A 1,142,274-nucleotide genomic window follows, 5' to 3' on the forward strand; every position below is an offset into this window, starting at 1 on the left:
TCTATAGATTCAATACAACACCAATCAAACTTTATGCAGAAACCAACAAGATGATTCTGAAATTTATATGAAAGGCCAAAAGATAGAGAATGGTCAAAACAATTTTGAAAAGGAAGAATTAAGTTGAAGGACTCACATTTCCTGATTCCAAAACTTAAGACTGTGTACTATTGTTGAAAGAATAAACGCATAAATCAGTGAAATAGAATACATACCTCCACATATATGCTGAATTGATTTTCAACAAAAATACAAAGATAATTCAGTAAGAGAAGGGTTCAAACCCGCCACCCTCAGTATTTGTGGCTGCCGCCATAACCACTGTGCTACGGGTGCCGAGTCAGAACTTTCAAATCTTAATCACAAGGAAACAATCCAATAAAACCCAGGCAAAAGACTTAAAGAGACACTTCATCAAAGATGATATTGTTTGCCAAATAAGTATAAAGATGCTTAACATCACTAGTCACTAAGGAAGTTCAAATTAAAAGCACAGTATGATAAAAGTACATCTATTGGAACAGATAACTAAATTTTTTTAAACTCTGACAAAACCAAGTGCTGAAAAGAATACAGAAACTACAACCCTCATAAATTGCTACAGACAGGCTCAGCGCTTATAGCTCAGCAGCTAGGGCACCAGCCGCATACACCAAAGCTGGCGGGTTTAAATCCAGCCTGGGCCTGCCAAACAACGACAACTACAACCAAAAAATGGCCAGGTGTCGCGGTGGGCTATACAGCTACTTGGGAGACTGAGATAAGGGAACCGCTTAAGCCTAAGAGTTTGAGGTTGCTGTGAGTTGTCACGCCATGGCACTCTACCCTGGGTGACAGCTTGAGACTCTGTCTCAAAAAAAAAAAAAAAAAAAAATTGCTACTGGAGATACAAAATGGTATGGCCACTTTGGAAAACAGTTTGGCATTTCACTAGAATGCATTTTCTGTATCAGCCAGCAATCCCACTCTTAGTTATTTACCCAAGTGAAATGAAATACATGTTCACATAAAAACCTATACACAAATATTCATAATTAATTATTCATTATCACCTAGAACTGGAAACAACTCAAATGTCCTTCAACTGGTGAAGAGGTAAACACATTGTGATACAACCCTACATGAAATAGTACTCAGCAACAAAAAGAAAGACTGATATACCCAACAACATGGATGAATCTCAAATATATTATGTCAGGTGAAGGAGGGCACACTAAAAAGGCTGTATACCACGCAACTCCATTTATATGACGTTCCGAAAAAGACCGAAACAGGACACAAAGCAGATCAGTGATTGCCAGGGTCTGCAGGTGGCAGAAGGGTTGACTGCAAAGGTGCACAGGCAGTTTTGAGGGCCATGGAACTGTTCTGTATCTCCACTGGGGTGGTGCTTTCCTAATTACAAAGAGTTTTGTCAGGTTGCACACTTAATTAGATGTGAGCAGAGTGGATGGCAGATGCGGTTAGGCTATTCTGGATTGACTTGGATCAAGCTGGCCTGAGCTGGTCTGGAAATGGGACTAATCAAGACCTTGCAGGTGGGTTGTTTTAGGGAGCTGGTTGTTTGGTGGGGGGGGGGGACTAATTAATGCCCCTGGGACTTCCTGATATGGACAGGTAGATACTATTTGCTATGGAAACATGTTATGAGAAGAGTTGATCAAGGCTTTGGGAAGCTTCAAAGAAGCAACTGACACCCCTCAAAAGTTGTACATAAAATTGAGGCCTGTGCTCTTCATAATGCCTGCAGTCATTAGGATGAGGCCCAGCTGCTATCCAAGCTGTTAAAATAAAATCTTCCTTTTCTTGCTAAAGCTTTACTTACTCTTGCTCTCTTCAGTTATTTCAGTGACTACCTCGAGCTGCAACCACTCCGATCTAATGGTTTGTTGTAACTCAAAATTTGCATCAAAATAAAGAGAATTTTACTCTCTATATATTATACCTCAGTTTTTCTTAATTGAGAAAGAAAGAAAAAAAATTTTCAAAAATTTGTTAGGATGCAGCACTGAAAAGTTATTGTGTTCCTGGCAATGTGTCTCTTACTTGTCAAGCAATGAAATCAAAAGGCAGTAGAAATTGCCAAATTTATCATAATAGAGTACACCAGGCCAGGTGCAGTGGCTCATGACTGTAATCCTAGAAATCTGAGAGGCCAAGGTAGGTGGATCACCTGAGCTCAGGAGTTTACAACCAGCCTGAGCAAGAGCAAGACTCCATTTCTACTAAAAAGAGAAAAACTAGCCGGGGCATTGTGGCAGGTGCCTGCAGTACCAGCTATTTGGGAGGTTGAGGCAGGAGGATCCCTTGAGCCCAGGAATTTCAAGTTGCTGTGAGCTAAGGTGAGGCCACACACAGCACCCTAGCCTGGGGCAACAGGGTGGAACTCTGTCTCAAAAATAAATAAATAAATACCATGATGTCTACTTTGAAGTCCTAAAACCAAACCTAACTGATTCATGTGCAACAGATGATCAGGTGGTTACTAAATATATTTATTTTTTTCAAAGTTTCCAATTAACTTTTAGAAGGAGATAATTAATTTTTAGCATTATTATTTACTTGTAGAAAAGCCAAAACTGTAAGTTTAACCGAAAGGAAATGTAGATAAAACCCTGGTGGACTTTAATATACCTCCGATTTACTCTGTCAATCCTAAATGTGCTAACAATTTCAAAATTGTGGGCCCATCTCAACAAGTGGCCAAGGGAAGCAAAGACAATTAACAGTTCAATCTCACTTAGGACCACTGATGTAAAAAACCCAAATATAGACATCACAGCCAGTAGAGTTTTTTAAAAAAAACTATACACCATGATCAGGTATTTATTCCGGGAATGCAAGGATGAATCAACAACCAAAAATCATAAGCACAGATTATGAAAAACAGAATTTCCTGTTCAAATCATGTGTAACTAAGAGACTCACACAGTTCGGAAGGTTCTTTATATTTTGATTATGATGATGATGAAAAACTGGCATACAATTTCACAAATAACATGTAGAACATTTTCTAATATTGTGTATATTAAAAGAAGTTATTTGGGCGGCGCCTGTGGCTCAGTGAGTAGGGCGCCGGCCCCATATACCGAGGGTGGCGGGTTCAAACCCGGCCCCGGCTAAACTGCAATCAAAAAATAGCTGGGCGTTGTGGCGGGCGCCTGTAGTCCCAGCTACTCGGGAGGCTGAGGCAGGAGAATCGCTTAAGCCCAGGAGTTGGAGGTTGCTGTGAGCTGTGTGAGGCCACGGCACTCTACCGAGGGCGATAAAGTGAAACTCTGTCTCTACAAAAAAAAAAAAAAAAAAAAAAAAAGTTATTTATTCTTGAGAAACTACACAGTGATATGAATCGTACAGTCTATAGTAATTTGGAATCAAGAAAATATGGAATTCAGCTTCCTTTACCATGAAACTACTACCTTTATTTTTTCTCTTCAGCTAGGCTGGTTTCCGTTAATTTTAAAGAATCCTACCTAATACACAAATCAAAGGAATAATTACATTGTGAATAATGAAATCTGATTGACATCAAAATCACCTGGGAAGTGTGGTAAAAAGAAAGGCTCCCTAATGGCACTAAGGTAGTCTGGGCTGGGAACTGGCAAGGCCAGTGTTTCCTTCACAGTCCAAAGGCAAGGCATAGATTATTTTGCAAACTAGGCTCTCAATGGGAAGACAGCCAGTTCTTCTTATCAGCCAGTTTTGGAACCAATGCTATGAGGAAATACAGGCTTTTTTTTGAGACAGAGCCTCAAGCTGTCACCCTGGGCAGAGTGCCGTGGCATCACAGCTCACAGCAATCTCCAACTCCTGGGCTCAAGCAATTCTCTTGCCTCCACCTCCCAAGTAGCTGGGACTACAGGCGCCCACCACAACACCTGGCTATTTTTTGGTTGCAGCCGTCATGGTTGTTTGGAGGACCGGGCTGGATTCGAACCCTCCAGCTCAGGTGTATGTGGCTGGTGCCTTAGCCATTTGAGCCACAGGCGCTGAGCCAGAAATACAGGCATTAGCATGTCCCTCCCTTGAAGTTTTTTCAATGTAGTTATAGATATAAAATTTCAGCATGAGAGGAAACAAACAAAAGATTAAAACGTTCCATAATAACATACGACCTGCGACCTTAAAAAGAATTTTACAGAAACTAATTTCTACAGAAGTTGAGGATGAGGTCAGAGACAGCCACTTGGGTGCTGTGCCTGACAGGTGCTAGGAACTCTACTCATTCCCTGAACAAATACTTAAGGACAGAAGAACCAACCTGTCTGGCCAAGAGGCAAGTGAGGAATACTCCAGGAGAGAATGAGCTCACAGTCAAAGCCAGCAAGATGGGAAAACATAAAATGCGTGCAGGATGGATGGGGTGCTCAGGGAGCACAAGGGCTGTGAGACTAAACTTAGAGGTCCGATTATGGAGCACCTGGAACTTCAGGTTAAGGCTGTTCTGTGAGAAATAGGGAGCCACCAGAGGTTTCCAAAGAGGGAGTGACACAATCAGACTGTGCTATAAGAAAACATCAAGTGCGTGACATATTTGGGCCACAGAGAGGCCATAGTTATGTTCCAAGTGTGAGCTAGTGAAGGTCTGGTCAAGAAAAATACTAATATGAAAGTAAAACCAAGGGTCTGTCTCTCTGCCTGGCATGACCAGAATGACCACAGAGGAGGCGCTGAGCTCCTAGGTGGCTGCCCAGCTGCAATGAGAGGCCAAAGAATGCCCTAAAATACATCATTGGGTGAAAGCAGCAGCAACTGCCTTAACTAACTATCTCATGCCCATCTCTGTCTCAGCAGACAGCAAATGCCTTAGAATCTCTTCTTAAGCACCTCCACTTATCCCACAAGCCAGTCCTTCAAGTCAAAGGTACTGCGTACCTGTAAGGTGTCAGGCCCCAGTCTAAAAGTCAGGACACAAGATGAACCACAGCCTTTGAGCCCCAGGAGCATGTGGCCTAATGGGACAGCACCCCTTACAACTGCATTGCAAGTAAAGGCTAACAAGCACCTGTTCACCTGCTCACAGTCTCTTTGGGTAAGTGGAGGGGGGCTCCTCTCTCCACTTATAGTTGTACACACAGAGACCTGGTGAGATAAAGCCACGTGTCTGGGGACAGTGCTACAGCTGGATTCCAAACCTTGGGCCTCTTCTTGGTTTTCACACAGCCTAGGAGGATATTTCCTCTAGCCTAACCCTGGGACAGGAGAGCAGCACTCCTATGGCCACTGGGGACAGCCAGAGCCTCAAACTGTTCATGACAGTGAAAAGTCTTGCAAAGGATGGTGAGTTCCAGAGCCAAGGCTGACCCAGAATACCGGTGTTGAGTCTGCATATTAAGAGGGACGGGGCCTGAGACTCCCAGGATGGGTGTGTAGATATTCGATATCCAGTGGCCCTGGAGGCAGACAGATGGCAATGATCACAGTCAGGCCAGACAAAGGAAGGGAGATTCACCCCTGCTGCCCATGGCACCTTCAGACTCAAAAGGACAGCTCCCAAAGACTCCAGCCGGGCCTTTATTAAAAGGATTTGTTCTGAAAAATTTGATTCAGTCAAAAGGCTGCCCTCAATGATCCAGGAGGCCACATGTGGCCCCACGGCCACAGGTCCCTCACTCCTGCAGGAGAACCAGGCGGAGCAGATGATGGAGCCAATTCATATCTGTTCCTCTGGCCTAGGTTAGAGGAACCTTCCCTCCCAACACCATCCACACCAGGACACAGGTTGATGAGAGTCAGAAGCCACTGGCTCTACCACTGGGCTTCTTAGGCCAGTGTTTCCTTCACAGTCCAAAGCAAAGGTGAGGTGGACCTGTCTCCTTTAGTCCTAAAACCCTACATTTCCAAAATCAGGATGTGAGCTACAATAAATAAGGCATAAAGAGGGAACACAGAGTCCCAGAAAGTCTCGCATGGTACTGGATTTTCACTCTGGCCACAGAATTGCTTCTTATTAATTTTGATCGCATATAAACTTAAAACAAGCCTGTTTTAGGAATATTCCAGGCACCAGAGGGGGAAAAAAAAAAAGAATGAAAGCCACCCCCCAAAATACATCTCAGGACAAGAAGATGTACACATTTGGAAACGAATTACATCAAGTTCAGCAACTGAGAGCTGAGAGCCTTCAGACCCTGTAGTCCAGCGTCCCTGCCTCCATCTCCCCAGCAAACAGCCATCCTCCTTTTCTCCTCCTCACCTTGGAGGCCTTCCGCATTGCTCCAGCCCCTTGCCACCCTTTAATTCTCTTAACAGAGTCTGTCCCACAGAACTTGAAAATTTTGTGTCATTCCTGCTTCCTAATTATTCCCTGCATGTTTCCCCATATAGACCCCAAATCTTTTGGGCATGCTGCCTTTGTTTTAACATCCCCCACAGAGCTAAATAGAGAGAAGGCACAAAACTAACGTTTGTTGGCTGATTTATAGGTCATTCCACAGACCTACATACACACCCTGGCTATTCCTTGTTTTGTACCTACTACTTATATTCACATATTCATTTAATTTTTATAACCACTCTCATTGTCAGATGAGGAAACTGAAGTCATTTCAGAGTTTAAATACCATGCCTAAGAGGACCCAGCCAACAAGTGAACGGGACATGTCTGACCCCAAGTTTAACACCAAAGATCACATCCTGATGCTTCTTCCTGCCAGAAATCTGAAGGAGAGCAACTACACATCAGAAATCCTCCATCTCTGAACACGAAACCCTGAACAGCATCCTCAACTATAAAAGCACAAAACTGTACATGTCTGATCCCCAAAAGATTGTGAGAAATAACCTATAAGGTCTTGGATTAACAAATTAGCATTAACAAATCAGATCTGAGGGCTAAGAGGCAGAAAAAAAAAATCAAGAAGCAGATCTGAAAGAAAAGGAAACCCTCTCCTGATCTCTTTTCTTTAGTCTCTAGAGGGGCTTTCTGTCTCCAGAGGGCTTTGCACGCAAGATCCAGGGAGGAGTGGAGGAGGGAGGAGAGAAGGGGGGGACACTGAAGTGGCAGCAGTGGGAAATTTGAGAAGCCAGATCTATGCAAAAATTCCCACAGCTCCCTGGTGAGGCACCCCTCGTGAGCAATCACCCTCAGGCACCCTTAGAGGGACAGTGAAGAGGAGGTGATGAAAAGAAGGTGGTGTGAGCATCTGGAAATCCCATCCACAGAGCCTCAGACAGGGAGCACGTCCCGCTGGCCCTCCTCCTGGCCCAGCCCCACCAAGCTAGCTGTCACAACACACTTCACAAGGGCTGTATGCAGCCCTGGCACACACCTGATGCTCCCAACAAGGCAGAAGAGATTCCCCTGCTGGCCTGTAGTGACAAACACCAAGGTCCACCTACCTAGAGTTTGTAAGAAGACCTGCTATTGCTCAACCCATTGGTATCAAATGATGAAAAGTTTGCAGCCAAAACTCAAGAAAGATAAAAGAGAATTCACCTGTCAATGGCTCAGGTGGCTGAGGGGCATGCGTGGTGCCACCACTGCTGCCCAGCACACTCTCTTCTGCATGCATGTGGGGCAGAAGGCTGGGGAAGCGCAGGGAAGGCATAGGAATCCCATGGGATGGGAGCCCATCCTGATGACAGCATTTGGTCCATGCTGGATCACTGCTGAATGGCTCCTTGACACTTAGCCCAACGCCACTCAACGGACCCTGCTTGAACTCCATGTATATATTTTTCTATGCAAACAGACCTACCTCCTTCTCTGTTCAAGTTGGGTAAGGACAGTGTCTGTTCAGAAGGGTTACTTTTTAAGGTTTGTTCTTTAAATTTTCATTACGTTGCAGAAAGGATAAGACAGGAAGCTTTTATTATAAGAACAAACAATCTCCCAGCCTGTGTGCGTTGATTTGAGTGGGGGGAGGAGCAGCTGGGCTTCCAAGTAGCCTGATACTTCCAGAATACCAAGAAGTGTTGTTCTCAGAAAGAGCACTATCCTTCTGGGAACTCAAGGTGGGTGAACCTTGTTGTGTTTGTCACTACCAGACAGCAGGTGCATCCCTGCTAACCTATCCATACTCACAGGGACTCTGGACCACTACACTACCAACTAGGGCTGCATTCTCAAATTCCCACATTATGAACTTATTAAGAGACAAAGACAATAAACATACTAGTTGTGTTTCACAACCTTTAGGCTCAGCTTATTATTTTGAGAATAAAAACAAGGGGTCATTGTCATAGACAATGAGTACATGGGGACCCCAATGCATTCTTTATCTATGCTTCTGAGGCTGGCAAAGAACTCCCTAGCCAAGATCAAAATCCTTTCCCCATCTCTGGCACTCAAAGACCTCTCTCCTCTGCACTGTCTAGGGCCAGTCTTCCTTCTCTAACAAGGCTTCTCAGCAGACACCCCCACCAATGTCCAGCCCAGAACCCCCACTCTGCAGTGCCTGTAACTGTCTACTCATTTCCAGCAACAGGTGGGGCCACCTGCCCTTACCAATTAGACCAGGAATGTCCCAAGGACCTAGTCAGCTCTATACATGTTCTCAGAGGTCTGAGCACTGGGAAACAGTCTCCTGCTGAAGAGGTCAGCAAACCTCACATAAAGAAAAACTACTTCAAGGGTGCAGCTACCTTCCTTCTCAGCTTGCAAGCTGCTGCACAAAAGAAACTGAACAAGGGAAATGGACCAGCACAAATCCTTCACACAGCGGGATGGTTTTCCGAGCTCAAGCCTAGGTGTGTGTGAGGACCGGCATCCTTTTGTATCACCAGGGAACATCAGTAAACAAGACCTTGGTGAAAAGGCTCTTCTGTACTTCCCCAGAGTACCCACTACCTATCAGCACATAGAGTCCAACCACTCCCTACCTACGACCAACTGCTCAGGCTCCTACTCGCTCCGTTTCAAGGCTCTTAGCCCACTGAGGGTGGGAGTTCCAGGGGCAACCTCACTGGGCACAGGAGGGAATGTACTATGCTGCTCTAGGGGCACTCTGGTGCCAGCAGCATCACCATCCACAGTCCGGCAGCATGCACAGCAGGGAAGAGACTAAAAGGATCACAAAAGAGAGAAGGGAAGTGGGTCAAGGATTTAATTGAGAGTGAAGGGCAAGAGGGATAGAAAGTGAGAAAAACAAAAACAACGTAATTAGAACCCAAAATGCCTTTTAGGGACACGATAAGGTTACCAGAAGTACCAAAAGTTCTCCTAGAGTGTTAATTGTTGATACCCAATGTTTTAAATTAAAAGGTGTGAGGTTCAGCAAATGGTTCTCTCAAGTCCCTCATTTGGAAATAACTTATTGACAAGTTGTGCATTTTGACATAAAGGATTCCAGTAGGGCAGAGGTGAGCACAGCCCCTGGGGGCTGTGGTGGGGTAGGGGGAGGGAGGCATTGCATACACTCTGCTCTTGTACTTGGGAGAGGAGGGATAGTGAGAACCAGTGGCCTGAGGCCTGGCACCATTCCCATTGTCCAGGTATACTGCCACCCACCTTCCTGAAACCCATTAGCTAATTTTACTCCCTCTAGACCCCAGTGGGGCTGGGTCTTTCCTCTTTGGGCTAAGATATAGGTGCTTCCTCCCCCACCTACGCCAATTAGAAAAAGATCTTAGAAACCCTCTCCACATCATCACATCTGCAATATTACTCCTGGGAATGGAGTCCTTTGAGTCTTCAAGGGTCTTAGTTCCATAAATTCCAGGGAGGAGCTTTACCTCAACCACTGACAGCTCACACCTCCTGGGAATAGTTTCATCCAAACTTTCCAACTACAAGGATCTAAAGACGAGAACCCTCAAAAATGGCACCCATGTTAAAGCAAAGGAGTTAAAGCCTAGGGCTAGGGCGGAATACCAGTGTTGCCTGGGATGACCAGGTCCTGGCACTTGCGGGTCGCCTTTGCTGCCTTCCCTGGAAAATCACATTTGGGCTGGAAGGACCTTCACGTGGCACCCCAGTCCCAGCGGCCGTCACCGAGTCTTCTTGCAAAGGGCTGAGGAGATGGGAGAAAAGCCTGCTTCTCCTCCTGAGGGACTAACAGCGATTCGCGCCCCTAAAATCAAAAGCACCCCCTTCGGATGATTCCCATAGAAACACCGCGTCACTGTCCCCAAACACTTCATCGCCCCAAAAGAAAATTCTTAGTGCCTGGTGTTTTCTAGGACCGGCCCCTTATGCCCCCAAATCCGCGGCGCACGTAGGAGCCCCTCTCCAATAGAGGAGTCAGGCGGCACCGGTTTGGAGAGGGTCGCGGCCCCACCCGGAACTCCCACCCCTCGAAGACTTGACTCTTAGCGGCCGCGCCAGGACAAAAGCGTGGGGCGCGCTCACTCACCCGCGCGGCGACGGCGGCCCGGGGGACGAGGCACCGGTCCTCGGTGGGGATGCACCGGCCTCGCGCCAACAGCGCGGGCTCTGCGCTCACACAGCGTCCGGCCTGGTGATCCAGCGGCGCTGAGAGCCCGTGGGGGCGTCCAGGCCTGGGCGGGGGTGAGCGACCCGGCGACAGAGCAAGTGGGAGAGCAAAGAGCGGATGCGCGCGGGTGCGAGCAAGTGAAAGCGCGGCGGGCGGGTCGCGGCTCGAACTGGAGACTCCGGCTCACACGCGCTGATTTGCATGTCATTTACATAGCGCTCCGGGAGTGGACCTGCCGCCCTTCCCGCCACGCCCCCCCCCCGCCCCGCGCTCTCTTCCTCGGAGTCCCGAGCCCGGCATGCGCCTCAAACCCAGCGCTGGACGCAAACCCCCCTGCCCTTCACCCGCGCTGCCCCAACGTCGCTTCGCACACTGGTGGGTCAGCATAGTGTGGCGCTGTCACAGTGTGTGCCAACCTGGAGCGAGGACGGGGAAACCTCGCTGTGGGTTTCGGACAGGGTTTTCTAAAACTAACTTTGTGAGCTTGCACGAGACACTGGCTGTCTCTGGGCCTCGGTTTTCTAATCTCTAAAATGAAAATCTCAGCAGTATCTACAAGTTCTCTTTTTAAGAAATGGTTGCTTTTGTTTTTGGCTTGCCTTATATTTAGTTGCACCTAATATAAAATATTTCATAGTTTCCCGATCTGGTCACTTGGACCGTCTTTCCTTTTTTATAAGAACTGTTTAATTCTTAAAAAGTTAAAAATTGAACTACTATATGATTCAACAATCCCATTACTGGGCACATATCCCGAGGAAATGAAATCGGTATGCCAAAGAGATACCTGCACTCCCATGTTTATTGAAACAATATTCACAGTAGTCAAGACATGGAATCAAAGTGTCCATCAATGGGTGAATGGATGAAGAAAATGTGGTATATAAACACAATGAAATACTATTCAGTCATAAAAAAAGATAAAAAACTTTGTTATGTCTGAAAAAATGGACGGACCTGGAAGACATTATGTTAAGTAAAATAAGCCAAGCACGTCAGAACAAATACCACATAATCTCATTTGTGGAGTCTAAAAAGAGTTGATATAGAGTGGAGTAGAGGTAACCAGAGGCTTAGGGAGAGTGGTGAAGTGGGGGAATGGAGAGAGTTTGATTTGTGGATACAAAGTTACCATTAGATAGGAGGAAGAAGTTCTGGTGTTCTGTTGCAGGGTAGAGTGACTACAGTCAACAATAATGTATTGTGGTATACCGTGAAGAAGTGATAAATGTTTGAAGTGATGACTATGCCAATTACCATGACTTGATCATTATACAATATGTATGTATGGAAACATCACACTGTACTCCCCAAATATGTACAATTTTCATATGTCAATTAAAAACAAAACTTAAAAAATAAAATGAATTAAGAGACTTGTCACTCAATCGCGATGTAGGGGCTTTATTTGGATACTCAAATATAAGGAAGCAAAACCTTTTATAAAACAATGGAGAAATATGAACACTAGATATTTGCTTACATTATTATCAGTTTTGTGGTTGGTATAATAACAGGATTTGGGATGTTTTCATAACTTATTTTTAAGAGCTACCTAACAGGGCGGCCTCTGTGGCTCAAGGAGTAGGGCGCCGGTCCCATATGCCGGAGGTGGCGGGTTCAAACCCAGCCCCGGCCAAATAAAAAAAAAAAAAGAGCTACCTAATGAAATACAGATGAAACGAAAAGGGGGGAAAAACTGCCTACTCTAGATTAAGAAGCATTTATGCTTTTTATTGTAAAGTAAAACATAAGTGCAGAAAAACACATAAAATAAATGTAGAAACCTTTTTTACAAATCCTTGTAAACACCACCCAGATCAAGAAGTAGAACTCTGGCGAAGGGGAACAGGGAGGGGGAGAGGGCAGAGGAGAGGGAGGGGCCTTGGGGTGCTCCACTTATTGGCCGCAATGTAGAGGTGTAAGGGTCGCAACTACAAGATGGACTTTACCAAACAAATTCAAATATTGTGACCTGGTTGTTCGTACCCTCACATTAACCTGAAATTAAAAAAAGAAAGAAAGAAATAGAACTCTGCCAGCCTTCTCAGCAGCTTTCCAATGCCCTGTCCCCATCACTGCTCTGCTACTCTTCCCCAAAGTAACCACTAACTCAACTGTAATGCAGTCACTTCTGTTGGTTTCTTTACCCATATTATCTCCCAAGGGTTCACCTTGCCCATTTTTTAAACTTGAGGTGCCTTTCAAGTCAAGTCTATTCCTTACAATTATCTGCTGAATAACTTAAGCCCTTTGATCTGTGGAGTTCTCTGCAGTCTCGGAATTGCACATTCAATATGTTTCTCTGTCCTTTATATGACCACAAATTGGTAGCAGATCAAGAGTCTTCATCACACTGAGGTTTGATATCTTTTGTAAGATGAGAGTGATTGTGAGTTCTTTCATCAAAAGGTACGAGATGTTTGGTTTTTGCTCTTTTTTGAGGTTAGCAGCTGTTGATGCTCAGTTCCTAGACTCATTAATTGAGGGTTGCAAAATGGTGATATTCTAAAATTTTTTGTTGTCATTTAATAGTTGAATGAGTTTATAAGGAGATGCCTTCTCTTATCTACTCTTTGACTACCCTGAGATAAATTCATATAGGAAAGGCAGAAAAAATATTTGCTTCTTTTTTTAAATTTTTCTAGTTTTCAAGATAATGAACTGATCCTCTGTCATCCTCAGAAGGAGCTTTATTAGGTTTCTTTCTTAATATTATTACAAGTTTATGAATTGTAATATAGTTGATGGGTTTCAATCTACTACAGCTCTAATCCCGAATAAAGCTCAAATGGTCCCATCTTTGGCTAGTAGGAGCCTCTTTAATATGGCTCCTGCATCTTTTTGTTAAGACCCTTGTAATCTTCTACTTTTTTCCCTCGTGTGCAAAGAGCTTGGAAGTCACTAGTAGTCTTCAATGCTTCCTTGCTAACTGATATAACAAGACGGTCCCCAGACCCAGAATCAATCGTTTCTCCAAGAAACCCTACTTTTTTCCCTTGATATTTCAAGATGATAATATGAGCATTTGAGCACTAGGTTGATCACTGTTTCTAGGCCTTTTCAAGAGACATAAATAACACAGAATACTTCATGTTAATATTTCCTTCATGAGTTCATATAATATTTCTAATTTAATTGCAGGACCTAAAGTTTTTACTTAAGTTTTCTATATTACATCAGGATCTTCTTTCTTAATTCTGGTTTTCAAGGATTAAAGGGGTGATGAAATTAGAATATCCCAATTTACTAATTTCCTTTATCTTACACCAAACATATTAAAAATCTCAGAATAGCAATATTAATACTCCACCATCAGTTAGGATTCTTGAAAAAGGTTACATTGTTTGCAAATCCCATCCATTTCATTATAGTTATAGGCTAGCAAAATTGTCAGCTTCTACAGCCATTGCATACTACCATTTTCTCATTTATCCCTAATTTAGTCTTAGTTCTATAGGTAAATATATATTTAATGCTTGTCATTAGTTCTTTATGTTTATGCATCTCTAGTTGTTTGAATTGCCTGAAAGTTTGTCTTTTAGTAGATTCCTTGGAAAGGGTTTATAGAAATAGAAAGTCCTGAGATCTTGTATGTTGCTTACAGTTTGTGCCATTTTTACCCGAAGGTCAATTTTGCTGGATATAAAATAGTTGGTGTCTTGATCTTGTCGGGATGCTTTTACAAAATACCATAAACTAAGTGGTTTATAAACAACAAACATTTATTTCTCACAGTTCTGGAAGCCAGGAAGTCCTAGGTCAAAGCACCAGCAGATTCAGTGCCTGCTGAGAGCTCTTTGTGATGGCACCTTCTCATTTTTTCTAGATGCCCAAAGAACTTTATCTTTTACTTTAAACTCCAGTAATTTTACTATAATGTCTGTTGGTCACTCTGGTTTAATATTTCCCAGGTACACAGTGTATTCTGTTAAAATGTAGTTTCAAATACATACATATTTTTAATTTCAGGAAAATTTTCTTCAATTATAGTTTTAAATATTTATTCTATTTTGGACTGCTTCAGATTTCTTCCCAAGGGACTTCCATAGTTTGGACTTCCTGTATCTATCTTCAGTATTTATCACTTTTCCTCAAATTCCTTTCTTTCTTCATTTCTGTTTTATTTTATCCTTCTCTCCTTTTCACCTTTTATTTCTTGTAAGCCTTTATTAGTTATGTTTATTTGCTCTCGTGTTCCTTATAGCTTAATCTTTACTTCTCAAAGGCTAAAAAATTTCAGTTCTTTCTTGAATTCCGTACCAATTTCTGAGTTTCTCTGATGTATGCTGTTCTTTCACATCTTAAGTTACTTAATGGCTATTAGCTCTTCTAGGACATTATAGCTTTGATTTCTTTTTTGAGCATAACTTTCTGGATGTTATTCTGATCCTTATTCTTTTTTATAGTAACTGTTTAAGGGTTGACATCAGTATTTTTCTGTTTATACTTATTACATGAATTTTGTTTTCCTGAATTTTTTTTTTTTTTGAAACAGAGTCTCACTATGTCACCCTCGAGAGAGTGCTGTGGCGTCACAGCTCACAGCAATCTTTTATTTTTACTTTTTTATTTTATTTTTTTGCAGTTTTTGGCAGAGGCTGCGTTTGAACCCACCACCTCCGGCATATGGGGCTGGCACCCTACTCCTTTGAGCCATAGGCGCCGCCCGCTCACAGCAATCTTTAATGCTTGGGCTCAAGCAATTCTTCTTGCCTCACCCACCCAAGTAGCTGGGACTACAGGAGCCCTCCACAATGCCTGGCTATTTTTTTTTTTAATTAAATCATAGCTGTGTACATTAATGCAATTATGGGGTACAATATGCTGGTTTTATATACAATTTGAAATACTTTCATCAAACTGGTTAACATAGACTTCACCGCATTTTCTTAGTTATTGTGTTAAGACATTTATATTCTACACTTAGTAGATTTAACATGTACCCTTTTAAAATGCACCATAGGTGTGGTCCCACCAATTACCCTCCCTCCACCCATTCTCTCCTGCTGTAGTTGTGTTGTAGCATTCATATCGAAGTGTGGGTGCTTATAAATTGGTTTCATAGTAGGGCTGATTACATTGGATACTTTTTCTTCCATTCTTGAGATACTTTGCTAAGAAGAATATGTTCCAGATCCAACCATGTAAAAGAGGTAAAGTCTCCATCTTTTTTTAAGGCTGCCTAATATTCCATGGTGTACATATACCACAATTTATTGATCCTTTCATTCAGAGGGGAAAAGATTTCCTATTTAACAAATGGTGCTGGTTGAACTGGCTGGTGACCTGTAGAAGACTGAAACTGGACCCACATCTTTCACTATTTACAAAGATAGACTCTCACTGGATAAAAGATTTAAACTTAAGACATGCAACTATAAAAATACTAGAAGAAAGTACAGGGAAAACACTTGAAGAAACCAGCTATTTTTTTGTTGCAGTTGTCATTGTTGTTTAATAGGCTCGGGCCAGGTTTGAACCCACCTGCCCCGGTGTTATGTGGCTAGCGCCCTAACCACTGAGCTATGGGCACCAAGCCTGTTTTTCTAAACTTTTGGAAGGAAGTTTGGTTCAGACAGCTTCTCAGACCTCAAAAAGTTCTCCCTTTTGCTGTTTCCGAGTAGTATTAAAAAATATATGTTGGTGGGCAGCACCTATGGCTCAAAAGAGTACGGCGCCTATGGCTCAAAAGAGTAGGGCGCTGGCCCCATATGCCGGAGGTGGTGGGCTCAAACCCAACACCAGCCAAAACTGCAAAAAAAAAAAAATGGTGGTTAGGATTCTGAGATTTCGTGGCTTTATTCTTCTCACCCATTTTTATTTGGCTCTTGTTTTTCTGTCAACTCGTTTCCCTGTCATGCCAATTTTTAAATTTTCTTTTCCTGGTAGCAAAATATATATAACCTAAAGTATATTCACCATGTCGTATAACTATTTTTAGGCCTTTTTGATCATCCCAAATAAGAAACGTATCATTAAGCGACAGCTTTCATTCCACCTTCCCATATCACCTGGTATTGGAGGGAAGATGGAATGACTTTATTCTCCTTTCTGTCTCTTATCTAGATACCTCATCTAAGTGTAATCTACAATATTTATCGCTTTGGCCAGGCATGGTTTCTCACTTTGGGAGGCCAAGATGGGAGGATTCTTTGGGCCCAGGATTTCGAGAGCAGCCTGGGCAACATAGTGAGACCACATCTCTACAAAAAATAGAAAAATTAGCCCGGTATGCTGGAGACTGAAGTGAAAGGATTGCTTGAGCCCAGGAGTTTTGAAGTTGAAGTGAGTTATGATGATGCCATTGTATTCTAGCCTTGGAAATAGAGTGAGACCTTGTCTCAAAAAAAAAAAAAAATCCTTTTGTGTCTGTCTTCTTTTAGCACAACATTTGCAACCTTATCTATGTTACAGAATGTGTCAAATTTTCATTCTCTTTTTTTTTTACAACTGAATAATATTCATATTTATCACATATTCTTTATCTTTTATTGGATGCTTGGGTTGTTGTTACCTATAGCTATCATGAATAATGCAGAATGTGAAAATATTGTCATACCAGTATCTGTTTGAATTCCCGTTTTCAATTCTTTTAAAAATAAAACATACCTAGGAATGGAATTGCTAGGTCAAATTATAGATCCAGTTGTTAACTTTTTGAGGAATCATTAAACTCCTTCCACAGTGGCTGTACCATTTTACATTCTCCCCAACAATGCACAAGGGTTCTAATTTCTCCACATCCTCATTAAAACTTACTATTTTCAAATTTTGTGTAATAGTCATTTTGGTAGGTGTCAAGTGGTATCCCGTGTGGTTTTGACTTTCATTTCTCTAATGACTAAAAATATGAGCATCTTTTCTTGTGCTTATCTGTGTGTCTTCTTTGGAGACATGCCTATTGAATTATTTTGCCCAGTTTTAAGTTGAGTTGTGTTTGTTGCTGAATTGTAGGGTTCTTTGTATATTTTGGATATTAATCCCTTGTCAGATATACACTTTGCAAATATTTTCTCTCATTATTTTGGTTGCCATTTTACTCTGCTTGTAGCTTTCAATGCACAAAAGTTTTAAACTTCGATGGCATCCAGTTTATATATTTGTCCTATTGCTGCTGGTGATGTTGATGTCATACTTAAGAAACTGCTGCTAAATCCAAGGTCATGAATTTCCCTCATGCTTTACTCTAAGAGCTTTACGGTTTAGCTCTAAAATTTAGGTCTTTCATTTGTTTTTGAGTTAATTTTTGTATATGGTGTAAAGTAAGAGTCAAAAGTCACTCTTTTGCACGCGGATATTCAGTTTCTCTAGCACCATTTGCTAAAAAGTCTATCATTACCTATTAATGGTCTTGTTGAAAATCAATCAACCACATATGTAAGGGTAATTTCTGGACTTTCTTATCCTATTCCATTGGCCCACATGTCTGTCCTTATGCTAGAATCACACTATTTTGATTATTGTGGCTTTGTAGTAAGTTTTGAAATCAGAAAGTTCAAAACCTCCAACTTTGTTCTTTTTTGGCTACTTGGGGCTCTTTGAAATTCCATATGGATTTTAGGAAGGGAGATTTTCTATTTCTGCAAAAATCACCATTGGCATTTTAATAGGAATTGCCCTGAATCTATAGACCACTTTGGGGAGTATCGTCATCTTAACAATATTGTTTTCCAATCCATAAACACAGGATATCTTTCTGTTTATTTACATTTCTAGTGCACAAAGCTTTTACCTCTTTGATTAAATTTATTCCTAAGTATTTTTTGTTGATGTTATTGAAAATAAAATTGTTTTCTTAATTTCATTATCAGATTTTCTTTTTTTGTGTGTGTGTGTGGTTTTTGGCTGGGGCTGGTTTTGAACCCACCACCTCCGGCATATGGGACTGGCGCCCTACTCCTTGAGCCACAGGCGCCACCCTCATTATCAGATTTTCATTGCTGGTATACAAAAATATAACTGATTTTTGTGTGTTGGCTTTGTATCATGGCTAGAGTGCCATGACATTCTAGCTCACAGCAACCTCAAACTCTTGGGCTCAAGCAACACTCTTGCCTCAGGCTCCAGAGCAGCTGGGACTATAGGCGCACACCACCACACTCTGCAAGTTTTTTATTTTTATTTATTTTATTTATTTTTGATTGGTTTTTTTGCAGTTTTTGGCCAGGGCTGGGTTTGAACCCACCACCTCCAGCATATGGGGCCGGCGCCCTACTCCTTGAGCCACAGGCGCTGCCCCTATTAATTTATTTTTGAGACAGTCTCACTATGTCACCCTTGGTAGAGTATCGTGTCACAGCTCACAACAACCTCAAACTCACGGGCTTAAGCAATTCTCTTGCCTCAGCCTCCCAAGTAGCTGGGACTATAGGCGCCCGCCACAAAGCCCGGCTATTTTTTGTTGCGGTTGTCATTGTTGTTTAGCCGGCCCGGGCCAGGTTCAAACCTACTAGTCTTGGTGTATGTGGCTGGCGCTGTAACCACTGTGCTACAGGCACTGAGCCAGTTTTTTTATTTTTAGACGGGTCCCACTCTTGCTCAGGTTGGTCTCCAACTCCTGAACTCAAGGGATCTACTGCCTCGGCCTCCCAGGGTACTAGGATTACAGGCATGAACCACCTTGCCTGGTCATAATATGTAAATTTTATTCCACTTTTAAAAATTCTTCCTGTGGAGTTCCATCCTAAAAAAGGAGCCCTGGGGCGGCACCTGTGGCTCAGTGAGTAGGGCGCCAGCCCCATATACTGAGGGTGGCAGGTTCAAACCCAGCCCCGGCCAAACTGCAACCAAAAAAAAAAAAAATAGCCGGGTGTTGTAGTGGGCACCTGTAGTCCCAGCTGCTCGGGAGGCTCAGGCAGGAGAATCACAGAAGCCCAAGAGCTGGAGGTTGCTGTGACATCATGGTACTCTACTGAGGGTGGTAAAGCGAGACTGTCTGTACAAAAAAAAAAAGGAGCCCTGGCTGGTTAGTTGCAAGAGTTAATAGGGACTAGATTGTACCAGTCCCTCTGAAACTCTGGGTGGTGACTAGAGGTCAAGGGGATTTGCACAAAATACTATGAAATATATCAGTTTACCTAAAAAATACTACAGTCCAAACATACAAACCTCGGAAGCCATGTCTGGTTTGTCAAGACAAAATAAGTAAATCTCCTTCAGAGAGAAACTTGTCTATTTCCTTAGGCCTCCTGAAATAATGCAAATTAGTCCCACTGCCCCAATATAAGATATTATTTGTAGAAAAATTTCCTTTGCTTGGTGGTTTGAGGGGCGTCTTTATTTTCGCTGCCTTCCTAAGAAGTTCAATTTGCGAGTCCTGGCCTCCATCTGTCTGCACACATACTCTGCACTTCCTTCCCGTCTCTGAATCCCTACTCTGGCCTGACCTCCTTCATTGCTGGTCCTTGTTTAAAAAGCCAAATGAGAAGAAAAGGAAAAGGAGATAAAATGTCACAGTATATTAATCTCATATGAGAGTTGAATAATAGATAGCTCACCATACTTTATGAATTTATTAAATGCACCTAGATAAGCACTGATGGGTTAGGGCTAAAGATTTTCTGGTTCTCAAGCCTGGTTGCACAATGGACTCATCTATGGAGCTCTTAAAAAGTATGTATGCCTGGTTCTTATCCTCAGAAATTGATTCAGTTGTTCTGGCATGGGGCCTGGGAAATGATTTTTTTTTTTTAATTTACCACTAATTCTGACGTGGGACTGGAGTTGAAAATTAGTGATAACCTAGGTAAAATCCTCAGCAAATAGAAAATTTAAAAACCAAGCTCAGGGATTCGGGACCAGCCTGAGCAAATGTGAGACCCCATCTCCACTAAAAATAGGAAAACTAGCCAGGCATTATGGTGGGTGCCTGTAGTCCCAGCTACTCAGGAGACTGAGGCCAAGAGGATCACTTGTGCCCAAGAGTTTGAGGTTGCTGTGAGCTATGACGCCATGGCACTGTACCCAGGGCAACTGAGTGAGACTCTGTCTCAAACAAAAAAAAACAAAAAAGCTCTTGTGCTTTGGTTTACTCTTCTGTTCTAAAGGCTAATTTATTTGTTTAAAGATGAGTGCCTTGTCAGAAGAGGAAACCCTTGCACACTGCTGGTAGGAATGTAAACTGGTACAGCCATGATGAAAAACAGTATGGGAGGTCCTCAAAAATATTAAAAATAAAATTACCATTTGATTCAGCAATTCCACTTCTGGGTGTATATTCAAAGGAATTGAAATCAGTAGGTTGAAAAGATGTCTGCACTCCCATGTTCACTGCACCATTATTCACAACATAATCAACCTAAGTGTCCATCAGCAAATAAATGGATAAAGAAAAAGTGTTGCTATGGTTTGAATAATTGTCCTCTTCAATACTCATGCTAAAATGTAATCCCCAAGGTGGCAGTATTGAAATGTGGGGTCTTTAAGAGTTGACTGGGCCACAGGAGCTCTGCACTCATGAAGGGGGTAGAACTAGAGATACTGTCACTGTCACTTAACCTTAAACCTGAGTTCCCTTGGTTTATACCACGTCTCCTGCTGCTACTCATCAAGCCTGCCTTGGCTAGACCCTGGGTCACAGCTCAGTCTCTCTAGCCTGGCATTGAATGAGGGTGGCACAGGTAGAGGTTAGCCAAAAAAGAGGCAGCACAGAATAATGGGAAAAACTCTGCAGAGTCCTAAGGTGGCCCAGGACATCACGTGGCAAGAGGGCCAAGCATGCTAGCTCCGATCTCTTTTCTTCTTTAAAGCCACTAGTCCCACTCCCCTTCATGAATGTTTTGTTTCGTTTTTTTGAGACAGTACCAACTACCTCCACCTGGCAGATACTGATCAGGTGTGAAGTGAAAATTCAAGTTTAAATCCAGCACTTGTAAACATCCCAATGTGTTTTCATTCACTTTTATAATCATTTATTAATGAAATCAGAAGTTATTTTAGTAAACAGTACTCTGAGTAGAAGTGTTAACAGAAAGAATTCACTTACCAACTTTTCTGACTTTAAGATGTTTAGCTTCTGAATTAAAAACTAAACAAAAGTCTTAAGTGTAGTTCTGTTGTAGAAAACATTTACCTGCTAGTTTAAGATGACCTTGAGAACAGCTGTTGGTATGTAAGAATATGAGCTGGGGCTCCAGTACTCTGTCCTCATCTCTCCACCTTTCCTAACCCATCTCATCCCCTTATGTGGCTTCAGCGGCCACCAGTAATCTCCAAATGTAGACCTCTAGTCTCTCTCATCTGGACACCCAGGCATTGGACTTCACGTGGAATTCATGTTCAATATTGCCTTCCCCCCCCATCCCAGGTAAACCTGTGCAGCCTCTTGGTTTCCAGGTTACCAACACCCACCCAGGCCAGATACCTGGGTCCCCTTGGTTCCCTTTGCCTCATCAGTTACCCACAGGATTTCCTATCTCTGCAGGCAAATTCCTGTCTGTCAGTTCTCACTACCACTTGCCTTAGCTGTCCCTTAGGCTGTTGCAGCAGCCTTCCAACTGGGCTTTCTGCCACTAGTCTCACTCTCTAATCCATAGTTCCTTTCCACTCCCCGAACATGCTTTATTAGTTCAGGACCCATTAGTCTTTGCCAAGCTCTATTGACCCCTTCTCTGTGAAACTGACAGAGTCTGATTAAGATGTCTCTCCTCTGTGCTCCAATAATGTGTGCTTCATGCTGTATAATTTGTTGTGTATCCCCAAATAGACTGTCTTTGAGGACAAGGATTGGATCTGGCTTTTTCTATATATCCTAGCAATAAACAGCTTGACACCAAGTGAGTTAATAAAAATATTTATTGTATTGTGAAAATAAACAAAAAAGTTTTAATCGCAAAAATAGAACAAGCAAACAACATATCATGACAACAAAGTGACATTTTTATGAGGGAGAAAAAATAACTCTTTCTTTGGGAAATTTTTGCCCTAGATTACCCCAGCATGTTTCATAAGGGTCTTCTATGCATCCATGTAGTCACTGGAAAAAATGGCTAATGAAGTAAAGAGGCCTCACACGAGCACAAGCCTGACATCAGGAGATTTGCTACAACTTCAACATTCCAAATACCTTTTCCATGTCGGTCTTCCAGGGCTCACCTGGGCCTTCCCTTACCTCCCAGCAAGATTGTAACTAAAAGGTTTTTAAAAGGTATATATCCACCTTTCCTTCCCAGTAATATGAAAGGCAGCCTTCAACTCAAGTTACAAATTCTAAGGACTAGAAATTCTGTCTGGAAGTTTCTTTCTTATGCATACATAATCATCCATGCTGCTAATAAAAATCTATTCAGATTATGATAGTGCCAAAAATTTTAAATAGTTATAAATAAATTTAACAAGATAGACTCAGGCTCTGTATTTCAAAAACTTGAGAAAAAACTATTAAAAGATATAAAAGAAGATTTGAATAAATTGAATTATGTCCCTAGAAGGAAAAACAATATAAAACTTTTAATTCTAAAAATTTTAATATGCAAATGTTAACTAGTTCTAGTTCAGTTCCAACTAGAATTCCAATGGTGCTTTGCTTGGAATTAGATAAAGTGTTTCTAAAGTTTATATAAAGAAAGAACTCTAGGCCAGGCACAATGGCTCATGTTTATAATCCCAGCACTCTGGGAGGCTGAGGCAGATGGATCATCTGAGCTCAGGAGTTTGAGATCAGGCTGAACAACAGTAAGACCTTGTTTCTACTAAAAACAGAAAAACCAGCCAGGTGTTGTGCCTGTAGTCACAGCTGTTCGGGAGGCTGAGGCAAGAGGATAGCTTGAGCCCAAGAGTTTGAGGTTGCTGTGAGCTATGATGCCATAGCACTCTATCCACAGTGACACAATGAGACTCTGTCTCAAAAAGAAAGAAAAAGAAAAGGAAGACTCAGGTGGCACCTGTGGCTCAGTGAGTAGGGTGCCGGCCCCATATGCTGAGGGTGGTAGGTTCAAACCCAGCCCTGGCCACACTGCAACAAAAAAATAGCTGGGCGTTGTGGCGGGAGCCTGTAGTCCCAGCTTCTCGGGAGGCTGAGGCAAGAGAATCGCATAAGCCCAAGAGTTAGAGGTTGCTGTGAGCCGTGTGACGCCACGGCACTCTACCCGAGGGCGGTACAGTGAGACTCTGTCTCTACAAAAAAAGAAAGAAAAAGAAAAGGAAGACTCTAATAAAATAGCTTTTAGTCAAACTATAAAAAATATGAGGAGAGAAAGAGTATGTAGGGGGACTTATTAAGCTATCGGTCATACTATAAAGCTTATGAATTCATATCAATATGGTGTTGGTAAGAATTTTTAAAATTACTTATGCAACAGACTAAACAATGGTAATTACAGTGATTAATAAAATTGTTGGTGAGCCACAAAGTGGTAGTTTAGCGGGAAAAGATGAACTATTTTTTTTTTTTTAAGGTACAGACACAACTGGCTATCCATCTGAAAGAAAGTATAATAAAAGTGTTGAGGGCGGTGCCTGTGGCTCAGTGAGTAAGGCGCCGGCCCCAGTATGCCGAGGGTGGTGGGTTCAAACCCAGCCCTGGCCAAACTGCAACAACAAAAAAATAGCCGGGCGTTGTGGTGGGTGCCTGTAGTCCCAGCTGCTCGGGAGGCTGAGGCAGGAGAATCACATAAGCCCAAGAGCTGGAGGTTGCTGAGAGCCGTGTGACACCACGGCACTCTACTGAGGGCAGTAAAGTAAGACTCTGTCTCTACAAAAAAAAAAAAAAAAAAAAAGTGTTGGACTACCAGCTTACACTGCATTCAAAAATAAATGCAAATGAATATTTAAATGGAAAAGAAAATTTTAAAACTTGAAGAAAAATATCTAGAGGATTACATGTACATTCTGTGGTTTGGGGAGATTTTTCTTACTAAGAACCAAGGAACTATAAAATAAAAGAAAGGCATTTTTGACCATACACAACTTTTTGTCATGGTAAATGGTTAACAAAGTTAATACAGTCAGTATGTCTGCAAAAATGTTTGTGTTACTATATCCATACAAAGAATCACTTTCTATAGAAAACATTCTTAAAAATTGATGAGAATGACCAATAACTGAATAGAAAATTATTCAAAGGATATAAATAATTCACTAGTAAGTCACATCAAAAGGCCCAACAAACACGGATGTGGTCAAATTCACTAGAAATTAGGGAAATAAAAAAATGTAAGTAACAAAAAGTCACTTGACACCTATCACACTGGCAAATATAGAAACAGCTTCCATGGATCAAACATGGGCTAATGTGGACATCAGTAAAAATCTAACTGCAAAACATGAAACACATCAAATAAGTTGAATCCATTGCTTCCCAGTGACACTAAGAAATGTGTCACTATTGAAGAATGCGAGAGATCCAATTCATTATTTTGAAAACTGGTAAATATTAATAAGGCATTTATCTCGCCTTATGTATATGAATTGGGTAACCAAACAGCAGAGGTGAGAAAGTTATTCTTTTTAGACACATTTCATCTCATCAGCGAGAAGGGGTAGATTTAGACTATCACTACTTCCCAATGCTAATGAACTAACTAATGGATCTGGGCACTGAGCACCAAAGCTTGGTAATAACAAAAGGGGAGAGACAGGTGACATGTGATGGAGGAACAGACACGGCCTTTGAATTTTTCTTGCCAGAAAGGTCAAACCTGAATCTGAGCGAGCCTTTAGATTCTACTACCAAGTCACAGGTAGTAAGGACAAGGAAAATATTCCACTACCACACAGGGAGGCCACTCGCAAAGTTCAGGCTGTGGGAACCTTCATAGCACCACAAACTTGGTTTCTTCAACAAATAAATTATATGGAAGGCAAAAAAAGACAGCAAGGGAACTAGTAATTAAAACTTGAAGAAACATAAGACATAAAAGACTTTAATCGATAGCAATTTGTGTAACTTTATTTGAATCCTCATAAGATGCAAACCCTGAATGATCGTCATTAAGAATGTTAGTGTTCCAAGATATGAAAACATCATACTTATCTTTTAGAAATACTTATATTTATTGATGTAATGAGGTGTTGGAAACTTGCTTTAAAATAATATGAAGCAGAAGGAAATGGATGAGGCAGGACTGGCCATGGTTATTGGGCCAGTTGATAGATATATGGGACTTCACTAGGCTATTTGCTTACTTCCGTGCATGCTCAAAATGCTCTATAATAAAAGTAATATCTTCTCTCTCCCTCTTTCACACACACAAAAAATGAGCCATAGGCCCTATTTCTGATTGCTGATGGTATATATGAGGTAAATTCTCACACATTGCTGGCAGAAATGTAAAGTGTTAATGACATTTTTAGAAGGAAGCTTGGCAAGATCGATTTTTTTAAAAACACATATCTTTTGACCCAGTAATTCTACTTTTGGAACTCTGTTCCTTAGAAATAGAAGTAGAAACACATGAAGTCACATGACAAATATATTTTCTGTGACACTGTTCATAGGGGACCCCAACCTGGAAACAAAGCAAATGCTCACAACAGATTGTGTGGATTGGCCTATTCTCCCTTCGGTTAATCCCTTTCTTGTTTGTTTATTTTGCAAAGGCTGAGAAGCTAAAGACATATTTCCCAGACTGTCTCAAAGCTAGGGTTTTTAGGTTGTGACAATTTCATCAATCAGATGCACTAGTGCAGATAGCACAGAAATAATGTAAGTCTGGAGTCAAAAGTTCTGGTGGTAGCTTCCTGATTGCCAAGTTGCAGCTAGTGTAATTGTGGAGCCAGCAGCTGAAACAGCAGCTTCTAGAATGTGACAGAGGTCACGGTTCCCTTGGAGAGAGGTTCTGCAGGACTATTGTGGGCATGATTCCTGGAGACACAGTCTAGAGGCTGCTACTTGGGCTCCCACGATTGTGTTAAGTCCAAATTCCCCACATTAAATCCCTTTCTGTGGCTGGGTGTGGTTCCTAGTACTCTGGGAGGCCGAGGCAGGAGGATCCCTTGAGCTCAGGAGTTCAAGACCATCCTGAGCAAGAGCAAAACCCTATCTCTACCAAAAATAAAAAAATTACCTGGGCATTGTGGCAGGTGCCTGTAGTCCCAGCTACTTGGGAGGCTGAGGCAGGAGGATCACTAAAGCCTGGAAGTTTGAGGCTGCTGTGAACTAGGCTGGAACCATGGCACTCTAGCCTGGGCAACAGAGTGAGATTCTGTCTCAAAAAAAAAAAAAAATCCCTTCCTAATTAAAATAACTACTTTCTTATAGACAACAGAATATAATGGTGGAATAAATGGTGTATCTCCATATCCTGGACTACTAAGCAGCCATTGAAAAGAATAAATTAGACTAATACTAGATGACTTCCTAGTCATATAGAGGGATTTTCCTGAGGTATTTATAAGTGAGAAAATCAAAATACAGAAAAGTACAATATGATTCCATTTTTATAAAACAATGACCAGCTCCCTGAAGTCTGTATAAATACACGGACCATTATGATTTTATAAGCATGGAGAAAATCCTGAAGGTCACACAGTACACTAGGTTCTGCTAGGTTCTGAGTATAAGTTAAGGTGTGTGACTAGGGTATAGGAAAGGAGCTAACATGGGGAGAGAAGGTAGAAAGGGAAGGTGTCGAGAAAAAGAGCAAGCCTGAGATGATCCTATAGATACACAGGATTACTTGTGTGTTTATGTGTGTACATACAAGAATGTTTTGGCTCAAGGAGTAGGGTGCTGGTCCCATATGCTGGAGGAGGTGGGTTCAAACCCAGCCCCGGCCAAAAAAAAAGGTAACCAATTTGTTAATTTCAGGATGGAGGGATTTCCAGTGGGATTTATTTTTATATACACATGATTGGGGGAAAAAGTTATTTTCACTGTGAGGGAAAAAGCAAAAAAATAACCAGCAAAACCCTATGATTTATAATACTAACAAATGCTATAAGGTACTTATAAATTCCATAAAAATTTAACATGATCTTTATGGAGTAAGTATATGGAGCATTACACAATATTAATGGATTAGAGGTTCCAATATAATAAAGATGGCAATTCTCCAAATTAACCTACAAATTCAAAGTAATTCTAATAAAAATCTCAAGAGGATTTCTTACAGAATCTGTCAAACTGGTCCCTGAATATACACGTTAAGGGTCTATCACAGATGATTCTGAAGATGAATAAGGATAAAGGATCACCTTATCAGATACCAAGACATCATACGTCTGCAATAATTAAAGAGTGTGGTGTTGCACAGACACAGGTATCATAAGGGATACAGACTAGAGAGAGAATACACAGACCACATATATAAGGAAACTTGGGAAGTGACAGAGGTGACATTATACCTGAGCGAGGAGCTCAAAATGGAAAACAGGGACTATTGGTCTTCTTCAGAACCCACCATGGAAACCCTATAGAAGTGATGGGTAACAGAATATGACCAAAATATCGCTGGGAAACATTTAAGGACGCAGGAAGTGATCCCATATATACCAGTGGGTACATGGGGAATGTCAGGCTAGAACAGAGATGGTCTACAGGATGGGCTGGCAGAAACCACTCTCCTTATATTTTCTTCTCTCCCACCTTCATTCTGGGTGAGTCACTGGGGGGCAGAAAGACAGTACCAGCCCAGTGCCACTGAACATCTGGGCTGGGTTACGGCACAGCTGGAACCTGGCTGGTGTGGGGGCAGCTGACAACAGGTGCAGATCAAAGGCTTGACTCCTGACAATCCTAAGCCCTACCCCTATCCTAAGGGAGGGAGCTCTGGGAAAAGACCAGAGCTCAGGAAAAAGATACAGGAAACAGAACACAATCAAACCCAGACTGAAATAACAGAGGTCACCACTCCACCACTCTAAAATAAAGAATATTACTTATCACTACAACCAGCATCCCACAACCTCACACACATTCAATAAACTCATCAGAGGGGGTCTAAGTTAGAATCTGGTCTCCTTTCCCAGGTAAACATTATCTGTTTAGGTAGCTAATTCCGCCAACGTAATGTGAGTTCACAGGGGAAAACAATGATAGAAACGAGGTGCACATGCCAAGCAGTCCAAGCTAAGGGAAGCAGAATCAATGGACCAGATAGACATACATTTAAAATGGACATAATAAATACATATGTTTAAGAATGGAGAGTATTAGAAACAAGCAGGAGCAAGCAAGGATGAAAAAAAATTGTGTGAATAATATTAACAGTTGAAAATAAAAACTCAGTAAATGAATTTATCTGCAGAACAGAAATAGCTGAAGAACACGAGATAAAAGATCACATCAGGAAACTTCCCCCAGACAGGGGTGGGGAACCTGCAGCCCTGGGGTCACATGTGGCCTTTTGACTGAATCCAAATTTATTAAAAGGATTTGTCCTGTGAAGTTTAGATTTGGCCTAAACTTTAGGCCAGTGGTTCTCAACCTTCCTAATGCCACGGCCCTTTAATACAGTTCCTGGGTCGCAACCCACAGTTTGAGAACCTCTGCTTTAGGCAAAGAGATGAAAAAATAAAAATTGGAAGACCAAAGTTTTAAAATAGAAATGGCAGGAGAGAGAAAAAACAAATTACAAGGAGGAAATATTTAAGGAAATAATGACTGAGGTTTTCCAGAATTAGAAAAAAGCCTAAGACCACTGATTTAAAGAGCACTGACAAGAGATATTAAAAACAACACCCCCTCATACCCATCAGAGTGAAATTTAAGATTAGCAAAGCCACAGAAAATTCTAAAGGCTTCTAGAAGGAAAAAATCACCACCTATAAAGCAATAAGGATCTGCTCCATGACAAACTTAATAGTCACATTGGGAGCTGGAAAACAATGACGTAGTGAGTAAATTTTATACCAAAGGCATCATGCTCAAATTTATCTTTTTCTCTTGTTCTACTTAAAATTTTTCCTTTCAGGTGGCGCCTGTGGCTCAGTGAGTAGGGCGCCGGCCCCATATACCGAGGGTGGCAGGTTCAAACCCGGCCCCGGCTGAACTGCAACCAAAGAATAGCTGGGTGTTGTGGCGGGCGTCTGTAGTCCCAGCTGCTCGGGAGGCCGAGGCAGGAGAATCGCGGAAGCCCAAGAGCTGGAGGTTGCTGTGCGTCCTGTGACGTCATGGCATTCTACTGAGGGCAGTAAAGTGAGACTCTGTCTCTACAAAAAAAAAAATTTTTCCTTTCACTGCCTCCCTAAATTCTGCCAGGTTCTACTTAAATTCTTGTTATTTCATCATCTCATCCCTAACCTCTTGCTTCTGTACTCAGTGCTCTTGACTTCAAGGAATAGCTGTTTCATTCAGTCATAAACATTCATGGACAAATATTTAGACCCAGGTTTTATCTACTCCATGGCAATATTTTTCTGAGGAGTGTTTTTAGTTTATAGTTTTCCTATTTCTTTTTTTTTTCAGGTTTTAATGCAGAAAATTTAAATTCTCATTTTTTAAAAATTATTTTTAAATGTGATAAAATGCACATAAAAAAATTTATCATCTTAACTATTTTTTTCTTTTCTTTTTGAGACAGAGTCTTATTATGTGGCCCTCAGTAGAGTGCTGTGGTGTCATAGCTCTCAGCAACCTCCAACTCTTGGGCTTAGTTTTCCTATTTCTTTCCTTTATTTTTCCTCAAAATATTTAGATCCCCTGCTGTTCTTTGTTGATGACTTTTTTTTTTTAAAGCAGTTAAGGAAGGTTTTTCTGCATCAGTTATTAGCAAAAGGCTTGTAAGAAGGACTGGAATTTCCCCTAATATTCAGAGTTTTATGCATTAATTTGTTTAGTGTTTACTTCCCTGCATGGCAATAGGCATCAATGCTTAGCCCTCACCCCTCCACCCCCAACAAGCACACAGTGCAAAGCCCATGGATCCTCTTCCCATTGTTACAAATTAAGAATTTAAAACTTTTTCCCTCTGGGCAAAGTGTTTACTTTTGAGAACTGTACCCTGCCAGCACCTTCTGCTATCTAAAGCCAAAGCATCCTATTTCCTCTCCTATACATTCCTGCTTGACGACTGCTTTTTGCAGTCCTGGCTATTTAGTGGCTCAGTTTTAGAACTGTCTCCTGGTTTCCTCAACAAATGGAGTTTGTACTCTTCTTGGTTTCCACAAAAAAAAAAAAGAGAAAAGGGCACCTTTATACCACTATTTTCATACTGAAAACCAATGTAACCTATTTAAATATGACGTTGAAAGAAAAATATTCAAATCCTCAGAGAGGTACCAAAGATATTCTTTGAAATTAATATCAACCAAAAGAAAAATATGGAAGACACAAGATGGGAGTATTAAAGGAAGAAAGAACAGTAATCCAAAGCTAAAATTCCATATGACACCAACAAGGTAGAAGGATGTATCAGAGTTACGCATCTAGTTCCTTAGGTGTTGGGAGCTTCATCCTTGGAAAACTGAGCTGGAAAGTCATTGAGATTCCATCTCCTCCTTTGGGAGGTATTGAGGCTCTCTAGGCCCTCAAAGGCACATTTTGTCTTATTTATCTTTAGATGCTGAGTATGTCAGCACATCACTCACGCAGAGCTAATAGCTGTGAATGAGCAGTCACTAGCACAGTCCCTTAGTCACCTGGCTCCTGATCCACTGTTTGCTCTCCTGATGCACTGTGCTATTCAAATGAACTTTCCCATTGCCTGTTTAAGTGTTTCATATGAATCAATAATATGCCATGACATTTTCTCAGAATTTGGCCAAGGATACAAAACTACAATTTACATTTTACTTTTTTTTTTGTAGAGACAGAGTCTCACTGTACCGCCCTCGGGTAGAGTGCTGTGGCGTCACACGGCTCACAGCAACCTCCAACTCCTGGGTAGTCGCCCGCCACAACGCCCGGCTATTTTTTGGTTGCAGTTTGGCCGGGGCTGGGCTTGAACCCGCCACCCTCGGCATATGGGGCCGGCGCCCTACTCACTGAGCCACAGGCGGCGCCCTACAATTTACATTTTAAAATGGGTATTTGTGGGGTTGAGAGGAGTTGCCTTATTTTTAGTCATCCATTATTAGAAAAATCTGACCAGATTTTTAGACTAGTTGAGACATGGGGAGGGGAGTGGTGACAGTGAGCTGGTACAAAAATGATGATTAGCTTCGTGGTGGTGGAAGGGTGGAATATAGTTCACTACTCTAAACAGTGAAGACCTACTTATTTAAGTATGACTTTATCAACTTCTTCTAGTTTTTGTCCCATCTTCCACCACTCCATCTCTCCATCCCAAGACAGCAAGTCTAATAGTATTAAATGACCTAAAAAAGAAAAAAAGAGGAAGAGGGAGATTTTCTCACCATCCACTGAGGCTCTGGGTTTGAAAATTATTTTTCCTTTACTCTTTTCTTCTCGCCAAACCTCAAACAAACCACTACCGTCCAAGGAAGTCTGTTCTGCTTATTTTGGAGCTGCTTTTAAAATACTTGATTCTGGTCTCCCATCCAGCTCTTGGCCTAGAGCTCATAGCCAAGTGCAAAATAATCTGGAAAGGATGGTGGGATGAAAATATGTACCCTGGCTTGTGTTTTCTACTGAGCAGCTGACAACATTCCTTATTACAGATTTGAACAAACGTGTAAGCTTCCTGCTCCAAAGGGACCAAGTTTTCCTCTTGGATAGTTTGTGATTCTTCCACATGTTTCCTTAAGATCTCTGTGGAGAAATGAGCCCACATAGCTTTGGGGTGAGCAGAAGACAGTGCTGGGGTCCTGGAAATGTCAGAACTCACCTTCCTTGAATGCCATTGTTGATGGCAGAAAACCCATCTACTTTAAAACAAATTTCAATAAGGACTTTTGATGGATTTGGCTGAGTGACAGCTGGAAAAGTTGTTTTATTAGCATTATGCCACATGCTGAACATCCTAAGAGTGCTGTGTGCCTCTCATAAAGCAGAAGTACAACCTTGAGCATCTCTTCATGTAGTATGTACACACATACATACACTGACCGATTACATATAATTAGCGGTCATTATCATCTCTTTCATGTTTACAGTTCACAAAATGCTTCATATTATCTTATTTAATTCTCACAACAAATCCCAGAGGGAATTCCCTAGCATCAGACCATGCTAGTCGAGGGAGAATGACATAGAGCTACGTGTTAGTGGTAGACGTGGGGTCCAAAGGGCTCAAGTGGTCATGAGACAGCTGTCATCCGGGAGAAGCATCATAAAGTTGACTGAAAATCACAATAACTGATTTAAGGTATCAGGTACGTGGCTTGAAAAGTCTTTGATAAGTTTCAGTTTCCATATTCCAGATTTTGTTATTTCCATTCTCTATGGCCTCTAGGAGCGTAACTGGCTTTAAGAATAAGCCCTCTGAGTTTGTGGTAAATAAGAGCTCTTTAGAGGCAGCTGAGACCACTTACCTGGTCAGAACCTTAGTCTTCAAGGTTAGCATTAAGGAAAAACTAATTTCTGGCTTATAAGATCCCACCCTCACTCCCACCCCCACCCTCTTGAGCTGCCCTAATATGATGTCACTCAACACTGAGAATGATAATGTGAATATTATCTGGAAACTACAGCCCTAATATGATCTGCCGCATAATATGATAGCTGAGATAGCCAACTCAATCTGTACTCATTTTAAAACAACTGTAACAAGATTACAGGAAATGATAATCTAACAGTACTCTACTTGATCAGATCACATCTGGAGTTTATTGCTCATTGCCGGATTTAAATTTTAAGGGAGTTATTAACAAATTGGCAGACATCAAGAGAGGGCAAGCAGGAGGATAAGAGCTCTTTAAATGTTGTCGTAAGTCAAAGACTTTATGGTGCCCTGCAGTTTTTGAGTACTTTGCCTACACTTATCTCTCCTACAAATTGGTGTCACAAGGCTACTTTGCACTAGAGACACGGTTAAATATTTAAAAATCTGTGGCTTCTCCACAGCACAAATTGTAGTGTGCAAATGTTTGCTAATAAGTGAATTTGGCTTCAGAAGTAACAGGAATAAAGAATAAAAGGTATGGGGGGCTAACATTAGGAACTTAGTAAAGCTATAAACAAGCTGCTTCAGGAACTTACCAGTAACAAGAGAAAACAAGTGATGCCCAGATGACTATTTACCAGAATTTTTTTTATTAAATCACAGCTGTGTACATTAATGCATATATTTACCAGAAATTTACTTATGACCAAAAATAGTTAAGTGTCTACTAACTGATAGTCACCAAGTGTTAAGGGAGGAATCAAAGGTGAATCAACCTTGGCCCAGTCCTCAAGAAGAGTTGAGGGTAGGAAAGACTAATATGTAAACTGACTATGCACCAATAGAAGCGTATACAAGGTATAGAAGTGTGACTTTGAAGAATGAATAAAAATTTGTCAGGAAGAGCCTGGACTCTAGCAGTCTAGGCAAAAGGAATCACATGGTCTACTTAGGATCTTGCAGTAGCAGGGATCACTGTAGAACAGTTTCCTTCTTTGGCTATGATGAGGAGATAGCTTCTAAAGTCCTTCCAAAAATTCAAATTTTAAATCCTTCAGAATTCTCTAAGATCTCATCTCTTGCAATTCTCTGGGAGGTCTAGCTCAAACCAACTACTTTAAACAAAAGTATCCAGTTTTCTGTAAGTGGTGTATTAAAACATCCCGGGAAAAAAAGGAATTCTGCAGTGTGTTGTAAGTTATGCTACACCGTCTCGGGATCCATGTGCTTAAGTAATTCTGAGAAGGAAATCTAAAATTAACGTTTGAAAAATGATTAAGAGGTTGTTACTTTGGTACAGAAAAGCAGAAAGTCCAACCTTGTTATAGACAATGGTCTCAGCTAAAGTGTTAGAAAAAAAATTGGCCCACAAAGACAGAATTACAAAAAAGCCAAGATTTATAAATTCCATCATGTTCAAATATAAGAAGTACAAAAACAAATAAACATTTCTTATATATTAAAAACAAATTTCCAGAACTAAAACATATCTATTAACATTTACCAATCTGACTATTTTTAAAGGCCTTAAAAGATGCATTCAGTATAAAGATAAACAAAAGTGTCGAAGTTTTTTTGTTGTTGTTTTTTTGTGTGTGTTTTTTGGCCAGGGCTGGGTTTGAACCCACCACCTCTGGCATATGGGACCGGCTCCCTACCCCTTTGAGCCACAGGCGCCACTTCAAAAGTGCCAAAGTTTTAAGAGTCCATTTGTTACCTTAGGATGTATCTATGTATTTCTGATGTTTTTTAAGAGGTGGCACTCGCACCTTTTCTCTTAAATATTTACATACCTCACCAACACCACTAGCTTATATGAGAGCATCTCATATAAAAGCATAATGCCATTTAGGGCGGCGCCTGTGGCTCAAAGGGGTAGGGCACTGGCCCCATATCCCGGAGGTGGTGGGTTCAAACTCAGCCCTGGCCAAAATCTGCAACAACAACAAAAAAATACATAATGCCATTTAAAAAATCAGCAGGTATACTGAAACAGGAAAGAAACTCTAGTTTGATTATATCCAGAGACTCCCTTCTAATTACCCTTTAAGAACACCAGAGAATCCTTTCAACCTGTACCCTTAATCCAGAAGGTACATATTAATAAAACAACTCTAATTGCTAAGTACTACATTAAAACATTAGTTATAATATGTTCCTAGTCATCTAAAACTTTTTTCTTTTAACAACTGTCAATTTTTTAAGATGACTTGTTTTATAAGCTCCACAGTGTTATATATTCCAATAATAAATTTATTATTTTACAATTTATTTCACATATAAAACATTATTTCTTTAAAGAAACTTAAAATATACCTTTGATATAGCCAAGTTCTATTCTTAAAAGGAAGAAGCATTCAATTTGTTTTCTTCTGAATTCATTTCTCCAGAAGTCCAGTCCTTAAGGACTTCTGTAGTCTAGCTATGTTGGCGTCCAGCGCTGCTAGGCCATTTCTGAAGTCTTGTTCATCGCGAGAAGTGAAAGTTGAAAAAGAAGAGACGCTCCAATCAGACATCAAGTCGGAATTTAAAGCACTACCATTAGTGTTGCCTTTCGCCTGAATGCTGCTGCTGTGACAAGCTGACAGGCCGTGACATGCAGCCTGCTCCCCTGGATCTTTGCTGGCAGCAGGGATCTTACCAATTACTTCCTTTATTTTCTTGAGGAGCTGTTTGTCCTTCACATCAGCTGTTCTGGGAAGTTCTTCAAGTTCATCTTCTGTTTCCTTTGTTGAAGAAGAACCAACTACAGGTGCACACAGTTCATTTTCTTTTCCAGAGACAAATGCACTGCTGTTCGTCAGCTGTGTTGTAGCCACATTTATCTGTGGCTGAGGGGATATCCTCGTAGAAAGTGGCGATTTTTTTTTAGGAGTACTTCTTGCAAAAGGGATGTAAATGGTATTACCCAGATTGTGCTCATTCTCAGTTAAAGTCATAGTTTCACTCCCTTCATCAGAATCCTCTTTTGGAAGGGGAGAAGTAACTCTAGCTGTGGATTCTTCCTCCACAGGCCTAGTGAGGCCATGCTGAGGAGACCTGGAAGGCACAGTGTCTTCATAGAGTCTGTCTGGCTCTAAGGTTTCCTCAGTTTTAACCGTAGAAAGTGGCTGTGAATGTGTAAAGGTGTGACTTCTTTCTAACTTATTTAGGTAGCTCATGATAGACGCATGAGCAGGGATTGGATCATCTTGAAGTTGTCTATCGTAAATGTTCAGAAGTGATTTGGTAAGGTTATTCCTAGGCTTGCAGCGAGCACTGTCCACACTAAGATCTGAGAGAAGCTTTGCCATACTGTTCTGTAAAGTTCTGTTAAGAAGAATTCATTACACTAATTATTTTTTAAACCTATTTCTTTCATTTATATGTACCTCTATCTTTAACAACAAGGATTTGAAGGAAGTGCTGGTTCTTAACATGAAAATAAGCAACTAAAAGCACAAAATCACAGAATATGCTTTAGAAAGAGTAAAGGAAAATAACAAACGACATAAAATTTTGTTTGTATCAGATCTACTATCTTATCTAACAACAGAGGCTCAGAAATTTTTTGTCTTTTAAGGTATGCAGATGATTTATTCTTGAGCAACACTTCAAATTGAGCCTTATAACAAAAAATAAACCTCATACAGATAAGCTAAGATATGAAGGAAAATGTAAAATACATTACAAATTTGCTCTGAAATTTCAGAAATTATTTTCCTCTATTCAGTATATATCTGCACTGGAATCATATTAGAAAACAAAAAGGATGGTTAGATATTATTACCTGGCATAATTAGGTATAAGCAACAGTTAGGTCCAAGAAAAGTATACAAGAAAAATCACACAGGGTTTGAAGTTAGACAAAAATTGAATTAAAGCCTACTACTGCCATTAGCTGTGATCTTGAGCAAGTCACTTAACCTTTCTGAATCTCAATTTCTTCCACTGTAAATGAAGATAGATACTTAAGAATTACAATGAACCTTAAAATAATAAGCTGTAAGGGTAAAGTGTTCAGTGCAATTTCAGCCTAAGTGGGTGTTCATTTGATGGCAGCTTTTATATGTACCCCTAGTAAAGCCGTTTTACACAAAGGCTTTAGTTTATTTAAACTGAATCTTATATATTCTAACAAATCAATGATAAAAAGTTAAGCTTAACAATTTAAGTAAAGATACAAAGGACATCAACAGGTAAGTAACACAAAAATACAACTAGCCAAAAAGCATGTTTCAAAAGTTCAACTTTTAATCAGGTAATTCAAAATTTGAAAATATGATTTTTCTGGTTAACAAATTTATAGTAAAAAAAGAATAATATCAGGCCGGGCCTGGTGGCTCACGCCTGTAATCCTACCACTCTGGGAGGCAGACGTGGGTGGATTGCCTGAGCTCAGGAGTTCACGACCAGCCTGAACAAGAGCAAGACCTGTCTCTAAAATATAGTCAGGCGCTGTGGCGGGCACCTGTAGTCCCAGCTGCTCAGGAGGCTGAGGCAGGAGACTCTCTCGCGTCCAGGAGTTTGAGGTTGCTATAAGCTATGACACCACAGCACTCTACCAAGGGTGACAAAATGAGACTCTGTCTTTAAAAAAAAAAGTATCCTACTGATCTATACTAAGAGGCTATATTCAAAGATATATTTACAAATATATTACCTATAATAGAAAATAAGTGGACATATATATTCAAAAAAGCAAATTGATTAAGTTAAATTATAGTACAACTGCATCATAGCCACTTACAGTAATGATGTAAAGAATATGTATCAATAGGAAAATGTTCATTATATAAGATTAAATTAAAAAGAGCAGGCCATAAATAATACAGATAACAATACTCTTTTAAAAAAATTAATAGTCACACACATAAACATAAAAACTAAAAGGAAATCTCTGTACTAATGGAAATGATTATCTCTGGATATAGACTGAATGATTTTGTCCTACTAAAGGAAAAACAAATTTTTTTCCAACCTGGCATACGCCTGTCATCTTAAACATGCTCTATCTTGACTTCCGACTGCTCTTCAAATGGCAGTGGCCCCTGTCACTACTTATACCTTTCAAGAAGGTAGTGAGAGGAGTAACATCAGCATATGGGTGAAATAAGAACTTCCTAGCTCCAATTCCCCTCACAGAAATCTAGCTAGCAACTAGTTTCATGAAGGCAGACAAATATGCCTTCATGGACATCCAAGAACTCAGGAGTGAGGCTGACACACCCTCTTGGACCACAGAACAGAGAAAAGTTGCATTAGAAGGTAAGAGGGACAGTTTTATTTTGACCTCCCCTAAGCTGGTACAGCACCCCACAGAAAGGATTGTTCTGGGCCAACAATTTCTACAGTGGGAGAAGGGAGCTGGAGGTGGACACTCAGCTTTTCAAGCTTTCTGAGATGCTTCGCAGGAGGCCCACTTCTATCTTGCCCCACCAGTTTCGACAGAGCTAGACTACCTGGGGTTAGGTTGAAATGTAAAAGGGCATAACAACCAGTGCACAGATCACAATGATGGCTCTGCATTCCAGCCAGTGGAGATGCTCAACCAGGGAGAACAGACAACAGCATTGCTCTACAGAAAGCTACCAGAGTTGAGTCCCAGCAGCTCCCCCATCCCAGTCTTCAGCAGAGTCTCAATGCTCTGCATAAGGCTTCTACAGGCCTGAAGGCAAGTGAACATCAACCTACCTCTGTTGAGCAGGGCATGTGGCCCTGCCAGACTCTAGCAGTTGAGTTACGGCCCTGCCCAACCTGTAGTTTTGCATATACCTTCCAAAGACTGGGAGGCAAAACCACATCTCTGTGTATCTGCAGAGCAGAGAATCTGGCCCTGCCTGACACTACCTATCAAACAGCGATTCTGCCGAGTTTTGGGGCCCAGCCTGAGGTATAGCCCAGGCCCATGCAGAGAAGGAAACTGGCAACTACTCTGGCCCTTCCTGTCCTGAGTAGTTAAGCTTTTCCTCTATGATTTCCTCTAGGAACAGGACAAGAATGCCCACTCTCACCATTTCTTTTCAAGATAGGTGTAAATTTAACCAAAGAGATGAAAGATCTGTATACTAAAAACTGTAACACACTGACAAAAAAAATTTGAAGAAAATACAAATAAATGAATAGATGTCTTATATTCATAATTAGAATTAATATTGTTAAAATGTTCATATTACCCAAAGTGACCTATAGATCTAATGTAGTCTCCATCAAAATTCAAGTATCATTTTCAAAGAAATAAAAAAAATTCTAAAATTCACATGAAACCACAAAAACACTCCCATAATCAAAGCAATCTTGAGCAAAAAGGACAGCGCTGGAGGTATCACACTCTCAGATTTCAAAATACATTATAAAGCACTTGTTAACAAAAAGAATGATACTGGTGTAAAAACAGACAGACTAACAGAATAACCAGAAATGTCTCCACACATTTTCTGTTAGACTAACAGAAAAGCCAGAAATGTCTCCACACATCTATGGCCGATTGATTTTCAACAAAGTTGCCAAGAACACCCAATTGGAAAAAGACAGCCTCTACAAAAAATGATGATGGGACAACTGGATATCCACATACAGAAGAATAAAATTGTATCCTTATCTCACAGGCTTACAAAAATCAATTTAAAAAAACTAAAGACAAATACAGGAGCTAAAACTGTAAAACTACTAGGAGAAAATATAAGGGAAACTTCAATGACACTTGTCTGGGCAATGAGTTTTTAAGTATGACACTAAAAGCCCAGGTACCTGGGCTTGGATCAAACTAAAAAGCTTCTGGATAGCAAAGGAAACAATTAACAGAATAAAGAGAAGCCCCAGAGAGTGAGAGAAGTATCTGCAAACTCTGTTTAATAAAGGATTAATATTCAAAATACATAAGAAACTTACACAACTCAATACCAAGAAAACAACTCAATTAAAAAACTGGCAAAGTATTTTAATAGACATTTCAAAAGAAGACAATCAAATGACTTAACAGGTTCAAGAAAAAAAAATGCTCATCATCATTAACCATCAGGAAAACGCAAATTAAAACCATATGAGGGGCGGCGCCTGTGGCTCAGTGAGTAGGGCGCCGGCCCCATATGCCAAGGGTGGTGGGTTCAAACCGAGCCCCGGCCAAACTGCAACAAAAAAATAGCCGGGCGTTGTGGCAGGCGCCTGTAGTCCCAGTTGCTTGGGAGGCTGAGGCAAGAGAATCGCGTAAGCCCAAGAGTTAGAGGTTGCTGTGAGCCGTGTGACGCCACGGCACTCTACCCGAGGGCGGTACAGTGAGACTCTGTCTCTACAAAAAAAAAAAAAAAAAAACACATGAGATTATCACCTCACACCTGTTATAGTAGAGTAGCAATTACCAAAAGGATGAAAGATAAGTGCTGGCAATGATGTGGAGAAGATCCCTGGTACATCATCACTGGGAAAGTAAAGAGTATAGCCATTCTGGAAAACAGCATGGAGGCTCCTCCAAAATGTAAAAATAAAACTACCATAAGATCCAGCAATCCCCTTTCTGGGCACATATCAAAAGGAACTGAAATCAACATGCTGAAGTTGTATCCGAACTCCCATTTTTATTATAGCATTATTCACAATAGCCAAGACTTGGAATCAACCTAAGTGTGCTTCAATGAATGAATAAAAAATATGTCGCATATATACATATAGAATATTATTCAGCCTTAAGAACAAAAAAGAGATTCTGTCATTTGCAACAACCTGGAATGAACCTGTAGGACATTATGCTAAGTGAGATAAACCGACCATGGAAAGACAAATATTGTATGGCTTTTGTGGAATCTAAAAATGTCAAACTCGGGCGGTGCCTGTGGCTCAAGGAGTAGGGCGCCGGTCCCATATGCCGGAGGTGGTGGGTTCAAACCCAGCCCCGGCCAAAAATCACAAAAAATAAAAAAATAAAATAAATAAAAATAAATAAAAATGTCAAACTCAGGCCAAGTGCGATGGCTCACACCTATAATCCTAGCACTCCAGGAGGCTAAGGTGGAAGGATCACTTAAGGTCAGGAGTTCAAGACCAGCCTGAGCAAGAGTGAGACCCCGTCTCTACTAAAAATAAAAAAAGACATTAGCTGGACACCATGGTAGATGCCTGAAGTCCCAACATACCATAAAACTGACCCCTTTTATGTGCACAATTTGGTGAGTTTTAGTATATTCATAGTTGTACAACTGTTACCACTATCAAATTTCAGAACATTTTCATCTTCCCTAAAAGAAACTCTACCTGTCAGCAGTCACTTCCCATCCCCACCTCCTGGTTTCTTGCAGCCTGTGGCAACTACTCATCTACTTTCTGTTTCTATGGTTTTGCCCATTCCGGACATTTTGTATAAATGGAATCATGCAATATGTGGCCTTTTGTTACTGACTTCTTTCAGCTTTAATACTAATACTAACAAAGTTCTCACCCAAATATTACACCTCAGAAGAAAGAAGACATATTCCTTTGGAAACCTTAAAAAGGCTTTCATAAAAACGGACATTCTGTTAATTTACTTTCAACAAGACTGTATAAACATAAGCTAATGTTTAGAAACTCTGACTAGAGCCTAATCAGTTGTAATTCCACATGGATACGGGAAATATCTTTTGCTTTTCCTATTGTTAAATAAACGTTTGCATGAAGTTACTCTATAACATATAAATGTGGAGGAAAGGCAGTATTTCTATGTAAACAGATTATTAATTTCAAATATGTTTATAAAACTAAATTAATAAGTTAAATATTATACATATATTACTATTTCACCTATTTCCCTACAAGTTTATAATTCAGGGGGAGTTTATAGCAGAAAATGGATCTGTTCACTGGAAATATAAGCAAAATGGTTTACAGTCAAGATTTTTTTCTATTTTGAACTATAAACTACCAGGATCATTCAAAAACACAGTAGATCTGATGATTTTCAGGCCTAAAATAACTTACTCTCCTCTAGGATTTAAAAAAAGTAGCTGAAAATCCAATTCTTAGCAAATGTCTCAAAAGCAAATTAAACTTTGTAAGTATACATCACATAAAAATTGAGTGAGGCAATTTTATTTGTTTCAGAAAAAATGTCTTAGGGAATGAAGAGATCTTAGGAACTTCCTCATTTTACTGAGGAAATGAAGCAAATGAGGCTCACAGAGGCTAAATGACTTACCCAAGATCATACGGCAGGAGGCTTACCAGACTAAGTGCTTTTCATGAATTATTTCTTAATCCCCAACATGACCCTGTTCACTTCCCCAATTTACAGCTGAGGTTGAGAAAAGATAAACAACTTGCTCAAAGTCATTCAACATGGCAAAGCTGAGATTCCATTCAGGTCTCTCCAGCTTCATAGCCAGAGCTCTTACACTTTGTTAGACAAATCATCAGCTCCTTATCAGAGCACTCTCCCTGGAACCATAGGGTTTAGAAAAGCATTTAGCCAGGTTTGGAATCTCTAAACTAACTTAATTGGAACAGAAGAAAATATCATCAGAAATTAGAAGAATTAGAACGACAAAAGTAACAGAAAAATTAAGACAAAATAAGAGAAAAAGACAAGGGTAAGAGAGTAGTCTGACACTATTTTGAAGTTTATAAAAACATCTAATAAAAAATACATGGGTTATTAAGGCGCCGGCCCCATATACCGAGGGTGGCGGGTTCAAACCCGGCCCCGGCCAAACCGTAACCAAAAAATAGCCGGGCGTTGTGGTGGGCGCCTATAGTCCCAGCTACTCGGGAGGCTGAGGCAAGAGAATCGCTTAAGCCCAGGAGTTGGAGGTTGCTGTGAGCTGTGTGAGGCCACGGCACTCTACTGAGGGCCATAAAGTGAGACTCTGTCTCTACAAAAAAAAAAAAAAAAATACATGGGTTATTCAAAGGAAGTCAATTTTACCTTGTTAATTCTCTCAGTCGAGTCAACTCAGCATCATGCTGGCGTAATGTTATTCCCAAAATCTGATTTTCCTTTTTAGCAGTTTCTAACTTAAACTGGGAGCTTTTCATATTGACTAAGGCTTCCTCCAATTCTAAAACAACAAACAAGTTTCAGTTTTCCTCTTCCTTTAAAAAAAATGTGACCATAACTACTGTCTAAATACATACCAATTTTTATTTTTGTCATCTCAATGTCGAACTGCTGTTTATTTTCAAGTATAATTTGCTCTTTGTCTTTAAACATATTACTAAATTGTATGCTTTCATTCTTCTGATTTTCAATCACTTTCAAGAGCTCTTCATTTTTACTCTGTAGTAATTCCTGACTCTTCAGTGACTCCTGCAATTGATTTTGCAGTAACAAGTTCAATGACTGAAGAGAGAACACTGTAAGACAAAACAGATCAAATAGCTGTTTCCCCAATATGAAAAATACAAACTTGGGAAAGACTTTTTAGAAAAAAGAAAGACCTGGGATTTAATGATTTTGCTTAACAATTATATGCATGAGCAGCTCTATGCTATATAAACACTACAAATATTTTAAAAAATTGATAGGTAGAAGTCATATTGTTCTTCTCCAAATGATATTTTGGGGATTAAGTTTTTTCCTTACCTTTTTAAATAAAGTAAAAATTCAAACACCACAAAATACCAATGATACCAAATAATTCTCAGTGAAGAATGTCCTTGCCACTCTACCTCCCCTAAGATGATCATTATCAATTTTGGTGTATTTCTGGAAAATACTTTTCCTTATAGAACTTTACATAAATATGCAAAAAATACTATGTACGCAATTTCAAACTTTGTCTTTTATTTTCCCATAAGACTGTTACATATCAATATGTATATCTATGACATTCTTTTTCATGGCTATAAAAATATAGGGCACCTAGCCTAGGAAACATACAAGACCCCATCTCTACAAATCAAAATTTAAAAAATTAGCCAGGCATAGTGGTGCATACCTGTAATCCTAGCTACCTGGAAGGCTGAGGCAGGAAAATCCCTCATGACTAGGAGCTGTGATCACACCACTGTACTTCAGCCTGGGTGACAGAGTAAGACCCTGTCTCAATTGAAAAAAAAAAAAAAAGCATAGGGCACTATTTAGCAAATAAATAGTGATAAAAGTGTTCAATTTTACCAGTTATTTCAGAAAATACCACTCTTCCATGAATGCTTACTATGTCTGAGGCATATGACAATCACACAAACAACACAGACATGGCCCTTGCACTCACAGAGCTGATAACTAGTACTATAAACAGTAATAAATGCTCTTAAAAAAATTTAAGGTAAACAAAAGAAAATTAAGAGAGAAGCTATTCAGAGTGGCAACCACTTATGACCCTACTTGCTCTCTTGGCTTCCTGTCTTCCCCTACCCCCCACCCGTCCCTCACAGGGAAACCAGAGCGGTATTTTCTGAAATAACTCTGGAAAAATTGAACACTTTTATCAAGTACTCATTCTGTTGGATGCTCTTTTTTTTCTTACTGCTTTGTAAGAGATACTTATTATATATTAAGAAAATTGGCTCGGTGCCCATAGCTCAGTGGTTAAGGTGCTGGCCACATACACGGAGGCAGGCAGGTTCGAACCCAGCCCAGGCCTGCTAAACAACAATGACGACTGCAACAAAAAACTAGCTAGGCACTGTGGCAGACGCCTGTAGTCCCAGCTACTTGGGAGGCTGAGGCAAGAGAATGGCTTAAGCTCAAGAGTTTTAGGTTGCTGTGAGCTGTGATGCCATGGCACTCTACCAAAGGCAACACAGTGAGACTCTGTCTCAAAAAGAATAAATAAATAAATAATAAAGAAAATTAAGCTTTTGTCATGTCATATACTGTAACAATTTTTCCCCCCATTTTGTTGATTCTTTTCCAGTATATTTATAATTTTGCTATGCAGAAATTAAAAAAATTTCCTGGAGACATGTTTTATCAATCTGTTCCCCTGTGGCATCTGAGTTTCTGTCAGGCTTGGGAAAATCTCCCAAAACTACCCCCCACCAAAAAAAAAAAAAGAAAGCTCTCATTCCCCAACCCCAGTACTATTAATTTTTTTGTCTTTATTAAGCTCTGTGATCCATAAAGGACAATTTGGCACTATCTGTCAAAATTGCAACTGTATGTACCCTTTGGCTCAGCAATTCTACTGCAATAAATCTGTCCTACGAAAATGCTAACATATGTGCACAAAGACAAGTATAAAGATTTTCATTGCAGTGTTGTTTGCACTGGAAAAAAGGAGGAAAGTATCTAGTTAGCTATCAGCTAAGGACCTTAAATATATTATGGTAAAACTATATAAGCAGAATACCTAAGTAGTTCTTGAAGAGAAAGAAGTATATTTATATAAACAAAAATGCCCACTACATGTTCAATGAATAAATGCAAGCTGTGGGAGTGTATATATAGTATGATGTAATTTTTCTTTTTTTTCTTTTGAGACAGAGTCTCACTCTGACACCCTAAGTAGTATTCTGCAGCATCATACTCACAGCAACCTCAACCTCTTGGGATCAAGCAATTGTCTTGCTTCAGTTTTTCTATTTTTAGTAGAGATGGGATGTCACTCTTGCTCAGGCTGTTCTTGAACTCCTGAGCTCAGGGAATCCACCCGCCTCCGCCTCCCAGGGCACTAGGATTACAGGTGTAAGTCACCACACCCGGACATATGATCTCCTTTTTAAAAAAGAAAAAGTATATATGTAGTTCTATTTCTGTCTGGTATACAGTAGGTATTTGGTAAGTAATTTGTGAAATAAATCAATTCTATGTGAATAGAAGACAGTAAAAGGAAACACAACCCAAAATAGGGATATATTACTGGGAAGTGACAGCATGGATCTTTTATTTTTCTGTTTTTGTACTATTTAATAAAGAGTATTTTTTTTAAGTTGGTTAAAAAAAGAAAATCCACTTATACAAAATAATTAAGAAAGCTCAATTCTTCACACTTGATCTTAGCCAAAAGGCCGAGAAGCAATAAGAAAGCTCAATTCTTTATCAACATTTCCAGGGACACAAAGAATTTAACATCAATCCTTATAGTTCTTTTACCTACATTCAAGGTTGCATTCCATGGTACCAGACACCTTATGAGTTTTTTCTTGTTCTCTAAGTTGCTGGTTTAAACTTCTCAACTGCCTAAAGGAAATAATGAAGAACTATGAAGGCAAGACTCCCAAGTCCATTTAACATTACACGTGCCACAGCCTATCATAAAAGAGAAAACACAGACAGTGGTACCCACTATCCTTTAGAAAAGCGTAAGTCCATCTCATCCCCCAAACAAAAGACAAAAATGAAATAAACAAAACAACAAAATCACACTATTATTATTAGAGGGCCTAAATGATTTTTAAAAGATTGCCTGAGATAGCATAAAACCTCCCATCACTAGAAAAAGGTTAACTGCTATTTTTCCTTTTTTTTTTTTATCTTTTCTACGACTTTCTTGTTTTCTTTTTCTATTGCTTTCCTTTCCTGTCTCCTCTTGTTATCTTCATCACTGTAGTCCATCATCTACTTAAGAGATCTGTCACTCCTATAAACTAGAGGCACTGACTGCTATCAGATAACTATTTGCTTGATGTTTTGTCACATGCACAAATCTATGCTTCTAGTAATTTCTTTGATAGATGTCAAAGATAATGGGCTTAAGTAACAAGAATGTTAAAAAACATTCTTTTTTCTAGTCTGCCCTACAATGAACTGCACAAGGTATGGCTTAGGGGGAAAAAAGTTCTCAATTTATCTTTCTAGAATTACTTACCTAAAGACATTTTGCCTTAAAATATTTACTTTTGTTACTGAATTAAAATGATAGTAACCTCTCTCACATCATTCTAGATGTGATTAATTCTGCATTGCATCTGTATTAATTCTGGATTGATTAAAGCATTGAACATAAAATATACAAACAAAATCCAGGGAAATCTACTTAATCTTGAAGTGAGAAAGGCATTCCTAAAAACAATCCAGCAACCATCAAAGAAAACAAAGGAAAGAGTTAACTACATGAAAATTTGAAACATGTTCTAGCAAGAGCCTGAAAGAAAATACTGCCACACATATAACAGATAAGGGGTCCATAACATTTAAAGAGTTCCTAGAAATCATTAAGGCAACTTAGCAAAAAAATAATAATAATAATAAAAGATAAGGATGAGTAGTTCACATAAAAAGTAGAAATGGCCTATAAGCATATAAATGTTTAGCTTCACTAATATGAAGAACTGCAAATTTAAAAGAAAAAGATTTTTTGGACACAGGATCGACCAAAAAAAACCCCAAAGACCCAAAAAGCCCCCACAAAGTAACTCTTGTTGATAATATTATAGGGGAATTAATGATCTCAATTGGTAGGGAGTCTACTGGTATAATCATTTTGGACGACAATTTGGTATCCAACAAAAAGTAAAATGTTTGTGATCTTTGACAAAATCATTCTACCTTTAGGTCATAGTGTCAGAAACAGTTGTACATGTGCAAAAACATCTACAACCTTGTAAATATGTACAAGGATGTTTATAACAGCAACTACTTACTAGTTAGAAGTTGGAAACAAAACACCACATAAATTATGATACATACGTATGTGAAATACTAATACAGTTATTAAAAAGAATGAGACAGCTATACATGTACTGACATGGAAAGATCTCCAAGGCCCATCATGGTGTAAAACGAGGAAGCTGCAGAATAACAGGATAATATGAGCTCATTTTTGTAATAAAACTCTGATTTTCTCATGTTTTACAAGAAAGACTGCACAGCAGATCTAGAAAAGGCAGCACAGACTTGTGACCTAGAACTCCAAATGAAAGCCTTCTGCTATTTTTCCTAAAACAGCACAACTGCCAAGGTCCTCCCAGCAAGTACGTGACAGAAGCTTTGCCCAACAATCTTTTAGTATGTCCCTGGTCAGATTCTTGTCTTCCCAAATGCAGCCAATCTAAACCTTTCATAACTCACTGCTAGCCTCTCATTCCTACCTTCCTCCTCTTAGTTGAATACTTTATTTCCTATTTTTATTAAAAACACTGTGGTTTGGGGACAAACTCTTGTTACCCCTTGGTCCCAGGGTGTCTATATGCTTCTAACCCTCACTTGTCCCCTCTACTCTCAGAGTGAGTAGCCTCATCTGCCCCTTGGATCCCATCTCCCCCTAGACCAGCAGTTCTCAACCTGTGGGCTGCAACCCACAGGAACTGTATTAAAGGGCCGTGGCATTAGGAAGGTTGAGAACCACTGCCCTAGACCCTCAAGGACTCTGCTTCTGGTCCTTCACATCCACACCAACTCCCTTTATCCGCTCCCATATCTCCATTTTCTCCCTCAATGCCCATTCATGTGCCTGAGGCAAGAAGCATGCTAAAAAAACGCCTCCAATCTTTTGGAAAACACTTCCTCCAACCTAACTGTACAACTAGGGACTCTATTCCTTCTCATTTGCTCATTCAGGGCCAGGCTTTTACAAAATAATTATTCTATTAAAAAATGATACATGAGGCTGAGTGCAGGGGTGGGTTATAGTCTCAGCTGCTCTGATTAGGCCTGTGAAAAGCCACTGCACTCCCAACTGGGCAACATGGTAAGACCCTGTCTCTACAAAGAAATTAAAAATAATAATAAAATAAAATGAAAATCATAAAAAACAGTAAACAATATTTTAAAAACTGATAGTTACACATGCTACTTAAAAATGTTATGCATTAAATTTAAACATACTTGATTTTAACAAAGGAAAAGAAGAAATGCTGACATTTAGGAAAATATTTCTTTTATTAACTTCATTCATTTTTTTACAGTTTTATTAAGATAAAACTGATAGACAATGAACTGCATAAAATTTGAAGTATATCATTTTATATTTTGACATGCAGTGAAACCATCATCACAGTTAAGCTATTTATCACCCCCAAAAGTTTCCTCATACCTTTTTTTATAACCCTCCCTTTATATAGTTACCATAGATTAGTTTACATTTTCTAGAATTTTATGTAAGTGCAATCATGCAATATATACAGCAGAACCTCCATAGTTGACCACCTCCCTACACTGACCACCTCCTCAAGTTGAACTAATTGTCACAGACATGTACCACAAGTACATATCAGTACAGCAGGCCTAGTTACTTGTGTTAACCTCCTCCATGTGTTGATCAATTTGTTATAGCTCCTTGGATGGTCAACTTACAGAGGTTTTACTATATTCTTGTAGCCTGGTTTTTTTCACTTAACTAAGTAATTCTAAGATTCCAGCCCTGGCCAAAAACTGCAAAAAAAAAAATAATAATAATAATAATAATAATTCTAAGATTCATTCATGCTGTTACAAGTATGAACAGGTACTACCTTTTATTGTTGAGCAGTATTCTATTACATGGATATCCACAATTTGTTTATCCATCACCTTAATGACAGATATTTGGATTGTTTGCTATGAACATTCATGAACAATTTTTTTGTGCAGCTATATATACTCTAACTTCTTTACAGCAAATACTTAGAAGTGTCTGAATCATAAGACAGATGTATGCTTAATTTCTAAGAAACTGTCCAACTATTTTCCAAAGTGGCCAGACCATTTTACATTCCCACCAGCAGACAATGAAATTCCTGTTACTCCACATCCACACTAACACTTTTAAAGATCCTAGCACTCCAGGAGGCCAAATGGGAGAATCACTTGAGCTCAGAATTCCAGACCAGTTTGAGCAAGTGCAAGACCCTGTCTCTACTACAAACAAAATAATTGGCCAGCAGCAATGGCATGCAGTCTCGTAGTCCCAGCTACTCAGGAGGCAAGCAGGAGGCTTGATGGAGCCTAGGCATTTGTGGGTGCAGTGAGCTATGATGATGCCGCTGCATTCCAACCTGGGTGACAGAGAGACTAGGACTCAATAAAAAAATAAAATAAAATAGGGTTTTTTGGTATGCAGCCACTCTAAAGGGTACCAGCGGTTCTAATTTGCATTTTCCTAATGATTAAAGATGATAAACCATCTTTTCATGTTCCTATCTGATAGCCATATTTTTTTTTTTTGGCAAAGTATCTATTCAAATATTTTATCCATTTTTAAATTGGATTTTAAAATTTATACGCTCTTAGAGAATTATAATAGTTCTTTATGTAATCTAGATACAGGGCCTTTATCAGATACATATTTTGTAAATATTTTCTGTCTGTTGGTTGCTTCTTCATTGTTAGGAATAGTGTCTTAAGGAGCAAAAGTTTTAAATATTGACAAAGTTCAATTTATTCATTTTTTCTTTTCTAGTTACAGTTTATGTTGTATTTAAAGAAATCTTCCCAATCCAGAGTCACTAAGATTTTTTTCCTATAACCCTCTCCGATTCATTTCAACTTAATTTGTGTTTATGGTAAAAAGTAAAGGCTGAGGTTCATTTTTTTAAAATATGGTCCTCCAATTGTTTCAGCACCATTTATTAAAAAGATTACCCTTTCCCCATTCAGTTTCTTTGACATCTTTGCCAGAAACTAATTATCTGTATGTATGTTTTTGGACTCTATAATCTATTTCCAAGATCTATTAGCCTATCTTTACACCAATGCCACTATGTCCTGATTACTATAACTATATCTTGAAATAGGATAACACTAACTTGGGTTCTTATTTTCCCAAAGTTGTCTTGTTTTACATTCTCTGAATTTCTGTGCAAATTTTAGAATTAGCATGATAGAAAAGAGACTGCTTGGGTTTTCTCCAGAATTACTTAGAATCTACAGATCAATTTGGGAAGAACTAACAATCATACATCTTAGTATGGAACTGGTTTATCTCTCATTTATGTAGGTCTTTAATTTCTCTAAGCAATCTTTTATAGTTTTCATTGGATGGGTCTTACATATTTTATATAAAATTTATTCCTAAATTGTTCATATTTTTTATGCTACACTAAGTAGTACTGATTTTAAATAGTTCAAATTATTCACTGCTAGTACATAGAAAAACAATTAATTGCCTTTTGCGTACTGATCTTGTATCCTGCAACCTTGCTAAGCTCACTTATTAATTCTAGTAGCTGTTTTGTAGATTCATAGGATTTTCTACAAAGACCACCATGTCATCTGTGAATTTACTTTTCTTTCCAATGTAGCTGGCTTTTATTTATTTTTCTTGCCTTACTGAATTGGTTACAACTTCTAGCACAATGTTAAAAAGAAATAATCATCAGGGGTGGTGCTTGTGGCTCAAGGAGTTAGGGCGCCACTACTGGGCGCCATATACTGGGGATGGCGAGTTCAAGCCCAGCCCTGGTCAAAATTGTAAAAAAAAAAAAAAGAAACAATAATCATTTGCCAAATAGTATATGCAGAGAAAAAAACAAACAGCTAAAAAGAATTTTTAAATAATAGAATAGTACAAACATTATTTTAAAATATTATGTGTTGAATTTTAGGATTATATGATTTTCACTGAAGGAAAATAAGTGAAACTAGAACTGATAAACTTTATGTAAATATTTCTTTAAGAAATATTATTCCTAAATAACCTAAAATTCATGAAATAGAATATAAAAATGTAGAATTGGGATTCATATTAGTAAGAGTACTAATACATTCTATTCTTTAACCATAATATCCTCAGTTGTCTTAGTTCTATGTATAGATTCAACACTCTATTCCTTCTTTTGAATTCATCTTTTGGTTGATTGGACTTTGCCATTCAAGAATTTTTTTTTGTTTTTACAGGAGTCCAAGAGTGCTGTATTTCCTAAATTCATGCACATTTGAGAATATGATTGCTGCCCTTATGCTAAAAGACAGCTGGACCACATTAGAGATTCTTGGGGCATACTTTCTTTCCCTTAGAACTTTGTAAATTATATTCTATGATCCTCTGGCAATTTCAATTACTGTGGAAAGGATGATGCCAGCCTAGTATTTTTCTCTTTATACATGATTTTCTATTTCTTTTGAATGGCTCCAAAACCTTTTTTCCCCTTATACTTGAGATGTAAGAAAGATTATATTACTTTAATATATACCTTTACCAGCATATGTCTTGGTGTTGATCATTTTACAAAGATTTTCTGGGATCTTGCATGAGTCCCATTCATCTGCTGACATAGATCTTTACATTAGAAAAGTTTACCTTTATTTTTTATCTTTTAATATAGTCTTGAATCCATCTGTTCTGTTCTCTTTTTCAGCAATTTTGTATCTTTTGCTTCTTTTCCATATATATCATCTTTATAATTTTTAATATTAAATACCTTTAAAGGTTCTATAAAATAATTTATTATCTCCAATACTTTCACATGAAGTCCCTTTCTTTTTTATAGTTCATTATGCTATATATACCAATAACACCTAATACACTGAGATGTTCCCTGAACTTTCTCTAGGGACAGGCAATTAAATACTATGAAGAACTTAAATTCTTTTTTTTTTTTGAGACAGTCTCACTATGTCACCCTTGGGAGAGTGCCGTGGCGTCACAGCTCACAACAACCTCAAACTCTTGGGCTCAAATGATTCTCTTATTTTAGCCTCCCTAGTAGCTAGGACTACAGGCCCCCGTGACAATGCCTACCTATTTTTTTTTTCTTTTTTATGTTTATCAGGCCTGGGCTGGGTTCAAACCCACCAGCCCTGGTGTATGTGGCGGGTGCCCTAACCACTGAGATACGGGCAAGCCAAGAACTTAAATTTTTAACAGCTCTACTGTTGCCCCAAACTGGCCTTACCTGTTTATTCCTTTTTTGTTTGTTTGTTTTTGGCCAGGGCTGGGTTTGAACCCGCCACCTCCAGCATATGGGGTAGGTGCCCTACTCCTTTGAGCCACAGGCACCGCCCTTAAATATTCTTTACTGTACAACACTCCAAATCTGAAGAGACAGATAACTTTCCAGAAGTTACACTGCTAAAAAGTTATGCATGTGAGGGTTCTAGTTCAGCTGGTTACCACTTGACCCACTTCGTTTTCTGTAAAGTGGGTGAACAGAATCCGCCTTGGTTGTGAGAACTACATGCAAAGATGAACATGAACCATCTGTTACATTGCCTGGTCACCACAAGCGCTGTCCCACTGCTCTAACTCCTGTGGTAGCACACGAACACATGGCTGCTGTAAGTTTGTAAGAATATCTGATCTTACTAGAGGCACTTCTCTCCAACAATTTTTATATTGTTCTTTTTCTATTTTGCTTTGTGTGATTTCCTCCAACTTAACCACCATTCAGTCAATTTAACAAATACTTGTTAGAATGAGTGTTAGGCACAATTCTCAAGCAAACTAAAGAGACAAAAGTTCAGTCTTCTGAAGTTTAGAAACAGGAAAAAAAAAAAAAATGGACCTCACTGGAGACTTAAAAAAGAGAGAAGGAAGAGTTACTGTTAAATGGGTACAGAGTTTATGTCACAGATAAAAAGTTCTGGCCATAGATAGCAAAGATGTCATTGTGAATGTACTCACTACCCTGGAAATGTATATGTCTAATCATTTACAAATGATAAGAAATACCCTTATTTAATGTAATATAAATACCTAATCATTTACAAATGATTAGAAAGATGAAAAAAATATATATATATTATAACAAAAATAAATAAGAAAAAAATTTTAAAGGGTTTTAGGAAGAAAAATAACCTAAGTCTGACAGGAAACATTTTTTGGTTTTCTCTTTTATTTTTCTGAGTTCACCTTTAAAAACTTCAATTACTTTTCTTCTCCTTTTACTGTTTTCCTTCTTGAAGCACTTTCTCTCAATCTCTTTCTCCGTCTAAGAAGGATGATATTATCTTTGATTTCCTTGATAGACTGTGTTTCAAGCTTTCCTGCATTTTTCTGTCAGAGATTTGTCTTGTGATGTTTACTCTTGATCTACTTTTGTTTCTGTTGTCAGTTTATTTTGAATGTTATGCAAAAATCTCTCCTATAAATTTTTGTCTTTCCATGGGCTTTTGTGATGTCACTTTCCTAGTTTTCTTGCTATGTCTCTTATTCTCCTCTGGTTTCTTCCACAGGCTCCTCTTCCTCTGTTCTTTCCCTAAAAAGCTGTTATTGCCCAGCAATTCACCCTTCACTGTGTTCACACTCTAACCTTCTCTGTGAACTTAACAACTTACATGCTAATAACATATCACATGCTTTTAATCACCATTGTCTCCAGTACCTACAACAGTTGCCAGATCTATAGTAAAAGCTCACTAGAAATATGTACAGTGAATAACTCCCAAGTCCACATTTCTATCCTGGGTCTTGTTCCTGTGCTCCAGACTTCTATCATACATATCTCCAGATGACCTGAAATGAAATTATACATTCAGCACATCTAAATCTTAACTCACAGGCTCTCCTTTTTCCTCTCCTAACTCAAAAATTAAAACGAAATAAAACAAACAAACATATCTATTCTTTCTCTAGTAGCTCCCATCTAGAAAAATTATGTTACCATCTGTTAAATTATAAAGAATGCCATGGTTGACTCCTCCCACTTCATTTTTTGGTTTTGTGTGGGCATATAATGGTCTTGTATTTGACTGTAAAATCAGGAGGAGGTGGTCATGATTCTTACTTGTCCTGTAAATATTAAGATACTCTCTAGCTCAATGACTCTTTAACTAGAGGTTAATATATACTCCCCTCTACTTCCAGCCAGGAAGTTTAGGAACGTGACAAGGCTTTCAGTATTCAAAATGAACAGGACACTACAGACATTTAGTGGATGGGACTAGGATGGCTAAATGTTAGACAACTGTGTCAGAGACACATAAAACAGTCTAGCCTAAAACCCAAAAATGCCAGGATGCCATAGAAAAAATGCACCTAGCTATTTTTTTTTAAGCCACAAGATGGCAATAAACTCTTAAGAAAGTCCTAGAAAATCACTTTTGTGGCTAAAAGAAACACACAGTTTTTCCCAAATAGAAAAAAAAATGGTTTTTAATTGAAAATGATAAAACACTTTTGAATGAGCCCATGCATTCCAACTTTTATTTGTAATGAAGATTATGGATAATTCTTTCCAATAAAGATTACCAAGTGACACAAAAATTCCAACACAAATGCTGAATACTTCAGAGCAGTAGTTCTCAACACCTGTGGGTCGTGACCCCTTTGTAACAATGAAAATATATCGCGGCATTAGGAAGGTTGAGAACCAGTGCTTTAGAAGATCAAGTAAATAACAGCAGCAACTGCATGCCATATAATCTTTGTATTCTAAGGAAAGATAGCCAGAAAGCTCTGGTGCCAAGTCTGAAGAATTAGAGTACTCATCAAACTAATAACCTTTTAAAAAAATTAAAAATATGTGGTAGCCCATAAAACAGTAAGTCTCATTTTCTTGAATGGCTTATACATGTAAATTAGCTCCTAAGGCAATTCTAAAATATTCTAAAGAACGGAAATAAATAAGAATAACTGATCTTTCCCATGGTGACAATGTTAAAATAGGGAAATACTCTGAGAGTAACTTTTGGTATGCTTGTTTAAGAAACCAATTATTTGGCCGGGCATGGTGGCTCATGCCTGTAGTCCCAGCGCTGTGGGAGGCCAAGGCAGGTGGATTGCCTGAGCTCAGAGGTTCGAGACCAGTATGAGCAGCAGTGAGCCAGAGCAATACCCCGTCTCTACTAACATCAAAAATAGCCAGACGTTGTGGTGGGTGTCTGTAATCCCAGCTACTGGGGAGGCAACAGGACAGAGCATCGCCAGAGGAAGCATTGAAAAAAAGAAGAAAGAAAATGAACAACAACAGAAAAGAGTTACTTCAAACGAAGAAGAATGATGAACAAGCAAGCTGAAATTAAAAAGAAAAGAAACCAATTATTTGATTGTCATTCCTTTAAACAATATACTTTTTTGAATGGCTTACATTCCTTTAATAACATACTTTTGTTCTACAAAATACATCTAAATAGCAAAGTATAAATAACTCCCTATTATGCTCTAAAATCAAATTGCCTGAGTTTGAGTCTGTACTCTGTAACTATTTAGATATGTAACCTTAGACAAGTCACCTAAACTCTCTGTGACCTGGTTTCCTCGTCTATGAACGAGGACAACATTACACATACTTCATAGAGCCATGGTGAGGATTTGAAGAGGTGACGCATATAAAGGACAATATCCAGGCACATAACATTCAATAATTGTTAGTAGCACTTGCTATTCATTACCATTACTATTTATTGTTATTTTTATTTCAAAAAATTAATGTTTTGGGTATCCATGTCATTAGAATTTAAACCCAGCAACCTCATCTTTTATCATAGTAACTACAGGCTAATAATCTTTAGAAAAATAATCCTAAACAAGTAAATCATACTAAATATCAGGCCTTGTAGGCTCCAGATGTATAGTACACTGAAGCTACTCTCCAACTAGGAACCCTATTTAATTGTTTTCCAGTCGACTGAAAAAAATGTGCAGTTCCCTGCAGGTCCTGTCTTGTACATCTATGGCTCACGCAACTGTAACCCTCTCTCAGGGTACATTCACAATGCAGTGCTGCAGAAGCACCTGAAAACATATTCCAATTCTCTGCAAAGTACAGTAGAACCTCTATAGTTGACCACCTCCCTACACTGAACACCTCCTTAAATTGACCTTATTTTCATAAAGCCAGACATGCACCACACGTACTCAATGAAAATTCCTCACATCGACCACCTGCGTATGCTGACCAGTTTATTACAGTCCCTTGGGTGGTCAACTTACAGAGGTTCTACTATACATTAAACAGACACTGGAGTGTTGGCCTTCACGGTCATCACTGAAACATTCAAAGTTAAGATACTGTTGACAACATGTGAATGATTTCTCCTGTATTTCAAGATTAAGTCCCTGGTTTACATCTTTCTTTAACAAATTAAGAATGTAATTGCAACAAATTAAGATAATCAAAGGAAAAATACCTAAAAATTTAAATAAGTTGTTTCTATGTTTAAGTATGGCGAGGCTACTAGTGCTCATCTTTACTGGTTCTCCTTCCCTTCCTGGGTGTAACAAAGAAGGAAAGGAGGAAGTATGGGAAATACGGATTACATGTCTGTGATATTTATACATTTATGTTTTCAGCCATGGTTTCTGGATCCTAAATCCCACACCCTTTATTATGTCCTAAGTCACTAAAATAATAAGCATTTCTTTTGTTAAAGTATTTGGCCATTTTGTCCTTGGTTCCCAAAGCAGCTTCAGATCAGCTTCCAAGTGACGGAGGCGAAAGATACATTTTTTTATTATTGGGGTACTTTAAGCCTTAGTAGCAGGTCTCAGCTCTCTCTGACCTTCTCCTGCCTTCCTTTTATCTGCTCCAAGGCAGGTCACAGAACTAAAAATACACTCTAATCTACCCCCACCTTTCTGTCTCAGAGCTAGCCATGAAGAAATTCTCTGATCTGTCTTGTCTGATTATAGGTCACAAGACCCCCCACTTCAGAAGAGGTCCTGTCCCATGCCTGGGAGGAAGGAATGCTACAGAGAAAAGTCAAGCAGAATCTCAACAGAGTTGAGATTTCCCACTCAGCCTATCAGTCTCGGATCATGCCCTTTTTGTCCAACGACATTTCTACATGGTTGTTCATGCTTCAATCATGCCTATCCAACGAAGTCTCCACAGAAGCCCTAAGAGGACAGTTACAAAGAGCTTTCGCGTAGCTGAACACATGGAGGTTCCTAAAAGGAGATGTACCTGAAAAGGAGACAGAAGCTCCACATCCCTTATTGCACACTTTGCCTTAGGCATCTCTTCATTTGTAGCCTTTGTAATATCCTTTATAATAAAGTAGTAAAAATAAGTACTTCTTTGCTTTAGTTCTGTGAGCTGCTCTAGCAAATTAATCAAACCCAAACAGGGTGTCAAGGGAACCTCAATTTATAGCCAGTAGGTCAGAAGCACTTGTAAAATAACCTCCTACTTCCAACTGAGGAAGTGGGGCTCAATCTTGTGGGACTGGGCCCTCAACCTATGGAGTCTGACACTTATCTCCAGATGGATAGTGTTGGAATTGAATTGGAGGACACCCAGGTGCTGTCTGCTGCACAAATGACTGCTGCGGCTGGTGGGGAGAAATCCCTACACATTTGGTCACAGAAGTGTTCTGTGTGAATTGCTGTAGTATGAGAGCAGAGGAAAAACAATTTGTTTTCCAAAGCAATGTCCCAGACATTTCTATTGGGCAGGGCCATGTGCCTTATTTTATTTAATCTATTAAATGTATGTGGTCAGTCGCTTCTGGGCCAAGTCATTTAAGAATGACCTGTTGCCATATCCACATTCTATTTTTTCTGAAAACAGATAGTGACTTCACGAAACGGCGGAAACCTGGATCCTGAGGCATAGTATGACAGAGAACCTCCAATGACCCATGGTGGCATGAGGGAGAAATAAACTTCTGCTATGCTGTGCCACTGAAATTTAGAAGTTTGTTACTGCAGCATAACATAGACTAGCCTGCTACATGCACTAAAGGGCTTCATATGTTCCTATCTACATACTACCAAACAAGCAATGACAGAGGTAGAAAAGGTGGAAGAAAATACATGCCAGTGGACAGAAGTAACAGAAGAGTTACAGAATGCTCAAAATCTTTGGAAAAATGGGAAAGAAAAAGTAGAAATACAGTAAGACAGTGTATTTATTTTCTTTATGAAGTTGTAGATATTTCACCTGGTACCTTTGTTCTGGCCATGAGACATCTTTTCATACAGACGAAAATAATCAAAGAGCAATTCTTACCTTCGTAACTGAGCATTTTCACTTCTTAATGGTTGCATGGCCAGTGCTATTTCCAATTGGATATCTGTAATTCCATTTACTGCTGGAAGCACAGATACACATGCCTCCACTTCTGTAACCAACCTATGAATTTCTGAGTCTTCTACAAAAGGCAGAAAAAGGATAATTTAAAAATCTTATTTTTGGATATTATTACATATTACTAAAGATTTTTATGTACATATTACTAAAAAATCCTGTACATATTTATTAGGTATAAATAAATTAAACTCAAATATTATTCCTATTTCTTCTGTCCTGCTGCTTATATTAATATTTGCTCAGAATAATTTTAAAGAAATTTAACTTCAGTACATTAAAGCTAAATTTTAGATCCCAGAATTATTATATTAGTAATTTTTTCAGTTGAAGTGTCAAGTAGGGATGTGGTTTACAGCTGGTTCACACTTACCAAAGGACATAGTAGACTCCTATGATTACCACAGGGTTTCCTATAAATGATTATAGTATAAACATTCCCAATAGAACATTTGAACCTGGCATAAGCAAAAAATTTACTTTAGGTGACTAATTCGGTAAAATATTGAGTGAGGGTCTGCTTGAATAAGATTTCATTATTTAACTTTCTAAAATAGATTTAAAACAACCAGCCACTCCTCATTTGATGTGACATCAAAGGAAATACCATTTTTGTTACTAATTGTGGAGAGTGGATGTTTTTGGAGGTAGCAAACAGAAGTACAGAAAGGTATATTTTGTCTCCTCACTCCCACTCAAATTTTCTATGGACTGAAAATATTTAACATTACATATTAACTGTTTGATATCCAAAAGAGGTTGAAAGTGTGTGTATTCTAATGTACAAAAACGTATTCAGTGTCTGGGCGCAGAGGCTCATGCCTATAATTCTAGCACTTTGGAAGGCCACGAGTTGGAGAACAGTCTGAGCAAGAAAAAGACCCGTCTCTACAAAAGACAGAAAATATTAGCCAGGTATGGTGTTGCACGCCCATAGTCCCAGCTACACTTGGGAGGCTGAGGCAGGAGAATCACTTGAGCCCACAAGTTTAAGGTTGTAGTGAGCTATGATGACATCACTACACTCTCACTTGGGCAAAAGAGCAAGACTCTTAAAAAAAAAAAAAAGAAAATTATTCAGTACCACAAGTATTTTCACATCCTGATAAAAAGTACATACATGCACAAGTAAATAACTGTGCCCACTTAATTACCAAGTAATCGTCTACTATTCTTTTGTAGAGTAGTTTTACTCATGGGCTTTAAAGGCAGGAGACTTGGGTTCCACTACTTTCTAAAGAAATAACCTTAGCCAAATTACTTAATTCCTTTTTGTTTCAAGTTAATCTTTTGGAAAAAAAAATGTATTTATTGGCCCATGCAGTGGCTCACGCCTATAAGTTTGAGACCAACCTGAGCAAGAACGAGATCCCATCTCTACTTAAAAAACAAACAAACAAACAAAAACAAAAAAACCCAGAAAACTCTAGTTGGGTATGGTGGTGGGTGCCTATAGTCCCAGCTGCTCAGGAAGCTGAGGCAAGAGGGTCCCTTGAGGGCAATACCTTGAGGCTGCTGTGAGCTATGATGACACCATGGCACTCTACCCAGGACAACAAGATTGAGACACTGATTTGCTGGGCACAGTGGCTCATGCCTATAATCCTAACAATCTGGGAGGCTGAGGCAGATGGATTGCCTGAGCTGGCAGGTTCGAGACCAGCCTGAGCAAGAGCAAGACCTCGTCTCTAAAAATAGCCAGGCATTGTGGTGGGCGCCTGTAGTCACAGCTACTTGGGGGGTTGAGGCAAGAGGATCACTTGAATCCAAGAGTTTGAGGTTGTTGTGAGCTATGAATGCCATGGCACTCTGCTAAGGGAACAAAATGAGACTCTGTCTCAAAAAAAAAAGAAAGAGTGAGACTCTGTCTCAAAAGAAAAAAAATTTATTTATTTAAACTGACAAAATTTGTGTAATTTATCATGCACAGTAGGTTGTTTTGAAATATTTGTACATTGTGGAATGGTCAAACTGAGCTAATTAACATGTACATTACTTTATATATTCTTTTTTGTGTGGTTAAAAAACACTTAAAATCTACTCTCTCCTCAATTTTCAAGAATACAATACATTGTTATTAACTATAGTCACCATGCTATAAAATAGATCTCTTTGCCTTTGGCCTATCTAACTGAAATTTTATATCCTTTGAACAAAATCTAAATAACTTAACTCTGGAAGCCTGGGTTTCTTCATGGTTAAATGGAGATAAAAATAGTACCTCACAAGGTTGTTGAGAAGATTAAATGAGATACTGTTCTCCAAGCCTCAGTTTCCTCATCTGTAAAATGGGAGCAGTAATAGTACCACATAGGGTTGCTGTGAGGATTAAACGAGATAATGCATATAAAACACTTAGCATAGTGCTGGGCACCTAGTAAGTGTTCAGTAAATGATAGCTAACAATATTTAGTATTTTATTATGACAATGGTAGTAAGTTAGATCTAAAAACATAGCAATTTTAACATACTAAACTTTTCTTGCTAAACATTCACATCGCATTTTAAGATTTTGTTTCTTTCTTGGTCAGTCTGTAAAGTTATTCAACCAGTGCTTCCATAATCAATTATTATGTTTTCCAGGTTATACACAAATGTATACCTTAGTCTAAATAATACCCATTACTTTAGAATATGTATACAGAACAAAATCAAAGGACTATAACCTGGCTCAAAGACATTTTTTCTTGATTTAAGGAAAAAATCCTAAAAATAAACTGAAAAAGACGAAAAAAGTTTTGGGTAACTTCTCTAAGTGAGAATTGTTAATAATACATGTATTAACAGTTGGTTATTAAAAGAAATGATGGAAAGGAAGTCCTCATCTTTTTAAAATAGGAAAAATAATCAGCACATTCTAGGGAATTAGTCATCTTTGGAAGTCCTCTAATAATTAAAATTTTATCTATACAAATTCTCTTTGGTTGAATCTTTTTTTTGAGACAGAGTCTCACTGTGTCGCCCTTAGTAGAGTGCCGTGACATCACAACTCACAGCAACCTCGAACTCTTGGGCTTAAGCAATTCTCTTGCCTCAGCCTCCCAAGTAGCTGGGACTACAGGCGCCCGCCACAACGCCCAGCTGTTTTTTGTTGTTGTTGTTGTTGCAGTTGTCATTGTTGTCTAGCTGGCCCAGGGTGTGTTCGAACTGGTCAGCCTAGGTGCATGTGGCTGGCACCGTAACCACTGTGCTACGGGCACCGAACCTGGTTGAAGCATTTTAAGGTCCATTATCAAGCAGAATGAACACACACTTGCAAGCAAAAGACCAAATATTTTATATTCCCTTACACATTTCAAATCCATAGGAAATAAGACGGGACCAAAACCTAAAAAATAAGAATACAATAGGCAGAACTCATTTCCTTATTAGCTCAAAGCAGAGTTCTATGAAAAATACCATAAATTCCATGTTAGTTATTCTAAAGTTAAATGATGGCTAAATAACATGACATTGCTACTTAGTTTAACTTACCACCCTACAGAAAATTATAAGAAAGTATTTACTTACCTTGCTCTGCTACCAGGGCCTTGAGTTCTCTCAACAAATACTTTAGAGTTCTAACTTTTTCAGCAGTATGGTTCACATTTTTTGCCTTCTTTACATCCTTGATTATGCTTGCATCTTGCATACCTATGTTTAAATCTTTTTCTTCACTTGCAGCCTCTCTAATTTGTTCTTTGGCACATTTTTCTTCATTAGTGGCCCCAAAAGCTGGCTGTGATGGAATTGGGCTTCGGTGGATCTGAATGTTTGAATGAGTTTCTTTCCCATGAGATTGAAACAGAGACATATATGTTTGAAAACATTTTAGCAGGTCTGCTTCCTTACGAATTCCTTGTTGTGGTAGAATCCTGTTACCCAGGTCCACAGGCTGAAAAGTTGGAATAGCAGATATGTCAGTTTGGGGAAGGCTACAAGGAACTCCAGGAATGGTATTAAACAAATTCTTTAGACAATCAGAAGAGTTCACAGGAACCGTTTTAGTTTGTGATGAAAACTGGTTGTCACCATCAGTTTGAACTTCCTAAAGAAAAGAGGAAAAAAAAAAAAAAGGCAAGTTAAGCCTTCAGAAGTAGAAGCACTCACTTGTTGGTATTAATTATAACAAACTTAAACTAGAAATATTAGAAAATAATTTTCTATTATTAGAAAATGACTCGCTAATATTTTCAGCTTACAAGTGAGTAAACTGGATTTCTCTTCAGTAAGATTAAGATTCTTAGTTCCTAAAGTTTAATTAGTTTACTCTGCAATATGGGAAAATTTTAAGGCCCCGACTAAAACAGACTTGACAAATACCGTACATGGTTCAAAGGCATCCAAAATCAGTCCATTTTGAGACTAAAACACACATTTACACTTTGGGAAACTGCACTGTCAGAAAATAAGCTCAAACATAGAAAAAGCTTTTGTACAAATGTAGTTACAGAAATGTTACAGTAGTGAAAAGCTGTTTTTTGTTTTATTTTTTTCAAAAATGTCTAATCATACAAGAGTAGCTACACAGACTATGGTATACTCAAAAAATACAGTATTAACTACTTATTAAAAATTCTTAAAAGGTACTTATTAATAAACATTTTTATAAAATTTTATGTGATAAGCAACAAATTATATAATTATATAAAATTTAACTATAACTTTATTTTAAAAAGAAAGCAAACATAACAAACAGAAAGCAAACCTACATAGAGAATTCAATAATTAGAAAGCACACTATCAACTTTGTTACTAGTAGTTGTGCTTAGATGGTGGCTATGGTTGTTTTCTTTTTTCTACTGATCTGTTCCCACCTTTTTTCCTTCACTGTTTATTTTTCTAATTAAAAAAACCTGAAAAAAATTGTTCTTTTCATCCTAGTGCATTAAAATACAATCAATAAATTCAATATTCCCTCCTATGATGACAATTTTTACAAGCAAATAACTACTTGTGTAGTATACAGAATGTACTCACAGAATGAACCACTTGAGGGCAGGGTGGTTGTTGAGGTGACCAGACTGAGCGCGAGGTGTATGAGCCATAATTAGAATCTGAAGCTGCCTGAGACTCTACAAGGTAAGATGGAAATAAAATTGTTGCTTATATAATAACCAACCCATTTACTTAGAGCTTCTTTTCATGATTTTAAAAACATTTTCCATACTAACCAGAACCAGACCCAGAATGGCCAGGTACAGCAGAAATTCCACTCATTTTGTTCTCTGAAGCCAAGTTTTTCATCAGTGACATTTGAGTCTGCACATGGTCTTGGAGGGCTTGGTATACCATGGGTGAATACATTCTATAATGATCTTGCAATGACCAGTTTTGCGGTAAGTCTGATGTGTGTTTTCCACTTCCAGCATAAGTTTCATTAGCTATTATCTTTTTCTTATTCCGTGAAGATGCTGATGGGGAAGAACAAAAGTTCTTGAAATATGATTCTCCAAAAACTTTTACCATAAGATCTCAAGCAAAAAAAGGGACTATCAGAAATAGTCCAATTTATCATATACCTCACAGAAGGGCTTTACCACTACCACTACCTGCCCCCTAAAGAAAACCACATGGAATTCTTTTTTAAAGTAGCTAATGAATTAAGCAAGTTTCCCCAGTCAAAAATCAGCTATTAACTAAATCATTAATACTATTTGTAAAATCTCTCCTTTAATTTTAAAATCTTTCTTAAGGGTATTATATTGTCCCTAAAGTCTAATAAAACTCCTTTGCCTTGCCCCTTGTCCAGTTTAGGCTCTCAAGGGAAAAACAGATTAAGAAAGAAAAGAATACTTTGTAACAATTCTGATGCTCTGACAGTTTTGGGGGGGGGGGAAATCAGAGCTATGAGATCAATAAAAAAAAGTGGACTTAATCGGGCAGTGCCTGTGGCTCAAAGGTGTAGGGCGCCGGCCCCATATACTGGAGGTGGCGGGTTCAAACCCAGCACCGGCCAAAAACTGGAAAAAAAAAAAAAGTGGACTTAATCTACACCTTGAGCCCTCAAGAAAACCATCTTAACCTGGCTATTAAAATTTTCTAAAGCTGGAACACAACCTACTTTCCTAGCCAACTTCCCTTCATTCAAATTTTTTCATTCTAGGCAGGCTAATTTAGATATCCAACAAGCTTCTCTGACCTTTCCATAACATTGCTCATGACGACCATTCCTTCCAATCCAATTCTATCCAGCCAACAATACTTATCTGAGCTACTCTCTTCCATGCAGTCTTTTCCAATCCAGTAACTACCCTTCATCATCCCAGAGCACATTTGATTAAACAAATCATAGAACACTGACCTATGTAGCATTACCCTACACTGCCGATCTTTTATTCTCCTGTGCCTCTGACTAAACCATAAGCTTCCTTAGACAGGACCATATGTACTATTTTCTCTTATAAAGCCTGGTATTAGTCCATGAACAAAGTAGAAACTTGGTACTAATAAAGTAATAAATGAAAACTACAAAGTTTTCTACATTGCAGTACCCTATGGATTGGTATAAAAACCTCAATTCTATTCTCCTAATAAGACACCCTACCCAAATTAAAAAATAAATACTATTAACAGAAATGAGAATATTCAGATAGATCATAGGTTATCAAGGTATAAATGAAATTTAGACAAATATAAAGCTTTTGGTAGTTAACTACCACAGCTAAACATACATGTATTCTACGAATGCACTCCCAGGTATGACCCTAACAGAAATCAGTGTTTACGTGTACTACTATGTATAAGAATGTTCACAACTTTTTTTTTTTTAAGGGAGCAGTGTTTATTAAATTTCTGAGAAATTACATTTATATGAAAGAAATAAAACAGACCAGCAGAAGTCCAAAAAAGATGCAGTATATATTGTTGCACTTGGATGAATATGCTGCTTATGGGAGCAGAATGCTCAGGCCAGGATAGGCCAGGAGGAGGAAGAGTCAAAATAGAGTACAAACCACCAGGTAATAGTTACCCTGGATTCTAAATTTTCCAGTAGCCTCAAAATTGTTTAGTAGATTGGAAACATTCAACATGTTCTTTACAAAAATGACTGCAGTGTCTTCATATTTTAGTTGCATTCATACTTTGTCCCAGTTACGTGCAAGTTCAATGTACAGTTCTCACGTAATGAGACATCCATAACACTAAAACATCCCAGCACCCAAAGGTCATGGACAAGAGGGCAAGGGAGTGAATTTCCACTTTCCATATTTTAGGGAACAATTTATAGCTATCATTTACCCTTTCAAGCACTCTTGATTTTAGTCATTTATATCAGCACTTGAGAAAAAGTGACAATGAATATGAATGAGTACTAAACTAACTCCCAGGCTGCTACCAGCAAATAAAATAAAATTTAAAACAAGTCCCTTGCTACCTTCATGAGGGTGGCAGTAACTGTATGTATAAGAAAAAGGCTGTAAACTTGTAGAAAATATAAACTCTGGCTTCTAAACAAATTACAAAATTGATTTTGCCTATACCCTTGAGTGTTATACAGAAAAATGTAAACCTAGTTACCAGAAAACATTTATCCTAAGTCCAGTATGAATTTAAAATTTGGCCTTAGTTTTATCTTCAAGTTTTCTCCATGAATTCAAATGTATTCAAGTAGTCAGAACGTTGTACATTAGGTAAACCTTTAATGCAAATAGCCATATCCTTGGTCATGAAGCCATCCTCAATGAATTCAATACAGATTTCTTCCAAAGCCTTTGCAAATTAAGTGTCACATTCTTTATTGTTATCAAGCTTTGCTTGTGGGCTAACTCTCTGGTTCAGGCAAAAATGGAAGCAATGGGATTAATGGATGTCTCCTGTCCCTTCTGGTACATGCAGTAGTGATGGGTTACAGTCCTGTGGGCTGCCTCTGCTTCTACTGACGTGACATCTGGACAAACCAGCACACTGGTCATCATGCCAAGAGAGCTATAACCTTGGGCCACACAGTCCATCATCATTATAGTTTCTATAGGCCCAGATGAAGCCTCCCCCTGATTTCATAGGTTGGGCCACCGTGTCATCAATGAGCCTATACTCACACAGATCTTCTGGGCTTCAAATTGGGATTTGTGCTGCTTGTCATTTATCGCCTGAAAGACATCTTTAAAACATCGACCATATTTCTTCACAGTAGTGTTTCTGGTGCTCAGATACAAAGGCCAACCCTTAGACAGAGCCATTCGGAAAAAACTGTGTGCAAAATCTTCAACTGACTTACCTTGATTATAATCCCCCTGGCAACATCACCATCATCTTCAAAGTTATGTACCAAGTATGTCACCTTTTGGGTTCCATTCACTTGGTGTGTAAGTTATCTCTATTTTTCCAGGCCCAGGAACAGTAAAATCAGTTGCTCTGTATTGGTCCCCATAAGCATGATGACCTATGACAATGGGTTTCACTCAACCACTCATAAGCTAGGGGATATTTTTGCTCATAATAGCTTCCCTGAAGATAGTGCTGCCAAGAATATTTTGAAAGGTACCATTGGTGATTTCCACGTTTGTTTCCACTTGAACTCCTCAACCTCTTCTCATCAGGGGTGAGAGCAGCACACTTGACACCTACGTTGTATTTCTTTATGGTCTCTGCCGCATCCTTGGTGATGTGATCATTGGTGTCATCGTGATTCTCTATGCCTAAGTTGTAGCTTTGTAAATCTAATTCCACATAGGGAAAGATTTTCTAACCACCCCAAGTCCTCTCAGTCTTGCAGTCTCAACTGAATGCAGTTCATCTCCTCCTAAATGAAGGTCAAGGGAGCACAAATAATCTCTGCATGTGCATAGCCAAGGACACCCAACGGGGAGTCCCCACTTCGTTGTCTGTTAGCAAATCTTGGGGTTTACAAGTCTTGAGTGACACTGTGACCAGCAGGCTCTTGGCCTGCAGACGTTCTGCAGCCATCGTGCAAGTGAACGGCAACTGAAGCTGGCTTGATCCCTTCTTCCAGATCTCCAGGTCCACCCTTTCCTTCTCTGGTGCCAGGACCTTTAAACCTCAGCACTAGGAGCTGACCTAGGGTATCTCTGCCACCCCTTCTCCCCCAGTCCCCAGCAGCCTAACCTCACGACAGCTTTATTTGCAGTAGTAAAAATCCAAAAACACCACAGTTGGGATAGTAGAAATGGATAAATTACATAATATTCACCCGCTACAATACTATACAGCAATGAAAAAAGAACAGAGTGCTGATATACATGGGTACCCAGATAAATTTAACAGAAGACACAGGTTGAGTGAAAGATGTCAGACACCAGAGTATATAGCATTCTATTGTACTTATAGGAAGTTTAAAAAAAAAAAGCAAAACTAGCGAATGGAAATAGAAGTCAGGAAAATGGTTACCTAGGGATGAGAGAATAGGTGGTGGAAAGGGTACTGACAGGCAGAAAGCTTCGTAGGGTGCTTTTAAAAATGTTCTATACCTTAATCTAGGTGGTAACTATGTGACTATATGTACATACAGGTGTGTACACACAAAAATTTATTTAGCTTTCATGTACTTTAAAATTATTCCTTAATTTTTTAAAAACTAAAAAATTAAATTAAAAAGTGTAGAATCCCTCAAATATATAACATACACCTTATCAAAAATAAAAACATTGCTAGAAGCATAAAACTTACATGTAAAAGCAAACACAAAGTTAAAGACAGATTAAATATTATAACCAGTGAAAATAGAAAAAAAACTTTAAAGAATAAGATAATATTTACTATGAAAATGACTGGAGATATCAGATGGTTCCATTTTGACTTGGGGTATGTTTCCTTTTGAGATGATCTATTTCTATCAATCTATTTTCCACACCTGACTAAAAGCTTTAACACTTATTAGCTGAGTGACCTTGGGCAAATTACTTAATCTCTCTTGACTTCCTCTTCAGAAAAATGGTGATAATAATACCTACCTCATAAGATTGTTGTGAAAAGTAAATCAGACAACACTTATAAAGCCAATATCTAACATACAATAAAAATTCAGTAAATGTTATATAGCCAAACAGCTATAAAAACTTAAGATAGATAAAGTAAATATATTGTCTTCATAAATCTTACTGAGATCAATGACATACATCTGAATATGTACCCTCTGAAGTGATTAAAACCAAAAGCAATAATAGTTACCTTCATTCTCTAAGAGATGAGCTAAAACAAACTTGGTTAATAAATTTCTGTAAAGCAAGTATTATTTCTTATTAGAAATAAAATCTTATAATGATACAAATGAAAAAGTATACTCTAAAATATTTTAACTTGGAAATCTAAAATTATGGAGGGTGAGATCCTAGTCCATGGCCATCTAGCATATTACTGTTCTTTTCCTTTTCAGTCCTGGGCTCCCTTCTGCTCTTGGATTTCCTTTGGTCCCTGAAGGTAAGAATTATCTGGTTTACAGATTCTCAGGTTTGATACTCAAGGCTCCCAGGCATTGACCCTCTTTTACCTTCTTTTCAAGCGGTGGTTTTCAGTCAGTAATAAATCTGAGCTTTGATATTACATTTCTGCCAACAGATATCATCATCCAACATAAATTAATAAATTTCCTTATTTCTTAAAAATCAAAGCCTTAGAATTATAAAACAATTTATTTTGCTCTTTTATAAACTCAGTCCATATAAAATTCTACTGACAACATTAAATATTTACACTTAAGGTATAAAGTCTTAAAGCAGATAACTCAGGATAAGCTAGAAACCATAAATGGATATACAGAAAAGATCACAGTTATATTACTATCATAGAATTTTAAAATAAAACAAAAAAGAGCCCATTACTACACAAATACAAATGAAGTGTATTTTTTGCTCCTGTTAATTACACCAAAATATCTCACATGAAAACTTTACCTAAAAGATCAGGATGGCAAAGTATTTAATTGGTGTTAGGAAGTAGAATTCATGAAAGGAATGCATCTGTTTACTCAGTCCATGAAATTTTTTCAGTCCTTGAATTCCAGTTGCTGTATAAGCACTGGGTATTGCTTAGATGGATGGTATTGTCTGACAGGTTAACTTATTCCTGCCACCCAAATATAAAACAAACATCTAGTACAGACAAGAGCCACTGGATGCACAGTTGGAAATATCTAACTACACGTGGCCTTGAGGCAGGCAATCAATGCTCACAGGACTCTGCCTATGGTAGTTTATTTTCCTAAGGTGAAGGCAGCAATTTATGTATATGTTACGATAAGGAGAATTATGAAAGCCTTCAACAGACTTATCAAATGTAAAAAGTTGCTTATTTGAAAAAAAAAATCTTTTTTAATGTCAGAAGCACGCCCAAGTAAGCACAATACATTTCTGGATCTGCGTCTCTGCCTTACTCCCAGAAGCAGCAAGGTAGGTTACTTGACGCCACAAATGTTCAAAGATCAGGTAGGTCCCAGGCAGCAAGTATATAAGGAGGCATGCCCCAGAAGACAGATAAGACAAAATAGCTAGACAACGTATGTTAAAAGTAAACTGGTATTAGTTAATATGCTGTAAAAGGCTCCTTAAAGTTGTATTTATAATTACCCTACTTGGGGAGAGATGGAAAAGAGAGCAAGAGATGACCATGGTTTTTGTGTATTGTTGAGCATTGTGATAACAGAGCAAAACCTTTGGCCAACCACACAAACACACATGTATAAACAAAAGATGTTTCTTTCTAGATAGTGCTACAATTTGATAAATTTTTTTTAAAAGAGTAGTTGAATCAAAGAGGAAGCTTCTCTTTTAATGAGTTAACCTTAGGAATAAATAAGTCAACAAGAACTAATTTCTAATACTGCAACCCTGAAGACCGTCCTATGGGAGTAGATTATTCCTGCTGATAATGAAAACATGGGGGAAAGAACAATAAGAATATTGTACCCTGATTATGGGCCAGAATTGTTGATCTGGCTCTAATCCAAGTAAGAACTTAAGGGTAGAGACTCCAAAGGCCAGAATTTTTCATCTGCCATTCCAAATCATCCCCTACTGATTTCTACACTGCTCTCCCTTGGATGCTGATCTGTATGGATTACACTGTCTAGAGCAAGCGTCCTCAAACTGCGGCCTGCAGGCCACATGAAGTGGTGTGATTGTATTTGTTCCCGTTTTGTTTTTTTACTTCAAAATAAGATATGTGCAGTGTGCATAGGAATTTGTTCATAGTTTTTTTTTTAAAAACTATAGTCCGGTCCTCCAGTGGTCTGAGGGACAGTGACCTGGCCCCATTTAAAAAGTTTGAGGACGCCTGGTTTAGAGACTAACTCTCCTGCTCCTACTTGTCCCTCTGTGTATACCAAGAAAGCAAGGCTTTGACCTAAGTTCTTTACCTGAGCTATTTCTGAGGGTTTATGGTGAGCAAATTGAAGGATGAGGCAATGTTTCCCTCTGGTAGAAATAAAGGCTTGCTTACTGCTTACTATCAAAACGACAAATTCCCCAAACTCAGTGTTTCTCAGCTATAGGCTAAAACTAGAGCATGTGTGGCATCCATCCGAGTCCATCATCTTACCCAGATAGGAACTGGGAGCATCGAAGAATATGCTGGCATACATGCTGCTTGCTGCGCTGTGAGAAATAGTCCCTTGTCTCCGAACCAATAGCCTTGTGTCTTCTGCCAGCATACATGACACAGTTAAGACCAACTTATTAGCTTGTAAGCTTCCCAGAACTCACATATATCAGTGGGGCTTCATCTGGGTTTAATCCAACGCAAGTCTTGGCATTTCAAGGAAAGGAAGAAGCACTGAGGCAAGAGTATCTATTTATTCTTGGTCCTTTTCTATGAAGCCACCTTGGGCAGGTTGTCAGTAAAGCTCACTGCTCTTCTCAATGCAGCCTACTCTATAAAACAGCATCTCTTAATGTCCTCTCCCTCTCCTAATCGCTTAAGGCCTAGAAATGATAACAGCTCTGCTACTGCTGCTAACACCAGGCACCATCCTTGTGGTTTTCCTGTAACCTACTCCTACCTTTCTAATTGAGTCCCCTTGTAAATAAACCCTCCTCAAATTATCTCAATTTGAGTGTTGCCATCTGTTTCTTGTTGGAACTCTGACAGAAAGCAGTTAAGTCAGGATCCAACAAGTTACTACCATGACACCCACTGTCAGCCATGTACATTCCAAATGGGAGTTCCTTGAAGAAGGGTGTCCTGGATAAGAAATAACCTGCCTTAAGACAAAATGTATATGGAAAGAACAGGTGCTGCCACTCTTTTCTCTATTGGACCCCAATAAATAGGCCTCTGCTTTAAGAATTAAGACCAATGGGGCAGCACCTGTGGCTCAGTGGGTAGGGCACCAGCCCTGTATACTGAGGGTGGCGGGTTCAAAACCGGCCCCGGCCAAACTACAACAAAAAATAGTCAAGACACTGGGGCAGGCACCTGTAGTCCCAGCTGCTTGGGAGGCTGAGGCAAGAGAATCACCTAAGCCCAGGAGTTGGAGGTTGCTGTGAGCTGTGACACCACAGCACTCTACCAAGGGCGATAAAGTGAGACTCTGTCTCTAAAAAAAATAATAAATAAAATAAAAATAAAAAGAATTAAGACCAAGATTTAGCACACTTTTTCTTAAAAGGTTAGAATGCAAATATTTTAGGTTTAGTAGGCCAGATGATCCCACAACTACTCAACTCGGCCACTGCAGCACAAAAGCAGCCAAAGAAAACAATGATTAAATGTTACTTATGGGCAGTGCCTGTAGCTCAGTCAGTAGGGCATCGGCCACATACACTGAGGCTGGAGGCTCAAACCCAGCCCAGGCCAGCTAAAACAACAATGACAACTGCAACCAAAAAAAAAAGGAAAAATAGCTAAGCATTGTGGCAGGTGCCTATAGTCCTAGCTACTTGGGAGGCTGAGGCAAGAGAATTGCTTAAACCCAAGAGGTTGAGATTGCTGTGAACTGAGATGCCATGGCACTCTACCCAGGGCAACAGCTTGAGACTCTGTCTCAAAAAATAAATATGTAAATAAAACTTTTAAAAAATTACTTATAAAACTGGCTGACCCAATTTAGACCAATGTTGTCCAATAAAAATATAATGCAAATCATATAGGTAATTTAAATTTCTAGTAGCTATATTAAAAAGCAAAAATAATAGGTAAAATTATTTTTTATGTTTTATTTAAACCAATATATCCCAAATATTAACATTTCGATGTGTAATATAAAGAACTGAGATATTTTTGGTTGCAGTTTGGCCGGGGCTGGGTTTGAACCCGCCACCCTCAGCATATGGGGCTGGCGCCCTACTCACTGAGCCACAGGCACCGCCCAAGAACTGAGATATTTTATATTTCGTATTACATCTTCTAAATCCAGTATGTATTTTACAAAAAGCACATCTCAATCTGGATGCTAAATTTTCATCAGAAATACTTGATCCTGGGCGACGCCTGTGGCTCAAAGGAGTAGGGCGCCATCCCCATATGCCAGAGGTGGTGGGTTCAAGCCCAGCCCTGGCCAAAAACTGCAAAAAATAAAATAAAATAAAATAAAAATAAAGTTATCATATATTAAAAAAAAAAACTTGATCCATATTTAGATTTAATGAAATTTACAGTTGAAAAGTAGATTAACATACATGCGAGTTATTCTAAACATACTTTAAAGTTTTATAATAATTTTAAATTTAAATTACTTTAAAATAAGTAACATTAAAAATTCAATCCCTTGGTCACACAAGTCATATTTCTAGTGCTTGATAGCCATGTGTGGCTAGTAGCTACCATCTTAAACAGTGCTAGTCAAGACAATATGAAGCTGAATGTGACTGGCTTCCAAGATGGGTTAAGAAGGACTGAAATAGTTTCTCCTGCTTTAGATCTTTAACTCAGGACCATCTGGAACAGTGATTTTTGACCAGTGTGCCATAGCACACTGGTGTGCCCTGAAAGGATCTTGGGTGTACCGCAAAAAATTTTTAAAGATCATTATTTTTGAAAGAAATTCAAAGCACAATAAGCACGTTCTGGTTTTTTTTTTTTGATCAACATAATTTAAGTGTGCCATGAAAGTTTAACTATAGGTTCAAATGTACTGTGAGATAAAAGGTTGAAAAATGCTGATCTGGAATAACAGCCTCTAGTCCTATGAATGCTCAACCTCATTTTCTTAGCCTCTTTGCCAAAATCCTGATCTCTTAATACTTAGGACCTTAGATAATATGCTAGACTTTTTCCCTTGCCCAAACTGAATCTAAGCACATACTTACAGTGCTAACATTTCTGGCCCATCTAAACTGTGGAACAAGTTAGTCTAATTCTTGTCCATCTGAATTCCCCTTGTGGACTTTCTCATCTTCACTTTGGGCTATCTTGTTCTATAGAACTCTAAGAGCAACATAATCAAAACTTGCTTGTTCTAAACTGATTGGTGAATTATTATACTTGATTAAGTCAACAAAGTTAACTGTGAGGGTGTAACATCCACAGTTATATTCACCGTCAATCAGTGGCAGGCTTTCTTTCCTTATCTATCCAACTTGAAATTTTACCTACTTATGTACCACATATCTTAACTGTGCAGCTCAACAAGTTCAGCTCTTGGTCAACTTAAGATATACACATACAGGGGGCAAGAGATGATTGCAAGAGGGACTTTGCCTAACAAATGCAATCAGTATAATCTGATTTATTGTACCCTCAAGGAACAACAATAAAAAAAATGATATACACATACAAAATAATTTTAGAGCAATTACTATAAGTACACACCTCAAACGCAACCTCACATTTCATAAATGTGATCATCTATGAAAACAAGTGGCGAGGAAACAAAGGTAACTCCGTATACTTTCCAAATGTCATTTTGGATTTGAACATTTTCTCCTAAACCCAGATACAGTCCCCTTTTGTTTTTACTTTCCTTCTTGGGCACATGACAGTAAGCAAAGTGACCACTCAATAATTAGAAGCTGACTAGAGAAAAAGACGCATAAGCACACACAAACCTAAACAATCAATACCAATTGTTAAAATGAAAGACAAGTGCGCAATCCTGATAATCTATAAAAATCCCCACAATTAAGGATTATCTTTAAATAAATAAGAGAAAAAAATGCTTACTCATTTCCTTTTGGGCTCCTAAAGGAAAAGTATGTTTCTCATATCCTTTCTTTTTATATCCATATCTTTTGCCTTCTAAAGGTCTGGGATTAGATTTATTTTCTGAGCACACTATTTCTGAACCTATCAATAATTAAAACAAAAATTCGTTAACATTAAAAAAGACTTAATTAAGAAAATATGATTGGCAAAGAAGTATTTAAAAAAAAACCTGAATCTTCATTTCTCAAAATGTCCCGCAGCAAAGAAGCACAACCATCAAGGCCTTGTGCAGTTTCAGTCTGTAAGGAGAAAGTCATTTAGAATATATTTGCATATAATATTTTATTGCAGAAAAAAATTATATAGTTTTAAAATGTCTTTATTTATAAGCAATTTATTATTAGAAAACATTTTTAAGCAACAGACTTCATACTTTCTTAGAGCAACTGGTATTTTACTTCTGCATTTTATTTCTACTTCTTAGCTTTTATCTGAAGATACTAAGATAGTGTGTATTGTATCTATTCAGTTTAATCTTACCTGACTTGCGGAATCAGAATTGGTGGAGTGACCAGAATCTGCATTAAAACGTGTTATTTTTCTTAAATGGGTCCTAGAAAATAAGCTCATTAATATTCTTGCAAATAATACCAGTATGTTTTTCCCAAAATGCAGTAGTTATTTACTTTCCAGCACAAAAAGATTGTCTAACCAAGTATAAGATGGATTTATGAGGACATTATGAAGACTAATGTTAAACACTAAAATTATTAACATGGGCAGATATGAAAAGTTACTCCCTAGAGGTTATGAAGGAATGTATAGGCCCATCTAATTTTCTGGGGTAGGCAAAATATAGTATAGTCTTCCAATGACCTGAAAAAATTTCTTAAAACTTCCGAGTTATAAACTTCTTTTAGTACCTACCCTTTCTTCCCATTTGTTAACTTAGTAGATCCAGCATGCGTTCCTGAAGATAACACCTATGACATAAGGTATTATATTATAGCAGATATACACATATTTTTCTACTCTATTTTCAATATGCAATCTTGATAAAACTTGAAATGTCATTCACTTTTTTTTCTTTTTTGCATCTTCCCAAACTGAAACTCTACCTATCAAACAACAACCCTCTTTCTTCCTACACTTGGCAACCATCATTCTGCTTTCTCTGAATTTGACCCCTTTAGGGACTTCATGTAAGTGGAATAATATAGTATTTTTCTTTTTGTGACTGGCTTATTTCACTTAGCATAACGTTTCCAAGTTTCATCCATGCTATGTGGCATGTGCCTAAATTGTTCTTCCTTTTTAAGGCTGAATAATAAATATACCATTATTTGTATGTACCATGTTATTCATTTTTTAATGTGATATAAACTAAAAATCCAAACTTATAATTTAACTCTTGTACAATAATTTTGTCAAGCATGTAACATATATTTATTCTTTGTCTATTTAAGCTGAAAAGGAAATTGAATTATTATTTTAAACCACAAGTCCCTACTGCAGTAAGTCCAAGCTATATCAATCCCTAAATATGTTCTATATTCCAAAATTCTTTGAAATACACAGTTAACTGAAAATATAGGACAGAGTTCTTAACTCTGGTTATCTATGTTCTTTAGAATGTCTGAGAAGACCAGCACATGAAAACTCTACCATTCCTCTTTATCTACATCTCCTTCTCTTAAATCTTTTTCAATTCATATACCAATGATAGCTAAAAAATTTGGGGGGCTTTACAAGTAACATAAGTGGGCTACTTTTTGTGTTAAAAAATGAAAAAATATGCATTTGCTTTTACATGTACTCAATATCTTAGGACTTATACAAGAAACAACTAATTCTGTTTGCCTCTGGGTAAGGAATCTGAGTATCTGGGGGCCACAGTAAGAAGGGAGCCTTTCCCTGGCACACTTTTTGATATCTTAATAACTTTATATATATCTCTATTAAAAATGTAATTTTAAACAGATGTGAGTTAAAGTCCCTAATTCTCTCCTCATTCTACCTGTTAGAAATAGTCACTGTTGGCAGTTTAATTTATAATGTTTTTACACGTTTGGATTTCATTTCAAGATAGCTTTTAACAGTAACTACCAAACTTTCTGGTTATAGAATATTCTATTATTTATTTGAATAAGTATATACATACTTCTAAGAATGCTAATGAGAATGTATTTTTTAAAACTGGGTTGATAGGAGTTATATATCTCCTTGAGATAACCTGGAATATGATGGTCATGACGTCAGCAGACATCGTAGGAAATAAAGACCTTGTTTAATGTAGCTCCACTGCATCACACTTTCAGAGTCTTTCCCTTTGGTATATCTATGTTGAGCAACCCAGCTAGAATCAGAATAAAAATCTAAACCATGATGCCACTATGCCCTGGGATCAAGTCCAAAAACAACTACCACAATTATTGCTTTTCAAAATTAAAAAGTACACTGAGAGGAATGTCTGGTATAACTGTAAGATTATCAATTATATTTCTCCAAAAACTATACAGGAGGCTATCTTACAGAAAATCTGGTAAAGATAATTACCCATGATAAAAACACTCCGGAACAGAAGCTACCTTATGGGAACATTTCCTCCAAATCTTTTTGTGCTACTGGAAGATTTTTCTTTTTTGAGACAGAGTTTTAATTTGTTGCCCTTGGTAGAGTACCATACGTCATAGCTCACGGCAACCTCAAACTCCTGGGCTTAAGCAATTCTCTTGCCTCAGCCTCCCAAGTAGCTGGGACTACAGGCGCCCGCCACAGTGCCCAGCTACTTTTTTAAGATGGGGTCTCGCTCTCAGGCTGGTCTTGAACCTGAGCTCACGCAATCCACCCATCTAGGCCTCCCAAGTGCTGGGATTACAGGCGTGAGCCACCACGCCTGGCTTGATTTCAATTCTTTTAGATAAACACCCAGAAGTAATATTGCTTATTTGCCATAGTGTCTGCATCACTATGGTGATGGTGTACAAAGGATCCAATCTCTCCAAATCCTTGCCAATAATTGTTTTTGTATTATACCATTCTAACAGGTGTTAGGTTGATAGCTCATTGTGGTTTTAATCTATATTTCCCAGATTAGTGATGAGCATTTGGTCATATACAGTTGGCCATCTGTATGTCTTCTCTGGACAAATCTCTTTTCAAATCTTTTTCTTATTTTTTAACTGGGTTACTTATTTTTCTGCTTTTGAGTTGTGGGAGTTCCTCACATATGTATTGAACATTAACTATCAGATAAATGGGCTGTATTTCCTCCCATTCTGCAGGTTGCCTTTTCACTTTGTTAATGGTTTCCTTTGCCATGCATTAGTTTTTTTAGTTTGATGTATACAGGCTCATCTTATAATTCCCCTGATTCAGCCCTGGAGTTGGTAATTTCTCCAAGAAGCCACGTTTCGTTTATAGGACAATGGTCTAATAGAAACTAAGATCTAGGCATTAGATGTGCTCTTTGCTATTGAGGCTTCTAATCTTTTTTCATATGCATTTTTTTCCCCATCATAACAACTAGCTAGATTCTCGCAATTTGAATTTTGTATTTTTTTATACTTTTACTTTTTTTCCTCATTAACATTGGAAAATTTAACAGTTGTATAATATTCCCTTGCCTGGAATAAACTTTTTTGTATGCTAAAAATAGCCTTTTCATATTTAGGATTAAAAGCATAATTATTTGGTGAGATGCTACTGGAAATTTAATGACTCTTGGTATAAACTGCAAAACTGCTCTCCATAAGGACAGTCCCAAATCACAATACAGGAGAGATTCATCTTATTTCACATGGTAGTATTACTAAGTTTTAATTTTGCTATTTAAGAATATAAGCATTTCTTATTTCCTACCAACAAGTGCAAGATACTAATACTTTTACAGAATGATTTAGAGTGTACTAAGGCCTTTCATTGCCACTTAGTCTACACCCTGTGAGTGGCCATTATTTCTGTGAGTTAAGAACTTAAAAAGTGGGCAGCGCCTGTGGCTCAGTGAGTAGGGCGCCGGCCCCATATGCCGAGGGTGGCGGGTTCAAACCCAGCCCCGGCCAAATTGCAACAACAAAAAAAAAAATAGCCGGGCTTTGTGGCGGGCGCCTGTAGTCCCAGCTGCTCCGGAGGCTGAGGCAAGAGAATCGCGTAAACCCAAGAGTTAGAGGTTGCTGTGAGCTGTGTGATGCCACGGCACTCTACCTGAGGGTGGTATGTGAGACTCTGTCTCTACAAAAAAAAAAAAAAAGAACTTAAAAAGTTCAGAAGGTAACTTGTACGGTCATATGTCTACTAAGTGCAGTGTAATGCTTAAAAGAAGAATGGACTCTGGTAACAGAAATGTGAGCAGGAGTCCTGTTTCCACAGCTAATCAGCTGTGTAACTGTTGGGAATTTTTTTCAACTCTCCACCTCCATTTCTTCATGTGTAAATAGGGGTAACATTTTGATTCAAGCAGCGAAGACATTAAAGAAAACCATAAATTAAAAATATCTGTACCTGTATCTACTTCATAAGGCTACTGTTGATATTAAATGAGATAGTACATGTACTATATACCTGCCACATAACAAATGATACCTAAATGTTAGTTGCTGTTATCAGTATTAAGATGGGAGCAAACAGTGCTTTTAAAGAAACGAAATGTTGCACGTCTAGGCCAACTATGTGATAGGTGTTTTTACAGGTCCTTTCATTTAATTTTACTAATTCTCTGACACAGAATTTTATACCTATTTGTGCTTATTTTAAAGATAAGGATAAGAGGCTCAGAGAAGTAAAAAGTACTTTGCCTGTCGTCCCTACAAAAGAGGCTGAATTAATTAGAACCTGAATCTGTAGGTGACCGCGCCTACTACAACGATGGAGAGATTAAGTCACGCCACACAGCGGAGAAGGCTGAGACCCGGACCCGGGTCTGGGACCTAAGCCAGCGCTCTAGACGGCCACGACCATTTACACAGAATATACATATACCGTCTGCAAGGCTGGGTCAGGTTAGGGAGTCGGGGCGCTGCTGCTTCCCGGTCCCAGCTTGTCTTTGTTTTGCTTTATTTTTCCAAGCCGAGTTTTGCAAGTCCCCTCCCCAGCCCGAAAACCCCCAAGGTACCTCTCCACCCCCAGGGTGGACTCCCCGGGCCCGCAGCCCTCACCTGGCCTGGTCGACATCCGGACTTGACCATCTCTCGCAGTTTCAGAGAAGCCCAGACCCAGGGAAGAGCCGCTGCACAGTAATAAGAATCAACCGCCTTGGGCTCTTGGGGCTTCTTGGCCCGCCCCCTGGCCTTCCGCTTCCGGAAAGAAGCCCGCCGAACACCGCGCTTCATGGTCTACGACCCGCCTCCCCGGCCTTTCTCCTACTCCAGGCCCCGCGCCCTGGGCGTGCGCAACAGATCCTCTCCCCGCCGCAGGGCTCGTCACACTCGGCCGAGGGTGGGAGAAGCCAACAGAAGGCGAGCGGTAGAGGGGCGGGGCCTAGTCGGCTGGGGGCGGGGCATGGCCTGCCAGGAACGGGGTGGGGTGTGGGGCGGGGTGTGGGGCGGGGCGGGCGAAAAGCCGAGGGGATGACCTAGGCGGAGGCGGGGCCCTGAACACCTGAGAGTAGAGTTCGCGGTCCTGTTTCCAGGTTTGCAGCGGACCACCGACCACCGCCCTCCATCAGCTGGGGGAAACAGGCACAAGGTCCTGCCAGCGCCTGAAGGGACTGGGGTAAGGGGCTGATAGGTTTTAGAGGGAATTGCGCACGATTATTGGGTTTTCACTTGTTTATTTTTAGTTTGACATCTTGAGTGCCTTTTTGAATGATTTTGCTTTTGATATTCAATAAAAATGAAACCTCGAGGATTGTTATGTTTGCGTAATTCTGACGGCAATTTCAAAATTATCATTGTGGCAACTGATCTCAGAATGGTGCTCATTAGTTGGGATTTTAGTTTTACTTCTCTGCATAATTGTCTACTCTTCTGTTGAGGTAATTACTGTTGATAAAGAATGACACATCTTTCTCAACCGTCAGCATGCTGCCCTGATTTTAATGGGGATTAGCCATTAGTTTTTAAGGCATTGAGGGGTTTTTTAAATAGTTTTCCGATATTTTATTAGGCAGTTTTTCAAACATACAAAACAGTTGAAAGAATTATACAGTGATCACCCATACACCCATCACATTTTATAATTTTTTTCTTCTTCGCAATTTGTTCCTAGGGAGGCCACGGTTTTGTGCACCTCATCACAATGACCCCAGATTCCTGTTGGTTATGTTATAAAGAGGAGCCATTCTTCAGGCCCCTTGCTTTGAGCACACCCCCAGGCATTGAGCTTGGGGTTAAAGTTTTAAATCAAGTTTTCCCATTTTTTTAAATGGGAAAAGTAGCTACCCTTTAAAAGTCAATTACAATTAATATCAAAGCCCAGGAACAAAAATACGTCCACTAATGTATTACATATTTATTCTGAGTTTAGGAAACCAAATATTTCATCAATTTATTTTTTAATTAGATCAGACTATAAAAACCTCTTCCATCCTTTACCATAACGCCAAGTTTTTAACATGTCCACCAGAGATTCTAGGCTTTTATTTGGTTAACTTGATTTTTTAAAACTTGTATTGATTTTTCTTAATTAATACATTTATATTTTAGAATATTTACCTAAAAAGGAAGAGATCACCTATAATACCATTACCCAAAGATTACCACTATTGACAGTAAGGACTGAACTCTGACATTTTTTTTTTCTCTTTTCTAAGAGGCCAGAGGAGTCACACCTACAAATGATAAAATCTGATTAAATGAGTTTTGTTGTTGTTGTTGTTGGCAGAGTCTCAAGCTGTTGCTGTGGCATCACAGCTCACAGCAACCTCCAACACTCGGGCTTAAGTGATTCTTTTGGCTCGGCCTCCCAAGTAGCTGGGACTATAGGCACCCACCACAACGCCAGGCAATTTTTTATTTTTATTTTTTGGTTGTAGTTGTCATTGTCGTTTGGTGGCCCAGGCTGGATTTGAATTCGCCAGCTCTGGTGTACGTTGCCGGCACCCTAGCCGTTGAGCTATAGGCACCGAGCCATTAAATGAGTTTTTATTAACCCGGTATAATGTGGATTACTTTCCAACCTGATTCCAGTATAGCATCACATGGCGGATAGAAGACTCCCTTAACTCATCTGTCAGGTCCCCGTGTTCCCTTTGGTTCCAAGTACCAAAGAACGGCTACTGGTACCAAGTTGATTAAGTAAATGATGCAAGGAGGCAAAGTGCCAAAGTTTATTAAAGCATAGAACGTTCACAAGAAGGAACAAGTCTACCCGGTGAGTAGAGTTTAAAGACAGAATACAGAAAGGATAGTACACTGTCAAAATTGGTAGAGAGTGGACTGCTCCAATAAGGAACAGCAACTCCCCAGGCCTGTCCTTTTATGATAATCCCTAATAATATGCTAAGCTGGGGTGGAATATTCATGAATTTTCTGGGAAAGGGATGGAGAGTTCCCGGAATGGCAAGTCTTCTTTTCTATCCTTGTAAGGCAATTTTCAGGGGTTACCATGGTATTTGCAAACTGCCACGGTGCAGGTGCATGTGATTTTAACTATGTTAATGATGGTAGTTCATTTAGGGACACTAGTTCCTCAACTGTGCCCATGCTCCAAAGACCCACTTTTGTGGCCTTGATCATATCTCTCCTTTGTGGTCTTTCTGTCTTTTTCTGGTGGTCAGTCCTTGGAGACTCCCTGTGGTAGACCAAACATCTATTTGGTCAGTCCTGGGGGAGCTTGATAGGTCATCTGTTCTTTCTTGGGAGCCCCCTTCTGGCCAATTTGTTCCTCCTATTGTAGACAAAGCATCTCCTAGTGCCATTTGCTCCTCTCCCTCCTTTTCCCTACCAGACACCAGCAGACCCCTTTCTTTTTTTTATATATACATATATTTTTTATTAATATTAAATCATAGCTATGTACATTAATGCGATCATGGGGCACCATACATTGGTTTTATAAACAGTTTGACACATTTTCATCACACTGGTTAACACAGCCTTCCTGGCATTTTCTTAGTTATTGTGTTAAGACATTTATATTCTACATTTACTAAGTTTCACATGTTCCCTTGTAAGATGCACCGCAGGTGTAATCCCACCTATCACCCTCCCTCTGCCCATCCTCCCTCCTCCCTCCCCTCCCTCTCCCCATTCCCCATATTCTTAGGTTATAACTGGGTTATGGCTTTCATATGAAAGCCAAAAATTAGTTTCATGCAGACCCCTTTCTTAAGCAAGCATTCCCTTCTACTCCAGGTCTTCAGACAAAGCTTAACTACTTCAAACAACTGCCAACTAAAGAATCACTAAAACCCACCTAGGACTTATAAGCTCCCCTTTCCAGATGTCCCACCTATTCTGGCCAAACCAATGTATATACACCTTCCATGTATTGATTTATGGTTTTATCTCTAATTACTACCTCCGTGAATATATAAAATCAAACTGTAACTGGGCTGCCTTGGGTGTGTTCTCTCAAGAACTACTGGACCATGTTCTCTGGGCTGCAGTCAACCATATGCAGCTCAGAATAAACTTCTTTAAATTATTATTTTTTTTTATTTTTGAGACAGAGTCTCACTATGTTGCCCTCGGTACAGTGCCATGGCGTCACAGCTCACAACAACCTCAAACTCTTGGGCTCAAGCGATTCTCTTGCCTCAGCCTCCCTTGTAGCTAGGACTAAGGCTCCTGCCACAACACCTGGCCATTTTTTTGTTTGTTTATTTGTTTAAGCAGGCTGAGGTGGGGTTTGAACTCACCAGCCCTAGTGCTTGTGACTGGCACCCTAACCGCTGAGCTATGGGCACCAAGCCAACTTCTTTAATTTATTTTAAAGAATTTGGAGTGTTTTCTGCTTAACGCATTCCCTTCTAGACTTTTATTCCCCTGTCTGTATGTGTACAATATATTACAATAATATGATGTGGTACATATTACTGTAACATGAGTGTTTTCTCTTAATATCTCATCAACAGGCTCAGCTCCTGTAGCTCAGCAACTAGGGCTCCAGCAACATACACCAGTTCTAATCCAGGCGCCAGCAACATACACCAGTTCTAATCCAGGCGCGCCAAACAACAATGACAACTACAACCAAAAAATAGCTGAGCATTGTGGTGGGCACCTGTAGTCCCAGCTACTTGGGAGGCTGAGGCAAGAGAATCACTTAAACCCAAGAGTTGGAGGTTGCTATGAACTGTGATGCCACAACACTCTACCCAGGGCTACAGCTTGAGATTCAGTCTCAAAAAAAAAAAAAAATCTCATCAGCACTGTTTCTTATTAACATATAATTATAAAATGGCTCCCTGGTATTCCATTATCTATTTTCTTATTATTTAGAATGTTATATCCCCTCTTTTGTGATCAGTTATTTGCTATTATAAATAATACTACAGTGAGCTGAAATCTGAAATGGACTGGATGGAGGGCAAAGAAGAGTATTCTGAGCATGTGGAGACAGCATGATGGTGAGTAAGAGGGACCTGGAAAGGCTCTTGTGGCTGAAGTATAGATGGGAGGGGCTGAGTAGAAATGTAGATAGGGGCCAGACTGTGCAGGCCTCCTAGGCCACATGAAGGATTCGGGTTATTATCCTAAGGGCGATGAGAATGTGCAAAAGTTCAAACAGGAGTGAGGTGAACCGACCGGTGTTTCAAAAAGCTCACCAGGCCAGGTACAGTGGCTCACACCTGTAATCCCAGCACTTGGGAAGCCGAGACAGGTGGATTGCCTGAGTTCATGAGTTTGAGACCAGCCTGAACAAGAGCCAGACCCAGTCTCTAAAAAAAAGAAAAGAAAAAAAATAGCAGGGTATTGTGGCAGGTGCCTGTAGTCCCAGCTACTTGGGAGGCTGAGGCAAGAGAATTGCTTAAGCCCAAGAGTTTGAGGTTGCTGTGAGCTGTGTGATGCCATGGCACTCTACCGAGGACCATAAAGTGAGACACTGTCTCTACAAAAAAAAAAAAAGGATCTCTTGAGCCAAGGAGTTTGAGGTTGCTGTGAGCTGTGACACTACAGCAGTCTACTGAGGATAATGAAGTGAGACTGTCTCAAAAAAGAAAAAAAAAACAATGCTCACTGGCTGCAGTATAGAACAGAAATCTGTAATCCCCAGCCAAATCCAGTCTGCCATTCTTTGGTACAACCTGAGAATGATTTTTACATTTTCAAATAGTTTTTGTAAATTAAAAGAATATTTTGTGAAATCTCAGTGTTATAAATAAAATTGTATTGGAACACAAAATCACATTTATGTGTTTATGTATTTTCTGTGCAACTACAGAGTTCAGTAGTTATGATCAAGACCCCCTGGTCCATAAAAGCCTAAAATATTTACTCTCTGGACCTTTACAGAAAAAGCTTGCTGACCTCTAGTATAGAAAGCATTTTGGAGAAAGTATGTGAGTAAGTTCTCCTCCACCAATCCATTTTCTGCCCTTCTCCATGCTCCAGAGACTGACCCTTAAGAATGACATCACTCAGACTTGTCTTTCAGCTTCATGTTCTGTTTAGTCAATAGAAGAGGAGAAGGACTAGGGAACTCCTTCTGTATCAGCACCACCTGACTGACACAGTGACCAACTGCTCCCCAGGGAATTCCTGGGGCTCCATTTCTCTCCAGGATCCAATAAACATTTCCTCCCCTTGTCTCTTCAGTCTTACTGATAAAAGTGATTTGCTACTCTCTGAGTACCTCAAGGCCCTTTGTTGGTTTCCTTGTCCACACCTCTGAAACCTTCTTTTAATTATTTCCAAAATCTTGGCTGAGCCTCTTCTCTTTCCTGCCAGAATCAGACTGACAGGAAATCCAGATGAAGTATATTGGTAGCTGGGAGGCAATGCGTGAACATGGAGGTGAGGGAGTAAGGGAAGATGAAGAAGACAGGTTCGAGGGAGACATTGGAGGTGAAATAGACTGGACATGGCAATAGATTTGGAAGTAAGTCAAGGGGAAGGTGTTTACACTGCCTCTGGTTTCTCGGGTTTTCTACCCGGAAGGGTGATGGGAGAGACGCACATTTGGAAGCAAAGTTTATGAACTCATTTACCCCCACACACACACACACATTTTATCATAGAAAATATAGAGTAGGAAGTCATTTTGGGGCATGTTAATTAGGAGATACCTTAGAGTCACCCAAGAGAAGGTATCAAAGCAGCTACTGAATAGTTGAATTTGGAGCTTTGCAAAAAAGTGTAAGCTGCAGATACACATTTCTCAGTTATCTGGAGTAACCAACACCACAAGCATCTGAGTTTGCTCGCTTTTATTCCCTCCTAAAAGCCTTTCCTTCCCTCTCTCTTGCTCCTACAAACTAAGCATGCAACCCTGTACTATAATGCAGTTATATCATTTCTCACATTTCTCTCATGTGATTAGTTAGATCTCTCTTCCTGAGTAGAATTTCTATGAAAGTAAAGACCTTATCCTATTCTGAGCAGTATCCCCAATGCCCAACACAATGCCTTGCACACACTAGAAATTGTGAATTATTTTTTCAGTAGATGAATGAATCAACCACTCAACTGCTTTGGTGCATTGGGGCTGACAACTACTTGAATGCCTGAAACTCAGTATTATCTAGCCTGATCTGGAGATTTAATCCTTTTAGTTTCATGGGTACTCCACTCTGCTTGGTCACTCCAGTCCAACACCCATATGTTGCCAGGATTCAGAATATTGGACCAATGACTCACCAATTGGTCACTTCTGAAGTATGAAAGTCTCTGTTCATGTTTAACTATGTTCCAGTTTAGCGAAAACAATAAAGTTCAAGTATGCAAAGATCCAAAAAGATTTATAGCCAAGATATAAGATTCAAAAAGTAAGAGGCCGAGTATAACAAGTCACTTACTGGGAGCCTGAGGTCAGTTCTGCTGGGAAAGATCTGAGAGATTGCTCTGTTGCCTTTCCTCAAGCTGCTTGGTGCTTTCTGGAGCAATTTTGAACCCAAGTGTTCTTGGCCTTTTGAGATCTACAATTTTGAGAAATTGCTTAAAGCTTTGTAGTTTGGAAGCAAAGTTTATGAACTCATTTACCCCCCACATTTAGAAATGAGCACATTTCTAAAACTTATTTTTATACATATATAATGTTATCAGAGGAATTCAGGAGCCCTTTCAAGGAGTTCAGGTTCAGACTCTGATTCTAAGCTAGTTCAGAACCAGTCCTCTACACTGGAGTGTCCAGCTCCTTCTGTGGCAGGGCCCTAGTGATTGGGAAAGTTGTTGGTTAACTAGAGATGGTGGGTTCTTGAGGGAACAGCATCAGGAAGAGGAGGGCACAGAACATAGAGAAAATGGAGTTGAGCCATGATTTTTGCATTTCTCGTTGAAGCTTTAAATGAATCCGCATCCTTCACTTTAATCTAAATAGCTTAATTTAGGAAAGAACCCACATTTTTTCTTTATAAAAATCCTGATTTTATTGCTTCCTGAATATTTTTAAAAAGAGAAATGCAAACCATATGTTATAAGGGCCTCAGTTTGACAGCTTAACTGGGGTCATGCCAGGATTCAGATGTTGCTGATCATGACAGGAAAGCCAGTGTGATGGGGTCTGACAAGGGTCTGTTGGCAGAAAGGATCGAGAGAAGCCCTTTGGAATGATCTCATTGTAAGAAAAAAACGGTTGGGGACAATGTGCCAGGTTTGTGGGTCGGGTATGAATTTTAATATAGCACAATGGCCATCACTTACCATCCTTCAGCCTCCATGGACTTGTACCTGATCCAAGGAGAGAAATAATAACAGTGGTGATTAAAATGTTAAAAAAATATTTTATTAAAATATCTGCAAAGCCTTTGTAACAGATGCCAGTGGCTGCTTATTGTGAATACTTGTGACTTCTAGCTTGAGGGCCTTTTTTTCTGGAGTAAAAGGAGCCAGCCCAGCCTAACTCCAGATGCAGAAAATGAATGCTCCTTGTGGCAGCCCTCCGTCAATGACAGACTGAGACTTAGTGAGGAAGCAGCCTTCAGCCTGTGCTGGATAAAGAGGGTCCTCACCCCTCAGGTTGGAAGGTTGGATAACTGAGACAGGTTCTCCACTGGTTCCCAGAGTTCCACAGCAACCCTGGGGGCCTGGGAAACTGGATAATACACTTTCTTAGCTTTATTCCTGTCACTCTTACTCTCTTTACTCCCCTTCTATTGGACCTGGCATTGCCTCCCACATCAACTATTTGTGCTTAAATCCCTATCTCAGGGATTGTTTCTGGGATGAAAACACCTGTATGTAGAGAGGCATGGCACCTATATGCAAAGCAGCATGGGTTTATCATGTGGCCAACCTGAATTCAAATTCTTTCTCTCCAGTGACATTGAACAAATTTCTTTAAGAGTGTTTCTTCAGGTGGGTGCAGTGACTCATGCCTATAATCCTAGCACTCTGGGAGGCCAAGGCAGTGGATCCCTTGAGCTCAGGAGTTCAAGACCAACCTGAGCAAGAACTAGACTTCATCTCTAAAAATAGCCAGGTGTTGTGGGAGGCGCCTATAATCCCAGCTACTCGGGAGGCTGTGGCAAGAGAATTACTTGAGCCCAGGAGTTTGAAGTTGCTGTGAGCTATGATGCCATGGCATTCTACCAAGGGTGACAAAATGAGATTCTGTCTCAAAAAAAAAAAAATTATTTCTTCATCTATAAAATGGGCATAATGGGCACTGACTTCATGAGGTCAGATTATAAAGAAAAATTTGAGAATGTGTTAAGTGTTGCACACAGTGGCTTGCATATAGTTAAATGTTTAAGAAGTGTTGACTATTATCCTTTATACAGTATTTATAAGGTTATTACATCACAGCCCAGGTGGACAGCAAAGCTGTTTTCCACCCTCGAGTGGGGGTGGGGGAAAATGCTGAAGCAGGGAGACTTGGCTGATATGCTATGGAGAGGCTGTGTCTCTGGTGAGCAGCTGCACCTTAGCCATGTGGACAGCGTGGAACAAGCATTGCTTTAGTGAGCCAGAGCAAAAAAGGAGAAAGATTGTGGACACCAAGTGGCAGCTTAGCAATGAGGAATTGGCAGTATGATAATGGTACCAGCAATTGTGCTTAGCATCAGTAAGCACAAAAGGCTATAGTACCATCAATAACTTCATATGTGTCCAATATACACTTCATTGAATGGAATTTCATGAGCTTCACTCTTAAGAGTTTGTTCAAGGCTACTGAGATTTAATTTCTTTGTCTTTTTTGAGACAGAGTCTCATTTTGTCATCCCTTGGTAGAGTGCTGTTGCGTCATAGCTCACAGCAATCTCAAACTCCTGGGCTTAAGCAATTCTCTTGCCTCAGCCTCCCAAGTAGTTGGGACTATAGGCACCCACCACAACACCTGGCTATTTTTAGAGACAGGGTCTCGCTCTGGCTCAGGCAGGTCTCAAACCTGTGAGCTCAGGCAATCTACATCCCTTGGCCTTCAAGTGCTGGGATTACAGGCATGAGCCACTGCGCCCGGCCCTAATTTCTAATTTCTATCTCTCTTCCCCAAAGAACAAAGGACCCTTTTGCTTTTGTTATCATTATGAACTTAATTTGTTTAGAGTTTTTCACATTGGGGCTGCCCCTTATAGCCCCTTCACTCCCCATTTCCAGGCCTGACCATATTTCAATTCTTTGGCCACCATGAAAGAGAAACTAAGAGACACCAAGAGAGTGAGGGAGGTTTCACTCATTCTCTGATCCTGATGAATTACAAACCCAGGTTCTACCTGTGATGCTTCAGCCTTTTCAAGCGGTGGATAGAAAGATGGGCCACTTCAGCTAAGATGGCAGACAGCAAGCAGGATTTGTGATTGCCCACTCTCTGCAGGGGCAGCCCAGTGATGGGGGAAAAATTTGTTTCAGCCCTTTTGTTTCACTCTAGGCCAGTAGTTCTCAACCTTCCTAATGCCATGACCCTTTAATACAGTTCCTTATGTTGTGGTGACCCCCAACCATAAAATTATTTTTGTTGCAACAAAACTAATTGCCACTGTGGTAGTTCCTCACTTGGAACTATATTAAAGGCATTAGTAAGGTTGAGAACCACTGCTCTAGGCAGAAATCAAGGGCCCAGGGTAATATCCAATGACAATCTCCTTTTACCTTTAAACACTGAAGACAAATTTCCCCCCAATTGATGTTATGAATGTAAGCTACCATGATTTTTTTTTTTTTTTTTTGTAGAGACAGAGTTTCACTTTATTGCCCTCGGTAGAGTGCCGTGGCATCACACAGCTCACAGCAACCTCCAACTCCTGGGCTTAGGCGATTCTCCTGCCTCAGCCTCCCGAGCAGCTGGGCCTACAGGCGCCCGCCATAACGCCCGGCTATTTTTTTGTTGCAGTTTGGCCGGGGCTGGGTTTGAACCCACCGCCCTCGGCATATGGGGCTGGCGCCCTGCTCACTGAGCCACAGGCGCTGCCCTCTACCATGATTTTTTAATAGAAGCAACTTTTAAAGAGGGGATAGCATTATAAATAGAAGGGACTGACCCAGTGACCTTGGCACACCTGGCGTTAAGAATAATAATCACAGGGTGGGGCCTGTGGCTCAGTGAGTAGGGTGCCGGCCCCATATACTGAAGGTGGCGGGTTCGAACCTGGCCCCAGCCAAACTTCAACAACAACAACAAAAAATAGCTGGCCCCCGGCCAAACTACAATAAAACAGGCTCTGCGCCTGTAGCTCAGTGGCTAGGGCACCAGCCACATACACTGGAGCTGGCAGGTTCAAATCCAGCCCAGGCCTGCCAAACGACAACAGATACAACCAAAAACTGGCCGGGCGTTGTGGTGGGCACCTGTAGTTGCAGCTACTTGGGAGGCTGAGGCAAGAGAATTGCTTAAGCCCAAGAGTTTGAGGTTGCTGTGAGCTGTGACACCACAGCACTCTACTGAGGACGACATAGTGAGACTGTCTCAAAAAAAAAAAAAGAATAATAATCACAGCCTGTTAATCTTATCTGCTTCCTTCCAGAAGGAAAAGTCTTTGAAGGTCTTAGGCTCATGCAGAGGATTTTCCCTAAAGGGTTCCATTATATCTGTATATGGTTTCAGAAAAATCTATTGATGTTGACACTTTCTGTAACAGTCTATTAGTTCTTCTCAAAGCCACTTGCACTAAAATGATTTATGTTCATGTCTTATCTTAGTGTTAAATTGTGAGCTCCTTGAGGGTGGAATTCAGATATGATTTATTTGTATGTGCCCAGAAACCAGCATATTTTCTAGCTAATGTTGCCAGGTTTAGCAAGAAATAAAACACATTTGTTGTTTATCTGAAATTCAGATTTAACTGGGTGTCCTGTCTTTTATCTGGCAACCCTATTCCTGGCACATAGCTAATCTCAGTAAATGTTGGTGAGTAAGTGAATCAATGAATGACTACCATAGTATCAACGAATGGAGAATAAACTGGTGAAAAGTTAAACTGACTGGGTAAATTATGCCCAACAATTACAAAACAGCAAAACTATGTCTGGTTAACATTCTCCCTTTAAAATGTGACAGTCTAGATTTGCCTTGAGGTGCATTTTTCTATCCACACTTCGTCAGCCACTTTTACTCAGTGTCCACATGAGAAGAATACTAATCTCCCAGTAATGAAAGTGTTTGTTCCAACAATTTCACAACTCAATTCCCCACATTTCTGATTTCGTGTTTGCTTAATTGTTTATTAGCGTGTACCAGTTGTACAAGAAAATTGGCCTTGGATGGTGTATGGGGTTCGGTCCTTCTGAAGTCCAATCATCTCTGTATCTTCCTTTAAAATTGCCAAAATTGTGCTTTTACTCCAGCCGAACCCTGGGGTTTTGGGTAAAGTCATTCACCTTGATTAAACCATCAGGACCAATTCTGTTTGGAAAAACGTATACCTGGGGTTAGTTCAGTTAACAGTTAATTCTAAGACAGACAATATATAAACAAGTCTCTCACTCTCCAAGTTAATTCTGCTGCTGCTGTTCTGCCCTCCTTTTTCTCTTAACTGCCTGCTTTTCCTCCTCCTTCTGCTCCTCCATTTCCATTCCATGGCAACTTCTGCTTCTACTATAGTAACCTCACTATATCTTGACCTGCTAGATATATCTTCCTGGTATTCTTATACCCCCAGTTGGTACCAGTGTACTTACACTTCCTGTTCAATGTAGTTTAGCATTCTGCTGACATGCGATGCAGAGATCTCCCCATCCACTTCGGCAATATATGTGTAGAGAAACTGGAAGGTGCTGAAAGGGATCCGGGGAGGTCCACCATCATGGTCAGATGATAAAACCTCACACACTATCTTTAGAGTTTTGGCAATTGTCTATAAAACAGCAAGATAAAATGAGGAGAAAGTCACTCTTCCAGGCTAAATGCCTAAGATCAGTTTAGATGCAAGAAAGAAAACAAAAATACTACCCTCCTAAATTAAAGTGGGCATGAGTTAAGATTCTAGAAGGCTTGAAAATTCAACATCAAACATCATTTATTTCATTCTAAAAATAGTGGTATCTATTGGGTATCTTTATTTTTTCTTTCCTTTCTTTGTTGGAGGGCTACTCTCAAGGAATTAAGTCTATAAACTCCTGAATACTATAAGGTGTGTGTTATTTTAATCAGAATAAAGGAAGGAAATTGATTTTACATTCTACAAAATTAGAATTATTTGTTCTTATTATCCAATCTCTCAAAGGGTTGAGGTAAATAGCCCAGCCTCTATACTTCTCCAAGATACTTGCAGCAATGTCATACATAGCAGGGGAAAAGAAGGTAAGAGAAGGGTAATATTCTGAGGGAGGAAAGAGTCCCAGATGTTGGGAAAATGGTACTACACATAAAGGTAAAACCCATTCTTCTAAAACATGTGGCTACATCTAAGAAGGACCATCCAGTACTAATACTAAAACCCCTTTATTGCTTAGGGAAAAATTAGTAGAGGATAAGTGCCAGGAGTTTTAATCGAAGGTTGCTGGTGAAACACTCACTCCTTACAATGAAAGGACTAAGTAAATGCACAGTGAAAGATCATGCTCAGAACTGATCCTATCTCTAAATAAACCTACCTTTTAAGTAAATTTCACAAAGGAGAGAGTTGCGGAATGCATGGCAGCATTACTGGTGCTAATGATGTACAGATCATCCTTCTATACCCACAGTGAAAGATCAGTCCTGAGGGTTGAAAGATCCTGAAAGATCAGTCATGAGCAAGCGGCTGCCCTATCTCCTCACGTGGCTGGAGACTTCCTGGGCAGTTGATGTTTGTTGTTCTGCTCTCATCCTGTCCCTGAATAGAATGAATGTCTAGATGGTGCTTCTTTAACTGTACTGTGTTACCCAGGGGTGTAAGTCTGTATGGCAGGGGAGGTATATACTATAAGGATGTGAATAAACTGAGCCTTGCTTCTTGGAGTGACTAGTTTTACTTGATGACAAGTAATTTGAGCATTATCTACACTATTATTATTAATTAATATTTAAATTTTATATACCTATATTTAATAGACAGTATTATTTTGTGAAATAGAATCTTCAATGTACAATAATTTTAAAATGACAAATCATGATGTCAAAGAAATTTGGGGTTTGCAGTGGGCCCCCTTCATTGACTCTTCCCTGCCCTGGGGGTCCTCCCATGGAAAGCTGTTTTGAAGCACTGCATCTTCCAGGTGCTTCCACTCAAGTCATAGGAGGATGGGCACATATGAGGCTGGGAGCGAGAAGGGTGAAGTCTGCTTGTGAAATGAGCTCATCATGACAACGGGGCAGGTTTGCAAGCACACACTGAGCATCATCCTTTCCATACAGAGCTCATCCTCTGTGCTTCTCTAAAACAAAAACTCCCCTGCACCCCTACTGCCTTTGTTGTGTTGCCCTTTCCCTGGGGGTGCTGTTATGGGCGGCATTGTTCCCCCTAAAATTCATATGTGGAATCCTTAAGCCCCAGAACCTGAGACTGTGATTGTATTTGAAGACAAGTCATTCAAAAAGTCATTAGGGTGGGCCTTAATCTAATCTGACTGGTATCTTTATAAGAAGAGATTAGTATGCAGAGAGACAGACAGACACCAAACATACGACACACAGAGAAAATGCCATGTATAAGGCAATGACAGAAGTCTCAGAAGAAACCAACCTGCCAACACCTTGATCTTGGACTTCTGGCTTCCAGAAGTGTTAGACAATATATTTTCCTTGTTTAAGTCACCCAGTCTATGATAGTTTGTTATGTCAGCCCTGCGAAACTAATAATATAGGTGCTTCTAGCCCTAAATGCCATCTTTTATTGACCATTCAAACAATAAACCTTCAAGTCCCATTGCCCTCATAAGATTTTTAAATATTTTCTAAGGTTTAATAAATGGATGAATGGATAAAGAGCTCTTTGGTCTGGAGCTTTTTGGTAAACACATAAGTCTAAAGTAAACAGATCTTCATTCTCTTGCATGAGAGATTTTTGGTCAGATGGGTATCTAATTCAGAGAGGTAGGCTATAAGCATCTTATGAGTCTCATTTTCACAGGCAGAGGTTAAAAGACTTAAAAACCAAACTATTTGCTAACAAAATATGTCATTTCTTCCAGTGAACATGATTATTTACTACATCCGTCATCTCTTATGATTAGTCTCAGTGGCACGTGAGAGGCCATAGCCAGTGTAGAGGAAGAAGTGCTGGAAGGGAAGAGGAATACAGGTCCGCATGCCATGGAATTTTTTTTTTCTTTGAGACAGAGTCTTGCTCTGTCGCCCAGCTTAGAGTGCAGTGGTGTGATCATAGCTCAAGCAACCTCAAACTCCTGGGCTCAAGCAATCCTCCTGCCTCAGTCTCCTGAGAGGCTGGGACTACAGACACACACCACTGTGCCTGGCCTACCATAGCATTTTGAATCATGTATTTTATAAAACAGCTTGAGAATGAAGTAAATGTACCTATTATCTATTGTAGTAGAAATTCCCACTATTAGACTCTTCTACAAGGACCAAATTGGCTTGTTTAGATGGCACAGAGATCATGTCTTACAGTTGAATTAATAAAGGAAGAAGAGAATTCCTGGGCTTGCCTCTAATATGGATTAACTAGGATCCAAGATCTCCACAGATGGTGACCCTGATGGTTTTAGTCTGTTTGGACTGCTGTGATAAAATATCTTTGACTGGGTAATTTATAAACAACAGAAATTTGTTGCTTACACTTCTGGAGCTGGGAAGTCCAAGATAAAGGTGCCAGCAGATTGAGTGTTTGGTGAGGGTGTGCTCCCCGCTTTCTGTGTGGATCGTACCTTCTACATGTGCTTACATGGTAGAAAGGACAAACAGGCTCTCTCAAGCCTCTTTTATAAAGGTACTAATCCCATTTATGAGGGCCTCACCCTCATGACTAATCTTCACCCAAAGGCCCCCCTTTAGTACCATCACTTAGGAAGTCAAGATTTCAACATACGAATTGGGGGTAGGGGGTGGGAATGAACATTCAGATCATAGCACTGGCTAATTCCAGTTTTAAGATCCCAGAAACAGTCCAACATGAAACAAATGAGTATAAGGATATTGGTCCCGGGGTTCATGGGACACCCTTTATTCACAGACTCAACTTCCAGGCTGACTTCACCTCTAGATGTTCTTTTACATAGGGATGACAAGGGGGAAAGTCAGGTATCTCAGGACTTCTCAGCATCGGAGAGCTCACGCATTACCTAAAGGTAGGCCTGAGCATGCCTCAGTTGAAGCAGAGAAGCAGGAATGGAATCATAGAATGTTAGTGGTGAAAGAAACCCATGGAACATTTAGTCCACCTTCCTTGTTTTATAGGGGCCATAGAAAGGAAGGCTGCATGCTGGGCTAAGCAGAAGGAGGGTTGGAATTTGGATTTCCAAAGTCACATTTGGTTACTGTGAAATATGGGGACAATGGAAGGACGATCCAACATCTCACACAGTGGTGAGTGAAGTAGACAAAGCCAGGAGCAGATGAGGACAATCCGGCAGAGATTCACAGAGGCCCTGTGAGGTGAGCCAGAGCCAGCATTGCCCAGCTTTGACCAATCCAAGAAAGAAGACCAAAGACTTCAGCTGCAAGCAGCTAGAGACCAGACAGATAGCAGCATTGCCATGGAGACCAGAGGTGCCAGAGAGGACCAAGGAATGTGGGAGACCCTTCACTTGGCTGTTCTGAGATCCTAGAGTCAACCCTTTCCCTGTACATTCAACTACCATCTTGGAGAAGAGAGTGTGGTGAGACTGGGAAATTGACCTTTAGGCCGTTTTGGTTACGGCATTGGACTGAAATTTCTGAATAGGATTGAATTTATTTTCTTTTTCTACCCTCTGTGGGTGGAGTGATTCAAGAAGATCAAAATTAACTATAGAGAAAAATAAAAAGACATCTTTCCCCCAACATTTCTGAATGTGGTGTGAATAAATTTGTAACCCTATGAGAATTTAATGTGTCATTTTAGTTTTCTTTTTTGTGATTTCCCCCAATCCTGAGTCCTGATTGACAACTCACTGTCCTACTGCACTTTCCTCTCCTCTTTGGAAGATAGTTATTTAATTCATTATATAAATACTGCAAAGGACAATGAAGAGAAAAACCAACAGCAATGGGCCTCCCCTTTCCTTCTCTCTAAAGAAAGGAATATGACGAAAGCTGTAGGACAAACTGATAGGAAAAGCTGGGCTACAATATTTCTGCTAAATTTTTTCAGAAACAAAAATGTCAAGTATGTATTCCAAGCATATTTAAGAAGAAAGAACAAGATTGTGTTTAGATATTTAAATGATTCAAACTACCTTTTCATACCATTTAGTTTTGGCAGAGGCAAAAAAATTCTCATTACTTTTTAAAACTTTTATATATTTCAAATATATATTTATACATTTCAATTACTTTTTCAGACTTTTTTTGTTGCCGTTGTTGTAGTTTTTGGCCAGGGCCAGGTTTGAACCCACCACCTCTGGTACATGGGGCCAGTGCCCTACTCCTTGAGCCACAGGCACCGCCCTATACATTTCAATTTGTTAAAATCATGCCTTTGATTTATTTTCATTTAAGTTATTGTAAGTGTTTAACAAGAGTGAGTCCACATATGATACCTAAGCTTTAAATACATATACAGACATATAAACTGGTCTCAGTATCTTTTTCTTTAAAACAAGAAAATGGCTTTTCTAATTTCAAACAAGTCAAATTTGGAAAAGGCATAAATTTGTATGAACATTCTGCATCCATGGTGATGTCATGACTGTAAGTCTAGAAATAGCCTTATCTCTCCCTTCTTGCTTTCTTATGTCTGATTTTTGCATCCAATTATATTTATCAAATAGTAGTTTTCTATAAGGCTGCAGCCCTTTTAAAATGTGTCTATTGGTATATCTTTTAGGTATCTGGAAATCTTAGCCTGATGATAGTTTTTCCCTTTGTCTCCTGCTTCTGGCTGATGAGCACAGAAATGACCTTGACTGAGGGAGAAGACAAGAGGAGGCATGCTCATTACCAAACCTGGAGGGCTGACTTGTGTATGGACGTGCTGCCCTTCCAGGCCTAGAAAGATTTTCCCTTAAGGAACAATATAAAGCTGACTCACAACTCCCAGAGAACTGCAAGCGAGGGCTAAAAACTTCAGCCACTCGATCTCCTCCGTGAAGCGGCCCACATTCATCACGCTGTTAAACAGATCTGTTGGGAGATTCAGCACCTTCCACATCTGGGCCAGCTCATCTACATGGATGATCAGTCTGCCAGCAACCTGCAGGCCAGGGGACAGACACATATACAGGGTGAGGAAGGAGTGAGGGAGAGATGGCCGGAGAGACACCTCCCAGGCCAGACCTGTGCTCTGAGCAGACAGCAAGGAGCAGTGGATGGCCACTCCACTGTTAGGTAGTTGTCTTTTTGATGCCTGCTGAAGAGCACACTGAGATAAAACTTAATGATTTTTTATAACTTCAGATGTCAGAATTATGGGAATGACATACAGGTATGCCATATTTTAATGTTTTTCTCATGTTTTCATCATCTGCTGTTTCAGTCCAAAAATGTTCCTATATGATAACAGATAGGACAGCCTGAAAACAAAACCAAGAGGCAGGGGGCTTGGCTGAGACCACTAATTAGTGGTAAAATGAGAACAAGACATTAGGTTTCTGGCTTCCAGACTTCCCTGAGTTCTTAGTGCCAGACCTCAAATGCATCCCTCATACTTCCTCAGAAATGATAAGGGGGTATGTGGCTGACCTACAGGGGTATGGTCGGGATGCCCATCATTGTTTGGTCTCAGGTTCTTTAGAACTCAGCCATGTTCACTGCACAAGGTATTCGGTATTAAAAGCATGGAGAGAAGAAATGGCTAGTTGTCAGCCAACAATACAACAGGCCACAGATGCCTCTAGGGAAGCACTGCATTATCTTTCCTGATGCTCTGATTCTGGGGAAATGCTAAGCCTCTGGGACCAAGGTAGGCAGCCAAGTCAGTTCTGAATCCCCAAAGCACTCTGTCCTGGATTCTAAACCAAGGTATGGTGATGTAATCCACATTGCCTGAGTATTGGCCAAACTACAAAACTTTCTTAAACCAGACCCTCCTAATCTGTTCATGAAGCTGCTTGCAGGATGATGGAGCTGTGAAGAGAGGGCTTTCCCTTAAAGCTCAGCTGTGTGCACCTGAGATAGCTGGGGAGCTATAATATGCCTCTCTCCAAACAGTGACTGGCATCATATTATGGTCTCGATAATGTCAGGAAACACTGTCAAGGGACTAGGGACCTGCACTTTTCTGGAGAGGAGGGATTAGCATTGCATGATCCCCCTGGACAGTCTTCCAGCTTCAGGACACCTGGGATGACCCCATTGACAACTCAGCTTACAGCCTATCTCAAGATTATTCCTGTTTCCCCAAGAGAACACTTACTTTCAGGCCAGGATTTATTGAGTTTTGAGGTGGTACCAAGTGGTCAGCTGACTGACAGGGGGACAATGGCTGTACCACCAAGCCTGAACATCATCCTACACCCCCCCTCCCCCGATGCTGCAGTACAGTCCTTACCCGAGAATGCAGGATCTTCAGCAGCTCAGGTGTCAGCTCTGCCCAGTTTGACAAAGGGACTCGCTCAGATCGCTCTCTCACTGGAGGAATCTCTCCACGGGACATAGCCCCAAAATAGCTACAAGAAAAAAAAGTCGGAGGGCCGGGGGAGCATCCTATACTCCAGTGGCCTCTGGATGCTTTAGGAATCTGCCCACCTTTTTTGAGGGAAGAGAGTAGAGGAATGAACCTTTGTTAAGTGGCTCCTACATGCAAGACGCTGTATTTGGTTCATTTATATATGGGAAATGACTGAATATGTTACTTTCTACTTATGAGATAAAGAATATTTAGGGAATAAAAAGATTTGTTTGTAATAACTAACGAAAGTTTGGTGTGCAATTCCCTGGAGGATATTGGGTTCAGATTTTTTTTTCAGTCATCCCTAGTGTGTCACACACACACATATCAAGGAGATTTATATACATATGCTATTTTCATATGTATACATATGTATAGTATGTGTGATCTTGGGAAGAGAAGTTGGAAGAGAACTAAAGTGATTTGCATAAAAAGGGGTGGAGAGTGAGGTACTCTAGGGGTGAGTCAGGAAGGGTTCTGGATGGAGGTAGTGATGCTTGGTCTTCAAGAGCAGAGAAGGCTGCCAGGGCACTAAGGCAGGTCAGAACAGAAGGCAAGCTAACGAGGGGTTTAAAACAACCTTATATTATGTGGTGCATGTGAAGTAAAGGCCTTCTCCATCTTTCCTCAACAGGCAGTAAAATCTACCTGTTCTCCAATGCTTTGTGGCATAGAGTTTGTTTGAGAGCAATGTGGAAAAAGTACACAGGCCTGTTTCAGGAATTGGCTTAGGATAAAAGGAGGCTGCCTACAGCAGGGAATGACATGAGCAGCTGACAAATGGGGCATGATGCTGTATGGCAGGGTCTATCTTCTCTATACAAATCCTAGCTACTGACTATCCCCAAATCATAAATGTCTGTCCCTTCCTGCTTTTTTTCTCTTCATTACTTTCTCCAGATCTGGGTAGTACAAAAAGAATATAACCGGAATTTTGCAAAAGCCCATTTTAGGGTTAAGCCATACAATGATGGGGTGAAACTGCCCATCTCTAAGCCACATAGCAATGCAGAGCTGACACTCTATGCACTAAAGTAATACATACCAGTCACCCCTTGAGGTCATCGGTAGAAAGGGCAGAAGAAATACTTCAATGCCACCATTAACAATGTGCATGAGAAATCTCTGCACATAGAGTTGGAGTGGGTAAGGGTGCAGTGTGAAAACAGGTCCCGGGTGTGGCCCCAGGCTTTGTAACCAGACTCGGGAGATATAAATGGGAGGGACAGAGACATGACCACCTAGATCAGTGGTTCTCAACCTTCCTAATGCCGTGGGCCTTTAATACAGTTCCTGTTGTGACCCACGGGTTGAGAACTGCTGACCTAGATAGAGTGACATTCAGCAGCAAGCTCTTTGGACATTTTAGTGAAATCGGTAGAGTACACGGAAACAAGGCTACAGTTATATATTTTGTCCTCTGAATTATTCACCTGCTTCCTTCACAAGTGAGCAATTCCATGGTTAGATACATATATTGCAAATTTGTGTTGTTACCAAAGGACAAATGAATATGTCTTCCCAATGCCTGGTAGGTGGTTTCTTTATTAACAGCACATATGTGGGGAAATTCTTGCTTGCAATGAATTAAATACCTATTTTTATCTTGGAAATAATTTGTGGAGTTCTATTCTCTAAAAATGCTACAGATTTGTAAGTCACATAAAACTTTCACATGATAAGTGCTTTTCATGTCTGAATAGGATGGAGAGTGCTCTTAGGTCAAGCTCTCTTTTTTCATGGTGGTGAAATTAAAAACTGATTTTTCATGGATGTCTAAAAAATTTATAACACCTGATACAGTAGGGGAGCAGGAAGGCTACGATAGTGGAATGTTTTCTTCCATAAATGTCAGGGGCAATATCAAGAAATGCCATTTTTCTTATTATAAAACAGCAGCACAAGAACAATCAAATGAGTTTTAGACTATTGTACAGCGTAAAACAAAGTCTGTCTGACTATGCCAAAGGAATTAGTCCTCTGATGCTAAAGTTCAATCTTAGAGGTAATATATAAAATTTAAAATGGAAAACTAAGCATGGCTCATCACCAGGCAGAAAAATCCCATTTGTCTCTTTTTATGAGCACCACCGGCTTACTTCCTTTTCATTTCTGAAAGCTTCATCCTAACTCAGCCCCGAAGCACAAGTGCACTGGCTCAGAGACTCTCAGAGGCCTCTCTGAGGTGACGCGTTGTGTCTTCACAAAGATGTCTGTGCTTTGTCCCCACCTTCTTCTCAACACACCCACTCACAACGGCAGGCTGAGGACATTCTTCCTTCCCCCAGCCCACGGGTTCCCTCCCAACAGGCTCTCTCACTCCGCCTTTCCCACTTCAACACCATGAAGGAAGTAATCATCAAACAGTGAAAGCCTGAGAATTGTCAGGGAGGTCTAGTTAGCTCTCAACTCCTGCCCTAAGCCCTGTCCCCCAGTTCCAACCAGGCGAGTTTGTCTAAGAAGTAATTTCATAGCTGAGAGGCTTTCTGTGTAAAGCTGCTTCATTGCAGGCCAGCAGCTATTGCTGACTGCGAGGCAGTTTTTAGCCAGACGGGACCTCATCACTCTCCTTTGCCTCCTTTCTCCTATGCGATGTGTACTGCGTGGGCATGTTTACATTGCAGGGACACATCAGTTCAAAGAAACACTAAAGAAAATAACAATAGCTTCCCCAAAGCCAAGATCCATAGTGTCTTTGGTTGGGTGCAAGTATGAATTTTAGCAGCAGTGGAAGAAGGTGTCCCATTAAAGAGTTGACCAGCTAGCTGGACTGACCGCCTCCTTAGTCCGCCCCCCCAGATTCACTTCTGCCATCTAGCGGGAGACAGGAGAACGAAGAAAGGCAGGCTGAGCTCTGGAGATTTCCAGCCCGTCCCTCCATCTGGACAGGGGGAGGGGGCGCGGTGGGGGATGGTGGTGGTGGTGGTGATGTGCTTTATCCAACTCTGGCGGCTTGTCCCAGGACGCTTGGCCTATTGCCCTGGCGTCCTACTGCTCGGCCTGACCCGCTTAGGGAGATCCTCGCCTGATTTGATGTGGTATTTCTGTGTGAATTTTAAAGCACCGAAGCAATAGAAGATCGGAGTATCACAAAGCGCATGCTAATCAGTCCTGACTCCCTAGCTGCAGCCATGGCAACCTCCTCGCTTTCCCCGGACCGCCGGCTCACCCCCGCCCTCCGAGGGGGCGGAAGGTGAGCAAGGAACACACGTACTCTGCAGCCCACTGGATGAGGTCCTGCGGCTGCGTGCGGATGGCGGCTTTGGTGAACTGCTTCAGCAATTCCGGCAGCTCCGGCGGGATGCATATTTGCTTGTCGGTCTGAAGCATTGATTGGTTGACCTATTCGCAGAAGTAAAAATAGATAAGATTAAAACTTCAAATCATAAGAAGATACCATTCCTGGAGGTCACTCAGCCTTTGACACTCTCAATTTTGGGGACTCCAGTAGTACCAGAAAACATGTATTCTATTACAAAACTCCAAGGTTAGAAAGCAGTTTACTAATCCCTGTCTATTGTGGTAAATATTAATAGTTAAGTTCTTTACATAAAGAGAAGACAGTACTGTGCATATAAAAAACAGAGATTAGGAAGTAATCGAACACATCATCTAATAATATCACCCCCAACACATTGGATTTGCCACCTTCCAGAACTTTTCAATAGAAATGCATTATTTATATATATGTTTGTGAAACCTTAAAATAAGATTATTCAAAACAACTAATTTACTCACGGCGTATCATGAACACCTTCCCATGTCACTCAACTCTTGTTAGCTCGGTAAGAATTGTACCAAAATATATACTGTGAATCCTCTATGATTTAACATTAGGTTATTTCCAAATAAAAATAACCATTAAGCAGCCATTGATGACCATCTCTCCTTATATCTGTGCCTCTTATCTACACTAATAGAGAAAAAACTTGTACATTTTCACTCAAAAAGTTCCAGCACGAATTGAAACAAAACATGAAAATCCATAGATGGTATATGGGTCTATACACAAATAAACAGCAGATTAAAAGATTTGTCGGGACAAACCAGATATGCTACAAAGCTCTCCTTCAAAACACCTAAATGCCAGACTAATCTCAGTAAACATACTTTCAAATTGCCTTGCCGAGCTTGAAATAACGTGAGAGAAATCTTCAAGTGCTGGACACGGTAAAGCAGAATCCATTGCAGTAAGCAAATAAAGAAATTAGGCTGTCTCCGGGGCAAATGTAGACATCAGGAACTTGAAACTTTGTGATAAATGGCCAGGCAAAGGGGAAGGAAACCAGGGTTTGAGCTCACAAAAAGCAAATGGAGGGACTAAAGGACTCTCCTTCTAGCCTTTACTTGAGACCCTCCAGCAGTCTATACCCTCAGTGTGAAAAAATGAGACTGAAAATATCTGAAAAAATCTGTCTCCCTTGCCCCTTCTTGTTAGAAGAGAAATAGTCCCCCAAGAATATGTAGCCAAAGGCTAGGTTTAAGTTTTAAATTTATGCCAACACCGGCCCAGTTGGGAAATCCCAAGACAAGAAACTAAAGTGGTCTTAGTTTGGTGGTATTCTATTACCTTTACTTTATTTATATAGTTCTTTTATTTGGAGGATAAAACAATGATTAATTTCAGACTTTGTAAAAAAGTCAATTATGCATAAAATTTTTCCATGCATTCTTGACATTTTACAAAGTTCTGTAGAAAGGAGAAATGGTATTAAACACAGAAAATTAAGTTTTCCAGCTCATCCTAGAAAAAGCTACATACCTCACTGCTGAATATCCCTACAGCTACCTTTGAAGTACTCCTTGGCCATCTGCTGACTGTAGTGAGATTCAGCAATAAGGCCTTTAGCACTTTTTCTAGGATGAGCTCGAGAACTTAACTGACCTTGTGCACGCATACACACACACACACACACACACACACACACTTTGATCAATCCAAAAGAAGGCAAGAAAGGAGTGTGGAAAGCATAGGAAAAGTGGACAAATGACACAATAGGAAGTAATCCATACAGTCACAACAAAAAGAAATGGTCTTAAATGTGCCAGTTAAAATGTAAGTATAGCTTATATTATCATAAAGGCACAAAGACTAAAGGTAAAAGGACAGAAATAAGCAAATAATAACCAAAGGAGTTGATATAGACCTATCAATACCAGACAAAAGAGATTGTAAGGCAAAATTCATTTTTAGGAATAATGAAGGTCACTACATAATGATAAAAGTTTCAATTATTGAGAAGATAGCATAATTTTCAGTAAGTATGCTATAGACATCATTACGGAAGAAGAATCTCATAATGCTAGGAGGAAAAGCAATGTATTGTATGGGTTACAGACATGCATACAAGGTGTTATTACAGTAAAGAGTTAGGGGCTGGATGCAGTGGCTCACACCTGTAATCCACTTTGGGAGGCCAAGGCAAGAGGACTCCTTGAGCATAGGAGTTCAAGACCAGCCTGAGCAGCAATACAGTGAGACCCTGTCACTAGAAAAAAATAGAAAAATTATCCAGGTGTGGTGGTGTGCACTTGTAGTTCCAGTTACTCAGGAGGCTGATGCAGGAGGATTGACTGAGCCCTGGAGTCTGAGGTTACAGTGAGTTGATGATGCCATGGCATTCTAGCCCAGGCAACAGAGAGAGACCCTGTCTCAAAAAAATAATAATAATAAAGTAATAAAAATGGATGATAAATACAAAATCACAATGGCAGTTCCTCCTTGTGGAGAAAGGAGAGGGATGTCATGAGGGAGATGTAACAGGGGTCTCAACACCACTAGCAGTGTTTAATGTCTTAACCGGGTTGATGGCTGCCTAGATGTTATTTTCATTATTTTTATACCTATGTTTATATTGTGTGTTTTATTTTATATGTGTGAAATATTTCATAAAAAGTTACTTTTTTCCACGGTTGCGATGCTAACGAGGTCCTGTTATTAGCAAACCATCAGTATGTTGCTACTTCTAGGCAGCTTGCTTGAGTGCCTTCCTTCTTTCATCTCTTCAAACCCTACACATCCCCGATGTGTTGATGTGTTGATCTCAAGTCCATCCTGTGCCATAGACCTTCCTAAAAAGCTGGAGTATCATCAAATATAGTAGTATGCATTTTACTACTTAATCTTTCTCTGCTTTTTATGGCCCTTTGAAGCTGAGGTCCCCACCCCTGGCCATTGCATAATGTATTACAGGTATGCCATGACAGGTTCATAGTTGTAAACTTTTTATTGTAATACAAAATTTATAACCATGTTACAACCATCTACAAATTTACAACAGTTGAAATTATATTTGGATACTGTTTGGCACAGTCAGTAAGCTTCCACTATTTCAGTACATTTTTTTTTGGTATTGAAGGTTTTATGAACAACACCTGCCAGCAGAGATAACTGTATATGGCTTTCCCTGTCAAACATCTCATTAGAACTATCCTTGTCAGTCTGATGATTGCTTTAATTGCAATGTTATCAGTAATAATCTTTGCATATACATGTTTCAAATACAGTTCCTCCTTTGATTTAATTTGCGCTTATTTTTCATATTATTTCCTCACAACAAAGAAGGTAAATGATGATTATTTTCATCATCACCACCATCATTATCATTACTTGTCTCTAATAAAAACAGTTTTGGTCATTTTTTTCTCACTGTTACTTGATTTATGTATTTATTTACTCTTGGCTTTTGATGTTAACAAATATTCAGAATCTGAGACTTCAAGGACTTTTATGATGACTTACTATTTGCTTATAAAAATAAAAAGTTTACCTCTAAAAAATAATGAAAAAAATAAAAAATAAAAACAAATAATGGAAAATAATTTAATCAATTTAGTAAAAGAGGCAGTAGGCCTTTAAATAAAATCTTATACTTGAAATAAGTAATAGTTATATTTTGTGGAAAATCCAGAATTTTAATTATTAAATGGTATATTTCCAAAATTCCCCCATTTACTTATCAAATGCTTAATTTTTCAAAAATTATGTGATTTATTTTAAAATATTCTTAAAAACAATGCTATTTTCTTTGAAAATGAATTTGTTGTAGTCCAAAAAGGTCCATAGCCTCTGTAAGTACTTTATATATCTATTTTCCACCACGAAGTGTAATTTAAAAATTTTTGTTAATATCTAATTATAGCTTAGTACTTTTTAGAGATTCACAGATATACAGTAGTCAAAATAAAAATTTAAATAATTTTTACTGAGGTTTATTTCAAATTTGGATTTGCTTGCCTGATCATTTTTTTTCTTTGCCTAAATATCTTATTTGCATGGAAAAGTTATTAAGTGAAAAAAATGGCATCAGATAAATTATGTCCAGGAGCTTAATAAAAAGTGTCTGTATTATACAAATAGGCAGTCTCTTTTGAGAGTGACTCTTGAAAAGTTTTTGATCGCAGAATCTCTTTATATTCTTAAAAAATCATTGAGGATACCACAGAGCTTTTGTTAATATAGGTTGTATCTGTCAGCATTTGTCATTTTAGAAATTAAAACTGAAATTTTAAAAATATTTATTTTAAAATAACAATACACCTCTTACATGTTAACATAACACTTTTTTATGGAACAAAAATTATAGTTTCTAGGTGCAAACCCTTACTGAGGTTTTATATTTTCAGCAAATCTCTTAATGCTTGGCTTAATAGAAGACAGTTATATTTTCATATCTTTGTATTCAGTCTGCTGTGGTATCACATATGTAGCTTCTGGAAAACTCCACTGCATATTCTTAAGAAAAAGAGAGTGAAAAGGCATAGAATGTCTTAGTATTATTATAAAAATAGTTTTACCCTCACTAATCCCTCCCTCTCCAAAGTCTCAGGGACCTTGAGAAGTCCCAGAAACAACACTTTGAAAGCCACTGCTTTAGGAAACTGTGTACAAAAGTATTTCAAGTATTTATAACTCCTGTACACAGTAGTTTAAATCAGCTTGGACTCCAGAAGCTAATTAAAAGGTCATGTAATTAAGCACTAAAGCCAAAACATCTACAATTGCAGCCTCACTCATTTTACCAAACTGCCTGGGAAATGACCACATGTTTGGGACCAAATGGAGGAGGGGGAGGAGGAGAAGAGGAGGAGAAGGAAAAAGAATAGAGCTCCTCATGGATTAACAAGCTGTGGTATATGTATACCATGGAATACTATTCAGCTATTAAAAAAAATGGAGACTTTACATCCTTCGTATTAACCTGGATGGAAGTGGAAGACATTATTCTTAGTAAAGCATCACAAAAATGGAGAAGCATGAATCCTATGTACTCAACCTTGATATGAGGACAATTAATGACAATTAAGTTTATGGGGGGGAAGCAGATAGAGGGATGGAGGGAGGAGGGTGGGGCCTTAGTGTGTGTCACACTTTATGGGGGCAAGACATGATTGCAAGAGGGACTTTACCTAACAATTGCAATCAGTGTAACTGGCTTATTGTACCCTCAATGAATCCCCAACAATAAAAAAAAAAAAAAAAAAAAAAGAATAGAGCTCCTCTAGAATAATACTATTAGAAGATGCAAAGATGACACTCTCCAAGACTAATAAGTCATAACGTTCCCTTGCAGAGTGATCAATCTACCGATGTTAGCAACAGGTTTTAGTTAATAGTATTAGTTAGGATCCCTGGAGAGAGATGCTTGGATGAAAATTAACTGTTCTATCAAAAAGTACCAAAATGAACTACTCAAGATGAAGTATTTGGAGCAGTAAGTACTTTAAAGCAAATAAGATTCTGGGTATCATGCAAGCACAGGGCTTCTGTGCTGGGGGAAAGCTGTGATGACAAGATGATGGGACGTCTCTGCATCATGTTGGTTCTCCATGTTCTGAACGCTGAGATGCAAGACGTCGCATTGTTAATGTAGAAGCTCCCATTAGTACATTCACCTGTAGACGTGAATTACACCTGAAAGGATGTTATTAAGAAATCCAGGCTGCTATGGTCCTGTCTGTTTTAACTGTGAAGAAAACAGTCTCTTGCTGTTTCCCATTAAGACATCTACCAAAGGAAAAGGTTTGTATTTTTGTTTTTTCCTGGAGGTTAGGAGCTAAAAGAGGAATTGGGAGAAAAGGTCAATGATCTTTATATTACGGGGGTTGTTGAGTTCATTGACTTGGAAAAATTGGCTTGACTTTTCTTTCTTTTCTTTTCCTTTTCTTTCTTTCTTTCTTTTTTTTTTTTTCTGGACAAGGTCTCCCTCTATCACCCAGGCTAGAGTGCTGTGGCATCATCATACCCCACTGTAACCTCAAATTCCTGGGCTCAAGCATTCTCATGCCTCAGCTTTCTGAGTAGCTGGGACTACAAGCTGGTGGCATCACGCCCAGCTAACTTTTTATTTTTTGTGGAGGGAGGGTCTCGCTGCATTGCTCAGGTTGGTCTTCATCTCCTGAGCTCAAGTTAATTCTCCCACTTAGCTTCTCAAAGTGCTAGGATTATAGACAGGAGCCACCTGCCCAGACCTGACATTTTTAAGCACCAGAATGAACTTAAAAACTGCAAGAATTCACAAAAATGAAATAATGTATACTAAAGACATCCATGGATTCAATGGAAAAGTGAGGTTAAAAGAAATCCAGTGGGGACTTTAACTGGTATTCTAATCTCAATCCTAAAGAAGATAGTAGAAAAACATCACTTAGAAATATTTGATGTAAGAAAGTTTAAGTACATCAGAAACCCATTCACATTTTAAGAATTTCTATGAAAGAAAGACCAAACTATCCAAATTCTGGTTAATAGGTAGAAAAGAGTTTCTGTCAACTAGAAAAAAAGCAATAAATACCCTTCTACCATTTGCTAAAATTCATTTGTGAGGCAAACTTCCTCAATGATGGCGACTTTGAGAATTTAAAGAGGACGTCATTAAAATTCTTTGATCAGGAATTGCACGTGATCATTTTAGCACAAAACTTGACCTAAAGTAAACTTCTGATAAGGAAGTAAGCTTGATTTCTCTTTAAAAAGTAAAAATAGGCTCAGCGCCTGTGGCTCAAGCAGCTAAGGTGCCAGCCACATACACCTGAGCTGGCAGGTTCAAATCCAGCCCGGGCCCACCAAAAAACAACAATGATGGCTGCAACAACAACAACAACAGAAAGTAAAAACAGGCAGCGCCAGTAGCTCAGTGGGTAGGGTGCCAGCCACATACACCTAGGCTGACAGGTACGAACCTGGCCCACGCCAGCTAAAACAACAATGACAACTGCAACAAAAAAATACTCGGGGGTTGTAGTAGGCGCCTGTAGTCCCAACTACTTGGGAGGCGGAGACAAGAGAATCACCTCAAGAGTTTGAGGTTGTTGTGAGCTGTGAGGCCATGGCACTCTACCCAGGGCAACATAGTGAGATTCTGTCTCAAAAAAATAAAAAAAAAAAAAAGTAAAAATAAAAGTTTATTTAGAAGTTCTATTTAAATTAAACATCTAATACTATACATCTTCACTATTATTCTGTATTTTGCTTTTTATCATATTTATATAATAAAAATATATTGACTTTTTCATAAGTCCTGTATGGACCTACAAAGTGACCCACAGTTTACCCCAGTGTGCTTTACAAGTATTTTCTATGTGTACCATGACATGAAAAAGTTTGGAGAAACTCTGCTGTAAAGTATCAAGGTCGTCTGCTTAAAAACTTGTAGGTATTGTTTCCCTGCTTTAAGATTATGTGGATTCTGGTGGTTAATGAAATCAATTTCTGATAAAAGCTGAGGTCTATATAATTTAAAAATAATGTTCATTAGAAACAAATTGTCAAAATACTGGTCATTAAGGGAAAATTAGCTTTTAATTACCATCATCCAATTAATGTATTGATTAGAAAACAGGAAGGAAGTTGGAGACAAATTAGCAAAGCAGATAAACTTTTGCTTGCAGAGAAATAGCACAACCTACACAGGCTGAAGACACCAGGTTCTTTCTAAAAAAAGAGCCAGGAGAAAGAAATTGGCACGTCCAAGTGACCACTGGCAGAAATTCCCTTAACCAAGGAAGCATTGTAAGGTGTGTCAATTTACATTAGTTTATAAATAGACAGCAGGGATTCCCTAATGAGATCTGAAGTTGCTTGCTGAGATTGGTGGGAGGAGAGGTTATTTTGTTGTTGTTGTTGTTGTTTTTAATATTTCTGACCCCTACTGAACTTATAAGAACACCAAAGCGTGTACCATTTTGAGATGGTCATGCAATTCTAAGATTGGGATAAGCTGAGCAAGTTTGAAAGAACCACTCTAAGCCTACTTAATATCTTAATATCTTGATGTAATACTTCAAGTAGGCTTACATCAAGTGAGGCTAAATATAATTGGCAGTCACATTTTGACCCAGGTTATTGTTTAAATCTCACTGTATTTTTAGTTTATAAACCAGTAACAACATCCTTATACTCGCATCCACTGTAATACACACAGATCTTACATCCTTTTTACCACTTACTCCTTCACTCCTGCTTCTCAATCATCTTTGCCATTCCCACAATAACATTTCATCCTGTTTCTTATTTAATTTACAGCGTGCATCCCACCCAACTATGATCCTCACTGTCAATAGATGAAGTCACTTCTACCTGGGTGTTATTAAGGATGTCAAAATGAATTAACACCGTCATCCTTTTGCCAGTCTCAACATATCTTTTTGATCTCATATTCCTTCCACCACCACTTCAGCTCTTACTTCTTGTCCTGTCCAAGACCTGAGGAAGTGGGTTATGGCAGTTATCCCCGTACATTCATCAGAAAATTCCATCCTTGCCACCTTCCTGACACCTTCTCTTCTATTAAATAGGCACAATCTGCCCTTCTTTTTAGGATATATTTTTTGTTACCTGTAAAATAGGGATGATAAAAAAAAATTATTTTTTGATTTTACTAACTTCTCAGTGACCTCATTATCTTTTTCATTGTCAAACTTCTCAGATTCAAAAAAGGACTGACTCCCTTTCCAGACCTGCCTTCTGTAGAGTTACTCCTTCCCATAAAAGTATCCAAAACAGATTTCTTTTATTCCCTCAGTTGCCTTGTCTGATACATCATGGCTGTTTTTGATTCATTCTTTTCTTTTATTTCCCACTTCAGTCCCTGGTGGACTTTTTGAGATAAAATTTTCAGTTAGGAAAATAAAAAGGAACACCTTTTCAAAAAACCAAACCAAACAAAAATTAGTGGCTTAAGTTGACTCAGAATATAGATCAATATCATCGATTTATAAAGAGAATTGAGGTACAAAGAGGTCAAGTGATTAGCACAAGGTAATAATTTATGTTGGAGCTGAGTCAAGAACGTATATCTATTTCGCTGCTCTTTCCATGTTATACCATACTACCTCTTTCTGAATAGAACTACACATTAAGGATTTTCTCTAGGATAAGCCCAATTCCGAGCAAATCCCACTATACCCATAAATCATTGAACTTTTCTGGATATTCCTATTTGCATCATGAAAAATTCATTTTTAGCATCTCAAAATGGAATAACAATTATTCGTCAGAATATGTCCTAACTTTTTGGCCTGAAAATATGGTCACTGTCACTTTAACCATATTCTCTATAGTTGCTAAAAATGGAGGAATACCCAGCACAAGATAGGTGTAAGAGTAGTCACTGCACATTCATTACCTCATTTAATCCTTACAACAACCTATGGGTGGGTAGATTCTAATATTATAATCATTTTTTCCCGTGCCAGGTTCAAATCGAGTCTTAATTTTGTCAGATAAAATTTCTTAACCACTCATGCTACCATATCACTCGAAAAGCCTTTAGTGAACTTTCATTTCTTTTCTCATCAAAAGGATACTCTGACTTTCAAGATTGCCACAATTTGTCTTATTCATATTAGCTTTGTTTCTCCACTTTATTCCACAGAAGTCTGTATCTTTTTCTGTCCTGTGCCAAATCCATGGTCAAGTCAACCACAGCATTTGGATGCCAACAGCAATATTGCTAAGAGCAGTCCTACTTGACCTTGTCCTTTTTTTTGAGTTTTTGGCTCTGTTATTAGCAAATTTCCCGAACTTGCTTATAACCATGCTAGTGTCACTTCTTGTTAGTCCTGAGTTCTACATGTTTGTGGTTTAACAAATGAACAGATACTTCTTTTGACTTCACTTAGCCATGCTCAAACTTCAAAGATTTTCCACAAGTTCACATCATGATCCACAATCCAAGGGACACACGGTTCATTTACAGAGTGCCATGTTATCTGTGTTCCCTAACGTTGAGCACTATGGTCCCCTGATTTGGGGATCTAGCATAAACACTCAGGGCCACCTTAACCTTGTGTTTTATAAGTGTATAAAAGTCTTCATCTTTTAAGAGTGAAGTGTTGGAATATCCCACACCATTTTCATCTTTGCCTTGTCCTCCCTACTTCTGATTTCATTAAAGCATTCCTATGATTCAAGGACTCAAAATATATAAATAACAGCTCTAAGGAGTGAATGCACTATAGTTTTCACAATCAGATCAGGGCCATGTTTCTCTCCAGTTTCCATGATCATTTCTGAAGATACCCAGCATCAAATCGGTCTTTTCCAACACAGAACACAGAACTGCTGTCTTTCTTCACAGCTAGTCTTGGGATAACACCCAAAGCTCTGGTGAATGAGAATTTGACCATGAAGCAGGAGTCCAGGATTCCAGTCCTGGACCTATCTTTGATTAATTATGTGATCCTGGGCAAATCATTAATCCTATAAAACCTTACACGTCTTACTGGAATTGTGCTAAATATAGGGATACAGAAGTAAGTACAACATCCTGCCTAGTGGAAGAAATTGATAGGAAAAACAGTGATTAAAAAATAGTGTACATAAATGTCAAGAAGTCTGCACTAGATAAGGGAGAACGGAAGATAAATATCTAGACAGTCCATCTAACATATTTAAAGGTCAGAAAATACTCTCCAAAGAGTGATGATAATAGAATTGAAACCTGGGGAAGCCTGGTTTGCTCATTCTTATATTCCCAGCCTCTGGAACAGTGCCAGGCACAGGGTGGGTTCTCAATAGGCAAATGTTTACTGATGAAAGTAAGGACGGAATTCCATGTGGCTAGAAGGACTAGGACAAAAGCGTGGCAATGTCAGAAACATGGTGAGTTCAGCAAACTGTGAGTAATTACAGAGTGCTAGGATGAACACAGAGAGAGTGGTTGGGGCTTAAGGCCGGAAATATATTCCAACACTAGAATATAAAAGGTCTCAGCTTTTGAACTTTATAAGCTTTATGAACTTTTCCCAAAGATAGGGAGTCCAGTTTTGGTGTTAGTTTAGTGTGTCAGGTATCAATTATTGTCTCTCAGCTCCAAATTCACCCAGCATTGCCTCCTCAGCAAAATGCAAGTAGGCCCTTTACATATCTTTCCTTTGCCGGCTGTCATAATGATAAGCACTGTCAGTACAGGACACTGAAGGGACCCTGCAGAAGGAAGGGCTTTCTTCTGATTATGCTCTTCCTGCTCAGCTCCAGGGACATGCAGTTTCTTCACTGCTGGAACCCTGCATTGCACAGCTTCTCTGCATCTGGTTCAGTCAGTATATGATCCCTTGAGCGCCCAACTACTACAGTACCCAGCAGCCATTAGTGCCCAGTGGCTAGCAGCTTCCCCTGGTATCTCTCTGGGAAAGCTTTGTAGCAAGCAGACTACAACTAGGAAATCACCTTTTTGTGAATGGCTTCTCTGGAACCCCAAAGACTGAATTCTGCCTGCCTGGAACTTGAGCAAATTTTCTGCCCTTCAGTGAGCTGTGGCCATACCCTCTGCAATAAGCACTGGAAGAGGTCTCTTCTGTGAGCAATCTATCTCAAGGGTGGTGTTTGCTGCTCCTTTCATCTGCGATTCCTGTGCATTTTATTTTATTTTTGCAGTTTTTGGCCAGGGCGGGGTGTGAACCCACCACCTCTGGTATATGAGGCTGGCACCCTACTCCTTGAGCCACAGGTGCCGCCCTCCTTGCATTTTAGATCTCTCCTCACATTTTACTAGCCAATTGTTCATCATTCCAATCCCATTATTGTTAAAAATTGGACTTTCCTCATTAAAATGAATATATAATTTCTTTCTCTTTGTTGGACTCTGAAACACACGCATTGACTGACAGCTGTGTGGATGGGCTGAAGGGAGTGGGGTGGAGCTTCAAGCAGGGAGCCTGGTTAGGAGAGAATATGACAACTCTTGAGAATTTCATTGCCTTGGAAAGTAGTTGCTAATAGAGAGGAATAGGGGAGACAAGAATTTAGGAGACAGAATCCACAGGGCTTAGTAACCACTGAGGAAGAGGGGTGGTGGAAAAAGAAAGGAGAAACTAGACTGACTGTTTTCGAACTTGTATGACTGGGTGCATGGTGGTGGTACCACTACAGACATCAAGAACACTGAATGGGGGATCAAGTTAAGGATGGATCCCCCCATCCTTCCATTTACTCTCAGGAGTTCCATGCACTTATGAGTCACAAAGACTTGGTGTCACAAACTTCTCTACTTGGAAACCAACCAAAGCCCAACTTTTCTGCCTTTGAGTAATATGGACCATTTATTCTCATTAGATAAAAGAAGTGGAGGAAAGGTCCATTCTATCTTAACATTCTGCAATTCTTTCATCTCGTAAGACTCTTTTCCATTCTAATTCTCCAAATGGTAGGCCTTCTTCAGATATACATTGCAGGGCTCTTCCACCCTCAACTCTTAAAACTCACTAAATTTCCCCTTAAGTGAAATCTACATGCCTCCCAATATGGAATGTCAAGCTAACACATACTGGCTAAGTGCTAAAGAATACAGGTCTTATCAAATATAGACTATTAGGCTTGTTTCTGGAATTTCTCATTTGGTTTTATCTGTGTGGACTAAACAGGACTTCAGTTACGTGTCTATAAATGAAAGGCTCCAGACCCCAGAATCTCAGAGGCAGTTTCTATGAACAGCTCTTGGAACCAAGCACTGTATATCCTCCTTTGGGTTTGGAACTGGAGGTGGTGGGTTTTAAATATGCGATTACTCTTGCTTTAAATACACTGCCCTCCTCCTTTTCACAGATTAATTCTTCCTTCAGAGCTCTGCTCAACCTTCCTGTTAGTTCCATTATACTCTTTCAGAGCATCCCTTACCCATCCCTAATTTTACACCATTTGGGTGATTCTCTTATTAACACACGCCTCCCCCAGTAGGCTATGTACTCCAGGGCCAAAATGGTGAGTTTTTGCTCACTGCAGAATACCAATGCTTAGCCAGTGCCTGGAACATAGTATTCAATAGACACTTGTAAAAATGAACAGATGACAGCCGTTTATAAAGAGCTAGTCTTGCACATTGGCTCTCATGATAATCCCCCCAAAGGTATTTTCATATCCCTGTTACAGATAAAAAAGTTAGAGGTTCGACTTCTCAGGATGGGGGTGGATCCTCGGATATCAGATTGTTTTGTTTCCAAACCACCTCACTTCTCTAGGTAAGAAATCATATAATGGTAGTTCTGGGTACATAGAGATAATAATAGCACTTGCTTTTAAAGCTTGGCTAGAAAGCAATAATCCCCCTCCATCGCATTCTCTTAAAGATCACGCGCCTTCCCCTTGCTCCGTGGACAAGGAGGGGCTCAGAATCCAGGTGTGCCCTTTGGACAGGACTGGTCCCTCGGACCTGCGCAGCCCTCTGGGAGCGAGGGCGCTCCCCTCCCTCCACTCCCCTCCCGGGTGGCTACCTCAGGTTCACTCCCAAACGGGCTATCCGGTTTCAGGCGACACCTGGCGCCTGGCCTCTGGGGGTGTGGGGAGAGGTCCAGTGCCTTTGACCTTTGGCGGAGGGAGAGCAGCAGCACCTGAGCAGGGGAAGGCGACAGCGGCTGGGAGGGGCAGCAGCGGCGGGGCGACCGGGCTTTGTTAGAACTTCGCCTTCACCTGGCAACCCCGACGCGGCCTCGGCTGCCTGGCCACCTCCGCTCCCGCCGGCGCGACGTCACAGAGCTGCCCCGCCCCGCGAGGCCCCGAGGGGTGGGGCCCGCGGACGTCACAGAGCCGCCCCGCCCCCTGAAATCTGCCTCGGGCGTTGCTGGGGTGGGGGTGGTGGCAGAAGGAGCAGAAGTTAATAGATGTCCTGGAGGGTTAAAGATGGGTCTGGGGACCTAAGAAACCTGGGAGAATATGCAGGGATTTACAGTGTGCTGCTGCTGCTTCTACTTTTTTTTTTTTGGTGCCGGAAATTGTTCCAAGCGCGTTGCACATAAGAACTCATTTTATTCTTACATTTATGCCACGAAGCAAAGGCTATTATTATCTCTATTTTACAGATGAGGGAACTGAACACAGAGAGGTCAAGCAACTTGCCCAAGATGTTCAGGATTTGAACCCAGATTCCCCCACTTTTTATTATTTTTTTAAGTAAGAAAAGATCTCACTCTGTCACCCAGTTAGAGTGCAGTGACATATTCGTAGCTCACTGTAACCTCAAACGCCTGGGCTCAAGCTGTCCTCCAACCTCAGCCTTTCCTTACGCTTAACTGCGTAAGGCAGAAGATTTATACAATCTGAAGAGAAACCAAAGTACAGGCTTAATCTTTATTAATGCTAAGAAACGGGGATGGAACTGGAGTGGAACACACCAAGAGATGTCTGGGGACAACAGGAAAAGACAAAATATTCCCCATGTAGAATATGGTCATTGTGCTTGGGCACTTTTACTAATATAATGGCATCAGGGCGGCGCCTGTGGCTCAGTGGGTAAGGCGCCGGCTCCATATACCGAGGGTGGCGGGTTCAAACCCCGCCCTGGCCAAACTGCAACAAAAAATAGCTGGGCATTGTGGCGGGCGCCTGTAGTTCCAGCTACTCAGGAGGCTGAGGCAAGAGAATCACCTAAGCCCACGAGCTGGAGGTTGCTGTGAGCTGTGACGCCACAGCATTCTACCGAAGGTGACAAAGTGAGACTCTTTCTCAAAAAAAAAAACACCCCAAAACCCACTAATATAATGGCATCAAAGTTTCAGAGTAACTCGGAAAGTAGATCTTATCTTGGTTTCAGAAATTAGGAACAGGCTGAAGACTGAATAACTTGCCTGTGGTCAAACAGCTGGCAGTAGGGCCAAATTTGACTCCAGGTCTTCTGATTTCAAGATTGTTCTTTTTTAGGCACCAAAGGAGTCAAGAAAAGCTTCACCTTTCTTTGCTGTACCCCTTGTCACTCCATACCCATTTTGAAGGTGCCCTTTGTATCATCTGATCCTTCAGTCTATTTATACAGTGGCGTGTATTAGGCTAAATCAATGAGTTAGCTCACCCAAAGCCTTCAAAGTTTTCTCTAGTTGTGAGATGAAAGCCATTGTCTCTCCTTAAAGCAATTTCAAGCATCAGTGAGCAAGTTGGGGAACTGCACTTTTGGTTTATGTATGCAGAGGGCTTTCTATAGCCTGCTGTCATCTATTTATAAAGGGCCCACCGTGCTGGCATTTGTTAAAATCCTGCAGATTCTTGTACACCTGCAGAATCCTGGATGATCTGGGGATGACCACTTGCCCACAGGCAAGATCTGGGGTGAAAGAAATTGAATCCCTGGCCATCTTCTGCCTCCCTGAGGCTTCTGTGGAGGGATCACCAGGTGTTGGTACCCACACTAGACCAACAGGGTGTGCCTTAGGATGGGAGGGTAGGCTGGAGGTTTGAAGGCTGCAGGAGTAGGTGCATCTTCCAGCATAACAAGAATGCTCTGGCCACTGGGGTCTGTTCTGTGTCTGCACATGGGAAGAAGATGTGCTTGTCTCTTCCTGATTTCGTGCAGAGTAAACAATACAGATAGGAATGAATAATAATGATTTTTGTGCAGATGAAGGGATTTTTCAGGCAAAGCAGTAGCGGCTGAAATTAAAGATGAAAAAATAGAATTTTAGTGTGGCAGGTGAAATGTAAGAGAGGAATTTCATAATACTGTCTGACTGAGGTGGTTTGATGTCTATCTCTAGAAAGCCTGGTTGTGAGGCAGAGGTAAGATCGTCCTTAATCTATCAGTCAATAAATATAATGGGATACAGTGAAGAGAATATTACTTTACAAGGAAATGCCAATAAAACTCAGGAAAGTTGGTTTCTCCTAAGGGAAAGGCAAGGAGTCGGTGAGGGAGGAGCACACAGATGTGACTGGTGGTGGTTTAGCTCTGGGGGTTTGGGGGTGGGGGACTCATGGGTATTCGTTATGTTGCAAAACTTGCATGGACTTTTAAATATCTGTTTTAAATATGACATAAAGATCTTTTCAAGTAAATTCATCAAATAGGTCATACTGTTCCCTTCTATTTTTTTTTTTTGTGCAATTGAAAACTGTCTGAATCCTTTCTCATTATCGTTTCGTTTCTCCTTTTCTACTAGATCATGTAGAATTTTACATTTTACATCTACTAAAACAAGTAACTTCTCCCACCATAATCCTCTCCAGCTCTGCCCCATTTCTCTGCTTCCCTTCATTGCAAAGTTCTTCAAAAGAGTTGCCTGTACCCTACCTCCTCTCTTCCCAATCTCTCTTGAATCAGGCTCTTATCCCCATCACTCCACTGAAACTATGCTTGTCAGTGTCCCCAATGACATATTGTTAAATCCAAGGTCATTTCTCAGCCTCAGCTCAACTGACGGTTTTCTTATCCTGGGAACATTTTCTTTCTGTGGCTTCCAGGACATCTCATTCTCTTGGTGTTTCTCCTTCTTCATTGACTGTTCCTAGTCAGCTTCTTTTGCTGGTTCTTTCACTTTGCCCTGATACCTTAACCTTGGAGGGCCCCAAGGTTTATCCTTGGACTTCTTCTCTATTTACATTCATCTTTAAAAATCTCATCCAGTATCATGTTTTGGATACAAAATTTTTGTCTCCAGCCCTAATTTTACCCTAAATACTAAATATTCAGCTGCCTACTTGATAGCACCACTGGCTGTCTAATAGGTTCTCAAACTTAGTACAGCCCAACCACACTTTTAGTATTCCTCTTCAGACCAGCTCCTTCAGTCTTCCCCATAGCAGCATATGGCAATTATCACATCTAATTGCTCAGGCTAAAAACCTTAGCATTATTCTGGGCTGCGTTTTCTCACATCTTGAAGATAGAGCCAATTGGATCAAATGCTATTGGCTCTATCTTCAAAAGACATGTGAAATCTGAGCACTTCTCTCCACCTGCTTCACCCTGTTTTGAGCAAATCTCATTTCTCACCTGAACCACTGCAATGGCTTCCTAACCCATCTCTCCAGTTCCACCTTTGCCCTTCTCTGGCATATTCTCAACACATCTGCCAGAGAAATCCTTTGAAAACCTAAGACTGATTATGTCATTTCTACGTTCAAAGCCTTCAGTAGCTATCAAGGGACTAAAGTCAAAGTCAAAGTGACAAACAGGCTTTTAAACTCTCTGGACCCATTATGTTCTCTTTTCTTCCTTTCCCACCTCCTTCCAGCCAAACTAGCTGGCTTACTATTCCTCAGAAAGGCCAGCCCTACTCCTGCCTCAGGATCTTCGCACATACATTCTGATTCCTGGAACATGATTTCCTCTGATCTCCTCCGTAGTTCAGTCTTCAGTAACTTTGAGTTTGTATCCAGATGTCACCTTCCAATGTATTTCTTCTCTGATCCTTTTATGTAAAGTTGAATCCTTCCAACTCCTCCCTTGTTTTGCTAGCACCACATACTATTTATATTTTTAAAACATGTTTTATTGTCTACATTCTCCCACTAGAGTAATGAGATTTTGTTTGTTTTATTCAGTGTTGTATTTCTGGGATCTAGAACAGGACTGTGCACATAATGGCATCTTAAATATTTGTTCACTGAATACATTTTTTCCATTTTGCTTTCTTTCCACCCTTCTTCCCTCTCTGCCTTCCAAGAGGCCCTTCTGAAAATGATGCTTCTGTGTTTATTCAGCTTTGTGAATTATGTATCTTAAAGGCTAACGTTGCATTTGGCCAAATAATGACTAGTCTGGCACCAGAGGGTAGGAATCCTCACTGGCCTTGATGCCGCTACCATCTCAGCCTTTTTAGAAATACCAAATGTGCCACCCTAGCTATGAGCTCAGAAAGCAAGCTCTCCCTGTCCTCTGTGGTTTATATTGTGGTTCGTTTTCCCCAGATCTTAAGTGTGCAATTTCATAGGAGGAAATGAGAGGGACCCAGTCCTAACTACTGCTTGGATCGTGGCTAAGCAGTGGTGATGGGTGCCCTGTAGTTGGGATATTGGCTCAGGTCTGGCATGGTTCTGGGATTTAGCTGTGGGATGTAGTTGTCAGGCTCAGTGAAGCCAATCCACCCTTTGTCAATGAACTCCCTTCACGTATATGGCCTTCTCATGGCAAATTACCAGAAACTTAGCATGGATTTAAAACAACACAGATTTGTGGTCTCAGTTTCCGGGAGGCGGGAGCCTGGAACTGGGTCCTCTGTTAAGGACCTCGCCAGCCTAAAATCCGAATGTCAGCTGGGGCTCAGAGTCCTCTTCCATGCTTGCTGATTGTTGGCAGAATTCAGCTCCTTGTTATGGGACTCGAGCTCCTGCATCCCTGCTAACTGTTGTCCTGGGATTGCTCTTAGCTCCTAAAAGCCACCCTCGGGCCCTGGTTACATGGCCCTCTCAAGCAGTTCACACATGGCTATTGGCTTTCTTCTAGGCCAGAAGAGGTGTCTGTTGTCCCTTCTTGTCTGTTTTGAAGGCTCCTTGGTTAGGTCAGACCTACCTAGGATAATCTCACTTCATCAACTTACTGATGAGAGAGCTTTTAAATCACATCTGAAGATTTCCTTTGCCACATAATATTAACCACAGGAGTGATATCCCATTATATTCATAGGTTCCACTCCACCTGAGGGGCTGGTATTTCACCAGTGCACACACCAAGGGGACTGATGTGAGCCATCCTAGAATTCTACCTACCACAATATGCCTCTTTGTGAGGGACAATGACAAGAAGGTCCATCATCTCTCTTTGGAGTTGAAACGACTGAGATGACAAGCACAGCTACGCTTTGTGGCTCTAGATCCCCACCTCTTCCCGAAACCTCTGTGTATAGCCTTTTCTTCAGAATCCTAGGCCAGCAACGCCTTCTCTAACCACTTACTTATGTAGAACAATTTATTCCACACAAGTAAAATGTCCACCTAATCAAAGTCTACCTCTTTAAGGATTTGGGCAATTTTTAAAAAAGGAGAACATTTAACGCTGGGCGTGGTGGTGAGGGATGTGGACAAGCCTCCTCCTTTCTTGACGCTGGTATTCTCTGGCTATTTTGATTCTCCTCAGGGCTGCCCAGCATGGCAGATTTGCATGCATTAAAAAAGGGTGGTGGCTTGGGGCAGACATAGCTCCTTGCGCATATGGCCTGGCAAGTGGGGCAGGAGCTGAACTTCAGCCCACTCCTGCCCCTCAGAATACTGCCTGGTTTTCCTGCCTCCGGAGCCTTCTATTTCTATTCCACATTATTCATCTTCTAAATATGCACAACTCTCCCCTCCTCCCCTCACCCCACCAAAAAAAAAAAAAAAAGACAGAGAGAGAAGGAAACCTCAGTCCTCAGCTTTCTCTACCTTCCCTTCATGAGAAAGGCCTATCCTCCTATGGATAGTTCTCCAGCTGCCTCTTGTGAATTTGTTTTAAAGGAAGCAGGACCTTTAGACAAGGGATAGACTTGAGGGGGGAGATTGGGATTAGAGGTATAGAGTTGAGTCATCTGCACAACTCTACTGTTAGGAAGGAAAGAAGGAAGGAAGGAAGGAAGGAAGGAAGGAAGGAAGGAAGGAAGGAAGGAAGGAAGGAAGGAAGGAAGGAAGGAAGGAAGGAAGGAAGGAAGGAAGGAAGGAAGGAAAGAAGGGAGGAAGGTTGGTTCAGAAAAGTGTATTCAGTAAAAATGTTACAGCCTGACTTAAGAAAATGCACTTTGCACATACTGCCTCCTTGCTGAAAAAAAAAAAAATTTCCCAGTTCCTATATGCATGTGCAACTTCTGACTAAGATTACTTCCTGCTTCTTTTTCTATACCAATAAATCTTTTTCTTCCCTCCTTTCTTCCTTCTTTCCTTCCAGAGTTGTGCAGATGACACAACTTCATGCCTCTAATCCCAATCTCTCCCCTCAACTCTATCCCTCATCTAAAGGTCCTCCTTCACAAAAGGCACTTCATCTCTCCCAAAGGCCAGCTCAGATATTCGTGGTGGTATCAGTGGAGACCCTCAACCACTCCTCCTGCCTCTCCTCACACGGCCTGTTCACCCCTCATTACAGGCTCCGTGCTTCCGTCTGCTGCTTGCCAGCTTCACTGCTCCACACAGATATAATCCCTCAGCAACCCATGTCTGCCCTGTGTTTCAACAGTTTTCCAATCATGGTCTCTTTCCTTTCCCTTCCCAGTGGTTCTTAACTTGGGGCAGTTTGGCATTCCTAGAGGACATTTGGCAATGTCTGATGACATTTCTGGATATCATACCTGGGAGTGGGCTGCTATTAGCATATAATGGGTAAAGGCCAGGGATACTGATAAACATCCTACAAAGCATAGGATGGTCCCCCAAACAATGAATTGTCCCATCCAAAATGTCGATTGTGCTGAGATCAAGAAACCTTGATCAATGTGTCTTCTTCCAAGATTCCTGAATATTACAGCCTAACTCTTAAGAAAATGCACTTTGCACATATTGCCTCCTCACTGAAAAAAAAAATCATTTCTCAGTTCCTATATGCATGGGTCAACCTCTGACTAAGATTACTTCCCCCTTCCTTTTCTAGACCAATAAATCTCCCTCCCTTCCTCCCTCTCTCCCTTTCTCCCTTCCATCCTTCATTCTCTCCTTTCCTCTTCTTTTCTTTCTTTTTTAGACAGAGTCTCTCTGTCACCTGGACTAGAGCACAGTGGCATCTTCATAGCTCACTGTAACCTCAAACTTTTGGGTTTGTGTGATCCTCCTGCCTCAATCTCCAAGTAGCTGGGACTAAAGGCATGTGCCACCGTGCCCAGCTAATTTTTCGTAGAAATGGGGGTCTTTTGCTCAGTCTTGTCTTGAACTTCTGGCCTCAAGTAATCCTCCTGCCTCGGCCCCAGGAAGTGCTGGTAAGTCTTCCTTTTCTCTTAAGGTCCTTAGCAATATCTCTAGCTTATCTCCTGGGCTAATCTCTATTGTCCTTCTAGGTCCACTTTCTGGTCTTCTCTATCCTTGTCTGTGGCCCCGAATTGTAACTCCTGGGCTTCCTTGCTCTCTAGTGTCTGGTTGGCATATCAGTAGCAGCAGGTGATCAGAGATTGTCTATGTATTCCCCAGTTCCCAGTCTGAGCTTCCTGCCTTGTCTCCATAGCCTCAGCTTCTGTCCAGCATCCCCTCTTCCTTGGCACCAGTTCTCATGCAGTTCCAGGAACACTGTTCCCCCTCTTGCCCTTTCAGGCCATTATAGATAGTTCCTGACTTCATCACTGGCAGTTTGCTTACCCTTGCCCACTCCTCCGTAAATATTTCCTTAATCAAACTGTCCAGTGTACCATCTGCTTCCTGCTAGATCCTCAGTCATGGTCACTCGAGGATTCTCTCATCTCTTGGCTCCCACGTAGAACTCACAGTCAGGACCACTCCCCTGCACATTCAGCATATGTGCCTTGAGTCTGCTGGGATCCATGGGTGTCCAACTTGCACCCCAGGGCCACATGTTGATTTTTTGAGGACTTTTTTTGCTTATCTGCCATGTCAGATATCATGAAAAGTATGTACATGGAGGGGCACGGTGCATCACTTATAATCCTAGCACTCTGGGAAGCTGAGGCAGGTGGATTGCTTGAGATCAGGAGTTAGAGACCAGCCTGAGCAAAAGCAAGACTCTGTCTCTACTAAAAACAGAAAAATTAGCCAGGCATTGTGGCAGGTGCCTATAGTCCCTGCTCCTTGGGAGGCTGAGGCAGGAGGATTGCTTGAGCCCAAGAGTTTGAGGTTGCTGTGAGCTATGATGCCATCATGGCACTCTACCAAAAAAAAAAAAAAAGACAGAAAGAAAGAAAAGAAAAGAAAAATATGCATGAACTTTTGTTTTTTTTGGCTAATCAGCTTTCATTAGTGTTTGTGTACGTAATGTGTGGCCAAGGCAACTCTTATTCTTCCAATGTGTGACAGAGAAAAAAAAGATTGGTCACCTGTATACCACATTGCAGATCCCTGTGGGTCAGGGCTGTTTAATGTATCATTCACACTCTCTTGGCATAGTGCCAGCTCAAAGTTTACCTGTGAAAATTATGATAAAATGTATTTAAAAATCACATGACTCAATAAGGTGAATTTAAATTAGTTACTTTCTTTTGTGTCACGGTTATTTGAGGTACTTTGAACCCCCCTGATGTTACCAAACAGGCAGAGGCATGGGCTTTGCAACCAGAGCTCTGCTGCTTAGATGCTTTGGTTTCCTCGTTTCCTGCTGGTTCTTGCCGGCATTCTATGTATTTGTATCTGCTCAAGAAGGGTCTCTACATACTAAGTAAAACTGGGAATTTCTGTACTGGCTTCCTCTTTTTTTCTTTTCTTCTTCTTCTTCTTCTTTTTTTAAACAGCTGCCCACGAGTCATAGCTTCCTCTCTCGAAACCAATATTCTCTTCCTTCAAAACTCTTTGCCACATTATCCTATCGCTGGTCTGCAAGGAGCAAATATTCTGCTTGCTCCCTAAGTCTAAAGACTGGTGCTGCGTCGTGCCCAAACACGTGCTTAATAAATGCCTTTGTGTCACAGGATTCACTTCAATAAGTTTTTATTTAAATATTTAATGACGTAAAAATTGGTGTAAGTGCCTCCATAGGGAATCTTGGGAAAGCATAGGAATGTAATCAAATGGTTTGCAAATTATGCTTATTTATTTATGACTCTAATTTCAAGAGAAGGACCAGAGTTATGAAAGGGATGTTCATATTTCAAGAAATCTTATCCAAAGAAACAAGAGGTAATCATTCCTAAGAAAAGGGGTAAATGCCAAGTCATTTCCTAGAGTTATTTTTTTTTTTTTATCCTTCCAGTGTTGTGCTGATTATTTGTGTGGGCAATTAAAAAAGCTGTTACAAAAAAAAAAAAAAAGCTGTTACTTCTGCTCTGTGCTAAATATGTCTCCATCTGCCTAATTCTGCCTCCAGGTCTCAGTTTAATCTCTGGCTCTGGTTATTTGCATGCCAAAAATCTATACCCAAGTTTTGTTTCCTCTTTACCACAATGATGAAGACGATGAATAGAAAGGAACAACAGGCATTTTAGTCCACAATCCACCTTGAGGACTTCACGGAAGAGCTTGAGAAAAATGATGCTGATATATAAGCTAAGTGACCACGGCCACGCTGTGATTTTTGTGGCCCCTCCCTAGGCATTTTTTGCCTTCTTGGGCATCTTCCTCCATTAAAAATGTGAAAATTTGTATTTTACTACTGTGTTGATATAATCACAAATACATTGGTATTATATATTAAAACTTTTTGTGGACGATTAAAAGTATTTTGGTCCCTAGGCACTATGTCTTCTGTGCCTAATGAAGGAGTCATCTCTGTGAGTGAGCAATGGGAAAAGAATTAGATTAACTGCTTTTTCAGGGCCTACAGTTACCTCAGTTCCAATCTGTTCTCCTTGATGCTTGAGTTGGCAGGTTATGATCATAAACAAGGCAAATTAATATTCTTTCTCTGATAGGCTTTGGAGGGGTGGGCAGCTTGGATCACAAAGCTGGGACACTTGCTGGGTATAGGATGCTTACCTGTTCACCTTATCCTAGGGTCACATCACCTTCTCCATATGACACAGATAGTTTTTTAGTCTCTACACTGGAAGAGTCCAGGGTGACTGTCCCATTTCACAGACAGGGAGCCTAAGGCATAGTGATATAAACCTGGGTTGCTTGCTCTTCTGCCCCTGGATCAGATGGTAATGCCTTACTGCTTTTTTGACTGCAGAAAGAAAACACATTTAAAATATCTTTTTCTAACTATAAAAAGACTAGTTTATTATGAAATTTTGGAAAATATAGTAAGTTGAAAGGTTAAAAAAAAACCCAGCAATCCCTTAATCCTATCTTCCAGAGCCAGCTATTATTCACAGCTTCATGAGGTTATATAAATGTATGAGCCATACCATCCATGGGTGACTCCGGAGCCAGCCCAGTGTTGTCTGTTACTGCTGCTGTTTCTGCCTCCTATCTCCCTCAACTGTAAACTGGCTGGGTTTTACAGCATCATCCCCTCAAATGCTTATGGTTTGACACTGGTAAAACTACAATGAAAAAGGCAGACTGTAAAATTTATATACAGTATGATCTCAATTGTGTGGAAACATGTATAAAGTTAAGAAAGGCAATATATAATTATATCAACAGTGGTATTAGTTGTCCCTCAGCCACGAGAGCTCCTGTGTGCTTGAGGGTCTACTTTGGGGTGGGGGAAGATAAAGCGTTTCAGCATCCCATAAACCCTTCCCCCTTAGGCAATTTCCTCATCCTCCTTTGAATAAAGTTGCTACTATATGCCTTAGAAAAGGGCAAGAGGAAAGGCCATCCCTCCAGGCCTACGCCCCAGCCCTTTGCAGACTGTTGTCCTCTATCATCTCCTCTTCCCTGCGCCCACCCATGACACAGCGGTTTCTGCAGGCTCCTATTTGTATTCGAGGCTGACAGTAGGTTTTCCCAGCTATCCTCCTGGGAACACAAATCTATTCTCTGCATAAAAGCAAAGATACAATTAAAGCCATGCATCAGAGAGCAGTGAAGGGAACTAACAATTCCACATTACTATGGAGAGGATGCTGTGGGACAAGGTCAGTTTCTGCCAGCAGCCTCTTCTTGCTGCTGCCTCTAATCAGAAGAGCAGCTCCTGGTGTCTCTGTAGTGCTCGAGGCTGGCTCGTCCCAGAGAGACAGGGGTCTGCAGACAAGATATTTTGTCTTCCTTAGTGGCTTGGGTCCAGTGTTTTACAATGCTTTTCTCAGTTCTTACCTAAATCTTGCCTGGTAAGGTATCATCCCATGTCCTTTTTTCTTGATGAAGACAGCATGGACTTTTGCATCCCCACCTGAAAACCTCTGAACCTTCTTTTAAAGGTCTATATTAAGCTCCAAATATTAGAATCACATCAGGTTAAGAAACTTTCCATCCAAATGGTACATCCAATAATTTAATTCAACAAATATTTGTTTAAACACCTACTATGTGCCACGCAGAAAATAGTCCAGGTGCAGTCATCAGCATGTACCACATCAGATACTGTGTTCAAAGTCCCCACATCCTCTTGGGGTTTTATTTATTTATTTATAGATACAGTCTCACTCTGTGGTCCCAGGCTAGAGTGCCTTGGTGTCATACCTCATAGCAACCTTAAACTCTTGAGCTCAAGTGATCCTCTTGCCTCAGCCTCCCAAGTAGCTGGGACCACAGGCACTGCCACGACAACCAGCTATTTTTTTTGAGATGGGGGTCTCGCTCTTGCTCAGGCCAGTCTCGAACTCCTGAGCTCAGGCAATCTACCTGCCTCAGCCTCCCAGAGTGCCAGGACTACAGGCATGAGCCACCCCGCCAAGTCCCTCTTGTGGTTTTTAAAGTGGGCTTTGAAGTCAGATAAAGTTAAATTAAATACATTTTTTGCTGCATATTGCTTAAGTTATGTAGGGTAAGCAATTTACCTGTGTGAGCTTCAGTTTTGTTACCTACAAAGTGGGAACAATAAAGTCCATTTCTGACATTGTGGAATAAATAACATTATTTTAAGCAACCTGTAATTCCTAAAGTGGAAGTCACTCTGTATAATTGCTCTTTTATTCAGGTTTTATAATGGTTTGGTGATGAGGACATCAGAGATAGGGGGTGTCATATGAAATTGGTTTTTAATTTTAAAATGCAAATTTTTGCATGTATTGATTACTTTGTGGATTAACTAGAATTCCAAATTGGCTTCCCACAAATTCATGTTATAACTTGTCACTTAATAAGCCAGCATTCACTCATTCAGCCAGCAGATATTTAAGTATACTTTTTATGGCACAGTCAGTGTATGCTTGGAGAATGAAAACTACTTTAATGTAAACTTGGTCCAGCCATGATCAGGAAAGGAAATCTCCCAGGAAGAGAAACGTGTGTGGAAGGAGTTTTTAAGGCAGTGAAAGATGGGTTCAGAGAGGCACAGCTACCAACAGGGGCACTTCTCAAATGCTGGCAAAAAAAAATCCTAACAAATATCTGACTACAGAAGAATCCTGGGAGCCTGGACTTGCCTCTCATTCTTGAATTGCATTTATTCTGGGAACCAAGCAGAGTGCTGTGTCAATCTGCTATGAGGGAGGCGGAGTTAAAAATAGAATATGTGCTGGAAATAGGAAATAAGAAGAAAGATGGCATTTTGGGCTTTCACGGCTTCCCCACCACCACCACCCTTCAGCAGAGGGAGAAAAGCCATCCAGTTTTAGGGGAGGCAAGAAATTCATGAGCCATCATTCCAAAAGAAGTGAAGGGAGTTTAAAAAGTGGAAAGTATGAAAGTGGTGAAAAGTGGAGAGGTGGGATGAAATGAGTGAGATGTGAACACGGGGGTGGGAAGGTAAGCTGGCCTCCTGGGCAGATGAAAGGAAATCAAAGAGAAAAACTCATAGCTAGGACAAAGAGTGGAGATTTATGCAGTAGGAGAGAAACTTAAAATAGCAAGATAGTAATAGCACCTGGCCAGGGAGACAGATTGGGTTGGAAGAGAATTAAAAGACTCAGCCCATAAAAATAGAATTAGGTGGGAAGGCTGAAGATGACTGTGAAGTGAAAGTCCCAGGTCTGATCAGTGGTATCCCCAGGGAGCTCCATTTATCCTGCTCCCCAAACCAGACCTTGACTTTCTGTTCACACAGTGAGTATCTCCAAAGGTACTGTTGAATCCATAGTGAGGTGTCCTTCCATCAGGGTGGGAGAAGAGAGGATGTTCTAGCTATGGAAGGTTATGGTGGGAAAAAATATTGAGTTGGTGTCAACTAGACATGTGACCTTGAACAAATTACCTGACTAACCTCTGTGAATTGAGGTTAGTCAACTCTGTCATGAACTACCTGTTTGATCTTAATCTGTGTACTTTCCTTATCTGGACCTCATTTTTTTTTGGAGGATGTGGGGCAAAGTCTCACTCTGAGCCCTGGGTAGAGGACTGTGACATCATAACTCACAGCAACCTCAAACTCCTGGGCTCAAGTGAGCCGCTTGCCTCAGTCTTCCAAGCAGCTGGGACTATAGGTATATACCACAATGCTTGGAGAATTTTCTATTTTTAGTAGAGATGGAGTCTCAACTTGGCTCAGGCTGAGTTTGCCTCAAACTCCTGAGCTCAAGCAATCCACCCTCCTTGGCCTTCCAGAGTGCTAGGATTACAGGTGTGAGACACCATGGCTGGCCTAGACTTCACTTTTGAAATCCATAAGGTGATGGCTATTAGACTCTGTGTCTTAAAAGTTTCCACCTGGTACAAAATTCTGTAATACTTGGATGAATACTTAGGGTGAGAGACAATGGTGACCCCTAATTTAATTATTTTCCGCAATAGGAAACAGTTCTCATAGAGGTCATTCCGCTTAGATGTTGGATGAATTGAAAGCTTTGAGTTCTGCTCTAGCCAGAGCGTGTTCCCCCTTTTGTACAGCAGAGATTTAGGCCTTCCATCATCTCTCTGTACTGCAGGGGTGCCAAGTTTGGATCTGTACTGCCCTAGCGCAGGAGTGCCAGTAGTGTTAATCTATCCAAGAGGATTTTCAGCAGATATCCACCCAGAATAACATGGGACGAAAGTCTATAGATGATATAAGGAATCCTTGAGGGGAAAGTTGTAGCAGCACTCTGCCCGGGAGAGGAGATGCAGCTAGTGATCTTATTCGTAGAAGGCATGAAATTGTAGGCGTGCTTCTGCTTCATAACCCCAAAGTGATCAAAATTTTGAGGCTAAAACAAAGATTGGGGGAAGTCAAAGCTCAAAGTACAGCTGAGTAGTACATCAATGTTCAGAAGTATATTACAAAGTGGTACTCCCCAGATGTGGCTATTAATGAGGACTGTGGTGTGCATGGGAACTTGTATTCTCCCACCTTACAAATCACATCATGAATCGATTCTGATGCAATAATGTGTCCTCCCGTTGGCCCCCAAGCTTTCCTAAGGCTGTTTCTTTGGCCAGAGTTCTCTTGAGTTCCCTTTAAAGGTAATCTAACTTACCTACAGCGATTCTATTGCTTCTGCTCTGTCTTCTGTTTATCTATTCCTCACCCCTCAAGGACTTAGCATGCAAAACCCATCCCCATTAGAAAGGTAATGTTGAATCTTAGGACCCTTTATTACTTTGTCTAGTAGCAGAATTCTCAAATAGCTCAGCAATCTGTTTAAAGATATTACTGACTTGTCCAAATACATTCTTCTAACTTTTAATTTCAATTGTTGATTCATTTGAATCAGGTATCTCCAAACTTAAAATGTTAGTGCCTGATACAGATGTTATACCACAAGCTAGAATTCACACAGCACACAACAATCTCGCTGTGATGTCATTGGGGCCACAGTTTGAGAGGCAACAGTAACAACAAGAAATATCTGGAATTTTTTGTAATAAACTCCCTGAATGTGAGTTCTAGAGAGACCTCGCTTACTTTAAACTCTGACTTTCAGAAAGTGATCCCATATCATTACTCTAGCTCAGCAGTTCCCAACCTTTTTGCTGCCAGGGACCAGTTTCATGGAAGACAATGTTTCCATGGACTGGTAGGAGTGTGATTTGACAGGAGGCAGAGCTCAGGCAGTGGTGCAATCAATGGGGAGTGGCCGTAAACACAGATGAAGCTTTGCTTGCCCCACTGTGCAGGGTAGGGGAGGTGTTGGGGACTACATATGACTTAATGAATATGCTCTTAAAATTCCTAATATAGTCTTCCATCATCTCTGAGTGCAAAACCATCTAAGTAAAAATCTTTTGTCAATAGTTTTTCATTTAGAAGCAATTTTTAAAAGAATATTCATATTCATTTAAGGAACATTCTTGTGAATCTGTTATGATTTGCTATAACATTATTTTACTGAATATGTTACAGAGCATAATAGATTAACTATGGTCTTTAGCCCAACCAATGGCATTCAACAATGCAATGTGTTAGTTCCTTACAAAACTGGGTAGTAATACACACCAGTGCACACTCTCCTTGTTGTGCCAATAGGGACAGTAAATACATCAAATTTAAAACTGTTGTACTGTCAGAAAATGAAATATTACAGAGATGTGTAGGCCAATCTCCTCCTCTGCTCTGAGGATGGGAGTCAAATTCTAAGAAGAAAAGTTATGCAAGGATCCCCTGGAACAGTTGAAGTGCAGTTTCAGCTCAGACATCACTACCACCATCAGCTACTGGATTTAAAGCATCACTATTAGTTTCAACAAACTCTGTTCAGACTTTTCCTGAAGGATGTGAAGTTCTGGGAGATGGCAGGAAGCTTGTGTGTATTTCTAACAGCTTCTTTCCTTTCCTTTTAACAGCTTGAGGGACTAAACAGGAGTTGTGCAGATGGTGGAAACCTTTGGACTGACTCAAGGATTCCACATGCCTATCCACATAGCTCTTTGAGCACTGTTGCTGCTGGGGGAAACGGCATCTTGGCTCTTCACATTTGTCCTCTCAAGTATGTTCTGAGGGGGGCTGCTGGAAGAGATTGGCTTCTTTACCAACTTGCCCATGCCATTGTCATTGATACCCATTTGGTATCCAATGCCAGAAGGACCTAATTCTGTCTAATGAAAGTATCCAAAATGTTGGTTGTCTCCCGGATCTGGTATCTCCAGAATTTTTATTTCTGTAATGTCCCCTGCCCTGAAGGTGACTTCTAGCACAGGACACTTAACTCCATTATGGAAAGGCCAGGTAAAATAAATTGTCTAACAGACGTGATCTACTACTGATACTTTTCCTGGATATACACCCAAGCTATCTCCAGAGTTGATGGACACAATACTGCCAAGCCAATTTGGAGCCACATTTCAGATGTGAGATCATGGTGACAACAAGTACCTCTGTGTCATCTTTCCTGGGCCTCCTCTACACACCAGACCAAACTGACCACATAACATGAGATGACCCACAGAGGGGATTCTCCACACCTGACTTGATTCTCCACACCACACTGGCCAAACCTTATACCATCTGACAATAAGTATGAATCCACATTCTCAGCCACTGGGTCACTTTCTGGGGACATCAACTTGTAGTTTGAGCCCTGCCTAAGAGACAGAAGACTCACCATCATATACAGCACACACTGTGTCTAGGGTTGAATGTGGGTCTTGTTCAGAAACCATCCTTGTGGAAAATCGAGGCCATCACAAGTAGGCAGAATGTCCTTTCTGTTGTGGATGTTCTGACACAGTAAAAAAGTGTGGCATTTTTTAAAAATTATTTTTTATTAAATCATAACTTTGTACATTGATGCATTTATGGGGTTTAGGGTACTGTTTCAGTATACAATATGAAATGCTTACATTAAACTAAGTAACACATCCATCACAATTATACTCATTTCTTAATAGTTTTGAAATGTACCATTGCATCATGCACATTAGGTGAGGTCCCCCCAAATATCCCCCTCCCTTCCCCCTCTCTGCTCTTCCCTTCTACTTTCTGGACTATAGTTATGTTTTGCCATTCATATGAGTGTGTAGGTGGTTATATATTGATTTTATAGTAGTATTGTGTACATTGGATACTTTTTTCCCATTCTTGAGATACTTTACTAAGAAGAATACGTTTCAGCTCCATCCAGGTAAACATAAAAGATGTGAAGTCTCCATCTTTTCATGGCTGCATAGTATTCCATGGTGTACATATACTACAATTTGTTAATCCATTCATGGGTTGATGGGCACTTGGGCTGTTTCCATGTCTTGGCTATTATGAATTGAGTTGCAATAAACATTCTGGTGCAAATGTCTTTGTTGTAAAATAATTTTTGATCAACTGGGTATATACCTAGTATAGGAATTGCAGGATCGAACAGTAGGTCTACTTTTAGTTCCTTGAGGGTTCTCCAAACTTCTTTCCAAAAAGGTTGTATTAGCTTGCATTCCCACCAGCAGTGTAGAAGTGTTCTCTTTTCTCTGCATCCATGCCAACATCTGTAGTTTTGGGATTTTGTGATGTGGGCTAATCTTACTGGAGTTAGATGATACCTCAAAGTGGTTTTGATTTACATTTCTCTGATGATTAAGGATGATGAGCATTTTTCCATGTGTTTGTAGGCTATGTGCTTGTCTTCATCAGAGAAGTTTCTGTTAAAGTCTCTTGCCCACATAGAAATGGGGTTATTTATTCTTTTCTTATTGATTAGTTTGAGTTCTCCATAGATTCTAGTTATCAGACCTTTGTTGGAAGCATAACCTGCAAAAATCTTCTCCCATCGTGAAGGCAGTCTGTTTGCTTTACTTACTGTACTCTTGGCTGTGCAAAAGCTTTTTAGTTTGATCAGATCCCAGTAATGTATTTTTGGTGTTGCTTCAATTGCCCGGGGGATCCTCCTCATAAAGTATTCTCCCAGGCCAATTTATTCAAGTATTTTCCCTGCACTCTCTTCTAATATTTTTATAGTTTTGTGTCTTAAGTTTAAATCTTTTATCCAGTGAGAATCAATTTTTGTTAATGGGGAAAAGTAGGAGTCCAGTTTAACTATTCTACAGGTCGCCAGCCAGTTCATCCAGCACATTTGTTAAATAGGGAGTCTTTCCCCCACTGAATATTTTTGATAAGCTTGTCAAAGACCAAATGGTGATAAGTAGCTTGGTTCTCTATTCTGTCCCATAAATCTACTGCTCTGTTTTTGTGCCAGTACCATGCTGTTTTGATCACTATAGATTTATAGTATAGGCTGAAGTCTGGTAATGTGATACCTCTTGATTTGTTCTTATTTCTGAGTAATGTATTTGCTATTCGAGGTTTTTTCTGATTCTATATAAAACGAAGTCCTATTTTTTCAAGTTCTTTAAAGTATGACAATGGTGCTTTAATAGGGATTGCATTAAATCTGCAGATTGCTTTGGGTAGTATGAACATTTTAACAATGTTGATTCTTCCCAGCCTTGAGCATGGTATGTTTTTCCATTTGTTAACATCTTCAACTATTTCTCTTCTCAGAGTTTCATAGTTCTCCTTATAGAGATATTTCACATCCATTGTTAGGTAAATTCCCAGATATTTCATCTTCTTTGTCACTATTGTAAAAGAAATAGAGTCCTCAATTGTTTTTTCAACTTGACTATTGTTGGCATATATAAAAGCTACTGACTTGTTAAGTATTGATTTTGTATCCTGAGACCCTGGTATGTTCCTTGATCACTTCTAAGAGTTTTGAAGATGATTCCCTGGTATTTTCCAGGTGTAGGATCATATCATCAGTGAAGAGTGAGAGTTTGATCTCTGACCCTGTTTGGATACCCTTGATCACTCTGTCTTGCCTGATTGCAATGGCTAAGACTTCCATTACTATGTTGAATAGCAGTGGAGACAGTGGGCATCCTTGCCTCATTCCTGATCTGAATGGAAATGTTTTCAATTTTACAACATTCAATATGATATTCCCTGTGGGTTTGCTGTAGATAGCCTCTATTAGTTTAAGAAATGTCCCTTCTATGCCTATTTTCTAAAGTATTCTGATCATGAAAAGATGCTGGATATTATCAAAGGCTTTTTCTGCATCAATTGAGAGAATCATATGGTCTTTGTTTTTTATTTTATTGATGTGATGTATTATATTTATAGATTTGCATATGTTGAACCAACCCTATAACCCTGGAATAAAACCAGCTTGATCATGGTGTATAATTTTTTTGATGTGTTGTTGAATTCTGTTTGCTAAGATCTTATTGAATATTTTTGCATCAATATTCATTAATGATATTGGTCTATAATTTTCTTCTTTGTTGGATCCTTTCCTGATTTGGGGATCAGAGTGATATTTGCTTCATAGAATGTGTTGGGGAGTATTCCTTCTTTTTCTATGCTTTGCAAAACATTGTGTAATATAAGTACTAGTTCCTCTTGAAAGGTTTGATAGAATTCAGATGTGAAGCCATCTGGTCCTAGACTTTTCTTTTTAGGGAGATTTCATATTGTTGATGCTATTTCAGTGGTTGATACAGGTCTATTTAAGATTTCTAATTCTCTCTGGTCAAATCTAGGAAGGTGGCATGCTTCCAGGCATTGGTCCATTACCTTCAGATTTTCATATTTCTGGGAATAGAGATTTTTGTAGTAATCATTAAGGATTTTTTGAATTTCTGAAGTGTCTATTGTTATTTCTCCTTTATCATTTCTGATAGACAATATTGGAGATTTTACTTTTATATTTCTGGTTAGGTTGGCCAAAGGTTTATCAATTTTGTTAATCTTTTAAAAAAACCAACTTTTTGTTTCATTGATCTTCTGAATGATTCTTTGGTTTTCAATTTCATTTAATTATGCCCTGATTTTAGTTATTTCTTTTCTTCTGCTGGGTTTGGGGTTGCAATGTTCTGCCTTTTTCAATTGCTTGAGATGATCCATTAAGTTGTTGGCTTCCTCTCTTTCTGTTTTCTTGATGCAGGATTCCAATGCTATAAATTTCCCTCTTAGGACTGCCTTTGCAGTATCCCACAGGTTTTGATAATTTGTGTCTTTGTTATCATTTTGTTTGGTGATTTCCTTCTTAATCTCATTTTTGACCCAGCTATCATTCAGCCTAAGATTATTTAGCTTCCATGACTTTGTTTGAGTATGAAGATTCCCATTGCTATTGAGTTCAACTTTTATTCTATAGTGGTCTGAGAAGATACAAGGAATAATTTCTACACTTTTAAATTTGCTGAGGTTAGAATTGTGTCCTAGGATATGATCTATTTTGGAAGATGACCTATGGGCTGATGAGAAGAATGTATATTCAGTTTTATTAGGGTGATGTTCTGTAGAGGTCTGTAAAGTCCATTTGTCCTAGGGTCAAGTTTAAGTCCAATATTTCTTTGTTTAGTTTCTTCCTAGAGGCTCTATCCAAAACTGTCAAAGGGGTGTTAAAATTTCCAACTATTATAGTGCAGGAAGATATCAAGTTGTTCATATCCATTAGGGTTTGCTTTATGAATTGAAGAGCATTCTGGTAGGGTGCATAAATGTTAATTGCCTAAATCTTTTCATGTTGGGTGTTTCCCTTGACAAATATATAATGACCTTCCTTATCTTTCTGTATCTTTGTTGGTTTAAAGCCAGTTGTATCTGCTACTAAAATTGCAATCCCTGCTTTTTTCTGGTTTCCATTTGCCTGTATTATACAAGTCCATCCCTTCACCCTGAATCTATTTTATTCTTTAAGGTAAGGTGAGATCCTTGTATACAGCAGATATCCAGTCTGAGTTTATGTATCCAGTCAGCCAGCCTGTGCCTCTTTAGAGGAAAATATAAACCATTCACATTAATTGAGAGAATTGATAAGCCTGGTTGTATTTTGGGTGTCATGATCTTCAGATATACAGTGGACATTTTTAATCCTTTCACCACTGTGGAAGTTGGGTTTTATTCAAAAATTTCTGGGGGAGTTTACTTTGGAGGCAGAGCATTGCACTGGTCATTGTGGAGGATGGGTCTGAGAATATCCTGGACAGCTGGTTTAGTTATGGCAAATTTCTTCAAAATGTCTATGTCATTAAAATATTTGATTTCTCTGTCCCAAATGAAACTCGGTTTAGCTGGATAAAGGATCCTGGGCTGAAAGTTGTTTTGTTTTAGACTGAAGGTCGATGACCATCTTCTTCTGGCTTGAAATGTTTCAGCTGAGAGATCTGCAGTCATTCTGATATTTCTCCCTTTGTAGGTGATGCTTTTCTTACATCTGGCTGCTTGAAGAATTTCTCCTTCTTAACTTTGGCAAAAGATAATCATAATGTGTCTAGGAGATGCTTTATTTGAATTGAGTCTTGCTGGGGTTCTGAAACTGCTATCTGAAGTTCTGTACCTCTTGCAATGCTTGGGAAATTCTCCTCCAAAATCTCTTGGAGTAGAGTATCTGTACCTTTAGGACCATCCTCCTCTCCTTTGGGGATTCCTATATGAATGTTTGGTCTTTTGGAGTGATCCCACAACTCTCTGAGGGAATGATCAGTTTTTGCTCTCCATTTGTCTGCCTCTTTGAGTGTTTGGGAATGTTTAAAAGCTTTGTCTTCAGTTTCAGAGATCCTTTCTTCTGCCTGGTCAACTCTATTACTGAGTGATTCTAGTGTATTTTGGAGCTCCTCAACTAACTTTTTCATTTCCTTGAGCTCTGCTATTTCTTTTCTCATTATGTCCATATCTTTGGTGACTTGGGCTTTGAATTCATTAATTTCTTGAAACAACTTTAGAACTACTCTTTGGAATTCAATTTCTATCTTTTCTTTTTTTTTTTTTTTTTTTTTTGTAGAGACAGAGTCTCACTTTATCACCCTTGGTAGAGTGCCGTGGCGTCACACAGCTCACAGCAACCTCCAACTCCTAGGCTTAGGTGATTCTCTTGCCTCAGCCTCCCAAGTAGCTGGGATTACAGGCGCCCGCCACAACGCCCGGCTATTTTTTTGTTGCAGTTTGGCCGGGGCCGGGTTTGAACCCACCACCCTCGGCATGTGGGGCCGGCTCCCTACCCGCTGAGCCACAGGCGCTGCCCCTTTTCTTTTTTTTTTTTTTTTCAATTTCTATCTTTTCCTCCATTCTATTTATCTTATTTGCCATCCATATTCTGAATTCGATTTCTGATATTGCTGCCATTTGTCTATGCATGGCATCTTCAGTTGTATGTCCTTTGTCATTTCTTGGGGGGGAGGGTGTTGATCTACTCTGGTTATTCTTGTTGCCAGAGTTCTTCTGTTGGGTCCACACCATGTTTATTTTCCACTGTTTAGTTATTAGAACTGTTAGGGTGAGAGTGAATTGGGGTTCCCAGGTAGTAGAGACAGCCTCTTTCCAAAGCACTAGGCTTTGTAATTGTGGTTTATCTCCTACAACCTTACAAAGGCCCCCTTCAGAGTTTTAACCAGACTCTGAGGACCGACTTGCTGAGATACTGCAAGCTAGCTCTGTTTTGATATCAGTCAACCTCTATCCTACCCTAAGAAACCACAGTATTAGGTTTAAATCTCAACTATAAAGAGATACAAACAGCTGAGGTGCCCAGCCCCCACTCTTCAGTTCTTTTCCACTACAGAACTTCAAAGGTCAACCTCAGAATGTCCCCAAGTGGACAGCCCCAGAAACGGGTTCCAACCAAATTGTCTCAGGCAGTGCAAACCCTACCCAACAGAGAGGGATTCAAGGGTCTTCAACAGTGCAATTGGAGCCAGGGATCCACACTCACACCTGCCAGATTCAGTCCACACTGTTGTCCACTTCTCTGCCCACAGGCCCAGCTGGAGCCAGGGGCCACGCCCCCACCCACCAGTCTCAGTCCACATCCAGCTAGCCTCTGCTTGTCAGACCAGTTGGAGTCAGGGACCACACCCCTGCCTACCAGTCTCAGTCCACTGCCTGGTAAGCCTCTGTTCATAGGCTCTGTTGGCATCAGGGCACTGGGTCTCGTCCTCTGGTCTCAATCCACACACAGCTAGCTTCTGCTTGTCAGACCAGTTAGAGTCAGGGGACCATGCCCCTGCCTGCCGGTCTCAGTCTACTGCCTGGTAAGCCTCTGTTCACAGGCTCTGTTAGAGTCAGGCCACCACTCTCTGCCCACAGGTCTCAGTCCTCACCTGGTAAGCCCCTGCTCACCAGCCCCGCCGGAGACAGGGGACCCATACCCTAGCCCTCAGGTCTTAGTTCACACCCAGTAAGCCACTGCTCGAGAGTTCTGTTGGAATCAGGGGACCACACCCTTGCTCTTAGGTCACAGTCCATGCCTATCAAGCCTCTGCTCACAGGCCCAGCAGAGGCTGGGGACCAGCCCTGTCTGTCAAACTCAGTCCACTCAGGGCAACCACTGTCCTGCTTTGGGTGCCATCAGAGCCAGGGGTTCTGCACCCCATCCCACCAGACACAGCCCTAACTGAGGGTCAACACCACCACTGGTCAGGCATAGTCGTAAACAAGGGACTGCTCCTCTTCCCGCCGAGTGTCTCTTTCTTCCCACACCCTCTTTTTTCCCTGTTAATCAACAGATTGCGTCCTGATGGTTGGCGGTCCACACTATGCCCAGATCTCTCAGGAAAAGACCAAACACTCTGCACTCTGCAGGGGGCAGAACTTCAGACCGTCATATGAGGGGGAAAGGGTGGACTGGGAATTTGGACTTGTGGGGGAAAGTATCTGTTCAATTTTATGCCTGGTGGGGTGGTGTCTAGATTCATAAGTGGGACCTCCCTGGAGAAAGAGACCTGGACTTTAGCGGCTCTCTCCAGCGAGGTAAAATGAGAGGTCTTTTGTTTCCTGCTCTTTTGCAGATAGCCTGCGGCAGGTCCCCTACTTGGGGGAGGGGTCTCCTGTCCTCTAGTCCATAGGCTTTATACCTGCAATTTGTTTTCTTGAATGCTCTTCCTTGGAGTTACAACTTGCCAAACTTCTTTCTTTGCTCAGCTCCCTGTCTTTGACTTTATTGAGTCCGATTCTGTCCAGTTTTTCTTCCTCTGCTCAGGAGCCTGTGCTGAGCATTGCTACCAGTCGGTCATCTTCCTAGAATTAAAGTGTGGCATTTTGGAAAGCTGATTAACTATCATTGCCTCTTAGAAGGGGGCAAATCCACCATAAGGATTGGTTGGTGGCAGGTGAGACTGACTATAGCTTAGGCTTAGTGCTGTAACTGAGTTAGGCCTTGCCCCCTGCAGTGCAGTCCTGGATAGGCAGCATCAGCATCAGCATCACCTGCAAGTCTATCAGGGAAGCAGAGTCTTAGGCCCCACACCAAACCTACTGCATCAAAACTGCATTTGACAGATTCCCAGGTTATTTCTATGCCCATTAAAGTTAAGAAGCACTAGGTTAGGGTGCTCCTTTTGAAAAGAATGTAAATGTGTCTTCTAGAGGATTACCAGTCACATTGTAGTTAAGAACAGCTTTATCAGATTATTTCTCACTTATTCTTTAGCTAGAACAAGACAGAATGAGGATTTGAGTTGAAAAGGAGGGAACCTCACCAAATTCTCAATTCCTGACCTCTATTGTAACCTCAGCCCCTACCAAAAGGATCAACCCATGTTGGGACTTAAGATATTTTTATCATTTGGCTGAATAAGTCATTCAGAATCTGAAAGAATATGTGGTTTTGTGTTTTTCACTATTTGCCATATGCTCAGGTGTGGTAGGCAGAATAGTAGACCCCGAATGTCCATGTCCTAAATCTCTAGAACCTGAGACTATGTTATCTTACATGGCAAAAGGATTCAACTTGCAGATAGATTTAAGATCACTAATCAGCTGATTTTAAGATATGGAAATTGTCCTTGATTATCCAGGAGGGTCCAGTGTAGTATCAAGGGTCCGTAAATGTGCCAGAGGGAAGCACAAGAGAAGGTCAGCATCAAAGGAGAAGATGTGAGAAGGGCTGGACTTGCCTTGCCCTTTGCTGGCTTTGAAGATGAAGAAAGAGCACCACGAATAAGGAATGCGAGTGATCTCCAGAAGCTGTAAAAGGCAAGGAAACTCTTCTAATCCCTTCAGAAAAGAAAGCAGTCCCATCAACACTTTGATTTTTGCTCAATAAGACCTGTGTTGGACTTATTACCTATACAACTGTATGACAATAGATTTATGTAGTTTTTAAGCTACTAAGTTTATGGTGATTTGTTATGGCAGCAATAAGAAACCAACCAGGGAACAGACATTCATTCATTTTGAATATGAAAAACAAACAAAACACGAGAACTATCTCTCTCTAATTTTTTCCTTTTTTGAATCTTTTGAAATTCAGGTACACATGCTTAAGGTAATCCTGCTCTTCAGTTCATGAAATATTATCATCTATCCACGGAATAAAATGATTTTTTAAAAATGTTATTGTTCTTTTCCCTCTCATATATTATTTCCAATCCCACTGCCCTCCTCCCAAAAGCATCCACTCTAATGCATTTAATATAGCCCTTCCAATCCATCCAACAAATGCTATTTAGATATATGAGCACCCTTACAAAAATATACAAGGCTGCTTTATGTGTGTCTTTAATCCATAAATGGAATTGCACTATAAATCTCATTCTGTTTTTGTTTCTTTCCTCTCAACTCTGTTTTTGAGATCAATCCATATTTCTATATGGAAATCTAGCTCATTATCTTGCTATATATATGTACCGTGTTTTACCTGTAAGTTTGTTAAAATGGGCACTTAGTTCACCCTCAACAGAGTGGCAGTGAAGCTCTTGAGGTACATCTCCTTCTAACCCCTGGTAAGAATTTCCCTGGGTGTATACCAGAGTGTGGGCCATGCTGTATTTAAGGTACTCAATTGTCCTTCAGAATGGCTGCTCCTGCAGTGGGTGAGGATCCTCTTTTCCCTACCTCCTTGCCAGTGCTTGGGAATACCTGACCCCAAAGCAATCTAGCTAGGGAAAACAGCTAGCTAGGAAAGGAACTCCTTGGTAGATGATTTAGTGGCAGTCACGCTGTGAATGCAGAGTGGGCAGACATAAGTTAGAAAATAATTCTTGGAGGAAAAGAGTCTTATAAGAAGTGACAGATGTGTCTGGGAAAGTGAAAGCCCTCCAGGCAGGAAGGATGTGTGAGTGGTCCCAGTGGGTGGAGAGGTCACCCTTCTGACTGCAGGAGACTGGAACTCAGTTCAGTCTACTTCCAGCCTCCTACCTGCCCTCTTATGCAAGGAAAGACGTCTTCATTGAACTTCCCTGGCTACCTGACAGGTTCTCTTGACTCTCAGCTTCCAACTCTTTTTCTTCCTTAACTCACTCTTCCTTACTTTACAAACTGATACAATTTGATGAGTTTTGACAGACACATTCCCTTGGAAACCACCACAATCAACATATAGAACATTTCCATTATCCCCAAATGTTTCCTTGTGCTTGTTTGTCATCCACCTTGCCCTCGGTCCCCAGCCTCATAAAGTAACGATTTGCTTTCTGTCACTTTAGGGAGTTTGCTTTTTCTAGAATTTTACATAAATAGAATTATATGTAGTATAGTAGGCACTGTTTTTGTTTAGCTTTTTTCTTTCCAACATAATTATTTTGAAATTTATTCATTTTATTGTTATATCAATAACTCATTCCTTTTTATTAGTGAATGGTATTCCAATTGTTTGTTTACTTGTTGAGGCACAAGTGAGTTGTTTTTTTTTTGTTTGAGGCTATTATCACTAAAGCTGCTATGAATATTCATCTCCAAGCTTTTGTGTGGACATATACATTCATTCTCTTGGGTACCTACTTAGGAGTTCAATGGTTGAGTCGTAAGAAAGGTGTGTTTACCATTTTAAGAAATGGTCACACTCTTTTCCAAAGTGGCTGACCATTTTACATTTCCAAAAGCATTGTAAGAGAGTTCCAGTTATTTCTACATCCTTATCAGTCTTTTTAATTTCTTACTATTCTAATGGGTGTATAATGGTACATCATTGTTGTTTTAATTTGTACAATGATGTTCAACACCAGCTAATCATGTTGGGAATTTTTCACGTGCTTTTGGGTATCTATGTATCTTCTTTGGTGAAGTGTCTCTTTAAATCTTTGCTCATTTTAAAATTGTGTTGTTTGTATTCTTATTATGAAACTGTAAGTGTTCTTTATATATTCTGACTATAAGTCCTTTGCCAGATATTTGTGTATTGCAAATATTTCTTCCCATTCTGTGGCTTAAACTTTTCATTTTTTGTGTCTTTCAAAAAACATTTTAATATTTTGATAAAGTCCAATTTATCAATTTTTTGTTTCACTGTCCATGCTTTCTGCATAGTAAGAAATCTTTGCCTGTCTAAAAATTGAAAAGATTCCTTCCTATGTTTTCTTCTAGAAATTGTATAGTTTTAGATTTTACATCATTTGTGCATATTCTTTTTTTTTTTTCTTCTTTGGAGACAGAGTCTTACTTTGTCACCCTTGGTAGAGTGGCATGGAGTCATAGGTCACGGCAGCCTCAAACTCTTGGGTTCAAGCTATTCTTTTGCCTCAGCCTCCTGAGTAACAGGGACTACAGGTGCCTGCCACAATGCCTGGCTATTTTTAGAGACGGGGTCTCGGTCTTGCTCAGGCTGGTCTCGAACCTGTGAGCTCAAGCAATTCGCCCCCCTTGGCCTCCCAGAGTGCTAGGATTACAGGCGTGAGCCATCATGCCTGGCCTTTTTGTGCATATTCTTAACTTTCTCCTTTGACCTCTGGGATTGTTGGGTCCATGAGTCTTTTCTGGAAGAGTCAGCATTATCTCTTTTGCCCATAATAGGAGCAAACCTTAAGATCTAGCTGGAGTCTTTCGATTATATCATCAGCCATTTGGGCTCACAACCACATAAATATAGCAAAGAGAATTCCACTGAGTGGTTCTCTCCTACTAAGTAGTGTAATGTAGACTATGGCTAGTTGTCCCTTTGGGAATCTTAAATGGGATTTAAATCCATTTGAAGAAAAATGGGCAGGAGTGCCAGGAATTAACTGATTTGGCTAAAGGAAGAGGAAAGGTGTTCTTGCTTAAGTACTTGGGAAGAAAAGGGCGATCAGGAGGAAGGAAGGTGTCTCTCCTAGATACTTATGATAAGCCAAGTTCTAGTGAATCATGCAGAAACAGAAGGATGTAATTTCACAACTAACGTGAGGCGAGGAGCACAAACAGAGGTGCTACTTTGGGACCTGGAGTGAAGTATCCTAAGGAGGAGGAAGAAGACGCTTTTCTGAACTCTCACAAAAGCAGAAGCAGCACTTATAGCCTATGTCTGAGTTATGGCCAATATTGAGGCAGGAAGTGGTTATGGAAATGAATGGACCAAGTGAGTACTACTCATTACCTATAGCTACTAAGAAGGAGGACAGGAAGGAAGGGCAGGCAAGACATGTTCTCTGACTGTGGTAGTCACCACAAAAGAGGGCGACTAAGATGAATTATCGGAGAACTGCCCTCAGTAGGAGGGTTAGGATCTGACTCATTGTTACCCTTAGCATTGCTCTGTAGGTGTTGATTTCTCCGAGGGCTAACCAGTGTCAAGGTTTGACGATATTTTTAAAGGGTATTCTGGTACCAAAGTATAATCACACAAAATATTTAGAAAATGCAAAGAGAAAATTTACTGAATTATCTAAATGTCTGCTAGTCACTCAGACTTTTACCTACCTTTGTCAGATAATCCAATTTAACTTCACCAACAGGACAACAGGATGTTGTATATCTTTTGCTAGGTTACATTATAGAGTACACAGCATCACCTATAAAGTATTCTTACCAAAATTGTTTCACTTGAATTTAATCAAGTTTGTAGACTAGAACTGCCCAGTAGCAATATGTCAGTGACATATAATTTTAAATTTCCCTAGCCACCAAAAGCACAGAAAAGAAAAAATAAAAGGAACTTCATCAAGATTAAAAACTTCTACGGAGAGAAAAGGCATACCACAGACTGGGTCTGTCTTTTCAAATATATATATCAGATATATTTACAAATCATATATCTGATAAGGGACTGATATCCAGAATATATAAAGAATTTCTCCAACTCAGCAACAAAGCAACAAAAAAACTGATTAAAAAATAGGCAAAGAGGGCGGCGCCTGTGGCTCAGTGAGCAGGGCGCCGGCCCCATATACTGAGGGTGGTGGGTTCAAACCCAGCCCCGGCCGAACTGCAATAAAAAAAAAAAAAAAAATAGCCGAGCATTGTGGTGGGCGCCTGTAGTCCCAGCTTCTCGGGAGGCTGAGGCAGGAGAATCGCCTAAGCCCAGGAGTTGGAGGTTGCTGTGAGCTGTGTGACGCCACGGCACTCTACCAAGGGCAATAAAGTGAAACTCTGTCTCTACAAAAAAAAAAAAAAACAAAAAAATAGGCAAAGAACTTGAGTAGACATTTTTCCAAAGAATAAATACAAATGTTCAATAAGGACATGAAAAGACCAATCACTAACATCAGTTATCATTAGGGGAATACAAACTGAAACCACAATGAGATCACACCCATTAATGGCTATTATTAAAAAAAAAAAAAAAAAGAAGGTTGGAGGACTTGAGGCCAGGAATTCGAGGCTAGGGAACTATAGCTGTGTCTATGAATAGCCACTGTACTCCTAGGCAATGTAGTGAGACATTTTCTTTAAATTAATTAAATAATGAAAGCAAAAGAAAAATAACAAGAATTTGAAGGATATGGAGAAAATAGAATCCTTGTGTGTTGGTTTTGGGAATGTAAGATGGTACAGGTACTGTGGGAAATGGTGTGGCTATTTCTCCAAAATTTAACCATAGAATTACTATATGATCCAGCAATCATACTTCTTTGCATAGACCCTAAGGAGGTGGAAGCAGGGACTCAAACAGGTATTTGTACACCTATGTTCATAGCAGCATTATTCATAATAGCAGTGATTTTCAATGGGTGTGCCATTATAGGATCTTAGATGTGCCACAAAAATTTTTTAAGCTTATTAACTAAGTTATTTTCAAAAGAAGTTTAAGCCCAGTAAGAATATTCTTTTTTTTTTTACTTTTTTTTGTGGGGATCAGCATAGAGTTAGTGTGCCATGGAAGTTAAACTACAGGTTCAAGTGTGCGTGTACCATGAGATAAGAAAGGTTGAAAAACATTGATAATAGCTAAAGGTAGAAGCTACTAAAGTGTCTATCAATGAATAAAAGTGTCTATCAATGAATAAACAGATAAGCAAAATGTAGCATGTGCATATAATGAAGTATTTTTCAGCCTTAAAAAGGAAGAAAATTCTGATACACGCTACAAGATGTATGAAGCTAAAACACATTGTGCTAAGTAAAATAAGTCAGTCACGAAAGGACAAATACTGTATGATTTCACTTCTGTGAGGTATCTGGAGCTGTCAAGTGTAGAGAGACAGAAAGTAGAATGGTGGTTGCCAGGGGCTGGAGAGAAAGAGAGATGGGGAGTTAGTATTTTATGGATACAGAGTTTCAGTTGGGGTAGATGGAAAAGTTCTGGAGATGAATGGCAGTGATGGTTGTTCAATAGTGCAAATGTACTTAATGTCACTGAACTGTACACTTAAAAATAGTTAAAATGGTAAATTTATGCTATGTATATTTTACCTCAATGAAAACAGCTATAAAAGACATTCTTAAAACCACTGGGCAGGTTTGATATTCTGTAATTATTATTTCTGTTCTTAGGTATAGCATAGTAAAAATGTTATGGCATATAAATTTTATAAGAACAGGACAATATTCTGACCCATTTGGGGATAAAGTGCTGGAATAACTATGACTTACCTTCAAATGGTTCAGAACAATTAAACACAAAAAATTCAGAACATACACGTGCATACATACCACACAATAAAGAAAATGTGAACAATATTACACATAACAATTGTTGAATTAGGAGGAGTCTCCACAGGTAGTCATTGGTTTATTCTTGTACTTTTTCTGTATGTTTGAAAATGTTTATAGCAAACATGGGGGCAGGAGCACCAGAAGACCTTAGGAGATGCCCAAATTCTGTCTCTAACAGGGGAATTGTCTTCTCTCTGTTCCCCACAAAGTTCCTAAAGACAATCAATACATGCACAGGGGGCAGTGAGAAAGGAAAGGAGCTCCTCTGAGGTTGTGTGTGAAAGTCAAGTGCCTCTCTTTGGTAGGTGGCCTGGAGCACATGGCCTGGGCCGGGGCTCACCTGTGCCTCTCTTTCTGCTTACACATAAACCCAAGTGTGGGGACTTTCTTTATGGGACAAGCCACCAGAAAAATGACAGTGCTACAAGAAGCCCTGAGAGGAGAAAACTGATACTCAAATGCTCTCTTAGCAATGAGAGGGAAGGGGAAGAAAGGAGAGAGGCAGAAAAAGGGACACTGCCCTTTGCTAAGTCATGCCCACTTAGTGTGTGATTTCTGTCCCTCAAATTGTTGTGACCTCTTATTGGGGGTATAAGGTAAGAGGCGGGGGGGAAAGGGAGATGGCTTGAATTTATCCTGTTCCCAGAGACCAAGTCTCCTGACTTCCCATTTTACTGGATGTTGGATGAGAGACTCAGGCTGAACCAACCAAAGTTGAGTCCTGTAAGTAGGGGAAGGCCTGTAGGAGACTGAGCACCATGCTTATAGGAGCCGTCACCGGTTCTTTCTTTCTTTCTTTTTTATTATTAAATCATAGCTGTGTACATTAAGGCAATCATGGGACACCATACACTGGTTTTATAGACCATTTGACATATTTTCATCACACTGGTTAACATAGTCTCCCTGGCATTTACCTCTTTCATGTTTACATGGATGGAGCTGGAACATATTCTTCTTGTAAAGTATCTCAAGAATGGAAGAAAAAGTATCCAATATACTCAGCCCTACTATGAAACTAAAGCTATAACCTAAGAATATGGGGAAAGGGGAAAGGGAGGGGAGGGAGGGGGGAGGATGGGTGGAGGGAGGGTAATTGGTGGGACCGTACCTACGGTGCATCTTACAAGGGTACATGTGAAACTTACTAAATGTAGAATATAAATGTCTTAACACAGTCACCCATTCTTGAGGGAGGCGCTGGGAGCTCCAGGAACTCCGGGACAACCTCCTAACTGGCATGGAAATGTTTTGCAGCCTAGAGGCAAGCCCTCAAGCAACTAAGTGCTCTAACAAGGTAAGATCAGTGGCTCCTCAGCACAGCAGGTGTCGGACTTTGAACATCTGTGGTGCATCGGTGTGGGAGTCTAGCCTGTGGGGAAAGAGCACATAGCGATGCTTAAACATGTAGTCCTTGTACGTGGGGCTGCCCACACCTGTCTTTTCAATAAATAGCTGCTGCGGAGGTATCTTGGGGTGCTCCAGCAGCCATGGAAGTTACTCGGTGGCTCGGCTCTCCTAACCCTCTGGGAATCCACCTCTTGCAGGCTTGTACTTTCAACCTGCATACCGGCTATTTCATGCATATGGTGTCGGCCTCGTAAAGCGGCACCAACAAAGGCCACCCTCCCCTCTAAGTATCTCTAGCACTGCAATAAGTGTTATGGAGGCCGTTGTCTTGAGGGAGTTGCAGAAAGTTCCAACTTGGGGAAGTCAGTGTCAGGTAAAGCAGTATTGGTGCTGCCTTCCCTAAAGCTGTGTCCAACAACAAAGACCTCAGACAAAAGAAGAAGTATTTGGAGCTCAAGTGCTTAGAAGCTTGGAGGGAAAATTAAAAGCACCAGTGATAACTTTGATTAAGAGCCAAAGAATTATATGATGTAAAGTTAGTAAAAGCAGCATAATTTACCCAGAAGAATCATCTATTACAGATTCTTCTCTTTAACTTGTTTTCCTGACAAAATAGAAGGTCACACCATAGGCATAATTCAAGTTCTGCAACTTGGAATACTGAGATCTCATTGACATAAATTACTGGCATTTTTACCCCAATATAACAACCTCTGTAAACACTTTACAACAGAGATGAACTCTAGGAGAAAGGCTAGGATGGCAGATGAGATTTGGGAATAAAGGAACAGAAAGTAATAATCCCTCGGAACGAAGCAGGAAACTTTTGACTTCCCATTCTACTGGATATTGAATGATAGACTCTGGCTAAACCAACCAAAGTCGAGCCCCCTACAACTTTGCTTGCAGTTTCCCCCAAACTCTGGTCTTTTCCTGAAATAATGACAGGAAATAATATGTGTCTTGACTCACAGCAGACCCAACTTCCTGAAATAATTAAACCATCCTTGACTCACAGTGTAAACAACGTCCTCCACTGTATCTTGTTTAAATGTTTGGAAAAGAGACATGCCTTTAGTTGAAATAGTTGCTTGTTTCAGAGGATAGTGACTTACTTTAGCTGATCAGCAGTTAATCCATCCTACATTCTTATCACCACTCCTTACCATGACCTAGCATCAAGGGATTTGGCATGGTGAAGGAGTGAGACAATTTTTTTTTTTTGCAGTTTTTGGCCAGGGCTGGGTTTGAACCCACCACCTCTGGCATATGGGGCTGGTGCCCTACCCCTTTGAGCCACAGGTGCCACCCAGGAGTGAGACAATTTTAAACCCTTAACTTAAATACAGACTTAATGCCCCTGGATTCTCTAAAGGAATGTGACTTTCCCAATACCTTCTGGAACAGCTCTAGAGAACCACTGTTTGTAATGAGAAATATTACTGATGTCTGACAGCCATTGAATTAGGGGGGTGAGGAGGAAGAGGAGGCAGTCCTGTGTGTCCTTGGCTCAGTCATCTTCATGGCCTGGAACTAGGAACTCAAGCTTATGTGTAACACACCCTTATACCTCAAAAAATAAATGGGCCAATTGCTCAGGGAATAAGAGTACGCTAAACTTCCTTCCAACTTGGATTTTCCCTTCTGGGGAGGAAGTATGAGATGAAGTAGACTCACATCCCTCAGGCCTTTCCATTTCAGTGTCTTCCAGACTTCCCAGTGCCAGTATCTGTATCCTTTTGGTACTTGAGAATTTTACTTGGAACCCTGGAAGGTCCCTCAGCTCAGGAAACATGCCAGTTCAGAAGTGCTGAAAAATGAACTGCCTATTCTCCAGAATCATCCTTCAACCAATGGATGATGGGAGATGATGTACAAATATTCCTGCAACCTCATCCCTTGGGTAAGATAATTCTGAAGTATGTGTTGTAGGACTATTTCCCAGAGTTCTCCTGTCAGATTAAGCTGTACTTGTCCATTGTGTATTGGCTTAATAATTCACCTTTAATTGGCTATCTTCCTTTCCCTGATTCACTTCCTCACTCCTTGCTGATATTTCCTTAGATTATCTCCCAAAAAACCATTTTCTCTAAAATGCTTGTTTCAAGGTCAGTTTCTGGAGGACCCCAATCTAAAACACTTCCCCAGTACATGAAGTTGGACAATTATTTTATTTATTTATTTATTTATTTTTTGCAGTTTCTGGCCAGGGCTGGGTTTGAACCCACCACCTCTGGCCTATGGGGCCAGCGCCCTACTCCTTTGGGCCACAGGCGCTGCCCGGACAATTAATTTTGTAAACTCAATAATTTTGTGAAATCTCTGGGCACAGGCCCTACTGCCTTAGATGGGGAGAGAGAGAAATAAGAGGAAGAGGAAATGCCTCTTTCATTTAGTGCTCTCCAACAAGGTGTGTTTAATGATGGTAACTTATCAGTTGGACAATTAAGTTCACAAACTCATCCTAGAAAAAGTGCTGTGTGTTCTCCTCTGTGAAGATGTTCCTTGGGGAGGGTTTTACTTTATATGATACTTAAGGCACCATAGCCATCATGAAAGCCAGCAAGTGCTTGGCCTTTACAGTCTTCTGATGGCTTTCCCACACATTAACCCTCACGAAGACCCCAAAGGTAGGTCTTATAATCCTCATTTAATAGACGAGGGAACTAAAGTTCAGAAGTTTTCCAGGGATCACCTGGTGTTACATCTCTGCAGGCCAATTGAAGCTTGAAACAAGCAAAGCAAACTGGAGAGTCTTCTGTTCTCTACACGACCTTGAACTTTGAGTAAAGATTCATTTAACACGGAGGACTTTTCTAAAAGACTGTGAGGTGTGAAAAGGCCATTGAACCAGGGCAGAAAAGAGGACTTACAAATTCTCAGAGTTTGCTATATGAGATTGTTCCAGCTGCTCTGTAAGCTGTGTTTACTGCACCACAGAAAGCAGAAGCATCTTGGATAAGATCAGCACTTGCAAAGCAAACTCTGATTTGAATTTTTGCTGTATCACTTACCAGATGTGTGACTTCAGGTAAATTACTTAATCTGAACCTCAGTTTCCTCAACTGTAAAACAGAGACAAGAATAATATTTCTCATGGGGTTGCTGTAAGGATGAAATTAGATAGTGTATTTAAAGCTCTTCACAAGGAAGATTCTGGCATGTAATAGGCATGTACAAGAAAAGTTAGCTGTTATTAGTAAAATAGTCTCCATAACTTTTATTTTGGGTCATGAATTAAAAATTTAACAAAGCCAGACATCATTTTTGTTGATGCTTTGCTAGAAACAGCATTGTTTTGTAATGACGTGGGGTAGTAGTTTATAGTTTTTTTCTTTTTGGTTTCATTTTGTATAAAATAGGAGTAAATGAGATAGGTCTTTGCAGGTTTTTTTTCCCCCATCCAGCTAAATAGCTAGTTGATGGTCTCTTGCACTCCACCCTGCCCTCTAGAAAGGTTGAAAAATAACAAATTAAGAACTATGGAACCATAATCCAGAAACGTGAGCACTTTGCATTTTGGCTTTTCTTGGGAAAATGTGATGTAAAGTCTTGTGCTGTGGTTTTAAATGGCATTGAATGCTCACCACTTGTCCCTAACCCTAAGCTCCTGAATGTGATTTCTATTTCTCTATTTTAAGTAAGTGAAGATTTATGAGACTTTAAACTCTATGGTTGAAGTTTGTGGAGGTTTAAAGGGATTAAGTAGGTCCAGCAGCACCTGGAGGTGTGTAGGTTGTTTAAAGGATTTATCAGCATTTCTATGTTAAAACTCACTTCTCAAACATTCTCATACCCTGGGTCTGAATCTATTTTGGGTATAGGAGTACATTTTAAAAGATTTCTCGTAATAAAAAAAACAAAAAACATTCCATACCTCAATAGCTTCTTGCTTTGTATTTCTGGCTATGCCTCTACCCCTCAACCTCTTTCAGGTCTAACTAGTTCTGTCATCTATGGGGTTTCCATTCTCTCTGTTGCTGTCCTCTCCCAAGCAATTGATTTCTGGTGTTCCTCTGTGTTTACCTACTCACAAACTCAGCCTCTGACGTATGAACTTAACGGCAGCTGGAGGCTTTATTCCCTGCCCTTCGTTCCCTGATGTCAGGGGAAGGCTGCCAGGGGTGGGCATGCCTCATGGCATGGGGTGACAGATCTCCGTGTTTACACCAGAGGGAGCAATGACTCCGTGGCTGAGAGGGGCTGGCTAGAGTCTGGAGTTTCCAAATGACATGTCCATTCTAGGCAAAGCACACACAATTCCTGGGCAATGAAGTTTAAGAGAAACTGTAGTGGGCAACCTTGAAAATAGGTTCAGGACACGTCGTAAGCACACATGTTTGGCATATTCTGTCAATGCTGGGGGAGAGCCAACATTCTTCTCTTTGCCAGTAATTATGCGCATCAGCCTCCACATCTTGCTTCCCAGGTTTCTTCCAAGTCCCAGCGATGCCCACCCTGTCAAACCAATATGGGTGTAGGGAACATGAACACGTTTTAACATCAGCCTACACCCAGACATCACTGAGAAGGAAATCAGAGAAGCCATCCCAAAGTCAAGTAAAAATAATCATTTTTGTGAATACATACTCTATCATTCCATTTACGTAGACCCTAGAAAAGACAAATCTATTCACATATCCATAGTGAAAGAAAGGCTTGTGGTTGCCAGTAGCTAAGATAGGGGAAGATTGACTGAGATGTGGTTCTGGAAATATGTCTTGATCGGTGTGATGGTCACATAGGTATATATATAAACACTCATGAAAATAAACAACGACAATGGGTATAGACTATACCTTGATTTCACACATCTCTCCCGAGCATCTGTACTTCTCTTCACTCCATTAGCACAGATAATAGAGAGCTGAGTGTGCGTAATAGAATCCAGGGGTGTTGTTCAACCAGTCTATGCTATGTATCTATAGAAGGCATGGATAATCCAAAGCAATAGATAAAACACCTAATCAGTTAAAATGGACCCTGGGTTGTTTTCTGTGCATTTACATAGCCTGAGTACAATCTGGCTGATGGGCAGGAGGAGTGGGCAGCCAAGGAATGCAGCAGGGAAGCCAGATAAAACAATTACAAGGGAGAGACAACAAAAAGGTGACTGACCACACAGATGATAAAGAAATGTTGACTTTGTAATGTGAACTGTGTATTGCACAAAGGGATTGGTGAAGTAGAGCAGATGCTCATTAGAAATCAAACCAACCACGCTGACTAGTGCTGACATCTGGATAATGGAAGGTCTTCATCAGCTCCATCTTTTCCATATCCCTAATTAAAATTTTGATATTGCTTAAATGAGGTACAATGCTCTATTCATTCTGACATCCAAATATCCATTTTAAAGTTGGCAAGGCTCCCCCAGAGGATGATGTAAATAAATCAAGAGATGGAGTAAAACTTCAGAACATTGGATTTCTGTCCCTGCTGAATGACCTTCTGGAAAATCACTTGTTTTGTTTATTTGTTTATTCCTTTATTCACTTGTTCAATAACATTATTGAGCACCTACTACAAACTAGGAATTTTGCAGGGCACTGGAAGTATATTCCTCATTTGTAAATGCCCATTGTGGGATCTGTGCACCATCTGACTGCTCTGCCAATATTGGCATGGGCAGTGATGGGGTCAGGCTCCAAGACTCACTCCCCAACTTCTCTGGTCTTATCTTTCCAAAGTGTAGCTTCAGACCACATAAAGTATCTTTTCTATAAAAATCCTATGGAAATAAAATTAAGCATTTTAGTTTTATTTGTGGAGAGCTGCTCTTAGAAAAGTTCTAAGACGTTTTAAAATTAATTCTTTATTGCTTCAAAGCACAAATTTACATATAGTTACAAATTTAGTTAACATTTGATCTATGGAAAGATAATTGACCAAGGTGTTTGTCAAGTTTTTCTCCCTGATTTGCAGTGTTCACTCTCTCTCCTCGGCTCCCTGGCAAAATACCAGGCCAATAGACACAAAATTACTTCTCTTGAAGTCCTTCTCACACTTGTTTTCAAGGATCTATGATCTACAGGCTCTTTTCAAGCATCCAAGAACTTCTATTAGCGGTTCTCAACCTGTGGGTCATGACCCACAGGAACTGTATTGAATCTCGCAGCATTAGGAAGGTTGAGAACCACTGTTCAAGATCATCAGATCAACTCTCAGAAAAGAGTCTGATAGAGTAGCATCCATATTCTACTCTATCCATTTATATAATGTGTGACCCATGGAAAGTTCCCTAACTTCTTTGCACCTCAGTTTCTTCATTTGAAAGTGGGAATAACAATATCTATTTTGAGTTGTTGTGCACTTTATTTTTATTATTTTTAGACAGTCTCACTCTGATGCTCAGGCTAGAGTGCCATGGCATCAGCCTAACTCACAGTGACCTCAAACTTTTAGGCTCAAATAATCCTCCTTTCTCAGCTTCCTGGGATTGCAGGCGTCTACCACAGTGCCCAGCTAATTTCTATATTTTTTTTTTTTTTGTAGAGACAGGGTCTTGCTCTTGTTCAGGCGGGTCTTCAACTACTGAGCTCAGGCAATCCACCCACCTTGGCCTCCCAGGCTAGGATTACAGGTGTAAGTCACTGGATAAGATAATGAATACAAAAATACCTAGCATGATGCCTAGCCAATACATGAGTAGAAAGTGGTGGTTGTTATTAAAGCTTAGTAGAGATGGAGGGCTGGAGATTCAGGAGGAAAAGTCTGAACATATTCATAGAATGGAGGAATCAAGACCTTCAGCCTTTGCATAGTGAGTGGCAACTGAGGGGGATAGGACCTTCAGATTATTAAATTCAGAAGTATCTATTATCTATAGATAATAGATTGACACTCTAGGGGGGATTGACACTCTAGGAGGAGAAATAAGTCATATATTCTTGACTGAAGAATGGGAGGATTTTTATCTTAACCCAGCACCCAGCTGTAGGAGGAATGCATATTATGAAGAAAAAGTCATGCTCCAGCCAGGAAAGGTGGACATCTCTTGCCCTTTCCAAAGAAGATACTGTTCCACACAACAGGTCAAAATCAGTGTCACAAAGAGTGCTGAGAACCTGAAGATGAACATGCCTGCTGATCCAAGAACAACAGACAACTGGCTCAGGCTGTGATTAATGTTGGTTGGAATTCACAGCCGGCGAAACAATGGCCACATTCATGAACTGAACTTCTGCTTACTCTCCTATTCCAAAGTCCTTCATCTTCCCTCTACACAGACAGCCAGCTGTGCTATGAAATTTGTGGTGTTAGCACCTGGAAGCATTGGGTTGGCTTGATTACTGTGTAAGAAAATATAACACAAATGACTTGAAAATATAGTTACAGGATGCAAATCTATTTGTAATTGCTAGGAACCCCAAATAAAAAACGCGTTAGACTGTACGGTTCTACATGAGCAACGAGGCAACAACTTTCTCTTCTACTGTTTTATACCAAGTACCAAGCATGGAGCTTCTTGTATGGCTAATAATTCTGGGCATTGGGGGATCTTCTGGTTTTACTACTGAAAATTCCTGTGTCTCGAGAAACCCCTCGGTCACAGGCAGCATAGGATAGTTGGTCACCCTAGATTTGACACATATTGGATGGCCAGTAAGTTTTTGTCAATCAAAAGAATTATGTTAAATAAGCAGAAGTATGGATTTATAATTATAATGCAATAGGTGAGATTAACAGCTAGGGACAGGAGTCTACCTCTAACAGATACTGATTTGAGATTGAGTTTAGGGAAAGCAGCATGCTAGTTTGATGATATATAGGCCCAGTTTTGGACTTTCAACACCTTCTCATTTCTGTATTTTCTTTTGGCTTTAGGTTATATATCTGCCAATTAGCAACAGGACACACAACTGTCAAAACGTGAGAAGAATTTCTAAGTCTATTTTCTAACTGTTAACTTACCCATCTCATCTACACAGAAGCCAGATGTTTTAATATGATATATAACCTACACTTGCAAAGGGAGGAGTATTTGTCCAGTCGAAGAAGTTCAACAATCCTTTACTGATTGCTCCAGGCACTGTTCTGGGTGCTGAAGGCATTCAAAATGAGTGAAATAGGATCCTTGCCCTCAGCATCTCTCAATCTAGGAGGAAAGTGTGAATAAACACACATGAATATTTATCACACGAAGTAGACTTGATACAGGTAAGCTATTTTAATGATTTTAATTGTGCCCTATGTGACTGTAGGAGAGAGGGTACTTTTGGGGGGTGGATTTAAGAAAGCATAGCACTTCAAGACTTGACTATGGGGTGGAGAGAGAGTGAATTTCCAGGTAGAAGGAAGAATATGGGTGCGGCAATTAGTTACATTAGCCCACTTGTTACATAAACCTGACTACAGGACCCTACTAAATTGAGGTGTATGATTCTCACAAAAACGAGAAGTCCAAGGCCAATGCAGCAGCTGCAAGGTGCTATCAATGTCCCAGGCGCTTTTTCTCTTTCTGATTCACCATCTTCAGCTTGTGGTTTTGCTGATGTATGTTCTCAAGATAGTTGCTCCACCTCAAGCCTCATGTTTATGAACCAACCAGGAAAAAGGAGAAAGAAAGAAGCATAGGAAAGAAAGAAAAGAAGGAAAAGAAGGAAGGAAAGGTGGGGGAAGGTAGGGACTGTATGGGGAGGCCAAAAATTTTCTCCACCTACTAGCAGACATTTTCTTCAGTCATATCTCATTATAAGAAACAGGTCACATGGTTACCCCTAGCTGCAAAGGAACCTGGGAAGGCACACAGTTTAGGTGAGCACACTACCCTTTTGAATAGTACTCTCCATGAGTGGAGAGGCAGGACGGAAGGGATTTGGGGTAGGTCATGAGCAGTGCCTATGACTTTTAGCAGAAACCTGCAGATGGGGAGGGGGCAGAGATTGCTGGATAAATGAGAGAATGAAGAATAGAATCTTGCACCTGGTGTGTGTGTGTGTGTGTGTGTGTGTGTTTGTGTGCATGTGTGCGGAGAAGGCAGGACAAGAAGGGGTAGAATGGTTTTATAAGGTGGAAGGAGGAGTAATCTGAAGAAAACATTAGAAAAATATGAGCCAAATGCAAAAGACATGTGACTCTGACTCGTCCCCACAATTCGTCTGCAAAAACTCCAAAATAGTCTAGATGGCTCCATGTTTCACATTTAAAGGGATGGCATCCACCCTTAACCCTGAGCCTTTTCTTTTTAGTCTCGTGTTATCAAGCAGCTTGAATTGAAATATAAAAACCACCACTTTCAAAACTGTATCCTCAGAAAATGCTAGAAATACTTTCTTTTCCTAAAATTTACCTGTTATTCATATTTCAAGTACATATTATCATTCATCTATTATATTGATCAGCTCCTTTAATTCCCTTGGGCACCATGCTATATCAGCCTTTTCCCCATGAAACAACTGTAATTTTAGGTTTGTTAAATACTAATCAGGAAAACAAATGTATATACAGAAACAATACTAATCAGAAATAAGCGTATACATTTATAGTTCTGTATATGTATTTCTGATTAATATTTAGCAATGTTAAAATCATTACATTTTTCACACATACACCCGCCACACACATTTCCCATCTATAGTAGTCTTTTTGAGAGTCAGATTTGTTCTTTAGCTTTGCAATTTCTTTTGTTTCTTGAGGCAACTCTTCTTTGCTCACTCTCTAAACTACAGTTCTGATTAATTATTATATTGCCTGACTCCAGTCTTGGTTTCTTCCAGGGCAATAGTTTCTTAAGGTAACTTTAAGCATCAGGAATAGTTGAAGAACCATGAAAAGCCTATGAGCATTAGGGAAAAATATAATGTTGTTATTACTTAAAGAAGCCAGGGGTCGGCAAACATGTTTTTAAAGTGCCAGATAATAAATATTTTCTACATTGCAGGCCATATAGTCTTTGTTGTGAGCACTCAACTCTGTCCCTATAGCACATAAAAGCAGCCATAAAATGCTGAACTAATAAACTAATGGACATGGTTGTGTTCTGATAAAACTTTATTTATAAAACTCTTGTTCTAAGTCAGCTGTTTTCAACCTGTGGGTTGCGACTCACAGGAACTGTATTAAAGGGCTGCAGCATTAGGAAGGTTGAGAACCACTGTTCTAAGTGAACACCAAGAAGAGACTTCCTTGTTCATGCATCCTTTTTTTTTTTTTGAGACAGAGTCTCACTCTGTCACCCTGGGAGAGTACCATGGCATCATCCTTAGCTCATAGCAACCTGCAACTCCTGGGCTCAAATGATCCTCCTGCCTCAGTTTTTCTATTTTTAGTAGAGATGGGGTCTGCCTCTTGCTAAGGCTGGTCTCAACCCCCTGAGCTCAGACTATCCACCTGCCTCAGCCTCCCACAGTGCCAGGATTGCAGGCGTGGCCCCTTGTTTCTTATTTTGTTGTCTTCTTATCTTTATCTTTCTTCCACATTTGTCTTTCTTTCTTTTTCACCCTAACTTCTTTGTTTCTCACTTTCTTTTTCACATCTGAATCCCTTTCTTGTTAATTGCTGCAAGACATAAAGGTCTTCTTAGCCTCATGAGGTGGCATTGGAGAGGAAACCTGACTTTTCCTTGAAACCACTTGGTGACACAGAGGCTTTTGGTCTGACTGCAGTGTGTATCTGGCCGCTTCTTGAGTAAATATAACTCTTGGGTGGTTTAAGGTATCTTTTATCTTTTAGTTTATTAGGTGCAGAATACCTCTGGCTTCTTTGGACCTGAAGCTCTGAAATGACAAAAGGTGTCTTTCTTTTAAAATGTCAGTGGAAACTGGTTATTCGAATGTTTGAGTTCCTGCTTCTCTTCCAGATAGGTAAAAGCTGACAGGGACATGGGTGTAGAGTGTATAAAGGCAACTTCCTCAGAGTCTGTAGAGTAACACTTTACCCTCTACAGCAGTGGTTCTCAACCTTCCTAATGCTGCGGCCCTTTAATATAGTTCCTGTGGGTTGCGACCCACAGGTTGAGAACCGCTGCTCTACAGGCTTCCCCACTCAGGCAGGTTTTCTGGTCACCACATGCTTCCCCCGAGGACAGGATGAGAGGGAATGGGCTTCATCTGGACCAGGAAAGATTACAAGCAGAGCTCAGGAAGAGCTTTGGGGCTGACACAACTGTATATCAAGCAAGGCCGAGACCAGGGGATGTTTTGGCGTTCCCTTGGAATTGTTAAAAGAACAGGACAGATTACTTCCTATCCTCACTCTAAACAGAAAATAGTGTGACAAAGGAAACAGCTTTCTGTTAGAGATTTCCTGTTCAGTATGGACTGAGAGCTGGGAATCAAGATTTGAGGACCAAATATCTTCCACCCACTTCCTTTCTGCAGACAAACGCTCAGGATGCTGGCTGCCCCTGCAACAGGGAAGGCCATCCACCCTTCCACTTTCTGAGTGACACTGATAGTCTCTCAGTTTCAGAACTTTCTATTCCTTTCTTTTTTCTCTCTGCTATATCTTTCCCCCAGTTTTTTAGCTATGTATAGCTAGCTCCATTTTGAAAAAAACAAAACAAGACGAACATTTGCAAAAGTCACCACGCTGTCTAGGTGCTCTTATTTTCTTTTTCATTGCCTAAACCTCATGAACAGATTATTCTGCTCTGCTGTGTTAATCCCCTCACCACACACAGAAGCCCCTCTCCTGCCTGCAGGGGGGTTCTGGACTGTACTTCGCACCCTCACCATCTACTCTGTCCTGCAACCGGTGGTTCTACTCTCTTCTTTCTCTCTTGAAGTTTACTTGTAACCTGCTACTTAGTGATGTCCTGTTTCCATGTCTCAATCCTCACTGCAACTTACTTCCCTATCCTGACATTTTTGACGCCATCTCCGTCCTGGTACTCTCTCACCTGGTCTCCAAGGCCAGCACGTTCCTGTCACTTATGACTCTCTGGCCTATCTTTTCTTTCAGTCATTGGCTTTGCTTTACTGCCTGTCTGGAGAGGCTGGTCAGTAAACTGTTATAGAAATTCAGGATCACAGAGCTGAAGACTGGGCTTAGATGATGTTGGAGGGAAAGGGGGACAACAGATGAATTTTCATAGGAAAATGCTGGGTTAATTACAGCATGGATGCAGGGAGTAGAGGAGGGAGCAGAATCCAATACGTTTGTGAGATTCAAGTCTGTGAAATTAGAATAACGAAGTCAGGAAAGTGGGAAGAGGGGCTGGTTCTAAGGCGAATTTGATTTGAGTAGAAAGCAGGACATACCCGGGGATAATTCATCCAAAGCAGAAAGTTAATGGAAATGGATAGAAAACCTTTTATCTCATTTGCTCTTACTGCTTCAGCCAGCTCCTAGCTCCTTAATCAATATTTCCAGCTCCTAAGCCCTCTCCCAGGGGCTATGTTGACAGTTCTAATTGTCGATTGGGGATTACCACCTGGACACCCATCATCACTTCAGACTCCTCAGGTAAGAGGGGAAATGTGTGAAATAGGGAAACAGCATGGAAAAAGGCCTAGGTCTCATTCTGCTGGGCCGCTTCAGGCAAGTCACTTTACCCTCTGCTTTATATTCTTCTCATTGATTAAATGAGGGGTCAAATTAAGCAGTATCGTAATTAATCACTTTCCCATCTTCTCCCAGATTGGTTTCTCCTCTAGAACTTTTCCCCCTGATGGTCATGCCACCATTTTCTGTTACCTAGTCTCCCTAGGAGGTACCTTGGATTCCTGTTCACCACCATCTTCTCTTTCCTGCCCGCACCTGCTCCACTCCATAGAGAAGCATCAACACATGCTATTGCCTTTCCTCCCGTTGCCTTCCATGATTTTCCTTTTCAGCCCACAGCCACACCCTTGTGGTGCTTAGCTCCTCTTCCTACACGATTTCTATGGGACTTTGGACTCCTTATTGCAGTCTTTGGGGCCCATCTACCTTTCTAAAACTCTTCTTCCATCCTGTGCCATGCTGTTCTTTCCTTCCTTAGATCTTTGAATAGGGGCGGAGGGATCTTTATAAACACACATGCACCCCCTCCACACACACACATACACATGCACACACACACCCGAATGTATTCTTCTTCCTCCACCCTGGCATTCTTACATACCATGTGAAAACGTTTCCCTATATAATGATTTTGTCCTTTTATCTCTCTCTCCTTCAATCTCTCTTGCTTTTTCCTTCCTCATGCTAAAGAATCTATATCATGGAAAATCTCAGCATTGAATATTACATATACATTTTATAGACCATGAAAGCCCATGTAATTCTCTCAAGATAATTGTCTTTCCTTGTAAGCACATACAGCTTTATCCCATTTGTTTTTTTAAAAATAATAATTATTTTTTAAAGCAGCTTTAGTGAGGTATACTCAACATTTGGCAAATTGCATGTATTTTAAGTGTATAATTTGATCACTTTTGACATAAGCATATGCCCATGAAACTACCATCACAATCATATCCATTATCTCTAAAAGTTTCACGAGCATATCCATTATCTCTAAAAGTTTCACTAGTCCCATCTGTAATCCCATGTTTTCACCCCTCCCCTGCCAGTGTCCCACTTTAGTCATCTCCAGACAACTAATGATCTATTTGCTGTCAGTAGAGGTTACTTTGCATTTCCTACAATTTTATAAAAATGGAATCACTTAGTATATACTCTTTTTTGTCTGACTTTTTTTCCCTCTACATAATTATTTTGAGATTCTGCCAAATACTGAGCCGTATTCATTGCCTAGATATATCATAATTTATTTATCTGATCACTTGTTGATGGATTTTTGGATAACCTCCTGGTTTTTGCTATTATAGATAAAGTTGCTATAAATACCTGTTTACAAGGCTTTACATGCATATGTGCTTTTATTTCCCTCTAAGAGTAGAATGGCTGGGTCACATGGTTACATGCATGTTTACCAAGGTAAGAAACTGCCAAACAGTTTTTTCAAGTAGTTGTACCATTTTAGATTCTTACCAGGATCGTGAGAGTTCCATTTCAAATCTTTACTCACATCTAACACTTGATATGTTTAGTCTTTTAAATTTTAGATACTCTAATAAATCATAGTATCTCATTGTGATTTTAATTTGCATTTTCCTAATGACTGATATGGTTGAGCCTTTTCTGAAGTGCTTATTTGTGGTCTATATATCTGCTAACGTGAGCGTCTATTCAAATCTTTTCTCTAATTGTTAAAATTGAGTTGTCTCTGGGAAGCCAAGGCAGGTGGATTGCCTGAGCTCATGAGTTCAAGATCAGCCTGAGCAAGAACAAGACCCTATCTCTAAAAAAAATACCCAGGTGTTGTGGTGGGTGCCTGTAGTCCCAGCTACTTGGGAGGCTGAGGCAAGAGAATCACTTGAGACCAAGAGTTTGATGTTGCTGTGAGCTATGATGCCATATCACTCTACTGAGGGCAATAAAGTGAGACTCTGTCTCAAAAAACAAAAATCAAGTTTGTTTTCTTATTATGAAAGCTTGAGAGTTCTTTGTATATTCTGGATATAATCTTTTTGTTGTTGTTGTTGTTGCAGTTTGGTCGGGGTCAGGTTCGAAACTGCCACCCTTGGTATATGGGGCCGGTGCCCTACTCACTGAGCCACAGGTGCCACCCTGGATATGATCTTTCATAAGAAAAAATTTCAAATATCTACCAGTCTGTGGCTTGTTTTTTATTCTATTAGCAATGTCTTTTGATGCATAGAAATTCCTTTTTTCATTTAGGGAATATGCCTTTGGTGTCATACTTAAGAAATCTTTGCCTACCCTAAGGTCACAAAGATTTTCTTCAATGTCTTTTAGAAATTTTATAGTTTATTTAGGTTTTACATTTATGTCTATAACATATTTTGAGTTAATTGTCATATAAGGTGTAAGATATGGATCTAAGTTCATTTTCTTTGTATATGGATATTATAGTAGAATACTGTCCTCCCTCCCAAAATTATATGTGTCTTAGTTCCTGTAACCTGGGACTGTATTAGTTTATGTGGAAATTGGGAATTAAGATTGCAAATAGAATTAAGGATGCTAATCAGCTGTCCTTAAGATATGGGACTATCCTAAATTATCTGGATGGGCTCAATATAGTGACAGAGCTCTTAAAAGTGGAAGTGGAAAACTGAAGAAAGAACCAGGGAGATGGCACTGTGATATAAATGTGGCCCATCATTGCTGGTTTGGAAGGTGCAGGAAGTGGGACATACGCCAAAAAATGCAGGTGGCCTCTAGAAGCTGGAAAAAGCATGGAGATGTATTCTCCCTTAGATAGTCCAGAAAGAACACAGCCCTGCTAACATCTTGATTTTAGCACAGCAAGGTCTATTTTGGATTTCTGGCTTCTAGAACTCGAACGTAATGAGATTTGTGCTGTTTTAAGCCACAACGTTTGTGGTAATTTGTTTTAGGAGTCAGAGAAAACTGGTACAGCTTTTCAATTGTTTAAGCACCATTAGAATAGACAATGATTTTTACACTGAATTCCCTTTGATCTTTGCTTCAAATCAATTGATGATATACATATAGTTCTGTTTCTGGATTCCTTTTTTTCTATTAATTTATTTGTCTGTCTTTACATCAATACTATGTTGTCTTGAGTAACTTTATAAAAAGTCTTAAATTTGGGTACCATAAGTCCTCTAATTTTCTTTTTCTTAGTTGTTTTGGTTTTTCGAGTTTCTTTGCATTGAATCAGCTTGTCAATTTCTACAAAAAATGCTTCCTGGGATTTTGATTGGGATCACCTTGATCAATTTGGGGATAATTTCTATGCTAAGAGTTTTGAGTCTTCTGATCCATGACACAGTATATTTCTCTCCTTTTACTTACATCTTCTTTAATTTCTTTCAGCCATGTATTTTAGTTTGGATTACATGAGTCTTGTATATTTTTAAAATCAGATGAAGTCCTCATATTTCATATTTTTTATTTCTAATATAGTGAAGCTTTAAAATTTCAAATTCTAAATCTTCATTGCTAGTGTATAGAAATATAGCTTATTTTTTATTTTAGTCTTATAGCCTGAAACTTTGCTAAATTCATCATTAGTTCTGGTAGTTTTTGATAGATTTCATAGCATTTTCTAAATAACAATCATGTCATGTATGAATAAAGACAGTTTTATCCCTTTCTCTCCAATTTAGATGCCCTTAATTTCTTTTTCTAATGAGTGACAATAGACGTCCTTGCCTTGTTCTCATCTTAGGGAGAAAGCTTTTATTCTTTCATGCTAAATATTCTGCTAACTATATATATATATTTTGTTGTTGTTGTTGTTGTTGTTGTTGTTTTTTGTAGAGACAGAGTCTCACTTTATGGCCCTCGGGTAGAGTGCCATGGCCTCACACAGCTCACAGCAACCTCCAACTCCTGGGCTTAAGCGATTCTCTTGCCTCAGCCTTCCGAGTAGCTGGGACTACAGGCGCCCCCCACAACACCTAGCTATTTTTTGGTTGCAGTTCTGCCGGGGCCGGGTTTGAACCCGCCACCCTCGGCATATGGGGCCGGCGCCCTACCGACTGAGCCACAGGCACCACCCTATATATATATTTTTAATAGATGCTCTTTATTAAGTCAAGAAAGCCCCTTTTATTTCTAGTTTCCTGAGAGTTTTGGTCAGGAACTGATACTGGATTTTTGGATGTTGTCATTTTTTTTTTTTTTCTTATATTGATGATCATATGGTATTTCTCTTTTTTTTTTTGTAGAGACAGAGTCTCACTTTATGGCCCTCGGTAGAGTGCCGTGGCCTCACACAGCTCACAGCAACCTCCAACTCCTGGGCTTAAGCGATTCTCTTGCCTCAGCCTCCCAAGTAGCTGGGACTACAGGCGCCTGCCACAACGCCCGGCTATTTTTTGGTTTTGCAGTTTGGCCGGGGCTGGGTTTGAACCTGCCACTCTCGGTATATGGGGCCAGCGCCTTACTGACTGAGCCACAGGCGCCGCCCTGGTATTTCTCTTTTAATATGGCATATTAGTTTTCTAGGGCTGCTATATCAAAATACCACAAGCAGGGTAGCTTAAAAAATAGAATTTATTTTGTCACAGTCAGACGGAGGCTAGCCATCTAAAATTAAGATGCCTGTGTTCACTTCCACATACTAAAATATATAGCACATATACTAAAATTGGAATGATACAGAGAAGATTAGCATGGCCCCTGTGCAAGGATGACACCAAGAGTCATGAAGTGTTCCATATTTTTGAAAAGGAAGTATTCAGTGTGCTTAAAAATAATATGAAGCTAGTAGACAATCTAATACACGCCCATACAAGAGACAAACTCAATTCAATTCAAGATGGGGGCAAGACATTATTAGCTCATTCCAAAATACACGAAGCACAACTGATTGGACTCCAAAGAGAGGGGAGAGGGAGGGAGATTGGTGTGCTCCCATTCAATAGGCACAATGTAAGGGTATATGGCACACCTCCTGAGAGGGACACAAGTACAATGGGACTCTACCTAACAGATGCAAACATTGTAACCTAATTGTACTCTCAAGTTAATTGGGAAAAAAAAACACAATATGGGCATGCTCCTTCTAAGACTCTGAGTAGAATTTTTCCGTGCCTCTTCTGAGCTTCTAGTTGTGGCTGTCAATCTTTGGCCTTCTTTGGCTTGTAACTGCATCACTCCAATCTCTGCCTCTGTGTGTCTCTGTCTTTACATGGAATTTTTTACTTTTCACTAGGATGCCAGTCGTATTAGATTAGAGTCCACACTAATGACCCCATCCCAACTTCATTACAACCTATAAAGATGTAACTTCTGATTAAGGTTACATTAATAGGTACCAAGGTTAGGACTTCAACATATCTTTTTTTGGGACTATAGTTTAACCCATAACACATGATAAGTTACATTGACAGATTTTCAAATATTAAACCAACCTGTTATCCTAGAGATAAATCCACTTGGTCATGATGTTATTATATAGGATAGACATAAAGTTCATGTGCAATTTAAAATAATTTATCCTAGTAAATTGTACATGAACTTTATGTTTACCCTGTATTATCTTTTTTTATGTATTATGGATTTGATTTGCTAAAATTTAATGAAGAATTCTGCATTATATTCACAAGGGATATATATATATATATTTCTTTTTTTTTTTTTTTTCCGATACGGTCTTTGTTTAGTTTTGGTGTCAAAATAATGCTGGCTTCACAGAACTGGTTGGGAAATATTCTCTCCTCATCACTTTTCTGGAGTAACTTTTGCGGAATTGATATTATTTCCTTCTAAATGTTGCAGAGAATTTACCAATAAAAACATATGAATCTTGAATAAGAAGCTTTTAAGCTACCAATTTAGTTTCTTTAGTATATTAATGTATGTTATTAATCTATTTCTTCTTGAATAAACTTTATTAGTTTGTGTCTTTCAAGAAATTTGTCCATCTTGTATAAGTTGTCAAATTTATTGGCATAAAGCTGTTCATAATACTCTTTTATTATTCTTTTTATGTCTATAGAATCTGTAGTGATGTCACCTCTCTCATTTGTGCTAATAGTGATTTGAGCTTGGGTACAGGTTTGTACATTTTATTGATCTTCTCAAAAAACCCACTTTAGGTTTCATTGATTTTTTTTTTCTTTTGTTTTCCTGTGATCTATTTTATTGCCTTCATCTCTAATGTTTTTTATTTCTGTTCTGCTTTGGTTTCACTTGTTCTTGAGGTAGAATAGGAGGTCATTTGAGACTTTTATTTTCAAAATAGCTATTTAGCACTATAAATAACTAAGTACTGCTTTAGCCACATCCCACAGAATTTTATATGATGTGTTTTCATCTTTATTCACTTTGAAACATCCTCTTTGAATTCTTAGTTGACCATAGATTATTTAGAAGTATGTCATTTAGTTTATAAAGTATTTTTTTCTAGTTTTTTTGTTATACATTTTTAATTTAATTTTATTATGGTCAGATAATAAAATTTTATTTTATTTCATATTTTGTATGATTTGAAAAAACATTGTACAAAATATTTCATATTTTGTATGATATGAAAAAACCAACTGAGGTCTAATTTGTACGCTACTTTGCATGATTTTAATCTTTTTATATTTATTGAGTTGTTTTATGGCTTAGCACATAGTTTATCTGGTAAATGTTACCTGTACACTGGCAAAAATACATACGTACTGTTATTAAGTGGAGTGTTCTATAACTGTCAGTTAGGTTAAGTTCGTTAATAGCATTGTTCAAGTCTTCCATATCTTTACTGATGATCTGTCTCCTTATTCTATCAGTTATTGAGTTGTGCAGATACTAAAATCTCAAACTATAATACTTTTTTTCTAGTTCTCCTTACAGTCCTATCAGTTGTGCTTCATGTATTTGGAAGCTCTCTTATTAGTTGTAAATGCTTTTAGAATTGTTATGTCTGCTTAATAAGTTGAAATGTCCTTCTTTATCCCTGGCAATATTCTTTTCTCTGAAATCTTCTTTGTCTAATATTAATGAACATTTAACATTTTAATAGAAATTGCCAAATTTCCTCTCAACAAAAGTCTGTGTCATTATGTAAGGTGTTCTCCCATTCTGGTCCACGTGTTAAGATTTTGATACGAACTTTCCTCTGAACATGTAACGTTTCTTCTGAATTGGAATGAGCTAATGTCTTGCCGGGCCTCTGGTTCTTTAGCTACATATTGGTGGCAGTTTATAGCAGTTTTGCCACTGTGTGTGTGTGCATGTTTGTGTGTATGTGAGCAGGTCAAGGGTTAGGCACAAGTTAAAGTGAAGGAAGATTTTGAAAAGGCAAATATGTATTTTCATTGTCAGAGAAGGTAGTAAGTAAGGAGCATCTTAAGCTAGTTCAAGATATCGGGGCAGTGAACTTGTCATCTCAGAGACATTATAGAGGTCTGATGGATGTATCCAAGGTTGGAGAGAGGTACTTATTTTTTTTAATGGGTGAAAATAAATAGACCATTTATTGAAATTCAGTAAAGAAAGCGATGAGTACAGGGAGCCAAAAAGTGTTCACTAAGAACTTATTAAATTCAATTTATTTGTTGTGAGGGTAACACAGTTGGTGTATCTGGAAAAGTCCCAGGTGCTCTGGTCCTGAGAGGGTGGAATGAGTCAGACTGCCAAAGACAAACAAATCCGGTAGATTCTAGCTGATGAGTAGCAGGCCATCAACTTTAGACCAATATCTTGTTTTCCATTAGGTGTGTTTTAACACATTTAGGTCAGGCCTGCACTTCTCCATCTGGCTGGGCAGGCAGCAGCAAACAGCCCTCAACACACCACATTAAACACTCAGGTCTAAAGACCCTCTGTTTTGTGGGCTTTGCAGTCACTAAACTATAAACAGACTACTGGCTAATTATTGTTTAATTATTGCTTAAAAACTGATGGGTATAACACAATCACTGCATTAATTACCCCATACAGCATCTGCTTTCTTTTTTTGCAGTCATCCTCATTCCTCCCCAGCCCCTCTCTCCACTTTAATTGAAATTCAGCTTGCTGTGACACCTCCTTTCTCCCGGCCAACTGGATCTCTCCATTCACATGAGGGAGAAGAACAAAACAGAGAAGGCCCCAGGGATTAGGGAGTTTTGACAGCTGTCCAAGAAGAGTGCGGAGATACAGGCCAAGAGCGGAGGCAGGACAGAGACAAATGAGAGACAACAGAGTGACAGAGGGAGAGATAGAGAGACATCGCAAAAGGAAAAAACCGGACAAAGAGTCGCAGAGACAGGCAGAGATGTTTAAAGGGGCGCTGAAAAGGGAAAAGGGAGAGAAAAGCTAAAGAGAGAAACTATGGAGGGATAGTAAGGAAAATGAGAGAGGCTCAGGGAGCGCAGGGAGACAGGAGAGAGCTTGGCAGGAAGGGTGGGGGGGAAGAAAGGCCAGCCTCTCTAGGGACAGGTCAGTCCAGCTTGGGGACCCATCTGAAGAAGGCAGGCAGCTTGGGATTCCCCTCACACACCTGGAGCGGGGTGGGGCGGAGGAGGTGGCCGTGGGGACGGAGGAGTACCAACCGCACCAGCGGAGAAGCGGAGCCCCCGGCCGGGCCGCGGAGCCCCTGGGCGAGCCCGGCGAGCGCCCGGCGGCCCCGCCCCCCTCGGCCGCCTCCTCGCCCGGGCTTTTCCTGCGGGGCTCAGGAAGCCGGCCTAGCGCGGCCTCGAACAATAGCTCTGGACTCGGGCTCCGCTCCCGGGGAGGCCGGCGCGAGGCCGCGGGGAAGGGAGGCGTTGGCGCCGCGCGGGGCACGCAGCGCCCCCCGGCCCGGGCCGGAGCTTCAGCTCTGCGCGGCGCTGCCCGGGTCATTGTTGGCCGGGACTGAGCGAGCGGGAGCCGGGGGAGGAGCCAGGGAGGCGGCGGCGGCGGCAGCGGGAGCCAGAGGGGGAGCCAGAGAGCGCGCGAGCGAGCGAAGGAGGGAGGAGGTAGGGAGACGGGGAGGGTGGGAGGGAGGAGGAAAAATAAAGAGGAGAGAGCGGAGCAGGGCTGAACAATAGAGACTGGCAGACGGGCGAGGAGGAGAGCCAGCTGCCGCTGCTGGGGCACAGCGGGCTCCCAGGCAGCCCGGTCCCCGGCTCCGGGCCCCGGGCCCGGCCAGACAGCAGGCGGCCAGCGCCCTGGGAAAGGGGTATCATGGGGGAGCCGGCGGCAGGCGCCCCCAGCCCGCCTCGCGCCTCAGCCTGAGGGAGGCTCGGCGTCCTCTGCCCCAGCCCCGCCGCCCAAGCGCCTGCCCTCGAAGCCCCGCGGCCGCCGGCTCCGCGGCTGCGGCCGCTGCGCCCCGCGCCCTCGCCCCCCGGGCGCCGGGCAGCCTTCGGCCCCGGGCTTCGCCGGCTCCCGGCTGCCCTCGGACGCCCTCCCCCAGTCATGAACCCCCCGGAGGGAGCAGCGGAGGAAGGAGGAGCAGCCGACTCAGACGTGGACGCCTTCTTCCGGACAGGTAAGCTGGGCAGGGCGCGGGGGCGGGGGGCGAAGGCGGCTGCCTTGGACGCGGCGTCTCCGACAAGTTTGGGGAAGAAGGGCTGCTGCCGGGGCGAGCGTGCTGGGGGGCAGTCCCCCCTCGTCGTCGGGGCTGGAGTTGCCGAGATTCTCGTTGTTCCGGCAGTGCCGACTGCGGCGCGGGGAGGGCGTGGGGGCTGGGAGCGCAGCGCCCCTCGGCGTTCCCCTCAGTTGTCGAGTCTGTGTCGGGGAGGCGGGAGGCGGTCCCCTCGGGCCGCCTTCTCCCGGAGCGCGGGGCTGGGACGACGCTGGATCACTTTGCGGCGCACCGCTCCGGCTACCAGCGTCCCCGGCCCCTCCCGCGGGCCCCCTCCCCGCGCCTGTCAGCGGGGCTCCCGCCGCCGGGGTCAGGAGCCCGGAGAGGGACGCTGCGCGGGGACCGCGGGCGGACCGGAGCGGGCGGACGGGATGCGGGACCCGCGGACGCGCAGGCTGCGGGCGGACGGGAGCGATCGCGCCGAGTGCGCGTGGGGAGCCAGCGCCTCGGACTTGAGAGGCAGACCCGGCTCGGAGGCCGGCGGGGGCTTGGGACCTCCTCATTGTCCTCTGCTCCTCCAGTTCTGGGAATGGATGAGCTTTTCGTAAGGATCGCTCATTCCTGGAAGTGCGAGTTAGCGTCCCTCTCACACACGCCCACCAAGTCTTTGCCTGCCTGTGGCGTGTAGCGCCCTGAGATGTCTTTCTAGCTCTTCGCGCCGCTGTCGTTTCCGTGCCCCGGGTCTGCAGCTCCTCCTGTTCCCTGGATACGCAGTCCCTTCCCCCGAGCCGGCACCGACCACCCTCATCTTCCACCACCTGTGGCCCTGTTAATCCGACTGCAGAGGATTCCCCCTTTCCCTTGTACCTGTGGCTTCCACCAGCTTCCTATCTGGAGCTCCCCATCTCCCACGGCTGGAACCATTTTGTCTGGATCTTTGTCCCAACGAGTCTAATAAGTTATGGTGGCCCGGTGCATCTGGTCTCCCTTTCAGAAATTTGGATTAGAGGACGTGAATTGGTGGGGTCAGGGGTCACGTTGGCTCTGGAGGGTCTCTGCACATCCATCTGTTTTCTAACCCCATTGCCCTGCCCTGGAGGTCATCTCCAGGGAAGGGGGTGGATGCTTTGTTGGAGAGACTTGTGGCTTTGGAAGTCAAGATTTGGTTGGTCCATATGTTCATTGACTAGTTGATGTGGAGAGGAAAAAGCTGGAGGACGGGAGCTGATGCCAGGGCCTGGGGAAATCAGAGGGAGCGGGTCATCCTATACTGCTTCCCAGGTTCAACCTTACCTCCCTCTCTCCCTCCCTTCCTCCTTTCCCCCAGACATGGATTCTCTATGGTACACATTCACATCTTATCTCTCTCTCTCTCTCACACACACACAAACAGCCCAGCAGCACCCTAAGCATAGATTCTAAAGAGGTGCCTGGCCTGACCTGAGTTTATAACCTGGAATCTAGGGAAAAGGTTCTGGAGGCTAAGTGATATCCAGAAATGCCAGGAGGGTCCAGCTGACACACTTTGCCTTCCAGCTGGGGTCTGCATTTTCTTAGCTGGGGGTGTGTGGCAGGTAGAATCTTAAAAAATCTCCAGCCTTCCCACTTTCCCTTTTTGGACCCCAGTTTCATCTTTTGGCACTCATTCTTCTTTCCCCTTTTCTACTATCCACTAAGAGTAAAATTTAAATGTCTTACCACAAACATTAGGTCTTGTTCTTTTCTGTCCCCCAGGCCTCTGGAGCAGAGCTCAGTTTCTGGAGCTTGCTTATTTCTGACAATGAATTCACAGTGTTAATGGTGTTAATGGCCTATAATGGTCCAATGTGTTACTTTCCTGAGGACCTTTCAAAACACAAGGTGTAGCTTTTACATTGTCTAGCCCTGCCTCAAATCACAGAGTAAATAGGGGACTGGAGTCAGTCTCCTGAGGAACTCCTGTGTTGGGATATTCTCCTTCCTCCTTGGGCAGCCCAGTTGAAGGGAGGGGGCTAAGTCTGATGTGCACTTAGAATCAGAGAAAGGCTAAGTCCTTGATGCATAAGTCTGGGAATGACTGAAGACCTGTAATGAGTTGCAAGAGAAGATAAAGCTGGGACCATCACCTACCCTACGTGGCCCTCTATACTCTGTTCCCTGATTCTCACTTTAGTTCTAGTCTCTAGACTAGGTTTTTGCTGGGGATTCTTAAGCCTAGAAAAGCCATGTTTCTGAACCTTCCCCCTTCTGATTCTCCATCTCTATGGAACATAGCATTATACCTGGTAGGCTGCATAGATTATAAATTTATTCAACTGAACAGTTGAGAAATCTTCAAACAAATGTTCAAAGTCTCTAGCACCAGGGTCACCTGCTTCTTTCTGATGGGAAATTTTGCATGCATGAAGACCAGGCTGGTGATTGCTTTGTCAAACCCTTAGCACACTGTGCCTCTAATTAGGCATGTTTCAAATAGTTCTGTCATTTTGGTTCCTTACTGGTTCTTTTGACCAATTGATTAAACTAGATTCTTATAGATTCTCTTGACCAATTGATTAAAATAGATTCTTATAGATTCCCTAAATTGTATTTCCCTGCAATGAACATGGACACAGACCTCTGACCCCCACTCAGCATACTCCCACTGTTCTTGTAGAGTAGATCGGTAGATTCCAAATTGGCTTCTCTGTTCCAAGACTGAGAAAGTGTGTTACAATAATTGTATTGATCATGGTTATAAGGCTGAAGAAAGGAGACATGGGAACTTAGAACTGGGAATAGAAACCAATTGGCCAATGAACAAGAACTTTTCAATCTCTACTAGAATTACTCTGCTGTCCAGGGTGCTATGTAACACAAAAGAAATATTCAAAGTGGTCTCTGTCCTCAAAGAACTTGTAGAATAAAGTTGACAGTTACTGTTCAGTTAGAGATTAGTTAATTTTTGAGTGTTATGATGCTGTAAGTTTAAATGATGATAGAATTACAGGGGATGTGAACCTTGAAGGGGGAGTGGAGAGTGAGCAAATGTACACGGGGTGGTGGTGTGGTGGTGGGGGATTGCGGCCTTGAGGACCCTAGGCTGACAGAGGGGAAAGTGTATGTTGGTGAGGAAAGGGAAATAGGATTAGATAAGTAGGGTGCGGCCAACAGGGAGTGTTTTGAAAGCCCAAGAGAGGAGTTTGGATTTGTCTCAGGGCCAGCAGGGAGTCATTATGGATTTTTGGGCAAGGGCACATGATGAAGAAAGTGGTGTTTGAAAAGGTTAATCTGGGGATAATACAATTGATGAAGTGGAGAAGAGGAAAGAACAATGGAATCTAGGGAGACGCGAAGGTGAGCCAGAGCTGAGGGGGCGGGGTCTAGTCTGAGTTGGTGGCAGAAAGGATGCGGAGTCAGGTATAAATATGGGCATTTATTGACACATTAGTTACAGGAGGAGAGTCTGAGACATTTTTAGAGGTATAAATATGGGGCGGGGTCTAGTCTGAGCTGGTGGCAGAAAGGATGCGGAGTCAGGTATAAATATGGGCATTTATTGACACATTAGTTACAGGAAGAGAGTCTGAGACATTTTTAGAGCATTTATTGACACATTAGTTACAGGAGGAGAGAAAAATGAAGCCCACGAGGAAACTGAAGTAGCTGAAGGGGTCCAGAGGACTGACAGTGTCCAACTCACTGATGTGGGCTGGTTGAAGAAAGGAGCTGGTTTTGCTGGGCAGATAATGATGTTCTCTTTGGACATGAAAAATTGGGGGCATCTGAGGGACATCCAGGTGGAGTTGTTTTGTTAGGAGTTGGAAATGTGGGACTCAAGACAGGAGCATGGGCAGGAAGTTAGGGCTAGTGATGATGATTTGGAAGGCTGCATGCAGCTGAAGCTTTGTGAAGGCATCAGTTCTCAGAAAGAGGGAGAAGAGGAAGGGCTAAAGTTAGATTTGGGGGTAGAAATGCTTATTGTAGAAGTGGCAGCAAAGGAGACTTGTTCCTGGAGACCCCAGGGAGTCAGTGTGGGCTCTGATGTGATGACAGGCTGTAGAAGGGTTGAGCTGGAGGGGTTCTGGGGGCAAGATAAAAGAAGGCCCCTGCATGCCCTGGGAGCACAGGTTTAGAAGAGGCATTCAGAGGAGGGATTTGAGGTGGTGAGTGGGATTCAGCTACTTGCAGAATTTATCAGTAAAAGGAGAAAGAGATGTGTGCTTAGGAATAAGGGACATTAGTATCAAGAAAAGGAATTTTTGTTTTTTTTGTCAGTCATAACAGGTTTAGAGGTGGCAAGGAGAGAGCTTGGGTAGAGGAGAAACTGAAGAGGCTAGAATGGTTGTTGAGTTAGATACCTGAGAGGTGAGATAAGAGTACATGTCCTTGTTAGGACATGTCCTAAAAGAAAGAGCTTAGTTCTTGTTCATTGGCCAATTGGTTTCTATTCCCAGTTGTGAGACTCAGACTAGGCCCCTCCCCCTCAGCTCTGGATCACCTTCACATCTCTTTAAGATGCAAAGGAAAAATATTAAGAAGATAAATGAAAGAGACTGATGTGGAGTCATTATCTACCTCTACCTTTCTGTTGAGCTTTGGTTCTCTGAATTCAGACATTTTCAACTGAAGTGTTTGCTGTTACTTGGGCTTCAGCCAATCTCAGACTCAACTCTGTATGTCTTTCCAACTCCTCAAACTTGCTCCTTCCTTAATTCTATAAGTGGCATCTTCACGCTCCCAGTCATGATATTTAAAACCTTGTTGTCTGTGAGGAATCTCTCTCCTCTAACAAACTGTGTTGGATTATCTTTCATAGTTAGCCCTTGCTGTTCATCCTCAGGGCCCCTCCCCTGGCCAGGCCCTGTCATGCCTCTCACAGACTCCTTTCTTGGCCCTCTTTTGCATCCTCTGGCACCTGCTCTCTTATCCCCACTCCAGATTGCACCTGTAGGCAGATTACATTTCCTAAAGCACTACATTCATTATATCACTACCTGGTGTTTGAACCATCACTGACTAATACATTTAAGGTCAAGTCTATACTTCATAGCTCAGCTCCAACCAGGCTGCTCTCCTTACTGTCCAGAGATGCCTCAATTTACATTTTCTTGTATCATCCATCCCTCTACCACCTTCTAAATTCGACTCATTCTTTAGGACTTGAGCCCCACCTTCTTCTGGGAGCTTTCACAGCTCCTAATGTCGTAACAACTAGCTCTCTAAATTACTCACTCATTTCTCATACTCATTTTCTCACTTCTTCAGTGGTATTATGTTATTATTTGCCCTTTCATATATGTAGGGCTTGAGGGCTCATCTCTTGTATTGAAGGTATTTGTTTGTTGCAGGTAAGAAAAGAGATCTTTTAAATTTTAAAACTTGTGAATCATCAGAAAACATCTTCCCACAATATAAGTAGTTATTGAATCTAGGTGATGTTCTTCACTGTATGAGCTCTTACACTTTTCAGACAAATTGAAACTATTGTCTCTAGATTATAGGGAAGGGGGATTTTTAAAAAAAATTATTATTACTTTTTATTGTTTGGGATTCATTGAGGGTACAAAGAATTAGGTTACACTGATTGCATTTGTTAGATAAAGTCCTTCTTATAGTTGTGTCCCGTCCCCAGGAGGTGTGCCACACACCGTGACCCCCATTCCTTTCTCTCTTTCCCTCTCCCCACTTGCTCATTCCCCATCCCACCCCTTGTATTAGCTCATCTACTGCCTTTGATATTAGACTAGAGTACATCTGCTTTGCTTCTCTATTCTTGTGATGCTTTACTAAGAAGAACGTGTTCCACCTCCATCCAGGTTAATACAAAAGATGTAAAGTTGTCATCTTTTTTAGTGGCTGAATAGTATTCCATGGTATACATATACCACAGCTTGTTAATCCATTCCTGGGTTGGTGGGCATTGAGGCTGTTTCCACATTTTGGCGATTATAAATTGAGCTGCGATAAACAGTCTAGAGCAAATGTCCTTCTTTTTCTTCAGGGTAGATGCCTAGTAATGGGATTGCAGGATCAAATAGGAGGTCTAATTTGAGTTCTTTGAGGATTCTCCATACTTCCTTCCAAAAAGTTTGTATTAGTTTGCAGTCCCACCAGCAGAGGGAAGGGATATTTTTAAATAACCTATGTTTGTGCGTAATTCTTTGAGTATTATCATCAGCAGTCTGTATTGCCAGGCACCTAAAAAGCAAATGGTCTCTTACTTCCTGAGCTTTCTTTTGCAGCAAAGGAAAAATGTCTCTTTTTGACATTATGCTTGGTGATCCAGAATGTAAACATGATACTTTGATCAGTGATTATTGCCTTTTCTTGATTTTTCTCCACTTTCACCCATCATGACTGTTTGGCTTTTGACTATTTTTTTTCAGGAAGTTCTGCAGAAATATTGAGAGGACTTTCTGGACTACTCTGGAGAGGGATATTGTCAATATTTCTAATATTGTATTTATAGAGATTATTTGTATTATTAATATATTTTAGAACATATCAGTGATACCCAGGTTCACTTCTGTAAGATTTGGGAGGCTTTGCTTCCTTCTTGTGTCACAATCATCAATAACTCTTACTGGTACTTTCTGTCCAATTGTATTTGATAATCCTTTGAGAAACGAAAGGAGGTATTGGAATAAGCTGAAGCTACCGAGATAAATTTGGTGAGAAGTAAGAAAAATCTTCCTGACTGTAAATTTCAGTAAAACTCTAGAATAGGTGAGCTAGGAGTTCTTTTTAGGTATTGGAGAATGAACACTTTTACTTTTTAAATTTATTTTATTTATTTATTTTTTGAGACAGAATCTCATTATGTCGCCCCCGGTAGAGTGCTGTGGTGTCACAACTCACAACAACCTCAAACTCCTGGGCTCAAGCGATTCTCTTGCCTTAGCCTCCCAAGTATCTGGGACTACAGGCACCTGCCAGAACACCCAACTATTTTTTTCTTGTTGTTGCAATTGTCATTGTTGTTTAGCAGGCCGAGGCCAGGCTGGACCCAATCAGCCTCTGTGCGTGTGGCTGGTGCTGTAACCATTGTGCCACGGGCACCGAGCCCATTTTTACTTTTCATAGTTCTTTCTGGTTCTAGTATTTGACAATTTACTTCTGGAGGTAGAGAGTATGATATAGCCCTGTGGTTTTCAACCTGGGGCAGTTTTGCCCTCCAGGGAATATTTGGCAATGTATGGAGACATTTTTTGGTTGCCACTGCATGGGGAAGGGTTTGCTACTGGCATCTAGTGGGTAGAGCTCAGTGGTGCTGCTGAACATTTCACAATGCACAGAACAACCAAGAATTACCCAGCCCCAATAATGCAGAGGTAGAGAAACCTTGTATAATCAGAGGATCATGGCCTTTGATCAGGTAAGTTCAGCACTAACTAGGGGTAGGATCTTAGGTAAACTAATTTCTCCTATCCCCAGTCTTTTGAAAAATTGGACTACAGCTTGTTTCACAGTTTGAGAGGGTTAAGTTAGAAAAAAATACATGTATGAAGCATCTAGCAGTCTTTGACACACAGTAGGAGCATGAGAAATCCTAGTTAGCCCTGTTTTTTTAATTATTAAGTGAATGTGATGATTCAGAGGGTTGAGGGGCTCTCTGGAAAGGCTGCTGGGCAGAGTTTTACGTGGGAGGGGAGAGTGTGCCAGAGCAGCAACATGATGGAGTGCAAGAAGCCTCTGTATGGAGTCAGGAGGCCAGGCTCAGCTCTTTTGTATTCATTCATTTAATTATTTGTTTGAAAAATATTTATTGAGTGCCTATTACAGTCATGTATTGTGCTATGGAATTATATAAAACCCTTCAAAGAAAGAATATGCAGCAGGAAAGGAAATGGATGTAAATATACTCCCTCAGGGAACAGTTGGATTTAAGGGGTCAGCAGGGGACACAGAGTCTATGAGGAGGATGAGAAGGTCAGAAGGTAAATACTCCCTTTTGCTCTCTGCTATATGAATGACTTCACAAGTCACTTTAACATTTACGTATGATGAAGATAATAGTCTCCTGCCCCCCTTCCCTTATAAAGCTGTTGAGAGACTCAAATAAGATACTGTATGTGAAAGGTCTTTCTGAGTTGTACAATGCTATCCAAATATATGTAGATAGTTCCTTCTAAATCGAACATTCTATTACTCTAAGTGCCTCGTCTGACAAGTATTATCTTGTTTAATCTGACCTCTGTGGGACCTTTCCAGTCCAGGAAGAGATGCAGTCCTTCTCATTTTGGCTTCCTGAGGGGGCCGAATGGGGCACCTTCTTACAGCAGGTCAGGGCACTCCTGTTCTCTCTTCCTTTGCAAAAGTATAAAAGTGCCAGCACCCCAACCCCTGTCCAGGCACTGGGCCACGTAGCTCCATGCCGTCTTGAGGAGCATCTTGCTTTCTGCTGAGTCTCAGGTGGGTTCAGGGAATCAGTCCCTTCCTGCCTCTTCTCTGTCTGTGTGGAGTTCAGACTCCTCCTGCTACTCCTTTGTGCACAAGTGACTGGCAGCAAAATAACTAGGAAATGACTGACAGCCACAGAGCTGTTGGATCAATAGAGCTGCTTGAAATCCTGTCTGCCTAGGAGTGAGGGAACAGAAAGAATCAGCTGGGAGGACAGAGGAATTAATTCAGGGACATAAAGCATAAACTGTAAAGAATAGCAGAGAAGAAGCAAAGAATAGCTTTGTTTCTACTCCATCTGCCTCATGGCATTATTAGAAGGGAGCTGGACACTGGCTCCAGAATGAGGGATGAAATGTAACAGTATGAAAAGTGGCAGATGAGCTGTGCACTTATGGAAGTGCACATGTCTCCTCGAGCTGGGACATGAGGGATGGGGAGGATTTGGACGAGGAAGACAAAAAGCATTGTGTTCTTAGTTAAAACAGCATTGGAAAGAGGTGTGAACATTCATGGCATATTTAGGGGCAGTAAATTGTCCAGTTTAGGTGACTCAGAGGAAGCAGATGGAGATCAGTGGGAGATGAGACTCAGAAAGGTGGGGGATCAGGTTTGTTGATTACTTTGTTTATCAAACATTTTCTGGGCTCCTAGATCATGAAGGCTTTGAATGGAAGGCCAGTGAGTTTGGTCTTTCTGTAGTTGGCTTTGGGGAGCCATTAAAAGTAGCATGATCAGGAAGCCCTGTGAAGTGCCCTGGCAGCCCTATGAAGTGCCCATTGGAGTGGGGGGTGGGGGACTGCTGGCCAGGACAGATTAGGAGACCACTGTTGACAGTTAGGATGGTCTGAATGGGAGATTCTACAGTAGGAATGGAGAGGAGGAGATGGATATGAAGGACCTTATGGAGATAGAGTCCATAGGAGCTGGCAACTTGGATGTAGAGATGTCAAAAAAGAGATAGGGATCTCAGATTACTTCAAAATTTAGAGGATGGAGGAGCACTTAATGAAAATCAGGAGTTGGGAAGAGGAGGAGCAGTGGTAGGGAGGTGGGAGGAGAGGGAGGATTCAGAGAACTTTGGGACATGTTGCATTTGAGGTGTCAGTGAAATAGCTAAGGGAGGTGTGGATTCAGTAGGTGGATAATGAAAAGAATCTGGAGCTTTGGAGGGAGGCCAGAGCCAGAAACATAGATTTAGGAGCTATCTGAAAGATATCTGGCAGTAGCTATCAGAATAAATAAAATAATAAATGAAAAACATACCAGACCTAAGGGCTGATGGCCCAGGACAGAACTGTAGATTTGAGGGTAGGGCTGGAAGAGAACTAGGAGACAGCAATGCATGGAGAAAAACAGCTGGTCAGCTGGGTCTAATGCTGCTGGGGGTTGAGGGACATGGAACTGAGCAGACACCATTGGTTATGGAGATCATTGGTAACCTTTGAAATAACTTTTTCAATCGTGTAGGGGAGGTGGAATTCAAATTCCTAAGGGAATAAGGAGAGAGTGGATGGGGAGGAAGTGGTGGGAGTGCATATAGATGACTCTTTGGAAAGGTTTGGCTGTGAAGGGAAGGTTAAAAATAGTAAGGTAGTTGGAGATGGGAGCAGAGTTGAGGGGAGGCTTTTTTTAGGTAAAGAAGATATGTGAATACCTGGGGGTGGGGACAGGGAGAAGGCAGACATGAAGAACAGAATGATTATTTAGAAAAGAAGAGAGCAGTTAATAAAGGAGGGTCCCTGGAGGGGTGGATCTCTGGTTAGCTGAGGTGTCAGCCTTGGGACAGAGGATGCTTCTTTCCTGATGACCAGGGAAGGCAGACCTCAGTGATGTAGCTGGCTGGCAAGGACCTGAGGACACAATGTACTTTACTGATAGCTTCAGTAGAGAGAACATCATTTGGTTGGAAGACTCAGGGGCTACTGGTGCCATGCTTGGGGAGGGTAGTGCAAGGTGAAGGCAACTGTGAGATGGGTGGTGTGGATTGGTGTGGCCCTAGTAGGCCCTTGGGCAGAGAAGATGGGAAGCAAAGCTTGGAGATCCAAAGTTAGCAATCCCTTTAGAAGTGCTAGTGGGACTGCTGTAGGCTGCAATGGGGTCTGCAGAATTACCTCCTACAGAATATAAGTCAGAAAGGCAAGTGAAGGAGGCAGTAAGTGAGGAGAGGAGAGAGGAGGACTCACGCAAGAAGGCAGGCTCTTGGGGAGGGGTTCATGCCCGGCAATCAAGGTACCATATCTACAAGGATGGGATCTGCTCATAGAGTTCCAGTTTCCTTAATGTCTTTAGATGTCCTGTAAGAAAATGGAAGCAGAGTAGGGATCTTGGAAGAGCCTCTGAGCTCTTAGTCTCCATAAAGAGGGAGGAAAGAGGTCACACTCAAGAGGAAAGAGGCCACACTCTTTTTGTGTGCCCCAAAGCATCCTCTCCACCCCTCACTTTGGGGCAAACCCAAGAATTATCATCAAGTGAAAAGTGTCATTTTATCAAATGCTTCCCAGGGCCTCACACAACTTTCTACTAGGAGAAGGGGAGTAGGAGGCTGGGGCTGCTGCTACCAAAGAATGGGCTGTGGGGGACTGGGCTTATGTGCCCTAGAGCAGAAGGAGGCAGGACTTTCCTTAGATGTAGACCAGTCTCAGAATCACAGAATTTTGAGGCAGAATAGGAACTTACTATCTGTGTGACTTTGTATAAGTTATAATCTCTCTGAGCTTTAGTTTATTTATCTATAAAATGAGTAAAAACATCCTTGCCTGTCAGATTTGCTTGGTATTTGTTGATACAATGACAGTTATGTTCATATTGTAAATATAATAAGAAAAATAAAAAAAGTAATAGAAATTGGATTATATTACTAGTAACAAAACATGGTTACGTATAATAGCAGTATGACTGTATTACACATAACATATTTCTAGTTAGATGAATCCCTTTATTTTCTAAATCTGGAAAATTATGATAATTCAATAGGCTCTTTCCTTTTCTCCCTCCCTTCCTCTCTTCCTTTCCTTTTAAAAATTTATCTTGATAACATTTCCAAGACAGGTAAGGATATGATTTTTAAACTTGCAGTTACAATTATTCCAGGACATGACGGCAAAGACTAAGGATGTGGCTAAAACCTCCACCTATTATACTCTTATCCTGCAGTCCCAGGACAATGGCATCTATTGGGAGAGGCACAGTGCTGAGCTGGCAGCTGGACAGTGGGCCTTGAAGGGGACCTGGGAGACTGGCAGATGGTTAATTGGATGTGACAAAAGGGGGCTAGGAGGTGGGGTCTGAGACTCCTAGGGGATTCCTGTCTCTAACTATTTACTGTCCTGGAAAGGAGGTGGTAAGGAAAGGGAGGAGTTGGGCAATAGGAATAGTTGGGGAAAAGATTGGCAGGACTCCATTGTCCAGAGTGTGGAAATAGAAGGACAGAGCACCATTGGGAAGAATGTCACATCTTTAAGTCAGAGGGAAGGTGCAAGATTTTAAATGTCTTCTCTGTACCCCAGTGCACTGACACAAAATGTGCTCAGATACTTGGATATAAAGAGATGTTTAACCCAATATTGGAACAGTACAATTTTCTAGTCAGTCTTCGTGATCCTGACCATGGAGTTTTGACAGTTAAATATTACTTTTGATGGGAACTGGGCAAATAATCAATTTAGCAGAGTACTATATTTTGGTGAGCAAATCTCTTCATTTATTCTTACACTCATTCATTCAAGTGTCAAATACCAGTTGTTCATTTACTAAGTACCAGGTACTGGGAGTACATAGACAGGTTATCATAGAAACAATCTTTTCCACAAGCAGGGTAACAGTCTAGTAGGGTTGCCCAACACAGGAACAGATTATTGCAGTATAGTATAATAAAGAGGATTGCACACCATACAATAAAGATATAGAGGAAGGATCAACAGGCTCACCTGCATGAGTGTGAGTGGAATTCATTGAAGAGGGGGTGAAAATGAAGACAGTGAGTATAAACCACTATTCAAGAAGTTTGGTCATAAAAGTAAGATAATAAATGGTAATCCAAGGACATTTTGGGGGTATTGTTAGTGTTCTGCTTTTTGATCATAGGTGTGTTCTGTTTGTGAAATTTCAGAGCGTTGTAGACTTATGTGTGCAATTTTATTCATGCATATTATTCTTCCATAAATTTTAAAAAGTTATCAAGTCCAGTGAAGGTTTTTTTTTTTTCTCAGAGAGAGGAAATGCTTTGAGTGTTTAAAGGTCTCAGGAGGAGATCCTGGTAGAAGCCCAAAGTGTTAGAAGGTGGCGTATGTATGGACAGAGAACAAGGGTGGGTGCCAGCTTCCTGAAAAGTGAGAATAAGGGCTGGGCACAGTGGCTCACGCCTATAATCCTGCACTCTGAGAGGCCAAGGCGAGTGGATTGTTTGAATTCAGGAGTTTGAGACCAGCCTGAGCAAGCGTGCACACCGTCTCTACTAAAAATAGAAAAACTGGGGCACAAGGATTGCTTGAACCCAGGAATTCAAGGTTGCTGTGAGCTATGATGCCTACCTAGGGTGATAGTGAGACTGTCTTAAAAAATAAACAAACAAATGAACAAACAAACAAAAACAGTGAGAAAAGGATGAGATTCCTAGACAAAGAGGTTATCTCTGGAGAATGGATGATCACCTCTTCTGGGGGGCAGAAAAAGACCAGGTGGTAGTCAGGTCAAATGCTAGAGCTCTTATTAAGATAACCTGAGTCTTCTCAGGGAATGAGAGCCAAGGTCATCTGCAAGCACTTAGAGATGCTGGGAACCTGAGAAAAGAGACAGACTGGATCTATTCTCTAGAGCAGTGGTTCTCAACCTTCCTAATGCCGTGATGTATTTTCATTGTTACAAAGGGGTTACAACCCATAGGTTGAGAACTGATGCTCTAGAGAATGAGTGAGAACTACATAAAAGAATAATCTGTCCCATTGAGTTCAGAGTAGGCTAGATATGCTGGGTTCTGCATCTTGCCCAGCCCTGGAGCCTCTGGAGTGGGGATAAAAACTGTGAACTCTTAAGCTTTTGGGTAGTGACTAGCGTAAGATGTCTGGGGTGGAGATGAGATGTGTACTAGACTTGTTTGGACTTTGCTTCTTCCTAAAACTTTATTAAACATTGGTGGTTCTAAGGCCTTTTGGAAGCCCTATCTTGGAAAATGTTTGTGTCTGGTTTCTTCAAGTAGGCTATATACCCCTTTTGCTTTGGACTTGTCTATATTCTTTTTGATACCAAGTATAGCACCTTGCTTGATTAGTGTTTGATGGCCTGATTTTTTTTTAAGAGCTACTTATTGGTCTGTAAACCATTTGGGAGTTTTATAATGAAACACTGTACTAAGGAAATGAATCATTTTATATGGACAAACAATTCTGCCTTAAACAACAATATCTATAAAGTCAACATTGACTGTGAAATATGTTAAGTTTGGATTAATTAGACAGGACTTCTTTTATCACTTGCTTATGAATATTCACATATTTGGTAGGCACTAGAAAAGTAAATAAATAGGAAAGTTCAAACTTGCACATGGATCAACTAATCAATATTGAATGAGCGTCTGCCATGTGCTTAGTATTATGCTAGATACTAAGAGGGCTGCTGAACATGTGTAGCACATGGTCCTTGTCTTGAAGAGTTTATGATTTTGTTGGATTAGGAAAAAATGGTCAATTGGAGATCAATCAGAAGGGGAGTTCATTCATTCATTGATTCATTTAATATGTATTTATTGTCTGTAGCAGTGGTTCTCAACCTTCCTAATGCTGCAGCCCTTTAATACAGTGCCAGTGGGTCGTGACCTACAAGTTGAGAACCGCTGGTCTACAGGGTAAAAGATAATTTAAATAAGTTACACGAAAATATCATTTAGAGAGATTCAGTTTTGTTTATACCTTCATAGAACATTTATTTTTTTATACTGGTTTTTTTTATTATAAAGCATTATTATAATGCTGTCTCACCATAGAGCATTTGAGAAATATGATGAAGTATAAAGGATAGAAAAGCCACTGTACTCCTATCACCAAGAGAGAACCCCTGTTTGCTAATTTGAGTTATTTCCTTCTGGTCTTTTTTCATGTGTGTATTCTCTTCCTTGATCCATTATTTGTTTTTGATTATTGAATTAAGTTGAAAAACAAATTGGAGGAGGGTAGATTTCTTCATAAATCAAGCCATTTCCCCCCCAACTAACTTAGATATGTGATACACTAGTATAGGTATATCTGTTGAGCAAAGTAAGACATTCGCCAACCAATTGACCTTTATATGGGGGGTAATATAAGAAGACAGATGGTTATTTTGAAAGGTAAAGGCATTGACATTTACTCTTTATTTATATTTATTTCATATTTATATTTTATATTATATATAATATAAATATTTATATTATATTTATAATTATTTATTACAAAATAATTTGTAAAATTATTTACAGAAACAAAAGTATAGGATATACAAGTATAGTCAAAGTGGATATTCTTTCTGTCTCCTCCTTCCTGATGTTGAGATAAATTGAACAGATGAATGTACCCATATTACAATGTTTATACAAGGGCATAGCTTTCTTATTTTATTTAACAAAAAGAGGATCGTGCTATACCTGTTATTCTGCAACTTGCTTTTACCACTGTATAATCATGGACATTTTTCCATGTCAGGACATAAAGTTCTACCTCGTTTGTTTTAAGAGTTGTGTTACATTCTATTGTGTGCATGTGTCATTCTAATGATAGACATATAATCTATTTTTTTCTGTGGGCCAGTGTTTGTTCTGGGACATTATTTCATCCAAAGAGTAGCAAGAAAGGCCACTCATTTTTTTGAACCTTTTCAAAGGTGACTGTAGGACAATTGTAGGTTCGGTATGTTTTCTCTGCCTTTATCATCAGAAGAGAGGGAGGACAGCCAGTTCCCGTTCTTTTTTTTTTTTTTTTTTTGTAGAGACAGAGTTTCACTGTACCGCCCTCCGGTAGAGTGCCGTGGCGTCACACAGCTCACAGCAACCTCTAACTCTTGGGCTTATGTGATTCTCTTGCCTCAGCCTCCTGAGCAGCTGGGACTACAGGCGCCCGCCACAGTGCCCGGCTATTTTTTTGTTGCAGTTTGGCCGGGGCCGGGTTTGAACCCGCCACCCTCGGTATATGGGGCCGGCGGCCTACTCACTGAGCCACAGGCGCTGCCCCCAGTTCCTGTTCTTAAGGATAACTTTTTGTATAATGTTTAAGCACACTTTTGTTAGTGGTATTTAAATAAATGGTAGAGGCCATTCTTGGCTTTTTACTGTGTATCTTCAAGCAACGTAGGAGCCAGATTTGCAGTCATAATTGGCCAAAAAAGCCACATATGTTCTTGGGCTTCAGCATAAATTAATATCAATAGCACATATTGGGAGTAGTAGTGCTTTAGCTTATGGATGTAAAGCCATAGTCTGTGCTTGGCTAGAAGAATGTAGGGATGTCATTCTGGAGACCTTGGTTTCTAATTCTCCCTACCACTAAATAGCTCTGTAATTTGGCCAAGTCAGTTAATATGCCTATTTTTATAGATAGGACCTCTCTTTCCTCATCTGAAGAAAAAGGAAATAAAGTGAGATGATAGAAGGGACATGCTTTGGAAAAACAAAATTGCTGACTAAATGAAAAGGGATTTTGTCAACTGCTTCTCTGGGGTCTCTTTCAGTTTTGAGTGTGGTTGAAAGCTGAGCTGGGGGCCTCAGATGGGAGTGACAGCTTGTACTGCACTTGAGGACTGTATATATATTTCATATCTGGTAGGAAATTGGCAGCACTAGAGATGGAGTGAAACTTTTTAAGATATGTTCCATTTAGTTTTGGAAAAGAGATGTGGAGAGTGGAAGAGATGTGGCTTGTTGAACTGGCCAGAAAATCTGAGATTTCTTTCTGGTGGATGACAGCATAGTTCAGTTGTGCACTTAACTTCTTATTACCCAGATGTGTGAGAAAAATGTAGCTTTTTTTGTTTGTTTCTTTGAGATAGAGCCTCATTTTGTCACCCTGTGCAGAGTGCCCTCATGGCGCACAGCAACCTCAAAATCTTGGGTTCAAGCAATCCTCAGCCTCTCCAGTAGCTGGGACTATAGGTGTGCATCACAATGCTAGGCTACTTTTAGAGATGGGGGTTTCGTTCATGCTCAGGATGGTCTCAAAGCCCTGAGCTCAAGCAATCTACCTGCCTTGGCCTCCCAGAGTGTTAAGATCACAGATGTGAGTCATTGTAACCACCCCCAAAATGTAGCTTTTAAAATTTTCTGAAGTGGAGCTAACCTCTCTCATGAGATCTCATCCCAATTGTGCTAGTTTGTTGTATATTATTTTTTTCTGGATTAATTTTTTTAAATGTATTTTTAAAATTATTATATTAATTCTTTTGTACTTATTGTGGGTGCATAATAATTATATATATTTATAGGCTACATGTGATGTTTTGATACAGGCATACAATGTGAATTCGTCAAATCAGGATAATTAGGGTATTCATCACCTCAGGCATTGAACATTTCTTTGTGTTATGAACATTCCAGTTCTATTCTTTTTGTTATTTTAAAGTATGCCCTAATTTATTGTTGTTTATAGTCACTTTATTGTGCTATCAAATATTGTTCATTCTACCTAACTATATTTTTGTACCCGGTAACCATCCCCACTTTATCTCCCACTCCCAGCTACCCTTCCCAGCCTTTGGTAACCTCATTCTACTCCATTGTTTTTCAACCTTTTTATCTCACCACACACTTGAACCTATAGTGGAACTTTTATAGCACACTTAAATTATGTTGATCAAAAAAAAAAAGAGTAAAAAAAATAACAAGAATGTACTTAACTGTGCTTTGAACTTCTTTCAAAAATAATTTAAATAATAATCTTTAAAAATTTTCATGGCACTCCTAAGATCCTCTCACAGTACACCAGTGTATCATAGCACATAGGTTGAAAATCACTATTCTACTCTGTCTCCAAAAGCTTAATTCTTTTTAATATTTAGCTCCCACATGTAAGTGAGAACATGTAAGATTTATCTTTCTGTGTTTGGCATATTTTACTTAACATAATGTTCTCCATTTTCATCCATATTGTTGCAAATGGCAGTATTTCATTCTTTTTTGTGGCTGTATAATATTCCATTGGATGCATGTACCACAATTTCTTTATCCATTCATCTGTTGATGGACTCTTAGGGTGATTCCATATCTTAGCTATTGTGAATAGTGATGCAATAAGCATGGGAGTGCAGATGTCTTTTCTATATACTGAATTCCCATCCTTTGGATATATACCCAGCAATGAGATTTCTGGGTCATAGGGTAATTCTATTTTTAGTTTTATGAGGAACCTTCATACTGTTTACCACAGTAGTCACAATAATTTACATTCTCACCAACAGTGTTCAAAGGATCCCCTTTATCTACTTCCTTACCAGTATTCATTATTATCTTTTTGTTAAAAGCTATTTTAACTGGGGTGAGCTGATAGGTCATCATAGTTTTGCTTTGCATTAACTCTGATGATCAGTGATGCTGGGCATTTGTCCATATACCCATTGGCCATTTGGATGTCTTCTTTTGAGAAGTGTCTATTCAGATCCTTTGTCTATTTTTAATTGGATTATTTTATTTTTTCCTATTGAGTTATTGGAGCTCTTTATATATTCTAGTTATTAGTTCCTTGTTAGATGGGTAGTTTTCAAATATTTTCTCCCATTCTGTGAGTTTTCCCTTTGCTAATTTTTTTCTTTGCTGTGCAGAAAGTTTTAGCTTGATGTGATGCTATTTGTTCAATTTTTCTTTGGTTGCCTGTGCTTTGGGGGTATTACTTCAGAAGTCCTTGCCTTGTCCTGAAGCATTTCCCCAATGTTTTCTTTCAGTAGTTTCATAGTTTCAGGTCTTAGATTTAAATCTTTAATCTATTTTGATTTGATTTTTGTATATGGAAAGAGATAAGGGTCTAGTTTCATTTTTCTACATATGAATATCCTGTTTTCCCAGCACCATTTATTGAAGAGACTGTCCTTTCCCTAGTGTGTGTTCTTGGCAACTTTGTGAAAAATAAATTCACTATGGATGTGTGGGTTTATTTCTGAGTTCTCTATTCTGTTCCATTGGTCTATATATCTGTTTTTATGCGAATACCATGCTGTTTTTGCTACTATAGCTCTGTAGTATAATTTAAAGTTAGGTAAAGTGATTCTCCAGTTTTGTTCTTCTTCCTTAAGATAGCTTTGGCTATTCTGAGTCTTTTGTAGTTCCATATACATTTTAGAATTTTTTTTCCTGTGAAAAATATCATTAGTATTTTGATGGAGATAGTAATGAACCTGTAATTTGCTTTGGTAGTATGGACATTTTAATAATGTTGATCTTTTCATGTATTAGTTTCTTCTGGATGACTGTTTCTATTAGGTAAATCACACAATTGCATAGATTTTTTTTTTTCCCTGTGACTTTTTTCTCCTGTTCACCCATTTCTTTTCAGAATGAGGTCTGGGTGCATAGAGATGCTCCTGTGAATTTGTGCTAGTAGTGGTGGGAGTAGGGGAAGACAGGTGACTAGTGCCAAGACATGATGGCCAGATTCCCTTAATCTTGGCTGCATGGGAACTGGGCTGGTCTGATTCCTGTCCAAGTGTTTGAAAAGCTGTAGCTAGACCACTCTTGCTTTTTGGAGTATTGTGCTAATACCCAGTACTAAAATTCATGTTCTAATTTTTGTCTATGGGATCAAAGACCTTATACACACAGTCTTTTAGTCTCAACTCCAGGCCTTTGTCTGGTCACTGACTCCCTGAGTACCATCAGCAGAGAACAAAGAGCAATATGGGACCCAGTTTTCTCAGTGAGAAGACAGAACCTCTGTACCCGGCTCACCTAGCTAGATACCCAGTGATTCACCTAACCAGACATTCAGTGGTTCACCTAACTAGATACCCAGCACACACTTGGCCAGTGCTTTGTTTTCATTTGTTTACCACCATTCTCTCCCTTCAACACCAAGTTGACCATGGTGTTTACTGAAAAAATAGACCTTCTCCTGGAGGCCTGCAGTGCCTCAGCAGTGGCCTTTGGGTTATCAGGTGCCATGACATCTACTGGGACATTTCTAATCTGTTTTCTTCCAACCCTGGTTGAACCTTTTGAGGTAGGTGTATCTATAATAGGAGCCAAAGACCCTGGTATCTGATCTAGATTAGATTTTCTTCATGTTCCCTAGGTGCTAGAGGAAGAGGGCTTTCCCTTTTTCCCCTACTTGGGGAAAAGTAGATGTTCTCTTAGAGGCCAACAGGGTTCTCCCCCATGTTGTATCCTTAGTACTTCGTATCTCTGCTTCAAAGAAACTTCATGGTCAAGTCCACCCAGCCTGCATCTTAATATGTTAATGGAAACTGGAGAATTCAAGTGCCATGCTAAAAAAATCCCATTTTGGATGTCAATAGCTGAACATTGACGCTTTTTCTTTGCTTGCTGCTATAACTTATCCTAAATTTCCCTAAGGCAAGTAGATGCTTCTGGCAGAGTAAGGGGGAGGTTAAATATATATAAGGACATGCAAAATGAGGAAAGTACTTATATTTTGAAAAATATTATACTGGCTATAAAAACTAATTTTGAGGAACAAAGATTTAGAAACGAGACTTGTAAGATTGAGTTCATTGGGATGCCATCTGTATATATGTATGTGTTTATATGCATGCAGACATGCAAAGGTGATGTTGTTTATTGCTTTAGCAAGTATTTAGTGAGCATTTGCTATATGCCATGGACAGAAGGGTGGATGGCACAGTCTCTGTCTCCAAGAAGCTCCTGGTTGTAGGAGGGTGATGGGATGAAGATGGATTACATTACAGAGCTGCACTGCTGAATTCTGCTTTCTGAGAAGTTGGTGTTGTGGTCTGCTAGATACGACAAATAGTTGAGGCAGGGGCTTTTAGTGGGTCTGGTTTCCCCCTCACCTTGCTAGGATCTGCTTTCCAAGTCTCTTTAGCCTCCTACAATGACAAGCTCCAATCAGTTTTGCTTTTTCAAATAAAGCCAAGTATTTTAACATCAGGCTAAGTTTTCGTGAACATATGTTTGGAAAGGATGTGGTAAATAAGACCAATTTTAATCAGTAATAAATTAATAGAAAATGCAAAGCAAAATCCAACTTAGGGCCTCTGCTCTGCAGCCTCTGTGGTGGAAGAGTTGTTTGGTTGCTGTTGTTTTTATCCAAAATTTTCACTTATTTTAACATAGGGAAACTTCTTTGTTTCATGTACTGTTCTTACCCCAGGGTTCTGGAGTTCAGGCAGCACTACAAGCTATGAGCAGTGTTTCTAGTTTGAGGACAACAAGAACTCTGTCCCCTTTTCAGAGACTGACATGTAAAGCCAGACAGGCAAGTACAGAGCAAAAATAAAACAGCAGGTCAGTGGTGGTGTCAGATCGTTGGGTTTACTGGAAAGAGCAGTGGGTTGGGTGTCAGGAGGACAGTGGTGTTATTGCCAAGCTCCCTCTCTGAGGCTAAGAGAGAGTTGAACTAGATGGCCTCTGATGCATCTTCCATCTATAAGATTCAGAGCTGAGTAGACAGCAAGTGGGGACAGGGAAGCTGGAGGGCATAGCAACCAGGTAGGAGCTTTCAGGACCTCTATGCCCTGGTTCTCTGGAGATGTTTTACCCTTTTGAGGCCTTTCATCTCTGCAGCTCCAGACTGCTTGAGTACCCCTTGCTCCAGAGCTCATCCTTGTATGATGAAGAGAGACACTTGTCCCCTTGGGGAGAATCATCCTGGTGGTCAGCCTGTGGCCTCAATCTGTTTTGATCCTTAGACTCTTTTGAGAGGGGGGCCATGTTTGTGGATTTCTGGCCCTGTGTTGAAAAGCCTATAAAACATTCATAGCCTTTTTCTTTGGGCCCCCAGTCTATAGTTAGGCATCTGCCTAAATATCCTATATAATACCTTCATTTGGAACCATCTTCTGCCAGCTCTGTCTGAGAAAAGGGAGGAATAACTTATTGAGCTTCCTGTCAGCCCATGTCCTTAAACTTTTCTTCTTTTGAGTCAGATAGAGAAAATGGAGAGAAGTAATCCAAAATCTTCTTTTCCTAGGGCATATGCAAACCCAGCCCCACTTCATCATCTGGAAAGGAGAAACAGAGCCATGAAAATGCTATCTAACTGCATATACAAACCCAGCCCCACTTCATCATCTGGAAGGGAGAAACAGGGCAATTAAACTGCTATCTCGGCTTACTTTTATGTTTCCTTCCACTCAGAACTCCTGTCTACTTTTCCCCTTTGCTCCACATTTTCTAGACCTTCAGAGAACTTACATTTTGGTAAAGGGAAACATATTAGATTTCTAAAAAGTACACTAAAGCATTTAAGATGTGTGTTAGGACTATCTAGTGGATAGTGGAGATGTAAACAAGAAGTTGTGGAGCCTATTGTGGCAGATGTGATATTGGTTGTGGAGTAGGAGATGCTTGAATGGCACTTGGAAGACAGGCTCTTTATCCAAAGTAACAGGAAAGAGAGGGGGATTCCTGAAAAGGGTGAGAGTGGGCAAAGGCAGAGATCATGTGCAAAGATCATGGAAAATCAGAGGATTGAAGCGTGAGAGGGTCTGAAGATCCACGTAAGGTCTTAGATGTTCATATTTCAGGAGTTGGATTTTATATTCCAGGATTTGGATTTTAACTTGTAAGCAGTAGGGAGTTATAAAGGATTTTAAATAGGGAAATGATAGAATAAAAAATGTAATTTAGAAAGGCCAATGTAAGTGTTGAAAGGGGCAAAATTGGAAATAGGAATTCTAGTTAGGAAATTACTGAAATGTAGTTGATGATACAAGAAATTTAATGATGGGGGTACGCTGCAGGATTTAATGTCTAATTGACGTGGGGGTTGAAGGAGAGGATGAAGTCACAGATAATCTCTGGGTTTGGGGAAAGGTTGTGGGTAAAGGATAATGGTGCTTTCATCAGGCCTGACATCACAGGAATCACACAGGAATCATAGGAACATTTTGCAAGGTCCTATAGCTTTCTACTGCAAAGGGGTTTATTCTTCAAACTCTAAATATTTTGAATACAAAACATTAAAAAACCCAGAATGACTGATGGTTGACCAACTCAGACAACTTTTCCCATGAGGGTGGCATATGAGCATGCGTGTACTGTGCAGGCGTGTGCAGCATGTATGTGCTGTGTGCATGCATGTGATGATGTTCATGCTTTGGGTGCAAATGTGTATGGTTCTTTTATCGTACTGGGTTCTTGACACAGAGTCATTTTTCAGCATTAAAATTTCCATCACCTCCCAGAAGTGCTTCCTTTAGGATCCATTTTCACTTGGCTCTGTGTGTGCAAACATTCCAGTGGGATTGATTGCTGTGTCAAATTAATTTTTTCCCTTCCCAGGGAAAGTGTCTGCCATGTGTAAAATGGGGAAATCCCCAGGCCTTCAGCCAAATGTAAAGCTCAGATAGAAGGGCAAAGTGAGGCTTGGGTCAAGAATTGGCCTGGATAACCTACAGAGTTTGTACCTTGATACTTAAGCTGACCTTCTGTTTCTAGTCAACAGGAAAACTTGAGGCTGGGTGGAGATGGGTACATGTAAGAGAGACTTGTGTCTTTTCGGCATCAGCTGCAATACTGCTTCTTCCCCTATGTCCATCTTCCTCTTACTCCTTTATTTAAAAGGTTGCAGAAGCTTCTGGAAGCAAGTGGAGAACAAGCAGTCACCTGACTGCTATGCAGATGTCACAAGTTTGGGGGTAGTTTCCCTTTAGCCCAGTTCTGACACTCCCTGTAAGCTGTGGTAGACCTTTAGAATGTATCCCTCAAGCCTTTCCCTAGCAGGTAGCCTCTAGTTCCATGGTGCCCAGCTAGCCAGTTTTACCATATTTTGTCTGACCCCAGACACCAAACCAGAGCCTTCCAAACTGTCTTTCCCAAGTTGGAACTATTGGCCAGTTGACTTGTATACAGCAGGATGTTTTAGACTATGCTGTTCACTGATGAACTAATTTGTATCTTGGCAGTAGGAGCTTTGTGAGATGTATGATAAAAGTCTCCCTGAGAATGGTTATATGTATATTCTTTTCTTATAACCTGGCTTTCGGAAGTCCTGATTAGCATTTATTAACTTTAAGTTCAACTTTGTAGGTTGTGATTATCAGTAATTCCAATCAAGGTTATCTCTAGGAGTTTAATATCTATAATCTAGCTGAATACAACTCTTTAATTATTACAGGTTATAACAGATAGCTCATTCAGTTAACCTGTAGGACTTCCAGAACTTTAAGAAGAAAGCTGGTGGATTCTTTATTCCAGGGAGTAAAATGCTAATTTTGCACTGTATCTGCCATAACAATTGTTTTTTTTTTTTTTTTGTTTATTTTTTGGAGAGGGAGATTTGGATTATTTTGCCAAAAAGTCTTACATAAATTGATAACAGAAATGATTTTTAGCATTTCCCAACAGATTCTGTAATGCATCACTTATGGCAGAGGGCATGCATTGGACTTGGTTATACAATTTAATTCTCTGCAATTCTACAGAATCTGTAATGTCTGGTTTTTGAGCCAAGACAACTGGACTGCTGGAGGGATGCAGGGTTCACAGAAGTCTGCCAACTGTTAGCCAGAATGTTTCTTCCTCTTCTTTCCTGATGCTACCAAACATCTCTCAAATCCAACAGGAAGTCATCTAATTTCTTCTCTCTACCCTGGGCCAGTTTCTAAGCTCTTACTGCCATTCACGCTATTCTAACTAGTTTGTTTTGAGGTATTTACTTGATTTGTTATGCATAGAGGTAATTCTCTTGAGGTATTTTCAGATCACGTTAATTGCTTTATCTAGCATTATTCTGGGCATTGAATAAGCAAGTTTGTGATTTTTCCTGTGAGAAAGACCAAGGCAGCTCCCTGGAAGAGGTCCTCTCTGATAGGTCCATGGTTGAATATGTAATCATGAGGTACTTTAGGTTTCTTGGTGGTCCTAGAGCCATAGAACTCGAGATTTGGTAAGGCCTTAATATGGAGGTGGCACTGTCAAATCCAGCCCTAAAACCCTCTAGTATAGAGCAGAAGGACAATCCCTTTACAGTAGTGGGTGCCATTTTTTCATGCCAAATCTTTTTCATTCTCTCTCCTTTGGTTGTGCAGGACCTTAGGTACTGAGGCTTTATTCTCTGGGACTTCTCCATTTCTGAGCCATTGGATTTAATGTGATATTCTCAAATATTACAAAACAAATGCTGAAGAGTCTTCCAAATTCTTAGAGAGTCTTTGTACAGGAACAAAGCAGGTAGCTTATCTTTTTAATTATGAGGCCTTCAACCCCATGTTTTTCATTCTCCCTTTCAGGGTTAACTTTTTGCCAGGTTAAATGTAGGCTGTAGTTGTAGAGGGCACTTTTCAGACATTGCTCAGTTTTTGAAAGGAAATTTCTAAGTGTTTATATTTTTGTTGTGGGGGGAGAAGAATCCCAAGAAATGTGATCAGTGGATGTCTATTGGATCCCAGCCTGGGACAGTGGTCAGCAAGGGAGATGGTGCTAGGGAAATCGTGAAACTTACACTAAACTTAGTGCATAAAACTGGAAGCCTGTAAGGGCATACACTGTTTCATATGCCCGGTGGTAGCATGAAAGCAGTGCAGCAACTTGTCCTGCTTCCCAGGAATCTTTTTATTCAGCACATATCAGAGTATATGTTAAAGAATGCGCAGCAGTCCAGTAATTAGTGGTGAAGGTTAAAAATGAGAGAGGGGAGATTACAGTCCCCAGGAAGGTTGGGTAAAGGGTAAACAGGAACATAGGGTAATGGAAAATCTGAAGTGGCCAGATAATGATGCAAGCAGGAGAGAGAGGGGGGAGAGCAAGTCTCATCTCCTCAGACAGCCATCTCAGCTTCTCTAGCCTAAGCTACTAGATGATGGTCTTAGCTCACCTACACTGAGCTGATCATCACTTATGCTTTCCCCACAGGGATAGGCACGTAGACATTCCCCTGCTTGGGTACCTTCAGACTGCTTTCTCCTCACTAGGTGTACAGGGGTGGCCAATCTGCAGCCTTTACCCTGGATTTTGAAAGGCCTGTGGGGTCTCAGCTTACCTATTCACACAGATGTCTGCCCTTCTTTGAGTACAGAGACCTTCTCAAGCCTTCTAGCAAACTTGTATAGTCTATGGCTGCAGTGTGGCACAAAGGGGTGTTTACCTGGTCTGGAGTGGGGAGACCTGTATTCTGTTCTCAACTACATTCTGGCTTCCTCTGTGTCTTGGGCAGGTCATGGCACATTTCTAGGCCTGAGTTTCTTTACTGTCACAGAGATGTCTAATCTTTTGGCTTCTCTAAGTCACACTGGAATACTTTGAATACATAAACACTAATGAAAACTAATGAGCAAAAAGAAAAATGGTTCATGCATAATTTTCGTGTTATCTACCACCACAGGTAAGTAAAACAATCCTCATATAATCTGCAAGTGGCCTATGGGCCACAGGTTGGGCATCCCTGCAAGAGAAAGTGCTGAAGTGGATGATGACAGAAGTTCCTGTAGTCTCTAAGACATTTTGAAAGCCTGTGGGGTTTCCTTGAGAATGTGCTTAAGAGGATGTCCTCTGCTGCTTATCTCAACTCTGAGAAAATGCCTGGTGGTCCCTGTTTTGCCATGACACACAAATTACAATAACCTGCTCTTGGCTGGTATCTGTCTCTACCCATTAGAAATACAACAATAGCAAACCCCAATCTTGCCAGTTTTGGATGAGCAGTGCAGAGTAAATTCTGAGCCAGTTACAGTATCCTTAGTTTATATTTTCATAGGACCTGCCAAATACTTATGGACTTCCCAAGAAAATACAGGCAACCATTTGGGGGTAGCCATAATCTGTATTTAACAGCTACTCTTAAGCATGATTTGTTTCCTCTCCTGGTCTGTAAAGAGGATTTTTTGAAGGGAAAAAAGTTTTGTTTAGATTTTCTCAGAACCTCCAACTTCTTTAAATTGGATATTTGGCAAATCTTTTTTCCCTAGAGTTTTTGGTCTTGGCCAGCCCTGCCAGATCTTTTTCTTCCCTCTTAGAGGGAGTTTTCACTTCCATTGATTTATCCCTTACCGCATTTGGCTTTGTGGAGAGCTGGTGGGGAGGATAATCTTTCTTCAGACTGCTTCTTCCCCTGCAGATGAAGCCTCTAGGACTGTATCCTGTTTTTTTCATAGAACTTCACCATACCACCTTCTCTTCTGCCAGTACATCTTCAGATATGAGTACATTATTTTAGAAGCTGGGCAGATAGTGAGGAACTGGGATTGAGGAAACAGAAGCAAGTTTTAAAAGTCAAAGAATTCTAGAGTCTGTAGAGTCAGAACTAGAGGGAGATGCCAGCCCAGAATACACCCAAAGGCAGATTCAGGAGAGCAAGGGGCCAGGGATTAGAAAGGATAAAGGCCAAGAAGATGAAATGGGGAAAGTCAGCCGAGGAAGGCAGTACACGATCCATTCAGCATCCAGGGTGTCTATGGAAACTGAAGGAGGAGGAGAGGGGAAACAGATGTGCATTCAATTACAGCAGCCCTTATTGACTCCAGAAGATCCTTGCTTTGGCCCCGTCCCCAAATGTATAGGTGCCTCCTCCCAAGGAGGAGCCTGGGGCTGCCAGGTGGAGCCATTGAGAGCACCTGGCTGAGGTATAGTTCTTTTTTTTTTTTTGAGACAAAGTCTGACTATGTCACCCTTGGTAGAGTGCTGTGACATCACAGCTCACAGCTCACAGCAACCTCAAAACATTCTAATCCATAATCCCAGGACATTAGCCTTTAGCCTGATGGTCTTTATATATGTAATTTTGCCCTTTTGGTTCATGATAACAGAGCTACCTGTACATCTTTCTTTGTCTCTGGCTGATGCTGCATATTTGTCTTCCTGAGTCCTTGGGCTGGGTTTACTCATTTGGATGGCTTGGGCCAGTGTTCTTTCAGGCTGCAAATAAAATAGTTTGTAAACTGAAGAGGCCCATTTATCCTTGGGCTTTTATTCTGTAACCAAGGGGAACCCTTACTGTTTTTTGACCCAAGCTCTTTTCTGGTTGTCATTTTCTTCCTTGTCAAGCTTGAATATTTTAAATCCACATATCTCCCTATGGTGCCCACGAGCATCAGCCTGACCTGTAGCTTGGCACTGCAGGCTTCATAGCCTTGACCTGCAATTGGATTTTTCTGAGAATTCCTTGTTAGAATCAATCCAGCCCAACTAAATCAGTGAGTTTCCCTCTAGTATCTGTCCTTGCACTTCCGAATTTAACATCTCTTTCAACCTTTTCCAAATTGGACCATTCATCCTCCAGGCAAAGGATGAAAGGATCTGGATTTATTTGATATATTTTTATATATTTTAAAAATACTTGTATATTTTAAACATCCAGGTTAAAGTTGAATTTTGAAGGTAGCTACTTTAAATGTAGTATGAGAAACATCACTCTGTGTTGACTGGTGGTTTGCACTTGGTTGAGTCCAGTTGCAGTTCACTGGGTATGTGCTCCTTGTAATCCTCTTCTTTGCTCTTTCTTTCCTTCCTCGTACTTTCATTATAGGAAGGAAAGGGATGCATAGTGCAGAGGTCCTCAAACTTTCTCACTTTATGGTACCTTAACATCTTAGTAATTTTTCCATGGCAGCCTTAGGCAAAACAGAATATTCAATAGATCTGTTGATTAAGTAGATAGGTCCAAACAACTTAATGAGTACTGATTTCCTAACAATGTTGTAGCCCTTTGAAAAAATAATGCAAATAAATTAAAAGTATGTTTTCTATTTTTTGCTGCGTATTCATTTCTGAAAGAAAGTTGTATATTTCTCACATTTATGACAATTTACTAAACAATTGTATATATTTATGGTGCACATAATGGCCAAATTAATCTAACATATGAATTGACTCAACTAATTAACATTATTTTGTGGTGACAACACACAAAACCTATTCTCTTAGCAGAGAGAACCTGTCTCTTATTGACATTGTTATTAACTATATTCACTATGTTGTAAAATAGATCTCTTGAACTTATTCTTTCTGGCTAACTGAAATTTTGTATTTCTTTCTTTCTTGTTTTTTTTTTTTTTTGAGATAGAATCTCACTCTGTTGCCCTGGGTAGAGTGCCATCATGTCATAGCTCATAACAACTTCAGTCTCTTAAGCTCAAGTTCCAAGTAGTTGGGAATACAGGTGCCTGCCACAACAACCGGCTATTTTTAGAGACGGGGTCTCACTCTTGCTTAGGCTGGTCTTGAACTCTTCAGCTCAGGCAATCTCCCCACCTCAGCCTCCCAGAGTGCCTGGACTACAAGCATGATTTATTTCATTCTTAACTAACAATAGTCACTACTAATGAGATATGTAGTAGTCTCATGGCACTGTAAACTTCTCAGAGGTTAGAATTATATTGGATATTAGTTTTTTTATTTCCTATTCTGTATTGATTTTTTTGTGGTATGCTTACATTTTACCATAGAAACTGCCCCAAATCCAGTTTTACAAATATATGATGTCACTGAAAGGAATGAAGTGCCATTTAATATTGAAACTGAGAGCCCTCTTGTCCTGGTAGCTCATGCCATGTATTTCCTTTGGAAATTTAAACATTCACAGAACTCCTATTGAATTTTCTATGATCAGGGTGCCTTGGTGCATAGTTTGGGAACCATGGGAATAGTGGAATAAATATTGGAAAATGTCTTCTGGGGGTGATTTCAGTGTTTTTTGGTCACCTCAGCCTAGTTGCTATTCTCTGATTTGCTAGACTTCTGAAAGTTCCTTAGCTTCCAGGGGGCCTTGACTCTCAAGGGACTCTATTTTCCTTTGGTTTTGCTGACTGTGTTTGAGGCTGACTGATACTTATTAGAGTCCATATGATGGGTTCCTTTCTGAGAAAAGAATTAGGTCTTGCTCCCCCAAACATGAAATAAAGGGGAGATGAAAGTAGCACCAAGTAGAGAAGTTAGGATGGGGTTGGACGCTCAGTATCAGCTTCATAATTTGAATGGACCAAGGTAAAAATGAAAAAGCAAAGCTTCTTGTTCAAAAACAGGAAAAAATAATACTATTAATGGTGTTAATATAAAGCTTTTTTCTTTCTTCTACTTTCTCTCTCTTGACCTATAATCATGTTTTAAATTTGCTATTTCAGGGTGGTGCCTGGCTCAGTGAGTAGGGCGCCGGCCCCATATACCGAGGGTGGCGGGATCGAGCCCAGCCCCTGGCCAGACTGCAACAAGGAAATAGCTGGGCGTTCTGGTGGGTGCCTGTGGTCCCAGCTACTCAGGAGGCTGAGGCAAGAGAATCTCCTAGGCCCAAGAGCTGGAGGTTGCTGTGAGCTGTGATGGCATAGTACTCTACCGAGGGCCGTAAAGTGAGATTCTAGCTCTTATTTTAAAAAAAAAAAAAAATTGCTATTTCATGTTGTATTCCCTTAGCCTGGGATACTCAGGAGCCAGTGCAACCCCTCATGCATGGCTCCCCTCTCACCTTGCCATTGGTGTACATGGCCTACTGGCTGCTGGGTTCCTCATCCCCTCAGCTGTGGGATGGACCACTGGTCAGAAACAGAGAAGTTGTTCCAGGTATCTATCTCCCCTTCCCATGAGTTTACTGCTTCAACCCAGACGGGGCAGCCCCCAGGGATATAGCTACCTGGATTGCAGGTTGTTAAGGGGCTTGTGCCTACTTAGTTACCGAGCATGAGCATGTGTGGTGCTGCCAGCCTGAGGGACGGAATCCTGCTGCCATGACCTGCCTGGAGATATTGTGGGGGATGTGTGTCTGACCACCACATTTCCCCTGCTAGGAGAAAGGGATGGAGAGGCCAGGCAAGGGCTGGAGGAATAGTTGGTCAAGAGCCTGTCCCAGGCAGAACGTGGACTCTGCATAAGCCTAGGTCTCAACCCCCAACACATGCTCCATTTTTCCATAAGCCTTCACTTATAAAATATAGATTCACAAATTTATTGAGAATTCAAAGACAAGGACCACAGAGCATTAAATCTTAAACACAGGGCCTTCTGACTGTGAGATTCTGTGCAACTACACATCTATGACACTGGCACTGCTCAGAGTGAAGCTTGCTAAGTACCCAGATGTGGCCAACTGACCACAGGTGCTTTGGTTCAGGCCATACTGCCTGCTTTTTAGTTGCTCCTAGATGAATGGAAAAGGCTTTGCCAGTATCCTTTGTGTGTGTCTCTGTCCAGAAGAGCCATATAAGCCTTGGGGAGGCAGGTACATGAGAGAATTCTATCTGGAGACTGATCAAACTGGACTTCCTGCTGTTGAATTCACTAAAATGTGTTTCATTCTCTGCACTCATATCTGTGGTAACATTTAGAGCCAATTTGTATTGAATGCCCATTTCATGTCAGGCATGCTGGGTGCTTTGTCTGTAGTAACTCATTTAATTTTCATAATAACCCCATTTTAAGATAAGAAAATGGAGGTCTGAAAATGCTTCAAATCTTTTTTTTTTTTTTTAATTTTTTTATTAAATCATAAGTGTATACAATGATATGATTATGGGGCATCATACACTCACTTCATAAACCATTTGACACATTTTTATCCCAGTGGTTAACATAGCCTTTCCGGCGTTATCTCAGTTACTGTGCCAAAACATTTATATTCAACATTTACCAAGTTTCGCAAATACCCCTGTAATATGCACCACAGGTGTGATCCCACCGATTCCCCTCCCTCTACCCACCCCCCCCTTTCCCACTTCCCCCTATTGTTAAGTTGTAGCTGGGTTATAGCTTTCATGTGAGAGTCCCAAATTAGTTTCATAGTAGGGCTGTGTACATTGGGTATTTTTTCTTCCATTCTTGGGATACTTTACTAAGAAGAATATGTTCCAGCTCCATCCATGTAAACATGAAAGAGGTAAAGTCTCCATCTTTCTTTAAGGCTGCATAGTATTCCATGGTATACATATACCACAATTTATTAATCCATTCGTGGATCGATGGGCACTTCGGCTTTTTCCATGACTTAGCAATTATGAATTGGGCTGCAATAAACATTCTGGTACAAATATCTTTGTTATGTTGTGATTTTTGGTCTTCTGGGTATATGCCCAGCAGAGGAATTACAGGATTGAATGGCAGATCTATTTTTAGATCTCTGAGTGTTCTCCATATATCCCTCCAAAAGGAATGTATTAATTTGCATTCCCACCAGCAGTGCAGAAGTGTTCCCTTTTCTCCGCATCCACGCCAACATCTCTGGTCTTGAGATTTTGTGATATAGGCTAGTCTCATTGGAGTTAGATGATATCTCAAAGTAGTTTTGATTTGCATTTCTCTGATGATTAAAGATGATGAGCATTTTTTCATATGTCTGAAGGCCGTGCGCCTGTCTTCTTCAGAGAAGTTTCTCTTCAAATCCCTTGCCCAGCCTGCGATGGGATCCCTTGTTTTTTTCTTGCTGATGCGTTTGAGTTCTCTGTGGATTCTGGTTATTAAACCTTTGTCAGAGTTATACCCTGCAAATATCAATGCTTCAAATCTTATGGGCATATAAGCAACAGAGCCACATTTTGAAGCCAGCCAGTGTGGTGCCAGAGCCCATCTCCAGGCCAAGACACCCTTCTCCTTCTGGGTGTCATCCAGCTTTTGTTCACAATAATGAGACTAAGTACATCTTTATTTCCTAATTCCAAATAAAACCTTTTTGTTTGGTTCCACATGTATTTCCAGACACAGGCATTTATTTTTAATTTGAAAGTTTCTTAATAAAATTAATCTAATATGTTTTCAAGAACAGTATGTGGCTACATCTTTTTAAATCTCCAATTTTCAAGATCCCATGATACTTTTCAACAGGGATGTTTCAGCAACAGTTGGGGGCCTAGGTTTGAGGCACTTAAGTACCCCTTTGTTCCCTGCTTCCCCTCTGCGGGCTGTCAACAGGTGATAAGTGGGCTGAGCCCAGAGGCAGTGAGGCAGCAGTGATTCCCTCACTTCCTAGGGTACGCTGAGGACACCAGGAATAGACTGCTTTCTGCTGCATGAGTGCTCCTTGTAAAAAAATAGACTATTTAGAACAACAGAAGAACAATTATTTTACTTTCTAAGACTTGCTGCCCAAAGGGTGGATGGTGAACTAGCTACAGAGGCATCACCTGGGAGCTTGTTAGAAATGCAGGATCTCAGGCCCATCCTTGTTGAATCAGATTCTGCATATTAAAAAGAGCCTCAGGCAATTCATTTGCACATGTTAAAAAAGCTGTTTTAAAGCTCAGTGTGTGTGTCTGTGTGCTACTTCTGTGGACAAAGGACATCCTTTGTCATTTAGGTTAAACATTCTGCCTTGGACTTGAGTTGCCTTCTGTAAGCACCTAAACTCCTTTGGGCTTTAGTTTTTCTTCTGTCAAATGAAGAAGTTAGGCCAAATAATCCCTGCAGTCTACCCTGGTTCTGTGATTTTTGTAAAAATCCCCAAGCAATGGAGCTTTGTAACAGTTTATTGCTTCTATTTAAAACCACCTTTGGGTATTTACATGTTTTTAGCCTTGTCTGCTTTATCCTATACCCAGCTGCTAAAATCTAGTCTTTCCTAGAATGTGACTTACCACTTGAATCAGAATCACTTAGGGACGTTGTTCAAATGCAGATACCTGGGCCCCAGCTCAGCCTTCCCTAATTGGAATCTCTGGGGGCTGGTCCTAGAAATCCACATCTTTAATCTCTGCACAGAGTGTAGGTGTTAACACTTTCCTGCTACTTTCCAAATAGAAAAGTCCCTGCTGATTCTCTTCTCTTATCACTTTCTCCTGCTTTTTTTTAACTTTTAAAAATTAATTATTTTTATTTTTTTGAAGCTGCCTTTTTAAAATTTCAGCTTAATATGAGGGTACAAATGATTAGGTTACATTGTTTGTGTTTCTTAAGTAAAGTTCAAGTTGTAGTTGAGCCCTTCGTCTGGGGGTATGCTGTATACCCTTACATTGTGCACATTAGGTGAGAGTTTACCTATCCCCATCCTCCTCCCTCCCCCTATATGAATTCAGTTGTGTTTTTCTCTCCTGTGGGTATGTAGTTATTTATCTATTGATTTCATATTAGTATTGTGTACATTGGATACTTGCTTTTCCTTTTTAGTGAATACTCTACTAAGAAGAATGTCTTTCAACTCCATGTAAATACAAAAGATGTAAAGTCTCCATCTTTTTAATGGCTGAATAATACTCCATGGTGTACGTATACCATAGTTTGTTAATCCATTCATGTGTTGATGGGCTTTTGGGTTGTTTCCACCTCTTGGTGATTGTAAATTGAACTGTAATAAACATTCTAGTGTAAATGTCCTTATGATAAAATGATTTTTTTTCTTCTGAATAGATATCTAGTAATGGGATTGATTGTAGGAGCAAATGGAAGGTTTACATTTAGCTTTTTAAGGATCCTCTGTACTTTTTTTCTGAAAAGGCTGTATTAGTTTGCAATTCCACCAGAAGTGTGTAAGTGTTCTTTTCTCTCCACATCCACACCAGCATCTGCAGCTTTGAGATTTTGTAATATGGGCTATTCTCACTGAGGATAGGTGATATCTCCGGGTGGTTTTGATTTGCATTTCTCCTGTTTATTTAAAAGATCACATGCTTTTGGTGCCTTAGAAAAATGAAGGCACAGTGGAAGCAAGGGGACTGTTAGGACGGGAAGCTATTTGGAGAGGGGAGACATTGAATTTGTGGTGACAGCAGTGATTCAAGTGTGATTATCTGGAAAATATACGAGACTGTCGTACCAAAGTATGTAGCAGAGAATAGGAGCGAGCAGTGGATTTTGGGGCCCCTGATAGAGGATGAGGAACCTGGTCACCTCAAGACATTGAGGAACATAAAGGAAAAAGAATGAGATACGTTTAAATGTCAGAAGATGTTTCTGAATAAGGCATCAGAGTCTTCCAGTAGTGGGAATGCTGAGGGCTGGAGGAGAGAGCTGTATGGAGGACTGATGGGTTCAACTCTGAGTCAGAGGGTGGGAGGGAAAGAGCCTCTGTGAGGCTTCCTAAGAGAGCCTGGTGAGGCAGAGGGAGCTGGGGCAGCTGGAGGTGAGAGCAGCAGGAGGGAAGGGGCTAGGCGCGAGGGTAGTGGGGGGAGGGCAGCAGTAAATACCAGAGTCAATCAGTCTGTCTCCAGAAAGGCTCCGGCACTGGAATGAAGGTTCTGTGTCTTAGCAGTATTCATAGCCAGATTACATGTGATGTAAGAGCAAGGGGAAGAAAGCAGAGGAGGGGAGGGTGACGGGGCCTACATTTGGGGTGATGTTCTGCTGGCACTTTTGTAGGATAGGGGAACCACTGGGTCACTTGGGGGGACCTTGCCTCCTCAGGGGGCCCTGGGTGCCTGCACAGGGTGTACACAGTAGTGCCTGTGAGGTTGCCAGCTTGGGGAGGAAGTGATGTGGGTGCGAAGGGGGGGAGATGATTGGTAAAGACACAAACATTCTCGGCCAGTTGGCAAACATTGGGAGTAGCAAGCTGGAGGCAAACAGATGTCAGTATTTAACAAGATGTTAGGACATTTTGGAAGCAAGAAAGCCCTTCTCTAAGCCTACTTCCAGGAGGAATTGGTAATTTTCTTCCTCGCTTGAACTTTGTCGGCTACTTAACATAATTCAAACACACTCTAGCTATATTTGGCAGATGGTCAACTTCTCCAGGGAGCTTGAATCATGGACACCATCAGGTCAATTCAACAAGAACTTCTCATGGATGTGCCATCTGTAAAGCACTGGTTTTGGTTAGTGAGGATCAAAAAAGGTCGGGCCAGCCCTTGAGGAGTTACGGTCTAAAGCAGTGTTTTTCGACCTTTTTTATCTCATGGTATAATTGAACCGATAGTGACATAAACTAAACTTTTAACATAAACTTCTGTGACATACTTAAATTATGCTGATCAAAAATAAAAAAAGTTAAAGAAAAGAACATACTGTGCTTTGAACTTCTTTTGAAAATACTTTATGACCTTTAAAAATTTTCATGGCACATCAGTGTGCTGTGGCACACTGGTTGAAAATCACTGGTATGAAGGGATCAATATACAAAACTCTAGTAAGAGGCAGATTGTATACACACAGACTTGAATTTTCTGGATGTGTGTTGTTTTCCTATTATTAATAATAGGGTTATCAAGTGAGCTACTGAAAGACAATTTTTTTTTTTTTTTTTTTTTATAAAATAAAGAAAAATGCCCTTGAGTGCCATTAGCAAGACATAGAACGTGGTTTTGGAAGAAGTGCTGGAATTCAGTTAATTTTGACCAATATTTGTCAAATGACTGAGGTTTTGTAGGCCTTGTGTTAAGGATTGAGAATGCAGAGATAAATACAACACGATTTTGGCCTCAAGTTCAGAGTCTAGCAGGGGAGACAATAAAAAAACATAATCATAGCTCATCCTGACACATCCTGCGGTTGGGCCACTGCTGGATGCTAAGGAAGCATAAATGATGGGACCGAACTCTGGAGATGATTTTGATTACGCCTTAAAAAAAACAAGAGTGTATAAAACCAGCACATTGTACCCCATAATGGCATTAATGTACACAGCTATGATTTAATTAAAAAAAACTAAAAAAAAAAAAAAAAATTGCTGAGCAACTTTTTAAAGACGAATGAAGGGGATGTCGTGCTTCCTTTCCTCTCTGATATTCGTTTAGAGGCAATGCTTGTGTCCTGGTGTTAGAGGTATGTCAGGGGCTTTCAGCTCCTGCAGTAATGATAGCTGGTTCCCCTTGTTACCCCTCAACCCCCACTGTACACATTGCCCACCCAAGGGTGGGGAGAAAATCTAAAGGATTTTGGAAGGGTGCCCAAAGACACTGTCTAGCCAGTGAGTGGGCTGATTAACTGGGCACTGCGGAGCAGAGTGTGGTGTAGGCATTAGGTCAGCTTTTTGGTGTAGGGTTGAGAATCTCAAAGTGGCTCTCAGTGTCTGCGATGGCCCAGCTTTGTTTTTCTTTCCTACCTGTCATGTGAGTGACACAAACATCGTTTCCAGAACAAGAGTGTCCACAGCAAAGACAAGGACAAGATTTTGACATTTCCTTGCCCACCTCTCCCCCAACCCTGAGTGGCTTACAGTGGGCATGATCAGGGCCTGGTCCTGTGTGTGCTGTTTGCTATGAATCTCACATGGTCTTGGCTGTTGTGGGGCAGGAACTCAGGAAAAGACTGGTTTGTACTAAATTTATATCAGAACTGTGTAAGGAGTTTGGAGTAAGAGAGAAGGGTTTTTGAAAAATTATTTTTTATTAAATCATAACTTTGTAAATTGATGCATTTACGGGATTCAGTGTACTGCTTTGATATACAATGTGAAATGCTTACATTGAACTAAGTAACACATCCGTCACAATTATATTCATTTCTTAATAGTTTTGAAATGTACTATTGCATCATGCACATTAGGTGAGGTCCCCCCAAATACCCTCCCTCCTCCCATGTCACCCCTCCCCTCCCCTCTCTCTCCTCTTCCCTTCTACTTTCTGGACTATAGTTATGTTTTGCCATTCATATGAATATCTAGGTGATTATATATTGATTTCATAGTAGTATTGAGTACATTGGATACTTTTTTTCCATTCTTGAGATACTTTACTAAGAAGAATATGTTTCCGCTCCATCCAGGTAAATATAAAAGATGTGAAGTCTCCATCTTTTTTTTTTATGGCTGCATAGTATTCCATGGTGTACATATACCACAATTTGTTTTTTTTTTTTTTTTTTGTAGAGGCAGAGTCTCACTATACTGCCCTCGGGTAGAGTGCCATGGCGTCACACAGCTCACAGCAACCTCTAACTCTTGGGCTTACGCGATTCTCTTGCCTCAGCCCCCCGAGCAGCTGGGACTACAGGCGCCCACCACAACGCCCAGCTATTTTTTTGTTGCAGTTTGGCCGGTGCTGGGTTTGAACCCGCCACCCTTGGCATATGGGGCCGGCGCCCTACTCACTGAGCCACAGGCGCCACCCACCACAATTTGTTAAACCATTCATGGGTCATTGAGCACTTGGACTGTTTCCGTGTCTTGGAAATTATGAATTGGGCTGCAATAAACATTCTGGTGCAAATGTCTTATAAAATAATTTTTGATCATCTGGGTATATACCTAGTAGAGGAATTACAGGACCGAACGGTAGGTCTGCTTTCAGTTCCTTGAGTGTTCTCTACACTTCTTTCCAAAAAGGTCTTAATAGTTTGCATTCCCACCAGCAGTGTAGAAGTGTTCCCTTAAGAGAGAAGGGAATTTTAAAATTATTACCATTTTCAAAGACATTGAAGAAGGAAAAGCATAGCAAGGAGCACGCAGCACAGTGATGGCAGGGGCAGCATCTGAACTGAAGCTGGGACAGTTTTGGTAAGATCAGCTTGGCCCTGTACAGGGAGGATGTGAAAATTCATGAAATGTTCCACATTTTGGGGGAGCAGTTAGGGAAATTTGAATGTAGGCTGGTTATTAGATGGCATTAGAAATTATTGATTTAGTTAGATATGATAATGTAGCTGAGAGTGCTCTTATAAGAGACTCAGTATTTGTAGGTGAAGGATCATGATGTCTGTAATTCACTTCAAAATAATTTAGCCAAAAATAGTGAACAAAACATGGCAAGAAGCTAATAGTTGTTAAATCTAGTTTATTGGCATATCAGGACTAGTTATACTATTCTTCCTGCTTTTCTATATGATTAACACATTTCATAATGAAAAAGAAAAAAAAGGTGCAGACTCTGGAGCCAGGTGCAGGCACTGCATGGGCCTGAATCCTGATATGTGATTTTAACCTGTGTGCCATTTCCTCTTCTTTAAAATGTGATGAGATGGTAAAGGTTTCTACTACCCAGGGTTGTGTGAAGATTGAATTGTATTACATGTAAAATGCCTAGATCAGTGTCTACCACATTAATGCTCAACAGCTGTTTTATTATTATTACAAAAAAGAAACCATCTTAAGAAATTGAGATGTCAAGCTTTAGACTAGGGCTGAGAGAGAATATAAACTCTTCCAGAAGCCAGACACAGACATCTAACTTGAGTCCCCTTCCAGTTTGTGGTGGTGGTGGTGGGAACGTAGAGCTGGGTTTGATAGAGGTTCAGGATACCTGATCATGCCCTTTGCTCTGGGAGGGTTGCCTGAGTGTTGTCAGGAGAGGCTCATAGTAAAAAGATGCTGTGTGGTGCAACAGGCCATCTCCCAGAAGAGACATGGTGCCCCCAGGGAAGGTGGTAGAGCATATGAGATAATGCTATGAATGCTGTGTTCTGTAGTACATCAGTGCACAGAACTGAGGGTGTTAGCTGTGGTGATGCTTTTTTGCTTTTCAAGTGGAACAGAAAATTTTGCAGGTAGGCATGAAGAGGGCTGCAGAGAGAAGAGACAACTCAACTTTTGTCTGGAAGTGTAGCTGCACCAGAGAAAGTCAGTCCTGAATATGTTGAGTTGCATAGTGTAGAGATTTTCAGAGTTTAATCAATTGCTCAAAGATGGCACTAGGGAGAGTACCAGTCAGGGTCTCAGCAGGAAACAGATGGCCCAGCCCTGTTTGGTAATCTGAGGAAGGTTTAATGAAGGGACTCTTTACAAAGGTATGGGCAGGAACTCCTAATGAGGAGGTTAGTTTCCCTAGACTTAAGGGAGGGAAGGGAATGGCTCCCAGAATTTGGAGATGGAGTCTCTGTGAGAGAGGTACCTCAAAAGGACTTTGGGGTAAGGGGCACAGCCAGTTTGTCAGGACCCCATAGCAAGGTTGTGAGGGGGCAGGGAGCATCCTAGTTCATCCTTCTTGTTTCTTTTAAATCCTGCCAAAGCTTCTCAATGGTTGAACTCAACAGGGTACTTGTGTGCCAGGCAGCCTTGATGTGTGGTCCATATAGGTCAGCCTCTGGGGTACAGAGCAGCTGGAGAAGGATGAAGGGTGTACTAGAACAGGTGGAGAATGATGGCGTGCAAGTAAGAGTTCCTAGTCCACTAGGAGAATATGACGCTTTTAGGAAAAAACTTTTTTTCCCCACTTTCCTCTCAATTACTTTCCCTCTGCTAATGTGGAGCTAGGTATACTCTGTACTCTACAGAAGCTCCAGCTTCACACAAACTCCACTTTCTTCTTCTTCTTCTTTTTTTTTTTCATGGAACACCTGTTAGAAAGCTCTGCCCTAAAACATTGAATTTCAAGTTTATCCATCTATTAAATTATTAGTAATGAATTAACCAGTACATCTCAAACTTTTATCACATTTCATAATATCTGAAGGACTTGTTAAACAGAAATTTCTGGGCTCCGTCCCCAGAAACTCTACTTTCTAAGGTTGTGGTATTAGCCTTGGTGTGCAGCCTTTAAATCCCCAATTGGGAGATCCAGAAGAATCCAGAAGGGACATTGGTGATAATTTAGCCTGTCTGCTTCATTCCTTCAGATAAGAAAACTAAGTCCCCAAGAGACAAAGTAATTAGTGACAGAGTTAGAAAGAGGATACTTATATCCTGACTTCCAGTAAAATGATCTTTCCTTGGGGCCCTAATCCTACTCTGACCTCAGCCAGGATATTGGCACTTACCTTATCTTTCTAGATCCCTGACCTTGCCTGTTCTTCCCTACCCAACCCTTACCTGTACCTATTGTGATGGAAATTATCTTGATGTAATGATGAACTCTTACTACACTCTATGCATAGTTGGCACCCAAACCAGAGGTCATAGAACTGAAAGCTCACAGCCACATTGGGGTACTTAGATCACATAGTTTACTGAATCAATTAAAAAAAAAAAATAGCATACCCTCAATGAATGCCCAACAATTAAAAAAAAAAATAGCAAAAAACAAAATAAAGAAAAAACAGTCACTCAAAAGAAAACCCCACAAGATGACAGATATGGGCTAGGTTTATGTTAGGACAGGGTACAAGTAGGTGAAAGGACCACACCCCTGACTTCTGTTTTATATACAAGGGTTGGATGTCCTGTCTGTCTCTCTGCTGCATCACGCTTCCCCACTGATGATGATGTTTATGGAAACAAGAATGGAGAGGGGAGCTAGGGAACCCAGCAAGCAAAAGGTGCCTGTGGCCAGAACATTTTTTTTTGAGAACGTGGCCAGGGAGCCCCTCACCAGTTAGCCCAGTGGAGAGCTATGGCTTCTGTGTGCATGGCTCAGGCAGAGGCCTGGCAAGACCTGCCTAGGTGTGAGTGAGCAATCACTGGCATGAGTGGGAGGTGTCTGCTGGTCCTTTCTTCCCCGTCTGTTTTCTCTTCAGCACCTGCGTGTTCTGTATGTTTCATCTATGAGCTACTTGTTTACCTACTTGGCCTATGCTTGGTGTTATCCATCTTGCATTTGCTTCTCTCTCTCTCTTTTTTAATAGAGAATTGAACATTCTTTAATAACCGAGGAAACACACGTTACATCTTCTGTGTTTAGGCTGAATATTTACATTTTGTATTTTTGTACCTCAGTTTCTGGACTTTGGAGATAAAAGAAATTTGAAGCCCACTTCTTTTTCTTTCAAAGATAAAAGGAGCTACATAACCTTCAAGTGACTTTTTGCCCCCTAATATTACCCTTGTTTGCCTGTCTTCCTGTATTTCAGAATTAGACCATTACATTATCTCTAATTAACCAAGAAAGAGCTGGGCATGGTGGTAAGTGCCTGTAGTTCCAGCTACTTGAGAGGCTGACGTAGGAGGACCTATGGAATACAGGTAGGAGTTTGAATCCAGCCTGGGCAAACTGAGTGAGATGAGTGAGACCCCCATCTCCAAAAACAAGAAAACAAAAACAAAAAGAAACGTAATAAGTAGGATATGTGAAAACATAGCTTAACAGGCTCCTAACATAGTCTCCTAACTGCCCACAGGCCTTCTGATGTACTGTACCTGTCTTCTCAGGATTTATGCTGCAGCCTAGCTGGTTAGCAGTGGCCTTAAAGAGGTCAAACCACAAGTCTGATTCCTATAGGGTCCAGCTAGATTTTACACGAGGAAAAAATGGCCTCCACTCACAGATGGTGCCTCCTGTAGCTTTGGATGGTTGTTCTGAAAATGTCTTCATCTAGGGGCTGGGTGACAAAGTTTGCATCATTGAACTCAACCACATTCCAGTTCTAGGATCAGCTAGAAGTTGGGGCTGGGGACATGGTCTTCCTTCCAAAAGGAAGCCACCCACCTCCATCTGTGGAACTCAAGTGTCAGTCTCCACCTGGTGTAACCTACCTTTCCACAGGTAGCAGCCTCTGTGAGATCCTGCTGGGTCATGGTGAGGGAGCGTCTGGACCATTCTGTGAAAGCAGAACTAAAACCAAAAAGGTCAATTGGCTCGGCTTACTGAACTAGTGACAGCCCCAAGACTGCTTCTGCTTTAAGTCACCGTGAGGCTTTTTTACTGAGTGTGCTCTACTATGAGATTTAACCTCTAAAGTTCATTTAGTCCTACCCATGTTGCTACTCAATACCTGTGTTTAGGTAGGTAGAGACAGAAATATGAAGCAACCGAAGCAAAACCCCTTTCTGTGCCTGCGTCCATCACAGATGGACATCAAGACCTCCACCCTTCCAGGTCTGGAGATGAGAGAGAAGCCTGGTGGATTGTATTTATTGATTTACACACTTTCTGCAACAGTTGAGTAGTGCTTACTGACAAAAGCACTGGCGACATATCAATTTTGCTTGGAGAAAGTTGGGAGAGAAGAGGAACCCTCACTGAGGGACAGTCTGAGGAAGGGACGGTGTGACATTTCCCACTCACTGAATGAGGTGGCAGCATGACTTGCAATGTGCAAAGGGCCTCCAGACCCTGTTGCTACCTGTGTTGAGACTGAAGGGTGAAGTGAAGGGTCTGACTTCTTGCTTTTATCTTTCTGGACGGGGAACATGAATAACAACAGGACAGTAATCATCAATGATCATACTTAGTGTTATTGAACACCTTTTACATGTTGGCTTAAGGGTGAGTGTTTTCACAAACATTTCATCAATCTTTAAAATAACCTTTGTGGTCTCCATTTTTAAGATAATAGAATCAGAAAGGTTAGAACCTTGCCTAAAATCACACAGCTGTAATGTGGCAGAGCTAGGATTTGAAACAAGTAGTCTATATGTGCACTTCCATAGTCTACATTCTTTCCTTGGTGGGGGAATAAATTCACGGAAACCTATGAGGAGGAGGAGGAGGAACCATACTGAGGGAACATAATTAAACCATCTGAGAGACTAGAGATCTCCAGACCTGAGCCTACACATGGGTCAGTCTGTATAGTGCACAACCCAGGGACGGTGCTGGAGGAAAGCATGCAGAATATGCTGCTGCCTTTTTACTTGTTTCAGGAGACAGGGCATGCTGAGAAAAAACAGGCAATTTGGATTTTTAGGGACATAGACAAAAACAGAACATCAAACTAGAGGTAAGGTTGTAGTAAAGTGAGGTAGTCCTTCCTTGTGCAGTGGGGAGACATTGAGTGTTTCTGAGTGAGGGAACGACAGAATAGGACTGCTTTGCATTTGCAGTTTTTGGCTGGGGCTGTGTTTTGAACCTGCCACCTCCAGCATATGGGGCCGGCACCCTACTCCTTTTAGCCACAGGCCCTGCCTCCCCCTTCCCCCCTTTTTAGCAGTGTTTAGAGAGGGTTGCAGAGTGCTTTTGGTTCAGTAAGGAGATAGATACTACATGCAGTTAAAGCTCAGAGGGGCGGGGCATGAGCTTTACCTGGGGGAGTTAGGGAATAGTTTGTAGGAAACATAACATTTAACTAAGGCTTGGAAAGATGATTTTGGGGAGTCAGTGATGGAGGGCCAAAGTATCCAGCAGGGGAGACTGGAGAGCCTCTCTTGTCATGCTGCTGTGCAAATCAGCTAGATTAGCAGGTATGTATTTAGGTACTATCTTGCTTCAAAAAGGAATTATAGCACCTTATGAAAAAATACAGACTGCAATATAAAATAAAGAGGTGATGAAATAGAGGAAGAGGAAAAATTAGGGTAGGAAAAGTGAGATGAAGATAAAATTAAGGTTAGTGCAGTGAGATTTGATCCATATTTCTGTGGACTTGTTCTCCAAAACTTATGGACAGAGCTATAAACATATAAACCATATCATGTGTGGAGTGAAGGCACAGACTGTGAAGAGGCAGTGACAACACACTTCAGCTCTGTGGGTAGCACCAAGAATAGCTGGACAAGCTTTTGTGGAGAGCAGGAATGAAGGCTGCTGCAATGATAGAGTGGTCAGAGCCACACCCGTGCATGGATGGTGATTGCTGAGAAACTTGTTAGCGAGTTCTGTGACCCATGGTAAAAGGTCCAGGAAGCATCCAGGTACACCGTCGCCAGGTCCTTGGAGAACCTGCTGGAGCTCACTCTTTACTGGCTTGAGAACATACCATGCTGAGTCTAGCCATGGTCTATTCATAGTCTTTCCATTTTGTGAGTCTGTAGCATGTCCTACTACATGTGGGGAAGAGGTTTTCTTTGATATTGTTCTGTTTCCATTTCTGATCTCTGAACACATTCCATGATTTTTATCATCACCAACAACCTTCCATTATTGCTGTTTCACAGATGTTAAGCTCTTAGAGGACAGCTAGGAATGTTTTTTCTAAATCTTAGAGCCCATCCCAGCGTATATAACAGAGGGTGCCAAAAAAATGTAAACACATTTTAAGAAAGGAAAAAACTATATAAAATTTTTAATAATATATACCAATAATGTGTGTTATCTTGAATGTTGTATTTTGTATCCCTTGTAAATGCAGGAGTCAAATGTGACTTGAGTATTACAATTTTAATACAGTTTTTTTCTTTTGTTTAAGTGTGTATGTATTTTTTTGGCACCTTCTTTAGTAGCCCCTAAATAATTCCGTTCCTCTGATATCTTGCCTTGTGTGCCGGTTTCAATGGGTCTGCAGTATGGGATAGTGAATGAAACCCTCAGCCCAGTCAGGAGGTCTTGTTTTTAGGACTAATATGTCATTGTCTTAGATCCATCCTTTCTCCTTTTAAGGTCTCAGTTTTCCAAGTTATTAAATGATAGATTTTTGCTAAATGATTGCTGAAATCCTTTTCACATACATAATAATTGTGTGATTGAAATTGCCATCATTAGGGACATTTTCTGCCTTGTCTTGCCCCCTTCACTTACTTACCTTTTATTTCTTGTGTGCTGATGTCTGTCATCTAAGGGTTTCTATTCATGTTTTAAAATTATGTTTAAGTCATGGACAGGCAGCATTTCCATGTGAAGGGTGACCAGGAAGGGGGGGAAGGCAGCCTTGTCCTGGTTGGATGACATGGTAGGGTGTTAATACCTGATTAAGTGTGCTGGGATGTTTGGTTATCTGGGCCAGGCAGGTGTTATCTGGTGGGTGACTTCTGTAATGGTGGTATCCTTGCAGATGCCAAGTTTGCTGGAAAGTCACCCATAATAAAAACAGCCATCAACCAAGCACTTTGTCTGCAGTCCTCCCAACAACTCTGAAAGATAGTAGTTAATTTTATATCTGACAAAACAGGCTCATAGAGGTTAAGTGGTTTGCCACAAATTGTCAAAACCAAGGTCTCATCTAAGGCTATTTGGTTCTAAGGCTTGGATTTTTTTCATCAGCATTGCCTTGCTATTCAAACCCAGAAGATAGTAGGGTACATCTGTCTTGGTCTATTTCTGCTGCTATAACAAAATACCATAGAATAGGTAATTTATAAAGAATAGACATTTATTTCTCTGGAGGCTGGGAAATCCAAGATCAAGGAGCTGGCAGATTCATTGCCTGGGGAGAGTTTGGCTCCTATTTCCAAGACAGCTCCTTGAATGCAGCATCCTCTTTTTTTTGGCTTTTCTTTTATTTATTTATTTATTTTTATTTCATGTTAACATGAGGGTACAAACAATTAAGTTATAACATTTGTATTTGTTAGATAAAGTCCCTATTTTAGTTGCACTAGATTGTTTATCGCAGCTCAATTTACAATTACTAAGATGTGGAAGCAACCTAAATGCCCATCAACCCAGGGGTGGTTTTATTAAAATGTGGTATATGTATACCATGGAATACTTACTATTCAACCATAAAAAGATGGGGACTTAACATCTTTTGTATTAACCTGGATGGAATTGAAATACATTCTTCTTAGTAAAGTATCATAAGAATGGAAAAGCAAGTATCCAATGTACTCAACAACAACTAGAAGGGCCTTACTCCTATTTATGAGGGAAGGAATTCTCATGACCTAATCAACTGTTTAGAGGCCTTACTTCTTTTTTTTTTTTGCAGTTTTTGGCTGGGGCTGGGTTTGAACACGCCACCTCTGGCATATGGGACCTGCGCCCTACTCCTTTGAGCCTCAGGCGCTGCCCTAGAGGCCTTACTTCTTGATACCATCACATTGGCCATTTAAGTTCAGCACCTGAATTTTGGAGAGGACATATTCAAACCATAGCTCTTCTGAACATTGCCTTGCAACTCAGACCAAAAAAGAGAAGGAAGATATCCATGATACAACTATGTAGGAAGGTGAGACTCTCCCAAATGGCAAGATGCCTCCTCTGTTAGAATTTCCTTCAGGCATATCAGTTCTTCAACCAGAGGAGAGGGATTCCAGAAAGACCTCTTTTTTTTTTTTTTTGTAGAGACAGAGTCTCACTTTATGGCCCTTGGTAGAGTGCCGTGGCCTCACACAGCTCACAGCAACCTCCAACTCCTGGGCTTAAGCGATTCTCTTGCCTCAGCCTCCCGAGTAGCTGGGACTACAGGCGCCCGCCACAACGCCCAGCTATTTTTTGGTGGCAGTTTGGCCGGGGCTGGGTTTGAACCCGCCACCCTCGGCATATGGGGCCGGCGCCCTACGGACTGAGCCACAGGCGCCGCCCCAGAAAGACCTCTTTAAACATCTCTTCTAACCTAAGGAATCTGAAACTAGAGGGGAAAGACATGTTTTTATGCTATGCTCCTTAGTTTCTCTCTTCTAAGGACTAAAGCTGATGTTCTTCCATGGGCTGTTAAGATACCAGAGAAGGAAAAGAGAATATTGGCCAGGATAAATTTAGTGGAAGAGGAGCTGTTCCTTTTTAAGTAGTGGATATCAATTTTCTAAATTCAACCCAGGAACATGTTATACTTCCTTTTCTAAGTCCTGGTAAAGCCTCAGTGCACCCTTCTTCTTGGACTTATTCTGTTCTGATCTTCTCCCTGAATCTGCTCTGTCTCTGTATTTCTTTCCATCTGTTCGTCTTTTTCTCTCCCTCTTTCCAACCAAAGCTTGAAAAGTGGTCTCTTCCGATTAATAAAGCAAATGTCTGCAGCTTCACCTACCAAAGCAATCAGTGACATCAGTGTGGTGCCAACTGATAATGAATTCCTGTTCTACTCACTAAAGAACCTTAAAACAAAGTAGAAGATGGAGATCCTAGCCAATAGAGGTTTCATGATGGTAAACAATGAAGCTCACCCTCCCACAACCCCAGGGATCTGGAAATAGACGTGAAGCTGCCTCTGAGGGTTAAATTAAATCCATCTGTATACCCCACATGTCTGTGATGTACCATCTGCAGCTGTAGATGAGGAGATGTTCTGTAAATATGTGAGGGAAGAGAAAGATTCCATCAGTGTGACCTGGGAATAATCTCAGGGAGACTCACTGTAACTTAGTAATATGAGTATAGTCCTGGGACAGACTGGCGCTTCTGAAAGGGGAGTTAAAGAAGCAGAAGCTAGTTGTGCCCATTCAGGCTTTGGCCATAGACCCAGACTCTGGTTCTCCGACAGGTGTAGCACCGTCTTGAGGTGGGCACATTATGCCCTCATGGCCAGCTGCCATTGAATCAGGACTTGTTTTGCAGACTCCCATAGTCTTGATCATGTGTTCATTATGAAACTTTCTGATGATGGCTTGGCTTCCTCAGTACATTGGCCTACAATGACCATGCTGACTTGAGCACTCTAGGGTCCTTAGGCAGTTGTATTTTGTTAGTATTTTTGGCATTCAATAAATGGAACTTCTGGCATATACATCAGCCTTGTGAGCTTTGTCAATATGACTCTTTGCTTAATCACAAAGTACTGACACAGTCTAGTTTCAGAGTGTATACCTTGGCTAGTTAATCAAAAACAATGTTATCTGTGAAGCCTCTTGGAAGCAGTTGATAAACCACTCTTGGTAAAACTGCAGGCTTGCTGCCTGTTTCCATGCAAGCTCTACTCAAGAACAGGGAGCAATGACACTGGCACACAGAAAGTTGACAAGCTGTAAAACAATATATGACAGATCTAAACAAATACTGTGCAGAAAGATAATTTAGGGACAACTGAGTCCCAAGAAATTGTAGAACAAAGAGAGCTAGCATCATTCCCCCTTTTTAAAAAGTAGCCTTTTCTACCCAGAAGAAAAAAAAATAATTTTCTCAAAAGGACATTTGCACTAGAATGTTTATTATAGCTCAATTTATAATCAATCACCAAGATGTGGAAACAACCTAAATGCCCTTCAACTCAGGAATGGATTAACAAACTGTGGTGTATGTATATCATGGAATACTATTCAGCCATAAAAAGATGGAGACTTTAAGTCTTTTGTATTGACCCGGATGGAGTTAGAGACATTGTTCTTTGTAGAGTATCACATGAATGGAGAAGCAAGAATCCAGTGTAGTCAATACTAATGTGAGGCCAGTAGATGAACTAATACACACCCACATAAGAGAAAAACTCAAGTCAATTCAAGATGAGGGGAGATGGAGGAATGAAGGAGAAAAGGGGAGGTAGGTGGGGGCTTGGTGGGCTCCCATTTGATGGTCACAATGTAAGGGTATATGGCACATCTTCTGGGTGTGGAACACAACTATAACAGGAACTCTTTCAACCTGATACAATCAGGTTGCAAGCATTGTAACCTGATTGTATCCTCACATTAATCTGAAAAAACAACACTGTTTAATTGGGGGAAAAGTTTTTAAAAAGGAATAGATCTTCTGTTTGGGAAGATGTTAGTCGTAGCTAATATTTATTGAGTGCTTATTGTGCACCAACTTTTTTTAAATAAACATTACCTCAGTTGATCCCTAGTGCAACCCTTTGGAATAGATAAACATTATTATACCCACTTGACAAGTGAGAATATTGAGCACTGTGTTCACTCAATTAGTAATTAGGAGAGTCAGGATTTGAACCTATGCATAGAGCTTCTATATTACATTAGAACAAGCTTTAGCAGGTGACAACATAGAACTCTTTTGTTTCTGCCTCCTTCAAGAAAGTGCTGACCTCAAGTTCAAAATGATACATTAGGTTTCAAGCTCCATGGTACTATGAGATGAAGCTGTGGAGAAGTTGTGTTGCTTCTTGTTTTGGAATAAAGAGACTTGGATAGCAGAGCTAGATACTGAGAGAGTGTAGCATGGCCTCTTACCATGTTAGAGGGAGTAGGGGAAGCAAAATAGATGAATGGGATAGGTTATGGAGGAACAGTGGGACCAGGTGCTGAGCTTACCCAGGTTGACACTTCTATAGTCAGTTTCCAGCTATATGCCCAAGATAGAGATGCAATAACAAACATTAAAGCATGCTCTCTTGTTCGTTTTAGAATTCTTGGTTCATACCATCAGATTGACTTTGCTATGAATGTATGCCCTGGATTTGTAAACCTGGAGTTTCATGCACTGAATGGATACTGCAGGTGAAGGAAGAAGGGTTGAGCCATGGCAAGTCTGACTGGGCAGGGTTTAGCCAAATGCAGTGGACAGTCTCCCTGACAGTCTAATCAGAAACATTTTTTTGTGAGTTAAATCTAGATGTGTTGCTGTTTTCCAGGCATATGTAGATTTTGGAACCCACATCACAAGGTCCAGGGAATGGAGCCCAGAACTCATCTTGTCTGGAGAGAGGAGACTAAGAAATTATCATTACGTAGATAGATCCTATCACATTGAAACTCAGTTGCCTCATTTACGTCAACTCTTAGAACCTGAAAAACCTTCCTATCATTTCTCTTGATCAGCATTTATTTTTCTTGCCTGGATGAATGTAGACTAATAGAGTAGCCCACTGTTAATTACCTCCTACAGATTTTAAGAATGTTACATAGACCAGTTCTAGCGTCTATGGCTTAAGAATCCCACTTTAAAAAAAATTTTTTTTTTTTGAGACAGAGTCTCATTATGTCATCCTGGGAAGAGTGCTGTGGGGTCATAGCTCACAGCAACCTCAAAGTCTTGGGCTTAAGTGATTCTCTTGCCTCAGCCTCCCAAGTAGCTGGGACTATAGGCACCTGCCACAATATCTGGCTATTTTTTTTTTTTTTTTTTTGGTGTAGTTGTCGTTGTTTGGCAGGCCCAGGCCGGGTTTGAACCGCCAGCTCTGGTGTATGTGGCTGGCACCCCTGGCCACTGAGCTACAGGTGCTGAGCCCCACTTTTAAATTTTTTAATTTGGAGAAATGCCAGTGTATTCTTTTATTTTGCTTTTGGTTTCCAAGTCAGTTCCCTCCCAAAAATGTTTTCCATATTGTATTATTATTCAATTAGAAAAAGTTTTTACTATACTATCTTGCAAATGGTTTCTTGGAAATTTATGTAAGTTCTATTCAAAGATTTTCTTTAGTTCATATTCATATTTGCTTTTTCAGAATTGTTATATACATGTTTTGGTCTTATAAGAACCATACTTTCTTTTCCTCTGATAGGTCACGCTTACTTACATGCCAGTAGTCCTGTTTTTAACATATATTCTGCCCAGCTTCCTGGTATGAAAATGAGAATTCTACCTGGATCCTTTCTTATGAATGGAGGCTATGTGGGCACTCTGCCAGTTCTAGAGCATGAGTGACTTTGTAATCAGAGGTTACACATTTTGGGCAGCCCCTCCACAATTTCACCCTTGAATTCCTTTAGGATTCCCAGGTGGATGCCATATGGTCCTGGTGATTTATTTATACCTCATTTGTCAGTCAGGTTCCCAGGAACTCACTACAGTTTCAATCCTGACCTCACTACTCTCCATTGAAGAGGCAAGTTGGGAAGGACATTCGTTCTTGTGGATACCACTTGTACCAGAAACATCACTGGCTGGTTCCACTGATTTTACACGTCATTATCTTCCTTTAGTGGAATAAAATAACCTCTGTGATTGACCTTGACATTGGCATTCCTCTGTTTTATTTTTGGCCTGATTAATTTCCTGGTGGTTGTTCCATTTTTACGTGCCATTTCTTCCTCCATGGTCTCTTTGAAATTTCTATCTGACATGCAAGGATGCTTTCCTTTTCGAATGTCTGTTATTTTGGGCTCTGTCCTCACTTCATATATCCCCAAATTCTAATACTGTACTTTAACTTTTTCTGATCCTTTAATTATTTTATGTAACCTAAAATAGATAATAAGTCATCAGGTGAGTTCATAGTTATGTTTTTCTCTTAAAACTGTAGGATAATTACAGGTAATCCACCAAAATAAGTAAGAGCTGGGGAGTTTGTGAGTGGCAGAAAAATCGGTTTGGAAAGGGTTAAAATACAGCCTGTGACTTTATAAATTTTCCATTTGAGTTCACCGCCCCCACCCCCAATCTCTCACTTTCTCCCCCTTCTCCATTCCCTTCTCTTTTGGCATTTTGGTTTACAGTACAGCCTGAGAAAGGAGTTGAGGCAGGAGCAAGACAGGCTGGATGAGAGAAGTGTTCTGCATTCTTACTAGGAGCCCCTGTGGCAATGCAGAGGGGGAGCTGAGCGTGCTGTCTGGTCAGGGCAAACTCAGCTCCTGAGACTTGTGCTCTGTGTCAGGACCTGTGCCGGTCCAGCACGGCCCAGGCTTGTCAGCCTTGTGAATGTACCCCCGTGCCTCCTCAGTGTGGCCTTGTGCAGGGTTTTCTTTCACACCTCATCTCCCAAAGGGCCAGGGAAGTGATTGACTTGCGCATACGGGCCTGCCATGCTTCCTCTGATGAGCTTTCAGCAGGACAGAGTGGGAATCAGGCAGTGGCAGCAGGAGAAACTGATTTTGTACACCAGAGAATTTCCAAGCAGCCCACTTGGTAGCATCAAGGAGAAGGTGGCACCTCTTTGGAGATATTTAGAATATCTATCTATATGAGCAGGAGATGACCCAGGTGAAGCAAGGGCAGTTGGGGTGGGGGTGGGAAGGGACGGGCTGAAGCTGCTGTCGATCAGAATCATTTCTCTTCTCCTACGGCAAGTGCCTGACCAGAGTTGTTAAGCTAATTGTTAAATTAGAGTGGCTAGGGAAGCAAATTGTTTCATGATGGGGTTTCTCTGACTGTGTCCAAGGCTGATGTCATCTGGCCTTGTGCCTCCTTGGTGGGGGTGGGGAGACCGTGGGTAGGCCTGACACTTGTGTTAGTCAACTTTCATCCGCTGTAGCAAGCCTCTGCTCCTCTGAGAAGCCTGCATCTTCCACTGTGGGGAATTCACTGCCAGCTCCTCTGTGCTTTTCTGTTTACTGTTCCTGATTCCAGAGCCTTGCAGTGATGAAATTTTAGATCATCTTCTCTAGGGGTTGTGAACTCAGATGTCTACAGAGGCCAGCCATTAGCATAAAAGATCAAAATGGCCCAGGTATAGATGATGAGTGGCAGTTAGCAGAGAGCAGTGTGGAGTGGTGCCTTCTCTAAGAGGGACAGCAGCAATTCATTTCCAGATGACGGATGCCACACAGTCATGTGACTGCCCTGTTGCCAGAGGTTCCTGTTTTCAGAGGGGCAACCAATATGTACTTTCCTTGTGAAATGGTCTGATTTTTAAATGTTGAAGTGAATTCAATTAAAAGATATTGTGTTGGTCAAAGTCCATTTGCAGGATGAGTTTGGCCTAGTGCCTTCACTTTGCATCCCAGGCATCAAAGCACCGTAGCGTTGCTGCTGCAGCCATCAGCCTGGCCTGGGTGTGCATCCTAGCTCTCCCACTTATCAGCTGTGACACCTTGGTCCACACTCCTTGTTTTATAGATGAGGAAACAGATTCGGAGAAGTGAAGCCTCTGGTCCAAGGTTACCAGGAGTCAATGAGGAGTCAGGATTACTGTCTGGAACCTCTAACTCCTGTCTGGGGCTTTTTTTTTTACTTCTTGGTGATAGTTGGAGACCAGGCATACTCTGTCCTGTGGCAGGCTGGACAGAGGAGTATGACCAGGGTGGACATAATTGTGCGATACCTCCTGTCACATTATTATTATTCTGCTTTTGTGAGTCTCTGGGTCTCAGGTGTCAGAAATGGATGGGGCAGCTAGGGAAATACAGGAGGCTTTTTCAGGTAGCTGCAATGCTTAGGGAGAGTGGAGGCTGGGGAGGATTTAGGCTGCCCCCTGGTGTGGAGATTCTGAAGACTTAAAGCTGCTATACTCTCACCCACTAATTCCTACTCTTTCCTGTGGCATAGACAGACCCTGAGCCACTTCCAAATCCATTCAGGTATATGCCTTGGGATCACCCTTGATCTTCCTCTGGAATTCCTTAGCCAGTCCTGTTGTCTGAATCTCCTTGCCAGTCCTGTTGCCATTCTCTCCATTCAAAAGTTTCGTGCTATAACATTGCAGTAGCCAAACCATTTCCCCCATTACTATCTGATGAAACTTCCAAGCACGACCTTTGATCCTGGCATACTTCTGCTCAGATTAGCTCTCTGTTGGATAAAGTAACAGCTCCCGTACTTGGCATCCCATGCTCCAGGGCACTATAACGTTGCTGCTGTAGCCATCAGCCTGGCCTGGTGTGTGTCTCAGCTCTGCCACTTATCGGCTATGACACTGGGCAATTTTTTTGACTTTTCTGAGTCTGTTGCCTTCTCTGTGATAGGAGGATTTTACATAGAATTGTTTCAAGGAATAATATTAGTAGTTGGCTTGACAAATGAATGGGATGAATGGGATGAATTGTCACATACTGACAAAAGTATTATTCAAGGACCTTTGGCCTCGGTATTACCTGTCTTATAGCTTGAGTGCCAGTTCTTTGACTTATGTGGTGATTTTTGTGCCTTTGTCCTTGTTTTTCCATTCTTGAATTTCCATCCTTTTTTGGTGTTCCTTTGTATACTTTGTGTCATAGGTATTTGTGTACTTGTTTCCACTTCCTTACTCCTCTGTACGCTGTTTGACGGTAGGACCTGAGTTTGACTCATCCTGTACCATACCTGCCACAAGAGACGTTCATGAAGTGTTTGTGGAATGGATTAACTTTAGTGAAACAGCTGCCTGGACTTGGAATCCACGTAATTCAGTTAACTGATCATGTGTTTAAAATAGTCTCATGGATATTCGATGGGTCCTATGATGTGTAGGGGATTCAGTGATAAAAACACCTGAACCTGTCTAAGCCTTTATGGATCCTGCAGTGTAATGGGGAAACAAGCTGAGAAAGAGGCCGTGAAAGTGCCTATTTTAAAGGTGGTGACAAGGCAGGCTCAGGGCTGTGCTTAGAGAGGTGCAGCACTGTGATAGGAGAAGTTATTGGTGCATACACACAGCAGCAGTGATGAACATAGTTCTGTAATATATTCTGAGGGCTTTCTGGAAAAAGAGGTGTTTTTACCAGAGACCAGAAAGATGAGTGGGACCTTGAATCAGGTACATGGTTTATTGTGATGAAGGGCTTAAAGTCTCAATTTTTTTTTTTTTTTTAATTCAAGAAGGCTGGAGGCAGGAAGTGGGGGAAGGGAATTCAATAAGTTCCCACCTATGGGGTAGAAAGTCTCAGGTTTTAAAAAAATCTTGTTTTATCTATATTCATTTGCAAGCACCAACAGAAATACTTCCTGAGTACCAGGATTTCTGTAGTGATCTGTAACCAAGGCTGTTTTTAAAACAATTGAAGGTTTCTAGAGTCTGGGACAAGGGTTGTTGATTGTATTCAAATTTTAACCAAGACCCAAGCCAACAGCTGTGGCTGGCTGGAGAAGGAAACTTTTCTCTTTTCTTTAAGAGCTGGGTGGAAGATTATTCTATTTGGGAAAAGATGATCATGCACTTTCATGCTGTCAGGGTGGGGCCTATTCTGTTTTTGTTTGTTGCTTGCTTGTTTTGTGGCTTCAGCTGTGTGGATACAAGGCAGGAAAATCTAGAAGCAGGAAGAGTAGGGTGTTTCTCTGACCCTCCTCTGTGGTTCTTCTCTTTGGGTTCGGAAGAAAGACTGTAGTAGCAGACGTGGTCTGCAGCTGCAGAGGAAGCAGAGGGGATTTTTGCATCAGAAAAGATTTAGGGGGCGGTGCCTGTGGCTCAGTGAGTAGGGTGCTGGCCCCATATAAGGGTGGCGGGTTCCAACCCGGCCTGGGCCAAACTGCAACAACAACAACAAAAATAGCCGGGCGTTGTGGCGGGCGCTGTCATCCCAGTTACTTGGGAGGCTGAGGCAAGAGAGTCACCCAAGCGCAAGAGCTGGAGGTTGCTATGAACTGTGACGCCATGGCACTCTACCAAGGGTGAAAGTGAGACTCTGTCTCTAAAAAAAAAAAAAAAAAAAAAAAGAAAAAGAAAAGATTCAGGGAACAGGAACTGTATGCAAGCCAGGGAACTTGACACCAGAGAGAGGAGGTCAGAAGATAAAGGGGTCTCTGTAGACCTTGTACAAAAGAAATATACAAGAGGAAAGCAAATGGATTAAGAATCATTGTGATGGAATAATCAGAAAGATTATGAATTATAATTACAAATTGTTTTTGAAAGGGGCTTCTTTTAGACTTACTGCTTGAATTCTGTTCTTTTATTTATTATTTTTAATAAGTATTGGAAACTGCTAATTTCTTTTTCGTCACCCCTATCAATCATTTAGGACCCAGAGCCCAAGGGCATCTACTGCCACCTGGTGGCAGAGTATATCACCTGTGGGATTTGGAATTGATGGGGAGATACACTGATTGAAAATTGATTCTGCAGGCAAAATATGGAATCTAGAATATTAGAGTTGTTAGAGATCTTAAAGTTTTCATAATTTTGCTTCTAATGAAATACAACATCATTTTATATACAATTTCTACTTGAATACTTTCAATGACAGGGAGCTCATGATCTTGCCTGACAGATTATTCTGTTGCTGTTCATTCTTATTGGATTGTTTCTTCTTTTTATTTATTTTTTAATAGAAAAAAATCACTTTTATTTATCTGGCCTAGAATTTGCCTTTGGAAAAACCCATAATAAGTTTACTGCTTTATCTACATAATAAGGCCTTAGATATTTGAAGGAACCTGGTTGTTTTCCCCACAGTCTTCTCATTTTGACATTGAGCAGTTACAGCCTTTGTGGCAGGCTGGGCAGAGAGGATACTATCACTTAGAATTTCGATGTCATACTTTCAAGAATCCCCGCAGCCATCTTTTTCCTCTAGTCACATTCTACTTTGCCATTGTTTCTGCTCCCACAATTGTATCTGATGCAGTGCCCTGGACATGGTCAGTTTAGTGAACCCTAAGACCTGCAGGCTATTCAGGCACCAAATTTTTAAAGCTCTCTGTATCACATGAGCTAGATTTTTTCATTCTTACTGCATACTGACTCCTCTAAGATTTGTGATAACTGAAAGCCCAAGATTTGTACCCTCCCTTACATTTTTGTACCTTTTTTTAAAAGCTAAAAGCATGCATTTTCTTTGAAAAGAAAACTTAACTACACAAGTTTAACACAAATACATTCTTAATTTCATGTGTTACATGTAAAGCCAAAGCTCTTTTGAATGCCATACGAAGTTTCTCTGTGGAGCTATCTCCCTATTGGACCTATTCTCCCATCTACTAATAGGTCATGGAATCCTTTCATGTCACTGCTGATCCTGGTATCAGTTATTAGGGATTCTTCCAGACTTTATGCATTTACATGTATAGATATATATCTGCAGAAAATTTTAAATTTGTATATATGTGTATGTCTAAGTTTAACATATTATTTTGAAACTTTTCCTCATGCAACAACATGTCCTGGAAGTCTTTTGCACAGTATATTTTGCAGTGTAGATGTCCCATAGCTTTCTTAGACATTCTTCTGTTGTTGTTTCTATTTTTCAAAAACCATTATAATCAAGGCTGTACTGCACATTTCTGACCAAGGACATCTCCTTGTGCACATGAACCAATGTTTCTCTAGGGCATATGCAAAAGGCTGGGTAAGTGATATGTATGTTTTTATTTTAAAATGTAGATCTGAGGCATAAAATTTGCTCTTGTTAATTTTGACCTAGTGTTTAAATCAGCCCAGATAATTTTATATCTCAACTGTGGTCATCTATTAAAGAATTATTCTTACTATGCCAGTTTTGTATCATCTGCTCATATTGTAAGCATATCTTTGATTTTTGGTCTCATCAACTAAGGAAATAATTTTTTTAAGAAGTCAAATGTATCAGTCAAGGAAGGAGCTCTGTGGTTATCACAATCCACATCACCTAAAGCTCATTGTATTCTAACATAGTTTGGGCCATGTAATTCCACCCAAATACACTCTCATCCCATTCATTTTTCACTATCTTATCTGCAAGGATATCATGGAGGACATTTGTCAAAGGCTCAACAGAAATCCAGACACATGTTCTGTAACCTTCTCCTACCCACTCTAGTGGGACTGTCATGGGGGAACATGAGGACAGCACCTGTGCCCCAGGGCAAGTGTTGTTTAAAATAGATCCCAGCAATACTTTAATGAGCAATGTGTTTATTTACTTCCATGCAAAAGTGCCTTCAGTCTTAAAGATACCAGGAAAAAATAAGCTGTACACTCCCAGTCGCCCTTCTTACCTCTATGTTCCCAGTCCAGTTGATTTCCCAGGGAAACTCTGCCTGATGGCTGAGATGCAGCTCCCTAAGCAACAAGCTTGAGGGTTATATTTCTCAGGCTAATTTGTCCCACCCTGACATAACATACAGAAGTCCACTCACAGAGACATTCACAGGCCTTAGGCATCTATATACACATTGACCCACATGTTGTCTCTGTAAACTTGATAAAAGGATATTTTTCTTCAAGTCCCTTGCCCAGCCTGAGATGGGATCACTTGTTATTTTCTTGCTAATACATTTGAGTTCTCTGTGGATTCTGGTTATTAAACCTTGGTCAGAGACATAACCTGAAAATATCTTCTCCCATTCTGAGGGCTGTCTGCTTGCTTTACTTACTGTGTTCTTGGCTGTGCAGAAGCTTTTTAGTTTGATGAGGTCCCAGTAATGTATTTTTGGTGTTGCTTCAATTGCCTGGGGGGTCCTCCTCATAAAATATTCGCCAAGGCTGATTTCTTCAACTGTTTTCCCTGCACTTCTAGCATTTTTATAGTTTCATGTCTTCAGTTTAAATCTTTAATCCATTGAGAGTCTATTTTAGTTAATAGTGAAAGGTGTGGGTCCAGTTTCAGTCTTCTACAGGTCGCCAGCCAGTTCACCGAGCACCATTTGTTAAATAGAGAATCTTTTCCCCATTGAATATTTTAATTGGCTTGTCGAAGATCAAATAACGGTAAGTAGCTGGATTCATCTCTTGGTTCTCTACTCTGTTCCATACATTTACTTCTCTGTTTCTGTGCCAGTACCATGCTGTTTTGATCACTATTGATTTATAGTATAGTCTGAGGTCTGGTGGCATGATTCCTCCTGCTTTGTTTTTATTTCTGAGTAATGTCTTGGCTATTCGAGGTTTTTTTATTAATATCTTAACACAATAAGAAAATGCCAAGAAGGCTATGTTAACCAGTTTGATGAAAATATTCCAAATTATATATAAAACCAGCACATTGTACCCCATGATTGCATTAATGTACACAGCTATGCTTTAATAAAAAAAAAAAAGGATATTTTTCTATCATACGCCTTACTGAATTACTTTGCATTGTTTATAAGAAGAATGTAAATGATGGTCATGAAATTTCTAACTCGCTTTAATCTGGCTATTTGTTGTAGAACACACCACAGATGACCCTCAAAATGGTAGTGACAGTGGGACCTGCGTTCTGGATGTCCTGGGGTGGATGGTAGAGTTACCTGCTCTGGAGTTTCCTGGTTTTTGGACTCGGGTTTGACAGCACCACTGCCCTTCTTGGGGGAAAGAGCCCGTGTTCCCTCATTTCTGGGGCAACCAAGATGGAAAACATAACCTTAAGTATTTTTGATGTAATATCCAAGGGAAAAATTGCTTGGCTTTTTCTTAGTATAAGTAGATATTCTGTTTCCTTTTTTTCTTTCAGTGAGTCTGAGCTAATCAAAGGCTTCTAGCAAAGATATAGCCAAATAGATCTTCTCCAAAATCTAAGAGTTTGGGGAGTGGGGTAGGGAGGGTGCCAGTTCTGCTTCAGAAAAGTAGAAGAAATGATAAAAACTCCTTTAACTCCTGATGTGTCCTCTTTTTTTTTTTTCTTTTTCCTTAAGAAAATAAACAGGAAACCTAAAAATCATAGTGAAGAATCCAGGAGGGAAGAAGTGACACAAAATGAGTGAATTGCTCCCCTTTTGCGTTCTGCATTGTCCTCTTACTCTGAGCAGGGCACTGTGTCAGGCACTTGTTGGTGGAAGGAAGGAGTAGAGTGGGATTTAAAGATGCACAAATGGTGATTTCTGTCCTTAGGAGTTCACAATCTGGTGAAGACCATCTGCAGACTGCATGAACAATGAACTGATCAGTACTTCTCTTGAAAATGTTAGATTGATAATTTGGTAAACAAACCACTCTTAGAAGACCCCAATTTTGTTTTTGGTAGTTGCAAAGCTATGTTTAATGTTCACATGCAGGGATAATAAACAGAATCAAGGCTTCAGTTGTTTCAAGTAAAACAGACCCACCCTAGGTGAACTTATATCCCCCTTGGAGGGCTACGTCTTCCTTCTGGTACCTGGTTGACCTCCTGCCTTAGGCAGGGCTGCATCCAGCCCCTGTTTTTCCTTGTATTACTGCTACAAGGTGGAAGCTCTGTGAGCTCCCGGCCAGGAGGCTGGGTGTTCTGTTCCTTCATGCATTTTCAGACATAGTACAGGGTAGGACACAGAGTAGAAACCTATTAAGTGCTTGTTGAATGAATAAAAGCTCCCCTTCATTTCCCATCATTTATTCATTCAGCATATATTTATTGAGTGACTTCTCTGCCTTAGGCACTAAGCATACAGCAATAAGCAGGATCTGTAGAAGAAACAGACCTATAGACAAGTGGGATATAATATGGTATTGAGGAAGTATAGGGTATGATGCAAAGATGCCCAGTCCAGCAGAGTTAGCCAGGGAAGGCATCCTGGAGACCAGAAGAATTGGTACAAATGGATGAAGGCAAGGTGGGAAACAATGTCCCAAAGCTTAGAAAGAGCATATGGAATGGTCCAAAGGGAAGAGGAGCTTAGTTTGGAAAAGTGAAGGCTGACCACAAAATAATAATAATAATGATAATAATGATAATCATAATACTAAATACAAATTTAATACTTAATGTGTAGGTATTATTCTAAGCCATTTACATTTGTTATTTACATATTATTATCATCTTCATTTTGCAAAAAATGGAGGCACGAAAAGGTCAGATAATCTCACACAACTAACAAGTGGCTTGTGAAGGCAGCTGGCTCAGGGTGTTGGTGGCCTGTGTGTGTAGAACTGATTCCCAGTGGGAACCCTAGGATGCTGCTGGGTATTCATGGGGCCTGGTAGTAGCAAGCCACTTGCAGAATGTCTAGTTAAGACAAGTATTTGAGGTGATGGATATCCCAAGTACACTGATTTGATCTTTACAAATTATATGAATGCATTAAATTATCACATGTACCCTGAACCATGTACATCTGTTAAGCATCAATTACTAAAAAGACTGAAAGAGCATCTGGTACATCCTAATTGTTGAGTCTGACTTTGTCAGGCAGATGATGAGACTTTCCTTGCTTCAGTGGGTGATTTTATTGCGGCTGGTCCCGTGTGAGCAGACTGCAGAGAGGGTGCCCCTGACATCTTAGTGAGAATAGGCTTGGGGCAATAAACAATAGTTTAATTGTGGATGACCAAATTGCATGATCCCTAAATTGGGAGGAGGAGAAGGAAAAATTGTTTAAAGACTGCTGCCCAGAAACTGGCCAACTTCTCCTGATACACAGCCACTGAGTGTGGTTGTCAGGGATGGGGTGAGGAAGGAGGATAGATTGGTTGACTGCTACCCTAGGGAACGAGCCTGAAAGGGGGCGATGGTTTTGGTTCTGTTTCCTATCCTCCCAGTTTGGAAATGACACTTCTATCCCTAGTCTTGTGCAGCTCCCCTGTGGCAGGTCATGGTGGCTGGCCCTTGGCCCCTGCCTTTCAAGTTTCCACCCCCCCAAGGCTCACCATGACCACTTCCTCTGAACTCCTATGGCTGCCACAGGCAGATCCAGCACAGAGGGGTGTCCTCAGCAGCCTCCTCGCAGCCTGCTGCTGCTCAGTCGGGAAAAGCACACGAGCTGCACATCAGTGTTTGGAAAAATTAATGCTTTCAAGATGAGCTCCACATAGTCATAGCACGTCTCTCGCTCCCTCTCTCTCTCATCAGCTGAAAGAAAAGAAGCATGCTTAGACAATTACTCCCCAAGGGAGCCCAGGGACTGGCTTTGTTTATTGAGTGTTTTTAGTTACAACACGTGAAGTTCTGGGATTTTTTTTTTGGCTTTGGAGTTTTTTCTGTTTTTGGTCATGATGATAGGGAAGATGAGTGAATTCTCAATTAACAGGGCACTTAGAGGTTTCAAAAGTGTGAAGGCATGTTCTTATGTGGGCACAGTTGCTAAGTCTTCAAAATAAAGAACTCAGTAAGACGTGACAGATGGAAGCCAGGCTTAGGGCTTACCTCAGACCAGCACTGCCCCCAGATGTGCAGTCTTCCATCTGCAGCTATTTGCAGCCTCATCTCCACCTGTGAAGGGCCCCTTCCCCTGCCCCTTTCTCAGACTCTCCATATCTTCACGGTGTATTCTGATAGCCACACTGTATTGTGACAGAGTCACAGCTAGCTTTCATCTGGCTTTATGCTGTGCCACCTCCCACCACCTTCAACTCTCTCCACCCAAAGTATACCACTCTAAGTAAGATGGCAGATTTTAAAGCACAAGTATTGCAGAGCCAGAGCCCATTGTACAAAGACGGGGTGGCCAGCTTGAAAGCCCTCATGTATGGTTCTCCCCACCTTGTCTTTGGCAGATGTCACTAATTGAGGGACCACTCTTTCCCCTTCTACTCTGCATGTGGCCTCAGAGTCGTTAACACAAAGCTCTGGACAGTCACTAGCTCTTGGTTAGAACTGGAACTTGAGATGAACCACAGTTGCCATTGCTAAGGAAAGTCCAATAAGGCGTCCAAATGGCCAGTACATGAAAACTCCGAGAAGAGGTGAGGGTCTTCTTGTGCACTTCTTAGATTCATGGAGGGCCCTCAGACTCTCTTAGCAAGTAGGGGTGTGGAGCATAGTGGGGGATGAATAGCACTTTCTCAGGACAGAGTGACAGCACATCATCTGTCAGCCCCTTGAACAGGTGTCTGGGGAGGGTTCTTCCCTAGGGTCCCCCCCTCACCCAAACTTATGGGAAAATGTGGCATGCTATTATTGCTTTAATTTGCATTTTCCCTGATTATTAGTAAAGGCCAACATCTTTTTACTTTTTGTCAGTCATTTGTACTTTTCACTTGTGAATTGCTTAGTCATAATCTTATTTATTTATTTATTTTGTGAGGCAGTCTCACTATGTTGCCTTTGGTAGAGTGTGATGGCATCACAGTTTGCAGCAACCTCAAACTTTTGGGTGTAAGTGATTCTCTTGCCTAAGCCCAAGTAGCTGGGACTACAGGCACTCACCACAAAGCCTGGCTATTTTTTTGTTGTAGTTGTCATTGTTGTTTAGCATGCCCAGGCTGGGTTTGAACCTACCAGCCTCGGAGTATGTGGCCAGCACCCTAACCACTAAGCTATAGGAGCCGAGCTCATAATCTTATTTTTAATACCAGGTCATTACCTGTTTTTCTTTTTCTTTCTTTCCTTTTTTTTTTTTTTTTTTTGAGACAGAGTCTCAAGCTGTCACCCTAGGTAGAGTGCCGTGGCGTCACAGCTCACAGCAACCTCAAACTCTTAGGCTTAAGTGATTCTCTTGCCTCAGCCTCCCAAGTAGCTGGGACTACAGGTGCCCACCACAATGCCTGGCTATTTTTGTTGATGTAGTTGTCATTGTTGTTTGGCAGGCCAGGCTGTATTCTAACGTGCCTGCTCTGGTGTATGTGGCTGGCGCCCTAGCTGCTGAACTACTGGCGCTGAGCCCATTAACTGTTTCTTAATGGTTTTTAGGAGCTCTTTGTAAACTAGAAATAGTAACCCTTTGTATGTTATATTGTTGCAAACATGGCAAATATTTGTCTCCTAGATTATCTTTTAATATTAAGATTTTACAATTTTATTTATTCTTTTGTTCTGTGAGAACCTAAAATATATTAAAATATAATGCACTCACATCCATGCCTATCTACCAAACCACTTTCCTCTAACCATCCATCAGTATTAGTTTCTTGTGAATCCTTCTCATGTTTCTTTTTGCAAATATGTGTCTAAGCACATCTGAATCCACATTTACTTTACCCCTTTCTTATCAAAAGCAGATGAATACTAACTATATTATTCAATGCCTTGCATTTTTAACCCAACAATGTCTTGAAGATCTTTTCATGTTAATTCCCAGAAAACATCTTCATTCTTAATGTTGCATAGAACTCCATGGGGGCATACCTTAGTTTAGTGGGCTTCAGACTTTTTTGCTTCTGCATACCCTAAAAGAATATTGAAAACACTGTACCCCTTTACTCATTTAAATTGACATTTAACTTTTTTTTTTTTACTATGGACTTACTTAGTTGCGAATAATCTATTTCCTAGCATGTTGCATATTGTATAGAGGCTTTAAATATATTTTCTTCAAGATCTTGGAGCTGCAGATTTACATGAATTGGAAAAGGCATATCTCATTGTGAAAGCATGCAGCCAAATGAGACGTATTTACTTCCTGTCAGAAAAGTCTGATTTTTTGAACTATAAGCAAGCATGTTAATCAGACACCCTCTGTGACAACCCTGTCTTTAGAATTCTAATTCCAACATAGGTAGATAAATAGATGTGGTACTGAGACTAGCCTTGATTTTTGCCTTCTAGATCAAATGAAGCGCAATCCTTTTCAATGCTTCCTTAGTGATAGCATCTAATCTGGTGGCTTTATTCTTGCTCTGCATGTGCCAGTGGCTCCCTGTTTCATTAAACCTCCCCAAATCTTAGTGGCTTAGAACACTGAGATTTATCATTTTATCAATTTATCATTTCTCCTGATTCTTAGGGTCGGCCGGGCATTTCTTCTGCATCATGTGGTGTCTGCGTGATGGGCTAGGAGAGCTGGAAACTCCAGAGTGGCCTTAGTCTTGTGGTCTGCAGTTAGTGCTGGGTGGGGGACAGCAGGGGTCTTGAATGACACCCTTGGTTTTCCATGAGGCCTTTCCTTGTGGGTTAGGCCTCTCACAGCATGAGAGATCTAGCAGCTAGATCCCAAGAATGATTGTATTTATTCTTGATTCTGTTACTTTAAAACATCCATTACAGATTTAGGAAATAGAGTCTAAGGGCCAAAATTAAAAATGTATAAGAACATTAATGTACATAGCTATGATTTAATAAAAAAAATGTGTAAGAAGATGTACAGTGAAAAGTAGTCCTTCCACTACTGTTGTCTAGCCTTCCTAGTCTCTGTAGATGATGTGTAAATCCTCCCCCAAATTAAAAACAAATGTGTATATAAGCCAATATAGAGAGTTTTGTGTCATGACTGGGAAAACCATTCTGCCTTAAAATTTTTCTTCCTGAAGTCTTATAGTTTTTGTTCCCCATGGATATCTTTAATTAGGCTTTTCTGAGTGTATGAGGTGAGGCCGGGATTGGCAGACTTAGAGGGATGGCACATCATTGCTGTTCACTACAGGCTACTCTGTCAGGAACTTCATAGTTTCTCATTTTCCTAGTGCTCAGCAGCATCCACATGTATCACAAGGAGGTTTTTGTTTTTGCGGTTTTTGGCTGGGGCTGGGTTTGAACCCGCCACCTCCAGCACATGGGGTCGGCGCCCTACTCCTTTGAGCCACAGGTGCCGCCCTCACAAGGAGTTTTCACAATTGAGAATCTTCCATCCCATGTTAGGGCAGAAGGAAGAGGCAGATGAGTTGGGGCTGTTGGCCATTTTTATTTCCCTGGGTGGGGGGAGATTATCTCAGGAATTAGAGGAAAAGTGAGATCAAAGAAACTTCCCTTTCCTGAAGGGCAGATAGAGAAAAATGGGAGACTTGAGGTGGTGACTTGCCCCTAACTGAGGACTTCATGAGGGCCACTTGCCTGTCTTCGGTGGCAGTGCTGACACTGGTTTATCTGTCCACTTAGGTCTCACAAATTGAGAATTTGAACCTGACCCGAGCTTTTTCAATGTGGGGGAATGCACTAAACCTTTATTAAGCACACTCTGTGTATTATGTATAGTGCTTTGTATTTTATATATGTTATTCTATTTTTTTCCTCATAAAAGTTGTTCAAGTTTTATAGGATAAGTTTATATATATATTATTTATTTATTTATTTATTTATTTTTGGGGATTCATTGAGGGTACAATAAGCCAGGTTACACTGATTTCATTTGTTAGGTAAAGTCCCTCTTGCAATCATGTCTTGCCCCCAGAAGGTGTGGCACACACCAAGGCCCCACCGCCCTCCCTCCTTCCCTCTCTCTGCTTTTCCTTCCCCCCCCCATAACCTTAATTGTCATTAATTCTCCTCATATGAAAATTGAGTACATAGGATTCATGCTTCTCCATTCTTGTGATGCTTTACTAAGAATAATGTCTTCCACTTCCATCCAGGTTAATAAGAAGGATATTAAGTCTCCATTTTTTTTAATAGCTGAATAGTATTCCATACAGGATAAGTTTTATCTTCATCCAAATGATAAAGAAACTGAGATTCAGAGAAGTTAAATGATTTGCCCTAAGTTATTCAGTTAGCTAAAAAAAAAAAAAATTAGAATTGAATAAGGTTGGTCTGATTCCAAAGCCTCAGCCCTTTCCTAATACCCTGAAGGTTTGCAAGTTAACAGTATAAACAATAAAGAGACTTATAGAATTTATGGGAATCAATTATTTTTAAAAACTATAAGCAGAATTCATTTCGTTGCAAAGTAATCTTTGCAACTGAGTTTTTTTGCTTTTTAAAATCAGAGCCAAGGGAGAGAGAATTCAGATGGGCTTGTGTGTAGGTAGTTTTGTCATTCAGCTTACAGTGTGTATGTGTGTGGAGAATCAGGGCATTTAGGTGAGTCAGATATCCTGATTCAATGGTAGGCCTATGGGACACACAGATTATAAATTTTCCAAAAAAGAAAAAACAACAAAACAAAACTCAAGAGCATACGGGAAAAAAAATGTTTAGCTCTAGATATATGCTAACCAAAAATTAGCATATCTGGCTCGGCACCCGTAGCACAGTGGTTACAGTGCCAGCCTGCGTTCGAACCCGGCCCGGGCCAGCTAAACAACAATGACAGCTGCAACAACAACAAAAAATAGCTGGGCACTGTGGTGGATGCCTGGAGTCCCAACTACTTGGGAGGCTGAGGCAAAAGAATCGCTTAAGCCCAAGAGTTTGAGGTTGCTGTGAGCAGTGACGCTACATCACTCTACTGAGGGCGACGTAGTGAGATTCTGTCTCATTAAAAAAAAAATTTTAGCATTAGTTTCATGATACGGTGGGCTTTTTTGATCCTATGGAATTTCACATTTATAACATGGTATTATCAACCCCAGGCCGCATAGTATGGTGTCTGATTTTATTGGCAGATGTGTGGAGTGGGGCTATTTGGAACTGTTCTTGACAGGGATGGAGATGGTCATGGGATGGAGAGAGAGGGAGAGAGTCTTCCCAGAAGGGCTCCACCTGGTTGAGGTTGAGGTCTGAAAATTCAGCTGTGGTGAGGCAAGGTTCGTTTTCCTGATTCTCTGTGGTGAGCTCAGGGGTTGAGAGATGTGAGGAACATTTAATAGAAACTACACCTCCTGGGGAGTGCCTGTAGGCCATCAAGTAACTCTGACTTTTCTGGTGGGTGAAGAAACTGCTCCTAATGGAAATGAGATGGAGGAGCTAGGTCACTGGCTGTGAGGCAGTGTAGGAGCTAGTAGGGAACGCTGTTGGGCCAGGTTCTCAGGTGGTCTTACTAGGTTTTTCTTTTTCTTCAAGAACTCCTTTGTAATTTAGGTGCTTTGGCAGCACCTATAATTTAGGTCTGTCAGGCACTCAGGTGGTCATGTTGAGTAGGAAATGGGAGGTTGGGGAGGGAAAAGAAGCACCAGCCCCTGTGAATTGCCTTTATCAGGAGTCTGACAGGGAGATGCCCTAGAAAACTTGGGTGAGCCAGGGCCTGCTCCTCCACCCCAGGTATATGCCCCCTACTACTGCCTACCAAAGTCATGGGCTTCCCTATGGCCTTCCTTTGACCTAGGCTTTATCTTTTGCCAAAATGTGAATATTTCCCAAGAGCCTACATAGTAAGCTCTCATCATAAATACCTCAGAAAGGATGAGGTTAACATAATACTTTTCATGGGATTTAGTCTACAGGGAATGTGGCCCCAGACGGGGCGGGCAGGGGGAGTATCTCTTGCATGAGAGGTAGCAAGCTGTATTGGAGATTCAGTGCAACATGGGGTTCTGTTGACCGATGTGGGGTGGGGGGAGACTAGAAGTCCTCAGGGAAGGGGTAAAGGAGAGATAAAGTTTCTCCCACTTATCAGTGTGGTTTAGAGCCCAGTGCAGTGAAAGATTGTGTGAAGCTTTCCATGAGCTGGGCCTCCCTCAGCTGAGGGAGAGTTAAAGGTCTCAGCAGAGGTCAGAGGTGAGCAAGGATGAAAGCTACACAAAAGCCGGGGCATGACAGGCTAATTAGCTTCCACCTTTCCCTCCTGCTGCCTGGCCTGATATTTGAGGTGACATTTAAAGCCATTATACAGATGTAAGGTGCAACTGTGGCAGAAAGAACCCTTTTTGGAGCGAGTGGAGAAATGAGGCTGATTTGTGAGCCTCCTGGGGGGGGGGCAGCTTCTCAATCCCTGCATGTGAAGCCCTCTACAGGGCCTTGAGAGGAGAACTCCACCCTACCTCCCAGGTGAGCCTACTCTAAGGGGACACCGAGTCCTCCTCCCTGCTGGACTTAGAGAGTATACGGGGAGATGGGGTACCCTCTAGAATTCAAGATAGTTGGTGCTGAGGGTAAGAAAGGAAAACAGACACAGAAGCATATCTCTGTCTCTGAATCATCGGGGAGCTTGTTAAAAATGCAGGCCTCTGGGAGTGAGGCCTAGTTATCTGCATGGATAACCAACCCTCTAAGGTGATTCGCTGCCCATTAAACTTTGAGAACCTCTGAGATACAGAATGTGTGAGGTTAGCTGGAAAAGGCCTCTTGGGAGAGGTGGACTTGAATTTCAGTGTCTAAGTGATATTTGTTTTAGATGCTATCCTCAGGTGTAGACCTGAGGAGCCTGTTTTCCTGGGGACACCAGGCTGTATAGAAGACACTGGCAGGTATCCATCCCATCCCCTGAGTGGCAACCCTGAGACTGTGTTGCCATGGGCTTCCCTTCACTACTTGGGCACTAATCACCAAGGGGACAGAAGCAGAGGGGGAGGTGGCTGAGGACGTGTCTTCTGGAGTGTTTGATTCATGGTGCAATGAAGCGCAGCTTGCAGGGTCTGCCTTCTGGGGTGGGGTGGGGACAGACACCACGTCTGCGGCAGTTTTCCCTTTGGTTTGCAGATACCAGCAACTGTGCCACCTCATGTGTAGCCTTCACTTCACAGGTAGATCTGTGTGTCCAGGGAGCCAGCCAGTGCTGAAGAGTGAACAGTGGTCATTGTCCTGGGAGATGAGTGGGAAAGATTTGGGACATGACGGGATGTCTCCTCCCTCAGTGCTGCTTGCCTTCTGCTCCATACAATGTGCCGCTTCATCTGATCGGGAACACAGTGTTTTCATGTTGGGGTGGGTAGAGAGAGAAAGAACAGTGCCAAGGAAAGAAGAAGGAACATCGAAGAGAAAGGAACACATCCATGTTATGACATCGAGTAACTGCTGAACATCCAGACGGCTATCAGCCCTCAGGAGTGGATGGGCTGCTGCTTGCCTGGAGGCACTGCCTGTCCCCAGGGAACATGTCTCTGTGGCCAGCCGGGTGGGCTGGAGGAATTATGCCAACGAGAATGACTGTTCTTGCTGTGACCATGATGAAAAAGGAGCCACTGTGGAAGCATGGTTTAAGACAAAACAAAAACAACAACAAAAACCTACTAGTAAGGCTCTGTCCTGGCCAATATCCTGCTCTAATTGCACTGCAGCTAAATGGCAATGCTGACAGTCTCCTGGAACATTTTATTCAACTTCTGGAGGGGCTGCATTTAAAGTAAGGCTTAGGAAGCTCTGTGGGAGTCAGAGAAATGAGCGGTGGTGGGCTGGGGGGCTCCCAGGAGCCCAGCTTGATAGATTGAAGCCACTTTTGAGTTAAACTCCAGCCTGAATGGGTTCACTCTGGGCCTGACCCAAGGGGTAATGCTTATTATGTTCTTAGGTTCACTGTTTGCGGGGGAAGTGCTTGCACCCATATTGTTCTTTAAGTCTTTATTCCCTTTCCTTGTAAAAATGAGGCTGTGTGGAATGTTTTGCCTTTGATTACTAGAGGCTAGGGAACAGGGTCAGCTTCTTTCTCCAGGCTGAAGAATGGGACATGGACTAGCAGCATTAGCATGATTAGAGCACTCTGGTTTACACGGTGTCCCATGTGGTCACCAGGACGTCCTCCCTAACAGTCAAATGCTCTTCTCACAGCCACTCTTTGTATAGGTCTCCTGTCATGCCGCGAGCCTCCCATTTCATATGTCTTCCCGGTTTGCCATTTTGGCATTCTTGTTTGGAGATGCAGTCTTTCTGCAGCCATAAGCTGGAGGCTAAAGAAAACGATGAAAGGCCCATACTTAGACTCTACTCAGCCTTTGTCCCTGGCAAGTCAGAACTTCCTGGAGGGGCTCCCTCAGGACTCCTATTTGGAAACAGACCTGTTATTGCAGGTTCTTCCCTACTGTGAGGGCTTCCATTTCTTCATGAAAGATGTCACCCCAGGGAATAATCTAAAGCCCCAGAAACTCTCTTAGGGAGGAGATAGCTAGATGGCACCTACTAGTCATTTGACCGTAAGTAAGTGATTGAACATCTTGGAACATGGGTTTTCTCTTCTGTAGGCTGGAGAAAGTGATTCCCACTCTTAAGACCTCGTAGGGCTGTTAAGGGGCCCAAAGGAGATGATGGATAGAAAAGTACTTTGTGACCTAAAAAATACCAGCCACACGTGAGTAATGGATTCTTGTTATTCACAAAAGGGGAGACTTCAGGTCACTTCTTCCCACTGGAGAGAGGAGGAGGGGTTTGCATTCTTGTGTTAGCTACACACTGGAGTCTTGTCCATTTAAGGTAATAAGAAAATAACACTAACAGAGCCTGAGAGGTAGCTTCTTGGGTGGTGTCTCTGCTCAGGCCCAGTGCTGCCCTTTAAGAAGGACCCACAATGGGGTGGTGGTGCTGGGGCAGGGGCAGATGGGAGATTGTGGCTCTGCTTGCTTTTTCCCTCTCCGTCCTTTTTCCCCCTCCTCTAAGGAGTGATGCTCCCGGTAACTGCCTGACAGAGGCCAGGAGGGCTCAGAGGACAGTGTTTCTATTAGGACAGTGAGAAGGCATTGCTGGCCTAGGCTGAAAAAGCAGGGTGATGAATGTGTAGGTGGCTGCTGGGTTGTTTTTAGGCTTGGAGAATGAAGTTGCCTGACCTGGGGTCCCTCCAGGTTTCTTTCTGGAGCAGGGCTCCCGGTTACGCAAGGCACTCCCCACTGTGAGTGGCATAGCCCACTGTGTGGGTGGCCCAGCCCATTGGTAAGAGTGGTGAGTGAGGCAAGGACAGGGTACCTTGTCATCTACACGTCCCACAGTCCATTCTTTTTCCTGTGACAAAAACAAATTCTGTGGGGGACCTAGACTCCCTTACCTATTCATTAGTTCAGCTAATAATCACTTCAGTACTTGTGAAGTTTAAGGGATTATATTAGGTACTTTGGGGGACAAAGACGATTAAAAAGCAGATCCTGTCTTCATGGAGTTTAAGGTCAAGTAAAGGAGAAGAGTCGCATACAAAGGAGAAGGGGAACTAAAAACAATGAAATGTAAAGGAGGGAAGATCAGGGACGTGTGCCCAGATTCTGTGGCATTTGAGTTAGATGTTGGGAAAGGAGAATTTGGCCATGATGGAGTGGGGGTGGGTGTGTAGAGAGGTCATCAGGCAGGACAGGAGCAAAGCTGTAGAAGTAGGAAACCATGGGATGTGTGGATGTGTGGGAACCTGAGAATCTGGCTGGAGGAACAAGGTGAGGGAGAGCCTTCTATCTGCCACTACCTACCACACTATCCAGAAACATTATATTCTCCCTTGCTTTGAGCCTCATGGTACCTCTGGGAGGAAAATCCTATTCTCTTTAGTTTACAGAGAAGGAAACTGAGGCTTAGGGAATTGAAGTAACTTGATCAAGGCCAGGGAGGTATTAAGTGTTAACCAGGATTGGAATCCATGGCTGTGTGACTCCAGAGCCCATGCTATCTCTACTATAACAATGTTTGTAAAAAGACATAGGGAAAAAGTGATCTGTGATCTTTTTCTGGTCATATTGAGTTTCACATCTTGGACAAGGAGTGCCTGTTGTCCCAATAGTGAGACAGTAAGACTCCTTGGATTCTGGACTGGCCTCAGGGTCCAGGATGGCTGAACAGCTGGCTTCCCACTCCTTATCCTATCGGAGGAACCACTGGCTCTGGTACAAGAAACATGGAAGCCAGAATGGTGGGAGATATAGGAATAAAATTTAAGATATGGCCCTGACTCTGGATTTTAATCCCCAGGACCATCTTAAACCTTACCTATTTTCAGAAGTCCTCCCTGACTCCCTCCCACACATCTCTGACCTCCCCTTGGGTCCAGGCAGGCTCAGGCTGCACACGGCGTTGTTCTGCACTTGTTCCTTTGTTGCTGTGAAACCAGCTCCCGGCACAGTCAGCCTCTGTGTGGGAGGACTGGTGGCTGTCTTTGCAGGCAAGCATTTGCTTAGAGCAGGCTGCGTGTGAGCCCGCGTCAAGTGATTCCGGCCTTCTCCAGTCAGCGGTGGTGGGATGAGGCTCTGCCCAGGGGACTGGCTGTGAAGGATGCGTTCAGGGTGGGATGACGGACCGCTTCTGGGACCAGTGGTATCTCTGGTATCTCCGATTACTCCGGCTGCTGGATCGAGGTATCCTGAGTGTGCGCGTGTATGTCAGAGAGAGAGAGACTGGGACTGAGAGACAGATACACACACAGAGACATAGAGACACAGCAGAGAGGGCAGTGGGTCAAGAAGAGAGAAGGAATGAACCAGAGGCAAGTAACTGCAACCCATGGAAAGTAAGGGCAGGCTAATTTTCTGGGGACATGTGTGACCTAGCTGGGAAACAGGGTCATTGGGGAAGCATCTGGATAACGGGATCTAATTTCTTGTTGGGTTTTTTTTTTATTAAACTCAGTATTATAGTCAGAGATGAGTTAAGCCTTGCCCTGCTGGGCTCTTGATAGAACACTCTGAGAAGCAGAAAGGAGAATGGTCCCTGCAGCAAGAAGCTGGGACAAATAGACACAGGCTCAAGTCTCAGCTCAGCCACTGACCAGCTCTGTGACCTTAGGCTGATTTATATGACCTTTCTGAGCTTGTTCCCTATCTGTAAAATGGGCATGGGTAAGGCCTGTCTTCTAGGGTTGTTGTGGAGTTATTATTTAATTCATACATGTAAAACATACAATAGCATGTCTGGTGCAAACAGTAGTTGCTTAGTAAATGCTGAGTTCCTCCCTGCGTACTCGCAGCATCATGCAACTATAGTACCTGTTCTGAAGACAGCTCCTTTTGTCCATTTTCTATAGAGAGAGCTGGTACAGAATTTGCAGATACTGGAAAGGAAAGGGGAAGTCACTTTTGTTTCCCAGTTTAAGCTGACCTTAATATATTTCACCATCAAATACTAATGCAATTAAAGTCTCCTGACAATGTGACACAAATAGATGTTCTATTGTAAGGAAAAGCCACTGTGAATTTTGTTTAGTAATTGATTTCTTAAAATGTTGAATGTTATTTTTAAAAGCTTTGGCTTCTTTAAGAGGTTTTAGCAAGAATGAGATCAAACCCCTGTTGAAAAGATGATCCTGGGGAAGCCTTGCGACCCAGCCCAAGGTGTGTTCATCTCTGTTGGGAACAGTACCAGAAGGTCAATACCAGGTGGAAGCAAAAAGCTATGCAGGGAAGGTGAACCAGGTTTCTTATCAGGGAAGAAATCAAAGATGGAGGAAACCAAACCAGCACACACTAAAAGCAGTCTGTCACTAGCACTGAGAAACAGGCCAGTGGGAGCCCAGACTTGAGATGAGATGTCAATGCTAAGAAGGGAACCATTCTGAAGCCGACATGGCCTCTAGAGAAAAAGTGGGGAGGAGAACCCTAACTTCATATTGGTTAAGATCATAGATTGGGAGAAGGGGAAAGAGAAGGCCAGGTGTAAATTCCCTTTATCTGTGTGACCTCAGGCAAGTTACTTAACCTCTCTGTGCCTCATTTGTTAAAAGGGAATGATAATAATGGTAGTACCAACTCAGAGGGTTGCTATAGGGGTTAAGTGGGAAACTACATGTGAAATTTATCCTCGTGCCTGCTTATGAACAAAGTATCCCTTAAATGTTAGTTTTCCTTTCCAAGACAGTTAATTCTCACTCTCTGACAAACATCCTGGGAAAGGCAGGAACAGGTGGTATGTAATAACCAGGAACTGAGAAAAGTCCAATTAAGACTTGCTAGAGGCTTAGAGACAATTTATACTTACATGAATTAAAACAAGATTCAAAATAACATATGATGCTAATTATAAAAAGAAAGTAGATGTCAATGTATAAGCTATAATAATACTAATTACTTTTTTTTTTTTTTTTTTTTTTTAGAAAATGCTTGGACAAATGAATTGTAAACTTAGGTTCAAGTTCCAGCTCTATTGCTTTCTAAGTGCTCTTGAATTTACCCTAAGTTTGTTACTCTGAAAAATGTAAAACCAGAAAATGGCTTGTTTTAAAGTGTCATGTTAGAGATGCTCAGTGAATTCTTGGGGAATGAATGAGTGAATGAAAGATAAACCCATCCTTCTGGGCAGTGTACAAAATTTCCTCAGATTTAATCTTTCTTAAGTGTAACAGAATTTAGCTCCCTTTATCTGTTTTAGGATTTTATGTCATTTTGCCTTCATCGTTGTTATCCCTTATCCTTTTGTCATCTTGAAAGTAACAGGCCTAAAAAAAGTAAGGAGGAAATAAGAAATAAGAAGTGGGAAATGATGAGTTTAGCCCAGGAAATTGAAATAATCAACAAGCTGTGTGCTGGCCTGAGTCGCTCATTTGGCTGTGACTGGAGGATGAATGAGCCTGAGATTTGAGTTTTGGTGTATTTGTGGGGATCTGACAAATAAGGTGTTTTGCATTTTTTTGTTTACATGTAATTTTCTTCTTTTTTTTTTGGTAGTGAAAGAAGAAAGAGTGAAAGACTTTATGGTCTTTATTCATAGAGCATCGGGCAGTATTTCCCACCGTGTGGGAATGTCTGCCTCTGGTAGTACATGAGATAATTTCAGGTGATTTACAGATGTTGCTGGAGCTTCTCTTGCTGGTCACTGCCTGGTATAGTTTGAAATACTATCTATTCTGCCTAGTAGCTGCTTCTGGGCTGTGCACCCCTGCCTCCACCTCATCCAGTGCAGGCCCTTCTCAGCCCCACCTGCTCCTCAGCTCTTCCTCCTTCCACTTCTGGCCTCACTCTTACCTTGTACTGCCTGCCCTGGGCTCTGGCCTCAGGTGTCTGTTCTGCCAGCTGACCCCTGCTCCTCATGCCTGTTCTTTGTCCCTCATGCTCTTTCGGGGCACAGCATCATGGTACCCGCTACCAGTATCCCCATCCCATTCCCTGGCATTTCTCTATTAATGTCCAACTCATCCTGTAACTTCTATCCCTTCACAGCCCTATGCGGAGCCAACTTTGCCCCATGGATCCAGTGTCTCCAGCTCTGGACCTGCCCTTCCCTGCCTTCCCTTCCCTTTCCTTTCAGGAACCATTCTCTTTTCTTCTTTTGCCTCTACCTTTTTATGTCACTTTACCATTACCCCCAGCCCACTAGTTTTAAAAATAAATAAACTTAAGTAGAAAAATAGAGTCAATTTGATATCAAGAAAATAATGTTATAAGTTAAGAGGTAGTGAATATGGAGAAAATGGTGATAGAAAATGACTGAAGTTTGGAAAACTTAACTGATAATGTTGGATTTACACCATAGGTTTTTAGGCTGCTAATTTCTCCTTGGAGCTTTTTGAATTTGATATATAATGATTGTACATATTTATGGGGTACATGCGATATTTTGATACATGCATACAATGTATAATGATCAAATCAAGCTACTTAGGATATCAGTCATCTTGAACATTTGTTATTCTTTGTGTTGAGAAGATTTCAAATCTTCTCTTCTAGCTTTTATGAAATATATGGTATATTTTTATTAAATATAGCTTCCCCATATTGTGCTACCAAACACTGGCACTTATTCCTCTTATCTAACTGTATGTTTGTACTCATTAACCAACCTCTCTTTATACCCCCTCAACCCCATTACCAGCCTCTGGTAATGATTATTCTAATTCAACTTCCATGAGAGCAACATTGTTAGCTCCTGTATGAGTGAGAACCTACAATATTTGGATTTCCGTGGCTGTCTTATTTCACTTAACACCATGACTTCCAGTACCATCCATGTTGCTGCAAATGACAGCATTTCATTCTTTTTATGACTGAATGTTATTATGCATATAGATCACGTTTTCTTTATCCATTCATCTGTTGATACACACTTGGGTTGATTCCATACAGTGCTGCAATAAACACAAAAGGGGCAGGTATCCTTTTGATAGACTGATTTCATTTCCTTTGGATAAATAGTAGTGGGATTGCTGGACTATTTTTAGTTTTTTGAGAAACCTCCATTCTGTTTTCCATAATATACTAACTTAAATTATAAGTTAATACTAACTTAAATTCCCATCGACAGCATGTAAGGGTTCCTTTTTCTCTGCATCCTTGCCAGCATCTGTTGTTTTTTCTTTTTAATAATAGCCATTGTAACTGGGGTGAGATGATGTTTCATTGTGGTTTTGATTTACATTTCCCTTCTGATTAGTGATATTCAGTATTTTTCATATGCCTGTTGGCCATTTGTATGTCTTCTTTTGAGAAATGTCTCAATCCTTTGCCCATTTTTAGTGAGATTATTTGTTTTTTTTTTTTTGCTATCGAGTTTTTTAAGTTCCTTGGATATTACTAATATCAGTCCCTTGTTGAATGAATAGTTTGCGAATATTTTGTCATATTCTATAGGTTGTATCTTCACTCTGTTGATTGTTTTCTTTGTTGTATAGAAGCTTTTTAATTTTGACAAATGTGCCGGGAACATACATGGGAGAAAGGATGCTCTCTTTAATAAATGGTGCTGGGACAATTGGACATCTATATGCAGAAGAATGAAACGAGATTCTTATCTCTTACCATACACATAAAGCAACTTAAAATGGATTAAAAATGTAAATGTAATACTTGAAATTATAAAACTACTAGACAAAATCATAGGGGAAACTCTTCAGGACCTTGGTCTAGACAAACATTTATGTCTAAAACCTTGACAGCACAGGCAACAAAAACAGGCAAATGGGATTATCTACTTGGTGCTTTGACCATATTCCTGTGGCTACTTTAACACAAAATGCTTTGGATTCTAGACCATAAACCAACTGGTTCTCTTTCCTCCATGTGCATGAGAATCATCTGGTACATCTTAAAAAGCACAATGTCTAGTTCCTCCCCTACAACTCCTCTTCCCAGCCAACTAGATAGAATAGCTAAAAAGCTAGTAGGACACTGGCATTTTTAAGCAGCTCTGCAGGTCATTTTAATGGCAACCAGGGTTGAGAACTGCTTGTTGTCAAGCTTTAATATAGATGCCAGGAGAGTAAAAGACGAAAAGGGACTCTTGTGCAAAATAACAAAGTGAGGAAATAAGTCACTATATGAGGATAATAGAGTACACATAGCAATGTACTAAGGAACAAAAGGTAAATAAAAGAATATAACCCTTTGGGTGCAATTCACGCAGCTTTCTTTGCAAACTTCAACTGTTTTCTATCACTTTGTAGCTAAATGCTGGCCTTCCTTCATATTCCTGGGAAAACAATTTACCTGTGTTTCAGAAGGTTGTCTGGCCCCAGCTTGCTTTGAGTTTATTGCTCTCAGTTCTGGCTACCTAGGGTTTTGGGGATGGGGAAGGCAGTCTGTCACTGTAGATACTAAAAATCCTTTCCTTACTTGTTTAGTATAACCGATATCATAAAATATGTGGGAACTGCCCATATCCTCATAGAATTAGAGAAAGAAAAATCTCTTTTCCCTTTCAAGATAGATGGAAGGTAAGGAAAATAACTGTCCACAAACCTTCATGGTGTTGGGCTCTATTTTGGTCAGGAATCTACTTGGGTTTTTCACTAACATTCATTTCTCCCTGATTGGCCATTCTCTGCTGTGCCAACCTTTAAATCTCCTAAACATTCTGATTCAAGGACTGGTTCTGCCCAGGTGCCGTTCAGGACCAAGACACAGTTGGACCTCATGGCCTTGGTCGTGAGGGTTCCCTGATCTTTGTGCTTGCCTCCTCTTTGGTCTTGTCCTCACCAGGCCTGCAGCTTCTTTCTGGCCCCTGCTTTCCCATCATTGACAGATGCCCTGTCTTTGGGTTGCACTGTTTTTGGCTTGCCTGCTGTTTAGTTATCTGCACAACTCTGGCTCCTAACTGGGTCAGTCTTGGTGTCTGTGTTCAGATCATCTGCTTGTAACTGGTCTTAGCCTGCTATGGGCTCTGCATACCCCCCTTGGTCTGGCTTGACCTGTTCTTGTTAACTATTAGGTATGTGTGCCCAGCATGATATGTGACTTCTTTGAGCCAACCTTTGGGACTTGTTCATTCCCTCCTATAGTTAGTGGGAAAATAAGAGAAAAGCACACAGCATGTGTAAGAAAAGCACATTGGGTAATTTTCCTGTGCTGGAATTTTTCTAATTAGAGGGGTTTAGGTTGTAATCACCTTCCCATTTGAGCTGAATATTCCTATAATACATAAAGAAGTCACTTTAAATTAGCTTTTTAAGTCACAAATATATACCTGTTAAATTTATATAATTGGGTTTTGGCATAAGATCACTTTTCTAAAGAAACCAGGCCTCTTGTGTGATCAACAGTTTGATCACAGGGCCACTTGAAACAGTATTACAGAACAATCCCCTATTGTTCTACAAATAGCAAGTTTCGTATTTTCTTGTGATTCCTCTTGAAATGTCCAAAGACTCTTCCTATAGTTAATCCACATTCTTTTCCTTTTCAACCTCTTTACCCCTATATCCTTCAGAGAATGCTTCCCTGACTAATCATACCTGTATGTTCAGAAACTTGTGGGTACTTAGGTGTAAGGCTAGTGTTCTGTGATCCTGATGTGTTCCTGTGGGTGTTAATGATATATACTAAGGTGTTGTGAGCCTTAACGGAGTTAATGTAGGTGGCCAGTGTCTGGTACCACTAAGTACTCAGTAAGTGTGTGCTTGTTCTCCTGAATTTCTGCAGCTATTAGTGAGCTTAATTGCTATTAGGGTGCCATTTCCCTCCATTGAGAGTGAAGCTTCCCTGAGATGGGTCCTTATCCCTACCATTCCTTTGTATTTTCACCTAGACACATAGTTCAAGGTTGTATCCTAATAAAAAACCTTATAAATAACTTGGGCTAACAAAGTATCTGAACTCTCCAGGGAGCAAGTGATTATCACAGCATTGTTAAAGAGGAAAAACAAGAGCTGAGATTATTGATAATTCCAAATATCTTACCCCTTTGGTCCTCATTATACCTTTCTGAGATAGGCCATAGCCATTTTCACGTCACATACAGGAAACAGGCTTATAGACATTATGTATATTGCCAAAATTTAAAATCTGCTAAGAGAAAAATCAGAATCTAGCACCCCTGACTCCTGTCCAGGGTGGGTCATCTCCTGCACCTGCTGTGCATCTCTCTCTGTCTCTAGCATGCATGTTAAACTGGGTGTCTAGACACTTCCCATCAGGCAGTAGAGCAGATCACTGGGGTGTCGTGTCTGTGGTGTGAGATTCCCCAGACAAGGTGTATCTAGGCCAAGTCCTGATACTGATAGCTGCTTTGTGAGGTCCTGGTGTGATGTTTCCATTCAGTGGGGTGGAGGTTACTGTGATGTGAGAACAGTGAGACAGCACTTCCCTGGGTAAGGCATGGCCTCCCAGGACCTGCTCTTCTGTTGTGGGATATCCAGTGATTGCTGAAAACTGAGGGGTAGTGAGGGATAGCTGTGTCCCTGGGTGGACCACCGGCTGGACTCCCAGTGTAAGTGGTGGCTTTGTGGACACTGGTGGCTTGTTATCAAAGAAACCAGCAAAGCAATAAGTAATGTTGTTATTATTAATGGCAGTAGTAATAATATCGACTAAGGGCCCAGGCATAGCAGGAAGTGTTCGTGGGTAGGAGGTAGGTTTCCTGCCCCTTGGGGAGTTTAGAATTCAAACTCTGAAAGGTTTCCTGAAAGATCAAAAATCAATGGTAATTAACCTCTCTGAGTCTCTGTTGACCATTCTACCAAGTGACAGATTATGTAAAAAAGGGGTCTCTTCTAGCTTTAATGTTTCATGCTTCCATGTGGATAGCACTTGAAATATGTACAAAATATATACTTATGACGCCTGCAGTATGTCCTGATTCCACAAGGTACTATTTCATGTTGAACTGCTAATGGAGTGCTGTGAATTCACAAAAGGGAGAAATAATTGGGTCTGAATGAAAGAGGAAATGTTTATTCATTCAATGAATGCCTTCTGAAGACCTACTATGAGCCTCCTAGTCAAGGCTCTGGAAATAGAGTAGTGAAGAAGACAGTGTTCTTGTCTTCATGAAGCTTAATAGACTAATGTGGAAGTTAGACAATAATAAATAACACAAGAGATAATACAATGACAGTAGAATAAAAAGTAGAGAACTGGCTTAAGTGTTAGAGGTACTTCATTATGAAGATGGAAATCAGGGAATATAAAATGTACTTGGGGAGTGATGACTAAACCAGACTGCCTGGAGCATCTGTGCAGTAAGAGTGAAGTTGGAGAGATAGCTTGGGACTACCTTGTGAAGATTCTTGCTTGCATGTCAGGGTAGTAGCATTCAATTAAAAAAAGTATTCAGCTTGGAGATGCAGAATGAATAAGAGTCTGTGTGAAGATGGTGAGGCCAAGCCTTCTAGTCAGGAAAGCCTGGGCAGAAGCACAGAGGGGGTTGAGGAGTTGGGTAGCTGAAAGAAAAAGGACGGTCTGTGTATCTGAAAGGTAAGACAGAGAAGAAGTTGCAGGGATAAGTGCTGGTAGTGTTCCTTAATGGTAAATCTGAATGCACAGGAAGAATTTGAGGAAAAGAAGAGTAGGTCTGTGGAAAGGAAGAGAAGGATGTATGAGATAACGTCAGAGAGTAACAGGGAGTTCTCATTCTTCATATTCAAGGATGATTAAAGCTTCCATGCTTAGGTTTGACTAGAGGAGTGGCAACAGTAACACTTTTAGTCTGAGAAGAGGAGTAGGATTTGTTGGCAAAGGGATTTAGGAACTAAGTTTTATTTATTAGTTTTGAGACAGAGTCTCACTCTGTGCCCTGGGTAGAACGGCATGGTGTCATAACTCAGAGCAACCTCAAACTCTTGGGCTCAAGCGATCTTCTTGCCTCAGTGTCCCAAGTAGTTGGCACTACAGGCACCTGCCACAACACCTGGCTAGTTTTTTTTCTAGTTTTTTAGTAGAGACAGGATCTTGCTCCTGCTCAGGCTGTTCTCGAACTCCTGAGCTCAAGAAATCCACCCACCTCAGCCTCCCAGAATGCTGGGATTACAGGCATGAGCCACCGCACCTGGGCAGAAACTTTGAGTTTTAGATGGTCATGAGGTGCCCAGTTTCTTTATGCAACTGAAGTATATCTGTGTTTCCAGGGAGTGGTTGAGGAGGCGATGCATACTTTGAGTCATCTGACTAGAAGTGATAGTGAAATTGATATTAGCTCAGGAAAGGCAGCATAGAGAGAAGCCAGAGCAGTGTGTGGAGTATTAGTAAAGAGCTGACTAGGGAGACAGGCTCAGAGATGGGAAGAGCAGTCTTTAAGGATAGAAGGAGAGCCACGCTACAGTAACTTCATGGGAATGGAGGAGAAGGGACAGTTAGGAACATCACAGGCATGAAGAGGGGACAATGCTGAGCGATTTGGTAACAGAAGGCACTGGTGACTACCTACTGCATTGTTTCAGCGCCTCGATGAGGAGAAACCAGATTGCAGTGGGAGGAGGTGGTGAAGATGAGGCAGCGGCAGGCACACATTGTTTGTTTGAGAAATATGTCAGAAAATGAGAGGTAAAAATAGAGTGGTAGTTGGTGGGACATTTGGGTCAAGCGGTGATTTTGTTAAAGAAGGGAGGCCTGAATATATTTGAGGCTGGAGGAAAAGTTTAAAAATGATGAACAGAAATGGATTTATTTATCCATTCAATAAACATTCATTGAGCACTGACGATTTTTCAGGCACTGTGCCATTCATGATAGGGATACAGCATGAATAAGGCATGAACTCTCCATGAAGTTTACATTCTACTGAGTGAGGCAGATAATACACAAAACAAGCAACAGTTGAATTTATAATAGCAGCTTGTAATAAATGCTGTAAAGTGCAGGGATGGCCCGGGGGAGGTAGGAATGGGTTGACTAAAGAGTACAGATGAAAGTGGCAGACTGGAGGAGGGGAACGCTTCCTCTTTTGGAAGGAAGGAAGAAGGAGTACTTAGAAAATGATTGTTTTAAGTAGAAAAAGGGAAAAATGAGGAAATGCACTTCAGATGGCCTTGATATTCTTAGCAAAAGAGCAGGTGATGTCATGGGTTGAAATTGGAGAAGTGGGGTACTTTGAGTCCTTGGATAGATCCTTACCTTCTTTGTTCTGACCTCCCTCAACCCTGTGATGTGGACGGTGTTAATTTTTAATGTGTAAAAGAGGTAACTGAAGGGACTCAGAACCTATGACTAGAAAGTATAGGGCAAGAGGGAGGTCCCTCACTTGGATTCTCTATCACAGAACACATCTCCCAGGGCCAGCTTGGAGGTAACTGTCAGTGCAACCAAGAGATCTGTCCTCCCTCCCTCCTACATGAAGCCCTGTGCTGGGCCCTGGAGGAGAGCTCACAGAGAAGATGGTGCTTCCACATGGAGAAAGAGAATGAGTTAGAAGAGATCTCTCACTGAAGACATGAGGAAACTGAAGCTCAAAGAGACGACCTCACTTCCCAGAGTCATACAGTTAGCTATTGGATGAGGCTGGATACGAAGCCAGAGCAAAACCCTCCAAGTTGAGAACTCTTTCAATTATAGCCCCTGTGGATTCAACTCAACTCAACTCTATCCCTTTTAATGTACTCAGTAGCCGTGATATAGTCATTGTATGTGAAAGAATGGGCAGATAGGAGAATTCACAGGCTTAAGGGGTTCTGGCTTGGGTTCAGCTTTTTAAGACCCTAAGCACAATTTCTAAGAAGCCCCCAAAGCAGGATCATATTCCTGTTGTTATAATGAAGAATAAGCTGAGTAGAGTTGGAAATCTCCTGCCTCCTCTAGGCTGTTGCAGAATTGTGCTCCAAAGAACTCAGCCCAGGGCAAAGTAGAGGAGTGTCTTCCTTATAAACACAGGCTAGGAGGAAGAATCGGCATAGAGCTTTTAATCTACGTTCATGTTAAACGAATCTGTTAGATGGGATAATGAGCTCCATATTTTATAGACTATTTTAAGCTTGTCTCAAAATAAAGTACAGGGTTAGGGGTGGAAGAAGGACGTTAAGTCTTAGAGACAAAATGCCATAGCTTACTCATCAGTGTTTTCATTTTAATGATCCCAACACAAGTCTTCAGTGACATTGTAATGGAAACCACATTTTTTTTTCTGCTGGAAGTTTCAGGATGAATATAGCCAAATGCTTCAAGACATAATTAAGGTTATAATCTCCCATCGCAAGTAATATACAGACCTTTCACCCAGGGGGCTCAGCTAGAGACAGTGTGGTTGGAAAGCAGTTGAAATTATAGAAGCAGTTTTTCCACCAGTGTTTAGCCCACCACAGCTTGTTTTCTAGGCCTTCCCTCCCCTCCCCTTCCCTTTAACTGCAGCTTCATCCTGTGAAGGAATAAACTAGAACATAAGTAAGAACCCTGGTGTTGACTCCTTCCCTGCCACAGGGAGAGAATCCCAGATGGATGCTGCTGTGTCTGCAGGAGACTGGATTGGACTGGCAGAAGCTGCACATTTGTAGCAAAAAGGGCAGCCAATAGCAGTGAACAGTGTCATCACTAGGTATGGAAAGAGGCAGGGGATGTTCTGCACATTAGAGCCTGGAAAATCCAGCTCACACAAAAGTCTTAAGGACCAAAGAGAGCAAGACTGCTCCTTCTGTATGTTTGGAGATGATGGGTCTTTAACCTTGGCAAACGTCCTATACCTGCAAAGATCAAAGTTAAGAAACTTGGCATGACCAACCCAATTATGTGGGCTTATTTCCCCCCGCTTAACCACCTCTTGAACACCTGGAATATATAAGATAGTGAGAGCCCCTACTACGTATATGCACACACTCTCTATTTGGACAATAGCAGTCTAATCTTACCCTTGCAGAACAAAGCAAGAACTAGTGTATTTCCCCCTGTCTTTCTTGGTTTCATACTCTGCCCCTGTGGGTTCTGGCAGAGACAAAAAGCCCACTGGAGACTGTGCTTGGCTCCTCAGAGATCATATCTTTGGTACATTTCTCTTCTCACTACTTTACTACCAAAATAGTTATGTTAGTAACTCTTTCAGGAAAACATATTAATTAGTACCTTCTTGATTTATCTAACTCGTGACACAATACATTTCTGAGTATGTTCCATCATTCAGAGAATTAGGATAATTTCTATTTGTGGTAGTCTTTAGTGCCATTCCATAACTACTTCCAGCTCTCTACCTTCTGGGTAAGGTTGTACTTCCCCAGACGTTGGTCACATGACTTGATTTGGCCAATGAAATGTGAGCAGAAGTCAAGTATTTCATTTAATTACAAACTGATATATGATTTACCTCATTATTCCACTGTTTCGTGGATTATACCTCTGTTGGGATAAATCCTCATCAAGCCTAGGACCTTGAGTTGACTGTGTTGATCATAACTCTCTGCCGGATTATGTTGAACGTGTAGTATGTGTAAGAAATAATCCTATTTTCTGTTATGTTATTAAGATTTTGGGGTGGTTTGTATCTATATGCCTACCAAGCCTATCTTGACTGATATATACAACCTCATAAGGTTTTTGTGTGGAATTACACAAAATCGAAATCTATATACCACATATAGTTTATGCCACATAGCAGACATTCAATAAATGGTGGCTGCTTTATTCTCACCACGAGTATCATTTAATTTAGGATGCTTTTAGCTGCAGGTAACTGAGCCCAAACTCAAAATGGCTTAAACCATAAATACATTTCCTCCCCCCAGCTCCTGCCTGCCACTTCTCCTCCTCTTCCTCTTCTCCTGCTTCTCCTCCTTCTGCTTCTCTTACAAGAAATTTGGAAATTAGAGACCCAACATCATCACCAACTTCTTGTTATTCAGTCTACTTTAGATTTCTTACATCTATAAAATGTTATAGTTCAGTTTTGGAAAATTTTTAGCCATTATCTCTGTTTTTTCTCTCTTTTGAGATCCCAACTGATTATATGTTGAAATTTCTCACTGTATCTTTTATATTTCTTATTATTACTTGTATTTTTCATAGTTTTATCTATGAAGGATTCTAGATAGTTTCCTCTGATTTTCCAGTTTTTCTGTGTTCAGTTATATCTATAATTAAAGGTATTTATTGGATTCTTAATTTCAATTATATTTTTAGTGGTAGAATCCCTATTTAATTTTTTTCCAAATCACTTTTATTTTTCAGTTTTATGAAAAAAAATTTCAAGCTTATTGTTTATTTCACTGACCATAGTAAGCATATTTGTGTTATAGTATTTGGTTGTAAAGTTTAATATCTGAAGTCTTTGAGGGTATGTTTCTTCTTTTCTTCCAGCTTTATTGAGTTAACATTGACAAATAAAAAATGGAGTATATTTATCACATATGATGCAATGCTTTGATGTATATGTACACTGTGATGAAATGATTACTATAAATGTGGGTCTCTTTCTATATTCTGTTGTTCCTGATGATTCTTATTCATGGTGTATTTTTTCCTTACATTTTGGTTATCTTTGTGTCTAGGTCACTATTTTTTAAAACATTTTTTATGAAAAATTCTAAGACTAAGAATGGTAACTTTCTCCTGTGATGATTTTCGTTTCCTTTTGACACATCCATTACCAACCCAGTTCTACCTTAACCTGAGTTTGAATACTTGAGATTCCTTGGACCCAGGATATAGGCAATTGGGTTTCAAGTTTGCAAGAGAGCTAGTTTATCTAGGCTAACTTTACTTTAAGTGTCCACCTCTCTCTCTGGTAGCATAGAGTGGATATTGTTTATCGAAGTCTTCTCCCTGGGCAGGCCCTGAACTTTGATTTCTGATCCCTCCCTCCTCCTGACTGTTAAAAGCACAGCTTGGTTTCTTGCAGATTCAGACATGTTCTCAGGGCAAAAGTTGCTTTGTGTTTTAAGACTACTTCTTTGGATATTCATCTTCTACTAGATTTGGGTCTAGTAATTTCTTTTTATCTTATTAGTTCTTTAATGCTTGTAAGAGATTAAAAACAAACACAAGCAATTGTCCTCAGTGATAAGGTTGGTCTAGTCACTTAGCCTGCCACTAAAAGAAATGGAACTCCTAGGGCCCCAATTCCTGGTGTCTTTCCCTTCTCCCATCCTTACAGTCCCAAGATGGCTGCTGTAACGCTACACATACTTGCAGAACTGACAATGGAAAGAGCCTGTTTCTCCTTGCATGCATTCACATAGGTCTCATTAAGAGCAAGAAAACCTTTCCCAGATGTCCTTCAGGAGACTTTTTGTCATGTCTCAAAGGACATAATTTCAGCACCAATTCCTAAACAAGTCACTGAAAGGGGATATAATTTTCATGATTGGTATAATATAATCAGCATTTACCCTGTGGGGGTGGAAGTTGACTCCACTTCCTGTGAAGTGCATGGATGCCTGATTTCTGAACAAAATGTCAGTCTTTAAGCAAAGAATTCGGGATAAATGGCCACAGGGTACGCAATAGACTGTGACAACTCTGTGCTCCGCTAGGATTAAAGACTAACAAGTGTAGTCACGGGCGGCGCCTGTGGCTCAAGGAGTAGGGCACCGGTCCCATATGCCGGAGGTGGCGGGTTCAAACCCAGCCCCAGCCAAAAACCACAAAAAAAAAAAAAAGTATGAACAAGTGTAGTCACAGTTCTTGTTCTACTTAGGGACCTTCATGCTCTGAATGATGCAAGGAAATGTAGAGCCAAACCTAACAGAACATATTCAGGAAATTTGGGGGCATATTCCTTAAAAAGACACTTCGTAGCTTAAAAACTATATAAATTGGGAATAGCCTATGATCAAAATGTAATATATTTATTGAATCACAAACATTAAATAAATATACGTCAGGAAGAATGGCTTTATTGGAAATTATTCAAAAAACTTAAACATATTACAGATTACTTCTATAAATGCATATTGTGTAACAACTCATGTGTCTGACAGAGTCACATGGATCCTCTGGGTGAGCTGGGTCCTTCCATGTGTTTGTAGTAGAGGAGGTCTGCAGTGCACAGAAAAAGGAAAACATTAAGGCTTAAGAATCCTCCCAGACCTTGGAAACATGGCATCATTTTCCTGGCAGGGTTGGAAGGCTGTCCTTGCTCTAATATATGCCCTTGGTACTTGGCAGCAGGGAGCCATAGAAGATGAGGTGTGAGAGTACAAAGACAACCGTTCCTGAGTGCTGGTTTGCTCCCTGCCTTTCAGTAACCAGAAGAACTCTACATTCTACCTTTGGGACGAGAGGCCCCAAAAGGAAGAGAATTTATTTTGCCTGCTCCCAGATGGCCCCTCCATAGTATTTGAGAAAAGAAGGCTCGCTTTCTGACCCTACCCTTCCACAGGTTTGGGATCCATTTTCCCACTCTCTTTTCCTTAGGATGAGGCTTTACCTCATCCTTGAAGTTCCCCTTCTCATCCATCATTGGCCACAAGTTAGCCAATGGAAGCTAGCTCTTGGAAGTCCCTTAAACAAGATGCCCAAAGAAGATGCGACAAGCAGTTCAAAGTAAACACGGGTTGATATTTTCAGCTATGGATAGCTGAGTGCATCTGGGTTTTGGGAAAGGGTGGGGACAAGTGGGTGAAAGTGAATTGGAAGTGCACCTACACCTGGGTTCTGTTCCCTCTTATTACCTCCATGCCGTTTCATCCTTTAACCCTACCACTTAGAGCTATTGATTCATGTGACCAGGCTCCTGAAGAAACTGAAGAAAAACTAAAGCTTTGTAAAGTTTAGAAGCATCAAGTTCAGTGGCTGGGCTTATTTTGCTGATTGACTTCCTTTTCAGGCACTGTGCTGAATGGTTAGTGTGTGAAGAGGCTTTGAAGTCAAAATGGGCTGGTTTAGCTTACTACTCCACAACCTACTACTGTGTGACATTGGGCACATTTCTCAGCCTCGCTTGGCCTTGGTTTCTTCATCTATATGATGCTCACTGTATCATATTTACCTCATGGGGTTATTGTAAAGATAAAGTGATATTACACATTAAATGCTTAGTGTTAGCTATTCATTCTTATATTGCCTAAAATCTAACTTTTGGATAAGAAAAGGGTGACAGAATGATCCTAGTCTAGGAAGGCAGATGTGGACAGGGTTGGGAAGACAGTATGTGCTTGAAAGGACATGAACGTCCAGAGATAATCATGAGCTGGGTTGAGGAAAAGAGTCAAAGACCAGCTCTCATTTTTCTTTTAAGTTTGGCCCAAGACCATGGGGGAAACTTCAGCCTTAGGCTGCCTGTGTACTCAGTTGCCCTACCTTGAGGCTATTGGCCAGTTGGCTGAACTGGGCTGCTTCTGGGAGGCGAGGGCAGTTCCCTTGCTGTCTCCTGCTGACTCAGCCAGCCAGACTCAAGGTGCATCCTGTCTCACTGGAGTTCCTTCTCCATTAAGAGCTTAAGGGCTTGAATGGCCCAATCCAGAATTATGGACATACCAACAGGCAGACATTAGAAGGCTTTAGCATTGATAAATCTCTAGGCTCTGGGCAGTATCTGCTGAAATCCATTCTTATTGACCACTTAGGGAGAGGTGGATCCAAGGGCCATGGTGAATGTCTATCTCACCCCAGAGAGGGAGGTGCTGGAAGGATAAATAGTTGGCCCCACTAGAAATATTTTTAAGAGGAAGATAAGAGGAAGGGTTTCCTTCTTTAAATAGAAAAGGTGGTTGTAGTCAGTTCTTTTTCACCACCTCAGATAGAGAGACGAGGGATCAGGCCTGAGGTAGCTGCTTGGAATAGGGGTACAGAAGTGTAATTTTAGTCTGCACAATAACCACTGTGGGCATTTGCATATGTCCTGGCCATTTCCTCAGAGAGAAATGCACCACTGGGTACCTGCTTATAAGATGGATTTGAATGGGGAGAAGGAGGAAATGGGTTTTGAGAGACCATGAGCTCTCTTTCCCAGACATTCATCTCTAGCTACTGCCATGGGCTCATACGAGCCCCGAGGAGAGGAGCATAGTGCAGAAGCTGCCAGAGTTGTTTTCATGAGGTTTCTGGGAGACATGTGGGGACAAGTGATGCTGCTCTATAGGCACAGAGTGGAGAAGACTCCAGAACTTAGGCTATTTGGCAGTTGGACTGTTGGGGATTTGAGAGCCTGGAGCCAGCACCCCACTCTGGGTCAGATGCAGGCACTTTAGGCATCTTCCAGTGACAACCGGCAGCCAGAGCAGGTGAAGAAGGATGTGGCAGGTGTGACTGATATGCTTTGTGAGCAAGGGGGAACATGGACAGAGTAGGGCTCCTGGACATGATGGAATGATGTCCCTTCAGGGGCTGAGGTACACAACATGAGAAAAACCATCAAGCCAAAACCAGAGAAATTTGAATTGCTTCTGTTAATGAGGACATCTTGTCTGGTGAGAACCATAAAACTCAAGTCACAGAAGAAACTTCTTGGCAATGAGGTAGTATTCCTTAATTTAACAGATATTTATTGAATACCTATACTGCCTAGGCACTGTTATAAGTGCGAATAAGACAGGCAGAGTCTTTGTTTTCATGGGAATTACAGTGAAGGGAAAGGATTAGTTAGAAAGTGCTCTGGGAGCCGAGAAGAGGAAGAGAAGAATTTCACCTGTGGGCTTGACCTTGCAAGGCCTTAAAACAGCGGTTCTCAGCCTGTGGGTTGTGACCCACAGGAACTGTATTAAAGGGCCACAGCATTAGGAAGGTTGAGAACCACTGCCTTAAAAGATGGGTAGAAGCTGGCTTGTAGAGCTAGGGGAGGGCATCAGAGGAAAGGGAAAGTTTGAGAAATAGTCTTTATGTGGATATGCATTGAGAGTATATATGAAGGGGATTTGGAATTATGAGAAAGCTGGAAAGGTTGGCTGAGTGGGGCTTTATGTCCCATGCTAGAGGCTTAGGATTTTATTTAGTAGTCTATGGGCAGCCTTTGGGAGATTTTGGGCAAGAAAAGTAACTTGATCCTTCCCTCTCTCTAGCTGAGGTCACTTAGCAGCACTGGTGTTAGGCAGGGCTACAGGCCGTGATTGCTTCCGTATGTTCTCTTCCTGGCCTTCTTCTCACGGGAGCAGTTGTAATTTTATTTTTATCCACATCTCTGTTTTGGGTGTATGTCAGATTAGCAGCTCTCTGTCTCGGGCTGGGAGAGGGATTCTGTTCAAACTGCTGTATGGGTGGAGTCTTTCTGCCATTGTCCAAGCCCTGCTGCCCCTCCTGGATGTTGACCTTGGCTGAAGAGGGTGTTCCTTGATTTAAAGCTGTTTGCTTCCCTTACTTTTTAAGCTTTGTCCTAGTACTTCTGCAGGGTTCCTTCAGGGAGGTTGAGCCAAGGGCAGCTTGTGGTTTGGGTGTTAGTTAGGGGCAGCAACTATTAAATGAGTGATCAGTGATCCTGGGAATGTAAGTCTTTGCTTCAGCCAACTTCACTTCTATTTTTATTATAAATAATAGAAGCTTCATGAATTTAAATTGGTTTCTAGAAACAGACCCCGGTTCCAGGAATATTTCTCCGTGTGGAAGACAGGATTGTCAACTGAAATGGGGATGCATTTTTAAAGATAAGATCTATTTATCAGGGTATGGACTGTAAAGAATCAAATTTGGTGGGCGGCACCCATAACTCAGTGGGTAGGGTGCCAGCCACATACACCGGGGCTGGGGGGGTCGAATCTGGCCCAGACCAGCTAAAACAATGATGACATCTGCAACAACAACAACAACAACAACAACAACATAGCTGGGTGTTGTGGTGGGTGTCTGTGGTCTCAGCTACTTGGGAGGCTGAGGCAAGAGAATCACTTAAGCCCAAGAGTTAGAGGTTGCTGTGAGCTGTGATGCCACAGCACTCTACCCAGTGCGACAGCTTAAGATTCTGTCTCAAAAAAAAAAAAAAAATACAAATTTGGTAACTTAAAACTTCTCTTCTGTATTCAAATGTAAAGTACGGTGCAGATTTATCTCATATGGACAGTGATGTTTCAGGATATCTTTACAGGGCTATTAGTTTAGTTGGTCTGGATACTATATTCATGAGGCCAAGGCTGTGGCACAGCTCTCCTCCCTCTGGTGGACAGATAATCTGTCTCTGGTCATAGTTAGAGACCACATCTTCTGTTCCAATTTTTGGTCTCCCAGAAGCATTTTATTAGTCATGCAAAGGCCAGCAAGGAAAGTATAGACAGAAAACAAAATTCTAACTCTTCTCAAAAAAGAATCTGGAGAATCTGGCCTGTTGATAATGATCGCACTGTAATGTAGTTTTTTTGACATTGTTTAAGCACTTCCTGTGTACTGGGAACTGTCCTAGGTGCTTATCTCAACCCTCTCAATACATAGATCCTAATTTACAGATCAGGAAACTGAGGCTCAAGGAAGTTAAGTGACTTGCCAAAGTCTTTCAGCTTGTATAATGGTATGTTTAATTAGGATTCTAACCTAGCTTTTCTTATTTTATATCTCCTGTTCTTTTCCCTCCTCCTTGTGGAAACTGATGAAGATACAGTAGTTCCCTCCCCCTTATCCAAGAGGATAAGTTTCAAGACCCCCAGTGGATGCCTGAAACTGCGGATAGTACAAAATCCTGGATATACTATGTTTTTTCTATGCATACATACCTATTATAAAGTTTAATCTTTAAATTAGGCACAGTGAGAGCTTAAAAATAATATCTAATAATAAAATAGGACATTTCTAATAATATATAGTACTATAATAAAATTTATGTGCATGTGGTCTCTCTCTAAATCAGTGGTTCTCAACCTGTGGGTTGTGACCCCTTTGGGGGTCGAACGATTCTTTCATAGGGGTTGCCTAAATACATCCTGCATATCAGATATTTACATTATGATTCATAGCAGTGGGAAAATTACAGTTATGAAGTAGCAACAAAAATAATTTTATGGTTTGGGGTCACCACAACATGAAGTGTATTAAAGGGTCGCGGCATTAGGAAGGTTGAGAACCACTGCTCTAAATACTTTATTGTGCTATACCATGGATAACTGAAACTATGGAAAGCAAAACCACGGATAAGGGGGGATCACTGTACCTGTATCCTAGGGACTTGTAAGCAAAGTAAGATGTTGGACTGTTCAGTAACATCCTGGGGTCTCATTTGACCACCGAAGTATATTTGGCTGTGACCTCTTCTTGCTTTGAAACAGAGTTACCTCTACCCCATTTGGAGTCTGAATTAACATCTGCTCATCACCAAGTGGACCCCTGGAGACCTTTCTTGCTGTCTTCCAGCCTCCAGTCCCTGTTGAATTGGGAAAGTGGCAGATGGAATATCAGGTGGCAGATGGAAGATCAGATTTCAAACATCACAGGCTTCATTCTGATCTGCAACAGCTCAGAGGGAGGGGAAGGGATGGCTGGTTTATGGACAGTGTAGTCTGTTGACCTGCTGCTCTGAGCTGGGAATTTCTTTTATACTAGGAATTTCTTTTATGGAAAAGAAAAACAATGGTGCTTTTTTCCTGAGCATATAGGGGGAAAAGAATCAACGAAGAATTTAATATTCAGATAACTAAAACATTTCGTAAGGGTATCTCTGAGGAAGGCAGAATTGGTCTGATTTGAAAGATGGTAAGAAAGTGGTCGTTACCAAGAACTGCTCTGACCTGGCAGTGCCTTGGCTTCTCCAACAGTTCATTCATTATCCTCTTGGCTAATAACACTCAGCTGATTCTTTTATGAGTGCTAAAATAGTACATCCTTGTGTTAATTTAAGATTCTTCCGGAAGAAGTAGAGGAACATTAAGACTGTGTGTGTGGGTTGGGTGGTGTCTTGAGTGAATGGCATGACTCACACTTGCTGGGAGATATTCTGGGATGGCTTCCTGGAGGAGAGAAGTACTTAACATGGTGTGGTAGCCAAGAGGGCTGTTGGTACCTTCCTTCAGGAGCTGTGGATTGGGACATTCACCAAACTACTGAACATTAGTTTTTAGTTTCTTAGATAATGGAATTAACTCTGGTAGTACAAGGTACAAAGCCATATTAACTCATAAGCCTTTATAATTACTTTTCAGAAGTCCTTTTTGCTTTAGCATAGTAAATCTTTCTCACAGTGCCAGGGATTTAAAAATTTTGGAAATGACATTTAATTAATGCTGATGGTATAATCCTTTGGGTTTCAAGCTGTTTTAGGAAGCCATTCATTGCCCCTACCAGACCTGACCTGCCTGCTCCCAGGGATCACCCAGGAAGGCTCCCAGGGCTGGCCCTGTGGGAGGCAGAGGAGAGTGTGAGTGCTAAACTTTCCAGCCCCTAGAAACATTTATGGGCATGCTGGAGACACTTCCATCTGTTCCAGGGCCAGATTTTGGGGAGACTAAGTGGTGGGGCTTTTAGCTAGGGGGTAGGACAGAGGGACCACAGATGGCAGATGGCTCTGGCTGACACTTGATAGAGGCTGTTCTTGGGACCGAAGGGATGGGGTGGCTCAGAATACTCCCTGTGAAATAAACAGGGAATGCTTTTTTTAGGATCTAGGGAAGCTTTAGCAACTATGTGAGGATTATGACATCTCTGTGGGAGAGACAGTTTCTTCATGAGACTGCAAAGATGTATGGAAATGTCAACAGTTTAAGGTGGAACATATACATATGTGCAGGAAACCCTCTGTCCCTTTCTTAGGCCTTGGATGTTACTAAAAGTCTGCACATTTGTATATCAGATAAATAGGAAATATTTCCTTAGGCCATGTGTAAATGAAGTGGTGAGGCCTAATTAGTCATTGAATTCTAATAAAAGTAAACACACTTCATTTCTCATATTCTTATAATAACTGTGTCTTATTTTAACATTTATTATATACGAAGTTTGTTCTAAACACTGGAAATACATCTTCTCATTTGATTGTCACAACCTGGTAGGTAATTATAATTTTTCACATTTTATAAAGCATGCCCATCATCTCATTTGGTTTTTCTGACAGTATTGATTTCCCCATTTTAGGAGTAGGAAACAGCCAGATCAGTGACTGTCTTGAGACGGTATGTGTATCCATCAAGTAGTGACATTGGCACTTGAACCCAGAGCTCTTTTTGCCAGTTCTGGTTTCTTTCAACATTCTGTAATGAGAGCCCGGCTTTCTTCCTCCCCTCCTTCCAGCCCCTCATCCAGAATTATCTGGAATTCTGTGTCTGGAGAGGTCTCTGCGCAGGCAAGATTTTTAAGACTTGCAAGGCAAGAGGCAGTGGGAGTAGAGTCTGAGTGGCAGGGTGCTGGGGCTTATGCCAGAGAGTGCAGCTGTGGCACAGGTGTGGCAAAGGCTCCCCTTTAAGAGGGAGCTGGAAAGGAAAACTTCCACTTTGGAGAAGAATGAGGCTTCTCCCACTGTCTTCACATCTGTGAGGGTACCGATGTTATGAAGACTCACTGATGAATGGGCAGAAGTTTTCAGACCCATGGAGATGTTAAAATAAATATTTAATTGGAACAAATTATGCTGTGAATCATTCAGACAAACATGAATCTCATGAATAAGGTTTCTCTTATTTCTTTGAATCTCAATGAAATATTTATTGAGGAAAATGAAGTCAGCTCCCTGTTTTGCATGACTAAATGCTATTGCTGGCTTCCAAGAGCAGTTTCTTCAGGATCTGTTCTAGATCACAGGGATGGGGAAGGAGGCAGGACTGATGTTAGGTTGACCTAACATAAGCAGGGATCAGATTGTTCAGATCTGGTAAGACTCTCTTTGAAGCAAAGTCTAGCACTATTTCTGGGATAAAAAAATGGGATAGAAAAGGGGATTTACGTTTTGGTCATTTAATATGACCAATCAGTGGTTGATTTTCAAAGAGACAGGTCTCTATTGCCTGGACTAGAGTGTGGTGGCGTCATCATAGTTCATTGCAGCCTCAGACTCCTGGGTTCAAGAAATCCTCCTGCCTCAGCCTTCTGTGTAGCTAAGACTATGGCACACACCCAACCATGTCTGACTAATTTTATTTTTATTTTGTAGAGACAAGGTCTCTCTCTGTTTCCTAGGCTGGTCTTAAACTCCTGGCCTCAAGCAATCGTCCCACCTTGGCCTCCTAAAGTGCTGGGATTACATGTGTGAGCCATTGCACCAGGCTAATATTGATGTTGAAGGTCCTAGTATACTTTGCAATTTGAAAAGTGGAGGATGGGCTTCAGGGTAAGTCCTCTGAATTTTCCTGTAAGGATGACCTTAGACTCTCTAATTAGGTTTAATGCCTCTGGAGGTGACATATGGATGTTCTGATGCCACTCCTGGGCTGCTTGCTAATAGGATGTGCTTTGCTAATGCTAATAATGTGCTTATTGGCAGTAGAGGTGGTAGGTCTCACAGGTGCCTGTGGGGATTGGGAGAGCATCACCAATCCACCTGATCTCACCTATGGTATGAAAGGATATTAGCTCATCTTCCCACAGAGGTCAGCTCCAGCAGACTGACTTTCTTATGCCTTGTCAGAGCAAAGCTGGCTATTTCAGAAAATGGATTCAAGAGGCTGAACCAAAGGATAGCAAGTGTGGGTAGGCAGGGCAACGTGGATACCCAGAGTTCCCTAGCCTTCCTGGATTGGTTTTGGCTGCAGCCTGTTATCTCTGACCAGGCAGGTGGCTGTGACTCCTGGGTTCAGAGTCTTTTGGCAGGCCGATCCTATGGGGGTGACATGATGGATGTTTTCAGGGGTGGTCTTGCTATCCAAAGTTAGGCTTGCTGCTCTTGTTTCATTCTGGTTTTTTTCTTGCAATGCACAGGTGGTTTAGATTCATTATCGTACACGAAATATGACTTTATTCCTCCCTCACTAACACAGTGCGGTGGTCAGGGAGAAAGCTTAGCCAGCAAGTTGGAGGGACTGTCACTTAGGACTAATCATTATATACCACCAAACTTGGTATAAGATGAATGTTCAATAAGAAATATTTATTATAAAAATATGAGGAATGAAATGTGTTTACTATTTTCCTTGATCCTCCCATTTTCTCAATCTAGAGTGTGATTAACAGTATTAACATGGGAGAGGAACTCCCATTTTTAGTAGAATTACTGAATTCAACTAAGTGTATACTGGGAGTGAGCCATGTGTCCAGCACTGTGTTGGATGCTCTAGAAGACAAACTGTGAACAGAGAAATCCTTGCCTTTAAATAAACTTACAAAGTAGATAGGAAAAAAAAAGTAAGTATTTTATATTATTAGCTAACTATTCACTCAACATATATTTTCTTTCTTTCTTTCTTTCTTTTTTTTTTTTTTGTGGTTTTTGACCAGGGCTGGGTTTGAACCCACCACCTCCGGCATATGGGACCAGCGCCCTACCCCTTTGAGCCATAGGCGCTGCCCTCAACATATATTTTCAGCACTTTCTTTTGGGAGACTATGAAAGAAATCAGAAATGCTCTTATCCTCAGGCTGCTTAAAACGACATGTTAGTGATTGTTTTGTAAAATAGAGAGTATTATTAATTCCAGGAAAATGCTTTCTATGAAAAACTGTTTGATGCAGGAGTATAAACCCTGCTTTTACTAGTAGATCAGAGGATGGAGCCACTACACAGAGATTTTTTTTTTTTTTTTTTTTTTTGTAGAGACAGTCTCACTGTACTGCCCTCGGGTAGAGTGCCGTGGCATCACACGGCTCACAGCAACCTCTAACTCTTGGGCTTATGCGATTCTCTTGCCTCAGCCTCCCGAGCAGCTGGGACTACAGGCGCCCGCCACAACGCCTGGCTATTTTTTTGTTGCAGTTTGGCCGGGGCCAGGTTTGAACCCGCCACCCTCAGCATATGGGGCCGGCGCCCTACTCACTGAGCCACAGGCGCCGCCCCACTACACAGAGATTTTGACTGTTTTTATTGTTCTGTCTCTAGAACCTAACACAGTGTCTGGTACACAGTTGATACTCAATAAATATTGAATGAATGAATTTTTCTATGCTGGACTGATGAGAGAAAGCCTCATGGAATAAGGCAAGCTTGAATTAAATTAATTATTAGATATTTAAAACATGATACCCTGTTTCCCCGAAAATAAGACAGTGTCTTATTTTAAGGTGTGCTCCCAAAGATGCGCTAGGTCTCATTTTCAGGGGATGTCTTATCTTTCCTGTAAGTAGTTCTTATTTTCGGAGGATGTCTTATTTTCAGGGAAACAGGGTAGGATTTGGGTGCCACTAGAAAGACATTTCAAGTGTTTTGGGAGAGATCACTGCCACCCCCATAGCACTCTGATATTAATTTCTCTTTCATGTTTATAAAATATTGTACAAGTCACCCATCAGCACTGAACTATTTCTTAGCTCCTTTATCAGACCATTAGGAAAAGGTTGACCCATGGCACTTGGTTGTATGTTATAGTACCAGAAATGGTAATTTATTTCCACTTGAAGCTTTTTTATGGTTTGGGAATGTTTTTGAGACTCCATTGAAAGAGGCTACAGATTGGAATTCTCCATAAGTCCATTAATTACTACATTTTCTTTGTTATAAAACAGAGAAGCAGCTTGGAGGTGTCAGCTGTTGAAGGCATAGACAGAATTAGTACCAGTTAAGTGCTTCTCCTAATCTCAGGCCAACTTGTTAGCAAACACTCAGAAAAGAAAACAGGACACTGTCAGCACATTGTGGCAAGGAAGATGGGCAATTAGTGCTTTGGATGTCACATAGCATCCTTCTCCTTTTGGTCTCCCAGGTGCTCTCTGCTGGACAATCAGGCTCTGAGAGCAAGTCCTAGTGAGAGAGTACTGGGCCTTTTCACTTGCTCAGAAAGTGAGGTGAGTGGTACTAGGAAGTTTGGTGGCAGTGGCTGTGATGGAAGTTCTGCATGTGGTGATGCTAAAGAGATAGAGAAGGCATTCCTTGCTGTCATGGGAGGAATTTGCTTTCTGGGCAAGTGGGGTAGGATGTACCAATGCAGCCTACAGTGCTGGTGGAGGCTCAGCATCCTTTACTGCTCTTTCAGCAGATTCTGAGGTCCTGTCTCATGTCTGGAGTGCACGAGGCCAGGCTGCAGGAGCCTTTTTGGTGGGCATCTTTATAATGATATGTATGGAAGCTTCACTTCTGCGTATACAGGCATACTTTATTTTATTGTAGTTCGCTTTATTATACTTCACAGATAATGCATTTTTTTTTTTTTAACAAATAGAAGGTTGATAGCAATCCTGTGAACAAGCCTACCTGCTCCATAGTTCCAACAGCATTTACTCACTTCATGTCTCTGTGTCACATTTTGGTAATTCTTGTGATATTTCAAACTTCATCATTATTATATCTATTATGGTGATCTATGATTAGTGATCTTTGATGTTACTATTGTAATTGTTTTAGGGCATAACAAAATCATGCCCATATAAGAAGGCAAACTGAATTGATACGTATTGTATGTGTTTCAATTGCTCTACTGACTAGGTTTCCCCTCCGTCTTCCTCTCTTTGGGTCTCCCTATTTCTTGAGACAGCAATCCTGAAACTAGGCCAATTAATAACCCTACAATGGCCTCTAAGTGTTCAAGTGAAAGGAAGAGTTATATGCCTCTTTCTTGAAGTCAAAAGCTGAAAATGATTAAGTTTAGTGAAAAAGGCATGTAGGAAGCTGAGGTAGGTTGCACCAAACTGTGAGCTAAGTTGTGAATGCAAAGGAAAAATTCTTGAAGGAAATTAAAAGTGCTACTTCAGGAATGATAAAGGGGAACAGCCTTATTGATGATATGGAGAAAGTTTTAGTGATCTGGATAGAAGATTAAACTAACCACAACATTCCCTTAAGTCAAAACCTAATTCAGAGAAAGACCTAACTCTCTTCAATTCTATGAAGGCTGAGAGAGGTAAGGAAGCTGCAGCAGCAAAGTTGGAAGCTAAGAGAGGTTGGTTCACTGAAGGAAAGAAGTCTTTTCCATAACAAAAATGCAAGGGGAAGTAGCAAGTGCTTATGTAGAAGCAGTACCAAGTTATCTAGACAATCTAGCTAAGATAATGAGTGAAGATGGCTACACTAAATCACAGATTTTCAGTGTAGATGAGGCAGCCTTCTATTGGAAGAATACGTCATCTAGGACTTGCATAGTTAGCGAGGAGATGTCAATGCCTGGCTTCAGTATCCTTTGAATATTGACTCTCGTGTTAGGGGCTAATGTAGCTGATGACTTTAAATTAAAATCAGGGCTCATTTACCATTCTAAAACTCCTGGATCCAACAAAGCCTGGATGACAGCATGTCTATTTACAGCATAGCTTACTGAAGAAAAAGGTTTCTTTTAAAATGTTACTGCTCATTGACAATGCACATAGTGATTCAAGATCTCTGATGGAGATATATAAGGAGATTAATGTTGTCTTCATGCCTGCTAACATAACATCCATTCTGCATCCATTCAGCAACTCCTTGGAAGAAGGAGTAATTTTGACTCTTCAATTTTATTAAGAAATACATTTTGGATGTATTGATAATAGGATTTGGCCTCTAATCATAGCACTCTGGGAAGTCGAGTTGTGAGGATTGCTTGAGCTCAGGAGTTTGAGACCAGCCTGAGCAAGAGCAGGACCCCATCTCTCCCAAAAAAAAAAAAAAAAAAAAAAGGCAAATTAGCTGGGCATGATGGCGTGTCTCAGCTATTCAGGAGGCTGAGGCAGGAGGATCACTTGAGTCCAGGAATTTGAGGGTGCTATAAGCTACGATGATGCTATGGCACTCTAACTGGGGTGAAAGAGCAATTCTCTATCTCAAAAAAAAAAAAAAAGTAGTACAGTAGAACTACTGTAAGTTTACCATCCAAGGGACTATAACAAGCTGGTCAACATACAGAGGTGGTTAATATAAGGAACTAGGCCTGTTATAGTAGGCCTGATATGTACAGGTGGTGCATGTCTGGTCTATAAAAATTAGGTCAACTTGAGGTGGTCAGTGTAGAGAAGTGGTCAACTATGGAGGTTCTACTGTACATTTCATAAAGTTATAACTGCCACAAATAGTGGTGACTCCTGTGATAGATATGAGCAAAATAAATTGAAAACCTTCTGCAAAGATTCACTGTTCTATATGCTATTACGAACATTTGTTATTCATGAGAGGAGGTCAAAATATCAATACTAACAGGAATTTGAAAGAAGTTGATTCCATCCTTTTGAGGGGTTTAAGATTTCAGTAGAGGAAGTAACTACAAATGTGATGGAAATAGCAAGAGAACTAGAATTAGAACTGGAGCCTGAAAATGTGACCGAATTGCTTCTGTATCAGGATAAAACTTTAATGGATGAACAGTTGCCTTTCTTTTCTTTTCTTTTCTTCTTCTTCTTCTTCTTTTTTTTTTTTTTTAGATAGGGTTGCACTCTATTGCCAGGCTAATGTGTAGTGGCATTATCATAGCTCACTGCAGCCTCAAACCCTTGGGCTCAAGCAGTCTTCCTGCCTTGACCTCCTATGTAGCTGGGACTACAGGCATGAGCCACTATGGCTGGCTAATTTTTCATTTTTTTGTAGAGATGGTCTCAAACTCCTGGTCTCAAGCAATCCTCTCATCTTAGCCTTGCAGAGTATAGGATTACAGGCATAAGCCATCACACCCAGCCAACAGAGTTGAAGAATGTGAAAAGTAAAATCTACTCCTGCTAAAGATACTGTGAACACTGTTGAGATGGCAACAAAAGATTTAGAATATTCCATAAACTTAGTTGATAAAGCAACAGTAGGGTTTGAGGGGATTGACTCCAATTTTGAAAGAAGTTGTACTGTGGGTAAAATGCTATTAAACATCCTTGCATGCTTCTGAGAAATCTTTCATAAAAGGAAGAGTCAATGGATGTGGCAAATTTCACTGTTGCCTTATTTTAAGAAATTGCCATAGCCACTCCAACCTTCAGCTGCCACCAGTGTGATCAATTAGCTGCCAGCAACCTCAAGGCAAGATAATTCACCAGCAAGAATATTATGACTCTCTGAAGGCTCAGATGATAGCATTTTAGCAACAAGAGTAGTTTTAATTAAATTACATACATTGTTTTTAGATATAGTGCTTTTGCACACTTAATAAACATAGTATAGTATAAACACAACTTTTATATGCATTAGGAAGCAAAAATGTTCACATGACTCACTTTATTGTGATATTTGCTTTATTATGGTGGTCTGGAACTAAACCTGTAATATTGCTGAGGTATGCTTGTATATGGTAACACTCACGAGAGGGCCTGTGTCTGACATTGTAGGGAAAAGGGGGACATTCACTGACGTTTAAGACAAATCTTGGTCGGGCCCACAGAGGAGGCACAAGCCAAGATCAGGTGCTGTAATATAAGGAAGAGATATAGTCTCTGTACCAACAATAGCAGAAACAGGGTGTTTTATAATTTCAAAAAAACTTTCATGTGAGTTATTACGTTTGAAATCCACAATAGTCTTCTGAATAGGTAAGGCAAGGACTATCATCACTGTTTTATAGATGAGGAAACTGAATCTCAAATAGTGAAGAGACCTACCCAAGGCTGCTTAGCTAGCAATGAGCTGTGAATCTGAGACCTCAAATTATTGAGTCTCCTGCTTTGTTTTTCCATATTATTAGCTCCAAATAATGAGAATGGGCAGATACATATGACATGACTCAAAGATGCTGATATCATGACAGGAATGTCTGAAGGGAAGGGTGAGGTACAAGGTCACAGATAGTGTGGAGAGTAAGCAAGCCTCCAGGAGTTGGTGACCTTGAGCTATTATGCAGAGAAGAAGCTTGAGGTGGTGAGCAGAGGGAAGGCTTCGTGTTCTGTGCCTGGCAGTGCTGGCAGACACTGCCATCCAGGCTAACTCACCCTTATCCCTGGGCATTTGATGGAGGCTAGAGGGAGTCCAGAGGAAACACAAACACCTCATTTTAACCTACAACATGATTCCCCTTTCTTAGAAGTGTTTTCAGCACAATTTCCCACAAAAAGCAAAATGACTGGCTTGGTGCCCATAGCACAGTGGTTACGGTACCAGCCACATGCACCGAGGCTGGTGAGTTTGAGCCTGGCCCAGGCCAGCTAACCAACAATGACAACTGCAGCAAAAAAATAGCTGGGCGTTGTGGCGGGCACCTGTAGTCCCAGCTACTTGGGAGGCTGAGGCAAGAGAATTGCTTAAGCCCAAGAGTTTGAGGTTGCTGTGAGCTGTGACGCCATGGCACTCTACCAAAGGTGACATAGTGAGACTCTGTCTCAAAAAAGAAGAAAAAAAGCAAAATGACTTGGAGTGAATTTCTTCCACTCCTTGCCTTTTATTCCACTGTGAGCAGGGAAATAGGAGGAGTAAAGAGGATATGCCAATAGCCTGGACGACTCACTTTTATGCCATTAACCCCTCTGTTTAATTAGGACTGGTTGTCCTGATAAGGTCTTTCCACTTTGAGCAGGGGTGACCCATGAGTTAGAGGCCCCATCTTGGTTTGGGCCCTGACTCAATAAGGCAGGTGTGGAGGAGACTCTACAAGCTTTTACCCCCAAACCTCAGCAGCTCACCTGCTAACATTCCCTTGCAATTCTAGGTTGCCTTTAGTTACATCTCTTCTGCCTTCATGGTTTACCTTGATGTTCAGTGTAGAAATGTCATGTAAAAGAAGATCATGGTTTTGGGAATTTCTGGCTAACAATTAGGGGAGATTTCCTTGCTTTTGCCAGGCCTCAAATTAATAGGTTTTTTTTCCTTTCTCTATTTAAAAAAATGAGTCACAAATGAAAATTTCCAAAGTTGACAGACATCAGTTGGAAGGATTTTACAGTAATGTTCCTTTATTTTTTCCCACAATTATGTTAAGAAATACCTGTAATCCAATATATCCCTAGCTACTATTGGTGAGGTTTCCGTCCTTCAATAATGGAACTATTGGGCGGTGCCTGTGGCTCAAAGGAGTAGGGTGCTGGCCCCATGTGCTGGAGGTGACGGTTTCAAACCAAGCCCTGGCCAAAACAAAAACAAAAACAAAAAAAAAAGGGGGAACTATTTTCAAAGTCTGAACAAATATTCGTGGTCCCTTTGTGCTGTCTACCACTGTTCCATCTTAGGAGAGGTGGACAATCTCAGGAATCCCTTGTCCACTCCTCTCCTTTGAGGTGATTTGTCTTCTTGTTTTAAACCCAAGATGGTTGATAGGAATGACATCCAACCATAACTTTCCCTTTCTAATTGGGGGCACAAGGCCAGATTCTCCTAGGAGGGATTACATGAAGTTATATGACCTCAATGATTTCTCATGATGTAACACAAAATGTAAAGCTATTCCTTTGCTAGAACTTATGTAAATTTCCCTTTGAAAGTGGACTGGCCCAACCCCTGTTGTATCATGCTCTCCAAGTGACAGTTTCATCTAGTCCATATGTTCACAGATGAAGGAATCGTTGTCGCATGGCAAATGGCCAAGAAAGCCCCCAGCCCACTTCCGTGGGATTGTGCAAGAGTGCCTGGCACATTCCACCCCTCAATTATTCCCTTCAATTGTGAACAGATGGGCATAATACTCTTTAAGTCAGAGTGAAGTGACTTGTTTTTGGTCACTGTCCAAACAAAATGAAAGAAAGGGCTGTTGTCTAGTTCAACCACAATATAGGATTTATAAAATAATGACCCTGGTTCAATAATGACAAGAGTCCAAGCCTGCCAGGATGGGTACTTTTATGGCAGCAGCTCAAAGACCACCATTTGCAAGTTTCAAATTGATTACAGATTTATGGGCTATACTTGCCTTGTTGTTGGCTTCCTGAAGTCTGCAACTCTATGGCCTCTCCATACTGCGTCAACTTGCTAAGTATCTGATAAGATTTGTACAGTTCAGTTTGACTTGGGTTAGGATTATCTACCCATTTAGGAAGGCTATACTTTAAGTAGATAGTAGGTACCCTGTTTCCCCGAAAATAAGACAGTGTCTTATTTTAAGGTGTGCTCCCAAAGATGCGCTAGGTCTTATTTTCAGGGGACGTCTTATCCTGTAAGTAGTTCTTATTTTCGGAGGATGTCTTATTTTCGGGGAAACAGGGTAGTAGGTAGTAGAGAATAATACCTTTGGACCTTAAAGTTTCCCTGACATAGTTATGCAGAGTGATTTTTCGAATCCTCTTCCCCTTAGTGAGGTATCTGGGTCCTTTACTCCATCACCTACTTAGTTTCTAAACAAGGCTAATTTTTCATTCTGTGTTAACTTTTTTCCAATCTGACTTAAACCTTTTCCAATATTCCTCTCCTAGGAAGTCTGCTTCGCTTGATTTTTTTTTTTTTGAGACAGAGTCTCACTTTGTCACCCTCAGTAGAGTGCTGTGGTGTCACTGCTCACAGCAACTCCAGCTCTTGGGCTTAGGCAATTCTTCTGCCTCAGCCTCCCAAGTAGCTGGGACTATAGGTGTCTGCCACAATGCCTGGCTATTTTTTTTTTTATTGCAGTTTGACCGGGGCCGGGTTGGAACCCACCACCCTCGGTATATGGGGTTGGCACCCTACTCACTGAGCCACAGGTGCCACCCTGCTTGCTTGATTTAATTATCTATTTTTGACCACAGAGTTCTAGATGAATAGAGTCTTAGTTATAACTGAGATCTTATAATCCTATAGTTGTAACTTCCCACTCAAGACATAAATTGCCTCTAGATGATTTCTGATGGTAGTGATTCGCTCCTGACCCCACAAAACAACCCATTTTATTATTAGATCTAATTGTTCGTAAATTATTTTATGTAATTGGAATCTGATTTTATTATAATTTAGGTGTGTTGATTTTAGTTCAACCATCTAGAGCAGCAGTTCTCAGCCTGTGGGTCACGACCCACAGGAACTGTATTAAAAGGGTCACGGCATTAGGAAGGTTGAGAACCTCTGATCTAGAGTAATGTAAAGCTCTACCATTTCATTTCTACTTGAAGTCCTTCAGATGGTGAGGACAGCAGTCATTACTATCACAGTCTTGTTGTCAATGCATTATACTTTTTGGTTGATTCTTGTGTCTCCTTAATTTTTTTCTTCCTTTTGTGCTTCATTTACTTTATTACTCTTATTCCACAATTTCATAGGCTGAACCAGCCCATTATTTTGTATCCTTCAAGAATTTATGTCTTTGATGTCTACAGTATGTTTTGAGTTTCTCAGTTATCACTTCTCTTCATTCATGAATCCCTAAATATTTATTAGGTACTTTGGTGTGTGGTAGGTCTGTGGTAGGCACTAGGAGGCAGCGATGACTAAAGCCATCCCTCACCCTCAGGAAGCACTTACGATGTGTCACACTCTGATTCTTCTCAAATTACTCATTAGACTTGTAAGTCACATTTATCAATGGAATGACATCAATTCATGAATGGAGAAAACCAGAAGACTAGGATGATGAGACAAAGAAGCTTTCAGCTAATGATATGCTTGTTTAACTGGGGGCTGTTCCTCACTCTTCCCTCTTCTTGTTACTTTTTGTATGTTAAAAGATGTTTGTACCTAGAAAAGATAGGATTCCTGTAGAGATTATGTAAATGACAAACATCGATGAAGACAGAAGGCTGAAGTGAAATGAATTTTGGGGCTGAGAATAGAAGTCTCAGCCTAATCCCGTTGCACTGACTGGCACTTGAAAGGTGGTAGTTTTACTTTAGCCCATGAAGAAGGGAGGTGTTTGCTCTGAATTGATAAGACAAAGAAGCAGGAAAACCAAATGAAAATTTAAACCAGTGACAGGAAGTAGTTAATCCTTCATGATGGAACAAGACAACAGAGCCCTGCAAAACCTTGATTTAGGTCCAAAAAGAGATCTGGAGAACAAGCGACCTTGGTGCAAGGAAGCACTGTGATCCAAGAATTATCTTCCTGCAGTGGCTCTGGTGTGGTGCTGAGGTGTTTCTATATGCCTCCTCCTCAGATGCTGTCTCTGCCCTTTTCAACTGGTCCTGCAGGGCCCTGGGATCTAGAGTCATCTCGTAGTCTTGACCCACATGTGCCTCTTCCCTGTCCTGTTCTGTACCCCGTAGTGTTACCTGCCCTATGGATTTGGTCACATCTCAGCACAAGTATAGAAATAATTCTCCAATCCAGAAAAATGGAGTTTTGCACAGTCATTTGCATTTGACATAGGAAAGCCAAGCCAGAAACTATGATTGTGACAGCCTCATCCAGCACGTTCATGTGAGACTATTAAAAAAAAAAATCCCTAAAAGTCATAGTTATTGTGATCAGGCAGCTTTTGTTTGAGTGAAGGAGTCTGGCCATACTCAGGAGCATCATCAGGGCATGGAAAGCCTCTTAGATAGGCATGTCCTGTACACAGACCCCAAGAATCCCGTGTTTCTTCCTACTCTTGTCTTTTGCTCTGTTAGAGGAGCAGACACGCTCCACTTCTGTTTCACTGCTCTGCCTGAAGTCTTCTCTGCTTAAAAGACCAGTTTAAAGCTTGTCCACAGTGACTTTTCCTCTAGACTGTACCCTGCATTTGGTGAGCACCAGAGATATATTCTTTAAGGTTGGTACATTCCATAAGGTCAGGGAATATGTCTTACGTTAGGCACTGCACTTGGTGGTTAGGTGTGGGATGTAACACTTTGCTTTGGTCACTTGGACAGTGACACCATGAGGGAGTAGCCGGGGAGAAGGCAAGTGGTGGGAGGTGGAGGTCAGAGAAGGAGGGGTAAGGTGAAACTTGGTTTTCTGTTCTAAAAGAAGAGCAACATAACTTTCATCTGTCCATTCCATTATCATCTTGGTCCTCTGACGGGGATCCTCTTGTCTCTTCCATTTTTATTCCCCTGGAAGTCTCTTTTAGGACTTTTTTTCCTGCAAAGGCCAAGCTCATCACTGATGTTTATTTTAACTTCATTTCATCTATGAAAGAGATTGAGTGGGAAAATGAGAAGAGGAAGGCAGACGATAACATTCCATGTGATTTATCCTAGGGTCCCACCCTCTCAAAAGAAAGCCTTGTCGATTTTCTTTGTGACTTCCAGAATGTCTAGCTCAGTAACATATAATAAGTGATTATAGGTATTATATTGTATTGTATTATTTTATATTTACATTTATACTATAAAGGTATGTTGATTATTTGATAAGTGAGCCACATGAAAACAAATGAAATGAGTAATAACTCACTTATTCGTTCATAGGGCAAACTTTACCAACTAGTACGTAGAAATAGCCTTTCCACAGCAAGAAGCCCATGCATGATGAGAAAATAACTTATTAACATATGATTGTGTATAAATTAAGGTTTCTGATTGGGTCATCTTCACTATTTCCTAGGACAAAGATTAGAGGGAGGTGCTCTGGCTTGCTGATACTTTAGTGATGTCTGCCCATGAAGCAAGAGGTAGATCTTTAATAGAAAGTGGACAGCTCTTTGTAAATCCTGGTAACTCTGCCATGGTTATGTGTTTTTCTCTGTTCAAAAAGTAAAACTGTTAGAATTTTTTTTTTAATCTGCTTTTAAGGACTAAGATCAGTTATTTAGAAACATACCTGGGGTACCTTGTTTTCCAGTGACGTTTTAAAAAGGAGTCTTTACCAATACTACCAAGGGTTGGTGAAGATGTGGAACTCGGGGAACTTTCTTGACAGGTGAAAGTGTATATTGGTAGAATCACTTTGAAAAAAACTCGGTAATATGTGTACCCAGAGACCCCACAATTCTATACCTGGATATTCCCAGTAGACATGAGTGTTTATGTTCATCCAAACATGTACAAGAATTTTCCATATCAACTTTATTCATAGCAGTTACAAACTGGAAACAACCAAAATATTGTTTCCATCAACAGTAGAATGGATAAATACATTGTGTATCAATGCAACAAAATGTTATATAGAGAAGATAAAGAGTACATTATTGTCACACTATCACCATAGAGGAATTTTATAAATAGAAGGTTGAGGAAAGAAGCCAGACATAAGAGAATACACACTGGGTGGAATTTATCAATCTGAAATTAAAAAATATATATTTTTTTGTATTCTCCCTTTTGTATAAATAAGCAAACCTAAAGTATGGGGTTGAGGTCAGAATAATGGCTATTCTTAACTGGAAGGGGGCATGAGGGAGCCTTTTGCATAGCTGTAAATGTCCTGAGTCTTGGTTTGGATGGTGGTTGAATTAGTGTATACATATGCAAAATTTTACCCAGCCGTTCCTGTTCCCATCAGATTTGTATACTTTATGCAAGCTATGCGTTAATAAAAAAGCCAAACCAAAAAAAAAAGGAAAAGGAGATATTGCTGAAGTGTGATGCTGAGTAATTTGCTACGGTCCCCTGTGTCTTCTGTTTGTCTGGAAGTGTTAGGACAATGATTTCCTTACAGTTCTTGCCCCGAACCTTCCTGTGAATTTTAACTTATTAACTCCTGCTTCCTGCTTTCTCTGGAAAGAGTTCAGGCCTGAGACTTTGGAGGCCTCTATTATGAGTATAGTATAGTCTCCGAGCCCTAATTGCCAGCTGTCTACTTATAGACAGATAAGTTCTTTAGGGAAGCATATGAATAGGATTGATACCTAAGTCCCTTCTCTACCTTTGAATTATGGGGGTAATTAGCAAGATAGTAAAATTAATACAAGACAGCAAAGAGTTTTGCAAAAAATCAGAGTACCGAGATTTAATATTATACTTGAACTTGATGAAATTGATAGCAGCTACTGATTTGAATCATACAAGGTGCTCCTGTCAAAGACCATGCTATGATTTGAAATAATTGGGCAATGATTTATGAATCATTTTGTTACTCAGCCTAGGGCCGTGAGTGGTAGCTATGACATCAAGGTGAAAGAACCTATGATGTGACTTGTGTCTAGGGAAATATGGTGATTCTAGAAGCAGCCGCTGTGAGTAGGCTTGCAAGGTCAAGGTGCTATGTTGGTCAGCATCATCATGTGTTCAGGGGGATGGTTCAAGGTGAGGCTGTTGGATTCACCAAGTGAACAGTGCTCTGCTCAGACAATCTGGGTCCAGTTCTGGCTCTGCTTCTGAATGACCATGTGATATAAGGCAATCCCTTTCCTTTCCTGGGCCTTAGTTTCTCATCTATAAAATGGGAGACTAGATGATGTCTTAGATCAGTGGTTCTCAACCTTCCTAATGCTGCAACCCTTTAATATGGTTCGTCAGGTTGTGGTGACTCCCAACCATAAAATTATTTTTGTTGCTACTTCATAATTGTAATTTTGCTACTGTTATGAATTGTAATGTAAATATCTGATATGCAGGATGTATTTAGGCAACCCCTGTGAAAGGGTCGTTTGACCCCCAAAGGGGCCACGACCCACAGGTTGAGAACCACTGTCTTAGATCCTTCTCAGTTTTAACTTCTGTGTGTCTTCCCTGCACAGCCAATTCTTGGTTCTTTCTATATGTGTATTAGACAGTCAATTTTAAATCTTGAGCTGTCTTCTTCTTTTCATGTGGCTGTTTTGTACCATTCATAGTTTTTTTGTGTTCAGGAAATCTAAATTCATTTTTGAACAAATAGATCTTCAAGAAGACAACTCAGCTGCCAAAAATCATGTTGTCTTTTAACAAACAATATCCGTTATTCTGAATTATTGATTATCCATCGTTTTGATGACCAGTGTCTCTTTCTACCATTAGTGCAGATGACGGAGTGCTGCCTGAGTTGCATACCCCTTTCCTGTCCCTCCCACCTCCCTTTGCTCCATTGGAGCCCCACCTGACACACATTGACAAGCAAAGCTGCATATTGGTAATCTTCTGGTGTTGGCCAGGTTTTCCTAAGGGCTTTGAAAGCAGCTCAGTCAGTGCTTCCAGAGCCCAGGGGCTGACACCTGAGCTAGTGAGAACACTGTTGTCAGGAGGAAAAACCAGTGAGGGGGGACCTCCAGCACTAGAAGGTGAGCACTGTGGTGCCATCTCCTCCCCCAACCCCCTGTGCCCACCACCCAGGCTTCTTGCTTGGCCTGAAATTTTTAAGGCTGCAGAGCCAGGAGAAAATATCTTCTTCTTCTCTGGCCAGGCTGGGCAGAGATCTGATTTTGCAAATGGCAGGACTTGGGAAAGGAAGGGAAGGTGATAGGGCCAGGAGGGGCCAGCAGGGACTTTGGGCGAAGAGAATTGGGAAAAACTTTGTGACATCTTTATTTTTCCTGCTTCTCTACAACTGTTTTGGCAAGGATTTTTGCTCCTGTCTCACTTTCTGAGTTCTTCTCTGAGAGCTTTGTGGGTCAAAGGTAGGGAACTCGGCCAGGCCTTGGCCTCTGAAGACATCATTTCTCTCCAGGCAACCCCTGCCTCTTGGAGGGAGGTTCCTGATTCCTGCTTCTGGCATGTCTAACTCTTTTCTCTAAAGTCAAATCCACCCTTCTCTCTGTCCCCTCTCCCACCTTTTTTGGTGTGGGGGTTTGGTTTTTGAGGTACCTAGTAGGTGATGGCATGACCCACTGCTTCACTGACTGATTCCCCCCGCCCTCCCCCAAAGCAGGCCCCTGAAGGTAACTGAGGCCCTGGTGCTGCCTCTCTTCTGATTGTGTGGCATCTGTGTTAAGGGAACTGTGGTTCAATCTGATGGTATAGGGTTTTATTTTTTTAATTTTTAAAAATTATCCTTAGTGGTGACATAACTTCAAAACTTTGCTCTTTGAGTGCTAATTTGGTATTTGAAAACAGCCCAGCTCATTTGGTATAATCTGGGGAAGAGAAAACCAAATCTGGAAATCTGGGAAAGCTTGAGGGATAGTGTTTTAGTTAAAAAACAAAACAAAACAAAAACAACCCTCCTCCTCTGAAACACAAGGTTTGCCTATGAAGTAATGGCACAATTTGCTTGCTTTTTATTTTAAAATGACAGTGAAGATTGTACTGCAGAGGAGACCAACAATGTTTAGTATCTGCTAGGATAAACATAGAAATGGATATCCCCCATTGCTGTGTTCAATTCAGGAGGCCACAGGGGCTTTCCATGGATCCGTGGCATTGTGGGGGCACACCCAGGGCACTGCCTGTGATTGCAGACTTAGTCCTGTGCCTTATGGGAAGGAAGGGAGTAGATGAATTTGGGACTATTGCTAAATCCCCTCTAGTTCACATTTGTTGGGGAGGGGGATTGAATAATGAAGGATTCTGCTTTAGAGCCTGGGAAGGCAGGGGTTGCTGGAGATCTCACCCTGAGCCAGTGGACTTGCTGAAAACACAGGCAAAAAGAGTTTGAGAGGGGCAGGGATAGGATGTGTTCCTAATGTAACTCAAGTATTCTTTATCAATTTGCTTCAAAGAGATGTTCTTTAAAACTGTTGGTGGGTGATAGTTAGAGGGCTGGATTCTGCATCGTGAGCTGCCCTCTGGTGACAGTCTTATTCCAAAGATCCAGACTGTTTTTCAGGATGGTGACTGTTGAGACAGCTACTGAAGAGAGCTCTTGCCCCAAGCCATGAAATTTTTCCTTGGTGGGGAGGGGTCCATGATGATGGACTGATATAGAGGGCATTCTAAACACATCAGCCTTCTGCTCAGCTAAGAGGCAACAAGGGGCTCAGTCTGGGGTAGGGAGGTAACTGACACAGACCAAGCAGCTACTATAGTTACGCCAGGTGTTTCCATATATCATCTCATGTAATTCTCAACAGTCCTGCAAGAGGGATGTTACACTCTCCGTTTTACAGATGAGAAAGCAGAGGCATGGAGGGGAAGTCACTTGCCCTGATCTCACTGCAGTGCCCTGTCTCAGGTGCCTGCCAGAGAAAGCAGAGGCATGGAGGGGAAGTCACTTGCTTTGATCTCACTGCAGTGCCCTGTCTCAGGTGCCTGCCCACCTTGTTCAGGCTTTGCCCTCGGCATGTTGCATTATGATCACTTTCCCACTCCTAGAGGTTCTAATGGAATTGGTCTGGGATAGGGCCTAGACTGGCATTATTTGAAAGCTCCTCAGATGATTTTAATGTGTAGTCAGGGCTAAGAACTGCTGGTTTAGATTGTGGGTTTCTTATTTTTGTGTATCCCCAGGGTATAAATCAGTAATCTTCAAATTTGAGCATGTATCAGACTCACTTGGACAGTTTGTTAAAACATAGGTTGTTGGCCCTACCCTAGCTGAGAGTTTCTGACTCAGCAGGTCTGGGATGAGCCCCAGAATTTGCACTTCTCAGAAGTTCTTGCTAATGGTGCTGGTCTGGGGGCCTCACTGTGAGAACCCCTGATCCCTAGAGCAGGAGTAGTAAATGCTGACCAAATTTTACCAAGTTGCTGAGGTTGCTCAGTGACAGTGGAATCCGGATTTGAACCGTGGCCTACCAGGTAGCAAAACCCGCCCTCTTACAGTGGCACTGGGCCAGCTCTCGGGGAGCCAGCTCTTACAGTGGGGGCGGACCTGGTGTCTGCTTAACCCCTGGGAGGAGAAGAGAGTGTTGGTCTGTGGAGTCTCCTCACAGGGAGAGACAATACCAGTTTCCTGCCAGGAACACACATCATTCCTGTTGTGGCCTAAAATATTCTTTCTAGTCACCCAAATTCCCTCAGCTGCTCTGCTCCACCACCTCTTTTCCCTACTCGACAAAGTGGTTCAGGACCTCATTCCCCACCTCTGACATCACTAAGCCATGTTTCTACCACTCATGTCACCTCTATTTCCTGTGCTGCACAAACCAAGTATAACATTAAAGAGTGGAATCACCAACTTTGTAGCAAACACTCTGGGACATTTACATCTGTGACCACCTTTTCCCTGGTCACATCCTGCACAAAAAATCTGTGTCCTGGGTTAGGACTCCAGAATCTTCCTGGCTGTCTTGAACCTCTGCTTAGAGTTTCTGGCCCTCTAACAGCCATGAGATTTCTTGGCAGGATAAAATTAATAGTGATAAAATACAAAGTGAGGTTAAGTGTTAAATGACTGGTGCAGATGGCAGGTCTACAAAAGTAGGGAGAAGAGTCCTGCTGGCTGTGTGGCCTGCAGGCTGGTCCTGTAGGAGGAGTGAGTGTGAGGTGCACTGTGGTGAGGGCGTGAGCAGAGGTGTGGGGTTGCTCCTAATGAGGGAATAACTGTGGGTGCAGTGAAGTGTATGTGGGATGATGTAGGATGCAGATGAAAAGGGGAGATGAGCATGTGCTACCTTGGCTCTGATGACCCTCACCAAACATGAGAGCTGGGACCCCTAAGGACCAACCTGAGGATGTAGGTCTCTGGCAGGGGAGCTACCGGTACTGACTACTTCTTACAAGAGTTTCTCCAAGGAGTCCTTGCAGGCAGAGTTGGTGTTATTTTTACCTTTTTCAGAAATATTGGAGGTTGGAAGGAGAGGAGACAATCTCTCTTCCCTTCAAGTGATGAGAAGGCCAATGTCTAGAGAAGAGAAAGCACTAAAAATGGTGCTGTGGGTGTGGGTTGGATCTAGGGTGTTGGCTGGGATGACTGTCTGGGACTAACCGTATCTGCTGGGAGCAGGGGTGGCACAGCCTTCTCTGAACAGCACTGGGATTTGGATGTTGATCTTAAGGATCTGCTGTGTGGTTTGTGTTTTCGTGAGTCTGAGAAGAAATGTAGGGAACAAGGGAGGTTAAAACAGTCCTTGTCAGATAAGGCCCTAGACCAGTGGTTCTGACCTGTAGGTCGCGACTGTATTAAAGGGCTGCGGCATTAGGAAGGTTGAGAACCACTGCCCTAGACTCTTCCAATGTCCCCAAAGGCCCCAGAAGGGTTGTATCTCAAGGTTCACAGGGCCTGTTCTGTGCCACGTCTGGGCACTGTGGTTTCAAGTATCCCCTTCCATAATTTGTGCCACTTTTACCCTCCTGTAGCTTTCCCTCTGCCCCCACCCCCATTCTGGTCAGTGGGAGTTGAGCATTTAATTAGAACTGCAAAATTCTCTCTCTCTGCTAGATCACCATTAGATAGCAGCTTAGCTGGTCTTTGGAGGCACCTACTCTCCCATTTCCCCAACTTGGAAGTCACCATGTTAATAAAGGGGAAGGGCAGGCTGTGTCCGTACTCACTGCTCCTCCAGTGGCGTCACTCACAAGTATTTATACCAAAGAGCCTTGATATCCCTTCTGTTGCCTTGGTTACTTCCTTGCATAGGTTCTGGTGCTCAGAATATCTAACAAATATCAATGCTTCATGCTCAATGTACAGAGATGGAGGAGCAGATCAAAGGGCAAATCTTGATGATCAGTGGCAGGACCAAAGATTAAAAAGGTATAAGAAAGCCACCAAGGCCATGGAGAATTCACTCAAGTTCTTCCTCTCTCTGTCTCCTCTCCCTGTACCTTTCCTTGTTTACACACATACTCTCATCCCCGCTTCAGTGAAGGTCCTGCAGCCTTTTGGTCCTCTTTGCACAGACTGGGGTATCTGCGTGGCAGACTGTTACCCTGCATACTGAAGGGAAGTGTGAGTACGGAGGGAGTGACTTCTAGCCATGGCTTTGGTCCTCAGAGAGCTTCCAGCTTGTTGGGGAGCACATGGTATTCATCTCTATGGTACTTCTACTGTGGGGAAAAGCAAAGATGTTAGTGGGAGGGAACCCAAAGGTGGAGATTTGGTGCTCTCTGATATACTTGGTGTATGTGTATATCATGGCACGTGTAATACAGACATGAGGCAACAGATAGAGTCCATTGCACAGATACTCAGTACAAGGAGTGGGGGTCAAAAGGCATGCTGGAGGGCCTGCAGCAGGAGGCTGGGGAAGCTGGCGCAGGGAGGAAAGTCCCTTTGTGGCCGAGAAGAGCTCTCCTTTCAGGTTCCATCTATGGGGCCCAGTGCCTTCCTTTTTACTTATGGTGTTGTCCTTTGTGAAGACCATATCTCCTTGGATGCAAAAGACCAGAGTAATGAGGAGGTAAAGAGGCTCTGAGGTTGATGTCATTCTCTTTAAATTGTTCTTTGGAGGAAATGTGCTGAGCAGGTGCCTGTGTGTCAGAGGTAAGTGAAGCTTCCTCAGAAATGGAACAAAGTACTGTGCTTTGATATAGTTTCCTATGGAGTGAGCCTCTTGAGTCACTCTTAGGCCAGCACTTTAACACATTTGCTCCTCTATTCCCCTTGCAACGTAGTGCATGCCTGCTGTGTGCTGGTCCCTGAATGGTAGAGACTCTTCTAAGCCACTCCATCCTACTTTGCTGTGAACTGCTGGACAGTGGTCTCTGTCTTGGTAGGGAGAATCAAGGAGAGTTTGTGCAGGGAGAAGAGAGGCAGAACCTTAGGGCACAGTGAGGAGGACTATGCGAGTGGCCTGAGACATGGTGGGGAGACCAGGGTAACCTGGGTGTCTCTCTACAGGGAGGTGAGGGCATGGAGGACGGGGGAGTGAGCTAGAAGCATGGGGTTTGGATGTTAGGAAGTCATGGTTATCTTTCAAAGAATAATTTCATGAGAGTGTGGGGACAAAAAGGAAGCATAGGTGGGCTAATGGGGAATTTCTGCATCATCCGAAAGTGCTTCCTGGTTTCTCACGTCAAGTCTCCTGGTGCATCTTGCTCTCTCTTATTTCCCTCCATGGGGGGGGAGAGGTGGCTTTTCTGTTGTACTTTGCAGTGCTCTCTGGGGATGTCCTGTGCTCTTAACTTTCTTATTGTGCCCCAGAGGTCCCACATTGTCACATGGTAATTCAGGCTAGCAGGGTTCTCTCTTCTGTGTCTCCTTTCATCTGGTGATCAGGGCTGCTTGGAGAGGGAAGTGGACCTCATTCTCTAGGTTTGACCTTGTTTAAAAGCTTCACTCACTCTATTGATAGGAATCATAAAGTGTTGGCTCTGGGATTCTGTTTCTGTCGTCCTTGTGACTTCTCTTACCAGGATATACAGTTTCTAACTCACAAAGCAGCTGTCCTGCCTTTCTTGGGGGCTGAAGGAGCAGGGGAGGGGTAGTCTCACCAGAGTGATAGGTGACATCATCTCCAGCCTCAGGTTTCCTTTTCCCAAGTTTGTGATTAATGATTATTTCATTTGGATGTCCTAGAGGAACCTTGATGTATAAGATAGAACTAACCTACCTAATTACCACTTTTCCCCCAAATTTTATTTTTTGCTGGGCCCTCTGGTTCTGCACATGGTACCATCATGCTATTGGTTTGAGGCCTGGATTAACTTTGATTTCCGTCCTCCAGGTGTCCAGTCACCAGGACTAATCTGCCTGTTCTTGAAATGCCCAGGTAACCAACCATTCCTCGACTCCCCAGCAAACACCACCCCTGGTACTGGCTCTTTTCATCCCACACCTACCAGACCCTTCCCTGACTCTCTGAGTGTGGCTGGTTTTCTGTTCTTCATTTCTTTTAACCATTTCTTTCCTCACTCAAGCCCAGTCAGTGGTTTTTCATAGCCTCTGGTTAAAGATCAAAATCCTCACGCTGTCAGCCACGGCTCTCTCTGGTCTCCTCCAACCCAAGTTTTCTCTCCTGTTTCCCACTGACTCTCTCCTTTAAGCAAAGTGGTCTTCCACGGAGTGCATTTGCTGCTTTGTCTCTTCCTGGTTAGATATTTTCTTTTCCAGATGTCCTTACCTCTCTTTGCCTCTCCTCCTCTATCTTCTCCCTGAATTCCCAGATCCAGAACTCTTCCTCCCCAGTTTCCTGTGGCCACCACAATCAGAAGCAATCGTTCTCCCATTTAAACCATACTATGATTTATTTTTGTACAGCTTTTTTGACACTTTCTGTAGCATTTCACTAATTGTTAATTTTCACATTTTATCTCCTTGGTTGCAAATCGTCTTTTCCACAGCACTTAGAAAGGTGTTGGTTAGTGACTGCCTGGCTCTCATTCTTTCTGCTCACCACACCCTCCTTCCAGTCACAGCCAGTCTTCAGGAATTTTCGCTCCTCAATCCTAGGTATTTCTCAGTATGTCAGTATCTGCTTCCCCCTATCTCCCTCACAGCATTTTTCTACCCACACAGTGGGATCCGGTGTGCACAGGCTTTGGGGCCATGCAGATCTGGGTTTGAATTATGGCTCTGCTGTGTGGCTTTGAGCAAATTTCCCAACCTCCCTGAAGCTTGGCTGTTTGAACTCCAAAAAACAGAGAAACTATTCTTTATCATTAGGCATAGGTCCCTAATGGATCCTTAGCCTCCTTTCCCTCTCCATTCTCCAATCCTTCCCCTTTGAACAGCATTTCCTGAGCATTCCACTTGATACTCAGCTCTGCTGCCACAGAGATCCTATAGCCCTTATGATGCCAAAGGCACAGGGCATGTCCAAACTGAAAGAATTGTTTAGTTTCAGTCTCTCAATTCAGAGAGCAGGTGCCTGAGTGGAGATATGGGTAAGTGGCCAAGCCAGGTCTAGCTCTCAGTCCTAGGTTCCAGGCAGTGTCTGGCAGCACCACACAGTCCTCTGCATGGCCACCTTTGGGCTGGGGGCTGTCTGTGCCCCACAGCATCCTGCATAGTGCTGAATGAACTCAGAGGAGGTACTTAATAAATGTTTATTGGTCAACTATGCATATGAGTCCTGCTCCCTGGTGGGAGCCTAAAGGCTGTGTTATGAACCTTTATGCTCTTCTTTGTCCATTTTGGTATTTAGTGCAGTCCTGGTAACACACCTGAAGATTAATTTCAGGGCCAAGAATAAGGGTTTTTCAGTGGTTCCTGGGGCTTTCCCTACAATATTCTGACTACCTCTGGAGAGCATGGTTCTCTGGAGCTCCATCTGTGAGTGGCTGTGTGGGGAGAGACCTGTGTGTGTAGCCTCTCTGTATACCACTTTGCCTCCCACTCTGTGCTCCCCTGGCCTCCCTCCCTTCTCATCTCCACCCCCCACCCACTCTCTGCACCAAGCTTTCCCTGCTCTGGCTAAGAATAAATCATCATGGTTGCATAGCAACGAGTTTGGTTTCCTTTACTCCCCCTTCTCCTCCTCCCACAAAAGTGCCTCAGCCCTAAATTTAAAGTAGTGTGCCGGGAGATGCTATTACCGGACAAATGCCTCTAAACCCCAGCATTGTTCCCCTCTGCTAGCTTTCTGAGGACAGAAACTGTGACTGATTTGTTCACTTTTCTGGCCCCAGCACCTACTGCCTAGTACTAGGCACCTAGTAGGTGCTCAGTGAACATCTATTGGACGACAACTAAATGAATCATTTTCTCAGAATTCCTACAGTTAAGAGATACTTCTGTGAATGGGAAATGTTATTATGGACTCTGGGATGGTCCATAATTCACCTCTCTTGGCAAAGTGCCTCCCCTCCTCCCTTTTCTCAGGCCACCAAAGAAGCTGATATAGAAGAAAAGGCACATATTTCTTCATATCTCACTGTTGTGTGGATGGTGACTATTTTCCCTCTTCTTCTCTGGAAGCTGGTGGTTTAGGCAACCCACATGGTTTGCCGAGCTCAGGGGGAGGTGCCAGTTTAATGGGGCTTCATGATCCTGGACTTGGAAAGCCCATAGTCTATAGGACTGGAGGCACATTACTCTTTTTGATGACAGGAATGTGAGATTTGCCTTCTGGGGAAGCTGAACCTCTGTGAGCTCCGAAATCACAAAGACCCCGGTTTGAATCCCAGCTCTGCTACTGGTAAGATGTGTGACCCTGGGTGAGATTCTTAACTTGGCTTATGGGTTGTAAGAGGAACCCATAAATTTTGTGAGGAAAATTACAAATAAAACCTAATAGAGTGCCAGGAAACAAAGGTGCCTAAACAAGGTTTCTTTTTCCCTCTTAAGTAGAGAGACGGAAACATACCAGAAAATGCTTGTTAATGCTAGTGATGGGATGCCGTCAGTACGCAGGCAGGGAAAACAAAGTAAAGATAAATCAAGCAAAATTTAACAATTTAGATGTCCTAAAAGCTTCTGGTCAAGACTAAGAGCCTCTAATGTGTATTTGTTCAAAAATACTCCTGTAGCTTCAAATTCTTTTTGAAAGCGAGGCATATATACTAAATAAATAAAAAAAAAGCAAATTTTCATTTTAGGACAGAGTAATCTGAATAATTAGAAGCTATTAGACAGGCAGGAAGGGGAATCCAAAGAGTGTCTGTTTGGGGGCCAGAAGTGCTTTCCCAGTTCTTTTCCTCCCTTTTCTTGGCTTAAAGAATAAGTGTTGGATTTCACAACTGACTCCCCAGCTACCCTGAGTTCATCTTATTCCAGGAATCCCCACAGATCACCCTGAATTGACTCAGTGTGAGCCTCAAGAAGTGGGAGGTGCAGGGTCCGGAGTCTAGAAGGAGAATGACAAGGCACTTGCTCCTCTGGAGTCATGGAACGAGAGGCTGGGGAGGAAGATGGTGAGGGGCCTTTGTTCAGCTGAAAATAGTGGTGGTAGCAGCAACTGCTAAGGGAGCAGCCAGAGTCCAGAAGCTGGGGCAGCCCCAGGCACATGTTCCCAGTAGAGAACTGTGAGCTCCGCTAACCTGTTCCCTGCATCTTGGGGGGAGCGTGGATGCTGCCTCATCGATGTGTCACCTGTGCCTGCTCATAGCCGGCAGCCTGCATCTCATCTCCCCTTCCAGGCCTGCACACCACCTCCTCCTGCTCATCACTCCGCACCCTCCTTGCTGTCTTGTCCTTCTTCAGCAGCATCCATTTACTTGACTTTTCATAAACCAGTCACTTTGTATGCAGAGTTCTTGGGCCTCTGTCCTCTGGAAGTCTGTAGTCTTGAGATGGCATCCAGGACTTACAGAGTCAGTAAGAGAGCAGCCATAAAATAAACATGAAATAGATAATGTGTTCCTATTCTTTAAGCATAGAGGCCAGTGGTATTTGGGGAGCTCTCTGGGTGTGTATTCAAGAAAGCTCAGGAGTTTCCTGCTTGAAAAACGTGAGAGTGAGTTAAGGTAGTGCTTCCTGAGGCCTGCTGTTTCAGGGGAGCAGCAAACCCTCCTCTTACTGATCGGAGGTGGGAGAAGATGCTTCCTCACGAGGGATGAAGGCTGAACCTTGGGAGAAGATGCAGAGCAGGTGGAAGTGAGGGTCTGAGGAGATAAGAGTCAAGGTCATCTTCATCTCATCCATTGATTCATTGATGGATTTATTGATTCATTCATTCACCTGTTCAACAAACATTTAAGGAACTCTGCTAAGTACCAGTATTAATGGCAGAATATTCTAAATGAGTGGTTTTTCATCCTAACTGCATGTTATAATTGCCTATGGAAACTGAAGAAATACTGATGCTCAGGCTTCACCACCAACCATTCCCTTTTTAAAAGGTCTGAGATGTAGCCACAAGTATTTTTTAAAAGTTCCCCAGGTGCTTCCACTGTTCAGCCAGGGTAGAGACCCACTGGTCTAAGTGACCCTGGAGCTCTTCCTATGGTGCTGCCACTTGCTTCCCTTTCCTTCTGAGTGACATGACTGCCCGTGTGATGTATAGTCACTGCAGCATAGTGGCTTTATGCCAGTGTTACAGAAATGTTTCCTGAGCCACTATCATGTGCCCAGCGTTTGAGAGACGCACAGATGAGGCGAACAGTATCCCTGGGAAGTAAATTCATATAACCACTTTGTTTCCTTGAATGTTTATCTAGTGAACCAGAAGCCAGCTTTTCTGATGAATGGGATTTTCTGCAAATTTGTCCTGTCTTCTCCCTCAGTGGAAGAGAAATAGTGACTATATCTGGGCATTTCAGTTACATGGAGATAAAGCAGGTGGTGAAAAAGTCGTACGCAGAAATAGATGCAGTGCAGGCAAACAGGGAGGGATGCTAAAGGGACAAAATGTTATCAGGTGGATTGTGAAAATCCAAGTTGTCTAAATCATGGGAAGATAAAAGTAAATAATATGTCTATTTAAATATTTAGATTATCAGCAAGGAATTGAGCCCCCATAAGGTATCTGGCCTGGGCTAGACGCAGTGGAAATGACCCTGGCACTTAGCACACAGTCTAGCTGGGTAATTAAAATCAAAATCCACAAAATAAAGATCTGACGTGCTCAAGTGTTCTTTTACTAACTGTCAGTGGTCAGGAGCAGGGAGAAGGGAGGTAGGAATAGGGCAGTGATCCCTAAAGTGTGGTCATGGAACTGCCTTGCCAGCTGCTGCTATTCAGTAGTGCAGGAGGGTAGACACTGACAGGAATCATTTAGAAACGTTATAGCAATTTGCCAGAGTAACTTTGATGAATCGAAAAATTAAAAAAATTGGGGCCTATGTTTTATTTTTAAAATCATACTTCTCTAATAATTCATTTTTTATTGTATTTTAAGAAAGTAAAATATGGTCTATGACAGATTGAAATAAAAAAGGAGAAAGAAAAGTCAAATTGGTTCTTCATTGCAGATGGTTTGAGAAGTTCTGGCCTGGAGTAGCTAGAGATCAGCAAAGTTCTGGCAAGCTGGAGAAGTGCCAGAAGGTGGAAAAAGGGCAAATGTTCTGTCTGATATTGGAAAGGGGATAAGAGTAGGCCCTGGAAACCTAGACCTTATTCACTTGAGCACGTCAGATCTTTATTTTGTAGATTTTGATTTTAATTACTCAGCTAGACTGTGTGCTAAGTGTCAGGGTCATTTCCACTGCATCTAGCCCAGGCCAGATACCTTATGGGGGCTCAATTCCTTGCTGATAATCTAAATATTTAAATAGACATATTATTTACTTTTATCTTCCCATGATTTAGAGGCTCTAAGACCATGGTGGGTACTGGAGCTATGTCATATGCTTTATATAAGTCATTTCATTGACTTCTCTCACAACACTATGTGATAATAGTGCTTGTCACCATGTCTGTTTTGCAGAGGCTTGAAGACAGAAAATGACATGCCCAGGCGATCTCAGCTAGTGAATGACAGGTCTTCATTTTAAAGCCAAGTGGTTGACCTCTAGAGACTGGTGCATTTATAATTCCCCATATATGTGTACCCTGTAGGTAATAGGGAGACAGGCCATGAGCTCTGCCTTCATGGAATGAAAAGGCTCTTCAGGTTCAGATTGTGGAACTCTGGGTTGTGCTTCAGAAAGGTGCTATGTTCCTGGGGGAGGATTGTGTGGACGTTCATGTGGCAGTTCTGGTCTTGGGACTCCTTTGTGCTTATTTCCAGACTCTTTCATTAGCCTTTTTTTTTTTGAGACAGAGTCTTAAACTGTTGCTCTGGGTAGAGTTCTGTGGTGTCACAGCTCACAGCAACCTCAAACTCTTGGGCTCAAGTGATTATCTTGCCTCAGTCTCCCAAGTAGCTGGGACTACAGGCACCTGTCACAATGCCCAGCTATTTTTTTTTTCGTTGTTGTTGTTGCAGTTGTCATTGTTGTTTTAGCTGGCATAGGCCAGATTCAATCCTGCCAGTCTCGGTGTATGTGGCCGGCGCCCTAGCTGCTGAGCTACGGGCGCCACTACTTTCATTAGCCTTTGAAGTGTCTTATCAGCAGCTTTTGTTAGTAGCATCTCATTTGTCCATTAAAAATAAAAAAACTTTTAAATTTTTAAATAATTATAGATTCAAAAGAAATTAGAATGACACATAAAGGCAGATCCTCCAGCCTTTCTCCCCAGCAGCCCCCACTGTTAAGGCTTGTACATCTATGGTATAATATAATAATATAATATCAGACCTAGGAAAGTCATGCTGGTGTAATCCACATCCATCCATTTTTGTTCCAGTATTCTGGGAACCACATTTTGAGATAAGCATCACCCAGCCATCGTGTGTCTGGTCTGGAAGCCAGGTCACATCTACAGGTTCTGAGGGACTGGTGTGAACTTCTTGTATGTAGATGCCATGTGTTATTTTGGTCTCTTATTTTAGCACTGAGAGCAGTGTGAGGCACATAGTTGGTCCTCAACAAGTGTTTTTTTGGATTGATTCAGAGCATAAACTGTGTGTACAAACATAATGACTGCCTTCCATATGGTGGGGCTTCTAATGAGGAAGAAGGCTGAGATTTCTCTTTCCCTGATTGCTCTAGAGGGCAGAGCTAGGATTAGTATATGGAGGAAGGACACAGGGGAGAACATTCCAACTGAATGTCTGAAGACCAAAACCAGAAATAGTGCAGCAGGAAAGTGGCCAGCCCCCCTGCACTGAAAATGTGCAGTCAGTAGCAGACCATCAGAGAAATGATTCCTGTATTTTTTTTTTTTTGATACTAGGCTATATAGCATTAATATTTCTCTCTCTCTCTCTCTATGTATATATACATATATATATATATCTTATATATATATCTATTTCTTAGAGAGAGAGAGACACCAGGCTAGGGTGCAGTGATGTGATCAGAGGTCACTATAACCTCAAAGTCCAGGGCTCAAGTGACCTTCCATCTTAGCTTCCTGAGTAGCTGGGACTAGGGGTGCAATACCAGACTAATATTTCAAAAATCTTTTGTAGAGACAGGAGTGGGGGTCTTGTTGTGTTGCCCAGACTGGTCTTGAACTCCTGGCCTCAGGTGATCCTCCCACCTCAGCCTCCCAAAGTGCTGGGATTACAATCAGAAGGCTTTAATGGAAGCCTTTTCCAGTTTCTTATTTTTGAGATTCTAAGAACATGTACTTGTGGGTGGAACAGAACAATTGGGGAGAGAAACCTTTTTATTGGTAAGGGCATGGAGTTTGAGGTTAACAGCAAAATATTCTATGGAAAAACATCAGAAGATTTTTAAAAGACTGTGTTTGCCTTTTTTTTTTCTTTTTTTTTTTTTTGTAGAGATAGAGTCTCACTTTATCGCTCTTGGTAGAGTGCTGTGGTGTTACACAGCTCACAGCAACCTCCAACTCCTGGGCTTAGGTGATACTCTTGCCTCAGCCTCCTGAGTAGCTGGGACTACAGGCACCTGCCACAATGCCCGGCTATTTTTTCGTTGCAGTTTGGCCAGGGCCGGGTTTGAACCTGCCACCCTCGGTATATGGGGCCGGCGCCCTACCCACTGAGCCACAGGCACCGCCCTGTACTTATTTTTTTAAAGGTCATAGGTAGCCAGATATAAAACCTCTTCTCTTAGTTTCTCTGTATAACCTGTAGAATTTGCCCAGAGGAACATCTAGAGCTAAGTTGGAAATCAGACACTCATCTCTTCTTCAGTCAGGATTTGGCAGCATAAATCCTGAGAAAATTGTGGGAGCTGGCTGACTATAGGTGACAAGTATTTGTTACGCTAATCAGTTATTGAAATTAACTGGCTGACTATAGGTGACAAGTATTTGTCATGTTAATCAGTTATTGAAATTAAAGAGATTATTGTAGTTTCTGTTCCAGGAAATGAAGCATGCACTGAGTTAATCAGATTACTTTCAGGTGAAAAAAGGGGAAAAAAGTAAGTCAAGGTTCTTAAATTAGGCTATCTGAGAAGGTTATTATATATTCATATATGATTATCCTGTAAGGTATAAGTTTAAGTGATTTATGTTTTATATCATTCTGGCTGGCAAGGAAGACACAAACTATTCATATTATATGTTTTAAAAGCTCACAAAAAAAATCTCATCCTTTTTGTTTTTTTTAAGTTGAGGAATAGAGAAACGAACTAACACTTTTCTATTGCCTGCTATATGCCAGGAACTACACACAGCACAAACACACACACACACACACACACACACACACACAATTTTCACAGTGATTCTGATGGGTAGATATTATCATTGCTGTTTTCTGACCAAAGAAACTGAAGCTCAGAGCAGAGAATTTGTTCTAGGGTACACGTCAAGTACAAAATAGAGCTGGGAGTGAAATCCAGGTCTGTTGGACTGCAGAGCCAGTGCCCTTTATGGTCAGTATTTGGTGACATGCCATCTCTAGCAGAATCCAAACCTACTATGTTCACAAGTGGATTCTAGAACTGTGTCTTATGTGTCTCAAACCAAGAGGTGTCGTTTGTCTGTAAGAAAGTCTCCCCAGATGGTAGATGTCTCTATCATTGTTAGTGACTTTTTGTAATAGAGTCACACTAAGGCATTCAAACTTGCTGTGTTCAACAGCTAATTGTTCCCAGTTCTGGTTCCTATCTCTTTCCCCAAAGTGCCTCCATGGAATGTAATCCCTAAGGTGAGCACTGGAAACTGTGGCACCATTTCCAGCCCACTTGCTGCCCAGTGTCTAATAATCTAGCCTGATTTTTTTCAAGTCTTGGGATTGTGTTCTTCTTCTCATAAGCAGCTTGGAGAGAAGCCAGGAGACTTTGTGGTACAGGGGACAGAGCGCTGTGCGGAATATGCTGTGTCCTTGCAGTGAACTTACTAGTGACGTGGCATTAAAGAATCCCTTAGCTGTCTGAGCTTTAGTTCTTTCACTAACAAAAAGGGGATGATAACAACCTTCTTTTTTGCCTTTTTAGGGTTAGCATGAGATCAGATATTAGCATCTAAGAAACTTTGTAAACCATAAGGCATTATACAAATGTAAGAGAATGATCCACCCCCTGGAAAAGCTTTCCTGCAGGAGTGAAAATTAGTACACATACCAGGGTAGGGAAACATTATCTCTTTAGCTAACCAGGCTCTGTTTTACTAGGGATAGACTTGGTCTCTGTGGCTCCCTCTTTTTCCTGAACAGCGTGGCTGTGTTTCTTGGCTTGAATTATTAAGATAATTGTTCCCAATCTTCCTTTTCCAATGAGTGCCAGATGATTAGACTTGAACTACAAGCCACTGGCTGAAGCCTTCCAAAGATCCTGATTGGGTGGACTGTGTTATGCTTAGCTTAATTTGCTTGCTGGTTATGTAAATATTAGGGTTGTTAATCTTCATTAGAGGGTGTTAGCCAAGAAAAATTGTATTTTAAAAACCCCATATATTCACATGGAAGAAAAGTAAAAGTTAACCAAGAAAAATTGAACAATTTTGATGTCCTAAAAGCTTCCAATGAAAACTAAAAAGCCTGTAATGTGTAGTTGTTCAATAAATAAAACTGTGACTTCAAATTCTTTTTGAAAGTGGGGTATATATCCTAAATAAAAAAGCAAATTTTAATTTTAGAACAGAATAATCTTAACAATTAGAAACTATCATTTTTCTGTCATTTAATTGATTTGGATTTGTAAGGCAGTTTTCATGGAGTTCCCCCCCACCATAGATTTTATTCCTTACATTTACTTTATGTTAATATTTTCTTATTATGAGCTTCTTACCAAAGCTTAGAATACATACACAAAACTAAGTGTACAACTCAATGAATTTTTTTCCCAGTGAACACACCTGAGTAACTGGCACACAGCTCAAGAAACAGAACATGATCAGCACCCCAGAACTCTGGCCCTCCCAGGGGCCTCTTCCATTCACCAGCTCCTCCTCCCCAGGGTAATCTCAGTGGTGAATTCCAGCACATGAATTAGTTTGCCTTGTTTTGAAACATTATATAAATATAATCCTGAAATATATACTATTGTGTGTCTGTCTTCTTTTGTTCAGTGTCATGTATGTGATTTAATCCATGTGTGTAGCAATTGTAGGTCACTTTCATTGCTATATAATATTCTATTGTATAAATACACCACGATTTATCCATTTTATTGTACAAAGTATTTGAGTTGTTTACAGCTTGGGGCTATTACGAATATAGCTGCCATGAACCCTCTTGTATATACCTATTGATGAAAATATGTACCCAGTTTTGTGGAATTTAGTCCCTAAAGAGGAATTGGGGTATGAGTATGTTTAGCTTTAGTACATAGTTTTCCAAAGTGGTTGTGATGATTTCTACCTCCACCAGTGAGTAGGAGACTTCCTATTGCTCCACAAGTTTGCCAATATTTAGTATTATTTATCTTTTTTAAATTTAGCTCTTCTGCTGGATATGTATGTGGTAGGGTTGCTTTGTGGGTCTTATTTATTATTTATTTGTCATTCATTCATTCATTCTTGCATTTCCCTTATGACAAATAAAGTCAAGAACCTTTTCATGTGTTTATTAGGCATTTGGATATCTTCTTTTGTAATGTGAATCTTAAGCCTTTTGCCTTATCTTTGGTATTGAATTATCTGCCTTGTTCTTATTGACTTGCAGAAGTTCTTTATGTATTCTGGATATGAGTCCTTTGTGGAATATATGTATTATGAATACCTTTTTTTAATAAATTATTTTTTTATTGTTAAATCATAGCTGTGTACATTAGTGCAATCAACGGGTACAATGTGCTGGTTTCATATACGATCTGAAATATTCTCATCAAACTGTTCAACGTAGCCTTCATGACATTTTCTTAGTTATTGTGTGTAGACATTTGTATTCTGCCTTTAGTAAGTTTCGCCTGTACCCATTCTAAGATGCACCTTAGGTGTGGCCCCAGCCCTTACCCTCCCTCCATCCTAACCTCCCCCCCCTTCCCCTTCGTTGGCCCTTTCCCCATAGTCTTGTGATATAGTTGGGTTATAGCCTTCATGTGAAAGCTATAATTTAGCTTCATAGTAGAGCTTAGTACATTGGATACTTTTTCTTCCATTCCTGAGATACTTTGCTAAGAAGAATATGTTCCAGCTCCATCCATGTAAACATGAAAGAGGTAAAGTCTCCATCTTTCTTTAAGGCTGCATAATATTCCATAGTATACATGTACCACAATTTGCTAGTCCATTCGTGGGTCGATGGGCACTTGGGCTTCTTCCATGACTTAGCAATTATGAATTGGGCTGCAATAAACATTCTGGTACAGATGTCTTTGTTATATTGTGATTTTTGGTCTTCTGGGCATAAACCTAGTAAAGGAATTATAGGATCGAATGGCAGGTCTATCTTTAGGTCTCTAATTATTCTCCAAACATCCTTCCAAAAGGAACGTATTAGTGTGCATTCCCACCAGCAGTGTAGAAGTGTGCTCTTTTCTCCACACCCACGCCAACATGTCTGGTTTGGGGATTTTGTTATGTGAGCTACTCTTACTGGGGTTAGGTGATATCTCAGAGTAGTTTTGATTTGCATTTCTCTGATGATTAAGGATGATGAGCTTTTTTTCATGTGTCTATAGATCGTGCGTCTGTCTTCTTTAGAGAAGTTTCTCTTCAAGTCCTTTACCTACCCTGAGAGGGGGTCACGTGTTCTTTTCTTGCTAATACGTTTGAGTTCTCTGTGGATTCTGGTTATTAGACCTTTATCGGAGGTATAACCTGCAAATATTTTCTCCCATTCTGAGGGCTGTCTGCTTGCTTTACTTACTATGTTCTTGGCTGTGCAGAAGCTTTTTAGTTTGATCAGGTCCCAGTAGTGTATTTTGATACTGCTTCAATTGCCTGGGGAGTCCTCCTTATAAAATATGCACCCAGGCTGATTCCTTCAAGAGTTTTCCCTGCATTTTCTTCAAGTATTTTTATAGTTTCATGTCTTAAGTTTAAATCTTTTATCCAGTGAGAGTCTATCTTAGTTAATGGTGAAAGGTGTGGGTCCAGTTTCAGTCTTCTACAGGTTGCCAGCCAGTTTACCCAGCACCATTTGTTAAATAGGGAATCTTTTCCCCACTGAATGTTTTGAATTGGCTTGTGAAAGATCAAATAACGGTAAGCAGCTGGATTCATCTCTTGGTTCTCTATTCTGTTCCAGACATCTATTTCTCTGTTTTTGTGCCAGTCCCATGCTGTTTTGATTACTATCAATTTATAGTACAGTATCAGGTCTGGTAGCGTGATTCCTCCAGCTTTGTTTTTATTGCTGAGTAATGTTTTGGCTATTTGAGTTTTTTTCTGATTCCATATAAAATGAAGTATTATTTTTTCAAGATCTTTAAAATATGACAATAGAGCTTTAATAGGAATTGCATTAAAATTATACATTGCTTTGGGTAGTATAGACATTTTAACTATGTTGATTCTTCGCAGCCATGAACATGGTATGTTTTTCCACTTGTTAACATCTTCAGCTATTTCTTTTCTTAAAGTTTCATAGTTCTCTTTGTAGAGATCTTTCACGTCCTTTGTTAGGTATACTCCGAAATATTTCATCTTCTTTGGCACTACTGTGAAAGGAATAGAGTCCTTGACTGTTTTATTTCACTCTAAAAGTGGAGAAGATTCTTGTTTCTTTAGAGTCTTTATGATATATATTGATGAACATATGCTTTAATTTTAATATAGCCAATTTATCATTTTATTTTATATTTAGTACTTTTTGTCTTAAGAAATCTTTGTCTACCCTAAGTTTTTTTTTTTGTTTGTTTGTTTGTTTTTTACTTTATTGTTTTGCTTTTTACATCTGGATCAATACTCTACTTGGAAGTGCTTTTGTGTAGGGGGAGGGAGAGATTCTTTTTCTTTCTGTTTTGCCAATAATAGACTTAGAGACATTTGTTGAAAAGAATGTCCCCACAGCATTGTAGTTTCACCTGCATCATAAGTCAGGTGACTGTATGTTTAGGTCTGTTTCCATGCATTAAAATTGGGAAGTAATTAATACTACCTTGAGTTTGATTGTATTAAATAAGAGGCTTATCTCTTGGCAGGATTGACTAAGAAAGGCCAAGGAAGGATCAGAAGCCCAGAAATTCTCCCAGATCTGTTGACTCACAAACTATATTTGGATATGCTACTTTAAATACAATGACTTTAATAGAATCATGGTATAAACACATAGACGGTTAAACTAGATAATAAACTCTCTATCACAAGATTGACATACCGTATGAAATTGAATTTAAAGGAATTTAATCCCTACTTTAAATTTTATTTGTCACAAAATTCAACTGAAAATGATTGTTACTTTGTCTAAGCCAATTCTCACAATAAGGGAAAGCTTTTTCTGAAACAAGTTTAGCTCATACCCATTTTCTGGGGTTCATCTCATCTGCACGATCTGAACACTCACAAAGTAGAGCCTTTAATTTGTTGCTCATTTTAATTGCTCTGTGGAAGACTTTATTTATGGCCATTAACTTCTAGCAACCTGAAAAATTTCAGGTTTTCTAAGATTCAACTGGGTCTGTGATGCTGTTAAGGTGGGGTTTCCTCTGATGAATGAACAACCTCCTTTCCAAGGGTCATATCTACCTTCAACTATAGAGGACAGCAAATCTGTGGCAAAGCCCTCATTCATCCAGAAAACACAGCTTTTTTCCCTGAGTAAGACCCAGAGTGGATGAGGTAGAATCTTCCCTCCTGAGAGATGTGTTCCTGGTCCTGGCACTTTTAAGTTTGGAGAGTTTCTTTCTACCTTTATTCTCTCTCCTGAGGCTGACTGGGAGTCTGAGTTGCCATGAAAGGGAAACATTACCCAGCTAACAAACCTCTTTGGAGCAATGGCTTCTTTGTAAGTTTCCCTTTGGTCAACAAGTACAGTTGAGCACCATCTGTGTACCAGCAATCAAGATCTATTCCCAGTCCTTGAGGGGCTTAGTTTACTTCTGACAGTTTCTACTCAAACTTGGGGCCTGACAGAAACCTTACTGGTGCTTGATCACCTGATCTCAGCTCTCGCCTGTCCCTGTCCCTGTCCCCTGCTATGTTCGTTGGGATGAATCTCACCTATGTGTTTGTGTATTATACCCCACCTTGTACCTCCATTTTGACTTGAGCTAATGTTATCCAGGACGATTCCAACTTGGATGGCAGGTTTTACATGGTATCCTACCCAAACTGGGCACCTGTTGAAGTCCTGCTCATCCTACTCAAGTTTTTTAATTGTTTTTTTTTTTTTTTTAACCCCTACTCAAGCTCTTAATTATCTTGAGATGTCTCTCTGCTGCCCCAGGGTCTGCAAGTGAGCTTGTGACAGAGCAGTGCCCTTTTCAATAGAGAATTGATCTTTTTCAAGTAATGACATCCACTTGTTGGGGTCCTGGGTTCTCCCTGTGCCCAATAACAAAAGATTTAATAGTGACATGGAGTTAGGACTGTGGTGGAATGGCCCCACAATTGTTATGTCTTAAGATTTCTAGACACTACAAGTCTTTGCCACCCCAGATGTTGCGTATCTTTGATTCCATTTCCCCCTTTACTCTATGTGTACACAGAATGGCTAAGATTTTATTTTAGGCTTGTTAGCTTCTATTCTTTTAAAATAGACATTTTAAAAAGACTCTATAGAAGACAGAGATATTAGATATCATTAGTTCAGTCTTTTCATGGCGAAATAATATTGTGAGATTTCTCTCCCTGGAGATATTTTTAAACATCTTTTATAATCATAGGAAGTCAGAGTTGGAAGACAGCTGAGGACTGTGCTAGGTTGCAGTCTTATCCTACAGATGAGGCCCTGAATGGGCAAGTGACTAGGCTATACAGACAGTGGTGATGGGACCCCAGTCTGGGGGTCTTGGCTTATGCTTCTCACTTTCAATTTCACCTTATAATCATAACCCAGACATGCCAGGAGTTTGTTATGGAATCTGTGAGTATGCTTGTCATGAAACATCAATCACAGCAAGGATTTAAGGTAACATAGGAATAGCCAAAATGTCTTTTGGATGCGAAACTTGGTAAATGTAGAATGTAAATGTTTTGGCACAGTAACTGAGATAACGCCGGAAAGGCTATGTTAACCACTGTGATAAAAATGTGTCAAATGGTTTATGAAGTGAGTGTATGATGCCCCATAATCATATCATTGTATACAGTTATGATTTAATAAAAAAATTAAAAAAAAAAAAGAGCCATGAATCCTGAGAGTGGACTGGGATTAGTAGTTGTGTTAATAAAACTTTTCCACATCAGAAGTATGAGTCAGATTCAATGTATAAATGCCTGAAGAAGTTACACACAAAGGGAATTTAATCTTAGTCCAAATAGATCATCTGTTTGCACCCTCTTCAGAGATAAAGGGGATGTCATATCTTTTAAACTACATTGATCACTAAAAAAGAAAAGCAATCTGGATGAGGGTCTTTTTCCTGTGGATGGCTGTCTCATATAATATTTCTTACAAGGCTTGGACTTCCAGTGCAGCAGAGGAGGAAGTAGAGAGTGTGTTTCCTCCCCATTGTCTTTGCTGCCCCTCCCCAGCCCTGTTGCTCCTGGCTGCTGTACAGCTGGGCAGTGGTGACTGGGTCTGGGGCCTCTGGAGGTGTTGGTGTACAAAGCACTGTTGAGAAAAAGGTAAACAGGGGAATATGTTATCCTCCTGCTCCTCAGGGCTCCCCTCCTCCTGCTCGTCTTTGTCCTAGGATGGTCTGAGCTAAGAAAAGAGCCTCCCAGATGGGCCTTGTGGACCTCATAAATTATTCTACAACCAAACTCAGGCTTGTTTCTGCCCCCTTTGTGTCACTTTCACCCTCCTTCTGCCCCTGAAGGTCCCAAACTGGAATGGTTCTGATTGAATGGGGAGGTGAGAAAATGGGAAGGTGTTACAGCCTCCTCTGGGCTTGTCTGGTGACAGGAGGGGGCTGGGTCGGAGCCTCACGGGAGAGGCTGTCTACTTGTCACTCCTTGCAGGATGCTCCCAGTCTACTGAGATGATGGTCACTCATGCAGTGGCCATTGATGTAAAGCAGTGCCTGAGCAGCAATGGCGATTCTGTCCTTTCTGGACAGTCCATTTTCTCCCAGAGGCATTCATGTGTTGATTTGCAAAACACTCCTAAGCTCCTCTTTGTCTGTTTGGGGATTTTTGTGCGAAGAGGATACTGTGTTCCTGGAATTTACTGAAAGATCTCCCTGACAGTGCCCCCTGCGACTTGTCACATTAATGGGGAGGGAGGGCTTGAGGCCAGCCAGGGTGCCCCCGCTCCCAGCCATGTTGGGATGGCTGTATTATTGATTGCAGAGCCTGATGAAAGGTTACTACGATGGATGGGGATTCACTTGGCTTTCACAAGGCCACTGATAGTGGAGAAATAAAGCTCTGGCCCCAGAGCCTGTCTTCTTAACTGGGCTCCCACCCAAGGCTTTCTTGTCAGTCCCGACCTCCCCCTCAGGCCATCATACACACCCAAGCGGATCTGGCTTCCCTGAACACCACTTATTCTAACTCCCAAATTGCTTAGAAACCCTTAATGGGTCCTCTTGGCCTGGACTCAGGCTCTACAGGATCAGGTGTACATCCACAAACAAGTGCCTTTACAACCTTATCACTGATTAAGTATGGCCTCTGCAGTGAAGACCACTGTCTAGTTGGATGGGGTCCTCTCATAGTCCCCTAAAAATTCCAGGCTTACTTGTACCTCAGTACCTTTTCCCACTTGTCCTCTGTGTCTTCTGAATTCACCTCTACCCCCTCAACTCCAGGCCCTCCTGGTTAGCTCGTGTCACACCTCCCTAACCATTGGCCCACATGGCCTTTTTCTTTTTGAACTTCCTACCACCTTTAAAGTCATTTAGTCACACTTTGCCTTCTTTCTTCCTCTAGATGTACGGTAGCCCATTTCTCTGATGTGTACTCAGACCCCTGAGAGTAGGAATTCCTGTAACCTCTAGTCCAGTGCTGAATGTGAGATAAGCTTGGGTGAATGGAGAGAGATGGGCACTTGAAATAATGAACTCTCTCTGGACAATCTAGTATTATTTCCTTCTTAACCTGGTGTCCATGTACCCATTTTAAAGTGAGGTTTGGAGGTATTTAATGGGGAGGGAGAGAACAGAAGTCTGAAAGGTTTTTTACATAGTAAGGATTATGAGCAGAATTGACATATAGCAGGTGCCAGATGAAAAAACAAAACCAGAAACAAAATCCAGAGAAAATAATAAATTGAATTTGACACACCTTTGGGATGGAAGGGGGCTGTAATGGTTGAATAAATGTCCCCTGAAAGTTCATATCTACCTGGAACCTCAGAATGTGCCCTTGTTTGGAAATAGGGTCTTTGTAGATATAATTAGTTAAGGAAAGATGATGTCACACTGGATTAGCGTGTGCTGTAAATCAAATGACAGGCATTCTTCTGCGAAGATCAGAGGTTACACAAAGAAGCAGCCTGGATGGAGGTGTCCCATCAAGTGCTCGGGGCATCCTGAGCATGATGGGAAGCCACAGAAGAGCCAAGGCTATTGCATGGCATCAGGAGAAATCACCTCAAACAGATCTCTGGAGGCTCACATTTTTATGCAGGAGAAATCTGGTTAAAATAGTTATCAGAAAGGGAGGGTATCAGTGCAGGGAGAAGGGTGATGGGAAATGTGCTATGATGGTTTATGAAAAAGTGGATAGGATATGGGTTTGCTTTGATGAGAGTGGAACAAAGAAAGGAGGAAAGAAAGTGCAACATGATCCAAGTTGGCTTTTGCAATGAGTGTTCTGCAAGAAAGGTGCCTTTTTTTCCTGGACCACCAGGCACCTCTGGTAGAATCCCATAAGGCAGAGGGTGGGACAAGAGACAGCTTGGACTTTGGAGGATGTCCTTATGTGCACTCCAGAGCCACTTTTCTCTTCCTCAGCATCAGGTGCTGCAGTGTGGTGGGACACACCTGGGGAGCTTCACCCGCCTCTGCTTAACTGTCAGCTGCTCTGTCTGAGCAAGTCCCCACCTCCACACCCAGCCTTGGTCTTCCCCCTTTTGCAGGAGTCTTATCAGGTTGATGTGAGCACTCAGAAAAACCCCTTATAAACCTTAAAGTGCTACATAATATTGTATCTAATAGTCCTCTCCAGGACTGAACAGAAGATATGTAGAATCCTAATCCTTTGCAGTTTGGGGGAGGCTCACATACTGTGTAAAAGTAACGCAGGTTTTGGTCCACTGGAGATGGACAGTGGTGATGGTTGCACCATAGTGTGAATGTGCTTAATGCCACTGAACTGCACACTTAAAAATGGTCAAAATGGTAAATTTTGTCTTCTGTACATTTTAACACAATAACAAAAATCAGAAATACCCACCCAAAAGTAGTGCAGCTACTGGACAGAGCTAATATTCAAAAGAACTCAAAACTCCAGATGTTGTAGAGAGATTATTAACACTTACAAAGCATTCACACTACAAGTGAATGCTCATATTTGCAATCATTGTGAAGAATTAGTCCTATTTACCAGGACACCTATTATTGTTATTGCTTTTGGGTGGCTCTAGAAATTTCCTTGGGACGGGGTAAGTTAGACTGTAATATTTGAAATAGAAATAAACTATACACTGTACTTAATAATATATGGCCTGAGAGCACTTTGCTTGCTCTAACTCTGCCTCAAGGTTATTCTTTCTTCCTTCCCTTTGGTTCCTAATTTATTTCTTATCCCAGTAGGTCAGGGTGGAAACAGATTTGCATCTATAGCACAGAAATCTGAGAGTCTTGTGTAGCCTTGAGTACATCACCAAAAATATCCCATGATATCATGGATCCTGGTCGTCTTGCTGAAACAATGCTCCCAGAGCCATTTGCACACTTCCCATATCATTTCATTCTCCAGGCCCATGGGCACCTACATCAAAGCCTTACAAGATTGCCTCCCAATTTTCTCTTTTCTCTAGTTCTGAGCTGCTTTTGAAGATCTGAACCATAGGTATAAATATTGCCTAATGTCTTGCCATTTCTGGGAAGTCCCAATAACTCAGAAGGCTCAGAAAATAACTCAGAAAGAGGTTGAAAGATAGATACCTTGAGATTGACAAAATGTTTCATTTTATCATGAAATAAAGTATTTATAGTTGGTATTCAAATATTGGGACATGTATTGTGCCTCTTCCAAATTATCCCTGAAAATGATGCAGAAGAACAATGTTTAATGTAGAACTACCCTTGGTGCCAGATGGTTTTGAGTCATATACAGAGCTAGGCACAGCTCTTGAATGTGTTGGCTACTTGTGTTCCTGACAGACAGCGGAGAGAATTTCAGCACCTTCCTCCTGCTGCTGCTTGTTGAATTTTGCTCCATAGGTTGGAGGACAGTTTTCAGTCCTCTTAACTAGGTTTTGAAAATTTGGGTGAAATAGACGCTGGCTGGGGCCTGTGGAGATTATAAAACAAAGAGCTCACTGCCTCACATGGTCAGGAAAGGCAGGAGCAAAAGCCAGTGTGAAGATGGGAGTTGGAAGGAACTTGGAAGTCAGCTTCTTGTGGTCTTTCAACTTGAGATTCATAAAGAAAAAAAGTGATGTCTCCTCACTGAAAGGTAAGAGTTTAAATTTATCTGAAATCTGAATAATATAATCTGTTTTAGGTCCAGTGTCTTATTTCTTTAATGTATTCAAATTAGGTTTGAATTCTCATGAATCCATGCTCTGAGGTGAAGTCAGACACCTAATCTTAGTCCTAAGGTGTGACCCTCAGGAATACTGCTGGAACACTGCTTAGTGCCCCGTGCAGGGGCTATTATCAGATTTATGTACAACGGAGAAGATTGTTTGGAACCTAGGAGGCTCTAACTACAGTCATTTTTTTTTTCTCCTTAGCAAAAGGGAACCTCCTTCTTGCACAAGGAAGCCTTTCCTCACTGTAGGTTATTTGGAGGGAGAAGAGCAAGCATGCCATCGAATGACAGAGTCATGTCTAAGGGAGATGGGAAGGGCTGAATGCATCTTGTGTGTGTGTGTGGGGAGGGGGCACGTATCTGCTGACATTAAGTGATGAGTGAAAAGAGGTCCACGAAGGAGATGCCACCAGCACCTGCTTCTAGCTCTAGGAATCACCAAGTCCTGTGACTAATGTTTCTGAAACTTTAACATTCTACTCAGGATCACACAGGGAACATGTGCAGGCCACTTGAATGCCCTTTATTTATATTTACAATACTTCATGGATAAGACGACTTTTGAACACGATAAGGATTAAAAAAAAAAAAAGAGCATTGTAATTCTGGCATGCTGCTATTAGTGCCTGAAAATGTACATTGACCAGAAGGTTTCGTGTGAGCCTGAGAACATCAACCCCATGTCCAGAAGACATTTTTGGCAAACTTCTTGAATGTGAGGCTGTGAACAGGCAATGGAAGCATCCATGAAGAGCAGGAAGCTGCTGCAGGGATTTCAGACAGATGGCGGGAGAGAGGGAAAGAGCCATGGATTCCATGATAATGGCATTGGAGCCATCTTTTGTGTTTCCAGAAGGATTGAAATAGAAGGGAACCACCATGTGTGGATTAAGTTTTACAGAGAAGTAAAACTTTGGGATTTGTTTTGACAAATACCTTGCAAGAAATATGTAAGCAGTTTGGAGAAAAAGTCCTCATCTACTGCTGCATCAGGGTGTGCTTTCTTACAGCCTAAATCCATTGATCGCATGAGAACATATTTTTTGTTGGTGTACTTTACAGATGTCTATTACCTAGATATAGTCCAGAGAATAGAAAGGAGAACAAAATAGGTTCTAAAATACATAATCAGTTGTAGAATGGATATGCATAAAGAAATAAGAGAAGATATAAATGCAGAAGAAGAAATGTATAAATGTTACAACAGTACACTGAACTATTTTTTGGACCTTGACACAGGGATTGAAAAAATCGAGTACGTCTATAGAGGACACGGAGATGCTGTAGAGAAACTGAATATTGTATAAGAGTGAAGCCATTTTGGAAATTAAAAACCCAATTAAATATGTTATTCAAGAAAGAGGAATATCTGAATATCTTAAAGGATTACAAAGTATAGCTTCACAGCTTGGAAAGATAACCTAGTTCTGGGAGTCCTTACGTCTATTCTAGATGCTAGTAGAGGGTGGCGCCTGTGGCTCAAGGAGTAGGACGCTAGTCCCATATGCTGCAGGTGGTGGGTTCAAACCCAGCCCTGGCCAAAAATCACACACACACAAAAAAAATAGATGCTAGTAGAGTTCTGGATCTATTCTGAGAAGGTCCTTAAATAATTTCAGCGAATTTTTGGCTGAATAAAGTATACTGCTGACTATGCTGATTAGCTTGGTCACTTTAAAGTCAGAAGTGATATAGATTTAAAGTCTCCATGTACTTCTTCCACCTTGTCCAGAGGAAAGTAAAGTGAAACTGTGGTATAGGTACACCATGGAATATTATGCAGCCTTAAAGAAAGATGGAGACTTTACCTCTTTCATGTTTACATGGATGGAGCTGGAACATATTCTTCTTAGTAAAGTATCTCAAGAATGGAAGAAAAAGTATCCGATGTACTCAGCCCTACTATGAAATTAATTTATGGCTTTCACATGAAAGCTATAACCCAGTTACAACCTAAGAATAGGGGGAAGGGGGAGAGGGAGGGGAGGAGGAGGGAGGATGGGCAGAGGGAGGATGATTGGTGGGATTACACCTGCGGTGCATCTTACAAGGGTACATATGAAACTTAGTAAATGTAGAATATAAATGTCTTAACACAATAACTAAGAAAATGCCAGGAAGGCTGTGTTAACCAGTGTGATGAAAATGTGTCAAACAGTCTATAAAACCAGTATATGGTGCCCCATGATCGCATTAATGTACACAGCTATGATTTAATATTAATAAAAAATAAAATAAAATACATGTGATAAGACAACTGTAAGATATTTATGGGAAAAATTATAAACATAACCTCAAATGTCTTTAATTTCTTGTTTCTTGTAATAGAAATTAAAAATGGAAATTGCAAAAAAAGAAAAAAGAAAGACATGGAGGAGAACCCCCCTACTGACCATTGCTGCTTCATGAATCTTGGATCCAGGGCTCAAAGGTGACAGTATAAATGCAGATGGCACTGTTGCCACATTTGCTTGGCACATCCTTAAAATAAACAACACATTTCAAGCCTTCAGCATTGTTTGTAGTGGTATTTCTAAATATGGACTTGAAAAATCTTCAGGTGTTTGATTTTAGAATACAACTGAGGATTCTGTCCAGCAAATGCGTCCGGCAGTATGGGAGCACATACCGTCTTACGTCTCTCTCACTTCACACTTGTCTGTTTTCTGGAAGCTGGAGAAAGATGTGGGTCCACATGGTGAAGTATGTGTCTTGAACAAGAGTTAACGGGCCTAAATAAAACTCGTCTTATGTTGAACAAACTCTCAGTTTACAGTAGCCAATGTAAATATCAAAATAAAGCATCAGAAGCAGCAATGACTATAGAGATCATCAACTAGGGGGATAACCTGAAAAATAAAGTTATATTTGCCAAAAACAGTATTTGGTTAGCTTGGGTTTTTCCCCTCATCCTTTTTTTCTATCATATTTCTCTTTTAAAATTAAGTGCTCTTTCACTATCTGTGCAAAATGTCCAAGTCCAGACATTAGGATGGGTTACTTTCTCTTTTTATTATTTATTTATTTATTTTATTTTAGGTTAATGTGAGGGTGCAAACTACTAGTTCAAAATATTTCATTCAGTGGGAGCACCCCACTCTTCCACCCCTCTCCCCCTCTCTTGTTACCCCTCCCCACCACTTGAAATGAGTTTCTCTCCTGTGTGGGCATGCATTAGATCATCTACTGGCTTCATGTTAGTATTGAGTACCTTGGATGATTGCTTTTCCATTCTTGTGATACTTTACTAAGGAGAGTATGTTTCAACTCCATCTAGGATAATACAAAAGATGTGAAGTCACCATCTTTTTTATGGCTGAATAGTATTCCATGGTGTGCACGTACCACAATTTGTTAATCCATTCCTGAGTTGATGGGCACTTAGGTTGTTTCCACATCTTGGGAATTGTAAATCAAGCTGTGATAAACAATCTAGTGCAAATGTTCTTATGATAATACTATTTTTTTTTCTTCTGAGTAGATACCTAGTAGTGGGATTGTAGGGTCAAATCGGAGGTCTAATTTGAGTAGAATGGCTTTCTTATTTGAGTCAGATGCAAGAAGCAGCATGGTTTGGTGGATAGGGCTTGGGTTCCAGCTCTGCCTTTGCTGCTAACCTGATATCCTTGTCCTCATTGTGGCACCTCTCTGGGCCTCTCTTTTTCTAATTGTAAAATGAGGGGGGCTTTGGGGGTATCTTTTTGGCTGTAAAACTCATTAGCTTTGTATTGCTTATAGTTTCCTCTGTCTCTGGTTTCTAGGTATCTCATAAAGAGCCAGAGTTCAGGAAGAATGGAAACTTGTAACTCCATTTGTAATAATGTTTAACAGTGTTAAATGCAAATGCAGGCAATTAGTTTGTCATCATTGCCCGAATATAGTATACCTTAAAATACCCTATTATATAATAGTTAGAAAAACAAATTTATTATGAAAAATAAATAATTGTTAATGCTTGTCTATAAAGGCCCTCAAATCATTGTCTATCATTAGCTTTACCTAGAGAGCTTTTAAATATACCAGTGCCTGCCCTCCAAACCTCAGAAGTTTCCATCTAATTGGTCTGATGTGGGGCCTGGGTACCAATGTTTTCAAGAGCTGAGGTTGAGAACTAGTGGTCTACAAAATGCATTCAGTTCCCAAGACTGGGATATAAGGCCGTCCCATGTGTGCCTCATACCTACCTGCCTCTACATGGACCGCATGTGGCCCCCTCCAGTGTGCCATTGTGTTCACATTTGCACATCTTTGCATCCATTGTGAGAGCCTGGAATGCCAGTGCCCTAAGAGGCTGAGTCTATTTTGCCCACTTGCCTACAGTGCAGATTGCTTTGTTAGCATAGCCCCTGCAGTACTTTGTAAAGGCCTGCTTTATACTCATTCTTCCTGTATTATAAATATTTTATCCATCATTTATATATTTACAAATTTGAACATATCTCCTTCATGCTTAATCTACTCTGCCTAAGTGTTTTCCCTACACACTTACCTTGGTCTGTGAGGCCCTCCATTATCTGAACCTGCCTCCACTTCCCACTTGTTCCCTTCACTCCAGCCTATCAGCTTTCTGTCCTTACCATGTGCTGTGCTTGTTCTTGTCTCAGGGCCTTTGCATGTACCATTTCTTTGCCTGGGGCATCTTCTCAACATTCAGGCCCTAGTTCAAACATCTCATAGCAGCCTTTCCCAACCATCCTAAAAAAGCACATCCCCATCTTACTCTCCCACTGTCACACTTTATTCTACCGTCCTTCTACTTTTCGTTTCTTTATAAAACTTGTACTATCTGAGGTGATAACAATGTTTTGCACACACGATTATTATAATCCTCCCTTAATTGGAATGTAAGTTTTATGAAGATAGGGATTTTGTCTAGGAGGGGCTTAATAAATATTGAACAGATATATTGTTGTTTCCCCTATAAGATAATGCTATGCCTAATTCAGTGTTTGATGGATGACAGGTTACATGTTACAGATGTCTCTTCTCAACAAACAGGATGACCAAAGATCTCCAAATAACACTACTAAAAATTACACCGACTTACATATACACTTTTCTTAATTTCTAATTAAAAAAACAAAACAAACATATATTTCTTTTTCCAAGGAAATGATGTCTTTTCTTAATTTCTTTTTTTTGGTTTTTGGCCGGGGCTAGGTTTGAACCCCCACCTCCGGCATATGGGACCGGCGCCCTACTCCTTGAGCCACAGGCGCCGCCCGTCTTTTCGTAATTTCAAAATCTTCATTTCTAGGGCTCATGCTAGGGGAGGGTGGGGATCCATTCAGCAAAGAACAAAGGAAAAGATATTCCTCTAGGAACCAGTTTTGCCCAGAAGCCTCCAACTTAAACCGGTACCACTGTTCTGAGCTAATATGAGAAGAAAACCTATTTTTTAAAAACTATCTAAATTTGGCAGCTTTTCAAACTGGTGACTAGACAAGGGAAGATGCAGAGTGGAACGGACCAAAATTATGAATGCTGTGTCCTCACAGGGCTCTCTTAGCTCTTACCATGTCCTTTACTTTACCGCGACCCCATAGGCCACTGTGAAATCATTAAGGAGGAGACTGGTCACTGGCAGTGACAGTTCTAATTTCTTCTCCCCATCTTGGTTCTCACCTTGGAATACCTAGAGGCAGAGAATAATTGGGAGGGTTGTCAGAAACTTTGGGAGCAGATGTGGAACAACACTGGACTCTCTAGCGAATACAGGATCTGTCAGGCATAACTGGAGGAGAAACATGTAGCAAGCCTGATTTTCCATCTGTAAAATGCAAGTGTTGAGCCAGATAGTCTTTAGTGACTTTTCTGTTTCCAACTCAGTTCATCTGTAAGAGTTGGTAAGCGTTGTGTTGTTGAAATGACCAACATCTAAACTAGTGAACAAAAGATGATCCTGTTAGCCTTTTAGTCATGTAATTCTTTCAGTGAAAATGCCAAGTGTACTTTGTATAAAATTCCATGACTTTTTTTTATCTCTGGATACCATACAGCAAATGAAGGGAGCGAATCACTATTGTAGTAAGGCCAGGTGAGGACACTATAGAACTAGCCACATTGTGCATACATGTGGCTGTTAACATTAAAATTAGTTAAAATGAAATGAGAAATTCAGCTCCTTGGTCATGGTAGCTACATTTCAGGGGATCAAAAATGTATGTATCTACTCTCTCCAGTGCAGCTCCCGGGTGAATGGCATAGATATGTGCCTTTCTATCATCACAGAAAGCTGTATTTGATGGTGCTGGTTCAGAGGGCACCCCTGCCCTTAGCAATGTGTAGTTAAATTGCTGGGAAGGCTCCATCCATCTCTGAGGCTGAGTGATTCTGTGGTTTGGTATTGGGGAGATCATATCCCTGCTTTTCTCTGCTGGATAGTCTTTCAGTTTCCAGAGGTACTGGGGCTGGTGGAGAGGTACAAAACAATTTCAGGGAGTTCCTGTCTGCCTGAGGACATCTTTATTCACCTCAAGAATGGCAGCACAAATAAGAGATGATGACATGATGCTGGAAAGCCCTTTAAAAAGTTGAAGAGTTAGCCGGGCGTTGTGGCAGGTGCCTGTAGTCCCAGCTACTTGGGAGGCTAAGGAAAGAAAATTGCTTAAGCCAAGAGTTTGAAGTTGCTGTGAACTGTGACGTCAAGCACTCTATAAAGGGCAACATAGTGAGACTCTGTCTCAAAAAAATACAAAGTTGAAGTGAGTATAAGCCATGATTGTTAAGCAAATGCATCAGACACAAAGGCAACTTTGTCCTGGCCCCTCCCTGATTTCCTTCCTGCTAAGCCAATCCAAGTGAAGTCGGAATTGAAGTAGTGGGGTTTCGTTGCCATTGGCAACTGAGTCTCTACTTTGTCCAAGTTCTGGGAACCCGGATTACTGAGAATGTGGAAGATTTCAGGGAAGAACAAGGAGCACTGGCTTCTCTGCTAGGATGTGTTGTGTTTGTCTTGAATTTAAGGGAGCCCCCAGAATGGTGGGGAAGAGTCAGGGAGGGCCTGGACAGGGCTCAGCCACAATTGAAAACTAGGGAAGCTCCCAGAGGAGAGGCTCAGTGGTGCCTGTAGCTCATAGGCAGGGGGCTGTGTCTACTCTGCGTGTCTCCTGGTCTTTCTCTGCTTCTTCTCATGTTTTCTCATCATGGTTTTAACTCCTGTCATAACAACATAGTATGTTAAATAACATGGGAAAGGAATCCCTTTTGGAAAATGTGGTTACTACAGCTGCATGCCGCTGGTTTGGATCAGATCTCAGTGGGCCTCTGATAGAAAAGGGTGCTGGGAGTGATTTGGAAGGTGTCCCATCTGTCTTCATTGTTAACACTTCCTCTAAGCTTATGACACTGCGCTGGGAGTGTGACAAGCCAGTGACAAAGGTGTAAACTTCATCCTTGGAAAGACAAAACCCCAACACAGGCAAGGATATTTAGAATATATACAAAGGAGGTACAATTCTAAATGTTGACTCTTGAGTGGAAAGTCATGTGACTTTTAGTCACAAGGACCTCAGTCTAAATCTATTTATTGACTGTGTTATCTTGGACTCTGTGAGCCTTCATTTATGTTCACTGGAAGTAATAATGCCTTATCCCCAGGGATATTTTAAGAATGAAATAATGGACATGTGTGTAAAGGACCAAGTGGAAGGCTTTGCATATGGAGGCATGTAAATATTTCCTTTCATTTCCTGAGAGGTTAGTGCTGTGATGTGCTCCATAATAATGGAGCAACTATGGAGAATCCATGCTTAGAGGTTGGGAACTACTGTCTCTTATTAGCCATGTAGGTTCTCTGTCATGTTCAAATGATAGGTAGGGACAGGCTGGGTGTACTTGAGATGTGCAGTTTGACTTACTGGGTCATGGGGGTTAACCCTACACAGTGAGAGCTCAGAAGTATAAAGGTATTTATCTGTCTTTAATCCTGAGCCAATGGTTGACTTTTTAGCAGCTTTGGCTTATCCTCAGCTGTAAGTGCTACTGGAATAGGAGTTGGTATTTGTGGTAGTCTACAACTACAGGTGTAGCAGAGTGCCAGGGACTGATGGGGACAGTGTGTGTACTTTTAGGGGGAAAGAAGGAGAATCCTCATGTTCAGTGAAATGTTCCAATCAATGTATTGATTGGTCTCTTATGGAGATTCAGTTCTATTAGTTCAGTTTCCCATTTCACTATAGAATATGAATGCTCATGAGAGAGACACGGGGAAAGAGTTATAATGATCCAAGGACAATAGAGGAGAAGGCAGGGGAAAAGATGGGAACAGTTCTCCTTGGGACTTTCAGTTGTCCTAATTATGGGAACAGTATCTTGTTGTAGTGAGATGAAGGAAATGAGGATTAGAGAGTTCCTTCCACTTAAAGAAACTAGATAAGGAGGAAAGAACAGTCATGATGTAGGACTCACTGTTCTGAGTGCAAAAGGCAAATGCCCATTGTTGGAAATGAAGACCTAAGGCAGAGTGAAATCTGGCTTGGCTAAAACTCAACCAAGAGCATTTAATAGCTTTTTTTTTTTTTTGAGACAGAGTCTCAAGCTGTCGCCCTGGGTAGAGTGCTGTGGCATCACAGCTCACAGAAACCTCCAACTCCTGGGCTCAAGTGATTCTTCTGCCTCCACCTCCCAGGTAGCTTGGACTACAGGCGCCTGCCACAACACCTGGCTATTTTTTGATTGCAGCCGTCATTGTTGTTTAGCGGCCCAGGCTGGATTCGAACCTGCCAGCTCAGGTGTATGTGGCTGGTGCCTTAGCCACTTGAGCCACAGGCACCGAGCCGCATTTAAGAGTTTTTTGGGGCCTTGGTGTGTGCCACACTTTCTGGGGGCAAGACATGATTGCAAGAGGGACTTTACCTAACAATTGCAATCAGTGTAACCTGGCTTATTGTACCCTCAATGAATCCCCAACAATAAAAAAAAGAAAAACAAGCATAGAAAAAAAAAAGTTTTTTTTTTTTCCCCTCAGAAAATACCTTGGCAAAGCTTTAGTTGGCTATCTGATTGGTGTATAGATATATTTGAGATGTGCAGTAAAAAAATAACAACAAATAAATGACATAAGGACCTAGTCGATTATTTAGGTCCCTTACCAATCACATCAAGGCTTCATAATATGGTTTTCTCCCAAGGAACCTTTAGCTCCTCCCTGTCACCTCACAAACTTTTCTCTAGAGGGATCTCTTTTCTGAGTGTGATGGAGTTTGTTGAACCATTGGGAAGGAACTTTACAGTTAGTCAACATCCACTGTGTACCAGGGACAGTGCTAGACTCTTTATTATGTCATTTTAGTTTCTATGATGACTACATGATCTATGCATCGAAAGACTCAATTTCACGGATTAGGAAACTGAGGCTCAGCAATGTGAAGTGTCTTGCCCAGGGCTACATGACTGATGAGTAAGTGGCAGTGCTAACATTAGAAAGCTAGATCTAACTTCAGCACCAGATTATCTATAGCCCCTAACTAACAGGTGAAGGAGTTTGGAATTCTTTTAAAAGGCAACCTGTATGACCAACAGATTGATAAATGGAGAAGACATTTTTCTCTTGAGTACACACAGAGAAGTTGTAGGTCAATAAAAGTAGCCTCTAAATTGCTCTCATTTTTATGGGCCCTGGGGCTTGATTCTTCTTGATGCAGTTAAAACTGTGTGTGCTGTCTAGTTCCAGTCCCGGGGTTTCTTGGAGCCTGCAGAGTTTCAGAGCATGAGCCATACCAGCCTAAGATCTCACCTAAGATATACTTTATAAAAAAACTTCCTCAGTTTCCACATTCTGTATGTACCCCTGTTCTCAGAAGTGATGGATTTATTTATTACAATAATCCTGTAAGATGTGCAGTAAAAAAATAATAACAGGGTTAGGGTTAGGGTTTGGGAAACTGAGCTCCAAACCGCTTTTATACATGTTACACATTTATTCATACTTCTGCCCACCAGCCACAAGCTGTGTGGTACCCAGCTCAACTGCATACCTATGCTTCACCTTATGTTGCTACTGTTTTGGCGTGTGGCTTATTAACATCTATAATACCATGAGTTCATTGGGTGGAGTCCTCAAATTACACATCTATGAATACCCTGTTCTTGCCAGCACAGTGCTGGCCTGTAGGATGCAGGTGTATTAATATATACAGAATGAAATATATATTAATATATACAGATCATGGCAAGAACTTTCTAAGAGAAGTCCTTTCTTGGGGATGGCTTAGACCCACAAGAGAATTCTTAACTGGGTGGATGGGTGGACATTGCTGAGAAGGGCAGGAGAAGAGAATATTCCCTAGAGGCAGAGGGAGAGTTGTATCAGTTATTTATTGCTGTGTGACAAAATACCCAAAGTTTGTAGGATAAAAAAACTTCATTTGCTTACAATTCTATGGTTAGCAAATTGAATTGAGCTCATTTGGGCGATTCTTCTGCTGGTCTCACTTGGGATCACACATAGCTTGACTGGAGTTGGATGCTCTAAGATGGCTTTGCTCATGTGTCTGGCAGTTGGTTGTCAGCGGGCACCTCCCTCAGTTCTTCTCTTTGTGGCATCTCATCTACTGGAAGACTGAATTGAGTTTCTTTACATGATGATAGAAGTATTATAAGAAAATAGGAGCAGAAGCTGTAATACCTCTTGAACTTGAGGCCTATAAGTCACACAGCATCTTCTCTGGTGTGTTCTGTAGGTCAAAGCAAGTCACTGACTAGTCCAGAAAATAGGAAAATAGGTTCCACCTCTTGATAGGAAGAGAGGCAAAGCCACATTGTAAAGGAGTGTGCACACAGGATAGAAGCTCTGGATGTGGCCATCCTCATAAATAATCCGCCACAGAAGGACTTCTGTTTTGTTTTGGTTTTTTAAATCTTCTTTGAACTACATGTTCCTTGAGGAATTCTTTCCTGTGGAGATCAAATTAGAATTTGAGTTCTCTGGCAGATGGTTTAATAACTGCAAGCAGTTTCCTTCAAGTTTCCCAGAATAAAATCATTTTCCTGGGGGTTCTAGGGAAGGCTCTGATAGGTGTCTTAAGTACTCTTTCCCTAAATCTTATATTAGCCCCATAGGATTTTGGATATTTTATGGGAAAGGCACCTTGGGGGAATGGAAAAACAGGGTTAGGAAATTGGATAGACCTGGGTATAGCCAGTACAGTTCAGTCTTTGTTCTGACTGGCTACGTGGCTTTGGATAGGTTGCTTGACTTCTCTGAATCTTATTTTTTTCATTTATAAAATGAATATGTCTATTTTACATGATTGATTTGAGGAGTCATTCATTCAGCAGTGGGTGATGATAATTAGAATCAACTCCAGGGGTAGCCTGAGCTTCAGATGCCTTGTGCAGAGGTCCTGAATCAAGCCCATCCCTCCCTGTCCCATTCCCCTTCACCGTACCTTGGCACACTGGCTTAAAAGGTCATCGGTTTTCACAAGTGGTCTTGTCCTACTCTGTCATGATTGTTTTGAGCAGGGAAGGTCAGAATGGGTTTGCCTCTCTTGTCACAGCAAGATAAGCATGCGTGGAAGAGCGAAGGGATTTAAGAAAATCAGCTGGGAAGTCTGCTCCAGATGACAACAAATTCTGCTGGAGTGCTGGATGGAATAGCCAGAAATGATGCAAACAACCTATTCAGTGCCTAGGACAAGGGTGTGGGATTTGGATGCATCGGACCCAAGCCTCTAGCTTTGAGGTCTCTCTGAACCCAGCTTTCCTTATCTGTACCCTAGATATCACAATTTTGTCTTACAAGTTTGTCGAGAATAGGAGAGGAAAACTTGCTGTGAGAGTTCCTGAAACATAGTAGGTGCATAGTAAATGGTACCTTGAGAGTGGTTATTCTCAACTCTGCAGTCCATAGGAAGTGATGGGGTAAAACCATTCCACATGCTAAATGATCCATGTCCTGGGACTTGATAGCTATGTTCCTCACAAATTGCGCTTCATGTAGATTTTTAAAAATTGAATAGTATTTCCTCATTGACGGACCTCATTATTGATCTCAATGAAAGAGTTTAGTGGAAAGCAGATGTAATAGGAATAAGCAGAGCTGCTACAGTCAGCTTCCATCCTTCTAGCCAGGAAACTGCTTTGGGAGATTAAGTAAGGAACATGCCTAAAGCCATACAACTAGTTAGTAACAGAGCTGGGGAACCAGACTGTCTGGTTTAGATTGCCGGGAGTAGGGAGGGGAGGAAAAAAAGCATAGCAAGTAGACTGGAAGGAAATACATTAAGAAATTACTGTTAATATAGGGGGAATAGGCTGGAGTTGATTTTCAAAATTCCTATAATGAGCATATATTGCTTTTATAATGGCTAAAATAAGCTTGCTAAAGAAAAAGTAAGTTTAAAGAGAGAAAGGTTGTGTCTCGATTATGGACCTGGATATCCCAGACTGGAAGGAAACCTGGTGAACAAAGGTCAGAGAGAAATGGAAGTAGACACTTATCCTTTCCTAGGCTTCAAGGATGGAGCTACTTTGCAAAACTGATGCTTAGGTTCGTCTGAAGGTTTTGGGGGGTGGGGCAATATAGGGGTCAACAAACTATTGCATTGAATTTTTCTCTTTTATTTATCTTTTGCCTTGGCCTCTGGCCTAGTGGTAATTGGGGGAAGGGATAAAAGGAGCAAAGGAGTCAAGGTTTTCTATTCTTTGAATGGCCACTTAGAGAGACCAGGGCAAGGCCTCAGAAATCTCCATGAGGATGAGGATAAAGGTTTACTCTAGGAGCTCTGGAAGAAAATATGTGAAACTTGGTATTATTACTGTGAAATGCAAAATGCTTCACCATTTGTCACTGCCAAGGAGTTCCTGATGTTCCCACAGAGTTTCACAGCAGAGAGGCGGGCTCTTTCAGGAGTATAGCATTTGTACATTTTATGCATCGGGCTTGCCTGCTGGTCAGTTTCTGCCAATCTCCCTTCAGGTTTGAGCCCCTCTACCAGAAACTCCCAGGTCAGCTCCCTTCTTGGAGTCAGCCCCTTCTTTATCTTCAGGATGTTAGGCCATTGGGCAAAGTGCCCAGAAGTCCAGAATTGCAGCTGTCTCCCCAGGGAAGGGCATAAGTGCAGGATTCCCCTCACTCTGGGCCCCTGTGCATGTGGCCTAGAGCTGAATGTCTGCCAGCTTCCCTCCCCCTGCGGAGCAGGTCTGACCTGACCAGGCTCCTCCAGAGCAGAGTACATCCAGAAAAGGAGAGCTTTTCCCCAGAAGGAAGGAAGGGGAAAGCCTGTAGGTATGCTCTGTCTGGGGACAGACTTGTGAGAAGGAATGAAGGATGTTGTTGAGGTCTATTCCATAGCTCAGGCTCACCTCATCAGGTGCCTTGAAAGATTGGCACAGGTCCTGTTATTCCCATTGCAGGAAGTGGACAATGGGACTTTGTATTAGGGTCCAGGGAAGGATAGGAAGAATATGTTTGGGAGCCAGAGGTGGACGCTGGCACATGAGGGACCTGTATGTGGCCTCAGCTGAGGGTAGATGTGTTTGTTGCTGGACCCTCTTAGGCCCTGGAGTTGGAGGATTCTCACCTTACCCTGCCTGTTTCTTGGTTTCAACTCTTAGAATCCTTGGCAGGGGAAGATGTTTGAGGATGGCTCAGGTCCTGTAAGGTAGTCATCATTTTCAGAATTGAGAAAATAGTAGCAGAATTTAAATCAAAAGGGGCTTCCTTTTTTGCCCAGTCACTTGTGTGAGGACCTGTGTTGTCCTTCCAAGAAAGCAAGCAACTGGGTAGGATCAATGTCTCATGGCCCTGGGCCAGCTTGACTTCTATTGTCATAAAAATTAATGTAGAGAGTGAGGTAATGTGTGGGGCCCGGCAGCTGACAGGCTTATCCCACCCTGTGTGTACATTAGGGGAAACTTTAATTTTTTGCTTCATGTTGTGTATTTGTGCTTTGCGTTGTGTATAGTGAGGTACATGGAATAAAAAGATACTAAGTTCTCTGTGCTCAAGATGCTTGCAGAATATTGGGAATGGAAGACCCACACGCCTGGTGGGCCAAGTCTCTCTGGTCCTGCATTGATTCTATCTACCCCAAATCAGTCTTCCTAAAACAATAGGTGTCTTTAGGTGCTTTCTACCTCCAGGAGAAGGTGGGTCACATTAGCACTCCATGGGAAAAGGTGGAGTAGAATGACATGGAGAACCCGTGCTGAGGAGGCTCCCGGTAGTACTCAGTGAATGGATCATTTCAGCTTCAGTAATCTCCCCACATTGTGATATATTTTGGTGACTGCTGCTAGCTTCTCTCTTCTACCCACCTGCGGCCATGACCCTGTCCTTACCAACTGACTAGTATGTACTCAGGGATTTCAATTCCTTTGGGTAGTAACTGGTAAGAGGGTAAAGGCAGCTGCTAGTGCCAAAAGTCGGGGCATACTGTGACAGCCAAAGGGTACTTCCCCAAACTGTAGAGGGAGGTAAGCATAAGAAGCTGGTAGTCCTCTCCAACCCAAGCTCAACCATCAACTGTATTAACTGCGTATGAATCACGTTTCCAGTCTGATCACAGTTTCTTCAGATGAAAAATAAGGTTCTGTAATCTGCTTATCTAGATTGTTCATACCACTGTTCTCTATTTTCAGAGAAATTTGAGAGATGACTGTATGTTCTAACTAGACTGTATGTTCTCTCCTTGCCTTATGCCAAAAAGGCATCCTTAGATCTTGGCAAAAGAGATTATAGACTGTTGGTGTTAAGAGGGAAGTTGGAGATTGTCTGACTCAATCTCTTACCTGATAGACACCCATAAAATTCATAAAGCAACAGAGGCAGCAGATTGATTTCCTGTCAGACCCCTGAGACAGAGAGGCCTGCTGGTCCCACAGGCTCAGAGCACTTAGTAAAGATCACCTGACGTTCCCTGAGAAGAGGTGGAGGTGACCCCTCTCTTCTTAGAGGTGGACAGGATGCCTGTCTGGGTGGTGGCTAATAGGCTTCCTTTGTTCTCCCTTTTCTCCTTGCTATGGGCTGGGAATCTGAGGACTCTGTGCTGTGCAAGATGGAGACCTCCTGGGAAGGCCAGCCACCTCCCACATACTCAGGATAAGGTCATTGCTTGGCAAGTGTGGACTTGGGTGAAGTCCAAGTCTTTTGGGCTTTGTTTCCTGGAAGTATTCTAAACACAGTGAATATTGAAGGTAACCTTGGTCACACCCATGGTCAAGTTAAAAACATGAGGAATGGCAGTTAATTGGGAGCAATATTAGGAAGTTGAGGGTCCCAAGCAAGTCAGAAGCTCCAAGGAGCTGCAAGGCCTCTTTAAGAAGACTCTGAAGCACTGGCGAGGGGTGATTTGAAGCATGTTGGAAGTAATGGTATTTTAGTGGCCACTTAGTGGCCATAGTCCAAAAGTTTCCTCTTATCCTGCACAGTTTTCCCAGAGTTCCTGATCCCCATACCTGAGAGATCGACCCCAGTCTAATTCCTGTGTCCCTGGAATACCCCTTGAAGGACCTGCCTAAGGCTGTTTTACAGTTAACTTTTTTTATAAGTAGGAGTACATGCTAAATAAAGATAAAAAGTTTGTAGAACAAATGTATAAACCAGTAACATAGTGATTTATTATCAAGCATCATGTACTACACTTTTATTGTAGAATTGTATGTGCTACACTTATATTCAGCTGGTGATGTAGTAGATTTGTTTATATCAGCATCATCACAAACATAGGAATAATGCTTTGTTTGACCCATGATGTTATAATGGCTATGATGTCACTGAGGAGATAGAAATTTTCCATTGCTATTTGGTCCAAGCCATTGCTTTAGAAAGTGTGGTCTGGTCCACTTGCATCCATACTACCTGGGAGCTCTTTCAAAGGGCAGAGTCATGGGCTCCACCAGGACTTGGAGGTCCAAGCAGTGGCATCCAAATGCTTGCCTTTGGTTTAAAGATGAGCATGCATTTCATAGTCGTCTTGTTGGGTCTACAATGTACCCCTTTATTAAAAGGGTGATGTGGTAGCAACAGTAGGCAGGTGGTAAAAGAAAGAACAGTATTCCTGTCTTATTTGTGGGGCATATGTTCTAAGACCCCAGTGGATGCCTGGAATCATGGAGAGTACCGAACTCTGTGTATTTTATGTATTTTCCTATACATACATACCTCGATAAAGTTTAATTTATAAATTAGGCACAGTAAAGATTAACTAAAATAATAAAATAGAATAATTTTAACAATGTACAGTCATGCATTGTTTAACAATGGGGATATATTTTGAAGAACGCATTGTTAGGTGATTTTGTCTTTGTGTGAACATCAAAGAATGCCTTTACACAAACCTGTATGACATAGCCTACTACACACTTAGGTTATATGGTCTAGCTGTTGCTCCTAGGCTACAAAACTGTACAGCATGTTAGGTACTGAATGCTGTAGGCAGTTGTTACACAGTGCTAACTACTTGTGTATCCAAACATAGCTAGACATAGAAAAGGTACAGTAAAAATTTGGTATAAAAGATAAAAAATGGTACACCTGTAGAGGGCACTTACCGTGAGTACTTGTAGGACTGGGAATTTGCTCTGGGTGAGTCAGCGTGTGAGTGGTGAGTAAAGGTGAAGGTCTAAGATATTACTGTACACTACTGCAGACCTTATAAATACTGTACACGTAAACTACACAAAATTTATAAAATCATTTTCTTTTTTTTTTTTTTTTTTTATTGTTGGGGATTCATTGAGGGTACAATAAGCCAGTTACACTGATTGCAATTGTTAGGTAAAGTCCCTCTTGCAATCATGTCTTGCCCCCATAAAGTGTGACACACACTAAGGCCCCACCCTCCTCCCTCCATCCCTCTTTCTGCTTCCCCCCCCATAAACTTAATTGTCATTAATTGTCCTCATATCAAGATTGAGTACATAGGATTCATGCTTCTCCATTCTTGTGATGCTTTACTAAGAATAATGTCTTCCAGTTCCATCCAGGTTAATACGAAGGATGTAAAGTCTCCATTTTTTTTAATAGCTGAATAGTATTCCATGGTATACATATACCACAGTTTGTTAATCCATTCCTGGGTTGGTGGGCATTTAGGCTGTTTCCACATTTTGGCAATGGTAAATTGAGCTGCCATAAACAGTCTAGTACAAGTGTCCTTATGATAAAAGGATTTTTTTCCTTCTGGGTAGATGCCCAGTAATGGGATTGCAGGATCGAATGGGAGGTCTAGGTTGAGTGCTTTGAGGTTTCTCCATACTTCCTTCCAGAAAGGTTGTACTAGTTTGCAGTCCCACCAGCAGTGTAAAAGTGTTCCCTTCTCTCCACATCCACGCCAGCATCTGCAGTTTTGAGATTTTGTGATGTGGGCCATTCTCACTGGGGTTAGATGATATCTGAGGGTTGTTTTGATTTGCATTTCTCTAATATATAGAGATGATGAACATTTTTTCATATGTTTGTTAGCCATTCGTCTGTCATCTTTAGAGAAAGTTCTATTCATGTCTCTTGCCCATTGATATAAGGGATTGTTGGCTTTTTTCATGTGGATTAATTTGAGTTCTCTATAGATCCTGGTTATCAAGCTTTTGTCTGATTGAAAATATGCAAATATCCTTTCCCATTGTGTAGGTTGTCTCTTTGCTTTGGTTATTGTGTCCTTAGCTGTACAGAAGCTTTTCAGTTTAATGAAGTCCCATTTGTTTATTTTTGATGTTGTTGCAATTGCCATGGCAGTCTTCTTCATGAAGTCTTCCCCCAGGCCAATATCTTCCAGTGTTTTTCCTATGCTTTCTTTGAGGATTTTTATTGTTTCATGCCTTAAATTTAAGTCCTTTATCCATCTTGAATCAATTTTTGTGAGTGGGGAAAGGTGTGGGTCCAGTTTCAGTCTTTTACATGTAGACATCCAGTTCTCCCAACACCATTTATTGAATAGGGAGTCTTTCCCCCAAGGTAAGTTCTTGTTTGGTTTATCAAAGATTAGGTGGTTGTAAGATGTTAGTTTCATTTCTTGGTGTTCAATTCGATTCCAAGTGTCTATGTCTCTGTTTTTGTGCCAGTACCATGCTGTCTTGACCACTATGGCTTTGTAGTACAGACTAAAATCTGGTATATTGACGCCCCCAGCTTTATTTTTGTTACTAAGAACTGCCTTAGCTATACGGGGTTTTTTCCGGTTCCATACAAAACGCAGAATCATTTTTTCCAAATCTTGAAAGTACGATGTAGATACTTTGATAGGAATGGCATTGAATAGGTAGATAGTTTTGGGAAGTATAGACATTTTAACAATGTTGATTCTTCCCATCCATGAGCATGGTATGTTCTTCCATTTGTTAATATCCTCTGCTATTTCCTTTCTGAGGATTTCATAGTTTTCTTTATAGAGGTCCTTCACCTCCTTCGTTAGGTATATTCCTAGGTATTTCATTTTCTTTGAAACTATGGTGAAGGGAGTTGTGTCCTTAATTAGCTTCTCATCTTGACTGTTATTGGTGTATACAAAAGCTACTGACTTGTGGACATTGATTTTATATCCTGAAACATTACTGTATTTTTTGATGACTTCTAGGAGTCTTGTGGTTGAGTCTTTGGGGTTCTCTAAGTATAAGATCATGTCGTCAGCAAAGAGGGAGAGTTTGACCTCCTCTGCTCCCATTTGGATTCCCTTTATTTCCTTGTCTTGCCTAATTGTATTGGCTAGAACTTCCAGCACTACGTTGAATAGTAAAGGTGACAGAGGACAACCTTGTCTGGTTCCAGTTCTAAGAGGAAAAGCTTTCAGTTTTACTCCATTCAGTAAAATATTGGCTGTGGGTTTGTCATAGATAGCTTCAATCAGTTTTAGAAATGTGCCACCTATGCCTATACTCTTCAGAGTTCTAATTAGAAAAGGATGCTGGATTTTATCAAATGCTTTTTCTGCATCTATTGAGAGGATCATGTGATCTTTATTTTTGCCTCTGTTAATATGGTGGATAACGTTTATAGACTTGCGTATGTTAAACCAGCCTTGCATCCCTGGGATGAAGCCTACTTGATCATGATGAATGACTTTTTTGATGATAAGCTGTAGTCTATTGGCGAGGATTTTGTTGAGAATTTTTGCGTCTATGTTCATGAGTGAGATTGGTCTGAAATTCTCCTTTTTGTTTGGGTCTTTTCCTGGTTTTGGTATCAGGGTGATGTTTGCTTCATAGAATGTGTTGGGGAAGATTCCTTCTTCCTCACTTTTTTGGAATAATTTCTGCAGTACAGGAATAAGCTCTTCCTTGAAGGTTTGATAGAATTCTGGAGTGAAGCCATCTGGACCAGGGCATTTTTTAGTTGGAAGCTTTTTTATTGTTTCTTTGATCTCAGTGCTTGAAATTGGTCTGTTCAGGAGGTCTATTTCTTCCTGGCTAAGTCTAGGGAGAGGGTGTGATTCCAAATATTGATCCATTTCCTTCACATTGTCAAATTTCTGGGCATAGAGTTTCTGGTAGTATTCAGAGATGATCTTTTGTATCTCTGTAGGATCAGTTGTTATTTCCCCTTTATCGTTTCTGATTGAGGTTATTAGAGATTTTACTTTTCTATTTCTAGTTAGTCTGGCTAATGGTTTATCTATTTTATTTATTTTTTCAAAAAACCAACTCCTTGTTTCATTAATTTTCTGAATGATTCTTTTGTTTTCAATTTCATTGATCTCTGATTTGATTTTGGATATTTCTTTTCTTCTACTGAGTTTAGGCTTAGATTGTTCTTCTTTTTCCAATTCCATAAGATCTCTTGTGAGATTGTTGATGTGCTGTCTTTCTGTTTTTCGAATGTAGGCATCTAAAGCGATGAATTTTCCTCTCAAAACTGCTTTTGCAGTATCCCACAGGTTTTGGTAGCTTGTGTCTTCATTGTTGTTATGCTCAAGGAAGTTAATGATTTCCTGTTTTATTTCTTCCTTCACCCATCTGTTATTCAACAGAAGATTGTTTAATTTCCATGCCTTTGGGTGGGCTTGAGCATTTTTGTTAGAGTTGAGTTCCACCTTTAGTGCCTTATGGTCTGAAAAGATACAAGGTAAAATTTCAATTCTTCTGATTCTGTTGATATTTGTTTTGTGTCCCAGGATATGATCAATTTTGGAGAATGTTCCATGGGGTGATGAGAAGAATGTATATTCTTTATCTTTGGGGTGGAGTGTTCTATATGCATCTATCAAGCATAGTTGTTCTAGGGTCTCATTTAAATCTCTTACATCTTTGTTTAATTTCTGTTTAGAGGATCTGTCCAGCTCTGTAAGAGGTGTGTTAAAGTCCCCTGTTATGATGGTATTATCAGATATCATATTGCTCAGACTGAGTAAGGTCTGCTTCAAGAATCTGGGAGCATTTAAATTGGGTGCATAAATATTTAGAATTGAAATGTCTTCTTGTTGTAGTTTTCCCTTGACCAATATAAAGTGACCATCTTTGTCTTTTTTGACTTTAGTTGCTTTAAATCCACATGTATCTGAAAATAAGATTGCAACTCCTCTTTTCTTCTGAATTCCGTTTGCCTGAAAAATTGTCTTCCAACCCTTGACTCGGAGCTTTAATTTGTCTTTTGAGGCCAGGTGTGTTTCTTGCAGACAGCAAATGGATGGCTTGTGTTTTTTAATCCAGTCCGCCAATCTATGTCTCTTCAGTGGGGAATTCAAGCCATTAACATTTATTGAGATAATTGATAAGTGTGGTAGTATTCTATTCGTCTTATTTGGTGAGAGTCCATTGCTTAATTTTATCTTTTGCATCAGTGTGGAGGTTAGGTTTTGTCCTTTGATTTCTGAGTTCTTACTTTGCTGCTGATCCATTGTGGTGGTCAGTGTGCAGAACAGGTTGAAGTATTTCCTGTAGAGCTGGTCTTGTTGTGGCGAATTTCCTCAATGTTTGTATATCCGTAAATGATTTGATTTCTCCGTCAATTCTGAAGCTTAGCTTAGCAGGGTACAGAATTCTGGGCTGAAAATTGTTCTGTTTAAGTAGATTAAAGGTAGATGACCATTGTCTTCTTGCTTGGAAAGTTTCATTAGAGAAGTCTGCGGTCACTCTGATGGATTTGCCCCTGTAGGTCAACTGGCGCTTACTCCTGGCAGCTTGCAGAATCTTTTCTTTTGTCTTGACTTTGGACAGGTTCATCACAATGTGTCTTGGAGAAGCTCGGTTAGAGTTGAGGCGACCTGGGGTCCGATATCCCTCTGAAAGCAGTGTGTCAGACTCTTTGGTGATGTTTGGGAAATTTTCTTTTATAATATTCTCTAGTATGGCTTCCATTCCTCTGGGGCATTCTTCTTCCCCTTCTGGAATTCCTATAACTCGTATGTTGGAACGCTTCATAAAGTCCCATAATTCTGACAGTGAACGTTCTGCTTTCTCTCTCTTCTTTTCTGCCTCTTTTACTGTCTGAGTTATCTCAAGAACTTTGTCTTCTACCTCTGAAATTCTTTCTTCTGCATGGTCTAACCTGTTGCTGATACTTTCCATTGTATCTTTAAGTTCCCTAATTGACTGTTTCAGTTCCTTCAGGTCTGCTATATCCTTTTTATATTCTTCATATCGTTCATCTCTTATTTGATTCTGTTTTTGGATTTCCTTTTGGTTATTTTCCACTTTATTAGCAATTTCCTTCATTGTTTCCATCATTTCTTTCATTGTTTTCAACATGTGTATTCTAAATTCCCTTTCTGTCATTCCTAACATTTCTATACTGGGGGAATCATCTGCAGTAGCTACCTCATGGTCCCTTGGTGGGGTTGTTCTAGACTGGTTCTTCATGTTGCCTGGAGTTTTCTGCTGATTCTTCCTCATGAGTGATTTCTTTTATCTGTTTCCTTGCCCTAATTTTCCTTTCACTTCCTCTTGCTCTTTAAGTTCTTGTGCCTGTGGACTAAGGGTTATAGGACCAGAAGGGTGAGAAGGTTGAAGAGCAAAAAAAGGGGATGAAAGAAAGGAGGACCGAGTGATAAGAAAAAAAGAAAGATAGAGAAAGGAGAGGGGGTGGGTATAAGGAATATTGACAAAAAGAAGAGAGGCACAGAAAGAGGGAGACAGGGCAATATAGGTGTACAGTAGGGTACTTTGACACAACCTTAAAAAACCCCACCTTCTGGGGGTGCCCAGTTGCGTGGTTCCCTTGAGGTCAGCAGCTCTTTGCTAACCTGATCAGACACAGTACCCCACCTCCACCAAGTAGAGAGGAAAGACAAAAATGCTTTAAATCAAACCAAAAGAAGCAAACAGAAAACTTTACGGGGATAAAATTGGGTGAAAAACCAAATTATATCGGTAGAAACACTAGCAAAAATGAAGTTGAAGTTATTAAAAAAGGCAGCAATGGGAAATTATAATTAAACTAGGAAAATTGAGAAAGAAAAAGGGATCTGTGTGGAAAAGATTGAAATTAAAAAAACAAAAGAACATCAGCAACGTCAAAATAAACAAACAAAAAAAACAACCAAACCAAAAAAAAAAAAGAAGAAAAAAATACACAACCAAAAACAAAGCAGTTTGTATATGTTATTGAATATTGTCTGGGCAACACGTGGTCTTCTGGGGTATGAGATGTTAGTCACAGTTCTGATACGACTGGAGGCTGCTGATTTCTCAAACCCCAGCAGGTAGACACCCTAAATCTCTCTTCAGCCTACTTAAAAGGCACTTTGAACTTGTAAACTTGCTGAACAGAAGCTTTCCCAGCTTTCTCGCTGGAATCGCTGCTGAAGTGGCTATGCACTTACTCAGTGTGCCAAAACCGATCTCACTCTGCCCCTGAGGGTTAGGGCTGCAAGACGGCTCAGACCCCACCCTTAGGCTACTTGGTTGCTGGGTTACCAGCTCCCACCCGTTTCTAGCTCTGCGACCCTGAGGGCAGAGCTTGCCGGGGTAGATCACTGACAATGGATCCGTGTGACCCACCGCCAAACACTATCAGCTCCGTCTGGCTCAGTGGCTCAGACTGGGGCCCTAGACAACGGCCAAAGTTCTCCGCACTCCCGCTCAGGCCTTCCCCAAGGCAGTTCAACTCAGTGCCAAGTCCAAGGACATCAAAACAGTTCACAGGTAAGGCCTTTCTGGTTTGCAGTCTCGCTGCTACTGAACTTACAGTTGTGGGCGGGTTTAGACGGATTGAACACACGCGACCACTTGCCGACTTTCCACTGTTTTAGTCCTCCTCTTGGGGTCCAGAAGTCTCTCGCTGACTCCCTGTATTTTCATAGGAGTGATGATAGGCAGTTCCCACCAGCCAGAGATGCCTGGAGTCCTATCTCCCCAGACTCACGGTGCCCAGATGCAAGGAAGCTGTTACTCGGCTGCCATCTTGCTCCGCCCTCTAAAATCATTTTCTTAAATAATAATTTAACCTTAGCTTATTATAACATTTTTATTTTATATAATTTTTAAAAAATGTTGACTCTAGCTTAAAACATATACATTATACAGTTGTGCAAAAATATTTTTACATCCTTATTCTATAAGCATTTTTCTTTTTAAATGTTTTTGTTAAAAAACATTCAAACACACACATTAGCCTAGGCAGACATAGGGTCAGGATCATTAATGTCATTGTCTTCCACCTCCGTCCACATCTTGTCCCTCTGGAAGGTCTTCAGGGCCATCTCCTGTGATGACAATGCCTTCCTCTGGAATACCCCCGAAAGACCTGCCTGAGGCTGTTATGTAGTTAACTTTTTTTTATAAGTAGGAGTATACTCTGAAATAATGATAAAAATGTGTATAGCAAATATACAAACTAGTAACATAATTATTCATTATCAAGTATTATGTATTATTATACATCACTGTATGTGCCACACTTTTATACAGCTGACAGTGCAGTAGATTTATTTACACCAGCATCACCACAAACACATCAATAATGCTTTGCCCTATGACATTATAATGGCTGTGGCATCACTAAGGTGATAGAAAATTTTCAGTGCCATTGTAATCAGATGAGATCATCGTATATACAGTCAGTCATTGAATGAAATGTAGTCATGCAGCATGTGACTTGTACTGTAATGAAAGTTATGCAAATTTGGTCTCTCTCTCAAAATATCTTTCTTTTCTTTTTTTTTTTTTTTGAGACAGGGTCTCACTGTGTCATGTTGTCACAGCTCATAGCAACCTCAAACTCTTGGGCTAAAGTGATTCTTGCCTCAGCCTCCCAAGTGTCTGGGACTACAGGTGCCCACCACAACAGCTGGCTATTTTTTTGTTGTAGTTGTTATTGTTGTTTAGCAGACCCAGGCCGAATTCAAATCCTCCAGCCCCTGTGTATGTGGCCAGTGCCATAACCACTGAACTACGGGTGCCAAACCTCTCTCAAAATATCTTATTGCAGTACACTGACCTAATATTGGACCATGGGTAACTGAAATGACAGAAAGTGAAAGTGCGCATATAAGGAGAATGCTGCAGTTGTTTCAGAGCAAACATTTTAAAGAAATGAATACCCAAGATAAATAGCTGTCTTTTCCTCACTAAGCCTAACGTCCCCTTTATCAGTGTTCCCCTAACCATAGTCATATACACAAACTCTGATTAAGATGATGCTCAGTTGCAGCCTGGGTGGCTTGTAGGGAGTGTTTAGCCTTTCTTGGTTTCACAGCTGACCTTGCCTTTGACCTTCTCCTCTGGGCTGTTCTGTTTCTTACATGACCAAGGAAACAGTAGTGGCTTTTGAAAGAACTGCCTGGCATTCTCTTTCTCGTGCTCCTGAGTAGTTTTAGACCTAGTGCCTCCAGCCCTCCAGCTCCTCCCTTGAAGACCGCAGAGTTTTCCATGATTTGGGAAATAATATAAACTCTCTGGTTCCTCAGAGTTTCTCTGCTAATTTACTCTGTACTTTAGTGCTGTTTTCCTCCAGATTTCACTAAGGAAAGTAGAATAATCTACCTGTCTGCCCTTTCCCTAGGCTAGAAACAGAAGGGTGGGTGTTCAGGGAGTGCTGGCTCTTCAGAGCGACCCAAGATGAACTCTTGACCCTACTACTTAGAAGCTGTGTGACCTTTAGTAGTCATATAAACTCTGTAGAACAGCAGAAGAGGACCTCCCTCAGGGGACTTATGTGAGGACTCACTATAATAAAATGGAATATCTGTACCTGAGTGCCCCACACATGTTAGTCACTCAGCAGAGCCCCTGGCGCTCTTTCCTGCATGGCCCACCTGTCAGCTGTCCTTTCTCTCAGCTATGCGTGGCCCCTTGCCAAGGCTTATACATTCCTGTTTCTCACATTCCTGTCTTGAACAAAACTGTCCACACTCTGCATGTATCTGTGACCCCAGTTTACAAACATGTTAATGTTTAGAAGTTTATTAGTAAGTCACGTGTCAGAACTATGCTTGTGCTTTTCTAAACATCCACAGTGTAGGGAAGGAGATGGAGGATTAGTGTGCTCCCACTTAATAGGCACAATGTAGGGGCGTATGGCACACCTTTGGGGTGCGGGACACAATTACAAGAGGGACGCTACCTAACAAATACAAATATTGTGACCTGGTTGTTTGTCCCCTCACATTAACCTGAAATTAAACAAATAAAATAAAAATCCATAGTGATATATAACGGTTAGACTTTCCCAGGCTTGATGTAAAATAACTCACTACATGTCATATGTTTGCAATGAAAAAAAAGAAAGGAGAACAACATTGTTTTAATGTGTAGCAAAAACCACAGCAAAGAGAAGTCCTCTTTTAGTTTTTTTTTTTTTTTTAGAAAGCTATACATGATCAAAAGCAGGTTAAATTAAATTAGAAGATGAGGAGGTGGGATTTGGGCCTTTAAAGGCTTCAAAAGTTGCTGGCTTTGGTTCTTTATTAGCTCTAATTGACTTCAAAATGCATGGCTTTCTTGTTCCTAATGCAGGTGTAAGTCCCTGGCACTGATCTTGTACTTACCATCTATGATTAGGATTATTTTTGGCTCCAAAATGGAACAAAGCAGGGAGGAGAAGGTAGAAGGCAAGGAGAGGAAATCTTTTCCTAAGGTTGTTTGAAAGGAATTAAGAGTAAAGTAGGGAGGCAGAAAGGCCTGGAATGGATCTGAATGTGCTGTGCAAACACTATTGATGATGTGAAGTAGCTCCCAAGAGGAGTTACATGTCTTTCTTCTGATGGGAAAGAAGGAGAAAGTAGGGAAAAAGAATCAAGTCAGGTGGGAGAGTGAGTGTTCCCTAGTGTTTTGGGTATAGTGAACTCGTGGAAGTTCAGAGATGATCTTGTTACCAGCCCAAGTTTGAATATTTCCATATTGGCTGTTAGTATCCCAGGAGTGCCTTTGTAGTGATTTTATCCTTTGCAATGGACAAAATTAATCTGATGAAAATTATATATAAAGTAAAATTATCCTATGGTAATTAAATACAAATGTTCATGCTGGGAGATATTATTTGGTTAGAAGTCAAAATAAACATCATATTTTTAAGATTTGGAAAAAAAAATTCTTCATTTTGTATGGAACCAGAAAAAACCCTGTATAGCTAAGGCAATTCTTAGTAATAAAAACAAGGGCAGGGGCATTAGCCTACCAGACTTTAGGCTGTACTACAAGGCCATAGTGATCAAAATAGCATGGTATTGGCGCAAACATAGAGACCTAGACATGTGGAATAGAATAGAAAACCGTGAGATGAAACTAAAATCTTAACAGCCACCTGATCTTTGATAAACCAAACAAGAACATTCACTGGAGGAAAGAATTCCTATTTTAAAAAAGAGTACTGGGAGAACTGGATAACCATGTATAAAAGACTGAAACTGTACCCACACCTTTCTTCGCTCACTAAAATTGATTCAAGATGAATACAAGATCTAAATCTAAGGCATGAATCAATAAAAATCCTCGAAGTAAGTGTGAGGAAGACACTTGAAGATACTGGCCTGGAGAAAGATTTTATGAAAGACTTATGTGGCAATTGCAACAATAACAAAAATAAATAAATGGGACTTAATTAAACTGAAAAAATTCTGTACAGCTAAGAAACAACAACCAAAGGAAATGGACAACCATCAGAATGGGAAAAGATATTTGCATATTATGAATCAGGCAAAATCTTGATAACTAAAATTTACAGAGAACTCAAATTAAGCAACAACAGAAAAAAGAAGCCAGCAATCCCCTATATCAATAGGCAAGTGAGATGAATAGAACCTTCTCTAAAGAAGACAGATGGGGTGGTACCTGTAGCCCCAAATACCAAGGGTGGCAGGTTCGAACCCAACCCCGGCCAAACTGCAACAAAAAATAGCCAGGTGTTGTGGGGGGTGCCTGTAGTTCCAGATACTTGGGTGGCTGAGGCAAGAGAATTGCCTAAGTCCAGGAGCTGGAGGTTACTGTGAACTGTGATGCCACAGCACTCAACTGAGGGTGACAAAGTGACACTCTGTCTCTAAAAAAAAAAAAAAAGAAGAAGAAGAAGATAGATGAATGGCTAACAAGCATATGAAAAAATGCTCATCATCCCTAATTATCATGGAAATTCAAATCAAAACCACCCTGAAATATCACCTAACCCCAGTGAGATTGGCCCACATCACAAAGACTCAAAGTTGCAGATGCTGAGGTGGTTGTGGAGAGAAGGGAACACTTTTACACTGCTGTGGGACCTCAACTAATACAACCCTTTTGGAAGGAAGTATGGAGAATCCTCAAAGAATTCAAACTAGACCTCTCATTTGATCCTGCAATTCCATTACTGGGCATCAACCCAGAAGAAAAAATCATTTTATCATAAGGACATTTGCACTATACTGTTTATCGCAGCTCAATTTACAATTGCCAAATTGTGGAAACAACCTAAATGCTCATCAATCGAGGAATGGATTAACCAGCTATGGTATATGTATTCCATGGAATACTATACAGCCACGAAAAAGGGTGGTGACTTTACATCTTTTGTATTAATTTGGTGGAGTTGAAATACATTCTTCTTAGGAAAGCATCACAAGAATGGAGAAGCAAGAATCCAATGTACTCAATTCTGATATGAGGACAGTAAATGCTAGTACATGGTGAAGAGAGGGGGAATAGGGAATTGGAGAGAGGGAAGGAAGGAGAGGAGTGTGGGGCCATGGTGTATGACGTACCTCTTGGGGATGAGACACTATTAATAGAGGGACTTCGCCCAGTAAACGCAAGCAGTATAACCTGGCTCATTGTACCCTCAGATTCCCTAACAATTAAAAAAAAAGTCAAAACAATAGGGCAGCAAACATTGGGGGAGGGGGGGTAGTTATATAGGGTAGCCTTAAAGTTTGTGTGCAATTTAAAATAGTGTGCATTTTTAAATTGCACATGAACTTTATGGTCACAGAAATTGTGGAAGTGTGAAAGGTGAACTTCTTCTTAAAGATGGAATGAAGTGCTCAGATAAAAAAGGAGGAAGGATGTTCCTGTCTAGACAAAATGGATAGAGAAACACATGTGCACTTGGGCTCTAGAGTCACATGGATCTGGGTTTTAATCTGGCTCCACCACTTAGGAGCTCTGTGACTTTGGGCAGCTCACTTAATTGTTCTTTGCCTTTATGTCTCATCTGTAAAATGTGGGTAATTATAATAGTGCCTCATAAAGTTACTGTAAAGATTGGGAAGATTAATATGGGTGAAGAGCTTAGAAGAATGTAAGTATTATATAAGCATTAGGTATTATAATTAATTCTGGAATGCAAATCTTATAATATAATTCTTTTGGGTCAACCTCAATGATTGCATAGTGAGTCTATGAAATAAATTCCAAACTCCTTAGCATAGCCCTGCCTGGCTCCCCAGTGTCCCCTTGTGTTCCAGCCCTGCAAAAGTATGGCAGTGCCTGTATCCTTTCCCATCCTCTTCCCTCCCCACTACTGAAAAGAAAGGTGCACATTCCTGAAGACTCAGGTCAAATTTCACATCCTCTTTGAAGCTTTTCTCCTACCCTTACTTTTACAGCCATATCACACAGTGCAGCATTTATGTTTATTTTCCAGTTCTTTTATTCATTTGCCCTAATAGGCAAGACTGGAGCTATGTATTGTTCACCCAAATTTTGTATCCTTAGTATCTGACATGTACTAGGCATTCAATAAGTGATTATTGAATGAACAAACGAATAAAGAATAATTTGTATGTAGTAATACCACATACCCTGTTTTCCTGAAAATAAGACAGTGTCTTATTTTAAGGTGTGCCCCCAAAGATGTGCTAGGTCTTATTTTCAGGGGACGTCTTATCTTTCCTGTAAGTAGGTCTTATTTTCGGAGGATGTCTTATTCTCAGGGAAACAGGGTAGTGTGTCTGAGATAGGGGCAGATGGGTGGTGATGAGCCTGAAAGGGAGAATTTTGAAGGGCAGATTTCTGTGAATGCGTTTAAATGATGAGGACGAGCTATCTGGGTGTAGCTAGCAAGCATCTTCACTTTCCCATTTATGGAGTTTTAACAAATGCTTCAACAAGCTACCAAAGCTTGTCTTGTGCTTAAAGCTTGTCCTTGGGCTCCCTGCTTATTCTAGGCTTCTTGAATTTCTCTCCTTTCTTAGTTGGAAAAGAGACCCATTCAGGCTTCATTTCTTCCCTGCCACCTTTGTGTTTTTCTCTAAGTTTCAATTAAAGCTCCTAGTTATGGGGCTTCTGTACTAGGTTCTATCTACTGTGGTCCTCGAGGCCTGAGGCCTGCCCTCCTTGGCAGGTCTGTCTGGTTCTGGCTATTGGGTGACTAGTAGTTGCTCCAGAGATTGTTCCTTTCTGTTAGTGGGCCCAGGTAAACCTGGTGCCCAGACACACCAGTTGTGCTCTCCCTTGCTTTGGGGAGCGACCGTATCAACCCACGAGGCAGGTGGGCCAGGGAGAAAAGGATCCAAGGAAGATCGAGGTGACCCCAGGGTCATGTGTCAGGCCAGGTGTCATCACAACACTCAGAGAGGACAATACTCCCTTGTTCTCAGCTGCCCTTTTCCATTGCCAAGGCCACTGATGTACTCATTTTGACCTGGTTTACAAGCAAGTTCAGTGCACCAGGCAGGTGCCGGGTGGTGTTGGTTGCTTGGAGATGGAGGCAGGCCTATGGGATGTGCCCGAGTCAAGGGATTTGCCCTCTGAGTCAGGAAAAAAGCAGCAGAGACCAAGTCTGGCATCGTTAGCATCACACTTCAGTGGTGGCTAGAATTGAGCTACCTGGCTTCAGGGTGATTGTCTCATCAGAGGAGAAAGATATGCTCAGTGGAGTGTGTCCACAAGACCCTGAGGGGTAGTTCCTAAAGAGACGATACAGGACTTCCTTGTATTATTGTTGGATTCAGGCAGCCGTTTGCATTTTCGGTTCTGGCATGCTCTTGGCCGAAGAATGAATGACCAGACACTCCAAAGTAAGGCAAGTGTGAAACTTTATTGAGAAAGAGAAAGATAGATTTGGAGAGTAAGAGAAAAAGATAGGTTTACAGAGCAAGGTATGTTTGCCATTGACAATAAATAGCCTCCCTTGTTGTAGAAAAAAAGGCCTTGGTTATGGCTTGGGGTTCTGTTTTATACTGTTTAAATTGGGCCCACTTTGTTGTTCTAAGGTCATCTCGGAACACGCAGACCTCCAATGAGCCTCTCTGAAAGCCTATCGGGGGGTGTGTGTGGAAGATCATAGTGAACCACAATGTAGATTTACGCTAAAACAATATTAATGCACCTTAAGTTTGTTCTAGGTCACCTTTCAGGCGCTATTGTCCCTACAGGGCTAGAGAGTCTTCTACATCCTTTTGTAGTTGGCACACTGCATTCTGATTGGTAGATTGGTAGGGCATTCCCTCCTCCCCAGGTATGTGCAATTGCTTATGGTAAGATTTAGGTGGGGCAGCACCAGTTTGGGGGGCACCCTTTGTCCCCTGGAGGTCAGGGCCTGGAGATCCTGTTGTCTACTTAACACTATGTGTGTTAGGATAATGCTGTCGCTGAGGGGTTGCTCTTGAGGAGCACAGCACTGGGGGTGGGGGTTGTGCCACTGGTCTCTGGAAGACATTTACCCTTGTGGTTATGTGGATGGGATCTGGAGCCAACTTCCCAGGTTCAGTCCTGGTCCTACCATTTCCCTTCCAGATTCCTCAGAGTTACAGTTGTTAAATGGGGTTAGGAGCAGTGGCAAACTCCATAGGGTTGTAATAAGGATTAAATGAGTTAATATTTTAAAGATGATTAGAAGTGTGCTTAGCAAATGAATAACAGATATCCTTTTTAAAGTCTTCTTAGTGGACATTGAAAACTAAGAAGGGGGAGGGTGTGAGGCGGTGAGGGATAAAAATCTACCTACAAAGTACTGACTTTAACATGACATAATTCCTTCATGTAACAAAAAACACTTGTACCCCCTACATTTTTTGAAGTAAAAAAAAAAAGTCATCTTAATGTGTTTGTCTTCCTTGGCAATCTGGAGGAAAGACCTTGTTTATCTCATATAGCACTGAACCCACACAGTTCCTGACCAATGCCTGCAACAAGCCAGTGCCCAGTTACTTACTGACTGCAGTGCTGAGATCCCTGATAACTTCCTGCAGGTTATCTGTTCATTAGGGAGGGAGGAAGCTAATAAACTTGTTCCTTTACCCTTAGGAGTAAATACCCTCTCCCAGTTCCCCTAGGGAATCATTCCCTTCAGCTCAACACAGCCCAGATTTCAACCATTAAAGTAACTCATCCAAAGGCTGAAGATATTTCCCTCCTGACACTTCATCAGTTTTCCAAGTGTGAGTGTGTCAGTTCTGTCTTCACTGGGGGTTTGGCAGAGGTGACTGTGGAGAGCACAGGGACGCTTATTCTCCAGGGCCCGGGGGGACAGAAGAAGGGAATGATGCTGGATGATGCTTTCAAGGAACGGCTGGCAATTTATTTTAAAGATGGAGGGTGATGACTTGGCAGTATTGCCCAGTGCTCACCTTGGTGTCTTTCTGAAAGACACAGCAATTAGGACCTGGAGTGCGTAGATTACCTTGTCCTTAAGGACAAATCCCTGCTTCCAGGATGTAGAATGCAGGCTCTGTATCACATTCCTCTTGCTACCCTTTAAAAAAGAAAATGTTTTATATTTTCAGATGCCAGGAAACCCTTCTATTAATCTGTAGCCTCAAGAACAGAGTGGGAGGGAGGCAGGATTCCATGTCAGAACTGCTGGATTTTGTATCTAAATAGAGGCTTCTGCGTTGCCCTGGTGGTCCATCCAGACATGGAATGAGAGGGGAAGAGTCTTCAGCACTTCTTCAGACTCTATTGGCAGAAGTCCCTGAGCCCTTGGTGTGAAAGAGTATCTTCAACTAGACTTCTGTTCCCCCAGACCTTTGAGTGCTGGAGGGCGGGGGCAGAAAGGGGAGGCTGTGAATGGCAGAGTAGTCAGAGGGAGGAATACAGTTGTTTCTGAAAGTATCTTTAGCAAGGTGCACACGGAATGATGGATAGATGAGCTATAAAGGGATTGACTGGAGTGCCAAGGTGGAGTAAAAGAAAGGGAACAGGCCAATTTAGTCTACACTGTGGGGGTTGGTTTCTATTGTTAAGTGATTATTAGGAAATTACAAGGTGGGGATAGCTCTTAAGATTTATATTTGAAGGGGGAAGAGACTAAATGACTTTGTTGAAGGATAATTTGGATGTTGGAGCAGAGGAATATTAGGGAAGAGTCCTCAATATACGTACTTTTACATGGTTGTTGTTCCCAATAGTGTATATAGATTGGAGGCCCTCAACCCTGACTACAAACAGAATCTCCTAGCGTAGTATTTAAAATCCCCCAGAAATGAAACAAATCAACAAAAAAGCTAACAACAACAAAAAAACATGCTTAGGATCTACTCCAGAACAATAAGTGAGACTCTTTGGGCATCATATTTTCATGTGCAGCCAGAGTTGAGCCCACAGAGTTTAAGATAAATTTTAGCAGATGCAGAAAACACCAGGGACACTTTTTAAAAATGCAGATGCTGGGCCTCCGCTCCCGAGTCTCTGATTCTGGAGGTCTAAGGTATGGGTGAGGAATCTGCATGTTTTCTCTTTAGTTAACTCATATTCTGCAATAGATATACTGGATTAGAGGGTGTGGACATTCCAGACAGCAAGAAAAGTCATGAGGGGTAAGTGTGGTGGAGGAGAGCTCTGTAGGGAAAAAGACATCTCTGAAAACATTTCCCTTTAGAGCAAATGCTGCTGTCATTAATATCATTATCCTCTCAGCATGGCTGGTTCTGACAGAAATTGGTGTCTAGTGCTCAAATTAGTCATCTAATTACATTTACCTTCAGCTTCTCTTGGATTTGTGTCAGAACAGGCAGCAGGTTTTATAATCAAGGGATGACAGAAAGGAGTACTTTGGATAGGGAGAGAGAGAGGCTGGAGCAGGTGTTTCAGAGAAGAGGAGAGTGTACTTAATCACCTGGTGTTGAGAACTGTAAAATGACAAGGTCTGAGATTTTACCTACCTGCCAGTTAGCCTGCTAGACTCTCATGGATGCTGGCAAAAGACACGAGACTCCTGGGTCAGAGTCAAAGGACTTAATCACTCATGACAAAGCAGGCAACACATTTGTATTGGTGGCTTACCCCCACGGTGGCTATGCAGAGGAGCCCAGGGAGATGCTGTACATGCAGTGGGTTAGCATTACAGCTGAGAAGCCCTGAGCTTAGGAAATTGCAGTTTTTACAAGGGACTACAAGCACATCTGCCTGAACTTTATCCCATAGGGAAGCATTATCTTTATTATGCTTGTCATCAAATGAATCTTCTCCCTGCCTCAGAGGGAAAGAATCTCTGTCTTCCAAGACTGTTCATTAAATGAACATTCTTGAAAAGATACTCTGGAACAAAAATTATCAGGTTTTAATAAGATGTGCAGAAATGTGAGAGACCATGGAGAATTGTCCCTGAGCACTTCACACCTAAGGTCTCCCAGCAGTAGAAGCTCCCAGAAGTAGAAGCAAGGAATATGGAAGACACTGGTTAGCCTTGGTATGGAGTGGAGACTATTCTGAGACACTAATCAAGTACCCATAAAAGTTGGCATCAGGGTATGTCCTTAGAGCATGCAGTGGATTCCAGGAATTTTGAAAAAGGGACATGGCGGCCAAAGATGTAATTGCTCCTCCATGTGACCCCCTGTTCTTGATTCTGGAAAACTTACATATGCAAGATTGTATAAAGAGCAACAACCAGGAAAGAATATATATAACAAATTTTTAAATAGAGTGTTTCAGTTCACAAAGGACTTTCCCACGTCATCTCATTTGAATCCACAATTATTTTCTCCAGTTTCTGTGAGTAGGCACTAGGGAAATGTAGGAAATGAGACAAATTAGAACCAGGTCAGATCCTGCTTACTCCAGGAAGCAACTTTTGAACAAGGTTATAAAGTGTCAAAAGACTGGAATGGAAAAGGGAAGGGAAGTGCAGAGAGCATTTGGGTAGGGAAAAAGTTTTATGAAAGCCCAGAGGCTGAGATAAGCAAGGAACTTGGTGTGGTTGGCCCACTACTTTTCCTTTGAATCCTTTCAGGGCCCCTGAATTTTCTTCTCAGTGTCTGAGCACCCTACCTGCCCCCTTTTATCATCACCAACCCTGCCATTTATCTATGGGTTACTTGGAGCATAGTCCTACTTGAGACTGGGCATTGACCAGATCACTCTGAAGACTGCTGCAAACACTGGCCAGTTTCTCCATTTATTATTGCTGACCTCAAGACATAATGATATGAAACAATGGTCATTTTATCATGCTCATGATTTTGTGGGTCAAGGATTGGGGCAGAGTACAATGGCTCATCTCTGCTTCACAATGCCTGGGACCTCAGCTGGGGTGGCTCCAGTAGTTGGGGATGGCTGGAACAAGGTGCACTGGGGTGGTATGCAAGGGGGATTCCATTCTGCTGCTAGCTATAATAGAGATAGGAAAAAACTCAAAGTGTTTTTCCTACTCTCACATAAACCACCCAACACAGAATACTTCATTTCTGGTCACCCAAATATGTGGCGATTTCTCTCCACCAACAGCCAATCATTTTTTCAATGGACGGCAAGTGGATATCTTATAATTCAATTCAATTCTAATACTATCTATGCCTGGAGATAGATAACATCAGATCCAACAGATTAAAGGCTCAGTTCCACAATGCCCCCCACTTCAGTTGCTAAATGCCAGACCCAGGTTGTGGCCTGTTCTTCTGACCCACCAGAAGAAATTGGGATTCCCATGATTAATTTGTAGACCAGTTCATAGGACTCAGGGAAGCACTTTATTATGTTTACCAGTTTATTATAGAGGATATTACAAAGAATACAGATGGACAGCCAGATGGAAGAGATACATGGGGCAAGTCATGTGGGAAGGGACCTGGAGCTCCAGTGCCTTTTCTGGTGTGCTCCCCTCCAGGGACTGCCGTATGTTCTGCTGTCCAGAAGCTCCCTGAACCCAGCCCTTTTGAATTTTCATGGAGACTTCATTATGTAGGCATGATTGATAAAATCATTGGTCATTGGTGATCATCTTAACCTTTAGCCCCTCTCTCCCTACACCCCTGAGGTTGCGGGTTGGGGCTAAAAGTCTCAACCTTCTAATCATGTCTTGGTCTTTCCAGTAACCAGCCCAATCCTGAAGCTATCTAGAGGGCCCTAGCCACCAGCCACCTTGTTAGTCTACAAAAGGCACTCTTACCACACCAGAAAGTCTTAGGACTTAGGAAAAATTTTGTATACCTACATATATACATACACATACATGTATACATGTATGCACACACATACAAACATACATACACACATGTACATATATGCATGTGCACACACACATATACATATATACATACATATACATGAGTATATACATGTATGTGTGTATATATGTGTGTATACATGTATGTGTGCATATATATAGTGTTTGTGAGGATGCCAAAAAAATGTATATACATGCTAAGAAAGGAAAAAAAGCCATTAAAATTATAATACTCAATATATAGCAATAATGAAAGAAGAATACAAGTTATGTTTGAGCACCTCTGGTAATTGCAGAAATCAAACATGATTTCCTTCCCCTCATTGTGTTTGCCAAGACTAGGACATCTAAGATGTTTTTTCATACTGTGTCTGATGCCTGGGTTGGAACTAGTCTAACTATTCATTTTTCTCTCTTCAGATGTTCTCTCTATATAACCAGCTTGGGCTTCCTCAAGGCAGGATGGTCTCAAGGTAGTCAGAATTCCTACGCGGTGGTTGGCTTTCCCTCATGTGAGTGTTCAAGGCCCCTCGGCCGAGGCTGCAGCCTTCAGAAATCCCAGAATTCTCTTTTTACTGCATTCTGTGGGCCAGTCAACTCACGAAGGCCAGCCTAGATTCAAGGGAATGGGAATTAGACTCTGTCTTTTAATGGGCAGACTAACAAGCAATCTGTGGCCATCTTTAGCCTTTAACACCAGGTCTCAGTGGATTAAACCATATCTCCAGGTAGGGGGCTGGGACCCTATGTGGTTAACAAGTGACCCCAGGGGATGCTTGTCATCAGGACAGTTTTGGAAACACCGGTTATATGGGCTGAACTGTGTCCTCCTGAAAATTCATGTGTTGAAACTCTAACCCCAGGTGCCTCAGAATGTAACTGTATTTGGAGATAAGATCTTTAAAGATGTGATTAAATTAAAAGGACACACACACACACACACACACACACACACACACACACACCCTCTTTAGGATGGGCGCTAATCCAATATGACAGGGTCCTCATAAGAAGAAGTTGGATATACAGGGAGATACCAGGGTTGTGTATGCAGAGAGGAAAGATGGAAGGACACAGCAAGATGATGGCCATCTGCGAGCCAAGAAAAGCAGAGAAATCAAACCTGTTGACACCTTGGTCTTGGATTTTTAACTTTCTGAACTGTTTGAAAATACATTCCTGTTGTTTAAACCACCTGATCTGTGTTATTTTGTTATGGCTGCCCTAGAAAACTAATTTGCTGGTATCAAGAGTTGGCCTCTTAGGCTATTAATTGTGTTTGCCTTCAATTAATTATATTCTTACATTCTCCGGAAAATTGTCAACATGCATATTTCTTTATTGACCTGACCTAGAATCTGCTTGATATTTGATGTAATGTTTACCTTCTTCATGCTCATTCTGGGCCTATTTGTCTTCAGATCCATCCTCCCAACTTCTCCTGCCTGCCCTGTCTTGCATGGTGCCAACTCTGCAGACTGCATTTCCTGGGCTCTATGACAGCTAGCTCATGGCTGAGTTTGGCCAGGGGAAGGCAGTGATGGGAGATTGAAGAGTGGAAAGAAAGTAAGGGCCCGAGTATCTCTCTCCTCGGCATCTGTGACTCCCACATATTCTGAGTAAAAAATGAGGCTGAGCTCTCCTGATTCTGACTTCCATGGTGTGTCCTTGGCACCTGGTCATTTCTTGGGTTCCCTCTTTGGTATTTGGCTTCTTAGCTCTTCTATTACCTGGTTAATCAGTTTTCTGCATTGAATTCCCTATATTTTTAATTCCTAGAATGGTTTTTGTTTTTCTGCTTGGACGCTGAGTATACTCTTTTAATATTTTCTCCTTATTTAATTAACCACTTACACCTCTCCATTTCTAAGCTCACTCCCACTAGTTCCTTTCTACAAATAGAATCCAATTTAATGTTCATTCTGGAATTTCTTTGAAGTGGAACTTCTGGCACTTCCAAAAGAAAAATCGAAAATAAAAAGAATGATAATGTTTCATAGTTCAACCCACCAGTGATAACCCCCGTTTATCTTCTGATATAGTTCCTTCTGGTCTCTATTTTCCTTTTTTCTTTAATATCGTTTTTGTAATATTTTATATTATTTTTACATAGTTGAACTCACAAAGTATGTCTATTTTTGCATACTGTATTTTAGCTTGACATTTTATCATAAGAATTTTCTCATTTTAAAGTGCTCTTTATAAGCATTACTTTTAACTTGTGAAAGGGATCAAAAAAGGTAGAATTAGGGAGGATTCTGACATGAAATTCTGTACTCCAGAATGTATCAGCTATGTTTTGCATCTGTATCTCTCAAACTAGCTGCTCGACAGGCATTCACTGAGTGCTTGTAATAGTGGCCGTGATATAGTGGGAGAAGTAAGAGAAGAAATGGTCTGGGAGCAGGACCTGTTTGGGAAGCCAAGAGGACACAGATGAGGCAATTAGAGAGTAATAGACTCTGGATGTAATAAAAGAGCAGAAGAGGGAGAGAGAACACAAGCTTGACTGGTCTCCAAACGTCCCTTCCTGTGACGTGATCTGAATAGCGAGTGTTGAACCATGGGCAGGATTTGGGTAGGTTTGGAGGAGAGGGAAGGATATGAATCAGGGGTAATTGGGCTAAAGCAGATGTGAGTCTTAGTCCCAGCTCTATCCTCTGTACTAGCTGTGTAATGATAAACAAGTCATGAGCCTCCGTAAGCTTCAGTTTCTTGTTGGTAGTAATAAGTACTACCTACTTCACAGATTAAGATGCAGTATTTGAGACGTATTTTATCTTTTCTCATCAGGATTAAAAAGTCCCCTCAGGTGATAATGGAAGTGAGTAATTTTCATGTAAACACTTATTATCTTTACTTAACACTCCATCTCCGTGTTACTGAACGTGTAAATGGCCTTCCCTGCTAGGGCAGGGGAAGTTAGTATATGAGCTGAATTTGAAGTGCATCTCCTGGTGTAGTGGAATCCAGGGGCAGTGAGCCCTCTGTCAGTGACGCTCCTGTGCTTGGTCCTGCCAGAGCCCGAGGGTCAGGGTAGCATCTCAGATTTCAGCCTGGCCCTGTCCCTTTTCTGGATAGGCTATTATCTGCTGCTCCATGGGAAGAGGGTTACATGCTGAGAAGAAATGAAGTATGTTTGCTACACATACTTCATACACATTTTAGGACTCTGAGCTGGTAGATCTGAATTTTAGGAAGAGAAGGTGGGGTTGGGGAAGTGACAAATGTGTATGTAGTTGTGAATATTGCAGACTGGTACAAATGTCTGTGACCTATGCTTTTGGAATCTGTTTGCAAAGTTGGTTTATTAATTCTAGCAGAGATTCTGGAGAAAGAATAAATAGGTTAAGACAGGCGAAACTTACTAAAGGCAGAATACAAATGTCTACATAAAATAACTAAGAAAATGCCATGAAGGCTACGTTGAACAGTTTGATGAGAATATTTCAGATTGTATATGAAACCAGCACATTGTACCCCTTGATTGCACTAATGTACACAGCTATGATTTAACAATAATAAAAAAAAAGACTTAGGGATAAAGCACACACACCTCTCCAAAGGTGTGAAGACACTTTACTGTAGCTCCACATCCATATCTTCCCTCCTGGAGCTTAGCTGAGCTGGTGAGGGCTTGCAGGACCTCGCAGGGCCTCATTCCTCCTCCCACAGATGAACTTAACTTACTCGAGACCTTCTATGCAACCTGCCTCTTGGGATGCTGCCTGCTTTAAACTGATAGGCTGCCAAGTGTCTGTGTTGGAAGAAACAAAGGATAGAGCATGTAGAAATACTTTGTCAGATCTTTGATAAACCAAACAAGAACTTACCTTGGGGGAAAGACTCCCTATTCAATAAATGGTGTTGGGAGAACTGGATGTCTACATGTAAAAGACTGAAACTGGACCCACACCTTTCCCCACTCACAAAAATTGATTCAAGATGGATAAAGGACTTAAATTTAAGGCATGAAACAATAAAAATCCTCCAAGAAAGCATAGGAAAAACACTGGAGGATATTGGCCTGGGGGAAGACTTCATGAAGAAGACTGCCATGGCAATTGCAACAACATCAAAAATAAACAAATGGGACTTCATTAAACTGAAAAGCTTCTGTACAGCTAAGGACACAATAACCAAAGCAAAGAGACAACCTACACAATGGGAAAGGATATTTGCATATTTTCAATCAGACAAAAGCTTGATAACCAGGATCTATAGAGAACTCAAATTAATCCACATGAAAAAAGCCAACAATCCCTTATATCAATGGGCAAGAGACATGAATAGAACTTTCTCTAAAGATGACAGACGAATGGCTAACAAACATATGAAAAAATGTTCATCATCTCTATATATTAGAGAAATGCAAATCAAAACAACCCTCAGATATCATCTAACCCCAGTGAGAATGGCCCACATCACAAAATCTCAAAACTGCAGATGCTGGCGTGGATGTGGAGAGAAGGGAACACTTTTACACTGCTGGTGGGACTGCAAACTAGTACAACCTTTCTGGAAGGAAGTATGGAGAAACCTCAAAGCACTCAACCTAGACCTCCCATTCGATCCTGCAATCCCATTACTGGGCATCTACCCAGAAGGAAAAAAATCCTTTTATCATAAGGACACTTGTACTAGACTGTTTATGGCAGCTCAATTTACCATTGCCAAAATGTGGAAACAGCCTAAATGCCCACCAACCCAGGAATGGATTAACAAGCTGTGGTATATGTATACCATGGAATACTATTCAGCTATTAAAAAAAATGGAGACTTTACATCCTTCGTATTAACCTGGATGGAAGTGGAAGACATTATTCTTAGTAAAGCATCACAAAAATGGAGAAGCATGAATCCTATGTACTCAATCTTGATATGAGGACAATTAATGACAATTAAGTTTATGGGGGGGGAAGCAGAAAGAGGGATGGAGGGAGGAGGGTGGGGCCTTAGTGTGTGTCACACTTTATGGGGGCAAGACATGATTGCAAGAGGGACTTTACCTAACAATTGCAATCAGTGTAACTGGCTTATTGTACCCTCAATGAATCCCCAACAATAAAAAAAAAAAAAAAGAAAAAAAGAAATACTTTGTCAGAGATGGAGAGGGGGCAGTGGGTAGCTGGACCTGATTTTACTTTTTTAATTTTAATAGATTTAGGAATTATATGTGCTTTTTTGTTACATGGATATATTGTATAGTGGTGAAGTCTGGGCTTTTGGTCTACCTGTCATCTACTTGTCCTCTAAATTTCTTGCTTTGTACACAGTAAGTAATTTTTCATCCTTTACTCCTTCCATTCTCCCCCTTCCGAATTTCCAGTGTCCTTTATATTGCTTTGAATGACCATTCATGCCTATAGTTTATCTCCCACTTGTAAGTGAGAACATATGGTTTTTGATTTCCTGTTTCTGAGTTACTTAGGATAATCTGACCCTGGCTTTCTAGGGCTGTCATAAAGCACATTAATATGTGCGGCATCTCCTTATTAAGCTCCCCTGTGCGATGAGGGTAGAAAGATGGAAGAAATCTTTTCCTCTCCTACCCCCAGTGCACACGTCACCCATCTTGTCCATTGTGCCCTCAAAAGGGAAGGTCTTAAAATACCCAGCCTCACTGAATCAGTGCCCTTGGGGTCATTATTTTTGGGTGCAGAATTGTCTCTGCAAGAGCAGGATTTTGCCTCTACTCTCTCTACCTCTTGACTCTGTTGTTGGGTGACAGTGCGGAGTCAAGTTCAGCAGTGGAATGTGGGGTGTTTTGTCCATGCCTTTGCACAAAAGGACAACTGCTGAAGCCTGTACAGGCCTGCCTACCTGCCAGAAATCTAATTTTAGACCCTTGCATCAAACTCACCTGCACCCTAGTACACTTCTGTAATTGTTTTTGGTTTTTGCCAAAAGTGTTCTTTTGCCTTGGGACTAAGAAGCACTTCACAGAGGGAAAGGGAGCGAACCAGGAACCTTTCATCTCCAATTTTGTCCTCAAAGCTTGGAATTATTTCCCCAACTGTTCGCTCTGAATAAGGGCAATAAATGGGAAAAGGTTTAGGGTGTTTTCTGTGAATCCATTCATCTTAACTGAGAACCTCTGGAATTGCCTCTAAGTGATGTCTACACAGTCTATGTGGTGCCCTCCCAATTAGCACAGCTGAAGAAAGCACCCTCATCTACCATTTAATTCCTAGCCCCTTGAGGTTGTCCATCTCAGACTGAGGAAAGGTGCAGGTGGGGTCCTTCTCTGGTTCATTGCTCAGGTATAGGTTGTTTTAAAGACCAGGTGGGTAGATGAGGACTCTGAAAAAAATGAGGTGTTCTTCCCATGAGAGGTCTTACTGCTGTTACTGAGGACAATACTGAAAGTAAGGGAGATTGCTGCTGTTTCCTAGACTGGAGACACTCAGATCCTTCTTCACCAGCAGAAGATGAGAGAGAAGGACAAGTGGAGGAGGGGGTGGCAGGGATTTTTTTATAAGCTCACATCAAAGAAATTCCTCTGGAGCACATTCCCCTTAGAGCTTTTTTCAGCCATACTAAAGTTGGTCTTTCTTTTCTTCATTTCTGAGGGCAAAAGAAATTTCTTATTCTACTTGTCTAGTTATTTCTAGATCTTCATCTCAGTTTCTTGATCATCTAAATAATACACATATAAAATATATATCAGTGTAAATGCATATAACAAAAGTGAATCATACATACTTTATAATCCTTTTAAAACCTAAATACATTGTTCATATATAGCTTTCAATTATTATTACATTTCATGAATTGTTTTTAATGGCTCAATAGTATTCTATCTTATGAATGCATCTTGATGATAACAATATTACTCATGTAATTTCTTGCTTTCCAGTTATCTAGGAATATATCAAGCCCTCAACTAAGTAATGATACTGGGAGACAGGAGCTATCTTTATGCCTATTTATAGATGAGGAAATGGCTCAAGGAATTTAAGTAATTTTCTAAAGGCCACACAATCATTGAGTGATAGAGCTGGACTTTAAACTACGTATTCTGAGGCCATTCACGGTGGCTCTGGGAGGCTGAGATGGCAGATTGCTTGATCTCAGGTGTTCAAGACCAGCCTGAGCAAGACTCCGTCTCTAGAAAAATAGCCAGCATTGTGACAGGCACCTGTAGTCCCTGATACTGGGGAGGCTAAGACAAGAGAATCACTTGAGCCCAGGAGTTTAAGGTTGCTGTGAGCTATGACACCATGGCACTCCACCAAGGGCGACAAAGTGATACTCTGTCTCAAAAAATAAATAAGTAAGTAAGTAAATAAACTACATATTCTGATTTCAGATCCATACCTAATGGTTACACTATGCTAACATTATTTATTTAATTACTCTCTTAGTGGTGTACATTTAGGATTTTTTTTTAATTTAAAAAGATGAAAAACACTTGTAGTTTACTCTTTGCATATATCTATCCATAATGATTTCCCTGACTAGACTTGCCTTATATAATTATACTGTCTTTGAAGAACATAGTATCCAGCACATGTATAACATGTTAAGCTTTTTCTCTGTAGTCTATGTTGTCATTTTTTATTTGGTGTTCTGAACATCTGTGATACTGGGGAAAGATGCCCACCTCTTCAGGTGTGTTACTCAAGACTCTCCCTCTTGCTACTCAAGCGCTTGGCTCTGGTCTCTGAAAGCAATCCCGTGTGCTGGTTGTAAACAAACGCCCAGAATGCAGTCATCTTCTTCTTTGTAATGGATCCTAACCTGCTTTCACTCAGTCTCATCTCCTGGATTCCACACTCTGCCAAACCATACCTCATGGTTGACCCTTCCACCTATGGCATACTTTCCACATGTTCTCTGCATGGCTCACCCTCCAGCCCCGCCTCAGCATCTCTCACGGCTTTCTAGTGAAGATAGACCATTCCAAGGCCATTTCCAAAGACCAACCCCTTGCTCCAGCCCTTCTGCAAGGACCTCCCAGGCAGGGGCTTATCCTTTCCCCTGACCCCAGTCTCTGCACTGCTGTGCATAGGAAGGAACTTGCCAAGAGCCTTCTTGTCATGCTATGCAGTTTATCTAGGGACGTTCTATCTCCCAGCTAATTTTTCTCATTACCTCTTCAGACATCTTCTCCTTCCTGTTTTTTTCTCTCTGCCCCCACTTTCAGTGCTCACTGATGTTTCCCACTACCGTGCTACCTGCAGCTCTCTTTTGGTTCGCCCTTACTGACTTGGATGGCAGTTCCGTGCATTCGTTCTCTACACCCAGATTCAGCTGTACAGGCACCTTAGGATTTTTAAAAAAACAATACCACATCTATACACACCTGAAAAACAGACACGTAACAGTGAGGTATTGTCTCTTTTTCGCTAGATTTCTGATTGTGGAATTAAATGTTTCACGTTGCATGGGGGGAGAAGGGTGGGCTTTGGATGGCAATGGGAACTTTTACTTGTTTACTCCTAGAGCTCACCTAACCTTGGGAAGTCTCTGGATTATGGTGCTAAAAAAGAGTAGGCATAGACCTTGTACAAACCTGGGTTTGATTCCATGCTCCGTAACGTTCTATTTATGCCAACATAGTCAAGTTCCTTAACTTCTAGGTCTTTTTTTTTTTTTTTTTTTTTCCTTCGGCCGGGGCTGGGTTTGAACCCGCCACCTCCGGCATATGGGACCGGCGCCCTGCTCCTTGAGCCACAGGTGCCGCCCAAGTTCCTTAACTTCTTTAAGTCTGACTTACTCATCTGAAATGGGGATAATAGCAACTCACCAAGTTTATTGTGAAGATTTGATTTCCAGAAAATGTGTGTAAAGTCCTTTGGTTTCCCACAACTTGCCATGCAGCAAGTGCTCAGTGTCTTTTTATTAAAGGCTTCTGAGGTGGGAGGGATCATGGAGACAATTTGTGTTTTCACTGTTCCAACTGCTTCCCTATGGGGAGGACAAGCTGGTTGCCTGGCTGAGTTATGGGGGACTTCTCTAATAGCCCTAAAACAAAAGTACATGGCGTCTCTGGCCCAGTAGTTTTTATTCTGGGTCCATGACAGGGCTTCTCAGGAGGTCTATCCAGCTTTATAATTGCATGGAAATTCTGTGGATGCATGTACAAATTCATTCAATTCTCAAAGAGGACATTGACTACAGGGAGGGGAGGAACTATTGCTCTATAGATGCCTTTGGTTCCTGTATCCTCTTCCTTCATCAACAATGGCTGTGGGCTGCAGTGGGCAGGACTAAAGGATCCAACCCAGGGCCTGGGAATAGACATGAGGCCTCAGCTAGACTTAGGAAGTACCAGGAAGCCAGAGGTCAGGATTGTGTGATGGGTTGGTGCTAGGAGATAGTTAGGAGCAAGGCTGGGACAGGTGCCAGGATCAAGGTAAGGCATGAGACAAAGGTAAGGAATCCAAGGAAAGGTCTGAGCAGCCAGAGAAAGGGAGACTTTGACGTTGAGGCCAGGCTGCCTGTATCATTGCTATATTAGTTTCCTGAGTGGGGGTGGAGTGTCAGGACTACAGTGCATGCCTGGCAAGTGCACTTGCTGCTCCGAGGCAAGGCTTCTTCCCATTTCCCTTTCCTCCGCTTCTTTGTATTTTTATTAAATCATAGCTATGTACATTAATGCAATCATGGGGTACAATGTGCTGGTTTTACATGCAATTTGAAATATTTTCATCAAACTGGTTAACAAAGGCTTCACAGCATTTTCTTAGTAATTGTGTTAAGACATTTATATTCTACACTTAGTAAATTTCACATGTACCCTTGTAAGATGCACCATCAGTGTGGTCCCACCAATTACCCTCCCCTCTGCTTCCTGCCTGCCAAAGGTCAAGAGCCCATTTCTCTCACCTTCTCACTTACCCCACACCACCCTAGAAATGCAGAAAGATTCCAAATGCCCTGGACCTCTGGCTCCCTGGACTCTTGATCCTCAGTAGTTTCTCCATTCATGCTGACTGGCCCAAAGTCTACCCTTCCTGGGATCTATGGAATCCTAATTAGGCACTCAGAGGAGTGACTAGCTGTTTTTTTTTCTCACTCTAGAGAGGGCAAAAAGAAATATATAACACTGTAATAAGAAGGGTTGATATTTTCCATTCATTTAGTCAAATAATTTTTAAGAATTTACTGTGTGCCAGGCATCAAGCCAAATGCTAGGAAAACAGTACTGAATTAGACACAATAATTTTTTTGTTATGGAGGAGAGGGTCTTGTGCAGAAGTCAGAGCAGTGGCCTGGCAGTTGCCATGCAGTGATGTAAGTACTCCATTGGAGGACTACATGGCTAACTGGAACAATGCAAGTCTGCACAGACACACACATCACTGGGGTAGCTGTAGACACTCCAGAGAACACCAAGTTCTGTTTTGGTTGTTTGAAGTGGAGAGAGAGAGAGAGAGTGGGTGGAAGAGATGTGTCCAGAAGACATTTTCTATTCTCGGATTTGGTTTTTTAGTACCTGTTATGGGAGCTTTGGGAAAGCATACTACCAAGGCTAATGTTCTGTGGGCAAGAGTAAGAGATTGCTGGTGTTTTTCACCCTTTAATGGTAGGTACTAGATTCCCCATGACTGATGCTCCCCTCTGCATGTGTCTAAAATTTGAAGTAAGAAACAAGTATTATAAACAAGAAAGAATAGCAGCCACAGTCAGGTTCGCAGTGTGATAAGAACCAACAGTGCAATGAAAAAAGCACTGGGTCAAGACTAGAAACCTGGGTTTAGAGCCTGATCCTACCACTGGCAGGGGAACACTTGTCAAATAACTTCTCTCGGAGCCTCTCCCTCGTTATCTGTAGCATTGTGATAGGTTATTCCCGCTGTCCTAGTTCCCTTGCGCTACTATAACAAAACACCATAGACTGGGTAGCTTACGAACAGCAAATATTTTATTTCTTATAATTCTTTAGGCCAGGAAGCCCAAAGTCAAGGTCAAGATGACTGTAGATTAGTGAATGACATCTTCTATGTGACATGGCAGAAAGGGCAAGCAAGCTCTCTGGGGTCTCTTTTATGAGGACATTAATCTTATTCATTAGGGCTTTGCTCTTATGACCTAATTTCTTCCCAGAGACCCTACCATCAAATACCATCACATTGGGGGTTAGAATTTCAACATATGAATTTTGGGGGACTCAAGCATTTAGTTTGTAGCACCTTCCTTAGAGAATCATGTTAGGAATACATGAGAAAATGCATGAAAATGTGACTCAGTCAAAGAGAGGGGATACATCTGGGAGCCTGAGAGGCTCTCAGATCTGGGATATATTTTTTCATAGCACTTCATGTTGAGAGAAAAATGGTCAAGAGCCACCCCACACCATCCCTCTTGAGAGGATAGAAGGGCACTTTTGATTTGTGAATCTGTGTGTCTGGCACAGATACCATGGTTTGGTGTGCTTTGTATCTCTTCCAAACATGTCTTTTTACTTCCTTTTTAGTAAAGAGTAGACAGTGACATACTTAAATTTCCAGCTTCCCTTGTCACTATGCAAGAAAGGCTATGTGACACAATTCTGACTATTGGTATATAGGTGCAAGTCAGTGGGAAAGTCAGCTCTTCCTATTACTTTTTTTTTTTTTTTTATAGAGACAGAGTGTCACATACCACCCTCAGGTAGAGTGCCGTGGCATTACACAGCTCACAGCAACCTCTAACTCTTGGGCTTACGCGATTCTCTTGCCTCAGCCTCCCGAGCAGCTTGGGACTACAGGCGCCTGCCACAACGCCCGGTTATTTTTTGGTTGCAATTTGGCCGGGGCTGGGTTTGAACCCGCCACCCTTGGCATATGGGGCCGGCGCCCTACTCACTGAGCCACAGGCGCCGCCCAGCTCTTCCTTTTAAATTGAGATAAAGGTGTCCAAAGAAAACGCTGTTTGCTTTTGACCCTTTTTCCTTCCTGGAATGGGGATATGATGTCAGGAGGTGCTGCAGTCATCTCGTGACCAAGAGACAAAGGCCACATGGAAAGATGTTAAATTAAGAAGACAGCCACCACAGAGGCAGCTCTGGAATGCCAGCTCCAGACTTCTTGTTGCTTAAGACAAATAAGCACTTACTTACTTAAGCCACTTTGATAGAGCTTTCTGTGAATTTCACCCAAACACAATCCCAGCTAATGTAGGATTCTGAGGTTTGAGAAGTCCCAGGTGAACTGGAGCTCAGAGGGTGGTGGAGACACTGCAATGCTGCAGGCCATCCCTTCCCAACAGGAAGAACAATGGCTTTCCTTAACTGCATCTGGCTGAGCTCCTGGTCACTCCAGTGTCTTGGCACTTTCCCTGGAGAAATGGAGTCTTGTGTGTGTTTTCCTTTTGAAAACAAAGAAAACATTACTGTTTAAAATTTTTTTTTTCTTCCTAAAGAAGAATCCTTTGGAAAAACAGGGATTTAAAATGCAGTCAGTCCTTATCAAAAGGCACTTATAAAGTTTAGGTGTCTGTATAGGTTAACAGGTGTGATCTCCACTCTCACAAAACTCCTCATGGGGAAGGAGATGCATAGCCCTGCGCAGCCCTGGTTGCTATCAATCTGGTGGAGGATACAGAACACAAACAAGTAATAGACTTGGGAGTGTTTGCTTTTTGAGAATGTTTAACTTTTAAGGGTGCATAAGCAAATTTGGTATAAATTAAATCTATAAAGGCAGCCAAGGGAGTTGCTATAATGATGTGGCTCCCATCTTGGGAGAGAAAATGGCTTTTACTGGAGCCACATCCTCATCCCTAGTTAGGCTTGGCCCTGGGCACCTGCAGCTGCAGGAAAGGAGGTTCATGCAGTCAGCAGGCTGGGGCCAGCTGGAGCCTTTGATGGGCCAGGCTGGGCCAGGTGTTGGGGCGGAGTGGGAAGCATTTCTTGTCACATCGAATCAGGTTTACCTCCTCACCCCCATCTCCTGCCTCTCTTCACTTGGATGGGAAAACACAGCAGCTTCAGAGCTAGCTCAAGTTGGAAGTGTGAAATTTTCATGTGTTTGGCATGTTTCATCTACATGGAAGTGATTTGCTAATATTAAGTTAGACAACATCAGCATGAAGATCTGTGAAGTTCCTCCCTGCATGCAGAAGTGGCAGCCACTCCACCCTAATCCTTCAGTGTGAAGTTGAGCAACCTAATTTCCTTGAATCCTCCTTCTTCCTCCTCCTGGTGTCTCCCCCACCTCCTTTTGGGTGACATTTCACAGACCCATCCACCCTCCCCCTTCACAAGCCTGCCTCCTCCACTTGAGGCATTTGTTTGTCTGCCCTGTGGGTACCTATTTTTAGTAACAGGTCCAATGGGGCCCTTCCCTTATATTTTTGCTTCATTTTTCTTCAAGACACACCTTTTTACCTCTCTGGTAGGAAACAAATTGCCCTTCCCTTAGTTCTTGGGAATCTTCTGAAGTTGCTGGCGCACTCGATGCTGCTGTTGTCCTCAGTGGCTGTCATGCTGGCCTTCTGGCTGGACGCATCTCACTTCCATGTGTGGTGCCAGCTGGCAGGCTCACTCCTAGTCTGCTTGTTCCCTTCACTCCCTCACAGTTCTGGTGGTGGCTTGAGTTCCATTAATGTTTTATGTGCTGCCCCTAGGAACCTTGGGTGCATTATTCTGGGAAAGTTTCCCAGTGTCCCTCTCCTCACTGCAGAACTCTGGGGCTAGAGAGATCATTTTGTTTCCCAGAAACCTGGTGTCGTCATCAAGCTTCCAATTAGCTGAAGCTCAGTGCGGCAGTTTGGGGGTGCCAACATCCTCCCTGACCAGTGGGAGAAGGCTCCCAAGGGACAGTGACAGGCTGGCTCATTATACCTGGGCTGAGTGTCAGCCTTCTTTATTAACCCATTCTCCTGGGCTTTTCATTAGAGCTCTGGCCAAGACTGGTCCCATTTGATTTGTGCCCATTTGGCAGGACTAGAAATTAAGACCCAGGAAAGCAGGATGCTTGCTTAGGGTCATGTTGCAAGTTGAGAGCAGAGCCAAGATAAAGCTAACATCTTGCTTTCTGACTGCTGGTTACAGTGATTAACCTTTTCTATTGTCTTCAGAGGACAGCTGAAGTCAAGCTCTGCAGGCTGCTGGTAGAAAATGTAACAGTTGCAAAGTCCCAGGTAGATGTTTGCAGCTTTAATGCATTGGCTTGGGATAATGTTCCTAAAGCATAGTGAAAAAGAAAGAAATAGGGCAACAGCTTACAATGACTTCCTGTGTGCCGGGAATTTTGATATGTGCTTTTCATCTTCTGATAGCCTAACAATCAATTTAGGAGTCATCCCCATTTTACAGATGAGGATTCTGAGGCTCAGAGAAGTTAAGTTAACTTGCCCTCCAACTAAGAAATGGCAATAGTTTTCCTGCTTTATACTCAGAGTCCCACTAGATCTAATTGCCACCCCTTCAGAAACTGAAATCCTCTGTGCATTTCTGTCCTAAGCGTGGTTCTGTCCTCTGGCTGCGTTTGGGTCCTATTGGTCAGCTTTACTTAGATTTCCTCATAGGATCCTTTAACAGTCATAATTATTGTTTTGCTCTTATGCTTTTATGAGTCTTTCAGTTCAGTTCTGGAAAACTTACACTTTCTTGGACTCGCTGAATCTAAATCTAAACACAGACACCAGATTCTGTGTTTTTAAACATCTTCTCAACCAAATCTGATAATCAGCTAGGTTTGGGAGCAACTGCTCTGGGCCACAATTTAAACACTAATTTCTTTATTTGTCACGTGGGAATTATTCTTCACATGTGAAATGTTTACTTAAAAAGGAAAAAAAAGAAAAGTGAATGCAGGCTGACAGCCTCTAACCACTCCATAAACTTCTATACTCCTTTCCCCAGTTATCAGACTGATGCATGCTCATCTAATTAAGAATGCATTTTGATTCAGGAAGGTAAACCTTGTAGAGTTGATCAAAGGAAAAATTCTAGTCATTTATCTTTAGGTTTGGAATTCATCATGTGATTTATCTTCTGCTTTGGATTATCTGTGCCTCTGCATTAATGTGCTAACTGCACCTTCTCCTTTAAAAAAAAAAAAAATCCCTGTTTTAGAATTTACCTTAAGGGACCTATGTTGTCTCACTTACCTCTTAGTTTAAAACTAAATCTCTAAGATCTTTCTTTCCATAGCAGCTCTCCGCATTGCTCTAGAGTTTAACTGCCTCCCATCTAAAATTGGTATTATGTTTCCTAATTATTTCTGACCAGCCTACTAGGGAGACTCCTTATGGAATTGTCAAAAGCATAATCTGTGTTAAGAAGGACATACTTTGTCCTTGTTCCTTTGTGTCTTCGTAACATTTACCTTTACCTTTGTAAGTTTTTGTTTACAAAGTCTACAATCCATAGGCTATCTCCTACTACTTATTATTTCTGAAATTTCAACAAAACACCATTAGGCTATAGTGTTGCCTTACCATACTAGTTCAAATAGGAAGGTGTAGTCAATGGTATGCTGGTAGTGTTTCCAAGGTAGAATCAAAAACCTAGCTGTAGCATTTGTCACATGCCGATTTCCATTTTGTAAATACTCCTATCATAGCAGATTTCAGAATACCAACCTGTTCAAACAATCAGCTGAAAAAATCCTGAAAATTACATTTGATTCTCAGGAATCAAAGAATTGCCAGAATAAGCAGACTCCGGCACACCAGCAGGCGTAGATCACTATTTAAGGGGACAGTCCAATCAGTTATGGTGTTTTACAAAAAAAGAAAATCATTATCACAGCTTCTACTTACCAGTTGTGTGAACATAGGCAAATCATTTGACTTTTATAAGCCTCAGTTTTCGTATCTGTGAAATGCAGACAATGATATCGATCTCATCAAAAAATCTGAGAAGGTTTAGTGAGGTAATTGCTATGATAAGCCTGACATATAGTAGGTATGAAGCAAATGATTATTTCTCTCTTGGACATGAAGACATCTAGTAGAGGACAGCAGAAGAATTTTGAACTTTGGGTGAAATCTAAGGAGAAATGCCTACTGGTGGTTGGAGGTGCAGCTGGAGTGAAGCTGGGTGAGAAACAAGGCCAAGATTTAGATCTTGCAATCTTATGTTTATAGCATTTTCTAAAAATTCCCTGATACTTTCACATATACATTTGTCAGAGGCTTGGGAGTGGACAAACTCTGCCAGGGAGAAGAATGGAGAGCCTGGTAAACCCCTTGCAGCTGGTATCTACCTTTTTCTAAGTTTTTCCTTCCCTGTGCTCATTGTTCTCTTTTTCTTTGAGTTCTCCTGCAGTTTTTGTACCCAGATCATTAACACATCCTTAATTGCTTTTAGAGAGACCGTGTCTACCCTTTATAGAATACATTTTCACCTGACATAAGATTTTGAGATGGAGATAGAAAGTAATTTCTTCCAAGTCTCTATAGTTTGCCACCTTGGTATTTCACCAAAAATTACGTCGACAATTGCAGCGTTCTCTGCTTATTAGTCAGCATAGCTTGATGGCTGTAATAACCAGCAAATATCAAATGTAATGTAATAGAAACTTATTATTTACTGATGTCACAGTCTACTACAGATGTGCCTGTTCATGACAACCTAGGATCCAACCTTTTTCAATTCACTGGCTTTGCATTCTCTTTAGGGCCTTGGAGTTTTGTACAGGAACTTGCATATCCAGCCATCAAAGGCAGGAGAGGGTATGTGGAGGACAAATATGTAGGGTGGTTTCAAGGGCTGGTCCTGGAAGGGGCACGTGGAACTTCTGCTCACATTCCACTGGCTGCTCCTAACCATGAAGGAGGCTGGGAAATGTAACAGTTGTGTGCATCAGAAGAGAGAGTAGGCTTGGTGAGCATCTGGCCAATTTCTGCTCCAGACTCACATGAATTGGTGGAAATAGTCAGTCCAGAGCACCAGAGAAGACTTCTTATGTGTATCCCCTAGGGTTTTCCAGGTAGTGTGGCATGTTGAGAAGTACAGCTTCACTCCCACAGTTGGACTAAGATTTCATCTAAGTTGATCTTACATTGTTACATGAGTTCTTAGAACTTTCTAGGACTAGAATGCTTTGTTGAGTATACTAGCAGATTTCAAGTCAACACTAAAGCTGGTAATAATATTTGCTCGTGTCTTTATCATTGCTATGTCATTAATAGTCAACAGGGTAGGGAGTTTCATGGGACTCTCCATTTCAGTTTAACCACTTGTCTGAAATGCTAATTAAATGGCAGTCTTTTATGGCAATGTTTTTCAACCTTTTTTTAAGCTCATAGCACATTTGAACCTATAGTTAAACTCTCATGGTACACTTCAATTATGTTGATTTAAAAAAAAAAGAGTAAAAAAAAGAATATACTTACTACTTAATGATCTTTAAAATTTTTTGTGGCACACCAAAGGATCCTTTCACAGTATACCAGTGTGCCACGGCTCGCAGGTTAAAAATCACTGTTTTATGGGTTGTTTTAGTCAATTGTATATATGAAGGAAACTGTCTTCCTACCTCAAAGCAAGACTGGCGTTGGCACTGTTGATGGGCTTGGCAGATTGGCTGGCTGAGAGCAGAGGGACAGTTGGGCTGGATTGGAAGAGGTGAATAATCAGCAGTGAAATGCCTGGATGAGACCAAATGGAGCGTCACAAAAGCAAGTTTTCTTCAGGTGGCATCATTATCTGAAATGGCTGTGTGTGGGTGTGGGAGGTGGATCAGGCAGTCCCAAAAGGGGGTGTCACCAGAGTGCTGGGAGACTCTCAGGGTCAGGCAAGTCAGTAGTCCCCACTGCTGGGCCATCACTCCATTCCTTGCAGGCCCCCAGGCAGTGACTGGGGGCACAAGGACTAAGAAATCTTTGTCTTTCCCCTGCCAGGAGAGGGGCATGGCAAGGGTTGGGCGATCCCCTATATAGGTAGGTGGGGTTTCGGATCACGATGCTGGCTGGCTGTAGATGCTAATTGCAGGACCCAGCAGGAAGCTGGAGAACAAACCCATTGGTCTTGCTATCTTGTAACTCCACAGAAACTCAGATGCTGGGGGCTCATCCCAGGTATATCAAATACTGTGTCTGAGGTTGTAGCAAACATAGCTAGGATCCCAACCTTAGAGAGACTGAAGCTCCAGATGTGCCTTAACCGTGTAACTTGGGAGCTAGATGAGACAGACTCATATGTTAAGGCTTTGTGCGTAAGCTTTGGAATAGAATGCACCCGAGTTCAAATCCTAACTTCATCCTTTCCTAACTCTGTGACCTTGGGCAAATCATTTGATTTCTCTAATCATTTTTTCATCCATAAAATGTGGACTGTATGTACCCCTTAGGGTAGTTGTGAGAATTAATTAACATAAGTTATGTAAAGCATTTAGGGAGCCTGCACCTAAAATAATGACCTCAATAAATGGTAGCAAATATCTATCACAAAGTCCCACAAAAGCAGCAAGAACAAAACACAACCAAGCTGGGCATGGGAAGACAAGAGCTGAAATTTGGGCTCTTGTGTGGCTTGAATTACAAAGCCCGTATTTTGCTGTCACCAGGGGGTCAGGGGTATCTTGGTTATGCATGCTGGCTTCACCAGCTGGGCTTTCCACAGACATGGTTAACTGTGAGGCTGGGCACATACTTTTCCCCCAGTAGGTGTCTTTAAAATGGAAAGTAGGACTATTAATTCAGCCCACATCTTGGCCACTCAGCTTCTTTGTTACTTTCCACTTCGCAGCTCCAGGGCCCACACTTTCTCTTGGCAGCCTGCAACATAATTAGTTAGCACAGGTTGTCTTCTAACACATATGTAACTAGAAGCACAAAGATCCATAACGTGGTAGGAAGGGGCTTTTCCTCTACTGGCGCTCACGTTCTAGTGGCTGGAAGGTCAAACATAAATTGCTGTGAAGTCTGGAGGGCTGCCCATGCCTTGGAAAGGGGTTGCCCTTCACTTTGAGGACAAGCAGGATGAATTATGGAAGGGAAGGGACTTCGTCAAGAAGCTTGATTTTTAAGGACCTTGTTCAAAAAGTTACTGGAAGGGCAGATAACTCTACTAAAGCCTGCAAAAGATGAGCCTGTGAGCAGTCATGGTAGAGGAGAGTTTTGGTTCTCTGCTTGGGGAAGACTGACCATAGTCAAGGGAGGTGGAGCAGACCCGTTCTCCTGCTTCCGTTGTTTCCAGCCAAGAAAATGCACTTCAAATTGGGAAATGCAAAGCCAATTATTCATATAGGAACCAATGGCCAAGAAAAATGAGGAGAGAGTAAAAGCCCTAAATGACTTCCCCAGTCATAGTCATGTAATTCCTGTTGATTGTTTACCTGTTGTCTGCCTTAGGGACTTTGTATGCATTTTCTCTCTGTGAGGCTGGTGTTATTAGTCTGATTTTACATGTGAGTCTACAAGGCAAAGAGATTAAGCATGCTGGATTATGACAGTTAGGAGAATTAGAATCCAGACCCAAAGGTTGTATCCATCTCCTCACACTGCTGTGAGAAAGGCTCTGCCTCTCAGGCCAGAAGGAATTGCATCCCAGAAACTTGCCTATGTGGGCACAGAGAAACCACCAAGAAATCATAGAGTGAAGATGGGAAAATGCCTAAAACTTGAAAAGATGGTTTTGGGCAGACTCTGGAAACTAAAGATTTGCAAACTTGATCTTAGTACCTTGCAAAATTCTAGATTTGGGGGATGGGGGGTGGTGAGACAGAGTCTCATTTTGTCACCCTCGGTAGAGTGTTGTGGTGTCCTAGCTCACAGCAACCTCAAACTCTTGAGCTCAAGAGATCCTCTGGCCTCAGCTTCCCACGTAGCTGGGACGACTGGTGCCCGCCACAACACCTGGCTATTTTTAGAGATGAGGATCTTGCTGTTACTCAGGCTGGTCTTGAACTCCTGAGGTCAGGCAATCCACTGGCCTCAGCCTCCCAGGTCAAAATTCTAGATTCTTAACTTTTGTACTAACTGACTGTGTTGTTAGTACAAAAATCACATAATACCTCTAGACTTCAGTTTCTTTGTCTATAAATTATGTGCTTATGTTACATCATCCCCAAGGTTCCTTCCAGTTCAAAGTATTTTATCCTAATAAGTTTCCTTTAATGTGTTCTGACAGCGCCAGTGTTTTGGTCGCATCACCACCAGATAACTCGTTTTGACTTGGTACAAATGCCCTATCTTTTCTTCAAAGGCTTGAAGTTTGAAGTAAAACAGTTGTAGGTTCAAATCTCACCTCTTCTCCCTACTAGTTAGATGACGTTAAGCAAATTATGTAGATCTTCTCTGCCTCAATTTCTCCTGTGTAAAATGCTGATCTTTCACATACTTACATTTATTTTATAGTGTTGTTTTAGGGTTAAATGGAATCATATGTATTAAACATTTAGTTCAGTGCTTAGAATATGGAATGTAACAAGTACCCAGTAAATGCTACTTTTCATATTTCATTGACTGTGAGATGGCCACCCCTCCCATTTTATCATCTTTGAAATCAGGATGCATCTTATATTACAGTTTATGGTATATGGTAGTTTAATTGGTAGCAGTTTTTTTTCTGTTTTAATGACATGTAAATTAATGATGCATTTTGCAATTCATTAAATATGGTATTTCCCCAGCATAATTCTCATCCCTGAGGTTCTCATTTCTTTGGCGATTCCCTTCTCTAACTTCTTGTAGGCCATTATTTCTTCCACAGCAAAGCGGAATTAGGAAATGGAACAGCTGGGGAGGTGACAACCTTAGCCACCACCTTGTCTGGCTTGTTTATTTTACTGGCATTGAAAATGAAGGTCAGAAAAGGGCAAACAAACAGAAAACACCGGGGGAACTCAGGCCTTCAGATTCCTAGTCTAGTGCTCTTTCCCAGGTCAGCAATGTGATTAGCATGGAACAATACTACAACTGTGATTCAGTTGCTTTGTACATGCTCGAGACCCAGTTGGATGGTGAATACATCCAAATCTATGTGTAGATTTTGGTGGGAAGATTTTAGAACCCCAAAGCTGATTTTGACTACTTTTCCAATTTGCATAAATACAGAATCATACAATTTTAGAGTTGGAGGGATTTTTTTTCCCCTTGTGGGAAGTATAACGTTCTCACCTTTGCAGTAGTCTGAATTTGCAAGGCATGATTTCTGGAAACAGCCTATTTCCTCCTGGTTGTTATGTCTACCATTACAGGAGCTGACAGCATGTGGATGATTGTGTCTTAAATCATGAATGGTTTCTGCAATTTGTCTGCTTCCAGGTTTGTACAGCTGAGCCTAGTGGCAGATCAATCACACAGTTCAGACACCTCATTGGTTCATTCATTCACTCCATCACTTAGCACTCACTGGACACTGGCCATCTTCCAGTCACAAAGTGCACACAAAACGTCAGCTAATTCTCTCAGTATGGTGTTCCTTACATTTTGCAGATGGAAAAACCGAGGAACAGTGATGCTAAGTGACCTTTTTTTGAGTTGGACATTGATGAATCTTCCAGGTATTAAATAGAGGCATTCTGAAGCAGGACAGAACTTTATTGCTATAAGAAAAATGTCTGAAAATTGAAATAGCAATATGGATTGTTTTATAGTACAGTATGTAAACAAATAAAAGAGATATGTCCACAGTGTATAGAAAAGAAACAGAATGTTCATTGCAGATTCTGTTAGCTCTAAACATTTATTGTTGTCAGTCACCCTTAACTAAGCCATTACAAGTCAGAGTAATTCTTTTCCATGTCTTATGTATCGTTAGAACTTTCAGGGGTTGAAGATATCCAGGGAGCCTGGTCTTTTTCTGGCCTCTATTAGCAGCTATTAATAATTTCTCTATGCTTGCTCTCATGTTAATGATCCTTTGTATTAGAGAAGATATCGTTATTGGAGACTTTATATCCAGAAATTTTTAAAACTCATTTTTATTGGCAGAAATGTTCCTAATCAGACTATTATTCAAAATTCTGTTTCTAATAGAGCAGAACAAAGCAAATCTGTGTTCAGAGGATTTCTTCCTTGACAGGAATGTTCACCCTGACTTTTGGGTGACTTCTTACCTTGCCTGCCCATGTATTGGGACCCATCAGGGCCATCAGGCAGGCTGGCCCCTTGCTATAGCACAACAGCCTCAGCTTGATAGAGGGACATCATGGGGCAAGCATAGGTGCAAGTTTCTGGATTTTCTTCAGAAAATGTCAGGTCTTCTAGCTTTGCAAAGACTTTATTCCCATAGGGAACCTGAAGATTTTTCTTCTCATCTGGCTTCTCTGCCTTTTGGCACAGCTACCTCCCAAAGAGCTCAGCACTCAGTGATAGACACCTCTGATTCCCATTGGGAAATTTGATCAGGTTTTAAAAATAAATAATTAAAAGAAAAAAGAGGTGAGGAGAAAGAGTCACTTGTTTCTTTCCTAGGCCTATGTGCTTAGACCAAGGAGGGCCATCTCTGTGGCTCCCCTGAAGGCAGGTCTAGGTCTCATGGGCCCTTGCTGGCTGAGCCCCTTATTGGTTACATCACAGACATTTTTTTAAAAAAATTTTTTTGGCTGGGGCCAGGTTTGAACCCGCCATCTCCGTTATATGGGGCTGGCGCCCTACTCCTTTGACCCACATGTGCCGCCCAATCACAGACTTTTCTTTCATACACTGTCAGTTATGGAGCTTGGAGAACATTCCTGGTACATTCCAAGGGAGCATGTGACATAAACCCTGCCCTCAGGGAACTTAACAATTTGTAGGAAATGTACCCTGCCCTCAGCAGAACTTGCTGTGATGTTGGAAATGTTCTCTGTGCTAATACAATAGCCACTAACTACTTCAAATGTGACTAATTTGACTGAGGAACTGAATTTTAAATTTTATTTACTCTCTTTTTTTTTTTTTTTTTTCCGAGACAGTCTCAAGCTGTTGCCTGGGGTAGAGTGCTCTGGCATCCTAGTTCACAGCAACTTCCAGCTCTTAGGCTCAAGCGATCCTCTTGCCTCAGTTTTTCCTTTTTTTTTTTTTGCAGTTTTTGGCCGGGGCCGGGTTTGAACCCCCCATCTCTGGGATATGGTGCTGGCACCCTACTCCTTTGAGCCACAGGAGCCATCCAATTTTATTTACTCTTAATTGATTGAAATTCAAATAGCCACACATAAGTAGAGTCATAGTAGACAGCAGAGCTCTAAACTATCATCAGCCCGTCCTTGCATCTTAATACGTGTGCATCTGTAGAACTACCGTCCTTACATTTTAATATGTGTGCACCTGTAGAGGGGCACTCTTTAGGCCATGTGGTATGGAGCAGAGATTGAGAGTGTTAGACTCAGATGTGACTTTGAGCCCTTTCCCCTCACTAGATCTCCATTTTTCTTTTGTAAAGGAAGGATTGGATGCTTCATAAGGATTCTTTTCACTCCAACATTCTATTTGGTTTTGTCTCTAGCCCCAGAGGGGCCCTCCAGGATGGGGGGCATGTTTTATCATAATCCAGTGCTCTGAGGAGAGGGATGATCATTGCCTCTGCTCAACGCATGGACTGGGCAGTTTGTAAAGTCATTGGGCACATTTAGGAGTTTTTTTTCTTTTCTTTTTTTTTTTTTTGTAGAAACAGAGTTTCACTTTATGACCCTTGGTAGAGTGCCATGGCATCATACAGCTCACAGCAACCTCCAACTCCTGGGCTTAAGCAATTCTCTTGCCTCAGCCTCCCGAGTAGCTGGGACTACAGGCGCCTGTCACAATGCCTGGCTATTTTTTGGTTGCAGTTCAGCCGGGCCGGGTTTGAACCCGCCACCCTCGGTATATGGGGCCGGCGCCTTACCGACTGAGCCACAGGTGCCGCCCAGGAGTTTTTTTCTTAATGAAGGTAGTGGGAGAAACTGATGAGAGGAGATGTAGCACTCTCAGAGGCTGGTGAAGATGTGGATGATGGAGACCCTGGCCCCAATCCTGGATGGCAATCCATCTTTTTTATGTATTATAGGGGTTACAAGGATGCATTCCATTTTCAAAAGAGAAGGCCGTTGGCAGAAATGGCAGGACTCTATTGGGGTTGACATTTCATGAAGTACTGAGAGTGTCTTCCAAGGTTTGATTCATCTGAGTGCTCTAGTGGGTATGCTGAGACAATTACACACTTAGGAATTCAGGGAAGTTCCTTGGTTATTTTAACATAGACTTTACCCCACTTTGAGAATCATGATTGCTCCTGTGTTCCCTGAATGGGAATGAGAACATAACCATATAATTACCCAGTATCTAGCCCCATATGTGCCCTGCAGGTAATGCTTGTCAAGTTCAGAGTCACAATAGCACATTTATGTCTGTACCTGAGACATCAGAGTGGTACAGGCCTACCTCTCCCCCAAGGTTGATTGCAGTTGGAGTGCGAAGGCTGTAGCCAGAACTTAAAAGCCCAAGAGTACTTTAAGACCAGAAAGGCATAAAATCTATAATTGTTTCCCCAAAAGGCTGCAGTAAAAGACATTATAGCTAATACCTTACTTTTGCATGGGGCATTGCAGTTTTCAAACTGCTTTATCTGGGGTTTACTTAGTCCTTACTGGGGTAGCATTGGAATATGCACTTGAGGAAATTAAGGTCAGAGAAGATGAGGGGCCTCCCTGAAGTTGTTAAGTTGATATGAGCTGAACCAGATCATCACAAGTCTGGTGTTCTTACTGTCATTCCCATGGGGCCCAGAAGTTCTCCGAGGGGCACAACTTAAGAAGTGTTAGTAGAGGATGTGTCACTAAGAGGTAAGAGCCTCTTAATGTAATGGATGAGGACTGCAACCAAAGTTTAGCTAGACTATGGAGAATAATGAGATGGTGGGCTGGGGTGACTGGGATCAGTCCTCACCAGTATACTGGTGGAGGGAGGCTGCTAGATACCTTCACCCAAGTCCATGGCCTACAGCCCTTACCTGTGAGCCAGCATAGGGTAGGGAAAGGAACCAGCTTCAGAGGAATGTTCTTCTTCTGTGGTGCTTCTATTGACCGAAAAACACAGGGCTGTCTTTGGGCAATAGAAACCATATGACTCTTGTGCTTGTTCTGGGAAAGATTCCTGGAGGAAGGGATACCGACAGCCCAGGTCAGATCCTTTCTAGAGCCCCGATTCTTATTCTGGGGATTAACCTCAAAGAGCAAATTACAGAACATACAGATACACAGAAGGACAGACAAAGAAGAAGAAGGGCATGTAAATGAAGAGAACAAAGAGGCTGAGGACTGTAAAATCCAGAAAAGAGAAAGCAGAGTAATGGTTTAATACAGATTTAAATTTGGGGTGTTTTTTCATATAGTCTTCATATGCTTTTACAACATTAATTTCAAAACATAGTCACTGTAGAAAGTTCAAAAACTATAGGAAACTTTAAAGAAGGAAATAAAGCATCCCCGTAATCCCATAATCTAGCAATATGTTATGTACAAATTTGAGATTGCTTCAAATCACTATTTCAGAAGGTTAAAAAAAAAGTCTCAGCAATTCCATATGGTTTAACCTAACATATAGTACATCATTAGTGTCCTAATTATTACTTTACATATTATGAACATTCCTCCATGAAATTAAAAAGTACTTAAAAATAAAAATTATAATGGCTAATTGATATTCTATTTATAATTATCTCAAGTTTAACTATTCCCCTTCCATTGGATATTTACAATGTTTGCCATTTGGGGTCACAATAAAATGTGCTGCATGACACCTCCTATTTTAGATATTTGTCCTTGTTTTTCCTTTGTTCCTTCGGATGGACATCCAGAGAGAAGTCACTAGGTCATTAGTTGTACACAGTATTATTACTGTGGTTCACATTACCAACTTGCTTTCTGGAAAAGTACCAATTTTACTTGTGATAACAGGGGAATGGACAGAGAGCACTGAACTCTTTCTCCCACTGATGATGATTGCCTTTTCAAAATCTTTGCAAATTTAATCAATCTTAAAACATTTTGTCCTTTAGTTTGCACTAATAACCTAATTAGGTTGACTGCTATTATATTTATTATTCATTTTTCCTTGTTTTTTGAAATATGTTTTGATGTTCCTTGCCTGTTTTTCAAATAGGGAGTGGTAGTAATCTTTTCTTTTTAAATTTTTTTCTTTTTTTTTTTATTATTAAATCATAGCTGTGTACATTAATACGATCATGGGACACCATACACTGGTTTTATATACCATTTGACACATTTTCATCATACTGGTTAACATAGCCTTCCTGGCATTTTCTTAGTTATTGTGTTAAGACATTTATATTCTACATTTACTAAGTTTCACATGTACCCTTGTAAGATGCACTGTAAGTGTAATCCCACCAACCACACTCCCTCAACCCATCTTCCCTGGTCCCTCCCCTCCCTCTCCCACTTCCCCCTGTTCTTAGGTTATAACTGGGTTATAGCTTTCATGTGAAAGCCATAAATTAGTTTCATAATAGGGCTCAGTACATTGGATACTTTTTCTTCCATTCTTGAGATGCTTTACTAAGAAGCGTATGTTCCAGGTCCGTCCATGTAAACATGAAAGAGGTAAAGTCTCCATCTTTCTTTAAGGCTGCATAATATTCCATGGTGTACATATGCTACAATTTATTAATCCATTCGTGGATCGATGGGCACCTGGGCTTTTTCCATGACTTAGCAATTATGCATTGGGCTGCAATAAACATTCTGGTACAAATATCTTTGTTATGATGTGATTTTTGGTCTTCTGGGTATATACCTAGGATTATAGGATTGAATGGCAGATCTATTTTTAGATCTCTAAGTGTTCTCCAAACATTTTTCCAAAAGGAATGTATTAATTTGCATTCCCACCAGCAGTGTAGAAGTGTTCCCTTTTCTCCACATCCACGCCAACATCTCTGGTCTTGGGATTTTGTGATAGGGGCTAATCTTACTGGAGTTAAATGATATCTCAAAGTAGTTTTGATTTGCATTTCTCTGATGATTAAAGATGATGAGTATTTTTTCATATGTCTGTAGGCCATGTGCCTGTCTTCTTCAGAGAAGTTTCTCTTCAAGTCCCTTGCCCAGCCTGTGATGGGATCACTTGTTCTTTTCTTGCTTATACATTTGAGTTCACTGTGGATTCTGGTTATTAAACCTTTGTTGGAGACATAACCTGCAAATATCTTCTCCCATTCTGAGGGCTGTTTGTGTGCTTTACTTACTGTGTTCTTGGCTGTGCAGAAGCTTTTTAGTTTGATCAGGCCCCAGCAGTGTATTTTTGAAGCTGCTTCAATTCCCCGGGGGGTCCTCCTCATAAAATACTCAAACAGACCGATTTCTTCAAGGATTTTCCCTGTACTCTGTTCTAGTATTTTTATAGTTTCATGTCTTAAGTTTAAATCTTTAAGTCAGTGAGAGTCTATCTTAGTTAATGGTGAAAGCGTGGGTCCAGTTTCAGTCTTCTGCAGGTTGCCAGCCAGTTCACCCAGCACCATTTGTTAAATAGGGAATCTTTTCCCCACTGAATGTTTTGAATTGGTTTGTCAAAGATCAAATAACGGTAAGTAGCTGGGTTCATCTCTTGGTTCACTATTCTGTTCCATACATTTACTTCTCTGTTTTTGTGCCAGTACCATGCTGTTTTGATCACTATCTATTTATAGTATAGTCTGAGGTCCGGTAGCATGATTCCTCCTGCTTTGTTTTTATTTTTGAGTAATGTCTTGGCTATTCGAGGTTTTTTCTGATTCCATATAAAAGAAAGTTTTATTTTTTCAAGATCTTTAAAGTATGACAGTGGAGCTTTAATAGGGATTGCATTAAAATTGTATATTGCTTTGGGTAGTATGGACATTTTAACAATGTTGATTCTTCCCAGCCCTGAACATGGATGGTATGTTTTTCCATTTGTTAACATTTTTAGCTATTTAGTTTCTTAGAGTTTGGTAGTTCTCTTTATAGAGATCTTTCACATCCTTAGTTAGATAAACTCCCAAATATTTCATCTTCTTAATCTCATCTCTGACCCAGCTATCATTCAGCATAAGGTTATTCAACTCCCATGTTTTTGTATGAGTATGCAGATTACTGTTGTTAGTGAGTTCAACTTTTATTCCATGGTGGTCTGAGAAGATGCAAGGAATAATTTCTATTCCTTTAAATTTACTGAGGTTAGACTTGTGACCTAAGATGTGATCGATTTTGGAGTATGTTCCGTGGGCTAATGAGACGTATGTGTATTCAGTTTTGTTGGGATGAAATGTAGATGTAGATGTCTGCTAAATCCAAAATGTTGGATGGTTAGGTTTAAATCTAAAATTTCTTTGCTCAGCTTCTTATTGGAGGATCAATCCAACACTGCCAAAGGAGTGTTGAAATCTCTGACTATTTTGGAGCTGGAGGAAATCAAGTTGCTCATGTCTGTTAGAGTTTCTCTTATAAATTGAGGCGCATTCTTGTTGGGTGCATAAATATTAATAATTGAAATCTCATCATATTGAGTATTACCCTTAACAAATAGGAAGTGACCATTCTTTTTTTTTTTTTTATTGTTGGGGATTCATTGAGGGTACAATAAGGCAGGTTACGAAGTGACCATTCTTATCCTTCCTTGCTTTGTTGGTTTAAAGCCTATTGTATCTGCAAATAGAATTGCAACACCTGTTTTTTTCTGATTATCATTTGCCTGAAATATGGACGACCATCCTTTCACCCTGAGTGTATATTTATCTTTAAAGGTAAGATGTGATTCTTGTATGCAGCAAATATCTGGCCTGAGTTTTTGTATCCAGTCTTCCAACCTCTTTAGAGGACAGTTTAAGCTGTTCACATTAATGGAGAATATAGATAAGTCTGGTAAAATTTTGGGTATTGAGTTTTTTGAAAGTCCAGTGGACATTTTTAATCCTTTCGCCACTGTGGAAGTTGGGAGTTTGATCAGAAGTTTCTGAGTGAGTTTACTTTTGTGATAGAGGATTGGGCTGGTCATTATGGAGGATAAGCATGAGAATATCCTGAAGAGCTGGTTTGGTTATGGCAAATTTCTTCAACATATGAATGTCATTAGAATATTTAATTTCTCCATCGTAAATGAAACTCAGTTTAGCTGGGTACAGGATTCAGGGTTGAAAGTTATTTTGCTTTAGGAGATTAAAAGTTGATGACCACCCTCTTCTGAAATTTTCATCAGAGAGATCTGCAGTCATTCTAATAGTCTTCCCTTTGTAGGTAATGGTTTTCTTACGTCTGGCTGCTTTCAGAATTTTCTCCTTCATATTAACTTTAGTGAAGTTAATTATGATATGCCTGGGGGTTGTCTTATTTGGATTGAGTTGTGCTGGAGTTCTTAAACTGTCTGCTATCTGAATTTCAGAATCTCTTGGCATGTCTGGAAAATTCTCCTTCATAATTTCATGGAGAAGGGCCTTTGTGCCTTGCGAAGCTACTTCATCACTTTCAGGGATTCCAATGAGGTGGATATTAGCCTTCTTCTAATTATCCCAGAGCTCTCTGAGAGAATGATCCATTTTTGGTCTCCATTTCTCTTTCTTTTTGAGAGTTTGGGAGCGTTCAAAAGCTTTGTCTTCAATGTTAGAAATCCTTTCTTCTGCTTGTTCCACTCTGTTACTGAGCAATTCTACTGTATTTTTCAGATCTTTGAGGACTGCAAATTTTTGCTTCAATGTGTCAAAATCTTTGGTGCTTTTTTTCTTTAAATTCGTTGAATTCTTGAGACAACTTTTGAATTGCTCCTCGAATTTCTAATTCCAACTTTTGAATTGTTCCTTGAATTTCTAATTCCAAATCTTCCTCCATTCTATTAATCTAGTTTGCAATCCAAAGTCTGAATTCGATTTCTGACATCTCGGCCATATGTATGTGAATGGGATCTTCAGTTACATCTGTCATATCTTTCCTTGGGGGTGTTGATATACTCTGATTATTCATGTTACCAGAGTTTTTCCACTGATTCCACCCCATGATTATTTTTACAATGTTTGACTTTTCCCCTGGAGCTTTGTCGAGGACCCATACGGTGCTATGGCCTGAGAAACTGGTTACCGGTTTGGTGTGGTGGGGCTGTGGCTCTGTCTTGTTTTCAGCCGGTCTCTGTCCGACCCTAGTGAAACAGTTACTCTATGTTGAAGTCTCAGCTGTGTAGAAAAATCGAGCAATTAAGTCACCCCATTCCCCACAAGCAACAATTGGAGATGGAAAATCAAAGCTTTCTACAACGACACACCCAGGGCACCACTTGGATAGTCCACAGGAAATTGGCTCAGTTCTAAAGGTCCAAATCATTTGTCTCAGTCAGCATCTGTCTCAGGTGGAAGAGTTTAAAAGGTCTCTGGCAACTAGATCGCAGGGGTCTGTTGACAACTCAAATATGACTTGGTCTGGTGCTCTGTGAGGTAAGGAGGACCCATCCCGCAAATCAGTCTGGGAAGGTTGATGCCTCCTTGCTCACCTTGCACCTCTGTCACACCCAGTCACTGATAACCCCGCAGGGCTGTGACCCAGTTGACTCCAATGCGCAGATATTCCAGGGGTTTGCACCAGCCTGAATCACAAGGAAATCTATGTCTCCTCAGCCAGGCTGTTGCTTTCTGCCTCTATCTGGTAGGGGGAGGTGAAGCCTGACAACCTCGGCGCTTAATGGAGGCTTGGGGTGTTCACTCAGTTCCAGCCTGCCCCTGATTGATGTTACTGACAGAACAGAACAACTTTGCGGTATTTGTTTCTGTTCCGGCTAAATTCCCCTGCAGATGAGAAGCTGTTTTGAGTTCACAGAACCTGCGACTCAGGCCCTGTCTTTGCTGCTGCAGGTTTGTATTCACGGCATAGTTATCTGTCAGTTCTAGCCTCCTGCCCTTCTTTGTCTAGGCTGATGATCCCCTGAGGGCTGGATGCGTCTTAGGCTCAGTAAAGCAGTCCTGTGGGTCAGCCCTGCCCTGGGAATCTGCAGCACTGCGCGTGCGTTTTCTAGTCCCTGCGCTCCACCCAGGCTGGTACCGCCTCATGCAAATCCTTTACTCACGGGCCTGCGTTTCCATCCCAGATCTGTTCCACCAGTGGTTGCCACCTGGGAAGATGCCCAGCCTCCTCTGGTTGCCCAGAGAGACAGGGGGTGTGACTCCGGAATATCCAGGGGTGAGCCCTATTGTTACCAAAAACAGCTGCTGTTCTGTGCCTCGGGGCACCGCTGCTCCGGCGTCATTCCCTTTCAGCCGACTGTCCTCTCCTCATTCCCTTGCTGCAGAATCAGCACTGACCAGCCTCAGTCCAGGTCCTGTCCACACCCCTTGAGAAATTACCCAAGAATCTGGACTCGTGGGGGACAGGCCTCCAGACCTCAGAGTGAGAGTGGAGGGGAGTACTGGGAGCTCAGAATTGCAGGTAGAGAACATATACATTTTTACACAGTTTTATGTCTGGCAGGAGAGCACCATGGCACCCTAGTAGGGGAAGTAGGTCCAGGTTTTAGAGGGTCTCTCCCGTAGAGTATAATGGGAGGACTTTTGAACTCTGCTCGTTTGTTTATGGGGTAGTTCGAGTCATAAGGGGACTCCTGTCTGCTTGGTGATGGATTTTGTACCTTTTCTTTGTATCCTTGGGGTTGTAGCTTGCCTGAGCAGGGTTGATGTGCATTTTTCAACCTTCTCTCTTGGCACAGCTCTAATCCTCCAGGTTTCTTGCTAAATTTGTGTCCTTTAACTCTCCTTCTGGACAGGAGCCTCTGTGGAAAGCTGGCTTCAGTCAGCCATCTTATCTCTGCTCTCCCGTAGTAATCTTTTCTCTTTCATATTTGTTGTAAATATGTTTCTCAGCTTGTCATTTGCCTTTTTAATTTTGTTTTTATCTGGTGCATAAGTTTCACATAGACAAAGCCCATAAATTTTTTCTGTTCTGATTTCTTTAAAGGCTTTTGTGCCTAAATAGCTCTTTCTTATTCAATGATCAATAATAAATAATCACCCAGAAGGGAACACTTTTACATTGTTGATAGGCCTGCAAACTAATACAACCTTTTGGAAGGAAGTATGGAGAACCCTTAAAGAACTCAAACTAGACCTCCCATTTGATCCTACAATCCCATTACTAGGCATCTATTCAGAAGAAAAAAAATCCTTTTATCATGAGGACATTTGCTCTAGACTGTTTAGGGCAGCGCCTGTGGCTCAAAGGAGTAGGGTGCCGGCTCTGTATGCCGGAGGTGGCAGGTTCAAACCCAGCCCTGGCTAAAAACTGCTCTAGACTGTTTATTGCAGCAATTGCCAAAATGTGGAAACAACCTAAATGCCCACCAACCCAGGAGTGGATTGACAAGCTGTGGTATATGTATACCATGGAATATTATCAGCTATTAAAAGAGATGGAGAGTTTACATGTTTTGTATTAACCTGGATGGAGGTGGAAAACATTCTTCTTAGTAAAGCATCATAAGAATGGAGAAGCAAGAATCCAGTGTACTCAATTTTAATAAGAAGGCAGCAGATGAGCTAATGTAAGGGGTGGGGTAAAGGAATGAGGTAGCAGGAAGAGAGGAGATTGGTAGGTGATGGTGTATGGCATACTTCTTGGGGGTGGGACACGAGTGTAAGAGGGACTTTATCTAATAAATGCAATCAGTATAACCTAATTATTTGTACTGTCAATGAATCTCAAACATACAAACAAAAAAAAGTTAAATTACAACAGCAAAAAAGAATTTTAAAAAATCACTCACTTTTTCTTAAGATTAAAACAACATGTTATTTTTAAAGTTTAGATTTCTAATTTGTCTAAAATTTATTTTAGTCTGCTATATGGTATGAAGTTATCATGATTAACTTGATTTTTCTTTTCTAAATATTCAGTTTTTCCAGTGCCATTTATTGACTTCTTCATCTTTTCCTCATTGCTTTAGATTCTTTCTTTATCATATGATAGGTTTAAAAATATACTTTATCTGTATTAGGGCTATGTTTTAGACTCCATTCATTTGTATATTAATTCTTATTTTCTATTGTACCTTTAAATGATTTTAGTTGCTTTCTTTTTTCTTTTCTTTTCTTTTCTTTTCTTTTCTTTTCTATCTTTCTTTCTTTTTTTTTTGAGGCAGAGTCTTACTCTCTCATCCTGGGTAGAGTACTGTGGTGTCATCATAGCTCATAATGCCCGGCTAGTTTTTCTATTTTTAGTAGAGATGGAATCTCACTTTTGCTCCGGCTGGTCTCAAACTCCTGAGCTCAAGCAATCCACTTTCCTTGGCCTCCCAGAGTGCTAGGATTACAGGCTTGAGCCACCACACTTGGCCTAATAATTAGTTTTAAAAATATATTTTACTATCTGGTAGGGCAAGCCCACCCCATTACTCATGTTTGAAACAACTGTTTAATTATTTTCATCCATTTATGCTTATAGATGAAAGTCTAGTTGAAAAATCCCTTTGGCACATAGTAGGTACTTAGAGATTTACTCAATAGATATCTACTGTAATATTTACCTTTTTAATCTAAAAACATGTTGATTTTGTTTGAATTTTTTTTACACTACTTAACCTCCTTTTATGTCTTGCATTTCAAAGGGATAATTGTATTTGCATACATGGCAGATCTTTAAATGGCATTTAATGAAAAATGAAGTTTTCTTTTATAGCTCATTTGGACTTTGGTTCTTTTAGTCACAAGACAACTTTATGATAAATGGTAGCCCTCTCACTTTTTTTGATCTTGCCACGATCACATCACAGAGTGAACAGTTGCTCAGCATAGTTGTCCTAAACCTTAAATAAGTTTGCTTTTAAAATACAGTTTGTAGTTGTTATCATAACCCCAACCTAATTATTAAACTTTTAAAGTACACGAATATTTTATAAAGATCCTATATATGCAGGATAAATTTGCTCTTCTCCAATGATTTAAAAAAAAAATAAAACAAATTTGACATAGAAAAACATTAAAGAAACATTAACAGGCCAGGCCTGGTAGCTCACACCTGTAATTCCAGCACTTTGGAAGGTTGAGGCGTGACGGTATCCTGAAGGCAGGAGTTTGAGACTAGGCTAGACAACATAGTGAGACTGCATCTTTACAAAAAGTAGAAAAAATTATCTGAGCATGTGGCACACGCCTATAGTCACAGCTACTCAGGGGTCTGAGGCAAGAGGATCACCTGAGCCCAAGAATCTGAGGTTGCTGTGAGCTATGGTGACTCCACTGTACTCTAGCTGGGGCAAGAGAGTAAGACCCTGTCTCACAAAAAAAAAGTAATTAAAGCCCTAAACCCATCTTCTAGAGATAACGGTTGTGTATATATATGTATGTGATTTTTATACATACACAGATACCAGTATATATGCAATTGAGATAAGGGGTACATACTGTCTTGCAATCTAGTTTCCCCCCTTAACTATATACCATGAAGTTTCCCACAGCATTTGTTATTCTTCATAGCGTTACATTTAACACACGCTTTGAGTAGATATAGCATGGCTTATTTAACTAGTTCCCTGTGGTTGAACATGTAGGTTTCTGATTTTTCAACAGTTTAAAGCCGTAATAAACCTCTTTACTTCTTAACATTATTCTAGTTTTAGCATAGAAGCTGTGTTCTGAGCACATGTGCACATTTATTCATGGATGGGACAACCTCCTGGCTCCCCGATCATGGCAGGGGCTCCATTGAGCTGGAAAAGAACAAAGAGGACTGGGTGTCTTAGCCTCCTAGAGGTCTTCTGGGGGAAACTCTGAGTGCCTCCTCACTTAGCTTTGTGTGTAAAGGGCAATTTAACCTCGCCTGCTTTTCTTTCTCTGTGAACTTCCCCCTTTCACAACAACCTGACAACTCCAGACCAACCAAGGTCATGGAATCTCTTCAGACCTCTCCCCACAGGTCTCTGAAGGTGGCCTATGGGTAGATTTCATCATCTCAGATGATAACCCTGCTATTAAGATGTGTTCCCATCACATGCTTCTCAGCCTGCTCGGTACATCTTTGTGTGGAACCCAGCCTCATAAGGGGGGGACTGGAAAAGGAGCAAGGCATGTTGGCTGTGGGCATGAGCCCATAAAGCAGTGTTTTTCAACCTTTTTTATCTCACAGCACACTTGATCCTATAGTTAAATTTCCACAGCACACTTAAAGTATGTTGATTAAAAAAAATACAATTATTGTGCTTTGAACTTCTTTCGAAAATAATTTAATTAATTACCTTTAACAATTTTCTTTTTTTTTTTTTTTTATTGTTGGGGATTCATTGAGGGTACAATAAGCCAGTTACACTGATTGCAATTGTTAGGTAACAATTTTCACACACACCTAATCTCACAGTGCACCAATATGCGCCATGGTAACACCAGTTGAAAATTGCTGCCATGGGCGTCACCCGTAGCTTAGTGGGTAGGGCGCTGGCCACATACACCGAGCCTGGTGGTTTGAACCCGGCCCAGGCCTGCTAAACAACAATGTGACAACTACAACAACAACAAAAAAAATAGCTGGGCATTGTGGTGGGCCCCTGTAGTCCCAGCTACTTGGGAGGCTGAGGCAAGAGAATCACTTAATCCCAAGAGTTTGAAGTTGCTGTGAGCTGTGATGCCACAGCGCTCTACCCAAGGTGATAGCTTGAGACTCTGTCTCAAAAAAAAAAAGAAAAGAAAAGAAAAGAAAAGAAAATCACTACCATAGAGGCTGATGTGTGGGAGGGATGCTTTTTATGCCTTAGCCCTCTGGACACAGGAGTAGGGCAAGTGTACCATCATTTGAGCAGCTGGTCTCCCTTTGAGAACAAAGGGCTTTCCTTTATTTCTGAGGAAATTGGTTAGGGGAATAGAAGTGGTTGGAGTACTTGTCAAATAGCCTAGACTGGATAGCAGAGGAAAAATAAGTAAAATTCACAGGAACCACACAGATGGGTGTGAGCAGTGTCGCTTACAGGTATGTAGTGGGAAGATGTGGAGGAGTTTTTAGCTGCTGTTTTCTGAGTCAAACTTACTCATTGATGCATACATTCTTGTAATTGACATTTATTAATTGAGCATCTACAATGTGTCAGGCCCCAGGTGAAAGATAACAGGATGAACAGGGAAGAGGTAAAGAGTGTTATCTTTACTTAGCATCAGCTATGTGTCTGGTACTTTCAAGGTAAAGAGTGTTATCTTTACTTAGCATCAGCTATGTGTCTGGTACTTTCAAACAAAATTTTTTCCTTACTCATCACAACAGCTTATGGAGTCGGTATTCTTATCTCGATGAGGAAATAAAGATCCAGAAAGTTTAAGTCGTCTAAGAGCACACAGCTGATAAGCACTGGAACTGGGAGCAGCACTTGTGTCTGTGCTTGACTCAGGGATGTGAGCTGTCTGTCAAGCCATGCCTGTCCTGGGAGAGCTCCCAATCTCATGCTGAACATGGTGTGCTGAGCAAATAGTAGCCAGGAATGCCTACTCTGGCTGCCTGTCTAGAAACACTTGAGAGCCCCTTTCTCATCCTGCCGTGACCCAGGGAATCTTGTTGAGTAAGTTTTCAAATTCCCTTTGCTGGCTCTAATCTTGATCTAGATTCATGGATCCAGGAGGGGTCTTGGGTCAAATAGTCAGCCCTTTCCTAGAAGAGGTTTCTTCAATTTAGAAGGCTTCCAGGAAAGGCACTGTCTGTTCAACTCCCTTTGTCTTTAACTTCAGTTCTTTCAGCCCTCAGTAACTCCAAAATGAGAGAGAACCACTCTAATAAAGCTTATCCTTAGAGAACAGGCTTCTGTGCATAGCTTTCACACACCCCTTTTCTTTTATCTAAGTAGGAACCTAAATCAATTCATAGTTCTTTCTGTGCCAGCCCAACCACAGTATCAGGTCTCAGCTCTGTATGTAAGAAAGTGGGGCATGAGGGGTCAGAATCTGGGTGATAGGATCTGGTGGTTAGAACCCAAGGTAAATTGTAAAGTCTAAGTTTAACTTTGCCTTAGACTAGTGGTTTTCAAACATTTAGGAAGGCATATACCCCCTTGAAAATCTGATGAAAACTGGTCTTACACAGATTCTATCTCAGAAAAATGCACACATATATGCAAAATTATGTAAAATTATTTGCATATCATTTCATGAAGTTCATGGCCCTCCCCAGCTACATACATTTTTTTTGAGGTTTGGAGACCTGCTTCAGTTCTCTAGATATTCCAGGAACATACAGCTTAGTCTGTCCTCTGGTGAGCAGAGTTGAGAGTTACCTAGGCTATCCTCCGCAGATATCTCCTTGCTTCTCATTTCCCCCATAATTCTAGAGAAGGATTTTTAGCTTCATGAGATTTTTGGATCACCTCTTGTTTCCATTTAGCATTTGACATTGTTATGCTTTTTTCTTGAGAAATAGCAGGTATCATGAGTCAGACTCTCCTGTTTGTGGCCATTTCCTAGCTTATGCTGGGTCCTGGTGATACTAGGTCCATGGGGAAAGCTTTGTTGCTTATCGCTGGCAAACATCAACTTGTCTCTTTGTTACTCTGGAGAGGGCCTAGATCATAGGAAAAATCCATTCTCTCCTGCCCTCCAGACCCACCAGAGAGATCTCAATACTCACTACTATCCTGTCCAATCCAGGACTTTGATGATGATCCCATAACCTTTTTCTTCTTCTCTACTTACTGATTTTTCACATTTTAAACACTTTTTTGGAGCTGGAGTTTTATTGTCCCTTTGGGATTATCTGAATATTTGTCCTCTATATTATATTCTTTACGTAATATTGAGATTGCATGTTGATGTGTCTGATTGTCTTATACTGGGGAGCATTTATGCCATCTCATTTCCATGGGAGCTGTATGTGTTTGTGTGTGTGGCGTGGGTGCATAAACCTTTCTTTCTTGTTTGCAGCAATTATTTAGAAACAGTATAAAGCAAGCCTTTCTACTCTTTTCAGTAATCTACAGTGCAATTTTTTTCCCTCCAGTGCTTCTTCATATTTGTTTATCTCCCTGATATATCTTAATGTCCCTTTCACCTCTTTTTCATTTTCATTTGGTTCACATACCCTGGAACTGCCTGGACAGCAGCCATTCTGAGTAGCTACTACACACTAGTTCAGGACCAAGGACAGCAGCACTCGGGTCCTTGAAGGGGGAATAGAGAATTTTTGTCCCCTGTAGTTCTGCAAACCTGGTTGTTAGTATGGGCCTAGTTGTTCCATGTCTGTGGTGGACCTTTGTCCAGTCTGTGCCCAGTGTGTCTCTGTGATATTAATTTTACAGAATGGCCATGGTGGTGACACTGGGCAAGAAAAGAGTGGCACAGTTGTGGGATCTGAAAGATAGAGGTGGGAACAGGGAGAAGCTCCTGGTTGGTGTGAGAGGGACTGCTCCAGGAGCCCCCTGTGGGGGTCTCCTGCCTGAGCTCTGCAGCCAGCCATTGTTGCTTTAATGACACCTACATCTGAATTTCAGGCCATGGGGGTCAGGTGGGGTTGTTAGGAGGTGGAAGAAAAGGCACTGGGGAGATGCTGGGCCATCTCATGTTCAGATGCCTGCCAGTATAGTTTCCATAATGATAGAGTCCAAAGCTGGCTTTTTATATCAGCAATTTCATCTTTAACTAGTTTTTATGCCCTTACTAAATTAAGTACTATTGATAGTCATGCTAGGGCAACAGGAGGACGGAGAGTGGGGTTCCAAGGAGCAAGCCTTTTATATATATTATATGTGCTGAACTTCTGACAGCACATACCTTTTGCCTTTTAGCACCCTGGTAACTCTCTCTACATATAGTAACAAATATACTGCTAATGGTCAACAGTTGACTCACATTCATCACTGACAGGCTAGTGTTCTGTGTTACTTTGAGGGCCCATCTAAGACCAAAGCAAGAAAGACAATAAATCTGCCACCATCACCACTTCGCATGATGTATTAGCACTTTAAATAACCTGGTCAGTTAGAAAAGAATCAGTTATAAAAAACGTGGCGGATGGATATTACCTCTTTTGAAGTGGTATATTCTTGTGTCTGAATTACAATCAGGATGTCAACTTCTCAAGGGAGGGAGGGAAGGTGAGTGAATGAGTGAGCCTGTGTGTGTCACAGCTGAGGTCTCAACTCAAGCTAATATTAACTCTTGTGAAGAATAAACAGAGATGGTTTGCTCATTAGCTGGGCTTAGGGAGGCGTTACCCACATGTTTGAAGTGCTAATTATTAGTGATCTTTAATGGAGCTAAATTAGCAATGAGAAGTGTTACAAATTTCTGCTCTTCAGAAGTAGCCCATTAGCCAGGACTTTACATCTAATATTGACATTAGAAAGTTAATATTGAAATTGACCACAATTAGAGTTCATGTGGGAGCATGAGAGTGGGAGGAAGATGAAGATGGAGTAGAAATAAGCCCAAAGCAGGACTGGGGATAGAGGCAAAGCAGTTATTAAGCACCTTTGCTATGGAAGGCACCATGGCACTATGGATGGGAAAGAATCAGCTCTGGGTCACTCATTGAGCACCAGCTGTGTGCCAGTCACTGGAGACACTGACATGAGCACCAGTCCCAGCCCTCAAGGAACTCACAGTCTAGTGAACGAGCCAGATCTGTCAGTGGACAATAGTGTGACAGTGATGGACACACTATGTGACACATAGAGAAAGAGGAACGAGCCCAGGCTGACTGGTGACGGAGCAGTTGGGGAAGGTGCCCTGGGGAAAGTATACAGCTCACTATAGTGCAGAGCAGAAAATGGTTATTTTGAGAAATGAAGTTTAAACACGTCAGAGTTGAGAGAAGGTAAACGTTGCTTCTCTCCAGCTTAAAGACTGCTCCATCTGGTTATCATCTCAGGTCCCTGGCTACTGCCTCACCTTGCAAGAGGCCTGGTCAGTTTGCTTAGAAAAGCTCAGTATTTATTTATTTGTTTATTTATTTATTTATTTATTTTTAAAGGAGGATTTGTCTTTTTTTTTCTGCCAGGGCCGGTTATGAACCCACCACCTCTGGTATATGGGGCCGGCGCCCTACTCACTGAGCCACAGGCACCACCCACAAGCTTAGTATTTATAAACTTACAAATGAAGAACGCTCCCCCACTCCCTTTCCCATTTGCATTGACATTAGGTTAACAGAGGCTCCTGAATGTCCCTAGCATAGAAGTCCCAGAGCTCGGGAGGAGAACTCTGATACACCGTCCTTCCTACACACCTGCCACCCAGGAGGAGGGATGTTCTAGGGTTGTTTGAAATTTTCAGGTGACAGTGATGAGGGACATCACCTGTGAAGAGTTGATCCCATTGTGAGTGATGGCTTCCCTGGTCAGGGAGAGGCATGTGGGGCTCCATTCTGTGCTGAGTACTGTTCTGCTGCTGATGGAGAGCTTCCTAGTTCTCTCTCTGGCATGTTTAATCCTTCCTCTCAGGACATACTTCATGTCTCAGTGGTAGTTTTAAGGAGAGCTCCAAGGAACATACTTACAGTTGCTAATGAAATTTTTCAACAGGCAGTTTCCTCAATAGCTTATTAGCGTCTATAAAGAGGAGAGAGGAACATTCACTTCCACTTCTGTGTGCATGTGTGTGCAGATGTATCTTCCTCTACAGCTCTTTATCTTTTGCTGTTACCCCTTTTTCTTTCTTTTTTTTTTAAGTTTCAGATTAATATGAGGCTACAAATGGTTAGGTTACAATGTTTGTGTTTGTTAGGTAAGGTCTCCATGGTAGTTGTGCCCCTCGCACAGGAGGCATACACCCTTACATTGTGTCCACTAGGTAAGAGCACACAGATCCCCCTCTCTCCTCGCCCCCCTCCCCTGCCTCCCTCTTCCCCACTTCCCCCAACTTGAATTAAATTGAGTTTTTCTCTTATGTGGGCATGTATTAGTTTGTTTATTGGCTTCAGATTAGTATTGAATACACTGGATGCTTGCTTTTCCATTCCTATGACACTTTATTAAGGAGAATATTGTCCAACTCCATCCAGGTTAACACAAAAGATGTAAAGTCACTGTCTTTTTATGGCTGAATAGTGTTCCAAACATTTTACTAAAGAGAATGTTTTCCAATTTTATTCAGGTTAATACAAAAGGTATAAAGTCTCCATCCTTTTTTTTTTTTTTTTTTTTTGGTGGTTTTTGGCTGGGGCTGGGTTTGAACCTGCCACCTCCGGCATATAGGACCAGCACCCTACTCCTTGAGCCACAGGCGCCACCAAAGTCTCCATCCTTTTATGGCGAATAGTATTCCATGGTATAGATATGCCACAGTTTATTAATCCATTCATGGCTTGATGTCGCCCCTTTTTCTTATCATTTTCTCCAACTCTTGCCATTCTTCTCTCCTTCTCTTGTGTCAACATAGGAAAAAAGGGGGGATGAGAGAAGGAAGGATGAGAGGAATGAAGATCTTGCCTCTTCCCACTAGGAGGTTGCCCACCAACCCCGGGTACATCGACAGAGTCTTCTTCCATGGACTTTGCACATCGCACACAAGGGGCCATGACCTTAAGTCTCTTCCCTTTATAATTCAGTTGCATATTGTATCTTTATGAGGTCTTATCCAAAAATTACGGCCAGCTTCTGGTCTTGTAGGTCCCAGGAGGTAACTCACAAATATCCTTCCTGCCTGTCTTGGGACTTAGGGAAAAGATCAAAAGAGACAAAGTCGCAGTGCCTCCTGGCTCCATATTCCACCACCAGCCACAGCAGAGGCCATTTTTCTCAACCCTCTATGTCCTCCAAGACAGGGTGGAATGTGACCTGAAGGCTGGGGCTAGAGCCTATTGGCCCAGTCTGTGCAGGAGCTACAGCCTTCCTCTGGGGCCAGCTAGATTCTACCCAGCTCTGCCCCTTGCTGTAGCATGAACCCAACTGTCTGAGTCTCTGAAGGCGTTTGCAGCCACCGCGTTGTTGATGCCCTCCCTGGAGTCTGCCCTATCAAGAGTTGGATCACAGAGCCCACCCACCTCCATGCTCTTCTTTCCATCACCCCAAGTCTGTTTTTCTCTGCAGTCAGTAAACTCTCTTCATTTGTGACACATAGTTTTTTTTGTCCCTTGGCTTGTGCTTGTGCTGCCTTGGCTTATGCTGTTTCCCACTATTCCTTGGCCATTCTCTTATTTAAAATCTAGGTCAAAGATCATCTCCTCTGGGGAGCTGGTCTGATGGGTCACCTCCAACTCATCACTCTTAGCCTGCCTTCCTGGACCTGTGTGTGCTCAGTGCCAGTATTTCTTGAGTCCCTTTTGTGTGACAGGCACTGTGCTAGATGCTGGGGTAGAACAAAGAGTATACAAGCTGGTCCCTACTGTCAAGGAGATAAGAACAGTTAATAGGGAGTAAAATGAAAACCCATAAATGCCATTCAGGAGTGACAGAGTGTAAGGTACAACCAGGGACAGCTCAGCTTGATGGGAAGGCCAGAGAAACAGCACAGAGGCAATGATAGATTAGGGAGAGATTTAAGAGGTAGAATCAGCAGAACTGAGCAACTGACTCGACATGTGTGAAGGAGGGGGAGCCCAGGATGGTTCCCAGATTTCTGTCGGGGTAACTTAGTGGATGATAGTACCAGGAGATAGTGGATAAAGGATGGCTAGGTTGGGGGGCAGGGTAGAAAGGTCTTCATCAAAACCTCAGAATATTAATTTGTTTTTGCTATCAAGGGAAATGTGTTCTGAGTATTTTATTAGGCTGGAAACTCTCAGAGGGCCAAAATTGGGTTCCTTCTCCAAGGGAGAGAACTGCCTGAGATGACCACTGTGTTCTAAGATGTGGAGCTGCCCAGGTGAGGGCCCCCTCCTTCCTCTGTTTTGTCCAGTATTTCCCAGGGTTGAGGGCTTTACAATTGTAGTGGGGGTATAAGTAACATAAAGAGACATAAACTGACTGGCTCCTCTGTCCTACAGGGCCATCTCAGAAATGGCATCTTTGTACATGTGATCAGTGACAGAATTTATGGTATTGAAAGCAGTTAGAGAAGGCAGGGCTCTGAGAGTAGGGAGGAAGATCTGTTGTGAAATTAAAGTACCATATTTCCTGTGTATAATGCGCACCTTTTGCCCAGATTTTCAGGAAAAAATATAAGGGTGTGCATTCTATATGGGTAGTATGGCTCAGGGGTGCAGTGAGGGGGGGGTGCAGTGAGTGGCTCATGGGGCCACTGCACCCTCCTGCCTGGACCTGCTGGGCACATGGGGTTCCAATCAGGGAGGATCTAGGATCTGGTGTGAGTGGGCCAGGAGTGGCCTCCACTAGAGCTCTGCAATCAGAAGAGGGGGTGTTGGCTGGGCTGGTGAGATGGGCCTCAGCCATGCAGGGTGAGGACCATAGCCTAAGGCTTGGCCATGCAGAGGGGACTGGGAGCCCTGCATAGGCCTCAGGGATCTGCCTGGTTGCCCGCCAGCTGAGCAGCCTCAGAAGCTCCCGCCCTACTGGATGGAGCGCATGACCATCTCTGCATGGCCCCCAATGTGGGGGAGGGTTGCTGGCAGAGAGGGAAGGGGTAGCCTTCATAGAGTAAGTGGCTACAGGAGGGCATTATAATCTGAAGGTTTACCAGGGAGTGCTAGCCCTCTCCAGATGCTGAAGCCTCCCAGAGAGCAGGATCCATTTCTTATTTTTCTTAGGATCATCAAAGATTTCCTGGCCAAGATCCAGCCACTTTCTCAAGGGGTGTTTTCCTTTTCTCGAGGGCAAAAAATGTAGGTGTACTTTATACACAAGAGTGCACATTGTACAAGACAACATATGGTATCTGATACAAGAAATGGTTTAAGCTACCAAAATTCTGAGCAGCCTGGACAGGTGTTATTCATAAACATACTCAATAAACATATGAGTATTCAAAAAATACTCATAAGACCTGGTCTAATTTTAATGCCCTAGTGGGGGAAGTTATCTCCCGATAGCTGTTTTATTCTAGAGCTGAATATTAGTAATGGTAACAGTAATGGCTGAATCTCTGGAATCCCAGGGCGGTTGTAAGGGGTCTTCCAATGATGGGAGCAGGAGGAGTATTGAGCAGTGCTAGATGAGATTTTAGAGGTGCTATTTATGCCAGAATAAAGGACGCTTTTCTCTATCTGTGCCTCTGAGGCAACCCTGGAATGAAAAGAGAAACTTAGTACAGAGCTTCCTGAGATGTAATATACATAAGGAAGCACTCTTGAGTTTCTTACTAAAATACAGATTCTGATCCTATAGATGAGGGGTGGAATCTGAGAGTTGTCTTTCTAGCAAGATTCTAGGTGGTAGGTGATGCTTATTATTTTGAGCAGCAGAGCTGTAGGACTCACCTTTATTAAGCCTTTCCTTTGGGCCCCCTTCATTCCATATGGGTGGTGTCCTATCTGGTAACAGCTTGCTGGTTGCCCTGTTTGCACACTTGTCCTTCTCTGCTGAAGCCTCCCAGAGAGCAGGATCCATTTCTTATTTTTCTTAGGATCATCAAAGCCTGACATAAAGCCTAGCAAATAGTATGTGCTCAATAAAGAATGACCTTGGGAATAGGAAAATGTTAACATTATAACCAAATGAATTCTTGGAACTCTCAGTTGCAAGCCAGCTCTCTTTTGTGCAGCATGTCATTCAGTGTCTCCGTGTCATTTTGAGCAAGGCTCCTATGCTGGACACCACAGGGACAGAGCAGAAGGAGGAGGCAGGAGCCTGAGTATTGGGAAATGTTCAGTCTTTCTGGTGAAACTGTTAGAATACTTACCAAGTGACTCCTAAATAAATGCAAATCAAGGGGGCGTGACTGAGCACCAAAAGGAAACAAAGGGCAATCCAGGGTATTCTAGCTCCTGTACCTCCAAATAATGAATGCTCACTCAGTTGTTTGTTTCTTTGCTTGTTAAAATCAGGATCGCCTTCTGAAGGAGGACAGCATGGAGCACAAGAAGCTGCTATTCAGGTGGAATAGCAGTTACTCCCCTGCCACCCTGAGGGATTCACTGGTATTCCAGAGCCACAAAACTACAAACAGGGCCCTTGGCACAAGCACCAGGCCTGCTATTGCCATGTGGGGCCACACAGAGGCTGCGAACCAGTGATGATGATTGACTGCCATTTCTGAACATGAGAAATGGTGACTAGGAAAATGTAAAGAGGAACAGGCAGCAGCAATGAAGGCGTAACACATTTGGAGCAAGGAAGAGCAAAAGTGGGCTTGGAGAAGACCCATGCTGGAGGATCCTGGGGAAATGGCGGTGGTAATTTGTACCTCCCTAATAGATGCAGAGCATTTTAACTTTGCTAATTAACAGAACAGCAGGCTTGCAATTCTGACAGCAGCAGGACGTGAATGGGGTGGAATTAGCACTGAATGTCAGAAAAGATGTACGCCTTTGTGTGAAACATCCACATTGGGTCAGGTTCATAAGGGTGCCCTCTGATTTTTTTTTTCTCAAAGTAAGCCCAAGAGTTTAGGAATTTTTATTTCTTCTCCAGCCTTCTGTAGAGGTAGGAAGGAGCCTACTATTTCAACAGGCTTTCATGTTAAAGCAAGAACCTGATCTATGATTGGCCTAGAGTTTATAGTCTAATAGTGCTATCAAACATACTGTGTAAGAAATAGCAATTGCAGTGTCAGCCTGCCTCCTTCAAGGTGAGTGCGCCTCACTGAAGTTCTTCTATCCCTTTTGTCTCATTTTGGCAATTTGGGCCGCCTGCAAAATGCTCTGAGCATTCCAATCCCTAAACTGTTTCTGGGAAAAGAGTGGACTGGGAAGCCAGGAAAGGGTTGTTTTGTCTTTCCTAAGTAGAGTACATCTTGTTAGAGAATTTGTTCCCAGTACTTCCTTTCAAAGCACATTGATCTGATAAACTGAGGATCTTAAAGGCCAATAAATATGAAGAAAAGGTTTAGAAAGTCTCAGAGTATTAGAGCTAAGTGGTACCGTGGAGATTATCTACTCAGTCACCATTGCTTAGTGTGACAGATGAGGCCCTTGACCTTGTGTAAGTCATCCGAGGAGGGGTTAACATTTCATTCATTCGTATATTCTTTCATCAAATATTTATTGAACATTTATTATGAATCTACCAAGGCATGTACCTGATAGTGAAAAGATGTTGCTGTTTCATCAGTCCTGTTTGGGTTAGCATTCAATGAACTTAGCCTTTATTACATATTCCAACAGCTGGTTTCACAGGGACCCTTGGGGAATTGATATATAGGCTCTTCAGCCAGTGCAAATAAGTTTTATACATTGGGTCACCAGTTTATGAGCTGCTGGGCTAATTAGTTTAGCTCTACTTGGCTTTACATAATACGCATATTGTTGAAAAGTTATTTGTAATTCAATTTTTTGGCAAATGGAAAATTAATTCAAGTCACTAAGGAATTTTTATTTAAAGAGACCCTGGAGCAAATCCTTTTAGAATGTGAAAAATCTTGTTGTTGTTATTAGAAATGATTATCCCCTAGTTAAGGATTTTGTAAATCTGGACACTTTAGGGTTTCATATAGCAACACACAACCAGGCAGACAGCCCAGCAATGGTCTGAACTGGGCGGGAAGGACTCTGGCCTAGGAAGTTGAAGCCCTAGGAATCTTAGAACAGTCCAATCCAAGGTATTGACGTTCACTGGAGCCCATGACTGCAGGCTCCATGGACAAGACGCATGCCTTCTCTCAGTTCCTGGGCCCCGGAGGGAGAAGGAAGAAGTGGGTGGGGGATATTTGGAGCTACTTCTCCCTGTCTCCCTGTGGGAGTGTGAAGGGCATAGGACAGGGAAACTTTGGCTTCCATTATAGCAGATTTGAATCCCTTCCTTAAGGTGTGGGGATTGTTTGAAATAGGGCCCTCTTTTATACTTTAACACTGCAGCAGAGGAGAGCAAAAGCAGTGGAAAAAGTAGGACAGGAGGTTAGGAGAGAAAAGGGTTATGTGGACTATTCTTTTTTTTTTTTTTTTTTGGTGGGCACCTATCGTCCCAGCTACTTGGGAGCCTAAGGCAAGAGAATTTCTTAACCTCAAGGGTTTGAGGTTGCTGTGAGCTCTGACGCCACGGCACTCTACCCAGGGCGACAGCTTGAGACCCTGTCTCCAAAAAAAAAAAAGTGGATGTTCCCTTCAACAGTATATGAGATTATAGCTTTGTCTTTTAATAAAGTTTGTTATTATGTATTTGTTTCATATAGGTCTTGTGTACCTGTTCTTAGGTATTGAATAATTTTGTGAACTATTACATGTAACACCTGAATCTTTTTCTTTAACTTTTTGTTCTAATTTGGAATTGATAGTGTACAGGAAAGTGCTCGATTTTTGCATTTTGTCTTATACTAATTATCTTTTTTTTTTTTAGAGTCAGAATCTCAATTTATTGCCCTCAGTAGAGTGCCATAGCGTCTATGTGGACTATTCTTATGCAGTAAAATCTCATTAGTTTGGGCCTGGCTGTTTTTGAATTTGTAAATAATCTGGAAGAAGACAGGACTAAAATATAACTTTTCATATTGAATTTTCTTTTTTTGGCTGGGGCTGGGTTTGAACCCACCACCTCTGGTATATGGGGCTGGCACCCTACTCCTTTGAGCCACAGGCGCCACCTGAATTTTCTTTTTTTATAGAAATTAATAGAATATCTAGTGATATAGAGGAAAGTGTTTGAGGCTGATGTGTAGAAAGGTATATTTCACATAGGTAAATATTTTGATATGGTAGCATCATTTTACAAAAACAATTTGTGTGCTAGTTAAAGATGACACTTGTCTAGTGGATTAGGCCTAATAGGACTCCTCCTCCTGCCAAGGAAGCTGAAACGCCACCTTGTTGCATGAGAATGAAAACATTCTATAGGTCTACTTGTAAATTCTATATACTTTATATTGATCCTAATCTGTCTCTACTAGTGAGATTTAGTTATTTTTCTGTGTGAAAGATAAGTTTGGAGCATAAATATCTGTATAATCCAAGGAAAAAAAAGAACAAAACAATGCCTACAGTCTTTGAAGTTAGAGCTTTCTTTTTTTAGTGTCTTCCTCTGTTGCTCAAGGTCTTCTCAAAGTGAACCTTGTAGCTGGTTCTCTGTCAATTTGTAAAAATAAGCAACTTACAAATAAAAATGCTGTCTTCATTTAGTAACAAAAGAAAAGGGAGAAATAGAAGAAATGGTCAGAGACACTTTGGACATTTGTTTTATGTTAGGGCATGACCTCTGACCATGGAAACTGACACATCTAGGGACACATCTCTTTTTCCTCTTTGGTTGAGTGTGCAACAAGCCTGTTTCCCTTTCCTAAGCCAGTAATCTAAGTCCTGGGTTGTTGCCAAAATTCCCAGCTGGGTCTCTTGAAACAGTTGATGTTATGAGATTGAGGGTGTGAGTGGAATGGTCCTGCTCAGCGTGTTGCTCTACAGAGTGTCAGGTTTGGGTCTGGGCGGAGAAAGGCACCAGTCGGGGTATCCGTGGTTTGCTTCTGTCTCACTGAATTGACTTAGAACCGCTCACTAGGTCCTTCTGTGTTGTGTCCCTCATGGTAATACATAACAGAGACCCCCAGGTACAGCTCCAAGGGCTGTGAGTGGGGGTGGTTCTCCCCAAGAGCCCTTGTATGGTACTTGGGCTGAATGATAGGGATACAGCAGGGATAGGCCCAGGATTTTTTGGTGTGTGTAAGCTGGGGCCTTCCTTCCCACACATCTCACACTGGGCTGGGTTGTCCTTTGCCTCTTGAGGCTGCTGTTTCTCCAGGCATATGATTATTTTCCATTCTTTGTGAGCCCCAAGCTTTTGCTTCAAGCCCTCTAACAGGAGTTCAGGTAGACCCTACAAAGGACTTTCCATCTGAGAAACAATATTTAGAAAACGAGTGAGTTAAAGTAGGTAGTGCAAGCCCTTCCCAGGAGACCTGTGTCTCCCTACCTCCTATCCATTGTGAACTGAAGATGATGACATTCTGGGGGAGGAGGAAGAAGTATAGAGAAGCTGCTGTCGTCTACTTTGCTTCCATCCATGGGAGTTCTGTGACTTACTTTTGCCATTTATAAAATGAAGACTAATAGTCACTGTGCCACTTAGAAGAAAGGCAAAGACTAATTATTTAGGACATTGTAATCCATCTTGATATCAATTAACTACTTTAAAATATATTAACTGGGTGCTGACTAGGGTACAAAAATGATTTTTAAAAAGCCCCTCATCTTCAAGTTACTTAACAGCAATAATTGTTGACCGCAGGAAGCTTCCTACATGTAATGGGAAGTGACTCGACTTGGACCATTGTCTCCTTGAGAAGGACCCAGAGGCAGTGGCCCTGGACAACCCTGTGGCCTGGTATCCTGCAAAAGTGCCCTTCTGTTGTGGACTACCTCCTGGGCTGCTTGGCAGAGCTTTCTGACCAATGACAGGATTGGGAGTCTGAGGGTGGGACCCAGGGATTCTGCCGGCTGGCTTCTCTCACCCCCATTCTTTGTTGTGTTGCCCCACAGGATCTTTTCGGAATGATGGTTTGAAAGCTTCTGATGTCCTTCCCATCCTAAAGGAAAAAGTGGCCTTCGTGTCTGGTGAGTATTTGTGGAACTTTCCTTCGTAATGGACCTAGAGAAGTTGTGTGTGTGCACATGCAGTCAGATACTTCTTTACGTGCTAGTGAGAGAGAAGTGGGGGTGGGAGTTATTATAGTTCCTGGGGCAGCTGCTTCCTTTTGGCGGAGGCAGACAGAAGGAGGAAAGAGAGCTCTGGTCTCAACTGGGTATCTAGAAGATACTCAGAAGCATGGGCAGGTTCCCTGCACACACCTGTCATCTACTTTGCACTCACATCCCACATTGCCTCACCCTCCCTGACCTGGCAGTTGTACCTCAGGCCCCTGTGAGAGACCCTCCAGCTGGAAGTCTGTACACTTGGTGCATCCCTGAGGTTTTCTCTGGGTTCATTCTGAGAGGGTCGCAGAAAGGAGTTAAAACTTTTTTTTTTTTTTGGCTCTTCCTTATCTGTCTTTCCTGGCAAAGAGAACTCAAGTGAGTGTTTGTATTTAGGGTGTTTTATTTTTGTTTCTTTCTGAATAGTGACTTCCAAATATTTATTCCTGACTTCTCTCTCTTGCTCATCTTGCACATCTGGATCTCTTAATGTCTAATTTGAGGGGTTAGCAATCATAGCCTGTGGGCCGGCTATCAGTTTTTATAAATAAAGTTTTATTGGAACACAACCATGTGTATTTATTTAGATAGTGTATCAGTTTCCCATTGACACTGTAACAAATGACCACAGATTTGGTGGTATAGAACAAGTAAAGTTTGTTATCTCAGTACTGGAGGTCAGTAATCATTTTCACTGGGCTGAAGTTGTTAGCAGGGCTGTGCTCCCCCCACAGGGTCTAGGAAGAATCATTCCTTGCCTCTTCCAGCTTCTGGTGGCTGCTGGCATTCTCTGGCTGTGGCCACATCACTCTGATCTTTGCCTCCTTAGTCACATTGCCTCTCCTGTGTGTTTCAAATTTCTCTCTGCCTTTCTCTTTTAAGGATACTGTGACTACATTTAGGGTCCACCCAGATAATTTAGGATAATCTACCCAGTTCAAGATGGTAACGTTAATCACATTTGAAAAGTCTTTGCTTATTCACTGGCAGGATTATGTAGCAGCTATTTTAATCTGGGTAAAGGCATAGGTAAGACAACCTTCAAAGCCTTTGTAAGTTTGTATTCGGAATGCTTGCTGAACATACGGGAAGAACTTGTATAGAAGCCCTAGAGGTCCCTGGGCAGTGCCAGGCCTCTGACTTCTGCTAATGCCCATGGCCTGGACTCCTAAGGATATGCCCACAGTCTTCTGAAGAACCCATTCAGATCTTGTCCCCCTCCCCACCTTTTTTTTTAAGAGACAGTATCTCACTGTTTCCCAGGCTGGAGTACAATGACATGACCATAGCTTACTACAGCCTCACATGTCTGGACTCAAGTGATCCTCCCACCTCAGACTCCCAATCATACTCCAGGCGCATGCCACTGTTTCTGGCTATTTATTTTACTTTATTTTTGATAGAGATGGAGTCTTTCTTTGTTGCCCAGGCCAGTCTCAAACTAACTGGCCTCAAGTAATCCTCCCACCCTGGTCTCCCAGAGTGTTAGGATTATAGGCGTGAGATACCACTCATGGCCTTGCCCTCTTCCTTTTTGTGGCACTTATTTAGACTGATGTCCTGGGTATCCTACTAACCCTTCTATTCCTTCTATTTCTTTTGTTCCTGACACTTCATCTTCTCTGCACTGTCTTCCCCACACCTTCTGCCAGTTTGAGCCTCTTCTCTCCTTCCCAAGTTAGTTGCCACTTACCTCATCCAGGAGGCCTTTCTGGATTTAATGGATAATCCTATTCCCTGTCAGTTTGGAGCATGTGAGTACAGACATGGTACACTCTGACATAGGGACTCTTGCTTCAAGTTTATGGTGTATTTTTTTCCATGTAAATTCAGCCAAAGCCCCAGGCTAGGGCCCAATCAGAACCAGAAAAGACCTTCCCAAGTGCTAGGAAGTTGTCCTAATGGAGCTCATAGAAGCAGCATGCCAAGGAGGCAGTCAGGGATGAGGGAGGTAGAAACTTCCCTGAGCAGGACAAAGGGATCGGGGGTGTGCAGCTCACTCCCATGGGCTCATGTGAGCTGAGCAGCCTGGGGTAAGCCTTATTTATCTGCACGAGTGGTGCCAGGAACTTCTGGGCTTAGGGAACATTGCTCTTTCATGCCTGGGAAGGACACTGAGGGTGCCAGGGAGATAATGACTGGCTGCATGTAAAGAAAGAAAACAAAGAAAAAAAATACTACCCCTTATATCCTGAGCTTTTAAATGATGAAACACAAAATAAAGTGGAAACAAAAACTGAATTAAGTAATGCAGTTGCATTTCTTTCTGAGAAGAAAGCCCTGCAGGGAAAAGCAGAGAAAGAGATGGTTGATTGTGCCTGTCTTCTCCTGCTAGCACCCTGGCTTTGGCCAGAGGAAGGAAAGGGGTGCTGCCCTGGGGAGGACCATCAGAACCATCCAGGGCAGCCCTGAAGCTTCTGCGTGTGGGCACGTGTACATGTGTGAGACAGAGGCTGTGGCTCCCCTCTGGGGCCTCCGTTGTTCCAGGCCTGTCCTGCCCTCCATCATTCACAGTGCAGGCTTCCCTTCTGCAGTCCCACTCGCAGAAGCCATTGTGCCTTTGGTTCCACCTCCTCATGCAGAGGCCACCCCAGCCCCATCCTCTTCGGAGAGGAGGACCCTCCTTTGGCCACCTCCTGTGGATCTCTCTGCCTCCTTCTCTGCCACCCATGTCGTCTCCCACTGATCCCAAGGAAATGCTATGTTGCCATGGTACAGTCTTTTGTGCTCTGGACCCACATTTCTCAAAGTGTGTTCATCGAACAGCAGTTCCACAAGATGATGCTCTACAAAGGAAAAGGGGCTCTACACGCAAAGAAGTTTGGGAAAGGCTGCCTGTTTAGCAGTTCTTCCTGGAGATTCATTGTGCCCATCAAAGCACACAAACATTTTAAGGCTCTGGGAAGTCCTGCAGTGGAGACCTTTATCTTTATTTACTCTGGCATTTATCAAACTGTGGACTAACTTCATTCCCTTAAAAAGATGATGTGGGTGTGTATGTGCGTATATGTATCCATTACATCTTGGAGATCTATTGCTACATTAACTTTAGCAGGAGGTTCTCATTCCTCATCTCTGCTTATTGTCCTCTGTAATGTCAGCACCATGCCAAATATCAGTCAGATCCTACAGCTTCATTGCTGCTCAGCTTCCTTGGCACCAACGTCCTCCACCTCCCTACTGTGGTCATGTATGTCCAGGATCTTGACCCCTTGATGTGTCTCTTTGTGGTCTTATTCCCTTACACTTGGCCCTTCCTGATATCTCCTTATCACTTGCAAGTGGATGGATATCAGAGAAACAGAATGGTTAATCCTATTTATCTGTATTTAAACATGCCTTTCCCTCTTCTCTGAGATCAGCAGGATATTCCCCACCCTCCCTGGACCCTCCCATTCACACCATATTACCCATATGGCTAGAGCCATACACAGAGCTTTCCTGTGCTCCAGTAGCCTCCTGAGCCTGTTGTTCATTTGCTGAGGAAGCTCTCCAGGAGTGGCCCCGTTCCTCTCTCCACAGCTCCCCAAGTCTACCCTGACCCTGGATGGATAACCTCATCTCCTTTCCACCTAAAGAACAGTGTCCCTCAAGCGAGCTGAGCTCCTTCCTCCTCATAACTCATCTCCCTTCCCTCCCTGCTCTTAGAGTTCTGCAGCCTGCCTCAGAGGGAGGGACACCCCGTCCCCCAGCCCCTGGGCTTCCCCTTGTTCTTGTGCTGAGGCCTTGGCCCATCTATCAACCAACCCTTTCCAGCATCATGATTCTATTCCTATGTGCTCATTTCTCCTCCTTTTTCTACAGTCTTGCAAAGTCTTTTCTTCTTTGTAAAAAAAAATATATATATATATATATATATATATATATATATATATGGCTTGATCCTGCTGCCTTAGGCTCTTGACTCCTTGTCCATACTTCCTGGAAGAAGGTGGTTATACTTCTGTGGGCTTTCCCTCCTCACCCCTACATCCTCCCCTGCCATCTGGAATCTTCTGAAACTCATGTCTCCAGGGTCAGTCCTGGTTCTAGCTTGGGGGGGGACAGTGCTAACCAGTCCTCCAGTGACCTACTTGCCCTTTCCTAGTCAGAGCTGTGGCTCCCAATGTTCATGTGGTTCATGAAAGGTCAGGAAAAGGCCTACAGTGAAAAACCACTAGAGAGACCAAGCACTTAGGGTGTGGGCAAGGCTAGAGGGGGAGGTTTTGGGGAAACTCCCATTTAATCCTCTTGCTTGCCTTTCCTCATGCCGAAGGCAGTGGGGAGATGGGGACCATTCCCAAGACAGAGGAGACGAGGATGGTTATCAGTTCAGAGAACCAGGGCTGATGGTATGGAAGGTCTGGACCTAGAGGCCCAGAGCTGGACTCTGAGGTATATCTATACAGATCTGTCCAGATGGGGTGGTGGGCAGTGGTGCTGAAAAAGACATCAGGGCTGAGTCTCTCAGTGGCCTTGATCTTGTTTGATCCTTTATCCCTACAGCTTCTTTATTTCCTCCTTTGCCGTACCCTGGGTTGATTGTTTGTCAAGCCTCTCCTCTGTGTGCCTTCTGAACTCTACCAGCAGAGGGAAATTTAATTTGTGAATTCATATTTGAGTGGGGGGCCTGGGAGACTCTGCCTTCCTTGTAAGAGCTCCTTCTTCGTATGACTCTGCCTTAAGCTTCTTTTCCAGTGCTAGTGATGGCTGTGCTGACCCTTCAGCTCTCTTTGTTCGATCCCTGTGTGGCTCCCACTTGGGTGATGTTGGATGGCCTCCTGAGATGTGGGGTATATAGCATGTGATATTGACACAGAGCCTGTAAGGTTGTAGGCACTACACTTTAGCTTTGTTCCTGCCTAACCTTCCTGAGAAACTAGGTTCTGCCTCTTAACCATGACATCTATTCATAAATACATTTGAAAATCATGTAATAAATAGTGACTAGGAAATTTGGAAAGTAGAGGGGAAAAAAGCAATCATCTAAAATCCCAGTCTTCTAATAACAGTGATGGTCACTTTGGTATACTCCTTTTAGCTTTTTTAAACATGGTATTTAGAGTACATTTGTTGTGATCCTAGCATGTATATAGGTACACATTTGCAGATTTGCGGTGATTAAGACCTTGACCTTCCTTATGTCTGATAAGGCTCATGTGTTCCTCTAGCAAGAATGACAGGTGGCGGCATCTCAGGCAAGCAGGCAGGGGTGGCTTCTTGGCTGTGCAGAAAATAGTGCCTTTCGGAGGAATCTAAAACCTTTCAGTAATGCTGTCCCAGGATGGACACCTAGGTCTACTCCCCATGGTAGTCATTCATCACAGACACTCCTACCTCACAGAGGTCTGCAAAGAGAAGCAAACTGGAAACGATTTTTCCAAAGAATGTAGCACTTTCAACCAGCTTGTTTCCTCAGTAAGAACAGTTATCACATCTTCATTATCATCTCCACATTTGCAGAGAGCTTTGTTTTCCAAAGTGCTTCCCCATGTACCATTTTATTAGTCCTTGCATTAGCCCTGAAATGTGCCCACTATTATTTTCATCTGCCTTTTATAGATGAGGCATCCAAAAAGTTAAATGATTTGTCCAAGGTCACACATTACCTTGTCCTAATCAGTGACCAAATTTCTCTGGGAACTATATTTCTGCTTGTTCATCCAGCATTCAGACAGAATTTTTTTTCCTCTGAGGCACACTTTCTGGCTGATTTTGTTAAACTCTCTCCTCTTCCTCCTCCTTGCAGGGGGCCGTGACAAGCGAGGTGGACCCATTCTGACCTTCCCTGCTCGCAGCAATCATGACAGAATAAGACAGGAAGACCTGCGGAAACTTGTGACATATTTGGCCAGTGTGCCAAGGTAAGAAGAAGGCGAATGGTCTGCAGGGAAGGGGAGGGGAGGGAAGCTGGGTTGATGCCTGTAAATTGGAAGGACCTGATTGTTTCTGCCCTTGGAAGGGATTCTAATTATTCCTGGAATATTATCACTTACTGTTTGCCTTATTCCTCTCATTCCTATTGTTAACTGCTGGGATTCATGTGAATGGAGTGAGAGCTGGAAGTGGGATCTATGGGCAGAGGTGAGGGTCCCAGGCTAAGAGGACCATCGTGGAGGTTGTACTGGGAGACGGTGTGGCCTAGGATGGGGTCAGGAAGCTGCTCTTTACCTCAGCAAATGAGAACTCAGGTTGATTCCACTCTGCCTTGCATAAGAGATTATATTCAAAACTTCTAGCTGTGGATATATTTGTGGCTTTTGGACTTCAGGGTAAATAACTCCACTTGTATTACTCAGTTAGAGGAGGTCTTCAGTTGAATGTAGGTCATGCATTTTCAATGGGGATGATATTGCCCTCAAGGGGAGTCGTGGGGGTAGCAAAAGTACCTTTCATGTGTTAATTAAAGAGATACACACACACAGTACTTACACGTATATGTGTGGTATTAAAATTTCATTGGGTGGCATGATTAGGGAAAAAGGTTTAAAAAGCTCCATCAAGGCAGAGGGTAATAATGAAAAAAAAAGTGCGAGAAACACTGGTTTGGGTTGCACTGGTCACAGAGGGGGATGTGGGAGTCATGCTGTGAACATGGTTTATGCCTTTTGAGAAGGGAAAAAAGAGGCCTTCGCCTAATCAGAGAGTCAAAGAATGTGCGAGCTGGAAAAGCCCCAAGGAGCAATCTAGGGAAATATGTGTCATGTTCTGCTCAGGGAGCAAGGCTAGTGTGTGATGCTCACAAGGGTCAGCTCCCTTGCTCTGGCACCTGTGCTCTTTACCCTCCTTGCATTTGGTCAGCAAGGACGCTGCTCTGTCTCTTAGAGTGAGCAAAGCCTGTGAAGTGTTTGTTGTGGCAAATAAGAAGCAGTGCCATGGGCTTCCAGCACCTTCATTGTGTCTCTTGCATTTTATAGGAGGATTAATGGATTACAAAGAGGCACTATGTATCCAGCTCTGCCTTTGCCGGGACGCCTGGGATAATTTTTGAATGTGCTTATTAAGACTTTGCAGCAGGTGTTGAGTGAGGCGTGCACTATATTTCAGGTAGCTACAGGAGAGACAAATGTAAAGGGATTGGCTGATGGCGATGGGCAGGTGATAAAGGGGATTTTAAGAGCAGTCGTCAAATGCTTGGAAGGATGTTGAATGGAATGGTGAGCCCTGAAGAACTTCAGGCAGAAGGCTGTGAACAAACACACACTGAACGATGTCTCTCTTTTTTTTATGATATCCACTGGGGACCAGAAAAATAATAAAAAGTCTTATGCTCCAGTGAAAGGAATTTGAGTTATATCCAAAGAAAAACTTCTAAACTTTGAGTACATGAGATAGTGAACTGAAGAATAGAATTTTTTTTTTTCCTAGAGGTCTTTATAGAGAAGAGATATTCCTATCTGTCTCAGAGGCAAGGAGATGGACTAAATAACCTATGACTGATATAAGTAATTTAGCAATTTAGCCATTGAGGGGCCAACCAGGTTTTTTAAAGCACCTTTTCCAAGCACATGACTAACAGGCATAAAATCAGACATTTTCTAAAGCAATTTACAAAAGAAGTTTTCATAGGAACCCATCATGAACTCTCAGTTCTTTTAGAGCCAGAGGAGGTTGGGTTCCCCGGAGAAAGGAAGGATACGTTTTTCTTTCATGCATGTTCATCACATACCTGAAGCTAATTTATGCTCATCTTTTCTTTTAAATAAAAGGAAAAAGAGTTGGAAGAATACTTTTCTTCATTCAGACTTGTTAACTCAAGATGGGGACAAAATAGATTGGAAGCAATTATCAACAACAAAAAAAGATTTCTGCTGGGGTGAAGGGAACCCCGGTGTAGAGGGCCTGAGAGGAGTGTCATGAAAAAGGAGAAACTATACGTTGTCACTGAAGGAGCATACTAGATGCAGGCTCTCTGCTTCTCGGGTGGTGGTTATGAACATTGCATTGTAAGCACCTTGGAACACAGAAGGTTCTTCACAGGTGCTGTCTGGTGGCATGCAAGAGTCCTTTTGCCACCTTTAGTGGGAAATATCATTCTGTGACACCCGCTGCCTCCCTCCTGAGGGACCTGTGTTCATCAGCAGTGTAAGTCCCGAGCAGGCTGTAAAGTCCACCAACTGGTCATGCCCACTGGTCACTTCCTAATTCTGTTGTCCACAAGTTCACACATGATGGTGGCTGGAAATGAATCTGGAACAGATTTATTGTCAAGACAGTGAAGTTTGGGCAGGAAAACTGAAGAACTTAATGGACAAGATAGTGTTTGCCACTCTTCTGTATAGTCATGACTTTTAGAGAGAAAAGGACTATGAAAACAAACAGTTTGATTAGATAGATTGTACTGATGAGAAGAAATTATTTACTGGGGTCATGATCTAGGATACTGAAAAGACAGGCTCCCATTGAAGGTGGAGTGTTTGCTGCAGACTGATGTGCTCAAGCCTGTAGGTAACACCATTCATTCATTCATTCATGGTGAAAAAAGTAAAGAATAAATTATTCTTTAATTTTTTTTTTATTGTTGGGGATTCATTGAGGGTACAAGAAACCAGGTTACACTGATTGCATTTGTTAGGTAAAGTCCCTCTTACAATTGTGCCTTGCCCCCCAAAATTATTCATTACTTATTTAACAAATATTTAAAGCCTCTGTATTTCAGGTAGATTGAGGATTTATGGTCAGCAGGAATAGACATTTTGAGAAAGGGAAAAGCTCGGCGTCTTCCTACCTAGTAACAGTAAAAAGGCAGCCCAGGATGTGACTACACTAGTAGCCTAGGAGATGAAGCAGCCAGTGGAAGATAAATAAATAAGGACAAAAGAGTGATAAAAGAGGATCCCACAATCTAAGGAGCCAGCCAGCTTGATGGCCATTTTTGGCACTGTTCTAGAATAGATGATTAAACGGATCGTGGTGACAATTTAGAAATGAATAGGAAGAAATAGTCCCATTCTATTCTCTGCAGGCCAGGCCATATCTGGACCACTGCATTCAACTATGGAAATTCCACTTGCCTTATTTTAAGAACAACACAGACCAGTTAGAGTTCCATCCAGAGAGCCTCACATTAAGGTACCTACAAACCATGTCTCTGCAGTTGAAGGAATGAGGGAGGTCTGCTGGCAGGCATGAAGATGGAAGAAAAAAGTGATTCTGACTTCAGATTTCAGGAGAGCTTCCCCAGAGATGAGGGAATAGGCACAGTCTTTGTAGTATTAACGGGTAGACATTTGTACTGAGACTCGGAAGTTTAAATAGAACTTGCCCATGTGGGAGCTGTCCAGCATCGATGCTGCTGCCTCTGAAGAAAGTGAACTTCTTGTGGCTGGAGACTAGATACTCCTCTATTGGGGATGCTGTGGAAAGAGTTCTTCTACTGGATTGGAGGTGGGCTTAGATAACTTCTAAGAACCCTTCCTACCTTGAATTCTAGGTTTTGGCGATATTGGAAAAAGCATACATCATAAAATGTAGGATCTCAAAACAAGAGTATTAATACCCCCGACAACACACACTCTTCTCAGGCTTCCCAAATAAGTTAAGGCCTGAGATTTCACTTGAGATCTTCTCTACACATTAAAACCTATGAAAAGTGCTTTCTAGTCCCCTTGTACTCTGGGTGGGAATTGTGGGGCATTATCTAGGACCAAGGTTCATGCTGGGGGTGTGGCAGTTTGAATCAGTTTTGAGTCCCTCACTCAGAACCCATCTTGGCCTGAAATGGATCCCTTTGAACTTCCCTGGCTTGCTCCTGATGTGTTCAGGCATTCCTCTCCTGGGTGTTCTTTAGGCTTTCAGTCATCTTGTCTGTGGAGTCATAGAATGTCAGTCTAGGAAGAGGCCTTAAAAGTCTTCTAATTTAACTTCCCAACAACCCCATTGACTCAATTCAACAAATATTTATTGAGTGCCTAGTATGAGCCAGGTCCTGGACAGGGATCTTAATGAGGTCTCACGTTATCTTTCTTGACTGTCACCCACCCTACACTTATCTAGCTTTTTTGTCCTTCTAGCTTACTATCTGCTTGTAGTTACTTGTACATGAAAAGAGCAGAAAGGAAATACGTCGATACCATCAGCTGATGAATGTCCCTAGAAACTGAAAGACAGGATAGATACCCAACCAGAGAGTAAACAAGTGCCCAGGCATAGCCCTCAGTGTGGATATTCTACCCACTGTGATTACTGGGAGTTGACTAAATGTTCGAAATAGGAATTTTGTATTGCATCGAGTAAAGAAATCCTGGGTTATTTTCACTGCATTGAATTCCTCCTCTTCATCATCACTGTCATCCTGCTTTTTTACAATCATCTTTCTGCTACTCCTAAAGCCGCCAATTGATGTATCTTCCACTTAATCCATGCTTAGCAGTGCCACTGAGATGATGAGTGTTCCACCAAGGCATGCAGGTGTCATATTGGTGAGGAAGGATGACAAGAAATTAGGATGGGTTATTCTGTAATGCCAATCAAACCAAGGTGCCTTTATTTGCAGCTTATGATTTGGTAACATTTGCTCTGTCCCACTGATTTCAGCAAAAGATAAATTAGGCTTGTCTCCAGTGCTGTCTTTGTGCAGCATCACCAGAAAATAGGCATAAGGAGAGTGAGCCAGAAAGTTAAAAGAAGAGGAGTTAAAAACTGCAAGGGTTTCCTCCCACTATTTTCAGCATGAGAGAGCGGAGCTATCCAAACTGTCATCATTGAACGTGTCTTGCTGTAAGGGCCTACTGAAATATGTTGTTGGCACCCTGCCCTTTGTTCTGGGATCATCAATTAAAGGAGAATACAGGGAGGAAGGGCAAAAATCAAGGTGAGGGAAGGGCCAGAAAATAGGACCAATGAGAACATTTAGTTCACATTGTTATTATTTACATTTACCTAAAACTCACACCTTTGAAAATCTGTTTTTAATTTCTTTTGTGGCTGACATATAAATGGTTTATAATTTCTATTACAGTTTCTACATTTGACACACATTTCTAGTAATACCAGTTAAGTGTCCCTATTGTTAGTTGTATGTAACACCAGCCCTGAAGAGTAAATAGTGTTCTATTATCCTGTCAAGGAATGTAACATCACCCTAGTAACTGCTGTTGTTGGTAATCTTCTTCCTTAGAGTCATAGTGACTTTTGCAGCAAAAGGTGAAGCAGCCTCTTAGTATAGACAGAAGACATGGAGCTTTGAATCCAGCTCCACTATCCTGCAGTTGGGAAACATGTGGCCACTCAACCTGGGTAATTTGAGAAGACAGGGAACAGGGGGACCAACAAGGTTTGGATCCCTGAAGTATCTCAGAGCTAGAAACAGCCGGGAGCAAACACACAGCCACTTGTAAGAGAAAGGAGGGCTGTGTGAGAGGCTTCCTGCCAACAGCTGTGGGATTCAGCGGAAGATACCACTAACTCATGGTAACTGCCTACTAGTGGACAGGGGATTTGACATCCTGACCCCACTCTCCTCTGCTCTCTGATGTCCTTTCATTATTCTTTTTTTTTTTTTTTTTTTATTAAATCATAGCTGTGCACATTAATGCAATCATGGGGTACAATGTGCTGGGTTTATATACAATTTGAAATGTTTTCATCAAACTGGTTAACATAGCCTTCATGGCATTTTCTTAGTTATTGCGTTAAGACATTTATATTCTACACCTACTAAAGTTCACATGTACCTTTGTAAGATGCACCATAGGTGTGGTCCCACCGGCTTAATGTATACAGAAGCCAGATGACAGGGGATCCCACTGATGCAGTCCACATAGGTCAGCCTTCCAGGGCACAGGGTAGTGGGGAGAAGATATAGAATTAATCCAAGGTGCAAATGGAAGGAATTTGGCACAGGATGAGACCTTGGGTATATTATTCAACATTTCTGAGTTCAATATTCTAATTTAATTTGGGAAAAGAATATATCTCACAAGGGTATTGGGAAGAAATTTTCTAGCAGTCTCTTTGTAGCACCTAGGACTCAGTAATTATTAGTCTCTAAACTTTAAAAGAGTAAAGCAATATTTGCTGCACATGAAGGAAGAGATGAAATGTCTATGAAAGTTATGATCACCGTAATGAAATGAGCACTTGAGAGCCCACTCCCCAGTCTCAGAAGCAGAATATCATCTCTACCTTTGTTGCTACTTGGGACTCCTCCCCACCCCAACTTCCCCACCTTCTCCAGAAATAAATACTACTCTGAGTTTTATGTTTATCCTTCTATTGCTTTTTTTAAAATTTGGTTTATGATATGTTTTCATAAAGAATATATTGTTTAGTTTTGCTGTTTTTTTAAAGCTTATAAAAATGGTATTATACCATATGTCATTTTTCTGTGATTAGCTTTTTTGAACTATTGTGTTATACAACAACATGGATGAATCCTCAAACATAATTTTGAGTGAAAAAGAAGTTTAAGTTTGACTCTGAGGCCTCAAAACCAAATTATTAATTGAAAATTACGTTGCAGACTGAGGGGCCAGCATGAAGCAGTGCTCAAGTGAGGAAAATCAATAATGATTATTTTCTCAGTACTTTAGAATAAATGTCATAATTTCTATCAGTATCAAAGAATAAGTAAAATTGTTTTCAATTTATTAATGATTGGTAGTAAGTAAGATACAAAATGTAAAGTCTTCTTCTGTAGTCCAAGGAGTTTGACACACACATAAATAAGCACTGAAACAGAGGGTTGAGCCCCGTGCTACGGACTCCCAGCAGGTAGAACATCCAGCATCATCCTGACTGGGGGCGAGGAGGCTTCAAAAGTGAGGTGCTCTCTGACCAGAGGGTAGAGGCATGAAGAGAATTTTGTCAGCAGTACAAGGGATAGTGGGAGTCCAGACGGAGGGAAAGGTTCAGGGAAGGGCTGGGGTGGGGCAGAGGAGCTTAGAAGACATTCTGGTTAAGTTCCAGGAACTCAAGATGGTAGAAGCCTGGGGGTCTTTGGGGAGAGTGGTAGGGGATGGAGCAGAACGGCAGGCAAGAATCCCATGGGCCGGGTTAAGACCTTCTACTGATAAGGAATCAAGAGCTGATGAAGAGCTTTTCAGTAGGAGAATGACAATTAAAATTGCATTTTAGAAGATTCACTCTGGGTGCTGAAGATTGAATGGAGGAGAGGTCTAGGAATGATGCAGGTGCGATGGTGTAGGTTAGAAGTAATAATAATAATAACATTTATTGATAGCATTTATTGATCAATTCTGGCACTGTTAGAAGTATTTTACATGTATGAACTTACTTCTCGTAGCACTTTGAGATGGTTATTCTTATAATTCCCATTTTACATATGAGGAAACTGAGATTCAGGAAGGTTAAGTAACATGCCTATTGGCACACAGCCAGTAGAATTTGGAGCTTTTTTCCATGGAAGAGAAGAGGGGGGCAGGATGAAGAAAGTGGCAGTGGTGGCAGAGTGAGGGGACTGATTTGGGGAAAGTAAGAAGGTAGATGACTCTGAAGGATGGGCTAAGACTGCATTAAAACAGAGGGATGACAAGGAGGTGGGGAGGCACACAGATAGATGTGGGCCGGGACCACCTGTGCTTCAAACCTGTTTTCCCAAGGGTCCTCTTCAGAGCATCAGTGTGAAGTGCAGGTGAGAAATGCAGGTGGCAGTTGTCTCAGTCCTGGCCTTCTGCTGGGCAAGACAGCCATGGTGGCTGTGGGTGTGCAGGACTATGGAGGTGGTGGGGATAGGGGTGCAGGTGGGTGCTTCAGAGTTCTTCCCACAGGTGTTTGTGTTCATTTTAGACGGGTAACTCTGTTCACTATGTTTGTCAACTATAGTTAGTCACCAAATTACACCAGAAGATACAGGGGAAAAGCAAAAACACTTGGAAACTACGTAGGTGTCCTCAAACTTTTTAAACAGGGGGCCAATTCACTGTCCCTCAGACCACTGGAGGGCCGGACTATAGTTTTAAAAAAATAAAACTATGAACAAATTCCTATGCACACTGCACATATCTTATTTTGAAGTAAAAAAACAAAACGGGAACAAATACAATCACACCGCCTCACGTGGCCTGCAGGCCGCAGTTTGAGGACCCCTGAGAAAGACTGTTGGTAGCAGGGACCTTAAAACCTGGCTTGGTGGGGGCAGTCTCTGTTATATTCCAGGGATGGTCTACCTGCTCATTTTACTTGGGTCACTCACTCACCTGCTGTCCCTAGCTTCTGCGTTGTTCTGATGTCAGAAGCACAGTTCTAGAATTAGTGCTCAACTAATATGCATTTTAAAGTTGTGCCATTTCCATGGTCGTGTCACCACTGTAGGACTTGGCAGGTGTGTGTCACTGCCTGCACAGACCTGATGGGGCTGAGGGACCAGAGGGCTCATGGAAATACTGTGAAAAGGAACCCATCGCAGGGAGTGAGGGAAGAGCCGGCTGTGATGCTTCAAATGCAGAGAGACAAACATTCGTGATTCCCTAGAGAACAATAACAGTAGCAATCATAGACAGAAACCACTTGGTCGTGAAGGAACTATAAGAAGCAGCTCTGTGTTTTTCCAGGAACCAGTAAATGCCTTTGTGTGATAAATCAAGGACCCAGTACTGAAAAAAGAATTCCTAACAAGAGGAGGTATTGTTTCTCCTTCCTATGCATCTTGTATGTGTACTTGTGGAAGGAACTTCGAGGATCAATGTGGATTTGGTGGGAATGGAACTGTGGACTAGCAGAGAAAGCAGGAGTGGGTGCAAGGAATATACTAACACTTGGAAATTATAGGGAGTTCTAGCCCAGGAAGAAGAGATCTCAGAATATTCTCCTCTGGGAGGAGAAATGTGCATGCTTGCTAACAGATTTCCTCACTACAAAATCGGCATAAAGAGATTACCAGACACAATGGTAATGAAGATACGTGAGATAAACACAAAGGCACCTAGCCCAGGGCTCAGCACACAGAAGGAGGCAAGGACAAGTGGCAGGCTTTCCCTTCCCTTGCTTGAAAGGAAGGACCTTGTTTTTTCACTTGTCCTACATTGTCTCTAGCGTTGCATTGTCAAAGGTTAAGGTTAGGGTTATGCTTGCGATGAGGATTGGAGATAGCAGTGGTAGCATTTATGGCCATAGGGTCGGTAACACTGAGTAGGTGTGTGAACATACGTGCCTAAGCGTGTGACAAAGTCTTGCCCTATTTTTAAAATGAGAAAAGTATGTTTTTTAGAAGAGAAAATAAATGTAGGAAAATATAAAGAATTTCTAAAAAAAAATCACTCTGCACCACCTAGAGATAATAAGCATAACAATAAATACATTAACATATTTCCTTCCTGTTTTTCTATAAACAGAATTGAATTGTTTATTAGGTCTTGCCTCTTGCTTTTTTCCATTTAGCGTAGTATTTTAGTAACATTAAAAAGTTTTACGTAAATAACTTGTCATGGGATGCATCATATTTTAATTAAACCTATCATTAGACAATTAAGTCGTTTCCAGACTTCACTGTTACAAATTATTCTCAGTAAATGTCTTTGTATATAAACCTTTGTCTATAGATTAAGTGGCTTTTAAATAACCCTGTGTTACTGTCTTTGGATATAAACCTTTGTCTATATCTTCAATGGTTTATTTGGGATAGATTATGGCCATCATGGACATTTTTTTTTATGGTGGTGAAACAAGTCACCAAATTGCTTTCTAAATTTACCAGTTTATATTTCCAGTATGATTTGCCTTAGACTTCTAATTCTTTACATTTCTCCAGATTTATGTTTATTTGTTTATCATTGCCCAGGCACCACTGCGTAAACATTGTTACCACCATAATCAAGAAACTCTAACTTAGGACCATATGTTATATACTTGAACTTTTAGGCTTTGGAAAGTCTAAAGGAATTGGTCACAGAGCCTGCCCTAAGGGGTCTCCTCGACTAGGATTCTTTTTAATTTCCTAAAGTAATATGACCTCTTAACAGGGACCATGCATTAAATTAGGATCTGATATGAAATCTGGAAAGGGCTTGATTGTTTTTCCTTATGGTGAATCTTTAGTTTTGCATCTGGTTGTATTTCAACTCCTTGGCTGCCTGTGTAGTCAGGCCCTGGATTGGCTCAAAGTGGTTGTTAACCTCCTTTGTGCTTATCTGAACTGGGGTTCTTATCTGTCTTCCACAGAGAAAGTTAGGCCTCTTGAAGTTTATCTCTAGGCAGCAATGTCAAACAAGCCTCCAGAGCAGTGCTTTTCCACCAGTGTGTCATGGCACACTAGTGAGCCGTGAGAGGATCTTAAGTGTGCCACAAAAATTTTTAAAGATTATTAATTAAATTATTTTTGAAAGGTTCAAAGCACAGTAAGTGTATATATATATTTTTTACTTGTTTTTACTTCTTTTCTTTCATCAACGTCAAAAATATTAAGTGTGCTGCAGAAGTTTAATTAACAATAGGTTCAAGTGTGCCATGAGATAAAAAAGGTTGAAAATAACTACTCTATAGCTTAGGTGTGCTCATTTAATTTCTCCTTTTGGCTACTGGAGTCTGTGGCTCATTAAAGAGCAGGCTGATTGAAAGCTGAAGTGTTTGGTGTCACCTTGATTAGGTCAACTTCAGTATGTCAGGTGAAATAAGATCGGATACATTCAGATTTTTCTGGAGTTCTTGCTGGATAATCAGGATGATGTAAATTTAGCTGGGATTCATTTGTTTGGAATGTTGGAAATAAGGGAGTATAACCTGAATATAGATGCTGAAGAGACAGCCTTGTATTGGGGAGAAAAGATGGGTGTTTTCTTGGTAGGTTCCGGATTTGAGGATGTTTCTCTCTTCCCTGTTGAATAATAATTTTTACCTGTCATTGATTAGATCTTATTATGTGCCCCTTCACCAGTGTTGGGAGTTGTGTATGTTTTCAGGCATATATTAGATATTGATACTTCACGTTATGAATCTTAAGTTTTATAGAGAGAATGCCTTTATTATATACACTTCTGGCAATTTAGGTATGCTGCCATCAAGTGGTAGAGCATTTAAGTTCAGCTGCCTAAGAATATAGATGGGTTTTGTCAGAGGCTCCAAATGGTGATTAATATTCTGTTCTCACCCTATTAAATCTTGTATCGTCTAGGCTTACACTTTAAAATCTACTGAAACACTGAAATTTAAGTAATCACTGATCAACAATTATTTTTCTTAAATTACAAATGGGTTTAATATAATCTTTCTCAAAGAACTATGGTAAATGTTAAAGAAAATAGTGTTTATGAAAAAGTTTAGTTTATGTTGCTAGTTTCATTGCCAGTTGAAATTGGGAATTTTATAAAGATGCTAATTTTGAAAAAAAAATTAGCCACAGACATTGAACCTAAAACACCGAAGATAGTTTGTCTTTTCAAGCCTTCTCTTTCAGACACTATTTTCTTTCCCTAAACATGGAAGATGAGAACAAGAAAAACATCATCATCTAGGGCTTTTGTTGCTAAAAGTATAACTCTGGTGAATAAGCTGACCAGTTGTAGAAAATGTCCATACCAGTCTGACACAGTGACTTTTACTGAAAGCAGGAGGCTGGGGCTGGGTTTGAACCCGCCACCCTCAGTATATGGGGCCAGCGACTTACCGACTGAGCCGCAAGCGTCGCCCCTCACAGTCACTTTTACTGAAAGCAGGAGGTCCCCCTCACTGCTCTCTCCCCATCTCATCTCTTCTTGGATTGCTTTAGATACAGATTTCCTCAGGATTTCTTTTTTAAAAGTCCATCATTACCTAAGCAAAACAAATTAGTTTAACAAAATGTGAAGATTTTTTAGTCTAGAAATCTCATTATAGAGTAGGGATGGGTGCCATCACTTCCTCGAGATCAGACTTGTCCACAGAGCTTTCTCTCTGAAAGAGGGTAAACCTCTTGAGGGGATGGGTGGTAGATCTTTTTCATGCTCCCAAACATGCAGAGAACCACCTGCAAGTTGGCTGAATGCATTTGGATTAGGAGCTTCCCAGGGGAAAAAGGCAGAGCTTTACTTTTCCTTCCCAGATGCCTCAGGACCAGTGCCAGGGTCTCTCAGACATGAAGTTCCTGAGGCCAGACTGAGGTCTCCTTCAGGGGGTTCTCTTTCCTTTGCATGGGACTGTACCCACAGGGCATGCCCAGGCCAGGGGTGAGTGAGCTGGCTCTGTGGCAGAGAGGGATCCAGAGCCCTCTGCTGGGGGATGAAGCCTGCAGGTGCCAGTGAGGGAACCAGGGGTGGACTCTGTCTCACCAAGGAGGTATATTTCTATTTCTAAATTGAGCGAGTATGACAGCCAGCCCCATTTCTCCCGGAACCCAGACAGGAGTACTTTGTCATCCAGAGTGACTCAGTGAGGACAAATGTTTTTACGGATAATTTACTGACGTAATTCAAACGTGTGTCCTGATGGGCCTGGTCTCTCTTTCCTATTTTTTTTCAGAGTCTCCCTCCTGCCTCCCTCCCTTCCTACCCGTCATTCATTCTAGGTCAAATGAGGACCAGCCTTTGTTTTGAGAGTTACTTAAAAATTCTCAAAATCAGTATATTTCTCTCTCCCTCATCTCTCAGACTGTTTTGTCTGAGCTGGAATTTTATCTGTTCCCATCACTGGTAATTCATGTGCCAGGTTTTGGCCTGGTGCCTGAGACAAGGCCTGAACCTGGTGCTGTGGCAGGCTTTACTCTGTCTGAATGTCCTCAATCCAGACCAGACCATATGGTGTTTTCTTTTGCAGGAAATTCAGGCTTCAGCCTTATTTGCTGAAGAGAAACTCCCTGTTTTGGGCTTTGGCTGTGATGGAGTGCTCCATTAGGTGACTGCAAATCAGTCCAGATTTAATTCTGTGGATACACAGGATAATTGTTTAGTTCTCACACATACCAACTCAGAGGGAGTGGTAAAGTGATCTTTTGGCTGAACTTGTGGACTTACAGGGGAGGAGGCCAAAGGAAAGACCTAGTTCTTGCCCTCAAGAAGGCTTGTGGTTTGGTTGAGGTTCCAGGATCCACGGGAAAAGATGAAAACTGAGTTTCCAAGGCAGTAGTCAAATGAGCATACCAGTTAAATCAGTGGTTCTCAACCTGTGGGTTGTGACCCCTTTGAGGTCGAACAACCCTTTCACAGGGGTCGCCTAAATACATCCTGCAAATCAGATATCTACATTACCATTCATAACAGTAGCAAAATTACAGTTATGAAGTAGCAACGAAAATAATTTTATGGTTGGAGGTCACCACAACATGAACTGTATTAAAGGGTTATAGCATTGGAAAGGTTGAGAACCACTGAATTAAATGGACTTAATCAGAAAGAATTTATTTGAGATTAAAATGTGACCTGGATTATAAAGAAGTAGCTGGATTAGAATCCTGGAGCTTAAGGCAGAAAGGTGTTATAGAGGTCAGCCAGGCTGACCCCTTCCTTTCAAAAGTTTGGAGTGCTGTCCAGAGGCGTATGATGTACTCAGGGCCACCCTGCTGGCTGGTGGTGTTGCTAGTGTCAGGGTGTTAGTCCTGGGCTTGCTGCAACTGTGCACTTTACTTGGGACAGGTACAAAGTCTATGGGACAGTAGGGTCCCCAGAGCAGCATGCACAGGGGTGAGGATTTCCAGGCATCATGAGTGAAGGGATTCTTCCACCCACACGTGAGCTGTCAGGGCCTCTGAGCCAGCTGTGGTGGAGCAGCTTAGTTTATTCTGGTTTGGAGCAAAGACTTATAGCCTTTGGTGCTGGCCCTTCCTGTTCCATTTCAAGTTCCACACATGCGTCGCCCCCTGGGGTCCTCCACTAACTCTCTTTGATGTGATTTACTGTTCTCTGGTTCCCACTAGTGCCTAAGACATCACAGGGTTTTTCTTCCATGTGAACCATGGGCACTTCATTAGTTCCCCCTGCCAGAGCACAGAGATGTGTCACAGGGAAGGCAGGCTGGCTGCAGGCTGAGGGCTGCCTGCCCTGCAGGGGATGGAGCCACTGCACTTGTTTGTAGGGTGTCACAGGGAAGGCAGGCTGGCTACAGGCTGAGGGCTGCCTGCCCTGCAGGGGATGGAGCCACTGCACTGGTTTGTAAAGCCAGTGGGTATAGCCTGGAGGGTGGGTTTGGGTGAGATGTAGTGTTGGTGGGGATGGCTGTGTAGTTGTGTGCTACAGGCGAAGAGCACTGATCTTTCTTATAAAGAGACTGTTCCTTAAGGAGAGGGAGGAGGAAAGGAAGAGAGGGGGTGTGCACCAACACACCCACCAAGGGCTGTTTCCTGGAGGAAGCGTGTGGTTTATTAATGAGGATTCCACCTGCCCTTTGAGGAGCCCAGAGCCCACCTGGAGAGTGGGAGTTCCTGGGAGAGGGCCAGGCTATGGTAAGAGAGTGAGAAGGAGTGGTGATGGCAACAGGATGGGTTGAGCTAGGAGCGTGGCTGCTGTATCTCCCGGCCAGAAATGAGGCAGCACTTGAGTTGGGGCACACACATGTCACTGTTGCAACCTCCCGGTGTCTTATGCTGGGGTGGCTGAGGTATTGTCCTCAAACAGGTCACAGACTTCACCATGTAGACTCTGTCACTGGTCTGCTAGTCACAGATGCATGTGCAGCGATTCTAATGGCATGTCTTAAGTTATAAAATGAATTATTTATCTTATAGCCCAACTGTCGGGGGGAGAAGGAGCAGATGGAGAAGGCCAGGGGAGAGTGGCCTTGTGGTTTGTTGGAGGAGGGCTCAGAAAGGTTGGAGGGCAAGTGGAGAGAGGTTGTGGGTTTGGGTTTCCAATTTGTTTTTTCCCTCTGCTGCCTTAGTTTTTATTTCATTTCTGCTTCATGCTCTGAATCAGGGGTCCTCAAACTTTTTAAACAGGGGGCCAGTTCACTGTCCCTCACATGGTTGGAGGGCCGGACTGTAGTTTAAAAAAAAAAAACTATGAACAAATTCCTACGCACACTGCACATACCTTATGTTGAAGTAAAAAAACAAAACGGGAACAAATACAATCACACTGCCTCATGTGGCCCGCAGGCCGTAGTTTGAGGACCCCTGGGTAGAAGGATTGGGCAGTTCTGTGGGAGGGTGGGAAATAGGGCAGGAGGCTACTGTCCTGAAATGGTTATATTAGTTTCTGTCCTATCTCCACTCAAGCCCACCCCTTTGCCATCTTCTGGCTGGCCAGCCTGGACTTCCAGGAGCAATGCCTGTAGTCCTAGAGTTTCTAGCATCTTAGCTCTGCCCCCAGGCTACTCTGATTCAGCATGTGGGCTGAATCCTTTGGTGATGGAAGTTGTGTTTCAGAGCCTGTGAAGCTATAAGATGACCTTGCTTATTGACAGGTGCATCAGGATTTGTGCAGCTGACCCAAACTAGCCCCTCTGTGGTGTGCAGCCTTTGAAAGGCTGTGTGCATTCACTCAAACTTACGTCACCCACACCTTTCCTGGAACTCTCTTTGGGAGCTCTTGTCAGTGGTGGCATGTTCTTTCAACTATTTGTGGGATGGCAAGTCTTTGTTCTTTCTGAGCAAACTTGATTTTTAGAAAGTGTTTTGTTAGGAGGCGGAGCAAGATGGCAGCCGAGTAACAGCTTCCTTGCATCTAGGCACCGTGAGTCTGGGGAGATAGGACTCCAGGCATCTCTGGCTGGTGGGATCTGCCTATCATCACCCCTGAGAGGATACAGGGAGTCAGCGAGAGACTTCTGGACCCCAAGAGGAGGACTAAAACAGTGGAAAACCGGCAAGTGGTCGCGTGTGTTCAATCCGTCTAAACCCGCCCGCAACTTCCACAGGCACGAGAACTTAAAGAGCAAGAGGAAGTGAAAGGAAAATTAGGGCAAGGAAACAGATAAAAGAAATCACTCATGAGGAAGAATCAGCAGAAAACTCCAGGCAACATGAAGAACCAGTCCAGAACAACCCCACCAAGGGACCATGAGGTAGCTACTGCAGAGGATTCCACCTATACAGAAATGTTAGGAATGACAGAAAGGGAATTTAGAATACACATGTTGAAAACAATGAAAGAAATGATGGAAACAATGAAGGAAACTGCTAATAAAGTGGAAATTAACCAAAAGGAAATTCAAAAACAGAATCAAATAAGAGATGAACGATATGAAGAATATAAAAAGGATATAGCAGATTGAAACAGTCAATCAGGGAACTTAAAGATGCAATGGAAAGTATCAGCAACAGGTTAGACCATGCAGAAGAAAGAATTTCAGAGGTAGAAAACAAAGTTTTTGAGATAACTTAGATAGTAAAAGAGGCAGAAAAGAAGAGAGAGAAAGCAGAACGTTCACTGTCAGAACTATGGGACTTTATGAAGCGTTCCAACATACGAGTTATAGGAATTCCAGAAGGGGAAGAAGAATGCCCCAGAGGAATGGAAGCCATACTAGAGAATATTATAAAAGAAAATTTCCCAAATATCACCAAAGATTCTGACACACTGCTTTCAGAGGGCTATCGGACCCCAGGTCACCTCAACTCTAACCGAGCTTCTCCAAGACACATTGTGATGAACCTGTCCAAAGTCAAGACAAAAGAAAAGATTCTGCAAGCTGCCAGGAGTAAGCGCCAGTTGATCTACAGGGGCAAATCCATCAGAGTGACTGCAGACTTCTCTAATGAAACTTTCCAAGCAAGAAGACAATGGTCATCTACCTTTAATCTACTTAAACAGAACAATTTCCAGCCCAGAATTCTGTACCCTGCTAAGCTAAGCTTCAAAATTGACGGAGAAATCAAATCATTTACGGATATACAAACATTGAGGAAATTCGCCACAACAGGACCAGCTCTACAGGAAATACTTCAACCTGTTGTGCACACTGACCACCACAATGGATCAGCAGCAAAGTAAGAACTCAGAAATTAAAGGACAGAACCTAACCTCCACACTGATGCAAAAGATAAAACTAAGCAATGGACTCTCACCAAATAAGACGAATAGAATACTACCACACTTATCAATTATCTCAATAAATGTTAATGGCTTGAATTCCCCACTGAAGAGACATAGATTGGCTGACTGGATTAAAAAACACAAGCCATCCATTTGCTGTCTGCAAGAAACACACCTGGCTTCAAAAGACAAATTAAAGCTCCGAGTCAAGGGTTGGAAGACAATTTTTCAGGCAAATGGAATTTAGAAGAAAAGAGGAGTTGCAATCTTATTTTCAGATACATGTGGATTTAAAGCAACTAAAGTCAAAAAAGACAAAGATGGTCACTTTATATTGGTCAAGGGAAAAATACAACAAGAAGACATTTCAATTCTAAATATCTATGCACCCAATTTAAATGCTCCCAGATTCTTGAAACAGACCCTACTCAGTCTGAGCAATATGATATCTGATAATACCATAATAACAGGGGACCTTAACACTCCTCTTACAGAGCTGGACAGATCCTCTAAACAGAAATTAAACAAGGATGTAAGAGATTTAAATGAGACCCTAGAACAACTGTGCTTGATAGACGCATATAGAACACTCCATCCCAAAGATAAAGAATATACATTCTTCTCATCACCCCATGGAACATTCTCCAAAATTGATCATATCCTGGGACACAAAACAAATATCAACAGAATCAAAAGAATTGAAATTTTACCTTGTATCTTCTCAGACCATAAGGCACTAAAGGTGGAACTCAACTCTAACAAAAATGCTCGACCCTACCCAAAGGCATGGAAATTAAACAATCTTCTGTTGAATAACAGATGGGTGCAGGAAGAAATAAAACAGGAAATCATTAACTTCCTTGAGCATAACAACAATGAAGACACAAGCTACCAAAACCTGTGGCAAAAGCAGTTTTGAGAGGAAAATTCATTGCTTTAGATGCCTACATTCGAAAAACAGAAAGAGAGCACATCAACAATCTCACAAGCCATCTTATGGAATTGGAAAAAGAAGAACAATCTAAGCCTAAACTCAGTAGAAGAAAAGAAACATCCAAAATCAAATCAGAGATCAATGAAATTGAAAACAAAAGAATCATTCAGAAAATTAATGAAACAAGGAGTTGGTTTTCTGAAAAAATAAATAAAATAGATAAACCATTGGCCAGACTAACGAGGAATAGAAAAGTAAAATCTCTAGTAACCTCAATCAGAAATGATAAAGGGGAAATAACAACTGATCCCACAGAGATACAAGAGATCATCTCTGAATACTACCAGAAACTCTATGCCCAGAAATTTGACAATGTGAAAGAAATGGATCAATATTTGGAATCACACCCTCTCCCTAGACTCAGCCAGGAAGAAATAGAGCTCCTGAACAGACCAATTTCAAGCACTGAGATCAAAGAAACAATAAAAAAGCTTCCAACCCAAAAATGCCCTGGTCCAGATGGCTTCACTCCAGAATTCTATCAAACCTTCAAGGAAGAGCTTATTCCTGTATTGCAGAAATTATTCCAAAAAATTGAGGAAGAAGGAATCTTCCCCAACACATTCTATGAAGCAAACATCACCCTGATACCAAAACCAGGAAAAGACCCAAACAAAAAGGAGAATTTCAGACCAATCTCACTCATGAATATAGACGCAAAAATTCTCAACAAAATCCTAGCCAATAGATTACAGCTTATCATCAAAAAAGTCATTCATCATGATCAAGTAGGCTTCATCCCAGGGATGCAAGGCTGGTTTAACATACGCAAGTCTATAAACGTTATCCACCATATTAACAGAGGCAAAAATAAAGATCACATGATCCTCTCAATAGATGCAGAAAAAGCATTTGATAAAATCCAGCATCCTTTTCTAATTAGAACACTGAAGAGTATAGGCATAGGTGGCACATTTCTTAAACTGATTGAAGCTATCTATGACAAACCCACAGCCAATATTTTACTGAATGGAGTAAAACTGAAAGCTTTTCCTCTTAGAACTGGAACCAGACAAGGTTGTCCTCTGTCACCTTTACTATTCAACGTAGTGCTGGAAGTTCTAGCCAATACAATTAGGGAAGACAAGGAAATAAAGGGAATCCAAATGGGAGCAGAGGAGGTCAAACTCTCCCTCTTTGCTGACGACATGATCTTATACTTAGAGAACCCCAAAGACTCAACCACAAGACTCCTAGAAGTCATCAAAAAATACAGTAATGTTTCAGGATATAAAATCAATGTCCACAAGTCAGTAGCCTTTGTATACACCAATAACAGTCAAGATGAGAAGCTAATTAAGGACACAACTCCCTTCACCATAGTTTCAAAGAAAATGAAATACCTAGGAGTATACCTAACGAAGGAGGTGAAGGACCTCTATAAAGAAGACTATGAAATCCTCAGAAAGGAAATAGCAGAGGATATTAACAAATGGAAGAACATACCATGCTCATGGATGGGAAGAATCAACATTGTTAAAATGTCTATACTTCCCAAAGCAATCTACCTATTCAATGCCATTCCTATCAAAATACCAACATCGTACTTTCAAGATTTGGAAAAAATGATCCTGCATTTTGTATGGAACCAGAAAAAACCCCGTGTAGCTAAGGCAGTTCTCTGTAACAAAAATAAAGCTGGGGGCATCAGCATACCAGATTTTAGTCTGTACTACAAAGCCATAGTGCTGAAGACAGCATGGTACTGGCACAAAAACAGAGACATAGACACTTGGAATCGAATTGAAAACCAAGAAATGAAACTAACATTTTACAACCACCTAATCTTTGATAAACCAAACAAGAACATACCTTGGGGGAAAGACTCCCTATTCAATAAATGGTGTTGGGAGAACTGGATGTCTACATATAAAAGACTGAAACTGGCCCCACACCTTTCCCCACTCACAAAAATTGATTCAAGATGGATAAAGGACTTAAATTTAAGGCATGAAACAATAAAAATCCTCCTAGAAAGCATAGGAAAAACACTGGAAGATATTGGCCTGGGGAAAGACTTCATGAAGAAGACTGCCATGGCAACTGCAACAACAACAAAAATAAACAAATGGGACTTCATTAAACTGAAAAGCTTCTGTACAGCTAAGGAGACAATAACCAAAGCAAAGAGACAACCTACACAATGGGAAAGGATATTTGCATATTTTCAATCAGACAAAAGCTTGATAACTAGGATCTATAGAGAACTCAAATTAATCCACATGAAAAAAGCCAACAATCCCATATATCAATGGGCAAGAGACATGAATAGAACTTTCTCTAAAGACGACAGACAAATGGCTAACAAACACATGAAAAAATGTTCATCATCTCTATATATTAGGGAAATGCAAATCAAAACAACCCTGAGATACCATCTAACCCTAGTGAGAATGGCCCACATCACAAAATCTCAAAACTGCAGATGCTGGCGTGGATGTGGAAAGAAGGGAACACTTTTACACTGCTGGTGGGACTGCAAACTAGTACAACCTTTCTGGAAGGAAGTATGGAGAAACCTCAAAGCACTCAAGCTAGACGTCCCATTTGATCCTGCAATCCCATTACTGGGCATCTACCCAGAAGGAAAGAAATCCTTTTATCATAAGGACACTTGTACTAGACTGTTTATTGCAGCTCAATTTACAATCGCCAAAATGTGGAAACAGCCTAAATGCCCACCAACCCAGGAATGGATTAACAAGCTGTGGTATATGTATACCATGGAATACTATTCAGCCATTAAAAACAATGGAGACTTTACATCCTTCGTATTAACCTGGATGGACGTGGAAGACATTATTCTTAGTAAAGCATCACAAGAATGGAGAAGCATGAATCCTATGTACTCAATTTTGATATGAGGACAATTAATGACAATTATGGTTATGGGGGGGGAAACAGAAAGAGGGAAGGAGGGAGGTGGGTGGGGCCTTGGTGTGTGTCACACTTTATCGGGGCAAGTCATGATTGCAAGAGGGACTTTACCTAACAATTGCAATCAGTGTAACCTGGCTTATTGTACCCTCAATGAATCCCCAACAATAAAAAAAAAAAAAAAGTTAAAAAAATAAAAAAAGAAGTTTTATTTAAGGACAGCATTGAAGACAATTTGGTATGTGGATGCAGAGATCCTGCTGTGTGCTTTTAGGCCTCTGGATCTGTCACATTATGGTCATACATGGAGAATGCTGAGCGTAACCTCAGGGTCTGAGTCTGGCTGTTTAACACTTCACCATGCCCTGTTTAGGGGAGAAAAAGAGAAATGGCCACATCCTTGCTTCTGGTATTTACAGAGAATTTTTTTACAGGCTTATTTGGCAGCAGCATTTTAAGACTTGCAGTTAATGTGTTCTTGGGACTCTGACAAGCAAGAGTTGGGTTTGCTTCTGTCAAACTCGAGGGGTGTAACAAGGGGTAGTTCCTGGACCTAGAAATGGAAACACAAGTCTCTTCCACCTTCCATTTAATGGTACTCAACTTTGTACCAACCTGTACTTAAGAATCACCAAAGGGAACTTTCATAAACTATTAAGTATAACCCCAGACCAACTAATCAGAATCTCCTTATTACAGGGGAAGAATTGTATAGATTTAGAATAAAACATTACCTTTGCACCACATTCTCCACTGCCTCCACCGGCTGGTATCACGGGTCAGAGGGACTGAGGCAAAAGATGTGTTATTAAATGGGTAGAAGAGACACTACCTCTTTGGAACAGTAATGGCCTGGGAAAGAGGATGGAGGGTGTTTCCTACCACTTATGAATGGATTAATGTGGATCCTGAGGAGGCCTTGGTGGCCAAATCACATCTTGACAGAAAGTCAGCGGACAGTGGGTAGTTCCTCTTGATGGAGTGGAGAGAGCACAGGACAGGCAAAGAGCACTTGCCCGCCTTTCTCCTGCCTCTGGAAGTCCAGCCAGCCAGCCAGCCAGAGGGCCTCCTCCTTGTGAAGGACAAGTTTGAGAACTGTCTGTGGGAGTAAATCCTCATTCACTGCACATTCCCAGAAGGTGGCTCAATTCTCTATGAGGGCTGCTCCTCTAATGTTCTTTTCACTACTTCTGTTGATACCAATTAGAAAGCTTAAAGCAGGTGCTAATGTGTCTTTAACACTTTTCTTTAACACCTGCTGATTTCTGGTTGTTTAGAGAAGTGGCTGTGGTCTGACTTGGGGCAGCTGAGAGCTGCTAATGCTTTTAGAATAGCAGTGCCCGGTGGTGGAAAGCAGATTAACACTGATCAGGTATAATGAGCAGGCCTTTGAGCAAAATCTCTACCCTCCAGCCAAAAACTCTCCCCATGTCTGAAAAACGCTGGAAAACTCCCACATAGATGTGGTAGGGGACCAGGGTACTCCTTAGAACTCCAGGGATCTTTCTTTCTCCTCTAATTATAAACTAAAGAACTCAGTTCATGAATTGATTTCAGGGAGACATAGGGGAAAGTGTGAAGTGGATAACTTGTTTGGGGCAACTTTTCCTTCCTCTTTTTTTGTTTTTGCTTGGGGTGAACAGTCTCCTGGTGTTCAAGACTGTCCCCAGACCATTCCTCCAAGCCACCTTCACCGTTCGTCCTGTAGGACCAGAGCTGTGTTAGCAGGGCCAGGGTCCTTCCTCTCTGTCATTCATTCCTCAGTGACCAGTCTAGCTCCTTACACTAGTGCTCAATTTGTCACTTTCCCTGGACACCTTGGTGAGTAGGTCTGATTTGGAGGTTAATTCTGCTCCATAACAACCCGTGCACTAAGCCAGTGGTTCTCAACCTTCCTAATGCCACGGCCCTTTAATATATTTCCTGTGGGTCACAACCCACAGGTTGAGAACCTCTGCACTAGGCCTTCCTGGGCCCCCACACCAAGTGCCCAACTGAACTAGCCTCCAGCACACACCCTAAGGAGGTAAGCGGAAAGCCTTTTCTCCTCGGCTGGCCTGCCTGGGTGGTGTTCATTGCAGATCTCTGCTCCCCCACTTGCCATCTGGATGGATAGATGTTATATTTATTCCAACAGCTGTTTCAAGTGAGAATCTGCCAGACATTCATAGAAATGGGATAAATCTCAGGTGGAATCACAGGATCTGGGGCAGACAAGATCAGGCCATCTCTGTGCTGCCAGAGCACAGTGGAAACCTTGGGCAGGATGGTCCTCATTCCTGAGTTAGGGACTTTAGTACTCACCCAGGTTACCCTGAGCCTCCAGGCCAGGTTACTGGATGATTGCTTCTTCAAGGGAGAAATTTCCTATTGGTTCTAGAGTTGTCATGGCTTAGCAAAAGATCTGGAGTAAAATAGTTGACAGTTGGGTGCCTGGGCCCTCCTGGTGACTTAAAGCAACTTCCCTGAACCTCAGTTTTCTTAACCATAGGGTGGGATGGATCATGTGAGGAATAAATATGGTAATGCGTACAAGATGTTTAACATGGAAAGCTTTATATGCTCAGTAAATGTAATCTTTTATCATTAATGTTTGAATGTATCCCATTTTTACCAAAAGCAGCTGCTTTAGGTTTTAGTGGTTTGACTCTCACTTTATATGTCTCTCCAGCTTGAGATTTTTTTTTTTTGCAGTTTTTTTTTTGGCTGGGGCTGGGTTTGAACCCACCACCTCCAGCATATGGGGCCAGCGCCCTACCCCATTGAGCCACAGGTGCTGCCCACTCCAGCTTGAGATTTTGAGGCCCTCAGAGCTCCAGCCAGAGATGGCTGCTATTATGCTTCCTTACAGAAGTCCACAACTCCTGCTTCCTCCAAGGAGGAGGAGCAGCCCGCACACAGGCTCTTTGCCTCCTTGGGACCTTTGCCCAGCCTGTTCCCCTTTTCCTGAGTTATTCTCTCAGTGTTCTTTTAACTAGTATCTTCTCATAGTTTAGGTTCTGCTTAAATGTCATCTCCCCAAATGGCCTGTCCTGGCCACCTAAGTTCTTGAGACTTGTCATAATTTACATTTATTCTCTTGGAAGAGCATGTAACCTTCATGTTTCTGTCTTGCTCATAATTATGGTACAGGGCCAGCCACAAAGTAAATGCCCAATAAATATTTGTTGGATTAATGAATTAATACATAATGTGGTATATTTATGTAATACCATATTACTTGTGAAGCACTTTCACAACTAGGTTCTTCTCTGAAAGTCATATAAACCTCTATACATCCCTCTACACCTAGATCCATCAGACCTGGATCCAGCCCTCACATAGTTCACAACCCAGTGGGTGAAGAGATGACTCTGGGGCAGCAGATATAGGCCTGGGACCTAAGAGACACCTAGAGAGACACCCAAGACTTGCTCACAGTTGGAGATAAGGCTGTAAGATCAGGTGTATGATATGAAGTAGAAACTCTACAGTGATTTCATGGCAATTTAGAAGTAGAGAGGGAAGCTCTGGAATGCAGATCTTCAGCAGGTGTCTAATTGAACATAGTTAGCAATATTGGGGAGGGAACCTACCATGCCCTTCTCCTTAAGCCAAGAGAGGAGACACTCAGTCTTTGCAAAGAGAACCCAACATTTACTCCAATAGCAGAAATCCTTCCAAGCCTGTTTCTGTAAAGAATGATTTCATTAAAGAAAGCATGAGGCTGTGGACAGAGAAACTTGCTAACATTTTCAGACCTAAATGGTATAGCTATTAGTTCACCTTGCAAATGTAGTTCTTATTTCACTGTTATTCAAGTATGTGTGTTACCTACTGTTTATTAATTCATATCCTAATGTCTGATTGAGATAAAGTGAGTCTTTATTATTAAACTCTTATATATCACACCTAGGAGAGTCTAAATATCGTCCTTGAATTACCAGGAAGACTCCCTGGCCTCATCCCAGTATGACTTTCATCAGAATATCTGGAAGTCTTCCCTGAAATCAGCATCTTTAAACAAGCATCCTGTGTGATAAAGTCACTAAAGTTTGAGAAGCATTGGCATAAAGTGGTGAAACTCCTTTTTTCTATTTTTGAGTTAGCACAGGCTTACTGAGTGAAAACAACCCCTGTGACATTTAATGAACAAAAGAGTAAATGGTTTAGAACTGAGAACAAGAAACAGCTGATCAATCATCTGGTCATTCAATATACGTTTATGACTTCTGGGCCCGAGAGCCCTGGAGAGTCTATGAAACAGATCACAGCTCAGTTTGAAGGAACTGTAATTTATCATAAAGGGTGAGAAGCTGGCCAAGAGGCCCCATAGGGGTCTAAGGCTCAATTGGAAAGCTAGTGGGGTGGGGTGGTGACGAAGGGGTGGAGCAGTGGCTGCCTCAGTCCTCTCAAGCAGGGGTGTGGGAGATGGGAATAAGTGGATTTAAAGCCTGCTGCTCCAATACCTGTTACCTTTTCATGCTGCCATCCTCGTCATACAAAATGCAAGATTCTGCCCCTGAAAATTTGGCTTGGGCTAATAAATATCTTTGAAAAGGCAAATCTCCTAAAGAAGGAAAAGGAGGGCTCTCTGTTCGTTATATTCCTGCTTTCTCAAACTGCCACCATCTAAGCACTGTGAGTGAGAAGGGAAGAGATCTGGGAGCATGGAGCCCTGGGGAGGGCAGGCTGGGAGCCATTATGGGGCTGGAGGAGCCAAAAAGTCCAGCACAGACCCTGGCCATTTCTGGAGCCTGGAGACGAGGCCAGGGAGTGGGAGTGCACCACACACAGTCTCGGTGACGTTTCCTCCCCCATTATTCCAAAGATCAAAGAGGAAGACTGCTTTCAGTGCTCCAGCGTTAATTCTGGCCCCAGCACCCAACTGAAATGCCCTGATTCATGGGAATATGACTTCTTAGTTGCTAATGCAATAGTTCTGTTATCAGATAATGACCTACCTCTGCAGCATTTACCATTGTGGTTCCTTCTTGAAATCCTCTCTTCCTTTATTTCTTTGACTTCACTCCTCTCCTGGTTCTCTCTTTCTCTCTCTTTGTACTTTTCCCTAGGTTTCATCTACTTTCCTCTTTCATTTCTTAAACATTGATATTCCTGCCAGTTCTATCCTTGACTCAGAAGATGGTTCTGCTCTTCCTCATTTCTGCTGGGTGATCTTTCACTTTTGTGGCCATCAATTCATCAATTACCCCTCATTCATTCATGGATTTGTTCATTCAGCAAATGTTATTGAATACCTACTATGTGCCAGGCACTTGAGTGACTCCTATGACTCCCAAATTTCCAGTCCAGTTTTCTCTTTTACTCTCCAGACCATATATCAAATTTCCTTCAGATTTTCATGTGTGTATGAAATATACAATCGCTTCTCTGTATCTGTGGGTTTCACATCTGTGAGGATCAAAACCCATGGACAGAGGCGGCTGACAATATATCATTTATATTTACATTATTATTTATAACACAATAATAAAAATAACTGTCTTAGGCTATGTTTCTTGAGATGAGGATTTAGATATAAAGGATTTATTAAAGTCCTGCTATTCAGGAAAACCTTGTAAGGGAATGACAGAAGCAAAATTGGGAAAGAGGAAAGACCCAATAAGAATAGGGTCTCAGATAAAGTCTAGCCATAGCCTTTCTAGGGGACTAGGGAGGTGCGGAGGCATGTATCACACTTTGAAGTTGCTCTATTCTGAGGTAATGGGGCTGGGCTTTGGCACACCTGTCCAAGAGAGGCACTGGCCAGCCCTGGGGCGAGGATGTAACTGCCCAGTTTTTTCTTGAAGGAGTTGTGCTCATCAGCCAAGGCAAGCCTTCACAGGCATGCTCTGACAGCTGCAACACACTCTGGGCTGGAGGACAGGCACAGTGGTCAAAACAGGGGCCCTGGGTGGGGCACCAACAGCATCTCCTACAACAGCCAAGACTTTCAAAATACAAACTATGGGTCTGGCACCATCATAAGTGCTTATGCATATTAACAAACTTAACCTTTTAGACAACCCTGCAGTGTAATTTCTATTATTACTCACATTTTACAGGGTTGAACTAAGGCACAGAGAAGTTCCACAATAAGCAAGTGATAGAGCTGGGATTTGGGATCTAGAAAGTCTTGTTCTTGTTTCCATACCCTTAACTACCACGTTTCTCAGTGTATTGAGTCTTCATATGCACCAGGGATGATGCTAGGCACTTGGAATCCAGTGCCAATTTTTTTTCCAAAAAATTCAAAAAAGCCTGCTCTCATTGAGATTGCTTTCAGTGAGGGAAGATGGACAATAAATAAATGAAATAAATGGCAATAAATGCTAAGGAGGAAAATCAATCAGAGAAGGGGAGTAGGGACAGGTGACAGTTGCACTTTTCCAATTGGGTGGCCCAAGGAAGACTGCGTTGAGGGGTCACTTTAGCAAGGACCCCTGTAGGTAGTTTCTCTGCTTCTTCTCTTACCAGTTCTCCGAACAGACCCCAATTTGCTCTCCTGGACAGCCGGAGGGTCATCTCTGCAAATCATCTGATTGTGTTCCTTCCAGTAGTTCCTCATTGCCTTTAGGATCAAGGCAGCTCCCTGCCTTTATAGGTGCATTCTGATTTGAAGCGTGCTTCCACTCCATACTCTGCTCATTCAAGCTCTTGTTCTAATATTGTGGTGCTCAGATATCGTTTAGACATTTAAAATTAATGTAGCAAGCTAACTATTAAATAAAACATGTTTTGTCCTTCTATCTTAACAAAGGCCATCTTCAAATTTAGATTCATTGGATGAGTCTGAACTCCCAAGCCTAAACATGGCAACAGAGATCAGCCCACACGCGTGGGTGGCTGTGACCATTTCCTTGTCTGTCCACTTCCCAGCTCTGTCCTGCATGGAAGGGGGCCTCATTTATGTGAATGGAAACCTCAGCCCATACATTCTATATTCTAACCACATCCTTATAAATAGCAAACCTTTGCTACCCTTTAGGCGTGGGGATACAAATACAGGTGTTAATTGCACTTGGGAATTGGACCCTGGAAAGAGGTAACCATGGGCTCAGAGGTAGGCTAAGGGCCCTTTGGTCAGAATTTTAGGTACTAGAAGGCTGGTCTAGAAGCAGGGGTAAAGCATCGTTCTTTCTGCTTCTCTAGCTGTGCTCCTTACTTGAAACCAAATATACCTATCGCACCTTGGCAGATTAAGCTGTTTTCTTAGAAAGATACCTGTTAGATTAGTTCTCAGCATTCAACCTCTGGGTGTCTTTCCCCATCTCCTGAGTTATTGAGAATACCTTAGATAATATTAGCACCTAATTTTTGCTTTTAGTAGTCAGAAATGATTAGTTAATAGAATATAGTCTGCTACTAACCACCACCTTTTGATGGTGGGATAGTCAACCTCTAGCTCTTGGTAAAAACACTGAATATTTGTAGTTAGGGACAGATATTTCTCATGTCAGCATAATTTTGGCAACAGGGGTGGAGTCTGAGGAGCAGGGAAATAAGGAAGACCATTATCTTTAAGGAAAGACGAGATCCACAATTACAGTGCAGAACCTGACATAGGGGGCATGCAACAAATACGAGTAAAGCTAAACTAAATTACACTCATTAAATCCACTAGAAAGCCATTAAACCCCGACAGAAAAATGGATAAAAGAATGGATAATTCACAGAAGAAAGATTTATAGACCAATAAGCAAAAGCTAGTCATTAAAGAAATTCAAATTTTAATGTAATGCAATCTTTTCCTTGGAAAACAGGCAAAGATTTTGAAAGTTCAGTAACCAGTGGTGGTAAAGGAACAGAAAGAGGTACTTTCATACATTTCTAGTAGGTGTGTAAGTTGATATACCTTTCTGTAAAGCAATAAAGAGAATGATTAAGTTATGGGATAGGCATAAGACATACTATATCTCATTAAATAGAATAGTTTCAAAGATACTTTAGATATGAGAAAAAACTGTTAACGGTGAAAAATAGAACACTATTTGGTACTAAAAGTGTATGTACAAAAGAGATTGAAAGGAAATACACTGGGCTATCATAAATTTCTACCATTAGCCTCTCTTATATAGATCTTTGAATAGTTTAGCTTGTCTACGATTATCCCTTAGAAGGGGAAAGAAATCATATAATTTATTTAAAAAGGCACTTTGATTTCAGACAAGAAGGCAGAAAAATTTATTTATTGAAGACCTTGGCCACTTGTTGTTTTCATACGTGTCAGAGAAGAAGAGGCAAGTCCTTTTCTTTGTGATGTAGGATTTTGGGAGAATCAGCCTTCCTCCCATTCTAGAGAGAATCCCCTTACTGGAGAATTTTCTGTCTACCTGGAAAGTCTAAGTAAGCTGCCTGTGCTTGAGGCATTCACATATGCACAGGAGCTGTGGATGCTGCACAGGGCTGTAACATTCTGATCACTGGCTGAGAGTTGAGAGTGAGTCCCGAAAAAAAAAGGTTTTTGTTTTTTTTAATGGCCCAAAGTGTGGCCTTACTCTAAGTGTGTGCCAATAGCTCTAAGCAACTGATATGTAGTGTGTAGTAGGCACATCTGAGGGTCTTGAAACATGTATGGTGGTTTAATCAAGTGCAATCTGTGAAATGGGAAATTAAGCAAAAGACCCTAAGGGAATACACTGGTGTTTATATTAAAAAAAGCAAATTAACCAAAGTCTATTTTGAGTTATAAAATAAAGGGATAGCCTAATAAATCAAAATAAGAGAAGGAAAAGACCCTCTGAATATCAAAACATAGATTTCTTTTCCAAACCGAGATGTTATAACTGTTTACTTTCATTTCTTTTTTCTGATTCTTAGACTTATAGTTTTGGAGGATTTAAATAAACTTTGCTACTTTATAAGTTATGTAGTAACATTTTGATTCACTAAGTCTGCTTATATCTTGGTTTTCAAGATGGTCACTGTCACTTCATCGTGCCTTGATTTTAAGAGTTACTCCCCCATCAACCGTACTCCCTGAACTTCCTGAAATGTTTATTTCCATTCTTATAAGGGAAGCGCAGGAGACAGCTGCGTTGCACCCACTGTTCTTTTTTTTTTTTTTTTTTTTTTTTTTCAGTTTTTGGCCAGGGCTGGGTTTGAACCCGCCACCTCTGGCAGATGGGGCCGGCGCCCTACTCCTTTGAGCTGCAGGCGCTGCCCATGCACCCACTGTTCTAATCAGTTCCACTCTTGGTTTTCTTTGAGTGATCAGCATAACTTAGTGACCTGATTTTTTAAGTTTATATACTTTTTGAGCTATAAGTAATATGTTTTAAATATAGTGCTGGCAAATACATATTATTAATACTTTGTGTATCATCTATAATCAAGTGGCAGAATTAGCATGGAGGCCTTTATTGGAAAGGATTCCCAGTGTCTGTCATTGATGTGTGTGTAGGAAACAACAGCAGTGCTGTGAAGGACTTTCCACCTCAGGTTTAAGGGGCCATAAGGTTCCTGTCTTTAAAGAGCTTGAATTCAAGCAGGGAAGATTTGATTCATTCTAGGAAGAAGAGAGAGAGACAAATTAAAAAAGAAAGCAAATACAGTTGTGAATACCCAAATTGTAAACATCCCAACAAGTACAGTATTACCATTTGAACATCCCTCATCTAAAAATCTAAAATCTGATATACTCCAATGAGCATTTCCTTTGAGTGCCATGTCAGCACTTAAAAAGTTTCAATTTTTAGAGCATTTCATATTTCAGATTTTTGGATCAGAGATACTCAACCTGTGTAAGGAAGGCTGAGTTATTTGCAAAGTGTTGGGAGAAGGCAGAATACGAGGGCCATTGGTCAGGTGAGATTAATATAAAAAGATTTACTGAGGCAATACATTTTGAGTGAGTTGGAAGGGAGCCAGAGGACCTGGTATAAAGTTGAAAAAGTGGTACAGATTAAGGGGAGTGCAGATTTCTGGGTACTGTTTGACTGTGTACTCCAAAGTCTCAGCTGCCTAGAGTGACCATGCCTGACCTCTGACCTCTCTCCAGTGAGGACGTGTGCAAACGTGGCTTCACTGTCATCATCGACATGCGGGGCTCCAAGTGGGACCTCATCAAGCCCCTCCTCAAAACACTGCAGGAAGCCTTTCCAGCCGAGATCCATGTGGCCCTCATCATCAAACCTGACAACTTCTGGCAGAAACAGAAGACCAACTTTGGCAGCTCCAAATTCATCTTTGAGGTGAGCCAGACCTCTGTTTCTTAGCATTTTCTTTCCCTTTCCTTGTGCCATCACACATTTCTCACTTCCTCTTTTCCATCTACCCTACAATGTGCAACATGTCTAGAGCTGACATTTCAGGATTCCTTGGCCACCGTAGCTTTACTGGTTAAAGTCTCAGAGGAACAAGAGGCTCAAGAGATTGTTCCAAATGCACAGCTTTATTAGACAATGCAGTTTACTTTTATTGAGTGTGTAAATTCGGACACATTGTAATTTGTATCAGAAACATTAAAAAAGAGTTCATATGCATTGATATAGTAATTCTTCTAGGAAAATAGTCTTAATATAGAAATAAAACAAATTAAAATCTAAGTAAAGTTGCAAACAAAAAATGTCTGTAAGTACATAGTTTGTTCATATACAATAGTATATATACACACACACACATAAACATATACATATATAATGCATTACATGTACATACATATAGGTTGTATCCTAGGTATACATTAATTTTGGTGATATTAATAAACAAATACTATGAAGTAATTAAATACCGTATTTAGAAAAATAGTATCATTGAAAAAATGATTTATCATTTAGTAAAAGGAATGTTATAAAACAATATGTGCAGTATAATCTGAAATTTGTCTTTAAAGAGTGTGTGTGGAGAAGACTCAGATGTGTGAAAATGTTAGCAGTGGTTGGATTATGGTGAGTGGATTCTAGGAGGCTGGATTATGAGTGATTTTGTTTTCTTTATAGTTTTCTGTTTTCCTTTAAGGATAATGTACTACTTTTATAGTCAGGGAAAACATGTTGTTTTTGAGTAAATTTTTCAGAGGGCTTATGTGTCCCTTGAGAAATTTTAATGACAACACATCACATTAAATCAATGATTTAGGCATCTTTGTTCCAGCCAAATTTGAGCTGTTCCCTTTCTTAGAATTCTGATCCCCATCTGCAGGGGGATGAACTGTGTGTATGTGTGTGTGTGTTGAAAAGGCAGAGCTGCTTTTAAACTTTCTGCAGCTTCTCATTCTAGACTTTTGTCCCCCAGGGCCAGGAGTGCCTGTGAGTACTAGAGTGGTCCCAGTAGGGTGCGATTTGAGCACAAACGACCTGACCACTTGATTGAGGCAGTTCTCACTTTGTGTAAATAACACAGTAAATTAGGCTTGCTATCAAAACAGAAGTGCTTCTTATATTTTTGGTTTGTTTATACAGAAACAGTGACAATAGCCTACAAATGTATAAGCTGAAGTGACTGAAAAGAATCTGAATAAGTCTTGAAACTTTTGCATCAGCATAACTGGCTTGCACGTTCCAGCTCCCTGTACCCCTTTCACTCCAAGTTGAGCAAGCTTATCTCTGCTTCCTAAATAAGACATTCAACAGAGATAGCTGGGGGCCTCCAAGTCAAAGAAATATTTATAAAGAAGTATATTAAAAACAGCAGATTTAAAACCTACTACAGACCAGAGAGACCAATGATGCAGGGATGAGAGTATAGGCTTGTTCAATAGTACATACTTAATGAATAATTGGTGAGTATAATCACGGAGGACTTTCTGGAAGTGGTAAACTTTGAGCCAAATTTGAAGGGCAAAATGCTCTAGAATAGGGCTTCTTATAGCTTAAAGAACACAAGTCCTCTCTGGGGAGCTTGCAAATGCAGATTCTGACTCAGTAGGTTTGGAGGAGGGCCTGAAGTTCTGCATTTCTAACAAGTTCCCAGGTGATGCCAATGCTTCAAGGGCCATGCTTTGAGTGGCAAGGCTCTAGGTTAGCAGGAGTTTGTAACTCTAAAGCTCTAAATTAGAATCAATAGGGGGGCTTTAAAAGTCCCCATGCTCAAACTACAGTTCAGACCAATTCTATCAGAATTTCTAGGGGTGGGATTTGAGCATTGCTGTTTTTGTAAACTCCTCAAAGGATTCGAATGAGCAATTAAGTTTGAGAACAACTGTTTCAGATTAGCCCTACTGCCTATGACAGCAGCTTCCTGTGTCTTAGGAGGGGAACAGAGGGAGAAGGGATAAGAGTGGCAAGAAACAGAGAGACAAACTGCTTTTAAGGTTTCAAGTGAAGTGCAGCCTTCAGATCATCACGGTGAGCACTAACTAATAGGGACTGAGTATATGCTCCATGCTGGGCCCCCCCTGTGCTTTACACACATTGACCTATTTAATCCCCTCAAGCTTTATGAGAGAGAAATTATTATCTCCATTATATAGAGGTGGAGACTGATAAATATAAACTTAAATACTTTGCCCTGGGTTACAGTGTAAGACTGGGACTCAAACCCAGATATTTCTTTGATAGCCTCTCATTCTTCATGAGAAAAAAGAGAGTCCTGAAGCCCTATCAGGAAGGGAAAGATGTTGGGATGATTGCCTGCACGGTTGGTTCTTGGAGACACTCTGCTTCCTGGAGACAGACATTCTCCACTCTGTTTTCCAAGAGCTTATAGGGACCTCACTTCTGACCTCCTGTTGCCCAGCCCCAATTCTGTTCATGGTACCATGGCAGGGCATCTGCTAAACCAGAGAACCCAGCCTGGAGCAGAGAGATACTGTGAAATGCTTGCAGCCCAAATGTTAGCCCATATTGCTTAATCCAAACCATAATACCCTAGGTCCATGGGCTTTGGTTTCAGACTATAGAAAACTGACCCTCAGGTGCTGGGCCAGTTTTTCTGCCAGCTTCTGCTTTTAGGTTCTGAAGTCCTGTTGTGGTAGATATACGGTGAGTAGGAGGAAAGAGGAGGGGAGAAGGACTATAAAGGCAATTCCCCTTGGGTGGCAAATAGTGGGTAGATGGAGAGGTTTGTTGAAGTGGTCAGCAATCTGTAGGAACTGCTGACCACAGCTGATTTTATGACTCCCAACCAGTGGCCCCATGGTTTCTCACTCCCCCTTTCCTAGGCAGGCTGTGGTCATTATTGTGTGGACTTATCTTGTCCTTTCCCCTTGCCTTTCCCTCCACCTGCCTATTTCTGCCCTGGTCTTCTCCCCACTGTCACTGAGTCTCCCTTTCTGTGTCTGCCCCTTCTAGACGAGCATGGTGTCTGTGGAGGGCCTCACGAAGCTGGTGGACCCCTCCCAGCTGACAGAGGAGTTTGACGGCTCCCTGGACTACAATCACGATGAGTGGATCGAGCTGCGTCTCTCCCTGGAGGAGTTCTTCAACAGTGCCGTGCACCTGCTCTCGCGCCTCGAGGACCTGCAGGAGATGCTGGCCCGGAAAGAGTTCCCCGTGGACGTGGAGGGCTCTCGGCGGCTCATTGATGAGCACACGCAGCTCAAGAAAAAGGTGCTGAAGGCCCCTGTGGAGGAGCTGGACCGGGAAGGACAAAGGCTGCTGCAGTGCATCCGCTGCAGCGATGGCTTCTCAGGGCGCAACTGCATCCCAGGCAGTGCTGACTTCCAGAGCCTGGTGCCCAAGATCACCAGCCTCCTGGACAAGCTGCACTCCACCCGGCAACACCTTCATCAGATGTGGCACGTGCGCAAGCTCAAGCTGGACCAGTGCTTTCAGCTGCGGCTCTTTGAGCAGGATGCTGAGAAGGTAGGAAGGGAACAGCCCAAACCGGAATAGGTTGGAGGGGGCTTAATTTTTATGGAGACTGATGGAGGTTGCTAATCCAGCTTTCTGACTGCTTAAAAGAAACATACCTACAGGGCGGCGCACGCATAGCTCAGTGTGGTAGGGCACTGGCCACATACACCAAGGTGGGTGGGTTCAAACCCCCAGCCTGGGCCAGCTAAACAACAATGACAACTGCAACAACAACAACAAAAAATAGCCAGGCGTTGTGTCAGGCGTCTATAGTCCCAGCTACTTGGGAGGCTGAGGCAAGAGAATCACTTAAGCCCAAGAGTTTGAGGTTGCTGTGAGCTGTAACGCCACGGCACTCTACCAAGGGTGACATAGTGAGAATCTGTCTCAAAAAAAAAAAAAGCCTACAAGTTTTATCTGGTAAGATTTATTTCAATTGTGTACACATATTTGGCCATTGATCACTGACTGTTTTTAAAGCTCACCCTTATGTAGTATTTATTAGGTGCGTGGTACTGTTGGTGCACTAACTACACCTGATGTAGGTATACTGTTGTCATCTTGTTTTATAGATGAAGAAACCGAGAGGTTAGATAATTCATCAAGCTAGAAAATACAGTCTGGCTCCAGAGTTCATGCTTTTACCTACTGTTAGATGCCACCTTATGTGCCTACAGGTTCAAGCCAGCTAAGCAACAAAAACAGCAATACTGTTTGAGCCACTATCTCATTAATCAGTGGTTACCACTCCAGGATGTATTTTGTTATTGATAAACCACTTTCACATGGGGAGACTTATTTAATCTGCACAATCCTTCTATCCTTACACGTTGAGTGATAGTGTCTCTCTTGACACTCAGGGAAACTGATGTTCTCTGATCGTGTATCTACAATATCAGAGCTGACATCTGAATTCAGTTGTTTCCTGTTTCCATGTCCAGGGCTCATGCTGTCATAGCACTTCTTTCTGGAGGTTTCTCTTTAGCTGCTGAACGCTTTTTGGAGTAATACACCAAACTTCCAGCAGTGAATTTTCAGTTTTAGTATATGTGCTGCCGAAGCGAGCACCAGCAGTGAATTTTCAAAGCTTTCTCCTTATCAGGGGAAAAGTAAGATATGAGAATGTAAAACAATAAAAATGGCATAGAGTGCTTCTTTGCCAAGGACACAAACGTATCTTCTCTAGATTCTCTTCAAGCTAAAGAGAAGAAAGAAGAGAGTTTACTCTTCTATGCATTGTAAGAAGAGTAAAAAAGGGCTGTCATCAGTTTCCTGGGTGTTAGTTACATGTAAATGCGTACGATTCTTAAGAATGCCATGGTATCTCTCAGTAACTGGTGATTTTTATAAGCATCATCTAATGTAGTGATTTTGTGTCTTTTTATTTTTTATTTATTTATTTATTTTTTGATTTTGTGTCTTTTTAAAAGCCCACCCTGAAAATGTCTCCCAAGTATTTTTCAGTGGTTAAATCAGATGTAAAACTCTCCCAATTGAGTAAGTTCCCAATTTATGTATAACTGGAATAATGTTTGCCACAATATTCTTATGATAGTTTGATTTCTAGGAGCCAGGTTTATGATTGATTTAAATTTCTCTATAAATTTCCTGTATTTTCCAGTCTTTTATAGTCAAAAGAAAATCAATGCATGTAGTGTTTAAAGAACACATATCTCTAACAGAACGTGTGAACATCATTTAATCAAGTTTTTGGAAGAGCCGTGTGAAGGTGTTCCAGGCCTGGAGACCTGGGTCTGACCCTGGCCTGCCCCACTCTGGGCAGGGCAGCTTGGACCACAGAACCCCTGCTCACCAGGTGGTGCAATGCCCAGGCCAGGAGTCAGCTGTGCTGTGAAGCCAGAGACAGATACTTTGTCTCCTTTTGCCAGTATTGGAAAGGTTTGGAACATCACCTTTTTCCTTGAAATCTTTTCTGCTCTGGGCCAGGAAGTCTGCTTTGTAGCTTCCCTGGAGTGCCATTTTCAGTGAGCTAGGGGAAGGGGAAGCAGGGACATCGGGGATGTCTGCCTGAGCATGTTTTTGGGGCTCTTCACAGTATGTCTGAAGTGCAAGGTTATGGGAAGCCTGTGTAAAGTGAAGATTGTGCTTGTTTCAAAAACAAAACAAGCAGCACACCTTAGCCTAGAAGGCCCTAGGTATAGGAGGCTGCCCTTCTAGGGACAGCCAAGTTTCATTCAGCTGGCCAGCAAGTGCTGCCGCACATACCTTACTTCATGGTCACAAGATTTGAATAGTGTATCTCTACTAATTATTCCTGTTTGACAGCTGAGGAAATGGAAACTCAGAGAGGTACAGTGGCTTACCCAAGGTCACACTGCTGGTGAGACAAGACTAGTATTTCAGTCTCTCTTCAAAGCCCACCAAACTCTTACCCAATAACCCTACTATTCCTCTACTCCCAGGACCTGCCTTCTGCTACTACGGAATATGATGTTAATCTGTAGGTCCTCTGGCCCATGCTCTGATGACCCAGAGATCTCAAATCTTATTTCTAGTGCTTACTTTACAGCAGTGGCTTTTAACCTTTCTGTGCCCTGGAGAAGCCTATGGACCCCTTCTCAGAATAATAATTGTAAATGTACAAAAAATACATATAGGCTTGGAAAGCAATTATTGAAATACAGTTATTACATTTAAAAAAATTGACTTGTAGCTCAAGTGGCTAGGGCGCCAGCCACATACACCGGAGCTGGCAGGTTCGAATACAGCCTGGGATCGCGAAACAGCAATGACAACTACAACGATAAAATAGCCGGGTGTTGTGGTGGATGCCTGTAAGTCCCAGCTACTTGGGAGGCTGAGGCAACAGAATCACTTAAACCCAAGAGTTCGAGGTTGCTATGAGCTATCATGCCACGGCACTCTACCCAGGCGACAGCTTGAGACTCTGTCTCAAAAGAAAAAAAAATAAAAAATTAATAGTACCATATCGTACTTCCCTTTTTTTTTTTGAGACAGTTTCTTTCTCTGTCACTCCAGCTATACTGCAGTGGTGTCATAGGTCACAGCAACCTCAAACTCCTTGGCTCAGGTGATCCTCCTGCCTCAGCCTCCTGAGTAGCTGGAACTGCAGAAGTGGGCCATGATGCCTGTCTAATTTTTCTGTTTTTAGTAGAGACAGGGTCTCGCTCTTGCTTAGGGTGGTCTTGAATTCCTGAGCTCCAGGGATCCTCTTGCCTCTGCTTCCCAGAATGCTGGGATTATAGGTGTGAGCCACTGCATCTGTCCCATATTATACTTCTTTATCAACATGCTAAATAATGATATCTACTTGAAGTCTAATAACTGTCATAAATTTGAAGTAGTGGATGAGGATAAATGATGTTTCAGGGCAATATCCCTGGTGCAATATGAAAATGTGTTTATTTCTCTTGGTGTCAAAGATACCAGTATTGCTAACATTGTGCTTATGTTCACAATAGAAGGGAATGCTGTGTTTCAGTGAGAGGTTAGTGAAAATAAAAACATAGAATCCCCCCCCACCATCCAAGCACATGATCCCTAAATTCTGTCTACAAACTCTAAGTTTAGAATCTTTGACCTGTGGTGACCTCATACCTTAAAAAGAAGTGTGGGCGTGCATACATGCACGTGTGGATGTTTGGAGGGTGGGGAGAGACTATTAAGAACAAAACAGAGGGAGTGAGACTATGGGAAGAGGGCAGCCCAGGAATGTTTTGATGTTGAGTCACTGGTGAAAATGCTGCTCAAGCTTGACCCAGCTGCTACTGAAAATGTACTGGTTGTGGGGAGGGAGAGAAAAGCAGTCCTTTTCAGTTGCTTTAAGTTTAATTAAAAATCTCTAGGTAGCTCTGGTAAATATCTCAGCTTTGGACTTATCTGGTGTTTTTGGAAGGGGCAGGAGGGTGATGGTTTAGAGAGGGGAACCTGGCCATGGTCATGAGTGGAACCGTGGCCAAAAAAGTATGAGGAAGGAGCTGCTGCCTGAGCCCAGTCTGGGCCTCCCTTCTGGTGGGAGGTTGTCAGCAGGAGCCTCTAATTCCAGATCTGGGAAGCTCTTGGCAATCAGAGGAGTCTGACAATTGCTTAGCTTCTATTTTTGTAGAAAGGGGTGGGTGCAGAGACTCCCCACTGGCCCTCTGGAGTGACTGCATGTTCCCTGGGGCTTGAAAACAGGATGATACTCCTTATTTACTAACTCATCTTGGTGGTGAAGCTGCCTCCTACCCCCTCCCCTGGCCCTTGTGAAGACCCCTTGCATTACCCATCTGGGAGGTGGTGGCAGGGAGCCATGCTCTCTCCCAGTTAGACATCTAGGGGGAAGAGACTCTGCTCCACAGATAATTTATAAAGCAGGTCATTCATTCATTCATTTAATAATGAATATTGAGCAAGTGTCATGAGCCTCAGACGAGGTACATAGATAAAGATGGGTAGGCCTGAATTTCTGCCCTAGAGCAGCCCACCCTCTAATAAAGCAGGTGGGTACACAAACTCCTATTCATTTATTTATATTTTTTAAAACAGATACATTGAAATATAATTGATAGATAAACTGCACATATTTAATGTGTACAATCTGATGGGTCTGGGCATTTGAATATACCTGTAATACCATCACCCATGATCAAGGTAATAGACATAGCTGCACTCTAAAAGTTTCCAAGTTTCCCTTTGCATAAACTGTTATTACATGTCTGCTGTGTGACCTGTACTGTCCTGGGCACAGCCTCTGTGCTTGGAGAGTTTCAGGGAGGAGGGACTACTGTAGCTCAGAAATGATAGGAAAGGCTTAATGAGCAATTTGTGGATGCACTGGGTAATTCAGAGATGATTCAACAATATCTAATGTTAGAAGATAAACCGCTGCTGCCAGGGTCCAATGCCCTCTGGTCTATAACTAATGGGCCTGTCTTCCACTGTGTCCACAGAACACAGGCTGGGTCACTCCCCATTAGCCTTGTGCAGATTACGGCTCTCTCTGTGCAGTCCCGTTTCACAGCCAGCTGCCCCTCCAGCTGCAGTGGACCCCATGTGATGAAGGTGTCTGCCCTGCAAACACATCCCATTACCAAAGAGAACTGATGGGCCTCTTCCCCATTAGGAGGCTGAATGTATACTAAAGGTCATTAAGTAGACTCCTTATCGATGTGCCTTCAGAAAAGAGAAGGGTGGGTGCTGCTCAGAGGGGTTCTTCCCACCTCCCTTCCTTCCTGGTGCCTCATAGAATAGGAAGGAACCTGGCGGTCATAATCTCGACCTCCCTGACTCTGTAGAAATCTTGGCATTGTCATCTGATGACAGCCATTATGACATCATAATGCCAATCTAAGTGCTGATGACGATGATAAGTATCAAACAATGCTGAAACTGGCACATCATCTGCCTGCTGATCTGGGGAAGCCCCATAGTCCTCCAGGCTTTGTAAGGAAGAACAGTGCTTAGTAAAGCTCCAGTGCATAACCAGACTTAACTGAGAAATCCTTATCTGCTGTTTCTGAATAAAGGAGTCTCTATTGATGTCTACCTAGGAAGTCCATTTCCTAGTCTTGCCCAAAGCTATTCTGGAAAGGAGGAGGGTATTCCTTTTTCCTGTGGGAGAAACCCCAACAGCAAACAAACTACCTGCCAGGGTTTCAAGTATTGAAATCATGTCTGTTACTGGTTTATGCAGCACATTGTATTTTTTCATGTGTAAATGTATGTTTGGAAAATGCCCAAGACAAGATCTTTATCACCAGCTTGAGAGGATATTTGGGGGTCCAAGGCATCTAGCCCAGCTCTGATCTGTTCTAGGTGCTCACAGGAGACTGTGGCCTCAGTGGCTACCGACGTCTGCCCTTACCATGCCACCTGTGGGAAAGTTCCCCTTGGAGAGCCCAGTTGTTAAGGGCCTTTTCTGCATATTCATTCTTGCGTGATGAAATTCTGTTCATCTCTGTGGGTGCCATGTCTGTGCTGAGGTGGAACTGTGGTGAGTGGGGCTTAGGATCTGTCCTGGGATGCCGCTTATTAGTTAGGATACCTTAGACACATCTTTAACCTCTGAACCCAATTATGTTTCCAACAAAACAAAGATGAAGAATTTGCACTAGCCCAGTGTCTTTGGACTTTTCCTCTGTTCCACAGTGTACTTGGTCTTGTGCATAACACTAGCACTTTGTGAAAATGTCTTTCAGCAGAAGTGGGGTGGCCCTGCACATGGTCCTGGTAGTTGTGGCAGTAGTGGAGGTGGTAATGCTGGAGAATAAACTTGTAAGGAGATGTACCAGAATCTCCAGAGTGGTTTGAGAAAGCCCCCACCCCAATCCAAACATCCCTGCCATTCCTCCTCCTCTGAGACTTGCTGCATTAAATAAACATCTAAGTCCTTTTATAGCTAAAGTTCAGCAATTTTATAACAAGTTAGGCTTTTTTGCTATTCATTCTCCCCTACATAGCTATAGTAGGTTCTTTTCTTTTCAGTATAGTTGCCTTGGGTAATTATGAAAAATAAAAGTTTTCTGAGCAAATGAAACCAATCTCTTGAGTGTTTTTTTTTTTTTTCTGCTTAAAAAGACAGATTGCTTTTTGGGGTCATTACAAGAACAAAGTGGAGTAGTGTATACAGCAGCAGTGCCTGGCCCAGCATACCTGCTCCCTGGACATTGGCTTCCCTTCCTTCTCCTTGTGCTATTTCAGTCATGATTTACTCCTCTGTTGTTGGTGCTTGCTGAGACCACACAGTGTCATTGATGCTGTCTTCCAAATGAACTTACTTCAAATCATTTTCAATCACCCCTAATGGGGCAAAATTAAGAACTGATTTTTGAGAGAAGTTGGAAATTGTGATGTAGATTCATGGGGGTCCACAGATCACCAGGCTTTGCAGTGCCCCAGGGCAAGGCACAGGAGAGGAGGACGCAGGTCACGCTGGGGTCAAACCCACAGGGAAAGATCTCTGGAGAAACAGCATCTGTCCTTGAAGCAGCCACAGAGGCAATTGATTCTTCCTCATATGATCACCTCTCCCCGTGCCACTTCAACATCTGAGACTCTTGTCACATTTTGCTTTGCATTATAGGAAGAATGTATTTGTCTAATTCCTTTGCAAACATGAGGCCAGAATTCTTCCTACTATCCATCCAAGGTATACCTCTAAGCATTTTGATATTCTTGGAAGTCTATGCAAACAAAATAATGTTGCTTTGATGCTGTTCACAGTGAAAATCAATATAAGGGGCAGCACTGGGTGCAGGGCTTTGTGGCAGGTAGCAAGCCACTTCACTCAGTGCTACGTGCTTATTGTGGTTTTGAGGTTTGTATGTTCTGCCAGCCACATTACCATTTTAGGACATCCCCAGGAATCCCTGTCACGGGGCAAAGTGTCCACTGCTATTTCCTGCCCTGTCCCTTCAAGGTATAAACAGTTCTGATCACTCCCCAGAGCCTAAAGCAGGACCCACAGTCTCATCCTGCCGAGAGTGACCGGAACTAGGGAGGCCATCGGAGAGAAATTCCACTGCTGCTGCTGCTTCCATGCTGGACTCTGGCCCACTGTCTCTTTTCTTTCCCACACCTCCAAACTCTCAACCCCCGTGAGCCAGCAGTATACGCGGCTCTACAGTCATTTGTCAATGTCAAATGCCTTTGTAGTAATTACAATGCATCATACTTTTTGAAGACTTTTTCAAAGTGTTCTCACACCCATGACGTTAGAGATTTTCTGGTCTAGCCCTTCCTTTACATAGAAAACTTTGACCCACCCAAAGTCATCTAGTCAGTGGCCCATCATCTGAATCTCTCACATACCTCATGTGGTGTCCCCCGCGGTCACATATAGGAACATCATTTTATAAATGGGAAAACAGACTTGGTAAGGGTGAGTAACATTGGAAGGTAGTAGGCCTTCTGCTGTGAGGGCAGTGCTGTCGCCCAACAGGGACACCAGCAAATATACCCTCATATACATACATGTATGCACATCACACACACCAGCATGCATACACATATGCACACACCAGCAAACATACACCTTCTCTTGTGGAGACTCCTTGCCCTGCAGGCAGCATGGGCCAGAAACCTAGGAAGTGCCTAGAAGGGCTGGGGGCGGAATGGAGGGCAGGAGTCAGCTGACATGTGTCCTCACCATTGCTGTGGTAAAAGGATAAGTACCCGACAGGCCTCTAGAGGGGCGTGCCTGGTCTCTGTGTGATTCAATTGCCTGAGCCCTTCATGGTGGAGGGAGGCTTCAAAGAGCTGTGACCTCTGGAGCGGCCAGAAGGGCAAGGTCTTTACTGGGCAGTTGTCATTTCCTGCTTATTTTGGAGAAAGTCTTGGTGCCCTCTTGTTCCTGCCCTCCCCTCTCCTACTGAGACCTAAACCACCGAACCCTTCCACCTCCTGTTGACTGGGCTCAGAGCAAGGAAGTGTGTCTGTGTCACGCCCCCTGACACAGAACACAGTGTCCTGTATTATTTCCAGCCAGCTGGTCCTGGGAATCTCTACTTTCTTTTTCTCATTTCCTCCCCTTGAACATTAGAAACATTAGATTCCAAAAATAATCCAAGTCACAGTGTTCTGTAGGCTGCATGTGTGTGTTTTCTCCTGAAGCTGTTTTTCTCCCTTTTATATCCTTTCTCCCTCTTTTATCTCCCTGTCTTGCCTTTTCAGCCCTATTTTGTCCTGAGATTAACAGGCCAGCATGGGGAGTGTGGGTGTGGAGAACAGAGGGAGGAAGGACTGGGGAGGAATGCTTGCCCCTGGGTGGCTGGGCCCCCTCCCACAATCCTGTTGAGAGGTCTGGAAGGTGCTGAGGCCTGAACCATGGCATGTGAAGTCTGCCTGTGTGGCCATTGCTTGTGAATAGACCCCATGGAACTGTGGACCCCAGAGTGACCCCTTGGAACTGAGAATGGAGACACTGTGTTCACAGTACTCTCCAGAATGCAGTTTGTCACACTGATTCTGTCTGTGGCAGTTTAGGTGAGCTATGGAAGGAAGATCTGGTCAGAGATAGGACGTGTGCATGTGAGGCACAGGGCAGCAACAAAGAAACGTTCACTGACTCATTCATTCATCAACAGAGATGGAGTGTCCACTATGTGCCAGATCCTCTGCTTGGTGCTGGGACTGGGTAGGGAATAGAGTAGGGAGTGTAGGGAAGACCAGGTCTAGCAGTGATGTAGTGCTGGATACCTGTAAGAAAAGGATGGCTTAGGCTCAGCACCCATAGCACAGTGGTTACAGTGCTGGCCATATACACTGAGGCTGGCGGGTTCGAACCCGGCCTGGGCCAGCCAAACAACAATGACAACTGCAACAAAAAAATAGGCCAGGTGTTGTGGCGGGCGCCTGTAGTCCCAGCTACTTGGGAGGCCGAGGCAAGAGAATTTCTTAAGCCCAAGAGTTTGAGGTTGCTGTGAGCTGTGATACCATGGCACTCTACCGGGGGCAGCACAGTGAGACTCTGTTGCAAACAAACAAAAAAAAGAAAAGAAAAGAAAAAGCTGGCTTAGAAACAGTAACCAGTGGGTAGAACCTGGTGTGAGTTAGGATACAAGTTCTCTGTTGCTTACTGGGCTGGAAGGGGGCAGACTTGGGGGGTTTTCTGGGATGTATGGGAGAGACAGCATGGAAGTGGTCCAAGAAAAAAGAAAACATGTCAGCTCCACCCCAGCAGAGAAGTGATGAAAAGTCTAAGGTATCCTTTTTGAGGAATGATGGACATATAAGTCTAATTTATAAGAAAAACAAATTGAGTCTCTGTTTGGACTGGGGAGTTTTTCTAAAGTTTCTAGGCATTTTACTCTGAGGAACCCATTTTCTTCTTCTGCCCAATTCCCCTCTTCTTCTCCTACTTCCTGTCCCTTTATGGCCTTTCTGGTCCCTGCCCTCGGTCTCCCGGGCTTTTCCTCACCCCCACACCTTTGCGCATGTTCTTTCTGAGCTCTTGCTTGCTTTCCTTTTGCATTCGTGCTTCCTTGGTCAGGGTTAAGGAGAAGCTTCATGTGTGGTTCAGGCTTCTGGTGGGGGACAGAGAGAGCCCCGGCTTTGGAGTTAGGGAGCCCTGGCTTGAATCTCTGCTTGGCCACTCCCCAGCTAAGTGACTATGGCCACTTTACCTATTTGAGCATTGATTTCCCTATCTCTAAAATGTATATTTGATATAAGCCTTAGAATTATTATATGAACTAAGGAAATGCATATAAAGTATCCATATGGCTGGCGCCCAAGAGTGCTCAGCGGTTGGTAGGTGTGTGGAGGTAGCCTTGTGCTGGCCACAGTGGGTGTGTGGGATCAGCAGTGCAGAGAGGCCTGGTAGGCTCTCTTGTGGGGCATGCTGGGGAGTACAGCTCTATCCACAGCAAGGACACCAGAGCAGACAGCATGTGGCAGTGGACTATGGGGGTGAGGTAGGGACACTGTGGCTGGAAAATGAGGAAGGGTCCTGGAGGAGGAACTTATCAGTGGTCATTTGACAGGGTTCTGCTATTAGCAGTGGGAAAAGGACATGGAAGCAGTATCTTAAAGCACTGTTACTAATGATAAGCCAAGTTAATATGTGCCTAATACTATGCTAGGGATGGGCAATTAGATGATGAGCAAGAGTCAGGCCTCATCACCTCAGAACAGAGGGCACCAGCAAACAAGTGGCCATGGTATAGGTCAGTTCATGGAGGTATCCGTCAATGCTGTGGGAGCATAGTCGGGGAAACCTTCACTCAGGACTGGGATGCAGGGAGGGGAAAGAGTGTGAGCGAAGCCCTGCAGCCTCCACTTGCAGGCTGGGTTCTGGGAATGTCTGTGGTCCAGTGTGGCGTGAGCACAGGCTCCACAGGAAGGAGGACTATGACTATGCTTTGTCAATTTCCAGGAGTCAGAGCACAGTAGAAGGGCAGAAATATGTGCAATAACCAGGGGACCACAGGAAAAAACTGGGTTCTAATGAACGGTTTAGGCCCTGCTGGGAGCATCTGAGAATCCTAGAACCTTTGATTCAAATCCAATCCCTTATCTATGACAGAACTCTCTTCCAGCCTCTCTAACTGACGTGTGTTTTCCTAGACTTTATTGAGCATTCTGGGGTTGAGGAAGCCACAGCTGTGTAAGGCAGCCAGTTCCACTATTCTGTAGCCCCAGCTGTTAGAAAGTCCTTACGGTGGGCCAGAGTCTGCCTTCCTGGAACTTCCACCCTGCAGTCCCAGCTCTACCCCCTGGGTTCTCCTGGAACTAGTCTTTTCCTGTCCCCAGAGGGCAGCCTTCCATGACTTGGGAACAGTCCTTGTGGGGCTCCCCCATGTTTTCTGCTCCAGATGAAGTCCTGTGAGTTTTTTTTTAGCCTATTTTCATTCCTGGGACCAGTTTATCACATATGAGAGGGGACCTGGAGGGGTCTGCAGCTCTTGGTCCCACTTGCACAAGTGAGAAAAAGAGAGTCCGCTGGATTGGAAACATTCCCAGAACCCAGCCTGCCCATGGAGGCTGCCAGGCCTTCACTCACTCTTCCTCTCCCCGATCCCAGCCCCGAGTGGACATTCCCCAGCTATGCTCCCACAGTGTGAAGTGTGCGGGTACATTTGCCTTTTGTAGCTCACGTTAGGCAGAATGACGCTCCAAGAGTCTGCCTACCCAGAGAAGGATGGTCTAACCTGAGTAGAAGGAGATAACATCTTGCAGGTAAATACAGGAGAATGTCTTCTCAGAGGTGAGCATACACAAACTTTTCCACTATGAAAGTATTGAATTAAAGGTTTCTGGTGCCCAGGTCAGTAGTTACTCATTGTTCCTCAGGGAAAAGCCCAACTCCAGGGTGTCCACTGTTCCAGTCCCATTCCCGTGTCCCTCGCCTGCAGTCATTCCCAAGTAGAGCCAAAGCCTCATGGTCTTAGAGTCAGAAAACCTGTGTCACACAAAAATGAACATTAGTTCCCATGGAGGAAATCAGTCTTAGCTGGATTCTCAGAAGGGTTTTTCCTCTGGGTCCTCCACCCCTCAGGCCCCCACGAAATCTCACTCTCTTGTTCACTTCCAGGCTCCTCCTTAGTAAGCCTTTTCATCCTTTTTTTTTTTTCTTAAACCTTGTCTTTGCCTTGTATTATGAAGGACTTCCAGTGGACTCTAAGTGTACATTTGATTTAGTGAAATAGTCATTTCAACAGTTAAAAGAAGTTTGACAAAGAAACTTGGCCTTTTCTAGCATAAAAAAAATTCTGCTATAGGGACGACTGCTGACGTGCTGAGAAGACATACCCTGTGATGTGACCTTCCTGGGTAGAAAAGAAAGAGGCCATGGTATAGGTAGAAAAGAAAGAGGCCACTCCATGCAGATTGGGTGGGCCAGGTGGTCCCACCTCAGGGTTTTTGTCCGCCTTTAGGAGATTTCCCTAGAGAGCTAACCTTGTCATGAGGTGGCAAAGAGGAGGCACAAACCAGAAGGGCCTAGAATGGGAGGTGAGCCTGGACGTGGGGCAGTTAGCGCCCATCACTCAGGGCATCCTCTTCTGTGCTTTGCACCATCCAAGCTTCTTTATCCCTTTGTTTCTGCCAGCACCCCTCCCACTGGGAATGCCTGTTCCACTGCTGCTGCTTATTAAAACCACAGCTGATGGTCTGGCTCAGCTGTACCTCTCCCTGCTCTTCCCTGTTAGTGGTGGTCTTTCTCTCCCCTGAGCTCTTATCCATCCCCCCTTGTATTGGCCCTCTTCCATGCCATCTAGTATTATAGGTAGACACACAAAGACCTCATTCCCCACTTATATTGCTAGTTTCTGGAGGTCAGGATAGTGTCTTTGATAACTGTGTTCCCCAGAGGCACATAGTACCAAATAAACACTGAGCTGTGCAGTCTGTACTCAAGGGGCTGCCTGATGGCACAAAAACTTTTGAGAGTCTCTGAGCTAGCACAAGAGCACCACCTGCTGCTGAGTGGTTTTAGGGAATGGCACTCTGACACCCTCACTGTTGAAAACTAGAGTGGTAGCAAGTTTATCTTAGAATGGAGAGGGTGGTTTAAAGGCAGGAAACCAGTTCTGGTCCTTTTATACTAATCCAAGTGGGGTAGAAAGGAAGGAAAGGGGCAAACACCGGAGACACTCTAGTAAAGAAAATGGGAGCTGGTGGTGACTGGATATCAGGGAGGACGGGAGTGAAGACCTTCATGTTAGGATGATGACAGCAGACAGGAGTGGAGACAAGTCCCAGAGACATTTTGGAAGAAGGATGCATGACTAAATGGAATCTGGAATTTGATTTCTTTTAAGGCACAGAAAAGAGAGAAAAGGGATGATGAAGATCACTAAAAACATTACTACATATGAGCTGATGGCTGTATTTCTGCCTTATCCTTATGAATGACAGGCACTATTCTGAACATGGGAATTTACCTAGTCCTGTGACAGCTTTGGAGTAACTGGGCGTTCATTCAGTAATTTCTTCCTCAACCCTGCAGGGAATACTGTGGCTCTGAAAGTGAGAAAATGACCAAGCATCTCCTTATAGAGCTGCTGAGCCTGGCTCCTGACATGACCACTCCCCTGCCCAGGAACCACTGCTGAGGCTGCTGCTGGAAGAGGGGAGAAGGGAAAAAGGAGGGGGCCAGGTGAGGCCTGCGTAGCACAGACCAGCACAGCTAGTTGGTGGTCTTCTTCCCTAGAGAAGGGCTCCCAAAGGGAGGGCTGTTCTTTCTCCCAGAGAGGGACGCCCGAAGGGAGACCTGCCTCCTCCTTAGCCCAAGTGATTGGCATAGCTGATTTTAAGATATGTGCGGGAACTGGATGAGAACATCCAATAGGCACTCCATTTTTGTGTTACTGCAGTAACAATAATAGTTACCGTTTTTAAAGTATATCCTGTATGCCAGGAACAACCATTAGCTCATCTAAATTAACTTGCCAAAGGCCAGATCTCAGTTCATGTCTAAATTTAGCTCTGGGATAAAGTTGGGCACTATTTTCTCAGCTTGGATGAAATAGGATTTGGCCTCCTTCAGTTCTACATTTTGGAAGTTAGTGAAATACATTTCCTTACTCTGTTTTTAAATATATTTTATCAGCATTTATGGTTCAGATGGAAGGAATTTGGCCATTCAGGAGCACAGGGCTGTCTGGGGTGATTCTTGGCTTAGTTGGTCCTGTTTTTTGTCTGCTTGACTTAACTGGCTCCTGGATGACCATTCCATCCCCACCAGGGGGCTAACACACAGGTTGTCAGAGCTGTAGGGAATGAAGTCTATCCAGGCAAACAGGCTAGAAATTTATATTAATAATGGCCTTGGTAAGACTTTGTTACATCATTTAGCACTAGGAGGGCTAGAGTGAGGAGAGTAGCTTTTTAAGGCTTAGCATTAAGCATGTGCTTCTCCAGGCGAGCTGACCTGTGACTCATCTGTCAAGAACAGTGTGTGATTTTGATTTTTTTTTTTTTTTTTGAGACAGTCTCACTATATCACCCTTGGTAGAATGAAGTGGTGTTACAGCTCACAGCAACCTCAAACTCTTGGGCTTAAGCGATTCTCTTGCCTCAGCCTCCCAAGTAGCTGGGACTACAGGTGCCCCCACAACACCCAACTGTTTTGGGTTTTTTCTTGTTGTTGTTATTGTTGTCGTTGTTTAGCAGGTCTGGGCCAGGTTGGAACCTGCTCTGCTAAGGTCTCACTGTTCTGCCGAGAGCTGTGTCTGAAAACTGCTGTCCCTCATAGTTGTATGGTGGCTACCAGAGGTAACAGGGCAGCATGCGTCATAGGTTCAGCCAGTGAATGGGGGTGGGGAGAGAGGGAGGGAGAGACAGACATTGGCCTCTCTTTACCAGGAGTCCAAAGCAAATGTCTTCTCAATTTCATTGGTTCATACTAAGTCCTGCCTATCCCTGCACCAGTAAATAACAAGGGGAGTGAAATTAGCGTGATTGCTTTGAACAAATGGTCTGGGGTGAATGGATGGTGGAGAATCAATACCCAATATACTACTTTAGAAGAAGCTTCCTTGGAGTTTATAGTGTCCTTTCCTCTGGAACTCTAATTATACTTGCATTCTACCTACACTATCCAGAATCTGGTATCACTAGCCACATCTGCTAATTAACTTCAGTTTAAATTAATTAAAAACAAAATTTAAACTCAGTTTCTCAGTCTCACTTGCCACATTTCAAGTGCTCAGTGGACACACATGTGGGGTAGAAACCCTCCTGGACAGCACAGATGTAGAATATATGTACCAGCCCCGAACACTAACCTATTTTTTACACTTCTCAAGACTGTTGCAGTTCTTTTCTCAGGTCCTATTTCTCTGCTCCACTCTCAGGGGGAAATCTAGGATGAATATGGAACTTAAATTGCATGTTTCCCCTCCTCAAGGATTATTGTCCAATGCCTTTAAACAGTTTATAGATAGTAAGGTTAAGTCTGATGTTAGCTACCCCATCACAGACAGACCATAAGTCTCTACATGAATATTTTAAATAAAAATGCAAGTACTCAGAATTACTTGGAAGCTTCTACTGAGTTAGAATTTCAATAGTAGGGCCTAGGAAACTATTACATTTTTTTAAGAAAATATTTCAGAGAGTTCATTATTAAGGTCAAGTTTATGATGTACTATGGTAGACACTAGAGAAATGACTTTAGATTCAGTATGGGCTCATTTGGTCAAGGAAGGCATCAGGAGGAGATGAGGCTTCAATTTTGAAGGGTGAGAATAATTTGGAGATTTGGAGGTGGAGCATTTAATGAGAAGGAAAGATACGGACACCAATTTGGGAATGAAATGATCATGGTTTAATGTGTATGCTTGGCAGAAAATAAAACAATTTGGCTGGAGACGATGCTTGGTGTAGGACAGTGGTGTGAAATAAAAGAATAAGGCAGATTTAGACCAGTTTGAGATGGAGACAGGCCTTGAATGCTAGGCTATGAAGACTTGATTTTGCATTTTAGATTAGAGCAATAATAGGGCTTTTTCGTTGTTGTTACTTTGACTGAGGGAATGACATGGGAAAGCAATGAGCCAGGTGAGGGCAGATAGTTCTGTGTCAGGGAGAGAATGGAGTCAGAGGGGCCGGTAGGGCACTGGGGACTAAGGGATGAGTAGCAGCAATAATGGAAAGTAGAGATTATATTTAGAATTGTTTGAGGAAATTATGAACAAGCTGAATTCTTGGCAATGGGGAGGATGTAGAAAGAGAGGAGAAGGTAAAACTTTTGACAGAAAACATAGTAGTTTGAGATGTTGATGGAACATCAAGAAGATATTCACAGAGAGTCCATAGGTACTGTCTTCATCTTTTTCTGCTGCTGTAACAGAATACCTAAGACTGGCTGATTTATAAAGAAAGAAATTTGCTACTTAGGAGCCTGAGGCAGGAGGTTGGCTTGACCTCAGGAGTTCAAAGCTATAGTGAGCTGTGGTCATGCCACCAGACTGGATGACAGAGTAAGACTCTGTCTTGAAAAAAATAAATGAATAACAATTAATTAATTTCATAAAAAACAAAAGAAGGTTAGTTCATGGATGTGGCTTAGAAGTTCCAGAGTATGGTGTTAGCATTAGGTTACAGCCTTCTTGCTTCATTGTAACATGATGGAGGGCATCACATGGCAAGGAGCTAATAGTGTCAGCTCAGGATTCTCGTCTTCTTCTTAAAAAGCCACAGTCACCTAAATATCTCAAGAGTGGAAAAGCAAGCATCTCATGTACTCAGTACTAATCTGAAAATAGTAGACCAATAACTATAGGCCTACAGGAGAGAAAAACACAAATTCAAGAAGCGGGGGAGGAAGAAGAGGTTTGATTAGTTCCCACTTACCCTGTACAATATAGGGGTGTATAACATACTTCCTGGGTGAAGGACACAACTACAACTCAGACTTTGGACTTTACCTTATAAATGTAAATAATGTAACCTAACCGTATGTTCTCTTATATTAACTCACAATAAAAAAAATGCAAACAAAAAGCCACTAATCCCATCCTGGGGGCCCCATCCTGATAGTGTGTTTGCTTGGCAGAGAATAAAATGATTTTTGGCTGGAGAGAATGGTTGATGTTGGACATTGGTGTGTAATCAAAGAACAAGGCAGATTTGGGCCAGTGTGGGGGTGGGGACAGGCCTTGAATGCCAGGCTACTGACTTCAGCTAATACTAATTACCTCCCAAAGGTCCCACCTCCAAATACCATCAACATATACATTTGGGGATTAAATTTCCCATACATGAAATTTGAGGGACATATTAAAACTAGATGTTTCATAGTGAATCCACAGATACCTTGTAACTAGAAATAGTCTAAAATTTAGGTATATGTTTGAGGAACAGTTTAATGGTAGTTTAAAAGCATGGCTTTTGGACTCATGCAGACCTAGATTTCTATTTTCAGTATGCCACCCTGAGTGTGTGACATTGACCAAGTTATTTAATCTGAGTCTGTTTCTTCTTGTGAAAAAGATGGTGATTATGGTATCTGTTACCTCACAGAGCTGTTATAAGGATTGAGATAATGTGTGTAAAGCTCATGGTGTAGAGCCTGGCACGTAATTTCTTGTCAGTTATCCAGGAAGTTATGGTTAGGCAGCATCCTGAAACAGACGAAATTGCATGGAATTTATGTTCAGATGGACCCTAGATTCTAAATTCATCTCTAATACTTACAGGCTTTGAGGTTTTAGGCAATTTATTTCCCCTCTTATTATGGAATTTTCACTATTTTAGAATGAAATTAATAATACCAACTTTGTAGCATTATTACAAAGACTATGTGACAAAAAGTATGGAGGTATTTGGCACATGGAATAGGAAACGCTGTTAGTGTTGTTGATGTTGTGAGCTTGGATGGGTCTTCCTGTGGACAGGGTCTCATGAGTGAGGAGCAGAGGGCTGAGATCCAGTCTCCAGGCTCTCATAGTCAGGTGTGAGGGATACTCAAGGAGGGGCAGCCAGGGAAATGGGAGATGAGTTTGGATAAGTCAATGTCAGATTGGTGGACTGGTGAGCTTTCAAAATTAGTGTGTTCCGGTCATTTTTGTCATGCTAAGATGAGATGTGATGTGTCAACGAAGAGTTCAAATATGTGAACTGATACACCTGAGGCAGTTTTCACAAGTCCAGAGACTTGTAAAAGTAGGGAAGAAGCTCATCCTGTCTGCAGCCAGTTGGAAAAGACCTCGTGTAGGGGGCCAGACAGGCTAGAATTTCAGAAAGGACTACATCTGATTCTGGCACGGGGTCAAAGGGAATGAGAACTGAGGGAATAAAGCACTCAGAAATGACAGAGGGCTGGTTTTCATTGTGAGTATAGACTCAAGAAAGTAGTAAAAGCAGATCATGTTTAAGGTCCTAAGGAGGAAGTGGACAGAGGGAAAACAAAGGCAGCTGGGGCAGAACACTTTGGAAAGTTCGGTGATGAAGCGAAGGAGAGACCACACGAAGCCCAGAATTTGCTGGCAGGTGTAACATCACGGTTCAGAGCATCATCACTGGACTTAGAACTCTTGGTGTTGAATCTCTGCTCTGCCACTTATTAGCTGTGTGGCTCTGGACAAGTTAATTTCTGTGTGCCTTAGTTTCCTATTCTGTAAAGTGGAAATAATGACATTGGGGAGATAATCATGAGGTTATTAGGAGGATTAAGTGAGTTAATATATGTAAAGTGCTTAAAACAGTGCCTGCCACATCATGAGCATTTAATAAATGTTAGTTGCTATGATTTTTATTGTTAGCATTATCATTATTGCTGTTATAGAGAGAAATTAAAAATGAAAAAGGTAAGACAAGTAGAGCACAGCCTACTAGGTATAGTTTGGCTCTAAAACATGGGTGCAGCATCTATCAGGGAGTCTTCTTAGGCTCCACTAAACATTCAGACTTAAAAGAACTACCATAGGCAACCTTGGGCACTGATGTACTGAGAAGAACCCAAGATGGGAACAGTAGCCTGCCAGCAGTGCAGTCCTTGCAGCAGTCCAGCTCAGCAGTCCACTCAGGTGCAGGGAGATAAGATCTGTATTGGGCAGCAGCAGGATCTGGCATGGTTTACAAGCTGCATGCCCACAGGAGCCAATATGCCTTGTAACAACTCTATTGGAAAGCTTCCAGGGTTTGTGCAATGAATATGCCAATTACAAGACTCATCACACTCAGGGAAGCCCAAGGTGTGGGGTACCCATCAGATATTTGCAATTCATTTATTACTTCCTCCCAATCCAGACAAAATTTGCCAATCAGAAGAAACATGATTTAGCAATATGTTGGAACATACCATCTTTTATTCATTTTTAAGGAAAAAGAACTTGCATGTTAACTAAAGCTCACACTACCACAAATAAGGGGAAAGGGTTTTGTTACTTCCTTGCTCAAAGTGGGAATATGGCTGTTTTACAGAGAAATCATGACTATTCTAGATTGTGGGCAACATATAAGGATGTTAGACATAGAATTTGGGATTTACAGAATTTAGGGTTGAAAGGTGTAAAAAATGTGCTAGGGTATGCATAGCATGTCTACAGATCAGAGACAGCCTGGTCAGTGAAATTGTTTGACATCCTAATTACTGAGGATACAATGATGGCATCTCCCAGGTAACCAGACTGAGATATCCTTTTCTGGATTTATGGCAAAATACAAAAATAGCTTCTACTTTATATAAATATAAAATTATGCCAGCTGACATGCCCAAAACATAAAGGAAACGAGCAGAGCCTAGAGCACCTTCTCTTTGTCGATAGATATTTATTACATGTACGGCTTCTCAGGCCCATATCCCGGCTGCCTTCTGCCTATAGGTACTAGTATAGTGATGATCTCTTCAGCATCTTAGAGCCCTTGTGGCCTGTAGGACTTGCAGGATGCAGAAGAGGTATGTGTCAAACTTCCTATGGGAAGAAATTCTTGGAATGTGGCCATAAGTCATATTTGGGAGTTCTTTTTTTTTTTTTTTTTTTTCTTCTTCTTTCTTTGCCTTGTTTTGGAAAATCAGGAAAGCTTGATCTAGGAGAGTGGATAATTGAAAACCAGGGTGAAGGGTCTCTTGGTGTTCTAAGCCAGAACACACATGTGAGGTCTGTATGTTGCTCTGTTTGCCCAAGAACATGTGTCCTGGGTCAGTATGAGTTCCCATGAAAGCAGAATTGTAAAGTGGAAAGAGTTTGTGTTTGGTTCCCACATACTTCTGTTTTGAGGGTTTCTCTCCTGTCTGGGGCCCCTCTGCCACCTCATTTTAGGATCTCATCCCTAGGCTATGCTCATAAAGGGCCTTGCTTTCTTACTAAGCTGTTTCTATATCCAGGATATATCAATTCCAGGGGGAATTGCAGGAAAAATTGCTTTTTTATAGGCATCTCTCCTGAGTGGGAAAGTGTTAAGAGCTACTAAAAGAACTGAGTGTCTGATAGTGAAGGAGTTTAGATGTGACAGAGAACAATGGAAGGAGGTTGGTGGAAGCAAAGCAGCGGGGAGTGAAATCTCTGGTCAGGCCACTCAGGGACAGCAGGAAGACGCGGTGCCCTCAGGAAGAAAACAAAGAGGGTATATGGGTCTCTGAAACTTGTGTGAGCAAAAGCACCCACAGGGCTCCCGAGTGTGTGTGAAGGTGAGGGTGGTGGGTGCTCTGGGGCAGTGTCTGTGGAGTGCCCTCTGGGTGCATCTCTGGGTGGGTAGCTGCAGGTGTGATTCCCATTGACTCATGGTGATTTTTGCAGCAAGATGGACCTACTGCAATTTTTAATCCACACCTTTCATGTTTTGTATTCTAAATGAAAACATTTGGGAAATATGTGCAATAGAATATGCTCATTACATCAATTTTAAAATCTACCATGTATGTAGTACTTAATAAAACATTTTCATATCCATCATTTTATTTGAATCTCCCTGTTACCCTATGGTTTAAATCATGTAAATTTATACAGATAAGGAAGGAACTGAGTTTCAGACCAATAATGAAATTGGTCAGAGTTTATACAACAGAGTTTGCACTGATTTGAATTCTGTTCTTAGCACTCTAACACACGTAAAATTTTATCTTGCAATTGCCTGGGCCACCTAGTTGCCCAGATATAACAAAGTTCACCTGCAAGGAGGTTGCTCATGTACTCTAGGGCAGAAGCTTTTGTGGGTATACTGTACAAACAGGGTATGGCAGGTACTGGTGATATTGGCGTGTGTATATTTGGGTAAAGAAAATCCACTGGTTGTCTTCTGTCCTGTTAAACAGCTCATCAAAGCTGAATATAAACATTACGTATGCAATCTATAATTAGAGTATAAAATACTAGCGGTAGATGGTAAGGTGGTTTGAAAGTTAAAACTCTAAATCAGATGCTATTGCTAAATTTGGCAAATGAAGGAAACAAACACAAGATCCTTAATATACTTGCTCTATGAAATATTTTATGCTTCATTAAATACAGAACAGTAATAACATTTTAGGGATCCCTGCCTTTAAAAGAAAAGAAGAAAAAGGTTTATTTTCCTAATTTGCATTTAAATAGATTTCTTTAATATTTAATGTTTACTAGGAACCACAACTGTATACTTTCACTGGATTTTAGCCAGCATAAAAAAATAGCTAAACAGAAAACATGAAAAGGAAAAACGAACAAACAAACAAAACCCAAGTGGCTTACATGTAACATCTATCTTCTTAATGACCCAAAACTATGTTTGTTTCAGACAAAGAGATACATTTTCATTATTTAGACATGAACTTTCCCCTTGGAGGAATTTTTTTTTTTTTGTTATGTTTTGTTGAACTCACCATTTGTAGCCTCTCAAAAAAGAAAGACATGAAAAAGTTTGAAGCCACTGTGAAGGTGTTTCATTTAGTTAGTTGTTTTTTTTTTTAACATCTTTAAGGCAGTATAGTTCAAGTGTCTTCCTGAGAGCCAAACCTAAATTCATAAAATCATAAAATGTACTAGCTAGAAGGGAGCTTAGAAAGGGCCTCCTTGTCTGGAGATTAACAACTGGGAAGCCCATGGCCAACTCATAGTATTCATTCATTCATTCGTTCAATCGGTATTTATTGAGAAGTGGAGCTACTTGAAATCAGCTGTCCCAGGTACCTGCACTGCATCCTGATGATGCAGGTAGTGGTGGAGGAGGAGGCTGGGTGTTGGTGAGGGAGTGGTCCTGTATGAGGCACAGCACCTTATCCCAGCTGGAGCCCCACAGGGCCCTTGCAGCTGCCTTCTGGGGGTAAGTGCCCCGTGGAGCCAGGCAGAGGAAGTCTTACAGCCATGTGAGCAGGAGACAGGGCAGTGTCCCAAGAGCTGGCTCAACAGGCATTGTTTAGAAAGAATGAATTCTATACCTTGGGCTTCACTTCCCTGAACCTGTTTGCCCTATTTATGAAGCAGGCCGGTTGATATAGCACCTTGTGGGATTTGAGGCTGCAATGAGATGAAGTTGATGAGTGGACATTTTGAACTCAAGCGTTAGACAAATGTCTCTGGTTATGAAAAAATGCCAGTTTTATCACTGGCCTTTTATTTTAAAAGTTGGAAATGTAAGTTATAGTAATGAATATACCTTCTAATCCAGGGAACTCAATAAAACTATTTTTCATTTTAATGGAAAAATGCATTTCAGAAATTCCCAAACCAAGCCTATTGTAAACCATGATGCTTACCTCCATTCTTGGGAACTGCTATACCTTGCAAATGCGGAGAAGCCCAGAAACGAAGTGACTTACCCACAGTCTTGTTAGGAATTGGTGACAGAGCCAGTCCCGAAATCAGGCTAGTCCTCATCCTACCTGCCTAAATACGTGACACCCATGCACGCCGATCCATGCCCATCCATGCCTGCTTGTAGACACGCATCCTGTTTCTGTAGCCAGTTCTGCTGAATGCTACAAAGATGCCTGTGACCCTTGCAGACAGCTGGATTTGCAAGAATGAAGATTATATTACAAATAGGCAGCAAGTTTGGACCCAACAAAGAATTGTGATTGTCCCTCAGAAAATTGCTCTCTTGGAGAAACCCTGGTTCCTTTTATCACACAGCACTATCTAGTCCCCAGAACAGGTCTTTCCCTGAGACATATGTTACCTCTTTGGAGCGCTGCCTCCACCTCAAGCTAAAATTTCCTGGAACGCCTGGCCACTATCCAGCAGGGGCACCATGGAGCAGTTCCTGTGCTCCAAACGAGGGAGGCTGAACTGGGTGGGATGGCAGAGGCACAGACCTCACTTTGTAAGAAGCTGATTCAGGGAGGTGTGCAGTTCCTCAGGCACTCTCAGGTCTCACCTGCTCTAACTCACTTTCTGTTGCTTCCACCCTGACTGGCCTGTGCTCAGCTCTCCTTGCTTTGTAGTCCAGCAGGGGCCTAGTACCCAGCAATCTAATCATTTTGGTGCTAGCACATAAATCAGCTGCTTATTTGCATATCTAAATGGTCATTTAACATAAAATACAGGGAAGGTCACTTCTTGGCCACTGAGACATCCAAGAAAATACATGGAGTAAGCACTTTTCATCAAGTTCCAAGGACTTCAGGCATTTCAGATTTTCATTAACTTTATTGACTTTTTTGTCAATAAGGAAAAGAGATGAGAAATTATTTTAAAATAGAACTAGGAATTTTTAAGATTAAAAACTAAAGAAGGAGAGTCCTCTAAACTCCTGCAGTGCTTGTCTTCTCCCCCTCCCTGCTTGTCCTTAATAATGATTACAGAAAAAAAATAAATAAATAAAAATAAAAACACTAGCCCTGACCAAGTGCTTGAGGTGTGGTGTTGGTTTGGCTGGTGGACACAGGATAGCACACATAGCCCAGACACCACCCTAGCCTCTGCATCAGCCTCGACCTGCAACAGACCCTCTGACACAAGTGAAACAATGATACTTTGGTCCTTCTTTAACATTGGTATAGTAGGCAAAAGTGATTCAAAAGGGAGAATAATCTCAAAGATGTGCTCATTTACTTTTAGAAGGTAAAGCTTTTATACTTCTGACCTCCAGACACAAATCTAACTGCCCACAGGACCTTCCCTTTAAGCAGGACATCTCTGCTTAAAACTCACAAGCCTCTCAAATTCAGCACATTGAGAATGGACTATTAGACACCCACTAGCCCCGCTCCCCAGCTTCTTGCCCTCTCCTTTAGGTAGCACTTGTGGTGGCACCTTTTATTACAAGGCCCAGTATGCCATGCCTGAGAGCTGCCTATTCTCCCTAGCTCTTCCTTCCCTTCCCTTCTCCCAACAACTATGAGTTCTCAGTGCTGCTCTCAGTAGCTCTCAAATCTGCCCACATCTCAGACTCCACTACCACTTCTCTAATCCAGGTTTCCAGGTCCTCACCCTCACCAGGATATCTGTAATCCTCACCAGGGTTATTGCTACAGCTTCCTAACAGACTTCTCTGGCCCCATTTCTCCCTGGGGCTTCAGTCTACTTCCCAGGCTGCTATAGAAGCTTCCTGGAGACTTCGCTACTCAGTTTAAACCCCCCTGACATGCCCCTTTGCCTGGAGCACTAATTTCACCTGACTGATTCCTACCTGAGTCTAGGCTCAACTCAGGTGTCACCTTCCCTGAAACGCTTTCTCTGCTCCTTCCCTTTCCCACTCTTTCATAGGTGGGTAAGTCCATGTTAGTTTTTCTCTCTGGCCTTTAAGCCACATATACTTAAGAACCATTATTTAGCCATTTTTGCCTGTCAGTTGCCTCCAACAGTGCCTGGCACATTACAGGTGTCCCGTAAGTCTCAGTTGAATGTAACAACTACATTCACTCTTCTGTTAAAGGGCAGTAATAGAATAAGACTGCTGTTCTGTCTCTGGGAAGCTGACATAATCTTTGCAGCTTCTCACCTGCTCCTACACTCAGCTGTCCCAGCTGCATTCTGCAGTAGGGCCACAGCCCTTAGCCCATCCCAGACTATGGAGCTTGAGGCCCAAGTAGTGCCTTCCTCTTCTCCAAGTGTACCCTTTCACACTTTCATGGCTTTATCCCTGACTGCTTTGGGCAGAAAATTTCAGAAAACCTAACTTAAACTGGCTTGAGTAATAAAGAGATTTTTTGGCTCAGATCCTAAGGAAATCCAGAGAGAAGGTGGTGATCAGACAGGGCTCAGTCAGGGCTCTGCCTGGTTTTTGGAGTTGTCCTTGCCTGACCACTGGCTGATGGAAGAATGGCTACAGCAATTCGACATCATGGCCACTTATAGGAGTATCAGAGGGAGAGAAGCCTATCTAAACAACCAGGAGTCTGTTTTCTCAGAAGTTTCCAGCAAACTTCCCTTTACATTTTGAATGTACTAAATCGGATCACATTCTCATTTCTGAGACAATCTCATTGATTAGGAAATGTCACGTACTGGTTGGCTTAGTCTGGTGTCCTGAAAAGCCAGGGACTGCCTGGTCAACTCGCCTTGAAGAGGGTAGGCTGGAAGGGGGTACCTATATGAAAACCAGGGTGCAGAGCTTGGAGGAGGAAAATGGCTTAAGGCCAGGCAGTGCTTACTCTATCCTTACAGTTCTCCCGTCTGACTCCCGGTGGGTTATAGCAGAAACTCTAGAATTGTGAGGTTGTGGAGTTCCCCCCAAAGTTGATTCAGAACCAATTCAGCAGTGTACGTGGCTGGGCATTGTATAAGTGAGATAGGGCGCATGAGGATTCTCCTGCGGCTCCTCAGGAGGATTTGCCGCTTCTACTTTGCAGCAGGGCACAGATTAAGCCTCCCAGCTGGTCTCCTCAGCACCCATTCCTAAATCAAACATTGGAAAAGAAAGCCTTTTTGAGGCTTTCTGAAGGGGCAGGCAGAGAGAAACAGTCTCTCTTCCATTTCTCTGTCCTACTTGTTTTCTCTTCTTCCCTTAGGTTGCGTAGATCAAAATAGAGGCTGCCAGTGGGTTCTTACACTAAAAGTGGGAGCTCTTCTGAGGACCGAGGCTGTGGCCTAGCCCTGTGAAAACTCTGAGAGCAATAACTATTTCTCCCTGGGCACCAGCAGGAGGGCATGTTTCCTCCCAGTAGCTGTGAAAGTTTTGCACTGTCAGACCCAAAACCCTCTTATTACTCTGCCTTCTTGTCCCCTCTAGATGTTCGACTGGATAAGCCACAACAAGGAGTTGTTCCTCCAGAGCCACACGGAGATTGGAGTCAGCTACCAGCATGCCCTAGACCTCCAGACGCAGCACAACCACTTCGCCATGAACTCCATGGTGAGCGAGGGGCTGTTTTCACACTGCCTCTGGGGGCAGGAGAGTTGGGAGGAAGACGAGGGGCAGAAACTGTCTTCAGTGGCTCCAAGCACTGGGAGCTCGGAACATGTAGGCTGTGCAGCATTCCATAGCTGGCATGGGGACTGTGGAGGGCGTGTGGCCAGCCAGCTGCTCCTGCAGCAGATTATGGCCCCATTTCTGCCTCTAAACTTTGCTTCACACAGTGAAAGGAATGTGCTCAGGGTTGTAGAAGTCACCAGCTTAGCTCAGGACTTAGAAGGGCAAGTCACCAGTTTCACTCCACTGACTTCACTGACATTTTTTGATCCCCAGCACGTGTTGTCACTAAGCAGGGATGGTGAGGGGCCTCAAGATCTGGCACACTGGAAACAGATGAGTGAACTGGGGCTGTTTTGACTGAGAAAGAGAAACCCCATGGGGCACATGATTGATGCTTTTAAATATTTTAAGGGCTGACTCAAAAGAGTAGAATTGCTTTATGTTGGTGTAAGAGGCAGAACTGTTCAGGGATGGCAGTTTGGGGGAAGGCAGGACGTGGCTCGAAGGTGAAGGTGGGTGGGATGCAGTGGGGGTTAGTGAGCTCCCTAGGATGGAGAGCGTCCAAGCAGATGCTATCTGCTGAGCTGGGTAGCCAGATGGAACTTACTTTTCCTCTCTCCCCTTGTTCTTTATCTATAAAACAGAAATGATATACTAGCTATCAAGTTGTTGTGAGGATTCAGTGAGTTAATTGTGAAGCAATTGGAAGTATGCCTGGTGCATAGTAACTCCTCAGTAAATGCTGGTATTAGGATAGTGACAAGGATTTAAGAGTCTAATCCAGATGACAACTAATATCCCTCATAAGCCTAACTGGGGGATACATTTCTTCTCTGCATGGTTGCTCCAAGACTTTATTTCAAAATCCCATCTGTTCCTTGAACTCACTATATTTCTAACTCTTGCAGCCTGTATTTGCTTCAGCATATCTCCCTCCCCCTAGTAGCTCTTCCTCCTTGCACTGTGGTTCAGAAGAATAGGTCCACTATTCCCCATGTATCTGAAAGCCAAAGACACCTTTGTTGCAGCTGGTGTTGGGAGGAGTCAAGTGTTAGAAAAACATGAACATGGGGAGCACACAGGCTAGAAGGAAGAGAATTTAATTTTCTATGAGGTTTTTTAAAATATGTCTGTGCACTGGAGTGAACACACTGTAGAAGAAATAATCCTGGCCTCACATTGTTCAGGGTCTAGTTAGAGAAAAACTCACACAATGATGGTGTAGCTTGGTATGTGCAGTGATAGAGATATGATGAGTTAACTAAATTCTTACAATCTCGGTATTTTAAAACAACAGATTTCTTTCTTGCCCCTAACACATACCTATCATAGTTTGTGGGAAGTAGCCTTACCCAAGGACCAGGGCTGATGAAGCAGCCACCATTTCAGATGTTGATAGTTGCCTTGCCAGACAAAGCATATAGCCAGCAGCACATACTCTGAAACCTTCTACCTAGACATACAGGTCTGCTCACATTTTATTGACCAATGCCAATGACATGACCACATCTAACTTGTGTTTGGGGACATCATATGGTCCTATCATATGTTGGCAAGAAGAGAATGGGATTGTTATGAATAGCCCTATGACTGCACAGAGAGCCACAGAAGGGTGTTAGGCAGAGATGATACCCTGAGATTTGCCTAGAACAGCAGTTCTCAACCTGTGGGTCGTGATCCCTTTGGGGGTCAAACATTCCTTTCACAGAGGTCACCTAAGACCGTCCTGCATATCAGATATTTACATTACGATTCATAACAGTAGCAAAATTGCTGTTATGAAGTAGCAACGAAAATGGTTGGGGGTCACCACAACTTGAGGAACCGTATTAAAGGGTTGCGGCATTAGGAAGGTTGAGAACCACTGGTGTAGAACGATCTCTGGCTGCAGAATAGGTTGTGGGACCAGGCAGGGAATTCATCAACACTCATTGTATTATCCATTTTTTTTTTGGCCAGGGCTGGGTTTGAACCTGCCACCTCTGGCATATTGGACCGGCATCCTATCCCTTTGAGCCACAGGCGCCGCCCTGTATTATCCATTTTGGTCACAACATAGTTTTGTGTCTTTATTTAAATATCAAGGCTCATTCTCTTTGACGTAATCTCCAAAGTTAGTTCTCATCTCTGGCTCACTTTAGTCACAGAGAAGCAAAGCAGTTGATCTCAGGTGATTTAGAACATGAACTCAAATATAGTTTGATTATTTGTGTGTCTTATGGATTTCCTCTGGCGTGTTTTACAAATTCTGTGCAGGAATCTTCACTTCACCCAACTGCTTGGCCCTAAGGCAGACAAACTCATTTGAATAAGAAACAAAGACAAATATAATTAGGGAGTTAAAGCAGCCACCAAACAATGAATTACAAAGTTAAACAGAGCCTTTTGCTTTGAGTTATCTGCAGGACTGCTTTTCTCTGTTTCCATGGATAATGAGAGTTAATGACACACTGAAAACCTTTGCTCTGACAGATTTACTGTTAAAGTCTCCATTTTTAGGACAAAAATGAGGGAGAAATTTATTGAAGGGAAGTATCTTCAGGAAGTGGGAGAGAGGGAAGAGATTTACCATACCACAGCCAATTAACATGTTCCAGCCCATCTTGTAGCCAATCCCTGCTGTGAGTGCACACAGCACTCTGAGGCCTCCTTAGCCTGATTAGGCAGGATCTCCTTTCTGGCTGCTGGGTGAGGGAAGGGAAATCCTGTGGTTGCTATATCAAATTGCCTGGGCACCTGTGCATTATAAACACAGTTTGGTACCTTTGTTAACCAGGAGGCTTACATGTTTGTTATTAAAAGAAACTTTGTGCAAAGCAGGATGACAGCATCCCAAGCAGGGGGAAAGGATGGAATTACAGACTTATTTTTCTGGCCTAGTTGATGGATGCCAGCGGGTACTGCTAGAGCCCAATGACTGTAGGAATGATCCATTACTTAGGGGCAGTAGGAATGTGGATTATCCTGTAAATTCACTGAGGTGTTTCAGTTCTTGTAAATTGTACACACATATACATACCCCCACCAGCACTGCATGTAAATGCAAATGTAGCATCCTTTGTTTTAAGCTACTATTGAATCTTATCTTACCACTGAAATGGCCAGTGATGCCTTATGTTTCAGGGAGGTCACAGATCCCTTTGAAATCTAGTGAAGGTTATGGGTCCTCTCTCCATAATTCAGGGGAATCCTAAAGCCTATCAACCAACCTCCCAATTTAAGATCCTAAGGACCTCATAACTTCTTTATTCACTCACTCAACAAATAATTAAGGATCACACATCATGCTGGATGTTGATCATACAGTGGTGAACAAAACAGATGATCATATCCCATGGAGAGTCCACTGGAGAGACATGCTAAATATATGCTCTCACAAATAAATATATAATTACAAACCAATAAGTCTGATGTTGGAGAGAAACAATGTTGTGACAGAGTGTAGTAAAAGGGCCCAATTTAGATGGGTGTGTCAGGTCAGGTATATTTTCTCAGGCAATAACCAGCATTTATTTGTCATTGTTCGTTCATTGACAGTAATTAATGGCCTGTGAATTTACTATGTACCAAAAAATTTAAAGTTTAAAGAAGTCTTAGGTATGTTGTTTTGTAAATGAAAATAACTTACCTGTTAAGTTTTGTTTTCATGTGTCATGTGTTTAGACACTGGTTAAAAACCCAACTCCAGTTCAAGTGACCATTACTGAGTATTATTAATAGTTTGCAAAGGCTGCCGTAACAATACCACAGACTGGGTGGCTTAAACACCAGAAATTTATTTGTTTACAGGTCTGGAGGCTTGAAATTCAAAATCAAGGTACTGGCAGGTGTAGTTTCTCTTGAGGCCCTCTCCTTGGTTTGCACTCAATTACCTTCTCTCTGTCTTCTTACATAGACTTTTCTTAGGGGGCATATAGGCCTGGTATCTCTCTGTAATCTGCTCTTTTTATATGGACACCAGTCAGAGTGGATTAGCTAGCATCCTAGTGGCCTCATTTGAACTTAATCACCTCTTTAAAGACTCTATCTTCGAATGCAGTCATATTCCGGGGTATTGGGGGTTAAGGCATGGTCATAGACATATATTTGGGAGAGGATACAATTCAGTTTGTGTTACAGAGAAATAATCGCATATCATCAAATCATGGAAGCAAAATCAAATTTCCTAAATTTTATCTGTGAATTGGTACCAATAGAGGCCATCAAATACTCATATACCAAGAGTGTGGGAGTGATCCTGCTCTGAAAGGAAAAATTTAAAATTGGTTAATCTTTAGATTTTGGTCTTACAATGTTTTTTAAAATTTCCCTTGGGGAATTCCATCCTCCTGACCTTCAATAATAATAGCAATAACAAAAACAACAACCCACCTACTAAACCCAGTAGGAAAATATTCTCTGGCTTCTTTTTTTTTTTTTTTTCTTTTCTTTCTTATTTTATTTTTTGCAGTTTTTGGCTGGGGCTGAGTTTGAACCCACCACCTCCAGCATATGGGGCCGGTGTCCTACCCCTTTGAGCCACAGGCGCCACCCTCTGGCTTCTTACAGTGCCTCAGAAAGCCAGGTTTCCTGAGTTCTCTGGGCCCTCCTTTTTCCTAGTTCTGCCTTCTGTGGTGGAAGCCTTCCTGATAAATTCTCCTTCCCGTGAGGGTGGCCGCTTTCTCTATTGGGAGTGTGGGCAAGTGGAAGTGAATGCGGGTTGTAATATGCACAGAACAGTCTCATAGCCATCCGTGTTCTGGCTTTTTGTTAGATACTCACAGGAGTACACACAGACACAACATAACCGTATTTACAATTTTAATTAGCTGGTTCTTTGGGGGAAAAAATTGCTAATGGCTTCTGTGTAGAGTTTTAAAATATGAAATGTTCATTTTCTATTATTACAACTATTCACCATAGTGATAACAAGATGCATCTGGGCTACAGGAGTCCTCTCTGCAGCAGCATGCTTGGTAGCTGCTTTAATCCTATTAATTTGCTCACCGGAGGCAGATACTGCCACTTGACAGTGTGCAAATCAGACCAATTGCCCCCCAAACTGTGGTGTTCTCTGTTTTGAGGGAAGGTTACTGTTTAGAAAAACTCAAACTGTGTTTGTCCTCTGCTCTCACACCACAATCATCAACACAGAAGATTTCTGTGACCAAATGTCACTAATAAACAAGCAATCATTTCTACATCTGACATCAGCTGGGTGTCCTCCAATTCAATTCTGACACTGTCTACCTGGAAATAGCAAAAGATCCCATAGGCTGAAGGCTCAGTCCCCAAGATTGTCCCCCTTCAGGTACCAGTTGTAAGTCCAGACCTCTGGAACTTATGACAGACTTGGAATTGGAGTTCCCACAAACCCCTCTTTGGGTCTAATCTGCTAAAGTAGCTCACAACTCAGGGAAACATGTTTACTGATTTATTATGAAGGATTTTACAAAGGATGCAGATGAAGAGATGCATATATGGGGGGAAGGGTGTGGAGCTTCTGTCCCCTCTTCAGGTGCACCACCCTCCAGCTATCCAGAAGCTTCCTGGATCCAGTCCTCTTGGGTTTTTATGAAAGCTTCATTATGTCTACATTCCTTCCTCCAAGGTATATAGTGGGCCTCTCTCTGTAATGAGAATCTTATGACCCACAATTAGAAAGGCAGAGGAACATTAGAGTCCAGGAGAAAGAAGGACAGGAGAAGTTCAAAGAGATTCTGTTTGTCCCAAAGCCTGTTTCTGAGGCCTAAACCAAACAACATTATAAGAAAAGACTGTAAGAGGGCCTATAAAAATTATGAGCATGGAAACATGGATAAAACCTATATACATGCATGCACACACATGTGCACACATATCATAACACCACGGTTACAGATAATAGCAGCAAGGAAAAGTTAGATCTGGTTCAAGAGAAATAAAGATTCTGAAGTAGGTGGTCTCATAATTCCTATCGGAGAAACCTTGCCCACAGGCCTCTGTCATCTTTATTCTTGGCATCCCCAAACTATTGCTTTGCAGCATTTTCCCGCCTCTAAATGAACACACTTACTGTTAGAACAGAATTTCTAGATTTTGGTGTAAACATGTACCTGTGTGCTCATGGACACGGGCATGCGCACGCACACACACACACACACACACACACACACACACACACACACACACACATACACATTTGCTATTGTAATGTTTAAGTAGCCAAAGTTTGGTCCTTCCATAACTGGAAAGCCCCTTAGTAGATATGGAACCTGTTTTAGAAAGGAGAAGAAGAAATCAGTTTTATCTGGTATACATTAGTCTTTTTAGCATAATTTTTCCCCAAAGAATCATGTAGAGAACTGGCTAAAAATGCACATTTCTCTTTGACTTCACTGCAGTTTTAGAAAAATCAGAATCTCTGAGAGTAGGACTTTAGCAATCTGCATTCTAAACGAGTTCCCCAGGCGATTCACATACACATTAAAGTTAGAGAACTGTTGTTCTGTGAAGATTTATATGCATAAAATAAAATCTAAAGCATCACAAGTTATGAAGGACAGTCCACTATGAGCATGACAGCATGAAGAGCTCTATAGACCTGTTTTCCACTGAAACAAATGAAAATTATTTTATTTTATATTTTATTTAATTTTTTAAAGGCTAAATCCTAATTTTGTTTTTTTTTATTTTACATTTTCTTTTAATTTATTTACTTTTTTATTGTTAAATCATACCTGTGTACAATAGTGCAATCAAGGGGTACAATGTGCCGGTTTCATATGCAATCTGAAATATTCTCATCAAACTGTTCAACGTAGCCTTCATGGCATTTTCTTAGTTACTGTATGTAGGCATTTGTATTCTGCATTTAGTAGATTTCACCTGTACCCATTCTAAGAGGCACCGTAGGTGTGGCACCACAAATTACCCTCCCTACACCCTAACCTCCCCACTCCCTTACCCTTCCTTGGCCCTTTCCCCATATTTTTGCCCTATAGTTGGGTTATAGCCTTCATGGGAAAGGTATAAATTAGCTTGCTAGTAGGGCTGAGTACATTGCATACTTTTTCTTCCATTCCTGAGATACTTTGCTAAGAAGAATATGTTCCAGCTCCATCCATGTAAATATGAAACAGATAAAGTCTCCATCTTTCTTTAAAGCTGCATAATATTCCATGGTATACATGTACCACCATTTGCTAGTCCATTCGTGGGTCGATGGGCACTTGGGCTTCTTCCATGACTTAGCGATTATGAATTGGGCTGCAATAAACATTCTGGTACAGATGTCTTTCTTATATTGTGATTTATGGTCTTCTGGGTATAAACTGAGTAAAGGAATTATAGGATTGAATGGCAGGTCTATCTTTAGATCTCTAAGTATTCTGCAGACATCTTTCCAAAAGGAACGTATTAATGTGCATTCCCACAGGCAGTGTAGAAGTGTGCCCTTTTCTCCACATCCACGCCAACATCTCTGGTTTTGGGATTTTCTTATGTGGGCTACTCTTACTGGGGTTAGGTGATATCTCAAAGTAGTTTTGATTTGCATTTCTCTGATGATTAAGGATGATGAGCTTTTCTTCATGTGTCTGTAGATCGTGCGTCTGTCTTCTTTAGAGAAGTTTCTCTTCAAGTCCTTTGCCCACCCTCAGATGGGATCACTTGTTCTTTTCTTGCTAATATGTTTGAGTTCTCTGTGGATTCTGGTTATTAGACCTTTATCGGAGGTATAACCTGCAAATATTTTCTCCCATTCTGAGGGCTGTCTGCTTGCTTTACTTACTATGTTCTTGGCTGTGCAGAAGCTTTTTAGTTTGATCAGGTCCCAGTAGTGTATTTTTGATACTGCTTCAATTGCCTGGGGAGTCCTCCTCATAAAATATTCACCTAGGCCGATTCCTTCAAGAGTTTTCCCTGCACTTTCTTCAAGTATTTTTATAGTTTCATGTCTTAAGTTTAAATCTTTTATCCAGTGAGAATCTATCTTAGTTAATGGTGAAAGGTGTGGGTCCAGTTTCAGTCTTCTACAGGTTGCCAGCCAGTTCACCCAGTACCATTTGTTAAATAGAGAATCTTTTCCCCACTGAATGTTTTGAATTGGCTTGTCAAAGATCAAATAACAGTAAGTAGCTGGATTCATCTCTTGGTTCTCTATTCTGTTCCACACATCTATTTCTCTGTTTTTGTACCAATATCATGCTGTTTTGATCACTATCGATTTATAGTATAGTCTCAGGTCTGGTAGCGTGATTCTGCTATGTTTTTATTGCTGAGTAATGTTTTGGCTATTCAAGGTTTTTTCTGATTCCATATTAAATGAAGTATTATTTTTTCAAAATCTTTAAAATGTGACAATGGAACTTTAAGAGGATTTGCATTAAAATTATATATTGCTTTGGGTAGTATAGACATTTTAACAATGTTGATTCTTCCCAGCCATGAGCATGGTATGTTTTTCCATTTGTTAACATCTTCAGCTGTTTCTTTTCTTAAAGTTTCATAGTTCTCCTTATAGAGATCTTTCACGTCCTTTGTTAGGTATACTCCGAAATATTTCATCTTCTTTGGCACTACCGTGAAAGGAATAGAGTCCTTGACTGTTTTTTCGGCTTGGTTATTGTTGGTATATATAAAGGCTACAGATTTATGAATGTTGATTTTGTAACCTGAGATGCTGCTGTATTCCTTGATCACTTCTAAAAGTTTTGTAGTAGAATCCCTAGTGTTTTCCAGATATACGATCATATCATCTGCGAAGAGTGAAAGTTTGATCTCTTCTGACCCTATGTGGATACCCTTGATCGCCTTTCCATTCCTAATTGCAGTGGCTAAAACTTCCATTACAATGTTAAAGAGCAATGAAGGCAACCTTGCCTGGTTCCTGATCTAAGTGGAAATGATTTCAATTTAACCCCATTCAATACGATATTGGCTGTGGGTTTGCTATAGATGGCCTCTATTAGTTTAAAAAATGTCTCTACTATACCGATTTTCTTAAGTGTTCTGATCATGAAGGGATGCTGGATATTATCAAAAACTTTTTCTGTATCAATTGAAAGAATCATATGGTCCTTATTTTTTAGTTTGTTTATGTGCTGAATTACATTTATAGATTTATGTATATTGAACCAGCCTTGAGACCCTGGGATAAATCCCACTTTGTCGTGGTGTATAATTTTTTTGATGTGTTGTTGGATTCTGTTTGTTAGGATCTTATTATTTTAGCCTCAATATTCATTAGTGATATTGATCTATAATTTTCTTTTCTTGTTGGGTCTTTCCCTGGTTTGGGGATCAAGGTGATGTTTGCTTCGTAGAATGTGTTGGGTAATAATCCTTCTTTTTCTATATTTTGGAAGAGGTTTATTAATATAGGTACTAGTTCTTCTTTAAAGGTTTGGTAGAATTCTGACGTAAAGCCATCTGGTCCTGGGCTTTTCTTTTTAGGGAGATTTTGTATAGTTGATGCTGTTTCAGAACTTGATATAGGCCTGTCCAACATTTCCACTTCATTCTGGCTAAGTCTTGGTAGGTGGCGTACTTCCAGGTCTTGGTCGATTTCTTCCAGATTTTCATATTTCTGAGAGTAGAGTTTTTTGTATTATTTGTTAAAGATTTTTTGAATTTCTGAGGGGTCTGTTGTTATTTCATCGTTACCATTTCTCATTGATGAAATTAGAGATTTTACTCTTTTTTTTCCTGGTTAGGTTGGCCAGAGGTTTATCTGTTTTATTGATCTTTTCAAAAAAACCAACTTTTGGATTTATTGATCTGTTGTATAATTCTTTTGTTTTCAATTTCATTTAATTCTGCTCTGATTTTGGTTATTTCTTTTCTTCTGCTGGGTTTAGGGTTGGAGTGTTCTTCCTTCTCCAGTTGCTTGAGATGTCCCATTAAGTTATTAACTTCCTCTCTTTCCATTTTCTTGAGGAAGGCTTGCAGTGCTATAAATTTCCCTCTTAGGACTGCCTTTGCAGTATCCCAGACGCTGTGATAATTCGTGACTTCATTGTTGTCTTGTTTGCAAAATTTGGTGATTTCCTTCTTAATCTCATCAATAACCCATCTATCGTTCAGCATAAGGTTATTTAGCTTCCATGTTCTTGTATGGGTATGCAGATTCCTGTTGTTATTGAGTTCAACTTTTATTCCATGATGGTCTGAGAAGTTGCAAGGGATAATTTCTATTTTTTTTAAATTTGCTGAGGTTAGATTTGTGGCCCAGGATGTGGTCGATTTTGGAGTATGTTCCGTTGGCTGATGAGAGGAATGTGTAATCAGTTTCGTTGGGATGAAATGTTCTGTAGAGGTCTGTTAAGTCCAGATGTTGAATGGTTAATTTTAAATCTAAGATTTCTTTGCTTAGCTTCTTTGTGGAGGATCTCTCCAGCACTTCTAAAGGGGTGTTAAAATCTCGAACTACTATGGAACTGGAGGAAATCAAGTTGCTCATGTCTGTTAGAGTTTCTTTTATAAATTGAGGTGCGTTCTGGTTGAGTGCATAAATATTAATAATTGAAATCTCATCATATTGAGTATTACCTTTAACAAATATGAAGTGTCTATCCTCATCCTTCCTTATTTTGCTTGGTTTAAAGCCTATTGCCTCTTCAAATATGATTGCAATGCCTGCTTTTATCTGCTTTTCATTTGCCTGGAGTATAGATGACCATCCCTTCACCTTGAGTCTATATTTGCCTTTTAATGTAAGATGCGATTCTTGTATCCAGCAGATAACTGGCTTGAATTTTTGTATCCACTCAGCCAACCTGTGCCTCTTTAGAGGACAGTTTAAACCATTGACATTAATTGAGAATATTGATAAGCCTTTCGAGAGTCTGGTGGACATTTTTAATCCTTTTGCGAGTGTGGAAGTTGGAATTTGATGAAAATTTTCTGAGTGGGTTTACTTTTGTGGTGAAGGATTATGCTGGTCTTTATGGAGGATAGGTCTGAGAATATCCTGGAGAGCTGGTTTAGTTACGGCAAATTTCTTCAACATGTGAATGTCATTGAAGTAGTTAATTTCTCCATCATAAATGGAACTCAGTTTACTTGGGTACAGGATCCTGGGTTGAATGTTATTTTGTTTTAGGAGATTAAAAGTTGATGACCATCCTCTTCTACTTTGAAAGGTTTCAGCAGAGAGATCTGCAGTTATTCTAATATTCTTGCCCTTGTAGGTGATAGTTTTCTTTCGTCTGGCTGCTTTCAGAATTTTCTCCTTCATATTAATTTTAGTGAAATTGATTATGATGTGTCTGGGGGATGTCTTATTTGGGTTGAGTCGTGCTGGATTTCTGAAACTGTCTGCTATCTATATTTCAGAATCTCTTGGCATGTCTGGAAAGTTCTCCTTCATAATGTCATAGAGAAGAGACTCTGTGCCTTGTGACGCCACTTCATCACTTTTTGGGATCCCTATAAGATGAATATTGGTTTTCTTCGAATTATCCCTGAGCTCTCTGAGAGAGTGATCTGTTTTCGCCCTGCATTTCTCTTTCAGTTTGAGAGTTTGGGAGCATTCAAAGGCTTTGTCTTTGATGTCAGAAATCCTTTCTTCTGCTTGCTGCATTCTGTTACTGGGGGATTCTGCTGTGTTTCTCAGCCCTCTCTTTGAGGGCTGCAACTTCTTGTCTCAATGTGTCAAATTCTTTGGTCATTTGGTCTTTGAATTTGTTGAATTCTTGAGATATCTTTTGGTTACTGCTTGGAATTCTAATTTGATCTCATTTGCTATCCAGATTCTGAATTCGATTTCTGACAGCTCAGCTATTTGTTTTTGTATGGATCTTGTGCTGTGTCTGCCCCATTGATCCTTGGGGGAGTTGATCTACTTTGATTATTCATATTGCCAGAGTTTTTCTGTTGATTTCACCTCATGATTGTTTTCACTGTTGCCTCTGGCCATCCTCAGAGTTGGGGAGGTGTCTCTCCAAGATTAGACCCCAGTAGGATCACTCTATTGTTGCTGGATCTTTATAGGGAGTGACCCTGTGTAGTTCCTCTGGGGCTGCCCCAGCAAGGGAGTTCTGGTTGTGGAAGCAGCTCTGGAGTGTGACACTCCGGTAACTAGCAACATGATGGGAGGTGGTGCTCACGGTTCTGGGAATGCCAGGCGCCCAGTGACTTTGGCACAGAGAGCTGAAGGCTCCAGCAGTTTTTGGCCAGGAGAAGGGCTCTGCGCAGAGTCAGGGAGGGCTCTAGATGGCACACAGCTACCAGACTCCCTGGCCAGATGAGTGGGCCAGTGTAGAGGCAGGGAGGGTATAGGAGGGAGGATGCACGGTTGCGCCGCTCCTGCAGTTCCTGGTCAGGGCATGTGGAGGCCCGGCCATCATGGGTTGCAGCGCAGCTCTTATGGAGGTCTGGTGGCACCAAGCCCAGGAGTTTGAGGTTGCTATGAGCTGTGACGCCACGGCAGTCTACCCAGGGCAACAGCCCGAGGCTCCAGTGTGCCAAAACCAGTCTCACTCTGCCCCTGAGGGTTAAGGCTGTAAGGCAGCTCAGTCCCCACCTTTAAGCTGCTCAGTTAATAGGTTACTAGCTCCCGCCTGATCCTTGCTCTGTGACTCTGAGGGTGGAGCTTGCCGGGGCAGTTCTCTCACAATAGCTCCCTGCGGCCCACAGCCGAACACTATTAGCTCCATCCAGCTCAGCAGCTCAGTCTGGGGCCCCAGACAATGCCCAAAGTTCTCTGCACTCCTGCTCAAGCTCTCCCCAAGGCAGTTCAACTGAGTGCCAAGTCCAAAAGCACCAAAACAGTTCACAGGTAAGGCCTTTCTGGTTTCTAGTCTCACTGCTGCTTGTACTTACTGCTGCCAGCGGGATTAGGTCGATCAAACACACGCAACCACTTGCCAGTTTTCCACTTTTTTTGTCCTCCTCTTGGGGTCCAGAAGTCCCTTGCTGACTCCCTGTATCCTCAAAGGGATGAATATAGGCAGATCCCACCAGCCAGAGATGCCTGGAGTTTTATCTCCCCAGACTCACGGTGCCCAGTTGCAGGGAAGCTGTTACTCAGCCGCCATCTTGCTCCACCTGCTATCCGAATATTGGTTTTCTTCGAATTATCCCAGAGCTCTCTGAGAGAGTGATCTGTTTTTGCCCTGCATTTCTCTTCCTCTTTGAGAGTTTGGCAGCGTTCAAAAGCTTTGTCTTCAGTGTCAGAAATCCGTTCTTCTGCTTGCTCCATTCTGTTACTGAGGGATTCTACTGTGTTTCTCAGATCTTTGAAGGCTGCAACTTCTTGTCTCAGTGTGTCAAAATCTTTGGTCATTTGGTCTTTGAATTCGTTGAATTCTTGAGACATCTTTTGGGTTATTGCTTGGAATTCTAATTCGATCTTATTTGCTATTCAGATTCTGAATTCGATTTCTGACATCTCAGCTATTTGTTTGTGCATGGGATCTTGTGCTGTGTCTGCTCCATTGTTCATTGGTAGAGTTGATCTACTTTGATTATTCATATTGCCAGAGTTTTTCCCTTGATTTCATCTCATGATTGTTTTTCACCGTTGCCTCTGTCCTTCCTCAGAGTTGGGGTGGTGTCTCTCAGAGATTAGACCCCGGGGGGATCACTCCATTGTTGCTGGATCTTTGTAGGGAGTGACCCTGTGTAGTTCCTCTGGGGCTGCCCCAGCAAGGGAGTTCTGGTTGTGGGAGCAGCTGTGGAGCGTGACACCCCCGGATCCAGCAACAGGGTGGGGGGTGGTGCACATGGTTCTGGGAGTGTCTGGCGCCCAGTGACTTTGGTACAGAGGGCCCAAGGCTCGAGCAGTCTCTGGCCAGGAGAAGGGCTCTGTGGCAGAGGCAGGTAGGGCTCCAGAGGGCATGCAGCTACCAGAGTTTCTGGCCAGACAAACAGGCGGTGTGGAGGCAGGTAGGGTACAGGAGGGAGGACTCAGGGTTGCGTGGCTCCCGGAGTTCCTGGTCAGGGCATGGGGGGTGGGATAGCATGTCTCGGTGCAGCTCTTCTGGAGGTCTGGGCGGGTGCCGATCGCGGGTTGTGGGGCAGCTCTTATGGAGATCTGAGTGGGTGCCAATCATGGGTTCTGGGGCAGGTCTTACATAGGTCCAGGAGGGTGCAGATCTCGGGTCAAATGAAAATTATTTTAAACCAACTATGTAGTCTCTGGAAATACAGCATAGGTGCATACAGCAAATGAAAAACATTTATTCAAGAAAATCTAAAACTCAATAAGAACAGTGGTATTTGAACTAAGACCCACATGCTCTCTTCCTTTCCCCTCCCAGCTCAGCTCCACTCCAGGCTGCTGCAACCAAGAATACAGGGTCCCTTTCCCTCTCAGCTCCCAGTTGAAGGAGTATCTTCCTAGATGGAACATTTCTTATCTTGCCCCCAAGCTACTAAGCTAAGATCTGGGAGCGTGTGGCCTACAGGTGGGGATTCCCTTTTTCTGCTTGTTCCTCACTCATGGAACAGCATCTGTACCATGGGTGGTGCAATGTCCCATTGCTCTGAGGCACATGTTCCATGTTGGGGAAGGCAAACCAAGAAGAACTGAGGCCCCACTCCACTGAGTGTTCAGCTTCTAAAATAGGGATGTCACTCAGGAAAGCACATCATTGCCCCCAGCTCCAGCTCTATAGCCATGGCTGAGATTTTGGTTCTGTGTAAGAAACAAACTATAAAAAGAGAACTCCAAATCTTTCACCAGAAGAGTTGATTTCATTTGCAACAGAGAGTGAAAATTCAAGCTACTTTCAAAAATGCGCTCAGGGAAGTTCTGATGAAAGGCAATTGAAAAAAGATTGGTAGATTCATTGAAGATATGGGCTAAACTTTAGGCCAGCTAGTTTGCCAGAGAGAACCAGGGAAAAGGACCTACTTGGTCTAGGAAAAGTCTCAAGCACTGACTTCAGAAACTATCCCTTTAAAGGGTCTCTAATTTGATTTGCTAAGACTTGGAACAATTTATGCCCCAATGGAACAATCAGCTGGAAATTAGTGAAATCCAAATAAAATCTGGTATGGTCAGAGAAAGAGAGTTAAAGAGAGCTCTGCCAGAGTCACTGTCACCCCTGGAGGCTTGCAGGCATACACAAGGCTGCACCTCCCACAAGGAGCAACGTCAGAGCTTCCTACTGTGGGAGTGGGTAGGAATCACTAAAATAATTAGTCATTACACAAATAAGCAAACAAATAACAGCAGCAACTCCCCGAAGTAGAGGACCAGTAGCCAGAGTTACTATGACATATTATCTAAAAATATCTAATTTTCAACAAAAGAATCCCAACACATGCAAAGGAACAGGAAAGTATGACCAGGAAAAATAAAAGATAGAAAGCACATATCAGGAAAAAAAAAAAAAAAGAAGTCAACTGAAACTGCCTGTGAGAGCAATGGCCAGATGTTAAATTTGACAAATACTTCAAATTTGCCATGATAAATATATTCATAAAAACATAAAGGAAACTATGATTGAAGAAAAAAAAGAACATATAATGTCAATGTCCCATCAAACAGAGAATGTTAGTAAAAAGATGGAAATTATAAAAAAGAAATAAAAGGAAATTTAGAGCTATAAAATATCAATAATCATAAAAGGTAAGGAAAGGGAATAAAGATTCCATAGGAGTAACATTTTTATGTTTCACTGGAATTAAGTTGTTATACAGCAGAAGCTGATTCTGAGAAGTTAAAGGATATATGGTAAATCCTAGAATAATAGATAAGAAAATGACTCTTAAAATATAGTGAAAAAATCAATAAAGACATTCAAATGCTACATTAGGAAATATTTACTTATGGAAAAGAAAGCAGTATGAGAATAGTAGAGGTATAAACAACAGCATGTAACATACAGAAAAAAGTAAAATGGCAGATGTAAATCAAACAATAATTACCCCAAACATGAAAGAATTAAACAATACAATTGAAGGTAAAGGTTGTCAGACTGGATCTTAAAAACAGGATCCAACTGTATGCTGCCTATAGGAAGCAAACTTAAGATTAAAAGATACGAACAGGCTGAAAGTAAAAGGTTGGAAATAGCTGGGTCATGAAAACGGTGACCACTAGAAAGCTGGAATGACTACGCTAATAACAGATTTTTAAATGGACTTTAAAAAAATGTTACTAGAAATTAAGAGGGACATTTTTAATGATAAAAGAGTCACTCTATCAAGAAGTTGTAATGATTATATGCATATATGTACCTTTCAAAGAGTACCAAAATAATAAAAAAAAAAAGCAAAAGCTGACAGAAACAAAGGGAGGAATATAGTCCAACCTTAATAGAGATGTTTGTACCCCATTTCGCATAATGAATAGAAGTAATTAGCACAAGCTCAGGGAGAAAATAGAAGACTTGAACAAAGAAACAGAAGTCTCTACTAACCCAGATTAACCTGAAAGATACCAATAGAACATTCCACCCCCAAATAGTAGAATCTGTTTTCTTCTCAAGAGCATGATAAGCCAAGATAGATTTTCATGAGCCAACACGGAGAGTAAAAAAACCAGAGTGGGAATAGTGGGGAGTATTTTCATCTTTCAAGGTTGAGGGGAAGTAATAATACATGGGGTGAAGATTAACTTTACAGAGAGAAGGCTATGTACTTTCTGGCAGAGGGAGCAAAGAGAAAGGACTATTGTTTTGGGAAAGGAGGTGAAGGAGTTTAGGGGTCATTCCTGGAATGTACCTCCCGGGGTGTAGGGGTCTTGCCACTTCACAAACCACACTCCATAATAGATCATACGTTAGGCCAAAAAATACATGAATAAATAAAAAGGATAGAAATAATATATTCTGTGACCATGTGCAATGAAATTAGAAATCATTAACAGAAAGAATTTCAAAACATGTAGAAATTAGTAACACACTCCTAAATATTCAGTGGCTTGAAGAGAGGAATGGGAAATACTTTGAGATGAATAAAAATGAAGACATCCTGTACTAAAACTTACAGGATGTAGCTAAAACAGTCCTCAGAGAAAAAATTATAGTTGTAAATGCTTGTATTTAAAAAAAAAAAAAAAAAGAATAGACTAAACCTAGAGCCAGGAGAAGGAAAGAAATAATATTCAAATGGAAATTAAGGAACTGGGGAACAGAAAAACAATAGAGAATTCAGTGAAACCACAAGCTGATTTGTTGAAAACATCAACAAAATTGGTAAATCTTTAGCTGTAATGACCAAGAAAAAGTTTACTAGACTTAGAAATGAAAGAAGGGGCATTACTACTGACTTTTTAGAAATGAAAAAAAATTATAAAGGAATACTATAAATAATTGTAAGTCAATAAATTAGATCACTTAGATGGCATGGACAAATTCCTAGAAAGATATACACACTTGATTCTGATTCAAGAAAAAAAAAAAAGGTATAATCTGAATAGACCTATAACAAATAAAGAGACTGAATTAGTAATCAAAGAAATATTCTCAAAGAAAAGTCCAGGCCAAGATGGCTTCACCACTGAATTCTGCCAAACATTTAAAGAAGAATTAATACTAATTCTTTGCAAGCTTTTACAAAGACTAGAAGAGGAGAGAACACATCTTAGCTCGTCCTAAGATGCCAATATTACCCTGATAATCTCCCTCATAACCTGATGTAAAGCCATCATGCCAAGAAAGAAAACTGTAGCACAATACACAATTGCAAAGATGTGGAAGAAATCCAAGTGCCCCTTAATTTATGAATGGATCATAAAATGTGGTATATGTATACCATGAAATACTACAAAGTCATTTTAAAAAAGATGGCGATCTAGAATCTTTTGTAACAACCTGGATGTATTGGAGACCATTCTCTTAAGTCAAGTTATTGCAAGAATGGAAAAACTAATACAGCATGTACTCAGTACTAAATTGGAAGTAGTTGATCAGCACAGTTGTGTGTATATGAAAGCAAAATTCAGGGAAATTTAAGAGGGTAGGAGGTGGAGAGATGGGGTTGGGTAAATTCCTACTCAATGGGTACATTGTACACTTCCTGGGTAAAGGGGCACAACTATAACTGATTGAAAATATGCAAAAGCAAACTATGTGACCAAAATGTGTGTACTCCCATAATATTCTGAAGTAATCAATTAAAAAAATAGAAAACTATAGACTGATATCTATCATAAATATGGATGCAAAAATTCCCCCAAATACTGTCAAACTACATCCAACAACATGTAGAGTTATATGTTATCATGACGTGGGAATCATCCTAGAATTGTGTGTTTGGTTTAACATCTGTGGAATAAAACCCCCAAACCACATGATCATCTCAGTAGAACCAGAAGAAACACTGGACAAAATCAAATTAATAACAAAATCACTCAACAAACTATGAATAGAAGAGAACTTCCTCAACCTGATAGAGGGCCATCTAGGAAAAACTCACAGCTAACATTATACTTAATGGTGAAAGACTGGGTAAGATTAGGACCATGATAAGGACACTCTTGCCACTTCTATTCAGTATTGGAACATCTATCTAGGATAATTATTCAGGAAAAAGAAATAAGAGGTATCCAAAATTAGAAAGAAATAAGTAAAGCTGTCTCTATTATCAGGTGTCACAATCTTGCATATGGAAAATCCAGTAAAAAAAAACCGTTAGAACTAATGAGTTCAGCAAGGTTGTAGGATACAAAATCAATTGTATTCTCACATACTTACAATGGGCAATATAAAAATGAAATTCACGTTTATAATACATGAATAAAATAGCTGGGAATAAATTTTAATAAATGAAGTATAAAATTTATACTCACTGTCTCTCATCACCCATATTTGGGGATTGGCTCCTTTTCACAGAGAGAAGTCCCTTGACTTTGGCAGACTTCTCAGCATTGCTCTATTGTACGATGCTGGCTCCCCTTACCTGCTGCCCAGTCACCTGGCCTAGGTCCTTTCTGTAAGGCTTCTCTGAGCTGTGCCACAGGGCTTGGCTGATGATTCAGTTTTCTGATTCATGTTTGTAGCTGACCGACTCAGCCATCTCTCTTGGGCACTATGCCCCTGAAGGTCCCAGAGTTCCCTCCTCTTTCACTCCTGGTTTGCTGCTCATAGCCCTAGTACCCTCTTTTCTGGCTTCAGTCCACTGCTCTGTGGGGCCCTCTGTCAGAATGTAGCTTTTCCCCCAGCTTATTTGCTATGCCCTTGGTGTTTGCCCCCTGAGCCTCATAGTTCAGTTTATCTACCACTTACACATACGAGGTCAGACAATTCAGTTTACAAACTCATCCTAGAAAAAGTGCTAGATAGCTCATTGCTGAATATCACTATGGTCACTTTCGAGGTACTACCCTTGGGAAGCTATGCATGGACACCAGCACATAGTCCACCCTTCAAAGCCATTTTGGAACTCATTTTCTGGAATGGCCATCAGAGTTGTCATTGTATGAGGTCTGACAATTAAGTTAACAAACTCATCCGAGAAAAAGTGCTATATACCCACTGCTAAATATCACTATGGTCACCAGATGGCCCAGGGGAGTACTTCAAGGATAACTATAGCAATGAGGTACAAGAAGCACTTTTTCTAGGATGAATTTGCCAACTTGATTGTCTAAACTCTTACTCATCTGCAGCCACTGCCTTTTTGTCTGGTCTGCAGCTGCCAGGTAGTTAATTTGTCTGAAATTCAGCCAAACCTGACTTAAGCCTTTCTTTGAGGTTTCCTGGAGTTGAATGAAAGGCATGAAATGGTCTGTGAAACCTAGTGTATCAGATGAGATAATGTACATAAAAAGTCTTACACTGTACATTGGGGCACAAATGCAAACTTTTGATGATACAAAGCAACAGTAATATTGTTTACCCCACTCTGGAATGTGGGTTGTAGATGGCCAGGAGCACCAGATGAGGGACAGAGACTGATCAAGGACATAACAGACGAGACGTTTGCAGGCCAGGAAATACAAGAGGTGTAAGAGGTCAGGACCAGGTCATTAGATGGGAAAAGAGCAGTACAAAAAAGCAGAGGTCAGAGTTCATCACGTAGTCTGGATGTGAGGAAGAATCAAGGGGTTTCCTCTAGCAAGTCCTTTCAGCTCTATCCCCAAGAGATATCCAGAATCTGGCCTCATGTCACCTCCTCCACTGTTACCACCCTAGTCCAAGCTGCCGTAGCTCCTACTGGATTGGTGCAGTAGCTCCTACCTGGTCTGTCTTATTCCATTCTCAACACAACAGCCTGCCAAAAGGTGAGCTACATGACATTATGTCACTTCTCTGCTAAAATGCTTAATGTCTTCCCATCCTTCACAGGATGAAAGCCCAGATCCCTCTCACATCTCAGCCTCTACAACCAACTTATCTTCCCTTGTCACCCTGGGCTTCTTGCTGTTTCGTGACCCTCTAAAGTCATTCCTGCCTCATGGCCTTTGCCCCTGGCCCACCTCTACCTGGAACCACCTCCTCTATGCAGCTCACCCTCTCATTTCATCCAAGGTCAAGGACAGGTGTCACTTCCAGAAGCACTTCCCAGCCCCATCACACTCTTTCCTTTCCTCAGCTGTATTTCATATAGCACTGAAATAAATATATAGTAAATATTTATTCGTTTATTTTTTATTTTTTTATTAGCTTATTATCTGACTCTTCTACTACAATGTTAAGTTCTGTGAGCATAGGAATTTTTTCTCCCTTGCTCGCTGCTTGTACAATGCCTTGCATTGTTGAATTAATGAATAGATGAATAAATATATAGGATAAAAGAGTTAAGACTCCAGCAAGAAGTCCAGATATTGATTAAGGGAGCAAACTGTTGCCTTAATCCTGAGCTTTCTTGTGGTTCTGTAGGGACAAAGTGCTGTTCCCTAGGGTGACTGTCCTCAGGTTTGCTCATGGAGATTATTGCTTCAGGGAGGGAGAGAACAAGAGTAGGCTCCATTCTGGAGCTGGGCTAATTTGGGAATTACAAGGGCAAGTCAAGGACCCAATGGGGAAGCTTCACGAATGAAAACATTTTTATTAAATTCTCTCTCCAGGGACTCTATTTCTCTGGGATATGATTTTTAGACTCTTTGGGAAAAATTTATCTTTATCATTTCCCCTCTCCCTCGGGGTACTTCCTGGACAAGCCCAATTGCTTTTAAATGTAGGGCAAGGTAAAACATCATCATGGATAAGAGCTTGGGTACTAGGCCTAACTGGAGCTCTATATTTTCTTTCTAGCGGTGTGGTCTTTGGCAAATTATTTAAATTTCTCAGAGCCTTCCCACCTCATCTGCAAACAGATGACTATGCCTTTGCCAGGGATGGTGTAGGGATAAAATATGGTCATGCATTTTAGATACTACACTTGATCTTAGCCAAAGGCTGAGAAGCATTAGTCATGCATTTTAGGCATGACATTTGGCTCAATGTTATGTTTGGCAAATGTTCAGTTATTCTCCTTGTCAGGGCCAGGAGTGCTAGATGAAATAATTCTTGTTTGGGACAACTCCTCAGAGTTCCCACCTACAGAACTTCTAGAGGTTAATGTGCATACTTAGCGGGTAGGAGGACAATCTTGTTAAAATGCAGATTCTGTTTCAGAAGGTTGGGGAGGGACCTGAAATTCTGCATTTCTAACCAGCTCCCAGATGATGCTGGTGCCACAGACCAAACACTGAGTAGCCAGTCCCTATAAAAGAAACAGCTAGGGGATAAAATACTAATGAATGTATTTCCCTGATGTCTTATATCTTCTGATTTTTAACCTTTAAGCAGCCTAAAATTGCTGCATCTTAACCGAAAGAGCTGCATTGTTTTCAATCACTTTCCTTGCTGGTGTCCCTGAATCTGATTTCAGCTGTACCCACGCTTCCTTACCCTTTCAATTCAAGGATGCCTCACAGAGATTCTCACCCCTCCAGTGGGTTTCTGTTTTACTCAAAGCTGAGGAAGGAGAGGGAGAGAGAGAAGCTTGTCTTTTTCTTAAACCTGTTCCTGGGTTTTACTTCCTGTGGCCCTTGGACATATGGCCAGACGCTTATTTTCATGGCTGCTTAATGGTTTGTAAAGCAATTGCTGGAGGAATCATTGCTATAGCAAGCCAGGCCAGAGGGACAGAAGGACTCATGAGCCAATGTTATCTTTGCTGAGCACCAGGGCTATTCCTGCTCCTTTTCTCTCTCTACTTGACAGTGACAGATGGCTTCCACGTGGTTTGACCTACTGTTCAGCCAGACCTGATCAGATAGTCATCCATCAGCTGCCCCATTAGGCCCCCCTGTGGGTATCCTGTGGTTTATGGGAGGCAGAGATTGGAGGTTTCCTTTAGAGCTCATCACATCTCGTAGCTATTATAGTATAGTTTCAAGCATAAACAGTTCTTATTCCAGATGTTAGTATCCTGGTGTCCATATGTTTTGAGGTGGGATCAGCAGGTTTACATGGTAATGTTAAACTAATTAATCATAAACTAATGATTTAACAGTTTTAGGACCCAAAATGAGTTTGGTACTGGCAAAGAAGTAAATAATACATACGGTATTATTAAGCTAGAGAAAGTAAGTGAGGCTTAGTTTTTTACATTGCTTTGGCACAATCTCTTTCTTTTCTTTTTTTTTTTGTAGAGACAGAGTCTCACTGTACCGCCCTCAGGTAGAGTGCCATGGCATCACACAGCTCACAGCAACCTCCAACTCCTGGGCTTAAGTGATTCTCTTGCCTCAGCCTCCTGAGTAGCTGGGACTACAGGTGCCCGCCACAACGCCCGGCTATTTTTTGGCTGCAGTTTGGCCGGGGCCGGGTTTGAACCCGTCACCCTCGGTATATGGGGCCGGCGCCCTTCCGACTGAGCCACAGGTGCCGCCCAATCTCTTTATTTTCTTACTGATAATGAATGTTACTCACAAACTCCCCAAAAGCTGTACGGGGAAATCTGCAAATACTCCTCAGGCTCTCTGAGTGTGACAAGATAAAAACTTTAATTAATATAAGCTGCCGTACACAAGGAAAAGGTAGTAATAAACACAGGGGCTGTGCAGAGTGGAATCAAGAGGCCTGGATTCTAATCCTATTCTTTCTTTTCCTTTGCGACCTTCAATATATCCCTTGATTGACTTAACAAACTTTTTAAAGCACCTACTAGGTAGATTCAGGAGATGTTTGGGTTTCTTTTTTTTTTTTTTCCTGATAGTAAAATAAGATTATTACATAAACTTGGCTCCCAAAAATCTTAAAGTGGTTTTATATTCTTTCCTTATTAAACCAGTATTTGTTCATTAAAACCCATCCAATTTCATTATATGGAAATTATATTCAATACTTAAAAAAATTTTTTTATCAAAGTGAAAAGAGATGGGGAAATTTGAGTAATTACAGCTTTGATAGAGTGAAAACTGGCCAAATCTATTAATAATACATTAAAATAATTTTGAAATTAAAATTAAAAATACCAAATCTAGCTTGTCATGTTGGTATGTGTAGCTGTAATCCTAGCTACTTGGGAGGTGGCAGTGAGAGGATTGCTTGAGACCAGGAGTTAGAGTCTAGCCTGGGCAACATAGCAAGATGCCATCTCTAAAAAAATTTTTTAAACCCCAAATCTATTAAAATTAAAAATACTGAGCGACCTCTAGCATTATTTATAGTAGAGAAGAAAAGTACTAGAAACAATCTTTGTCCCTCAATAAAAAGAATGAGTTGACTAGAAGTAGCAGGTTGAACATCAATTTCCTAGCTCCATTATGCACAGTTTTTGATCATTAACTTCAGGGAAGAGGGAGAGTCTCTTTTGTATAGTTTTAAAACATTTCCCTCTGATTATTAAAAAAATGCCAAAAAATGGTTTTTTAAAGAATTTATTCCACATATAAGGGGATAAAGATGAGGAAAAAACCCTAAAGTCCCCACCATTGTGCCTGGTACAAAATAATCATTCAGTAACTATTAACATTTGGGTGTGCATCCTGGTATGCATAATGTTTTCTCAGTTGAGGTAATACTGTTCATATATTTTGTATTAGCTTTTTTATTTAATATTTTTATTTGACCTGATGATTTTGCTGAGTAACTTGTCCCTGGCCAGTTGTTTGCCTGGCCTCCCTTCCTTGAATTTTGGATTTGGAGAGTCAGGGTCTTGAGGGCTTGTCAAGAGGACCAAGCTTCTTTAGGGAAAGTGTCCTATAAGTGGTGGTTATGCCTTGTCTCCTTTGATGACCTGACAGGCAGATCTCAACTTTTGTTTTCATAATAATGATTAAAAACCCCCATTAACTGGAATGGGGTTGAGAACCCTGTGCTTAGGACTCATTCCTTACAAAGATGAAAGCACTCTTTGATGCTTTCCTCTGCTGCTTTGGAGGTTGAGAAAAGTCATGTTGCCCCTAGACCACAAAGTGAAGGACTTGTACGAGGACAAGATGTTCTCACTTCTGGGTCTTTGGAAGTGGCTAACACATGCCAATGTAGTGAAGGTGTTCAAGAAGGCTACCCCAAGAATAGAGACCTCTATTTTTCTAACTTCAGGTATGGAAGAACACTGCGTTGAAAGAGCATGGCTCAAAAAGTGAGTTGCTGGCTGATTCTGAATCCCCTGATCTCTCTGGGTCAAGGGAAAACTTGTAGGCAATTCAGGGTTCCTAGGGAGAGGGGAGAGGGTGGGTAGAGTGGCTCACACCTATAATCCCAGCAATCTGGGAGGCTGAAGTGAGTGGATTGCCTGAACTCAGGAGTTCAAGACCAGTCTGAGCAAGAGCAAGATTCAATCTCTACTAAAATAGAAAAACAAGCTGGGCACTGTGGTGGATGCCTGTTGTCCCAGCTACTCCAGAGCCTGAGGCAGGAAGATCACTTGAGCCCAGGAGTTTGAGGTTGGTGTGAGCTATGATGCCATGGCACTCTACCCAGGGCTACAGAGTAAGAATGTGGAGGGGGAGCGAGGGAGGGAAGGGGGGTTGGGGTCCTCCCACTTAGTGGGCACAATGCAGGGGTATATGGCACACCTTTTGAGTGTGGGCATAACTACAAGATGGAACTCTACCTAACAAATTCAAATATTGTGACCTGGTTGTTTGTATTCTCACGTTAACCTGAAATTAAAAAAAAAAAAGAAAGAAAGAAAAGAAAAAGGTTCCTAGGGGGAGAGTATCTGCAGGGTATGTGGCATGTATGTGGTGGGCAGCCAACTCCCTGTGAATTACAATGGGAATTTCAACTACTTATTTTGCCTCTTGTTGGAAAAATTGTTGTGTTTTCTTTTCCTTATACTTTTTTACTAATACTTTGATTTGGTTTGCATTTAACATGGGGAATTAATGCCAATTTGTTGAAGTGGAAAAGGGAAAAGATGTGACATTTATTGTGCTGTTGGTTATGTGCCAGGCAACTTGCTGGATGCTTTTGTTCTCTCTAGTAACCCATGGAGATAGTTGCTGATTCCAGGTGGGAACCTGAGACCATAGAGTGTAAAGTTCACCCCTGCTTTTAGAGCAAAATAAATGGGATTCAAATAATATATACTTTTAGCAATGAATTTCTCTTAGAATCAGTCCTCAACACAGAGCTTAAAGTTATCAAAACGATAGCTTGCATGAAATGATTATTTCTAGAAAAAACAGTATCTTTTTTTCAGAATATACCACATAAGAAACCACATTTAAAGAGAAAAATTTAGCTGAGTTTTTGAATAGGAAGCTTTCATTATTTTGTAAGCAACTGTGCATGTTTCGTAGCCAGGTTCAGAGTGGGAGCCCTTTTGGCAGAGCTGAAGACTTTCAAGAGTCTGACTCTGCTTCATCATTTCACAGCAGGAGACAGGCCTGAGAAGAAGGGGCCCTCCATCCTGTGATTTCCAGCTAATGACTTTAGGAATGAAACAAGAAAAGAGAGAATTTTGTAGGTAACAAAATTGGGGCAGGGTGTCAATATGTAGAGGGTTTTGGAGTTAGTGAGATTTTTCTGGAATTTAATTAATTAATTTCCTGTTTGCAACCAAAATGGCAGGAGAAGCTTTGAGGGGAAGCAGGGTGGGGCGGATGATGCAACAGACCCTGCTGCAGGCATGTCGCATTCTGCAGGGTAGATTGTTTCTATCTCAGACATGCCATATTTTCGATAATGATAATAATAATAGCACTGCCACACCTATGGAGATTTAAATGTAATAAGGCAGGGTTTTTTTTGTTTGTTTGTTTGTTTTGTTTTTTTGTGGTTTTTGGCCAGGGCTGGGTTTGAACCTGCCACCTCCGGCATATGGGGCCAGCGCCCTACCCCTTTGAGCCACAGGCGCTGCCCTAATAAGGCAGTTTTGATGTAGAGATTCAAGAAGATACTCCTCAAGCCTAAATTATTAGTAAAATTATTACCTCTAGCCAAGGAAACTGAAGGGTCTGGACAGCTCAGCCTAGGGGAAGGGGCTAAAGAGGAAAAGGGGAGAAGGGACGCTGGTCCCTGGTCACCAGGAGGCTGAAGAAATCAGGGGGTCTAGCTCCAGCCTTGGTCCTCACACTACAGTGCAGTAAGCATGCCAGAAGGAGATGCTGAGATGCATGGGCAATGCAGGCAGTGCTGTAGGCTGCGCTCCTGTGCTCCTGGAACTGATACTGCTTACTCAGAGATGGAATGTCTGAGATCGTTAGGTCAACTCCCTCATTTTACAGGTGAGGAAACTAAGGCATGATACAGTCAAGTGACTTCTTAAGTGAGCGCCAGAGCTGGGACAAGAACTCAGGTCTCTTGACCCCTGGGCCAGTGACTCTGATGCCCTTAACTGACGGGTGGCTCTGCAGATGGAGAGGCATTTGAGCCTGGAAAAGGAGAATGGTAGAGCTGGGCAGATGGGAGACAGTGGAGGGGCAGCTGGTAGAAAATGGAAAAGCTCCAAAGATCCAAATATCCATTTCTGCTGGACAAACATGACTCCCAAATGTTCCCTAACATAGGTGTAAACAGTCACCCAGAGGAAATACACAGTTGATTGATCAAAGGTCATGAAATGTCATTTATGTTTAATGACCAAGCACTTCTGTTTATTCAGACTCTTAATCCAGCTCTTCAACCTCGTTCTTTCTTTTTAAATTGAGACTGTTTCTGCCATTCCTCCCTTTTCTTTTGGTTTGTGGTTGTACTTGTATTAAGGGACAATTGCAATTTAGAATCTATACACCCATTCTGTCAAGTTCTATGGTGAATGAAAATGAGGAAGATGATGATGAACTTGGGCAATGTGACTTGCCTAAAGTGTTGAAAAGTGGCTATAGGGAAAAACAATGAGCAAATTCATGAGTCAACTTTGTATTTATCCCTCTATTGTGAGGAATAGTGCCTCTATTTCTTTTGTGAAGCATAATCATTTGTTAGTTTTAGTAAGACATTTCTCTGCCCACTGATAAGGAAACATGAAAGCATTTATTGTGCTAGTCTAGAATGTAAACCGTAAGCTGTGGTCTTTTTTGTTTATTTGATTTTAGTTTTAATCTGTGATCACAGGCTTAAGGGTTGAAGGGTCCATGGAGGACTGCCAGCACCTCCACCCCATTCTGTGCAGGGAGCCCCTTCCCAGCGTTCCTGCCAGTGGTTCAAAACCCTTCCTTCTGAGTACCCACAGGGAATTGTTTCTGCCTCCGTGGAAGCACTTAATTCATTTTGCTTTAAATTGTAGTTATTGGATGACTTGTCTTAAGTCTCAACTGTGAGCCCCTGGGACCAGTGGGTGGATGGCCAGGAATCCTGTGTCATTCCTTTTTGATCTCCCACAGCCCCCAGCACAGAGCCTGGCCCACCCTTCATAAATATTTGAGTGAATGACAAGGTGTTAACAGTCTCCAGAGGCAGTCACATTTGTACATCTCTAATAGCTATAAAGTTCTTCCTAAAAGTAAGCAGAAATATGCCCCCTTGTGTTTGCTGGGACAGAGGAGAATGTAAACAGGTGGTGATAACAAAGGGTTGGGTGTCCATGGCATTTTCTGGGGACAGCGTGATGCTTTGCTCTCATAGCTTTTCTTGCATCCTGTCTGATCAAAGTGCATAAGATTTTTCTCCAGGACAGGAAAACCCAACAACTTAGATAGGTCTGGACAGTGGGGGAGTAGGGGTGAATTCCAGGATTTAAAGACAGTTTGCAACAACAGTTCTATCAGAAGCTGTCAGTATCCCACCCATATCCCCTTGGCCTGTTTTGGGGGTTGTCTGCTGGTAATTCCCATACAAACTGACAGCTTCCTGCATTTCTCTGCCATGGTTGCTGTGACATTGGAGTGTGCTTGGTCTATGTGGGGGTCAGGCTGGAAATGCCAGGAACTTACCCCAGGAGGGACCTTGAGCAATGGGGATTGGTGCATAAATAGCCCAGATTCCTCATCATTCGGTGGGACAGCTCAGAGGTCTATTTTATAGAGTTTCTCAAGAGGTCTTAGTCCCAGTTGCTCACCACACTAACCAACTAATTAACACATCCTTTATTCATTTCCCTCCTCTCCTTCACTATGCTTCCTGGGAACATGCCCAAATATACTCTCTACCCCATATCCTGTCTCAAAGTTTGCTTTGCGGGGGGAGAATCCAAACTAAGACAGTGTCATAAATGGGAAATCTGAGGGACTCTCAATGTTCTTTCCATAGAAGATAAAATTTGGAGTCAGCTCATGGGTTTTTTCCGCTTTTCTTTTCTTTCCCTCTATTTCTAAGTGCAGAGTTGGTTTTTTCTCTCAACTCTATAAATAGAGTTTAATTTTAAGTAGAATTTGTGTCCTAACTCAGCAAACAGTGCTGATAATGATTCCTAAATCTTTGAAGGATAATTATGTCACATAACAAGAGTCAGAAATATTGTAGCTCTATTAAGGAAATGTACTGTGTCAGAAAGATCTCAGGCCAGACTATAAAAAGAAATGATGCCTGAGGGTCATTAGACATCAGGATGGATTTGTACTCAAGTATTTCACTTAACCTTCTAAACATCCACAAAGACCTTTTAAATTAAAAGAGACCTTATCAGCCTGGCCTGAGTTTGGGATGGAGTGGTGGAGGTTGGAGACAGCTAAGATGAATGGGACTATAAGGGAAATGGGAAAGGAAAATAAAGAGCCTTCATTAAACCCACCAGTAGTAATGAGTTACACCTGAGCTAAGAGAACCAGAGAAAATGCTGTAGCTAAAGAATATTTATAATCATTTGAGAAGATTTGTAACAAAGAATGAAGGTGTGTGAGTAACCTGGCTCCCAAGTCCTCCTTGAAGCTGACATTGTGAGATTAAGAAAAGCCGCCTGTGGATGCCACAGTATTACTTGATTGTTTTGACACTTCAGATAATTCATAGGAGCTAATAGTTTAAAAGAACCACAGTCACTGCTGTCTTATGTTTGTGGGATTTTCTTTTTCTTTTGTCTTATTTCTTCCTGGACAATTTTCTGTTGGCCTAGTAGGAAATAACACACATGTTCATGAGTTTTTAATTGGCAAGCAACAATAGGAATGAATGTAAACAAAACTTTAGATGAAAGTTGGCAATGGGGCCAAGAGAACTTCCACAAATGCCTTTTGGGGTCAGGTGGGAAAATGTTCCTAAATCGGGCAGAGATAAGAAAAGGATTCCATAGCATATACCTTGTTTTTAATGTGGAAAAGTGTGTAGCTTCACATGCTGTCTTTATTTAAACTGACTGATGGCTGATGCCTCAGCTCCTTTGGCAGGAGGAGGTGGGTGAGAGGAAGGGAGGGACATCTTTGCTAGTGACAGAAAGGTGCGGAATCACTATGTCTCCTTTGCCCTCTTTGGTGAGTACTGCCGCCCTGTTGGAGGGGATAATAATGCCCTGGTACAGCTCTTTCCTGCGCAGGAGAGATGTCTTTGCCTCCTTCAGCCTATCCCTTGCTTCCCAAGAGTGCTCTTGGAAGTGCTATGCTGTCCCCCTAAAATGACCTCATGAGATGGTGGTGGGAGAATTACATAAGATAGTCCATGCAAAGTGATTGCACTAATGTTCATTAATAGTTGGCACAAAATCTACGATGATTTCACATGATGAAAGGTCTCAGTTATTGTCCCTGCTACCTGCCAAAATTTTATGTCATAAAGAAAGATCTTCCCTAGACCCAAAACAGATAGTATGGGCTATACCAGCTTCTTTCAGAGTTTTGTTTTGAGTAGGCCCCTTCTCCAAATATGCACCCCCTAAAAGTGCTCCATGGATGACTTTTCGACCTGCTCCACTAAGCACTTACTCTCCTTGGCTTCCCAGAATGCCTACGTCAACATCAACCGCATCATGTCTGTGGCTTCCCGCCTATCTGAGGCCGGCCATTATGCCTCACAGCAAATCAAGCAGATCTCCACCCAGCTGGACCAGGAGTGGAAGAGCTTTGCTGCTGCCCTAGATGAGCGCAGCACCATCCTCGCCATGTCTGCCGTCTTCCACCAGAAGGCCGAGCAGGTGAGGCCAGGGACTTAGGGCAACTGCTATTGGTGGGAAGGTGAAAGGGCAGGGGGAGGGCAGGGTGGGAACTCTTCTACTGAGAGCCCCTATTATCTTTCTGAAACACCAAAGACACTGCTGAATATTTGCAAAAATAACCCATGTTCTGCCCGTTTCATGGTCCCTGTGTACACAAAGAAACACTGGTGAGTGTTGGTGGTTTTGCTTGTTGTACAAATAAGAGGGGACTCGGACTCTGTCTACATTGTGTTTGGTGATTGGCTGCTGGGTGCCTGTGCTGGCATGAGTATGTGTGTATGTATTGATGGTTTGCTTAGTGTGGATTCTCTGAGCACAGATAGAAGGCAAATTTAAAGAAATCATTGAGTGCTGAGGACACGAGGAAATGAATTCTACCGGAAGCATTTACCATGGATAATAATAAGGTGATAATAATATAATGAGTAAAAACAGTAATTACTTGTTGCTGTTTACTTACTAAGTAGCCAGACCTTACTAACCCATTTTACAGAAATGAGCACTGTAACTCAGAGAGTGTAAAGACCTGCCTGAGATCCCATGATGTGTCAGAGACTGGCTGAACCAGCTCATGGAAAGCTAGTTAACTTTTTAAGAATTTTGTGAGCTGGTTGTTAAACATAGCCATTACTTATAACTAACTTATATAAGTTTGTAATGAATTCTGTTATATTAAAAACAAATTTAAATACTTACAACTCATCACTTCCTGATTATTTCACTATATTATTTTTTAAGTTTTTGAGGTTATTTTTACCGACTTTTTTCCTGTGGTAGAAATACCATACAGTTGTGTGCTACTGATAATCTCTTCCAAACTCCATATTCACTGATGTCACATTAGTAAATTAAACAAACCAATATAGGAGTTTTATGGCATGCAAATTATCAAATACTACAAACTAGGGCTTCACTTACTGTATTTTGGTTGTCTGGAGTCTTCAGAAAATTAGGAAGAAAATGTTTTTAAATGGAGATTAAAAAATAGTATCTGTAGCTATTACACTGAATAGCACACAAAAATCAAGGTAATATTCTTCTAATATTCAAAAACAATTATTTAGCTAAGCAAACAAGTCATTCACATTATTGATGAACAAGTGGTGTTCTGAAACTAGTCTTCAGGGTTCTTTCACTTTTGTCTCATTCTTTAATGTAAACGAAAATGTCAACCAGCATCTGTGTAAGAACTATACAAGTTTGTCCATTGTCAACCTATAGATACAAAAGTTTGACAAAGGCAAATCAATTTGCTATGAGAAATTTACAATAAAATGCATTGTGTATGTTATTATTCTTTGTAAATTGTGTTACGCATCCTTTATATAAGTAAACTTTATAATGCACTTACTTATGTACATGTAATTTATACATACATAAATAAACCTATTCATATACACACATACACATATATGCTGGTTGTTAAACAATTACTAACACACCACTGCGAAACTCACACAGTCTATAGGCAGCTGGGGTTTCAACCCAGATGTGTCTAACATTAAAGCCTTAAAGTCTGTTTTTCAACTTCTGAATTTCTTCCTTTGTATCACATTTGTATAACTCTCATGTAAAGGAGAGTCAGACTCATGGTCATACCTTAAATATCTCTCTGTGTTGCTAGTTCTAACATTGAAGGCCACATGGGATAATCAAAAGAGTCAGGGGTGTCCAGTCTTTTTTTTTTTTTTTTTTTCTGCTACACATTGATATCTGACACCTCAGATAAGCAAAACAAACCTCAAATAATCTGCATGTGGCCACAGGCAGCAGGTTGGACATCCTGGTTGAGCCAGACACATAAATTCTACTCCCAGCCCCACCATTCACAAACTCTTAAACAAGTCACACCACCATTCTGAGCTTGTTTTCCTGTCTCTAATGTGAGGCTAATCATAAACAGCTGATCACAAGGCTTTTCTAGGGATATAACATTAGAGATGGAACACACAAGGTACTAGCACACTTACAAAACAGTAGATTTTACTGTTATGCATATTTTCTCAACATCTAATATCTTTTTATTTCCTACACCTGTTTCTATATCCAGCTGAGAACTTCACAAAGACTGAAATAAATACTTCTGTCCCAAGTCAAGTACAGCCCTACACTTTGAGAGGAATCTAGCCATACTTTGTTTTTTTTTAAAGGATGATGGTTGTAGTGACTCATGGTGACTGATAGTGACTAATTCATTCTCAGGACCATGAGAATATTCACATCTAATCTTCTGTTCTCTCTCTTCAACCCTATCACTTCCATGCTTTATTCAAGGTTTATCCAGATTGGCAAGGAAAATTCAGTACTTCCCTCTTTGTCTCCCTGGCTTCCTCTCTTTGAGTGGATAATTTTGTGGGATCTGATCTGCTACAGGACTCCTGATAGAGTGCTCCCCCTATGATTTTTTAAAAAATATTAATTAAAAAAATTTTTTAGAAATCCAGACTGAAATACAGTGGCATAATTATAGCTCACTGTAACCTTGAACTCCTGAGCTCAACAAATCCACCTGCTTTAGCCTTCTGATTAGCTAGAACTATAGGTGCATGTCACCATGTGCAGCTAATTTTAAAATGTTTTTGTGGAGATGGGGTCTTTCCATGTTGTCTAAGCTGGTCTCAAACTGCTGGCCTCAAGTGATCCTCCTGCCTTGGCCTCCCAAAGTGCTAGGATTAGATGTGAGTACCATGCCCAGCTTTGTTTCTCCTATGGTTGACATAGAATATTAAATTGCTTTCAGATTCATTTGTAAAGTAGCTATTGGAGGAGCAAAGAAGCTTCTGAGATGTCAGCAACTACATGTAACCCAATACTGGATGGCATCTAGCACTCTTCCAGAATTACTAGGGAATAGCTTAATCCCTCTGTGTTAAAAACATACAGAATGAAAAATCATCCATTATAGCCAACAGGCCAGGGACAGTCAGCTGACAGTGACACCAAGACTAGAACTCAAGCAGAAGAAACACAAGGAAGAGCTGAGAGTAACTGGAGGAGCTAGTTTTTATTTCATGTTTCTTTTTTTTGGCCGGGGCTGGGTTTGAACCCGCCACCTCCGGCATATGGGGCCAGCGCTTTACTCCTTTGAGCCACAGGCACCACCCTATTTCATGTTTCTTGACATTGGATTGGTTTGGAGCAGAAGCAATTTTATTTGTATCTTTTTTAATGTGGTTTCCTCAGATATTACTAGTCCTTCAGGGGTACTCATAAACCATGCTTCTTTTTAACTGGAAAAAGAACTAATTCAAGGCCACTTTTTATAGGTGTTTATATAGGCAGCTCTTTATGGTACTCATATGGGCTGTTCTTGGCAATGAGATAAAAAAGGTATTTAGGCAATTAATTTAAATGGAGCTGTGCACCGAGGCAAGAGGAATCACAGACAGAACCATTCCAGACCATTGGGTGAAGAATTATTTGCATTTTAAAGGTGTATTTTTCCACCTAATAAATCTGATTGATTTCAGTTAACTCAGCCATTGTGTGTGGAGAGTCATAGTCTTTCACAGTTGTTAATTTTAATTTTTAAATAATTTGATGTCTGTCAAGATCCATGTCTATAAACCACATCCCATCCCAGGAGCCACTGTAGGCGCAGCAGTCTGTCCTCTCCTAGGCTGCCCCTCCTGCACCCCTCTTCAGGGCACTGACCCAGCAGTGAGAGTGCTGTGGAGCTCAATCTCCATCCCCTGTGAGAAAGCTCTCTGCAAGTTTCCTGGGGTTTCTGGTGATCCTGTGTGAGGTGTAGTTTGCTCCTGCTCACAACTGTTCAGATACATGTAAAACACAGGTGTGGGAACATCTCACCACCTTACACGGACACTCACCTATGCCTGTGAGTGTACACGGGGCGGGAAGCCCTAATGCAGACATAGAATATAGTGAGCTGTGTCTATACCTGTACTTTATAGTCAGCGTGTGGGTGTGACCTGTTGGATATCCAGACTCCTCATGCTGCCCCTTGCAGTTTCATAATAGTCATCTTTGTGCAAACCACACTTCCTAAGCAGGTGCCTCAGCCTGATTTCTTACTAGGGGTTAGTGTTTGTAGAATTAAAGAAACACTCCATCCTCTGCAGTGTATCTGAAGGCTTCTAGAAATCCTAGTATTTATTCCCAAGGTATGTGACTCTCTGTCCATAACCCAGTCATCCTCCACACTCAGTGTTCCCACACTGACCCACTCAGCATCTCCTTCTAGTTCCTGTCGGGAGTGGATGCCTGGTGCAAGATGTGCAGTGAAGGTGGTCTGCCATCCGAGATGCAGGACCTGGAGCTGGCAATCCACCACCACCAGTCCTTGTATGAGCAGGTGACCCAGGCCTACACGGAGGTGAGGACTGAGCAGGGCAGCCAGGGCTACTGGGTATGTCTGCATGCGGGGGGTGGGAGGTAGGGGGATGGTGAAAGCACTGACCTGTGCACTGCGAAGTAGCCTGGGTGGGATTAAGGAGAGGAGAGGCTGCTTTACTCCATCTTTTGGAACCTTGATCTATGAACTGGGCTGTCTCTAGCCAGGAAACAAAAAAAATTGGGTATCTTGGCATGTACCACCCCGGCACACACACACACACACACACCTATTCTCTCTCTGTCTCCCGCACCTTTTACACACACATAGTACACCTGCTTATACATCTGCCTTACCCTGCACTAAGACTGGACTTTCTCCTCTGGGGGAGGAATACAAGAAAATAAAGCTGTGTTTGTCTATAGTTTGCTCTCTGGTTGGTGAATAGATGCACTAGCCCTGCCACCATTTAATGGAGCAGCTCGTAAAAATAAAACAATACTGATTTTTCTCACTAGAAGACCCAGAGTAAAGCATACTGGGTAGAGAGAAGTGTTTGCAGAAGCGAGAATCTGCCACAGATGTGAAGGACAAATTAAAAGGCTCTTCCACTGAAAAATAAAGGCAAGGGGGGAGCTCCAAAGTTGAAAAGGTGAAAAAAACCTCTTGACAGTCCTTTCAAAGTAAAAGAAAGAGCCTTATGGGTGCATAGGCTCTAGGGCATGAATTTTTAAGGGAAAGGAACTGAGGTATAAAAAGAGATGGATTAATTAAGGACGGTGGATAAGGAGGGGAAAGTGAATTCACATCTGGCCCGCGTGTTTCTTCTGGGGCAAGGTCAGTTAGAAGTGTGTTCAAGTAGGTGCTTAGACCTCCTGCTTCAGACTCACCTGAGGTGCTGATTCCTGTGTTCCACCCCCAGGCTGAATCAGAATGTCAGTAAGGGAGATCGAGAACCTATGTTTTAATAACTACTGCCCCAGGTGAGTTTGATGCATATTGACATCTAAGAACCAATGGCTTCCAAATAAGAGTATGGATAAGAGTAAGGATAAGAATAAGGATTTTTTGCCACAATCAAAACTGAGTTTGAATCCTGGCTCTAATATTTACTAGTTGTATGACTTCAGGCAAGTTACTTAACCACTCTTATCCATTTCATTCTTCTGTGAAATGAAGGTGGTAATACCTATTTTATTGGGTAGTGTTAAGGGTCATAAAGATAATGTATGTAATGCACTTGGCCCAGTGCCTGGCAGCAATGTCTACTAAAAAATTATAACAGACTTTGTCATTGTAGGAGGCACAGAGGAGGGCTAGCGAGCCAAACTTGATCTCATCAGCTCTGATCAAATGCCCCAAGCCATTCTCTCTTACAACAGAACTGTGCTTCTGCCCAAGGGTCAAGAATCTCTAAATGTACTCCTTGTAAAATTAAAAAAATATATTACAAATGAGATTAATATTATACTTACATATTTCACACTTGTGAGGCATGAGTGTAATTATACATATAGACACAATATTCCTACAATTAATTCTCAGGTCTTGGCATTGTGAGACTTAAGACATCCCATCCAGATCCACTGCAGAGGTCAGTGGGCTATCCCTGCCTCTTATGTGAAGACAAGGCAGAGGACTCGAACTCATGTTGACTTGGATTTCTAGGATGTGACCCTCCATCCCTAACCACCCTCTCATAGACATGGCATTGTCCCAAAAGTCAGCATTTGCTCAGGATTCCCTAAGGAGAACTGTCCTGGTTTTGGCCCTAGAATACTTGTCTTGTTCATATCTCTGGAGGGCATTGCTTCTGCGTTATTTATAAGCTACCTTCCCATCCCCTCCTGGGCCGTAGATTATGGGAGCTGGGGTGGGTGGTCATGGTTTCCTCTCTTGCCTCAGCTGCAGGCTACCCCAGCACTACTCTTAACCACCCCCAGCCCCAAGGGCATTTCTGTGCCCCATAAGCAAGAGTACCAGATGCCTCTGCATTCCAAGACCCGCAGCTGAGCTATTCAGGGATGGAAGGAGGGAAAAGGGAGGTCGCAACCCTGGCAAATAGCACCCCATTCGCCTTCCTGGGATGGAGGTGGAAGCACACCTCCTTCCCTGCCTTTCTGATAGGAAAAGACAATTTCAACTCCAAATCAACTTTGATTTAGTTATTACACAAATTACTTTGGGAACTTAAAATTCCTGTCAATTCTCCAGCCACCACTATTTTAAATTGGAAAGATACAGTTCTGCAAGATACCCTGCCAAGTACAAGAAAGCCACAGGTATTAATCATGTAATGCCACCTTCCAGAATTATTGGTACCCGGGATGGTGCCAGGATACCCATTCCAATGAAGAGGAATGGGCAGAGTGTCACCCCACTGCTCTCAGACTGAGGGCAAGTATCAGGGAACCCAAGAGCATGGATGGCATGTCCACAGTCTAAGGGTCCCTACCTTACCCTACATCTTCTAGAAAAATGGAAACGTCAGTGATTTTCAGGAGAAAGAAGGGGGTTGTATAGAGGGAAAGAAAAAGATTTTTAAAAAGGATAAAGTAAAAGAAAATGACAAGGAAGTAAGGAAGATGGGAGGAGAAATGATGATGATGATAAAATTGGTAACCAGTACTACATGGCAGTCCCTGTTCTAAGCATTGCATGTGTCTTAACTCATTTAATCTTCACCACAACTTTATGAAGTATGTGCCATGATTATCCCTCATTTATAGGCAGTGAAACTGAGGCCTGAAGAGGCTTAGTACCTTGCCTGTGATCACACTTGTAGAAATTTGGAGCCAGGCAGAAGTTGAAAAAGAAATAGTGAGGGAAGAGCATGGTGGCAACTTAAAATCTGACTTAATTTATGACCCAGTCGGTGAGTCAGTCAAAGCATTTATCAAGTACCTACTGCATGCCAGGCACTGTTCTGGGTGATAGGGAGAGCGCAGTGAGCAAGGCAGAGTCTCCGCCGAAGACTGAAATTCAGGAGGGGAGAGTCTCCCAGACAACTGGCCAATCTCCAGCAGCTCCTGTCCCCAGGATTCCAGACTGCTCTGCCCTCTCCCAGGCTGCTCTGCCCTCTGGCCAGCTGGCACATTCCTCAGGGATGATGAGTCTTGAAAGGACTATCAGGCAGGCTCCCTGTCTCTCCCTGTCCCCTGTCTGCCACTCCTGTCCCTTGATCCGACCTTTCCTTCCTGCAGGTCAGCCAGGATGGCAAAGCACTGCTGGATGTGCTGCAGCGTCCCCTCAGTCCCGGGAACTCCGAGTCGCTCACGGCTACAGCCAACTACTCCAAGGCTGTGCACCAGGTGCTGGATGTGGTGCATGAAGTGCTGCACCACCAGCGACGGCTCGAGAGCATCTGGCAGCACCGCAAGGTGCGGCTCCACCAGCGGTTACAGCTCTGCGTCTTTCAGCAGGATGTGCAGCAGGTAATAGGCTCTGCGGCCCACATGTGCCTTCCACCCCAGGAGGCAGACTGTGCGTCCCTGACCAGAGAATCAGGCCTGGGACAGCCTGGACTAATAAAGGAAAGATGGCCATTGAGCCCCCAACTACTCCCAAAACTGTACTGGTTCATTGCATGCTTCTTGCCTACGCGGCTTTAAACACTGGGCCTCCTGCCTGTGTGGTGTTGAAAAGGTAGATTCAGTCTCAGAACACCAGTTTCTGTAGTCGCATGACAGCTAGAAGGCTCTCACTCACTTCTCAATCAGGGGTGCATGTGGGAGCGGGGTGGCGTACAGGGACTTTTGGAGGATTCTTTGGCAAAGCTGAACCTGGGAAATCAGATTTAAACATAGGTTGTTGTTCACTAAATGGTCTATGATTAGAACTTATTTCTGGCTTTATTTGTTTTGTTTTGTTTTGTTTGCATTATTACACCAGTCATGGCTTTTTCCCTTACCACAAATAATAAAGAAATGGCTATGTTTCTGACCATAAAAGGACAGCCATGGCCACAAATGCCATTTCAGATGAAGTAACCCACTCTTTTCTCCTTGCACTGTCTCTGTTTCTGTCTCCCTGGGGACCTTGGGAGCTTTGCTGAGAGGACTGACATACTAGAGATGGGGCCATGGGGTGGGAGGGACTTGTTGGGAGCTGGGGACTGAGATTGAGCCTTAGTGTCCTTACCTTCTTAGTACACTGTGGGAGACAGGGTGGGGACACTTGTGCTCAAATACCTATTATCAAACTTTTCTATAGTGACCATGTAATTTCAGGATTACATATATAATAACGATTTACTCAGGCGGTGCTTGTGGCTCAGTGGAGTAGGGCGCCGGCCCCTTATGCCAGAGGTGGAGGGTTCAAACCCAGCCCCGGCCAAAAACTGCATAAAAAGGATTTAGCCTGCTTTCATTTTTCTCAAAAGTATAGTAAAATATGCATGGGAAATTGAGAGTCAACTCTACATGACTTTGGGCTATTGGTTCCCTTCACTGGGTATGTGCTGTTCCAGCTGTGAGGGTAGAGGGTAGAGGGAGAGTGGGGTATCCTTGTCACTGTCTGTGAGAACTGCTGGGAAGGGGGTTGCTTTGCGTCTGTCCTGGATAGATGGGCCTTCAGGCATGTCCCTCCTTCTCAGGCTGCCCTAACTCCCTTACAGCACCCCCTCCTGACTGGGGCATCAATTGAGACTTCAGAGGTGACAGCTCAGCCCTAGGAGAGACAGGAACCACTGATGTGCTTGGCCCCAGCTTTGAAACCCTTGTGGGGCCTACCAGGAATGATAAAGCAAATGAGTCACTTGCCTACTGCCATCTGGAGCCATCCAAATAAATATATCATTGCTGAGCACAGGAGAGCATGGGGACAGTCTGGTTGAGACAGAGTGAGATGCCAGCCTCCAAAGGCACAAAGGATGGGGCATTACTATTTCAGTGAACTCTCCATGACTCACGGAAATGATCTGGGCCATGGATTGAACAGTATCTGTGGCTTCTTCTTCACCCTTCTGCTGTTTTTATGGCTGGTGTCCTAGGATGGACTCTAGAGAGCTTCCAAGGGGCAGCAGGGAGGGTAGGCTAAAGACCTCCTCAAGAGGAGGGTGGCGTTCTGGACTTAGGTTATTGGGAAACTGATAAGACTTTTCTACAGCCACCATACCATCTAAACTAAAGTTTAGAAAAAGTACAATGAAACAATACCTGTGGCTGTTCTACATCATGATCATAAAAATGACAGCCTTTCTGGAATTAAGGCCCCTTCCATTCTTTACATCGTCAGCGTGTGTGAAAGCACGTAAAAGATTAAGAACTGAATTTCCTAGGATAGTTAATTCCATCGTTGTTTTCAGAATATGTGAGTAAATACGACTTCTGGGACCATAACTTCACTCACCCATTGTCACACCTGCTCACCCACTCACCCACTGGGACAGATGCAAAGAAAACTGGAAAAATGAGGGCTACCAAACTTGGTGAAGGGTTTCACTTGTTTCCTTGACACCAAAACAACCTGGGTGTCTGACACATCTGAACTGTGCTTTAGAAGAGTGTTGAACTACACACTTGCTGTTTAGAGGGAAGGACTTGGTCTTTGGTTTCCTGATTCCCGATTAGGTTTCAGGATCAGTCTGGACAAATAATTTCTCTGTTTCATGCTTTCAGTTATATATATATCTATCACAGCCCAGCACTGCCTTAGGTAGTGGCAGAGTGCCTGGTTAGTTAGAATGGCACAAGATAAGCACATTTGAAAATGTGACGAACAAGTCCACCAGAGCAGACTGTATGCCAGGCAATAGAGTATTGATGGAATAGTTACAGGCAGGGGCATGACAAGTCGGAGTCAGTATCTTGAAGGAGGAGAGAATCAATTAAACCATACAGTCTGGATCCAAGACCCCTAAGCACACTTAGGATCCACAGATGTTTGCTTAGCAGCCTACCTGGGAAGCTTGTGAGGGAGCATGAGTGGCTATGACAATGCAGAACCCTGGATAAGAGCTTGGGCTCTGGAGTCAGGCAGCCTGAGTTTAAGTCCTGTTTTGAAATGTGTTTTTCTTGTCCATGGACCTTGAGCAAGTTGCTTCACCTCATGGTGCTTCATTTTCTTCTCCTCTAAAATAGGAATAATAATAATACCTACCTCATCGGGCTGAAAGAGGTAGAAGTGCTGTGCATAGCAGAGCCTGACTGGCACACGGCCTCTTTGAGTGGTGCTCGGGCGCCCTCTGGTGCTTGTGCTGTTGGGGACTTCCAGCTGATTCTTCTTTTTCTACAATAGCAACTGCTTCATGGGCCGCTGAGTTCCATTTGATTTAGCAATAAAAGATTAGCGCTGCCAAGAACCTGAAAGAGCATCCAGTCGTAACTATGGTATGACTGAGGAAATCAAGGCCCAGAGATGCAAAGTAACTTAGCCATGATCACACAGCTAGTTAATGGTGGTGCCAGGACCAGCAAATAGGTCTTCTGATTCCTAGTCCAGGCGTTTTACAGAAAAGCCACACAAGAAAGGAGCCGAAGAATGAGAGTGGGGAGAGAGACAGGAATAACATGTGCATACTTGAGTGGAGGAAGGAAAGATAGGCACACACACCTTGACAGGGAGGAAAGGGAGAGACAGAGACATAGACAATGGGAAGAGAGAAAGAAAGGGAAAGATTAATAGACAAAGGGCAGAGAAACAGACATGGCTGGGGTGGGAAAAGAGAGGAGGAGAATGGTGGAGGGAGATAAGAGAAAGATGGGGGCTCCTGCCAGAGGATGGGGAGCAAGCCTGCCTCTGTCTGCCTGGCTTCTTGCCCCACTGACATTTCTGGGAGTTGCCTTTGCCCAAGTAGGAATGCTTTGCCCTTTAAGGACTCAAATCACAGTAAAGCAGAGAGCTGCAAATCAAAGATAGATGCAAGTAAAAATGATAGTCCATTTAAACATCTGCAGCCAGAGATGGCCTGACACATCATCTCTGTGGTACCAGCAGGTACAATTCTCAGCTTTCTCTTCCTTGCTAGGCTGGGAGATGATGAAATCAAGTCTTAAGGATAAAATTGAATTTGGATTCATTAAGCTAAAGAAAGGCATGGAAAGGGCACTCCTGCCTTACTACAGCTAGTAAAATAATTTTCAGCACTATTATTTTTCCAGCTTAGTGTTGACCAGTACTGAGCAACAGCTGGAAGAGCCCTCTGTAACAACACCGTCATACCTCCACCTGTGGTCTTTTATTCTCCCCTAACTGCTCTGGCTTCCCATGTACGTTAAATGGCTAATTTCAAGCCAAAATGGATCTCACTTGTGGTGGAAAGGACAAGGAATAACTAGATTTTGCTTTTTCTGGGAGATGCAAATTCCATTCTACTTTTTCTTAGCTAGACCTACTGTTTTCAGAGCACCCCCTGCAGGCCTTCTTGTTCTGCCTCCTTTCTTCCTAGTCCTCTGTTTTTTGCAAGAATAAATCTATGAAATATTTGGAACATCTACTATATGCAAGGATCTGTGCTAGGTGTTTGCAGTCTCTATCCTCAAGAGTGGACAGTATATCCAAGAATATATTCATGGCATATGATTGTCTGAGTTTAGGACCAAAGAAACAAAATAACAATGCTTCAGAACAGAGAAAGTTCCCTCTGGTTGTGGTGGAATTTGTGTTGGTCCTTGTGTTGGTCCCAGAGAATGGGATGGTGGTCTTGGGGAAGGTGAGAAAGAAGAGACCTAAGCTATAGGCCAGGGCCAAAGATGAGGAAGTCTACCTAGATGTCCACTCCTGGAAGTGATGTGGGAGGTGAGTCTGGTAGAGTGGGGAGTGGTCTTATTGGAGTGAGTAGGGCAGTGACATGTTTCAGGTTCCTTGTCTTCCCTTAAAAATGCTGTCTTATTTTTAAGCAGTCTGGTCAGATAAACTAGTAAAGGCCAATGATTTCAGAATTTATCTAGTTTGGTGACTTTCCATTCTGAATTCATGCAAATTGATATTAAAGTCCATAGTTCCTGTACTACAAATTGATCATACCTGCTCCTATAAGTTTTTCTGGAGCTTCATGTAGAAAATTATAGCTTTTACTATATCAGCTCTTGCTTGCCAAAGAATATCTGAAAGAGATTTGAGAATGATATTTTTAAAACTCCAAATAGTCATTCTTTTACTAGCTAGAGTGACTACAGCCCCTTAATCATACTGAACCAGTTTGGTTATTGCATAACCCAACTGACAGCTTTGCATAAAAACAGATGAGCACTTTGAGTCACTTTCAGAATGATTCATTATAAAAAAGTAATCAGGGCTTGGGCGCCCATAGCACAGTGGTTACAGCGCCAGCCACATACACCAAAGTTGGTGGGTTCAAACCCGGCCTGGGCCAGCTATCCAACAATGACAACTGCAACAAAAAATAGCCAGGCATTATGGCGGGTGCCTGTAGTCCCAGCTAGTTGGGAGACTGAGGCAAGAGAATTGCTTAAGCCCAAGAGTTTGAGATTGCTGTGAGCTGTGGTGCCACGACACTCTACCAAGGGTATACTTTTTTGAGATTCTATCCCAAAAGATAAATAAATAGGTGGAGGAACAAGATGGTGGCCGAGTAACAGCTTCCTTGCAACTGGGCATGGTGAGACTGGGGAGAGAAGACTCCAGGCATCTCTGGCTGGTGGGATCTGCCCAAAACCATCACTTTGGGAACACAGGGAGTCAGCGAGAGACTTCTGGACCCCATGAGGAGGACAAAAGCAGTAGAGAACTGGCAAGTGGTTGCATGTGTTCATTTGGTCTAATCCCTCCAGCAGCTGTAAGTACAGAAACAGTGAGATTGCAAACTGGAAAGGCCTTAACTGTGAGCTGTTTTTTTTTTGGATTTGGCATTCAATTGAACTACCTTGGGAGAACTTGGGCAAGAGTGCAGAGGACTTTAAGTGTTGTCTAGGGCCCTGGACTGCACTGCTGAGCCCCACAGAGCTTATTAGTGTTCGGCTGTGGCCCATGTGGACCCATTGTGGGAGAACTGCCCTGGCAAGCTCTGCACTCAGGGTAGCAGAGTGATGATCCAGCAGGCAAGTATTCTAGTGACTGAGTAGCCTAAACGTGGAGACTGAGGTGCCTTACAGCCTGGGCCCTTGGGGCATAGAGTAAGACCGGTTTTGGCACACTGGGTAAGCAGGCAGCCACTTTAGGAGTGATTCAGTGACAAGTACTTTCCTGGGAAAGCTTCTGCTTAGCCAAGGTTATCAGTTTAAAGTGCTTTTTAAGTGGGCTGAGGAGAGATTTAGTCTCTCTACCCTGTGGGGTTTGAAAAATCAGCAGAGGCCTCTAGTCTCCATCTTGTACAGGCGTATCAGAATTGTGATTAACATCTCATACCCCAGAAGATCACCTGTTGCCCAGACAATATTCAGCAAGATATATATACTGCTTTGTTTTGGCTTTTGGTTTATTTTTTTCTTTATTTTCTTAATTTCAACATCTTTCCTCTAGATTTTTCTTTTTTTTCCTTTCTTTTCTTTCTCCATTTTTCTAGTTTAAATATAGTTTTCCATTGTTGCTTTCTTTAACAATTAGAACTTCATTTTTTCTAGTGTTTTTACCCCTATTATTTGTTTTTTCCCCCAATTTTATCCCATAAAGCTTTCTGTTTGCTTGTTTTGGTTCGATTTATAGGATTTTTGTCTTTCCTCTCTACTTGATGGAGGTGGGGTGCTGTGTCTGAACAGGCTGGCAAAGAGCTGCTGACCTAAAGGGAACCACCCAACCCAGCACCCCCAGAGGTTGGAGGTTTTTTAAGGTTGGGTCAAAGTACCCTACAATACACCTATATTGCTCCTTTCTCCCTCTTTCTGTGCCTCTCTTCTTTTTGTCAATATTCCCTTTTACTCAACCCCTCTCCTTTCTCTTTTTTCTTTTCTTTTCTTAATTCCTTTTTTTTTTTTTTTAAATCTTTTCCCCCTTCTTGCTCTTCAATATTCTCATCCTGCTGGTCCTGTACCAAAAGGACTCATTGAAACCCTAGGCCAGAGGCACAGTAAATAAAGAGCAAGAGGAACTGAAAGGAAAATTAGGGCAAGAAAATAGATAAAAGAAAACACTCATGAGGAAGAATCTGCAGAAAAATCCTGGCAACATGAAAAAACAGTCCAGAGCAACCCCGCCACCCCCAAGGGACTGTGAGGTAGCTACTACAGAGGATTCCACCTATAAAGAAATGTTAGGAATGACAGAAAGGGAATTTAGAATATAGATGATGAAAACAATGAAGGAAATGATGGAAACAATGAAGGAAACTGCTGATAAAGTGGAAAATAACCAAAAGGAAATCCAAAAACAGAATCAAATAAGAGATGAATGATATGAAGAATATAGAAAGGATATAGCAGAGCTGAAGGAACTGGAGCAGTCAATTAGGGAACTTAAAGGTGCAGTAGAAAGTATCAACACAAATTAGACCATGCAGAAGAAAGAATCTCAGAGGTAGAGGACAAAGCTCTTGAGATAACTCAGATAGTTAAAGAGGCAGAAAAGAAGAGAGAGAAAGCAGAACGTTCACTAACAGAATTATGGGATTTTATGAAGCGTTCAAACATACTATCCCAGACAGGGAAGAAGAATGCCCCAGGAGAATGGAAGTCATACTAGAGAATATTATAAATGAAAATTTCCCAAATTTGGGAAAATTTCCCAAATATCAAAGATTCTGACACACTCCTTTCAGAGGGATATCGGACCCCAGGTCACCTCAACTCTAAAAGAGCTTTTCTAAGACACATTGTGATGAACCTGTCCAAAGTCAAGATAAAAGAAAAGATTCTTCAAGCTGTCAGGAGTAAGCACCGGTTGACCTACAGGGGAAAATCTGTCAGGATGACTACAGACTTCTCTAATGAAACTTTTCAAGCAAGAAGACAATGATCATCTACCTTTAATCTACTTAAACAGAACAATTTCCAGCCCAGAATTCTACGTCCTACTAAGCTAAGCTTTAAAATCAACAGAGAAATCAAACCATTTACTGATAAGGAAATTCACCACAATAATACCACGTCTACAGGAAATACTTCAACCTATTCTACACACTGACCATCATAATGGATCAATAGCAAAGGAAGAACTCAGAAATTAAAGGACACAACCTAATTTCCACAATGATGCAAAAGATAAAACTAAGCAATGGACTCTCACAAAGTAAGATGAATAGAATACTACCACACTTATCAATTATCTCAATAAATGTTAATGGCTTAAATTCCCCACTGAACAAGCATAGATTGGCTGATTGGATTAAAAAACACAAGCCATCCATTTGCTGTCTGTAGGAAACACACCTAGCTTCAAAAGACAAATTAAAACTCTGAGTTAAGGGTTGGAAGACAATTTTTCAGGCAAACGGAATTCAGAAGAAAAGAGAGGTTGCAATCTTATTTTCAGATACATGTGGATTTAAAGCAACTAAAGTCAAAAAAGACGAAGATGGGTCACTTTATATTGGTCAAGGGAAAAATACAACAAGAAGATGTTTCAATTCTAAATATTTATGCACCCAACTTAAATGGTCCCAGATTCTTGAAACAGACCTCAGTCTGAGCAATATGATTGCCTATAACAGCATAATAACAGGGGACTTTAACACTCCTCTTACAGAGCTGGACAGATCTTCTAAACAGAAGTTAATCAAAGATGTAAGGGACTTAAATTTCCCTTTTCATCACCCCGTGGAACATTCTCCAAAATTGATCATATCCTAGGACACAAAACAAACCTCAACAGAATCAAAAGAATTGAAATTTTACCTTGTATCTTCTCAGACCACAAGGCACTAAATGTGGAACTCAACTCCAACAAAAACGTTCAACCCCACACAAAGGCGTGGAAATTAAACAACCTTCTGTTGAATGACAGATGGGTACAGGAAGAAATAAAAGAGGAAATCATTAACTTCCTTGAGCATAACAACAATGAAGACACAAGCTACCAAAACCTGTGGGATACTGCAAAAGCAGTTCTGAGAGGAAAATTTATTGGTTTAGATGCCTATATTTGAAAAACAGAAAAAGAGTGCATCAACAAACTCATAAGCCATCTTATGGAATTGGAAAAAGAAGAACAATCTAAGCTTAAACAATCTAAGCAGAAGAAAAGAAATATCCAAAATTAAATCAGAGATCAATGAAATTGAAAACAAAAGAATCATTCAGAAAATTAATGAAACTAAGAGCTGTTTTTTTGAAGAAATAAATAAAATACATAAACTTTTGGCCAGACTAACTAGAAATAGAAAAGTAAAATCTTGAGTAACTTCAATCAGAAATCATAAAGGGGAAATAACAACTGATGTCACAGAGATACAAGAGATCATCTCTGAATACTACCAGAAATTATATACCCAGAAATTTGACAATGTGAAGGAAATGGATCAATATTTGGAATCATACCCTCTCCCTAGACTTAGCCAGGAAGAAATAGGGCTCCTTAACAGACCAATTTCAAGCACTGAGATCAAAGAAACAATAAAAAATCTTCCAGCAAAAAAATGCCCTGGTCCAGTTGGCTTCACACCACAATTCTATGAAACCTTCAAGGAGGAGCTTATTCCCATACTGCAGAAATTATTCCAAAAAATTGAGGAGGAAGGAATCTTCCCCAACATGTTCTATGAAGCAAACATCACCCTGATACCAAAACCAGAAAAAGACCCAACCAAACAGGAGAATTTTAAACCAATTTCACTAATGACTATAGATGCAAAAATTCTCAACAAAAGCTTAGCCAATAGATTATCAATAGATAACAGCTTATTATCAAAAAAGTTAGACATCATGATCAAGTAGGTTTCATCCCAGGGATGCAAGGCTGGTTTAACATACGCAAGTCCATAAACATTATTCACTGTATTAACAGAAGCAAAAACAAAGACCAGGTGGCACCTGTGGCTCAAAGGACTAGGGCACTGGCCCCATATGCCAGAGGTGGAGGGTTCAAACCCAGCCCTGGCCAAATACTGCAAAAACAAAACAAAAATCATACACACAAAGACCATATGATCCTCTCAATAGATGCAGAAAAAGCATTCAATAAAATCCAGCATAGTTTTCTACTTAGCACACTGAAGAGTATAGGCATAGGTGGCACATTTCTTTCTTGGTTTCTTTCTTCTTTTCTTTTTTTTTTTTTTTTTTGAGACAGAGCCTCAAGCTGTTGCCCTGGGTAGAGTGCTGTGACATCACAGCTAACAGCAACCTTCAATTCCTGGGCTCAAGCGATTCTCCTGCCTCTGCCTCCCAAGTAGCTGGGACAACAGGCGCCTGCCACAACGCCCAGCTATTTTTTGGTTGCAGCCGTCATTGTTGTTTGGCAGGTCCGGGCTGGATTCAAACCCAGCCACATACACCTTAGCCGCTTGAGCCACAGGCACCAAGCCAGGTGGCACATTTTTTAAACTGATTGTGATAAACCCACAGCTAATATTTTACTGAAAGGAGTAAAACTGAAAGCTTTTCCTCTTAGAACTGGAACCAGACAAGGTTGTCCTTTGTCACCATTACTATTCAACATAGTGCTGGAAGTTCTAGCGAATACAATTAGGCAAGACAAGGAAATAAAGAGCATCCAAATGGGATCAGAGGAATTCAAACTCTCCCTCTTTGCTAACGATATGATCTTAGAGAACTCCAAAGACTCAACCACAAGACTCCTGGAATTCATCAAAAAATACAATAATGTCTCAGGATATAAAATCCATGACCACAACTCAGTAGCCTTTGTATACAGCAACAACAGTCAAGATGAGAGGCTAATTAAGGACAAAACTCCCTTCACCATAGCTTCAAAGAAAATGAAATACCTAGGAATATGCCTAACAAAAGAGGTGAAGGACCTCTGTAAAGAAAATTATGAAACCCTAAGAAAGGAAATAGCAGACGATATTAACAAATGGAAGAACATACCATGCTCATGGCTGGGAAGAATCAACATGGTTAAAATGTCTATACTTCCCAAAGCAATCTACAAATTCAATGCCATCCTATTAAAATTCCAACATCGTACTTTCAAGACTTGGAGAAAAGGATTCTGCATTTTGTATGGAATCAGAAAAAAACCTGTATAGTGAAGGCAGTTCTTAGTAATAAAAATAAAGCTGGGGGCATCAGCATACCAGATTTTAGGCTGTACTACAAAGCCATAGTGGTCAAGACAGCATGATACTGGCACAAAACTAGAGACATAGGCATTTGTAATTGAATAGAAAACCAGGAAATGAAACTAACATCTTACAACCACCTAATCTTCAATAAACGAAACAAGAACATACACTGGGGGAAAGAGTCCTTATTCAATAAATGGTGCTGGAAGAACTGGATATCCACATGTAAAAGACTGAAACTGGACTCACACCTTTCTCCACTCATAAAAATTGATTCAAGATGGATAAAGGACTTAAATTTAAGGCATGAAACAAGAAAAATTATCAAAGAAAGCATAGGAAAAATACTGGAAGATATCAGCCTGGGGAAAGACTTCATGAAGAAGACTGCTGTCACATTTGCAACAACAACCAAAATAAACAAATTGGACTTAATTGAATTGAATAGCTTCTGTACAGCTAAGGAGACAACAACCAAAGCAAAGAGACAACCTACACAATGGAAAGAATATTTTCATCTTTTGAATCATATAAAAGCTTGATAACTAGGATCTATAGAGAACTCAAATTAATCCACATGAAAAAAGGCAACAATCCCATATATAAATGGGCAAGATATATGAATAGAACCTTTTCTAAAGAAGACAGACAACATATGAAACATATGAAAAAATGCTCATCGTCCCTAATTATTAGAGAAATGCAAATCAAAACCACCCTGAGATACCATCGAGAACTGCAGTGAGAATAGCCCATAACGCAAAATCTCAAAACTGCAGATGCTGGCGTGGATGTTGAGAGAAGGGACCACTTTTATACTGCTGGTGCGACTGCAAACTAATACAACCTTTTTGGAAGGAAGTATGGAGAACCCTCAAAGAACTCAAACTAGACCTCCCATTTGATCCTGCAATCCCATTACTAGGCATCTACCCAGAAGGAAAAAAAATCCTTTTGTCATAAAGACACTTACACTAGACTGTTTATTGCAGCTCAATTTACAATCGCCAAAATGTGGAAACAGCCTAAATGCCCCCCAACCCAGGAATGGATTAACAAGCTGTGGTATATGTACACCATGGAATACTATTCAGCCATTTAAAAAAATGGAGACTTTACATCCTTTGTATTAACCTGGATGGAAGTGGAATGCATTATTCTTAGTAAAGCATCACAAGAATGGAGAAGCATGAATCCTATGTACTCAATTTTGGTATGAGGACAACTAGTGATGATGACACTTTGCGGGTGGGGAAAGGGGAAAGAAAGCACAGAGAGAAAGAAGGAGGGACGGATGGGGGAGGGGAAGAGCGGGAGAGAGGTAAGGAGGGAGGAGGTGGGGTTTTGGTGTGTGACACACCTTTTGGGGGCAGGACACAATTGTAAGAGGGACTTTACCTAACAAATGCAATCAGTGTAACCTGGTTTCTTGTACCCTCAATGAATCCCCAACAATAACAATAAATAAATAAATTAATTAATTAATTACCAGAATCACGATGGGTCTAAAAACAACTCTTCCTTTATGAAGGAAGGATTAAAGTGGCTAAGAAGGAAAGGCTTAGGAATATCCTGCATGGGGTTAGATCAGAGAATGTATATGTGGGAGACCATTGTTTAAAATCTGAAGCCGACTGGTTACTTGATGAGTACATTGGGAATGGGATAGAAACATCAGAGGGATGGTTAGATTCCAACCCTGAGGTTTTGTTGCTTGAATTAAATGTGTCTATAACAGTTACATTGTTCAAAGCTCAGGATTCATCATCTTTTGAGTAAATATTATTGAACATCAAATCCCTTCACTTGCCTTTTCCTAGGTAATCTTCCAACACTATATAGCAGGTGATAATTTGGTCCCCGTATTTCTTGTGAGGAAATTGAGGCTTAGAAAGGTTAAGTGAACTTGCCTAAGGCCACACAGTTAGTGGCTGATTGGGGATTCAATCTTAAATCCATCTAATATCAAACCCCATGCTCTTAGCCTCTCTGCTATGCCATATGCACTATGCTGAATGATGGGAATAACAGAGTCACAATCTCTGCCTTAGAGAAGTTTATAATTTAGTGCTAAAATATTACTGATCAAAGGTAGATTACTTTGTCACAAAAGATGAGTTTTATAGCTGCTGATAACTGAGACTGGTCTTCAAACAGCCTGTTCAGTAAGTTCCACAAAGACAGTCCTGTTCATACCCCACACTCTTTTTTCATGTGTCCCATCATTTTAAATTTGCCCTCTGTAGCTATTTCTAACACAAATCTGCCTAACACAGACAGTGCCTATTGTCATTTCTTTTTCACAGTCATAATTATGTTAACCCAGCATTGCTGATGGCTGTTCTTTGGAGCGTATATCTTGAATAGTATCCATTCATTTGTCTATGGTTATAATCAGACATTTAAAAGTTCTCAGTTAAGTTTTTTTATGGTTATAATTCAATCATTCAAATGTTTTTAAGTAGCTAATAGGGGATTCTTTGGGCAGGATTCAGGCTCTACTGAGTTGGGGCAGGTAGGCAGGGGAGAGAGGGAAGCTCCTGCTTTTAGAGTTGCTTTCTGATTAGAGTGAAAGAGAGGGGGCATTGCATCCCTTTCCCCATACTGGGAGGTTTGTGCTGAGGGTTCTGGGTCCCAGTCCTCTCCACGTGTTCACTAGCCTCTGCAGGGCTAAGAAGTGAACTAGAGGCTAGCCTCTAGCATGCTCACACCTGCCTGGGAACCTCTTATACTTCTAATTCCATGGTTCCCCATCTGCAACTCTACACCCAGCTACACCCAGCCCACACTGTTGTTCTCTGCATTACTTTCCTGCCTGCCTGTCTCTCTCCCCTTCCCTGGTTAGTGTTTGCTTTGGTGTTTACTTTGATTTTATGAATGTAAACTCTATTCCAGGGGTCCTCAAACTGTGGCCCGGGGGGCCATATGAGGCGGTGTAATTGTATTTGTTCCCATTTTGTTTTTTTTACTTCAAAATAAGGTATGTGCAGTGTGCATAGAAATTTGTTGATAGTTTTTTTTTTTTAACTATAGTCCGGCCCTCCAATGGTCTGAGGGACGGTGAATTGGCCCCCTGTTTAAAAAGTTTGAGGAGGCCTGCTCTATTCTGACTGAAGAGTGGTCCTTCTACAGGGAGCACATTCCAAAAGGGACATGAGCATCTCTATCTGGAAAGACTCTGAGGCTGGGAAGGCTGGGGAGGCAGTGAGAGAAAGCAGTGTCTTCTCAGGAGTTACTGAGCCTGCGGGTTTTCTTGATACATGGCAATTTTTAATATCTTTAGTGTCTTGAATTCCTTTTTTATTATGTAAATGAGTGAAAAGACAGTCACCATCCTGGGTCGCTTCTTTCTGATAATCCCTATCTTTAGCATGTCCTTCATAGCAACATGCTAATTCTGGAGCCTTAAATACCAGGATAAAGGATTGTAGTTACTACTAGAGAGCTATTGAAGGATTTTGAACAGAGAAGACAAATGATCAGAGGAAGGTCAAGGTAATTTGGCATCAGTGGCCCGGATTGGTTGCCATAGTCATGGTGTGTGGCTGTACAATATGAACTAGGGCAATGGAGCAAGTGTAGATGTGAGAGAATTTATGAAAAAAATTAGTAAAAATTGCTGTCCATTTTGTTATAGACAATGAGTGAGGTATCACATGTGAATATGTAACTGTATCTCTCAAATTGTGGTCCTTGAACCTTGGCATTAAAATTATTTGGCAAAGCTTTCTAAAAATGGATCATCGAGTCTTGTTCCACACCTTTTGATTTAGAATCTGGGGGTGAGGAAGTATCTGTATTTTCAAAAGAACCCCAGGTTCTAAAGTTTAAAAACTCTATAACGAGAGTTTCAAGCCTTAGTAATAAGAGGTATGATGACTCCATAAACGAACATGAAAGCACCAGGGTGAGGAGGGTCTGTCAGGGAGCTGCCAGTTACCCAGCCTCAGCTCTGTTGGAAAGGAACAGGTACAGGCTGCATGAGGGTAGAAAGGCCCAGTGCAGGGAGCAGCTGAGATTTTGGGTCATCGGGACCCTCAGTCAGCTTCTACCCAGCATTGGGTCTGTCAGGAAAGGATTGCAGCTCTCAGGGGAAGGAGGGTCTATACAATGGCTAAAGAGTCTCAGTGAGCACTCTTAGAAAAATGATGTCTTCTCTTACCATAGCAAGACATTTATTTTGATAATACTTGTACCAAAGAGGGGACAGGAAATGAGTTGCCAATAATTGGGTGTTTCAAAGTAGTGCCTGCATGCTTTTCATTCACAGCCTGATGGGAGCTGGGTGGCACAGGCAGCATTTGAGCTGCCTGCCTTCAGAACCAGTGCTCAGTGTGCTGTGCAAACAGACAGAAGTAATGATTTGATAACCTGTCTTATGTGCTTTTACAAATTATGTGTACTTGAGCCTTTAACAGAACAGAATGTCTCGCAGACTCCTGACAGAAAGTACATACCAGCCTTCTAAACAGGAGCAGGGAGTGGGGAGCTGGGGGGAAGGTAGGAACTAAGAGGGAGGAGTTCTTCAGTTTACTTAAAATATCAAGCATCTTGCTTGTTTTACCCTATAGATCAAATTATGACATAAACTGAATAATCTGTTTCAAATAAGCTGATTTATCAGAGACCCAGATGTGGGAATCGGAGAGTTGGCATTCTGATTCCACATGTGTTTGTAAAACATCTCTATTTTCTTTCATGGTTTTTTGCCCTTTATTACACAAGAAATTCCCAAGTCAGATTTATTGAGTTAGTTTATTCATCAAATGTTCTTTGAGAACACAGCAGTGAACCAAACAAAGACCCTGCCCACATGGAGCTTATGTTTAATGGATAGAGATAAAAATAATACCCAAACCAAACTGAAACGTAGTGTGTCATACAACAATAGCTGGTGAGGTGTGGATAGAGAGCTGACTGAATGAGCAATGGGATGTGGGATGGAGCCTACAAAGTTCTTAAGACCAGAATCTCAGTTCTGATCTCATTAACTCAATTGTATTCATGGCTGCTATTCAGAGATTGTTAATAATTCTCTTCAAAAGGACATTTTCCCCTCTTCTTGGCAGCTATAAAAGACTGTCTCTTGCCCCGAAAGACATTCCTTCTTGATTGTATGCTGGTTGGAATAAACATAATTAGATGAGGGAGAAAGGGGATGATTAGGGAATTATTCATAATAGTTGTTAGATTGGCTCCCAGATCTGGTTCAGGATGTGAGTGTCCTTTTTAGAAAAGACTGTTCTGGGAAAAGGACTAACTTCTGGTTGAAAAGTGAGCGTAAGAGAAAGGAGAAAGAGCTTTACAAGTTGTTACAAGATTGCCTGCAATAGTAGGCAAGGAGTCCAGGGTTACATGTGCTATTGTTCCCCATGATAGGGCCAAATCAGGCCTGTTTTTGAATGGGGTGGGCCAGTTTCTCTTAGGACAAGCAGGGCAGGGGCCTCAGCTACATATGTACTTCGCAATTCATTGTGTATCTTCCTAGGGTGAGGTGCAGGCAGGAGTATTGCATTGTGAAAGAGAAGGAAGTGTAGGATTAAAATGGTGAAAACCCCATATTCCTTTCATTCCTCTAGGATAGGGGTCCTCAAACTATGGCCCGTGGGCCACATGAGGCGGTGTGATTGTATTTGTTCCCGTTTTGTTTTTTTTACTTCAAAATAAGATATGTGCAGTGTGCATAGGAATTTGTTCATAGTTTTTTGTTTTTTTTTTTTAACTATAGTCTGGCCCTTCAGTGGTCTGAGGGACAGTGAATTGGCCCCCTGTTTAAAAAGTTTGAGGATGCCTGCTCTAGGACCTTACTTCTTGCCAAGTGGGGCAGTGGAAAGGGTGGAGACACTCGAAGTGAACTAAGTGCAGACTGTGAGGTGGAGTTACAGAGGGAACGTGGAGTAGGAGATAGTCACTTCAGAGTCCTGTGTTGGAGGGATCAAGTTCAGTTCAGTTAAATGCATATTAAGCAACCATTCTGCGTTCAGAACCATGCTGTGTCCTGAGGTTACAAGAAGCTAAGATCTAGTGGAAGAGCCAGGCCTGTGGACAATAATTGTGGTTTGACAGCTGGTAACTTACAACAGAAAACCAATCAGAGTAACTGCTGACTTCTTGACTGAACCTGTATATGCCAGAAGGGAGTGGGGACCCATCCTCAGCCTTTTAAAACAGAATAATGGCCAGCCTAAAATCTTTGGGCTGAAAACCTAAGTTTCTTATACAAGGGAGAAATAAAGATTCTTAGACAAGCAATCACTGAGGGAATTTATGAAGATCAGACATGCTTTGCAGGAAGTACCTAGACCTGCAATATACAAAGGATCAGCATAATAGACACCTACCAGTGTAAAACCATCCCAGTGCTAATGTTCAGAGCCCAGATATGACAGTGGCTCAAGAAGTAAACCAAAGTGATAAGGATCTACCCAACACCAACAGAATAAACAGAAATCCACAACGTGAAACAACACTTTTAGTAGATGTCAATGGCTTGAACTTCCTCCAAAGACATAGGCTGGATATATGGACAATAAAATACAAGCCAAGTATTTACTATTTCCAGGAAACACATCTAACCCACAAGGACAGATTCAGACTCAAGGTGAAAAGATGAAAAACAGCATTCCAAGTGTATGGAAACCAAAATAAAGCCAGAGTAGCCATTCTCATATCAGATGACATTGACTTCAAAACAACAAAAGTAAAGAGATACAAAGACAGTCACTACATACCTGTAAAGGATACAATAAAACAAGAAGACTTAGCAAAATATTTATGTATCTCACACAGGAGCACCCAGATTCATAAACCAAATTCTACTCAGTTTAAAGCAAATAATAAACAACAGCACCATACTTGCTGGTCATGTTCTCACTGTGAGAACAGGAAAGATCCTCCAAACAGAAAACAAGCAAAGAAACAAGGAACTTAAACAGACTGTAGAAAAAATGGGCCTAACAGACATTTGCAAAACATTCTACCCCCAAACTGCTGAATGTATGTTTTTCTCATTAGCTCTTGGAACAGTCTCTAAGATTGATCACATCCTAGGCCACAAGACATGTCTCAGCAAATTATAAAAAAAAAAAAAAAAAAAAAAAGAGGGGGGCAGAACAAGATGGTGGATTAGAAATAGCTCTTTACTAGCCACTTGCAGAAAGACAGGGGAAAGAGAACTCCAGCCACCTCTGACTGGGGGAAACCTACCCAAGGACATCACTCTGGAGGTGTAGTAAAGGGGTGGTGGAGTCCAGGAGCCTAGGAGGAGGTCTGGAGCTGATGAAAACTAGCACAAAAGGCAAGAGATTGCTTATGGGCAGGGGCTGGTCAGCCCCCATGTTGAGGACTGGTGACAAGAAAGGGCTGTCTTGCAATTTTTTGATTTTGGACTGAAATGCTTGCTGAAGCTGCATTGGAAGCTTAAATGAATGAGTGGACTTGAACAGCCCCCAGCAGCTGGGATTGAATACTGGGTGGGGTGGATCTCCCATTGGCTTGACTAGCAGTAGGGCGCCACCATTGTGGGAAGGCTGTGCCAGAGGAATAGTCCATGGGGTCCTAGTGCACGACTGGCTCTGGCATGCTTGCTGGATGTGGGCAACCTCCTCGGGGTAAACTGAGTGGACCCTATACCTCCAGGAAGGCCACTTTGATGGCAGGGGGCACTATTTAATATGCATCCTAAGGAAGCTGACGAGAACTTCAGGACCCAAATCCCACAGGGACTGAATACTAATGAAGCAACCAGGCCCTGATTGAGGGCAAGTAAGTCAGGAAGACAGGACAAAATATCTTCTCCAAGTACAAAGTGGCTTTGGCCCTCATTTTATATGTAGCAAAAGCAGCATGTGTTTTCTCTATCTCCTACCACTACAGCACCACCTAGTATCCAGGCAACACTCACATATATATATTTCTTTCACTTTTGCTCCTTTCCCCCATTTTTTTCTTAGTATTTTTTCTTCTTTGTTTTGTGGCTGTTGTTTGTAGTTTTGTTTTTTGGTTATATTTTTATTTTCTCAATTTTACTGTCTTCAAAAGTAAGGGCTCATCCATTTTTGTTACAGTTTTTAGCCCCCTTTATTCTTTCCTTTTTTACTTCTCTCTTTTTTTCCTCTTTTGGTAGAGATTTTTCTACCTTTCTACTCTTTCCCATGTACATTTCTCATACAATAGCTAAGATACCGTTTTTTTCCCCTTTATCTTATATAATTGTATTTTTAATTTTCTTTATCTATTTTTCTTTTTTTCTCTGAATGCCTTGGGGTCATGGCTTTAGTCTGGCTGGAGGGTCATGGCATTGATCTGACTCAAGGAAGTCACAAGTCTAGCTTTGGCCTTTGGAAAAACAGTATTGGTAGGTCCCCCCTGTGACATGTTCATGACTTTTTTCTCTTCTACATTTGGTGAGGTGGGATCTTCTTTTTGCCCAGACTGGTAAGGTGCTCCTGGTTTTGAGTGACCCTTCCAGCCTGGCCCCTAAAAGGCCTAGATTTGTGGGTGTAGCCATAGCACCCTTCTGATCACCACTATTTCTCCTGTTGCTTCCTTTCTCTCTTTCTGTCCTTTGTCTCTTTAATTCTTTTCTTTCATCCCCCTTCTTTTTTTCTTTTCCTTTTTTTCTCCCTTCTCCCTCTATATTCTTCTCTTCCTTTTGGCCTTACACCAAAAGGTCACTTCAACACCTAAGCTCTAGGAGAAGGTAATATAAAGTGAAGGAGGTAGTGAGAAGGAAAAAATAGGAGAAGGAAGTGAATAAGAAGAAAACACATATGAGGGGGAACCAACAGAAAAATTCTGGCAACATGAAGAACCAAAACAGAGCAAACCCTCCCTAAGGAATCACAAGGCAGCTGCCACAGAGGATTCCACCTGTAAAGAATTAATAGAAATGACAGAAAGGGAATTTAAAATATGAATGGCAAAGGCAATAAATGGAATTGATGAGGAAGTGGGAAAAACAGAACCAAAAAATGAATAAAAGATGTGAAGACTATAGAAAGTATAAGGCAGAGCTTACGGAATTAAAGGAGTCAATCAGGGAACTTAAAGATGCAATAGAAATTATCAATAGCAGATTAGAGCATGGAGAAGAAAGAATCTCAGAGCTAGAGGATAAAGCTCTTCAGCTAACCCAGGTAGTTAAAGAGGCAGAAAAGAAGAGAGAGAAAGCAGAACATTCACTCAGAGAATAATGGGACTTCACGAAATATCCAAACATATGAAGTATAGTATCTCTGAAGGGGAAGAAGAATGTCCCAAAGGAATGGAAACCCTACTAGAAGATATCATAAATTAAAAATTCCCAAATTTCGCTAAAGGTCCTGAGCATTCCTTTTTGAGGGATATTGAACCCTGGGTCATCTCAACACAAATAGATCATTTCTAAGACACATTGTAATGAACCTCTCCTAAGTCAAGATGAAAGAGAAAATGATGCAAGCAGCCAGGAGTAAGCACCTACAGGAGCAGATCCATCAGGGTGAGAACACACTTTTCAGCCAAAACTTTCCAAGCCAGAAGAGAACGGTCATCTACCTTTAACCTTCTTAAAACAATTTTCAGTCCAGAATCCTGTATTCTACTAAACTAAGCTTCAAAATTGATGGACAAATCAAATCTTTTACTGATATACAAATATTGAGGAAATTCAATACAACAAGACCAGATGTACAGGAAATACTCAGGCCTGTTCTCCACACTGACCATCACAGTGGACCACCAGCAAAATAAACACCCAGAAACTAAAGGACAAAACCTAGCTTCCACAATTGTGCAAAGGATAAACTAAGCAATGGACTTTCACAAAATAACATGAATATGACTCCGCCATGCTTATCAGTTCTCACAATAAATGTTAATGGCTTGAATTCACCACTGAAGAGGCATGGGCTGGCTTATTGGATAAAAAAGCACAAGCCATCCATATGCTATTTCCAGGAAATATACCTCACCTTGAAGGACAAAACAAAATTCAGGGTAAAGGGATGGAAAACTGTATTTCAGGGAAAAGGCTATCAGAAGAAAGGAGGAGTGGCAATCTTATTTTCAGATACAAGGAAATTTAAAGCAACTAAAGTTAAAAAAGGCAAAAATGATCACTTCTTTCTGGTCATAGGAACAATACAACAAGAGGACATTTTAATTCTAAGTATTTATGCACCCAAATTAAATGCTCTCAGATTTATGAAACAGACCTTGATTGATCTGAGCAATATATCCTAGAAGACCAAAATAACTGGGAACTTTAACACCCCTCTGGCAGAACTAGGCAGATCTTTTAAACAGAAACTAAACAAAGATACAAGGGACTTAAATGTGACCTTGAACAAATGGGCTTAATAGACATATACAGAATACACCATCCCAAAGCTAAAGAATATGCATTCTTCTTGTCAGTTCATGGAACATACTCCAAAATAGAACAGATCCTAGAATACAAATCAAACCTCAACAAAATTAAAAGAATTGAAATTATACCCCTTATCTTCTCAGACCACAAGGCTATTCAGGTAGAACTCAACTTCAACAAAAATTTTCATCCTCACACACAGGCATGGAAATTAAACAACTTTATGCTAAATGACAGTTGGGTCAAGGAAGAGATAAAGGAGGAAGTTGTTAAATTCCATGAATATAACAACAATGAAGCTACAAATTACCAAAACTAGTGGCATACTGCAAAAGCAGTCCTGAGAGGGTAATTTATCACATTAGATGTCTACATCCAAAAAAAGGGAAGAGAACACATCAACAACCTAATGAATCATCCTAAGGAAATGGAAAAGGAAGAGTAATGTAATCCCAAACCTAGCAGAAGAAAAGAAATAACCATAATTAAATCAAAAAATGGAGACTTTACATCTTTTACATTTACCTGGATCAAGTTGAAATACATTCTTCTTAGTAAAGTATCTCAAGAATGGAAAAATAAATATCCAATGTACTCCATACTAATGTGAAATATGAAATCAATATATAAACAATTATATGCTCATAAGGAAAATAAAACAGTAATATAGTCCAGTTTGGGGGTATAGGTAAGTGGAAGGGGGAAGGATGTTTGGCAGAAGGAGGGAGGGCTTGCAGCAGGATCTCACCTAATGTGCACATTGTAAGGATATATAACACGCCTCCTGGGTGAGGGGCTCTTCTACGAATGGAACTTTACCCTGGAAGAGAGAACAATATAACCTAAAAACTATACCCTCATATTAATTTGAAAAAATAAAAAATAACTTAAAAAATAAAATAGAGCTCAAACAATTAAATCAGAAATAAATGAAATTGAAAATCAAAGAATCATCCAGAAAATTAATGAAACAAAAAGTTGGTTCTTTGAAAAGATGAATAAAATTGATAAACATTTGGCTAGATTAACTATAAACAGAAATATAAAATATCTGATAACCTCAATCAGAAAGGAAAAGGGAGAAATAACAACAGATACCACAGAGATACAAGACATAATTTCTGACTGCCACAAGAAATTCTATGCCCAGAAATTTGACAATGTGGAGGAAATGAACCAATACCTGAAATCACACCATCTCCCTAGACTTAACCAAGAACAAATAGATCTTTTGAACTGACTAACATTAAGCACTGAGGGCAAAGAAACAATAAAAAATCTTCCAACAAAAAAAAGCACTGGACCAGATGGCTTGATACCAGAATTCTATGAAACCTTCAAAGAAGAGCTTGTACCTATAGTGCAGAAACTATTCTAAAACATTGAGAAGAAAGGAAATTTCCTCTACATATTCTATGAACCAAATATCACTTCAATTCCCAAACCAGGAAAGGATCCAACCAAAATGGAGAACTACAGACCAATTTCACTAATGAGCATAGATGAAAAAATACTCAATAAAATATTAGCCAATAGATTACAGTTACACATTTAAAAAATTATATATCATGACAAGTAGGCTTAATCCCAGGAGTACAAGGCTGGTTTAACTGCAAACCCATAAATGTAATTCATCATATCAATAAAGTAAAAACAAAAACCATATGATCCTCTCAATAGAGGCAGACAAAGAATTTGATGAAATTCAACATCCTTTCCTAACACGAACACTTAAGAATATGGGCAGAGGTGGCACTTTTCTAAAACTGATTAAAGCCATCTATAATAAACACAGAGCTAATATCATACTGAATGGAGTAAAACTGAAAGCTTTTCCACTTAGAACTGGAACAAGACAATGATGTCTTCTATTGCCACTCCTATTCAACATAGTGCTAGAAGTTCTAGCCAATGCAATCAGATAAGAGAAGGATATAAAGGGAATCCAAATGGGGGCAGAGGTAGTCAAATTCTCCCTCTTTGATGATGATGTGATCTTATACTTAGAAAACCCCAGAGACTCAACCACAAGACTCCTAGAAGTGATGAAGAAATATATCACAGCGTATAAAATCAATGTCCACAAATCAGGAGATTTTGTATATGCCAACCAAGTTAAGAAGCTAATCAAAGACATAATTCCCTTCACGATAGCTTCAAAGAAAATGAAATACTCAGGAATATGCCTAACAAAAGAGGTGAAGGACCTCTACAAAGATAATTATGAAACACTAAGAAAGGAAGAAGACATTAACAAATGAAATAACATACCGTGCTCTTGCCTGGGAATAATCAACATTGTTAAAAATGTCTATACTACCCAAAGCAATCTACACATTCAATGCAATCTCCATTAAAATACCAACATCATATTTTGAAGAACTGGAAAAAATAGTTACTTGTTTCATATGGAACCAGAAAAAAACCCATATAGCCAAAGCAATTCTTAGTAATAAAAACAAAGCCAGACGCATCACTGTAGCAGACTTTAGGCTATATTACAAGCCCACAGTGACCCAAACAGCATGTATTGGCACAAAAATAGAGACCTAGACATTTGGAACCGAATAGAAAACAAAGAGATGAAAGCAGCCTCTTATAGCCAACTGACCTTTGATAAACCAAACAAAAACATATAGTGGGGAAAAGAATTCCTGTTCAGTAAATGGTGCTGGGAAAACTGGTTAAACACATGTGAAAGACTGAAACTCAACCCACACCTTTCACCACTTAACAAAAATTAACTTAGATTTAAATCTAAGACATGAAACAAAAATCCTGGGAGAAAGATATTATGAAGAAGACTTCAGTGGCAATTGCAACAACAACAAAAATAAACAAATAGGACTTAAACTAAAAAGCTTCTGCACAGCTAAGGACACAACACTTAAAGCAAATAGACAACCTTCAGAATGGGAAAAAATATTTGAATGTTATGAATCTGACAAAGTCTTGATAACTAGAATCTGCAGAGAACTCAATCAACAAAAAAGAAGAAACAATACCATCTATTACTGGACAAGAGACATGAACAGAACCTTCTTTGAAAGAGACAGATGAATGGCTAACAAACGTGAATAAATGAAGAAAATGTTCATCCCTAATCATCAGAGAAATGCAAATCAAAACTGCCCTGAGATATTAAATAACTCCAGTGACAATAGCCCACATCACAAAGTCCTAAAGTTGCAGATGCTACTATGGATGTGGATAGAGGTGAACACTTTAATACTGTTACAATTAGGAAAGAACCTAATTGCCCATCCACTCAAGAATGGATTAACAAACTGTCGTGTATATAATATCACGGAGTACTATTCAGCCAGAAAAACATGGTGATTTTACATCTTTTGTATTAACCTGGATGGAGTTGAAACATATTCTTCTTAGTAAAGTATCACAAGAATGGGAAAGCAAATATCCAATGTACTCAATGTTAATAGGAAGCCAGTAGATGATCCAATTCAAGCCACATAGAAATAAAACTCAATTCAAGTTGATGACTTAATTAAAAAAAAAAGAAAACAAAAGATATACTCTTGGATCGGCACCCTCCCGGATCTCTGGAAGAGCTGTGCTGGGACCCATGATAGGCACCCTCCCTGACCCCGGTAAGAGCTGCGTCAGGACCCATGATTGGCACCCTCCCAGACCTCCAGAAGAGCTGCACCGGAACACACGATCAGCACCCTCCCGGACCCCGGTAAGAGTTGCGCCGGGACCCGTGATTGGCACCCTCCCTGACCCCAGTAAGAGCTGCATCGGGACCCATGATCGGCACCCTCCCGGACCTCTGGAAGAGCTGCGCCAGGACCCGTGATCAGCACAATCCCGACCCTGGTAAGGGCTGTGCTGGGACCTGTGATGGACACCCTCCAAGACCTCCAGAAGAGCTGCACTGGGAACCGCGATCAGCACCATCCCGGACCTATGGCAGAGCTGAGCTGAGACCCGTGATCGGCACCCTTCTGACCTCTGTAAAAGCTAGGTGGGACCCGTGATCAGCACCCTCCCAGACCTCTGGAAGAGCTGTACCAGAACCCGTGATCACCACCCTCCCACCTCTGGAAGAGCTGCGCTGGAACCTGTGATCGGCACCCTCCTGGACCTCCGGAAGAGCTGCACCAGGACCCATGATCAGCACCCTCCCAGACCCCGGTAAGAGCTGCACCAGGACCCTCCCGGACCCTGGTAAGAGCTGTGCAGGGACCCGTTACCCTACCCACCAGGCCTTCCCACACCCTGACCAGGAACCCTGCGTCCTCCCTCCTGTACCCTCCCTGCCTCGACACTGGCCTGCTTGTCTGGCCAGGGACTCTGGTAGCCTCATGCCCTCCAGAGCCCTCCTTGCATCTGCGTGGAGCCCTTCTCCTGGGAGAGACTGCTGGAGCCTTGGGCCTTCTGTGCCAAAGTCACTGGGTTCCAGGCACTCCCAGAACTGTGTGTACCACCCTCCACCCTGTCGCGGGATGGTGTCACACTCTGGAGCTGCTCCGACAACCAGAACTCCCTGGCTGGGGCAGCCCCAGAAGAGCTACACAGGGTCACTCCCTACAAAGATCCAGCAACAATAGAGTGATCCCCTCGGAGAGACACCACCCCAACTCTGAGGACGGCCAGAGGCAATGGTGAAAAACAATCATGAGATGAAATCAAAGGTAATACTCTGGCAATATGAATAATCAGAATAGATCAACTCCCCCATGGATCAATGGGGCAGACCCAGCACAAGATCCCATGCACAAATAGCTGAGATGTCAGAAATCGAATTCAGAATCTGGATAGCAAATAAGATCAAATTAGAATTCAAGGCAGTAACCCAAAAGATATCTCAAGAATTCAACGAATTCAAAGACCAAATGACCAAAGATTTTGACACATTGAGACAAGAAGTTGCAGCTCTCAAAGATTTGAGAAACATAGTAGAATCCCTCAGTAACAAAATGGAGTAAGGAGAAGAAAGGATTTCTGACACCGAAGACAAAGCTTTCGAATGCTCCCAAACTCTCAAAGAGGAAGAGAAATGGAGGGCAAAAACAGATCACTCTCTCAGAGAGCTCTGGGATAATTTGAAGAAAACCAATATTCATCTTATAGGGATCCCCAAAAGTGATGAAGTGGCTTCACAAGGCACAGAGTCTCTTCGTGATGAGATTATGAATGAGACCTTTCCAGACATGCCAAGAGATTCTGAAATTTAGATAGCAGACAGTTTCAGAACTCCAGCATGACTCAAGCTGAATAAGACATCTCCCAGACACATCATAGTCAATTTCACTAAAGTTAATAAGAAGGAGAAAATTCTGAAAGCAGCCACACTAAAGAAAACCATCACCTACAAGGGGAACAATATTAGAATAACTGCAGATCTCTCTGCTGAAACCTTTCAAGCTAGAAGAGTATGGTCATCGACTTTTAATCTCCTAAAACAAAACAACTTTCAACCCAGGATCCTGTACCCAGCTAAACTGAGCTTCATTTATGATGGAGAAATTAAATACTTTAATGACATTCACATGTTGAAGAAATTTGCCACAACCAGCTCTCCAGAATATTCTCAGACCTATCCTCCATAAAGACCAGCGTAATCCTCCACCACAAAAGTAAACCCACCCAGAAAATTTTGATCAAATTCCAATTTCCACACTCGAAAAAGGATTAAAAATGTCCACTGGACTCTCAAAAGGCTTATCAATATTCTCAGTTAATGTGAATGGTTTAAATTGTCCTCTAAAGAGCCATAGGCTGGCTGACTGGATACAAAAACTCAAGCCAGATATCTGCTGCATACAAGAATCTCATCTTACATTGAAAGACAAATATAGACTCAAGGTGAAGGGATGGACAACTATACTCCAGGCAAATAGAAAGCAGAAAAAAGCAGGTGTTGCAATCCTATTTGCAGACTCAGTAGGCTTTAAACCAACCAAAATAAGGAAGGATAAGGATGGACACTTCATATTTGTTAAAGGTAATACTTAATATGATGAGATTTCAATTATTAATATTTATGCACCTAATCAGAATGCACCTCAATTTATAAGAGAAACTCTAACAGACATGAGCAACTTGATTTCCTGCAGTTCCTTAGTAGTTGGAGATTTTAACACCACTTTAGCAGTGCTGGATAGATCCTCCAAAAAGAAGCTAAGCAAAGAAGTCTTAGATTTAAACTTAACCATTCAACATCTGGACTTAACAGACATCTACAGAACATTTCATCCCAACAAAACTGAATACACATTCTTCTCATCAGCCCATGGAACATACTCCAAAATCAACCACATCCTGGGCCACAAATCTAACCTCAGCAAATTTTAAAAAATAGAAATTATTCCTTGCATCTTCTCAGACCATCATAGAATAAAAGTTGAACTCAATAACAACAGGAACCTGCATACCCATACAAAAACATGGAAGCTAAATAACCTGGTGCTGAAGGATAGATGAGTTATACCCTGTTTGCCCTAAAATAAGACAGTGTCTTCTTTTAAGGTGTGCTCCCAAACATGTGCTAGGTCTTATTTTCAGGGGATGTCTTTCCTGTAAGTAGGTCTTATTTTTGGAGGATGCCTTATTTTCGGGGAAACCGGGTAGATGAGATTAAGAAGGAAATCACCAAATTTTTGGAACAAAACAACAATGAAGGCATGATTTACCAGAACCTCTGGAATACTGCAAAGGCAGTCCTAAGAGGGAAATTATAGCACTGCAAGCCTTCCTCAAGAAAACGGAAAGAAAGGAAGTTAATAACTTAATGGGACATCTCAAGCAAGGGGACAAGGAAGAACAATCCAACCCCAAACCCAGCGGAAGAAAAGAAATAACCAAAATCAGAGCAGAATTAAATGAAATTGAAAACAAAAGAATTATACAACAGACCAATAAATCCAAAAGTTGGTTTTTTTGAAAAGACAATAAAATAGATAAACCTTTGGCCAACCTAACCAGGAAAAAAAGAGTAAAATCTCTAATTTCATTAATCAGAAATGGTAAAGATGAAATAACAACAGACCCCTCAGAAATTCAAAAAATCCTTAACGAATGTTACAAGAAACTCTACTCTTAGAAATATGAAAATCTGAAAGAAATAGACCAGGACCTGGAAGTATGCCACCTACGAAAACTTAGCCAGAATGAAGTGGAAATGTCGAACAGGGCTACATGAAGTTCTGAAATAGCATCAACTATACAAAATCTCCCTAAAAAGAAAAGCCCAGGACCAGATGGCTTTACATCAGAATTCTACCAAACCTTTAAAGAAGAACTAATACGTATATTACTAAACCTCTTCCAAAAAATAGAAAAAGAAGGAATACTACCCAACACATTCTATGAAGTAAACATCACCTTGATCCCTAAACCAGGGAAAGACCCAACAAGAAAAGAAAACTATAGACAAATATCACTAATGAATATTGATGCAAAAATACTCAATAAGATCCTAACAAACAGAATCCAACAACAAATCAAAAAAATTATACACCATGATCAAGTGGGATTTATTCCAGGCTCTCAAGGCTGGTTTAATATACGTAAATCTATAAATGTAATTCAACACATAAACAAACTCAAAAATAAAGACCATATAATTCTCTCAATTGATGCAGAAAAAGCTTTTGATAATATCCAGCATCCCTTCATGATCAGAACACTTAAGAAAATTGGTATAGAAGGGACATTCCTTTTTTTTTTTCTTTTTTTAATTTTTTTTTTTTTATTGTTGGGGATTCATTGAGGGTACAATAAGCCAGGTTACACTGATTGCAATTGTTAGGTAAAGTCCCTCTTGCAATCATGTCTTGCCCCCATAAAGCGGGACACACACCAAGGCCCCACCCACCTCCCTCCTTCCCTCTTTCTGTTTCCCCCCCCCATAACCATAATTGTCATTAATTGTCCTCATATCAAAATTGAGTACATAGGATTCATGCTTCTCCATTCTTGTGATGCTTTACTAAGAATAATGTCTTCCACGTCCATCCAGGTTAATACAAAGGATGTAAAGTCTCCATTTTTTTTAATGGCTGAATAGTATTCCATGGTATACATATACCACAGCTTGTTAATCCATTCCTGGGTTGGTGGGCATTTAGGCTGTTTCCACATTTTGGCGATTGTAAATTGAGCTGCAATTTAAACAGTCTAGTACAAGTGTCCTTATGATAAAAGGATTTCTTTCCTTCCGGGTAGATGCCCAGTAATGGGATTGCAGGATCAAATGGGAGGTCTAGCTTGAGTGCTTTGAGGTTTCTTCATACTTCCTACCAGAAAGGTTGTACTACTTTGCAGTCCCACCAGCAGTGTAAAAGTGTTCCCTTCTCTCCACATCCACACCAGCATCTGCAGTTTTGAGATTTTGTGATGTGGGCCATTCTCACTGGGGTTAGATGATATTTCAGGGTTGTTTTGATTTGCATTTCTCTAATATATAGAGATGATGAACATTTTTTCATGTGTTTGTTAGCCATTCGTTTATCGTCTTTAGAGAAAGTTCTATTCATGTCTCTTGCCCATTGATATATGGGATTGTTGGCTTTTTTCATGTGGATTAATTTGAGTTCTCTATAGATCCTAGTTATCAAGCTTTTGTCTGGTTGAAAATATGCGAATGTCCTTTCCCATTGTGTAGGTTGTCTCTTTGCTTTGGTTATTGTGTCCTTAGCTGTACAGAAGCTTTTCAGTTTAATGAAGTCCCATTTGTTTATTTTTGTTGTTGTTGCAATTGCCATGGCAGTCTTCTTCATGAAGTCTTTCCCCAGGCCAATATCTTCCAGTGTTTTTCCCATGCTTTCTTGGAGGATTTTTATTGTTTCATGCCTTAAATTTAAGTCCTTTATCCATCTTGAATCAATTTTTGTGAGTGGGGAAAGGTGTGGGTCCAGTTTCAGTCTTTTACATGTAGACATCCAGTTCTCCCAACACCATTTATTGAATAGGAGTCTTTCCCCCAAGGTAAGTTCTTGTTTGGTTTATCAAAGATTAGGTGGTTGTAAGATGTTAGTTTCATTTCTTGGTTTTCAATTCTATTCCAAGTGTCTATGTCTCTGTTTTTCTGCCAGTACCATGCTGTCTTGAGCACTATGGCTTTGTAATACAGACTAAAATCTGGTATGCTGATGCCCCCAGCTTAATTTTTGTTACAGAGAACTGCCTTAGCTATACGGGGTTTTTTCCGGTTCCATACAAAATGCAGAATCATTTTTTCCAAATCTTGAAAGTACGATGTTGGTATTTTGATAGGAATGGCATTGAATAGGTAGATTGCTTTGGGAAGTATAGACATTTTAACAATGTTGATTCTTCCCATCCATGAGCATGGTATGTTCTTCCATTTGTTAATATCCTCTGCTATTTCCTTTCTAAGGATTTCATAGTTTTCTTTATAGAGGTCCTTCACCTCCTTCGTTAGGTATATTCCTAGGTATTTCATTTTCTTTGAGACTATGGTGAAGGGAGTTGTGTCCTTAATTAGCTTCTCATCTTGACTGTTATTGGTGTACACAAAGGCTACTGACTTGTGGACATTGATTTTATATCCTGAAACATTACTGTATTTTTTGATGACTTCTAGGAGTCTTGTGGTTGAGTCTTTGGGGTTCTCTAAGTATAAGATCATGTCGTCAGCAAAGAGGGAGAGTTTGACCTCCTCTGCTCCCATTTGGATTCCCTTTATTTCTTTGTCTTGCCTAATTGTATTGGCTAGAACTTCCAGCACTACGTTGAATAGTAAAGGTGACAGAGGACAACCTTGTCTGGTTCCAGTTCTAAGAGGAAAAGCTTTCAGTTTTACTCCATTCAGTAAAATATTGGCTGTGGGTTTGTCATAGATAGCTTCAATCAGTTTTAGAAATGTGCCACCTATGCCTATACTCTTCAGTGTTCTAATTAGAAAAGGATGCTGGATTTTATCAAATGCTTTTTCTGCATCTATTGAGAGGATCATGTGATCTTTATTTTTGCCTCTGTTAATATGGTGGATAACGATTATGGACTTGCATATATTAAACCAGCCTTGCATCCCTGGGATGAAGCCTACTTGATCATGATGAATGACTTTTTTGATGATAAGCTGTAATGTATTGGCTAGGATTTTGTTGAGAATTTTTGCATCTATGTTCATGAGTGAGATTGGTCTGAAATTCTCCTTTTTGTTTGGGTCTTTTCCTGGTTTTGGTATCAGGTGATGTTTGCTTCATAGAATGTGTTGGGGAAGATTCCTTCTTCCTCAATTTTTTGGAATAATTTCTGCCGTACAGGAATAAGCTCTTCCTTGAAGGTTTGATAGAATTCTGGAGTGAAGCCATCTGGACCAGGGCATTTTTTGGTTGGAAGATTTTTTATTGTTTCTTTGATCTCAGTGCTTGAAATTGGTCTGCTCAGGAGCTCTATTTCTTCCTGGCTGAGTCTAGGGAGAGGGTGTGATTCCAAATATTGATCCATTTCTTTCACATTGTCAAATTTCTGGGCATAGAGTTTCTGGTAGTATTCAGAGATGATTTCTTGTATCTCTGTGGGATCAGTTGTTATTTTCCCTTTATCATTTCTGATTGAGGTTACTAGAAATTTTACTTTTCTATTCCTCGTTAGTCTGGCCAATGGTTTATCTATTTTATTTATTTTTTCAAAAAACCAACTCCTTGTTTCATTAATTTTCTGAATGATTCTTTTGTTTTCAATTTCATTGATCTCTGATTTGATTTTGGATATTTCTTTTCTTCTACTGAGTTTAGGCTTAGATTGTTCTTCTTTTTCCAATTCCATAAGATCTCTTGTGAGATTGTTGATGTGCTCTCTTTCTGTTTTTCGAATGTAGGCATCTAAAGCAATGAATTTTCCTCTCAAAACTGCTTTTGCAGTATCCCACAGGTTTTGGTAGCTTGTGTCTTCATTGTTGTTATGCTCAAGGAAGTTAATGATTTCCTGTTTTATTTCTTCCTGCACCCATCTGTTATTCAACAGAAGATTGTTGAATTTTCATGCCTTTGTGTGGGGTCGAGCATTTTTGTTAGAGTTGAGTTCCACCTTTAGTGCCTTATGGTCTGAGAAGATACAAGGTAAAATTTCAATTCTTTTGATTCTGTTGATATTTGTTTTGTGTCCCAGGATATGATCAATTTTGGAGAATGTTCCATGGGGTGATGAGAAGAATGTATACTCTTTATCTTTGGGATGGAGTGTTCTATATGCGTCTATCAAGCACAGTTGTTCTAGGGTCTCATTTAAATCTCTGATATCCTTGTTTAATTTCTGTTTAGAGGATCTGTCCAGCTCTGTAAGAGGAGTGTTAAGGTCCCCTGTTATTATGGTATTATCAGATATCATATTGCTCAGACTGAGTAAGGTCTGTTTCAAGAATCTGGGAGCATTTAAATTGGGTGCATAGATATTTAGAATTGAAATGTCTTCTTGTTGTAGTTTTCCCTTGACCAATATAAAGTGACCATCTTTGTCTTTTTTGACTTTAGTTGCTTTAAATCCACATGTATCTGAAAATAAGATCGCAACTCCTCTTTTCTTCTGAATGCCATTTGCCTGAAAAATTGTCTTCCAACCCTTGACTCGGAGCTTTAATTTGTCTTTTGAAGCCAGGTGTGTTTCTTGCAGACAGCAAATGGATGGCTTGTGTTTTTTAATCCAGTCAACCAATCTATGTCTCTTCAGTGGGGAATTCAAGCCATTAAGATTTATTGAGATAATTGATAAGTGTGGTAGTATTCTATTCGTCTTATTTGGTGAGAGTCCATTGCTTAGTTTTATCTTTTGCATCAGTGTGGAGGTTAGGTTCTGTCCTTTAATTTCTGAGTTCTTAATTTGCTGCTGATCCATTGTGGGGGTCAGTGTGCAGAACAGGTTGAAGTATTTCCTGTAGGGCTGGTCTTGTTGTGGCAAATTTCCTCAATATTTGTATATCCGAAAATGATTTGATTTCTCCATCATGTTTGAAGCTTAGCTTAGCAGGGTACAGAATTCTGGGCTGGAAATTGTTCTGCTTAAGTAGATTAAAGGTAGATGACCATTGTCTTCTTGCTTGGAAAGTTTCATTAGAGAAGTCTGCGGTCATTCTGATGGATTTGCCCCTGTAGGTCAACTGGCGCTTACTCCTGGCAGCTTGCAGAATCTTTTCTTTTGTCTTGACTTTGGACAGGTTCATCACAATGTGTCTTGGAGAGGCTCGGTTAGAGTTGAGGCGACTTGGGGTCCGATAGCCCTCTGAAAGCAGTGTGTCAGAATTTTTGGTGATATTTGGGAAATTTTCTTTTATAATATTCTCTAGTATGGCTTCCATTCCTCTGGGGCATTCTTCTTCCCTTTCTGGAATTCCTATAACTCGTATGTTGGAACGCTTCATAAAGTCCCATAATTCTGACAGTGAACGTTCTGCTTTCTCTCTCTTCTTTTCTGCCTCTTTTACTATCTGAGTTATCTCAAGAACTTTGTCTTCTATCTCTGAAATTCTTTCTTCTGCATGGTCTAACCTGTTGCTGATACTTTGCATTACATCTTTAAGTTCCCTAATTGACTGTTTCAGTTCCTTCAACTCTGCTATATCCTTTTTATATTCTTCATATCGTTCATCTCTTATTTGATTCTGTTTTTGAATTTCCTTTTGGTTATTATCCACTTTATTAGCAGTTTCCTTCATTGTTTCCATCATTTCTGTCATTGTTTGCAGCATGTGTATTCTAAATTCCCTTTCTATCATTCCTAACATTTCTTTATAGGTGGAATCCTCTGCAGTAGCTACCTCATGGTCCCTTGGTGGGGTTGTTCTGGACTGGTTCTTCATGTTGCCTGGAGTTTTCTGCTGATTCTTCCTCATGAGTGATTTCTTTTATCTGTTTCCTTGCCCTAATTTTCTTTTCACTTCCTCTTGCTCTTTAAGTTCTCGTGCCTGTGGACTAAGGGTTACAGGACCAGAAGGGTGAGAAGGTTGAAGAGCAAAAAAGGGATGAAAGAAAGGAGGACCGAGTGATAAGAAAAAAAAAGAAAAAATAGAGAAAGGAGAGGGGGTGGGTAAAAGGAATATTGACAAAAAGAAGAGAGGCACAGAAAGTGGGAGACAGTGCAATATAGGTGTACAGTAGGGTACTTTGATACAACCTTAAAAAAAACACCTTCTGGGGGTGCCCAGATGGGTGGTTTCCTTGAGGTCAGCAGCTCTTTGCTAACCTGATCAGACACAGTACCCCACCTCCACCAAGTAGAGAGGAAGGACAAAAATGCTATAAATCAAACCAAAACAAACAAACAGAAAACTTCACAGGATAAAATTGGTTGGAAAACCAAATAATAGCGGTAGAAACCCTAACAAAAATGAAGTTCTAATTATTGAAATAGGCAGCAATGGGAAATTATCATTAAACTAGAATAATTGAGAAAGAAAAAGGATCTGTATGGAAAAGGTTGAACTTCAAAAACAAAACAACAATCTACAACATCAAAATTAACAAAATAAAACAACCAAACCAAAAAAAAAAAAAAAACACACAACCAAAAACAAAGCAGTATGTATATGTTATTGAATATTGTCTGGGCAACACGTCGTCTTCTGGGGTATGAGATGTTAATCACAGTTCTGATACGACTGGAGGCTGCTAGTTTCTCAAACCCCAGCAGGTAGACACCCTAAATCTCTCTTCAGCCCACTTGAAAGGCTCTTTGAACTTGTTCACCTGCTGAGCAGAAGCTTTCCCAGGGAAGTGCTTGTCACTGGAATCACTGCTGAAGTGGCCATCCACTTACTCTGTGTGCCAAAACTGGTCTCCCTCTGCCCCTGAGGGTTAGGGCTGCAAGGCGGCTCAGAACTGCCCTTAGGCTACTTGGTTGCTGGGTTACCATCTCCCACCCAATTCTAGCTCTGCGACCCTGAGGGCGGAGCTTGCCGGGGCAGATCGCTCACAGTGGCTGCCTGTGACCCAGATCCAAACACTATTAGCTCCGTCTGGCTCAGTGGCTCAGACTGGGGCCCTAGACAAAGGCCAAAGTTCTCCGCACTCCCGCTCAGGCTCTCCCCAAGGCAGTTCAGCTGAGTGCCAAGTCCAAAGACACCAAAACAGTTCACAGGTAAGGCCTTTCTGGTTTGCAGTCTCGCTGCTACTGAATTTACAGTTGCGGGCGGGTTTAGACGGATTGAACACACGCCACCACTTGCCGGTTTTCCACTGTTTTAGTCTTCCTCTTGGGGTCCAGAAGTCTCTTGCTGACTCCCTGTATCCCCTCAGGGGTGATGATAGGCAGATCCCAGCAGCCAGAGATGCCTGGAGTCCTATCTCCCCAGACTCACGGTGCCCAGATGCAAGGAAGCTGTTACTCGGCTGCCATCTTGCTCCGCCCACTCCAGAAGGGACATTTCTTAAACTAATAGAGGCCATCTACAGCAAACCCACAGCCATTATCGTATTGAATGGAGTCAAATTGAAATCATTTCCACTTAGATCAGGAACCAGGCAAAGTTGCCCATTGTCTCCATTGCTCTTTAACATTGTAATGGAAGTTTTAGCCATTGCAATTAGGGAAGAAAAGGCAATCAAGGGTATCCACATAGGGTCAGAAGAGATCAAACTTTCACTGTTCGCAGATGACATGATCATATGTCTGGAAAACACTAGGGATTCTAAACTTTTAGAAGTGATCAAGGAATACAGCAATGTCTCAGGCTACAAAATCAACACCCATAAATGTGTAGCCTTTATATATACCAACAATAGCCAAGCTGAAAAAACAGTCAAGGACTCTATTCCTTTCACAGTAGTGCCAAAGAAGATGAAATATTTGGGAGTTTATCTGACAAAGGACGTGAAAGATCTCTATAAAGAGAACTATGAAACTTTAAGAAAAGAAATAGCTGAAGATATTAAGAAGTAGAAAAATAGACCATGCTCATGGCTGGGAAGAATCAACATCGTTAAAATGTCTATACTACCCAAAGCAATATATAATTTTAATTCAATTCCTATTAAAGCTCCATTGTCATACTTTAAAGATCTTGAAAAAATAATACTTTGTTTTATATGAAATCAGAAAGAACCTCGAATAGCCAAAACATTACTCAGCAATAAAACAAAGCAGGAGGAATCACGCTACCAGACCTGAGACTGTACTATAAATCCATAGTGATCAAAACAGCATGGGACTTTCACAAAAACAGAGAAGTAGCTGTCTGGAACAGAATAGAGAACCAAGAGATGAATCCAGCTACTTACCGCTATTTGATCTTTGACAAGCCAATTAACAACATTCAGTGGGGAAAAGATTCCCTATTTAACAAATGGTGCTGGGTGAACTGGCTGGCAACCTGTAGAAGATTGAAACTGGACCCACACCTTTCACCAGTAAGTAAGATAGACTCTCACTGGATAAAAGATTTAAACTTGAGACATGAAACGATAAAAATACTTGAAGAAAGTGCAGGGAAAACTTTGAAGGAATCGGCCTGGGTGAATATTTTATGAGGAGGACCCCCCAGGCAATTGAAGCAGTATGAAAAATACATTAGTGGGACCTGATCAAACTAAAAAGCTTCTGCACAGCCAAGAACATAGTAAGTAAAGCAAGCAGACAGCCCTCAGAATGAGAGAAAATATTTGCACGTTATACCTCCAATAAAGGTTTAATAACCAGAATCCACAGAGAACTCAAACATATTAGCAAGGAAAGAACGAGTGATCCCATCTGAGGGAGGGACTTGAAGAGAAACTTCTCTAAAGAAGACAGATGCACAATCTACAGACACATGAAGAAAAGCTCATCATCCTTAATCATCAGAGAAATGCAAATCAAAACTACTTTGAGATATCACCTAACCCCAGTAAGAGTAGCCCACATAAGAAAATCCCAAAACCAGAGATGTTGGCATGGATGTGGAGAAAAGGGCACACTTCTACACTGCTGGTGGGAATGCACACTAATATGTTCCTTTTGGGAGGATGTCTGCAGAATACTTAGAGATCTAAAAATAGACCTGCCATTCGATCCTATAATTCCTTTACTAGGTATATACCCAAAAGACCAAAAATCACAATATAACAAAGACCTCTGTACCAGAATGTTTATTGCAGGCCAATTCATAATTGCTAAGTCATGGAAGAAGCCCAAATGCCCATCAACCCACGAATGGACTAGCAAATGGTGGTACATGTATACCATGGAATATTATGCAGCCTTAAAGAAAGATGGAGACTTTACCTCTTTCATGTTTACATGCATGGAGCTGGAACATATTCTTCTTTCAAAGTATCTCAGGAATGTAAGAAAAAGTATCCAATGCACTCAGCCCCACTATGAAGCTAATTTATAGCTTTCGTATGAAGGCTGTAACCCAACTATAGCACAACAATATGGAGAAAGGGCCAAGGGATGTGAAGGGAGGGGGGAAGTCAGGGTTGAGGGAGGGTCATGGGTGGGGCCACACCTACGGTGCATCTTAAAATGGTTACAGGAGAAACCTACTGAATACAGAATACAAATGTCTACATACAATAACTAAGAAAATGCCATGAAGGCTATGTTGAACAATTTGATGAGAATATTTCAGATTGTATATGAAACCAGCACAATGTACCCCTTGATTGCATTAATGTAACAGCTATGATTTAACAATAAAAAAAATTAAAAAATAAAAAAAAAAGAAATACTCTTCCCTACACAAAGTCATGGGTAATAATTATACAAACTTGCTGAATGGTACTTGGGTCAATTAAGACATAAAGTTGGAGAAGAAAAGATTCTTTAAATTAAATGGTAATTGGGACACAAGTTATAAAAAACCTGTGTGATACAGGAAAAGCAGTCCCGGGAGGAAAACTCATAGCCTGAAATGTACACATCCATGAGATGGAAAGATCACAAATCAACAATTTAATGAATCATCTCAAGGAACTAAAAAAGAGGAGTAGGCCAATGCAAAACCCTGCAGTAGCAAAGAAATAACCTGAATTAGAGCAGAGCTAAAAGAAATCGAGAACAAAAGAACTATATAACATATTAATGAATCAAAAAGTTGATCCTTTGAAAATATAAACAAAATCAACAAACCTCTAGCTAGATTCATCAAAAACAGAAGAGAAAGGACTTTAAACAGCTCAATTTAAAATGAAAAAGGGGAAATTACAACTGCTGATATGGATATGCAAAATAATTTAGAATATTTCTTTGCTCACAAACTTGAAAATGTGGAGGAAGCGGACAAGTTTTTGGAAACACCCTTCCTAGACTCAATCAGGAGGATATATGACTCCTTCGCAGGTCAATATCAAGCACCAAAATTGAAGCAGCAATTAAAACATTTGAACAAAAATAAATCCTGGACCAGATGGTTCCACACCCAAATTTTATCAAACCTACAAAGAAGAGCTTATACCTATACTGCAAAAACTATTCCTTAACATTGGAGGAAGGAATCCTCCCTAACTCATTCTGCAAAGTCAATATCACCTGACACCAAAGGCAGAAAGGGACACAACTAAAAAGGAAAACCACAGACCAATGTCCTTTATGAATACAGATGCAAAGATTCTCAATAAAATCTTAGCAAACCGAATACAGATGCACATCAACAAAATAATTAATCATGACCAAGTGAGTTTTATCCCAGAGATGCAAAGATGGTTAAACATAACTTAAATATATTCAAATCTATAAATGTAATCTACCATATCAGTAAATGGAAAAGCAAGGACCATGTGATCCTTTCAGTAGATTCATGAAAAGCATTTGACAAAATTCAGCACCCATTTATGATAAGAATGCTTTAACAAAATAGGCATATATGGATTTTACCTCAAAATCATAAAGGCCATATACAATAAACCCACAGCCAATATTACATTGAGTGGGGGAAAATTGAAAGCATTCCTGCTTAGAAATGGAATAAGACAAGGTTTGTCACGGTTTCCATTTATGTTCAACATAGTTCTGGAAGTCTTAGCCAGAGAAATCAGACAAGGGAAGGAAATCAAGGGTATCCCAATGGGGAAAGAAGAGATAAAATTATTGCTCTTTGTTGGTGACATGATCTCATATCTAGAAAACCCCAAAGATTCAACCAACATACTCCTGGAATTGATAAATAAATTCAGTAAAGTCTCAGGAAAATAAACATACACAGATTAGTAGCTTTCACATATGCCAGCCGCAGTCAAGCTGAGGATCAAATAAAAGATGTAATCTCTCTCTCTCTTCCTTTCTTGTTCTTTTTGAGACAGAGTCTCATTTTGTTGCCCTCATTAGAGTGTCATGGAGTCATAGCTCACAGCAACCTCAAACTCCTGGGCTCAAGCATCCCCTTGCCTCAAGCCTCCTTAGTAGCTGGGACTACAGGCACCTGCCTCTATACCCAGGTAGTTTTTCTAATGTAATACCTTTCTCAGTAGAAACAAAGAAAATAAAATACCTAAGAACATACTTAACAAAATATGTGAAAGACATATATAGAATTATGTAACACTGAGGAAAGAAATTGCAAAGGATGTGAACAGATGGAAAAATATACCCTGCTTATGGATCAGCAGAATCAACACTGTCAAAATGGATATACTACCCGTAGCGATTTACAGTTTCAGTACAATTTTTATTAAAATACAACACCATTTTTTACAGATGTAGAAAAAGTTATATGATTCATATGGAACTAGAAAAGATCCCCAATAGCCAAATCAACCTTATGTAATAAGGACAAAGTGGGGGGGCATCACTTTACCAGATTTTAAGCTGTACTATAAGGCTATAGTAACAAAACCAGGATGGTATTGGCACAAAAACAGAGACATAGAGAGATGTAATCATCCTCATATTCCCATCTGATTTTTGACAAAACAGATAAAAACATGCACTGAGGAAAAGATAAATTCACTGAGGAAAGGAAATAAATGGTGCTGGGAAGACTGGATAGCCACATGTAAAAGACTGAAACAGGATCTGCACCTCTCACCACTCAAAAAAATTAAAATTAACTCATGATGGATAAAAGACTTAACCCAAACACATGAAATGTTAAGAATCATGGAAGAAAATGTTGGAAAAACTCTTGTAGATATCAGCCTAGGCAAAGAATTCATGAAGAAGACCCCCAAAGCAATCACAACAACAACAAAAATAAATGGGACCTGATCAAATAAAAAAGTTTCTGCACAGCCAAGGACACAGTCAAAAGAGCAAATAGCCCACAGAATGGGAGAAAATATTTTCATGCTTACATCTATTAAAGGACTGATAACCAGAATCTATAAAGAACTCAAGAAAATCATCAAAAAACAACCAAACAACCCCATTAAAAAGGGGCAAAAGATATAAACAGAACTTTTCCAATGAAGATATTCTCATGTAAAAATGCTCCCCATTTCTAATCGTTAGGGAAATATAAATCAAAACCACAGTTAGATATCACCTAACTCCCATAAGAATGGCTCATATTAAAAAGTCCCCAAACAACAAATGCTAGCATGATTGCAGAGAGAAAGGAACTTTTAGACACTGTTGATGAGATTGCAAACTAGTGCAACCTTTATGAAAAATTGTATAGAGATACCTCAAAGAACTTAAAATAGACCTACCATTTGATCCAGCCATTCCACTGTTGGGTATATTCCCAAAGGAAAAAAGGTCATTTTTATAAAAAGGACACTGGCACCCAAATGTTTATAACAGCACAATTTACAATTGCAAAGATGTGGAAACAACCCAAGTGCCCACCAATATATAAATGGATTAAAAATATGTGGTAAGTGCATACTAGGGAAAACTACTCAGACATAAAAAAGGGTGATCTAGTATCTTTTTGGATAACCAGGAAGGAACTGGAAACCATTCTTCTAAGTGAAACATCACAAAAATGGAGAAACAAAAACATGTACTCAATACCAAATTGGAACTAATCAATCAACACCTAAATGCACATATGGAAGTAAATCTCAGTGAGAATCAAGCTGGGGGGAGGAGGGAATGGGTAAATTCACACCGATTGGGTACAGTGCACCCTATGTGGGTGAGGAGCACACTTATGTGTATAGCTTTGACCCAATCTGTACAAAAACAAAGTATGCAAACCTGTACCTCCTAATGTTCTTAAAAAAAAAAAAAAAAAAACCCTCCCTTCCAAACCCAACTGAAATGAATCAGGAAAGAAATAATTGTGGTTTGAACAGAATCAGAGAAGAGAAACACCTACCCCAACCTGGATGGGTTGTTAAAGAGTACAGGCTTTCCATAGCCATTGATTTTGAGATAGAGATTAAAGAATGAGTAGGAGGTAACTTAAGAAGTGGGTACAGGGAGAGAAAGGAGATGGAGAGTTCAAGGGAAGGGAAAAATAATGATAGCAAAGCTCAAGAGACAAGAAATACTTTTAGGGTGTCCGAGGGGTGAGTGAGGCAGGAACTCAGTAGAGGTGGGGTGGGGGCAGCCACAGATGACTTGCAGATGAAGGGGCTGCCTCAAAACTATACCCCAGGGGAAAGCTCTTTCAAGGATGCATGGATTAATTCCATTTAAGTCTGAGGTTATGTTTTTTTTTGGCTGGGGCTGGGTTTAAACCCACCACCTCCGGCATATGGGGCTGGCACCCTACCCCTTTAAGCCACAGGCGCCGCCCTGAGGTTATGTTTTGTAAATGAATGTAATATCCCTAACTTTTTTATTGTTAAGATCTAGTTAAAGTAACAATTTCTGATTTATGTTTAAACATTAGTGTATAAATTACTTCCTTGAAACCAAAGGCTCTTCTTGGCAGAATCTGATTGACAACTATCACTGGGTGCCACTCTCCACTGAAGTTTGGGGACACAACTGTCATTTAAAAACTAGGGCATGAATGCAGGAAAAGAAAGAATCTTCAGAAAAATCTATCATGTCTGTGCTACCTCTCATAACTCCTTTGCTTCTGTACCAGTTGCTCGTTCTACCTTCTTCCTGGTTATTTAAGCCATGCCCCTGGGTCACCCCCACACCCAGTTACCAAGTCCTGGTGATTCTTTCCCCAACCAGTCTTTACATGGACTCTGCCATCAACCCTGTCTGAGCCCCTATCACCCTCCTGTCAGAATTTCTGCAGAGTTTCTGCCCCCTGTCTTCCCACTGCCTTCCCAGTTGATCCTCCACAAAGCAATCAGAGCAATCATTTTTAACGGAAAACCTGATGACATCTTTCCCCTCATGAAACCCTTTAGTGGCTCTTAGGATGAATCCTGGAATCTTCCACTCAGTACACCAGGGCTTACCACACCTGGTTCCTTTTCTCTGGGCCCATTCCTACTTATCCCTACTCAGGACATGCTGGTCTTCTTAATTCCTAATGTGGCTCAGTCCTACTCGTTCTCAGATCTCACTTCTTCACAGACACCTGCCCAGATTCCTCAGCTAGGGTGTGTCTGACTATTGCTATTTTTCATCTTTGCAATTAATGCTGAATTAACTGTGTGATTTGGTGTCTTGGGTGAATTGCTCCCATAGACTGAGTTCCCATCCCAGCCATGCCTGCCTTGTTTATTGCTGTACACACCCTCCCCTCCTCAGGGCTTCTCTAGAGCTTGGCACTAGGATACAATAAAACTAATAGATAAATAACTGAACATATGCATACATATACCACACATGCTTCTCTGCTGCTGAGGATCCCTCAGACAAAAAAAAAAAAAAAAGGTAAAATTTCCAATATTGGATGTACTTATAAATATCAGTCAAAGCATCAATAGGTATAAATAACTATCATTCTGTACTAACCTGGCTATAATTAGTAATTGAATATTTTAAGTGTGACCTTGAACTTAAGAGAGAAATTCAACAGGGAGATGATTATAAGGGGTATCTTGATGGATGCTTTTATCTAGGATGGGGTCCAGGGTTTGCCTTATTCTTCAGCCAGTGATGTTCAAATTCTGGGGCCTGGCTCATAGTAACTGGACTCACCAGAAACTGACAGAAATCCCTAATTCCAAGGCTGCCCATAAGTTTAAGATGTGTAATGTAGTTGTCAAGCATTGCTGGTGTTTGCTCAGAAACACGTTTCTCTGCTGTGCAGTCTACATGGGAGGCTGGATTATACTCCCAGCTTTGCAGGACATAGAACCTGGGTCAAGAGAGCTTATGGTCTGAATATGTGCATTATGCAACTATGGCTGTAAATGGACTGCATGAAACAAAATAGTTAGAAATAAGTATGTTAAACAATACTTCATATATTGATTGTGCCAATCTATCCCCCAGTACTTTTTTTAGGCTTTATATATTACTACAGTAACTTTGTGTACTTCCTAAATCATTTGCTTTTTAATTTGTTAAATTGATTTCTGCATCATCAAGGTTGCACATATTTTCCCCACAACTTCAATTGTAGTGCCAGAAATTGGACTAAATCGTGACATTCTAACATCACAGAGCATCAAATTCGTGTTTTAACTAAGTAAAAGCCTCTCAAATATGAAATAAATAAGTTTTTAAGTGATGGAGGCATAACTAATTAAGTAAACTAAGTGTCATTAACTGAAAATGAATTGACATTTTAAAGAAAACAAAATAACTTAAAAAGGAAACAAATCGCTTTGTAAAAAAAAAGTTTAAAAGTTATGCAATCACTCCCAGGTAGTACAAAAGCTACCTGTGTGAACTATTAGATGAAAAATAGTCCTTCTCACCCATGTTTATTGAAGCACTATTCACATCAGCCAAAATACAGAATCAAACAAGTGTCCATCAACACATGATGAATTTTTTTTTTTTTTTGTAGAGACAGAGTCTCACTGTACCGCCCTCGGGTAGAGTGCCGTGGCGTCACTCAGCTCACAGTAACCTCTAACTCTTGGGCTTATGTGATTCTCTTGTCTCAGCCTCCTGAGCAGCTGGGACTACAGGCGCCCGCCACAACGCCCGGCTATTTTTTTTTGTTGTTGTTGCAGTTTGGCCGGGGCTGGGTTTGAACCCGCCACCCTCAGCATATGGGGCCAGCGCCCTACTCACTGAGCCACAGGTGCTGCCCAACACATGAATGAATTTAAAAAATGTGGTACATATACACATAGTGGAATACTATTTAGCCATAAAAAGGAATGAAATCCTACCATTTGCAACAATATTTATGGAACTAGATCATAGTAGCTTAACTGAAATAATCCAGACACAAAAAGACAAATAGCACATGTTCTCATGTGTGAGAGCTAAAAAAATTGATCTCATAAAATAGAGATAGAATGATGATTACCATAAGCTGGGAAGGGTAGTAGGGAGGCAGGAAATAGAGAGGATGGCTAATGGGTGTGAAAATACAGTTAGAAGAAAAAAGATCTAGTGTTTGGTAGCACAGTAGGGTGATGATAGTTAACAATAATTTATTATGTATTTTTCAGAATAATTAAATGAATGAAATTGGAATTTTCCTAACACAAGAAATGATAAATGTTTAAGGTGAAGGATATCCCATTTACCCCAATTTTATCATTATACATTGTATACTTGTATAAAAATGTCATATTTCCTGTAAATATGTGCAGTTACTATGTTAAACATTAAAAAAAATTAAAACAAATCCTCTTCAACCAGTTTGTTTTAGAATAATCAATTTTCTGGGCAGCGCCTGTGGCTCAAGGAGTAGGGCACTGGCCCCATATACCGGAGGTGGTGGGTTCAAACCAAACCCTGGCCAAAACCTGCAAAAAAAAAAAAGGAAAATCAATTTTCTTAAATCTGAGATAAAAATAAAACAAAATAAAATCCATTAAAACATCATCAGACAAGCACATCACACTTAATTACTCCAAACTAAATTAAAGAAAATATAATCTGAAGAATTTGTCTATAAATTTCAAATCTTCATGCATGACTACAGACAGCTCCTTCATATACAAAAATGTATACTCAAACTTCAATTTATTCTCAAAGGAGAGTAATAAAAGGTTAAATATAAATAAAAATTCTACAACTTACCCAATATATGGAAATGTTGTGACTAGAAATATTTATCTTTGACCTTCTTGAAGCTTATAACGTATTTTGGAATACAGAATTATGGGATCTAATTATGACAAATCAAGTAAAAATACACTCATCTAAGTTTTTTGGTTGAAATTTCACCACAGGTAATTCTAGAGAAGCACAGGCTCCTCTAAGAAAGGAACATGTGGTGCTGACTTCCAGTGTTTGTAAAAGGTTAGAATCCAGTACTACCTCAATTTCTTTTTATGGATGTGCCTTTAGGATTTTTTTTTTAAATATATTGCCAGAATATGTTATATGAAGTGTTAGAAATCTACTTAATGTTTGGATAGTCACATTTGAAAAAAACTTTTTCTTCACTGTAATGGGCAGCTGCTTGACTTTACATCTTCATTCAGTGAATGTTTGTTAAACTTCATTTTTATATTCATACGTACCTTTCTTTGAACTAATACACCCACTGAAGACTTTGTAGACTTCCAGGCTTTTCAAATTGCAGGCATTAATTTATCCCAAATATCAGAGGAAGTGAAGCCAAAGGCTATGTTCTGTAGAACCGGAACTCCCATGCCTGTAGTCCACAGGATGGTTTGGTCTACTCTGCTTGCTATGGGGTAATCCGTGTAAGAAACAGGAATGAATTAAAGCATCCTAAATAGACATGTTCATCCTAAATCATTTTCCAAAAATGTCTTCTAAAATCTGGAAAACCCAATACATCATTAATCAAATGTTTAGTTGATGGTTAGTATTGCAGGAGTAAAATGGGTTCAATTGAGTCTTGGCAGGATCTGTAACAGGTGTGTCTGTACTATAGTTCTAACTTAATTGTAGCCACCTGATTTATTGAGTGGCTACAATCAAAGACCAAAAGATGAACTGCTTCCCTTGTCCCTGGGAAGCACACATTTTTGTTAGGCCATCTGTGACAATGCAAAATGGATGTTAAAGGCTTTGGATCTCCCTGAATTTCAAGGTTTTTACTACAGCATTTCCATCTCCCCTTCCTCAGGAAAACTTATTTTCTCACATCTCAGGGTCCCGTCTCTTACCCCTTGACTGCTCCAGCCACCTCTGTTCCAACTTCTGTAAACATTGAGGTGAATGTCTTGAAGCCAAGTCACTAGATCTTTACTTGAAAGAACATGGAGTTTTTACTGATTCCCAAGAGAATCACAGATACTAAAGGCCTTAGAACACTAAGACCTTAATTTATTTGATTGGTTGGTTGTTGATTGGAAGAGAAAGATGGAAAGAAGCCAGAGTGGTCTGTCATCCTAGTAATTGGCTGTATTGAGTAACCAACTGGAGACTAACTACTCTGGACTCTTCCAAGATTAGGAAGGGAGTCCCAGAAGCTTGATGAGGTACTGGGCCTGGAAACCGGTGCTGTGGTTGTTTGTATGGTGGAGTGACAGATGAGTGGTGGGGGCCTAAGTACTGTCTGATCTGGCACTGTGTAATTTCCTGCCAGTATCTGGCTTTATGTGGTTGGGTAGAGGTAGTGAGGAAGTTAAGTTATGCCTGATGGTCTATGTAGCTTGTTTAAAATAATGAACTAATATAGACTGAAAAAATAATGGGAAGATATTCTAGAGATCAAAGAAGTTGAGTTGAATTTGTTAATAAAGGTGGGACCTTACATTGCCAATGACAGTAATGAAATCTCTTGTATTCACAGTGGATTGAACATTTCCTCCTGCTTTCTGAGTGGGAGGGGTAAGTAGTTAAGACTCTAGCAGTTGCATGTGTTGCCACACATCTTTTCTTCTGCTGGGACGTCATTGTTTCTGTCTTCCTTTTCTGACCAGGTATTGGACTGGATTGAAAACCATGGCGAGGCCTTTCTCAGCAAACACACTGGGGTTGGGAAGTCCCTACATCGAGCCCGGGCCCTGCAGAAGAGGCACGATGACTTTGAAGAGGTGGCTCAGGTGAGATGCTATGGATGGGAATATGTATATATAGCCAGGTTAGGTTGACCAGGGCTATGGCTTTGGTGTTTGATGAGGCATGCTAAGTTGGTAGCCTGTGACTTTCTGGGCCGTGTTCCTGCCTGATGCAAGGAGACCTTTGTCTTTTCTCGGATCACTAGGTGAGTGGTAAATAGACCCCCAAGTTTCTGGTCTTCAGAGTATCTTTCTGCCAGAGTGATCTAAGATGCCTTGTGCACAAGGTGGTGTTGGGAGGAGGAATTATTAGATTTACCATTATTCCAGGGCTACTGCTTGTTGTTGTCACTGCCCTTGAATAGGACCTGAAAATCAGCTCCATCTCTGCTTTCAAAGCTGGGTACTTTCCAGGACCTAGAGAAAGAGATGGCACCTGTTCATCAGGCATGCGCCTGCAGGGCTGAATGTGCCTTGCTGTTACTTGCGCAATATTTAGTCTGCCATTTACTCAATATTTAGTGTTCAGTTCAGCTACATACCTGATCCAAAAAAGGGCACTGTTTTCTAATTTGCACAAAGATGCTGTGTGAGAGGTCCTAACCATTTATCTGATTGTGTAATGATCTTAAAGTGTTTCTGTTCAGAGTCACCACCTCAAAAATTTTATCCTATTATATTTTATCCTATTATATCCTGTTATATTTCACTATTGAGGAGTTTCCCAAATGGGTCCTGAAAACCACTACCTTCAAGATAAAATGATAAAAATAAAAAAATTTTGTCAGGTGTTATCAGTTGTTATGGAAAATAAAACTTTGAAGAATAAGGCAGAGGAGGGTGTTCACATGGGTTAGAGGGGTGAGTGCTACTGAAATAGTGAGGATAGGCGGCGCCTGTGGCTCAGTGAGTAGGGCGCTGGCCCCATATGCCGAGGGTGGCGGGTTCAAACCCAGCCCCGGCCAAACTGCAACAACAAAAAAAAAAATAGCCGGGCGTTGTGGCGGGTGCCTGTAGTCCCAGCTGCTCGGGAGGCTGAGGCAAGAGAATCGTGTAAGCCCAAGAGTTAGAGGTTGCTGTGAGCCGTGTGACACCACGGCACTCTACCCGAGGGCAGTACAGTGAGACTCTGTCTCTACAAAAAAAAAAAAAAAGAAAGAAATAGTGAGGATAAAATAGCTAGGCTTTGCCACATCGCAGCTTCAGCCAGGGCCGGCTCCCACCCCACCATGCTGGCAGCCCTCAGTGTGTGCCTTTCTGGGCATTTTGCAGAGCCCTAGCCCTCACCCAGGCAGATGTTTGCTGTGGGTACACGAAGAGGGCCTGTCAAGAACCCAGCAAGATCAGGAACATTACAAGCATTACAAGCATCTCTCAGGGAAATACAAGTATATCCTGAAAAGTGAGAGGCCTTCCAAAAACCAGAAAGACCAGGTCAGCAGTGAACTGAACCAGGGAATTGGGTTGCAATGGCTCCAACCTGTGCAATAAAGAAAGCCTCATATGGAACCCTTGTTTACTGCTGACGGGAATGTAAAGTGGTGCAGCCACCATGGAAAATAGTATGGAAGGTCTTCAATAATCTAAAAATAGAATTCCTATAAGATCCAGCAATTCCACTTCATGTATATTCCCCCAAAATTGAAAGCAGGAACTCACACAGATTTATTTTTATACTTATGTTCACAGTAGTCAAAAGTGAAAGCAACCCAAGTATCTACTGATGGATGCGTGGGTAGATAAAATGTGGTATATTCATGTAATAGAATATTACTCAGCTGTAAAAAGGGAGGAGATTCTAACATATATGTGTGCTACAACATGGATGAACCTTGAGGATATTATGTTAAGCAAAATAAGCTGTTCACAGAAGCATCAATATTGAATGATTCCACTTATACCTAGAGTACCTGGAATAACCAAATTCATAGAGACAGAAAGTAGAATGGTGATTGTCAAGGGCTGGGAAGAGGAGGGAATGGAAAGTTACTGTTTAATGGGAATAGAGTTTCAGTTTTACAAGATGAAGAGTCTTGGAGATGGACGGTGGTGATGGTTGCTCAGTACTGTGGAGGTACATAATGCCGCTGAACTGCAACATAAATGGTTAAATGGTAAATTTTATGCTGTGTATATTTTAGCACAGTAGAAAGACAATAAAGCCTCCTAGCCACCTGAGGACCCCTGACTGCTGAGGGGTTGTGGTACCTGTGGTCATCTGTTGGAATGGAGCCAGCTCACAGCTTTGTTGTGTCTGCCTCTGGCTGTCCTGTGGTTCAGCCCTTCTTTCTCACTTAGGATGGACATCTGCCAAGCCACCCACATCCCTGACCCAGCTCACTCCTCTTTGCTTTCTGCCTGATGTGGCCTCCTAGGCAATGCCATCCTTAGTTACAGGCTAGAGTTTTTGTGTGTTGTTACAACCAAGCAATCCTCTTGGCCACCCTAGCCCCATTTCACCTCACTGGCCCAACACTTCTGTATGGCTGATGTCTGATGTACCTCTCACGTGAGACAATACCTTTCCATTAGCAGTGAGGACACATGAACTTAAATTCACACTAAAGAAAGAATGGACACATTTTTGAGATCTTGTGGTTTCGTTACATATTTTGTCTCATACCAACCCTGAATGGTAACTGGTAGTAGCCTTGTTTTATGGAAGACAACACTGAAGCTCAGAAAGTTTTTGGGTGTGCTCATCCAGCTTGCCAGTGGCTCTGCTGGGATTCTAACCACAGTCTCATGGGCTCCAGAGTCATGTTTTTATCCTAATTCCATGCTTTCCCTCCTTATTGGGGTTTAGGAACTGGGTATAAAATTTATTATCGAGTGCTAATTTGCTCATGGAAAGTACAGGATAAAGAACAAGAATAGGTGTGGGGTTGACACTGTAGCTGTCCTGTTTTACATCTGTTACAGCTTTTCTCTGGCACTGCAAATGAGTAATTCATTGATAGAAGCCACATCTCCTTGACTCTGCTTTTTGATAAGGCTATCTTTTTTTGAGAGAGAAGAGAGAGTTCTATCTTCCAAAATATGCATTTAGGAGGAATGATTGCTCTGGAAAGGAGAGCACAGATGTGGACTATAGGGGAACACTTAAGCAAGAAGTCATGAGTTATTCCATGGCCCTGCAAATAGGCCTCTAGAGATGAATCCTATAGTCTGAAAATTAATCCTATCTTGTTCCTTCCTTACCACTCTGGGGGAAGGAGTGGGAGTGGAGCTGCCCAGCATCTGGGAATTATTAGTCCACATAGGAAAACTGACTCTGACCACAGTGAAGGCAAATTGACTGTTAATGGCAGCCTGGCTGAGACCTGCTTTGTTCTGCATGAAGTAATTACCATGTTCAGTCAGTGAGACCGGGATCCAGGCAGGGAAGGTCTTTTCTTTAAATCTTGCTTGCTCTTGATTAGGTGAGGGCCACTAGAAGAAGAAGAGTGGATTTAATCAGAAATCAAAAAATGCTTCAGTTAGAAGAGCAATGACAGAAAACTTGGAAACTCTTGTTTGGGTTGTTGTTTATGAGATATGGTGAGGGAGGGGTCACACACATTGTGGAGTAGGGGCCTGGGGGATCGCTTATGAGCAAAGCTGCAGAGGGCCATAATTCAGTGAGAGAACTTCTCTTTCAGTCTTATTATTTTATGGTTCTTTTACTTGAGGTTGATACGAGAAGGGAATTCTGAGCACTCAGTCTCTGTATTCAGGTTCAAAAAATCATCCTGAATCAAAACGAAATGAGAGCTATTGGGTCTGTTGTAGCTCCTGGAAGTTTGCCCTTCTGCAGGGAGAAGCAAACCCTGGAGCAGAGAAGATGGCCACCCTGGAGAGAGGCCACGGCAGTGTGAAGCCCCTGAACAAACACATCTCCAGTCTTGGGATTGGGGCGGAGGGGTGCATTTGTGATCCTCACATTGGTCACTCTTTGTGGTAAAGACATTTAAGCCAGATGTTAAAATAGTATAAATCGTATCTGTGAAAAATTAATGTAGCAATATATTGTTAAACTTTAAGTTTTATGTTTAAAACTTGAGCAAATTTTTTTTTTGGTAGAGACAGAGTCTCACTTTATGGCCCTCGGTAGACTGCTGTGGCCTCACACAGCTCACAGCAACCTCCAACTCCTGGGCTTAAGCGATACTCTTGCCTCAGCCTCCCGAGTAGCTGGGACTACAGGCGCCCGCCACAACGCCCGGCTATTTTTTGGTTGCAGTTCAGCCGGGGCCGGGTTTGAACCCTCCACCTTCGGTATATGGGGCCGGCGCCTTACCGACTGAGCCACAGGCGCCGCCCTCTTGAGCAAATTTTAAACTAATTCTCCAAATACCATTTCATGGCAATGAAATAAGTATTGGAGTCCTCCATTCATCCTGCAGATGGCACTCTTTGAATAGCCAACATAGAAGCAAAGCAGGCTGGAGTAAGGTGCGGAGACACTTTCCCTGGGGAGGCATGCAGCAGGCATTCTGGGATGAGGGTTCAGGGCAGGGGATACCCTAGGGGGCCTGCGTCTAAAGGTCTTTCTAGTCCAAGATACTGAAGTTGTGTGTTTTCCGACAGAGGACCTGGGCACTGATGGAAGTTCCTCCTGGTCCTTCAGTCAAATACTTGACTCAGTCTGCTTATAATCTCAACAAATGACTCAGGCCATAGGATAGAACAGGTTTTTAAGAGACATGTATATTTTTTGTGGCCATTAGATGTCATCAGGGGTGTAAACAAGTATCAGATGGATTTGCTGCAGGGGATAGATGGGGTGGAATAGGATATGAGACTATTCTATTGTCCTAAGATATTTGCTGTTACTTGGTAGGAGAGTATTTAAGTGCCTATGGTTTACATAGCAGCTGTGCCTGCTCTGTCAGTGGTCTGTTTTATGGCCTTATTATCTGAAATGCCAGATTTCCGTAAGCTAATTTAGTAAAAAATCAGCAAGCATTTATATTCAAATATACATTATCTAAAATCTCAAAGCACCAAATCACATTTAAGCAGCTAAGCATATTAAGTAGCATTAGGATAACATTTTTTAAAGAACAGACAATTTAAAGAAAGACTTAAAGAAATATAAAAACAGGCATTATTAAGTACTTCAATAATCTCTGGTTAGTTGTTTCCCTAACTGACCCTTGGTTGTTTTTTTTTTCTCTCAAACTTGACTAGAACACACTTTTTAAAATCATTCTGAATTTGGGGGTCAAAGTAGATGAAAAATAGAGGGAAAGCATTTCAGTGGATCTGTCAGTGGCCTTGCCTACCAAAAATACTCAAGTACTACACAGTACTAAGGGTAAGTAGAATAGGATAGGTAATCTGCAGTGATGGAAAATCTGTGCCCTCAGTGGTGGACAGTAGTCCTCATCAGTTTCCTTGTCTCATTAAGGCTCTGTGTTGAATACTGTGAAAAGTTGGAAAGATCCACAATTTCTGTCTTGAGGAACTGAAATTCAAATGAAAAACATGCATCAAACATTAGAAATTCCATAGGAAGAAAGGAGACGTGATCTTTGCTCTTTTAGGGTTTTCAAGGAGCATTTCTAGTGACAGCTGGTTCATCTGGCAATCCAGCAAACATGCCTGCCTAGGGGATGGCGCAGCGACCTTCAGAGTAAGTCGCATCTTTTTCTTCTTGCCGAAGATGATGACCAATTATAGCAGCTGCGAATGCATGCAGAAGGAAAAGGTGGGAGAGCTTAAATAACTGCTTTTTCACACTCCAGCTTCTTAGCAAGGATGAAAGATTCTTAGGCAGATGAAAAAAAAGTAGTTAGGAGGAAAGCCAGGAAACTGCAGAGAAATTAATGTCATGAAGTGGGCAAGTGGAAGAATGTGAAGCAGTAGAGAAATAAAGGACAAGTGTACCCTTGGGGTTTTGCATGACACTTTCCCATTGGGGTGCACTCTGTGGAGCACTAGGGAGAAGTTGCTGGCATGAACTGATGGGGCAGGGTCTTGTGACCACTCTCAGGAAGAAGATGTTACATCTTGCAGATAATGCCCAGCCAAGGGTTTGGAAGGTCACTTTGTGTAGATATGATGTAGGAAGTTGGGAGGGAATAGGAGTCAGTATCCAAATTATAGAGAGCCTACCATGAACTTCCTGTCAAGCTCATGAACTGTCTCCCACTTCTGCTGCTTCCTGTGGGAATAAATGGTACACTCAGGGGGATTAAAGTTCTGGGTAACAAACTGAAAGATTTGAAAGCACAGGTGATGTGTTTATCTCTTGTCCCGTGTGATAGCAGTCACTGTGGAAAAGAAGGGAAGCTTTGAGAAACAAATGGCCTTGTGATTGATGTTTTAAAAGATTTTTTGCAGAGCTAGGTAGAGTACATCTTTTAAAGACCGGGAAGAATATATGTTGGCAGAAACCTCATTGATCTATACAGAAGTATTTAAGTGAAATTTGAAATGGAGGAAAGAAAATATCTCATTGAAGCTAAAACCAGATATGTCTGCCACAAGTGACATAGAAATGAGCACCTTATGAGAGAAATGCCCTTAAATCACTTTAATTAAAAAAAAAGACAGATTGCAAACAATATTTATAGCTGTTTTTGATAAATCAACAAAAGGCTTGTGTAACAACTAACACGATGGCTTATTTTTTGTAACATAACAAGTATTGCACTTAAACTTTTAACACAATGAGATAAATAATAAATGGTGCTGAGACCTTAGGGTACGGAGACTCTAATTAGCAAGTGGCGAGAGAAGAGGATTCTTTGTTGAAAGGACTTGTTCTAACAGGAAGGAGGAGGGCATATCAGGATGTGTCACATCTTTATGAAATCTACAAACTCAAGGTTAGTGCACTGTGGAGCAATAACTTGAAGATAAGAGGAACACAAAAAATAAGCTGTCATGTTAGTGGAAAGGACCATAGTCTTCTCCATCCGGGGAGGATATGGGAAATTCTGTTCTGAGAGGCTCAAGGAAAATTGTGGTGCTGATGTTGTCTTCAAATTTCCTGGAATCTCCTGGAAAGTTTGTGACACTATAAATAAAATTGATTAGAGCAAAAATTTCTATCTGCTAGAAAGTGAATGACTGTAGGAAAGGTCAGAAAGTATAGGTTTTATCTAAACTCTCAAGAACCTTCATCTTTAGACACAGGGTTTAGACTTTATTCTTGGATCAGAGAGGAATGTTAAAGCCTTTGAGGTATAACGTAAACTAAAATATACACTCTAAACCAGAGAAATAATTTCTCTATGCTTCGATTATTATATGGAATATGGGACCTAATTCTAGAAAATATATTTTCAGAAATATATTGATAAAATGTACTATAATTGTTAGAAGCCTGTAAAGAATGTGATCCAAATTGGATCTGTTATTTGGAGTAAATAACGTTTCACAGAAGGTACAAGTGGTAGATTTGAGTTAAAGTCTTCCTACAGAGGAGATGAGAAGGCAAGGTATAGTGAAACCAATTTTAGCTTAATCCAGGCATAACTTCTGCAAATTATGCAGCCTTAAAGAAAGATGGAGATTTTACCTCTTTCATGTTTACATGGATGGAGCTGGAACATATTCTTCTTAGTAAAGTATCTCAAGAAGGGAAGAAAAAGTATCCAATGTACTCAGCCCTGCTATGAAACTAATTTATGGCTTTCATACGAAAGCTATAACCCAGTTATAACCAAAGAATATGGGGAAGGGGGAGAGGGAGGGGTGGGAGGGGGGAGGGTGGGCAGAGGGAGGGTGATTGGTGGGATCACACCTGCGGTGCATCTTACAAGGGTACATGTGAAACTTACTAAATGTAGAATATAAATGTCTTAGCACAATAACTAAGAAAATGCCAGGAAGGCTATGTTAACCAGTGTGATGAAAATGTGTCAAACCATCTATAAAACCAGTGTATGGTGCCCCATGATCGCATTAATGTACACAGCTATGATTTAATAAAAATAAAAAATAAAAATGGAATGAAGTGCCTGTGATATAGTGTGTTGCTTGTCCCTGGAGGTTTTCCAGCAGAGGCAGCCTTTTTCCCTGGGGATTAAACTTCTTCAAGTCTTTCCTATCTCAAAAGCAATTTAATTATTTTGAAAAACCACCAAGGAAACTACCTCTGAACCCTACTTTCCCCTCCATTTCTCCTTTTCTTTGTAGTCCATGTATATTTGTTATCTCTACTTCTTACCTCCTATATTGCCTCTGACCCCTGCCATTGGGCTTTTGGCCTCTCTGGCCCAGTAAGGTTAACCTTATCAGAATCTGTAATAGGACATATTTGTTGCTAAATCCAAATGATACTCCAGAGCTCTCAGTTGGGCTTTCTGAAGCATTGGGCCTTGTCAACCACTTCCACCCTTTACAGTTGTCTTCTCCCAAGCCTTCTGTGACTGGTGCTGTCCCGATTTCTTTCAGCCTTTCCACCTGGTCCTGCTTAGATTCTTCTCTTTTTTCTCTAGGATTTCCTCAGACATTCTCTTCTCACTTGACACACACCCTGGATAATTTAGACCTTTTCTGAGCCTCAGCTGCCACCCTGCTCTGAGGGCTCCCACAACCATGTCCCACCTCTCATCTTACTCTTGAGCTCCATATTCATGAGCTCTCTGGACACCTCCATTTTAATTTTCAGAGGTTTCTTAAACTCAGTGATTCTAAAATTTATTTCATTGTCTCCCTTCCACCCCTTCCAGTGTGCTGTTACTCATGCATTCCTCATGCTCCTTAAGAATACCAGCCACCCACTTTGCCATAAACTTTGGAGTCCTTGTTGACTCCTCCCTGGCTTTCAGCCCTCATTGAGTCCATTGCAAAGTCCTATTGTTTTATCCCTTTAAAGTATTTCTTTCCTTCCCCCACTTTTGCCACTTTTTAAGATCAGAGTGTCATTGTCTCTTGCTTGAGTATACTTCTGTTCCCCTGACTCAAGTAATGATCTCCCTAAATCCATTCCTACACTGTAAGAATGGATTTCCTCAAATGTGTGTCTCATCATGATCTCCATTGATAATGGAAGCCACGGATGGCTTCACGTAAGGATTCAGTTCAGACTTTTGATATTATAACCTTTATAACCTGGCCACTGCTCTAAAGATTTCACCCTTCCTGAGTCTCCTCTATCCTACCCTGTATTCCTGTTGTCTTGGGATTTATCCTGTAATCCCTGCACTTTGGGAGGCCAAGATGGGGAGGAGATTGAGATCAGTCTTGGCAGTATAGTGGGACTCTCTCTCTATTAAAAAAAAATTAGCTGTTTCTAAAATTTAGTGTTTCTAAAAAACACTATGGTGGCATGCACCTGTAGTCCTAGCTACCCTGGAGGTGAGGTTGGAGGATCGCTTGAGCCCAGAAGTTTGAGATTATAGTAAGCTATGATTGTATCATACAGTCCAGCTAGGGTGAAAGAGCAATACCCTGTGTCTAAAACAGGAAGGAAGGAGGGGGGAGTGAGTGGAAAGAAGGAAGGAGAGAGAGAGAGAAGAAGAAGAAGAAGAAGAAGGAGGAGGAGAAAAGAGAAAAGAAAGAATGGAGGGAGGGAGGGAAGAAGGAAGAAATGAATGAGGGAGAGAGGGAGAGAAAGGAAGGAAGAAAGGAAAGGAAGAAAAGAAAGAAAGAAAAAGAAAAGAAAACATGTGGAAAGCACCTAGTAGAGAATTTATTCACAGGAGGTAATAAATGACAGCCTTGGTGGGAGCAGATGGTAGCCATAGTAGTGCCAGTGGCTGGTGATGGAATACATCTGAACTCCACTCCCTTTCATGCTGTTATCAAGTACTATGCTGTCTCTCTCAAGATTCATCTTGGTATTGGTCTGCTTACCTATGCAGCAGAGAGTAGGCCTATGCTTTGAGAAGGCCAGATCAGCTACTGACACTGACCAGCATTATGCAAGTATTATGGAAGAGATGCTCACCCAATTCGACCAGTTCAAAACCAAAGAAAGGCAATAGAGTAATAGTGGGTGCTACATCTAGGAACCAGTGGTATTCAGAGGTCCAAGGCAGATAGAGGACGGGCAGCTTGCATAGGAAGGCTCTTTACGGCCAGCAGGGCTGTGTCACTGGGCTACATTTCAGAGGCAGGATTCATAGGGCATCAGAAAAGAAATTGCCTGGCTCCTAGGAACAGGACCAAATTACAGTTGTCAAAACTGGGCACCAGGGCATGGCTGGGTTGGCTGCTGGTGGAATCTGACATGGAAAACCGGTCTGTTGGTGAGATGTGTGATTACATTGGATTTCTGTAATTGGGCTGGAACTGAGTCATGAGGCCTCAGAAAAGGGATGAGGAAGGACAGAGAGTCTGTGAACCAAGTGGGAGCAGGTTCCCCCTTCTGAAGGATTCTCTGCCTTAGTGGCCCTCCTCAGAGGGATGCTCAGTGTGTAATCATTAGAGTTACACAAATGACAACTACTTACCTTGCACAGTGAGAGTAACATGCCGCTGGGAAGAATAAAGTTACTGTCTCTCAGGGAGCATTGGCGCAGTTTATAAAGGAAACAGGAAGCGCTGTTCCAGAGGGGAGCTTTCTCCTCTGCCTAGTATTGATTCTGAAAGCCAGCCATTTATTATCTTGTCTTCCAATAATTAATTTCAAAACGGGTCAACCTGCTCAGATTAAGAGAAACAGAATCGACTTCCTTTCTTTTCTGTTTTCCTTCATTTCTGTGACACGTTATGAGTAGGACGAGCTCAGGAGTATGCTTGCTGCCAAAGAAGCCAGCGTTTGTCTGTGTTGAAAGTAAGAGCAAGCACAGGATGAATCTGCTTGTAGGGGGAATGTGTGCAGATTCCACAACAAAACTATTTTGCCTGAATAAAAAGATTTGGAAAAAATAAGTGATAGTTGCCATTTATTGAAAACATAACTTTATAAGGTATATGTCACGTAATCCTTGAAACAACTCTATGGAGTTGGTGTTAATATCTTCCAGATGAATGGCCAAGTGCGGTGGCTCATGCCTGTAATCCCAGCACTCTGCGAGGCCGAGGTGGGTGGATTGCCTGAGCTCAAGGGTTCAAGTCCAGATGAATAATCAGGCTTAGAGAAGATTATTCAAGAGGAAGAAGCAAGATCTGAATCCAGACAGGCTGACCTTACAGCCCATAGTCACATTTAAAGGAACTGAAAAGCACTGGGCTTATTCAACCTTCCTTTTGATTTTTTTTTAAAAGAAGCTTCTATTTTATTTTTATTTATCTTTTTCATTTTTAATTATAAATTATTTTTCAATATAAAATTTTTTAATTATAAATTATTTTTCAATATAAAACATACAGACAGGAAAAACAGGAATAAAAATAATCTACTCACTCAGTTGTCTAACTGTCCAATAGTTGCTAATACTTGTTTATCCTCCCAGCTATTCCTTTCTTGACATATATACAAGATTGGAAAATTAAATTGTCCAAACTCATCCTAGAAAAAGTATCACATACCTCACTGCTGAGTGTCACTAAAGTTACCCTTGAAGGACTCCCCTAGGGAAGCCGTGCCCTCATGCCTGTGCCTAGTCCACCCTTCAAAGTAATTTTGGAACTCTTTTTCTGGAATGGCCTTCAGAGCTGTCATCATAGGACGGTCTGAAAATTAAGTTCATCAACTCCTCCTTCATAAAGTGCTACATACCTCATTGCAGAATATTACTATGGTCATCAGATGGTCAAGGGACGTATTTTGAAGGTGACCATAGTTATATTAAGCAATGGGTATATAGCACTTCTTCTAGTATGAGTTTGCCAACTTAATTGTCCTACCTTATGTGAGTATGTTTACCAGCTTTCCCATTTAGCCATGTATCTATAGATACATATCTACAATGTTGTTTTTCTTTGCAAGTGCCATCCTTAGTGTTAAGACTTTTATTCTTTCCCTGATGCTAGGAACTCGTAGGCTATAAAAATCAGGTACATTGACTTGGTGCCTATAGCTCAGTGGTTAGGGCGCCAGCCACATACACTGAGGCAGGAGAGTTCAAACTTGGCCTGGACCTGCTAAACAACAATGACAACTACAACCAAAAAAATAGCTGGGTGTTGTGGTGGGCGCCTGTAGTCCCAGCTACTTGGGAGGCTGAGGCAAGAGAATCACTTAAGCCCAGAGTTAGAGGTTGCTGTGAGTTGTGATGCCACAGCACTCTACCTAGGGCCACATAGTGAGACTTATGTCTCAAAAAAAAAAAAAAATCAGGTACATTTATGAGTGTGTATGGAGAAGCAAAATTGACACTGAAAACAGAGGGCTGGGTTTAAGCCAAGCATTCAGAACTTCTTCCCAAGAGAAAGCTTCAGAGAAGGGCAATTTGCAAGCACCTTCTCAAGCCCTTGCTGTTCCTCATTGTAGGTGTGCATATATTACAGGCTGGGAGGACCTTCTGAGTCCATAAAACTGGCTGGGGTGGCAGTAGTGACAATGGCAGTGGTGGTGGCAGGGAGGGTTTAAGAATAGTAACATTTGTAGGGTCTTTCCTCCTCCCTACCTCCTCCTCTTACTTCTCCTCTTCTCCCTCCTGCTGCAGCCCCTAGCCCTCCCTAGTGCAGGTGTGATTTCAGGGGAGCAGGGTTTTCTAGGACCCCCCAGAGACCTCCATGAGACAAGTACGTTAGAGCTGTGGCATTCAGGGTAATGGGGGCAAATCAGGATATGGGGGTTGAGAGCCATGTGAGGGCTTTGAGAATGTGTAGGTAGATGAAGCAGTTGGTGCAGGCAATGAGGACAGGGAACCAGGACCAAAGATCCTGGGGGGAGGGCTTCAGGCAGTATATTATTGTGCAAACCAAAACATAAACATCAATTACCAACAAGAGCAACCCACCAGGAAGATCTGTCTTTTTTCTCTGCCTATAAGCAACTGGAGGCAATTTCATGAACCAATTTAGTTTGGAATAAATTTTTAACAGGAGAAAGTCCACTGCCAAGTTTCTGACAGGAACAAATCATTGCATCTGAGTTATTCTCCCTAAAAGGGATCTCAGATTTGGGACAGGGAGCTGGATTATTATGGCCTCCTGAAGGTACCAGGGGACATCCAAGACCATCAGGATTGGTGCCTTTATTTGTCTTGGAATATGCGAGGCATATGCCCAGCTAGTCCAAGGCACTGCCCTTTGGGTTTAAACAGAGATTGATGCAGCTGTCCTGCTACAATCTAGGAGCCAATGAAACAAAATACTGGCAACTTCAGCTGTAATTACCTATCGCCATGATGCTTCATGCTGTGGGCTATTTCATACAATGTATCTGAGTCTCAGTGATCCCAAATAGGGATTGAAATAGCTCCCGTGGACTTTGGTCCATCACCAGCCTAGAGTTTGAAAATATAATCGGAGAAAGACGCAGCAAGAGAGGCTAAGAAGGGAAATGCAATCCAGGAGATGGACATGTTTCATTTTTCTTCTTTTTCGTGAGGTTTTGATTATGCCTAAAATGTGGGGCTCTTCAATATCTTGGGAAATTCCATGGTCAGTCTCATCTGCTGAAAAAAATAAAATACAGCTAAAAAAGAGCGGATTATTTGGATACAGATCTTGAGTCTGAGTCACCTACTGTAGCTATCACTATAGAAAGTTTGCAGGTTTATAAAGTTAGAAAGGTTCAAGGTTTAAACATCCAAATTACCCTGATTTGATCCTTACACATTGCATAAGATATCAAAATCTCACATGGACCCCCAAAATATGTATAGCTCTTACATATCAATAAAATACAAGCATGAAAAGATTATAAGGTTTGTGATTTGCTCTAAGAAATTACATTCCATCGTGGCTTCAGGTTCCACGTCATGGGGCACCAAATGACCCAGTCTGGACCGTTGCCTAGAGTCTCCCTTTCCTCACTATGCCTTCATGACGACAACTTGAAAAATTATCTCCCCACAATCTCCCCATCAACAAAATGGGAGTTAAGGATTCCTCTTGCCTTCTTCCTTGTGGGAGGCAACAAGATCCACTGAAAAGGATATAGGTATTGGAACACCTGGGTGAGAGGCCCAAAGCAACCCTACCTATACAAACAGTTCACCCTACCTTGCCAAGCCCCAGTCTCTACATCCATTGAATGGGAATGATGTCTATCCTGTTGTAATTGAAGTAGGCATTCAGTAAGATGATGTACTCAAAGCACTTCAAACCTGAGGCACAGAACAAATGTAAATTATCATCATTAGGATTCAGGGGATGCGGTGACAGTGGATGAGATCATGTCTGGAGCACACTCAGAAAAGAGGAGCTAAGATATAGAAGAGATTGATGGCATTGACCCATACCAGGAGTTTCCCAAGAGAGGGAATGTGCTGACCACTCTCTGAGTTTAACTGAACTTTTGATGCCCTGGGCTTTTTTCTGTTTGAGGGCCAGATTCCCATGCATAGCAGGATTAGCCGGGAAACTTTCCACATTCTAAAACTAAAGCTAACCATTTAATGAGTGAGGCTCCCTTGTTCTAATGTTTATGTCAGTTTAGGTTGGTGAGCCTTTGGGGGCAAAAGTGGTTGTAAAGAAAAACAGCACTTGATGCTTTGTACATAAAACTTCCTATCCTCTTCTTTACCTGCCCTTCTAATGAGAGAGAAAAGGCACCCTGCCCAGTAACCTCTCAACAGCAAGCTGTGCTGCCCTAGCCAGGTGGTGTAGACAGCCACCTTGGCATTGAGTGTCTTCAGTGCCTCTTGCATTGCAGTACCTTTTGGGGTTCTGTAAAATTATTCATGCCCTGCCAGATCCTACCTCCCAGCCATCTTATACTTATTCATTGTGTCATCATCCACAGAACCCCGTTGCTTAATTTACTTTTTCTAATATTGAAGGTGAGTTTGTATGGAATTATGTTGGGTTTTTGCCTAGGGATTATGTAATGACTAGGGATTGTGGATGCAGGCTGTGGTCATGGGAGACAGCTGTTGGCCTGTGAAAGCTAGGTAGGAACTTTTAGGAGCTCCAGATAATGAGGTGAGTGATGCGATGTGAGTCTGAACTTTATGACCCTTCCTGTCTCGTGGTCCTATTTGGATTCTGCTCTTTTCTTTTTTTATTATTAAATCATAGCTGTGTACATTAATGCAATCATGGAGCACCATACACTGGTTTTATATACCATTTGACATATTTTCATCACACTGGTTAGCATAGCCTTCCTGGCATTTTCTTAGTTATTGTGTTAAGACATTTCTATTCTACATTTAGTAAGTTTCACATGTATCCTTGTAAGATGCACCGTAGGTGTGATCCTACCAATCACCCTCCCTCTGCCCATCCTCCCCCTCCCCTCCCTCTCCCCCTTCCCCATATTCTTAGGTTATAACTGGGTTATAGTTTTCATATGAAAGCCAGAAATTAGTTTCATAGTAGGGCTGAGTACATTGGATACTTTTTCTTCCATTCTTGAGATACTTTACTAAGAAGAATATGTTCTAGCTCCATCCATGTAAATAAACATGAAAGAGGTAAAGTCTCCATCTTTCTTTAAGGCTGCATAATATTCCATGGTGTACATATACCACAATTTATTAATCCATTCGTGGATCGATGGGTACTTGGGCTTTTTCCATGACTTAGCAATTATGAATTGGGCTGCAATAAACATTCTGGTACAAGTATCTTTGTTATAATGTGATTTTTGGTCTTCTGGGTATATACCTAGTAGAGGAATTATAGGATTGAATGGCAGGTCTATTTTTAGATCTCTAAGTGTTCTCCAAGCATCTTTCCAAAAGGAATGTATTGATTTGCATTCCCACCAGCAATGTAGAAGTGTTCTGCTCTTTTCTTGAAGAGCCTGGTGTGGGGATGCTATGATCTCTTGCAGCTTCTGTGTTCTGAGGGAATGTTCCATTGATTGAGTCTCTTCAATTAATCTCCTAAGGAAAGGAAACGAGAAGAACATGGTGTTCCCACTTTCAAAGTGGAGAACCCTAGGGTCCCAGAGAGCCCAGAGACTTGAGTAACAGTGTGTAGTGAACAGTCCTTAGTGGGCGTGTATTGTCTCTTCTGTCCTAGAGCAAATCACTTGACCCAGCTCTGTTTGGGAAGGGTGTGCAGTGAGCCCTATTCTTAACATAGGAAGTAGGTCTCCTTTCTCTCCTATGCCTCCCTCCCTCCCCCTTGTCTTCCACATCAGATAGCAACTGTCTGGGGCTTGTCCCACAATGAAGACTAGAGCTGGAGTCTCTGACTTGTCTATGGACAGCCCATTAGCCACTTTTGCTGAGCTTCCCCATCACTAGCCCTGGCTTGAAGGAGAAACTCCAGGCACTGTCTCTCTCTTAATTCCTTACCAAGGCTCCTGTACCTTCCCCACTTCCAAATCTGTACCTTTGTCCATGTCATTCTCTTGACTAAAAGATTATTCTCTTTGGCTTTACATTTTAGACTTCAAGGTTGGCTTAAAAAGTTACCTCTTGCTGAAAACATGTCCAGGCTTATCCATCCTGCCCTGGCTACTCCTTTACCTGGTATGACCTCAGCATTATATCACCACTTTATCACACTTCATTTCTTTCCTGTCCTTGGAAAGATGAGAATTAACATAAGTTAATTTTATAGAGAAGCAAGACTTCATCCTTAGTACCATGCTGAAACTTTATTTGAAAAGTTTTTTTTCATTTTTATTGATGGTGAGCTCTGAAATTCCATGACTTTCATGTAGTATACAGAGTATTCTGGACATAATTCACCCTTTTTAAAAAACATGTTTTTAGAGACAGGGTCTTTCTATGTTGCCCAGGCTGGCTTTGGATTCCTGGACTCAGGAGATCCTCCTTTTTTTGATGTCTCAGCAATGTTCCCTAATCCTAGTCATGAACTCAGATATCCCTCGGGCTGCTGGAGAGGCTAAGCTTTCTCTTTTCCCTTCTCTCCCCGCACTGCAGTGTGGTTCTAGGGCTGGCCCACAATCTAGGGGGCCTGATCAGGGATTACAGCCCCTAGAGCAGATGTAGTCACTCCCCTCGGGCCCCAGGGCAGCCCTGTGCTTGACAGCTACTTCTCTTGGATGATGGTGATGATTTTAACAGTATACCTGGGGATGGACAGTGAGATATAAATGAACTAGTCTTGTGAAGCCGTGCTGAGAGCCCAGTCTCAGAGTGAACAGTGAGACTAGAAGGAAAATGATTATTCTACACCTGGATCTCTCCTGTCATACCTTTCACTTTGCATCACTCCATCTTTTCTTTGCTAATTTTTGTTTAAAGGGCCTCAAGCATTTCAACGCATATTAGCTTGTCAGTTTCATTCCCCTTACCTGTCACTTTGTGCTGCTGTCAGTTCTATGCCATGGGCATTGAGGCTCTTGATAGTTATATGATGGTGATAGGGAAACCTCTCAACCAAAACTTACAGCCCCACTTTGTCTGAAGTCCAAGAGCCTGCCTCACTTTTAAGTATTTTCAAATTTGACATGTCTCTTATTTCAGACTGCAGAAAACAACTCAGGGTCATAAGTAAGTGATGCTATCATTGTGCCCTGGGGAATAATTTCTAGGATTTCATAGGTGATTATTTATAACTAGATTTTTTTTTCCATATATATGTCATATCAAAATCATGTTTCTTCAAAGCTATGAGGAGCAATGTCATAATGTCCAAACTGAGAAAGGTAGATTTATCATTGGAAATACAGGGTGATTATATATTTTTTTATGGTTTATCAAGTATTCGTGTCTTCAGGATTTCTAGGACTAGGAAATGTCCCTATTTCTAAGATAAATTCATTTGCAATGAAATTTATTTGTATTTCTAAATGCACTCACATTCTTACCCATCAATTGACAAAAATATATTGAATCCTTCTATTTCCCTTTTAAAATTTCTTTTATTTGGTATTTTTCAAATTTGGGAGAAATTCTTATTTATTGCAATAACAAGTAAAACAATACAAAGATATGTAAATTAAAATGCTAATTATTCCTCCTCTTCCACTCCCCAGTCTCACCCTTTTAAGGCATCTCACACATATTTCTTTTACTTATTTATTTTTCCTTTTTTTACTTTTTTAAATTGAGAGATAAACTTGTATGTATTGATATTTATTTGTATACAAGGTCTTTTGAAATATTTATACACTGTGGAATGACAAAAGATGACTAAAAAATGCATGCATTATCTCACGTAGTTATCATTTTTGTAGTGAGAATGTGATGCATCCACTCCCTTAGTGTTTTTGAAGAATACAGTATATTGTTAACTATAGTCACCATGTTGTACAATAGATTTCTTGCAGTTATTCTTTCTATCTAACTGAAATTTTGTATCCTTTGGTTAAAATCTCCCTAAACCTCCCAGCCCACCACCTCAGTCTCTGGTAACCACCCATCTTCTCTCCACTCATATGAGGTCACCTTCTTTTAGGTTCTACATTTGAATGAGATTGTGTGGTATTTGTCTTTTTGTACCTGACTTATTTTACTTAACATAGAATCCTCCAGGTTCGTTCAAGTTGTTGCAAATGACAGAATTTCCTTCTTTTTATGAATGAATAGTATTCCTTTACAAATAGTAGGTATAAAAAGACAAATACCACCCAATCTCATTCAATTGTAGAACCTAGAAGAAGGTGATCTCATAGGAGTGGAGAGTAGATTGCTGGTTACCAGAGACTAAAGTGGTGGGCTGGGAGGTTTAGGGAGATGTTAGCCAAAGGATAAAAAATTTCAGTTAAATAGGAAGAATAAGTGCAAGAGATCTGTTGTACAATAGGTACAATAGTGTACATACCATATTTTCTATATCCATTCATCCTTTGATATGATAGACACTTAGGTTGATTCCATATCTTGGCTATTGTGAATAGGGCTGTAACAAACGTTGAACAGGTAGGTGGTCAGTGCACTGATTTCATTTCCTTTGCATATGTGTGCAGTAATGGTATTGCTGGATCATATGGTAGTTATATTTTTAATTTTTTTAAAGAACCTCCATACTGTTTTCCATAATGACTATACTAGCTTATATTCCTACCAATAGTTTTGCACATTTTTCTTCTTATAAATCTTTCTTGTTACATTGGGAACATTTCTTCAAGTCCTTAAATATTAAACATAATTGTAGTGATTGGATGATATTGTATCTGAGGATGTACCACAGTGTAGTGAACTATTTCCTTAGTGTTGAATATTTTGGTCATTTCTAGCTTTTACTTTTATAAACCATAATTACTGTATTTAAACTGCTAAGCAAGGTGTTAAATATATCCCAGTCCTTAGTTCTCCTAAGCCACTTTAAAGCAAAAGACTAGATTTCTCTGGTGTTGAATGTCATCCCTAGCTTTGAGCCCTGACCTTAGATGAGTAGCTTCAAAGGTAGTAGGTACAATTAGAGTCACCTGGGGAGTTTTAAAATATACAGCTGCCAAGTACTCACCCGGCCCATCCTGATACATGTAACTGAGAGTACACTTGGGTATTGTGTTTCTCCCCTAGCTCCTTTCTCTACCTCACCCCGCCCCCTTAGCCTTCTCGTATCCTGTGGAGACCACGGGATTAGATGCCTCCTTGAGGCTCCTGCATCTGGATGGTTATCAGAAAACACTGTGAGGTGGGGCTTGTAAGTTCTCCCTCTATGGGGCTCCTCATGGCTTTATGGTCTGAGATAGTGGTTCTCAACTGGATGACAATTTTTGTTGCATTAGGACATTTGGCAGCATCTGGGGACATTTTTGGTTATCACATCTGGGGAAGGGGTTGCAATCGGCATCCTGTGGTTACAGGCCAGGGAGCTGCTAAACATCCTACTGTGCGTAGGGCAGCACCTATGCTTGTTCCCCAGGGCTGCGGTAACAAAGTACCACAGGCTGAATGGATTAAAACAACAGAAATGTACTGTCTCACAGCTCTGGAGGCCAAAACTCTGAGATGGAAGCATCAACAGGATTGGTTCTTTCTGGGGGCTATGAGAGTGCATCTGTTCCAGGCCTCTCTCTTAGTTTCTGATGACTTACTGACAGCTTTGATGTTCTCTGGCTTTTTCTGCACCACGCCATGCTCGATCTTAGTGTGTCTGTGTATTTTCATGTGGCCATCTTTACATGTGAACATATTGCATCTTGAGCCTACCCTATTCCAGTGTGTTCTCATCTTATCATATCTGTAACATTATTTTCAAATAAGGTCATAGTCTGTGGTACTGGGGGTTAGAGCTTCAATGTGTATTTTTTTTTGGGGGGGGGACAAAATTCAACCCATGAAAACCCCCCTAAGCAAAAAATTATCTGGCCCAAAATGTTAATAGTGTTGCCACTGAGAAACTCTGTTCCACATAATGTGTATCAAATCCAGTGAGGTCAGCTAAGGTAAACACATGGGCAAGTAGTGGTATGGTCTGGATGTTTGTGTCTCCCCCAAATTTATTTGCTGAAACCTAAGCCCCAGTGTGATGGTATTAGGAGGTGGGACCTTTAGGAGGTTATTAGGTCATGACAGTAGAGCCCTCATAAATGACATGAGTGCTCTTATAAAAAGGAGGCCCCAGAGGACTCATTAGCCCCTTCCACCATACGGGCACACTGCAAGAAAATGCCATCTATATGAGCCAGGAAGTGGGGCCCTCACCAGACACCAAATCTGCTGGCACCTTGATCATGAACTTCTTAGCTTCCAGACCTGTGAGGAATAAATTTTATTATAAACTTGAGTATTTTAATGGACCAAGATAGGTGTAACGTGTCCAGAGTCTGGGAAGGTGGAAAATGAGCAGGAGCCTCACCATTAAGAGGGCTAGGGACATCTGCTTCTAGGTCAGAGGCTGTGGACTCCTTACAGATCCACATAGATATGAGCAACCCTGGGCCCACGGAGTGATTTATGACCAAAATAGGTTCATAAAGGCCTTGAAGGAGCACTATGCTATAACTGTGTGGAAGCAGAAGTGTGGGCCAAACCCTCTGATTTGGGCACCACATCATCTGACCCACATCTCCCTGGGTCAGACATAGCCTTTTCCACTCTGCCCTTTTTAGGAGTGAAACAGAGAGAAACATAAATCCATGTGCCCCACAGTTTTTAGCAATATTTTCAAGCCAACTATCTTGTCTTTCCAAAGCCCTGTCTTCTCCCTCTTACACCCACTGCCTCCCACTAACAGCCAAACATAGAATACAGAAAACAGGAAAAACAGCAACACTGCAGTTACATCTTTTAAGAGGGAACATTGCTTTGGGTACATTTCCCCCCATATCTCTTGATTGCCAAATTCTGCAGCAGGTGGCCTCATTCTGTTCCGTGGGGATGCTATCTCACCAACTGCTTGTTTCTTTGGCTTTAAGAATTCCACACGAGAATGAATTTCCACAGGGCTGGGGCCACTGAGCAGTCTATGTATCTTCATCTGAATACTCAGATCTATCTTCTTCACTTTTAAAATATTTTTGCCCACATTCTGCTGTTGTGGCTATATGTTCCCCTCCATTATTTTGCCAATTTGAATAGAGAAGGGAAAGCAGGGTGGGGGAAGGGAGGCCAAAGGAGCAGAGATTGTGTTATCAGACTCCAGGAGTGATGTGTTACTTCCCAGCAGCAATGTGAATACCAGCTGCCCACATCTGGGGCCTGCTCAGTGGGAAGCTTCTCTACACAGTCTTTAGAACTTTGTGTCTCTGCATGCTGTTTTCCTAGTTTCAGTTTCCTAATTGCTCAGCCTTCTTTGCTCTCCATTGCTTCCTCTGGTTTGTCCCAGGCAGCATCTCTGACTCTAATCCCCTTCCTAGACCATCTTCCTTGTGTTCTGGTCTGAGTGCCAGTCCAGGTTCTCCCAGGCCGGGCTGACAGCTTTTATACTGCCTTCCACTGTTCTCCAAGCCCTGGAGTGTAGGTGACGAGAGGTCAGGAGAAAAGTGCTTTCCTAATTTGTCTCAGGCCCATGAGGGTGGCCATGATTTCTGGCATTTGGGTTGGTTTTTCTTATAGGCTGGAAACCCGGTGTTTTCTGTCAAATCCTGTACAATACCTTGTAACCTCTAAGATTGATTCTGCCTTTTGGTCCAGAAACAAGGTCTCATTGTTAGTATTATATTAAATATATAATATGCTAATAGTTAATTCTCATTACTTCTTTTGCTTTCTTGCCAGAGAGTGCTAGATAGCCAACTTCCGGTCTCCAGTCGAGAGGAAATATATTGAAATTCCTTTAAAGTATAATATGTAAATTAACATGGCTGTTGAGGACTGGAAAGAAAGAAAATGAATCGGTGAAAGACATACCACCCCAGCAAAGAACATCTGCACTTCTCTCCTCAGACTTTTGAGGCCTCGGTATATTCTTAAATATACAAAGTTAGACTGTAGGAAGATAACACTTTACAACTATGGAGTTCTGAAAATATGCCGTATCTAGGAAAAGGTGCTAAAGCATTTTAGATATAAAGAAAAAAAATATATTCTCCAGCAAGTAGAGATCTGGATAGGAATAGACAGGGTGATGATTGCATATGTACATATGATAAAGTTGGTGTTCAAGTTCCCAGAGGTAATCTCAGTACCCAAACTATTTGTGTGGAGAGGTCTCAGCATCTGCAATAGTTATTTTTAGTATCAGTCCCAAATAGTACCTGAAGATTTATATAGATAGTCTTTAACTTAAGGAGCATCTGGTTAGAACTACTCATTAGATATTCCTTATTTGGACATATAAGTTGTTCTAATGGAGGCAATTTGCTTGATTCGTTATTCAGGGCACCTAAGATATTGCCCTTTCAGCAGATGTCATGTGGTGATCAGTGCATTACTGGTACCCAGACGTAGTTTCCTTTGTTCCTTCCTATTGCTTCACACCAAAGACTGCTTGGCCACAGCCACAGTCCATCCCCTTCCAACCTTGCAATGGCCAGCTGATGAAGGAGAAATGTATTCTTGGTTTCCGAGATGAAAACTGAAAAGCATTTTTCTATATGGCTTTCAGCAGTTGTGGATGATGTGCTCTGTCAGTACTATATCTTAAACACACTATAAACACCTGTGTGATGTTATCTTCATTGACCTATGGGTTATTTAGAAATGTGTTATTTAGTTTCTGATAATTTGGGAGTTCTACAGAAATATTATGTGCTCAGCTCAATTTCCTTTATTTTATTCTGGGAACCTAACCCCCAATTATATGGCAAATGTATTTCCAGTGCTAAACTTAGAAACGTGGCTTACAAAGGATCACAGTGGATCACTATTCATTCTTAAAGGGGACTGCCTGCATTAGGAGATAAGGAAAACATTTATTTCAAAGCCTTACTGCTGACAAGGCTGAGCTGCAGTTTGGGGGCTGAGTGACTATTGAAAGGAGAGTACTGCGCTTACTAAGTACATTGATGAGTAGCTGAAACAGAAAAGATGAGTATGATAGTACTTACTCTTTCCTTCTAGAATAGAATTCTCTCTGGAAGGCAATGTGTACACATTAGAAGTATATTGCATTAAAAAAAAAGGCAATTGCAAATGAAAGATTAAACTCTGTCTCAAAAAAAGGAAAGAAAAGAAAATGTCAATTTAAAAAACACATAAGAGTGAGTGTAATGCAAAATAATGAAGAAGCAGAAGAGATGGAGATTTTACACTGAGTTTTGGAGAAGCATGTAGTTCAATGAAAAGTACTGGTAGTTATAATTAGAGAGACTTGGTTTACTATTTTTTGATATGCAAAACTCTTAAAAACAAGTTACATTACTTCTCTGAGCTGCAGTTTTCTCATTTATAAAATGAAATCAATAATACCTATCTTATGATTGATCCCACAGCTTAGCGATAATGTAGATAAAACTTCTAACACAATGCCTAACATACTATAAACACCTGGGTGATATTGTCTTCATTGACCTATGGGTAATTTAGAAATATGTTATTTAGTTTCCAATAATGTGGGAATTCTACAGAAATATTTCTTTTATTGATCTCCAATTTAATTATAGTTAGAGGAAATATTTTGTATGATTTACATCCCTTTACATTTGTTAAGGCTTGTTTTATGGTCCAGAATATGGTTTATTGTAGGAGATCTTTTCAAATTTGATCTTTTCAAATTTTCTGTGAGCACTTGAAAAGTCTGTGCATTCAGCTAGTTCAAGTTGCTCGAGAGTATTCAAATCTATTTCCTTACTAATTTCCTATCTACTTATTCTATTAAATATTGAGAGGGGACATGGATATCTCTGATTATAATCATGGTCGTCTCTATTTCTCCTCCTGGGTTTGTCAGTTTTTGCTTCACTTGTTTTGAACCTTTGTTATTAGGTGCATAAGTGTTCAGAATTATTATATCCTCTTGATATATTAACTCCTTGTTCATTATAAAAATGCCCTTCCCCCCCAGTAACATTATTCATTCTGAAATCTACTATGTCTAATATTAATATAGTCAACAGCTTTCTCTTAGTGTTACTGTGCCCTTTTTCTGTCCTTTTACTTTTAAATTATTTGTTTCTTTACATTGAAAGAGCATTCCTTATAGACAACATGTTGTGTGACTGGAGATGCAAAAGAACAGCAGCTTTGCCACAGGTATAAACTCGCTCCTACAATTATTAAGTCAAGAAACAGACTACACAGTATGGTATGGCGTATAGCAAAGTTCTTTATTCAGGGTTTTGATTTTATACTTTTCTAGTCACATACACACTTAATCTATCATCTGTTAGTTTCACTATTACCTAATTTTACCTATCTGAAATTAACTTCTAAGGAAATATCTTGTTACCATATCAACACAATCACTTCAGTAGTAAACATCTTCTTCTAGACACTGACTAATCTTTGGGCAGGTATCTAAATAAAGATCACAAAGAAGAAGTAGCCACAGGGGAACAGAGTTAATGGAAGAGTACCTTCAAGTGTTCACTCAGTTTACTCACTATCAAGTAATGACTGTGTCTTTTCTTCAGGGCAGAGCACCTATAGACCTCAGTTTACTCAGTATCAAGTAATGACTGTGTCTTTTCTTCAGGTCAGAGCACCTATAGACCTCTGTTTACTCAGTATCAAGTAATGACTGTGTCTTTTCTTCAGGTCAGAGCACCTATAGACCTCTGTTTACTCAGTATCAAGTAATGACTGTGTCTTTTCTTCAGGGCAGAGCACCTATAGACCTCTGTTTACTCAGTATCAAGTAATGACTGTGTCTTTTCTTCAGGTCAGAGCACCTATAGACCTCTGTTTACTCAGTATCAAGTAATGACTGTGTCTTTTCTTCAGGGCAGAGCACCTATAGACCTCAGTTTACTCAGTATCAAGTAATGACTGTGTCTTTTCTTCAGGGCAGAGCACCTATAGACCTCTGTTTTTAACATACATCAGCCCTCTGGCCCGTATCTCTGAGGAAGGGCGGCATGCCCTTTGATCTCAGGCTTCACGGGGAGCACAACTTCAGAGAATTGGCTTGTGGAATTTTACCTCCAGATCAGCTAACTCTGCGTGTGTCCCAGGGGGGCCCAGGTCCCGTAAGCCTCTGGAAGAATAGCAAGTCATTTTAAACTCACATTGAGTTCACTTTGTGTGCTTGATGTAGGATATGTTTATTTCTAAATGTTATCCTACACAACATATGGTTGGACTTGGTTTTCTTTCTTTCTTTTCTTCTCTCTTACATGCTTTTTAATTTTTTTAATTTCAGAATATTACAGAGGTGCAAACATTTTGTTTACATCAATTACCTTTGTACCATTTGACTCAAAGTTATATTAGTGTGTCCATTACCCAGACAGTGAATCCATTAAGACTTATGTGCACATATGGGACTTGCTTTTCTATTCAATCTGTCAATCTCTGCCTTTTGAATGTGGTATTTAGACAATTTACATTTAATGTGATTATTGACATTGTTAAGTTTAAATCTATTATCTGGGAGTTTTGTTTCTCTATTTGTTTCAACTATTCTTTATTGCATTCGCCCTGTTGTTTTCTGCCTTTTCTAGATTAATTTAATGTTTTTATGATTCTATTTTATCTCTTGATGGCTGATTAGCTATCACTCTTTATTGTTTTAATGGTTACTTTAGGGTTTATAGATTTTTAACTTATCACAGTTTACCTTCAATTAACCTACAATATAAAGTGGATACTATTCCACTTTACATATAGTATAGGACCTTTACAATATAGTATTCTTCCATTCCTCCCTCCTTGAACTCTATGCTATTGTTAACACATATTTTACTTATACATAAGCTATAAGCCACATGCGATGCTATTGTTATTTTTATTTAAACAATCAATTATCTTTTAAAGAGATTTAAATAATAAAGAAAAAACCTTATGTATTTATCCAGGTAGTTAGCATTTCCATTTCTGTATATGGATCTGTACTTTCATCTGATACCATTTTCTTTTTTCCTGAAGGACTTCCTTTAACATTTCTTGTCTGCAAGTCTATTCATGAAGAATTCTTTCAGCTTTGTATTATCTGCAAAAAACCTTCATTTCATTTTGGTTTTTGAAAATACTTGTGCTGGGCATAGAATTATTGTCTGAATGGGTTTTGTTTGTTTGTTTGTTTTGTTTTTTTTCCTTTCAGTACTTTAAAGATGTTGCTCTGCTTTTTGCTTGTATTGTTTCTGATGAGAAGTCTGCTGTCATCCTTACCTTTATTCCTTGGTATTTATCTTATCTCCCACCCCTTTCTCACCGCTGGGTGCTTTTTAAGATTTTGTTTTCTTTCTCTTTTTTCCCCATTTGGTTTGATTAGGCTTATATGCGGTTTGATGTAGTTTTGGTAGTTTTTGTTATATTTGAAAACTTTTTGGTGATTATTTCTTCAAATATCATTTCCTCCTCTTCTAGGGATTTCAGTTATTTGCATGTTATGCTGCTTGGAGTTGTCCCACAGCTCACTGATGCTTCATTTTTAAAAAATTCTTTTTACTCTCAGCACTTCAGTTTGAGTAGTTTCCATTGCTGTGTTTTAAAGTTCAGTAATCTTATCTTCTGCAGTGTTTAACCTGCCATTAATATGATCTTTTATTTTTATTTATTTATTTTTTTTTTTTTTGAGACAGAGTCTCACTGTGTCATCCTCGGTAGAGTGCCATAACTTCACAGCTCATAGCAACCTCCAACTCTTGGGCTTAAGCGATTCTCTTGCCTCAGCCTCCCCAAGTAGCTGGGACTACAGGCTCTTGCCACAATGCTCGGCTGTTTTTTGTTGTAGTTGTCATTGTTGTTTAGCTGGCCCGGGCTGGGTTTGAACCCGCCAGCCTCTGTGTATGTGGCTGATGCTGTAACCACTGTGCTATGAGCGCCGAACGCCATTAATATGATCTTAATGTGTTTTTCATCTTTAGAAGTACAAGGGTTTTTTAAAACATCTTCTGTTTCTTAATACTTTAAGCATAGGAAATACAGTCATAATAACTAATTTAATATCCTTGTCTGTTTCATTTCAACATCTATGTTAGTTTGGGATCAGTTTTGGGTTAGTTTTGATTGATTGATGTTTTTTCCCTTATCATAGGTGTTATTTTCCTGCTTCTTTGTATGCCTGGTAATTTTTTATTAGATATCTAACATCATAAGTGTTATCTTGTCAGTGTTATATATTTCTGTGTTCCTATAAATATTCTTCAGCTTTTCTGGGAGGACACAATAAGGTTACTTGGAAAAACTTTGATCCATTCAGGTCTTTCTCTTAAAATTTATTAGGCATGACCAGAGCAGTGCTCAGTCTAAGACTATTTACTTTTCTGAACTTTGTGTGAGTACTCTACCCAACATTCTATGAATCGTAAGCTTTTCCAGGCTGACTGACAGAAATAGGTGTTATTCCTGGCACTGTTCGAGTGCTGGACACTACTTCCTTTAATCCTTTCAGGTGTTTTTTTTTCCTCCAGCTCAGGTAGTTTTCTCATACATTGATGGCTCCTCAGCCATCAATGCAGATCTGTCCCAGAGAGGGTAAGGAAGGAAGGTGAGAGTTTTTATTCACGGTGTCTCCCACCTCTTCCCTTTAAAACCCCTGCCCCCTGTCCCTCTGGTTCAGCCCAGGAAGTCTGAAACCGTAACTGTGTTGCTAAAATGCCTGTATTTTTAGAGACAAAGTATCCTAGAATGTTCTATTTCATCTTTGGGAAGAAAACAATAAAGTAATAGATCGAGGCTGCAGCAGAAGGATTGAAGTTAGAGGTTGGGGCTGATTATCTATCTCATTTTATCTGGTTGACACAGGGCTAGAGTGGGGTAGTGGGTGTTGGAGAGAGGGAAGAACAGGAACTGTAACCATCTGTGTGTACCCAAATCTCTAAATCAATGATTTTGCCTACTATATGTCCTACCTGAAAGCCCCAAACCTGAGAGATCTATGTCCCAGCACTGATTACCCATTTTTGGCAGATCAGTTGAGAAATGTCAATAGAGGCCAAGTCCAAGGCAGAGATGAGGAGGCTGGGAAACCAAATGCCTAGAAAATGCACTTAGAGTAAGATCAGACTCTGACCAGGGATCAGAAGCTGCTGTTGATTTGGTCAGATGGTGAGCAGAAACCTGTTGTGATCCCTGCCCCCGATCCAAGAGTCAGTGTATTGATTTGGCAGGACTCTATTTGATATTCTCTAAGCATCGTCCTGTGTCAAGCATGTGCCAGGAGGTAGGATAAACCAAATGGGATTGAACAATGAGCATGAATTCTAGCATGCAGGGTCTTATACCAGATAGTTGATGAGGACCAAGGATTGGGTATTAGGATTGGTGGGGGTTGATGTATACTTTAATTTATTATTCATTCACTAAATAATTATGGAGCCAAGCACTAAGAGAAAGAGATGAAACTAACATCTATGTTAAAGTACCAGGCATGCAAAGAAGCAGGAGTAATGTGAGTTTAAGGTGAAGGAAAAAAATCAAGTGTCAGATGAAACCATGCCAAGACATTTCACCCCAAAGGTAATGCAAAGTCACTGAACAATTTTAAGTAGAAAAGGGATGTGATTGGACCTGAATTTTAGAAGCTCTCTCTGGTATTAATGGGGAGGAAGAATGGGCATGAATAGAGCAGGGAGCTCAGTTTTTAGCGTTTACTATTGCCTTTCATCCTGTCTTCGTCATCCCTTTCTCCCTATAAATTCTATCATCTAGCTTTTCCCTACCTTATACAACCTGATTTTCTGCTCCTTTCCAATTGAATTAGGTTGAGTAACTTTTTCAAACATGCCTTTGCATTCCATATTCTGATACAAATATCTTTGTTATGTTGTGATTTTTGGTCTTCTGGGTATAGCCCAGTAGAGGAATTACAGGATTGAATGGCAGATCTATTTTTAGATCTCTAAGTGTTCTCCATATCTCTTTGTGTCTTGTTTATTCCATAGACATTTTGTGAGTGCCTATTGTGTACTAGCCACAGTGGTTGGCGTGGGGGAGCCAAAGAGGTCTGAGACATGGAACCTGCCTTTAATGAGTTCCCAGACCAGTTGGGAGATATGGAGATACATTGTTACTGTGGAATGTGATAATGGCTGTGGTATGGGATAAAAAGAATACCCTGGGCACAAAAAGTAAGAGACTGCTTTGTATGAGAAGCCTTCCTCCTTCTCTGCTAAATCCAACCCATTCTTAGGCCCCTGCCCACATTCTTGGCAGAAATTGGGTAGTGTAATGGCTTAGAGCATGGGCTCTGAAGCCAGACAACAGGGTTTTAATCCTAATTCTACCATTTCCCAGTCATGTGACCTTGGCCAGAAATTCTTTCTTCAAAACTCTTATTTTATCTATTTATTTATTTATTTATTTTAGTGATGGGGTTTCATTCTGCTCCCAGGCTGGAGTGCAGTGGCCTAATCATAGCTTACTGTCATCTTAAACTCTTGGGCTCAGGCAATCCTCCTGCCTCAGCCTCCTGAGCAGCAAGGACTGCAGACACATGCCATCATGCTGTGCTAGTTCTTTAACATTTTTGTAAAGACAGGGTCTTGCTATGTTGCTCAACTGGCCTCAAACTTCTAGATTGAAGCCATCCTCCCAAAGTGCTGGGATTACTGGCGTGAGCCACCATGCTTGGCCCAGAAATTCTTTGTACCTCAGTTTCTTCGCCTGTAAAATTGATCTTCTGGCTGAATCAACTTCATAGGGTTATTGTGAGGATTAAAGGAGATAATATGCACAAAAGCCCTTAGAATGGTTCTTGGCATGTGAAAAATATTTAATAATTGTTAGCCTTTATTCTCAGTTTTTACTTATTTTCTTTTCAGCAACTATATTGTGTCAAGAAACTTTATCCTCTAATGATCTATTATTATGTTGTTTGCCCTATTTTATGTATCTGCACTCATAACGTAGTCCCAGTGTTGAATAAGTATTAAGGGGATCAGAGCCATACTGATTTTCCCAGGAGCAGGGGCATTTCTGGGACACAGGACTTTCTGTGCTAAAACAAGGGAAGTCCTGGGAAAACCATGACAAGTTGATCACCTTACACATGGTAGTCTCTTTAGTTTGCTTTTTATTTATCTCTTTTTGGTCTCAAACCTAATTTGCAAGTAGGTTCACTTTGGCTTTGCCACAAATTTTTATTTATTGTGTAGAAAATATAAAGGTACAACATCTGAGTTTCTTTAGGGATTCTTGAGGTTCCCTAGGGTTTAGGGTAGATAATTGGAGGGATTCCTAAAAAACCTCTCTCATCAGCTATGGGTATGTACACTGGAAATTGTGGGTAGCCCCACAGAAGTTGTCCCTCACCTGTTCCACAGCCACAGAAGGCTCCCTCTACCGGCCATTCCCCATAACTACCTGCACGTCCTCCCCTGAGACTGGATGACTTCCTTCATTTGCTTTCCACACTTGACATACCCCTCTTTAGCTCCATGGAAAGCCCTTTTCTTTACAGGAGGCTTCTCTCTTTTTCTATGAGTTTCCCAGTTGGAGCTAAATGTTTTTTTCTCTTTCTAAGTCCCATGTCTCCAGTACTGGGACAGCATTTGCTTTGGGAAGTTGCTTTTCAAGCAGCATTCCTTAAGGATCCCATGGGGCCTCTCAGAATTCCTAAGAGCCTGACAGGTGTTTGCTGACCGCCATCCCATCTTTTCCCAGGTTCTATGCCAGTACAGTCAACAGGCTGGGTCAATAGCCTCTGAAAGTATCAACCCTAGTGTATTCGTTTCCTCTGGATGTTGTTAACAAAGCACCACAGACCACACGAACTTATACAACATAATTTTATTTTCTCACAGTTCTGGAAGCTAGAAGGGTGTTAGCAGGGTTCTTTCTGAAGGGAATGAGGGGGAAATCTGCTCCATGCCTTTCTTTTAACTTCCGGTGGTTTGCGCAGAGTCTGTGGCATTTCTTGGCTTGTCCACACATCCCCGATCTCTGCCCTCCTCTTCATAGGGTGGTCTCGTCTGTCTCTTCATGCAGTTTACAGGCACCCTACTGCAGTACGACTTTATTGTAATGTGACTAATTGTATCTGCAACGATCCTGTTTCTAAATAAGGTCTCATTTCAACATGTAAATTTCAGGGTACAAAATTCAGCCCATAGCACCCAGGTCTTCAGATGAGTCCAAAACACTTCATGGAGATGTGGAGGCCACTTCACCATGGGCCAAAGTCCCAGTCGTTCGTAAACCTATTTATAATTCCCTGTTCTCTCGGTGTTTGATGCTGAAAGCTTTGCCTGTTTACCACTCTCTAGGGCATAATGCTGACTCTAGGGACATTAAGAAATGTAAAAAACCTGAGTCACCAGCTCTGCATGAGGATGTATCAGGAAATGTTTTTAAAAAGAAGCCTGCTGAGGAAAAGTTGTATCCATTGGCATATAATGTAATAACTATTGTAAAGGCAGTGACTCCTTTCCTGATGAATAATAATTATTAGTCAGTTGCCTTTGAAAATGCTCTGGAGAATACCATGATGTGTGCAGATGGGGTTTGGAGATGGAGAAGCATGTGTGTGCGTGTGCCTACAGTAGCTTATGAGAAACAGAGTCACCAGAATCCTCCCCCAGGTTCCCGCACACATTCCCAGGGCTGCAGGGAGCAGCCTGCCTCTCTGCCCTCTGGAGGCACCGCTCCCTTCAGTCAGCTCTCTGGATCTGCTGACCCACTCCCCTCCAAAGAGATAGCTCTGTTCCAAAAGATAAACAGCAGTAGTTACTGGCAACTTGGGTGGGGGGAAGCAAAGCAAGTCTCCCAGTTTGTGTTTCCTGGTGTTCTCACACAGAAGCACAGACCATCTTTGTGGATTTGCTATTTCTGATTCTGGCAATTCAGCCGAGACAGGAAGGCAGTGATCGGTCTTCGTGAGCGTGGGGGCTAGAGAGCAGATGGGGTACAGGACTTCTCGCAGGTCTCCTCTCTTCTTTCCAGAGACGCTGCACCTCTGAGAAGTCCCAGGGGAGGACAAGGCCCCTAGCTGGTGCCCGCTCGTGCAAGCAACTGAGCAGGCTGCTAGCTTGCTCAAAGGCGGTGTGCCAGCTCCAGATCAGGGAGCTGTCGGCTCAGTGCCCACGCCCCTCCGTTCCAGCTCCGGAGGAACCCCAGGGTGGGCTGCAGGAAAGCGTGACTGCAAGTTGACTTTGCTTCACTATTGTTGCTGGCAGAATACCTACACGAATGCGGACAAGCTTCTAGAAGCAGCAGAGCAGTTGGCTCAGACTGGGGAATGTGACCCAGAGGAGATCTACAAGGCAGCTCGGCACCTGGAGGTGCGCACCCAAGACTTCGTGCGCAGGGTGGAGCAGCGGAAGCTCCTCCTGGACATGTCTGTCTCCTTTCACACGCACACCAAAGAGGTAAGGGGGCAAACGGGGTGACCTCAGTCCTGGGAGGGTTAGGTCTGCCTCCGAGTAAAATGGCCCTGGAGGTCTGACTAGCATCCTGGGTGGTCTGTGGGTTACTAGTCTCCTAACTTGCTAATATTAACAGTTCACTGATAGTTATGTCTCTGCCAAAATGGGGCATCCCCTAAAATCAATCTGAAATTTAGGGAAAAAAAATTAAAAAGCGAAGTGCATTATCTCTAAAGAAGAGAGGCAGATGGTTTTGGGAGTCTGCTAAAGCATTCTATCTGCAGCTGGAAAAATTTGGGAATCCCTGGTACAGAGATGGTCACTGTAAAGTGAAATATAAGAGGAGCACAGACTTTCTTCCCACTCCACACCATTTTTTCTCTGTTGCTGTTTCCTATTGGAAATCAGAGTCCTGAAGAACTTAATCAGTTGTCTTTGCTGCTAGCAAGGAGCATACAGAGTTTGCAGGGGTGCTCTATGTTTTTGTCTTACTTCCCATTTTATTTTATTTATTTTTCAAACAGGAGACTTCGTCTTCTCAATGAAGTCTGGTAGAGGGCAATGTTAAAGCTGGTCCTCACCTTACTACATGTGGCACAATGGGTGGTGAAGGACTGGGCGCTGGTGGTGTCCTCCACAGAGGAAACCAGGGTGGCTCACATCCCAGCCTGAGTTATTCCCCAGGTAGAGGAAGGGGCAGGGAGGATGGATCATGCTAAGCTGAGGAGGAAGCTTGCAGCCCAGTGATTGTTTTTCATTTCTCATTCATGCAGGGCACTCTGAAATTGAGTAAGTGGCCAGTAAGGAGGCAAATTTAGCATTTTCCATATTAACACCCTTGGCAGACGAATTCATTAGGTGTATACATGCTTGTGTTCCCCTAGGAATTTATTTTAATGGAGTATTAATTAAAGTTTGATTGCTGCTCAGGAAAAAAAAATTAACTCTACTCAATTAAGTTGAAATTTGATATTGGGAAAGCATTAAGAAGCCTGATTGTTACTACTTCACAAGCTTTTTTGACACTTTGCAGAGATGGATGGGAATCACTGCAGTGCCTATCAGAGAAAAACATGAAACGATAATGTTTTCAAAACTGAGATTCCCCAGGCAGATGAAGGGCTGGCGAGCTCCCTGAAGCTGGCTCTGCTTTTCTCTCTGTGGGATCCAAAGCCTCTCTCTGATGAGTGACTATAAAGCAAGGGGATTAGCTTTAATCCAGGGTTTCCTGCCTAGTTGTCTGCTTGCTTGTAGCTCACTCAATTCTTAATGATGGTCTCAGAAATCAAAGGCATGTGTATTCCCTTGTATTTGTGAACCTGTAGGTGATGGGATGGAGCATGAATGAACAGGAGGTATGCTCCTAGAAGAAGATTCTGGCTGCATGGAGAGGTGAGGGGCAGGCGCAGTTTCCATGGAGCTACCACTCCCAAAAGCATGATTATGGTTTCCATAAATTCCTTCTAGCTACATCTCGCATCTTCTGTACATGGAGCTGGAAAGCTGGGACACTAGTCCAGATTCTGCTGCTAAAGAACCTTATGAGCCTGGATAAGTCACTGTGTCCCTGGCAAAGGGTTCCTTCATCTATAACATTTTAGGTCTGGACTTTGTAACCCTGAGGTTCCTTACATTTCTGATGTGGATTCAAGATTCCTTTCGTTGTCTTTTCCTACTTTTCTTTATTTGATGTTGCTAATAATAATTTAGTAATATTAGTAATTAAGCCTGAAGTAGTATAGGTAGCTTATCTAGCCTAAGATTTGGCTCATTAGAAGCACTCAGTATATATTGGGTGTTTTGGCTTTATTGGGCACTTATTACTTACCAGACACAAATTTCATCTCATCTAATCTTCCTGATAATCTTCTGATGTAGACTTTATTAAACCTATTTTCAAATGGGGAAACTAAGCCTCAGAAAATAACTTGTCCAAAATTCCAAAGTTTCTCAGTAGTAAAAGCTAAGATTTTTACCTATTACCCATATTCTGTCCTTTTTTCATCTTTTATCCCCGGCTCTTTTCTGTTCTTTTTCCTCCTTACATTTTTAAACTGCAAAGCAGGGGCTTAATGAGGGTAGATCTTGGCTGAGAAATGTAAAGTATCACCAGCATTTGGAGTGTGGAAGACAGGAATAGGCAGGGATGAAGTTGTTGACTGTTGTTTTCCTGGATATCTCCTAAAGCTTGCTAAGCTTGGTCCTGTTTGAACCTGAGCCTTGTTTTCCACTGGGACTCAGCTTACATTTATGTGAAATAGTACTAGAGGGAGTAATAGTGGGGTGAAGAAAGAGAGAGAGAACAGAAATGTACTTGGTACCTATTATGTATGAAGCTATCTAGCTAATCAACAGCCATGAGAATTGTCATTTTTTAATCCAGTTTTACAAATAGGAAAACCGAAGTTCAGAGAAATTAATAATATGCAGGATTTTACTTACCACAGCTATGATGTGGTAAGTATAGAAATTGATCCCAGGTCTTTCTGGCTTGAAAGCCCATTTTCTCCTTTGCTACAAAGACTTATATGTAAAGGCTATTTCATCAGTGAATTCACTCAAACAGGAGGCTAGGATATAGTGTAGTGTCTTTCCCCTGGATCTAAAAATATGAGAGAAATCAGGAGCCCTCTTGCCTAGGTTTGGAGAGTTGTGTTGTTGCGAGTATCTCAACAAGAGATCTGTAACTATCAGATGATACATATTTTTTTTCCCCAGGGTGGACAAGAAAAGCAACATTTTGAGTGGCTGCCACAGAGGAGCCGGTCACAGGGGCCGTGCATTAGAACTTTGCATCTGCATCTGCATGTTCTTTCTCAGTCACCTTCACAGCCTGTACATGGCTCCTTTAAGTGATTTGCAGGGCAAGGTAGACAGTAAGATGTGTGTGTATATATGTGTGCACAGACAGGTGTATGAATATGTATATGTGTGCTTACACATACATACACATGAAGTACAGCAAGATCTTGGATGCTAGGTATGTGTGACTTCATCGGGCATGCTGTCTGCCTTTGGGAAAATAACTTAATTTCTGCTGCTTTGTAATAACTGTGAAGATAATTATTATAAAATAAAAGTGTAATACTAACATCCATCTTTTTTTAATAGGAAAGTTTCTCCTCAGTGTCTATTTAAAGTAGGCATAATGAGGAACTTGAAGCTGCAACCTGGGTATCCTTTTTTTTACTTTTTTAAATTCTTCCTTGGTGCTTCCAACTTCCATCCAGACAGGACCAGAGCACCATGTACATATCTTCATCAGTGGTGCCAGGGTAACATTGAAATGTGTTGTCTCTTCCTCACTAAATTGGGAATGCTTATACGTATGATACTCCTGTGGCCATAGATGCGTATGTAAATAGATGTACTATGGTATATCCCCACCACTGTGTTTGATATGCACAAACGAAGCCCTCCCAATAACACTGATAAGCTGAGCAAATTGAAACTTGCATGGGCGAATCAGAAAGGACACTGTTGACTGTGTTTCTTGGAAATGAAAATCTTGCTAATGACCCACATACATAGAAGTGCTGAATAAATATTGAGTGAATGGATTTACTTGACAGTGGAAAGCCAGTAGTCTTTATTAAAAAAGGGAAAAAAAGAAAAGAAAAAGAAGAAAAGAAGAGGGAAAATCTCATTCAACTACATTTTCATCTACTCCAGTGCTTTGACTTGAACTCTGATAACAATATAAATAAAGGGGTCTTTGGTGGGGAATCTTAGTTGTTGATGGGAGCTTTCCCCTGGAACCTACACAGCAGGCAGAATGGATTATGAGGTGGGCAGACGTGAGCATCCTTGCATGGTCTCATTAGAGAGAACTCCTGTGGTTTGATTTTTTCATATTCTGTTTACTATCTCCCAAGACTTGTCACCTCTCAAACTTTGCTAAATGTGGATCCTGTTTTATCCTGCCTCTGTTAACTCTTGATTCTTTCCTCTAGGCAGGATTAATAGTCAAGTCTACCGGTAGATGTAGAGTCTGCTAGAGAATTCTGAGTTGATGTGGTTGTTCTTCCCTCTTACTATGAACAGAAGAAAAATCTTCTGCTCAGCTTTGCTAAAAAGCCTTGAGTGTTGCCTATAAATATTGTTATAGATTTTTCCTGTCTATTTGTGGTTAACTCCTTCCTTCCTTCTTTCTTTCCTTCCTCCTTTTCTTGCTTCCTTCCTACAAGTTTTTGCCTTGGGGCCAATGTATAATAGAAGGCCATTGTAGGCTATAATTTACACGGAATGAAAGCTCCCTTTATAGGAAATTTCTGGGTGGGGACTGAATATCCATCTTCATAAATGATTTAACCTAGACTTCCTATGACTCCCCAGGCTGAAGTCCATAATTTTACATTTGCCCACTTCCTACATCAAAAGATTTACTCTAATTAGGATCACAGAAGAAACAGAGGGAAGACATAAAAAGATAACCTCAAGGCTCATTTTTTTCTGTAAATTGAAGAGTCTGCCTAATTCTATTGGACTAGCTTTGTGAATTCTTCACTATGGTATGAGTCTGGAAGGTCAAAACCATCTAACCATTTCATTATAGCGTTATTCACAATCTTAAATAATTAGAGACCATCTAAATGGTCCACATTAGATGATTTATTAAACAAATTATACTGCATCTGCATAGTGAAATATTACACAGTCATTATAAATCACATTGCTAAAGATCATTAATGACATGAGGAAGGGCTTGTGGTATAATATATAAAAAACTGTGTTTCCAGGGCGGCGCCTGTGGCTCAGTGAGTAGGGCGCCAGCCCCATATGCCGAGGGTGGCGGGTTCAAACCCAGCCCCGGCCAAACTGCAACCAAAAAATAGCCGGGCGTTGTGGCGGGTGCCTGTAGTCCCAGCTGCTCGGGAGGCTGAGGCAAGAGAATCGCGTAAGCCCAAGAGTTAAGAGGTTGCTGTGAGCCGTATGACACCACAGCACTCTACCTGAGGGCGGTACAGTTAGACTCTGTCTTTACAAAAAAAAAAAACTGTGTTTCCAACATGACCACAATTTTGAAACAGACATAGAATGAAGACTAGAAGTAAATATACCAAGAATTTAAGAATATTATGAGTAATTTAATCTTTTGCCTATTTTTCTGTTTTATAATTTTCTTCAATGGCATTTTCAGTTTATTACAAAAAATAATAGTAATGTTGTTTTTCAAAAACAAAACTTTTCATCCCCACTTAGAAGAGCTACTTAAAAAAGAGAGGTGACAAACATGTGCTTAGGACCTTCTTATATATTCAAAGCTTCAACTATTACTACAAATCATGCTGACCTTTCAAACATCTTCTTTTCTCCTGGATCCAGGAGGGCAGCCAGATCTATTTGCAGGTCTGGAGAGTTAGGAAGGTCATAAAAAGAGGCATTGACTCAAGTCCTTATTCTCTCTGTCAAGGGACAAAGCATGTGTAAAAGTGTCATCTGTTCCCCAGAGATTGTCCAGACGGAGTCTGAACTCATCTGCGTCCAGTGTCATACTTTTCTCTCCCTTAGCTGATTTTCCTTAGATAGGTTCTAATACAAACTTACACAAGAGTTTCTTTATAATATGGTAGAATATGTGAACTGGAATCTGATAAATCATGTTTTAAGTCATTAATCAAAGAATAAATTGGGGGAAGACACATGTTCCTAGCAATATTGACTTCAGAGTGTATCTTCAGAGTTCCTAGCAATATTGACTTTCTTGAGTCTTTCTCAAGAAAGCTTTATGTTGCAAAGCTCATGCCTCATTTTTGTTCGTTCATCTTTGCCTTTGACTATCCCTGCAATTTAGCTGCATGACCACCAGGGGGAGGGAAAGTCTTGAGTCATGGTGGATTTCTTCAGAAAGGAAAGATGCTGACATTTTTCCTTAGACCTACACCAGAGTTATTCAAGTTTTTATTAAGTAAAAAGCCAAAACAAACAAAAAACCTTCCAGGATATGAAGCCACCAAAATAGCTTAAGGATAGGACTAAGAAAATACCTACATGACTCTTTCCTGATTCTCTTGTTCCTGTAACAGTTAGTTGTACCTTTCTGTTAATTAGTCTTTAGTCTTAATGCCTTCCCTGCATCCACCCTCTATTAAGACTTTGAATTTATTTTTCGTCTCTTAAATGATGCGTTCCATGTCCAAAACTTTCATCTCTCTCATCATATTTTTTTTAAAGAACTACCTGGAATTCTTAGTCTCTAGGCTCTCCTCAAATACACATCTCCCAGGACAAAGTTGCAAAAAACAGAAAGGAGAAGCCCAGCTCAACGTAGTATCTGAAAGGAGCAAATCCAATGTTGATGTTTCACTAACTCCAAAATGGAGTACTTCACACATCGTTCTCACTTCCAAGGTAGAGTTTCATTTGTAGAAGAGCCTCTTTGCAACCTAAAAATTGTATAATTTGAAAAAATAAAAAAGTACTCAAAAAATAAAAACAAAGAGATGAACAAAAAACAAAAATGGAGTACTTCACATTTTCCCACTTAGTGGGAGGCTTATTAATCTTCTTGTTAACTGAACTTCTTCTACCACATCTAGGACTTCCATCTGAAGAACAAAGAATAACTTGTCCACAATCTTGAAAACTTTTTATCTCTCTTTATTGTTATCTTTCTTTTTATACCTTATTCTAAAATCAATAGCATGGTTTACCATACTGAGACCAAGCTAGATGAAATGATATTCTTGAGTTAGACATTAATCTATTCTTTTTTTTTTTTTTACATGGAAGATTTAAAAATGGTAGGACTGGCTTGGTACCCATAGCTCAGTGGTTAAGGCATCGGCCACATATGCTGGGGCTGATGGGTTTGAACCTGGCCCAAGCCTGCTAAACAACAATGACAACCACCACCACCACCACCACAACAACAACAAAAAAAATAGCTGGGCATTGTGTCTGGCACCTGTAGTCTTAGCTACTTGGGAGGCTGAGGCAAGAGAATCACTTAAGCCCAGGAGTTTGCTGTGTTTCTGTGCCACCACGGCACTCTACTGAGGGTGACACAGTAAGACTCTATCTCAAAAAATAAATAAATAGGGACTTTACCTAACAAATGCAATCAGTGTAACCTGGTTTCTTGTACCCTCAATGAATCCCTAACAATAAAAAAAAAAAAAGGTATTCAAACACACACCAAAATAAGTAATAAATAAATAAATATTAAAATGATAGAACCTAGAACCAGATAATAACTGACCATTTTATTTTATACTTTCCACAACCTATTTTACACATGAAGTCATGGAGATCAAAACATTTAGTGATTTGCTCAAAGGCACCACAAGTAATGGGAGGGATGGGGGCCAAAATCCACATCTTCTGACCCCATCTATCAATCTTCTCTGCTAGTTTTCTCCCGGGTAGAGCCCCGAGCTTATCTTTCCTGCTAACCAGGTTACTTGTTTTGAAGCAAATACTAGGCACATTTCCCCTCTCTCATTTATGAAAATTCTCAGTGAAAGCAGTCACAAACAGAGCCCTGTGGCAGGGCACTGGACATCTATTTTCAGTCTGACGAAGAGCTATCAATAAATGGGTTTTCAGTAATTCAGTTTAACTCCTCATCATTTTCAGTATATATTCTGTTCCAAACTCTATGCTCAGCTCTTCTAAAATTGTCTGATCAGTACTATCATCCTGGTTTCATTTCATCATCTCAAATATCATGGGAAAATGTTGGATACTTTTATTGAAATAAAGTTACATCGTTAGCATTCAACTTTCTAATCATCTCAAATATCATGGGAAAATGTTGGATACTTTTATTGAAATAAAGTTACATCTTTAGCATTCAACTTTCTAATCAACCTAGGAATTCCTGAAAAGAACAAAATCGTTTAGCATAGCACAGGCTATGCTTCAGTAATCTTCGTTTGGTTCTTTCTGAATATCACATTTTTGCATATCTGCAGTATCATGATAAATCTCTAGGAATAAATATCTAGCTGCCTGCAGGAAGTATGAAGAGCCCTCCCTTTCCTCCTTTCTGAACAATGATACAGTATTTGTCCATTCTAGCCTCCAGTTCTTCCTAGTCTCTCAAAGATGACCAATCTCTTTGCTCTAAGACCACACCTGCGTATTTCTATGAACCACAGGAAGCCATGGGTGGTTCCTGTCCTTAAAGAATGCCAACAACACTAACAGTAAATGTAGCAATGATGGATAATGAATATAAATGTAGAAACACGAACTGACCAATAGCTGTGCTGGTGGGAAGGACAGTCTGCCGTACTGACTTCCTACCTGGAGTTGGAAGACTCCGAGCTGGCTTCCTTAGCCTCGTGCAGCCCTGGCCTCTCCCTAAGTGGAGTCTCTGCTCTCTCCCTCACAGTTGTGGACATGGATGGAAGATCTTCAGAAGGAGATGCTGGAGGATGTCTGTGCAGACTCTGTGGATGCCGTCCAGGAACTGATCAAGCAGTTCCAGCAGCAGCAGACCGCCACCCTAGATGCCACACTCAATGTCATCAAGGAAGGCGAAGACCTTATCCAGCAGCTCAGGTCAGCGCCTCCCTCCCTGGGGGAGCCCAGCGAGGCCAGGTCAGCATGGGCGGTGCTTTCCAGTGGGAAATGCCTCGGGCTAGACGTGAGATAAGTCCTGTCCCAGTCTTGATTCGCCACAACCTGTTTTGTGGTCTTGTGTGAGCCTCAGTTTCTTCATCTGTCAAATGTAAAAATGCCTGCACCATGCCCAACTTGAGTCTAAAATGAAACAGGAAAAAGCTCAAATATTTCAAAGCATTATTTATCATTCATGATGTTGAATCAAGTAATATTGATATGACAAAAATTCACAAAATTCAGCAAAAATAAATATGATCTTCATTAAGAATTATGGCCTATTTGGTCATTTGGAAAAATAGACAGTATTGAAGATAGTGTTATTTGGTATCTGAACTTAGTGCCCCAGTCAGCAGACTCTAACCATTCTGCTACTGTTTGGCTCTGGCCCACGAGGGTATAGAAAGTGTGTGATGTTGTTCCACCAGCACCCCATTACCTGTCTTTGACCAGTCCACCATTCCTTCCTGTCCAGAAAATAAAACTCCTTCTGTATCAACCTAAACAACTATAACTAAGAAGGGAAATCCTGTTTAAACCCTTACATTTGTTTAGAATTATCCACGCCATTGCCTCCTTTCTATGAGCATCAATCTCTAGTTTCTTGCTCCTGTCAAGGGCACTGGCTCCGCAGATAAAGTGTCATCTAGGCCTTGAACAAACCCCCAGCAACCAGCCCTGTGCCCAGGTGCCGTATAAATAGGATTTGATGGTGCTAATGATGCCCACCCACAGAGACCTGTTCCTATCCTAAAATCACTGAGTGCTGGGACCTCTGCCAGCTTCGGTCAGAAATAATCTCATCAGCAAGTCCCAGGCCAGCCCTGGGACCTGAGGGAATTACTTCAATTAGAGTAAGCTTTTTTTCACCCACACCAGTTGTCCAATTAAGTAAACAATGAGAAATTGCCTTTGGAAAACCCTGGCATGTTTTTCCACTGAAAATTAATGATTTCTATTCCAAACATGCACATGAGATGTTCTGAATCCTCCTGTTGCATACTAACAAGACAGCCTCTTTCCCTTCTTCTCCCAATTTATCCTCATGACAGTTCTGTCTGCCTCCCTAGGAACCTCCGCTGTCATTTGCTTCTGAAGAAAATTCCAAACAGTGGGCAGTCACTTAACCTTTCTGGGCCTCAGCTGTTTCATCTGTATAATTAAGGGGTCTGCTCTAGGAGCTCTGTCAGTGCTAGAATTTTGTGATGCCTTTGTTTTATCTGTTTGAATATTTTCCACAAGCTTAGCTGGCTTTTCTATCTGTGGCCATGCTACTTGTTCTTAACAGCTGCCAGTGTTTAATGTGCCCCGTGCCTAAGGGTGTAAGGCTGCTCGGTGATGAAAGCAACAATGTGGGCGAGGCCTATTCTACAAGAGTAAGTTTCATGGATTTCAGGCAGTACCATAGGCATATAACCAAGAGCCATTCATCCCTCTGCTAGCCTGACTCTAGCCTATACTCCCCTCCCTGACATCTCTTCTCAGGGAGAGAGAGAAGTAAATGGATGCTTAGTGGATGCTGACAGGGTGCCACACACACACCGGAAACACACCTTCCCCATGTCTTGTGGCTCTTCAGACACCCATCACTGGAGCACCTCCGGGGGCTTTTGCCTCAGCTCTGTACTTCCTAGTGAGTGTGGTACTGACACAGAAATCATTCTCTTCTTTTCTGGAGGCCATATGATGGGGAAAGATTGCGAAGTCAGAGAGAACAGTCATGTGCACCCAGCAGCAAAGCCCCCAGCAAATGATAATGGATATTACTGAGTACATTTCTCATGTTCCATTCATGACTGGGAGTGTCTATGCAATAGTGGGGTTAGGAACCAGGCCTGTTTTATGCCCAAATAAGCCAGGGTGAGGAGGCAGGAACTGGTTGCTCCATGAATGACAAATCGGCTTTACAGTTCTTCTGAACAGATAGTGTGAGCTCAGATACCATTGTTTCTGAGACAAGCACAGGCTAAAAGATATGGCTTACAGAAAGCCTGCTGATGAAAAACTAATAATTTACCCCTTGTTCTCTGACTTCTTAAATTTTACAAGATACCAAGATGTCACAAGATAATAAACATGTGAGTTTATTTCAAGTTTTAGGGCTCAATGTCCTATAGAATAGACATTTCTTAACCTCCATAGTTATTTTTTTTTAACACTTACCTCTGTGGAGGTCTCACTACCACCCCATACCTCTGAGCAGGTCAATCTGTCAATCTCTTAGTTCCTCTCTGCAATGTGTCACCTCCCCTTTTGCTCAGAGAGCATGCCCCCTCCCATCTACTTGACTATTCATCTGTTTCTTGAAGCCCCCAAGTCAAAACTCTCTGAAACCTTTGCTTGTCCTAGACTCTTATTGATCTAGCCTTTACTCTTATAAGTTATTAGGCCTGTGCCCCAGTCAGCACTGAACACTTCACTCATGTCCTTTCAGGATTAGTAATCAGTCATACAATTCATTACTGTCCCAGTTCATGTGTACTGTCTTATTTAGCAGCCACCTGTGAAGTGAGCAGGGCAGGGATTAAGTCCACTTTACAGGTGAGGCACCTGGGTCCACCAACCTATGTATGTCAGAGCTGAAACCTAATTCAGGATTGTAGACTCCAAATCCTGTGCTTTCCTAACTATAGCTTGAAGCCTGATAAATAATACCAGCCCATAACTTTGGCAAAACATTGTAAAATCGATGCTTACAATTTGGCAACCATATGGCATCTTATTTTAACAATCTTGTAAAATTAAACTAGGAAGATTTTTTCTTTTTTCATATGCCTTTAATGTGTCTACCCTTGTGTATTGTGACGTATGTGTCTATGTTAAAACTATATATGTTAGACTACATACATGTATGGAACCATCCATTTCCTAATTTATGTTTGGTAGAGCCCTTTCTCATCCATCATTTCATTGTGTTCCTTTCACAATTCTGAGGAGTAGAAGAGCAGCAGGTCTTAGAAATAGGGCTGTGAGGGGAGAGGACACTTGGCAGAGGGAGGGAGGGCATTAGGTGGGATCTCACCTAATGTGCATAGTGTGAGGGTGCATAACACACCCCCTGGGGGAGGGGCTCTTCTACAAATGGAACTTTACCCTGGAAATGAGAACAGGGTAACCTTAAAAACCATACCCTCATATTAATTTGAAAAAATAAAAAAAAAATCCTCAGAAAGAAAAAAAGAACTAGAGCTGTGTACCCAAAATAGGATGCATGTGTCTGATTCACCTACTAAACAAATGTGTCAGGCTCACAGCAGGAACTTAATAAATGCCTGTTGATTGAATGACTCAGCTGATTCACATCTACCTTGCTCTGCTGTGGAAGGCCCCCCTCCTCTGTCACTTCTAACATGACAAGGCCTCTCCCTCCTTCTTTCCCCATCCCCGCTTTGCCACAGGGACTCAGCGGTGTCCAACAACAAGACGCCCCACAGTAGCTCCATCAGCCACATCGAGTCTGTCCTGCAGCAGCTTGACGATGCCCAGGTGCAGATGGAAGAGCTGTTCCATGAGCGGAAGATCAAGCTGGACATCTTCCTGCAGCTGCGCATCTTTGAGCAATACACCATAGAGGTAGAGACAGGGAACCACGGCAAGCAGGTGGGAAGGGGGCTGAGGAGAGTGTCCCAGCCAAGGGTGCTGCACCAAGGGCAGGGCAGTAACCTAAGGGAATTAGAGCATCAAGGATGGATTTTTAGAAGTCAAGGAATTATTTGAGTCCTCCATGATGTATTCCTTCTATTCCTCTTATCCTCTACTGCCAAGCAGAGCCCCGCTATTTTACCGTCTGTCTGTGGATTACTTCATTGACAATGTTTTTTGTTGCTGTTCCTTGAACTCTTTATTTGGTACTTGGTTCTTCACAGACCGTGGGATTGGCTGTTTGGTGATTAGAGTCATTGAATTTCATAGCTTCATGAGTAGGTAGGTGTTAAAATTAAGTGGCCTCTTTGTCTGACAAATGTATATTAGGGATTAGATGCTATCACAGAGCAGCCAAGAAGCCAGGAGCCGGAGGAAGGAAGGCTCGTATTATCAGTTTGATTTCTGCCTATTAAGAAAGTAAGTTTATGCTAAAGTTTATATTGGTTGATTTCTTAGACTCCTCAGTTCTTCTTTAGAAGGTTGGGATCACATATTCTGGGATATTTATGTCCCCTTGTGATACCAGTTAATAACATTTGCCCTACAAAATTTCTGCCTTTTATTGTTTTCTGCTTTGAAACAGTAACTAAAGCAAGGCCAGTAGGGTTTCTGTGGTATAAAGAATATCCAACACATAAAGTACTTTTTCCTTCTCAGAGATAATAAAGTTAAATTAAAGGCACTATCTTCTTTGCTCCTGACTGATATAGTAGGAGGGAAAGCAAATTTTCTACCTCCCATTTCTTTTTTTTATTATTATTAAATCGTAGCTGTGTACATTAATGCGATCATGGGGCACCATACACTGATTTTATAAACTATTTGACACATTTTCATCACACTGGTTAACATAGCCTTCCTGGCATTTTCTTAGTTATTGTGTTAAGACGTTTATATTCTACATTTACTAAGTTTCACATGTACCCTTGTAAGATGCACCGCAGGTGTAATCCCAGTTATAACCATTTCTTTTTAACTTTGTTTTGCATTCCAACCATCTCGCTGGAGTTGGGGCTTCTGGGATTATAGAGACTGATCTTCCTAACAGTGTCTGTGGAAACAAGTGCACCTGGTTTGGGAAGAAAGATGATTTCTTTTTAAATGTTGAAAGCTCCAATATCCCTTCCTAATTCAACTGAGGACCAGAGGACTGTCATGGCAACAGCTCTCCTTTTCTTGTATCCTAGGACCAAAATGTTTATATTGCGAATCTGAAAAGAAAGGCGACTTTCTTTTTTTAAGAAAATTCTTACCTATCTATCCCTTACTCTCCTGTGATCTTTCTCTTTTTATAAGCACATCTCTACACCTGCCTCCCTGCAACCTGCCTCCCTGCAACCCCTCATAACCTCTTGCTTAAAGATTTCATATTTGAAAAGGTGGTTTCTGGACAGTTTCTGGAACAAAGGAGAAGATAAGTCTTTATATCTGAATTATCCTTCCAGCTAATTCTGTAACTTTAGGTGATTTATTGATACTTTTATTTTGAATCTATACTCAGGACTTCAGGTGGCACATAGTAGCAAAGCATATTTTGGAAGAACAATCAAAATACCAGTAGAAAAATAAAGATTTTGGCATGCAGTGAAGAGTTTACATAGTGAAATTCATAAACGGGGAGTGACAAAAGTAATAAAGAGAAAGAAAGGCTCATTATTCTTTGGTCACTGGGAGTAAGACTCACAAAAATAATTAGAGGTAACTTTTGATTAAAGTGGTGTAGGCCTTCCTCAGCTCTATTTTACCCACTGGGAGTGAATAAATCCATGTGGGAAATTATGTTAGCAAATGTGGTGATTTTGCTGTTGTATTCTTTATTTACTCTGCTGTCATTCCAGATCCAAGTGAAAAAATGTTTAAGGGGAAGGAAACAATCTGAAGGTCTGGATGTTTGCATTTTATTTGATTAGATGGCTATGGTCTGGCGGTCAGGGTTGCTGGTTCACTCCCAGAATGGGTTGGTGAGCTTCCCTTTGACCTGGACTGTACCCCTGATGTCAGCTGAGGGCACCACAAAGGGTATTTGCCTTCAATGATTTGGGGTAAATACAGTTCCACTCCAGAAAAATAATCCAAAGCACATGCAGGAAATAGTCTTTAAAAAACATGAGATAAATCAAATTCTTTAAAATTGGATCCTACTTAAAATATTTCAGTAGAGGAACTTGATATTTAAATGGTAGGATTTGCATTCTTCAGCTTTTCTAAATATAAACCTTCCTCTTTCCACCTCAAGTACTGGACAACAACTTGGATGACTTGGTATGCAGTAGAGCAAAAGCTGGGAAATAGCGTGGGGGCCTAAGGGCCTAATAAAATGAGGGAGATAAAAATAGTTATTTGAGTCTGCATCTTCTGTATAGGCTATGACATCCACCTTTTCAAAGGGGTCTTGTTCCGCATTTAGGGTGAGGCCTGAACTTGGGGAAAATGCTGCGTCTAATCTTAGAAATGGAAATCTGTCCCACCTATGGAAAATCTCTGCTTCATATCAAATTGTCAGAAGTTATTTTTGAGAGTGGTGTGATTATTTCAAATACCAACTAGGTGGGGATAATGAGTAAACTTCAAGAGAAGCTTCAGAGTGTGAAACTGAAGGTGGTTTCTGTAATGAACAAGTCACAGCTGACACAAGCCAGGGCAGGGTCTGGGATTGCAGGTCCTACAGCTGTGGTTTCTTTCCTAGAGGAAGGCATTTGATAGATATACTCCACATTCCTAGGGATTACTGAACACCAGAGCAGGCCTGCTACTGGGACATCTGGCAACATAAACATGATTCCTTAACCACATCACTGATGGCTGAGATGAACCAATTTAAAAATGAGGATAGCACATGAGTTGCTGTACCATTGTCCTTATACTCAATAACAATGATGTGTAAGGCTCCCACATTATAATCTGGAATGAAATTATAGGACACCCCCAGTTGAAGTGAAACATCTAAGATAATTTAGGCAGATGGTCAAAACCAGGGCTGCAGTGGCATTCCTAAAATACCTTTTTTGACTCCATGGAGACTTGACAGAGTGACCTAGAGTGGAGCTTGATGTTCTATAAAGTTTTGTCCTTTAGTTTAGCCTCCCTCTGTGAAAAGTATTTTGAGTGAACTGGTTATTATAGAAGAGACACTTCACTAAATGGTAATAATATTTGTTTTGTGGTGTGGTAAGAAGATGGGTGATGTTTTTGTTTTGATGTTTTCTTGCATTTCCAAGTTTTATATAATTAAAATGATCAGAAAGTAATAAAATATATTTTTAGGAGCAAGAATAGGCCCATGGTCTCCAAACATTTTTGATTATGTACCCTTTCAATAAAATATTTTTGAGGTCTGTCTCACCTTTTCTCCTTCAGGAAAGGGACCCAATTCTAACTTCCCTTGGAAGTGCTCTAAACTTTCTCTTTGTTCTTCCTAAATAAAATCTCTAAAAATATATATGTAGGTATATATATATTTTTTTGAACTTGCAATCCCCTACATATGTATATTTATTGATTTATAAAGATGCTCTAACACTAGCTAATACTCTTAAAACTCTATATGCCTTCCAAGTGCAGGTTAAATTACATGAGAAGTTGTGGCTTCATATTTCAAATAGTCTTTTGGTAATTTCAATATTCCAAAAATATTTTATTTTGCCCACTTTCTTGACAGATCTGATTAGATTGCCAGTGTTCCCTTACCCCGTAGTGTGGCAGACAGAGAGTTCAGAGCTCGCTTGTGCCTTTATGATTAATAGTACATACAAATTGCAGTTTCTTTGCAGGAAACTTGTTAATATGTCTTTTTGTGAAGGTTAGTTTAGTTAAGACTAGGTAATAAATAAATCCATTTAACTGGGCACATGAAAAAGAGCCATAATTTGAAATATATTGAAAGCAATGAACAATGAGTCACAGATAGCCCCTCTGAATTGTGACATTCCTAACTTCTCTGGGAAGTCTTCTCATCACAAACAGCACAAAACCACCTGCCATGTGGTCAGAGTGAGACTCCAGCATCAGTCTCTAGTGAAAGTCTAGGGAAACTTTATATACTTTTTATTGGCTTGATTAAATATATGTGCATTATATATATGTATGTGTGTGTGCGTGTGTGTGTATTTAAGTAGAAAGAATTTTTCTCTCTACTATCAATGGGTAATCCTGGGCATCTCCTGAGGTGGGCAGACTCATGTTGGATGGCCCTAGAAATGACACCAAAAAAGATATTCTACATAAAAGACTTTCTGAAAATATGGGCCATCTTTATGGTCTTTCTTTTAAATCTCTAAGTCTGTAATTGCAAACTAAGTTTGCTCCATGAACCTGAAAATTCATTTGAGTAATTAACCTGATTAAGGAATGGAGCAGCCAACTCTGAATCTGTGGACTTCACATTAAAACAAGTTGAGATCAGGCTGAGGCTGAGAAGAAATAGCATCCAAGGAGTAAGCTTTCCTCTAGAGAAGAGAATGCTGATTGAAACTATTCCATTCCTTACTCAAATGGTCTCAACTCTTCATTGGTGGGATTCAGAGGCTGTTAGCATTTTATATGAGAAAGAGATTGTTCAGTCAGCTTTTCATGTGCATATATAGAAATTCAGCTTGGTAAACATTTAGTGAGCACCTGCTGTGTACCAAAAACTGTGTTGGGTGTTGAGGATACAATTGTCCCTGCCCTTAGAGGACCAGTTGCAGAGAATCATCATACAGTGTGAGAATTCTATGACAGAAGCTCACAGTTTGATAAGAATACTGAGGGGAGCAGAGAAGGGAGTTTGGGAACTCAGAATTTCCTTATTGTGTCAAAATCTCTACCTTTTATACTTTGTCCTTATTCTGCTCCCTGGGGGAAAATCCAGAACAATTCTGCTCCTTCTTTTATTTGGAAGCCTAAAAATATGCATGCTTTCTAGACACTAACTCTTGGTCACCCCCTGCTGAAGGGACTCTAGTTAGCTAAGCCCAGCTCACCTACATACACCTAGATGTGTGCTATTCAGAACACTGGCTCTGGTGTTTATCATAGGTCTCTTTTTCTTTATCTGAAATACGATCAAATTGTATGAATTATTTCTGCAGTCTCCTGTCACTCTAAAAATTCTGTGATTACTTCTCTTTATTGTCAGCCCTTCTCTATGATCCCAAATTTACTCACCTTTTGCTGAATAGGATATACATGGTCTCTAGATACTAACTTTTGGTTACCCTCTGCTGAAGGGACTCTAGTTAGCTAATCCCAGCTCACCTACATACACCTTGATGTGTGCTGTTCAGAACACTGGCTCTGGTGCAGCCCAGGTGGTAGGTACCTTTTCAGTGACCTCGTCTCCTGCCTTTAATAGGCTTTGCTCACTTAAGAGCCCCAGTTATCCTTTCAAAGTAATTGCTTCCATTTTTCTGACTTTTAAAAAAGTTAGATGGCAGCTTTTATATTTCTCCCTTCAAATTTTACTTTTTTTCTTACACAGCCCTTTAGCTTATGAAAACATTTAAATTTAATTTATACCACTGTCCATGCTGTGGATGTTTGAAATGTTCGCCAGGTGAGACAAGGCCGTCTGGTACTTCACTGCAGTTCTCCTCTAGGGACGCAGAGCCGTTAGCCTGCCCAGTCACTGTGGGTGTGGATCATCTGAGGGCTCCATCATCCAGTCCAAGTTAATCACTCCTTCTTCCCTAGATACCATGTGACACAGAAGCCTTGCTGTTCTCCGTGTTTATAATATGCCAGATCCACCAGCGTAGTATCTGTATCAAGAAAGAAAATGAGATCTATTTGAGATAGTCTTTGTGGATTCTTCCCTTAGTGATCAAGGTAACATTTTCTAAATGTACCCCAGACTTCTTGGGAAGGAAATGCCAATGAATACAATGAAGTAAGCCAAATTCTTCTCCAAATACTTGATAGTGTCTACTAGACTTTTTGTTAAATTTCAGTATCACTAGAGGTTTCCCCTACCATTTTCCTTTTTAAAAAATCAGGATTATCACCTTCTGGGGGCAAGACATGATCGCAAGAGGGACTTTACCTAACAAATGCAATCAGTGTAACCTGGCTTATTGTACCCTCAATGAATCCCCAACAATAAAAAAAAAAAAATTTTTGTCTCCCCAATTCTCAGGGAGGCAGATTTGAGAAATTTCTCCCATCTCCCCACTTAGCACAATGTGGAATAAACTCTCTTCTATTAAAAAAAAAAAGATCAGGATTATTCACACAGAATTAGTATTCTAGAAAGTCACCTATTTTCAGTAAATTATCAAAAATTCCTGTTAAGAACTTTCAGATCACTCCAGTGGGGGTGGGTCTGGGGTTGTGGACCTGAACTCGGGTAACGTTATCAAGGTTCAAGGGTCATATGTGCCTCCCTTCTGGTAAAGAGGCAGTGGAAGGGTGCAGATGTAAGCTACAGCCCTGGGTATTTAGCTCACACGGGAAAAAGAGACATTCCAACACTCACATGTTGCTTGGTACTAGAATGAGTAATACTTGCATGTTGGAGGAGGTTTTCAACAAAGGAGAGATCTTTAGAAAACAAAATAGAGTTCTGCAAGTCTCAAATTGGTAAGAGGCAAAGGTATGGACAAAATTATTGCTCAGAATCTCCACAACCCTTATAATTGGCAAAGCCACAGTTCAATCATAATGATAGTGAAGAAAAGAACATAAAATTGGCCATAAAAGTTATCCAGTTATCCAAATTATTCAATTGGTATAGAAATTAGGTAATTGAATGCTGGAACTCATCAATTACAGCATTTTGCAATATGTTCTCACATTATTTTGCCAATAATTAAAAACAACTGAGGGAATTTCATTACTGCCAATTTCCTTCTGCTTTTCTGGAAAATGTTTGCAATATCCCCAAAAGTCTTCAAATAACTAAATAAGTATGTTAACTCTTCAGACAGACTATATGTATTTGCAAAACAGAGGGAAATACCATGATGCATTAAAAATAACCTGTTTTGGAATTCACTAATCTTATCATTTTATAAATGGATTAACAGAAAAGAATACTATATTGGGCAAGAGGAGTGCATGACTTTGGTGCTTTATTTTAGTTTCATGGCAATAACCTGCATCAACACATTATAGGTAAAATAGCTCTTCCCTTGCAATGAGATGGTCTCTTCAGTGCAATATGTCTTTCTTTATCAGCCACTGCTCATAGGCCAGTGGAGAAATGTTATCTTTCACTTTTCTCATCTTAATAAAAATAATGACATCATAAAACAAAGTGGTCATTTTGCAGTTGACGGCCCATGTATGTCAGTAGCCTCTCATCACAATGAAATGCTTAGACCCTTCCTCCCCACTATTAGTGGGATGAAACTGAGCTTTAATGTATACAGCATATGGGCAGCACCTGTGGCTCAGTGGGCAGGGCACTGACCCCATATACCGAGGGTGGTGGGTTCAAACCCAGCCCCGGCCAAACTGCAACAAAAAAATAGCCAGATGTTGTGGCGGGCGCCTGTAGTCCCAGCTGCTTGGGAGGCTGAGGCGAGAGAATCGCCTAAGCCCAGGAGTTGGAGGTTGCTGTGAGCAGTGTGATGCCACGGCACTCTACTGAGGGCAATAAAGTGAAACTCTGTCTCTACAAAAAAAAAAAAAAAATATATATATATACAGCATATGTAGTGCTGACTAATATATGTAATCACTTTGCTGAAGGCAGTAGTGCCTTGATCAAGCATGCAGTGCTTTGAGTTAGACTACCTGGGTTTGAAATTTAAATGTTTAAATGTTCTAATTGTGTGACCTCAGGCAAGTTACTTAAGCATTTGAGGCCTCGGTTTCCTCATCTGAGAAATAGAGATGAGATAATATTCCCCAGCCTGTAAGGTTGCTATGAGGCTTTAAAGAGTTAACATATACATGTTAGCAAAGCTCCTGGCACTTAATACATTGTCGTCAGCATTGTTATCATTCATAATATATTTTCGTATCTATACATACATATAGATATTTGCCTCTAGATTTTAAGCACTTAAACATCCCATCTTATTCTTCTCTGTTGTTTCTTTCCTAATTTGTCACTGATCATACATATTAGGAGATTCCTGAGTGTTTCTGCAGAGCACCTGCTGTGAGAACAAAAGGCATTTGCTCTGTCATACAGAGAAACAGCCTATGCAAGGCACAGGTCACACATCTCTCTCTGCAACGTTAGTCTCTCTGCTTACAGTCCCATACCAGACTCAACGTGTCTCCTGAGATTCATGACAAAGGCCCCTGGGAACCAGAGAATTCTAGATAGGTTAACATTGCCTTTATACTGAGCAATCTGGCAGGATCAATTTTTGAAAAAAAGAATTACCAAAATTCTAAACAACTCAGGAATGGAAGAAAAAGTATCCAATGTACTCAGCCCTACTATGAAGCTAAATTATAGCTTTCACATGAAGACTATAACCCAACTATAGCGCAAGACTATAGGGAAAGGGCCAAGGGAGGGGTGAGGTTTTGGTGGAGGGAGGGTAATGGGTGGGGCCACATCTATGGTGCATCTTAGAATGGGTACAGGCGATTGCACTATTGTACACAGCTATGATTTAACAATAAAAAAAAAATTCTAAACAAAAACATCCTATTAGAGGAAAGCAGTTTGTTTTCTCACGAGGATAAATTATGCCCGACATTTATATAAGGCCACAGATACACAATTAATTTATTGATCTGCTCAGTGAATACATGATTAATTTAAATGTTTATGTGAAGTGGAGAAAAGTTCATTATCATGGCTTTTTTTTTTTTGGAAAAAGAAAACAGAAGGGTAAAACTGGCACTCTTCTAAAGTGAGAAGAGTAAAAGGAAGATTATCTCTAGAAATCAGTGCTTGGAGCAGCTTTACTGATGTAACACCATGGTTAAGAGCGCAAGCTCTGTAGTTGAACGCTCAGTTCTTCCACTACCAGTTCTGAGACCATGAGGAAAACCATTTGACTTTTCTGTTTCTGTTTCCTCCCAGAGTTTCTAGGAGGATTAGGTAAAAGAAATTTAAACAATTTAACACACCGCCTATCCCATAATAAATGCATAATACAAAGTAAAATGTCTCCTTCAACTATTTCTTCATCTTTATCATGATCATCAACAGCATCTAAAAATGATGTGAAGAAAGAAATACACAATGAGATTTTCAGTGTTGCAGGTGATAAAGGGTGAAGTTGAGGGGTCAGACCCTAGGTAGTGGGAGGAAAAAGGGCAGGTAAGTTTTGATTCAGGCAGATACAGAAAACATTCGGGGAATAGGGACTAAAGTTTTCTTTCTCTACACCAAAGTACTTGGGAAGATTCAGAAAATGGGAAGAACCAACAGAAAGGGTTCTCTTTGAACAGAGCCCAAAGTGGCTGCTAAAGCAACTCCCATAGAGCATTTTTTGGCAGCTGAATACTGGATTTGGTGCATTTTATCTGACAGGAAATTCTTGGGCTTTCTTTTCGAAATGAGCCTCCCCATTTCCCACTGCCTCTTATCCTTTCTAAATTTCTTTTTAGCTCCTTCTCTGATTTTTCTTATTGCTGTGTCTCTAGCCTAGACAATTTTTAGAATAGAAATATTGCCAATCTATTTCTCCAGGAGGTCATCCTATCCTAACACACCAAGTAATTCAGGAGACTGAAGGAGACAGAGGCCACCAGAGCCAAGACGGAAACTGAGCAGACCAGCACCTGAGATGGAGCTAGCAAGATAGGTTGACTGAAAGTGCAGTGCTATCTGAGGACTGTGTGTTCCATCTTTCATTCACTGGGTTCAGGCGCTAGTTTCTGGCCTGAACACATTCTCTCCAAATGGGATTGAATCTGGTGTAGGTTTTTCTTTTCATGGTTTTGTCTCCATATCAGCAAACCACCCCATGTCCCATGTTATAGATAATCCAGAGAAAGACTTCTGGGTCTGAAGGTTGTTGTGAAACTCTTAGTACCAGACAGTTTACTCTGAAGGGCCATCAGGGCTTGAGCAGAATGGGAGGAAGGTCATGGGCATTTCAGAGCCATCAGAATGGGAAGGAGGCTGGAGTGGACAGTCAGCTCTCGGGGCCAGCAAGGAGCTAACTGATGGGATCATAACAGAAACAAGATGTGAGGCTGAAAAGCCAGGTTTATTTATTGACAGCCAGGCAAGCTTCTGAGTTGAAAACAAAATATTTTTCTTAAAAAAACAAAAACGACCCTTGTTGTAACTTGCCAGAAAGAAGGAGAGGAGGAACTCAGTTAAAAAACAGTCCTTGAAGAAACAGAAAATACATAGGAAAGAGAATAATTTAGACTCCAGTAAATATTAAAAACATACAAATGAGGAGGGAGGGCCTGACGCAGAGTGAAGAGCATGTGGACCCAGGGAGAGTAGCCTCAGGGCTCAGGCGTTCTGTGAAGGAGCCCCTAGAAATTCTCATTCTTCAGGCTTCACAAGAGAGCTGGGTTCTTCAACTTAACGGTATCAGATGAAAAGAGTGAAGGAGGGTAAGGAGAGGGGAGGAAAGAATATAGGAACACCAGATATAGGATCCTGGACATATTTCCACCCCTACGTAATTACTCAAAAGCAATGAAAACTGATGTCCACAGAAAGACTTGTATAAGAACTTTTACACCACTCCTATTTGTAATAGCCAACCACTAGAAACAACTCTAAAGTTCGTTGGTAGGAGGATGGATAGACAGATTGTGGTAATACGCACCCTGCAGAATACTACTTAGCTGTAGCAAGGAGTGCACTACTGAGGCACACAGCAGCGTGGGTGAATCTTAAATACGGCATGTGGAGCAAAAGAGCGCCATACAAAATTACATATTGTATGATTTCATTTGTACGAAATTCAGGAGTAGGCAAAACCACATCAACAATGACAGAAATCAGAGAATGGTACCTGGTTGGGGAGTGGGGGTGGGGTGGGTACGGATTGGAAAGGGGGGACAGTAGTAGACTCCTAGAGTGACAGAAAGGTCCAGTAGTTTGTTTTTGATGATCGATACACAGCCCTATAAAATTGCCAAGAATTATAGGACTGAATGCTTAAACTATGTGTATATTATTGTATATAAATTATACTTTAAATTTTAAAATACAGTTAGGAAAAAGATAGTTATAGACCTAGTCCTATACAGACTATGGAGAACTATTCATTCTCGAAAGCAGTGATTTTCAACTGGTGTGCCACGGCACAGATCTTAGGTGTGCAACAAAAATTTTTAAAGATAATTAATGAAATTATTTTTGGAAGAAGTCCAAAGCACAGCAAGTATTTTTTTTACCCTTTTTTAAATCAACATAATTGGTATGCCATGGAAGTTGAACTATGGGGTTCAAGTGTGCCGTGAGATAAAAAAAGTTTGAAAAACACTGCTCTAAATTCTCTCTCTATTCCCCTCAGTCTCACCCCTCTCTCTAGTTAGGGAAAGTCAGTCACTTTTCAGAGATGAGGCTATAATAGAAACCTGTTTTGCCTGCTAACCTACTGGTCCCCAGACCCTCAGGACTTCCCACAATAAGTGGTTACTGGGTTTTCCTGCTGGGCTCCACAGATCCCTGAGTGGACCTGAAAAGATGTAGGGGCGTGAAGTGAGAACCTGGGGCAGGGAGGATAGTACTTTCAAAGATCTCTGCTTCAGAGAAAGCAGCTACACTTTGATCTGTTTTATTTTGCTTGAAGAAAGGTCTTACTATTTAGACAAAAATGAAATCCTACAACCCAGGCAGCAGCCCCTTGTGAAGGACTGCCTGGCTTTCCCATCCCAGCAGGCATGGTCCCAGTGTGAGATGTAGTAGCCCTGCTCCCGCTTGCCTCGGTACATCTTCTATTTCCCTTTGACCCCTATGCTCCTGGAGCAGCAGTCTTTGGTTACTGGGAAGGGCATGCCGTGTGTGAGCTGGGATGAGACCCAGGGTAATGAAAACCTCTCAACTAGGGCTCTGGGATATGTGTTAGACTGCCTGGACCACACCACAAACGTGTGACCAGGGGTGGCATGTCCATTTCCTCTTCTGGAAAAAGAGGATGGCGGTACCCATGCTACTGCCTTTACAGGGCTGCTATGAGGACAACACAAGATAACATATCTGAAAACCACAATTTAAATGTTTTAATTTTGATTCACATATGAGAGGGAGTTATTTTCTAATTAGGTGCTTCTGCATTCTGTAGGTGAGATCTCTGTGTAGAAATCGTAACCAAAGTGTAGGATTTAGCCTCTATTTGCAGAGAGCTAAGAGTAGACCGTATTAGCTAATGTGCAGAGCAATAAATAGTCAGCAAAGAGATGTTAGGGTGATGTTTCCATTCATTATATGCTTCAGTCTCCTTTATGATCTTTAATGCCTTTCAATTGATTATAATGTTTGAATTTCTAGAGGTATACTATATGTACAACCTTGTCCAGTCACTATTTGCAGGTATTAGCTGTATCCAAATGTGTCATAGAGGGAAAGAATTCTGCACAATGGAAAACAAGAAAGGGATCAGGACTTCTAGGTCTGACGTACACCAGCTCTTTAACTGATGATGTAACCTTGGGTCATTCACCAGAACTCTCTAGCCCTCTCTTTCTGAAATAGACTCACTACTTAATTTTTGAAGACTAATTACAACTATAAAGTTGTTTTGGAGCCACAGTGTGAGATCATAGACAATCTTTGTAGTCAGTAGAACTGAACTATACCCAAAGCTTTGCGCCTCCCTAGCAGGGTCAGTCATTCCCTCTGTCTGAGAGAGGGTCGGCTTCCTCTGTTGAAAGACAGATCTGGAGATCTCAACCATGTCTGCTTCACTGAGTTATTGTGGGGATTGAATGTCATGGAGTATGCAAAACCTTTATAAATCAAAATTCTTCATATAAACTTTTGCTGCTATTCTTTTGCTGTTGCTATAGTCATTGAAACAGAGAGAGAGCACTTTTAAGGGTGTGTATATGCCGGTTCATGGCAGTGTTGCCCAAATATAGTGTAAGGGTCAGAGATGTGAAGCAGGGACTAATCTAAGGGTGGGTTAGTGAATAAGGCTTGGAATCGTGAGCTTCAGCCTCACAGTCTCTTCATGGACCCAGGGAGCCTGTACTGATGATGGTGGTTCCCCCGCAGGTGACAGCAGAGCTAGACGCCTGGAATGAGGACCTTCTCCGGCAGATGAATGACTTCAACACAGAGGATCTGACCCTGGCAGAGCAGCGGCTGCAGCGCCACACAGAGCGGAAGCTAGCCATGAACAACATGACCTTTGAGGTCATCCAGCAGGGCCAGGACCTGCACCAGTACATCATGGAGGTCCAGGCCTCAGGTGGGTGCTTCTGTCACTCTCCTGTGGGGAAGAATTCCAGCCAGCCTCCAAGGAGCACTTCCACCTCATTTGCTCATTTTATTTCTATAGATACAAAGAATAGAGATTTTTACCTCCACTTAAAACAAACAGACAAACAAACAAACAAAAAAAAAACACAACAACCAGAAGGCATGAGAGCTGAAATAGCTTGTCCAAGGTTGCCCATTTGGGGTGTGGTGAAGATGGGACTAGGGCCAGGGTCTCCTGGTACTGCAGAGAGAATGAGAGTGCCAATGACAAAAATTAGCACTGATTTTTTTTAAACGGTGGCCTGGAAAAAAACCCATAGCAGTTAGCTATCCGTGTGAGCTATATTCCAAAGTACAGCTATCTTCCATTCTGTTCCCCATCCTGCTTCGAGCACACATTCCCCAGTTATCTCCTTGTCTTCTGTTCTTGCCTCTCATAGTCCTCAATTTTTCATCATTGGTCTGTGGGTAAGTATAAGCAGTGCTGATAAAAATTTATGGCAAGGTCATATAACTTTATAACTTCTCAGGAAAACATGGCTGAGTTACTCAGATTTAACTTCTTTTCCTGCTCAAGATTTATTCAAAATTTATACAACAAACGAGTAAGCCCTTACTGTTATACCTGCCACTTTCCACAATGGCCTTTGATGTTAGAACTGGAGATAGTCCCCATTGGACCCTGAGTACAGCTGGTCCAGAAAAACAGAAGTCACTTGTCTGGTGACATATCAGGGGAGTGTATTCCATCACCTACCCTAGCCCATTACCCTCCTTTCCAGGACAAGGCAGGCAGAAGCCAAGGCCATCAACTCTTTAAAACACATTTGGGCTACATCCCTGCTAATTATGAAGGATGGTAAAACCCTGCAAATGTCGGGGCCTTAGCAATCACACTCAACCTCAGGGTACTCTGGTTTTGGTTTGTTTTTTATTTTTATTTTTTAATGACCTAAAGGAGTAAATACCAGCATTCAAAAGAACTTCATTCCTAACCAGAGAAAGAAAAATCTGTAAATTCTGTTCATTTTTCTCAGCATGATCTGTCCTTGGATTTTCATTTATGCTATGCACAAACTCCCTAATACTCAGAGCTGTTCACAGGTGTGCAGCTTGTCCTCTGCACAGTCCCAGGAAAGGCTACTCACCTGCATCTATCTGGGGATTTTTTAAAAAGCAACAATGCCCAGGCCCTATGCCCAGACATTTTGCTTTAACTACCTCTGAATGAGACTTGGAAAACAGCAGAAAGCACCTCAGTCGATTTAACTGTGCAGCCAGGGTTGAGAACCATGGCTTTTTATTATGCTAATTAAATCTCAGCAGCTGACTTCTATAGACCGTGGGTCTCAAAGTGTGGTCTCCAGATCAGCAGCATTAGCATCACCTGAGAACTTACTTGAACTGTGAGTCTGAAGACCCAGTGCTAGAACCTGTCACATTAGAATCTCTTGGGGTGAGGCCTGAGGTCCAGCAGTCTGTGGTGCACCGAGCCCTCCAGATGATTCTGACGCTCCACTCACCTGGGACCGTGTACTCAGGATGGGCCCTCGACTTCAGATCCAGCATCACTTGGGAGCTTTACCCCACATTTGTGAATCTGAATCTGCATGTTAACAAAATCTCCAGGTTAATCGTGTGTACATTAAAGTTGAGAAGCAGTGTTCTAGGACATGGGCTGTACCTCGTCAGAGCCTTGTTAGGGAAGTGGGGAAACCACAGTCCTTTCTCGGCGACTGAGAATCTCATCTGGGCTCAGGGTTTAGCCCTGTAGCTTACCCTCACAATGTTTGCCATAGCTGGATATGCAGCTGAAACTGGGAACCGTGAGAGAAGGCAGACATGGAACTTGGGAGAGAGGCTGTGCACAGACGCTGAGCAGGGATGCTCACGCTTCATGTCTCAAAGCGCATGTGCCTAGCAGGAAAGAGTCTCATCCAGCTGGAGACCTGCCACACTCACTCCCAGAGTGCTGACATGACCTTGCACAAACCAACCTGTGTCCCAAGAGCCAAGTATCCATGGCAACATAAAAACTGCTGAGAGCTGGAAGCCCCTGAGGACTGCTTGTAACTGGGGGTGCTGTGCTTGGCGTTCACTGAAACCATGAGGGCTGAGTGGGTGACAATATCCCCAGGCAGATGGGCTGCCAATCCCCACAGTATCCTGTGCTAGAAATGAGCTTTGTCAAAAGAGGTTTGCTTGGCCTCTCCAGCCCCGTCTGCTGAGGCTGGCTGCTCCCTGCTTCTACCGTAGCTGGCTATTCAGTCTGACATAGTTCATGAGGCTCAACGGTTATGAATTTAGGGGGTCCAGGAAAGCTCACTCTGTCTATGGCTGAATGCCTAGTCCCACAGAGAGGCAACTAGCCTAACTCTTGGCTCAAGGAAGTGAAGGGCAGAGCCACACCAGAGCTGGAGCTGGGGGTGGGATGAAGGGTGGGCCTGCAATAGGCCTCAAACTGTGTGCACCATGGCCAAGGGATATAGGACTTCATAGACACAGGACAGAGGCAATGAAAGGCTTGGCCCTTTACAATGCTTGTTTGTCTAATGAACTAGACTTAGACTAAATGTAAAATAAACAGTTGTCTTAGAAAAAGGAAAATTTACACAAGTGATATTTGTTGGTATTTGGCCCACCATGCTAAATTAATTAACGGTTTATGATTTGACTTTATAGTGGCAAATGGAAGTAGGAAATTTTATATGCTTATTTTTAAGCGTGAAGTTTATAAAATCGAGCCAGGTTCTACTAAATCCCTTGAATGTCCCAACAATGCTAACCAAAGGAAAAAGCCCTTACTTAAGTCAACATCAGCCTCAGGAATAGAGAAACAAGGAGTAATTTCTTAATTTGTTCATTGTTCTTTCTTCACTACGTATTTGAGCCTCAAGTGGGGAGGTAGAAGGTTTTTCTGGAAAGAGCCAAATTAGGGAAAATGTGCTAACTGAATTCAAGGTCCAGTTCTAACACCAATGAACAGTATAACTTTGGAAGTCCCTTTTCTTTGTAGACTTCAGTGTCGTCTTTAGGCTAATGTGGCAGGTAGGCCTTGATTTCTAAATTTATTGGTTATCACGTTCCATGATTCAGCCTAACTGCTTCATTGGCTATGCCATAGGTCTTCTCTCCAGTGAGATCTGGCCATGTGACTTATCCTTAGCAATAAGATAAGAGCTACTTATCCTTTGAATATGTTGCTTTTTCTGGTTTAATCAAAGCATCAAGTTCTCCCTTTATGCAAGGTTTTCAAGTGAAAAATCTCTGGAGTCTATGGCTATGTTAGTTAAAATGTTCTGTGCCTGAGAAGAACCCAGTTCCGATGTTTAGAAATAAATTCTTAAAGTAAATTTCGTGGAGATCACTCGTCTCCTTGAGCATAGAGATGAGAATATAGATATGAGAGGAATTCCTGAGTTGAAATCCTGGCCGCACTTCTTACTATCTAGTGCCCCTGAACGTTACCAAATCTCCCTAAACCTCACCTTCCTCTGGAAAATGATGATCATGAGAATATTTATCATATTCTGGGTGGCTGGTCATTGTGCCATCGTCATTGTGAGGATGCAGTAGGATGATACAGGAGCACGGAAAGTGACACCTCCTGTACGGTACAACCTCTGTAAGTTGACCACCCAACGGACTGTAACAGCCAGTCACTACATGGAGGTAACAACGTAAGGACCTACGCCTACTGTTCTGATACACGCACGTGGTGCCTGTCTGGTCTGTGAAATTAAGTCAGCTGAAGGAGGTGATCGGTGTAGGGAGGTGGACAGCTACGGAGGTTCTGTTGCATTTTATGCTCGTATTCTAGCACAGACTACATTCTGTTGGGGTAATGTTTCTTTAGTTTCTCTAACACGGTGTTTATCAACTTCTTTTTTTTTTTTTTTTTACCCCATAGCATGCTTGAAGCTGTAAATTTCCATGGCACACTTAAATTATGTTTATCGAAAAAAGGAGTAAAAAAATACATATACTTACTGTGCTCTGAACTTCTTTGGAAAATAATTTAATTAATGGTCTTTAAAAATTTTCTCAGCACACCTAAGATCCTCTGAGGGTACACCCGTGTGCTGCGGCACACTGGTTGATAATCAGGGTTTGTTTTTCTTCTCTTCACATTCCCGGTATCTAGCAGAGTGATTATGTCTTGCAGCTGGCAAGTTCTCAGTAATGTTTGCTGAATGAATCAGAACTTAATATCAGCGTGGGTGGAGCATATGTAGGTAAAAATAATGGATCATAAATAATTTTACTGGTGTCAAAAAAGGGAAGATAAAAATGCCTGTGTTTTTTTCAAATGGCAGGTACTCTGGGGTTACTAGGAATGTGGACTGGGTGGGGCTGAGAGGAGTGGGAAGGAACCTTGATGTAAAATAATGGCTCTCAGCCTGGCTGCTTATTTAGAATCATCTAGGGAACTTCTTAAAAATACCAATGTCTGGGCCCCACCCCTCAGGTAGTCATAATTAATTGGTCTGGAGTGGGCCCAGCTTTTAAAAACACTTCCCAGATGATTTTAAGGTACAGCCAAAGTTGAGAACACTGATCTAAAAACCTGATTAGATGACTTTGTAATTTCTGAATCAGGTGTTATATAGAACCAGGAGTGACACAGAGGAGTGGAGAGCGTAGGAGAAAAGAAAGATGTTTTCTATCTTAGGCAGAAACATATTTCAGGAACACACAGATAGTTAATGCCCAAATCCTACCCTAGACCACAGCCACCTCTCTTTGAAGTAATGTGGGGGCCCCACCTGGCAGCAAAGGCAAACAAACTAACATTAGTGTTAGCTGTGGCTTTTAGTCCTAAATAAACATCAGTGCAGAGCCTTCTGGTAACTGAGCATGGCGTAAGGAATCTCTATGTTCCTGGGTGGCTGGTCATTGTGCCGTTTTATCCAGTGTTCATAATCTTGGTTGCATGTTGGAATCACCATGGGAACTTTAAGACTTACTGATGACTGGGTCCCAGCCACAGAGATTCTGATGTTATTGGTCTGGGGGTGGTCAGGAAATGGAGATTTTAAAAAATTCTCCAGATGAATTAATGTAAACTAGGGTTAAGCGCACTGGTCTAATATGCTTTAAGCCACCATAGTTTCCAGCAACACACACTGAACAAGTACATAAAGGCCTGTCAGTGAGATTTTATATTTACCACTCATGCAAGCCATTCCATTGTCCATCAGTAATCAAAAATATATTCTTTGTCATTTTCTTAATGGGAAGGAAAACATGGGAAAATGAATATTTTGGCCCTACTAGATGCCAAACACTGTATATACTATATATCTCTTAGGTCTCACAACATCCCCTGAGAAGTCATTGTTGTGCTTCCCATTTGACAGATGAGGAAACCTAGGCTCAGAGAGGGCAGGGAGCCCAGACTCACTGTTAATGGGTTGCAGAGCAAACCTGAGCCTGTCTCTTCCCCAGAGCTCTCAGGTACTTTCCCTGAAGAGGACCATTTATTCATTGATCAGGTGATTATTGAGTGATACATGAGTAAAGCATCATGGTAGGGCCTGAAGTGGCAGAAATGAATATGACCAATGTGGCCCTCGCCTCAGGGAGCCTGCATTCCTGGGAGAATATGGACAAGCTGATGAGGAACCACCTCGGTGGAAGTATTCTGATGGGATGTGGGCACAGGATGTTGTGGGGGCACAACAGAAAAAAACCTCAATATGGCTTGTTAAAAGGGACCTGACAGGCTGTTTAATTATGAATATATTTCCCTACATGATGGAAAGAAGAAACGTGTCTTTTTGCATTTCTGAGAGCTCCTAAGAAAGACAGTTAAGTCTATGATTAGACTGAGTGTAGTAATGTCAACACTAGGAAACTCTCCTTGCTGCTGATTGACGGATGCTTTCGGCTGCCTGGGTTTAGCTGTGACTCTTGTCCATGTGTTTGGGGGCAGTGGGAGAGAAGGATAGTTTCTGTCTCCTAGGTGCAGCTGGAGTGAATCTTCACATTCCTCCCATTTACTTCATCCTCAGATGATGCGTTGCTGAGGATGGCAGAGGTGCAAGAAGCATCATCTTCATCCATTTTGTTTCCTGTGTTCAGCCTCACATAAAACAGTGTCAAATGAATTAGGTGAAAATGCACCCGAGAGAGCGGGAGGCTGGGAGGCTGAGAACCTGTGCTGGATGATGTCCTTGGCAGGTGGCTGGCCTCTTTGATAAGTTACCAGGCTTAGCGGGCTCGTTTATGTGATGTTCACGTGGAAAGATACTCTGCCCAAGTTGCACATCCTGAACCCTAGAGACGTGCTGAGTAAGTCCACACTGTGACTGGACGTGAGCAACATCTTCTACTTCTGCAGAGGGATTTTAAATTATATTTCCAGAAAGAAAACTTAGGGTCAGGGGTCATCCCACTATGCCAAGCACCGCAGAGGTAGAAATTTTTGTATTATTTTTTATTTCAGTCAAGGAGATGCTCTACCTCATCTCCTTGGTAATTGAAAATAGTAACTACAGGGAGTTGGCTGCCAAAAGAACAAGCCGTTCTTTTCTCTGTCTTCCACAGATATTTTGGGAGCTGGGTCTTAGAATTATGAAACTGACAGAAAAAATAAACATGAAAAGATACTGAAATTATTACCATGTAACACCAGAAAAAATGTTCCCACTCTCCCATATTGTCCTTATATAAAGCACTATTTTTGCCTCCAGAAATGAATTTCCCCTAGCATGTACAGATTTTCCTTATACTCCCCCGACTATATACTGCAGGTGTGTTGGTGGTGGTGATGATTAATTTCTGACAGTGTGAGTCAGAATGATGAGGAAGTCTTCCCAAAGGGGATCTGTTTTTTAGATGGCCACATGTTGAGGTTGGTGGGCTCCTTTGGGTTTGATCCCCAGGGAATCACACTACCCATTGGCGACTTCTCTGCCAGGCTTTTGAGTCTGAACCCCATTGTTGATTGGGATGATGTTCTTTAGCATCTCAGACAAGGTGTCACCATCAGGACCACAGATGCATTGGATCACAGATGACAGGATGAGGAGCCAGGGAAAGGATTTGGACAGAACTAAGAAGCTGCAGAGTCAGGTGGGCTCAGGGATCAGAAAGCTGCAGAGTCAGGTGGACTCAAGCAATCCGGAGATAGGATTTTCCCAAAGCCAAAGATCTGAGCAAGGCTAAATCAGCAATAGGTAGACAATCCAAATCCAGAAACACGGGTCATAACTTGTATCAAATCAGAGACAGGGACCAAGACGGGGTGAATGTAAGAGGACAGAAAGTTGATATTTTAAGGTGAGAGTTAGGAACCAGGAAAGCCACAGGACTAAGGAGCCATGATCCATGTTTATATGTGTATACGATGGGTATTTTAAATGCATCATTGAGTTAGAAAGCTTATGAACTAGGTAGGTATGTAAAATATTAACTAGGTTAACTTTCCCCAGTTGAGGATTCTAGCTTGGTACTGTTACAAAGTAACAGTAACATGCACTTTCCATGTAGTCTTTGAGAGCTAAGGAAGGAGTCAAATTCAAGTCACTAGCAAAGAGAGGGACTTTGAGAACTAAGGCAGTTCCTTTTCTCTGTCTCAGGGTTTTTAATGACACTTTATGAAGTAGAAATCCATTTCAGGAAGCCTGCCTTGGGCCTGCTGGTGATAATTATAAATAGGAGGGCTGGAGTGGTGAACGAGAAAATGTGTGTATACCTCTATACTTGCTACAAGAAAATGTGTGTATACCTCTATACTTGCTATGAGAAAATGTGTGTATACCTCTACACTTGGCGAACAGGGAGATGGGTACAGAAAAAGTGAGGGTGGGAGACAAGGAATGGCGCCACAGCTTCCAGCTGGCAGATACTGACTCTGGGGCTCCCATTATAGGTCAGATGGTTGGCAGTTTATTAATGTTGGATGCTTTATCCATTAACATTGATAACACTTGTCAGTGACTGACTGGGCTTACTAATTGCTGTGAATCAGAAAAACGAGACACAAACTCTTCTTGTGTGGGCCCAACTTTAACATGTTGGTTTTTCTAAATGGATAAGCACTCGATATCCCTGTAGTATCACTGGGGTATGTTTATTGGGTGTGTTTACCTGTGTTTGATAAACATATGAGAGCTACATGTATTTCTAAGATTCCTTTTTTAGGGGATATAAGTAGTCGGCTAATAAAATCATCACTGCCCAGCTACTCAGAGTGGACTTAACCATCTAAGGATAAGATACTATGTATCTGACCAGCTAAAAGAAAGCATTTTTGGCAGACACTCTTTGACATCTTTGAGAGAGCCTTTTTGGTCTGGTATTGTATTTTCCAATATGCTCCCGAAGCTTGCTTATGAATATTCTGGATGTTGGCAAATCCTCTGGCAGGAATTTCTGGCTGCTGTCTTTTCTAAGGGTGGAGGTGTAGAGAACCTCCTCTGTTTCTAATTCCAGTTGATAATAAAGAACTGGTCATCTGTTGAAAAGTAAATCCCAGGCAAGAATCGGTTAATACAAAGGAGTTGGCATCCCAAACAAAGGCCCATTATGGTGATCTGTTTAAGTTCACACAGGAATATATAGAGATTGGGAACATACCGACAACAGCTATTTCCGAATTCTACTTTTCTTATGCATATGGAAAGACATGTACTCTTTATGGTACTACCTGGTTTTTAATTGTTTGCATTTTCAAAATCAGGAATTGAGTTGATCTGTGAAAAAGACATTGATCTGGCAGCCCAGGTACAAGAGCTACTGGAGTTTCTCCATGAGAAGCAGCATGAGTTGGAGCTCAACGCGGAGCAGACCCATAAGCGGCTAGAGCAGTGCCTGCAGCTTCGGCACCTGCAGGCCGAGGTGAAACAGGTGAGCCTGGCCCTTCCACTGTCTGCCTGGGCTTCTCAGCCAGATGAACCAGGCCTGCAACCTGCTTCTGGTATGGGGGTAGGCATGCAGAGCCACAGGTGTAGTCCTTTAAGTAACCAGCATTTAGAAAATACGTAAGGACTAGCTGGATTAGGGTCTGAAAGCTTGGCTGCTATAATAGGCCCAGTGGTACCATGTGTCAGACTAAAAGTACATTATTTCTTTCTCACATAACAGTCCATTCCAGAGCTTTCCAAGTTGTCTTCAATCATTGAATCTATTTTCTTTTTATCCATAATCCTGTCCAGCAGTCCACGGGAGATACAAATCCTTTATCAGTGAACATATTCAGGGTTTTAGAGTCAGGTTGTTTAATATGGGGCACCTTTGTGTCTAGTACAGTACCTGACCCACAGTTAACAGGGAGTATCATTATTTCCAGTGTGTGTGTGGTTTTACAAGAAAATGTTTTCCCCATTAAAGTTGATTTTAAAAAAGAAAAAATAATTCTTATCTGTATAGGCATTATGCTAGGCATTTTGTAAAGGACATACCTAAATCTCTAGGAACCTATACCCAATGACCAATGTCACATTTAAAAAACATTACATATTTATATTATGAACAAACTAAGGAGATAATTGTTGTGATTACCCATTTGGACAAAGAGGGGATCAAAGAAGTAAAAGTATAATAATAGTTCCATTTATTGAGTGCTGAGTGCTGTGTTCCTGTTATATGCATCTCAGTCCTCACAACCATTCTTTGAAGTAGATATTCTTCCAGTTGTACAGACGAGGCCTCTAAAACTTAGAGCAGTTACCCTGAGGAAAGACCGCACTCTTCGGTTCAGGAGGGGCAGGTGCCATATCACTTCAGCTGCTGCCCTTTTCTGCTTTTCATTCTCTCAAGCAGCTCTACCCCCTGCTTCCTCTAGGCAGAGTCTACCCAAAGTATCCTCAGCAGAAAAACATCTTTTTCTTTTAAAAATTTTGTTGGTACATACAGTGGCTGTACAGCTATTTTTTCTTTCAGAAAATTATAGGTTCATAATGCTGGAGTGTTTAAGTTTATTAATTTAGCACAAGAGCAAAAAATGTTACATTTTGTTTAACTATTGCTTGATCCCTTCTATTTCTTGCTAATGCCTATGCCTTAGCTATCATATTGTTATATATTATAGTGGACAAATTTACCTTCTCCACTCCCCTTCTCTTCCAACTGGTGCTCAGCCAAAACACACCATGCTAAATAAAGATCTATATTTGACATAGACTAAATCACTGAACCCCAAGCAAGGACATATTACAGGGCTGCCATCCTAGTGGTTTTCTGCTGAGTTACACTGGGATCACACCTGGATCTCTAGAGAGAAATGTTTTTCATAGAGACATGGTGGAAATCCTAGCAGGCCCGTAACAGTAATGAATATATACACACATACATACATACTGAAACTTAGTAATTACAATCTCACTTTCTTTTCATATGAAAAATATGTTTTCATTTATGATGTCATCTTAAAAGAACAGGTTCCTACCATGGGTTTCTAAGAGAAATAGAAAGAAGCCTTCCAACCTTATACCCGGTGAAATAAGACGGGCACAGAAAGACAAATGCTGCATGTTCTCACTCAAATGTGTGAGCTAGAAGAGTTGATATTATAAAAGTAGAGTGAAATTAGTGGTTACCAGAGGCTGGGAAGGGTAGGGAGTGAGGAGAGGACAGGGAGAGGTTGGTTAATGGGTACAAAATTACTATTAGATAGGAGGAATAAGTTCTAGTGTTCCATAGTACAAGAGGGTGACTGTAATTAACAATTCATTGCATATTTCAAAATAGCTAGGAGAAAGGAATTTTAGTATTCCCAACACAAATAAATGATAAATGTTTCAGGTGATGATAATCCCAGGTACCTTGATTTGATCACCACACATACATATATTGAAATATCACATGTATCCCATAACTATATATAATTTTTATGTATCAACTAAAAAATCAAAAATTAAATTAAAAGAATAGAGTCTGAGGTTTTCCTGGCCTTGTTTCTCATGTCTGAGAAAAGAGGAGCAGGCCTGGCCTATATGATAGAGGAAGTGGTACCTGCCTGATGTTAACAGGGCTCCGGCAGGTCATCCTCTGCTGTTCATGCTTGGTTGTTTCCGTCTGTGAAGATGACAAGCATGAACATCTGAACAAAACAGATAACAGAAGAATTATTCCTATTTGACTTTGAAATGAAATATATTAATTTTTCTTTTGTTCCCAGTTTTTTATGTATTTATTTTCTCCAGCATCTTAGTAGAATCAGGTCCCTAATTCTCTTTTTCATGGCTGATGTTAAAATGGAAATGAATTTTCTTTCTCCAAGAATACATTCTATATAAGATGATAAATAGTTTGTCAACAGGGAAAGTACACTGTCTATAATGAATAATCCAGGGTACACTATACCTATATACATTCCCATTTATCCATAACTTAATGAGTTGGAGGACAGAAAATTCTTCTGCAGGGGTGGAAAATTCCTTATCTTTACCATGATGAGAATGACACACAGTGGAATTGTAGTTCAAGACTGTACAAGATTGTTCAGGTCAGATTCTCAGGAAACCTACAAAGGCCTTTGCAGAGGGCAGCAGCGCTTTAAGGTATCAAGGGACTGATGCTTGGTTAAGCCACCATGCCTTATTAGACAGACTTGTTTTCCTTGTCAGTGTAGATTCTTTCTTCAGGGAGTCCTCTGCTCCAGTTTCAGAGAAGGCATTTGTGTTTGATGGAAATTAGTGAAGCAGGAAATATTGATTTGGAAGCTGTTGACACTTGGAAAAGTAGAGTTAATTTAGATGTCAGTATTGATCATGAGGCTAAGTTTAGACACTAGCTAGCCTGAGAGTTTCTCTTTTGAATATATTCTTACAAAAGAAAAGAAAAAGGACACCTTAATGGAAATGCCATTAGTGGGGACAGAAAGAGAACAATAATGTATTATAATATAGCTATGTTATTAAAGTGTATGAAGATCTAGATTTGACCATGTGGCTATCCTGTCCTTAAATGTAGTTTTACCAAAATTATAATAAATGGAATCCATGAAGAGCAAGGAAGGCATGGACAATAGACTGAAAATTATTTTCAAGTATTTAAACAAATGAAATTGATTAGTCCAACTGATTTTCTTTCTGAGGGATTATATAGGACTTTATGTAAAAAGATGAACAGTGGTATTCTTTTAATTCTTCATTCCTGTTTAATTTTCTGTGATATCCTGGGCAGCGCCTATGGCTCAAGGAGTAGGGCGCCGGTCCCATATGCCAGAGGTGGCAGGTTCAAACCCAGCCTCTGCCAAAAAAATCACAAAAAAAAAAAAAAAAAAAAAAAAAAAAGAGTGGTAGAGGCCTTGCTGGGTGTAGGCCTCACCACCCCAGTGCCCAATTTTCTGTGATATCCTATGGATGTCAATTTCAGACTCTTTGAATTTTGAAAGACGTGTGGAATGTTAGAGCTAGAAATGACCCTTAAAGATTATTTCACTTATAGTGTAAATTGTTGCTTAAAATGATTGATCAATGTGAATGTTCATTTTATGGTTTGAAAAATACTTTTACATTAATTATTTTATTTCATTTTCCCCTGTGCCTTAGGCAAGGAAAGCATTCACATTTCACAGAGGAAAAAACTGAGCCTTAGAGACATTAGAGACTTTAAATGATATTGCCAAGGTCACACAACTCAGGATTAGTAAAATTGGCATTTTCTCATTTTAATTGATGATATTTCTTCTACTACCTGCACCCATTTGGATGCTCACAGAAGAATAACCACTTTTATGAACCAGGAAAATAAAATATACCAGTAATGGAAAATTATACCAAGGATCATCAAAATAGCTAAGGAACCTACATTACAATATGAAGAATCAGCTCATACTGGAATAGCTGGGTGTGGTGGCTCACCCCCATAATCCTGCCCTTTGGGAAGCCAAGGCAAGAGGATCGATCACTTGAGGCCGGAAGTCCGAGATCAGCCCGGGCAATATAGCTGGACCTCATCTCTACAAAATAGAAAATAAAAAGTTTAGCCAGGCATGGTGGCACTTGCCTGTAGCTACTGGAGAAGGTGAGGCAGGAAGATCACTTGACCCCTGGAATTAGAGGCTGCAGTGAGTTATAGTTGCACTATTGTACTTCGGCCTGAGTGACAGAATGAAACCCTGTTTTCAAAGAACAAAACAAAACAAAAAAATAAAAAATCAATTCTGAAATAAAGCTGAATATTCTATCTTTTGCTCTTCTGATTAAGAAAGGTATAAATGTAGGTCATAGTGTTACCTAGCTCTTTGCTCCAAAATAAAAATCACCACCAACACAATCATAGTCATCAGACTTCACATTTTACAGTATGTTGTCAACTGTGTAATGCAGAAGGGGGAAGTACTGTATCCTTATTTTACAGATGAGAAAATTGAGGTTCCGAGGGGTTTAGTGATTTTTGCCAGGTGAGTAACACAGCCAAATATTCTTCCTGTACTATGCCAGTTCTGCTTTCAGGACTGGCTCGTTTTGGGGATCAGTCCCACCTTGGATGTAAGCCCTGTATATAAACCACGATGTATTTTTATCTTCCTGCAATAAAATCTCCAACTCTAATGTCTTGGAATGCCTTTATAAAAGCATTTGAGATAAAAATGAACAAGGATGGTGTGAGTTAATAAAAGAAGTAGGTACTGAAGTCCATGACATTTTTAAATGGAAAAGCTGATAAGTGGAGATCCCTGCCACCATAGCTATAACTGATGTTTTCAGTTGGCTAATGAGAGAAAAATACTCTAGCAAAACTCAGGAGCCTAAAGGAAGTCAGATTGTCCCATAAGCATTGATTTGTGGTACACATGGATAAGATGATTCTCTGACACCCTCAAATGAATCTCCAAAACTAACCAGAATGCAATGAATCATGGAAGGAGGGGCATCATGTAGCATTTGGGCATGCAACCTATGAATGTATGCACCCAAGCTTCCAGGCAACTTTGTGAAATCATTATCACTTCTAGCCAGCCATCCACTGTCTCCCAGTGACAACAGGGATTTCACATGAACACTCTGAGCAGTTATTTCCTGAAACTAATTGCTTTACAGATTGGTATCTCATCCACAATCTTCCAGCCTGGCTATGAATTAATATCTCAATCCAAATAGCATAGCGTCAGGGGGATTTATGCCTTGATGTTATCTGTGCACAATAAGGCATCAGTTGTTTTCCACCCAGGGATGACATTTGAGAAATGCCTATGAGAGTGATGGAGCAGGAGACTAGGCTAAGTGTTTTCTGATTGTTCAGCGTGAGAAAGTTGAGGGGAGAAAAATCGGAAAGCACATCTGAAACAAATTGTGGTGTCTTCTCCTTTGGCATGCGGTAACGGATGATGTGTACTGATCTTGAAATTTCAGAAGAATTTTTATTTCCTCTCCAAGCAAACTCTCAGACTCCCTAATAAAGAACATATTGGCAAAGTTCTGGTGACCAGACACCAGGTAGGCTTTCAGAGTCTAATTTTCCAGTTGGATTATTTATGCTGACTCTGTTCTCTGGATAATTGCCACATCTCTTCTTCATCTAGAACTGTCTAGACAGAATCAGCTGTTTCTTCTTTTATCCTAGTAGTCCCTAGCTGAGTTTTCTTTCCTCCAGTACTCATTAAGGCAGCAGTTCTCAACCTGTGGGTCGTGACCCACAGGAACTGTATTAAAGGGTTGCAGCATTAGGAAGATTGAGAACCACTGCATTAAGGTCAGATATAAACTGTGTTCAGCCTAGGCATAATTTCTAAATAATTTAAGTCAATTATAACTTATTCTCCCTTTTTTTTTTTGGATGATCCAATGTATGGATTATTCATGCTATTTTGTTTGTTTTCTTTCTCCTTTATCCTTTTTTTTTTTTTTTAAACTAATGAAGCTTAAACCTGTCTACTCTTGGCTATTTTGCAAGGTATAGAAGGCAGGACCCATTGTTTAGGTGTGAGCTGGGCATTCTCCGTTACTTTGAAAACATTACTACACCACACCCATTATATGCAAGATACTGTGCTAGGTACTATGTGAGATTAAAGTGTGACTAATATATCACCCCAGACTTCAGAAAGTTTATGTTCTAAAGAGGAGATGAAATATAGGTTGAAGTAACTGAACCAGACAGCCTATAGCGAGTGCCATAAAGGTGGCACATACAAAGTGGAACCTTTGAACCAGATGAGGAAGTGAATGTTTTTGGCAGGAGTAATTAGGTTCAGGAAATTCCCATAAGTTATTATTATTTGAATTGAGTCTTTAAAAATAGGAAGCAGAAGGGGGGGGTGGGGCCTTGGTGTGTGTCACACTTTATGGGGGCAAGACATGATTGCAAGAGGGACTTTGCCTAACAATTGCAATCAGTGTAACCTGGCTTATTGTACCCTCAATGAATCCCCAACAATAAAAAAATAAAAATAAAAAGTGATACCAACAGATGGAATTTATTTATTTATACCTTTTTATGTTCCAGAAGGAACTTTAGACATACATATAACCAGATTAAGTAATGGTTAAATGAGTAAGGAAATTGGGACCAAGGCGAGATGAGGGGAGAAAATAAGATAGGAGCTGGGAATGAAGTCTGGTACATAAAAAGTAAGTACTTCTACTAGGCACGGTGGCTCACACCTGTAATCCTGGCAAGCTGGGAGACCGAGGTGGGAGGACTCCTTGAACTCAGGCATTTGAGAGAAGCCTAATCCAAAGCAGGACATTATCTCTAGTAAAAATAGGAAAATTAGTCAGGTGTTCTAGCTGGTGCCTGTAGTCCCAGCTACTCAGGAGCCTGAGGCAGGAGGATCACTTAAGCCCAGGAGTTTGAGGTTGCTGTGAGTTAGGCTGACTGCATGGCATTACAGCCTAGGTCAACAGAGACTGTTTTAGAAAAAAGAAAAAAAAGAAGAAGAAAAGAAAGAAAAAGAGTTCCTTATGGTACAGGATACTTGGTAAGATTGAAGAGATGATCATTTTAATGATCCAGATCATTCCTGTCCTCTCTCCAATGGAGGATAAAGGATAGGGAGCTCTCTGACTGAAATGCCTATGAGAGACCACTGACCTGTGTGATTATCCCGACTCCCTAGGTCCTGGGATGGATCCGCAATGGAGAGTCAATGCTCAATGCCAGCCTGGTCAATGCCAGCTCTTTGTCTGAAGCAGAGCAGCTGCAGCGGGAACACGAGCAGTTCCAGTTGGCCATCGAGGTAACACCCAAATCTGGCTGCTCCATCCTCTCCTCCCCTTTCTGCTCTGCTCCCCAGACAGGGTGTGATTCCCAGAGGTGTGGGCATTCCCTCGGGTGGAGAAGCCCTTACTTTTTCTAGTGGGATGGTCCAGGGAGCCTCCTTATTAGCTAAGAGTTGATGGGGAAGCAAATGGCAGGGGTTCATCCTCACCCCCAGAGGCCAGCTACTAGAAGACAGTATCAGGGTACAAATAGAATCTTCCTTAATTATCAGAACTAAGGCCAGTGGTACCTTGTGATTTTGATACATTGTAGACTCGTACCATATGAGGAAATGTGAAGCGAAAAGGCTAGAAGTCATTCACTTCCAGTTAAATCACTGAGAATTCTGGACAAACCAGTACAAAAGTCATTAGTAAATTAGGATCCTATTTTTAAACCTTTGGTTTATGTGTACCACTTGGATACTCTTGTCAGCATCTGCCTTTTAACAAGGTTAATGAGCGCTGGAGCAGAGAGCACTGGATAGTTCAAAACCAGTTGTTCAGTAATGCCAGTAGAAGTCATGTTTAAAGAATAAGCTGCAACCAGAAGAAATTCACCAACAGGGACTTTTAAAAAGGCTTTTTTAAAATAAAACTTCATTTATGATAACCTAATATAAATTCTGTTTTGCTTTAATTACTTTTAATTGTCCTTTCTGCTAGGACATTCTCCTTCCCAAAGAGACTTGAACTGATTACTTGAGAATGTTGTGGGAAGAAGAGTAAGAAATAGGACATGGGAACTATATTAAAAATAAAATAAGTTCAGTACCAATGGGAAAAGAGATAAAGAGTGAGAACTTCAAAGACACTCATTACTTGTTCAGTATAGAATTCAACCCACTTAGGAGTGGGGAAGAATTGCAAAGATGTTACCTTCTAAAAACAAAAAAGATTGTTAATGAGAATTCTGTGTAACAATGATAGTGAAATAATAAAAAAGTATCTGTGCCTATATCTTTTTATGCAGTAATCCAACTGATTGCTTGCCATTTTTAAGCTAGTATTGATTGAATTCAACCACTTAATTTTTTCAGAAACCATCTTGAAATGTGCAAACTTAATATTAAGATGCTTAACATCTTCTTCGGAACCATTACTAGGCTGGAGTTTGAGATTTAAAAATAAACTATATATTCAGAGTGGCATAATAGACATTGGAGACTTGCAAGGGGGAGAGTGGAAAATGGATAAGAGATAAAACATTACCTGTTGGGTACAATACACACTATTTCTGTGAGGGGTACACTAATGACTTAAGCTTACTAGATTACCCTTCTATATAATTCATCTATGTAACAAAAAAAATTACACCCCTTAAAGCTACAGAAGTAAAACTGGAAAATTTCTGACCTACTGTCAAGGGAAGATTAAGTAAATGATAGTAAATCTCTAAAAAAAATAAAAATAAACCTGTGTATTGCACATACAATATGAGCAGTCATTTTCTAAGAAAGAATTAACCAAAGGAGATGAGTTTTATTATCATCAGCTATCTCTATTGAACTTTAAAGACATACTCAAATGCAACAGGAGTAGGACTGTCCACTATAGGAAAAGTCAGGATTGGGGCTATAATCAGGAATCAAGCCCACAGTGATTAAGTTCCCAAAGTTATAGGCAGCAGTAAAGAGAATGAGGGTTGAGCAATCCAATTAGAGGCATGGCCAAAGTTATGAGGGATGCTAAGCAGAAGAAGACCACTCTTGGCCATACTTTGCCTTCATTTATCTTGAACAACAAGGTTTACATACACTGCCAGGTAATTAAATATCCAGTCCCTTAATCAAACATTGGACAAATAAGATCAAACGTCGCAACATGCTCCAGCATCTCTCTCTTTTTTTTTGATAGCAAAATCTCAGACAAAATTTATTGCTACAAATTTTTAGAGTATATTGCATTTTTAGTACAGAAATACAATTGGCAAAACATTTTTGTTTAATGGATTATGAAAAGTATCAAGGCTCTTGTATCACTCAAGCATGCTTATTTTCTGACAGTGATTGCTGAAAAATTCCATGAACAGTATCTGTGTTGTTTTTAGATTGGCATTCCACATATAAGGAATATTCTTGAACATATCCTCTGTAAAGCTCACGTGGTTATTTACCACAGGCTGTGTATAAACTGGGTACTCAAGAAGTATCCAATGTAATAAGAGATAAACTACTTTGAGTTACTTTATACCAACTCCTAAAATAATTTTCAATTGTCCATGTACTACTCTGTCATATCACATTAAATATAATCCAACATTTAAGTATTTCTGCTTCTAAAAACTGATTAAAATAATATACATCCTGGGCGGCGCCTGTGGCTCAGTCAGTAAGGCGCCGGCCCCATATACCGAGGGTGGCGGGTTCAAACCCAGCCCCGGCCAAACTGCAACCAAAAAATAGCCGGGCGTTGTGGCGGGCGCCTGTAGTCCCAGCTGCTCGGGAGGCTGAGGCAGGAGAATCGCTTAAGCCCAGGAGTTGGAGGTTGCTGTGAGCTGTGTGAGGCCACGGCACTCTACCGAGGGCCATAAAGTGAGACTCTGTCTCTACAAAAAAAAAAAAAATAATAATATACATCCTTTGAACAACCACTTAAACAGAATTTTGAAAATCAAATTTCAAATTTCTTTTGAAAGTCATTTATTATGGGTAAGCCACACTAAAGTCAAAGTACTACTGAGATCTGTCTTATAGAAACTTTGAGTCCCAGAACCCAGGCTCTAAAATGAATAACAGCCAGTGGAATCTTAATACTCTTTGTGGTGCAAGTGGGAACATTTTCAAACAGTCTCAACATCTATTGCAGAGGATTAAGAGGAAATAATATTTGAGTAGCAGAATTTTACTTTAAAGTCAAATATGTGTGGCCGGGCAAGGTGGTTCACGTCTGTAATCCCAGCACCATGGGAGGCTGAGGTGGGTGCATAGCCTGAGCTAGGAGTTAAAGACTAGCCTGAGCAATGGCAAGATCCCCATTTCTATTAAAAATAGAAAAGCTAGCTGGACGTGGTGGTGAGCACCTATTGTCCCAATCACTCAGGAGGCTGAAGCAGGAAGATCACTGGAGCCCAAGAATTTGAGGTTGCTGTGAGTTATGATGCCACAGCACTCCACTCAGGGTGACAGAGTGAGACTCTGTCTCAAAAAAAAAAAAAAAAGTAAAAATTAAAAAAAAAGTAAAATATGAGGGGACTTGGCTATTTTCTACTTTAAGGTCTGCAGATTTAAAAACACTGACTCAAAGTTCCCCACTTAAAAAAATATTTAACAGCAGACAATTTCTATTTCTAAAAAAATAGTAAAAGAGAGACATAACCATTAAAAATATTTGCATTGTGTGTCACACTTTATGGAGGCAAGACATGATTGCAAGAGGGACTTTGCCTAACAATTGCAATCAGTGTAACCTGGCTTATTGTACCCTCAATGAATCCCCAACAATAAAAAATAAATAAATAAATAAAATGATAAAAAAAAAATATTTGCATTGTGGGGGCAGTGCCTGTGGCTCAGTGGGTAGGGCGCTGGCCCCATATACCGAGGGTGGCGGGTTGCAACCTGACCCCTGCCAAACTGCAACAAAAAAATAGCCGGGCACTGTGGTGGGTGCCTGTAGTCCCAGCTACCTGGGAAGCTGAGGCAGAAGAATCACCTAAGCCCAGGAGTTACAGGTTGCTGTGAGTGGTGACAGCCACAGCACTCTACTGAAGGCAATAAAGTAAGACTCTGTCTGTAAAAAAAAGGAAAAAAAAAATTTGCATTATGGCCAGTTGCGGTGGCTCAGGCCTATAATCCTAGCACTCTGGGAGGCTGAAGCAGGTGGATTGCCTGAGCTCACGGTTTGAGACCAGCTAGAGCAAGAGCAAGACCCCGTCTCTAAAAATAACTGGGTGTTGTTATATAGGCCACTCCTATGTGTCTGTGGTCTCAAGCAGAGCACAGTGGGCACCTGTAGTCCCAGCTACTTGAGAGACTGAGGCAAGAGAATAGCTTGAACCTAAGAGTTTGAGGTTGCTGTGAGCTATGACCTCTACCAAGGTCAACAAAGTAAGACTTTGTCTCAAAAAAAAAAAAAAGAAAAAAGAAAAGAAAATTTTTGCATTATAATAATAACGCTTTCTCCTTGTAAGTAAAAAATTACTAAAAAATTAAGTACCATTAAGCAAATAAATGTTCACGTCATACAAAGCCCTGGTACTTTGATCAAACATGTTCTATGAGGAAAAAAGACAAAACTGATAAAATACTTGAATTCATTAAATGAAATGTTCCATTGGTCACAAATTTGCAAATTTAGTAGTGTTTATTAGATATATCTCTTCCTATGTAGAAAATATATAGCATGTATAATAAAGATTAAGTTTTCAGTAATTTTCAATCTTCAAGACCAACAGGCTTCATCTGTGATTGGTTTTCCAAATTCTCTATGATATCTTTCAGATGATATTCATCTTTTTAAAAATATACATATAATTCTCTTACGATTTGATGCAATTTGTTAGTTCCCCGAATTTTTCTTTTTGTCTTTCTATCAGCCAGAATATCAGTAAGGAGATGACTTAGCTTATTCATTTGAGATTCATCTTGATGAAACTGCTCCATTAACTTGTGATCACTAAGCAAAAGTTGATTTCCTCTTTCATACAATGCATCACAAAGCATGTCCACATCATGATTCAGTCTGGACAGAAAGAAAAAATGGTCTTAAACAGATACTGCCAGCTGATCTTGTGCTAAAGAAACATCCTGTTTTCAATTTTTTGGCCACTTCCTCCAGGTTTCCACGAGTTATAAAAAATTCTTTTTTCTTATTCTCTCCCTCTGAAAGTTGATAAAGCCTCAGGAAGGGCCCACTCACCCCCGCGCAGGTGCAGGCCGATACTGCCCTCCGTGCTGCAGCCTCTCAATGAGCTTTTGGGAAAGAATGGGCAAACGTATTCGTAGTGCTTTGAGATAACTAATTTCAGTATGACTGCATATACAGATGCATTAATTTGTGCTAGACGCTGTTGCACCCTTATAGATTAGAGACTCACTAGGCATAAACATCTCTTAAGCAGTTCTCAGTTTTTACGTAGGTGAAACTTGATCAAATATTCTTGGAGCCGATGTTGAGATATGGCCACTCCTATGTGTCTGTGGTCTCAAGCAGAGCAGAGCAGAGCAGACAGGATTTCCAGAACTTGAGAGGGAAAGGTTAAGCAGGGTCTGCAGTGTGGCTAGAATAACGAAGAGAACAGAACCAGAATTTCAACATACACTCCTTGTCCAGGTGACTTTTTTAAAATGTGTCAGTTTAGACCAGGTTCTACATATGGAGGAAAATATGCCAGGGAGGATTTGAGCAATTTTAAAGGGAATGAGAGTAGTTTGGTTGGCTTAACTCATTTTGGCAGTGTTACTGGAAGCCTTTACAATGATTGTGAATGGGGAGCATAATTTGACTTCTTAGACCCTAGGAAAGAGCCCTGGCTTCCATAAGAGAAAGTAAAATAGCTCTAAGTAGGACGATCATGTAATTTATTGTTTAAATGAGACACTTTTAAGAATAGAGGGAATTATTAATAACTAAGCTATAAAAATAGGTGCTGACACTGTCATAGGCAAACAGGGATATCTACTAACACTACCCTGGGCAGTTCCATCAGGTTGAAGGTTTTGGTCTCACCAAGGAAGGTCAGAATTTTTACCTGAAGTAGCTTTGGTTTTAGGAAAACTTCCCCAGAGCCATTCAGAATGGAAAACAGTCCACAAGGACACAGCATGTAGAAGCAGCTCAGTTTTATCAAGCAGTCCTGGATTATTTTGTTAGTATCCAGGATGGAGGTTGATGTATCTTCAGGAACTGTGAACTTCACAGAGACAAGCTCAATTTCAGAATCTATTTTTATTTGAAATCCTCTTATGCATTCAAGCACAAGCATTATGCCAGAAGAAGTAGTTAAAACTGGATAATAAATTCAGTTGATTCAGTTCCATTTTCTTCTGTGTACTCCTACTAAATATTAATGTCCTTGATAATCCATGTCTTAAAGATATAGCACTCAATAGGATTAGATAATGGGGAGAAGAAATAAATGAAAAATAATGACTTAAGCTTAGCGGAGCAAAGATTATATCATAAGGATAAGAGTTTATCATTTAGAATATTAAAGGGGGAAGGAGCTCCCAGGACGATTAGATGATAATGAGTTTCATATTAAGAAAATTTATTGCATAGCATAAATTATGGGAAATATCAAGGTTATTTCTCCATTTTTGGAGAAAAGGACATAATAACAGGTTTATAATAACAATTATATGCTGGTTTCACATTGAGAAAAGGCCAGGTAATTATCATAATCACTAATGTTCATTTGGTTAACCCTTCCGCTGAATGAGTTACTATAGATACTGTCCTAATTGCTAGAAGTAAAACAATGTGATCTGATTTAGTGGAAAGTACGTAGGTTTGGGAATAGGTCACATCTGAGTCTTATTTCTGGTTTCATTTTTTCTTTGGTTGTACATTTTGGGGCAGGTCACCTAACCAGCCAAGCTTCAGTCTATGAGAATAACACTATCCAGCTTGTAGTAATATTGAGAGATCTAGAAAATACATGCTTAAGCACAGTGCTCAGCACTGTACACAGAGTGTACACTCAGATAAATGACAGCTATTTAAATGATTTTCAAATCCTCCTTGACTTGAGTGTTTCACTATTGAAATAAGGAGAGTCAGCCAAGTGTTAGATGAGTCACATAGGAGTTCAGAAGAAGGTGGTTTTCATTGAGTCTCAGACTGTCTGAAAAGGCTTCATTGAAGGAGGATAGACTTGAGCTGAGATTCAAAGGAAAACTGGAATGTAGACAGGGAGGGACTCATGCCGTTCATTAAAGGCAAGAAGAATGATGGTAGCAAAAGAAAGAAAGTAAGGAAGTAGTAGGCAATAGCATCATAGAAGTAGTTTGGGACCACATTCTGAGGCTTTTAATTATAAACTCTAAAGTTTGGACTTAATTTTATAACAATGGGGAAACCAGTGAAGGCTTGAACTTAGAGAAGGGGGTGATATTTATGGCATAAAATGAGAATTTTAGAGCTGGAAAAGATGTTAGAAATCATTTAATGCATACACTTCCTATTACAGAGAATTAAATGAATCTGTTAGAAATGTAACAAATGAATTTGATGGATTAGAAGTGGAAGGTAAGAAGACTAGTCAGATCACTACCACAACAGTCTGTGTATGACGTGGTGAGGGCTGGTCTAAGACTGGGGGATGGGGAGAAGCCAGAAAGAATGATGTGAAAATTGTAGTCCCAGGAGACAGGAAAGAGGGAACAAACAGAAGTGACAGATTACAATGGAATACTCATCTAAAGAAAGGATAAGTATAAAGAAACTAAAGTTTCGGCTGTACAACTGGAGGAGCTGTCTGGGAAGAGGTAGAGGCTCTGATGGAGCAGTAAAGCCCTTCCCCTTCACTTGCGAGGGCCCTCTTTCTGGGAAGATCACAGTTATATCAACTGAATCAGAGCTGCTCACTAAGGTGAAAGATGTGCAGGCAACTCACCCTTGCATTTGAAGAAAAAGGGTCAGATGTCTGGTGATATAGAATGGGAAAACATCTGCAAAAAAGAAGATATAGAACCAAGGAAATAGATGAGAGCTCTGCAGAAGTGAACAAACAAGAGCTGGCCTTGATGCGTCTACACTTCAGAGACAGGAAAAGAAAATGTTACCAATAAGAAAAACAGAAGAAACCCAGGGATTTGTAATGGGTCATTTCTGCCCATCAGTTTACTTGCTCTAGCTGCAGTTAGCCAGTTAGGAAGCCAGATGCTGACAGACATCAGGATTGAGGACTCACTCAGTAGGAAGGCAAGGGAACAGAGGTGTCTGGGTTGCTAGAGGTTATGCTAACGTAGCTCACACTGTGTTCAGAGTCAGGAAAGAGGGAAGAGGCTGAGCGGTGAGGACTAGAGTGGGGACAATCAGGAGGATGTGCAGATGGCAGTCTGGGCTGAAGGTGAAGAGCCAGCATGGTGGAATTCGGGGAGGCGCAGGCGACACCAGGAGTGCTGAGTAGGTTAGCTCTTGGGGACTGTCCCAGAACTTCTGCTCAAGACGAAGGGCAGAAAGTGATTCTGGAGTATTTTACTGGCTTCTAGCTATCCCTTTCCACTGCCAGCTAAACTCTATTTTCGTAAACATACAAAGGCCAAACTAGCACTACACCATTAGCCTGGATGGATTCTAGCAGTTGACGTTAGAAGGATATTAGCGCTTTCAAGTTAGTGTGGCTCTAATGCTCTCATATGGGTCATCTAGATTGGTACTTTGTCTTAGTAAATTGTAATCCCATTTGGTTCTCTTCCTGCCACCCAGTTCTCCCCACCTCCTGTACTGAGTGGGAACGCAGAGAATGCAAATCAAATCTAGCCTGAGTCAGAAAGCATTAAGAAAATAAACCTTTTGTATATGTGTGTATACAAAGAGAGAGATGTGCACACATACACATAGGTACACACACACATACATATACATTTCCTAAAGGAAAACATAAATAATGTGGGGGTTAAGTGTTGAGGTAAATGATCTACTGTACTGCTCTGCTCCCTTGGTAAAGTAATTAAAGGGATAACGTGAGAGGTTACTCTTCAGCTTTCTTAACCGCCCACATTTATTCCTTCAGGTAAAATCCTTTTCCACTGATTATTAATGTTTAAAGTGGTTGCCTTGTTAGTTGAGATTTGTATAACACAGAGTTTGGTTTTTTTCCATTGTGCTGTATTTACTTGATCTATAAAACAGGACTGAGTAGTAACCTTTGAACAGTCAATGATGAACAAGTGTATGGCTAGATTTGTAAAGTCAGTTATTTGTAAATAACTTATGTGCTTATTAGAGAGCAGATTTATATACAACTTCTGTTTCTCTACCAGAGAAACCGAAATGTTCTCAAAGTCTAGAGTAGCGGTTCTCCATCTGTGGGTCGCGACCCACAGGAATTGTATTAAAGGGTCGCAGAATTAGGAAGGTTGAGAACCACTAGAGTGATACAAGTAGGAAAAAGGAATGGGGGCAGGAGTTAGGGTCCTGAGAGATTAGTTAATGAAAATGTATGGTATTCTTTTTTTAAATATGCTTTAAAAACAATAATGTATTGATCGTCATGACAAAATGGATCAGTCATTTAAAGCTCTTTAACTTTTCTGCATCTTTCCACTCACGCCTCACTCCACCCCCTCCCATACCACACCTGGGTTGTTCCCATGGACTCTCTCTCCTCCCCTTGTGCCCAGTCCCTCTTTCATGCCACTTCCTTGCAGAAAACGCACCAGAGCGCCCTGCAGGTACAGCAGAAAGCTGAGGCACTGCTCCAGGCTGGCCACTACGATGCCGACGCCATCCGGGAATGTGCCGAGAAGGTGGCCCTGCACTGGCAGCAGCTCATGCTGAAGATGGAAGACCGGCTAAAACTGGTCAACGCCTCTGTGGCCTTTTACAAAACTTCTGAACAGGTAAGGGAAAGGGCTGTGGGACGTGGTGGGGGCTGGGGTTTACAAGGGCTGTTTGTGCCTCACGGTGTAAACACGCAGTACCTGTTTGAGCAAGAAGCAAATCCTCTTAATACTAACCTTTGAGAATGAAGGAATGGTTTGTGGAAACAACACAGTTGGCTTCTTTATAGTCCTTTTCACTTGAGCACTGGACCATGTTACTTGTTTCTCAGAAGTTTCTCAAACTCATCTAACTTCTACGAAGGTGTTGAAATAGAAGTTGGGCATGTGTTGAATTTTAGATTTAAGCAGTCTTTTAGTCTGCTATTTCCACAATACAGTTGTATAACAAACTACCCCAGAATTCAGTGATAGAAAAACAATAAGCATTTATTTTTTGCTTAAGTGTGTGGGGTTTGATTGATGTTGCTGAGCTTGGTAGACCTAGGCTCCCAGCTGCAGACTGAGGCTAGATCCTCTCCCATGTCTCTTGTCCTCCTTAACCAGCAGCTACCCAAGGTCCATTTATAGTTAAAGACAGGAATTTAAGTGCCCAAAAACTACCAGGCATGTGCATTTCAAGTCTTTGTTTGCCCATCTCCTTGGCCAAAACAACTCACACAGCTAAGCCAACATCAATGAGGCAGCAAGGCGTCCTATGAAGCCTGGGAGAAGAGAATGAATATTTGCTGAACAGTAATCGAATTTACCATGATTTGGCATCATGCACTGCTTGAAAAAAACATACGACTCTTTCATTCATGGGTCTCAAGGTCACTGGGGAAGTAGGAACCTAACTGGTAAGACGGTGCTGCTATGGGAGAAAAGGCGGGAAATGAACACCAGGGCCATAAAGATGCAGATACATCTGTACAGCAGTATGCACAAGGGCTGAGAGGAGTCTTGAATGATTTGGATGCTGTTAGGGAATTCTTTTCATGAAATAGATGTTCGAAGCAGGAGTAATTTTATCCCACATAAAATAGTTTCCCCATTTGAATTGCTCTCTGGTAGAAATAAATCAGAAGGTCAATCTCCTCTGGGTGACTTACAGAGACCAAGGGAAAGTCTGCCTTGGAGCAAATATAACATGCCCATCAGAGTGCCGTGCACCAGTGTTGTAGTCTCCACACCTGCTCTCAGGCCTTCTTTCTGTTGTTAGAGAGATGATGTCTTTCAGGGCCACAGAAGTGGGGACAACAGACTAAGATGGTAAAGAGCTTCCTCGGCCAATCCATAGATTCAACACAATCTTGGTCAAATTGTAGCAAGCTTTTTTTGTAAAAATAGATACACTGATTCTAAGATTTGTATGGAAATAAAATGCATATGCAAAGTATACAAGTGTAAAGAACCTAGAATAACCAAAACAATCTTTAAAAAGAAGAACAGAATTAGAGAAGTTATGCTACCTTATTTATGAGATAAACTGGGGCCTGCAGCACAGATCTTGCTCTACAGCTGCAGAGATCAAGATTATTCTGCACTGGTGTAAGAATAAACACAATGTTTACATGGATGGAGCTGGAACATATTCTTCTTAGCAAAGTATCTCAAGAATGGAAGAAAAAGTATCCAATGTACTAAGCCCTACTATGAAACCAATTTATAAACACCCACACTCTCATATGAAAGCTATAACCCAACTATAGCTTAAGAAGAGGGGGAAAGAGGAGAGGGAGGGGAGGGAAGGGAGGAGGTTGGGTAGAGGGAGGGTAATTGGTGGGTATGCACCTACGGTGCATTTTACAAGAGTACAAGTTCAATCTAATTGTAGAATATAAATGTCTTAACACAATAACTAAGAAAATGTGGTGAAGGCTATGCTAACCAGTTTGATGGAAGTATTTATAGTATATAAACCCAGCACACTGTACCCCATAATTGCGTTAATGTACACAGCTATGAGTTAATAAAAAAAAAAAAAGTAAGAATAAACACAATGAAGCAGAATGGAGTTTACAGAAGTAGACCCATCCATACAGTCATTGATTTTTGACAAAGCTAGTCAAAGAATGATAAAAGTATTTTCCAGAAAGGAAGCTGGACAACTGACTATCCCTATAGAAAAAGAAATGAGCCTTAAGCCCTGTCTAATATCATACACACATTTTAATTTGAGATCGATCAAGATAGTGAAGGGGACAGAACACAGATTAAGAGTGAGGAAATTTAATCCTGAACTGACCTTACAGAAGGTTACTTTATTTTTCTGGATTTCTGTTTTCTCACCTGTTAAAGGATTTATACTTAATAATCTTTTCCTTTCTTCTAACTCTCAAATTATCTCTACATCCAGTTCTGTCATGCCATAGATCTCAAGTACTCTTTTTCTTAGAGTTTTTGCATGTCTATAATCTCAAGACATGAGCCTGCACGTTTTCATGCCTTGCATAAACAGAGGTGTGATGCTAGGGATGGGACTAGAGAACTCACTTAGAGTTCAGGGACAGACTTTCTCATGACATGGGAAGCATGTCTGTCTGTGAGGGTGTTCTGCCTAGGACATCTGTCAGTTCAGTTCATGACTGAATGAGTGTCCTATCCAAAGACACATCTTTTATCAAAAGAAATTACTTTCTTAGAGAAGGCCAAGGATGGTTGTGGTTACTCTCCTTTGCAGAACTAATACAAGGAACATATCCAAGGAACTAATACAAGTCTATTGAAAGACAATAGAGTAGTCCCTCTGTATCTGCAGAATATTGGTTCCAGGACCCTGCATAAATACCAAATCTTTGGTTGTTCAAGTCCCTTATATAAAATGCCATAATACTTAGATATAACCCACATTTGCTCTCCCATGTGCTTTAAATCATCCCTACATTATTTATAATACCTAATAAAATGTACATGTTGTGGAAATAATTGTCATACTTTATTGTTTTTATTTGTATTATTTTTTATTGTTGTTTTTAATCTGTGGTAGTCTGAATCCACAGATGCAGAATCCACAGATAAGGGGGGCTGACTCTGTAGGAATACAAGCTTCTATTTTCTGCATCCTCCTCTGGGCCCTGATACTAAGCTGCCTTGGGCTTCTCATTGTGGGATCCAACCTAACTCTCCCTCTGAAACTCCTTCAGAATGCTTCTATTTTCTTCTGAGTTCATTTGCAAGGTCATTTAGCATGGCCTCTCAGCATTTTTAGGACTGAAAAGTTTCTCAACTACCTTTTTGGTTAAACCACATTTGTCATTGCTCTGCAGGAAATGTGTATTTTGTAACAGAGAGCCTAGAGATGCCATTGCCTTATGGTAGGACTTTGAGTCCTTTTTCTCCAGAGTAGGGGAAGGCTGTCATTCAGTTATGGCCCATGAATTATATGACATAAGCAACTTCCTCCTTTACCTCTGCTCGAGGCTACATACTGTGGGATAAATACAGGTGATTGGTCAAGTCACGTGTCTTCTTCAAACCTCATTTCCTGTTCTACCTAATTCACAGAGTTACTATGAGGTTATAATATAATGTGTACAATATACTGTGAAATCCCCAAAATACTTATCTTTCTTCCTTTCTACTCTACATTCTATTCCTAGGTGATGTTCTCAACCTCCATTAAGAAGATTATTCTAAAATCCATATCTCCATTCATAATGTCTCCCGAGTTTCCGGCAGAGGACTGCCATTGCTACTTAGACTTCTTTTAGATGCCCCAGGGGCCCTGAATATCAAATGAAAAATGTCACCTGTATAGAGTTCTGAAGCCTGAAGTTCCTCAGAGAATACTTCCTAACCAATTCATTTACTGATTCTTTTCTTCCATGGTTAGGTGTGTAGTGTCCTGGAGAGCTTAGAACAAGAATACCGGAGAGATGAGGACTGGTGTGGTGGTCGAGATAAACTGGGGCCTGCAGCAGAGATTGACCATGTCATTCCACTCATCAGCAAACATTTGGAACAAAAGGAGGCCTTCCTTAAGGTCAGAGCACATTGCATGCAAAGGCTCACACTTCAGGCCTTGTTCTTTAATCTACCTTCTCTCTCTTTCTCTCCCCATGCCCACCCGCAAACACACACTTACAGAGCTTCATATGGGTTTCCCAAACCCCCAGATTTTTTAGCCTCTTATTAAAAGAGGGAAAGACTTGTAGAGAAGATATTAACTGGCTAACTGGCTAATGGTTTAAAGTTTACACGTCATACACTTATTTCTCTCTTAGCATCTCTGTATACCTAGGCAATTAGGAGACACAGTTACTATTGCTATCATATTTGAATATCCTGATATCCAGCAGATGATGTTAATTGAGAAAAATGAATGCTTTCACTCAGTTATGCTTGGTTTATAAAACAATTTTTTGATCGAAAGCTGGAAGGCTAGCTTTAAAATATGATTAAAATAAATCATTTATAATGGATGATGCAAAATGTAAGCCAAGAATTAAAGAAATAACTTGGCACCCTATTTATTAATTATTGTAGCCCGTAAGTATGACACTGTTTATTCTCTGTATGAAGAGAGGAATGCCCTGTTGGGGATTGTGGGAGAGCCCTGGCTTCCTGGCAGGAAGTGCAGTACTACTCCCTACAGACTTTTAAGTGGACTAGGAGGTCCTCCAGGATCGCCTTCCTCCAGCCTTTGATCTTCTTTCTGACTGAGTCCTCTGTTCAGGCTTATCTGCAGGCTCCACTTGTTCTCAATTTTTTCTTGCTTTCATGTTCTGTTTCCTCTCAGGTTTCTGAAAGTACAGAAGAGAATTTTTATACCCCGACATGTTGCCATTGATTTTATTCAATTCTGTAATTAACTGCCTTTCTTTTATTAGGGATTTTCTCTCTTTGACTGCTTCTTTGAGTTTATTTTTATTCTTTTTTAAAGCTGGCCCATGTTATTCCCATCTGTCTGGTGTGTACACCTGTATTGGTTACAGCCCTTAGTGATCAGGTCTTACTGATAAGATTAAATGGAAATTCTTCTGTACAGGGCTTATGATGATTTTTAACAGATTCACCTACTACCAAATGATGTTTAAAACAAAACAATTTAAGTAGAGCATGTAAATATTTTACATAGAGGTATAAAGATATTTCTTCATCAAATTAAATTATTTCTTTGTAAGAAGAAAAAATCTTCTGATCTGATGTTTTTCATGTGTTCCTGAAACCACAGTAAGAAACTCCTTATCATGGTGGGAATTATATGCGCAGCAAATAGAACATGGAGCTCTCCATTTGTGTTTATTAGTTGAAACATTTGAGATTCTTTAGCTTTAGACACCTTCAGACTATGCTATTCACAAGCCTCAGAATTTGTGGACTCATCAGCAAGCTTTTACCAGAGATCTCAGGAGTCTGTGGTCCTAATTTTTTCTTTTTTCTTTTTTCTTTCTTTCTTTCTTTTTTTTGAGACAGAGTCTCACTCTTTCACCCTGGCTAGAGTGCCATAGCATTATCATAGCTCACAGCAACCTCAAACTCTTGGGCTCAAGCTATCCTCTGGCCTTAACCTCCTAAGTAGCTAGGACTATTGACAACCACCACAATGCCTGGCTATTTTTAGTAGAGATGGAGTTTTATTCTTCTTCAGGCTGTATGAACTCAAGCTCAAGATTGCCTCCCAGAGTATTAGGATTATAGCTATGAGCCACTGCACCTGGTGGGCTAATTTTTTTATATAACCAGAAAATTACATCATTTTCAAATTATATTTTTATTAATTATATGATATATTAAGTAATTATATGATTTTCACTAAGTATTGGATCAGAGGCTAAATATAAGGAAATTTTTTTAAATAATAGTTTTGCCTAGAAATAAGTTAATTCTAAAAACTATGCATTAAAAATTAGTATGTTGGAGGTGGAGCAAGATGGTGTCCAAGTAACAGCTTCCCTGCATCTGGGCATGGTGAGTCTGGGGAGATAAGACTCCAGGCATCTCTGGCTGGTGGGATCTGCCTATAGTCATCCTTTTGAGGATACAGGGAGTCAGCAAGGGACTTCTGGACCCCAAGAGGAGGACAAAAACAGTGGAAAACTGGCAAGTGGTTGTGTGTGTTCGATTGACCTAATTCCGCCAGCAGCCGTAAGTACAAACAGCAGTGAGTCTACGAACCAGAAAGGCCTTGCCTGTGAACTGTTTGGACTTGGAACTCAGTTGAACTGCCTTGGGGAGAGCTTGAGCAGGAGTGCGGAGAACTCTCGGCATTGTCTAGGGAGTCAGACTGAGCCGCTGAGCTTGACGGAGCTAATAGTGTTCGGCTGTGAGACACAGGGAGCCATTGTGAGAGAACTGCCCTGGCAACCACCAACCTCAGGGTCGCAGAGCAAGGATCTGGCAGGAGGTAGTAACCTAGTGACTGAGCAGCCTAAAGGTGGGGACTGAGCTGCCTTACAGCCTTAACCCTCAGGGGCAGAGTGAGACTGGTTTTGGCACACTGGAGCCTCGGGCTGTTGCCCTGGGTAGAGTGCGGTGGCGTCACAGCTAATAGCAACCTCAAACTCCTGGGCTTGGCGCCACCCGGACCTCCATAAGAGCTGCACCGGGACCCCCAACCCGTAACCCGCGCCCGCTGGACCTCCACATGCCCTGACCAGTAACTGTGGGAGCTGCGCAACCCTGTGTCCTCCCTCCTTTACCCTCCCTGCCTCCATACCAGCCCGCTCGTCTGGCCAGGGACTCTGGTAGCCGGGTGCCCTCCAGAGCCCTCCCTGCCTCTGTGCAGAGCCCTTCTCCCAGCCAGAGACTGCTGGAGCCTTGGGCTCTCTGTGCCAAAGTCACTGGGTACAAGGAACTCCCAGAACCGTGTGCACCACCTCCTGCCCTGTTGCTGGATCCGGGTGTGTCACACTCCGGAGCTCCTTACACAACTCCCTGGCTGGGGCAGCCCCAGAGGAACTACACAGGGTCACTCACGACAAAGATCCAGCAACAATAGACTGATCCCACTGGGGTCTAATCTTGGAGAGACACCTCTCCAACTCTAAGGACGGCCAGAGGCAACAGTGAAAAACAATTATGAGGCGAAATCAACAGAAAAACTCTGGCAATATGAACAATCAGAGTAGATCAACTCCCCCAAGGATCAATGGGGCAGACACAGCACGAGATCCCATGCACAAACAAATAGCTAAGATGTCAGAAATCGAATTCAGAATCTGGATAGGAAATAAGACCGAATTAGAATTCCAAGCAGTAACCCAAAAGATATCTCAAGAATTCAACAAATTCAAAGACCAAATGACCAAAGATTTTGACACATTGAGACAAGAAGTTGGAGCCCTCAAGATCTGAGAAACATTATGGGGGCAAAACATGATTGCAAGAGGGACTTTACCTAACAATTGCAATCAGTGTAACCTGGCTTATTGTACCCTCAAAGAATCCCCAACAATAAAGAAAAAAATAATAATAATACAAAAAAAAAAAAAGATCTGAGAAACACAGTAGAATCCCTCAGTAACAGAATGGACCAAGCAGAAGAAAGGATTTCTGACATTGAAGACAAAGCTTTCAAACGCTCCCAAACTCTCAGAGAAGCAGAGAAATGGAGGGCAAAAACAGATCACTCTCTCAGAGAGCTCTGGGATAATTTGAAGAAAACCAATATTCGTCTTATAGGGATCCCTGAAAGCGACGAAGTGGCTTCACAAGGCACAGAGTCTCTTCTCCATGAGATTATGCAGGAGAACTTTCCAGACATGCCAAGAGATTCATGACATGCCAAGCAGACAGTTCAGAACTCCAGCATGACTCAACCCAAATAAGACATCCCCCAGACATATCATAATCAATTTCACTAAAGTTAATATGAAGGAGAAAATTCTGAAAGCAGCCAGACGAAAGAAAACTATCACCTACAAGGGGAAGAATATTAGAATAACTGCAGATCTCTCTGCTGAAACCTTTCAAGCTAGAAGAGGATGGTCATAAACTTTTAATCTCCTAAAACAAAATAACTTTCAACCCAGGATCCTATAGCCAGCTAAACTGAGCTTCATTTATGATGGAGAAATTAAATACTTCAATGATATTCATATGTTGAAGAAATTTGCCATAACTAAATCAGCTCTCCAGGATATTATCATACCTATCCTCCATAAAGACCAGTGTAATCCTCCACCGCAAAAGTAAACCCACTTGATCAAATTCCAACATCCATAGTTGCAGAAGGATTAAAAATGTCCACCGGACTCTCGAAAGGCTTATCAATATTCTCAATTAATGTGAATGGTTTAAATTGTCCTCAAAAGAGGTACAGGTCAGTGGACTGGATACAAAAACTCAAGCCAGATATCTGCTACATACAAGAATCTCATCTTACATTAAAAGACAAATATAGACTCAAGGTGAAGGGATGGTCATCTATACTCCAGGCAAATGGAAAGCAGAAAAAAGGAGGCGTTGCAATCCTATTCGCAGACGCAATAGGCTTTAAATCAACCGAAATAAGGAAGGATAAGGATAGACACTTAATATTTGTTAAAGGTAGTACTCAATATGATGAGATTTCAATTATTAATATTTATGCACCCAACCAGAACGCACCTCGTTTTATAAAAGAAACTCTAACAGACATGAGCAACTTGATTTCCTGCAGTTCCATAGTAGTTGGAGATTTTAACACCACTTTAGCAGTGGTGGATAGATCCTCCAAAAAGAAGCTAAGCAAAGAAATTTTAGATTTAAACTTAACCATTCAACATCTGGATGTAACAGATATCTACAGAACATTTCATCCCAACAAAACTGAATACACATTCTTCTCATCAGCTCACGGAACATACTCCAAAATCGACCACATCCTAGCCCGCAAATCTAACCTCAGCAAATTTTAAAAAAATAGAAATTATTCCTTGCATCTTCTCAGACCATCATAGAATAAAAGTTGAACTCAATAACAATAGGAACCTGCATACCCATACAAAAACATGGAAGCTAAACAACCTTATGCTGAAGGATAGATGGGTTTTAGACGAGATTAAGAAGGAAATCACCAAATTTTTGGAACAAAACAACAATCAAGACAAGAATTACCAGAACCTCTGGGATACTGCAAAGGCAGTCCTAAGAGGGAAATTTATAGTGCTGCAAGCCTTCCTCAAGAAAACGGAAAGAGAGGAAGTTAATAACTTAATGGGACATCTCAAGCAACTGGAGAAGGAAGAACACTCCAACCCCAAACCCAGCAGAAGAAAAGAAATAACCAAAATCAGAGCAAAATTAAATGAAATTGAAAACAAAGGAATTATACAACATCAATAAATCCAAAAGTTGGTTTTTTGAAAAAGTCAATAAAATAGATAAACCTTTGGCTAACGTAACCAGGAAAAAATGAGTAAAATCTCTAATTTCATCAATCAGAAATGGTAACGATGAAACAACAGACCCCTCAGAAATTCAAAAAATCCTTAATGAACACTACAAGAAACTCTAGTCTCAGAAATATGAAAATCTGAAAGAAATCGACCAATACCTGGAAATATGCCACCTACCAAGACTTAGCCAGAATGAAGTGGAAAAGTTGAACAGGCCTATATGAAGTTCTGAAATAGCATCAACTATACAAAATCTCCCTAAAAAGAAAAGCCCAGGACCAGATGGCTTTACGTCAGAATTCTACCAAACCTTTAAAGAAGAACTAGTACCTATATTAATAAACCTCTTCAAAAATATAGAAAAAGAAGAAATATTACCCAACACATTCTATGAAGCAAACATCACCTTGATCCCCAAACCAGCAAAAGACACAACAAGAAAAGAAAATTATAGGCCAATATCACTAATGAATATTGATGCTAAAATACTTAATAAGATCCTAACAAACAGAATCCAACAACACGTCAAGAAAATTATACACCACAACCAAGTGGGATTTATCCCAGGCTCTCAAGGCTGGTTCAATATACGTAAATCTATAAATGTAATTCAGCACATAAACAGACTAAAAAATAAGGACCATATGATTCTTTCAATTGATGCATAAAAAGCTTTTGATAATATCCAGCATCCCTTCATGATCAGAACACTTAAGAAAATTGGTATTGAAGGGACATTTCTTAAACTAATAGAGGCCATCTACAGCAAACCCACAGCCAATACCGTATTGAATGGAGTTAAATTGAAATCATTTCCACTTAGATCAGGAACCAGGCAAGGTTGCCCATTGTCTCCATTGCTCTTTAACATTGTAATGGAAGTTTTAGCCATCACAATTAGGGAAGAAAAGGCGATCAAGGGTATCCACATAGGGTCAGAAGAGATCAAACTTTCACTCTTCACAGATGATATGATCGTATATCTGGAAAACACTAGGGATTCTACTACAAAACTTTTAGAAGTGATAAAGGAATACAGTGATGTCTCAGGCTACAAAATCAACACCCATAAATCTGTAGCCTTTATATATACCAACAATAACCAAGCTGAAAAAATAGTCAAGGACTCTATTTCTTTCACAGTAGTGCCAAAAAAAGATGAAATGTTTGGGAGTATACCTAACAAAGGACGTGAAAGATCTCTGCAAAGAGAACTATGAAACTTTAAGAAAAGAAATAGCTGAAGATGTTAACAAATGGAAAAACATATCATGCTCCTGGCTGGGAAGAATCAACATTGTTAAAATGTGTATACTACCCAAAGCAACATATAATTTTAATGCAATTCCTATTAAAGCTCCATTGTCGTATTTTAAAGATCTTGAAAAAATAATACTTCATTGTATATGGAATCAGAAAAAACCTCGAATAGTCAAAACATTACTCAGCAATAAAAATACAGCAGGAGGAATCACGCTACCAGACCTGAGCCTGTACTATAAATCGATAGTGATCAAAACAGCATGGCAGAAAAACAGAGAAGTAGATGTCTGGAACAGAATAGAGAACCAAGAGATGAATCCAACTACTTACCGTTATTTGATCTTTGACAAGTCAATTAAAAACATTCAGTGGGGAAAAGACTCCCTATTTAAGAAATGGTGCTGGGTGAACTGGCTGGCAACCTGTAGAAGATTGAAACTGGACCCACACCTTTCACCATTAACTAAGATAGACTCTCACTGGATAAAAGATTTAAACTTAAGACATGAAACTATAAAAATACTTGAAGAAAGTGCAGGGAAAACTCTTGAAGGAATCGGCCTGGGTGAATATTTTATGAGGAGGACTCCCCAGGCAATTGAAGCAGTATCAAAAATACGCTACTGGGACCCGATCAAAATAAAAAGCTTCTCTGCACATCCAAGAACATAGTAAGTAAAGCAAGCAGACAGCCCTCAGAATGGGAGAAAATATTTGCAGGTTATACCTCTGATAAAGGTCTAATAACCAGAATCCACAGAGAACTCAAACATATTAGCAAGAAAAGAACACGTGATCCCATCTCAGGCTGGGCAAGGGACTTGAAGAGAAACTTCTCTAAAGAAGACAGACACCCAATCTACAAACACATGAAAAAAAGCTCATCATCCTTAATCATCAGAGAAATGCAAATCAAAACTACTTTGAGATATCACCTAACCCCAGTAAGAGTAGCCCGCATAACAAAATCCCAAAACCAGAGATGTTGGCATGGATGTGGAACAAAGGGCACACTTCTACACTGCTGGTGGGAGTGCACACTAATACATTCCTTCTGGAAGGATGTTTGGAGAATACTTAGAGACCTAAAAATAGACCTGCCATTCGATCCTATAATTCCTTTACTAGGTTTGTACCCAGAAGACCAAAAATCACAATATAACAAAGACATCTGTAGCAGAATGTTTATTGCAGCCCAATTCATAATTGCTAAGTCATGGAAGAAGCCCAAGTGCCCATCGACCCACGAATGGACTAGCAGATTGTGGTACATGTATACCATGGAATACTATGCAGCCTTAAAGAAAGATGGAGACTTTACCTCTTTCATGTTTACATGGATGGAGCTGGAACATATTCTTCTTAGGAAAGTATCTCAGGAATTGAAAAAGTATCCAATGTACTCAGCCCTACTTGAAGCTAAATTATAGCTTTCACATGAAGGCTATAACCCAACTATAGCACAAGACTATGAGGAAAGGGCCAAGGAAGGGGAAGGAAGTGGGGAGTTTAGGGTGGAGGGAGGGTAATGGGTGGGGCCACACCTATGGTGCATGTTAGAATGAGTGCAAGCAAAATTTACTAAAGGCAGAATACAAATGTCTATATACAATAACTAAGAAAATGCCATGAAGGCTATATTGAACAGTTTGATGAGAATATTTCAGATTGTATATGAAACCAGCACATTGTACCCCTTGATTGCACTAATGTACACAGCTATGAGTTAACAATTAAAAAAAAAATACAAAAAAAAATTAGTGTGTTAGCATATGCATGTATTACTTCATGACCAGAAAAAAACTGCTTTTTAGGGAAATTCAGAAAATAAATATGTGGGCTTAAGAGAAACTAAAAATAATCTTGTCAATAGTCCTGGTTTTTAGATCTGAGTTAGTCCCTGACTCCTGCACTTCCTGGGCCTTGTCCTTGTCCATTGGTACAACAAGGAGGAAACCTCTCCTCTACCACCCGCAGCTAATGTGAATCTTAAAGGGGCTGGTGTAACAGCTCTTAGTCCTTTACAAAAATCAGTATTTCCCAGCAACAGGATGCTTATTAGTGTTACTTAGGTAAGGGGGACTTGATGGACACATAAGTTTGAAAAATGTTGGTAATTCCCATTTAGATTTGGAATGTATAGTTAACGGATGTGTTTATTTGTTTAAGTTGTTCAAGTCTAAGTCACACTAGCAAAGTGGATTTGTATTCCCTGGGCTCACACTGGTGGTCATATATGTATAAAAGGCATTCTGATGACAGAGGAAAACAGGTCTGAGAGTGAACATTAGTAATGCCAAGTCAACATGTAGGTAGTCAAGGGATGGCTGATTTCTGACTCTTATCTGAGATGGAAAAGGGAGAGGCACAGGGAATAGTTCTTTACCGGACAAAGGGAAGGCTTACAGGGGTAAGCCTCCTAAATTGGAATTGGGGTGTCCGTGAGCCAGACATGGCCTCTAGAGCTCTTCTCCTTCTGGATTCCTCCAGAACACTCATCCCCATGGAATCCTTGAGCCTCTTACAAAGTGGAAGGAGGGCTTAGATTCCATACACCTGCTGGGGGTAGGGGCCTCACACCTTTGTCTCCCTTAGGCCTGTACCCTTGCACGGCGGAATGCTGAGGTGTTTCTGAAGTACATCCACAGGAATAACGTCAGCATGCCTAGTGTCGCCAGCCACACTCGGGGACCCGAACAACAAGTGAAAGGTCAGTGAGAACCTGCTGGGCCGCAAGACACTCCAGCAACCGGGACTAGAGACCCACGCCTCCCCATAATGCACTATGTACGTAGTTTTCATGCGATCTCAACTCTCCTGGTTCTTCTCCTTAAAGAAGAAAGTGTGGTATGCAGTGGCAAGGACAGCAGTGATTCATGGTCAGTTTTTTAGCATGCATCAAGATCTGGAATGGAAAAACAAGGTGAAATTTTCCCAAGCCTTTTCATTTATCTTAGAGTCTAATATAATTTTTTTTAATGATGGAAATTGCCTCTATCTGTAATATAGTAGGCACGAGTCATATGTGGCTATTGAGCACTTGAAATATGGCTACTGCAACTGAGGGAGTGAGTTTTTACTTGTATCTAAAACTAATTAATTTAAATTTAAATAGCCAGATGTGGCTCATGCCTGACCTATTGAACAGTGCAAGACTGTGAAATCTTACAGACTGGGAATGAGACACAGGCTAAGAATCATAAAACCAAGCTCTAGTCCTAAATTTGTCACTTACTGCTTACACCTTTTAAAACTTTAATTTTCTTGTTTAAAAATGAGTGGGGTGTCTAGTCTCCCAAAATGTGGTCCCCAGACCAGCACCTTGAGAGGTTGTATCACTAGAGAGATTGTAGGGAACACAGATTCTTAGGCTGCACCCTAAACCTACCAAGTCAGAACCTGAATTTTGGCAAGAAACTCCCGCCCATCCCACCAGCCAGGTGATTTGTATGTACATAAAATTTATATAAGTACTATTCTAGATAATCTTTAATATCTCTCTGAATTCTATAAAGTCTATGGTAGTATGAAAAATGTATAACCTTTAAAAATTGCTTATTATCTGACCACATTAAGCTCAAATTATCTGTGCAATTACTCTGACCATGCAGAAATAAGCCTCTGAATGGGTTAAGAATTTAACAAATGTCATGATCCTGAGGCAGAGAGGTACAGTCTTGGAGCCTGAGGCTAGGGAGGGAACCTGAGCTGACTTAGAATTGAGGCAGGCTTAGAGACATCATGGAGGTACCAAGTTGGCGGGGCATGATCTGTTCTAGGAAGAGCTTTCCTTCCTCCTTAGAGAGTTCAAGAGTTGGAAAGGTTAGAAACCACTGGAAAGAATGAAACCTAGGAGTCAAAGTTCCTACAGAGAGGAATGACTAGGGTTCTTTTTCCATGTGTGCTATTCAATTTGCAGTCAAGAAACCCGTGGGTGGCTAGCATTATGTCATCCTCTCCTTCCAGCATATTTCTAACTTCCAAATGCAGTCAGGGGCTTGGGTGAGACCAGCTGCCTGCTGAGAGACCACACACCCCACCTACACCTCTATCAGCTGAGGAGTGACAGGCACTGGAGAGAGTAGGAGGTGCTTACATCCTCGTGGAGACAAGGCCAGGTTGCTCCTCATATGAAATCTTTCAAGAAGGGGCAAAAAGGAATCCTGAAACTGTGATTTTGGTTCTCTTATCTAAAACACAGAGAGAGCTGCAATGAACAAAATTACAAGAAGCATAAAGATTACAGGAAACAGCTTCTCACTCCATCCTCCATCCCTGTCTGGTTGAAGCTTCCATCTGAGCAGGAACCTACAATCCCTTGTGTGTCAGTTTCCTTATCACTGGTGCCTAGACTTAGAGCCAGTGGCATGTGTTTTTGGCTTTCGTTATGGGAGCATAACTACTGCTGCATAATAACCAAAAAACTCAGTGATGTTCACCTGTAAACATTAATTGTTTAAGTGGCTGTGCATTGGCTGGGGATCAGCTCTCTCAGCTACAAATCTGGCTGGCTCAGTTCCTACACAGCAGGTAAGGTTCTTGTCTGCTCTGTGTTTATTCATACTGGGACCTGTGTTGAAGGAGCAGCAATTACCCAGGAGAAGTTCTTACAGTGATGGCAGAAGTATAAGGGGAAGGTCAAGTCCATAAGTACATTTCAAGCCCCTGCTGGGTCATATCTATTAACAGCCTATTTGCCAAAGCAAGTTATGTGGCCAAGCCAGAGGTCAGTGAAAACATGCGGTAGTACACTTTACCTCTTTAGGAAGGCACTAAGAAATTGCATAGAGGCATTGCATGTAGGAAGGGGTGAATGACTGGGACCCATAAAGCTCTCAGCCTAAGGAAACAGAGAGAGGCATACCTCTCATACCCAGAGGGTTTTGCTATCTTTGTAAAGCACAGTAATTTGTACTTTATAGCCCTAGTAACATGGGAGACCCAGGTGACTAAAGACTCAGGCTATGAAGTCAGGCTTGGCCTAAATCTGAGCTCTACCCTTTACTCTGTGAATGACCCTAAGCAAGTTACCTTTCCTTAACTTTCTCTAAGGAAATATCAGTTTCCTCTTCTGTAAAGTGGAGACAATAATGGTGCATACATTGTGGGGTATTTTAAAACTACAAGCTACATAGTGAGTGCTTAAGAAATATCAGTTACTCATATCATTGTTGCATATTTTCTTAATATCTAATATTGTTAGCAGGAAGCAAGAGGAAGAATAATAGAATAAATTTGATTGCTTCCAGCATAGAACATGCTATTTAAAACATTTAAGAAATCTATCCTGTAGCCTGCTCCTCTTAGAACATCAGAAGCAACAAGGGTATATGTGAAACTTGGTAAACGGTCTGTGAAGCTAGTGAATGATGCCCCATGATCATATCAATGTACACAGCTATGATTTAATAAAAAAAAAATAAATAAAAAATAAAAGAACATCAGAAGCAGCAGGAAGGGAAATAACACAGACTGAGTACTTACATGACCCACTCGTGGTGCCCTGTACCTTGTGCATATCCTCTTGTTTAACATTGTTGGAGGTAATGTGAGGATATTCCAAAATATCATGGAAGTGTTAGCCCAGAGAAAACGTGTAGACATAATTCCAACACACTGTCCCTATGTGGACTGTTTAGAAGCATTAACATTGAGGATCTGCTATTTAAGCACTCCATGCACAACCTCTTGTGCAGGGCTGATAATGTAGCTCATGACGTGGGTTGTCCAGACAGTGACACCAGTCCTCACTCCACATTCATCACCTGCCCTCTTTTTAGCGAGTCCTCAAGAATGACAGAAACTCCTGTCAAAGACTGTCTATGCTCATTAGACTCTGGAGGCCAATGGACTTCATTGCTATTCTAGAAAATGACCCAAGGTCTCTTACAAACAAGAACTAATTTTGGTGTGAAGGGGATCAGGGTTACTTATAAGTCACTGGTCCCATATTCTGCCCCATTAAATCGATGAAACCCTCCTTGACAGACTTCCCTCTAGTCTCTCTAACCTTGTTCCTTTTGGGAAGTTTTTTCTGCTCCCTTTCTTCTGATGCTAGATAAATGCCATAGAGAGGCTTGACGTCACAGTCACCCAGCACCTGGGCTTTGGGGCTGAAGTGGTTGGTTGGATTTGCTCAGAGCTTCCCACTAACCAGCACCCATCTCCTCTGCCAATAGCCATCTTGAGCGAGCTCTTACAGAGGGAGAATCGCGTCCTGCACTTCTGGACCTTGAAGAAGCGGCGGTTAGACCAATGCCAGCAATATGTGGTGTTTGAGCGCAGTGCTAAGCAGGTATGTCCAGAACTTTCCCTGGCTTTGCCTTGTTTCTGGAGGGTATACAGAGGCCCAGATGACCAAGGCTGAAGAAAGTCCAAAAGAAGGCCACAGCAGCAGTCAGAGTAGAGATGGGAGGTGGGATGAAGAGAGGAGAGAGAACAAGTTGAAACCCATCACTCAGCATTTGCCAAGCACTCTGTAGCAGGAGCTGTGAGGAGATGCTGGCTCACTATGCCCCTAATTCACAGATGATAGTGGGCCTGGACTATAGAGCCCCCAGTTTACGGGAGGAGATCCTCTCTTTGCCAGTGGGATGTTCGTGATCAGAGGAAGGCTCATTCATAAAAACAATTTCAGAGCTACCTATCAATCAAATCATGTCAGCTTTTCCTGGTCCATCAAGACGTCCCAACCACAAACCTTCCTTGTAGTATGATGTGTTTTCCTACCGACAGCTGCCTTTCAGGGAACTTGAGGGTTGTTTTCTCCCATAGGCACTGGACTGGATCCAAGAAACAGGTGAATTTTACCTCTCAACACATACCTCCACTGGAGAGACCACAGAGGAAACTCAGGAACTGCTGAAAGAATATGGGGAATTCAGGGTGCCTGCCAAGGTAGGAAGCCCCCCAAGCCCTTCCCCAAGTCACTCAGTACTTCCCATTATGGCAAATTTCACATTACAGAAGCAAGGACAGCTCCTATAAGCAGAAAGGCTTGCCCATAGTGTCAAGGAGGAAAGCTTGTCTTAGAAACCTGAATACCCAAAGAATTGGAGCTGCTAGACAGAGCTGCTGTATGCAGGAAGTCAACTGCTACACACTGTGCTTCCAAATACTCCTCTTCATGCTCCACATTCTGGAATCTGCTATATTCTTTCAGACCAAATAAGAAAAAGGGGTGTATTCATGTCAAAATGTACATGCATGTGTGGATACCTGCACAGATCCACATATTCTTGAAATTCAAGTGGCTTCAGAAGTGTATGTTATAGGCAGGGCCAATGACACTCAAAGCAGGTGGGCTTCTTGTTTCCTGGGCTATTTCCATCAGGTCTCAGGCCTGCTAATGAGCCAGGGTGGGTCTCTGGGAAGCAAAATATGCACAGGTGCACATATGACATTCCTATTCACACCAACAGGGCAGGGAATGCTGCACTAGGAGGAACTCTGGATTTCATCTATTTTCACAGCCAGGGTTCCATCCAAGGACACTGGGGTTTGGATGAAAATCCTGCCTGTCTCAGTGCCCTCTTTGTAGCATCCTCATCCACATCCTGGGCTCCTTGCTATGTGGGAACCTTTCTTGGCATCACTGGTGCACACAGCAGATGCTCTTCCCAAGTTGATTTCTGCTTGTGTGGGGGTGAATGGGGGGAACATATTAATACCCATCCTATCCAGAGATCCCTCTTACACTATAGCGAATGTTCCTCTAGTTTGGTGTGACAAAATCAGGCCCTTTGCCTCCTTCCTGAGCCGATCTTTCAGAAGCAGTTATGCACATTATGGATGCTATGCTATGAACTCTCAGTATTGGGGAGCCTTTCCCTATATCTTTGTGAGCTTTGAGCCTTTTTATCCAATGTGAAAAGCCAGGAGCTCAAATAAGGTTCTCCTTTCAATACCAGCTACAGCAAACACCACAAAGAAGCGGAAGATGCACGGAACCCTTTTCAAATCCAAATGAAAATGTCTTTTCAATTAACCAGTTTGTGTCTATCTGCCCCTCTCCAAATAGTGTCAATAATGAACCATTCACAGGCTTGAATAAATATCAGATCTATTGGTGATTCCTGTCTACATAGGATGGATCACACTAGATGCCTAGAACTTCTTAGGATTAGAATCTGCCCATAACCAAAGCAGAAATGCAAAGAATTATTCAGTCAATTTAATTCATCCTCCCTTTACAGCCTTCTTCACATCTTTCTCCTCTTTCCCATTCACATTGTTACCACCCTAAGCTGTAGTCACTTCCTCACTGGGCTCCATGCTTTTGGTCTTTCCTTCCTTCCAGTCTATGTCTGTCCTGCTTTCCATCGTTGCTCATCCTTACAACGCTACTTTGGTCACGTTGCCGCCCAGCTGGAGAACTTCAAGGATTTCTCTATGCCTTCAGCTTAATACTCCACAACTTCAAAAATAAAAATAAAAATAAAACACTCCACAACATCTACACCTCCCTCACTGCCTTATCTTCAATTACGCTTTTATGCAGGCTTTATGCTCCAGATGAATGAATGTATTTTCTTACCCTCTGAGGGATAAGTCATATACTTTTTTTGTCTCTGCACCTTTTTCATTGCATTTCTCTGCCTAGAATGTTCTTCTCTTCTAGGTTGTGCTTTTCATTTATTTTTATTAAAAAAAAATATTTTTAGACAGAATCTTACTCTGTTGCCCTGGTTAGGGTGCAGTGGCATCATGGTAGCTCACTGCAACCTCAAACTCCTGGGCTCAAGCCATCTTCCCCTGTTACCTCCCACAGTGCTAGTATTACAGGCATGAGCCACTGCACCCAGTCCTAGTTTTTTTTTTTTTTTTATTATTATTAAATCATAGCTCTGTACATTAATGCAATCATGGGGCACCATACACTGGTTTTATAGACCGTTGGACACATTTTCATCACACTGGTTAACACAGCCTTCCTGGCATTTTCTTAGTTATTGTGTTAAGATATTTATATTCTACATTTACTAAGTTTCACATGTACCCTTGTAAGATGCACCGCAGGTGTAATCCCACCAATCACCCTCCCTCCGCCCATCTTCCCCCCTCCCTCCCCTCTTTCTCCCCCTTCCCCATATTCTTAGGTTATAACACCCAGTCCTAGTTTGTGTTTTTGAAAAAGGACCATACCTTTCCACTCCAGTGCCGCTTCTTCTGTGATCTGCCTACATGCCAGGATATGATCTGTCCCAGACCTCCTCTACAGCCCTTGCTGGATAACCTGTAAGGTACCTGGCATGAACCATCTGTCCTTTAGTAATCTGTGTGCAGTGTTAGCACCTGTATGAGACAGGAAGATCCTGAAGGAAGAGAACCACACTTTATTCATCCCCTGTTCCCCTAGTTACCTGATACTATCTTGTGCATTGCAAATGGCTACAGCCATTTGTGAACATTTTTTAAAAAAAGGAAGTTTGGGTATATGTCAACAGCTGCCTCCCCCAAATCTATATTTAATATGATTCTTGTACTTTTTCTCTACACCCTCTCTACATCCTTCCTAGCTTTTCTGCTCCACCTCAGTCCCACTCTCAGGAACACACCCCTTTTAACCAAACATCTTGGGTTTTAATCTTTATAACCAACAACATGAATTTAAAAAGGAAACCAAATTGATCTTGAACCACAAGAAGTAAATATGGTGCCTCTTATGATTGAACAGAGCAATAGAGCATATTGAATTATTATACTGTGCGCCAAAGAAACAGATCAAATAGAAGAAACACTGTATGTAAAAAAATACTCTATGTAAAACCCACAATTGTAAGATTTAAAATGAGATAAAAATAGTTTGGGGAAGGATAAAATGAAAACAAAATTTTCATGTAGTGGTGTGCCTGTGAACAATCCTATTAGAAGACTACAAAGGATATTTTTCTATTTTGGGTTTCAAAAAAGGGGTCAAGGAAAGCTTCATCGTTTTGACATTTGGAAGAACTCTATTGTTTCTAAAAGTAAACCGTATTTTTAGATTCTTTTGTTTTTAGTTTTTTATAATTCAATGGTTTTTACCATCATTCACAACCATTGGCTACTGTTTAGTTTTGGAACATTTTTACCAGTCCAGAAAGAAACCCCATCCATTTAACAGTCACTTCCCATTTCCCTTCTCCTCAGCCCTGTTAACCACTAATCTGCTTTCTGTCTCCAGAGATTTTCCTGTTCTGACATTTCATATAAAAGAAATCATACAATAGATAGTCTTTTCTGGCTGGCTTCTTTCCTTTAGCATGATGTTTTCAGGATTCACACATATATCAGTCCTTTGTACCTTTTTAGGGCTGGGTAACATGTTATTGTACAGATGTACCACTTTCTGTTTATCATTCTTCAGTTGATAGACGTTTGGGTTATTTCCAGCTTCTGGCTATTATGAATAATATTGCTATAACAATTTACATACAAGTTTTGGTGTGGCGCTTGTAGCTCAGCGGCCAGGGCACCGGTCATGTACACCAGGGCTGGAGGTTTCAAACCCGGCCCCGGCCTGCCAAACATCAATGACAACTACAACAATAACAACAACAAATTAGCTGGGCATTGTGGTGGACGTCTGTAGTCCCACCTACTTGGGAGGCTGAGGGAAGAGAATCACTTAAGCCCAAGTGTTTGAGGTTGCTGTAAGCTGTGACACCACTGCACTCTACCCAGGGCAACATAGTGAGACTCTGTCTCAAAAAAAAAAAAAAGTGTACATACAAGTTTGGTGTGAGCATATGCTTTCATTTCTCTTATGTATACACCTGGGATTAGAAGGGCTGGGATTTATGGTGCCTCCATATTTAACTTTTTGAGGAACTGTCACAGTTTTCCAAATTGGCTACATGTGAAGGTTCCAATTTTTCCATATTCTTCCCAACACTGTTATTGTGTCTTTTTGAGATAGCTATCTTAGAGGTTGTAAAGTGGTATTCATTGTGGTTTTGATTTGCATTTGCCACTGAGTAGTGATAATGTTAAGAAAACACTTCTTTGAGGTGGTTATTTTATCTCTGAAAATAAAAGGAGCTGTGAGATAAACTGGGCTTAATTATTCTCAATAAAAGAGAATTAAGCAACAGTGAAAGTGACCAGAGCCTTAGCCGAACTAAATTATATCTTCCTGGGATTCAGATAATAAGGAAAGGGATATATATTTTTTCCATTCCTGAGATATGACTTAATAATAAAAATATAAAAATAAATAAATAAATAATAAGGAAAGGGAACACTGAGTTTGTCACACAGGTCCTTCAGATCTGGAAAAGTAGAATCTAAAGAGTTCACACAAAAGATAGGCATAAGTCTTTTAAGAGGAATAGAGCCTATCTACTGGAAACTTTTAAGAAATTTTTCACATATAACAAACGATCCCCTGTGGAATGAATATGAGAATATATCCCAAGAAACATGTTCACCTGGATGCCTGTCTCTACAGAAAAGCCAGCAATGAAGGGCAAATATGGAAGATTATAATGGAATTATAGGAATAGTATCAAGAAGGCTAAATCTTAACGACTTGTAAAATGTGTAAAGACAAATGAGATTTTGAAAGCTTTATTCAGAGAAAGGTTCACTGACTAGGAGAAGATGGTGTGATAGAAAGGAAGGGAGGAAAAGAAAAAGAGGGAAGAAGAAAAGAAGAAAGGAGGAAAAATAGAATTACTGACCATCTCTTTTCTTGACCTTTGTCTTTTTCAGCAGATAATATAGATTTCAGATGTTAAGGGCAGAACCTTAGGGGACACGAGGAGCTCAAGATAAGTGAGCTGTCAGTTCCAGATTTCCAGGCCCAGGTGAATTATAGTCCCCAAAGGTTCCCTTTTGTTCACAAGATTATGTACATGCTTCAGAACATTTTGTTCAAGAACTGCTATAATCTGACCCCTGTTTTATTTGTTTATGTAAGTTATGGTCTCTGGTGACAAGATTTGAGTTTCAAACTGGCTTACATTGAAAAGGGGAAAAGATGTTATATGTCTTTGTGTAGAAATCAAAAAAGGTAGAAGTTATGTGACTGGACCTCTCAAGAGCCCAGAAAAAGCTCAATGATTCAGCCTTGTGGGAAGAACAAGAAATGCGGCATAAAACCAGGGGCAGGTCAGGTGGCCACATTACCTGGTCATCTTTTCAGAGCAAGGCATCAGGGATATCTGTAGTATTTCACTGTTACTGTGATTCAGCTTCCTTCCTTCCTCTCCGCTTCCTATGTTTTCACTTCTCTGTAATTAGCCATACAGATCCCTGTCTCTACAGTTCAAATTCCCATAGAAACAACCTTACTCAACCTAGCATATTGCCACTGTCCCTATTTAGACAGAATTTTTAGGCCAGGATATCTTAAAAATCACCAGCTATGTATTAACAGGCTTGCCTTCATGGGATAAGTTTTTACCTCTGATCGCATAAGCTATGGCCAGGCATTTGGCAAGTCACATGTTGCCACCAGAGCCACTCATGTGTAAGAAACTATTTCAGCCCAGCTATGGCTGGGCTCTTAGTGGACTTGTCCAGTTCGTGGGCCAAATTTTAATTCTTCCCAATGTAAACCCTCAACTCTTCCTGATCTAGCCTACCTAAGTCACCTCCAAACATAAGATCTGCTCATTCATTCTCTCGTTCATTTATTCATTCAACACCAGTGGTACCAATTAATAAAATATCTTACCTTTTAGGAGTTCATGATGTAACGAAGGAGACACATGAATAACTCAATGTGAAATGTGCTAAAATAGAGGCATATATGTGAAACTGTGGGAGTGCTAGGAAGCACTCATGGGAAGAAAAGGAAATGAGAGAGGCCCCTGCTTTGAGAGTGAGGATGAGCAGGAGCCCTCGTCGCAGTAGACAGGGCATGTGACACTCACGGTGGCTAGGGTTAATGGGTATGAAGCATAGTAGAGATAGGGCTGCTGCAAAGGTAGGTGGGGCCACATGAAGAAGGACTTGTCTACACTGCTCAATTACTGCTCCCCCATCCATGCACACCTGGAGCATGCTTGGTCACAAACCATTTGCTCAGTGATTCTTGAATCATAGATAGGATGCTTTAAGATATAATTTCCTCTGATAGAACTGCTCTGTATGGCTGCTGCCACCAGCTGGCTGTAAAACCATGTCTTATAGGTGGAATCACCTCATAAAAGCAGAGAATATGCATTTCTAAGACTTTTACATAAAAATTTATTTATTACCTGGCTTATTGTACCCTCAATGAATCCCCAACAATAAAAAAAAAATTAAATTAAATTAAAAAAAAATTATTTATTTTATTTTATTTTTTTATTTTTTGCAGTTTTTGGCCAGGGCTGGGTTTGAACCTGCCACCTCCGGTGTATGGGGCTGATGCCCTATTCCTTTGAGCCAGAGGCACCACCCCTAAAAATTTATTTTTTTATTATAGCATTAAAAATTATTCTCAGTTTTAAGTAAATAGAAAACTTTTTTTTCAGGGAAAAAAAACCCCACATGCAAAAAGATGAAAGTTTTGAGAATATCAAGTACTGATTTCCAGTGTTACTACTCTGCCCTTTCGTGGCTCAAGAGATGTGTCTGCTGTCCTCACCCTACTTCCTTTCCTTCGCACCAGAGCTCTTCTGGACACTAGCCTGCTGCCCTGAGATAGGATGTGCTGTGCGCTGCTATGGAGCTGAGCCCTGATCTCCTTGGCAGTGCGGCAGGCAAAGCGCACTGCTCACCTCTCTGAAGCCCGTCTTCTTTGGCATTTCTTTGGAGGGACAGTTTATCATGGGAGGAACTGTAGATGAGCCTAGGAAGGGGCAGCAAGGATGGTGGAATAAAGAAAGTCTCTTCTGTCTTTTCTACAGTTGCTCCAGTGATTTTTTCTGGCTCAGTTTTCCTCAACTATCTAGATTACAATATGATCTAAACTTTGGATGGACCTACTTTCCTCCAGTTTAAAAGATAACTTTTCTTCATAGAATATTTAAATATTCTTTTCTTTCCTAGGTAGATTTTTCTTTTTTTTATTTTGTGACAAAGTCTCAATCTGTTGCCTTGGGTAGAGTGCCATGATGTCATCCTAGCTCACAGCAACCTCAAACTCCTGGATTCAAGTGATCCTCCTGCCTCAACCTCCCCAGTAGCTGGCACTACAGGTGCCTGACTCTTCTATTTTTAGTAGAGATGTGGTCTCACTCTTGTTCAAACTGGTATTGAACTCAGAGCTCAGTGAGTGAGCTCAGTGCTAGGATTACAGGTGTGAGCCACTGTGCCCGGCCCCAGGTAGATTTTAGAGTTTGGAAACCCAAAGTTATGGTAAAGGATGAATAGTTGTCTGCTTGTTGGGTATCTCTCTCCTTCTCATGTCTTACCCAGCTTAAGTGCCACCACTCCACAAGATCTTTCCTCCTCATGCCAGTCCACCTTTATTTTCTCTCATTTTAAAATTCTTGCAGTGTTAACAATACTTATTTTGACATCCAATTACATAATGCTTTAAGTTATTTAACTACTCTGTGTGAAATGAGCAGCTTTTTTTCTTTTGTTTACCCTCCAAGCCATCTCCACAGCCCTCTGCACAGTGCTATGGACAGAGTAAGCATTGAACAAACTCTTGCTAGAAATGTAGTTAACTCACTATACATCAGAGTTCTCCCTTACTTAATTCTGTAATAGACACCAGCTTTATTAACCCCTTTATCCCTCTCTCTAATGGAAATTAAAGCCAAGATCCTGGTGGTGAAAGGAACAGAATTGACTCTTAAATTTGCTAGTCAGATTTCTTTACATCTTAGCATGTGTAAACGTACGTGATGTTCAGAGCCTGCTTCAGGCTGCTACAGTGAAGGGAGAGAGCTAAGGGTCAGAGGCAGAAAGGCTCTGTCACTTACTGGTGGTATGAACTTGGACCACCCTGAGCCTCTCCAAGCCTTAGTTTTTCCATCTGTAGTTGAAAGAGACATGCACCACCTCCCTCCACCTACTTCCTAAGGATGCTTTAAGACTCAAGTAAGTCTCAGATACATTAATGTACTCTGTAAACTGATAAAGCACTGTATTAATCTAAGAGAGTCTTACATCAATAATAATAATAGTAATGTCTAACATTTATGGCTTATTGAGTTCTTACTGTGTTTCAGGCATGGTTGTGAGCATTCTATAGTAACAAGTCATTTAGTACAGCCTTATGCTATGAGTTTAATTAGCCCTCTGTATCTGTAGGTGTTGGATCCATGGATTAAACCAGCTGTGGATTAAAAATACAAAAAAAAAAAAAAAAGGATTATTGTGTCTCTACTGAATATGTACAAATTTTTCTTTCTTTTATTATTCCCTAAACTATACAGTATAGCAGCTGTTTATTTAGCATTTACATGTATTAGGTAGTATAAGTAATCTAGAGATGATTTAAACTATACAGGAGGATGTTCCTAGGTCATATACAAATATACAAATATTACACCCTGTTATGTAAGGAATGCGAGCATCTGTGGATTTTGGTATTCATTGGGGATCCTGGAACCAGTCCTCCACCAAGGGTTGGTATAATATTGAGGAAAAACTGTGCTATTATGGCCCCTGTTCTGCAGATGAATGAACTGAGGCACAGAGGGTTTAATTATTTACTCCAGATCTCGCAGCTAGTAGACAGAGCTGGGTGCAAACTCTGCACCCAGCTGGGATCTGTGGCTGCTACGCAGAGGGAAAGGGGGGTGGGGTGAAGGAGGCATAAGAACAAATGTAGTCCAGTAACTAACTCAAGACCATTTTTTGGGCAGCAAACAAAGGAGAAGGTGAAGCTTCTGATTCAGCTGGCTGACAGCTTTGTGGAGAAAGGCCACATTCATGCCACGGAGATAAGGAAATGGGTGACCACGGTGGACAAGCACTACAGAGACTTCTCCTTGAGGATGGGGAAGTACCGGTACTCCCTGGAGAAAGCCCTAGGAGTCAACACAGAGGTAGGCACGGGGTTTCGTCCCCTCGGATGTCTTCCCTGCTTATCTTCGTAGGCACCACTGCCCTCATGGCATAGAAGGAAGGCGTATTTCCAGAGCAGTCCTTCTGAGCTGGCGACCCCTATGCACTTGTCTTATGTGGTTTCTAGTGTGGGGGTGGGTCTCGTTGATCCCTTCATCTCCAGCCCCCATGATTACTGTTCTATATATTGTAAAATGGGCTGCCCTGTGGCTATGGAACAGAGTTTTTCTCTGTGCAGCCTTAATTGTTGACTTAAAGGACAAAACCCTTTATCCTGGCTCTGTCAGTACCATCTTCCAGCCAATTATGTTAATCAGCAAATGACTAGAGTCCCCAGCGTATGTGTCCTAGTGCTCTTTCAAGAATAAGGGATGCAATTTGTACAAGGGCTGTTTGATGGTTCAAGTGAAAAGAGGTACTATTTGCCATGAAGCAAGAGGAGACTGACTTTTAATCTCTTCTTATAATAGGGGTCATTAACCTATGAATTAAGAGCTAAATACAGCCTGACAATTTAATCCTAGAACTTCTAATTCTTAAATCTCTAAATAGGCTCTTGCTCTGAAGTAGAGCAGCCTAGAGAGTGACGTGGTCAAACCTGCTAGAGCTGAGGCAGCTAATGCCTCCCCTGGGCCTTACTCTGTGAGCTTTTTTCCTAGGGACTTCCATCGTATATAAATACTAAATGGTGGTTGAAATAAGCAGGGGTGAGCAGTTAGAAAGTTTAGTCATTGTTCTATCATTTAGCTATTTCTAATGGAAATTGCTTTAAATAAATTGTTTAAATAAAAATATTTGGTTTGACTAATTTCCTTTAATAAAAGAGAGGGCTTAAAAAAAAATCTCTGTATGCTTTTCACATCCATTTTAAATAGCTAAGAATCACTCTTAGCTGTAATTTATGTATTGGTATTTAGATTTCGTCAGGGCCAAAGGCCTTGGGGAAATAGACACATAATTATCAACTGTGTTCATGTTTTTCCTTGCTATGGATATTAGCACTGAACATTTGACTGAACATTTTATATCTGTCTTACTTGAAAAAAAGAAATGATCCCATGAAAAAGAGTACTGTGGGTGGGAGTTCATAGGGAGGGTCCTCTATCTTTTTATCTGTTACCATTATATCTTGCTTCATTTTTCCTCTTCCCCTACCTTGGTGAGTTGCTTTCTCAAAGCCCCTCCAAGGTCCAGGACCTCTGTGACCCCTTTGTGTTTAGGATAACAAGGACCTGGAGCTGGACATCATCCCAGCAAGCCTTTCAGATCGTGAGGTCAAGCTGCGGGATGCCACCCACGAAGTCAACGAAGAGAAGCGGAAGTCAGCCCGGAAGAAAGAGTACGTGTTGTGGCTCTCCTGCCTGGCCAGCCGGCTCCTCATGCCTGTACCTGCTTTCCACTGCCACCCACCGACGGGGTGGGACCAACAGGCACAGTGTTTCCATTGAGAATATGGGTTTCCTCTGGAGACTTTTATAGTCTCTCTAGTCTGTCCTTCACCTGAATTCTACAGTAACTTGCTGGAAACAAAACAAAATCTTCCTTTTAAATCATCAAATTTCACTGCCTTGAAGCTGTGAAGTAAGCTGTCTCTTATCCCTCCATCCCTGAAGTCAGTCCTTTCTTCAGTTTCTTTCATCGCCTGTTTCTTCCCCCACAGACCCCTGTCTGTGGCCCTCGTCACTGCAAGTCTAGGTGACCTGCATAAACTCCCCCCAGCCTTCCTGCTCCTGCTGCCAGCCCTACCCTGTCCGGGTACTTACATCGTAAGGCCAGGGTGACCTTTCTGAAGGAGCATTCTATCACTGCTAGTACCAATGCCCCTCCTGCTGCCACCACTAGATAAAGTGCCTTACACACATCTCTTTTTATCTTCCTATCACTTCTCTCAGGTAGCTATGATTATTTTCATTTTACATTTGAAAAATAAGACTTAGAAAATCTGAGCAACTTTACCCAAACCACACAGATAATGAAGCCAGAATTTAAATCACTCTGTGTTTCATTTCCATTGTGTTTCTCATCAGCTCCAAATTATAAATGATTTTATACTCCCTGAAATAATGATCAGACTCTTCAAGGTGCTATCATTTGGCCTCTCCTACGTCAGTTATTCCAAAGTACTTTCCAGCTCGAATGACACACTTCAGACTGATCACTTTCATTGACTTCTCTCCCGTCTAAGATTAAGTTGTTGATGCAGTATTCTTGGCCTAGAACTCTCTCCTTTTTGTTTGCCCTTTTCCCTTCCCTGTTCCTTCCTTTTGTTCTTTTTTCTGTTTAGTTTTATTTTGCCCCCTCTAAGTCCTATTGATTCTTTAAAAGCCAGCTCAGAGTCTGTGCCGCTATAAATCCTTTATCTATAGTCTTCACTGTCATTGGTCCATCCTTTTCTGAACTCCTGTATTTCTTTTCTATACTGATTTCCATTTCACTTAATCCACTGATTCCTGAGCATCTGTCTCTAACTAGATTACTAACTCCTCGAAGATAAAGAGTACTTTACAGTCTCTCGTATAAACCAAGGGACGAAGAGGGCAATAAAGATAATATGATCAAAAAAAGGTTATATAATTGAATATATAAAAGAATATATCTATATATAAAAGAATATAATTGGACATATAAATTGAAACCTTGAGGGAAGGGTTATCTAAAATCATATAACATTAAGAATCGTAATATTGGGGCGGCGCCTGTGGCTTAAAGGAGTAGGGCACCAGCCCCATATACTGGAGGTGATGAGTTCAAACCCAGCCCCGGCCAAAAACTGCAAACTAAATAAATAAATAAAAGTTGTATGCATTAAAAAAAAAGAAGAAGAATCATAATATCAATTTCCTTACCTGAAGCTGAAGAATGCACCATTGGGTTAGAAGAGAGTAAGGTTTGCTCTGGGAGGTGTTCCAGTGCCAGGTGGCCCCTCTCTTGATGTGGCCCAAGTATTCAGATTTCAGATTTTTTGCCTGGTATCAAAAGAAAGGAAAAGTTCTCAGAAACTGGTCCAGTGAGTGAATTGTAGAGGTCAAGATGTAAAGCTGCTACCTAAGTTTACTCCCAGGTCAGCAATGGCCCATGAGGAGATGAGGCAGAGGAAAATTGACATGAAGAGAGTGGAGGATACTAAGATTCATACATTTTGGAAGACCTGAAGTTGCCTGAGATTTTCATAAATTAGACTCTGTTTTCTCAGAATAAGAATGGACAGGGGGCAGAATCCACTTAGTGGGACCAATTTATCAGGAGGTTCCTGCTCTGTTCTTTGATTATCTCAGCTCCAGTCTCAGAAATTCCTGATTCCAGGTAGGCAAAACAAACATTTTACTTCTTTAGTAGGTAATTGCTTAGCCATATTTCACACTAATCAAGAAGGTACAGGGCACTGGACAGCTGAAACAATGGACTATGCCAATCTCACAACCCATTTCTTGACTCTCTGCTTCCTTTATGTTGTGGTTACAAGGTTACACATTCACGGAGATTTCTGAAGGGCCTAATGAAGAATATTTTGAAAGGCTCTGTTGGGTGATGCTAGGAAAAAATAGGGTGTCCTAAGATTAAGAAGCTCTATGCAATTTATTTTATCAAAATGAAGTAGAACCTAGGTCCCTTGGAGCCGAAGAAACTAAAGCTGGTCTTAAAAAAAGTCACAGCTTTTTTCATATGAGAGCTGCTGCATATAGGGCTGTTGTAACAAAGAACCACAAATTGGGTGGTTTAAGCAACAGAAATATGTTGTCTCACAGTTCTGGAGGCTAGAATTCTAAAATCAAGGTGTCCATGTGATAGATTCCTTCTGAGGGCTGTAGAGAAGGAGGCCTCTCTCCTTACTTTGTAGATGGCTATTTTCATGTTTATCTAACATTCTTCTGGAATAGATATCTATTATCAATTTCCCCTTTTTATGAGGAAACCAATCAGATGGGATTCGGGGCCTACCCGTACCAGGACTATAATGACCCTATCTCCAAATAAAATGAAAATCTGAGGTTCTGGGGTTTAGTACTTCCACATATGAATTTGGGGAACATGTAATTCAACCCATAGTAGGGAGGGGAATGAAGAGACTACAGTGGCCAAATCTTCCTCTTGGGCTCTTTCTGGGATACCAGATAGCCAGATGAGCTTAATGGATGAGTAAAAAAATAAATAAATAAAATGTGATGGGGGTAGGGGAGAGAAATTATGAAGAAAGATAGGTAATCCTATAGGGAACAGAAGGGAGAAAAAGAACAATACCTAAAGAAAACCTAAAGTAATAAAATTAAAGACAAATTTCCAAAGCCCATCAGTTTGTGATCCTCTGATCTCCCCTCTTTCCTAGTTTCATAACAATCTACAGATCATTTAATCACTGAGTGTTTATTTAGCACCCACTATGTACCAGGCACTTTGCTTTCATGGATTTATGGCATCCTTTTGGCCATCCCATGTGGTCAGCTATTTCATAAGTAAGGAATCTGAGGCTTAGAGAAGCAAGCAAGTCCTACCTCTGGTAAATGACAGAGTGGTAATTCAGTCTCTGTTTGTCTGACTTTCAAAGCTCTTGGAAGTCCTACCCCACTAACAGAGTAAGAATCAGAAGACAGTGGCTAATTAACTTCTGCTAAAGGGAATTTTCTGGATCAATGCTTTAATTTCAATAGAAAGGCTACTGCCAGAACGATGCATTTTGCTTTAAGGAAAATCCTGCCAAGATAAAGATCCAGGAAAAGATGCTTCTCATTTAATATTTCTTGTGAAATTTCCAATAGGAGATACTTCAGGAACAAAATTTCTCAAAATTTTTATATGCTGGTACACATGGTAATAGGGGTTTTCATTATAAACTAAATGAAAAGCTGATACAACAAAGGAAAGAGAAATGTATAAATATATAGTTTTGCTAAATTAAGTATTACATGCCAGCTACTAAGTACCATTTCTAATAAAAATTTATGGAGGAAAAAAATGAAGTAGATACCCTATAGTGAAGCCAGGCATCATAAGTTTAACAGCCTCCCAAGGACATTGTGTTGTTTAGTAGCAAAGGAGGAAGGAAACCCTCTCCTCAGAGGTGCACAGCACGTGCTTCTCTGTATCAGGGACTGAAGAGCAGCCGTGCAGCATTGCTGGTTTATACTATGTTTATGGTTGCATGCTCAGCTTTATTCACACTTTTGTTTTGTTTTTTGCTTTTTGTTTTTTTTCGAGACAGAGTCTCACTGTGTCTCCCTCTGTAGAGTGCTGAGGCATCATTGCTCACAGCAACCCCCAGCTCGTGGGCTTAAGTGATTCTCTTGCCTCAGCCTCCCAAGTAGCTGGGACTACAGTTACCCGCCACAACCCCTGACTACTTTTTGTTTGTAGTTGTCATTATTGTTTGGCAGGCCCGGGCTGGATTCAAACCCAGCAGCTCCAGTGTATGTGGCTGGCACCCAAGCTGCTGAGCTACAGGTGCTGAGCCTATTCACACTGTTTGATATAAACAAGTCCTTTAAAAATAGTATCTAGGCCAGGCACAGTGACTCATGCCTATAACCCCTATACTTTGGGAGACTAAGGCAAAGGGAGCTCTTGAGGCCAGAAGTTCAAGACCAGCCTAGGCAACATTGTGAGACCCTATCTCTAATTTTAAAAAAAATTTAATTAGCTGAGAGTATAGTGGTGCATGCCTATAGTCCTAATTACTCAGGAGGCTTTAGTGGGAAGATTGTTGGCTTCAGCTCAAAAATTCTAGGCTGGGGTGGGTCCTTTGTGCGTGCCACACCTTTTGGGGCCAAGACACGATTGCAAGAGGGACTTTGCCTAACAAATGCAATCAGTGTAATCTGGTTTATTGTACCCTCAATGAATCCCCAACAATTAAAAAAAAAAATTCCGGGCTACAGTGAGTTATGATTGTGCCACTGTACTCCAACCTGGACAACAGAGACCCAGTCTCTTAAAAAAACAAAACAAAACAGTGCAATGCTCATATTCTGGGTGAAGGGCACACTTACTATCTTGACTTAAAATGTATAAAAGTAAATTATGTAACCAAAATTGTTACCTTGTAATTGTATCCCTGTAATATTCTGAAATTAAAAAAAAAAATAGTGTCTAAATGATTAAAGGATAAGTCTAGGTCAGAGGTCAGCAAACACAGGCTGTCTTTGACCCACTATTTCATATAATCTATAAACTAAAAATAATTTTTTATAATTTTAAATCATTGAAAAAAATCAAAAGAATATTTTATAATATGAAAATGAGATAAGAGTCAAATTTCATTGCTCATAGTTTTGCTGAAACACAGCTGCCCTTATTTTGCGCACATTCTCTCTGTGGCTTCTTTCACACCACAGCAGCAAAGTTGAATGCTTGTGGCAGGGACTGAATGGTCCACAAAGATTGACTATGTTACTCCTTACAGAAAGAGCTGCTAACCCCTGACTTTAGTGTTATCTTAGACATCTTCTGCTGGATTTGAAACCTAGTTTAATTTACAGAACTGAGAACTGTTTTGGTGTAAGTATGCAAACTCTATAGAACAGACATCATCATTCAAGGAGCTGTAAGAGAAGCGTAAGAAGCCGAGGTTCAAGTTATCTAGTCAGCGAGAGAGAATATGGATGGTCCTGCATGCCCATGCCCACATGCACACACACACATGCACATCCACACGGATCACAAGATGGACTGTGGGGGAAAGGGAGAGGGATATGGAACTAGCAGAGCACAGACATGCTGAAGGGATACAGAGCAAATGATTAGGGTTAGCATGACAAATAGGAAGAGTCTCAAAGGAGAGGGAAGGATCTTGAAGACAGGAAAAGCATGGTAAAGCAGAAAAATAGGACACTCAAGAATGTCATAAATGCTGTGGTTGGAAGGTGAAGTTTGAAGGAGGGGAGGCATTTAGCTCTATAACGAACTAAAAGCCCATTTGTTTCCTTCTAGATTCATTATGGCTGAACTACTCCAGACAGAGAAGGCTTATGTGAGGGACTTACATGAGTGCTTGGAGGTGAGTCTTGTGGTAATCAGTTCACAGCTGCATTAGAAAAATAATATCCTTGCCAGGAATGGGTCCTCAGGAAAAGCTTGGTGCTCTTGGTCTTCTTTCAGAGCGGGATGAATATAAAAGCCAGCCAGAGGAAATCTTTCTCATAGTGTCAACAGTAATTGCATGGGAGTTTAAAGTGCTTTTGAAAAGAAAGTTTAAACTTTCTCAGACTGGAGATAGACCTATGGGGGGGAAAAGTATATATGGTACTTCAATTCAAAATAAAACATAGTCCATAAACTTAAACTAAGTCTGAAAATCTGTATCCCCTCCTTCCTAACTCGCATGTGCTCCACTCCACACACATTGAATAAATATGAAGACTGTGGGGTTTGTGTTCTTGCTCAAATTCAGGATAATGAAATATTTGGGGTCTGTTCTTTCTGTTTATGTAATACCTCACTTTTAAACTCTACATTTCCCAGTCCAAGTCTTGCCCCACAAATTTGAGGGCCTGTTTGTCTTCATCTGTGTTTTATGTGGCAGGACTTGCCAGTAATGAAAGTGTTGCTGTCTTGCAGACCTACCTGTGGGAAATGACCAGTGGTGTGGAGGAGATCCCACCTGGGATCCTCAATAAAGAGCATATCATCTTTGGCAACATCCAGGAGATCTACGATTTCCATAACAAGTAGGTTGGTGGAGGGTTTCAGAGTGTACTTGGGGCCATAAATACCAGACACCAGGGATTCCCACCAAGCGGGTCAAAATGGATTGGTACATCTTGCCTGGTAGAGTCTTACCTGGTCAATTTTCTAAGGCAGTTGCTATCAGAGTTTTTCCTTACTGACCGCCCCTTTCTCTGCAATTGTCCAAAGTCCTTAGTGGAACGTGAAGTCAAATATTCTGCAGTGTTCCTGCCCAGTTCTCCTCAGGGACCTACCTGGCAGCATCTTTACGTACCTAATCAGAATGATTACCAGGCTTTGAGGAAATAAAAATAGCTTCTGCTTCTTAAGCCTTGTGGGAAATCTTGACATCCCTCTGAAGCTAACCATTCTGCCTTGTGGTCTTGAGTTTCAAATCCCATGGAAGTTTTTTTCAACCTAAATATTTCCTCCATCCCCACCTCATTTTACATTTTTTGACAGCTTGGAGGGGAGAACATTAACTGATACTCTGTTTTGTTGAAACAAATATACCCATAGCGTCCTAAAACCTCACGACTCATTTTTTCCAGCTTCCAACTTGATTTAAGACTGTTGTCCATAGTGTACAAAATAATATGTTCCTATTAACAGAGGGTCAGCAAGAAAATTGGTGTGATCAGTTATGTAACCAACTAATGGGAATAACTGTTTCCGAAATATAAAATAGAGGGAATCTCAAGACACAAGAATGTTGGCATAAAGTCCTAGAGCTCTTTCAGAGCCCTGCTGCAGAGAAGCGTTAGGTGAGCGTTTTCTGAGCTGAGTAGACAGGGACGCTAAGGATAAGAGGAGCCAACTCCAAGAGTTCTCCAGGATGCCAGGCACGTAAATAGGTATAGCAGCCGCCTCAAGGCAAAACTCTGAAGCATTTTACACCTTAACTATCCAGTGCCATAAGCCACTAGGCTATTGAACCCTTGCAATGTGGCTAGTGCCACTGAGGAACTGAATTGTTAACTTTATTTAATTTTAATAAATTTAAATTTAAATAGCTGCAAGTAGTTGCCATATTGGACATCCCAGCTCTAGAAAATGTGTGGCCCTGTGCTGAAAATGACTAAGAAACAAGTAAGAGTTGGGTGCAAAAAGATCTTGGGCTTAAAAAGGTCTAAAGCAGAGGTGTCCAACCTTTTTCTTCCTTTTCTGTTCTGCCATGCATTGAAAGAAAAAGAGTTGTCTCGGGCCACACATTAAATATACAAACACTAACAAAAGCTAATTAGTGAAAAGAAAAAAGAGAGAGAGAGAAAAGGTTCCTGCATACGCCACTCATAAGCAAAAAATGTCCTCACAAAATCAGCATACAACTGGCTGACAGGCTGGACACCCCTGGAAAGTCTGATAAAGGGGTGGAGCTTCACTCTCATCATCTCCTGATGATTAATCTCTGCATGTCATCAAATAACATCAGTTTAAAGAGAACATAAAGTATTTAGTTCTCATGACATGTTAACCTCGTCAGATTATTACAGCTGTGAGTTCTAGGGGAAAACACCTCCTGACTTTTTGGAATACTTAATAAAAGTTGCCAGAACATTTTTTTAATCACATATTTTAACACTCCCCATTTGGTTTGTCTGGAAATTTCCAGACATCAAAATAGTCTGTTTTCATGATTATCATTATTAATGAGATCCCAGTGAAAGCATTCCTGATCACTGATCCTATTCCCACCATCCGAGCCCAGTCCAGTACCATCCCCTCTCCCCAGGATATCTGAGAAGACGTCAGACTGGCAGATGGTAAGTCACATTGCTTTACTTTTCTGACTTATGATCTCTGGGATTTAGTCAACAGATCTCATTTTCCCCATATTCTTATCAGATTGACTGAGCATGGACACTTAGTGATCACAGCATGCACTTCCTGAGAGCCCTGCTTTTGCCAAATCAACCTACAAGGGGAAAGAATATTCATTTCAAAATTGACTAATCATAACCAAATATTTAGCTTAACCGTGCCTCTTATTCCAGTTCCATGATATCACTCTAGTACATTTTGTAGTTTTCATTTTTGTTTTATTTTATTATTTGTTTCTATATATTTAGGGGTTTCAGTGCGATTTTGTTACATAGATATACTGTGTATTGGTGAGGTCTGAGCATTTAGGGTACCCATCACCTGAATAGTGTGCAGTGTACCCAATAGGTAATTTTGCATCCTTCACCCCCTCCCACCTTTCTACCTTTGAAGTCTTCACTGTCTGTTATTCCATTCTGTATGACATGCACACCCCTAGATTAGTTACCACTAAGTGAGAACATGTAGTATTTGACTTTCTGTTCCTGAGAGATACTTCGCTTGGGATAATGGCCTTGAATTCTATCCAAGTTACTGCAAAAGACATTATTTCATACTTTTTATGACTGAGTAGCATTTCCTGGTATATATATATATATATATATACCACATTTTCTTTATCCACTTATTAGTTGGATTTTTAAATAGCTAAAAATCTACCTATGAGTTACAATGTATAGTTCTAAGAAATGCTTTAAAACAAACAAATCAAATTAAACCATGTAGAATACTACATTCTGTAAATAGAAGAATTAATACGGTGTCAAAAACACAGCTACCCATCACATGCTACCTATTCAGAACATTATGAAGAAGCAGGAAGAAAATAAAAACTAGCCTCTGAGCATCCAGAAGAGATGTCACATGCTTGTGCTTTCACAGAAACAGCTTTCCTCCCAAACAACCACTTTACCTCTAATTATGTAGTGCCAAGCCCACAGCAATTTACGAGCAGCAAATAAGAATCAAGACCTTGAATGAGTAGTCAGAGACCAACAGCACAAAGTGAGACCTGACAGAGAAGAAGACAGATAAAATGGTGTGTGGGGGGGGGAGGGGGGAAGCGATTGAACCAGAAAAATCTTAGTGGTCAGGGACTACTCAGGGGTGTATTGGAGCAAACCATTCTATACCTCAACAATAGAGCCCAACCCCATGTATTCCAGTATAGCATAATAATTGATGTTAATAACAGCTCTGAATCATTAATATATTCTGCACTAAAAGCAGGGAACTCTGTAAATGCATTTAGGAAGCTATCAACTAAAAAAATTAATGTTATAAATCATCCAAAATTTAAGGGAATGTCTAAAAAAATCAAACTTCATATTAATTTCCTAGAGGACCCGGGGGCTAAGGCTTTACTGTAGTCATAACATATGCTTTCAACTTATGTCATATCAATTTTGATTAATGGAGAAAACACATCTCTAAGATCTATAATAAATAAGAGATAAAATAACTATTAAGCCAACTTAAAAAATGCAAAAACTATAAACTCCATAAAGGACCATGTCTTTCAATGGATAACTACGTGCCTTGTACATAGTAAACTTTCAGGATATATTTTCTGGGTAGATGGATAGATGAATGAACAGACCAGAAATAAAATTACAATTTGAAGATTTATGGCTAGTGCCATTCAAGTCATAATTCAATCTTTTGTTTGTGAAAGTCTCAAGACAGGGAAAACCATTACATGTCATTTTCCCCTCATCCCTGTCAGAACCTTATGGAACAGCAAAAAAATTGAATTTCTGAATGAAAGGGTTTCTTGAAAGCTTCTTAATGGGAGGACTATATAATTGTCTTAACACCTGTTCCTTCTTCAGGAATACTTCTCAGAAATGGTCACTTCTTAATCTGGAAAAAATCAAAGATTTTTTTTTAAACTCCAATTGTTTGTACATTTCCAGAGTTGCAATGAAGTCCTGTCTAACAGAGAAACCTGTTCCTCTCATGTCTAGCGCTTAGATCAGTGTTATCCGCCTACACACCAGAGAGAGGATAGAAGGGAGAAAGGGAGGGAGGAAAACATGTCTTGAGAGACTGCAAGAGGGGAATTGGGATTGACACCACCTAGCTGAGTCACTAGGAAGGGTTTTATGATGAATGTGTTTACATATCTCAGATAGATAATCTTGGTCTCTCTAAATGATGTCACTTTGAAAAATGACAACCAAGATTAGTTTTCTGTCTCTCTCTCGCTCTCTTGTTCTGTGTGTATGTATATGTGTATGTGTCTCAAGTACCTTTATATTTATAGGTATTGAATGGAGAAATTTCCAAACCCCAAAATTTCTTTAAAGAACAATTCAATATGTAGAAATTGGTACATACAAGCAATGGTTGTACCAAAAATGGGAGGTTGAAGTGGAATGATGCTGTTTTGCCCTCCCACTGTCCCATTTGGCACTACTTCTCTTTTCAATAGAACTAAATATAAAGATCATGACATTTACTTACCTACACAAGACTTAGACACACTCTATTCTGTTTTTTAAGCATTCCTATAACACTCAGACCAGAGAGTCTGTTCATAAATAGATCCCCCAAACAGTAGTATTAATAGCTTTGTTAGTGCAATGTCCCCACTTTACCTAACCTACAACTTGTAATTCAAAAAAATAATTTCTCAGCTTGTATTGTTAGATTTGCAGCTTTGGTAAGGACAGCTTTTTGCTTAAAATGCTCACCACCTGACTTCTTTCTTTTGAGTTATTTGGAAATATGGTTGTGTGTGAGTCTGAACAATAACATTTCTATAAAATCCATACTTACAGGGCTCAGAGAGTCCTCTTAACCATAAAGTACAGCCCTCTCCATTTATAGATAAGGAGAGAGTGAGATCCACAAGGAGCCAGCATGTGACATGCCCCTCCCATTCCTTAAAGATCAGACATTAGATTCCAGGGATTGTCTCTCCCCTTTCCCCACTCCATACTCCACCAACTGTGGCTGCCAAATCTGGCTAGTTTGGCTCATAGTTAAGCAGATTCCAGGTGGATCCCCAAATCTGACAAACATTTCTCCCCACTTCTCCCACTGCTGTACCCCTGAAATAAATTCATTTTCAGCAAGGGTTGGAAAGGCAAGTTGGGGGCCAACAATCAAGGCTCGATGCCCTTCCTGCATACTCCATCCCTCCAAGCCTGGCTGGAAGCTATTAGTTTGGACCTTGGCCACTGGCCACTGTATTCCCAGGCTGCTCAAGGCTGAGCGAGCAGGGCCCAGGCTGTATGGGACTGAAATGGGGGTCCTGGTCAGGCCAGGCTGGCCAGGAGCAGTAGGTGGTAAGCAACAGGAGTAAAGGCAAGGGGAAGAGTGGGGTGCTCCAGTGAGTGATGAAACCACAGCCATATCTCGGTCACCTTCCCAGATCAGCCCCTTCTGGGCTAAATCCAGTGATGAATCATACCCAAACTCTGCCCTCCGAGTTCCATTTGTGCCTGCACAAATGCGGTTCAAGGAGCAGAGGAAATAGCTCAGTTGGAGCAGTAGGAAAGGCCTTCTGGAGAAGGGGACATTTGAAATAGAATTTAAATAATGAGTGGGATTTTTACAGGCAGAGACAGCTTCCTGGATAGTACAGTCTGAACAAAATCCCTTTGAGGGAAGAGAGTGGTGAAGTCTGGCTGCGAGGCTGAGAGAGACAATGGGGAGGAATTGATAAGTGAGACTCAGCTCTGTGTTGTGGGAGTGGGGGGAGAGGTCCTGCTGTCACTGTCAGGGTGGCTTTGTGAGGGTGAGGGGGAAGGAGAGATGGTGGGGAGAGGAGTCAGAAATAGGTGGGGGGGGACACAAAGGAAAGGAGGGCAAAGTTTAAGGAAGGTAGGGAAATGGAGTGAAATACCTAGATAGAGAATACTGAGGCGGGGGAATATCTAGGGGGAACATAGGGGCAGGGAGCGAGGGAAGCAGTGGGGGGGGGATGGATAAATAGGTAGGTAGATATTCTATCCTTTCTATGCTTCTTTCCCCACTCCAAATGTCTTGGATGTTAATTGCATCCTGTTTACAGAAAATCATAGGTAGGTAGGTAATTAGATAAGTAGGTAGATCAGTAGGAGAGGCTCTAGGGGAGGGAGAGGAAATGAGGAGAGGGCAAGGGATGGATAAAGACCCAGTCCTTCCCGGGGCTATCATACTGTTGCAGGCAGGACAATGAGCAAGATGGTGTTTTCAAACATCCTTGATCATGAGCCAAAGAAAAAGATTGTCCATTATGCCCTGATACACACCTGCTTATATAGTATATATAAATGGGAAATTAAAAGTTGCAAAACAACACCCTCACTATGATATTTTGTGTTAGGTTCTATTTCTTCCTCCCCCTCCTTCTTTTTATGCTGGTTGCCACTCCTTTGATTTTACAAGCCCTTGAAACACAAGGGGTCGCCTCAGGCCCGCAAGGCAGGGCACTGGCTCCCCCAGGTGGTAAGGATGAGGACACGCAGCTCACGTCCCGGGGCAGGACCACACTGTCTGCTGCTGCAGCCTTTTCTCCCTCTTTGCGGCTCCTGACCCTTCCTAGCACACACGTGTTGCTTAAAATGTGCACATTCTATCCTTTCTATGCTTCTTTCCCCACTCCAAATGTCTTGGATATTAATTGCATCCTGTTTACAGAAAATCATAGAATTACTAAATGTTAAAGCCTGAAAGAAATCTTTAAACATAGACTACTTCTGCTCCCTTGTATAAAAACTGGACCTTACAAAGGTCATGACCCGCCCAAACCCATTAGTGGCATAGCCAAAGAGTCCAGCTGTCATTTTCTCAATAGTTAAATGTTAAAGAAAGAAGAAGGGGAAGATGTGTTGTGATTTCCCTTGGGTCTCAAACCCACGCTGTAAGGGATGCCTACAGGCCTTTACACAGCCCATCGCAGCGGCCCATAAAAATGTGTGCGTGGTCTTGTCTGTGTTTTTAGTAAGTTGTCAACATTGGGGCTGATTATAGATATTGGGAGATACCTAAAGCAAGACAACATCTAAACATTTGATTTGGAGGTATAAAAGTAATGTTAATTTTAGTTTTACACACTGACTTCTTAGCATCCATGTCTAATTGCTAAATGGCATCTTCATGGATATGAAAAATATTAAAGATGAGATTAATTTTTATATTTTATTTTAGCATTAAACTTGGTATATATCTGTGCAAATATGTTTTTATTTGATCACACAAGTTAGACAAAGTAAGGAAATATTGGCAAAACACATTCAACAGGAAGCAGTACAGCAAGGCAAAATTTGGCTGCTTGAGGTTGGAGCCTGAGGGCGTGACCTGCTGAGTGGAGGGCCAGGCCTGCACACTTGTCCCCCCCATCTAAAGGTTCTGGTGTGAAACAAAGCTAGGTGATTCTCATGGCTCAGCCTGGGTGATCAAACACTGGAATTGACCCATGAATAATCCAGCACCGTCCCCAAGTGTACATGACTCTCACTAGTTTAACATCTACCCTGCTATGCTAAGTAGCTGTCTTAGCCCTGCAGCCTAGAGCCTTTTAACAGTCGAGTTCTGAATCCATCTGATCATTAACGGATTCTTTAGACATAATCTCTAGGTCCATTTGTCCTGAAAGCAATAACCCAGCCCTGCCTTAAAAAGAAGACAATGTTCTGGACTTTCTGCAAATGAGGAAGCCTGATACCTTTCTCCTCACCCTAATTCCAACTTAACATTTTAATGTATGCTCTTCATTGTTCCTCTTTCCCCCTTGCTACAGCACCCCACTCCCCTTCTCACCACCTCTGGTATTCCAACAAGCACATGCACACGAGCACATAAGCATTCAAATGTGTTTCTTTAGATATGGACTGCGGACTGTATCCATGATGCACACTTGTCCCTTGGTCTGTAACCTACCTGCTGGACAAGGTCATGACCCCCTCGATGAAGGATACACTTTCCCAGAAGCAGCAAGACTGTAGACCAAATTTACCTTCAGAGAAAATAACAAAATAACTGATACCTTTGGAATGGTGCTGGTTCCATAATGCTTAATGACAAATTCAGAAAGCTTTCTATCAATAAATGCTAATGTTTTCATTTCCTGGGATTCTGTAGAAAGTGAAAGGGAAGTATCTTCCTTGTAAAGTAACTATATGGCATATGACATTGTAGTAATTTGATTGTTGCTGCAGAACAGCTGAAGTGGAGTGTTCCATCATATGTGGAGAGTGCTGTGAAATATTGTACTTTAATTTAAACTCACCATGTCTACTTGAAGTAGGTGTGATGATATTGATCCAACATACATAATCTGTCATTAAGATTGCTTCGATCTTTACATTTCTTTAAAAGTTTTATTTCTGAAAGAGCTCCAGATAGTCACATAAACACCTAAGCTACTTGCTTTACTCAATATTCTGCAATTTATTACATGTAATTATTGGAATGGTGAGGGCCAAGTTGTTGCTGCAGAACAGCTGAAGTGGAGTGTTCCATCATATGTGGAGAGTGCTGTGAAATATTGTGCTTTAATTTAAACTCATCATGTCTACTTGAAGTAGGTGTGATGATATTGATCAGACATATATAATCTGTCATCTTTATAAGTATCACATTGAAAAGCAAAATAGAATTTAATATTGCCACTTACTCTCAACAATTACATCGAGATGGTAGTGAATATCTTATTCAAAGATGTGAGTTGATAAGCCTGGCAGAAGCTACATAGTTGTTTTTTTTTTTAATTCTTAGATTCTCTGCCTAAATTAAATCATAAAGAGTTGGTGTAGGATTTGCCATCTGGAAGCACACTGGAATCAGGGGCCGCTGCCTTCAAATGCCAATCTGTGGACTGGGCACATTGAAATGACATAGGAAGTTTTTCTAAACAGTGTAGCTGCTCAGATTTTAATCCCAGAGAGCAAGCACAGCTGGATGTGGGGACAACTAACGAGGGTTTTCCAAGAGTGTCCCATGAAACAGAGCCTGATACTCCCCCTAAAAATGTTACACTCAGAGAAGTTTGGGAAATGCTGTGTAATTTATCTACTTCAGAGAAGTACAGTCCTATAGTAAAGAAATCAACTTAGCCCAACATTTCCAAACTTAAAGATAGGCAACCTTGGGCGGCGCCTGTGGCTCAGTGAGTAGGGCGCCGGCCCCATATGCCGAGGGTGGCGGGTTCAAACCCAGCCCCAGCCAAACTGCACAAAAAAAATAGCCAGGCGTTGTGGCGGGCGCCTGTAGTCCCAGCTGCTCGGGAGGCTGAGGCAAGAGAATTGCGTAAGCCCATGAGTTAGAGGTTGCTGTGAGCTGTGTGACGCCACGGCACCCTACCTGAGGGCGGTACAGTGAGACTCTGTCTCTACAAAAAAAAAAGATAGGCAACCTTGGAATCCTTTATTTATTTATTATTTTTTCCATAACACTCAAGATTCTCCCAAGATGTGACTTAGGGGAAGGTAACCTGCTATAGAATTTTCAACAAGGGCCTCATGGGAAGGGTTCCCTGCATATAAGTTTCCACGAGCAGGGAAGAGTGTGAGGTATTCATGTTTATCAGAGAGAATAATACTTAATACTTTATAAAGATGGAAAAACACTGATCCTAAAGGACTACTTTTTCTTTAGTATCTACTGTGTGCCAGCCACTGGGTTGGATTCTTTTTATTTATGGATTCATTAAATCCTCCCAACATCCCATGAAGTGCTTATTTAAAGATGAGGAACATGGGGCTTTGAAAGACTCCTTCCCAACTGTGACCAAGTGTGAACTCTAGTTCTTTAACTTGTGCCTGGTTGTAGGAGACCTGGGATCAGTAAGGGTGAGCCAGGGGTGGCTGCTTTTAAAGCCTTCATTTTACAGAAAGGCATCACGGACTGGTGAAAGAAAATGATGTGTTTTCTTTCAGTCATAGGAATCATATGCTATTCATGTAATCCTGGTTATATTTTTGTTTCCTGAGAATTTTCAAATTGTAATCTTTCCATAGGTTTTTTGGTAGCTGCTATCACCAAAGTTAGAGTATTGGCCTATTTAATTTAGTAGGATTTTTTTTTTTTTTTTTTTGTAGAGACAGAGTCTCACTGTACCACCCTTGGTAGAGTGCCGTGACGTCACACGGCTCACAGCAACCTCTAACTCTTGGACTTACGCGATTCTCCTGCCTCAGCCTCCCGAGCAGCTGGGACTACAGGCGCCCGCCACAACACCCGGCTATTTCTTTTTTGTTGTTGTTGCAGTTTGGCTGGGGCTGGGTCTGAACCTGCCACCCTTGGCACATGGGGCCGGCGCCCTACTCACTGAGCCACAGGCGCCGCCCTTTAGTAGGATTTTTAATAAAATTGCTAGTACTGTCTTTAACTGGATCAATTATCAACTTTGTACACGTAATTACCACTGTTTGACGTTAACTAACCTTAAGAGACCACGCCAACTGTGGGTCAGAAGTCAAGGAAAGAGGGAAACTCTCCCTGAGTCATCATGGGTGTCCTGGTAACTTCTGAAACAGAGATACAATTTTATATCCTGTGTGGAATTCCTGATCCAGTCTTTTTTTTTTAACCATTTCTTTGACTGCCCTTAAGGAAGAAGGGCCAACATACTGCAGGGGTCAGAATTTAGAGGACTGGAGTGAGGATAACCAGAGTCATGGGTAAGGAGGTCCTGACAACGGAGATGCGGGGCTTTCCTACAAGCTGAGAGCATTTATCCTGGGTTCTCAGGGCTTCTGCGTTCTCCCTTTTCTTCCCTTTCTCTCATTCCAGGGTCTCTTTTCCTTCTAGGTCCTCCTGTCTTTAAAACACTTCATTTTCTTTCACCAGTACTTGTCCTAGAATAGCTCATCAGATTTTCTTCCCCCACTTGCTAGGTCATTCCAGCCCCCTCCTCATGCTCTGTTCAGTCCGCCGAAGGGAAGCATCTTCCTTGTAAAGTAACTATGTGTTATAATACATGGCTCAGGGGTGGATTTCCATTCATTCTTCACTGTGATTTATATCACAAAGGCCAAAATGAGAAATAACCATGTGAAGAATGTCAACAACTTCGAAGACATTGTACATTATATTATATAGTGTTCTTTGTGATAAAGAGCCATATGATGAATGTATTTAAAAAAAGAATTCAATTCCAAAGATTAAAAAATAATATATTTACATATAAATAACTTGTATGTGTGCAGGTGTGTGTGTGTGTGTAGTGATGAACCGGATTGCTTCTTTTTTGCAACAGTAGAGTATGTTTCTCTTTCGTTCTTGAACTAAATTTGAGACGCGATTATAACATTATATATTTTCCTATTTATATTTTAGAGGTCACATTAAATGCATATTACATTAAATGTGTCACCTATTATCTTTTGAAAAGTAGTAATAAATATGACACAATATTGATTCCGAGTACTTTGTATTTGCATTTCTAAAACTCAAATTGTATTATAATTACCCCTGCTCCACAATTCAGTCCACATACTCTGAAATTCTCACATATAAGGGAAAAGATGATGATTGCCAAATGGGTATTAACAGGAGTTGCCAAAAAAATTTCTTTTCATGTTTTTTTTCTTTTTATTAAATCATAGCTATGTATATTGATATGATCATGGGGCATCATTCACTAGCTTCACAGACCGTTTACCAAGTGCCAAAATTTTTTAAATGACTTTTTTCTTATTACTAAAGCAATGTCCATTTATTGTAGAAAAATTTAAATTGCAGATAAACAAAGAAACTGTCATCTATGATTTCACTAATCATTATTAGCATTTTTTGCTTTACAAATGTCTTGCCAAATATTTTTAATTGCACATACATGTATATTTTTAAAACTCCAAATCAATGTCTTTCTGTATCACTGAAGAAGGAACACATGTAACACATACAAAATTCATAAGCACTTATAATTAATTATAAGATACTGCCAAAATGTGTGGACAATAAGAGCCAGATAAAGTACAATAAAAATAAAAGTTATTTTTTTCCTTCTGTAGAGATAAGTAGTGGGATAATGCAGAACCACTTTATATCTTTTAATCTGTTTTTGTTTTTTTTTTTTTTTTTTTTTGGCCGGGGCTGGGTTTGAACCCGCCACCTCTGGCATATGGGACCGGCGCCCTACTCCTTGAGCCACAGGTGCCGCCCTTTTAATCTGTTTTTTAAGGTAATGGATTCATGTGATTTTAAAACCAAAATTAAACGGAAAAGTAAACATTAAGAAGTCTTATCCACCACTGTCCTTCACCCTGTTCCTTTTCCTGGTTTCCTATGATAATGACTTCTGTTAGTTTCTTGAGTCAACATTAAGAATATATATTCCCTACTTAGACGAGGTAACATTAAATACATTCTTCTGCACCTTTCTTTTTCAACTTAGCTTGTCCTGGAGTTCTTCCATGTGAAAATGTAGAAAGATTTGTCATTTTGGTATAGCTAACAGCACAATATTCAGCTATGTGCATATACCGTGGTTTAAATACTTTTTTTCTCTACAGACCATCTTTTGCTGTTATTAACAGTGTCATCATTAATACTCAGGCATATATGTCATTTTATACAGATAGATATAACTACATGGAAATTAAAATTACAGAGTCAGAAATATATTTATGATTTTGATAGATACTTTAAAATTGCTCTTTATACAAATTGCAGCATTTTCCATTTCCATTGGTATGTCTCCAAAGCCTCGTATTTATTTTTTATTTGAAAAATGTTTTGCAGTTTTTTCAAAAAAGCAAATTCCATTTTTTGTTGTTGTTGTTGTTGTTGCAATTTTTATTTTGGCCGGGGCTGGGTTTGAACCCGCCACCTCTGGTATATGGGGCCAGCACCCTACTCCTTGAGCCATAGGCGCCACCCAGAAAATTCCATTCTAATAATGCTGGCCTGTTAGAACTTATATTCTCTGAACCCATTATTTGATGCATTAATTTGAAGTGAGTGTAATTATTAACATGGAAAGAAACCATGGCACAGATATTACACTGGCAGATAATTCACTGGCAACTCAGTTCAGCTTTGGAATATATTGTGACTTCTTCCTCCATTAAATTTCCTTTCCTAATGGTGTCTGTGTTGTAAAATATTAAGTTGAACTCATAGTTTTTAGCGTAAACTAGCTATTGGCAAAAGAAGGCAACTAAGCAAGAGGTCAGGGTAGAATTAATTTTCCCACTTTATCTCTGCGATCACAGGTGATATTTTATTTGTTGGGTTTTTATATCAATATTTAAAAGAATACTTATGATGTGTTCAGATTACTTGTATAGAAAGTAGATTCATAGCTGCTGATAAAATAAAAGGTCAAACACGAGTACAATATTTCAATATTTATTTTCACCCCCAAAAGTATGAATCCCTGAGGAAAAGAACATTGTTCTAAGTAGCACTGTTTAATTGATTAATATACATTTTAATGAAGTCAGTTCCAATGTATTAAAAACTGTACCTCACCAGTATCACTTAGAAAGTGGAGAAGCTGAGTGTAAATAATTGAGTTTATGCGGTGTTGGCCTTGGTGGGATCTCGGAAGGTGGGTCAATTGTGCACAGTTGTCTGACTCGGCCTTTCTCTCTCCTTGTAGCATCTTCCTCAAAGAGCTGGAGAAGTATGAGCAGCTGCCTGAGGATGTGGGACACTGCTTTGTGACCTGGGTAACCAGCCTGAGATCCTTCTCCCACTGTTCATGTTTCCAGAAGTGCCCATGGCACCATTCATCTGTGCCTGACCTAAGGATTGGGGTCACTGCCAATCACAGGACCAGGGGCTGTAAAGAGGGGCTGTATGTAGGCCTGAGAGCAGAGCTCTCCTTGGGAAAAGTTCTTAGACATTGTGTCCAGGCTCCATCTTAAGCTCTCTGTGAAGAACTTTCTAAAATTATGAGAACAGGAGAGTAAAACAAGACTACGACCCTTGGTAGAGGAGTACCAGTTATTCTTCTGGTATTAAAATACCAGGAACTATTTTTGTAGTACGTATTTTGGGGGATTAGAGGTTTAGGAAGCCATGTAACCATTGGTTACATGTTTTTCCTAAATGAAGAAGAGTAGACTCCTTGGGTATCCATCCCAGTTCTGACATACACAATGAATATCCTAGTTATCCTCTTGGTGCTATGGTCATAGGCCAAGTAAATGGGCTGGATGTTCCAAAATACTAGGCTTCATTAGCATATCCACTCCACATTGTTCTGAGCTCAGGGTCACGTACAGTACATGACTGCAACAATCTCAAGGGAAGTCCATTTAGGATACTGGGTGCAATGAAATATGGAAAGCCTTCCCCAGAGTTAAGAATTCTACTATTTAGGCTGGGCATGTGGCTCACACCTGTAATCCTAGCACTCTAGGAGGCTGAAGTGGGTGGATTGCCTGAGTTCAGGAGTTTGAGACCAGCCTCAGCAAGAGTGAGACCCCCATCTCTAAAAATAGCCAGGCGTTCTGGCAGGTGCCTGTAATCCCAGCTGCTTGGGAGGCTGAGGCAAGAGAATCACTTAATCCCTAGAGTTTAAGGTTGCTGTGAGCTGTGACACCATAACACTCTACCAGGTGCAAGAAAGTAAGACTCTGTCTCAAAAAAAGGAATTCTACTGTTTAATAATTACCTTATTATAACTTTCGCTCAAAAAGGGCTAATTAGTTTCAAAATGTCTTCATGATTCACAGAGTTCTATGTTCTCAACAGCCCAGTAGAATAGGCAGGAATATGTTTATGTTTTAGATTTTAAAGATGGGAACAGCTCACTGACATGTAATAAATATCACATCCAGGCCCACACTCAAGACCTGACTCCCAGACAGGCTTTCTTTTTGTGAAATCTTAATGTTTGCTTTCAAGCATACTCTGAGTTCTTCAGAAAGTCTCAGACGACCATCTTATTTTGTTCGGATATGTGTTCTACCACTAAATATATAAGCCAATGCATAGTTTATATTAATGTTGATAAATAACTTATGATGCCTTGCATAGCCACTGTAGAGAAAAACAATATTGACAAGTAAAGAGATGTTTTTTGCATCTTGTTTTATTCAATTTGTGGACTTTCTTTACAACCACAGTTATGATTTGTCTTCGTCTCATACGGATGATGAATAACCTCCCAGGTAGTATATAGCTCCCAAAATTGGTTTCAGAAAACCTTTGGTAATTGGATAAAATATGTACCTTTGACCAAAAATTATCCCAAAGTGACTTTCTTAAATCTCATAATCTTAATATTATAAATGAATGTAGTGTAGGCATGAGGGGTAGAAAGCGTTGTTTGTAATGTTTTGGAAGGCGATGGCTATGACCAAGAAGCCTGAAATCAGATTGCTTCAGCTCTGCCACTTACTAACTGTGGGAATTTAAATCACTTAACCAATCTGTGCCACAGTTTTCTTTCTTTTTTTTTTTTCTGTAGAGACAGAGTTTCACTTTATCGCCCTCGGTAGAGTACCGTGGTGTCACACAGCTCACAGCAACCTCCAACTCCTGGGCCTAGGCAATTCTCCTGCCTCAGCCTCCCGAGTAGCTGGGACTACAGGCGCCCGCCACAACACCCGGCTATTTTTTTGTTGCAGTTTGGCCGGGGCCAGGTTTGAACCCGCCACCCTCGATATATGGGGCCGGTGCCCTGCTCACTGAGCCACAGGCGCCGCCCTGTGCCACAGTTTTCTAATCTCTGGGATGGGGAAAATTATAGAACGCACTGTGTAGAGCTCTCATGAATACCAAATGAGCTAACATATGTAAACCCCTTAGAGCATGGCTAGCATGAATGAAGCCTGCTGCAACGAACACATTATTTAAACTGCTCTTGGAAGAGGACATCGTCCCAAATTTCCAAAGACACCAAGATGGGCAGCATATCACCAATAAGAAAAGTACTTGGGGGCGGCACCTCTGGCTCAAAGGAGTAGGGTGCCGGCCCCATATACCAGAGGTGGCGGATTCAAACCCAGCCCCAGCCCAAAAAAAAAGTACTTGGTACCCAAAATACTTACACCTTTCCCAGTAAAAGGATACATAATACTAACCCAGAGAGTCTTGAGAGAAATAAGAAATGAATTTTCACCCAGCCATAAGGATTCTTGCCTTGAACTAAAAATCTGATGGGGAATCATTGTTCAGACTCTGCTGTGCCCCGAGAGGTCACTCTGCTTTCTTTTTCCCTCATCATTGCTGCAGGGAAGTTGAATGATGACATAGTGCTTGACATTCTCTCTCAAGTTCTCTCCAATAGGGACATGTAGAGTACAAACAGATCTATCTCTGAGATCATACTTTATTTTCATTTTGTGTGTTTGTATTTAGAATAAATGTTTCCCTTTCTCAAGATGGGGAGCACAATGGTAGATTATCCAATAAAGGGGATAATCTCTAAATAAATTTGGTTAAATTTCAGAATTCATTAGGATATATGAGTTGATTTTTCTAATTCTTTCTAGCATGGACTAGTATTAAAATGAGCTCACTTTTGGCAAGTTTCCCCTGCTGATAGGAGGAAAACTATGCCAAGTCTATTAGGGGATGATGGGTCTAAATGAGCATAGAACATTTGCTACAGAAAGTCTAGGCACTGAAATCTGAGGTTTGACTGTACAGCCTTTGCCAGGCCCTTCAGCACAGTGAACAGAAGGGAGCAACTAATAGTTACTTAACTATTATTGTCTTTGTTCTTTTTAGGCAGACAAATTTCAGATGTATGTCACCTACTGTAAAAACAAGCCTGATTCCAACCAGCTTATCCTGGAGCATGCGGGCACCTTCTTTGATGTAAGCTGTGGTTTTTCATTCTTGAGCAATTACTGGGCAGGTGTCAATGCCTCTCTACTTTCGAATAATGGGTATTCAGCTTTCCTATGTTCTTTTTTTTTTTTTTTTACTGGCAACTCCAAACCTTTATCTCATACATAAATCATGGAGAAAAGCAAAAACAGTGTTTGTCATTTAGTTTACTTCATCCCATCTAAGCTGCTGTGATTTTGGACAAGGCAAATTTGTCTCCGCACCTCAGTGCTAAGTCTCGCTAGCCATAAGTCTCATGCTGGAGGAGACCACTATAATACAGCCTTTGATTGTGACGGTTCACTTCTGCTTCATGCACAGCTCCCACAAATGTCATGGTTCTCTAAGCACGATCCTCAGAACCAGCCGCCGTAGCATCACTTGAGAACTTATTAGAAATGCAAATTCTTGGACCCCACTTCAGATCTATTGAATCAAAATCTCTGAGCTGGGGCCCAGGGATCTGAGTTTTAAGGAGACCTCTGGGTGACTCCGATGCCCACTCAAGTTTGAGAATCATTTCTTTAATGCATTTGTTTCAATCTTGCTACACATTGGAATCACCTGGAGGAGCTTTAAAAAATACTGATGCTTGAATCGCATACCTGAGATCCTGATGTGATTGACCTGTGTATGGCCCAGGCATCGGGATCTTTTAAAGTGTCTGATGAGAGTGACGTGCAGCCAGCGCTGAGCACCTGTGCCTAAAAGCCAGGAAGAGAGTGGGGCTGGTATGCCTTGTCAGATCCTTTGGTTTTGAGTGAGAACACAATCCTATTAGTTAATGATATGATAAACCTATTGAGTGCTGGTCCCAAAGAGAGTGACCTGTTGGCTTTAAAATAAGTAGACAGCAAAATCAAATGGCTCACTGCAGGATTCAAGAGATAAACAAGATGGAAAGGTGAAATTAGGAATCAAAAGTACCATGAGAGACAGACTGTAGCAGGGACGGCCATTCTGGTAGTCATATCGGAAGGGCCGGAAACTTGAAATTCAGAATCCTTTAAAGGGCATCAGTCTATCTTTCTTCCTACCTGTTTTCATTCCTTTCATAAATATTTGGATGTCTACTGTTTGCAAGATGGTGTGCTGAGTCCCATGGAAAACACAAAGGTATTGAAACATGATTCCTCTAGTTTACAAAATAAATCTCTCTTTTCTAGTCTGACACTGCCATAACAGAAATATTTCTGCAAGGTCTTGTTGCTCAGTAAAGAAATGACATTTGAGTAGGAAAAAGCCAGACAAGGAAAATATGTGCATGATTTTTCTTTAATGAAGTGTTAATATGGAAATGCTCATATGTGTCCCAAACTGAAATTTCTCGGGTTCGATTTGTTAAAACAGAAGAACCAAAGAAAAGTTTTTCTATAACCTGGTATCAGAATTTTTTGGATATCATGTTGGTTTGCTTTATAATACCATTATTTTTGATTGATAACGTTTTCCCCTTTATCAACCGGAAGCAAATAGCAGTTGCTTCCGGTTGATTAGTCATCAGCAGTGTCCAGAGGGTCTTTGGGAAGTTTTAATGCACTGTGCCCTATCTCAGTATTTTCCTGACACTCACTCGCCCTGTGCTCATCCTTTGCTCACACCTTTCTCTCTGCCTAGGATGGCTTGACTGTGTCTCCTCCACACCCCACACAAACTCTTCAAAAGTTCTTCCTGTCCTTTAAGGTCAAATGCTGCTTCCTACATCAGTCCTTCCCTTTCTGTTTCCATGCACTGTACTTTGTATCTCTGTTAAAGCATTTGTAACTATTTGCCTTTTGGCAGGTTAACAATGTTCCTGTTGCACCTGCCAGCCCATGAGGCCTGATAGTACTCCTGGCCTCATGTTTCACAGTATCAGTTAGTGCCGGGCCCTAAGCTACATTTTCCTCTAGTCCTGTATGCTTCACATCTGTGTTTCTAACCAATTCTAGACTTTGACTAATGAGTCATATATACCCCAAATTTTCCACCCTGCTCCCATTTGCAGAGTAATGCCAAGTGAGCCTCTGCATTAGTTGGGAAGACCCAGGGAAGCCAGAAAACCAGTCCAATAGCAGTTCATCGAGTCTAGCCTAGAGGTGAGGGAGGGGGAACAGTAAATGCCAGACTCTCAAAACTCTCTACAAAGAATAATATTTGTGGTTTATTTCCGTTCCATCAGAAAGGTTTCTCTAAGTTCTACCCTTAGGAACCATCTGCTTTAGGCCCTCACTCTATAAAAGAGATAAACCCTTAATAAAGGCATCTCTTGCTATCATTACCATAAAGATAAAAGAGAAAATTAAATTACCAGAAAGGCCCACACAGTCACATGATACAGAATTTTTTGAACTCAGTGTATAACAGCATGGGTGTGATGCATAAGCTTGGTTTGGCTGATCCGGGGCAGCCCCCTCCATGCAGCCTTCCCAGAGCTGGTTGTCCTGTCAGATAAGAGTTTCAAAGATACATCATTGCCTGTGCTCTTTTGCCAAAGCCCTCAAAATACACTCACAAGGGTCTGTTGCCCGAAGAGCAGAGCCACCTACACAGTTCTGCCCACCACCATGGAGCTAGTCTTATAACTACAGCCCTCCAGGGAAGAAGCAAGTAAGTGAGAAAATTACTAGTTTCTGGGATCGTTGGTGGGAAAGGAATAATTTATTATTATTATTCTCTCTCTTTCACTCTTCTTTATTGCAAGTCCTATCTAGTCTAACTTTAAAATATTTCTTGTATCCCTCACAATGCTTTATTCTCACTAAGTCTAGCTTAGGGCAAGCCCCTAATTGCACACCTAGACTTATAAAAATAGCAACTTCATTGAGAGATGATTCCACTACAATTCACCCATTTAAATTATATAATTCAGTGGTTTTTAGTATGTTCACAGACATGTGCAACCATCCCTACAGCCAATTTTAGGGCATTTTCATCACCTCAAAAAGCGACCTTGCATCCTTTGACTTTTATACTCCAAACACCAGCCCTAAGCAACCCCTGACCTATTGTCTATCTCTATAGATGTGCCTGGTCTGCACACTTCATTAAAATGGAATCATGCAGCATATGGCCTTTTGTCACTGGCTTACTTCACTTACATAATGTTTTCAGAGTCGATCTATGTTGTTTTGTGCGCCTCTACTTTTTGCGGCCAAGTAATGTTCCATTGTGTGGGTAACTGCATTTTGTTTTTCCATTCATCCGTTCATAGACATATGGGTTCCTACATAGACATCGATTTTTATTTCATATACCTACAAGTGGGATGGTAGATCATGTGGCAACTTTATGTCTGCAGTAATCCCCTAGCTTGCCTCTCTTTCTCTGTTTCCACCCCCTATGTTACCATCAGGTCCATTACTCTTTCTGAAACATTGCTTTCACCACATATTTCTTTCTTTAAGATCTAAGATACCTTACCATAAAACTTACCATCAAATCATAATTCTTTTTTCTAACTCAACCCCAGCAATGACCTAACTAATCGTTCATATCTGACTCTATTTTGTGCTTCTTACAGAGCGCAGGTGTGTATCTTCTGGACCGTTCAGGCGCGGTCCTCATCATCATCTAAAACACACACAGCGATTATTTCAGCCTACATCTTTTAGGTTTGATCTTTTCCCTGTAGAGAGGGTCATTCCTCCAGCTTTCTATTTAACCAATCCTGCCTAGCCTCCAAACCCAGGTGAGGCTTTATCTCTGCTGACCATGTTGGCCACTCCAGATGCAGCAATCTCTTCAGCTCTCGTTGGCTGTCACATATCCTCCAGTGTCCTTTGTTTTTCTCTAGTTTATATGCATATGTTGAGTAGTCTCAGCTAGACTGTAAGCTTTTTTAAGTCGGGGACAAAACATATATCCTTCTATGGCCTTTATAACCTAACATTAGGGAGTAGGTGATCATTTTGGAGGTAGATGGAGAGTGGATTTAATGGTGAGCTTAGAGGTGCAAATAGCAGTTGGAGGCCGTGGCCTTAGCCTGGGCATGAGGGATGAGGGTGATGTCCATGGAAATGGACAGGAGGGATTTCTCAGCAGGAGAAATGACTGAAATGACTCCATGGTTTCCAACTCAGGAGACCTGAGGAATAAGGGAGATGCCATTAATCATACTGAAAAATGTATAAGAGATAAAGGGATGACCCTATGTTATCATGTGTTAAATTTAAAGAAGGGATGGTAAAAGATATGTGTCCTTGTGCTATTTTGAGAAGACTGAGGACAGAGAAAAGTCATCAGGAGTTGTCAAAATAGAAATCAGAGCCTCGTTCTCTGCCTTCCCTTTACTCTCATCTTCCCTCTTTTATTTCCCACATTTGGGGAATTATTTCCTTCACTCCTACTTCTTCACCTCTCCTTTTACAAATTCTGTCTGCTATTTGCCTCATCACCCTCTTTTCTACCTTTATCATCCTTGATTTTTGCTCAGTTTCTATTTCTGTTTCATAAAACCACCTCCTTCCCTAAAGTGTTTCTCTCTCTCTTGCCATCTCTGCTATTCTCTTTCTCTGCGTGTGTTTTTTGTGTGTGTGTGTGTCTTGAGCTGTCTTGATTCTCTTACTACTCCCTTCCCCCTATCCCAGAACATTTCCCCATAATTGTCTACATTTTTCCCTTTTCTTCTTCCTTGTCACCCTGCCCACCTGCTCCCAGAACACACACATGCACACACTCTTCCATGTCTAATCGCTCCTTGTTCTCATCCCTGTAGGAGATACAGCAGCGGCACGGTCTGGCCAACTCCATCTCTTCCTACCTAATTAAGCCAGTCCAGAGGATCACCAAGTACCAGCTGCTCCTGAAGGTACCCCCTGCCCCCGCCCTCTGTGTCACCCTCTACTGCACCACTACTCAGGCAGAGCAAGTCCCAGCTTTCCCCCTAATGTGGGGACCTTTCTTCTTTCTGAAACAAAACTTCAGAGATGAGCCACCCTCTCCCATGGAATTCCAGATGCTTGTTTGGGGCAGAAAGAGGAGAAATGGAAGCAGCTATAAGTTGTGACTAGTTTCACACTTACCCACAGTACACATCTTTGAGCAATTGCCACCATGGGCACTGGCTTGCTTTTTGAGGCTTTCCTGTCCCTCCTTCCTGAAGTAGTTTCCTTCTGGTATCCCCAACTTTTGGTGGAATCGGAGGTCCGGATCTTAAGGGCAGTGGCAGCTCACATGGGTAGTGGAGGCCAGTGTGGTACCCACCATTGCCATAATCTCTGTTTGTCAAGACTGTGAGGTTTTGGAGGGGAAATAGTCCAAAAGTGGATCTTAAAATACTGTGATGCTCTTGTGTCTGCAGGATCCCATATGTTAGGGGTTTTCCTTCCAACCAAGAAAATCCAAGAGATTTAGACTCTTTTCCAAAAATCCTTTTTTTAAAAGTTAAATAACCAAATTATGTAAAACACTAAGTCATTTGGGTCAATCCTTCTTATATAAGAATACATTGGATACTCTGAAAATATGACATTTCCCCAGAAAGCCTGGGAAATTGATATAGGCAGTTAGGTAACCCCCATCTATATTAATTCCTAAAGTGTAAGGGTATAAAGGGTGAGATTTTCCCTCACTTGGAATATTTTGCTGGTTGCTCCTCTAATACAAAGGGTAAAGGGACAGGGGGGGCCATGTTGTAAGTGCAAAGTGTAGTTTCAGAGATAAAAATCTGATAAAATTTAGCTCATGCTTAGAGATGTAGAATCTTGCATATTCTAGCTTTGCTGAACCTGAAACCATCAAATTTCAAATCTATGGTTCTAGTCACACTGGAGTGAGCCCCCCATTCCTGGTTCTGTGATGAGAGTTGTAGGAGCAGCGTGAGGGGAGGGTGCAGCAGCCTGTGCCCTGGTCAGCTCTTCTGTCCTCTGGGTCAGGGCAGTATCCTTCCCATGAACCTTCTCTTTCCTCATTTCCAAGGACTCAAGTCCTCCTACCCTGCAGAATGAGCTTAGAGGATGACAGGTGGACAGCATGCCCTCAGCCTTTATTGAGAAATGGTGTGAGGAATGACGGTGTGCAGACATCTCAGCTGTGTGGGCAGACTACTTTTGCTTCTCTGTTTTTGAAGTTTCTTATACGAAGACTCAAAGAAATTCTCATAAGATCTCAGGGTAGGGTGAGTGGGAAGAATTCTCCCCTGAAAAAGTGGTATGTTTTCAACCTTCCAACCACAGATGCTTAGGCCCTTTTTTGCCTTTGACTATCAGAAAGTTGGCATTGAATTTTGTGGTGACTACAGTAGGTTCTCCTTAGCCCAGATTTCTGTGTGTAATTATTTTCTCCTTCACTATTGCATTTAATGCTTGACCTTTCAGCATTATTTCTTACGGTAACAGACTTTCTAAAATTGATTTTTGTGATTTTCCATTCATGTATCCCAAAGCCTTTACAGGAATTTATGGGGCTGTGAATTAAAAGAGAAAAAAAAAAAAAAAAAAAACAATACTGACTCACCCATCCACACCACCGACTGTCTTAATTAAGGTGCAATTTCAAAAGAAATATAGCTTTCCTCCTCTCCCTTTTCATCCCATAAGGCTGAAGCTCCCTAGGATTAATTATGTGACCTGGACAGGGGAGGGAAGTGAGGAATGTGTTTTGCTTAGGCAGGGAGAAGTGAGCTCTGGCCCTTTGTTCTGGAGCTACATGTTTTGGGGAGAGGTGTCTGTGTAAGGTAACTGAGAAGTGGAAAAGTGAAGTAGTTGGAATTTGATGGTGGGGAAACTGTAAAATCATTTTTTAAAAGAGGAAGATAATTTTTGCCTCTTTTAAATATGCTGGTGGCAGAGTGCCTACTGAGCAAAAGAAAAATGGTTTGCTGAGCTTTTACTAAATATAAATAATAGAGGATTTGTTTTCTTAAAGTCATTTTTATTGCAAATAAATTGATATTTAGCGATCAATATCCCCTGGGTTTGAGCACTTTAAGTGTTGTGTGAAAGTAGAAACTCTATGTCAGTTAGAATACTCACTATGATTCATGTAAATCTGCTACAGCTTTACAAAAGGACTCAAAATTAAATGTGGAGTCTTTTCTTTATCATAAACTAGAGCAAGGATCCAAAGGAGAATTTATGGGCTCTGCTTGGTGGGTAGACTTGCTAAATTGCTTTGGGGGATTAAACTAATTCATGTGTTCCATTGCAAACTGAAGCATATTTCTTGTGATGTTTCTTATGTTCTACCTCGGGGGTTCCTTTGATGATATATAAGAATAAGGTTGGGAGGGTTAAGATGAGTAAAGGGGCAGGAAAATCAGAGAACTTCAGGCTGGCAGAAGTAAATACAACTTTCTGAGCAATGATGACGTTATCCTGACAGGAAGCCAGGACGGAGCTGAGAACTGATCACTTCTACTTCCCCAAAACCTGGGACAGCTCTTTGTTGGCCACTCAGAGCTCCCTCATTCGTATGGGAATGTATCCAAGATAACACCTAGGATTAAATGTTCATAGTAGACTCCCACTAATTAGATGTCTTACCAAGTGCAATGCTTACTCATAATTCCAAGGATACCAAAAATCCCAAGGCAGAGGTGAACTGGGGAGTGGTCCAGGTCTTTCTTGCAGCATCAGCTCTGGCCCAAATTTACATAAAGGTCTCTAAATAATGTATGTCTCATGGTGCCACCCTGAAAAGAGCCTTTTTGGTCATGAAATTAACTCACTTTCTACTTAGATATTTGCATAGCTTATGTGACACTTTCCAGAGAGCCATGCTGCTAAAACCATAGATTCCAGGTTTGTTTACCACAAGTGGGCTAGACAGACCAGATATATCCTTTTAAAAGCATTTCATGGACAAGTCTCTCCTGCTAGAAAGTACCGTTAGTTTATTTGTCAGGAGGTCTGTCATTAACTTGTTTATGTTAGAAAATTTGATCTGGTGAACTTCTTGAACTTCTGTCTTTCTTGGAGGCACACTCCCACTCAACTGCTCATCCCTTACCCGCTCAGGGAGAGAATGTATTACAGATCTATTGCTTAACCATTTCCTGCCCAGTTTCAAAGAGAGAAAGATCCAGTAACCATGATAGGAAAAGTGAAAAGCCAGCTTTCTTCTGGTTTGGGGGAAAAAATTGCTCTAAATGGTCTTGTGAATCTCAAGATAATTGGAAGTGATCTTTTCTCCATCATCCAGATACTACATATCTTTTATGAGGAGGGCGATGCCTGAGCATCCAATGAAGAAGTAAGAGAGCAAATGTGTGCTCCCTGCCTCCCCAGAAGTAAAAGAAAGAGGGTCTGCTCCTGAAGGTCTCAGTGTAGTACAGGATTGGGGGAGACAGAGCTGGAGAGGCAGAGAGAGTAGATTCAGAAGGCTGAGATTCAAGCCCCTGCACAGCCTCCCCTCAAACCAGGGAGAAATCACTTCATCCCTCTTAATCAGTTTGTTCATTTGACAATGAATTGGTCTAGAGTCCCATCTAATGGCCTCAGGTTGGGAACTCCTGATCCATATGCTCTAAAATTATTTTATTACTCCGGAATGTCATATAATATCTCTAACCTCAGGTTGCTCCTGGTAGAATAGAAGTCAGCTTTCAGGCTGTAGAGGCCCATAAACAACAGCAGTGCCCGCAGCAGGCATGCAGGAATGTGGGAATGCTGTGTACTCTGCAGCATGCTCTTTATCTTCGCTCAGTTCTTCTCCTTGTTCTCTTTGTTGTGATCCCACAATACAACACCTCTATTTCTGTGCTTTGCTGCGGTATTCCCTTCTCCAGGAGGAGAGCAGTCCAGTGACAGAGAGAATCCTAGTTGCTGACTTACAGTTCCAGCCATTTGGGAGTTGGATTGGATTGAGATAGTTTGGACTAGATTGTGTTGAGGAAGCTCAGTCTGGGAGAAAAATAATGGTTGAATTCTTTGGAGATAACCTCTGACCCCCACACCACTTTCATATGGCTTAGAGGGAACCATAACAGGGAAGGAAGCTGGTCTGTAATCTCTGTGATAGGTTAGGCAGTGGGAGGGTTGGGAAGCTGCGGGACATGATCCTAATTGTATCTGGACTTTTTTTCCCCCAGGAACTTTTAACTTGCTGTGAAGAAGGGAAAGGAGAGCTCAAGGATGGCTTGGAAGTGATGCTCAGTGTCCCAAAGAAGGCCAATGACGCCATGCATGTCAGCATGCTGGAAGGTAGCTATCCTCCCAGCCCTGGGGAAGCCTCCTCTGTTCCTAAAACTAGGGAGCTGTGTCACTGTTGAGAAGTGGCATGAAGTTAGGCTAAGGACAAGGATGGGAGAGAGGAGAAATGGCAAGTAGCTGCATGGGCCCCTGCATGTAAGTCTCCAGGGGGACCAATGTGGCTAGCACCCTGCCTCTAGGTAGGACAAGGCCTAAGCCATGGACACCTGTTGCCCATGATATAGTTCAGGCCAGGCCATCATCCCCCAGCCCACAGCAGTCTTGTTAATCTGCATAGCATTTACATTGCCTTTGTCATCAAAATAAGCGGAAATCCTGATTATACCCCCCCCCAAAAAACCCCACCATTTTCAGCCTTTTGCCCTTTGTTTTGATATTTTTGTAAATTATACAAAACATGCATGACATAAATTTTCCATTTGAACATTTTTTAGTGTGGTCAGTGGCATTAAGTGCATTCACATTCTTGTGTAAACAGCCTTTTGTCCTTCCTGGCAGGTTAGAGAAGTCCAGCTAGGTAACCCAGAGAGGACTTTGGTGAGCTAGAGCTACATTCTTGAGACCAGACACTTGTAGAGTAAGATTCTAATAAAATGGTCTCCCTGCTGCAAAACGGAGAAGGTAGAGCAGCCATATGAGTGGAACTTGAAAGATGAGTTAAGACTTGACATTCCAGTCTGGCCTGGAAAATGGTGCTAAAGGGAATAACTGTAGTCTCTTGCAAATGTGTAAGCATGTGAGCTGTTTTTTTCTCCTCTGGGTTCCATCCCACCTTTACCACCCCCACCATCTAAGACACTTGATCTGGTCTCAGTACTTCCTAGATTGCCCGTAGCACAAGAAGCCTTCATTCTTAGAGCAAAGTAGCTCTGGTTATCTTCCCTCAACTGAGCAGGAACCATCTGAATGTATTCCTGTTGTCACAATTTCTCCCCTCTTTCTTATCTGTCTGTACCTTCCCCTCCACTTTGCCTGCCCAGGGTGTCCTCCTTTTAAGTACCCTCCTCCTCCAGCCTGGCCCCCACCTATATTCTGGATCCAGCTACTCCAGTGTGGTCTGTAGACCAGCAGCAGCAGCACCTAGGAGCTTGTCTGAAGTGCAAATTCAGCATCTCCACCCCACACCTACTGGATCAGAATCTGTGTGAGGTGGAGGGGGGTGACAGTAATCTGTGTTTTCACAAGCGCTCCAGGTGATTCTTTTATACACTAAAGTTTTAGAAACTCTCCTAATGACTTAAAGTGGTATAAATATAAACAAGTAAAGCCTTGTATGAAGCAATCAAAGGGAAGACTTCTAGGAATGGAATATAAGAAATAAAGTGCCAACAAATTAAGTGGCACCAAGGACACTCAGTTATGCAGCGCTTGTCCTCAGCCCCACTCAGAGCTCTAAGTAGAGAACTGTGAGCGGCTGTGGAGAAAGGAGCTGCGGGACTCCTGCTTTCAGGAGGCCCCATGCTGGCCATGGGAAAGGAGGCCACATAGAACCTTTGCAGAAGATTTCACAAATATTGGTTACTTATATAAAAGATGTGCAAAAATTCTGTAGAGATGGCTTTGTAAGTGTCCAGGAGTCTTGGGAGTCAGCAGAGAGAGCAAAAAGCTAGTGGGAACTGAGAGATAACAAATAGGAAAGCCATTCTCCAAGAGGCAGTGGACCCTGAATGTGGCAGTAGAGAAACTCCACAGGATGGAAATGGGTATTTTTCAGGGTTCGACGAGAACTTGGACGTGCAGGGGGAGTTGATTCTTCAGGATGCCTTTCAAGTGTGGGACCCAAAGTCCCTGATCCGGAAGGGGCGGGAGCGGCACTTGTTCCTCTTTGAGATCTCCTTGGTGTTTAGCAAGGAGATCAAAGACTCTTCAGGACACACGAAATATGTTTACAAGAACAAGCTACTGGTAGGTGGGGCAGGTGGGGTAAGGCACGACTGCCTGCTTTCATAGAACCCTTGGGCAGGAAGGGATCTCAGCATACCCATCTCATCTCCTCCCCTGCCTCCTCCACACCACAGCCATCCTGGACAAATGAACATGTCTCCTACTGGGAAAGCTCCCACTCTCACTTCCCACTTCTGCATTTTAGAGTTCACAGTTCTTCTCTCTGTTTGCTTTTAGCGCCTCCCTCTTCACCTTCCCTCCCTGGTACCTGCTAATCAGGCACGTGCCTGTAGGTCTTTCCATCCTGGGTAGATGAACAAAATATCCAGTCTGTTTAAGTTTGATTGACAGAAGCCCCTCCCTCGGTCCTCTCCTCTTTGTTGCCTTTCCCTTCCCACCCCAGCCCTAAGTTTCCCCACTGCCCTCCCCTTCCCCGCCTCTCACAGGCATTTCCTGTCTACAGACCTCAGAGCTGGGTGTGACCGAGCACGTGGAGGGTGACCCCTGCAAATTCGCCTTGTGGTCTGGGCGCACCCCATCCTCAGACAATAAAACAGTGCTGAAAGTAAGTACCGATCTCTGCTGAGCACAAGACCAGGTCTGGGAGCAAGGAAAGGGGAGTGAGGGAAGTGGGCATGTCATACTCAAAAGCTAAAGCTGGAGACCCCACTGAATCTCTGCTGGGGCTCTCCAGGGAAGAGCAGCATCACATGGGTATTAAGAAGCAAATTCCATCAAGAAGGCAGACCAGGAACCTCAAAGATAAATGTTCTCTTCCCGTCCACGCACTTAGGTGAGCACAGAGGGAAGAGAGCAGGGCTCCCTCCACAAGGCCACTTGAACTGTGTTCTGTCCCTATGTCCTCTTCTAGAGGCAAGAGCTACAATTGGCCCTTTGACAAAAGGCACTCTAATTTGCCTTTTATTGTCAACATCTTTTCCCAAACACCTTTTATGCAAAAGTTATTCTGCCCAATACTGTAGGGATAATAACTATGTGTACGAAATGTACCTTGTTCTCTGGAAACCTACTACCTTCTGGAAGCTCTGGTAAATCACGTGAGCCTTGGGGCCATGCTAACAAGAAAAGTATTGAGAAGGGGCCTTTCACCAGAGGACAGCCTCCAGGAGTCATTTCAGCTCCCCTGAGTGCAGCCTGGCGACTGAGTCAGTGCTTGCGGTAATGTTAGCCTAGAAGAGCAGTGACCATGGAGTCATCTGCTTGTCAGGGAAGTGCCATGACCAAAGAAAAGATGGCTCAACCCCAACAAAAGCTTCACACTTAGTCACTCTGCTACCTGTCAGAATTACCAGAGAAAATTTCCACAAAGACAAATGGGATATTCAGGAAGTGATAGTAATGCCTTCTATTAACAGATGTAGTTTTCTAAAAACCTGGGACTGGCCTTAAGTCAGTACCAGCTTGTGTGGCAGGGCACATGGTGGACGTCCTGACACATAGCCATATTGGTAAATAGGTGCTGCCTTCAAATGCCCCTGGCTGCTCCTCCTGGATTCCCCTGTAACTCCCCAGGATCGAGCCGTTCAAGCATGAACCCCTGGCTCTGAGGGCCCTGATATACTGCTCCAGCTCCAGGGCAGATGTCTAGATTGGTGACTGCTTTATGGGTCATTAAGTACTTTGACGATTATTCTTGTACAAGTCTACATTGAGTCTGGAAGTCAGAGCCTTGTCCTAGGAGTTGGAGAAGCCTGTCCATGGGATTGAAGAGTCACAAGTATGACGTAAGAAACTCCCCAGACATTTGGAATCTTTGAAAATAACAGTTGAAGCCTGCAAGAGGAGGGTTGAACTGTTTGGACAGAGTGAAGGGAACAGGGGTTCTCAATCTTTCTCCCTGTGGCACTCCAGGCCTCCAATATCGAAACCAAGCAGGAGTGGATCAAGAACATTCGAGAAGTGATTCAGGAAAGGATCATTCATCTGAAAGGAGCTTTAAAGGAGCCAATTCAGCTCCCCAAAACACCAGCCAAACAGAGGAACAATAGTAAGAGGTAACCAGCGTCTGTCCCTCCTGCCTCACATGCTTCCAGTGGGGGCGAGGGGTGAACCCTTGTTTTTGAAGGTGCCCTGCATCTGGTGCTCCCTGGGAGGGCCCATAAGTTCTATCTAGGATGAGTTCTCTCATCTTGAAGCATCTTACCAGTTACTGTCCATTACATTCAGCAGGGCTTCATTGGTAAACACTCTCATTTGACAAACACTCCCCTGGATACCAAAAGAAAATAAATGCAAATGTAAGATGAGTCAATTCCCTCAAGACCTACCTAACAGTCAAGTCCCACACATGGAATAGTTAGACAAGAAGAGCCCGTACCATCTATAGGGACAATAATTGTTGTAAGAAGTCAAAGAAAGGGGGCTTTAGAAAAGCCCTGGGGAGAGCATCTGGGGAGAACTTTGGAAGGCGGTGACGTGTGATGGTGAGTGCTCTGGTTCTGCATGCTATGGGGTATGGGGTGTTTGGTGTGTTGTCACTGTAGCTCTTACTGCAACCACCACCCTGCTCCAGAGACTCACCTTCGTTCCCCTGAGATGAGAAATGTTATCAGGCAGAAGAGGACTTATTTCTTATATCTCTCTGGACTCTTCTGAATCCCAGTTTCCCCTGCATCAGTGGATGACTTCTTAAGTATGTTTTTCTCAAGTCTCCACATGATACTTATACTTACAACGGCTCTTTTGGGGGGCACTTCAAAAAAACATATAAAAACTTCACATCAATTTGGGGGAATATATAGCAAAAACAAAATTCTGGGGGTGACAGTCATAGATGGTAACAGGTTCTTCTCTCCTCCCCTATTTGTAAATGGAATAAGTCCAGAGGACTTAGCTGACCCTCAAGTACCAATCAGGACAAGCAGATGGGGAGCTGCTTGGGGGCCTGCGGTGGAGGGGTTGTTAGTCTTGAATGTGGCTGTAGCCAAGAGAAGGGTGTGCCTTAGAGAGAGACACCCCCATGGCCTGGCCAGGATAAGGTCATCTTCTCAGGGCCAGAAGGACAGTCAAAGCTGTACTGGTTTCAGTTACCCATGTCCAGAGTCCAGAAAAGGGGGAGGCTTGGTTGAGCACTAGAGATGGGCCCTGCTTCAGGATCCCCTCGTTTAATAGAGAAAGGAAATAGTTGTAAGGACACGTGGTCCCAGGCCATGGGCCATGGTGCAAGAGGATGCTCAGGTGAGGCTGGCTCAGGATACTCTGGAAAATAGCCCCTTTTCCTAAAGTAGGAGAGTATGAGCATTTCCAGAACATGGGAAGGGTGTGTATTGGAAATGTCCAACCTTTTCTTTGCCCCCTACTTTTTCTCTTACTCTGTGATGAGAGGGTGAGAAACCTTGGCAGACTCCACAGAAAATAGCCAAACAATTCTGTAATTCTGTTAGCTTGGCTCCCTGGACATGAGACAGAGTTTGTAGAGGAGTAGATTGGCTTGGAGAATACCACTACAACAACCCCAAGGTGGGCTCCTCACATCCATCAGGGCTGCTCCCCCAGAACCAGCTTCATCTGGTGTGAACCAGAAGGGCCCACAATGGGCCAGAATAGCAGGAAGCAGAAAGTACAGCCAATTCTCAACTGTCTACACATGGTGAGGAGCACTGGCCCAAATCATCCAAAACAACAGATGATCTCAAAGGTCTTTATTTTCGGTTTTGAAATTCGTCACATAAATTCTTTTTACAGCACATTTTCCTTCCTACGGATGTGTGACTTCTGTTATTAAAATAAGCTGGCATTTCCCAAGTTTACGAGTGAGCGTTGGCGAGAGAGCAGCTGATTTAGAAGTGTTCTGGGTGGGAGAAAATACTTTTTATGATGAGTAGACGCTGTGTGACATGTGAACACACATGGGTACCTGTGCGTACACACATCCACACACACTCACACATCCACCACATTATAATTGTTTAGACTCTGCAAGGTGGATTCGTTATTTGTGGCTCCTTGTCCATGTGGTAAGATTCTCAGGCTTTGAGCCCCCCTGTGCCCTAATGCCATTGCTTCTCCACAAGCAAGATCTAGGGTGTGACTTTCATAAATGCATCCATGGGAAGAACTGTCATTTCCTGTGCTAATTTGGCCAACTCTGACCCCTCGTATCCCCCGTTTTTCCTATCATAGACCATGCAGTCTTCATCAGCTCCCAGAATCCAATCCCTCTTCATCCTGGCTATGGGTTCAGTGCAGGATTGGGGCGCAGTTCTAAAGTGGAGAGTTGAAATAACATGTGAGTGGGACAACTCTGTGGTCCAGGGACCTAAATTCCAGGACTATATGAGGGAGACTGTCTTAGTAGACGCTCAGGAACATAGCAGGCTCCAAAGCTGCTGTGGGATCCGTGACTCTTCTCCAGTCCCTGAGAAATGCTTTGGCCTTCTGTGTTAATAGGAAACCATCTTAAGTATGCATGAGATCATCAGGACCCACCAAAACAAAGGCAACACATTCTCCATACCCATGGATGGCGGGTCCAATATCAGAACCTTCCAAAGATCATCTCCTCCAGAGAAAATATTCCACCCACTCCTACTTTCTTGAGCAGACGAAACACAAGCTAAAAAATATCTCATTGGTTCTGTTTTCTGTATAGTCCAGCTATAAACCAACCCTTACACTGGTTATAGCATATAGAGAAACTTGAATACCCTGAACTCTGGAATTATTAGAATGACCCAGTTGGCTGGATAGGAGCTTTGGTTCTAAGTAGGATAGACATCTTCCTACTGCCTGTTATAAACCCATTCCTAGTAATAATAATAATAATAATACTTGGGAAGAGAGCATTTTGCATTTGGGTTATTAACATGGTGATTATGTGTTTACTAAGTGCAAGAAGTGACATCATTGAAAACCACAGACGGCTGCTCCCTTTAGCAGGATAATTTTAGACATTTCCCTGCTAAAAAGTGCCAAAGCACTGCACCACCAACCCAGCTGGAAATCCTTGTATGCTCTACACCCACAGTGATTCCCCCCACCCCCACCCCTGTTTTTTTCCTCTTCTTCCTGCAGGGATGGAGTGGAGGATATTGACAGCCAGGGAGATGGAAGCAGCCAGCCAGACACCATCTCCATAGCCTCTAGGACTTCCCAGAACACAGTGGACAGTGACAAGGTAGGACAGAGTCCCAACCTTCCCTCTCCCAAGACTTCTTGTTGGTTTCATCATCCCTGGAGAAGTTCCCCTAGAGGAATTTCTCCTACTATGGAGCCCCACTCCAGGAGTTAGTTGTCTCTTTGTGCTGGCCAAAGGGGAAAGAATAGGGCTGGAGGAGGCACATCATAGCACCGAGGTCTTGTCTGAGTGAGAGAAAAGGGTGAATATGAGGCAATCTAGCTTTCTTCTCTTCCTGAGATGCCCCACCTGGGCTTCTTGGGCTGCTCTGCCTTCTGGGAGGATGGGTCCCAGAGAGGCTGAGGTTGGGATAGTTTCCTGAGACCTTAGTGGCTGTGACTGGCTTACATTTATTATGATTTGAATGAGGTTCACTTCAAAGTTAGATCAAGAACAATGCTTGAGAAATGGCCAAAGAGATGCTGCTTAGTAGGGGCCCCCTATCCACAGGGACTCTGGTGGAAATGATGCTTTCCTCTGGCCAGATTATTTGTGCTGAGTTCTGAGGGACAGGAGGACTAGGAAGTGGCATGGGGAGGATGCAGTAGTCTGTGAGAAAGTCCAGGTGCTTGCTTCTCCTCAGCGGGGAACCAAAGAAGAGAGACCATAGTGGAGACTCTGTACTTGCCCAAGACAGGTGAGGAGTACAGCTATGGGAATTTGCAGCAGAGGAAGAGGACGGGGTCTGTGTGAGAGCCTACTCTGATTTGCTTACCCCACAGTCTGAAGGGTATGGATGATCTTTTGCTGTAGATTAGTGATTTTATTAATGAAGTTATGGATTTCTAATGACTACTTGTCCCTGGTTCATCCAGACCTAGCATTTTGGCCTGCTCCTTCAGCCTCTGAGTAACAGGGCATGTCATTACTTCATTTTAGTTATCTAAGTTAGGAGGACTTTTTCGAAGATGTTCTGCATTCATTAGGATTTTTCCTAATTTTTTTTTTATTATTTGAGAAGAAAAACAGTAACACCTTAGTGTGGAGACAGCCCCAAACTTTCTAAAATCATAATGCCAGATCACCCTAATCATGCTCAGTCTAGTGTTCCAGGATATTCAGGGTAATTCTGACAACTGCCTTCCAATTTTAAAGCCATTTCGACTTGACTACTAGAGTGGATGGAAAATTAATTTTCTTCCATTTGCAAAAACATACAAAGAAAACTTATTTCTGTACTTTCCTGTCACCTCTGATCTGTTATCTAGAAATATAACCTAGAATGCCCTGTGAACAAATATTTCTTTTTAAACAGTCACTGGGTGGTAAGTGCAGTGTTTTCCATCTTTACCCAGACTGTTAGTGTCATGGTCCAAGGAATTCATCCCTTCCAGCTGCTAATCTATCTCCCCAGAAGCCCTGACTCTGACACACATACCTCTGCTAGAGCCATTTGTCTTAGGAAGACTCGGCTCCAGCTTTCCCTTGTCTTTCTGCTAAGGTACACAAGGCTATATTAGAAGAACTCCAACAGCAGGAATTTCCTTATTAATAAGGGATCCTGGTACTTATATTTTATTCTACCTGTGAGGAAGCTGAGGCTCACAGAATCTGTGTGCCTCACTCAAGCAAATTCTAGTAGTTAGTAGAAAAGCAGGAACTAGAACTCAGATCTCCTGACTTACTGACATATTTCCCCTTCTAAAAGTCAAAGCATTAAACTCTCAATGTTAATTTGTCTGATCTTTCTGCATATTCCACAAAAACAGCACCCAAATATGCATGTAAAAGCACCCACCAGGGGCCGAGCTTTGTGCTAGAGACTGCAGAGAGAGGTGGACTATTTGTTGAGTGTGAATCCCTATTTGTGTAGTTTTTTGTTTCACGTCTGTCTCTACAGCCAGACCATTGAGCCCTGATGAGGGCAGTGGCTGTGTCTGTCTGTTTCACTGCTGTACTCCTGACATGCATTGTGTGTAGATGCTCAGGAGGTATCAATACTTGTGGAGTGAATGAACAGAGGGGACATAGTGACTGGTCTCAGGGGACTCCAGGAATAGGAGGCAGCTAAAAACCAGTGTTTTGAAAGCAACCAGGCACGTAAACATTGTGTTTTCAGGCGGTGCCTGTGGCTCAGTGAGAAGGGCACCTGCCCCATATACCAAGGGTGGTGGGTTCGAACCCAGCCCCAGCCAAACCGCAACAAAAAGTAGCCAGGTGTTGTGGTGGGCATCTGTAGTCCCAGCTACTCAGGAGGCTGAGGCAAGAGAATCACCTGAGCCCAAGAGTCGGAGGTTGCTGTGAGCTGTGATGCCATGGCACTCTATCAAGGGCAACAAAGTGAGACTCTGTCTCTAAAAAAAACCAAAACATTGTGTTTTCATCTATGGTAAAGGAGCTTAGACATGTCCTTACCTCGAAGCACAAAGCTTTATTAAGCTGGAAAACCCGGCCTGACCCAAGTACCTTCTGTAACGTTAGGAGACATGGACAGAATATTGGGAGATGATGGGAGATTCTTTGTTCTATACATGAAACCAGAGAAGTTACTTAGAAACAGTCAAACTTTCAAAATAAAATAGAGGGTAGGTGCACGACTATGTACTGTCACTTAAATGTCCTTACCCTTCACACAACAGTGTTAACAGGGTTCTTTCCTTCCTTCGTGAAATCATTCCTCATGTCTGTGAATTTGTAGATGTTATCAAATGTTAGAGTTCCCTAACTGTCCTAAAAGGGTAGAGATCCCTGCTTTCCAAGTGGTCAGGTGAACAGACCCTGAAAAAGAGAAAGATAACAAAATGGACCAACTCAGGTAAACTGACTCATATTTGGCAGAGGGGCCATCAAGGGTGACTGTGTGGGGGCGGGGCAGAGATACCTCCCAGAAATCAGGGTCATCCAATAATGAACTTATGGAAAAGTGTCCGAGGCTTCGTAATCCAAAGGAATGATAGCAATATGTCAGGGCTGAGTTGATGAGTAAAGTGTAAACCATTAAAGCGCCATGATTTCAGGAGTTGTGGGGCCCCAGGATACACCTCCAATCCCTTGTGTATGCCGTGGTGTGGTGGAAGGAGTTCAGATCCCAGCCCTGACGCCATTGTCTATGCCACATTGTTTGCATAGGTTACTGAACCTTCATTCCCTATTCATAGACAAAGGTAATACCACCTATCTCACTGAGTCATTGGGAAAATTAAATAAAATAGATTTATTTGGCAACTGTTAGACATTCAGTAAAGGTTAATTATCCTCCTTACTAGAGGGAAAGCAAAGGTACAAATACTATGAATAAGAATGAACAATTATTTAGCAGACTATGGTGGGGGTGGGGGGCAGTCTTCAAAAATTCTTGAGTAAGCCAGGTGCATTAGCGTGAGCTTGTAGTCACAGTTACTCAGGAACCCAGAGCCAGGGGATCCCTCGAGGCTGGGAGTTTGAGGTTGTAATGCACTGATTGTGCCTGTGAATAGCCACTGCCCTCCAGCCTGGGCAATATAGCAAGATACTGTTTCTTGAAAAAGTAAAAATTCTAAAGTGTACAGTATTCTCCCTGAGATGGTACATCACTTTTAGTATAAGTATTCAATGTTGGCTTATAAAAATCTTCATGCCTTTTGTCATAGTCTGCCGTTATTTGGGCAGGAGATTTAGTCACCTGTGTGTGGTACTACTTTACATTTATTAGATTTTTCTCTTATTTAGCTCCATCTCAATGTTGCAGCAATGAACTGAATATAAATTACCTTGTCTAGGATGTCAGCGTTAGCTATGTCATTATTGGATAAATATACCCTCTGGGGCTTCATTCAAGTTCTTGCTAAAAAGACAAGATCGAGGACAGAAAACCAATGCCCAACTTTCCTTCCTCATTTCTCACTCAGGATTTGGTACTTGGAAGCTTCCGTGTCTGACTCTTCTTTAATATGTCCAGGGAAGGAAACTCAACCACTTTTGTTAATAACAGAGGAACTGGACTGTTTGCTAAAGCTATAAAACCTCCCGTGTTAAGAAAACAGTCTAATATGCTTAATTCTGCTATAAATACTGGCAGCCAATATGGATGCCTCAGTAAATGGCATTAGTAGCTTTTCCAGGATTGCTCTTATTCAGCCTTCAAGTGGGTCTGCATAATTAGACTGCACCTTACATCTGTCCAATGTGTTATCTCTCTGAAGGTAAACTGGTGTGCTTACTTTTCCACAGTGGTCGGAGCTCCTGCCTAGTCTGTCCAGGAATCAGTTCCCGGTACTCTGGAAAGGATACTGCCATATAAATAGCCCTTTGCCTATATGTATGTTACTAGGTGATGGAGCTTTGTACCCACACTTTAAAGAAATTCAGAGTTCCGATGACTAATGTGGTGGTGGCAAAGAAGTTATGTTTAACATGATGGATATTTGTTGAATAATTTCCAACAGATGGTACAAAAGCAGCAATCTGCACCATAATGGTCCTGGTGCACGTATTTACCATTTGAATCAACACATATTTAATTGAGCATTACCAACCCATCCTAGTAGGGATACTTTCCATCCAAAAATCACTGTGATTCCTAGACATGTCCAGATTGGCTGGAGGCAGGAATATTAAAGTGACATTGAAGTGCATGTGCTCTTCTCTGCAACATTTATAAGGGAAAGAACTCTGCTGGACCATTCCAAGGCTAACATGTGATTGAAGAGGAGCTTCAATAATAAGCCAGTGTGATCTGAAATACAAAGTGGTGTGCTGAAGGGGAACAGGGAAGTGCCTGGAGAAGCCTAGAGGTTTCAACATCTAACTCAATCATCTGTGAACTCCAAATTTTCAAATTAGTGTAACAAGTCATGGGCAAAATTTTGTTTCACTGTTTGGGAAGGAAGGCTCAGATCAGAGATGGTAAGGACCCAATTAATAGGAAAAATCAAAGGATTTCTACAGTGTTGCTGCTGCTAACAGGCCATGGCATTGGTATTGTGTCCATAATAAAGGGCATGGTAGGCTGGCTGCAGGAGCCTCTAGGAATAGACACCCTCTGTAGAGCCTCCCCTGGCTCATCAGAACCTGGGAATCCGAGGGCCTACTCATGCGAGCACACAGCAGGCCACTAAGGGTGAGGGTGCTATCAGAGGGGTCAGTCCCTGCCTTGATGCGGGCCTGCCTTCCGTGTTGTCATATTCTCATCCTCTTCCTTCTTGCACTTTGTTGAGGCTGGGAGTATAGCAGTGAACAAAAAGAGGCCTGGCCATCCTCTAGCTTATATTCTGGTAGGTAGGAAAGGCAGACAGCCGGGCAACTATTCCTAATCTTCTGCTGGTAGCACCAGAGATAAAAGGCTTCTTGGGTTTTCTTCTAAGAAAAAGGTAGGCTAATGCTACACCTGAAAGGACTTGAATTAGTTGTAAGAAATTATCTCCCCTGTAGGATTAGTGTTGATGGAGAACAGATGACTGAGGGGAAAATGAAGTATCTTTACTTAAATGGGTTCATAAATAGAAAAACATAGCTGCAGAGAATAGGCATGGAATTAGGGCAACGTGAAGGAGAGCATCCTAGGTCCCATTGCCTAGAAGCAGTCTTCAACAGAGCCCCTAAATTATTGAGGCGTGCTCTCAGTGGGAGAGGGGGGTATGGGAGCTAGGGAGATGTGAAGGCAAATATGTACAAGGGTATTGCTGGAGTTCAGCCTAGTCTGATCCCTCCCAGAGATCTGGAGCAGGAATTGCATGAAGTTTGCCCTGCCTTATGGCAAGGGGGCTGGCCTTTTGTGTCAGCTGTGAGCTATGAGTAGCGAACAGGCATAAGAGCTGGGGCGTGGTGCACTGTCAAGAAAGGAGATGTGGATGGGCTGCCAAAGTGCCTACTGTGGAGAGGAAATGTGACTGGGTTGGGTTTTGAGATCAGGTATGGATTCAATCCCTGTGTACTGGCTGCATGACCTGAGTAGTCATTGAATCATGTCACCTTTAATCTCCTCATCCGGACAATGAAAGCAGTAATTGCTACTTCCCAGGATTTTGAAGGACTCGTTGAGATCCTATATGAAAGAATGTCTGGAGCACAGGAGACCTGGGGTAGTTTGCTGTCTGGGTGATAGCAGAGCGCTCCTTTGTGGGGAAAAAGGCGATAGCATGCTTCCTAGAGTTCTAAGAGACCATAGACCACACTGTGTTTTGCCTGAAGAGAAAACCAAACTTCTGGAAATGTAGATACTTGGCAGTGTCAGGAATGATAAAAATCTATCAATTCACACTAGGTAATATTTTTCACTTGACAAAGTCTTAAAAATCATCAGGATAGTCAACCCAAGATTGGGTTTCCAGCACATCATTGTGACGGCATGCGATATTTAGCTGTAGTAGCTGGGCAGGTACACAATTCGCTAGAGATCCATCCCATGAAGTGTACTATAGTAAAGGCAGAAAGAAACAAATGTGATGGACTCCAGAAGAAATTCCTCCGTGCTTTTGTTACTCTGCTCTTTGTGTCAGTGGGACTTAAGAGCCCATAAGATATTTCTTGATAAGGGGAGATTATGCTGCCTCCCGTGTAGTGACAAAACACTTTCCAACACTTAAATAAATACTGGAAAAGAGGGTATAATTGCACTTCATGTTACCAGGGCTTTAAGTGGATATATCTGAAATCTACACTTGGACTTTGTAAGTCTCATTTCACCCTATGCTTGACAATACGTAGGATCATAGCTGCTGTATGAGTCCCAGACAGAAGCATGCGAGGACTATCAAGAGTCCTTGACCTATCAAAATTGTCACACCAAAGCAGAAAAAATTCCATCTCCACTTTAAGATTTTGGTTAAAATTTTATTTCAACATATTATGGGGGTGCAGACATTTTGGTTATATAAATTGCTTTTGTACCATTTGAGTCAAAGTTATGTGTGCCCATGCACGCTTTTAAGATTTTTAAGCCCAAATTGTGGTTTTTTTTGTTTTTTTGTTTTTTTTAAATAAAAGCTTTCTTAATAATTCAAGTTCATGACTAGGTTTGAAAGTAACTTTTTTCCCTAGTATAGTTCTTGTGCCACTTTTATTTGTGGTGACTTACGTGGCAGGAGGAAGGAGGAGGTAACAGCATTGGGCAACAAGACGCGGAGGATTCCGTGGTCCCTGGGCCTGCAGCTCCCTCTCTGGCTGCTCTGTCACCTCCCAGGAGCAACGGCTGTCCTCCTCCTCAGTGACATTTGGCACAGAGTTAAAGTCACAGGACTTCCTCTAACTGAAAAGTTCCTCAAATAAATGACTAGCTTCCAGCTGTTGCACGCCACCCATGGATGGGAAATACACTTCGGCTGAAAAATACAGCCTAGGTTCACAAAGCAAAATCTTTCATATCAGCATTATTTTTACTTACTATTTTGACTTATATTCCATAAATTGAAAACTTCCCTCAAGAAAGCTATCATTAAAATTGCCAGTCACCTGAAAAAGCAAGTAAGTTTCATGAAATATAGCAGCCAATGAGTAGTTTGCTAAGCACAGGCAGATTTCCTGAAGTGCTCTCACGATGCTCAGAGCACTTAGGCCATATTAAATTTCCTTGTTTGAAGTTTATGCAAGTATTTGTTACAGAAATCAGGAAACTAGAAGAGGTGATTTTCCCATAGATGAGATCTACGTGTGATAGAGGCCAGATTTGATTCCGTGTGAGTCTGAGTTTGGAATCATAGAATCTTAGAGGTCGGTTTTCCATCCCTCTTCTTTCATCCTGTTTAAAAGGAACAAGGTGACTTTCTCAGAGTCACAAAGCCGCACTTACTGGCAGAACTAAGCCTCAAACTCAAGTCACACACCTATTGTTAAGATGAATTAAAAACTCCTTTTGCCGTAACCCTGATAGTTCAGCTTGTTGATCCTTGCGGCAGAAAGCACGTGTTATTTTTGCCCTCTCTCTCACTGTCCCAGCAAATCCACAGCAACCCAAAGTAAATTACAAAGTGGTTCTATAGCCCACTATAGTCCAAAGTCTCTGGGGCTGGCATGTGGCAAGTATTAATGCCTGTCACAGACTCCTCATGCCACATACTTGTGACTTACCTCATGGCCTTGGTGGGAGTCTGATTCTTCCCCAGACAGTCTTCTAACCTCTCAGGCAAATTCCCACTGGGTCCTGAGATCTTGGAAATGAGCACTGGCTTGTGACAAGGCTGACTACTGCTTTGGAGCTGCCTGGGAGGAGTGAGTTTCCAGAACCAGTTTGGGTCTGCCACAGCCCAGCTCAGATTGAAATTCTTATTGTTAAAATTTTGATGGAAGGAGAAAGCAAATTTGAGAGCAAGCCAAGATGTTAAAGTGGATTAGTTGGCAACAGTCCAAGGCAAACAAGACCGCAGTGAGTATGCCTGCAGCCTGCCACGTTCTTCCAGGGAGAAGGGATGCGAGAAGAGAGATGGTGTGGATGGAAGGGGGAGGGGAGCAGGCTCAGAGGCTGCAGGGGAGAGTGAAGGGGCAGCTGTCAGAGCAAGGGTTTTATTAGAGTTTTCTACAGAGACCTTTTGGCCTATCTCATACCCTTTTTCCTTCTGTATCAGTTAAGAGAAAAAGTTACTTTCATACAGAACAAAATGACTGAATCCACTTTGTCCAAGCCAACGGTAGGGGAAACAGGTTGTAGGAAATATTGTTCTTCAAAAGCTGAGATCCTGGGTGACCAGAAGTGATATTAGGAGTATGGTACCTGAAGGTAAGCTCTTCTGGTAGGTATGAAAATTAACTTTTTTAGAAACTTCAAGCAAAGATTTGCTAGACAAGAACATTTAGAGCCAAAGCAGTCTGAAGTAGTGCAGGCTGCAGGTGGCTTTGAGGTTGTGTCTCTGCTTTAGCTGGAGCTCCCTTTACCTATATGTGCTCTGGTGTAAAACAGGCATGTGTTTTCTGCGGCCATAATATAGAATTCTTGGAAAAAAGCTCATTGGGCAAAGCAGTGGGTAAACATTCCCCTGTTTTGTGATCTTGAGCTTGAATTGAACATTCCTGCTTAGGTTTTACCTACCTGGCAGCTTTGTCCCACTTCTTTTCTTCAGGTGACTGCTGCCAGTCTGTCTGCCACCACCAGTGTGGTAGATGGACAATGGGAATGGTGAATGGTTGGTTTAAGGTCAGTGACGTTGGAGTGAGTTGAGGTGGTCCCTATTGCTAGGAGGATGGCTTTTTCAAGCAAAACAAGTTTAAACATCGTCTGTGGTGACCTCCTACAAGGAGCAATAGCATGTCTGTACGTTTCAGCTCAGGGCCACTTGCAGGAGCAGTCAGTAGCAGATGCTGGCTGAGGGGAGCTGCCTGCCTCTGCCTTGAGAGCTCTTCTTTTTGAGAGAAAACTGCTAGAAGATGCAGAGCTATGTGTGACAGATGTCCACGCCTATTTCCCACCAGACTTTTGTCCCACTACTCATCAATCTTTTCAGTCCTCTACTGCCATGTCCCATGCAGACGTGGCTCTGACGTGGCCCTGATGGTGTTGAGCAATCATGTCCGTGTGTCAGGCCAACAGTTTTCAGTTTCTCCCATGTGTAGGGACTTACATTGAGTCTTACAAGTTCAGAATGTTCAGTACTGCCTTGGTTTATTGTTGTCATCATTGTTGTGTGAAAGGCTCTGAGATTACTAACTGCAGAGAGATGTGTACATTGACTAGAATTTCAGGAGAGGTGCTCCTCCGGTCTATATGGCACCTGCTTGTACTGACTGTGGACTGCTTTGTGATTGCCCCTACATGCCTGCCCTGTGGCAACTGCAAGGGCTTACATAGCTCTCTGAACTTCATGATGTAATGGGGGCGGGGGGGGGACCAGCCTCTGTCTTTTACTATGTCTGTCTCCTGTCTCCTGCTAGCCAGTGCCTTTTCAGCTGCAAGAATGGAATTGTAAAAGTTTCACTTACTACTTGCTGTTGCTCACTTACACGTGGAAAACAGACTGGCTTAGTGAGCAACAGAGGATATTAAAATGTGTTACCTTTTCTTTTCCTCATGATTTTTATATGCGCTATTTTTTAATCTCACTCATTAATTCATCAGCCATTTACTGAGCTCCTACTAGATGCTGGGTGCTGTTCTAGACACAGAGCATATGGCAGTGAACAAAACAGCACCTTGATTGCCTGCTTAGACCTTTCCTTGCTGTGCTGATGTTAGCCTAAGTATGCTCAATTTTGAGATATTTGGAATTGTTGTAAAGGGGAAAAAAGGAATATTGTTCTAAAAACAAACAAGTTTATATCTCTTCTATAAACTTGAAGAGATAATAAAGTCGGCAGTAGTTTGTTAAAAGTCTAAATCATTTTCTCTCCCCCTACTTTATCCCACTATTCCCAAAATAATGACAGTCACATTTTTTATGTCTCTTTTCACACAGGCTATTAGAGGGTAACTTTTATTATACTTATGAAAAAATTCTTTAAAAATCCAAGAAGAAAAAGACTTTTAGAGTATGGTCTTTAACATTTAAATTTAAGGCAATGATGCTCGCAAAGGAGCATGAAGTCTAACCACTAAATTTGTTATGTTACTTACAGAGTAAACACTAGAAACTGCCCCTAATACTTGACGAACCCGAAAAATCTGATAATGGAGAAGAATTTTTCTCTCCATTATAATAATTATATAATTTTTCTAAAATTAATTTGAAGCAGAATAGAAAATTGTTTCAAATATATGGATATGCTGAATTCATTCTTTTTTTTTTTTTTTTTAACAAAATTGCTTTGCATGTTTGCTGGTGCCCAGATACCATGGAAATTCAGAATATATAAAAACAATCTCTAGCCTTGCCCATAGTCTTCTGAGTTCACACCCCAAGTGGTAATATGTGATAGTATATGGTAAGAGAGCAGCTATGTGCATGTTACATGTCTTACTGAAAAGAGACAGTTATACTTAGCACTTCCTCTGCGGGAATTGCTGTGCTAGGCGGCAGAGAAGTTACAAAAGATGAATGTGTCGATGAGATAGGTACTTACCACACAGTGTGCTACATTTTATATCCGAAGGATACCCACTTTGAAAGGAAAACGTAGCCTGGGAACCAGGAAGATTTTTACACCAGAACTGAAATTTGAGCTTGGCCTTGAAGTTTATCTTCCTTTCTGTTTTTTCTCTTTCTCAATTTTAGCCCCCAAAGAGTTATTCTAATCATGGACAATGTGCAAAATAGCAGTGCTACTGATACATTTGTATTAAAAGGAATATTTTATTGAGATGCAAAATTAGGCTTTTTTCTTTTTTTTTTTTTTTTTTTTATTTTTATTTTATTTTTTTTTTTTTTCTAAAATAAAGACTCTTTTTTTTTTTTTTTTTTTTTTTTTTTTGTAGAGACAGAGTCTCACTGTACCGCCCTCGGGCAGAGTGCCGTGGCAGCACACGGCTCACAGCAACCTCTTAACTCTTGGGCTTACGCGACTCTCCTGCCTCAGCCTCCCGAGCAGCTGGGACCACAGGCGCCCGCCACAACGCCCGGCTATTTTTTGGTTGCAGTTTGGCCGGGGCTGGGCTTGAACCCGCCACCCTCGGCATATGGGGCCGGCGCCCTACTCACTGAGCCACAGGAGCCTAGGCTTTTTTCTTAAAGTGGGCTATTAGCTTTGTTCATGGGAACTATTCAGAAGTTCCTTCAGAAACTTTACCAAAACGTTATACTTCCTCATGATCTTTTAATTAAACCCATTTTCCTTAAATATATGCATTCAAGATTTTAAAATGAACTTTTGAAGAAATAATACAGTATGAAATTTAGATATTCTTCTAGAGGCATCCTTTGAATATATAAACACTCTAACACATATCTTTTTAAAAATGTTTTAACAAGTGGTAGCATACAGTAAGTATTGTTTTATACTTTTTGCCATGTAGCAAATCTGGGTAATCATTTCCTAACAGGACATAGAGCTGCTTCATTCTTTTTGATGGCCACACGGCCCATTACTTACAGTACCATAATTGATATAACTTCTCCTCTATCCATGGCACAGGAGATGTTTTCAATCTTTTCGCATCACTAAATGCTATCATTAATATCCTTCTACAGTTATAATTTCTCACACTTGTGGTATATGAAGAGGATAACAGGATAAATTCCTAGAAGTAAAATTGCTGCATCAAAGGGAATATAAATTTTCAAATTTTGAGAGACATATCAAATAAATCTGTAAAGATACTATGTATCTATACCCCCCAGCTATGTATGTGAGTGCCATTTCCTCACAGCTTTGTAATCTAATGTATCATCAATATTTTTTACCTCTTCCAAAGTAATATCAGATACTTTTAAAAATCTATGTTCATTATTTCTCTTGTATCTTATTTGACTGCCAATATTGCAACTATTTTATTTTCTATTATTTTAACTGAAAGTGTTGATAATAGTATTTATACTATTACCTAAGTGAAAATTATGAGCCAGTCTGATTATTATTTATAATCTTATTTCTATAGATAAAGTGCATTCCTCATTATCTGATTTACATTCAAATTCTAATGCTTCAAAACGTAAAATATATATGCCAAAATATACGAACAAAACCGAACAATTTAATAGATAATTATAAAGTGAACATAGGTATAACAACCATACAGGTCATAGAACATGGCCAGCTTTCTAGAATCCCCCTCTGAGTCCTTCCCCAGTCACCACCCTATGCTTCTCCCCTGGAGGTAAGCACTGTTGCATTCGTAATAACAACATCTTGACTTTTCTTTATTTACCTACATAGGAGATAAATTATACAGTTTCAGTTGTGGCTGTTTTTATATGACTAGAATCATACTTTAGGTATTATTTTCTATCTTGCTTTTGTTGTTCAACACTTATTTTTATGGGATCCATCCATGCTGATGTGCATAGTTCATTCATTTTGTTGTCTAGTATCCCATTGTGTGAACGTACCACAACTTGTCCATTCTGTACATGGAATGTTTGGGGTATGGTGAACAACACCGCTATGAATATTCTTCTATACATGTCCTATGCATGTGTACTTGAGTTTCTCGTGGTTGTAAAACTAGAAGTAAAATTGCTAGGTGGTAGAAGCTATGTGTATATCTTCAACTTTTACTTGATGATATCAACTATTTTTCAGAATGCTAGTACCAGATTTATACTCCTACTAGGATATATGAGATTTTCCATTGCTCTGTATCCTTGCCAATACTTGATAATGTTAGATTTCAAAAGTTTTGCAGATCTGGTGGGTATGTAGTAATATCTGCTTGTGGTTGTAGTTTGCATTTCCCTGATTATTTATGAAGTTGAACCTTTTTTCACATTTATATTGGTTCTTTGGATTTTTCTCTTTATAATGCCCCTGGGTGTTAGTCCTTTGTTGGTTATACATGGAAATACCTGTTTTGCTCAGTGACTAGTCTTTTCATTCTTTTTATTGTATTGATTAACATAAAGGTTGACATTTTGAAGGCAATACATTGCTAACTTAGAGGCTCATGTGATGTGACGTGAGGTTTTTTTTAGATATAAGCAGTTTTATTTTTATTTATTTTTTATTATTAAATCATAGCTGTGTACATTAATGCAATCATGGGGTAAAATGTGCTGGTTTTATATACAACTTGAAATATTTTCATCTAAGTGGTTTAATTTAGTATCTTAAAATATGATTCATCGTTGGTTTCTCCACGGAATAGTGTACCAGCATGGAAACTTAACATACATGGATAGTGCACGTTTTAGTCAATCCCTATGTATGCCTCTGTTTTAATGAAAGAATAAGGACTACTTGACTTTTAAAAATGTGTCTGTTACATTTTACTCTATAGATTACATGACAGGTAATAGGGTTAAAACAATGAAGTATGTTAGAAAAAAAGATAAGAAATACATTGGGCTGGGAAAGCAGGTGTCTAATAAATTGATTCAATACCTAGGAAGGAAGTTTTTACATAGAAAAACTAAAATCTGTACTCACAGAAAAGCCTTGAAAATCTTAATTTTATATGTAATTCTTATGATCTTAGCCATAAAGTTACTCAGCCCACAAGAGAAGTAGGAGAGAAGAAAGTTTGGGTACACTTACAGCCACACAAGCTGAGCTATTGGCAACAAGGAGGGGTGGGTGGTGGTGTAGAAAAGCTGTAAAAGCAAAAACTGAAAGAGGAATTAAAATTCCAGGTACCAAGAGTGCTATATGATGGGTCATGTCTGTATTTTGCACTATGCCATAATGGTTACTCACACTGATACTTGTAATAGTAAACAGAAGGGGAAATTATGTTCAAGGTAATCTCTGCTTAAGAAGTCAGAGATGTAGGCTACAGTGGCTCACTCATGTAATCCTAGCACCTTAGAAGGTTAAGGTGGGAAAGTTCCTTGAGCCCAGGAGTTGAGACCAACCTGGGCAACATAGCAAGACCCTGTATCTACAAAAACAAATTTAAAAATTAGCTGGATTTAGTGGCACACACCTGTAGTTCTGGCTACTTGGAAGACTAATGCAGGAGAACCCACTTGAGCCCAGGAGTTGGAGGCTGCAGTGAGCTATGATCATGCCACTGGACTCCAGCCCAAGTGCCACAGCAACCCCATCCCTTAAGAAAAAAGACAGAAAAAGAAAAAGTCAGGGTTGTAAAGACGTTCATCAAAATGCATAAAATAGGGAAAAGAAGTATTGGTGTTTACTGTTATCTAGAAAACTTGATTATCTTGACAGGCACATTGCCTGAGGAGTCTAAAGACTTGAGATTATGTTGACTAGTGGAATGACTTGTAAGGGTGAAACTCAATTTTTGTCAGTCCTAGTGATTAACTCCAGAAGACTGATCCTGCATTCCTTTGCCATCTATTAAGCAGCTGTGTAATTTGCCCAGTCCATACCACTGTCCTATCATACGTGGCCTGTGAACAAAGCCCCTAATTGCTCTACAGGCATTCTCTCTTAATTCCCTCCAAAATCTTCTCCCCACTCTGCAGCCCATGCGATTTTAAAATGCAAACTCCCATATCACTCCATGGCTTTACGCCTTTGCTCTCAGGATAAGTATCAAAATCTTCAGCCTAACATGCGAGGGCTGGATGATCTGGACCTTGCCCTCTTCACTGGCCTCCCCGGAGCCATTCCTCCTCTTTCCTGCCTTGCAACTTCCTGGCCTTTTGTAAATGTCTCTGGCTTCTAAGCACCCAAGGCCTTTGTACATGGTGTTTCTTCTGTCTGGAGAATTCTTTCGCCATGCTACAGTTCACTCCTTTTGCCCTCTCCTCTTTCATACCTCAGCCTATTCTGACCCTCTGACTAGGTCTCCTCCCCAGATCATATCCTCACAGAACACAACTATTTTTTCTTGGCACCTGTCACCATTAGTAATTCTATGGGATTGCCTGCCCCCTCCCCCAGATTTTAAGTCCACGAGGGCAGAGACATGTCTGTTTTCTACCTCCATTACATCGACAGATCTAACAAAGCGCTGACTCATAGAAGGTAGTTGTTACATATATGTTAAGTGAATATATGAAAAACAAACAGATAAGCACAAGGCGATGTGTTTGGCATTGCAGGTGAGTGACAAATCTAGAAATTGGGACCAAACACAATTAAGAAAATCAAAGCTGGGCAGCGCCTGTGGCTCAAGGAGTAGGGCGTCGGTCCCATATGCCGGAGGTGGCGGGTTCAAACCCAGCCCCGGCCCAGAAAAAAAAAAAAAAGAAAGAAAAGAAAATCAAAGCTTCTACTTTAGGAAGACTAGAGAAGGTTTAACACTAAATTTTACTAAATGGGTACAATTTTCCAGGCAGGATTAGTGTGGGGAGTGGGGTGAAAGGTCATTTCAAATGGATCAAACAACAAGAGCAAGGTAAGGGAGAAAGAAAAATACGGGATACATTCATAGCAAGGAGAATAAGTCCGCCTGGTTAAACATCAGGGTTTGTCCTACCTAATGGGTATAATGAACACTATTGGGGTGATGGGCACAACTGTAGCTGGGACTCAAACATTACAAAAGCAATCATGTAACTTAAGACATTTCCCCCTTAATATTTTGAAATAAAAAGAAAAAAAAGATTAGGGCTTATGAGCTGAGTTGTGAGAAATAAGACTGGAGTGATTGGCTGGGCCACATTGTGGCAGATACTGAACACCATTCGAAAGAATTTAAACTTCATTCAGTAGCACCCAAGAAACACTTAGGGTTTCTATTTTATTTTGTTTTATTTTATTTTATTTAGCACATGGTTAGAGACCTAATTTTCTCTTCACCTTGACACTCCACTGTCCTTTTATTCTCTCGTATTTTGTCTAGACTCAGCAACAGTCTCCACAGTACCCTGGATTTTACTTTTACCCCTTTCTGTACATCAACTCGGTATCTCTTCTCTTTCTCATACTGTCAGACGCCCCTTTCCCTGTCATCTCACCCTCCCTTGTTACCTCATGCTCCCAATGGGATCTGCTCCTGGTTCTTCTTTCATTAGATCCTCCCACCCACCTTCAACAATAGTTTTTGTTGCTTCAATTCTGGTATCCACGACCAAAATTCTAAGATTATCTGAAGCAACTTTACTCATACTGGCAGTTTCATATTTATTTATCCATTCATTTACCACCTTTTTTCTGAGTACCTACTATGTTCCTAGATGGAGCTGTAGCAGGGAAATAGAACAGGCCAGTCCCTTAGCCTTGCACGCACTGTTCTGCCGCAGACCCAGAAGACTGCCAGGCAGATACAAGGCCAAATGGCAGTGAAGCGAGCCTTGCTGCTGTGGGGCGTTTGCAGCTCCATGCCCTGCTTTTCCTCAAGCTCAGCACCAGAAAATTGTTTTCTTCTCTCAAACCAGTAACCTGATTTGATTTCCCTATTTGGGGCAGAAGCAACATCATTTCCTGAGCTACCCCAGTTTGTATTTGTGGACTTGTTTTGTGGTGTATTCTCTGGTGGCGAGTGAACTGCCAGGTCCTGACGTGATTCCCTTGAAGTTTCTGTCACACCACCCTGGTCAGGCCTCTGCTACTCTTGGCTTAAATTCCTTCAGTGACCTCCCAAATGACCTTATCACCCTCTAGGATTTTGCCCCTGCATTTTATCTTTACTACTGACACCAGAGTCACCTCCCTGAAACATTTTTTCAACATCTCACTTGCCTGGTAGAAGCCTTCAGTAGCACATTTACTCAGGATAAAGTACAGACCCATCTCCAAAGACGTTTATATAGTTTTTCCTTCTTACGGAACCCTTATCTATTAAACACACTGTGCCAGATCGAATCATATGGAACAGTGGACCCAGAGTTGGGTTTAAACCTAACCGCACTTAGCATTTAATTGTTCTCCCATGTTACATCGTGAGTTCCAGAATGATTGCATCCTGGTCTTCATGATGCCTTCCCTTCATCTACAACAGTATCTGAACATGGTAAATAATGGTCCCTACAGCCCCCACCCACGTCGTGTTTTACTCCTGCTGCGTCCATCTCCAGTAAGACCCACTGACTTTCCTTAATCACATCCAGCCCACCTTCGCTGCTGGACTGACTCACACCTCCTTCATTTCTAGAAATTTTCATTTCTTGAAATGCTCACTACTTCTTCACATTGATTGATGTCCCCCACCCCTGGCCACCCTCTGTTGAACCATCTTCACCAGTATTGCCCATTCCCTCCCCCAAAATATCAAACATTATTCTTTAACACACAATGCCCTAATTTACTTTGTATTTGCCACATTGCTTAGCATAAAGCTGGACTCTTAACAATGAGCTGAATGATCTCTGTGCCTAGCTATTGTCTTTTGCCCTGGGATCCAGCACCATGTTTCCATCTTTCTGTGGATAACTGCTCTTGGAAGACTCACTGCACTTTGCTCAAAACACTGCAACTACTGGGAGGCTGAGACAGGTGGATTGCCTGAGCTCATAGGTTCAAGACCAGCCTGAGCCAGAGTGCCATCTCATCTCTAAAAATAGCTGGGCGTTGTGACAGGTGCCTATAGTCCCAACTACTCAGGAGGATGAGGCAAGAGAATCACTTGAGCCCAAGAGCTTGAGGTTGCTATGAGCTATGATGCCATGGCACTCTACTGAGGGTGACAGAATGAGACTGTCTCAAAAAAATTTTAAAAAGCACTGAAACTAAACTCATAATAACCATCTCCACAATCTGCTTCCTTCTCAGGGCCCATCCACAGTCTTTCTTTTGCCATCATGGCTCTCCTTCATTCTCCGTCCTCTTCCTCCAGTGACTTTGCATTGGAACACTGCTATGATTGCACTTCGTTGGCCTGGCTTCCTAGTCTGCACAATATGTCAGGTCTTTCCCTGGGAGCTTCGAGAAGAGAAGCTTGTTTCCTAAACCATGGTAGCATTTTCTAGGACCCGAAACCTCCTGATGAGCAGGCCCCTTCCTTGTCTTTGATCCTGCTCTTCCCCTATGCCATCTGCAGACCTCTCCTCTAGCATGTGTTTTCCAGATAGGTGTGATCATCTTCTCTAAAATATAATAATCTTTCAACTCATAATCTCCTTTGTCTACTAACCCATACTGTGTCACTGTGTCTCCAAAATTATCTCTCTGTTCAGATAGACAAGTTTCTGACCTCAGGAAGAGTGTTGTTGGAGCACATCTTCACTGCTAGAATGGTTACTGGAATCTTGTCCTTCAGCACTTTATGAGATAGTATCTCCTTCCAATTTGCTATTATTTCTCATGGATTAGTTTTTGCCTCAGCAGCTGAGTCAATAAGACAAGGCTCATGTTTGATACTTGTGTTATCTGTAGCACACTGAGATAGAGGTAGACTTTCCCAGGAAGTGCTCAAGGAATAATTATTTGAATGATATGTTTTGTCTATTTCTTCTGTTTGTATATACTATTTATAAATTTGTATGTGTGTCTGAATGTGTTTTCCGTATACTCATTAAGAAGTATCACCTATATAGTTTGGGGGGCAAGGATATCTGGATCTTTTCCCTGGCCATGATGCCAATGACATAAATTAATAAGTTGTGTGCTCGATACACTCCTGAGTGTGGCTGACACAGTGGAGGGCTTACCCGAGCTCTAGCCTAGGGTTATTTTTTCCCCCTATATTCTTTTTCTCTCAATGTAAAAGACTAATTTTGCTGTTAAACATACAAGAGGGATATGTATGTGCACATAAGTGTTTGTATTGTGCTTATGTGTGCATATACATACATATATGAGGGCTGTCCAGAAAGTATCCAGCCATGCACCGTGAAACGGGGGCGCTAGATACTTCCTGGACAACCCTTGGTTACATATGTATGTGCATTTATGTATGCATATATGTATATATGAAGGAAATACACCAAAATGTAAAAAAATGGTTATTTCTGGGTGGTGGTTTCCCTCCCAGTTCTCTACACTAAGACGTATTCCTTTGATTAACAACAACCACCCAAAAAAACCCTCATAGTTTTTTTTTTTTAAGGACAAGATTATTAGAGATTGCTGAGGTCCACCCTCTGCATGAACCAAGGGTGAGAGAACAGGCAAGTACCTAGCAGGGAACAGGGTGACCCACTTCTTAGTATCTTAAGATTCCAGAAAGTGATGCGAGTGACTTTGGGCTGGCCTGTAGGATGGGCCAAGGTGTGAGCTGAGAAACTGGCAACTTTGTTTGTGAAGGGCAGGAGCCTTGGACTGAAAGGAAGGGGAAGGAAAATCCAGGGGGCAGGAAGGGGATGACAGGTTCTTCAGGATTTCCCGCAAAGCTGAGCTGTTCAGAGACATATGGAAAGGGCAAGGAAAACCTTGAAATACTGAAAGCCTGAATACTTTCGGGTTCATTAATAGATTTCACAGAGATATGCAGTGGGAGCAAGAGGAAAGCAGATATGTTTCAGGTTTGGTTCTAACCTCTTGTGGATCACAGAGGGAAAGGTTTTCAGAGGAACTCAGTGTGGGGACGCTGAGACCCAGGTCAGAGGAATGCAGGAGTACCCATTAAGGAAATCATCTGCCACTAGATGGACAGAGGAAGAAGTGGAAAGAGAGAGATCTGCTGTTGCTGGCTGGGGCGGACTTCTGTGCACTGGGTGGTAGTCTGGAGGTGAGGGGTGCCTGGCCTGTCACTTAGGAGGCGGCATGATGGATGGACGTAACTCTGCACCACCTCTGAGGCCCTCCTGTCACGGCACAGCTCAGGCTGCCTGTCCCTATCAGTAACCCCCCACCCACCGTTTGGGGCACCAAGCTCCAGGGCAGCATGAGTAGCAAACAGACACCTAGATCCCACAGCATCTGCAGACAGAGCAGGATGCATGAAACAACACCCCAGCAGGGCACAAAAGTGAGGCCTTGAAGAGTGCTGACGATGTGTTTCATGGTGTTTATTTATGTCTTCTCTCTATGCAGTCTTTAATATTTTTATTACCCTGTATCTCAGTTTTAATTCTGATGGCTACATCAAAAAACATTTCCAGTCTTTGCTCTGGTTTGAAACTTGAGGTGGAGAAAGACTTGTTTAAAACCAGTTAATATGGTACATGCAGAGTTCCTATATACAATGAAGGCGTGCAAGAGAGCGAATAAAGTCCCTACCAAGGACAAAATCCCCCACCTCATCTAATGGGAGAGAGACAGTCCTTTCCCTAAGAAGTCACTGCTATAATTGGGCAGGCAGACAAAAGCACAAAGGCTGCCTGCAAGTAAGCCGTCCGGAGCATAAACAGCTGACAATAGCAGCTGCCTTTTTTTACTGAAGTCCTAATACGAGCCTGACATGTTACATATAATTTCTTGTTTCATCCTCTCCACAGTTCTTCAAGGTAAGTATCATTATCCTCATTTTGTAGACAAGGAAAGTGTTACTCCAAGAGGTTAAATAACGTACCCTGGGGCACACAACCAGAAAGTGGCAGAACTGAGATTTGAACCCAGGTCTTTCTGATAATCTGCTACATTCACTGCCAAGTTGGACCACCGGCTAACTCCATTAAGGATATAATTGGATTATTGAGGCAAAAATACATAAAGCAACATTTTGGCCCAAACATCATTTCCCCTCCCTGATCACCTGGAAAATCAAGAACATCCCATGTCCCACGTACTGACTGTTTCAATCATACATTGTCTTCTGTACCTAGCAGAGCATGGAATGAATCAGAAATGTAGAAGGAGCCATTTATTATGTCTTAGCCATGGGAATAGCAATTCAGGTACACATATGCCTCTAGAATTCCTAATCCATCAGACAAAATCACTGAGAACATACCACTGTTGAAGATAACATTTAAAAATCTATTGCAAAAAGGCCAGTTGCAGTGGTAGCTCACACCTGTAATCCTAGCACTCCGGGAGGCTGAGACAGGTGGATTGCCTGAGCTCAGAAGCTCTAGACCAGCCTGAGCAAGAGCAAGACCTCATCTCTAAAAATAGCCAGTCATTATGGCAGGTGCCTGTAGTCCCAGATACTTGGGAGGCTGAGGCAAGAGGATCACTTGAGGCCAAGAGTTTGAGGTTGCTATGAATTACAGTGCCACAGCACTCTGCCCAGAGAGACGGAGTGAGAATCTGTCTAAAAAAAAAAAAAATCTATTGCAAAAATAACAGCCTCAACTTTTTTGTGGAACAAGAAAGGGTATAATATGTCCACCCTGTGTAATAAATATGTTCCCTTTTGTGGCTATATCCAATGAGGGCAGAGCATCTCTCTATAGCTCAGAAAGCTCTTTTTACAAATGTCTAGTATTAGAATGTGGCCTGCAGTATATTAAATAAACAGCATTTACATGACATGAAGGGCTCTGTACTTGAATGGAGGACAATGGGGGAAGTCTCAACTCCCTCCAGTAAAAAAAGGATGTTTGGGAAGTCTGGTTAATAAAAGCCATTGTCCTTAAAGTGGGTCTCACTGATTTTTGACCCTTGGGGAAAATGCTAAATGCAAGTGTTTCTGGCCAATGTATGTTAGATTTTAAATTGTGGCTAAAATGCTGTAAAACTAAGGTTTTCCAGTGTTAGACTGATTGCACATAGAAAAAGCCTCTGTACTAAGGTTCCATACCAGGCAGCCCTTAGAATTATGTAGTTCCCGGGCGGCGCCTGTGGCTCAAGGAGTAGGGCGCTGGTCCCATATGCCAGAGGTGGCGGGTTCAAACCCAGCCCTGGCCAAAAAAACAAAAAAAAAAAAGAAAAGAATTATGTAGTTCCAGATAAATATTTCAAAGAGCTGATCTCAGGGTCTACCCTGGCTTACAGAACCAGAAAGCCAAAGTATTAACAAAGGATGATGGGATATGGATCTTCTGTGTGAATTCTGAGCTAGAGCTGTTTTCTAAGTAAGAAATTAGCATTTAAAATAAATTTTAATGGTCTCTTTTTCCCACTTGCACTTAAACTTTTTCCACTAATTCTTGTCCTAGGCCAGATTTTTTGTTAATTAATTAATTTTTTTTTTTTTTTTTTTTTGGAGATAGTCTCACTCTGTTGCCCAGGCTAGAGTGTCATGGCGTCATAGCTCACAGCAACCTCAAAATGTGGGTTCAGGCTATTCTCCTGCCTTGGCCTCCCAAGTAGTTGGGACTACAGGTGCCTGCCACAATGCCCAGCTAATTTATCCATTTTTAGTAGAGATGAGGTCTCACTCTTGCTTAGGCCGGTCTTGAACTCCCGAGCTAAAGCAATCCACCTGCCTTGGTCTTCCAGAGTGCTAGGATTATAGGTGTGAGCCACTGGGTTCAGCCATAGGCCACATTTTTTAAAAACTATCTCAGTGAGGCTGTCATTTTTAAAGTTAAGAGCAATGCGTTGATGTTAACTACTCTTTTAAGGTGCAAACTGGGCTATATAAAATAATGGCTTCCTATATAAATGTATATGTATTTTCTTAGGGTTTTGGGGAACAAGTGTTCAGTTTGCCTGTGTGGGTTTATTTCCTAGGTGCCTCACACATCAAACCATCACAAGACAGATGTGTAGGTGCACAGGGACAATCACAATTTGAGATTTAAAAGGAGATAAGAAAATTTCTATGACACCTAATGAATATATGTAATGAAGTGACCCAACTCACTTTAAGTTAGGTTCTCAGGGATAAGCTAGATCCTTATGTGAGGGATGCTTTCCAAGATCTTTGGCATTAACAAACATACAAACATACAAATACCATTTAGCAAGTGGATTCTCCTTTAGAAGAGACAACATATGCAGTGGTTAAGGAAAGCTTTGGAGTCAAACGAACCTTGGCTCACATCTCACCCCCTCAACTTGCCAGGGCTTTGCTATGATGCTGGGCGGGACCTCTCCAGGTGTCAGTCTGCAAAATAGGGGTAATGGTACGACCTGGCTGTAAATTTTGGGGGCAGGTGATGTGAAATGATGCCTGTAAGGCACTTAGCATTTTGCCTGGCATGTGGTAAACACTCAATAAATATTAGTTTTTAATAAGGACAATAAACATACTTTGTAAAGCTGCTTTCCCCTTCAGAATTTTAATAACCATATAAAGAGCAGAATGTCAAATTCAACACATAAAACCATTAAATTCTTCCATTAAATGAAATTCTACAGATCTTATAAACTCACCTAGTAATGACAATGAGTTACGGTTTGGGGAGCTAGCTAATCAAGACGGCTGATGTCACCTCCCATGTTAGTGTTAATGTGATATTATACACAAGAAGTATGATTTAAAGTTCTTGAGACCCTTTTGCCCTGGTACAGGGGAGCTCAGCAGGTGCACCAGTACCTTTACCATAAGGTACACAAATGCATGTGTATGGCTCCCACTTTCTTCAGAATCTCATTGAATCCTAAGTATCCCCTATCTTCCTCGAAGCTCAGGGTAACTGCCACTTCACCTTGACACTGAAGTATTTTCTCTCGCTTAATGAACAGCTTTTGCCCAACTGGAGTTCTTACTAAGAGAATTTCAGATGGTTTTTCTCATTTCTGTGTGGCAAGTATGATGCAGGCTTTGACATCATGGAGCTGAGCCACCATCAAATGTGAGATCATACTCTTTAATTTATCCTGAAATTTTCTCTTGGCTAAGAACCCTTACTATTTAGAATATTTCACTCCTCCAAAGCACAAGAAGTTCACTTTCGTTGCATGGTCATTTTTCTTAAAGAAACAATGATCTCATGGCTGCAGATGGCCCAGTTTATAGATGGTGTAAACCTCACCAGAGTGTGAAGCTGGTCTCCAGCATGGGCTACCCACTCTCTCTCTCTCTCTCTCTCTCACTCAATAATTCACTCCCTCAGCCAGCCCTGCAGTCTGCCTGAACCTACCTCATGCCTTGGAAAATCTGCCGATTGCCACCTCTCATGGACCCTGGAAACACCTGAAATCATAAATTCTAAGTCCATTACTACCAAAGATATACTGCACAAATTGGTAAACTTTTCTCAGTTTCTTTCTCCCAATTAAATGTTATAGAAAGACTTGCTGGTAGGGCATAGGGACCCTAAAAGAGTTTAAATAAGAAACCAAACAAAAAGAGTGTGAAATAAACACTAATGATCACTGCACCTAGGGTCTCATAGTTAATGCATCTGTTTCTGTATCATTCCTGGCTCCACTCCTGCTTATGCGTCTGGAATGTTGGGAAGCCACTGCAGGACTGGTCTACAGGGGTCTCATGGGCTGAAGGTGTACACGGATCAGAGCTCCGACAAAGTTAGCAAACACAGCCCATCAGTGATCCTCATCAGGATCCTGGCCCTGGCAGGCTTCTTCAGAAGCTTTAGGCCAAGGAATGTCTTATTCGATGCTCTGCTTTCTCCATCTCATCTTCTAAAAAAACAAGTGAATGTGTATTTACCAGGTTGCACTCTGTACATTGGGTTACTAAAAGTACAGTAGGTTGCGTTGATGCTTTAACTCTGTTTTCTATAAAGGGCCACGGGATCTCATGTAGATTTTTGCAAAGTTATATGCAAATCACGGAGCCCAGCCCTTTTCTTAACAGGATGGCAACCTTGTTCCTCGGTGGCACCTGGGACCTGGAGATCCTTTCTCCACTTACGTTTAGCACGCAGCCTGGGACTTGTCCCTGCAGCTCACCGGGTTAGCCGTGGCGCCGTTGGGACCTCCCACCGGGACTCCAGTCACACACCTCTCTTGAGACTACTCTGGCAGGGCTGGTGTGGGGTGCAGCCTTTGTTCAGAGGGCAACATGTTCCAAGCAAAATCTTCCTATCTGAGCCATGGGCTCACCACTCGGGGCTCCCTTCTTCTCTACTGGGTGCAATTGAGGTTGCTGAACTTCTCTCCAAAGTCTAAAATGGTGGGTCAATAGGGACCTGTGAGAGGGCCCATGGCCCTGTGTACTTCCCCAGCTCCCACTCTTCAACAGCAGATGTCCCCAGGCCCTTGCGGTCCTACAGGTCTGCGATAGGAGCAGACAGGATAATTAAAGGAACACATGTGTTGCTGAAGATTTTTTTTCCAGGTGGAACATCTCTATTATAAGTGCCCCTAATCTGGAAAAACCCGCCATTCTAATCTGGCTTGCCTCCCTTACATGGTGGGAAATAAGGGAGAAGGAGGAATGGGTTATGGGAGAGAAGATGAGGCTAACTCTAGGTTTTCCCAAACATTGGCAGCAACCACTTTACCACAACAAATTTTCTATTTGCTTCAGCGTACCCAGGCTTTGTCATATTTTTCTAGCTCCTTCCTAACCTCACCCCCTCCTGAGGTCTCTGGTTCAAAGACCATCCTTCCAGCCCGTTTGTTTCAAATTATCCTATTGAGGGCTGCGTGGGACGTGTGAGAATATGCAAATGCAACCAACTGGCCACGTGTTGGTAACCACCGAAACTAGATGATGGGTGTATGGGCGCACCATTCTCTTCACTTTTGTATAAGTTTGCAATTTTTCATAACAAATTTTTTTTTAAAGTCCTCCAGCATCCATGACACTCAAGCAGGAGCCCCAACCCTTAGCTCAGAGTTTCATGGAAATCCCACACCAAGGAGATGATGATTCCATTTCATACATATACTCATTTTCTAACTTTTTTTTAGGCCCACTGCTTTATTTTCAATAGACTCAACCTGATTTCTAAGAGGTTCTGAAGTTGGGCTCACATCCCTGGCTGGGTCATGGGGGAGGGCAGGGTAGAGGGTCCCTTAACAGTTTACACTTCCATGTACCTCACAATCTTATTGTGAGGATGTAACTTGTTCAGTGTTCTGAACTTTGCGAAGGAAACGTGTTCTCAATGCAAAGTGTTATTCTCTGGAATTGCACCTGGCTCAGGAAAGGACTGTCTTTGTACTTGAACTTAAATCCAATGGAGAACATTAACATGGGCATTTGCATGATTGAGAATTGCTGCTGTCTTTTTTCCGTATGTCACTTTCTTGAATGTGTTCTAATAAAATGATTCTAAAGCAGGCTCTTGATATACAGTGATTTATAAATACTTTCTGTTGAGTGCTGAGGCCCTTAATTCTCTGCCAAGAATCCACCCCATCCCACCTTCCAGAAAGATCTGTCAAACTGGGGACAGATGCAATGAGTGTGCGTCTGGCATGATGGCGGCACCATTGCAATTGCAGTCACTGATAAGAATCATGTCAACCACAGCAGTTTTGTATTCTGATTGCCTAGCAACAGAATTTGTTTTTCAGAATACAGATGATCATATGTAGAAGACAAGTGTGGTGGGGGAAGGCAGAGGGGCAGGGCAGGAACAGGAGTAGAATTCAAGTCTACCAAGGAGAGAGGGAGGGAGAAAAGCGGAAGGGGACACAGGCAGCCAAATGGAGAGGCAGGCAACGTTCAAACTCGTTCCCTTCAGTGACAGCTCTCAGCATGTTCAAATCATTGTTCAAACTTATTTACAAAATTGAACTTTTTTATATCAAGCCATAGCAAGTTATAAATCTCAAAATCTCATCAGGCAAATGGGAAGCAAAAGGAGAAAATACATTATTTCCAGTGGTAGATATCTTGAAAAACACTTTTTATCCCAATCCTTATGTCCCTCAGCAAGACTAGCTAGGGAACTCCTACAAGCTAGTAACAAAGTTAGGTCAATTCGTTGGGAAAGGAGGCATTGGTAGAAACCTCAGGGCTTAAAGGACTCATAAAGGGGATTGGAAGGCAGAACCAGACAAAGTGGCTTCCATTTCCTGAGATCTGCTCTTACCCAGCTACTGGGAAGGCATTTGATCTACTCCACTAATGTTCACAGCCATTCTGAGAGGCAGGCAGTACTGTCTTCATTTTCCAAATGAGAAGGTTAAAGCTAAGAGAAGTAAATAACTTGTGCAAACTCCTGCAGCTAGAAAATAGCAGATCTGTAATAAAAATTGAGGTCTCTCATCCCCAAATCCACACTTTTCCCTGCCACTGGGCTGATGGCCTGGGTGCCCAGCCTGGGCTCTCCCTTGCACACCTCCCACAGTTGTCCACTTCTGTGACCTGTGCAGCTCTGTGTGCCCTCCAGGTGCACACCAGCATCCTGCTCTTCCTTCCGTGATTGGAGGTCCCTGACGGGCCAGCGTCTTTGCAGCACATATTTCCGTACCTATGACTTGGTTTTGTAGGACACAGGCTGAATCACCAATTGGTTTTCACAGGGGTTTGCCTACTGGGCAACTATTTTTCATTATGATGTACATGTGCAAACAGCCCCAGTTCTAACAGAGCTTCCCAGAAGAGGAGACAGACATTGATCAAGTCACACATGAATGGCTCTGTAATTGCAACTGGCAGGGACCTGAGAAATCATTGAGATCAACAGTTGAAACTGACACTCAATCATGTTGGTTGCCCAAGCAATTTGCCCAAGATCCTATAGCATGTTAGGGGCAGAATACAAGCTAGACCTTGGAACTCCTGATTTTATTCTTCAACTACATTTTTCCCCTATTACGTCATACTCTACTGTAACATACCCACAGACTGTCCCCTAAGCCCAGCCAGCCATATAATCATGTTGATCAATTTAGGACATTATTTTAATTCCTAGGAAGAACCAGAAAGTACATTTTGAAATGATAATCAAACAGTATAGTGAACCAAACCCCTGAATATGGCACTTCCCAAAGATTGGTTTGCAAAGTCATCTCAAAGCCCAGAGCCAGGACAGAAAGAGGCAGAAAGACATTGCCTATGAAGGGTGCTAACAGGTGTCTTGTGTTTTGGACTGACCCCAAATATTTTCTCATCTCCCAGATTCAGCAGTCACAGATATACTCATTAATTTGACAGATATTTACTGAGTGTCTACTAGGTGCCAGACACAGTTCTCAGAGCTGAAGGTACAGCAGTGAACAAAACAGATTGCCCTCATGAAGTGTACATTCTAGCCAGGAGGGAGGGACAATAAAAATAAACAAGTAAATATAACAGTATATAGGAGAGTGATAATGATATAAAGAAAAAGTGAATCAAGAAAGGAAGGTAGGGAGTCACCAAAGTCGGGATACATTTTAAAGTAGAGTGGCCAAAGAAATGATTTATTGATTTACATTATATACACATCGGGACATATAGGCATGCTTACATATATATACTAGATACTATACATATAGTATATGGATGAAGTGGTGATAGATACATCTCCTCTCTTGAATGAATAGTGATTTAACATGGTTTAACATAGAACTGTGGGGCCAGCTCTAAGTAGCCAGCTGTCTAGTGTAGTTTGAAAAGTTCTGCAAGCTACCTCCTAGCTCCTCCAAGGGGGGAGAAAAGGCTTCTCATAGCAAGTCCCAATGCTGATTCTTAGCTTTCCCTTTGAACCAAAATAATGGTTCTCAAACTCAAATGTGCATCAGAATTACTGGAAGGCTTGTTAAAACACAGATTGTAGGGCCCCATCCTCAGAGTTGTAAATCAGTAGATTTAGGGGGTGGAGACATGAATTTGCATTTCTACAAATTCCCAGGTAATGCTGCGGCTGCTGGTCCAGGGACCACACTTTAAAACGCACTAAGTAAAGTTATTGTAGCTGGAAGTTTTTTTTTTAAATGAAGCTATTACCTGAGAAAGGATGCATTCATTCCTTGGGCTGCATGGCCATTATAGAAGTAGTTTATCCTTAAAAAGCAGAATCCTTAAGAAATGGGACTATTCTTTTTAACTGGGGAAATTTCCCAAGCTATATCCCAAGCCCCCAAACATTGACAATTTTGGCAAGGGACACATCCTGAATAGGAGGGGCCAACAATATTTCATCATTCACCTGTCAATGCTCTGCATTTTCCTAACATGTAATACTTCTGTAAGCCCTTTTGCTCACCACTTTCTCTTGACCAGTTAGTTAACCTATTAGGCAGAACAGGTGTCATTATTACATTTTATGGATAAGAAAATTGAGACATAAAGAGGTTAAGTGGCCTCCTGTGGTCCATGAAGTCTCAGAACCCCAGTTGCTTTAATCCTTCACCAGTGTTCTTTCCCCCCTAACACTAGCTAGAGCTTTCTCCTAGGGCAGTGGTTCTCAACCTTCCTAATGCCGCACATCTTTAATACAGTTCCTGTGGGTCGCAACCCACAGGTTGAGAACTGCTGTCCTAGGGCATCTGTTCCCAGGCTCTTAAAATCCAGTTATTCTTTGTCTTGCCCTATTCAACATCCCACTTGCTGCCAGTAGCTTATCCATGTAAGTGATTAACTGTGCCAAGTCCCAAGTCCTGCTTGAGTTTCCTCTGATTTCTCTTCTTATCCTAGTAGGTATTGTACAGAGAAAATGCTAACTCATTTTATTATTAGTCTAAGCTAGAACTAATCATTATGAAAGAAAACCTGCTGGAGGAAAGACACACATAATGCTTTCCAAAAGCAAATAGAAATGACATTTTGATTATATGTACCATTGCTTTCATTCCATTAGTAGAGATAATTGAAAGTTTGCTGTATCACTAAAGCACCCAGCAAAATGACAGTGGATTTTGTTAAATCCGATGGCTAGAGAATCACATTGTTGGGCATTTAAATGTACTCCCCAGACCAAAAAAAAGGAAGTGAGGGATAAAATCCTCCTTCTCGGTATCTGCCCCTCTGGTCATTTTCTCTGCTTCTGGACTGATTCCTTATGGTGAAAGAGTGAGGTCTCCGGTTGATTCTCACAGATGGTGACCCTGAGGTCACAAGGAGCTATCTCCTTTGAGCTTCCGTACTGCCTTTAACCACACAGGAATCCAGAGTTTTAGAAGCCTCATTTCTAAAATTGTCCTCATCTGTCTCCCAACCCATTGATACTCTGACATCTTCCTGTACTTTGCCATAGGGACTACTCATTTATTCAAGAAACATTTATAAAGCACTTACCATGTATCAGGCACTATAAAAGCCACTGAACAGCCTATAAAAATGAGTTCGAAATAATCTTATTTTCGAAGAACATGGCATATAATAGAACCACTCTAAATCGTGTAGAATCACCAACATTCAGGAATATTCTAGACATGGAGTCTGGTCCCAGGGAGCTGCTTTCCATTTTTATTCTCTGAACTCACTTGATGAGAGCAAAGAGAGTGCTCAAAGAGAGCAAACTGACGAGTTTTTTCAGCTTCAACAGAAGGTAGGCACCATTAGGAAAGAAAAGTGACCTAGGGAAGAGAAAAGTGGGATAAGGAAGGAACGCTAATCTGGAGTTCTGAGCACATATGGAAATAGTTATGTATCAGCAGCCTAAACGCATAGTAACTAGAAAGCAGGATAGAATCTAACATCCGCATGTGGATCGTGAAATGGAATTGATGTGGGGTCTTAAGGCTGGGATGATTAGAAATTCCATGTTGGTGAAAGATCAGGTGTGACTGTGTTTTGCTGAGCTTTAGACTTCACAAAGTGGGCTATGAAAATGACTAATCCTTTAAAAAAAAAATCATGTGCATAGATAGAAGCACTGGGACTGAGCTTATAAGAAAACAGGTTGCTAATAATTGCAATCAGTGTAACTGGCTTATTGTACCCTCAATGAACCCCCAACAATAAAAAAAAAAAAAAAAGAAAACAGGTTGGTGGGTGAGAAATAGTAGAATGCAGAGGATTCAGTTGGCTTAAGTCAGTGTTAGAGAATCCATGAGAAAAAATTCAAAACAAAATCCAACGATGAGTGCACGTGTGTGTGTATGCAGATGAGTACTCAGATACATATGTACAGGAAAGGTGGTGAAGACCAGTCATAAGGATTTTATGAGGATGTAAGCCCTTTAAATAAATTCTACATTCATAATCCAGAAAGTAATACAATTTAGAAAACCAAAGTGCAGTCTGCAGTTGAGGATAAAATTGTAGTTCTGGTGACCGGGTGGCTCAAGGAATATCACTAATGCATCTTCCTCATATTTGTATTGAGCCACCTGACTCTCGGTAGCTTCAAGAGACTGATGAGGCTGTGATAGCACTTTTCTTTAAGTTTGGCTTTGTGAATAGTGGCATGCCAGTTCAGGGCCGAGAAGCAGCTGGTTTTCAGATCTGTCCTTTGAAACAAACAGATCAAACCTGTCCTGGCATTGGAGGGAGTTTTCTCAGCACAAGTGTTATATCCAGGCTTACCAGTGACCATCAAAGATGCCAGTGGCATGATAACACAGCCAGGCCTACCACAGGTGGGTGTGGACATGAATAGAAGGAGCTGCAGGAAGAGTTTAGAAGGGCTTAGAAGTAGCAGTGATGGGGAGTGTGGTTCTGTGTATCTGCCTTTATATTTCTAGGATGGTGGATAAAATTTATTCTATTTGTAAGGATACCTAGGGATTCTGTTGCCTGTCAGTAACAACCCTTTAATGGGCCTTATACCTAAGCATAATGTGGAGTTTTTAGATCTGGCTATGTTGATTTCTGCTGGGTAGTTGTTATAGCACACATCAGATTAAAAGGAAGTACCAGAGTAAGGGTGGAGGTTAAAAAATAATTTACATAGATGTGGAGTTTAGATTTTATTGATGTGTGCTCTCACCCTGAAAGTGACCTGTAAGTGTGGTATTCTAGATGTTGCTCTGGTATCTCACAGATTCACAAGGATGCGCATTGGCATTTTGGCCCTGAGAGGAACAAGTTGGTGATGACATTGTTGAAACACAGTTGAGTTCCTTCAAGGCCAGCTGGAAATTAGCACTGGAAATGTACTACTTGGACTCTTCCTGCATTCTCATTTGGTTCTGAAGATGCCGAAATACTGTTCTATTATTTGGTATTCCTGGGATTATCCAACCAAACAACTTGTTGGAGAGCCATAGATATAAGCCTCAAAGCCAGGCCATCACAAATGATTTAAATACCCTCTGTTCACTCTGCAAGGCCACACAGAGGCAGGCTGAGGGATGGAATAGGTTATTAAAGAGGGGGCCCTTACAGTGTTCAGTTGATTGGCTGGTGTTGTGGAATAAAAGCAATGGCAGTTCAGCTTAAAGGCACAGCAAAATGTTGCTTATAGGGCTACACAGGTGCACAGCCTTCCAGAAAAGACCAAAAAGCTATCAGCCCAGCATTTTTGGCTTCTGAAAAATAAATAATTCTGAAATTAAAGTGAGAAGGCAATTAGTCCAATGAGTCTTATGGTCTTGCAAAGGTGATTGCTCTTAGACCATCACCACACACCCATTTCTCATCATGTCCCATACCGCAAATGTGGCAATTATAACCAAAAATCTGGATAATTGATTTCTTCTGAATTAAATGTCTTATAACAGAACGCATATGGGGGACTGCAGAGGGCTGGAATCGGATAACACCAATATGAGGTCAAACAATTAAATGTGCAAACCCATCCTAGAGAAAGTGCTACATACCCCATTGCTTGTTATCACCATGGTCACCGTTGATGTATTCCCCTTGGGAAGCCACCTACTGACACCAGAACCTAGTCCACCCTTTAAAGCACTTCTTCTAGGATGAATTGGCAAACTTAATTGTCTGAACTTGTACAATAATAGCTCTGATGGCCATTCTGGAAAATGAGTTCCAAAATTGCTTTGAAGAATGGCGTAGGCCACTGGCACTTGTACAAAGCTTCCCAAGGGGTGTACTTCAAAGGTGACCATAGTGATATTCAGCAGTCAGGTATGTAGCACTTTTTCTAGGATGAGTTCACAAACTTAATTGTCTGACTGTGACCTTGTAATTATGTTGGACACGTTGGTCTCTTTGGCAAATTTTGACATGGGGGAAAGGGCATCAAGAGTTATGCCTAAAGTAATGTAATGATTACTTAAAAAAAACCCTCAAATTCATAGGATATCAGGTACTTAGAAGGATATTACCTTAGTAGTGGAGAATTAAACATGGCTCTGATTCTGCCTATAAGACTTAAAAGATCAGTTTCCAGGTGATTTTATTGTATCACAAAACAAAGCTCAAGAATATATTTATAGGAATACACACCCTGGGCAACACAGAGAGACTGATCACACCCTACAAAAAGTTTTTTTTTTTTTTGTTGTGTTTTGTTTTTCTTATTAGCTAGACACAGTAGAACATACCTGGTGTCCCAGCTACCCAGGAGGCTGAGGCAAGAAGTTTGCTTGAGGTTACAGTGAGCAATGGTCATACCACTGCACTCCAGCCTGGACAATAGAATGAGACCCCATCTCATTCTGGGGTCTGGTCCCAGAGAGCTGCTTTCCATTTTTATTCTCTGAACTCACTTGATGAGAGCAAAGAGAGTGCTCAAAGAGAGCAAACTGAAGAGTTTTTTCAGCTTCAACAGAAGGTAGGCACCATTAGGAAAGAAAAGTGACCTAGGGAAGAGAAAAGTGATAAGGGATAAGGAAGGAACACTAATCTGGAGTTCTGAGCACATATGGAAATAATTATGTATCAGCAGCCTAAAAGCATAGTAACTAGAAAGCAGGATAGAATCTAACATCTCGTAAAAAAAAAAAAAAGATTTATAAGGATACAGATCTATGGAGCATTCAGTGTCTGACATCCAATTACCAAGCATACAAAGGAGCAAGAAAATATGATCCATAATAAGGGGGGAAAAATCAATCAAAAGTGATGCAGAATTGATATAGATGTTAGAATTATCAGACATGGACATAAAAAGTTATTAACAGTATTCCATGGATTCACAACGTTGAATAAAGGCATGGATGATATAAAAAGAACTCATGTTGAATTTTTAAAGATGAAAACTACAGTATCAAAAATTTAAAAAGAAAAAAAATAAAAATAAAATTTAAAAAGAAAAACCTGAATAGGATTAACAGTAGGGTATACATTACAAGAGAAAGATAAATATATTTGAAGGCATAATATTAGAAACTCTTCAAAATGAAACATACAGAGAAGAAATAATATCCTCTATCACAGAGGCTGGGAAAGAATTGAGTAAGCATATTTGTGTTCTAATGCAAAATCTTTGTGACTAAAGTTCTATGCCCAACTAAACTATAAGAGTGAGGGTGAAATAGGTTATTTTCAGACACAAAGTAATGTAGAAAGGTTATTTTCAGACACAAAGTAATGTAGAAATTTTACAACCCACAAGTCCTCATTTTTTAGAACAAGTAAATGGAACCCAGAAGGGAAAAATTAGATGCAAAAAGATGTGGTGAATATAAGGAACATGGAAACATTGTGGTAAATATAATTTAACCCTGAGTACAAATAATAAGAATGAAAAGAACAAACTTTTTTTAATGGAACATTCTGAAGGAGGGTAAAGAAAGTTCAGATTCTTATCTGACTCAACAACAGGATAGAAATAGGAATTAACTTAGGTTTTGTTAGAAAAATATAAATTTATTTGTATGTTAGAAATTGTGAAGATCGCAACTAAAACAAATAAAAATAGAATATATAATTTTAATACTGGTAGAGGAAAATAAAGAAAAGAAAGTAATCTTGACTGGTTCAACAGAGAGAAAAAAGGGGAAGAAAAGGAAGAGAATTTATGTCAAATAGAAAATATAATCCAAAAATAGCAAAAGCCTAAGGATATTGATAATCACAATAAATCCAAGTGGATTTAGTAAACTATTTAAAGTACCAATAATTTTCAATTGAGTCTTTTAATCAAAATTCAAGTATATCCTTTGTAAGAGAGATATAAGTCTAAACAATATTACAGAAAATAAAAGGATGGAAAAGATCCACCAAGCAAATACATATTAACCAAAAGAAAACTGGTATAAAACTTTTAATGTCAAGCCAGGCATGGTGGCTGATGCCTATAATCCTAGCACTTTGGGATGGTGAGGTGGGAGGATCATTTGAGATTTAAGACCAGTCTGAGAAATATAATGAGACCCTGTCTCTAAAAAAAAACAACAACAAAACTGCTGAACATGGTGGTTACATGCTAATAATCTCAGCTACTCAGGAGGCTGAGGCAGGAGGATCACTTGAGGCCAGGAGTTTAAGGCTGCAGAAATCTAGGGTGACGCCACTGCATTCTAGCTTGGGTGACAGAGCAAGATTCTATCTCTAAAATATAAAATAAAAATAAAAACAACAAAGAAAATTTAATGTCAGCTAAAATGCAGTTAGTTAAGGTATCATTTTAAAATTTTTTATTGTGTATGGTATGGTTACAACTCCAGCAAAACTAATACAGAAATTGCTACCTATAATCAGGGTACATAGCACGATTTTTCCAAAAAAGAACAATAAAAAATAAAATATGTGGTATTGAAGGTGGCTGAGAATTGTGAGGTAAAGTTCAGAGCAAGAGCAACAGAACCCAAGTAAATAGGGCGGCGCCTGTGACTCAAGGAGTAGGGCGCTGGCCCCGTATACTGGAGGTGGTGGGTTCAAACCCAGCCCCAGCCAAAAACTGCAAATAAAATAAATGGTGAAAATGCTTCTGTGGTTGGAACTTGTGGGACAGGTCACCAGGGTAAGTCAGAGGAAACAGGCTGGGAAAGGCATCAAGCCTTATACTTGGGGTGCAGGTGAGTCTCTGAGGACTGTGCCAGCCCGAGGTGGTTTCCAGGACTATATTCACACAGGCAAGGTTGAAGTTATCAAGGAAGAACACAAAACAACTGGGGACAAAGGGTTTGCAGGTGAAGATGAGGATAAAAGGCCACATAAGTAGAATGTTGGGTACAAGACTTGACTACTGCCTGTATGAACAGCCAGAGGACAGGAATATTCCAGAAATTTTATATTTGGCAATACATGGAAATTCCAAGATGAAGAAAAGATAAAGGAGAAGACTGGTAGAAGTCAGGGGCTAGGTTTTATTGAGGGGTTAAATCTGAATTGATTGATATTTAGCACTACATATTAAGTTTAGAGATTCCAGACCAACTGCTTAGCAAGCTTAGCAGCCCTCAACTGCCACAGCCCTTTAATACAGTTCCTGTGGGTCGCGACCCACAGGTTGAGAACCACTGGCATAAAGGCTAATTATCACCATTCTTGTACTTTACTTGCAATTATTGTAGTTCCTGTCTGTGGATATTTTAACAAGTAGAAAAGTATCACAAAGAGTCTCCTCAGAAATATAAATTTTAAAACAAATCGGTACATCATTGTACTGTCAAATAAGTTGGTAGAGGGATATTTCATATAAAGGAGACTTTTCTTTTGAAACAGGGTCTCAGTGTCACCCACACTATAGAGTACAGTGGTGGCCTCAAAGTTCGCTACAACCTCAAACTCCTGGACTCAAATGATCCTCCTCCCTCAGTCTCCCAAGTAGCTGGGACTATAAGCACACACCACCATGCCTGCCTGATTTTTTTTAATTTTTTGTAGAGAGGGTTCTTCCTCTTGCTCAGGCTGGTCTTAAACTCCTAACCTCAGCAGTCCTCTGCCTTGGCTTCTCAAAGTGCTAGGATTAGAGCACTTGTGCCCTGCCTAAAGTAGCTTTTTAACACTATAAACTCATAAACATTCTTATAAATATTAAAATATTTTAAATGAAGCAAATTTGGGGGGAAGGAGATTGTGTACAGGGGTTCACACAAAACTTCAGCCATTGTCAATCCTAAATTTGTCCTGCAAATACCTCTTAGCTGATTTACAGCTTGAATTTAATCTTATCTTTTAGGCAGAGGCTTTCTGGGCTCCGCTCACACCAGCAATACTTGAGTTTTCCAAGATTGTTGACCTGTTCTGACAACTTGCCCTTTCAGTCTGTTTCAGTCTGTCTGGTCACTTGGGATTCAGAGCAGCCATGTCACAGGCACTGCTGAGCTCTCATAATTAGCGCTCAAGCATTCCCCTCACTTTCTATCTTCTATGTCAGCGAGACAGGCGTCTTTGATCCAAGCTGCTTTTGAATTTTCTTTCCACCCCTGACCAGAATAGAAAAACATGGAGATTAAATGCATTTCGAACCTTCCCCTGTCTACCTTTTTAAGACTCTGTTGTCTATATGAGCATTTGAAGACGTGACCACCTAAGAGAAAAGCAAACCCCAGATAACCTTGGCTTAAGGAAGAGAGAAGTATATTTTTCTCTTACATAAACATGATGTAGATTCCTGTAGGCAGGTAAACAGTCTAGGACTAGTAAAGAAGAAACACAAATTCAGGAGGTACCTGGGATTTTTCTAACTTATGTTTTCATCATTCCTATGGTTTAGTCCAATTCTTGTAGTCCTACGTCTATGCTGCTCTAGGGAGCAGGATCCGCAAAAGGGAACAAGTGTCATCCCCATGTAAAGGAGACAAGTTTTAACCAAGGCTAAAGGTCCCATTTCATTGGGCAAAGCATAATAATATGTATACTTACACTAGTTGTAAGGGTACTGAGAAATGTAGCCTTTTACTAGGTAACAATGTGAGCACCACCCCCAATTAGGCATCTTTATGACTAAGAAATAAGGGAAGAACAGACTTTGGGAGTTTTTTTGGAGATGAGGTTTGAGACACAGTCTCACTTTGTCATCCTGGGTAGAGTGCCAAGGAGACATATCTCACAGCAACCTCTAACTCTTGGACTCAAGTGATCCTCTTGCCTCAGCCTCCTGAGTAGCTGGGACTATAGGCACCTGCCACAATGCCCAGCTATTTTTAGAGATGTGATCTTGCTTTAGCTCAGGCTGGTCTCAAACTCTTAAACTAAGGTGATCCGCCCGCCTTGGCCTCTCAGAGTGCTGGGATTACAGGCATGAGCCACCACACCTGGCCAGGAAGAACAGACTTTGAAGGCAACTAGAAGTCATTGCCAGGCTATCTCTTATTATCAGAAAAATAACTAGTTAAGTCTTTTGTACATCTCTCTTAGTTCTTTTTCTGCATTTTGTATATAATTTGTACAGAGGAAGGTGTTACTTGTTTTGTACAGTAGAGTATTAATGTACAGCAATGACATCCTGGAGACAGCTCCTAACTTACCATATAGCTCATAAAGGAGCACTGCATTTTCCCTTTTAGCAGTTAAAATATCTTTTATAACAAATACATTTTTAAAGAATTATGAGGTATTTCCCTCAAAGTGGACAATGGCACAGTGGAAAATCCAAAGTTATAAGGCAATAAAAGGCATTTAAAATGTATACTCTCTGCTTGTTTCCAAAAGGACTTGAGAGAGTTTGATTTGAATGCTGATAGAGACACATGCAAATATACATGCCTAAAGGAACATGGTACTAGGGACTCACCTCCACATCATCTGTTTGGGGTGTGGTGTAACAAACGGCACCACAAACGAAACAAGTACAGCCCTGCTAATTGTTAAAGCCGGGTATTCTCTGTATTTTATATATGTTATAAACTTTTTGTATTAAAAAGTTAAACTATCTGTAAAAAGGAAATAGCTTAAGTCAATAGAGAAGACCTACCGAAAGGAGAAGGAAACACTAAGAAAGATTTGAAACTTAGAAATGAAACATCAGGCAGTCCAGACAAAGGAAGCAGGGGTGTAGACGTTTCACAAATATGGTAAAACAAAGTACAGAACTTTCCACTTACTTCAGCAAATTCTAATCAACAAAATTGAAAATCTACTCTATGTAAGACATTCTTAAAAACCACAGAGTTGAGACATTTACTATCCAGTGAAAGACACGGGAATGTGGATATATATCATCCAAGGCAAAATATGCTGTCACAGAGACATAAATAGCATTCTGCTAGAGTGGAGAGGAAGGGAGAAGTTTCTTAGAACTGCGGGTGGCGATGGCTGCACAGGAGCAGCTTGGGAGGATTCATAGATGAGGATGCCTTGAGCTGGGTTTGATGGCTGGAAAGGATTTCCGGAAAATGTCGGGGTGTGGTTTGGGAGAGGAAGGTAGAACCTAGTCCAGACTGAGAAAACATCATAAATAAGTCAAGGAGTTTGTAAAACATGGTGTATGTTTGAGAGGCAGTCAGTGTAGGTGTGACGTGGAGCACAGAGCCAGGCTTGGTAGCCGTGGAGTTGGGAAGCTGCAGAGACTGGATCTGAGAAGCCTCACAGGGAATGTCAGGGGTCTGGACCTGGCTCTCCAGGCAGGAGAAGAAGGAAGGAGGGCAGGTTCACATTGGTGACCTCTGTTTTCTCAGAAAGTAGGAGGAGATGTTTGTGAGTCTGTGAAGAACGTAAAGGGTTTAGAAAAGCATAATATGATGAGGAATCAAAAAAGGAACAAAGGGGTTGTGAGAAACCTCAGTCCTCCCTGAGGTATTAGAAGTAAATTTGTCTTCACATTTTCTGACAACAAAAGCAAAGGGACAAACGTGTTAGATTAAGTAAAACTTTGGCTTTTGACAAGCACAAGTACATATACCATGATGTAAAAACACACATGGCCGCTCTCACCACTCTCTTCTTCCCACTATGGGATGATTTTGAGCGACCTTGACATAGGTACCAAGGAAGGTGATAGTGAATAGCTAAAGTATATGCATCCATGAGACGGGGGAAAGGATTGTGAGAGCAAGAGTGGGAGGAGAGGGGAGACTTATTTGTCACTTACTTAGTGCATAGTTAAGAAGAAGTGATGGCTGGGTGGCAGGTTTTGGCCAGAGGAGCAGGATATGTGTGTCCATTATGAATAAGCTGGCTGACATTCGGGATAAGTTCCTAAAGCAATGCTGAGGATTCTGGGGCACAGTGACACCAAAAGTAGAGAAGAGAATTTTCAGTAAAGGAACTCGTAGTGAGAGAAATTTAAATGAGAATTAAGAGACATTGGCTGATAGAGGAGGATAGAGGCAGACCTTTCTCCTCGCTTCTTCCAGAAGGGCATTCATTGTAATGTCAAAGATAAATATGGAGATTCGTAGCAGAGCAAATGGTGGGGCCACAGAGCTTGGAGCGCTGCAGCTCGCCCACCACACTCGCACTTGGAGTCCTTGGCGTCTCCACCATGTGGTTCTGCCAGGGGCAACTGTGAAGTGAGAGACAAAGCTAGAGCTTCAGGATACTTTTAGGTCCTTTTTTCAAGTGCCTGTGCTCTCATTTCGTAGATGAGGAAACAGGTCCAGAAAGATCCCGTGGCTCCCACAAGATTACCACCCACCTAGGGCAGAACTGGTTGGCTGTCCAGACTCTTGACTCACAGTCCAGGGCTCTTCCCACTGTGTCTACTCTGCTGTCACATGGTGTCCCGAGGCTGGCGCAGTTCACTGTGGGAGTGCCACCAAGGTCTGTCCACCCTGATGGGTGAGCACGTCAGTCCCAGAGAAAGATGCAACTGTGGGGACGGGATCTGCAGCCTGCCAGATGAAGGGGCGCCAAGGGAGGCAGTCAGATGGGGATTGCAGGAAATACTCTCAACTGGCTTTAGAGGGCTTTAGAAAAACAATAAATCTATCTACTATCCTGTTTCAGGGATATTAAAATGCAGTACAAATCTCCTCCTCCATTGAGGCTTTTTGTGCCTTCTGGGAACTGATAGATCTTCTCTCTGAAACACATTGATCCTCTGAGGGAAATAGACCACAGAGTTCCAAATCCTCCCCCAACTGAGAGGTGGAAAGCTGGAAGCTTTAAAAGATCTTCCATTAGGAAGGGTGAACACGGCGATAATTATCTGAGTCACTTTTCCAGCACTAACCATCCTTCCCACTGAGACCCATGGGGCCAGGCACAGCAGCAGACCCCTGCAAGGGAGCAAGCTCTGGGGGTCAGCACAAAACAAAACCAGAGGGGACTGCAAATACTTTACCCTGAGGGTTGGTGAGGTGCTGAATAAAGACAGGAGTATAAGTTTTTATATGAAACCTAAGAGAAAGAAGCTACATAAGCCTTAGGTTTTCCTGGCTCTTTTAAAAAGAAATAAGGGAGGAAAAAGGGCAAAGTCAGAGATCTGTAAATTTTTATACATTTGGCCTTAAAATCATTTTAAATGTATATAAGATAAGAAATGAGCCATGGAACGAAGTCCCTTTTATTTTTAGTCATACCCTCAGGCCCTTTCAGTAGAAGAATATGCCCCAGGAGCTGTGTGCCCAGGTCTGTACAGAGTTTAAGGGACAGTTGTGATTTTAAAGAACTCTGCCCTGTAGTTAGAGCACGTGCCCTGGTTTTTTGTTTGGCTGAGGTTTTTACACACACTGTGGTAATACAGGTACCACATGTGTAAGGTGAACAGCTAGCTGTGCACAGGATCTGAGACTCTGAATCACACCTCTATACAATTTTAAAGCCAAAATGGATGAACCTTGAAGATCTTTTAGTCCAACCCTTTGTTTTACAGATGAAGTAACGTGGGTGGGAAAGTTGAAGTTCTTTGTCCAAGCCACAGAGCTGGGAATCATATCCAGGGCTCTTCCTTTGTAGTCCAGAACCCTTGTCACACTGTATCTCTTGTCCTGAGGAGACCAAGGGCCACTCAACAGGTACCATTGACCAAAATGCAGCCTTTCATGAGGCCCTGGTTTCTGTCCATCACAATTGACATTTTGGGGTTCACAAGCCTTTTCCCTAACTGTGTGCCACCTAACCCCCACCATAGACTCAGGACCCATGTATGTTTTCATTGGTCTTTGTTTTACTCTAAGCTGGTTGTTTCCTCTTCAGCAAAGTCAGGAGCAGGTTCTTAAAAACTGAAAAGCAGTCTGATACTTCTTAGTCGCAGCTTGTTCTGGGAGGGAGTAGAGCTCGTTTCCTGTGTCTTAGTGCCGTGTAATCACACAGTCTTTCGTGTCAGAAGTATTTCTGTTGCTTAACTGTCAGAATCCGTGAAGGTCTTTGTGTATATGTGTTTGGTTTTAGAAAACCCTATGGTTCTTGGAATTTTATAACCACACAGTTTTAGTTTTAAATTTTGCATTAGTCATGCCACCTTTAGTTATATTCATTTGGTTGCTAGGAGAAGGGCTCTTTCAAGATAGCTCAAGGAAGGGGTGGATATTACCAGGAATTGAATACCAGCGCTGCAGTAGATCTGGACCTTGTGCAGCCTGGGCCTGCACAACTGCCCTCCTTTGTGGCTCCAGTTCAGATTTCTCTCCCCAAGTCTGCAGTATCCTGTCTGCCTCCCACCCGGCCTTCACACGCCGTCTATACCCTTTCTTTACCTATTGTCTCTGCTTATTCCAAGTTTCTGTTCCCTCATGACCTTGGCTTGCCTGTGGCCTATTATGGCTCCTCTACCTTTTTCCATATCCTAAAATCCTTTCTATCCACAGGTAAGCATGTCATGCTCTTGCTGTATAAGGTGAACAGCTAGCTGTGCATAGGATCTGAGACTCTGAATCACACCTCTATATAATTTTAGAGCCATAAAATTTATAAATTTTAGTTTATATTTTGAAAGATGGGATTTAATTGGCCCCCAATCATTTTTTTTGCCCCCAAGACCATATCATTTGTCACTGGTCACCCTTCAGTGGATTTTTCCATGAGCCAGAAGCCCACCCTGTTGGTCCAATCCCCTGTGGGTGCAGGATGAACTGGAGTCCATGATAGGAAACGTTACTGCCCCAAGCTAGCCCTATCAGCATACAAGCAGGGCAACCTCTTACACAAGGGGTTAGAGCCATGTCCTTGGCCTGCTTGATATAATACATAGTCAAAACAACATAAATCATCAGGGAGGTGGCTGCAAATAATCGAAAGTAGAATTTAACAGCAGAGAGTTTGTGATTCTGTTTTCAACTCTGGAACTTTGTAGCTGAGTAACATGGAGCAACTCTAAGTCTTAACTTTCTATCTGTACTCAATGAAATAAAATACATAAAAACACATTGTCAGCTATCCAGCATCACATCCGTGGAAATAATATTACCTTTTCTAAGTCCCTCTTAAATATAAAACTTTCCGTCTGTGGGATTTTAGCCTTTTCTAAACTGAGTATCTCCTCCAGCAAAGCTCTGAGTGTAGGTGATATGTTCCTTGTTATCTGAATCTGCAGAAATAGCACAGAGAGGTCAAGATTGTTACTTTTTATACAGAGCTGACCCAAACTACATTATTCCTAGAGTATTTTGTTCAGAGAGCATAGGCTGTTAGAGCTGGCACTCTTTAGAGTCTTCTGACCCAAACCTTCTTTGTTTGCAGATTAACTAAGGCTTAGAGAGGTCAGTTGACCTGGATGCTCAGGGCCTGTGGATTGTTGGTTGCCATGGCAGAGGATGCTTGTGAAAGGATTTTAGTATGCCCAAAGGAGTCCCACTGAGTTATAAGGTCAGGAATGATGTCTGTGCTTTTTCTCTATGGTCTTGCTGTATTGAAGATTAGACAGTATTAGGAATGTCCCCACAACTCCTATACCACCACACTGATCGATAATCCTGTCTCTTTCACTGTAGTGAATAGCTTTTCATCTTCACTTTCTCTTTCTTATATAGAAAGGGTAAAACTATAATTCTTGAGGACTCTTACGTTCTCATCCCCTTTGCTGGTGAGTTTGAGGTTAACATGAGGCTATAGGAAATTCAGTGGTTTTGGTGGCAGAAGTAACACAGTCGTTTTATGCTTAGGGAATGAATCCTTCATTTCTTTCTATAATTTTCAGCTGCCCTGACGTGCAGGGTATCTTTCTTTCTTCAAACCGTATGTGCTGAGATTTAAAAAAGGAAAAAGCCATTTTGCAGCTGCTAGCAGCAGCTGTGTGGAAGTGTGGAAACCACACACGGAGACACAAGGCTATTCTAGAAGCCCAGTGGGTGGGAAATCTGCCCTTGGCCAGAAGAGAAGCATCCCCTAGGCTCAGTTCTGTGGACTCTTTGCAGAGGCCAGAGGAGTAGGAGGCTGGTCCCCACCTGCTGTGAGGAAACTGTCCACCTTCATCATGGACATGTCATTTAATCTCTACTTAAGGTAGGCATGGAATCCTGCCTGAGACCTTGTGCCACACACACACACACCCTGATGGAGATTCTTTGATGTCCCAGAGATCCCAGACCTCTTTAAAGAAACAATTATCTTAGACAAGGATGGCACCTGTCTTGATTCTGACATCTCTCAGCCCAAGTTCAGAACTCAGCCCTACCTATACCTGACTTTGAGAGGGAAAATACATTATGGTTGAGAAGACAGAGATCAAGCACAGAAGAGTTTTTGTTCTAACTTGTCTCCTTTGTTCCATTTTCCTTCATGCAAACAGAAGCAGTCAGAAATCTTGGAAAGTGCCACTCACCATGGGAAAGGGAAGGCCGTCCAGCAGAGAGCACACACAGCCACTATTCCCATTTTCTACAAGACAGTTTCCTGACATAGTTAAGATTTAACAACATTTTCAAAAGAAAATAACCACCATTGTTGTCCTTTCTATTGACAACTCTCCATTACTTTGTCACAGTGCTTAGTGATTGAAAGTCAGTGATGATTTTAAACAGTGACTTCACTTGGGCTCCAGTGTAGACAAGAGCTATTGTGGAAGTGAGAAGGGGACGGGAAGAGGGAGTACAAAATCAGAACGCCTCCTTTCCCAGGGAACCCTTGTACCCTCACAAGATGAGGGATGCTCTTGGAGCTAAAAGCTCCCAGCTCCCATCTTAGATGCAGCTGAAGGTAGATAAGAACTGTCTCAGAAAGGTCTGTGCAAGTCTCAGAGCTAAGTGCAACCTTTCTCAGGGAGCTAGGAAGCAGGTGGGGGAGGTTGGTAAGATTGCAGTGTAGGAAGTTCTTAGCAGTGAGGGAGCTGTGAGAATGTGGAGATATCCTTGCCCAGATATGCTGGAGATACACGTCTGTGAAGTACTCCACATGTTCTCAATGACTCAAACATCATAGCAAATAACAGGCTAGGTGCAATGGCTCATGTCTGTAATCCCAGCACTTTGGGGGGCTGATGAAGGAGGATTGCTTGAGGCAGGGAGTTTTAGACCAGCCTGGGCAACATAGTGAGACCCAGTCTCTACGGAAAAAAAAAAAAAAAAAAATAGCCAGTCCTGGTGGTGTGCAACAGTAGTCCCAGCTACTCAGGAGACTAAGATAGGAGTACTGCTTGAGTCCAGAAGTTCAAGGATATTGTGAGCTATTGTGCCAATGCACTGTAGCCTGTGCATCAGAGTGAGACCCTGTCTCTTAACAAAAAATAATAAAATAAGGCCAGGCACAGTGGCTCATGCCTGTAATCCTAGCATTCTGGGAAGCAGAGAAGATTGCTTGAGCTCAGGAGTTCAAGACTAGCCTGAGCCCCTCCCTATAAAAATGGAAAAATTAGCCAGGTGATGTGGTAAAAGCCTGTAGTCCCAGCTACTCAGGAGGTTGAGGCAGGAGGAGCCCAGCAGTTTGAGGTTGCTGTGAGCTAGGATGACACCGTGGCACTCTAGCCTGGGACAAAAGAGTGAGACTCCGTCATAAAAATAATAATAACAATAAAATTAAGTATATATCCTACTCATAGCTTGAGTGTTAAAATGTTCCAGACAGACAAAATTAGACTCAGGAAGGGGAAATCCCACTGTAGAGACCCCTTATCAAAGAATGTAAGAGATGTGAGGAAATTGAGAGTTGATTTGAGCTCCAAAAATGGGGGACACAGAGTCTGGAGAGGAAAGGGGCATTATTTGAGTTGGAATGCTGCCTATACAGAAATCCAGAGGCAGAAATGACCAGGATATATTTGGGTCACTATTAAGAGACCAAGCAGAGAAAATATATAGACAAGTAATGGCATTGGAGTTGAAGAACTAAGTAGGGGAGTGTTACAAAGGGCTTGGAATGGGGACCAGGCTGGTAGAATTTGAAGGGGCAGACAGGGTAGAGTCTGAGTAAATTCTGAAATAGGAGAGTGTTATGATGAAGGTGGAGAGTGGAAGGCAGAGGCAGCTGGTGAGCACCCAGATTACCACCAAAAGACAGAGGAAAGGTTTGTAATAACTTGGCAGGACTGAATGTTAGATCAGATATAAAGAGTCTCAAATGACTACGGTTTGTCCAAAAATATTTTGACATTTGGATGGGTGGGTAGTTAATCTGGGATGAACCACAGTGGGGTGAGCAGGAAAGGAGGAGGAGGAGGAGGAAGAGGCCTGATGTAGTGTGGTGAAAAGGCACACTGGCTGAGAACCAGCGAGACTAAGCCCTGACACTAAAATAGTTTTGCGATTAGATCCTATAACTTGCCTTCATCTCCGCTTTTTTATTTCTAAAATTAGAGATTCTATCCAGGAAAAATTTATTAGCGCTCACTATGTACAACTGTCTATTTCGTGTTTCCCCTGTGGGCTGGCGGGATACCCGAGTCATGGCAGGGTGAATCTCTCTCTGTGAGATCAGTCTGGTTAAATAACCCTAGCACACCAGCTGCCAGTTGCCTTGAGCAAATCTTAGCTTTTGCCTCCCTCTAGTGGCTACCTGGTGCTACTGGACCTGTGCCTTCTCTCTTTTTGTCCCTGGAGAGTTGGTGTGATTGAAAGTTGAGAAGATGGTTGTGATCACAAACCATGGACATGGCCAAGGCAACAGTAGCAAGTGGTGTCCAGAGGGCGTGTCATGATAGTTGGTAACCAGATGGGTAGCAGGGAGGCAGTGACAGGAAGGTTCGGTGTCATGAACCGAACATCCAGCATGGGGTAATAGTATCAGAGCAACCCCCACTCAATAAGTGGGTTAACCTGAGCAAGGCAAGAGTGTGGAGTCATAGGTAAGGGCCCATCTTCACAAAGAAGAAGAAGATAAGATCAGGGACAAGCAGAAATCCTAAGAGGGACTCATCAAGGGCAAACTCTTGATAGGAAGGGGCTATCGGACATTGGGACCCGTCCCGTTGCCGCTGACTCTTCTACTTGTGGCGGCCACATGTTCTGGATCTGGAGTGGTGCCAGCACCTTCAGGGATAGCCTCGTGGTGATGGAGATCATCAGACTGGCTGGCACAGGAAGGAGGTGGATGCTCGGAGCTCCCACTGGCTTGTGGCTAAGCAGGAGTGAAGATGTTATCAGCCGTCACAGTCAAAGAGGGCTCAGAAGCTGATGATATCAACAGCTCTGTCAAGTGGGGCAGTTGAGCAAGGCAGTTCTGAGAAGAGCCCGTCCCTTTCTGAGGGGACGTGTGGAGTGCTGCCAGTCCTCATCCCTGGCAGCACTCCACACTTCTGCTGTTGTCACACCCAGTGTGAACACATGTGAGGACTGTAAACGGGGGAGGTAGGGACATCATGGCTGTCCTCCATACTGCTCTGTACCCAGGCCCAGCACAGTGGCTAGTGAAGAGGAAGTGTGTGAATGAGGAAATGGACCCGCTAAACCCGGGGTCCTGCCTTTGCGATTTACCACTGTGTGATCCTTAGCAAGGATTTCTCCTCGAGCAGCCTCAGTTTTCTCATCTGTAAAATCGGATGATAATGCCAACCTTAAGGGAGCCATGAGGATCAGATAAGGTCTGTGAAACAGCTTGCAAACTATGAGGGGCCCTACAAATGGTAATTACTATCTTATTCCACCTGAAGGTGAGAAACCAGCAAGATGTCCACTGGCATTTCCCTGGCTTGGGAGACAGTGACCAGGGGTATTTGCTTTCTGAATCAAAGCACTAAGAACGTGCTGCTACTTCTGAGCATGAATTTGTGGTTCCTCCCCCACCCCCAGCCTGTTAGCAGCCAGCCGGCCCCCTTACCAGGACAGTGCCCCTGGCAACCAGTTCAGGAATTCTCTTTCCCAGTCTGATTCCAGTCTGTCGTTCCTCTAGGAAGCCTGGTAGAGGAAGAGGATAAGGTCACATCCATGGCTCTACAAAAGAAAATTTTAGCCTAAATCATACTCTAAATCTTTTAACCCTGGCTTAGGAATATATGCTTGGCTTTAATTTTTTTCTTCGTCCGTCAGTTTAGTTCAATATGTGTCATTCAGATTGTCCCGGAAATGGATTTCTACTCCCTAGACACAAGGTATCAGCACAGGAAGACACACCTCCAGCACGTGCCAAGTTACAATTACTGGATAAACAATAGGTAACATATGTCAGGGTGTAATATGTGTCAGGGTTTACCTGTGGTAGCTCATGTGATCTTTGCAATAAATATCTATATAGTAAAAATTAATATGATCCCCATTTTATAGATAAGGAAATTGAGACAAAGGGAGGCTAATTAACTTGCTCAAAATTATACAGATGGTAATGAAGGGACAGATTCAAACCTAAGCAGTCTGGTTCCAGACCCAATAATCCACAAAACAGGAAATGGTCACCCACAGCTGAATAATTGAGGTTTGATAACATTTGGCACACTTGTGACAGTTGTCCGTGGTCTTTAGTTTCCTCTGAAGCTCTACTTTCCAGTGTTGCCCACCTCATGGAGTGGATAATTTGCAGGAATTCCTGGGGTATTCAGAGTATCCCACAACTTCTCTTCTCTCTCTAACTAAAAAGTTGCTCTTTTTAATCTCAGGCTTCTCCCAAGCACCTCTCCTCCCGTTTCTTCAGGTAGCCTTGGGGTTTTCAGAGCCATTCCCTAGGCTCTTTCCTCCTTTCCAAGCTGTGGGTTGTGTGGCAGGAGAATGCCTTCCTGTCCAGGTACAATCCAACAAGCGGTATAGACAGCCTCGGCCTCAGCTGGGGGGTGCCTCCTTCTTGGCAGGATGGCTACCTCCAGGCTAAGGGTCAGTGTTGCAAAGGCCAAGTTCATTGTCCAGCCCCATCTCTCTTGACAGTTTACACGGCTTCCCCAGGGGCAGTGAGATGAAGGGAGAAGGGAGGGGAGCTACCAGTTGCTGGTACTGGTTCTTTTTATCTCTGAGGCGAGGAAGGCTCTGCCCTCACCCATCCTAGAGTCAGTGTCTGGTCTAGGTGTTCTCCGAAGCCTGGGGAGGGTGCACAGAGATAAGGGGAGGACAAACATTTGTATCAATTAGCGTTTTCCTCCTCCCTTGCTGCAGAACACAACATTTGATAATTTTTTTGTTGAATGGACAAATGAATGAACGTTCAGTGGAGCCAAATCTAAAAGCCCGTAAGTTCCCACCTTGGTCTTAGTCATGCCCATGAGCAGCACAAGGCAAGTCTGTTCCTCCTCGGGTGGATCTGTGTCCATCTGTTGGAAGCCTACAGCATCGTGTCCCTGTGCTCTGTCCTTGCCCCCATCTTGTTCTCCATCTCTTTCTGTCCTTGGATGAACGCATGGGAGCGTACACTTCAGATGGGAAATGACAAAGCTGGAAGGCATCGCTTCTGCGGTAGGTGAGAGAACCAAAGACAGTTTCCTTAGCTGGAAAGTTTAATTGAACAATGGTAAGTGGAAGATTCTTTGCGTTAAAAGCCGCAGGAGCCCAAGTTCAGAAAGGGGGAAAGCGGGCCTAACAAGCCCCTGTGAATTAGGTTGAGGTTTCAGGAGGCTACAGACTCAACAGAAGTTAACGGCATGACTTGCCCCAAAGGCCCTCAAACCACATTGATGGAAATACAGTGTCAAGACATGGGCAGTGAGCCCTGATTCATCTGTACTGGGCAGACCACATCTAAAGGATTGGGTTCAGCTCTGTCAGAGGCACAGCAACATACTGACCTTTATCTAGAACAGGTGTCCTCAAACTTTTTAAACAGGGGGCCAATTCACTGCCCCTCAGACCGTTGGAGGGCCGGACTATAGTTTAAAAAAGAAAAACTATGAACACATTCCTATGCACTGCACATATCTTATTTTGAAGTAAAAAACAAAATGGGAATAAATACAATTCACACTGCTTCATGTGGCCCGCGGGCTGCAGTTTGAGGATGCCTGATCTACAAGAAAGGACTATGACAGAACATTTGAGAGCCATTTAAGGGACCATTTTGGAAAACATAAGACTTAAGAAATTCTTGTTCTAGTTTTCACATGTCCTTCATATGAAGCTGTATGGGATAAAGATTTCTTCTGGGTTACCCAAGAGGACAAACTAAGAAAAATGGATGAAAATTACAAAAACAAGGAAAATGTTCTTAAAACCATAGCTTTCCACGAGAGAACAGCTTCATAAGATAGAGTTTGATATTTAGGAAAGGGCCCTGCCTTGAATAGGAAGGTAGATTAGAAACTTACTGAGGCCCAGGGACAATTTCTAGGTTTCTATGATCTGTATTCTCTCTCTCTCTCTTTTTTTTTTTTTTTTTAATTTCCAGTTTTTGGCTAAGGCCAGGTTTGAACCCACCACCTCTGGTATATGGAGCCAATGCCCTACTCCTTGAGCCACAGGCGCCACCTATGATCTGTATTCTTAACTGCCTCTCCCAGCTTTGGGTCTTCTGCAACTTTCTCAACCCTGACTTTAAAAGTCTTCTTTCCACGTTGACACCAATTTGTATATGAATGCATTAGGTATAAGCATGGACCTACAATCATTAATCTAGCCAGATTTACTGAAAAGTGCTCTGAACCTAGAATTTGAAAACCTGTGTCTGATCCTGGCTGTGCTACCCACTGGCTTGGTACCCTAAGTTTTTCCATTCATAAAATAAGAGGAGTTGGATAACCTCTGACTTAACTCATTTGCTTACTAACTCACTCACTCATTAATTCAACAAATATTTATTATCTGCTGTCTTCTAGAAACTGTCTTCCTTAGATAATTTCCTTCCCTTTTAGGGATTCTTTCTTTCTTTCTTTCTTTTCTTTCTTTTCTTTCTTTCATCTGTAAATAAGAGAGTTGTAGTAAGTGAACTTCTGAAAAGCCATGTATCTACCTTAAAGTACCGTCAGCTCAGCCCACATTTCATTGTTTTGGCTACAAAGTTGTCATGGAAGGTTCAGATGAATGCTTTGCTAAGTCAAAAATTATTTTGTTGTTGAAGCACTTCTCAAATCTATTAACTTATTTTTTTAAGGGGAAAGAAGGGATCAATTTCAATTAATACTTATCAAAGGCATATTACATTAAGAGAATCAAAATAGAATAAAAGGAAAAATTGACAAATGCTAGTCATAATAGTTAATACTTACTAAATCATATCGAGACAAACTTTTGAGACTTTGAAAGTCTGAAAATGCCTTTATTGTAACCTTACCTTCCACTGATGGTTTATCTGGTCATAAATTCTAGGTTGGAAATCTTTCTCACTCAAGAGTTTTGAAAGAATTGATCCATTTTCTTTTACATTCTAATGTTGTTGAAATTGCTGTCATTATGATTCCTGATTTGTTGGCTCTTACCTGATTTTGTTTCCTCCTTTCCCCCTAAAGGCTTTTTAAATGTCCATTTTACTGCAATATGTCCTAATACTGTGCTTTATAGTGGGTCTTTTTAACATCCATTTCACCTGGCACTTGGAACATTCTATCAGTCTAGCAATTTCTTTCCTTCCATTCCGAGGATTTTTCTTTATTATTTATTTCTTTCCATTCTGTCTTGAACTTGTTAGATTAATTCTGTAACTTTCTTATATTTTCTCTCTTGTTTTCCTCTTTCAGTGCTCTTGTTATACTTTTTGGAAAATTTCTTTGACATTATCTTCCAATTCATCTATGAAGTGTTTCTTTTCAACCATAATGTTAATTTATCCCCTTTACGAAGCACCTTGTTATTTTTTCATAGAGACAATGTCCTCTCTTGTCTCTCTGAGGATTTATAGTGTTGTTGAAATTTTATTATACTGTTTGCATTTTGTTTTCTCTTCGTTCCTGGTACTTTTTTTTTCTTTTTTTTTTGTTCCTGGTACTTTTATTTATTTATTTTGGGGAGGGAGATGTCTGAAATGTTTTGTGATCTGTAGCTAAATATTCACATTTATAAAGGAGGCACAAAAAAGAAATCTGGGAAGGTGCGCTTATAGCAAGTTCTCACTGGGAAGTGATCTAGCAGGGTACTGCAGGTTTGGGGATGGGGATTTCCAAATGTCAGTATTTGAGTGTCTGTAGATCTTTTTGGTTTCTCTAATGAATGATCCTAAACTCTGCCTAAAATATTTATATGTGGCTGCTAGTATTCTGAAAGCCAAGAGGGACAAGGATGATGGCCATCTCCCCTGCTGTATTTAGGCTGTCATTGAATTTCAGATTGTCAGAAAAGTATGCCTAGGATAGAGGAGGACATTGATCCCATCCATCTTTCTTTCTTTCTTTCTTTCCTTCCTTCCTTCCTTCCTTCCTTCCTTCCTTCCTTCCTTCCTTCCTTCCTTCCTTCCTTCCTTTTTTTTAGAAAAGTCACACTTAGTTGCCCTTAGTAGAGTGCCATGGTGTCATAGCCCACAGCAACCTCAAACTCCTAGGCTTAAGCAATCCTCTTGCTTCAGCTTCCCAAGTAGCTGGGACTGCAGGTGCCCCCCACAACGCCCACCTTTTTTTTTTTTTTAGAGATGAGGTCTTGCTTTTCCTCAAGCTGGTCTCAAACTCCTGAGCTCAAGCAATCCACACACCTCAGCCTCCCAGAATGCTGGGATTGCAGGCATGAGCCGCCGTGCTGGGCCATCCCATCTTTCTGTGTTAGCCCCACCTACGCCTCCACTCTCAGTGGCTTCTACTTCCTGAGACGGTCTGAGGGCTGTACAGAGATAATCTGCAGGAATATGCATCTCATCTTCTCATTCAACCCACTCTTACATCAGCTTTCTGCCATTAAAAAAAGGTTGAATTCTCTTATTCATTATTCCTTCCCATTCTCTTTGTTCCTGTGGGTTTATATCTCTCCTCCACCACCATGACCTTAGTCATTTTTGTCAGATCTAGGAATTAGTGAAAATATAGCCAAATGATTAAAGGGCAAGATAAATTTTGAAAAGGAGTTCAAAAGTAATAAACTGGGCCAGGCACCGTGGCTCATGGCTGTAATCCTAGCACTCTGGGAGGCAGAGGCGGGTAGATTGCTTGAGCTCATGGGTTCAAGATCAGCCTGAGCAAGAGTGAAACCCTGACTACTAAAAATGCAAAAAAAAAAAACTGAGGTACGAAGATTGCTTGAGCCCAAGAGTTGGAGGTTGCTGTGAGCTATATGACACCATGGCACTTTACCCAGGGTGACAGCTTGAGACTCTCTCTCAAAAAAAAATAAAATAATAAAATAAAATAAGTAATAAACTGTGGGATCTGTGAGACATCAATAGGAAGAGGTGGGTAGTTAATGAGAGAGACCTCACAGGCATTGTAGCTAGACATCTCAGTTACAGATCAAGCAGTAATTCATGGAATTTATTCACTCATGCATTAAATTTGTATTTATTTATCTCCTGCTATGTGACAGCCATCACTCTACACCTGGGAGACATGATCATGAGCAAGACAAAGAATGCTCTGCTCTCTAGGATCTTATATTTTGATACAGGATAAGAGCAACAAATAAGTTAGCAAATTAACAAGGTAACACATTAATGATAAGTGCCCAAGAAAATTAAATAGAGCTGTATGCTAGACAGTGAATATAGAAAATACCCTACTCACAGAATATGAAATCTGGAAAAGCCCCTTAAATCCAACTTGTTCATCTTAAGAATGAGGAATTTCAGGTCTAGAGAGGAGAAAGTTTAGTTCAATGTCATGAGTAAAAACTGCATGAGCACCAAGGTCTCCTGATTCCCACTCCTGCATTCTTCCCACTGTTAATTACTGTGCAATTCACAAGACCTAGGAGGTGGTGGTACTCCCTGCTAAGCACCATGGGGAACAACTAAAGCAAATAGCTCCTTCAGCCCTAGCTAGCACAGATAAAACAAACAGTAAGCTTTAGCCTCTTCTTTGGACCTGGCAGCTCCCATGGACTATCAACACGCAAACTGAAGAAATCCCAGAGCTCCTCAAGAGTGTTCCTAAATGCCCACACAGTGCTTTATACATTTGCTTCAAAAATTACAATCAGCTCCAGATGAAAACACAGCACTAAACTCGTGTAAAGGGACCTCATTTCTGGAGAGCTCATCCGAGTCTGAGAGAATGCAGGGACAGAGCATTTGTGGGGAAGCATTTTGAAGCTGCTCTTCTGAGGCACACCAGGACTTGGGGCTTTCCCGAAGCATCCATAGTCCTGCAGCTTTTCCCCTCCAAGTATTATGCTTTCTTGAAATATTTTCATTTTTTCTTATTACATTTGTTGATTTGCTTTAAAAGTCACTATTGTTAGTTTCTTTATACACAATGACATGAGAAACACTAGGCAAAACTGGAAATTAGAAAAGAGGGGGGGAATCACCCAGAGTCCACCACCCGAGAAAACCAATGCCAACATTTTGACAAATTCCTTGTTATTTGTTTCCTGTGAATAGAGTTGTCGAGTTGTTAATGATGTTCTTTGTACAGTTACAGGCCTATACGTCCTGACTTTTGTTTTGATCTGTGACTTTATATGATATGAACAGTAGTTGAGCTATAGCTACTGACAGCACAACTATCATTCACTTAGTGGACGTACCATCACTTAACCATTCCCTTCTTGGTGGATTTTTATATTTTAGTTTTAGGGATGTTTTGATGTTATTGTTGTAAGCTTTTTCTCATGTGAAAGAATGCTGTTATGAGCATCTTCAGGCTTAAAGCTGTGTAAGTGCAGCTGCATGTTACTCAGATGGTACTTTTTTTCAATGAGAAAGAACTCATATAATATTCTGCTTTGAGGCACTTCATGGTGAAAGATGTTAACTAATTAAACAAAATCATTCTCTAACAGTGGAATTCCAGGCATTAGCAGCAGGTTCAGGGAATGTTGAAGGGAAAAGAAAAAGACTGTTTTTGCAAAGGAGTTAGCACAACTCCTTGGTGTCCTTGAAACTGTGCCAAGTAGGCATGATCCAACTTTACAGTTTTCTATGGCCAGCTCTGGCCTCCTGTGTGGCCACTCATATGTAGGTGTAATTCATGTCAAGTCTGTGCCTGTGACCGGCCAGGAGTTGTGGAGGAATCAGGTGGACAGAGTTAGCAGGCAGCCAGGAGAGGAGGAGGAGGTCTGCCTTATCTGATGGGCACTGCTGAGAGTGACTCTCCTCTGTCAGTGTCAGGTAAAGCAGTTTCACAAGTTGACCTTCACAGTTCTCAGAAGGCTCAGATGGCAGGTATTGTGATCAGTAATCAGACTCGTGGGAAAGGGGTGCCTCTTCCTGTGGAAGCTTCTTGGAAAGCAAGGTAGAATGAAGCTGCAAGAGTGAATCTTCATTTTCCATAAAGGAATCCTGGATCCCACCAACCCTCTGTTTTTAACAAGAAAAGCATATGATGAATTGGGGGACATCTGGGTCACTGTTTTAGACACTGACTTAGGGTCACTTCTTCCAGTTCGTCTCAGTTAGGGCAAGATTCCATGAAGATTATTTAAAAGGGAAGAAATGCAATTTATTACATAACCATTTATGCACATATAAACAGTTGGACCAGTCTATTCCCAAACATGACATCAAAATTGATTTCTTTTTTCATTGCTTCTCTATCCTCAACCCCCAAATTTAAATAGTAAATTAATTAACACCTCCAGGACTTTTTTTTTTTTTTTGAGACAGTCTTACTCTGTCACCCTGGGTAGAGTGCAGGTGGCATCATTGTAGCTCACAGCAACCTCAAACTCTTGGACTCAAGCAATCCGCCTTCCTCAGTCTCTGCAGTCGCTGTGACTACAGGTGCCTACCACTACATCTGGTTAGTTTTTCTATTTTTAGTAGAGGCAGGATCTCACTCTTGTTCAGGCTGGTCTCCAACTCCTGAGTTCAGGCAATCCACCCCCCTCGGCCTCCTCGAGTGCTAGGATTATAGGAGTGAGCCACCATGCCCAGCCTCAGGACTTGCTTTTTAGATAAACATTTGTAGAGCTAACTCTGCTCAAGACACTGTCCTGGGTAATTTTTAATTATTATCTCATTTAATATTTATAACAACCTATGAATTAGGTGTCGTTACTACTCCCAGTCAACAGATGAGGAAACTGAAGCAAAGACATTAAGTAGCTGGCACGTTGTCATAGACGTACACCTGAAACCACTCGGCTGTGCTGCCTCTGGAGACACTAAGATGCTCAGATGCTGAGGCTCTGAAATGATAATAATGGAACGCTGGGGGTTGAGAGGAGTGTTGTCCTAGCTCTCTGAATGCCATTAGAAAACCATCAGGGAATAATTGTGTTCTTTTTCATAATATAGGAAGCTTATAGGGGCAATCTAGCTCACACTGTTTATACAAAAAGGAGGTTCAGTTAATCTCCAAATATTAACTGAGCAAAAATAGACCTAAATGAAAGCGATTCTTTCTGGCAAATTTGAGTGAGAACTTTGAAAATGCAGATGGGGTTACTAAGGGTGGTTGGGAAATCTCCCGTGCTGGAAAGAAAGGAGCACAGCTATCACTGAGGCACGGCAGGGAGGAAGGGCAGGAGTGCTTTCTGCCCCTCTGGGAAGGACTGCAGAAAGTGAAGGAGGCAGTTCCACCCAGGGATTGGTCAACAGGGGAGCAGTCTCCTCTAGGAATTTCAAGGACCCAAAAAGGAGAAAGGCTGGGAAAGTAAGGACAAGCATTAGATAGAGTCTTGGCAGCAGGCAGTTGGAGGAAATCCAGGCAATTAGCGTCAAAAACGTTTAGCAGGCCTTAGGCTGGGTTTTGCCAGAGAAAATGTCGGAGAAGGTCTCAGGAAGGGGGCCAAGACTCAGATGCAAAAGGCCAGAAAGGAGGGGATTCTAGAAACGGGGGTACAACGTCAGAGAAGATCCAGAAACACACGCTGACTTCATGCTGAGATTTTGTGCCACCAGCTCAACTCCCTACATTTCCCTGAGTAGAAATAAATTTGGTCTTAGAATCTTGAATAGGATTCAGTTGATAGTTTGAAAGTTAATCATCCATGGCAGATGGTAAAAATATATACAGTGAAACATGCTATGGCTTTGGAGTTTTGAATGCAGTGTAATGGAGCCTCCTAGTGCCCAGCAAACCACGTCTGACCTCTGGGGTAGTGAAGGATGAGCATAATCCCCCCACACACCTCGGGTTCAGCCAGAGGATGGCCATCCATTGGGAATTGTGCATAGAGAGGCCAGACCCAAGCATGCATCATGAATGAGCCAAAAAACTAAAGGGTACTGGGTGGATGACTTAGAGAAATCAGGGACCGTGTTAAAGAGAAAAATAGGGGTTTTACATTAGATTGGTAAAAAAGATTTTTAAAATGTCAGCAGGCCAAGCATGGTGGCTTATGTCTATAATCCTAGCACTTTGGGAAGCTGAGATGGAAGTGTCTCTTGAGGCCAAGAGTTTGAGCCCAGCCTGGGCAAACATAGCAAGACCCTCTGTCTCTACAATTTTTTTTTTTAAATCAGTGGGACATGGTGGTAGTTCTGACTACTCAGGAAGCTGAAGTAGGAGAATGCTCAAGCCCAGCAGTTCAAGGCTACAGCGAGCTATTATTACACCTCTGCCTGGGTGACAGCAAGACTTTGCCTCAAAAAGAACAAAACAAAGCAAAAAGTGAAGTCCGTAGGTGGGAGATGTAGAGTAGGTTGAGATGGGGGTGGGGGGGGTCTCTGTTCTATCTCAGCTGTGAATAATTTCACAGGGTGGGGGGGAGGGAAGTGGTCCATAGACAGCATCACGTCAAGAGTGGGAATTCATTCCCTGGCTCTTCTGAAATGGAAAGAGGAAAAAGAGAAAATAAGATCCCTGGGCTTCCTGAGGCTGGAGACCTGCTCACACACAGTGAGGGCCAGAACTGGTCAGAAAGAAGAAATGAAAGCATGTGTTTCTAAGAAGCTGATAATTAAGTATTTGTGAGGGAATGTGGTTTTCGTTGTTTAATGAGGGGCACACTCTGTGAAATTAACTTTCATTAAATGTGAAACCACAGTTGAGGAGAAGGCTTACAACACTGCTCTGTGGGTGAATCACATTTAAAGATCACAAGTAGAAGTCTTATAAGGGTGCCCAGATCCCTCAAAGTTCATTGGTCCCTCTGCCCTTGACTATGCCCTGTGAGATGCCAGGCAGGGCTCTTAGAACTCTTCGATATGATTCCAGTCTTGGGTTTCCTGAAGCAGTGTGCATCCTGAGTCCCCTGGGCACCCTAAAGCTTCCCTGTTGGTCTGGGGAGAAGATGAGGAAGGACTGTCTCATGGCAGCTCTTCCTGACCACTGTCTCATCCTTCCCTCCTTCCTAGCCCTTCCCTTGGCTGACACTCATGGGAATTCTCTTCTTTCCATGGGGTGGGGACCTGGTGTATTAAATTCTTTCGACCAAGACATTCATCCTGTATTTGAACCATAGTGGTTTTTTTGGCTGCATCTAAAGCTTGAGCACCTAAGAAGTTGCCAATTGATCATCATTCCACTTCCTCCCTGGGTTTTCTGGGCTGGATTGCTCTGCCATCTCAGGATGCAGCCAGGCTTTTCTCCAGAAAATGTCTTGAATTGTAGAGACACAAACCCTGGCTCTCCACCCTTGCCTACCTTGTCCCCCACATCCCACCTCTCTACCCTGACACTCCACTAGTGATCTGGTTGTAACTTTCCCAAGGGGGTCTGGACCTTGTATCTGTTTGGTATTCTGGGTGTTTGCCCAGAATGTGTTTAACAAGGCTCCACAATGTATTTGGACTAGGACATTAGTATGGCTGCTGGGGCAGAGAATTCGAGCCCTGAAGGCTTACTCAGAGATACACAGACTGAATTCAAGGTCCCTAGAAGTGATACAGGGGCTTTCCCTCCGAATCAGGTTGGGGTGACCTTCAGGGGGTAACAAGCTGGCAAGCTGGGCCTCTCAGCTTCCTCATTCCTTCCCTTCCCTACCTCTCTCCCTGCCCCTAAGTACAGCTGCTCTTCCCATCGGGACACTCTCAGTTCTGTGAGACAAATACCTAGAGCACTGGGTGCAGATATATGTTCCTGAGTCAGACATGGCTGCCTTCTTTATTCCTTCCCCTGGTCCCAGGGGCTCAGACAACATGAAGCAACTTTATTCCCCTCCCAGATGGACAATGTTTTGCCTCTGCCTTTGGGCTAAAGCCCCATTCTTTTGGGGAGTACTCACAGACTCTATTTTAGGCTAATGGGATTAGAGGGAAGGGACGTTGTCTCTGCCATTATTCCCAGACATCACCTGGAATCAAGTGAGATTGAGCAAGTTAGGAGTAGGTGCCAGTACAGGGCATAGTGGAGTCCTTGGAAGGGGAACAGGGACACACAGAAAAGGGCTCTAAAGGCACAGTTAGCTGGAAGCATGGCAAGGGAATAAGGAAAAGAACCCTAATGAAGCAAGAAGGAATTAGAGTCAAAGCCCTGGTTCTGGGCTGGCTTCAGACTGTGGCTGCAGCAAGTGATTGAATGGCGCTGTGCTAATGACTTCCTTTCTCGTTTTCTTTCCTGTTCCCAACCTCTTCTCCATGTCTGCCTTCAATCCACCCTGAGTCCCATCTCTCCTTTTCTCCCTTCCCTTCGGCTCTCCTCTGCTCTCCCACATCCTTCGTCCCCTTCCCTTCTTGCCCTCTGCTTCCCATGTCCCCCCTTTCCTCCACGCCCTCACATTCTGCCTCCCCACCAAAGCTCTCTGGTGGATGTGAGTTGACCGTAGTCCTCCAGGACTTCAACGCGGGCCATAGCAGTGAGCTGACCATCCAGGTGGGGCAGACAGTGGAGCTGCTGGAGCGACCCAGTGAGCGGCCTGGCTGGTGTCTGGTCCGCACCACAGAACGGAGCCCACCCCAGGAGGGCCTGGTCCCCAGCAGTGCGCTGTGCGTCTCGCATTCCCGGAGCAGCGTGGAGATGGACTGCTTCTTCCCCTTGGTCAAAGGTAGGGAGGATGGAAGGGGAGGGAGACATGGGCCAGTAAGGCCACAGGCATGGGCCTGACTCTCACTGAAGAATGCCATGGGATTGTCCTGTCTCAGGACCCCAGTTTGACCTGTGGGATCTCTCTGAGCTGGTTTTGAAGGGGGTGGTTTGGAAACTCAAAGAGAAAGTGTTAAGGGGAAGCCGTGTGGCCTTAGGGAAGTCATTTAACCTTCCTGAATCAGTTGCATTTTAGAAACAAGGGTTGTATTAGATGACCTCTAAGATCTGCGTCACCCTACACTCAGACAAGTCCTCTCCTACCCAGAGCCAAATGTGGCCGGAATTCCCTTCCCTCCATTCACCCATGTTCCTCCTCAGGAACTGCTCTCTGACCCCCACCAGGTACTCCTGCTGCTACAGGAAGAAGCCAAGAAGTCAATGGTCCTCCTTTTAGCCCTGCCAGGGTTGGAGGTCCACGGTTCATCTGTGTGCCTTTGATGGTAAATTATTCAGGCCTTGCCTTTTACTTTCTGTAAGCTCAGTGTTCCCTCCACGTCCCTGTTTATTCACTTTTTCTCACAACAGGGAGACTAAACTACTCGGAATGTGATTCTCCAAGGTTGCTCTATGGGTTAGTCACGTCAGCTTGCCCTGGGAACCTGTTAGAAATGCAGATACTCAGATGCTGCAGACCTGTGGGGCCCAGCACTCTGTGGCCTCACGAGCCCTCCAGGTGACACTGGTACACACTCAAAATTGAGATCTAGGATCACACCTGTAATGCCAGCACTCTGGGAGGCCAAGGTGGGAGGGTTATTTGAGCTCAAGAGTTCTAGACCAGCCTGGGCAAATCTCTACAAAACGTAAAAAATCAGCTGGGTGTGGTGGAGGGCACCCTGTAAGTCTCAGCTACTAGGGAGGCTGAGGCACAAGGATCTGTTTGAGCCCAGGAGTTTGAAGTTACAGTGAGCTGTTTGAAGTTGTGTCTAGCCTGGGTGACAAAGAAAGTTTGAGATCCTGACTTCAAAAGTCAGACTTGGCGGAGGCTTCAGGGTTAAGCTTTTACATTGAAAAAAAACTGAGGATGCAGAGCCAGGTCTTAGCTTGGAGCTTATTTTTGTAACACAGCATTGGGACGCCCTCTCTTCAGGTCTGTGCTAGATATTTATGGGAAGAAAGGGGGAAGGAGTCTGGTTCTGTCAGGAGGCAGGAATAAGAGTCACCGTGGAGACCTGCTGTGTTCCTGATGGTTAATGTATGGGGCTTATTGCATATTGGAATGTTCCCGCCCTGGAATGCTGCTATCTGGCCCTACAGCCTGACTTCCTCCTCTCCTCCACTAGATGGCAGTGGCAGGCTGTATAATCTGTGCTGCTGGACTTCCATCCAGACTCCCTGGTTTATTTCCACCAGGAGAAAAACTCCAACTAAAACCACCGCCCTGATTTTCCACCTACCCCCACTCCCAACAGCTGTGCCGCCCACCCCCAATTTAGTTATTGCCTGCTTTTTCCCCTTTTCTCCGAGGACTAAGAAGGGCTGTGCCAAGAAGTTGTGGGGACTTGTAACTGCATGTGCAGCTTCTCAGGCCTTTGAAGTAGCTGCCTGGACAAACTCCTGGGACCAGGGAAGAGGAAAATCAGGGAAAGTCAGGGATATGGTTCTGTTTGAAGTACAGCCAGGTGGAAAGAAGAGCACACAGATGGTAGATTATAGTGAGGGTAAAATGAGGTAACAGTTACAAAACACAACAGTGCCTTGCCTCCAGTAGCAGTTGGTTTGCATGGTAGGTTATCATTATTATATCATTTATTATAGATTATCCAGCAAAATAACTACAGACTCCCACAAGTCCAGTTTAGAGGGTCTCTCAGACCAGACTAAGGACAGCAATTAATTTGCTGCAAAAGGCTAATGTCCATTGAATTCTCAGATGTGGGTTTGTTCACCATGAGGGACTCAGCTTCAAGGGGAGAGTCAAGACTTCCTAACCAGACTTCCCTAGCCTGGCTTATCCCTCCCAGCTGGGCCCACTACGTCTGCAACTTGGCAGGAGCAAACCCAAGGCAAAGAATCAGAGAGTAGTATCAGAGTCGATCTGTGCTCTAGAAGTTGTGGGTAGAATCATTCAGGGTAAGAAATAAGGTGGGGGCCCTCTCCACTGAAAGATAGGTTAGTGGAGGTTTAACTAAAAATAGGGTCTGAGGACCAAGAATGGAAAATAGAGGCAAGAGAGAAAGCAGGGAGGGAGGCTGTCATAGAACTTTCCAGCGAATTCTGCCAAGTATGGCTTCAGAAAGACAGTGCCTGTCCCTCGTTTCCTTGGCTCTCTTTATTTGCAGGTTGGTTCCACTCTCCTCAAGCATGAGGCAATTATGCTGGGCCTTCAAATGGCAGCCTGTGAGCTCTAGTATCCTCTCACCTGTGTGGGCTCAGAATACAGAAATGCCTACCTCTCAGCAGTCAACCTAAGTCTCCATCCTCCGTGGAGCATCCCTTACGCCCTTCATAAGACCACATCTGGAAGTATGTGCACTCATGCACCTGCCCCAGCTTGGAAATCCCCTCCCTCTCTAGAACCTACCTGGAGAGCTGCCTTAGCCAAGACCCAGTGAGCTGTTGCTTCCCATTGCAGCTGGCTGACTGCTGGAAAGCTAACTACCTCTCTCCTCTAGGCAGTGACATCTCCAATAGGTGTTCTACTTTAAAAGTTATGCACATGCTAATTTTTTTAAATATGGTTTATATTTAAAAAAAAAAAAAAAGTTTTATTTCTCAACCTGCAGTGGCCATTCTGACAGACTGGCAAAGACTACTCTGGCTACAAGCCAGTAACAAGTGTTTCAAGTACAAGATAAAAGAGAACAGAATTTTCTACCGAGTGGAGGTGGCTAAGTATACATATTTAACAGGCTATAGGAGGAGTCATAAATATTTATGAAGAGAAAACATGCAAGTATAGCTGTGCCTTCTACCTCCCAGCCTGTCATGGCTGGGAACTCAGTTTTAAGGCTTTGTTCTGGGGTCTCCTTGGCCAATAGGGATTGAGTTAGTGGGCAGTTTAAGATTTTTAATTCTTACACAACTAGCTTGAGAATAAAACTTTCTTCTGTGTGTTGTGCAATAGGAGAGATGGTTTCCATCTGGAGTCATGGAGTTTGGAATCAATCAATTTCTTTTTTACTTCCTAGAAGGGAACTGATCCTCTTAACCTTTGCAAAGAACACCAAGTCTAAGGCTGTGCAAAGCAGGGAATATCTGTGTGGTGTGCTCAGCACCATGTGAGTGCTCAGGCCACAACTATCACCCCAGAAATGGGGAGAGAAGAACCACAGAATGTTAGCACCAAGGAGGCAACTTGGAGAACCATTGGAACAGGGTTCTCATCCTTGCTTGCAAGTGAGCATCACCCAGGAGCTTCCAAAATGTCCCTTGCAGGACAAGCCCCACAAACAACTGCAGTCAGAGTCTCAGGATGAGGCCTGAGGGTTAGTGTTGTTTAACTGTGCCATAGGTAAGTCTAAGGTGCAGACAGCGCTGAAGACCAAAGTGGTAGTCCAGTCTCTTCTCTTCCAGCAGAGTTGTCAGGCCCAGGAAAGCAAGGTGACCTCCCAGAAGGCATGGGGAGAGTTAGTGGCTGCACTGGAGCAGACCAGGGCTCCCGGCACCTCCCTCTGCTCTGTGTGCACACATTCTGCCTCTTGGGCTTCCGGCAGCTCTAGAACCCCTCCCTGCTCTTCCCTCCTTTGCTGTCTCTGGGGGCAGCGGTTGGTTATTTCCTCCTGTGTATCTATGATATGACTCATGATGGGTTCATGAGAAAGAGTTCTGTGACAGAGTCGGGTGGGGCTGCCTTCCTATTACTTTACTGCCACCCTGACATCTTAGGGTTTCCCCTTGGGGCTGAGCCCCTGGACCTAGTCCTTCCTTACCACAATGTCCTCTCACTTTCACAGCAGCAGGGGTGGAGCACAGTGCCTCCCAAGAGACAAAGACTGTAGCAGTGGTTTTCAATTTTGTATGTTTCTTAGAACCATCTGGAGGATATTTTTTATAAATGCTGATGTCTCGCACCCCACTCCAGACCAATTAATTCAGAGCCTAGAGCCTGGACATCAGTCAGTATTTAGGTTCCTTGGAGATTCTGATGCTCCCTGAGGGTTGAGAACCATTGCTTTGTGGACTTAGCACCCCTATGATGTCAAGCTTAGCAGATACTTGAAGATACAGGGGTTAAAGACTAATATCTAGATTATGTAAAGAACTCATGCAATTCAACAACAACAACAAAATGTTGAATAAACAGTTCTTCAAAGAAGATACACGAATGACCAATAAGCACACCAAAAGATACTCAGCATCACTAATCATTAAGGAAATGCAAATCCAAATCACAATGAGACTGGGCAGTGTGGCTCACACTCCTAATCTCCCAGCACTTTGGGAGGCCAAGGCAGGAGAATTGCTTCAGGTCAAAAGTTCAAGCCAGCCTGAGCAACACCAAGATCCCACCTCAGTAACAACTAGGAAAATTAACTGGGCATGGTAGCATGCACCTATAGTCCCAGCTACGCAGGAGGTTGAGGCAGAAGGATAACTTGAGCCCAGGTGTTAAGGTTGCTGAGCTGTGATGGCACCATGGCACTCAAGCTCGGGAGACAGAGTAAGACCCTATCTCCAAAAAAAAAATCACAATAAGATACCACTTCATAGGATGGCTATTGAAATACACACCCACAGAAAATAAGAGGTGTTGGTGAGGGTATAGAGAAATTGGAACCCTTGTGCACTGCTGGTAGGAATGTAAACAGTGACATGAGGAATGTAAAATAGTGCAGCCAGTATGGAAAATAGTGTGGGATTCCTCAAAATAGAATTAAAAATAGAATTACTGTATGATCTAGCAACCCCACTTCTGGGCATATAATCCAAAATGATTGCATACCAAGACACAGATATTTTTCTGCCCATGTTCATTGTACCAGTATTCATAAAGGCCAAAAGGTGGGAATAACCCAAGTGTTCATCAACAGATGAATAGATGGACAAAATGTAGTATATACATACAATGAAATATTATCCAGCCTTAAAGAGGAAGGAAATTCTAACACATGCTACAACATGGGCAGACCTTGAGGACATTGTGCTAATTGAAATAAGCCAGTCACGAAAAGACAAATACTGTGTTAATTATTTCACTTATATGAGATATGGTGAGTAGTCAACTTTATAAGGGGCAGAAAGTGGAATGGTGATTTCCAGGGGCTGGGGCAATGGAGAATGAATGTCTAATGGGTATAGAGTTTCAGTTTTGCAAGTTAAAAAAAGTTCTGCAGATGGCTAGTGATGATGGTTTTATACAATGTGAATGTACTTAATGCCACTAAACTGTATACTTAAAAATGGGTAAGTTGATAAAAAAACAAAGTATTGGTCCTGGGTACTTCTGCTCCACAATACAGTCTAGGTTCCTCTCTACCCGTCTTATAGGACCTCCTTCTTTTTTTTTTACTTTTCCTGCATACTTTCTTCCTTAGCTGGAGCTGAGGGTCTGCAGCAGCCACAATGAAATGCCTCTTTGCTTAGAGAAACCAAACCCAGGGATTCCATGGTGAGCGTCATGAGCAGGTGCTCTAGAGAACAAGGGCAGTGGCCCACAGCAGCCCTGACTTGTTCATGAGGAATCCTCTCCTGTGGGGTCTCCTGGTGATTTCTGCTATTAGCACCTACCTGGCCTCAGGAACAGCTCGCGTAGGCTTTGAAAGATTGTATAGAACAGTGGAGACAGCTCAGATTCTGGAGGCAAAACCTTGAGTACACTGAGCAAGTTTGTGATACATCAATTTATATTAAGTTCATAGTCAACTCACAAAAATACCTAACATTTTAGGCACCTTACCATAGGCCAGGTTCTGGGTTAATGCTTTTACACTAATGATAGTGGTATTTTTTTCATTTTATAGATTAAAAAAACTGAGTATTGGGCAGCACCTGTGGCTCAAAGGAGTAGGGCGCTGGCCCCGTATGTGGGAGGTGGCCGGTTCAAACCCAGCCCCAGCCAAAAACCGCAAAAGAAATAAAAAAACTGAGTATTCGATTAGGTAATTTGCTCAGTCACACAGCTGACAAGTGGCAGACCCAGATTTGAATGTAGGTCTGTCCATTTCCCAAGGTTGCATTTTCCCCCACTAGCTCTCTGATGGCGTTTCAGGTCAGAGCTTTAGTTTGCCCTTATGTCTGACTAGGCCCACCTTTATTAACTGAATTTAAAGAACTTTAACCCCCTTACAGTCATTCATACCACCTCCTCACTCTTCTGCTCACCTCTAACCCCAAATGTACCACTTCTAGGAGGAGAAGCAGTGACCAGAGACAGATTCTGTCCTGTCAATGACTAACAAGATTGTGATGTCCTGGTTGGGGGGGGGGGGAACAATTCTGAGCTTCTGAGCACTCTGGACAGCAGGTTGGTCCAGCAGTCACTGGGGCCAGTCAACCGCTTGAGCTGGTCCCGCCAGTCCCAGAGATTTCTGCATCTCCTGCTGCCAGGAGTGGAACACCAAAAAGTGCGGTCTCCGTGTCTTTCCTGTCCCCTCTGTTATCAAATTCGGAGACGTAAAGCCTTCTCTGCATACTAGGAGAGTCCTCTGAGAGTCCCTCGCTCCTTCTTACTTTTCAGTATAATTCTGCGTTAGGAGCAAATGACTCAGGTTTTTAGTTTGCTCCATAATGCCTTCATATGGAAAGCTAAAAAATAGGAATCAAAGGATAAATATTCCCAAAACATTTCCTTTCAGGTTATAAGTGACACGTTATAGACCACATCTTGCTGATCTACAATTGTACTTACTTGTACAGGATTTTATCTGTAATTGAGCAGATGTGAGGTAGCCACTTTGAAATTTAGAACCCACTTCCTCATAGAAGCAAAATTATACGTGGGAGTATGATGAATAAGGGTGAGAATAGGTTTCCATGCCAGCCACAAAATTTTATTTCATAACAGCTGAATTACTGAATGTTTGCAATGAAAAATAGTGGTAAGGTGCTTTAAAAAATCACAATACTGGGCAGCGCCTGTGGCTCAAGGAGTAGGGTGCCAGCCCCATATACCGGGGGTGGCAGGTTCAAGCCCGGCCCTGGCTAAAACTGCAAAAAAAAACAAAAATCACAATACTGTTGGATAAGAACAACTAAAACCAAAAGTAATACATTTGAATAAGACATGTAATTACTTGGATGCTGATACTTCTTGAAGATAAGTGGAGATGTATTGATAGGGATACTAAAAGGAGCTCCTAGTCATTTTTCAGAATGTTAGAATTGAAACTTTCTTTTTTATAATTGAATAAAACCGACCCTTGATTAGATTTCATTTTACTTCAGAACACTGGCTTTTCTTGGCTCTTGGAATCTTAGAATTGAAAGCACCTGAGGGTTGTTCAGGTTCATTCTCTTCCCTAATACAGGTAGCCTTTTCACCGTGTCCCTGCCAGCTGGACAGCCAAGTGTTACTTAAACGTTCTCAGGGACTGGGGGCTTCTTGCTTCTAAAGGAAGCCTGTTGGATTTTAGTGCCATTCTAGTGGCTAGAAAATTCCTCTCACAGAGCACTGAAATCCAGATACTTTCTGCCCATTCCTCCTTCTCTTCTCTGCCCCTACAGCCCCCCCATGTAAATCTACCAGCGCTAATTCTTATTCTCCCTCTTGTTCTGATCTTTATCTAGAACAAAGTCATATGGTTTTCATATAAAATGCTAGACATTTTTCCTAAACCATAAGAGCCTGACAATTTTTTCATAAATCCTTTTGTTAAGTACAACAGAACAAAACATTTTCAATTAAACCCAACCATCCTGACTTGTTTAAAGTGATTATTTGTGTTTGTGGGTTAACAGTCCTTTTAAACATTCTTAGATTTCAGAACTTCCATAGTCGAGCCTTGGACACTGGGTGCCCCTTGGTTTCTTACTCACAAACTCTGATCTGTGTGTAGTGTCCTCTCCAGACACAGGGATCAGAGGCAAGTAACTTCCAGTCTGAGGCTGTCTGCAGGTTCTTCTTTTTTGCTGATTATTTTCTACAATTATTGATACTGCTGTTTGTTCTAAATTAGCATTTTTATTACCTTTCATTAGTGTCTTCCTGAATTGCCCCTGGGGGTCCTTTCTGCTTCTAAAAAAGTGGTCCCCCCACCTCCGCCCACACCTCCACATCTGGTAGGTATCCTTGGAAATATAAAGTGATCATGTTTAATGCATACAAGTATACCATAAATATCTTCATTTTGAGGTTCAATTTGTTGGGTTGGGACACATGAAATTTACATTTTTGTAGTAAGAAAAAAATAGTTGAATAGCAGCAATTTCAAATGGTTCAGCCCATTATAATCTAATGTTTTGTCCTTAACAGAGTACTAGGGACCAGATGTCACATGATGGCTCATGCCTGTAATCCCAGAATTCTGGGAAGCTGAGGTGGGAGGATCGTTTGAGGCCAGGAGTTTGAGATCAGCCTGGGCAATATAGCAAGACCCCATCTCTACAAAACAAAACCAAAAAAGGGTGAAAATAGAAGATGTAATTCTCAAAGAGTCAGATGGCCCAGGAAGCAGGATGTGGAATGAAAAGCCACTGATTTTGAGTGGAAAGTCACTTTACCTTCTTGGGTTCAGTTTCCACATCTATGCAAAGGAAAGGTGATACAAGTGTTTATCTCACAGTTGCTGGGAGCTTCGAGGGTGACAGTGTTAAGTAAAAGTGCTTCTTAAACTGCATAAGCTAATGTGTAGGGTAAAACAAAAGTGATGTAAGGCTTCACTGTGGTCACAGAGGGCAGCATGGAGAGGTGATGGAGGGGTTAAAGTAACTAAGTGTTGGGGCAGAAGACCCGAATGTGAGTCCTGGCTCCACCCCTGACTGCTGACCTTGTGTGAGATACTTAAAATCTATAAAGTAGATTAAGAGCCTCTCCCATGCGGTAGACTTCCTAGCCCAGGAGTGCCAAGTAATGTTAATTTCCTACCTGCCCTTTGTCCTAGTTATGATCCCTCTATAGCACTAGGTCTAGGGTGTTTTCAAGCTGAACCCTTCCCAGTGCTGTTCAGGCAGCCAGGGTTCTGATTCTAGTTCCCTCCATAGGTTTTCAGAGACCACAACATTATTTCCTGTCTGTATCCTTCCCATTCCCTCAGATTCTATTCCTGTCCTACCCTGGACCCTTTCTCCAGCTCACCAATAATGACTCCATCTTGCTTTATGGTAGTCCAAGAAATAATGGTTTATTCCCCTCTTCTACTTTTCTCCTGCTTTCTACAAGTAGGATCGATATCTTTCTGATTTGAACATTCAAGTTTTTCCCTAGCCTGCACCTGGGGCACCTCTCAATGGCCTATTCTCTTATAGGGTTTAATTCTGGTACCTGAAGATGACATGTGGACATCATCATCATACAGATGGGCTGATACATAATGGAAGCTGTCGTGGTGGTTATGAGGGTGCCACTCCTCAATTCAAAGAAGAGCAGAACAAAGGGCAGTTCTGTGAAAACTTCCCCAGATCTACTTTGTTCTGGGCGAGATGTCCTGTCTATGACAGCCATCCATCTGATATTATTTCGGACATAAAAGGGCTTGGAATCAAAGCCTCAAATAGGAACAAGTCAGGCAGGCCACGTCTCTCTCTAAATACACCTCACTGCCCTGATGCCTCCAGAAACTGTGCTGTCAAGGGAAAGAGTTTGTCTCTGTGGGGCCCTCTGCCAAGATGCTACATTTTACCCTTTCATAGCCAGCCTGCTGTGACTTAGCTTATGTCCAGTGCTAAGTGGACTTTCATGGTTGCCGGTGCCCACTGGAAAGCCGGGAGCTCTGCATGATGATGATGATGCCCCTTATCATTCGAGGGGAAAAGAGGGAGTCTTGAGCATGATCCTTGTTCCTTAGTGCTTCACAAGCCAGCTGATAGAGCTCAAAGCAAAAATGAGAGCCCTGGGATTTGATCACAGAGAAGATCCCATAGACTGCGCTTTCTGAGAAGCTAGAGATGATGGAGAGGCAGTCACCCCAGGAAATGAAATGTTCCCCAAAGAGAAGCTCTTAGAGTAGCTAAGCTGAAATCACTCCCTTCCCCCTCCCCCAGAAGAACCCAGGGACCCAGGAGTGATACACACGACACACTGAACGTGGCTTGAGGAGAAGAGAAGGTGGATGGTACTCTGGACTGCTGGGATTGTGCCATCCTGTCTGCTCACGGGAGGTCAGAGGCGGGAGGACCTCAGCGGCTTCCAAGAGGGAGCAGCCTTGCAGGGTACAGAGCTCTCGGGAGCAGGATTGTGATGCTGCTGGCAGAACGGAGGGTCTGGACCCTCCTCTCACCACCGCACTGCCTTCCCTGAGAACAGCTCCTCAAGAGGATCTGTGCAGGAGTGAAACTGCGGCTGTAACCCAAGCCCTGCAAACAGGCATGGAAAGGCTTTTGATTTATAGCCATTGCCATTTGTGATACCAGCCCTCTGCCTTCTAGGCAGTCAGTGAACAGCCTGCCTCTTTCTTTGCCCGGGCCACTATGGTAGGACTGGGTTGTCTAGTTTTCCCACCGTGGTCCACCAGCCCCAGCCTTAACCTCTGATTTTGATGCTGTGGCCACTTGCCTCCCCTTCCACCCAGCCCTATAGGCCTCAGGAAGTGTGGCTGCCACCCTTGTACACAGATGTGCAAACAAATATTACCATCGCTGGCTCCCAACTGAAGGGAGGAGGCCTGGGCTGAAAACACTTTTCAGCTCAACATGTCCCAGTGCCTCCATCTCACTTCAAATGAAAACAAAGTCCTTTGGGTGGCAGTAAAGAAGGTCTGTAAGACCTGTCCAGAGCCTAGTCTCTGACTTCATCTGCTAGGCATTCATTTCCTGTTGCCGCTATACAAATTACACGAATTTGGTGGCTTCAAACAACACAAATTTATCGTCTTAGAGGTCTGCAGCTGGATGCCTGACACAGGTTGCAGCGGGCTGAACTCAGAGTGGCAGCAAGCAGGGGTGCACTTTTTTTTGAGTCTCTAGAGGAGAAGCTGTATCTTGCCTTTTCCCGCTTCTAGAAGTCAGTCACATTCCTTGCCCCATGTTCCCTTCCTGTCTTCAAAGCCATCCGTGTAACTCTGCCGCTTCTGAGAGACATGTGCATAGTCATGTCTCCCTTGGACCACAGCAGGAAAGCTTCTCTGCTTTTTTTTCTTACACATAGATGGGGACTTGCTATGTTTCCCAGGCTGGACTTGAACTCTTAGATTCAAGTGATCCTTCCACCTCAGCCTCTCAAGTAGCTAGGACCACAGGCCTGAGCCACCACACCTGGCCAATTCTCTACTTTTATAGGACAACCATGATTGCATTGTGCCCACCAGAATAACCTGGGATAACCACCCTATCACAAAGTCCTTCACTGACTCATCTGCAAAGTCTCTTTTGCTGTGTAAGGCAACATACGTACGGGTTCTGGGGATTAAGATGTGAACATCTTTGGGGTAACATTATTCTGTCTCCCACTCTCTTGACCAGGCTGCCTGACTGACATTCACCAATCCAGCCAGGCATGCTCTCACCTCAGGGCTCGAACCTTTGTTCCCTCTGCCTGGGACACTCCAGTATCCCAGCTCCTCAGAGACTTGGACGACTTGCTGTCACATGTCCTCCTTGTCTGCTTGAATATCGCCTGACTACCCAGGCCTTCCCTAAGCCCTCTCAGCTCTCACCACACTGTTTACTCCCTTCACTGTGTTACTTTTCTTCATTGCATTTTCCCCTACCTGACATAGTTGTTAATGTTCTCCTGCAAATTTCCCCCCCCAAATACAAGAATTCTGTCTATTTTGTTCATTGCTGTAGCTGAACATCTAGAACCATGTCTGCCATATAAGACGTTCTCAGTGGGCTCAGCGCCCCAGCCACATACACTGAGACTGGTGGGTTTGAACCCGGCCTGGGCCTGTTAAACAACAATGACAACTGCAATCAAAACATAGCCAAGGAAGAGGAAGAGTTTGAGGTTGCTGTGAGCTGTGACACCACAGCACTCTACCCAGGGTGACAGCTTGAGACTCTGTCTTAAAAAAAAAAAAAAGACATGCTCAGTGAACACTTATAGAAAGGAAAGAAAGCCCCCGGCCAAGTTCTTGTGTGAAGGACCAGGCTTAACATGTTCTCCGTCTTCTCAGATCTGTAGAGGAAACTGGCATAAGCTTCAGCAGGAGTGCCTGAGGATGGGAATGGGAAATAATGTTCTGATGCCTGGAGTTTGGACTGGGGAAGTCTTCTCTGGGGACACGTGGGCTAAGCATTCTCATTTATTTGGGAGGATTGAAGGATGGGCAGACCCCATCCATATCCTATTGCTGGCAGGTTCACATCCATCCTATCACTGGAAATCCTCAGAACACTGACAGGAGTTATATCAAACTCAACTTTCCCTATTGAAGCATCAGATACCTCTTTCACTGCAGACTGTGAAGCTACAGCCTCCCACAGCTGCTACTTCCATCTGCCAGGGAGGGGGACATCAACAGTGGATTCATAATGCCAGCCCTTGTAGAGGGCACTTAGCAATCCTAGGCCTACCTAAATTGAAACTCAGTCAAAGTGACAGACTGGAACTTCTCACTGCCCTACTTTGGGAACACTTTGACCCACTTAGAGGTAATGCTTTTGGAAGTGGATAAAACCTGGAGTGGTTTGTTTTTAGCAACTCTGGCTGCAGCCATCTTTCACTTTGATAAATAGCTCATCTCCTCCTGCGCTCAGGCCATCTCGGGCAGCTGGCCATGTTGCCAGCCGCTCTACCTGTCTGTCCCCACAGAAGATCAGGAATGCTGGCCAGAGGTGACATCCAGGTACTCTGCATGATCCCACAGTCTCTATCAGTACGGTCTGGGTCACCCTTCTGCTTTGAACCTTGCTTGGAACAGAGGATAATCAGTGATACTTCCTTTCTTAAAAAAAAAAAAAAAAAAAAAAGAGGGTGATTGATAGGGTGAGCTAGGCCTTAACTCTTCTGAGGATACATGAGACAGCTAGAAAGAGGCAGACAGGTGTTAGATGGGCAAGTGCAGAGGAACATATTCAGAGGGTGGAGGTTGAAAATGTGTGGGCTGAGCTCAGCATCAGTTTAGTCATTAGAGTTCCAGAGCTGTCACCAGGGGACAGTGGAATCCCTGGAGCTAGCAATGGTGTGGTGGTTAGACCACTTTAAACAGGTTAGCAGAAGAAGAAACTACTGCGCCTGATGCTGGCCATCATGTTTTTCTGTAGACATTACTATTAAAATAACACGTATCACCTGGGAATAGTTACTCACGGAGACGTTATGCACATATAATTTTGAAAAAAAAATTTGGAGTTTAAATTAAATACAGACACAGACATTGCACCTGCTTTCTCCAATCTCAAGTGTTTCTGGTCACTGTGACTATTATGTCAGTTCCTCTTTTTCACATAAAGAAGTTTCTACCTTTTGTCCAGTCCTGGTCTGTCTCCAGTTTCTTTTTTCAGTTTAGTGACTTGCTTATAGTAGATGATTAAAACCCAATTTTTTTTTTTTTAATAAGGTCAGTATTTGGCAAGAATCTTAAGAGTTTTAAGCCACAGCTATAAATGGAGGCCAGGACTGGGTAATTTAGAGACAAATATCAACCATCCTAGTATGAGCAATTAGGCAGTTCATAGGTCATAAATCTACACAAGGAAGAAGAGAATTAAGGAGCATGTCATTAGCAACCAGGGAACATGACAGGCTGTGGAAGAATGGATCCAAAGATCGGCTGTCAGGGTTTGAGAAAGTAAAACCATCTATGTGCAGATGGTTTCTAAACTCTATCTACCAAGCAGGAACTCCATCCCACAGTGTAGGTGGCCTTGAGCCCCAAGGTCAGTAGTTCTCAGCCCTGACTTCATATTGAAATCCTCTGCAGAGCTTTTAAAGCTCTATAGATGTATAACTCAGAACCTGGGGGTGGGTGCTAGAGGTGAGACTCACAAAGGCAAGTGGTTGGGGTGGGTTGGGGCGAGGAGGGCCTGTCCTTCACATTCTCCAGGAACCGTTTGGGGGATGTCCCAGAAAAGGCCTCCGTACTTGCACAGTAAGGTTCTTGTGTGAATCTCCAAGGCCGGAGTTGAGGCACAGTTGCTAATGCTTATGTCTCTCTTCTGGGTTTTCACTAAGAAATGTGGGGACATTTTGTGGTTTAGAAAAATTCTATTCCCCTAAATCTAAAGAGAATAAACCTAAAGGAAAAGCTGGACATATGCTTAGGGTTAAGGAGTGATGCCTGAGGTCATGGGCAGTGTTACTAACGGCTGTGGCTAACTTGCTGGAAGAGGCAGTCACACTGGTCCCTGAGGCCAAGCCTGGCACTGTGGTATACCTGGTCCACTACATCCACTATTGTGGAGAATGATGAAACATAAAATGGCCACATAGGTAGTCGAAAGCCTAATTCATGTAAAACAGACTTAGGCTGAAGATAAAGTCTCCCAAAAATGAGAATGAGAGTCATTTCTGTTTGGAAATTAAGAATGCTCTAAAGACAGTGCTGATAGCTCAGGAGTTTTCAGTATTAACTTTGGGAGTGGGTGGGTAGGTGTTTGAAAACCCGAAAATACAGACATTGAGTTGGTTTACACAAAAAGGAATGGGGAGGTGCAAGTAAAGTCCAGGAACAAACGAGACTTTGGAGAAAAGCATATCCGGTTGTTCAGATGACCTCATTAGAAACCTCTCTCATTGCTTTCCTGGTGTTGGCTTCATTCTCAGGCAGATTCTTCTTACCTGGTTATGACAAAATTGCCTCTAGCTCAGCAGTTCTTAACCTGTGAGTCACGACCCCTTTGTAACGATGAAAATATATCCTGCATGTAAGATATTTACATTACGATTCATAATAGTAGCAAAATTACAGTTATGGCGTAGCAACAAAAATAATTTTATGGTTGGGGGTCATCACAAAATGAGGAACTATATTAAAGGGTCACGGCATTAGGAGGCGTTAGGAAGGTTGAGAACCACTGCTCTACCTGCTTTGGGCTAACATTCCACCAATTTAGAAATCTTGTGGAAGGAGATTACTGTTTCCCACTAGTTCTTGCTAAGGTCTCAAGGTTTATGCTCATTGCATGGAACTTGAGTCATATGCTAAATCTGGTCCAGTCCCAGTGATGATCTAGCCAACCCCAGGTCAGGGACTCATTCTTAGAGTGGGAGTGGATGGGGGGGTCATGTCAGCCATATCTAAAAAACAGGGTCTGAGAATGGAGGAGAGCTGATTCCTTGAAGAAAAATCAAGGTCTGATTACCAAGAAAGGGGGATACAGATTACAGGGGGGCAAGGAAAAAATTCAAATCTTGAGTGACTCTCAATGTTTGGTCCCTGTACCAACAACATCAGCATCACCCAGGAACTTACAGCAATGCAAATTCTTAGTCCCCACTCAGACCTCCTAAATCAGGTGTCCTCAAACTTTTTCAACAAGGGGCCAATTCACTGTCCCTCAGACCACTGGAGGGCCGGACTATAGTTTAAAACAAAAAACTATGAACAAATTCCTATGCACACTGCACATATCTTATTTTGAAGTAAAAAACAAAACGGGAACAAATACAATTCACACCGCTTCATGCGGCCCAGTAATTGGGATTTAACATAATATCCAGATGATTCTGATGCACACTTAAGTTTGAGAACCATTTATTGCATAAATGGTTTTCAAACTGTGCTGCATATCACACACACGTGGGGAACCTTTTAAACATACACCCAGGTGCACCTGAAGTCAATCTGAATCTCAGGGTATGTGTGGGGAGGGAAGACTGAGACAACAATTGTATCAAACTTGATTCCAGTCTGGAATCACTTAGGGAGCCCCCAAAAAAGTACTAAAGCCTAAGATTTTCAAAAGCTTTCCTCTTAATTCTTATTAGCACCAATGTTTCGAATCATTGTCCCTCACCATTTCTTCTAAATTGTCTTAAACATTAACTTAAAACATCTAGATGCAGGCTAGATCATCTAGACATCTATTTTCTTTTTTCTTTTTCTTCTTTTTTTTTTTCCGAGACAGAGTGTCAGTATGTTGCCCTCAGTAGAGTGCCCTGGTGTCACAGCTCACAGCAGCCTCAAACTCCTGGGCTTAATCGATTCTCTTGCCTCAGCCTCCCAAGTAGCTGGGACTACAGGTGCCCGCCCCAACGCCCGGATATTTTTTTGTTGCAGTTGTCATTGTTGCTTAGCTGGCCCGGGCTGGGTTCAAACCCACCAGCCTGGGGGTATGTGGCCGGTGCCCTCCCGCACTGAGCTACGGGAGCCACCCTAGACATCTCTTTTCTTAAATCCCTCAATTCATAAACTTGATAAAATTATCTGACATTGGTTCACTTTCGCATTGGTGGTTGAGTCTGTCCTAGTAGCTACCTTCCTAAGAACCAAAAGTATTGTATTCTTGTTCACTAATGTAGACCTAGTGCCTAGAACAGAGCCTGACATATAGTAAGCAGTCAATAAATATTTGCTAAATGGATGATTGGTTCACAGTCACTGGGCTAGTTGTGGTCAAGATTTCCTTGGCAGGTGGTAGACACTGGCTACTCTTATTCTGGAAGGCATGTGAGAATGGCAATAGAACTCTTGGGTTATTGGTGTCTAACCTCAGAGTGGATCTCCAGGATGGTCAAAAATGCGTTGATCATGTGCATTAAAGATGGGAGTGTGTTTCTAATGGTTTTATGCCTTTAGGATAGATTAGTGAAAATATGCCCAATAATTCCATTTTATCCATACAGGACCTATTTGAGGGTCTACTCTGATTTCTGAAGAGCTGGGTCTTCCTTAAACATCTAATTTAACCCAGTTTCTATAAGACATCATTAGTCTCTTGCAGAGGACTGTGACAAAAAAGTGATCCAGTATCACTTGAACACAAAGAAACTGGTTACTCACCAAGCAATTTTGATGTATCTTTGAATTCCCAGAATGCTCCAAAGTGCCAAAAGGATGACTTGGGCCATAGCACTCATGCTATGGATCACAAGCAAATAAAGTTAACTTTTAAGGACATTTTTTGGTCTGGGTTTGCAAGAAAAATAAAATAGATACTGTCTTTGGTGATAGGAAAGAAAGAACTAAATAACAGTACTGGTTTTTATGAATCAGAACTAGAATCAGGATAACTACGTGAGGATTAAGGATCCTGCAGTAATTCAAGCTGGCAAGTTGAGACTGACAAATAGTCGGGATGGTTAGTGAATAAGGGATCTTGGGTGTGAGCAATAAGAGCAACTTGAAATGTCATTTCTCCATTTTTGCAGAAGGAGCGCCAGAGGCACATCTTGACAGAGATTCTTACCTTATTTTGCCATGTGTAATGCATACCACATTTAGGGCCCAAACTTTCAGGGAAAAAAATCTTTCATTTTAATTTTGTAATTCAGATTTTTATGTGCTTATACTTATGTATATAGGGACTTGTTTTTTGTATTATAAAGGAATTTTAACATTTATTTTTTAATATATTGTGGTACAAGAAATTCTATGTAACAAATAATTATAAAACATGAGAACAGATATTAGGTATAAGAAATTTCATGTACTGATAACAAATTTACAATATTTATGCAATATTAAGAGCTCTTCATTGCTGTCAATATCAGATGTATCATGTTCAATTTCTACCTTACTAGTCTATTCTGACAAGTCACTTTCCTCAACCTGGTAAATTTCATCCTCCTCAGTTTCATCCACAGCATTGCTGATGCTGCATTTCTTAAACAAGTTCACTTTCTTTTTCACACTGTTTCATGATCTTAGGATCCAATCATAAACCTGGGCAATGGATGCTTTCTTTTTTTTTTTTTTTCCTTTTTTTTATTGTTAAATCATAGCTGTGTACATTAGTGCAATCGCCTGTACCCATTCTAAGATGTACCGTAGATGAGGCCCCACCCATTACCCTCCCTCCACCAAAACCTCCTCCCTCCCTTCCCCTTCCTTGGCCCTTTCCCCATATTCTTGTGCTATAGTTGGGTTATAGCCTTCATGTGAACGCTATAATTTAGCTTCATAGTAGGGCTGAGTACATTGGATACTTTTTCTTCCATTCCTGAGATACTTTGCTAAGAAGAATATGTTCCAGCTCCATCCATGTAAACATGAAAGAGATAAAGTCTCCATCTTTCTTTAAGGCTGCATAGTATTTGGATGCTTTCTTGAATCTGCCTGTAGGTGTTAAATCATTACCAGCTGACTATATGACGATGCCCACTCTTTCTTCATTAGGGCCTTAAAGGGCTTGTTTACCGACACTTCAAGAGTTTGCAATTGGCTAGTTAGCCCACCAGGTACCACAGCATGTTGGATTTTCAAGCCCTCTGCAGTCGATTTTGCACTTTGTGTGACATGGGTTTTGAAGTGATCAAAAACAAGCAAAACTGGGTTTTTTTTGGCCAGGGCTGGGTTTGAACCCGCCACCTCTGGCATATGGGACCAGCGCCCTACTCCTTGAGCCACAGGCGCCGCCCACAAAACTGGTTTTTTAAAGTAATCTTCCAGGCCTTCTATTGACCAGCCTTTGTTAAACCAGATTTTCATGCCTTTTTCATTCATCCATCCTTTTTCAAGCATGTGGACAATAACTCCACTTGAATCTTCTCTTTCAAAAACATTTCTTTTAAAGATGACCATAAGTGGTAGCTTTGTCCCATCTGCACAACAGGCTAGAACAACAATGAATGGCATTTTCTCATGTCCACTAGTTTTATGAGCCACAGTCTTTGTTCCTTTGACATCCACAGGTCTGCTGGATGGCACATTAAATGTGAGTGGAACCCATCCCTGTTGGTGAGTTGGGACAGCTCAAAGGTGTAAGTCTTCTGAAGACTGATTACCTAAGAATGAAATTCCAAAACTTGATTCTGATGGGCTCTGGAAGTTCTGGGGCAAGTTTTGTTCATGTCCTCATGCTCAAACCTTCTCTCTTCATAAAGTTAAGTCACCATTTACATATCCCTAAGAAATCGTCAATGTTTTATTCTGGTGCAATTGTTTTACCCTCTTCTTGTATCATCTTAATTAAAACAGAGTTCCCAATTTGACGCTGCTCCAGAACCCAGGTCTTCACCTCCTGCTCTTTGGAGATTTCCCTCGCTTTGTCGTCTTCTGTCTCGGCATCTGAGGAAACTTTTCTTCCTGTTGCCTCTACAGTCTGATGACACTCTCTGGGAAGAGGTCCAAAGTGTCTCTTGGCAGCTCTGTTGCCACACTCTTTAACATATTTAATAACCGTTAGCATAAAGTTTGCAGTGTATGAAAAACCATTCGACATTTTCCAAGAGATTTTTCAGTAATTTTTGTGAAAATATCGGCTAGATTGATAGCTCCCACTTAAAAGTGTGCAAAGAGAAATATGTCGCCTTTCATTGACTGAAAATATTTTCACTATAAGTTCCACAAAACTGATTACCCTATTCTAGAGTATAATTTTGAATACAGATATCATTATTGCCTTCTGGAGCTATACTTTTGATGCATAAGTGTAAATAAAAGAATTAAAAACATTTGTATAGATATGGAATTAGTACTATCCATGTACAATGCTCATCCTTATTTTCTCCTCAAAAATTTGGGCAAAGAAGTGCCCATTATACACAGCAAGGTTCAGGCATGTAATTCTTGCTAGGAGGAGGGGTCATCTAAGGAAGATGGCAGTAGTAGAACTAGAGGCTAGATTTTCAATTTAGGTTCTGTTCTTTCTATGATGTCAAGTGTTTTAGCCACTCTGGGTTTTATGATTCCAAACCCAGAGTTTCTATTTAGAGTTAAAACATTAAAGCCTCAGAGTTCATTCATTTGCATTCCTCATATATAAAAGAAGAACCCTACTTTATAAGGTTTATATATGGGAAGGAATAAATGAGCTAATAGAATACTGAAGAAACTATATGGCATATAAATGCTCAATAAATGTTAGAAATTGTTGCTCATTAAGTGTTATTCCTATCATTTACTGAGCATTCTGTGTCCCGACCATGTGGTAGATACCTTAGTACATAGATGAATAAGGTGCAAATCTAAGCATGGTTCAAACTAGGAATGGATGTCCATCCCTTCACCCTGAGTCTATGTTTATCCTCTAAGGCAGGGGTCCTGAAACTGCAGCCCACGGGCCACATGAGGCAGTGTGATTGTATTTGTTCTTGTTTTGTTTTGTTTACTTCAAAGTAAGATATGTGCAGTGGTGATAGGAATTTGTTCATTGTTTTTTTTTTTAAAAAAACTATCGTCCGGCCCTCCAACGGTCTGAGGGACAGTGAATTGGCCCTCTGTTTAAAAAGTTTGAGGACACCTGCTTTAAGCTAAGATGAGACTTACAGGCCCTTTGCCCTAAAGCTGGACACAAAGAAGTGAGATACTTTGATGTAGTCCATGTAGGCTTCGGGGTGTTGTAGAAAGTAAACTTGGCCTTAAAACATGAAAAGGAGTTCAGTGCCCGTTGCTCAGTGAGTAGGGCACCAGGCACATGGCAGGTTTGAGCCCGGCCCCGGCTTGCCAAACAAAGTGACAACTGCAACCAAAAAATAGCTGGGCATTGCGACGGGCACCTGTCGCCCAGCTACTTGGGAGGCTGAGGCAAGAGAATTGCTTAAGCCCAAGAGTTTGAGGTTGCTATGAGCTGTGACATCACAGCACTCTACCAAAGGTGACATAGTAAGACTCTGTCTCAAAATAAAAAAAAAAAGAAAGAAAGAAAGAAAAAGGCTTAAGTAAGAGAATATAGAAGAGGTATAAGTAAATGAATGATTGATCCATTTGGTGTATTTGGGGGAGATGGTAAATGGAGATCTTCTCCCATAAGTAGGCTATTTGGAATTTCTCTGTAGCCATTCATTCTCCTGGAACTTGTAAAAAACATCATCTATGTGACAGGTATGTCCATGGATCTGTCTTTTTTATTCTATTAGCAATTGTGTAATGTAAGAATTATTTTTCCTTCTACTGTTTTTTTTTTAATGGGGAAATGAAATATCAAAAAGGTAGAATGATTTGCCTAAGGTCAGACAGCTAGTAGATGACAAAACTGAGCTTTGAACTTTGGTTTTATGATTCCAAACCCAGAGTGCTTTTGAACACATACTTGCAGTTGATGAGCTGCTAAAGAGGTGAGGGCACTATTATCATTATTAGTAATAAGCATAAATGGAAGGGAAGAAAAGTGTTGGGAGAAGGTGTTGTCAATACAGAGGAGGCTGACGTTACTGTGTGTTGAACCTTGTGAATCTGCCTCTCTCTCACCTCTTTGGCTTCTTATAGTTGTCTTTTATTAAGCCAAAGCAGATCCTGGTGGACGTTGAGGGGCCTGTTTTGTGCCAGGTTCTCTGTGTCAGACCATGATCCCAACGTCTGCCCAGTGCCCAGAGCCCAGAGCCCGGCTGGCCATGTGTGACTCTCTCAGGCGGGGCCAGCCCGGTCTCCCACAAACAGCTGGACCTGGTCCGCCCCCTTGGGTCCGCCCTCCCAGCCAGGCCCCACCCCTCTTCCTAGTTGGCACTGACTCGCAGTAAGTCAGAGCCACGGCTGCTGCGGGGAGAGGACGGCAGGGAGCGAGCCAGAGCGCTGAGAGCGAGGGCGAGGGCGAGAGCTGGCTCCGGGTGGCAGCGCCGAAGTTTCCTGCCCGCTGCGCTCTCGCCCTGTGCGATGCGGGAGCGCTGGGGCCGAGGGGCAGCATGAAGGGCAGCAACCGGGCTTACACCCGAGGTCCCTTTTTGGGGTGGATCTTCGCTAAGTGCTGCTGTTGCCTCCAGTGCAGTGGTGAGTGGCGGTCAGCAGCGTTCTTTTAGCCCGACGGATGCAGTCTAGCACTGATGGGGGAGCCCCCTGGGGAGGGAGCGCCGGGGAGTGGGGACAGGAGGGCGCGCTCTCCCCCGCGGGTGTTCTGAGCCGCTGCTCTGCGGGAACTCAGTTACTTTACCAGCAGCTTTGGGTGTCAGGGTGCCAGCCTGCCAGGGGTCAGGGAGGGGGACTCAGAACTGTGTGTGCCCTCAAGTGTCCCTTCCATCCTGTAGTGGTGGGGAGCCACACTTCACTTCTCACTCTCATGTGGACCTCAGTTGCAGGATTGACACATGACTCCCAGCTATAGGGATGCGTTTGACACTTATTCCTAAACCAGGAGCTATTTTTGCCAAGTGACAGTTTTCCTATGGGATTGAAATGCACTTTTCTCTGCCTAGGCTTTCGCAGGCCAGCATGGATTTGCAGCTCAGGGACGTACTTGGCTCATTAATTAACCAGGAATGCTCTTCGCACCCAATTAGGACTGTATTTAATTATTCCGCTAGTTTTAATGTTGTTCAGGAGACTTGCAGGAAGCTAACAATTTCCCTCAAAGCAGCTGGCAAAAACGGAGAGTGAGAAAGATCACAGAGGGAAGGTTGTGGTTTGTGCAGCCCCTCCTGAAAAAGAAATCAGGACCTTCCTAGACAGAGTTAGCAGATACTCCTAACTGCTCCTGTCAGTTTAACACTTCAGCAAGGAGAGTGGGGAAACAAAGACTGTTTTTGTGTGGTTGAAAGTGTGAATATAACCTTCTACTTGGCGTTTGCCCTTTTAAAAAGTTTTAACTAGTGGGCCTCTTGGCCCCACCCCCATTTTGACACCCCAGTGTCCAATCTATGCAAAATCCTGATGGAACTTTCTGGCGGAGTTACTGGTGAGTAAACTTCCTCCAAGCACCCTTCACCATCTTCTTTGTGATACACAGGACATAGCCCTGACAAATGGTCTGTCCTGAGCAGATTTAAGGTTATAAAAACCAATTAAGTCTGCAGGACTTTTCCCCAAATCATTAAGGTTTATGATCCTAGCATTGAACTGTCTCAATCTCTGCGTTCTGTTAGAACAGCCTGGAACCTTGTGATATCCAACTCTATAAGCCAGAATTCAGAGGGAGAAGAAATCTGAGGGGGCAGGAACGCTCTAAGACTGGTTCAGAAATATTCAAAACCAAGGCTGGGAACTGAAGAAAAAGAGTATTAGGGGAGGAAGCAGGAAGTGGCAAAAGGGAATCTGAGTGGGTGGGTTCCCTTGGAAGGCCACTTTCTTGGTGAAGGGTTTCTCAGCAGGATTTCTTTATTTTTTTTATTTAGTTTTTAATTAAAACCATAACTGTATACATTTATGGGGTACAATGTAATGATTTCATATACAATGTGGAATTCTTAAATCAAACTTATTAACATATCCCACCCCTCACTTATTTTTTGTGGTAAGACATTTAATCAGCAGGATTTCTTGGGAGCTCATTTCCTATCAAAGGCAGAATGTAGAGGCTTGGGGAGGGCTTATTTGAGGTCCCTACAGCTGCTTCCTTGAGTCCAGATGTGTGGCAGACCCGGCCTCCCTACAGGGTAATTCTTTTGGGGTCTCACCACCCCTCGCTTTGCTGAGAATTGCCCTGGCAGGCCCTCATGCTGTGGTGCAGAAGAGGGCTGGGGAGCCAACCTGGGGTCCAGCTGGGTGACCTCCTCCCTGGGGACTGGGAAAGCAGTGCCCATGGGCTCTATGGCTAGAACAGGGGGCGTGCGAGGTGGATGCTACCAGAGCCAGAGGGGGGCCTCTGCCTCAGATGAAGAGGGAGGGAGGCAAAAGGTCTAGTGATGAGAGCAGCATAAAAGGGAAAAGAAAGGTTACTAGGTGGGTGCCTGTAGCCCTCTCCACTTTACTCCTCCCTCTTTCCTGGATCCAAAACTTGTGAAGATGGAACACTTGGGCTTAAGTGGGAGGTGAGTTAGGTGCCTCCAAGGAAATGCCTGAGTATGGCTGGCTAGGGTGGTAGGGCGTGGAGCCTTGGGAACTGTCCCGGGACTCCCTCTGTCTAGCTCTAGCAGAATGACAGACCAGAGTCTCCACTCAGCCTGTAGGCATGAATTCGGAAGCATGTTGAAAAGATAAGGTCTGTATTGTCCTTGGGTAGGTGGCCCAGAGCCCTGAAACTCCATGGAAGAGCCTTGCCCAATTGCAACACAGAAGGGGCTGACTAGGGCCTGGGGTGTGCGCAGCCAAGGGGCATCTGCCTCCCTTTTCTGTTGAACCAGTTTCTCTGGTCTTACAGACAATGGAAAGACAGCCTCCCCACCTTTAAATAAAGACGGCGGTGGTTCAGTCTCTATCCCTTCTGCTGTGAGAACTTGGCTCTCTGCTGCTGTTTGAGTGGCTTCACTCTGATGCTAGTGAGTCAGAACCCACCGCTGTGGCTCCCAAGTAAGGGGCCTTGACTAACTGGCTTCCAGTCAGTCAGAATTGAAAGGATTCCTTCTTCTAAAGTCTGAGGAAAAGGAAAACAGTAAAAGAACACAGAGGAAGTGGAATGTTCTGGCTTTGGAAGCTAAGGGAGTCGTACTGGAATTTCTCAGGTGAATCCTAAGTGGTTGTAATTGTCATCACTAGGATAACAACCAAGGATTTAGTCCCTGTGTGTCTTTAAATTTTCGTATTTTAGGAAAATGTGGATGAATTTAGTCAAGTTTATCTTTTGATTTGGAGGAGTGAGGAAAGTAACTGTCTTGTGATTTTCCTGCCTACCTTTTGGTTCTGTTGAGTATGAGTAGTGAGGAGGTTTGATAAAAGGTGATTTTTCTTCTCTACTTTGAATTGTGTTGAAGGGCAGAAAAATTAAAAACCAACGGTAGAAGAACATAGAGATCAAGTGAGAAGGAAGAAGAAAAACAACTTTGAAAGTGAAAAACAACCAGACGTGAGATACTGTCATGTGTGTGTCTAATGGGTGACAGATCATTGAAGTCACACTCTGGGTAGTTTGGGGGTTGCTTTGGATAGTTAGACTGTCCTTTAAGCCTGAAAAAGTGGGTCAATTCTAGATACTTCTTTAGTATCTTAAAGTTTAAAAACATTAACTTGTTTCAGAATATCAAATCTGATTTCAGATCACCAACTTGTGACTTCTTACTTCAAGGAGTCTATAGTTTTTCTGATCTTCCTAGGTAAGGAACCAGTTTTAGACTTTAATTTTCTGGTCAACTTTAATTAACTTTTAGTATGTGGACAAAGTGAAAGTACCATCCTTCTCTGGTTCCTCACAGTATTCATGAGATTCACTTACTCTTGTTTATTGCTGTATCAACATCCTTGCATTCCCAGGCCATGTGGCATGGTGTTTTTCCTTTTAGAAAGTTCAGTGCTCTGAGCATCTCAGAGGTGAAGAGAGAGAGGAAGAGGGGAGGGACTTGCCCAGCTGAATCAGTTCACTGGTGAGGTGCTGGAATCAGTTCTCGTGGTTCTTTTACAACATGGGTTATTGGGTTCCTGCTGGACTCCCATGTCATGAGGTGTGAGAAAGGGTTATGAGGGTTCACAGGACATTGGAGGTCATCCTCATCTGTAATTTTTTTTTCCTGCCATTTTTAGAAGCCCTAACCAGAAATCTTATGACTTGATGTGAATGTCTGTTCCTTGGACCTTAAATTCATGTAGCTCATTTTATAAATTGAATTTCATGTGTGAAACCACAATACCAAGTTCCTTTAGAAAGGTGTTGGTAATCTCAAAGAGGAAATGTTGTGACATTCATTATTGTTTACTTTAATTTACTATCCAAGGGACAAAAATCCTTGGGACTTGATTATCCTTGTATACCTTCATCTTCTGGGAAGCGCCTTTACCATGGTAAAAACTCAATTGACCATTTATCATGTACTGTCATCCTTAGGACTCCCCTCTCTTTAGATACCAAAATCCTCATGTGCTGTAGTCCCACCATGGACCCTAAAGAACCCACAGATACAAAAAATCAGTCCTCCATATCTGTAGGGTTAGTGTACCTTGAATAACTGTATTTCCCATATGGGGGACCAACTTTATGTTTTTACAACATAGCCTTCGTTTTCTTTGCTTCTGAGAGATGTACTCTAATCACATGTACATACTGTCCTCAACAGGGGGACAAATTCTTGCTTCTCTTCCTACATCTGATTCTCTGACCTACTGAAATAATAATCCTATAGGCATGTCACCCCAATAGTTCCATGGGCTATAGGTTCTTAAGTCCTACGTTGAGATAAAAGGGTACAGACTCTGTATCTGTTTTTCTTTTTTTGTTAGAGACAGAGTCTCACTTTGTCGCCCTCAGTAGAGTGCTATGGCATCGTAGCTCACAGCAATCTCCAGCTCTTGGGCTTAGGTGATTTTCTTGCCTCAGCCTCCTGGGTAGCTGGGACTACAGGCGCCTGCCACAATGCCCAGCTATTTTTTTTGTTGCAGTTTGGCTGGGGACGAATTTGAACATGCCACCCTCAGTATATGGGCCTACTTACTGAGCCACAGGCGCCGCCCTGTTTGTTTGTTTTTTAGAACCTCTATAAGCTGACCACTCTAAGGGTCTGAAATGAACTGGTCAATATATGGAGGTAGCAACATAAGGAACTAGCCTACTGTACTGATATGTACATGTGGTACATGTCCGGTCTATGAAAATTAGATCAACTTGAGGTTGTCATTATAGGGAGGTGGTCAACTATGGAGGGTCTACTATAACTTAAAAGTAAAAGGAAAAAGTAAATATTGGGGGTTTTACTCCTGAGCCTATACAACCCTTTGTGCATACCTTACTCTGGAGTGGAGTTGTTGATACTCCTTTTAAGAATCTTGATAATATACACTTCTGTCCTAAAAATATTCATCGGGGGCCAGGTGTGGTGGCTCATGCCTATAATCCTAGCACTTTGGGAAGCGAAGGCAGGAGAATCCTTTGAACTCAGGAGTTCAAGACCAGCCTGAGCAAGACCCCATCTCAACTAAACATAGAAAACTTGGGCATTGCAGCGGGCGCCTGTAGTCCCAGCTACTCAGGAAGCTGAGGCAGGAGGATGGCTTGAACCCACAAATTTAAGGTTGCTGTGAGCTAGGCCGATGCCTTGGCATTCTGGCCTAGGCAGCAGAGTAAGAACCTGTCCCTGAAAACAAATTCTTCTGGAAGTGCTGTTCTTCTTTCAGTGAGTGGTTGCACACCCTGCCTTCTCCTTCAGATCTGAGCGCAGGCTTTTCCTAAGGAAAGGCCCTGGAAAAGGACTGCAACGTAAGGTCTTCTCAAGCAGAAGGGGCTAACTCATGGAGAGTTAGAACTGGGACTCAGGGATCGTTTAGTCCCAGCTTCTTTTATACAGGAAGAACCTGAGATCCAGCCAGTTAGTGACAGGGTCAGGACTAGATTTCTTTTCCAGTGGTCTTTCCCCGACTCCACTGTTGCTGGGCGTATGATTCTCTTACTCTGAATGGAGACAGGGTGACCCAACTAAGAAGGATAGAAACAGTCCCAGGCAGAAGCTTGGGTTTTGACTGTGGAGTGATCTGCCTTGGGGGGGTGACTGCACTGCCCAGAGTCATTTGGGATGGGAGTCTGTCTGCATCACCCCTCCCCTCCCAGAGCAGCTTGAACTTGTTCTCAGTAAATATCCATCCAGGTTTTTCTCTATGGTTCAGTTTAATTGAGAAGGTCCCTTCACCCCCTTTCTTACTTGTCCTTGTTTTTGAAGTGTACCCTTTCAAGGTCATCCAACTTTGAACATCACTGGTTTTTATGTAACACACAGTGTTTTAAATCATCTGACAAAGGTTTATGTGCTGACTGCGTGCCAACCCTGTGCAGGGTACCTGGGAAAGTGGATGGAAATCATAATGGTGTTTACCCTGTTGGGCTGTTGTGAGGATTAGTTAAGGGCTTAGAATAGCACCAGGCATAAAAAGTGCTTTAGGTTAGCTATTAAGGACAGTAATTTTAATACTAGACATAGGCCCTCTCCCCAGGAGACTCCCAGCTGCAAAGGTAGGGTTGCACTAGGTGGTATCTCTGTAAATGTAAGCTCTGAAGCAATTTAAGGGTCTTGTTTCAAACCATTGTCAACTGTGCCTCGGTGGTGCAAACTTATCACTGGAGGGTGTAGGAGGGAAAGCTTATGCTCTAGAAATGTGGTGGGAAATTTCCTTTTTTTTTTGTAGAGAGAGAGTCTCACTGTACCACCCTCAGGTAGAGTGCCATGACTTAAACGGCTCATAGCAACCTCTAACTCTTGGGCTTACACGATTCTCTTGCCTCAGCCTCCCAAGCATCTGGGACTACAGGCGCCCGCCACAACACCCGGCTATTTTTTTTTTTGTTGCAGTTTGTCTGGGGCTGGGTTTGAACCCGCCACCCTCGGCATATGGGGCCGGCGCCCCACTCACTGAGCCACAGGCACCGCCCAGAAATTTCCTTTTCTATAAAATGTAATTAAGCCAATACAAAAACCACACAATATTTCTAGTATTATAATCACTGTGTGTTACATAAAAGAAGATACTGGTAAGAAGCCTAAGCATCCTCAAGTTATCTTTCTCTAAGGGACAGCACAAGGTACAAGAGCTGGAGGATATCTACACCATTTCGAAGTCTAGATCCTGAGAACCTACTTTATATGAGAAGAAAAGGCAAATCACTTTTTCTTGCCTGACTCTTGACTTTGGCTAGCAGTCTAACTAGAAAAGCTTTTCTGTTCACTTCAGCTGATATTTATTGCACATCTTTATGTGTGAGGCTCTGCTGGTTCTTCTTCAGACTATTTTACCTAGAAAAAAAATCACAACTGTTGCTACCCACAGTCCATTATTCCAGCCCTGGAGGTTTTGGATGTCTCCGAGGTTTGGCCAGTATCTTCTGGATCCCTGGCAGATGAGGTCTGTGGGCAGCCTGGCTTCCTGCTGGTCCATTCACTGACTAATGCAGTACGCCTTTGACTGCTTCGGAGATTGGCAGAACTTCTGTGTTATACTTCCTGGAAGGAGGGGAGCCCTGGTTACACCTGTGAGCCAGCTAGGCGGCTGCCAGGTAAAGGAGCAAAGAGCAGAGGGACTAAACGGGTTGTTCCACATTCTTCTTGCCTTCCAGGTGACAGTGAGAAATTGTCAAACTGAAAGGAAAGGAAACCCCTTCTGCTGCTATTATCTCGTAAAACATTTCTATTTCCAGGTGTCTGCTCTTCCTGAGGGCAGGATTCGTTGTGAGCCTTTATTTCTTCGCTTAGAGTATCTGATGTGTAATAGGCTGTCAGGACAGTCTCAGTTTCTCCTCTCCCTCCATTAGAATCTTCATATTGCTGCTGTGGAGAAAGGGGTGTTATCTTTCCTCCATCCAAAGGAGAAGGCAGCCTAGCTGTTAAAAGGAATTCCAAACCTGGGCATTTGCCACCGACTTTGCGTGTAAGCCTCACACCAGTGCACAGTTCCTTCTGTTCTCTCTCTGCCCACTTTCGGAATGTCTTGGAGCAGAAGTTCTTCAAGTATGGTCACCGAAGAACATGTGAGAAATGCAGATTCTCAGGCCCCATTGACCCAGGAACTCGGGGGTGGGGTCTGGCATTCTGTGTTCTAACCAGCCCTTGAGTGGTTCTGGGACAAGGTAGATTTCCTCTCAGGCTTTTCTTTTTCTCTTTTTGGTTGTTTTCTCTCTTTCCTATCTTCATCCTCCCCTCTCCATCTTCTTCCTCCCTTCCCTCAGCTCCACCAAAAGCATTCCCATTCTGGAGAAAGGCCTCCTGCTCCCTTGGGGAATTCTTGTTTTGAGAAGTTGTAGAGGCCCCTTTGCCTCTTTCACTGGGTGGGGCAGGAGGTGGGAGTAGGAATTAGGAATCAGGAATCATCTGTGTCTTCCACGAGCTCAGCAGCCTGAGGATCCAGTAAGGAAGGTCCCTGTATCTTTTGTTCTCACCTAAGATTACTTTGCTTTTATTTTGTTTTGCTTGTTACTCTTAAAGCTAGCTATGCTCACTCTAGAAAGAATCAAAAGTTAGGCAAACAAAACGAGCAAAATAGCATAATTGTCACCACCTAGTTACTTAACCACTTATTTCGTATGCTTACCCTCTTTACTTAACTGGCTTCATATTTTATTTACTGCTTTATAACTTGTGTTCACTAAATCTTCTGAACAACTCTCCATGTAATTGCAGTTCCAGGGTATTTTTGATGGTTGTAAGGTGTTTAATTGCAGACAAGAATTGAATTTAACTACTGTAGGTAATAAGGTAATTAAAGATGATGGCTAAAAGCTCAGTGGGAGGGTATGAAGAGGAAGAATCCTGGGTTAGGAAGTACAGGCAATTCCTGGGTTAGGAACAAGATAGATTCTACAGGTTTGTTCTTTAGTTGAATTTGTATGTAAGTTGGAACAGGCACATTTACCTATTACCTCTAATAGCTTCCATTTGTAAGTGTGAGTTGTAATAAGTCAAGGTTTGTACCTTGGGGGCTGCCTGTAGATCTTTTCAGGATGAGACTATATAAACAGACTGATTCTTGTCCTGGGGTCTGCAGATCTCAATCCCCACTTCCCACCTTTCCTTTCTGTAAAATGTGGGATTTACTGGCTTTTACTTGTCTTCCTCAGGGGATCAGGACGCCACAGGGTTTATTCCACTCCTCTTTTCCAGTTATGTGTTGTCAGGAATCTTCTCTGGAGCCCTCTAATTGGATAGCTGATGTCACTGAGCAGGTCCAAGGATTTTTCTTTTATTTTTGTGACATATTTTGGGAGATAGCTCATGTTTAGATTATTGTAACTGGGAAAGAGATTACCCCTCACCCCCTTTTTAGCTAGAAAAATCGTAGCTGAGAAAAAATTTGAAAGTACAGATAGATGAAGATAAAATTCCATAACCTGGAGGTAACCAGTATAAACGTACTGAATCTGTCCTGTTAGTCTCTTTTGCGCATGTTTGGGTTTCTTTTTTTCTTTTTTTTTTAGCAATAGGATATAGAAGTGTTACAGACTTTTTTCACTTAACCTAGTGAACAACTTCTACATGTTTTTATGGGTATATTTCCATGGTATTCTGGAGCCAGTTCAGCTCAGTGAGGGATTATTAAATATTCAGGATTTTGAGAGCAGATTATTAAACTATTTGTAGCTTGAGATTGGCCGTGATAGAGATATTTATATCATGGAAGTCATCAGACACCACAATCAGAGCTTTTTGTTTCATTCATAGAGCTGGTTTATCAGCGTACCCTAAGATGCACATTTTATCATATATATGATTGGTTTTTTTGTTTTTTGTTTTTTTTGTAGAGACAGAGTCTCACCGTACCGCCCTCGGGTAGAGTGCCGTGGCGTCACACGGCTCACAGCAACCTCTAACTCTTGGGCTTACGCGATTCTCTTGCCTCAGCCTCCCGAGCAGCTGGGACCACAGGCGCCCACCACAACGCCCGGCTATTTTTTTTTGTTGTTGTTGCAGTTTGGCCGGGGCTGGGCTCGAACTCGCCACCCTCAGCATATGGGGCTGGTGCCCTACTCACTGAGCCACAGTTTTTATATAAATAACCTCCCTATTTTAGATTATTTCTAATTTTGCTATTATAAACAATATGGTAGTGAGGATTCTTATGTATGTCTCGGCACATACCCATAATTACTTCCTTAGTATAAATTCCTAGAAATAAAGTTCCTGAGTCATGTGATGACTAGAATTTCAAGAATTATTTGTTACCAATTACCGTCAGTTTCACACTCTTTGAAATGAAGACAGTGCTATTTTTTAAGAGGATTGATGAGAAACAACTTTCAGAACTTGGAATTTCATGTCTGTCCTACTATTTACTTCTGTTTACATATTCTGAATTAATTCTTGTTATATAAGGAAATACTCTGGCTGAGAGTATAATCAGCAAATACCTTTAATTCTTAGGCCTGTGTGCTGATATTCTGGGCTAAAAAATCTACTTTGTGATTGTTCTGTAATGAGAGGCAGTGTATTATAATGATCAAGGGCTTGGTCTCAGGAGCCAGAATGAACTTGAATCCCAGCTCTGCATGGGATTCTTTTCTGCGTGACCTTGTGCAAGTTGCATAAATTCTTTGCCTCGGTTTCTTCAGCTGGAAAATAGAGACGATCATGAAATCTCTTTACTGAGTTTTTGCAAAGCTTAGGTGAGTGGACATCATAAATCATTTAGCACTTTCTTATGGTTAAGTGCTAGGTAGGTGCTGGATTATTATGATTATCATTAATGAGTGGATAGAAGTCTCTGTGGACCTGTGCCAGCTGTCACATTCAAATAATTTCATTTATTTCTTAATCATACCGAAATTGAGCTGAGCACTTTTCTTTGTCAGTTGCCAAATATTTGAGTGTTGCATGGCAGATGTTGGACTAGTGACCACTGAAAATTTAATTTAAGATGTTTCCCTATCCCTGAGGATCTTGCAGTCCAATTTGGGAGCTGATCTATACGTGTGAGACAGTAATAACAAAAGGGGAAAAAAGAGGGAAGTAAAAAATCATTTGCTAAAGACAGTAAGAGAACTGATGGTTTGACACCCCAGATTTGAAAGACTTGGTACAAAAAATAACATAAGGCATCTCAGTTTTTATGATAATATTTTAGAATTACTTTGTTCAATGGAATTTTACCCATTTCTACTTTTTTTTTTTTTTTTGAGACAGAGTCTCAGTCTATTGCCCAAGCACCATGGCATCAGCCTAGCTCATAGCAACCTCAAATTCCTGGGCTCTAGAGATACTACTGCCTCAGTCTACTGAGTAGCTGGGACTACAGGCACCTACCACAACACCCAGCTAATTTTTTTATTTTTAGTAGAAAGTGTCTTGCTCTTGCTCAGGCTGATCTCAAACTCCTGAGTTCAAGCAATCTACCCACCTTGGCCTGCCAGAGTGCTAGGATTACAGGCATGAGCCATGCACTTAGCCCTATTTCTACCTTTTTTTTTTTTGAGACAGAGCCTCAAGCTATGGTACCCTGGGTAGAGTACCGTGACATTACAGCTCACAGCAACCTCAAACTTCCAGGCTCAAGTGATTCTCCTGCCTCTGCCTCCCAAGTAGCTGGGCCACAGGCACCCGCCATGACACCCGGCCATTTTTTGGTTGCAGCTGTCATTATTGTCTGGCGGCCCGGGCTGGATTCGAACCTGCTAGCTCAGGTGTATGTGGCTGGCGCCTTAGCGCTTGAGCCACAGGCGCTGAGCCACTATTTCTACTTTTTAATGGTAACTATGAAATGATATCATTCTATCTGTACTAAATTGCTAATATCTTTATAAATAGATAGTGAAATGTAGAATGGTACTGCCCTTTGTTTTGGAAGGAGAGGGAGGGTGGAAGTACTAGATCAAGTTGAAGGGAGACCCAGCTCTTTGAAGGAATCTAGAGATCCTGGGCCCCCACAGAATTGGAAATCACTCTTGAGTTCCTAGAGCTATGTTGTAGCCATCTGCTCCAGATGCGAGTCTATAGAAATCTGTCACGCAGCGACCACCTGCATCCAGCATTTATAAATGTCCAAAGGGAATCTGCTGGCACTGCTTCTGCTCTGGAGACCCTCGTCCATCTGAAATCACATCTTGAGTTTCAGAACCTAGAGCTGAGAGCTAGGTCCTATGAAATCAGCTTCTGCCCCACTGTCCTGGAGTCTTCAAGCAAAGCTTCATGAGACACACCCAAGATGCTTCTTGTGACCTTCCAGGCCAGATGGAAGGTCAAGGTTGACCTGAAGCCATGCCTGGATTGCCAGTGTGCTCCAGTCTAATCTGGGTCCCATGAAGCCCTCCCAGAGGCCCTGCAAGATCTTTAGCTGCCAGAGTATCCCAGGACCATACCTGAAGTCTCCTGATTCCTGGGCATTGATGACCCCTCCAAGAACTGGATGCTAATCAGAAATCAAAGAGGAACAAAGCACTGCCCTTGTAAAGTTACAGTGTGGAGGAGGCTGTGGGTAGGTCTCTCTCCCTGTCTCCCTCACATACATTTCCTAAGTGCTCTCAAGGAAAACAACAGGCTGCTCTGAAAACATGAGCTCAGACAATTAAGTGGAAGAACTCATCCTAGAAAAAGTGCTACATACCTCATTGCTGACTGTCGTCACTATGGTCACCTTCAAAGTGCTCCCCTTAGGAAGCTATGCACTGATTCCAGTGCCTAGTCCACCCTTCAAAACACTTTTTTTAGGATGAGTCTGCAAACTTAATTGTCAGACGTTGTATATGGTAGAAGGGGGGATTCGGGAGGAAGTGGGATGTAGTTTGGTCAGTAGGGTCCCTGTCTGAAGAGCTGACATAGATACCAAGAGTCTTGTTACTCTCACTCTTCTGGCTCCCACGTGGGTATTGTTTGCATTCTGATTTAAAGATTTAAAGTCTTTCCTAAAGGTTTTGCTAAACATTACGGGAGAACATAGAGAAGTACAGTAAAAGAAGCATGAAGCCACTTGGCTTTATGGAGCTCACATACTTTGGTACCTTGCTTGAAGCTGGCTTGCTTCAAGGGCTCACCTGCCATTCTTTTGTCTACAAGCATTTATGCCCAGGCCACAAAGGATCATTGCCAGAACACTTAACTTCCTTATTCATGACCCGAGTCCCTGTGAACCTGTCATCTTGTGTCCTGAACCCCTTCCTTGTTATCTTGCTGTTGGGGTCCAGATCGAAATGGCCAGGTTCCCATTCAGTTCTACCCACCGTGGCCTTTCCCTCCTGGCCCTCATTTCTGCCCTGAAAAACTGCCATCTGCTGCTGCCACCTCCTGCAGCGGGACACTGTTAATCCAGACGTGACGACAGGCTGCAGCAGAGTCTGCATGACCCTCTTTGGGCAGTTCTGTGGACCTACTTGTGTAATGTGGAGTATTGTACTTGGTGGCCTCTCTCATCTTTTCCAACTCCCAATCCACAAGGGATTTAAAAACCAGAGATAATCCTGTTTGTTTACTTGGCTTCTGCTTGAAAGCAGAGGCCCTCAGTAACCTTTTACGGTTTTGTTTTTTTGTTGTTTTTTTTTTTTTTTTTTTGGCCTTTCTAATTTTGAAGTTCCCATTTCTTTGTGCTTTTTTAGAAATCCTACCCCCTTCCAATTTAACTAACTGCCAAATTGTGCGTCCCTTTAAGAGCGTGAGCAGCCAATTCCAGCAGCTTGTCTGTGGGGCTTCTCACACAGTCAAGTTCCCAGCTCATTCCCAGTGAGGTGGTCAGGTCTAAATTTAACTATGACCCTTCTGCCAGCATGTGTAAGCCAGGGCTGCAAGAGCAAAATCATAGCTGGACTGTTCTCAAGGGCGTGTGTGTACAGGGTAGAAGAGAAGGTGGGTGAGGCTTCCCAAAAGGCTAGAACAGCCCTAGCGGAAGAAGAGGTGAAGTTCATGGTGGGGAGAGTACAGTTACCCCTACAGACTGTTGGAGTTTACCCTAGCATGGGTGAATCCCTCAGAGAAAGTCACCCAAACTCTCCGCCATCTCAGTTTTCTCCCACTGTAAAGCATCCGTGACCTAACTCACCTGGGTTTGCAGTTACCATGGCTTCTTGCCAAGCATTATGCCACAGTGATATGCTCTCCCTTGTCTTTGATTCCAAAGTCACAGGTCCTAGGTTTATAAGTTACAGTCTGCACTTTGTATCATATTGATTCCAGCACTTGTTCAGTTGCCTGGCTTGCACCTTTAGTTGGTTGGCATCTTTTCTGTATCAATGGGTACATATTTCAAAGACAAAATGTCTAATTCTGTTTGTGGAATGGCTTTGTCAAATCAAGTACTAAAAAGCATAACTTCAAAGTATTGAAACTCATTTAGTTCATAAAAATTTATCTCATTATGATTGAGTCACACGTCTAATTTGTATTTATACTCATGATTAGTATCCTATACCATGAAATTCATATATGTGGCCTCAGCGCCTGTAGCTCAAGTAGGTAGGGCACCAGCCACATACACCAGAGCTGGTGGGTTCGAATCCAGCCCGGGCCTGCCAAACAACAATGACAACTGCAACCAAAAGATGGCCGGGCATTGTGGCGGGCACCTGTGGTCCCAGCTACTTGGGAGGCTGAGGCGGAAGAATCACTTAAGCCCAGTAGTTAGAGGTTGCTGTGAACTGTGACGCCACAGCACTCTACTCAGGGTGAAAGCTTGAGGCTCTGTCTCCAAATAAAAAGAAAAGAAATTCATATATATGATGTCATCTATCATATATGCCATCGTATGACATTTTTAGAGTGGCAGCAGATTATGACTCAAATAGGGCAACCTTTATTTTTGTGATGGATCATTAATAAACATTTTGGAGTAGCATCCATTTCTGCTCAGTCTCCATCCCCAGGGTGGGACACACAATGACCAGATTATTTCCTTCCCTCTGGACCATGGGAAGTAATTGAAGGCTGGGCACATGACATGAGGGTAGACAGCCTCAAGGAAGGTCAGTTGAGTGGACTTTTGATGTCTTCCTTCCCACTGAACTACTCCAAATGGACCCTAGTAGTCTAGCAGGGGTCCTCAAACTACGGCCAGTGGGCCACGTGAGGCAGTGTGCTTGTATTTGTTCCCGTTTTGTTTGTTTTTTTGGTTTTTTTTTTTAATTGTTAAATCATAGCTGTGTCATTAGTGCAATCAAGGGGTACAATGTGCTAGTTTCATACACAATCTGAAAGATTCTCATCAAACTGTTCAACATACCCTTCATGGCATTTTCTTAGTTATTGTATGTAGACGTTTGTATTCTGCCTTTAGTAAGTTTCGCCTGTACCCATTCTAAGATGCACCGTAGCTGTAGTGCCACCGATTACCCTCCCTCCACCTTAACCTCCCCCCTCCCTTCCCCTTCCGTGGCCCTTTCCTCATAGTCTTGTGCTATAGTTGGGTTTCATGTGAAAGCTATAATTTAGCTTCATAGTAGGGCTGAGTACATTGGATACTTTTCTTCCATTCCTGAGATACTTTGCTAAGAAGAATATGTTCCAGCTCCATCCATGTAAGCATGAAAGAGGTAAAGTCTCCATCTTTCTTTAAGGCTGCATAATATTCCATGGTATACATGTACCACAATTTGCTAGTCCATTTGTGGGTTGATGGGCACTTGGGCTTCTTCCATGACTTAGCAATTATGAATTGGGCTGCAATAAACATTCTGGTACAGATGTCTTTGTTATATTGTGATTTTTGGTCTTCTGGGTATAAACCTAGTAAAGGAATTATAGGATCGAATGACAGGTCTATTTTTAGGTCTCTAAGTATTCTCCAAACATCCTTCCAGAAGGAACATATTAGTGTGCATTCCCACCAGCAGTGTAGAAGTGTGCCCTTTTCTCCACATCCACGCCAACATCTCTGGTTTTGGGATTTTGTGATGTGAGCTACTTTTACTGGGGTTAGGTGATACCTCAAAGTAGTTTTGATTTGCATTTCTCTGATGATTAAGGATGATGAGCTTTTTTTCATGTGTTTGTAGATCGTGCGTCTGTCTTCTTTAGAGAAGTTTCTGTTCAAGTCCCTTGCCCACCCTGAGATGGGATCACGTGTTCTTTTCTTGCTAATATGTTTGAGTTCTCTGTGGATTCTGGTTATTAGACCTTTATCGGAGGTATAACCTGCAAATATTTTCTCCCATTCTGAGGGCTGTCTGCTTGCTTTACTATGTTCTTGGCTGTGCAGAAGCTTTTTAGTTTGATCATGTTCCAGTAGTGTATTTTGGATACTGCTTCAATTGCCTGGGGAGTCCTCCTCATAAAATATTCACCCAGGCCGATTCCTTCAAGAGTTTTCCCTGCACTTTCTTCAAGTATTTTTATAGTTTCATGTCTTAAGTTTAAATCTTTTATCCAGTGAGAGTCTATCTTAGTTAATGGTGAAAGGTGTGGGTCCAGTTTCAATCTTCTACAGGTTGCCAGCCAGTTCACCTAGCACCATTTGTTAAATAGGGAATCTTTTCCCCTCTGAATGTTTTGAATTGGCTTGTCAAAGATCAAATAACAGTAAGTAGCTGGATTCATCTCTTGGTTCTCTATTCTGTTCCAGACATCTACTTCTCTGTTTTTGTGCCAATACCATGCTGTTTTGATCACTATCGATTTATAGTACAGTCTCAGGTCTGGTAGTGTGATTCCTCCTGCTGTATTTTTATTGCTGAATAATGTTTTGACTATTTGAGGTTTTTTTCTGATTCCATATAAAACGAAGTATTATTTTTTCAAGATCTTTAAAATATGACAATAGAGCTTTAATAGGAATTGCATTAAAATTATATATTGCTTTGGGTAGCATAGACATTTTAACTATATTGATTCTTCCCAGCCATGAGCATGGTAGGTTTTTCCATTTGTTAACATCTTCAGCAATTTCTTTTCTTAAAGTTTCATAGTTCTCTTTGTAGAGATCTTTCACATCCTTTGTTAGGTATACTCCCAAATATTTCATCTTCTTTGGCACTACTGTGAAAGGAATAGAGTCCTTGACTGTTTGTTCGGCTTGGTTATTGTCGGTATATATAAAGGCTACAGATTTATGGGTGTTGATTTTGTAAGCCTGAGACATCGCTGTATTCCTTAATCACTTCTAAAAGTTTTGTGGTAGAATCCCTAGTGTTTTCCAGATATATGATCATCTCATCTGCGCAGAGTGAAAGTTTGATCTCTTCTGACCCTATGTGGATACCCTTGATCACCTTTTCTTCCCTAATTGCAATGGCTAAAACTTCCATTACAATGTTAAAGAGCAGTGGAGACAATGGGCAACCTTGCCTGGTTCCTGATCTAAGTGGAAATGATTTCAATTTAACTCCATTCAATACAATATTGGCTGTGGGTTTGCTGTAGATGGCCTCTATTAGTTTAAGAAATGTCCCTTCTATACCAGTTTTCTTAAGTGTTCTGATCATGAAGCGATGCTGGATATTATCAAAAGCTTTTTATGCATCAATTGAAAGAATCATATGGTCCTTATTTTTGAGTTTGTTTATGTGCTGAATTACATTTATAGATTTATGTATATTGAACCAGCCTTGAGAGCCTGGGATAAATCCCACTTGGTCATGATGTATAATTTTTTTGATGTGTTGTTGGATTCTGTTTGTTAGGATCTTATTGAGTATTTTTGCATCAGTATTCCTTAGTGATACTGGTCTATAATTTTCTTTTCTTGTTGTGTCTTTCCCTGGTTTGGGGATCAAGGTGATGTTTGCTTCATAGAATGGGTTGAGTAATATTCCTTCTTTTTCTATATTTTGGAAGAGGTTTAGTAATATAGGAACTAGTTCTTCTTTAAAGGTTTGGTAGAATTCTGATGTAAAGCCATCTGGTCCTGGGCTTTTCTTTTTAGGGAGATTTTGTATAGTTGATGCTATTTCAGAACTTAATATGAGCCTGTTCAACATTTCCACTTTATTCTGGCTAAGTCTTGGTAGGTGGTGTACTTCCAGGTATTGGTTGATTTCTTTCAGATTTTCATATTTCTGATAGTAAAGTTTCTTGTAGTATTTGTTAAGGATTTTTTGGATTTCGGAGGGGTCTGTTGTTGTTTCATCGTTACCATTTCTGATTGATGAAATTAGAGATTTTACTCTTTTTTTCCTGGTTAGGTTGGCCAAAGGTTTATCTATTTTATTGATCTTTTCAAAAACCAACTTTTGGATTTATTGACCTGTTGTATAATTCTTTTGTTTTCAATTTCATTTAATTCTGCTCTGATTTTGGTGATTTCTTTTCTTCTGCTGGGTTTGGGGTTGGAATGTTCTTCCTTCTCCAGTTGCTTGAGATGTTCCATTAAGTTATTGACTTCCTCTCTTTCTGTTTTCTTGAAGAAGGCTTGCAGTGCTATAAATTTCCCTCTTAGGACTGCCTTTGCAGTATCCCAGAGGTTCTGGTAATTCATGTATTGATTGTTGTTTTGTTCCAAAAATTTGGTGATTTCCTTCTTAATCTTGTCTATAACCCATCTATCCTTCAGCATAAGGTTATTTAGCGTCCATGTTTTTGTATGTGTATGCAGATTCCTGTTGTTATTGAGTTCAACTTTTATTCCATGATGGTCTGAGAAGAATAATAAGGAATAATTTCTATTTTTTTAAATTTGCTGAGGTTAGATTTTTGGCCTAGGATGTGGTCGATTTTGGAGTATGTTCCATGGGCTGATGAGAAGAATTTGTATTCAGTTTTGTTTGGATGAAATGTTTTGTAGATATCTGTTAAGTCCCGATGTTGAATGGTTAAGTTCAAATCTAAAATTTCTTTGCTTAGCTTCTTTTTGGAGGATCTATCCAGCACTGCTAAAGGGGTGTTAAAATCTCCAACTACTATGGAACTGGAGGAAATCAATTTGCTCACATCTCTTAGAGTTTCTCTTATAAATTGAGGTGCGTTCTGGTTGGGTGCATAAATATTAATAATTGAAATCTCATCATATTGAGTATTACCTTTAACAAATATGAGGTGTCCGTCCTTATCCTTAATTATTTTGATTGGTTTAAAGCCTATTGCATCTGCGAATAGGATTACAATGCCTGCTTTTTTCTGCTTTCTATTTGCCTAGAGTATAGATGACCATCCCTTCACCTTGAGTCTATATTTGTCTTTTAATGTAAGATGCGATTCTTGTATGCAGCAGATATCTGGCTTGAGTTTTTGTATCGAGTCCACCAACCTGTGCCTCTTTAGAGGACAATTTAAACCATTCACATTAATTGAGAATATTGATAAGCCTTTCGAGAGTCCGGTGGACATTTTTAATCCTTTTGCAACTGTGGAAGTCAGAATTTGATCAAAATTTTCTGGGTGGGCGTACTTTTGTGGTGGAGGATTACGCTGGTCTTCATGAAGGATAGGTCTGAGAATACCCTGGAGAGCTGGTTTAGTTATGGCAAATTTCTTCAACATGTGAATGTCATTGAAGTATTTAATTTCTCCATCATAAATGAAACTCATTTTAGCTGGGTACCGGATCCTGGGTTGAAAGTTATTTTGTTTTAGGATTAAAAGTCGATGACCATCCTCTTCTAGCTTGAAAGGTTTCAGCAGAGAGATCTGCAGTTATTCTAATATTCTTCCCCTTGTAGGTGATGGTTTTCTTTCATCTGGGTGCTTTCAGAATTTTCTCCTTCATATTAACTTTAGTGAAATTGATTATGATGTGTCTGGGGGATGTCTTATTTGGGTTGAGTTGTGCTGGAGTTCTGAAACTGTCTGCTATCTGAATTTCAGAATCTCTGCATGTCTGGAAAGTTCTCCTTCATAATCTCATGGAGAAGAGACTCTGTGCTTTGTGAAGCCACTTTGTCGCATTCGGGGATCCCTATAAAACGAATATTGATTTTCTTCGAATTATCCCAGAGCTCTGTGAGGGAGTCATCTGTTTTTGCCCTCCATTTCTCTTCCTCTTTGAGAGTTTGGGAGTGTTCGAAAGCTTTGTCTTCAATGTCAGAAATCCTTTCTTCTGCTTGGTCCATTCTGTTACTGAGGGATTCTACTGTGTTTCTCAGATCTTTGAGGGCTCCAACTTCTTGTCTCAATGTGTCAAAATCTTTGGTGATTTGATCTTTGAATTCATTGAATACTTGAGATATCTTTTGGGTTACTGCTTGGAATTCTAATTCGATCTTATTTGCTATCCAGATCCTGAATTCAATTTCTGACATCTCAGCTATTTGTTTGTGCATGGGATCTTGTGCTGTGTCTGCCCCATTGATCCTTGGGGGAGTTGATCTACTCTGATTATTCATATTGCCAGAGTTTTTCTGTTGATTTCACCTCATGATTGTTTTTCACCATTGCCTCTGGCCATCCTCAGAGTTGGGGAGGTGTCTCTCCAAGATTAGACCCCAGTGGGATCACTCTATTGTTGCTGGATCTTTATAGGGAGTGACCCTGTGTAGTTCCTCTGGGGCTGCCCCAGCCAGGGAGTTCTGCTTGTGGAAGCAGCTCTGGAGTGTGACACACCCGGATCCAGCAACAGGGCGGGAGGTGATGCGCATGGTTCTGGGAGTGCCTGGCACCCAGTGACTTTGGCACAGAGAGCCTAAGGCTCCAGCAGTCTCTGGCCAGGAAAAGGGCTCTGCACAGAGGCAGGGAGGGCACATGGCTACCAGAGTCCCTGGTCAGACTAGCGGGCTGGTGTGGAGGCACGGAGGGTACAGGGGGGAGGACGCAGGGTTGCGCAGCTCCTGCAGTTCCTGGTCAGGTCATCCAGAGGCCTGGTGGGCGTGGGTTGCAGGTCGGGGGTCGTGACGTAGCTCTTATGGAGGTCTGGGCGGCACCAAGCCCAGGAGTTTGAGGTTGCTATGAGGTGTGATGCCACAGCACTCTACCCAGGGCAACAACCTGAGGCTCCAGTATACCAAAACTTGTCTCACTTTGCCCCTGAGGGTTAAGGCTGTAAGGCAGCTCAGTCCCCGCCTTTAGGCTGCTCAGTCACTAGGTTACTAACTCCCGCCAGATCCTTGCTCTGCGACCCTGAGGGCAGAGCTTGCTGGGGCAGTTCTCTCACAATGGCTTCCTGCAGCCCACAGCGGAGCACTATTAGCTCCGTCTGGCTCAGCGGCTCAGTCTGGGGCCCTAGACAGTGCCCAATGTTCTCTGCACTCCTGCTCAAGCTCTCCCCAAGGCAGTTCAACTGAGTGCCAAAAAAAAAAAAAAAAACCACCAAAACAGTTCACAGGTAAGGCCTTTCTGGTTTGCAATCTCACTGCTGCTTGTACTTTCGGCTACTGGCGGGATTAGGTCGATCGAACACACGCAACCACTTGCCAGTTTTCCACTGTTTTTGTCCTCCTCTTGGAGTCCAGAAGTCCCTTGCTGACTCCCTGTATCCTCAAAGGGATGATTATAGGCAGATCCCATCAGCCAGAGATGCCTGTAGTCTTATCTCCCCAGACTCACCATGCCCTGTTGCAGGGAAGCTGTTACTCGGCCGCCATCTTGGATTGTTCCCCTGTTTTGTTTTTTTACTTCAAAATAAGATATGTGCAGTGTGCATAGGAATTTGTTCATAGTTTTGTTTTGTTTTTTTTTAACTATACTCCGTCCCTCCAACAGTCTGAGGGACAGTGAACTGGCCCCCTGTTTAAAAAGTTTGAGGATGCCTGGAGGGTCAAGTTTGGAGAGGCTGTCATGAGTGTATGTGTCTTTGTAAAATGCCCCAGCTCAAAGTAGAGAGGAGGACCAGATGACAAAGCTGGAGTTGGGGAGATAGTGCCCCCTGAGCATGCCCATGTTAGAGTCACGAACAGGGACTTGACCAAGCAGGAACATGGGCCAGTTGGCTCTCTTGAGCTTATGTCATTTTCTGAAAGTAAACTAAAGCTTTTTGTGGGTAACTCTCTCATTAGCTTAGGTCTGTAAGAGCCTAAGGGTTGGGAGTTCCCATCCTGACATTAGAGATTACCAAGTGTGTGATGTTAGTCTAGTTACTTCTTTATGCCAGTTGCTTCATCTGTACACTTGGAGAAATGTAGGTATCCTCTAGAGTAGTTGTGAAAATCCAGATGAAAATGTGTGTATATGTGGATCCCTCTCTGGCACATGGAATGCACTCAATAAATGCTGGCTTGAAAACACTAACATTCTTCCCATTATCAAACATTCTCTAACTTCTAGGAAAACAGTTTTAGATGAGCCATTAAGTGGGATAGGGGAAGATTAGTGAATATTTCTCAAAGCTTTAAAGAAATAATAGACTTGTAACCTAGGCCCCAAACTTCTGAAGTTTTGCCCAGTTTTTGAGCCCTGAGAGTGTCCCTGTTCAAAATAACTTGCTAATCTGGAAGATCCTATGGCTGATTCAGGGTTATAGGTGGGGTTTTGTTTTTTTTTTTTTTTTGCTTGTTTTTCAAGGTGACACTTTTTATTAAGAAAGAGATAAAAGGTTTCCTCCCCACTTTTGGAGGGCAATATGTTGGATTCTCAAGCAATTCTTCAGCAAGTCCGTATGTGTATTTATTTCTCAATTCAGTTTGTACCATTATCCTGTATTCATGTTCAAAGTTGATCATCCTGGATATGTTCTTTTAATTATTACAATCATCTGCTATGCTCCTGTAAATATTTTCTCTGCCATTCATGGCTCAGAAATTTCTCTTCTGTTGTGAGCAATGACCAAAGCTTCTTGCATTCAGCAACCATATTTATCATTTAGACAAAAACAATGAAACTTGACATTGTGGTTAAAGGTACTATTGGTTAGGGTGGTGCCTGTGGCTCAAGGAGTAGGGCGCCCGTCCCACATGCCGGAGGTGGCATGTTCAAACCCAGCCCCGGCCAAAAACCAAAAAAAAAAAAGGTACTATTGGTTAGATTTATCATTTACATTAGTCTTTTTGCAGTATGGAGATTAATTTGTAGATCTTCATGTTCAGTGGGAAGGAAGACATCAGAATTCCACCCATATTGACCTTGAGGCTGTCTACCCTCATGTCATGTGCTCATCCTTCAATTAATCCCCATGGTCCAGAGAGAATGAAATAATCTGGTCATTGTGGGACCCACCCTGGGGATGGAGACTGAGCAGAAACAAGAGTTTCGTGTACAAAGCTATGAAATCTGGGGCTCTCCTATGATGAGAAATGGGGAGGCTGTCAGCAGATATCCTTTCTGTTGAGTGTCAACCTAGGGGCTGTGGGCTAATGAGAAACTGGGATGACTGGAATGAGTTTAAGAACTGAAATTCATCTGCCTCTCCGTTGTATGTATTCAGAGGACAAAACACCCAGGTCTTCTAGAGGAGTGATGAAGCTGTGTTTAGGGGAGGCCTTTGGGAAGTGGTAACATGAGGCTGGGTCTTAAAGGGTCAATATCTTTCCTTAGGCAAAGGAAATGGTGCAAGGAAGAATGTAGAGACCTGGCTGGGAATGGAGTGTCTAGGAAAATGATGGACAGAGAGCAATTTATGGTGCAGGATTATAGCATCTCCTTAGGTCTCCAGCTTTTGGGAGTCAACCTACACATTTCACAAATGAAAAAACTGAAGCTCAGAGAGATCAAATGACTTCCCAAGAGTGTGTCGTTAATAAGCTGAGTCCTGGTTTTTCTCACTTACCTGCTGCACAACTTGATTCCTGTGTCAAGTTCTTTTTAAAAACAAAAATTACTGCTGTGGAATCTAGTGCAGTTCCATATCATGTCCCTGAAACCATGGGATGGGTTACTAGTTCCAGAAACAGCTTTTTTTTTTTGTGCAGTATGACTTTTATTTACATATATAAGCCCTGTGCCGCCAAAGCTCTTAGCATAAGCATTGCCTGGCATACACACACTCTTGTACTCTAAATAGCAGAGGCCTAGAAATGTTTGTCTACTTTTGCCAACATCTGACTGTGATTATCTTTAACCACAGTCACACTTGTTTGTCTCTTAAAATAGTATTGACTCTCCCAAGGAGGCTGTTTCGAGTCTCAAAGCCCTCCCAGAACTCTGCTTCCCCCACCTGCCTGGTAGTGTGGACAGCCTGTGCTTCCCTTTAATTTAATTAGCTCATTTAGTTTTCCTGCTCTCTTGTGTTGGCCCTCCTGAATCCTTCCTTAGGATTCGCAGACCTCTCCGGGCGGAAGTATTGGGTTTTACCTCCTGGAGCCCACCTGTGGGTTCAGAAACTGAAGTAGGCTCTCCTTGAGGTGGTCATCTTCTTTCCTGACCCTGGATGTGCCCACAGTCCAGGCCAATCTGTAGGGGTCACTTCCCCAGAGGAGAGTAGCCTGAAGGCCTAGCCGTGTCTGACCTACAAGGATGGACCCTGTCAGTTTTTGAAATAGAGGGTCCCTTACCTCCAGCTCCTCTGCCCAGCCCACATGGATATTAAAGATCTGTGTCCTTGGCTCAGTGTAGTGGCCCAGCCCTGTAATACCAGTACTTTAGGAGGCCAAGATGGGAGGATTGCCGCTTGACCTCAGGAGTTTGAGACTAGCCTTAGCAAGACCCCATTTCTACCAAAAAAAATAGAAAAATTAGGCAGGCAGTGTGGTGGGTGCCTATAGTCCCAGTCACTCAGGAGGCTGAAGCAAGAGGATTGCTTAAGCCCAGGAGTCTGAGGTTGCTGTGAGCTATGATGATACCCTTGCACTCTAGCCTGAGTGACAGAGCAAGGACAGTGTCCTCGCTTTGGGGTCTGTCTCAGAGGAAGTCAATATTTCTGTATGCTAGTTAATTGGGTTTCTTTGCTTTAAAGTAAATGCTGCCTCCTTTTGACCTTGAACTTGATGGGAGTAAAGGTAGAGAAGTGAAGAAACTGTTTTACCTTACAGTTTCAATCTATGCCCTCTCACATTTTCTAGAATAATACATCATACCAAGCTGGGAAAGCTTAGTGGTCTTATTGGAGAAGGTCTTTCTCAGAGCCATCACTAGGGTAATAGGACATGAACAAACACCAGCTCACGCACGTGATTCTGTGTTGTGTGCTTTGGACTTGGAAGATTCATCACTAAGAGAACTCTTTTCTGAAATAATTGGGATAACATATTGGTGGCTGACACAAAAACCTCTGCAAAGTTAAGAACTCTGAACGCGCAGTTAGGATTGCCTTCCTGCTTTTCGGGCTTGCTCTATGTTTCAAGCAGCATGTTCTCCAGAGTTGGGGCATGGAGGTTACCCACTGAGCCCTGGCAAGAGCCACTCTTAGACAATATTGCTCATCCAAAACCACAAAGGTTGTTTCTGCATAACCTTCTGATAGTAGAATTGAAAGTTGAGGTGCTTAATGGTGGAAAAAGGTTTTGGAGACAAAGGTTGCAGATGAGTTTATAAAAGCCCTATAAATACTTTTATGGTCTCTAAATTAGTTCAACAAATTATCCTTCCCCCAAAAAGAATAACAATGAATATTGTGCAGTCTCCATTCTATTGGGTTAGAAATATTTCCAAATTCTTTCTAACTTAAAATTTGAACTAGACATTGTTAAATTCCTTTTTGTGTGTGTGTGTAGATAGAAGGTACATTGAGATACTTCCATCTCCCTGTGGTCCTTCATCCAAATGGAGTGCAAAATGGTAAGAATACAGATTTGGGGACACAAAACTGGAAGAATGCAGATTTGGGGGCTCCATAGACCTGCTTTAGACCCTGGTTCTGTCTCCTGATATAGAGTTTAAGTACCTTAGGGTGCTTTGGTGCATGTGTTGAATAAAGATGTGTGGAGACTCGGGTTTTTAAGCCCCTGTGCTTTCCCTGTGGCAGTGTGGTATATCAGAACACCCAAGAGCAGAATGGCACTGGTTCTGCCTTCATTCCCACCCCTGTCATTGCACATGGGTGAAAACCCCCTCTCCAAAACATGCACACCAAGATTCTTGCCACAGGTTCTAACATCTCTCCTAAGATGGGGCTTTATTGGAAAACCTACATCTGGTTAACCACCAGCTTTATCCTACTTCATCATTTCAGTCCCCTTCCATACCCTTCCGATTTACCCCATCATGAGTGTTTTAAAGACTTGACTTCACATGTTAATGTATTTGTTGAGCAAAAATTTATTGAACTCTAAAATAATACTGAAACTTAAATTCACACTGTAGAGAACACCCAGAGAAATAATATCATATTGATTGGAGTTTGCGCACAGTGGGAGTAATCACTATATTATCCTCGTTGAGACATTCCTACGTCCTTAAACTTTGGCCTTACATGATACTTTGACTGGAGTGTCTCCTCTCTTAGCTGGTAGTCCTCATTGGTGACCCAGAGGAACACAGAAACCGCCCAAGAGCCAGAGCCTGAAATCTCGCACATCTGCCAAGCTCACTGCTGGTGCCACTTGGTACCTCCACTGAGCTATGAAAATTCCTGGCTGTGATGTGTGCAGCAGACTTCTTCTTAATCCTTACTTATAGACCTGTCTCCTTACAAATTCCACAAATTTTATTTACAAAATAAAGGAGGTTTAAAAGACAAAATAAGGCTGAGATTCTTTGAAGTTTCTACCTTAAAACATTTTTCTTAACATTAAATTAAGGTAAATTATATCCCCAAATCTCATAATACATACAAATAAATTTCAAGAAAATGTAGTAAACGCTATAAAGGAAGTTCAAACAAATGACAGTCTAGGAAAAAAATACTTACAACTTACCTAATAGATAAAAGATTAATATCCAGAATATCTTGAGGGTTCTTACACATCATTAAGAAAGAAGCCAATTGCTCCATAGGAAAAAAAATGGGCAGAAGTCATGAAGATGCAAGATTTTAAAAGAGGCAGTATACTTTTGAAAAGATATCCAGTATTTGGAAAAATGCAAATGAAAACAAAACTGTTTTTCACTTTTCAGATTGGCAAAATCATTGGTAAGGTAGAAAAACAGACATTCACCACTGGAAAATATAAATTGATAGTCTTTCTGGAGGGCCATGTGGCAGAATCTTTAAAAACTGAAAACCTATTAACGCTGCTTCTTGTATTATCCTGTCAAGGAATTCTTTATTTGTCTTAGGATGTGACAATTTTTGTAATAGTAAACGAGAAGATGGGGAGCAGCATTGTTTCCAACAGGGGAATGACATTGGTATAGTTTTACTGTGGAGTAGTATGCAGCCATCTAAAACAAATAAGGAATAACGTACAAATATGGGAAGAGCCCCCCACTTGTTAAGTAGGAAAAAAATCCATATGGAACCATTCTACTATATAGGATGAACAGCTTTCTATGAGAACACACTGTGTCTGTGTAGGTGAATACATTGAAAATGGTCTGAGGTTCACACCAAGAAGCTATGGTTACGTTTAGGTAGGAGAGTGGACTCGGGGTTTAGAAAGAAGAGGAGAGAGATGGGATTCTTTATCCTATAAGCTTCAAGGCAGCGCTTCTCAAGCTGTGGGTTGCAACCCACAGGAGCTATATTAAAGGGCCATGGCATTAGGAAGGTTGAGAACCACTGTTCTAAGGTATTATTTGAAATGTCATAAATAAATATTTATTATATTTATTATATACTTTTTAAAGTAATACATGTAGCAGATAATTTGGAAGATATAGGAAAATTAAGGAAAAAATATAACCTATAATCCTAGAGACCTTGACTCAGTTACTTTACATATTTTATATATACCAGCAGTGTCGAAAAAATGTATACACATTTTAAGAAATGTTTGTATGTATTCCTGGACACTGATCGTAACCACGTTGAGCACCTCTTATAATTGCAGAAGTCAAACATGACTTGTATTCATCTTTTGTTATAGGTATATATTGAATATTACCATTTTAATTCAGTTTTTTCCTTTCTTAAAACATGTATACATTTTTTTACAACCTCTGTATTTTAGCACAGTTCAATGTGCTAAATATATACAAATATAATATATAAATATGCATGGTTCTATTTTTATACTCAACATTGCATCCTGCTTTTTTTTTTTTTGCTTAATGTTATGTAAGAATTTCCTTACAGTTTTACAAATTTGTAGTCTCTCATGGAACCTTTAAATGTTTATTATAAGTCTATACACGTTAAGGCTCTAGAATGGATGGTAGGTTTCTCAAGGGCCACAAGGAACAGATATCTGGAAATGGAGCTCACACCTGTCTGCCTGGTAAGAGTGGTGGCAAATAAAGGGCAGCTGAGCTGAGGCCCAAAAACCCAAAAAGTAGGTGCTGGAGGACGGCCGAAACCAGACATTGCCCTGCCCCCTTTCATGCTTTCTCTCCTAATAATCAGTGGACCCTATGTTTTTGCTCCTTGCCAACTCAACCTCTGACTCTGGCTTCTGGGAACTGCCTTCTGTTCTGGCCTCCCCGAGAGCTGGGACTAAAGGACAAGATTTGAAATCTGTTCCTCTCCTGCAGTAAGGGCAGCTCAAAATCTGGTTAGAATACATGTTTGAATCTTCTGTATCTCCAGGGTTTAAAGGTGAAAGGGCTGGTAGAGGCCATCTAGAGTTGTTCTTCCATTTGATAGATAAGTAAATTGCAACTCAGCAAGAGTGAGTGTTGCCTAAGATCATGCAGCAGGTTGGCAGTAAAGTTGAAAATCACATGTGGGTTCTTGGTGTGGCCCAGAGCTCTTTTTACTGTTTCTATACTCACCTCTTAGGGTGTTGGGAGCCTGGGCCCAGCACTGATAGTACCATGAAATATGCCTAAGCAGCAGTCAGGCAGTCTGGAGCCCTGAAACTTAGCCAAAGGGTTAGTGGGCTGAAGAAGGGTCATCTGGGCTCAAGTTTTGGTTCATTCGTTTAATAATACCCTGCTTTATATCTCAAGAATGGAAGAAAAAGTATCCAATGTACTCAGCCCTACTATGAAACTAATTTATGGCTTTCATATGAAAGCTATAACCCAGTTATAACCCAAGAATATGGGGAAGGGGGAGAGGGAGGGGAAGGATGGGGGAGGAAGGGCGGAGGGAGGGTGATTGGTGGGATTACACTTATGGTGCATCTTACAAGGGTACGTGTGAAACTTAGTAAATGTAGAATATAAATGTCTTAACACAATAACTAAGAAAATGCCAGGAAGACTATGTTAACCAGTGTGACGAAATATGTCAAATGCCTTGGTGTGTGTCACACTTTATGGGGGCAAGACATGATTGCAAGAGGGACTTTACCTAACAATTGCAATCAGTGTAACCTGGCTTATTGTACCCTCAATGAATCCCCAACAATAAAAAAAAAAAAAGAAAATATGTCAAATGGTCTATAAAACCATTTGTATGGGGCCCCATGATTGCATTAATGTACACAGCTATGATTTGATAAAAAAAAAAATTAAATTAAAAAAATAATACCCTGCTTTACACCCACATGCACACATTCAAAGATTCAGTAAATGTTCTAAAGTGTTAAAGGTCTGCAGTCCAGCTATCACAAGACAGTAGGACTACAGAAACCTTTTTTTTGAGACAGAGTCTCACTTTGTCACCCTCAGTAGAGTGCTGTGGTGTCAAGCTCGCAGCAACCTCAAACTCTTGGCTCAAGTGATCCTCTTGCTTCAGCCTCCCAAGTAGCTGGGACTACAGGGGCCCACCACAATGCTGGGCTATTTTTAGAGATGGGGTTTCGTTATGGCTCAGGTCTTGAACTCCTGAGCTCAGGCAATCCACCCACCTTGGCTTCCCAGAGTGCTAGGATTACAAGCGTGAGCCACTGCACCCGGCCAGAAATTTTTCATTTTTATCAGTTTTTTTTCCTATAATAATTATGTATTACTCTTGAAATCTTGACTTTTTTTTAAGTCCTCCTGTATTTTATTTGTACTTAGAAGTACTTCCTAACTTTGGAATAAGAAATGAGGGGAAATGTTAGAAATCAGATAAGTCCCTTCTTTCATATGAGCCTGATAATTCTGGGGTCTCTGACCCAAGTTTGTGGCAGTCCTAAGTATGTCATGCAACTCCTGTGTTCACACCTGTACACGCCTGGGAGTGTAATGTGTGTCTGCACTCGTTGGTAGGCCGCATCTGCATTTGGGATAAATGAGGAGCAGCGGGTTATAAAAGGAAATACAGGGCAGCAAATACTTGGAGGAAGGATGTGCATTCTCCCTTGCTGCGCTCTCCTAGGAAGGAAAATGAGAGTGGGAGGCCTTTCTAGTGGGTGACTCAAAGCATTGCAGTCGGATGCCGAGGGTAGGGCTGGCTGTCTTGAGGCCCTGTGCGCATTGCTGTGTTACAACATAGTACTATTTATTGTTATTCATTAGTCATTGTTATTGCTGTCTTTTATCATGTAATAACCTTTCACTGTTGCTTTGTGTAAATATTGTTATCTCAGAGATGGGTGGTGGTTAACCTTATTTTATAAGTAAACTGAGATTCAGAAAGGTCAAGAGGTAGAAGTGGAACTCGAATCCTGAGCTCACCTCATTCTGCTGTTTAACTTCCATACCCTTCCATGCACATGTGAAGAGACACCTTGATATCCTTTTTCTTTAAGACGGAGTTTCATTATGTCACCCTTGGTGGAGTGCTGTGGTGTCACAGCTCACAGCAACCTCCAACTCTTGGGCTTAAGCAACTCTCTTGCCTCAGCCTCCCAAGTAGCTGGGACTATAGGCGCCTGCCGCAATGCCTGGCTATTTTGTTGTTGTTGTTGTAGTTGTCGTTGTTGTTTTAGCAGGCCCAGGCTGGGTTCGAACCCGCCAGCTCTGCAGGCACCGAGCCTTGATATCCTTTTTATTCATTTAATATTTAGGACATATTTATTGAGCACCTGCTATGAAATATTTTTCCCCAACATATGTTTGTTGAGTTTTTAGTTCTGTGTCAATCGTAGAACTAAAGGTGTTAGAAGCCCAAAAGTGAACAAAAATAGGCAAAAAAAGTCTCTGCCCTCCATGAGCTAACATTTTATTAAGGGAAGTAGGAGAAACAAATAGTAAACTTTATAGTAGGTATTTTAAAACATAGTATATTAACAGAAAAATTTGAGATTCGGTAATGCCAACAGATCAGGAGACGATTGCCATTGAAAAGATAATTTATTGCCCACAGTTCCCCAAAAGGAAGGGGCGTCCCATACTAGGCCACAGAAGAAACCACTGAGGCAGAAAGAGTAAAGGAACCAGTGGACTCAAGTCTTTTAGGTGAGGCAGGGTGAGCAGGTTTATAATTGGCTAATTTGAATGATTTCAGAGGGCTTGGGAGTATAAGGGCTGTCCCTAATCGTTTGGTACCTGGCCTTGGGGCGATTAGGGCAGGTAGATATTGGCACCAAAAGTGAAAGCCTGATCAGGTGATTGGGGGTAAGGTAGGGGCTCTGGCTTTGTGGGTTTGCATATGAAAAGTGTAATGTATCTCTAGGTATTATCGAACCCCAGGTGGGGCTATCCCTCTGGAACAACAAGACCCCAGATATCAAAGAGAAGAATACAGGAAATAAAAACACATGTTTAAAACAGTTGGCTGGAAGATGATAAGTGCTACAGAGAATGTACCAGTGGAGAGGAGAGGAGCATGGAGAGGTTGGTGTTGCAGTTCTAAGTAGAGCGTGGAGAGGTTGGTGTTGCAGTTCTAAGTAGAGTAGTAATGGAAGGCTATGCTGGGAAGGCGCATTTCAGTTACCACCTGCAACAAGAGAGGGAAAGAGCTCTGTAGGGTCAGGGAAAGGACCTTATAGGTAGAGAGATAAATATGATCAGAAGGGGGAGCATATCTTATTGCTAATGTCCCAAGAGCTGTATCAACATGCCTTAGACCAGAGCAAAAAGAACCGAGACATCAGGTGTCTTGTAGGTGTCAGAAACACTTGTTGATAATAGGGAGGAAAAGGATGGCCCTGTGTGCGGGAGCTGAATAGGGAGTGTTTTGTCCAGAGGCTAGATATGAATATCCTGATCCTTCCTTTCATCCGTGTTTACTAGAATGTTTCTCCCGGAATCTTTTACTCTTTGCCAGAAAGCAAGATGATCCTTGGTGGAAAGGTGATTCTAGTTCAGGAGACATTTCTCTGGCTCTCCAACTAGGAGCAGTTAAAGATTATTAAATTAAAGATTGCCAATTAAAGTGCATCCTATTTCATCACCTGTGCTACACCCCAGCCCCTTTTAAAGCACTCTAATGGCTGCCTGTTGTCTTTGGGATAAAGACAATCCCCTGCTACAGCCTGCGAGGCTCTAGGTCTAATCCCTGCCTACCTTTCCTCCCTCTATTCCTGTCCCTCTGCCCATCAACTATGCTCCAGACACAAGAACTTTCTTCAGGTAACTTGAATATCCCAAACTCATTTCTGCCTTAGGATCTGTGCAGTCTCTTTCCTCGATAGAAATCTCTATCCCTATCTTTACGTGGTAAGTTTCTTCCTATCATTGTGGTCTCAGCTTAAATGTCACTTCCTAGTTGACTGTCACCTACTATTCATTCTGTAGAACTCATCCAGGCCCTTTCCAACCCATTAGCCAATTTAATTCTCTAAATGCTATTCACCACCACTGGAAAATTTTCTTAATCTTTATTGGTTTATTATCTGATTCTACCCCCCATCGAACCTAGAATGACAGCATCCTCCTGTCAGGGGCTTTGTCATCTGAACTGCTATAGCCCAGTGTCAGAGACAGCACCGAGCACATAGAAGGCACTTATCACAGATTTATTGAATGAATGAATAATCATGTAATAAAATGTCATGTAAATTGAGCCTATGGGGCCCAGCACTCAAGTAATAAAGGCGGCATTATGTTGTGGAATGGTCTAAGCAGGCTTCCGGAGGAAAGGGGCTGGAAATGGTCTAATTGTGTATTTCTTCTGCAAAGAGTATCTGCAGGATCTCTGTGGTAGTAGATGGTATTCAATCCTAATAATGCTGATCATGAAGCTGCAGATTCTAGCTATAGTTAAGAGGAGATGGCCTTGCCACCATTGGACAGGTAAGGCTAGGTAGCAGCTCTTGAGCCTTTGGTCCAAGATGTAAAGTATTTGGTAGCAGAATAGAATCTTTTTAACAAATATGAATATGGGCCAGGTATGATGGCTCATGCCTATAATCCTAGCACTTGGGGGGGGCTAAGGCAGGAGGATTGGTTGAGGCCAGAAGTTTGAGAACATCCTGAGCATGACTAAGACCATGTGTCTACAAAAAAATAGAAAAATGAGCTAGGTGTCAAGTCCCAGCTACTCAGGAGGCTGAGGTGGAAGGATGGCTTGAGCTTAGGAGTTTGAGGTTGCTGTGAGCTGTGATGAGGCCATTTCATTCTAGCTGCAGTGACAGAGTGAGACTCCATCTGAAGAGGAAAAAAAAAAAAAGAATATAAATGTTTTCAACAGGCTTTCACTCTTCATTTTGACACAGCCCACACCTCTCCTGGTTGAATATTCCTGAGAATATTCAACTTCTCATATTTACCTTAACTGTTGGTCCTCAAAGTCGTCTGAGGTTTGACCCTTGCCCTAGGTGAACAAGTACCCCATTCCTAAGCAGCCTAGTGAATACTTTGAATGATTTTACTGTTTGAAGGAAATTTGAAATACTGCAATTGGCTCATACCTGCAGGGCAAGGTATCAGCTTTGTCTTACCTGCCCCAAGGACAGGTGATTCTTGCTAAAGAGAATTCCAGTTTCAATTATACAAAAACCCTACATATTATAATAGGAAAGTGACCTTTCTTTTTTTTTTTTTATAGAGACAGAGTCTCACTTTACTGCCCTCGGTAGAGTGCCGTGGCGTCACACGGCTCACAGCCAGTTCTTGGGCTTACGTGATTCTCTTACCTCAGCCTCCCAAGCAGCTGGACTACAGGCGCCCACCATAATGCCCAGCTATTTTTTTGTTGTTGTTGCAGTTTGGCCGGGGCTGGGTTTGAACCCGCCACCCTCGGCATATGGGACCAGCGCCCTAGTCACTGTGCCACAGCCGCCGCCAGAAAGTGACCTTTCTAGGGTTTTATAGTACCTTCCAATTCCAACCACTCTACCCAGCTCTTTGGTCCCCAAGGCTTATTATTGCTGGAACAGTTAGGTAACCTAATTCAATGTTTTCTGAACTAGAAGCCAGCCTTTGAGCTTCTAAGTTCTCCCTGATCTAGTCTCTCATCACGTACTTGACATTTTTCCCATCTTTAACACTGTTAGATTAAGACTGGATATGCCTCATGTCCACCAGAATCTTGGAGGCCTGTGGCCTCCCCAGCTCTTCATTTTCCACATTCAAAACTCAAGAATAACCAGTGTTCTTTGTCATGACAATCTTTCTGTATTTATCAGTAACACTGATAAAATGTATGGGAATTGTATGCCTCTCCCCAAATTTCCAACACCATTTTCAGTGACAATTTCAAGATCTATAGAAGAGACTCATGAGTTGAGTACAAATCTGACTTCAGCCAAGCCTTCAGAATCTTCATTTAGGAATGAGTGTTTCACGTGGGAACTTGAACTTGAATGGGTTTTTGTATGCCCACAAAGGCAAAATCAACTTTAAGTGACATATTAAAACACAGCTTTTGAACTTTAGCAAAATCTAGTCCTAGCCTTTAGTATAAGTGCCACATTGCTCAGTCTGTTTTCAGTGGAATGGAAAATTATTCCCTCATATTTGTGATCAGGACATTATTTCATGAATAGAATTGAGCATTTTACACAAGAATTATGTTCAAACATTATTTACAGCTAATTTGTCATGTATATGTCCAGGTTATGCAAGCCAAATTATATAATTTGAGAACATCGGGACTAAATGAATATTCAGTTTTACTTTGGTGGATCACTTTGCCAGTGACAGACATAAGGTGATCAAAGTAAATATCACTATAGTTAAACCAAATTGATATTATATGCCTCCTAATATGATACATCATATGGGGGGGATATTTCTACCAAAAATGTATATCCTAAATTTAATCATAAGGAAACATGTGGCAAACCCAAATTGTGGGACACTACAAAATGGCTACTCTGTATTCATAAAATATATGTAAGTCATGAAAGATGCGATCTTTTTTTAAAGGACATTATTAGAATAATTGGTAACATTTGAACAGAGTATCAGCGTTAAATTTCAGGTTTGTTTATAGTGCTGTGGTTATGTAAGAGAATATCCTTGTTTTAGGGAAATATCCATGTGAGTATTGGGAATAAAGTGGAATCTTCTCTGTAACTTATTCTCAGTTGAGAAAGATGGAGAGAGAAAAGCAAGTGGTAAAATGATTGAGGATTCTGTTCAAAGAGTATGTAGGATTTCTTTATATTAGTCTTGTAACTTTTCTCAAATGGAATTATGTCAAAATAAAAAGTTTGAAGAAACAGATGGCCGTGGTATCATATCTGTGAATCCTATCCCCAGGTGGCCAGGCAGTGGACGTTCCTAGCCACCTGCACCCTCCGTGTTGACTCTGGGCACCTGGTAGCAAGGAGGCCACAGGGGCACTTGTATGTGAAAAACTCAGAGTTGAGAGATGTAGGGTGAGACATTGAGCTTTGTCAGGAGGCTCGGCCTCTTGTTTATCTGCTGCCTTTTTCCAGAGGTAGTGAGGACCTAGAAGAAAACCCACTTGGCACAGGTGTGAAAAGCAGAGCCAGAGTCTTACATCACGTAAGTCCAAAAGACTCTGCCAGGGGCTCCCAACTGCGGCCTTGCTGGGCATAAATGCTTATCTGTGGTGGTGGATATCACAAAAATTAGGCATGGACTTATTTTTGTTTGCTCATCAGCTTCTGTTAAGAGTTTATGTATTTATAACCTGGCTTATTGTACCCTCAATGACTCCCCAACAATAAAAAAAAAAAAAAAAAGAAAATATCTGTTGACAAGTAATAAAAAAAAAAAAGAGTTTATGTATTTAATGTGTGGCCTAAGACAATTCTTAGATAAGCATTCACAGCCAGCCACAGGGTGCAGTGGGACACCCCTCTGACCTTCATGCTTTCTTTCTCATCCCACATGAAAAAGTACAGTTTACCAAAAAAGGGCACTGAAAACAAGTAGTCTTTGACCTCTAGCCACCTGTTACTTTCTCCAGATATGGAGTTTCCTCTTCTTTCTTCTTCCCTCAGGTTCCCCAGGAGAATTTCCATTGCGGCATTTTCAGTTAAGTAGCACTCAATTACAGTCTTAAACGTTCCAGAGTCACCCTGCTGAACTCTCCCCTCAGCTCTTTGGTTAAGGTTACTACTGAAGGGCATGCTGTAAGTTGAATGCAGGTCAGGCTTCCCACTGGCTTCTGGGTAGACTTTAATGTGATAGCATAGACACCAGAAATAACTGGACTGACTGTAACTTATCTCCTACTTTGGCATTGAGAGTGACAGGCTGTGAGTTTGACTTGACTGCTGTGCTGTCAGGATACCATCAATGAAGTTTGGTAAATGCTGTTTCCTCTGGGGTCGTCATCATTAGCATATTAAAAGTTCTGAGAACTCTTGCAGTAAAGAAACAGGTAACTTGGTTTAACCCTTCTTAATTGCCTGGGTACCACTTAGAACATCTTAAAGAACACAGGAAACGCTAGCCGTGATTGATAGTCATGGTGTGTATTTTAAGAGATGAATACACTTACTTTTTTCCAGAGGTCTCTGGACCTAAAAATATTCAGACACCAATGATTTATCTTCTGGGTTGTTTTTTTTTATTTGTTTGCTTTTTGGGTTTTTTGTCCTTAGCTATTCATCACGCCGATTAATGACCAAAGAATTTTGCCAGGGACACAAAGATGGAGGATATCTCTGTCCTCAAGGACTTTCCTTAGGGAGGTAGAATATATGCATGGGCATTTATCAGTGCCAAATAAATGACACAATAGGCACTCTCAGAGAAAAAGGAGAACATGCTGGGCTTGGTTGTCTAGGAAGTCCTAGGCAAGCTTCAAAGGAGAGAAACTGAAGTGTGTGTGAGAAATGAGGTATACAAGTGGCTGGTGCGCTGAACTGAACAAGTAGAGTGTTGTGAAGGGCTGGTCTAGAATAGTGGTTTCCAGACTTTGGCATGTGTCCAGATTACTTGGAGGTTTATTAAAATGTAAGGTGCTGAGCCACCTGCGTAACTTCTGATCCACTAGCTTTGGAGTGGGGCCCAGGAACTTGCATTTCCAACAAGTTCCCAGATAATACTGATACTGCTGCCCTAGAGACCACAGTTTGAAACCCTTGAATTATCAAAGAGTGGAAGCATAGAGAGCCAGCAAGGTGAGCTCAGACCTGACTGTGAAGCAGCTTAAATAGCAGGTTGACAATTTAGGTTTTATTGATGAAGTTTGAGCTGTGGCTTGAACAAGGTGATACAATTGCTCTGGTAGAAGAGGTGTGTCAAATGGATAAGACAAAAAGACTGGTCATCAGTTTGAAGGCTGTTACGTAGTTACAGCAAACATATTTATAATATCTGAATTAGGGCAGTGGCAGTAGGAATAGAAAGAAAATATTGTTCAGAAATCTTGGTGAATGAAAAATGTACCGGTAGGAGACAAGAACTGAAAGTTAGCCTTGGTCATTCTGTGAGAAAGTTTCCAGTTAGGTTTAGTTATTTGTTTAGTGCTACTTTGAAATTTTTTATTAATACTAGGGTTGAACTTGGTTATGTTCATACCATCTATTAATAAAAAGAAAAGGGGAAAATGTTACTATGTAAGTTAATAGGGTGAACAGTGATTTAGAGAGCTCACTTAGGGCTTCTTTGAAGGCCAAGATACACCCTCCACTCAGGAATGGCCCTATTTTGCAGGGAAATTTGGCTTGCCTGCCAGGGATGGTGCTTGGGTGGATATGGAGAGACAAAGCCAGAAGGAAATTGACTTTGGTGGTTACCACATGTGATAGATATACGACCTTCCTTGTGCTCGTGGTATATTTATAAACAGGTTTCAGGCAATCCCCTACTTATTCTCTAATTCTTATTGCCCTATCACTTGAAAATAAGAACCATTTCTTGTTTGTTTTTAAATAAATTGTTATTGTGTATATTTAAGACTTATGTCATGATATAGTATATGTATATATGTAATAAAAAGTTTACTATAAAGAAGGAAATTAACTTATCCATCATCCCACATAGTTACCTTTTGTGTGTGTGTGTGTGTCTATGTGTGTGTGGCAAGAACAGAAATTCTTAGCAGAAATCCTGAATACATTACAATTTTATTGGGCGGTGCCTGTGGCTCAGTGAGTAGGGCGGCAGCCCCATATACCAAGGGTGATGAGTTCAAACCTGGCCCCAGCCAAATTGCAACAAAAAATAGCTGGGCATTGTGGCAGGTGCCTGTAGTCCAGCAACTTGGAAGGCTGAGGCAAGAGAATCACCTAGGCCCAAGAGCTGGAGGTTGCTGTGAGCTGTGATGCCACAGCACTCTACCAAGGGCGACAGAGTAAGACTGTCTCTTAAAAAAAAAAACAATGTTATTTCTTTCTTTATTTAATTTATTTGAGACAGAGTCTCACTTTGTCACCCAGGCTAGATAGCAGACCGTGGCATCATAGCTCACAGCAACCTCAAACTCTTGGGCTCAAGTGATCCTCTTGCCTCAGCCTCCCAAGTAACTGGGACTACAGGCACCCGCCAAACGCTGCTAATTTTTCTATTTTTAGTAGAGACAGAGTATCACTCTTGCTTGCAAGCAATGTACTCCCTTGGCTTCCCCCTTACAATTTTATTGACTATGGTCCTCATGCTATAGATCCTTCACATCTGCTACTTGGTATCTTCTGGCCTGTATCTTCCCCTCACTCCCCTTCCATTGTAACTACTGTTTCATTCTCTATCTCTGTATATCTTCTTGTCTTTTTTTCTTTTTTTTTTATTGTTTGGGATTCATTGAGGGTACAAAGAATGAGGTTACCCTGATTGCATTTGTTAGATAAAGTCCCTCTTACACTTGTGTCCCACCCCCAAGAGGTGTGCCGTACACCGAGTGCCCCATCCCCGAGTAAGATAGTGTACTGTTTTTCTTTCTGTATCTAGCATATTTCAATTAGCATCCTATCCTCCAGGTTTATCCACATTGTGGCAAATGACAGGAGCTCTTCCTTTTAAAAGGCTGAATGATACGTGCTAATGCCCTGTGTGTGTGTTATCGGTTTCTTTATCCACTGGTTTGTTGATGGACATGTAGATTATTTCCGTATCTAGGTTATTCTAAATATTATTGCTGTGAATTTAGGAGTGCAGATATCTGTACAAGGTAGCAATTTCACTTTCTTTGGGTTTATACCTGGAGGAGGGATGGCTGGGTCATATGGTAGTTACATTTTTAATTTCTTTAGGAACCTTCATACTGTTTTTCATAATGGCTTCTCCAGTCAATCTATATTCCCTCCAGAAACAATGTACAGGGTTCCCTGTTCTCACACCCTCAGCATTTGTTATCTCATGACTTTTTGATAATAGCCATCCCAGTGCATGTATCTCATAGTGAGGGGTTTTTTTGTTGTTGTTGTTGTACCATGGCTTATAATAGCCATTTTTTTACAATAAAAATCTTGTATTTCAGTTTTGTAGTACATGAATCATTCTAAGATAAGCAAAATCAAGAAACATAAAATCCACATAAATAGAAGCAAATGAAGCCCTCGCAGCACTACTGATAAGCCAAGCATGTTGAAACTTGCACAGGTGAATCAGAAAGGACACTGTAAAAGACCATAACACAGTCTGTCTCCAAACTTCCACAGGGACCCAGGCGATACAGTGTGTTCTTTCTTCAGTCTGAACTTGGGAAGTTTTACCATATTCTTTTTTTTTAGACAGTCTCATTCTGTTGCCCCAGGGTAGAGTGGCATCAGCCTACTCCACAACAACCTTCCTACCTCCACCTCCACAGTAGCTGGGACTACAGGCACCTGCTATAATGCCTGTCTAATTTTTCAGTTGTTTTTTTTTTTTTTAACAGTAGAGATGGAGGTCTCACTTTGCTCAGGCTTGACTGTAACTCCTGAGCTCAAGTGATCCTCCTACCTTGGCCTCTTCAAATGCTAGGATTACAATCATGTGCCACCATGCCCAGTCTCACCATATTCTTTTGGTGGTTACCTTTTGAACAATTCAGAAGTCTTTGGGGGAATTTTTTTATTCCATAGTTTAGAAGAAATGTGTGTTCCCTCTCTAGAAACTGTGGCAAATTCTCAAAGAATGAGTTGACTGTGTGGATTGAAATAATTTCTAGGCTCGGTGCCTGTAGTTCAAGCGGCTAAGATGCCAGCCACATACACCAGAGCTGGTGGATTCAAATCCAGCCCAGGCCTGCCAAACAACAATGACAACTACAACCAAAAAATAGCCAAGCATTGTGGTAGGCACCTGTAGTCCCAGCTACTCGGGAGGGTAAGGCAAGAGAATCACTTAAGCCCAGGAGTTGGAGGTTACTATGAGATGTAATGCCACGGCACTCTACCCAGGGCAACAGTGTGAGGCTCTGTCTCAAAAAAAAAAAAAGAAAGAAAGAATTTCTAGAATATTTACTCCTAAAGAGCAGCTGATCTATGTTCATGGACTTTTGCCTGATCTTATTTGTCAAGCTTCAGAATACACCACTGGTGGGATGTAGAGAGAATTTTCTAGTCCTTAATTTCCAAAGACAAGTAGTGAGTCAGTATAGCAGTATATCAGAGCAGTAGTCTTATGTTTTAAAAACCTGCTTATCGCTCTCTCCCCTCTCTCTGTCTCTTTTTTCTCCCCTCTCTCTCTTTCCTCACTCCTCCTTGGCGTTGTCCGGCAACACCCCTCCACCCCCCCCACCCCCCAATAAAGACCTTTCGAACAAAAAAAAAAAAAAATCTGCTTATCTTGGACAAGGCATGGAGCTTGGTGCCCTTTGAGGGCTCTCCTCCCTCCATCTCTGGTTCAGAGAAAAGATTACACAGGGTAAACTGAGATCCTGAAGACAAGCAGTTTGGAATTTTATCATTTAACAATCTGCTTTCCAGTGACCTCCTGACGATCATGAAAGCGTGGACCTAGGGCAGGGTAGCAGGGAGATGGCACTGGGGAGGTTGCAGTGGCTGAGGGGATCTGCACTGCATTAGAACAGAATTCAGGAGAGTTCTTCCATGCTGAAGTCAGAGGTGCTGACTCTCACCCTGTGGAGATGTTCTTTGTCTATTGGAGATCATCCTATTAAGGGTAATGCCCTAATCCACTCTGAAGATGAAAAGGATTCCTGTCCTGTGTGAACGTCACTGGATTGGGAATCATTTCTGTGGCTCAGATCTCTGTGCATACTGTGCCGTGACAGCAACAGAAGTCTGAGGAAAGGGGGCCGATTAGCAGAACTGAGCTAAAAATAGAGCCCAATACCAAGAACTTGCAAGGTTCAGAGTGGTCCTTGCTTTTGTACTTTTAGTTCAATGGGAGAAACAGACACTGATGTTCCAAATCCATAAAGATTTAGTTGTACAAAATTTGCCAAAACACAAGGTTAAGTCTGAGTAAAGTGGTGATGTGAAGAAAGATGGGTTGGTAAAGGACTCATTGCAGAAAAGATTCCTAAACTAAATATAAAAGCTATGGTATAATAAGTAGGAGGTAGGGGCTTACACTATACTTTTGAGAATTGAGTGTGACTAAGAGATGGGAAAAGAAATATTCTAAGCCAAGATGTGTCTGCCAAGACTAGAAATTGTGGAAGGGGTAATCGCAAGGGCAGCAAGTTTCCTAGTGTGAAGAAACACTGTTTCTGATCCTTCCCCATTTCCTATTGCAGCTTTCTTTACTTTCAGCACCAACTGACCTGTACGCCAAGTCAGCCAACCAGATAGTTTTCTGGAAAGCTAGTTGTATCAGGAACTGGTGGTGCATAGCCTCAGGATTTCAGCCGAATATGCAACCTGGAGCTTGTATTCTGCTAAAGGACCTGTCTGTCAGAGTATCATATGCTGGGCAGAGCACGTTAATACTAACCATGGGTCTCATGCTGTTGATGATTACAAACAAACCTGATTTATCTGTTTATTACCGCCAAAAGTTTTGCCCTGGGCCTCTTCATCATATTCCCTTCTCTAGATGTATGATTTTTAGTGCGAAAAAGGTATATATGATACTTCTCTAATTTTTATATCATGCAAATTGTTTCTAGGAATCCAAAGAAGAGCAGGAATATTTGAGTACGTTATCTCTGAAGACAGAATTGACGTGCATTCACCTTTTGCAGCTCAAGCCATGAAAGACATAATGATGTGTTTGCAATTATTCCTGTGTCATTGAATGCAAAGTTAGACAAAAGAACAGGAGGTTAAAGGACTCTTCTGTAAATTGCTAGTGTATATTAGGAATCTTTATGATTTCTTCTGGTTTCAGCCATTGGAATCATTTACCAATATGGTGTTATGGTAAATACCAGGGGAGCATTTTATGGACCCCTTGACAATCTGGATAAAATGAGTATAGTTAATAAAGAACAACTAGACCTCATATATTTTAGCAATTACATGATCTGTAGGAGACATGCCTTTGAGGTGTGATTGGATACCATCACTGACCTGCAGAAGAATAGGTTGAAAACGAGTTCCCTATTTTTCAGTTGCGATATGCAAGCCAGCTTAGACCAGGGAGGGCCAGCTTAGAGAGGTATGTATCTGGGACACTCACAGTCACAGAAGCTGTGAATGCCACCCACACGTGTGCACACTCTCTCGAGTCCCTGTCTAGCCCTTTCAAGGATACTATTCCTGGTCTTTGGGGATAATAAACCCCAGGAACCCACAAAACTAATAGAACTGTCTTCTCTTTCTGTTTAGGAGGTCTAGTCCTTTACTTTCAACTCACTTTAAGATCAGTAGAAGTGAGGCTCACTGAGTATTTTGTGATCAGAGAAATAGTGGGTAACAGTCCCATGGATGCAGCCATAAAGCATTTGCCAGATCCTAAATTTAGGATGACTCTGCGTGACATATTCTGCTTTCAGAATAGTTTTGCAATTTTTACACTAAACCAAAAGGGTAAAAGTAATTTTTTAGGTGTAATGTAGAAGTGAAATAAGTATGGTTTAAAACTTTTAAACAAGAAACTAAATTTCTAAATGAGTTAGATATTACAAATGTCTGGTATATTGAGTTACTGCTCATGTTTGCACAGGTAGCTTGCATTTGGTTGCTAATGAAAGGCTCTCCAAGCAAAAGAAGGACAATGTTTGACATAGACAATGGACTGCTTATGAACAATTAAGTTTTAAATTAAGCGCTATTCTGAGTAGTGTGATGAAATCCCACAGTGTCCCCCTCCATCCCGCCCAGGATGTGAATCATGCCTTTGTCCAGCGTATCTGTGCTGTATGAGCTGCCTGTCCATAGTTATTTAGTAGCTTTCCCAATTGTGAGATCAACTTTCATAATATCACAAGCCTTCTTTTACTTAATGATGCCCCAAAGCACAGGAGTAGCGATCCTGGCACACTATTATAATCACCATATTTTATTATTGATTATTGTTAATCTTTTACTGTGCCTACTTTATAAATTAAGCTTTATAATAGGCATGTATGTATAGGAAAAAACATAGTGCATATATAGGGTTTGCTACTATCTGTAGTTTTAGGCATCAATTGGGATCTTGGAACGTAACCTCCACAGATATAGGGAAACAACCGTTCTGTAGTTAGAAAGCCAAAAATCACTGAGTCTTTGCTCCAAGGCAAAGACTAATAACATTGATATGTTTATTCTAACTCTGGATGATCTCTGAGACCCTGATCTCACCAGTTAGTCAATTGCCTAGTCATAAAATCCATCGGAAATGCCCATCTGAGGGGATACCCCTGGAGATGAGACAGCATGTGCCATCACCAGGGAGTAACCTGTGTTTTTTCGATTTCCAAATGATGAAAGAGGGAGCAATTGCCTGGTAGCCAAAGGATGTGGGTACCTTATTCTAGGAAGAGATTTTAGACTTTGGTTCTAGGAGTGGTTAGAAAGCTATCTATTATTATTCACAAGGGCAGGAGGTGCAGGGGAGATGATGTAGGGTGGCAAATGGTCACGTAAAGTCTTTGCTTTCATGAGACACAGAACATATGAGGTAGGCTCTAAGACTGCTGATGGGGAAACTGAGAGGTTGAGTAACTGACCAGGGTCATACAGCTCCTCAGTGGTGGGCACAGGCAATTCCACCTTGAGATTCGTGCTTTGGAGTTGACAGCAGGGCTACTCAGCGTGCTCTGCAGACAAGTGAAGGTTTGCAAACCATTTGTATCCATCCCACGGTGAGACAAGCACAGAAAATGAGATTGTTTTATATAAACTTTTATAGCAATTTGACATTTCTACAACATACAGGACTGTGACTTTGTATTTTATAAAAGTGTTGGTCCAAACAGATTAGAAATAAGTAAAACAGGCTCTTTACCACCCATATTTGGGCAACCACTAGCCTAGAATTCTCACACATATACAAATAGACCTGTACATTTTCATGTATACACTCGTGTGTGTGCGCATCTGTATACATATAGATAGATAGCTAGATCTCCGTATGTCCAAATAGTCATTGTTAGGAAAAGGTATTATAAGCATCATGATATATCCTACAAAAGAATACCATACAGCATGTATTCTAAATCAGCGGTTCTCAACCTGTGGGTCGCGACCCCTTTGAACTGTATTAAAGATTCATGGCATTAGGAAGATTGAGGACCACTGTTATAGGTGAAGGGCACAATTATAACTTTGACCTGAAATGTATAAAACAAACTGTGTAACCAAAATGTGTGTATCCCTGTAATAGTCTGAAATTTAAAAAAAATAATAGGGTGGCGCCTGTGGTTCAGTGAGTAGGGCACCGGCCCCATATATCCAGGGTGGCAGGTTCAAACCCCACCCTGGCCAAACTGCAACCAAAAAATAGCCGGGCGTTGTGGCGGGCACCTGTAGTCCCAGCTACTTGGGAGACTGAGGCAAGAGAATCACCTAAGCCCAAGAGCTGGAGGTTACTGTGAGCTGTGACACCGCAGCACTCTACCGATGGTGACAAAATGACACTCTATCTCTAAAATAATAATAATAATAAAATAAAAATAATAAAAAATAAATAAATTAAAAGAAAAGAATACTGGGCCAGCACAGTGGCTTACAACTGTAATCCTAGCACTCTGGGAAGCTGAGGCAGGTAGACTGCTTGAGCTCAGGAGTTTGAGACCAACCTAAGCAAGAGTGAGACCCCAGTCTCTAAAAAATAGACATTGGGCATTGTGGCAGGGCCTATAGTCCCAGCTATTCGGGAGGCTGAGGCAAGAGGATCATTTGAGCTCGAAAATTGGAGGTTGAGGGCGGCGCCTGTGGCTCAAGGAGTGGGGCGCTGGTCCCATATGCTGGAGGTGGCGGGTTCAAACCCAGCCCCGGCCAAAAAAAAAAAATCACACACAAAAAAAAGAAAGTTGGAGGTTGCTGTGAGCTATGGTGGTAGGTCACTCTACCCAAGGCAACAGAGTAAGGCTCTATTTCAAAAAAAAAAAAAAAAAAATTAAAGAATACTATTCAACAATTAAAACGAACGAACTAGATCTACATGTAATAACATGGATAAATCTCAAATTAAATAAACAATTTGCAGAATTACAGCTACATTATGATAATTGTATAAAATACAAAAGATAAAATAATACTATATTTGCATATAAAGTAAACATCTAACAGTGTGGATAAGAAAGATGCATAACAACTTCAGAGGAAGATTTGACTCTAGGAAGGGCAAGTGAAGAGTGGTATTGCAAATAGACAAAAAACAAAAGAGCCTTCAATTATATCTATAATCATTTACTTTTAAGAAGCTAAAACAAATATAGAAAAAATATTTATACTTATAATATCTAGGTGGTGGGTACAGGGATGTCAGATTTTTTCTACATTCTGTATCTTTAAAATATGTCATAGTAAAATTAGTCTCAGAAAGCAATTTTTTTTAATTCTAAAAAGCAAATTATACAAACAAAAACATCAGGGGATCTTTATAATTTGCAATGTGTCCAGGGATACACTTGCCTTCCCATTTACTTAAAAAGAGTTATTTGTCTTAAGTGCAGTTTCTTTTTTCTTTTTCTTTTTCTTTTTTTTTTGAGACAGTCTCACTTCCTTGCCCCCAGTAGAGTACTGTGGCATCATAGCTCACAGCAACCTCAAACAGTTGAGCTCGAGTGATCCTCTTGCCTCAGCCTCCCAAACTGCTGGAATTACAGGTACCTGCCACAACATCAAGCTATTTTTTAGAGACAAGCTCTCACTCTTGCTCAGGCTGGTCTTGAACTCATGACCAAACTCAAGTGATGATCCACCCACCTCAGCCTCCCAGAGTGCTGGGATTACAGGTGTGAGCCAACACACCCAGCCCATTAAGAGGAAGTTTCTAAGCCTCAGAGCCAAAAAAACTAGCCAATGCACTGGTTTAGAGCCCAGGACTTTGAGGAGGGGAGCAGTACTAGTTTTGTTACTAACTTGTGACAGGGGCTTTCCCATATGTAAACCATCATTGTCTTATTTATAAAATTAGTGAGGTAAACTCTGAGATTGTCTTCAGCAGAAATTTTTGTAATTCATATGAATTACATATAAATTTATGTTTAAAATGTTGACTAGACTTCTCCTTTTTACAATAATGGTAAAGGCTAAAGGAATACATGGAATGAACATAGATGTAGAAATAAGATTAAATATATGTACAATGGGATCTGTTCCAGGTTTAAGTCTTGCCTCTGCCACTTACCATGAATCTCAGTTTCCTGAAACCCTCTCATTGTGTGATTCCTAAGCTGGGAATCATAATAAATAACACCTACCTGGACTTGGGATTAAATTATGATGGAAAAGTGTAATGGTTGTCACCGTTCCAAATCAGTCACTTAACTGTTATATCTGGAAAGATATTTAATTGTATTGCTTCCAACACTTGGATTTGGGCCATGGTTGAATAGCTTCACTTGTCTACGTAGAATAAACTTAAAAAAAAAAAAATTGAGAATGCTCTTGATTTTTAATTTATACTTTGCACCCTTGCCATTGATTTGCACAGAAAGCACAAAAGCAGAACCAGATCACAACAAAGGAAGAGGAATTGTCCTTGAAAATTTGCATTTGTGGGGCGGCGCCTGTGGCTCAGTCGGTAAGGCGCCGGCCCCATATACCAAGGGTGGCAGGTTCAAACCCGGCCCCGGCCAAACTGCAACCAAAAAATAGCCGGGCCTTGTGGCGGGCACCTGTAGTCCCAGCTACTCGGGAGGCTGAGGCAAGAGAATCGCTTAAGCCCAGGAGTTGGAGGTTGCTGTGAGCTGTGTGAGGCCACGGCACTCTACCGAGGGCCATAAAGTGAGACTCTGTCTCTACAAAAAAAAAAAAAAAAAAAAAATTTGCATTTGTGAGTCTCAAAACCATGCTATAATTTTCTGGAGAACAGAAATTTTGGAGTCATCTGTCTTGCCTTAACATAGTTAAGGCACAGTTAATGTGGCCATGTTTGTATACTGTTGACCTAATATGAGCCAGCAGATAAATCTAAGTTTGGGAGGCATCACTGGGACCTGGTGAATGAAAAGCTACTGTAAGCTTATCAACAGAAGATAGCAGAGCAGCCCTCCCAGTGCTCTGGAGATGTTTATCACCCAAGCCTCTTGGAACAGAAGTTTGACCCATACCAAACAGCTCAAAAATAATGTCAACACACCCAAGACCACAGCCAGCAAGGAATTTTCTGAGATAAGATTACAATTTTGTCCTTAAAGAGATGCCAATGTAGTCAGCCAATCTCAAAATATTCCCTGAATAGTGCAACCTTGTAAGTTATTCTTCATACCAGGGAATTTTCAGAACTCACTTTTTGTGCTTCTCAATACAAATATTCTGCTGTTGTTTTCCACAGTCTTCACAAAACCATAGCAATATCTACTATCTAATATCCCAGCAGGATTAGCTCAGGAAGACTGAGCTTGGTGCCCCTGAGATCCTCCAGTTATAGACGCTAGAGGCAGCTCTCCATTAGCAAGAGGATTGATTGATTTACCTTTATTTATTTACTTATTTATTTTCAGGATTTAAACTGTGTATAAACCAGGGAGTCCCCACGGCCAGATTAGACTTCTAGTGGAGGGTAAAGTCATTATAGGTAAAGGTGACTCAGTCTTCAGAGTAGGTGTGAAAAGCCACCGTGATCGTTTGTTTAAATTTACCTACCTAGTGGTGTGTTTGGTTTAAATATCAGTATGCAAACTGGTGCTATCAGGGGCCTCCCAGGGGAGGGGCGAGGTAGAGCTGGTCAGGTTTTTTTTTTTCAGTTTTCCTGCCTCTCTGCTTTTCCTGCTGTCTTCCCCTTTGGGGATTCCTTCCCTCTTCTCTTCTATTCAGATTTATCTCTTCCATAAACCTTTTCAGAGCGTCCTGACTACACCAATCTGACCCTCCTCTGGACTCTGCTTACTTATCTTCTAGAAGCCATACCTGCTTTGTGAATTTACCTTAATTTTGCATCTTTCATATTTTTTTCTCTCTCCCTACCTCTTTCTAATGTGGTTAACATCTGTATGCAGCTAAATAAGAGGTCTATGAAAATAAAATCTGCGGTGTGTCTTTAGAACAGATCACCTGCTGTACGTTCCATGCACAGTTGTATTTACTAATTCTTGCTCAGTGTCTTGCTGAGTCTCTCTCCTCTGTTGCTTTTGGAAACCTTGGGACCCCTACCTTTCTCAATGCCAATAGAACCAGGAATAACATCCCTACGCAACAGGAGCTAGGAAAACATCTAAAGTGGACTTGAAGGGCTTCTTTTGAATAGCTCAAAGCTATCTATAAAGCCAAGGTAGGTGTATTCTAATGCTGATCTCCTCAGGGGTTTGGTTTTGAGATAGAGTCTTACTCTGTCTCCCCAGGTTGGAGTGCAGTGGTGCGATCGTAGTTCACCGCAGCCTTTAACTCATGTGCTCAAGGAATCCTCCCATCGCAGCCTCCCTAATAGCTGGGACTATAGGTGTACACCACCATGTCTTCCCAATTTTTCTTTTTCTTTTTTTTTTTTTGTAGAGATGGGAACCTTACATTATATTGCTCAGGCTGGTCTTGAACTGCTGGCCTCAAGTTATCCTCCCACCTCAGCCTCCCAGAGTACTAGGATTATAGGCAACAGTCACCATGCTCGGCCTCCTCAGAGTTTAATGAGATCAAGGATTTGGGGGAAATTAAATAAGGTTGCCTGATGTGCTTTTCTTGCATGACCACATCTGCCCTGTGCCTTTCCTAGCCCCTCTGTTCTATCACAACAATGTGGCTTCCCTGGCCCTGCTCTTCCTCCAGCCTCATCCTTCGTCCCACGTTCGGAGGGAGCCTGGAGAGCTGTGTGTGGCCCCATGTAGTGTAGTGCTCAGTGCTGTCTGTCTGGAGTTCAGATCTCACTCTGCCCCTCTGAGCTGTGTGTCTTTAGGCAGGCTGACTAGTCAGGGACATCTGAAAACAAAGGGTCCCTGACCTCTCCCCCATTGGTATGTGACTGTTAAGTTACAGTTTCAGCTTCTATAAAACCGCAAAACAAGGATAATAATAGAACCTACCTCAAGCACTCGTTCTGAGAATAAAAGAAGATAGTTCATATTCAAATCCTCAGGCTATTGCAGGAGCATTATAATGCTGAAAATAGTAATGGCATACAGGTTACAAACATTATGATGATTTCTCCCATTTAAGAAACAAAAAACTCTCTTGACCGCTAATACTCTTCCTCCTCTATACCTTTGTCTTTCTCCCATTCCCCTGCACCCTCTCTCATCAGGCTTTGTCCCCCCCCCAATCCCACAACAGCTGCTTTTTTCAAAGTTATCGCTGACTTCCCCGTTGCTAAGTTTAAGCCTTAATTCTAAGGTCAGCCCTCTTGACCTATCAAGTTGCCTTTGGCACAGCGGATTCCTCCCTCCTCCATGAGACATCTTCAGCACTTAGCCTCCAGGACACCCCGCTCACCTGGTTTCTTCCTGCCTCGCTGGCCACTTCCTTGTGGCTTGGTTCTGGGACTTCCTATTTATCCGTAGCCCCTTGGTGATCTCACCCAGCTTCCTAACTTCCAACTCTGGCTCTATACCGACACCTCTTCATTTAGCTCCAGCTCACCGGCACTTTCTCCTCTGAGTGCCAGGCTTGATATTAAGCTACTCTTCAACTTCTCCACTCAGATATCTAATGGACACCACTAAGATGTCTAAAACTGAACTCCTGTGTTCCCACCCCCAATCCCACTCTTCCCAGGTCTTCTGCATCTCAGGAACTCCAAGCTAATGGTTTAAGACAAAGAACTGAGTTACTCCTGACTCCTCTTTCTTCATCTCTCATGCATGGTCTGTCAGCAAATCCTATTGCCCCTACCATCAAACATATCCAGAACCCATTCAAGCCTAACAACCACTGGCACCACCTGCTCTAAGCCAGCAACATCCCTCACCTAGAATTGTCCAGTGCCTCAGCCAGTCTCCCATTCCCTGTACCCTCAATGTAGAAATCAGAATGACTCTGTAAAGTGTAAGTCAGATTGTGTCATTCTGGTTCAGTTTTCTGATAGATTTTCGCTCCAAGGTAAAAGCTAATGGCAAGACACTGGCTGGCCATGCCCTCGGTGGCCCAGCACATGGCTGCCTTTCTGACTCCTTTCTTACTGCTCTTCCCCTTGCTTACTTCACTCAAGCCCTGCCAGACACAACCCCCAGGTTTTGTCTCAGGACTTGGCTTTTCTTTTGCCTGCCTGAAATGCCCTTTGCCAGATGGCCATGTGGTTTTCTCCTTACCACTCTTAGGGCTTTGTTCAAATGTGTGTCATGAGCCCTGACCAGCTGTTCAATTTGCAGCCCCTGTTTCTACCCCAGCATTTCCTAATTTCTTTCCCTACTTTGTTACTATTATTTTTTTAGAGATGGGGGTCTTACTTTTGCTCAGGCTGGTCTCGAACTTCTGAGCTTAAACGATCCTCCTGCCTCAGCCTCCCAGAGGGCTAGATCATAGGCAAGAGCCACTGCGCCAGGCCTCTCTACTTCATTTTTTGACATAGCATTTCCCACCGTCTGTCATACTTTTCATTTTACTGGTTTTGTTATCATTATAGTCTATTATAGGTTTTCCACCACAATGTGAACTCCATAAAAGCAGGGATCTTTGTCTTCTGCACACTCCAGTATCCACAGCACCTGGAATGGTGTCTCACATATTAAAAATTGAGTGAGTGAGTATTGGCTCTTAACTGCTGTTCTGGAGAGGGTTCCCTTGGCCAGGGTCTGCAGTTGGCCTTGACATTCTGCCTTGTGTCCTGGCTTCCTGAGGATGGAGCTGTCTTATGCCCGGGTTGGCAGCCTGCCTTAATGGCCTCTGACATGGTCATGTCTGTCTGTTCTTTTTCCTCAGATGCATACTCTCATTCCTCAAGTGAAAACGGAGGCAAGTCCGAGTCAGTGGCCAATCTGCAGGCCCAGCCCTCCCTGAATTCTATCCACAGTTCTCCTGGTCCCAAGCGCTCCACCAATACCCTTAAAAAGTGGCTGACGAGTCCCGTGCGTCGGCTCAACAGTGGGAAAGCAGATGGGAACATCAAAAAGCAGAAGAAAGTACGAGATGGTCGGAAGAGCTTCGACCTGGGATCTCCCAAGCCTGGGGATGAGACGACCCCTCAGGGAGACAGCGCTGATGAGGTACTTAATTAAGCATGGGCCGGAGGGGACCCTGGCATGCCTTCTTCCACAGCATGGTGAACTAGGCAGTTTCTAGTCCCCAGAAGTGGGGGCCTGGGTCATTTGAGTTCTTATTCTCAAAACTTTAGCACGTTTGATTTGTGACAAATTCAGAGACTGACTGTCCCTACAACATCCAGTGGTCCAGGAGTGTCCAACCTTTTCTTTTTCCTCTGCTGCACATTGGAGCAATAAGAGTTGTCTTGGACCACATATTAAATACAGAAACACTAAGGAAAGCTGATTAGCAAAAAATGATCCATGCATACTTTTTATGATAGCCCCACACAGATAAGCAAAAAAAAAAAAAAATCCTCAAAAAATCAGCATGAGGCCCTCAGGCCATAGGTTGGACACCCACCATGAGTAGACAGAAACCATTTTGCCAGATTTGGAGATAGGAGCCTAGGCCTGAGGGGCGTCAGCTGGTCACTAGTTCCCTGCCTCTGCTGAGAACCACACCACAACTGGCCAAACCTGTTTAGATTAAAGAAAATAGAAGACCATACTTGGGGATTGCAGCTGTTTACAAGTAGCTTGAGCGGTGCCATTTATAAAAAGGAGTAGACAATTCCAGGTTCTCCAGAGAACTATGATTAACAGACAAAGGTTACAATTGACAGTTTCAACTTAAAGCGAAATTTTAATGGCGAGTTAACCAGTGATGAAATGAACTTTCATGAGAACTAATGATCACTCACACTGGAAGGGTTGAGAGGCCATGTGACCTCACAGCACAGTCAGAGAGGTCCCCATGTTAGCTGGGAGGCTGGGCTGGATGACTTCTGAAGCTGAGAGTCTACGATCAAAATACAGTGGGCATGTTTTGGTTAGGGAAATGAGATACCTGTTTTATTTGGCAAACTAGCCAACTCTGGTCACTGATGTGGCTAAGAAATCCTTCCTGATGTGTAACCAGATTCCCCCATGTTTAATTTTATGCTATCTGCCATTTCTCCCTCTGGGAAATGGTAATAGAGCCCAGGGACATTTGGATTGTGGTTAATAGCCCTACAAAAATTTAAAAGTTAGATTCTCTCTGACTTCTCCCAGCTTTCTCATTTCCTGTCTAATCAGTAATAAAGATTGTTTTTGTTGTTTTGGTGTGTGTGCTCATTCCCTCTTTGGTCAACAGTTCCAGACTGTAATCATTTTGTACCTTGCTCTTCTTTGGGATGAGCAGGTGTGTCCATATTACAGAGGAAGAAACTGCTGCTGAAAAGAGAGGTGTGCTGAGACAGGGACCTTCCTCTTATGCATTGTTGTTGTTTTTTTAATGTCAAGTCTAGAACCATTGGTATTTTAGCTTTGTGAACCAGTAACTAATGCTGCTCTTTTGTTCTAGAAGAGCAAGAAAGGTTGGGGTGAAGATGAGCCAGATGAAGAGTCACACACCCCTCTCCCTCCGCCTATGAAGATTTTTGACAATGACCCCACACAGGATGAAATGGTAGAACTTCTTGACTCTTTTACCTAAAAGAGAAATGTGTAATCCATGTTTATTTGTTTTTATATGTGTATGATGGGGTAGTAATGCTCCTTCTCCTTGGTATCTCTTACCCCACATGAATCCGTGATAATATAGATTCTGTCTGGATTTGATAGGTGTCCTCTCCCCCAATCCCAGGGGTGTGACTTCACTTTGGGGCAGTGTTGGGGGGCAGATGTAGAGTTCTCAAAGTGGGAATCTGCTTGGTATCCTCTTGACAAAGGGTAATGACTCTGTCTTTGGAACCAGCAGATCCTAAAAGGAACTATTTTAGGATACGGTATTTTATATCAAAAAAGAATCTTCAGTGGTTCCAGATAGTAACTATTTTGTACCTGACTGTAAAAACTACATTTTAGTCATTTTCCATACATTCAACTCAAAAATTTCAATAATGGTAACTTCTAGTCAAGCCCAGTACCGTTAGAATTTTGCACTTAATAGCCTTGAAGGATGGAGATGCTGCTAAGGGGAGGTTATTGTCAAAAGTGAGCAAACCTGACACGCCATGTTGCTCAGCTTTGCTTTGTAAAATTCCCTGGCTCACTGGCACACAGAGGCTGGCTGGTATCTGAATGTCGATGTCCTCTGCATCTGTAATTGTCTGATAATTTTCCCAATTGTTCTGGAGCAGAGGCTTAGGTTGGACATGCTTCCAGGTACTGACCTGAGGCTTAGGGTTGCTTCGTATTCTCCGCCATTCACTTCCCTTATAGCCATGCTTTCACATGGTGGGGATGGAGTGTATGTGTGGTTTTTTCCTTCCTTAAGTGTCCCTGGTTCTTTTAAACTCTGAACATTGAAGGATAGCTTCAATTTTTGATCACATGCTACTTTCCATTGCATTTCTGAGTGTCATTTTTGTTTTGTTATAGTTGCAGTGGTGGTGACAGTGGTCGCTGGCCTTGCTGTCCTCCAGCCTCTCCTGTGCTCTCTGGCTCTCTGCCTTGGAGTGGGGCAGCCTCCTTCAAGGTGGTGGGCCCAGTAAATGCAGGAAGGAAACAAACCTTTAAATCACCACCTAGGATGCAAATCCAAAAGTACTGACTGCCAAAGTGGCAGCTTTCCTGGCGACATCTCAGTTCTTCTTTTAATTCTTTCTGCTTTGTGTTGAAGTTGTTAACCCATAGACGTTAAATCAAGTCTTGCTCTGTGCTGGCTGGAGGGACAAGTCTGGGGACAGACTGATGACTGAGATATGCCAGCTCGCCACCCCTCCATGTGACTCACCCAGTTGTGGCCCATCCTGAAGTGATGTTGGTGGCCCCCGTCTCCAAGGCCAGCTCTCTACTGTGGTCTGTTGGGAAGAAATGTAGTGAGAAGCGTGGCATTATGCCATCCCGGATTCCTGCGGCAGAAATGCCTGTGCTTCACCTTGACATGAGAGCAAGAGGCAGCCCGCTGTGTCCCCAGAGGCCTACTGTTGTGAAATGTTTTATAAACAGTGACACAGGATTGGGGAGCAGGTGCCCCTGTGTCCCTAACTGCCCTCCCCACAGAGGGCCCGGCTGCCATAAGATAAGCAAAGGTCACAAACCTTGTTTAATTCCCTCAAACATAGCTTGTTTGGGGGAGAGGGACATTATGTTGTTTCTAGATAATTTTTAACTGAGAATGCTGACTTCCCCACAGACATTCACGCAGCCCTTTTCTTCCCTAGAAATAGGGTAGGTGCCAACAATCTCTTTTTAGACACGTTAACTCTCCTCAGTCCTGCTTATTTGATTTCTGCACATTCTGTTTTTCTAGAATATCTGGGAGTAGTATGAACCTCAGAACTTTTAGCAAATACAGTGGGATATATTAAAACAATTTTTACAATAGCATAAAAGGAACTTGTAAAATGATGTTGTACAATGATTTTAATTCTCCTTATTTTCTCTAGTCTTTGCCTATGTGCATGTATGTTTTTTATTAATATTAAATCATAGGGGTGTACATTAATGCGATCATGGGGCACCATACACTGGTTTTATAAACAGTTTGACACATTTTCATCACACTGGTTAGCACAGATGTGCATGTATGTTTATTTTTACAATTACATATAGTATGTGTGTGCTGTGTTCTGTCTTTTGTTTACTATTTACTATAATTTCCTGAAATCTTATTAATTGTACCTTCATAACTATAACTTTAATAGCTGGAGAGTGTTTTACTTATTTGATGTTCCATTCTTTGGGGTGTTTGGAACCTCCTAGCAGGGTATTTGCAGTCTGTACTACTCTGGATAATACTGCTGTGTACAGATCACCTCTGCATTGTTTTTTTCTTTTTTTTCTTTTTGTATTGTTCTTTTCACTTTTGTCCTTGGAACAAGTTTCTGGAAGTAGGATTATTACAACAAAAAGATGATAACTTGGTTTTCCGCACAGACTTAAGTTTTTCCTGCATTCCCCAGTAGAAGAAGTGTATTGTCGTATCTTTCTTTCTTTTTTTTTGTTTTTTTGTTTTTTTGTGGTTTTTTTGGCCAGGGCTGGGTTTGAACCCGCCACCTCCGGCATATGGGACCGTGCCCCACTCCTTGAGCCACAGGCACCATCCCTGTCATATCTTTCTTAATTACAATTATTCCTCCCTCCCTCCACCCCCATCTCAGAAGGAAAGACTTAAAGTAACTCTTAGATTAAACAAGAAGCTTTGTTTTTGAAACTCTTTCCCCTAACCTAAGGGACAAACTTGAAGTCAGAGCAAGGCCAGGACATTCAACCTCTACACCCACAGTTATCACTGCTGCAGACCGGGAGAGCCTGTGTCCTGGCCCTGGGAACACCACCGCCCTCTGCTCTGATAAGCCTGGGGTAAAAGTGCACACATAATTTTATGGGGTTAACCATTTCTTCCCCCAACTTCTTCTAAGGTAGAAGAAAGAAGGGAAAAAACAATCAAAACCCCACCATCCCTCAGTGAGCAGAAATCCCCAAACCATTGACCAGACTGCCCCATGGACAAGTCCTTATTGCTAACGAGGGGAAGCAGGGCACAGCGAGGTCCTTTAGCGGAGCCCTCTTTACTGTGGGCAGGACTGGCGCTGGCTCCTGGGGCACGTGACACACCGTTCCTGAGAAAGCCCTTTATTACTTCCTAGTGTTCCAATTCAGGGTCCCTGACCAGGGCCAGCTATGTTTTGTGGAAGTAGGGGTGTGTGTCTATGTGTGGGAGAGAGAAAGAGAGAGAAAGACAAAGGGGCAGAGAGAGAGAGGGGGGGAGGAGGGAAAGAATGTGTGGGAGTGTGTCTGGCTAGCTGGGCTCTAAGGGCCCTACCCCTACCATTTTTGCTGGATACACCACACAGTTCTATGTCTAAGGCTGGAGGAAAGCAAGGACTATTTCTCTTCTTTGGACACTCTCAAACCTAGTTTATTGAATCCTTCATACCCTGGAGCAACAATAGGCTGCTGTGTAGTGGCCAAAGTCTTGTTTGCCCTCAGCACAGTCACCCTTCGCCACCCCACTTCTGTCTGTAGGTGCAGCCCTCACCTATTGGCTGCCTAGGAACTCAGTGACCCTCCTCGCAGCTCCTTTGGAGGCCTAAGGAGAGCCTAGTGCCATCCACATGCTTTGCTGCTGGCAAGCATTCCTGACAAAGGGTTGAGCAGGCCTGGCCCACACTCACCCTACACCCATCTCCCTCTGTCGCCTCTCAACTTAGACCTCTGCTTCCCTCGCCTGCCTTGAGCTTTGGACTTTCTATTTTGCTTCCTAATCGCTGTTCCTCATTCCTTGCTAATCTGCTTTTCCTTTGCTGCTCACTGTCTTGCAGTCCTCCTCTTTGCTAGCAGCCCGGCAGGCTTCCACTGAAGTACCTACTGCTGCAGACCTTGTCAGTGCAATAGAAAAGTTGGTCAAAAGCAAGCTGGTAAGTGGGGGTCCTGGAGACAGTCCTGTGTGTATCGTACCTCCGTGTGGCTCCCAAGGCCTTGCATCTGTCTGCTGTGTTCTCTTTTTCACTTATCCTCATGCCTTCTGTGGGATTATTTCTAACTAATAATGATTTCTAAAAGCCTGTGCCCCAAAGTCTTTTTTGGCATTGTTTGGGAACATGCATGGAAAATTAACAGGCCGTTTGGGACCTGTGATGTTGATGCAAGATGAAAAGTATCCAAGACAAACTAGCCTCACTGTGAGCCTGGTCCAGTTGCCTTTAGCCAGGTGGTGTCCAGACTGTGACCGAGGGTTGTCTGGTTAGCACTGAAGCTGATGTGCTGGGCAGCTGAGACACAGAACTCAGATTGGATCATTGGAAGAAACACCAGGAAATTTTCTTTTGGAACTTCAGATAGCCTTCCAGCTTACAAAGTCCTACAAAAGTATACTGATGATTATAAAGGGGAATGGGCAAAAGTGTGTGGATAGCTCTCAAAAAAATTGAAAGAGCTGGTGCATATCCCCATCGTGGGGGGAAAGGTGAATGTAAACCACTGACAACTAGTCTAGCTTGTGACTGTCTCGTTCCAATCAACACACTGAAGGGAAGGGTGGTGCGTCTGAGCTGGTTTGGGATTTTGGCATAATGCTGGTGAAAGAGCCCTTTCTGGATAGCTCGTTAGGATAAAGCTGCTGCTCCTCTCCTGTGCTTTTCCATTTGAGTGCTTCCCTGTGGGATGACAGTTTGAAGCACTTAGGAAATGCTTCCTTTACTCTCATCGAGTCACTGGTTGGCTTCTTCTGCAATCCTCATGAGGATAAGTGTCTGTGCTTCCAGCAGACTTCTTCTGGGAAGTCTTGTTCGTTAGAGCCATTGAAACCCTCTCCACCTGGCCCAGGAATTAGAGGAAAAGATGGATGCTCTCTAGGGAACTCTGCCTGATAATTTTGATTACAGTAACCCCCTTTTCAGATATCCCAGCCTACAGTGTACAAATGAGATTTAAAACATGTGATTTTATTTTCTTCCTAAATTTTCCTTCCTAATTAAAAAAAAAAAAAAACTGCTGTTTTTAGTAACTCGTGTGAAACTCCTGAAGGTTGTCCATTTTTCTGCCCTCTCTACCTGTCCTGCCAGTGGGAGTAGGTGCTCCCGTGGACACTATGTTAATTTTCAAAGGACCCCTCTTTGGCCATTCCTCACTTGCTCTCCACACTGACCCATACAATGTCTTCATTCTCTACGTACCATCTTTAAATTTTTTTCTTAAAATTGTCCTTTCTTTTGTATTTTCTCTGTCTTTTTTTTTGCAATTTTTTTTTGGCCCGGGCTGGATTTGAACCCACCACCTCCAGTATATGGGGCCAGTGCCCTACTCCTTTGAGCCCCAGGCGCCGCCCCTGTATTTTCTCTTTCGCTATCTGACTTTGGGCCTGGACTCCTGCAGTAGCCACTGTTTTCTCTTCCCTACCCTGTGTGTCTCGACACCTTCTTATCCCAGACATTCTTCCACAAGCACTGCCTGCCACCCCCTCCTTGCTACGGCTCCCTGTCTCCCTCTTGGCTACACACAAGCAGTGGTCTCTATGTGCTTTACTGGGGTATGGGAAGAAAATATTTGCATGTCCTTATATCAGGATTTTAAAATGTTTTGTGTACGTTTGGTTTGGTTTGGAATGATAGTACAGTAGCTCAGATACATAATTTATAAATAAGTTGCATTTTGGGGGGATGTATGAACAAAATTATATTCACCGATGTCATCAAAGTTTGGAAATCACAGACCTATAAATAAAGTCCACACTTAGCCCAGGATTCTGATATGTTGTGGCCTATTCTCCAGTCTACCTTTCCAGCACCTGCTAATGATTCTGGTTGATAAACTGTGCACTAACCAAACTGTTTTCCTCCCTATCTCCAAACATGCATGTGTCTTTCCTTCCTCCAAATTTTTGTTGAAACCACCCCCACTTCTCTGGAACATCCTCCCTCTTATTTTTGCTTATCTAGAACAGAATGGTCCTTCAAGGTCCCACTCAAATTTCATCTCTTCACAAGGGTACTTCTGACCAGCCCTGGCCAAATTTCCTCTGTATTCACATGGTAATTACTAAAGCCACATGCACCGGGGACAACTCTTAGGTGGCCCTGTTGTGTTAGTTGTTAAAATATCTTAATATTTGCAGTTAGACTTTCTAGCTAGATGACAAGTCTGTTAGGACATTATTATTTTCCCTCCACTAACATAAAAGAGTCTTTTATACTTACTGGCTTCCTTGCAAATACTTTTTTCCAAAGGTCTATATTTGTTTATACTTTGGATTACCTTTTTCGTACTATTACTACTGCTAACCTTTGTACTATTGAGAGTCTCTTAGGGCCTCTAATTTGTGATCAACGGGTTTAATGTTAAATATGTGACTGAGGATATTGAGAAATCCCATTAAAACAAATTTCCCCACAAAGAGGGAGTGTGTGGGATGGTATTGGAATTGACTGGCCTTATAGCAGAGTCTCAATAAATGCCTATTGAATGTCCTTTCTGTGATGAGTTTACTGTCATGAGAGCTTTAACTTTTTCCAGCAATAACTACACCTGAGGACCTACTGTAAGCCCAGATTTAGAGATTTCTTTGATTTAACATACAAAACCAAGTCCTGATGTAGAGATCACAAAAAGTAGTGAAGAAGCAGTGGGTTTCTTTCTTAGGATCATCTCAGTAAAGTTTGATTCTTTGTCCTCTCTTATACCTTCTCTTTCTTCTCATCCAGCTGTGAGGTAGCAGTGGAGCAGCGGTAGGTTGGGACTATCTCAGCCACGTTTGGTAACACCAAGATCTTACTCCTGTTCCTTTAGTTTAGAAGAAGAAAAGATCTAGAGCTCTTAAAAGTCTGGAGTATTTATTTGATTAGATACAACACTGTGATGGCTGTCAGAGTAGCCAGTATTACCATAGACTTGGTTACTGTGCAGATCAAAAGAAGTAATAGTCTCATTGTACTCAAAGCTGTTCAGACCACACCTGTCATGAGTTGTGTGTGCAATGGATCGTGTTTTAAATGCAACATTCTAAAAGGTTCTTGAACAAACTGGAGGGGCCCAGAGGAGATAACCAGACCACAAGATTCATGTCATCTAAAGGAAAGGTGATTTGCGAAACTTGGTAAATGTAGAATGTAAATGTTTTGGCACAGTAACTGAGATAACGCCGGAAAGGCTATGTTAACCACTGTGATAAAAATGTGTCAAATGGTTTATGAAGTGAGTGTATGATGCCCCATAATCATATCATTGTATACAGTTATGATTTAATAAAAAAATTAAAAAAAATAATAATAAATAAAGGAAAGGTGAAGAAACCAAGGTTAACTACGGTGAGCAGCTAGGAGAAGATGCAGGAGAGCTGTCATCTAATAATTGAAGGTGGGAATGAAGGGTTGTTCTGACTCTGTTGTGCAGAGTGGTAGAACCTAGAGCTAGGGATATTTACAGGCATGCTACTACTTTGTACTCTCTGAACCTATACATCTCCCCGATTCCTTACCATCCCACCCCCTGCCCTAGTAGCCACTATTTTATTTTCTATTCCTGTATTATTTTATTTTATTTATTTATTTTTTGAGACAGTGTTTCACCTATGACCCTGGGTAGAGTGCAGTGGCATCATCAAAGTTCACAGCAACCTCAAACTCCTGAGCTCAAGTGATCCTCTTGCCTCAACCTCCTGAGTAGCTAGAACTGTAGACTTACACAATCATTCCTAGCAACTTTTTCTATTTTTAGTAAAATAGATCACTCTTGCTCAAACTGGTCTCAAACTTTTGAGCTCAAACAATCCTACCTTCAGAGTGCTAGGATTACAGGTATTGAGCCACCATGCCTGGTCTCTGTATACAACAGAACCTCCACAGCTGACCACTTTCCTACATTGACCACCTCCTTAAGTTGACCTAATTTTCATAGACTGGACACGCCCCACATGTAGGTATTAAACAGTAGGCCTAGTTCCTTATGTTGACCACCTCCGTATGTTGACCAGTTTATTACAGCCCCTTGGCTGTCAACTTACAAAGGTTCTACTGTATTTTATTTTGAACTTTTTTTTTAGACCTACATATAATCATGAGATCATATAATGTATTTCTTTGTGTGTCTAGCTTATTTCATTTGGCATAATGTCCTCTAGGTCCCTCCGTGTTGTAGCAAATGCAAGATCTCCTTTTTAAAGGCTGAGTAATATTCCCTTGTGTGTATGTGTGTATATATATGTATATTACAGTTTCTTTATCCATCAACAAATGCTTAGGTTGTTTTCATATTTGTATCCTAGCTATTGTAAATAATGTTGAGCATGCAGGTACAGATGAGCAAACCGGAGGGGGGGTTTGTAAGGGGCTGATTTCATTACCTCTGTGTATATACCTAGAAGAGGAATTGCTGGCTCATGTGGTAGTCTTAGTTTTAGTTTCTTTAGGAACCTTTATACTGTTTGCTATAAAAAGACTGTACCAATCTACATTTCTACCAACAATGTGCTGGAGTTCCCTTTTCTTTTTTTTTTTTTTTTAGCTCAATTTTTTTTTAATTATTTTCTTTTTTTTATTGTTAAATCATAGCTGTGTACATTAGTGCAATCAAGGGGTACAATGTGCGGGTTTCATATACAGTCTGAAATATTCTCATCAAACTGTTCAATGTAGCCTTCATGGCATTTTCTTAGTTATTGTGCGTAGACATTTGTATTCTGCCTTTAGTAAATTTCACCTGTACCCATTCTAAGATTCACCTAGGTGTGGCCCCACCCATTACCCTCCCTCCTCCCTAACCTCCCCCCTCCCTTCCCCTTCCTTGGCCCTTTCCCCATATTCTTGTGCTATACTTGGGTTATAGCCTTCATGGGAAAGCTATAAATTAGCTTCATAGTAGGGCTGAGTACATTGGATACTTTTTCTTCCATTCCTGAGATACTTTGCTAAGAAGAATATGTTCCAGCTCCATCCACGTAAACAAGAAAGACTCGCCAACATTTGTCGTCTCTGCTTTTTAGTAAATAACCGTCCTAACAGGTGTGATATACAAATTTTTATGAAACAGCAGCTAAAAGGTGCTAGGTGGTGGGTGGTACTGGATCAGCCAACTTACCCATTGCCTTATCAGATGAGCTTTGATCCCTCCCCAAGAGTTCCCACTATTCAATAAATTCTTGGTGTCCTCCTATACACCAGGCTTCGAGACTAAACCTAGAGCCTGACCTTCCTTATGAGGAGCTTGCGGTTTAGGGTAAATGCTCAAAATTCTTTCCTGCTTGGACTGTTAGGAACGATTTCCTCCCAGATTCCAGTCGGACATCTCTCTAGAGTGCTAAAGGGATCTATCTTTTTCTTTAAAAAAAAAAAAAATGTTTTAATAGTTCTTTTCTGACTAATAAAAGCAATATATGCTTATTCAGAAAGAGTTGGAAAAATGACAAGAATAGAAGCATAAATCATCATCTAGTCATATTGAGTGTTGAAATGTTGGTATATTTTCTTCCAGACCCTTTTAAAAATAATGTTAATCACAGAGTATTTAAAGTTTAAGTTCTATTTTCCTTTACTATCACTTCAGAGATATTTTTCCAAATTATGAAAGTTCTTTGGAACATTAAAACTAATCTTTCTAAAATTTAATCCAAGCATTTTATTTCCCTGCTTAAAACTCTCCCATCATAGTCTTAGAAGGTAAAGTTTCTACTGCTTAATGCCACAGTCGAGACTCTATATGATCTGGTCCCTGCATACTTCTCTGTGATCCTATTTTTGAATTTGTGAGCAATCTACCCGCGTTGGCCTCCCAGAGTGTTAGGATTACAGGCATGAGCCACCGTACACAGTCTTCCATGATCCTATTTTCATTCTTCACCTCTTCCTTCTCTGGTACCCACTCACCCCAACTCATAGGGTCCCTTGCCAATCCCTTCCCCTCACTCCCTATATTCTGCCTACACGAGGCCACTTCCAGCGTGTCAGGCTGCCCCAGGTAGTTTCATCTTGACCCTTCACTCAGGGCTGCTCCTGCCTGGAACGTCCTCCCACTGGAGTAGCTGATGAACTCCTTTTCATTTCTTGATACTCGGTACAATCATTGCCTCATCTATTATCTTTTTTTTTTTTTTTTTTTTACAGTTTTTGGCCGGGGCCAGGTTTGAACCCGCCACCCCTGGCATATGGGGCTGGCGCCCTACTCCTTGAGCCACAGGTACCTCCAGCCTCATCCATTATCTTTCCCTTCCTTCCCTACCCACCCCTGAGAGCTGCCTGCTGCTTTTGTTTCTTCATGGTACCCCTTCTATCTGGAAGAGCAGCCACTATAGCTTTGATTGTGGAGGGCATCCTCATTTCATCTGCTTTTCTCCAGCAGTCTGCAAATATTTAGCATGTGGTAGATGCCAAATAAAAATGTGCTTGACTACAAAAACAATCAATGACAGTACTGTGTAATGAATGCTGTTGGGGGAGTGAAGAGTGCTTATAGGAGCCCAGAGGAAGGGCATGTGATGGGTATGTGATCCCAGGTCCAGCAATCAGAACACATATTCATTTCAAACACAGGGATAGCTTCCTGCACATTTCATCTACTTGGGTCTATTCGTGTTTCTGTTCCCTGACTTTGGACTGACTATAGGGACAGGTGTTGCTCTGTCCTCATACACCTTTTCCTTTATCTACAGAGGCTATTATGGCCCTGAGCAAGCCCCAAGTGGGGCAGAAGTCCTCACTGTGGCAGAAAACTGGCCGCCATTGCCTTTTTTCTCTTAGGAGCACCACAGACAATTGCAGGTCAACCCTGGTTGCCCTTAGTTGGAGCCCAGGATGCCAACTCTAGCATAGGTGGCTGGGTCCTTAGAGAAATTGTTATAAGCATTATAGCCAACCCCCTCATTTGGAGAAGACTACCCAGAATGCATACTGTCTGGAAAGTAGCAGCCACATAAGATGAGAAATAGTATTGACAATGACTGGATCCTTTCCACTCAGCCCTTGTAGCTTAGCCAGACCCTGTATTTCCTTCTCTAGAGATAGAGAAGTCCTTCCCTAGAGATAACTTGGGCTGCTTTGCTCAGAGAACAGGCCAGGTAGGAGGAAAGGTTAAGTATTTTCCTGTGTGACATGTTGGACTCCTCAGGTGTTCTTCATTCTGTAGAAAACTTGAGGGTGGACCACACCTACGGGGTGCTCCATGGGGAGAGTCACTGAGGCCCACTCCCCAGGTCTGTAGTCACCCTGCTACCAACCAACAAGCTGCAGAAGGAAGACTACCAGAGGACAATGGGGAGAGCAGGAGGGGAAGCAAAAGGCGTGTAATCAGATCAATCACCAGCTGGGCTCACTGGCCTGGAGCCTGTCTCTGGTGATGGCACCAGGGGACATGTCACTGGAAAGCCTGCCTGTCTGCTGGCTTGTCAAGCCTCAGCACCAGACACTCTCATTTCCTTAATAACAGGTTACAGATCCTGTATCTATAAATTTAGCTAAACCCTTCTTGACCTTTCTATATTTTTAGCCTATATTGCTGCTCTGAATATAACGATTTCCATGGCCAATTACTTGTTCTGTACATATCTTTAACCCAAGTTAAAAGAAATCTCTCTTAAGTGTGAAGACCCTGTCCTCTTAATTCTCATTTACAGCACTGGCAATTCATGTTTGGCCTTTGGTACATTTTGTCAACTTGAGGATTAAGAGGGCGGAAGCAGTTGTTTGATGTATTTTCTCAGCATTAAGTTTTTCAGATTCCAGTCTTTATGTTCTCTGTCTTTCCTCAGATAATGGCCCATCAGACACCTTTGTTTGCTTTCTGTTTCATTTTCTGGGACCTTTCTTTTCTGCCTTTGTTTAGCCTATGTTGAAATATAGCAACTAGAAGAGTTTGTGACAAATACTCCAAGTTCAGATCACTTAAAGGCAGGCTTCAGCCTTTTCTTCTTACTGGACAGCTCTTTTTATTTTTTGTGACTTAAACCTTAGGGCTAATGTTTTCTAAGACCACTACGTGAAAGCTTTCCTTTCAGCCTCAGTAGCTGGTGTAGACAGGCATCTCGTAAGAACTGTTTGGATTTTCTCCCATTATTTGTAATGTACTTGACCTCCATCTCTTGTCTTAACTTTTTGGCAGAATAGCTTCTGCCAATTCTTAAGTGTCACTATGTGGTCCTTCGTCCAGGGCACTTGTAAAACTATTAAGAATGACTTCGTTTTGAGGCTTTTTATTGTCAACAGTTCTATCCATGGGGGAGAGAGCACACCATTGTAGGGCATTTTTAATTTTCCAAAGGAGTTGTATAGCTGTCGTCTGTTGGTTTCTTAGAAATCTATAGAGAGGAAATAATCTGATTTGAAAACTGAGAAAAACTGAAGCATAGAACAATTTTAGCTGTCTCACATAAGAGCATGCAGTGACTAGCAGACCTGGGATCAGAATGTAGCTTCCTTTACCCATAGCTCTTTCTGGAGACCATATTAATCCTTCCAACTTGTTTTCTCAATCCTGCAGTGCCTTAATTAAAAGAAATGAAATGGATTAAATGAAGTAAAGCCTTTGGTAAATAACTTAAGCAAAGGTATTTTAAGAAATTGCTAAATTGATTGACTTCTTATCCACATCTCACTGGCCTCTTCAAAAGAATGGCAGCTGAGTTAACAAAGCACAGTTTTTCTGAGCTGGTTCTCCTCTTACTGCTGTGCCCTTGGCAATTTGCATTTGGTGGTCCTGCAACCCATGTTCTTTTCTAACTGCTTATTTGGTTCAGAATTGCGATAATTACCTTTATCTCTGGAGCTCTTCTTACCCAGAGTAGTCACTTGGACAATTTCATGGGTGTCCAGAAATTGGCAGCACATAGATACCAAGTACATCCTGGTTGCCAGAGAAGGTGACAGCCCAGGGCTCCCTGCTTCAGGAGGGTGAAGTCTCTAGTCTCTGGTGCTTCATATGATTCGGTGAGATCAGCCTTGGCTACTGATTTTCCGAGTTGTCTGTGGTGAGGCTGGGGGGAACACAGGTCCAACTGACTTTTCAGCATATCCTTCTCTAAGACTGTTTATTCTTCTCTTTTTAGAGTCTAGAAGGAGGTTCATACCGGGGGAGCATGAAGGACCCTGCAGGCTGCCTGAATGAGGGGATGGCTCCCCCCACACCTCCTAGAAACTTGGAAGAAGAACAGAAAGCCAAAGCCCTGCGAGGCAGGATGTAAGTGACTTCCCCAGATTCCAGCCCAGTGCACGCGTGTGCAGTGGACAACGGGCAAGGGTTGGGGGCAATTAGAGAGGGGTTCCCCACACTGTGTTTCCTCTGATAACATTAATTCTAAGTAAAGGTGGCCCAGAGCTGTACAGTGTAGCACTGATCAATACTGAACTACTTTGGCACTAATTTGAACACATTTCTGCCCAAGTATATTCTGTGATACAGCAACTGCTATTGAAAAAGTGTGGTAATAACCAAGGTCTGTTTGAAATTTAAAACATGGTGACAAGAAGAAAATGACAAAAGTTTAGGAAACTATGAGACTGTTATGGCCGTGGGCCTGTAGAATCAGAGAATTCTTAACTGTTATAGAAAGTCTGATAGAAGTTGCCTGAGGAAACATTTCCCCTAATGTAGGAAAGTGATGCATAGGGAAGGGGATCCTATCTCCACTCCAGTGTCCAAGGGTCTTCATTTTTGCATCCATTGTGTTTTCATTCCAAAATAACTGAGAAGAGGTTATTTTGAAGAGTGAACACTTTCAATGTTCACAACACTTTTAATGTTCACTCTTCTCTCCTTTGAAGAGTGAACATTAAACTACAATTCACACCACAGTTCATTTCGTAAAACCCCTTATGTTATACAAGATTTGAGTTATTCACATTGGTATAAAGTCAATGTTTTATTATTTGATCTGATAAAGGAGATAACAGATACCATTAATAGAAAAGCATAACTCCTCCAAAACTTTAGTTTTCTTGTTTAGGATTTGACTCTATGTTAGAAGCAGAGCTACTAATGAGTCTTGGACATAGCTCAACGTGCAAGAAATCATAAGCCACAGGAATAATTAAGTAGGTAGGTGTAAAGGGTCTCTTCTTGTTGTTAATTAGCCTGCCCTTCTCACTCACATTTGTCACTCCTTTAGCCTGGTCTCAGACATGAAAATTAGCAGAAAGTAAGCGAGGCCAGGCCCTGCTGTTGCCTGGAAATAGACAAAGTGAGCGTTTAAGATTTTGTTTCCTAGGAAGCAGAAGTGGAGACATCATAGTGAGGGCCTGGTGTTATAGCAGAGCCATCACCTCAGAGTGGGGGTGGCAGGTGGCATGTAAGCTCTGTAACTCCATACTTATCCCTTCAAGTTTACGGGTGTCAGGGGAAACCCTAAGAAGTTGGTAAATGGAAGAGAGGTTGAGAAATACCATCCCCAAGGGGAAATTTCCTCGGACTTGCACCAAGCTGACCCTCCTTAGCATCTCAGGTTGTGAAGCAGGATTGGAGAGGTGCAATGCCTTCGTCAGGATTTTATCAAGGAGTTGACCTTTGAGGGAGCAGGTGGTCCTTGGCCAGCTAGTCACTATTCTTGTCATTTAGGTTGAATGGGCCTTTGAGTAGTCATTTAGGCCATTGTCCAGACTGCTATTGCCCAGTTTTGCTGTAACAGACAACAGACATCTGTGCTTCTTTTACCCGCTTTACTTACCTCTTCATCCTATCCTTATTCTGGCCAAAATCTACACCTCTTCACACGCTGAGCTATCCTGAAGATGCAGTTGTTGGAATGTCTCATTCCTCTTACTGTATAGCCTCTTTCTTCTATCCTGCTGTACTACCATCATAGAAGCTGTGAAGAAAGATATATAGGTATTTAATTGTAAACTCCTTGCACATGAAGCCAGAGGCTGCAAGGCATAAGGAATGGAGACTCACCCAAAAGATGGCAGTTGAACATCAAAGGGTTAAGTAAGAACGCCAGGGAGAAAAGAGTTCTAGAAATAGCCATGTGTTCAGGAGAAGGAAAAAGGTTGAGAATGGGGCTGGGCACCCGTAGCTCAATGGTTATAGCACTGGCCCCGTGCACTGGGGCTGGTGGGTTCAAACTCGGCCCAGGCCTGCTAAACAAAACAAAACAATTTAGACTTGTAATCCTAATCCGAGCATCCAGGAGGCTAAGGTGGGTGGATTGCTTGAGACCAGCCTGAGCAAAAAGCAAGACTCCCTCTCTACTAAAAATAGAAAAAACTGAGCCCAAGAGTTGGAGGTTGCAGTGAGCTATGATGAGGCCACAGCACTCTACTCAGGGCGACAGCTTGAGACTCTGTCTCAAAAAAAAAATAATAATAATAATTAAAAATGGACTTAACTGCTTGAGTTGTAGTCACTCATTTATTCAACAAACATTTGTTGAACATATATGGTGTACCATCAGTGGGATACATCAGTTAATAAGACAAACAGCAACAGAAGTCTTTGCTGTCATGGCTGGTTTACATCCTAATGGGATAAACTAGACAATAAAATAAAGTTTGTTATATGTTGGAATCTGGGAGAATAAATCAGTATAAAGGAGATCAGGCATCTAGATAAGGCCATATTGTAGTTTTAAGTAGTTCTGGCACTTGCACAAAGTCCAGAAGGAGTAAGGAATTAGCCATCAAAGGAAAAGCATTCTTGGCAAAGGGAACAGCCAGCGCAAAGGCTCTAAAAGATTTCCCGTGGAAGACCAGCCATTCTCTACCATTGTGAAAGAGAGAGGTTAGAGATGGGTCTAACCTGCAGCTGGAATAATTTTAGTTGGACCAGAGAATAGCATTTATTTATAAATAACTTTTACCGATAGGAACTGGCCATCAAAGAAATGCTTTATTATCAATGCAATTTATTTTACAATTAAGTATGCACTGCATTATGACACATATAATTTAAAGGTTTGATGTAACTTTTCAGAATGTCTTTTAGTGTGTCATAATGTCTCTTTCAAAGAGGGGGTGTGAGGTCCACCAGCAGTATCTAGTACCACCAATCCCCTTCCCTAGAGGCTGTCAAGCCTAAGACAGCCCCCATCCGTCAGTAAAGAGCTGAGGATAAAAATATCGCCCGGAGACAGAGAGCTGGACTTCATCTCCAGAGGGCCCTCCCAGCCCCAAATTCCTGCTCTGACTTACCAGTGGGTTTTCTTTTACCACTTTCTTCCAAGCAGCAACTTGGGCCATGCTAAAGCTATATTTAAATGCTTTTATTTGGCCTTGCCAGTTCCTTCCTGTGGCCTAAAACACGATTGTCTGTGTTCAAGAGAGAGAGCTAGCTGGAAGCGTTGGGCATGCTGATAAAGAAACTGTGTTCCTTTGCTTCCTCCCCACTGCCCTGAGGCCCCAGACCCAGAGATTTTTGTGGCTTCTCAGGGCTGTGCAGAACAAGAATTGCAGATGAATGGTTTCCTGGGTTCGAAATGATGACAGCCCTTGTGCTGAGTCCCAACTTTGACATCTCAGAACTTTATTCCTTCTGTACTGGGGCCAAAAATGCAGTTGTGTGGCTCCTAGCAAAACTCTTTCAAATTAGATAATAGGAGTCAGACTCTAGTAGGTTGCATACCCTACACTGACCTGTGCACACCATAAGCATTTTATGTGTATCCCTTTACTGTCTGGACAGAAAAAAGGAATGTTTGGGTTTGACCCTTCAGGAACTCCAAAGAGCCAAACTGAATAGTTTCTCAGGCAGTGGGCCGCAGTGAAAGAGCACCATCTTTGGATTCTGATACAACTGGGTTCAAATTCCAACTCTGCTACTCACTTTATAATCATGGTCAAATTACCCAAACTTTCTGCCTTAGCATTTTCATTCATATAAAATAGAGTTTTATGATATCTACCTTGTATAAAACATGGGAAGACCCAGCTGAGGTAACTGGCACATAGTAAATAAATGCTTCAAGAAGTGGAAATGATTAACGAGAAAGAGACCAAGAAAGCAAATGTCTTGTAGTTGTTAAATCCTGCACCTGGGGCAGGGAGTGCTGCATTCAAAGTTGTGACTTTGGAGGGTTTGCAGTCAATCTTTCTGTCCTTGAATGGGGATTTTCCAGGCCAGTTACCATGGATACCTGTATGAATAATTATAGCTTCTGTACCTTCGGAGGCCTCAAAGGTTAGTGATCAGGCAAATGTGTCTTTCTCCTCTGAGGTTAGAGCTAAGCTAAGACTGGAGTTGAAATGAAGGAATAAAAGTTACATGTTGATCCCTCAGCCTCAAAGCCTCCAGAGTTCAGTTTTGCCAGAGGGCCTGTCATTCTTCTGCTCTGTGTCATTATAGCTACGCTGTTACAAGAAAGGGAGAAAGGCTCATGTAGAGTGGAAAGTAGAGTGCTAGGTAAATACGAAAGTGGTGAAGTCTCCATCATGTGTACTACATTAATCTGAAATAAAAATAAAGAAATGAAAAACATTGCTAGGCAATGAGCATCCTTCCCCATCTGACTGTTGGGTGGTCTCTGGGGAAGGCCTTTCCAGCCTTGGTGCCCTCAGGTTTGAAGCGGGGCCTCTTGTAGAAAAAGCATCAGTAAGCACCTTTCCAGGCGCTACATGTGGGTCTTTTGGGTGTGTTGTTATAAAGGTGCCAAAGTAACTTCCCTGCGAACTTGAGTTTCAGCTTAACAATGAAGACGAGCCCTCATTGTTCTTAATCTCCTGCTCAGGTTTGTCTTGAATGAGCTGGTGCAGACGGAGAAAGACTATGTCAAGGACCTGGGGATTGTGGTGGAGGTGAGGAGATGGTTTGGGGTGTGTCACCCAGTTGGGAACATATTGGACCCTACCAAGCTCAAGGAGTTTTAATTTGGTGGTTAATATATTTTACTCTGAGTATTTGCAAAAATTAAAATAAGAATAGTAAGACAAATGGAATATGTAGGTAGTTTTTTTCTTTTCCTCCTGAAATATTATGAGATATTTAGAGGGACGTAGGGGCCTAAATGTCACGACATTTGGAGGAGCCTCTTGAGGTTAGAGCTAAGCTCACGCCTGTGTTTTATGGGACCAAGTTATTGTCTTAAGAACTTTTCCGTAGTGTTTAATGAACCACACGATCATATATTCTTCAGAGCTATGGGCCACTGTGGCCACAAAGCAGGTCACTCTTAGTGGAATCTTGGAGCTTACACATTTCCATAGATTTTAAAGATAATATAGCTACCAAGAAGACAGCCCCCCTGCAAAAAAAAAAAAAAACCCCACCAATAAACAGGTCCACAGCTAAGAGTCAGTAATAAACGAAACAGCTTTATCTTCATAGGGATTCACTTTACAGAGGGACATAGACAGTGGATGCAAAAGCCTAAGATAGTAAATGGCTTAGCACCCTATTGTTAGTCATCTTAAATGAAAGAATATGAAGACTAAAAATTGTCTGACCCATGTCTAAATTGCCTGCCGGTTCCTTACATTTGCCCTGTAAGTCCCCAGCCTATGAAATCTGCTGAATTCGAGTTTTATATTTGCTTATTCTGAACCTTGGATAAACAAACTAACCTGGTATATAGAGGACCTGAACTCTAACTTATGGAAAGTTATTCTCATCTTTTAGGGGATCTGAGGGCTGCAATAGGTACAACCAACTCGTATGCAGGAATAGAGGACATAGGAGTCTGGAGACTGGGAGAATGAAGTCCAGGGAGTCAGATGTCAGTGGAGGAATTATAAGACAAGTCTTCTGATTCCTGGGGGCCTTGGTTTTCTCATCTGTCAGATGGGGATAAGTGCTACCTGGATAACCCCAAAACCTAGTTTTAAAGCTTACATGACATTGTATATGATCACAGAGTATAAAGTATTAACATATTAAGACTTATTTCTAGACCAGAGCTATCAGTTCTGCGCCTTTAAAGATCTGATCAATCTGGATTAGGAGAAGGGAGGAGGTACAAATAATTGTTTTCTTCCATGTTCTGCTTTCTGAAGGGGCCTAGAGACAAAGGAAAGAACCTAGAAACTTCATAAAAGTTGTGTCTGTCACTCTGCATGGGGGTAAAGCCCTAGCTGAATAGTGAGGAGCTGCAGAAGCCACTTGCCCTCAAACAGGCTAGAGTGTGGGCTCACGTGGGTGCTGCAGGGTGGGGCTCGGCCCAGAAAGCTTCTCGTGAAAGTACCTACTAACCATTGCCTCTGCTGCTACAGGGCTTCATGAAGAGAATAGAAGAAAAGGGTGTCCCTGAGGATATGAGAGGAAAGGACAAAATCGTGTTTGGAAACATTCATCAGATTTACGACTGGCATAAGGAGTATGTGTTAATGCCCCTGGGAACAGGGCTCTCAAGCCTTCTTCCTGCGTCTGACCTAAGGGGAAGGGTTTGGGGGAGCGTCTTGTGTCATTTATCTCATCACTGAGAAATAATACCGTTCTAAATAATTATCCTCTCTCTCCTTTTAGTTTTTTCCTCGCTGAACTGGAAAAGTGCATCCAGGAGCAAGACAGATTGGCGCAGCTCTTCATTAAGCACGTGAGTGTCTTTCGTCACCTCCTCCCCTACATCTTCACTCGGCGCCTTCACATTCATTTTTAAATTCCTTCTCTCTCTCTCTCTTTCTTTCTTTTCTTTTCTTTTTTTTTTTTGAGACAAAGCCTCATTTGTCACCCAGGCTGGAGCACTATAGTGTCATAGCTCACAGCAACCTCAAACTCCTGGGCTCAAGCAATCCTCCTGCCTCAGCCTCCCGAGTAACCATAACTACAGGCACCCACCACAACCCCCAACTTTAAAATCCTTCTCTTCTGCTCTGCCTTGACGGGCCTTCCTTCTCACCCCTCTCTGAGTTTTTTTTTTGTTTTTTTTTTTAACCTTCTTGGCAATTTGAAAGGTGTCTTTTGTCGGATGCATTTACTTTTATACTCTTGACGTTTAGATGCTTTAATATGTCTCCACACGTGGGCCATGTCTTTGCATAACACTCTGAGACTGGACGAAAGGCACTAGACACCGGCCCATCCCCATCCTCTCCCTCTACGCTTTCAGGAGCGGAAGCTGCATATCTACGTGTGGTACTGCCAGAATAAGCCACGCTCCGAGTACATCGTTGCCGAGTATGACACCTACTTTGAGGTAAACTGCTCAGGCTATGCTGAACTGGAATGGGGGGTGAAACTCAGGCTGAAATACCAGATGGCATCATCTACAGGTGACTCCCTCTCAGCACTGCGGGCCCATTCATGGCAGGAGTAGCTGCCTCCACGGAGCTGTTAGCTTCTTAGCTAAATTCTTGTGAGCACCTTTGCTTGCAGTGAACCTGGTCTGGGTTCTGATTTGAGAAGCCTCTATTTGCAGAATGATCCTGTAACACAGAGGCTATCTCAGAAGCTCCAGTTCTGCTTAAGCGACCCCAGGGCAGAATGTGGCCGTACCCCTCCCCACCAATCCCCTTTCGAGGGCTGGCTGAGGAGCCTTCTCTTGGTTGAGGGGTTTGCAGCCAATTCATAGTCTCTCCTTGCCCCAGCCCATTCCTTCTGTTTTGTTGAAGGAAAAGCAGTATCCTCACTTTGAAGACCCCTTTAGGGTCCAGATCTTACATCCTAGGACTTTGCCCTGGAGCACTACAGACAGAACATAATCCCCTTCTGGCTTGATTCCCAGGCCTGGGGTGAGCACCAAGGTGAAGGTGTTTGCTGTGGAAGCGCAGTGGGGGCACTAAGGCTAAGGGTGTGTCTTATAAGTTGTTCCTAACAAACGAGCAGTCCTGTGGGCAATTTTGTCTCTGGTATGGGTTGAAGGTTCTTAGACTTTATTGGAAAACATGAAGACCTGTCTTTGATCCCTGACCCAGAACACCCCAATTCTTTGGTCCCTTTTCCTAACAGAGCTTCTTTGTGTTTCAGGAGGTAAAACAGGAGATAAATCAAAGGCTGACACTTAGCGACTTCCTCATTAAGCCCATTCAGAGAATAACAAAATACCAGTTACTCCTCAAGGTAAGAAGCCGGGAATATGGGTCAGGGCAAAAGAAGGGTCTCCCCAGGCTCAGACCTGGAGAGCAGTGGGACTCAGAGCTCTGTCTGTACCATACTGTCCCCCAGGGACTGTGACTGGGTGTGGTGGGGGGCTGTGCATACAGGCTTGTCTGCTGGTTGCTCTTCAGCTTTGCCCCCAGGTAAGTTGCTTGGCTATTCTTCCTGCTCTTAACACTGGATGTTACTTTTTTTTTTTTTCCAATTCACTTTCTTACCTTGTCACAATCACTGATTCAATACCTTTAAAAACTAAAAACTAATAAGAGCATAAAATCAGAGTGGAATACAAGGGGGAAAGAAAGGGAAAGGCAAGATTCTAGAAGCCTTAGATGAGTAATACCTAAAATGCAATTGTATTTTATTTTAAACAACGACTTAACTTGGTTTGTCTCAGAACTGTATAAGGTTCAACAAAAAGATTTGACTTTCCCCCATCCTTTCTTGAAATAATCTCCTTTTCCTTCTTCCCTCCCTCTCTCTCGGCCTTCTTCCCTCATAGCTTTCAGACATTGAATATTCTGGAAGTTTTCTCTGTTATTATGTCTAATGTGACTCATAATTTTGTTTCTCAACTACTACAAACCATTGCCACCTCTGCTGGAAAGGAAAGTCTTTAGGGTGTTGCCACATTTTATGATAAGTTTTTTATAGCTCTCTGCCTATTTTACTAACTAATTTCACCCTTCCCACACCCTACTTGCAGGACTTCCTGAGATATAGTGAGAAGGCTGGTTTGGAGTGTTCCGATATTGAGGTGAGTTTTCTGCATGTAATGCTTGCTGGTCTTAGGGCCCATGTTGGGTGTCTCTCTCTACCGGGAGGAAGATTGTCCCAGGAGGATCCACACTGACTTCCCCTTAGACAGTAAGATGTCCTTGCGAGCAGCTACTCGGCAGGGTGCGGATGGCAAGTGTTAATGAACAGAGCGTTGTCTAGAATTTAAGAATTCTGTCCTAGGCCAGACCTGCATGTGCCCCTACTGGTATTCTTGTGGCCCCTGCTGACATATAGAGGGAAAAGGTGATACTTTACCCCTCACATCCTTCAGAGATTGGGTGTAAATTGCAAAAGAGCTCCAATGTGCAACTTTACCCATGAATCTAAGTACTGTTTGAATCTACAAACATGTAAAGTATTTCATTTTCATCCCCCACCCCACCCCCAAGGATTACTCCCTAAAGTGAAGTCCTTTGAAACAATGTCACCAAGGGGATTATTTTAAGCCAGAGAGGGTACAGATCATTCTGGCAGGTTATTTTAGGTTAAAACCTCTAGTGTTTCATAAGCCAGGTTATGTGTTGCTTGGGCAGCCAGGAAACAAAAGAGAGAAGAAAGAAAATAAGAGAAGGAAAGGAAATTGTTAAACGAAAGTGAGAAGGTAGGAAAGGATGGGCTGAGTGATATGCCTGCCATGGGGAGTCACTGACTTATGACCAACATCCCCCTGTCTAGAAGAGAAAGCCCTGCACTCCCCGAGAGTGGACAACAGGGACCAGTGTCCTCTCCTAGGTTAAAGGGGATGTCAGAAACGAGGTCCTTGTCTTCCGATTCCTGACAGTGTCCTGCCTGAGTGACTACCATTCTTCCCCACAGAAAGCAGTGGAGTTAATGTGCCTTGTTCCCAAACGATGCAATGACATGATGAATCTCGGACGCTTGCAGGGCTTTGAGGTGAGTCCTTAGGAATGCTTCTAAGCCCACTCTCTCCTAGGCACAGGAGTCTAGGCCATCGAAGCCTGTTCCCTAAGCCCTGTGTCCGGCCTCCTCTGCCTCCTCCTTTGGCCACTACACCTTTGTGCCCAGGCTCTCTGGTTCACAGGCCTGAAAGATGCATCAGTTTGGGAAGTCGAGCACTTGGGCAGTCATAGGAAGTTACAGAGCAGTCAGCCAAGCCAGAGTCAGAATTCCCAGGGGTGGGAAAGACCCAGAGTCCTCTATAATTGTTTGGACCTGGCACTGACCTCTTCCCTTTTCTTTTTTGATGGAGAAATGCCGGGAATGTGAGTGAGTCCATAGCAGAGCTATGTGATAGAAGTAGACCTAAGCAGGAGAACGGAATACCTTTTTTTTTTTAATTTTTTTTTATTTTTGAGAAGGTAGTTCTAATAAACAGATCTATGGAGGGACTGACTTTTTAGTTAAATGAACATTTTAAGCTAAACGTTACAGTTTACATCTCTGTTCTTTGAAGAGGGGAATCAAATCTTGGGGAAATAGCTGGATATGTCAAGGATTTTGGTTTAAGTGAATATACTAGTATTCTAGGGCTACCATACCAAAGTACCATAAATCGGGTGGCTTACACAACAGAAATTTAATGTGTCACATTACTGGAGGCTTAGAAGTATGAAATCAAGGTATTGTGTGGATGGTTCCTTCTGCAGGCTGCGAGGGAGGGATCTGTCCCAGGCTTCTCTCCATGGCTTGCAATTGGCTATCTTCATGCTCACATGGCATTATCCCTGTTTCTATTAGAGTTCACTTTAATGACCTCAGTTTAACTTGATTACCTCTGCAAAGAGCCTACCTCCTGATAAGGCCACGTTCTGACACATGAATGGTGGGAGCAGGGCATGAGGGACAACACAGTTCAACCTGTAGCAGTGAACCTTTGAAGAACAAATTGACTTTCCTGATTTAAACTTAATAACTATTATTAGTTTATATCCAAGCCTCATACACTAACTAAACTAATATATCTTGAATATTAATGTGGTAAAGTTGGAACTGACATAATCATTAACTTGTACCTAATAGTTCTTGATCCCCCTGCAGAGAGATGTGGGTTTTTTAATTCTTTTCTCCAGTAATCTACAGCCTAAGATTTTCTTATTCCTTTTTGGAGAAAAGGGATTCCTAGAAACTGAGATACTTAAGAAAGAAATAGGTTGGGCATAATGGCTTACACCTGTAATCGTAACACATTGGGAGGCTAAGATGAGAGGATTACTTGAGGCTAGGAGTTGAGACCACCCTGGGCAGCAGATCAACACCCTATCTCTACAAAAACTTGATGATAATAAATAAACAAATTAAATTAAATTAAGAAAGAAGTGGCTCTTTTTGCTAGCTAAACCAGACTAGAGTAGACAGAAAGCAGACAGTAGTTTGGGAGCTGCTATACTTGGGTGGGAGTAATGAGTTGGATTCATGTTGTGTTTAAGCCAAATCTCCTGTCTACCTTGCCCTTTCAGCCTATTCTGTGTGCCCCTGTCTGTCTTCCGTGCTTTGTGGCAGGAACTACGTGGAAGGTCTTCTTTGCTATTCGTTTTTCATAGGTTCCTGGTTCTCCCTGTTAGATCTGAAGAATGAGTGGTTTTACTCACAGAAACACACTCTGTGCTGTCACACAGTTTTTTCCAGTTGTACTGGGTGGAGCCTTACAGTTTTTCCCTCGGCATTACGCCATGTCTGAGGCTGTTCTGAACAAACCAAGTAATCCCTTTTGCTCTTCAACCTTGAAGTCCCCACGTTTTCTGAATAGCAGTCTGGCTTGGCTCTCTCTGGGTCTCTGGAGGATGGTGGCACTGGCTGGAGAAGTGGCATGTGATTGTGCTATCTGACCCAAGTTAAACATCACTGGAGCCATGTTGTGTGTGTTTGTGTATGTGTGTGTGCACACACACACGTCCACAGCAGGCCACACATAAGCACGGGATTCTCATCTCTTTTAAGTCAAGTACCACTGCCTCCTATGTTCATGAGTCCACAGAGAATCTGCTTTGCATTCCTTCAGCTAATCAGGAAGAACAGTGAACATTTGTCTGCTCCCTGTGACCATGACTTTGGGCCTGGAAGAAGTTAGAGGTCCCTCATTTTAATTCCTTCTCTGTCAAATTGTCTGGCTTTCCTTTTAGTGTTGGCTGGGCTATAACCCATGATCAGGTTCTGTATAATATTTATAGAACTTTTAGAGCTTTCCTGGCTAGCTGGTCACTGGCTTATATTAACTTTAGACCAGGGTAGAGATAAGCCTGTTTGGCTGCTGACGTTGGCAGTAAAGAGCCAAGCAGAGGCCAGGCGTTACTTAAGAACACACATACACACACACACACACACACACACAAAAATGACCCCTATGCCAGGCAGTGTTTGGAATAGGGCGTCATGTTAAAGAAATGGCCCACATTTGCACTGAAGGACAAAAGTCTCCCCCTGAGAAAGAGTGCCTACATGTCAGAGGGCTCTGCTGCCTCAGCTGTCAGTCTTCCTGCTGCAGAGCAATAGAAAAGGCAAAGCTCTCAGAAAGGTTCTGTGAAGACTTGCAGGGTTGGGGCATATCCCCTTTAAAGAGGTGAAGATGTCTCTAAAAATCTCATTAGAAGGTGAAGAACAAAATAGGCTCTACCTCCTCAGTTGGGTGTCAGGGTATCTGGTAGCTACAGTCATTTTAAGAAGGATCATAGGCCCCAGAAAGGTACCTATCAGCAAATAAACTATGGCACCTACATGTGGTGTCCCCACGTTGTCTGTTGACCTATAAGCTGAAGACAAGGCTTCAGAATTCCCCATCCTAAAATAATACAAGGATAAGAGAAAGGTGCCCAGCTTGCCACTATATCTGTGGTCCTGCCTCCATCACCTCCCTGACCACAGATGAGCCCGAGATGTGTGGCCATGAGAGAGCCCCAGGTCGTTGGCCTGTACTGCAGAGTGGCCAGGCAGGCACAGCTCTCAGAGCTCTGAGGACAGAAAGTCCACTTCTAGCTCCAAGTGTCACCTATTTTCCAGTCTCCTTTTAATAAAAAAAAAAAAAAACTAGAAGGATCAGAATAATTCTGGAACCTCTTTTTAGCTACCAATTTCATCTTTCTTCCCCTGGCATTTGCCTGAGCTCTTTCTCAGTGGCTCCATAGCTTTCTTTCCCATTCTGTCCAGGGCCCTGTAGGAACAGGAAAGTGCCCACGATCTGCCCCTGGATGAGTGGGTGGGTCCTGATTCAGTCTCTTACCAGAGCCCTGAGCCTTTTGACATCAGGTCTGTTGCCCATGTCCCCAGAGAGGGAGGTTGTGTGGCCTGAGAGGGCGGTGGCCGTCTCCCCATTTTCATTGGATTCACCCCGCTCCTTTCCACCAGGGCACCCTGACTGCTCAGGGGAAGCTGCTGCAGCAGGACACGTTCTACGTGATCGAGCTGGATGCAGGCATGCAGTCCCGGACCAAGGAGAGGCGCGTGTTCCTCTTTGAGCAGATCGTCATCTTCAGTGAACTGCTTAGGAAGGGCTCCCTCACCCCAGGCTACATGTTCAAAAGGAGCATCAAGGTGAGGACCCCAGTGGGAATGAGAAAGGGCAGGAAGGGCCACGCACTTGGGATCTGCTTCCCTAAGGTGAAGCCTGGCCTGGCAAGGGCCCAGAACCCTGAAGGTCTGCCAGCCCAGTAACACATCATTGTGGAGGCTGAGTGAAAAACAGTGATTATCTGTGAGAAAAAGTGGCAGGCTGAGGGCCAGCCTCCATCATGATCCCACAGGTTCCCTGGGGTCGGGTCACTCCTCCAGAGACAGAAACCAAAGTACTGACCTGCTAGATCCAGGGCAAAATTTGGAAACTTCTCCTGAAATAAAAACTTTAAAGAAAGTTATATGTCACTGCTTTAAGAAACAAAAACACCTTTTTTAATATGAAAAGACCACCTTGTTTCCTTCCAGATGAATTACTTGGTCCTGGAGGAGAACGTGGACAGCGACCCCTGCAAGTTTGCACTTATGAACAGAGAGACTTCTGAGAGGGTCATTCTGCAAGCTGCCAACGCTGACATCCAACAGGCCTGGGTGCAGGACATCAATCAAGTCCTAGAAACACAACGAGACTTCTTAAATGGTGGGTGCTGGCTCGTCCGCCTCAGAGGACCCCACACCTCTGAGCTGCCCTGGGTCACAGTGAGTTGTGAATCCAGATCACCTTTTAGCAATCCCAACTTTGTAGTTTTTAGAAACACTTTTGAATTCTTCTGAATCGGAACACACAAGTGGGATGGGTGGGTATGAGAAAGAAACCCCATCTTGCCAAAAGAAGGGTTTTCTCTTACAGGACATATAGGATGTATGCCTGCAGCCACTACTACCCACTGGTACTAATTAGGGCAAAAGTCTGAGACGGGTACATTCTCTGTGTTTTAGGGGCAGGCTATCAAAGATGTGTTTTCACACTCGGTGGCTGGCTGGGGTTATTATTCTCAGGTTCTCTGCTATTATCTGGAGATAACTAGGAGCTCAGCAGTTAACTCTAGATAACTCTTCTCCCAACACTGTGAGAGTCTGGATAAGTCACTTTGCTAGCAATTTTTACCCATTTTATTTTATTTTATTCTATTCCATTCTACTTTATTTTATTCTATTTATTTACTTTGAGACAAAGTCTCACTTTGACACCCTCTGTAGAGTACCTTGGCATCATAGCTCATAGCAACCTCCAACTCTTGGGCTCAAGCGATCTCCTTGCCTCATCCTCCTGACTAGTTCGGACTACAGGTGCCCAACACAATGCCCAGCTATTTTTAGAGAGAGGATCTCTCCCTAACTCAGGCTGGTCTCCAACTCCTGAGCTCAGGCAGTCCACCAGCCTTGGCCTCCCAGAGTGCTAGATTACAGGTGTGAGCTTACCCCGCCCCAGCCCCCTTACGCCTTTTAAATGAGAGGTGATGGCTCACTCTAAATTTCAGTAATACCTCACAACTTCCCAGAACAATTGGCGATTACACAGAGATCCAGCTCTCTGTGGTCCCTTCCTACAGGGGTCCCCTACTGGGGATGTGAACTGGAGGGAAGTGGAGTTGTGACCCTGTTTACATGTCTTTATTATTTCCTCTGCTGGGATTTTCTTCACATTGAACTTGGCATGTGAAGGGAGTGCATAGGTTTAAACTAGAACAGAGTTGGTGGGCTCGGAAGTCTCTTGAGCAAAAACAAAGCTTGAAGATGAAGGCAAAATGTAACCAGTAACAAAGTCAGCCTGGAGACTCACCAGGCTTATACCTGTATGTTGTGTGTGCGTGCCCACACACACACACAAGTGCGTGCATGTACTCGCAGAGTCCCACCTGTGGGCATACTTCATTTTCATGCCTGCCTGAGATATGGTTGTATGTGTTCACACATGTACATGTACACATATGTACAGGGGCCCACCCTTGGGTGTCACCTCTTCATGCAAGTACTAGGATCTGGAGTCTTTCAAGTGATGCAAAAATAGCATTTTCTGGGTGTCTGGAATGGAACTGGATGCTGTAGGGAAAGGTAAGTTGAGGACCTTGGGCAAGCCATGATGTTTCTCTGAGCCTCCTGCGGCTCGTTTTGTGAAAAGACAGGTTTGGGTAGATCTCCTGCCCGTGCCGGCCTGTCGTGGTGCCAGCTGTGCTGAGAGCAGGAAGACAGGGCACACCTCCCCGTGATATCAATTTTACTGCTATGCTATTTATTATGGTAAGGTATTTAGCATAGGTTTGTATTTTAAAACAGAAGGATATTGTATAGCAGGATGCCATGACTTTTTAATATAGAACATGAGACCTCAGAGCATTACAAAGAGTATTTGGGGCCATACTGCTTGACCCTCAATTATAGAAAAGTCAGTGAAAAAAAACTAGACTAAGTGATCTCTAAGATTCTTTTTCATTCTTAAAAGTCTAAAATTAAACACCAGTCTAGCCCTGAAGGATGATAATGAAAATCGTATATGACTTATGATTGCTGAATATACAACTTTGAATTAATACTTTCATTGATAAAAATAATTTTATGTAAAATATGTGCATATATGAAGTACATTCATTTACATTGCATTCTATTAGGAATTTCTGATAGAGTCTAAGCTGGAATGAGGATTTTTTAATTTATCAATTCAGAACAAAAGAAAAATGAGGTATGACAATAAGTCAAAACCAGAAATTATTGATGTAATAATAATGGCTCATACATTATTATAATACATACAATAATAATACATGGAGTCCTTACTTACTTGTTATGCCAGGCACTGTGCATAATTTCACTTTTAATCCTCACATCAACATGGAAAGGTAAGCACTATCATCCTATATTTTTCAGGTTAAAAAACGGGGGGGACTCAAAGAAGTTAAAAAATTTGTCCAAGGTCACAAAAACTATAGGTAATAGAATAAGTACTTGAGCCCAGGGCTATAGGACTTCACATTAGGTTCTTACCCACAGTACCGCATTGTAAGTGCTAGTGGTGGGGTACACATTATCTATGAGCTTCCTGGCAAACAAGGAAAAGAAAGAAACAGCATCAGGTAAAAGACATTGTATCCATCAGCCAGATCCAAGCCCTGTCAGAGATGTACAGCTTTCTAGATCCTAAGGCCTAAGTTATGCAGATTGAGGCTGGAAAAGAATTCAGTTTCTCTATGTAGTTTGTTTGTTTTGAGACAGAATGATAGTTCATTGCAATCTCAATGGGTTCCAGCAGTCCTGCCTTAGTCTCCTGAGATGCCCACAGGCTGTTCTTAAACTCCTGAGCTCAAAATCCTTCCAGTTCAGTCTCCCAAAGTGCTGGGATACAGGCATGAGCCACCATGCCCAACCTCTGTGTAGCTTATTTAACAAGGCATGGCTGGGCATGGTGGCTCGTGGCTTATGCCTGTAATCCTAGCACTTTGGAAGGCCAGGACAGAAGGATTGCTGGAGCCTAAAAATTTGAGACCAGCCTTGGCAAAGGCAAGACTCCTGTCTTTACAAAAAATTAAAATTAAAAAGACATACTTTTTCAAATGCTGTAGCATAGTTATTGTATATGATCAGGTAATATTCCAATTTCATATGATGGGTATTGATCCATGGAATCAATTTGACAAGTCCTACCTCACAAATCTGCTATTTGGATTTGGAGCTGCATTTCTTTAGGCACAGTAAATGATTCAGACTTTAGTTTACGTGCTTCCAAGAGACCCTCTTCCTGATTATAGGGAAACTATGGAGGTACAGTCCCCAGGGCATTGGTTCCAGGACCCTCCATGGATACCAAAATCCATGGACGCTCAAGTCCTTGATGAGAAATAACCCATAATGTTTATATATAACCTATGTACATCCTCTTCTATACTTTAAATCATCTCAAGATTACTTGTAATACCTAATGTAGTATAAATGTTATATAAATAGTTGTTATTGTATATTGTTTAGAGAGTAATGACAAGAAAAAAAATACATACATGTTCTGTAAAGAACTACTGAAAAAAACTACTACGTACAGATGTAGTTTTTGTTTTTTCCCCTATATTTTCAACCTGCAGTTGGTTGAATCCACAAATGCAGAGCCCATGAATACAGAGCACCAATTATATTACTGAACTAGGTTATCATTATCTAAATATTTAATGCCTACAGAATACTCCCTAGGGAGAGAGACTGAGCTCTGGCAGGCCTGATATATACTTTGACACACTCAAGGGACAAGGATGTGATGATGGACCAGGGCCAGGCTTTTATTAATACTTACAGAGACATGTGCGGGCATCTCAGAGCCAGTCTTTCCCTCCTGAGGCCTCAAATAGAAAGGAAGTATGACCCTATATTGAGTCCTATTGAAGTACCTACCTATAGCTATAGAAATATCCTTACAATTGAAAAGGTCTCTGGGCCCCAGCTGTTAACCCACTTAAGTAGTTGTTCCAGTGAATACTGTTTAAAATGGCATAATCAGGCCAACCCTTGAAGTCATTCTTAAAGAATTTGACCTGTATGATGATTGCCTGGCTGTACCTCTTTAGTATTCAGACCTTGGAACTTTGTTACCTTAAACTCTGTGAAACACAGTTTATGTCTTTCCCTTCAAATTAGCTTGTTCTCCTGTCTTCTGAGTTCTGTTGACTACCATCTTCCCATCTCCAACCCTGCACCATCTTCCATCCTTGCATTGCTCTTCCTTTTCAGGCTGTCAGTCTCCTCCCCCTCCACACTTGCCACACCTGTGTCCATTCCACATCCCTAAGCCCTGCCCTCCTTAGACTCTACCCCTTGCTTCTTACTGTCTCATGGTTTCGGAATTAGACAGAGGCTTTTGCCTCTTTCTCTCCAATCCCTCCTCCTAACCAATACAAGATTAATGATTCTCAAATGTGGCTTTGATGATAGAATCTGAAAACTTTGAAGTTTATTTAATCTAGTTACTTTTTGTGACCTTCAGAATTAAACCCAGACTCATTGGCCTGGCTCTTAGATACCTCCTACCTCCCTTCCCTGTCATGTTTCCTCTTCCTCAGTAGAGACCCATGGCCCTAGGCTCTGGGCAATCTGAGTACTGCCTGTTTCCCAAACATACTTCACACACTTGCTTCCTTCCTGCAGAGTCTAAATGTCAGAGTCCGACATTTGAAGCTCTTGAAGCTCTTACTACCGCCACCACACACACACACACACACACACATACATACACAAACGCACACTCTATGGAGCCTTCTTTCCTCCTCTTGTGTGACACTTGGCACCTCACATGTGACACCATTCTGTATTTGTATTTTCATTTTTTAGGTAGGTGTCTTAGTTCTCACATTTTCTTTTAAAAAAGGGTCATGTTGCCACACCTACAGTGCATCTTACAAGGGTACATGTGAAACTTGATAAATGTAGAATATAAATGTCTTAACACAATAACTAAGAAAATGCCAGGAAGGCTATGTTAACCAGTGTGATGAAAATATTTCAAATTGTATATAAAACCAGTGTTTGGTGCCCCATGATTGCATTAATGTACACAGCTATGATTTAATTTAATTTATTTTATTTTATTTTATTTTATTTTTTATTGTTAAATCATAGCTGTGTACATTAGTGCAATCAAGGGGTACAATGTGCTGGTTTCATATACAATCTGAAATATTCTCATCAAACTGTTCAACATAGCCTTCATGGCATTTTCTTAGTTACTGTATGTAGACATTTGTATTCTGCATTTAGTAAATTTCTCCTGTACCCATTCTAAGATGCACCGTAGGTGTGGCCCCACCCATTACCCTTCCTCCACCATGACCTCCCCCCTCCCTTCCCCTTCCTTGGCCCTTTCCCCATAGTCTTGTGCTATAGTTGGGTTATAGCCTTCATGTGAAAGCTATAATTTAGCTTCATAGTAGAGCTGAGTACATTGGATACTTTGTCTTCCATTCCTGAGATACTTTGCTAAGAAAAATATGTTTCAGCTCCATCCATGTAAGCATGAAAGAGGTAAAGTCTCCATCTTTCTTTAAGGCTGAATAATATTCCATGGTATACATGTACCACAATTTGCCAGTCCATTCGTGGGTCGATGGGCACTTGGGTTTCTTCCATGACTTAACAATTATGAATTGGGCTGCAATAAACATTCTGGTACAGATGTCTTTGTTATATTGTGATTTTTGGTCTTTTGGGTATAAACCTAGTAAAGGAATTATAGGATCGAATGGCAGGTCTATTTTTAGGTCTCTAAGTGTTCTCCAAACATCCTTCCAGAAGGAACGTATTAGTGGGTATTCCAACCAGCAGCAGTGTAGAAGTGTGCCCTTTCCTTCACATCCACACCAACATCTGTGGTTTTGGGATTTCGTTATGTGGGCTACTCTTACTGGGGTTAGGTGATATCTCAAAGTAGTTTTGATTTGCATTTCTGTGATGATTAAGGATGAGCTTTTTTTCATGTGTTTGTAGATCGTGTGTCTATCTTTTTTTTTTTTTTTTTTTGTAGAGACAGAGTCTCACTTTATGGCCCTCAGAAGAGTGCCGTGGCATCACACAGCTCACAGCAACCTCCAGCTCCTGGGCTTAAGCGATTCTCTTGCCTCAGCCTCCCGAGTAGCTGGGACTACAGGCGCCCTCCACAATGCCTGGCTATTTTTTTGTCACAGTTTGGCCGGGGCTGGGTTTGAACCCGCCACCCTCGGCATATGGGGCCGGCACCCTACTCACTGAGCCACAGGCGCCACCGATCGTGTGTCTGTCTTTAGGGAAGTTTCTCTTCAAGTCCCTTGCCCACCCTGAGATGGTTTCACGTGTTCTTGTCTTGCTAATACGTTTGAGTTCTCTGTGGATTCTGGTTATTAGACCTTTATCGGAGGTATAACCTGCAAATATTTTCTCCCATTTTGAGGGCTGTCTGCTTGCTTTAAAAAGGTCATGTTGGCTAGACACCCCTAGCTCAGTGAGTAGGGCATCAGCCACAATACACCAAGGCTGGTGGGTTTGAGCCTGGCCCGGGCCTGCTAAAACAAAAAAAAATGACAACCGCAACCAAAAAACAGCCAGGTGTTGTGGCAGGTGCCTGTAGTCCCAGCTACTTGGGAGGCTGAGGCAAGAGAATCACTTAAGCCCGAGAATTTAAGGTTGCTGTGAGCTGTGATGCCATAGCACTCTACCAAGGATGACATGAGACTCTGTCTCAAAAAAAAAAAAAAAAAAAAGTGTCATGTTTTTCTTCTGTATCCACTTATGCCTAACACAAAGCCTTATGCCTAATATAAAGTCTTTTACCTAACAAGTGTCTAAATCCTTGTGGGATTTTCAAAGCTTAGAATGACACCTGTTCTTATCCTACAGCACTACAGTCACCCATTGAGTACCAGCGCAAAGAAAGGAGCACAGCCGTGATGAGATCTCAACCTGCAAGAGTTCCCCAAGCGAGCCCTAGGCCCTACTCCTCTGTCCCCGTGGGCTCTGAGAAGCCCCCAAAGGGCTCCACCTATAACCCACCTCTGCCACCCCTGAAGATATCTACCTCCAATGGCAGTCCGGGGTTTGACTACCACCAGCCTGGGGACAAGTTGGAAGCCAGCAAGGTAGGAGATGACTCATAACTCCCACCCTTTCCTCTATGAGGACACAGAGGTTACTTTAAGAAGTACCATCTTTTTATGCTGACTATTGTAGCAGGAATGGCCAACAAAATACAGTCTAGTCTCAATAATCTCTCTTTCCTATAAATTGAGTTAGACCAAGTCATACATTCTGTGTTAAGGAGCTATTATCATCTATAAAACTCTATACAAATATAAGGTAGTATTGTGATAGCACCATGAAAATGGGTGATTTATACCAAAAAGAGTAGCTATAGTGCTTATCATCTAAAAGTCACAACTCTGGTGTTTGACATCTTAAAAAGATGATCTGCCTTGAGCACACCTTCTAAAGTAAGTTCACAGTTCTTCACTACTCTTGTGCTGATGAGGCAAAGGGAAATTGATCGACAGTATGAGAGGGGGTGAGTGGATTAAAGTTCCTCATAGAAAATCCACAATTCACCTATCACCATGAGGAGAATCATAAACCTGGTCTACACAGCTATCCTGACCCTAAAATGTAGTAAGAACAAGAGAGAAATGGGAAAAGTGCTAGATTAGGAACTAGGCAATCTAGCTTCTATTCCAAATTCTGTATTTCATTTGTTCTAGAACCTTAGCAAGTTAGTTAATGTCATTAGGCCTCAGTTTCCTCTAGAACAATGGTTCTCAACCTTCATAATACCGCGATGTATTTTCATTGTTACAAAGGGGTCGCAACCCACAGGCTGAGAACCGCTGCTCTAGAACTAAATGGGTCTGTGACTAGGAACACCTACATTATTTTACCTTAGCGTTCCAATTTTATATTTTTATTCTCTTTCTCCAAATTATTATTTAATATTGATTTTCTTTAAAAAATTAATCATTAATGTTCAAGTTTAATTCTGTATTAGAGTAACTACCAACCTGTTTCATCACATCACCTGCAAATGATTTTCCACCTTAAAAACTTCCTATCCACTTCTTGAGTAATACCTCCAAAGCCCAAGCAACCAAAGCAAAATTGGACAAATGGGATCACGCCAAGCTAAAAAGCTTTCACTTAGCAAGGGAAACAATCAACAAAGTAAAAAGACAACTCATAAAATGTGAGAAAATATTTTCAAACTACCAAACTGACCAGAGATTAATAGCTAGAACTATAAGAAGCTCTAACAACTCAATAGAAAAAAATCAAATAATCCAATTAAAAATAGGTGAAGACTACAAATAGACATCTTTTAAAAGAAGACATACAAATGGCCAACAGGTATATGAAGAAAATGCTCAACATTAGTCATTAGAGAATTGTAAATCAAAACTACACAGAGATATCATCTCACTCCAGATAAAATGGCTCGTATCAAAAAGGCAGGCAATAACGAATGCTGGCAAGGATGTGGAGAAAGAGGAACCCCCATACACTGTTGGTGGGAATGTAAGTTACTGCAACCACTATGGAGAACAGGATGGAGCTTCCTCAGAAAACTAAAAATGTAACTATCATATGACCCAGCACTCCCATTGCTGAGTATGTATCTATCTAGAGGAGGGGAATTCAGCATATCAAAAAGATTTCTGCACTCCCATGTTTACTGCAGCACTATTTACAATAACCAAGATTTGGAATCAATTTAAGTGCCCATCAGCACATGAGGAGATAAAGAAATTGGGGTCCATGTACACAGTGGAATACAGGTGGTCCCAGGGTTACAAAGGAGGTAGATTCTGTAAGTTAGTTCTTAGTAAGTGGAATTTGTATATAAGTTGGAACAGGTACGTTTGCCTACAACCCATAATAGCCTCTGTTCCTAAGTGGGAGTTGAACATCAGTCAGATGTGGGACTGTCTGTATTATGTAGCCACAAAAAAGACTGAAACTCTGCTATTTGGCAACAACATGAATGGAACTGGAGAACATTAGTGAAAGAAGCCAGGCACAGAACGACAAATCTTGCGTGTTCTCCCTCAATATATAGGAGTGAAGTGTTAGAAACCATTGATCTCACTGAGAGAGTAAACAGATAGTTACTGGAGGCTGGGAGGGGTAGTAGGGATGCAGGGGATATAGTGGGGATGGTTACTAGGTGCAAAAATGTAGTTAGATAATTAGATACAGTGAGCAATATTTTCTAGCACAACACAGTGACAATCATCAACACTAACAGCCGCTGTCCCCAACCTTTTTGGTACCAGGGACTGGTTTCATGGAAGACAGTTTTTCCATGGATTAGGGGCAGGGGTGCTGGGGAAAATGGTTTTGATATGAATCTGCAAGAAATTGATGTATTATAGTCCCTGCACAGTCAAGTCTCTCTGCTAATGAGAATCTGTATTTGCAGCTGCTCCCTAGCACTATCATCCCCACCTCAGCTCCACCTTGGAGCATCAGGCATCAGAGTGTCATATGGAGCATGTGCCGTTACAGTAGGGTTTGCGCTCCTGTGGGAATCTAATGCCACTGCTGATCTGACAGGATCTCAGGCACCGATGTGAGCAATGGGGAGCTGTGTAAATACAGATGAAGGTTCCTCCCCTCACCTACCGCTCACCTCCTGCTGTGAGGCCCAGTTCCCAATAAGCATGGACATGGATGAGTACAGTCTGCAGCCTTGGGGTTGGGGACTACTGAGTTAGGGTATACTTTTTTTTTTTTTTTTTGAGACACAGTCTTGCTCTGTCACCTGAGCTAGAGTTCAGTTGCATCATCATAGCTGACAGCAACTTCAAACTCCTGGGGTCAAGCAATTCTTGTGCCTCAGCCTCCTGAGTAGCTGGGACTATAGGAATACTCTACCATGCCTGGATAATTTTTCTATTTTTGTAGAGACAGGGGTCACTTGCTTTTGCTCAGCCTGGTCTTAAATTCCTTGCCTCAAGCAATCTTCCCATCTGGCCTCCCAAAGTGTTAGGATTACAGGCATGAAGCACTGTACATGGGCAAGTTAGGGTATACTTTAAAACAGCAGTTCTCAACCTGTGGGTTGCAACCCACAGGAACTGTCTTCAAGGGCTGTGGCACTAGGAAGGTTGAGAACCACTGCTTTAAAATAACTAAAAGAGTAGAATTAGAATGTTGCTAACCCAAAGAAGTGTTAAATGCCAGGGGTGATGGATACCCGAATTGTTCTGATTTGATTCATTCACATTGTGTGCCTATATCAAAATATCATGTTCTATAAATCTCTACAACTATTATATACCCATAATAATTAAAAGCAAAAAACCCTGCCTTTTTGAATAAGTCATTACATTATTCAAATATATTGAATTTCTGGCTCTCTGTGCTCTATGAGGCAGCTAGGCCTTGGGAGGTACAGGCTGTCTTGAAGCAGCTGCCCTGGTGTAGACTCAACATGAAAAGGTCATGTAGGCAGTGCCTTTCCTATTAATGAGTAGTGGAGGGGACTTCAGGAGTCTGTTCCTGCAGGATGCTGGGTAAGTATAGGTCATGGCCTTGCCTTTGAATTGGGCAGAGATGTATTCTTACTCCTGTTCTGTTTCAAGGAGGGTCAGAATATAGAGTAAGACCAAAAAGAAAAAAATATATCAAAGGGTCTGTGTTCTTTCCATTGAAGGATTGTGACCTTTGCCCTGACCTTACTCTACCCAGGTGCCAGTGCCAGATTCTTTGCATTTATAAGAGGATGCTGCTGGCGAGAAGATTGCATGCTGGGAAGGGGCTTCCAGGTAGAGGTGTGTTTGTATGCACCTTTACCTGGACTTGGGCTGGGCACTCTTCCTACCTATTCCCTCTTGATAGAATATTTATGAAACATTTTTCTAAACATTGCACTCTCAGAGCACATTTGTGAACATAATGTCATTTGTCAAGAGAGTATTCTGCCTGCTCTTTACCCTGCTAGAGTGAGATTTAGCCAAGCCCTTGTGAACCAGTCTCCTTGTGTTTGTGTCCCTCTTACCCTTATCTCCTAGCAGAATGACCTGGGAGGCTGCAATGGGACCTCTTCCATGGCTGTCATCAAAGATTACTATGCACTGAAAGAGAATGAAATCTGTGTGAGCCAAGGTGAGGTGGTCCAGGTCCTCGCCGTCAACCAGCAGAACATGTGCCTGGTGTACCAGCCTGCTAGTGATCACTCCCCCGCAGCCGAGGGCTGGGTCCCAGGCAGCATCCTGGCGCCCCTCACCAAAGCCATGGCAGCAGCAGAAAATAGTGACGGGAGCATCAAGTAAGTGCCTCATTGGCTTCCCCGGGAGAGGAGTATGTGGATTAAAAAAAAAAATTCAAAAACAAATGAACACAAAAGTGCAAACACATGGTAGGGAAATCCTGCTGCTTACTTGCAACAGTGCCACTGGAGCCGCTGTCTGAGTGCTGGAGCCACACGCAGCATGAGGCATCCAGGCTGGATTGTTCCGGTTTTTTGGTTGGTGGCAGTGGCAGTGGCAGTGTTTTTTTCTTTTTCCCCTTCCTCTCCCTCAACTCATTAAGGAAAAATCCCCACTGAAACCCTAGGTGACAAAAAGCAAAACTTCCATTGCTACATTTGACCCCTACAGGACTCACTGGACTGGACTTCTATTTATATTGTATTAAGTTACTGATATAGAGATATGCAGATATTTTTGATTGACACCAAAAAATTACCTTAGCCCAGATGCCAGACCTGTAAAGGTTGGAGGCTTGCTTCTTCTCCCAGGAGAAAGGGGACTTTTTGGTTGTCTGTGGCAATTCCTCTGTACAGATTGTAACTTTTTTTTTAATCTGCCCCTCCCCTTGTCACTTTAATATATGTTCATGGTAATTTGTAAGATATTTCCTTTCCTTATTTTGGTTGTGAAGCCCCTTCTGAACACATTCCTGTACAAAGCATTTTGCACTATTTAAAGAACCCCGTATGGATGGAGTCAGGCTGTGCAATATCATGGAGAGTCACCGTGCTCATCATTGTACCTGTAATGTAACTAATAACTTTACCTGTACTATTTTAAATATGTAAAATAAATTTTCACCATGAGCGTGTTTTAATGAGGTTAAACCCTTTTTCCTCCATTTCACTATCCTTGGACTTTCAAATGTGCAAATGATGCCTTTTTTTTTTTCTTTCTTTTATGTATTTTAGGAGTTGGGTGAATGCATTGGCAGTTTTTTCCTACGCGAAAAGTGCCTTTGTCACCAGAGCTCCACCCCAGCCTTCCCTTCTAACAGCTCCTGGTGGGCTCCCCAAACCTCTGAGACCAGCAGACGTGCAGACTGGGTGCTGTCCAGCAGGCTCCCAGCAGCTGGGCAGCCTGGAGGAGCTGACGTCAGTGGACAATTAGAGTGGATGGCAGCATTTGGCTGGCATCCCCCACGGCTTTCCAGGGCCATGTGGTCACCCAGGGAAGGGGTGTAAGGGGCTCCCGGGAGCTGTCTGAGCAGCAGCACTGTGGTGGCCCTCTCTAAGTTGGGAGTTAGCAACTACACTCACTGACTGCTGGCCTGGCCAAAAATCAGTAGTGACCCTAAGCACAACAGGCCAGATTAATTTTATTCTAAGAACACTCATTTTAGTTGCCTTTTGGGGCACCCTGGAAATAAAGGCCCTCAAAGCACTAAAGGTCTTATTAATGAAAGGCCTTGCAGAGCTCCTGTTAATGATTTCTGCTCTAAATAGCCAGGCATGAAGCACTTCTTCCTCTTCCTCTTTGAATCTTTTAGCCACGTACTTATTTCTTCCATGGGAGGGAAGGTATAATGCTGGGTGAAAGAGAACAGATTGAAATACAAATTGGCCATTTTGGTTCCTTGTCAGCTGCTCTTGCACAAGGGTTGAGGGTGAGTGGAAGGAGAACAATTGACTGAAAGCAGTTGTCAGTGTTTATTGGTGAAGGACACTCACAACACCCTCCCCAAAGCCTGCTGTGACCACAGCGGTCAGAGTTGCTACAGGATAAACGTCACTGAAACCCTGTGTCCACATGAGTCCCCAGGCTTGTGACCAGAGATGAAAGCTCCCCTATCCATGATGACAAGTTCTTTTGAGAAGAAGAGTATGAAACTGAGCCTGTCCTGTCACTTTTACACTGAGTCTTCCTTCTGGACATTATTTTTAACATTTCTAGTTCCTCACCAAGCCTACTGAATAGCCCAGAGAGTTGTAATAAACTTAGGAACACACCCCAACGCGTACACACACATGCCCCATGCTGCCTGCCCTGGGCGTCTCTTCAGCAGGAACCTCGCTAATTCGAGATGTTCTCAGAAGGAGCCAGAGACATGGAATTAGGGGTAAAAATAGGAAAGTCTGAAGACAACAGGGTAATATCATCTAAGATTAGACTCCATGGCTGGTTCTCAGGGTTGGAGCAAGGTGCTGGTACATAGGAGATCATGGAGACAGGAGAGTAGAAGCGCCCTAGTTAGGGGGCACAAAGGAAGGTCTGGTTTTTTGAAATAGCCCCCTTTCCCAAAAGATGCAAGGACATGCGATTGCTTTTTTCTACTCAGAAGGTTAATTGCTGACCCTGTGTCTTAGGTGATAAGTACTTTGGAACCCCTTCCTCCGTGTGTCCTTAAAGGCCTGAGGCATATTAGATGTTGTGGAAGAAATACTATATACAGTAGAACCTCTGCGAGTTGACCCCCCGAGGGGCTGTAACAAACTGGTCCACCTGCAGAGACAGTCAACATAAAGAACTAGGCCTGCTATCCTGACACATACATGTGCTGCACGTCCAGTCTCGGAACATTAGGTCAACTTAAGGAGGTGGCCAGTGTAGGGACGTGGTCAGCTACAGAGGTTCTACTGTATTTTGCGTTATCTTCCTTTGTCCTAGATCTCCTGTGCCTTTCTCTCTTAATTGTGGCTCTTTTCATGAAGCCCTCCCTATGCAGGCTTGCATTTGACAAGGAGACACTTCAGGGAAGTTCAGTCTCAATTATTCCAGACAGTATTGAAACTTCATCCAAATTCTATGACCACACCTGAGATGATACCTGCTCAGGGTCCCTGATGTTATTTGTGTCTTGGCTTTTGATGTCTTTAAGTCCTTATATTTGCAGAACTAAAGAGCTCTGCTCTGGGCTTCTCTTTACAGGCCTAGGAAGACGTAGCCTAGCTCCCAAACCCCTTTTTGGAAGAACCAAGTCAGGATGTGTGAAAGGGCGCTGCTACTCTCCTGTCTCCAGGAGCACACATTGGGTTCTGTCCTGACAGGGAAACTCCAGGATCTCTTAGTGACTGACAAAGCCCTGTGTTCACAGACAGTGACGTGGAGAAAAGATGGAGAAACCGTTTGCCCTAAAGTATCCAGATAATTGAGTGGTGCCCCAGAAGATCCTATCTCTTCCATGGAGTTTGAAAGTGGCTGTGCCCAAATACAAATAATGAGATGGAAAGCTCAAAATCATCTTTTGGGTCTATTTATCTGGTCCTGGGAAAGCATCAGTAGTGAATGCACTATTTTATATCCTTCCTTTGTCTTTCCTATTCTCAGTCCCATTCCTTCCCCACCCGCCATGCCCTACACAAGGGGGTGTCCTCAGTCCTATAATTTATCATCCTTAAGGTAAAAAGCCTTCCTTGATAGAGTTTGGCAACCGACCACTCCTAGTTTCTTCAGATGCTGCAGTCAACTTTGCACATGTGCCAGGAGGGGTCAGAGTTCATTCTTGCTCACTTCCAGTAGGAGGTGCAGTCAGCTTCCAGCCACCCGGAGCAGGTGTGCAGGTTTGGGGACTCTGAAGCCTGGGCTTGACGGAGCACCTCCCCTGCCCACTCGCCTGAAGGTGGTGAGCCTGTGCACCACCTCACTCTGCTCTGACCTGCCATTTTGATTGGTGCATTTTTTGGTACAACAGGAAGTCATGTTCATGGCATACTCTACGCATGAGAAAGCGGGCAGAAGTGGAGAACACGGGTAAAAATGAAGCCACAGGGCCTCGTAAACCCAAGGATATTCTGGGCAACAAAGTCTCTGTTAAAGTGAGTAAGGTGTTCTGGAGCCGTGTCCCCACCTCTCATCCACTCCCACCCTACAGCATCTCACAAGGCAATTTGGGTGGGTGGGGATTTCCCACCTCAGTCCCTCCCAGTGTGGGAGCAAGAGGGGAAGTAGTTTAGCAGTACTGTGCATGCAAGATCAATTTATTTTTTATTTTTTATTTCTCCTGGCAACTTCAATTCAAGTAAGTACCTCTTTTTTTTCTTTTATACCTTTCTCTTTATACCGAGCAGATGTTTTATAGCAAAATTATCTGCAGCATTATTCTCTTAGAAATGCAAGATGCTCGATTCATATCAAATTTCTCAAAGTGCCCTTTTTAGCATCCTGGGTTTGAGTCTACACAGAGATTAAAGGTATAAGGGATATCTTTCAAACCCCCAACCCCGTGAAGGCTGAAGTTTGGAATTTAAGGGTCACTGTGTCCTTAGTAAAGTTTCATTTCTTTTCCCCAGAGTTCAGACGACATCAATTCTAGACCATTTTATTGGCCTCCCCCTATGCATAGGTGGTGGGGAGGCACACTGGTGAGGTCCATGCTATATTTCCTAATAGCAGTCTGCCTGCTACCATGAACTCACTAATTCTAAGCTTGGCAGACCCTCATTTCCCTCAGCATGAAATGATATTATCTGATTTCTTTAAATCGGGCCCTCTGCAAAGATCTGCCTCCGGATGATAGGAATTAGACACAGATTATTTAATTGTATTATAATGTGTGGTTGTCTACCTGGCACTTTGTTTTCCTTCCTGAGCAAAGTAAGAACAACTAAAATCCATTCTAACGTCCTTCTTGGGGAAAAGAAATCATACGTACACTCTCTGTCATGCTCATCCAGGCAGTCCAGCCCCACGGAAGACACAGTTTCAGTTCTACGGCACTCAGGCTTCAGTGGTTGCTTCATTGGGTCTCCTGTGAGATGAGCAGTTACACACAGCTCAGCCTCCTCTCCCCAAAACGAGCATGCTGCTGTCCTTGGAGATTCACACCCCCACCTTAAAGTCACCTGGGTTTTCTCTGCCCAGTTCCCCATCACTCATGCTTCTCTGAAGTTCCCTCTCTCTAGCAAAAGCTACTTGTGTTCTAACTGTGTTCTTTTTCTTCCTCCTTCCTCATGCTGCCAATCAAGGAGACCAACAGTTCCGAGGAGTCAGAGTGTGATGATCTTGACCCTAATACTAGCATGGAGGTAGAAGCAGCTATTGTCCTATTTCCTACACTGATTGCTTTATTTCATGTGTTCTATAACAGCGACCTTGTTAAAGTGACCAGCCCTGCCAGGATAAATCAGGATGTGGGGACATCTCCAGATGTCCCATCCCAACTGAAAAAGAGACAAAAAACTGGTCCTTTTGTAGTCCGTGAGCATGACGATTGGGTTTTCACATGCACGTGTGAGATGGGGCTCCTTCAGATCTAATTACAACATAGGCACATTACTCATCTCATATTAGAAAAAAAGAAACAACTTAATTCAGCTGATTTTGGTAGAAAGCTCTACCTAAATACATTCTTTCTTTTTTTTTTTGAGACAGAGTCTCACTTTGTCACCCTCAGTAGAGTGCTGTGGCATCAGCACTGGGCTTAAGCGATTCTCTTGCCTCAGCCTCCCGAGTAGCTGGGACTACAGGCGCCCCCCACAATGCTCAGCTATTTTTTTTTTGGTTGTAGCCATCATTGTTGTTTGGCGGGCCCGGGCTGGATTTGAACCCGCCAGCTCAGGTGTATGTGGCTGGAGCCTTAGCTGCTTGAGCCACAGGCGCCGAGCCCCTAGATATCTTCTTAAAAACAAAAACTTTCAGCTCTCTGGAATGCTCACTTAATATTTCCTTCTTTGGCTGGTTTGGCTTTATGTAGAAAATATGTAATTTCCTTATTTGAAACTTAGACCACACTTGTTCATGGTAAACAGCACTACAAATAGTGGTTGGGTTTCAGCGAAGAGACAAGAACTCCTTTGGCGTTCAGTTTCTCCCTGCTTTGTTGTCCCCCTTCTTCCTCTTGTTCTTTCCCCCCCTTTCTGCTTTTCATATTGTACTGGGATCTATTCCTTCCTGAATGCTCCAGCGAGACAATGGGTTAAGTGTAGTTTGTGGGTGACCTGGCACAGATGAGCAAACGAGGTACAAGTGGAACAGACGTCTGCCCAGCCCTGGCCCAGTGTGAAGGAAAGAAGCCTGGGCAGCTTTCCTCCTGACATGTGGCAGGGGCTCTGTAAAGTTGGTGAGACCGGAATACCGCACAGGGGACCTTTCTCACACTCCGGTCCCCAGGGTTGTGGGAATAGGATCAACACCTCTACCAGCAAGAATATCCATTCCACTCCCAACTTCTAGTCTGCTGGTTATAAGAACATGACTCTTAGGTGGGTTGGCACTGAGTGACAGCCGTCGTAAAGTTATAAACCCCAGACGATGAGAGTAAACGTGGGACTGGCTTTCCTTACCACTTTATCTTTTAGAGTAAGTTATAATGCTTTTCTCCAAATCTGTGCCTCTATCCTCAGTTTAGTGGTTTCTTCTAAGTATAAAATAGGGAGGTGGTTTTTAAAAATCTTTATATAACCCGAAGCCTTTCACTTAATTAGATAGGCTTTTATTCCTGTTCTAATTTGACCTAATACCAAAGAAGTCCACCACCATATACAAAAGAAGTCCACCACCTTATTAGGACAACTACCACAAAAGCCGCAAGAGACCGTGGGGCACAGGAACGGGTAAGTTGGCTGTGGAAGAAGCCAGCTGAGTAGAATGAAGCCAAGGCAAGTGGTTGAAAATGGGAGTTCTGCCCAGATGAAATGGTCCCCTGTGGATGTGGGTGTTGCCACAGAGCTACGTTTGCAGGTGTGGGTCAGTACAGTGCTCCACCGAGGAAGGAAGTGGATGTGACCTTTGTAGCCTGAATGTCTTAGAGAGCAAGAGAATCAGGGGAAATCTGGGGCTCTGCTTTCCTTGCATTTCATCATCTAGGCACCTGCTCCCATGAAGCCCACACCTGTCAGCTTGTGTGCTAGGTGGTACCAGCATCTCCAGACCAGTGTTACTGGCAGGTATTATAGATGTGAGTTGCACGTAGAGGAAGGCCAGACAGGGAAAAGGGAAAGACCAGGTATCTGTGTTCCAGAAGGTGGTTTGGGACCTTGTCCAACTCTCCTGGACTGGAGAATAACAGTGACCTTTCCCACTCTGAAAAGGAACAAGTAGGCACAGATGTATGTGGGACCAAGTCAGTGGTGCACGCTAAGAAAGTTAACTGTTGTGATCTAATGTGCCATTCTGCATTAAGATAAGAAAAAGCATGCACTTCGCTCTCTCTCTGCCCTGCTTTGTGAATTGAACACATACGTAAGGTTCTTATTTACCAAGAGCTTTTAGTCCTTTGTGTGGGCTGAGTGAGATGGGTCCCTCAGAGATGCTAAGAGGTGCATAAGCCAAGACATTAGCATGTCCGTGCTGAACAGAGGGAAGCTAAAACTTGGGTTGATGCATGTCCCCAAAATTCACAAGTATGGTGGTTGAGCCACAAAGTTTCTGTTAGATAGAAATTTCAAGCGGCACCCTCAAGGAGGCATGTGACCAGAAGCTGCAGATAACCTGGCTAATCCAAGGTTTCCAGGCCAGGTGTACGTGCAGCCCTCAGATGCTCCACAGGGACCCTTCCAAGCGTCCAGGCCTCTCTGAATGCACTGCCAGCTTGAAATGAATTGCGAGCCTGTGAGCAGGTGCAGAGGGAAAGCAGGCATCTTGGCACTGCTAGTATTTTCAGACACAAATAGCAAATATAGAAAGTCAACATGAGAATTTTCTCAAACAATATGTAGGGAGAACCTTATGGCGATGTATATTGCAGAAGAAGAAAATGGCTGGCCAGGAGTGAGTCCTAAAGAGAGCTACGCCTTAAAGACTCAGCTTGGAATACAGGTGAACAGGCCTCCTGCTGTTCAGTTGATTATTTGGAGCACCATTCCTGGACTAAGGCTGGGCCCCAACCTCACCTTTGTCTTCTGAACTTGGCGCTGCAATAGGTGTTTTGTTTTGGAGCGTGTCCTGTGTTCTTCCTGAGCTGATGGCCTTGTTCCTGGCGCCAGCAGACATCCTGGCACCATGTGCCCTGTGCGTCTGCTCTGTGCTAGGTCTCCAAATGCTAGATCCTACCTGCCCTTGACCTGACGCCAGCATGCCAGTCCTAGCTGTGATAGGCTCTGGCCTCCTGCCTCCGCAGGAATGATACCACTTTTTCTCAGTTGTACGACCGAAAGTATCCTTCCAGGCCAGTTTTCTGGGGTCTTTACTTACACACTGGCTGCTTTCTATGCTCAGGGCTGGCATATGTTCCGCCATAGTGTTTTGGGGAGATATATAGGCACATCTTTGAAAGCTAATTAAGAGGAAGGTAAAGCACATGAATCGTAGGGATCTGATTTACAGAGCTTTCCACTAACATCCAATTATGTAAAGGGAGGTGACTGTCCTCTACCGTATACGTTCTTTTCCTTCCTCTGCTTGTCAATATTATCAAGTACAACCCCCACTGCCCACTCGCAGGCACTGCAGGGTTGGCTCTAGGTCAATGCCATGCCCTCACAGCCTAGCCTCCTGCCCATCTCTTGGAGAACTGCTCTGAAAGTCCAGAATGTCTGTCCATAGTTCACTTTCTTACTTCCTTTACCTTGTACTGATTAACTTTGGGGATGGGAGTAAAGGTGGTAGGTCCATTATATGAGAGAAGTGTTTCTACATGGAGGAAGAGCCAAATCAAGCTGAAAATCAAACACTAGGGTGGCTGGGGAACAAGTTAATATTCACTTTTTCCAGGACAGCTTAGACTGCTGATTGCCTCTCACCAGGCAGAGGACCACACAGCCACCTGCCAGCTTCCTCAGCCCTGCCCCCACCCCAGGGTCTGTACTGACGTCCCAGGCTGGAGCCAGGGCTCCAATGTCCAGCATCAGCATCTACTCACTTTTAGTCAATGCCTGTCCTTAGAAGTGTGGATTCTTTCTGGACTGTAGTGGATTTTCCTTAGGAGCAAGGCTCACCTCTGAAAAGTCCTCCCAAAACTGTTAATGCATTTTTGCATCTGCCCCCCAACCCTAGCATCACACAGTGGGATTGAAAAACCTGAACCAACTTCTCAGACTTGGGCCTCTGTCTTCTAAGATAAAGTATTCTCAGCCCACTTTTTCCATTAAGTCCATAATTATGCTCACGTTAACGAAAAAAAAAAAAAAAAACTCAGTATGACTTGTGGCAGAGGTCAATCCATCGGAGTAAGAACTTGTTGTAATTCCCAAAAGACTCTCTGCTCCAGCCATTCGGCATGCTCCTGCCTCTGGGTCCACGACCCAGACTAAATGCAGACATTACCCCCCAGGCATACGCCAGCTGCCAGATACTTAGCTCAAGGAGTTGAGAACAGGGCTGGGATCCTGTGAGAGAAAGCTCTGAAAGATGATGGAGGGAAAGCACTTGGAAAGGTCAGGTTAATTTTGGAGGAAATTTCCAATTAGAGTAAGAATTACAGACTTTTGGAGTCAACAGAACCTCGGAAACCTTTAGTTAACCTCGTCCCCTTCATTTATTATTATTTTTTTTTATTGTGGTAAAATACACATAAAATTTACCATTTTAACCATTTTAAAATATGTGATTCGGTGGCATTAAGTACTTTTGCAGTGCTGTGCAGTCATCACTATTTGTTTCCAGAAAGTCTTCATCATCCCAAACAGAAACACGTTAGGGTGCCAATTAAACAACAACTCCGTATTTCCCTGCCTGTCACCAGCTCCTTCATTGTTAACAGAGGGAACTGAGGCACAGAAAGTGCCCTGAGGCAGTTTCTGGTTTTCCCTGGCCATTGTTCCCCCACCTAAACCATCCCGGGGCAACTTGGCGCACCCCATCTCCAAGTTGGTTTTAATCTAAAAGGCAGATTCTCACAGATGAAAAGACCTATCATCTAGTGCCAATTTTTTCTGTATAAATGTGTTATTCAATTTTCCAGCTCAATAAAGAGGAATATCATTTCTACCCATTCTGGCTTTCCAAGGCTGAAATATGACTTAAACAAAAATCACATAAAGTCAGTATCCCATGAAAGAATATTGGAACAGAAGTCAGAAAACCCAGATGCTAGTCCAGATACTATTGGCTAGGTGTCCTGGGGCCAACTGGCCTTTCTGAGACTCGGCTTTCTGGAAAGTTGCCAGGTTCATAGGATAACGAGTAACCCCCTGAGCACTGTGTGGTACAAGCAAAGGACATTGCTCCCCAGCCCCTCTGACTCAGAAAATGGGGCTCTGCCAGTAGAGGACGTGGAAGATTCTCTGCCTTGTCCCCACTCACTTTTCAGGTGGTATGGCGGGAATGGCCCGGCCAGATTTCCTCCTGGAACTCAACTGGAGTGTCCACTCTGGCCTCTCGTGCTAGATGGGTTTGAGTGGCCAGAGCTGGCCCTTCTTTCTTTCCTTAAACCACAATTCACCAGCTCAGCTCCCGCAACTTCCGATATGGAGAGCCTGCCTGCTGCCCCACCTCAGCTGCTCTGGCCTCGCTCTCCCAGATTCTGAGCTTCACAATAACAGGGCCAGACAAACTGAAGGAAAGTTTGACACCCCTGGTCAGGTGATCAACCTCCTGGCATCACCGGTATGTTTCCAGCAATGCCTGGTTCTGCATTTTATAATTTTTTTTTTTTAAATGAAAAGAACGCTTTAGAGGAAAAGAAAGTGAAGCCCCACATTCTTCCCATTTTGTTTTTACAAAATATTTTCTTTGTAATATAGCTGATGGGCTTGGCCTGGATACTCTCTCCTCCTGCCTAGCTTTGTTCTGCCCCTCGCTCCATGCAGACTGATTTATATTCCACCGCTGAGAGAAGGGAGCTTAGCATAGCTGGCGCTTCCTTCTCCTGGGAGAATTGTGAGAAGATCTTCCAATGCACAGTCCCATCTATTATGCTTTTTCTTCCTTACAACCACCCTGTGAAGTAAGTAGGATGGAGTTTCTTACCCTCCTAGAAGAACCAGGTTCAGGGAAGTCAGGGTCATATAACCAACATAAAGAGTAGGTCTTGACTGTGGTGCTGTGAGAGGCCAAACTTGGCATGTGATATGGAGGAAATCTGCTTGCCAAGGCTCAGGCCCTCTCTTCTTGCACATCTGCTTGTAGGAGGAGAATTTCTTCCTCAAAAATTGTTTAATCCCTTGACTGTTGGGACTATTACTTGGTCTCACCCATGCCCTTTCCCAGTGACTCAGGAGCCCTGCCATAGCAGCCAAGAAAGGAAGTCCAATCACGTGGGTTAGAAATGTCTGAATTGGCTTCTCAGTTCAACCCAGTCACTCAGCACACCCTCAGTCATGCATGTCCTGTGGCACCCTCGCCCCAATCTGGAGGTCCAACCCATGTCCTTTATGTTGTACACTAAGGAGATTGCAAGGTGCCACTGGCCTGAGAGAGGTGGCTCTAAGAGCCTGCTATTGGAGGAGCAAAGGCCACCATCCCCCTCCTTCACCCTCACACTGTCAGGATCACCTCCCGCCCACCCAGTGTGAGTTCCCCAGTCAGTCCTGTTCAGCACTATTTGTCTTTTAACTCAAGGCATTACAGTGAACATTATGAAGGGTCAACAAATTATATTAAGAGCTGTTCCCATGCTGAGCCATACAGTGGAGGGAGGCAGCAAGATTAGATGCCTGTGCTGCACGGCAGATGTAAAATGCTCTCATAGAGCCATGGAGAGGGACTGATATATTCTGTCTGGAGTCATTCCTTCATTCATTCAGTGGCTGTCATGCACCCACTTAGGCACTGAGCTCACAGTAATGACATCTACTGTTAACATCTTCCCACTGGCTCTGTGCTGAGCTCCCAACAGCATCAGTACTATTGTTATTCCCATTTTGCAGATAAGAAAACTGGAGCACAGTGGAAGTCATACTTCCACCCTTTTAATTTTTGAGGTCACAAATGTTCTCTAACCAAAATACCAAGAGGTTGAGGAGAGGGATTTGGACTAGAAAAACCTACAATGTGTTTGACTCATGGACATATAGAGAGATCTACATCCAACAATTAGTGATTATACATTTTTCTCAAAAACACATGGAACTTTTTATTAAAATTGCTCATAAAACAAATGTCAACAAAAAACAAGAAACCAGGGCGGCGCCTGTGGCTCAGTGAGTAGGGCGCCGGCCCCATATGCCGAGGGTGGCGGGTTCAAACCCAGCCCCGGCCAAACTGCAACAAAAAAATAGCCGGGCGTTGTGGCGGGCGCCTGTAGTCTCAGCTGCTCGGGAGGCTGAGGCAAGAGAATCACGTAAGCCCAAGAGTTAGAGGTTGCTGTGAGCCGTGTGACGCCACGGCACTCTACCCGAGGGCGGTACAGTGAGACTCTGTCTCTACAAAAAAAAAAAACAAGAAACCAATATCATATAGACCCAAATTCTCCAACCACAGTGAAATTCCATTAAAAATCAGCAACAAGAAGATAATGTTTAGAAATCAAATACATTTGGAAATTTTTAAATATATCTCCATTACTGTTGGGTCAAAGAAAAAACATCGTTGTTGAAACAATACTTAGAACTGAATGAGAATGAAAATGTTTGAGGAATGGGAACTAGTTGAAAGAGACAATTCTGTTAGTAGTTGAAATCGTGTTGCATTTATATATTTTTTAATTCCAGCTTTTTTTATGTTCCCTTAGAAATGAGTACAGGTAGCAGTATTTTTTAAAAATTTAGAAAATTGTGTTTAGTTTGGCCAAATTGAAAACATGAATACTTTGAACCTCCAAACCAGAAATCAGACCTAAATTCTTAGAAATTATTTTTCTTATATCTGTTCATTTTATTGCCAAGTCTCCTCACCTAAAACTCCCTTTTCGTCCTGCTCTGAACACAGATTCACACAGGCATGAAGGGAATAGAAAAAAAGAGAAGAATATAGGAACTTTGATTTAGTCAAGGTAGCTTCAAGTTGGGTTGACGACATTTGGTTTGAATTTCTTTTGACCATTTTTATTCCTTCAAGGTTCTCAATATGTAGTTTTGAACTCTGTTTTGTGATGAATTTAGAAAAAAATGGGGCAAGGGTATTCTTCTTTGAGGGTCAGTTGACAACTGGTTTTCTAGACAGAATTTCACCCTCACTCAACTTTTCGAGTCAATCTTGGGCATTGACTGGCAAGATAAATGGGCCCAAGATGCCCTCAAAACTCAGCTCATGTTATTCATTGCTGGCTGATTTTACCTGTAACTCTTCCCTCTTGTTTCACTGCCCTCCCATTCTGAAGAAAAATCAAGAAAACAATTGGATTCCTCTCCAGAAGAAAGAAACCAAGTTGCCGATGGACCCCGCCTGTTGTGGTGGTTCTTGTTTTCCATCTGAGAGGAAGCAGCACTACTGCCTGCCGCCCTCTGGCGTTCAAAGAAAACCAGATCCCCAAGCAATTCTTTCCCATACAGTACGGGCCTCCTCAGTACTGTGCCTTTCATATGAACAGCGTCACCCTCCCTCCACTATCACTTGTTTCAGATGCCCCTTCTCTCCTCCTTCCCATCTACCATGCAATTGACTCTCCACCTATTTCTAAGGAAGGAAAACATTAAGAAACACATGCAGCTTATAATTAACCCTCTGGTTCCAGGCTGACACCACAGGACCCTGCACACACCAACAATGATCACTAAACAAGGTGGTCAGGGGATCTAAATTCTAGTCTACTAATCGCATGACCTCAGTCAATTTGATTCAGTAAATATTTAGTCCTCTGCTCTGTGCTAGATGCTGTGTTAAACACAATGAATGATGGTACATAAAAAAACATGGGTTAGTATTACTATCTTCCAGGGGTTCATAAATCTGGTAGGGCAAATACATTTCAGGTCTGATGTTATACAGCAGCTCGTGATCCGACCCATATAGGTAACTCGCCCCTAGAAGAGTGCAGAAGAGGAAGATCACTACTGGCTAAGTCTCAGACACTGACTGACCAATGAGATTCCTGAGCAGTCACATTCCCACTTGGAAATGGAAAAATATTCCAGGTTTATAGTGAGACATTTTTCTCAGCCCTTCTCCTCCAAATTAGCATCCCATCACTTTAAATTTTCATTGATTTGACAAGTATCAATGGAGCATTTATGTGCCAGGTACTGTGCTAAGCTTGAAGACAGTAACAGTGAACAAAACAACATGGTCCTCGTCCTTCTGTAGGTACAAATACGTAGGTAATCGGATCACCATGTGACAAGGGTGTCATGATCCTCTTCTAGTCCATACTCTGATTTGCTTCAAGGTAGAAGGAGGAAAAATGAGAGGAATCTTCTATGCCCCTAATCCAGAGTCAAAGTTAGGAAAAGACGTTAGTGTGGGTCTTATCCTTGGTGGAAGATTTTCAAGAGGAGAATGCGTAGAGAGAAAGGGGGCAAAGGATGCTCCTCCACTGCACGGAATGCTGGGATGGGAAGAGCAGTGAACTAAAATTCAAGAGCTCCCAGACCAGTCCTCTGCCACTCTACAATCTGACACTTCACTTCCTGTCTCATCCAGGAAATGGGGATGAATAACACTGCGCTTCCTCCAGGGTTCTGGAGTAGCAAATGGAGGAGTTCATGACCAGTTTATGCCAACTATGTAGTGCTACACAGATTTGTGATTATTACCATTATCAGCAGCACCTGTGCCGGGTGGGGCTCTCCCCTGGGCCAGAAAAATGAAGACTGATGACTTCCACAGATCCTGTCCAGCTGGAGAACAGCATTTAAGCTTCACTGGCAACCTTTCTCTCCAACCTCCCTGCTCAAGTCTACACCCAAATTAGGAATGTTTGTTTTTTCAACCGTGCGTGTGTTTAATAATATACTTAACACAGCTGGGGTAGGGCAGTGTGATGAGAAAAACGAATAAGACCAGAATTTTTTTAAGCAGTACTTTGGGGTGTTTTTTTAATAGCAGCTACTGCCACAGTGCAGGCGTATGAAGTGCTACTTAAAATTCTATAACATAGGAGCCTGTGACTCATCTCTTCCATTTTGTCATTAGGCTCCTCTGTGAGACTCCTGGTGTAGACTCAGTATCTTGCTCCCTTGTGGGTCACCATCATGATGGGAAATACAGGCCCTTGAACAAAGTTGGCAGCATCCTCCAGTTTTTTCTACCTGAGTCCTGAGTGAGCGGGGGTGTGATGGGAGAGTATAGTGCTCCTTGTTTGTCAGAGGCTGGTCATTAACACTTGTCAGGCACTACATGAAATGCAAATGTCATTTAATTCTGTCTTCCCCAATAGTCTGTTGGCCCACACAGGGCAGTGAGCATGCTGGCCTCACTCCACACCCAGTCACCACCACCAAGGGTCAACTCAATGAATCTTCATCAAATAAACTGAGCCCTTACATCAACCATGAGGTGGGCATTATTATCCCCAATTTGCAGGGATAATACTGAGGCTAGAGTTGCTTAAGAATGTTGTCCAATGATAAAAGGATTTTTTTCCTTCTGGGTAGATGCCCAGTAATGGGATTGCAGGATCAAATGGGAGGTCTAGCTTGAGTGCTTTGAGATTTCTCCATACTTCCTTCCAGAAAGGTTGTACTAGTTTGCAGTCCCACCAGCAGTGTAAAAGTGTTCCCTTCTCTCCACATCCACGCCAGCATCTGCAGTTTTGAGATTTTGTGATGTGGGCCGTTCTCACTGGGGTTAGATGATATCTCAGGGTTGTTTTGATTTGCATTTCTCTAATATATAGAGATGATGAACATTTTTTCATGTGTTTGTTAGCCATTCGTCTGTCGTCTTTAGAGAAAGTTCTATTCATGTCTCTTGCCCATTGATATAAGGGATTGTTGGCTTTTTTCATGTGGATTAATTTGAGTTCTCTATAGATCCTAGTTATCAAGCTTTTGTCTGATTGAAAATATGCAAATATCCTTTCCCATTGTGTAGGTTGTCTCTTTGCTTTGGTTATTGTCTCCTTAGCTATACAGAAGCTTTTCAGTTTAATGAAGTCCCATTTGTTTATTTTTGTTGTTGTTGCAATTGCCATGGCAGTCTTCTTCATGAAGTCTTTCCCCAGGCCAATATCTTCCAGTGTTTTTCCTATGCTTTCTTTGAGGATTTTTATTGTTTCATGCCTTAAATTTAAGTCCTTTATCCATCTTGAATCAATTTTTGTGAGTGGGGAAAGGTGTGGGTCCAGTTTCAGTCTTTTACATGTAGACATCCAGTTCTCCCAAGGGAAAAAATCCTTTTATCATAAGGACACTTGTACTAGACTGTTTATTGCAGCTCAATTTACAATCGCCAAAATGTGGAAACAGCCTAAATGCCCACCAACCCAGGAATGGATTAACAAGCTGTGGTATATGTATACCATGGAATACTATTCAGCTATTAAAAAAAATGGAGACTTTACATCCTTCGTATTAACCTGGATGGACGTGGAAGACATTATTCTTAGTAAAGCATCACAAGAATGGAGAAGCATGAATGCTACGTACTCAATTTTGCTATGAGGACAATTAATGACAATTATGGTTATGGGGGGGAAAGCAGAAAGAGGGAAGGAGGGAGGGGGGTGGGGCCTTGGTGTGTGTCACACTTTCTGGGAGCAAGACATGATTGCAAGAGGGACTTTACCTAACAATTGCAATCAGTGTAACCTGGCTTATTGTACCCTCAATGAATCCCCAACAATAAAAAAAAAAAAAGAAATTTCCATTAAAGTTCAGTAATAAAATAAAAAAAAAAAAAAAAGAATGTTGTCCAAGGCAAGAGAGTATGCCTGGACACTGTGTGCTCTGTCTGCTCCCAGAATTTACACACTAAGAATAACCTCTCTCGGAGGCTATGGGTTATATTATTTTAAAATCTGTTCCCCAAAAGTTTGTATTCTGTGTTTGCAAACAGGCTCTAGTCGAATATTATTAGTGATATACTCAGAATGAATTACGGTGCTGTCTTGAGATTTTATGAACTAATCCTAAATTCTTGGGAGAACTGAAATGAGGTCAAAGGTCACATATTCATTCACCAACTTGTATGAAATACCCATTAAGTGGCAGACCCTAGGGCAGTGCCCTGAGGGACAAACATGAATAATAAATAGTTCCTGTCCTTGTATTAACTTACCGTCTAACAGGTTTGACTATGCCTTCTATTCCTTTAAAAAAAGAATCGGGCTCAGCGCCTGTAGCTCAGCGGCTAGGGTGCCAGCCACATACACCGGAGCTGGCAGGTTTGAACCCAGCCTAGGCCTGTCAAACAACAATGACAACTGCAACCAAAAAATATCTGGGCATTGTGGCGGGCACCTGTAGTCCCAGCTTTTTGGGAGGCTGAGGCAAGAGAATTGCTTAAGTCCAAGAGTTTGAGGTTGCTGTGTGGGTGGCATAGTGAGACTCTGTCTCAAAAAAAAAAAAAAATTCATTACATGGGCCAGGGGCGATGGCTCACACCTGTAATCCCAGCACTCTGGGAGGCTGAGGCGGGTGGATTGCCTGAGCTCAGGAGTTCCAGACCAGCCTGAGCAAGAGCAAGACCCCATCTCTAAAAACAGCCCGGTGTTGCATCGGGCGCCTGTAGTCCCAGCTACTCGGGAGGCTGAGACAAGAGGATCACTGGAGCCCAAGTGTTTGAGGTTGCTGTGAGCTATGACAGCAAAGCACTCTACTGAGGGCGACAAAGTGAGACTCTGTCTCAAAAAAAAAAAATCGGGGCGGCGCCTGTGGCTCAGTGAGTAGGGCGCCGGCCCCATATGCCGAGGGTGGCAGGTTCAAACCCAGCCCCGGCCAAACTGCAACAAAAAAATAGCCGGGTGTTGTGGCAGGCGCCTGTAGTCCCAGCTGCTCGGGAGGCTGAGGCAAGACAATCGCGTAAGCCCGAGAGTTAGAGGTTGCTGTGAGCCGTGTGACGCCACGGCACTCTACCGGAGGGCAGTACAGTGAGACTCTGTCTCTACAAAAAAAAAAAAAATCATTACAAAAGTCAAACACACTGGTGAATATTTGGAAAGCCCAAACATTCAGATAAAAAGATGACCCACAGGGCGGCGCCTGTGGCTCAGTCGGTAGGGCGCCGGCCCCATATGCCGAGGGTGGTGGGTTCAAACCCAGCCCCGGCCAAACTGCAACAAAAAATAAAAATAGCCGGGCGTTGTGGCGGGCGCCTGTAGTCCCAGCTACTCGGGAGGCTGAGGCAAGAGAATCGCTTAAGCCCAGGACTTGGAGGTTGCTGTGAGCTGTGTGAGGCCACGGCACTCTACCGAGGGCCATAAAGTGAGACTCTGTCTCTACAAAAAAAAAAAGATGACCCACAATTCAGATAATGTTTTATAAATCCTAAGGGTAGGACTTATGTCTTAATATTTCTGTGTCAATAGAACCACAAATAGGTTTTATAGCAAAGATGATCCAAGTCAATATTTTTAAGCAGGGAGAAAGCCACCGTTAATCCCACCACCCTGAGATCACCACTGCTAACATTTAGGAAACATTCTTCACCTCATTTCCTTCAACTATCCAATAACTGACTTCCTTGTCATTCTCTGGGCCTTAACCTTCACCAGGTAGATAAATGCTTGGCCTCGTTAGCACCCCCTACAGATCATGCAGTGCTGCTTGCCATGTTGACTCGTGGTTTAATTGCTCAGCTGGAGCAAACTTTCACATCCTCCCAGAATCTTCTCACTGTGGGAGAGCAGTAGTTTTTACCAAATGCCCCTATACATCCGCCCATCCCAGAAGAGCCTCAGGGGCAGGAAGTGGGTTTATCCAAGATCAGTCCCCTTAGATAAAGGGGAATATTCAGCAGCCTCCCTCAAACCAGGCTGCATGTTAATTGACTTGAGGGAGGTTTCAAAACTCCAGATGCCTGGTCCCTCTCACACAGGTTAAGACAGAATCTGTAGGCATGAGACCCAGGCACCAGCCTTTTTGTGTTTTTTATGTTGCCCAGGTCAGGGATTGAGAACCAATGATTTAAAAGAAGGCAGGGCAATAGTGTGAGTGGCCTCTTGATCCTAGCAGAGGGTGCTGCAGTGGCCAGAGTCAGCACACTCAGGCCCAAGAGCGTGGCATCATGAGGATTTGATGCATCCCACTTCAGGAAAAACCTGAGTGGTTTGCAAAGGGGAACCTAAGGAAAGAAATAACCTTGGCTCAGCGCCCGTAGCTCAGCTGCTAGGGCACCAGCCACATACACTGGAGCTGGCAGGTTCGAACCCAGCCCAGGCTTTCCAAACAACAATGACAACTACAACAAAAAAATAGCTGGGCATTGTGGCGGGAGCCTGGAGTCCCAGCCACTTGGGAGACTGAGGCAAGAGAATCACTTAAACCCAAGAGTTGGAGGTTGCTGTGAGCTGTGATGCCAAAGTACTCTACCAAGGGTGACAAAGTGAGACTCTGTCTCAAAAAAAAAGAAAGAAATAACATCCTTGTTCCAAAGGCTCATATAGGTCCCGCCGTAACAGAAGAACACGCAGAAATCACAAATGTTCACATAAGATTGAATAAATACAGGGAAATAAGTAGGAAGGCCCCAACTGGGTAATTGTGTAAGGCATGAGTTTTCTGTCATCCTTATGATAGAAAGAAGAGTTTTACCAAATAATCTGTCAGAGATAATAAACTACTTAGCAGAAGGAAGATGATCAGGATTAGATAATCTTCATTTAAATAGGTCTTGAGTACTTGTTATTTGTCAAGCACTGTGCTAAGTACTTGACATACATATTTTCACTTAATCTTTGTGATAAAAGTCTGCACTAGATATTATTTACCCTCATTTCATAGTGGAGAAAATTGATGCCAATCAATTTTAAGTAATTAGCATACGATCACTTTCAACAAAACAGATGACCTCAGCCTCTCTGATCCATCATTGTCCATCATGCGCTTTTATCCTGCGAGGCTTCATGACCGAGACCTGCATGATTAGAGGGAATACGAAAGATGGAGGAAAAAATCAAAGCGGCACTCTCTGAAGAAGGGCTAACTTTCCAGAATGGCTAGTAGCTAGATGTTTCCCCTGCTGTGAAATACGTAGGGCGTCCTGAGTCAGGCAGCAAGGTATTCACACCAAAAGCCCCAGCAGTTCCTCCCTGGAACCAGCCTTGTGACTGGACTTAACACGTTTAGTCACGTAGTCATTTATTCTGTTTTCTCACCTATGAAGCAAAAAGTGTCAGAATGGTTAACACAGTAAGTGGTTGCAAGTTGCCCTGTGCAGGCCTGGGCTCTAGGAGGTCGTCTGGGGATAGGATAGGCAGGACTTCTCTGTTCCCTTCTGCATTTACCTTCTTGAAAAGAAGTTCCTCTTGCTTGGGGTGGGGGAAGGAAATCATCTGGTTAGTTAATTTCGAAGACACTTGCAGTTGGAGAGGTCTCAGGTCCTCTGTTTTCGAAGCTTCGCGACATGGGGAAGAATCGTCTCATCGTGTTGCTTGAGTGCGTGTTGAACAGGAGGAGAGTGAGGTTTGCGTGTGAAGGGAGGCAGAGCAACTAAGGAGAGGAAGGCAGAAAGGACAGCTGTGCTAGCCCGGGGCTGAGTCCCAGTGAACCTGCCCCGTGCTGCACCCTGCCAGGTGGAACGTGAACAGCCAGATTATCAACCAGGTGCCCTTCGTTGATAACAGCGTTCTGTCACTGCCAGGATAACACAGTCGCCACAAATGGAGGGGTGAGGCCCACGTCTCAGCTCCTTGAGTTGCACTTCATTTTTATTCAATAGGGTAAAAGTCTCTTGTTCTCTTTCAGTAATTTAGGATTCAAGCAATTTTCTATTTCTTTGTGTTTTTCAGATTTTAAATCCAAATTTCATCCAAGAAGGTGAGTTAAAATGTGGTAGAAATGGAAATATGGAGATTGGCTAAATAAATGATGGTACATCCAGCATTGAGGTAAAGCCTTTTAACAATGGTGACTTAATTCTATATTAATGGACAAGGAATGATGTTTATGATAAATTATCAGATGAAAAGGACTGCAACTTGCCATGTGTATAATGAGATACAATTTGAGTAATTGTGTACATAAAGCCTAAAAGGATATAGATCAGAATATTCCCAGTTGTTCTCTCCAGATTATGACATCATGGAGCTATTCCTTCCTTTTGTTTATATATGTTTTCTACCTTCTCTATAATATTTATTGCTTTTCAATACTTATTAAAGGGACAGAGATAACAGTGTTATGCTGAAGGTTATTTGAATCATACAATATGGGTGGGGAATGACAGTGTTGTGTTAAAAAACAGGCTATTTTTTCTAAATTTGTTCTGAATGATATGAATGTGTATTGATTTGATCACAGTGGCCCCAGAGTTCCTTGTGCCCTTAGTGGATGTGACTTGTTTGCTTGGGGACACTGTGATACTACAATGCAAGGTCTGTGGGCGGCCAAAGCCAACCATCACCTGGAAGGGCCCAGACCAGAACCTCCTTGACACTGACAACAGCTCAGCCACCTACACCGTGTCCTCTTGGTAAGCCAATCACCACAGCATAAAAGCACAAGAGCAGCTGAGCACAGCACTGGGGTGGGGGTTTGCTAAATCTGGGGTGCAGTTCCACTCTGGTTAACAGCCTTTCTGAGAGAAGAGCTGCCCTGAAGCCTATTCTACTCTGTTTCCCTGAAAATAAGACAGTGTCTTATTTTAAGGTGTGCTCCCAACGATGCGCTAGGTCTTATTTTCAGGGGACGTCTTATCTTTCCTGTGAGTAGGTCTTATTTTCGGAGGATGTCTTATTTTCGGAGAAACAGGGCAGCTTTAACACTTGGCCTTGGCAAGGAAAGAGGGAATAAAAAAGCACAGCTTAAGCCACTCATGCTGCCCCTTGCCACCAGCCTGATGTTCATTAGGAGCAATAGTGGTGCCCAGCGCCCGGTGAGAGTCAGTGCTTGTGAGGAAGCAGGTGTGTGTGCGCGCGCACACACACACACACACACACACACACTCCAGCCCCTCAGAGGGGTGGGGCTGACGGGCCTGCTACATTTAACCCTTTCAGAGCAGTTCTCCCCTTGGAATGTTCCTGGATCCCATACTGGGATGAGTGAGGAAGTTATGGTTTAGGTGAAGGAATTTACCTTTTCTTAATGCACTTAATTATTTTCTTTGTTTTTTTTTTTTATTTTTTTTTTTTTTTATTGTTGGGGATTCATTGAGGGTACAATAAGCCAGGTTACACTGATTGCAATTGTTAGGTAAAGTCCCTCTTGCAATCATGTCTTGCCCCCATAAAGCGTGACACACACCAAGGCCCCACCCACCTCCCTCCTTCCCTCTTTCTGTTCCCCCCCCCATAACCATAATTGTCATTAATTGTCCTCATATCAAAATTGAGTACATAGGATTCATGCTTCTCCATTCTTGTGATGCTTTACTAAGAATAATGTCTTCCACGTCCATCCAGGTTAATATGAAGGATGTAAAGTCTCCATTTTTTTTTTATTTTTATTTATTTATTTTTTTATGGCTGAATAGTATTCCATGGTATACATATACCACAGCTTGTTAATCCATTCCTGGGTTGGTGGGCATTTAGGCTGTTTCCACATTTTGGCGATTGTAAATTGAGCTGCAATAAACAGTCTAGTACAAGTGTCCTTATGATAAAAGGATTTCTTTCCTTCTGGGTAGATGCCCAGTAATGGGATTGCAGGATCAAATGGGAGGTCTAGCTTGAGTGCTTTGAGGTTTCTCCATACTTCCTTACAGAAAGGTTGTACTAGTTTGCAGTCCCACCAGCAGTGTAAAAGTGTTCCCTTCTCTCCACATCCACGCCAGCATCTGCAGTTTTGAGATTTTGTGATGTGGGCCGTTCTCACTGGGGTTAGATGATATCTCAGGGTTGTTTTGATTTGCATTTCTCTAATACATAGAGATGATGAACATTTTTTCATGTGTTTGTTAGCCATTCATCTGTCGTCTTTAGAGAAAGTTCTATTCATGTCTCTTGCCCATTGATATAAGGGATTGTTGGCTTTTTTCATGTGGATTAATTTGAGTTCTCTATAGATCCTAGTTATCAAGCTTTGGTCTGATTGAAAATATGCAAATATCCTTTCCCATTGTGTAGGTTGTCTCTTTGCTTTGGTTATTGTCTCCTTAGCTGTACAGAAGCTTTTCAGTTTAATGAAGTCCCAATTGTTTATTTTTGTTGTTGTTGCAATTGCCATGGCAGTCTTCTTCATTAAGTCTTTCCCCAGGCCAATATCTTCCAGTGTTTTTCCTATGCTTTCTTGGAGGATTTTTATTGTTTCATACCTTAAGTTTAAGTCCTTTATCCATCTTGAATCAATTTTTGTGAGTGGGGAAAGGTGTGGGTCCAGTTTCAGTCTTTTACATGTAGACATCCAGTTCTCCCAACACCATTTATTGAATAGGGAGTCTTTCCCCCAAGGTATGTTCTTGTTTGGTTTATCAAAGATTAGGTGGTTGTAAAATGTTAGTTTCATTTCTTGGTTTTCAATTCGATTCCAAGTGTCTATGTCTCTGTTTTTGTGCCAGTACCATGCTGTCTTGAGCACTATGGCTTTGTAGTACAGACTAAAATCTGGTATGCTGATGCCCCCAGCTTTATTTTTGTTACAGAGAACTGCCTTAGCTATACGGGGTTTTTTCCGGTTCCATACAAAACACAGAATCATTTTTTCCAAATCTTGAAAGTACGATGTTGGTATTTTGATAGGAATGGTATTGAATAGGTAGATTGCTTTGGGAAGTATAGACATTTTAACAATGTTGATTCTTCCCATCCATGAGCATGGTATGTTCTTCCATTTTTTAATATCCTCTGCTATTTCCTTTCTGAGGATTTCATAGTTTTCTTTATAGAGGTCCTTCACCTCCTTTGTTAGGTATATTCCTAGGTATTTCATTTTCTTTGAAACTATGGTGAAGGGAGTTGTGTCCTTAATTAGCTTCTCATCTTGACTGTTATTGGTGTATACAAAGGCTACTGACTTGTGGACATTGATTTTATATCGTAAAACATTACTGTATTTTTTGATGACTTCTAGGAGTCTTGTGGTTGAGTCTTTGGGGTTCTCTAAGTATAAGATCATGTCGTCAGCAAAGAGGGAGAGTTTGACCTCCTCTGCTCCCATTTGGATTCCCTTTATTTCCTTGTCTTGCCTAATTGTATTGGCTAGAACTTCCAGCACTACGTTGAATAGTAAAGGTGACAGAGGACAACCTTGTCTGGTTCCAGTTCTAAGAGGAAAAGCTTTCAGTTTGACTCCATTCAGTAAAATATTGGCTGTGGGTTTGTCATAGATAGCTTCAATCAGTTTTAGAAATGTGCCACCTATGCCTATACTCTTCAGTGTTCTAATTAGAAAAGGATGCTGGATTTTATCAAATGCTTTTTCTGCATCTATTGAGAGGATCATGTGATCTTTATTTTTGCCTCTGTTAATATGGTGGATAACGTTTATAGACTTGCGTATGTTAAACCAGCCTTGCATCCCTCACTTAATTATTTTCTAACCATGTAGAATTTGAAATACCCGAACGTTTTAATTTTGTAGTCTTTCTCTTTGTTGTGCCATTCATTATTGATCTGTGAGACTGAATATATTCCAGGACAAGGTTACTAGTGGTAAAATACTAATCATACTGTGGGCCAGTACCTATACAGGACTTTATGTCTTTTAAACCATGTTCTAATTGTTATGTCATTTTATTCCTTATTCTATCTGTCATTTACAACAAACTTGAGAGATGGACATGGCCAAAATGTTTTCCTGTGTTAGGGAATGGGGATACACAGAGGGAGGGGATCGCCCAAGGTGCGTAGGGAGTTAACTGACATGCACTTAGACCTCAGGCTGAAGCCTCCCAGCTCCGCACACTGCAAACTGCACACCACACTTCAACCCCAAGGTTTTAACCAGTCACCGGCTCACCACTCCAGTCTGAATGGCAGTATCCTCTTGGTGTCTCTAGTGATTCTGGGGAAATCACCCTGAAGATCTGCAATCTGATGCCCCAGGACAGCGGGATTTACACCTGCATCGCAACGAACGACCACGGGACCACATCCACATCTGCTACGGTTAAAGTGCAAGGTACAGTCTCTTTGTTCATCAAAATTTTAAAATACATTTTAAAGACTTTTTTAAATTGTAGTACAGCTCTCACATCATGAAATTTACCATGGTAACCATTTCTAGGCATCCAATTCACTGGCATTAAGTGCATTCACATCTGGGGGCTACCGTCACCACCATCCATGTGTCACAGAACTCTCCCACATCCCCTAACTGAACTCCCCCCATTCACAATAACTCCCCGTCCCTCCCGCCCACATGCCCTGGCCTCCACCAGTCCTCTTTCTGTCTCTGTGGACTTGTGTTAGTCAAACCTTTTCAGCAAACACTACATGGGCTCCCTGAGACCGTAGAAAGAAAAAGCCCATTGTGAAAATTTCAAAAGAAATTCTAGCAAATGTAAAGAGAACAAATCTCTGCTAACAGGGGTAGGTGGCTGCCATAAACCTACTGCACAGTGGCCCGACCATGCTCAACCCCTGTGTGCAGCACCTAGCCCGAGGAGGCCCTGCGGGCAGCCAGGTGTGCCCCCCCCCAGATCCCCTGGGGCTGGAGAAAGCTATGCCACTTGGTGGAGAAGGTCATGGGAAAACATGGAGACTCAGGCTAGCTAACATTTCCTCGATGACGTTCTACGGTTGGTGTAAAATGCCCAGTTCTGAAGAAAGAGCACTTGATCCTAGTTTTTGTCTCTGTAGGTGTCCCGGCAGCACCTAACCGCCCCATTGCCCAGGAGAGAAGCCGCACCTCTGTGATTCTGCGCTGGCTACCCCCATCCAGCACAGGGAACTGCACTATTTCTGGTTACACCGTGGAGTACAGAGAAGAAGGTGCGCTATCTCCTCCTGCTCCTGTTTTTCTGTTTTCTCTTCCTCTCAGGCAGGTCCATCAGAGTTATAAGCCCGGTAACCTCCTCATCTTTCAGAAGTTCTTCCTTGTTGTGTCTTCCAGCTCAGCACAGAGGCCTCAGTGCCAGACTGCGGCTGCCTTCTGATCTTACTCATCAAGCAGCTGTTTTCACTAAGATGTTGTAACCCTCCTGACATGACCTGCCATGACCCAGGACAGGTCTCAAAGTGCCTTCACATGCATTTCCATACTTAACTTGCTCAATCACCAACACAGGGAGAATTGGGCCCATTTTACAGATGAGTAAGCTAAGGCCTAAGGAAAGTTAAGAAACACAAAGCTGGCCAGGCACAGTGGCTCATTCCTGTAATCCCAGCATTTTAGGAGGTCAAGGTGGAAGGATGGCTTGAGGCTAGGAGTTTGAGACCAGCCTGGGCGACACAAAGTAGGACCCCATCGCTACAAAAATTTTTATTTAAAAATTAGCCTGTAGTCCCAGCTACTCAGAAGGCTGAGGTGGGGGGATCACTTGAGTCCAGGAGATCAAGGCCACGATGGGCTATGACTGGGCCACTGCACTCCAGCCGGGGTGACAAAGCAAAATCCTGCCTCCCTTTTTTTGAGATAGAGTCTCAAGCTGTCCCCTGGTTAGAGTGCCATGGCATAGCTCACAGCAACCTCCAACTTGGGCTCAAGTGATCCTCTTGCCTCAGTTTTTCTATTTTTAGTAGAGACAGGATCTTGCTTTTGCTCAGGCTGGTCTCAAACTTGTGAGCTCAAGCAAACCACCTGCCTTGGCCTCCCAGAGTGCTAGGATTACAGGCAGGAGCCACCTTGCCTGCCCCAAGACCCTGTCTCTTAAACAAAAAGAAAAGAAAAAGAAACACAAGGTTGTAGTTAGTAAGAGACAGAGCTAGCATTAAATCTCAGCTCTCTAGGTTGCTAATTAATGATCTTTCCGGCAGAGAAATAACTGAGGTAGTGATCAGAGATCTATACTTGCTGGCCCCGGATAAAATTTAGAGACGTATATATCCATGTATACATATATTACACATATACATTATGCAGTTAAAAATTATGCAATTTAAACTTTAAAATTTGTTAACATTTACTTGCTAAAAGTGCATATATTTCTTTATCATTAGAAACTGAGATTTCCATCTAGTAGTTGAGAATGACTAGTTAAAATAAGAGGCTTCCAGATAGCTTTAATTTTTAGTAACATATATCTCCGAATCATGTAATGAATTGAATCGAAAGTGACTGCCTGCCACCTAAGCCCCTGAAACCAAAATTATTCCTTTTACTCTACTTTCCTCTGTTCTTACTATTTTCACTCTTCTCTTTCTTGGCTTTTATAAAACATGCCCTAGTTTAATTAAAATTAAACTGTTTATTTCTTCATTTGTCTTAAGCCATTTGCGCTCACCTCTCCCAGGTCTTCACAAGGTGTTAATGCTGAGCTGGAAATCACCTTTCACAAAGCTCATACTTACTTTATCATTATTCAGTTCATAGTTCATCTTATTAACTAAGTTCTCTTGGGCAAATTGTTTGATATTTCCGAGGCTTATTTTTCTTATGTGTAAAGTAAGATGAATGCTCCCTACCTCATCAGGTTTCTGTGGATTTCCATGAGGAAGTTCAATGAGAGACTTATGTGAAAGACACTGGACCCTCCCACAGTGTTTTGCATGTAAATAGTGCTTGATACATGTTAATTTGTTCTGTTTCAATTTCCAGATGCATATTTTTCTTATTCTGTTACTAATTAAACATTTACCACATGTCTTCTGGAAATTCTGCTTATCTACGTCTTCCCACTCTCCCACTTGTACACGCAGGACATTTGAAAGTGGACAGAAACTCTGGGTCAGTTTCTTTCACATCCCTCACCATTCATTCAGTCATTTAGGAAACTGAACCCAAACTGCCACCCTTGGTCTACAACTGTCCCTTAACTTGAATGTGTCAATTTTCCTTTCTTTGTTTCCTGAAGGTCTTTGAAACAATGTCTCTATGGATTTTTTTCTTTCTCTCCTCTGGGAAACTGTCACTAGGTTCTCAGATCTGGCAGCAGTCGGTAGCGTCAACCTTGGACACTTATCTCGTCATTGAAGACCTTAGTCCTGGGTGTCCTTATCAGTTCAGAGTCAGTGCCAGTAACCCCTGGGGAATCAGCCTCCCCAGCGAGCCCTCAGAGTTCGTGCGACTTCCAGAATATGGTGAGTCCCTGCCATGTCCACGACCCCCAGCCAGATGTCACAGGCCCACTGGCACTGGCTGCTCACACTAGAGGTGACCAGAGGCTGCTCAGTAGCTTTAGTCAAGCAACATTTTAGAGGCCTCATGAGGAATGTTTCCATAAAGTTGACTCTAAGCATCTTGGGCAAATGTTAGATGCCTTGCCTGGACCTAGCGTGCTCCCCAGGAGACTGGGTGTATCTCCAGAACAGAGAGGAACAGAGACAGGAGTCATGAGTCCCACAGCTACTATCTGCCTCCTCTCCCTGGCACCACACTTCACAGCATGAGGGGCAGCCACTTACCAGCTTCAAATGGGAAAAGAAAGTAACCTGGTTGAAGGATTTCATCACAAAACAAATATTTGATAGTTTCCTCATTCCTAATTATCCCAGGATTTCTTTTCTCAACATAGATATATTTTTATGTAGCTTTGTTGAGAAATTAACTAAGATAAACATGTTAAATGAGAGTATTTTACAAATGTGGTTGTTATCTTGTCCTCCAAGTCATCTTGGTTCCAGGGACATTTTGAAAAAGGAAACTTGCTGGCCTGAAGAAATCTCCAAGTAGTGAGATCTGGGGCAGTGGAAGGGATGGTCAGTGTGTGTCCAGGAAGGCAGTGGGTGGACATGCTTCACTCTCCTTCAAAGGCAATGGTCCTGCGTCTCTTTAGGTCAATCTGGAGTCTCCAGAGGGGCTTGGGAAACCCTTTACAGCCTTGGGTTATGCCTCGTCCCCAGCTGAATCCGGAAATGCTCTCTAGCTGGGCCCCCACTGCCAGCTCAGTCATCTCTCCCAGTGGTTTTGACCTTGTTCCCAGGGCCTGTGACTCACTGGGAAACCTTGGCGCTGGTTCTGTTTCCCCAGCATTCAATATGGATAGGCTGCCTTCAGTCCCAGCCAGGTATGCTCTGGGCAGCCTGAGGAGACCAGCTGTGGGGTCCAAAGAGCTGTGTTGTGGACTTGGCTTCTCTCCTCCCGAGCCACTAGCTCAGTTCTGCTCTGGCATGACCACTGTTCTTTTTGCTACCTGTGAGTTTTGGTCCCCAGTAGATGACACAAATGCGCGTTGGCGTGCACCTGCATGCGTGTGTGTGTGTGTGTGTTTCTAAATCCTTGCCAGGAAATTGACACATCGTACAAGGAAATGCTGCCAGAGTCTAATCGGGCATATTTTGTGGGTTAAGTTAAATCATTCAATTTAAAAAGAAGCTCATGAATGCTTGAGAACAGTGGAGTAAGAAAGAAATTTTTGGAATAACTTTTCTTTCTCTCCTTTCTTGACCTTGTAGCTTCACCCCTCTTCTCTCTCCACATCCTCCCTACAGCCCTGAGTCTCTCTCGCTTTTCTAGGACTTCAAAGTGTTTTGTTCTCTCCCTTTTAATTTTTTCTGCCAAATTTCTATTTTAAAATCTCCAGAAGTCACACTTTTGATTGTCCTGAGTTTTCCCCTTGTTTTTAAGTAGATGGCAGAGGGAGTCTGACTCTGTCCTGTCAGTTTCCCTTGGATGATATATTTTTAAATAACATTCCAGAGAATCGTGGCATTTTCCCACTGAGTTAGATTCCATATTTAGCCGTGAGAATTGCTGTGGGGCAATGCGGGAGCTTTTTTGTTAACCTTTTCTTTATTCTCCTGTGACATCCTCAATGTCATCAACTACTCTCTCTCTTCCAAAGATGCTGCTGCTGATGGCGCCACCATTTCTTGGAAGGAAAATTTTGACTCAGCTTATACTGAGCTGAATGAAATTGGAAGGTAATGAATGACACAGTGTTCTCACAGTGCCTTTATTCATGAGTATCTAGCAACATCACAACAGAGTAATTACTCCTTCTGGTTCTTTGTTTCTTTGGTAGACGCATTCTCTCTACAGTGTGAACACAAGGAGAATATTTATGTGTAGTTCCTGCTGTTCTTTTTCTTTTCTTTTTTTTTTTGTAGAGACAGAGTCTCACTGTACCGCCCTCGGGTAGAGTGCCGTGGTGTCACACGGCTCACAGCAACCTCTAACTCTCGGGCTTACGCGATTCTCTTGCCTCAGCCTCCCGAGCAGCTGGGACTACAGGCGCCCGCCACGACGCCCGGCTGCAGTTTGGCCGAGGCCGGGTTTGAACCTGCCACCCTCAGTATATGGGGCTGGCGCCCTACTCACTGAGCCACAGGCGCCGCCCTGCTGTTCTTTTTCTAACTTCTTAAGTTGACTGCTTCGTGCATTGACCTTATTCTTTTCTAATATAAGAATTTAAGGACCAGGGCGGCGCCTGTGGCTCAAGGAGTAGGGCGCTGGTCCCATATGCCAGAGGTGGCGGGTTCAAACTCAGCCCCGGCCAAAAAAAAAAAAAAAAAGAATTTAAGGACCAGCTGGGTGCCTTTGCTTGGTGGTTAGGGCGCTGGCCACATGCTCTGGGGCTGGTGGGTTCGAACCCAGCCCGGGGCCTGCTAAACAAACAAAAAAAAATAGCTGGGTGTTGTGGCAGGTGCCTACAGTCCCAGCTACGAGGGAGGCTGGGGCAAGAGAATCACTTGAGCCCAGGAGTTTGAGGTTGCTGTGAGCTGTGACACCATGGCACTCTACCAAGGGCAACAAAGTAAGACTCTGTCTCAATTAAAAAAAAAAAAAAAAAGAATTTAAGGATCACAATTTTCTTTGAAGTATAATATTATCTCTATTTCCCAAGTCTTAACATGTGCTATTTTCATTATTGTTGAGTTCTATCTATTTTTCAACTATGAATTTTTCTATGGCCCAGTTAAAATGGAAAAATATTTTAAGGTGTATGACATATTTTAGTGTATGTGATTTTTTAAAGTATCTTTTTGTTACTGATTTTTACCTTAATTTGCATTGTGTTTTGAGAACTCAGTCTATATGATACTGATCTCTGATTTTTGTTTGAAATTTCCTCTATGAATAATTCATGGTCAATTATAAAAAAAAAAGTCCACATGTTCTTGAAAAGAATATATAGTTATTAATTGTTGGGTATCGGTCTCTCTATATGTCCAGGTGTCAAACACATTAATTGTTTCATAAGTATTTCATTTTTTTTTTTTTTGAGACAGAGTCTCACTATGTCCCCCTCAGTAGAGTGCTGTGGCGTCACTGCTCATAGCAATCTCCAACTCTTGGGCTTAAGCAATTCTCTTGCCTCAGCCTCCCAAGTAGCTGGGACTACAGGCACCCGCTGCAATGCCCAGTTATTTTTTGGTTGTAGTTGTCATTGTTGTTTGGCAGGCCTTGCCAGCTCCAGTGTATGTGGCTGGTGCCCTAGCCGCTAAGCTACAGGTGCTGAGCCTTCATCAGTATTTCTAATCTAAATACCCCACACACATACATGTATACATACCTCTCTCTCTCCACCTCCCACCACTCTGCCCTCCCCTCTCGTTCGGTTAGAGAACATTTAGTGTGTCCTCAAAAATAAAAACAATAAAATTTTCGCTGGGTGCAGTTGCTCACCTGCAATCCCAGTCCTCTGAGAAGCTGAGGGGGGGAGAATCTCTTGAGCTTAGGAGTTCCTGAGTTCCTGTGAAAGAGTGAGACCCCATCTCTACTAAAAATAGAAAATTTAGCCAGCTGTATTGTGATGGGCACCTGTAGGCTCAGCTACTCAGGAGGCTGAGGCAAGAGGATCAAGAGTTTGAGGTTGCTGTGAGCTATGATGACACCACAGCACTCTAGTCTGGGCAGCAGAGTGAAACTCTATCTCAAAAACAAAATTATGTATATAAATATGACTCTTAACAGAAGTCACAGAAAAATGAAAAAAAATCTATCACCTGACCCTCAAAATAGCTGAGGGCAGAAAAACAGAAGGGGTTCATCCCTGGGCACGCATTGGTCTCCAGGTGGTCTGGACAGGAAATGTAGGCTGACCTTACAAGTCACCTGCCCCCCAGATGTAGAAATGAAAGGGCACCCACCTACAACTGGCTGTTGGCCTCATCTGGATCTCTGATTGGCATCTCTTAATGAAGCATAAAATTTCCTAAGTGTGGCAGTTATAACAGAGATTGTGGAGGAAGCCAAAATGTTTATTATTTCTGTTTTGTAGGCAGGAGTCAGAAAGTAATTTGCTGTCTCTCATTACGGCATCTTTCACCAAACATAAACTTTAGTTTTACTTTTCTGTCTTCTGTGTAGCCAAAGGCAAAAGAAAGCCAAAGGAAATTACGTGTTGATGATGCAAACCTCTGAGTCCCTGCTGTGTTGCATACGCTCTACAGAGACAGCCAAGCATCATTTAATCTAATCCTTATAACACGTGAGGTAGTGGCTGGACTACCCCAACTCGGGTTTAGGAAAGTTCAGTAATTTTCTTGAGGTCCCACAACTAGTAAGTGTACAGCTAGGATTTAAATTCTGGGCTACCTAACTCTAAGCCTGTGTTTGTTTTACTAGCATATGTCGTTTCTCATCATAACAATTACTGTCAAAAATAAATTCCAATAATGAAAGTCTAGGTTGCTCTGTTAGATTGAAAGGTGTGAAGCTAGATGTGACCCCCATAATGAGCAAAAACAAATCCCCAGCTGGTTCTTAGTGAAGTTGGCTCTATCACCTAGACACCCCATGTTTTAGCAGAATAAATAGATGTTTTGGTATTTCTCAAAGGGGAGGTCAATTTTCTGATCTTTTCAAAGTAATCATTTGTTTTCTTTAAAAACAATCTCATCTCCAATAGCCTGAATCTTTCTCTTTCCTAAGAACAGTTCTCATATTTTCAGAAGATCTTTTCAAAATGTACATTACCATAATGGCAATAAAACATAAAGATTCTTACATTATGCACATGGAAAACATCTGTGACCCTGAGTCACTTTTTCCAGTATGCCTTAACCTTGAATCCTGTGCCTATCTGACTACCAGTAATTAAATACTGTAGAACCTCCATAGTTGACCCCCTCCCTACATTGACCACCTCCTTAAGTTGACCTAATTTTCATAGACTGGCCAACTGCCACATGTACTTATCAGTACAGTAGGCCTAGGTCCTTATGTTGACCACCTCAGTCTGTTGACTGGTTTAGTACTGTCCCTCAGGTGGTCAACTTACAGAGGCTCTCCTGTACTAGACAAACCATGGTGCATACTTAAAAAGGAATATCTCCACTTCTACCAAACATCCATAAAAGGAAAGAGCACTTGAACATGGCATATTTCACCAGACAAAAACTGTATAGGCGCCCATGCAGTTTAAAAAAGCCAGGGGGGATTGTTGCTGGGAATGCTGGCAGGTTGCCCACATAGAGTCCAGAAAGATACTAGTGCTGGGCCTCCTAGACGACATTTAAAATAATAGAAGAAGTTTTTCAAGTAGGCACAAAAGGATGAGGACACTGGAAGAACAGACAATAATAAAGTATTAGAAGGAAAAAGTAGGCTGGGTACGATGGCTCACACCTGTAATCCTAGCACTCTGGGAGGCCGAGGCAGGTGAATCACCTGAGCTCAGGAGTTTGAAACCAACGAGACCCCATCTCAAAAATAAATAAATAAATAGAAGGAAAAAACACAGATGAAAGAGGGATGAATGACCCAGGAGAACTGAATTAGTAAGTCCTAGTCAGTCACGGGCTCAAATGAGAGGCAGTGTAACTTCTGCAGCAGAATTCCACAGAGGCCCAGAACTTCTGGAAATAGATAGGAAACGGATTGGCTGACAGTGTTTGAAAAGAAGTTTTGCCTCAGGAGACAGTGAGAATAGATGCCTGCCGTCCTCCCTGGAGGCCTGGCCCTGCTGCCTTCCTAGAGCCTGGACGGGCAACTGTCAGCATGCCCGGGGGTGAGCTGTGGCTCCAGGTCTCCTCCACTTCAGGCGTCTGTATGATTGTCCTCTTCCACTCAAGATAAGACTGGAGTTTTATTTTCTTGAAAGACAGTCCTTGGGGACACCAGGCACAATTGAGGGCAGCTGAACCATACCGAAAACAGAAACACTGTATGAATATATGCATCCTGGTTACTAAGAACCCAGCTCTCTTATCCACTAGGGCTTTACCCTGTCTCTAGGCAGGAGTTAGGAGGCTCTGACCAGCCCAGAGGAAAGACTTACAGATACTAATTATAGAGCCTTCCTAAGGAAAGAGTCCAGTCCGATCACCTTAAATTCAAAGTTGATGGGCTCCACCCACCCACACAGAGCTTCCAAATAGCTTTTTAGTCCTGGACTTTTAAAATGAGCCAACCCTCCAGCCAAGATGGGGTAAGCCCATAGTAGCCTTTATCTCCTACCGATTACAACTAGAATCCCTGGAGAAAATACAAAAATCATTTCTCCGAGAATTCTGAAAAGTATATAACAGGGAGATTGGTGAGGGAAGTCAAGACTTGAAGATGACAAAAGCAGCGGCGTGAGTTTTCTGTTTGTTTTCTATTTTTGTTTTCATTCTCCTTTATCTCCCCAGCTTTGACCCAAGGGTGGGCCAAATCAGAGAACTGTGCAGCACACACAGGGAGCCAGAACACTGTGAAAAACCCACATTTCTGGCCAAAAGACAGGGCAAAGGGATCCCTTTGTGCTGGAGAGAGCAGAGAAATTCCTGGGTTTTTTCTTTCTCTCTCTCTTTTCTCTCATTGTTCACCCGAAGGGCAATCATGTGAAATTGCAGGATGGTGCAGGAAGCTGAAACTCTGAGGGAATTCCATCTTCCTGGCCAGACAACCACAAAAGGTGGACCAGGGGAGCGAGAGAATGTCGGGGAACCTCCGTGTGGAGAGAGCAACAGAAGGGGATCCCCTCATTGTGAGACCACACAGACCCTGAGCCACTTACACATATGTGCATGAATAATACACACCCAAAGAAATACAGCAAGGCTTTGAGCACCGAATACGATAGCAACCACTAACCAGTCGCCTTGCAGAGACTGACTGATCCCAGACTAACCTGTGAGTGGTGCTCATGAGGAGCAGGCCTAAACACCACAGCAAACACTTGGAAAACTGATTGCTGGTAGAAACACCTCCCACAGAAGGTCAGACAAAACTTGTAGTCTGAATCTAAATAAGCTGATTGCTGATGAAAACATAAACAAAAAATCAACATTCTTCAGAGGATTTTAACAGGACCACAGACTCACAGCATAATATTCAAAATGTCCAGGATCACTGAATATAACAAAAATCAGAAAAATCTAGAAAGTTCTCAGATCAAAAATTGATAAACAGAATCTCTGAGATGATCCAGATGTTGGAATTATCACACAAAGACTGTCAAGCAGCTGTTATAACCATCTCCATGAACAAAGGTGAATGCTCTAGAAATGAACAGAAAGATACAAGTAAGTAGTCAGCAGACAAAAATAAGTTATTTTTAAAAATGGAAATCATATAAATAAAAAATGTGAAAAATACATTACTAGAAGTTCACACCTGTAATCCTGGCACTCTGAAAGGCCGAGGTGGGAGAATTTCTTGAGCTCAGGAGTTCAAGACCAGCCTGAACAAGAGGGCAACCTCCCCTCTCTTCCAAAAATAGAAAAATTAACCGGGCATTGTGATAGGTTTCCCTAGTCCCAACTACTTGGGAGGAGAGGCAGAAAAATTGCTTGAATCCAGGAGTTTAAGGTTGCTCTGAATTACAACAACATCATGGCACTTTACCCAGGGCAACAGAGTGAGACTGTCTCAAAAAAAAAAAAAAAAAAGAGTACTGGATGGGCTTAAGAGCAGAACAGGAATTGAAGGAGGATTCAGTGAAATTGAAGATAGAGAAGTATAAGTTATGCAACATAAAGAGAAGAAAGGAAAATATTTTTAAAATATTAAACAGAACCCCAGGGATCTATGGGAAAATGTCAAAAGGTCTACAATTCATGTCATTGGAAATCCTGTGGGAGAAGAGAAAGTGATTGGTGCAGAAAAAAATTTTGCACAAAGAATGGCTAAAAAGGTTTCAATCTGATGAAAGACACAAATTTGTAAAGGAACACAGTGACCTAAACAGGATAAGTAAAAAGACCCAGGCCCAGATACATTGTAATCAAATTGCCAACCACTAACTGACTGATCCCAGACTGACCCATAGGAAAAAAAAAATCTTGAAAGCAGCAAGAGAAAAAAGTGACTTGAATGACTGCAGATATCTCATCAGAGTCCATGGAGTCTAGAAGACAGCAGAGCCAACAGAGACAAAGTGCTAAAAGAAAAGACCTGGCAACCAAGAATTCTAAATCTAGCAAAAGTATCCTTCAGGAATAAAGGTGAAATAAATGAGTCAATTACTAAGATTTTCTCAACACCTGAGGAAAATCTCTAAAATGAGAGAAAGCGCACAAAACAAAAACATGAAATTAAAAAAAGAAAACAGAGTGTGCAGTAAAAGACTTCCAAAGTCTCATTAATATCCTTATAGACTAGACAGTCCAATTTGAAAAACAGAAGTTCCAGAAAGAGAGAATAAAAAAAAAAACTCAGAAAATAAGGAAGTAGAACCTCTGTAAGTTAACCACCCAAGGGACAGTAACAAATTAGTCAACACATGGAGGTGACACATAAGGACCTAGGCCTACTGCATTGACACGTACATGTGGTTCATGTCCAGTCTATGAAAATCAGGTCAACCTCAGCAGGTGGGCAATGCAGGGAGTGGTCGACTATGGAGTTTCTACTGTATTTCTGTAAAATAAAATAGCTCAAGAATGAAAAGTAATGAGTTTACTGATTAAATGAGCACCCTGAGTGCCCAACCTAGTAAATGAAAATAGACCCACATCATGGCAAATCATAGCGAAACTTTTCTACACTGAGGAAAAGAGAAGATCCTACAAGCTCCCTGTGAGGAGAGAGGGTCATATACTCAAATTAGGAATCATAATGCTGTGGACATTAACGCTTGAGGTTGGAAGGCAATAGCATAATTCTTCCAAAATAGTGAGTGAAGAATTTTCCCAACTGTCAGCTAGACTAACGAATCAAGTACAAAGATAGAATAAGTACAGATTTTCAGATAGGCAAGGCTTAATTTGTTTCCCACATAACTCGTCAGAAATGATGGAAGAATGCATTCCCTCACAAAAAGGAAAAGTGTTCATGGTTTACTAGCGGGCTCCGCTGTGACTGGTACTGACACAGTGACAGTAATGTAAGCACTGAATTTTGATTACAATATAATTTTGCTGGGAGGATAGGAGCTGGGGAAAGTGGTTGTGTGGTAGGGAGTGAGGGAAGAAAGAGGCTGAATCTCATCTCCCTATGAGATGTCCACGGACAAAAACTGAAACTGAAAAAATCAAGAAGTAGCCACACAAAGCATGCCCTCTAGGGTCCTGTAAGTAAATATCTCAGTAATCGTCTACACTACATTAAACTGATACATTAAATCACCTCCAGGTGAGGAAAAACAAGATAGGTAGGAGGATGGACTACGTTTCTTTTAAATAAAAATCTGTGAAGCTAATTGAGTTCATTGAAACCGTGGGATGTATAATTTTTGTAAATACAAAAATGTTTTTTGAGTGAAGCTAGCAGTAACTTGTGGCCCCTAAGCTCAGGGGAGCTATCCTCAGCATTCTGCTGCTTTCGTGCATCCAGAGTCCTCTGAGGAGTAATAATGAACTCACAAGAGAGTGCTGTTAAAAATCAGAATGGGGGTGGCGCCTGTGGCTCAAAGGAATAGGGTGCTGGCCCCATATGCCCGAGGTGGCAGGTTCAAACCCAGCCCCAGCCAAAAAAAAAAATCAGAATGGCAACTTATTAATTTATGGTGTGAAACAGAACTGCCAGTTTGACCAAATACTTGTTTCTATCCCAAGAATGATGTCTGATATATAACAGGCATCAAAAATACTTGTCTAATAGTTGTTTCACTAGTTAGCATATTCTTTTAAGCAAACCTATACTGGAAAAAAAGCTAGGCTGAGTACTGTGGCTCACGTCAGTAATCCCAGCAACATTGGGAGGCGGAGGCAGGAAGGTCACTTGAGACCAAGAGTTCCAGACCAGCATGGGCAACATAGTGAGACCCCATCTCTAAAAAAAAATTTTTTTTAATCAGCTGGCTTTGGTGGTGCATGCCTGCAGTTCCAGCTACTTGGAAGGTTGAGGTGGGAGGCTCACTTGAGCCCAGGTGCTCAAGGCTGCAGTGAGTGATGATCATGCCCTTGCACTCCAGCCTGGGCAACAGAAAAAGCATTATTAGAAAATTGGACAGTGAGCACAGAGCCAGGTCAGGGAGATAATTGGATGATTGTAGCAGTGGCCATGATGTCCCCATGGGCTGGTCTTCAGACGGTTTGTCCTGCTGCTCATGGACTAAGGGCACCTCATGGACAGCTTACAGGACACTGCCTTGTCACCTCACTGAACTTCTCTTTGTCTGCTTCCACTGCTGACCCGTGCTGCTTCTGCTTAGCTACCTTACTGCCGTCACAGGGCTGTATCTGAGGGTCCAGCGGAAGTAATGCTGTTTTGTGCCCAAGTGTGATGTTGTCATGTTACAGAATTACATGCTTATGATTTTGGAATAAAAAATTGGTGCAGACTACCAGGTGGTACGAAGGGGGCGTTATTGGTGCCATTATTTGCGCCTGTAATTAGTAAAGCGAGCTGCGTGGGAGATCCGTCCCGCCATTCCCTTTACTTTTGTGTATATTAGAAATGGTCCACAATAAAAAGATAATGAACATAAAATGAAAAATGGACTCTTTAAAAATGTTTTTAAAATGATCATTGAGTAGAACTTCTTTAATGTTATTATTTTTATCGTTGTATTTTATACAAATATATATATTCTGCTTAGAAAAGGAAACTGAACCTGTGGTTGATGTTCAAAATGACAGAGAAAGATATTGGCTAAAAAATAGCTTTTTATAACTCAAAGAACCCTAAAATGCTATTGAAGGAAAGATGGGTTTTCTGAATGACAACATTATTACTAAAAAATATAGGAAAGCAGGATTCCTAATAAAATGTTACTGTCTGACCACTTCACACAAAACTTGACACATCTGTGGATCAAATGATACCTAGGTGACTGATAAGTGTTGGACAACTCTTTCTCCCTGTTGTTTTTCCAGGGGCCGATTCTCTATAGTAAAGAAATGCATTCACAAAGCTACCCGCAAAGATGTGGCTGTGAAATTCGTTAGCAAGAAAATGAAGAAGAAAGAGCAGGCTGCCCATGAGGCCGCCCTGCTTCAGCACCTGCAGCACCCCCAGTACATCACTCTCCACGACACCTATGAGTCCCCCACATCCTACATACTGATTTTGGAACTGTAAGTACAGAGGTTGTCCTTCTGAGGTGGCCCCATCTGTTTGAGTTATCTCTTGCCCACAATTAATGGAAAAGGCAGCTACCTCTTATACCAGGTCTTATAGTTTATGAAATGCTGCATGTAACATGTCCTGTCTACCCCATGTTATAATAAATGTTGTCTTTATAGAGTAGAAAATTAAGAATTAGGAAAGTTCTTAAAACTAGCTCCTTAAGACTAGGAAGTAGAGAAGGTGGGACTTGAACCCATCTCTCTCTCACTCCAGTTTTCAATTTCTTTCCATTATGGACCCTCTTCCCTTATGGAAGAGAGTTGGGAAGGTGGTTCGGCAGAGCTTATGGACAGTAGGCTGATTGAGAAGGTGAGGTTGAGATTGAAGAGAGGGCTCTTTACTTCAACCTACTGCCATGGCAGCCCCTGTCTTCCACCAAGAGAAATTCCTTGTAGGGGAGAACCTGGCCTTCAAAACATTCCAGTCATTCTGAATTTTCTGGAGACTTGGGCAAACATATATTTGGCCTCTACATAGAACAGATAAAGGATTAAGGTCATTCTCCCCACCATCACCCTAGCCTAAGAACCATCCTCTGTGGTTAGAGAAATCTTACAGAGGCTAAAGGTAACAGTGTTTTCAGATGTGATAGAAATAACACAGACATGTTATCAGATTGGTGATAATGAGGCCTTTAGCCTAGGTGGGAGACAGATGTTTCCACGGAAGATCAGTGTTGAGTCTGGCTCCACATGAGCCAGTATTCTGCAGAGAAGCACCCGCACTGCCTGCCTTTCAATTTCCTTCAGTCTTGCTCGTGTGTGCTTGTTAGTCTACGCGTGTGGAAGGGGGCCTTTGAAGCAGTAACTTGGTATAAATTTGTTTATAACAAAAAAGGAAGCTAAAATGCAAACAACTTTGGCTACATTTTTAAATAGGTTAAAAAAAAAAGAGGGGATAAAAGCAGCACTGTTAGCATGTTACTTAACTTTACATAGCTCCGTAGCAGTTGGTAGTTTGTCCCCTTGCCCTTAAAAAGCAGACTGACAATCTTTCAGAGCCTAACCTGTTTACTGGAAGCTTCCTAACTCAAAAGGCAGAGTCTGTTGCCAGGGAACTGTCCTTGTCTACAAGTGACAACATCTGTGCCTGGGTTCTGATTAAAATGCTCTGTCACTGCGTGCCAGGATGGTTCAGCAGACACAGACCTTTGCCCCTTCAGACTTGCTGACTGCCGTTCCAAGGGAAGGTGTAGATTATCTCATCAGTCTGCCATAGCGTGATGGGAAGAAGCCGTTTGTGGAGCGAGGAATGTGGCCTCACATCCCAGCTCTGTGATTTGAAGTGGAATACTTAGTTTCCTAGACTCTGGGGTCCTCATCTGTGAAGACTGAAGAATTTCTCCAACTTCTCAGAGATGTTGTGGATTGATGAATATTGGGTCGAACCAGTTTAGCAAACATATCCTGAGTGCTCACCGTGCACCAGCCCTTGTGCACACCGGGGCAGGGGTTGGGAACAAGGGTGAAAAGATACATCTTGCCTTTGAGGAGTTATAAGGAGGAATACGAGTAGATAAATGGATGATTTCAATACAGCATGGAAAATGCTAAGAAATAAATACATGCCTTGGAGAGGGATGCTGTGAATTCTCAGCATTTTAACATTTGTTAAAAGTTGGACTTGAGGTTCAGGGACGCTGTGACTGCAGCCTCCTCTTGGTAGTCACCAGACTTGCTGATAGAACTCTTCCCTACTAAGCAACTGAGATTTTGATTCCCTGGTCTAAGGTGGAACGTGGGCATCTGCATTGTCCAAAAGCCTCTGACCTTGGAGCAGTGTTACTATTCACTTCTTCCTTAATTAATCACTCCAAGAAGTTCAAGGGGAACTATTTAACACGCCCAGTCTTACTCAGTCCAGTCTGACCACTCCTACCCTATCCCGCCAGGTCAGAGAACGCACACCACATCTGTAAATATATTTATTTTAGTTCTGACTTTGAGCTCTAAGTAAAACAAGCATGTGTTGCAACTTGATTTTCTTTCTTTCTTTTTTTACTTTTATTATTATTTAATTTATTTTATTTATGTATTTATTTTTGGCCAGGGCTGGGTTTGAACCCACCACCTCTGGTACATGGGGCTGGTGCCCTACTCCTTTGAGCCCCAGGCGCTGCCCTGATTTTCATTTGTAACAGGAAGTAAGGGAGATCTTAGAGATCCCACTGGTCTGTACACGTGTTATTCTGTTTCTTCACAAACGTACTCCCTCTGCCTTTTCCTCCCTGCTTTCAGGATGGACGATGGCCGGCTCTTAGACTACCTTATGAATCACGATGAGCTGATGGAGGAGAAAGTAGCTTTCTACATCCGAGACATCATGGAAGCTCTGCAGTACCTTCACAACTGCAGGGTTGCACATTTGGACATAAAGGTAATAAGAAATAGCAACGTGGGTCGGGCAGGGTGGCTCACGGCTATAATCCCGGCACTTTGGGAGGCCAAGGCAGGTGGATCTCCAGAGCTCAGGAGTTTGAGACCAGCCTGAGCAAGAGTGAAACCCCATCTCTACTAAAAATAGAGGGAAAAAAAAAAAAAACAGCTGGGCATTGTAATGGGCACCTATAGACCCAGCTACTCAGGAGGCTGAGGCAAGAGGATCATGTGAGCCCAAGAATTTGAGATTGGTGTGAGCTATGACACCACAGCACTGTACCGACGGGGAGTGAGTGAGACTGTGTCTCTAAATAAATAAATAAATAAATAAATAAAATAGCAACATTTGCAGGGAAACAGCTAAGTCCAACCTCTGAGGAATGTAAATTTGAATTCATTTTATTTACTTAAATTAGAATCCTTATGACTAACAAACAGAAACTAGGTTGTCACACAATTTAAGTACATTATTCATGAGTTAATGAGAACATACCAGAGTCACAATGACATCTGGTGTGAGAGGAGGGAGGGAAGATTACCTACCCAATCTAACTTCAACCAATAAATGTCAACTTCTCTTTCCTGCTGCTCAAAAGGGAGACCCTGTTCTCCAAATGAATAATTTATTCTTTTCTGGATGTAATGCAGAAGCAAAGGGTAGTTAAGAAGCCCCGGTGTCTGATGTCACACAACTTCTCTGAAGTAGCACCAAAACCCAAGAGTGTAGTCAGTTCGGGCTGATCGTTTGAAGCCTCCTCAGCACTTCGCACAGGGAGTTTTCTGTGTGTGGTGGGCTACAGCAGAGCTGTGTTTAACTAACAGGGTCCCACTGGTTGTCGAAGCAGAGAATTCACTTCTCTTCTCTTTTCCCTGCCTCCTCGGGTCTCTGCAGCCTGAAAACCTGCTCATCGACCTGCGGATTCCAGTGCCTCGAGTGAAGCTCATTGACTTGGAGGATGCTGTGCAAATCTCGGGTCACTTCCACATCCACCACCTCCTGGGGAACCCCGAGTTTGCTGCCCCAGAAGTGATCCAAGGCATCCCCGTCTCCCTGGGCACAGACATCTGGAGCATCGGGGTCCTGACGTATGTCATGCTGAGCGGGGTCTCCCCCTTCCTGGATGAGAGCAAGGAGGAGACCTGCATCAACGTCTGCAGGGTGGACTTCAGCTTTCCCCATGAATACTTCTGCGGCGTGAGCAATGCTGCCAGGGATTTCATCAACGTCATCTTACAGGAGGACTTTCGGAGGCGCCCCACAGCGGCCACTTGCCTACAGCATCCATGGCTGCAGCCCCACAATGGCAGCTACTCCAAGATCCCCCTGGACACCTCCCGCCTGGCGTGCTTCATAGAACGCCGCAAGCACCAGAATGACGTGCGGCCTGTTCCCAACGTCAAGAGCTACATTGTCAACCGCGCGAACCAGGGGACGTAGCCATCCCCCGGCCCCCGAGGTTTCACATAGAAGGGCAGTGTGAACCAAAGCGAGACTGAATGTGTCTGTAAATACTTTCGTTCATTATTTCACTCCACGTGGGTCTCTGGGTTGAGAAAATATAAAGATGTACCTCTTAAACCTCTTCCGTGGTTATTCAGGGTCTGAGCAGCAGTAAAACGTCACCCTAGTCCAGGGGCTTTCCAGGAGGTCATTCTGAAGAAGTAAAGACGCAAAGAGCCGCAGAAAGTATTGAAAAGAAGGGCAAGGATCACAAGAATATTAGCTGTTGTAAAATGTTAATTGTATGTTCCAAAATCAGTGGTTAACTGGGAAAACCTTCAGCTGTCTGTAGTGAGTACAAAAGGTTTCCGCCTTAGCTGGAATTTTAAGCAAAAAGTTCTATTTAACAGAGATGTCTCGTGTGTCCACCATTCCAGTTTAGATACTTATAGTTTCTTAACAGGATACGTATACGCATACAGTTTAATATATCCCATGCAGGTTTCAGAGTTTTATAATACAGAGCTATATATTAAATCAATCATAAGTAACTTTGAGTGCTCCAGTTAAGACAGTAATTTATTTATCGAAACATTATATTGTTTTGACTAAGCACAATTAGATGACAAATTTTTTAGAGCATTTTATAAATCTTGTATAGAATCTTTTACCAGAACCTGTGCTTTAAGAGACAGCATTGTTACCTTTGGCAATCTGAATGAGAAGATTTTATTCTGTCCGTCACAGGTTATTTGGTTACGATAGGTTCTGTCTAGGAAACGCTACTCCTAAACGCAGTTCAGAGTTCACCTGGCAAGAAATCCTGCCAGGAAATAAGTTCAACTACCGTAGGAGTTGTGGGGCTATTTTTGTGTCTACACCTGGTTAGAAATAGGTAAATGAATACAACATTTACCTTTATACAAAAGGGCAAATAAAAAACTACAGTTGCTACGAACAAGGTACCATGACTTTCTGATTTCTTCTACACCTGTAGAATACAGTCAGAAAGTTGGCCTGCTTTATTTCTAACTCCTTATTGAAGCTAAGGGGTGCTTACCAAAAGGAGGCAGCCATTTAGGCCTTTTAAAGGCCTGGTCCTAAGTCCTTTTTAAAGCCATGGAGCAAAACCTGATACATGACTCTAACAGAGCATTGAGTTTTAACTGAGCTTGCAATACCTATCACCACTCAGCTGCCGATATTTCTCTGGACTAAAAGGACTTTACTGTACTTTGAGGCCGATGCTGCTTTCTGGTGTATATTCTTCACACAAGATTATTATTAATTGCCATTTTTCCCTCTGATGGAAAAGAAATTAAACCTGGGCATTTCATGGTTTTTCTTTTTGTTTGTTTTGGGAGAGAGTTTTTATTTTGTGTGTTTGTACATGATCCATCCTTTGTTTTTCAGAATGTGTTTTGAAGATTGCTATTATGCAAATAATACTTTAAAAAATGTAACTCAAGTGTTTGTTGAAATCAGGTTTAATGGCATTGCTTCTCTCCTACCATGGGAATGAGAAAATAAAATTGCGCCACACAGAAGTGCAAGCAGAGAATTTATGAAGGCTAACTAGAACCGCAAACCTATTTCAATGAAAAAGCTATGGTGGAAACTAAGCCTGAACTTTTATACATAAAAAACATTTATTCTCCCAGTGGAAATGTAAAGTGAAAAATACTTATCGTTCTTTTCCATTGGTTTTGAAGTCAGCTTCCTCATCCACCCTCCGCCTCATCCCGTCCAAGATTCTAGATTAATAAATGAATAGGAAGTATAAGCAATAAGACTAAATAGCACTTAGTATTTTCGGAATTAACCAAATATGTGGAAACTGACTCGGACTGCATTTGTTTCCTAGTTTCTAAGTGGCCCTGGGTCATCAAGCCTCACTCTCTTAGATCTCTCTCTGGACTCATCTGCCATAATCGTCATTTGATCCTTTATGTATGTACAAATACTATGTGATACAATATTTAAAATTTTTAACATATTTACTAAAAACTCTTTTAGTAAACATGTCCTCACTATGGTATACAGCAGGAAGAGGACAGCCTGGTCCATACGGTTGGTCATGGGATAGGCTGCGGGCTCTGGGGATCCCAGTGACCACAGATACGGCAAGTGCTGTTCCATCCACTACTCATGACTTGAATCGCGAGCTCTCTGCAGAGTCATTTTGCATTTTTATGAGTTGAGTTTCTGCTCTAGAGGGATAAGAGAACAGACTGTGGCAGGAGGGCATGATTGAAATTGTGCTGTGGGGAAGGCACGGCCTGACTGGGACAGAATGTTGGAACTCAAGCCTTTGTGTCCGCTTTTACGTCACAGCTGGAATGATCCAGATGTGGGGCTGCAGGGAATCCCCGTAAGTACACATGTTGAGGAATTGAAAGGACAGGAGAGGAGGGACGTAGAAGAGAAGGATAATTTTGTTAACTGGAGCCAAAGTGGGATCATTAGAATAGAAGGAACTTAATAGAGGCCCTAAGAGAAAGTGAGTGTATTTTATATAGTTTGATAACTGAAGAAAACTAATAGGGAGGCTCCCTGTCTGCAAAGCTCCTGGTCCTTTCCAACAGGGATAAGATACTGTTCTTGGTCCAAGAATTCCCCATGGCAAGTTGGAAATAACAAGGAATCCCAGAAGATGGGGCTGGGAAACATACTTTAGGTTTCTCTATGGGCAACGTGTGTGAGGAAAGAGAAGCATCAGAAACCCTTTGTCCCTGTTTTGGCAGAGAGTACTTGGTAATAGAGAAGAGGGGAAAAAAGAGAAAATCGTCGACTTCCACTGTAATATGCTAGTTCTTAGTGGAAGTGAACTTCCAGTTAAATGAAAAAAAAAAAACCAAAACAAATAATCGTCAAAGTCACAGGTCTCTTGCTTGGCTTATATTCATTGCATAGGGTTTGGGTTTGTTTTGCTTTGCTTTGCAAGGGTGGATGCAGAAAGAAAGAAAAGATCAGGGACAACCCATGGTGACTTTTCAGAAGTATAATGATTTCCTGTATCTCTTACATTGTTTCAAATTAAATAGATTTACATAGAGCTAAATGTGGTAAAAAATTTTTAGGATAAAAAATTGTTGAAGGTGTCCTTCAGGTCTATCTCAGCCATGAACGATTTTAGAGGAAATAAAGGAAGCAGAGGAGAGAGTTGGCTTCACAGAGCCTTTATAAACAGTAGTGCCTTTCAGAAGGGTGGGAGATGACGAAGCCCACTGCATTTAGGTTCACTGATCCTGCAGCATTTTACTTCATTCCAAAACATCTTTTAATGAAAACATCTGAAGGTAGGGTGGGACCAGGAGTTCTTGAGTTTCAACCTCAGCTGCTCCTGATTCATCTTTTCGTACAGAAAGTCTTTGTGCTTTCCTGCCCCAAACGTCCCATTGGTAAAAAGGGAGTTGTGGGGAGGAGATAAGGGGAGGACATTAATCTCACAGGAATGCTGAGAAATGACCTTGGTTGAGACATTGATAAAAGACTTTGATTTTTTAAAGTGCTACACACTGCCAGTGCTAAGAATTTTATTGATAGTAACTTTGAACATTCCAGATTTTCAATATTTGTATCTTTCAGATACCGGTTACAAACTCGTAAGATTAAATCCTGTAAATTGCTTTCAATTGGAAGTACTAGGTGCTCTTTGTCTAAATGTTATTTAGTCTTAGCCTATCATTTTGATCATTCAAGAGCTTGTCTACAGAAAAGGGTTAGGAAAGCTGATGTAGTCTGACATTCAAACTGTTTTCTCCAGTGTTTCTTACGGCAGATGCAAAGAGCAAGATGCCCTCCAGTGTGACCGCTACCTTCCCTTCTCAAGCTTTGTGCTCTGGAAAAACGGACAGAACCACTTTCCTCACTGGGAGGGCAGAAGTGAGAACAAAACACCTCCCCGCGATGACAATTCGCTTTTCACAGTCTCATCTGAATCTATCATAAGAGGCAAATTAAATGCACAGAAACGAATTGGACTGTTAGTTTTTGGAGGGAAAACCTTGAATTTTTTTTTAAGATAGTAAAGTCTTTTGAGAGTAGCATATTTGCTGTTCCATAACCTCCATGATTTAGTACCTATGAGTTACTCATTACTGTTTTTTTTTTTTTTTACCTTTATGGAAGAGCATGGGAATTTAGATTTGTGAGAATATGAGGGAGCAAATATAATATAAACTAAATGGTGGTTATTTCTGTGCATTAACTAGAACTTTGTCCCATGCATTTGATAGAGGAGGAAGCATTTTGAATATAAGGGGTTTCTGTAATAGAGGGAAAGTGCAAACTCACCATTTCCTTATTCTGGGTGGCTGGTGAATTGTACTGAATGCGTTTTAAGGAATGTAGACCTTATTTCCTTCTCTCCAGGGTACCATGTCTGTTGAGTCTGGGTTAGGCAAACACAGTCTATGAGCGTTCAGTGGATTTATTTGTAAAACTGCATCAGGATTTTTCTTCGCTGCTTAAAGTCCAGGGATCATTTGGGCATGAATGATTAAACCCACGGTGGGCTTAGGGAAGTCAGTGCTCACACATGCTCCATCAAGATAAGGAAGCTACTATATTCATATTTATTTTCTAAAACAGATAAGGCTCTCAGTTGTTTCATTAATTCCAGAGGGTTAAAAAGGGATGAAATTTGTTCATAGCACTAATTATTTTTAATAGGAAATATCATTCATGTGAAGTTTTTTGTTTTGGGGACAGACTCTCTGTTGCCTAGCTGGAGTGCTATGGCCTCAGCCTAGCTCACAGCAACCTTAAACTCCCGGGTTCAAGAAATCCTCCTGCCTCAGCCTCCCAAGTAGCTGGGACTACAGGAAACTGCCACAATAGCCAGTTAATTTTCTATTTTCAGTAGTGATAGGGTCTCACTCTTGCTCAGGTGGGTCTTGAACTCCTGAGCTCAAGCGATCCTCCCACCTCAACCTCAGAGAGTGCTAGGATTACTGGTGTGAGCCACCATGCCCGGCCTCCACATGAGAAATTCATACAACAATTATAGAACTCAGAAACATCATGGGGCCATATTTTCTATGAAAGGCATTTCTTCCTCATTTTTAGTACGTAGACAGGAGAGGGGGGAAAAAGCAATCACTCTGAAACAATGTTTCATTTTTAAGGGACACTACAGAAAGCCTGAAATACTCATAGGCTATTGTGTTTTCCCGTCTGCCTACTTGCTGGGAGACTCTAAAATGTGGTCAGATTTAGTTTTTATTCAAACGATCGAGATAATGATCTAGTTAGATAACTTGTTTGAGATAGTGAGGTAAGCTGAGAAAGGGGGGAGTGGAGGGAAAAGTACAAATCACAACTCTTGGAATGCCAGTTCCTGAGTTTTATTTTAACCAAGCTAATTTGCTAGCCCAGGCATAGCCAGCGTAGGAGCTCCATCAACACGTGGCTTCCATCAAGAACTGAATTCATGTTAGAGTATCATGGAGACTGGTACCGTGACCTCAAAGAGTGTGGCTATGAATTTGAAGTTAACATACATCTTCTCTTACTAACTTAAGCCATAGTTGTCATCTCTCTGTTTGATTTTTTTGACCCTGGTGCTTTTACCTCTGTTTCTGCCAAACTCCAGCCTCCTCTATGGGGAAAGTGAGTAAAACTAGTAGGACAAATATGAAGACTGAAAAAACTAAACATACTCTTCAGAATGCGATCATATTCAGAGAACAGTAGTGATCAAAGTGCAAACTGTTGGAAAATACAGATATATGTACTTCCGTACATGTATATAGTGTATAATATGTATGTATATGTTACTGCTCATATGCAGAAATCTATCCATTTGCAGACAGCCCAGGTGGGTCAATTTTTCTATTGGAAAACCATTTAAGGCCATTCAAAACTATTAGGGCTAATTTGTGGAGAACAATCTACTCATTTGGGAACTCATTTACCATCTTTTGAAGTTGACAGAGCAAGTGTGAAACCTAATAGGGCCATCATTTAGGTTGTTCTGTTTACCCAGACTTAGAACTATCTTTATATTTGAATTATTAATAGTTGGTTTGCCAACTATATTGGCATCTCTTGGTTTTGAGTGACCCCTGCCCCCTTCAAGTCTTTTGAGAAGTTGGGGTGGGCTTCTCTGGCCATGCAGATAAAGGGCCTTATCCATAAGTGGACAGGTTTCCCCATAGGGACCATGACACATATACATATAAATACATACTTCCATCAGGCTTGTAACAGTTGATTTAAAATCACTCCACAGTATTGATAAATAGCTCTATATTTTCAAGGTGCAGAAGAATTCCACAGCCTTAATTATTTCAGTGTCTTGCTGGTCTGCCTTAAGTGTATCTTCTGGGTTTTTGGTTGTTGTATTATTTTTAAATTTTTCTGCAGTTGTTCATTTTGTATGCACACAATGTCGTTTTGTAAAGGTAGGTTGTAAATATTTTATTTGTAAGTCAAAATCACTCACATGTAATGTTGTAAAGTGATGACCTGCTGTCTTGTTATTACTTCAGTAAATGTTATAAGTTATGGATGAAACTTCAAAATGTACATCTCACATGTTATGCATTCCTATAAATATACTATATTAAAGATACTATATCTGGTTGTCCTTCTTTTTCCTAATTAAGACCTTTGTTCAAAGAAAAGAATAATTTTTTCCTCTCTTCCCCCAAATCTGTGACAGCCTTTGACAAAGCAAAGGCTTTTATCACTTGCATTTTAGAAAGCAACAATGTTCTAAGCCATGTCTCTATCCAAAAACACCAAGGAAGTCTCAGGTTATTAATTTCATTTGGGTGTTTTCCATGGCAACATTGTTAGGATGATGGCACTTGGCTGGCTCTAACATAGGTACCCATTCTGGTGTGGACTCTAGGAATCTGGGTTAGCCTATGCAGTTATGATCAGGCTTCCAAAGTCTGCATGAGCCATCCAAATGCCAACGAGGCTGACTCACAGTACACTATCAATTAGCCAGAGTATTACAGATCTAAGTGTTTTGATTAGCCTACTTTGCCAATGAGGACCAAAATGTTTTAACGTTTGGTTTCCATTTTATCAAGATTTTATTGCATTCATTTATAATGAGAAACACTTGAAAAAAGCCTGCACTCTTCACATTGGTCATTCAGCATAATCTCTTCAGAGGAAAAACAGACAATAAAGAAATACAGAAATGAAATCAGAATCAGTTTGATGAATTAGTCATCATGAGTCCTATGATTTTGTTGTTGTTCATTTGTTTTTAAAACACAGTCTTAACGGGCGGCGCCTGTGGCTCAGTCGGTAAGGCACCGGCCCCCTATACCGAGGGTGGCGGGTTCAAACCCGACCCTGGCTGAACTGCAACCAAAAAATAGCTGGGCGTTGTGGCGGGCGCCTGTAGTCCCAGCTACTCAGGAGGCTGAGGCAAGAGAATCGCTGAAGCCCAGGAGTTGGAGGTTGCTGTGAGCTGTGTGATGCCACGGCACTCTACAGAGGGCCATAAAGTGAGACTCTGTCTCTATAAAAAAAAACAAAAAACAAAAAAACAGAGTCTTACTCTGTTGCCCAGTCTAGAGTTCAGTGGCCTCAGCCTAGCTTATAGCAACCTCAGACATATGGGTGCATGAGATCCTCCTACTTCAGCCTCCCACATAGCTGGAACTAAGGACACCTGACACAACAGCTGGAATTAGCACCCGCCACAACAGCCAGCTAATTTTTTTTTTTCTATTTTTAGTAGAGCCAGGTTCTTGTTCTTTCTCAGACAAGTCTTGAAGTCCTGAGTTTAAGGGATCCTTCTGCCTCTGCCTCCCAGAATGCTAGGATTATAGGTGTGCGACACTGCACCCAGCCCCTGTGGGTTTTTGTTTTGTTTTGTTTGAGATCCAGAATTTGTATGTGTTAATATTTTACTATCTATGTAGCTTATGATGCACATTTATAATTAACATATCATTTAATCCCAACAAATTCTTATAAAGTAACTTATGTTATTTGAAGTAAATACAGATGAGGGAGAACTTAAATATCTGTGTTTGTTCCAGAGTGTCTGTGTCTCTATAATATACATCAAACAATAATATAATAATTTAAAAACCGTACCCTAGCTTGTATTTTTTTTTGAGTAGTTTAAAAGATTGGCCAATAAATTTACAGGAAATTAATAAAAGCTCTAATAAAAATGATAATCAGAGCCCCAAATTCAGTGTCAAATAAATGTCCGAGTGGAACATGGAAAGGGTTCAGGGAACAGAGCAAGGTCTATGGAAGCGATGCAGACTGAACTATTCCATGAAGTTTTACATTAACAGACACTCTTCAGGATAAAGATAAACACCTGAACAAGTAAGACAGAACATTGGATACAGTCAAGATCCTTCACCCAGCCTAGGTAAGTGAAATGGAGAACACAAAATCAATTGGTACAATCCATGTTACACTAGCTTTTTATAAAGTGTTTTTGAGTGAATTATTTCACTGAATCTTCATAGTGATCTTTGAAGGAAGTTAATACTACCTTCATTCTATTTTAGAGAAAAATGAGGATAATATAACTTGAAATGTATTGTCAAAGATCACTCAGCCAGTAAATAGAGCTGAGACTCTGTAAGTTTCAGACTCAAATGTTCTGAGACTCCATGTGTTTTGTAGTGCACTATACTCTATGTATTTTCTGTTATTTCTCAAAAAGTATTTTTATTAATATATTTTAGTTGGCACATGGTAAGTTTATTTATGGGACACATAGTAATATTTCAATACATACAATGTGTAGAGATCAAATCAGGGTAGTTAGAATACCCATCACCTCAAACATCTATCTTTGTGTTGGGAATAAGAGTGCCTAGAGTTCTAGCTACTTGGAAGGGTGAGGCAAGGGGATTGCTTGAGCTCAAGATTTTGAAGTTGCTGGGGGCTATGATGCCACCACACTCCATTCAGGGCAACAGAAAGAAACTCTTGCCTCAAAACAAAAGTCTTCTGACCAGATGTGGTAAACTCACAATGCCTGTAATCCTAGCACCTTGCAAGGTCATGTAGGAGGATGAGCAGCCTGAGCAATGTAGCAAGACCCCATCTCTACAAAAATTTTTAAAAATTAGGTGGCGTTGCACACCTGTATGCTAGCTACTCAGGAGGCTGGGGCAGAAGGATCACTTGAGCCCACAAGTTTGAGGCCTTCAGTGAGCAGTGAGCTATGATGATGCCAGTGCACTCCCACCAGGGTGACAGCAAGACCCTGTCTTAAAAGCAAAGTAATTTAAAATAATCAAAACGGCGGTGGTGCCTATGGCTCAGTGAGTAGGGCACCGGCCCCATTCACCAAGGATGGCGGGTTCAAACCCGGCCCCGGCCAAACTGCAACAAAAAATAGCTGAGCATTGTGGCGGGCGCCTGTAGTCCCAGCTATTCAGGAGGCTAAGGCAAGAGACTTGCCTAAGCCCAAGAGATGGAGGTTGCTGTGAGCTGTGACGCCACAGCACTCCACCGAGGACAACAGAGTGAGACTCTGTCTCTAAAAAGAAAAAAAAATTGAAACTAAAAATCTTCTAGCTATTTGAAAATATAAAATAAATGACTGTAATCTATAGTCATACTACAGTGCTATAGAATGCTGGAACTTGTTCCTGCTGTCATTTTGTATCCTTTAACAAACCTCTCCTAATCCCTCTTCCCCTTCCAGCCTCTAGTTAAGTACTAGTGTTCTCTCAGTTCCACCAGATCCGTTTTTTTAGAATCCACATATGAGAACATGCAATATTCATCTTTCTATTCCTGCTTATTTCACTTAACATAATGTCCTCCAGACTCATCCATGTTGCCCCAGAGACAGAATTTCATTCTTGTTAACATAAGCCCTATGGTGCCAAGGGTTGTTTCCTTAAAGTAGACAGACTAAAGTATTGCCTTCTATACCTAATAGAGAACTTCTCTACTTTAAGGGATTTATTTTGTAAAGATAAAATATGTTCACATTAGCTCGCAATATTATCCTCTTGGATAACCCCTGATACGTATTAATTCATCTTCCTCTAACTCTCCTCTCTCCCTTCTTCACTACCTGCCACGAAAATAAACAGGTATGTCCTCCTCTGGAATTCAGAGTGCAGACAGAAGAGGCAATGAGTACTATAATTACCTAAGGACTTTATACTCCTATGTGCAAACTGCTATCACATTGTCAGAAGCGACAAGTTAATCAAGGAATTGGGTAAAAGTCCTGTATGCGGGTCCTACATTGAGAGAAATATAGGAGGAAAGCGGTGGCTAAGAATTGGTAAATCATGACCGGCTGTAATTTCAACACTTTGGGAGGTCAAGGCGGGAGAACAACTTGAGCCCAGCCTGGGCGAAATGGTGAGACATCCCCTCTCCCCCACCCCATCTCTACTCAAACAAAAAAGGAAGAGCGCAGAGAACCAGTCAAGAGGACGTTGAGCTATAAAAATGAATAGAATTTACACAAACTCTCTTGAGAGGCTGGTCTTTATATTCTAGTCAATCTAGCTCTGTCTCGGACCTTAAACCCCAGCGATCCCGCCGTAGAAGAAACCAGCAGAAGTACTAAGGTCGGCGCTACATCCGCCAGCATCAGGCGACCGTCGAACCCGGAGGTCCCGAGACCCCAACGTACAGCCGCGGAAGCCGCCGCGCGGAAGCCGGAAGAGGCGGGGCCTCGCGGCGACGTCACTGGGGCGCCGGAGGCCGGGCGCGCCTCGGGATTAGTAGCTAGCTGGACGCACGTGGAGATGGAGGCTGCTGGGGACGCTTTGGGGCCATTGGTGACCGGTCTGTACGACGTGCAGGCTTTCAAATTTGGGGACTTTGTGTTGAAGAGCGGGCTCTCCTCCCCCATCTACATCGATCTGCGGGGCATAGTATCTCGACCGCGTCTTCTGAGTCAGGTACCAACGTACAAGGGGAAGGACGGCTGGGTGGCGAGAGAAGACCAGGAGATGGAGGGCGGGAACGGTGGCAGGAATTGGGCGGTGGGTGAGAGCGAAAGAGCCAAGCGGGGAAGCCAACCCTGCTACTGATTGGGGGAGTAGGCTTGAGAAGCACAGAGGCTCTCGGAGACCTCGGAGAGTACGTTCTGTGACCTACTGGCTTTGACACGTGCTTTGCAAGAATTGGGAAACCTTGCTTGGGGCTCCCGTCTGGCTCGGAAAGAATCACTTGAATGGGTTACGTGTATTTAACGCCGGAAAAATTAGACGTGGGGAAAAGAGGAAAAAGGTGGGCGGAGAATTTATTAGCTTTTCATATACTTCAATTTTGCACGGTGTAGCCAGGAGCAAAATTAAGGCCAGAATGTCCATTAAGTAGATATTTCAGGGAGGCAATTTTTGGTCACTAAGGGAAAAGTTTGACTCTCCTGCCATATACACCTGAGTAGCTGGGACAACAGGCGCGTACCACTGCACCCAGTTTTTTTTTTTTTTTTTTAAATAACGTTTTGCAGAGAGGAGTCTTGGTATGTTCCCCAAGGTGGTCTCAAACTCCTGGGCTCAAGCCGTTCTCGTGCCACAGCCTTCCAGGTGCTGGGTAGCTACTGTACCAGGCTACAGAAGAATTATTAACATTTAGAAACTTACAGACTTGGGAAATATGTTAAAATTTCCAGTTTTAGGGCGGCGCCTGTGGCTCAGTTGGTAAGGCGCCAGCCCCATATACCGAGGGTGGCGGGTTCAGACCCGGCCCCGGCCAAACTGCAATCAAAAAATAGCCGGGCGTTGTGGCGGGCGCCTGTAGTCCCAGCTACTCGGGAGGCTGAGGCAAGAGAATCGCTTAAGCCCAGGAGTTGGAGGTTGCTGTGAGCTGTGTTGAGGCCACGGCACTCTACCGAGGGCCTTAAAGTGAGACTCTGTCTCTACAAAAAAAAAAAAAAATTCCAATTTTAAATTTTAATTTACATACAGAGAAGTATAAGCGAGGAATCAGTAGGAACTTTTCAAGTGTAGGTATATATTGTATTAGAATAAAATTCTGTGGACACAAACTCTGAAAGAGCTTTTCTAGTATAGGCATGTATTGCATTAGAATTAAATTCTGTGGACACATCTGTCTCCCTGTGAAGTGAAAACGAGTAACTGAAGAAATGTAGAAATTCTTTGTTCAGCATTTCCTGGGCAGCATGTGGATTATAAGTGTATTTGTTAAAAAGAATGGTAGAATATGTTAATGTTTTTGGACTAGGAATCACATTCTTTGCAACTCAAAAATATTAATAGATTTTTAGGCCAGGCACAGTGGATCACTTCTGTAATCCTAGCACTGTGGGAGGGTGGATAGCTTGAGCTCACAAGTTTGAGACTAGCCTGAGCAAAACCGAGACCCCGTCTCTACTAAAAATAGAAAAACTGAGGCAAGAGGATCGCTTGAGTCCAAGAATTGGAAATTGCTGTGAGCTATGATTCCATAGCACTCTACCCAGGCCACAGCTTGAGACTCAGTCTCAAAAAAAAAAAAAAAAAAATTCATACATTTTTAAACCTTTGGAAGTATTGGAGTAAAACATTTTAAAGACTTCTGATCTAGTTCCTGAAGCAATTCTGAGTGATTGCTTTTCTTTAAAAAATAAAGTGGTGTTAGGTAAGTGTATATATTGTAATATTGAATGTGATGATTTATGCGGAAAAGATTATAAAATAGGACTTCAAGCTGGGTAAGGCGGTTTATGTCTGTAATCCTAGCATTTGGGGAGGCCAAAATGGGAGGATCATTTGAGCCAAGGAGTTCAAAACCAGCCTGGCAACATAGCTGAGACCTCATCTCTATAAAAAAAAAAAAAAAAATCAAAAACTTAGCCAGATGTAGTGGTACACACCTGTAGTCCCCAGCTACTCAGTAGGCTGAGACAGGAGGATTGCTTGAGCCCAGGAGTTGGAGGTTGCAGTGAGCTATGATAATGCCACTACACTCCAGCCTGGGTGACAGAGTGAGACCCTGTCTCTAAATAGATAGATAAATAGATAGAACGAACTTCATACAATCGGGTGTGCATTTATGAAACTTAATTTCAGAATTCTTTTAAGAAAATCTAACTAAAAATTAATAGGTTTGATACTCAAAGCATGATGAATTACTAAGGGAAACCGGGAAGTTGGGGGACTTATCCTTAGTCTTTGGGAATCAAAAACTTTTTTGATCTTCCCCAATGCTCATGTGGCCTTGATGATTCTAGCTGAGTAGGTTCATTCTTATATTTTATATTTGTATATGTATACGGGAATCTATGGAGAGTAATTTAATAAAAATGCGTTTGCTTTTCTCTCTAGTCAGGTTTGAGACAAACCCCCACTAGGTTATTACTGTCTTTGATGTTACGTTGGTACATAATTTATACACTATTTAAAACAGTAATAATAATAGTTTGTGTATTCATTTTCTTACAGATTGCAGACATTTTATTCCAAACTGCCCAAAATGAGGGAATCAGTTTTGACACAGTGTGTGGAGTACCTTATACAGCTTTGCCGCTGGCTACAGTTATGTGTTCAACAAATCAAATTCCAATGCTTATTAGAAGGAAAGAGACAAAGGATTATGGTAATGTAAAAGCATTGTAAACATTAAGTTCACAAGTAATCTGATACTGTTGGAAGGTTTTCCTGTTCTGTACACTGATGTTTTTACTAGTCATCTTGGATATTTATGTGAAGTCTTTTAAGTGTTACTGTCTGTGGAATTTGTTAGCTTTTGTTATAAATCACCTTTCTTTCTTTTTATTGATTAGGCAATGAAAAAAATTGCTTTTTTTTGCACTGTTTCCATGAAACCCCGGCAACCAGCCTTTACTTCATCAGCAAAGTGTTCTAAGAGCACATGCTTTCCCAATACTTGTACTTAAACTGCATAAAGAGTAACGTATGAATAAAATTACTCTCGTAAAGAATGTAAACACCTCGTGGATCCCTGGCAATAAAGTTACCAGGTAGCTTGCCTTAAAACCTAAAAATCAGTCTTAATGGTGTTAAGCAATTAATGGTCTTTTTTCTTTGTTTTATGTTAATTGGTAATGTTTTGTTGTTATTTTTAAACAAGTCCTTTTCCAGATGCATTCTAGAAATTTTTTGTGTTGAAATCATATGCTTTCATATAATATCTGGGCTTTGCTTCTAGGAGTAGGGAGTAAGGATGAAATAAGATTGACTATGAGTCGTTAGGTGGTTGTTAGGTATTCATGGGTGTTCATTATACTATTTGTCTACTTTTGTTTGAAATTGTCATAATAAAAAAATAAGAAAAAATATTTGAGTTTTTGCTGTTTAAAGGCATAGCATAGATTTTTTTGAGCTAAAGTAATTATCTGCATGAGTCCCTATCCATAAGAGAACTGTTATTTCTATTTTCTTATTTGTTTGTATTTTTATATATATATATATATATTTGAGACTCTGGCACCGTGAGTAGAGTACTGTGGCATCATAGCTCACAGCAAACTTAAGCTCTTGGGCTCAAGCAATTGTCTTCCCTCGGTTTTTCTATTTTTAGTAGAGATGGCTTCTTGCTATTGCTCAGGCTGGTCTTGAACTCCTGAGCTCAAGCAGTCCACCCGCCTCAGCCTCCCAGAGTGCTAGGATTACAGGCATGAGCCACTGTGCCTGGCTTATTATTGTATGTTTTTAAAAATCATTTTTAATATATTCATAAGTACTCGCAGTTTTGTGATCTAGTCCAACTTGGTCACAGATCTAGAACTTGTCAGTTCTCTGAGGGGATGAAAGAAGAGAAAAGGAATGGGAAAGGTCAAAGATGATACCCGTAGTAAAACTCAAAAGGTGGGTAAAAGGTGTACCAATTAATTCTATTTCCATTTCAAAATAAGCAAACTGATAGTGGAAAACATAAAAATGAATCTATATAGCCTGAGTTGTTTACATTTTGTAGATTATCTGAAAATAGTCTGTTGTGGGGTTTGGGGCAGAGAAGTATGTATTTTAGTCACATTGCATTGTATAATTCGTAAGATTATAGTAATAGGTCTAGATGATTGCTGAAGATTTTTCCTCCTGAATTTATAGCTTCAAAAAGCCAATTGTTTGGATAATCTTGAGTGTTGAACATGATGCTGTAGTTTTATTGACGAGGAATAATTTTATTGATAACATTGGGTTATTCTGTGTTTCATAACTTTCCTTGATCCCCAGTGATTTGCTTTAAGAAACCACATTTTTAAAAATTTGGTCATAAAACACATTAAGTGGTGTTTATTCTACAAAATAATGTACTTGTTTTACTGTAAGTAGTCTGCATGTGTAACTGGCATTTGCGAATACAGAGACACCGAACAGAGAGTCATCAGGGCACCTTGAAGATACATCAGCCATGAAGATAAGTAGCTCCAAAGTAGATTATCAGAAAATAAGGTTTAAGCCTAAGTCCAGTGGCTCACGCCTGTCATCCTAACACTCTGGGAGGCTGAGGCCGGTAGATCACCTGAGCTCAGGAGTTCCAGACCAGCCTGAGCAAGAGTGAGAAAAATAGAAAAACTAGCTGGGTGTTGTGGCTGGCACCTGTAATCCTAGCTATTTGGGAGGCTGAGGCAAGAAGAGATTTGGGGCCAAGAGTTTGAGGCTGCTGGTGAACTATGATGGCACCACAGCACTCAACCCAGGGTGACAGAGGAGATGCTATCTTAAAAAAGAAAGAAAGAAAGGTTTAGATCATCCATCTCTTCATTAACTATATATCAAACTTATACTGTAAGATATATTTTAAGTTGGCCTTTTATTTATATATGAAAGTTGGAATCAACAGAAACTTTTCTTCTCTAGGTACTAAGCGTCTTGTAGAAGGAGCTGTAAATCCAGGAGAAACCTGTTTAATCATCGAGGATGTCGTCACCAGTGGATCTAGTGTTTTGGAAACTGTTGAGGTTCTTCAGAAGGAGGGCTTGAAGGTCACCGATGCTGTGGTGCTGTTGGACAGAGAGCAAGGAGGCAAGGACAAGTTGCAGGCGCACGGGATCTGTCTCCACTCGGTGTGTACATTGTCCAAAATGCTGGAAATTCTTGAGCAGCAGAAAAAAATTGATACTGAGATGGTTGGAAGAGTGAAGAGATTTGTTCAGGAAAATGTTTTTGTGGCAGCTAATCAAAATGGGTCTCTCCTTTGTGTAAAGAAAGCATCCAAAGAACTCAGCTTTGGTGCCCGTGCAGAGCTGCCCAGGATCCACCCCGTTGCATCGAAGCTTCTCAGGCTTATGCAAAGGAAAGAGACCAATCTGTGTTTGTCTGCTGATGTTTCAGAATCCAGAGAGCTGTTGCAGCTAGCAGATGCATTAGGACCCAGCATCTGCATGCTCAAGACTCATGTAGATATTTTGGATGATTTTACTCTGGATGTGATGGAGGAATTGACAATACTGGCACAACGCCATGAGTTCTTAATATTCGAAGACCGGAAATTTGCAGATATAGGCAACACAGTAAAAAAGCAGTATGAAGGTAAGGGTATTACTCAGGAATCTGTGAGGATGAGAAATCCAGCTTAAACTGACTGAAGAAAAAAAGGAAATGTATTAGCTCCTTTAACTGCAAGTCTAGCCATAGAGCAGGATGTCAGGTGTGGTTGGATTTAGGAGCTTACGTGGTGTCTTCCGGACTTGGCTTTCTCTCTGTCAGCTCTGTGTTGAGTTCTTTCTCAGGCCTGCATACTACACGAGTTCACCCCAAACCACTCACTCTGGCCTGGGGTATATCATCCCTCCATGATCTGGCCTGGGTAACACACTTGCTCCTCTGTCTGCGAGGTTATTAACTTTATTTAAACTTCTTGAACTGAGAAGAATCAGATGGGAGTATTACCCCTAAAGAAAATGGGTATGCTGTTAGCACAACTGTTATATGGGTTCTGGCTGTGCAAAGGGAGTTTCAGTAAAAATTACAGATACAGAAAACAATGAAAAAGCAGGATAAAATGGTAAGATTTATTTTCAGCTGAAAAAGATTTGTCGATACATATTTTTTTTTTTTTTGCAGATTTTGGCCGGGCTGGGTTTGAATCCACCACCTCCGGCATATGGGGCCGGCGCCCTACTCCTTTGAGCCACAGGTGCCGCCAATACATAATCTTTTCATAAAGATTTTTTTATATCAAACGTACTCATAGTAGTACATGTGTTAAAAAAAATGCTTTGTTCTACAATCTATCCTTCTATGCAAATTTCTGTTTTTACAAGGATGTGATCATACTGTATATATCTTTTTTCCGCTTGTAACAGGTATTTGGTCATGTTACTTAATACTTATTGTGGGCATCTCTAAGATAATTTTTCTTGAAATAACAAATGCCTAGTTGTAACACATAAACTGCCATTTGAGTTGTATTTAATTTTGTTAGTTTTGAGCCTGGGGCCTCGTGAAACATAGCTCACGTGTCTCTTGACCTATCTTCACATAATAAAACACCCAAAGGGGGAAAAATGTCTAGTGTGGCAGTCAGTGGTAAGCTATTTCTTTAGAAGAGTTTTGTTTGTAAGTGACCTTCATGTGCTTAAGATGTCCCTCTGCCATCACATTGTTTAGCTTTGTTTGGCTTACTGACCGATACAGGAGTTACACATACTTTCTTCAGGTTTATATATACTGTATATGAACTGTCAGCTTTTTAAATGCATACAGTTGTCTATTGGGATTAGAATAGCTAAAGAGATCTAAGGGACGTGTAGAATATTGAGAGAGAATAAAGTTCCTGAGAGATCCCTGCAGAATGAAAATTTGCCATTTTCAAGGTGAATTTCAAAATGTCAATATCCTTGATGTGGATAAATGCCAGTCTTCACTGGAGTCCCTTTCTAATTACATGAGCTTCATTCAGCCTGCAAGGAAAAACAGTCTTATCGGTGTTCCTGATAAAGCACAGAACTTTTAATAGTTTTTTCTCACTGTGGTACCTTCTTGCCCTGCTGTCAGGTAGATAGATACATTTTTCTTATTTTTTTTCTTTTCTTTTTTTTTAGAGACAGTCTCACTCTGTCGCCCTCAGTAGAGTGCTGTGGAGTCACAGCTCACAGCAACCTCCAGGCTCTTGGGCTTAGGCAATTCTCTTGCCTCAGCCTCCCGAGTAGCAGGGACTACAGGCGCCCACCACAACGCTGGGCTATTTTTTTGTTGCAGTTTGGCCTGGGCTGGATTCGAACCCACCACCCTCAGTATGTGGGGCCGGTGCCCTACTCGCTGAGCCACAGGTGCCACTGATAGATAAACATTTTTCACAGACAGAACCATGAGTTCTGTAATAATCACTAACATCCCTAAAGTGTTAGACTCTCACATTAACATGTTAGGAGATTATTTCGTACTGTAGTTGGTTGGTTGTTTGGACAAAAGATTAGAAGTTTTGGTTTGAAAATTGGCAAATAACTTTTTTTTCCCCCCATTCTTCTCTTAGGTGGTATCTTTAAAATAGCTTCCTGGGCAGATGTAGTGAATGCGCATGTGGTACCTGGCTCAGGAGTTGTGAAGGGCCTACGGGAAGTAGGCCTGCCATTGCATCGCGGGTGCCTGCTCATTGCAGAAATGAGCTCTGCTGGGTCCCTGGCCACTGGCAGCTACACTAAAGCAGCAGTAAGTGACACGGGGACTGTTATGCTGCAGGAAATATCCATGGACCTGCCAAGAAAACAATCAGCGTTTGTGTGGCAGTATGTTACAGTAGTACTAGTTGACAGGAGTTCCTTGATAGCACATAGCATTCCATATCTTACAGTGGACGCTTGAGGAATTTGAATTGTACTCCTAGAAAAACATTGAGATACAGATAGTCAAATGAACATCTACCTATCCCTACCAGGCTTTTAAGGTAGTTGTCTTTTTCTTCTCACTGTGAGTTGCCTGCAGAAAAGCAGTGTCTCTGAGTCTCCCAAGGCCCACAGAGATGGACATTCTCATGACAGCTGCCCACAGGAAGTAGCCTTATCTTATTCCTTCTCTGAGATTGATTGGGTTTATGTGAAAAAAAGCTTTTAACCACAGTCCAGAGGCCCTGTTTCCTCCAGTAACTACTACATTATTAAAAGTTTATAGCACCACACACAGTACTCCCCCCCCCCCACTCCATTCCTCCCCTGCATGCCAGAATAAAACAGGAGATGGATAATTACCTAGTTCAAAAGTTACCCTTTACCTTTTCCTCTGGGTAAACTTTTAGTTGCATATTCACCCAGAAAGGTGAATACATCACCTGTACAGCCTTTGCAGGTATTATAAAGAATATAATATTACTTTTAAAAATTGCCATGAGAATTTTAATTTTTCATGTTATTTCAAAGACTGTATGGAGCTATTAAAAGTTCACATGGCGGGCGGTGCCTGTGGCTCAGTCGGTAGGGCGCCGGCCCCATATACCGAGGGTGGCGGGTTCAAACCCGGCCCAGCCAAACTGCAGCCAAAAAATAGCTGGGCGTTGTGGCAGGCGCCTGTAGTCCCAGCTACTCGGGAGGCTGAGGCAAGAGAATCGCTTAAGCCCAGGAGTTGGAGGTTGCTGTGAGCTGTGTGAGGCCACAGCACTCTACCGAGGGCCATAAAGTGAGACTCTGTCTCTACAAAAAAAAAAAAGTTCACATGGCCCTGGAGTCAGATTTTAACTCCCCTCCCCCCCCATGAGTTGACCATAAATGTCTGATTTCCCAAATCTCAACAAGCAGGGGTACCATGAGTTAGTGCTAATGTTTGGCATTCTGGGAGTCGGGGTCAGGTTTGAGGACAAAACATCATGTGGCCAGGAACAGTAGCTTGCATTTGTAATCCGAGCACCCTGGGAGGCCAAGGTGAGAGGATTGCTTGAGCTCAGGAGTTGGACACCAGCCTGAGCAAAAGCAAGACCCTGTCTCTACTAAATAGAAAAATTATCCAGATGTTATGGCAGGTGCCTGTAGTCTCTACTATTTGGGAGGCTGAGGCAGGAGGATTGCTTGAACCCAGGAGTTGGAGGTTGTTGTGAGCTATGATGACACCGCAGCACTGCAGCCTGGGGCAAGAAAGTGAAACTGTCTTAAAAAAAGATCACTTGTGTGTTGGTGGTAGTATTTGATGGCGTGAATAGAATGGCGTGAGTCTAGCCAAGCAGACTTTCTAAAGAAACTTCAGTATAGAATTGGGGAGACCAGTTAATAGCAAATGTTAAAGAGAAGGGAAAGCAGAAGTGAGAGTTTTCTTTTAACTCTTGAAAACTTAGCTGTTTTTTATATGATGGCTACCTTTGGGTACGGAGTAGCCTGTGTAGAAGGTCAATCAGCCTTGAACATGGCTTCATACCATTATGTGTTCTGGACTACTCGCCCCAGATGCTTTTGGGAAGTAAGTAGGTCACCAGGTGTTACTAAAAATAAATAACTATGCAGCACCTTGATTTTAGGTGCACATAGTATGGGTTTTTGTTAATGTAATTAATTGGTTACTCAAGGGCAGGGGTAGGAAAGGATCGTCTCAAGGTATTAATAAAGCAAATGTGTTTTATCATAATTCATACAGAAGATGATCTGTTTCAGATGTAGTTTATATATATGAAATGAGAAAAGGCATCTATAACATAACAAAGTTTCTAACTAGTTAAAAAAACGGTTTTTTACTTTGGTAGAACTGTTATTCTGTGTGATGAACTGTTTTCTTATAATATGTCTTATTCCGTTTAGGTCAGGATGGCTGAGGAGCACTCTGAATTTGTGATTGGTTTTATTTCTGGCTCCCGAGTAAGCATGAAACCAGAATTTCTTCACTTGACTCCAGGAGTTCAGTTAGAAGCAGGAGGTAAATGCATTCATTGGTCATGACTCTTTCAAAAATGCTGCTTTACCCACAGCAGGCAAATTAAACCTTGCATGTTACTATAAAGTTGCTAAAGAGAAGCTTTCTTAGAACAATGACTAATGGGCCCTTTGGCTTGCCAGTACTGTCTTAGAATTGCAAAGCAGCTTGCAGGCTAATTTTAGGATAAAAAGTTAGACTGTTCACTGAAACATTCTGGAAAACTGATATTTTAGGTTACTGTTTCTTATCTGGTGTTCTGAATAGCTACCAAAAGAAGGTATGGTCAAGGAAGTGCGGAAAACCCTAGGCCAGCAAAATTAAAGATTTGTTTCTCTGTTACAGACCTTTGTGGTGTCTGTTGTGAATCTCCAGTATGAGATGTTTACCAAGCTTATTTGAACATGTAACACTTTCAGCAGCCTAAGAAATGCAGTTAGAATGGCTAAAAAGCAGTGCTAATTTTCTCATCGATGGGCTTCTCTTCAGTAAAGGAATAATCTAGGTTATAAAAACATACGTATTTAACTGTCCTGTGGGAGTCAATAAAGCTGCTTCAGTTTTGAATAAGGAAGAAGTCATTACCAGAAAACAATAATTTTTCCTGAATTGGTTATTATGCAAGAAAGGTTGCTCATCATAGTTAACTAGAGTTCATTCTGTCCCTTTCCTTCTTTAAATTTTAGGTTAAGCTTACAAAGTTGAAGATTGGAACTGGGTTCTCAGTTTATAAAACCATTAAAATGAAAACGGCTATGTCACACCTCAGTGGAATTTGTCAGATTGACAGTTCTGATTTTCAGTTTTTACCATTGTGAAGTTCAAAAGATACCTTGAAAGATATTAAAAGGAAAGTAGATTTTAAACGAGTCATTCTCATATAACTCATGCCTCCCTCTCCCCATACCAGTCCAGCTTTCCTCTCCAGAGATAACTGCATAACTGGTGTGATGTGCGTCCACCCAGACCTGTGGCTTTGCGTATACTCCCATATGCACGTGCAGAGAGTTGAGAGAACATTTCGTTTATGTGCACTTTCACGCCTAGAGTTACCTCATTACCCTTAACAACTCCATAGGGTTTTCTTGTTAGGATTGGGCCATAATGTGGTTTAACCATTCTCCTGTGGAAGCATTTAGATTGTTTAGAAACAGAGGATATCCTTACATATATATTTGTACCTGTAGAGTATTTCTGGAGTAATTCTTCCAACTAGACCTGAAGCTCCTTGAGGATGAGAGCTCTTTCTGAAGAATGCACATCCCCCAGTGCTATCCAGATGTTGAAGGAATGGACAGCAGTTTAGAAACAGATGGAAGAGTGTTTCTGAGAGTGGGAAGATACACATTGACAGTGTCCTGGTTGAGGTTTATAATGTCAAGAAGGGTATGCATTTGGGAACCCTTAGTTTTCTTTTTAAACCCTGAAACACTATGACTAGTGTATCTATTAATCTTGGAGGAGGTAATTATTTTATGTAGATAATATGTGGGTCATTGTGGAAGTTTTGAGATATACAGAAATCAAGAAATGTAAAATCCACATACACAGAAACAAACGCAGCTCTCCCAACAACACTGATAAACCTAGTAAGTTGAAACTTGCTTGGGGGAATCAGAAAGGACATTTTGCCGGCAGCGTTTCTTAGAAGTGAATTAATGGACCATAACACAGTCATAGTGACCTAGTGACACTTAAAAAGAAGGAACTGCCTTAGGCAGTTTTCAATTCAATTTCTGTTTTCAAGTAAGTGCTTTAAACAGGAAACATTACAGAAGGTTAATCAGGAAGAAAACTAATAGGCTGATGAGAATTCAAATAAATAGACTAATGGATGGTAGATGTACCCTGCCAGGTTAAAGAATATTGAAGGTTTGCTATGCTGTTCCCAACTTTTACATTTCAAATTTTATAGCAAATGACTTGCCTAAGGCTTTTTAATAATTGTCTTGGGTTTGGCCTTTCTTATTTTATTTTTTTGTAGTTTTTGGCTGGGGCCGGTTTGAACCCACCACCTCCAGTCTATGGGGCTACAGGTGCTGCCCAGGGTTTTGGCTTTTTTTTGTTGTTTTTTTTTTTGTTTTGGCATTTTTTTAAAGTTTCACATCTGTGCTAAACATTTTATGAATCAGATAGATTTAGGTTCCTGGCCTTTCCAACTAGTGACCGTGTATCTTTGGACAAGTCACTTTACTTCTTTTTGTTTCATTTTCTTGATCTGTAAAATGGGGATAATAACATAATTGGCCTCAGGCTAATTGAGAGGCTTCACTAAGATAATACATAAAGCATTTAATACACATCTTGGCATAGAGTAAGCACTCTGTACTTGTCAACTGTTTGGATTTTTTAAGCTCCCACAGTTCCTCGACTAAATAGTACAGAGAGAGTCTGGGTTTTTAGGAATATTTAAAATATTTTAGATTTGAAAGATAGTCATTTAACAAAACAGAATTCTTCTTCTAGAACAGCAAAATTTAAAAAAGAGCAAAAATTAGAGATGACGGTTTGTGCATAGTCTATGTGACTGCCTGATAGAACTTGGCAGAAATGTCCCTGGTGATAGTCGGGTGAGATGCCTTTGGAGAACTTTCCCAGGAGTGCATCACAGTGATTCTGAGATGTGTCCTGAAATTATCTTCAATTTTGAGGCCAAGTTTTATTGTATCTTTTTCTTTTTCTTTTTTTTTTTGGAGACAGTCTCACTTTCTTGCCCCTGGTAGAGTGCTGGACATCATAGCTCATAGCAACCTCAAACTTTTGGGCTCAAGTAATCCTCCTGCCTCAGTCTCCAGAAGTAGCTGGGACTATACCTGGCCTTTTTTTTTTTTTTTTTAAATAGGGTCTCACTCTTGCTCAGGCTCATCTCAAACTCATGAAACCAGTCTACTTGGCTTGGCCTCCCAGAGTTCTGGGATTACAGGCATGAGCCACCATGCCCAGTATTTTATAGTATCTTATTGACATTGATTCTTTCTTGGCAACATAGGAAATTTACTTCATTGTTTTCTGATATTGTTAAAATATTGGTGATCTACAATTCAATATTGAGAGGATTGGTTAGCCTCCTTCTTCACCGTGGAGGTCTCTGGACTATCCAGGTAGACACTTTTGTTAACCTGCTTGTTGTACAGACAGACGTGGAAAACACTCTGAGGCATATTTTTATTTAAAAAAAAAATAAAAATCTGGTTAGATATTTTGTCAGAGAAGTCATGTGACAGGGTTTCTGGGTTTTGTGTTATGTTAAACAGTAGCTTTTGTCTTTTTTTCAGGGGATACTCTTGGCCAGCAGTACAATAGCCCACAAGAAGTTATCAGCAAACGAGGTTCTGATATCATCATTGTAGGCCGGGGCATAATCTCCGCAGCTAATCGTCTGGAAGCAGCGGAGATCTACAGAAAGGTTGCTTGGGAAGCTTATTTGAGTAGACTTGGTATTTGAGTGTCTTGGATTTTTTGTGAAGACGTTGAAGATACGTCGTCTCCTGGAAGTCACTATTTTGAAATAATCAGCACCCTTTACTACTGGTTGGATTCTTCCCCAGGGCCTGTGCGGGAATGGCTTCTGGAGTTACCATGGTCTTTAGGAAATACTGAGTGACTTGTACTTCAAGTTTGCTTTTATTAAAATGGATGTTTGGTAGGCATCCACAGTCCTGTCTGTGCTAGGGTCTTCCACATTTGAGGATTACTCCTATCTCTGGACAGGAGTATACTACTTTTTTATTTTTGTAATTACAATGAGACAAAATTTCTAGGACATAAAGAGGCTAAAACCAGTATAGCATTTCTTAGGTCCTTTATTCTAATATGTTAACCCAAATAATATCTAAATATTATTCATTCTTCTCCTTAAAAATGTCAGTCCAGGTGTCCAAATGGTGCGGGTTTCCAGAACTGCTGCTGTTTGTTCACTCATCAAAGAGGGCAGGGTGGGGAAGGAGAAGATGACTGCTGCTCATACTCCAAGTCAGTACCCGGCTGTCATTTCCACAAGTGGAGTGGGGTTCTGGCTCGTTCCTTCCCTTAGCTAGTAGCACTTGTAGAACAGTGGCAAAACTCAGTCATAGCTTCCTAAGTTCATAGTCCAAAGGCCTGTGGGTATTTGCTTAAGGACAGTGTCAGAGGACACTTGCCATTTCCCCTCAGCTATTTCCACCCCTAATGGCCCACTCTTAATGACTCAGGAGAGCCTGGGCTTCCCACTCAGGTTATTATTATGTTTCTTCTAAAAGTTTCTACTTTAAGAACTGTGTCAACATGCAGTTTGAACTTCAGGTCCCCATTACTGTGAGTCCCTCTGTGAGAAAGAGACAAGTTATCAAGGAAGAAGCAGTCAGTAGAAAAAGGAAGGGGCTTAGCCCTTGGGGCTACTCTGGGAGAGCCAGCAGTCATGAAGGGAAGGAGAATTTCCTGAATTTTCTGAAACTTGCAGAAATCTCAGGTGTCTTCTAAGTCTTTGAGAACTGAGGCTGAGAAGCCTTGGAGTTACGTGCTGAGCTCTCAAGTGCTGGCTGCTTTGACTAGGTCAGCGGTTTTCTCACTTTATCAGGTAGCAGAGTCACCTGGCATCTTGCAAAAAAACGGGCCTGGCCCCACCTCCAGCATTTCTGACTCTGGGCAGCACTGGGCTGGAGCTGAAGAATTTGCATTTCTAACAAGGTCTCAGGTGACAGTGAGGCTGCTAGTGTTGTGACCAGGCAGAACCACTGCACTGGTCAGTCGCATTTTGCCTCTGCAGTGAGATAGCCTTTAGGTCTTCCTCACCTGCTGAAAGTTACGTACTCCTGTCTTTCCTTCAAAAGTGCCATCTCCGGTACACAGGATGGGGCGCTGTACCCGTGTTACTGAAGCTCACCCAGGACCCCTGTGAGGTAACTTGAAATCAGATTATTCTATTTTTAGCAGATGGGGGTTGGCTCAGCAACCTGGGCATCTGCATTGCTGCATCCCAGGTGGTTCTGATATTTCTTAAGCCCAGTATTACAGGCCTCTTACCTAAGCAAAGGCCCAGTCTGAAGTCAAAACTTTGGAGAACAAAGTGATCCAGACAGACAAGCACTTGGGCTGTGAGAGTGCTGTTCTTCAGCACTGAAGTATGGCGAGGTGTTAGATAGTGTTCTGCCCTTGTGGGGAAGACAGGAACAGTCCCTACCAGGTGCACAGAATAATAATCTGGAAGACTAATGGAGAGGAGATCATCCCCTGGCCTCTTCCGCTCCTCTGGGCATTTTGGAGAGTATACACCTATAGATTTTTAGTGCTGGGGAACCAAAGATGCCATCTAGTCAGGGCCTCTTACTTTGGAACTATAGAAGACCAGCCCTGGGGTAGTGAAGGGACGTGCTGAGTCACAGCCAGCCCTGGAGTCTCAGTCCCAACTCTCGCTCTCAAGCTGATACCAGTCAGCTCTAAGAAAAGCTGCTAACAGCAGCCCTAGGGCTATTTAAAACTTGCCTCAAAAAGGCACTGAAGGGTGAAGATGCCAGCTTGAGGACATTTTTAATGTTCTTTCTTCCCAACTCCCTTTCACCTACCTTCCCGGAACAAATTAGCTGCCAGGACCAACATGTAGGTGAGGACTGGAACTGTCCGTGTGACCACAGGCCCTTTCGGGATCCAAGAAAGAAGATAGGTGCAGGGCATAGTCTCCTTTAAGCTGGACTCAGAGGGCTGACTGGCTCTTCCTGGCTTGGAGGAACTGAAGTTTCTGACAGCTTCTGAAGGATAGCAGCTTCCTGGATAGTACAGTGCTGGCCAGAGTGCAGTTTGCAGGTCTCCTAGCAACCGTGGGTTTGCTGCCGCGGGAGAGTTGTACTGAACCAAGGGTAGGCAGAAGAAAATTAACCACCTGTGGAAATCCAGCAACAGAAGATAGCAAAGAACACCTGGAACAGGTGTAAGCAAGGTTGTGCCCATTGCTGAGTTCTGAGCCCCGGATTGAGGCCCAGGAAATGTTTCTAAATGAACGGATGAATAAGCAGCCCCTAGTGAACATGGGCTACCATTGGGAACAGACTAAACTCCAGCCACCAAGACTAACCACAAAACAAGACACACAATGTTTGAATTTGAAAATTTGATGGCAAATTTTTAGAAGAGGACATTAATATTAAAAACCATTATCTTGGGATGGAAGATCATATGAAGAAATACACCAAAATTTCAACCCAAAATACAAAGAAATAGAAACAATGAAGGAGTAGATAAGAGGCTTAGAAGAACGATCCTTGACTATTAAGAGAAAAAGATGTAATTGAGGAGAGGAAATGATTACAGAAATAATTGAGGAAAATTTCCACAGTTTGAAAAAGTACTTAAGGACGGTGGTGCCTGTGGCTCAGTGGATAGGGCGCCGGCCCCATATACTGAGGGTGGTGGGTTCAAACCTGGCCCTGGCCAAACTGTAACCAAAAAATAGCTGAGAGTTATGGTGGGCACCTGTAATCCCAGCTACTCGGGAGGCTGAGGCAAGAGAATTGCCTAAGCTCAGGAGTTGGAGGTTGCTGTGAGCTGTGATGCCACAGCACTCACCAAGGTCGATAAAGTAAGACTGTTGCTAAAAAATAAAAGGAAGAAAAAATACTTGAGTCTGCAGATTAAAAGCTACAAGGAAACTCCTAGGCATAGCCTATAAAAATGATTGCACTTCAAGTATAGAAATGTTACAAGCATTTAGAAGGATAAATTACATGCAGAGTAAAAGGAATCAGACTAGATGCAGACTGTCGTTTGTAGCACTGGAAGCTTGGAAAGACAGGAAATGACATCCACAGGCCCTGAGAAGAAAGGACCAGTCATAACCAAGAATCCCAGACCCCTTTGAGCAGTCTGATGTTGTTCATATCTCCTTCAGAATGTTTCAGTGTGCTGGGCTCTGGAGTCAGTCCTCACTAAGTGAGATGCACAGAGCACGGGCCTTCAGAGGCTAGCAGGGCAGAGGTAGAACAGGTGTATCTAGCGATAGGAATGGAAGCTATCTGCCGGTAGCTGAAGTGGTGAGCACATTCAGCATCAGGAAACTGAAACCCCTTAGAGACCCTCTAATCCAAACAGTCCATTTCACAGAGAAAGAAATTCAAGCCCATTGAGAAATGATTTGCCCAAAATTGTAGAAAAGCCCATTCCAGGCAGACTAGAATCCTCTCCTGACTCTAGTGTTTTGGTTACTACATTCTTTTTATTCCCTTTCTGTAATTCCATTTTTTTATCCCTTTGTGTCTCGTTTTTTTAGCAGATGGGGGTTGGGTCAGCAACCTGGGCATCTGCATTTCTTTCTTTTTTTTTGAGACAGAGCCTCAAGCTGTGGCCCTGGGTAGAGTGCTGTGGCATCACAGCTCACAGCAACCTCCAACACCTGGGCTCAAGCAATTCTGCCTCAGCTCCCAAGTAGCTGGGACTACAGGCACCTGCCACAACCCCCAGCTATTTTTTTGTTATTGTAGCCGTCATTTGGTGGGCCCGGGCTGGATTCAAACCCACTAGCTCAGATGTATGTGGCTGGCGCCTTAGCTGCCTGAGCCATGGGGACCAAGCCAATATCTGCATTTTTAATGGGCAGCTTGTCTTTCCTTCTCATCCATCACACTCACACAGGCCTTGCTACAGTAAACTAAATCTTTCTCTCTGACCTCCTGCCCTCCTTTCACCTGCCAAGGGCGTACTCTGATCTGATAGTGGGCCATAAGACCCTAACTGCAGGGGGCCTGCAGGAAGGAATGCTGCAGAGAGGCACCAAGAAGAGTGAACAGACCTGCCTTGCTGGGTTAGCTTAGTTGTCAGGCTTCAACCATCCCTGCCCAATGACATTTCTATAAAAAGCCCAAGAGGATGGGGCTTGGGGGCTTCTGGAGAGCTGAACACGTGGAGACTGACGGGAAGGTGAACAAGAAGGAAGGGGGGCACACCCAAGTCCACAAGGGCAGCAGCTCTTATGCCCTGGACCCTAGCAGACCTTGTCCTGTTTATTTGTTTAAAGTATCCTCTGTAGACAATGCAGATCTTTGTGAAGACCCTGACCGGCAAGACCATCACCCTGGAGGTTGAGCCCAGTGACACCATTGAGAATGTCAAGGCAAAGATCCAAGACAAGGAAGGCATCCCCCCTCACCAGCAGAGGCTGATCTTCACTGGGAAGCAGCTGGAAGACGGGCGTACCCTGTCTTGACTACAACATCCAGAAGGAATCCACCCTGCACTTGGTTCTGCGCTTAAGGGGAGGTGGCTAAGTTTCCCATTCTAACTTCCAACAAATTTCATTGCACTTTTCTTTCAATAAAGTTGTTGCATTTCCCCCCCCCCAAAAAATAAAAAATAAAGTATCCTCTGTAATAAATCAGTAAACATGGTTCCTTGAGTTCTGTGAGTTGCTCTAGAAAGTTAGACCCAAAGAGGGGATCATGGAAAACCCAACTTGAAGCTGGTCAGTTAGAAGTCCTAGAGGCCTGCACTTGCAACTGAGGTCTGAGGGAGACAGATTTGGGGACCGAGCCCTCAACCTGCGGGATCTGACACTATTTCCAGGTAGACAGTGTCAAATTGAACTGCAGGATACCCACTTGGTGTCCACTGCAGGACTGCTTGCTTGTTGGTGAGGTGAAGTCTGCCTGGTTTGGAGCAGAGAAAGTAGTCTAAGCTGTTGTGTTGGAATGAGAGCCAGGGAAAAGAGCAGTTCTGGTTTCTCCTAACATTGCTATCAGGATCCAATATACACCAGACTAAGTGGCAGATTGTATATTGTTCCCAATTCTTCCCTCCTCCCTGAATCCAGACACTTTGCCACATGGCTCAACAGCTCCCTCCCACTGGAGGTGGAAAATATTGCCCCACCCCACTGATGTTGGCCTCCCGCTGTGACAGGACATCACCCGCTGCCAGTTCTGAGTTAAGCGCATGTGTTTCTGCTCACCTCTACCTGACATCTGCCACCACCACCGAGAGGAACATGCCCTGGTTAGTCCGCTGGTCACAGAAGAATGAGAGAAAGGCAGAGCAGCAGAGCTCCAGCCCCATGGTCTGCTAACAGGAGCTCCCACTGCCCTGTGGGCTAGGACATGACTACACGTGCTTGCTACGGCATGCCATGAGATACCTGGCTAAATCCCTCTGCAGTGTGCTATGGCTCCCTCAGATCCAGCCTGGTGACCAGGAAGACCAAAATTATCCCACCAAAAATTGTCGTCCTTACTGCTTTCCGTGATCTCTCCAGACCAGTGGTTCTCAACCCTCCTAATGCCGCGACCCTTTAATACAGTTCCTCATGTTGTGGTGACCCCAACCATAAAATTATTTTCATTGCTACTTCATAACTGTAATTTTGCTACTGTTATGAATTATAAATATCTGATATGCAGGATGTATTTTCATTGTTACAAGGGTTGTGACCCACAGGTTGAAAACCCACTGCTCTAGACGCAGCAGCTCCTGGTTCCTTGTGTGAATCCTATACTTCAGCACCATTAACTCAGGACCAATAATTGCAAACAACAATGAGCAACCCTAGGACTTTCTGCAGTTTGGTTCCCTTGCCCCTTAACAGGTGGATATGATGCCAGGTCATCAGTGCTAGGAAGGAATTTCTTTTTAAAGGAATCTAATATATTTTTAAAACATGAGAAAAAAAAGTCAGGGCTCAGAGTTCTTTATATTTGTCCTATCATCAATGCTGTTTTATTCAGTGCTGATTTTATTTTGGATACAGGATGTGAAATGCCATGTTTTTCTTTTTTACCTCTTAGGGCTTTAAAATTTGTAATCCAGCCTTGTGTGATTTACCCTGCAATCCCTTTGTTTTCGCCGCAGCCCTTCAACGTTCATACTTGGCTTGCATGCCTCTGGAAAGGGAGGCCACAATAGAAAAAAAAGAGAATTGGACTCTACTAACAAATGCAAACAATGTAACCTAATCTTCTGTACCCTGGTAGTAATCTGGAAAAAAAAAAAAAAAAAAAAACAGAAGCAGGGCGGCGCCTGTGGCTCAGTCGGTAGGGCGCTGGCCCCATATACTGAGGGTGGCGGGTTCAAGCCCAGCCCCGGCCAAACTGCAACCAAAAAAAAAAAAACTAGCCGGGCGTTGTGGCGGGCGCCTGTAGTCCCAGCTGCTCGGGGAGGCTGAGGCAAGAGAATCGCTTGAGCCCAGGAGTTGGAGGTTGCTGTGAGCTGTGTGAGGCCACGGCACTCTACCGAGGGCCATAAAGTGAGACTGTGTCTCTATAAAAAAAAAAAAAAAAAAGCAAAATAAAAAGAATTTTTTTAATTTTTAAATCTCAAGGTTTGGGCATTAAATAAGTACTGGTTTGGTAGAATTTAGCCTTCTCTCCTCCCGAGGGAGCCTCAGGTCGGGCCACTGTGTGAGCCCTCACCCCTGCTGCTGGATCCCAGGGAGGGCAAGGGAGTGGAGCTGGCATCCAAAATGAGGCTGGGGAGCCGGCCACAGAGCAGGTCTGTGCCTTGTTTATCTGGGAGGGGTGGGGAATGGGGGGAGAACAATCAAGATCCAGAGACCACCCCCAAACCTGAGCACGGCAGTGGATTTTGAGGCCATGTGGTTGTGGGGCCAAGACTGGGGGTGTCTGAGCTTCCTGTGGCTCCAGAGTGACATGACTGAGAAGCTAAATTTCCCCACTTTCCTGAAAAGAGCATGGGAGCAGGTTGAGAAGCAGACCTGATGGGCCTGAGGGTCTCTCAGCCATCACGTAAGGACATTTCAGTGGGCCGTGGATGGACCATACAACCAAGATTCTGCTGTCCTGGGGCCACTGTGCACAGATAGAATTCCATGCCCTGTCTCCAGGATCTGCTGTGCACAGATGGAGTTCCTTGCTCTGCCTCCAGGGGCCGCTGTGCACAGATGGAGCTCCATGCCCTGCCTCCAGCTCACAGCACCACCTGTCTCCCTGCACCTGGCAGCCCCACTGGGGCCTGGGATGGGGGGAGGAGGGAACCTGGAATGACTGTGCCTAACAAGACAGCTGTCCTAGTTTACCTGGAACCTAGTCACATCATGCTTTCTGGCATCACTTGAATAGACATTTGAAGTACAGAAGATGTTGAGTTTAGAAAAAAACTGTAAAATTATGTTTTTTGCAATTGGGATATGCCTAAAACAACTCATATTTGCCTCTTAGAAACACAGCATAGTTAGCCTTTGATCTCTTTCCCTTCCTCATTCTTTCTCCTTCCTTACCTTTCCTCCACCATCTGGCTGCCACCTCTCAATGTCTCCTGTTGGGTTGCACGTGGCCTCTTCCTCACTTTTTTTTTGCCCGTTTCCCATCTAAACATCAGTTCCATCTAATAGGGGATGTCTCCCAACTTAATCAAGCCTACAGTCCTTGAGGCTTGAGCTAAGAAGAGAACCTACGCAAAGGGGCTGAGTGGGAGGGAAACCCAAGTATCCCTGGCCTCTTGTCTTCCCTGGGTTTGGGGCCCAGCTTGTACCTACGTGGAGATGCTCACACAAGGGGTGACCCCACAAGCCTCAGCTGGTTGTATGTTTGCCTCTGTATTTTTTTTTTTAATTATTTTATGAGGGCGGCGCCTGTGCCTCAAAGGAGTGGGGCACTGGCCCCATATGCCAGAGGTGGCGGGTTCAGACCCAGCCCGGCCAGAAACTGCAAAATAAAATAAAATTGTTTTATGAGCATGGGTCAGGACATGAATGCCGGCCCACACACACGCCTGCAGGAAGCCTGACCATGCACTAGTGCCCAGGCCAGTGTGTACACCTACTTCATGGGAAGGAGTCTTTAAAGTATTGAGTCTTTGTGCCAGGAATCATGGGATATGTGTTGGTTGTCGTCTTCCTTCATTTTTAAAGGGATCCCTGTGCTGGGATTGTTGGTTAACATGTGTACCAGGGACTGGTCATGTGATAAGGACACAAGAGAAAGTGTCAAGCAAAAGGGAGAGAGCTGGGCCAGGCACGGTGGCTCATGCCTGTAATCCTAGCACTCTAGGAGGCTGAGGCAGGTGGATAGCTTGAGCTCACAGATTCAAGAACAGCCTGAGTCAGAGCGAGACTCCGCCTCTAAACATAGCGCATGTTGTGGCAGGCACCTGTAGTTCTAGCTACTTGAGAGGCTGAGGCAGGACAATCACTTGAGCCCAAGAGTTTGAGGTTGCTGTGATCTATGACTCCATGGCACTCTACTGAGGGTGACAAAGTGAGACCCTGTCTCAAAAAAAAAAAAAGAAAAGAGAAGAAAAAAGGATAGAGTTTCCAATTTAGTAGCCTGCACACAGAAGTGCTCCACTTTGTTTTGGTATAGACTTGAGACCAGGCAGGTATACTTCCCAGGAGCCAGCCATGCAGAGGCCTGGATAGTGGGGGTGCCTGGGCTTGGGTCGAACTTGCTGGCCCCCAATCAAGGTGACTTAACTTCAATTTCCTCCTTGTCAGATGGAGAAATATCCCTGGTATTCCATGTGGGGCAGTCGTGAGGGAAGGTGAGGAGAGGAGATTGCTTTTAGTTGCAGGGGCCTGACTCTGGAGGTGGGACCAACCAGGCTTCAGCAGCTGAGCCTCTGAGGGTGTTCTGGACCTCAAACTAAGTTGATAACCTAGAGAAATAGGCCCAGGCTTTTTAGAGCCTTCCTTATTACTCATTTATAAGCATGATTCTCACAAGGAGTCTGCAGTGTTCACCGGAATGCCAAAGGGGTCCATGACACAGAGAGGTCAGGAACGCAGACCCTAGGAGGTCACTGGGCTTGAGACCCTGAGGCCATGTCCTTCCCATTTATGTCTTGCCTTTTTGCAACACGAATTCATGGCATCTTAACATGCAGATCTTTTGTAAGAGGACATCTGTCAGAGGATCAGAAAACGTGTAGAGAGGATGGGGGTGTCAGCAGAGAAGGTGGGCCCGGTGCAGGGGACAGGGAGCCCAGGGAGAACCTGAGATTCTTTCTCTTTCTTCCCTGTCAGGAACAGCCTCTGATGGGTGAAAAACATTTCATTTCCAGCTTCCTAACAATCAAAATGCTAAAACAGGCCTTTTTTTTTTTTTTTTTTTTTTTGCAGGTCCCATTGTCTGACAGAAGGCAGCATCAGTCCTGAGGGGAGGCTGCGGATGTCCTGGCATTAATGTCCAAGGGAAGCAGACTGGATGTGAAGACCTCACTGTGGCACATCACCGCACCCTCCTCGGAGGCGGCTGTATGAGATGGCGCCGGCCAGGCAGTGACATCTTCCATGTGTCTCGTGAGTCCCTCCCCAAGCAGCAAGCCATGCAGGAGCCTAGTGGGGCTGCGCAGGAGTATGCCTCAGGCATGGCCTTCAGCAGCAGCACCTGCCCCACAGCTCTTGCTGGCCTTCCTCCCTCCACTCTACATCTTTCCCCTGGAGGGTCTGCAGGTCTGAATGGGAGCCAGGTCCTGACTGAGAAGTCTGGAGCCCCTGAGCTAGGGCAACAGGAAACCAGGTGACAGAGGGACACAGCTAACTAAACCTTCCAGCCAGGTGACTTCCAAAGGAAGACGCAAATGTCTGTTCACAGGCAAGATAGGACAAGCCACAACTATTTGAGCATTTACACCAGACACAAGTGTGGTGACCTGGCTGAGGGCACATTCACACATTCTCAGTGAGGGCTGAACTAACCAAGCATAGATTCCTCAGGCCCCACAGGTCCAGCACTGCCTCTGCCTGAGTTTCGGCCCAGCTGCTGTCACTGTGGCTCTTTGCCTCTTTAGTAAGGCATTGGCCAGGCACAAAGCCCACTAGTAGCTGTATTGGTCTGCTTGGGCTGCCATTACAAAATACCATTGGCTGGCTGGCTTAAACCACAGGAATTGATTTTCTCATAGTTCTGGAGGCTGGAAGTTCAAGATCAAGGTATTAGCATGCATGGTCTTTCTCTCAGGTCTCTCTCACAGTTTGCAGATGGCCATTTTCTGTGTCCTCACAAGGCCTCGCTTTTGTGACCATCTTGTAAGGACACCAATTACATTGAGTTAGGGTGCTACCTCTGACCTCATTTAATCTTAATTCATTCTCTAACGGCCCCATCTCCATAAACCATCACACTGGGGCTTAGGGATTCAACATATGCATTTGGGGGAAACACAATTCAGTCCATAACAGTAGCTGAGTATACAAGGCAATCCTCAGAAGTAGGAGCCGTACACGCTGGAGTCCTCCAGAGAGAAGCAAGAGCTGTTTAGTTACAAGGGGACACTCCAGCAGAGACAGATCCTCTGTTCTTCCAATCTGTTTGCTTTTATCAGAAATTCATCCCAGCGTTTTGTGATAATCACCTTAAGCTTAGATCCTAATTAAAAAAAAAAAAATTTTTTTTTTGAGATAGTGTCTTGCTCTGTTTCCCTGGGTAGAGTGCTATGACATCACAGCTCACAGCAACCTCAGACTCTTGGGCTTGAGCAATCCTCTTGCCTCTGCCTCCCAAGTATCTGGGACTACAGGCACCTGCCACAATGGCCAGCTGGTTTTTCTATTTTTAGTAGAGACAGGGGTCTCACTGTTGCTTAGGCTGATCTCAAACTCCTGAGCTTGAGCAATCCACCTGCCCCAGCCTCCCAGAGTGCTAGGATTACAAGAATGAGTCCCTGCACCTGGCCCTAATTAAACAAATTTTTAAAATCATGTTTCTTCCTCAGAAGAGGTAGGTGGCTATTGGTTTCTTTCTTTTTTTTTTTTTTTGTGTGGTTTTTGGCTGCTAGGTTTGAACCTGCCACCTCCAGCATATGGGACCGGCACCCTACTCCTTGAGCCACATGGGCTGCCCGGCTATTGGTTTCTTAAGCTTGATAAAGTACTAGTCAACCAAGCTAAATGAGAATGCCCTGTGCTTTTAAAAAGAACCACAGTATAATCCCCATTTGGTTAAAATTGCATATTTGTGCATAGAAAAAGACGGAGAAGTGGCACACAGAAAGGTCAAGAGTAGTTACCTCTGAGTGCTGTGACTCCAAAAGATTTTTACTTTCTTAAGTTTTCCATCTTTTCCATTGTTAAAATGGAGATCTTAAGACTGACAGAATGGACTCTGTGGCAGTAAGATACCAAATTATAAACAGGACTTAAAGCCATTTCAGGTAAGGATTAAGTTACGTACCCCCACAATTTTAATGTATTTAAATGCTGTCTCCACTCCAAAGTCAACATGGGACATACTTAACATGCATGTTTACTTACCATGGATACATACATCCCTTCATGGCTCATCCCATAACCTGTTTAATATGTTTACTCAGCCAATCTATTCAGTGTATATTCTGGTCTCACCCTTCCCTCCCTTGAAATGCCTGCTTTTGGTCTTTGCCAAGATGGCCAGCCTGCAAGTTATAAACCTTTGTAAGAAACTGGGGCTGCGCCTGTGGTTCAGTGGGTAGGGCGCCAATCCCATATACTAAGGGTGGTGAGTTCAAACCCAGCCCTGGCCAAACTGCAATAAAAAATAGCTGGGCGTTGTGGCGGGCACCTGTAGTCCCAGCTACTCAGGAGGCAAGAAAATTGCCTAAGCCCAGGAGTTGGAGGTGGCTGTGAGCTGTGACACCACGGCACTCTGCCGAGGGTGATAAAGTGAGGCTCTGTCTCTTAAAAAAAAAAAGAAACAAAGAAAGGCCAGGTGCAGTGGCTCATGCCTATAATCCTAGCACTCTGGGAGGTTAAGGCAGGTGGATTGCCTGAGTTCAGGAGTTCGAAACCAGCCTGAGCAAGAGCAAAACCCCTCTCTCCATATCTAAAAAATAGCCGGGCTAATTGGCAGGTGCCTGTAATCCCAGCTATTCGGGAGGCTGAGGCTAGAGAATTGCTTGAGCCCAAAAGTTTGAGGTTGTTGTGTGCTATGATGCCATGGCACTCTACCAAGGGTGACAAAGAGAGACCTGTCTCTCAAAAAAAAGATTAGAATAGGGCCAGAAGTGGTAGCTCAAAGCTGGCCTGGGCAACATACTGAGAACCCCATCTCTTTTTTTTTTTTTTTTTTTTGTAGAGACAGAGTCTAACTTTATGGCCCTCGGTAGAGTGCCGTGGCGTCACACAGCTCGCAGCAACCTCCAACTCCTGGGCCTAAGCGATTCTCTTGCCTCAGCCTCCCGAGCAGCTGGGACTACAGGCGCCCGCCACAACGCCCGGCTATTTTTTTGGTTGCAGTTTGGCCGGGGCCGGGCTTGAACCCGCCACCCTCGGTATATGGGGCCGGCGCCCTACCGACTGAGCCACAGGAGCCGCCCGAGAACCCCATCTCTTAAAAAATAAAAATAAAGGGCGGCACCTGTGGCTCAAAGGAGTAGGGCACAGGCCCTATATACCGAGGTGGTGGGTTCAAACCCAGCCCCGGCCAAAAAAAAAAAAATAAATAAATAATAAAATAAAAATAAAAAAATTAGCAGGGCATGGTGGCATGTGCCAATAGTAGTAGCTACTCAGAAGGCTGAGACAGGAGGATCATTTAAGCCCAGACAGTGGAAGTTACTGTAAATTGTGACTGGGCCACGGCACTCCAGATTGGATGACAGAGAAAGTGTCTCCAAAAAAATATATATTTTTTAAAAAGGATCAAAATAAATTGATTACAACGGTCAACAGCTCTCTATTCTTTTCAACAAACAATGTAGCACTTTTTAATCTTTGCAGACTGTTCCAGGAAAGAACTTTTCCAGACAATGTCCTTGAAGGTCCTCCTTGCAGGGCCACATGACACACCTTTCATAGCCCAGGACAGGAGAGGGGGGCAGTGTCAGCCTTTAGCTGGAGAGAGCTTGTCAGCCCACCTTTAGGTCCATCATCAATAATCCTGGCAGGGATGTGGGGAGACCATGGCCAAATAGCCACTAAAGAAAGAAATTTCCAAGGTCCATTTTTTAAAATATATTTCAAAATTATAAAATTATAAATCTGTGGCTAGGTTATGAGGCATTTGCAATAGATGGTCTCTGCAGTCACTTTCAGCTCACTGGACTTAGGGAAATCATATTGAGTCAGAATCTGAGAACTTGTTTCCTAATAGCTTGTCCCAAGACTTCCAGCAGGAGGCAGCAGGGCACTGTGAGCGCTGGTCCCATCAATAAATCCCTGGGGTTTATTGTACCCTCAATGAATCCCCAACAATAAAAAATAAATAAATTAAATAAATAAATAAATAAATAAATCCCTGAGGTTCAGAGATGTAATACACCCACCTTCCCCATCAGATGGGAACTAGGAGCAAATCAACCTTTAGTGTCTGTGGCCCAACAATATCATGCCCTTGCAGAGCTGCATACAGAAAATTTTGCATACAGGATATTTTGAACAAGTTAACGATTTGTCCACAGGAAACTCAGAAGTAAACAGGAAAGAAACCCAAAAGTTTTTCCAAAATCATATTTATTTTTTGCAATTCAGAAAGTCTCAAAGTCCCCATTTTATCTATCTGTTTAATATTTTATTTATATTTGGCATCATTTAAAAAAAGGACTTAAGGCAGCTTTACCAGGTTACAAGGCCTTTTTCATCCCATATACACAAGATTGAGAGAAATTAGAATTTGTTCCTATCTGCCCCTATTTAGTGATTGGCATTTATCTTAGTGTTTTCCAAAATGAAGTAATGGAAATTTGGTCCAAGGCTGAGAACAGGTCAATTTGGAATGAAAGTGCAATAACCTTGAAGCAACGCCAATGTCAAAAATGATTAGTGAAGTAGTTTCTACGAACAAGCAGGAGTGAGGAGTCTGGCCCTCTGCCCAGCATGAGATGGGACTTTGGTACCAGTCTGTGGTCATCTAAACTCCTCACACTTGGGCAAGTCACTCTGTTCTCTGGGAATCAGTTTCCTCTTCTATGAATAAGGCAATAGGGGTCTCAGACCTGGGGACATAAGGTGACTCCATGGCCCTGCAGGAAAAAATGCTGAAATGAGTTTTGTGCTTAGTGCCTGGGAGACATAGGACGTTGGCAAGGAAGGCTCTGGAAGGAAACTGTCATTGATAACGGTGTGTAAGAAATAGTTTTGTGTGGGAACCACAAACAACCCTCCCTCCATGGCACAATCTATTTCCAGCCTCAGCACCTCAGAACAAGGCAGGAGGCCAGAGGAGGAGTTTCACATTTGTAGACTAGAACTCTCTTACAGCAAAAGGAGGAGCCAAAGGCCCCTTCTCAGGGCTCCCTGGCACCACCCTGACTGCCCTGAATACCTCGTGTTTGTTCAGTAAGTGCTGGTCTGGAGCATTAGACTGGGTCGTGTCCCCTCCCTGAGAAAGTACACGGCCATTTTAGTCTCCACTGGGGCACTGCATAACTCAGAAGGGAGCATGCACGTTGATTGTACAGAATATCAGGCGAACACAGTCTTTTTGGTTTTAATCTTTACTTTCACCCCCAATCTCTTTCCTTTTCATTACAAAATTACTAAACAAACATGGACAGGAGAGGCGATCTGACAATTGCAAACTTATGTACCTTCCACAGGTGTCTCAACAATCCCATCACCAACCCCCATGTGCAAGGCACAGGTACCAGAAGAGAATTCTCAGCAATCAAAACTATGCCATAAATGCATAATCTTTTTATTTCATACAAAAATGATCAACGTGAAAAAAAGCTAGACTGCATGTTGGTTTTACACACCTGTCCCCTCCCCAGTGGCCTTTGCATTTGGCCAGGTAGGAGGCCAGCCCCCCTGGGAGGGAGAGGCAGCTGGGCATCTCAGCAGTTCACAGACACAATGAGTGGGATGTGGTGGGGAGAGCGCCAACGTGCTCCTCTTTTTCTCAGGCTCAGAAGAGTCGCAGCCCAGCAGACAGGTGGTGTGGCCAGGCACCTTGCTGTGCAGGGGGTGGGCTCCCTGCCCAGCTTGCAGGGGACTTCTCTGTGCTTGCCTATCTACGGGGCTGTGACCAAGCCAAGAAGCTGTTCAAGGCCTTTCAGTCTGGTTTTTTACCAGCTCCCTCTACCCCCAGGAGAAGGAGACATCAGTCCACTGTGCCATTGTAGGATTTGTTGAACTTGTTGAAGGTGAAATCCACAGTGTGCGTGGAGATGGGCTTTCTATACAGAGGGTTTGATGCCTACAGAACACAGGAAGGAAGAGGAAATGCATTGGTTCATTCGTTCAAGCCAGCAGATTCAGGCCCTAGACGCCCTCCCTACGTCAAACCCTGGGAAGGTAGCAGGCAGACATGCAGGTGGAAGGTGACGGCCTTGTGCTTGAGGCCTCTCTTTGTGTCCCTGGGCAAGTCCTCCTCTAAGCTTCTACTTTTCATCTCTGGAATGAGGGTTTGGGTCAGATGGTCTCTGAAGTCCTTTCCAGCTTTAACAGAAACTGACCTGGGGATTCACTCTGTGCTCAGCCCTCTAGAAGCCTGCAGTCTGACAAGGGTGACAAGACTTGCATGTGTGAGGCCGGGTACAGTGGCTCACGCCTGTAATCCCAACACTCTGGGAGGACTGGTTGAGCTCAGGAGTTTGAGACCAGCCTGAGCAAGAGCAAGAGCAAGACCCCATCTCTACTAAAAAAAAAAAATTGGAAAACTGAGTGAGGCAAGAGGATCACTTGAGCTCGAGAGTTTGAAGTTGCTGTGAGTTATGATACCACAGCACTCTACTCAGGACAACAGAAAAAAAGACTTGTAATAGACTATACGAATCTGAGTTCCTTTCCAGTGGGTCTCTCTGAGATGGGTCAACCTCTTCTTGCTGGGGATATGCCCAGTGTCTCTGCCCTCGTGACCCTCCGTTTGGGGCAGGGCTCTGTGCAGGCCACTCTGCACCAGGGCTGTGCAATTCCCACTGTCCAGAACTGGGCACAGCCTTTTCAGACCAACGATGCCAGGGGGCCTTTATCGATAACATACAGCTGAACCCAATCATGCCTCTCAGCTGGCAGCCTCTCCTACTTCCCATGTCCCACTACTTACCATTTCGTAGCGGGCCCTAGATCGCTCACTCTGGAACTTTGCAAACTCTCTGCGGTCATGGATGGTGACAAGCAGCTTCCAGATGGCCAGGAGAGCAATCCCAATCAGGAGGATACTGCCAACCACAATCAGGAGGATGGTCATAGCATTGGGGGCGGTTCCGCACTCTGGAGGGGACCAGGAGGCACAGTAAGCAAAGCTACCAGCATCATGGTGCCCCTCCCCGCGGTTCTCCCTTAGATCCTCGTGTTGCTTCTGGGAGACTTGGGGTAGGGGGCAGGAAGGTTTCCCTGGTGTTCAGAAAGATTTCAAGGCCACAAGCAAGTCAGCAGCAGAATTTAGATGAGAGGCCTGGTGCACAGCTGCATGACTCCTAACAGGCAGTGCCTAGGCCCTCTGCCTGGCCCAGGCTCCAGTGCAGGATGCTAGACCATGGCTTAGCTTTCATGCAAATGCTTTTAGGAGTAGACCAGGCAGACAGGAGGTAGCATGAAGCCACTTCCACAGAGCTGGGCTGAGGGCCAATATTTGTAAGCCTTCAGTGTGGAGTCCCTTGTAGCAAATGTGCTTATTTTCAAAGAACCGCAAAGACAGTGCTTGGAAACAAAGCCCCATTCTTACAGGCAAGCATCCTGCTCTGGGACACACTTCCCTCTGCCTCTGGGCCAGGGAAGGCACATTATGTGGTTTGGCCCAATTTGGAAAAATAGTTTATAATGCAGTAAATTGAAGAGAGCAAATCTTTTTCTGCTCCACCGCTTCTGCACCCCCAAGAAGAATGTAAGGGGTGGTATTAGGAAATCCCAGTTACTCTAAGGCAAAGACTGTTGGTCTCTGGGTCCAAAGCAGAGGCAGAGTGTCAGTGTTTGAATTAAAGCTTGACCTCTGTGGCTGAGCCTGGCAGCAGGCAGGACTGTTTAGCCTACCAGTCCCCCTGTCCTTCCTGGGGTCCATCCTGGGAAGCAGCAGCAGCCAGCCAGGACTGTGAGTGTTTCCAGATGTTCCCCAACTCACACACTGTCCCATCCAGCCCTGATGGCCCAGGTGCCCTGCACCTCCCCTGCAGAACACAGTAGCTCCTCACCACTGTTAGCTGTGTGCTCTGTCTCCTCTAAGACGAGACCTTCCCCAGGGTCAGGCCCTCTCCCTCTAGAACTCCCACTTCCTGCCCCTCCCCCACGTTCTGCCCTGATAATGGGTCCCCAGCTCCACAGCCATCTTTCTTCTACACTCTAGGAGTGGGGCAGTAGTGGCCTCGGTCTGGGTCTTCATAAAGAATTGTACTTCCCCTCTTTGGGCATTTGGAAAGGACAGCGCAGAGAGAAGGGGCATGCCCCCAGGGCAGGGGGTGCATCAGGAATTACAACCCGAGGGCTGGCCCATGTGGCCTCACCCACCTGGCTCCCTGAGGACTGTCAGGTTGGACTTCCCGCTGGGGAGTTCCGTGTAGGTGAACATCATGACGCAGTCCTTGGTAGTCTTGTAGAAACAAAGCACAGCCTCCTGGTCATCTTTCACTGGAAGAAAGCCACGCAGGAATGTGGTGAATGTCCCTCTGAGCAAACCAGAGCCACCCATGGTCAGGGAGGGGGCAGGGAGTCTTAGAGTGGGGTTGGGCCTATAAAAATGAGTTCAGGTTTCTCGTACCAAGAATCCAGGCCCAGGGTGGAGTTTAGATTGCTTTGGGGACATGTGGGACACATCAGAGGATCTTCAAACCCCAGCAGTGTTTACTGGCGGGTGACATGAAAGAAATAAAGGCTTTAATGCTTAGGAGTGGGGATGCGTGATGGAGTCAGCCATGGGAATTAAGGGGATAAAGAAAAGAAAGAGCCCTCTTGGCCCACTGAGTTGCGAGTGAGAGTTCACATTTGGGGAATAGCCCAGAACACTTAGGACTGAAAGTTGGCTGCAGGGACAAGCAGCAGCAGGCAGTGCTTCTTTCCTGGGATGTAGAATCAAAAAGAAACACAGGGTGATGAGGACATTTAGATAAGAGATTGGCTCCACAGTGGCGCCAGACCCTGAGAGAAAGGGAGCTGGTGCTGAGGTCGGGCCAGGACACCAGCTGGCCTCCCTCCTCTCTATCAGGAAGCCCCATCCCCAAGCTGCCCCGACTCTTCCTTGCCCGGTGCTGTGGGCATCTGGGGACAGTGACACAGCCTCTGTACAGGCTTCATCTGCACGCCAAGGATGCCTAAGAGGGGGGTACGAGATTTTAGGAGGGAAGGGACTGAGGGGGAGTGCGAAGGTGAGGAGGATGAGGAAACCAGGTTCACACAGCTACGGGACAGGCTTTTCAGCTCTTGCCTTTTTAACCTTGTGGCTCAAAGGAGCTTTAACCTATAATGCTGTGTGGCCATTCCCACTAATTCCAGAACATTGCCATCACCCCAGAAAGAAACCCGTTTCTGTTAGCAGTCAATCCCAACTTCCCCCTCTCTCCAGCACCTACCTGGTCACCACCAACTACACTCCGTCTCCATGGCTTTGCCTATTTGGGACACTTCATATAAACTGAATTATACAACATATGTTCTTTTCTGCCTGGTCTCTAAGACTTCATGGCCCCTCCCTGCTGTGACAGCCGTCAGCACCTCACTCCTCCTCACCACTCAGTAGCATGCCACATTGTGGACACACCACAGTTTCTTGGCCATTCATCAGTTGATGGCTATCTGGATTGTTTCCAGCTTTTGACTGTTATGAATAATGGTGCTATGAACATTTATGTTCAAGTTTTGTGTGGCGACTCTACGTTTGACTTTTAGGGAACTGTCAAGCTATTTTCCAAAGTGTCTCTCTCCCCATGTCACATCCCCACTGGCAGCGGGTGGGGGGTCCCAGCATGGTGTCCTCTGAGGGAGCCAGCAGTCACACCAAGGAAACCCGGGCTGTGCTTCCTAAGTCAGGGATAAGTCTACTCTCCTCCCCATGAAGAAGAAAGTCTCTAGGCAGCCACCAAGGTCCAGAGTGGGCGGCCGCCCAGGGCTGCGGAGCCCACTCACCGATGGAGTCCACCCAGGTAAAGACCTCATCCTTGCACAGGCTCTGGCAGGTCTGGTTGTCAGCTGTGCTGGAGTGACGCAGCAGGCACTCAACACAGTCTCTTTGGAAAGAGGGAGTACACGTGAGTGTCAGGTGTGTGGGACAGAACCACATGTGGGGCTAGACTCCCGTCGGGCAGCTCCCCAAGGCTCTAACTTCTTTCGCCTCAGAGATGTCTGTGCTCTGCCCTTGTTGTGCGGGAAGCCCAAGAGTTCTCAGAGGAACACAGATGAGCTCAGGGCACGTCTGCTCTACCCGTCAAGCTACAGACCTTCCAGATTCTGAAACCAGGAGCCCAATCCATCTGTACCTGGCTAAGGAGTCTGCTCCATACAAGAAATAAAAATTTGTATTCCTGGTACCTGGAGAGGTCCTTCCACCCCCATAGTGCTTGATGCCCCAAGTTGCTAATTCCCAAGATTCCACACTAGTTATCACCCAGGATGGGGCTCCCATCCTCCTTCAAATCAGAGTCTCTAGGGGCCTTCCCAAGAAAAGGGGATCCCACCTCTGGACTGGGGCTACCCACAGCAAGGCCAGATAGCCCCCATCCTGGATAACCTTGGACTCCAGCCCCCTCTTCCTCCTGACAGAGCCCACCTGATGGGGTCCTCCTACCTGTCAGTCAATCTACACTAGGCTTTGGTACAGGCTATAGGTGACAGTTCCCTCCTGGGGAACCTCCCTTTTATAACAGGGGCCTTCTCTAGAAAATGCATGAGGAGCCAGACAGGGACACTGAGGCCCTCTTCTCCTACCCAAGCCAACAGTTTAAACCAGATAGTGTGGTGTGAAAATGCTTAATTACATTGTTCCATTAAATTATTCTTATTACCCTTTAGATAGGCAAAATCCAGTTCCAGATGTTCTCCCTCTAGGTTAGGGGACATGGAGGAGAACGGGGTTCCTAAGGGCACAGGGCTGCAGTTCGGCGTGGCTAAGGACTACGGAGCTGCCATGGGAAGGCAGGCGCCCCTGACTCCTCTGGGGGGCTGGGGATGTGGCTGAGTGGGCCCAGGATGGTGAGAACTAAACTCCAGGGAGGGGTAGTGGGGCTGACATCTAACCTCAGGGACTCTGTGAGCAAAGGTGCATGGTGGGCGCAGGTCAGTGAAAGCTCGCAGGAGGGGCCCCTCGGAAGGCCAGGTTAGGATTCATGAGCCAGGAGTTCTGGGGGCAGCCACTGCAGTGCAGGGGTGACCTCATGGAGCCTCATGGCTATGGGGGTACAACTGCCCTGCAGCCCATAGGCCTGTGGGCACCAAAGGGGCTGTGTGTCTGGAAAGCTCTCCAGCGGACCTTTAAAGGGATGTACGACCACAATGCACTGCCATCATTATCATCTGTTTTTTAATTTCCTGGGACTAGGAGGCCAGGTACTAAAACTTTTCCAGTGCAAAAGCTGTGGAGTAGAATATCAGAACTAGAAGGGAGCTCAGGGATCACTTCATCCAGCTCCTCCTCCCTAGAGGGGGAAACTGAGGCCCAAGAGGGAGTTACATCTGGCGCCAGGCGCCCCTCTCTCAACAAGCCCCTCCCCAAGACCCTGCACTACTTTCTGAACATTAAGAAGAAATGGGTAGGTGAATAGATCATAGAAAGTGGATAAGAATGTCTTATGAAGGTCCTAGTATGCTTAGGAATTCAACAAAAATTGTGACCTGGTTGTTTGCACCCTCACAATAACCTGAAATACAAAAAAAAAAAAAAGGAATTCAACTATTCCAGAATGGACCACAAAATCCCACTCCCCAGAGACTGACTTGATGGGAACATTCTGGAGTTGGAAACAGGGTTGGTAATGCTTACATTCCCCTTGACAGTCACAGCCCTGGAGGGCAGGCAGCTGAGACTTGGCTGGAGGCCGGAAAGGGGTGGCTCCCTCTCTGACCTGTCCTGCCCCTGCGCCAGCCTCCTGGATTAACAAATACAGGGCAAAGAAGACGGCTGCTTCCCGTCTCAGCCAGGATCCTATTCGCCCTACATCTGATGCTCTGTTGTTAGACCACACTCCAGGCCACTTCCAGGAAACATCCCCTCCTTGTCCATGTGGACGTATCAGTCTAACTTGGCATGCTCCACGTACTGGCTGAAACTCGTAACACAGTGTAGTCACGTATTAAAATAAGTCTGCCCTTCAAAATAAAAAGGGAAAAAGAAGTCTTTTAGAGAGACTTTTCACATAAAGCCTGTTCATTGAAATCAGCTGGTGCTGAGTGTGCACTCACCCAAAGTGAAGGGTCTATTTTGTTCTAGAAAGTGGAGACTGGCTGCCCTGTAACCGTAGTGGGAAAAGGGACATAGGACATTCAAAACCTGGTAACTCTCAGCAGAGAAGGAAGTAGGCAAAAAGAGCCTGATATAAGTCACTACCAAAAGGACTTTGTTTAAAAAAAAAAAAGTTCCCTCTAGGCCATGACAAAAACAGAGGGTCAGTGTGGCCGAGAGACAAGTAAGAAGGCACAGTGAAGCTCCCTTGCGGCCTCGCTTTGCCCTCCCCGCTCCTTTGGTATTGTGTAATGGATAATCAATTATCAAATACGTGTCTTCTAGGAAATAAATGCTTTAAGGGCCGTCTTCCCCTGAGCCTTTTAACTGACTTGGCTAAAGCCAAGTCTACATGGCCTCATTGTTCCACAGGAAGGGAAGACGGAGGGTGGCATCACCTTTTATTGATTCCACATGTGTTGTCCTAGCTTGGCCCCCACGCCCCCAAAACCTGGAGACGGGAAGCACACACTCAGAGGTGCTGCTGCGGGTGTTGGGGGTGGGGCACCTCCCTTGGGCACAACATGTTGCTAATGGCCCAGGTTCATGCTCAGACGGCCATAGCTATTTGGGCTCCAGAGGTAAGACACACGCTCTCCCTCTCCTCCTACCTGCGTCCACTCTTAGCGGGTCTAAAGTGGATCTGGTTTTCTTCTTTCTCATTCTCTCCCACCCCCTCCAATCAAACAAAATGAAACCCTGGCCCAGGCATCCTCAAGCTTTTTAAACAGGGGGCCAATTCACTGTCCCTCAGACCGCTGGAGGGCCGGACTATAGTTTAAAAAAAAAAAAACTATCAACAAATTCCTATGCACACTGCACATATCTTATTTTGAAGTAAAAAACAAAACGGGAACTAATACAATTCATACCACTTCATGTGGCCCGTGAGCCGCAGTTTGAGGACGCCTGCCCTGGCCTGTCTGTCTTGTCTCTCCACCTGCAGCCGGCTTCCAGTTACCTACACCGGGCTTAGTCGCGGCACATGCCCAGCCCGCGGCTCTGGCACCCGCAATGTCTGTGAGCAAGGACTGTCCAGCAGCCACTGTGGGCTCAGGGAGCATGAGCTCATTTCATTATCAGCCTGAGCCGGACGCTCAGAAGGGAAATTCGCCAGGAGAAAAATCACACAGTTTCACGCCTTTGCCAAAGAGGAACGATGTTTGCATTATTTGTTTCTGACCATCAGTGTCCCTGTTCCCTCCTGCCTGGCTCCTTAGCATGGATCATGATGACAGCTATTTCCACAGCAAACCGAAAGAGTAAATGTCACTCTTGCTTTCCAGGTGGCATTATCCAGCAATTCCCTTTTCTGGGCACCCTGGTAGAATGCAAAGCGCCTTAGCACAGCAACAGGGGCCCGAGGCTGAGTCAGGACAGGCCCTGCCCAAGTCTGGGCCATCGCTGCATTCAGCAGCAGCGCGGGGCCAGTGCTCCATTATCTGTATAAATGGAGCAGAAAATTCAAAAGCCGTTGCAGCTGTTTCTGGCGCGCCTTATCTAGGTCGGGTGCCTTTCTATCCAATTTATCTTAAAGCACCATTTCCCACGTGGGTGCTCTGTGAAACACTGCTTGGGAGATGCCCATAGGGGTGAGCAAATTCATCTGAAAAAGGACGCATGCTTCATCCCCTTCTGAAAATACACCACAGGGCACCAAACGCTCTGACAAGGTGCTGTTTTTGGTACCAACACCAGTTGAAGTTCATTTCACTTTGTACTCCTGTAATTTCTAAACTGGTTTAGGGACAGAATTGTAGTGGTGTTTTCTGTGTTCTGTTTTGTTCTTGTTTTCTTACAACATCCCCACGGAACTTCAAAGCTACTATTAGTTATGGTTAGTAAGAACTCTGCTCCCCAGTGAGGCCAGGTGGGTGGCAGATTCGGGACAGGGGAAGAAGAGGCTGGCTGGCCCCGAGGGCTGAGCGGCTGGAGAACCCTGGCTGGGATGGGAGGTGGGGACCTGTCAGTGGGGCCATTACCTCTTGGTGCTGCAGGCGTCAGGGCAGGTGGGGCACTTCTCACATGTCTCCCCAAAGGCTCCTGGCTCCGTGCACTGGCACTGCCCGCAGACGCAGTGCCCACGGTCGCTGCAGATCTGGCCATCCTTGGCCCGGCACATGCTGATGTCTGTTGTGCAGTTACAGTTGTCCCCAATGTAACCTGCATGGCACTTGCATTCCCCGCAGTGACACTCACCATGGCCTAAAAAGACACACGTGGCACGTCAAGGTCTGCCTGCCTTTATGCAGAAATATGTAACCGTCCAGTGCCCACCATGCACTGGACACTGGGAGCCTGCAAAGAGGAGACACTGACTCTGCCCTCACATGGTGAGGACCTGGGCTGACCTGGAGGGACAGTGGGGGACTCTGGCAGCTGGTACGGCCTGGCTGGGTCTGGGTTGATGCTAAGTTCCTCCAGAACTTGGCTAAGTCATGCCACAGGGCCAGGACCCAGGAGAGCTTCCTCCTGCCTCAATCATAGAAATAATGGCCCCTACCTGTATTCACACCCTAATCCCCAGACCTGTGGCTATTACCGTACATGGCAGAAGAGACTTTCACAGATGAGAGTAAGTTAAGGATTTTGAGGTGGGGGACGCTCCTGGATTAAGAGGGCCCTAAATGGAATCACAAGGGCTCTTATGAGTGGGAGAGGGGGCGTTCCACTGCAGAGGAAGAAGGAAATGGGACCACAGAAGCGAGATGCTCACTGCTGGCTCTAAAGATAGAGGAAGAGGCCAGGAGCCAAGGAATGCAGGGAATGTGGCTCTAGAAGCAGGACGAGGCAAGGACACAGATGGAGGGAGTGCAGCCCTGCTAAGCCCTTGACTCCAGCCCTGGCTTCTGACCTCCAGGGCTGTAAGAGAATAGATCTGCGTTGCTTAGAGACACTAAATTTATGGTAGTTTCTTGCAGCCGCAATAGAAAACTAATATGTTTGTTTTCTCTTAGTCCCAGTCAGGTGCTGAATTCCTGCTCTGGCCTTGGGATGTCTTCCACAGGCCAGACAGAGATAATTTAGGAGCAGATGCTGAGGACAGCAGCTCACCCTGACCAGTGCTTTCTACACATGTGTCAGGCACTGTCTCAAGTGCATTAACTGCAGAAATTCGGGGTTTACAAATTCCTACAGCACCCCTGTGAGGTAGGAGGAGGCTGAGGCACAGGCTCCAACCCAATCTGGGATCTGAATTCCAGGGTCCACATCCTCAGCCTTCTAGGACTACACCAAAAGGTGCAAACCTGCTGAGGGGCACCCTGGATGACCACAGCCAGTCACCGGGCAGGGGCCAGGTGCTGCCTCCAAGCTCAGCAGGTGTCCAGGGCAGGACTGTCACTTGGCTCACAGGCATCGTGCAGGTGTGTGAGTGTGAGAGACACAGTGTGTTTGCGGGAGTGTGTGAGGGGATGGAAGTATGTTTGGGAGTGCACAAGTGTGTGTGTGGGGGCACACAGAATGTCTGAGTGTGAGACACTGACTGGGAAAAGCCTGGGTAGTGCTGTCTTCCCCCAGGATGAAGGGCCTGACAGTGGAGTCTTCATTTTTGCACACTGTCAGGGGTGGAGTGCAGTTCTAAAAATGGCACTTAGTTTTTACAAATCCACTTTGTGGCCAAGCATAGTGGCTCATACCTGTAATCCTACCACTCTGGGCAGCCCAGGTGGGTGGAGTGCTTGAGCTTGGGAGTTTGAGACCAGTCTGAGCAAGAGGGAGACCCCCATCTGTACTAAAAATAGAAAAAGTAGCTGGGCATTGTGGCGGGCACCTATAGTCCCAGCTACTCAAGAGGCTGAGGCAAGAGGATCACTTGAGCCCAAGAGTTGAAGCTGCTGTGAGCTACGATGACAACACAGCACTCTACTAGGGGTGACAGAGTAAGACTTGTCTCAAAAATAACCTACTTTGTACAATTTTTGGAGTACATTTTCCTTTCGAATGCCATTTTGCAAAGGCTGATGTCAGTACCACCAAGAACCCAGTGGGGGCCTGGACAGGGAGAGCCTGAGGAGTCGCCCAGGAGAGAGGTCCTTGTGTTTTTCTTCCAAGCCTGAGCTGGTGGCCCTGGAAGTTGGATCTCAGCACCTTCCCTGGGAACACCAGTGAGGATGACCCACAATGTAGATCAGGACCTAACTCCAGAGAGCCTCTGCACCCGCCACTTAACTCCCTGCGCGCTCTGTCTGCTCCCTAGTGCCTGGAACCTGCAGGCGGCAGGGAGGCCTTCTGGACAGCCAAGCCTCCCGCCCTGTGCCCAGACAGCCTCTCCGCTCACTCTGAGCCTCAGCAAATGCTAATTTGTGTGCCTCACAGACACATGGGGCATATGGCAAGCCCTCCAGGAGAGGCAAGGGAAGCCAGACCCAGGCCAGAGGGGGCTGTGGAATGCAGCCTGGACTGCTGAGAAGCAGCACTGGGTGGCAGTCACAGGACAGCAGCACAGTGGGACTTGGGGACGGGCAGCACAAGCTCCAGCACCAGTCTGGGGCCTTGGCAGCAGGACCCCCCCGCCCCAGGTGGTCTCATGACTGAAAGGGATCCAGTCCACACACCTCCCTCACTCTCGGCCTTAGGGACCACACCAGTCAAGCTTAAATTAAAATGGTTCATTGTCAGAGTAATTTCCACCTCCAACATTTTATTAAGAAAATTTCCCAACATGCAGCGAAGCTGACAGAATGTGCAGCACATCCGGTAGTGAGCACCCCGACTCTGCCATCAGCACGTCGCATGCTTCATAACATGCCTGTCCATCCGCGGTTCTTAAAAATGCACTTTGAAGTGAGTTTCAGACATCAGTGCACTTTGATGGCTGTACATCACACCGCCCCATAAAGCCAAAATACAAAAAGTGTTCACAAGCACCAAAGACAGCATGCAGGCCAGGCCCCAGGGACCATCTTGCTTGAGATGGTGAGTGTTGTTCTCTTTCCTGCTCTAATTATTGGCAGCAATTCAAAATTATCCAAATATAATCTGCTACATTCCGCAGTGACACGGGCTGGGAGAGAAGGTAGTATACTATTATGTTGAAGAGGCAGGCTTCGGGTGAAGTGTGTGTGTGGGTGTGCGTGTGTGAACCTGCTTTCCGTGCCACCTGCCTGGGAAGGTGTGCCCACTGCAACACTCCAGGCAGAGGGGCCTGTTACTCTGTATTTCCCACCATAACAGTTGGGTGGCAATTAAACCCAGCTGCTATGGTTCAAGAAGAGAGGAGTCAAGGGCAAAGAGAGAGTGGGAACTTGCGATTCATCAGGTCACTACGATGTCATGGAGAGGAATAGGACCCACTGCCAGAGATGCAGCCATTCCTGAAAACTTTCTACAACCCTGGAGCACAGCCAACACAGGATAAAAGAGCCACAGTGTGCAGCCTGTGGAGAGGACAGAGCACAGTCATCCAGGGCTTGTCAGTCAGGGGCGAGCAAGTGAGAGCAGCTGAGGGGCCGTGGGACATCCGAAAACCCTCAGCCATGTGGCCTTTCCGCCCCCACTGTTTGATGACTCCTAAGCAGAGTCCTAGCAAGCCAAGCTAAGAAATAAGCCCCAGGCTCCCCACTGGGTGAAACTGCTGAAACCACCGGAAATCACGTCCTCAGTGACTCTCATAACAATCTCGGTTTAGTTTGCACTGGGTAGTTCTCTGCTTTTCTGATAATTTAAAGCCCCAAGGATGTGGCACACACCACTGTGTCCTCCTCCACACTGTCTAATCGTGGGCCTGGTCTTGACCTCAGATTCCTCCTCAACACAGTCCTCCAAGAATCTTCTACCAACAGGCAGGACTTGCTGTCTTGAGGCTGGGCGTGGAAACTCACACCTATAATCCCAGCACTGTGAGAGGCCAAGGCAGGAAGGTCTCTTGAACTCAAGAGTTCAAGACCAGGCAGCACCCATAGCTCAGTGGGTAGGGTGCCAGTCACATACACTGGAGCTGGCGGGTTTGAACCCAGCCCAGGCCAGCTAAACGACGACAACTGCAACAAAAAAATAGTCAGGCGTTGTAGTGGGTGCCTGTAATCCCAGCAAGAGATTCACTTAAGCCCAAGAGTTGGAGGTTGCTGTAAGCTGTGACACCACGGTACTCTACTGTGGGTGGCATAGTGAGACTCTGTCTCAAAAGAGAAAAAAAGAAGCCGGGCGTTGTGGCGGGCGCCTGTAGTCCCAGCTACTCGGGAGGCTGAGGCAAGAGAATTGCTTAAGCCCAGGAGTTGGAGGTTGCTGTGAGCTGTGTGAGGCCACAGCACTCTACCGAGGGCCATAAAGTGAGACTCTGTCTCTACAAAAAAAAAAAAAGAGTTCAAGACCAGCCTGAGCAAGAGTGAGACTCCATCTCTACTAAAAATAGAAAAATTAGCTGGGCGTTGTGACGGCCACCTGTAGTCCCAGCTACTCGGGAAGCTACTCAGGAATTTGAGACTGCTGTGAGCTAGGCTGAGGCCATGGCAATCTAGCCTGGGCAACAGAGTGAGACTGTATCTCTCCAAAGAAAACAATACTTGCCATCTTGGTTAAAGCTTCCAACCCTCCTTTAGAAAGAATGACCCACAGAGAATGTCAAAAACTATGCGGGTCTGATCACATTTCACCCTGATCCAAATGTCTCAGATCCTGCAGTCGGGCCTTACCCTGCATGTTCAGAGATGCCCTACATTGTCTTGTCAGCCTTGGCCTCTCCTGGGGCCCTAGTAGGAGCACATGTCATTAAAATACTAGGGTCATTTGGCCATGTCCCAAGGACCAATAACCTATCAATTGCCAGTCATGGGAAACAGGAATGCCATTCCAGCTGACAATGCCCAGAGGCCCTATGCCAGGCTCATCAAAACAAAGGCAATGTACAATGCTGCCTTGGCAAAGTGAGTTGAATTTGAGGATGGCTGTTTAATATTGCGCAGACACAAAAATATTTCAACATGGACAGTGGTATTGAAGGCATGTGGAAGCACCAGGCAAGCTGTGAACTGCTCCACGTGCAAGTTATTATTAGACCTTTGTTACAATGATTGATAGCTAAATGGACAGGAAGTTGTAAATGTGCCTATTTATGCAGAAGTTCAGCTCTACGGAATTCAACAGCTTTCCATCAGCAAAACAGTGATTGTGTGGGCAGTGGGCCAGCACGTGGCCCCTTGTCCTCCCTTATAAAATCACATGCTGGCTTTTCAGAGGGTGGGCTGGTTGGGAAGGGGCTGTGGGGAGGGGCAGGGAACCAGCAGCCCAGAAGCCAGAGGCTGAGACGGCTCAGCATCAAGGCCCTCAGAGGTCAAGGATGGCAGATCCCACAGTGACAGAGGCTACTGGTTTGGCCACAGACTGGGGAGGACAGACTCCAGCCTGCAGGGGGGTGAGGAAGTGGTCATAGGGAGCGCAGGTAAGTCCATGTATTCCCCGGTTGTGCAGGGACAGGAGATTAGGCAGTGGAGGATGGGGGTTTGCGGGACAGGATACACGTACATGTCAGCATTCTTCTGATTAAAAAGAAAGAGGAGGAAGTTCTGGGAGCAGTGGAGGGACCCAGGGAATGGCAGGCCCTGAAGCACTAACAGAAGAGATGTAGTGGGGGAGGAGGGAGGGGCAGGGTGGTGGTGGCAGACGGGGAGGCTGGAGTTCTGAGTCCCGGCGGTGAGACCAGAGTGGAGGAGGAGTGCAGGTTGTGGGTGATGAGCTGCACCAGGAGCTGAGAGGGGGATGGAGGGCTGGCGGTGCTGGGGCTCAGTCGGAATCCTCCCTCCGCCATTCCCTGTGTCACCTATGATGCCCCATCTCCTCTCCTGTCTCCCTTGCAGGAATGTTGTCAGAAATACCAGCACTGTTTCATTTAAAGCCCCTAACACCATCTCTGGCATGAGGAGCACCCCGGACATGGGAGCTAGAATTGCTGTGAATGCCACTGGGGCCGAGTTCTCAAGGAACTCAGAGACCAGCACATTGCAAAGCTTAGTTACAGGGTAAGTCCAGGCACCCGGCACGGTGGGACTTGGGGAGAGGGCGAGGCAGGCACTGAGGTGTTTGGGGAAGTGGGGGTGACTGGGAGGACAAGCGGAGGGATGGCACAGCCTCACCAGAGGGCGGGGAGTCAGGGCTGGAAGGCAAAGGACTGAGGCATCCCTGAGAAGCTGCTGAGGGTGGTGGTGGGGCCACCAGTTGCAGGAGGAGGGGTGGGATTTCTGCACAGGGCTGAGCTGACAAGGAGCCTGTCCACCAGGGCACATGGTGGGTGGAGAACAGTGCTGGGGCACAAGGAACCATTTGGAAAATGTGGTGTAGACGGTAGTGGTTGCCACGTGGGTTCTGGAATCGGATTGCCTGGGTTGGCCTGAATCTATTCACCAGCAGTAACTGATGTTTAACCGCTTTGCATCTCTGTTTCCTTATTTTAAAATGGGGCTAATAAAAATACCTCCCTTATAGGGTGAGTTAAGTCACTTAACCTGTAGAAAGCACTTAGAACAGTTTGGCATACAGTAAGTGCTGAATAAATGCTACTTCATCATTGTTGTCTTCATAGTGGGGGTGCAGAGGGGAGGGGAAGCCTGGAGCAGACCTTCTTGGAGGATGGGCAGGGGAGCACGTGGGAACACCCAGGACAAAGCCCCCACGGCCGCCTGCAAAACACTCAGGGCCTGAGGGAGCTGTCCCGCCAGCCCAGAGCAGTGGCGGGGCAGCTGACCCCACAAAGGCCCTGGGCCCTACTGAGGTGCACTAGGAGGTGGCAGGAAACAACTTCAAGTCAATAGTGTGGGGAGCAAACCCGGCCTCAGCTCAACCTCTGAGGCAGGGCACATGTGAACCTCAGCTCTGGCCCAGGAACACAGCCACCACCCACCTCACCCCAAGCTCGGCTCCCGGTCTGCAGGGGCCCCAGGTGGCCATGGGGGAGCCTAAAGGACTAGTTGGAGGGCAGTGGGGCCAGGGGAAGGAAGGGGCCAGCTTGGGACAGGGCAGAAATGAGAAGAGGTTCTCTCCTCCCTGACCTCAGGAGCAGGAGGTCACAGCCAGGCAGACATCACACCCTCAGAGCACGAAGCGTCTCTCCACAGCTGGTCCAGAATCACTCACAGCCCCCATCTCACTCTGGAAGGCACTGTGGCTTCCCTGGCCCCTCAGCAGCAGCTTCCCTCCCTCTGGCTTCTGAGGAAGGCCTGGGCTGGGGACTGAGACAGGAAGGGCTCCCCTTTCTCTCTCCTCGCGCCCTGTCTCCCTGTCCCCCCGTCAGTGTCCCTCGACGCTCCCACAGTCTCCCTCAGTGCCTTCCTCCTCCTCTCAGCCCCCAGGGCCCGCTGCCCTCTCCCAGCCTCCCTGCCCCTCCTTCCTCATCAGCTCTTCTCAGAACACGCCGCTTATAAACAGGAAGTGGTCAGAAGAGGCAGAAGGGGTGTGCGGGACAGCCAGGCCTTTTCCCATTTGGGGTCAGGCCTCCTGTGTGTTCCAGACATCTGTGTGAGAGCCTGGCGAGCTCTCCAGCTGCTGTGACAAGGAGGGCAGTGAACCACCTCAGCGGCTGCACGTGCTTCAGGCCACTGGAGCTGTGTGACTCGGGGGCCCTGCGATGCTGCTGGCCAGGGATACGGGGATGAGAGCATGGAGCCCAGCCCTGCGCCTGCAAGATGCCCAGTGGGAGGGCAGGGCGTGGCCACACAGACACCCTTGGTAAGCACATGCCAGGCCAACACGCAGCCCTCTCTGCAGCACCAAAGCCAGACATGGGCTGGGCTCTCTGTGGCCAAACACATGTGCAAGGGATATGGCCTCCCTGCGGGGCTTTGGACAGGGAGGGGAAATCCTGCCCAAGAAGCGCAATTCCTGGTTCTCTGTGGACTAGCAGATTGGAGTTACATAATGGACCCTCCCTGCGTCCTCGTGTGTCCCTGCTCAGCTGAGTTGCCCGGTGTTCTCAGGGTGTCTCCGAGCCTGGCCTCTGTGGGAATGTGCCCATCCCACTATTTCACCTCCACGCAGTGGCCTTGGGTCCAGGCAGAGTAGAGAGTGGAGACTTCTGAAACGCTCAGGGCTGGTTCCCAGCTCCCTCGGGAGGGATCTCCACTGGGCTCCAGGCATTCAGCAGCAACTAAATAACCCTCCAGGACCAAGAGAGAAGTTGCTCTTGCAAAGTTCTGCTCTTCCCAGCCTGGGAGTTTCCTGAGCCTATAAACAGAGTGTTTGCATGCCAAGGGCGACTTACTGACTGGAGAACTTGCCGAAGGGCTGTTGGTTCCCTGGCAAAGAAAGCAGCACTTGTTTGAACCCGGCTCCGGCAGGAGGTCTCCTCTGCTCACCTCTGTCCTATCCTTGTCACTCCACATCAAAACTCTGTGAATTGCTGGGCTGGGGATGTGCTCTGTGCCCATGCGGTTGTGCAGACCCACCATGGCTGCTGCTGGCTCTGGGCAGCAGTCCAGTTTCCTCACCCATTAAAAAGGAATAGTGCCTGTGTCTTACAGGATTGGGATATCCTTTGCAAATGTGCACTAGAGAAGTGTCTGATTTACTGTAATATTTAGTGCCTTCAAGAATTCCATCGAGACGTCAAGCCACTAAAATCTCTTAATAGTAAAACTTTATGGAATTCTTAAAACAAGCCAGGCACGTTCTAAGCACTCACACATATTTTCTCACTGGCCCTCCTGTTGACCCTACGTCATGGGTACGATTATTACCCTAATATTCACAGACGTGGAAAATGAGACACAGAGGAGCCAAGTAAGCTCTCCAAGGTCACATATCAGCAGGAGGCAGGGCTGGGACGGAGGCACATCTGCTGGACTCAGGAGCCCATACTCCTAACTAGTAGGTAGTACTTGCCTCTCTAGCACCATCCTGTCTTGATTTAGAGCTAAATAATTATAAAACAACACACAGGATAAATGCTTGAGGGGATACAGGGTGAGGTAGGGGGGAAACGTGCCCGAGCCCCATCAGACTGGCTCATTAAATCGCTCATCTTCTAATCTGTAAAATCGGGTGGTGCACCAGACCAGCCCCATGCCACCTCCACTGCTGACCCATTGTCGCTGCCATGTCACCATTCAGGACAGGGACAGCTGGAGAACCGGAGACCTAGGACAGGCCCCAGGTTAAGTTTTAAAATAGTAGAGATGGCATTTGGGGTACAAAAATTAGCCTGAGATCCGAGGTGGATCTGTGGATGAACGGAGGGAGCTGGCAGCCTGGAGGATGCATCTGGTGGGAAGTGAGGGAGATACCAGATTAGGCACAGGCTTGTTGGAAGTGCAGGCAGGTGGGGGGAGGCCTGGCTGGGAGGGAGGGAGGACTGTGGGGAGGGCTCCAAGTGCTAAGTTAAGAAAGGCGAGTTGATCCTTCAGGCCCAAATCAGGCTGATGGTAAACGATCCCTCCCTCGGGTAGAGCCTCCCCTCCCCTTGGCACCGCAGCATTCTTCTGTCCATTTTCCGTTCTGGGATCCGCCCGTTCCTCCAAGCCAGTTTCTATGTGGCCCCCTCAATCATTTTTCTAAGATGTAAAGCAGGCAAAGCTACTCTTTTGCTGAAAGCCCTTCAGCAACTCCCATCACCTGCAACACAGCTTCCTTACACCGCGCACAGTGGACAAGGCTGCTCCCAGCCCAACACCCCTGCCACCCTCCAGACTCTTCTCTGACCCATGTCCCTGACATGACAGGCGCTGGCCATTTCGAACCACTCACAGCTTCTAAAAGATGCTGAACATGAGCAGATTTTTGTTTTGAAACAACCACTTTGGCTGCAGTATGGAGAGCAGGGCTGAAGGTAAGATGAATGTCAACCGACTACATAAGAGGTTGTGGGACAGATGCAGGAGGGGAGGAGAATGGGTGGTTTCCGGTTTCTGGCACACACAACGAATGACAGTCAGGAGAGAAGCCGGCTGGGAGGAAGAACAGGAGTTCAGTGAGAGAGGCAGTGGGATCGAGACGCTTTTAAGATGTCCAAGTGGACTGGCTCGGCGCCTGTGGCTCAAGTGGCTAAGGCGCCAGCCACATACACCTGAGCTGGCAGGTTTGAATCCAGCCCGGGCCCGTCAAACAACAATGATGGCTGTAACCAAAAAAAATAGCCAGGCACTGGGGCAGGCGCCTGTAGTCCCAGCTACTTGGGAGTCTGAGGCAAGAGAATCACTTAAGCCCAGGAGTTGGAGGTTGCTGTGAGCTAAGATGCCATGGCACTCTACCCAGGGTGAAAGCTTGAGGCTCTGTCTCCAAAAAAAAAAGATGTCCAAGTGGAGATGACAAGAGGGCGGGTGGCAACGGGGAGTGCAGGAGCAGCTGAGAGCCGGCCGGCTGAGGCGGGACTCCCTCAGGAGGGAGTTTGGGGTGAGAAGATGGCAGGGTGAAGCCTCAAACAAGCCCAACGCTGCATGGGTGGCCAGGAAATGGACCCTGTTGAGGAGACATGAAGCTGTGACCTGGGAAGGGAAGGCATGGTCCCCAGAGCCAGCAAAGGCTGCACAGTCCCGTAGATGGAGGCTGACGTCTTTTTGGTTTATCAAGACAAGCTCCTTGGGAACCTGGGAACACTTACTTTGGTGGAGTCACTGGGCTGAGCCCGACTGAGTTAAGGGCTGAGTGGAAGGTGACAGAGGTGGACAGTGAGTGCAGACAGTTGGTTTGAGAAATGTGGCTGTGATTGCACAGCAAGGAGGAGCTGGGGGGCTGGCTTTCCTTTTCTGTTTATTTTCCTTTCTTTTCTTCCGCCTTATCCCTGTCATATGCAAACAGCAGGGTAACTTAGGAGGCACGAACCCCTCCCCTAGTTTTATCAGAGAATTTGTTTTTACTGCTACATCTTTACCAGAATCTTCTCTCCTGATCCTCCTTGAACTGAGCATAGTTTTGTTGCTCAGCTCGCTTCCTCCCTCGACACTGCATTTTTTTAAGAGGCGTGGTCTCCATCTGTGACCGAGGCTGGAGGGCAGTGGCACAATCACAACTCACTGTAGCCTTGAACTCCAAGGCCCAAGCCTCAGCCTCGTGAGTAGCTGTGACTACAAGCATGCATACCACACCTGACTCATTTTTCTCTTTTTCTTTCTTTTTTTTTTTTTAATTGTTGTTGAGACAGTCTCACTTTGTTGCCCTCTGTAGAGGTGTCATAGCTCACAGCAACCAAACTCTTGGGCTCTCTTGCCTCAGCCTCACAAGTAGCTGGGACTACAGGCGCCTGCCATAATGCCCAGCTAGTTTTAGAGACAGGGTCTCACTATGGCTCAGGCTGGTCTTGAACTCCTGAGCTCAAGCAATTCACCCGTCCCGGCCTCCTAGAGTAGTAGGATTAGCCACTGCACCTGGCTATTTTTTTTTTTTTTTCATTTTTTTAGGAGATGGCGTCTCACTACATCACCCAGGCCCACCCCATCCTTTGCGAACTCCCAGCTCCTCAGTCCGTGGTAGTGCAGCGCCGAGGGAGGCAGCTCTCTGCTTACTGAGCAGCTCTTCCATCTCTTCCACTAGGGTCCTGCTTACCGTTTACTTTGGGTAGCTCTCCTCCTCCTTTTTCTCCTCCCTCCACCCCCTACCCAACCAATGCTAGAATTTCACTCTCTAAAGGATCGGGGAGGGCTGGTGGCCTTGTTCCAAAGCCTAGCACTCTTTCATAGGCTCTGTCGGGAGTCCCAGGGCAATGCGAAGGTGCCTCTTCTCCCCATCTGAAGGGGAGATGACACACAGGAACTGCACACAGGAATTAGTAAGGCCCAGCAGAGGTTGGTGTGGAGGAGGAGGGAACAAAATCATCTGGAGGAAAGGAAGAGGGAGACTGCCGGGCATGAAAGGCGTGGGGGCTGGAGCTGACAGCTGGGACCAGAAGCCCTGACATTCCTCCAGGCCGGGGTCCAAGCCCAGGCCCAGCAGAGGAGCCCGAGATGTTAAAGGAAGCTGAAGAAAGGGAGTCCACGAAGCTGAACATCGTGACCCACAGGGCTCATACTGGCCCCAGCTCCTCAGACACACACATTTTCATGGACCCAGGACCGATTTATGTCCCCAAGCACTAGAAGTTTCAGGCCTCCTCAAAAGACATGAATGGGGGTGGGGCCTGTCCCGGCAGTGGGGGAGCGTGTGCGCACAGGTGAGGTGGGTGGGAAGTGGGGGTTCTGGTGTTTTCTGTTCCAAGCTCTCTCCTGCCAGAGATGAGTGGCCAGTCCAGAGCAGGAGGCACACATCCCGAGGGCCTCTGGCTGCTGCGTCACGTCACCCAAAGGCAGTGTGGGCACCCTCCTGAAGGAGTCAGAGCTGAGACAGCACCTCATCACTCCTCACTGCTTTGGGAGAAGAGAGGGGGTTTCCCTCCAAACCCCCGGCCTTTAGCGTCCTAGCCCCTGATCATAAGGCTGTCACTGTCTCCTTTAAGGGCAGCAGCCAGGAGGCTCTAATTGAGGAAGGAGAGGAGAGCGCGGCGAGGATGCCTCCGATCTGGTACTGGACCCTGCTCTGTTGGAGCACAGACGAGGCTTTTTACCTCTTCCCTCTGCTACTTGGCTAAGAATAAGGGGGCAAGAGGAGTGGGTTTTCCGAGTGGGGAAGGGTCCCCAGCAGTTCAGCAAGGACGTGGGTGTGGCTGTCCCTCCCTGCCTCCCCTCAATCCCACACTGGCCTTTGTAAATAAATGATGTGGTCTTTGTTGCGGAGAAAGATTAAATACACCTGAACATGTTCAAAAGCTCCACAGAATACTTAGTTAAGAGGGAGAGGGCAGACCACCCATCACACTAATATACGTGTTAGTTTCTGGTTTGCCTCATCTCATTAGCCTACAAACCCCTACTCAATCAAAGAATTTTTTTTCTCTTGTGTGACCAGGGTCCAGCATGGCACACAGAGGATGCTCAGAACATGCAGTTGGCCAGTATGGCTGTGAACATCACCAGGACAAACCTTAGACATGGGGAGGGGAAGACGTCCAAGGCGGGAAATTAGAAAAAGAAAGGAAGTGCTATTGATACCTGGGAGACTTAACTGTGACTCTTGAGATATTTCAAATTCTTAGCAAATGTCCAAAAAACCTGGAGACTTCAAGATAACATGAGAAAGAGAGGATTAAGAATTTTCTTTCCGGGCGGCGCCTGTGGCTCAAAGGAATAGGGCGCCGGCCCCATATGCCAGAGGTGGAGGGTTCAAACCCAGCCCCAGCCAAAAACTGCAAAAATAAAAAAGAATTTTCTTTCCTTTGGCAGGACATGGTCGTGGTCACACAGAAATCACAGCCTTTGCACCCTCTGTGTTTCTGCAGATTTCTCCGGCAAAAGCCTCGTTGGAGACGCAAACAATGGCGCAGGCTTGTTCTCGGGGCCAGTGCCCCTCTGCTCTTGGCTTACTGTCAGGAGCCATCCTAACGGTCCACTGATAGTGTTCCCAGCAGACAATGCCCTGACATGCCTCTCACCCTCTGCCCTTCATCTGCTGGACCACACAGTGCATTGTTCTGAGCAGTAAAATACAAATAATAAAAGAAAGCGTGATGCAGCTTTAAGCCAAATCTCAACACTACTTTTGGAGTGGCAGTGCTGGCTAGAAAGCTAAGACCTGTCAAACGTCCATCCTATCCTCCCATAGGATACCTTCGTCAGGTCTTAGCGCCCGATCTCTCAACGCTGATGCCCAGCTGCCAAGTCCCTCTGGCCACTATTGCATTTCAAAAGAGGGCAGCAGGGAAAGGACTTGGTCTCTGGCCCAACTTTATCAGTCACAAGGAAATTAAGGCAAGGGAGGGAAAATGGAAAATGTCCCCATTCTTTAATGAACTCACTGTTCCAGTTTCAAAGAAGCCTGAAAACAGCTTTATGATAGTGCAAAAAAGGATAAAATCCTTTTATCATAAAGACATTTGCACTAGACTGAGTGACATGAGCCACAGTCCTCATCTAGGACCCTGAGAATGCTGACTCCGAAGGAAAAACAGAAAGCTGTAGCCAAAAGAAATAGGAGTGCCACAGGTCAACACTCTGGGTTTGGCTTAACCTGCCCCATCTGCCCGGCAGGTACCTCTGGGGAAATGCCAACTACATCTGGAAAGTGTGAATTTGCTGCCTGTTGGTCATTTCAACAGGATGAGAAGATCATTACTTTCAAACTGGGAAACTGTCATGCTGCTGTGGTCGGTTAACAGTTGCCATATTCCACCCCAAGTTGGACGCTGTTCAGCAACTAGTCCAGATTCCCAGCGGCCAGAGGTGGTTTGGAATGTCACATGTGCAGGCCACACTGAAGCTTGGCTGCCAGGAGCCCAGCCAAGCCGGGAGACAGCAGGAAGCAGCTGCCCAGATGAGAGAAGCCTCCCGGGGTGAGGGGAGCTAGGTTTCCTGGGTCACAGTTTTAGGTCAATCCTCCCAGCCACAGCCTCCCCTACATGGCTAGCATCAGTGATAGCAAGTAAACGAGGTCATTCATGTCAAAAGCATTTTACAAATTAGAATAGGCTAGCAAAGGTTTATTCAAGGAAAATGGTAACAACAGCCTGGTAGCCACTAAAACTAAGAGGAACTCTCTTGTGTTTTTCATCAAAAAACAGTAACAAAGTGATGGGCCGCCTGGCCAGTCCATGTGTGTGCTTCAGGCCTGGTCTGCTGTGGTGACATGTCCTTCTGTAACTCGGAGAAACTCTCTTAGGAAAATAGGGGCTTAAGTTTTCCTAAAACTCTGACGGAGATAAAGAGAACTTATTAGGTAGGGCTTGGAAAACGTGAGCTAAGCAATAAGAGTGGGTGGCAGAGACTTGGGAAGGGTCTCGGGCTAATCAAAAGAAGCAGACTTAGGGAGAAGTGAGCTGTTCACTTGGCAAAGGCAGCACAAGGTTCTTTTGGTTTGAATCTATAATTAAGAATCACGAGGAGCGTCTGTCCAGGTTCTGGGCCTCAGTTTCCTCATACATTTGATCCTCTCTGTGTAACTGATTGTCAGCAAAGGCACAAGCTGCACAAAGTCCGGCTGAGCGCCTGCTCAGGATGGACACCAAGTACCAACAAACAGGCCCATTTGTTCCCAAGGAAATGACCTCAGCATAGTGAAGAGGGCATTACAATAGACCATGAATAGAACCTTCTGTAAGACAGACGCATGGCTAACAAACATATGAAAAAATGCTCCTCGTCGTCTCTAATCATCAGAGAAATGCAAATCAAAACCACCCTGAGATACCACCTAACCCCAGTGAGAAGGGGCCATATCACAAAGTCTGCAGATGCTGGCATGGATGTGGAGAGAGGGGAACACTTTTACACTTCTGGTAGGACTGCAAACTAATACAAACCTTTTTGGAAGGATGTATGGAGAATACTCAAAGAACTCAAATTAGGCCTCCCATTTGATCCTGCAATCCCATTACTGGGCATCTACCCAGAAGAAAAAAATCCTTTTATCATAAAGACATTTGCACTAGACTGTTTATCACAGCTCAATTTATAATCACCAAAATAGGGAAACAGCCTAAATGCCCCCCAACCTAGGAATGGATTAACAAGCTGTGGTATATGCACACCATAGAATACTATGCAGCCTGGGTGGTGCCTGTAGCTCAGTGGGTAGGGTGCCAGCCCCAAATACCGAGGGTGGTGGATTCAAACCTGGCCCTGGCCAAACTGCAACAAAAAAATAGCTGGGCATTGTGGTGGGCTCCTGTAGTCCCAGCTACTCAGGAGGCTGAGGCAAGAGAATCGCCTAAGCCCAGGAGTTGGAGGTTGCTGTGAGCTGTGACGCCATTGCACTATACAGACAGTGATAAAGTGAGACTCTGTCTTTAAAAAAAAAAAAAAAGGAGTACTATGCAGCCATTAAAAGGAATGGAGACTTTACAGCTTTTTTATTAACCTGGATTGAGGTGGAAAGCATTCTTTGTAATAAAGCATCCCAAGAATGGAGAAGCAAGAATCCAATGTACTCAATTCTAAAATAAAGGCAGTAGATAACCTAATACCTGGTGTGGGGGCGGGTTAGGGGCATAGGGAGCAGAGGAGAAGAGGGAGGAGATGGGGGGGTCACGGTGTGTGGCACACTTCTTGGGGGCGGGACACAATTATAAGAGGGACTTTCTAACAAATGCAATCATCAGTATAATCTAATTCTTTGTACCTTCAATGAATCCCAAACAATTAAAAAAAAAAAAAAAGGCAAGGCTGGACACAGTGGCTCACACTTGTAATCCCAGAACTTGGAAGGCCGAGGCAGGTAGATTGCCGAGCTCACAGGTTTGAAACCAGCCTGAGCCACAGCAAGACCCCATGTTTAAAAAATAGCCAAGCCTTGTGGGGACTGCCTGTAGTCCCAGCTACTTGGGAGCCTGAGGCAAGAGGATCACTTGAACCCAAGAGTTTGAGGTTGCTGTGAGCTAAGATGCCATGGCACCATGGTACTCTATAAAGGGCGACAAAGTGAGACTCTGTCTCAAAAAAAAGGCTTGGTGCCCATAGCTCAGTGGTTAGGGCGCTGGCCACATATACTGGGGCTGGTAGGTTCAAACCCAGCCTGGGCCTGCTAAACAACAATGACAGCTACAACAACAAAAAAGAGAATCACTTAAACCCGAGAGTTGGACATTGCTGTGAGCTGTGACGCCACAGCACTCCATCGAGGGCGACATAGTGAGACTCTGTCTCAACAACAAAAAAAAAGCAAAAACTAAATAAATAAAATAGATCCTGCTCACATTAGTACATTTGTCTACTGCTAAAGGCCAACTTTGTGATGTCAAGTAACATGCCAACCTGGGGTTCCTATTTCTTCAGCTTAGGGACAGTTGGGCTCACCCAATAGATTGAGGGGAGTGGTTGTGGGATGGGGTAATAGCAGGCTTCCTTCTCTGGATCAAAGAGCAATAGTCAGAGATCAGAAAGGTTCCCTGAAAACAGGAAGGAACACTTTCAGCATGTCATGTTCACACTAAAGGGAGCATTTAGTTCTGGGGGGAGCTCTTATGTCAGTGTTTTGACATCCACAGATGTTCACCCTGCAGGGCAGCAGGGCTCCCTCTAGGTCTGCCTCACCCCGCCAGAGCACTGAGCAGCCAAGCCACAACCAGCTATGTCAAAGAGGCTAAAATCAAGAGTAAACTCAAAGTGCTGGAAGAAATGGAACAAAACAATTGACTTGGTGCCCGTAGTTCAGTGGTTAGAGTGCTGGCCACAGCACCTGGTGGGTTTGAACCCAGCCTGGGCCTACTAAACAACAATGACGACTACAACCAAAAAACAGCTGGGTGTTGTGGCAGGCGCCTGTAGTCCCAGGTACTTGGGAGGCTGAGGCAAGAGAACTGCTTGAGCCTAAGAGTTTGAGGTTGCTGTGAGCTGTGACACCACAGTACACTACCAAGGACGACATAGTAAGACTCTGTCTCAAAAAAAAAAAGAGAGAAATGGAACAAAAAGAGCCTTAAGAATAACTACGTCAGCCACCAGAGGTCTCTCATAGTTTTAAATTTAAGAATGGAAAACTTTCTAGCATGTTATCCTAAAAAGCTAATACTACTCAAACCTACCTGACTATGATCTTTTCTTTGTTGTTCCATGGTCTTCCTAGGATTCTCCTTTGCTTTAAAAATTTCATTATTTCCTTCACAAGCCAAACTTCATGACCTTAAGGACCAGGCCTGAAGTTCAAAGGCGCATACAACTCATCACAGGGTCTTGTTTGCCCACTCCCCTTCCTAAGTAGAAAGAGTCCTTTTTGGAATCTCTGGTGAATTTGCTGCTTAAGATGTTTCTGGAAACAGGATCTGGGCAATGCACAAGGGCAGGGAGAAAACTCCATTTCCAGAGCTAAGCCAGCAATACAGAGCAAGGCAGTTTCTCAAAATGCTTCCCTGGACTCTGGTTCTGTCTTTCAAGATCTCAAACAAGTCCGAATGGGGAAGGTATTTAAGATGATTTATATTCCTGTTCCTCAATCCCAGAAAGTTTCTGAGAAGAAGTGGAAAATTCCAGGGGCAAGAAAAATTTAACAATTCAAGACCGAAAGCAACTCCAACCTCATCCCATTGGCACCCAGTACAACGCGTGGCATATGCGGAGGGTTCAATGAACTCTTACTGAAGGAGACAAATGCAGCCACCTGCCTAAAACAAAATGACCTTTAGTAAGAGCTCACTGTCCCCTCTCTGTAGCTGCATTGTCTAAAATCAGATACTTACTGAGGTCCGATTTTTCCAGAACGCTTTCTCTGACCACAAGAGGCCAGAGGCTGGCTGACTCGAGATGAGCAGCACAGCTCACCTCGTTGGGTGACTCATCTAAAAGATGCCTTTTGGTACTTTTTTGCCTTTCAAGTGCACTTGAGCAATGGCCAGATACAGATGGAATTCTTAGAGAACGCCTGACCATGGGATGTCTGTTGAGAACTTTTGGGGCCTGTTTTGACACCCATGGATGTTTCTGATGTTTATCTCCATGGAAGAAAAATGTTCCTGGGTGGCTGGTGGGTAGTAAAATTTATCCAGCAGCCCTTGTGGTAAGGCACTGTGCAAGGAGCTTGGCAGACATGGTCCTGTTTGATCATTGCAACAACTCTCTGGGGTAACTTTTTTCTCCATTTCTCTCCTTGACAGATAAGAAAAACAGGGCTCAGATGTTAAGTGGAGAGCCAAGGTCATGGAGGTGGAAAGGGGCAATGCCAGGTTAGAAATCCATGTCTGTCTTACTCGAAAGCCACTTTCTTTCCACTACATGACAATGTGCCCCTGCGGAGGGGACAAGGAGAAATCCCTCCATGCTAGTTAAGGACGTGGTCTTTGCCAACTCTGCCTGTGTCATCATTGCCATCCCGAGACACAGGCCTTGTCCTCAACCATCCCGGTAAACGGTGTCCTTCAGAAGTGTCTTTACCAATCCTTCCTTATGACAATTATTGAAGAATCCCATAACGAATTCTGCTTTCAAAACCACCCTACTCTAGTACCCTAAAATGGAATGGGCCTCTCCTGGCCTTCAGGGTCATGTGCATAATTAGGATTTACATGTATCAGGTGGGAGATACTGTGATGATGGTTCCTGAAGCTCAGCCTGAGGGATGCCTTTGGGTGTTCTCCTCTGGAAGATATATATATATACACACATATGATATGTATACATATGAATGATCTATAGCATCCTTGCATTTGCCAATAGTATCTGTGAAACAATCAACAAATTGAGCAGGGAAGAATATACACAAAGAAAACCTGAAGGTGTTTCCAGGTGCTCCCACTGGAGGTGCACAGTAGTAGCAATCCTAGGAGGACGCCGCTTTTCTGAGAATTAAATATATCCAGTCCTGGTTCATTCAATAGGTACTTTTGGAGACCTTTGTCATGAAGACAAGATGGTCCTGTACAAGCCATTTATGAAACACATCAATAGCAATTCAATAACAGAAGGTACAGCATTGACCTGGGTCCCCGCGCTGGCCACCAAGCTACTGGTTACGAAAACTACATTTCTAAAGAAAACAATACAAATATGGTGAGAAATGCTTAAAAACAGATATGGATAACTGTTGCCATGGGAGGTATTTCATTTGGCAAGAATCAAAGAACCTAGAACTTGGCCTTAATCTCAGAAATACCTTTAACCAAAGAGGTGGAAAAGAACTTGGTTAAGTCTGCTGGAAACTGTCAGATGCAGAACCTGTGTTTGAACTCTGGCCTTGGCTGCTAGGAACATTGCCACCGATGGCGTGCTCCTTTTTTTCATGTTTGGGAGAGAACAGCAGATGCCCCTTGACCTCTAACTGCCACATAATAAGGTTATACACACACACACACACACACAGGGCTAATAATTAAGTTCATGAACTCTTTCTACAAAAGTGCTACATAACTTATTGCTCAATATCACTACGGTTGCCTTTGAGATGCTCCCCTTGGGAAGCTGTGCACCAATGCTAGCACCTCATCCACTATTCAAAGCAATTTTGAAACTCTTTGTCTGGAATTGCCATCAAAGCTGACATCCTACGAGGTCTGACACTTAAGTTGAAGAACTTGTCCCAGAAAAGTACTCTGAAGGGGGGACCAGGCACTGGTTTCAGTGCACAGCTTCCCAAGGGGAGTACTTGGAAGGTGACCAAAGTGATCTTCAGCAGTGAGGTCTGCAGCATGATTCCTAGGGTGAGCTCACATATTTAATTGTCAGGCATGCACATGTGTTTACATACATAAAACCTTACATAGATGTCCTTTTGGAATCTCACTGTCAAGAGACCAAAAGGATTCTGTTCAACATTCTATATCCTATTTGATTTAAAGTTTCTGACATATGAAAACCAAGCAGCAGGTTGGCCATGAGCAAGGTATTCAGTGGGAGACTGATTTCAACAGTTCACCACAGCGAGTAATCCAAATCTCAGGAAATACATTGTGTGGGCAAAGAAACCAACAGAAAATGACAAAGCTTGAGCAAGAAACCTTGATTACATTAAAAACAACTGAACAGAAGCTGTCCTGGTTCTCGTAGTCCATCAGTAAAGCATCTCTGAAGGGTCGGCACTTTACAAGACCCAAAAGAATAGAGACCCTCCCACCGGCCCAGGAAGCTCTTCTTACACACACACACACACACACACACACACACACACACACACACACACACACACACACACACACACGACAGACCACTCTCCCAGCTGTTTTCTTCCAGAAACTGCCGGGACAGCCAGAGCCCTGAGTACACACACATTCCCATGACGGAGCGTCATTAAAGCAATAGCAGGGTTGTTCAACTGCTTCCAGACCTTTCTCTGATTTGTTTCACTACTCATTTTTATGATGGATAACATATTCCAAACCAGAAATCACTTGCATGTCCCCCTCAATCCTGTCTTAGGTAAGGACCCTGAGCCTTCTACAGACAGAAAGACCAGAGAGCACAGGGAGTTTCTCCAGGGTGACCCCACCGATTCTGGCCCCGGTTCTGCACCAGCCATTTCTTCAAGTGCTCCCCCCACGCTCCCTCCAGAGACAGACCACAACCACACATTTCCTTCCAGCACAGACTGCAGAGGAAACGGAGGAGAAAAATCGGAGAGAGAGCTGAGGTCAGCTGCCTGGGACGCTCTGTGTCAGCACCTTCAAGAGCAAGAGTGGTGGCTGGGAAACAGGCTTCTCTCCCACAAAAACCCCAAATGTAGCAGTGACCCAAGAGCTCAAAACCACTGCAGACAATTCTGGAGTGGGAGCCCCACACTGACCACAGGTGCCAAGGAATGGGGGGCTGGAATTCCTCACACACCCACTCCCAGCCGCCTCCTGAGTGAGCTGCAGGCTTTGGGGGGCAGAACGTGTCGAGCCCCCGACACTGCACAGGGAGCCACGGCCGGAACGTGTGATAACGAGTCACTGAGCCAGGCTCAGTCTTAAGTTCCTCCTAAACTGTCAAACACAACAGTGACCTCATTCCAGGGACTATTTTCTCCAGGAAGCTTCATGTTTCAATTAGTTGTTGCTTTTGAAATGAGGGGTGGAGGACGCTAGTGGGGAGCACAATGGAAAGACAGTCAAAATGTTCTAATCGCAATTTACTAAAGTAAGTCAATTTCAAATACCTCTTAGGATAATATTGTCTGAAAAAAGCCGAGATACAAAATCGTATGCCATCTTAAACCCACACACATCAACTTAGAAAAAAGTATAGATGGAAAGAAGCCTCTTAAAATATGAGTCATAAAATTATGAATGATTTAAAGTGTCTTTCTACTCTTCAGAATATTCTGGACCTAAGGATAATCCTCCAGCTCTCTGGAAAGATCATTCTCTCCACTGAACACAAAGTTTTGGAAGGGATGAAACAGTGAGGGTGAAAGAGCCCCTTGTCCGGGTCGCCAGATGGTCCAAATTAATCCTGGTCACCAAGAAGGAGACAGACAGCACCAAATGACCACACACCCATCAGCTGCCCTGTATTTTTCAAGTTTTCTTTAATGAATGTGTATAGTTTTTTCCAGTGTGGGTAAAAGAAGACGTTCCATGTTAGCAATCCCGGGGAGTTAGGACTTAAAGCGTCTCTCATCTGGGAGCCTCACAGGCTTGGCCAACCTCCAGTTCTTCTATCCTGTGACATGTTAGAGTCTCCCGACACCACAGGATCATGTGGGGTGAAGGGAAGAGCAAGAGAAAGAGATATGAGATCTGGATATGAGAGATCTGGGAGCCTTTTGGATATGAGATCTGGCAGAATTCTGAAATACAAGGTTAATCAGAAGAACTGTGGGTTCTAGTAGTTAAGCAAAAAAAAAAAAAAAACCCTGCATGCTCACCAAACAGCAAGTTTTTCCTACCGAGGGCCACTCACACTCATCTCCCACTTGCTCTGTGGCTCCAGGCTCTGCACTCTATGCAGAGAAATGTCAGGCTCCGAGAGAGTGAGGAGGCCCAGAAGGGGTGGCATCTACTGTGCACCAGGCCAGAACCTTCATCTCTGTCTTCTCCTTCAAGTTTCTAAATAATGCAGAAAGAAGTGGTGTTGGCCCATCTTTGGAGATAGGAAAAGCAAAAGCCCAAGACAACCAAGTTCACGGGCTCATGTGGAGATGAACAGGCACGTGTCATCTGACTCAGAAGCCCCTGCTCCCAGGCAGCTCGGCCTCAAGCAGTCTTCTGGGGTGAAGATGTATCAGATGGTTATTTCTGGCTGCTGAGGAAAATGAAGGGACAATTCTGCCATGTTTGCTAATATCTTTTTAAAAGAAAAACACTGCTAAAGTCAATTACAGACACTGCTGGGCTTGTTAGAGCTTTTATTGTGGTTACTAAGGGGAATGGAAACTCCAGTCCACCATGCTGGAATTTATTAGGCTAAGCTTGCGGACTCCCAGGGTGAGGTGGCCCCTCCCACACACCAGGCGCCAGCCTCGGCTCCCCGAGGGTGTGGCACTGACCCAGGGGTGCGTCCTCCTTTTGTGCCAGCAGTATGGTGGGTTCCTAAGGCCCATTCTCTTATTCCTCACAACTCTATGCCCAAAGTCACACAATGTGGTTTGACGAGACCGGGCTCAGGCCTGCCTGCTAACTCAACATAGCCATCTAGCTAATACCAATCTATCACCACTTTGATGGAAATCCCTGTTGCATGCTTGGCACATCAAATCCTGATTTTCTACTTACTTTACTCTGCTGTGACATTCCTATGCCCTGTACTTTCTGGTATAATTCCAATTTTGAGAATTTTGGCCCCACCGCCCTACGGCTGTGATCACGCTTGTCTCACAGTGAGCCCTGCTGCAGGAGGCCACACCTACTAACCCAAGTCCGTGCAACCCATCATGGAGGGCTGGTTGGTCCTCCCACTGGACACACTACAGTCTTACATGTTCCCGATTTGCTTAATTGCATCTAATTTCTCTAACAAGAAATTAGATTCCTCTTTTCAACTGAACCCTAAGTTCCTTTCAAACCAACCCTTCCCAGTTGGAAGACCATTCTTAAAGAGAGAATTCTAGAAACCACACAATAATAATTCATAGAAGAAACTACAGTCCTGCCTAACATAGTTTTGCTTACAAACTTTGCAGGTGGCATGGGATTGCATGGAATGGCCCTGTTGAGACATGATTTCGAAGTATCTCATCAAGAAGCAACTGCAAAATGGGCTCTGTCTACTGGAATCAATGTAAATAAGTGTGCTTAGATTCAAAACAGGATGTGCTTGAACACAACATAGTGAAAAACTGGCTTGGCTATAGCTCATTCAAAAAATAAAAAGCCTCCAACTTTTGGTAGGCTTTAAGTTAAAAATAAGCTCTGGAGTGAGTGCACTGGCAGAGGCGTCAGTGGAAGTGGAACGTCCAGATCACACAAACAAATGCTCAGCTGAACTCTGGCCTGAGCCTTACCCAGCAGGACACGTAACACGCCCGGTTCTGGGAAGCCTGCTTAACACATGACAGAGCCCTCAGAGAAGGGAGAGACGGGGATATCTAGCCAGATAAGAAGAGAGAACAGAGAAACGTAAAGGAGCTTTCAGATGTTTGACAGCAGGCTACGTAAAAAAGCGAGTCTGGAAAGTGAGCCATGGGTTGGAAGTTACTAAGAAACAAGTTTCTGTTTAACATAAGGAGGAACTTGGGGCAGGAAGAATCACAGTGCCCCCTTCCAAGATGTTCACACCTAACCCTGGAGCTGAGGCTATGTTACCTTACATGGCAAAAGGGGCTTTGCAGATGTGATTAAGTTAAGGACCCTGGGATGGGGAGACTTTCCTGAGTTACCCTTGTGGGTCCTATATAGAGGAGGGCAGGAGCATCAGAGAAAGAGAAGTGACAACAGAGGTAGAATGAGGGTCTGAGAAAGATTAGCAGAGGCTGCCCGCTGGCCTCGAGAATGGGGGGAGGAGCTACAGCCACAGAACACAGGCAGCCGCGAGGCAGTGACTTTCAACCAGGCGCTGTGCACACTGGCGCGCTGTGAGAGGATCTTAGGCAGCGGTTCTCAACCTGTGGGTTGAGACCCCTTCGTAATAATGAAAATACATTATGGCATTAGGACGGTTGAGAACCACTGATCTTAGGTGTGCTGCGTAAACTTTTAAAGATCATTAATTAAATTATTGTTGAAAGAAGTTTGAAGCATAGTAAGTACATTTATTTACACTTTTTTTTTTATCAACATTATTGCCGTGGAAGTTTACCTATAGGTTCAAGTGTGCCATGAAATAAAAGGGTTGAAAAACACAATTCTCCAGACTGGAAAAGGGCCAGGCACAATGCTCCTGCCTGCAATCCTAGCACTCTGGGGGGCTGATGCAGGAGAACCCCTTGAGCTCAGGAGTTGGAGACCAAACTGAGCAACAGGGAGGCCCCATCTCTACTAAAAATAGAAAAAAAAAAAAAATTAGCCAGATGTTGCGGTGAGCACCTATAGTCCCAGCTACTCGGGAGGCTGAGGCAAGAGGATCAGTTGAGCCCAGCAGTTGAAGGTTGCTGTGAGCTATGACTCTACAGCACTCTAGCCAGGGCAACAGAATGAGCCTCTGTCTCAAAAAAAAAAAAAAAAAAATAGAAACTGGAAAAGGCGCTGGGCCTCAGAGGCTAACACCTGTAATCCCAGCACTGTGGGAGGCTGAGGAGGGAGAATTGCTTGAGCTCAGGAGTTCGAGACTCGCCTGAGGGACAGTGAGACCCCGACTTGTGAAAAAAAATGGAAAAACCCAGCCGGGCACTGAGGTGAGCGCCTGTAATCCCAGTGGCTTCCGGAGGCTGAGGCAGTGGGGTGCCCGCAGCCAGAGTCTGAGGTTGCGGTGAGCTACCACGCCCACTGCACTCTGCTCAGGGGCATAGGGTGGGACCCTGTCTCAACAAAAAAGAAAGAAAAAAAAAGAAACTGGAAAAGGCAAGGAAAGTGTCTAGAAGGTACACACCCTACTGGCAACTTGGTTTGAACTGAACGAGACCCACATCAGACTTCCTATCTCTAGAACTGCAATAGAATAAATGTGTATTGTTTTAAGCCATTAATTCTGTACTGATTTGTCGGTGCAACAATGAGAAATGACTACAGTGTCTGACAAGAGATGGCCATGATCACCTCCAGTGATCACCCCATCCCAGAAGGCAATCAAGAAGAGACTGAATCACTGCCAGGACTGCTTGCGGCCAGCCCTGCGTTAGCTGGGAAGTAAGCTGCACGACTCACAGGCAGGCCCTCCAAATCTGAGTGCCCAGGATTTAGGGCAGTGCCTTCCGGTCTTGTACAGAGCATGCTGGTCCCTACCCTGCCCAGTCTCCTCCCAGGAGAGCCATGGTAGTGACAATTTCCACCCCCACCCTGAGTGCCAGGCAGGCTTTGGGCGGCTGCCCTAACAGCGCCTGGGCTTGGTCTGGCTCAGAGCTGAAGAGCTGCTGGGGACACCTACCTGAGCAGAGGACTCCCTTGTTCCTGGCACAGGAGAAGTTGTCACACTCGCAGAAAGGCCCATAGATCTTCCCGAACTCACTCTCGAAGCAGGAGCACTGGTTGCAGCTGCAGTCCCCGCGGCCGCTGCACAGCGGCTTGCCCTCCGCCTCCCGGCACAGGTTCTGGTACACGCTCTGGTTCTTCCCCTCCTGGCACTCGCACCTGGTGCCCAGGTGGCTGGGGTTGCACTCGCACAGGCCACAAGCGTACGTCCCGTTTCCACTGCATCTGGCACTGTTGGGCTCCAGCCCTGTGCTGCAGTCACACGTGCAGTTGTAGGCGACTCCCACCTCCAGGCTGTCCCGGAACCCTACAGGCCGCAGGGTGAATACGTGCTCCGTGCGTCTGCTGGGGCAGCTCCGCGCCTCCACTGACACCTCAAAGGACGCCTGGGCAGAAGGGAGAGAGGGGACACTGTGGCCGGGGCAACCCAGGGCCTCCCGATTGCCCAGGGGACAACCCGAGCACAACCCTTTGAGGCCAGTGATGAAGAGACTGCCACCTCCAGTCCCCTCCATGCACACAGCTGCGAAGAGACCTCAGAACCAGCAAGATACCGAACCTTCTGAAGAAGAGAATATGCGGGCGTGCTAACATCTGACAGGCCTGGGGCTTGGTTCTATGCAGCCTCCTGACCCTGAGGAAAAAGGCTTCCACAGAAAGGAACAAGGATTCACTTGCATTCCCACAATTCTTGTTCTCCCCTTTCTTTTCTCTTTTATCCTTTCCTCCCACAGGATGCCTCTTTCTGGTCCTTTTTAAAAGTCATTCAGTCATCGACTATTCCCTGGGCACTGGCTCTGTGCCGAGCATGGTGCTGGACGCAGGGGCACAGTGGAATCCACTGCTCTTCTCCAGGCGCTGGCTGCAGAGCACCCGTTGGGCCCTGCAGAGAAGGGAGGAGCCGACCCCGAGCTCTCCGCAGCCTCACCCGGAGCCCCTGTGCCCAGTTCCTCCCCGGGGAGTGGTTCTCACAGCTGCATTTTATACCGTCAGCCCATAGCCCTGAGTTGTTGTTGTCTGAAGAAATGTGCCACATGTGTGGAAAGACTTTTTCTTTTTAAACAAAATATATAAGGAAGTGTTTCTAACTCTGGACTTTCTCGCAGGTTGCCTTGGAAACGGGCAGCAAGGTGGGCCTAGCTGGGTGGTGGATGGTGTGGGAGAGCCTTGTTGGCTGCCCACGGGGCTGGGATGTCAGGAAAGCAAGGGCGAGGCTCGGTCCCAGTCTTCCAGGACTGGAGCACATTCCCCCACCCTCCCCTCACTGAGGAAAGCAGCCCTGAGGGGTTCAAATCGCCCAGCAGGGAATTCAGTGGAAGTCACAGGACGGCATGGCACGCCCTGATGGCATGTCGCTCCCGAAGCAGATGGAGGCCCAGCCCACTCCACAGACTGACTCACACTGCATCTGGGCGCAGATGTCTTTATTTTTCAAAAGGCTTTTTGGATCATTCTGAAGCTCAGGGTGGGTTAGAAACCACTTTTAACTGTCACTATTCTTAATTCTATTATTTGGGTGGGAATAAAGCCAATTTTTAAAAAGTCATCAACTTGCTTTACAGAGCACTCTTCAGTTAATGATGTTCGTTTTGTGAGAACACTGAACATATCTGTTTCTAGACCGTCTACAGATCCCCATCACTTAGAGATCCTTACTACTTCTAAAGGCCTCCCCTCAGATGCTGCACTCCCTGGGACACCCAGGGTAGGGCTGGGGATGGGGCTGAGAAGGAAGGCAGGCCTGGCTCTGCCCTGCTTGGCTATTAACCACCATTCCAGAGACCCAGACAATAGATGCCCCAGGCTCAGCAGTAGCAAGAGTCACAACAAGATGTGCTTCTGCACAGGTGAGCAGAGGACAAGGACCAGGAGCCAGAGTCAGAGGACTCTGGGAGCACAGTTTGGACTAGCTCCACTTCTCCCTCCATCTCTGGGGGTGAGGGATGGGTGAAAAGGGAAAGACTGACAAGAGCAAGTTCAAGGCCCAGGTCCAAGGCCTTGAGGTACAGAGAGGCTCTCAAGGAAGGAGGCAAGGTGGGAATCCACTGGGGCACTGAACTCTGTTAACAACACTAAGAGTCACTGGTTCCCAGGGACCTGCCAAGCACGAGGCACAGTGCTGGGCATTTCTACCGGCATCTCTTGCACATTAGAAGGGGGCACCTCACCTTTCCAGAGAAGAGGCCAGGCTGGTGGGATCTGGGAAGTTAGTCGTGGTCACACAGCTGAGGTGAGATGTGGGTCTGGACCAAGAACTGGGGCTGTGGCTTCCTCAGACATTATATCCTAGCAGTGAGGGGTGAGGAAGGCACCCAATGTCCAGATCTGGGTACAAGCCAGCCTAGTTTACTGTGGGGACCACTAGATGGTGACCCTCACAATGGTCACTAGGAGCTTCTCCAAATCCTCCTGCCTTGGGCTAGGAATGATCTGATCCTGGGAAGCAGTGGGGGCAGGGGGAAAGACCCTCACAGACCATCTATGGGGCCATCAAGATCACAGAGGGCAATGAACCTTTGAGTGGCCAAGGCCATCCCTCCCGTCCGAGGCCCAGAGAGAAACAGTAACTTGCTTGAAGCCCTCACTACAGTGACTTGCTTCGAGCTACAACTGAAGCCCTGCTCCCAGGTGCTGCAATTGTTAAATGAGAAGCCTTTGCCCTACGTGGCTTCTGTAGGTCAGAAACAGAATAAACTACACAGGAATAATCTGGAGCAAAAGTGAAAGGCATTTAATTACCGAAAGACTATGGGGAGTGTCCATCTGTGAGTACAACCTTCTCCCGTGGAAACTTGCCTATGTCAAGGGAAAAAGTAATGAAAGCAAGAACTAGATCTCCTGGGGCTTGCTGAGGCACCTGTGTCCACCAGATAAGTGAAGCAGCGGGGAGTCCCAGGTCACCCAGGATGCAGAAACACAGAGGTGCCGTCAGCCTGCCTTCTGAGCAGGGCCCGGCCCTTCCTCGGCCGAGGCTCCTGTCTAGCAGAAGTGCTGTCAGTCCAGCCCCCTGCAGCCTGGCACACAGCCAGATGCCTGATAACCAGAGAACCGCTCTGTCTGTTTCAGCCACTAGGTCTCAACCCCTGCTGGGCACTGGAATGCTATAAAAAGCACTTTGGGAACAGCAGTGAGTCTGCTTGCCTACCCCTCCTTTCAGAGAGTCCAGTTCCCTACTAGATTACGAAAGAGTTCAGAGAGGCTGAAGGCAGCTGGAATGAGGCTTCTTCGAGTCTCTGCCCTGATGCCTGGGGACTCCAACTGATACTGAAGGTTCTCCAGCTCCTGGAGACTTTCCATCTTCCCTCCCAGAGATTCCGGTAGGAGGTCACAGGCTCAGTAGCCCTCCCGCCCAGACCTGTTATTTAGACTTCACTGGGGTGCTCCTGTTCCTGCAGGGCCAGGCCTGAAAGGCAATTCAAAAGGGCTGCCCAGGCCCAACCCCCTCAGCCCCACCAACCCAGGGCTAAGAGGATGCCAAATCCACTCAGATTGCAACAAAACAAAGAGCTGGGACAGGCACAGGGTACAGAGCCCCCAAGGAGTGGACAGGAGCCGGGAGGAGGGGGTGGGGGTGCCATGGGAAGCCTGTGACAGGGGCTCATTCGGTCCTTTGTGCTGGGTGTTAGTGCCAGCCGCACAGTCAGCCACCTGCATGCTGATTTGTCAAAGCCAGTTAATGAGAAAATGGACTCCCGGTGGCTGGGCCCACTCTGTGAGCCTTTGTTGGTTTTATAACCAGCGGAGGAAACTTAGGGAAATGGTGAAATCACTGGAGCAAAGCACCTCCTTGGATTTGGGGCTTTCAAAGTTGTATTCAAAGAGTATTTTATTTCTCAGCCAGACTTGGTGGCTCATGCCTGCAATCGGCCAAGAAAGGTGGGTCCCTTGAGCTCAAGAGTTCGAGATCAGCCTGAGCAAGAGCAAGACCCTGTCTCTACTGTAAATAGAAAAATTAGCCAGTTGTTGTGGTGGGTGCCTATAGTTCCGTATACTTGGGAGGCTGAGGCAGGAGGATCACTTGAGCCCAGGTTTGAGGTTGCTGTGAGCTCGGCTGATGCCATGGCACTCTAGCCTGGGCCACAGAGTGAGACTCTGCCTTAAAAGAAAAAAAAAACAAAAACAGTATTTCTCATCAAGGACATCTTCAGCCCTCAGCCCTGCCACCTCTCCTGCTTCTTGCTGGACAGATGTCTTAACCCCAGAACATAGGGTAGTCACAGAACCACTGCCCCTGGCTGGAAGTGCCCACCGAGCCATTGCCTGCCCTCCCACCTCTATAGGAAGCTGTAATTACGAGGAGGTGAGATCTGGCTGCCATTCCCAACTGTCCCAAGCCTGCTCCAAACATGGCCACGTCCTCGTCCATAGGCCAGACTCTGTAAAACCTGATGACTGTTGAACCTTGTCTGCTTCTCCTGCCCCTTCTCCAGCCAAGTCCCTGGACCCCTCAGCTATGCCCCATGCTTTTACACCCCTCACCACTGCCTGATTTGGTCATGCCGCCCACCCCCCCTACCCCCCGCCCCATGAGAAGCCAAAGAATGGAACCCGCCCGCCACTTCCCCTCAGTCCCCAGGCCACTCCTCTTACCTCCACAGCCACCAGCCCCAGCAGCTGGACGATGCTCTCCCCACCCTGCAGATTTGCACATGCTATGCCCACTGATGGGACCCCCCTGCCTTTCCTGTGTCTGATCGTGCTCCAAGCCTCAGCCCCAACAGCACCCTCTCTGCAATGTCGGGCCCTTCGTCCTCAGGCTCCTGAAGTACCAGGCCTGGCTTTTATCATGAAACTCATCACCCTCTGTATACGGTCACTTCCCCGCCAGACCCCAAAGCTCTGACCTGTCTGCTTCATCTGTACATCCTCCGAGAGCAAGTATTTGGCAGGCAAACATGTGCTGAACGTAAGTAGATGTAAGTTCTGAAATGTATGCCGTTGGGACAAACGTCCAGAGGGAAACAGTCACATACTCAGTCGCATACCTGGTGGCCAAAGCCCAGCTGTAAACTCTTTGGCAACAGTTCACCCTGACAGACAGTTCAGGTCCTCAAAGTGGGGAGGGCCGTGGCCAAGTCAGGCAGTGGTGAGGGTATAAAAGCGTGAAGCCCAGCTGAGGGGTCTAGGGACTCACTCAGAGGAGAAGGGCCAGGAGAAGCAGACAGGGTTCAAAAGAAAATCAGACTCAACTGGGCTGCAAGTGAACTTCTGTCTCAGGGATCAGTGGAATTGACAGACCCTCTCCTTCCTCATAAAGGGAGCCCCCCCATGCCCGGACTGGCTCCGGGGGTGTGTGCCTGTGGGCTCACCCAGGGAACCCACTCAGAGGGCTCATGCTTAGTTTAATACTCTGCTGTTGCTGGGCTAAAATTCCTAATAATTTTTGAACAGGGGCCAAATTTTCATTTTGCACTGGGACCCACGCACAGTGTAGCCAGTTCTGCTCCACTGCCTCCACGGCCCTTTAGAAAGCTGCTGCTTCTGGCCACGGGGCCTGGTGTGGCCCTTATGAGCACGGCATGTCTGGCTCTGACGAGCAGATTGGATGCTCTGTGCCAGCCGGTCTCCATCCACTGAAAACAAAACCCCACAGCCCTCGTGGTAGAGCCAGGAGCCATGTGACCGTGGCCCTTGAACAGCAAGACAATAACACTGGGACAGTGAGAAGAAATAAAGAGCTAGTGCGGGAGGCTCACTGCAGGCCCCGCTGTTCCTACAGGGCCAGGCCTGTCAGCTCCTGAAGGAGGAGCTGGCAGAGGTGGTTGGCGTGAAGAGTTAGTGTTTCCAAAGCTCCAAAAACCAATCTCTCAGAGATTTTTCATTCTTGGGAAAAACTACCATTTAAAATACTATACTGGATAGTGTCCCTATTTTTCTAAAGTATCCCAGCAAAAAGCAAAATCTGCACCCCGGTGTCCACACACAAGTGGCTGCTGCGCCACTGCATGCTTCTCTGAAGCTTTTACTCCAGACATGCATGAGGGGAATGCAAGGCCTGGGGCCTCAGCACTCTCAGATCTGACTCCACTGCTTGTGGCTCAAGTACTGGGACATCTGGCAAACGTCTCGGGCACCCTCTGAGCCTTGGTTCTTCACACATGACATGGGGGAGTAACGGCTGCCTCATAGGGCTCTGCAGGAAGCAGGGAAGGCAGCAACAACCCTTACCAGTACGGGGTGCGTTATAAGTGCCCATTAAATGGTAACACGATTCCCTCTGGAATACGGGGCAAGGATTAGTGAGGTGATTCAGTTGGGAGGAGAAAGACTTTGGTTTGGGTTGTGAGTCCTCTGCGTTCCAGCTGGTCACTCACATCCCCACCAGCAATGAATGAGCCTTGTCCCCACCTGGCCACAGGCTGTGTGAACAGCACTCAATAAACAGCGTTCTCTCCACGGAGGCTCCTATGCCCCACTGTCCTTTGTCCTGACCTAGTCCTTTGCAATAGGCATGGTAGAACGGGACCTCGGGCTCCCAGAAATAGGACAGAGGTGGTGCTGGCGCTAGGAATGGAAAGCCAGGGAGCCCAGGCAGTGAATCTCCACTCTTGACACTTTCCGGCCGTGCACCTTGGTAACTGATTCTTTGAGCCTCAGTTTTTCTCATCTGTTGACATGAATGATGATGTCTTTCTCATAGGGAACTAGGTGGGGACACAGGACACATTCAGTCTAGTCTATTTTCAGTCCTTCCCAAGACTGAGTTTCCCACAAGTTCCATAAGGAACCCAAGATATTCATAATGGGGTGGCGCCTGTGGCTCAGTCGGTAAGGTGCCGGCCCCATATACCAAGGGTGGCGGGTTCAAACCTGGTCCCCGGCTGAACTGCAACCAAAAAATAGCTGGGCGTTGTGGCAGGCGCCTGTAGTCCCAGCTACTCAGGAGGCTGAGGCAAGAGAATCGCTTAAGCCCAGGAGTTGGAGGTTGCTATGAGCTGTGTGAAGCCACGGCACTCTACCAAGGGCCATAAAGTGAGACTCTGTCTCTACAAAAAAAAAAGATATTCATAATGATTTTCTCTTTTTCACTTAAGACAGCATACATTGGCTTGAGTCTTATATCCAAAGGTGCTCTGATTTATGCTCTTATTATGAGCAAACACCAGCTCCTTTGACCTTCCTGGTTTCTAGACAATTCAGGATAGTTGTTTGTCACTTTTCCTTTAAAACAAGAACTCAACAAAGAACTCCAGATGCAGTCAACCCTAGACAAAGAAGAGTAGGAACTTTATTTCTGGGGTGTCAAAATATTTCTGTTAACACCTCAATTGGCAGTACTTTTTTTTTTTTTTTAAAGTAACACTGGTTATTTGCAGAGTCTTTGAGCCATTAGAACCTGCCAGATGTTTTTTACTATCAAAGCAAGTAACCTCTATCTTAGCAATATTCTAAACTAAAATGTAAGATATTAATACTGATGATTTCAACCCATTTCAATTCTGAGAAACATTTTAAAATCTCAGTTTTCTAGGCCAGGCACAGTGGCTCACACCTGTAATCCTAGCTCTCTGGGAGGCTGAGGCGGGTGGATTGCCTGAGTTCATGGATTTGAGACCGGCCTAAGCAAGAGCGAGACCCCGTCTTTAAAAACAGCCGGGCGGGCGGCGCCTGTGGCTCAGTGAGTAGGGCGCCAGCCCCATATGCCGAGGGTGGCGGGTTCAAACCCAGCCCCGGCCAAACTGCAACCAAAAAATAGCCGGGCGTTGTGGCGGGCGCCTGTAGTCCCAGCTGCTCCGGAGGCTGAGGCAAGAGAATCGCGTAAGCCCAAGAGTTAAGAGGTTGCTGTGAGCCGTGTGACGCCACGGCACTCTACCCGAGGGCGGTACAGTGAGACTCTGTCTCTACAAAAAAAAAAAAAAAAAAAAAAAAAAAAAAAAATAAAAACAGCCGGGCGTTGTGGCGGTCGCCTGCAGTCCCACCTAATCAGGATACCGAGGCAAGAGAATCGCTTGAGCCCAAGAGCTTGAGATTGCTGTGAGCTGTGATGCCACAGCACTCTACCAAGGGCGACAGTGAGACTCTGTCTCAAAAAAAATTCTCAGTTTTCTGCTTTCTAAAATAAGCTGTTTTTTTTGTTTTTTTTTCCCTAGCTTGGTGGCCTTCCACATGTGATAAACAGGTCTCCCGTGAGTCTACCCCCAACCAATAGTAAACTCAAACAGACAAGAGATTTGGGGCCTCATTCGAGTCCTCCCTCTACTGACTGGTATCAACACCCCGAGAACACAAGTTGACTCAGCCACAGATCTGCCTAACAGTGCTACTGTCACTCAAATTATTGGCCTTTTCACGAAGATGTCATTAGACCTTGTTGACATCTGCCGTCTTGCGTGTGTTACGGATCCTCAATCGGACGGTCCAGCCCTCTTCTCCGTCTCCCCCATTGTGCCTATTTCTCCAACGAAGGGATTCCCTGTTTGAGTGTATTTCACGCATCCTTTTTCAGCTTTCCTGATACACTGAACCAAACCTTCCATCCACAGATCTATAAAATTCACTTAAATGTTTCAGGTGCTTGGTTTTCTTTTTGTTGTTGTTATTTCTGCCTCCTTCCATTTTTTCCATAACTGTCCCTTTTAATCCTGTGACTATAAACCTTCAGTGTATTTTTTTTTTTTTTTTTTTTGCAGAGACAGAGTCTCACTTTATGGCCCTTGGTAGAGTGCCGTGGCCTCACACAGCTCGCAGCAACCTCCAACTCCTGGGCCTAAGCGATTCTCTTGCCTCAGCCTCCCCAGCAGCTGGGACTACAGGTGCCCACCACAACGCCCGGCTATTTTTTGGTTGCAGTTTGGCCGGGGCCGGGTTTGAACCCACCACCCTCCGTATATGGGGCCGGCGCCCTACCAACTGAGCCACAGGCGCCGCCCAATTTTTTTTTTTTTTTGCAGTTTTTGGCCGGGGCTGGGTTTGAACCCACTACCTCCAGCATTTGAAGCTGGCACCTTACTCCTTTGAGGCACAGGGCCGCCCCCTTCAGTGTATTTTTAATAAAATCTATCTGGACTGGGCAATCATTATAATGGATGAAAATATAAATACATTGGAACTTTTGATAAGCATCAGAAATAAAAAGTTAACATTTCATTGGAAGCGCCTCATCAATGAGATGAGGCTTCCTCTCAAATAGTTCATACTGGTGTATAATAATAGTACTTACTGCTAAACGAGATGGGGATCAGCACCCATTATATTCCTATTTTTCACTTGTAGAGATATAAGCACCAAAAAATTACATTTAAATAATAGAAAGATGGGAAGGGGAGTTTGGTTACAGCAATGCCACCTTGTTCTCTGAATGCCCTCTGAGTGAAATGCTATAAATAATCATTTGCAATGAATTATAATCTGACAACTTCGTTAGGCCTTCTTTCAAGCCTGTTAAAAACAAGAGAAACTTGGGAATCCTTGTCTTAGAAAAGGATTTTTTCTTTGTTTTTTTTTTTTTTGAGGCAGAGTCTCACTATGTCACCCTTGGTAGAATGCCGTGGTGTCACAGCACACAGCAACCTCAAACTCTTGGGCTTAATTAAGCGATTCTCTTGCCTCAGCCTCCCAGGTAGCTGGGACTACAGGCACCTGCCACAATGCCCGGCTATTTTTTTTTGCCAGTTGTCACTGTTGTTTAGCTGGCCTGGGCTGAGTTTGAACCCTGCTCCCTTGGTGTATGTGGCTGGCATTGTAACCACTGTGCTATGGGCGCCGAGACAAGAAAAGGATTTTTTAGCTGGTCATGAGAGTCCTTCATTTCTCAATCTTAATATCAGATTTTGTTTTATACCTTTGTCTGGAGGTAACATTGTGAGCTTTAGAAAGGGTGAAAGGTGTGTCTGTGTTGTAAAGCAGGCAAAGGGCAACTGGGAGAAGGGGGATGGAAAAAGAGCTATGGTGGAGTGTGGAACACCCCAGGAGACCACGGCTGAGAGTAACTGTCCACGTGTTACCTGAGGCTGGACCTGAGCTCTTTCCTGGAAACAGGGGCAAGTGGGTTTATACTCACCTTGGCCATCTTTAGCTTATGAATACCCAGAGGATACACTCATCAAATGTTAAGGTCTATATAGTTGTTCTGTTTCCAACCAGATTCTTTCTGGCTTTCTCTCACTGATTTTCTATTTTCTGAGCAATAGTTTTCTATTTTCTGAACTGTCAACAAAGCAAACCAGGAATGGATCTCATGGTCTGCTTCTGCAGTAGGGACCTCTGGGAGATGGGGGGACAGCTCTGCATCACCACTCTGCCTGCTCTGTGCCAGGGTTTGCATCTGTGCTCCTGCTGCAATATATATCTGCCTCTCTGTCCCCACCCTCAAGTCCTTGATCTGGCACACAGGTATACATCTTTACACATCATTTACATGAATTTAATCCAGACAAGGCATCTGTGGCTTCCATTGCTATAGAGTCATCCATTCCATTTCATTAAATCATAATGAATGGATGGTTTCCTTTGCATTTTATAGAAAGGAAAAGTGAGGGTCTGATTATCCAAGGTACAGAAGACTAGGAATAAAAGCCAGGTCTCTTAGACTCCTGTCCAAACTCTTCTACCTCATTACATCCCCATCAAGCTAAGATGACCATGTTTCAAAACACCAAGGGGACAATGTCAACTCGAGAAGTCCTTAGTGGCAATGCACTGGGGGCTGCCTGTTGACTGGAGCTCTTTAACAAGTCACCTGGGATTCTGAACACATAACACAGAGCAGGCTTTGGACACTCCCCCCGGATGCTGGACAGAAGACAGAACACAAGCTCCCAGAGGACTCTACTGTGTCACAAAAGTTATCAGAGACTGATGATCAGTCCTAACAAGAGTTCCCATGAACTGGGGAACTTACCGTGTCCCCAATCTTCAGGCCTTCACACTTCCTCTGACCGGGGTAGGAAACACCATCTTGGCAGGTAGCAGTGAAGAAGAGATTAAGTTCTTCAGGCTGATCCCAGACTGACAGCTCCACTTTAGACCGGATACTCTGGATGGAGAGAGAAAATGAAGCCCAACTGCTCAGTAAAGGCCGTAGCCAAGGTGCACCCAGGCCAGTTTCCTGATACCCACTGGCTTCCTCTAGCTCTTCCTGAGCCCAGGGAAGAGCCAGTGAGCTTGGTGCCCGGCCCTCCCTCTTCCTTCTCTCCCCTCCCACACGCCATCTGGCTAGACCTGCCTGAGGTCTCCTTCTGTGAGCTTAGAGAGATCAGTCCCAGTCCACTTGCCATGTGATGGTATTGTCTGCTGGTTGTTAGGCTTTGTTTCCCCCTTGCTCTCCAGAGCCACCTTTCGTCCTCACTCTCAGCCTCAGACATGCAGTCCTTCCAATCTTGCCGGGTGCTTTCCTGGCTTGGGGCCTTCACACGTGCCCAGGATGCTGTTCCTTTGCCCAGCGGCCCTTCCTTCCTCACTCCCCCAGTGAGCTCCTCACCGTCCTTCAGCGTCAGCTCAGCTGGCACATTCTCCAGGAAGCCACCCTATCATTCCTCACACTCATGCCCACCCCTGTCAGGGGAAGTCCATGTTCATGAGTTTGAAACTACACAACAAGAGAATCCAATCTCATGTATGGATTACATTCTTAAGAAAGCAAATGAAACAAAAATCGACTCAAAATCAGAAGAGAAAAAAATAAAGGACTGAAAACAGAAAGTGTCGGAAAGGATGTAGAGCAATGGGGGCTCTCATACTGCTGGGGGGGGAGTGTGAATCAGGATAACCCTGTAGAAAACCATCAGGCTCAGACTCAGCATTCTCCCTAGGATTATACCCAGCAGGAACGTGTGTGTCGCCAAAAGGCGTGGGCAAGGATGGTCACAGCAATGCTGTTTGTAATAGCTAGGATCTTGAAACTACCCAAACTCAATAATAGAATGGATTTTTTTAAAACTGTGGTATGTTGGCTTGGTGCCTGTAGCTCAAGTGGCTAAGGCGCCAGCCACATATACCTGAGCTGGCAGGTTTGAATCCAGCCCAGGCCTGCCAAACAATGACGGCTGCAACCAAAAAATAGCCGGGCGTTGTGGCGGGCGCCTGTAGTCCCAGCTACTTGGGAGGCTGAGGCAAGAGAATCGCTTAAGCCCAGGAGTTTGAGGTTGCTGTGACCTGTGATGTCACAGCACTCTACCCAGGGTGACAGCTTGAGGCTCTGTCTCAAAAAAAAAAAAAAAAAAAGAACTGTGGTATGTTCACACCATAGAATATGACACAGTAACGAGGAGGAACACAGCACAACCGCGTGCAATGACACGGACAAATCGCACAAATGCAGCCTTCCCAGGAAGAGGGCAGACACAGGCATAGAGAGTGTATTCTGTTATCTATATGAAATTCAAAAATGGGCAGCATTATTGGTTACTCTCGGGGACAGTGATGGGAGAGGGCACAACAGGGATGTCTTGGGTGCTGGTAACATTCTGTGTTTTTTACCTGGGTGTTGGATACTTGGGTGCATATAGTTTGTGAAAAGTTTGTACAATTCTCTATACATCTTTTGGTTTAAAAGATTGCCCTTGAAAATCTCTAAGGGAAGGCTGGGTACGGTGGCTTACGCCTACAATTCCAGCACTCTGGGAGGCTGAGGTGGGTGGATCACCTAAGCTCAGGAGTTTCAGACCAGTCTGAGCAAGAGCGAGATCCCATCTCTACTAAAAGTAGAAAAACTAGCCAGGCGTTGTGGCAGGCACCTGTAGTCCCAGCTACTCAAGAGGCTGGGGCAAGAGAATCACTTAAGGCCAAGAGTTTGAGGTTGCCGTGACCTATGATGCCACAGCACTTTACCCAGGGTGACCAAGTGAGACTATCTCAAAAAAAAAAATCTCTAAGGAAGAAGCCACTTTGGAGACAGAGGAAAAAGTAACTGGCTTGTATTTAGGGGTCATATTTTACCAAAACTTTAAAAGCAGCCATCTGTTCATACAGGGACACGTACATACTCTGACCCCAGCCTCAGCTGACGGCCCCCAGCCCCCACTTCTCAGCTGCGCTCTAGGGGGTGACTGCTGTAGAGCGGAATGGCAGGCAGACTTGCCTTTTGCTCTTAGAGTTTTTCTTTTCTTCCTTCCTTTTCTTTTTTTCTCTCTTGCTGAGCATGTAGTGCTAAAGTGGAGTAAGTGAAATATGCAGTTTTCCTAGCAAATTCACAGCTTGTTGAAAATATTCTCTGCAAAAAATAGTCTCTCCCTATGCAACCAATCGCCTAAGTGCTTCCACAACTCTAAAAATACTATCCTTCTTAAATCTACTTCCTCTTGCAAGTGCCAGCCTTAACTGGCCAAGGGTCACAAAAGCACCACTCACCACACACAGCACTTTCCTGTGGAATGTGATGAGTTATTTACAGATCTGTCTTCCCTGCTGTGTCTTCAATTCCAAGCGCCATCTCACGTGCCTCTCTGGGACTTAGTACAATCTCTTGTTGAGTGAATGAATGGGCAGATGGAAGGATGGATGCTTTAATGCTAAGGGGCACAGCTTTTTTTTAAAGACAAGATAAATTTAAAAATATAATCTATAATTTTGAATAAATATGAGTATGTGATAAAATAGCATATCATAAAAGAGCTTGCAGGCGGCGCCTGTGGCTCAGTGAGCAGGGTGCCAGCCCCATATACTGAGGGTGGCGGGTTCAAACCCAGCCCCGGCCAAACTGCAACCAAAAAATAGCCGGGCATTGTGGCGGGCGCCTGTAGTCCCAGCTACTCGGGAGGCTGAGGCAGGAGAATCGCGTAAGCCCAGGAGTTGGAGGTTGCTGTGAGCTGTGTGATGCCACGGCACTCTACCGAGGGCCACAAAGTGAGACTCTGTCTCTACAAAAAAAAAAAAAAACATAAAAGAGCTTGGTAGACTGAGGTATGTTAAAAATTATTTGGAAACAGTCACTTGAACTGTGGGGACCCCATGGTCACAACCAAACCCTGGTAGGAGGGGCTGGCACTCCCTAGCAAGACCTGCCAGGGCTGCCACTTGAAACCCTAATGAAGGGTTTGGTGGAGGGACTAAGAGCACTAGGGGCTGGGGCTCCTGCTCTACAACCTGGCAGCTACGACAGGAAGGAGATGGAATCCTATGTTCCCCTCAGACCGTAGACCCCCATGTTCTGATCTGAGTCTGTGTTATTCCTGTTCCGCCACAAAGTCTCTGGAATCAGAAATTCTTGAGATGTTACAGGTGGCAGGAACCGTGGAGATGATTCAATTTAAACCACTCATTTACGAAAGCAGGCCAAAGAGAAGGCCTCATCCACAAGGCCACTCAGCTGCCAGAGGCGGGCTGCACCAGGGCAGGGCTTCCGTGCCCTCTCTAACCCCGACACCCGACACGCACTCTCTGACTTGGGAAAGAGATTATCAGTTGTCTCCTGGTTGTGAGGGTCAGTCTCCCCCAAAAGACCATAAGTCCTGAAGAGCAGGACTGTGTTTTGCTCATTAGTTTATGGCCAAGGTGTAGCATGATGCCTGCCGCACACTAGGCTATTAGTATACTCAGTATACTCAGCACCAAAAAATGTATACATGATTTAAGAAAGGAAAAAAGTGTATTAAATTTATAGTACTCAAGTCATGCTTGACTTCTGCGATTATAAGAGGTGCTCGTTGTGACTTGTGTTCACCTCTGGTTATCAGATATATTGAGTATTACAATATGTGTGTACATTTTCATGGCACCCTCTGCATCTGATGTAAGACTGACTGACTGACAAATCAAGGACAGGATGTAGCAGAGGATCAAAGCCACAGGCAATGTAGTTCTTACACTTGAAGACTTTTATGTGTGACTCCTAAAACTCAATTAACTCCTAACAGATCTGCCCCAAAGACAATTCCTTACTCCTCACGTAGTAAAGGGGACAACGTCAGGAATGTCAGAAGTTTAAAGCCCATTAAAGGCTCGGTCAGGGTAGGTCACATCTGCAATTGCTTTAAGTCAAGCCAGCTGTGGAGTGGGTGGGAACAGACTTTATGGCAACAACAAAAAGAGAAACATGTGCTCCGCTATGGGAAAAATACACCACAGCTTCTGAGGTCACCTCCGCATGCGACTGGAGTGGTTTCTGGCTCCTTCTGTTCTTTCCCACCCCCCATGATCTCTCTTTGAGTCCCACCTCCCCTTCCTCAGTGTGACGTGATGCTGGTGTCCCCTGATTGTGTGGCCCTTGGGAAGAGAACCTCTCACCGGCACCTGCCACAGAGCAAAGCACCAGTTTGCCCAACTCACTCAGGAGGACGTGGTGATTTCTCACAAGGAAAACTCTAGCACAGCAAGAAAAAATAAACCAAAGAGCTGAAGATTTCACACTCTGAAAAATGTGTACAGCAGACTTCCTTACACGACAGTAAACCAAACATCCCTTTCCATTTTGCTCCCTCCGCAGCCCGGCTAAAACCCACAGCCATTTCATCTGTTACACATGCATCAACTAAAATCTTTTCAGAACATCCTCACAGATCATTTGCCAAGACGCCATGGGAGGTAAAAGTCCATACCCACATTTACACATACGTGGCGTGACTCATGAAATCCACAGACTGCTCAGTAAGGTGACACAGGGAGCTGCAGCCCAGACAGAGCTGGGACTGGACGCTGGCCGTGGTGGAGAAGCAGGTGGAAGGATAATCAGAGCTGACAAATGCCTCTGTTGCTGGCCAAAGCTCACCCCAGACACCCCAGACTAAAGTGCAAGGAGCCGGAAGCCCAGCCTAGGGCCTTCCTGTTGGCTGCAAAGGCAGCAGCAGGTAAGATAGGTGTTCTGAAAGGAAAAACAAGCCATTGCTTCCTCCTCTCTACTCACACGCCACTCAACACAGCATCGCTGACACCAGAGGGGTGCAGCTAGTTCCTTGTACCAGCAGTTCTCCAGCAGCCAGAGCGGGGTCCTCTAATTCAGTCCAACTCTAACACTATCTACCTGGAGACAGCAACAGATCCCACAGGGGCTCAGTACCCAACAAACTCCCCCTGCCTCAGACACCAACTACAAGGAGCAGGCTGTGCGGTACTTCCAACTGGCTACACCTCCTCTTCATGTTTGATCAGTTTGCTAGGATGGCTCACAGAAGGGGGATCCCTCACCCAGGGGAACACTTATGTTCACCACTGATGACCGAAGAAACAAGCAGAGGAAAACACGCACAGGGCAAGGGCTGTGGGAAGGGCACAGATCAACCTCTGGGAACCTCCATGTGTTCAGCTATCCTGAAGTTCTCTGAACCCAGACATGATCGATTACATCACTGGCCACTGGTGATCAACTCAATCTTTAGCCTTACTCCCCCTCCCAAGTCGGGCAGCAGGGCTGAAAGTTTCAACCCTTGAATCACATGGTTGGTTCCCCTGGTAATCGGCCCCCACCCTGAGGTCATGCAGAGTCTATCTAGAGTCACCTCATTAGAGCAAAAGATTCTTCTATCACCCATGAAAATGCAAAGGTCCCAGGAGCTCGGGATCAGGAATCAGGGCCAAAGACCAAATACTATAGCATAAGATTCTTCTACTGCCCCTATCTACAGGAGTTTGGGGAGCTTTATATCAGAAACTAGAGGCAGAGACCAGTGTACACATTCTTAATAGACCACAGTGTCACAGGTTCTTATCAACACAGAGAACCAACATCCCCCAACGTGGCTTCAACCAGTCAGACTGTGCTCCAAATACCTGGAAGTTGCACATTTCTATATTTATTATATTTCTTTTAAATTCAGTCTAAAGGGAGGGGTGGAAGTAGGAATTCACTTCTTTTGGAGTAATGGACACATTTAATATCTTGATGGAGGTGATGATTTCACGGGTGTATATGTGTATCAAAACATCAGAGTGTACACTCTCAATCTGTACAATTTGTTGTATGTTAATTATATCTCAATAAAGATTTTTAAAATTTCCCACTGAACTTGATTATTGTTGATAGTATTCTACCAGTCATTCATCTTTAAGAGTTGCATTTCAAATGTTCATTTATGATCCATATGCTTCATTTCATCACATACTTTCTTATAGGGAGGGACCAGTTCAACTCACAGAGTCCAGCTGTAGTAAAGCGAGGTCCCCTCAGGGGACCCACTGTAGGTTCTGAATGCAGCTCCAGCCTAGAAAGGCCGTTTTCTGCACCGTCCCGAGGCCTGCTCCTCAGCAGAGCTCCTGCTCCTCCTCTCCCGCCCCCCACACGGTGTTTTCACTTCTCACTCTCCAACCCTGCACCCCTGAATTTCCAGTAAGAAAATGAATTTACGTGTAATGGATCCCGCACAGGCCTAATGCCATGTATCTCAGAGAAAGAACATGAAGCATTTACGAGCTCCCGTCCAGGGCGCCAGTAATAACACCACCTGCTCCCTGGTGTTCAGTGGTCCCAACACGAGTGAGGACACACAGAGCCAGTCAGCCCAGTGTCCCACTGGCCGAGGCCAGCGCCTTCTGGTTCCCGTGGCATCTGGGCCTCCTGGATCCTTCCTTCATCAAAGCCTCCAGGTGCGGAGGGCCCGGGCCTTCATCAGCAAATGCTCTTGGGGGAGCCCCAGAGGTCTGCCTGCCACCTGGGCTCTGGAGGAGCCTGAGGTGGAAATGCCAGGAGCGCCCCGCCTGAGCTCAGAAGAGCGTCTTCACGGCCGCCCCAGAGCTGGGATGAGGCCGTTGCTTCCCAAGGCCTGACTCAGCAGGAGGCAAGCGCGGTCACCCCACCAGGGAACACAGGCCCAGAGGCAGTTCCTCTTCTTCCCTCAGGGGTCTGCGAACCCCAGAGTCCTCATAGGGAAGGACAGAGGCCCTGGCTGTCCCTGGATTCCTTAGCTCAGTGCTCAGAGCCTGAGACCTGTGGGGCTCCCAGTGGGGAGCTCTGGGAAAAAAGGGACCTTAGGCTACCCTGCTCCTCCCTCCTGCAGACGCTTGTTTCCCAGTCTCGGTACCTTTCATCTTCACAGGTCTGTGGAGCCACAGGGCTGGGCACACAGGCCTGCCTCTTCCTGAAATGCAAGCCAAGTTACTCACTGGGTGAAACCCACTAGAGCATAAGGCGACTTTGGAAATCCTGCCTCATGGGGCTCTGGGCCTTGAGACGGCCATTGCATCTGCGGAGGGTCTGAAGGCCAGAGACCAGAAAAGAGGATGTGAGCACGTGGGGAGAAGGGCAGAAAGGGGCAGGAATGTTTTGTCTCCCTCAGCAGGAAGTTCCAGGAGTATCAGCATCTGTGAGAGGAAGGGGACCCTTAATTACAACAGAAGATGGGGGTGGGAAGGGAGGGGAACCAGCCCCGGCCCTTGCTGCTGCCTGGCCTGCTGCCTTGAGGCTCTGGAAGACCAAGTGCAGGGCTGACCACGTCCCAGGCTCTGGGCTTCTCCCGTGATGGGGACATCATTACCTAGTGGCCCAGGTCCAGCTGAGCAGAACTTTGTAACTCAAAACAGGGCCACATCTGCAGGGGACAAAGTCATGACTGGAAAAGGCAGGGTTTCGAAAGCTTATCTGTATACTGGTCACTGCTGGGAAAGCATGGTGACTTTCCTCACAGATACGAGAGGACAGCCAGTTAGGTTCCCAGGTGAGCCTATAAAAACCTATTTTATAGACGTTTAGGACTAATGCCACTTAAACCATACAACTTTGTTTTAACAGAAAGATGTACTCTGAACTCCAGTTTGGAAACGGCCTGACCCTCTTGGGGTGGGTAGGTACTAGAATCGATGGAAAGAAGGGACAGCTGAGGCACGTCATTCCCAACAGGGGGCCACGTGTGCCACTTTCCAGAGAGAAGAGGAGTCTGAGACAAGCATTTCTTAGGTGTTAGGAATTGAGGGAAAGGAGGGCAGGAAGGAGAAAGTTGGGAAGTGATTCCATGACAACTGGTTTGGGGTGGGGGGGTCACCCCTAACCCACATACTTATCATCTTAGGGCCAAGAACATAGTGAGTTATGACAGTACAGAATGTAACAGACCCACTTGGGTCCCTCTGAAAGGACCTGATCACAATTTGACCCCAAGTATGTAGATGAAACACTTGACTGTTGATTCTCCTTGGATTCTTCTCTCCCAGGCTTGTCAAAGCTCTAGGATGAGCACGCTGAACTTGAGGAACTCTAACTGTCTCACCTGGGACAGCAGGTCAGTGGCAGGCGCCCTGCTCCCTCATGTAGGGCAGCTGGATGGGTGGGGAACATTGCTACCCACCCATGAGAGGTATCAGGATGCAAGTGGGCATGACTTGAATGAGCCACTTGTTGACTCGCTGAGATCAGCCGATGATGAGAGTGGAGACCCCAAAGGGGAGGGGAGGCGCATTAGGCAGGACACTTTCTCCACCCTGACCCTGAGTGAAGGAGGGAGAGGTCAAACTTGAGGACAGTGTGCTGTCCATGTGAACCCACACCAGCTCCCAGGCCTCAGTGGGTCGGATGGAGGTGGCAGTGGGGGGAAGAGCAGTGACTTACATTGTATGCATTGATAATCAGCTGAATAATATTTTTGGAATCTCCATGTAAAATCTCCACCGTTGTTCCAGGTATCAGGGCTGTAAAATTCTTAGGGAAAAAAAGAAAAGAACTAAGTCCACGTTGCCCTTCTACCCCATCAGGGGGAACACTGCACTACTGAACTAGAACAGGAAAGGCTCCCTGCACTAACTTCTGCCACTCTCGGGCACCATAACCAGGAAAGACAAGAAGAGCTGGCAGAGAACAGCTGCAGCTGTGGAACGTCCACCCCAGACCTGAGAGGAAAGGGCTGACAAGGTCGCTCCCTGAAGGGTGTCTTCAGACCTCTCCCCTTGGGGTGTCACGGACACCTCTCTGAAAGCAAACTCTCAGAGCTCCACAGCCCCTGGTGACTTTCCTGCCAGCTCTCCCTGTTCTATGTAGGTGTTCCTAGGTTTAGCCTCAACGGTGCACTGAATCTGCTCAGCAGGAGCGAAAGGGGTGAGGTGACTTTTACAAGGGTCTCAAACTTGGCCTCTGTTCTTTAAAGGGAACCACAGGTGAATGCACCCTCCCAGGGACGTTTGGATGCCTCTGAGGGAGGTCCTAATGCAAAGGGGCAGCCTTGAAGTGCTCACCGTCCTTCTTCATCTGCACTAAGCCCTGAGTGTTTCACTTATGTGGGTCATTACGAAAGGTGTGAGATCCACAAAAATCAGAAACAAAATCCTCGTGGGCAGAAACAAATGAAGCCCTCCCAGCAATACCAATAAACCGACCAAATTGAAACACACACGGGTGAATCAGAAAGGATGCTGTTGACTATGTTTCTTGCAAGTGAAATCATGGACCATAACATAAACTTTCGTAGTGACCCACGTATAATGGTGGCAGGAACATCCACTGCCCTCAGCCCGCCGTGGACTGGACAGACCTCCTCCCTGAGCAAGGTGTACTGTGTTCTGAGAAAGGATGGCTTAAGCCAAGGTGGATCTCTCCCCTCTTGAAACATCTGGAATTCTATGCAATGGATCCCTCTAAAATGTTATTTGTAAATGGATAGGCTTTATCTTGCTATTGCTCCCTAAACAAAAAGAGAAAAACAATCCTTTTCTCCTTGTTTTCATCTTCTGAAACTGGCTTAGACTAAAGGAAGATAAAGAACACAAGAAGATGTAAGTGGCATTTTGTCAGTGATAATCTCAGGCAGGACAAGACAAAAACACACTCAGACAGAGGTTCTTCTGTGAGTCTTTAAGAGCAAAGAGGAGGAACCAGCGCTGGCTGCTTGGGGGTGAGGGTGGAGAGGGACTCCAGATTAAGTTCCCATAACCTCTCAGTTTAAGGGATGCCACAGGGTGCTGGGCGTTACATTTAGCTCACTTAAACGTTCAGGACATTTCTTGCTCAAAATGCGACTCGTTTATGTTGTGAGAAAGCACGTTTGTGAGTGCGGTTTGTAATGACGGTCCACGAGGCAGGGCATGATGGCTCATGCCTGTAATCCCAGCACTTCAGGAGGCTGAGGATCACTTGAGGCCAGGAGTTAGAGATCAACCTAGACAACATAGTGAGACCCCATGTCTACAAATAATTTAAAAAAAATAGCCAGGCATGGTAGAATATACCCAGAGTTCCAGCTACTCAGGAGACTGAGGCAAGAGGATCCCTTAAGCCCAGGAATTTGAGGCTACAGTGAGCTATGATCATACCACAGTATTCCTGGGTAACAGTGTGAAATCCTATCTCTTAAAAAAAAAAAAAAAGCTACCTATTAGTACCAGATAAAACCTCAAATGCACATCAGATGAAATTCTCCATGAAACACCTCGTTCCAGTAGGTATAAATTGGCCACAATGTAATGATGGCTCACGGAATGACCCAGGAAAAGGCTCGTTAGGGAAAAGATTCCTAAACAGACTGTTCTGTTCTCTTAGGACATTTATTGCTTTCTTTGGGAATTCCTGCCTCAGACTCTCACAGTCTCCCACATGCTGCAGGCTAAGGCATAAAACTCTGGAATACTGCTATTATTATAGCAATGTAGCCTGATTAGATGCCTTATTTTTCTTTCTGTATATTTTCATTTTATATTTTCCTTCCCTGTTAGCTTGGGTCTCTCTGTGTTTCCATTTCATCACCTGAAAAGTGGGAATTTATACTATTTTCAAGGTTTTTCTCAGGATCAAATGAGATATACGTCTGAATTCCTTGTACAGGCATCCATTCACTGCTGCGTGGATGCCCAGAGGCTTTCTGAATACATTATTCCCACGAGATCAAGACAGGCCTACAGTCCAGCCCCCCACCCCCCGGGAATCTCCCCCACACAGAGTAGGTCTGTAAACACTCCTCACCCCTCCAATTCTCCCCACCCCACGTTCTAATCTCCCATTCACCTTAGGGTCAGTATAGCCGAGGGATTAGGCCACCAGCTTCCCTCCCTCTCGGCATACCTTGTAGAGCATATAATGGTTTTTTGTCACTGCAAAGATGAGGTTGATGTTGTTCTCTGCCAATTTCTCTCCAAGCAAGGCAAGGGATGGATAGTCCTGGGCCAAGGCAAAAGTCGAGGCTTTAACAGTTTTAACAGGTGGAAATCCTAGCCCCTGGCCCTGGTGCACACTCAGCAGCTCGGCACTTACATGAAATGCATCTCTGCCTGGTCCCTTAAGCCCCTTAATAACCAAGCGCCATCGGAAGCCCCCAAATTGAGGAACTGGGTAGATCTTTAAGGAAAGGACCCTCTAATACCCACCAGACTAGATTCCCTCCCCTGCCTTCCCACACCAGAGAGGAGGAGTGACGGGGCGAGGTCCTCCATGCTAGGCTGTCTCCATCCTTACAGCAGGGATGGGGGCGACTTCAGAGACCCTAAGAGAACAGCCGTTGCATCCTACCGCCTGCCGTCAGCACTTGCTCCCTCAGGCCCCTCCTTGCTCAGAACAGACAGACAGGCTGCCAACCTCTGGACAAAACGGGCCACAGGTGCGGGGGTGAGCAGAGAGAGGAGGGAGGGAGGGGCTGCGAGACCGTTAGCAGTGTCCTTGAGGATTTTAAGGGCTATTGATGGGTCTTGCTCCCCAGGTGAGCTCCCATTGTGGGTCTTTCTTCCAGACTCCATTGTTCTCAGATAACATGGAAGGATTGGGCACCGACCACCTTTTGAAACTGGACAAAATGTGCTTATTCAGGAAAGAAAATTAAGAAGAATTCCTCTCTGGCTAGAAACCAAAGTGAATTTGAGGAAAAAAAAAGAAAAAAGGACACAGTTTTTTGGGGGGGAGGGGGAGAAATCACAGGGTTTAGTATGACAAGATTCTGATCATTGCTAGGTCTGGGGTGGTGGGTACTTAAGGGTTCATTTTACTGCTCTATTTTCATATATGTTTGAATTGTGCACAAATTCTTTTAATTATATAGCTGTGTCATAGACTATTGGGACAGACGGTCTGGGTGCAGGACAGCTCTGCCCACTCTTGACACTGACAAGGAACCCACCAGTCCAGGGAGCCCACTTCTAGAAGTCAGCAGGTCCTGCCTATGGCGCCTCTCTCAGCCGTGACCTCTGCAGAAGCACAGCCCCCACGCGCCTCTAAGGTCCCCTCTCTCCTATTATTATAGACCTACCCTTCCCTTGGGTCGCCTCTTCCCCACTAAGCAGTCCCCATTCAGATGCACAATGGCAGAAAGATAAACCAGCTACAGAAATCCCTGGGAAATGTTCTAATCTAAGTGAATGAGTTCTGGAAATTCAGCTGGAGAAGATGGAATAATGAAGCCCAGTGCCAGGACGGGACCAGAAGGCAGTGAGCACTGAGGGCCACAAAAGGTTTTGAGGTGGGGCGAGCACTAGGACGTGGTAGGGTTACAGGATGGGTGTCAGGGAGCCAGTCCCTGGCCCTCACCATCTGGTTGGACGCAGTGTACTCATTGGCCTCATTCAGGTGGCACTGGCCGTCGTGTGGCTGCACCAGGCCCCCCAGTTTTCCGTCCAGCGCAATGTGGGGCACGTCATCCGTTGTGAACACCAGCAAGTGCAGCGCATCCTTCCGCCAGCCGATCTTCTCCTGAGGACAGAGGGGAGGGTACAATAGCCTTCCTGCCCAGGCCTGCTCAGGGCATCAGACCAGGCAAACCGCCTCTGGGAGCCAAGGTCTGAATCAGAGGTGGTCTCCTTGCCGTGAATGACCCATAAGCCTGGGAGAGGCCCAGCCTGCACTGGGGAAGGCTGGCTGCAGAGACAGATCTCCAAGCCCGGCCCCTCCCTCTAGCCCACCACTCTCTTCCCCACTCTTGCAATCACACCCGAGGGCTGCTTCTCTTGGCCACTTCCCCATTTAGCCTCACCCGTTAACCTTCCCCAGGACAACCTTTAGCTGCAGTCCCCAAGTCTCCCCATCAACACATCTGCTGGCTGTGATTATCTCAGATGATGGTTAAGGGAACCCTTCAGCCCCACTCAGACGAGAGTCACTTAGAACAGAGCACTCAAATGACCAGTAGATGGGGCCGTGTTTTGAGGGTCTGGTAGAACCTGCCACCTAGTCTGGCGATGTAAACCACTCCAGTCATTAATTGAGCCACTTTGGTGTTTAAAGTCAAATAGAAAAGGTAGATCCTCTTTCTCCCTTTACCGCTTCACTATATGGAATTTACCCATCTTCAGAAAGAGACACAGCTAAAAACAGTCTGTACTGCAAGTCATATTCAGCCTTTGTTTCCCTAAAACTACACAAAAACACTCACAGACATTGTTATTAGGAGCAGCTAGACCCTAATACAGAGGAACACTAGGATACGATCATCTTCTCACTAACTGAAAGGGCATCAAAAGGTGTTGGCAGCAGAGTGAAATATGAGGGGTTTCACCTCCTGCTCGGTTCCCAGTGGAGTAGGAGGCAGGGCCCACAGACCTTCCTAGTTTAAAGCTATTGCTAATTTTTGGCAGCTGAGGTAAGAAAGGGCCATCCTCTCTGACTTGTCATCTGAATGATGGACACAAGAACCTAAAGAGCTACAGTGTTTTCTCTCTTGATCCAGAAGCAACACGGAAATAAAAACATAAATCACAAGAAATCAGAGCAACATGCGGGGGCAATGGGATTTGAAAAGAAGCCCCGTGAGGACTGAGAACCAGGAGACCTACTATGAGAAAGACCATAACCTTCTGGGAATGAGTTTCCTAGATACTCCGCGTTTGTCCAACGCACAACTACTGACCTCCTACTGCGTGCCAGGCCCAGAGAAGGTGCTGGGTCCACAGAAAAGCTTGTTCCAGACCTCAAAGAGCTTACAAGCAAACGGAAACAGAGACTGCAATACGCCGTGATACGAGCATCCATGAAGGGAATACGGTGTCGGTGGAAGGAGGGGGAGGACACTTCGAGGAAGCTGGAATTAGAAAAGAGAAGGAAGAAGGCAGAGGGGGTGGGCAATCCAGGCACTAGCAAAAGCAGAAGCTGAAAGGCACACATGAGGAAGCTGGGCATAGCGTAGGGGCTTGGAGTAAGAACCAAGAAGGTCCCTCAGGCAATGAAAGGCAAAGTCCTGACAAAACTATTTACTTTCTGGTATAAAAGTGGGGACAGTGGTTCCCCTTTCTGGCAGAATTGGGAAAAGGTCACCAAGAGGCATCCAGGGTGCGGTCCTGTTCTGTTTCTTGAGCTGGTGTTTTTTATTTTGTAAACATTCATCAAGATGTACTCTGATATATAGTTTTCTGCGTGTGTATTTTGATAAATAGTTTAAGACTTTAAAATAAGTAAAACAATGCATTTTAAGCCATGGAATGTGGAAAAGAAGGAATCAGATGCTTGGGAGATAAAGCATAATTAAGAGAGCGTGCAAACCAGCAAGGTTTTCTTGCAGCAAAAATGTACAGCCATGTGCTAAACACCCTAGCAAGAAGGGAGAAGAACAACCTTTAATTTAACAGAGTGTATTAAGAACCATAAGGAAAATCAGAGACCTAAATAAATGGACAGAGAGAGATCGTTTTTATGATTAGAAGAAGGAATGGTATTGAGCTGTCATTTCTCTATAAACTGACTTATGGATTTGACATAATCACAATCAAAAGTTCAGGTCTTTTTCAGAAAACAACAAGCTCATTCTAAAATTTATATGGAATTGTAAACAATGAAGACTAGCCAAACAATTTTGAAAAAGAAGAACAAAATTGGAGGACTTCTGCAGGGAAAACACTTGAAGAAATTGGCCTGGGAGAATATTTTATGAGGAGGACCCCCTGAGCAATTGAAGCAACACCAAAAATACATTACTGGGATCTGATCAAACTAAAAAGCTTCTGACAGCCAAGAGCACAGTAAGTAAAGCAAACAGACAACCTTCAGAATGGGAGAAGATTTTTGCAGGTTATGTTTCTGACAAAGGTCTGATAACTAGAATCTACGGAGAACTCAAACTAATCAATAAGAAAAGAACAGATAACCCCATTTCTATGTGGGCAACAGACTTGAACAGAAACTTCTGTGATGAAAACAGGTGCATGGCTGACAAACACATGAAAAAATGCTCATCATCTTTAATCATCAGAGAAATGAAAATCTCATTTTCATTTGTATTTCTTGAGCTGGTATTAGGTCTATGAAAATATCCCACTTTGAGATAACATCTAACTCCAGTAAGATTAGCCCGCATCACAAAACCTCAAAACTACAGATGTTGGTGTGGATGCAGAGAGAAGGGAACACTTCTACACTTCTGGTGGGAATGCAAACTAATACAACCTTTTTGGAAAGAAGTTTGGAGGATACTCAAAAGTAGACCTACCATTTGATCCTGAAATTCCTCTACAAAGTATATACCCAGATGATCAAAAGTCATTTTACAACAAAGACATTTGCACCAGAATATTTATTACAGCCCAATTCATAATTGCCAAGACATGGAAATAGCCCACATGCCCATGGATCCACGAATGGGATTAACAAATTATGGTGGTATATGTATACCATGGAACACTATGCAACCATAAAAAGATGAAGACTCTTTTATGTTTACCTGGATGGAGCTAGACCACATTCTTCTTAGTAAAGTATCTCGAGAATGAAAAAAAAAGTATCCAGTGTACTCAATACTACTATGAAATAAATATATAATCACCTACACCAGTGGTTCTCAACCTTCCTAATGCTGCAACGTATTTTCACTGTTAAAAAGGGGTCACAACCCACAGGTTGAGAACCGCTGACCTACACATTCATATGAATGATAAAACATAACTATAGTCCAGAAAGTAGGAGGGAAGAGGAAAGAGAGGAGGGGAGGAGGTAGGCTGGGAGGAGGAGGGCATTTGGGGGACCTCACCTAAGGTGCATAATGCAACAGTACATTTCAAAACTATTAAGCAAAGAGTGTAAATGTCTTACCACAACAAATAAGTAAGCCAGGTGATGGACATGTTAGTTTGATATAAGTAGTTCACATTTTATACCAAATCAGTACACTGAATCCCATAAATGCCTCAATGTACACAGTTATGATTTAATAAAACAAAACAAAACAAAAAAACTGGAGGACTTATTATCCAAGGTCAAGACTTCTTACAAAGCTACAGTAACAAGACAGTGTGGTTTTGACCAAAGGTTAGATCACTGGAAGAGGGTAGAGAGATCAGAAATGGATTCCCAGGTATGTATGTAGTTGATTCAGCGGAGAACACTGGAACAATTAGACATTCATATGCAAAAAATGAAGTTCAACCCAAACCATATCTTTTACTATACCCAAAAATTAATTCAAAGAGGCCCATAGACCTAAAAACAGACCTAAGGCTATAAAAATTCTTAAGGAAACATAGGAGAAAACCTCTGTAAGGTTTAGTATAGGCAAAGATTTCTTAGATAAGATGATTCATAGGATAAAAAACAAAAAGTTCTGTTCTTTGAAAGATACTGTAAGAAAATGAAATGACAAGACACAGACTGGGAAAATATTTGCAAAAATTAAAAGTACTATAAAGAATATATAAGGAACTCTCATAAATCAATAATTTAAAAAACCCAGCTGTAAAAAGTGGTCAAAATGGCTGGGCATGGTGGCTCACACCTGTAATTCCAGCACAGGTGGAATTTGGGAGGTTGAGGTGGGAGGATTGTTAAGGTTAGGAGTTTGAGACCAGCCTGGGCAACATAGTAAGATTTCATCTTTAAAAACTTTTTTTTTAATTAGCCTGGTGTGGTGGCCCATGCCTGTAGTCCCAGCTACTCAGGAGGCTGAGGCCAGAGGATCACTTAAGCCCAGGAGTTCCAGGCCACAATGAGCTATGATAGCACCACTGCACTCCATCCTGGGTAACAGCAAAACAGTCTTGGAAAAAAACAAAAATGTGGTCTAAAGATTTAATCAGACAATTCACAAAAAAAGGATATATGAATAAGTGCATGAAAGGATCCCAAACACTATTCATGATTAAGGAAATGCAAATTAAGACCACAAAGAGATAGCCATTAGGCATATCTGAATGGCAAGCAAACAGTCCCTCTAATACCAAATGCTAACAAGGATGTGCAACAACCAGGACTCTCAGGGTTGCTGGTAAAAATGTTAAAATGTACAACAGCTTTGAAAAACAGTTTGATAGATTTTTTTTTTTTTAGAAACAGAGTCTTACTTTGTCACCCTTGATAGAGTGTTGTGGTGTCACAGCTCACAGCAACCTCCAGCTCTTGGACCCAGGCGATTCTCTTGCCTCAGCCTCCTGAGTAGCTGGGACTGCAGGTGCCCGCCACAACGCCCGGCTATTTTTTGTTGCAGTTTGGCTGGGACAGGGTTCAAACCTGCAGCCCTCGGTATATGGGGCCGGTGCCCTACCCACTGAGCCACAGGCACCACCCCCAGTTTGATAGATTCTTATAAAGTCAAATATATACTTACTATCAATACAGCAGCCCCACTCTTTGGTATTTACCCAGGAGAAATGAAAATTTCTCCTTATGTAAAAAATTCTGTGCAAATATTTATAGCAACTTTATTCACAATTAGAAACAACCCAAATATCCATCAAATAGTGAATAGATAGACCCAAGTACATCCATACAATTCTACTTGGTACAAAAAGGAACAAATTACTGATACACACACCATCAAAGATGAATCTCAGAAGCCGTTTATCTGACTCAAAGGGCAATTTACTAATTCCATTCATAATGTATTCAGGAAAACATCAACAACAAAGGCACACCAGACAACTTTCTGGGGTGATGGAAATAATTTGTACTTTAATTGTGGGGGTGGCTATAAGACTTTACAACCAAAAAATATATATATTTTTTATACTTATATATATATATATATATATACACACATCTATGTGTGTGTGTGTGTGTGTGTATCTTTGACTCAAAGATTCTACTTTAGGGCATCCATCCACAAGAAGTATTCTGAAATATGCACACCAGTATTTTTGTTAACAGTGAGAAAAAAGGTAAAGAAATGAATAGCCTGCTGTGTGGGGAAAGTAAGGAAACTGAGCTGTCTCCTCTGTAGCTGTTAGGAATCATGTGTAAACATGTATAATATGAAGTGAAAACAAAGAAGCCCTGTATCTGCAGTGTGATCACAAACTACGTAAGAAATGAGCACAGCTCTATTAAAAAAAATATATATATACACCATAATGTAGCCAGGGTTGGGGGTAAGGGTAATCCTTTTTCCTCTTTCCCATTATTTTCCAAATTGTCTTTCCTAGGCAGACAACACCTTTGCAAGACTGAATGTGGCTTTGCCTATTTCCTCAATACCAGCTTCTTGAGGGTCTCGTGGGCCCCAAAGCAGGGTCAGGGAGGAAACAGAACAACGCGGAAGGTAGGCGCCTCATGACAGGCACTGGAATCTTCCTGCTGCCCCCAATTGCCCAAATTATTCAACACCTCAAAAGCTTTTCTTCTTCTCAGTAAAAAAGAAATAATACACACAAGATGTGAGCACTTCCATTATGACACTGATTCTTCCCTACAACCCTTGTGAAGTGTAATCTTACCATTTTACCAGGGAGGAAACCGGAGTTTAGAGCGATGACGTAACCAGCCCATTCAACTAGCAAGGGCCAGAGAAGAAAGCCAGATCACACAGGGAGAGGAGGCTGCTACGCCTGGAATAAATGAGATAATTCATAAAAGTGCTTGGTTTGTGGTAGACTCTCAGCTAAAGAGTGCGGATCCAAAGTAAATGTTTGTTGAATGGAAGGTGGATTTGAAATGGAAACAGCCTCACAAGTGAGCAGTGGCCCAGCATAATAATAATTCTGTTTACCATGAAGTGGGCTCTTGTTATGGAAATGGTGTTAACAAACTTGGCCTAGAGGTTAGGCTGCAGCAGTGCTTATTCATTCAACTGGCCTTTCAGGCTTGGAGGTTTTATAAGTGGTAACTTCTCAGAGCTTTCGTATTAGAAATAGTTTCCCTTACTGTTAGCTTGGCTGACAGAGCTATCTGTTTTGAAGGTTTAAGCTCTAAATTCCATGTTTGCGGTAGGAAGTAAGAGTGGGAAAATGGATTTTTTTTTTTAAGGGCCACAGAGAGACCTCGTTTCTAAAAATAGCCAGGTGTGGTGGGCACCTGTAGTCCCAGCTACTCGGGAGGCTGAGGTAAGAGAATCACTTAGCCCAAGAGTGTGAGGTTGCTGTGAACTATGAAGCCACAGCACTCTACTGAGGGTGACAAAGTGAGACTCTGTCTCAAATAAATAAATTAATTAAATTAAAAAATGAAAAGAAAAGAAAAACACTGGCCTACAAAATTTAATACAGCATGAGGGCCAGAGTATGTGAGCTCTGGATTACATGAATCTGCATTCACATCTCTGCTTTGCTCTAACAGTGACACCCTGAGTCAGGCACATCACCCCACTGAGTCTCACCTTCTTCATGTGTAGAAAGGAGATTAGTCTGCTTTGCAGACTGGTGCTAGGTTTAGACCAGTTTTTTCCAACCTTTTTTTATCTCACGGCCCACTTGAACCTATAGTTAAACTTCCGGGGCACACTTAAATTATGTTGATCCAAAAAAAGAGTTAAAAAAAAAAAAAGAATATACTTACGGATGGCACCTGTGGCTCGTGGGTAGGGTGCTGGCCCCATATACTGAGGGTGGCAGGTCTGAACCTGGCCCTGGCCAAACTACAACAAAAAATAGCCAGGCATTGTGGCGGCGCCTGTAGTTCCAGCTACTCGGGAGGCTGAGGCAAGAGAATCGTCTAAGCCCAAGAGCTGGAGGTTGCTGTGAGCTGTGATGCCACAGCACTCTACCAAAGGCAATAAAGTGAGACTCTGCCTCTTTAAAGAAAAATATATATATATTTTTTTTTCTTAAACTTCTTTTGAAAATAATTTAATTAATAATCTTTAAAAATTTTCTTGGCACACCTAAGATCTTTTCGTGGCACACTGGTTGAAAATCACCAGGATACCATGAGTTTGTATCATATTAAAATGTTTAGGACATAAAAGGGACTATAAAGGGACTCTATAATTATTGTTCTAGGACTGGTAATAATTTTTACATTTCTTCTCTTCTCTTTTTACTACTTGATGTGTGAGGCTACACAATCTTTACACGGACTATAACTTCTTGTAAAAGCCTTGTACTAATTCAAAACCACAATGAGATTCTACCACAGCCTATTAAATTGGCTAAAAAGAAAAAGACTGACCACACCAAATGTGGAAGACGATGTGTAGGAACTGGGACCCTCGTACCTTGTTGGTAGACATATAAAATACATACAATGTAAACTTGTACTTTGGAAAACAGTTTGGAAGTTTCTCAAAAAGTTAAAACACCCATATGACCCAGTCATCTGGCTTGTAAGTATTGACCCAAGAGAAACCAAAGCATACTTCCACACAAAGATATGAACATAAACGTTTATGGCAGCTCTCCCACAATAGGCAAAAACTAGAAGCAACCCAAATGTCCTTCAGCAGGTGAATGATAAATAAACTGTTATACAGCTGTGCAGTGGAATGCCACTCAACAACAAAAGGGACGACAGCATTGATGAATCTCAACAGAACCGTGCTGAGTGAAATAAGCCACGCAACAGAGGATATACGACATACATGTAACATCTCGGCAAACGCAGGTTTTTGTTTGTTTTTGAGACAGTCTCTCACTCTGTGCTTTGGGGACACAGCTCACAGCAACCTCAAACTCTTGAGCTTCAGCATTTCTCTTGCCTCAGCCTCCCAAGTAGCTGGGACTACAGATGCGCACCGCCATGCCTGGCTGTTTTTTCTATTTTTTGTAGAGACGGGGTCTCACTCTTGCTCGGGCTGGTCTTGAACTCCTGAGCTCAAGCAATCTGCCCACCTCAGCCTCCCAGAGTGGCAAATGTAGTTTAATGTGTGGTGACAGACAGCAAACTCATGGTATCCTGGAATAAGGGGGAGGTCATGAGGGGAGAAGACAAAGGAACAAAATACTCTTTTGGAGGTGAAGGGATATATTTGTTATCTTGATTGTGATGTTTCTGGGTGGGGTGTATGTATACATATGACAAAACTGGTCAAGTGGTACACTTAATATATGTAGTTCCCTGCACATCAATTATACTTTAATAAAACTGTTTTCTTAAAGCCTTGCTTTGTTCAGAATGTCATTTAAATACAATAAATTTCTGTGAATACACTGTGCTGGAAATCCAGCCATAGGTATTCTTTCCTCTGGCAGCAGTATGTTTGCCTTATCTTGTCCTTGACCTTGGGCAAGTTACTCTTTCCCCATCTCAGCTTCCTCATCTATAAGAAGATATAATAAGGTTGTTGAGAGAAATTAAATAAAATGATACACCTGGAGCCCCCAGATCTGTACTGGGAATGCAGCAGTAAATAGTCAATAATTTATAGCCATGGAGCCATCGTCATCAGAGTATTTCCATGGAGTTGAAAATGTTTGACTTATGTCTGTAATTCAGAAGCACACAATCTTCTCTTGTCTGCTTATCTGTACTTTTTAAAAATTTTTACATGTTGAATGTATTCTCTTTTTAAGAAAGTAATTTATAAAAGCAGGCTTATTCATTAAGTTAAACTTTTTTCCATGTCTCTGAGTAAAATGTAAATAAAACCAGTTTCATTAAACATGACAGACATCAGCTCTCAGATGAAGATGTCAGGGGCAGACCCTCTGGACTCATAAGGAAGCAGCCCAGTGTCTGGCCAGGACAGAGATTCCCTTAACGTTTCTTTGTTCAGTCATCTAATCTGTATCCACTTCAGCACAGGTCTGGTTCAAACACAGTTCCACACTCATGTTTCGGCACCCGGAGAGGCAGGACCTCATGTACGGTATTCCCAGGATCGCAGGGTGTCTGGTCGTATGGCTCTAGGACAACTTTCAGCCCACACCCTGCTCTCTGTCCTCAACAAACTGGTGTGTCCTCCTGGCCTCTCCTCTGATTTCACTGTCCCAAAGGAAGGAGTGCTTCTCCCTCCCTAAGGAAACACAGGCCTGAAAATTCCACCATCTTTGGAGAATTTGTTCCATCCGTCACTCTCTCTCCTCTGGTTCCTACCCATATGCTTAAAAATATGCGCAGGGCCCACTTATAAAATCTTTCTCTTGACCTAGTAACTCAACCAGACCGTCACCACTCATCTCTCCCTTTTGCGAAGACTAACAGACTGGCCGGGTGCGGTGGCTCACTCTGGGAAGCTGAGGTGGGTGGATTGCTTGAGCTCAGGAGTTTGAGACCAGCCTGAGCAAAGCGAGACCCTATCTCTACTAAAAATAGAAAAACTAGCTAGGTGTTGTGGTGGTCACCTGTTGTCCCAGCTAGTCGAGAGGCTTAAGCAAGAGGATCACCTGAGCCCAAGAGTTTGAGGTTGCTGTGAGCTATGATGATGCCATGGCACTCTACCCAGGGTGACTGAGTGAGACTCTGTCTCAAAAAAAGAAAAAACAGACTAAAAGACTTATTGCCTCAAATTCCTCCCCTTAATTACTTATAATCTGACCTCACTCTCAGTTGTTCATCAAAAGGAGAAGTAGTAATGGATAGAAAACCAGCCCTTTCCATTTTTTAAGAAAATAAATAGAAATGGAGTCTTCCCAAGAGTGAAGGCAGACTTGCTGGCCTGTCCATCTCCAACATCTGAACCCAGAGAGCTTGAGGGCTGGGGGAGAGAACAAATGGTTAGGGACTAGAGGACTTGCTTTCACTTGTTTGATGACGGTTTGGTTCCTTGGTTGGAAGGAGTCACATTCAAAGGCTATAAGGTCTAACAAAGGGGGAACGTCACTCAAAGGACCAAGGTCAGGCTTCCATCCCCTTCCCCTCCTGACCTCCACAGGCTGTCTCTGAGTCCCTGAGAACAGCTTCCTCACCCCACCTGGACTCTTACCCACAAAGGAAGCCAACAGGAGCCAGGGAGAGATTTTCTAGACACCAGCTCAAAGTTAAGTGATGCTTAGCAAATGAAATGAGCATGTGTGGTTAGAGAGTTCATGGTCACAGTGACCACATACAGATACAGCTTAGCAGGTGCACTGCTGAGAACCAGAGAAGACAAGCTCGAAGGGGCTGCAGCAGGACAAGAGCACCAATGGCTTACTGGGTAGAAAAACAGACGTAGAGGAAATATGTGGCACCTGAAGTTTGGAGGAACCCCAAAGATTCTCTTCCAACCTCCCATCCAGTGCAGGCATCTTCTCTCTGGCACGCACTGCGTGGGTACAGGGTCCCCCAACCTCCGCCACACAGCTGAGCAGCTCTTCCTTCAGAAAATTAGGAAATTCTTCCCTACCCTGGCCTCCACCCTGCTTGCCTGTGTCTACTCTAGGACATCCCCTGGAGGAGCCAGAGGCCTTATTCCCTCTGCTATCATGCTGTCTGAGGTCTGTTAACATGCTCCTCCCATGGCGTCTCTGCTCAGGGGACACGGTTCCCACATCCTGCACCATCCACTCACCCCCTCTACTCTCTTACTTCTTGCTACGTCTTACACACAGCACCCGGAAACAGACACAGCTCCCTGGACGTGGTGTGACCCGCACAGAGGAAAGCTGGCTGGAACTGTGGCCTGCAGGGCTCCTAATCAGACCCCTGGGGCACGTGGCCTGGGTTTTGCAGCTGAGTCTTCATGTCGAGTCTGTAGGTCCCCAGAGCTTGTTCACGCACATGGACTATGGCGGAGCATGATGAGTGAGAGAGGCTGACTCAGGACACCCCGCTGGGGAGTGCAGGGGAAGGCTTGGGAACCTAAGAAAAGCTGGTGTCTCTCCCTCGCCTACCTTAGAGTGGGCTGGCTGGCTGGCTGGCCTTGGCTTGCTTCTGTGGAGACAATAATACTCTCTGGAAAACAGTGTCCAAACAGGAGTGAGTCCCAGAATAAAGCTGCCATACCAGGCAGCAGGTTCAGGGAGCACAGAAGCAGGAGGCAGGGTGACCCCTTAAGGGAGCTTTGAATTTCCAGGTTCTCTGCTCTTGGGTCAATCTGTCTAATTAAAATTAGCAGTTGCCCAGATGAAGGGGTCCAGGTGTCAACACAGCCCACTACCCCAGTTGTCACTGAAGAGTTGCCAGGCACATGTGCTCTCTCTATTGAAAACAAAGACCCACCACGTGGAAAAGTGTCTTGCCCCAGTGCTACTGTGAGAGTCCAGAGAGCAGAGCCAGGGGTTCTGAGACATGCCCTTAACTGGGAATGAGAAGGCAGGTATCAGAGCTCCACTTCACAGATGGGGAAGCCAAGAGCAAAGCTAAGCACACTCACTCAAAGGGCCAGGCTCCATCAGCACTTTGACTTCCAGACAGTACCAATGGTCTCCCCTGGAAAATTCCAAGGGCTGGGAGAGCCACATTAGAACTGTTTCAGATAGAGGAAGCTCCACTCCAGAGAAAAGTGACACGTGCAACTGTCATCCCCAGGACTGGGCCCTGTTCTACATTTGGTGAGCTGGGTCGTGTGGGTAACGAGGATGGTTCCTTAGACTAGGACTCTGCTCTCTCTGCTGGCACACTCCTTCTACTCCTCCCTTCCGATGTGACTTCGAAAGATGGCAGACAGTCTCATGTCAAGGTTAAGCCACAGGGGCTTGTGGGTACAGTTTCCATCTCTGGCTCTGCCATTTCTGGCTTTAAGACCTTTGAGAAGTTAGCCAGCCTTTCTAGGTTTGATTCCTCTTCAAGAGGAGCTAGTGAAACCACCTTCAAGGGAGCAGGTGAAATAGCCCTGCGATGTGGTTGGCACAGAGCCCGGCCCTCGGAAGCATTCAGCCAGCGGTGATCCACAGCATCATTAGCACCAGAGTGTCACAGGGAAGCAGGAGGCCAGGGTGACCCCTTAAGGGAGAAGAATGCTATAATTGAACCACTGGGGCTTAAGGAGCCAGAGCTGCACTGGAGTCCACCCTCTGGCTGCACCTGGGGTTGGGCACCTCCACCAGTTCTCCAGCTTGAGTGACATCCACAGACACAGCAGCTGTGGCTATTTCAACTGCACATCCCTCACGGCACCTACCAGGGCATCCTGCACACAGCTAGCACTCAATAAATTTTCAAAAATAATAACAAACACTGTACTAACTAACCCTTCAGGCAAAGCACTGAGAGAGGGGACAGGTTTAAGGATGAAATGAAGACGAGAAAGGGGCTGACCTGGCCAGCCAGTGGGCAGAGCCCACAGCAGACCTGAGTTTGGAGACAGAGGAGTCTTAATTCCAACAGGGCACATGAGGAAAAACAACACTGGGATGTGTCTCTGATTGGCTTCCCGAATCCTGCGGACACTCAGGCATATTTCCATCACTTTATAACAATAAACATGTTCTCATTAGTATTAATAGTTTGTTTTTCCTGCTTCCATTATATTTGCACTGAAATATCTTTTCAAAAAAAATCTGTTCTGTGGTTAAACTTAATGAGGGCAAAAGTGTACTGTTTCTTTCGGTGGGAAAAAGAAATCTTGGTTTGTGACTCAGGATATAGACATTTGTCTTGATCCCAAACCCCACAACATCCAGTAGAACATTGTTGATGTGGGCTCTGTGGGAGACTCCAATCTGAACTGAAGGAATTTTGGAATGTATAAGGCTGCATCATACGAATTTTTCATTTTTGTAGGAAAAATATCAACAGGCAAATAGCCAATATCATTAATAAGCAAATATCAATAATTTCATATGGTTCCACCTAATATTTACAAACAGGTTGTTTTGTTTACCGTCTAGTAGACCTGCAGGCTCAAATAAAACCCCTGACATAGAGACTTTTTCTCACCTTTCTTTAGTTTTCTTAGGTTAGGGGACTAGGACTAGGTTAGGGTCTCCTGGCTCCAGGCAGGCCCTTGGTCACTTCTATCCCAGCTGTCACCTTATTTTCACCTGAGCCATTGTTTGAACGATGTCTGCCCCCACCCCCACTTGAGACAATGAACTCCCTGAAAGCAGGGGCCATGCCTCCTTTCTCACACCTGAAAAGGCTGGTGCCTAATAAATGCTTTCTGAATTAAAAAGCATCACTGAGTAACAGTACTTGTGGCTCTGCTTTAATGGATTTGTATGAAGCACTGTAAATTATGTGGATGCAGCCCAGTAGATGTCCTGTCCAGGATGGGACGAGCTTGGGGCTAGAAGGACCTGGGTATTCCTGAACTTCAGAAGCATAAGGAACCTCTGTTTGTTCAGCAGATGTTTAATGAGGACCTGTATGTACAAGGCCGTTCCCGGGGCCCTCCTGACCTTCCCCCAGGACGTCTTACCGCTGCTGGCAGCCAGGGAGCTGCCATGTGCAGACACCTATGGTGGTGGCAGAAGCCAGCCACTAGGGGGTAAAACGAGGTGCAAACTCCGGCCTTGCCTTGGTGACAATACTGAGTTGTGATTCAGCCAGTTCCCACCCCTCATCCCAAACAGCAGCTGTCAGCAGGGCAGTGAGCCCCTCAGCACAACCTGTGGGGAGAAGGGAGGACAGGGAAACCATGGTGTCACCTCAGAGACCAGCCCAGCACAGTTACTCAGAAGTGTGCACTAAACCAAACCCCTCCAAACCCCCTGCAACTCAGCCAGGGGAGCCTACAACAGGCCAATTGAACCACAGCCCCAGGAGGTTGGGGGGGCAGTCTGCACACCTGCAGGCACAGCCCCAGGGAAACCCAGTACTCCTGAGATGTCTCCCAGAGACTCTGGCAGAAGAAGAGTGAGCAGCCTGCAGACACTGCACCAAGCCCTGGCCCAGGGGATCTGCTGGTAGGAGCAGCTCACACATGCTGGGACAAGAGACGGAGCTCAGGAGCCCCTTCAAGTGGCAGGAGGGGCGGGGCTGGGGGAGGGGCTGCCTTCCCTGAACAAAGAAAGGCAACTTCCTACATTTTTAAACTAATGCTTGGAAAAGTGACAAGTCTGAAGTCTAAAAGAAAGTAGGCAACAAGAGGGGAAAAAAAAAAATCAACTCTGCAGGGACTGGGATGGGGACAGCGCAGAGAGGAAATCCCTTAGAGCTGGGCCTGACTCCAGGACTTCAGGATTTTCCACCCTTGACGACAGGTATTTGCAGCAGCCCCCCTGCCCCGCTGGGCCTGGGGCTCAAGCCTGAACCAGGAAAGACAAAAAAGCAAAATTAACAGCTTTGAGCAAAAGGGTATGGGGTTGTGAAAAGCAGCACTGAGACACAGCTGGAAGGCATCCTGGAGCCACCCCTTTAATCCCAACCAGCTCCCAGATGAGCTCTGGGAGGGAGGCTGGGGAGGTCAGCAGCCTCCGTGGAGCCAGCTGGTAGCAGAACAAAAGGGCTCTAAATTCAGAGTCCTTGCTCTACACTGCAACTTCCCAGAGCAGCCAGTCACTGGGTAACGGAAAGGCAGGTCATACAGATCGATAGACCTGGCCCACGTTCTGGTTCTACTCCCTACTAAGAACAGTTGATTGTAATTTATCCCTGTGATATTCAGGTTCCTCACCTGTAAAATGGGAACAACCACCACCATTACACTGTGGGACTCATAAGAATCAACATAATGTATATATTAATAGAACATCTGGCATATGGATGATGGTCGAGCAAGTGTAGTGATCATACCAGTTCCTGTAAGTCCACATAACTCATAATAATCCTGTAGAAAGTTTGTCAGTGTGAAGCTGTCCCACCAGTTCCTCTGAAGATGTGGTCTCCAATTTAAATTAGAATGTTATTACGAGGAAAGGAATAATGATTACTCATTATATTCACTTGCTTTGTCTTCTTTAAGACTTACTCAATCCACCAAGTTATGAGAGCACATAGATGTTTTACAGTTTTCACACACACTACAAAATTGGAGCCTCAAATTAAAACAAAAAGATGTGTCTAAAGAACATAGAGGATAGTGCAGGGCTCTAGAAGCTGAGGCAGACAGGGACTGTGCTGGGTGGTAGAGATCGTAATTTCTGGCTGAGCAGAGAAAGCAGCTCATAGAATCCTGTGCAGCCAAGATGTGCCCAGCCAAGCTCAAATGTGTGAGTAACTTCTTTAACCCAAAAGCCATAAAAAACAGCAAGGTAATAGAGTAACCGGCAACTTGGAACCCAGAGCTCCAGGGCAAATTCTCATGCTGTGTCTTTCCTAGGCTAAGGCCACTGCCTGTTTTGAGATAATAGCTAAGTTACCAAAGTTCCAGTCTGAACCACACATCACACTTCCACCTGTACAATTTTAGAATAAACAACTCAGAGTCAACTTCTAGAAAGTCCTAGGACAGCAATAAAAGCAGTACTGGGAGAAACCATTTTCCAACCATAATAAAGTATAAGCAGGTTCAGTCACCTAAAGGAAAGAAATTAAGGGCAGTAGCATTCTCCAGTTTCAACCCAGCCAGGAACAATGCAGGGACAAAACCCCTGCGTTGATGACAGAGGCTCCCTCAGCTATGGGTGCTGCCAAACTGCCCCTCACAGCAAGGTGACCTGCTCAGGGACAAAAAGCAACTCAATACCTGCACTCACAGAAGCAGGGTCCCTATCACAAATAGAATCCTAAATAGAAAGTAGTTCCTTTCTTTTTACAAAGAACAACTTTCCAAAAATATAGAGAAGGCTATAGAAGTGGTATTTAAAGTCAGTCCTGTAAATATTCTGTATCCTGAAATCTCACGAGTTGATAACAGTCTACTCCAGGGAAATCAGAGAGAGAATAAAAGCAGAGCAAAGAGCTCCCCATGGCACTGTGAGATAGGTCTGTTCTCAGCTCCATCTTCAAGGGCACTGGGGTCAGAGGAAGCAGCATGTATGCCATGCAGGGGGTCCACCCAGCCAACTCCAGCCCTCTGAGGTGCACAGCCTCTAGCAGCAGATGCTGGGCCTTCTCCTGGTTATAATCAGTTTGCAGGATTAAATGGAAGGGCCTTTAATCTGGGCAAATCAGGAGAAGAGAGAACACTCAGTAAACAAAGTAAGGAATGCTGAGGACCTACAAATCACAGCTGAGATTTGCTTCAGATAATGGGGACTAGTGTGGTTAAGAATCTAAACAAAGGGCGGCGCCTGTGGCTAAGTCGGTAGGGCGCCGGCCCCATATACCGAGGGTGGCGGGTTCGGGTTCAGGCCCAGCCCCGGCCAAACTGTAACCAAAAAATAGCCGGGCGTTGTAGCGGGCGCCTGTAGTCCCAGCTACTCGGGAGGCTGAGGCAAGAGAATCGCTTAAGCCCAGGAGTTGGAGGTTGCTGTGAGCTATGTGATGCCACGGCACTCTACTGAGGGCCATAAAGTGAGACTCTGTCTCTACAAAAAAAAAAAGAATCTAAACAAAGCAAGATGGGTCCTGAGATGGTTATCCTCAAAGATAAACAATAGATACACGGGTTTGTTAAATTTCACTATTCTCTCTATGGTTGTATGTTTGAGATGTGCCATGATAACAAAAAAAAAATCATACATATTTATTGTGAAAATTTAGGTAAATGTAAAACTACCAAGAAAAAAAAAATAATCTTAGCACCTAAGACAACCACTAATATCATTTTGGTCTATTTCCAATCCAAAGTATGAAAACCATACTTTTTTCTCTCTTTTGTTTACAAAACAGGACCATCCTGTCCACATTGTTGTATAACTGTTTTCCACCCACCTCTTAATTTATCTTATGCATTATTCAAGTGATTAAGTATTTTTAATGGTATGATTGTTACATCAAAAGGTAATGCATAATCTGTTCCCAATTTCTTTCTTTCTTTTGTTGTTTTTACGAGAAATAAAGGCTTTGGTGAACAAGGAAGGATGACATTTATTATAAAAAGACAATTTCAAGCGAGAAAGGAATTGCTTGGTACATACCTAAATGTAAACTGACAGCACAAAGTGGGGGAAAAGGTAAAGAGAGAAGCTGGCGGCTTGTGGGCGGTATAATTATTAACTTTTCAGATATACCCCATTGCAAAGATCATGTGGAGAAGAGGAGAAAACTTCAACAGATGTAAGACTAGAACATGCTCATAAAGTGAGTGCTTCCCAGTCAACAATAATTTACTAGGTTTAGTCTGCTAACATCTCTGAAATGCTTTGGTCTTGAAATACTAAGTTTTCAAAGAGTAGAATGTTTCACCCATATGGGATATCACAGGAAGGTTCTGTAGGCACACAAGTGGATTGGATGGCTTCTCCAAGGCCACTGTGATTCCATCAATCATGCTGTTCCAATAAACAGAATATAACTGGATATTGCTTAGCCTTGTAACTGGTTTCTTTCTCCCAAGATTTACAGATGATGTCCTCTCCTGAGAAAAGAAAATCCAAAAAGAATTCTCAAGGTGGAGAGAGACAACTATTTGTTCACTGCCAAGAAGTAGAATTTGGTTGAGTGTCTATGAAGACAATACTTCCTTCGATCAATACCTGAATGCCAATCAAATCCATAACCTATTTATTTTGTGACCCATCTGAAAGATTCAGGACATGTTAGCTGTGCTCCATCTGGCTTTCTCAGACTGCTAAAAACATCAGCGATCTCTGAATCAACAGGCTTGGCTCTGGTCAGCAGCTGGGAAAAGGCTGCTCTGCAGTCATCCTGGCTAGGAAAGCACTGCTACCCTCCTCTCCCAGGGCCCAAGGACTCAGGGATGAGCACAGCCACAGTGGACCCCCTTCTCCATCTCTGGCTCCCATTTTGGCTTTTTATTTCCAAAAGGACAACTGTGCTTCTCTTCTCATCCTATCCAGGACTGAGTGGAGAGGAAAACACTGAACCCGGGGTGAGGTCAGAAACCCTTCGAGGGGGCAATTAAGGACACAGCACTTAGCAAGAGAAGAGCAGCTGCCTTGTGCGGCCTGAGTCCTAACCTCTGACCCCGGCCTCCAGAGTTCTTCACACCTTTCTATTCCAAACCTGCCTGAATTTTCAGGAACACATTACCAGTTACACATACTCTATGATGACCACTATGAACAAATGCTAAAATGTATGTGCAAAGAGTAGAAAAGCACAAATTTTAAAACTGTGTATTGAGGTAGCAAATTCAAGAGTGATTTTTTTCATTTTGTATCACTGTTATTGCTTTGACAGTAGAAAGTTATTGCCAACATTCCATTTATATATTTTGCTAAGACTGGAACCTCAAAGCATGAGTTCATTTCTGACCTAAGCCTCTCCCTCTGGACTCATACACCACAAGGAAGCTGACAAAAACTAATAGAAATGCAACCCAAGATGTCACACAATTCCTTTTCAGCTAGTTCTCCAATACAACAGTCTCTAAAGTTGACCAAAATTGGGCCAAAAAGCTCTGTAAGCTTCTATGTATATGGCCCTTTCCCCGAAAAGAAGTAAAAAAGCCAAATGTATAAACACAGAGCAGCCACGCCCTGACATAGAGACCCACACCAGCCCGGTCCGTGCCTTAGCTCCAGCTGTTTTAATTGCTGTAGATTTCCCTGAGGCTTCACTGAGCTCGGCTCTGATGTAAGAGTGGACAGGAGCCACATCCTGGGGTGGTTCAAAACCCACCATCCCCTGCAGGGAGGACCAGCACCCACACTAATGCTGTCTACTGTGACCTCCAGTGCAGGAACAGGACCAGAAAAGAAGGTTACCTTGCAGACAGCCGCCTGGAGTACCGCATCAAAGCCCCCCTCGGGGGCATCGCGATTCCGGGACACCCTCTGTTTCCGAACTTCCTCATTGAAGCTGTCCACTCTGTCTGTGAGAGGCAGCAGGTGGCGGAACCCAAAAGAGGGGACGCAGTTTGGAAATAACTTGTAGCTAGAGAGAAAGAGGAGAAGAGTCATTTTTCTATCATTGTCCCCGTTGCTTTATAAAACTTTATATAACATAGGGCAGTGCCTGTGACTCAATGGAGTAAGGCGCCAGCCCCATATGCCACAGGTGGTGGGTTCAAACCCAGCCCTGGCCAAAAACAAAAAACAACTTTATATAACATAACTATGCTTACAGAAATGCACTCATAATGGTTCAGAGAATGCAATTTCAGTTTAACTCATCCTACATAACTTGGACCAAAAACTTAGTACAGGGTTTAAAATAAAAAAAAAGATTTGGCCAGGCGTGGTGGCTCATGCCTGTAGTTCCAGCGCTGTGGGAGGCCAAGGCGGGTGGATTGTCTGAGCTCAGAGGTTCAAGACCTGTATCAGCAGCAGTGAGCCAGAGTAAGACCCGTCTCTACTAACATCAAAACCAGCCAGCACCGCGAGAGGAAGAAGAAAATCAACAAAAAAGGAGTACTTCAAACAAAGAAGAATGAACAAGCACACTGAAATTAAAAATAAAATAAAAAATAAAATAAAAAAAGATTTGCAATTTGGTTCATTTTCATCTAATCACATATAAAAGATCCATCAAATGTGTCTCTAAATCTTTGTGTTCTGTGCATTCACTGAGGCCTGGAGAAGCCCCAGTAAATATTTACCCGGCACCTATTACCTGCTCCTGGGACAGGCATAGCGGGGAGAACAAAGATCAATAACACAGTCCCTACTCTCCCAACATCAAGCCCTAAACTGCAGGCCAGACGCATATGCCAAGGCGTCAGTAAAAGGTACGGACAAATGGTTTCTCCTGTGGTTGCAGGAAGACTTAGTGTGGGCCCCGAAAGGTGTGCGGGGCCCCTGGTGTGGGCAGGCCCAGGCAGAGTGGAGTGAAAGACGCCTCTGGGCTGAGGAAAGTGGATGGTGTCCAGTGGGGCAATGTGAGCAGAGTTACTCTATGAAGCCAGCTTCTCACATCACCTCTGCTGCTGCCGGGTGGCAGAGGATCATATAACCTCTCCATGTCAAGATACACACTGACCACCAGAAGGTGCTGGGGCATGAAAAAACGCTAAATGGAACAAGAATAAGAACATTGTTTCTGCTTCTTCGTTTATTTATAAATACAGCAATGATTATCAGCTCTCCTTGATGTAATAAAAAATCATTTAGAAACCAAGCATCTTTAAATGGAATGTTATATCTAGAAATTTGAAAGAAGGAAGTGTTGCACGCCAAAAGTAAGCTCACAGCAAGCCTTTCTCCTAAAATACTGGGCAATCTCCTCTTCAGTGTATGGTGCAGACTCCAAGTGACCCCATTCCTGGAGGAAGTTAGCTCCCAACTACAGTTCTAGGAATTTCAGCTTGATCCATAGCTAATGAAGTAGTTGTTTTACAGATGGGCTCACAAGGTGGAGGGACCATTGAGAGCCCAAGGACAGAGGGGGCCAAAGGGGCTGCAGTGAGAGTGAGAGAAGAGGCCGGGCCCAGGCTGCAGGGCCTGTGGCCTTGTTAAGGTAGTCTCTCTTGCAGTGGCTCACACCTGTAATCCTAGCAGTCTGAGAGGCTGAGGCAGGTGGATTGCCTGAGCTTAAGTGTTGGAGACCAGCCTGAGCCAGAGCGAGACCCCGCCTGTAAAAATAGTCCAGTGTTGTGGCAGACGCCTGTAGTCCCAGCTACTTGGGAGGCTGAGACAAGGGGATCACTTAAGCCTAAGAGTTTGAGGTTGCTGTGAGCTATGACGCCAAGGCACTCTACCCAGGGGGACAAAATGAGACTCTCTCTCAAAAAAAAGCCTCTATTTCTCTATTTTCAGAATAAAAGATGGAATCCCAGAACTAACAGAGAGCTCTGGGAGAAAGGCTTTATAATCCAATCCAAGCTGGGAAAGGAAACAGGTTTAGCGAACGCTAGGACTCTGCCCCATCTGCCATCACAAGGTAGCCTCAGCAGGCATGGCTGGGCAGGCGCCCCGTCTCTGCGGAGAGGCAAGCTCTGGCTCTCTAAGGAGCCATTCTACTCCCTGCCCCACCTACTACAGTCACACAACACAAAGCCACAGAGTTGCTCGAAACAAGCCAGTTCTGGACAGAAGCAACCGCACTCCTGTGAATGTCACAGCTTTCTCTGGATGGGACAGGTGACAGCAGCTAGAGGATTTCTCCACTTGCCTTCCTTTGTTTTCTCCCTTCTCCCTCCAAATCTTCAGGAACACCTTCTGCTCAGAAAGGTCAAACTGTTTTCTTTTTTGTTTGTTTGTTTGTTTTATAGAGACAGAGTCTCACTTTACTGCCCTCAGTAGAGTGCCGTGGCGTCACACAGCTCACAGCAGTCTCCAGCTCTTGGGCTTACACGATTCTCTTGCCTCAGCCTCCCGAGCAGCTGGGACTACAGGCGCCCGCCACAAGGCCCGACTATTTTTTTTGTTGCAGTTTGGCCAGGGCCGGGTTTGAATCCGCCACCCTCGGTATATGGGGTCGGCGCACTACTCACTGAGCCACAGGCGCCGCCCAAACTGTTTTTTAAACCCATGCCTCGGGCCACCCAAACTTCCCATTACCTCCTTGTTTTTCCATAAAGGGAACAGTCATGGAAATTACATTCCCAGCTGGCAGAGGGAACGGAGTCCCAACTGTAGCCATTGGACACCTGATAATAGGCCCAGGAGAAAGTAAATGCATCTAAACTCTCACTCTTCCTTATCTCCCTCCAGTCTGCTGTGCTGTTTTTTTCCACAAATTAGGATTTAAGGTGTGTGTTTATTGTCACATTTGGTCAGGTCGGTTAAAGTGAGAGAGACCAAATAATAATTGCCGTTTAATGAAAAAACAGAAAAGCTATGAGAGACTAACCCAAGCTCAGCATTTTTTTTTTTTTACCTCTTCCCTTTCACTTCTGCAAACAGCAATTAGTAAATACATTTTTACTGTGGAGAATTACTTCTAAGAAAATATGCTTGCCAGACAGAAACGTTCACTGCAGAGAATTTACTATAACCAAAGCAGAGTCACTGCTTACTGAAAGGCACACAGGGAATGTGTCCATTGTCACTGGAATAGGTTGTCACCTAGGGACTAGTTAACTGATCTATCTAATCCCTGGAAGAGCCAAGTAGCCTGAAGATCTAGTTACTTTGGGGTCTCATGCCAGGAAACTGTTCCACCCCAACCCTATGTCTGTGCTGTAGGACCACTGTTTAGGGATTATTATAGTAAGGATTATTAACAAGGAAGATAAAAAATAAAATATATGTGGTTAAAGAGCTGAGGGAGTGTGTGTACAAAAAGTGAATTCAGGACGGTGCCTGTTACTCAGTGAGTAGGGCGCCGGCCCCATATACTGAGGGTGGTGGGTTCGAACCTGGCTCCAGCCAAACTACAACAACAACAAAAAAATAGCCAGACGTTGTGACGGGCGCTTGTAGTCCCAGCTACTGGGAGGCTGAGGCAAGAGAATCACCTAAGCCCAAGAGCTGGAGGTTGCTGTGAGCTGTGACGCTACTGCACTCTACAGAGGGCAATGAAGTGAAACTCTGTCTCTAAATAAAAATAAATAAATAAAAAGTGAATTCATTTAAAGACACTAAATCGAGGCTATCTAGAAAACAATCTAACACTTTAGGACAATATCATGGATTGAGCTGACGTGGAAAGGCTCCCCTCTTTAGTCTAAATACACAGAACTGCTAGGTAAAATTTAATTTAAACATATCTTATATATAGACAAGACTAGAAGCTTAACGGAGAAATCCCAGGTGCCAGAAATTAAGAGAAAACCATTAAATAAATAAATAAATGGACTTAAGGGACTAAGTAGGAGGCAAGCAGGAGCTCATTCCCAGAGCTCCCCACTGTGCTGGGACCCCAAGACCTTGCAGCAGGAGGTCCCAGGCCAGCGGGGGAGCCTTCTGCTCGCACAAGGCCCAGCACTGGGAAAGAGCTCTCTGCATAAACCCAACTGTCACAGAAAGCTGCCATGCCACTGAAGCCAGACACAGGGACACTGTTAGGTAATTGCTCCAGAAAAGCCCCCTCCTACTTTCTACAGACCAAGATTAGCTGTCTCATTCTTAAAGTTACAGCTACCCGCTGAAAATTTCAAACTTATGGCCTGCCCCTAACGGCTCTTCCAGCCAGAGCAGTAACTCCTTATTGGCTATTCTACCATCCAGTCACCATTCTGAGACTTCCCCTAACCGAACCTATATAGCGTGCACGCTCTTTTTCTCTCTTTCTCTCTCTCTCTTCCCCCTCTCTCTTTCCTCTCTCTCTCTTTTCTCCCCTCTCTCTCTCTCCTTTTCTCTCCTCCTTGGTGCTGCTCTGCAGCATCCCTCCCTCGCCAATAAAAACCTTCCGTACAAGCCTTGGTGGTCTGTGAGATCTCTGCCAGTTGAGTGCCCCCCTTTCAGACACTCCAGCTTCTGGTCTAGGAAATGGGCAAGGAAGCTCAGTATCCACTTCAGGCCATAAGTGAAATGAATCACCCGCAGGAATTCTAACTCCAGACCTCAACTATAGAATTCGCCACCTTTATGGTGAAGAAATTAACAGGAAAACAGTTTGACTATGAAACCTGGAGGTTCCTGGCAGAAGTGAACACAACATGGTATGCAGGGTGTCAGTACAGCCTCTGATGGAGACGAGCTAATGACAAAGGTGTGGAACCAGAGAAACAAACCAGGGAGGAAGGCCAACACACTGAGGGTTCGTAATGCGAGAAAGAGGGAGATGATGTCAGATGCTCTAACGAAGATAATTAAAACATTCAGGAGAGGAAGGAATAAAGACCAGAGGCCAGACAGGATATTATTAGAAAAACAAAACAAATCAGAAGGCTCTGAAAAAATTACCACAAATAACAAAGCACCTGAAGAAGAACCGAATAAAAATTAGAGAAAGGAAAAATTGGAGTCACTGAAATTCAAACATGAAATTTCAGTGTATGAATTAAGCAGCTGAAGAGCTAAATAATAAACCAGAAGAAATGTCCTACTAGGCAGCTAGAAGAGAAAAAGAGGGAGGCAGAAATTACAGGAGAAAGATTAGGAAAAGGGAGTGTAGCACAAGAGGCTTTGGCACTTAGTGTCAGAAAGAAAAAAAGGCAGAGAACAGGCGACAAGAGACAAGCAAAGAGACAGCATCTGAGAATTTTCAGGAATAAAGACGCACTCTCGGATTAAACAAGCGGACCAAGCTCTACGCAATGTAAACAAAAATCCAACCTAAACACATTGGAGTAAATACAGAATATGAAAAGCACGGAAAAATCCCAAAAGCCACCAGAGAGAAGGAAAAGGACTAGACAGAAGCTGTCATGTCAGCCACAAGAGACGCCAGCGGACAATGGGGTATGACCTTCAAGGTGGTGAAGGAAGGAATGCTATGACTTCCTGGGAGAAATAACGCAAAGAGGAAGTAAAAATATAAACAAGGATAAAGGTATTATCTCACTTGCAAATATATTTTTACACGATAAGTATTTCAACAATAGCCCAATACCTCTAACAAAAGAAAAAGCATTCAGAACTTGAAATAGCACGCCAGATTAATCCTTTAAATTCTGCATCAGTGAATATCAGGTGTCACTTCCCAGGAAAACTGTTCCTATTATGCAGAAGGGCCATTCAACAGCTCTTTAATCTGATGATAAAATTACTCTCTGCCTTTTTCACTTCCTGGGACAACCTGGCACTTACTACTTTAGATTTGGCATTTCTAACACGTTCTAAGATGGGAATGGATGAGTTTAGGAATTCCATCCTTTGGAGAAACATCTGGAGCAGAAGGAGGGACACACCTCGGGACAGTCCCATGCATGCTGGTTGTCTTTTCTCCGAGATGTCCTGCACAGGTGGCTAAGCCGCCCCCTAACTTTCCCATCTCCCCAGAACTACGGGCGGACTGCTGTTGCTTCCACCACAGTAAAGGAAAACCTAACTGAAGGTGTCATTGGGGCCTGAGAAGAACTCTGTGGGTTTCCTCTCCACACTGGCTGGAGGAAAAAGATCAACAAGGACTGCAAACAACCCAGGCATGGACTGCAGTCACGTTCAATAGGCCAGCTGCAAGACAGGGGGGAACAGTGGAGACTGTGGCAGCCAAACCACCTGTAGTACAGACCCCGCTTTGCCAGACCTCCCTGCTTTTCAAGAAAAACTAGAAATCCTGGTTATTATTAGTTAAATCTTTTGCTTTAAGAAAAATGTTACTATTTCACAGTGTTTTTTAAATAGAAAGGTAAGCAAAGCACATGTGTGTGCTGGACCAGGCACAGGAGATCCAGGGTGCTGTGCGCCTAGCACGGGAGCCCTTCTCTCCAGGAGACCCAGGACACTGCACACCTAGATGAGGGGAGAGAAATCTCCGTCTGCTCACTGCACTACCCGGTGCCTCCTCTTGCACTGCCCAGCTTGGGAAAGAGAGATTTACATAACTGAGACTTGATGTTTCCTTCAAAACTCTCATTCTTCTCTGAGTTTCCTGTCTCACAAGCAGCTTTTCAGAGGGCCTTGTACTCACTGTCAAGAGCTTTACTGTCGGCAACTGGTTTCTGCCTTTGAGGCTTAGAGAAGGAGATGAGCTGTGAATAAGCAATGGGGCTGACTCTGAGTGTTCACATGCTGAGCACCCAGGGCCAGCTCTTCATCCTCTGCCAGCTTCCAATTCTAGAGTCTTGGTCAGTGAAAGAGTTTCGGAAGAGTGAAAGTGGAGACACACCCTGTCTCTCTGCAGACAGGGCCCACTGAAGGCCGAGGTGAAAAGAAGTCACTATTCCCGATTAATTGAAAAAAGTTTTAGTTAAGATGCCGTTGGTCCTAGTAAATAGTGAAACTCCAGCAAGAGACCTTTGGTACCTGGACTTAGCTGAAAAGGGCCTTAGAGACAGGAACAAATTAATAATGAGCCTAGTGGCCACAGGAAGACACTAAACCCAGCAAAAAATGACACCCAGCACCTCTCTTCATGATTAAGGAACTTAGTCTCTTTACACTTAAAACTTTTTCTTGTCTTACTGTTTTTCCATCCGTGTCAATTCCCAGCCCCTGGGGAAGACCTAAATCAGTTTCTAAGAAGTATACAAAGGATTAGGAAGGGTTCAAAAGGCCATCCCCACCAGCACATTAGCAACCTGCCCCAATCACCCAGCCCAACCTGGAGCTGGGAGCTGTCAAGGTTTCCAGAAAGAATTTGTAGAGACAGGCAGGCTCAAGGGCTTAAGAACATCTCTCCCCCTTGGTGGCCGCTGGGAGACCAAGAATTGAAAATGACATCACAAAATGGAAGGAGCTTGGATCCCCAAGTCACTGTGCTACCAAGGAAAGCAGCTCAACTCTCATTAGACTCTGCACCAGCAAGAAAAAATATTCATTGTGTTGAACCACTGGGATTTAGGGATTGTATGTTACCTCAGCGTAGCCTAACATTATCCTTAGATAAGACTTAGAGGGCGGGGGTAGGGCGGTTGTGGAGAGGGTATCATTCCTCTGCCACCGGTAAAATATTTGTGTTGTAGTAAGATTTGGAGGGGGAAAATGGGTATCATATTAATGAGAACGTAGACTTTGAAAGTAGTCTGTCTGGATTCATATTCTATTGTGTAATCTTGGGTAAGTTATTTATTCTCTCTAAGCTTCGGTTTCTTCCTCTTTAAAATCTGACTTCTACCTACCTTAGAGACCTCCACAGGTTGTTATGAGATTTAAATGAGATAATCCATATGAAGTGTTTAGTACGGCACCTGACGCTGAGCAAGAATTTACGTCTTAGTTGTTCTCTATCTGGTGACCATTTTGGGGTTTAATATGCCAAAGCCTCACTAAAGTTGAATGAACACGGTGGCGATCAGGCAGGGACAAGTTGGAAGTTTTCACTGACTGCAGTCACACTTCATAATCGTGACATTTAAAAGAACACTTGAAAGACTAGAAAAGAAACCATCCCAGTAGAAGCTGTGATAGGGAGACTGAAGGATGTGATCCCCTCATCCTCCCAACCACACACTCACAAACACCCCGTGGCAGAGATGTGCTCACCAACCCTGCTTCCTCTGATCCCTGGGCATACAGCTAAGCTAGTTTCCAGCCTCCTTGCTGGAATTCAGTTCTGTTTAAAACCATGTGGGAGTAGAAACAGCAAAAGCCTCTCCTCCTACATATAATCCTCCAAGCAGGATGACCTCAGAAGCTGTATGTGGAAGATGGTAAAGCCTGGAAGATAGAAGGGGCCTGGGTCCCTGAGTCACTGCTTAGAGGAGAAGTGTTCACTGATCATGAGACCCAGTTGGACTTGGTAAGCAGCAAAGAACTTTCTAGCAAGTTTGAGCCTTTGTACACTTTTGGCTTGGTTTGTTGCAGCAGTTAGAAACATCCATTCTCTGGCTCAGCGCCAGTAGCACAGTGGTTACAGCTCCAGCCACATACACCGAGGGTGTCAGGTTCAAACCTAACCCGGGCCAGCTAAATGAATGCAACAAAAAAATAGCCAGGCGTTGTGGCAGGTGCCTGTAGTACCAGCTACTTGGGAGGCTGAGGCAAGAGAACTGCTTAAGCCCAAGAGTTTGAGGTTGCTGTGAGTTGTGAAGCCACGGCACTTTACCGAGGGCAACATTGTGAGACTCTGTCTCAAAAAAAAAAAAAAAAAGAAAGAAAGAAAGAAAAGAAAAGAAAAGAAACACCCATTCTCTGGTAATTTATCAAATATTTTTAGGTAAAGGTACTTGACTTACATTGAAAAAAAGTTCATACCTTTAAAACAGGATTTTCATATAGTTTTGTCAAGATAAGTTATAGTCACTTACATAAACAACGGGGTCAAATTTTGAATTCATTTATCCCAAAACACCTCAAGTTGCTACAAGTGATTAGCAAGGGTGAAAGCTTAAATTGTCCTGTCTATTCCCTCCCTGATCACCTGTACTCATCACTCCTGGAGAACATTCTCTATATTCTATTAATGTCAGATAATGGTGCTGTGAGAGGCAGGCAGAAAAATAAAGATGCTGTGAACATTATATCTTTTTTTTTTTGCAGTTTTTGGCCAGGGCTGGGTTTGAACCCGCCACCTCCAGCATATGAGGCAGGCGCCCTACTCCTTTGAGCCACAGGCAACGCCCTGAACATTATATCTTTATGCAACCTTGTAACAGCTCATTTCTTTACACGCAAGGGAAGAAGAGACCTTCCTCTTATCATTGATCAAGTTAAACTCCCAAGCCTACCCATCCCTCATAAACACGCCTGCCCTCATTCTTTCTTTCAGCTAAGTTTCATTCTACTCCGTTTTTCCTCCCTTAAGTACCCAATAGAAGGCCATCTGGTCACTTACCCAATGCATGGATTGGTCTGATACCTCGGTGCCACATAGGAGAAAGGAGAGATGTCCTTGTCCACAAAAGACCCGAACCCCAACCGGAAGTTGCTGGTGAGCTTCCGCATCTCCTCGGCAAGCTTGGTGCCCAGGTTCCGGATGTTGTCCAAGTCATCCTTCATGGACAGGGAGAGGTCCATCAGGTAGTACAAGTCCACAGGATAATCCTCCACCTGGCGGACCTGCAGCTGGAATGCAGTCTTGTCACCTATGCCAATAGACAGGTCATGCATGAGAGGGCAGGCAGGTGAGAGGTCAGGGGACGTGCTGAGGGACGAAGGCGTGGATTTTGCTTCTAAAGAAAGTTCACCTCTTACTTTTCCTTAGTGGTTGTCTGTCTCCCAGAAGAAATATTTTTCTTGGAAGTAGAGTGCCTGAGGGGACTGTGGTGCTGAGGGTTTTCCTGTCCCAAACACCTGGCTCAGCATTTCTAAGGAAACTCTGTAACAGCCAGGCCCCTTAGTGGAGTTCTGTTTTTTCGGCATCAAGGACCTTTTGGTAATTAGCGGACAGTGAGCTGGACACTTCCATGGATTGGGTAGAGAGTAGCCCACCAACCACACACCAACTCCAGAAAAATACCCAGCTAAGATGGGAAGGTTTGTGCAGAATAGAAAGCAGGTAAAAATTAACAAAAGTGGCCAGGTGTGGTGGCTCATGCCTTGCAATCCTAGCACTCTGGGAGGCTGAGGTGGGTGGATCGCCTGAGCTCAGGAGTTTGAGACCAGCCTGAGCAAGACCCTGTCCCTAAAACTAAGTGGGTATTGTGGCGGGCACCTATAGTCCCAGATACTTGGGAGGCTGAGGCAAGAGGATTACTCGAGCCCAGTTGTTGTGAATTATGACACCACAGCACTCTACCGAAGGCAACAAAGTAAGACTCTGTCTCAAAAAAAAAAAGAAGAGGAAGAAGAAGAAGAAGAAGAAATTAACAAAAGAGAAAATGAACAAGAGTGGCTAAGAACGAGGTGGGGAAGAGAAACAGGCACAAGGCCCAGAGGGCAGTTAAAATATCCCAAAGGTCAGAAATATTTATGCCCGTGCCATGTCACCTGTTTTTGTTTCTATTTCCCTAGCCACATCCCAGACAATTTTAGTATTTAGTTTGGGGGCATAGTTGACTTTTTGGAATACCAGACATAATTCATTATCATCAGAAATTACATATATAAATACAAGAAAATGAATTCCAAATTTTAGTTCCATCAGAGAAAAGAAGGAAGGGAGGGAGGGAGGGAGGGAAAGAAAGAGAAAAGAAACACACAGCTATACGTAAAGGGAAGATAGTTTGGGTTCTGTAATAAGGTAGCCAACAGAGGACAAGAGAATTGACTCAGAGGAAGAGAACAAAGAAAATGCTAGTGTCGGGGAGGTGTGGCCTTTGCTATGGCACACTACAGGGTTTAGAGAGGCCCAAGTCAGGGCAGGAACTGGAGGACCCACGGTAATGGGTAATGCTGGTAATGCTATCTCCCCGAGGCTCATTAGCCTTTCCGGAGCAACTGGAGAAGTCCTACTTATCTTGCAGCAGAACTGTCCACACACATCATAATATGGATATATTCTCTGTGTGATCACAGGAGCACAGCAAAGACAGGCTCTCTCCTGGTCTAGGGGTCCACACCTGATGTGCTGACAGCCACATCTTAGACCCACAATATTTCACCTCAAGCTGACAGCCAGCAAAACGAAGCACTCTTAAACCTGCAGGGGAGAGGACTTAATCTTTTATGTGCCCTTTCTGCTTCCCACCCCAGACAAAGCATATTTCATTAACTACACTAAGAGAGGAATCAATCAAAGGATTTCAGTTCAAGGTGCAGCTCTGTCCCTCAACAAGGGGTACAGCCTGAACCTCAGTTTTCCCTAATGTGAAACGGAAGTAACAATGCTCGCAGCAGTGATTAAGGCTGTGATGTATTCGAGAGGGAGAGAAGTGTTGTGGAAGCAGCGAAGGCTTGCACCCATGAAATACGGTTACTGTAATTACTATTTGTAGCTGGAGCGGCAGCTCCCAGCCTGCTTTCCCTGACGCGTCCTTCATGTACTGTCCTGGCTGCCTCAATATTGGTACAGCGTCAGTTGCCTGCTGGTATGAGACTATTTTTAAAACCATCAGAGTCTGACTCAAACAGAGGAATGTTCAAGATTTCTTCCAGAATGAATTCCAGGCTGCTGCATGGTCTGTCTCTGGCTCCCATCAGGCAGACAGAGCAGGTCCCTCCAAAGTTTGGTCCCTTAGATGATACAACATAGGGGTAGAAGGGCGGGGAGGAGAGAGGAGATGGGAGAAGGGAGGCCCTTCCTTGGCTCCTGCACGGGCAGAAAACAGAGCCCAAATGAACAGAGCCTGCCATCATATCTCCTCTGCCCAATGCCATCACTGCTTTTAGGGGCTTCTACATTTTCTGCCACTGATCCCCTTTCCTCCCAAGTTCCCAGCCATACCTTCTTTGGTCTAGAATTTATTTCTGTTTTGCTATGAGTTATGTGTCATTAACAGATAGGCATTTTAAAACCAAGAAACAGAGAGGGAACTGGCTTGGATTCCAGGAGTTTAGGAAGCACTGTGGGAAAGCCAGCCCCAGGCTAGGAAGAGGGGGAGCTAGGTTCCAATCCAGACCCTGTCCCCAAGAGTTCAGGTGAACCTGGGCTCCTTTCAACTTGCTGCCCAGTGCCTGCATCAGTAAAGGGGGAAGAATATTAATTATGGTGGGGACTGAAGGAGATAATGTATAATAAACACCATACAAATGTTGCTACACAAGGAAAACTTTGGCTTCAGTTCCCTGAAAAGTCAATTATTAGAGCAATTTCTTGTGGGGATAAAAAGAGAGAGAGAAAATTCTGTCAGTCCAACTAGTACAACCTTTCTGGAAGGAAATATGGAGAAACCTCAAAGCACTCAAGCTAGACCTCCCATTTGATCCTGCAATCCCATTACTGGGCATCTACCCAGAAGGAAAAAAATCCTTTTATCATAAGGACTCTTGTACTAGACTGTTTATTGCAGCTCAGTTTACAATCACCAAAATGTGGAAACAGCCTAAATGCCCACCAACACAGGAATGGATTAACAAGCTGTGGTATATGTACACCATGGAATACTATTCAGCCATTAAAAAAAATGGAGACTTTACATCCTTCGTATTAACCTGGATGGACGTGGAAGACATTATTCTTAGTAAAGCATCACAAGAATGGAGAAGCATGAATCCTATGTACTCAATTTTGATATGAGGACAATTAATGACAATTAAGGTTATGGGGCGGGGAGGAAAAGCAGAAAGAGGGACGGAGGGAGGGGGGTGGGGCCTTGGTGTGTGTCACACTTTATGGGGGCAAGACATGATTGCAAGAGGGACTTTGCCTAACAATTGCAATCAGTGTAACCTGGCTTATTGTACCCTCAATGAATCCCCAACAATAAAAAAAATAAATAAATGCATGCTGTTTTAAGTGGAAAAAAAAAAAAAAAGAAAATTCTGTCAGTCCCTCAACCCAGGAATGGATTGGCAAACTGTGGTATATGTATATCATGGAATACTATTCAGCCATTAAAAAAATGGAGATTTTGCAGCATTTGTATTAACCTGGATGGAAGTGGAACACATTATTATCAGAGGAATGGAGGAGTATGAATCCCATGTATTCAACTTTGATATGAGGACAGTTAATGACAATTAATGACACGGTGGGGTATGGGGGAAGGGGCAAGCAGACAGAGAAGGAGGGAGGGGATGAGGGAAAGGAAAAGAAAAAAAAGAAAAGAAAATAGCGACGAATTCTCACATAAATTGGATTTAATTTTAACCAAAGTACATTATTAGAACAATAATTTTTAATTCAATTTGTTAATATGTTGTTTAGGATATTGCATCCTCGTTTATAAGTGAAGTATGTTTGTAATCTCCCTTTATAGTAATATATTTTTTCCAATTTTAATATCAGGTAGATGAAGTAGAATGAATTTGAAGTATTTCTTCTTTTTCTATTGTCTATAAGATTTGGCATGATCTGTTTTTTTGAAATTATCTTCTATTTTTATTTATAAACATTAGTTGTCTATTTTTTGAGACTTTGAAAAAAACAAAGAAAATTCTGTCAGAAACTTGAGTTGGAATGGCTATAGCCTTGGGCATATAAATTTAACTCCAAATATTCCAAATACAAAGGCAAAGGGAACTAAGGTATAATACATATATATGCTAGGTCCCTTTGTATGGTAAGATGGTATCATTCTGAAGTGAGACATCTCTTGGCATTCAATTGTAAAAGAAATTGATCCATGAAAGAACACACGCAAAAAAACACACTTCCAAAGGAGGGCTGCAAATGTTAAAAGTAAGTATTTCTCACATTTTTCCAGAAAAGGAGGGATGTAAGGAAGGTAATACAGGTGTCCGTAAAGTTCACACACAAATTACTATTTTAAACTCTTTTAAGTTGCACGTGAACTTTATGTCCACCCCGTTTTAATGCTCAGAAAGAGGGTTCATTGCCACCTCTAATATGTTTGATTTTAAATGCCACAAACTCCTGAGTGGGCCTTGGCAATGTGGAATGTTCTGTCAGCAAGTCTGGCACAAATGAAATTCCTGGTAGGATTCTTGGTGTGGGTGTCCAGCTGCCTGCATACCAACTCCCCCACAGGGGAGTCTCGGTGTTAGCAGACACATGGGGAAGCCACCTCTCTGCAAAGAGAAGGCCTGGGGCAGGCTTCCCACCTTTGGGTGCATCTCCAGAACCCTACATACTTAGCCACTATCCTCCTTCCCACTCTTTTTCACCACACTGCTCCCACGCCCCACCTGAGGCTTTAAACCAGTCACCATCTCCCCCTGTGCCTGGTAGCGTGCACAGCCTTTCTGGCCTCTGCTGTCAGAGCTGGGTCTGTGCCTGTTGGTGCTGACTCTCTCTCTCCACACAGGATCCCTACAGACTCCCATCCCAGTAGCTGCACCCCTGCCCCCTGGAGCTGTTCCATATAATTCCCATTCCAGACCAGTGGCAGATCAGAGAAAAACAAGATAATGCAAGCTCCAAAGAGAAGTCGATCATCTAGCACCTGTGAGGATGAAGCCACCCCTGCCCCAGGGCAGCCCTCTCATGTCCTTCTGGTTTTTCCTGTTTCCAAAGCAGACAGCTCCACCTGCATTTTGCACAGAATTCCTGTCCCTGTTCAGTTCTTAAGTACAGGTTCTCCCACCATAATCATGTATCAACTAGCATTCCACTGGAAACATATTCTTACAGCTTTCTTCCCTCTGCATTCCCGTTAGTAAAAAGTAAAAAGTTAACTTTTTCTTTAGGGACATATATCAGATGCCAAACACTTCTGGAGAGTGAATACAGAATTCATACTGGAACTTTTAAGATTGATTTTTGTTCAAATGGTAAGACAAAGTAGTAACTTCAGCTGATAAAGACTTTTGCCATCCCCAAACAGATGAGTGGTTTTGATTCCCTAGAATTACCCTTTTCTGCTAGAGATTGAAACAAAGAAGGGAGGCCAGGCACCGAGGGTCACAACTGTAATCCTAGCACCCTGAGAGGCTGAGATGGGTAGATTGCTTAAGTTCAGTAGTTTGAGACCAGCCTGAGCAAGACTGAGACCCTGTCTCTGCTAAAAACAGAAAAACTAGCCAGGCATCATGGTGAGTGCCTGTAGTCCCAGCTACTCGGGAGGCTGAGGTAGGAGGATCACTTGAACCCAAGAGTTTGAGGTTGCTGTGAGCTCGCTATACCCAGGCAACAGAATGAGACTCTACAGGGAAGGAGGGTGAGAGGGGAGGGAGGGAGGGAGGGAGGGGACATATAAATCAATTATATTATGAAAGGCATACAACTGAAAATTAGGGTCCTAGTGTTTATAAAAATGAACATGGGGCGGCGCCTGTGGCTCAAGGAGTAGGGCGCTGGTCCCATATGCCAGAGGTGGCGGGTTCAAACCCAGCCCCAGCCAAAACCCACAAAAAAAAAAAAAAAAAAAAAAAAAAATGAACATGACTCTTCTGTTCACTACAGTAAAAGGTAATTAGCACTCCAGGATTAAGTCATGATCTAGAACCAAAGAATTGACTCACAGGTCTGGAACAAGGCTGCCAGGCTGCCGTGCACCCTGTTCCCCACCTCAGAATTCAGACTCTCAACAGATAGAACCAAAAACAGTAAGTCATCTGAAGATACGATTGGCCTCCACAGTATCTGCCTCCAAGCGATAGGCCTCTACATTTCTAGTTTCCTTTAAAATAACCACTTATCCACCCACCATCAAAAACCTTTCTTCATTTCTGTAAGCATGTACGTTGCCAGTCTAGGTGGCAATTTTATTGCAGAAGCAATACCTAAAGGGGTTCCCCCAAAGTAGAACCTGGAAGGAGAGAGGAGAAAAAAACATAAATAGAGGCTTGCAGGAAACCCCAAAACAACTGATTACCTGCAGTTTAGTTAGTAGTATTGTACCAATGTCAATTTCCTGGTTTGGGGTTAGCGCCTGTGGCTCAAAGGAATAGGGCGCCAGCCCCATATGCCGGAGGTGGTCAAGCCCAGCCCCAGCCAAAACTGCAAAAAAAAAAAAAAAAATTTCCTGGTTTTAAAAACATACTCTGGTCATATGTTCCCATTGGTGACAACTTAGAAGGGTACATTGGACATCTCTATGTTATTTTTGCAAATTTTTGTGAGTCTAAAATTATTTCAAAATGAGTAAAACAAACAAAAAAAAGTATCAATCAAGGATCATTTGTTAAGAGGTTAAGGACTGAGGCAAATAATAACTTTAATTAATAAATCCTTTCTAACTGCCTTAGTGTTTTAAACCACCTCTAGCTTTCAACCATTCTCCATAAGCTTTACTTTAAAGTTTATGTCCTTTCTTAAGGATTTTATGTTCTTTGTTAAGGATTTTCTAAGGTTCTTATCCTGACATACAGTTTTCAGTATTGAAATAAAATGGAAAACATGATCCTATGTTTACACAAAATCCTGCTTAAAGTTTGGCAGTTCTTCAAAAAGTTAAACACAGAATTACCATGTGACCCAACAATTCCACTCCAAGCTATAGACCCAAGATTATTGAAAACATATGTCCCCACAAGAGCTTGTACGTGAATGTTCATAGCACCATTAATCATTACCGCCCCAAAGAGGAAAACGGCCCAAGTGTCCATCAACTATACCTATCTATCTATCTACACACAATGGAATATTATTTGGTCATAAAGAGGAGTGAAATACACGTTACAACATGGATGAAACGTGAAAAGATTCTGCTAAGTGAAAGAAACCAGCTACAACAGGGCATGTGTTACATGACTTACAGGAAACGTCCAGAATAGGCAACACCATGGAGACAGAAAGCAGACAGACTAGTGCTGCTAGAGGCTGAATGGAGGTGGGAAGGGCGGGAGCAGGAGTCACTGCTCACGGGCATGCGGTTTCTTTTCAGGGTGATGAAAATGTTCTGCAATTATCTGCTAGTGACAATCATGCCACCTTGCCAATATACTAAGAACCACTGAATTTTGCATACTTCCAAATAGTGGATTTTGTGGTATGTGAAATGTCTCCGCTTAAGAAAAAAACTAAATTAAACTAAAAGTCCTACTTAAAGAGAAATGTTTCTTTTCTTTTTCTCCTCCTTAATCCTGGAGCAACTTTTTCCTTCATGGTGTCTTGCATGTTAAGTTGAGACTTGTCCTTCACTACTCTGGCATACGGCTGGCAATGTGTTACATTTCAATCAACGGGTATTCACTATGAGGTACTGGGGCAGGGGTGGGGTGGGGGGGCGGTGGGCAAAGGAGGAGACACAAAAGCATTTCTAAAAAGATAGAATGCAACAATCAGGCCTTACATACCTGAAAGTCCTCCCCAGAGTCTAGAGGAATTTCTCTCCCATTTACTAAACTGAAAATTGTGTCAACTGCAACATACTATTCTTTCCTCCCCCAAATAAATATCTGGGGTTTGCCTGTACTTCTCTTTCTTAGGGGGTAGGGTGGGGACAGAGTCTCACTCTGTCACCCAGGGCTAGAGTGCCATGGCATCATAGCTCACAGAAACTTCAAAATCTTGGGCTCTGGAGATCTTCCCTCAGCCTCCCAAGTAGCTGGGACTACAGGCGCCCGCCACAACACCCGGCTATTTTTTGGTTGCAGCCGTCATTGTTGTTTGGCAGGCCCAGGCTGGATTCGAACCCGCCAGCTCAGGTGTATGTGGCTGGCGCCTTAGCCGCTTGAGCCACAGGTGCCGCGCCAGCAATTCAAATTTTCATCAAATCTTCTGCTGGTCTTCATCTCTTCCTCCTCACAGTTGGGGTGTGTTTTCAGGGGGCAGCAAGCCCTCTGTCACCTTGCTGCTCCCAGTACCTACACCTCCCACAAGACCGAGCTGCACATGGACTCACAGGTTTTATATAAACATAGGCCCATGTTTTCCACTTTATTTGTAATTACCAGAAATAATCCAAATGTTTAGTGGGAGAAGTGACTATGTCAAATAAGACTGACTTTTTTTAATCAAACATGCATTGAGTTTTATGAATAAATATATATTGTAAATAAACCTGCCATTGCTGAAACCACTCTTTGGGAAACCACCCTCCTCTGTGGGGGTTGTTCGATAAGTTGAACCAAATAGTCTCTTTGCCTATATTCACATCTTAATTCAAATTGTAATTTGAAAAACTGGAATTATTAAAACTATGACATCTTCAGCTTTTTGAAATTCCTGAATTAAATCTACCCTAAAGGTAAGAATTTGCCACCATTTCTTGGTGAGAACACTACCGGCTTTGAGAGCTATTCTAGACGAGGGAGTCCAAAAATACAAATTGTTGGCCAAGCACAGTGGCTCATGCTTGTAATCCTGGCACTCTGGGAGGCCAAGGTGGGTAGATTGCTTGAGCTCGCAGGTTTAAGACCAGCCTGAGCAAGAGTGAGATCCTGTCTCTACTAAAAATACAAAAAAAAAAAAAAAAGAAAAAAAGAAACTGAGGCAGGAGGATTACTTGAGCCCAAGAATTGGAGGTTGCTGTGAGCTATGATGGCGCCATGGCACTCTACCCAGGGTGACAGTTCGAGATTCTGTCTCAAAAAAAAAGTTGTTAATAAAAACCTCCCTCGATGATGATCTGAAACTGTAAACTCATTTGGAAGTGTGAAATTTTGTCCTCATTTTCAGATTTCTGATTGAAAACAGTATACAATTACAAGTCAGTACAAGTATAAGCATAAGAAAAACACGAACACATGTGAATAAAGATAGAGGATATGATACAAATGAAAAATAATACTATGTAAAATTGATGATTTTTCAAGAATTTCATTAAAGTCCCTGTTATATTGTACTGCAATAAAAAAGAAGATACAGCATTCACATTAGTTGATAACATTTTTATATTACACAATGTTCTAATGTATTAATAGTCTCCAGCAACCCCTACATCCTCTTTTAGGTTAAAACCCTTGACCTGGAGCCTGTTTTCATGAAAGACGATTTATTTCTCCCCCGGGGACATCAGCAAACATCTGCCCAATTAAAGGCTCAGCTGACTTTTTTCTACCCACTCACACAGTTTTATAAGGATTCCCTTCCTGGTCTCTCTCAACTTGGTATCTCACCAAACAAAAAGACTGCATGTCTCTCCTGGTGAGAAAGTTTGCAAAAATCCTCCCACTGATCCCTGGGTGGGCAACCGAGCAGCTTGGGTTTCTCTGTCCGGCAGGGTCTGCTTACACCCTTCTTTGGTTTCTTAGTGTTAATACAATTAAAATAGACAAAATAAAATGCTTCTCAAATATGTGATGACTCAGAGCTCTTTCTTAAAAAAAAAAAAAAAACCCATGGTGCAGACCATTCAATAATAATAACAGCAGCAACATCAAGAGCGTCATTGAGCGCTTCCCATATGTAGCACTTGGAAAATCCACTTCTGAGTCACTGAGCACCTGCTCAGACCTCTATCCAGCACCCTTGGCCATTACTGTTTAAAGTTCACTTACACAAGAAGTCTCATCTAAGCCTCTGAACATGCCTATGAGAAATAAAGGTGACAAAGATCCCAAGAGGCTGAGAGATGGAGTAACCTGCCCAGACCCCCTGAGCTGGGGACAGAGCCGATGCTAGAACCCAGGATAGCCACTGCTACAAGCTGCCCTGACATCTAAATGAACCATCTATAAATAGTTATTGCCAGTAGTTTCCTAGGCAACAGGATAGAAAAAAGGCTAAAAAATCAACGGAATTTGGAGAAATCTGGCCCCACCAACAATGTGATACTTCCCCACTTAGCCACATGCACATCTACCCTTTGACACTATAAGGATCCTATTATGTAGTTTATTACATGACAAAAGTGGTGACCTAGAGATCACTATGGGTGTGCAGTCACACAGACCCAGGACTGAATCAGATTCACCACTTACTGAGAGACCTTCAGCAAGTTCTTTCCTCAAGGACAGGGTAGGTCAAGTATTTTAGTAGGTATGTGAAAACTGTGTATTTCCTTATTATGTATACATTACATATGTGTACAATCAGCTTGAGGGCTTGCAGGGACTCCTGTTTCACAAAACAAAATAATCTCTTGGAGATTATTTTGTTTTGTGAAACAGGAGTCTGTCCTTTCAGAATGTCTGAAAGTCTGTCCTTTCAGAATGCCACAAATGCAAATAGAATGAACCGACCTTTTCCTAAAAGTAGCATTTTTCCTGAGCAACTTGCATCAACTAAGGAATAAATCTACCAGCATCCTTCTAGAAGAAACAATAACATTATTCATAATAGCCAAACATTGGAAACAACTCAAATATCCTCGGATAGATAATATGGGGAAAGCCGGGCACGGTGGCTCACACCTGTTATCCTAGCAGTTTGGGAGGCCAAGGCAAGAGGCTTGAGGACAAGGGCCCAAGACCAACCTGAGCAACAAAGTGAGACCTCATCTCTACAAAAATTTTAAAAATAGCCAGGCATGGTGGTGTGTTGCCCGTAGTCCCAGCTACTTGGAAGTCTGAGGTAGGACGATGCCTGAATGCAGGAGTTTGAGTTTGCTGTGAGCTATGATGATGCCACCATACTCTAGCCCAGGCAACAGAGTGAGACTTTATTTCAAAACAAAACAAGACAAAACAAAAGGCAGTGTATACAATACAATGAAATATTATTCAGTCTAAAAAGTAATGCAATTCTGTCACACGCTGAAGTGCAGATGAACCTTGAAAACGTGCCAGGGAAAATGAGTCAAACATCAAAGGACACATACATTCCACGTATAGGAACCTAGAATAGCCAAATTCACAGTCAGAAAGTCTAATAGAAAACAGGTTGTCAGGAGGAATGAGGAGCTATTTTTTAATGGGTATAGATTTTCTCTTTGGGTTGATAAAAAAGTTCTGGAAATAGTGATGATGCCACATGACATTGTGAATGTACTTAATGCCACAGAACTGTGCACTTAAAATGGTTAAATTGAAAAAAACAATCCTTGTGTAAATAGTTGCCTTTTGTTTTTGATGGTGGTGAAGGAGGGGGCTAAATGCCAAAGGACTCTTTATCTCTGAAATACAATATACTGTTTCTAATTATTAATCATTTGTATTAGTTTTTCTTGAAATTCAATGTGACCTTTCAGTGTACTGAATAAAGTCTACTTTATCTTAGGAAAAAAAAAAATAATAAATGGTTAAATTGTAACTGTGATATTATATATATTTTGCCACAATTTAAAAATAAACAGCAAAAATACTCTCTTCATCCCCAGGGCCCTGTACTCTGCTTTGAGAGGGCTGATCCTCACCACATCATTACCCGACCTGGCCTGGCCCATTCTCTGCCCCCACTCAGCTGGGGGCTTCCCAACTCACCAGGCCGGAGGTTCATGGCGATCTCCTGCGGCATCATCTGAATGACGTCTGCGCCCATGGAACTGGAGCCTTTGCTGCTGAGAGGCAGGCTGCGCAGGACACGGGTGCTGCTGGCCGGGCTCTCCATCTCACCTGCACAGCCATTCCTGACGAGGTTAGCCCTCAAGTCACACCGAGAGGTGACAGACCGGGGGCTGCCAAAGTCCTAGGCAGGGAAACACGGGAAGAATAAATACAGGAGGCGGAGGTCAGGGCATCTCCCCAGAACATCACAGGCCATAGACACATCACCATCTGGTTAACCTTAAACCCTCTGCACGCCATTTTTCTTCGCCTGAAAATGGAGGAAATGATCATCGTCCCTCCCCCAAATGTTTCACCAAGTATCACGAGGATTAATTGAGGTGCTGGATGGGAAAGCACTTTGTCAACTATAAGCACATAAAAAAAATATTTGGTTTCATCCTTCTTTTGATAGTCAAAATACTCCTAACTGCATACATGATTAGCAAGAGAAAGAAAGCGGAATAGTCAAAAGTTGTAGAGCTACACATTTCTTAAAAGATGATATAGGAGTATCAGTGGCTGAGAAATCCCCACTCAGGCCTGCAGGAGTTAACTTTTACTTTTTCTTTATTTTTTTTAAGACACTCTCACTTTGTCATTTGCAATAGAGTGTTGTGCCGTCACAGCTCACAGCAACCTCCAGCTCTTGGGCTTAAGCAATTCTCCTGCCTTAGCCTCCCTAGTAGCTGGGACTACAGGCGCCCTCCACAACACCTGGCTATTTTTGTTGTTGTTGTTGATGTCACCGTTGTTTGGCAGGCCCAACTGGATTTGAACCTACCTGCCCCGGTGTATGTGTCTGGCGCCCTAGCCGCTGAGCTACAGGTGCAGAGCCAGGGAGTTAACTTTGAGCTGTTCATTCACCATGTTTTGCAGGCCCTGGACACCACACAACCATTCAGGAGAACAATGAAGCGGTATAGTCTGATCCACTGACCCAGTGGTCTACGCCTAGAACTACAGTACAAGAAAATAATTGGGAAAAAGGAAAAAAAACTACATAAAACCTTATTACAGTATTGTTTCTTTCTTTCTTTTTTTTTTTTTGAGACAGTCTCGCTGTGTTGCCCTTGGTAGAGTGCTGTGGTGTCACAGCTCACAGCAACCTCCAACTCTTGAGCTCAAGCAACTCTTTTGCCTCAGCCTCCCAAGTAGCTGGGACTACAGGCACCTGCCATAGAGCTGGGCTATTTTTCTTTTTTTTTTGCAGTTGTCCTTGTTGTTTAGCTGGCCCAGGTCGGATTTGAATCCGCCACCCTCGATGTATGTGACCAGAGCCATAACCACTGTGTTACAGGTGCTGAGCCTACGGTATTATTTCTAATGCAGTCTTATGAACTTGTAAACCTAAATCCTTAAACCATAAGAAAAATATAGTACATCGTTTTAATAGATGATATAGTCATTACAAATAATTATGGAGATTAAACAGAGATTTCAAAACACTTATACTAAGGGGGAAAAAACTCCAGAAAATACAATTGTATCTACATTAGGATTTGAAATAAAATAAAATAAAAAATGAGTTGTTATAGTAGAAGGACTAAAATGTTTTTGGTTTTGTACCATAAAAACATACCGATAAGAAAAATCTTTATTTCCCTAAGTTGGATTTGGGAGAAAGCTGGCTCTCAGAGTGACTTTACCTAATTTAGGGCACCCAGAGATTGAGGTATTAATTTTAAAATAAAATAATATATGGAGCCTCTACGTGTTGGCCATTTCCAGCAAAGGGGCTTCTAATGGCAAAGCAAGCCCAGGCTTCTATTCTCTCTAAATACCTTTTCACTGATGAATCTGGAAAATAAAATTACCTAGTCCAGCTGGTTGGATGCCAGCACTATCCTGTATAATCTTCGTAATGGTAGAGGATTAGGGCACTGAGCTCTTCCTCTCCACTCCGTAACACTTTGCCAGAAAGATGAGTCAGTGTCCCTTGACCGCTGTGTTAGAAGCCAGACTGCTGGCAGAGGCCCAAAACTCAGAGGGACTCATCCTTCACCAAGGTCTCAGATGTCCCAGACTAGTCAATGCTCTTTGGAATCTTTCCAAACTTCAAGACCAAGAAGTCAAAAAAGACTCTGTCCTATCCAGGGGTACTGTTCTGGGCCTATGAGATAGTTTTTTTGTTTGTTTTCTGGTTTTATTTTTGTTTATGTAATGGAGTGATTTTTTTATTTTGTGCACTGCAACCCTGGCGATCTTGCCTGTAACCAGTGTGAGGACTACATTGTAAGCACAAGTGGTGCCATAAACATTTGTTATGGAACAAGATTAGAAGAATGATTATTCTGGTCTTAGATTTCAACGCTAAGGTATCCAAATGAGGTTCCAGGTGGTCAAGCTTGACTCTGATGTAATAAAGCAGTGAGAAAAAATGGGTGAGAGAAAGGAGAGGTACTGAGGGCCCCGAAGATATCAGTTTGCTGCCTTGAGGACTAATTAGCAGTCCAGAGCTTGAAGGACTCAGGAGCTCACCTGCCAGAGCTTACTTGCCTAGGGAATTTCCAAATATTTTGCTGGCAAACTGGGCCTTGCCCTAGCTCCTCCACTTTCTTTTCTTTTTAGACAGAATCTCAGAATCTCACTACGTCATCCTTGGTAGAGTGCCATGGCGTCACAGCTCACAGCAACCTCAAACTCTTGGGCTTAAGCGATTCTCTTGCCTCAGCCTCCCAAGTAGCTGGGACTATAGGCGCCCAGCTATGTTTTGGTTGTAGTTATCATTGTTGTTTAGTAGGCCCAGGCCAAGTTCGAACCCGCCAGTCCCAGTGTATGTGGCCGGTGCCCTAACCACTGAACTCTGGGTGCCATGAGCCCTAGTTCCTCCACTTCTGAGAAGCTGAATGCACTTGGCCTAGTTCTGCTTGTAAAGGTGCACCTATTTTTTTTTTTAGAGACAGAGTTTCACTCTGTCACCCTTAGTAGAGTACCATGGCGTCACAGCTCACAGAAACCTCCAGCTCTTGGGCTTAGGCAATTCTCTTGCCTCGGTCTCCCGAGTAGCTAGGACTACAGGCGCCCACCACAATGTCTGGCTATTTTTTTGTTGCAGTTTGGCCGGGGCCGGGTTCGAACCAGCCACCGTCAGTATATGGGGCTGGTGCCCTACTCACTGAGCCACAGGCACCGCCCAACATGCACCTATCTTAATCAGCCGAGGGCAGAGCCCTGTCACCAGGTCAGCAATGAAAGCATCTTCACTCTCCTAGAGCGAAGGGAACTCCTGATCCCTAACCCACTGGTTTGGACCAACTTAAACTCTGGACTAGACCAGGTCACAGAGTGAATCTGCTCCGCCTAAGCAGGAGGCAGTTTCAAGGCTCCTCTTCCATAGATTCTGCAACTCACTCTGGGTTGGTCCCTGAGCTCACCCTCGCCTCCTGGGATACCTGCACTAGCAGTGATCTTCATCAGAGCTTCCCAACATCCAGCTGAAAGGGACACTTGACAGACACTCCCAGTCATTGCTGAAGGACTGACAGGGCCATCATACTTCCCAGTCCTGAAGAACTCTGAGGCAGCCAGGTCCAATCACTTCAGCACCACTGGCTTCCCCAACTGAACTCACTAGCAGGCCTGGGGTTACTTTATTCTCTAGGATGTTATTAGGAGCAAAGCCCTCTTCATGCCCCTCATTGGTAGCAGCTTCCCCTTCCCCATATTTCTCCTTAATAACATTCTTCGGTTTATGATAAACCTCAGTTCCAAGGCAAACAAGGCTTTCCAGAAGTTTGCTGCTGCAACAGCAAGGACCATGGACTGTCTCCTGTAATGACCACATTAAAGCTGTAACTTGCAGGGACACTTCAGAAGTACTGAATACTCTGTGGCTCCAGCTTTACGAACAGCAAGGGACACGCCATATGTCACATAGACCACATGTATTCTCGGTGCCATCCATCTTTGTCATCAGTGAGTCAAAGTTCAATTTCTTGCTATCTGGGGCAGCCCCAATGATTTTACTGATGTGCTCCATAGCTTCTGAGACACCTTTACATACTTTTCAAGTCGAGTCATTGTCCCAGAACTTAGGGCCTCAAAGCCAACAGGTGAGGCACAACCAAATGTTACAAATCTGAAGAACCTTTTGAGAGGAAGATAGCTACCTCAATAGTGGGATTCCCCTAAGAGTTGAATTTGTTTGTTTGTTTGTTTGTTTGTTTTTTGTGGTTTTTGGTCGAGGCTGGGTTTGACCCCACCACCTCCAGCATATGGGACTGGCACCCTATCCCTCTGAGCCACAGGCGCCGCCCTGAAGATCTCTTCTGGCATGGAGTCCAAAAATAGCCACGATTAATTTCTAGCCATAGGTTCTTTTTGCCCCTAGAAGGGATGGGGAGTGCCACAGACACAAGTCCAAGAGCTTCATCTCTATTCTCCTGAGCTCCTTTCTAGATACTGAATTTTAAACAAGAACAGATTTATATTTAAAGAGAGGAAATCAAAACCAGAGGCATAGCTTGTAATGTTTATGACCTTCTAGACACACAAATATTATAAATCAAGAAAATGAATTCCTTCCTTCCTTCCTTCCTTCCTTCCTTCCTTCCTTCCTTCCTTCCTTCCTTCCTTCCTTCCTTCCTTCCTTCCTTCCTTCCTTCCTTCCTTCCTTCCTTCCTTCCTTCCTTCCTTCCTTCCTTCCTTCCTTCCTTCCTTCCTTCCTTCCTTCCTTCCTTCCTTCCTTCCTTCCTTCCTTCCTTCCTTCCTTCCTTCCTTCCTTCCTTCCTTCCTTCCTTCCTTCCTTCCTTCCTTCTTTCTTTCTTTCTTTCTTTCTTTCTTTCTACAGAGCCTCAAGCTATCACCCTGGTTAGAGTGCCATGGCATCACAGCTCACAGCAACCTCCAACTCCTGGGCTCAAGCGATTCTCCTGCCTCGGCCTCCCAAGTAGCCGGAACTACAGGCACCCGCCACGCCTGGCTATTTTTTTTTTTTTGGTTGTAGCCATCATTGTTGTTTGGCAGAACCGGGCTGGATTTGAACCCGCCAGCTCAGGTATATGTGGCTGGCGCCTTAGTCGCTTGAGCCACAGGTGCCAAGCCAAGAAAATGAATTTCTATCCAAATTCAATGAATACAGATGCCTCAGATTATAAACTCTTAAAAAAACGGAAGAATCATGATTAAGAAAATCCTCCTCACATGAGAAGCCTACATCACCAAGTACCAGAGTTGCATGTGCTGGCACGGATGTGGAGAGAACACTTTCACACTCTTGGTAGGACTGCAAACCAGTACAGCCTCTTTGGAAAGAAGGATGGAGAATCCTCAAAAAACTCAAATTAGACCTTCCATTTGACCCTGCGGTCCCATTACTAGGCATCTACTCAGAAGAAAAAAAGTCATTTTACTATAAGCACATTTACACTAGATTGTTTATCGCAGCTCAGTTTACAATTGCCAAGATGTGAAATCAACCCGAGTGCCCATCAACCCAGGAATGGATTATATGTGGTATATGTACACCATGGAATACTATACAGCAATAAAAAGATGGAGACTTTACATCTTTTGTATTAACCTGGATGGAGTTAAAACATACTCTTGTTAGTAAAGTATCACAAGAATGGAAAAGCAAACATCCAATCTACTAAATAATAACATGAAGCCAGTAGATGATCTAATACAAGCCTACATAAGAGAAAAACTCAACTCAATTCAAATTAGGGGAAGGGGAAAGAGGGAGGAAGGAGAAGGGAGGAGGTAGGGGGCTTGTGAGCTCCCATTTAATGGGCACAATGTAAAGGCATATGGCACCTCTTGGGTGTGGGACATGACCAGAAGAGGGACTCTACCTACCAATTGCAAACATTGTAACCTAGTTGTTAACACCCTCACATTAACCTGAAATTTAAAAAAAGAAAAAGAAAATCCTCACATGAATGACATCCTGATGTCTGATATTCCAAGACCTTCAGGTCTCAGAGACCTGACCCCCACGCCCTCTGCCTGGTGTCAGAACATAGCACATTCCAAGGGGAAGGGCCTTCAAACACATCACCTGCTGCCAGTCCCTGACCTGTACAAGTGAGGAATCATACGCCAATGTTCACACCTAATTTTACCCAAGAAGTCTGAGTTCATTTGGCCTTAGCTTCCTGGGCCCAAGTGTGATGTTCTTTGCAGCATCTGCCTCCCATCTCAGCCAAGGCCATTGCTGAGTTCCCTAGCAGTAAACTAACTCTGGGCCCACAGTTTCCATCCTTCTGAATGTAGTATTTCTTTTGTTGCCCCAAGTGCAGAGGTCTTCCTGCCACCTATCAAACTAAAGGGTTAAATATCCAATACAAAGAAACAGGTATGGAGGGGTCCCAACCCCCGTGGAAGGGAGGGAAGACTTTATCACAACACAGAAAAATGCAAACTAGCTTCAGGCTGGGGTTCTATGGGCCACAGCACAACTGCTTGCAGGAGCTCCCAGGGCTCCATGCTGGGAGAGGTCTCAGTACACAAACAAAGCCTCTCTCCGTGATCTTCAGAAATGCCATCATCAAACTCTCCGAAAGACTCATAAAGGGTAACCACATTGCAGACAAGCTACCAAGAAAAGCATAGGAATGGAAACGGGAACTTAAAGCATCCTTTTCAGCTTTTAGTCACTATAATATGGTAATAATATAAAAAGAGGGAAGAGAGTTCCAAATTTAGATAGTTCTTTTACTCTTGGGGTCAAATGATCCTCATGCCTCAGCCTCCCCAGTAGCTGGGACCACAGGCTACGATTCCGGCTAAATTTTCTGGTCTCAGAAAAATTTTACAGGGTCTCAGTCTTGCTCAGGCTGGTCTTGAACTACTGGCCTCAAGCAATCCTCCCACCTTTGCTCCCAGAGTGTTGAGATTAGAGGCGTGAGCCTCTGTGTCCAGCCCAACAGTTTTTTAGTTTGTTGCAGCACTGGTGTTTGAAACTTCTCCTAAGCCACTGGCTGTACTCCCTTCAACACCCCTTGTGGGGAGGATGCAGTGAGGTTGCTGTTTGTTGTCACACTGTAGCAGCCAGCTCCCTAGACAATTTGCTAATCAAAACCTCCCTCGCTGCAGTGGAGGCCGGTGCCCAGCGGTGCTCAGCTGTCCAGCATCACTGCCAATGCATTCAGGGCCTCTGTTGGTGCCACATCAGTCATTACATCATTTGAATACCACTCTGCCTACTGTGGCCAATGGCTAAAACTCTAAAAAGATGTGGGTGGTTGTTCGGGGGTAAATGAGGATTTTGTTTCTGAAACACAGTGGAAGAGCTGAGAAACTGCAGGCCCTTGAGGAAGGGAGCACAGCAGGAAAGTGGGCAGCCAGGCCTGAGATGAAGGGGAAAGTAAACAGACAGTGAGCCTGGATGGAGAGGTGGGCACAGCCAGGGAGCTGGCTGCTCCTGAGGCTGACCCTTCTCACCGGGACACAGCCAGGCCAGGCCCTCTGACCACCAAGGCTGCAGCCCCGGCCTGGCCGAACCCTTGTGGATTTGAGAGGAAGGTGGCTGATGACAAAACAAAATTTGTGTTGTGTGCCAGCAACATACTGCCATGTATACACACCCTGGTGAGGGATGGAGAAAGTCTTCTGCCAGTCTTCAGTGGGCTCATTTGATTCATTGAATAAATATTTATGAAGCATCTACAATAGGCCAAGAGAGTATGTCTGACCATAAAGAGAGGTTCCCTTAAAGAATCTATAGTTTATTGTGAGCTAGACTGAATGCTGACTTTTTTCATTTCTTCCCCAACTCAAAGGAAAATACAGTATAGATAATGTCTCCTCTACCTTCCCAGCCACCACAATGTCCCCAGAAGGCCAGTCAGCCTGTTGAGCTTCCAGCCTCTCAGCTCCTACCAGCAACCTACTGATCCCTTCATTCCTTCTTCTCCACATCGGGCTCACCCAGACCTCAGCAGGCTTCTCCCACACCCAATCCAGGACGGTTCATCCAATGCCACGGCCTCGTTTGCTTTTCTGCCCCTGCAACTTCAGCTCCACAGCAGTGGCCTTGCCTAACGTGACCCTTCTCCTTCCAGAGGTCACCGCAGCCTGGTGCTGCCCAGGGCCACATCACCTCAGGGAGTCTCACTTTCACACCCTAACAACCTTCCTCCCACTTCTTCCAGCCCCGCCTGCCTGCCTTGGCCTCCTCTCTCACTTCCCCAACAGGGAGCACAGATCCCCCAGCACTGCCCACTTCTCCCCAACCACTTTCCTCTGGTGAGCCATGCTTGCACAGGCTGCAGACCACCAAACCCACTGTCCTTTTCTTCCTTCGCACACAGCTAGAGCAGCCTCCCAGCTCTCACCAGTTAGGGAGCGCTGTGAGTGGGTTTTGGACAACAATATGTAAGTGGGAAGAACGTGGGCTACCCCTGGGCTTGCCTCCAATGCCTCTGTGCACTCTCCTCAGTGTACGCTCCTCCTTACAGCCAGCTGCATTGTGAAACTTACAGTCTTAAGGGAGAGACAAAATATCCATTTAAAAAATGATGGACAACATAGGTAATAAACTGCTGGAGTTTGCTGGGTGCAAGCGCTCAGGCTGGCTGAGCAAGGCCCATGGGAGTGCTGTGAAAGACCGGGGCAGGTTGGCTCAGCACCTGTAGCTCAGCGGCTAGGGCGCCAGCCACACATACAGGAGCTGGCTGGTTCAAATCCAGCCTGGGCCTGCCAAAAAACAGTGACAACTACAACCAAAAATAAAGCTGGGCGTTGTGGCAGGCACCTGTAGTCCCAGCTATTTGGGAGGCTGAGGCAAGAGAATCGCTTAAGCCCAAGAGTTTGAGGTTGCTGTGAGCTGTTAGGCCACGGCACACTACCCAGGGCAACACAGTGAGACTCTGTCTCAAAAAAAAATAAAATAAAATAAACCGGGCACGGCAACGTGAACAGGGAAGGACATCCTGGGATAAGAGTAGGGGAGACTCTGGTAATTCTGGATATGAAGGCAGAGGGAAGTCTGCAGCCCCAGGTAAACCAGTTAGAAAGGAAAAGCAAGAGAGTGGGGTTAATAGGGCCATGTAGCAGATGAGGTGGAGGGAAACAGCAGGGAGTGCTGTGCCAGGGAGGTGAGGAAGGACACAGCAAGTCAAACACCCTGCCTGTGCGAGATCAGTGCCAGGAGGGGTGGAATTAGGTTACGGGGCAATAAATGCAGAGGTAAGGAGTCTCCTACACCCATCTCCAGTAAATTAAGGACTAAGGATGTCACTGTGGATCTAGAGCAGGGGGTTCCCAGGGAATGCATTCTGGATTACCCATGGTGGCAGACAGTGACACCACAGATGGCAAAGCAAGATCCACAAGGGACCTGGACCCCTCTGGCCGTCTGTCAGCTGGGCACCAGCCTCAGCACACTCGCACACCTTCCGCTCCTGGAAGACACCTCAAAACCATTCCTGAACTCTCCCAGCCCAGCTCCCAGAAACACATCCACACCTGGGGGGAGTTCACCCCAAAAGAAGATGGGGAGCTGCATTCCAACACGGCAATCAGAGGAATCGCTTCAGCCCACAGCGAGGTGCCATGTAAGCACAGAGGCAGACCAGCGGCCAGGCAGGGAGCCCAAGTGTGGGCCGGGGCAACAGGACGCCCCGAGGATAACTTCGCTTACCACCAACATCCAGAAGTGAGACTGGAGGAAGTACCAGCCCAAGAGAGGGAGAAACTTAAAGTAGGTAGGCAATAGGGCCTGCCTCCCAGGTCCTACCACCCACCCTCACTAGAAAATTCCCATGAATGACAGCAGCCGTCTGCTGGAAAGTATTTCAGTGGTTCAGGAGGCTCAGTTACTTAGCCCTCTCCACAAGCCCTCGCCTGCCCTGACCTCTTTTCATACTCCAAACAATGCTGGGGGATAGGAATTGTCATCTCCATCTACATACCAGGAAAGTAAGAGTAAGTCATGGCAAAGCTGAAATTTAAACTGTGGCTTCCTAACTCTACAACAGGCCTCTTTTATTAAATAGGAATTCCTGCAGATTCTTGACAACATGTGTCAGGATGAACAGGACAGGTTAGTCTCTCGAAAAAATGATGATCTTCTTGGTAACAAGCACGAAAACAAATCAACACAGAAAGGTGCTGGGGTTACAGTAATTAAAAAAAACAAAAAAAAACAGATAAAACTCCTGCCCCTAACATTCTAGCAGAGGGAGCTTACATTCTCATATCAAATAGATAGACAGACGGATGGATAAAGGGATGGATAGATGGACAGTTTGATAAGCAGGTGTGTCTGAGGGAGAATCCAAGGAGGTCTTCATAGAATAGATGAGGTTGAATTAACTCTTTTTTTTTTTTGAGACAGAGTCTCAAGATGTTGCCTTGGGTAGAGTGCCATGGTGTCAGAGCTCAACGCAACCTCCAACTCTTGGGCTCAAGCGAGCCTCTTGCCTCAGTTTTTCTATTTTTAGTAGAGATAAGGCCTCATTTTTTGCTCAGGCTGCTCTTGAACTCATGAGCTCGAGCTATTATCCACCTGCCTCAGACTCCCAGAGTGCTAGTGAATTAATTCCTAAAAACTAGAAGGGAAGGAGGAAAAAGCCAAGAAGACCTCCAGGAAGAAGGAGCAAGAGAAATCTTAAGGGTGTTCATCAGGCAGGACTCTCTGGGGACATTCAGTGGTTCCCTCTGGTTAAAGTATTGGAAGCAGGGAAGAGATGACCGCAGGGAGGAAGGTAGGGGCCAGAGATCTTGCATCAGTCCTGCAGGTCACAGGGAACCACAGAAAGGTTTTAAAGAAGGCTCAAAATAAAGTCTTCAAAATTAAGCACATATACAATTAAGGGTTTATAACCTGGAGAGGTTCCTTTCTTAAACTTGTTAAGTTTATTAAACATGTTCCTCACTGTCAAAAGTTCTAGAGGCAGGATAGTCTAGAGCAGCGGTTCTCAACCTGTGGGTCGCGACCCCCTGGTTACAATGAAAATACATTGCAGCATTAGGAAGGTTGAGAACCACTGGTCTAGAGGGAAGAGCTTGGGCCCAGAAGTCCAAGCAACCAGATTCAATCCCCAGCTTTGGCACACTTGTGTGACCTCAAACAAGTCACTTTACCTCTCTGGGCCTCAGGTTTTCATCAATAAAACAGGTGCACCACCACCTACTTGACGAGCTGTTGTGAGGATCAGAGATACTGGGCTACCTATGTACATAGTATAGAGTGTGTGGCATCTAGAAGGTCCCACATGATCATTTCAGCCACCACATGTTAAAGGAACCCCAAGACCCCTGAGGATGATGAAGAAGACCCAGCCTCCCAAGAGCCAAGTCTTGGTCCTCCTGACAGGGACAGCACACACTGGGTTTCAGGCGGAGTCAGGCTGAAACAGCAGGTCTTGGGTTCTTTTTTTTTTTTTTTGGCGGGAGCTGGGCTTGAACCCGCCACCTCCGGCATATGGGACCGGCGCCCTACTCGTTGAGCCACAGGCGCCGCCCGGTCTTGGGTTCTTTTACAAATAACCTCAATGGTACACTTATACAAGTAGGGTTGTACTCCATGGATCTAATACCCATTTAGAAAAATGACCCAGCGGTGGCGCCTGTGGCTCAAAGGAGTAGGGCACCGGTCTCATATATTGGAGGTGGCAGGTTCAAACCCAGCACCAGCCAAAAACTCCAAAAAAAAAAAAGAAAAATGACCTAGAAATTTCCTTTTTTTTTTTTTTTTTGAGACAGAGTCTCAAGTTGTCACCCTGGGTGGAGTGCCATGGCATCACAGCTCACAGCAACCTCCAACTCCTGGGCTCAAGCGATTCTCCTGCCTCTGCCTCCCAAGTAGCTGGAACTACAGGTACCTGCCACAACGCCCGGCTATTTTTTGGTTGCAGCCATCATTGTTGTTTTGGTGGCCCCAGGCTGGATTCGAACCTGTCAGCTCAGGTGTATGTGACTGGCACCTTAGCCACTTATCTAATTATCATTAGACATTGATAATTTCCCACTTAGCTCATTAAGCCTTAATATTTGCATTCTTTATGATAACAAATATGCCTAATATTGCCCCAAACTTACATTCTTATAGGGCTTAAAGAAATAGCACCTATTATTTTTATTTTTTGAGACAGAGTCTCACTATGTCACGCTTGGTACAGTACTGTGGTGTCACAGCTCACAGCAACTTCAAGCTCTTGGGCTTAAGTGATTCTCTTGCCTCAGCCTCCCCAGTAGCTGGGATACAGGTGCCCACAACACCCGGTTATTTTTTTGTTGTAGTTGTCATTGTTGTTTAGCAGGCCTGGGATGGGTTTGAACACACCAGCCCCAGTGTATGTGGCTGGCACCCTAACCACTGTACAGGTGCCCAGCCACACCTGTTATTTTTAAATTAAATCATTCTATAAAGGTCAATTCCTAACACTCATTCTTACCACATTCAGATGACCGGCATCCACCAACATGCCACCTACCCAGGCATGTTTTTTTTTTTTAATTTTTCATTTTATTTCATTTCATTTCATTTATTTGTTTGTTTGTAGAGACAGAGTCTCACTTTGCCGCCCTCGGTAGAGTGCCATGACGTCACACAGCTCACAGCAACCTCTAACTCCTGGGCTGAGGCGATTCTCTTGCCTCAGCCTCCCGAGTAGCTGGGACTACAGGCACCTGCCACAACACCCGGATATTTCTTTGTTGCGGTTTGGCCAGGGCCAGGTTTGAACCCGCCACCCTGGGTATATGGGACCAGTACCCTCCCCACTGAGCCACAGGCAGCGCCCCCAGGCATGTTTTGAATCTTTATGCAAGTAAACTCAATTCAAAGTGCAGTGGTATCACAGTTCACAGCAAACCTCAAACTCTTGGACTTAAGCGATTCTCTTGCCTGAGCCTCCCAAGTAGCTGGGACTACTGGGGCCCGCCACAACGCCTGCCTATTTTTTGGTTACAGTTGTTATTGTTGTTTAGCAGGTCCAGGCCAGGCTCAAACCCGCCAGCCTCAGTGTATGTGGCTGGTGACCTACTCACTGAGCTATATGGGCGCTGAGCCACACAAGCTCAAGTCTTTTGGAGTTCTTATACCAAAGATCAGAAAACTATAGAAGAGTCCTAATTGGTTCCCACACAAAAGAGAATAAAAGCCTAAAGGTGATTAATGAATGTTTATCACCATCCAGAGACCCAATTTAACTTATCATTTCATAAACGTGGATCTGTCATCACTGTGGGTGGAAAGGATGAGGCAGAAACTGCACAGGCCTTTTCAGTACAGTCCCCTCCCCTACCTGGACCCCACAACACTCCTGCCCTTCATCCTCCCCTCCCCCACCCACATACCTCTTTGGAGCACCAGGCACATTTTGGGTGGATTAGCAGACATTCCTCACAGGAGGTGGCACTTCCACTAGTGCATATGTTGAGACCTTCAAAGCAAGATGAAGATGTACCGATTAGTTCCTAGCTATGAACTTCCTTGATGAAGCATATGAATGGATGTCAGTGGGGGTAGAGGTGGGGAAGTTACTTCTTTCTTTAGCAAGAGATCTCTCTGAGCACGAAGAGTACAGGCCCCAATTCTAATGGCAGGTTAAACATTTGCTGAGGCTAAACGCTGAGATTTTGAAGCAACCACCACGTACGCACACTTGTGTTGCGACTCTCATTTCTTCTGCTGGGTGCACATGGATTCCCATCTCTTTCCCCCAAAACTCAAGAAAATCCTCCCGCAGTGAGGGAGAACAAGGCCCCTTTAAACTCAGCCCACCCCAAATGACAAAAATAGTACAAAAAGGGAAAGAAAACAGAACAGATTGGTTTAATTCAGGCATTTAAAAAAAAATCCTAAATCAAACACTAGCACATCAAAATCCATGTGTAATGAAAAAAGTCAGCATATCTCTCTCTCTTTTTTTCTTTTTTTAAGACAGAGTCTCACTTTGTCACCCTGAGGATGAGTGCCACAATGTCATCAATAGCCCATAGCAACCTGAAACGCTTGGGTTCAAGCAACCCTCATGCCTCAGCCTCCCAAGTAGCTGGGAATACACATACCTGCCACAACGCCCGGCTAATTTTTCTATTTTAGTAGAGATGGGGGTCTCACTCTTGCTCAGGCTGGTCTTGAACTCCTGAGCTCAAGCAATCCTCCAACCTTGGAGGTTTGCTAGGATTACAGGTGTAAGCCACCATGCCCAGCAAGCATATCTCTTAAAAAAAAAAAAAAAACATACCCTAGGAATACAATGTTGACTTAAGATAAAGGAAATTCACCAATTCAATATATCTATCAATAGTTCAAATAGAAAAAAATTGCACCATTGCCTCAGTAGTAATGGAAAGGCTTTTATGGCAGGCAGCTATGCTCATCACTATACATTGAAAAAGCTTTTGATAAAATTCAAAACCCAACCCTGATAAAAGATCAGAATCAAAGATTAGAAAGAAACCATTTTATCATTGTAAAGGTTACTTATTTCAAACCTAGGCCAGTCCTCCATGTCCCACCACATTAATCTGGGAGGCTCAACTATGGTAGAGAGGTTAAGCCCACTGCCCTCTGTCCTTCCCAATCCCAGGTCCCCATCCCCACTCCACCAACAGCACAAGTATCAGTGGTGAATTGTATCATCCCTTTCTTTTCCTTCCTTTCTTTTTTTTTTTCTTTTCCTTCCTTTGTGAAACATCCAGAACAGATTACTTTTGACCAAGACCAAAACTTGTTTATCATTCATTTTCTCTGAATGAAAATGACTCTGTTTGGCCCTCATAGCAGTAAAAGACCCACTGGTTGGGCGGCGCCTGTGGCTCAGTCGGTAAGGCGCCGGCCCCATATACCGAGGGTGGCGGGTTCAGGCCCGGCCCCGGCCAAACTGCAACCAAAAAATAGCTGGGCGTTGTGGCGGGCGCCTGTAGTCCCAGCTACTCGGGAGGCTGAGGCAAGAGAATCGCTTAAGCCCAGGAGTTGGAGGTTGCTGTGAGCTGTGTGAGGCCACGGCACTCTACCGAGGGCCATAAAGTGAGACTCTGTCTCTACAAAAAAAAAAAAAAAAAAGACCCACTGGTTTCTCTCAATCATTGCTTTGACTATAAAGAGAGAGGCACATTGGATGGAAAGAAGAGAAACGCAGGATCACCAGCCCTAGGAAGAGAAAAAAGAGTCAGAAAGACTTTTTAAAAAACAGAGACGGGTCAGACACTGTGGCTCACGTCTGTAATCCTAGCACTCTGGGAGACCAAGGTGGGAGGATCCCTTGAGCTCAAAGTTCAAGACCTGAGCAAGAATAAGCCCCATCTCTACCAAAAATGGAAAAATTAGCCAGCTATGTTGTGGTGGGTACCTGTAGCCCCAGCTACTTTGGAGGATCACTTGAACCCAGGATTTTGAGGCTGCTGTGAGCTAGGCTGACGCCACAGCACTATAGCCCATGCACCAGAATGAGACTATCGCAAATAAAAGAAAGAAAAAAAGAGAAAGAATGTCTGGGCACAGAGGACATTATGCTAAGTGAAATAAGCTAGGCAAAGAAAAGCATTATGTCATTTATATGTGAAATCTAAAAAACATGACAGTCACAGAACTACAGAGCAGAACTGTGGCTATCGGGGGCAGGTGGGGGTGAGGTGGAAAATGAGGAGATGTTGGTCAAAGGGTACAAAGTTTTAATTAGACAAGATGAAGAAGTTCTGGAGACCTCTTGTACAGAATGGTGACTACAGTTGATGATAACGTATTGTGTACTTGAAAACTGATAAGCAAGTTGCTATTAAATATCCTTATCAAAAAAATTAAAGATAACTATGTGAGGTGATGGATATGCCACTTAGCTTGATTGCAGTAATCACTTCAAATGTGTACATATAACAAAACATGTATACTGTAAATAAACATAATTTATTTTTGAGACAGAGTCTTGCCCTGTTGCCCAAGCGAGAGTGCTATGGCATCTGCCTAGTTCACAGCAACCTCAACCTCTTGGTTTCAAGTGATTCTCCTGCCTCAGCCTCCCCAGTAACTGAGACTACAGGCACCCACCACACACAGCCAGCTAACTTTTTTTTCTATTTTTAGTAGAGATGGGGTCTCCCTCTTGTACAGGTTAGTCTCAAACTCCTGAGCTCAAGTGATCCTCCCATCTTGACTTCCCAGAGTGCTAGAATTACAGGCATGAGTCACCATACCTGGCCAATAAATATAATTTGTATTTGCCAACTATACCTCTAAACAGCTGGCAAAATAAAATGAAATTTTAAAAATTAAAAAAGAAGTGCCAAAATAGATAGGAAAAAGGACATCTTGCATTGTGTCATACCAGGACCATTAGCAAAAAGAAATACCATTGGGATAAGAATGGTAGGTGAGACGCAAGAGGCAGGGGAAACCAGCAGGACCTGAAAGCCTGGAAAGAAAAAAAGGGAGACTTTGGGAGCCCACAGGAGGCAAGAACAAAGAACAATGGTCTCCCCCAGCTGGAAGCCCTAACCCTAAACCCCAGCTCCCACACCGCCACCAGTGGTGGCCCTATTGGGTGTCATCTACCTCGCACCCAGGAAACTAGGGCCCTAATGCAGGCCCTCCTCAGACACATCCTGCTGCCAGGCCTGCCACAGGTGATTCAGGACCCACCCACCATGTGTGACCTCTGTTCAGCAGGCAGAGGCATTCCAGATCCCAAGCTGGACCTGTCTGCACCTAATCTCATTGACAACTTCCTTCTAATTTTAAAATGAATCCACTTAGCTGGGCACAGTGGCTCATGGCTGTAATTCTAGCACCTTAGGAGGCTTCGGGTGGATTGCTTGAGCTTAGGAGTTTGAGACCAGCCTGAGCAAGAGTGAGACCCCCAACTCTACTAAAAATAGAAAAACTCGGCTCGGCACCCATAGCACATATACTGAGGTTGGAGGGTTGGAACCCATCCCGGGCTAGCTAAACAACTATGACAACTGCAACAGAAAATAACCAGGCATTGTGGCAGGCACCTGTAGTCCCAGCTACTTGGGAGGCTGAGTCAAGAAAATAATTTAAGCCCAAGAGTTTGAGGTTACTGTGAGCCGTGACGCCACAGCACTCTACCAAGGGCAACATAGTGAGACTCTGTCTCAAAAAAATAAAATAAATAAATAGAAAAACTAGCCGGGCATGGTGATGGGCACCTGTAGCCCCAGCTGAGGCAGGAGGATTGCTAGATTCCTGGAGTTTGAAGTTGCTGTGAGTTATGATGCCATGGCACTCTACCCAAAACAACAGAGTGAGACTCTGTCTCAAAAAACAAAAAAGGAATCCACTCAGTGATTTTCTAATAGGTACTTTAAAACAAGAGTGTGTGCAGGAAAAGAATTGTAAAATGTAAGTTCCATTTTTTGGTCAAATCCCCTTCCCTGTCAGAAACCACTACGGGGGATGCAAATAAAATCTAGAATGAAAGTTATTCTCTTCCTCCTCTCCTCAACCTTATCAGATACAAACTCTGGCCTTTGCAGTGACATATAACATTGTGGGATTGTAGCACCACGAAGCTAGGATTGTTTTAAGAAGAGCTAGTGAAATCAGCTCATTTTACAGATGTGAGAAGACAAGGGTATGTGGCTTGAAACAAGGAGCCCTAACTACAAGAAAGAGTCAGAATGGCTCAGTGCCTATAGCCCAGTGGTTACGGCGCCAGCCACATATACCAAGGGTGGTGGGTTCAAACCCAGCCGGGGCCAACTAAACAACTGCAACAAAAAAATAGCCGAGCGTTGTGGCTGGTGCCTGTAGTCCCAGGTACTTGGGAGTCTGAGGCAAGAGAATCGCTTAAGCCCAAGAGTTGGAGGTTGCTGCGAGCTGTGACGCTACGGCACTCTACCGAAGTTGACATAGTGAGACTCTGTCTCAGAGAAAAAAAAAGAGTCAGAAGGGTCTAGCCAGCAAGTCCCCAGGTGGGATGCCTGCCTGGTGGTTCCTGTGCCACCCCAGACACAGGGCTGGTGTGACCCACAGAGCCCCCAGATCCTCTGGGAGGGCTCTAACGGCTCCCCAGTCAGAAAGGAATTTGAGGTTGGAGGCCTCATTTAGGACTCTGCTCAAAGCCACATAAATTCACAAAGAATGCTTTCTAATTACCAGAGCCTCATTACTGAGCTCTGGGAACGTGGGCCAGGGGTTTAGGGCTAAGGTCAATAAGGGCTCCTAAGTTCTGACCCAGACCAGGCTGGGTTCTGGTATTCCAGGTTTACCAGTCTAAAAGATCTTAGAAGCAATACTGAAGAGGTTCAAAGGATATGACAATCACCTAGAACCAAAACATACCGAACTGTAAAAAATTTAAGTCATACCTCATTACAGATTCTTTCTATTATTAAATATTCACATGCTATAGCAAAGTAATTTGACTGCTCTCAAAAGGATTGCCCTAGACAGGGGGTGTGGCCAAAGCGGGAGGATTCTTTAAACTCAGGATTGTGAGACCAGGAAGAGCAAGAACAAGACCCCATCTCACTAAAAACAAAAAACAAAAAACATTAGCCAGTCATTGTCATCCCATATACTCAAGAGGCTGAGGCTGGAGGACCATGAACCCAAAAGTTTGAGGTTGCTGTGAGCTAGGCTGATGCCAAGGCACCCTAGCCTAGGCAACAAAGTGAGACTCTGTCTTTAAAAAAAAAAAAAAAAGCCCTAAAATCAGGTTGCTGCTGGGACAAATTCAAATTTAAGAAACTCTGCCCTGAGCATATCCTAAATGCTGAGTGCTGGCCTAGGGGATGCTGATGACTGACCTGGGCCCTGCTGCCCAGGACCTCACAGCCTGCCAGATACCAGGAGACAGACAGGAACTCCAGGATCCAAAACCATAGTCTGTGTGCTGAAAAGGGTCACAGTGCCGGTCACTCCCTTTGGCAGCTCTCCTCTCCCCACCTATTAATACTGCACAGAGTTTGGATTTGGCTGCATGAGTCACTCAGCACCAATAACCATTCCCAAAAGGAAGGAAGTAATGAATAGAAAACTTAGCAGCTGGAGTTCACAAATGTCAGCGTGTTGTGTCAAGGTCAAAGCAACGGGCACTCTCGGCCCAGACGATGGCCACATCTCGTCTTGGTTGCTGTTTGCTTAGTGACTATTCCCAGCTCAACTTCAACTCTCTCTAGCCCTTAATGTCTCTGAAGCCCAAGGTTTATTGCAACTGTAATCTAAAACTACGTTCTCCTTCAAAAACCCATTGACTCATCCTTCTCTTCCATCAATCATATCCAGGCATCCACCGTGTCTAGCCAATCATTCCTAAAAGATATACAGAATGTTTTTCCTAATCTAATCCTTCCTTCCTGCCCCCACCATCTCAGCTAGGTCCTCTCATCTTTATCTCTGCTGGAGCCTCCTGGCTGGCCTCCCTTCATTTAGTATCACCACTTTTGTCCACCCAGTGTGTCCAAGGTCAGATGACTACGGAAGCATACATCTGCACTTGGAATTTCCTGATCCAAGATATTCAGCTGAATAATAGAAGTTAGCACCAAGCTGGAATGGCCTTTCTGGCTTACAAGTAGCAAGGCCCTGGAATGCTTCTCCACACATCCTAAGGTAGGCACCCCATTTGTCACACAATAGACAAAGGCTTACCGTATAGAATCTGGCTTACAGTATAGAATCTAGCAACGAAATAGTCATGTCTGAAGTGTTACCATGAGAGGCAAATATGCCCTAGGAAGGTTCTATCTTATCAATTCCTGTCTTAGACTCCCCTTCCAAACATATGCAAAATACCCAACAACATCAGCTCTACAGATATGGCTTCTATTTTTAAAACACAAATTCATACAGTGGAATGCTATGCAGCTACAAAAAAGCATGAGCATTCTCTGTATATCGATATGAAGCTTACCCTAATATATTAAAAGCAAGGTGCAATCAGTGCTGCCTTTGAATAAAAATGAGGGATATTTGTAACGTATACATAGAAACATTCTGGAGTCTATGGCCACACCACCCTGAATGCACCTGATCTCTCCTGATCTCATCTGATTTGGAAGCTAAGCAGGGTCAAGCCTCGTTAGTACTTAGATGGGAGAAACTTTCTAGGTACATTAGAAACCTAATGGGGATAATCTGTATAGGAAAGGGGGCCAGGGTAAGATTGTGGGTTAATGAGGAACAAGAACACAAGAGGAACTTCTCATTGTATGCTATTTATTCTTGTGACAATTATGTGAATATATTACCTATGCAAAAATTAATTTTAAAAAGGCACTTGCTTACTTCTACGGTCTTCCTCCAAAAACTGCTAACTCTGTCTAATCAGGGGAAAAAATATCAGACAAATCCCACTAGGGAGACAGTCCACAATACACCTGACCTCCTCAAAACTGTCAAGGTTTGCTCGGTGCCCCTAGCCCAGTGGTTAGGGCACCGGCCACATGCACAGGGGTTGGCAGATTTGAATCTGGCCAAAGCCTGCTAAACAACAATGACAACAACAACAAAAAAGTAGCTGGGTGTGGGCAGCGCCTGTGGCTCAACGGAGTAGGGTGCTGGCCCCATATGCCAGAGGTGGCAGGTTCAAACCCAGCCCCAGCCAAAAAAACTGCAAAAAAATACAAAAAAAAAAAAACTGGGTGTTGTGGCGGGTACCTGTAGTCCCAGCTACTTGGGAGGCTGTGGCAAGAGAATCACTTGAGCCCAAGAGTTTGAGGTTGCTGTGAACTATGACACCACGGCACTCTACCTAGGAAAACAAAGTGAGACTCTGTCTCAAAAAAAAAAAAAAGACTTTCAAGGTCATTGAAAACAAGGAAAAGACAAAGAAACTGTCACAGCCAGAGGAACTCAAAGAGATATGACAACTCAATGTATTGTGACATCTTAGATGGGACCCTAGAACAGAAAAAGGACATAAGGTAGGGCAGCGCCTGTGGCTCAGTCGGTAAGGCGCCGGCCCCATATACCGAGGGTGGCGGGTTCAAACCCGGCCCCGGCTGAACTGCAACCAAAAAATAGCCGGGCGTTGTGGCGGGCGCCTGTAGTCCCAGCTACTTGGGAGGCTGAGGCAAGAGAATCGCTTAAAACCCAGGAGTTGGAGGTTGCTGTGAGCTTTATGATGCCATGGCACTCTACCGAGGGCCATAAAGTGAAACTCTGTCTCTACAAAAAAAAAAAAAAAAGGACATAAGGTAAAAGCTAAGGAGATGTACAGATCTTTAATTGGTGAACTTTAATTAACTGACAAACTTTAATTAATAATAACATATCAATGTGGTTCATTAATTGTAACAAATACACAGCACTAATACAAGATGTTAATAATAGACAAAACTGGGTGTGGGAAGCTCTTTGTACTATCTGCTCAATTTTTCTGTAAATCTGAAACTGTTCTACACTTTTAGAAAGTTCTTTTTTTTAAGGCCATTTTTTAAGGCCATCAATTGATCTTTGTCTTTCACCAGAAACCACTGGTAAAGAAGGATCAATTGACCCAGCAGCTCGGGAGGCTGAGGCAAGAGAATCGCGTAAGCCCAAGGGTTAAGAGGTTGCTGTGAGCCGTGTGACGCCACGGCACTCTACCCGAGGGCGGTACAGTGAGACTCTGTCTCTACAAAAAAAAAAAAAAAAGAAGGATCAATTGAGTCCCTAAAGGTCTGAGGGGACTAAAGTGAGACCAAGACCATGCGCCAGGTACCAGGAGAGCTTCACTAAGAGAATGAGTTATGAGACCAACAGAAGGAGGGGCTGAGGGATACAAAACAGGAGGGGACATCTGGGCAGGAATTACCAAGGATTTATACTGTCATTTACCAGCTATATGACCTTGGGCAAATTACTTAACCCTTCCAGCCTCGGCTTTCTCATGTAAACAATTCAGGATGGACCAAACAGCCTCTATCATTCATTCCAAGCTCAAAAATTCTTGACACATTCCAATAGGGTCTCTTTTCCTCCCAGGATATTCCTTCCTAACAAGGCACATGTATAGACCCTGACTTCAAAGCTGCTTGTAGAAGGCAGCAGGGAGCCCGGGATGCGATGTGTTCCCCTCTCCACGTCCCAATTACCAAGACTTCTCTTCATCCATTATTCATTCAACAAATACATGTCAGGCACTGTCATAGGCATGAAGGGTCTGAAGACATGGAGGGTGGGCGGCGCCTGTGGCTCAAGGAGTAGGGTGCCGGTCCCATATGCCGGAGGTGGTGGGTTCAAACCTAGCCCCGGCCAAAAACGAAAAAAAAAAAAAAAAAAAAAAAAAAAAGACATGGAGGGTTATTCATTCATTCAAATGAATAACCCAGCAAAACTCCCTTACTCACGGAACTTACATGCTGGTTGGAAGTGAATTCTAATTGAAGGAGGCAGACCATGGGCAAAATAAGTAGGTAGGTTAGGTGGTGATAAGTGCTAAGGAGAAAAATCAGTGAAGGAAAGGAGATAGGAAGAACGCAGAGAGGAGGTTGCAGCTTTAGTTGGGAGTGGCAAGAGGAAACTTGGCTGAGCAAGGGACATTGAGATCAGGGTTGTAAAGTGGAGGAGGCAGCCATGCAGATGTCTGGGAGGGAGCCAGGGAGCGTGACTGGTACACTGGAAGGACAGAGGGAGGCCGGTGTTGCTGGAGTGATGGGAGAAGGTCAAGGAAGAAGTGGGAGAGTTCCTAGAGCCTGGCGGGACACTGTCAGGACTCTGGGAAGCCACTGGCGGGTTTTAAGCAGAGTGGCACGATCTGACTTGAGTTCCCACAGGATCACTCAGAGACTTGAGAATAATAACTAAGGGGAACAGGGTAGAAGTAGTCCCAGCTCTACTGGAGACAAGCAACCACCTCTGAAAAACTCCCCCGGGTTAGGGAGGCCATACAGTAAGGAGAGGGTGGGCCAGGAGACAGCGCCCTGGAGGCATCAGCCACTCCCGTCCAGAGCAGGAATCACGGCCTGCTCCACAGAAGTAAGAAGCCTCCCAATGGTCACCTATAAATAAGTCGATCCTTTACATTTATAAAGCCCACTAATCCCATTCCAACAGGAAAGAAGGAAAACAAACCATGGCGGTCGGCTTTCCACAGCCCTCCCTCCAGCCAACTGAGAATACCTGTGAAAAGAGACCCTATCCCATTAGCCCAGCTGCACACGGCCGGGTGAAAGAGACCCTATTATTTAAGTACTGTGTAATTGTTCCACATTGCTGATATCGTTAAAACGTCTCAGAATATTTCTATGGCCAGACTGAAGAGAAAAGTAGTTACCAGGGCAGTCGGGCACAAAGGGCCTTTTGCCAAACTACTTAGATATTTTAATTCCCTGTTGCCTCAGTAGCTAAATAAGCATGGAGAACAAACAGGAGAGGAATACTAATTAGAGCTAATTAGACCCTGCCCTCTTCTGCCTTAATCCCCTTTATAAAAAGCCCCCCTGACTCAAGGATGATGGAGTTAAAATGTAAATCCATAGGGTAAACAGCAGTCTACAAACCAAGCTCCCTCCATCTGTATTTCATAGCCTCATCAGACCTAAACCTGTGCCTGGTTATCTAAAGAGAGCTGCCCCCAAATCCAACAGCCCCTCACAGACCTCAGGAAATGGGGGGAGGAAGCGGAATGAGGGGAGGGGTGCTGCCAACATGAGTCCACCGAATGAAATAAAAGGCTCCCTTAGGATTGAGAGCCTTCTAATTTGCAGGACATTCACTGAAAGAACAGTTTATTACTTAAAAAAACAAACAAACAGCGTATGATAGCAGACATGACTCTGGTCATGCAGCAGCATCAAGACCAGCCACACCCCAGGGAGACCCCATCTTAGGGTCCTATGTTGGCCGTGCATTAATAATGAGGGCAGGCGACATCCCTGGGGTGGGGGAGGTTCTTGGTTGTCCAGGGACTTGTTTGAAATGAGCCCCTCAAACTTAAGGTCAGTTTGCTCTGGGAGGCAGGACACAGATGAAAGTGAGGTTAAAGCAACAGATAGCGCAACTTGGCCAATGGTCCAGGGACACCCAGGCAGGCATGGCCCTGAAGGTCACCTCTTTCTTTTTTCTGGGTAGCTAAGTTTTTTCTTTCTGGTAGCAAGAGAGAAACAAGCCCTGAATAAAGTACCTACAGTAATTCAAGGACAAAAGAAAAGGGAAGAGAAGGAAGAGAGAGAAAAAAAAAAGAACAAACAGACCATTTCAGCAATAGTGGGAAACTAGGAGAAATCACTCAGGTGGGAGTCGGCACCTTCTAACCTTGAGAGGCTCCAGGGCACCAGAGGGAGGTGGCAAGACCGGGGCAGTGACCCTGCTTGCTCTCACACTACTGGGCTCTTGCCCTAGGGCTGGCTGAGCTCTGTGAGCCATGGCAGAAGATGAACGTATGGTCACAAAGAAGGGCAATGAGGAAAGGGAAGCCTGAAGGAGTTGGAAATAAGCCATCATGGCTCCATGCTTTTTCTCTACCTAAGCTGAGTCATGTAGGACAAAGGGCACGGGACCAAAAAGCCAGAGTCCCTGGTTCACCACTTCCGACCCAGTGAGCGGGCAGTGAGACAGGTCTTGAGCCCTCTAGAGCCCATCTGAAAAATGGAGATCATTGTGAGGACACACATAAACTCTGAAAAAAAAAGAAATCACAGTGCAAATGGAAAATAATGTATTTTAAAAGTTGTTTGCCATTGGAAATGTTTGTGGGGGTGTTGTTTATTTGTGGGGGCTTTGTTGCTTTACTTAGAGTAACATGGCATCATCATAGCTTATAGCAACCTCAAACTCCTGGTTTCAAGCAATCCTCCTGCCTCACTCTCCGGAGTAGCTGAGACTACAGGTGCCCACCACAATGCCCGGCTAGTTTTTCTAGAGACCAGGTCTGGCTCTGGCTCAGGCTAGTCTCAGAACGCCTGAGCTCAAGCAATCTACCAGCCTTGGCCTCCCAGAGTGCCACCAAGCCTGGCCAAGGAAATGTTTGTGTTTTTATTAGAATCACAGAACATTAAGCTGGAAGGGAACTTAAAAGCCATCTCCATTAGCAGTTTCCAAACTTGTGGATTTCACAGAATATTAAGATTTTTGAAACAAGACAAAAGAAACAGAAAAAGAGAAAAGGAAGGTATAGCCTAGCTCACAGCATCCTCAAACTCCTGGTTTCAAGCAATCCTCCTGCCTCAGCCTCTGTTAACTGGAACTACAGGCAGCCTGCCACAATTCCTGGCTTATTTTTCTATTTTTAGTAGAGACAGGGTCTTGTTCTTGCTCAGGCTGTCTCAAACTCCTGAGCTCAAGCAATCCTCTCACCTCAGCCTTCCAGAGTGCTAGGATTATAGGTGTCAGCCATCACACCCCCCTCCGCCTAATTTTTTTTATTTTGCCAAAAATCTAAAACTATCATCTCTTCTCACCAAAAAAGTATTGAAAAAACATTTCCCCACCAAATAATTAATTAAATGGGCATAATTTCAAACGAAAGGGCAGTCCTTGTGAAGCTTGGGACTGTTGACAGCATATTCCTGTAGGTGATAACAAGCTATATCTTCCTCTCAGCATTTCCCCGGGACCCATGAAATTATCAGTGACGGGCACTGGTTGCCAGATGCACTGATCTAATCCCAGCGCTGGAGTGATTATTCTCTCATTAAAAACAAAACAAAACAAAATTTGCAACAGTATTAAGTTTGAATTAGGGCCTGAACGAAGTTTTTGTTTGCACGGACCCCACCTCCACACTCAGACACAAACCTCCCAGCCTTCCTGTGAATGAGACACCGTGGGGGGGTGGGGGCGTGATCCTCCCCTCGGACAGACAAGGCCACCACTTGGCTCACAAGAGCAATCAAGTATCTCGGGCTTGAAAGTGAATAGCGTACCTCACACACAATTACTGCTAAGGGAAAGGAGGAAAAGAGAACGTTTGCACCAAACAAGTGCATCCTTCCCCAGGGGCCTCCCAACAGCCACGTCCAACGACGTCCAACCCTCTCAACTGCGAAACCTTAAGGCAGGTAGCCGAGGGCTCCTCACACAGCCCACAGCAGCTTCGGGGAAGGCCATTTCATCAGCCCCTGTCCTCTGCTCAAGAATCATCCCCATCTAGGGGAGTGTGGGGCTCGGAGTGTTTGTAAACAGTGTGATAAAGTCAGAAGAAATCTGATCGGGAAGTTCCAGGTGCGGCAGTGGCTGTGGGTGTCCCCTGGGGGTTGCGGTAGTTGGAGGAGGACGCGGGGAGGGGGTTGCATGTCTAAAGGAAGGCGCTGGTCTTGGCACTGCTGAGACTCGAGGATTCGCTGTGGGGCCCTGGGCACTCGCGATTCCAGAAGACGAGCCCTCCGGAGTCGCCGTGGCCCCATGCCATGGCCCCAAGGAAGACTCCGGGGCTCAACCCTCCCAACTGCCCTTCGCTTTCCCGGGACCAGGGCACGGGCGGCATAGCTCCGCGCCTTCCGCAGCCGCCCACCCCTGCGTCCGCCACAAGGGCGGCTTTGTGCCCGCGAATGGAGGGCTCCGGCCCCAAAGCAGGGCTGGAGGAGGCCCTACCCGCGCCCAGGGCGCGGGCGCTAGCCGGCTAGGTCAGCAGACGGGCCAGGCTGTTTACACAGGAAGGGAAGGCTCCTCCTCAGTCCGGGAGGGGACTGGAGACCCACGACAGTCCAGTGGAGCCGCCGCTGGCTGCGCGCAAGAGGTGGTGCAGTTTCGAAGCGCCCCGCGGGGCTGTCCCCCAGCAGGGTACTCCCCGGGGAGAGCCCCGAAGGCGCCCTCCGCCTTCAGGCAATGCTTCCAATCCCAGCCCTTCCAAGACGCCTGCAGGCGGCTGTGCGCGCGACAAAGTTTCTTTCTGCAGAGTTGGCGGCCGGCGGCGGGCGCCGGGCGCGGCTTACCTGGGAGCCGGGGCACCAGCGCGCAGAGTCCGAGCAGGCAGGCGTACAGCGGCGCGGGGGCCCGCGGCATGGTGGGGCGCCGGCTTGGCGGCGGCGCGGACGGAGCACTCCGCGGGGACTGTCGGCCGGGGCCGGAGCGCGGGGGCCGAGGTCAGGGGCCGCAGCCGCATGCCCCGCGCAGCTGGGGCTCACGGCGCCCGCGGCCGGGCGGGAGGCGGCGGCGGATGCACTGGCCCGCGCCCCGCAGCCACCATCCCTCCTGTAGCGCTCTCAGCCGAGCTCTGGGCCCGACGCTGCCCTGGCTGGCCCGCCGGGATAATGTGGGTGTCGCTGCTCGGGACGTCCCCGGCGGGCGGCTCCGGGTAGGGGAGGAGCCGGCTCCTCGTTGCAGCCTCGACTTGGGCTCGGAGAGGCGCCCGGTGCCGAGGATCCCCCGCGCGCCGGCACACTCTGCCCTTCGCCTCCTCCCCTTCCCTTCCTCCCTCCGGCCCGCCTTGCTCCACTTTCCTCCTCTCCTTTCTCCTCCCCTTCTCCCCCCTGCCAGGCCCCCGCCCGGCAGCCACACGGTCAGTTTACTGCGAGGCGGGATGGGGCGGGGCGAGCTCGGGACCCGGCCGGCTCCGCCCTGCGCGGGGACCGGCCGGGGACAAGAGGCTCGACGGCGCCCAGGTGGAAGTCCCTCCAGCGCCCTTGGTGGGTGGAGGGATCCAACCGGGTAGAGGTTGGCTCCAGGAAGGGGGCGGGGCACGCTCCTTCAAGCAAACCGAGATTATTCAGGCCAAAGGCGGATGCCGGACTTCAGAGGCAGCGCAGGTACCGTGGGCTGTGGCCGTGACCGTCTGGTGCTCCCCGGGCCGCAGCGCCAGCGGGGCGCTCGCCGGTGGTGGGACGCAGGCGCCGCTTGTGCAACCTCAGGACGACGACCTGGAGCGGGAAGGAGAGCGCGGGCGCGGATACACAGGTAAAGCCCACTCTGCACTTACTTTTATCCCTTTCGAGGAGTCAGGGCTGGCCAACGTGCCGTTCTGCTTTCTGATATGATACGCTGGCGGCCTCCGTGACCAAACGGATGAACTCAAGCAGAAGTTCTCACTTTGGTCCAGCTTACCATTTTCATCAGAGCTGGATCTGAAATTTACGCCACGGGGTAGAATGGAGGGCCTTGGAAACAAGGCTTGCAGAGGATACTTGGCCGCAAGGAATGAGTTGAGACTGGAATGGGTTATGGGCGAGAGGAGAGGCGGCGCGAGGCGGAGGGAAGGTGACAACAGGACCCCGACCCACGTGCGCTCATCTAACCTGACGGCCCCACTGTTCTCCAGACGAGGGATAGGAGGGGCTGAGGGTTAACATGCTGGGAGAAGTGACAGCCGGTTTGCCTCTTCCAGAAGCTCAGAATGGAAGCAGTAAAGATCAAACTGTCTCACCTTTGCAGGCTGGGGACCATTTAGAAGGTTTGCTTGGAAATCTGGTGAAGAATGAAGAATAGTTCTAATTACCCAGCACCTTTATTTGTGCCCCACCCCCCAAACTCCACCACGGTGGTGTCTCAGTGTCTGAGGGATCGCAGTGGTTCTCAACCTTCCTAATACTGCGACCCTTTAATACAGTTCCTCATGTTGTGGTGACCCCCAACCATAAAATTATTTTCGTTGCTAAGTAGGAACGGTATTAAAGGGTCCCGGCATTAGGAAGGTTGAGAACCACTGGATTACAGCACAGTGCACAGTGTGCCTGGGGGCAAATAAGAAGCAGTCCATAGCAAGCTCCAAATTTCACTGAAGCCAGCCTTCCATCCTTAAACTGCATGCAAATATTGGATTCTATAATATCCTTCTGTTGGTTCTGGTGTAAAAGTTGAGCTTGTTCCCAAACGTTTGCCAGTAACATTGGTGTTGCAGAAGCTGCCCCAGGTGGATCTTGGGACCAACGGCCTTTCAGTGCTGTGGCCTCAGAGCTACTCTTAACTCATCCCAGCTTGTGAGGCAGTGGTTATAAAAGAATGGAAGCCAGTGAAGGAGTTTGAACTGGAAGATGCCGTGTGCCTAGTGCTGATTTTTAAAAACAGTATCTGGCTGGGGTGTTTAGGATGGAGTAGATGGAAGGAGAATGGAGCCCTGGAAACAGGTAAATATTGCACTAATAATATGTACACCATGGAATATTATTCAGCCATTAAAAAAATGGAGACTTTACAGCCTTTGTATTAACGTGGATAGAAGTGGAACACATTATTCTTAGTAAAGCATCACAAGAATGGAGAAGCATGAATCCTATGTACTCAATTTTCATATGAGGACAATTAGTGACAATTAATTAGAGAAAGAAGGAGGGAGGGATGGGGGAAAGGAAGAGCAGAGAGAGGGAAGGAAGGAAGGGGGTGGGGTCTTGGTGTGTGACACACCTTTTGGGGGCAAGACATGATTATAAGAGGGACTTTACCTAACAAATGCAATCAGTGTAACCTGGTTTCTTGTACCCTCAATGAATCCCCAACAATAAATAAATGAATAAATAAATAAATAAAGTGGTTTAAAATGATAAATTTTATGTTATGTATATTTTACCAATAAAAACACTTAAAAATCAGATTAGTCAAAAGTTCCCTATTTCACAATTCAGAACTACATACTAACTCACTCCCAAAGTGAGTTGTACATTGGGCATTCAACGTGTAATCCAGGCAAAAAATATTTTACTGTTACACAGCTGCAATTCAACATGCAGAGAAAAAAGAGTTGAAAGGAGGAAAACAACAATCATGCAGTATTCACCTCTGTTTGGGTAATATGCTTCATTTACTCTGCTTTTAATAGACATGCCGGGGATTTTTCACAGTGCAAGAAATGAATGACCCTGAGCATTACAAAATTCTTTTGTAGAGTTTGATAGGTTTATGATACATGCATTACAATTTTCTTTCTTTCTTTCTTTCTTTCTTTCTTTCTTTCTTTCTTTCTTTCTTTCTTTCTTTCTTTCTTTCTTTCTTTCTTTCTTTCTTTCTTTCGACAGAGTCTCACTTTGTCACCCTCAGTAGAGTGCTGTGGCGTCATAGCTCACAGCAACCTCCAACTCGGGCTCAAGGGATTCTCTTGCCTTAGGCTGCCAAGTAGCTGGGACAACAGGCACCCGGCTATTTTTTTTTTTTTTTTTTTGAGACAGAGTTTCACTTTGCCACCCTCGGTAGAGTGCAGTGGCGTCACACAGCTCACAGCAACCTCCAACTCTTGGGCTTAAGCGATTCTCTTGCCTCAGCCTCCCAAGTAGCTGGGATTACAGGCGCCCACCACAACGCCCAACTATTTTTTTGTTGCAGTTCAGCCGGGGCCGGGTTTGAACCCACCACCCTCAGTATATGGGGCGCCCTATTCACTGAACCACAGGCACAGCCCGGCACCCGGCTATTTTTAGAGATGAGGTCTCGCTCTGACTTTGCTGGTCTCAAACCCGTGAGCTTAGGCAATCCATCCGCCTCAGCCTCCCAGAGTGCTAGGATTACAGGCATGAGCCACTGTGTCAGGCTGCATACAATTTTCTTTAATGTTAACTTTTTATTTATTTTTATTTTTTTGAGACAGAGCCTCAAGCTGTCGCCCTGGGTAGAGTGCCATGGCATCACAGCTCACAGCATCCTCCAGCTCCTGGGCTTAAGCAATTCTCTTGCCTCAGCCTTCCAAGTAGCTGGGACTGCAGGTGCCCACCACAACACCTGGCCATTTTTTGGTTGCAGTTGTCATTGTTGTTTGGCAGGCCCAGGCTGGATTCGAACCCACCAGCTCTGGTGTATGTGGCTATGCCTTAGCTGCTTGGGCCACAGGTGCCCAGCCAATGTTAACTTTTTAAATGTCAAATTATACTCCTTTTTTATAGGAAAATGCTCTGCCATAGGTTTTTCTGTCCCTGCGTACCATGGTCCTTGTTAGGAAAAAATGATCCCTCCTCTACCTTTCAGCATTTACAGCCAATATGAACTGCCAATGACAGACCTAAGAGTGACGTCCAGATAATGGATGAACACAGGAGACAGGCAGGCTCCAGGCTCCAGGACCACACCAGTTTCCTGCGTGTTAACTGGTATATGGGAGATCCTCATTAATTTTTGCCTGTTTATTTTGGGGTTAAGCACGCACACTGTGGTTATGCCAAGTATGAGGCAGGTGGATTTTCACAGTGAGAGAAGGAATACCAAACAAGTCTAGACAGAAATTTTCTTCCTTTTGAGACAGAGTCTCATGCCGTTGCCCAGGGTTTAGTGCCGTAGTGTTAGCCTAGCTGACAGCAACCTCAAACTCCTGGGTTCAAGCAATGCCCTTGCCTCAGCCTCCCAAGTAGCTGGGAGTATAGGCCCCCTCCATAACACCCAGCTGGTTTTTCTATTTTTAGTAGAGACAGGGTCTCCCTCTTGCTCGGGCTGGTCTTGAACTCCTGAGCTCAAGTAATCCACCTGCTTGGCCTCCCAGAATGCTAGGATTATAGGCATGAGCCACCTTGCCCGGCCCATATAATTAACAATTTCAAAAATACTCAATATATCTTTCTGAGAGCAATTTTTCAGATTAGTTTAAAAAATATTTTAGGATTCTGTATTCCATAGGACATGTATAATCTCTAGCTTCTATGAACTGAAATATTTTTTTTTTTTTTTTTTTTTTGTAGAGACAGAGTCTCACTGTACCGCCCTCGGGTAGAGTGCCATGGCGTCACACGGCTCACAGCAACCTCTAACTCTTGGGCTTACGCGATTCTCTTGCCTCAGCCTCCCGAGCAGCTGGGACTACAGGTGCCTGCCACAACGCCTGGCTATATTTTTGTTGCAGTTTGGCCGGGGCTGGGTTTGAACCCGCCACCCTCGGCATATGGGGCCGGCGCCCTACTCACTGAGCCACAGGCGCCACCAGAACTGAAATATTTTAATAACAATATCCACTAATAAAATGACAGTAAAGGTTGTGATATTTTTCAATTAATTTTGCATGCTTGTTGTCTTTTTAGAAAAATTTTCTTTAAAGTTGTCAGTAGGATTTAGACCTTGAGGACGCTCTGTGGGAGTCTTTGTCTAAATGCTGCCTTTCTTTTTCTTTTTTTTTTTTTTTTGTAGAGACAGAGTCTCATCGTACCACCCTCGGTAGAGGGCCGTGGCGTCACACGGCTCACAGCAACCTCCAGCTCTTGGGCTTACGTGATTCTCTTGCCTCAGCCTCCCGAGCAGCTGGGACTACAGGCGCCCGCCACAACGCCCGGCTATTTATTTTTTTTTTTTGGTTGCAGTTTGGCCGGGGCTGGGTTTGAACCCACTACCCTCGGTATATGGGGCCGGCGCCCTACTCACTGAGCCACAGGTGCCGCCCTAAATGCTGCCTTTCTAGCCAGTTGTGGTGGCTCATGCCTGTAATCCTAGCACTCTGGGAGGCTGAGGCAGGTGGATTGCTAACTCAAGAGTTTGAGACCAGCCTGAGCAAGAGCAAGACCCCATCTCTATTAAAAATAAAAAACTAGCTGAGCATTGTGGTGGGCAGTGGTAGTCTTAGCTATTTGGGAGGCTGAAGCAAGAGGATTGCTTACACCCAAGAGTTTGAGGTTGCTGTGAGCTATGACTCCAGGGCAACAGAGTGAGACTCTGTCTCCAAAAAATAAACAAAAAGTAAATGCCCCCTTTCCACGTGAACAAAGCAATCACAATTTGTTTCTCTTTTCCTGGAGTTACCTCACATCACTTAAAGGGCATCCATTCTTTTCCAGTTATTTCAGTAAAAAGCACAGTGAAGAAATACCAATACACACAAGCATACACACCACGTTTTACATCTATCATGTTAGATATGTCTTGAGTAAATACTAGGAATTAAGGACCGACAGATGGGGCCCAGGGAGAAAATCCATAGGAACAAAGTGGTATGTCAGAGGGCCCTGAATACCACAGCCATGGGCAAGGACACATCTAGAGATGGAAGAAAGAGGCTGCTATGTGGGAATGCTCTTGGAAGCTGAGCCAGTGTTCTTTTGGGGCCACCTCAGTACCACTTTCTTTTAAATTCTCTTTTTCACCTCCACTCCACTCCTTTCTTCCTGTCTCTTTTCTTTACCTTGTCTTAGGTGTACCAGTGGTTCTTAAAACAATGCTTAGCAGCCTTTCAAAAGTCAGGACAAGCTTTTGACTCCTGCTTTTCTTGGAAGGGCATGTTTGGGGGTGGTGTGGGGTTGGAGGCTGAGCAGCTACTTAGAGGGCCAGGTCTACAAGAAGCCAAGGGTGAGCCAGCAGTAACCAGCCTGGGCCCCAACACTGGCCTGTTTGCACGAGCTGCAGCCCCTTTTGTAGAGTATGGTTCCTCATATTCAAATGCTGGTGGAAGAAAATGAGAAATCTGGGCCCAGAATCAGAACTGAGTTTCAGTCCTAATTGCCATCAACCATCTGAGCAACCACACAATTGCCTGCCACGTTCTGGACCTCAGTTTGTGCATCTGGAAAGCAAAAGGTCTGGTCCCTGCCAGAGCTGGCTCTATAATTACTACTTGCACACGTAATGTCAAATGTGTTCAGCACTTGGCAGCAGGCTCCGGTTTACATAACCTGATATACCAGCTTGTTCTTCTTCAAGAACACTGCCCTTAAATGGAGGCTGTAATGCCTGTTTGAACATGTTCTTCTTCTGGGCTGTCTTGTGGGTGAACTCTGAAAATGATCAGCTCTCCTCTTTGAAGGCTGTTCCCCCTAGCTAATTCACTCCAATTATTTAATGACCAATCACAGCAAATTTTTCATTCCACATAACCCAGAAGGAGGACACTTCCTCTTCCCCAGTCTTCTGCGGATATTGGTCACTGTCCCCTGCAAGATTTCAGAGACCATAAAATAAAACAAGATGCTTGCAATGCCCCCTAGGGGTGGTTCTTAGCTTCAACTATACACTCAGACACATGAGGCCCTCAGAGGCCACACTTGGCTTTAGTCAGCATCAAGCATCTATCTCATGGGAGCTCTGGTCTCGGTCAAGCATAGCAGCTGCCTCAGGTCCAAGGAGAGGAGACGCTCATCAGCAAGTATAGCCCCTTCCGTCATTTCAAGCCAATATCTTTTGTAGTAACTCTGGGTATAGTTTCCAGATTTCTCACAAGAGACAAACACAGTTCAAAGAGTTGCCACATTCAAGAATCCCCCCCATCCCCAAATGGTGCCCCACTAGCTTAGTATGGTTCACACAACTTGACACTATAAAACGTGCCTGTTCTCCCATTTGGACACTGGGGCTCAGAGAAATAATAATAATTGATAAAGCCAAAATCTCCTAACTCCAAGTCTACTGTTCATTTTGGTATTTCATAGCTGCCTCATTTCAATGGAATTTCTGCTCGTTAGTGTGCCTATGATATAGTCTCAACATAATTTGGTGTATTTAAAAGAAATATGATACCCTAATATTTTCTAAAGTACAATATTATTTCCCGATCTAGTAGTTGAGCTTATCTGTTTATTTCTTATTTTATTTTTTTTTAATTTTTTTTAGAAACAGAGTCTCACTTTATTGCCCTCAGTAGAGTGCTGTGGCGTCACAGCTCACAGAAACCTCCAACTCATGGGCTTAGGTGATTCTCTTGCTTTAGCCTCCTGAGTAGCTGGGACTACAGATGCCCGCCAGAACGCCCGGCTATTTTTTTTTTTTTGGGCCGGGGTTGGGTTTGAACCCGCCACCTCCGTTATACTGGGGGCAGCACCCTACCCACTGAGCCATAGGCACTGCCCTATCAGTGTTTATTTCATAGAATGTTTATATGCAGGTTAAATTAGCAAATATTATCTGGTACACAGTAGGCATTCAATAAATATTAATTGCATCTGTCTTGTATTTCCTAAATTGGAAGTTGGACCCAGATAATTTCTTAGGGCCACAGCTTTGACTATTAGTCTTCTAAATCATGCAATATAGGTTGCCACTCAAGGGTCACAGCAGGTATTTTGTTACATGGGGATCTATGTTTTACAACTGTCCTTTAAAGCATTCATTCCTAAACCACAATTAAATCTCCCCCCCCCCCCACCCCTTTGAGACAGTCTCACAGCAGAGTGCCATGGTGTCAGCCCAGCTCACAGCAACTTCAAACTCCTGGGTTCAGGCTATCATCCTGCCTCAGCTTTCAGAGTAGCTAGGACTACAGGTGCCTGTCACAATGCCCAGCTAATTTTTTAATTTTGAGTAGAGATGGGATCTCACTCTTCAGGCTGGTTTCAAACTCCTGAGCTCAAGCCATCCTCCCACCTGAGCCTTCCCAAGTGCTAGGATTACAGGTGTGAGCCACCAGGCCCAGCCCACAATTAAATCTTTATTGACAGCAAACATAATGCCTTTCAAACCTGGGTCAGTGGACAAAAATGTAGTAAGCTGTGGGAGTTTCTGGCTCCCCAGCCAGGCTATCCAAATCACTGTTTTCCAAGAACAGCTGAGGACAGCCCAAGGCCGATCTGAGGCAGAGTTCTCAAGCCATGACTTGAGCTAGCTGCGTTCTCTCCTTCCAGAGACACTCCATATGGCATCTGAGAGTTACTCTGTGGGTCTGAGTAAACGTCTTCCTAACTAGAGTTGTCAGCCTCTGTTGAAGGAGCAGGCAGGGCACATACCTTGTATAACTGAAAGATCAGTAGAGCAGGAATTGGTTGGTTGTACAACTCACAAGGCCCCTCCAGATACATTGTCACCTTTGCAAGTTGTGTTTCTTCTCCATAAAAGACCCTACCCTGGTCTTTTCTGACTGGTAAACTCTTACTTGTCTTTTGATACCAAGTTCAAATATTTTGTCCTTTGTGAAGGCTTCCAGAACTACCACTGACAGAATGTGTTTTTTCTTCATGTTCTTAAAGAACTTGGTCTTTGGGCGGCGCCTGTGGCTCAAGGAGTAGGGCACGGGTCCCCTATGCCGGAGGTGGCGGGTTCAAACCCAGCCCCGGCCAAAAACCACAAAAAAAAAAAAAAAAAGAACTTGGTCTTTGCCTAGAAGAGTTGAGGTTGAAGTTATTTCCTGACAGTATGGTTGTCTCTGACTTAATTCTCAACTCCTGGAGAGCAAGCACGTAACAAAGTATCTGTGGAATGATTTATTTATTTGACAAATATTTACTGAGTGTATGCCATGCTCCAGCTACTATTCTAGGGTTAGGGATAGAATAGTGATGTTTATGCTGAGTCTTGAAGGACGAGGCCGTTTTGTAAGGTGAAGGAAGGGAGAGGATCAGGGAGTAGATGCCTATTCACAAAGCACCCACTCCTTATCTTCACGGACAAGTAGCTCTTTTATATTTCTCAGCCTCCTGGGTGTGTTGGCTGTGAGTAAGTGACTGAGTTCTAAACCAGTGTAATATGGAAGAAAACGAGGTTCATTAATAACAGACCTGACCCCTACAAATCTCCCTTATGAGATTCTCTAGGCCCTTTTCCTTTCTATTGAAATTGATGCAGAGTAGTGACCTTGAAAACACAACTGGAAGGAGCCTGAATCAAAGCCTTGAGGGGAGCCAGAGCTCATCAAGAAGATATATGAACAGAATAGACATCACTTGATTATAACATTCAGGTGGGGACCATAGACTCCAAGAGTCTATTTGTATTGACACATTGAGCTCAGTTTATTTTTTTTTTAAACTTGACACTGTGAATAATAACAGAAAAATGTAAAAGATTAATTTAAATGTAAAAGATTAAACATGGCAAAAGCTCTTATGAATTGAGAATTATGTACTGTTTATAGCAGCAGTTCTCAAACTGTGGGTCGCAACCCCTTTGTTACAATGAAAATGTCTAGTGGAAAAAAATAAAATAAAATAAGATAAAAATAAAAATAAAAAAATACAATGAAAATACATCACAGCATTAGGAAGGTTGAGAACCACTGTTTTAGAGGGTATTACATAAGTAATCCCCTTTCAAGAAAATGGTAAAGACCGTGACTTGGGGCTAAGAGATGTTTTCTCTTAGCTTTAATTCTATTGATTTGCTTCCATATTCCAGGCCATTCTTTGCTCTAGAATGTCACTTCATTAAAGTAGGGCCTTCATTCTCGCATGCGATAAATTTTGTTGAGGCTTTTCTATATAGCAGAGAAATAAGACAGTAGATTTTCCCTTGGGCAACATCAGGTTCTGTAAAGAGGCTGGCAGATAAAGGTAGTGCGAAGGCTGTGTGGGGCATTCAATGTCATCTAATGGGGCATTCATCCTTAGCTGGGACCCAGTCAGGTTATTGTTGCCACCAAAAGGACAGAAGCTTCAAAGATTCCTCTTAACACCACATAAGGGTAGGACACCACAGCTGATTAGAAAATGGACAGCCTTCACATTAGAGAGAGAGAGAGAGAGAGAGAAGCTTAGAGGGTCCCCCAGACCAGGAGGGAAGCCATACCTTGAGTAATAAGTGAGAAGCAGCAGGCATATTGCGACAATTTTAGACGAGTTACTTTACTGGAGAGAATGTTTGATGAAATTTGAACAATGACATAAGTGAAGAAAGAATTTTTCCTTTTTGGTGATAAAGGCCATTAACCTGTGAGGCCCAGAAAGATGAACCCTGTGTTTCAGCCACCATTCTATTTGCATCTGGCATCAAGGCTGAGTAAATACAGGACACTCTTGGTTTCAAATATACTAGAACCTCCATAGTTGACTACCTCCCTACGTTGATCACCTGCTTAAGTGGACCTAATTTTCATAGACTGGACATGCACCATATGTACTTATTAGTACAGTGGGCCTAGTTCCTTATGTTGACCATTTCCATATGTTGACCAATTTGTTACAGTCCCTTGGGTGGTCACCTTACAGACGTTTTACTGTTCTACTGTATATGTCTCATTGTCCCTACTGACCATTGAAACATCTTAATATGTTAATATTTTGGCATTGAATGACAGAGAGGTAAGCTCTGGAGTCAGACTGCCTGGGCTCACATCCTGGCCATATCACTTACTAGTGATGTGACTTTGGACTAGTTACTCACGTCTATTACCCCAAATATTGATCAGAGATAATAATGGTACCCGCTTCATAATTATCATGATCACTAAAGGGGTTAATATATGTGAGGCACAAGAATTATGCCTAGCATATTGTGAGCACTCTGTAATATTTGGTTTTTCAAATTTGGTTCATTCATCTGGAAGCAGCAGAGAATTCCCTTATGGGTCCACATGTCATGATTTTGGGCTCAGAAAATATACTACTAGGCCTGCAGAAATTAGGAGGGCTTTGATGGCTTCCTCCAGGCTTCTGCCTTTGAATAAAAAAAAAAACCATACTGGCAGCCCCTTAGCTCAAGGAATAGGGTGCCGGTCCCATATGCCGTAGGTGGTGGGTACAAACCCAGCCCTGGCCAAAACCCACAAAAAAACCCCCAAAAAACCATATTTCACAGCCTGAGGTTGAGGAAAATATGTCCTCTAGGGTGCTCCCCAGCCTCATTTTTCCAACCTTGCTTTTTGCACTGTGGATTATCAATTAATAGCAAAGCAAACTTCTCAGAGAACTCCCAGGGAACCCAGCCTGATCCTGCTTGCATCATAAAAGTTGACCAAAAATAGAAACCTACCATTGGTGACATTTTGGTTTTCTTTTCTTTTCTTTCTTCTTTTTTTTTTTCAACAGAGACAGTCTTATTCTGTCACTCTCCGTGAATGCTGTGGCGTCACAGCTCACAGCAACCTCCAGCTCTTGGGCTTAGGTGATTCTCTTGCCTCAGCCTCCCAAGTAGCTGAGACTACAGGCGCCCACCACAATGCCTGGCTATTTTTTGTTGCAGTTTGGCCAGGGCGGGTTCGAACCAGCCACCCTCCATATATGGGGCCAGCGCCCTACTCACCGCCCGGTTTTATTTTCTTAACTGAAGAATTTTTCAGTGAAAATGGATTTAAGTCCTTTTTTTTTTTTATTTTTATTACTACTAAATACAACGTTGATTATTATACTAAATTTTATGCACCATTAATATGGCATTAACATTACTTATGCTTCTGTATTAGAAGATCAACAAAGGAGACATTGTGCGATCTCTAACAGTCCCGTAAAAAATTGATGCAAATATTTCTACTCAGGAGCTGCGTAACATTCGTCTTTCTCTGGCACGAGAGCAAAGACTAAATACATCAAGGAGTGGATGGCGCCTGTGGCTCAAGGAGTAGGGCGCCAGTCACACACACACACACACACACACACACACACACACACACACACACACACACACACACACACACACACACACACACACACACACACACACACACACACACACACACACACACACACACACACACACAAAAAGACATCAAGGAGAAGTCAAGGGAGAAATTATTTAGAATCGGTGCCTTAAAAACGGAGGATTCCACGCAAGCCTTTTGAAGAGCTGCCCCACCGGAAGTTGAGAGGCTTAGGCGACAGCGCCACCTGCTGCTCGTGGAATTTGCCCCGCAGCTAGGAAGAGGTGAGCGGGCGGGGGTGGTTCAGGGCAAAACTGCGCCCCCAAACTGAAGTTTCTTTTTTTTTTTTTTTAAATTAGATCATAGCTGTATACATTAATGCGATCATGGGGCACCATACACTGGTTTTATAGACACATTTTCATCACACTGGTTAGCATAGCCTTCTTTTTTTTTTTTGTAGAGACAGAGTCTCACTTTACGGCCCTGGGTAGAGTGCCGTGGCCTCACACAGCTCACAGCAACCTCCAACTCCTGGGCTTACGCGATTCTCTTGCCTCAGCCTCCCGAGTAGCTGGGACTACAGGCGCCCGCCACAACGCCCGGCTATTTTTTGGTTGCAGTTTGGCCGGGCCGGGTTTGAACCCGCCACCCTCCGTACATGGAGCTGGCGCCTTACCCACTGAGCCACAGGCGCCGCCCGGCATTTTCTTAGTTATGGTGTTAAGACAGTTATATTCTACATTTACTAAGTTTCACATGTACCCTTGTAAGATGCACCGCAGGTGTAATCCCTCCCTCCACTCGTCCTCCCCCCTCCCTCCCCTCCCTCTCCCCCTTCCCCATATTCTTAGTTTATAACTGGGTTATAGCCTTCATATGAAAGCCATAAATTAGTTTCATAGTAGGGCTGAGTACATTGGATACTTTTTCTTCCATTCTTGAGATACTTTACTAAGAAGAATATGTTCCAGCTCCATCCATGTAAACATGAAAGAGGTAAAGTCTCCATCTTTCTTAAAGGCTGCATAATATTCCATGGTGTACATATGCCACAATTTATTAATCCATTCGTTGATCGATGGGCACTTGGGCTTTTTCCATGACTTAGCAATTATGAATTGGGCTACAATAGAAGACAGGCGCACGGCCTACAGACATATGAAAAAATGCTCATCATCCATAATCATCAGAGAAATGCAAATCAAAACTAGTTTGAGATATCATCTAACTCCAGTAAGATTAGCCCCTATCACAAAATCCCAAGACCAGAGATGTTGGCGTGGATGTGGAGAAAAGGGAACACTTCAACACTGCTGGTGGGAATGCAAATTAATACATTCCTTTTGGAAAGATGTTTGGAGAACACTTAGAGATCTAAAAATAGATCTGCCATTCAATCCTATAATTCCTCTACTAGGTTTATACCCAGAAGACCAAAAAATCACATTATAACAAAGATATTTTACCAGAATGTTTATTGCAAACTGAAGTTTCCAGCGACTTTGGCATTGATGCCACCTGGATGCGTGATCGCTTTCTCTATAAAGAGGCTAGGAGCCCACTGCTGGTTCTAGACTCTTTCTGGGCAAGGAGTGGAAATGACGTGATGTGGGGACTGGACCAGAAGGCGCTGAGCCAGTGATCTGAAGCGTGGTCCCCAACTCCCTGACTTAAGGGATCACCTGGGAGCGGGCTCAGGCCTGCCCTGCTCCTGACGGATGCTCTGCTCTGGGAGGATTCCAGCCTGCTGCTGAGACTCTTTGCTGTTGAGCAGCGGCCCATCCCCAGCGGTTTCACCCAAAGCTGACCTCTGAGAACCTTCTGTGTAATGCAGAGATCCAGCAGAACACTGGTGTGACTTCCTGTCCTGTCTCTGTGCTGTGGTAGGGCTGCACCAATAGGCTGCCACCCCCAAGGCTGGACATGCCTCTACATATCTACTCCCCACTTAAAAACCTCAGCTTTATTAAGGTATAATTGACATATGGTAAACTGTACTTTTATAAAGTGTACAGTTTGGTAAGTCTTGATGAAACATCGCCACAATCATGACAATGAACATATTCTTCAAGACCCAGCTTGAAGAGTCCTGTTTTATTTATTTATTTATTTATTTTTTGTAGAGACAGAGTCTCACTTTATGGCCCTCAGTAGAGTGCCGTGGCATCACAGCTCACAGCAACCTCCAACTCCTGGACTTAGGCGATTCTCTTGCCTCAGCCTCCCGAGTAGCAGGGACTACAGGCACCCACCACAACGCCCGGCTATTTTTGTTTTTGTTGCAGTTTGCCGGGGCCAGGTTTGAACCTGCCACCCTTGGCATATGGGGCCAGCGCCCTACTCACTGAGCCACAGGCGCCGCCCAAGAGTCCTGTTTTATACTCCTGTTTCACAATTATTTCATTCATATTTTATGTCAGGCATTGTGCTGGGTGAAAAGGAAACAGACTGACCCACAAAACCTCTTCCCTAGGGGAGCTGGTTACAGGTTGGGACCTGGGAGGCAATACATCTTGGGAGTGCTGACGGGAGAAGGGCAGCATTAGGAAAAGCTGGCCGGAGGAAATGATGATTTAGCTAATCTAGACAGATGGAGGAATGGATTAGGTGCTATGGTCTAAATGTTTGGGTCCCCCCAAACTCACGTATTAAATCCTAACACTGGCATTAAACTATTAAGAGGTAAGGCCTTTGGGAGGTGATTAGGTCATGAAGGTGGAGCCTTCATGGATGAGATTAATGCCCTTATAAAAGAGGCTCATGGCAATGCCTTACTCCCTCCAACATGTGAGGTTACAGTGAGAAGACAGTCATTCCTGAGCAAGCATGCCCTCACCAGGCATGCAGAGCTGTGATTTTCAGCCAGTGTGACAGGAGAGGATCTTAGAAGTGCTGCAAAAAGTTTTAAAAATCATTATTTTTGAAAGAAATTCAAAGCACAGAAAGTAGATTCTTTTTTTACTCTTTTTATTGATCAAGATAATTTAAATATAGGTTTGAGTGTGCTATAAGATAAAAAAAGGTTGAAAAACATTGCAGACGTCCTCAAACTTTTTAAACAAGGGGCCAATTCACTGTCCCTCAGACAGTTGGAGGGCTGGACTATAGTTTAAAAAAGAAAACTATGAACAAATTCCTATGCACACTGCACATATCTTATTTTGAAGTAAAAAACAAAATGGGAACAAATACAATTCACACCGCTTCATGTGGCCCACGGGCCGCAGTTCGAGGACGCCTGATCTAGAGCTTGACCTTGGACTTCTCAGACTCCAAATACAATTCTGTTGTTTGTAAGCCACCTGGTCTATTATAGTTTGCTGTAGCAGCAGAACAGACTAAGACATTAAGCAATTAAAGGAAAGGGGCATTCTGGGGAGTGGGAGGAGCATGAGCCACAGAATGGGGGTATAAAGAGGTCATATGTTCAGGAAGCAGCAGGTATGGTCGAAGTGTTAATGCCCTGTTGGGAGGGGTGCATGAGACAAAGCCAGAATGCTTAGTAGCAGTCACTGGAAGACCAGCAGTGATAAGCTACAAGGAGTTTGGCTCTTTTCTGTGAATAGAATATCTTTGCAAAGGTACCAGTGAGCAAAAACAAATGAATTATAGGCTGTATTACATAAGAATCAAAAGCAACCTTGAATGCAAAACCTGTTTCATAAATATTATACGTAGACATGTTTAAAACATTTTTAAAAAAGGTTTAGACATTGGATCTCACTCTGTCACCCAGGCTGGAGGGCAGTAATGTGATCATAGCTCGCTACAGCCTCAGACTCCTGGGCTCAAGTGATTCTCCTGTCTCAGCCTCCCAACTAGCTAGGACTATAGGCACATGCCACCACCTCTGTCTAATTTTCTTTTCTTTTTTTTTGAGGCAGAGTCTCACTCTGTCACCTTGAGTAGAGTATCATGGCATCATAGCTCATAACAACCTCAAACTCCCGTGTTCAAGCCATCCTCTTGCCTCAGCCTCCCGAGTAGCTGGGAGTACAGGCATGTGCCACTAGGCCTGGCTAGTTTTTCTATTTTTAGAAAAACTCTTGCTCAGGCTGGTCTTGAACTTCTGAGCTCAGACAATCCGCCCACCTCGGCCTCCGAGAGTGTTATAATTACAGGCATGAGCCACCATGCCAGGCCTCCTCCAGCTAATTTTTTAAATTGTTTTGTAGAGATAGGAGTCTCATTGTCTTGCCCAGGCTGCCTCAGCCTCCCCAAATGCTCATATTATAGGCATGAGCCATGCACCCAGCCTAGAACATTTTTATTCAAACAATAGCAATAAACAGCTCTGAAGAATGGCCCAGGAAGCCCAGAATTTTTATAGCTCAGGATCTTTGAGAAGTGACAGGAATTGGCATGCTCTGGTTCAGAGGGCTTTCAGGGAGAAGTGGCTCATTAGAAATGAAGTTCAGATGGTCTACTGCTAGTACTGGATACAGAACCATTTTTAAATGTAAAGGGGGTAATATTCAGGTCAAAATAAAGTCTGTGATGACAAGTTACCATGGTCAGCCAATTTTAAGTTCTGTCTTTATTAACTCTGCTGCTGTTAACTTACTGGCTGATGACTAATGTCTTTCCTATGGGCTTTCATAACTCATAAGAATGTGTTTCCTCTATTTCATTTACCATTTAGTCATGGGAATACAAGGGTAAACATAAGTGGTGCCAGTGAAGATGTTTTTAGCTACAAATAATAGGAAAGAACTATTCAAACTGGCTTTATCACAGAGGTTTCAGGTGTGGTTTGATCAAGGCTCTGGCTCCATTTCCTGCAGTTCTCTCAGCTCTTCCTTTCTCTATGGATCAGTTTTGTCTTCAGCAAAATGGAAGCAGTTCAAGACTTCATATCTTCAAGCCCACTTTCCAGAAGAAGAAAGTGTTTATTCTCCTCTATGATACCTACCAAAGTTTAGCTTTATTTCAATTGTATCATTCATTGGCACTAATTCTTTTTTTTTTTTTTTTGGCTGGGATTGGGTTTGAACCCACCACCCTCGGTATATGGGGCCGGCGCCCTACTCACTGAGCCACAGGCGCCGCCCTCATTGGCACTAATTCTTAAGTCAATTACCGTGGCGAGGAGGAATGGAATTCCACTGATTGGCCAAACCTAACCTGGACCAACCCCAGGAGCTGGGAGTAGGATCAGTCCTACCCCAAATATTTGGCCGTTCCATCATGGTGGGGAGGGGGAGGAGGAGGGGGATGTGCAAGGGGAGAGCAACCTGAAATGCCTACTATGTGTCAACATCCTGTCTTGGGTAATCCTATAGCCCTTAACGAAGCCAGCAAACGTCAATCTCCCTGGTTCTCTGTGTGTCATGTTTGTTATTAACACTCCCTGCTGTGTGCATCATCCAAAGCCTCAACCACAAGAAAGGAGACATCAACCAAAGACACTTTACTGCATCACCTTCACAGTTAACAGAACAAATAATAATAACAAATGAAAATAACTTGCAAGCGGACCAGACATTAAACATAAAGAAAGACACTATTAACATTAAAAAAAAATCCTGTGCTGGATGTGGTTGCCCCTTTCTTGGGGTGGGGGGTGTTGTGGCCACAGCTAAGACCCTGTTACCAGGGAGGGCTGTAGCCCCAGAGAAGAATCTCTGGGACCCACATCCCAGAGCTGGACATCCAGACTCCTGAGCACAAGCTCCTTCTTTCACCTTCAACCAAACAAAATGTCAGCAATTTCAAAGTGACCTAAAGCTCTTATTTCTGGGTCTTTTGTTTGTACACTTGTTCCTAGACTCAGTCTTGGGAAGGGCGTGAATTAGAGGAAGTGCCCATCTGCTCACTGAGGAGGGGGAGCCGAGGAAGAAGGGGCCTCCCAGGGGCCTCTAGCCCCTTCTTTATTCACTCTCCCAGCCCAGCTGCCTTTTCTTCTCTTCCTCCCACCCGGCCACGTGTTTTTCTCCCTACCCCTTCTACTTACTAGCATTTTGAAAACTCTAGCATGCAACGCCCCCTGCCCCCCACCACCATTGTGGACATTTCTCATCCAGGTCTTCTAGTTAGCATCAAAAAGTTCCTGGATTCCAGTCACTCCTGGAAAAGCTGAGAAACATGGCTTGTTCCTGTCTTCTTGGGGTGCGGGCAGGTTCAAAGACTTCCTGCATTGGAGGGACAGAAGTAGTATTCCTGTTTTAACTCATCAGAGAGTGAACCCAAGAACCTTAAAAGATGGTACCTCTTCTCATCCCCTGAGAGCTCCACAACTGATGTATAAGTCTCCCCAGAGAATTAGGTCACTTCCACAGCTGAAGAGTTTCCCCAGAGAATTAGGTCACTGATCTGTAGCCTATCTCCTCAATAGCTATATTCTCCTAGGAGAGAATGCACTGGAAAGCTTCCTTTGAGGTTGGGAGTGGCTATTGTTGCCCTACCAGGAAAAAAAAAAAAAAAAACAACCATGGGCTCAGTGCCCATAGCTCAGTGAGTAGGGCACCAGCCACATACACCAAGGGTGGCAGGTTCAAGCCCAGCCCGGGTCTGCTAAACAACAAAGACAACTGCAACCAAAAAATAGCCGGGCATTGTGGCAGGTGCCTGGAGTCTCAGCTACTTGGGAGGCTGAGGCAAGAGAATCACTTAAGCTCAGGAGTTTGAGGTTGATGTGAGCTGTGATGCCACGCCACTCTACCGAGGGCAACACAGTGAAACTCTGTCTCAAAAATAAAATAAAATAAACCCAACCATGGTCAGTATTTTATACTGACTGGAGAAAATCAAGTATCTTATAATTGCGAATAGCATTGATGTGCATTAATTTCACAGATACTTATTTAGCAAGCACGCAAACATTCACAACTTCCATTTGGAGAGGCTGGCAGCTGTCGGACGCCAGAGTTTCACCAGGGCTCACTTCTCCATCAGTTTTTCTGAATACTCAAGATAATAGCTTGTAGGTTAGGGGCCATGGAAGGGTCCAGATTTTTGCCATTCTAGACAGAAAGAAAGTGAGAGATGAGACTCTTTGAAAAAATACTCCAGCAGAAGCATATGAGAAAATTAAGATTGATCAATTATTACCATTAATTAACATTATTTGTCTTTTAACTTTCTCTCTTTTCTTCCTATCATTTCTCTCCTCACCTCTCTTCTGTTCTGTGTCTCTTTCCCGGCCCTTCCTCCTCTTTCATCACCACCTTCTTTCTTTCCATCTTGGTTGCCTTGTCACTCTGCTCTCCCAGAGTGGATTACAGCTTTCTCCTTTCAACATTTTATTCAAATCACACTAAGCAGTACAACCTATTCTCAAAAGTTATCCCAAGGGAAATAAATAAATAATTACCAGCCTACCTCGACTTATCTCTTAGAAATGAATGAAGTTTCCTTGAAATCTGGCAATGAGGGGAAGGAGAAAGTTGCCTTTGCACAGCCTAGAGGGAAAGGTCCCACAGTGCTGTGTTCATATTCACACACCCCCCTTCCCTGTGCCTGCCCCAGGACCAGGTCCTTAGACAGCCTGAGAAGTGTCATCACAATCCCTGGAGTCATATCCATAGAACTTGATGATCTAAAGGGAACTTAAGGGCATCTAAATGAAGCTGCTCTTTTTTTTAACAGATGAGAAAATAGAAAACCAGAGAAATAAAGTGATGCGTCTACACATCAGTCACATACATGGATAGGAACCAAGTGGCTATTTATAGCAGGAGCTTCCTCCTTGTTCTTTCTCCAAAGAAAAAATGAAAGAAAGAAAACAGAAACGAAAGTGAAGGGAAGAAGAAAGAAAGAGAGAGAAAAAGAAAAGAAAGAACAAAAGAGAAAGGAAGGAGGGAAAAAAGGAAGGAAGTGAAGGAAGGAAGGAAAAGAAAAGAAAAGAAAAGAAAGAAAAAGGCTCAGTGACTTACACCTGTAATCCCAGCACTCTGGGAGGCTGAGGTGGGTGGATTGCCTGAGCTCATGGGTTCAAGACCAACCTGAGCCAGAGTGAGACCTCATCTCTAAAAATAGCTGGGCATTGTGGCAGGTGCCTGTAGTCCCCAGGTACTTGGGAGGCTGAGGCAAGAGAATCACTTGAGCCCAAGAGTTTGAGGTTGCTTGAGCTAGGATGCCACAGCACTCTACTGAGAGTGACAAAGTGAGACTGTCTCCCAAAAAGAAACAAACAAAAAAAAAAGGGCAGCGCCTGTGGCTCAGTGAGTAGGGCGCGGGCCCCATATGCCTGCCGAGGGGTGGCGTGTTCAAACCCAGCCCCAGCCAAACTGCAACAACAACAAAAAAAATAGCCGGGCGTTGTGGCGGGCGCCTGTAGTCCCAGCTGCTCGGGAGGCTGAGGCAAGAGAATCGCGTAAGCCCAAGAGTTAGAGGTTGCTGTGAGCCGTGTGAGGCCACGGCACTCTACCCGAGGCGGGTATAGTGAGACTCTGTCTCTACAAAAAAAAAAAAAAAGGAAGGAAGGAAGGAAGAAAAGAAAGAAAGGGAGAGAGGGAGAAAGGAAGACAGAAAGGAAAAGAGAGCGGAAGGAAGGAAGGGAGGGAGTGATAAAGGGACGGAGGGAAGGAAATGAAGAAAGAAAAAAGAATGTCTGTGCCGCTGCCTTGCATTGAAGATACAATAGCCAAGTCCCACTCTGCCCTGGGGCATTTTACTTGACAAGCAGAAAGCCCAGGGACTCACCTAATAGTCAGGGCCGGGTAGGTTTCCCTGGTGTACATAGGGATTTTGTGTTTGGGTGTCTTTGGAAGCTGCTATCTTGACTTTAGGGAAGATGCTCCTGTCTGCTCCTGGATTGCTGAAGCCGGTCTGTTGCAGTCTCAGATTTTGAAAGTCTTCCTCGATTAAGTTCTGTTCTTCAATATTCTTCTCTTTGTTCCTTGATCTGTAATCAGTAATAGGAGTTAGGCAGAAAGTTCCTTGAAGTAAATGTTAATGTTTTTAAAAAAACTTTTAAATTTTTGGAATAGTAACATTTCTGAACCAATTACAAGTTGCAGATCTGACACCCCACTACCCATAATACTTTATTCATTATTCTGTTCAATGGTGATTGACTGAGTTTAAGGACAGTGTCCTCAAGAGCTCCAGGTAATGACAAGAGCTCCAGGATGTTAATGCTGCTCCAACACTACCATCTCAATCCACTGGACCCATTCATATTTTGCTAAACATGTTATTATCTTTAGATGTGCTTTTCAATGATTTAATAAGTGATAATAGAAGTCAAAGTGAGAAGAGACTTGTGGTACAGTTTTTCATCTAAGCAAAGTCAGCGTCTATAGAATCACCTCACCGAGTAAAATAAGTTCAAGGTATAAAGGTCTTGGAAACAGAAATAGGACTTCCTGGGATTCCCGCAGCCCCTTAAGGACTTCAAGTGTAGAGGCCAGGTGCGGTGGCTCACGCCTGTAATCCTAGCACTCTGGGAGGCCGAGGTGGGTGGATTGCCTGAACTCAGGAGTTCAAGACCAGCCTGAGCCAGAGCAAGACCTACCCCATATCTCAAAATAGCTGGGTGTTGTGGTGGGTGCCTCTAGTCCCAGCTACTTAGGAGGCTGAGGCAAGAGAATAGCTTAAGCCCAAGAGTTCGAGGTTGCCGTGAGCTGTGATGCTACAGCACTCTACTGAGGGCGACAAAGTGAGACTCTTGTCTCAAAAAAAAAAAAAGATCTCAGATGTAAATATTCAAACCAAATGGAAGTACTTTTAGGTGAGGGATGCATCTGCCCCCAAATACCTCTGCTGGGGATCCTTCCTTCCTTCCTCACCCCCAATCCTGGTCCTGCTCCTTAGTGTCCTGGACCTAGGGAGGGGGAGTGGGGCTGGCTGCTTCTATGATACCCACAGGGACACTCCAGGGAGAGTCCCCTGTGCCTCACTCCTCCCACAGCAGAGTTCCTGTCCTTTAACAAAACCCTTGTCCATGGGGGTTGAGGAGAGGCTTCCCTTTCTTTTGCAATGGGTGAGAAAATTATAATTTTGGTGTGTTCCCTAGAATCACGAATCTGTAGCTGGGCTAAGAGTAAATGTGGCTCTGCAGCAGGAAGAGGAACTGGGTACAAGGCTGTCACAGGGTCACAAGTCCAGTAACAACTCTTGAGGACCCCGAAAACCCAAGACAGCTAATCTGCCTAAGAGGAGACATTGGGAGGCCAAGTGAGTGGATTGCCTGAGCTCATGGGTTCGAGACCAGCCTGAGCCAGACTGATACCTCATCTCGAAAAAAATAGCCAGGTGTTGTGGCGGGCGCCTGTAGTCCCAGCTACTTGGGAAGCTGAGGCAAGAGACTGCCTTGAGCCCAAGAGTTTGAGGTTGCTGTGAGCTATGATGGCACAGTACTCTACCGAGGGCGACAAAGTGAGACTCTGTCTCAAAAAAAAGAAAAGAAAAGAGACAACCTTGATCCAGAATCAGGAATGTTCTGGGTCTCTCTCTGAGAAAGAGCAGTCAGACATCATGCTCACATTTTCAGTTCTTAGCTTTGCTTCCTTATTAAGTCTCTGGAAAGAGTTAGTACATGTGTATTGTGGGCAGATACCTATTTTATCAAAATGTATGATATATGCTAAATGTTAGAAAAACTACCTTGCTCTTTATTAAATTGGATCCCTGCTTGGTACATGCCATGAAGGCTACGTTGAACAGTTTGATGAGAATATTTCAGATTGTATATGAAACCCACACATTGTACCCCTTGATTGCACTAATGTACACAGCTATGATTTAACAATAAAAATAAATAAATTAGGCGGCGCCTGTGGCTCAGTCAGTAAGGCGCCGGCCCCATATGCCGAGGGTGGTGGGTTCAAACCCGGCCCCGGCCAAACTGCAACCAAAAAATAGCTGGGCGTTGTAGCGGGCGCCTGTAGTCCCAGCTACTTGGGAGGCTGAGGCAAGAGAATTGCTTAAGCCCAGGAGTTGGAGGTTGCTGTGAGCTGTGTGAGGCCACGGCACTCTACCGAGGGCCATAAAGTGAGACTCTGTCTCTACAAAAAAAAAATAATAATAAATAAATAAATAAATTAATTAATTAAAAATAATAATAAACAAAAAAAAGAAAAAAGATAATAGCATTCACCTCCCTACCCCTGGGGGGAGCATTAGCATACCTAAATATTTGTTGAATAAATGAAAGAGTCCTGCTCCCCCTCCATGAAGGGGACAGACCTTAAGGCACCATGCTGAGAAAAAGCCCCTGGCAGAGCTAACCTTTCCACAAGCGGGAATCAGTGGAGTTTGATTTCATACCATTTGCAGCATAGCCCTGGGCAGGGAAGTGACCTGATGAAAATTGTATCTGACAACATCAGTGGGGTTAAACACTGTTAGTTTTTAAGGACATAAGGAGATGGTTGCTATGTCGTATTATACTGTTACACAAGAATGAACTTCAATAAAAAAATTTTAAAACACAAAGGATAAAAAATTACATACATTATTATAAAAGAGAAAAAGATCTGGAAGGATATCTGTCAAAACATTAGCTGCCCCAGGGTGGTGAGTTGGGGGGGGTCATTTTTTTATTCTGCTCCTCTACACATTTCTCTATTTTCTCAATATTCTTCCATGATCGTGCATAGCTTATATAATCAGAAGAAAATTAAGGTAAGGAAAAAAGTCAGCGGCAATAGGGAGGCCTCCCCTTATCTCCCTTCTATTGCGGAGGGAGGAGAGGCTGGGTGTTGGGTGTGTTTGGAAACAACAGTGTTGTGCTATGAGTGTCATGCTTATAGCTTGTAACCCAGGGGAGGGACACTTCCACCACGTACCTTACTGTGACGATCAGTGCAATCACCATGCTGAGAATGACAATGGCGGCAATGATGCCCAGGATGGTGAGGATCAACTGAAATTCTGAAAGGGAAAAGGAAAGAGAAGTGATGGCTCAGCCCCCGACTTTCTACCGCCCAGTGACCCTCAGCTGTGAGGATGCAGGCTCTGGTCTCCAACCCCTCCAGGGCCAGGTTGGGTAGTGGCTTAGTCCCTTAAGCACCCCTCCCCACACCCCTTAACTCAACTAGAAGGGGAAGCTTTGCCAGATAAATGACTGTCTTCCTGGGCTTTGTGGAGGTGGGAGGTCAACCCAGGTCCCCCCCTCCATCCTCACCTCTGCTGCCCTTACCTCCCTCCTACCTCCCCTTACTGAGAAGCTGGGGGAACTAGGTTGGAGTTAAATTTGTCACTGAGAGGAGCCAGGTAATGGCTGGATGTCACCAGGGACGAGTTCAAGGTTTACTATTGCCCATTCTCCTCCTCTAGCTCTGCTCTGGCTGGTGCTGGGGACACTGGAAATGTGGCTCTCAGATGGTGGGTAAGTAAAACATGCACACTGGATTCTAGACACTTAGTATGAAAAGCGAAATCATTCATTCATCATTCTTATATTGGTAACATGTTGAAATGATATCTTGGATATATTGGGCTAAATATAATATGTTCTTAAAATCAATTTTACTTATTTCTTTTTACTTTTAAACATTTACCTGGCATTTTTAAAATTAAAAATGAAATATAGCTTCTCTAACAGAACTGCTCTAGACCTTTCTTTTTTTGAGACAGAGTCTCACTTTGTCACCCTCAGTAGTGTGCCCTGTCATAATAGCTCACAGCAACCTCAAACTCTTGGGCTCAAGGGATTCTCTTGCCTCAGCCTCCTGAGTAGCTGGGACTACAGGCACCTGCCACAATGCCCAGCTATTTTTAAAGACAGGCTCCCACTCTTGCTCAGGCTAGTCTCGAACCTGTAAACTCAGCAATCCACCCACCTGGGCTGGCACAGTACTAGGATTGCAGGCATGAGCCACTGCACCTGGCCCTGCTCTCAACCTTTTTCTTTCTTCCTACCATGTGACTCCCACATATGCCACCTCCAGCCTGGATTCATTGGGCCACAGACTGTTCAGTCTGGGAGGGAGCTCAAAGTTCATCTGGCTCAAACCTCTCATTTTATAGGTGTGACAACTCAAAGCCCAGAAGAAAGAAATAACTTAGCAAATCCTTCCTTGCAACAAAATACAGTAGAAATGGAAAGCATCTCTTATCACTGTCTTAGTGGCCAGGGGAAGGCTGACCTTAGTATATCCTTTGACTTGGATCAGTAACCTTTATTTAGTTCATTATGTAAATTTAAAAACATAAAATAATGTAAAAGTTAAAGTTAGTATTGTCTTGAAGTGGTGGAAGTGGGGCATGGGAGGAAATGAAACAACTGAATTTGTAGCATCCAAAATCAGTAAATAGCTCTGAGATCAACCAATGTCAGTATTTACATGTCTGGTTTCTGGCTTTGCTTTCCCACAACTAACAATTTTTTTAAACGTGTTGGTTTTTTCTCCTTTCTAGTAGCAGATAATTCATATTTAAGCTAAGGTAGGAAATCAGGATGGTACTAGAATGGCTCCTCTGGTGTGGAGCAAATCCACAGGCAGCAGCCGACTCCTTGGGCTGAGTCCCAGCATTCTCTACAGCAAAGGTGCCACAGCCTGTAACTAAGTGTTTGTGGGGGGTGGCAGGGCCCAGAAAACAACTCCAAGTGGATCACCTCTCTCTCTTTGTGAAGGAAGCCGGAGACTGGGGGACTGGACAGGATTTTTTCTTTTTTTGAGACAGAGTCTTACTTTGTCACGCTTGGTAGAGTGCCATGGCGTCATAGCTCACAGTAACCAAATTCTGGGGCTCAAGGGATTCTCCTGCCTCCCAAGTAGCTGGGACTACAGGTGCCCACCACAACGTTCGGCTATTTTTTTTTTTTTTTTTTTTTGTGGTTTTTGGCCGGGGCTGGGTTTGAACCCGCCACCTCCGGCATATGGGATTGGCGCCCTACTCCTTGAGCCACAGGCGCTGCCTCGTCTGGCTATTTTTAGAGATGAGATCTAGCTCTGGCTTAGGCTAATCTCAAACTTGTGAGCTCAGGCAAACCACCTTTCCCTGCCTCCCAGACTGCTAGGATTACAGGTCTGGGACCAGATTTTGAATGTGGTCAATATACATTTCTCGAATGTTTAATAACTTGTTTATGAGAGCAAGACTTTATACTCACGGTCTTCGCAGTCAAGTCCACTGTAGCCAAACGGACACCTAAAATACAGCGAGCGATAGGAAACCATGTTAACGAGCCCCTGTGGGGAACGGGCCAGAGTTCCCACCCCAATCTCCATTTCTTCTTTTCCCTCTTCCTTTCATCCTGTCCTCCCTTGTTCCTTCTCGTCTTTCCCCTATCTTCCATTTTTCCAGGAGAACACCTTCCATGGAGCTCTGGAAGGTTGACCAGGGTATACAATCCTACGTGGGCTGCTTTGTTACTGATTGCACACCATCTATCCTCGGAGCTCAGGAAGATACAGCCAGGCAGGTGAAGCCGAACCCAAGGGGTGTGGGGCTCTCTCAGGCTGCGATGCCACATGACTCTGCCATTTATTAGCTGCCCTGCACGCTGGAGCGTGATATTGACATTGAGTTTCAGTTTCTTCACCTGAAAATGCGGAACAAGCACGTTCCTGACAGTGTCGCTGTGGGCCAGGGATCGCCTAATGTGGTTCCTACGAAGAACTCACGAGAACTATGGTGACGATGAGAGTGGCGATGCCGGTGCCTTCAGCCTCTGCCACTTACCAAACTCCTGACTGTAACCTGGACGTGTGCTGCAAACTCTGTCCTTTCTGCCTAGCTCCAGCTATGCAAGACAAAAACGGAGTGATTTCTCTTACTTTTGACACTTCCCATGGTTTTCCTGGTAGCCGGGCTCGCAGGCGCACGTAGGGGCCCCACCCTCCTTTATCAAGCACTGCCTGTGCTCGCCACTGCAGTCAGCAGGACACTTTGGACTGGAGGCTTCAAAACAGAGTGATTTCTTTGTCAACAAAGACCTCTTCAACCCCAAAGGGACGCATGACAGAATTCAATTTCTTTCACATTTCTTTTTCTAGGTACAGTGGGGTGTCATTGGCCTGGCACGTGGCACGCCCCCTGTGAAGCCACACTGGGGCTGCTTCACTAGCTCCTAGGGAAGGTCCCAATGCTGGCCCATGAATCTAAAGCCAAAATTCACATCACTCAGGCTCTGGAAAGCATGTTGAAATTCAGGCAGTAAAGTTTGCATTTTGCAAAAGCAAAAAGAGAAAATAAGAGTTGTGAAGAATTAAGAAGCAAGGGGAACACTTACCAACACAGGCAGCAGCCTGGGGATTAGGTCTTTCCCAATTGCTTTTGCACTCACAGGCTAAACCATTGTCACAGGCATCATCAGCCGGATTGCAACCGTAATAATCACACCGATTTTGCACTGGAAAGCGCAAATAATTAAAAAAAATATGTTCAGCAAAACAATATCGACAAAGCACCCCATTTTATTGTTGTTGTGCTTCTCCTTTTAATAAATTTTAGGATTTAAATGAAAATCTGAGTTTTGAAATCCACCTCCCCAATCCTTTTTTCCTTATATACGTACTGTTCAGTTCAAATTAATTCAGCCTAATGAAGTACAATTATATTCAAGTTCAAAATCTCTTTTGCACCTAACTCTGGGGCACAATAGATATATAACTTTTGGGCCCCGTCTTTATAAAGTTATGTGCTTGGACCCATAGAAGAAGGTCACACCAAACAACTCACAATTCAGCACCAGGCTTTATAGCCCAGACATTAAATACGATGGTAATTCCGGGGCTCAAGTAGCTAAATAGAACATCATGGAGGAAGTGCAATTGAGTGAAGTCTTAAAATGGAGAGGAGATTTGAACAAATCGTAAAAGGACAAAGTCTTCAAAGTAGAGAGCAAATAAGGCATGAAGAAAAGCAAAGACTAGCGTCAAATGTGGCAGTTGTGACAGGTAGGGAAGAGGCAGCGTGTTGAGGGAGAAAAAAGGCGTTGCCTCTCTGTTCATTCATTCAAATTTTTAGTGGCTCCAAGCTCCCTCCATTTATAAAATAACACAGATAATTCTTGTTTCACATGATGGTTGTGAGACTTGAGTGAGCTAATGTAAATGAGCTACAGCATCCTCAACAAATCCTCACCCTTTCTTTCATTCATATGTAGAGCAGGGTTTGAATGTTAACCAGTGTGACGAAAATGTGTCAAACGGTCTATAAAACCAGTGTATGGAGCCCCATGATCACATTAATGTACACAGCTATGATTTAATAATAAAAATAAATTAATTAAAAAAAAAGAAGTTGGGTGGTGCCTGTGGTGCAAAGGACTAGGGTGCTGGTCCCATATGCCAGAGGTGGCGAGTTCAAACCCAGCCCCAGCCAAAAAAGAAGTTGAATTTTGTCCTGCAAGCTGGAGAATCCATTGGTATCTCTGATCAGGAGCATGGCATGAGAAAGCAATCTTTAAGAATGTTTGTTGAGGGCGGCACCTGTGGCTCAGTTGGTGGGGCACCAGCCCCATATACCCAGGGTGGTGGGTTCAAGCCCGGCCCCCTCCAAACTGCAACCAAAAAATAGCTGGGCGTTGTGGCGGGTGCCTGTAGTCCCAGCTGCTCGGGAGGCTGAGGCAAAAGAATCACTTAAGCCCAGGAGTTGGAGGTTGCTGTGACCTGTGTGAGACCACGGCACTCTACAGAGGGCCATAAAGTGAGACTCTGTCTCTACAAAAAAAAAAAAAAGAATGTTTGTTGAGAAGTGCGTTGGAAGGCATTCAAGTTAAAAAGATGAAAGTGAGGCTAGCTTAGGGAGAGACCAGGAGCAGGTGAAGTATATGGCCACTTTCTACTAAACATCCCAAACTATAACTACCTGTCGTCCATCAACTGCCATTTGAAAATGCCTCCAATTAAGAGCCTACAGCAAGAGATTCCACACCTTTTAACACAGACAAGAGAATTCATCTTTGTTGCTGGATGTGAAACTGGAGAACAGGAAAAAGGGTTTCCTCTCTCACTTTCATTTGCTGGGTGGTTTGTGTTCTTGGCTATTGCTAGCTGGCACCATGTGTTTTTTTGCTAACACATCTAAGAGTGCGTACCTGGTCCTAGCATGGAGGACGATGGTGAAAGGGACTGTCTATAATGTAATTTTCAGAGCTGAGGCCGTTTGGCCTCCAAGTATGCCAAGGTCTGTAGCCAAGGCAATTACTAAGGAGATACAAAGTGAGAGAATTGTACCAGCGGGGCCCCCAACTTTTTTTTTTTTTTTTTGTAGAGACAGAGTCTCACTTTACCACCTTCAGTAGAGTGCCATGATGTCACAGGACTCACAGCAACCTCTAGCTCTTGGGCTTCCGCAATTCTCCCGCCTCAGCCTCCCGAGCAGCTGGGATTACAGGTGCCTGCCACAACACCCAGCTATTTTTTGGTTGCAGTTCAGCCGGGGCTGGGTTTGAACCCACCACCCTCAGTATATGGGGCCGGCGCCCTACTCACTGAGCCACAGGCGCCACCCGGGGCCCCCAACTTTATCTTGAAGAATGTGCTAGTTTGTTTTTGAGACAAAGTCTCACTCTGTTGCCCTAGGCTAGAGTGCTATGGCATCAGCCCAGCTCACGGTAACCCCAGACTCCGGGTTCAAACTATCCTCCTGCCCCAGCTTCTCAAGTAGCTGGCACTATAGGCACCCACCACAATGCCTGGCTAATTTTTCTATTTTTAGTAGAGATGGGTTGGGGGGGGGGTCTCACTTCTTCTCAGGCTAGTTTCAAACTCCTGAGCTCAAGTGATTTACCATCTCAGTCTCCCAGATTGCTAGGATTACAGGTGTGAGCCACCCTGTGCAGCCAAATGCATTAGCTGTTTCCAGCAGGCAGCCACTCTGAGTGGTCAGTGCCCATGCTGGAGGAGACCCTCAACTTCTTCACACTTGCCCCAAGTTTCATCTAACTTAAAGCAGAGTGTGTGGCAAGGTCCAGGCCACAGAGTTTCTGATTTACGATTCCATAAATTGCTACTCTGGACCAAATTCTGACCCCGGAGAGAAATTGATTAGTAGGAAAAAGGAGACAGGGACCATAGGAGACAGGGACCAAGTGACAGCCGGGAAAAGAAGCAGAAAACACAGATGATGCATGCTGTAGACTTTAAGAGAATAAATGTTGAAAGGTTTAGAAAGGAAAAGGTGTAATTCCATGGCATGAGAAGCTGGTGATGAAACTAGCTCAAAAAATGAGAAGCTCTGAAAATGCACTTCTAACTGTACGGCTGCAAAAATGTAGGGGAAGGGCCAGGAACAGTGTAGTTCACACGAAAAGCACTCAGATGAGAGAAATAAACAAAACGTGGAAAGACTCACATAATCCAAGATGAAATATATAAAGTATATCAGAGAAAGTCTAGTGTCCTAAATGAGCTCAGGCTTGACACAAATGAAATCCAAAATAACAACAGAAAACAAACGCTTCAAATAAAAAGTTGGCCAAAGAACAGAGTGCTGTGTCTGTGTGTGTGACTATGTGTATATTTTCCATGCTATGAAGGGCTGACGGAAAGCCCAGGCCTAGTTGGTGTGATATTGACAGGGGACGTGACAAAAACAGAATGGCTCCCCAACTATTTTTTTCTGTCATCTCTTCTGCTAGGAAATTATACTTAGATGGAAAAGAGGAGAAAGGACATTGCTAATAGGTGATTGAAGCCCAAGAAGAAGATACAGAGGAGCCCCCATATTTTCTGATAGAATTTTAAATGTTTTGTTCCGGAGTATTTATGTGCCAGGTCCTAAAAAAAATCACTGAGACACCCAAAAATCTGAAAGAAAAAAAGGAGTCTTAGAAGGAACAAAAAGCAGGATGAAGGAGGCGGGAAGGGGATGAGGAGAACAGTGAGTGGGGGCTCAGGGAGAAAGGCATGTCGAGAAGGGAATGATGCTAGCGTCCAATATTGCAAAAATGTTGACTAAACCATGGCTCAGTGCAGGACTCTGGATTGGGCAACCGGCTGCACCTCACCTCTGCCAGGGGCTGGCCTGACAGGTCACTTCTGAGGTGAGGAATTTCTCATGACTGCTGTGGTGGATGACAATGGTGACTGGATCAACTTATTTACACCTTTCTGTACCGTGCCCTTTGGTAGGGGCCTTCCACACTGTGCTTGTGAATTGCTTCAGCCATTAGGACAGTTGTAAATGTGATGTAACAGATTTGAGAAATAATTGCTGCTCTTGACACCCCTTTGGAACTGGCCTACTGAATGACGAGAGACCCTGTGGGACAGAAACAAACCATCCAGCTGAGCCATCTTGGATCAGACCCAGCAACTAGTGAGCCCGGCAGAAATCAGCCAAGCCTGGCCTATATCGGCAGACTGTCCAGCTGAGTCAAGCCCAAATTCTAATAGGATAGAATTATGGGGTTGGAATAAACCAATGGTGGTTGTTGTAGGGCACTGTCTTGGGGTGGTTTGTAATACAGCAGACGCAAATTGTTACAGCTGCACTGTGGGCCTGTGTATCAGCCTACAGGGGGAAATAGAATAGGTGAGACTTCCTATAATCATTTGGAAAGCTGTAAGTTAGTGTAAAGCCCTCTCGGTTTTCGTTTCTTTATCTTTCCCTGTCCAGCAATGATCTGTTCTGGTCATTTATACCCTCCAAGAGAAGAACAAAAGTCCATTTGATGACTCGGGAGATGGTTAGAAAGGAGTAGAAGGCAAGTGAGAGAGGAAAGGGAGGAAGAATGGATTAGTTAAAAGGAAATTTGGAGACATCTGCCAAGTCACTTACACAATTCTTGCCCCCTTCCCACATTTAACGGAAAGGTTTACCAAAAGGGAGGTACGTCTCAGGTAAATTTTGAAAAAAGTTATTTAATACTTACGAACATAATTCGAAAAGTTGCTTGAGCCATTAATTGCATTTTGAATCATTGTGGACACACTCTCCTCAGTTTCATTCGCATTTTGTGACAAAATGTTTACTATCCTTACGGTAACAGCCTTGTCACCAGCACGCATTTCAGATCTTGCTGACTGGGAAGGAGATGTGCTAAAAATGAAATCAATCAGTCACTTGATGGGTTGAACTGAATGGTCAACAAACATATAACATCCTAAACTCCCCAAGTCTCCTACCCCCATCCTGACCCCCTGTCTGGTCTTCTCTTATAGAAGCCTTGGGCTACAAAAAGGTGACAATTTGGCTGGGCGCCTGTGGCTCCAGCCACATACACCTGAGCTGGCGGGTTCGAATCCAGCCCAGGCCCGCCAAACAACAATGACGGCTGCAGTGAAAAAATGGCCGGGCATTGTAACGTGCGCCTGTCGTCCCAGCTACTTGGGAGGCAGAGGAAGAAGAATCATTTGAACCCAGGAGTTGGAGGTTGCTGTGAGCTGTGATGGAACAGCACTCTACAGGGTAACAGGTTGAGCCTCTGTCTCAAAAAAAAAAAAGTGACAATTTAAAGGCCCACAAATCTCTCTTCAATGTGTGTTCAGAGAAAATCTATGGTGAAGATAATGTCTTATTGGAGGTCACTTAGGGAATTTTAGGAGCTAACCAGAAGCAGAAAAGTAATGTCTGAAGTATGAAGTTGTCACTTTTCTGTAGGACAACAAGATTAAGTCTCCTACTTAATTGTTAAATCCCAGACTTTGTGTTCCTCCCTGTGCTTGGAGAGAACCGTAACCAAAAATAGAGAGCTTGGGCCATTCCCAGGACGGGCAGGAATCAAGCAAGCAGCTTCAAAGTGGGTTCATGATCAGGCCTGGACATAAAAACACCCAGGGGAGGACTGAAGCAAAAAGAGGTGCGGCTGTGGGAAACATGGGCTTATGATATGAAATGAGATCATCAGGTGCTAGTGCCTGCTACCACGAAGACATTGTCAGTCTCTCTCCCTCTCTAATCAGCACTATCCTTTAGAGTCCTAAGTATGCCAAGTCTAATGATTTCATTGTCCAAAAGGAATCAGGTGATACAACCACTGAGACAGAGGAAAAAAGGACTTTAAAAAATTTCTCTAGGCGGGGCACAGTGGCTCATATCTACAATCCTAGCAATCTGGGAGGCCGAGGTGGGATCCTCCCTTGAACTCAGGAGTTCAAGACCAGCCTGAGCAAGAGCAAGACCCCATCTTTACTAAAAATAGAAAAAATCACCAGGTGTTGTGTTGGGTGCCTGTAGTCTCAGCTACTTGGGAGGCTGAGGCAGGAGGATTGCTCAAGCCCAGGAGTTTGATTGAGGTTGCTGTGAGCTAGGCTGATTTGTGACTATGTTTTTAAGAATACACTTTTGTTGTCCAATTTTTTTTCTGTACTCCATTTTGACTTTTGAATATATACAGAAGCCTGAAAACAGAACTAATCTATTTAGGAAATGTTTACGGCTATGTTGGGTCCTCAGCACAATTAAGAAAATCCAAAACACGAACCAAATTCTATCTTTAGAAGCAATCACCTCAAAAACGAGTCCAAGAAAGTGAAATAGGTGTCAGAATTTTAACTTAAAATTTTCTACTATAATTCATTCATGACAGGACTGGGGGTGTGGAATGTATAGGACACTGGGAAAGGGGTACTTAGTGCAAATTATTCTATATTGGTTGAAATCTATGGCATCATTTTGCACTGGGACTAGGAAAGAAAATGCCATCCATCCATAATGCATTCATTCGAGGAACCTACCAGCTCATACTCTGATTCCAGAGGCAAGGCCTGACACCTGCGAAACAGCTAAAGGAAACAGTGGAGCTACTGTGCACTTGCGTATGAACGACCAGAGGGTAGACTTGGAGTTAAGACATGAGGCCAGTCTAGAGCCAAGCCTGCCACTGTCGTTTGTGGCCCAAGACCAAGCATAGCATCTCTGAGTTTCCTCCTCTGTCCAAAGAGAGGTCAGAAGAGAGAAATTCTGAGGATCCTTTCAATTCCAGCATTTTTACAATAGGTCAAGACTTTGGGGATTCAGAGGAGAGAGATGAAATTGGGCTGGTGCCTAAGAAATTCCTTCTTAGGTGAGAACCAGGTCCATTGGCCCTAAAATTGTCCCCTTCCTGACTCTAAGCTCACAGATAAAGGTTTACATCTAAACACCCTGGACTCTCTTTTAGTAACTCCCTAAGAACAGGAGCAATGCCACCATTTGGGGGATATCACTCTCATGACATTATGAGAACAGCTCTTCCTCACAATGCAGGGTCTTTCCTTCTGGAAAGGGAACAGATTGATGCTGAAATCAACTATATACCAGGCACTATGTACAGGGAACCTTCCAAACCTCATCTCAGTTATTCCTCAAAAGTTCCAGAGAAATGGATCAGATTATCCCAATGAAGCAGATGAGGTAACAAAGGCTCAGAGAAGTTGTTGGATCACCTGTCTGATCACATAGCAAGAAAGTGCCAGGCCAGGATTCAAGCGCCTAGTATTCAAGTGCTCCTAGTATATAAGTTTTTACATAAGTTTATATATATATGTATATGTATATGTATAAGTTTTATGTATGTGTTAAAATTTTCACACATATAAAATATATGTTTTTGACACACATACGTATAAATTCTTTATCTTAGTCCACAAAGGATTTGACATAGCTTATAACAGTAAAACTACAACACAAAATAATCCCTCAGGGCTACTTTTTCTGCACAAGTCCATTCATCTTAGAGCTTTCTTGCCTCAGCCTCTGTACCTGTGTATTAATGTGCTCCAGAGAAGGCTGAAATGGAATTTCTAACTTCTGAGAATCTTCTGCCTCTGTATGTCCCTCAATAGCGCCCAGCACTTACCATCACACATTGAAATGCTTGACAAATGCTTGTTCTTACTAAAGAAAGAGTTCACCACGGGCCCTTCAGTGGCCAGGTGCGTGATTTGGGTGTTCTTGTCCCCTTCACTCCCTCCATAGGAAGGAAAAGATAACTGTGAACCATTCAATCCCCTCCTGGCCTTCTGGAATGCACCTTCCAGGAAAATTAGATGTGGTTTGTAGCTAAGGGATCAAACCAAACATGCTAGTCCAGGTGATGCCCATGTGTACAAGTTCCCAGGTAGCTGACCACAGACAGCATCTTGCCTTCCCCAGGCCACCCCCTGCCCATCCAGGCCAGAGTTGTTGTGATGTCAGAGACAAGGCCAAGGCACACAGTCCTCGCTGTGGTGCTTAGAGTGACCACCTCTTCTTCACTTGTGACTTGCCATGAAGGACCGCTAGTGTTACATGGGGAACTCAAGGAACAACCAGAAGGTAGGCACATTTGCCCCCAAAGCACCCCCCTGGTCCATAGCAAACTTACCTTACATTAAGAATTATAGTCTGCCCATACAATGCGCCAAATATATTCCTAAACTGTGGAGGAGAACAGATTTAACAAGTTAAAACAATTTTTTTAAAAAGCGATACTCTATCCAGATATTAACAAATTTCTAAACTCATTTATATAAATGTACATGGTTCTTCACAACAAATTATTTATTCTTAACATGCTAACACCTTCCAGTAATCTTGCTACAAAATAGTTAAGAGTCTGATATAAGAAGAATTATCCAAAAAAGATGGAAATCTAAAACACTCTGCCAAATCAATTATATTCTTAAAAATAAGGTGATTGGGTGGTGCCTGTGGCTCAAAGGAGTAGGGCGCCGGCCCCATATGCCGGAGGTGGCGGGTTCGAGCCCAGCCCTGGCCAAAAACGGCAAAAAAAAAGGTGATTAATTTATTGAGTTCATCTTAAGATCGGCGTTCTCTTTAGTCGTACCTACTGTGTGCCTTGAGCATTTATTTAATTGCCTACCTTACCCAGGTATGATTCTAAGGGACTTAGACATTACAGAGATGGGCACACCCAGGCCTGTGATCACCATGAAGGTGACAGAAATGTCATAGAAAGTCATGAGCTACCACAGAAGCTCAAAGAAATGCTCTTCCAGTTGCAGAGATCCAGAGAGGGCTTTGTAAAGGAGATGGGCCTTGAAGCATTTCAATAGGCAGTGCCAGGGCAGAGGGCGGAAGAAGGAACAGCACACACTTGTGTCCAGGGGCTGCGTGGCTCAGAAGGGAGCAGGTTAAATTGGGGAAAATACAGAAAGTTGAATGTTTCCATTTGTCAGCTTTTGCAAAAGTTAACTTCTTTGAATCTCATCTTTCTCAACAAAAACTTGAGATAGCGGTAATTTTCACCGCACAGGGCTATAGTGTATAGAAGCAAGATGGAATATATGATCCCTGGCTTGGTAGGTGAGAAGGCTCCCCGGCAAGGTGGGTGTTATTAGGCTGGGGTTGTGTTCCAGAAACAGAGACCCTCTAGATCAGCAGTTCTCAACCTGTGGGTCGCTGGTCTCAATATAGTGGGAACTGTATTAAAGGGCTGCGGCATTAGGAAGGTGGAGAACCACTGCTCTAGATTTTCTTTCTTTTTTTTTTTTATTGAGACAAGAGTTTCACTATGTCGCCCTTGGTAGAGTGCTGTGGCATCATAGCTCACAGCAACCTCAAACTCTTGGGCTCAAGCAATACTCTTGCCTCAGTCTCCCTAATAGCTGGGACTACAGATGCCTGCCACATGCCCAGCTATTTTCTCTGTTTGTTTGTTTAGCAGGCCCGGGCCAGGTTTGAACTCACCAGCCCGGGTGCATGCAGTTGGCACCCTAACCACTGAGCTACGGTCTATCAGAGGTCCTCAAACTTTTTCAACAGAGGGCCATTTCACTGTCCCTCAGACCGTTGGAGGGCCGGACTATAGATAAAAAAAAAAAACAAAAAAAAACTATGAACAAATTCCTATGCACACTGCACATATCTTATTTTGAAGTAAAAAAGCAAAACAGGAACAAATACAATCACCCGCCTCATGTGGCCCGCAGGCCGCAGTTTGAGGACCCCTGACTGGAGAGTGACCTCTGGCAAGGGTGAGGTGGAGGTGGGTTGGGGGGGTCCCAATTACAGTATAAGTTCTTTGATGCCAAGAACAGGGTTTTCTCATTCTTATGACATAGCTTCCCCTATCCCATTCCCCCAACTCCACCGAATATCACTTAGCACCAAGCAATCCTCGGGAAATACTCAGCGAGCACTGGTGGAATGACTGAATGAATGAAATGTCAAAGATAAGATTATGGCTTTGGATAGGTGTCCTCCTCTTTGGGGGCCTCAATCTCCACATTTATTAGATAAGAATGTTGAGCTGGGTTGGTGCCACCTTTTCATAATTTCTGACTTTTTATTCTTTTTCCCTCCATTGGGACCCCACATTTTAAAAGACCATGGCAACCAGTTACATTTTTAAAATTAATTTAAATTAAATTCATGAATTTAAATTAAAGAGAAATGTCTCTCTTTTTTTTTTTTGTAGAGACAGAGTCTCACCTTATCGCCCTCAGTAGAGTGCTGTGGCATCACAGCTCACAGCAACCTCCAACTCCTGGGTTTAAGCAATTCTCTTGCCTCAGCCTCCCAGTAGCTGAGATCACAGGTGTCCACCACAACGCCTGGCTATTTTTTTGTTGCAGTTTGGCCAGGGCCAGGTTTGAACCCGCCACTCTCAGTACATGGGGCCACACCCAACCCAGTGAGCCATAGGCACCACCCCAGAAAAATGTCTCTTTAATTCTAGTCAAATTCAAATAAATTTGATGCCCTATTTAGCCTGATAACCAGAATATTTCCAGATTCCTTTATAATCTTTTAAATATTTAGGATAGCTGGCATTTCTGCAAACCATCCAGCATCCAGAGATTCCATTTAGAAACACAGGCCTGTCAGCTGGCAAATGGACAGCTGAAAATCAGGGCACCTTAACAACCAATAAGGGTGCATTTCACTATTTGGATAACCGGTACAACTATACCAATGGGTACCACCTGAAGACCAGCTCTACACTCGGCAACTCAGGGTTAGAACAAAGAATACAGAAAGAAAAGCTGGAAAATACTTACTAAGTTAATAAGTTCAGCATACAAGTCTTGATAGGCTATGGAAGTTTTGTCTTCTAAGCCAGATGTTTCTGATAATTTTACTTTAATCTCCCCAGGGAATATCTTTCCTGAAAGTCAAATAGAATATTTCTTAATGTAAAGAGGGTCATTTCCAGTTTGTTTGAAAGCAGATTAATTTCTAGAATTCTCAACATTATATGATGACATTATAGGAAGTCTGGAAATGTGAAAAATATCACCAATAATCCTCCCAACCCAGCATAACCATTTTCATTTTGGTATATTTCTTTCATTCACATCATTATAATTCCAATTTTATGCCATGTTTCCTTTTTTTACTTATTATGGCATAATAGGCATTTCCCCAAATTACTGCCTAGTGTTTATAACCATATTTTTTTTTGTTTTTAGAGTTCTTGCTATGTCAGACAAGCTGGAATGCAGTGGCAATTTACAGGTGCAATCATAGAGTTGCACACATCACTGAACTTATTCTTGAGTTCAAACAAGCCTCTTGAAGTAGCTGGGACTATAGGCATGTGCCTCCATGCCTGGCTATAACCATCATTTTTAAGGGCTGCATAATATTCTATAAAGTATACATGTCCTTTATTGATGTAGTCATTTTATGTTGTTGGACTTAACACTTTTAATTCTTAAAAGGAAAAGGTTGCAATGAACACCTTTATGTGCAAAACATTTTTCTTTTCTTTTCCTTTTTTTTTTTTGAGACAGAGTCTCACTTTGTCACCCTAGGTAGAGGTCCATGGTGTTATAGCTCACAGCAACCTAAACTCTTGGGCTCAAGTGATCCTCTTGCCTCAGCCTCCCAAGTAGCTGGGACTACAGATGCTCAACAACTCCTGGCTAGTTTTTCTATTTGTAGTGGATATGGGGTCTTGCTCTTGCTCAGGCTGGTCTCGAACTCCTGAGTTCAAACAATCCTTCCACCTCAGCCTCCCAGAGTGCTAGGATTATAGGCGTGAGCCACCTCTCCTGACCCCATAAACCTTTTTTTCTAGATTTAGGGTCATTTAGTTAAAATAGATCCCCAGAAATGAGGTTATTAGTGCTAAAAATAGGAATACTTGGGGGGGGGTTTGTATATCCCTAACCCCTGCGGGCAATACATTTGTTTCCTATAAAATCGATCTGCTTGGGCATGGGGGTGGGGGTCTTTCTCATTCATAAAATAGAAAAAATAAATAACAGGTCTCAGACCTTCATTGCTCCCACGTGATCTAATCAAAAAGTATTAGGCCGGGCGGTGCCTGTGGCTCAAAGGAGTAGGGCGCCGGCCCCATATGCAGAGGTTGCGGGTTCAAACCCAGCCCTGCCAAAAAAAAAAAACTGCAAAAAAAAAAAAAGAAAAAGTATTATGCCAAGGGTGTATCAGTGTGCTCCTGCAGTCCATTTTTAGAGAGGAGAGGCTCTGTGTCTGTGGCAGTGGGGTTTGCTATTATGGAAGAAGTAGATCCCATGACAGAACTGAACCAAAGTCAGAAGCCCGGGCTCCCAGGCCTGGCTGGCGGTGTAATCTTAGGCAAGCTGACACCTTATTCTGTCGCAGTGTCCCCAGATAATAATGCTTTACTTTGCTGCCTCCACATTTTCTTCTACTTGCAGCATTATGGAATTTTTGTGCCATCATTTTCTGTTTTCTATTCCACTTTTGGTATGAAGTACAAAGAAAGCTCTTCCATGGCTCATCCCTTACAACTCACCTTTCACACAGGCAGAAGAGTGATAGTAATACCCTTCTAAACACAGGCAGACGTGCGTGTCATGAAGCTCAACACATGCGGAACCTACTGTGCAGGGATTGTGTTGGCAAGGACGCCTCGGACCTTAGATGGAGTGAAAAGAGATTAGAAAGCCACAGAGATGACAACAGATAACACCCAGAAATCTATTTTTCTTTTTTTTTGTAGAGACAGAGTCTTACTTTATGGCTCTCGGTAGAGTGCCGTGGCCTCACACAGCTCACAGCAACCTCCAACTCCTGGGCGTAAGCGATTCTCTTGCCTCAGCCTCCCGAGTAGCTGGGACTACAGGCGCCCGCCACAACGCCCGGCTATTTTTTGGTTGCAGTTCAGCCGGGGCGGGGCTTGAACCCGCCACCCTCGGTATATGGGGCCAGCACCTTACCGACGGAGCCATAGGCGCTGCCCGAAATCTATTTTTCGATCTTCATGCCTCCCCTGGGGGTACTTTCTATTCCTTGGCTGTGTTACTCCAGAGCACACTCTTAGAAGAGCTAGAAGTCAATGCCTGCTTTCCTCTGTCCTTAGGGAGTGTGTCGCTGAAATTCTGGAGCTAAGTCAGAATTTCAAGACAAGCCTGGGCAATGTAGTAAGACCTCATCTTTAAAAAGAAAAGAAAAATGAGCCGGGTATGGTGGCGGCTGCCAGTAATCGCAGCTGCTCAGGAGGCTGAGGCAGGAGGAGCACTTGAGCCCAGGAGTTCAAGGCTGCAGAGAGCTACGATCTTGCCACTGCACTCCAGCCTGGGTGACAGAGCAAGAGTCTGTCTTAACAGTAACAAAACACGCACACACAAACAACAACAACAACAAACCCAAAAGCAAAACAAGAAGGGTCACCCCTCTGACATGGTGTGAACCAGTCTGCTAAGTAAAGTAAATAGCTTTTTTTTTTTTTTTTTTTTTTTTTTTTTTTTTTTTTGTAGAGACAGAGTCTCACTGTACCGCCCTCTGGTAGAGTGCCGTGGCATCACACGGCTCACAGCAACCTCTAACTCCTGGGCTTACGCGATTCTCTTGCCTCAGCCTCCCGAGAAGCTGGGACTACAGGCGCCCGCCACAACGCCCGGCTATTTTTTTTTTTTTTTTTTTTATTGCAGTTTGGCCGGGGCTGGGCCTGAACCCGCCACCCTCGGCATATGGGGCCGGCGCCCTACTCACTGAGCCACAGGCGCCACCCAGTAAAGTAAATAGCTTTTTAAAAAAAAAAGAACTGCATTGCAAGGATGATTTGGAAAATCTTGGGTAGAAAATCAAATTTAGTTCCTCTCTAGAGATGCCAGGCAAATAACTCTGGGTATGCTTTCTCTTTAGCAATGAAGGACGGCCTTGTTGATTTGTTTTGTAGCCAAGAATTGATTAAGTCACAGAATGTTACAGTCAGAAGGGATTTTGGTGGCTATTTGGTTCAGTCGCACCTTGTTACAGATGAATAAGTTGAAGCCAAGAGAGAAATGATTTGCCTCATGCCCCGTGATTACTTAATGGGAGGGCCAGAGCACAGGAGGACTGCCTGACTCCAAACAGTGTCCAAGGAAACAGAAATGGCTTAGAAAATCTTCCTTTCCTGATTCCAGTAGAGTTGACTGTGCTGTGTTCCATTTGAACCCACCTTCAGGGTGGCCCCTCCAAACACGAAAGAAGACTGGGGCACTGGGTCTTTGGTACAGACTCTGGACCCTATTTGCTTACCCATCTGTTTCTTAGATCTATCCAGGAACATGGCAGAAGCTGACAGATGTAAGCACGCGGAGACATCAGCTTGCTCTTTGACCTTGGGCAAGTCATTGCTCTTGCTGGGTTTCAGTTTCCTCATCTGAGAGTGACAGGTTTATCTAGGCTCACAGCCTCTAAAGTTTGAAGATTCTTCTAGACCAGGGGCTGACAAGCTGTGGTTCGTGAGTCATGTCTGGCCAACCTTCATGTTTTGGTATAAATAAAGTTTTATTGAAACATAGCCAGGTTCATTCATTTATGTATTGACTACAGCTGCTTTTGTGTTAAAATAGCAGAGTGCAGGAGCTGCAACAGAGACCCTGAGGGCCTTTACTGATAAAGTTTGCTGACCCCTGTTCTAGAAGAAACCTGGGGAAATGAAGCAACTGGTTTCGTTTCAGTAATTTCTGCTCAAGATCAATTGTCATCTCCTAGACAGTATCCCCCACCCATCTGTCCTTTGGATAATGGTAGTGGCCACGCCTGGACTGTTTGAGCACTGCCATTGTTTGGCTTTTTATCTCTTAGGCTCAACAAATCCCAGATTGTGATCAGTCACTATCTTAACTTCAGGGTAGAACTGAGTTTTTCCTTAGGTAGACCAAAAGCTAGACTACTGGGGCCAGAGAGTTAGTGCTTGTTTGGATCTGGTCTTCTCAGAGAAGCTGAAACTTATTTCCAGAAATCCCCTGGGAAGAGAGAAGCTGTAGAGGCAGCTTCCCCCAAGTCCAAGTTCATATTAAGTTCCTGCATTCCTTATTTGTCAAATAACTTAGGAAGGAAGGGTGGAAAGGAAAGGAGAATTGAATGTGACTAAGAGTGATCTCAGAGTGTCTATTTATCACGCCTAGCCTTTGCGACTCAGATTTTATGCCCACCATTTCCATCCATTTGGCCTCTTTATACCCACTTTCCTACCCCACCAGAACATACTCACTTACCACCCCCATAATGTTATGTTCTTTCCTCAAAGTGAGGAGACTAGGAAGGATCGCTCTTACCTGTGGTACCAGGATTTGAGGTGCTGTTCTCCGATGAAGCGTTGTTAGAAGTCACTTGTGGTAGCGGTTTCGTGGAAATAATCACTGAGGAATCACTTTTTGTGGTAGGGAACATTTCACTGTTACCTTGTGTTGTTAGGGAAGGGAGAGTTCCGCCTGACATGTCATTTGGAGATACAGCGGTGGTCATATCGACTGTGACTAATGGGTTTGCATTTGTGGTTGACTCACTTTCTGCAGGACGGGGTGGAAGAGTTAGAGAGGGGTTGGCTGTGCCACTTGCGGATGGAGCAGAGGGGGCACCTGTAGCAGAAGAATATGTACTCATCATGGTGATGGAAGCTGCAGGGGAACTATTTTCAACAGCTGCGTTGGTATTGGTCACAGTTTCTATGGTTGAAGAGACATTTGTGCTGTTTTGGCTGGCGGCTGAAGGAACAAAAAAACTAAGTTTCAGAAGATAGCACTTGAATAAATAATAGCAGTTAATATTACTTAATACTCATTCTTTTCTGTAAAACTTAATATATTAATATATACCTACATTAAAAATGAAAATACTGTATATGACTACATCTGAGCAAAAAACCCACAATAAATACAATTTAAAATTAAATATACAGACTTGGCGTCTGTGGCTCAAGCAGCTAAGGTGCCAGCCACATGAGCTGGTGGGTTCGAATCCAGCCTGGGCCTGCCAAACAACAATGACAGCTGCAACCAAAAAATAGCCGGGCGTTGTGGCGGGCGTGTGTAGTCCCAGCTACTTGAGAGGCTGAGGCAGGAGAATTGCGTGAGTTGGAGGTTGCTGTGAGCTGTGAAGCCACAGCACTCTACCCAGGGTGACAGCTTGAGGCTCTGTCTCCAAAAAAAACATTAAAAATGTGATCGAAAAACACAATAAAGACTCAAGCCAGGCGCAGTGGCTCATGCCTGAAATCCTAGCACTCTGAGAGGCTGAGGCAGGTAGATTGCCTGAGCTCACAGTTCAAGACCGGCCTGAGCAAAAGCGAGACCCTGTCTCTACTAAAAAATGGAAAAACTGAGGCAAGAGGATCACTTGAGTCCGTGTTGGAGGTTGCTGTGAACTATGACGCTATGGCACTCTCCCCAGGGCTACAGCTTGACACTCTGTCTCAAAAAAAAAAAAAAAAGACTCAATATTTATTAAGATGAGTACCAACAAGTGATGTCTTTCATGCCTGTTGTTGCAGAATCACCTGGGTTGATATTCCTGGGATAGTGGTCCTTTGGCAGGACAATTAAAGTCCCACAAGGTGGCGCTGTCACCACCCAGTCGTGGACTTTCACTGCCCCCATTTTCTCTTTTTTTTTAATTAAATTTTTGATCAAAATCCTAACTGCATACATTTATGGGTACAATGTGATGATTTGATATACAACGTGGAATGCTTAAATCAAACTGATTAACATATCCATCCCCTCATTTATTTTTTGTGGTAAGACATTTAAAATTTACCCTTAGTTATTTTGAACAGTTTTGATTTTTTATTTTTGTCCAGGGCTGGGTTTGAACTCGCCACCTCTGGCATATGGGGCTGGCGCCCTACTCCTTTGAGCCACAGGTGCCGCCCTTACCCTTAGTTATTTTGAAATACACCCTTGCATTGTGCACGTGAGGTGAGATCCCACCAAATGTCCTCCCTCCTCTCACCAATCGCCTTCCTCCTTCCCCGCCATTCACTCTTCTCCACTCCCCCTTGCTAGACTATATTCGTATTTTATCATTCATATGAGTGTGTAAGTTTGCATATATTTGGTTTCATAATAATACTGAGTACATTGGATACTTCCCCTCCCCCCATTCTTGAGATTCTTTACTGAGAAGAATGTGTTCCAACTCCATCCAGGTCACCATATGTGGTGATTTCTTTCTTGAGAGATGGAGGGAAAGGTTGGGTGGAGTCTAATGGAAAGAATGATACAGCGCCTGTGGCTCAAGGAGTAGGGCGCCGGTCCCATATGCTGGAGGTGGCGGGTTCAAACCCAGCCCCGGCCAAAAACCACACACACAAAAAAAAAATACCTTATGAAGTGTTTATTAAACTTCTTCCAAAATTTTTGTTTGGTCAAATTGGTAATGATTAAGATGACTAGTGCAGGAGGATTGTTTGAGCTCAGGAGTTTGACACTGCAATGACCTATGATACTCTAGCCTGGATTATGACATGAGACCCTGTCTCTAACAAAATAAAAAATATCAGCTCGGTGCCTATAGCTCAGTGGCTAGGGCACCAGCCACACCTACTGGAGCTGGAGGGTTCAAACCCAACCTAGGCCTGCCAAACAACAATGACAACTACAACCAAAAAATAGCCAAGTGTTGTGGTGGGCACCTGTAGTTCCAGCTACTTGGAAGGCTGAAGAAAGAGAATTGCTTAAGCTCAGTTTGAGGTTGCTGTGAGCTGTGATGCCACCGCACTCTATCAACAGTGACATAGTGAGACTCTGTCTCAAAATAAATAAATTAATTAATTAATTAAAAAAATATCAAATCCTGGGCGGCGCCTGTGGCTCAAGGAGTAGGGCACCGGTCCCATGTGCCGGAGGTGGTGGGTTCAAACCTAGCCCCGGCCAAAAACCACAAAAAAAAAAAAAAAAAAAAAAAAAATCAAACCCTGATGCTGCTCATTCCAGTTTTCTAAAATGGGTTCAATTTCTCTTTACACTTCTGCCTTATCAAATACTTGACTCCTCTCTACAAGAAGCTTCTAGCTTCCAATTCATTAACCCTCACCCCTCAGATCACAGATGACCTCACCCACACTCAGCCCACGCTAACCCTTCCTATCTCAAAACCCCGGGAGCACATGTCTAAAGTCCAATCAACATTACAATGATTCCTTTTTGATCTAGTACCCTTAAGTTTAAGCACATTTGAACAAGAAGAGTTTTTCCTGTGGCTGCCTCTCTGATGATCATGGCACTGGGTCCTGGGCCCTGGGAACCTACTAAGATTTTTTTTAGAGGCAGGGTCTCGTTCTGTTGCCCAGGCGGGACTGCAATGGCATCATGATAGCTCACCACAGCTGCAAACCCCTGGGCTCAAGAGATCCATCTGCTTCAGCTTCTATAGTAGCTGGGATTATAGGGGTATGCCGCCAGGCCCAGCAAATATTTTTTTTTTTTTTTTTTTTGAGACAGAGTCTTACTTGTTGTCCTCGTAGAGTGCCCTGGAATTACAGTTCAGAGCAACCTCAAACTCTTGGGCTCAAGTGATTCTCTTGTCTCAGCCTCAAGTAGTTGGGACTATAGGCACCTGCCACAACACCCGGCTATTTTTAGAGACGGGGATCTCACTCTTGCTCAGGCTGGTTTGAAAGTGTGAGCTCAGGCAATCCACCTGCCTCAGCCTCCCAGAATGCTAGGATTATAGACGTGAGCCACCACGCCCAGTCTATATTTCTTATTTTTTATAGAGACGGGGTTTCACAACATAGCCCAGGCTGCCCTCTAGCAATCATCCTGCCTTGGCCTCCCAAAGCACTGGGATCAGAGATGTGAGCCACCCTGCCAAGCCTCACTAAGTTCTTCTCTGGCCCAAAGTCTTGCTCCATAGACCTCTTTTGCTACTTCCCTGTCTTCCCCACTGCAGACTTAAAATACCCATGTCTTTGAGCTGAGCGGTAGAGGAAACTTCATTTATAAAATGGTCTATGGGTCGGGTTGTGAGATTGGTGACCGTGAGCCTGCTGATTCTATATTAAAGACACCAAATATGATTAGAATAATTGAAATTAAAGTTGATCCTTACCCAAGTTGACAAAAAGGAGTGCGAGAAGAGTGAGATGAGTGAAGGCTTCCATTTTAGCTGTTCTTGCTGGATAATCCAAGGAGGAAATGAGTTCTCTCCCCAACTACCCTTAGTTTTAACTGTCTTTCAGGTGCAAAGTCCAGTCATTAACTGACGTCAGCCAAAGGCAATTAGTAGTTAGAATGTGGTCATGTGGGCCTCTCCCCAGCTTTCAAGTAGAAGAGGTTGCTTTACAGATTATTTTGGATTTTGAGTCCAAAACCCAATAACCTAGGGCATTCCAAATATCCTTGCAAGATCTGTGGTGGGTAAGTTTGGTTAATCTTTTGATATCCCAAACATCCCCAAGCTACCACCTTTTAGGTCATTGTTTCTTTTTTCTTTTCTTTTTTTGGCTGGGGCTGAGTTTGAACCCACCATCTCTGGCATATGGGGTCGGTGCTCTACCCCTTTGAGCCACAGGTGCCGCCCTAGGTCATTGTTTCTTTGAACATTCAATAACAGAGTGTGTGGTCTACCCCTCCCCCTCCCCCACTCCCCCACCCCCACCCCCACCCCTCCCCCCGTTGAGGGCAGGAAACCCAGTTTCCTCCAGCTGCAGTTCTAAGGATCCCTAAGCAGTTTCCCCATGCTGTTGCTTAACTTTGTCACCTTATACTGTGGACCACCACTCTGGGCCTCTCTGATGGTCACTTCTAGCAACTTCATAATCACCTCTTTAAGCTTCTATGCCTGTCCACACATCACTCTACCTGGACACAGGCCCCCAATAATGCCCTCAAATATTGTTAACATCAAATGATGGCCTTTAGCCTTGCTTTACTGAGGACATATGGGGGATAGGTAAGGGGGATAGAAAATATAGCACAGGAAAGGGGCAGACATAAAGCAGACCATCTGGTCTCTGTTCTCCTGGTTGTCATTGGCCGTGCCCCCCACCTTTCAGTTCCCTTACTTACCCTCTTGTTGCTCTCCCCATGTTTCAGGAATCAGCTGTTAGAGTCTTCTTAAACCAGTCTTTCCTCCTTAAAGACCAGGCTCCAACACTCCCCGTCTCCAGGCCCATGCAAAGGAATAAAATCAATAACACCTTGTAATTTATGGCTTAAGTTTTAACTCTGACCTTATTGAAAACCAAATTTTTAAAATATTATTACCCATCAAATTAACTTCTTATTGTCCTAAAAATCTCCATTCAAGAATAGGATTGGGGGCCAGGTGCGGTGGCTCACAGCTGTAATCCTAGCACTCTAGGAGGCCAAGGTGGTATGATTACTTGAGCTCAGGAGTTGGAGACCAGCTTGAGGAAGAGTGAGACTCCATCTCTACTAAAAATGGAAAAAATTAGCATTGTGGAGGGTGTCTGTAGTCCCAGGTACTTGGGACACTGAGGCAGGAAGATTGCTTGAGCCCTAGAGAGAAGGTTGCTGTGAGCTATGACGCAAGGGCACTCTACCTAGGGTGACAAAGTGAGATTCTATCTATATATATATATATATATATATATATATATGTAGGATAGGGTGTTTGTTCTTAGATAGCTGAGAGGCTCATTTAAATATTTTTCTGAAGCTGGCTCCGTGCCTGTAGCTCAGCGGCTAGGTTGCCAGCCATAAATCCTGGAGCTAGTAGGTTCGAATCCAGCCCGGGCCCACCAAACAACGATGACAACTACAACCAAAAAATAGCAGGGCGTTGTGGTGGGCACCTGTAGTCCCAGCTACTTAGGAGGCTGAGGCAAGAGAATTGCTTAAGCCCAAGCGTTTGAGGTTGTTGTGATCTGTGACACCATGAGGGTCCATAAGAAAGGAGAGGAAGCCAGTCTAGGGACAAGGAAAGACTTTAATAGAGGGGAAAAGGAGAATGGAGACTGAGCAGGTGTCAGCTCAGCTGCCATACAGTTGCAAAAGGCTTTCATTAGCCTCATCAGCACAGCTAGAATGGGGCAGTGAGTCTGGACTACCGTCTGGCCTCTACCCTAGTGTGATTAGGATTATGGGTTAATCCTTAGGTCAGGATTACGGGCAGGGTGTTTCCAAGAACTCTGGCTTTGAGGCACTCCAGGAATCTGGGGAGGCGATTGCCATCTTCCAACCTGAATTTCTAAAATGGCTGCACTCCTGTCAGCATTATGAGAATTCCTTTCCCACATTTTTGTTCTTCTTTCTTTCACTTAGCAGAATCACTTTGAGATTCATTCATGTTGTGTCTTAATATTTTGTTTCCTCTTATTTCTGAACAGTTTTCCATTGCTTGCACCATGTTTGTTTATCAGTCATCTGTTGATTTAGACATTTAGATTGTTTCTAGTTTTTTACTATTATAAACAAAAGTGTTATAAATATGCATGTTCAAATCTTGGTGTGGACATGTGCGTTTCTCTTGAATGGAATGCTTGCATCATATGGTAGGCCTATCTTTAACTTTTTAATAAATTGTCAAATCGTTCTTCTAAGTTGTAGCATTTTAAAATTCTCATCAGCAATACGAGGTCTGATAAAGTTCGAGAACTCATTCTAGAAAAGGTGCTACATAGCTCACTGCCAAATATCACCACAACCACCCTCAACATACTCTCCTCAAGAAGCTGTGCAGCAACACCAGCACCAAATCCACCCTCTAAAACAATTTTGGACCTCTTTCTGAAATGGCCATCAGAGCTGTCATCATAATACTCTGGATGTCCTGAATGTCATCGAATGTCTTCCTTTCAATATTTCCTTTATCTTCAGGTAAAGAAAAAAGTCACGGGGGGAGGGGCAGATCAGGTGAGTAGAAAGCGCCTTCCGATAGTTACTTGATCATTAGCTAAAAACTCCCTCACAGATAGCACCATGTGAGTTGGTGCGTTGTCATGATGCAAGAGCCACACCTTCCTCATGCCAAGATTTTCAGCTAAGATTTTCCGGTTTCTCTGTCAATGTTTACTTGGTTTGCTATGCTTCTCACAGTCAGCCAAAGATTCTGACGCACAATTGGATGAATGTTTGCAATGTTTTCGTCAGTTCTGCTTGTTACTGGCCACCCTGACCTCTCTTCATCAGTGACACTTTCTCTCCCCTAGAAAAACGTTTAATCCATTTGTACTATGCCATTTTCTTCTTGGCCTTATCCCCATACACATGGACTAACATGTCCCTGATTTCACTTCCACTCTTACCAAGTTTAAGAAAAACATTAATGTTTATCAATTGCTCTAATTCAAGCTCCAACATTCTCCCAATAGCACTTAAAAACATGCAGCAGCAATAATGAATATCCCTCAGCAAGACACCAGCACACTGTGTTGACATGAACACAGCTGTAAGACCCTGATATACCAAGGTTATGAAAGGGTACTGATTTGTGTGTACAGTGCTGCCAACGTAAGAGCACGTTGGCAAGTTTGCAAATTTAAGTGTCAGACCGTGCATGCACATGAGTTCTAGGGCCCCCCCATCCTTGCCAATACTTGGTATTGTTGGTCTTCGTAACACCCTGGCACATAAACCCTGGAATAATTCTGGGAAAGCAGGAACCCTTATAACCAAATCCTTTTTCTCCAGTTCTCAGAGCACAAAAGTTTTCTGCTCTTTTTGGCACTTTGTCTGCAAACAGCTCGAAGGAGATGCAGCCCAAGGGCTCGCCGTTAGTTGTGATATGGAAGATGGGATTGACCATGGCTCCTACCAGACACCTATAGGAAGCGACAGTGTCTGCAAAAGCCTCACTTTGGTTTTAATTTGCACTTCCTACTGACAAATGATGTTGAGCATCTTTTCATATTAGCTGCTCATATTATTAGCTGCTCATATCTCTATTTTTATCAAGTATTTGTTCAGATAAATTGCCCACTTAAAAATTGAGTTGGTTGTCTTCTCTTTTAAAAGTTGCAAGAGTTCTTCATATATGTATTGCAAATATTTTCTCCCTTTCTCCCACTTTCATATGGCATTTTCTTTTTCTTTCTTCTTTTGAGACAGAGTCTCAAGCTTTCACCCTGGGTAGAGTGCTGTGGTATCACAGCTCACAGCTACTTCCAACTCGGGCTCAAAAAATCCTCTTGCCTCAGATTTTCTTTTTTTTTTTTTAAAGTAGAGACAAGGTCTTGCTTTTGCTTAGGCTGGTCTCAAACTCATGAACTTAAGCAATCCACCCACCTTGGCCTCCCAGAGGGCTAGGATTATAGGCATGAGCCACCACGCCAGGTCTCAGATGGCATTTTCAACCTTTTATATTCACTTCATGAAAGGCTAACCAGCATCGTGGTTGTCATGATCAAATTACTCACAAACAAGAAAATAAAAGTAATGGTAAAGTATGTGGAGAAAATACTCATCCTTTTGCTCATTTTACTGACATGTCCCTGCAGTTGTCTGTGCTCTTGGTTCTCTGTGTGTTCTTTTTTTTTTTTTTTTTAGTATAATGTTTTTTTGTTTTTTATTAAATGATAGCTGTGAATGACCTGACCCAGCAAAAGCAAAGCAAGTGCGAAACGAAGTTCACTGAGGAAGAGAAAGGTTTACACAGTAAGATATGTTCATCACTGACAGTGAACAGGACACATTATCATGTCAAGAAAAGGCTCTGTAACGGGCTGGGGTTCTCTTTTATACTGTCTAGATTGGTCCTCACAGTTCAGACATTACCATGGAACCACTGTGATGGACAGTTAACGACAAGATAATTAGCTCTAAGTCATTTTCCAAATCCTGTGGGGCCTAAGCCACCTGGCCCTGAGGCATTCCTCCTTCCAGCCAGAGTGGCAGTTAGTTGCTGGGGATAGGATTAAGGTGGGGGCAGCACTAAAACTGGCCACTCTTGTCCTTCTTCCCAGTTGGGGCAATTGTTCCATGTAGCCCCAAGGCAGAGCACCCATTTGGTCTTTTTTCCCTAGGAGAGCCAGAATTCTAACTATCAACCTAACATTACTACTAAAACAAAAATGAGATAACATTCTACATCTTTCAAACATGTAGGCTGGTGATATCTAATTCAATGAGGGTGCTAATAATTGAATATGCTTAAAATAGCTATATTGGTTCAAAAGGCGACTTGGCAACAGATATTAAGCCTGAGAAGTTTACTTCTGGAACTTTAACCTAAGGGCTAATTTCAAATGAAGGGAAAAGTATATGCGTCCATAGATATTTGCTGCAGTTTACATATGGTCTAAAACAACTCATTTTTTATAGCACACACAATTAAAATCAACAACAGAAGATTAAATGTGGTGACGATCCTTGGTGAGAGGTCTGACCAAATCACACGAAGTGTCTTGTTGCCCACACACAGCAAAGAGAAAGTGCTTGACATGTTAGAAGGAAACATGGACAATGAATATGGTTTGATTTGCTGGTGACAGACTGTGTCGAAAACCCTCATGGCAGGGTGGCACCTGTGGCTCAAAGGAGTAGGGCACTGGCCCCATATGCCGGAGGTGGTGGGTTCAAACTCAGCCCTGGCCAAAAACTGCAAAAAAAAAAAGAAAACCCTCATGGTAATTTCCCCTTCTCATGATGTAAACGGCTCGAAGGTTCAAATACTAACAAATAGACTTGTAATCACTGGAGAGGCTTTTCAAGAGACCTTGGCACAATTGCTTATCTACCCCCTCCACTGAATCAGCTGTAAAAGAATATATTTCACAACCCTAGCAATGTCATGGGCCTCGTGATTGCGTTTTACAGTATATCTTCTGGTATAAAACTCTGGGGAAAGTTTTATTAATATAAAGGGGCTTTCCCCAGGAAGTTGTTTGATTTCTTGCCTACTTCCTTCTCCATTCACCGAGGATGGTGGGAGGTTTAACTGAGGTCAGAAAGTCCCCATGGTCGCCACATGTTGTAATTCAGATTAGGAAATGGTTCTAGAGAGTACCCACTCTGGCTGCTATGTGGGGTCTTTTTCTGGTTCCGTTGTTGTGCCCACGAGTTTCATAAAGATTACACTTCCAAACAAATCCAATTTACAGCAGAGTTCTTTTATTGAAGAGCTGGCCAGCAACTGCCTCAATGTCCCAACCTGGGATTTCTGAGAGCAGCCCCAAGTGCATAAGAGGTTGAGCTTTTAAGGCCTGGTCCATGTATGTTCAGGAGGGGTAGCAAGCAAGCATTGCACAGAAGCAGAATTTTGCGATTAGTCAGTTGTATGTCATATATCTTTGTTTCCATATTTTCCCTACCTGGTACTATTTAAAAGTCAGTCTGGGGTGGCGCCTGTGGCTCAGTCGGTAAGGCGCCGGCCCCATATACCGAGGGTGGCGGGTTCAAACCCGGCCCCCGGCCCCAGCCAAACTGCAACCAAAAAATAGCCGGGCATCGTGGTGGGCGCCTCTAGTCCCAGCTACTCGGGAGGCTGAGGCAAGAGAATCGCTTAAGCCCAGGAGTCGGAGGTTGCTGTGAGCTGTGTGATGCCACGGCACTCTATCGAGGGCCATAAAGTGAGACTCTGTCTCTACAAAAAAAAAAAAAAAGTCAGTCTGGGAACAGTCGGTTCATTTCCCAGGGAGTTAGCCAAGCCAGAAAGTGGGAGTGACTAGAAGGAAGAAATCAAGCGGTACTTTCTTACCTATCCTGGGAGTGAACCAGACTTGCTCCATTTTGTTGAGGGCTTGCAGCCCAGGAAGTCATCAGGAGTTAACTGGTATTTTTCCATTATAGCCTAGGCCTAACACCATATGAAGCTGAGTACTATTTTTTCAAGTTCTTTAAAGTATGATGTTGGCACTTTGATGGGGATTGCATTAAATCTATATATTGCTTTAGGTAGTATGGACATTTTAACACTGTTGATTCTTGTCAGCCATGAGCATGGTATGTTCTTCGATTTGACAACTTCAGCTATTTCAAAGAAATAAGGATTTTCAATCACATGAAAAAAGCATCTCATCCAATCAGTAAATGAGGAAACTAAACAAAGCTGGAGCTAGTGTTAAAATCTCAAGTTTTTCTGATCAATTTTAATGCTATAAGAGTCCATTCCTGGAATGTACCTACTCCCAATGCTGTCAGTCTTGGGAGAACATAATGGTGTTTAAATAGATATTGAAGCTGGGCATGTTGGAGGGCCGGCTACTTGGAAACCTGAGATGGGAAGATCACTTGAGCCCAAGAATTCAAACCCAGCCTGGGTAAAATTGTGAGAACTTGTTTCCCCAAAATAAAACAATAGATTTGAAGATTGAATTCAATTTGGAATTATTCCAATAACCTGTAACCAGACATTCTTTGTTATTGTTAATGTTTCAAGTTACCTATAAAATGACTCTTTTTTTTTTTTTTTTTTTTTTGAGTCAGAGTCTTGCTTTGTTGCCATTGGTAGAATGCCCTGACATCACAGCAACCTCAAACCCTTGGGTTCAAGTGATCCACTTGTCTCAGCAGCTGGGACTATAGGCTCCTGCCACAACGCCCGGCTATTTTTAGAGACAGGGTCTTGTTCTTGCTCAGGCTGGTCTCAAACCCCTGAGCCCAAGCGATCCACCTGCCTTGGCCTCCCAGAGTGCTAGGATTACAGGTGTGAGCCACTGCACCTGGCCTTATGAAATGATTCTTTTAAGAGGAAATCTGTGATTTGGTTTTCTCGGGCATCTTTCTCTTCACGGCAAATTTGACTTTGACGCACACTCGTAAGGAATTTCCTGAGAGGCTGCGTTAGCACCAGGAGTCAGTAAGATACCCTGATGCTGATACTACTTAACTGGCAATGATGAAGAAGGTGACAACACTTAGTGTGGGTGATGGGAGGGTGTGTGGGAGTGGGCCACGGACACTGTGGCTGGGAGAGCATTTAGATGGCCTTTGGATGGAGGCAAATTGAGTAACATGTTTCATAGACCTTTAAAAAAGGACACATCCCTTTACCCAGCAATTCAATTCTAGGAATTTATCCTAAGGAAATAGCTGGACATGATCAAAGACATTTGTACAAACATATCATTATAGGCTGGGTGTGGTGGCTCAAGCCTGTGATCGTAGCACTCTGAGAGGCTGAGGTAGGAGGATTGCTTAAGCTCAGGAGTTGGGAGACCAGCCTGAGTAAGAGAGTAAGAGTGAGACCCGGTCTCTACTAAACAGAAAATACTACCTGGGTGTCATGGTAGGGGCCTATAGTCTCAGGCACTTGGGAGGCTGAGGCAAGAGGATCGCTTAAACCCAGGAGTTTGAGGTTGCTGTGAGCTATGATGCCACAGCCCTCTACCTAGGGTGACAAAGTGAGACTCTGTCTCAAAACAGAACAACAACAACAAAACCCCCCCCAAAAAACTCAGCTTATGGCTGATAACAAAGGAAAATTTCAACAATAGTGTATAATACTGAGTACAAATAAACTACAAAACAATGTATGTTATAGAGAGATACTATATGTGGGTCCCTCCAGCCCATGTGGAGCTTAGATTCCCTCATTCAAATACTTTAGAGTGTCTTTGAGTGACAGACACTGTTCTGGGCTCTGCAGAAATAGCAGTGAACTAGTGACAACTTTCCTGCTATAATGATACTGCACAAAGTGCTTTTATAAAGGACACATTCAGAGTATGGGAGCAGGTGTAACAGGAAAACCTCACCTTGAAATTATCTGCCGTGTGTACCCAGGAAGAACAGCACGCAGCAGAGGCGGGCACACAATAGGCACTCAATAAACAGCTTTTGACTAACTTTGGGGGCAAATATCCCAATCTCAGCAGAACCCTGGTCAGCAGCTACCAGGTAGTACTTCCTGTTTAGTAGAGACAGGGTCTCGCTCTTACCCCTCCCTCTGAGCTCTGCCCTGATACCGGAACTAGCGAGACTCCTCCTTTCTTTATGGAGACTCCTCTCCCTTGCAGTGTAGCCTTGTTCAAACAATATTTGTTTTTGCTTTAATACCATTTGGAGAATTCAAGTCACCTCCCTTCCGCAGAAAGCTCCTTTAGAGTTACCAGATGGAGGGTGAGAGGGGGAGGTGGGGCTGGTTAGAACATCTTTCCAATAGAGATCATGTTCTGGTTCCTGCTGAGTGAATAATCTGCCCTGTAAATATTTGTAGAGTCTTGAAAAATATCTCTATATCTTCCAATAATGCCTTCTTAGAGGCTGATGTAATGTGTGGGTTTGCGAATCGAAAAACTAATTACCAATGGTGCACAGTCTGTGGAGTTCTTTTCACCCCTGAAAAAAACTTAAATTTTCAAGAGATACAGAGCTGGTATCCCAGGGTCGGGTCCCCACACGGGCCAAGTATGGAGTAGTAAGAATAGTTGATTTCTGGAACACCCCAACCCAGGGGATAAAAGTGAGCTAGATACCATTTCATAGTCGCCAGAATAGTCATCAATAGAAAAGATAATTGCAGGTGTTGGTGAGGATGGGGATTAATCGCTAATGAGAATATGAAATGATGTAGCCAATTTGAAAAATTGTATAGCAGTTGCTAAAAAAGTTTGACACAGAGTTATCATTTGACCAGCAATTCTACTTCTAAGTAAATACCCAAGGAAAATGAAAATATGTCCACACAAAAGTTCATGTTTATAGTAGCATTATTCATAATAGCCAGAAGGTAAAAACAACCCAATGTCCAGCAACTGGCAAGTGGATAAACAAAATGTGTGGATGATGGAATACAGATGTTATTTGACTTATAATGGGCTTATGTTCCAATAAATCCGTTATCATTTGAAAATAGGCTTTTAACACACCTAACCTACTGAACAATACAGCTCAGCTTAGCCTACGTTAAATATGATCAGAAAAGTTACGTTAGTTGACATCATTTAACACAAAGTCTATTTTATAAATGTGTTGAATATTTCATATGTGTGAATAATTTACTGAATGTTGTCCTGAAAGTGAAAAGCAGAATGATTGTGTGGGTACTATTATGCAGTCAAAAGATCATAATTTGAATGGCCAACAAACACATGAAAAAACGTTCATCATCTTTAATCATCAGAGAAATGCAAATCAAAACCACCACCTAACTTCCGTAAGATTAGCCCACATCACAAAGTCCCCAAACTGAAGATGTTGGCATGGCTGTGGAGAAAAGGGAACACTTTTACCCTGCTGGTGGGACTGCAAACTAATATAACCTTTATGGAAAGAAGTACGGAGAATTCTCAAAGAACAAAAAGTTGACCTTCCATTTGATCCTGCAATCCCATTACTAGGCATCTACCCAGAAGAACAAAAATCATTTTACCACAAAGACATTTGCACCAGAATGTTTATTGCAGCTCAATTCATAATTGTCAAGTCATGGAAGCAACCCAAATGCCCATCAGCCTATGAATGGATTAACAAATTGTGGTACGTGTATATCATGGAATACTATTCAGACATATAAAAGATGGAGACTTCACATCTTTAATGCTTACCTGGATGGAGTTGAAACACATTCCTTTTAGTATAAAGGATCTTAAGAATGGAAAAAAAAAAATCCAATGTATTCAATACTAATATGAAACCAATATATTACACTTTCATACAAATAATAAAACACAAATATAGTCTAGGGAGGGGGTGGGATGAGGAGGGAGTGGGGCATGGGGAAGGATTATTGGTACAAGGAGGGAGGGCATTTGGCGGGATCTCACCTAATATGCAGTAATTCAAGGGTATTTAGCATGACCTCTGCATGAGGGAATCTTCTACAACTTGAACTTTATTGTGCAAGGGAGAACAATGTAACCTAAAAACTTAAACCCTCATATTAATTTGTAATACAAAAGTAAAATAAGATCTTATGATACAAAAAACAAATGTATATTTATGTGAAAAAAAATCATAATTCAAACCATTGAAAGTCAGAGAGCGTCTGTATTATTTAACCTTAGAAAGGATGAAGTACTCACACATGCTACAGCATGGATGAACCTTGAAAATATGCTAAATTAAAGAAGCCAGACACAAAGCCCATACTCCAGTTATACTAAATGTCCAGAATGAAAAAAATGTGGAAACAAAAAAACAGACTAGCAGTTTCCAGAGGTGAGTAGATGTGAGAGCATTGGGATATGCTGGCTAAGAAGTACGACTTCCTTGCTGAGAAAAAGGAAATGTTCTAAAGTTGATTGCGGTAATGACTGTGGTGATGCATTGAATTCATACTTGATCTTAGCCAAAAGGCCTAGAAGTGACGATGCATTGAATTTAAATGAGTGAATTGAACGGTGTATGAATTGGATCTCAATAAAGTTGTCACCTGCCCCCACCAAAAGAGAGGACATTTTAAAAAATGTGAACTGGGATTGATTAGGTGGAAACATCTCCAGTGCAATTTGTCTTATAGGAAATTTTTGCTTTGACGAGGTCTCCCTCTGCTATATATAATCTTTTGCAATTACCATATAAAATAGATTTTTGAGGCTAGGATGAGTGGCTCATGCCTATAATCCTAGCATTTTGGGAGGCCAAGTGGGGGGATAGTTTGAGGCCCAGAGTTCGAGGCCACCCTGAGCAATATAGTGAGACCCTATCTCTAGAAGAAATAAAAAATTAGGGTGGTGCCTGTGGCTCAAAGGAGTAGGGCACAGGCCCCATATGCCAAAGGTGGCGGGTTCAAACCCAGCCCCGGCCAAAAACTGCAAAAAAAAAAAAAAAAAAACCCAAACAGAAATAAAAAATTAGCCCCAGAAGAAATAAAAACTTAGCCAGGCATGGTGGCATCCCAGCTACTTGGGAGGCTGAGGCAGATGGATTGCTTAAGGAGAGGAGTTAAAGGCTTCAGTGAGTTATGATGATGTCACTGCATTCTAGCCTGGGTGACAGCAAGACCTTGTCTTAAAAAAAAAAAAAGAAAGATTTTAAAATGTGAAATTTCAAACATTTTTCTTTGTATTTGCATTGAGGCCCCCCAAAACAGCTGTTGGAACTGTGGTTTAAGTTCATAAAAAAATGCCTGCTGCAATTGTATGTGGGAAGGGAGACCTTGCTTCTCATTTTAACTTGTTGACCACGTGGCGAGTATAGAAAGCTGATTTGCATTATTTGTGAACCATATAACATTAGTTGTTCAAATGACTAGCACAGTATAAAATTTGCATGTAAGTGCTGCTTTGCCTTGTAATTAATTATAAGTTGATTCCTTAAGAAGTATTATCACACATTCATAAAAAAATCATTTCAGGGTGGCGCCTGTGGCTCAGTGAGTAGGGCGCCAGCCCCATATGCTGAGGGTGGTGGGTTCAAACACAGCCCCGGCTGAATTGCAACCCCCAAAAAACAGCCGGGCGTTGTGGCGGGCGCCTGTAGTCCCAGCTGCTCGGGAGGCTGAGGCAGGAGAATCGCGGAAGCCCAAGAGCTAGAGGTTACTGTGAGTCCTGTGACATCATGGCACTCTACTGAAGGCAGTAAAGTGAAACTCTGTCTCGGGTGGCACCTGTGGCTCAACAGAGAAGGGCGCCAGCCTCATATGCCGGAGGTGGCGGGTTCAAACCCAGCCCTGGCCAAAAACTGCAAAAAAAAAAAAAAAAAGTGAAACTCTGTCTCTACAAAAAAAAAAAAAAAATCATTTCAAAAACCAATGTTTTGTTGATAACACTTTGTTGTTACAATGAGTGTTTGGACAATAGTGGTTGAGAGTAGTTCTTCTTATTCAGAAAAATTTTAATCTTACTCTTGTGCTCAAAAAGTTGTAATGGGACTTTACCATTGTTAAACCATCAGATTACTATATAGTATCTGACAAAAATTCACAGAACCAGTGATAATTAAGTCCACTAAGAGTGAATGAAGTTCACTCTTCATACTACTGGTTCAATAACACATGATATATTAAAATATTTTCTGCAGAATACTTGTTTATGAACACAGTGAATACACAAGCTTTAAACACCTCATATTTCCACAAACTTTGTAAATGAATCCAACTACAGATTTTTCTGCTCCAATGTAATTCTACCACCACTTGGTGGTAATACATTTTACAGCAGCGATTTTCAGCCAGTCTGCCATTAGAAGATCTAAGGTGTGCTGCAAAAAAAAAAAATTTTTTATTTTTAAAGATTAATTATTTTTGAAAGAAGTTCCAAGCACAGTAAATATATATGTGTCTATATATATATTATACTATTTTGTTTCAATCAATATAATTTCAGGGTGCCACAGAAGCTTAACTATAAATTCAAGTGTACCAGGAGATAAAAAAATGTTGAAAAACAATATCTTAGAGGGTTCTGCTTCAGTTTATACTGAAATAGTGTTTTCTTAACTTCTTCGAAAAAAATTTTTTTTGAGCAGGGATCTCTCTCTTTTATCCAAGCTAGAATGCAGTGGCATCATCATAGTTCACTGTAGTCTCAAACTCCTGTGCTCAAGTGATCCTCTTACCTCGACCTCTCGAGTAGCTGGGACTACAGGTGCATACCACCATACCCAGCTCTTCTTTTTTACTTTTTGTAGTGAAAGAATCTCACTATATTGTCCAGGCTGGTCTTGAACTCCTGGTCTTAAGCAATCCTCCTACCTGAGCCACCAGGCCCACCAAAAATATCCCCCCCCCCTTTTTTTTAAAGAAAACATTTTATTGAGGTTTAATCTACATGTCATAAAATTCACCCATTTAAAGTATATAATTTTTTTGAAAATATTCTTGCCTGTAGTTGTTCCGGAGGCCAGTAATGGAGGCTAATACTCTAGTCACTTCAAACTAGTAATTGGTTCCTTAAATAAACAACAATGACTGAATAGTATTGGTGACAACTGTCAACACATCAAGATCCAAGGAAAACCAGTCAAGATCATTTTCCTTGCTTTGTAATTGACTACTGATACTGTTTCCAATGTTTTCAATTCTCGGAGCAACAATTCTTTCCAAAATAGTCTAACACAAATTTCGAAAATTCATAAACAACTTTCTTTCTTTGGCTGCTTCAATCAAACACTATTTATAAATAGCTTTTCTTATTTGGAGAACAAATGGATCACTCAGAAACTTGCTTTGGTTGCAGCCTCATTTTCATTACTTAATTTTATAAAAAAATTCTGCTGCTGTGATGAAACATCCATTTTCAATTTTCCATTTTTTTCCTGATGTAATATTCCCAAATAATTTGTACTGTTAAAAGTATGACATCTGAAGTCCATTTTTCTCTTCTTTTCTTGTTTTGATGTAAGTATGTATTGTTAGTCTTTTTTTTTTTGTAGAGACAGAGTCTTACCTTATGGCCCTCGGTAGAGTGCCATGGCATCACACAGCTCACAGCAACCTCCAACTCCAGGGCCCAGGATATTCTCCTGCCTCAGCCTCCTGAGTAGCTGGGACAACAGGCGCCCGCCACAATGCCCGGCTATTTTTTTTTGTTGTTGTTGCAATTTGGCCGGGGCTGGGTTTGAACCCGCTACCCTCGGTATATGGGGCCGGCGCCCTACCCGCTGAGCCACAGGCACCGCCCCCTTTTTTTTTTTTTTTTTTTAGAGACTTTTTTTTGTTGCCCAGGCTAGAGTGCCGTGGTGTCAATCTAGGTCACAACAACCTCAAATTCCTGGGCTCAAGCAATCCTCCTGCCTTAGGCTTCTGAGTAGCTGGGACTCTGTAGAGCACCACCATGCCTAATTTTTCTATTTGTGGTAGAGATGAGGTCTTTCTCTTGCTCAGGCTGGTCTTGAACTTCTGAGCTCTAGGGATTCACCTGCCCGGGCCTCCCAGAGGATTACAGGCATGAACCGCTGCATCTGGCCTGTATTGTTAATTTTAAAAAGAAAAAAATGCCACTGTATGGCCATATGCATAGTATTTGAAACTTTGAAATATTTTTTATTTCCTTTTTTTTAATTAATTTTTTTTATTGTTAAATCATAGCTGTGTACATTAGTGCAATCAAAGGGTACAATGTGCGGGTTTCATATACAATCTGAAATATTCTCATCAAACTGTGCAACACAGCCTTCATGGCATTTTCTTAGTTACTGTATGTAGGCATTTGTATTCTGCATTTAGTAAGTTTCTCCTGTACCCATTCTAAGATGCACCGTAGATTTACATTTTTGATTTCTAACTGCATCACTGTGATTGATGTGTGTAGAGTTCTGAGCACCAGTGAGAAGTGATGAAAGCATCAGATATAATCTGTCATGACTACCATACTCTGCTGTTACACCGCAAAAGTAGCTATAGTCAACAAGTAAACAAGTGAGAGTGGCTGTGTTCCAATAAAACTTTGCTTATGGACACTAAAATTTCAATTTATATTCAGATTTTACAAACTATGATTCTTTTTATTTTTTTCAGTGATTTAAGATGCGAAATTGCTCTTAGCTTGTGGGTCTTGCAAAAACAGGTAGCTGGCTGAATCTAACCTATAGAATATAGTTTGCCAACTCCTGATCTAGAAGGTTAACAGCTCAATGGCAAAAGGCCCTCCCTCACCAAGGTAGGTGACCACCCCTGCCAAAAAGCATCTTGAAGATTGATAGAGAAATGAGTGCTCACTTTTAACTCCCTAGAAAATGACCACAGGGTTTGGCTTTCATTAGAACATCAGAAACCACCACGTTCCAGAGCTCTTTCTTGGGGTTTGGTGGATTATTACAAGACATCCATTGTCTTTTCAACTCTGAGACACCAATTCTATGAGCAAGTTTTCATAGACTAAAATAATTGGGGCATATGGGAGTTAAGTGACAAGGGGCTATGTGTCAGAAGGGGGATTGAATTTCAGGTTCCAAAGGCCATGCTGTCATCCAGACACTAGCCTATGCCTGCCCCACATCCTTGCCCATGTTCTCCAACCAGGCCTTCTCAGAATCACAGTGACTTCCACCTGCATTATGGAGTTCTGCCCTGATAGTCAACATCGCTGGGCTTGCTGGTCAGCCCTCTCCCTACACTTCTGTAGCTCACAGGCTCTTATGACACACACTTTCAATGACTACGTATACCCTGGAAGCATGAGAAACTTGAAGGGATAGGCCCTGGACTCTTATTCCAGTCCTTTCATGAACCAGCTATGGAGTCTCGGGAAATTTTTTGCCCTCTCTGATCTTTGGTTTCTTTATCTCTGAAGCAGGAATGGGGTTGAGTGACACCATCATTTCCCGAGTTCTTTTCCAGTCTCAGTCTTCCATGAGTCAATTGATTGCCACTCTGTCTTCTTACTCACGTACTATCATGTCCTTTTATCAGTTAAGAGTTATGAGGAGCTATTACTGTAGATAAGGACAGAGAGGTAGGAACCCTGAACCTTGTTTTGAGGCATCTGACACAATAGTCTATTAATGAACATACGCACAATTCCTGAAATGCCAATTGAGTGGCGTATTCATAAGGACAATTAAGAATAAACTGACCAGCCCAGCTGAGGTGGCTCATGCCTGTAATCCTAGCACTCTGGAAGGCTGAAGTGTGAGGATTATTTGAGTTTAGGAATTGGAGACCGGCCTGAGCAAGAGTAAGACCCTGTCTCTAACAAAATTAGAAAAATATCAGCTGGGCGTTTTGGTGGGCACCAGTAGTTCCAGCTACTGGGGAGACTGAGGCAGAAGGATCCCTTGAGCCCAGGAGGCTAAAGGTGCTCTGAGGCTGACACTGATACTCTAGCCTGGGGCAACAGAGTGAGACTTTGTCTCCAAAAAAAAAAAAAAAGAATAATAATAATAAATGAACCAAAGAAGCCAACTTGATCGTCCCCCAGATGCACAAACCAAAGAGGGTAGAGAATGGAGGCATTACGGAATGTGGGAGGAGTGTGAAATGAAAGCTAATTTTACAAATATTTAACAAGCATCTACTATGTGTTAACAGAAGGAGAGGGGTTGATACCAAAACATGTAAATAAGTAAGACTGAGATCTCTGCTCTTGAGGAGTCCACAGTTTAGTGGGTGAAGCCCAAGAAGCTAATAATAGAAATTATAGAATAGTAGAAATGTAGGAATCAAGCACCAAAGTCAGTAGCCTTTTGACCTACCTGCCCCTGTAGGCCGAGAACTTCTCTTCATTGTGATGCCTATCCATCAGGAGACACAGCAGCAAACATTAAGGTCTAAAAGTTCCATCATTGGGTGATGCCCGTAACTCAGCGGGTAGGGCGCCGGCCACATACACTCAGGCTGCCAGGTTCAAACCCAGCCTGGACCTGCTAAAACAACAATGACAACTACAACAAAAAATAGCCACGTGTTGGGCGGTGCCTGTGGCTCAGTGAGTAGGGCGCCGGCCCCATATGCCGAGGGTGGTGGGTTCAAACCCAGCCCCAGCCAAACTGCAACAACAAAAAAAATAGCCGGGCTTTGTGGCGGGCGCCTGTAGTCCCAGCTGCTCGGGAGGCTGAGGCAAGAGAATCGCTTAAGCCCAGGAGTTAGAGGTTGCTGTGAGCCGTGTGACGCCACGGCACTCTACCCGAGGGCGGTACAGTGAGACTCTGTCTCTACAAAAAAAACAAAAAGAAAAGAAAACCCCAGTCACTGAGCCGCCGCCGAGGACTCAGCAGCCTCCCCCTTGAGCCCCCTCGCTTCCCGACGCTCCGTCCCCCCCGCCCGCCTTCTCCCGCCGCCGCCTTCCGCAGGCCGTTTACACCGAGGAAAAGGAATCGTATCGTATGTCCGCTATCCAGAACCTCCACTCTTTCGACCCCTTTGCTGATGCAAGTAAGGGTGATGACCTGCTTCCTGCTGCACTGAGGAGTATATCCATATAAGAATTCAACAGAGAAACGGCAGGAAGACCCTTACTACTGTTCAAGGGATCGCTGATGATTAGGATTAAAAGAAATTAGTGAAGGCGTTTAAGAAGAAATTTGCCTGCAATGGTACTGTAATTGAGCATCCAGAATATGGAGAAGTAATTCAGCTACAGGGTGACCAGCACAAGAACATATGCCAGTTCCTTGTAGAGACTGGGCTGGTGAAGGACGATCAGCTGAAGGTTCATGAGTTTTAAGTGCTTGTGGCTCACTGAAGCTTAAGTGAGGATTTCCTTGCAATGAGTAGAATTTCCCCTCTGTCCCTTGTCACAAGTTTAAAAACCTCACAGCTTGTATAATGTAACCATTTGGGGTCTGCTTTTAACTTGGACTAGCGTAATTCCTTCATGCAATAAACTGAAAAGAACCAAAAAAAAAGAAAGGAAAAGAAAACCACAGACAGCCCGAAAGATACAAAGGCCAAGGCAAAGGACACTCACAGAACATTGACAAAGGGGAAAGAGCAAGCAGATAGGTGCATCTCACTCACACCTGCAGGGGAAGGACGACACTGGCTGGGGTCATGCATTTTTATTGCACCCTCGCAAGCACAGCTGTTGGCTATCGTAATCCCCATATTACCACGTATAAATGAGAAAACGTGAACATCAGAGGGTTGGGGAGTTTGTTGACCAGTGTCACCTGAACCCATAACTCTCAGGCTGCAATTCCAAGATGCCTCTCTAGTGATTGGTCTGAATCAAACCAAACTCTTTTCACCTATTAAATTAACAAAACCTGATGTTGACAAGAGTGTGGTGGAAAAGCCTTTTCCACAAGAGACTATGGATAGTTGAGTAAATTAATAAAATATTTTGAAATGGGGTGGCACCTGTGGCTCAAAGGAGTAGGGCGCCGACCCCAGATGCCAGAGGTGGCGGATTCGAGCCCAGCCCTGGCCAAAAACAAACAAACAAAAAAATTTTTGAAATGTGTTAGTACTTATTAAGAGCCATAAAAATATTGACTTATACTGGCCCAGCAACATTATGCTTCTGTCCAAAGAACTAAGTCAAGTTAACCATCCATAATGATGGAACTTTTATTTTTTTATTTTTTTTGAGACAGAGTGTCAACAGCTCACAGCAACCTCAAACTCTTGGGCTTATGTGATTCTCTTGCCTCAGCCTCGCCAGTAGCTGGGACTATAGGAGCCCACCACAACACCTGGCTATTTTTTTTTTTTTTTGTAGAGACAGTCTCACTGTACCACCCTCGGGTAGAGTGCCGTGGCGTCACACGGCTCACAGCAACCTCTAACTCTTGGGCTTACGCGATTCTCTTGCCTCAGCCTCCAGAGCAGCTGGGACTACAGGCGCCCGCCACAACGCCCGGCTATTTTTCTGTTGCAGTTTGGCTGGGGCTGGGTCCGAACCCGCCACCCTCGGCATATGGGGCCGGCGCCCTACTCACTGAGCCACAGGCACCGCCTGGTTTTCTTTTCTTTTTAAAACTAATTTGTATAAGTTTTGGAACATCAAGATATATTAACTTTCCGTCGTCATATTTGCTGGGAATCCTTACTTGTTTTTACAATGTTTTCTTTACACACAGTTTATATATGTATTGTTAATAACTGTCAACTTTGGCTCGGCACCCATAGCACAGTGGTTACGGTACCAGCCACATGCACTGAGGTCGGTGGGTTCGAACCTAGCCCAGGCCAGCTAAACAACAATGACAACTGCAACAAAAAAATAGCCAGGCGTTGTGGTGGGAGCCTGTGGTCCCAGTTACTTGGGAGACTGAGGCAAGAGAATCACTTAAGCCCAAGAGTTTGGGGTTGTTGTGAGCTGTGACACCATAGCTCTCTACAGAGAGTGACACAGTAAGACTCTGCCTCAAAAAACAAAAACAAACAAAAAAAACCCTATCAACTCTGTCTCCCTTTCAGCTAAGAACTGAGCAGTCTCTAATAACACTATTTCCACTACTGGATGAGGGGTCCCTTCTTTGAGATTTTAGAATTTTATGCAAATACATTTCAAGGAATTAACAGGGCCTTCGAATAAGTAAGGAACCAGTTTATCACAATTTTCAATTCTTTTGGCCTGGCCGGGCGTGGTGGCTCCCGCCTGTAGTCCCAGCGCTGTGGGAGGCCGAGGCGGGTGGATTGCCTGAGCTCAGAGGTTTGAGACCAGTATGAACAGCAGTGAGCCAGAGTAAGACCCTGTCTCTACTAACATCAAAAACAGCCAGACGGTGTGGTGGGCGTCTGTAATCCCCGCTACTGGGGAGGCAAGGGGACAGAGCATCGCCAGAGGAAGAACATTTTAAAAAAGAAGAAAGAAAATGAATAAAAAAAAAGAGTACTTCAAACGAAGAAGAATGAACAAGCAAGCTGAAATTTAAAAACAAAACAAAACAAAACAAAAAGATTCTTTTGGCCTGTGGATCACCAAGATTTGCAAAGGATGTTTAGGAGACGTAGTGGCCAGTTTCCTCTTTTGTAACATGGCAGGGATGGACCACATCAGTGGTTCATAGATTTAAGAGCTTCAAAAAAGTCTAGTAAGGTGTCCAAAAAAATGGATTATGAAGAGAACTGACAGAGCTGCTAAGCATGGGGACAAAAAGTATCATCACCATCGTTTCACAAATAAAGGACATTTTTATAACCCAAAATGCCCTGTTAGAGGCTATACAGTGTATTTTCCTGCCCTTCCTGTGGCTGGGGATCTCCCCCACCAGGAGCCCAGCCTCTCTGTGTCTGGGGTACTATGACTTGGTGTCATAAACCCAAGACACCTGCCTCGGACTTGTATTTAGAAGACAGAGAGGAAAGGAAGCAGGCACAAGACTGAGTCCATTTTTCTGATTTTTGGGGTAGTGGAGCCTGGAGTGCCAGTATCCTGCCTGGGGTCAGTGATAGGAACTGTAAGGTATGTGCCAAGTGCCAATGGTAAAGGGACTGTCCTCACTGGAGTGCTCCTGCAGGGTGATTTGGTCACCGTTCCTGTCTGGGGATCTTCTAAGTCCCTCCTGGAAGTTCTGTGAGCCACCCAACATGCTCAGTAAACCAAACAGATTGGATGCTCATCTCTAAGGACCTCAACGAATATGGGGGGTTACTACAGTTAGCATTAAACTGTGCCCAGGAAAGCAATAATAGCTCTACTATTATTGCCAGAAACTGTGCTGGCATGGATGGATGGATGGATAGATAGATAGACAGATAGGCAGACAGATGTAAAAATAAGCAGAAGAACATCTCATTATTCTCATACATCCTGTTTTTTTTGCTTATATTATTTTTACTTTATCAGGGTTTTGTAGCATATATTTCCAAATCTTTTTTGGTTTGTTTTGTGTATTCTTTCATGTTTTTAGTATTAATTCTATATATCTAAACAGGTCTGGGTGGATCCAGTGGCTCACACCTGTAATTCTAACACTCTGGGAGGCCAAGGCAGGAGGATCATTTGAGGTCATGAGAGACCAGCCTAAGCAACAGTGAGATTCCATCTCTACAAAACACAGAAATATTAGGTGGGCATTGTGGCAGATGCCTGTAGTCCCAGCTGAGGAAGTTGAAGCAGGAGGATTGCTTGAAGCTAGGAGTACAACGTTGTCGTGAGCTGTGATGAGGCTACTGCACTCCAGCCTGGATGACAGAGGGAGACTCTGTCTCAAAAATAACTGACTAAAATAAAATAAAAATCAATAGTTCCAATACTTATGTCTTGTGACTTTTGTATTCCCAGATTCTGTGTTTTGATACTACTCTGAATCAGCAGCATCTCCTTATGGAGCAGTTTTCCTTGGGAGCCGGGCTCTCTGAAATCTTTTCTGTTGAGTACAATCTGCCTATTGTTGTTATGATTAAATGGACAACCTCTGAGATGTTGCTGCACGGCCTCCTGACTTTGCATGCTGCTCTGAAGACGTCCGAGTCCAGCCTGATTCCGCCCTCTTGAAAGTGACTTCTAAGCAACTAAGTTCTGAGAATGCCATGGCTGTGCCAAGGCTCTATCCTGGTAAGTATCTCATTTGAGCCTAGGATTTGCATATAGATCTGTCTCTGAAGCTCACACACTTCAATCCCACCCCATGACACTGCTTCTGTCCTGCTGGGAAAAATACAAGCAGGGACATTAGGGAACTTTGGGAACTTGGCCTCACTTGGCCTCAGTTTCCTTTTTTGTAACATGGCAGGGCTGGACCACATCAGTGGTTCATAGATTTAAGAGTTTAAAAAAAAAAATCTAGTGATGTGTCCCCCAAAAATGGATTGTGGAGAGAAATGACAGAGCTGCTAAGGATGGGTACACAAAACTATCATCAGTCGCCATCGTTTCACAAAATAAAGGACCTTTGTATAACCAAAAAAAGTAGAAAGGATATTATCTCAATAATCAGATAGTATTGAAATTAGTAAATTTTTCTTTTTGAAAAACTCCCTTTTTATTTTTATGCATTTTTCCTCAGCCCAGTGATCACTTCTTCCTGAATGAGCATATCTCTGAGGGCAGGATTTGTAAACTATTGGCCTAGATGATCTCACTAAAAAGTCATCTAAGTCTCACATCCTATGACAGTATACGAGTAAAGCTGAAAAGCGCTCTTATTTTCCCAGGTTAAAGTGACTGTAGCCCAAGCCCTTGATCTTTAGAAAGGAACCAGTGAATGAGGAAGTGAGGGATAAGATATGCCACACACAGCGTGACGACAGTAGAGAGAGACAGGGGAAAATAGACTTTGTTCCTCAATTAATCTAGTTATCAGCAGGCTAAATATAGAGCAAGTTCTGCAAGAATTATAAAAATATGGCACCTTGTCCAAGACAGCACCTGTCTTATTGTTGATAACAGTGTCACTGCAGTAATGCTTCGCAATAGGATTTTTTTTTTTTTTTTGAGACAAAGTCTCACTGTCACCCTGGGTAAAGTGTCATGGCATTATCATTCACAGCAACCTCTAACTCTTGAACTCAAGCTATCCTCTTGCCTCAGCCCCCCGAGCACTTGGGAGTCTGCTAATTTTTCTATTTTTAGTAGAAATGGGTCTCCCTCTTGCTCAGGCTGGTCTGGAACTCCTGAGCTCAAGCAATCCTCCCATTTCAGCCTTCCAGGATGTTAGGATTACAGGTGAGAGCCACTGTGCCTGGCAGTGAGCATATAATGTTGAACAGGACAGTATTGGTTCCTATCCTACAGAATTTATGATTTGGAGCCCATTAATCCCTTCATGATATCGGGAGCATTTTAGAGAAGGAATGGCGTGAAATGACAAGAACACTTTGACAAAAAGTTCAAGGTCTTCAGGGAGCGGTTACCAGCAAATTGGCATGGAAATGATTTACCAATTCTGTAACTGTCTTTCCTTCTTTTGGTGACGGGGGGCCCCACTGGAGAGAATCATCATGTATTGTTTTTTCCTAGTTTACATTGTTTTTACTTGAGTTCTCCCTTTTAATCACCACAACAACTCTATGAGGCATAAATTATCATCTCCCCTTTACAGATCAGGACACTGAGGCTCAGAGAGCTGGGCACAACATCGCGACCTGGGAAAGACAACCACAAAATTGTTGGAAGCCATATTAGACAGCCACATACTGGCTGATGACGCTGCAAGTTTTTATGAGGTCAATAAAAAGCAACATAAATATCTTCCTTCCTGGCATCTTTGTTTTATCTCTCTGGCCCAGAGTTCCCGCCTGCCGTGCCAGGTGGCTGCCACAATCCATCCTGGGAACAGAGAGCTCTCCCAGCTGTTCCGTATCTGGTACGGGAGGACTCTGACCTGTCTGATCTCTGCCGTGTGCCTCTTGCCTTGTGTTAGATAATGGCTAGCTATACATCGCTGAAGTTCTTTAGGTGCAAGAGTTTAAAAATATTTTTCAGATACTGCTGGCAAATCCAATCCTGAGGTGGGGGGTTGGCATCACCTGGTCAGAGGTACAAGTAGGACAAACACTCAGGCCAGCTTATCATGTGCAGCAGAAATGCCTCCCAGGTGAAGATTTTTTTTTTTTGTAGAGACAGAGTCTCACTTTATGGCCCTTGGTAGAGTGCTGTGGCCTCACACAGCTCACAGCAACCTCCAACTCCTGGGCTTAAGCGATTCTCTTGCCTCAGCCTCCCGAGTAGCTGGGACTACAGGCGCCCGCCACAACCAGGTGAAGATTAAAACACCGTGCAGGGTGCAGCTCTATTCACAGAAGACAAGGGACGGAAACAACCTAAGTGCCCAGGGACAGATGAATGGATAAACTGTGGTATATACCCACAACAGAATACCAAGTCAGCTTTAAAAAGGACGTACTGCCATTTGCAACAACAGGGTCAACCAGGAGCCCCGAGGACAGTACGAAATAAGCCAGGCGCAGGAAGAGGAACACTGTGCGAGCTCACTTCTACAGGGAATCTAAGAGTTAGATACATACAAACAGAGTAGAACCACGGGAGGAGAAGGGAATGGGAGAGTGAATCAAACGGTACACGCTTGCAGCTTTGCGGGATGAGAAGTCTAGGGAGTGCTGCATTCATAATGTGTATTGCGCACTGAGGATTTGCTAAGGGTAGATCTGAGGTGCTCACACACAGAGACACAACACGGGTAACTGTGTGAGATGACGAATATATTAGTATGTTGACTATAGTAGCCATTTCACTGTGTATATCAAAACATCATGTTGTACACCTTAAACACAGAGGGTGCCAAAAAATGTATACACATTTTAAGAAAGGAAAAAAACTACATTAAATTTGTAATACTCAAGTCACGTTTGGAGTCTGGAATTATAAGAGGTGCTCCACGTGACTTACACTCATTGATTATCAGTATATACGATTACAATTTTGTAGCTTTTTTTTCCTTTCTTAAACTGTGTACACATTTTTTGCCACCTTGGATGTGGACAATTTGAAAAAATAAAATTATGAATGAAACAAACCAAGTGCCGGGGAGGGAGAGTCCAGAAAGGATGTGCTGTTTACAGCGTCTGGCTGGAGTGCTCAGTAACAGGTCCTTGTTAGGACCGCAGTTGGGGACTGTGGCATCCTGGAAGGCTGAGTGTGAGGTGTCGGGTCAGAGAGGAGAGTGCTACTGGTCATCTCCATCTGGAAGCGTCTGATGGGCCGTGGCCCTGATCTAATCTGCCAAATGGTCACTTTCATGCTCCTAACTGCCATTACTGGCCTCCCCCGGTGCCAAGGTTTCTGCCATAAGAGGGGCCCATCATCCCTGCCACGCAAGGCATCTACAGAAGCAATTAGTGAATGAATGAAGAAATGCATCTCTGGCCAGGCAGCCACATTCCTGGGCCACCATTGGTGTAAGGTCACTGGCCCACCGTCTTCATGTTCGCAGATCCTCCCCACCAGAGCTCAGACGGGCTTCCCTGCCTGGCTCCTCCGAGACATGAAGGGCTGGCACAGAGCAGCAGTGGGAGGCATTTGGGGGAAGCCGTCAGTGTCCGATTTGGTTACTTATGCTCTCCTTTCCTGTAAACAAAAGCAGGTGTCATACCTGTGC

At 42.6% G+C, this 1,142,274-nt stretch overlaps 6 protein-coding genes, 1 long non-coding RNA gene, 3 other non-coding genes and 2 pseudogenes across 45 annotated transcripts; 5 read left to right on the top strand and 7 right to left on the bottom strand.

Annotated features, from left to right (window-relative positions):
• Positions 1–33,394: 33,394 nt before the first annotated feature.
• Positions 33,395–79,885, bottom strand: CCDC14 (coiled-coil domain containing 14). The gene is made up of 13 exons (XM_053565266.1): positions 79,648–79,885; positions 75,422–75,477; positions 75,035–75,107; positions 74,724–74,793; positions 74,513–74,635; positions 63,631–63,870; positions 63,437–63,531; positions 61,988–62,504; positions 58,400–58,541; positions 45,748–45,830; positions 42,842–43,060; positions 42,633–42,765; positions 33,395–36,070 (listed from the first exon to the last, which is right to left on the bottom strand). The coding sequence occupies exons 1-13, from the start codon at positions 79,819–79,821 to the stop codon at positions 35,140–35,142; spliced, it is 2,856 nt and encodes a 951-aa protein (XP_053421241.1). The 5' UTR covers positions 79,822–79,885; the 3' UTR covers positions 33,395–35,139.
• On the bottom strand, positions 65,988–67,366 carry LOC128568075 (isocitrate dehydrogenase [NADP] cytoplasmic-like; annotated as a pseudogene).
• A 790-nt stretch (positions 79,886–80,675) lies between the features above and the next one.
• On the bottom strand, positions 80,676–80,801 carry LOC128568299 (small nucleolar RNA SNORA11). Its single transcript, XR_008375107.1, has one exon. It is a non-coding gene; the product is annotated as a small nucleolar RNA SNORA11 (small nucleolar RNA).
• A 10,362-nt stretch (positions 80,802–91,163) lies between these two features.
• On the bottom strand, positions 91,164–115,619 carry ROPN1 (rhophilin associated tail protein 1). Of its 4 annotated transcripts, XM_053565267.1 has the most exons (7): positions 115,368–115,619; positions 110,343–110,493; positions 101,872–101,999; positions 98,538–98,655; positions 97,080–97,241; positions 91,648–91,823; positions 91,164–91,372 (listed from the first exon to the last, which is right to left on the bottom strand). In XM_053565267.1, exons 2-7 carry the CDS (start codon positions 110,412–110,414, stop codon positions 91,306–91,308), a joined length of 723 nt encoding a protein of 240 aa, XP_053421242.1. In that variant the 5' UTR covers positions 110,415–110,493; positions 115,368–115,619; the 3' UTR covers positions 91,164–91,305. The 4 variants fall into 4 exon arrangements, with proteins under 4 accessions (XP_053421242.1, XP_053421245.1, XP_053421243.1 ...); XM_053565270.1 differs by lacking the exon at positions 110,343–110,493 and having other exon boundaries at positions 115,459–115,619; XM_053565268.1 differs by lacking the exon at positions 110,343–110,493.
• A 48,867-nt stretch (positions 115,620–164,486) lies between these two features.
• On the top strand, positions 164,487–164,593 carry LOC128568217 (U6 spliceosomal RNA). The gene has a single exon (XR_008375039.1). It is a non-coding gene; the product is annotated as a U6 spliceosomal RNA (small nuclear RNA).
• A 4,272-nt stretch (positions 164,594–168,865) lies between these two features.
• KALRN (kalirin RhoGEF kinase) lies at positions 168,866–913,186 on the top strand. 33 transcript variants are annotated; one of them, XR_008374862.1, is made up of 61 exons: positions 169,223–169,310; positions 389,495–389,569; positions 395,376–395,490; positions 426,315–426,507; positions 429,547–430,059; positions 456,046–456,168; positions 486,337–486,528; positions 490,754–490,885; positions 494,047–494,277; positions 541,005–541,127; positions 573,553–573,744; positions 582,080–582,288; positions 585,708–585,882; positions 599,030–599,225; positions 607,923–608,089; positions 615,249–615,368; positions 624,681–624,899; positions 628,654–628,803; positions 638,000–638,114; positions 641,584–641,699; positions 642,179–642,301; positions 651,139–651,321; positions 652,561–652,679; positions 658,262–658,328; positions 658,889–658,998; positions 672,357–672,426; positions 675,440–675,529; positions 680,238–680,330; positions 684,552–684,663; positions 686,387–686,577; positions 687,020–687,121; positions 688,429–688,571; positions 691,591–691,693; positions 751,192–751,438; positions 823,966–824,249; positions 825,634–825,738; positions 829,541–829,636; positions 838,744–838,874; positions 843,352–843,418; positions 844,829–844,932; positions 845,082–845,151; positions 845,665–845,751; positions 846,522–846,614; positions 847,357–847,407; positions 848,247–848,324; positions 851,730–851,915; positions 852,303–852,474; positions 859,179–859,417; positions 863,336–863,592; positions 867,207–867,330; positions 868,480–868,539; positions 884,157–884,184; positions 884,668–884,839; positions 888,308–888,429; positions 889,110–889,241; positions 891,324–891,488; positions 893,192–893,270; positions 902,535–902,735; positions 905,025–905,163; positions 906,058–908,977; positions 910,373–913,186. XR_008374862.1 is itself a non-coding variant. In XM_053564434.1 (60 exons), exons 1-60 carry the CDS (start codon positions 169,238–169,240, stop codon positions 906,601–906,603), a joined length of 8,970 nt encoding a protein of 2,989 aa, XP_053420409.1. In that variant the 5' UTR covers positions 169,088–169,237; the 3' UTR covers positions 906,604–913,186. The 33 variants fall into 33 exon arrangements, 32 of the variants coding, with proteins under 32 accessions (XP_053420425.1, XP_053420427.1, XP_053420409.1 ...); XM_053564434.1 differs by having other exon boundaries at positions 169,088–169,310; positions 906,058–913,186; XM_053564435.1 differs by having other exon boundaries at positions 863,339–863,592; positions 906,058–913,186.
• Positions 628,819–654,498, bottom strand: LOC128567303 (uncharacterized). Its single transcript, XR_008374863.1, has 3 exons — positions 654,386–654,498; positions 654,187–654,306; positions 628,819–629,563 (listed from the first exon to the last, which is right to left on the bottom strand). It is a non-coding gene; the product is annotated as an uncharacterized LOC128567303 (long non-coding RNA).
• LOC128568316 (small nucleolar RNA U13) lies at positions 868,697–868,800 on the top strand. Its single transcript, XR_008375121.1, has one exon. It is a non-coding gene; the product is annotated as a small nucleolar RNA U13 (small nucleolar RNA).
• A 4,092-nt stretch (positions 913,187–917,278) lies between the features above and the next one.
• UMPS (uridine monophosphate synthetase) lies at positions 917,279–935,644 on the top strand. The gene is made up of 6 exons (XM_053564171.1): positions 917,279–917,480; positions 919,971–920,124; positions 922,353–923,024; positions 924,970–925,145; positions 927,212–927,326; positions 930,599–935,644. Exons 1-6 carry the CDS (start codon positions 917,325–917,327, stop codon positions 930,766–930,768), a joined length of 1,443 nt encoding a protein of 480 aa, XP_053420146.1. The 5' UTR covers positions 917,279–917,324; the 3' UTR covers positions 930,769–935,644.
• A 10,181-nt stretch (positions 935,645–945,825) lies between these two features.
• Positions 945,826–1,071,657, bottom strand: ITGB5 (integrin subunit beta 5). Its single transcript, XM_053564172.1, has 15 exons — positions 1,070,958–1,071,657; positions 1,057,491–1,057,576; positions 1,044,177–1,044,381; positions 1,032,265–1,032,514; positions 1,022,769–1,022,937; positions 1,003,657–1,003,818; positions 1,002,205–1,002,300; positions 999,766–999,855; positions 991,198–991,332; positions 980,314–980,743; positions 954,490–954,712; positions 950,200–950,300; positions 948,589–948,708; positions 947,192–947,358; positions 945,826–946,342 (listed from the first exon to the last, which is right to left on the bottom strand). The coding sequence occupies exons 1-15, from the start codon at positions 1,071,025–1,071,027 to the stop codon at positions 946,247–946,249; spliced, it is 2,400 nt and encodes a 799-aa protein (XP_053420147.1). The 5' UTR covers positions 1,071,028–1,071,657; the 3' UTR covers positions 945,826–946,246.
• Positions 1,071,658–1,089,010: 17,353 nt separating this feature from the next.
• MUC13 (mucin 13, cell surface associated) lies at positions 1,089,011–1,117,299 on the bottom strand. The gene is made up of 12 exons (XM_053564410.1): positions 1,117,154–1,117,299; positions 1,113,379–1,113,807; positions 1,110,624–1,110,746; positions 1,108,900–1,109,006; positions 1,106,262–1,106,314; positions 1,102,848–1,103,014; positions 1,098,258–1,098,377; positions 1,097,803–1,097,926; positions 1,097,136–1,097,173; positions 1,094,866–1,094,950; positions 1,091,777–1,091,978; positions 1,089,011–1,090,095 (listed from the first exon to the last, which is right to left on the bottom strand). Exons 1-11 carry the CDS (start codon positions 1,117,203–1,117,205, stop codon positions 1,091,777–1,091,779), a joined length of 1,500 nt encoding a protein of 499 aa, XP_053420385.1. The 5' UTR covers positions 1,117,206–1,117,299; the 3' UTR covers positions 1,089,011–1,090,095.
• A 17,236-nt stretch (positions 1,117,300–1,134,535) lies between these two features.
• LOC128567275 (eukaryotic translation initiation factor 1-like) lies at positions 1,134,536–1,135,948 on the top strand (annotated as a pseudogene).
• Positions 1,135,949–1,142,274: the final 6,326 nt, after the last annotated feature.

Source organism: Nycticebus coucang, chromosome 16, assembly GCF_027406575.1.
Source record: "Nycticebus coucang isolate mNycCou1 chromosome 16, mNycCou1.pri, whole genome shotgun sequence".
Lineage (NCBI taxonomy): Eukaryota > Metazoa > Chordata > Mammalia > Primates > Lorisidae > Nycticebus > Nycticebus coucang.

Excerpts from the sequence above, each read along its gene's own strand:
- ROPN1 (XM_053565267.1), bottom strand. The coding sequence starts at position 110,414 with ATGGAATTTTCTGATGAATGTACGGGGATAACTGCCATAACCCACTTC. Across the intron at positions 102,000-110,342 it reads GGTCTTGGACAGGACAAGAA|GTCAACCAATCAATGCTTCA; the intron begins GTAAGAGCTGAA and ends TTCTGCGAATAG. Across the intron at positions 91,373-91,647 it reads AACTACATTGAACAGGAAGT|AATTGGTCCTGATGGTTTAA; the intron begins GTAAGTACACTG and ends TTTTCCAAACAG.
- MUC13 (XM_053564410.1), bottom strand. The coding sequence starts at position 1,117,205 with ATGGAAGCCTTCACTCATCTCACTCTTCTCGCACTCCTTTTTGTCAAC. Across the intron at positions 1,113,808-1,117,153 it reads ACTCCTTTTTGTCAACTTGG|CCGCCAGCCAAAACAGCACA; the intron begins GTAAGGATCAAC and ends TTGTTCCTTCAG. Across the intron at positions 1,103,015-1,106,261 it reads ACTATAATTCTTAATGTAAG|CACATCTCCTTCCCAGTCAG; the intron begins GTAAGTTTGCTA and ends TTTCATTTTTAG.
- ITGB5 (XM_053564172.1), bottom strand. The coding sequence starts at position 1,071,027 with ATGCCGCGGGCCCCCGCGCCGCTGTACGCCTGCCTGCTCGGACTCTGC. Across the intron at positions 1,032,515-1,044,176 it reads CGCCATGAACCTCCGGCCTG|GTGACAAGACTGCATTCCAG; the intron begins GTGAGTTGGGAA and ends CTATTGGCATAG. Across the intron at positions 948,709-950,199 it reads TACCTGGGTGGACTCCATCG|TGAAAGATGACCAGGAGGCT; the intron begins GTGAGTGGGCTC and ends GCTTTCTTCCAG.
- UMPS (XM_053564171.1), top strand. The coding sequence starts at position 917,325 with ATGGAGGCTGCTGGGGACGCTTTGGGGCCATTGGTGACCGGTCTGTAC. Across the intron at positions 917,481-919,970 it reads GACCGCGTCTTCTGAGTCAG|ATTGCAGACATTTTATTCCA; the intron begins GTACCAACGTAC and ends ATTTTCTTACAG. Across the intron at positions 927,327-930,598 it reads AGTTCAGTTAGAAGCAGGAG|GGGATACTCTTGGCCAGCAG; the intron begins GTAAATGCATTC and ends TCTTTTTTTCAG.
- CCDC14 (XM_053565266.1), bottom strand. The coding sequence starts at position 79,821 with ATGAAGCGCGGTGTTCGGCGGGCTTCTTTCCGGAAGCGGAAGGCCAGG. Across the intron at positions 63,532-63,630 it reads CCATTCTGGGTCTGGTTCTG|AGTCTCAGGCAGCTTCAGAT; the intron begins GTTAGTATGGAA and ends CTTACCTTGTAG. Across the intron at positions 58,542-61,987 it reads GGCCCTGGTAGCAGAGCAAG|AAGACTCAGAAATTCATAGG; the intron begins GTAAGTAAATAC and ends TGCCTTTTGTAG.
- KALRN (XM_053564434.1), top strand. The coding sequence starts at position 169,238 with ATGAACCCCCCGGAGGGAGCAGCGGAGGAAGGAGGAGCAGCCGACTCA. Across the intron at positions 658,999-672,356 it reads ATCTACGATTTCCATAACAA|CATCTTCCTCAAAGAGCTGG; the intron begins GTAGGTTGGTGG and ends CTCTCCTTGTAG. Across the intron at positions 843,419-844,828 it reads ACCTGGGGATTGTGGTGGAG|GGCTTCATGAAGAGAATAGA; the intron begins GTGAGGAGATGG and ends CTGCTGCTACAG.